This window comes from Bombus pascuorum, chromosome 3 (assembly GCF_905332965.1).
Source record: "Bombus pascuorum chromosome 3, iyBomPasc1.1, whole genome shotgun sequence".
Lineage (NCBI taxonomy): Eukaryota > Metazoa > Arthropoda > Insecta > Hymenoptera > Apidae > Bombus > Bombus pascuorum.
Window position 1 is genome coordinate 18,576,172 of NC_083490.1, and position 1,035,330 is coordinate 19,611,501.

The 1,035,330-nt window shown below is 35.9% G+C and overlaps 54 protein-coding genes, 10 long non-coding RNA genes and 5 other non-coding genes across 169 annotated transcripts in view; 35 read left to right on the forward strand and 34 right to left on the reverse strand.

Annotated features, from left to right (window-relative positions):
• Positions 1 to 5,323, forward strand: part of LOC132905509 (phosphatidylinositol 3,4,5-trisphosphate 3-phosphatase and dual-specificity protein phosphatase PTEN) — a 14,598-nt gene extending 9,275 nt beyond the window's left edge. The window contains exons 9-10 of one of the 2 annotated variants that reach the window (XM_060956877.1): positions 3,746 to 3,829; positions 3,945 to 5,323. In XM_060956877.1, coding sequence (XP_060812860.1) covers positions 3,746 to 3,829; positions 3,945 to 3,964 — 104 coding nt within the window. In that variant the 3' untranslated portion in view covers positions 3,965 to 5,323. Of the gene's footprint in view, positions 1 to 248; positions 3,468 to 3,745; positions 3,830 to 3,944 lie in introns of those variants that run through there. The other variant, XM_060956878.1, reaches the window with a different exon arrangement.
• On the reverse strand, positions 5,050 to 7,360 carry LOC132905515 (N6-adenosine-methyltransferase non-catalytic subunit). Its single transcript, XM_060956896.1, has 5 exons — positions 7,201 to 7,360; positions 6,933 to 7,109; positions 6,545 to 6,862; positions 6,090 to 6,472; positions 5,050 to 6,007 (listed from the first exon to the last, which is right to left on the reverse strand). Exons 1-5 carry the CDS (start codon positions 7,255 to 7,257, stop codon positions 5,770 to 5,772), a joined length of 1,173 nt encoding a protein of 390 aa, XP_060812879.1. The 5' UTR covers positions 7,258 to 7,360; the 3' UTR covers positions 5,050 to 5,769.
• A 1,566-nt stretch (positions 7,361 to 8,926) lies between these two features.
• LOC132905504 (protein bicaudal C homolog 1-B) lies at positions 8,927 to 24,863 on the forward strand. 7 transcript variants are annotated; one of them, XM_060956853.1, is made up of 15 exons: positions 8,927 to 9,137; positions 10,409 to 10,683; positions 11,184 to 11,227; positions 14,404 to 14,473; positions 17,766 to 17,845; positions 19,585 to 19,800; positions 19,869 to 20,108; positions 20,191 to 20,409; positions 20,672 to 20,975; positions 21,087 to 21,464; positions 21,589 to 21,690; positions 21,781 to 22,028; positions 22,117 to 22,351; positions 22,651 to 22,770; positions 22,853 to 24,863. In XM_060956853.1, exons 2-15 carry the CDS (start codon positions 10,464 to 10,466, stop codon positions 22,969 to 22,971), a joined length of 2,595 nt encoding a protein of 864 aa, XP_060812836.1. In that variant the 5' UTR covers positions 8,927 to 9,137; positions 10,409 to 10,463; the 3' UTR covers positions 22,972 to 24,863. The 7 variants fall into 7 exon arrangements, with proteins under 7 accessions (XP_060812836.1, XP_060812838.1, XP_060812840.1 ...); XM_060956855.1 differs by having other exon boundaries at positions 22,123 to 22,351; XM_060956854.1 differs by lacking the exon at positions 8,927 to 9,137 and adding an exon at positions 9,922 to 10,066.
• Positions 24,864 to 26,611: 1,748 nt separating this feature from the next.
• On the reverse strand, positions 26,612 to 28,360 carry LOC132905519 (peroxisome biogenesis factor 2). The gene has a single exon (XM_060956906.1). It carries the CDS (start codon positions 27,675 to 27,677, stop codon positions 26,805 to 26,807), a length of 873 nt encoding a protein of 290 aa, XP_060812889.1. The 5' UTR covers positions 27,678 to 28,360; the 3' UTR covers positions 26,612 to 26,804.
• A 13,307-nt stretch (positions 28,361 to 41,667) lies between these two features.
• LOC132905532 (uncharacterized) lies at positions 41,668 to 88,442 on the forward strand. Its single transcript, XR_009657816.1, has 2 exons — positions 41,668 to 41,906; positions 80,785 to 88,442. It is a non-coding gene; the product is annotated as an uncharacterized LOC132905532 (long non-coding RNA).
• LOC132905511 (stress-activated protein kinase JNK) lies at positions 42,093 to 88,442 on the forward strand. Of its 4 annotated transcripts, none has more exons than XM_060956882.1 (10): positions 42,093 to 43,070; positions 75,912 to 75,973; positions 77,511 to 77,955; positions 78,272 to 78,401; positions 78,562 to 78,759; positions 78,869 to 79,003; positions 79,187 to 79,316; positions 79,397 to 79,555; positions 79,646 to 79,770; positions 80,045 to 88,442. In XM_060956882.1, exons 1-10 carry the CDS (start codon positions 43,024 to 43,026, stop codon positions 80,195 to 80,197), a joined length of 1,584 nt encoding a protein of 527 aa, XP_060812865.1. In that variant the 5' UTR covers positions 42,093 to 43,023; the 3' UTR covers positions 80,198 to 88,442. The 4 variants fall into 4 exon arrangements, with proteins under 4 accessions (XP_060812865.1, XP_060812867.1, XP_060812866.1 ...); XM_060956884.1 differs by lacking the exon at positions 42,093 to 43,070 and adding an exon at positions 65,994 to 66,031; XM_060956883.1 differs by lacking the exon at positions 42,093 to 43,070 and adding an exon at positions 75,220 to 75,260.
• On the reverse strand, positions 51,338 to 52,589 carry LOC132904960 (uncharacterized). The gene is made up of 2 exons (XM_060955815.1): positions 52,483 to 52,589; positions 51,338 to 51,992 (listed from the first exon to the last, which is right to left on the reverse strand). The coding sequence occupies exons 1-2, from the start codon at positions 52,495 to 52,497 to the stop codon at positions 51,708 to 51,710; spliced, it is 300 nt and encodes a 99-aa protein (XP_060811798.1). The 5' UTR covers positions 52,498 to 52,589; the 3' UTR covers positions 51,338 to 51,707.
• LOC132905531 (uncharacterized) lies at positions 58,098 to 60,817 on the forward strand. Its single transcript, XR_009657815.1, has 2 exons — positions 58,098 to 60,579; positions 60,653 to 60,817. It is a non-coding gene; the product is annotated as an uncharacterized LOC132905531 (long non-coding RNA).
• Positions 88,443 to 88,517: 75 nt separating the features above from the next.
• Positions 88,518 to 89,410, forward strand: LOC132905524 (uncharacterized). The gene has a single exon (XM_060956915.1). The coding sequence runs from the start codon at positions 88,784 to 88,786 to the stop codon at positions 89,399 to 89,401; it is 618 nt and encodes a 205-aa protein (XP_060812898.1). The 5' UTR covers positions 88,518 to 88,783; the 3' UTR covers positions 89,402 to 89,410.
• A 293-nt stretch (positions 89,411 to 89,703) lies between these two features.
• On the forward strand, positions 89,704 to 100,057 carry LOC132905527 (sperm flagellar protein 2-like). Its single transcript, XM_060956918.1, has 7 exons — positions 89,704 to 90,822; positions 91,109 to 91,428; positions 91,512 to 91,800; positions 91,887 to 93,533; positions 93,703 to 94,708; positions 98,075 to 98,317; positions 98,732 to 100,057. The coding sequence occupies exons 1-7, from the start codon at positions 89,726 to 89,728 to the stop codon at positions 98,990 to 98,992; spliced, it is 4,863 nt and encodes a 1,620-aa protein (XP_060812901.1). The 5' UTR covers positions 89,704 to 89,725; the 3' UTR covers positions 98,993 to 100,057.
• A 538-nt stretch (positions 100,058 to 100,595) lies between these two features.
• LOC132905514 (beta-1,4-N-acetylgalactosaminyltransferase bre-4-like) lies at positions 100,596 to 139,799 on the reverse strand. 3 transcript variants are annotated; one of them, XM_060956894.1, is made up of 8 exons: positions 139,209 to 139,799; positions 125,110 to 125,143; positions 111,181 to 111,674; positions 106,054 to 106,316; positions 105,282 to 105,518; positions 102,784 to 102,967; positions 102,466 to 102,684; positions 100,596 to 102,386 (listed from the first exon to the last, which is right to left on the reverse strand). In XM_060956894.1, the coding sequence occupies exons 3-8, from the start codon at positions 111,333 to 111,335 to the stop codon at positions 102,248 to 102,250; spliced, it is 1,197 nt and encodes a 398-aa protein (XP_060812877.1). In that variant the 5' UTR covers positions 111,336 to 111,674; positions 125,110 to 125,143; positions 139,209 to 139,799; the 3' UTR covers positions 100,596 to 102,247. The 3 variants fall into 3 exon arrangements, with proteins under 3 accessions (XP_060812877.1, XP_060812875.1, XP_060812876.1); XM_060956892.1 differs by lacking the exon at positions 125,110 to 125,143; XM_060956893.1 differs by lacking the exons at positions 125,110 to 125,143; positions 139,209 to 139,799 and adding an exon at positions 130,629 to 131,371.
• A 2,054-nt stretch (positions 139,800 to 141,853) lies between these two features.
• Positions 141,854 to 177,151, reverse strand: LOC132904839 (low density lipoprotein receptor adapter protein 1-like). 2 transcript variants are annotated; one of them, XM_060955610.1, is made up of 6 exons: positions 176,897 to 177,151; positions 149,711 to 149,904; positions 147,606 to 147,718; positions 145,968 to 146,209; positions 144,046 to 144,203; positions 141,854 to 143,929 (listed from the first exon to the last, which is right to left on the reverse strand). In XM_060955610.1, exons 1-6 carry the CDS (start codon positions 176,937 to 176,939, stop codon positions 143,744 to 143,746), a joined length of 936 nt encoding a protein of 311 aa, XP_060811593.1. In that variant the 5' UTR covers positions 176,940 to 177,151; the 3' UTR covers positions 141,854 to 143,743. The 2 variants fall into 2 exon arrangements, with proteins under 2 accessions (XP_060811593.1, XP_060811592.1); XM_060955609.1 differs by lacking the exon at positions 176,897 to 177,151 and adding an exon at positions 165,323 to 165,778.
• Positions 177,152 to 183,839: 6,688 nt separating this feature from the next.
• On the forward strand, positions 183,840 to 184,716 carry LOC132904851 (large ribosomal subunit protein uL30m). Its single transcript, XM_060955639.1, has 3 exons — positions 183,840 to 184,018; positions 184,134 to 184,260; positions 184,351 to 184,716. Exons 1-3 carry the CDS (start codon positions 183,909 to 183,911, stop codon positions 184,639 to 184,641), a joined length of 528 nt encoding a protein of 175 aa, XP_060811622.1. The 5' UTR covers positions 183,840 to 183,908; the 3' UTR covers positions 184,642 to 184,716.
• A 737-nt stretch (positions 184,717 to 185,453) lies between these two features.
• LOC132904852 (SUZ domain-containing protein 1) lies at positions 185,454 to 188,970 on the forward strand. 3 transcript variants are annotated; one of them, XM_060955641.1, is made up of 5 exons: positions 185,454 to 185,763; positions 186,097 to 186,211; positions 186,525 to 186,595; positions 188,050 to 188,239; positions 188,303 to 188,970. In XM_060955641.1, exons 2-5 carry the CDS (start codon positions 186,200 to 186,202, stop codon positions 188,492 to 188,494), a joined length of 465 nt encoding a protein of 154 aa, XP_060811624.1. In that variant the 5' UTR covers positions 185,454 to 185,763; positions 186,097 to 186,199; the 3' UTR covers positions 188,495 to 188,970. The 3 variants fall into 3 exon arrangements, with proteins under 3 accessions (XP_060811624.1, XP_060811623.1, XP_060811625.1); XM_060955640.1 differs by lacking the exon at positions 186,097 to 186,211; XM_060955642.1 differs by lacking the exons at positions 186,097 to 186,211; positions 186,525 to 186,595.
• Positions 185,625 to 186,087, reverse strand: LOC132904857 (uncharacterized). The gene is made up of 2 exons (XR_009657673.1): positions 185,964 to 186,087; positions 185,625 to 185,857 (listed from the first exon to the last, which is right to left on the reverse strand). It is a non-coding gene; the product is annotated as an uncharacterized LOC132904857 (long non-coding RNA).
• Positions 188,971 to 189,675: 705 nt separating the features above from the next.
• Positions 189,676 to 198,642, forward strand: LOC132904820 (late secretory pathway protein AVL9 homolog). Of its 3 annotated transcripts, none has more exons than XM_060955569.1 (9): positions 189,676 to 190,005; positions 190,242 to 190,439; positions 191,560 to 191,788; positions 191,919 to 192,108; positions 192,195 to 192,726; positions 192,804 to 192,938; positions 193,019 to 193,407; positions 193,483 to 193,571; positions 198,245 to 198,642. In XM_060955569.1, exons 1-9 carry the CDS (start codon positions 189,937 to 189,939, stop codon positions 198,262 to 198,264), a joined length of 1,851 nt encoding a protein of 616 aa, XP_060811552.1. In that variant the 5' UTR covers positions 189,676 to 189,936; the 3' UTR covers positions 198,265 to 198,642. The 3 variants fall into 3 exon arrangements, with proteins under 3 accessions (XP_060811552.1, XP_060811551.1, XP_060811553.1); XM_060955568.1 differs by having other exon boundaries at positions 189,678 to 190,005; positions 196,222 to 198,642; XM_060955570.1 differs by lacking the exon at positions 189,676 to 190,005 and adding an exon at positions 191,100 to 191,253 and having other exon boundaries at positions 190,304 to 190,439; positions 196,222 to 198,642.
• A 3,185-nt stretch (positions 198,643 to 201,827) lies between these two features.
• On the forward strand, positions 201,828 to 232,373 carry LOC132904817 (serine/threonine-protein kinase tousled-like 2). Of its 13 annotated transcripts, none has more exons than XM_060955554.1 (16): positions 201,828 to 201,957; positions 204,085 to 204,129; positions 208,876 to 208,961; positions 225,046 to 225,136; positions 225,248 to 225,510; positions 225,664 to 225,897; positions 227,051 to 227,143; positions 227,364 to 227,825; positions 228,939 to 229,142; positions 229,231 to 229,322; positions 229,530 to 229,677; positions 229,755 to 229,866; positions 229,981 to 230,119; positions 230,220 to 230,331; positions 230,422 to 230,529; positions 230,634 to 232,373. In XM_060955554.1, the coding sequence occupies exons 2-16, from the start codon at positions 204,099 to 204,101 to the stop codon at positions 230,847 to 230,849; spliced, it is 2,391 nt and encodes a 796-aa protein (XP_060811537.1). In that variant the 5' UTR covers positions 201,828 to 201,957; positions 204,085 to 204,098; the 3' UTR covers positions 230,850 to 232,373. The 13 variants fall into 13 exon arrangements, with proteins under 13 accessions (XP_060811537.1, XP_060811536.1, XP_060811534.1 ...); XM_060955553.1 differs by having other exon boundaries at positions 201,839 to 201,957; positions 203,943 to 204,129; XM_060955551.1 differs by having other exon boundaries at positions 201,841 to 202,333; positions 203,943 to 204,129.
• Positions 206,149 to 220,390, reverse strand: LOC132904854 (uncharacterized). 3 transcript variants are annotated; one of them, XR_009657669.1, is made up of 5 exons: positions 220,260 to 220,390; positions 207,171 to 207,271; positions 206,996 to 207,114; positions 206,761 to 206,916; positions 206,149 to 206,661 (listed from the first exon to the last, which is right to left on the reverse strand). It is a non-coding gene; the product is annotated as an uncharacterized LOC132904854 (long non-coding RNA). The 3 variants fall into 3 exon arrangements; XR_009657668.1 differs by having other exon boundaries at positions 207,153 to 207,271; XR_009657670.1 differs by lacking the exon at positions 207,171 to 207,271 and having other exon boundaries at positions 220,260 to 220,375.
• A 2,712-nt stretch (positions 232,374 to 235,085) lies between the features above and the next one.
• LOC132904811 (DNA topoisomerase 2) lies at positions 235,086 to 243,712 on the reverse strand. Of its 2 annotated transcripts, none has more exons than XM_060955525.1 (23): positions 243,436 to 243,712; positions 242,188 to 242,514; positions 241,832 to 242,075; positions 241,365 to 241,751; positions 241,048 to 241,287; positions 240,867 to 240,972; positions 240,649 to 240,801; positions 240,401 to 240,570; positions 240,108 to 240,318; positions 239,445 to 240,033; positions 238,942 to 239,173; positions 238,667 to 238,866; positions 238,445 to 238,580; positions 238,076 to 238,375; positions 237,666 to 237,899; positions 237,404 to 237,592; positions 237,178 to 237,304; positions 236,947 to 237,099; positions 236,784 to 236,862; positions 236,638 to 236,705; positions 236,401 to 236,517; positions 236,115 to 236,233; positions 235,086 to 235,968 (listed from the first exon to the last, which is right to left on the reverse strand). In XM_060955525.1, exons 2-23 carry the CDS (start codon positions 242,487 to 242,489, stop codon positions 235,816 to 235,818), a joined length of 4,509 nt encoding a protein of 1,502 aa, XP_060811508.1. In that variant the 5' UTR covers positions 242,490 to 242,514; positions 243,436 to 243,712; the 3' UTR covers positions 235,086 to 235,815. The 2 variants fall into 2 exon arrangements, with proteins under 2 accessions (XP_060811508.1, XP_060811507.1); XM_060955524.1 differs by having other exon boundaries at positions 238,067 to 238,375.
• A 1,058-nt stretch (positions 243,713 to 244,770) lies between these two features.
• Positions 244,771 to 248,223, forward strand: LOC132904832 (probable serine/threonine-protein kinase DDB_G0283337). Of its 3 annotated transcripts, none has more exons than XM_060955596.1 (6): positions 244,771 to 245,312; positions 245,653 to 245,712; positions 245,837 to 246,380; positions 246,503 to 246,826; positions 247,014 to 247,150; positions 247,221 to 248,223. In XM_060955596.1, the coding sequence occupies exons 2-6, from the start codon at positions 245,679 to 245,681 to the stop codon at positions 247,379 to 247,381; spliced, it is 1,200 nt and encodes a 399-aa protein (XP_060811579.1). In that variant the 5' UTR covers positions 244,771 to 245,312; positions 245,653 to 245,678; the 3' UTR covers positions 247,382 to 248,223. The 3 variants fall into 3 exon arrangements, with proteins under 3 accessions (XP_060811579.1, XP_060811580.1, XP_060811578.1); XM_060955597.1 differs by having other exon boundaries at positions 244,771 to 245,136; positions 245,657 to 245,712; XM_060955595.1 differs by lacking the exon at positions 244,771 to 245,312 and having other exon boundaries at positions 245,458 to 245,712.
• Positions 247,910 to 249,053, reverse strand: LOC132904850 (nucleoside diphosphate kinase 6-like). Of its 3 annotated transcripts, XM_060955637.1 has the most exons (4): positions 248,917 to 249,035; positions 248,739 to 248,817; positions 248,365 to 248,668; positions 247,910 to 248,296 (listed from the first exon to the last, which is right to left on the reverse strand). In XM_060955637.1, exons 2-4 carry the CDS (start codon positions 248,766 to 248,768, stop codon positions 248,121 to 248,123), a joined length of 510 nt encoding a protein of 169 aa, XP_060811620.1. In that variant the 5' UTR covers positions 248,769 to 248,817; positions 248,917 to 249,035; the 3' UTR covers positions 247,910 to 248,120. The 3 variants fall into 3 exon arrangements, with proteins under 3 accessions (XP_060811620.1, XP_060811621.1, XP_060811619.1); XM_060955638.1 differs by lacking the exon at positions 248,739 to 248,817 and having other exon boundaries at positions 248,917 to 249,053; XM_060955636.1 differs by lacking the exon at positions 248,739 to 248,817 and having other exon boundaries at positions 248,818 to 248,957.
• A 197-nt stretch (positions 249,054 to 249,250) lies between these two features.
• On the forward strand, positions 249,251 to 251,844 carry LOC132904826 (NEDD8-activating enzyme E1 regulatory subunit). 3 transcript variants are annotated; one of them, XM_060955583.1, is made up of 9 exons: positions 249,251 to 249,360; positions 249,439 to 249,515; positions 249,697 to 249,861; positions 249,947 to 250,129; positions 250,211 to 250,706; positions 250,774 to 250,907; positions 250,986 to 251,188; positions 251,313 to 251,449; positions 251,525 to 251,844. In XM_060955583.1, the coding sequence occupies exons 2-9, from the start codon at positions 249,448 to 249,450 to the stop codon at positions 251,753 to 251,755; spliced, it is 1,617 nt and encodes a 538-aa protein (XP_060811566.1). In that variant the 5' UTR covers positions 249,251 to 249,360; positions 249,439 to 249,447; the 3' UTR covers positions 251,756 to 251,844. The 3 variants fall into 3 exon arrangements, with proteins under 3 accessions (XP_060811566.1, XP_060811565.1, XP_060811567.1); XM_060955582.1 differs by having other exon boundaries at positions 249,274 to 249,515; XM_060955584.1 differs by lacking the exons at positions 249,251 to 249,360; positions 249,439 to 249,515 and having other exon boundaries at positions 249,722 to 249,861; positions 249,958 to 250,129.
• Positions 251,845 to 251,948: 104 nt separating this feature from the next.
• LOC132904848 (neurocalcin homolog) lies at positions 251,949 to 260,077 on the reverse strand. Its single transcript, XM_060955633.1, has 4 exons — positions 259,938 to 260,077; positions 259,563 to 259,681; positions 259,075 to 259,263; positions 251,949 to 258,759 (listed from the first exon to the last, which is right to left on the reverse strand). Exons 1-4 carry the CDS (start codon positions 260,005 to 260,007, stop codon positions 258,559 to 258,561), a joined length of 579 nt encoding a protein of 192 aa, XP_060811616.1. The 5' UTR covers positions 260,008 to 260,077; the 3' UTR covers positions 251,949 to 258,558.
• Positions 259,966 to 335,286, reverse strand: LOC132904846 (neuronal calcium sensor 2). Of its 7 annotated transcripts, none has more exons than XM_060955624.1 (7): positions 292,926 to 293,082; positions 291,574 to 291,711; positions 291,327 to 291,421; positions 274,925 to 275,043; positions 273,020 to 273,163; positions 270,884 to 271,012; positions 265,260 to 270,498 (listed from the first exon to the last, which is right to left on the reverse strand). In XM_060955624.1, the coding sequence occupies exons 4-7, from the start codon at positions 275,033 to 275,035 to the stop codon at positions 270,322 to 270,324; spliced, it is 561 nt and encodes a 186-aa protein (XP_060811607.1). In that variant the 5' UTR covers positions 275,036 to 275,043; positions 291,327 to 291,421; positions 291,574 to 291,711; positions 292,926 to 293,082; the 3' UTR covers positions 265,260 to 270,321. The 7 variants fall into 7 exon arrangements, 6 of the variants coding, with proteins under 6 accessions (XP_060811607.1, XP_060811609.1, XP_060811611.1 ...); XM_060955626.1 differs by having other exon boundaries at positions 292,884 to 293,010; XM_060955628.1 differs by lacking the exon at positions 292,926 to 293,082 and adding an exon at positions 292,315 to 292,630.
• Positions 262,951 to 263,338, forward strand: LOC132904853 (uncharacterized). Its single transcript, XR_009657667.1, has 2 exons — positions 262,951 to 263,090; positions 263,121 to 263,338. It is a non-coding gene; the product is annotated as an uncharacterized LOC132904853 (long non-coding RNA).
• A 450-nt stretch (positions 335,287 to 335,736) lies between the features above and the next one.
• LOC132904834 (replication factor C subunit 2) lies at positions 335,737 to 337,489 on the forward strand. The gene is made up of 6 exons (XM_060955599.1): positions 335,737 to 335,973; positions 336,121 to 336,388; positions 336,475 to 336,723; positions 336,820 to 337,029; positions 337,111 to 337,224; positions 337,320 to 337,489. Exons 1-6 carry the CDS (start codon positions 335,861 to 335,863, stop codon positions 337,419 to 337,421), a joined length of 1,056 nt encoding a protein of 351 aa, XP_060811582.1. The 5' UTR covers positions 335,737 to 335,860; the 3' UTR covers positions 337,422 to 337,489.
• A 136-nt stretch (positions 337,490 to 337,625) lies between these two features.
• Positions 337,626 to 361,860, reverse strand: LOC132904821 (uncharacterized). Of its 3 annotated transcripts, none has more exons than XM_060955574.1 (11): positions 361,511 to 361,860; positions 350,968 to 351,108; positions 349,832 to 349,925; positions 347,612 to 347,692; positions 342,479 to 342,642; positions 341,868 to 342,053; positions 341,324 to 341,479; positions 340,960 to 341,112; positions 339,419 to 339,680; positions 338,730 to 339,137; positions 337,626 to 338,543 (listed from the first exon to the last, which is right to left on the reverse strand). In XM_060955574.1, exons 2-11 carry the CDS (start codon positions 351,045 to 351,047, stop codon positions 338,151 to 338,153), a joined length of 1,977 nt encoding a protein of 658 aa, XP_060811557.1. In that variant the 5' UTR covers positions 351,048 to 351,108; positions 361,511 to 361,860; the 3' UTR covers positions 337,626 to 338,150. The 3 variants fall into 3 exon arrangements, with proteins under 3 accessions (XP_060811557.1, XP_060811555.1, XP_060811556.1); XM_060955572.1 differs by having other exon boundaries at positions 337,626 to 338,546; positions 361,511 to 361,859; XM_060955573.1 differs by lacking the exon at positions 361,511 to 361,860 and adding an exon at positions 351,697 to 352,110 and having other exon boundaries at positions 337,626 to 338,546.
• On the reverse strand, positions 351,327 to 351,399 carry Trnav-uac (transfer RNA valine (anticodon UAC)). The gene has a single exon. It is a non-coding gene; the product is annotated as a tRNA-Val (tRNA).
• On the reverse strand, positions 358,273 to 359,466 carry LOC132905106 (meiosis-specific nuclear structural protein 1-like). Its single transcript, XM_060956072.1, has one exon. It carries the CDS (start codon positions 359,464 to 359,466, stop codon positions 358,273 to 358,275), a length of 1,194 nt encoding a protein of 397 aa, XP_060812055.1.
• A 1,261-nt stretch (positions 361,861 to 363,121) lies between the features above and the next one.
• Trnar-ucu (transfer RNA arginine (anticodon UCU)) lies at positions 363,122 to 363,194 on the reverse strand. Its single transcript has one exon. It is a non-coding gene; the product is annotated as a tRNA-Arg (tRNA).
• A 1,361-nt stretch (positions 363,195 to 364,555) lies between these two features.
• Positions 364,556 to 411,131, forward strand: LOC132905481 (uncharacterized). Of its 12 annotated transcripts, XM_060956801.1 has the most exons (14): positions 365,127 to 365,200; positions 365,387 to 365,670; positions 365,843 to 366,114; positions 382,951 to 383,048; positions 383,290 to 383,539; positions 384,632 to 384,773; positions 385,138 to 385,170; positions 386,469 to 386,614; positions 386,859 to 386,956; positions 387,284 to 387,493; positions 398,345 to 398,464; positions 400,672 to 400,943; positions 402,802 to 402,921; positions 404,677 to 411,131. In XM_060956801.1, exons 5-14 carry the CDS (start codon positions 383,341 to 383,343, stop codon positions 404,888 to 404,890), a joined length of 1,554 nt encoding a protein of 517 aa, XP_060812784.1. In that variant the 5' UTR covers positions 365,127 to 365,200; positions 365,387 to 365,670; positions 365,843 to 366,114; positions 382,951 to 383,048; positions 383,290 to 383,340; the 3' UTR covers positions 404,891 to 411,131. The 12 variants fall into 12 exon arrangements, with proteins under 12 accessions (XP_060812783.1, XP_060812792.1, XP_060812786.1 ...); XM_060956800.1 differs by lacking the exon at positions 365,387 to 365,670 and having other exon boundaries at positions 364,556 to 365,200; XM_060956809.1 differs by lacking the exon at positions 365,387 to 365,670 and having other exon boundaries at positions 364,556 to 365,200; positions 385,138 to 385,152; positions 386,475 to 386,614.
• Positions 411,132 to 414,872: 3,741 nt separating this feature from the next.
• On the reverse strand, positions 414,873 to 417,228 carry LOC132904842 (putative uncharacterized protein DDB_G0282133). Its single transcript, XM_060955618.1, has 2 exons — positions 416,743 to 417,228; positions 414,873 to 416,633 (listed from the first exon to the last, which is right to left on the reverse strand). The coding sequence occupies exons 1-2, from the start codon at positions 417,142 to 417,144 to the stop codon at positions 416,145 to 416,147; spliced, it is 891 nt and encodes a 296-aa protein (XP_060811601.1). The 5' UTR covers positions 417,145 to 417,228; the 3' UTR covers positions 414,873 to 416,144.
• A 443-nt stretch (positions 417,229 to 417,671) lies between these two features.
• On the forward strand, positions 417,672 to 453,138 carry LOC132904812 (formin-like protein). 5 transcript variants are annotated; one of them, XM_060955530.1, is made up of 17 exons: positions 417,672 to 418,270; positions 437,684 to 437,767; positions 441,436 to 441,522; positions 442,331 to 442,437; positions 442,560 to 442,989; positions 444,306 to 444,382; positions 444,458 to 444,773; positions 445,145 to 445,261; positions 445,345 to 445,585; positions 445,681 to 445,952; positions 446,076 to 446,343; positions 446,423 to 446,550; positions 446,624 to 447,068; positions 447,474 to 447,748; positions 447,877 to 447,990; positions 449,264 to 449,362; positions 450,190 to 450,322. In XM_060955530.1, exons 1-16 carry the CDS (start codon positions 418,052 to 418,054, stop codon positions 449,336 to 449,338), a joined length of 3,255 nt encoding a protein of 1,084 aa, XP_060811513.1. In that variant the 5' UTR covers positions 417,672 to 418,051; the 3' UTR covers positions 449,339 to 449,362; positions 450,190 to 450,322. The 5 variants fall into 5 exon arrangements, with proteins under 5 accessions (XP_060811513.1, XP_060811509.1, XP_060811510.1 ...); XM_060955528.1 differs by lacking the exon at positions 449,264 to 449,362 and having other exon boundaries at positions 417,674 to 418,270; positions 442,560 to 442,699; positions 442,811 to 442,989; positions 450,190 to 453,138; XM_060955529.1 differs by lacking the exon at positions 449,264 to 449,362 and having other exon boundaries at positions 417,674 to 418,270; positions 442,358 to 442,437; positions 442,560 to 442,699; positions 442,811 to 442,989; positions 450,190 to 453,138.
• On the reverse strand, positions 453,130 to 459,210 carry LOC132904833 (guanine nucleotide-binding protein subunit alpha homolog). Its single transcript, XM_060955598.1, has 5 exons — positions 458,417 to 459,210; positions 457,410 to 457,670; positions 457,278 to 457,328; positions 456,951 to 457,168; positions 453,130 to 456,881 (listed from the first exon to the last, which is right to left on the reverse strand). Exons 1-5 carry the CDS (start codon positions 458,636 to 458,638, stop codon positions 456,524 to 456,526), a joined length of 1,110 nt encoding a protein of 369 aa, XP_060811581.1. The 5' UTR covers positions 458,639 to 459,210; the 3' UTR covers positions 453,130 to 456,523.
• Positions 459,211 to 459,617: 407 nt separating this feature from the next.
• On the forward strand, positions 459,618 to 462,875 carry LOC132904827 (U4/U6 small nuclear ribonucleoprotein Prp31). The gene is made up of 9 exons (XM_060955586.1): positions 459,618 to 459,736; positions 459,838 to 460,049; positions 460,184 to 460,381; positions 460,476 to 460,680; positions 460,760 to 460,929; positions 461,010 to 461,167; positions 461,245 to 461,535; positions 461,608 to 461,832; positions 462,038 to 462,875. The coding sequence occupies exons 2-9, from the start codon at positions 459,932 to 459,934 to the stop codon at positions 462,140 to 462,142; spliced, it is 1,470 nt and encodes a 489-aa protein (XP_060811569.1). The 5' UTR covers positions 459,618 to 459,736; positions 459,838 to 459,931; the 3' UTR covers positions 462,143 to 462,875.
• Positions 462,876 to 463,515: 640 nt separating this feature from the next.
• LOC132904818 (cerebellar degeneration-related protein 2) lies at positions 463,516 to 520,367 on the forward strand. Of its 3 annotated transcripts, none has more exons than XM_060955567.1 (7): positions 463,516 to 463,743; positions 513,986 to 514,098; positions 514,183 to 514,331; positions 514,611 to 514,794; positions 515,581 to 515,876; positions 516,195 to 516,348; positions 518,688 to 520,367. In XM_060955567.1, the coding sequence occupies exons 1-7, from the start codon at positions 463,668 to 463,670 to the stop codon at positions 519,927 to 519,929; spliced, it is 2,214 nt and encodes a 737-aa protein (XP_060811550.1). In that variant the 5' UTR covers positions 463,516 to 463,667; the 3' UTR covers positions 519,930 to 520,367. The 3 variants fall into 3 exon arrangements, with proteins under 3 accessions (XP_060811550.1, XP_060811549.1, XP_060811548.1); XM_060955566.1 differs by lacking the exon at positions 463,516 to 463,743 and adding an exon at positions 475,810 to 476,559; XM_060955565.1 differs by lacking the exon at positions 463,516 to 463,743 and adding an exon at positions 511,460 to 511,713.
• LOC132904858 (uncharacterized) lies at positions 480,200 to 483,559 on the reverse strand. Its single transcript, XR_009657674.1, has 3 exons — positions 482,610 to 483,559; positions 480,450 to 480,503; positions 480,200 to 480,300 (listed from the first exon to the last, which is right to left on the reverse strand). It is a non-coding gene; the product is annotated as an uncharacterized LOC132904858 (long non-coding RNA).
• Positions 520,368 to 520,757: 390 nt separating the features above from the next.
• Positions 520,758 to 523,474, reverse strand: LOC132904830 (polymerase delta-interacting protein 3-like). Of its 2 annotated transcripts, none has more exons than XM_060955591.1 (7): positions 523,319 to 523,474; positions 522,319 to 522,743; positions 522,027 to 522,250; positions 521,887 to 521,942; positions 521,579 to 521,798; positions 521,297 to 521,505; positions 520,758 to 521,159 (listed from the first exon to the last, which is right to left on the reverse strand). In XM_060955591.1, exons 1-7 carry the CDS (start codon positions 523,393 to 523,395, stop codon positions 521,081 to 521,083), a joined length of 1,290 nt encoding a protein of 429 aa, XP_060811574.1. In that variant the 5' UTR covers positions 523,396 to 523,474; the 3' UTR covers positions 520,758 to 521,080. The 2 variants fall into 2 exon arrangements, with proteins under 2 accessions (XP_060811574.1, XP_060811575.1); XM_060955592.1 differs by having other exon boundaries at positions 522,334 to 522,743; positions 523,319 to 523,473.
• Positions 523,475 to 523,607: 133 nt separating this feature from the next.
• LOC132905107 (sodium/potassium-transporting ATPase subunit beta-1-like) lies at positions 523,608 to 525,799 on the forward strand. Its single transcript, XM_060956073.1, has 7 exons — positions 523,608 to 523,998; positions 524,256 to 524,441; positions 524,657 to 524,773; positions 524,869 to 525,041; positions 525,166 to 525,261; positions 525,420 to 525,585; positions 525,651 to 525,799. The coding sequence occupies exons 1-7, from the start codon at positions 523,863 to 523,865 to the stop codon at positions 525,797 to 525,799; spliced, it is 1,023 nt and encodes a 340-aa protein (XP_060812056.1). The 5' UTR covers positions 523,608 to 523,862.
• Positions 525,800 to 527,077: 1,278 nt separating this feature from the next.
• Positions 527,078 to 536,307, forward strand: LOC132904835 (sodium/potassium-transporting ATPase subunit beta-2-like). Of its 2 annotated transcripts, XM_060955600.1 has the most exons (8): positions 527,078 to 527,529; positions 531,451 to 531,486; positions 531,622 to 531,762; positions 532,274 to 532,390; positions 532,529 to 532,710; positions 532,909 to 533,010; positions 533,198 to 533,369; positions 534,200 to 536,307. In XM_060955600.1, the coding sequence occupies exons 1-8, from the start codon at positions 527,379 to 527,381 to the stop codon at positions 534,310 to 534,312; spliced, it is 1,014 nt and encodes a 337-aa protein (XP_060811583.1). In that variant the 5' UTR covers positions 527,078 to 527,378; the 3' UTR covers positions 534,313 to 536,307. The 2 variants fall into 2 exon arrangements, with proteins under 2 accessions (XP_060811583.1, XP_060811584.1); XM_060955601.1 differs by lacking the exon at positions 531,451 to 531,486 and having other exon boundaries at positions 527,081 to 527,529.
• Positions 531,758 to 532,211, reverse strand: LOC132904855 (uncharacterized). Its single transcript, XR_009657671.1, has 2 exons — positions 532,167 to 532,211; positions 531,758 to 532,095 (listed from the first exon to the last, which is right to left on the reverse strand). It is a non-coding gene; the product is annotated as an uncharacterized LOC132904855 (long non-coding RNA).
• Positions 536,308 to 536,402: 95 nt separating the features above from the next.
• On the reverse strand, positions 536,403 to 544,000 carry LOC132904837 (sodium/potassium-transporting ATPase subunit beta-2-like). The gene is made up of 6 exons (XM_060955606.1): positions 543,590 to 544,000; positions 538,981 to 539,121; positions 538,677 to 538,796; positions 538,372 to 538,553; positions 538,015 to 538,288; positions 536,403 to 537,827 (listed from the first exon to the last, which is right to left on the reverse strand). Exons 1-6 carry the CDS (start codon positions 543,735 to 543,737, stop codon positions 537,724 to 537,726), a joined length of 969 nt encoding a protein of 322 aa, XP_060811589.1. The 5' UTR covers positions 543,738 to 544,000; the 3' UTR covers positions 536,403 to 537,723.
• Positions 544,001 to 548,257: 4,257 nt separating this feature from the next.
• On the reverse strand, positions 548,258 to 560,862 carry LOC132904838 (sodium/potassium-transporting ATPase subunit beta-2-like). The gene is made up of 5 exons (XM_060955608.1): positions 560,407 to 560,862; positions 555,552 to 555,812; positions 554,770 to 554,951; positions 554,333 to 554,606; positions 548,258 to 554,260 (listed from the first exon to the last, which is right to left on the reverse strand). Exons 1-5 carry the CDS (start codon positions 560,531 to 560,533, stop codon positions 554,157 to 554,159), a joined length of 948 nt encoding a protein of 315 aa, XP_060811591.1. The 5' UTR covers positions 560,534 to 560,862; the 3' UTR covers positions 548,258 to 554,156.
• Positions 560,863 to 563,347: 2,485 nt separating this feature from the next.
• LOC132904815 (zinc finger CCHC domain-containing protein 2) lies at positions 563,348 to 573,581 on the reverse strand. Its single transcript, XM_060955543.1, has 8 exons — positions 573,068 to 573,581; positions 571,506 to 571,998; positions 571,276 to 571,372; positions 570,489 to 571,198; positions 570,171 to 570,350; positions 569,808 to 570,070; positions 568,990 to 569,726; positions 563,348 to 568,766 (listed from the first exon to the last, which is right to left on the reverse strand). The coding sequence occupies exons 1-8, from the start codon at positions 573,112 to 573,114 to the stop codon at positions 568,702 to 568,704; spliced, it is 2,592 nt and encodes an 863-aa protein (XP_060811526.1). The 5' UTR covers positions 573,115 to 573,581; the 3' UTR covers positions 563,348 to 568,701.
• A 102-nt stretch (positions 573,582 to 573,683) lies between these two features.
• Positions 573,684 to 574,209, forward strand: LOC132904856 (uncharacterized). Its single transcript, XR_009657672.1, has 2 exons — positions 573,684 to 573,882; positions 574,131 to 574,209. It is a non-coding gene; the product is annotated as an uncharacterized LOC132904856 (long non-coding RNA).
• On the reverse strand, positions 574,201 to 576,728 carry LOC132904829 (voltage-gated purine nucleotide uniporter SLC17A9). 2 transcript variants are annotated; one of them, XM_060955590.1, is made up of 8 exons: positions 576,221 to 576,722; positions 575,759 to 576,105; positions 575,501 to 575,674; positions 575,262 to 575,394; positions 575,000 to 575,096; positions 574,652 to 574,817; positions 574,424 to 574,582; positions 574,201 to 574,356 (listed from the first exon to the last, which is right to left on the reverse strand). In XM_060955590.1, exons 1-8 carry the CDS (start codon positions 576,274 to 576,276, stop codon positions 574,217 to 574,219), a joined length of 1,272 nt encoding a protein of 423 aa, XP_060811573.1. In that variant the 5' UTR covers positions 576,277 to 576,722; the 3' UTR covers positions 574,201 to 574,216. The 2 variants fall into 2 exon arrangements, with proteins under 2 accessions (XP_060811573.1, XP_060811572.1); XM_060955589.1 differs by having other exon boundaries at positions 574,201 to 574,582; positions 576,221 to 576,728.
• A 917-nt stretch (positions 576,729 to 577,645) lies between these two features.
• LOC132904831 (aspartate aminotransferase, mitochondrial) lies at positions 577,646 to 580,712 on the forward strand. Its single transcript, XM_060955594.1, has 8 exons — positions 577,646 to 577,812; positions 578,096 to 578,252; positions 578,338 to 578,466; positions 579,324 to 579,545; positions 579,638 to 579,794; positions 579,883 to 579,981; positions 580,051 to 580,367; positions 580,458 to 580,712. The coding sequence occupies exons 1-8, from the start codon at positions 577,733 to 577,735 to the stop codon at positions 580,578 to 580,580; spliced, it is 1,284 nt and encodes a 427-aa protein (XP_060811577.1). The 5' UTR covers positions 577,646 to 577,732; the 3' UTR covers positions 580,581 to 580,712.
• A 649-nt stretch (positions 580,713 to 581,361) lies between these two features.
• Positions 581,362 to 584,604, forward strand: LOC132904840 (ubiquitin recognition factor in ER-associated degradation protein 1). Of its 4 annotated transcripts, none has more exons than XM_060955615.1 (5): positions 581,362 to 581,518; positions 581,634 to 581,748; positions 581,830 to 581,984; positions 582,079 to 582,621; positions 582,679 to 582,840. In XM_060955615.1, the coding sequence occupies exons 1-5, from the start codon at positions 581,516 to 581,518 to the stop codon at positions 582,742 to 582,744; spliced, it is 882 nt and encodes a 293-aa protein (XP_060811598.1). In that variant the 5' UTR covers positions 581,362 to 581,515; the 3' UTR covers positions 582,745 to 582,840. The 4 variants fall into 4 exon arrangements, with proteins under 4 accessions (XP_060811598.1, XP_060811597.1, XP_060811596.1 ...); XM_060955614.1 differs by lacking the exon at positions 581,362 to 581,518 and adding an exon at positions 584,493 to 584,604 and having other exon boundaries at positions 581,601 to 581,748; positions 582,679 to 582,793; XM_060955613.1 differs by lacking the exon at positions 581,362 to 581,518 and adding an exon at positions 583,018 to 583,211 and having other exon boundaries at positions 581,601 to 581,748; positions 582,679 to 582,793.
• LOC132904845 (sarcoplasmic calcium-binding protein) lies at positions 583,034 to 585,508 on the reverse strand. Its single transcript, XM_060955623.1, has 6 exons — positions 585,339 to 585,508; positions 584,443 to 584,556; positions 584,135 to 584,302; positions 583,912 to 584,052; positions 583,266 to 583,346; positions 583,034 to 583,180 (listed from the first exon to the last, which is right to left on the reverse strand). The coding sequence occupies exons 1-6, from the start codon at positions 585,465 to 585,467 to the stop codon at positions 583,034 to 583,036; spliced, it is 780 nt and encodes a 259-aa protein (XP_060811606.1). The 5' UTR covers positions 585,468 to 585,508.
• Positions 585,509 to 586,484: 976 nt separating this feature from the next.
• On the reverse strand, positions 586,485 to 587,798 carry LOC132904847 (vacuolar protein sorting-associated protein 29). Of its 2 annotated transcripts, XM_060955632.1 has the most exons (4): positions 587,594 to 587,798; positions 587,208 to 587,399; positions 586,891 to 587,126; positions 586,485 to 586,789 (listed from the first exon to the last, which is right to left on the reverse strand). In XM_060955632.1, exons 1-4 carry the CDS (start codon positions 587,594 to 587,596, stop codon positions 586,672 to 586,674), a joined length of 549 nt encoding a protein of 182 aa, XP_060811615.1. In that variant the 5' UTR covers positions 587,597 to 587,798; the 3' UTR covers positions 586,485 to 586,671. The 2 variants fall into 2 exon arrangements, with proteins under 2 accessions (XP_060811615.1, XP_060811614.1); XM_060955631.1 differs by lacking the exon at positions 587,594 to 587,798 and having other exon boundaries at positions 587,208 to 587,492.
• Positions 587,799 to 587,921: 123 nt separating this feature from the next.
• Positions 587,922 to 590,176, forward strand: LOC132904828 (cell cycle checkpoint control protein RAD9A). 2 transcript variants are annotated; one of them, XM_060955587.1, is made up of 6 exons: positions 587,922 to 588,088; positions 588,163 to 588,365; positions 588,427 to 588,591; positions 588,665 to 588,821; positions 588,883 to 589,054; positions 589,150 to 590,176. In XM_060955587.1, the coding sequence occupies exons 1-6, from the start codon at positions 588,055 to 588,057 to the stop codon at positions 589,814 to 589,816; spliced, it is 1,398 nt and encodes a 465-aa protein (XP_060811570.1). In that variant the 5' UTR covers positions 587,922 to 588,054; the 3' UTR covers positions 589,817 to 590,176. The 2 variants fall into 2 exon arrangements, with proteins under 2 accessions (XP_060811570.1, XP_060811571.1); XM_060955588.1 differs by lacking the exon at positions 587,922 to 588,088 and having other exon boundaries at positions 588,224 to 588,348.
• Positions 590,177 to 590,526: 350 nt separating this feature from the next.
• Positions 590,527 to 634,432, forward strand: LOC132904824 (GTPase-activating protein skywalker). Of its 4 annotated transcripts, XM_060955578.1 has the most exons (12): positions 590,527 to 591,056; positions 619,035 to 619,495; positions 622,257 to 622,445; positions 622,712 to 622,836; positions 623,561 to 623,707; positions 624,047 to 624,181; positions 624,444 to 624,662; positions 625,147 to 625,176; positions 626,165 to 626,251; positions 627,847 to 628,005; positions 628,083 to 628,312; positions 629,385 to 634,432. In XM_060955578.1, exons 2-12 carry the CDS (start codon positions 619,129 to 619,131, stop codon positions 629,524 to 629,526), a joined length of 1,830 nt encoding a protein of 609 aa, XP_060811561.1. In that variant the 5' UTR covers positions 590,527 to 591,056; positions 619,035 to 619,128; the 3' UTR covers positions 629,527 to 634,432. The 4 variants fall into 4 exon arrangements, with proteins under 4 accessions (XP_060811561.1, XP_060811563.1, XP_060811562.1 ...); XM_060955580.1 differs by lacking the exon at positions 626,165 to 626,251; XM_060955579.1 differs by lacking the exon at positions 625,147 to 625,176.
• LOC132904959 (uncharacterized) lies at positions 593,877 to 597,283 on the reverse strand. The gene is made up of 3 exons (XR_009657706.1): positions 597,174 to 597,283; positions 595,920 to 597,100; positions 593,877 to 595,490 (listed from the first exon to the last, which is right to left on the reverse strand). It is a non-coding gene; the product is annotated as an uncharacterized LOC132904959 (long non-coding RNA).
• Positions 634,202 to 640,409, forward strand: LOC132904836 (bcl-2-related ovarian killer protein-like). Of its 3 annotated transcripts, none has more exons than XM_060955605.1 (5): positions 634,202 to 634,342; positions 639,137 to 639,448; positions 639,626 to 640,016; positions 640,091 to 640,149; positions 640,232 to 640,409. In XM_060955605.1, exons 2-5 carry the CDS (start codon positions 639,182 to 639,184, stop codon positions 640,364 to 640,366), a joined length of 852 nt encoding a protein of 283 aa, XP_060811588.1. In that variant the 5' UTR covers positions 634,202 to 634,342; positions 639,137 to 639,181; the 3' UTR covers positions 640,367 to 640,409. The 3 variants fall into 3 exon arrangements, with proteins under 3 accessions (XP_060811588.1, XP_060811587.1, XP_060811586.1); XM_060955604.1 differs by lacking the exon at positions 634,202 to 634,342 and adding an exon at positions 637,190 to 637,572; XM_060955603.1 differs by lacking the exon at positions 634,202 to 634,342 and adding an exon at positions 637,994 to 638,827.
• A 137-nt stretch (positions 640,410 to 640,546) lies between these two features.
• LOC132904816 (intraflagellar transport protein 80 homolog) lies at positions 640,547 to 644,216 on the reverse strand. Of its 6 annotated transcripts, none has more exons than XM_060955548.1 (16): positions 644,020 to 644,216; positions 643,784 to 643,962; positions 643,570 to 643,680; positions 643,314 to 643,492; positions 643,143 to 643,232; positions 642,928 to 643,065; positions 642,734 to 642,858; positions 642,412 to 642,660; positions 642,164 to 642,327; positions 641,896 to 642,093; positions 641,669 to 641,819; positions 641,424 to 641,595; positions 641,236 to 641,358; positions 641,022 to 641,161; positions 640,810 to 640,948; positions 640,547 to 640,713 (listed from the first exon to the last, which is right to left on the reverse strand). In XM_060955548.1, exons 1-16 carry the CDS (start codon positions 644,112 to 644,114, stop codon positions 640,615 to 640,617), a joined length of 2,352 nt encoding a protein of 783 aa, XP_060811531.1. In that variant the 5' UTR covers positions 644,115 to 644,216; the 3' UTR covers positions 640,547 to 640,614. The 6 variants fall into 6 exon arrangements, with proteins under 6 accessions (XP_060811531.1, XP_060811530.1, XP_060811528.1 ...); XM_060955547.1 differs by having other exon boundaries at positions 640,547 to 640,731; XM_060955545.1 differs by having other exon boundaries at positions 643,784 to 644,216.
• Positions 644,217 to 644,344: 128 nt separating this feature from the next.
• On the reverse strand, positions 644,345 to 659,689 carry LOC132904808 (multiple epidermal growth factor-like domains protein 8). 2 transcript variants are annotated; one of them, XM_060955520.1, is made up of 24 exons: positions 659,166 to 659,689; positions 658,207 to 658,521; positions 657,965 to 658,128; positions 657,615 to 657,892; positions 657,351 to 657,535; positions 656,909 to 657,257; positions 656,603 to 656,814; positions 656,289 to 656,522; positions 655,883 to 656,170; positions 655,663 to 655,800; positions 655,333 to 655,577; positions 654,634 to 655,251; positions 651,640 to 654,537; positions 651,148 to 651,572; positions 650,734 to 651,077; positions 650,447 to 650,652; positions 650,099 to 650,378; positions 649,813 to 650,014; positions 649,716 to 649,742; positions 649,297 to 649,612; positions 649,029 to 649,204; positions 648,682 to 648,935; positions 648,202 to 648,389; positions 644,345 to 648,126 (listed from the first exon to the last, which is right to left on the reverse strand). In XM_060955520.1, the coding sequence occupies exons 2-24, from the start codon at positions 658,409 to 658,411 to the stop codon at positions 647,272 to 647,274; spliced, it is 9,087 nt and encodes a 3,028-aa protein (XP_060811503.1). In that variant the 5' UTR covers positions 658,412 to 658,521; positions 659,166 to 659,689; the 3' UTR covers positions 644,345 to 647,271. The 2 variants fall into 2 exon arrangements, with proteins under 2 accessions (XP_060811503.1, XP_060811504.1); XM_060955521.1 differs by lacking the exons at positions 657,351 to 657,535; positions 657,615 to 657,892; positions 657,965 to 658,128; positions 658,207 to 658,521; positions 659,166 to 659,689 and having other exon boundaries at positions 656,603 to 656,851; positions 656,909 to 657,096.
• Positions 659,690 to 660,978: 1,289 nt separating this feature from the next.
• LOC132904814 (glycerophosphocholine phosphodiesterase GPCPD1-like) lies at positions 660,979 to 677,168 on the reverse strand. 11 transcript variants are annotated; one of them, XM_060955538.1, is made up of 16 exons: positions 670,197 to 670,454; positions 668,526 to 668,756; positions 668,233 to 668,444; positions 667,968 to 668,137; positions 667,704 to 667,894; positions 667,493 to 667,627; positions 667,293 to 667,403; positions 665,530 to 665,683; positions 665,309 to 665,456; positions 664,991 to 665,216; positions 664,303 to 664,383; positions 663,537 to 663,692; positions 663,030 to 663,457; positions 662,804 to 662,951; positions 662,658 to 662,733; positions 660,979 to 662,555 (listed from the first exon to the last, which is right to left on the reverse strand). In XM_060955538.1, the coding sequence occupies exons 2-16, from the start codon at positions 668,670 to 668,672 to the stop codon at positions 662,425 to 662,427; spliced, it is 2,514 nt and encodes an 837-aa protein (XP_060811521.1). In that variant the 5' UTR covers positions 668,673 to 668,756; positions 670,197 to 670,454; the 3' UTR covers positions 660,979 to 662,424. The 11 variants fall into 11 exon arrangements, with proteins under 11 accessions (XP_060811521.1, XP_060811515.1, XP_060811522.1 ...); XM_060955542.1 differs by having other exon boundaries at positions 662,378 to 662,586; XM_060955532.1 differs by lacking the exon at positions 670,197 to 670,454 and adding an exon at positions 676,895 to 677,168 and having other exon boundaries at positions 660,979 to 662,733.
• Positions 677,169 to 682,207: 5,039 nt separating this feature from the next.
• On the reverse strand, positions 682,208 to 767,189 carry LOC132904809 (PH domain leucine-rich repeat-containing protein phosphatase 2). Of its 2 annotated transcripts, XM_060955523.1 has the most exons (18): positions 765,087 to 767,189; positions 747,946 to 748,099; positions 733,201 to 733,335; positions 723,480 to 723,712; positions 699,060 to 699,217; positions 698,599 to 698,745; positions 689,276 to 689,423; positions 687,824 to 687,949; positions 687,568 to 687,721; positions 687,420 to 687,480; positions 686,973 to 687,227; positions 686,696 to 686,905; positions 686,441 to 686,603; positions 686,069 to 686,352; positions 684,931 to 685,770; positions 684,488 to 684,728; positions 684,217 to 684,406; positions 683,936 to 684,080 (listed from the first exon to the last, which is right to left on the reverse strand). In XM_060955523.1, exons 1-18 carry the CDS (start codon positions 766,983 to 766,985, stop codon positions 684,067 to 684,069), a joined length of 5,412 nt encoding a protein of 1,803 aa, XP_060811506.1. In that variant the 5' UTR covers positions 766,986 to 767,189; the 3' UTR covers positions 683,936 to 684,066. The 2 variants fall into 2 exon arrangements, with proteins under 2 accessions (XP_060811505.1, XP_060811506.1); XM_060955522.1 differs by having other exon boundaries at positions 682,208 to 684,406; positions 765,087 to 767,185.
• Positions 688,400 to 688,520, forward strand: LOC132905737 (U5 spliceosomal RNA). The gene has a single exon (XR_009657851.1). It is a non-coding gene; the product is annotated as a U5 spliceosomal RNA (small nuclear RNA).
• Positions 767,190 to 853,071: 85,882 nt separating the features above from the next.
• Positions 853,072 to 950,220, reverse strand: LOC132904843 (cysteine-rich secretory protein 2-like). Of its 4 annotated transcripts, XM_060955621.1 has the most exons (8): positions 950,084 to 950,220; positions 949,951 to 949,993; positions 907,399 to 907,452; positions 883,892 to 883,989; positions 876,025 to 876,161; positions 864,253 to 864,398; positions 861,641 to 861,847; positions 853,072 to 856,659 (listed from the first exon to the last, which is right to left on the reverse strand). In XM_060955621.1, the coding sequence occupies exons 4-8, from the start codon at positions 883,971 to 883,973 to the stop codon at positions 856,404 to 856,406; spliced, it is 828 nt and encodes a 275-aa protein (XP_060811604.1). In that variant the 5' UTR covers positions 883,974 to 883,989; positions 907,399 to 907,452; positions 949,951 to 949,993; positions 950,084 to 950,220; the 3' UTR covers positions 853,072 to 856,403. The 4 variants fall into 4 exon arrangements, with proteins under 4 accessions (XP_060811604.1, XP_060811603.1, XP_060811602.1 ...); XM_060955620.1 differs by having other exon boundaries at positions 949,951 to 950,219; XM_060955619.1 differs by lacking the exons at positions 949,951 to 949,993; positions 950,084 to 950,220 and adding an exon at positions 943,116 to 943,996.
• Positions 950,221 to 956,119: 5,899 nt separating this feature from the next.
• Positions 956,120 to 958,203, forward strand: LOC132905492 (uncharacterized). Its single transcript, XR_009657806.1, has 3 exons — positions 956,120 to 957,215; positions 957,295 to 957,592; positions 957,791 to 958,203. It is a non-coding gene; the product is annotated as an uncharacterized LOC132905492 (long non-coding RNA).
• A 3,640-nt stretch (positions 958,204 to 961,843) lies between these two features.
• On the forward strand, positions 961,844 to 961,916 carry Trnat-ugu (transfer RNA threonine (anticodon UGU)). The gene has a single exon. It is a non-coding gene; the product is annotated as a tRNA-Thr (tRNA).
• Positions 961,917 to 966,625: 4,709 nt separating this feature from the next.
• Positions 966,626 to 966,698, forward strand: Trnat-ugu (transfer RNA threonine (anticodon UGU)). Its single transcript has one exon. It is a non-coding gene; the product is annotated as a tRNA-Thr (tRNA).
• A 7,858-nt stretch (positions 966,699 to 974,556) lies between these two features.
• On the reverse strand, positions 974,557 to 977,172 carry LOC132904849 (dynein axonemal assembly factor 6). Its single transcript, XM_060955635.1, has 4 exons — positions 976,887 to 977,172; positions 976,106 to 976,308; positions 974,906 to 975,033; positions 974,557 to 974,766 (listed from the first exon to the last, which is right to left on the reverse strand). Exons 1-4 carry the CDS (start codon positions 976,999 to 977,001, stop codon positions 974,637 to 974,639), a joined length of 576 nt encoding a protein of 191 aa, XP_060811618.1. The 5' UTR covers positions 977,002 to 977,172; the 3' UTR covers positions 974,557 to 974,636.
• A 105-nt stretch (positions 977,173 to 977,277) lies between these two features.
• Positions 977,278 to 980,206, forward strand: LOC132904822 (lysine--tRNA ligase). 2 transcript variants are annotated; one of them, XM_060955575.1, is made up of 9 exons: positions 977,278 to 977,392; positions 977,704 to 977,788; positions 977,870 to 978,014; positions 978,129 to 978,578; positions 978,656 to 978,901; positions 978,985 to 979,407; positions 979,474 to 979,667; positions 979,750 to 979,912; positions 980,026 to 980,206. In XM_060955575.1, the coding sequence occupies exons 1-9, from the start codon at positions 977,293 to 977,295 to the stop codon at positions 980,131 to 980,133; spliced, it is 1,914 nt and encodes a 637-aa protein (XP_060811558.1). In that variant the 5' UTR covers positions 977,278 to 977,292; the 3' UTR covers positions 980,134 to 980,206. The 2 variants fall into 2 exon arrangements, with proteins under 2 accessions (XP_060811558.1, XP_060811559.1); XM_060955576.1 differs by lacking the exon at positions 977,704 to 977,788 and having other exon boundaries at positions 977,281 to 977,392.
• Positions 980,191 to 982,238, reverse strand: LOC132904841 (deubiquitinase OTUD6B). Of its 2 annotated transcripts, none has more exons than XM_060955617.1 (4): positions 982,007 to 982,238; positions 981,387 to 981,801; positions 981,073 to 981,292; positions 980,191 to 980,995 (listed from the first exon to the last, which is right to left on the reverse strand). In XM_060955617.1, exons 1-4 carry the CDS (start codon positions 982,074 to 982,076, stop codon positions 980,816 to 980,818), a joined length of 885 nt encoding a protein of 294 aa, XP_060811600.1. In that variant the 5' UTR covers positions 982,077 to 982,238; the 3' UTR covers positions 980,191 to 980,815. The 2 variants fall into 2 exon arrangements, with proteins under 2 accessions (XP_060811600.1, XP_060811599.1); XM_060955616.1 differs by having other exon boundaries at positions 980,191 to 981,001.
• Positions 982,239 to 982,515: 277 nt separating this feature from the next.
• On the forward strand, positions 982,516 to 990,603 carry LOC132904823 (mediator of RNA polymerase II transcription subunit 15). The gene is made up of 12 exons (XM_060955577.1): positions 982,516 to 982,704; positions 982,897 to 982,984; positions 983,116 to 983,167; positions 983,255 to 983,449; positions 988,506 to 988,765; positions 988,852 to 989,010; positions 989,076 to 989,194; positions 989,269 to 989,351; positions 989,439 to 989,600; positions 989,687 to 989,972; positions 990,050 to 990,152; positions 990,223 to 990,603. The coding sequence occupies exons 1-12, from the start codon at positions 982,643 to 982,645 to the stop codon at positions 990,550 to 990,552; spliced, it is 1,899 nt and encodes a 632-aa protein (XP_060811560.1). The 5' UTR covers positions 982,516 to 982,642; the 3' UTR covers positions 990,553 to 990,603.
• A 2,330-nt stretch (positions 990,604 to 992,933) lies between these two features.
• LOC132905734 (bestrophin-4-like) lies at positions 992,934 to 999,747 on the forward strand. Of its 3 annotated transcripts, none has more exons than XM_060957331.1 (12): positions 992,934 to 993,313; positions 993,396 to 993,658; positions 995,785 to 995,929; positions 996,070 to 996,349; positions 996,572 to 996,706; positions 996,774 to 996,940; positions 997,404 to 997,561; positions 997,701 to 997,931; positions 997,999 to 998,079; positions 998,188 to 998,339; positions 998,430 to 998,564; positions 998,850 to 999,747. In XM_060957331.1, the coding sequence occupies exons 4-12, from the start codon at positions 996,171 to 996,173 to the stop codon at positions 999,655 to 999,657; spliced, it is 2,046 nt and encodes a 681-aa protein (XP_060813314.1). In that variant the 5' UTR covers positions 992,934 to 993,313; positions 993,396 to 993,658; positions 995,785 to 995,929; positions 996,070 to 996,170; the 3' UTR covers positions 999,658 to 999,747. The 3 variants fall into 3 exon arrangements, with proteins under 3 accessions (XP_060813314.1, XP_060813317.1, XP_060813316.1); XM_060957334.1 differs by having other exon boundaries at positions 992,934 to 993,245; positions 993,441 to 993,658; XM_060957333.1 differs by having other exon boundaries at positions 992,934 to 993,658.
• A 23,687-nt stretch (positions 999,748 to 1,023,434) lies between these two features.
• On the forward strand, positions 1,023,435 to 1,029,165 carry LOC132905109 (uncharacterized). The gene is made up of 2 exons (XM_060956075.1): positions 1,023,435 to 1,025,849; positions 1,025,905 to 1,029,165. Exons 1-2 carry the CDS (start codon positions 1,023,435 to 1,023,437, stop codon positions 1,029,163 to 1,029,165), a joined length of 5,676 nt encoding a protein of 1,891 aa, XP_060812058.1.
• The last annotated feature ends 6,165 nt before the right edge of the window (positions 1,029,166 to 1,035,330 follow it).

A 1,035,330-nucleotide genomic window follows, 5' to 3' on the forward strand; every position in this document is an offset into this window, starting at 1 on the left:
TGGAAGAATGTGCGCGCGAACAAAAAGAATAAAAAAGAAGAAAGGAAGAAAGAGAGAGTGGGAGTGAGAGAGAAATTTACTCGAAAAGGAATGTGGATAAGAGAAGAAGAAGAGAAATATATAGATATTTGGTAGTGAGCTCACTTTGTCCTCCACCGCACCGCACCGTATTTAGATATAGATTCGATCTAAGAATTGAAACACACAATATTGATCAACTGCCTCTCTGTATGTCTGTTCACCCTTAGTGGACATGGACCAGCGTGTTGGACGATACCGCCTTCTATCAGACGGAGGAATGATAGATGTTTTGTGAGTTCATCGCCAGTCATCCCTCTACACTCTTCGACATTGCTGTCTCTCGCATATTCACATGCGGACATTAGAAATTCGACTATCATCTTTATTATCGAAGATGTACGCTCGATTGGAATGTTACGCTCGAACAAACGATCGTGTCCTTTTAACGACACGTAAAGTGTTGTTAGACGACGCATATTAGTTTCAACAAGCCAAAGAAAACGTTTATATCAGTACCGAAATTTTGTTTCGTATCTCAAAGATTCGTGTCTCAAAAATATGTCGCTTTCTTTCTTTCTTAACTTCTTTGACGAATGCGCATCAGTTTGGCTCCTGCTACACGCATATTCTTTCTTTTCGTTCAATATGTTTGATCGTAGAATTCCATTGGAATTTATTTACAAACACCAAGCATAAATATAAACGAATGTTTTTTTTTTTTAAACCATGTATTTTATATTTATTATCAACGAGCTGGAAGTTCTCTGAACGAAATCTGAAAGGAAGAGGAAAAACGAAAAAGAAGAGTGGAAAGGCTAAACGTTATAAAAAGAAAGAATCAATGTAAATGGTAAAGAGAAGTTCTATGCTCAGCATATTAAAGATACATAATGCGGCTTGTGTAACGCTTATCTCGTTTTGTCGGTGAAACTGCGCATTCTCGCGAATACGAGACAATGGCTGGTGTTTGAAGAAATAGCCGCGTCGGTCTTATAGGCTGAGAAAGAAAGTGTGTTTATATAGATTATGAATCCAGATGGAAGAATAATGCTGTAAAGAAAAAAGCAAGATTATTTTCGTAACGTTAATAAATTGTAAGTCAATAAATACAGCAACAAGAATGGTAAGGACAAGAAGAACATCAGCATCACCAATATTCACGAGAACTCTAACATCGGTAACCACAACGCCGAGGATGTCGCTTGCTCTTCGTTCGATAACGACGACGTTTATCGTACTTTTGTATTAACTTTGTTTTCCCTCTGTAAAGACGATCGAATCGATACACGTTGTATCACCACATTAGCTAAACACGTAACTTTATGTTTTTCTATTGCAATCGGTATAATTTAGCAAAACTTGTTTCACTATGGCAAATCTACCGAAAGGAATATGTATATGGAATGATGTTATCTGACGAATTTTGCGATCACAGATACTTATGTATATGCGCAAAAAAGAATAAAAATGAGGAGAAGAGCGTAACAAAAAGGAAAATAGACGAGCGATGTAGAATGTATCGTGCGTGAGTCGTTCAAATATTACATAGTCATGAAAAATCTGGCCGTGCAATGTTTCGCTTCGACTCGTGATCACGGCGCGCATAAACATTTTTCCTTTTACCTAAGCTAAGGCTATTTATGACAAATTTGCGAATTGCGCCGTGAAAAGTAGAATTGTATAAACGAATCTATTCGGTGTAGGGTTCGCAGTTTTTATTCTTTTCGAAAGTAGAAGGCGATACGACGTTAATCGATAAATCGTTACGACGATATCGTCCAATAGATTCTACACCGACTCATCGGATGTTCTACGAATGTTTCTGATCGCTGTTCGTTTACATGGTCTCGAGAAAAAGCAAAATTGAGAAAAAAGAAAGATAGAAAAACCATAGATGTCGGACTCGGAAGCTATGCGGTTCTGCTCTGTGTTACGGCTAAAAAAAAGAAAAAGAAAAAAAAAGAGAAAGATCACATTGTAACGTTACGATGTTCGCGATGCGTTTAAAAAGTCGGTATACGCCTGCGATCGTAGTAACGTTCGATGTAGATCGAAATTTTTCGCGAAATTTTGTTCGAATAAAAGGTATCGTTGTTTCCTTAGCACTCGCACAATACGCGAATTCTTTAAGCTTTTGGACGAGAAACGTCCATTTGATGGAATATGCAAAGGATACAAATGAATTTAGAGAACGCAACAAGAATCGTTTCTGACGCCGTCCTTTCCTAACTCATAGCTTGTACGTTGCGATACGATAGTTGGTAACTCGATGCAATTAAAAACGATGATGACAAATAGAGTGGCGTCATGCATCGTTCCAACTGGCATTTCTTCTAATTTCGCTGTTATTGTATCTTCGTTTTGTTCGTTTGTACATGCAGCCATGAACGAACCTTTCCATTATGTATACGCTGAGACCGATACGCAGACCGGACAAGTCGCACGCGCGCTACAGAAGAAAATTGAAAATCGACCGAGTCCGTATATGCAACAAGAGATGATATTGCAAAAACTTATTCCTTTTAACGAAACGTATTAGTATGTTGAAATTTCGCGTGTTTACATCGACGCTTTCTCTCTTTTGCTAACTTGCCGAGTTGATCGTTCGCATAGATTTTAGCCACGAGCCTTAGACAAGATTACGAATAAGAATAGGAATACGCGCGCACGGTTAAGTCAAAAAAATGCGGTCGTTCGTTATCGTTCGCTGGTGCATCTTTCCGTTCGTTGATATAAGTACCGTAAACTTATGAAATTTGCATAAAATTAGTTATGGCACGATAAATACGTTGATACGCGATTCACGTATGTCGAAGAGAATGCATCGAGAAAAAAGCTCATTCTCGTTTTTCGAATAAATTCTGATCCCGTGTCTCAGAATCTATCTTTATTTCTACGTTTCGTTTTCTTTTTGTCATCGAAATTAAATTTGATGGTTGATAAAATGGAAGAGAGGAAGGGAGGGAGGAGAGAAAAGGAGGAGGAGGGAGAGAAAGAGAGAGAGAGAGAGAGAGAGAGAGAGTGCGTGCGTGTGTGCGTGCAATGATCGAAAACAGCGCAAGAGCGAATGAAATACTTATTCGTGTTATCAGGTAGCGAGTTTTGGATTACCTCGAACGAATTAGTAAATTTACCTCGCTCGAACTATTTTAATCGCATCTGTAGTTCACTGAACTAACGTCGACTCGCTAGCAATCGTTGCGATACCTCAGTTTTTTACCCTCTAAAAGTAACGAAGAAGGTAAACTTACTAAATACGTTTTTACGTACCAATAATTATGGCATACGTATGTACCATATTGTTACTTCTTGTAACGTACACGCTTCTCGGACATATTTTTTCTCATACGAAGCTCATGAATATCGTTTTATAAGTGATATCTCTTAAAACTAACTTTTATATGATTCATGCGGAATGTTCAAAATATAAATAAGATGCATTATTTTTTTCTGTGATATTATATACGAATACAACTCTCCACATATCGTCCCCTCCAACATTTTCGATCATTTAAAAAAAAAAAAAAAAAAAAAAAAAAAGGAAGGTTATCGAGCATCGGAGGACGCAATTAAACAACAACACGTTGTTCCTCTCTATTTTGTTCGTTTCATTTTTCCGCATCTCTTTTACTTTTCTTTGTTCTTCCTTTTCGAAATTTTCTAAACGTAGTGCGAGTTTACTGTTTTAACGATGATTTTTGTTTGTTCTTATGAAATACGCTAGGAAACACCCTGCATAAAGTAGGAAACGGAGAAAACCGAGATCCTTGCCACTCGCATTCGCAGAAATTTAAATTCTTTTATACAGGTACGCATTTGCTCGACGCGATTCTGCGTTTTGCGTTTCGTTAACTATGTGTGTATATATATATATATGCTAACAAGTCAACTTTCCACGTAATTCACATTGACTCTGCTTACAGGGGAGTCGACCTATTTGTGACTTTGAAACTGTAGACCGATCCGATGGAGACCGATCAGAACTAAACTCTGCTCTCAAAAACGGTCCACTTCACTGCGACTCATCGTTTGCTCACGAACGAATCGATCAGTCGATACCAACGAGTTCTGCCTGTGCCTGCCAGTTCATCGCTATACATATATATATATATTCGTATTCTTCTTAATAGCTGGTAGAATTTCAAAAAAAATTGCGTTTCTTTCTTTTTCTCGTTCTCTCTCTCTCTCTGTCTCTCTTTTTCTGTCTAATCACTTTTACCATGTGTAAGATAGTTCTCTTCGCTTACACGGCATTTTTGGGAAAAGAACAAAATGTGATCGTTTCCAGTGAATCGCTGTATGGAAGACTGCGTGCAAAAAAAGACGCGTTTCTTAACTCGGACGATCAACATCTTCTAATTTATACTTTCGACGACCGATCGTACCGTTGATCAATTTTAATTTGTAGATACTCGTTTCTCGTATATTTTATATCGACGACAATATGTAATTAGCTAGAAAGAAATATATTTTATACTCGCGTTGACCGCAAGGTTCGTCGTTCGATATTTTTACGCATATTGACGATCATTGTTTCAAGGCAATGAATTTGTCATCTTCTTCTTTTCGTGATTTTATTCAAACGATAATTTTGGTTTCGCAAGCTTTTCTTTCTCTCGGACGTTCAATGAACCGAATCGGTAAGCACATCCAGTATTCTATAGTTTTTATTGCCGAGACAATTCCATTCTTTAATTCATTGTACTCGCCGAGCATAGTAATCGTACATAGATTTAGAAGTTATACGAATTATTATGAAACGAACGTTTCGTAAAGTTTTGGCGATGCGTCAGCGATGAAAATCAAAGGATGTTATTCCATGAAATCTATAATTTAAAAGCGTCGTAAATCGATTGTCGTCAAGCATGATTGGTTCCTTTTCGTCACGTTTAAAGTTGGTGGAAAGTTTCAGATGCGAGAAAATGCGAACCATTTATCGAATACGTATTCTATACTACCGGAAGCTTTACTGGGGCCAAGAAGTATGTTCGTAAGTTTCCGTGGATCGTATAAAAGTTCTAAATGTAGTTAACTATATAGTAAGTTGTATTTATAGAAATTTCAATATTCTCAAGACACAAAGTACAAAGTAATATGACCGGATCTCAAACGTTTCGAAATAATCGCGTTTGCTTTCTAAGAATGCGTATACTTAAGATGCTAAGATTTGTATAATCGTTCTTAAGCAATTAGACGAAAATTTAGAAACTCTCGGCTAATTGTGCCGGTGAATGTTTGATATATTGTTAAGCGACCCACACGCATAAGTAGACATAAAGCATTGATATTCTCGGTGACCATCGATTCGACATTGGACTTTATTTCAAACATGTTGTATATCGGTTTGCGTTACAAAATATTCCAAATAGGAAGCGAATGGATAAAGTATTTACACGAAATGCGGTGTATATTGTTAAAAACATCGTGATACTCGACTTTAAAACATAAGTCAGCCCGATAATTCGATATCATTCGCGCGTTAACTAATTCGTTGCGTGATTATATTTACATGTAATTGAAGAGAATTGGAATATTCGGTAGCGCGGTGTATTCAAAATACGCTATAACACAATATGTAAAACAAATTATCGTACAATACAAAGGTACAAGTTTTCTTCACGTGATACCGAATCTTTTAACGGAAGAGATGTGATGATCTGGTTGTCAACGTTCTGGCAACGTCTGGTGTATTTGATCGTTACAATATGTAAAAAAAGGATTTAAAACGATCATCGATGGCGGACCGTTTTACCTTCCTCTACCACGTCCTCGAGTAAAACCGCCTCTACCTCGACCAGTGACTTTTCCCTTTGGCGGTGGAGACTTTGGTCTGAGAGCTTCGATACGTTCTGTACAACCTGTGGTGATTTGACCGTTGGCAAAGTAACTAGTATAGAGGTCTGCGTTGAAATTAGTGTTGGTTAGCTCAGGGCCTACAGTAAGCCACCCTGGTCGAATAGTACTGTCTCGACCGAACAAATGCAGTCTATGTAAAGCGCGAAAAATATTGTTGATTAGCTGAGTGAGTTGAACGCTCTGATACGTATGCGCATGCCTTTCTCGCTTACCGTCGTCTGCCGAGACAGAAGTGTTCGATTATATGAAAAATCTCGACAGGCTTTTCTATAGAACCATATTCGGGCTCCTCCGAAATGATCAAATCAATATCGACGTTTGCATGAATGAAATCTCCATCCGTGGATCGTCTGACGGTCCCCTTGATACCCATTAAGCAGTGCTCTTTGGTTCTCTGAAGTACGGCCTTGCTGTCTAGGTTTTTACTGTGCCCCGGGTTATTAATGTTGGTGCGAATCCAGCATATGTCTTCGCATCGTCTAAAGCCCCATTTCCGTAGGCAGAAACGTCCCATATCTAGTCCATCGCTACTACCGCACCACAGGAACACGAAGCTCCGATTGGCCGCTACCTCGCCGATATCCAATTCCATTATCTACGAATATAGATTGTTTTTAATAAAGGCGTTACGAGTAGAGAAGAGGTACGTTTTATAATCTCTACTCACCTGATCCCAATTCCAAAGTTGCACGTTTGTAGCACCGCATGTGCGTTGGTACTCCTCCAAAGGAGGTTCGATCAAAATTACATCGAACTTGCAATTCAGTTCCTTCAAATTGTACGTAAGCAGGTCGGTTTTTAGGTACATGGGTGGTGTTGCGGTTTCGGCAATTAAATCGTCTTTCAACTTGATCAGCTCCCGCAGTTTCGGGTATTCCTCGAATCTGTCCGCCAGACCCACGTCCCTAATGAAATTTTGAGGTCGTTGACCCGTGTCGATAAAATGTTGACAGTAGTCATTATGCGGATTCGACGATTGCGTTCCCTTAAAAAATAAATTCATAGTCGATAATGGAAACAGATAACTGCTTGGTTATTAATACAAACTCGCCTACCTTTAGAAACGTCGACGAGTCTTTGTAAACGATTTCGTCAGTCGGAGCTGTCTCACCTTTTAAATCTTTCACTCCGTTCTCCGATTTCTCTGATACCGATTTCAATTTTTTCTTTTGAGTATCGTCCACATCCGTTCCAAGAATTTGCCGTAACTCGTCTACACTCGAAACACCTAACTACATGGAAGAAACGAATTCGTACCATTCACAAACTCTTATTTGCGATCATAACCTCAACGTCATGATATTACGTTTGAGTAGTTCTTACCGTCTGAGCGAGCAACTTCTTGCGTTTTTGCGAACGTTCGCGTAGCGTCTGAAGCATCTTTTGCCAAATCCTTTGGAACTGGCGGCAAAATAATATTTATCGTACATTTCCGTTTATACCTAACATACCGTTATACCCATATTTCTGTTCATTTCCTTGGTTCGGAAAGGAGAACAAGCAGAACAACTACAGATGTAATTCGTTACTTTCCTTTTATCTTGATAATTCAGTGATCGAATTTAAGAGAAAGTTGGCGAAATTTGACGTTTGTACACTCAACGATAATTCGCTGCTGCATAACCTAACATTCCAAAAGATCTGAAAACAAAACGTACACGCACGCCATCTTGTAGCGAAGCGAGTTTTCATTTTCGTTCATGTATCGCGCTAAGACAGTGCGTAAACGATGAACGACCTCTCGTGGAAAACCTTGCAACTGACGACGAGTCCGCTTTGCGTCCGAGCAGCGTTCGAAGTTGCTATCACGCACGAAGAAAATGACGTTTTTACTTTTTCGAAAAAAATATGGTTGCAAACATATAACGCCAAGCGAATCGAAAAGGCTTTCTCTTGGCTCGTTCTTGCGTTGTACTTTTCTCGACGCGAAAGCGATCGCTATCGATTTTAGTACAATCTCTAAACATATTAATAGAATAAATAGTTGCGACGAGCAATGTAGTCTTAAGAAAACAAAAAGATCTCGTTCTAGGTAATAGGTGCATTTTATATGTTTCTCGATGGATTATTAGAAGAACCATCTAGGAAGGGAAGTAGGATTGGAAGGTGGAGCGATCGAAAGCGAAAGTTAAGCGAGGATAGTGAAAGAAGAGTGTGTCACGAAAGCGCAGCTCAGGGAAATAAAATAACCAAGATAAGAGTGGCGGTGGACGCGGCGACGGGAATGGGCACGAGTACGAAGGAACGATTGCAGAACGTTTTATGATCGACACAGTCTCCCTTAGTCTGGTTTGAAATCGACACGCGATCGCAGTCTTCAGGAGGAGCGCCAACGTAAAGCGGTGACAATCGGTCACGAACAGAATCGCAGTACGGTCGTTTCCTTGTAATATGTAAGATTTTCAACAGGTGACGAAAATAGACGTTTCAAAGCATGACTAGAATTGATAGACCAAGGCTAGTTGAGATTCGATTTTCCTTGGAGAAAGCGGAGGACAGCTAGTGGACCGCGCAACTAGCTATAACTCACCCTTGATGAATAATCGAGACGAAGACCGTATGAAATCGTAGACAATTTGATTTATGGTAAGCGTTTGTTTAATTTGACGTCCTTTTCGATTCGAAGATCCTTTGATCAGAAACTTCTCTGATTAAGGATTAAAAATGAATAAAGACAAATTAATTTCTCGTTCTAAACACTCATTTTGATTGATTTAGTACTACTAGCGTTAACTCATATTGGCCAAGTAAGAGGTTAAGCAAAGGAAGAAGATCGATCAGGCAACTTTGAGATATACAAGCGAGAAAATGTTGTTATATGCGAGGATGAAAGTAATTTACGTAAAACAGGAAAAAAGAACGGATTCTATACATAACCTAACTGCGCTGTTCATTGAGCAGGCTCGATTAATCGGGTAGATAGAAATGCTGGAAAATTTGGGCGACGTTCTAGTTCTAGAGTAAATTCGAACAATAGGCGATGAATCGGCACTGGTCGGTAGCGATCGGTATTAACCGGTGAGAGACGAAACCCTCGTTGACACAGTCCATCACGACGGTGTCAAGGTAACGGTCGTAGGAAGCACGTAGCGAGAGACCGTGCCGTCGTCGCGTCGCTTCCTCGTTGTTCACCTCGTCGTTGCTGTCTTTCCGTCGTCTTCGTGTTCACTATCGTCAAACGTTCCGTATTGTCTCGACTGACCAAGGTTCGCTTGAATTTTCATCGTGATACGACGCAAAAAGTGCGCCGGTTAATCAAGGTTCGTATGTTGAAATAGTTGATCCATTTGGATAACCAGTAAACGAGTCTTTATTTGTTTAAATGGCTAGGTTTGGTAAATGTTGGAATTACGATCTGTGATCGTAATATCGCGATTCTTTCGAGTTTGATCGAGTATAACGATTCTAATTATTTACATGGACTTAGATTCCGCTCATCTCGTTACCGTGTAAAATGTAAAATTAGTAGAATTGCGTTGAGGTTACGCGAAGGACAGGAGGCGAAACTGAAAGGAAGCAAATATCTATGGAGGTTGAAGAAAAATGTCAAATGGAGGAAGGACGAGAAAGAATTTGGGACGCGATAGGGGGTGAATGGATGGATGACGGCAAATTTGATCGAGGGCGTCCCGATCGAAAATTCGACGGTATCAGCAGGTATAGTTTCGGTATCGGGTGGATTAAGTTTAGGGTATCGTCCGGCGATCGAATGCATTGTTTTCGTCAGGGTAATCGACGAGGCATGAGTCACGTAGGTACACGCGACATGTCGCGCGTTGGCGAAAACAATTTTTTGCAGACATTCGTTGGCACAGGTGTGTTGGAGCGAGAAGAGAACACCGACGAGAGAAAGGTAGATGACAGAGGTAGTCTCGCGAACCGCGTCGGCGGAGGGGGGAGAGGGATAAGAAAAACCACGCGTCGAGTGAATCGTCAGCCGGGCAATTACCGGTTCCGATTGGTTGGTTTGTCGAGCCTCTTCCACGAAATTCAGCTCGAATTCCAAGAAATCGGCCGGTGGCGCTACGCTCACCGGAATCCCTTAAGCTATTTACGCGAACGGTGTGGGCAACAAGCGTCCTATAGTCGTTGATCCTGGACGGTGGCGGTAGCGTACAACCCACGCATACGGAACGAAATACGGAACACGGAAGAAAGAAAAGGAAGACGACGCGCCGATTCGAACGGGGTTAGAGATATAGAAACAAACGATCAAGGAGAAAGTGAAATGGCGGGAAAATATAGAAAGAGAAAATAAGGGGACTGGCATGGCGTATAGCGCGATCGAGATCATTGCGCTGCCGAATTTCGTGCGCGTCATTGATGCGGCACGCTAGTCGAATTCACGATCGATATCGTCGCGTTTCCTCGGAGAAATGGGTCGATACCGCATCGCCATTATTCTCAGATTTCCTGAAATTTCGCGTTTTCGCTGCCCTCGTTTCGGATGCCTTTATCCTTGACTCGTGCGTTGAGTCGTCCGCAGTCGAGTGAATATGTAAATCGTTCCGTTTTGTATTTGTTTCTACAGGAAGGATTGATCGAGTTGGAACGGTGAAGAGTGGTTATCGAAGAATCTGGACAAGATGAGACCCGACGAGGTGATACAAAACGAGAGAAAAGCGACGGAGACGATGTCCGAGACGTCGGAGGGCACAATGACGACCAGCGTCTCTGGTAAATCGGGCTTCGAGAGTCGCCAAGAGTTGTTCGACATTGCGGCTGTACTTGGCATTGGCAACCCAGACGACCTGCTGCAAGAAAGATTTCGCGTTGATCGCCGAAAGTTGGAACAGATGCTTCTAGGTGAGTGGTCAGAGTCATTCGATTTCTGACCTTTTTTCTTTTTCTCTCTCTTTTTCCTTCTTATTCCATATGCGAGTTTACGATTTTCGAAAGCTACATATCGCGCGATTTAAATAGATTATCTGTTTGTAAACGGAATTAGAGAGACTGTCAAATGGTAATTGGTCACGATTAGAAGTACCAGGATCGTAACGTTTATTTTGATTGAGACGCTCTACATACATATGTAGATATTTACGCCTGTACTGAAATCGAGCGAATCACGTAAATATCAGCGATAAGTTTATCCGTTTGGCTCACGAACCGAATCAAATCGGTGTCAAAGTCGGAATTGACGTCCGAGTTGTGCTCGCTGATTTTGTCCTTGATTAATATCTCTAAGCATTTCAATGTCTTTTTACGTACGATCCATCCTCGAAGATGGAATGTATCGAAAAAGAAGAAGAACAAACGGACGAGAGTTCGTTGTACCCTGACCGTACATTTTTCTTTGTTTACAGGTGATAATGACGCACCCAAGCTAGCGGACACGTTTTTTCATAACGTAAGTTGCGTTACGTCCTTCATGTCGATATCTCGATCGGTCGATCCGGTAATCAAACTCGTTTTCCGCGCGCTATATTATCTTTCACAATTTTCTCCGCAACTTACGCAGTGTACTTTTTGTCTTCTTCGAGTACTGTTCGTCAACGAGTTGAACAGAACACTCTACCGATCACCGGTCACCGATAAAACATTTTTCGTTCATGCGACATCGGCAACCTATGACCTATGTCGTACGAAGAACGTGTAAAAATATATACATGCAACGCGTAACACGTATCGTATTTCTGGCAATGTAATCGTGTAAGACTAACGATACCTATATTTCATTGTCCATTTTAATTTAAAATACATAATACAATTCGCGTGGACGGAAGGTCAGCCTTAAATTTGTTGTCATCGTCATTGTTGCGGACTCGGACTACGCCTTCCGTGCGTCTCGCTGTGACTCGTTGCTAGAAATATTCGATGCCATACACAACAAGTTGCTCCATCGCTGCTCGCTTCCATTTTTGACATTAACTCTGTGTTAACTTGAGATTATACCTATCGTGCAACGTTTGAATCATCGCACTGTTTTCGTTCGCGATCTTACTCGATTTTTGAGGATTTTTATTTTTATCGGAACGCGTGTTTGTTCGAGTCTCTCCTCGAGAAAAACGAATGTAGGGTACGCAAGACGGGTAAAAGCCGTGGAAAGAACGATGGCGCAAAACGTCACGGATTTCGCGAGCAGCGCTCGTAGCGCGGAGTGTTGCGACCTTGCGATTATACGAAACCGAACGCAGCTATTTCTGTACAGTTTTCTTTGATGCTGTTGCTGGAGCGGCAGATAATTGTTGTTTTATCGAGTCACCGCTCGGTGTTTTGGCTTCGAGTCGAAAGTTTTCTCTTTTCTACTCGCCCATCTTTCGAATTCACCTTCTGCGGATCATTAACGTTTGCGTTCCACTTGGAGTCAAGCTTGCATCTGGAAGGCGTATCCGACAACGAGATACATATGACACGTTCCTCTCTCTTTTATGTAAAAGCGATGGTCCTGAGATGATAGATGATACGCTTGTCGCGCAGAGCGTAGTGCACCTGCGAATAGTTGGAACAACGATAAACGCGCGTTGTGTAGGACGCATAGACGAGTGCAGGGAACGCAAAACGTTTGCCATCGTGTTCGAAGGCAACGCTCGCGCTTATCCTTATCGTTGACACGTTGCGTAAAAGGGGCCCTGGAAATACACCGCCCGATTATTTATAGACCGGCATTACTCGACTCGCCGCTACACACTCAATCTCGCTCCTCCGAAGCTCTACGTCAAAACATTTTTTCGCGTTGTTGCTGTCGGGTTTGCTGAATTATTTGTTCTCGTCTCTTTTCGTTTTCAAATCTCCCTACGAATCTAAAACGGTTTTACTTCTGTCGATCGGCTTGCCATTCAAACTTTTACGATGATGCCTGCTCGCAAAATGTATCTGATGCGCTTCCAGGTAACCCTGCTCGGAGGAGATTCACGCGTTCCATCGAACGACCGACCGTGAAACTTTCCGGCCGTGTTACTTCCACGTATGTATTTCTCACGTCTAGCCTCGCTTAGTTTCGTTTCACTCGCACTAGCTCGCACTGGTTCATCCGAATCCGATTGCGTGTTCACGTTTGCATTCGCTTTTGCGCATCGTTAGATTTTGTCGAATGTTGTCGGCACAGACGCGCGTCTGTGATCTATTGATAGGATTTCGCGTATAACGCAATCAATGAACCGAACATCAAAGAAGCGGAGAACAGGTCTGCAGGTAGTAGCCGCCCGAAAACGGAGTCAAAGTTTCATAGGTGAATCGTACGGATGAATCGTGCAGAAAACTACCTGTTCTTGTATTCGGCTCTTTAAATCGTCGCGGGAGAGAGAGAGAGAGAGAGAGAGAGAGAGAGAGAGAGAGAGAGAAGAAAGGAGAGGGCAATGGAAACAGGCGGAAACGGGCGAGATGTTCTGGTGCATGGTTGGAGTATAGCCGCGATCGGGTCGCATTACTTCGTTTCTGTTCTGTCGTTTCTCCGCCGAGGCAATAGTGGAGGGAGTACGGAACTCCGGAGGAACGGAGACGGCTAGAGCCGCGACGACGATGAGTGGGAGGTGGTTCACCGAGCCGTCCCGTTACATTATATGCTGTTAGTCAGTCAGTCGTGCCAGTGATCCGGACGCGGTAAAAGCGAGAGACGACGTGGCTGTTCCGAACATCGTTCTTCCAACCAGACAGCCGGTCACGTTGAAAAGCGCAGCGAGTTTCGTCGGTATCGTTTTGCGGTTTCGTTCGCAAACTGCCTCCGACTGAAATTCCAAGTTCGATTCGTGCACATACTTAGCTACCGCGTTACCGATAACGCGATCGGATCGGCTGTACGAATCACATGTGAAAAGTGTACGTGAACCTTGGCTCGATTAACCGGCAGCCGATCCATAGAACGAGCCGAGCCCCCGATCGAGTCTGCATCGAATTTCAAGATCGGCGACGATTCTGACGAAAAAGAAAACTCGTGGAAGGATTTTGGAGAAATTTTCGGAGGAAAAGATCGAAATAAAAATCATCGATGGTCGTTGGTCGTTGATGTGTCGGCTCATCAATTGCGCGTATCGGGTAGCCGCGATGAAGTGAACGGATAACGCGGCGCGGCGCGGCGTGGCGCGGCGGGACGTTTCGCGGCTCTCGACAGTCGTGGCAGTGAAAGTACGTCACCCGGAGCTGTCTCCGCTCATTCGAGATTCTTTCTACTCCGCTCTCGATCCGAACGGGTTTTCTCGTCACCGAAGAGATCGCACAACGATCATGCCCCTGGTGTAACATTTCCAACAACCATACGAACAACGACTGTGATATAAGTGCCGGAACCGTAGCTCTTCTTTCCTCCGAGTTCGTTCCGTCTCTTTCTTTTTCTCTGCTGCTGATTCATCGACGACGATTCATCGACTTACCAAATCGAACTACGAAGTAATCAGGATCGATACCGATCGAGATACCATCACCACCCGACAACGATGACCGTGGTAATTTTCGATACCGAACCGTATTTGCAATTTTTTTCGACTTCCCGATTCTCCGATAGTTCGTATATGTGTGCGTGCGTGGCGGCGAGCGCGAACGCTCGAAACAGTTGATCGCGATTAAATGCAATTTTTGATGTATTTACAGATTATGGAGGAAACAAACACCTTCGTTACGTGGCCGTCTCGTCTAAAGATCGGAGCAAAGTCGAAGAAAGGTAAGTGCGCGCCTGCGCGACTTCGCACGTACTTCGAAGCACGTCAGCCGATCGGAATTGCATTTAGACGATCGAAAACTTTGATCGAAGTTTTCGACACGTGTCGCAAATGGCAAATATTTTGTTAGATACGAGTTTGATAGAAAACATCGGAGTGTGGTACCGAGAGCAAAACACCCGGAAACGATACGTGAGCTAACGACGCTATGCGGTGCGACGTGACACGACCTAAGTAAGTAGGTTCGACGACACTGTCGACCTTGAAGGGTCGGCGGATCCACCGATCGTTTCCTGATTTGCTTCGGCTTCTCCTTCTCTTCGGTTCGATCGTGTCTACTGTTTATCGTTTACCGACCGAACCTTGTTACATATACACGGCATGCGATTACGCGAGTAGTTGCGTTGCCTTGGCTCGACAGCTGACGCTGGCTGTTATCGTGTATTTTCTTACGTCTATTTGCAGCTCGTGTATGTGAATTCTCGCGTTGCGCGTTCTTCCACAGCGCCACATGTTCGCCGTACTTTCGCGTTCTGACCAAACGAGAGCTCGTAGTCTACGACCTACGTCGGGGCGAACACCGACGATCTTGTTCCGCCTAGCGGACAGTCGTGCTTCTATTTACAACCTAGGAGCTAGAAACTAAGAATTTGTGGAGCTCGTTGCCGGCTGCGACGGTGACGGCTTCGATTCGTCGCGATTACGCGACTCGTTCCTGAACGTAGCCTCGATAATTAGAGCGCACCCATTAATCGAAAGTGATTACGAAACGACTCGTGTGCTTGCTCTGGCGCAGCAGTGCATGTCGGCGAAGTAAAACGCGTTTCCCGGTGCGTGTCGGACGCATCGAAATCGCTAGACGAAATTCGTCCGATGAACGGAAACGTTTTGCGGTTCGATCGTCTGCTCGTTCGGCGGTAGCCTTCCCTCGCGTACCTCTCGCCATGGAAACTTTTCGGTGATTCATCCCTTCCTCGTGACCTGAACAGCTGTTTACCGTCCCTTCTCCTCCGAAACTGCTCTGCCACCGGAGGAACCTATTGTGCATGACAAATCGCGTAATCTGGTATAAATAGTCTTACCTCCTACCGATTTTCTACCTCCACTACGACGAACTTTGCCGCCCCTGGACAATGTTTCTTTCATTGCCAGAACGTAAACCAACGATCGTCACTTTTTCAGAGCTTCGAACGTTGCTGTGTAACGACGTCATTCTTTCCCAAAGAACTCAAAGAAATCAGTTTTTCTAATTCAGTCGAGTATCGTACGCGTATACGTATATCAGTTTACAACGCGGAGGTAGTGACACTCAATGATGGAGCTATATATTCTACTTTCGAGTCTTTAAAAGGTCGAGTGCGAGGTCAATTGTATCCGTATTCGTATTCGTATCCACGCTTGTATCCGTATCCGCATCCGCATCCGCATTCGCATTCACATTCGTATTTCCTACAGCCAAATGTGAAATAATGCAAGGATTTCTTTGCCGTGAATTTTTCCATTGATAAGCATACTTACGTATACATGTCGTGGTTCTTCACGACAGAAGTTTATCGTAAAGTCTCGTCCAGATTAATCAACTTGTCCTTTCAACTTTCTATCCTTGTTGTTATAAGTAGAATGTGAATATTTATGCATACATCTTTATCCATTTAAAGATGTAGAAATATAAATAATACATAAATATATATATACATAAAATATCCAAGTTTGAACGTTCGTAACGATATTTAGTGTGCGATTCTTTATTTGAATTCGTCATATTTAAAATTTTAAAAAGTTTGCATAAACATCCACGATCCACCTATTAGCAAAATCATCGTGTCGCTTGAATTCGAGTAACTCGATTAATATGAATAACCAATCGAGAAAGGAATGACGGCAACGTGGAACGTCGACGTGATATTTTTCTACGAAATAAAAGTTTTATTTTTTCTTGAGCTTCGATCCATTTTCAGCGATAATCGCGCGTATCGTTGATCGATAATATGGTGAATAACAAGTGGTTGTGTATCTGAGCCGCGAGAATTAGCAAATTTGCGTTCGAGTCTCACCGAGACGTAGCGAATGAAGTCTAATTTAATTTCGGTCAGCTTGTTAACCGGAAAAGGTTAAAGTCGGAGAAAGAGTTGACAAAATAGAAAGGTCGGTTCGCGATAAGCGTGATGAGATTTATCGTCGATTGCATAGAAACGAGACTTTGGCCGTCGAGATAACTCGATTACCACGAAATGTTTGGTCGTTCACCTAACGCGCCGAACGACTTTAAATCCCGATCCTTTTCCTTTTTCTTTCGAAAGAGCGTTCTCCTTGAGCGAAGCAGGTAGAGTAGAAGTAGAGGTTTACGCACAGACAAAAACTAGCGCGCGATTTATCGGTGTTAGGTTACGTAACGCGCGAAGGACTATATCGGCGAAAATGGTCACTGTTGCTTGTATCTCGATAATCGATCGCTTGTTCGGTTGCTTCTCGCGAAACGAGCGAATCGACGACCGCGATCTAGCGTCGAGCGTTATCTTTGCCTTTGCTGTGCAGCTAGGAGACCACGCGCGACGGAGATTCGCGAAGGTCGGCCGTGCGGTCGTTCGCGATCTATTTCTGGGTCACCGTTTCGATTCGGCCCGAGTTTTCTCCTCTTAGCAACCGGCTTGGTCCTCGCCATCCTCTCTGTATCCTCGCTATTTTTATGCGAATTCACCGGCGAGTATCGATTTTTTTTGGAAAGCTCCGTTTGCACGGAATCCAGCCTCTTGCGACCGGATGAAGTGCAACGGGGAAACGAACGAATTACGCCTCTTGGGAAACCATCCCTTCCACGAGACCAATTACGAAATACTCCTTACGCCTCGATCGCGTTTGCTCTTTGCGTTTCGCTCTCTTCGCTCGTGCATTCGTCTCTGTCTGTATTTAGAGAGAGAGAGAGAGAGAGAGAGAGAGAGAGAGAGAGAGAGAGAGAGAGAGAGAGAGAGAGAGAGAGAGGAATTCAATCGATGAACAATTGTTACGTTCAAAGTACGTATTTCTGAACGTCGTGTCTGTGTCGCAGTCTTCGAATTCGATGTGTTCCATACCTAGGAAGAAAAGCATATTCGAAGAAGCGGCGCTCAGAGAATATTAAAAGCCTCTTGGTAATCGGTGACTCGGTGCCAGTTCGGTGCCGCTGTAGAACTCAGCCGGTTCTGGTGGCTCGGTCGATGCGTAAGAACTGCTCACCGATCGCGATCCCTCGTAATCCGCGACTCGAAGGGGGGACATATTGTCGCATTGTTATATAGTAATTCGTTTCTTTTACAGATCCGCATATAAAGGTCGCGGGTCGACCCGATGACGTACGAGCCGCAAAGGAGAAAATAATGGAAATTCTGGACACGAGGGTAAGCAGCATTTTTCCACTGTTCTCGTCTACGACTCGTTTCGTTTCGTTTCGTTGGTTTTGTGAAGTATTCGCGGACGAGTCGGTCGTCGAGGGTATCATCGAGCGAACAACGGAAAAGAGAGATAAAAGCGTGCGATCTCGCGACTGGTGTCACGGGCGATTTGCTGCTGTTTACCGATACATTACGTCATTCGCGAGCTGCGAGATTAGCGGTGACCTCGTCGATCGAAATTCGACTTTCAGCGGCATAGAACCGATCGAATCCGCGTGCCGTACAAACATTTCTTCACTCTTATCACAGATAATCCATCGAATGATAAAAAGCTCGCGCGTTGTACGCAGCGAGACCTCTATAACGACACAGCGCGACGTAACGTAACTCGATGCAACGGCCCGGTGTATTCGATCATACTGGACGATGAAAACGTTCGAAGTTGCTCGCACGCGAATTGTATGTTTCTTCATACACCGGTCCATAGGATCGGGCGCGGCCAATACGCGCAAGCAACGATCTCCTTCGTTTTCCTTTCAATGCCCTTTCTCAAAAAAGTCGAATTAACGCGAGGTCGCTGCACCATTCCGTTTGCATGAAACTGTCGTATCGTTTTAGTTTTCCATTTCGCATCGTGAAACTTTCGCCGACTTGTACCGATATCTTTGGCCGTCTGGCTGTTTTTCTCGTTAATCGTTGGTCGCAAGGTACTGCGAAATAATTAGAAAGAAAGGGATGTAACCGCAACGCATAGGAAGAAGGTATTCTATTTATACAGACAGACGGAGCCCCGCGAATTCCTCGTCGAGAAAGCGAGACGTCATGCGAACCAGTCTCGCTCGCGTTAACCGACCGGCCGAATCGGCCGCCTTGTATTTCCTTGCCACGTACCGTTATCTCCAACTCCAACGTAACACAGTCCTCCACCGGCCGTGCAAACTGCTCTTTCCTTCTCGCTCACCGTCTCCCACTCATTTTCTACCTCCCACTTCGATACGCACTCCCTCATCCACTCTCTGCACCACATCTCACCACATGATATCGTAATGTGCCGTATCGTACCGCACCGCATCGACTTTGCTCGATTCCGATCGTTTCGAATCGCTTCCAACGAAACGAAGAGTAGACGGAATTTCTCGGACATCTGCGTATGTACTTACAAACCTGTTGCTCTGACGATCGAACGCCGTGAATGTCGCACGATTTCATAAGTAACATGGCTCGTCATGGCTGTTCCTCGTTGGAACGTGAGATACGCTGCGAAATCACGCGAATTTTAGCACGATCGAAGTAAATAAGAGGCAAGCAGGAATTTTGCAGAATGCGTAGGGAGCGTTCACCTTAACGCTAGTCGTAACCTGAACGAATTCGAATCGCGTAGCCTTTTACATAATATTTGATAGACGGTCGGTCGATCGGGATCGCGTGCATATTGCGTCGAGTACAAAATTCAACACATCGCGTTACGTGAAGAGTTTAACGGTTTCCTAACGTCGTGGGCGATGCGTAATTTTCCATTAGTCTCTACGTTGCTCGATGCCGCTCTTTATCAAAATTTATCTTTCCCGTCGCGCTATCCGCAGTTTCGGCCGACTTCGTCGTTGAACCGTGCTCGCGCTTCGCTCCGATACACGCCGCGTCGATCGATCTCGCGATCTTCGCACGCAACGTTGGCGTTAAACGCCTGTTACGCCAGTAACGGGAACCTCGAAAACATCGACGACGATCTTTCGTTTCGATTGCAGCAAAACAACAGAGTAACTATGAAGTTGGACGTTAGTTACACGGACCATTCGCACATCATTGGAAAGGGTGGACTAACGATTAAACGGGTGATGGAGGAAACTGGATGTCACATCCATTTTCCAGACAGTAATCGAAGTAATCATCAGGAGAAGAGCAACCAGGTGTCGATTGCGGGAGAAATGGAGGGAGTCGAACGTGCCCGTGCTCGTGTCAGGGTAAGTCGAGAGATTCGTACCTTTTCTTTCGGTTTGATGTACGTTCGTTATACGGCTTGTCTTTACAGAATCTTACGCCTCTGATCTTCTCGTTCGAGTTACCAATCATGAGTGCGTCGCAAACAGTGCCCGATTCCACTTCGCCGTACGTAGTCAAAATTCAGGAAAAATACAACGTTCAAGTGATGTTTCGTACCAGACCAAAATTGCATGCTACTTTGGTAGTGGTCAAGGGTTGCGAATGGGAAGTATCTCAAGTGAAAGAAGCGACCGTGCTTCTAATTCACTATATGTGCCAAAACTTAGCTGTAAGTACGATCGTCCTCTCGTTCTGTTATCGCCTTTGCAAGATCCGATTTATTCGAATCTCGTTCCTCCTCGTCCGAGTAGAGTCAAATACAAGTACAAATGTCAATGGAGATTTCGCCGCAACATCACAGCATCGTATTGGGAAAGCAGAGCAGTAATTTGAAGATGATCATGCAACGCACAGGCACTCAAATAATGTTCCCAGATGCCGGAGATCCGAACATTCCTAGCTTAAAGAAGAGCAACGTTACGATCACAGGTGGCATCCACAACGTTTACTTGGCTCGACAACAGCTAGTGGTAGGTCATGTTGTTCGCGTGATTCGATTTTCTTATCGCCAATCGGTGAACCGTTTATCTGTTCGGTTATATTTTTTTCCTTATATTGACTTGTCTCTTTTTCTCAACGCACACTCTGCCTCCCTTCCTCTTCCGTACATGCAAAATACACATATATCATACCGTTAACAACATCGGTCCGATAACGTCATCTCTGTTTGTGAATCCGGTTTACGATGACGTAAAATGATATCTTGTAAAAGCAGAGGAAATTTTTCTTCAGGGTTCCCTGCCTTTGGTCCTAATGTTCGACCTTCCTGAAGACTCGATGTCTTCGGTAGATAGCGAGAACGTTTCCCAACTAATGCAGTCGTTGGACGTGTTCATAAACGTGAGGCACAAGCCGAAGCAGAGTACGCTTTCCGTGATCATCAAAGGAATCGAACGAAACGCCAGCAATATTTACGAAGCGAGGAAACAGCTTTTAGGCTTGGACGAGCCCAGAGTGCATGCCGAGATACCGGCTACCTATCACATTCCAAACGCTGGTAACATTTTCCAAGGAAACTCTACTGGCAATGGCTCCAGTGAGTATGATTCGATTGATTTCACTGACTCGTTCGGCGATACGCTTTCTAACGATTCGCCAAGTCGATGAAATGTCAATGATTAATCGATCCTGGAAATATGATTCGTAGGTGCCAATAGTTTAGTCAGCAGTCTATCGGACAATTTGTCGAGCATATTAACGGTGAACACACAGAATTCTCCATACTGCGTATCGCCTGTTCCTCATTCGCCAAATCCGATGGCCTTGTCGCCTCATTGGGGTCATTTACCACCATTACCGTCCATATTTTCACCACTGCCGCTTCATCACTCTTATCCATATCCACACCTTAATCACCTGTTGACGACGCAGCACGTAATGCATAACAATGCGATGCCTCATTCACATGGACTGCAAAATCACGCTTTTACCGGTATCGGACAACTTCACTCGAACGGGCCTGTGGGCTTCCACAGTACTCACGGATTGAACGGTAATTCGTTAGTGGAAAGCAAAGAAGGTAGCGGTGAGTTTTATCAAATGTTCCTTATGTTCTCACATTCGATATATATTTTTAAGTGTGATTGCTTTTACGATCCGCTATGTTCTTTCCATCAAAAATATCATCTCTTATTTTTGTTTAACCGCAGCTTATTCGTCGTTGAGCAGCGTTTCCAGTTCTCTATCTAGTCCAGCTATCAGTCCGCGTAACATATCTCCGGTCAATCCTGTCGAGAGTAGTCATAATATAGGTGAGTGTTCGGCAAACGCCTCCTCCCCCTGCCCCTCCCTTGGAATCGACAGGAGATTATCACTGTGGACTGGATTTTTTCGTTCGACAGATTTATCCAGCATGTTGTCCGATCTTACGGTACCCGATCGTCGTGCACCGGGTTGTGAGAAGAAATCGCTGGAAATGGCTGTGCAACAGAATCTCGTTCCCTTCGATTACGAGCAGAAAAAGATACTAGCGGCGAAAGTGATTCAAGGGAAACCAAGTACCAACGATTATCGTGTTCCTACTTCTGCTTGGTCCGGCTACGGACTCAGTCAATCCATTCCTCCCATAAATACGGGCGACATAAAGAAGGTAAGCGTATCTCTTTTAACCAAAGTGTCATGATTAGGTGTCGATACAAATCGGTGAGTCGAAAACAATATTGGCAAGTTTCTTTCAGCCACAGGAATCGACCACCTCCCATCCATCTGATTTATGGAAGGAACCAACGACGCCGGTATTCAGCAGAGAGATTGACTTTGGAATCGGATCCGGTAAAGACCGTGTTGGACAGATCGGCTTAAGTTCCAACTATATGGAGCATACGCCCACTTCGCATTTGAACAAAATTACATCCCATCGGTACGACGACTTAACCAGCATGTTGGTTAGCGTTGGATTAGAAAAGTATATTCGTAAGTAAAATTATTATTTGCCGAATCTTTGGGTCTGTAACTTTTGGCTTTTGCTTGTTAATCGTTACTCGGCCTCCACGCTAAACATACGCACGGGAACGTGAGATTTCCTGTAAGCGTTAAATGCGTAAATCTGACGTGAATGTGGCGGCTGAAAATGGCTTATAACAATAATAATAATAATACAACGTCGCGTTTTAACGCTAACGTTCAATGCTTATGGTAAATCCCATCTTCGTAATGCTTGCTCACCTGCTCGCTCACATCATCCTATACGTTGCTTATTTTCTGTTTGCCAGGCCTGTTCACATCTCACGAAGTGGACATGGCTACATTTCCATCTCTGACGGAAAAAGATCTATGCGAAATCGGAATAACCGCTTGGGGTGCAAGGCGTAAAATAATGTTATTAATCGCTGGTACGTAAACGGCTATCTGATTGGTAGCGATTTCGTACGTGAATCAATTTTAATACTCACCCGAACATCTGTACGTTTTCAGAAATGAACAAACGTACTAGTCCATTCTGTGGTAGCGCTGCTCCTGGTGCGGAACGCAAAACGACCACGTCGTCGACCTCGTCGTCGATGGAGAAATGCAATCTGGATACCAAATGGTAGTAGGGACGAAACATGTCACGAGTCTCGCAATATTCGTGAGAACGAATACAAAGAATTTAGACAGGACCGCGTCGTACTTAAAATTAGCCTCGCGTTCGCACGCAGACTCGATTGCGTTTCAAGATGCTCGAACGAGAATCGAAATCGAGATCGAAATCAAATCACGCGAGCCCTTTCGCCGACTCGACAGTAGGATCAAGTTATAATTAGTATGTTAATTTGCGATTCTAGGCACCGAAAGAATAGGCGGATGATTCTTTTTGTGGTCAAGGACCGTTTGCTTTTTTTTTTTTTATTTTTTTCCCTGCAGTCCTCGATTCACGCGGTCGAAAGGTGCCTTAGGTTAAGAAACTCGTTACTACTTTCGTTTCGTTAGCTTTTTTTTTATGTTGCTAATGGTCTTTCTATCGTGGTCGCGCGATATTCGACGAATCGATATGGTTTTCATATTATTTTGTACGGAGCGCGAAACACGATGCTCCGGGAGTCGTAGTGTCGTTCGACACGTTGTATCATATATGTTTTTGTGTAACGGTGAAGAGTTCGTAATAGGACTGAACGATAGGCGTATACAGTATCTATAAATTAACGATAACGGTTCAATTAGTATAGCAAAGTGCGTAAAAACGAGGCTTTGTAGCTCGATATGCGCGATGGGCGTAGGATATATCCCGTACGTTCGGCGACCTGTCGCTTTAGGAAAGTTAAAATATTTAATCTCGACTAAGCTCGAAACTCGGCAGAAACGTAGAACCTAAGCTGGCAACCGAGACGGAAATGCGAACTCACGTAAAGATAAAGCGAAAAGAAGGGCACATGGTCATGTTTCTCTCGGTTTTCGCGAGTTTCGGATTTTCTCGCATTAGCCGCGTTTTCGAGTTTTACAATGTAATAAAGTATTTATTATTCACTCGCGAAAGACGTCGAACGTACAAATGCGAATGATTTTTCCATGAAGCGGGTCGAAGGGGGCGATTGAACGTTCAAGGGTATTTCGAGTCCTGTCTTTTTCACCGTATTACGATCGATCGTTTTACAGGTGAAACGACTATCTCGAACTACCCTTGAAAAACTATAATTTCAGTCTATACTCAGGCTATACCGCTAACGTGCAATGCCTGCCAAACGATTCTGCATTATTCTAAATTATTTCCAATAATTTCGGTCGTCGTACGAGTGCATCGTGATTCCTCTTCTTTTCTTCATTTTCTTTTCTGTCTCAACATCCGTGTACTTGATAAACATACGGGGAACGAGAATATTTTTGTTAAAACAAGCTGCACGTTGTGGTCCGTTTACACAGTAGTCGTTTTACGAAAGTAAGATACTTTACGAAAGTGTTCTACGTAAATTATTAATATTTTAAATCTTTTTTTTTTCCTTTTTTTCTGAGTATACTCGTATATGGATGGAATAAAAGCGTTCGGCAACGAGCTCATGCTCTGCTCGCTACGATCGACAATATTTAAAGATGTAAACACCTTCAAAAATCAATTAATCGCGATTTAAGTGATCGATCGATTTGTCGGTGCGACTAGCGATATAAATTATTATTGTTTATCGCGTGTCAAGAAAAATATTCGGAATATCGTTTCGATGAAACTAATCGAGAATGGCTAACGAGTCGAACGATTTTATCGTTAATAGTTCTTGACTAAGTCTTTTGTGAAATCTTTTTAAGCATAAATTATTGTTGTTTGGTGCGGCAAAATCGCATGCTTGAAAATGATCGAAATGTTAGAAAAGGAATACATGCTATGTGTACTTTATGCGTACGAATGTATGCGCGCGCGTATGTGTGTGATGTAACAAGACTGTACCCGATTCGTCCCTGTTACTCGTGTTTGTGTCGAACATTAACCGTTTTCTTTGATAAAATTCGATTCGAATTTAATTTTCTTCGTCCGATCATTACACCGGTCGGATAACAAAAATCGTGTACCTATCCCATGCTTTCGTAACGGAGAATTATCGTTCTTGTTTTCGCGGTAGAGATGGGACGTCGCAGAACGATTTTGTCGTAACGATCATTGTTGTTTCCGAGGAAAAGCTTGATCGATGACCGCAAGATTCCTTTTACCGCGAATCCACTCGTGTCCTCTCTATTATTTGTATTTTCACGCTGCTCGAAATACTTGCACGATCGATCGATGCTCGACGATTTTTTTTTTTTTTTTTTTTTTTTCTTCTCTTCTTTTATAGAGAGATGCGTTACGCTGTTCTTCGATGTTCCTATCTAGAAAATGTAGGTATATGTATATATGTATATACACATGAACACACATACGTACGTACGTATGTGCATGTAGGTACGTGCATCAGCTGATTTTGCGGAATTTAGCAGAACAATTAGTTGGTAAAACGATTAGAATTAAAAGGAAGAAAAGAAGAAGAAAGGTAAAAAAGAAACGATGATAGGTAAGGAAGCGACAACGAAGCATTCGATACCTAGTCTTCGAACATCACACGGTACAGGTCGTATCGTTCGTCTTATTTCCTGTCTTCTTCCTGACAAGTTGCATATGGCAAATTTCTTGACGCATATTTCTCTTTCTCTTTCTCTCCTCCTCGATCTATCTGATATGCAAGAACTGAAAAGCCTTTCTATTTCTTTTCTATTTGCAAGCAAAGAAAGAAGGAATAACGAAACGAAACGAAACGAAACGAAACGCGGATACAAGATTCGCGAAGGAGAAGAGAAATTGAGAGACGAACATACAGTAACGATCCAGCGAGATCATTCGACTGACCGAACATGCCTTTCTGGAGCATGTTTCCACGCGCAGTGTAATAATAGTATCGATATAGTACGATGCGTATTCCGAAAGACGCTTCGTTTGTAAAAACGTGAGTACCTATCATAATGGCAATTTAATCGTGCGCCGTAAAACGTTTCTCAGAATCGATGAAATACGATCCGGGTGAATCATATTTTCGGAGACTAACGAATAAAATGAAATATACCATTTTCCGCCTTGTTTCGAAACGTTAGGTGTTTTAATCTTGTCTATTTTGCTGATGCGATCTCGTCAAGTTTCTTTCGCCAAGCGAAAAGAGTGACGTGCCTAACAACATTTTTACTACGATTAACGGATTCAGTACTACAACGGGATACGGTTGTTAATTACACCTACGTATATATACGTCAGGTGATAGTACAAGGTACAGTCACGGTACGTCTTTTTAAGTCTTCGAACAATTTTTCTCAACGAATATCAATCGAATCGTTGGAACGGTTGGTGCGATCGCACGCTCGCGCAACTTACCTATTACTATAGAGAATAAGCAAACATTCCAATCAAGATTAGAGCGCAACCGAATCGAGATATCGAAGAAACCGAGTGGACGAAAAGAATTCAAACGTATTCATCCGAATGTTAGCAGGTAATGAATGGACGTGCCCGCCCATCGTGCAAGTAAAACGACTTAATGAATAAACCAACGACCAATCTATGTAAAGCATATTGCCGCGAATATACGAAACGGAAAACATTTTACGATAAGGCGGCATGATATTTTTATACGGTAATCCAGTTATTCCGATAAGCAAGGAGTATATCATATACCAGGTCTATCATCGTTTCGTTTCGAAGGAAACACCGAATAATTCGTAACGTTGTATGAAAGCAGATAGAGAAAATTTTGTATTGGTATTTTTAATAAAAAAGAAAAAAATAAAACACAATGCATGTACAATCGTATGTATAAATATAAATATATGTATATGTATATGTATGTATGTATGTATGTATGTATATATGTATATACACACACACACATATATATACACTGTATGTACAAAATGTTTGTTTATTGGTATAAGACGGAGAAGGTTAAAACGCCGTGCTCGACATTTCTCGTTTGCTGGAGGTCGAGGAACTGGCTTCGTACGTTTTCATACTAGTAGCGTAGAGTCGCGTGCTACACTCGGGACACTGAAACTCGACCATCACGGTGAAGTGAGCGTTCAAACAGTAGTAGCAAAAAATATGCTGACAGCCCGCGTGTACCGGTAGAATCGGTGTATCGGCGCAATAGGCGCACTTGGTGGACAAGTTCATGGTCGGAAATATGCGTTGCAAGTCGACGGTCTTTGACCGCGTGAATAGCTTCTTCATCGTGTGCTTTAAGTAATGGAAATTGATCATGGGCAAGCTGGTAGTAAATAATTCCATCAAACCGTGCCATAGCAGTTCTCTGGTCATGTACGAGTAGCCGATGTTTCTCGGTTTGTGAACAGTTGTGGAAGAACTCGCGATTCCCAGTATATATTCGACGATACGAGGCTGCGTCCCACGATGCATAAAGATCAACAAGTTTATAAACTCGATGAGTTTCAAGACGTTCGCGACACGATCGAATAAAATGGTTAAACGACGATTCGCGCCATTATCGACAAGTTTATCTCGTACATACGCCGGACCAATCGTTGAGAGCATGTAGAGAATGGACTTTGCGTTTGTAATGTTTTCGTAATGCAAATTGAGCAGTTGCTGACCAAATGTCGATTTTCCGTGGCGCAGCGAGAAATTCCATATGAAAAATTTGAGGAGCGCCTCGATCTCGGGTTGCCATCGATCGATCTTCTCTATCTGTTGATACTTGCCGATTTCCCTGGCTTGATTCCTAAGCACTTTGTAGATTTCCTCGTCTAACTGCACCGCATCAATCTGATTGATTCGAGAGACGTAAGGTGATGTCGGCATCTCCAGAGGTGATTGATCGTAGGTTTCGGCGAGACAGAGGGAATGAGACGACGAGTCCGAACGCGGCGCGTCGCGCGACGGAATGGCGCAAGGTCGTGGTCGACGGTCGATCGAGGAAGCGATTATTTTGGTCGTGGCGCGATCGCGTAGCCGCGCGCGCGCGCGCCTTCACAGAGCAAAGTGGGCGAACGAGTCGATTTGCACGGGCCAGTCGTGTCGAACGTTTCGTTTGGTCGGCGATCACAGAGATTCGGAGGTTTCTCGAAAAAGATACGATACCAGCACGAGTGAACGCGAACGCTAATGCGAACACAAATGCGAGCTGAAGAATCGTGTTCGAACGATATCGAAAGATACGAGAATTGCGAATCGTAGGACAAACTGGTGCCGTGTGCGCGAAGAAGAAATGAGTCGCCGCATACGATAGAAAGCGAGGTTAGGAAAAGTAGGCGACGGTGGCGTTGTCGAAGCGGCGCAACACGACGGGACGCGAGGAAAAACGACCCGACACGATTGGTGACGACTCACGACGACGCGGCACGACCGACCCATCGGGTCCATTCGGTCGCCTGACAACGTCCTCTGTTGGAAAAGCGAAGGAGGTAGCGCGAAGCGCAGCTTCGATTTCGAATCTCTGGTTTCCCGCAGTGAAGGAATCGCGGTTGTGGGGGGCGCGCACGCGACTGCCCTCTGTTAGCGGCCTCTCGGAAATCACGTGGAAAAAGGAGCGGACCGAAGTGAATTCTAGTCGCGGACGGTGGTGTGCCTCGCAGCGCGGAGCCTCGAGAGAAAGCGAGAAAGAGAGAAAAAGGAAAAGAGGTGGGAAAGAGAAGAGAGAAGAGAAAAGAAAGGAGAGGTGTCGGTGCGGTGTCGGTGTCGGTGTCGGTGTCGGTGTCGGTGTCGGTGCACGGGAGAGTCGGTCGTTGTCAGCCGGTGGTGATCGAAGGGTTCGCGTATTCGCGAGTAACGGCCAAACGGTTTGAGGTTAGCTCGAGGGACAGCTCGAAGCGAGCGCGACCTAACTCGAGTCTCTCGAGCCCGCGTCCTATCGCGTTTTGGGCTCCATGTTGCCGCTAGTGGAATGACGTCATCGAGTGTTGGTGCTTCGAGAGTGAGCTCCTTCCTCGCCCGTCCTATCAAAGTTACCCGATCATGTTTTCGTGATAAATTCTAAGGTTCTCTAGTGCGGCAGACGGTGAACTCGGTGAACTCGCAGCGATTAGCGGCGGTCGCCGATTGGCACTAGTGTGCTTGGCTGCCACGCATCCACCAGCAGAGGTGAGTATTTCCAATTATTATATAATGTCCGGTTTTTTCGCTTTCACTCGTCGTCACTCTGCAACTCATCACCTTCGCTCGAACCATCGATTCGTCAACTGACAGGTTAACCTCCGATCCGACCCTCCGATCTCTTCGGGCTCCTTCTCCCTTCCGCTCCCTTTCTCCCTCCTCTTTTTCCCTCCTTCTCCCTTTTATTCTCTCTCCCCCCTCTCTCTCTTTCTCGTTCGTTCGCTCGCTCTTTCGCTCGCACGTACGCACGCATGCACGCACCCACACACACGCAAAGCACAAGCGCGCGAGCGCGTTCGGTTTTCCTTCCTGTACATCGCGATTCAGCTCTCGCGTTTTCCTTGATTTCTGTCTTCCATGTTCGTTCCGCTCCTCGTCGTCGTTTAGAGGAAAGAAGCCAAATTAATTCGGTAAACCGTGACCTCTTATGGTGTTCCCGTTGCCAGCACATTGCCTTAAAGTGCATTAATAGCGCAGTTGCACGCGTTATTTTCGTGTTGGCCACTTGTTTGCAACCACCGATCGCAACATCGAACGTAATGCAACGGGACGCGACGTGTTCGTTCCGCCCCTGATCGTTTCCTCAAACGAACGGAATCGAGCTATTTACATCGAACTTACTCGATCCCCTGTTTGTGTTAGAAAGTATATTATATTTTGCATCTGGACACGCGAAACATGTCTTCTCGACGTCGTATCGCGATCTTCTGCTGTCTTTTCCAATTTCATCTGGGTATCATACGTACGAACTTTCTTATCGACGAATAGTACCCGCGTTTTACACGTTTCGACTGTGGAATCACACGGTACTGAGCAGCTTCTTTCGCCCTTTTTTACCTTTATTCCTACGTTTATTCTCGCGTTTATTCTTGCGTCCGAGATTTCTATATATCGTAACAAAACTATCGCCGCTGGTATACCACAATTACGACCCTTCGATGATAAAGCACGCGTAAACGTAGCTTGTTTACGCACGATGCAGCGCGCCACGCGTTTTCTGACAATAAATTCTGACCGATCGTATCTTCGCCCTTTTACCCCAAAGAAACGTGATATACCTTGCTCATCGATGTATTCTTACATCGTGTTTACAATCGCGAGCAATAGTCAATTACGTGCATAGTGCAATAGTCAAAACGAAATATCGTGCATCGCGTGAATGGTTTCGGTAGAAAGTGGGCGTGGCGTGTAAAAATTTTGGAGCGACGTGCGTATTCGGGTTTTCTTGCTTCGATTCGTTCGTTATTGCAAAGAATACTTGGGACTCGATTATGGGGGGAGGGGGCGATAATGGATTGCATGGCAGCTACCCAAACCTGTGTTTACACGTACGTTTTACGTATTTTCTTTTTCTATGGAACAAATTGCCTATCGTGCCCTTCGAGGTTTTGCTAAACTTTCTACCATCGATGGTTAATGGAGAAAAATAGCCAGTTTTCAGAGTACGATAGCGGATTGTCGCTGTGGGTTACAGTGTTGATCGGTCACGCGGGTGATTTTCATACGCGACACGCGCTCAGCGTAATCAATGCGTTCTTTCCATCTCAATTTTGATGTTATAAATCAGATCCTTTCTACGTCACCGGTTCCTTTATCGATGTCGATATTCGTATTTGACATCGTCGAGTCGAATTTAACGATATTTTCGTTCTTCCGTTGCCACGGTCTTGGCTATGACCTTAATTTTGCGAACCGCAGATCGTTGGCCTGGAATATTCCTTCTTGTACAATTTTCACCATTGTTGCTTTTCGCTTGCCGTAGTTATTTATCGATATATCTAAATCCGCTTACCGCTGCTTTGCACGTTGCTCTGATTCGATTTAAACAATAACGATTCATCGACTTGTAGGTACTAGCTTTATTAGTTTATTATACATTTTCTCCAGTACGAGAATTTTCCAACTCTCTCGAAATCTTTCGATTTCGTTCGCTGTCCAGTTTAGAAAACCGAATTAGTCGCGAGTTGTGAACTGTAATTTCGTTGCTGTAAAATCCTTGTCAGGGGTAAGTCACGCTTGCTCCTCGCGTTGTCTCTTTTTCGAATCATGTTACCAGTCCATTGTTCGAAATAATATTATTTCGCGTTAGCATGTTACTTAATTGCTGTTTTCGTAAAATTTACGATTTTCGCTTAAAGCCCTAGACGAGGTTCCGAAGAAGATGAATTATCGCTTATAGCAATCGTTCGCCGATTCTCGAAATTCGAAGCAAGTACGCGTAAGTTTTGTTTAATCTGCTCGAATGCATCGACCTCATGGTTAAAGTTGACAAGATTACATAAATTAAGCGCAGAGCGTAACGAAAATAAAAGCTACGAAGGATAGTAAAAAGTTCTTATTTCGCCGTAGCGTGCTGCCATCTCGTGCTTTCGCACACCCCCGTATCGTGACCCCGTGGAACGAGGTCATGTGTACCTAGCCACTTCCTAACCGTTTCGTCACATATGTGATCGTTTGTCCCAATTTCATATTCTCTTGGAACAAACGAGAAAAGTAGCTTCGTTGCGACTAGTTGGTGACTTTCCAAAAAACATGACGATGAAGTATCGCTTGGGGTAGATGGTTGACTAGAGCACGTATAAACTGTAAACGATAGACCGTCGGAAGGTGGGTGTTTCGGTAGTTCGTAGCTTGCGTGGTAGGACAGTGACGAAAGAGCGCGCGATCGACCAAAGGGACTAAGCTCTTGTTTGTAGAAGGCGGGCGATCGATGTATCCGAATTGCGGAGAACTTTGAAAAACCATAGTGTCAGGAGCAGCAAGACATATCCAGGATGGTTTCCATTCTTGACCGAGAGACGAAATGGTCGGAAAAGTCGAGCTTCGCTCCGACAGAGTAGGTGGTGGCGCGAGGCGTGGCGAAGTATTGATCGTCGTTGCCATTTCCCTTCCTTCCTCACCCCCGACCATCCTCATCCACCGTTCTGAACCCTCTCGCTTTCTCGTTCTCCCGCTCTGGTTGCCGTTCTGCCGGTCTACCGCTCCGTCATTCTCTCGGTCGACCCACCTTCACCCTCCGATTCGCCGCTCTGCTGTCGCTCTAGCGCTGCTACTTTCACCTCCGCATCTACCTTCGCTCTTGCCAACGGTATTCACCCTCTAGTCCACCGAACGAATCTACACGCGTCCGCATCTCCGCTCCTTTCTTCTCTTCTCTTCGCTTCGCTTCTCTTCTCTTCTTTCCTCTTCGTTTCTTTCCGCTGTACCGCTTGTACGCTGGTCTCACAGTTCTTTTAACCGTACTTTCTTCTCTTCGATATTTACTTACTTTGCTTACATTCGAAAGAAGTTGATCGAAGTCGAAATTCTGTTTCTTCTCTTTCCTTTTCTCTTATTCCATACCTCGTCTCTTCCTCATATTTCTTCTCTCTTCTTGCCGTCCCATTGTCAGCGAAAAACAAAGAGTTTTCATTGAAATTATCATAATTTTCTGCTTATTGCATAACGAAAACATAACGCTACGCAGGATATTCTCACGACATTTTCCGACAATCGATTTGAAACATTGTTTGCCGTTCGAACGATGTCGGTTTTCACAGAGGAACTTTAGAATCGCTTGTCCTGGGGCATCTTCTTTACCGATGTCGTAGCACGAAAGTTATAGCAAGCTGGGTGCCATCTGTGAAGGGGTAGCTCAGTTACGCGAGTTTCAAGCAACTCGCCAATCTCGCTAATGCCATTAGTCCCAATTCGATTGTGTCTCGAAATGGGAGAAGTAAGAAGTTAGTTTTGTTACGAGTTAGGCTTCAATCGCTAAATGCCAACCCTTTTAAACGTCTTTGACAAAGATTAGAATAACGCTTTTAACCCAGCTATCCTCGTATTCCGATAATTCGAATGTATTCAAATAATTTTTGGGGTAAACGATACTTGGGGGTCCTTTCGTAATAATATCTGAATTCGAAAATTTCTATGAAACAAGCACAGTAACTCGATACCTACGTATTGAAGGGGTGTCTGAAGATGTAATTTCTAGGAGATTTGCTATGGTGGGCAGAACTCATTCAGCAACATAACACGATAGCTTTTTCCTCTAATATCTGTATGTCTCGCGTAATGTCTCGAGCGATTTAGATAAATTAATGAAATCATATTTTGAAGATAAAAGCGGATGTACCTTGCCCTGAAATGTTTTATCTAATTCGTCGATGACGAGCTCCCCCTTATACGTTGAATCTAATTAACCAAAAGATGTTTTGTACCTCGAATAAATTCGCGTTTGCCCTCGCTTTTTTCCTATTCTGATCATCCACCGGAAATTAAATGCTTTCTGACGGCCTTGCTGCTTCGCGTATTCTGCTCTGCCAGAGGGAAGCCTAAGTATCGTGCATCTTAAATCTCTGATTAAGCAGAGTGCTCGTTAAGTGATTGCGAACTGTACAGGTTGGCCATGTTTCGCCGACGCACGTTTGAACCTAAACCCATTCACCATTTTCGTGTCTATCTCTCGTGCAATTCGATTTAAATATTTCGTAATGCTCGCTGTAACGAAACTCGTTTATTTTACTTGAGAAGTCTCCTTCTTTCTTCAGTTGTGAGGAAAGTTTCCATATTATTAATCTATTTCTACTTTCATGAAGAGCTTGAAAGCATTAAGAATCGTATAATTGGAATATCTGTGTCTATTAGTCTTAAAAAGACATCTTCCATCGCAGTTTGGTCGTTATTCATACGACAAGCCCGTCCAACGAAATTTGTCGATTTACGAAGCAAGTGCGCGGTGCTAGGCGCAAGCTTGTGAGCGGAATCGCTAATACGAATTTCGACCTATTAGAAATTCTTGCCGCGTGTCGGTATCGCGTTGAAAACTTTAACGATACGTCGCCGAGGATTCTCCGCGGTTTTTCCCAGAAAAACCCGCTACTTTTATTTATTCGCTTCGAATCGGCGATCGGTACCGAAGTTCTCATTAAAATTTAATCGGACTGCTTATGCGGAAAGGGGGCTTCTTCGATGTATTTCGAGCCGATATGGTTGTATTTGATTCGTCAAGGCGAAACCAATCGAACCGCAGCACGGGTCTAAACTTTCGAGTAGCTAACTTTGCGAAAGTTATTTTTTAAAACGATCGTTCCTTTTGTTCCTAGTTTCGCAACATGCTTGCAAATTCCAATTGCGTCGTAGTTACGTCCTACCAACCAGTAAACTTTGACGGTAATAAATTCATAACGTCGGTGATCCTCGTGTTTGATCTACGATTTTTACGTTGTGTAAACGAACGAAGTGCTTTTTATTCTTATATATCTGTAGTATAGTATATTGTATATCTGAATTCGAAAATTTCTATGAAACAAGCACAGTAACTCAATACCTACGTATTGAAGGGGTGTCTGAAGATGTAATTTGTAGGAGATTTGCTATGGTGAGTAGAACTTATTCAGCAACATAACACGATAGCTTTTTTCTCTAATGTCTCGCGCAGTGTCTCGAGCGATTCAGATAAATTAATGAAATCATATTTTGAAGATAAAAGCGGATGTACCTTCCCCTGAAATGTTTTATCTAATTCGTCGATGACGAGCAGATATACAACAATTGGTTGTTGGTAATTGTCGTGTCTGAAAATACAAATGTGCGCTAGCAGCTGATAAGTTGGTAGATCCGTGCGCGCACGGGGGCATCAGCGGAAGAGCCCTTGATGTACTCGGCAATCTAAATAATTATAGCGGACTGGAGCAGTCCATTCCTTGTCTGGACGTTGCACAATCAAGGCGTGCCTCTTTAGGTCGGAGTGCGATTGACCGATATCTACGTGGCGCTTTTCGTCCAAATTTCGCTGATTCCCGCATTAAACACGATATCGGAGCACTTGAATTTTAGCGCAGATGATTTTAAAACGCGAAGCAATTAACTCGTTGGCGACTGGAGATCAGGAAATCAGCGGCGCTGCTATTTCCTGTAATTATAACTGCTTGTATTAATTTTATTGAAACGTCGCAGTTGGCGATGTTCTAGTTTGTTAGAATTTAATCTTAAAGTTAAGATTAATAATCTGTGGAAGACACAATGTTTATGATAAAATAATATTCAATGATGTTTATTAAACAGAACTACAGAACCTGATGTATACAAGCGAGTGACATAATTAACAACGTGTGCAAGAATTGTTGATTGTTGGCCAATTACTTTCAGACTAGACTTAGCTAGTAACTAATCCCTTAAATACTTTGAACCCCATTCTCTATACAGTAATGAGTATGACCTGTGTAAGTGTCCTGTTTTAATACCTGTGTGGGTGCCTGTGTAATTACGCCTATGCGTGAAATATCATTGTATTCCAACGTAGTTAAAACCGAGGCAAATGAATTTCTCGAAATACGTGTACTCTTGATCTCCTTTGTTTCGAAGAGATTTATAGAAGAAAAGATACTGCTCGTAGAATTAAAGGTGACAATTAGGGATTTTTCCCAGTTTTCTCCATACAGCTCAATAATATTGTATAAGTTGACTGAAAGAAAGCTAGAAACGAAGGGTTGCGTTAACGTAACGTTAGTCCGTAATGAGTTGAGGGACATAGCTCGATCATTAAAGTTACGGTTTATTGTATATATATGTAAATTCTATAGAATTCAAACTACCCACCAACCGATATATTTTACTTTTGCTTTGTTTTACCGACAGCCATTTTACTCAATAGACTCGATCATCAGAGAAGACCGGTAATTTAGGACTTAGAAAATCGATCCTCGATTTTTCAGCTAAAATTTGTAATACATTTGTTATTAATTGTTACTGTATACAATTTAATTTATTCCCAAAATAGACTCGATTTTCCAGAATCGATCGTCTTATTTACCTCAAGGATTTACGTTATTACATATATATATTCGAGAAAAGATGTAAGAAGCAAAGAAGAATCAGTGATTTGTTGGATCTTGAAGTCCCGGAAGAATTTAATCCGTGGAGACTGAATGCGTGAACGTAGTATATCGGTTTCAATTAGAGAGGATGCATCGGGATGACACCGGTGGACAGAGCACGAAGGAGAGAGCGAAATAGGTGCGGGAATGACCCTCCCAAACCACTTCTCTCCCTATGGAGTAGTTCGTTGGAATCTTCCCTAACGGAGACCGAAGAAAACTGCGCTCGCGAAAACAACATCCCCCGTTGTTCGCGGGGATGCATCGGAGGGATGTACGCTGAGTAAATCCTGCCAGTCAGAAAACAAACGGGAATCTTCGCTCGATATACTTCTACCGAGGGTGACGAAGCCTTCAAGTACCCTTTTTTTTTTTTTTTTTTGTTGGCCGTGCTGTGCAGCGCACCGGAGAAACCGATTCATCGTATCCCCTTCCGTTTTTTTTTCGCGCCTTACCCCTGCCACAATTATACGATTTCACCGCTTCTGCTTCTCGAGTATCTCGTTAATTATATTGTTTCGCCTTGACTTTTTTATTACAGAGATCACTCGCGAGGGATATGGAACTTGTCGTAGCTTCCTGAATAGGTGAGTGCTCCTAATCCCCTTTTTGTATCTTGGAAAATCATTGACGCGTTAAGTTGGACGTAGCTTGCTCTCCACCCTCTAACTTATTTATGCAATTAATCCTGCTGACGATAGTTTCCACGATTGTTGGACTGTATCATGTCGATATATCGTGAAAGTCAAAGTGTGGTCCATTCAGAATGGGGACATTTTCAGAATAGTCACTGAGAGAAGCTGGCACCCCGCTGGGGGTAGCCGCCCACATGCTACATTTATTTTTTATTTTTATTTTTTTTTCTTCACCAACAAGATATAACACTTTACCAAATATCCATAAGGACAAATTGTAAAATAACCAAAATAAAAAAAAAAAAAACCGAGAGTTAGCTATGGAAAGCGCATCTAAAACGAATTTTCCTCGCGCGAAATTGAGAAAAACATAGCGAAAGGATAGGAATGAGTACGACGAGCTTGTAATAACGTAAGAACGGCAAAGGAACCTTCTTTGTGCGCTAAGTAATGATTTTATTAATCGTTGGAAAGTGTATCGTACCGAGGATGGGTCGTTAGTCGTGTTTTCTTCGATACCGGAGCGAAATCGCGCAAGCGTGATTCTCGGTAAACGTAATGGATATGGATTTTCGGGTTGCGCGACCTTCACATGTCGCATCCTCTCACGCTTTTCGCGCCCCGGACATTGTCCTCACCGCATAATATAAGCCGATGTAGTTCAAAATTGAAATATTTGCGCTTGCGATGTATACATATAATCGTTACTTTGAACGAATACAAAATTCTGATTGATCAATCGTCTTCTTGATACTGCGGATTGAATATCGCATTTCGTACGATGTCAATAGGTGTTCATGTTCATAATACTTACGCAGAGAAGTGCGTCAACCCGTACCGACATGCGATGCGCTGATTATTCTTCTTTTAATTTCGCGACACTTTGACACGATTTTCCGCTGCTTGCTCCTCAACATGATGGAAAACGATTGTCTTCCTTGCTGCATTTCTGTTTTCACAAACCTCGTATGAGAAGTGTGTAAATATCGTGTGAAACTAACATGATAGTTCAGCTTTAATACTCGGATTCTATCGCGTGACCGAACGCATTCGTCTAGCAAGAAGTTACGGTTATTTTCATCGGGAAGAGTCACCGACTTTCGAGCTTTGCTTCAGCTCGATCGAACGATGCATTAAATCAGTCATGTTCTTCTCCTTTTCACGGACTCACCCGCCTCGTTTTTCGCCAAAAATGTTTGGAATGCAATGCATTATCATAGTTATTATGCTCGTCGAAAGATAAGGACGGAAGTGGAAGTTAGAGAAATGGAAAATATCAGCGTTGATAACTTCTCTCCATTTAGTTCGACAACGAAAGCAAGTATTACAATATACTTTTATGGTACATGAAGCCTCTTTTCCGAATATACTTGCTTTCGTTAACATACTGCCGCTAATAACGAGGTAAATATGTCTTGGAATGAAAAGCAACGCGAGTCAATGCGAAATCCTTTGAAGCGGTCGTTGCTTCAAATTCTACCGAAGAAAACAAGGAAATGCCAAAGAAAAATAACCAATTTAACGCGTAGAATGGCTATGGATGAAGTACGAAAAGAGTAGAAAATAGAAGGAATTGAATAGGAAGAAGAAAAAAATAACCAGCGAGTCGATTAGCGAACTTGTGCGAAAGATGCCGGTAAATCTTCCTTCTTTCGGATTTTGATCCTTTTTTCTTTTAAGCTGGAAGCTATTGATATTTTGACACAGATCTTTGATCTGAAAGTAACAAGTGGGAAGTTAATGGTGAATCGTTATCATGATAAAATCGAGAGGCATGTATCAACAACTAGCGACTCTTGTCTGTATATTTATTCTTTTCCAGGAATGTAAAAACTATTCTAAAACTTGTACATTTGTTTAACATTTGGTTACCTACCATTACTCATGCAACGTAACGCGAAGGTGTAAGGTCTGATCGCTACTACGACTCGATCACTGGTGCCGGATACGTAGCAACAGTAGCATAGTTAGTGAATGTCGCGCGATCTATCTAATGGGTCTGTATAAAATCTACAACTATAACAACGATTTATGCAATTTTGATTGCACAATCTGTTTCATAAATTAACAAGTCAGACACCTTAGAACCTTAAATCCCTCGTAAGGATTTGAACAAATTCCTACGCTTAAGTGCGATACCTAAGTATGGTTTCCTGATTGCGTTGAAACTGCTAGCACATACCTACCGGTGACCAGATAGCCTAAGTAGATAGGTAGAAAGGTAGGTAGGTAGGTAGGTAGGCAGGTAGGTAGGCAGGTAGGTAGGTAGGTTGATGGGTAGGTAGGTAGGTGGGTAAGTGGGTAGGTTGGTAGGAGTAGTAACAGAGGATAATCTCGTGGTAGCTAGGCTGCGGTACTCTGCAGTACTATATGCCGCCATCTTGCTTTATCGATTTTGACTCCTACCCTCGCCCCTTGCTTTCTCGAGCTGGCAATTCCCTCGTCTTTCTTCTTTCCCTTGTTTCTTGTTAGCGACTTCTCTTCTTCCACCATTCTTTCCTCTCGAATTAAATTCACGCTTAAACGAAGATGTATACATTCGATGTTAACAAATATATTTGCCTCAGTGTGATTGCATCTCGTATACATCTTTGACGATGTGCCGATTACGATTAACTAGGAACGAGTACCGAGTATTACGCGCAACGACTATCATGCTAAGGATTGCGGCTGGGACGACGCTAAACGTGTGTTTATCAGTTAACAAAGCACACGATAACATAACAAAAAGAATCGCGAGTAACGCGATATGACTATAGTTACAAGATAGACACGCAGCTAATGCGAGAATAGAATTCACGTTTCACAGGAAAACGAGGGTTTATGGGTTCTTTCATATTTCTGACGTTACAGCTCGTCAACCGTCATTTGGAAACGTTTTTCAAAGTCATAATTGACGTTATTCATCAACTCTATAGATGAAAATGATGCATCGGTATTGCCTACGTCTGTGTCTTGGAGAATAAGCGCATAAGAACGTTAGGTACCGTTAACCATGCTATTCAGTCACAGTAATAAATAGGGTCTGCGTCGAAACGACGATATTTGGGAATACAATCGCTCTCGACAGCTGGTATTTGTGAATGTATATAAATCATTTAAGGTTCTCTCAGTTAAACTATGTCGGTATATTCTACGGATACAAATAATACGCAGTGCGGATACAGATACATCCTGCGTAAATTAAAATTATAATTTATCTATTTCTCCTTTACTAATTTTTTGTATAGATAGAGTGTCGCAAAATTCGTGAGCATCAGTTGCATGATAAATATTTCCGCGTACCTGCTAGGAACTGGTTGAAGGTACGCTACGGCGAACATCATTGTCACAGCTGTCGAGGATAATTTCCAAGCTGACGGGAGCCGAAACTCCTAATTCGACAGGCGTGTGATCGTTCCGCCAAAAGTGTTGGCCAAAATAATTTTGCTATGCGTTATCATGATCGGGAATCTTGTTTTCTAGATACACTAGTTCTTTGTTGTCAGAGATTTGAAATTAGATAGTAGTTGTTAATGACTTTAATAGTTTTTTATGGTTGTCAAGGTCTTAGGTTGGGCTCTTTTCGCAAGCATCCTAATATTTATGAATACGGGTTGAAATAGAATTACGATTTTCTTTGTCGTGACGAATCGATCTCTTATCGTAAGCGAAAGATCGTTTCATTGAGATAACCAAAAATAGACGGAGCCTCGGTTAAGTAAGAGCGAACCGATAACAACAGGGAAGTGAGTTTCCTCTCGGTGAAAAGAAATCTCATTTGATTCGATACTCTTGTGAACGAATAGCGGTCGTTCGACGTCTTTCCTCCAAGAGCACGTTTTTAACCTATTTTAGCCGATTCCCGTGAAAAGTGAACCGGAAACGTACAACAAAAATGAATTTGTAATCGGAGAATATTTTCTCCGATTCTATCGTTTCTACTGTTCGAAATATGCGTCGTAACGCTTAGGTACTTTTATAGTTGAGAGTGATCGTGGCGAATAGTTGGTTACCATCTCAGCGCCATATCCGACAGCGAGTGACGTACTTTGGCCCCTTTCACGCAAGAGGGTGAAACTTATTTCAAAAGGGTTATTTTAGGAACAGAAAGGTGGCTGACCGACCACGCATCGACACGAACATTTAGAGACACATTCTCGTCCTCTCCTTTTTTGATTCACCCCTTTCATTACGATACCCTTTGCTCACCGATATTTTCTATTGCCGTAAATCGAGAATCTACCACTTTGCTTCTTCCTTCATTTTCGGTCGTACAAATTAAGAAATTCGTCTATCTTCTATCACTTCGAGATCGAATTGCGGAATTGGCGACAGAAGAAGGATCAAACGGACGAATGGTCACTGATGCAGTTTATCCCGCGATGTTTCTCGCGAGGCGATTTCCAAACGTTCCGGTGCCTGCGTTCTATTAACTTTAATTAATCCACAGCTGTTGAGTATTACTGTTTCGCCGAGATTAAGAGGAACGAGATTAATTGAGAACGAGTGTGGCATCTGGCACGTGTCTCGACCGCATTTCCGTAAATGTGTTTGCTCTTTTATACACCACCACCTTTTATCGCGTGCTCTGAGCTGTAGATGCGCCACGATACGCATACATATATGTATTTGCTGGGCCGCTAAGCGGATTTCGACAGAGAGAAGTAAAGTGTGAAAGTGAAACGCGCGGCCCAAGATACGTTTACAATCTACGTTCGCGAATCGATTTTTCGCTGCGCGTCGATACGGTCTTTTCCCTTCTATCTTTGTACTTTTTATCGACCGTCGAATATACTGGCCGTATTCCTGCACCGATACCTTCGCGTATATCGATACCTTTCATTTAAACATCATGCTTCGCATCCGATAAATATTCTGGGTATATGCGTACTTCCTTTCTAGCTACGTACATAAGAATCTCGTTCTACTTGAACGGTTAATTCCCGCGTAATTTTTATAGATAGCACAGCGTCGATTTTCAGAAAATATTTCCGCAATACGCGCATGACTTGCTCGGGCATTTTTATCAACGCGTAAGTCTACAGGAATGCAGTTTCGAATTAAGTCTCATGCTATCGTCTCGAGCATGATAACGATCGAAACTTGTTAGATCCACATCGCGTTCTATTACTTTACCTACCTTTTTACTATATAATCATGATAGTCGAATTTCGTTAGTAATGAAATTTCAAAATGTTTCCTGTAATACATATACTATACTCGTATGCACATATTCGAATACCTTCGCCAGCCATTGTACGTTCTAGTACCTTGTCGTTGGTTTCGTTCTAACGAATTACTGGCTTGAAATGTAACTACAGGAAAAGTGACCAAGAAAAAGAGAGGCGTAGAAAAATAAAACGCGTGGATTCGATTGAACCAGGCCGGAAAAAGGATTTGGAAGACGACGCGACGCGCGATCGGAAAGGTGGAAAAAGAAAGGAAAGAAAATAGTAAACGCGGTGCTAATGCGTCGCGTCGCGCCGGTTCAAGGGAGCACTGTGACCGGCGGGTCACGACAAGAGAATATCCCGAATCGTCCCGAGATAGTCCACCGGTCGGAGGGTTGGATGGCCGTGATGGTGGGGTTGCGCGGACGGAGTGGGGGAAGGTGAGATCACGCAGGCGCTAGCCCCAGCCCCGAACTTGCTACGGGCTGATCAGTCGTGCGTGGCACTTCACACGCGTTGTGTCTTTTCGTTTCTGTCTCTTGGACATTTTACGGATCTCATCGTTATCATCCACCCGCTTGTACTTTTCCTTTCTCTCGCTTCGCTTTGCCTTTCCTTCATCTTCCTTTTTGCTCTTTCTTCCTTCCTCGCTCTTACTATCGCACCCCTTTCTTCCTCTTGTGCTTCTTCCTTTGTTTCCCCCATATTTCTCGCTCCCCTCTCCTCTGCCGCCGTACCTGTCTTCTATTTTCATCTTTTCCTGTTTCCATTTCTCTTTGAGAAACCAAACTGCATTCGACCTTTCGATGTTTCGAAAATCACAATAACACGGATCTGTCGTTTCGAGTGAAAATCGCGTGCTTTTCGTTGCAACGGCTCCGAATGCCGCAAGTGAAGTCTATTCGCCAACATCCATGTTGATTTTAGTGTAAACTTGACGCCGTGTGTTACTGTCCTCAAAGTGCAGAGATTTTCAAAGTTACCGCTGCTTCCAGTTGGGTGGTCTGCTTTTTTGAACTCTGATTAGGCTACCGAACATAATCAAGAAGACTGTGTACGCCATACGTGATACGAGTGATGCAGTGAATGATTGAATTATTGTGCGTGCTACTCGGTTTCATTTTCGATAAATAAAGTTTCTCTGCGATACGGGTAATATCTGTTCGAGCCTTGGAGACGTGTGCTCCGACCCACCACGTGTCGCTTTCCACAACGAACAACGAATAACAGAGAACAAACTCGTGAGTTTCAACTGTTCAACCTTACATCTTTCTACCTTGCATCTTCGTGACTGGACGTTCGATTCACGTGAGTCTTCTGCTGCTATCGATCTAGAGATCCTTACTGGGCAACGTTACCATCATACTCTCGAACGTTTTCTCCCCTTGTATCAGCTACCTTTGACTCGATGCAAGTGACACTCCTACGGAAGCAACGAGGATCGATATTTACAAGGTAAGATGTGTTCTGTTACGAGAAATTCGGGGTATTTTAGTTATGTCTGGCAGATCGATCAAAAGTTGAATCGGCCGTGAAATTGACTACGAAGAACCGAGCCCATATTATCCAGATAATCCTGCGCCGTTCTCGGTTTCCTCTTTGATCGTAAATAGATATATAGACGTGAATTTTTCAAACTTTATCTGCTCGCATACTGCTTCAAGGGGTTACGTTGCCACTGGTCTCTTTTATCGATACACCTACATGTTGCGTTTAGGAAAGAGACCAGGAACCTCCTCCTCCTTACAATAATTTACTAACTACACAGTACCGTTAGTAGAAAAACTGTTTTTACGGTTTTACTGTTTTACTATGACGATCAGCCAGCTTTTAGGTCGTAAGATTCGTTTGTAAACATTTGCTTTTTTTATTACCAAATTTGTTACGACTAAACGTTTATCGGCATTTGTTACTTGGGTAACCACGTTTTAATAAGCGCACAAGACTTTTAATACTTTGAGAAAGACTGGCATAAAATTGTAAAAGAATCGCAGATATCGGTAACGATTATTTCATAGTTTTCTTATGCCTGACGAATTCTTATTAATTACGAAATTTAATTATTTAAATAGCGAGACTTGCGAAAAGTTGATTCCGTCGAACACGAGTAAGACGTTTGTTTCAACACAAATCGTTCGGAAACGCCATGTGTTGAAGGAAACCGTTGTAGGTGAGGGGGGTGGTAATGCGGTCGCCTCCCTCAAATAATACTAGCACATATACAAACTTGGATATTGATTTTCTAGCGACTGTAGTAAACTCGTCCGAGACGGTCGTGTCCAGTCTTTGTAATTAATTGTTCCTTTTGTTTATTGTTTGTCATTGGTTTGTCAGTCATAGTTGTACCGTGGAAAGAATATTTTACCAGATAAACATTCGTCGAATATGTGGCTAAAACGCGCTAAAAAAGAGATCCAAATTTTTGTTAGCAATTACACGAAGTTATAGCAATGCCGTAACAACACGTCACGTTCAACGATAAAATGTTCTTTTCAAGGATCGTTGTCGGGACGAGATTGGTCTGAGATAGGTGCGTTTCTCATAGTGTAAACTTGTATTGGAAACCATGGGATAATTATAATTTGAGGGCCGACAGTGTGAACCGAGCCTTAAGCTGGCAAGAGTTTGCACAAGTTTGTAATATACCAACAGAAGCACGAAGAAACAAAGGGAGAAAAACAAAGACGTCGAAAGAGAATTTGGCAAGGCGGCCGCATAGTTTGAGCGATAAGTTGGCGATAACTTGAACTTAATAGTCCGTAATACTAGAACGAGCTTCGATGCGCGCCGTCACGCAACTCATGCCTTTTGTAAATTACGTGCAGACGTATCGTACACAAAAGATTCTAACACAAGTCGTTTCCGTTATGTTCGTTTATCTCTGCAAACATGTTGCTTCGAAATTGTTGTTCACGTTACTGGTCGCCATATTAGTCACAACTGTTCGAGAAATGCGACATTTTTCCCCAACTTATTTCCCGCGTTATTTGTACACTCGTAAATTTACCTCTTATACCGTTTTCATGTCTTCGTTAGTTTGCGAATTCCCTCGTAACGCTAACATTGATTTACCACGTACAAGAAAGCTTTTCTGTGAAATATATCGCGCTATCGTTCTCGTTATCATCATCATCATCACCGTTATCGTTATCGTACAATAGATCCGAGCATCGCGATTATAACAAGATACATACTTGTTATACTTTTCAGGTTATCCTGCCTTTCATTTCGCGAAATGATTCCGATTTAGCAGAAAATTGGATTATTTGGACGGTGCGTCAATTGTTTGTCGTCTTGAAATTGATCGTTCCAACGACCTGTGAAAATAAAGCTCAGCTCGAATTCGCAGAACGTAGAATCGATATCGTGAGATTGCGTGCCACTGGTCATCGTGCATTGATAACGAATGAGAACGAAAGTTGTTCGTACAAGAAGATGAATAGCATACCTTTGCCTAAAGATCAATTTTTTTCTTTTTGATATATTTTTTCCGCCGTCGACCACGTTATATAATCGGAAGGATTAATTCGTGCCAAACCGGTCAATGAAAGGACGAAAGGCAAGTGAACGGACGTCGCGCGCACTATAAACGGATTACTGTCTCGCCATACGTAAATATGTATCCGATATGTAAATCGATGGCAATAAGAGTACTCGATTCATATCGATATTTCATCGATGATAGAATCGCACAGATATTTTGATATGGATTTAAAAAGAAATTTCTTAAAAATATTTCCAAAAAAAAAAAAAACGGTATTTGTTATATTTGTGACCTTCCGAACTACGTACACGTATCAGGAAATCTACACGATTCCATCGAATTAATCGAATAAAATTTCTTGCAAGTACGTTAAACGAATTAATGAATAAGAAAGTTGGTGTTGCGTCCTGTCTATCGTTGTCCTCCGAAATCGTTCTACGAATCTTTCTGATTCGCCTCGTCATTTGTCGAGATAGTACTTGGCAGGGTTATCTGTGCGTAATCGGCGGTAAATGAAATCTAGCGCGCCCGCGCGAATCGAAAAGGCGCGGGGTACGTAGAATTCGGCTGCCTGGTGGCTCGGGATAGTCACCTATATCGATCCACCGTCGAGTTTACAGCGTACCAACTTAGGAACCCCTTGCGATCAAGGCCGCCCTGTGAAAAAAGCGGGAAATACTTGAATCGAGAGAAGAATGGTGCACTAACTCCGCGAAATTGAAGAGGGTCGTTTGATTTATGGCGGAATCGTTCTAGGACCCCCTTCTTCCTGTCGTTCGACGCTCAAATTTCGCAAGTTGCTCTTGCACACCCTCTTCCATCGCTCGTTCTCTTCACTCTATCCTGTGCTTTCGACAATACTCTATCTTCGCAATTTTTCTTTATCCGCTTTATGCCTGTGATTTTTTTTCTTTTAAAATCCCACTCAGCTAATCGAGCTAACTATTCGTGTAGCGACACACGGTATCGTGTCATGCGTCATTTGAAAACATTTTATGATACGTCTTTTGGCCTTTTGACTTTATAGAGTTAAAACTTGATGTATCGATGCGAGACAATCTGTGTACGCAAGCAAATACGTGTTCTATCGTCATCGTGAACAGTCCTTGTGGATCAACCAGTTTCTCTAATCGAACGTACTCTTTTTGTTCCAGGTACGTAATCGTAGAGGATTTGTTTCTACCAATATCTTGAACTCACAACTGTCGCACAATTACCTTCGATCGATACGTATCACCTTCGATGCTATCTCTACGTTTTGAAGGTAACGAATTATCTGTATGCTTGATCGTGCGGTCCCTTCGGTGTGAAACGTTTTCGTGTTTCTTACACGCCTAGTAAGTAATTTTTGCGTAGTAGATAATGTACATGTAATGTATTTAGTTGTATATGTTGAGGTACGCTGAATGTTATTTCTGTGAAAATAATTTCTGAAATGCAATATATCGGAAGGAATAAATTTAGGAAACAACCGTAACGTGCTGTTGCAAAGATGTGTTTCTTAATTATTTTCTGAATCTACGATACGCTTTCAAGAGTGAGAAATGGAAGATTCTAGTTATAGTAAACTATAGTTTGGCTATGTAGTATATTCGACCGCTCGCGGAGAGACGCGATTGCAAGGAAGCGCGCCAACGGGAGTCGTAAATTCCCATTACGATTACATAATCGACGCCACCAAGTGATCGACCCCCTATTTCGTTTAGGATAATAAAGGTGGTTGAATTGATTATAATCCTGCGGTAACAGGTTACAGTTTACACTTTATTCCAACAACTTGTAGCCAAGATGGTTCCACCCGGTGCGTATAAATATAAGTTAACTAGATGACTGATCTAAAGTAGATATAGACCAGTGCCGCGATGTTGATTGAACTGATGATGAGAAATCAGTGTAGAGAGGTTGACTGAGTTAAAGATGTGAATCCAGCGCCGAGATATTGACTGATCCGCTGCTGAGAAACCAGCCAAGTTCGGTGACTTTCGGTGAAGTTCGGTCACTGGTCGCTTGAGGGTGAAAATCCCGGTTTCTCCCTTTTTATCTAATGGGGCAATAACCATAAGGAACCTCTCGACTTGAAATGCTTTGTCTTATTTGTAATAACACAAACTGTAGTTTCTTAGGATTATTGCGGTCTGACTAATTATTTGCATTTCTAGTGACCGTCCTGACCGAGGGACGGAATTCAGCCTGTACGGTATAACTACGGGACGTAACATATATTGTTACTCGTACAGATTGTTTATAACCGGGATTGCTACGTCTCTATTTTGCGCTTATACATTCTCTCAACTATCGGACTGTATATTTTTTTTTATGTGCAAACTGACATACAATCAATGGTAGAAATGAAAAGAATAGTTGACGAAACGAGCTGCGTTGCTATACTCAACGTTCAAATTGAAACTCATCGATCTGGCGTTTCACGGAAAAGTGTGCGAGAGACACGTAACGGGAGAACAAAATATTTATAATATAATATATATGTTAAGGTTATTCGGTGTATGTGGAATTAAAGAAACGCGTGGGTAAATTGTAAGGTATTGTAAGTATATATATTGTGAATATTAAAGTACAAAGTGTGGAATACAATGTAAGCTGGTCCAGATCGCTTGAGAAAACCGAAGACCAGATGTAGAGTTTTCTTAGAAGTGGCGACCACTTCAACAATATATAATATAGAAAAATATATAAATATGCAAGATCGTAAATCTTGGGATAATTCAGGTGATCGATTCTGAAGTCTGAAAATCGAGAATCGATTTTCAACGTCCTGAGCTACCGATCTTCCTCCGTCAGTCTTCAAAATTTTAAATGGTTATTCTGTGCCTTTGTCTGTCTCCGATGTTGCTCTTTGTCCGTCTGTTTGGGAAAACAGTGTTTCTAAAACATGGTTGTCCGTAAAACCCTAAGAGGATCGCTTTGTTCGTGAAACAAAGAGTCCTGCTACCCACAAAACAAAAAGAGTCCCTATCCCACGTGAACTCTAGGGAATTTACAAATATATACTAAATAATAATAAATCATACAGTCTAAAGGTATAAACCGAGGGAAATACAAATACGGCGGAAGCTTTTCGTGCGTAATGAATATTCGCTTAATGTATCCAATATACGGGTCGAGAAAGAAAAATTTTCTGGTCCGGCCTCGTGGTTCTCGTTCTAATGCACCAGAAATTAACCACCTAACGCACATGTTCCTGATATACCGTAAGATAGGTTCCTAAGGTAGGCCTGTTTTAAATAAATCGTATTCGAGTACCCGTTATTCCGGGATCCGATGTTCAATTCACAATTTAACTTTTCTGTTTTCTTGCACTGAAACTTAGTTAAAGCGTGTACAAGAAAAACTTTACTTTAGGCACAAGTCGGCCTCAAATTTAGTTTGAATACAAGATGACTCATGTCCCGAGTTGAAAATCAGATTCCTGAATATGTTTACGCATTGACAAACTTTCAAGATACCTGAGTCCTAAAAGCATTGTCGACCCGATTCAGGCTCATAATTTCAGGTACTCGCGCACCCATAGTTATTTAAATTACCTATGTTTCAACATTTTAAAATTTAATCTTGTACTTTGACACAAAGCAGTTTTTCCATCTTATTGTTACAGAATATTGTTAATTAGTTTTGGAATAGGAGGCATTCTCAACAGATGGAATAATGCTTTTGCATTTAGCTAGCTTTTTAAGTAGAGTCTATGTATGTAATTTTTTTTTTTATTTTATTTTGGTTATTTTACAATTTGTCCTTATGGACATTTGGTAAAGTGTTATATCTTATTGGTGAAGAAAAAAAAATAAAATAAAAATAAATATAGCATGTGGGTGGCTACCCCCAGCGGGGTGCTAGCTTCGTTTTTTCTAAGTTATATCTTTTATGTGTATGTAATGTAAATCGTCTTTTATTTATTTAAATTTTTATTTATTTAATCGTCATTTGTCATTCTCTTCATCCTATTATCCGTTTTCTTTGAAGCTTTTGCTACGTTATCGTTCTACGCATTTCCCGATTTCGATAAAGCGAGATTTTCCAAATGTATGTGTTGCGTAGAACGTCGAGTGCCAAACGGCAAAGGAATCTAACCACTTTGAAGATCGCTAGATTCGCATAAAAGACCAATGGATTAATAACGCTACCGATATTCACGATGAAAGTTACTATCGGCTACTTGGAAAATCAGCGAATAAGTTTGTCGTGTTGTTCCATAGGTTCGCATGCATGAATCGTTGATAGAACTATGATTCTATGTTTCGCGTTGGTTCTATGTAATCAGGAGAGATCACTGTAGCAAGAGACTGTGTGTTTGCTTCCTATACACAAATGCGATAATTAGCCCGCACTTAGGCTGAATCAAATGGGGTTGGCTGGTGTATTTGCTCGATGCATAGCTTGTTCTCTAATTAATGGATGCGTCTCCTATGTTACGCGCTCCCACAAAGTCTCTGGTAGCAATCTCTTTTCATCGAACCCTCGAATCTCTTTCTGCGCGAATAATCGTGCCTCTTGCCTCGTTTCAATCGGACAGGCAACATGAAACGTAATTGCTGAAAAGCTTCGCGATATACATATGCGCTACAGTTCATAAGTATCCTCTTGTCCGAAACAAGTGACTGCTCGGATACTTTTCAACACTAGTGTAGTTTTTCTTCTGAAACAAGATTTACGATAGTTGGCTGTTCGCTCGGACGTTGGTTCAATGCTGATTTGTTGATTTTATCAAGATTTTCATGTTGAGTTCGGGAAAAGTATAAAAAATGACGACCGGTACCGATAGTAGAGTCGCGTGTCCCTGTCGATGAATTTGCCACGCGTTTGATATTTCGGTCAGTGAATATTCATTGTCTATCGGCAGGGACACGTGTAGCACGGAAATGCGCAACGCTTGTACTCTGATTGGATAATAGTTGCACGCGCGATATGCGTTATATCTAATCGCGCAGTTAACGAAAGAGCTGCTGGTACTTACACCTTTCAGACCCGGCGCTTGCGTAAAATGTTAGTTTTGGACGTTGAAATGCGGTAGTTTAGAATTATAAACTCACTCGAATTAGGAGGATTTAGCAAGTGAAATGAAAGGAACGGATTGTCGTGGTAAAGGGAGAAGTTGGCACCGTGCCGAAACAGAGGGAAGAACGAAAGCAAGGAGGGAGCAACTGCGAGTGGACGCTGGATTGGATTCCATTAATTACTTGGCATCAAAGATCGGTCAGAGCTTAATCGGCTTCGGCCGAAGGATCCCTGGGGACAATTGCGTTAACTACCGGCTTTTGTTTGCCAACTTGCACTAACAGGACCCGTTTCGACCCTTCGTTATGCCGTTTGATTTTCGTCTCACTCCTAATCGGTATTCGAAGGAAATTAATCGCACCGTTCGTCGTCGAGAAAACCCACAAACGCAGCAAAGAGAAATCGCAATGTCTTTGCGAGATAGAAAATCTTTTCTTCTTGTTTAGCCTCATTAATTGTGCCTAACTATTTGTTTTATATCAAATCGACCAAAGTCCAGACCATGCGAGTTATCTAGAAATTTAGTAGTTACGTTCATAAGAATGAAAAATTGCGTCAACATCATTGCGTTTACATACAGTCTACTAATTGTTGTGCAGTTGATTCTGAATTTATTCGGAATTGGAGTTGAGTCTCGGCTAAAATACGTGGAGAAATTTCTTATGCTTTGCTACTTTATAGAGGAGAGCAGATTTTTGTAACGTGTATATATATATCTTCGATGGATGTTAGCGTATTCGAGGAATAGCCAAGAAAAGAATCTACCGTTTCCATCGTCGCGCACTCTTGTGAATTATTTATTTGATGCCGAGCAAATAAATGTCAGCAACGTGTTCATATTTTCTAGTACCTATGTACGTATGGTTGAAACAGCGCTGATAAAAGAAACCAATTTTATTCTCAGTTACTTCTCACCTTTATTCGACCGAAAGCGACACCGCACGTGCAGAATTGGCGAGTAAAATATATAGGTGCGTTTGCTCGTTGAGTCACTAGGTTATCTGGAATGGCCAGAAGACTTGAGAATATTTGGTACGTTATTTTTCTCCATACTTTGTTTGTCTCTTACATTTACCTTCTAACAAATTAATTATTTATCCAGACCATGAGAGTTATCTAGAAATTTAGCAGTTACCTTCATAAGAATAAAAAATTGCTTCAACATCAGTGTCTATATACAGTTTACTAATTGTTGTGCAGTTGATTCTGAATTTATTCGGAATTGGAGTTTTTTATGCTTTGCTACTTTATTACATATTTTATATACAGCGCAATGCATGTACATGTACAATTATGCATATTTAGCTTGTTAGTAAAGCGTAGAAGGATGCCAGCATCTTGTAGTCGTATCAACGCGTGTTCACAGTAACAAACAATGTTATACTCTATTATGTTTGCTTCAGCAATTGTGTTTCAGTTCGAGCCGATATTGTCAAAGTTGATGAGCCTTGGTTAGGGTGTTGTGCGATGCGGAGCATCCTTCGACGTGATCGTTCATGCATCTCGATCAAGTCTGGAAAGCTCTCGGCAGAGCTGTCGAGATCGGTGCAGTCGTCGTGATTAGGTCCGAAATGTAGGTAGGTGGTTCGGGTAGATGGTTAGACAACGTAGTAGGGTGCAGAGTAGGCAGCGGCGTAGTAAGGGTAGCCGGTGTACGCGGCGTAAGGATAGTTGTAGGCAGCAGCCGTGTAGGCGACCGGAGCGGTATAGGCTGCACTGTAAGCGACGGGTGCGGTGTAAGCTGCGCCCAACAGGAGTCCTCTCTTATCCCGAACCGCGGTTTCAGCTTCCGCTGCCACTGATTCGGCCTTCACCGGTTCGATGGATTCCGTTTCCAAGGGTTTCGCTAAAGCTACGCCGACCAGAGCGAGCAAAACGATAGCCTAGAATTGCAAGAAAGTCATTAATATCGTCATTCGTTTGCCTCTGTTTTCCGATGTGTATTAAAGCTGGATTATGATTAGATGCGTGTTCTGACGAACTGTCTTTCTGTCGATAGATACGCATTCTGGTCTTGGAACGTTTCATTTGTCAGAATACACATTCACTGTAACCATAATCGTAGCCTTACTCTGTTAACCAGTGATTACAAATTTACTTAAATCGTCAATCTTTTGGGACAATATTTTTATTTAACGATTCTCTATTTTTGTACGTGCTGTTTCATTTCTAGAAAGAGTTAATTATACGAGGACTAAACCCGATTATATGCTTTCGAACGGACGCATTTGTAAACTCGAATTTTAACTTCGAAGCTAATTTTGTATGGCAAAGTTTCGATAAACGATACAAAGTTTAGGGTAAAATATCGTTAGTTAGAACGGTTATTGTGAATCAGATTGCTGACGGTAAATGGGTTAGAAGTTTACTCACTGCGATGCACTTCATTTTGTAGATTGTTGAGGAGATGCTTGGACAAGCTTGGTTGAAAATCGATTGATGCTCGAAACATCATGGTAGCCCCCTTTTATACCTATTCGATCGGGACGTCGCGTCGACGTTACGTGCATCGATTCCCGATGTTTACCTCGCGTAATCGCGCATAATTATTAACCTCTTGGCGTTGTCGGTCACGGGGCTGCATTGGGAACGAGCAACCTCGCCGGATTTCGTTGCTGACGCGAGATTAAGCAACACGTCCTTGGCCATTGTCCAAACCGAAACGTTCGACGTTCGGCCGATCGAACGTCTTCGTGATTTTTTGGCTATAAGCGTTTCATCGAATAACATCGATATCGCTATGCGCTGATGTATACAAGATCGAAGTTTGATCGTTTCAAGAAAGTTTCAAAGGGCCAATGTCTCTTGAATCTATGGAACGATCGACCTTGTGGAGATCGAAATAAAGATTCCTAGCAAAGAGTGGGAGTAGTTCCCCTATTGAAATTCCATTTGGGCACGTTACGCGCAACCTCGTCGCTCGTAATAATTTTCACGACGATGGTTTAGCTATTCCGTCCTTGTATCCAATTGGTCCTCGTTTGCGGCCACGAAGCCTAAATAGTCCCTCTTGACAATCGCTCGAGCGCTATTGACGAATGAGAAAAAGTCGAAGGGCTCGTTACTGTCGTGATACTGACTCGTTAACGAGCTTTAAAAATTCAAGAACTAGAAAATTAAAGGATTTTTTTTATTTCTTTAATATGAAAGGAACGACCTTTGAAATGTTTCATCGCCTTTATATCGATTACTTAAGAAGCGAATTAGAGAAACGTAGCATCCGTAGGAGATAACGCCGAGTTAAATAAGGATATTGGCGGATTCAATTGGGTAAAAATGCCTTCGTTACACTGATACAATGTTCGCGACGAGTCTTCATGCGCGCTGTTACGTTTTGTCGTGGTTTCGTTGGCGACGCAATAAACGAGCGAAATTTCGCAACGTTTAACGAGGAAATCGAGGCACGATTTCACGAAGCTGTAAAATCGTAAGCTAAAAGTCTCTCAAAGGCAAGAAGGTCGTTCTCGTCAGGCCTCGTTGACTCGTTATTCTCGGAGAAACGACCACGACGATGACGGCGACGATGAAGCGATGCACCGCACTGCGAAGTGGGCAATATGAACGTCGAGAGGACGGAAACGATGACGTTTAAGTAGCGCGTCTAGCACATTGCGTGCACCAGCTCCAAGAAAATGCGGAAAGATATTTCGCAGGCTTAGCTCGATTACGTTAATGCTTCGAGAGAAATTCAATTTTCTCTGCTCGTTAGTTAAAAGAAAACCGTATGACGTTTTTTACATTTGCGGTGTAACAATTTTGAAAATCCGGTAGGCTACTTATCAAACAGACATTTCCTAGTTATTAGCCCATTCTGAAAATTATCCCAGTTTTTCCTCTGTTTGACTCTAATGCTGCGTTACCAACATATAGTTGCACAAATATATATTACTGATGATATATGAACAATTTACGCAGTGTACACTAGTTTTTATTTTTACCGAATAAAAACATCTCCTGTAGTCTTTGTATTAAATTATATCTTGTAGAACATCAGCTTACTATACTTTGATCTGGTTACGTGCAAATGTAGGAAGTACTTTAATCGGGGATTTGGTCGCGTAACGATGGCCAACTAAGGTTCTACATTCTATAAAAGCGTTAAGCTCGCGTAACTGTGCACGTGCAGTGACGATGGCGCATGCACGGACGTCGAACGTGAAACGTCGAGCGTTGCTCGAAGCGTCGTAGAAAAGGAGAATCAGAGCCGGTGGAGTGCCACCATTGTTTCGCCCTTCTTTAGAACACTCTCCGCATTAACGTCGTGAATTGGTACAATGCTGGGAGCTTTCTCTTTCACTCCTCTTTTACCACTTTTCCCTCCCTCCTTGCCTCGCTCTTTCCATCTCCATCTACTTCCTGCATTTCTTCGAATCCGCTCGCTTATCGACTACCTCTACCGTACATCCCTATTTTTCGAACTTTCTGCCAGTTCGTATCGTTCATTGTTCTCGCTTCTCTCTTTTATGTAATAAAGAAGAGCAATTACAACAAATATATATTTTATCTTTTCATCTAAAGAGTCTGGGACTAATTATAAAAATATAATAATCCATGATAGTTTACAACGACAGGGATAAAGAGGAGAGACCGGAGAATGCTTGAAAAGCGCAAAACGCTGCTCCAACTGCTCGTTATTCGAGGATGGCGATCATCGTCAGGTTGGAGCCCGGCGTGACAAACGAGGGACATTATCTGGTTCGGTCGTAGTTCGCCGCGGCGTTAACGATAAATCGCTATCCTGATAATTAATATCTCGTCTTTGGTCGCATCGTCCGATTATAAATGGTGGCAGAGCATAGGGTAGCAAGGTGGATATGTTTCTGTAATAGCCTGCACGTGGTCATCGAAAGACAAATCGCAACTGGCTGGCGGTCTGTTCTTTTATTCCTTTATTTTCTATTTAACCATTTCGATCCTATTAGGATATATACGTAGCTTTTTATCTACCGATAGTATATTTAACCTTCCCGATGTTTGGATCGATACTCAAAAGAATATGAAAGAATCGGAAGCTTCGATGAAATGTAAATATGTATATTCTTGATCGAGAAAGAGATCGACACAGAGGGTGGGCGGTATCGGAAGATGGAGACTCGATAGATTAGTTTTTGTGAAAAATTTTCAGGCGCGTAAATGCAAAGAGTCAACGTTACGGTGATCTTGGTCGGAATGGAATTGCAGCGATGCAAAGCTACGCGATATTCGATTTCTGTTTGTATTTGCTCGGCAAAGCTTATATCCGTGTTCGATCAAAGTTCGTTGCGTTTCGAGATATCCGACTGGACTCGTGATATCTCCGGTATCGTGATGTTAAAACGAAAAAAGATGAATGTCATACTTAGCAACGATAACTTAGCAATGTCAAAGACAAGTGCTAGAGTTACTGTGATAATAATATATTTTTCACCGAGCGACAGCGAACAATGACGTAGGACGATTTTACAAAAATCATGTCCTCGTGATAAATTCGTAGTTTGTTCCCGAATAGCAGATGTTGATCGATCGGAAAGAAATAAGACGAAATGTGACGTACACTGGAAATGCATCGAAGGCGATAATATTAGATGTGACAACGAGCGAATAGTTCGAATCCGAAATAGATGGTTGGATGGACGATTGTTGAGAAGAACGAAAGACTATAGCCGGAACAGTAACTGTGCACCTAAGCAAAAGCTTCGCTTACTCGGCTGTTTCAATTAAGTATCGAACTTTCGCTGACGAGGCACGCGATCTTTCGCTCCCTCTTTGGGCGCACCCCATCGCCATCCTTTCCTCGTTAACGCTTAGCGACGCGACATTTATCTTTAGCGATAGGATTCAAAAGAGCCGTGTTGTATTTCATTTTTATTTTACTTCACTTTTTTGTACTATTTTTCTTCCTTGTGCTTCCAAAAGTTGCGCGCTTATTGCGTTACTTTGAGCAGATAGCGTGTTAATTAAAACATAAAGGCTTCGTGTTTGTCACATTGTTATGCACCTGACGGTAGGACAAATCAAAGATACGAGGTCATTGTTTCGAATATGATTCCAGAGGTATAATATGACACGCCTACGAGGTACCCCGATGAAAATAGATTTGGCGGCAATTGCGTATTCGTGTGCATCATTGTCGTTACGCAATATTTGTCAGTGGTTCGGGAAGTGGGTAGTATGTTGAGGAGAGGAAATTTTGGTAGCAGATTCGCGGTATTTTTATGTGGTTGGGGCGCCCGCGCCAGTGGCAGCCAAGCAGGCGACCCATCGAGAAAAGAAGCGGCAAAGGAATTTGCAGAAGACGTTGGGCGAGTATCGATGGCTGTCTGGCAAACGAAGTGGTCCAAGGGAATGACATTTAGGGTGGCATCGTGGCGCCACACGAACCGAGAATGTCTCGCGTGCTCTTCTTCCGCGTCTGGTTGACGGTGCGAAAGATTTTCATTGAGCATCACCGTCGACATCGTCAAAGGTCGTCTCGGTATAAATAACCCTGGCGCCGTTGTTGGCTCGTTCTCGTTTCCCTGCTTCGTCGGTCAATTTTTTAGCCGCTATGCGTTTCACCACATTTTATAGCTTCACCAAAGTTTTGCTCTTCCCTCGGTCGACTATCATCGAAGAACCCACAATTGGACCTATAAGATCATCTGATAAGTCCGTGTGGTTCATTTTTATTTTATGTAGAATCTTTTAGGTTCCCTATGATTTCTAAAATACAATACTTCATAAAAGACCGGAGATTATAAATATATAATTATTAGGGCACGAATTTATTTGATGACCTGATGTACATGTACGTTGAATAATTTGTTGCTTCTCGGTAGTGTTGCGAAGTAACCGTAGGAGTTACAAAGTCCTCGAACAACTTGGAACGTTTCTGAAATATCAGAATTTTTTCCCTCAAACATCGGTTACGTAGAGTGACTTGAATTAGATACGGCCTGGATAGATAAGTGCATGCTACTGCATACAGAAGCCAGACAAGAGTCTTTCATTCGCAAGTAATTTCCACTTTTCCGTTTTCACCTTCGACTACCCATAACTGTATAAAAATTAAAATTAAAACGATCGCTTGGAAACGATTGAAAGGTTTTCTGTAAATTGATACGACAGGAAATAGCTTCCCCATACTGAGTATTCCAAAAAGTTGGGGCCCAACTTTGGAAACATGTACTCATCAAAAAAGATTCCAATATTAAATATTTATCAACATCTAGTTGACACTATGCTTTATAGTAATGGAAGATCAAAACTAACGAAAAGTAGTACTTCATAGGCACGATAATTTTGTCTCATTAGATCGTTGAAGTAGCATTATATAGTGCAGTGTGTGGTTGTTTAGTTGTCGAGGTACTCGACGCGATAAGTTGGAGTTGTCTCTCAACTTAGCTTGGACTTTGATGTTTCGTGTAGTTTTATCAATCGTGGACTCTCTCGAATTCTGCATTTTCGACCAACGATAACTCAAAGAACGTGAACAGTATCCATGAGCACAAATGTTTCACGTTTGAAGAATTTAACCAATATTTCCATTTGTTTCAGAGAATTTTGAGAGTGCCCTAGACGAACGGTCGTTGTTGTTGCTGTTGTTGACGTCGGCTTCGTCGTCGTCGTCGTTGCCGTTGTTGTCGTCGTCGTCGTCGTCGTCGTCGTCGTCGTCGTCGTCGTCGTCGTCGTCGTCGTCGTCGTCGTCGTCGTCGTCGTCGTCGTCGTCGTCGTCGCCGTCGCCGTCGCCGTCGTCGCCGTCGCCGTCGCCGTCGTCGTCGTCGCCGTCGTCGTCGTCGTCGCCGTCGTCGTCGTCGTCGCCGTCGTCGTCGTCGTCGTCGCCGTCGTCGTCGTCGTCGTCGTCGTCGTTGTCGTCGTCGTCGTCGTCGTCGTTGCCGTCGTCGTTGTCACCGTTCTCATCTTCATCGTCGTTATCCTCTTTGTCATCCTCATCGCCATCGTCATCGTCATTGTCATCGTCCTCATCGTTTTGTCATCGTCAACGTCGTGGGAGTTGTTAAAGGGTAAGCAAACGGATGTTTCTATACCCCAACTTCTCTTCTCAACTCTTCTCTCAAGTTGTTTAGCTTACACGCGACAAATCTACGTAGAGTGTTTACAAACTCGAAATCACGTTTAGAAGTTTGGAAGAAGCTTGATGTTGTTTCTGTTCCTCCACGATTCTCGTCACGATGCCCCTCGTTTTGAACGATCCGTTAATAGTGAGTTACCTCGGAATCATAGGAAATATGTAGTACGGTGTGATCGATGCGGTTTTGAAATTGTCTATAGTAAGGGTGCGATACGTGTATACAACATTACGATTAGAAACTAATCGCTATGGTTGATGTATCACTTGTGTCGTTTTTGATTAGTGGGACACGACGCAACGAAGAGACGAACATTGGCGCAGGTTTTATTGTTCGAATGAGAATGGGAAATTATGAGTTCGCGTGTTGTCGCGTGGCGATACGTCGTTAAAGTAGGATATCGAATGCATGATCTGGTTTGTAGGCTTTTCGTAACACCGAGTTCCCTCGTCAACCGGGAAATGGTAATACAGTTTACGATTATCTCTCAGAGATATTCGAGGTTTAGTTTATCGAATTTCGATTGAAAGAATTTCCAGTTTAAGAGTTTTGAAATTTTTATAATTTCGAATGTTCAAAGTGTTATTCCAAGATTTTCAGTTAAAGTCGTTTTTCTATAATTGCAGCTGTCTCTACGATAATCGGACCATCTATTGTCCAAAAATATTTATAATCTTATAAATCAATTTCCATTCTTCCAAATATAATTATTACAAATATAAACATTATAGAATTATTACCTAAATATTTTAAATCCTACAGACGAATTATATCGTCAGCACCGTGGAATATACGAGCCGCATGTGGTTCATAATCTATAAGTTGGTCATCATCGTTCTACATATTGGACGCTTGATAACACGCGAAAACCTTCGAAAAGCAAAAGGGGCGGATAGTTTGGGACGAATAATAAGTTTTGGGTGCGACATAATCACCAGGGATATTAACTTGTGAAGTGAGTTGAAATTAGTCAGGAACGAACTGGCACGCGCCCCTGGCAGCTCTTTTCGTTATTTGGAATGGCTTAGGTTTACGTGTTTCCTCTTGGGTACATTCCGTCATGTGGAAAGAGTCCTTTCCTCCCTGTGTTTCTCTATCTCTCGCTTCGAGTTCCACCGGTTGGACAAAAGCCGTTTGCTCCTAGAAGCATTCCGTTGAGACGGAGCTAACTATACTCTCGATATTCCGTTGTTTTGCATAAAAACGCAAGGCAGCTGGGTTCTTCCATCTCTCGATCGCTCGACCATCTTTTGCACGCTTAATCATGGCACTAATCACTTTTTTTTATACATACTTTGGTCTATACTGTTAATTAATTAGTAGTATTAACGAGTCGATCCTTAATTAGAAACTTTTGTAATCGTAGAATCAGTAACTTTTTAACTGTCAAATCTACACAATCATTTTGTATATTTCTTTTGTACGTTTCACGATTATTCGCAATCATCTAGATCATCTGCGGATATTAACACGCATATCGTACGATTTACAAGTTAAAGGAAATCATATTTCTTCGCGTAAATTTTCCGAGAACGTCGCAATGCGTTGTAAACCGGAGGACGTTATTGCATTATCGTTTAGGAGCCCGTGATCTCTCAGAAACGGTTATATCGGTCCTCTTGTGGGTTTTCGTTTCTCCTCGGGGCAAACGATAGCGTATATTTCTTAGGAGCGAGATTGTGCTTGGCCGAAATGGACCTTCGCTGCAAATGACTATCCGTAATACATTTTCGCAAACGACGAGGATGGTTTTTATCGTATGTATAAAAATGGAGAAAGGAACGGTATTTGCACGGTCTTCCTCCAGAATTCTTGCGAAATTTCCGAACCTGAAACTCAGAGGGTCCTTTGATTAAGTTGCTTGGCTACTCGCTCGGTCAAAACAACAGCGATAGGAGGTATGTTGTTACGACTTGACGGACAAAATACAATTCACGAATCCTGGTAAATGTTTTTAGCCGAGCAGTCGAACGGATTCGGATCGGATCGTTCGTATCAGCGATAAAATTCGTTGCCGCGACATTGTCTATCGCGCAGGCCGCAAGTTGCCCGCGTACGTGTTATCGTCGGTGTCCTTGCTTTACGACAGTCGCTTTTGAGCCAATAAATCGTTTTACGAACGTACGGAATATCCCCTGAAGCAGGGGATTTCGAGATTCCATTGGAAGGTTGACAAATTATGCGGATTTGCCGAGAGTCAAAGGTGAAATAGTTTCGACGGCGCGAAAGTCGAGCTTTTTATTCGTTGGCGTGTTTTCGAGGCCCGTTTCTCTAAGATTTATAGCAGTCGTACCGAAGAAGTCAAGATGCTCGGGCCAGACGACTGTCTTATAAATTAGGTGCTTTGAGCGTGAGCTTAAAGACAACGACGGCTTTTCGTCAAGCACAAGAACGGCGTCAACGTCGTCTCGAGGTTGAATCGGTAAGCGTCTGTGAATAATCGAGCACGTCTCGCATTAGCCGCGGCTGCCCTTATCTCTGCTTCTCATTTGTAGGGCGTACGCTTTATTGCTGAAAAGGCTGCTTCTGCTTTCTTACCGGGAAAATTTATGCGAGTCCCGGTTACCGTAATGCGTCTGACATCACTTCGCTCGAAGTACACAGGTAGCAACGCTAATGTTTGTCCTGCAATTTGTGCGCAATAAAATTCCATATCTCGAAAAGCAATCGATAAATTGCATTTTCTGCGAAAATTATCCAGCTGCCTCCTTATCTCCTTCGAAATCCTTAAAATCGCTTCGACCATTGAAACATTCGTACTTTTCCTGTCCTGTACATTTTACGACCCATTTGGTATTTACCTATTTTATATATTTTATATGGGTATTTTATATAGGTATAGATAGATACCTATTTTATATAGTACATACATATACAAGTACATACATAACGGTAGAAACAATCGCTCGTGTTGTGACGTTTTCGACGAGACGTTGTAAAACGTCACGGATCGTTCGCCGTTTAATCTTCTTTTATGTCTCGCGTAAAGATGCGGAAGTTGACTTTACGATCGGTCAAATTCACCTAAATACTACAAACTTCCGTAAATCTTGTCCTTGAGGCTCTTGTGTAAACAGATAGATAGCTAGTGTTGGAGGTTACGAGGTTGCTGCGTGCCACTGTTTCTTTTTTCTTCAACTTCTTTCAACACAATAGCAGATTCGAACGTCGAATTTAAGGAATTCTCGGATCAAAGTTATACAAACGTTCGTTCGTGGTTCACAATTGAGCATGTCGGGAGCAACGGTCGATCTAAAATATCGTCGGTTCGACGACAACATCGGGCAAAGCAGAGGAAACCTTATCTTTGGTAAGTTGCAAATTGCTTTAGAGCCATTCGATAAGAAAAGAGAGAGAGAGAGAGAGAGAGATAAGTAGGACGATTGATTCGATAGAGACGATAACACGATCGCTAACACAGTCGCTAACGGTGTCGGAGTTCGTGTTGGTAAATTGGCTTTGCCGTTCCCTCGTCGCGTTGTTCTACATAAACCTTCTCCAACTATGGAGATAAGTGCAACGTCAATGGTAAAAGGAACTAGCAGGAGAAACCACCGTGGGAAAGGCGGCTAAAGGATTCGAGCTAGGAGAAGGCGCACAGGAACACTCTTCCGTTTATCGAAGCAACTTCGCTGGCGGCGTAAGTTAAGTTTACGATATCGAACAGGAGCACGTAGAGACAATGAAGGCGATGTACAGAGAAGATCGTCGATGAAGGGGAAGAAGGGAAAGGCGAGTTAAGGAGTATGCCATCTCCCTAGAGAATTATGAAACGCGCGAGTTAGCACCAGATCCGAGAGAAAGAGCTGTAACGCTCCAAAATTTGCATTCTCATTTGTATGCTTGCGGTTCGTAGCAGTTTCACGAGTCGCTATGATTTATGGAAAGTCGTCCCCTGGATAGAGAGCTACCCAGCCTCTTGGCATACAAGTTGCTAAATCGCGCGTTATTTTGCTTAGTTGTCTCAGCTTTTCACCTTTTCTGCTCCTCTTGGAAGCGAGGACAGGGCTGTAGCGATTTTGTCTGGTCGAACCGCCGCGCATTCGTCGTCAGACTCCGCGACGATTGGATTTTTCTCGAACGTTAGCTTTGTAGCAAGGATTGCGAAGAAGGGCGGATGGTACGAAGGAAGGTTTCGAAGGTACGGAGAACATTCTACCCCCGTCTCGGTAGGTTAATATGACCGCCAGTGCTCGTCCTACTCACATTCGCTGGTTGCATTTGAAACTACACGGTTTCCAACGCTCTCGTCGAGGGTGCCTGCAACAGACACAACCGTAACAGAGAAGCAAAGAAGATGATGAATGCTGGCTCTCGTTACTAAGCTAGTAACTCCACTTTTACACGATGAGTGTTCGTAATTAATAGAAAAACAATTTTTTGTCGCAGGCTATGAAGAAATTAACTGCACGATTGTCTTTATTCTGATGTTTTCGTGCAAAATGGTAAGGTGACCAGTAAATTTTTAATAATTTTAATATAATAACCTGTATGTTAACTGGTTACACGTCGTATCAAGTTTACGTTTACGTTGCTAATTTCGCGGTTCGTTAGAATTTTATCGCATCCTTGTTCGATTTACTTTCAAAAGGTGCTGTGTTTGTCGAGAGAAGCAAGCACCCGCTAAAACCACTGTTCCTCCGTCTAGTAGGCAGATCAAAAACGAGAACGTCGACCATATCGATAAATATCGGTGGATGAGATTTCCCATTGTCCTCGTTGTTTCTCCGATGCAACATCGGTGATAAATCGTGAGTTGTTTTGGCGGCGTGGAGTAGCGTAGTCAAAACACGAAGCTTGAGGAGGAAAGCGGCGATACTTGCCATCTCCTCAGTGTGTAATTCTTGGCACGCGATTTGTATTTTCCGTTTTATATAACACGTACAATAGGAACATGAAAATTTTCTATGGGAAATGTTCAAATATTTTCATGAGCCAGTGTACACACGTTAAGCATTTGTATCTTCGTCGAAGCTGAGATCTCATGTTTCGCATCCACCGCATTTTCCCACAATACCAATCACGTTTCATCTACGTCAGTCGCCAGTACCACTCGCAAGAATATCTCGCTGATTCCTTGCTTTACGACGTTTTCAACATGTCCAGATTTTCGTAAGAAGCGAATTTCCGGCACGGTAAGGTCATAGTACGAGAAACGTCGCTTAGATTTTTCAGTGGCTGCACAGTTCATGTTGATTTCAATAGCCGTTGTTATGGAAATCCAGGAGAGCTGGCGTTATTCGGTGGAATTTCGCGTGCAGCTTTTGCAGTGGCGCATCGGGTCAAACGTTGCTTCAGTGGCGACAGCTGACTGTTCTTTCTCGGTCGCGGCTAGGCTTGTTCGCCACACGATCTTCGAAACACAGCATTAAATCCGATACTGGATTATCGATGGCGTTTCTATATTTAGGTGGTTTCCAACAATTAGCTTCAATTCAAAGAGCCGATCGTCCGAGTGGTAGATACTCGATGCTCGATTCGATCGGACACGACCTCGAAGAGCCTCGGGGAGTCCCGGGGATGACCGCAACCGAAGCCACGGGATTGGCAAACTCGAAACTTTCTCGCTGGTTTCGGTTTCGAGCGAATCGTCGCTTTCTAAAAGTACTGCTCGTTAATAGACGCGTTTCTTGCTTCGCTGATCTTCCAACCTTAGAAGGCAAGCCTTAAAAGGCCAACAACAGGGAATCGGAAACATTCACTCGGGCGTATCGCGTTTCACTAGGGTTGAAGGGGTTAATAGGCGCAACGCAGTTTCTAACGCGTACTTGACAGAAGATGGAAAGAGGCAAGCTCGATTTTCACGCGAACCAGACTCGTCGTGTGCAAACTTCTCGAAGTACGACGACCGGATTCCCGTTTTCCTGTATCGCTATAAATAAGCAGGATCGATAGCAGTGGGGCAAGAGATGGAGGCAGCGGTCGTTGGTAATCATTTTACGCAGACAACGAATGTGACGCGCCGTCACAAAAACATTCCCGAGAGCGAAGCGAATGTCGTGGTTACGCTACGTTCCGTCGCGCAGAAAATTCAGAATTGTACTCTATTTGCAAAGCGGTTAGAGGCAAGAGAAACATTTCCGATGTTTCGATTATATTTAGATCTCTGTTTAGATTTGAAACTCGAATCGACTTGGTCTTTGAAACGCATTCCACTTTTTCGTGCTAATCGCTTTGGCTTTGACAAGCTGTGCTGCGAAGAAAAAGACCCGAAGCCCTGTCAAAACGCTTACGAGTTACCAAGCTTCCCGTCGAGACGTAGAAGTTGTGATCTAATTACGAAATTACTCGAAGAAACGCGATCGTGTTCTGTCGATTGAAAATCGTCTATTGCAACGCATGGTTAATTTTGGGAATTGTCGATGATCTGCTCGTATTTTTAGGAAGTTTCTTCGATCGGTCCTTGGCATTTCGAGGCAGTTCCTTTCGATCAACTGGGTAATTAAAAACCGAATCTACGTGATGATTTATTTTCACGCGTCTACATCATGTCCATTGTCGTCGAATACGCATTTCTTTGTTTTAGGTATCGCGAACACGACAAGAACACGGAATAGCGATTCGGTGAGTGAGTTTTCGTTGGATTTCTCGTAAAACATTTTTTTGCAAACAAAAATGGAAGAATAAAGATCGTAAAAGCTTACACTTGTATATACGAGAAGGTATTTTATTGCGCAGGGCGTTTTAAGCGTAAATTCTGTCGATTTCTATTTCTGTCGAGTCTATCGACCACAGAATTATTCGAAAGGAGAAATAAAGTTGTTAATCCGTGAAAGAACAATTTCTTTGAAACGTTGAAGTTGAAAAAATAGGGTTTTCACTACGAAATTCGATTTTCCAGGCCACTGTGCAAAGAAGGGAAACCGGCAAGATGCGAGAATGGGATGGTGCGTCGTAGATCGTACGGTGGAGGAGCATTACTTGTCCGCGCAACGTTAATACCCCGATAATTCATTCTAAATCCAGCAAATGAAGCGACCAAAGTTCTCGCGGCGCGACGGTTCGTAAAGCGTTCTAAGAAACGGACCAGCTCCGTTTCTACGCGGCCGTCGTCGCTTTGAAGTGCCACCATCGCGAAATCTTCGACCAAAGAAGACACGGTCTCGGTCTCGTTTTTCTCCTCTTGTTCCGCTTCCTGTGTGCAACGATGCGCCAGAGTACGCGTGGCACGCGCGCCGCTCGTTTCCTGCTTCTTCTCTCTGGTCGAGGCTCGAGACGAGTTCGGTGCACCAGCGGCTTCCAACCGCAGATGTTTCGCTGGTTCGTAAATCGAACTTGCGATCTCGTAAATTTCCCCGTTACGCGAAACACACGCCTAAACGCTTAATGCTGGCGTATCACGAGTAATTTGCAACTGCGAATGTTTTCCTAGCTCCACTATCGGCGGCGTCGGCGCGACGCCCGACTCGTGGACCGAGTCGAACTTATCACCGATCATTCCTCTCCATGTGCGATCGAAATTTCTGTACCAGATTCAACCTTCATCCTTCTCTCTGAAGAAATCTATCATTTCTTAATTCCTCTATTAACAAATTGTTAAGTGTTTGAAGTAAAATATTTGGTTACTGCAGCTTTATCTGCAGCTTTCCCATTACCAACAAGTTTTCTACCCTTTGTATAATTAGACTGACCTTAAAGCCGTGTCGCAATGGTAGCTTTATAGGCAGACTAATTATACGACCGTAATTCGTCGATGAGAGATGTTCGAGAGGTTTGAATCAGAGTGGTCAGGCGTGACAATACCCCGGCCAGTGTGGGCGAAACCTGGCCGTTTGCACTTGTTTCCAGGCGATTTGGACGAGGAGATGTGGCGATGGAAGGTCACCGATTCTCACCTGGAACTTCCTCAGGATGAGATCGGTCAGCAAAAATACGTACATATCTAGGGAAGGGAATTGCTTTCGTCTTCCTACGAATTTTCTAGAACGTGTTTTGGAATATTTGAAATTCTCGGTTGCGATCCATATCATTGGGCTGTATTAACTCAGCGAGAAGCATACGAGTGACACGGTTCGTTAAGATACTTCAGTCCGTGGTCGGCGCAGGCGTTCCATCGATATTCCGAACAAGTTCGCGGAATAGCGTTGGAACATCAAGGACGAGGCAGCGTCCTCGTTTAGTGGAAAATGTCTCTGGGGAATTTTATTCGGCTTCGGCTTTTGTTCGTTGGGATACTTTGATAAAAATCTAAAAATATTTAACCAACACAACGCTATATACAGTCTGACTTTTCAGTAAGCTCTGTAGCTGGTGTGTATTAAATAAATTGGACTTTAATAAAGTAAAAGTAAAGAAAAAGTAATAAAGTAAAACGAATCCAGTTGTCTTAGCTATAATCTATCGAATTTCATCTTGACAGAGATTAGCGCGGTCGACGATCTTAGAATATCTTCATACGTATCTTGAATTTGTCAAAACATTGCTCTAATATTGTCAAAGAATCGCTGAAAACTCTTGGGTTCACTACGCGCGCGTCTCCGGAATTTCCAAATGCGCCAACTCTAAAATTTCTCTATGGTTCATTAGTTGGATCGCAATTATATCGTATCTCTGTTGGAGAGAATTCATCAGAAATTTCTTAGATTTACTGTTTATAAGTGAGGCGTTAGAGTGTCATTTCATGATCGTAACTACTTTTCCATTTTAGATAACATCATCCGCCTATCTACTCTCGAAATCCACGAAATTGTAGCCGATCTTCCGTTTTTATTTACTATTAGCGGCAAAATCAACTCCACCTCTTTTGGTGCACATAAACCTGTATGCACCAGCACGTGCATTAAGACCTGATCAACTTCTTTGATTTGTGGCCGTTAAGCACCAAAATATGCTACAGCACCCGAGATCCATTAAATGGAATTATTAAATTAGCAAATCGATACGCTGAAAATATCGGCCTCTTCGGACGCTTCAAACACATATAAAATGTAGCTCTACAATATCCTTTCACCACGTAAAGCTTTCCGATAATATTCTTTTTCCCGTTTCTCATCCCCTTTTTCTTATTTTATTTCGTTGTCTTTTCTATGTTCACTTTCTTTTCTTACTTTTCTCATTCCGCTTATTATTATTATATTCTTTCCTACTTATTATTGGGCTCGACCCGTGTACTAATAGTAATAATAATAATAATATTTGCTTGCGCAAATCTTGTTGGATTCTCATGCTTAAACCATTAAGCGTAAAAGTTACGTACAGTAAAGTACAAGTTTTTGAATATTTATAGAAATTCAATATGGATATATTATGTCTGTTATACATACAAAACGCTTTGAAATTTCTTCAGCAATGTAACTGCAACGAGGTGTGATTGTCACGACTTTATGAACCCTCCGATCAAATTGGCGAACGAGCCAATCGACGTCTGCTCGATCGTTTATTTTCTCTATCTCTTATTAGCGAAAACAGAGAAAAAGTTTGGTCAATTAGTATGACGTAGGATCGAGAAAGTTTCTCGTTGAATCGTCGTAAAACGAAATCGCGCGGACGAGCGACGACGTTACCGTGGTTGGAGCGTCGTTTAAGAAGAGACGGAACAAAGGCGCCACTGGCAGCAGCGAACAGGTATCGAAATTCGATAGGGAAAACGAACAGCGATGGTTCTGCGAGCAGAGGCTGGCTCGTAAGCAGGTGGTTTCGTCGACGTCGTCGCGCAACCTGCCCATCGGCAAAGTCTCTAAAACGAGCTGTCGAGTTCTGCCGATAGTACGAGTCTGTCTGCCGAATATCGGCTTTTCGTTACCGAATGCATTTAACAGAAAGGCGAGTCGGAGAGAGGAAAGGAACGTCGACGACGAGATGTCGAATAGAGAGGTTGTTAGCGCGCTTCTTGGATGGGTTATCGCGACGCTAGTCTTGCAAGTACCGAAAGGAAACGAGAGGAAAGTTTACAGTCGCGATAGTAGTCGCTTGGTCGACAATCTCGTAGCTTTCCGCTCCCTTCGTTTCTTCGACAAAAATTTGCATTTTAAATCAAAGGGGATGCACTCGAGACTTTTAACGATGTCACTGCTCGTCTAAATTCCCAAGTATTTCCAGTGTACCGTTCTCTGCGATTCTACCCTTCCGCGACAATTCGCCTACGCGTTTCGCTTCCTTCTACGTGGATTGTGTTCAGCGTTTGAAAACAGCCGTATCGAACCGTAAGGAAAGGCACGCGAGTGGACTGAAAGTCAGCTGAGCCAGGATCGATGTTCGAGAAGCATCGCGTGCCGGCCAACCGTTTCAACTCGTAGCGTTCTGGCTATCGTCGATCAAGCTCAGGTGTTCCTTTCGTAACGACGAACATCGCTCGCAACGCGTGTTCCGACATTACGGTCACGATGATCGGTAGCCGATCGTTTGAAAGCTTTAGCGGTCGAATAATTTTCATCGGTCGCTTCCCTAAAGTTTCCAACGAATCAAATTTCATCGATACGACAATGCTGTTTCTGTACAGCAATATCTCATTACCGTTTCTACAGAAAACGTCCAAACACTTTGGTGAGCGCGTGCAAATTGAATTTAGCATAACTTTCCTGTTTATACGTTAGCCATTGTACGGCTCTCCTCATTGCGATGCATCGTGTCCGAATTCGCATAGTAGGTCGCGTTTCAAGCGTCGTAGAACACAAACTTTCACAGAGTTCCATAGGCTTAACTAAAAGTTTCGTCGACGGGAAGACATCTGCGAATTGTGTGTATTTGGTACAATTGACAGCGACTGGGTTACTTTTGCGCAATTAGAAGACGCAGCCTATAATCGAACGGCGCGTCGCGTTTCGTCGGTAGAAAAGTTTCCACGGGTTGCTGTCGCATCGCGACGATTCCGCTCCTCGTTCGCTGGCATAAGCTCGAGCCACTGCCTCGAGTCATTTTCATCGTATACGCGAGAGTGCCGGTATAAGGGAGAAAAGGGAATGGTTTGTTCGGCTGAAAAGACCGACTCGGCAGCAGTAGGAGGGAAGAGGCGGAAACTATGGTGGAGAGATCATCCTAGATTCCGGAAGGGACGGGTAGAGAGCAAACGAGACGAACAGCCGGCAAGAACGGAAGCTTTGATGCGAATAACCGAGAGCTCTCCGTGCCAGCTGCGCGAGTAATCGAGGCTTCTTTCTACGATGCACGCGCGTTGGACGAATTAAAACGAAAATACAGTAATCTTCGGTTAGTGAATGCGACTTTGGTGTTTGGGTTCGCTACGTTACTCTTATCGAGAAAGGTACTTACTTACTCGCTATTCTAAGGATTATCGTCTGTCGTCTCTCTTGGACTCGCTCGGTTTTCAAATGTATCGAGGACGAGAGAAACATCGAGCGCGAGTAAAACAAAGAGGGAGAATTGGGCTGCTGTTCGTCTAATCGTAAGTATGCAAAAAGACATGATCGTGTTTGGTATCTTCGATCACGGGTTGCGGATAACGCTCCATGGTAGCAGATCGAAAAGTCGACGAGGATAGTCCTCCGCGAAGGGCGAGAATGCGTTTATTAGCCGAGAATTACCGCGTTTCGTTGAATTTTCCATAGACAGGAATTTCATAGGGTCGTTTAACGACAGGAATCAATTTGCCAGTCATTCGAGCGGCGTAGTACAACGCCGATGAAACCGAAACGAGATTGATAGATATGCGCGAAGGGGTGCGAAACAATGCGGCTGTCCGTTGGAAGCCTAGCGGAGCGACGAGGTACGAGAACTATCGTAACCGTACCGTCGCGTCGTCGCGTCGCTCCGTTGCGAACGCGGTCGTGCATGCGACTCAACCAACCACGAATACGCAACCGGTTCGTTGCATAAATATCGTTCGGTTCATCTACAAGGCGCGTCCATCCCTCGCCGGCTGGTAAACGCATTGATTTATCGTTCCATCGTTAACTATGCGAACGCCACACGTTGACGTTCACGCTCGTAAATCCGCAACGGCCTCCATCGTGTTTTTCTCGGCTTTTCCATATGTTGCATCGCATCGGGGTAAAGAAAACGTCTTTTTCTTCTTATTTGCCCGGCTCCTTCTCCTTCCATTTTCATACCTTACCTTCTTACTTTCTGGCTAGAAAGAAAAATCAATTTGACGTTGAAATAAGCAAAGTCGCAACGCCCTAGTAAATTTGTTCCCCAAAGAAGTCGACTCCATTTTCGAGGAAACGAAAGGGGCTGTTGGGAGAAAAGCACTTTGTCGTCGGACGGCGGCGACCTATCGGCAGAAAGAGAAACGTGACGCCTGGCAAATTGACGGGTCGTCGGATTCGCGAAATCCTCCGGAGAACCGTCCCACGTGATCGACGTAATGCTCGTCGCGTACCTGAGCTCCTTCGATCGAAAGAAGGACCGAGTAGGGAGATGCGAAGTCGAAAATAAGAAGACGGAATGTCGACGGCTTGAAATAGGTCAGTCTATAATACCATCGGTGTCTTTTCGTTTAGAGGCTTCGTAATTCGTCAGCCCGTAATCGAGACGATTGTCAGCAAAAAGATTCTTACGAACGTCTTAGATGCGAGCTTTCGCCTAACGTTTATAGAAAATCCTACCTTTAGCCGACTGCCGTTTCAAGGTCTAGACGAGATGTTCTTTTTGCGAAGAGGAACGCACGTTCTTTAAATAGATTCGAATCTATCGGTAACGGTTGGGACCGCGGTCGTTGTCGTTTCGTATAGGAGACGTTTCGCGCCTATCGCTTTCCCGAGCTATCTTTAAAATACAGCGACGGAGATTCGCGTCTGCGGCGGTCTCGGTTTGCGACAACGAAGTCGTCTCGGTGTCAAAAAACCGTCGGTAGTCGGTGATCGGGTGACGCGGAGCGAGAAAAGTGCGGACGGGTCGAAACAAGACGAGAGGAGGCAAAGCGACATTGCTCGAATGCGAGCACGCAGCAGAGAAAGACGTTCAACGGCGGCATTTATTTTCGGCCAATTAACGGCATTCCTCGACGGTGGCATCTCCTCGTTGCATAACTCGTCGGGGAACGACGCGACGCGACGCGGCGGGACGAGCGAAAGAAATGGCCGCGAACCGAGAACAACGGAGAGCTGCCTGGGCAAAAGGAGCGGAGAAAAGCAGACGAGGCGAAGACGCGACGGCACGCGACACCCGACGCTTTCTTCGTCTTCGCAACCTCCCAATTTGCAACTTCTCACAAGCAATCTTAATTTTCTTTCTTTCCTATCTTTCGGCGATTTCGCCATCGACACTGAGACGCGACCAAAAAATGCGTTCACCATTAATCGCGCGTTTCTCGCACGGGCACAGCACCAGACTAGACTTTAAAATTTTCCCAGCGAAGCATTATTCTCGTCGCGACCGTCCGATGTTTTACTATCGTATCGTCGGAATGCGCCGAATGGCAGGCAAAGGAACACCGTCGTCTTAGCGACTAAATTCGAGCTGCAAAACATATAGCAGCTGTAACGAAGACAAATGAAGGAAACGCAAATTACTTTTCTTCACTTATCCGTATGCGTGTAGCACCTTGGTAATCGACAAAACTCCTTTGTTATCGACATTCGCTAACCCCCGTCAATTTTACCGAAAGGATGCAAATTATCGAAAGTTTGAATTGTCCTAATTCCGATGGCCAAGAACTGTGCATATAGGAGGGGTGGTTAGGATTGATCGGGACGCGGTCACGAGTTCCGATAATCTGTGCCCTCGTGACGCAACGCACGCTCTTCCAAGCACAAACTGCATTGCGAGTCCTCGAACGAGTCTATTGGGGTGGCGAATCGAAAATCTGTTCCAGTCGGAAGTATCGATTGTGTGACAAACGAGTGTGATGCGAATTAAGGCGGAGGTTCGAACGATATTCGTAAGTATTAGGATACTTGACAAGTCTAAATAATTAGGCTAAATCTAAAGTTGAACAACTCGTGAATTATTACTTCGTTTGAAACTTTAGACCGTAAAGTGTATTAGATACCGTAATATAAAGTTGATTAGGGTTCGTGTTCGTTAACTCGGACAACGTGTGAGATTCGCTGGAAGGTCACGGAAACTGAAATAGTTGCTACAACGTCGAAAACGTCGGACTCTAAATACGCAAGCGCGACAAGGCATCCGTATGGCCTTTCGTTTCTGGACTAACTGGCAATTATACTTTCCGCGGAAACATGCACTCTTCGGTGTTCGTTTTTACTTTCGTTCGGCTCGTCCATCCACCTATTCGAGGTTCACCCAGTATTTCGATCTACCGTCGGCCGTTTGCTCGCGGGCTCTCGAAATTTCGGTCAACGAACTTTCGAATTCCTTGGCGCGTTTCCCTTCTGTCGCGTTGGCAGTTCTAGGCAATCAGCCTCGTTCGTCGTTGGTAATTATCGGTGGCACGCGCGGAAGTGAGACGTTTCGCGGCCGATTCGGAATACCAATCGAAATTAATTACCGTGACGAGCTCCACGACCAAATTAACCTTCGATAACGAAGCACTGCGCCGCGGCACGACCCGGGTCTATGCCCGATCGAGATTCAACCCCCTGCTTCGCTCTCGTTCGCTCGAATCCAGTCGATCCGCGGTTGTGTCGCAGCTGGAGAAAATCGCGACAGAAGGCGCGTGATACAGACGTGCCACGGACAAGCGATACGTTTTTTTATCGCCGGGCTTTCGTATATTCCGGATTTGTCATTCGTATTTCTGCCCCTCGGTAGATAATATCGATGGTCTTTGGTCGGAGTTATCGAGGGCGTGAGACCCCTTGCGTCCTTTGGCGACGTTTCGTTTCCTATCTCTTAGCTCGTACATCACCTCTGACAACTAAAACCGGTATTTACGGCCGAGTCCTTGCAACCCCTATGCTTATGCGTTTGGTTCCGCTTACGATTCGCTTGGCAGGAAAATCCTTCTTTAAAATTTTCATCGTTCTTCACTTTTTCTTTCTTCCTTCGTGGCAAAATCTCTAGCACCAGTTTGCTTGGCGACCGAGCGCGGTATTGCGATCGGCGGAGTTTAAATTTATCGCGAGGAACTTTTTATCCGACAAATGTTAAAAGTGGTGGAAATCGTTCGAACGATGCGGAGAAAATTATCTTTGCACGCGAATTATACATCAAATCGAGGTAATTTATTATTTTGACGCGAAGTAAGTATCTAGGTGAACAACTTTTTAGCAAGGAAATATACATTTTAAGAACATTTTTTAAATTGTCAATTTTCACGGAACACTCATTATTACAATGGAGTCCTGTTTTGCGGCCAAGTTTCAGAACAAAATACAACACACACAAGAATACACAAAAATCACGCACCAATGCGACTTAAACCCCAAAAAAAACAAAAAAATAAACGCAAAAACCGAAAACCCACGACACATATTAGACCATGGCTACGTCGTACCGACGCGTATCGGTACTTTTGCCTAATCCACCCTACAACCGAAATTCATTGTTTATTGTGAATAACATACACATGTAATACTCATCTTGTTGGACAATAAACGTTATAAAAAAAAAAAAAACTCATTATTACAATTATTTATTTAATTACGATTATACAAGGTTGATTTTGTATTTCGTAAATCTCCTTCAAAATTAAACCACACGTCGAACGTGCGCACCAGACATTTTCCTCGTTCGATGTTTAATTATTTTTCGACAGCTCTTGGATGTCCCGACCTTTCGCTACAAAAAGGTTCGCCATTTGCTCTCTGATAAGCAGTCGGCGTGCGGCACAGAGGTTCTCTCGCGATATCGCGCGCGTCGATCTCTCTCTCTCATCTTCCCGGCAATGCCAGCTTTGAAGGGTTTCTTCCTCCGCGCTGACTCGTCGATAGAGCGCGACGCGACGCCGAACAATCGATGGGGCGATGGTTGTAAAGTCGGCCATCGGGGAGGATGTTGGCGCGCGAACGTTGAACAGGGGAATTGGATTCGCTGGGAATTTCGAGGCGTTAAACCGTACGAAGGGAGAAGACACGCTTCGAAGCAATTACAGGCGGTTGAATCGACGCCGCGAAATTTAATCCGGGGCTCACCGATTTCCAGGGGATCGATATAAAAAGTCGGCCGACGAGGTGGTAGCCTGGTTCTCGAGATATCTGCCGATGTCGGGATACGGCGCAATTACGCAAATGAATTCAAACGGTAACGAATCCGGCATTCTCGAAAGAATTAAACGACGATGATTTTCTAAGTCGGTGCAATTACTTTGGCCGCGGATAAAGGGAAATGGGAATACGAGGGCGACGCGAGAGGGAAAACGGCGAACGCGACCGAAAGCATCGGCACCGTCCTCTGGGAAATACGTCTTGCTTCGCCAGTGGCGAGAAAATTTAATATCCGAATCGACGTTCGCGGTTGCTGCTCTGCACTGTGTACACTATGCGCGGTCGACGCGCAGCTCGTCTTTGCTCGACGGAACTCGAAGCAATCGGGTCCGAGTATCGACGGATGCGCGCCACACTTCTCCGCTTCGTTGTCCTGTTTCTTTTCTGTCGTAGTAGATACCTAGAGTCTTCTATTAGACGATTCTGTTACCGGACGTTCCGCCAATTAGCTTCCGCGCGACGTAATTCCTTTTCCTTCGGTGGAAATTTGTTTATCGTTAGTAACAAATATCGCGCAGATGGTAGATTTTCGCTCGAAATCACAGAAACTTTGAGATATTCGCGATATAGATGGTGCGTACGTGACTTTTACCTTATTCAAAGAAAGGAAACAGCTGCGTATCTTGTAATTAGATAACTGACGACTCTGCTCGAGATGCTACCTATATTTTTGCGAATCTTGCTTGACGTTTCGAAAGAGCACAATTACTCTAGTGTAGCCTAAAGAAAATTGACGATCGTCTGTTTTTTCTTTCTCTGCTGGAGATTAAGGTGTCATTCCGTAACGACGTTACTCCGGAGTAAATTACTTTCTGCGGCGAAAAAGACATCGCTTCCGGCTGTTGGCGACGCTATAAACGGAACAACGGTCGACGCGATTAGGACGTCGTTAAGTACGTTAATACGGTATACTCGATTGCCATTCCTTGTTACGTGTATCTCACTGGCAATCTCTTGGCAACGACGAAAATGAAGTTTCCCACGGTAATTTGTCCGACGTTCAGCTACACCGATGTTTCGTTTCCTCGTTCTCGCACTTGGCACGACACTGAGACAAGAATTGTTTTTCCCTTATGGTCGTGACGACGAAAGATGGCCGGTAAGTGGGTGGAAAGCAAGGTGAAACGGTACACGAAAGTGAGGAATTTCGGTACTTTCAAACATTTCTCGTTCACGACAGAATTCGAGCAATTCTATTGGCGAGCTCCAATATGGATTAGATACGATGCTGTTTCTATTGACGAATACATAACTTTGGTCAACGTGGACTCGGCATTAACGCACCTAGCCGATCTATTCCTTCCGATTGTATTTCGCGCTATCGACCTGCCTATGTTGCACGTTCTAGTATGCATCTAGTGTCCGCAAGAATGTCCGTCCCAACGATATCGGCGAGAAAGCACTGGCAATACATTGGCAAAATCCAGCCCCTGAATCGATATTGCACGACGCTCGACGCGATTCCTCGTTGTCGAGAGAATTATTGGTTTTCGTTCTATCGTATTTCCAGTACCGCAAAACGACATAATGTCGGCGATTCGTCTAGATTTACTCGTTCTGTGTCTACGAAACACGCGATCTTGTTTGTGTAAAGTTTGAAAAATCCAAACGTACGAACGTTACCTTACCGATGAAATTTTTCGTCACGGCGACTTGAACTTTTCCTCGATAAAATTCCTCGTCGTTGCGGAAATCGCTTTGACTCGCGTTTGAACATACATTTACGTTTCTTTTTCTATTTTGATTTCAGATCTCGCCCGCTTCAGATTCAATCGTTCCTCATCGAGCGTTCACGATGGCCGTTCGTTTATGGTAAGTTTTCGACGACGAGTCAGAACATGGTCGTCTTTCATAATCTTTCGCCGTGTTGGCAGTTTCGTTTCTGCTTAGCCTGCACTGTTTGTTAAACAAACGAAAAATTTGACGACGGCCGTTTCCGATGCGAAAACGAGAAACCGTTTCGGAACATTATCTGCAAGGGACCTAAAATCATAATTATCCGCGCAGGATCTCGGCCGAGCCTCTTCGGTTTGCATATCGGTACTCCTAAATCCTTCTTATCCGATGAATTATGCCGACGTTAAAACGGTCTAACGAATTTCGCCGAGCGTTGGTCGAGCGAACGCGTGCACGTACGCGTTGGAGACGATCCAAGGTGGTAGCGAGCAAAGGAATGTCGTGCCTTCGGCGATAAGAACAAAGAAAAGAGAAAAAAAAAAAGAGAGAGGCAGTGGTCGTTAACTCTTCGAGACATCAGGACTTCGATACTCTGACTACGCTCCTGAACTTTTCGAAACATCTCGAGCAGAGACACGTATTCTCCACGTTGCCGAGACCGAAATTTCATATCTTGAATTCACCATTTTCCCCCAAATATTTCCCCATAAAGTTTCATCTCGATCTACCGATGTGGATTCGGACAATCCAATTCCCCTCGCTGCAGGTCCACACGAATGCCCCGAGTCGCGTAACTATCTTGGCGCGAGTTTCGAACGAAATACGCACCAACTTTCGCGTAATTGCGTAATTGGTAGCAGGTGTCGGGCGAAAGATTCGAGCAACGAACATGGCCGTCAGCGGAGAGAATCCGAACGATGAGACGAGGGCAGGGTAAGAGGAGGAAGCGACACGAGGCGAAAACTCGAAGGGAAGTGAAAAGATAGCGAAGTTGCGGTTCTACGAAACCGGTGTCGGTGTCAGAGTCGGCATTCGCGTCTGCGTCTGCGACGATCTCTATAAATAATTGGGGGAATCCCGCGGTACCAGAAGAAATTGCCGTATTCCACGGCAAACGTGGTACACTGTCGTCGAAATATTTGCACCACTTCCTCCCCTTCGCCTCGTCTTCCTCTAATTTTGGCCGGCAAACCGTCGAAAACTCTTCGACCAGCGGACGCTCGTCTTCTTTTTCTTTCGCGACCGAGAACGTCTGCCCGACTTTGCTCCAATTTCTATTTTCGACCGAGACGTTGAAACTTTCGAGGTAGATACGTTCGCGATCCGACGCCGACCGATTCGACGAGAATCGAAACGCGTGTCGTTCGGAGCCTGTCTTTGTCATGGTCGTTGTCGACTGTCCACCTATCAGGCTACTAGCGTTGAAAGATATTCGTTTTCGTCCCGGCGATATTTCGTTCGAAGACTAACCACAATTGACCAAACGTTTACAAATGAGAAGCGCCCGATCTATCGGTAAATTCGTAAATTCTAAGGACCAAGGATTCGTTGCGAGAGGTACAGTTGGTTACATAAATATTGAGAAGGCGCCCGTTATATTTTTATTACATGAAATCGACAGAAAATTTGCCCAAACTAACAGAGTAACGTCTACCTATGTTCTATGTCTTAGACAAATCCAGCGCGTATAAGAAGCGAGCAAAGCGGCGGAGCGGCAGCGGTGACGTCCGGAAGCGAAAGCCGGAGAAGCAGCGGCGAGAGCGTGCCAGTGCCGGTGCCGGTATCGGTGCCGGTGCTCGTGCCTCTCGACGGACCGAGGAAACAGGGACGAGAGACTACGTTTCCTTTCTGCCAGGTGCGCTCGTATTCTCATCCAAAGTGGCTAAGAGCGTAAGTCCTCATCGAGTGCACCAGGAGTGCTCGAGCGGAGGGGAGGTGCAGGTACAGGTGCAGCAGGAGAGACGAGCACCGAGGCGCATGCCTTACCTGGGGCCTGATATGACAACCCGGCTATCCGCCATGTTTTACACGGTTGAAGTCGGGGACACCAGATTCACCATTCTCAAGCGGTATCAAAACCTGAAGCCAATCGGTTCCGGGGCACAGGGGATCGTTTGGTAAGTGATGGCGATTGTCGTGCAAATCATCGACCATGTGTCGAAGCTTAAATAATTTTAATTCAACTTGAAGTCGTAAGTAAAGTAAGCGCTGGATTTCCTGCCGCCTTCCCACCATTTTGACTGATTTTAAGAGAAATCGACGATAGGAAAGCAGTGCGATGACCGAGTGGGTAGCACTCGACCCATCCATCGTTTCGTTTACATAATTGAAACGCGATTAGAACTGCCGTACGAGTGGAAGGTGTGCAGGGTCGTCGACGACTCGCCATCGATCGATGAATCTCTAATTATTATTTGCGCGCGTTTGTTGCAGCGCGGCGTACGACACGGTGACCGCGCAAAATGTCGCGATCAAGAAACTCTCCAGACCTTTTCAGAACGTGACGCACGCGAAGAGAGCGTACAGAGAATTCAAGCTGATGAAGCTGGTCAATCATAAAAACGTAAGTATATATTTTCGTCGTATCGAACGTACACCACCCACGTTGATAAGTATTGGAAGACGCTCAAGTGCGAGAGGACCCGGATATTCCAACCGATACTTAGAAACGGCAGCGTGTACCCTACCTTGATTCGAATTTCTGGTTATTCTCTGTTCGGCAGATAATCGGTTTGTTGAACGCGTTCACGCCGCAACGGTCGTTGGACGAGTTTCAAGACGTGTACTTGGTGATGGAGCTCATGGACGCGAACCTGTGCCAGGTGATTCAGATGGATCTGGATCACGAGCGTATGTCCTACCTGCTTTATCAGATGCTGTGCGGCATCAAACACTTACACTCGGCCGGTATCATTCACAGGGTGAGTGGCGAGTGGAGATCCGATTATTTTCGGTCACGATCAGATTTACGAGTTGTCAATCCTTTTTTTTTTTTCTTCTTGGCGCCTCCTATTCGTTGGTTACGCGTAGGATTTGAAGCCGAGCAATATCGTGGTAAAGGCAGACTGTACGCTGAAAATTCTCGACTTTGGCCTGGCTAGGACCGCTGGGACAACCTTCATGATGACGCCGTACGTGGTGACGCGATACTACAGAGCGCCGGAGGTAAGAATAAGAAAAAGAACGCGAAACGCGAACTCATAGCACGCTTAATAGCGTTGTCGAGTAGATCAGGATACAGATGGTTTCTTAGAACGTCGATTTCATCGATTCGTGTCGCGAGTCTCGATTTCCGCTACTAGAATCGCACGATGTACACCGTGATCCGGACGATCTGTCGTCTCGCAGGTGATCCTCGGGATGGGATACAAGGAGAACGTGGACATTTGGTCGGTCGGATGCATAATGGGCGAAATGATTCGAGGTGGTGTGCTGTTTCCCGGCACGGATCATATCGACCAGTGGAACAAGATAATCGGTAGGTCGCCGTGATCGCTTGCCCGTCTTCCATCGAGGAACGTGCGCGCTTTAACACGCGCCCGCTGGACGTTTTTGCAGAGCAACTGGGAACGCCGGCACAGGAATTCATGCAGCGGCTGCAGCCAACGGTCAGGAATTACGTTGAGAACAGGCCGCGGTATCCGGGATATCCGTTCGACAGGTTATTCCCGGACGTTCTGTTTCCATCGGACTCGTCGGAGCACAACCGATTGAAAGGTGAGTGATCGGAAAAGCTTCCGCTCGAAGCGGTTCTTCCTTCGCTACGTTTCTTCCATGTCCGTTTTTTCTTCTCGTTGCGTGTTTCAGCCAGCCAAGCCAGGGATCTATTGTCGCGCATGCTCGTGATCGACCCCGAGCGACGCATCTCCGTCGACGATGCTTTGCTGCACAATTACATAAACGTGTGGTACGACGAGGGCGAAGTCAATGCCGTAAGTGTCGTCGATCCTTCGTTAATCTCGTAGTCTTCTCGCTACCGCACTCGCCTCGCCTCGCCTACATACGTCGTACCTTCTTCTACTTCCCTGTTATCCCTCGACCACGTTTTTACGTTTGTAAAGGGGGCGGGGTGAATGGGTGACGGTGGTGGGAGAAAGAAGGAGAGTATCGATCGGCGACCGATTCGAGTCGCGTCTGTCGAGTGGTTCTTTCTTTCGAGAGAACGAGAAAGACGATGATCGAATGGTAGTTGAACGTTTGTTACAGCCTGCACCAGGCCCCTACGACCATAGCGTGGACGAGAGGGAACACACGGTGGACCAGTGGAAAGAGCTGATTTACCAGGAAGTGATGGAGTACGAGACGAGCCACAATCCGGCGACGGTGGCTCAAACGTCCGAGAGTAGTGATTCTCGGTAGACACGCAAGAACCTTACCATCTTTCGCGTCAGGGGCGCACCTAGACTGTCCGATCTATTATACGTACATATATATACACACGCGTGCGCCAACACCTACCCGCCCACGCACATACACGTACACAGGCCCAGGACATATTACGACAGATGCGTGTGTATATGTATGCATGTATGTATGAATATATATACATATACATACATATACAAATATATATATATATATATATTTATATATATTCGCGGAAATGTAAAGAAAGGAAGCGACGATTAGAAACAGTTTCACGTCCATGGGAAAGACGTACGTTAAACGAAGAGCCATTTTCGTTCGAGACGAAGAAGATCGCGAAACGAATGAAACCAGGATAGAAAAGGAAAGTGCGAGAGATAGAGAGAAAGGGGGGAAGGGAGAGAGAGAGAGAGAGAGAAAATGTGTGTATGTGTGTGTGTGAGAGGACGAGAGCGAGCACGGCCGAGCACAGGAGAGAAAATGTGAGATGGAGCGAAAGGTAGAATGGTAAAGCGCTTATTTGCGAGGAAAGAGCGAAAAGAAAAAAAAAAATAGTCGGCAACAGAGAGAAAGAAAAAGAGAGAGAGAGAAATATGTCGTTCGCGCGGACGTACGAGGCATAACGAGCGCGCGTTTGCGAAAACGTATATGCGATAGGAATCCCTGCAACAACCAAAGCATCGACGCGATTCGGAGGTCCGCCAACGAACGCGTTCACTCGACAAACAGGATACATATGTACCGCGCGACGTTCGTCGTTGTTCTCGCTCGGTCTTCTTGTTCCGCTTTCCGAGCGTATCTCCTTTGTGCGGGAAACGCGCATTCGTTCGCAACGAACGTTCTCCGCGATCGAGCTTACAATTAGTTGAAAAGTTTGCAACACACGCGTCGCCGATCGATCCAGAACTCTGGAATATCCCGTTTTCCAAACCGACCTAACGCAACTGGTTCGTTGTATCCGGTCGCGTCTCACGTGGTCCGGTCGCGTCGCGAACCAAACCGAACGAGAATTCTAATGCTCCTTCGTCTTTTCCCGCTTGATTCTTCCTCCTTGTCCTTTTCACCTAGCACACTTACTTTCTTCTTTCGCTCTTCTACGATCAGAAATCAGACGATTGGTTTAAACGAAAATATGCCGATGAAAACGATAAACTGCCGAAAAGATTTATCTTAGTTCGCGATCGTGCCGCGCATCTTTTCATTACTGCCATCGTAACGAACGAGCCGCTCTTTTTTCTCCCTGATCGCGCGCGATCGATTCGTGTCGACCCGTCGCGTTTCTTGCAGCGAACGTGCAACGAAACGCGATGACAATTGATTTTCTTCGGAGCAGCATCTTTGTACTCGCGTGTTTGCTAGATGGTCGAGGAAGACTCGTCGCGATGTTGGTTCGCGGCAATAACGACGTGCGGGTAACACGCGGATGGAACGCGATAAAAGCGTACTCGAATGATTCGAAGAAAGTGACGTGCGATGAGAGTGATAGAGGGGGGAGGGGGGGGGAAGGCAACGAGTAAGTAAGTAAGTCACATAGTCGATCGAAACGAATGCAATTTTCTACGTAATTCCAAAAGCGTCCAAAGTACAGGGTGCCGCTGAATACAAGAGCTCGAGCATTCCCTTTTCAAAATCCGAATTTCGATTTACCGTGATTACGCGTTTAATCATCGAGCGAGAACATTGTGTGTATTTTTATATGCGACTCGAAATGCGTGCTTTTGTCTCATCGTTTTCGTGCGCTCGTACGCCACCGATATTTTGTAACGCTAACTTTGTAAGATGGAAAGCCGAGAAAGAACACGAAGAGAAAGCGAAGGGATCCAGCGATACCTAAAATAAGCATCGTCGAGCACGACAAGGCCACAGTCGAATCCGTTTCTTCGAAAACTGAAAGTGCAATGTCGCGGCGATTGATCCTCGAGTACCGCGACGATGTTATCCGCGGTTATACTTGTCGATTGTATTTAGCTAGATAGTTCCTTAGGTAAAAACTCGTTTTCCTTGTGCAATCGTACGATCGTCGTGCCGTTGCACGACGATGAATGCCGTCGCGATGACAATTAGAATATATATATATATACATATATATATACATATATATATCGTGTGTGTATATATATATATATATATATACGACATATAATATATAAATCTCTCTATATATTATATTATATTATATTATATTATTATATTATATTATATTATATTATATTATATTACATTGTATTGTATTGTATTGTATTGTATTGTATTGTATTGTATTGTATTGTACTGTATTATTGTATTGTATTGCATTGTATTGTATACACGAAGAACAATATTTCGTAATTTCTGGAAAATTTCACTGTCGATGAACAAACGGCAATAATTGGCAAAGTTAAAGTTTCGACGATGATCGTTCGTGCGTGTACAAGGGAAATAAGCACGAACGACGTGTTCGTATCGTTCGTTTCGGCGTTCCTTCGTTTCTTGCTGGTTGCTGGAGGAACGGCGACGACGTCGACTTCGTTGTCGCAAGGACGCAACCGCGGGCTTTGTTTCTCGACCAAAAAGAACGCTCCGCCCAGCAACGTTATTACACATTTCCGGTTATGCTTTAGGGAAAGGACTTACGAGCGTTGTTTGTTTCACGAGGAACGTACTAACTTTAGGGTTAAGCTTGAGTAAAGGGAATGCGCGTTATTCCAAAGCGACACGTTTCGTGGCAATATCTGTACAGTAGTCGGACCGAGATACGCGACTGAAATATCTTTATTTTTGACGACGACGACGACAACGACGATGATAGTGACCATGACGATGACAGAAACAGAGATAACGACTACTACTAAACTGGTGATTATTAATATTACAGTTAGTAGTATTGATACTACCACCACTACTACTACTAGTATAACTACTATTACTATTATCGCTATTACTACCGCTCTATTACTACTGCTACTATTACTACTACTACTACTACTGTTACTGTTACTACTACTGCTACTACTACTACTACTACTACCACTACAACAACAACTACTACTACCACCACCACCACCACCAATACTACTACAACTACTTCTACTACTACTACTACTACTACTACTACTACTACTACTTCTACTACTACTACTACTACTACTACTCTACTACTCTACTACTACTGCTACTACTACTACTACTACTACTCTACTACTACTACTACTACTACTACTACTACTACTACTACTACTATTCCTATTATTTGTTTATTATTATTTTTATCATTATCCGATTATTATTATTATTATTATTATTATTATTATTATCATAAAAATGAATGTATTTATTACCGTTTATTGCGAGTCGAGTTATCGAGACGATCGAAAGGACAGTGAGTAATTGTAATGTAAACGTTGAATTTTTATTTTCCACGACGATAGTCATGTGAATATATTGCTACAGTCCGATCCAAATAATCAAGCTTTTGTAACACTAATTATAATAAAGTAACGGTGATACTGCTAATCGCGTAATTGTATCGCACACGGTAATTCGGATATGAAGCGTCGAGTGGCCGCGTAGGTAGAAGAAATTTGCGTGTATCATATAAGTGAGATATAAGTACGCCAAAAATCTTTACAAATTCATACGAAATCGTTCGTTTTAGTTTTCGATTCCTTTTTACTTCCTTGCGTATCTAGTGGCAAATGAGCGGCAAACAGCGGCGAAATCGCGGCGCTCCCTTCGTTCACGATGGGTGTGCGCACAATTTTTCTCTCGCTCGAGGAGAAACCAACTATAAACAGCCCGTACTCCTCGAGCGAGTTCTCGACGCTCGGTCTCTGTCGTCCGCGATGTTACCGGGGCGGTTGACGAACGTGCGCAGACGGCAGAGAACGAGAAAATGTGGCGAGATGCTATTTTTCCACGCGTGTACGATGTCAAAGTCTCTTTCTTCGCACAGTGCGAACGCGCAGAAAGGAGTCGGTGAACCGTGATTCCTTGTAATTTCGTCCAGCTCCACGAGCCAAAAGCACAATATCTCGACGCTTTCGGGACACATCGAATTCGCTTCTGGCGAGCTTTCCTTCTTCCCATTCAAACGATATCACGCGAAACAGAGGGACGCGACACGGAAGCTCGGAAAAGCGGAAGTCAGAGGGAGAACCGAGAGAACGGCGGACCTCGAAAATCCTCTCACGAACGAACGTTGTTAATATCGCGTGCGTATTTCCTTTTCCGATAGACTCGCGACTTGTACAACCGCGACCGGAATTTCTAAAGATTTTTGGGTATACGCTCTATATGTACGGAGGAACGACGGAAATAATTGCTGGTTGTAAGCCGGGAGGAATGCAGGATAGAGGAACGAGACCGCGACGACGTCCGCGAGAGAAAAGGAGAACAAGATTGCCAGGTCTCGAGGAAACGCGGTCGAATCGGCAGATATCGAGATCGCGCGATTTCCGGCGCTTCGAGGTTTTTCGTAGAATTGTAGACGCACTTCGCGCCTCCGAATCGATAGATACAACACTATTGTTTCTACCGAGTGCGTTTTTTTCTTATTTCGTCCGTAGCCGGAACGAATTTAGCCGATAGTATCGATAACGATAACGCGCTCTAGGCATTACGATAATAACGATAGCAATAGCCATAGACGTAATAACGATAATGAAACGAGCGCTAGACGAAAGAGAATACGCGATAATACAATAATTGTTACACGGTCGTGGTAGATGAGATGGAAAGGACTTTGCAATCCTTTTCCGGAGAACACGTGTAAAACGACCTTGTCGACACGATTACTTTCAAAACAGATTCAAATATATAGCACGACAACCTCGTATACGATATTTGCACAACCAACCGACAGAAACTTGGAGCGACCTTAGAACGCGCAATATCGGTGACCGGAGACGACGAGAACGTAATTAAAGTTGAACTAATAAAGCAACAGCCGACAAAAGAAATTCGTAATAACGAATCACGATAATAACGATAACAATAATAATAATAATAATAATAATAATAATAGTAATATTAATAATAATTACAATAATATTAATAACGATTTACGGTAATCGACGTTTACTCTAGTATTAACTTTAACGCTAATACTATGGATAATGTTAATGTTAACGATACTACTAATAGTACTACTAATGGTAAAAATAACAAAGAATAGTAATGCTAATAATAAGAGTAACGATAAAGAAGAACAAAATTAATAACGATAACAATAATAATATTATTAGTAACAATAACGATAATCGTGTCCATTGCCTGTCGCAAAAGGAAAACGATGCATAAAATAACCGGGTACCTACAAAGTGACGTGCCTTTGAGACTTTTCGAAGCAAACGATCGGTTCGCCGTTAGCTTTCGACTTCCGTCCGTGGAACCCGGTTCCGCGGACGTGTCCGTATTGCGCGTTTCCAGGGAAACTCGACTCCTTCGGCAATCGCGATCGTGCTCGATCCTTTAGTCACCGCATCTGCGACACCTGGCAACGAATCTTCCGAGTTTCGAGTCGTGAACCCACTACCTAGATCGTAGATAGGCAACCGCCAGCGATTGCCAAGAAACGGAGAAAAAGTGAGCGAGAGAGAGAGAGAGAGAGAGAGCGGAAGCGAGTGTATGCGCGTGTACGAGAGATAGCAAGAGAACAAGGATCTAAGGAAATAATAGTCGACGATAACTAGCGGTCGGGTAATGTGCGAATTAACGATAATCCTTTTCTTAGCGCGATAGAGCAGGCATAATAGAGAAGCGACGAATATTTTGAAACGATTTAATCGTCGGCCAGTTTAGGGGAAGGGAAAGAGGAAATAAATGAAGCAAAATAACAATGTCCATGTTGCTAAATATTAGCGGTGAAGTAGTTTGCGTATAGCGACGTGTTAGTTAAAAAAATTAGTGCGTAGTGCGAGTGAAACAGATGGGATGAAATGGAGAAACACCGAGAGGGTGGAAAAGGGAGCGAGAGCTTGAGTGAACGCGAAAGAGAACACGAGCGAAAATTATCGCGTGGATACGCATTTATATATATATATATATATGTAGAGTGGTAAAATCGAGAGTATCACACGTACGTGAAACATACACAAACAAATGGACAGGCGTGTGGTAAAACGCGGAGAGCAAGAATAAAAGCAAGAGCGAGAGCAAGAGGAAGGTTGGATCTGAGAAACGCAAAGGGTAGTAGCAGAAAAAGGAAGAAACAAACGAAGACGAAAGAAGCTAGATACGCAGATACACGCGAGAAACACACGAAGCATAGTAGACACGTAGATTACAGTTAGGAGATAGAATTTTAGGTGAAGTTATCGAGCCCGTTCCTTCGTATTAGATATGGTAGCGTTAGAGATGCCCGGCACGCCTCGAAACGAGGACACGTGGTCTGCACCTACCGACTTGGTGGAAAAGAGCTTCGCTCCAACGACGTTTCTTTTGTTTCTCATCGAAGAAGAAGAAGAAGAAGAAGAAGGAGAAGGTGAAGAAAGAAAAGAGGAGCGTTAGACAACGGCCGCTTGTTACTTCCTCGAGCCGTTCGTTCTTCTCGATGCATTCCATGCTGCGTTTCGTTCGCCACTTTTCCCAATGGATCTTTCTCACGAAGATCGACTTTCCCAGCAATAAAAGGAAACAGAGAGGGAATAGACAAGACACAGGATAGAAACGCGTTCGAATGGCACGCATGTAGGGTAGCGACATCGACGCGACGAGCGCAGAAAAAGAAACAAAATTTCGTTTTGTAATTCGCAGAGGCGAATAATCGCAGCAAGGCTAGGGCGCACAAGGAAAGAATAGCGAAAAACGCGAGATAGAGAAGAAGGGAGTCAACGAAACGGTAAATGGTAAACAGGGAGAGAAAGAGAGAGAGAGAGAGAGAGAGAGAGCGAGAGAGAAAGAGAGTGTGTGAGAGTACCGTACCCATTGTAGTCGCGCGTAAATTATTATAAATATGAAAACATTAATATTATCACCGAGCATATTGTATACCTCTTCTGTACATACAGCTGAACGGCACCAACAATAACGAGTTACGATTTTGTCGTAGCCACGATGGGAAACGGCGAACGTCAGATCGATGTTGCGTATTGTCTTTTTTGCGTGGCGAGCAATCGAAGCGAGTATGATCGTAATGTAATTATATTACCGCTGCGGTACGATGTAACTGCATGATCGACGGCACCGTATACATATACATATACATGTATATAAATATATATATATGTATATATATGGTATATATATATATATATAGTATATATATATATATATATATATAGTATATATATACATATTATAAATACATTTCGTAGGACGAGGATCGCGATGGCGAGCGATGATTTTCTATTATTGCTATAATTATTACCATTACCGTGATTACGGTTTCTTACGATGATCGCTGCGACGACGACGACGATGATTAGTACTTACGCGGATGAGTGTGTTACGAGAGAGTGGCAGGGTAACCGTAACCGAATGCTATGTACGGAAAAGTTGAGAGAAAGAACGAAAAAGCGTGTATCGTTGGCGTGCTCGTCGGACGAGTGTCGCGGGGCAGGGAAGAAGGATGTATCCGTCGAGCAGCAGCGTTGTGGACCTTATTCGTAGGTGTAGACTAACGCGAGCAACAAGGGGTTCCTAAATGTTGTCCGGACGATTCGCCAACATCCGAGGGAGAGCGTACGGGCGAGGATTTTCCATCGAAACGAAACGAAAGTGAATGCGAAAGAAAAAGCACGGGAAGACGTAGGCTGACAGAAAGTAAAAGAGAAGAGAATCGGCGCTCGTACGCGTCCTGGCGATGGATCGCGTCGGCTTCGCACAGCCGTCTCGAATACAGAGAAAGCCGACTCTTTTTCGCTGATATTTCTTTTTTCACGCACCGACGATGGATCCCCGATTTTTAGTCCCGCGAGCGAATAGGCGAACGACAAAGAGGCAACGCGATCGAGCCCCAGCGTTCATTCTCCGTTTATTTATCGTTTATTTAACGTTTATTACCGTTTATTACCGTTTATTACCGTCGAGAAAACGGAACTTCCCCCGATGAAGTTCGAAGCCACGTTTCTAGGCGTAAACGATCATCCTGTGGTTATTTCTTGGCAGAAGCGAACCAATGCTCAAACGCTGTTGGTTTAAAGTGAATAAAAAACAGCTGAGAAACCAAGATTTTCTTTACCCGTCTGTACCTATAGGCCTGTAACACGTCGTGTATGTGCAGTGGAGTATAAAGGGAATAATAAAGAGTACACACTTTTTATATGCACGGTTTTTGACTCTTCTCGCTTCACCGTCATCCATTCGATTTTTCTTGAAATTCAAATATAATTTCATGCTATGCTACTGTATATACTGTATATTCCACGACGAAGGTAAGGAACGCGTCGTCCACTTTGTCACGCGCAAAACGAACGACGTACGAATCGATCGAACGATCGGTGGCAAGCTTCAGACGCGGCCAAGTATTCGCGACAAATATGACGAAGACGAGCGAACCGATATTTCGACTTGGTAGGACAGGAGGAACAACGAGTTGGTCGTAAGACCTGCGACATATAGACAACGACTTACGCTTGAATCAATCGCAAGATATTTTCGACGATGGGTGAAATCCTACGAAACTGGATACAAGCGAGGCTGGGAATCCTGATCGATCTGACACCCGAGGTGTTTGGTTATTACACCAGGGACGGCTCGCTTCTCGCACAGATTCTGCACAGCTACGACATAATAAACCGCGATCAATTGGGCACGATCGTCGTTACCCAAGATCCTGCTCTCTGCAGAGTAAATCTGAAGCATTTGAAGTTTTGGTTGCGATTCGTGGGAATCGATAGCGACGATGAAAGCATCGAAGAAATTTCCTGCGGCAAAGGTACCACGTCGATGCGCTTGTTCTACAAGCTGTACCTGTGCCTGGAAACCAAGGACAGGTTGCACTTTATCACGCTGCAAAAGGAGAGGGAAAAATTCGTACCCGCGTCGAAAAAGTTCGAAGTGACGAAAGTCTGCGAGGAACCTCCGCCGTATCAACCGATGGAACATCCTTTGTCGAAGAAGTTGGCGAAGGGAAAGGACATCGTCGACTGGCATCGTACCAAACTCCCAATGATACTAGCAAAGTTTCAAAAAGAACGAGAGAAGCTGATGGCTGTTCCCCCGCCGCACACCGATGTGCAACCCAGCGTAGAGCAGTGGCCAGCCGAGGTATCTAAGTAAGTATTCTTGGTGGAATACTCTAGCGAGGCCATAACAGTCAGGTATCGGTATACACGGGGGTACTAGGAAGATCCGAATTTTATTGAATTTCGATGAAACCGAGGAATATCTTCGACTTATGACCTCGCTATATCCTTTCCACGAAGAGTACCTATGCATCGTACACCGTCTTGTCATACGAGTTATCTTTCGCCTCTGTGCGTTTAGAGTACGAAAACGTTGCTAGACATTAGACAGGAGCATAGCGAGGAATTGGACCGGTTTGCTTATCAGCACCGGGTTCGCAAGAAGTCGGGCAAAGAAGACGAGCCAAGGGACAAAGGAATGGAAGTGGAAGAAGAAGTCGAACGGGAAAGACAAAGGAGAAGAGACGAGAGAGAAGAAGAAGAGAAAGAGGCTGCGGAGGTGAGAGCGATCGCGGATGATCCAGAAATGGCCAGAGTGTACGTCGAGTGGTTAAAGAATCGCAGCAAGCGTACGGCAACTGCCATCGCTCTGAAATCGAAGATGCAGAAAACGCTGCTCTCGGAATTGTGGGAGAGAGTGGCGGAGAAACAGGAAAGAACGTTCGACGAAGAAATCGCGAAGCGAGTGTTGGATCAGTCGAGATACGAGAAGCAGATCGTGACGAAATTGTGCGAGGTGCGCGAGCAGAAGAATATAATGGCTGAAAATCAGAAGGTCGTCGAGGACATAACCGTAGAAGCAAACGAGGTGGAGCACCGCGCGAGCTACGAAAGAGCTCAGGATCTGGTGAGCAAGCGACAGAAAGACATCGAAATCGAATGCCGAAGAATGTGCGAATTGCGCCGAAGGCTTTTGATGGAAAAGATACGAAAGATACGGGAGAAGCACTGGCGATTTTGCCGAGACATCGTCGACGACTTGGCGAGCATCGCGTTGAACGTGGCTGACCACCGACGAGTGAACGACGGTTTTGTACCGCTCGTTCTTCTCAGCGAATGGAAGATGCTGTTTCTCAAGTCGCAGCCCATCTTCGACGAAGAAGTACCTTACGATGGAAAACGCAAACAATCCTCGGAGCAGGAGCTCGAAATGTTACTGAAATCGGACACGTGGATGAAGGTGGACAAGGTGGATTTTCTGCGAGATGCTCTGCTCGACGATTATTTGGAAACCAACCCACCTTGGAACGAGTCGTTGCCGGAGCTGGCCGAAGAATTGCAAGATCTCGTGAAACTGGGACGCGCGGTGCTTGGACACATCGTGCATCGACTTCTCGACCACCTTCACGCTCATCCCGTGGACCGATCTCAAACCTTGCTACAGAAATTCAAGAACGTGACGATCGTTCTCGGGATAGGAAATCCCACGGTTTACGAATTGATTCGAGCGCTGCTCGATCGATCTGCTATTCGGACTGTGAGAATGGAAGACGCGATTAATTATTGTCTCGAACGGTACGTTAGACGTTTTTTGATGGATGGGTACAAAGTACTGCTTCGCCTAATCATTCGCTATATCACGTTACGACGAATACACGCGTCGAGAGTTGTTGCTTCGTTGTACCGTATGCTTCTCGATCGATGTGAGATTCTTAGACTTTTAGTACTTTTCCTATCATCGGGCATTCGCGCACTCTCACTCGTGTTTACGCTAGTCACACGCGGTCCAAGTACTCGGGCGAAATTCTGCTCTACCGCGTAACTGCTACCGACGACCTAAACAACACGTGGTCGTTGACAGGTATAAGCAGGAGATGTCCGATGTGGAGTATATCGATTCAAATATAATGGCTGCGACGGCAGACGTCATTCGGAAACTGGAGAGCGAAAAAGGGCAAATCTCGTACGCCAGGATGGATAGACTCGGTAAAGATTCGAAATGGGCAACTTCCTCGCCGGAAACGATAACGAGGAAAGGCATGATCGGCGAGAGAAAGTTATCCCTTTCGGCCAAGTCAGAGATGGAGGAAGAATCGAACACTCGCGATAAGCAAACGCAAACTCCGAGGAACATACCGTACGACGATTTAGATCCCGTGTTGACCGATACCGCGTACATTGGTAGGCACTCGATCCAATCTTTCAAACTCCCTTTTCCTTTGCACTGAGAGATTCGCGATTCTCGAATCCTCGCATGCACGCAGGTAAGTGGGCCTATGAATTTCTAACGTTGGGCGAACCGATCACGGACGATCTCGCGACCAAGATCTTGATCGAGTACTTGAAGAGCTTGGTGAACGCGAAAGGTTGGGTTCTGCTCGATTATCCCAACACTTACGAGCAAATGTCGCGACTGGAGACAGCGATGACGGGCTCGGCCCCACCTCCCGACCCAAAGTTGCTCGATTTCGACGACATTACCATGGAGGACATCGAGACTGTGACTCCGCGAATCGTCTTCGAGGACAAGTCCGACCCACACTCGTTAAACAGGCAATTAGAAACAAATCGTAAATGGAAAATCTCGCCAAGGACACTGCGCGTTTCTAAACTCCGTCATTTTTCCATCGATTTTACAGACAGTCAAGGCTGATACATGATCCGGGCGTGGAGTTACACGCCGAACCCGCGAGTCGTACATTCGCCACGCTCTTCGTTCGAGTGAAGCAACAACCAAAATACTTCGAAATAGGAGTTCGAACTTACGAAACGCTGAAGGAGGACTCGCCGTCGATCGACAAATTTTACGCGTCTCGCAAGATCGCTCGCATTCTCTACTATTCCACCTTCGACTTGGCAACTTTGAAGAAATTGGCCAGACTTATGATAGGCGACCCGTTGCAGAGGAAACCTTCCGAGGAATTATTCGGCGATGCGTTGAATATGTTCGAGCGAGAGACGAAACGTGGCGCGACCTTGAAGGAGGCCGTCGTTCGACGGCTGGTAACCGAGGAGGAGTACGCGCAACTCGAGTCCGACGTGGACGACGACGCCATGGAAGAGGAGGCGAAGCAAGATCTCGTATCCGACGATTTCCAGATGGAGTTCGAATCGCGACCAGCCAGACCTGGTGAACCCAATTGGCAATGGGTCGACCTTCCTTTGCCTTCCGCGTTGCTGGAAAATCTGGCAAGACTGTGGGAGGGCTTGGAAGAGATCTACGTGGAAGAAATAAAGGAATTGCTCCTCCTTAAGAGCATTCACGTGTCCAGTATCGTTCCATATGCAGATTTCATAACGAGAAACGCGTTGGAGTTTGTTAAACGACCTGATAACAAGCAGGACCTGCTGCACCGATTTCATCAGGCGTTCAACGCGATCGACGAAGACGCGCGGAACGACGCGGACGTCAAGTGCGAGTTGCATCGTCGCGTGGCAGATTTTCAAACGGAACTTTGGGAAATTTGCGATCGGAGAAGACGCGAAGCTGAAGAGGAACGGAGGCGGTTCGTCAACGACCAGTGGGCTGTTTACGAGGCGGTAGTTCTGTTCAACACGTACATCAGCATCGTTCAAGCGGAGATCGACCGATGCGTCGACACGATAAGTTTGCTCCAAGATTACTATTTCGGAATGATGAAAAGGCCGCTGCGAGAAATCGGCGTTTCGAAGGTTGTTCTGAATAAAATCGAAATTAAGGCGAACAACGGGGGAAACGACGCCGACGATGGCAACGAACAGCGGAATTTCCAAGAGCAGCCACCGTTTGAACCTTCGAATTTTGTCGAAAAATCGCCCGATCGAAAGGAAAGAGGAAGACTGAAAACCAAAGACAGACGGTCGACGATAACGTACGCCGCCGCTCCACCTGCCCTCGAACGCGAATCTCTTCGAATGGAGATCAACGACGCGTTTGTCGACAGACAGAAAACTATCGACAACACGGAGAACATCAGTCTGTTTACGAGAATCGTAGAAAACGTTCTATATGTGAAAAGTATGGTGGAAACGTTGTTCGCGGCTGGCAACGAAGCGATTAGAAGAGAACAGATGGCAATTCCCAAGAGCAAAGACTTTTCGACCGATTCGTCCGATTCGATCATTGGGAAAATGGCATCGAGGGGTCAAGATCTAATTTTGGAATGGCGTTACGCCATTACCTACGAGATAGAAAGAGTTCGCGAGAAACTGGACTCGATAGTGAACGTGGCTCGACTGGATGTCGCTTTCTTGTTGGGGACGTTGCAAAGGACCTTCCACGGCATTTACGATGCCATCGTAGACAGGTTAATCATCCGTGGTTTCATAGTTACTTGCTCCTTTAATTCTTATGTCGATTATTTTGTCGAAATTTTCGCCGCTGTTTAACTGAAAGTTGACATAAGAATGGCGCCTGTCGATCGTCGTTCTTGTGCGCTCACTCCGTTACCGCTTTCATCGTTTACGATCGCACAGATATTGGCGGGAGATGAAGAGCGTGAACGACATGGCGAATGTGTTCTGTTTCGCGATCGAGGAGAGTAGAGTGCTGGAGACGGAGCTGCTACTAGAGGGTGACCGGTTCGTCGTCCGATCGAACGTGTACGTGATGGAAGTGGAACCGGAGAAGCCGAAGCGCGTGGAAGAGATCGCGTCGTCCTCCCGATTCCGAATAGCCAGCCTCGCGCGCTTGATGGAGATATTTAAACGAGTCGCGCCAAGTGGAATGATATGCGAGCGCAGCCTGGTTTATATCTTTCAAGATTTAGCGAGTCACGGTCAGGAAGAGGGAGAGTCAATGTTGTTGCCATGTTCTTGGTACCAGCTTCGACTGGGCGAAATTTCTAAATTGCTTGCTAGATTTTCCGGTTCCGTGGAATACGTCGATTGGCGAGAATTTCTCGTTTGCGCGATGGACCTTCCCATTCCGAACTGTCAAGAAACGTTAATAGCCAGGGATCGCTTTAGGATTCAGGATCCCGAGTTGAGAGAAGTGGTGACTGTAGCTCAGTACGGTCGAACGTCGCTGTGGTTCCTCGAATGCACGGACGCTTGTGCCAATGTACAGCAGCTTCGTCTTGACGAGTTTCGAAAATGTTCAGAGGACCTGCACGAGGAGGAACTGTACCAATTGGACACTGACGTGACCTTCTCCATGCGAGCGAGCCGACCCGCCTCGCAAGTCGACGTGTCGTTGCTGCGTTGCTTGAGTCCCGAAGAAACGCTCAGGCGAATGTTGGCAAAAGAACTGCTGGGCCGGATGTACATGACAGATCGATACTCGGTTAACTATACCGCGCTGCTGTTGGCTTTCTGCAAGGACGAAACTCCGCGAGACGGATTTGCAAAGGCGCTGGCCTTGGCTCTAGGCAACCGTGTCTGTACCGATATGCACGAGGGCGAAAGATACGTCGAGGAACTTTTAGAGCGGAAGCGACTGGCTCGAGAGGCCCGACAACCGTCTTCTGACCGACCTCTCGAGGTAGGTGTCACAAATAATTACCTTCCAATTAGCTCGATCCTAGTTACGAAACTAATTTTTCCAAATTTATGGTTCCCTCAACCATCGTTACTCCTGCAGGTCTACATGATCGTAAAGCGTATTTATATCAGGTCGTCCGAAAAGTGTCTTTTACAGACACGTCTTTTACAACGACGCATCTTTATACAAACATGAAACCTAATCTGTCGAACTTTTTTTTTTTTTATTTTATTTTGGTTATTTTACAATTTGTTCTTATGGACATTTGGTAAAGTGTTATATCTTGTTGGTGAAGAAAAAAAAAATAAAAATAAAAAAATAAATATAGCATGTGGGCGGCTACCCCCAGCGGGGTTCCAGTCGAACTTTGTGATCTTTATTTTGACAGAACAAAATGGGCCATACGTAATTCGGCAAAATAATATAAAACGGAAAATGTGCATCCATTATTTTCTTATAAAACGAAAGAAGCTTTTAGGATGACCTAATCCTTGCATTGTTAGTCCTTTTTTTAAATCGTTTATTTTGCCAAGATTTGTTTTTTTTTATACATTTTTGAGATTCACAATAAACAATGAATTTGAGTATAGTGAGTTAGGCAAAGGTACCGATACGCGTCGGTACGACGTAGCCATGCTATATTGTGTGTCGTGATTTTTCGGTTTTTGTGTTTATTTTAGTTTTTTGGATTTTAGTCGCAGGGGAGCGGGGCTTTTGTGTATTCTCGTTTGTGTTGTATTTTTGTCCTGAAACTTGGCCGCAAAACAGGACTCTTCGGTGGAAGGTTACGGTCTGGCCGCCAAGGCCTACACTTCGTTACACTGACTCGCGATAAACCCAAGGAACCACCATAAACCGAATCTGTTTAGCTTAATCTCTATTCATATAAGTATCTTCGGTTTACGGATGGTCCTTAGAACAGTCCTTAGGTTTATTGCACGCTCTTACTAATCACGGAGAAAGCGGATGTTTGTCCAGTGAAATGGCAGGTTTTTCCCAGGAACAAGGACACCCATGAGCCACATCCGCAGGAGACTTTCTCCTCGTGTTTTATTTATTAACATTGGCTATAACCAATGGGCATCGCGAATCGTTACCCTCGCTTTTCTACCGAAAAGTGTGAACAACGAATCCGCGTTCTTAGTTCAAAAAGAGCACACTCACATCGAGCTTTCCTCCTTAATAGTACGAGACGGGTCTGTTACTGTTCTATTAATCCTCGGACAGTCAAGTCAAACTGTTCTAACAATCTCCGAGCAGTCAGGTCAACTCCTGATCTTCAAATCGTCGAGTATTCAAGTTAACTCAAGAAAACTGTTCTTCTTATCTTCGGGTAGTCGAATCAAACCTCGTTCTTCAACATATCAAATCTAGTTAAACACTGATCGGGCAGTCACATCAACTAAACATTCAAGTAATCAACTATTGTACTTTCCGTCACGACGAAGTCAATCAACTCCTGTCTACGTAGCAAGTGTTGTAAGTTATTGTAAATATATATATTATAGAACTGTAGACTAGAGTTTTATTACATAACAAACACCTCTATTATCCCACAAGAAATAAGGGGATCGACCTGCTCGTGTTGTCGATTAGTATAATCGTAACGGGAATTTACGACTCCCGTTGACGCGCTTCAACGCGATCGCGTCTCCCCGCGACTGGACGAAAAAACAGTTAGACAACCTGGAAATTTGAAAAATTCTGAAACTTTGGGTACAATTAAAATATGTCATTCTTTATATAATAAAACCTTATTTTTTTCCTGTCGTAATTCGATTTTAAGAATGAAATCATCTCTCGAAAGAAATTCAAAATTTTCTTTCTCGTGAAATGTCTCGAAATCGGTGGAAGATACCTAAAAACAAGCTTAAACAGAAATTGTATCGTTTCATTGTGTGTACTGAGTCGCGTAAGAAAAATTAAAAAAAGTCCATAGTCTTCGAGTTACCCCCACCCTTTTTAGAATCATCATTCTTACGCGTTACATTTTTTTCAATCAAATGAACCAATTATTATCAGATTTGATGTTCTGTTTAGCAGGTTTCTTTAGCGAACCGATTTGAGGACACGATACCAAATAATTTATTCTTATTGTTTTTTCGTCCAGTCGCGGGGAGACGATTATAATAATACGATTATAATAATCGACACTACGAACAGGTCGATCCCCCTATTTCTTGTGGGATAATAGGGGTGTTTGTTATGTAATAAAACTGTAGTCTACAGTTCTATAATATACATATTTACAATAACTTATAACACTTGTTGTCGCGTAGATCGTAGCGATGACGATATCCTGTTATTGGATCTGGAGTTGATTGACTTCGTCGTGATGGCAAGTACAGTAGTTGACTACTCGAATATTTAGAAGAACAGTAGTTGACTGCCCGAACAGTGTTTGACTCGATTTGATATGTCGAAGAACAATATTTGACTATTCAAAGTTTAGAAGAACAGTAGTTGACTTGACTGCTCGAAGATTTGTAGAACAGTAATAGACCCGTCTCGTACTATTAAGGAGGAAAGCTCGGTGTGGATGTACCTTTTTGAACTAAGAACGCGGATTCGTTGTTCACACTTTTCGGTAGAAAAGCGAGGGTAACGATCCGCGATGCCCATTGGTTATAGCCAATGTTAATAAATAAAATACGAGGAGAAAGTCTCCTGCGGATGTGGCTCATGGGTGTCCTTGTTCATGCGAAAAACCTGCCATTTCGCTGGACAAACATCCGCTTTCTCCGTAATTAGTAAGAGCGTGCAATAAACCTAAGGACTGTTTTAAGGACCATCCATAAACCGAAGATACTTATATGAATAGAAATTAAGCTAAAAAGATTCGGTTTATGGTGGTTCCTTGGGTTTATCGCGGGTCAGTGTAACGATGTGTGGGTCTTGGAGGCCAGACCGTGAGGGACGTCGCACGGACCATCTCGTGCGACGTAACGCTTGTTTTAAATTCATTTATTTGAAAATAATTACTATTAAATTAAACAGCGCTCGTGTACAGTAACAGTTTTTATTAATAAAGAGATATCCAGAGGTATTTTAACACATACATTGAAAGAATTCCTTTCAAGGAATGGTTATGCGAGTGAAATTTTATTCAATCATTTTTTAGACAGTTTTTATCGTTTTTTGAGATATCTCACGTAAAAGAAAATTTGGAAATGTTTTCCAACAGATAATCTCACTTTTTAAGACCGAATTATGGCAAGAAAAAGATAGGGTTGCATTCCGGATGATATACTTTGCTCGTAGCCACAGATCCAGAATTTTTCCAACTTTCGAGTTACCCAATTTTCTGTATTAGAATACGTATTATTCAAATAGTTTTGGAGTATCTACGAGTACGATACGTTTCAGGTTGCAAAGGCGATCCTGGAGTACCTGATGTATCAGGTGCAAAGAAGAATCGATCGAGATTCGGACCAGGAACTGGAGGAAACGAGCACGTTGAAATTTTTTGGTGAACCGATCCTACCTGAGAGTGTGGCAACGCTCGAATCGTTCGCTGTCGACGAACATATATCAGCTGAGAGTATGCAGAAATGTTTCATGGTGGACGACGAAGTGGTCATTTATTGGCTTACTCTTGATATTTGCCTTGTAAGGAACTTTTGAAAGCAATTGCAGTTTTTTATTTTGTACAGCGACGAGTATATAAGTAGGGAAATAGTTGTTGATAAATTCAACTAATGGAACAGCTTCCTGGAAGGAGATCGTGAAACATAATAAAAATAGAGTCAATTGCGTCTGAAATTCAGACAATAATAGGTGCCTCGGACTGCATGTCTATCATGGACCTGTAGATCTTCTCTTCGGGAAGCTTTTCGATTGTACTACGATATATTATATTACATTTTTACAAAATATCGAATTTAAACATATTTTTCTTGTACTTTGAAGCACTGTAAATACAAAAACGGCTTTCCCCGTTTATAGCTCGCCACCGTACTTTCGGTGTATCGAAATACTCACGTTCGTCCGGTCAGTTTCATTCTTTTGCTCGATTCGTTTCAGACCGTGCTGGCAGCTGCATTGTCATGGAACGTGTTACACTCGGAACTTATCGGCAAGTGCAGGAGTTTCCCTGAAAAGCTAGCTTCGATATACGAAGAATTGAGAGACGTGGATCTGAATGACGAGAAGGACATCGTTTTGGCGCATCGACTTTTAAATCACGATTTTATGATACAATTCTTAAGTACAGCCTCGAAATTTACGGTCAAGAACATGGAGAACATGGTTCAGGAAATCTTGCGGGAAAGGCAAGACACGTGAAGTCTTGTGGTTAGATCTCTGTGAAAAAATGTCCACTTTCTGAAACGTTTGAAATGCGATAATTACGAAACAAAAGAATGGCAAAACGAGATAAAACGTTAAAAAGAATCGTCGAAGAAAGACCCGAGAGATGTACGAGGAGAAGCTTTAACAGGATTTATTATTTCGATACATCACGAGCGTAACTTGTGAAAAATTCTAATCTTCCAAATAAACTGCAAACACATCGTGTATTACGTACACGAAGATACAAGTTATATTTTCCTACGCCTTATTTATTTCGTCGTTTCTATTTCGATTTAACATCGACGAACCACGTCCTCGTATCCGTGTTCATTCGCGAATATGCACCTTAATACCATGATACCTTAATAATTATTCTCGATATAAGCGACGGATTACGAATAATCGTACGTATGTTACACACCGCATTCTTCATTACCCTCGTATAAATAGCTAAAATCTGCTTACGCTACTCCCTTCGTTTCAATCGTCGTGCCTTTTACAAAGTTGCGCGAGACGAGTATAACCGAGTACGGATTAAACGTTTAACCAACAAAATTTGTATTTCTTTCGTATTTGTCGATGAAACGTATCTACGAAAATATTCCTTTCCTTGTAACGTCTTGTCTCGATCGTCATCCGAGACGCGCGTGAACGTAATGTTACAACGGAGAATCGTTCGGAAGGAACAACGATCGAAACAAGAAAGAAAATAGTACATAGTAGGTAGCAGCCGCAGTAGTAATAGTAATAGTAGTAATAGTGGTAATAGTGGTATCAGCAACAACAGCAGTACATAATAGTAGTAGTAGTTGTTGTTGTTGTTGTAACAGTAGTAGTAGTAAATAGTAATAGTAGTAGCGAGAATAGTAGTAATAGTAACAATAATGATAATAATCATAATAAAAAAGGACGTTCGTTTTCAACGAATCGGTTAAACTCATTGACGTTTCTCGACGTCTTTCAACCTTCCGCTTGCTTATCCTCTTATCGTTACCTATTATCGATTATTCGATAATGCCTTGTACACAGTATCCTTATAATAAAGCGGAATCGTCTCGACTCGCGTGTATCGTTCTCCTTTAAACGTTAACTTCGCGTTTAATGTTAACGAGCTTCTTCGAAACAGTAAGAGTCAAGAGCACGGTAGAAGGATGAACGCTGGACACTCGATAGCCATGAAAAACGAGCAACATCGATCTCATCTCGAGTAACACCGTTTGAAATTCGATCGGTAGGAACAACGATTAACGAGGCGCATACCGAGCGTACAGAGGACTTGTGTGCCTGTGTTCGATTCCGAAACCTGTTCTCCCGGTATCCAATGTTTCACTCTACAAACAGGAACGGCGCGACGCGCACAAAACGTCTGCCTATTGGCGTAATTCTACCGTGCTCGTTCTCGTATTCTGTTCCGCGAGATTTTTGTCGCCGCAAGGAAGGTGCATTATTCACAGCCCGTACTCTCATCCTTAACGATTTAAGCATCGAAACCCAAACGATCGAACGTCGTGTGACGCCATCCAACCGCGTACTTTACGTTACACGTGATATGTATTTGTGTGTGTCTCGATTCGACCGAAAACTTTTTTCATTCTCCTTCTGATTTCTTCGCCCGCGCATTTATTCCGCACGCTCCGTTTAAAAAACGCAACCGCGACGTCCCAGTTTCGTTCCAGGTGAACGAAAATTTACTGGAATTCTTTCATCAAATTTTTTCTACCGCTTCCTTCGTCCGTCATACGCGATCGCGTGTTTTCAAGCAGCGCGCGCGAATCGCCTTGGCGGTATCGTAGCAAATGTGTGTTTATGCGTGTATCGTGTATATGTAAACGCGTGTACGGTTTTTAACATGTTTCGAGGAAACGTGTATAAACGACGAGTGCTCTCGAATACGCGGGGTTCCGACATTAGTTCACGTTATACGCTTAAGTACCGTTTCCGTTGCACGTTCGTCTACACGATTACACAAGCCCCTAACGCGGAAATAAACCTTTCGCGACACAATTAACCAGCGTAACGTAATAATGAAATCTCGCAGCTCCGCATGAATCTTAGAAAAATATGCTTTGTCCGTGTTTCGTGCTAGAGACCGTTGTTTACGTCACTTCTTTTTACCTTCAAACGATCGAAAACGTAAATATCCAAGTGTTCTGACAATCTTTTCTATTTTATTATTTCTTTGGAAATCGCGTAAGCTGTGACACCGAACGATCACTGAAAATCAATCGTTCGTTAGTACCTTAATGAAGCCGTACGAATCGTAAAGACGATAACACAGACTTTATTTCCATCGTACCGAAATTCTTGGATTTCTAGTAAAAAACAAAACTTGTGAGAAAATTCGAGTTTGCAATATGCAATAGATGCGTAACGCAGGAAGTCGCAAGGCACGATTAAAACGAAATTGCGTCGGGTTGTCGAAAACAAAGGAAAGGATCTGTTTGTCCTATCGAATGGAGAAACTAGCGGGAAGGTGTTCGCGGTAGGTATGTAACTCGAAGGAAGCCACCTACGACACTGGCTGAAAGGTCGTTTACAAAGCTGTCCTGGATACACGACGGACAACCGGAAACTCGGCCTGCCGTCGAAGAAGCCTCGAGCTTTCTATGGTTCGTACGTATGTACTCGCGTACGCATATAGACCGATACATACGTGTAAAGTGTACATATACACATATGTGTACTATATAACTATAGTAGCGGGATCCGGAAAGGATGGCACAGCTGCCACTCCTGTTTCTCTTTACGCGGTTTTCTCGCTTTCCTTCTCGCGTACTCTTGGTAGCGCGTACACACTTGCATACACACACGCATACATATATTCTCACTCTCCTTTGGCACGTTAGCTCGTACGCTACATTCTACGTGGTCTTTAATCTATCGTTGCGATAAAAAAATACGAGGAATAAAAATATATCACGTAACAACGTTTCTCCCATTCGCCGTTGACGACAAAATCACGGGAGAAACAACTCGTCCAACACGTTGGTATCCTAAAGCGGCTGAAACACTGGCTTCTTTCGATATTCCATGTTTCTCGAACCCAATAAAAAAGTGTCTTCGCCTCTTTTCCTTTTTTCTTTTCCGTCTTTCGTTTTTTAAGAGATTTACCTTGCTACGTTGAGAACGCGACACGTCGTCGGAACGTAATTTGTTTCCTACTCCGCGACATTTCGCGTTTGGATCGAAAGAATATTCCCTTTAAGCGATCTCGAGCAGATCGGGTCGCTATCCGATCCAAGACAGCCATCAGCTAGGTTGCGGAGGCGTCAGCTTTATCAGAAGCCACGTGTACAACTTTGGCTTCTGTTTGTCGACCAGCTCGTATTGAAGATTGCTCAGTCCGTCTGTGGAGAATCTTTTCTTGCCCGTCTTTAGATACTCGTATCTGCGTAAGGCGAAGAAATTCAAAGATTAAGCGGTGGTATTTGTAGGCGAATATCGGATCGAATCGATCGACAGCTCACCTTTTCGGATTAGCCTTCTCCTTCTTGTGCGTAAGCATCTTATACCGTGCCACGTTCGCTGGATATCGGGAGATATGAAGACCGTGCGCTTTGATTCGATTCGCCATGTCGTCGTCCTCGCCGCCCCAACCCCAGAACACGTTGCTGAAACCGTTTACCAGATGAAATTGCTCGCATGACATCGCCGACACGCCGCCGAATAAATCGGCATATGGTAGCCTGTACAGAACAACGATGACACGCGTGACGAAAGAAACCAAAGTTGAAATATGTAGCAACGTATGAAGCAAGGTATCTGATTCGATGTTAGCGGGATACCTGTATTTGAACTTGTCCACTGCAACGGACATGTGCCTCGGTTGTTCCGGGCACGTGTACAGATTTCTATCGTCTTCGGGAAGTAGGTCGACATCGTGAAAAATGAAACAGTCGAAAGGTCGTTCCTTCAAGGCTTCCACGTATCCTACGTTCATGAGCATCGCGCGATTGAAGGCGTCGCTACCTGGAAAACGGGGAAAATTACTCGATCGATCGTCTCGCAAAGGCGAAGCGAAAGATTTTGAAGGATTTCGCGCGCGTGATTTCTTTCCAACGAGATACGATTCACGCTCTTGTGTACCTTAGTCCTCGGCCAGAGGATGCGATTCAGAAACGAGTACAGCTCGATCAAAAGTTTCGCATCTTATCTCTTTATAGGAGGCCTCGAGAGGACCGGAGAAGCTGGCGAAAAAGTAGGCCGTGAGCTCTATCTTCGGTCAACTCTGTGCTCGTTCCGCTATTCTTTTAACATCTTGCAGACGTACGCAGGCGTAAAGAGTTTCTGTCAAAACGTAATCATCGATTCTTATACGAATATAATCGACGATGCCTCTTTACCGCGAAACGATTCTCGTTTACACGCCAGAAATCATCCCATTTTTTGAACGGCCATTCACACGATGCGTCATCTATCTCCGCGAACCAAATTCGGTAGACGAGTGATTTGTTCGCGTATATGCAAATAGGTTGAATGGAAGTATGTTTGTCAGGTATCGACAGTTTCCCTGTCGCTAGCGGACACGTGCGATGCATCGGAGACGCGGTCGTTGCATCTAGGTCAACCGAGGAACGACATAACGCGTGAGATCGCGTCAAAAGGAAAAAATGTAGGGTCGTGGATAAAGAAGAGCTACACATCGCATCTAGATACTTTTCTCTTTCACCAATTTTTTCTTCGTCTATTCGGCTGGCTGTTATCGTTTCGTGATCGTTGATCCTTCGCACCGATCGACCGACTGCTATTCCATTTTTGGCCACTCGTTAGCAAGTTTCGACTCAGTTATTCATTGCCATTCTGTGCACATCGAAGGCCAGCGATGGTGCTTCCATTGAAATTCGTTCATCCTTAACGCTTACGTTCTATACTGATGAACGTAAATTAAGTTTGTACGCGGGTTTATTATCGTGGCGAAGATTCTTGAGAGCGGGGGAACTCGATTTTCAAGTTTGTCGACGCGAACGTCTAGATAAGTCCGCGTAACAAAGTTCGCGTCCTCGAGAAGATTGGTCTACGTTTAATGGAAGCTCGCCGATCAATAGGTTTGATTCGATTCAAATGGACACCCGCGTTCTCCGCACCACCAAGGAAGACTATTAATACAGTTCGATGTTTTATGAACATAGTGACGATCGTTGCGTTAACAAGCTCGAGTTTCCCTATCGTTTCACATCTTACATTAATTTTCTAAAATTCCGATAGATCAATCGTTTCCCTGACAATTTTAATTAACTAATTTTTACGTTCTGACCTTTTACGATGACTTTATAACGAGAAAACATGTTGTCGCAATTGCACCGCAACGATGACTATGTACAACATTGCTCGGCGCAATTCAACAACCGCAAAGAGGGAATAGACGAAGAAAAGATTAATTTTATATTAACGGTACCATGGCAAATCGACGACAGCTATGACTAATCGCGCCTGAAAGTAACTGCCACTACTCGATCTTGTTCGCAATGCTCGAGTCATGCTCGAGTCGCGGCGAAACTGACGGGTTTCGCGACGTGGGATTTCAACGATGTCGCGTGGATTCCTTTGCGGATCGAAACGAAAAAATCGTACTAGCACAACTGGTATTTCAAGTGTAAAGAATTACACCTGCGTAGAGGTGAGTATCTATCCGAGAGGAAAGCTATCACGAGTCGCATATGTCATCTGCGCTTGAGAACAAGCGACTCTCAATTACCGGAGATCGCTCGCGTTCCAACTTTCTGTCGAGTGAATGCAAAATAAAGTTACTATGGAATACTTCCAAAATGCGAACCACTCTCGTACTACAACTTACTCTCCCGTGAGAGTATTCTTCGGCGTCGCTGTGCTGGCTAGAATAGATATGTGATCGACAAAATCTGGTCAAAACTTGATCGTGCGAGACAGTACAACAGACTGATCGGTACGTCTCTCTTCCTCTCTCTCTCTCCCTCTTTCTCTCGAGCTCATGCTACCGATACCGCAATGCGGTACGTGGAACAGTTATCATAGTTCGCGCGTTTCCGATTAGATTACGCTCCATTCTTCTTACATAAAACATTATCATCGTGTTTCGAAGACCTTGACATCGAGCAACTGCTCCGCGTATTTCCCCGAGTGAGTTTGTACCGAGAGATCGGTCGTTGCTACTATTAATAATCATGACATCCGTGAAATAAAAAGCCTCGCGGTTTGTTGGTCGTCACACGGTACTGCGCCGCGTAACGAATAGATTAACAAAATAAAAAGGAACAAGATTCGAGGATGCCGAAGGTGAATCACGTTCCTATGAAAGCTCGCTTACCTTTCTGTTCGATCACGAATATTTGATAGTCGATCTGTTGGCGAAGCAGCATCGGGTGAAGATTGTAAAGCAACGCTTGAAGATGTTTCAGTCGATCGCGAAACGGAATGATAATGGCTACCCGATGTCTGGCTGTACAATTCGTTGGACAACCTTTGCCTCCTGGCTTCACCTCGGTGAACGTCTTTTCCATCTCTGCCAACTCCGGAGGAGACTTGATAACGGTCAATGGGCCCACTGTTAATATTCAACGCAATGTTAACGCCGATCTTTTAAGATCTTTTGATATATAACTTTTAGTTAGATGTAAGAATTTATATATCGTTAGCACATCTGTAGATACAACGTAGAACTGTATAGTTTCTATTTAAGCCTAATGGAACTGCCAGTGGAAAACTATCTAAGTGATAAATAATGCAGGAATGACACGGTGGATGCTAGAAATTTTACATTCACCTTGGATAGCATTGGAAATTTAAAGATAAGACAAGTAAGGGAATATTTCTTGCGGCGTCATTGTATTCCTTCTAGGCAAGAAAATTCCACGAGCATATCGGCGAGTAGAATGAACCAATGAGCACGCACAGGCCGTATCCGAGTACTTTTGCGAAACGAGCTTTTTCTCCACGATATTCGTCATTGTTCTATTTCCTTTCTATGGGATATTCTCGTTTCTATTTATAAAACGCTGCGTAACATCGACGTTGTCTTTGGCGAAAAATCTCGCTAAAGATCGTTGAGAAACGCCTCGCTAAAACGGAGAAAAATTTACCAAGATTCGGTGGAATAAGCGGACATCGCGGTACCACGGTACTGTTTGTCGAGTTTGCGGTCAAAGATTCCTGCGAACTTCCAACGATGTACGTATCTCGAGTGGAGAAGTCAGTTTCCAGTTTCGAGAAGCTGGAATTATCTCTGCCGCCCCAATACAAGGTCGCCGAGGTGGCATTATTGTTACCAAATATACTCGATACCGTCACAGGCCCGTATATGATCAGCCCTCGTGGATGATGCCTGTACGTACGATCCGCGTACCTGAAATAAAATAAATTTTAAGCCAAAATTACATTACGATTTTTTAACGTCGGTTTCTATTTTCAAATTCCTTTAAGGAAACTGATAGGTTTCTTGGTCTTTGTTTAAATACGAATATGTATATGAATATAATATATTGAATATATATGCAATTGGATATCAGAAAAGTGATCGTCCGTTATCCGATGCATTACTAGCTAAAAGAGTAGTATCGAGTTTTGTAACTCTGTAGCTTATTACGTTCTTTCTTATATTATTTTACGTTTAACGAGTAGAAACTTGCAACCTAACATTCCTATACATAATGTGCACGTATACACCACTCGCTGCCAGCCGACTAACCGGTAATTCCACTCGATCTCTAAATGCATAAAAATTCCACGATCGAACGTCGATTGATATCAGGTTTGAATACCTTCCGCACGCAACGAACCAATTAACAACCGTGCAATGCAATTGTACCTAGACCGTGTGAGCTAGAGTACAACTGCTAACTGCAAGCCGATTTCACTCACCTCGTTAATACGTTCTACGACGATTAGGAAACCGATAGACCCCGTCTATTCGCTAAGGTAATATCGCCGCTTGAAGAAACCCGGTCCGAACTGATATAACGTCGTCGCGCTCCCAACTGAGATTTCCGAATCGACCCGAATTGCTTTGTGCGCGACCGTTTCTCCTCTTCCCAGCCAACCTAATAAGACGCAAACGGGGCATTTCGACTCGAAATTAACGGAATTCGAGTGCCACTCAGCCCCCGGCTAATCTCGACGAGGTTTCCATCCTAGTGCTTGGAAACACTGACCCGGTAAATTCAATCGCTCAATGATGAATCTTACGATTACCACGGGAAAGTGCCCGAATCGACGCGACGCCTACGGTATTTCACGACTCGAATAATTTAAGTAATTTCTTTCGAATACATTATTTCAACGCAATCGAAGCTTCCGATTACAAATGCAAATAATTCGATCGAACCTCGCTAATAATTTCGAGAAATCGACGGCCGAAATCGCTTTCAGTTTCGGCTCTATTTAAAAATCGCATGGCTGCGTTAAGTTCTTTTGGAATTGCTTCGAAGGAAAAAATTGTATTGTATATTTAATCGCTCAATGATGAATCTTACGATTACTACGGGAAAGTGTCCGAATCGACGCGACGCCTACGGTATTTCACGACTCGAATAATTTAAGCAATTTCTTTCGAATACATTATTTCAACGCAATCGAAGCTTCCGATTACAAATGCAAATAATTCGATCGAACCTCGCTAATAATTTCGAGAAATCGACGGCCGAAATCGCTTTCAGTTTCGGCTCTATTTGAAAATCGCATGGCTGCGTTAAGTTCTTTTGGAATTGCTTCGAAGGAAAAAATTGTATTGTATATTTTTTTCATAAGGAATCGCTTCGTGCCCACCTGTATATAACTTTCGGCCGCACCCTGTATATGCAGTGCGATGCATGCAGCGTGCGGGCGTGTTGCATTTGCAAACAACAATGGACGCTAGTTTCATAACGCATTTGAAAATTAATTGCAGTTCGTGAATCGGTTGAAAAATCGATATACTCTTTTTTTCGCGATAATTTCCGGTAGAACGATGTAGCGGTGGGTCGCGTCGTGTTGCACAGCAAATCAGAAAAACGATGGTTGCCTAATCGCGAAAAATTTATTGGATACTGTACAGACTAACATTGCCCGGAGCTTAACTACAATATTTATAGTAACTCCAGTTACCGTATTTATTTTCTCACGTAAAACATCTTCTTACGGAACACTTTACACAGTCGTAAATAATTCACAGATTTACGGATTGTCGCAATTTGTTATCACCATTTTGAGTGTTGACCAACTTGTTCGAAATATTTCCTCGTCACCCTAATAGAAATACCTGAAAAATCGTGACAGTCGCGCGAACTTTATTAAATCGTGCGAGATGGGAAAAGAAATAGCGACTGAACAAAATATGAAGTAAATCCATGATCCTTGCTTTGACCACGATGTTCAAACATAAAATTCGATAACGTAAATTATTTGAAAAAATTACAAATGACACGTTGCATTAATGCAATGTTGATCCTTAGTGGGTTAAACAGTGTGTGTTGTTTGCCACCGGATCGGCGGGAAAGTCGAAATAACGTGCATTCTCATGCATATGCATACGTGTTATTCCATTGCATGTGCACCCGTGGTCGTTGTGAAACGCTTGGCCGATTTTTCGTTGTGTCGCGATAACCGAGGTCAACGGAGTTACATTTTGTTCCAAATATAACTCCAAACATAGCAAAGCCGGTGACTGTTTCTCTGCGAGTTTCACAGCTAAATGCGTTAATAGAGTTACAAGAATCTCTGGGAAGAAATTTTGCATTTAAATGGGGTTGTATCCGCCAGTATGGGGGCTTACGAAGAATCGCGTCGTAAGTCACGAGCAAGTTTTAAAGCGATGCAATTGTAAGATAGAGAAGAGACTGGGAATATGAAATACCCATTTTATAGCAGAGTCTCCAGTACCCGTTTATTATTCTCTCCGTTATTTGTATATTTTGAATATTCTAAAATGATATTCATATTAACAAAAAGGTCTTACTAGAATATGAGATATAAAGTTCAAGTGAAAAGACAATATTGATTGGAGATGGAAGACGTTCGATTCAATTCCGTAATATTGCACATTTAATCTTTAATTCCCTCGACTTACAGAAGCAATCTGTGAGTATCGCGCTGATAGAACACATAAGCAAATATTATGATTAATTTATCGCGAATTTCCAAATAAGCTTGAAATATTTTCCCTGAACGACTCTATAAGGAAACGTTCGACGTGCTGAACATCCTGAAGCAACGGAAGTTCTTATCGGTCGATACCTAACTAAAAGGAAACGTCTAATAAAAGTTTGTAGGTAACTGTTTGATTTCTGTATTGGCAGAGAATTAATAAATGCAAAAATTGTTTGTTTGTAAGAAAAATCGGAAACTCAGGTTCTCATGCCGGAGCATTACATGTGTCCAGGTTGAAAAAAGATTACGTTTCTCGGAAGCACTACTTCTACTAATGAGATTCCAACCGAAAGAGGAGGCGCAGGTGTGCATATACAAATAATGGTATGGTCATGACGTCCGAGGCAATGACGACACTTCTTGACAATAGGGTATCGAATTAACAATATGTACCACGGAGAAATATGGGAATAATATGCGAGACATAGAGCGACAAGCTAGAGCTTGATCGCAACTAACAGTAACAGCGAATGTCAGCGCGATTAGATGCAGAATCGTGCGTCCGTGGAATGGCTAGCTAGCTATTCAAATGATTGCTTGTTTGCATGTACGAGGCGCTATGCGATACGAGGGATCGTATCTGCGACCTGTGCACTGTGACACGATACGTGTCGCGTTAATCTAGGGAAAATCGTGTGTTCTCTACGCGAAATGAACGATCGTTTCGTAACGCGTTACAAATTGTTAACGCATCGAGAATGCCATTCTTCAGAACGCCCCTTGCTACCTATTACGAGGTAATTGTTTTAACTTTGTGAAAGTAGCCGTCAATCTGACAAGTTAACGCTCAAATATTTTTAATTGCACGTATTACATCGTGATACAGTGAATAACGAAAATATTCAGAGTACGATATGCTATGTATAAAAGGAAGTAAATGTTGTTGGTCGAAGGGAAACAACCCATCACAGTACCGGCATACACATATATATGTTTTTCACTTTGACGACAAGTGATCGTTGCAAGGAGTAAATCCAACTTCAAGGATATAACTCTGCATCGTTGTATTTTAACCTTTGGCCGGTAAAAGGAACGTATGTACGCGAACAACCAGCAAACTGAAATTGCATTTGCTTCCTTTCATTTCATTCTCATTTTTCTCGCTGATATCTGCACGCCGCGCTGGGTACACGCTTCGAGCAAACGGCAAACTATTTTACGCGGTAAAGTTCAAAGCGACGCGTCACTGTCCTCGGGATATTCTGTATTTTATAACCAAAAAAAGAAGCGCATCACCCCCCACAGTTCTGTTTCTTTAGACGGGTTCGTTCGTCGCTGAAACATTTTTCTCCTCTCTTTTTTCATCGTACTGGTTTAATCGTCTGAAACTCGTCTTGAATTTTGCGGTGCCGAGTAAATCCGTGAAACTGCAACTCCGGAGAATACGAATGTTAAAGGATCGTTAGTCAGTAGCTTCCGCAAACGGACAATCTAAATGACCACTAACGAAGTAACGAGATCACGTACGCTTCTAGAATATTCGTGCAGATTGGACGAAATGACGAATTTTCTCGGGAATTTACTTGGATACGAGCAAACCGAACTTGTCGGTTCCCATTACATAATCATGGTAATTGGATATGATTTTCGACCGGAAATAAAATGTTCAAACTCTTCTCGTAATTCCATCAACACACCCCATGTGTGAGATTCTATGCTAATTGCAAAACGTCTCTAGCGTTTCGCAATTTTTTATTTTATTAATAAAGACTCTCGTCATAAATTTCGCTAACTGTTTGTCTTAAAAAGTTGCCTCAACAGTGCTGTAGTCTTTCGTTCTGCTTCTCTCCCTTCTTCTCGCTGCTTGAAAAGAAATTAAAAACTGATGCAATGAAAAAATGTCTGCTACAACTGAACCGAAGGATTAAAGCAAATCATACGATTCAATTTTCAAGAAGTAGAAACGAAGGCGAGAGGACAAAGTCTTAGCATCGAAAGACGATAGTTCGAGTGGTTTCGTGAGCCTGTGTATAGCGTATACGCAGCAAATATACAGAATTATTGATTAATCCATTGCGATGCATCTGTGTAAAAATTTGCATAAGCTTTCGCGGTCTAATTATCATGGAAACGTGTGACGTACGTACCTGGTAGCGTTAATGGTGAAAATCGTCTCTATGGAGCGACGATCGATCACGCCACTAAGTAAATACTGAATGGCAATAAGAGCGAGGACGACGCAGACGATCGCCTTGTAAAGGTGGGCACGATGCCACAGTACCACGGCTGCAGCCACAGTCATCGCATGTACGAGACACCATAACTCCCTCCTGTCGCCGTTAGAAGAGCGCCGTACTGGACGAGGCGCTCCCTGCTGGCTGTTGTTGCTGTTTCTCTGCCCTGCTCGCTCTTCCACGCCTTTGACGCCTCCTCCTCCGAGATGCAGAAGGACGCCCCGAACTGTATTCTTCCCCTCTGCTTCCAAGCAGTGGTTGACTTGTTGGAGAACGAGTGGAAACAGCCGGCGGAACAGGACCAAGGGCCGAAGAAAGAAAAGGCCGCCCGGAGCTTCTCACTTCCGCTCACCAAGCGCATTACCCTCCGGCAACAGTGCTCTCAGCGTAACGACACCTTCGGTATCCTGACAAATAGAAAAAACCAGTTCGCCTTGCACAATTCGTGTTTTTCCACTCTGTTTTTACATTGGTATTTGTCACTCCGCTGAGTGACCGCAAATCACAAATATGACAATCGATTACCAATATCGTTTCAGGTGTTCGCAAATCGAGCGAACGATACTAATTCCTACTACCGACATTGATACGAATCGCTCGATTCAAATATCGATCGCAGAGCGTAAAAGCCGTTTAAAGGTGTTAAGATTATTCAGTGGATGGATTTAAATAAATGCGTGAGCAAACTGCAAGGTATTGAAAGTGTATATATTGTGACTAGTAAATTACAAAATATGTGATACAATGTGAGCCTATCCAGATCCTCTCTCTAGCAGCGTTACCCTTAGACTAAAGGCAACTGCCTCAACCAACATCGGACGTGTACCGCTTATGGCCTTTCCTAAACGCATTCTTTTGTCTATGCGCCTTCGAAGACCTTAGGCGGTTGAAAAACCGAAGACCAGATGTTGAGTTTTCTCAGAAGTGACGATCACTTCAACAAAAGGCAATTTCTCGAACAATCCTTTATTAATCTACCAAGGACCAATATTGCGTTGACGAACATTCCATCTCGCAAAGTTTCAAATTGTCAGGTCTTAAGGTCTTCAAAAGTTTCGAATTGTTAGATTTCTAAATTTGTTACTTCGCAATAACGTTGATTCTTAACGTCAACACGTCCGTTACCAATGTCGGATACATAAGTGTCATAAATATCCGAAGACTTTGGTCGATTTATAGAAACAATATGTGAGTGTAACTCGCTCAAATAATAATCATCGATAGATGAATCAGTAATCAGAAAATACGCTCATTATCTTTTTATGAAATGTAGACTACAATGTAGACAAAGGGAACATTTTGCTCCAATCGTTTGCGCTAGGGAACGTGTAAACTAGACGGAACGTAGCAAGTATCTTCGTTGAGAAGATGTTAATCAACGAAGCAACGTTAGCGTTGTACGCGTTTCTATGAAAAAGGAAAAATTCAATGGGAAGAAAGAAATATGGTGCGAAGCATTGTTTAATTTGTACCCACGTTCTGCAAGGAAGAGAGAGGAAGCTGTAAATCTGAACTTGAAAGGAAGCATGATAGATCTTTAGAATATAACATAGAAAACACGGAGTAAACATTCCGTACGCATCTACGTAATAATAAATGGTCCGGATAGAGATTAGATAGCGCATCCGGTGTGTGGCAGTCAACGAACCACTACTTCGTCAGAAGAAGATTGCTTTTGAATATAATTAAATTTAAAAATCTCACAAATCATTATCACCACCGATAACGTATATTTTTAGAAAATCATCACGTACGATGTCACTGTCCAAGATATCGGATCCAGTTCAGTTTTCTAGCGCGTATTGCATGATCAGAGAAAGTAAGTAATCATGTAACGCGTTGTTGCGCTCATGCGAGCCACGCTTTATCACCTGCTATAAAACGAAACAGTAATCGCGAAAGGCTGTTACCTCGTAATTACGCGTAATTTCGCAAACAGTATACGCGCAAACGCCTGAAACACCTGAAACACCTGAAACAACATTCAAAGTCAGGGACAAAGAAAGATATTAGAAGGCCAGCATCGATCGCGTCGTACGCGCACGTTTGATTATTCCAATACAGACCTATTAAACCTGCTTTCTAGTCGAATTTTTGCGTAATAAGTTTAACAGAGATAATACAACTACAGACACGGTTAAAAATAATCCTGAAGCGTACAGTGAACGTGTTTCAACTGTGACAAATCACGAAAGGTGGCTTTTAGAATTTCAAAATGGTATCTTTGATTTTTCGATGAACCAAAGTACAGATAATCAGTAACATTCGATGCATTAAAGCTTTAATCGAGAATCTTCAAGTACAAGGATCCAAGAAATAGCTGAAAGATTAGATAACATCGGTAATAGTTCACACTGGCCTTTGTAATAAATTGGAAAAATATCGTAATTTAGAAAATAAGTTCCGCGTGACTTGTCGATAACTGAAACTTTGCCCCATCACGACAATGTAAGAGAACCTTGGAGAAAAATTAAGTTGCAATTCACAATTTGTGTCACTGTCATTATACTGTCACAAAATACACAAATATAATATGCAAAAGTAAACGAATGCTTTTGAGTGGCAACGTATAAAAAGATTTACAACATTCGGTATTGATATTTTAGTCTACTTATAAGAACGGTTGAGAAATACGATCGATAACATTCAATGTATCCATGTATTGTTACTATATACGAGAAACAACAAAGACGTAAAAAGAATGACAGTGTGAATGGATTGTTGGCCGTGTAATTTATTGCAAAATCTACAATTACAATGGTTATTACTATATCATGATATCGCGGCATCGAGCCTCTCCAAACGTTCGCATCTCTTTGCAGTCGCGTGTCAAACAAATTAGATCGATTCGATAGCGTTATCACAGATGTTATCGAAATATACATATTATGTTTCATCCATTTAATGTTCTAAAGAGTCCGATTCTTTTAAGATAGCTCGATACATGAGTTTTTTCTGATAAATTTAGAACACTTACTACCGTAATTATAGATTTCTATCTGATGATAGAACTAATGAAATTCCAGAAACTTTTGAACAACACGCATCATGTATTTATAAAAGTGTTCTATGGCGAGTGTTCAAATACCTTGGCGATTCGATGTAGGTGAAAGCACTTGAAAAAATCGAGCAAAAGTAAAACGTTGGTACACGAAAGATATTACGTTGAAAAACTGCAGTATTATTTTCCGTCGACGAGCGACAGCGTTCGCACTGGTGTAGAATTCTTCTGGAAGATCCATTCGGAATTTTCTCTGGCGCGTCGAATAACTTCCACCGCGTGATCGCGTATCGATTTTCTCCTCGGTGCACGGATTGCGTTGCGTGGGCGGAATAGTCAAAGAGGATATTATCGTCAACCCTTCCTAAGCAGACTCGATAGTATGTTATTGCGTTCATCCTTTGTAACAATCGTTATGTCTTGTGTATATTTCGATATATGTACCTCGATATTTAAATTCACGGTATATGAACGAAATACTAGCTGCAGCGGAATCATCCACGTTCGATACATAGGAATACAGCCTTGAACGAAACAATCTCTGTGCGTTTATGTGGCTGTCGTGTCTCTTATCTGTTTCTACTTTGCATCATAGTCATCTTCTTCTATACGCGTGTAGCAAACACAAACGTTTTACATCACGGACTATCTCGACTTTTGTCAAATAAAACATTACGTCAGCTTGTTTACTGGAATCTCATCAATAAAGAAATCAGTCAAAGTCCCTCCAACATACATCTTCCATACTTACGTGATTCTCAAATAGTAGTATTGAAGAAGAATAGAATTTTTTCTTACAAGAATGTAGCAATTTCTTTCAATTTCTATTCTTGTTTTTCGATATTTCTTACAAGGGGCCATATCCAAATGAATAGAATTTTCGTCGACAGACATTCATTCGTTCGTGACCTAAATTTCGATTGACCGAGTCTGTTGAAAGAGTTGTGCCGTGAATCAAACGATAACTAGAAACCGGCCACATTCTAAACTCGATAACTCGATAAACACCCGAGCGACACAACGTTTCAAGGGTTTCCATCTTATTCCGAGACTTCTTTCCAATACATCTCGATTAAAGTAGCGTATATGCACATAGAAAGATGAAAAGCGATTCATAGGCATGCGTTTGAAACGAGTGTCGTGCAATATGCATGTCGTATGCTTTCATCGAAACGCAGACCTGGAGACAAAAGAGAAACGCTATCAAAGAGATTGTAAGGTGTGCCGTTCACATTACGTTCAAACCTTTATTTTCCATCGCTTTATACCCTACATCGAAGATGTAAAAAGAGATGAGTTCATCCGTCCGAAAATATTCAGATTACGCTTTCATCTTAAATTCTTTCAAGATATTCCACCGTTTCGGAATTGATTTCCACGTAAGCTGAGTAATGTGCATGCATAATTTTTAATGCAATAGCGATTATTACTGGCTTATAAGCTGATGCAACGATAAATAAATAATTTATCGAAGAAAGTTTCTTTGCCGAAAAATGAGAACTCACGCGTTTCTAGTTCTATATAAAAACCGGAAGCTAGAATCTTTAACCAATTAAATATTTAACTATTTAAACGAGTTTCTGCTTGATGGTAAACTATGCTGGAAACGGACACGCACGTCACAAGCTCCGGATGTATAAATTACGGTTGTTTCTTTGAGATCACTGTATTTTCTATTATCCGGATATTCCAACTGTTTCCCAACGCTGTTAACTTTTTCTCTCCACCTTTTAATTCTTTAATACGAGACATTGCACACCGCCTTTCGGCCACGCTCATAATTTTCTCCATTATAAGTACTCATTGTATACCTTTCAGCGCTTTGTTCCACTCTTTTCTTTTGTTTTTTTTCTTTTTTTTTTTTTTTGTGCGCCACAATATCCGCTTTGCACCGTTTATCTTTGGAGAATTTCCTTTCTATGTTTACTAATCGCTTCGGTGCCAGATTATCGGTAACAGGAAGTACCTTGAAATGGTTCATGGCCACTAGTTGTAACACTTTAGTCATGGCATGTATTATTACGTGAAACATTTACTACACATATTTTAACTTTAAAGATGATTTGTCTCAAGATAGTAAAGTTAATTGAACCGTTGAACGGTACAAAGGATCGGCCAATTGTTACTTATGCATGGCCTAATTCAGATAACCATATTATCAGAAAGCACATTTGCTATTAACGAGCTGTGTTGCGTTCAGCGTAGCACCACTTGCGACGGTTTATCTTGTTATGGAAATTTGCTCGACCCTTCTTCATCTCTGCAAATAACCGAGCAACTTTCATACAGTATTTATGCAAATTTCAAAACGCAATTTTTCTTATCATCGATGGCAAACCGGTTGATTTGGTTATCTCTCTTCCCGACTAAAAAGAAAATGATCTAGAGATTTACGAAAAAGAAAACGGACATCCTAACAAATAGATTTTGTGTCTATTAAATTGTAATAAGAGTAATGCAACATTCGCACAACGCAAAACCACTTTGTTATGAAAAGATTAAGTAATAAAAGATGGAATAATTCTGTAATTAACACTAAGTAGGAAAACTTCCTACTTTCTATGACTAACATGTTCCAGAAGAAATTTTATCTTCCAACTTTCTTCGGAGTTTGAGGGTAGCAGGTCATCCGATAAAAATAAAAGTAAAAAGAGGAGCCAAGAAAATCTTTGACGTTAATAATTGTTAAGGTTATTTGATGTATGTGGATACAAAAAAACGCGTGGATAAATTGTAAGGTATAATAAGTATATATATATTGTGAATATTAAAGTACAAAGTGTGGAATACAATGTGAGCTGGTCCAGATCCGCACGCTAGCAGTGTTACCCTAAGACTAAAAAAATCCTGAAGCCAACGTTGCATATGTACCGCTTATGGTCCGTCCTCGACGCAATCTTTTGTCTATGCGCTGTCGATGGCTTCGGTGCTTGAGAAAACTGAAGACCAGATGTAGAGTTTTCTTAGAAGTGACGACCACTTCAAGAATAATAAATGTACTCAAGGTAGGAATGTAAATAGCGTAAAACTTAATAATTATAATCTAATTCGCAGCACTTTGATTATTTCAGCCAACTGTGAACACAATTAAACTGCTGCAGAGAGTAACACAAACATAGAAACGTGGATCGTTGGCATGGTACATAACTTTGATGATAGAGACTGAAACGTGCACTTGTAAACAGGATATTTACCCACTATTTAATTAAACTTCTCTTTAATTACGGAAGCTTTTACCGTTCGCATCGATAAATGCACTATCGTGTAATAACTATGGTCAAACGAAACATCGTTATCATCTACTATTCCTAATTATAACCTCGACCAAAGTACGAAATTTTCAACATTAAACAAAATTGAACCTTTACCTTTCGAAACGAGTCATCGTGACGCATACAAGTGCAAAGTGAAAGAGTATCGGTTTTGTTTAACAGGACGACCGCCAAAATATATCAAATGTACGAGCAATCAGAATCACCGTGGTGAGCAGAATATACTCGTAAAAAATTGAATCTATACGGCCAATAAAGGATGTCGTTTTCACTTCGTGTGCTGGTGAATCTTTGAATCTCTAAACGAATCGATATTGGCCGCTTGTAGATTTCGATCTTTACGTACCTTTACGTATTTCCTATTACAACATTCCTCTATCATCGAGAACATCGAGTCAAACGAGGCCAACATCTTTCCAAGCTTTTTATAGAAGCTACAGAGTATCAGGTCGGGTGTCGAAGCGTTAAGGTACGCTATTTACATCGGAAGAAAGAAAGGAAAACATTATGCGGAAAGATAACAGTTCGAAGAATAGAGCAGAAATAAAGAGAAAAGCGGAGAGAAAAGAGAAGAAAGAGAGAGAGATACAGGGGTTGCGAAACGGGGGATCGATAACCATCGTCATGGCGACCATAGCATCAACTAGTCTTTGCTCCGGTAGATTCTTCCTCTCTCGTGCTTCTCTTCGAGTATCGCGATCTACAAGTTCCTGGGATCCTGAATACCTGAACCATCATAAATCCCTCGATAACTACAATATATGTATCAAAAACTCAACCGCTCGATAAACTGACCGTTTTGACCACTCTTTGCTCGCCGAACTATAGAAACAATTTTATCTGGAACGACGAAACTGAAACTGGAGTAAATTATTTCATACGCTATATGGGCTGTTAATGGACAAGATAAATTTGAATAGCGACGTCAATATGGATTTGAAAACATGTTTCGTTTAAATATTCCATACGTTCGATGTGCTTCCTCCATTTGAACAACTGAGTTACAATTTAAACCAGCTATCATTAAATATTTACTCTTAATTTATACTTCATCGATCTTCTTATATAAAATTGCGACGTAATATGTAGTTATTCCTTCGGAGACGTCCATGAATCGAGCACTAAAATGGTTTCCAGATCTTCTATATAATTCGATATAATTTCTCTCGGGTTTCTTATCGACGAAGCATTCATGAACATACACTGACAGAAAATAACGATATTTTAGATGTTTTCACTCACAGGGTTGAGTACTGTGAAAAGAATCAATGAATGAGTTCAAATGAAAAATGAGTTCAACGAATCCTGTTAAGTTTACGAAATGATCGATTCGGGTACGAGTGTAGAACATAAGACTGATAAGTAGCGAGGCTTCTGCTCAACCTAGACCTTCTTTAAGTTTATACGGTAATCGTTATTCTCGTTATTCATACTTTAATAGTACAGCACGAGAGAGACTCGAACAAGTCGACAAATATAATATTGAAAATTTGAATAAGCTAAGTGTTGGAGATAATAATATACTCACGTGGAAAACAATTATTCGTTATCCTTTATCCTCCATTATTATTTAAAATAATTATAAAAATAATAATTTGGAAATAATTTATTTCTCAAACGAGATTTTGGGGTTCATTTGCAGACGACTTTATTTTGAAATAAGCTTATGTGTTATTCTAATTGGAGTAAGTCGATAAATATAATATTGAAAATTTGAATAAGCTAAGTGTTGGAGATAATAATATACTCACGTGGAAAACAATTATTCGTTATCCTTCATCTTCCATTATTATTTAAAATAATTATAAAAATAATAATTTGGAAATAATTTATTTCTCAAACGAGATTTTGGGATTCATTTGCAAACGACTTTATTTTGAGATAAGCTTATGTGTTATTCTAATTGGAGTAAGTCGATAAATATAATATTGAAAATTTGAATAAGCTAAGTGTTGGAGATAATAATATACTCACGTGGAAAACAATTATTCGTTATCCTTTACCTCCCATTATTATTTAAAATAATTTTAAAAATAATAATTTGGAAATAATTTATTTCTCAAACGAGATTTTGGGATTCATTTGCAAACGACTTTATTTTGAGATAAGCTTATGTGTTATTCTAATTGGAGTAAGTCGACAAATATAATATTGAAAATTTGAATAAGCTAAGTGTTGGAGATAATAATATACTCACGTGGAAAACAATTATTCGTTATCCTTTATCTCCCATTATTATTTAAAATAATTATAAAAATAATAATTTGGAAATAATTTATTTCTCAAACGAGATTTTGGGATTCATTTGCAGACGACTTTATTTTGAGATAAGCTTATGTGTTATTCTAATTGGAGTAATTATTTGATCATTTGATTCATCATATTCGTTTCAAATAAATTTCCAACTTTATATCTTCATCGTTTTACTAATCAGTCGTCTGTAGATTGTAAATCATCGAACGTCTGATTTCTATGTAAAAAATACTTGCTTAGACAACAAAAATGAATGGCCCAGTAAACTCTGTATGTGCGAACGGAAGTATAACGGAACACTGTTTCCATACTATGATCAACTAATAGCACGATAAAGTGTTCGGATGGATGCAACCTAGCTTGAATCTCGAGGGGTTCTCGAGTGTTTCTGCATCAGCAGTCACAAGACAAAGGTGGCAGATAGTATAATGTTCGAGTCTGCAGCTGTGAGGCTTTAATCGTAAGGCGTAAAACTACAGAAACTGCGATGATACGATGCTACGCGAAAACCTTCTAATCTTTCTAATCCTACGTCCATTGTAATTTTCTAACTCATTATCTCATTAACGTTTTCAGAATCGTAATTTTTTGAACTTTAACACGTTATATTTGATCGGTGTCGCATCCGAGTATCGCTTTGAATATTTTGCACACGTGTGGTATTAAAGTTTCGTCCGAGACATTTCTACCGTGTATTAGTTCGCTCGATTCGCCAACAAAGCAGTTACATACACAGACGTATGAAACGCGTTCCAAATGCGGTCGAGATCTCTTTAAATTCATGAGAAGAGAAGAATGTAGTTCAAGAACATTCCGAAAAGAGCTTTGAGAAGGAGCGAGTTACGGCGGAACTTGCATGAAATCGTTTCTCTCTCTGCGATTCTTTGAGAAATTTTCATCCTACCACGTAAGTAAATATAATATATGCGGCGTTAAACTTTGGAAATTGAGTGGGATTTTTTCGCCAACGTTACTTCGCCTATGGCATTTTAATTTGAACGAGAAGATATACCGCGATGCGATTTCAGAATTCTACGAAATCGAGCAAGAGAGAAATAAACGCTATGGGTAAGGAGATTAAACAAGACAAGGTTGAAAACGATCGTACGAAAAGAAATCTCGGCAACAAGTTCGCAGAGGAACGGCGGTATAACTCATTTTCATAGAGATTAATAAAAGAGGGCGAATACGTATCTCGGAGAGAAACGCGAGAGCAAAACGTGATGAGGCTTCCATAACTTGTAAATGAAAGTTGTTAGCGCGAGAGGAAAACGTACGGTCGCTTGTAAAAGAGAGGGTGGTGAGTAAGGAATTATGCGAAGCAAGAATTATAAAAATATTAAGATAAAAGCTGCAAAAAGCGGAAACTGAGGCGAGGATAAGAATAAAAGTGTAAAAGCGGAAGGAAAGGTCCGTTATACGGAGAAAAGTACAAACGAGTAAATGCTGAGGGGCTTGCTGCTACTCATTTTGTAAACTTTCCTCGAAGGGCAAAAGCCCCAAAGAGGACATAGAACGAAGGGCGGGAATGAAGGGTGGAAAGAAGTAGGAGGAGGTTCAAGAACCTCGAATTAAAATGCACGACGTTCTCTTCCCTGCTGGATTCAGTTTTCCCTTGCAACCGTTGCCAACCACAACTCTTTCTTGCCTTTTCCTGCGAACTTCGACACGCGAATCTCGGATCGTTCGAGCTCCAAAAACGGCAGGCTTGAAAAGAGAACTTTGCTGAAAAGATCATGTCCCGTGTTTCATTTTCGTGTAATCCCGATTTCCTGTCACTCGTAATTTGCCTTTAAATGCCAATACATTAATGCTACTGCTAATTCGTAGCTTTTTTATGATTTAGCAATGTATTTGCATATAGAATAGATCACTAGCTCTCGTTAAATTGCACATCCTGTTCGTGTCTTTTGTTCTATCATCAGTTTACCTTAAACTCGTTTCTTTTTGTCCTCTTTATTTTACAGTCAAATTTCGTAATTTCGGTGATATAGACATTCGCTGTATTCCGATATAGAAATTGAATTGGCGTAATCTGGTTTGGGGAAATCTAGAATACGTTTGTAAACGTTATGATCTCACCAAAAGATACTATTAATAAATCTTCCACTATTAGGTAACCTGCAGGGAAACTGGTTCTGCGTATTTTGCGCTTAGTGTTCAAATATAGAAACAAATGAGGAAACTACAAGTACTTCCGATACAAAACGGCAGTAAAAATTTATAATATCTGAAAAACAATTTGCACCTTTTGAGTGATGTACACATCTGTCTACATTGTTTATAAATAATTTAATATATAATATACATATATAATATTTAAATATTTAATTATTAATTTGTAACTAGTCAATTTATAATTAATTATTAATTTAATTAATAATTTATATATATCACATATATATCGATTTTCCGTATATTTAACAGTGTTACAAGATAATGGTGTTTAATTTCTTGTGTAGTTTATTATGATAATCTCTTTGTAGAAACAGTTGCAGTACCTTCATGCTGTTTTAAGAATGTAACAAGAAAGAAATTAACTTTTTAAAATAATGTGCTAAGAAAGATCTGTACTTTCCCAAAAATGTTATAAGATAAGAAAGAGTGATAAAAGAGTGATGAATTTGAAAGTAAAATACTTTTTTCAGACAGAACCCTAAGGATAAATATGGGACGGATTTGAAATTTTTATTTAGAATAATAATTACAAGCTAAATTAAATTGAATTTGATATACATATATTTACCACAAGGCTCTTCTCTCAGAAACCTCAATTATCTTTGTTTGAGAAATTCTAGCAATTTCAATATTATTCTCTACCATCGAAATGGCAGAGTGCGTAATGAAGTATCCAAGATAGAACTTGCACAGAGATATAATAAGACCCTTTGCCAAAGTTAACTCGAAGTTAGGTCAGATGGTTCAGAATGGCACTAGCGGTAGTTGGCACTGTTATGATTTCCACAATTATGTTGTGATTTCCACAATTAAGAGCAAACACCGATCAAAAGATTATGAAACGGAGATATTTTATTTTCAAACGTGTGCAGATTTAAGATATATTATTATGAATCTGAGCAGTAAGTTGGACGACAAACAACGTGAATATTTATTTTCTCTCGCAAGTATGTATAATTTTATCAAATGGGCGTGAATATGCCGAAATACTTCAGTTACCGGCTACGCCCAGTTATTCGATACTTTACGTTACATTACGATCGGAGTTTTAAAAACCTTCTAGTTCCTTAAATTCGACGCGATAAATTGTTAATAACAATAATAACAACAATAATAATAATAGATTATCGACAAATTTGCAGTTGAAATAAATTAATCAAACGAACTGATTCTTGAAGATATATCAAAGAACAGTGGTTGATGGTTGATAGCAGCTGTAAAATTTAACGAAAACAGAATGAGAAAATCAATGCCGCATGACTGGCTCCAGCACAAGTATCCTTAACATCGTCATATAAATATGAGCTCATTACAGATGATACTCGACAAAGCACGAACCAAAGTAAATATCCAATAATTTCGTGAAAGAAGGTAAAAGAAAACATACCTTTACAAAAGCATTAATCGCCTCAAATTATGTTCCCCGCGAAACCATCTACGTTTATTTGAAACATTTTTCGTTAAAATCGTTACTTGTGCAATAATCGTGGTTACGTATACATCCTGTGTACATATACAGCTATACTATATTCGACTTGTTATCTGTGAATTAAGCGGAAATATATTTTTATCAAATGTAGTTATCAATATAAATAGGCGGTAATACCGAGACCACGATGACGATAATATAAACCTACTGTTACATTTATGAACATTCAGTAATTTTTTTTAGTATTGAATTTATAGTACGCCGATCTCATAAAAAGATATTTACTTGAGTATCACTTCCAATTATTAATTCATTATTAATTGATGAATAGTAGTAGTATATATTATTTACCTGTACTTATTACGCACGTTTTATGCAGACAAAAAAAGGAAAGATTAAAATTATCGAAATATAAAAGAGTAGACGTCTACGAATGAAAGAGCGAAGAGGAAAGAAAGAAGAGAAGAACCGATTTAGAGTGCTTAATAATATGTCTTCGGAGTTGGCTGGCGAATGACTCGAAAGGGTCAGCTTGCAATTAGCTCGAGGAGGTCGCGAACTTTGTCGAGGAAATAAAGTTCCCTCGTGAATTGGATTAACTTGCGTATACAAACGTGACACGAAGGTTGGTTGGACGTGCAATTTGTTTCTCAGAGCCGTGCGTAGTTACCACAAAATATGCTCAAGGGCTTTTGTAGCATCATCATGACATAGACGCGTACTTATTCGCGATACACGAACGTCGAGTATGTAAGATATCTCGAGTGGAGTACTTTTAGCAACCGGGAGCCTATTCTTGCGTTAAGTTTCTGCACGAACGTTGCGAATGAAAACAAACTACACGTGCACCGTTCGGGAAATTTGCTTCTTTAGCTTTACAAGCAAGGACATGGCCAACTTCTGTCGAACCGTTGGGCACGATGCCAAATATCAGTACATGTAAATGCGTTTACTGTTTCTCGTCGCGACATTCAGTTTGTCAAACGGAACTATAAGTACCCAATCTATTACTCGTATGTTCCCATAATACTTTCTATGCTTCGAGGCAGAGATAACGGTTAAATAAGTTCCTTCTAAGAAACCAATTTATCCCGCGATTTATCATAACGTTCAACATTACTGACATTCCGAGGATACAGTTACTTTCCTACAAATGAACTGAGCATCAATCAAATTCTAATTAACTTCACCGCGTTACTCATTGACTTTGAAAGACAACGAGACAAAACGTTGCGCTTCTCGTACTGGTTTCATCGATAGGGGCACTATAAAAACCGGATGACACGATCGAGATCGCGTGACTGCCTAACTCGCCACGTAAATTATTTATGAATTAGAACCTAGTGTGTGCTGTCTACAGCGACAAACACGTGCACAAACTAGCTGTATAAACGAGAACTAGTGCGATTTATATCTGTTTATTAGCTAACCATCCAAGAACTACTTTTTTCTAAACTAACATTCTTCTTTTATTCGACTACGACAGAGGGATGGTATTGTGTTTGGTCTTAATGTACGTATGTGTGTAGGTTTGTTTGTTTGTGCTCTTGTAACTTAAAAACGGCTTGACCGATTCTAACTTTACTGGCTATGTAGCACATTGAGACAAATAAAATGGCGAGATACAACAGCTGCAAAGAAACGTTCGTATGCTTAAAGCGCTAAATTCTAAAAGAAAACGTGACATTTTTTTATTATAGCGCATTTACTTATAGTTTCTCGTTGGTGTCAAACAGGATTAATCTAAAAAGAATCAAATAAAATTAATATTAAAAAAAAGATACCAAATTATGCAATACTAAAAAAATAAAAAATACAAGATATACGAGTTTCACTCAGAAATATGAGATACATATTCAAATAGGTATTTTCAAGTAACTGATACGGTTACCGAATTTGCAGATAAGTAACGTTTAAAAATACAGTAGTCTGTCGCCCGCAGTATTTATAGAGTTTAATTGTTCCTCCGATAATTTTAAACGTTGCTTACCTGTAAATTCAGTAACTACCGTCCGTGCAAAAAGTATTCGCGCAATACTTAAATTTAACAAAATTATCGTAGAACCTCGTCTAGTAACAAAATTTTAACGAATAACAACATTTATTATTATTAAAATTATTACATAATATTATTATTAACATTTTCACGATAGTAGTAGGTATCGCACACTCTTACTTTTTTTTTTAATTATTCTACAAACTTGTAAGAATATATACATATTTTTCATTTGTTAAAATTTTGTTAATGAACGATGTTTTAGAGTATTTTTGTTGAAATTAATTACTGCGCGAATACCTTTCACACTGAACGTATACCAGTTATTTAAAAATATCTGAATATGTACCTCATATTTCAGAATGAAACACATACATTTTGTATTTTTATATTTTTACTTTCACGTAGTCAGGTATCACTATGTTTTAAATATTTTTTATCTCTCTATAATATTTTTCTCGATATATGGAGATATAGGAATAACCGTAACTCCAAGGGAAGAGAAACATAATGAAAATGAATATTAATTTTATTATACGTAATAAGGCGCTCTCTTTTTTCGTGTTCCTGATGCGTAACACGACTACCCCACTACGGTCACACAAGAAAATTCGAATTACACCAGGATACCACATTACCATAAATTGCACGTATCCTACGAGTACAGTCACGATAATCATACGCGCGTTAATAACGAGGACGAGAACATGTCACCGATCCTATAAAATATTCCATCCAATTTATGGAACATACAAGTATTATTTGTACCATACGCAGACTTTAGCAACAAATCAAGATAATGTCACTGGAAATATGATGCGCAGGGTATCAAAGAGTTAACTTAGAAGCTGACAAAAAATTTAATTGTTTCCTATTATTCCGTCGAATGTAATCAATGAAACGAATTAGATCATTGTAAAAGCGCATGATAAATTATGACGAACTGAATCTTTCTTCACTTACAATTCAAATTCGATTACGCCGTCAACTGTATATTCCTCCTTCAACTGAAACAAACAAGTCGAATCGTTCTTACTTATTCTGTTTTTTTCCTCCACTTATTTAGCAATTCTTACTCGCCCATAGATAAATAATAAGTGATCAGATAATGAATACCGTCATTATCAACTTACAGGCGGAAAAAATAATGAAAAATTCAAAGTTCACCGATGAACTTTGAATATGAGTAGTTTCCACGTTATACCGATGATAAGGCAATTATAATGGAAAATTTTCAGCTGTGGTAGGTAAAAAGGAGAGGTAAGATAAACTAATGTTATGGAAAATGGATCTAAATATATACCGGTAACCATATATTAATTTTAAGTTGATGCAGAAAGTGAAAACTTTTTTTTTTATTATTAACAAAGAACATTATTTCTTCTTTTAAGTCACATGTTTTGAATTCTGTACGTGAATTATTGGAATTACAAATTTGTAGCAGATATAGATAAAATTCTAACAAGATTAAATTGAAAAAGCTCGAACAATTTTCGTTCTTTTTTATTCTTTCTAGCGACTAGGTATTCTTGCTATTTACCAAATATTTTCGTCCAAGCGAACAGAATCCACTTTATGAAACGTAAAGGGTGCATCCTACGTATGGCGATAAAAGCGATTTTACGGTAGCTTGAATTTGGAGCAAGTCCAAGTCGAAAATCGATCGACCTTTAAACTAACCAAGCACATATACGCTTACCACAACGTTACTAGACAATGAAATGAACAAAGTATCACTTCACCGTCGGGAATCGTCCCGATACAAATCTATCCTTGACAGGAAAAATGTTTATTTAGAACGAAATTGTTTCGCTTTACGCGTTAAAACGAAAGACGATTTCTTGAGATATAGTAAATATTCTTGAAATATTGCGCTCGATAGAAATAACAAGATAAAGGGTAAAAAGGCTGATAAAAATGGTAAAGTTGGTTTTAAAAAATATAAGAACTTATCGGCAATAATGTACGTATCAATGTGGTAAAGTACAGAATGACTAATACAGATTGCAAAAATGAAAATAAATAAGTTTCATCGTTAAAGCGTGATTTACTGTTTATACCAGAAAGAAAAAACACGACACACGGGAGGAAAGATGAGAAAAGATAGTTGAAGATACGCAAATGGAAACTCGCTCTCGGATGAATTTCAGTTCTTGAATAAAAACGACCAACTCAAAGCATTTAAACGAGCATAAATGTAACAGAGCTAACCAAGCAAATGAAAACGCGTTTCGTTACTACGCGCTTAGATCGTTTTAGGCACAAAACCTGTATGTTGTGAAAATGATGAAACAAGAATAACATTGAGATTAATTAGCCCAGAATAAAAACAGCCTGGTGAATTTTAATGACTCTCAATACGTCGTCGGCTGAATGTTTTTACACGTTTGTTTATCTAAGGAACTCGAATTATGGTATTTATTCAAGCATATTTTAGATTCTTATACGACAACAGATCAGAAGTTTCAACAATTTTTGTGTCTGGAATACATCGAATTGTAAATGCACAGAGAGATAGCAGAATAGTAGCGTTGCTTGATCACGTGTTATAATGTCGGTGTCTTAAATAATAGGGCAAAGTATATGTGAGATAATTTCGCAAAGCATAAATAGCTAATAGAATTTCATGTTCGTTAACAGACGTTTATCGCTTCATCTAAAAAAATAAATATCATAGATTCCTGGAATTCTTATTCAATCGGCTCCAATTATGTGGTTTTGCGTTTTAAAACCATCAGCTAACTAATCTTACGTACATATGTGTATAGGTATGACAAGATAATAATAACGACTGACCGGTAATTATATTCATTACGAAATGGTTTATATCTTCGAAAGCACTTGAACAGCAAGTGTATGGACAAATAAATGAAACCAAATTTCATTTATTCAACTGAGTTAATACATTTATGTAATATTCATCGCTGAAAGGACAAAATTAATTTAGCTACTCTTTCTGATTGAGATTCGATCACGAAGAAAGCTCGACCACGTGTAGTTAATTTATTTATTCACCACTAATAAATCCACACAATACGCAATTTACTCATTACGGTGCATGAGAACGTTCTGCGACGTTAACGATGTAATGTATAATACCTGAGAATACGTTTCATGTTTCGATCAAATATATCATCAACAACTAGGAGAAATAAAATTTAAACAAATTTTATATAATATACGTAATATATCCGTAGAAGCTTTTTTTGATAGATATTCAAATACTTTAAATAACTACATACTTTATATATATGTCGGAGATGAAAGGACACCGGGCCCCCCCCATTGGAATTATTTGGAAAAGCCCGAATACTGTAGCATTTACGAAATAACCCAGACACAGTCATTCGAAACTTGAGACAATGAGTTTAGGCTCGAGGCGACATCCGGTCGCCGAGCGTAGCCACGGTCACGGGATGAACGTTTCACATAACAGAGACATAAAGTAACATAGCTTTCCTTTAAAGAATTGGCAGTACAGACACTTGACAATAAGACATTCCAGCGGCCCCGCAGCTCGCCACGCACAGACCCCATTCTTTAGGCCAGATGATCGCCAGATGCCGATGCATCGTTTACAGTTTATGTTCAGATAGCCTGAGGAACCGTTATAAATCTTAGGACCTAGTTAACTAAAGTCCTTCAGATTGACAAACAGTCTTTGTTCCATCAGCCTGTAAATCTGTCACCTATTGCGAGAAGTTACGGGAAAGCCTGATTTGGTCACGTACGGCGTTGCCTGCTAGGAACTTTCTCTCTAGGGCGGCTAGCATCCTTTTCCAACCGCCAACATAGAAATTGACCAATTAACAGCAGCGCCTATTTCCCTCACCCTCCGAGTGGAGGCTTTCTTTGACGAATCCGATGATCTCGTGCCCTTAGGCACACCCCGTCATAGTTTTCCTCTGCAGCGTCGTCGCGACGGAAATTCATTCTTTTCTGGCAATCTGATTAGCTAAGAGTCAATCAAGCGTTCCTAGTATCACGAGTAGTAAGTTGAGTACGACTTAGACTTTGAAGCAAAGTATATTCGTCATCCCGTTGACCGTGGATTCGCTATATCGAACTTAGGGCCATTGTCATTAGCGTCCAGCTACCGCGTCCGTTTGTCAATCTTGTATCAGCCATACTTGTGTAATAAATATCTGTGCGACAACCATGAACAACACTGGTGAAGATTCATTATACGCCCCTAACGTCAACCCGACATATATATACTTTCTTCGATATCGTGCTGTGACAAATCACAGTCACGAATATCACTCGCCTCTGGCAAACCAAGAGAGATTTTTCATTGAAAATTACCGATGAAAAACAAAACGTTGTTTTAACATAAGTCCTACCCAGAAAAACGCTACGTTATCATTTATTGTTTAAGTATCGGTATCGAGCACGTACATTCACCGATGTCACGATATCGTGACATTTCTGGGGGCGTTGCAATTTATGACAGTTAGACCTACTGTCACTTGAGCTAATGCGACAGCAGGTCAATGGCAGTCATGTAATCAGTCAAGTCGTTCTAATAATCAGCTCTCTCACTCTTTGCTCCTTCATCGGCAATTCGTTATTTACTAATTAATTTCATTTTACGCGTGAATTTATTCTGCGAATAATATAATGTTCTATCAAACCTTTTCACGATCCATAAACGTTGTAACCGTCGCAGCAGACGTCGAATGACTATATTTCAGTGATAATCTCATCGATCTTCTAATCTTAAAACTAATTTATGTATTAAATTCTGGAAATACAAATTTCCCAACTAGTCGAGCGTAATCGTATTATATAATGATTGTGTAATGCATATTTTGCTTTGAAGAAAACAAAGACGTGAAAAATATTTTACTTTCTATCGAAATGCGATATCGCAATAGTAGAACATTTAATCTAGTTGAACTATTAACACCATGTTATATATAATCACGAATACCATTACAACTGCCGATGCGATAGAATTTTCAACTGCTAACTGGAATAACAGGTTAATTTGAGTGGCCAAATAAAACACTGTTTCCAATAAAACAGGTACATCGAATGTTGGGATATAAATTACTGAGTATAAATACACTGGCATGATATCAAACCAGGAGTGAGACCACGATCGGAGCAGAAGCAGTGAATCACCGATTGGGTTTAATCGTTTCACACAGATGCTCGAGAAAAGGAAAAGAGTTAATGCCAGTTCCCCTTGAATCGGCATTCTCGTATTCAGTGTTATATAACACTTACCTTTCCCACTTTCTCTCTACTCTTTGTGTCAACGACGACGCGCAGAGGCCGGTTACTCTTCCGTGCTCGCCCACGTGCTAGATACTCGCTTCCTTCCTTTCTCGCTCTCTCTTTCCGTCTCTGTTCGTCGACTAAAACCTACGCGAAACCGGCAACCTTGGCCTTTGACGCTTCAAACGAGATTCGTACGATTCGAAAAAGGATGCGTATTTAAGGAAACGTATGTTTTCCAAAGCAAAACGCACTACCTGCTTGCATATTCTGGACGGCCACAGTGAGAACTATCGCTTCTATCGAGCGTTTCTCCGCATCGAGCCAGTAACTGACCTTCTCAACGCAACTGGTTTTCGCGTAAGTACACGTTTGGCCCTCCCCTTGTCAGCCTACAAGATCTCGTCACCATTCACTCGACATTCACCGCAACGTTCCGTGTTGCAGTCACGACTCTCGTGCACTCGGTTACTACTTTTTGTCCTTTTGCCAATTCTTCCTGTCTCTTTGCTCGGTTTCTCTTTCTTCTTTAGCGATCGTGTTGCTATCCACGTCGTACATCGACAACGCCGAATCGCAGAACCAGCTCCTCGCGTTGCGTCGCGTCTTGTGAATGAGAAACCAAGAGAAGGATCGAAAGAAACACGGATACGAACCGCGCGGCGTCTCGGCAAAGACTGGCGAGGTGACCGGCCGCGAAACGACGCGACGCCGACGTCGACGTCGACCCAAAGCACGACCGAGTCAATGACAGCAGGCGTGATTGGCCGGAGGCGCGAGCTCTGCTCGCTACATTGGTCGTCGTCGACACTTGCGAGTCGACACGAGTCAATGCGCTTTTTAATTAAACCATTTGCATGCATTGATAAAATGCGCCGCAAAATATCGACCAAGGTTACAGTTAATTTCACGCGACATTAGTGAATCTCGATCATTGTAATTTCGCGCGAACAAATATCGCTTCGTTTCTGATAGCCTTTACACTATGGTTACAGTGAGCGAGATTCGCGCCAATAGCATAGACATGATTGTACAACCATAATAAACCTGGCACTATACATCTACGTCGCGTTAGTAAAAATTCATTTCATCGTTCAAACAAAGACGCGTCCATTGTAATGATAACATAAGAATCGATGTAAACGAGCGATGTAAAACTCGGCGTACTGTGTATATAGCTAGTTATTTCGGAAAAGTTCGGCTCGTGCTTTGTATCACAAAAGCCTGCGGCTTTGCAAAAAAGGACTGAGGGATAGGATGAATAATGAATATCGTTGAACGAGTGGGCGCAGGACACCGACGTTTTTGATCGCAGAAACAAAATTAAAGTTCGTACGGACGCACGATACCGAGACACGTGATATCTTCGGTCTGGTGAATTTCATTGCATTTCCTGTACAATATTTAAATGAGAAAAGCGAGTTACATAAAAGTACAAACTTGTCCTAAAAATGGAGCTTAATCGAGATTGCCCATAGAACATCCGGTCGAGTGAAACAAGCCATTGAGAGGAAAAGTGAACTAAATCACAATCTTTCTGAATGGCAGTTTATAGCATTAATTTATTCCAATACTATATTAATCATACAAAAATGGAGGAATTTATTATTTCCAAATCAAATCTAAATAACGAAATCAGTCGAATAATTCATAGCAAACACAACTCGTATTATAATTTTGTAGCTAAATCAAATTCTGTCAAAGGTAGGCAACTGTTCACGTACCTTTGAGCGGTAGTATAGTTTAAAGATATAGCAATCACCAGTTATATCGCTACCTGCAAACTTGTTGGCGCATAGCCAAACCATGTCAAACATACGGGCTACCCGTTACACGAGTACCCATAATTTTCATTCATATACGCAATATCTATAGTTCTATTCTTAGTATCATATTATAAATATTATAAAAATTCTCTTCGTTAATTTTTCCTAGCGTTTCGAAGATAGCAAAGACTCGTTCGTAAACGAACGAACTTACTGCGCATCGGATCGTGTAACGCTATATTGCACAATTAACGCGTGGCGTAGCTTTCTCCACGATTTTGTTAAAAAACTTCTAAATCGTAGGATATGTCTGTTCCGTAAATCGAAATCGTTGAAGCGCAGTGAAAATTATAGCTCCGAGTAATTTTTCAAGCACAGGCGAATCTCACTTTCTCTACGCAATTATATTTCTAATCTAATTAAAGCCACCAAACCATTTATATTTGTTTTCAGACGAGACGCAGATTTCACGCTAACCTTGGCACTGCGATCTTCTCACGGTAGTGTCAACGTGTAACGCGCTAGTTCGCGTCCGGTGCGCTTGTCTTCCTCAGCGTATGTGCGCATACGTTGTATTATGCATGACTAGGGTGTTAAGTATGAAAAGGAAAGATGGAAGAGCTTCTTGCCGCGGGCGTGAGATGCATGAGAGGACGTCTCTCGCTCATCTTTCTGAAAGACAATGGAACCTGGCATCCGCCGCTTTGAATCAAGTTATTGGCACCAGTTACTTCCGTTTAACATTACGGAATTTTCACCGCGTAACTTCTTTAATGGCCGCTAAATATATATGGCGGACATAATTGGTTAACGTACCGTGTCTTTGTTCCCTCGATAATTTCGGAACGAGCTTAAACGGTTTCATAGAATATTCCGTTACCGTGAAGCACCATGCAACCTACGGGATGTTTAACGAGCAAACTGCACTGCCCTAACACGATATCCCGCTGTTACCAACCAAAATATATCGAGTCTCCGTAGTATTCCCTACGTGACTTGAATAATTTAGGCAGCCGGTTTGAGTAGATCCTTCGAAATTACTGTTTCTCGTTATCGATGCGACAGATTCATTCCGGGGCGACTGGACCCGAGGCTAATCGACTACAATTAGTTCTCTCTCCCATAAAACATCTCGTTGATCCGTGTAACAGAGCCTTTAAATTCGGCCGACGACCTATGGCTGCTGCGTTCGTGGAAAGAGTACGGAAGGCAGCTACCGTTCGAGCTCTCCGTGCAAAAACTGATAAGGAAAATATATATTCCCATTCGACTTGGCTTCTATACTCTTTTGCGCTCCCTTAAACTCCGTGAATGCTGACGAGGTATCTTGGAACCTGGCCAATTTACACCCTACTCTTTTTCGGATAATCAGATAAAAACGCTATTGAAATAATCTCTTCATTCCTGCTGCAGATCGCAGTCCTTCGAACTACAAATAATATCCTGCCAAATGAAAAATTCACTGATCATTCAAATTTCCTATTTACTTTTATTGCTTTCTTATTGTTCGATAACCTTTCATCACATCGATTCGTTATACAATCTCTTTTATCTTATTGAAGATTCGTTATATAATCTCTTCTTTCTTATTGAAGAGTTAACATAATCAGTTAAGCTACTACTTGACTTGTACTCGACACTAAAAGGAGATGATCCAGCACGCGTGGAATTAATTTCAAGCCGTCCTCGTTTATCAGAAACCAATCGAGATTGGAAATGTGTTATTTACTCGACAATAACGTATTTACAAAAAATCAGATTATTTTGAACGCTTTTATCAAGAACTATGATTAACCGTTAATCGTTATTTAACGTTATAATTTACCAAATAATCGCATAGTCGTGTTATTGTATTTCATATTTTACTAAGAATCCTATATTTGCTACACCTTGTTGCATCGCAATAATGTTCATTCACAGTGGCAATTTAACTTGTAACGGTTTGTTGCGCGTATGCAAAAAGTGTAATTACGTTTGAAAGGACCATATTTCAAAGAGGTAATATCGAGAATTGAACCGAAACGCTGTGTTGTATAGTGTTGCATACACTATATTCCTATTACACATTTATACCAACACTACTTTTGTGCTTTGCATTGAATACAGAAAATAACTATGTATAACCACGTCGTGTGCACTCGCATTAGAAACCTAGAATCAATGATTATAGTTGCAATGTGTGTTCTGTTTGATGACATTTATCACAAGTATCAACATGCTAAAAATAAGTTTAAAGAAATCGACGACCTCATATGTTCATAATTTGTATCGTATTACTTGATACAATATAATAGTCACTACATACTCCATCCGAACTCTATTTATTGGAACGAAATTTTAGTTAATACCCAATTAACCAAATACATGCAGATTAAATGCTATTATCTGATTATCAACTCCTGTTATATGAATTCTAGTGATAGGTACAATAGGAGCTTGATTATCCGATCTAATCATAACACACGCTGTTCGGCTAATAGAATAATTTCGCTTTAACGTAAGAGATGGTCATTTAAGTATTTTGAACTACATATACGTATATATGTATATATGTGTTTCTCCAATTTTTCGCATTCAGGTTTTCAAAGTTCCAACTTTTTCGAAGGGAACTAACGTTTAAAACTAACGTTTTTGCAAGAAAGATGTAAATCTGTACCAAATAAAAATTCTATCACAGCATTCGCGATACGAATAGAATCGTCCAAACAGCAATCGATACGTTTATTTATGACAAGTCGTTATGACAGCACTCTTGAAATTGCTTCTCCTTTTGCTCCGAGATTTATGAGTCAAATGTTGCTCGCAACCAATATCAAACATCAGTCTTATCCTTGGTCGTTACAGAAATGTAATTTACATATTGCGATACGAAAAATAACAAGGAACAATGCCAATGCTTTGTTCCTTAAATCGAATAAGAAGAAGACACAGAAATGTAATATCTTCGGTTTTCTCGAATATTTCCAAGAGATAAAATATTTTAGTTTTTTATTTAAGGAGGACAGTATACATCTGTGCTTTGAAAAAATATTTTTGAGAGTTTTAACTTTCAATGCAAGACACGTAGTTCACATCGATCTGCGGCAAACTCGTTTAAGGTAATATACGGAGAGGCGCGAGTTCCTGGAACGAGGAACATATTTTCCGAAAGCCATGGAGTTGTATGTGGCGGAATTTACCGTTAGCTTCTCCTCTACGAGGAGAAACTAGAAACATTTGCTAAATTGTAACTACCCAAAAATATCAATGCACCTAGCTAAATGGTAGTAGAAATGCAAGCCAGTGAGAGGGTTTTATCCTTTCAACGAAACACTTGTATGTTAAGGACACGAATTTTTTCTTTCGATCCACTACAATTTACCAGAACCTACGTAACTGACAAAAGTATAAAGAAGCTAAAGCTCATCGAGCTTCGAGACTGGTCACAATAGTCCTTGAAATAGACATAATATCGCGAATAATAAAAATGCTAACAATGAAATTTGGTTCCATATTTCCCCAGTTTGTTTACAAAATTTCCTTAAAATGTTCTTTCAATGTTATGTGGTATTTACGGATTCGCTTAACTAGTCAGATAACTAGTCGGTGAAATAGCTTTACGGCATACCAGAGTACGGTGTTTCTGCCTGTTCCTTTCGATTTTCTTGCTTCTTCGGTTGATTCGCTCCGCAAAACTCAGGATAGTAAAGTTAACTTGCCATCTTACCAAAGGTACCGCGAAATAGCACAAATCCCCCGCCCCGCATCGTCAGCAGTGCACGGTTTAACAAGGAAATCGTTAGACGGAGCGTGATTAACCCCGCCGTTGCGATAATAAACGAGCTACGAGCTTCATAACTCATCGGTGCCCTGGTCTCTTTCTTGTTTGCTATTATGTTCGCATGTTCTTCCTCGCCCTGCTCGATCTTTCGCCTCTAATTAATATAGATCACAAAACATTTGATACGTACTTCGTTTACTGCTAACACATGTTTCGGTCGAAAACATAAAAACACATATGTGCAATTCCATACAGAGATGACAGATATTCTTTTCATCCACGAGTTTCTTATTTATTATGTACTTTATTAACGTCCATGTACTGTCGTTGCAAAAGTGTCTGGATCTTCGTGAACAGTAGCGTATTTTGAACGTAGATCACGAGCGATACACGAATGCTACAGAGACACCTTTAAAAAGATGCGAAACAAAGCAATTTCGTTTCGTATCATAATATGTACACGATAAACGTTGAAGAAAACAAAGGAAACAAAGTTGCAGCGAAAATGTCTACAGTACGACCAAGAGAAAACCTGTTTCGTAAAGTGATGAGAATGCACTATCGCGGAAGGGTGGAAGGTAAGAGAGACGAGATGAGCACGATGGAATTTCTTACCGTAATTATCGTGACTTCGTCGTAAGCATCTTTAATCATTTAGTCTATGACTAATTAAAAATAATTAGTATTTAATTGAATAAATTAAATGTACTCAATTTTCCGTAGCACGTATGTTCCATTTTTGTGTCTGTTCTTTAGGTTTGTCTGATAGCTTTTTAGGTTTGTCAGAATTCTTATATAATAATTATCCTGCATTGTTTTATATACAATTTCTAATTGCATCACTATGTAGACAGTGGATAACTGTGATAATTATAAACTATATTGAACCGATTGGCTGCGACCTTGATTAGGATTTCGTGCCATTCCGAGATGTATTAAGATAGTGATATATATTGCATTTTCAGCTTATGAAAGCCGACAATTCGGTATTTAATCCTTAAATGCAATTTTGCAATTTATAGTACATTTCACAATGTAAAAATGTCATTTGTTTATACGTAGAAAATTTATAGACTACCGGCAAACCTTTTTCTAATAAAATAGGATGAAATTGAAAGCAGGAACGTGGAGAAATACAAGTTGCATTCTGGCTAGAACAGAAACAGAAATCCTTCGCAATCGAGAAATTAAGATACTTAATTTCGAAGATAAAGATAGTTAGGAATGAGTTAATTCCGTAATCTGTTGTTCGAGAGATTGAATTTTTATCTTTTTTATTTGATATTGCTATTTCAAAGCACTATATCATATTTATATCAGTAGAGCCAATAATTACGATGAATAACGCGAAATTTTTAACGACTAGAGCGCGCAAAAAATCCACTAGTTATCTGTGTTTGAATTTCACACCACGTTACGCAATTAGCACATTGCTTAGCAAAGATAAGTGTGTCCTTTGCGTGGTTTTCTTTTATGCTTCGAAACGTCAAACAACAGGTTGTGCAAGGTCGTTCCTGCTGTTACGTTTTAGTCAGGTCAGTGCACAAGACGCTATATTCTTTGTTTGACACAGTGCAATAAAAGAAAGTTAACCACGCAAGAAACTTAGAGGAACGCATAGATACGCGTGATCGATTTGCGCTTTTCTCGTGGTGAGATGGTGGAGGATGTCTAATCTAACTAATCGATCACGTATATCAAATGTAAAGAGTAAGGGGAAAAGACCAACTAAAAAATTGGTGACCTACTGTCAGTCGTGACAAGCTGACATTTATAGATGCGTACATTCCATCTCGGCAGATTAAAAGCGGACTATCGCGCATTTAGGTCATCGCACGCACGGTCCCCATTGTTTTAACCTAATGTGTTGTTGAGAGTGGATTTGCACGGATTCCCCTGAATTTCAGTCTTTCCATATTGACGTATGTCCGTATACCGTCGATTATGTACTATGGCAATGTATTGAATTTTAAAATGCTTCTTGTATAAAAAATGGAAAATGTGACTTACCATATTTTTGATCCGTTGCCTGTGCTATATAAGTATGTACCGATATTTAAATTTTCTTACTATCGTGTTCAAATGTTTTTAGGAATAGCTATAAATTCGTTTGATTGTCGCGTCGTCATTCGTTAAATCTAATAGTCGAATGGCGATTCTTCTTTCAAATTTATCAATACAGGCAAAATACATCTTACGCGGCAGTTTAATTAAACCTCGATCGCAATAAACGAAAACATGTCGCACTGAAATAATTCCAGTTAAACGATTCCGGTACTCTATGGATGAAAGAATACAATAGCGACGTGGCAACAATGATCGCATTGAAGAGACTGCGCCGATAAAGAATAAAGGATGCGTTATTTGTCTAACAAACGATTCCGCTCATTGGCTTGCCTTATTTAATGTCTCAGGAGTATTTGTTACAGATACCGTTATCTTACGACATTTCCAAATCTTTGGAATGTTTTCACGGCCATTTTCTTAACCTGCATCGCGTAACAGAAATTTATTGCGATTCGTATCCCGGAGATTATGCAAATCTCTCGAAAAATATTAATTCCATTATGGAGCAAAAAGCTGTAAAAGACATAATTACAGCCCCGTAATAACGAATTTCCGACTCACTGAAATCACATGTTATACATAGAAAGAACGAGCAATATATATGCAACGAATAAATGCCAGTTATACTTTGCTTTTCACAGTTCTGTACCATGATTCGTAAACATTTGTTCGATATCGGCGAGCGGAACGATTTCGCGTGCAGATGTAACCTCTGGAAACACCCATTTACATATCGGTGATGGAGATTTAAATCATATATCAAAGTCGAGTAAAAAAGTTCCATTTTACAGTGTAATCATATACAACGTAAATAGTGAATAGTTTCGAGGAATCTATAAAGTGTCGAAGAAACGTTGTCATTTCGGTGCATCGTGACAGCCCTTTCGCCGTCAGCTGTCACGTGAGCGAATGAGTGGAAAAAAATAGCGAAGGACGCGATCGAAGCCGCTTGACAGTTTCGCGAGTCTTTTGTTTTTACGACTGCAAAGTACTTACGATCGTTCGATGCTTGCAGTGGCTACGAATTCCTGGGATTTTTCTACTTTTTCTATTTGCACGACCGAGCACAGCTTCCTTAATCCACGTCAGATTCTAGGCCCACGAGTATCAGATTCAGCAGTGAATTCCAACGTTACCGCACGCATTTTGTCAACAGATTGGTTATTCGTATTTCGGTGAATTATAATCAAGTAAACAACGACAGTCAACCATGTGATTGTATCGATATCTCTTGGCAAAAAACATCGTCAAAGAGGACGAGGAACTCGCACTATACACGGACAGTTTGCAGGAGCACGCTCTCTCCACTCCTTCTCAGAAGCACGATCGCACGGTAAAACAGACACTGTCCTTGCGGGATAAACGGCGAGATGACACGTAGGAGAGAAGGATGTCACTGTCTGTTGACCAGTCACTGCCGTTACGGCTGGACGATCCTGCGGGAAACTTGGACAATAGAGGAAGACGCAAGTCTCCGGTTTCGAAGCTCTTTACCGCGAACATCCTTGGGGAAAAGCTCTCACGGAGACAGATACACGTTCGACAGCGCCTACATGCGGTGATGCTAGTAACTTTTCATGTCAAAAACGAGAACGCGGTTTATTACTGTTCAAAGACGCCATATTGACTGTTACTCTTACACGCACCTAACGCGACATCTGTCCACCATTTTCCGTACTGTATTTTAACAGACCGGTCGTTTTGTCGTTTTAGATTAAAAAGCGGGAACGTAATTATGCAAACAAATGGCAGTGAATTTGAAAAAAGAAAAGTAAATTAGGAAAAAATTAAGAAGAGAGCTCACGTTCTACTATAACTCAGTAAGTGAATCATTATTTTTGCTTTAAACGACCGACTATACTTGGAAATTGCATTGCGCATTATCTTGATAGAATTCGATGTATCGTGTTTGTAAATTGTCGACAACTTTATTTGGTTAGAAATTTGAAAAGATGAACCGTGTAGGAGGAACAAAGGAATAAATCGTTTTTAATATTTAGATCGATGATTTCGATCTTCGTTTCTTTCATAGCTTATCCAACTTTTATCGAAATACCATCGAGTATTATAACTTTTCAACCGTTCGAAAGCAATTTAAGTACTACGTGAGGAGATCTATTAAAGAAAGTCTTTCGAATTCAGTAGCCGGTCAGTCCTTGAATCGTTCCACGCTTCTATTGATACTGAACTCTTTGAACATAGTGTTTTTATTTTCTTAGCCATCATATTATCTGTACCGTGATTAAATTTGCACAGTCAGACTATTTTATTTGAGCCTCGATCGATACTTACGAACAGAGCTTCTGCTTCGCGTGCTTCATTTAAAGAATCCTATAAAAGTATTTCAAATGATCATTGCGTCTTATTTTATTTAATTAAATATATCTCTCAATTGTATACATAGACTTTTATTAAAGTTTCGACACTCGAGGTCCCTTTTCAAATCTTTCAAAAATAATATTTTTCAAAAAATTCTTCAAGTATACAGATATAGACCTTTGTCGAAGTTTGATTGTTTAATTCCGTTAATCAGTATTCTAATAATTAAGATTTAAATTTAAATAAGTTTCTGTAATTAAATATGTTGAAAAAGAGTTAAGTTTGGGTTTTGAAGAAGTTGGCCGAAAGCAGTTTCGTATTTGGGACACCTATAGAACCGAACAGCGCCTAGGTAGTTACATTGAAGAGTAGTCTATTTCGTCTTTTGGTCGACGAGGCAGCCCTTTCTATTCGCACAACGCCAACCTTCCTCTTTCGTCCTCCCGGCTTTCCTTTCTACGCTTCCTCTCTTCTTCTTCGTCTGAAACGCGCTCGTTTACCTCCTCTCTATAGAGTAACCTCGAAACATTTCTGCATTAACGTCCTCTCCTGTACTTCGTATAGATAGTCAGTGTTTGCTACCTTCTGAATAGCCCACCAATATACATATTCATGTGTCACCAGATTATATCTATAATTATTCAAGTCAACTTAACCTACTCCAATTTTTGCTCTAAAATTATTTACCCCGAATAGCACAATCAGCTGGCTTGCAATTTGTAAAATTAAGCAGCGCGACTTTATTTGCTTTATTAGCAAACTTGTTAGAGTTATACAAAATCGATTAGCACCGGTAATTTGCAAAATTTTGCTAATGATATTAGTTCAGTTATGCTAGAAGCCTTGATAATAGCATTTGTAATCAGTTCGTTTAATATAATTTAATACAATCAATTTTGCAAAAGGAAATTTACTTTGTGTAAGCGTCTCCATCTAGTGTGGCAGTAAGATAGCAAACTACCTTATCGTGTAATCTTTCGGTACGTGGTACAGCTGTTTAATGAGAGGACTTTATTCGAATTATTTTAAATTAAGCGTAACAGTGCACTGAATTGCATTTAATTAAAAAAGATACTATTCTCATATCTACATTAGAATATTTTATTTTTGCAACTGATATCTATCGCCATCTTTAATGTGTTTACGGAGGCAGAGAAACATTCTTATGAAACATAAAATCAATAAAAGCTATACTGTAAATAGCTAATGCGTTTCTGTAAAATCCACGAGAAAGCACGCAATGTTTAAAGTAGATATTCAGTCGTTAAGATCAAGAGCGAGGAAATAGGGTAGGTCAGAATTATTCAATGATAACGTACGACTGGATATGTATGAGTGTATTTAACGTGTAATTATATTCAAACACTTAGTGATATTAAGCGACGTTGCACAACCGTGGCACAACTGCAAAAACGCACCCCGCCGATCGTATTATGACCATACAAAATTACTGGCAATTTTCACCAACAAAATATCAATTACTCCTATAGTTTGTTTAACAAATCAACGAAACAATCCAACAACAAATACGTATCTCGTTTCCTAACTTGTTTTCGAACACGAAGCTCGACAAGGTTTGAACGTTAAAGTTTAGCTACAAATCGGCCGGCATTTTTAACATCGATTCACAAATAAGTGTGAATGTTACGAACAGCAATGTATTGTATAATATCATTTTGCGCTATACATCTATCGAATTTCCTACGAAAATAGCCGACTACGTTCAACTATCAGACAACAAACCTTCGTATACCTATAATGTAACATCGTACGTCATAAATGCTATCGTTCTTCGGGGATGAATATGATTTTTCATGTGACATAAATATAAAATTGCTCAAATATTGTAAAAAAGAAGTCAATACGGTGTATATTATATTCTTGCGATAAAAGGAAAAGAGTTCTTTTAAAAAGCCTTTAATATAATAATAACGATACGATAACGATTGTAACTTGCAACAACTCAAAGTCTGATTTAAAACTCTTGAAAACAACAACTCCTTGACCGCTTAATTATATTCACGATTAATCACAAATATGTTATCGTAGATAGACGTGTAGTTCAGAGATCGCGAGTAACCCTTCAAGCGACATACTTTACACTCAATGCAAATTCCGCATAAATTATCTACGAATTTTCACGATGAACGTGTTAAATAGATACATGCTTTCACAGTATACGTACCAATGCATGTTTTTAATGTCAAATTACTCTTATTTCATAAACTTGACTAAGATCATCTTGCTGACAATATCTATCAGTATGTATCTCAAAAAAAATAAAACTAATTTCTACTAATTTCCCTTTTAACAGAAAAAGGGAAAACGGACAAAAATTAATATCAAAACATATTTCTTTCTTAGAAATTACAACATAAGAAACGATATTAATATCAAAAGTATAATTAGTATGTTCTCTGTTATTACCTAATCGTAAACATTTTTCATGTAGAAACAAATTTAAGAACGCCCGACTAAGAAATAGCCCAGCTATTTAACAACGAATAAAATTCGATTATATCTAATGAGAATTATAGGAATTCGTCTTGCTTCGTCGTAGATGATCGGACAATTTGATGTCGCCTATTAAGTGTCCTTTGATTTTACGCAAAATCGTTCGGAAATAATTGGTTTTGGTATACATATAATGTTAAAATAGTAAAACTTGCTGTAGACGCACGCACACGATACAGTAATATAAAATTGTATACGATATGTGTGAAAGAATTGGCACGGATACAGGCATCATACAAAAAGGTTTCAAAAATTGCTCCCATTTCTTGGTGATGAAACAAAACCCACTTTCTGTCGATTTATTTGTTTTCCCGAGCACCGCTCGATATCGATAGTTCTCCGAGGACGTAAAATGTATGGAAAAATCACCACAACAAAAATCACCGTTCAATCATCGACTCCGTGATATTCGTAAAATATCGGTAAGCGTATTCGGTAGTCTTGTCACAACAGAACAGGAAATTTTGTTTAGAAATCAGCCGAGCGTTGCGTTGGAATCGATCGACCAGCACCTTGTTTTCCTCTAAATTGCATTTGCTGCAAGATATTTCTTCCAACGAATCGATTCATTGATGTTTAATGGTATAATAATTAGTCTATTGCTTGATTTTCCTCGGTTGGCCGTTATTCGATAGATGCTTCCAGAGATCGGTGATTAATGGCACATCTCGGAAGCTATCGGCCGAAGGCTACGCCTGCTACGAGCACATCAAGTCTACGGATCTCGATTCACCCCAAGCATTCTGAATTTTGAAGCCTGTCGTTGGCTTCGGCATAACGTGGTGCGACGCAGACGTCGTGCTGTGTCTCAAAGTCGTCATGGGAATGCTAATTGCGTTACTCTTTTTCTGTATCTTCTTACCATCTTCGTCTTCGAAGCAAACCTAAAAATATCCAAACATCAATATCTTCGTATTTTTTATTGAAATATTTTTATATAAGAATAAAATGTAATCATAATAATTATAGTACGTGAAACACATTAAAATCAATTGCCTACCCATGAATTTCCAGTTGCTTTAGTCTCGTTCGACAAATCAATTAGAAGATTTTTCGACGTATCGTTCGCGTTACGCCGCTGAGCACTGTCTTTATTCTGTTCGTTAACTTTGTTTACGGATTTTGCCTCTTCTTCGTTTTTCTTTTTTTCGTTGTTTTCTAAAAACGAAAAATAATCAAAGAATATTTAATACAGTTGATTCCTAAATCCAATAGCATTTTTCAGAATGTTTTTACGAGTCTTGCAATGTTACTCTTTCGATTCGTATTAAGAACAAAGTCGCGATTTCATCATCAATTGAATAACGTTCCTTGCCAGAGCGCTTCGCAGGTGGAATAATCAATAAATAATGGTTTATCGAATCCAGTTTACATAGATTGCGAAATAGAACCTGTTTCAGCAACTCTACGCTACGGTCTCCTAGATACACTTTCATTATCGACCCACATGTACACCAGTATCCACGAGTCTTTGTGATGTGCAAGTAGAATCTTCGCATACAAACACTGATTTCTCGCTTATCGCTAATTGGTAACTCCGAGACATTTCATAGCCCTGAACCAGAAACGCTTCGTTAATTACAGAACGTACCACTAGACCAATGCCTGTGCATTCACAAAAAATGTCTCAATCCGAAGATTGATTATTTGCTTCACTATTCACTATTTGCTTTGATTTACATTTAATTCTTGCCACTCGAAAATACCTGGATATTTCTTCATTTCTGGCAAGATATAGTTTAATTACAAGAAAATTACAAGCAAGGATTATGTGTTGATAACTTATGACTATATTCTGTATCATTATTTTGTTACTATGATATGATAGAATTGATTTAAAAAAATTACTAGATATTACAATTAAACATCTCCAAAAGAGAAATAAGTTACGAAACGGGCTTTTAATAGAATTTATAACAGAATATTCTGAGAAAGGCCACCTGGTTTCTAAAATATATATTAAGTAGTATAAGAAATGTTCTAAATTCATAAAAATATCGCTCTTAGTTTTCTAGCAGTAACATTTAAAAAATTTCGTGGTAACCAACACGTAAATGCGTCGATTAATCGTCTATTGAATTTTAATATACCTTTGGTCAATTCTTGAACAAATAATTGAAATATAACTGTGGTGATTCTACAAGAAGTCGATCATCGTCGGACGTAAAATTCTGCAAAAATCATGGGCATCGAGTTAGAAATTCTTTGAATGCGTGATATTTGAATAATGTTTGTTCTTCAGTAGGTACCGGTTTGAGTAAAGGTACCTTTGTTCGCTAATTTAAATAAAATTCTGTCCTTAATACCATAACTTCCATCCGAAAATTCCATAACTTAATACGTAAATAGTTATCGAAGGAATAATCATAGCTAATTCTCTTTGGGAAGAACGTACTCGACAATGTTTGGGCGAATGAAGGAAACACGCGAGTTGTAATTGTTCCAGCTTCCTACGGCGTTGTAGTTCGGTGCGCACAAGGTTCAATATTACCGGACAATTTCCTAGGGTGTACTCGTAACCTTCTCCGAAGCTCTCCGCAATATCCGCACTCTCAGAGAGTTAAGTGCACAACCACATAGATATTACTGCATCGTAGCGACGCGATGCACCAACTTTTACAACAGATCAGAAGGTTCTAGATTGAAACTGACTTTCTTTCCTCGTGTAACAAATTTCATTATTCGGTTCGTCATTTAATTATTTCTTAGTTATAGGATTGTTATCGGTTATCTTGTTGCGAAAACTTTGTGTAAGAGAAAAAACTATACGATATAAATAGTTGGTAATGTGCAGACTACGGATTTTCGACATTTGCAGGAAATTAAAAATTGCAGAAATGCACAGAATGTAATGCTTTAATGTATCCAACGCAGCGTGGTATTGTTAAATACATTACGATAAAGAATACATAATTTACCTACCATTCCTATCATCAGTTAACGAGGGGCTTTTATCTTGAGCGTGATGGATCCTAGGATCGGCTTGGGACAGCTGCCAAGCTTCGTAAGCCGTGTTAAACGCCTGAGCCACAGTTAACGTTACCGTTTGTGCCATTTTTCTTTTGGGGCAGAGAAACGCGTGGCACTCCATAGTTTCGTTCAAATTTGTTGCGATAAATGCGAACACATGATCGTGAGCGGCGTCCGCCGAACAATATGAAATTCTGAAAACAATTGCTTATATGTATATGCACAACAGAAATTTTAAAGGAAACTATGATTCCTCGGCATGTTTTACTACAACCATTTTCTTCATTAAAATTTACACAAAAATGCCAGAACATAACACTGCTTCAACTGCTAGTACTAAGTAGTACCATACAGTACTAAGTAATAGTATTATGATACAGTTATTATAATTGCTGTAATTACAACAGAGGCCTTTATAACGTGAATATCTTTATGAAACGAGAAACACGAATATTCGCGAACTGTAAAAATGTATGAAAACCAGGAATATGCAATTATTTTCGCTACGCAACAAAGGAATACGTACCAAAGGAATTACAATGGAATTATAAAGAAAAGTTTCTCTGAAAGCACACGTGAAGGACATTTCAAATTATTGTTTAAACTGCGCGAGATTAAAGAACAAAAATCTAGCGATCATTCAAAGATAACAAACTCTCTTAAAAGTCACTGAAAGTCATTAAAATAAAAGGTGTATTTTTGTAAAATAAAATTATACCATAATATTAACACGAGTAAATATTAAGGACGTCTTGTGTGAATTGAAGCGATATTTCATAATTTTAAATTTTATCTGTAAATCGTGTTTGAATTCTAGTCGTTTATATGAACCAAGACTTAATTAAAGTGGCATTAACAGCCTCGGTGTATTACAGTGAAACTTGAGGATGTCGTGTGATTAAGAAAATATATAGCCTAAGTCGTTACCACGTTTCTTCGCTTTTTACGAACCGTAAAATTTCATGTTACAACCGGAATGCTTTTTAAACGCATTACAATTGTGTAAAAAAACTGTAATTGAAATGATATTAATATCATGTTCAATTTTCTTCTTATCTTTAATCTATTTCTAACGGTGTTGTTCAAACAGAAGTATCGAAAAAAAGTCGTTGGTTTATTAAAATATTCAAAACTGAAAACACAAATAGCATTGTTGGTTGTAATTGTTTTTCCATATGATTGTTTCCGAAGGGAATATTTTGACGATGTAAACACAATCACAAAAACAAGCAAAATGGTTAAAAAATAGAAAAAAAACAACGATACGGTTTCTCATTTCAATACGAATTCAGATATCGAAAGATCCATTGGGGAAATCATAGTTTCAAATTGACAAAGAGAATAATATTCCAGAATCGAATCACGTAACGTTTGCTCGTCGCCATTGCGCGATATTTCGAATATATTTTAGCCTGAATATCGGATATTACGTTGGCTGACGCAAAGGGAAATGTACAACAAGCCAGAACCAACAAATCCGGTTTCGTCCGATTACAGCTCTCCAATCGTGACTGACGTGTGTATACGCGTTTCGCAAAGCAGGAAATGCTTCGGATACGTTCATGCAGTTCTGTCTTGTTTCATATGTACCTGTATATAGACACTTGAAGCTGATCTTCTTCCGTGGCAAGGTCCGTCATTCTAATACCCTTTAAACTCACAGCTAAAGAGACCCGTTGCAGCTTCTTACCGCTTGCTTTTGCCTACGATATTAAAAGAACGTTTCATTCATCATAAAAACTCATCATAAAATTTCGTAAACTCTCTTTATGTTAGTTTTAAAAAAGTAATTAATATATATATATATATATATTAGGTTGACCGAAGAGTCTCTTTCTTTTACAGACACGTCTTTTACAACGATGCATCTTTATTACGACCGTTAGCGAGGAAAACGCGTCAGCGAGAGGCGTAAATTCTCGCTACGATTCGTATAATCGACGCCGCGAATTAGTCGTTCCCCTGTATCGGTTAAGATAACAGAGGTGGTTCAATGAATTTAACACTGTATTAACAGGTTAATATAGCTTGTATATTCAACAATAAATTGTACAATAACAAAAGCGTCACAAATTATTTAGCGATGAATACAGTTAATGCGTTACAGAAATTCGACCCGACTTTACGATATCTCTCAATGAATTCGTTAGACTAAGCGACTTTAATTTCAATCGTCAGACCTCTCGATGTACGTCGTTTGAATCCTCAAATGAAACTGATTGCCCTTAGATCAATTCTTTGTCTTCTCGGGGAGACGACTCCCACTACGCTCGGATCATGCCACCGTTCGCGCTTATGATCACGTAGACCAACTTCTTTGTGAGAATAAAATAACGGACCGAAATCGACGTTTCTGGAACTCGCTGTTTGGCGAAAACTATGCGCTCGTCGATACATTGTATACTTTTCGTCGAGCAGATAAGACGATCTGTCTGCGACGCTGTAGGACCGCGAGCGACGGTTAGAAATGCGGCCTATACTAAGCCTCGTGGCGTAACAATCTTTATACAAAGATGGAACCTAATCTGTCGAACGGTGTGATCTTTATTTTGAACAAAATGGATCGTACGTAATTCCATTATTTTCTTATAAAACGAAAGAAACTTAATATATGTAGATATACATCGTGAAGCTAAATTGGTGGTACAAACGAAGGAAGGCGAATTTTGTTTCATCGGTGAATGAACATTTTGGCCCAAGGCCCTTGGGACACTGTAATTGTCGTCACAGGAGAAATATATTTGTTTAATGAACGGCTTTATCAGTTCGCTGTAGAAACACGGTTCAAAGTAAACGAGAAGAAAGAGGGCTAATTCTGTTTCGAGAAACGAAATATCTTCTCGAGCAACGGTAAACTTGCCGTGACATTTTGCAGTAATGTAATCGTGAAACTCGGCCAGAATAAACGTCGCAGTAAAATCATCGAATTAACTTCCCCAAAAGATTATTTAAACTGGCTTGAATCCTCTAAAAAATTTGAAGGTACCTGGTCTGTACATATTGCACGGTAACTATGTCTCCCAGAAGAGCGATAAAATAGAGGATAGGGTTATAAATAATTTGACGTTTAATAAAACGGAAAAATCTAATTTACACGGAACACCGTTAAAAACGGACAGAATTATTCAAAGGAAACGGATCAAATTTGTCATTAACGAAGCTATTAACTTTCGCTTTAAACCAAATTAATTAACTTGTTAAATGTATTGACTTCGTTTAATTGCATCGTAGAACAATGGATAGATCGGTGCCGTATACAAGTAAAATGCCCTTTGTAATCAATCACTTTGTTAAAATGATACAGAAAAAGTAGCGCATCAAGGGTGAAGTTTAAACTATCGCTAGTTAAAATTAAAAAAGTTTAGAAAGTAAATTTGTTGTTGATCTCTATAAGGTTTAACGGCAAGTTTTAGCCGCCAAGTCGAGAACGTTTATCGATCTTATCTAACGTCGTAATTTATTTCGCCGAGAAATTAATGAGCTAGGTGCTACCGAGGTTGCACACCGGGGAAATTTATGCGTAATTTTACATGTCGTCTTCTTCTCCCGTTTCAAGAACGTTCTGATCGCGCTCGAAATAGCTGCAAAAAGCAATTTTGCCCGGGGAAATGTTTCTCGCGATGCAAACTAATACATACAAACGTTTTAGCCCGTTAACGTGTAATTATAAAAGTCATGGATTCAAGTGTACCTACCATAGTAATGACGGTTTTGATGGCTTCAGCCGTAGCTTCTTCGCTCGAGGGTGTTTCGACGAGGGTACTACCCAAATATTTGAGGGTGAACCTGGCTTCCGATGCATCCTCAGATTCGTCGTGCGTTGTACCAGCAGAACCGCCGCCCTCTACGCATTCGCGACTATTCGCTAGAGCCCATTCCTCGCATAGTTCTGTAATTTAACGTCGAACACATTATACAAACTCATCTTACAACATTCGTTCCTTTGCCTCCCCGCTGACAGTCATTAATTTGCGCTGTGAATTAAATCGAAATACATTTCTTCTTCGGAACGCTGTAAGATGTTATTTTTTAACTTATTGTTACGTCGCGCGAAATGGTCCGTGCGACGTCCCTCACGGTCTGGCCGACAAGGCTCACACATCGTTACACTGACCTGCGATGAACCCAAGCAACCACCATAAACCGAATCTTTTTAGCTTAATCTCTATTCATATAAGTATCTTCGGTTTATGGATGGTCCTTAGAACAGTCCTTAGGTTTATTGCACGCCCTTACTAATTACGGAGAAAGCGGATGTTTGCCTAGCGAAATGGCAGGTTTTTCCCATGAACAAGGACACCCATGAACCACATCCGCAGGAGACTTTCTTCTCGTATTTTATTTATTAACATTGGCTATAACCAATGGGCATCGCGGATCGTTACCCTCGCTTTTCTACCGAACAGTGTGAACAACGAATCCGCGTTCTTAGTTCAAAAAGGCACACCCACACCGAGCTTAATAGTACGAGACGGGTCTATTACTGTTCTATAAATCTTCGGGCAGTCAAGTCAACTACTGTTCTTCTAAACATTCGAGTAGTCAACTATTGTACTTTCCATCACGACGAAATCAATCAACTCCAGATCCAATAACAGGATATCGTCATCGCTACGATCTACGCGACAAGTGTTATAAGTTATTATAAATATATATATATTATAGAATTGTAGATTACAATTTTATTACATAACAAACACCTCTATTATCCCATAAGAAATCAGGGGATCGACCTGTTCGATTATTATAATCGTAACGGAAATGCGCTTCAACGTGATCGCGTCTCCCCGCGACTGGACGAAAAAACACTTATTAATAGGAATTTTTGGTTAATGAATGACCCGGTTAATATATTGAGAAGATGCGTACAATCACTAATGTGTCGAATAAGGGAATAAAATAACAGATAAGGAAAATACCTTCTAATCGAAACAGGTATATACGAGCATATAACAGCTCGCTGGAGATAAATACGTCGGTAAATGGAATGGGGGATGACCGGTGTAACATTAGTCTTGCTACATACAACTACGTAAACCAGTCTCGTTCTCTGACCGCGTCGTGTCGGGAATGGCACGTGTGCCAATAATGGATGCTCATAGTATCGTGCAATCGGTATTCTCGTTTGATGCATCTCCTATCAGTTCGGACACCTTCTATCGATCACCCAAGGATTGACCGATTCCATTCGACAAGCAAATCGTATCAAGTGTTACGTACCAATTATGAAGGAGCTTTGAGAGCAGATAGGATAATTAGAAATATTTGATTTACGTTCGAACAGTTTCGAACATGGTTTTACAATATGTTGTATTTTTATTCTGACTTAAAAAATCATAAACAGAGCATAAGTTCCTCGAGGGATCTGCTCTATTTTTAATAAATTTTGCTGTTTAGTATTATATATGTGTAATCGAATTTTATCGTGCTGTATCTTGTATCACGAACTTGTATAAAAATTGAAATTTTAGTGTAGTTTTATATGGGACGCAGTGTATTCTTATCATTCTTCAACAATCTTCCACGAACAACCATTTTTGTATTTCGAGAGAACAGTTCTCGGTATTATTGTACTTCATAAACTTTTAAAACTGTACGAGCAATTCTCACGTAGAAGGGAAGAAAATATATCATAGTGGCATCGTGCAATAGAGCAAACGACAAAAGTATTCCTTGGAGAAGCTGTAAAAGTTCCTCAAGAGTGGAACGAGAAGTTTTTTCTACTTCAGACATTTCTGCGCCGAAGGAAAATCGGTTTCGATACTTTCAGATGTTTCTAACGATGTTTCTCCGCAATTCTTTGACCGAAACGAATCTTCTCTATAAATGTCACAAGTTTCTAAAAAGAATACCATATGGTACGTTAGATAAATTTTTGTTTCCTTTATAGTTCCTCGGATAGAATAGATAGAATAAACAGAAAGTTGTTAAAACCTCCCTTGATCGTGACTCGAAAAATTCTACTTGTCTTGCGTTATTTGGATTCTACTTCGTTCGTTCAATAATCACGTCCTCCAATTCTGTTTCAGTCCAAACGTCACTCCAATTAAGTTTCTCACACAGCTTTCCCACGTCTACGATTCAATTAGATGATCCGACGATTGTTTCGATGTCCAACGATACTCTTTGTTCTTACGAATTCGCACAAAGCAACGGGGCGTCCATTGAAACAGTTTCCTGGTGTTCTCTTCGACGAAAAGGTTAGCATTCTAAACGACTATCTCGCGAGATAATTAACAAAGGATCTTAATTTTTTATGCTCGCATATTTTTCATATTCGTCGAGTTCTTTGTTTTTATTCACATAACGTTACAAAACATCCAAATATTATTTTGACTCGTCTGGATATCTTTGAATGGTACTGAGAGTATATATTTAGAGCGAAAAAACCAAGTGCGAATAAGATAAACATTAAACATATTTTATAACAACTGGTCGAATACTTATGCGGTGAAACGTACATTAACTCGTTGGGTTTCTTGTGAGAAACTCGTGGCTGATATCGATGCGACGGTGACGAGCACTGCTGAAAGTTTTCAAGTAAGAGCACTTCAAAAATACAAGGCGACGGTCTTTGGACCTGGCAGCGTCTCGAAAGAATTGAAAGTAATTACGGTAGGTTTTTCAGCAATTACTATGCATCGCTGGTACTGTGTACCGTCTAGTATACAAAAGTAAGTTACTTGTACAACCGGCATGCTTTAACTCACAAGGATCCAATTTTCTTTAGGCATAAGAAATTCATTGCCTTAGAATTGCTACCCTCTTACTACCAGCGGAACGCTTTTACGGATTACAAACCATTCAGAGTTTCGGAAAAAGCTGTGGAAAATATGTTCATTTGAAAAAATGAAGAAAAAGGAATAATTGAATTTTGTTTTAAAACAAAATATTTTCTATATCTATCTATCATGTATGAACTCGTGTGGCTCGTTGGCACGGTTATTATTAAATTTGCCAATTTCCAATTTCTGTGAAACGTTGCAAATTGTTGGAACAAAAAAAAAAAAAAACGATAAGAGAAGGTGAAAAATAGCGAATCGAGCTTTTCCGTTAGCCCGGCCACTGAGTGGTGAGCCGCAAATTAAATCTTCTTCCAGGCCTTTTACCACGATATCCACGTGACCCTTGGATATCGGATTTACTTCTCTTTTACTTCTGGCCTGATTCATTCGATAGGGACTTTAGCTTATCGCCAGAGCCTTGTTGCTTCTTACTCCATTTTCCAAGAAATGCTTAATACGATCCATAAGAAAAGAATTACTTGAATAATTTCCTATACCTTAAACCCTGAATCCAGCTTACAACAAGTAGAAAATACATAAAGAAATTGTAGTTGATAGTGTATTATAGTGCTATAAGATACTGCAGTTTCTTCAAACTTCATAAAATATTCAACAAAGGATCGTTTTTGTTATGAATCCTTCGACTGTATTATCAACCGAAGTAGTCTTGTTCACAAAGTTAGTTATAAGCCAATTTGAATTTACAGCTTTCTGAGAAAACATAGTAAGAAAGATGTGCACAGTAAAGAAGAAGCAATGCGCTGATCGGTATTAATCTGGAACAACGCGTGCTATAGAAAACCGCAAACCATTGCTTGTTTTCCGTCAACCCACAATCGATAAATAAACGCCACTGTAACACTCGTATCAACGGTAATGCGATAGCGCCTATTACGATTCGTTAATACCTGCAACCATTGTTTATTCGTGCATCATCGATGCCACATTGATCGTTCTCGATTGATGCCTGGGTAGATACATAAATTCCCTGAATTATGCAAACGAAGCTAATCACGTGGACTGATTCGATAGAATTAACCGAATAACAGTGCCCTGTACACAAATAATTTTAGAAACGCGTCTAATTTTTTTATCGAAGTACGTATGTGTATTTCTAGATTCGTTATTCTCATGCTGGCGTATATTATGCTCCATAGATTCTGTTAACAGTAGCGGGAAATACCCAAAGAAAGAAGTGCCGACATTGAGGCGAGTAACCCTTCGTTTCTCGTATTTTTCAGCCGCAATATACCATAAGATTCCTATTCAACAAAAGTTCAAAATGAAAGCTTGTGTGTATGCGCGTATACCTGTGTAGAGAGCTCTTTCATTTCATTTTCTTCAAAAACCAGCTTCAGGTAGTACCTTTTCTGACAGATATATACATATATATATATGTGCATACATACATTTTAGAAACACGTACATACATATGTATCTTCAACGACTTCATCATTTTATTCGATATTTTTATTTATAAATATTTTAATATAGTATGTATTTAATATAGTTTTAATATAGTATAGTATGTACAAGATAGAGAGGTTTCCGTGTTGTTAAACCGAACCCAATCTACTTTTGTGCATTGAAAAATAAATTTCATGCCTAATAATAATGCGTATCTTCACCGTTTCATGCACATCGATATCAACACCTCTGCTACTAAATCAACTCTGTACCGTGTCGCATCGATTAACAAGAACCAAGCACGACTATAAGCCGAGGGCACGGTTGTCTAATTTAAAAATACGCCGGTATTAATAAAAACATACAACCGATAACACCAGCGGGTCGTTAAATATTCATTAAAGATAATTCTCTTATGAATTATACACCGATGCTGTATGTTAACGGAGTGGCGACGTTGAATAAATTATTATACGATACACAGCAGGTAAAATGAAATAGGCTGTCAATGTTACAGTAAATATAACGTTGATATGTATAACTTGCTTCTAATAGGCTTACGGAAAACAAAAGTTTTTTTTTTTATTATTATTATTTTATTTTGGTTTTTTACAATTTGTACTTATGGACATTTGGTAAAGTGTTATATCTTATTGGTGAAAAAAATAAAATAAAAATAAATATAGCATGTGGGTTGCTACCCCCAGCGGAGTGCTTCGTTTTTTCTAAGTTATATCTTTTATGAGGTCTATTGGGTGTTTCGAAAACAAAAGTAAGATATTTTAGTCCCTTAACGATAAAACATTCGGAAAGGATTTAGTAACAACAGATTTGGTACTAACAAATTTTTATCTTTTTCATATATATATACAGCAAATAGGGTAATAGCAAATTGAGTTCACGATTAACCAGGATGTATCTCGTTGAAATTTCAACAACGTCTTTTCCTCAAAAATATCGCAGAAATGATCTTCAAACCATGCACTGAGTTTATCCTGTGTATTATGCGGTGTTAACGGTTCGACCATTAAAGTATAATCAAGGCATAAACGGAAGCTTTCGTAGCAAGGAGTTTAGGTGACCGCCCTTTTTGGGAGTAGCAAAGGGGATAGGAGCGAAAATCCTCAAAGCTTGGGAAAGCTAGCTTCGGTAAACTCGAGATCTTTATTTCCGGCAAATAGGAAGACGTGCTACCATATCTTCAAGCCTAAGGCCTGCTATGACTAGAGAGGACTAGTTATATTTGTCCCTTTACATAAATTACAGTTACCATTCCAACAATTTTCTGCTTGTTGTTTCCTTGTGCTTTCCTACTCTTCCGAACCTTTGCGAAACCAAGCCAACCAGTAAGAAATCAACAATATCGAAAGATAACTTGGCTTCTATCGCAAGAGTTCACGGTTCGCGATAAGTCATGCGGCGTTTTCGTCTTGGAACATTAATTTGTTGGGTTTCCGCGGTTACGCGAAGAAGAATAATGGCTGGTTGGGCTGGTTTTCCAAGGTAGAAGATACGTCGGAGGTACATTTTCCTTGATTATGCGAAGGGAACAAAAGGCAGCGAAAGGTAGGGACACGCCACCAATTCCGGTATGCTTGCACCGACAACTTTTTAAAGTTGCGTTACCGAGCCGACTAATTGCGTCCGGACCTCGCAAACAATCTCGCTACCATACAAATAATTATTACCAGATATATACCAGTCAGATAGAAACAAGCCGATAAACTTTCTCGGGGCAAAAGTTTTAGCATTTTTAATATTAAACTGAAAATACGATAAGAAGAATTCTCTCACCCAACTTTGCGTTGTTCTCCTCCGCTGCTCGAGAAAACAAGAACCGCTCTATTTGCTCGAGGTTATTATCTCTTTGCGCGTATTCCTTTTCCTTTCTTTAACTTCCTGCTTCCAATCGACTCGGTCGGATCATTAGGATCTCGAAGAACAGTTACAATTATGTCACTCTCTCTGTAGTCAGGTAATTGAACGTACGTTGCAAGATAATTGGAAAAGCTTTCGCAGACAGAAAGTGGAGGATGAAATTGCAAATGAGCTTGCCCATATTTCTATGACCAGCTAATGAACTTCATTAACGTGTTCTATTAGAATGCACGAACAGTTGTCGTTTCAATTTTCGTCGACCAAAATCTTGCTCGAGATATATTTCAGAAACGAATCAGCGTTAAGGGAAGGAAAGTAGGTCCCGATCACGTCCGTGAAATTTTGCTTTTTCCAGGCTTCTCCGAAAAGCTTCGGACACTTTTCTTCGGAAAAAGTGTCAATTATTCTTCTTTGTTCGGGGAGACGAGAGACATTCGAACGAAAGGGCCATCGGAGACTGTAGTGGACGAAAAGGATAGCAACAACGTCACTCAGCAGCTCGAAACGACTTCTTTTTCTGGTAGGGCACCTGGGAGAAAAGATTTCTTTCCACCGTCACTTGGACGCGTTCCTCCCTTAGGACCTTTTATTTCTATTTTTCAACTGAACTTTTCGTTCGAACGAGCAAATTTCCAATTAACGTCATTATTGTCTGCCGGCGTAGAATCTACTTTCCAGTTGCCTGAATATTAGTCGTCCTTTTATCGTCGCGGTGTCAATAATTCAAATTTTCATTCGCTACCTTTTTATATGTTTCTTCTACCGCGCAGCCTGTTATACTGAAAAATGTAATTACACGTAACATAAAATGTACCTCAGAAAGCTGTGCTGACGCGATGAAACTCGATAAAATTTCACTGAAATTTTCTGCAACGCGTCATATACATTTATAACGGAACTTTTGAAACTTTAAAAGGTTGTATGCATTTACATTTTATATTTCTCAATGTGTCGTATGTATCAATCGAGTCAAACGGTGTTAAAATTCAGCGATTCTTCTCGTCTGCTACATCGATCCAGTCTAAACGAAGTCTAAATTGCCAAGAAGTAAAACACGAAGAAATATAAAATCATCGTAAGTAATTTTAGCGCCAGTAATGACTTCCTCTCTTCCAGCTTCGGGTCGCATTTACCGCGATTTGCATGCAAAACATCGTGCGTTCGAAATGACAACCGAACGCGGCTGACTTTATTCTTCTTTCTCCTTGGAGACATCTTGTCGACGTGTTTTCCCTTCCTCGAAACTGTTCCTCCTTCCGCTCTCTAATATTAAAATAAGGACTCCCTCGACTTGAACTTTTTAACGTTTGAATGCAAACGAGCTCGATTGAGTTTGATATTGACATAAAAATAGCGGAAAGGAAATGTCTGGTTGATGGAAAGCAGTTTGCTCCTATATCCGCAGGCTTATTTTCAACAGTTCAGACTGGAGAGTCGTTGCCATTGGAATAGTAATTCGTTCATGGAAGATAAGTGGGTACTTGTTATTGAAATTTCCAGCGACATGCACGACGGAACAAAATTAACGTTGTAGCCGTTTACGATAAACCAATCAGTGCAGTGAGCAATTACCAGATACGGTGACGCGGTGAATGAAATTAAATGCCATTTTACATAATTTGATAATATATTTTTTCAAACGTAAGTATCAACATATTGGAAAGAATCGAGGCTCACAGTCGAAAGGAAAAATAACGTTAAAAATTGAAATTCGGTAAAGCAGCCATGTATGAAGCACTTTACGTAATTTTTACGTTAAGAAACATCGTACAAGTTACATCAGTTAGGAAAAAGATTATACTGCACACTACGATACATTCTTCCACTCTATTAATATCATAAGAGGATCATATATTATAACGCGAATGTTTCAGTGAATGAGATTAAGTTGGAGTGAATGTCCGTATGGCGAAAGAAGATTCTGCAATATATGTATTTGAAAGAGAGTTCTATTATAAACCAGTTCATAATAAACGTATAGAATCATAAGAGGATTTGATTTTAAAAATATTATACGTCCCCGCGAGGAGTAGAGCTTTGTCTCTTACGTTCTGCCGTCGCGTAATTCTATCGAGCTCGTGGAAAGAAAGGATCTGCTTCTAGCTTTCACGTAAAATAATAATTTCCACATATTTTAGAAATCGAATTAAACTCTGAATCACCATAGGCGGCTAATTAGTCTGTCAGAGTGGAGATCATTTCCAATACTTTGCTTTATCGTACACGGTTAATTTCCGTTTTCCAAAGGTCTGGATTCGAAGCTCGGGGAAAGCTTCCACCGACAAGTCGCCCCTGAAATTTTCCAGGTTTCCCCGGTAACCTATGAATCTTCGATCCTCGGCCTTCGTCGCTTGCGCTGTCGTCTTATTAACCGTGTTCAGACGCCAGAAAGGTTGGCGTGGGAACGGGGGTTGGCTACGTAACTTCGTCGAAACTAATCCTAAGGGAAGCAGGGAATGGTTATGTTAGAGCTGAACAACCCGTGACGAATCCTATTACAACGAATGGATTATCCCCAGAATGGCACCAATCCCCAGTTTCATCGCGAATCTAAACTTATTCGTTATTGGTGTACGTAGGATAAATGATAATGTGCAATTAATAGTCATCAGTTGCCGTTTCACGCACGCAAAAATATGCAAGTTCAGGTAACCGTATTTGAAATCTTAATAAAGATAACTCAAGATGAAGCGACTGCATACATATAGATAGTTAATAAATTAAATAAATAAATTTTAGATACGCTTACGTGCAGCTTTTTGCACGGAACAAAGTCGCAGGTACCGAAAACTGCTTTTTTCTAACGATCGATTAAACAAGAAAATACGGAATCGCAACGCTATACGAAAGCCATTACCTAAGTCGTCTCAGTTACTCGTGAAAACGTTTATACGAGTCGTTATTCTTGTTGGTTCGCGCCTAACTACCATCCCGAGGTTCCGTGCATTCTCTCTACTTTGTTCTTTCGAAACCGAAACTGTAAATCTAGAAAAATCTACAGAAACTGGCAAGTGTGGAATATCATATGTTTCCGGGCCACACGGCAAACGTAAACGTTTAACGAGCCCCGACGAATAACTACAAGTTCAAGCGATCTTCATTTTATCTACCATGCTCGTTAATTTCCCTTCCTTTTTATGATTAACGATCTATCCAAGGTTTGATATTGCGCTTTATCGACGTACGCGTTCAACTATTTGCTCGCAATTACAATGCTCAAGCAGTCGTTAATCAATCTTCGGTATTATCGCTCAACTTGAATTACGTACAATTATGATTAACTGCGGTTGACGATATTTCCCATTGCAAGCAATACCATTTACATATACAGCATCCTTAAAACAACGATGATGCTTTATCGGTGATAGATTATTTACGCAAGAATCGATTTTAGATAACCACCAGAGAACCAAACCGTAAATCATTAATGTCGGTACCGAAGGGAGCTCTGTGGAATACGCAAGTACCTTGTCAACAGTTTCTGTATGTACAATCGTACTATTCGAGTGGTTATTACGCATTGAATGTTTTAAATCATAAAGAAACATTGTATCTGTAGAATATACTTCAGCCGGATAGATTTATCGTATTATTTTTATTTATTTATTTTTTTGACTAATTTTTACTCTATTTTAATTCTGTGTAACTATATCTATAACAGTGCTTATTTACGCTGCTTTCTTTTACTTTCCACGCCCTTATACCAAATGTTCGTGAAATCAAGCTCGACGAAATGTATGCGATGAAAATGTACGTAAAGGGAAACGCTTAACCGTGAAACTAATTTCGTTTAACAGAACTAAACGCTCGTACGAAATACGCTTAATCTTACTGACAGAAGCTGAACGTGTCCTGATCGCAATTTCGATCGTAAATCACGAATCGTCGAAACTCCTGAGAGCGATGACTAGCTTTAGAATTTTCGTGGCTGCTGGCTTTCTTTCACCCTCTTTTTCCGCTTACCTCCCATTCATCGACTCTGAGGCTGTGGCACAGCTTTCGTGTGAAATTCATTTCCCTCTGAAAAGTTTCCCATTTCTGGGACTGGTAATGCACGCTAATCAAAGAAAACTCTCGGTTGCGAAAAAGTGTGAAGAAAAGTAATCATTTTGTGTGAGAAATAACACATACGATTCAAGAGCGCGCGGTTCGTAATGGAATCATGAAAACGCGAAATAGAAATCATCTTAAAATCGACGTAGATGGAAAACAAGCGAGTCTATTTAGCAAACAAACGATTCTCTATCAGCTGAATAGAATCTAAATGATTGTTTAATTATAAAATCAATTTTACGAGAAAAATAGAGGAAAATTTTAAGGGAGGTCGTGGACGTTTTTCTTGATGGCAGGCAGACGTAAATTGGAAGGAGCGAATAAATGATAAAATTTGCATTGGAAGTGTGTAGGGTTGACAGGAAGTCAACGGAGAATCGGTTTGGCTGGAATCCAAAACCCATGATCTTTCGAATAAGGTTGATGTGTATTGGTTGATAAACGCGACCACCTCTTTCAACAGCGCTCCTATCTTGAATCGAATTTTTTCATCTCTCTATGCTTATTATCGCGAGCTCGTTGTCGTCGTCGATACCTACGTGCGCCGCTGCAAAGAATGCTTTTACACGACCAAATGGAAAGTACGGAATTGAATCGAATAACGAAAGAAGTACGTCTATTTGACGTACGCGTTTTAACAAGCTGCCTTTGATCTATCAGCGATGCGGAAGTTTATTTTCGATAAACCTTTTTCCTCTATTTTTCACGTTATATTTACCTTACTAACTTATTAGATTACTTTTCTCAGTTTTGCAAAATAAAATCAAATAATCTTTGCGAACTAAATTTTCCCTCGCTTCGTGCTTCTTTTTTTCTGCCCTATTTTTTCATTTTTGCTAATGGAAAATGGTGAAGAAGTATACATAGTCGACGTGTATTGACGAATCCCACGAGTGTAGTTAATCGTGGCAAATCGAATTTCCATGCTAGAAATCTCGACAAAAACCCAAGAGATACCGATAGCACCGGTGTGGGGGATTGCCATTTAATTTGTATTTAAATCGGCCTTCGAGCCGTTTGCCCTCTATCCTGGCTCTCCAAACGGACAACTGGAATAAAATCTCTTGCATAACGTGAACTTCTATTTCCCCAAAATTTCAATAACTTCCAGTCCTTCACGATCATCTTCGTGTCTCTTTTTATAAAACTAGAGCTCGTTTAAATTATTCGAGAGTTTATGCATGCATTTAGTTGGTCCAATGATCGATCTTATCTTAGAGGATAGTGGCGACCGATCGATCCTTATCTCAATGCGAAGCAGCAAATGCTGTTGTTCCATTAGAAACGGCAGTCGCGCGGACAGGTAGCGTCGGCTGCAAACACTAGCACAATAGCAGTTTCATCACGACACGGTCGTGTATTTGTGTCAGAGGTAACTCAACCCTGGAAACGTTGCTGACATTTGCCACATTACAGAAAATGATAAGCTTCTCTTGGATGTTGCTCGATTACAGTCGGAAATGATTAAAATACGAAACACGAGTCTGAGTAAAATTCATCTTAAATATAAATTATTCGCTCGTTCGCTGTAACAATTACAAGAGCGACATGGAAAACAAATTATGCGAAAGATCTGTGACCGATAATCAACGACGAATCTCTGTAGGAGATGGTACGATAATTATTATCATTGATTCGTCCCCTATGGGCATTCTCGCAACTATATTAATGCCAAGCAGAAGACAATGTCAATGGGGATTAATTTGCGAGACAAACGAAATTCAATGGAACCTAATGGCACTTAAACCGCTCGTACGAAACGCCGAATACTCATTCTACCCTTCGCGGTTGTTCATATCGATTCGATGACACTGTATAAATTCTTAATGCGATCGAAAGTCAAATATTTAAGATGCAATCGCTCGGTGAGTTAACGAAATGCATAGAGATTTGCCAAAGCTTGTAAATCATTGTCGGCCGGCAAATTTAAACTCGCAGCGGTCGCAGTGGCAAGGTCATTTGCATTAACATCCGCGAATCGTTCAATTGCTACCAACCGCTATGAATATTTATGATACTCAGGAAAACCTACTTTAGCGTTAATTGCAAATACGGATCCCGTGTATCAATTATCGCGCAACGTTCCTCTTTAAATGTAACTTCGATCGAGCCTTTCGTCTCCACCGATTCTTACTTTGCTCCCTAGTAGGACAGTAACAGGTTTCATTCGCCGAGAGAATTAAAACTTCTACATTGATAACAAGGAAATTGCAACGGCGTCGCATCGAAGCTTTTAAAAAGTGCGCGTGCATTAAAAGCGAACGGTGAAACAAAACTTTCAGACGATGCAGCGAAAGTTTAGTTTCTACTGGGAAAAGTTTGTCGCCTAACGTATTTCCCGGAATACCAAGTTACCAACCTATATCGACAACTCGAATCCCATTGTACCCGTATAGGTACCCGCAATGTTTCAAATTTCAAAAGCATTCTGCACTGTAATCGCATAAAATCACATTAGAATGGTAGAGATTTTTACGCAGTATTTTACAACGCATTCTATCCATTACGGCGATACGTCAACCACCACGTATACATGCATAATTTTGCATCTATCATCAGCGAAACATTTCGAATTAAAACGTGGACCTTTATAGGATCACGCGATAAATTTGTCAGACAAATGGGTCTGCTCGTTCTCTCTTCCTCTTTTGCAGGGAAATGGGAACGAATAGACTGGCGCGAGTACTGGTATTCGTTGCGCTCAATATCGGTTCGACGTCAAAAAGCACCTGCCGCTTCGGTGCAAATTTCCCCGATTCCATTCGATTCCCGAAACTCGTAAACAGACCGCGAATTCCTCCCGCGAATTTTTATCCCAGTCTCATTAATTTCTATTAATTCCGCTTTTCGCGTAAAATCGACAAATTTTCGAAAATTTTGCTTGTGAAATCGCGAAATAAGCGGTAAAAGGGCGTTTCGTCTGCGCGAAGAAATATCCAGCAGTTTACATCGTTGGGTAGACGATAGAAGGAACGTCTTGTACATAATCAACGCATGTAACGAATAAATATAATGAGCTGGACGTAAATTCGATGCAGCTCCATCAGCGGTAATTTTCTTCTGTCATTGATCGTCGTAAAATTTAATCCGATCACGTCGATTCGCCATCGAAACGAGGCGGGGCGAGGCAAAGCGAGCGAGCGAGGCGAGGCGATTCTCGTCTCTTGTTAATCGTTACGCGCGCAATTTGCTGCGCGACAAGTTCATTACCACTGGTTCGCTCTCTCGAACTTAATCAGCGTATTCTCGATGTGCATAGTCCTCCGTGCATCTCTACAAATGCAAACTTGTTTCTCTCCGCGCCTTAATTAAAATGCGCCTTCAAATTGAAATTAATTTAAGGTTCGCCATTAATCGTTTTGTTATAATTATATAACGCGGACGCCGCAAAGAATTCGTTCCACGGATGTACTTGCGTTGACAATGAATTGGCATCGCCAGCGTGCTACACGCGGCCCATTTTAATCTGTCACGACGTTCTGTTTGTATAACGACGTAAAATTACGGGCACCGTTGTTTACGATTCACGATTTAAACGCGGATATAAAAGTTTCATATCGCATTAACAAAACCGTGCTCTACGCTTTGTACGTTTCGCGAAATCTTGATGCGGATTCAGACACGACTCGAGGAGGAACCAAAGATCCAACAAGACTCGAGTTGCGTGTAACTTCTGTTCTGTTGTTGTTTCGTTAAACAAGATTTACTTTCGTTAACTACCACCACTTGCCAGTATAATGCGAATCGTTGATAAAAGTTTCATCTTAAGCACTTTGGTAAAATCTCTCGCGAAATCGCACAAAAGAACGAAACATCCTCAACGAATGCGAGCATCATTACGAAATCAGATTTCCGTGAAATCGATGTTCCGTGTTGTTATTTTACGATTACATTTTATGATGGTTAATTTCGTTCCTTTATATCGCAACATCGAACGTGGATTTTTTCTTTTTTCCTTTTCGAACTGTATACCGAATACGAAGTACGAATTCGCGAAGCGATCGATAAAACAAATTATGAGGTTCGCGTGCACCAATGCAACGAAAGGGATGTTCTACTGCCGAAGGATTCGATTTGGCGCGTTTGAAAATTGAAAGTTAAACCCCTAGAAGCGAAAACGTCCGACCATTCGAGCTAACTCTCGAAAGAAAATTTTCCGCAAGCATCTCGCATTCTTCGGTTAATCAGAACGGGAGATGGTCTTTTTGGAGTCTAAGATGATAGGATATCGCGTTGTGCGTGACGACGATAGGGTGAGATAGAAAGAGATACCGGGACTCGAGTGAAAATCGTGCATGGACTGGCATTCTTTGATCGTCGCATCGAGATGCGGCCTGTGCCACGAGATTATGCAAATTTTATGATCAATAATCAGTGCTCTGAAGGGGGTCACATTGCGCCTATAACACGAACCGGTATGCATTACCATAATCTTAAACGCGGCTCTCTATTACGCCGCTTATTGCGAATAATCGCGTTAACTGCCGCGTTGCCGCCGCTGCCTCCTCTCTGTTATCGCTTCCCGACATTTTGCAGCTGCACGGTGTTACCGTTAATCTTCCGAGCAACTAATAACTTCCAGTAAATAAGCTTCCTCTGTCCGCCAACCAAGAAAATGCAATTTCATCGATTATCGCGTCCGACTAGAATTTCGATTATACGCACACGTACTGTGACCTTTCCAACTGCTAACTGGACATTTCAAAAAATTCCCTTAAAACGATACTTCTGTTTCTTTGATAACGAGCTTAACGATACAAGATTGTCTATAATCGAATGTTACGCAGTCGAGGAACTGCGCATTTTATTAAAGATAGATATGCAACAAATAATTCTTAATGATTTTTAAATGAAAATGAAAACTTTCATAATCTATCAGTTCCATTGGCATACGGTCATTTGAGAGCGTCATAATGAAAGAGAATATGATTACGATATTTAATAAATAGGAAAAAAATTAGCACGCATGTACATAATTCCAAACACGATAACGCACAGCTTATCGAAAACCATGAACTCTGGCTTCCGTATCCGCGTTAAATTTAACATTGATTAGGGATACTATCGCTGGAAACAGGAACGGAACAGAACGAAAATTGCCTGTGTTTCTAAATTTGCGTGGAAAGCGAGAATGAAAATAGCGAACAAGCGAAATGTGTAAAAGATGATCGGAGAGGAGCTTACTCTTGTGTTTAGAGCTGCTCTTCCACAACCCTCTGAAGAATGACATTCTTGCTGCCCAGCGCAGCACGAAATCCAACAAAACTGAAATGTTTTCGTCGATCGTAATCTTCGGTGGGACGGTCGATGCACGATGGATGTTCCGCGATGTTAAGCTTCTTCACTCGCGAAACGCGCTGCCGCGATCCTCGATTTCAATGACATGTGACGCGTGACTATACCACGAGAAATCGTCCACGTTATACTCGATGAATCGGAAAGATTATAGAATCGTTGCAGACCGTCTAACCAGCTGCCATTTCAAGACGAAAGACCAGAAAAAAGTTGAAAACTCGTCGGAGAAGAGCGGGGTGCGAACTTTCCGAACGAATAAACGAAGTCGAAGATTCCGAAGGAGAGCTACGTGGAAACGTGCTATCGAGAAGACTGTGCGCCGCGATGTGAGCGCGTCCACACAGAGTTTATTCCGCTTCCCTGTCGTGTACATGCGCATCCCCATCCCCGTTTTCATCCCCTTCCCCGTTGCTGGATTCCGGTTCCGCTTCCGAACCGGATCCCCGCCGAAAGGATAAAGATTATTTTCACGCATTCGCGGTTCACGCCATGCTATCCTTCTTTTCAATATTTTTCCTATAATATTCGTCCCTGCTCTATTCTTGTCCTATTTTTACTACCTGTTCTTTTTCCCTTCGCAAAACGGCGCAAAAACGTCCCATCTGATCCTGGCTTAATGCGTAGCTTTGCAATCAAACCCGGAGATTAATCAAACCAGTTTTTTGCTCCGCTCTCTTCGGAATTATGAGATTTTATTTGTACATACCAATTTATGCGAACCACGCATGGATAAGAGGTAAGCGCACTGCGGTCGAAGCTCTAATTTCATGGAAGGTGAACTTACTAAAATCGAACTTGGCCCTTCTATCTCCCATGACAACGATCCTTGGAAGTTCTAACGCGATTTAACTCGCCTGCCGCTGTCCCGCTATCTTCTGCTTCTTTATAAAAATTTTAGAAAATTGAACGTGAGATTAAGAAGACGTTAAGGAATATCGAATGACGCTGTTTTAAAACGTCGTGAAAGAAACTAGTGTGCGATAGAAAAAATGTAAAAGGCAAAAGGTAAACGTTTGGACGTATTTAGACACCGAGAATGGACGAGAAGAATAAGCAAAGCGACTATTGGAAGCTGCTATTGTATCTTGGTGAATATTGGAGTTCGATCCAATTCCAAGAGAACGGCTAGTACTTGAAATCGCATGAGAGAATACAATTTACTATACACTAATCGAGACTGTTTGTATTCCAATGTACAATTGCGAAACTTCCATTGCGGAACTCGTTTTAATGAAATAAAAGTTTGAATAGTTAGAAACAACGTCTGACGGAATTGCGTATAATGTAAAAGTTTCAAACGACATTTCAATCAGAATTTTCAGGGGACTGAAGATCGAACGAGATACTTTCGAAAGAGAAAATGCGGTTGAAACTGTCCAGAGTATTGGCGAAGAAATTTACCGCGCCATCGAGAGAAAACAATAGCGGGGGAACGGTAAGAGAGCTGTGTCAAAAGCATCGAATATCGATGAGGTAGCGATTCGTTCTTCGAGAAGGAAAAAGCTCGAAAGAAAGGGGAGAGAAGCCGCCGAGGCCACCGCTTTGCGTCACGCGGCTCAGCGCAGCGCGACGGCGGCTCGCGTCGCCAAATGATTGGCAAGAGAAACTGTCGGCATAATGTTCTTCGAGCAGAAGCCGCTACAACTTTTTGCCTCCGTCCTCGGAACACGCTTGGCGAAAATTTATCGAGATCTGCCTCTGCACGTTTGCCTCCATTTATTTCTGCATGATCGACAATGTCGGATACTCAAACAGCAAGTACAGTTCCTTGCTATCAAATTAAGGCCATTCAAAAATTTCACTCTTTTAGTCAAATTATGAAACGTGAGTGAATTCTAGTAACCACCGTTTGATGCTTCTGTATTTTATAATAGTCAAATGTTTTTTTAATAATAATTTGAACTATATATCCGACTTAGTATGCGCGTATACGTCATGCTCTGGTTGGAAAAATAAAATTTCTGGATCCGATCGTAATTCGATCGACCAAAAACCGAAGATATCTATATCTGTACGAAGAAAGTTCGCAGAGTATCGTAGAACTGAGATTCCCGTTCGTTCCTCGGAGGAAACATCTGTGACGCGAATAAAAACAAGCTAACAAACGAACAACACGTTCGCTACTGCACAAATACAAGAAATGTCAAATGTAATATATTCTCTCCGCTTCTCGAAGACTTTGGTTCTTCGCGTTTCATGATATTTCGCAAAAACATTGACCAGGTTTCTCCGCAAAACAATGGAAATAGCAAAGAATCAAACGAATCGCGATATCGCCTTTTCATTTTTCGGATAATATTCTAGACACGCTGGCAGAGTATCGCGAGGCGTGAACGAAACGCGATCGATAAGTGACTATACTACAGTAAAAATACGAAAACGTAAAACCATTTTACTTTACTTCGCACGAGTACCCTTCGTTTAGCTTCTTTTCTTTCCGGAACAATTTGAATTATGTAACGCGTTCCTATTCGCGTCTTCTATCTAACGCTCAGCATGTAAATACATATGCATGTACATATCTACTTTATTACTAATACGTCCTGTGAAATTCCATCAAGAGTGGTTAAACATTGTTACGTAGCATGCACGGAACGTTTGATATCCAGTTTCGAACTTCCAGTGTAGAATTGCTCTGGTAAACGGTAATAACACGATGAGTTTAATTCCATCGAAAAGATAAAATCGTTCGTCTATCTATCCCATTTCGTCCATACTATTTCAACTGATCTAATTTCAATTTAAACGAAACTCTCGTTTAATTATATAAATTTCGCACATATATGTAAGTGCATCTTATAACTATAAAAGAAGCTTGAAACGTTCAATTCTTACACAGGTACGAGAATACGATGCAGAGGATAGGAAATTACGCTCTTCAGGCTCTTTGTAAGATCGATGTTTCGATGTCACCGTGACTTGCCGACTGATGTCTGGTAACGGTACAAACGAGTCTCGATCGTTTCTTTGCTCGAAACTTAGCAACATTCTGTTAGCAAGATTGTGAGAACGATGTCAAAGTACAAACGCGTAACTTTGCGAAAAGTGATTTTTAAACGCGAACGTCCACGGGTTTTTCGTTAGGGTGGATAATTCGGAGCGGTCGCTGATTTAATTTTCCGTCGGAAGAGGTTATCGCATACGTAAAGTCCGATCTACAGGTGACGCGACAACCATCGCAGCAGTCTGAAATATGAATTGTATGGAATTTCTCTATCACATATCTCGATCGATGCACGCGTGAATTATTTCAACTATAGCAGCTGTGTATCTTTGATTTAACAAAGCTACAACGTATTGTCACGTAACGCCGTGTAACAGAGGGATTTTCCACGAAGGCGCGATGCGGGAATATTGAAATTTGTCTGACGGTGAGACGGATGGAACGTCGACCCTTTACACCCAGGACACACGAATCACAGACCACGATGTCTACCGAGATAGAACATAATCCCAGCTAAACCTATTTTAGAGTCTGGCAAAGAGCGTTGATACATTGGTATTCTGGCATTGAATATTTATGTAGCAAAGTTACTGCTTTATCGAAGCTCCCCGATACCTCTTCGGCCGTAATAAACAGTTCTCGATATTTGGAAATTTCGCTCACTCTGGAAACTATAAATTTTACGAATGAAATTTTCTCCCTTCGAAAATCTATCTTCGGAAATTATTTTTAGACTTTGAAGGATACGTGGAATTTGTTTTATTTCAAGAATTTTCTTCGATTTTTCTTCGATAAAAAAAAAGATATTAAACTCATAACTCGATATTACGTTCGAGGTAGTAAAATTCGGTAAAAACTTTTAGTGTCCTCGAAAAATATCTTCGATTGGATTCGCGGCGGAAATCACGTTGCCCCCGTTAGCCTGATTTCGTTTTTGTCGCTAATCGGAAAAGGGCTGCAGAGAAATAGAGAGAGAAATGCTTTCCTCCAGCAAATGAAATTACGAGTACTCTTGCGAGCGGCGCAGCCGCCGTTTCCTATTCTACAGGTGATACGATATACGCGCAATCTCGTTATCATGTTGATCGGAAATTTCTAGAGAGGCATACATTGGCTCGTTCTTTGAAATGAAAATCCGATCGTGGCAAAGCCTGTCGATCGACTATAAGATGCCTTTAGCCAACAGTGAAGTTTGCCGATATTCGAAACTTGTACGAACTGACTGAAAAGGAGCATCGAATAAAAGGGAAGTAGAAGCTCTTTTTTCAAATGAAAAAATCTTAGGAAGATTCGCGTCCGCTCCGATGCAGACCAAGATAAGCAAACTGCTCGATCTCGATATTGCGAATCATAATCATAATATTGCCAAACGATATATGTAATTTATAAATGTTTTGGATTCATTCCTTGCGAGATTTCAACGATCGTTTAGTACCCGGACTTGAGAAACGAATTATAATATCTGATACAAGCAGAACAGACGTCCTAATACCTTTGAACGAGGGTTTATAAGTATACATGCCTACAAAGGCATCTAAACGTGATGGAATTGAAGAAAAATGACGTCTCGCGTGACCGAGACCCCTGCTATTTTTTTTCTTATTTTCCACTGGTGTTCTCATTTTCTCTCTCTCTCTCTCTCTCTCTCTCGTATACTCTGGTTCCCCTGTAGTTCATTCTATGACGGTGTTGGTTCTTCCCTGTCGATCCAATCATTTTTCTTCTTTTTCACCAACGGTCCGAGCTTCTCCGCCGTTCTGCCATTCTCCTTTCCTCTTCATCTTCATCGCGTTCTTCTTCGCCGACGATCCGGTTCGGTTGTCCGTTCGTTTTGGTCCCTTTTAGTTGTTTCGGCTAGCGGCACGAACCTCTCCTCTTCGAGATGAGCCGACCAAAGGTCCTGCAGCTACAAAAAACGTCTCTTTGTCGTCCTTCTTCTTTGAAGCTGCAACTTGTTCACCTATCGTACCCGCTTCTTTATCGAAACATAGCGCGATAATAACTTCTTTGTCGAAGATGGAACACAGAAGACACCGAAGCGATGATAAGTCAACCGATCGAATAAAGTATAGTCGGTGACTGGCTGTAGTTGCAGTAGAATCGGTCGTCCTTGCGCTCGGTTGGTCCTCGAACGTAGTTCGATACACCCAGGCGTAATATTCCGTTGAAAATCGAGACTGTAGCAGGTTTCGTGTCTCGTAATTGTCAGAACAATGTCGTTTCGCCTTTTTGTGCGATAGTCGGCAGACGCGTTACGAAATCAGCGAGTACTGGATGGGGAGTTTCGATGATTTCATAACCGATCGAAACGAACGGGACGAGGAAGGAGATGGAAAAGATCGATCAGGGAAATAAGAAAAAGTAGCCAACCGTTAGGTGGTTGCAGGTGAATATATCGCGTAGCTGGACCGAGGAATCGGCTGATGCAACTTTGATGCAGTCTCTCGTATTGGAAAGGCACGCGAAAGAATTCAGGGCTGAAAGTGTGTAAGTATAACGTGAGTCGTCGTGTCTTGTCTAGAAGGCTGATTACAGTGCATCGAGAGAGGAGAAAGAGAACCGGCGGGGAGGTAAAAAGAGAGAAAAAGGGTGAGAGGAACATGATGAACAGAGAGAGGGAAGAATGGCGAGCAAGGTAGGTACGTGCAGAGGGAGTAATTGGGCTAAATGCGAATACGGACTCGGCTGATGCAAGAATCGAGTTTCTGCCAGGCATTTCCTTCTCGGAAATACGTCTCGGAAGTTGAGAAATTAACATTCGAGGTCACACGCGCTGTTCTTACGTTACAACCGCGAGACATCTCTTCTTTTTTTTTTTTCGATCGATCGCGACGACAGACGGTGCATCGATGCCTGTCGTCTCGCTTTCCTCGCCGCTAATTACCTCGCGAGTATATAAGTACATGGAATGTGCAATCGTGAATCGTAAGGACTCTGACTCGCCGATTTTGTTTCACGATATACCTCGATACCTCCAGCAAACGTTCTGGTACTCCGAACTAAAGTACGCTGGAGAGAAGCTTCTTTCGTCAGAGAGATGTTCGATATTTCCAACTAACGGCGGACTTGGTTTTTTCGAGATCGTTTCAACGATTCTCTACCTTTCCTCTTCGAGCATTATCGAAAATCGTTTAATCTCTCTTTTTTTAGCTAGTACTAGTCGACTCAAACTTGATTGCTTCAAGATCGCGAAATTTCATCGACGTTCTACCTTTACATATCGAACATTGTCGAAAATCGCTCAATATCATTTTATTTTTTTTTTTTTTTCTTCTCAAAAATACCAGTAGCCAAGTATAAAATTCCCATTTAGTTTGCAAGATGGAAAGTAGAAATGAAAATTTCCGTAGCTCGTAGAGGATAGAGGAGCGTTTCAAAATAATCGGCGATCAAACGTACGCGATAATTCATCGTGTGTAGGTACCGGTTAAAAAAATTCGCTTGCCCTTGCTCGACGCAGACCATGTTCGTCATTCTTCTTCGTTAAAGCGTGAACAGGCGGTCGAGCAACGGAGAAAAAGTGGAAACGCACTCGGACGAGGATAGCCGCATTTCCCTTTGCTTCGCGAGTTGAATCTTTCCTAGGACGCGGATCTTGAAAAGCCACGAAAAAGTCGTAAATCTCGTGGAAAGCAACGAATGCTTTAGCCAGGAAAATGGAGGTAGAGGTGAGAGAAAGGCAAAAGCCGCGCATGAAGATCGAGTAATTTCTCGAGGGATAGAGAACATCAGGGCGACGCGGTCAATAGCGTTGTTTCCATGTCTCACGAGTACGGAACATAGTCGAGCCAGCTGTTCTCTTATCCATGCTTGGTGTCCGCAAACTTACGAACATGGCGACTGACATTTTGGATTACAATAGATATAAGAAGATCGTCGTACACGTATAGCGCAGCTTGGCTAGCAGCATACAGCGCGTTCTTTCGCTTTTTACGATTCCGCTTTGCTCCTCGGAGAAATTTACATAATTGACATTCCTCTCGGTTGCCACCGGCTCTCCAGATTCGATATCCGCGAACGCGCACCATCCCTCGCATTTATTTTCCAAGTGAATTTCAATTTACATCACGTAGGTACGATGGCATCGCGCGTAAGTAGATTTTGCCCTTGATAAATCGATTTTAATCTTGCCTTAATATTTGCCATAGTTTTTTCAAGCTGGCAAAAAGTGCAGACTTGCCGTGAAGAATGCAGATATATCGCAAGAGAGTAGACGATGTGTATCTGAAGGAAGAAATAAGCATATAAGCTCGGAGGAAGGTCGTTGACGGTTAGCGCCCTTAAAATTTCTAACACGAAATCGCGGTGGGAACAATCGTTCGTTTCCTGGTCGAAGGTAGGTCGAGCTCTTGCGACTTTTCTTTCCTTTCCGACGTCTCACGGAGAAGAAGTCATCGATCACCATCGCAGGCCAGTTTTCCCCTCATTTCACGATGAAAGTACCGAGCAATTTTCAATGGAAGCGCACATTCGCCGGGGAGAAATAATCCAGAGATTCGCAGGATGCGCGCGAGGATAATTCTGTGGCGGCTCGCGAGATCGAGAACCATAGCGAAGATGTGATTTGTAACCTCGTCAGGAATCTTCTTTTGCAGTGCGGAAGAAATATCGCACATCGCTTGTCAGCATAAAGCTCTATTTATCCGCTGGAAAACGACGGACTGGAAACAAAGCTGCGACATATGAGAATTATTTTATTATTTTCATGCGCTTCTATTTCTTCCGACGATATGAATTTCTACGATAAAAGTGGAATTTAAAAATTTTAGAAGATCTTGAACCGCGCTAGCTACCTGCAGTTCGCAATGTGAGAAATTACAGTTTCGTAAATTGTAGATTTAACATTGATGAGAATGCAGAGTCGAGGTTGAAAAGCACACGAGGCGGCACGGAGAGACGCTATACGCGTAAGTTATGCATTAAAATATCGTTATAAATGTATTTCTGCATTTGGAATTTCTCTGTGGTCGCTGAACGAAGTCAAGCGGGAATGTAGAACGTATATTTGCGTGTTGGAAACGTGGAAAGAACAGAGAGAACCGAAACATCTCGAAATTAAACGCGATGGATGCCAGGACGAAGGACATAATGGTGTCGCTTCGTTGCAGAACTCCGCCGACCTAGAAATTGCAAACACATCCTGTAAAATTAGACGCCCGAACGTTCGCAAGGTTTTGACTCTAAGAAAGACCGAATGAAATTCGATGGAGAAAACTTTATCTTCGACCTTTGTTCGTGAACCTCGAAACGAGTTTCGATAAGAAGATTAAACTGCAGTATATATATAACTTATCTTTTTCAGAAGATATTACAAACATTAGAAAATATAAACGTATATTTACAAACGTATAATACAAACGTAAATAAAGTAATCGTAAAGTTTTTCTCGTAAATTAATTTTTAATCACTGAGATAATAAAAAGACACGTATGGAGAGTAGAAAGGATTAAAAGATGCTCGAGAAGGAAAATTAAGGCCGTAGCCGATTTGCCTTTTGATTCTTGTATTCGATTCATAGTACGTACGTGGAATCTTTTCTCTCTCTTTTCTATTTTCTATTTTCTCCCTTTAGCAAGAGGTATGAGCTTGGCATCGCTATGCACGTTCAATTTCTTTCTCTTCAAAAGACGAAGCTCATGGCGTTCATACATCTTCAACTCGACATTGCGAACGTGTCAGCGGTAAATTAAATTCGTTTTCCCAACGCGAGAAACGGTATGCGATGTTCTGTGTCGTCGATCGTAGCGGTGAAACGCGCCGGAACGCAGTTTCCTCTCGTTGCACGACGACATGTCCGATCTTTCGTTACCACCAACAATTCAGTACGAATCTTTTCGTCATGACGCGTCCAAACGAACATCGTTGATCTGCCCTTAGTCGTCTGTTTGTTTATTCACATTAAAAAACGCTGTGCCCAATCCCTTCGAGATTATTTATTGAACAAAATAATTGCAAAGAAGTTAACGTTTTAATAATCTAGAAGATAACTAAAGAAATAAAACCCAAGTAGAGATTTGTTTCAACTGCTAAATATTAATTTAACGTATTTCTGCACGTTCAACTTTTCATAGATACGTAAAGATTCGCGGTCTACTCGTTACTCTCTTACAATATTGTGTAATCCAATGGATCTGGAGATCGCAACAGCGACTAATCTTTTATCGCGTCTAGGGGCGAAAATTAGGCGATACCGGGGGTGCGCAACAGCGTTCAACCTTTTTAACGACGACGTTTAAGCTGGCAGGAAAACTGGTTTTGAAACGTGACTCTTTATATTCTGAACTTGACACCGCGATCGGAAAACCGTCGCGCCGGTGGCACGACACTCGTTACTGCGCATCCGATCCGGTCGATGCTCGAAACCGAACAAAGATCAATCTGATCGCGACCGATTGACGCATACGAATCATCGAAAGAATTGCATAACACTCTGACACCGATACAAAGTACATGATCGTGACTCTATAAATTCTCGAAATAAGTTATTATCGGATGAGAAGAGTGACCAAGCATAAATATAGAAATGGTACTAATGTGCGCAGATCGTTCTTTGCTTTCAACGATGCAAGAAAACGCACTCTGATGGAACAACGTTTATATCGGATAGACGTAAATTGAAGATTAATATACAACCGGAGTATTAATATGGTTCTTATTCAACGAAATCCTCTCGTAAAAAACTCACGAATCGTAATCCTACGCGTTTACCTAACGACTAAAGGTCTAGCGTTTAAGCCGAAGAAAAATACTCGAATAAATTTCAGCGTCGAAAATGCTTGTCCCTGAAGGATATGGAAAGAAAGCTGCATAATTTGGTAGAGGAAAAAGCCTCTCGGATAAGATATATAGTATAAATTTAAGAGTATCCGAAGCGTAGGTTTACCGGTCGCTTTATCTCAAGGAGCCACGCCTCCGGATTGAAGGATAAAGGGTTAACGATACTTGGAACTTCGTTTGTTTGTTCGCTTTTTCATCGTACGCCGAAGAAATACGGTAACAATCGTGAAAGCCGTCGTCTCCAACGGTCTGTTAATTTCCTTAATTTCCATTCATTTGTCACTTAAACGTCACGCGACTCTGATTCATACTGTAATCCAAGTGTTCCAACGATTCGATCGTAATGTTCGTAAAACGCTATAGTTCGGTTTCGTGTTCGGAACTAATGTGATTCGCAAAGCACGAAGCCAAGTGGAGTGAAGAATAGTGAAATAACGGCTGTTAACGAAGCCGCGCGCAAGCGTTGGGAAGAGAGGAAATTTTCAACAGAGGAGAATTTAAATAAATTGCGAGGACGGTAGAGTTGTAAATTTTTGTCTAGCGGACCATGCATCGTCAGCTAAAAAGGAGAAAGTCACTCGTAACGTGTAAAAAGCTCGTGGAAGAGAAAACAAACGGAAAGGGGATGAAACGTTCGATTACGAACGTTAATGGCGAGACGCATTTGGTTGATACATCTCCTTCTTCGTTGATCGTGCTCGAGAGGAAAGTGAAAATGTTGCGTCATGCGAATCGAGAATTGCATGCTGAGAAAATTGCACACGCACCGGGAAGCTCTTGGCGCCAAATAATCGACGTAGAAAATGATACTTAATGATTATAAGTGAAAGGAAATCAGACGCGGGACCGGACAAAGATATAATTAAGAAACATAGATCGCGTGGAAAGGAAAAACGCGGTATCAAGAGGTAAGCGTTTCGACACGTTTACTTAATCCAAGTGCGACATTTCGCATGCGAAACGGTGTAATTTAACGCTACATACGCTATTCATCTGTTCGCGAATGTCTCGCTCGATGAATAATTTTTCACGAGCATTACGCGCTTTCGCGTACGTTGGATAAAATATTCAAACGCGATGAAAAGATGAAAAAGGTAAGCGACGTTATTCCATTTTTTCGCGAATCATTGCTCACAGTTAGAAAAACTAGGACAACAGGAAAAACGCGTATGTACTCGATGCTCGATGGTCGAGACGCTTTCGATAAGACTTTCGCGGAAGAACGAAGAAAATCGTATCATCCTGGTATCCTTTCGCAAAATACTTAGGACGATAGGTGGATCGAGCCGATTCGTTCTCGAGGAAACAGGACGTCGCGACTAGTTTGAAACTACGTTAAGCAGGAGAGACGAATCAAACGGGAGCTCGACTGCAACCTCTTCTCTCGGAGACTTCCCTCGGCGTTGGAATTCCATTACGCGAAACTCGGCCTGAAACGACGCGCTATCTTACGAAAATGTAATTACTCGTGGAACGAGTTCGAACTTGAGGACAAAGCTGCGAAATCTTTCTCCACTTCGCAGACAGTCCGCGACTTTTTCAACTTGAATAACTTTGATTGCTTCGACCTCCCAATCGACGCGGCGATCTTCGCCCGCGCCAACAAAATATTAATGGTCGCAAAGTTTGACAACAGCGGTTGACAAAATTACAAAGTTTTCACGACGAAAGGACGATTTTTCAAGGATTCTATCTAATTTGCGTTGAATAGGCCGGACAAATTGGACAAATAAACAACTCACTTTTGTGCCTGGAGAATCTCCTAAGCTTCTTGAAGAACGGCATGCTTGTCGTGATTCCGTGGTCTCGTGGCCGTTTCGATCGATTGCCGTTAGCCGTGCGCGATGGTCGGGTAGCTCGTTACGATCGCCGATCACGAAGCTCGATCGAAGACCTCGAAGAAAAACCGCCCTCGTGCGTGAACGAACGAGCTCGAAATGCCGTCTCCTGGTTTACATCGGGATACGACGAGCCGTCTGTGAATTCTGTCTGCCTCTTACTCGACTTTGCCGCTTCACTCTTCTCGCCGGACTCGTACGCGTTTCCACTTATCCCCACTATCGACTTTTACAAGGGGAACCGAGCACGAGCCTCACAGTCCCGCGTGCTTGCCGTTCAACGTTCGATACTCGACACTCCTCACCCGATCACAGTGACAAACCGTGTTGCGACCGGCTTCGGCATCGGTTCGATCTTTCCACGCTTCCTCTCTCGAATTTTACACCTCCTATTCTGAACTGACAGCTAACGACAGCTCATCGCTTACTTTTAAACTAGCCCAGCCGAAATCCGAACCATACTCTGTATTTAACGTCATCGTTACGGCGTATCGCTTTTTGAATTTGGCGTTGAACTTGTATCTTTCAGAATCGCTCGTAATTTTCGTTTAATAAAATACATTTATATTCTGGGTTGCGCGTCGCGTACAAAGTTCTGTCTCGAGGAAACGAACGCGCGTGGGAGGCTCAAGATCCTTAGCAACCCTTTAAGTACGGATGCATCTTCGTACATCGTCGATTAGAAGGAAAAGTACAAGAAAACTGAGTATGATATCATTATCGATACAATGCATGCCGTTGCTCATCGATCGTTAGCCATGTTTGAAGAAATTTTCGTTCCATCGTCTAATTGTGTACCTTGAATTGCAATTCTCTAAACAGAATTTTATAATCCAACGCGATTTTCGTTGTAACTTTCGACAGCTGCCAGGAGAAAATCGCTACAGCTGTTTTCGAAGTTGCGATGAAGAGAAATGCAAGAAATGAAGGTAAAGCGTCAAAGACCCGTATAGACGTTGCGAGTGACTCAAAATGGTCTGGGATTGTCTGAACGATCTCTTTTCAAACCAGTTCGATTTGCTTACTTACGAGAGCGATTCTTGCCTATCGTGAAATATGAAGGTAGTCGTGCAAAAGATAAAGAAAAAAAAGAGTATAAAACCAATAGTTGTGAATGAAATGGACATAATTGATAGACAAACTATATTAGATTGCACAGAGAGCTTTGATCGTCAACGATTCAATCTGGTTTCCTTCCTTTACGAGAAGAAAATCTATTTCGGAACAAATGTCGGCAAACCAGAGTCATCGAACCGATCTATCAGGTTGTAGGAAACGAAAGGATCGATATAAAACTACAACCTTACAGCTTTCTTGAAAATAATATTAACCAATCTATGATTCGATACATTTTAAATATTGCAAGACGAAGTTCTGATTTTTATAACATTGGTCATTGTTCATAATCTTTTTGTCTACTTTTGACGTTTGTCTATTTGGTTCATTGCTCTGATACATACTTTGCCTTCTTATAGTAAGAAGTTGATCATATTGTGTTTGCACATAAAAGATATAACTTAGAAAAAACTGGGTAAAAAATGGGTAGCCACCCACATGCTATATTTATTTTTATTTTATTTTTTTTTTTTCACCAATAAGATATAACACTTTACCAAATGTCCACAAGGACAAATTGTAAAATAACCAAAATAAAAAAAAAAAAAATATTGTGTTTGCCTAACTTCGAGCTTCAAATCAACATCTGATAAATATCTATTATTTAATTATTATTACTTTTAGTTACTTTTGGATAATTTTACACATAGTGTTTAGCAATAACATATTCTTATCACTTATCAATGTGATCCTCGTGATTAGCTGTTTCCACTTAGCGACTACCGCTGCTTGGAAAACGCTCTTCAAAAATGCTAAGACAACTCAAAACATTGTCTGCATTTCAATTACGACTTGACTCGCTGAGCTTCCTTACAGCGAGCCAACGTTTTATTCATATACGATCGCATATTCATTGCCTTTAATTCGCATAAACTTCCAGGTAATTCGTAAGCGATCATACAATTTAGCAAGTTGATCAATCTATCATGAAAAAGTAGTGTATTTCGGAAAATAGAAGTTGAGTTTTGCGAGTAGGGGTTTAAAAGTTGAAGGTGAGCCAAGTTCTCGACACGATTCTCGATTAAAATTCGTGGTCTCCTCTCAACTGGTAGCAGAAGGAACCGACATTCGAGAGTAGGGGCAAAGTTTAAGCCACTTCGGTTAAGCCACCTATTATTCCGTAGAAGGGGAAGCTATCTAAAATTTTCCCGAGCTTTGTTAAAACTCTTGCGAAAGAAATTTGAATATTACTGGAAAGCATTTCAATACACCAAGCTCACGTGTTAATAAACGATACGTTATATTCTGACCAAATGCTTCAAACAAATTAACGAGCTCGCAGCAAATACGATCGTTGTTAAATTTTCGAATGTTTTATAAGGGAACAATTTTTTGAAAAGTTGACAAAACACCACTCATATTGTGTTTGACCAACTTCAAGCTTCAAATTAATCTGATAAATATATATTATTTTACAGTACTTTTAATTACTAAATTTTCGACGATTTTACACGTTTTTAAAATGGACTATATCATATGCAACAACTTAGTGTTTGGTACTAACGTATTTTTATCAATATAATCCTGATGATTACCTACTTCGCGATTACCGCTGCTTGGAAAACGCCCTTCAAAAATGCTAAGATAATTCAAAACTTTATATTTTGGATATTTTTGAATAAAGATTTATAGGAATTACATGTTTTCATTAGCACCTAACCATTTACAGAACATTTCATTTATAATCCTTTTTAGCCCATTCAGGCTATAATCGTGGAAAAGAATTCCAAGAAGCTGCTCAATATTTTGTCGTTACTATCTCATCTACCACTTAGTATAAAATTTCTAAACGACCTGTTTAGTTTTTGTAACAAGGAACTCGTCAAAATTTGGAATTGCTTTCTAGGTAAAAAACAGGTTCGTTTCCGACATAAGAATATAATCGCCACTAATACATCTTCCATCGTACATAACTTTTAGGTTCTATCGTGGATACATATATTAAAGAAAGTTTTTCAAAGGTTGGCGAGAGTTTTCACACAAATCTCGCAAATCGGCGAGATCTTCCGACACATCGGTCCTCGAGTCGATGGGGTCCGCGCGAAATTGAATCGCGAAACTTTCGTAACCCTTCGCCTTGCGACAAGAACTTTAATATCCTAACGTGGCAAGTTCGATATCGCGCCTCACCACGCTAATGCTTCCCATCGACCTGGATCTAGATCTTTCAAGTACATACATTCGTTCGAAACTTGTTTCGTGATCTTTTCTAAAACTTTTTCCAACTTTCATCAACTTGACACACGCGTGTGTATAGCACGAGAATATACACGTTCATCTCCCTTTCAATTCATGTGTCCCTCATATGTTGCTGGTCAGTCAGAAAGATGAAACATATCCTTGGTGGATCAAACATAATCTCCATCGTTTTGTAATTAACGAGTGTGTTCTCAAAGAATACGAATATGTAACATAATTGCTTGGTAACATTTAGTTTGTAGTTGTTGAAATGATCGCCACTTCTGAGAAACATAAAAGATGTAACTTAGAAAAAACGAAGCTGGCATCCCGCTGGGGGTAGCCACCCACATGCTATATTTACTTTTATTTTATTTTTTTTTTTCTTCACCAATAAGATATAACACTTTACCAAATGTCCATAAGGACAAATTGTAAAATAATCAAAATAAAATTAAAAAAAAAAAAACTTCTGAGAAAACTCTACATCTGGTCTTCGGTTTTTCAAGCGCTAAGGTCATCGATAGCGCGTAGACAAAAGAATGCATCGATGACAGACCATAAGCGCTATACGTGCGACGTTGGTTTCGGCAGTTGTTTTAGTCTCAGGGTAACGTTGCTAGCGAAAGGATCTGGATCGGCTTACATTGTATTTCACATTTTGTACTTTATTATTCACAATATATATACTTTCAATACCTTACAATTTACCCACGCATTTCTTTAATTCCACATACACCGAATAACCTTAACAGTAGTCAATTAATCTTCTAAGTTGCAAAGGCGGATGCAATGGTCTACTGATGCACCCTGACACATAGTACACGCGTAAATGTGTAGCTATGCGATGTAGGCCACAATAGACATCAAAACGAGATTACCGATGGTGCTGTGCTCACGGTCCATTAGCTTCGATTGAATTACACTCGCCCCTTATGTAATGAGAATTCAAATTCCATCTTGGGTAGCCATTACATGCAACGGGAAAAGTAACAATTATTTTACTTCCTTACTATGACGAAACATCAAATTGTTGGAAAAATACGATAAAAGCGTGATTTTGATCGAAATCCTAGAAACGAAAAGTGTCCGAAATAATCTCAACTTTTTAAAACAAACTCCTTTCTCTCCTCGAGAATGAACAATCAACTCGAAAGACATCAGGGGTAGATACTATCCGACAGAAAGAGTCTCTATCCTTCGGCTATATCCCTCTGCTTCAAACTTCCAACAACGCTAACTATTTGAGAATGATCTCACGATACGAATTAAGCGAACCGTTGAAATTACTTAGTCCAACAATACGTGAAATACAGTCGGTGGAGCGTTTCTCGATATCTGTGCGACACATTGGAGATCCGCCAGGCGAAATTTCCAGACCGACATTGCGTAATTGAACAGTGTCGCATCCACAAACCTGTTAGAACCACCGTTCCCATAAATCACAATCTAATCGACATTTTAACCGCAACTACGTTCGGAAACCTGTAACGTATTACGTTTCGTTGAATAATTTCGCCGATGTTGGCGAATGTTTCGGGTACTTCACCTGCGCGCGGTGTATCGCTATCCACTGGCATATATCGTATCGGTATGGTGATAAACAGCTGACTGGCATTCAGATTCTCGTGATAGTAATTAATACAATTGATCGGACACGAAAGCCAATAATTACGTTACTCTTTCTCGTTTTAGGCTACGGTTACAACGAATATCTGATCCTGACGAACTATCGTTCTGAAGAACACGGAGGTCTCAGAACGATCAAATAGCTACAGGTACAGATTCTTATGAATGTATGCATTTCGATCTTTAGATGTTTCACTCGTAAAAATGTCCTTTTGGAAATTTGCAAACTCCATCTGCTGAACTAAGACCGATTTGTTCTCAATCTCGTTGAAGAATATGCCAAAAAGCCCTACAAAATAAAGGATTTGTACACAACTATCATGAGAAACGGCAAAAAATATTTTGATCCGTATATAAAGGATACGACAGATTATTTTAAATTTTCAAGCGCAAAGACACGAAAATTTTTCTTCCGCCTCAAGATGGATTATTTCGTTTCCTTTCCTTCCTTTTTCTCTCTCTCTCTATTGCCAGCCATAACGCGGGTATCATTTCCGCGAGAGTAGGTATCCATTGAAGATCGTCGTGTGGAAAATATGATACGTAAGAAATCGAATGTGTGCATGTTAAATTTTCGGACTTTGCACTGTCAAAACGTATGACAAACCGTACTTCGATCTTCTATTTACATTACAGAATCCCAAAAATTTCTCTCCATTCACGTATGGATTTTACGAATCCAACTGCAATAAAAATATTAAAATACCAAAGAACATACAGTGACTCGTGAAAGCGTTTGAACACTTACAGAAACTCTTTAAATGTGTAACCTCTACATATACTCGTATTTTCAGGTTAATTTCATATTTTACCAACGTAATCACGGTAGACGTGTCTTATTACAGCATGAATGAAATTTCAAAGAGTAGATACTATCTACATCAATATTTTCTGTAGTCCGAATAGCTTCGTGAGAGGTTATAGTCGAATCCCTACATTGAATTTTCAGGATGTTTATCATTAAAAATGCAACAATGCTTTGGAATGAAAGGACGTTTGAGTGTAGCGTTTCATATATAACTGCTAAGCTCGTTTACATGGTGCATTCAAATATTCCTTCCGTTCCTGACCTGGCTGTCGCTCTACAGCTCGACAACCCCTCCGTGTTCGAAAATTACGTTGAAATACAATGCATTCCTACGAGCTGCATGCTCTCCGGCATCTCTAGTTTGTGAACAATTTTCAAATACCGCACGGTCATGTTTGTGAAACTACCTAAATAAATTTACCATAAGATATATATAGCGATTGAAGCATGGCTTTTAGATTTTTGATCTTTCAAAACTATGTTAAAGTTAATTAGTGTGCACAAGATACCAAACACTTATTGCTCGAAAATTGAAAACGTTTATCTTCTAAATTAAGATACACATCATACATAAATTAAGTTTATTCTAAACCTCATTGTTGAAACACGGAACGGCGAGGAACTTATTTTTTGTTTATCTTTAAGATTCAAGCCTTAGTTTTAAGTTTTAGTTAAGCCTTACATTTAAATCTCAGTTTAAAGCCCTCCTTCTAACTCTTAGTTTTAAGTTGCGTTGTTAATCTGAAGCCTTAATTTTAGTATATTGTGAAGATCGATATATTTATATCTATCCATAGAAGCAAATTTTTTATGGATTTTTTGCTCTTTTCGTTGGTCTTTTGTTCCTCTCATTGAGCATAATTTATCTCTTTTGAGTCATCCATACATCGTGTTGCAAGTTTCTAAAGCAGAAGTATCAAATTCTATGTTTCGTTTGTGATTTCCATTAATCCAAACCGCTGCTAAATATATTGATGCTGCGTGTAACACAAAAATGATAAATGATAAATAAATCATATGAACCTCAAAACGTTGCACACGAAAAAGCATCTTATGTCACGTCTATTCTGTACCACGTCTGTGGTGATACAAAGTCTCGTAAGATGTCAGGTTTGTTCTGTACCTCACATGTTATGATTTCACCTAACATAACCTAATAATAATCGCAGTTTAGATTTGTAGAAAATGGCAAGTCGTTTAAATATTTTATTAACATTTGTACGTGGTTATCGACAACATTCAAAAGCATGGCTTAAAGATGCTGTCACATATGAAAAACTTAAATATTATCCAGTGTAAGAAAAAAGATTCTATTATGTTTTATATATATGAATATATTTTTTATCTATGAATATATCATGTTTTACTTGCGTTTATAAATTGTTGGTGAAAAATTATTTTTTGTTTCAGTAAAAAAGATCATGTAGATCCTCCAATTACACCATCAAAAATTTTGATGGTTCACAGAGTAAAACCTTGGAAGGGCAATCCTTATTGGGAAAAAAATATACTTGCAAATTTAGGATTTGAAGAGAGAGTAATAAATTAAACTTAAATTTTAATTTTAACTCTAAATTGATTTATGGCTTTCTTCAACTTTGTTTGTGCTCCATATCATCTTTTGCAGAAAAATGATCCAGTATTCGTAAAGAATACGCCAGAAATGTGTGCTATGCTTTGGAGAGTAAAACATCTAGTAAAAATTGTCCCATTAAAATTACCCAACAATTTACCAAATACAGTCGATGATTTAACAGAATATTATGTACACGAAAATGGAACAGTTTACAATACTGGAAAACTTGACCCTGTACGTTACCAAGCCACCATGGAAGTTAAAAATTCTATAAAAAGGATGAACCATTATACTATCCGGGAACAGCTAAGGCGAAAATGGATAAAAGGAATTCTTATATAATATAATAAATATCATATGTATAGGAAATAGAGAAACAACCATTGAATAAATAATACACTTTATTTATATAGGCAATCATAACAGCGCTTATTATGTATTAATTTTTAAATAGCGTTCAAATTTCTTAAAAATAATTAAAAGTTTTTATGTCTTATGAATAATATTTTATTACTAATATTTTACAACCACATACATTAGTAATTATGTATTATCATAAAAAATCTCATTGAAATCTATGTCCCTGCAAAATTTTGAAACTTATTTGCATATTATAAAATAAAGAAAATAAGAAAATTGTTACTCCTTGCCAAAAACCTTTATCATTTGATCATTTAGGAAATCAGGTAATGATCAAATGTGATATTGATATGTTTCATATAAAAAATATTTTTAATCTTAATTTAATAAATTAAGTAAATCTTTTTGAGGATTAAATATTTTCAGAACTAAAGTACATATAAAATTTGTTCAAATCTACTATATTAATATTTGCAATAAAAATTATTGCTTCTTAAAAACAATAAAATATTTAAAATTTAATAATATATCAACAAATAAAAGTTTAATAATCAATATTATTATCAAATAGATTTTATTTATTTATGTAAATTTTACAAAAATTTTTTAATTTGAATAAACATAATTATTTAGACATATTCTATAGATCTTGATTATTTAATTTTACCTTTAATTTTGTCTTATCCTGCCTTCTCAACATCATGTTTAAGTCGATTACTAATATCAATTAAAGTAAAATCATAAATTTATTTATTAATTAATATTTATATATTACATGTATAAACTATTTTATAAACAATTTGGTGTAAGTACCCTGAACGTTGCGCCAAAAAGTAGTTTAGTCTAGGAAATATTTGATCCCTTTATTTGGCAAATATGACATAAGACAAATATTTTAATTTTTTTCTTACCGTAAGATACATATATATATATATATATATATATATATACCAATCTTATACACATTTATACGTTCCTCGATTCATGCGAACGTTGTTAACTTCTTCAAGGTGATTTATAAGAGTTAAAAATAAGTGCATAATTCGAAAAATGTCAGCGATGGATGACATTCTTGAAAGTTGGGAAGAAATTGAAGAATCAGAGGTGAATTGTTTTTTACGTAATATTTGAGATTGTGTTATTTAAACTTTATTTGATAATGAAATAATTATCTTAACCTATGCTATAGCAAACGTACCTAAAATGTTAATTTTAAGTTCATTATTGTCAATAATACGAATTTGCATAATGCTACCACGAAAATAGATTATCTTTGCAAATTATATTTATATAAAACTACTTACTGTTAAATAAATAAGTATCCATGTGGTTAATGATAATAGTGAAAATAAAAATGTATTTTACTTGAAAATATATTTTTTTGATTGAATCAAAGTACGTTACTTTCAAATACTGATATATCTGTTAATTTTATAGATATGTAAAATATAGAACGTTAAATATTTTAGACTTCTATCTTCTAAATAGATTATTACTGAAATATACATAGAACAAAAGCATTGATACAATACATGGTTCAATGTATAAGTTTGTAAGTATTACAAAAATGTATTAAAGAATTTATATAGATCTTCATTCACAATATCTTTCTTATTTAAATATGAAAACAAAATTACACAAAGAAAGTAAATAACATATGATATATTCATAAAATCATTACAAAAATCTAAATTCAAACAAAATACTTAGAAAATGACACATTATTAATAGTTTAAATATTTTTACACTGAATTGCATATTGTGTTAATACTTTTGTTCAATACTGTTGTACCAAGTAACATTATTGAATACTTCTCTATCTTAATAATAGTCAAATTAATTAAGTAATATTCAATAAATTTTAGGTGCTTGATAAAAAATTAGATGCCCTTCAGTTGAATGCGGTAGAGGCATTAGAAGAAATAGAATCTTCGAGGTAGGTTTAGAAACATCAAATATATATATGAAAATATATATAAATTTAAAAAGAATAAAAACCTGGAATTTAGAATTATCATGTGTTAAATATTGGGTTGAATGAAAAGTTATTGAATTTGCTGTAGAATATTGTTATAACATTATTATGTAATTCATTAGTCATTATCCTTTTATTTTTCATAACCTTATCTAATACATGTTCTATGCTTGAAGTTATATCTTGATTTATTCAGTTATTTTTTTGTTATAAAAATCATTAAAAAATGTTTCAAATTCATACTCGATATTTATTACTTTATGAGTTTCAGAAGGGCACTACAATTATATATACAATAAAGAATATTCGTGAAATATATGGAGAATGTATTATTAAGATTTGAATCTATCAAATATGATTTAAAAAATATCAATCAGGAGATTTTGATATATATGATGCACCATTATTGGAGAAACTAAAATTAATAAATAAAGATGATTTATATATGACAAAGATTGTAAATAAACTTATATTAAGATCGTAAATAACCATATGACATTTTAATATGTTCCAAATATGTATTGTTGAAATGCTCCGTTGTTTTGGAATGATTATGAACTCTGTATATACTTTCTGTATTCGCTATGTAAAAGGAAAGAAAATGAAGTAAACTATGTAACAAAATATACATTGAAAATTCTACAGTAATGGAAATTATTTTCTCAATAGTCACGTATAGCGAAAGGCAAATATTTCATGATAATGCTTGAAAAAGATAGTACTACAAACCAATGGAAAACAAAACACTTGATCATGAAATACACACAGGAAATAATCTATTACAAATTCTTGTAAACAAATTAAAGAGTTTGAAATAAGTTATTAATAATTGGCGCAAGTAAGTGAATACCTGGAGAAAAAGCACTGGAGAAGCAAGTTAATAGGAAAGAAATCGTGTTTTATTAAGATTACTTGTTTACATGTGATGAATTTAAAACTCAGAAAAAGAGTAAAAAGAATTAAGCCAGGAAATTATACTCCAATGCTCCATATTCATTGAACATAGTATCATTTTTTTGTCATTCATTCAGATTGTTGTAAAATCTAGGTGGGAAAGGAATGAGATTCTTATAAAGAAGGAATCAAAATGTCTGTGGAATATTGGGGGAGCATAATAGAAAATATCAGAGATTATATCATTGATTGAACAATTCAATTTGTATAAAAATAATACAATGCTATCTATAACAGAAAAAGCGGGAACTTTCCACTCAACCCAATATATAAAGTAATATATGATTCTATGGATAAAAAACTGCTAGCATGAAAGCACTAATATCATAAAAAGATATTTGCAATGCACTATTTTAATTTACAATTATTATTTAATTGCTTGATGTGAAGTATTACGAATGAAAAAATGTTAACAGTATAAAAATAGTTACAACTTAATATATCATTTTGTAATGCCTTAGTTTCAAAACCAGTCACAATACGAGTACCAGGATGATAATGTTAGGGGAAGATGGTATGCGATCTCAATATGTACCTCCAAAGCCAACGGTAAAAATATTGAAAAGACCTACAAGAGATTCACAAGGTAGTGGTGATGGACCTTTGGTGAACGGGGATAAACCAAAACAACCTATTAAATCTTTAAAACAGGTATATTTTCATTATTTTAACATGAAAAGTATTACAAAAATTGTACAATTAAAAATTTTTTAGAGGGAACAAGAATATGCAGAAGCAAGAAAAAGAATTTTAGGCGAAGAGAAAAGTCCAGAGGAAAAGTTAATGCAAGAAATAAATAAAATTCAACCAAAACCAATAGCTCCAAGTAGCAGTGGGCTACCAAGTAATATTCTTCGTATGCCTATTGGACCAGATGGAACACGAGGATTTAATGTACGCAGGTAGCGCGTCTTCCAGGGTTCAATTCTTTCCACCCATCCTTTTCCTCCTCTTCCTTCACCTTAACATAGGGAAGAGAGGCAGCTATGAGGCTGATGGCAGAAAACAAACTAATCTTTCTGACCAAATATGAACACAATGCTCTTACAATTTTGAATGGAGCATAATAAGAACTGTGCTGCAGGACACTGTTATAAAGAGATTATATACATAAAAAGACCAAGGCTATAAATTGGCGAAGTTAAGTCATTATAGAACTGATAATATTTTTTACTGGTATAATATTGCCAGTTTTATTAATATCTACTATGTTTAACGAAAATATTTAATTGAAATAATTGAAATCTACAATTGTCATTCTAAAAACATTAAAATGAAATATCTATTTACAATATAATATAAATTAAATTACTTTGCTTTTTACAATTGTACATGCTTTTCAAAATATTGAAACTAATTGTATAATAAAAGATTTCTCTTTATATTTCTCTTCGTTACACTTGAGTAGTTATTTGTTTTCTAATTATATACATATATATATATATATGTATATATAATATATATAATATGTAATATATATATACGATATATACATATTAATATAGATGTATAGATATATAATTTTATTTTTTCCATTTTATAAATGGAATGTTATTATTATAAACAGAAAACATGTAATTTTATAAATATATAATTTTCTAATTTTTAAATATATATTTTTATGAAACAGTTAATTTTACCAGAAATTTTTCAGATATTTACTGCATTTTTTATTACTTTTACCATGTAAAAAAATAATAAATAAACACAGTAATATTCAGTACTGTCATATTGTCATATAGGATAGTCCAGCTAAATGGGATAACCTAAATCTGCCTTATTTATTGTTGTATCAAAAACTTATTAGGACAAAGGTATAGTATTTCAAGGTCCACGTACTACATACGAGGGTGAAAATAGCTTTTTCTCGTGGTCACTTTTGTTTTTACGAGATTCCAAGGTCATTAACATGTTTTTTTAATAAAATCTTATATTTATTCTTCAATATCTTTGTAGAGTGTAAAAAAATTAATTCAACGACCTTAATAACCACATCTTTCCCTACATATTATTTCAAGATATTTACGTCAGAAGTATGTAACATTTTCGCGGATATTTCATAAAGTCGCGGGAGGCCTTGTGGACAGCTTATGTTTATATTAAAGCATTGTTGCCAGATTTATTTTCACTATGGTTTGTACCATGGTTGTACTTAAACTAGATTGTGAATAAATAGTGTAGTTGGTAGTCATGGAATTAATATGGTGGTTGAGAACGCGTGCTAAGTGTGGGTAGTTCGACTGATAACAGAAAAGTATATTTTTCTCATTTTAAATAAATAAATAAATTAATACAAAAAAAAAATTCTGCATTATATATAAATTTTATGTAATACACATTCTGAAAATATGGCAGAATCAGTTGGACCAATACTTCATGTAATTGTCGTTGGATTTCATCATAAAAAAGGATGTCAAGTAAGTCACTTGCTATTTTAGTTAAAAAGGCTTAGTAATCTTGTCTTTTGAGACACTGTATTATGTATTTTTCATGATAAAATCCTGTTTGGTGTATTGTAATGTTTAAATTTTGTCATCTTTTTATATGTAATATATTATAATCGTATTTTTACTAAATAATGTTTCAAAATTAATTAACTATAAACATTTTTACATTTATAATATCTATAAATGGTATTATATGTTATTATTAGGTAGAGTATTCATTTCCTCCTTTGGTGTCTGGAGCTCCGAATGAATGTCCATTAGGTTGGAAATATTTACCAACCCTTGCTTTACCAGATGGATCTCATAATTACGACGAAGATACAGTTTACTTTCATTTACCTAGTTTGAATAATCCAAAACGTACAATATATGGTATTTCATGTTTTAGACAAATTCCTGTTGAGGTAATTAAAACATTAAATCTTTTATTTTCTATATGTCTTAAACTTGTTTTATTTTTTTGGTAGATTGCTCTGGTGGCAATCACAAGTGCAGTAAAAATCATAAATTGAAGCAAAAATGAGTTCCAATAGAGAATAATGACAACTGTAATAATATTTTTGTTTTACAAGCTTAATAATGTTCAAATGTCAAATTTCAATATATATTTTGTTGCATGTTGTGTAATTTTCGAGAAAAATAGTTTTGATAATAAACCTTATGTAATTTAATAAATCTGCAATATTATAATTAATTTTATGATGCTCATAGGAAAATTTATCAGTATGTTTTATCAATATGTTGTCTTTTACCAATATATATATATTTTTTATAAATATACAAAATCAGTCTTGTCCTGATTGGTAAAAGACAAATATATTGATAAAACATACTTAATCAATCTTGATTTTATATATTTACATAGTATTTCAAAGTTACAAAAATATTTCTTAAACTCAATAATTCAGAAAATATTATCTACAAAATTTGTTAACATTTAATTTTGATATATTTAACTACGAAAAGACTTTAGTTTTATATATATATATATAGACATATGTGTTTTTTTAATATTGGCAAATACTTTTAATATGAGAAAATTTAAGTAATTTCTTATTTTACAGTTCTCCAGATGAAATTTTGTTTTTAAAAGTTTGAGAAAAGTATCATTACATTTCCTTAAACTCTCCCCTACAACATGTCAATTTCTTGCATGTGGTTCATTTGGAAGTTAGCGTCACAATAAACCATTAAACATCATCTAATGTGCAAATTCAGGTAGGAGGCCAAACAATTCTATGGCTAGTTGATGGTTATACATGTCAATATTGTTTATATATCAACTGTATTGTAAATGAATATCTAAAGTTTGATTCCATAAAAAAGTATGCAGTAAAATATCTGTACTACAATATAAAATTTCAAGCTCTTTTTCTCGAAAACTATACAACTGATCAAAAGAGTTTTTCCTTACCTCCTCTTTTATAAAAGAACCACATTCTTGTCAATTATGTTGTGTATATTTGTTATACTGTGTATCTTTATATTATGAAAAATGATATTTAAACATTTATGTATTTTCAGAAATTAAAAAATCGTACATCCGATATAACAAGAGGTACAGTTCAAAAATCTGTGTGTGTATTAAGCACTTTACCATTATATGGTCATATTCAAGTAAAAATGGCATTGATAACACATGCATATTTTGAAGAAGGTGACTTTAGTAAAGTATCATTATTGGAAGATACTTATCATCACCTTAATTCTTGTATGAGTTGTGAGAGTCAAATACCACCACAAATCTTTGTTGGTAACTACTTTTCTCATTTTCAATTGTCAACAAGTATCATCAGAATCAAAATTATTTCATTCAAACATTTTCAATTCAAATGAAGATAGCTTGAATAAATATTTTATATTAAAAAAATTTTTATTTATAGGATTATCTGCAAGAGATTTTATATTACAGTTTCGCCATAAAGTTCTTTTATTATTTAAACTACTTCTACTAGAAAAAAAAATAGTTTTTTATCAATCACCAGTTCAACCATTATGCGCTACAATATTAACATTACTCTCATTGTATCCTGGCATGATAGAACGCGGTTTACAACAAGCTGCATGTGTCAGGTAATATATTTAACAAGAAAAGAGAAAAGAACTACTTTCCTTTAATTATATTATTTTCATGAGTTATATTTCATTGTTTTTTTTAGACCATCCAGACCCATGTCTCCTATTCCAACATTTGATGAAGAAGAAATATCAATAAATAGCATTGATAACAATCTATCTTCTACAAATTGTGTCAAAGAAAGCATATCTGATAGAATGGCAGTGCATATTAACGGTAATTCAGATAGGAATTCATTATGCATAAACGATAATAAAGATATTGAAACTATGGAAGGTAAATGTATGGATGAATTTAAAAATATAACAGTACAAAAAAATAATAATGAGAATGAAAATTTAAATATGAAAGTTATTGAAGTTGAATCAACACAAGAATGTACCAAATCTTATGCGGAAGAAAATAATTCTATATATTCTTCAAAGCCAAATGACAATATACACAGGGTACAGAGTATACATACAATTACATTAAGTACAACAGACACTGATAATACACTGCCACGTGATACAAGTAACGATGCACTTTCGGACGCACGTTTGACAAATAATATTACTCAAATTGCTCATATAAATCCGGAACTGTGTGGTTTACCCTTACACATATTTACAAAGGTACGAGGATATAGATCAATAATCTACATTATATGTAAAGTATGATAAATTGTTAATAATCTATTAATATCTTTAAGGGTTATCTGTGTTTGCCATACCTGTCTTTACCATATTTAGATCTTTTGGCAGATATTAATGTCAGAGGATATATAGTGGGTGCAACAAATGTTTTATTTAAACAAAAAAAACAACTTATTGATGTATTAGTAGAGGTAAATTTTAAATGAAGTACTTTTTTTTCGAAAAAAAAATATAGTGCTAGTGACAATCTGCTTTATTAAAACGTGTTAAGGTTGAAAATACGAGGATAGAAACAAGCGATCCAGAATTAAGAAGGCAATTACATCTTACAACTGAGGATCTGAGATTTGCGGATTACATAGTCAGACATGTAGCAGAACCACGCAAAGATATATTTTTGGATGGTGTAGGATGGGAAGGTGGAGACGAATGGATTAGAACTCAATTTCGAGTTTACTTATTGAGCATGTTGAGAACATCTATGCAGCAAGATACTCGTCAGTCTGATCATTACAATTCTGCATTTATAGCTGCTTGGCGCTCGACGAATAATTATAAGATATGGAGTAATTCTAATAAGCCAGAAATTAATAATATAGAACCAGGTCATCCATTTGCAGGACAATTATCAGTGCAAGATATGAAATTACGGTTATCACAGTAAGTATCTAATAATCACGGTAATAAAAAATGGGATAATAAATATATAGAACTAAAGTAATACATTCATTCTAGTACAATGCAAAATACAGAAAGCGGTAGAAAATTAAATCAAGCAATGGCATCAACTGGAAGAGCGGTTGCAACAACTGGGAAAGCAGTAGGTAAGTCCATTTATGCATACAAATCTTTTCATTTAAGGTAACAACAAGAAATATCTCCATATAATATAAGAATATATTTGAGGAAGGAATCGTGATCCTTTTTTATTTTTTTAAATAGATCTATGTAAAAAGATTCACAAATTTTTCAAATGGGGGTTCAATAAATTTTATTATTATGTAAAAAGACTAAATATCATACAACGTTTTTATTAACAATTCATTCATAAATTTTTACAAAATTTTTCAAATGAGAATTCAACATTTTATTATTATATGAGAAACTAAATTATTTATGTTTTATTAATAATCAACTCATAAATTTCTATAAGGTCATATTTACCATTACATAAGAATCTAAATTCGTAAAATTAAAAATATGCGTTACTAGCAATGCTGATGGATAAGTTGCAGCATAAAAATATATGTCGATTTCGCGGTCATCAAATCTTTAAGATTTTTAAACATTTCGATCTCTCTATAGCTAGAATTAACGAACGTTAGCGTATTTACTAGGGGCTGATCATAATGCAAGGCTCTATTATAAATACATGTATAACTGAATTGATGGCAGTGGTAGAATTACAGTATTTCTTAAAATAATTGTAGTAGCTATATTGATTATTATATATTCGTGCATTTACATTATTATAATACTATACAATAAAATAGTCAATGTTATGTTTAATATTCGTTTACAATTTAATAAGTAGAATTATCTCGTTATTTCAATCTAAAGTAAAATTTCAATTTCTAACTAATAAAAACGCACGAGTAGTACGATAGAATTCGATTCGATTGATGCAATCAGAACTGGTAGAAGAGTATCAATCGAATTGCAAGGAACTTGTGCATTAATTTCGAAGAAAAGGACTTCCTTTTTGTTTGCGTTTCAATTACATATTTAAAGAAAAGATATATCCGTAGTAATAAATTTTATTTCAACTTTTGCATAATGTATATTATGATTTATACTATACATATTATTTCTGTTATATATATGTCTTTTATATATATATAAGACATATATATAATATAATATTATTATTAGACAATTTATTATAATAGACATATATATAATATATAATATATATATACATATAATATAATATATATATTTCTTTTTCTTCCATGCTTTTGTCTATTCATTTCTGCACTCACTTTTTTAGTTTCTTTTTATTCGTTTATTTCTTTTTGCTGTGTCTGTTTTTCTCCATTCGCAACTCTCATTCTTCTTCTTCTCGTATCTTTACCTCAAACGTTTCAGGATTCTTAAATGAATTTGAATCAATGTAGGAATTGTTTATTTTTAGTACTTTTAAGAATGTTAAACAATTTTCAGGACTAATTGGTTGCTATTGAAGACGTATACAAAATTTGTTAAAAACTTGTTAAGCCGTTAATAAATTTGCTTGAGAAAGGTGATATAGCCTGCATTCGGAAAGAAAAAGGTTATAAATGATTGTAAATTTATTTATACAATAACCTTCTTCCCTTTCCAATTTTTTATTTGTGAAAATAACTTAAGAAATAATATTCATATTATCAATGCTAGTAATGTATAAAGATCTAGATTACATTAATCGTAAAGAAATTTCTCAAGAAATACTTCAAACCAGCCCCGTTTTCGATAATCACCGACCGGTACAAAAATATTATGATTTGCACATTAATCACAATTGCAATCAGTCTGATCTTAATAATTTCTAAGAATTATTAATATTTATATATTAGAATTGAGAGAAACGCTGTTTCTATTAAAACGTATTGAAATATTTGATTAAAATATTTCATTAACAAAAGTTATAATTTTCGCTGAATTATCGAAATTCTATTTCTGTAACGAAACATCGAATGGATGTCGTGGAAACATTGTTAAAAGACAATGAATTTTTTTTTAAATAAGCCTCTACCATTTATTTGCAAAGATTGATATTCTGCGAAATCTTTTATCATCGAGTTTTATATGTAATGCGTCTACAATTCCAAAGAATATTAAATCCATCATGCACAATAAACTTCATGTTTATTTTTCAAGCATTAAGTTGTAAATACATCGCTTGAAATTGAGTCTTTTATTACAATGGATGTACGAGAGATACCGAAACCAGTATTTGATATCGCAAACTGCAAGCTCACATTAATATTGTAAAGTAAAAAAAAAAAAAAATAATAAAATTTGAATCCATACGAAATTGTAAAATCACAATTATAACTCAATGTTATTGCATGAAATGTGGCAAAGGTTATTTTCAAGGCTGTCATCTTTTTTTAATGACCGCTTTGCAAGTTACCACTGCTATTAAAGGACATGACAAAAGTTACTACATGAGACGATGACATCATTCGCATCTTCCAAAATGGAATGGAAAATATACGACATATGAATACTGAGAACAAACGATACATTTTTGAAATTCTTGAAATTCTCAACATTTGTCTGTAGAGATTGTACCGCTTAAATTGTTAAATCATATTCATTATATATCTTTTGCACCAATGGTTATAGGAAAAACCTGTTCAGAAGGGATCTAATAGACTGTTCAAAGCTGCACTCAAGATGATACAACAGGAAAGAAATTCCTCTGAGGATCATTTTTTGAGAAATCTCAATTCTTCAGATAAATTAAAAGATAGTTGTCTTATTTGTTAGGTGGTGCACTGTCACAAGCTAAAGGAGCTTTCTCTAACTGGTGGAGTACATTAACGACAGTTCAACCAGTAGAGGAAGGAAAGGCTGCTGTTGAAAACGAAGAAATTAATGTATCTACTAGTAATACAAATTTCGGGATGGTTGCGGATTAATACGAAACGATATACAAATTCCAGTTATTTGTTAAAATGATTATGAAGCTAACATTTTTTTCGAAACGCACAAGGAATCATCTCGAAGTGACTATTAAAAATTAATAGGAAGAGTTTGTATTTTATTTAACAGAAGTGATCCACATTAGTGGGTGAAAGATCGCTCTTGAAATTATTTAGTCCTTGAGGTTTGGTAGACATAGAGAAATAGTGAAAATAGACAAGTTTGGTAATAAACTCTGAGAAAAGTCATTTTTTCTTAATAATATATAGAAAATTATTACATTTTCATTAACTTCATTCGTTAAACACTCATCCACGGCTGAAAAAGAGTCAATACGCGTGAATTAACTTCGAAAATGTAAAACTCGTACATGTAAGAATTTTGTAATTCACTTCGGGATGACCTTTTTGCTAGATGAAAAAGTCTGAGATCGGAGCCTCCATATCTAATAGACAGGAGTAACATGAGGAATCATCGAGGGTGCCTTAACGGAATTGTACAGGTTGCAGTTGGCTAGCCGACAAAGTAAGAATGAGGCGGATTCGATTTTTGCTGTCAGGACTCTCATTTTTTCTCGACTCCTACAAGAGTGATAGTATATCTACTATCTCTAAATAAATATGGTAGAATAAAAGTAATTTATTCATACTATGCAAATAGCATGTATGTAAAACAGAGAAGTTAGCTACTTCTGAGAAATAGATCATGTAAGAAAAAGTATAAATCACAAATCACATAGTATAAGTACTTGTAATAAAATTTTGAATAATAGAATGTATCAATGTGATAAATGTGCTGAAGAAAGGTATAATGTATATTTTTATGTTAATATTTCGTTTTATTAGCTCATTAATTACTTTCTTCTCATGATTGTTGTGATCTTTCTAATCGAGTAATAGTGATCTTATTAGATAAATATAAATTATTTTGCAACAATATTTATTTTTATTCATGCGGTAAGATATATTTTATTGACAAGTACCTGGACCTTTATTTCGTGTGTGTATGCGTGTGTAGTAATATATAAGAAAGAAAGAAAGAAAGAGAGAGAGAGAGAGAGAGAGAGAGACAAAATGGAAGAAAGTATTTAAATATCCAATTGAAATCGATACTATTTCAATAATATTATAATTATGAGATTATTTTAGAATATCTCAATACACATTATATTTTTCTTCTTTTCTTTTTCGAAAGGCCGACCACATTTTATTTAATAGTGGCTGGCTTCAGAGATAATAACATGAAAAAATTAAAATAAGGTGCTCTGTACATATATTTTATACTTTTTACGCAGATTACCATTTTTGTTTTAAAATATAAAAAGTTTTATTTAATTTTAAGTATAAAACGTTAGAAATTCTCTACAAAATATAAAACACGCGTTAATCTTATACATCTTATTAAACTAGAAAAATCAAGATATGTGTAATAGTTGTAATCTTTTTCTATGCAAAAATGTTTAAACAATTTAATGATTTTTATAATCTCGAAACCAAAAACAGTAATGTATTATTTATAATATACTGCTGTATCTGTATAAATTATATATGCAATATAAAGAACCTAAATTCCACGCTTATAACAAATATATAGAATATTTACATTATGTTAGATTAATAGATAAGCAGTCGACAATGTATGTATTTAAGTAAGATAGAAAATTCATTAGAAATCTGTTTCATTAGCTAATTATACCACGATATTATAACAAATTAATTCAAGCGTTTAAAATAATTTTTTACAATTAGAAATATTTGCCAATTGAATTTAAATAGTAATAGCGAGATATAAAATATTTAAGTAAAACTACATTGCCTATTTAGTAAACTTCATATAATTAGAAATATCCATTACAATTTTGTTACAGAAGTTGGAAAAAGTTATTGATGATGGATGTATGTACGCAAATCGGTTGTAACGATAAATAAATTACATTGGCAATTGTGAAATTTTGTTTATAATTATCAGAATTTCACATTAACACAGAAATATGATAAACAATAATAATTACTTTTATTTATGTATACGTGCCAAATTTCCTGGCACAAGGTTTAAAATTTCCAATAGGAAAAAAGTGAGTTATGCGAGAGTCATTAGTATAAGAAATCTTTTTTGTACGTATGTATTTGGCTTTCACACTATAAAATTGTATTGTACTAGTCACCACATATATGAGTGTATGTATGTATTATGTGCTTCACGCATAATATAACAAAATCTATTGTATTTTACACCAATTATAAATGATGACGTTTTGTTTGTGTATATACATAGATATCTATAATGTGTAAAGTAAAAACTTCGTTAATTTTTATTTAGTTATTTATTCATAAAACAGGGTTCCCCAGATGTGATAGTATTTGCATTTTATTTAGTCTAATATTTAGACTACATAAGTTACATCTTATTTTCTTAATGCATTATATGTGCCATATATTTATTATTTTGTTTTTTGTTCTTTATACAAATTTTAATTCATTGAAATCTTTATTAATATTAAAGCTAAGAAGAGATTACATACATATTATTTGATATTAATTAAAAACGATGTACTGTATAAATGTTAGAACGAATGAGTGAGAAAGTATAAAGTTTGTTAATTTGTAATATTTACCTCAAATGGCTGGTAAATTGTGTATTGTACGAGAAATTATTATATAAACCAGATGTCTGATATCGAACGTTGCCCTGGCGTTTTATTCGACTAATTCGATCCAAAAAATTGTCGATATAAAATATATCCTCGAATTTCTTATATTCTAAGAGCAATCGGAAGAAATATTTTTTTATCTAACTAGAAAGATAGCATCTTCAACTTTAAGTACTTCTTGTTAACATTTTCACCATGTTAAATTCTTTTGTCGCCCGAAAATTGTAAATAATTTCCTGATTTACAGCTGTTTCGGCGAAATTTCATCTTTTTATATTTAGAAATACAAGTCATTTATAAAAGATAAAATATATATCCTAAATGAGTAATAATTCGTTTGAAAAATAGCCCGATAATAAGCCATTAAATATCATCTTTCGATTAATCCAAGCAAGAGTTAATATTTCACAGCTGATCAATCATGAGACGTTCAAACGAAGATAGTAGTCAATACTAGCAATTCGATTCATAGAAAATTCTTAGTAGAAAAGAATGTATATATATATATGATCTTACTTAATGATGAATTTTTTGAGCATTAATTTTTCTGGTAGGGTACTGTTACTAGATTTAATACTCCATAATGTTTATCTATAAAACGATATAAAATAGTTGATGGTAAGAGGTTAAGAAAAAGTTGTAGTAATGTATTCCAAATCCATTTATAACAGGCCATAGTACGCTAGAAATATATACAACAAATAGTTTGATAAGTGAAAGTTTACATTGCATTGTTGCAGAAGAAGAAACTTTTGAACATCTGTTGTAGCTTAATTTAACGTGTAATAATTGAATAATAATTAATGATGATTATTAGTTTACAAGTAAAAAACTCGAATTATAAAATTGTACAATTTTACTTAATTGACACAATTAATGTTCAATTTTTTAAATAATTCGTTAATAAAACATTTTCAAAAATAAATTCATTTACTCTTTTAGATACTCTATATCAAATTGATCCCAATCGTTTAGGATACCTTATATACGGTATGTATGGAAATAACTTCGGAAATAAATTAAACATGAAAATAATTAAAAAATTTCATGTAAACACATGTTCTATTTATTTAGCTCGCTAATTTTCTCATAATAATATAAAGTAATGAAACGAATTTAATGTCGTGCCAGTTTACGAACAACTTTATTGATTTCATTCAGAATTTTCATACGTACCTTTTATTGCATCTTTATTCTGTTCACAGATTTAAAAAATCCATTCTTCGCTACTAATAAATTACATTATGATTTCTCTTTATAATAATCGTACGTAACAATAGACAATCGAGATAAGGTAAAGTTCTAACTAAATTCTAAATGAATACTAATAAGACAGGGCCATTGTATTTATTCGAACTCTATTTAAAAATACATAATAAAAAAAAACATCACTTAAAAATAAGAAACTTTACTTTCAAATTTTTGAGACATTTTCGGCTATAAAAAGATAAAGTTGAAGTTGAAATCAGCATGCAGAATTACTCGTGATTAATAGATGATAATCTTCTAAAAATAATTTGAAATATATTGGATTCAATCAGTCTATTATTAAATTTGCATTTCCTCAAGATTAACAAACGCATATAATCAAATTTATTTTATTTTATAAAACTTTAAAAGAATATGCAAAGTTATCAAACGCTATTAAGAACTACAAATAGATGCATTCAGAGTATATAGTTACGCGTGAAATTATTTTTAAGACAATAATTAATAGAAAGGGAACATCAACATCTATAAAAAGAAATATCGATCTAAGTAACATTTTAAGCGAATTGCAGGTTCAAAGACTTAATTATACAATTTGTTATACCCTTACGAAAAAATAAGATTAAGTATAATTAAATAATTCATATTGATAAAGGCTGTCTTGTTATCGTTTCACCTATATACTACGTAGTTGTAGATGTAGTTTATTTATATTTATATTCTTATGTATGAATCATGTTTTACAGAAAATTCTGTAAAATTTTAAATAAAAATGTGAATTGAGTTCGTAAAGAAACACAATTATTTATATTCATCGAAGTTTTTACGAATCTTAATGTTATGATTATGATCTTATATGTATATTTCTAATGTATATTTTCGTGTGTATCTATGTTAAAATGTAGGATTTCTTGTATCAAATAATAAATCTTCGATATTAAAAAGACTAATACGTCACAGTACAATAATACTATAGATCATGATACTAGGACATAAATGGTAATTTGAAATGAGAATGAATCTGTATATATGTATATATACATAATTGATACAATTTCATTGTAAAAGATCAAATACACATATCGTTCTTTTATGAACATGAACACGGCAGCGCATGCATAGGCATTCATATACATATATATTGTATTGCATGTGCTTAAGTACAATAGATTAATGAGTATGATGTGAATTCCATAAAAGAGATTGGACAATTTTTCTTATTCAGAGATAAACGAATAACTTTCTTGAACAAAATAATAAATTAAAAGGAAGGTAGATTATGGTCGTTCGAAATAATTTGTTTGCGTATATTTTCATTAATCAGAAGACTAGTTAGCGACAGCAGTGCCTACTATCCGAAAGTAGCTATGTAATAGGTAACGAAGAGAGCAGAGACGATCTGAGTGTGAACAGTGACTGGTCAGCCGATGTGCCGAATAAACATCGTAGTTCACCGATAATACCCGAAGTCGTAAGGTGGCGAAAGAGACTATTGATGCGAGTGAGACGGAGAAACTCGTGCGAGTGCCATGGTGAAGCGACGTCACTGTCGTTGAAATACGTGCAAAAGAAAATTGGAGTGATTTTAAGACGCTGATGGTTATTGTTCGCTACAGTGACTTTTTTGTGATAAATCATCGTGTTAACAAGTGGCGCGTTGTTTCCGTATGTATAAGTGACAAAAGATAAACTTGCCGTAAGATTTCTGGAGGAAAAAACTAGTACGTATACTCTCTCGGAGTAGCAAGTAGTGCGATTATTACGTGTATGTGCCGGCGTCTAGAATATACGTTTGTGCTGTCGCGTAATCGGTGTTCTGATCATAACAACGATCTGCCGTGTTAGTTACAAAGAGTATTCGCAACGTTTATGTTTTCTTACTTGTTACTATCCACATTAAAACTAGCTATGCAAGAAAGGGATAAATCGGTAACTGGCTGGTGGCAGCCATTTTCCAGATGAGTTTTCCCCTTTCTTTCGATAAGCAAAATGCGCTATGCCGTGAAAGAGAAAGAAAGAGGTAGTTAGTTAGAGCAAAAAGGAAAGAAACAAAAACTAAGTAGGAGGAAGAAACGGTGTTTTACTATGTTTTACAAGGTACGTTAAAAGACAGAGCATTTGTTAACTGACCACTAAAATTCATGAACACGACTCATACACTGTTTCACATCGATGAGCATGTAACCTTGTTGGTCAGTACGAAAAAGATAGAATTATCTAAGGAAGTAGCGATGGAAAGAATAAGGGTAGGGAGGGCTGGAGAGGAAATAGTGTAATACGGACAATACAGAGATATCCTGTGGTACATTTATGAACAAATCGTTCATAAACATGTATTACGATCATTTCTGTGCTTTCGTAAGAATCGTCATGATGTCAAGTCTAGTTTCCAAGTAACCTACTCCTTTGAAATCTTTTAGCTCATTAAATACTATCTCATGAATTTCTTATGATAATGAATTTCTGTCGACCATATATGGTAACATACTAAAATTGTCAAACGAACATTCTCAATGCGTTGTTGAAAAAATGCGAGGGGTGGCTCACTGATTTGATCGCGCGACAAAAATACCTCATACTTCTTTATACTTCATTTCAAGTTTTAAGCTAACTGTTATGGCTATGATACAGGATTTCGCCGCACAACAGATTCAATATCTTGTTTTGACTGATTCGATTCTCTCTTAACTTGTACAAATTTGTAGTCATTCTGTATATCGTACTGCTTTTACCGTGAATTTCTTTTATTTACAAGGTTTCATAACCTCTCCTTAATATTTAACGAAGACTCTTATCTACGTGAATTTCGATCATTTCAAAGTATAATTACGATGAAATTTTGATGAATTATTTTATATTTTATTACGCCGTTTGACCAATCATCCCTCATTCAGATGTGTTCTTGTTTGCCTAACATATCCTTGGGGTTAATATGGCAGTCATTTTTCTAACTGTTACTACTATATAGCAATATAGATTATTATTCAAGAAATTTATCACTGTAGAAAAAGAAAAATATGAGTCGTTTTACCTAAAAAATTATATTTAAATTGTGATTTTAGATTTTTGGAATGATATAGTATTGTTCTATACAGGTACATATGTTTATACTAAATTTTTGTATGAAATTTACACTTAAAATATTATCATAAAATTGGGAAATTAATTTATCTAAAAATCTCTAATGTTTTAGATAATTATTGTTATTAAATTCTTTTTGTAGTGATTCCAATTTTTAACTAACAATATTTTGTTGTGCATCTGATACCAACGCTCTGTCTATACCTTGAAAATAATTCATCTTCCAGTTGAATTTATTTAATAAAATATAATAATATATTGTATATATATAATATAATGCATTAGAGTATCTGATTGAAATACAAAAGGGATATGGTATATAATTAATATTAAATAATATTAAAAGTTTTACCATTCTTTTCCCAAATATAGTTTTTATTAAAGATGAAATAAATGAAAATTGTTGAATTCAGTAATTATATGTCGATACATTACATTTAATTATTGGTACAGTTACTTAAGCGTTGTATAAAATAGTTTTTGTAAATATATTATACTCAAAGAGATAAGTCACAGAAATTTTATTGAATATGAAAATCTACAATTATTTTAATGTATTTGATATTGTGTGCAAAAAGTGTTGTGAAATTATTAATGTAATATTTGCTCTCATTAGTGTAAGAAGATTCAACGAAGCTAGGAGTTTATTTAAAAATTGCAAGACAGATAAAAGTGCATCGAAAGTGCATATACCTGACAAATATATTTGTGATGTGATAATAGAACAAATGGGATGTCAGTGTAATAATGTTGTGCCAACTTTACAGATGGATAAACAGGGATGACTGATAACTGTTGGAATTCTGGTGGTGGTAAGTTTTATAAATTTTATATTATGTGAGTACACATTTTTTAATCCAAGTTAGACGAGCACCCTACTATATTGCATGAAGTTACTAGCATACTGAAATTGAAACACTTATTATTATATTATATTCCAATAACAAGAAAATGACAAAGAAATATCATTACAAGTAAATTATAAAATTACACATTTTATTTATTATAATTTTACATTTTATCATTAAAATGTCAATGGTAATCAGGATTCTGCAGAATACTGCTTTTGGAAAACAGGAGATAAAAAATATACTTTTGCAATTTACACTTTCTTTATTTTGATAAATAAAATAAAGTATTGTGTATAGAATGTAATATACTATGAGTCCCACTGTTATTTTATTATACTACAATATAACTAGTACGTTAACAATTTGCTATAAATATATTTTAATAACCTATAAAGCATGGCAAGTCTCATTCTTTTATGTAATATATTATATTTGCTCGCAATATAAAACTGTTATGTTAGGTATTGACAAATTAAAAATTAATATTATTAATGTCATATCATGGCTGATACTGTCATGATCTATATGTATATGTAGATGAAATTAATGTGGCATGTTTATGATTAGAAATGACATTAACAATAAGCTTTATACATGACATAAATATAATTATACAATCTTTTGCTCGTAAAAATTAGTCTAAGCTTATTTCAATGCTCTTTATTTATTTCCAACAAGTGTTATATTTATGTCAAGCATGATGAAACCAAATTATCAAAAATATTATACAAGAAATATTTACTTTATTATGCTAATGCAACAATTGTTAATTGTAACTGTTGGTTTGATTATATAATATAAGAATGTTTCAAATTTTGTTTTCTGTTATTAACTGAGATATGATGTTAAAGGTCTCAGTTAAGATTTGTTAAAAACTTAAAATCAAATTAAATATTCAAATTGAATGCAGAAATAAAAGTATTCATTTTGAACATAAGATTGCATAATTAAATTTAATAAAAATGGACAGGAGGATCTTTTTTTAAATGACTGAAAAAAATGAATTTTTAATAAAGTAAAAGAAATGTTTTATTGCTATCTATTGCTATTTTAATTGTTTATTATCATTTGAAACAATGTACACTAATTTTTGTATAGACATACTATATTTGTATGAAGTTATTTAACATTTTCAAAAGTATAATTACATTCAATGAAAATATTGAATAGTATTTCAGTCTTATATGTATGTTTATGTATGTATTTGGTAACAGTTAACAAATATACCTACAATTCCTATTATATATAAAAAATGGTAAAAGGAGACATATTTTTATATGTGACATTCTGTATTTTATGAAGAGTTATAGATAAATATTTTGACATAATTACTTTATATATCGAATATTTAGTCGAATATTCCGACCTTACCATCCAAGTTACAAGATATTATAATACAATTCATACAATCTTTTATTCATCTCAGGAAAAATGCGCCTTATACGCTTGGGGCAAAAGATAAAGTATAATGCCGTTTGAAATTTTGTTCAATATACATATGTACACATACACATATTCACTCATAATGCGTGACATAATTTATACTATTTTAATAACAACGACGAAACTGAAATGTATGAAATGTTGAATGATATATTTTGGGAATAATGCATAACACATAATGCTTTTGAATTCTAACATTTTAACCAAATTATATTATCCCTCTAAATGAAATTAGAAAAAAACTTAACGGAAAATTTCGTGCTGTTTGACGAGTTCTATAATCGTATAGTAGAATCTTTTTCTCAAAATGTTAATTGCACTGTTTTTTGTAAATTGGAAAATTTTTTCCACGAATTGATCTCTCAAGTTATTCTGTGAATAAAAGTAGTAAGATAAAGTTATCGAATACTGAATACTTCACACGATATTTCATTTCCTCAAAAACTTATGACGCTTAAACGTTTCGTTATCATTAAAATGCAGATATGTATGCATTTGTGACAAGTGTAGATATACAAAAATATAATATATAATATATCTACTCAAATCGCAATTTTTTATTTGTGTCTATAAGAATGTTTTGCATAAATATCCGTAGTCTAATCACAATCTAAACATCTTTTTATACATTCGTATATATTTTCCATTACATTTTTTAGTTTTCATTATTCTCCAGGATGTCATATTCCTGATCAGATGACGGTAGCTTTATTCCTACTTCTAAAGCTTTAATAGACTCTGTTTCCCATTCTAAAGATTTGCCATTTTGTACCCTCAAATCTTCTTTTAGGTAAATCCTAAATCATTGTTTTCTTTCATTTGAACTAAGATCAGTATGCATACTTATCGGTTCTCTGTTTGGTCTGTATGCCTATGCTCGCTATGCTCGATTCCAATCTCCACGTGTAATCTGGAATATTTCTATACAATCCTATCGCCATTTTGTCCTTTTTTTACTGTCGCCACATCTCGATTCTATAAAGTAACATCGGGCTGATGAACACGTCCAAGAGATATATTCTTCTTTTCCAGGCAATGAAAAAGAACCATCTGAAAAGAACCAGATACTTACGTATTTAGAACACTCTGCTACTTCTAACAATAGGTCCGTTTCTCCTATACTGTTAACATATAACAATCTATACTTACGCCGAGCTAATTTTCCTTGGAGTAACTTTTCAACGATTTGAAGATTTTCCTGATGTCTTCATCGACAATTGCTAAAACGTCGATCATAAATTTCACAGTCAAATGAATTTCCAGTCCTATCTTCGTTGTTTCTCAGCCAATCTCTTTCCGAATGTTCTAAGAATAAAATCAACAGCAGCGGATTAATGGCACAGTACTGTGTGTCACCTGTAACAAAGATTTTTGTTCAGCATACATTCATATTTTTCGTAATTATTTGTTGTTTTCTCGTATATTTCTTTTATCTTCTGCATCACCCCCTCCCCCGACTGATTTCCACCGTTATTAGCTTATTACCAACTTGGAGACATTTATCTAATAAAATTCGTTATTAGTGAGATTTGCCTAGTTACATAGCTGTGTTATGCTACCGATATTACTAATAGCATATCAGACTAATTCCTTCACGGTTGCAGTCTGATTTGAGAAAGGTTAATAAAGTTCTTATTTCTGTATTAAGTAGCAGCACCATCTGAAAAATATATTCAGTTTACTTTAATATTATTGGGAGAAAAGTATGTAAGGTTGGTAACTACAAACTACTAACAAACCTTAAAATAATAACTGTGAATACACAAGTTGTATTAACTAAACGATGAGTAATTGTATATATGTGTGTGATATCTACTGAACCTTTGTGCCTTTAAGATTTGTTTATTTTAATTGGAAGGGAGATGTGTGAAAATTACGGAATTTAGTAGTAAATTAATTGGTAAAAATTATAGGAATTTTGTTTCTTGAGAAGGACTAAGGTTAGGTTGGGGTTAGGAATTAGAACTAAGGTTAGGATTAAGAGTAAGGGTACAGTAGGTCCACGGCTGACGGGTGATAAAGTGGTGAGTAAGGTAGGCAATAGAGTCATGAAAATGGATCTGGTGCCATACTGTGTCGAAAGTGAAAAAAGTAGTTAAATACTTTACTGCTTTGATATTAACTCTAGAACAACGCTGTTACACTTTCCAAATATTTTTAACACGCAAGCAACCCGAGATAAGATATGAATGTTCAAAATAGTATTCAATATTCCCTAAAGATTTGTTTCTATTCTTTCTTGGATATCGGAATAAAAGACAACCGAATAACTATTACATCCATTTAAATTTATTAAAGAAAAAGAACAATTTTACGTTAAAAAATTGTAATATTTTTCAACTTTTAAAATTTCTAATTATAAATCTAGAAAAAAATATTTCATCATTTATTTCAAATATTTCAGGCAACTAACAATAAGATACAATTTCCTTATATTAAAGATTTTGCGTTAATAAATGAACATGTGTATCAAATTCTTTTCTTTCTATTATTTCATAAATCAGGGTACATATTAGAAAAATAGGCAAACTCAATGAATTAGAGACAAGTTAAAAATTTGTTCGATCGTCAGCAACCTCATAGTGTCCTTCTAGTTTACTAAACAAAAAGAAAGAGGATAAAAACGAAGCAAAACCGAAGATTGTTCAACGATACAAAATGTTTTCATATATAGCATTTTTCTGTTTTTCTTTTTCTTTTTTCTCTTTCTCTCTTTTTTTTGAGAAAGGGGATGGAAGGAGAAAAAGAAAAAAAAAAGGAGGAAGTATACATCAAATATTTGTTTAAAATGTCTTTTAAAAATTGGTGCTCGTTATCTCTGATTCGTAAAAGTATTTTGGAAATCTTTCATGGATAACAATTATGCTGTGTAAAGCTTTCTAAAATTTAATTAGCGCTGTAATGAAGTATGACTCATTATCACCGCTATAATGGTAATGGTATTTACTTAATACAATATGTTATGTATGTAATATCATAACATATTCGTAAAAGTTTCCTACTAACTCTAAGTGTTCAAATATTTTTATGAATTACTGTACGTTTTGTATATACTATTTCCTTTCCATTGTCTGTTCTGCTAATTGTTACTTGCCTGAAATGTGTTACTTTCTTTATCGTGAATGTTATTTTTACCGAAACTTTAATATAGTTTCGAACCACGAAATTTGCTTTGAATCCGAAAATTTTCTTCAAACAATTCTCTTTAAGAATTCTCATCAAGTTGATACAGTTTGATTTAATAACTACGATGTGTTTTTTCAGGCGCTGGCGTCAAGATGGAGCACTTTCAGGCCACCCTGGACCCAAGGAAGCAGGAGTTATTGGAGGCCCGCTTTCTCGGAGCACGGGTAAGCTATTTTTCGCTTCTACTTTTTCCTTCTCTTTTCCCTTGCTTTCTTCTGCATTGTTTCCCTTTCTGTTCATTCTTTTTGCATATTTAGCAAATATTATAAGTCGATTAAAATGGATTGCAAATCATTTCAATATAACAATATAACGATGTCTTTCGACATTGTGCGAGATGGAAAAATTTGTGCGTCTTTAAAATCGAAGTGATAATTACTGAGAGCATATATTCACCATTAGGTCATAGCAAACTTATTACATATTCTGAGCAGACGAATCCGCTTTTAGGTCACAGCGACTTTTTTGCGAACGAATACAGTAACGAATAAAAGTATTGGCAAACTGCAGATTGTCCTATGTAAATCTGTAAAACACACGATCGTTCGTCGAATTTCTTTCGTAAAATATATTTTTCTAATTTAACTATGTTACAATCTATTATCGTAACAGTGCAATAAAAATGCATAGTAGAAAATACATATTTAACAAATTGTTTTTAACGAAACGTACATCAATTACAGTGAAATGTAAAGTGAAGATTTATTCCTATGTATATTTTTGCAAACGTTCGCAATTCGCTGTTTGATATGAGATTCTCCGTCTCAGGTGTACCACCCTGTTACCAAGCTTGGATTATATCGTGCAGTCGAACATTTGCGAAACTTCGAGAGTTTACAAGGGCCAGTTTCCCTTCTGATCCACCTTGTATTCCTAGGCTATGTGACGATGGTTGTACGGATGACTTTCACGGATGTCTCGAATCGCAATATCCGATGTAACCCTAATATGCCTCTTGGAGCACGATATCGTGTATTATGTGGAGATTAGTATATTAGTGTACAAATTAATTCGTTGCCCTTTTTACACCAAGCTTTAGACTTACTTAGAGAAAAAATAAAGTAGGTCTCAAATTTCGAAACAGTTTTCTTCATTTTCTGTACATTCATTCCTTCCATTAGGCAGCCGATGAATTCTATCTTAAAAAAAATAATAGTGGTTGTTTCACTATAGCAATTCATTTTCAGAAAAAGGATCACGTTATGTGGATCGCTCGTCCGATGGTTTAAGGTCGTTGAATTAGGTTGTAAATACGGTAAAATCGCATTTATCTTTATGAATCCATTTATTTGAACGAAATTTTAGTTAGTAGCATTATTTAGCTTGAATGGGCATTAATCATGTAGATACTCAGAACCCTCTCACGTAATAGCAAATGACAAATGACAAGTTGTAGATTATACTATCAATTTCTATTGTACAATTTTGCTATCTCACATCGAATAGAGCGATCAGGTAGCTTGTAATTTGTGAAATTCACTTATAGAGCTTTACACTTATATACTATTGCCAGCCCTTTTTGCATTATGTATCTTTGAACATAGTCAGGTGTATATATCAGGATTGTTTATAAATTCTGCAGTTCACGTTGCACTGCATTGTATTGATATAGAGACTGGCCAAAGACATTTACTCCCAGCTTTTTTTAAGTTTTACTTTCATCGTAAATGTAAAGATGAAGCATACGCTATAAGTAAAAACAGTGTAAGTAAAAGACTAACAAATGAAGAGCCTCGTAACGCATAAAATAGAAAAAGTATATTGCCGTAAGAAGAAAAATTGAAGTCATTTCTGTAATCCGTCCGTCAAACTATCACGCGTGTAGGTTTTGTTAGATCAGATTCGTTGATATGGTGAATCGACGATAGAGAAATGACCTTGACTGGCCAACATATTTGGCTTGTACTTTTGAACTATTAACCTATTTCTGACCTCCTTTTATCTTATAACAGTGACGCGTGAGGAGACCTAAACTGTGTACGAATGTCTAACCGTAATAATACCGCCAAAGGTCGTTTTAATTTGTATTAAAATTAAAAAACACTAAGAGAAGATAAAGAAGAGATATAATACTATTTCATATAAAGAAAAGCTTAATAAATCTTCGAAGCTAGCCGGAAGCTAAAAAAGCGCGATTATGGCAATAATAGGGAAACTCTCACGTGTAAATTCAACATTTATAAAAACATTGAGAACTCGCAATTTAGAAGATCAATAGTTTATCAGATACTTAATGTCAAAGTTCTATAAATAATTGTAAAGGTGTACCCATTCCATTCCACGTCAAATTGATTGTTTTTGTACTCGATGTACGGAATCTTTCGAAACTAAATACAAATTTTATCCAATTGAAGTTTATTTGCGTGTATATTTGTAATTCATATGAAAATAGAAAGTTCGTCATCATTTTGCTGATATCAGAATTGTTAAAAAAGATACAGCCTTTTGTCGAATTTTACCGAAACTATCTTCAAATAAGAATTCTTTCTTTCTTTCTTTCTTTTATTCTAGTTTCAAACGATTGCCCCCCTTTACTAATTTTTAAAAATAATATTAATGAACAAATAAGCGGTCAATTCATTCCTATACAACGCCTCATATCATTCGGTAGAGCCGTGACAACTGTGCCGAATCATGACGGATCGTATTAAATCGTATCGGGTTGTATTATGCTCCCTACAGAAGCCGAATATGCACGTCCGTTCCTTCTGCTTCTCCCCTTCTCTCGCAATTCTACTTCCTACCTACCATTAACGACACTGCTCGCCTCCGGCGGATGTTACTTGAAACGCAGCTATCGATAGTTTCGAACGTTCCTCACTGCAGTTATCAACGTATTATCAAGACTAATATTTTTCTTGTTTACTACCTGTTAAAGAAATTTACACATAGATTTTGCCCTTTTTAATCTTCCCCTGCAATTTCATTCACAAATACATTATCAAGTATACATATTATATATTATAAGTTATCTTTGTGAATATCTCTTTTAATTCATATTAACATTTTCTGATTCATATTGTAGTTACAGATCATAACTGATTTCATGTTTACCAAACTAGACGTTAAGATCAGGTCAGGGGATAAAGTGACAATAAATTACTGAACAAGTGTTTACACAATGCTCGTCATTAATGATGAGCATAGTTTGATGAAGTATTTTCTTAACCCTTTGCACTCGGAATTACAGTTGTGCTGATAGGATTTATTCGATATTGTATGATATTTATAAAGTGTCACACGTATCTTATAAGTATCTAGTTTATAATGCTACATATTAGACATGAACTTTGTATCCAAAAAAATGTTCTGTCTTTTTAAAGATATTCGCACGTGATCAATTCATGTATACATTATGGACATTATATACAGAACGATCTTCCAATCGGTCGCCACAATTTTTCAGGCACTTCCAATGGCCCGGCAAAGAAGTATTTTAAATAAAAGCTAATCGATTTTCGATCGACTACAAATTTCGATATAAGACATTTCCAAACAATTGTTTTTTCGATAAAAGGTCAAAGTCGCCTTATCTTTCTTAAACGACACTACGTATTTTTATTTTATACTGTTGTAGCTGATGTTAAGACGACCAATTATACTATGACCTTGAAATGACCTGGAATCCTGAAATATCGGTTTTATCAACGGAGATGTTATCGTTAAATGTAATTTTATTTCGGTCAAATTACACATTTTAAAATGGTTAACCTTCAACAAGAAAAATATTAGTCATACACACAGAAGGACTCTTACGAAAGGAACATGAACAACGTACAGAAATAAACACACCTTCTTTAGTGTTGCAGTACGTTTGTGCGTCCTATTATAATAAATGCTGTAACTGTAGCTCATAATCTTGTAAACGTGATTCCGAAAGATGCAGTAAATTTGTATTGATTGCTCCTACAATGCTGTCATAACGAATGTCTTGACATGCTGTACGGATTCGGTGCTTTAGATAATCAATGTTATAAATTAGCATAGCGTAGATCATCGACTGTAGCTGATTCTACAGAAAAAGATTTAATGGGAACAAATCGGGAATAAAGGTGGTCAAGAAAATAGGTCCGTAAGTGCTCAACCAACGTTTTCTAAACATTTAATATCATACTAAATAAGGCATGTCTATTTCTGTAGGCTGTTTGTGCTCCTTTTGTAATACGCATATAATTAATATTTTTCGTGTTGGAGCTCGTCATGTTGAAACGTGTAATTTGATGGAAATAAAATAATTTTTAACGATAACTGTTCTTTGATGAAATCGATATTCATTCGGTATCACTTTACAGTCATGGTAACAGGTCGTTGAACTCGTTTTAACGTCTACTACATCGGTATGGAGTCAAAGTTACGTAGTGTCATTTGAAACAGTCAATCAATTCGTGGATCACCCTGTACATAGAAATAAAATGTAAAGTACGAAAGTGATATGATGATAAGGATTCAAGCAGGCAGCGATTGTCTTGATTTTTGCAACAAGAGACTTTTAGGAGGATTTTAAAAGGATTAAAGGAGGATTTTATTGTAGTGGAAAATTGATAAATTGGTTTATTCGTTTTATTACAGTGTTGTTCGAAAAGGATAAATTTCTTTCTATTGTTACCTTTTGTTTTTTAGTAATCGTTCAGACAATTATTTCAAAAGATACCAACCTTTAAATTATGGCTATGTTGATATGCTTGAAATGGGTATTTATGTGCCATTAAAACTAGATACGGAAATGTCGTGGAAATTTTCAGGATGATCTAATAGTTCCTTCGGATAAAGCTGTTCGATCATCAACCAGGGACATGTGACACGCAATTTCAATCCCGCATTCGCTCATATCATAATCATTCGTTCTGATTTATTGCCACGTGGCCGGCAGACGTGGTCATACAAGGGTGGTATCATCCCTTGATAAGGTAACGGTCGCGAAAACAATCTAAAAAGACACAATGTCCAAGAACATGGTGACATTCGATCGTATACTTGACTGCTTGATTTCGTATACTTTTAATTAGATCTTGTTATGCCATATCTTGTATTTCGTAACTGTGCAAAAATTGAAAATTTTAGAGTAATTTTTACCGTTGTAAGAAGTGGTGTACATATTTAATTGTTTTTCTTTAGTCTTCTCGAAAAAATTCTCGAATTCCGTGTGTTTCATTAACTTCTGTATGACCCTAATATTATTACGACCATAATTTACAATTATAAGAATATTTCATTTATAAAATTCGACATATTCCCGAACGGTTAAGGCTTACGAATGTACACGAGTTATCCCGAACTAGACCGATCATAGGATGCCGGAGATCAGAGAGGTTAAAGGATACGCGAATCATCTCTGGGTATATCCTTTCGTGTACCTCTTCTTTTTGAAAATAAATTCGTTAGCCTATATTTTGTTCTGACTGAGTTTATTAGTTCTGTAATTTTATAATTTCAGTTACAATAAATGGTTATATTTACAAATGCAAGATGCATTTTATATTTATAACGTTCACAAAACTCATAAAATATGCAAATAATTTGGCAATCTTAAATTAGATTTTAACCCATTCAAATAACACGCATGTACATAAAATAATTGTGCTAAATGATAATGTATTATATCGATGTAATTGGATAAAATTCATTAAAAAATTAAAAATTGCGGAAATGAATAATAAAAATTTAAAAGAGGAAATTAGGTTATGTTAGTATAAAACAAGGCCATATAATTGTTCGTCATCATACGACTTATCAACAATTAAAGCAAGAAGGTATCTTTTTCATAGTAAAAGTATAATGGGTTAGATTGACTCGTAACCAACAGTCTTGGCGAGGGAGATTCATGAAAACAAGCAAGTTGTTGGTGCATGTCCCCCGTATTGATCCTTTCGATAGTAAGTAGGTACTACGCACATTGCATGGAAGGTTTATACATACCTACCTACCAACCTTGAGAACCAAACACGTATAGATAGACCTGTGTTCAACGATCCTAGAACCTTTTCGAGTTTCAAAAGCTTGTAACTTCGTCCTGTCTTGTATCAGTGATATTTCAGTTTTCTTCTCGATGACTATTGTGTTTACATACTGATCTACTCTACAAAACTGGTATTGTAATGTTTTCTTCATGAATCACTATCTCATATTTATTGGTTCTCGTACGTATCTGATATTAAAACTTTAAGCTTTAAATTGAACTTCACATCGTTAATAATCGGATTATTCTAATTTATCATATTATAAATACTTATCAAACCTTTAAAATTTAAGTCTAGGAGACTACAAAATTTATTGCGTACAAAATAATTATCCTATTTTATTTAATTTCAAAATCGATATGCGCAACGGTTTCGAAGAAAGTGGCTTGTCACACTTTATGTATTTCAACCTATATACTGTGCATTGTTAATGCACTTAAGTAGCCTTACCACACATATCTTAGCAATCAAAAGATATATGTAACTTTTATAGCATAAACACCCCTTATTAATATTACAACATTTTTAGTTCTCTTTTCTTCAATTCAATCAAGTAAATGTCATAAAGATTTAAAATTTGTAATAAGAATTTTTTACTTGAATTATATACAGGCTGTTTTAAGTTTCTTTAGCCAAACGTTACCAGTATTTTATGGATATAAATAAGAAAAAATGTTATGTAAACATAGATTCAGAGCTTTATTAAATAATTGCTAAAGAAATGTGAAAGGACTAAAGGTGTACAATATCACTCATTTTCTCATTACTAAAGTAGGCTTTTATGTGTGACTAAATCTGGAAAAAAGGATTTAACTCTGAATTACTTGAACATGCTTTTTATTAAACCATGCTAACATTTGCTTGGTCAAACACCGGATGTGCGGTAGATACGATAAAATTTGTAGAAGTGAAAGATATCTACTTTGATTTTGATATTAACAATAAATAAGTAGTTTATGCTCAGATTCATTTGAAATGTGCGCAACTTGATTCCCAAAAAATGTAGTATTGTATTTTCTCTATCTTTTTACAAAAAGTCATCTACTGGAATTTAAAGAAAAGATTCGCATAAAAGTATTCACTTTGATCATCTATTTTAGAAAGGGATATTTGGGATTTTGTAATTTTAATAAGAGATTTGTAGTTAATAAAATTCAGGTATATAATTTATTAATTTTTGGTATAACAGTTCATGACCTTCTGCTGTCGATGAAGCTTAGTAAGATATTGAAGAAAGACGGTGATATGCTCCAAATTTTATTTTGAAAACACGTGATTCACTATAGTTAATTTTAACTTTATATCATTATAAGTGTTCTAATCTTATTTGATGTTAAATCGGTAATGTTGGTAACGACAAGAAAATGATAGAGTACTCGCGAAGATCCAAACCGAGTGACACAAAAATACACAGAATGTCAGATTTATTTTATACTTCATCTATGATACAACACGGAAAAGGGGGCGACACCTAAAATTCAACCCGCAATCTACATTACCGTCCGTATCTAGTGTCACATTGGACACCTTTCGCCGACTGTTGATACGTTGATATCTGTGCATACAAGAAAAATAGACATATGCATATATGTACATATTTCCTTTTTCTTCCATCATTACTTTTCGTCTGTCTTATTATTGTTAACTTCTAATTTTATTTATTTATTTCTTTTATACGTCTTATTCTTGCTACATAGTCACTTGTTTCATTTTTCTAGTATTTAAATACATATTTAAGTAATTATTCATATGCATAAGTATTTATAAACTTTATTTATTATAATTTTATTATACATTGTTGCCTTATTCTTTTTGGAATTAGTCCTCTTCAGATTATACCATTAATTACTTTAGTTGAAAAAAGATATCATGAAAATAGCAGCATACATCTGTTATACATACTCTATAGTTAAGTAATTTAAAATTTAATTAAAATTAAATTAAAAAATTTCTTCAATTGCAATTATTTTCTGAAAATGCGTCCATTTTTTATAGGTACAAAAAATTTTAACAAATGTTAAAGAAATTCGAAGAGAAGTGCGTTGCATATAAAGTTCTAAAAAATTATTCGGTACATTAGTTATTTAGTATTCACAGAATTTTCAGATTTACCACATCGTTGTGAGTTTCCAGTAAATTCCCTATAAACGTTTATAAGTTCTGTAATTTCTGAGAGATTTCCTGTATATTTACCGATAATAACGGATAATTTTTCTATATTAAATAGCACATCAAAACACTTCTCTCCACTATCTCTTCGGTAATGTGTACTTTAACTGTATTAATCGAGTAAGAAAATAGAAGAAAGATCTTTAAAATATAACTTTACTGCAATCTAGAACATTTTGTCCAAAATTACTAATTGCCAAGGAAACAGATTTTGACCGTAATAAAGAGGTCGCTACCAACAACCATCTAGTGCCACGTAGAAGAACTAGAGCATTCGATCGTTACTGATCTTCCTAGTTTAGTATTTGGTTAAGGTTCATATATTTGAGCCCCACCCTAAGTTTTATTTTAAATATCATACATAATATAACAAATAAATCATGCTGTATAAATCACTAATAAAATTGTACGTCAGTTTTATACAAAGTTATCACACTAATTATACTTAAAAAATTGATAAAATATCATTATTTTATCATCGATATTAGAAAAAGAAAATAATATGGTGATATATCAAAGTACACGTTGATCTTTTATCGAAGACACTTTTTTCAATTCCATATATATATATATATTATTTTATTATATTATTATTTATAATACTATTATATTATATATATTATTATTAATTATATATATTATTATATTATATATATAATAGTATTATAAATAATAATATAATAAAATAATAATATAATTCCAATATATATCTGTATATATAACAATAATTTTTACAGATAAAATTATAAATATAGATAAATATACCATAACTAATAAATGAAAATTTAGAAAAAGCTATTGAAAGTGGATCTTAACCTGATAACCGGATCATCCTCTAATCAGAAATTTCTATAATCGTAAAATTAACAGTTAACTTAAAAATAAATCAATCTAACTCAATAAGTCAATTCTTCCAAATATAAATATGATATAATTTATTTGCAGCAGAAATTATTGTATCCAAGAGATTGAAAATTTAAGTAACGAATTAACTCGACTTTTCCGGTTGACAGGTTAACGAAGAATTCGTTTCATAAGAAAATGATTGCAAGTACACAAAAGCACTCCAAGAAAAATTTTTCATGATTTAAATATCAAATTACTTGAATTGGCAGCACAAAATCTGAATTTGAATCCAATTAACAACTTGCGCAATTTATTGAATGTTAAGATTTCATTACATATGCGCCATGACAGACTATATTTTTTAAGACTCATTACTTACTCATTACTTGAAAATATTATGAATTAAATTTAAATTTATAAAACTACAGATATTCTCATTGAATTTCGTTAATAATCATTTCCACCAATTGTCTATCTAGTTTTTTTACTTGGCCTTATATGCAACTCATTTATGAGTATTACTTGCGAATATTTACAGAAAAGTTACGGAAAGATACATCGTTTCGAAAAATTATTAGAAAGTCATTAAAAATATAAGAATTATCAGTCATTTTGAACCTTATTTGAACACATTACGTTTTTTGGGTCATTTTAGACTCATCATGTTTGTTATCATTAAATTAAATATTTTTTTAATTATTATTTAATAATCTACGAGATTGATTATCACTTTTCATGCGATTATGTAGCTATTATTTTTACAAGTGATCGATACTTTCAAATATTTAATTGTTTTACTTTCGCTTTCAGTAATTTAGATTTAGGGAAAGAACGCTACTTATTTTTCTTATTATTTATCAACGTGTTTGTGTGTATGTGTTATGACAGTTTCACGCTTCCCTCGTTTTCGTAGATACATTATGTAATCTATATTCTCGTGATATATTTAATGAAAATACTATTACTCATTGCATGCATTGCATAATCCCATTTATTAATTGAATTCTATGTTGCAATAGGACTGCGTAATTTCAGAAAAATACGTGATATCAGTCTTTCAAAAAATTATCTTGCAAACAACGGAATAAGTAAAAGTTAGTTAAAATCTGGAATATATGTGGCAAGACTTTTAACCCCAATCCAGATTAAAAATTGTTTGTATCATTGTATCAATAACTCTTAACAACTTTGATTTATTATAACATCAAAATTTATGTATTATAAAATGTATTATAAAGCAAGAAATTTTAAAATTATGTTAAAGTATCTAGCTATCGCTAATTATCATTTAAAATAATACATTGAATAGTACACCACCAGGAAGGTAACAAACAGCATTTAAAAGCGGTTATGGAAATATTTTAAAAATTAAATAAACAAATAAGCATATTAAAAATATAAAATTAATAAAAATATTCGGTAACGATTGCGCTATATTTTTAAAAGGATATTTTAAACCGAGCAAAATGATGAGAACTCGTAGTGTGCAATGCGCACACGCCGTTTACACGGGGCACCGGAACATACCTAGCTTTTCCTGAAACGGTGTACACAGAAAACCGCGTGGCTATGAACAGTGAGCAAAGCGCAAGCCAAGGCAACGAGGCAACGCCGCGTGGCCGACCAGCTGATCGGCCAGAGACATGCGACTACACGGGGTAGAGAGGGAGAATCGTGCGCGACTGGGCTAATGAGCGTGCGACCTATTGGGAGTTCATTGGAGGGGGCTAAGGCAACACATGGAGGGGAAAACAGTGGTTCCTTCCATGAAAGAGTGGGGGTAGTCATTGCTGTGTTGCCGTCACGTCGAACATTGCTGGCTGTTGTCGCCACTGTTTTCTACAATCGAATGGCATTGCAAGGTCTAGGAGCTAAACGTGTATCTACCTTCACTTTATTTTTTTTTACGTTAATGTGCTCTTGAGCTCTTTCCTATTTTTCATGCTTATATTTATGCCAAGATATCTATACATGTCACGTGTACCTCCTAAATTGTTAAAATTTAATATCGAAGAGGATATTCATAATATCCAGAAATATTATGACATTTTATCAAGACATTTATTTTATTTGAAAGGTATCGAGACTACTTGGAAATCAAAATATTTTTTCGAATATTTAGAAATTCCCTTATTCATTATGCTAATCGTACGTGCTATATTTATACTAATCTTTTAACCAAATGTTTACGATGTATTACGATTAATTATGCAATTAGCTATGTGATAAAATAATCGAAACATCTTTCAAAGATATACTATATTATTTTATTATCGAAATATTCTTGTTAAACCACATTAATTCATGAATTTCTTGAGTTTAATAGTTTTTATTACAAATCTGATTATTACAAAGAATCACGTATGCTTAAATCTAATATCGAACACGTGGTGAAAATTCGTTAACACAAATTCTATTTCGAGAAAGCGAATTTTTGAGAACGAACTGTACGTTCGTTAAGTAAATATGCTAGAACTATTCAGTACATACATCGAGAAATGGAAACACTGCGTTGATGCGATGTTGTCACAGTATCCGAAATATTGCAACGTTGCTCCTTGCCTGAGTATCGCATCGATAGCATGAGGTACATACTTCTATTTCGTCGTCTTGTTCAACTGTGCCGTCAGAAAACAGAAGATACGCATAAACGCTGACACTATTTTAGCAACGATTTCCGCACTTCGATATTTCGTAATTTTATCAAAGTTCGCAATTGTAATAAAGGTGATAACAATAACAAAAGTGATATAATCTCAGATCACGATATCAAGTGCGCACAATATCAAGTTGTGTATAACGAAATAACAATAACATATTAAATTACAAAAAAAATGTATCATAATAATCACAGATATGCGAATATAAAATCTCTCAAACACATTCTTCTAGCTATGAACACACAAATGAGACATCACAACAATTTTTAGTCGACAAATTGTATTGATAATGCATCCAGATGTGAGCAATTAGTAAACGATCGTGAAAATAAAATGAAAACTAAACACTATAATAAATAGCATAGAACCGCACTATAACACTGTAAAAACGCGATTACATAGCAAGAAACGCTGCGTGATTCAACCTAAACCTATTATGCGTTCTCGCCAGGCCGCCGGTCTGACCAGTTATGTTCGTTCGTCGAGCCGTCATCTCATACGTACGCTTCGTTCTTTCAATCCCCACCACTAGGTCTACATCTCGCTAATACGCCCTCGCACTGGCTGAAACACACGTCGGCACAGCGTATTTCAGGAGCGTAACTAGTAGAATCACTGCGAGGGCGCTCTGTTCTTCTGATTCCGAGGCAGGTGCCACTCTCAATACACGATACTTAATACGACTATGCAAGTCAGTACAAGATCCTACGAAATAAAACAATGTTGCAGCTAACTTCAAGCGTGCTTCGACAGGTTTATATATACACATTAGGTATGTACTTTTGGCAACATTGAGAATCTCGACATTTCATTATTACGATACCGAAATTTTATTGAGAGATTTATATGCCGTCGGAAGAATTTTTCAAATGTTTAGTGATTTTCAGATACGTTATCATAGTATAATAATACATGTAAAAAAATTTCTTGACATAATTTTTAAAATCCTATATCTATTATAAGAACAATAATGTAATAATTAAATAAGCGAAGAATGAAAATGAGGAGGAAGTAATAAATAATATGTATTTATGCACAGGCATATTGTATTATGTATAAAAGAGTACTACGCCGCCGTAATATATACAGTTTAATATCTACTTTTGATTCATGTTAGCGACATTAAAAAATGAACATATTGGTATATTACTTCGAAAAAACGTTTTGTTCTATATTTTTTAGATACATAGTGGATATTTATTATATAGACGTATCTGATTTGGTCGATACATAAAATTGAACACCTAATACTGTAATGTATTTGACTGTACGACACAACGTCACAAGGCAAATTACTGATCACGTATAGGGTACAGCACACCCTTTGCACGCCGTAGTGGCACAGCTACACTTCGCCACATCGATTTTACCGGCTCGCTTGCACTCACACTCGGTCGACCCGTTCACTGAAGGAATGTCTCATATGCCTCCCTCCGACTCCCTTTTCCTCCCCTTTACCTCTCCTGACCCTACCCCTACAAAACCTCTCCGTCACTCAGTTAGCTCTCTTTCTAACTTGTCCTCCGTCCCTTTCCACCAAGCTCGCCAACTTCTGCTTGCCCTCTCCTCCTCCTCCTTCTCCTCCTCCTCTCCTCTGCTTCCTCTCGCAGGTCTCTCGATCTCACTTGGTTTCCCTCTCGCACTCCGGCAATTTCTCTCTTTCTCTCTTCCCTGTCTGTTGTGATCGTTGGGCAGTAGCGCCGTCGCGGGGAGGTGGAGGTTGCACCTTTTGCCGCATCTCGGAATCTCGCGCGTTGCTCATTTGCCGTACATAGGAGAGGAGAAGAGAGGCAAGGAAAGCGGGAGTGCGAGAGCAGCCAAGAAAGAGAGAAAGAGAAACCTCCGCTAGGTAGTAGTATGCGAACAGTACGGTGGTCGGACAGTTCCAGTTCCGTTTCGATTAGGCGAGACTACGCTGGGGTTTTTGGCTCGCTTGTGGCCCGTGAAACGTACGCGTAATGCCGTTTATCGTGGCCATTGACGGCACTTGGTGCTGCTGCTGGTGCTGTTGCTGTTTACCCGGCGCGCTAACTGCACGCCGCTTTTACAAGAGGAACTGCATAGTTGAAGAAGATACGAAGTGAACCAACTTCGTGAGTGTTCAAAGGATAGCTTACGTGTGGCGTTTGGATCGTTCGATACGACTTGGTGATTATGCTCATAGAAGGGTCAAGTCGTGAGGCATAGAGGAGTGTACTGTAAAATCCGCATGTCCCGATTCACTGGGTTCGTATATGTTACTACTTCCCATGTAACCTCCTTGCTTACGCACACTAACGCAAGCGCACATAGCAAAGCTAACTTAAAGGCAAATCGCTGCCGGAGAAACGATTCCCCGGCCCTCTAGCCCAGTTCCGGGCACAGACATTGATCCATCGATAAGGAAGTTTCCTATCTTTTGTTGGATTGCTGGCATGTTCAGTAAAGTGCAAGAAAGTGAAACGAATCACCCGTAAGCCATAAAATCCTTACCTTCGTAATTCATCGTTATCCTAATTTAGATACACATAAGTTTTCTGCACTGCAATAGGCATAGGTTTCGGTATTTGTAATCTATGTGTGACTGTAATTTAAATCGAATTTTGATTCTTCATCTTCTTACTTCTACTTCGTAGTATTTGTGATGAAGTAAGGATAAGCGTATACCATGAGTATTACGTTAAAGCATCACACGTCCGCTGTTATTTTCGAACAATCTTGTTACTCCATAATCTCATGGAGGAAATTATATTTATTCATGTACTACGATTGTACATATCTCCTTATACTTGTTTCCCTAAAATTAAATACGATTTTAGATATTTAAGTAAAACTTGAACATAAGTTTTAATTTCTAATAATTCGAAGACAAGTGATATTTTCATAAAAATTGCGCTTTTATCTTTTTATTACTTATATCTTTAATATATCTTTAATTAATTATTAATACAATACGCCTTTAAGTACATACAGTTTTAATATATTTCAATTAATTTAAGTATTCAAGGATATTATTATTGTTGCTTTGTTTATATGCTTTATTTGGATCTTTTTCTTCACTTTGATAAAATTTAAAAAATCTAATATGAAGTTAGCAAAGCATTACATTTTCAATAAGATGAAGACATACGTATATAAGTAGAATGCGAGTGTTTCGTTTATTCAATAAATATATTGCAATTTTGTGGTACTCAAGTTACATGCTCTTGCTTATATTTACGATTATCGTACTGATATATTATATATCAAATCCGATACATTGAATGATTAATGAATTTGAGTAAATATGAAATTTTGAAGTATGAAAGAAATATTTCTAATACTGGCGAATAAAATGAAGATGACAGAAGTGTAACCTTATAAACGATTCATCTATATTTACAATGCCTTGTGGCAGCGATACTTTTAATTATAATAACGTGTGCACATCAGTGACAGAGCGTGGAATTCGAACGTGTGCGTTCCGCCTGGCAAACGCGCAAACGCGTGACCGCGTCCATGAGAACTTACCATTAATCCGGGTTCTTAACCGCGCGCGGAGTAAACGTGGCTGACACGCCGCCGATGATAATAATAAGAGTGCGTAATTTATCGAAGAATCGACGTCACAAATCGGATGACGTATGTGTCGTCGCGGTTATCGTTGTTGTTCATTGAAGGCAGTTTGCCTAGCGGCTACATTTGGTGCGTATGCAGAAAAGTATGTACGATAGGAAAGCCAGTTAACTATCCGACCTGACCAGAGTTCGGATGTGAAACAGTGAGTAAAACTGCCCCCTTGCGGAGCGCGTCCGTGGTTCCCAATCTAACCACTCCTCTGCCATCGAGTTCTTACCTCCTACCCCCCTTCTGTATCTCCCATTCTCTCTGTTTCTCTACTTCCACCCCCTCTCCATTTTCCATCGCCTTTCCTCTTACCTCTTCTATAGCTCCGTAACTCCCTGCCCTTCCGTCGTTCCCCTCTGTTAGGGTCCTCCATTTTGTCGTGATTCCTCTAGCTCTAAACATATATTGGACATTTTGTTCATACTGTACTATTGTCATTTACATACAAATTGTGCGCGAAACCGTGCCTATGGTTGACATACTGTCTATTAGCTCAAACAGCAAATACGACTATGGGGCTCCACCATAGGCTATCCTGGAAGGTGTCACTTCTCTCTCTTTCTCTCCTGTACTGTCTTTTTCATTCTCTTCTTTCTCTTTTCATTTCCCATTGAACCTACTTCTTTCTCCTTTGCATATCCTTTGTTTTTCTTTTTTCTTATTAGTCTTTCTCTATCCTAAGTTTCCTTCTGTATAATAAATCGTGTCTTAATAACATGCGATTTTTATTATCTAGTATTTTGTACGCCGGTATGATTTTCGAAGTGTAACCTCTACTGAAAGTAACGAATCTTGATTCACGTTGCGATATTTTTCTCCATGTTGTTTCTTCTAGGAGGCTTATATTAAATTTTGCGATATAAATAATTGTACGAAATAATAGCTTTTACTCTGTATGGTAATATTTTAATAACTATTATTTTAATTTACCACCATAATGGTTATTTCTCTATTTTGTTGAAGTATTTGCTAATAAGAATATTTCGGCTATTATTTTATATCAATATTTTTTTCTCTTTTTTTCATTTCAGATGTCTGCTGGGTCACAAATTCAGATGGCACCTCAATCAACTGTAAACTCTGGTCAGTCAGTTCATAGTCAAGACTCGAACATGAGCACTGGTAAGTCAGTATATTTTTATTTTATTTAATGATAAAGACAAACTTCCACCTAATAATTAAATTAAAAATAGCAAAAACATTTTACAAGCTTGATTATTTTGCAATAACTAGGCTCATCACATAGTGATAAGGAGGTAGATCCAAATACTCCAGAAAAGGTACCAAGAACTCCTTCGGAAAGGAAAAGGAAACGTAAAGCTGATGATGGAGGTGGGGGAGTTACTGGGGGACCTATAGGAAGCAAGGGGTCTAGATCTGTTGCTGCTCTTGAAAATAAAAAAATAAACGAGTATTTTTCAAAGCATCATTTGGGTAATAGCCCCATTCGGCATGGGGGTGCTAAAAGTCCTTCACCTCAACAGGGATATCCTATGGTAAATATAAAATGTATATATATATAGATACATAGACATACACTACTTATATCATTTCTAACATAGAATTTTTCATTTCCATAATATGATTATGACTCTGTAACTTTTTCCTTTACATCCTTTCTGATATTTTGTGTAATTATTTTTCAACAGTATCCACCATCGCCTCAACAACTCCTTTCACCACAAGTAACAACACCCAATTCTTCAGTGGCAGAATTTTCTTCACTGATGCAGCCGCCAAGACCTCATCCTCAACCTCCACCTCCTCCTCCACCAGCCTCAACACAACCTGCAGGCTCGATGGTCAGCAAGCAGGTGCAGGTAAGGCCTACCAACCTCAGTAGGACAAGCCAGGTCAGGCAAGCGAAGACTAACACCCCAAATGTAAGCAAAATTCGGTAATTCCTGCAAGCATTTTATAAGAAACGACCCATAAAAATCTTGGCTATAAATAGTATAATTTTATGCCTAAATTTTTAAAATTTCTTCATAAATGGCAAAAGAGTTATATAATTTAAACTAAAAATTTGATCTTGTGTGTCCATGTAACATGCAAATACTTAACCATAATTTAGGAGTAATGACTATGTAAGAAATTTTGTATATATAGAGTATACAAATATTCAAAATTAATTTATTTATCTCTCAAAAAATAATTGCATTCCTTTGTAATATCATTTCTTTTCATTAGAAGATATCTTATTTACAAATATTATTTACTCCTTTTATTTCATATTTTACATTTTTCTTATTGTCTCTTATCGCAACTTGGTATAAGAGAGTACATTTTACACATTTTTATATACTTTAATTTCCTAAAATTAGTTTCGTAATGGGCATTTCTTGTCAGATGTTTGTAGTAAATTTGCAGCTAACTTCTGACTGGACTGTAGCGCTGTATCCATTTGTTATCATAGGAGTGCAGGCTACCTTGTAATGTCACTCCTTATTTAATAAATTTTGTTTTGCTTTTAAGTCATTAAAATTGTTTATTTCCATTTATTTCAATTTCTAAATTAAAAATAGGTGTGCATGTTTGCCGTCTTTGACTTGGTATTTGGCTATAGTCTTATGTTTCAAAAGTGATAAAATTAAAAAAAAAATTGTTTTATAGTGTACAATGTATTAACTGTTATAGAAAAAAATATGTATAAAATGTACAGTGTCCTACAATTTTTTACATGCATACCTTAAATCATGCATACATTTTTGGTGTGTTCCTTGCTGCCTGTGTGGTAGTTCTGTTCTATCTATATGTTTGGGTTTTGCTCTGTAGTTTTACTTTTAATAGCAAGAGGGCTGGCCTATTAAATTAAATAACGTGTAGAACTAACTTTATCACAAATTTCTATCAAAGATGGAACTTTGATCAATTTTCTAAATGAAATTATCAAAAATTGCACTAAAACTGAAACTGCATGTTACATCCATTTGGGTGCAACAAGGTATCTGGTATTTATGAACTATGTTGACAAATGTATCAGATGTTACAGTAGTTTGTTTGTATTTATTATAAAATGTGTTATTTACATTTCAGACAGAACTTACTTGCCAGAGGATACAAGAATTTGAAACTCAAGCCTCTTCAGACTTAGAATTACGTAACAATAAAATTGATGAATTAAATAGAGTAAGTAAAATAAACTCTGAAATGTGCTATGAGTGTAAAATTATACATTAGTAGTAGAAATATAATGGGGAAAAGCATCTAATTCTCTTTCTCTTTCCAAAAAGAGAAATGCATAAAAAGCAAAATATTTTTAAATGTTTTTATTATTATTTATTATTATAATAAGATTTATTTTTATTTGAATTTCCATATAATTAATAGTATATATTTTCTTTTTCAGACAACTGATGAACTTAGGCATCAAATGGCTAATCAACAAAAATTAATTGAACAGCACAAATCTCATATAAATAAGTGTATAGATGTTGTAAAGAAGCTATTAAAAGAAAAATCAAACATAGAAAAAAAGGAGGCTAGGCAAAAGTGTATGCAAAATAGACTGAGGTTGGGTCAATTCGTAACTCAAAGGGTGGGTGCAACGTTTCAAGAAAATTGGACGGATGGTTATGCGTTTCAAGAATTAGCTCGACGGCAAGAAGAAATCGCAACTGAACGAGAAGAAATTGATAAACAAAAAAAGCTATTACTCAAAAAAAGGCCATCGAACAGTGAAACTGGTAGGAAACGTAGTCAGCCTCAACCTTCTTTGCATAATGGCACAGAAGCTACATTCTTAAAGCCAGATGCAGTACCTGGATCTTATACATGGCAAGAGTATTATGAAGCTGATGAAATACTCAAGGTAATAAATTTTTCAGATTGTTATTTGTAATAAACGTAGTTTTGACATAATTTCATATATATGTCGGAGATGAAAGGACACCGCCCCCCCCCCCCCTCCCGTTGGAATTACTTGGAAAACCCCAATACTGTAGCATTTACAAATGACCCAAACGCAATCGTTCGAAACTTGAGATAATGAGCTTATGCTCGAGGCGACAACTGGTTGCCGAGCGTAGCCGCGGTCACGGGATGAACGTTCCACCTAACAGAGATATAGAGTTGCATAGCTCTCCTTTAAAGAATTGGCCGTACCGACACTCAACAGTAAACATTCCAACGGCCCCGTGGCTCGCCACACACAGACCCCATTCTTTGGGCAAGATGATCGTCAGATGTCGATGCATCATTCACAGTTTATGTTCAGCTAGCCTGAGGACCTGTTACAAATCTTAGGATTTAGTTAACTAAAGTCCTTCAGATTGACAAACAGTCTTTACTCTATCAGTCCGTAAATCTGTCACCAATTGCGTGAAGATACGGGAGATCTGCTTTCCTCTCGTACGACGCTTCCTGCTAGGAACTCTCTCTTAAGGGCGGCTAGCATCCTTTTCTAACTGCCAACATAGAAATTAACCAATTAACAGCAACGTCCATTTCCCTCACCCTCCGAGCGGAGGCTTTCCTCGACGAATTCGATGATCTCCTCGTGGCACACCCCATCATAGTTTTCCTCTGCAGCGTCATCATGACGGAAAGTCATTCCTCTTCTTGCAGTCTCATTAGCCAGTTACCTAGTGCGTTTATACGATCGGTGAATAATCCACGTCTCAACAAAGAGTTAATCAAGCAATCCTTGTATCACGAGGAGTAAGTCGAGTCCGACTTAGACTTTGAAGCAAAGTATATCCGCTATCCCGTGGACCGTGGATTCGTCATACCGAGCCTAAGGTCATTGTCACTAGCGTTTAGTTACCGCGGCCACTTTTCGATCTTGTACCATCTATACCTGTGTTAATAAACGTTACCTCGATTGTGCAACAACGATGAATAACCCAGGCGAAGATTCATTACACGCCCCTAACCTAAGTCCTAACGCCAACCCGACATATATGTATATATATTATCTTTTTAGTTAAGACAAAGTGCGTTGAAAAAAGAAGACGCTGATCTGCAATTAGAAATGGAAAAACTCGAAAGAGAACGAAACTTGCACATTAGAGAACTGAAACGTATTCACAACGAGGACCAATCGAGATTCAATTCTCATCCTGTATTGAATGAACGTTACCTTTTATTAATGTTGTTAGGAAAAGGTGGCTTCAGCGAAGTGCATAAGGTATAAAAACGAAATTATTAATTTCAAAATAACATTTGTTTTAGTAAACAATTAATTAATTATTTTTTAAGTATTTCGCTTTTTACAGGCATTTGACTTAAAAGAGCAACGATATGTCGCTTGTAAAGTGCATCAACTAAATAAAGACTGGAAAGAAGATAAGAAAGCTAATTATATTAAGTAAGTACTTTTATAATGAAATTTTTTATTTTGAAATTAAGCAGTTTAATTAATTAATAAAATAAAAGTAATTACAGTTTCGCAACAAAATACATATTTAAAATAATACTAGTTTTAATTATACATAAGTGACATTAATTATTTTCGTATAAGGATATATTTTTACATTGTTTTACATATATATATATTTTTTTATTCTTTATGCAGGCATGCGTTACGAGAATACAATATACATAAAGCTCTTGATCATCCTCGTGTTGTGAAATTGTATGATGTGTTTGAAATTGACGCCAATTCTTTTTGTACTGTCTTGGAATATTGTGATGGCCATGATTTAGATTTTTATCTTAAGCAGGTGTGTATATTAACGTATTTTTCACATAACATTTATTATGTATTACTGTAATTAAATATTTTATTAAATATTTTCAGCATAAGACTATACCTGAAAGAGAAGCAAGATCTATTGTTATGCAAGTTGTATCTGCATTAAAGTACCTCAATGAAATAAAACCCCCAGTCATACATTATGATTTAAAGCCTGGTAAATTTCTATTGTATATAACTTATGTTATTTTTATTATATAAAATTTAATTTTACTTTTATTATATAAAGCAAAATTTTAAATTATATACTATTATTGTTGTAATTTTGCAGGTAATATATTATTAACTGAAGGTAATGTTTGTGGTGAAATAAAGATAACAGATTTTGGGTTAAGTAAAGTAATGGATGAGGAAAATTATAATCCAGACCATGGAATGGATTTAACATCTCAAGGAGCTGGTACCTATTGGTATGTACTTCCTCATTTTAGAGACATACTTTATGACATTAGGAACATTTTTATATTTTTCCATGTTAAACTTGGTTAGTAATATGCATATTTTATATAGGTACCTACCACCAGAGTGTTTTGTTATTGGTAAAAATCCTCCAAAAATATCATCGAAAGTTGATGTTTGGAGTGTAGGAGTTATATTTTATCAGTGTCTATATGGCAAAAAGGTATAATGACTATTATACTATAGTAACTGTATAAAATTGATTTACTATTAGATTGACATTGAAGATTTACATTCTAAAAACTGTTTTTAGCCTTTTGGACATAATCAATCGCAAGCTACAATTTTAGAAGAGAATACAATTTTGAAAGCCACTGAAGTTCAATTTGCAAATAAACCAACTGTTAGCAACGAAGCAAAGGTACCCCATTTTAGTATCAATTCATATGAATTAGAAAAATTTAATTAATTGTCAGTATGAAAATAAAATCTTAAATTTATTCATAAATGTTTTTACTTTCACAGAGTTTCATAAGAAGTTGCCTAGCATATAGGAAAGAAGAGCGCATAGATGTGTTGACATTAGCTAGACATGAATATCTACAACCTCCAGTGCCAAAACATGGCCGTCAAGCGAATAATCAGCAACAACAGCAACAACAACAACAGATTCAGCAGCAGCAACAAACCTCATTTAGTATTGGCATGTTTAGTGGTATGAACGCGTCAAGCAGTTCGTAGTGGAAAAAAACTAAAGACAAAATCTTCGATATACTAATACATGCCAAATCTTGAACATTGAATTGCACACCATCTCATCTTAGGAACATAGCGGTTGCTATAACGAATTGTAAATACTAAAAACCGGATAATATCACCATCACCAATGCCACGATTACCACTACCACTACCACTCCACTACCACTACCGCCATCACTACCACTTCCACCACACCTTTACAACTATACTTACAGGCCAACTACATAGGACATTGCAAGAGAGATGCGAGACTGGTCGCCGCAAGTCCAGAAGCTTGCGTCTTTCTACAATACAAGCTACATTATTCAGCATGACAAAAATGTTGTGTTCGTAAATATTCAATTGTATTATCGTTCCTTGTATCAAACAGTGGGCTGACTTGATAATAGTGTTTAAAAAGAAATGAGAGAAACAGATAAACATGTGATAAGTCATTGTGAATTAAAGTGAAGTTCAAATTAAGAAGAAAAGGAAACAAAGGAATATAGCGACGGAAATAATTACAAGTGAAAATTACTCGGTGAAAATAAAGAGAGCAACGGAAGATAAAATATCCGAGGCAAAGCGCGTCAAAGCAGTGTAGAGGGACTTTGCTTTTACGGAGACGTTCCTCTCTTCTGAAGTTACGTATGGATGAATGAGTGTGACGAAAGATTGTTAAAACTAGTGTGCGTGTATATATTTATACTATATATATATATACTAATAAATCCGATATAATATATATATATGGTGTAAAGAACAGGACAGCATTGACAGTGGAAAGACAACTGTGGTGGATCCTCGCATGACCTCCGTGCAGCCAAGTATTCCATGAATATTTGACTGCACATCATGTTACTTTATTCAAATATTAACATTATTACTTATATCATGACTAATAACGATTAACATACACACACGAGGAGATTTGGTTGGTTGTTCCTATTCTGAAATGAGTGGGCTTATCTACACCGGATTGATTGGTCTAAGGTTCGAATGCAAAGAAAGTAAAAGAATCGCGATGCTCCCAAATAAAAAAGAACATACAGAATCGCAGTCCACGGTTTATATGCTCCATGCACATGTACATTTTTAATCCATGATTTTCTAATAGAGTGATTCATTTTTTTCTAGAGTGGACTTCGGCGCGATAATTATGATCATACATTTTCGTGATATATAACAATTCTTATAATCAGGCATTAAAAATTTTTAAAGTAAGATTCATGATACTGTACCGACCTGGTTGCTATTTCTTTATTCATAATTTGTTTTATATATGTACGTTATATATAGATAATTATGAAATAGAAGATTAAGTTATTTTATCAAGTGCCCTTGCTTTGTATTATAGTCGCGTCTGTCGACAACCTGCAGCTTTTGGGAGTACTAGAAAGTTGTTAAAATGTTGTAAGTTGTTGGTACAATGTGGGCACGGTATTGGTTGATAAATCAATACCAACGTGATTGGCAAAGAATGGTCAGAGGAGAATACATTACAAGTCTGAACAGAGTCTACTACTAGATCCATCGCTTCTATTCTAAAAGCCAACCGTTCCTGCTTCCCTCTCCTATTTCTCTTGCGGTTTTCAAATTTATTAAACAGGAAAGCGTATACTTTTAAAATTCCTCTACGAGGAAGTGCTTTTTGTAAACTAAGTTCGAAGACAAACTAGTCAGAAAATGAATAAATTCATTTACTTTTTCTCCGAGGACGGGTATGCATAATTGTCAAATTTGAAAATTTTCAATTTTTCGGTATATTTATGTAATCATCGTTTTCATATAATTAAAAAATTAACTGTAATCGAGCAAAAATTCCCTAGTTCAGAAATTTTGCTTGAACATGATTGTTAAAATAATCGCGATTAGTTTTATTATATTCTATTATATTTATTGTAGTTTAAAGTGACAATTGGTGCATACTATTCTTGGGCAAAAAATAGCATATACTTTGGCCAGTAAAATTTACGAAAAACACTTCTTTTAAAAAACAAGGATATCGTTCTGCTACCACAATAAATTGCTACCGGGAAAAGATTAAATAATTTAATAAGACGTCAAACTGATGAAAGAACGAAAAAAAATCATTTAACGAGCATTTAATCTATGAAATCTCATTTGGGATTATTTGTAATGATAAAAAACGAAACAAATCTGCGCCAAGCAGTGTTTATATGTTTTGCGATAGAAGCAATTTTGCATTTGTATATAGTGAAGACTCCTTAAAAATGCATCGTTAATAAAACTATTAAATGCATATATCGAAAACAAATTTTTATCCAAGGAATAAGATTTTTTTCATAGAAAATTCATTGCACAAATATTCAAATATTGCCTGATCAGATATATTCTTTAAAAACTACGGGTCAACTTGAAAAGAAAAGCATTACATAATAATATTTCCTGCTCTATGTGCTTTTATAACTATATGCATGCTAGAGTTTGGAGTATTATTATGCATTTTAAAAAAAGAGGAATTTAAATAATTCTTTAATAAACAAAGTTTTTTTTATCGCCCTTGCGTGTCAGCATAGTCACGATCTTCCTCATAAACAACAGGAATTGCGTCGAGGATGCTGTATGAAACGTTATAGCAATAAATTTACGTATTTGTGTATAATTTAAAGTTAGTAAACTTATTAATTAAATATGAATCACATATAACAGTGTATATTTCTCCTATAATACATATGTGTGGATATAAAATTATTTTCTTTCATTAGGTAAATTTTTGGATAGGGACATAATATAAAATATCATTTCCATTGAATTTGATTAGAATATTTGTATATAAACAACAAAACATAACTTTTTACTTATACTTAACTCTAATTATAATATAAAATTATGTTACGTTATCGAGTAAATTCTATAAATTTCAAGAATTATATACATACACATACCGAATGATCTGCTGGAAGATTTTAATCATTCTAGTCTCAAGGGCTTTTATGGGGTTTATCGAATTTTAAAGAATCATGAAATCAAATTCCTTTTTTTCATTAATAGTTTTAAGCCTGTAGTATAATGTATTGAAAGATTTGTTATAAAATTGGCAAAATTAAGAAAACTATAAATGTTTATAAAGTACAATACATAATACCATTATTACATAATTCCATTCTGAGCAGTTACTTATAATACACATTTTTCAAAACCGTATTTTTCAATCATACAGTTCAAAAAACTCAAAAGTTATTCATTCGGTTGATTTGATATCTTGTGATGATATTTATATATACCTGAAAAAAACAAATCACTTTTATAATCTATAATTCCATTGACCATTAGCATATTGATTATAGCATACAAATTTATTTAGTTCAAGAACAATTTGATTTTTAAAACAAAACAATATTTCAAGAATTATGCCATTTATATGTTCCTCGTATTTTTCGCTGCCTATCGACCATTTTGATTCTTTAAACATTAATTTTATTTTTATACCTACATCTTTATAAAGAAAATCAACTAATGAAAACTTAGGAGATTGCATGAACTCGTTTTGACCTACTTATTTATTTAAAAATTTTTGTGTTCAATGATGTATCCATTTCTGTTTCATGTGTTTGAAACGTACGCTTAGAATTTTTGAAAAAATAGTTCCAATGGAAAATATTTTAAATAAAAACTGTCTGTTTTTTAATGTAAGTTTTCATTTGGAATTTTTAAATCAATTTTATTTCATCCCGTACAGTAAATTATTAGATAATAATAATTCAACATATTAAAATGCTTTGGCAATTATAAAATTTAAAGGTAGTGCAGCTAAAATTATTAGCTACACATCAATTCCTTGAAAAAAATTTGATTGAGAACAAATGTAGTGGTATAATAGAACAAACAAATAATATCCGTATTAAGAAAAAAAGAATTAAAATAACTTCAATATTTAAAGATTACTTTTAACAATATTTAAATATTGTAAATTAGAATTTTAACATGTTTAGTAACATATATTGAAAAGGAGATTTAATATTCTTTCTTTATGTATTATTTGATTAATTAGATTATTTATCTTTATTAAAATTTGTTCACAGAATATAGATAATCAATCGTACGAATGTGCTAATTAATACAATTACCTTCATATATTATGGTAAGTACATTATTTATTAATGATATGTCACAGCTAGATGTCTGTAAAAATGTGTTTTGTTCCAAAATTAATTCAACATACAAAAAGAAAAAATAAATAAAAACAAATTTAAGTTATAATTAATACAACGAGTCTTGATGTTTAAATCAATAGTCTATCCGTATTATAAATACAAAAATTTCATTACTGTTGTATGTTTGTGAATTTCTACATTTGTAGTTATTAAGCATACACAGAACATCAATTATATTTTTCATTCAATACCAATACTATTAATAGAAGGTATGCGATCATTAGTTAATATGTGTAATAGTTAATGCGTGAATAAGTATTTTATGAAGATGAACTAAATTTTTCATTCTATATATATACATTATTATTACAATAAAAGTTTCTCTTAATTGATACTGAGTTTTGCAACAAATCACACATTATTCAATTTCCAATGAGCTGATATTCTAACATGTGCAAAAATATTTTATTAATTTTTTTTATAAAACAATGAGTATTTAAATATTTTTCTCCAGAAAATTAACATACAGAGATAGTCTAGATATTTTAAAATTGAATATTATTTAAATATTTAGATACTCAAATGTTATACAGTCAGTCATGACTCAAATGTATTATCGCATTGCACACTATGCATATATTATTTAATTACCACTGTAAAATTTAATTTTCTTAAAATATTCTAATTTATATATTCTAGTATATGTATGTACAATATCATATAAAATTATTGTAATGCCTTGATCTTAATTAAGGCAAAATCTGTTAAAATTTATATCAAATGTGATCACACAGATCGTTATTAAGATCGTGTTTATTTGCTTATGCCTTTAAAATATTGTACAAAATCAATCAGTTGAAATCATCCTCATCATCATCCGAAACAGTATATGAAACAGGTTTACGAGCACGACCGGCAGTTTTTCGAGGTGATACCGGAGAACTATCTACTACACTAAGAATACTTTCTTCCTCCGACTCAGACTTCTTCTTCCTTTTCTTTACCTGTATAATTAAATAATTTTTGTGCAATTAAATAGCAAATGAATTTAAAATATTGATAAATGTCTTTTTGCGTTATTTTTTCGTGATGTCATAAATTATTATTAATATTTTTTATTTTGTTATTTATCAATTGCATTGTTACTTACGGGAGCTTGTTTATTTGAAAACATAACTTCCTCCGAGTCTGAATCGGAAGACACAACTTTTTTCTTTAATTGCCTTTTCATTGCCTTTCCACCATTTTCAGTTTTCTTTTTAGCGGGAGCTAAAACATAAATAATGAGGCATAATATTAGTGACATTGATAGGTATAATATTAGTGAAGATATAAATTAATGACATTGTATAAAATATTTTGTAAATATGTAAACAAAAACTAACAGTACCAAATGTAATATTTTACAATTAATAAGATATTGAATAATACTTTACCTTTCATCGGAGGTGAGAATATTGAAGGTGATTCTTCGCTAGATGCTGCAGGAATTTTTGTTGATTGTTTTTCTGGAGTACTACCAACTAATGAATCAAAAAGTTCTTCCGAACTAGCTATTATTTGAACAGAGATATAACTATAATTATTATAATTTTTATATGAAATTAGTGTATCGATATAACAATATAATTAATATGTTCAACTAATAGTCCATAACAGTAACATTTACTTACGTTTCTTATGTATTTTGAGAATATCATCAGAATCGCTATTAATGACAGCTGTAGTAGGTTTTGTTTTACTAAAAAATAAATTTAATGAGAATTTATTGCTTGTGTATGTATATATAACGTTATATAATTATAAATAAAGTACTCACTGCTCCATGTCTGAAGAAACACTGAGTATTTCATCACTAGAAGAAGATTCTTCACTACTATAGTTGTAATTCTTTTTAGCTGTAACGTTGAAAACAAATTTCGTAAATATTAGCATATTAAAAATACACATAAATTTGACAAATATTAAATGGAAATTAATACCTGCTGCTGCTCTACGAGATGTACGAGGTGCTGGAGGAGGAGAAATACTGCCGAAATCAATATCATCATTACTATCAGAATCTTTATCTTTCTTCTTGTCGTCTTTCTCTTTTTTCGCTTTGGACTTAAATTGTAATGTTGTTTGTTTCAATCCTAATCAATATAGTAAATGGTTATTATTGATAAATTTCATAGAATTTTTTATTTTATTATAACTATGAGCATATATACTTTTTTTGCCACCAGCTCTTTTTTCTATCTTTTCTGGAGAATTTCCCAATCTATCGTCTATAGATTTGGCATTTGATTCAATCAACATGTCAAATTCATCTTTATCTTCTATTGGTTCTTTTTTTACCTATTATATTACATAAAACGTTATATTATATTTCCACAAAAAATATAGAAGCGATTTTATTAAAAAAAGAAAAGACTTAATAATGTGTACTTCATTTACCCTTTGATGTTTCTTTATGCCCTCCTTTTTATCCTTCGATACAATTTCTGCTTTTTCAATCTTTCTTTTTAATTCAGTATCAATTATGGGTACTATTCGACGAATATCATCAAAAGTGTAATACTTTGAGGGTGGTTTTTTAATACATTGTTTAGACTTCTGCTCTTCTTTTCGTTCTTTTTCTTCTAACTATAGTAAAATATAATATATATGAGAAAAACTAAATATTATCTTATCAAAAATAAAAAGAAGTTACTCTTACTCTATTCAATTGAACCAACAAGTTATCTAAATCCTCTTTCCATAAAGAAATAGGTGTACGAGCTTGTAACTTTTTCAATTCTGCTAATTTATCGTCTTTTTGACGTAATAGTTCATCTTTCTTTTCTTTCGTTAAACACCACAATGTCATTCCTAGTAAATAATCGTAGTTCTCTTTTCCAATAGCTGTAGATGATGTAGCCGATTCTTCATCAACATTTTCTGCTACTTCTTCCTATCAATATGTTATAGAAATTTGCATATTAAATATTTAGAGTAAAATAAGAATTATAGTTGTAATAAATGTTTTTGTTTCTTTTTATTACTTACTTGAGCTTCCTAACGTTGCATAACAATTAAATTTTAATACATTTCAAATACGTTATTTTAAAATAAAGATACAATACTTACTAAAACTTCTTCCCTGTTTTGTGATAACTTCCAGGCCAAGACTGGATCTGATTCATATTCTCGCCTAATTAATTCAGCAATCATATCTTTCCTTTTTTTATTTTCTATTACTATAGTACCATCACATTTTTCTAGAATGAATCGTGCTTGGTTTGAAAGTTTAGATGCCTCTGCTTGTAATATACCTTCCAGATATTCTTTTCTTTTATGATACGTTTCTAACCTTACTTTGTAAAAACCTTTTAAAATCTGAAGAACACTATCATATTTTTGTAGACATAGATTCTCATCAAAAGCACACTGCAAAAATGAATTTATTATAAATGAGTTTGAGTTTTAAGTACCTTAAATATATTATTTGCCTTTTACCATAGATGTAACTGTTGTTGTTGTTTGCAATTTAAATGCTTTATGAAGACCATCTCTTTCTAGTTCTAATAACTTATCACGATTTAGCATTATTATAAAGTGTACAGCTGTATCTGTATTATATTCCTTGTAATCACTATAATAATGTAAGGGAAAACAAGTAATAAATATCTTTTTATCATTTATCTTTAGCACTGATACTAAAATAACAATTATATTTACGTAATAATAGCTGGGATTTTCTCAGTTCCATGTAACATTGGTTCCAATACTGTTTCTTTATATGTTTGAGTCCACGTCCCAACTGGAAGCTCAGTAATTTCAACTTTATCTGGTGCTATCACTGAGATTTCTCCATTAATAACATATCTATAATCTCCACAACTTTCTATGACTCCTTTAAAGTTTTTATAATATGGTACCTGTAGAAAATGTGACAAAATACAGTAAAATACATGTACAATGAATGTTAAAAAAGTATTTTAAATAAATGTTACCATTGGTTTTGGATCAGCACCATCCATCATTCTAAATAAATTTTCAATTATTTCTCTAGGATTATAATTTGGTATCTTTGTCATCCATCCAGTACCAATACCATCAGCACCATTCACTAATACCATTGGTATAGTTGGTACATAAAAGACAGGTTCAATTTTTTGATTATCATCATATTCATGTTTTAATAAAGGATCATCATGTTTGTGAAATATATATCTTGCTAATGGACTGTGAATAACAGAGGAGATTACATATATATAGACTGTTTCTTGTACAAAATATCTATTTTATTTTGATGAGATAATAAAAAAACTGAAAGTATTAAAAAAATGCTTTAAGAGAGATTGTTTATTTTAGAGGAAAAACAATTTATATTATATGTCCTTAATTATGCCAAATATCATTTACAAAAACATTTCTTTTATACTTTAGTTCTTCATGAGATACTCTACTTTGTTCAGATAAAACAGACATTCTGTATATGCAATTTCATGTATACCTGAGCATTGTGAAAATGTAACGAGGACTCGCTGCATCCTTTCCTCCGGCGAGTCTCGTACCAAATTGACCAATTGGTTGTAGTAAATTTATATTATTACTTCCTACGAAATTTTGTGCGAGATTAATTATAGTTGACATAAGAGAAATTTCGCCATGATGATATGCTGAATGTTCAGCTACAGAACCAGCTAATTGTGCAACTTTTACTTCACGCTTGTCATTACGCTTTAAACATGTATATAATACTTTCCTTTGTCCAGGTTTAAAACCATCGATCATATTTGGTATAGACCGAACATTGTCATAGTTACTGTATAAAACCAATTCTACATTAATAAAGTCAGAAAAGGACACAGTGCGTGTATCCTTTTCGTACAGAAAGCGTTCTCCGAGACCAATTTCCTTTCTTCTCTTTGTTTCATCCATATGGTTCATTAACCAATCTTTACGTTGATCAACACATTTCTTACTGAAAGCCATGATAATGTTCTGATCATCTTGATCTCCATCATATCTAAATCGAATTCTATGTCTAGTCATATTTTCAAAATATTCTTTTGCTTCCTTAGCAGTGGAAGTACCCAAACCTATAAGTAACAGATCTTTTTATGTATCCCAAACAAAAAGACAACAAAATTTGTAAAATAATAGAAATACAAACCTTTGTAGTACTTAATTCTGTAGGTATGAAAATTTTCCGTTTCTGACTTCCATTTATGGAATTCTGGCATTGAAAAGAAACTTAATATTTGATTTCCTTTTGAAGCTTTAACAATAGGTGTAATAAATTCCTCTACGAAATTTAATTTCAATAATGACGGCCAATTATGATGAATAAAATTAATTAATAGGCCTTTGATATGGGAACCATCCTAATAAATACATTTGACAAAATTATGTTATTAGGCAATTAAAATATGCACATGGAAATGTAAAATTTAATAGAAAATTAACCTGATCCTGATCAGTCATTATCATCATTTTTCCATAACGTAATGTTTTTAAATCATCTCGAGTTTCATATTTCTTTTTATACTGGAGCCCAAGAATTTTTATTAAATTATTAATTTCTGCATTTTCCAAAATCTGTTTATGTGTTGCTTCTCTTACGTTCAAAATTTTACCTAAAGTTGTAAACATTTATAAATAGTATCATATATAATTTAAGTAATTTTCACTTACATGACGTTTGTATTATTTACCTCTTAAAGGAAATATACCATATTTATCTCTACCTATCGCCGCAAGTCCAGATACAGCCATGGTTTTGGCTGAATCTCCCTCAGTTAATATAAGTGTACATTCTAATGATTTGTTAGTTCCAGCGTCATTAGCATCTTCCAATTTTGGTATACCTGAAATACAAGATTATATAAATAACTAAAATTACTTGAATCATATGAATATACATGAAATTTACCTTGCAATTTTCTTTGTTTCGACTTGGGGCCCAATTTTTGTAACTGACTATCGGCTTTAAATTTTGCCCATGTCAAAACTGCTTCTACAATTCCGATTTTCGTTACCTGAGTATAAATTAAAACTTAATACATATGTAGACAAGTATTATATTAATAATAAAATTGCATTTTAATAATTACAGCTGTAATAAATTTCTCACTAAGTGTGCACTTTGATCCAAAACTTTTAGGTTGCAATGTCATATTCTCTTTAGTTTGTGAATCAAATGTGGGATTATTAATAAGACAATTAACAAAAATCCACAAATGATTTTTTATTTGGAATGGTTTAATTGCTACTCCACCCTTATTTTTCTTTTTTAATGTTTCTGTTAATTGTTTCACTATTAATTCTGAGACATGATCTACATGTCGACCACCCTATTTGCAAAAGAGTTTGTTCAATTTTTTATACATAAACATTAATTTTATCTATTCTATTTCATCATATCTATTACCTTTGTTGTTGCAATACTGTTTACAAAAGACATTTGCTGGTAACCCTTGTCAGATAAAGCAACGGCTATTTCCCAGCGAGCTCCACAACTTTCATATACAACTTTTAAAGGATTACCAACTTCATCTTCTCTACCTTTGATATAGAAATCAACATAGTCCTTGAAATTTTTGACAGGAATCTTAGTACCATTAAGATAGACTTTAACACCTCTAGTTGAAGCTGCTACATCATAGGCTCTTCTAGACATTAGAGCAACTATGTCATCATCCAAAGACTGCATTTTAAATTTTGATAGATCTGGTGAAAATATGACTTTTGTAAAATCTTCGCCAGAAAAGTCTTTAATCCTAGGCTCACTTGCACTTCCCATATTATTATTCCACGTCTATAAATATTTATTTTAAATAATTACAGACACATATTACTATAAAACAAATATTTCAAATGTTTTTATAAGATAATTACTTGTTTTAAACATTTTTTGTATTCCTTAGATGCAGTTTCCACAGTAAAGCGATGACTAAAAATATTACACAATTTGGCACCATAGCCATTTCTACCACCTGTTACTTTCTCTTCTTCATCATCATAATTAGATGATGTTAACAAATGACCAAATATCATTGTAGGAACATACATATTTTCCTCTTTATGAATTACCACTGGAATGCCTTTACCATTATTCCATACAGATATAACATTACTTTTTCTACAAATAAAATTTATTATTCATTAATTTTATCATTTATTGTTCATTTTATAATTCATATAATTATTATTATATATTATCCATTTCGTAATAGATATTAAATATTTCTTACGGATCAATTTCAATTTTAATTGTATCCATTTTAGGATCCCTCTGTTTATTATCTGCCGCATTTACTAATATTTCATCAAATATTTTGTACAATCCCGGAACATATTTTATTTCTTTTTGTACCATTGATTCTTTTTCTTTATCATAAATCCACATCATTTCCGTCATTGGTTCAACAGAACCAATATAAGTATCGGGACGTAGTAAAATATGTTCCAACTGAGACTTTTTTTGATATATACCTTCAATAGTTTTTTTCTTTGATACATTATCACCACTTCCATTTTCTACTGTATTACTCATCTTTGCAGAAAGTTTATTTATGTAACTATAAAATTTCAATGTAATATATATAATAAACTATGACAATTTCAATTGATGTCAAATTACACATTATATCTAAATATTATTTATTCATATCTAACTATTATTATAATTGTTAAAATGTAAAGGTGATCAAATAATTCTTTCTTTCAAGGTATTTGAACTATAATGTTTAGGTATATTAGAAATCATTGTTTTATTACGAGAAGAAATACTTGCTCGTAATACATAGCTTCTAAGAATATGTTTTTCTCTTAATATTAATATTACAATTATGTATCCACTAAATACTTAAATTACAATTGAAATCGATAATTAATTATTTAGATTAATATTTACAATATTATCATTCTTTCTTTTAAAAATCTATGTATAAATTATTTATTATGGAGCTTGAATTTTAATTATTAATAACATTCTCTATGTATGAAAAAATATTTCAAGTATAACAATCTTTATTCGTAGTTGTTTATTAAGCAGAAAATTTTCATATAACCATACTACATGTTATGTTATATTATAACACTTCATTATTAGTATTATTGACATATTAAATAGACAGGATATTATTGAGATATAATTGTTAAATAATAATAAAATTATCCTTTTAAAATAAATAAAATTTTATTTCAACTAATTTTAACAATCGTAAAGGAAGATAGTATAAGTATATTCGAAACGTGACATAAAAGTTTTCATTTCTACTAAAGGTTAAAACTAATATTTATTAAAAATTTCATACCCGAAACAAGTTTTACTAATATGGCGGGAAAACATTTTCTGTGTAATTGGCTAACGCAACAAAAGACGATGGTTTGACATACAATCCCTTTTTTCGAAAATAATACAAGTATATCATAAAATACTTAAAAATAATAGAAATTCTAAGAATAAGCTTAAGTCAGAAATTGTTCTCATGATTTACCTGTAATAAAATTGTAATAAAAATATAAAATTGCGTCGGCAACAGAAATTTTCACAAGTATAAAACGTCTGTCAAGATTACAGCTATGAATTAACACCACTGTCGATAAATGAGTGAAATTAATTAATTGTCAAACGCACTATTTTGTTATTTTATTGTCCAATTGGCAATTGAATAATTGATCTTGCAGAAAAAATATTATTTTTACCCTACGCTTTGTCTCAAGCCTATACCGTAAATTGATGTCTGCACGGTAAACTATCCATCTTCAAACGGCTAAAGTCACTTAGTATAGACGCTGTTCCAAAAGACCATCAAAACTTAACGTATCAAACAATGTTATTTTATTTGATTAAACAATTACAACTTGTATTATATCTATTTAAAAAAGAGATTTTATAACTTATTTATTTAAAGATGACATAATAATGTAAAAATCGATGTAAGGGTATATCAGGGAAATGGAAATTTTAAATGATAAGATATAGAGAATAAGTGAAAGGATACCGTGCAGTTTTTAAAGTACTTTTTTTAAATCAAAGCGTTCGCACGTGTTATTATTTATATTTCATTCACTTTCTTTAATAATTGTTAAAATGTTAAAATCAATTTAAGTAAAGAAGCTATACTGGTATTTTCGCAAGTCTAACTCTAAATACATGATCATGTGTCGTTTATATTCTATAGTTAATTTCGTTTTTTACATAATTTACTTTCAAATAACAATTTTTAAAAATTGATGACATATTTGATAAATCATTTTGTAATCAATTATTTATATAAAATATATAATATACAATAAGTCACAGAAAGTATATAGTTTGAAATACATATATATTTTGCATATATAAATTTCATCATAATTACTGATATAATCTGGTATTATTGTTTCTAATTGTATTTTCGAGTAAAGATGAGTATAAAAAATAATAAATTGTACTACTTTAAAGGTAGCTTCATTTTTAATTTTATTTTAATATATAAATATTTTTATTAACGCAGTAACTAAAACAATACAAAATAATAAAATTTTATTATCTAAAAAATTATAATAAAAAGTGATCTGAATAATATATCTTCCACTAATATTTTTTTTATTATATACAATAATCCTTTTAACTTGAATATAATATATATATAAGGTTTTATTCTATCAAAATTAATTTAAAGATGAAGCAAATGTACTGTAGTCAATTTAACGAATTAAGTTATTAGGGGAAAAGATATTGGTCACAAGGTATATGAAGCTCTAGTTATTGGCCGGTGCAGTCATATATCGGTGCAACGATCGTGGCTAGTCTATAGTTACTAACAAATTATGATTTTCAAGAACAGATTTGTATTCGTTATTGTAGAAAAGATTTATCTGTGCTTCCTAATTTGATATGTTTGATTAAAGATTAAGAGATATATTTTCTGAAGTTAGTTTGACGAATATGTCCGGTTTCTCTACTTAGAAATCTAACATTCAAGAATGTAATTTTATATTTCCTATTTTATAGTTTATTTTTTCCTTCAGTATGCAAAGTTGTAGTTTTCATCGAAGGAAGACATTCTTCAAAAGCTATTTCGGAGTATTTCTATTTTATAATATCTCAAGATTGTAAAGCAATCCTGTTTCATCTGGATCCTGATCACGTGGTTTTATTTACTTCAATCAATTCAACACGTTGGATAAACTATAAACAATGATTGCAATGTGTATCGTATTATAAATACATATGTTATAATTATGACAAAATTATTTAAGAAATCAATTCATGTAAAACCATTGTGTAATCTCATAAAAAAAAAAAAAAAAAAAGCAAATGTGCTTTCTGAATGTTCTGATCCGTTTTAATAAAAATATATTACTGAATAATAGTCTCATTAATTAGGTAAACATCTTTTTATACAATCTCTTTTTTGTTCATTTAAAATGATCACAATTAGGTTTTCTTCTAAGAATTATTTTGTATATTTTCATAAAATGGATACAAAAATGATCTTCAATACCTTATACGAATTCTCAGCAGAGTAAATTTAATAATTGTGTTGGCTATACTGTTTTTCTAATTATTTTTATATATTGTATATTTCGAGTTATAAACAACATTGTTTATTTAGTAACGCTAATAGTAAAGGAAATTATGCATTAAAAATTATTCAGTTGGAAATATTACAATCGTAATTGTTTATTTTATGGATTAACGAAGGAAGAAAATATATCACTTTTAGGCAGTAGTATTAAATAACAATTGGACATGACAACGCTAAAAGGCATTTTTCCTGATTCAAGTATGTCTTTTACAAAATTATTTATTAATATTAAAATAATAATTTTATATTTACTAGTATTTGTAATCATTGTTATCTATATTTTTATTGCAAATTATTTAGTAATTAATATTTTCTTTTTTAGAATCAGTAAAAGGAAAAAATTTCATACATGAAAATGTCAAAAATCTTCGTCGTATAGATCACTTACATATTAATAAAGGAACAAAAGATGTACAAAAATCACAAATATCCAACCGTGGAAAAATTAATAATAATAATTATGGTAATAATCAAAATAATAATGTTTTATCAAAAGTTGATACAAATCTTCGAACAAAAAAACATGATAATGTGAATACAAGTGTAAATAGTAAATTAGATCAGCATCAAGAATTATGTAAGAAAATAAGTGCCTCAACATTAGACAAAGATAATATTTTTATGAAAAAGACAATACATTCAACAAGTAATAATTTATTAATTAAAGAAAGAAAGAAGGAAAATAAAGGATTACATAAATGTACGCAGAAATTACATGAAAATATTTCATCAAATCCTAATTTTTCATATAAATCAATTGGAGATAATGAAAATGATACAAAGGTTCAAATTAAAGTTAGAAATCAAGGTATTCAGACACTGGACACACAGGAAATTGATGATCTATTTTCTGAAGGAGTAGTTAAGTACGTATATTTGTGTATTTTATTCAGAGTTATTTTATTTTCTATTTTTGTGTACAGCTAATTATCATTATTATTGTTATTATAGTAGTCTAAAGTTTGCTAATAATAATTTCTCTGTGTAGGTACCCTTCAAAAAAATATTTAAATCGTTATGAATCAATAAATAAAGATAATACAAATGAAGAAATTAATGTATCTTCAAGAAGTATAACAAATTCACCTTTAGATCAAGGGGATATTCGAGTTGTTGAAAAAAATACACAAGCTAAAAATGATACAAAAAGTTCCAAATTTGTATTATCTAAAGAAGAAGTAAATTTTATTAAATTAAACAAAGAACATACCACTGTAACTAATAAGATAGCAACCCAAATGAATAACAACACCAATAATAATAGTAATAATAACAATCTTCCTACAAATTATCGCATGGGTGTAGTTCCAAAGTATGTAAATATGTATTATACATATATTTATTATTATTCATTGATTTGATTTTTTTCTTATATTTTTTACTACAAATAGCAATTATTATATCAATAATCTATAATTTTTACGTACTACTTTTAATTTTATTTCTTAGATTTTAAATCTTCTGACTAAAACATTTATGTTGAAAAACTATTTGATTAGGTATATTAAGAACAGAAAGGAAATTCAAGAAAGGGTACATAGAGCTAAAATAGAAGAATTGGATCCTAATTGTCCAAATGGACATGTTCCATTACCTGATAATGAGCGTAAGGAGACATTGCAAATGTTAAAAAAGAGTATGTAATTTAAAAATTAAGTTTTTTAAAGTAAAATCATGGTTTATTTAAATTAATATTACTGTTCTAGATTATCAAGATTATGTAACTGAATTAAATATGATGCCTATAAAAGTGGATACCCTTAGGGCGCAGCGACGAAAAATTGAAATAGAGAAACAACTGAACAAATTAGAAGAAGGGATAAAAGTTTTCTCAAGACCAAAAGTTTATGTAAAAATGAATGCTTAAATTGTTATTTTTTTATATACAGTTATATAATTTAATGTATAAGAAACAGGAATTATTTTCCCTCATTTTTCAATGGAGCTTTGCCAATTTGTAAAGTTCATCAAATCAAACATTAATATCCTAAAAGCTTCTCTCAAAAACTGATGAAGTTTTATAAAGAATTAAAGATATAGTTACGAAATGCTTTTTAGCAGCACTCGAAAGTGATGACATAAGTTCATATACGTATAACAGTTTTCTTTTTTCAATTGAAATACTTGTATACTTGATTATTCAACTAACTACTTATTTAACCAAAGAATAAGAAGAAACCTTTTGACCAATATCCCTAAAAAGAAAGTATATCGATTCTATTTGTATATTTAGAAACTAAGTTTAATGTCTAATAACTTCAAATATTATTTATTAATGATAATACATAATTAAATATAAAAAGGTAATATGAGAAAATCAAGATTAATCCTTGATAAGTTCGTATAAAAGTAAAGGGTGCTTCTATTAAATCTCTAGTAAAGAGTAAACCAAAAATAAGATTGCGAAATATACATTTATATCAACTTATTTTATTGTTCCTAAATATTGAAGGTATTTCTTCGTCAGGTGCTGAATTATTATACATAATATATATAGATATACATATATATGTATGTATATTTATATTTAATAACTGTATATAATATACACAACTTTTGTAAAATTCTATATTATTAAATATTTAGTAATACTTTATTTACAATATTTACTTTGTAATTTGTTCTTTATTAGGGAAATTCGTGTTAATAGTATGTACAAAAGCTACTGGATCAAAATGAATTTGACCTAAATTATAATATTTTTCATCATGTTCGTACCATTTCTTAAAATTAAAATCACTAAAGAATATTCTTATTTCTCTCTCTGCAGATGCAACTGAATCTAAAAGAACACTTTTTTATATTATACACAAATAACATAGATGAGGACTTATAAAATGAAGAATATACCAGAACCATGCGTTGCATTTCTTGTATCTGATAGACCATACATTCCTCGAATTGTATCACGGGCAGTATATTGTGCCTGATAAACTTTTGTAGGACCCATTAATTGTCTCCATTTAGCAATAGCATTGTGATCTGTTAAAATATAGATATCTGATGGGCCACTACACATAAATGTCAGAAGACGATTGTAAAAGAACTTTTCTTTGTGTTCTTCATAAAATAACACCGCTTCTTTTTGAGTAATTATTGTTCTGCGTGATCTGACAATTTTTAAGTTATTGTCAATTATTGAATCTCGAATTTTCTGAAATTACAATAATATTTAAATATTACCATAATCTTATTCAGCAATGGAAATCAACTGTTCCACCAACCCTATTTTGCTGCCGTTTAAAAGTATACATTTGTATATATATCTCAAATTTGCATTAAATTTAGGTTATGTCCTCTTACCTGAAGCACAAAAGGAGATTTAACAACATGTGGTTTAATTATTGCCAAAGTTAATTGAAGATATGTTTTTGATTGCATTTCAATATTTTAATTACCTACCATTTCTGTAAAGAAATGAAAATTTTCATAATGCAATAAAAATAACTTTAAACTTTTCGTTCAAAAGCATGGTGTACGATATACGATCAACCCGCAACATAATAAATGAGGTTTACGACAAAATATAAATTACATACAATATTGTTTATATTTGTCAGGAGTATAAATTATATGTACCAAACACATACATATACATCAATTTAATCAACGTGATATATATGATTATTTTATCTGCAATAACTCAGTATTACAACTGCAATAATATACGTGTGGAGGTTAATTACTATTTATTTCAATAAATCGTACAATAAAATTTAAAAGTGAACTTTTCAGTTTGTAAAGGGTTACTTTTTTTTTTTCATATGATGTTCTATCTATGAAACTGTTTTATTCATGACGATTTGCGAAAGTTTATAAGTAAACTTGCGCTTATGGTTGTTTTGTGTATGTCAGTTTGATAGTTCGATCAAAAGTGTAATCCATCTGAACTAAAGTGTTGTATTATTGTTCCATTTTTATTAGTCTATCCTTATGGCATCACCAGCACCGAAATCACCAGAACAATCTGAAAGAAATAGAAAATATGATAGACAATTAAGGTATAAATTTTATACATATACATATATAGATATATATAACCTATCCTATTTCAGGATCAGAAAGGTAATTGGAAGTAATTGTATATTTATAATAAAATAATTTTCATTTATCAGCCTGACGAATAATTAAATTTTATTAATTTAGTTATAATACTAATATATTAATAATATCAACATATAGGTTATGGGGTGATCATGGTCAAACTGCGTTAGAAAGTGCACATGTTTGTGTCATAAATGCTACAGGCCTTGGTACAGAAATTTTAAAATCCTTAGTCTTACCAGGCATTGGAGCATTTACAATCGTAGATGGAAAAAAGGTTACTAATGAAGATATTGGGGCAAAGTATGTATGCAGATATGTTAATAATTATATATAAAAGAGTTGTATCAAAATATTTTAAATTTATTTAATGTGTATTTTTAAATAGTTTCTTTCTAGAAGCAGACTGTATAGGGAAATCAAGAGCACAGGTAGCAACGCAAATGTTGTTAGAATTAAATTCTGATGTTAGAGGTGATTATATAGATGAGGAACCTGAAGAAATTTTATGCAATAGTCCTGACTTTTTCAACAATTTTACTGTTGTTGTAGCTACTTCGTTAGTTGAAAAGTAAGAATCATTATAAATAATAAATTATTATAGGAACTTGACTTATTTCAAATTATATGTTTTAAAAGAAAAAATTTTCAGATCTTTAATTCTTCTGTCACAAAGGCTTTGGGAATTAAACATACCTTTAATAGTATGTAGAAGTATAGGATTTATTGCATATATGAGAATTCAAATAAAGGAACATACAATCATAGAAACACATCCAGACAATGAAACTCCAGATTTGCGTTTAGATAAACCATTTGAGACATTAAAGAAGCATCTTGATTCTATAAATTTAGATGAACTGAGTTTTAAAGATCACTCTCATATACCATACTTAGTTATATTGTACAAATTTTTAGAAAATTGGATTCTAAATAATGGGGAATTACCAAAAACTTACAAAGAAAAAAGTCAATTAAAAGAAATGATAAAAGAAGGAATGAGAAGAGATGAGAATGATACTGCAAATAGTGAAGAAAATTTTGAAGAAGCTATTAAAGCTGTTAATACATGTGTAGGATGTACTGAGATTCCAGAGAATGTAATGAATATTCTTAATGATGATAAATGCATCAATTTAACAGCTAAGGTATAACAAAAAAGTATTATCATGCAAGTGAATAATATTACCTTAAACTAATTTAATATACTTTTAGAGTAGTTCATTTTGGATTATAGCTAAAGCAATAAAAGATTTTGTTGAAAATGAGGGAGGTGGATTATTACCTTTAAAAGGTACTTTGCCAGATATGACAGCAGATACGGAAAAATATATAACATTTCAGCAAATGTGAGATTCTTTATTATAAGACATTTATTATAAAGATGTCGTTTTTCTAGTATATTTAGGTAAATTTGTTTATTATAGATATCACAAACAAGCGATAGTTGATGCAGAAGCAGTATGGCGACGTACATTGCAACTGTTACGACAATTAGGAAAGTCTTCAGATTCCATTTCTGAAAGAGATGTCAAGTTGTTCTGCAGACATGCTTTGAACATACACGTCCAAAGGGGAACGTGTATCGCAGATGAATATGATTCTAAAATTTTTGATGCAAGCAATATAGGTACTATATAATAACTTATAAAATTTGGAAGCAGAATGATTAAAAATAATTGTATAATTTTCAAAATATTAAGCATCCTGTGAGTGATATAAATTAGTAATTAATAATTTTCTACTCTTTTTAGTGCAATGTTTAGAAAATCCTGAGAGTATGATGATTTATTATGTTGTTCTTAGGGGGGTTGAAAAATTTCAAACAGAATATAATTCATATCCTGGAGAATTTGATGATCAAGTAGAACCTGATATAGTTAAGCTTAAAGTATGTTTCATATAAAATAATTATTTTAATAGGAAAGAATATAAATATTATTATATAATTGCCCTTTTTGTCTAGGCATGCATAACAAAGCTGCTGAATGAATGGGGATGTGGACCATTGGTAAAAGATGATTATGTTCATGAATTTTGTCGATTTGGTGGAGCGGAGTTGCATTCAGTATCAGCATTTTTAGGTGGCCTTGCAGCTCAAGAAGTTATAAAATTTGTTACAAATCAATATAAACCAGTTCATAATACCTTTATATATGATGCAGTGACTTCAAGCTCTGGAATATTTTTCTTTTAATATTATTAAATAATAAATTAATGGTATGCTTCTGTATAAAATAAAAATATACAATTTTATAATTTACGTAATAAATTTTGTTTATTTTATGACTAAATATAATATAATGATGTTTTAAAAATATATTTTATAAAAATGGAAAAACGTTACGAAATGTGACTTAGAAATGTTTTAAGATATATTAAAACTCAGGTTGAACGAGTATAATATCAACACTTTAATGTAATAATTAATTGATACACAAATTATTTTATCCTTATATATAATAATAAATCACTATTAATAACCATTACTTATGACAAACTATTATTTTAATTTATAGTAAATATGTCTAAGGTATAAAGCAAATTAATATTTCATGTCTTATAACCAATATTGTACGCAAATATTTTACCGGTGTTCTAGTCTCAATATAACAATAAAATGATGAATTGTGCTTTGATTTTTAATTCTTTTGCTTTGTACAATATTAGTATCTTATATTATATTGTTACACAGATTATAAATTAACTATATACTGAATTAACTAATCAATTATTTGTTATAATTGGGGATACTGCAATATAAAAACGTAATATTTTACTTTTGCATGAGCCATTTCAGTATCTGATCAGGAATTATTAATTATTTTATTACTTTTAACATGACATTTTTTAGATAAATTTTTGCTTGTAACCAATGGTTTACATAGATTTCTTTAAAAAGATATTGACACAGAAGTGGTTAAGCAAAAGTTTGACAAAACGATTTTAGTAATAATGATGAACATAATATTAATAATATACATTTTGTACTTCACATACACACTTAGCACCAATAAATATATAGACTTAAACTGAATTTGTTAATAATCCCTAGCGATAAAAAATATTGAGCCATAGACAATCAAGTGAAATTCTACATAAGAAAAACAGATGAAAGATTTTAAAAATATTCAACTTTTGAAGACATCAAGAATTACAAAAGATTACAGAGTTACCATGAACAAGTAATTGGTAAAAGAAGATACAATATTGATATCAATAGGAGAACATCTATTTTTAATGTATGAGAGAAACACCGGTAGAGGATTACAATCTTTGGTGTGTACTTGAAGGATTTCATTTATTATCTTCTTTGTTTGTTAAAATTTGAGCCGTATAGTTTGTTTATCAATTTTAATTATTATTCTACCATTTATGAATGGAACAAATACTTGTGCAACAATAAATGACTTAAAAAATTATTTATATGATTATTTTTAAATTTTCATATTTCCTTACATATTAACACACTTATTGTTTTATGTTCTTTATTAAACACACACAGTAGGTATTCTTATCTTTTGCTATAAAAATATCACTTTTGTGAGTACAGAATTATTTTACTCAAATATGGGCATAAATAATTTGTTATATAAAGAATAATGAGGATATAGTAACAAAGAAAATTAAAACAATACTGCCTTGGATAATGTATATATCGCATGTATAACATTATTTAATTGTGAAACTATACGACTCCATTGTGATCATTATTAAGATAGGTATCAGAAGATTTTTATAAGTGCAGAAAATTTTCAAGGCATGAGTTATTAATAAGATCAACTATGTTAGAAGTATTATTAAAGTTTTTGTGATAGGTTCTTGGTACAAGAAATATTAGTAATCTGTTATACTGTTGACATTCTAAAGAACAATCTCTAATTTATTAGGAATATTAAAATATTAGGCAAAAATCATAATATAGTATAGATAAATTTTAATATGTAATAAATGTTGATGTTTATTAAACCCACAGAAAGAAAAGTGTTAGGTATTTCTTTTCATGCTAAGAGATAGAGAGAAAAAGTGTTAAGGTTACTATATAGTTCTGGCATAAATTTTATTTTTTCTTAACGATTAAATCATGAAGTGTTATTGGAAGGAGTTAAAATCATCAATCAGTAATTGGATTCGAATTTCATACATCTTATCTTTAGGAAGAAATTATATAGTTTAGGAAGAAATATCACGACAAACACGAGCAGTAAATGCTATTTCAATATTATTTTACTAGTTGCAATCCTTATTCCAGCATAGAAATTCATAAAAATGTTATTTTCGATAACAATATATAACATATATTTGAACAATAGTATGTAACATGTGATTTCTCAATTGACTTGGGTTATAATAAATCAGCATGGTATAGCAGTATAGTAAATTTTTAGCAATAAATTTAACGAAGTTTATAAATGTTCTTTCGTAAGATATAGTTTTCTTTAGAATATCAAAGGAACCCTTAATGGCCATAATTTTTCTGTCATCACTGATATCTTTTTTAAAATAAATTTGAACAAAATTTATATTATTTAATATATATATATATATTGTATCTAATGTTTAAAAAAATGAAGTACATATAACTATTTTATGAGAATTCTTGAATGTTGAAATTTACATTCTTAATTTCAGCATTTTGAACTTATATTTCATATTTATTTTATAGTATCATTTTTTCATTTATTTTTTCCTCCTTCCTCTTAAGCATACATTTTCTTTTCTTTTAATATTTCATTCTTTCTTCCTTTTTAAAAGTACATTCTGATATTTGTCATTTTAATAAATTAATTATGTAAAATGTCATTAGTAACAAAATATAGAATTTCAACATAAGAAATAAATTTAATGAAGTAGTTGTACCATTAAAGGTTTCAAGAATATTTTATCTTTCGAAAATTTATAAAATTTATATGTAAATGAAGTTATTATAACTTTTTCTTTACTACTATGATTACATATTAAATATATAAGAATGAAAATTTTGCAGCAAATAAATCAACTTTTTTGTTTTAATTACAAATCATTCCATTTTTTTAGTTTGAGTGTATAATACTTGAAAACATTTGATAAGTGCTATTGACAGAAACAAAATGTATTTATATACATACATATATAATAATCGTGGAAAGAATATTAATTTCAAATAAATTGCTTTTGTTGCATCTGTCACAATTTAAAACTTTCATGTTTACAATATAATTAAATATATTTATATACACTTGTCACATTCCTGATATTTGCGTATTTAAATACATACATCTTACATCGTTGAAATTATTTTGTGCATATACCTGTTGTTATGTCATTTAATTGATTATTTAATGGCTCATTTCTAAAATTTTCTAAAAATGATTTAAGCAATTTAATAGATATTGAATAGACAAAATGTTGTATTCAAATTCTTGCTAATACTACATTGCAATTAATGAAACTATCTTTTAAGTTAAAAATAAATTAACAAAAAATCATTTTTCTATATAAATTTAATATTATCTAGTCACATATAAAATAATATAAGTTGAAAATGATTTTAACAATAAATTAAAATCGTTATAAAATATAAGATAGAAAACAAAATTTTTGGAATAAATTAAAGGAAGAATACGTAATGAGAAGAAAGAATTAATATATACAACGGTACGTTTGGAGAACTTTTTAATTACATACAATTCAATAGCTTTTAATTCATCGTAAAATGTTTCTTCCTTCTACTTTTCAATTCATGAATTATATTAACTGACTAATACTACTCGTGTTTTAACGAATTGACACGACTTAATATCCATCTTACGTGCTTGTTTCATAAAAAAACTGTTAGAAAATTGTTAAATACTGGGCGACTGTGAAATTATAAAAATTACACGACATCACCGATTTTAAAATCGTGCTAATTTAGTCGCGATTTATTTTTTTTTTTTTTTCTTGCTTATTGCTTCTCCTGTTTTAAGATACAATAATTACATTTTGTGTGTCAACTAGTACTGAATGTAAAATATCGATCCTACTTTATCTAAATAGAATTTTCTTCATTTTCCCTTCTCTTTCTTTTTGTATATTTCAGAAGGCAAAGTCATCATGTTTTTTATAATTACTAATTTTTTCCTTTCGTGTTGCTATTTATGTCCTATTGAATAGCGAGAAAAATTCAAGATTTATTTTAGAATCTTATATATTAATTTTAATGAGGTTATTTAATTTATACAGTGACTATGTGGATAAAAGATATAACTATGTAGTCTTTATCCTTAATTATTAATGAGCACAAGATGAAAGAATGTACATCTTAGAAAGTATAATAGGTATACATATGTGTTGATAGAAATATATACATATATATATGGGGTGTATATATGTACATATTTGTATCTTTATAATATGTTGCTCTCCTGTAAAGCAATACTGCCAGTGTAACGACCAAGTGCAAAATTATAACATATGTATATTATACATAATATATATATATAATTTCCTTCAGTGATACTAAGCAGGCAGGAAAATTAAAAAAATAACGGTTATCATATTTTAATATATCGGAAAAAATAATAACGTATAAAGTATATACGATGAATCTTTCAAGATTTGTCGTAATGTAAATTGAAATTTACAAATATATATCTTCCTTTGCGCAATTAATGAAAATTCTGTTATAAATCGATCATGTTATAATTAAAGAACCAGTAAATTGTTATGTCGTATCACTGATAAAAAATGAACAGAGTTACAATGTCGCGTATACATATATGTAATGTGTGATAAAATAATTGATTCTAATTGAACAATAGCTAATGGGAGATTTTATATTATTCGCTATTTCTTTTTTGCATCTGTTTTTAAGTCTAGGTTTGTTGTCGTCCTTATATAAAGTTTTGTATCTCATTATTCCTTTCATATTCTTTACTACTCTGTACTATTCGCTGCTTCTTCTCTATTCGTATGCATACGCGCAAATGCACATTAAAATACTTAGTCGCACACATAGCATGTTCGCACACGTACACGCGACATACGCACTCGTAAAAATAAATCTCTAAAACAGTTTATGCGCGTGAGCGTGATTCTTTCGGCTTCCCATTTTTCATTTTATTTTCTTTGTCATTTCTTCGTCATTTGCTTCTTTTTCCATCATTTCTTTTTGTCCAAATCTTCCATTCGGCTCGAAATCTTGTAGGTTTTCAGTAGCTCAAAAGCAACTGAAAATCGTCATGAATTCAGTTACTTGAATAGGCAATGATACTTTACACTTTTTCCTTCTTTTACGAGAAGATGATTAATTTTACTCTATTCTTCTAGCTGAATTTATTCTATCAAAATTAACGTGTATTAATAAAGCAATTGTAACAAAGGTCACGGGGGGTGGGTGTAGCTCTTAGAAGAAACGTTTATCTAATTTTACAGAAATTTTAACTGATTATTTAAATTAATGTAGAATATTAGAATAGAAAAAAAATATGTGTTTAAAGCTACAAAAATATTTAACTGTATTATATTTCAATTAACCTTAACATACCAATATTTTCACAGTCTTTCATTATACATTTTTGCTATTTATTAATAAAATGAAACATAATGGCTATTTGAGCAAATGTTACGTATCTATAAAGAAAAACAAAACTTCATATTACACATGCATTGTAAAAGCATGATATTTCGTTGAACAAGAGACTTTTCGCTTTATACCCTTTTCCAATGACCTTTGTTATTTCGATGACCATTAATTGCTTAAATTCGTTGCTAATATAGTACGATACCACGTAAATAAGTCTTTTCGGTAATTAACAGTTTTACTGCGTGTACTGAAAAATCAAAAGCGTTTTGCTAAAATTATAAACGTTTACTATCTTTTAATATAAAATATGCTCTTGCGAATAGCTTACAAAAATCATGTAACGCATTTAAAGATTAATTTACCCTTAAGCTGCGTATGACGGGGACTTGTGCTAAAAACGATTACTCGAGAACGTGTCGACGAGGGGCATTATTTATAATGTTTAATTTTAAATGAAGGTCGCGAACACATGATAACGTTAATATAATATATATATATATATATATATATATATAGCTAATTACGTTAATCATCTCGTTAAAAGAAGGTCAACAGTAGTTAAAGGCAATTATATTGTAAAAAATATTATTCAACAAAATCGAGCTTTTGTAAAAATCAGTTTTTATGGGTGTTCCATAAGATTGCGAGCATCGAAAAAATAGAAAAAATATTATAAGATTAAATAATTTTCCAACTAGCGTGATCGAATAACAAAAACGGAAAGGAACATATAGTTAGAATTATCAGAAAAATCAACCACAAGTACCAAGTATGGTAACGTATGTAGTATGTTCGTCGTAGAATTTCTACGTTCGTATTTCATGTTTTGTATTCTATATTTCCATGTTTGTTTAGAATTATTACGAATCAAAATTCTCGGGATCTCTCGATAGCTTCACAAGTCATTCGTCCCTACGCAGCATAGTACTATCGAAATATATGAAACTTGTGTTAAAACCGATCCGTTTACGAGACGGAGCGACTGGACTAGTCTTGTAGACTAGCTTGCGGTATGCGCAAGCGCCATGGGCCCGGAGGCCCTGGACTTATTCGGGTTCCGGTCCAATTTACAAATGTCTCTTATTCCTACCACCTATATATTTTTTAGTAAATAATTACGTAAAGATATTTCACGTGAAAACCTATCAAATGTTTTCTATACCATTTATTACGATTCATAAGAAAATAAAATTAAGTATAATAACTCCTGAAAGGAACAGAATTCTTCTGGTTTATTATTAACTAATTTTTGTAACTAAATGTCTTTCTAAATAAAGAAAATTAAATTATAAGAGTAATGCTTTGATAGATTTCCAAGTGAATCCTTCGTATCCAGGATATTTCTTTATGAACGTAACTTTTCTATTTGCTTTATTTCTATTGGACATTATCGGACCGGGTCCCGACCTTGTTATATAGATGACACAGTAATACTTGCGTAATAGCCCAGGGCCTCACTGAGCTTGTGCACTAGGATCGCACTGCAACAGTCGCACGATAGACGGATCACTTTTTGCCCCTTCTATGAACTCGTCGAGCGATAATTTGCCATCCTTGTTTTTATCCATCTGTCGGAATATCTTGTCGGTTCTTTTTTCTGGCGTAGATTCGTCTTCCGGCATTTTCATTACGGACCCCACCATTTTATAGATTGCCTGGTAAGTAGAGCAGTATTTTTATACGAGTATTTAGAAATAATTTAAATACGAGTATTTGTTTGAATTTAAGAGTTAATTGTAAACCGAGTCCCTTTTCATGGCCTGGAGGCTGAGAAAAAGAAACTGTTATTATTATATTCTTTTGTCATTTTTCAAGCCACTATTAACTAGACATTAGGTTTCATTAAAATGAATATTTTAAGACTCGTTTTCCGATTATAATGGACACATTAATCGGATATTTGAGATCTTCACGGTATCATAAAATTATCAAAATTGAGCTTTCATTCCTCGTAATCGTTTCATCCTTACCGTCACAATTTCCAGCATTTCTTGCCGCGAAATATAACCATTACCATCAAGATCGTACATGCTGAAGGCCCACTTTAATTTCTGTTCCAGTTTACCACGAGATGTTACGCTGAGAGCGCATAGAAATTCTCGAAAGTCGATTGTTCCATCCCCATTCGCGTCGAATGTTCTGAATACATGTTCTGCAAACTACGTGTAACATATTTGTGAATAATATGATGGAACAATCCCAAATTTCTTTATCAGTACAATAACAATACACTGTATATAAATAGTTATAATTACGATAAAATGTGTATAAACGAGCATATATTTCAATGTTAACGAAAGTCGTGCTTTTGGTAATTTTAGTAATAAAAGAAGAAGAAAATTTGAACCAGTCATTTTGAAAATTAGTTAAGACGACTGCTTGATAGTAATTAATACTTTGAAAAAATGTAAAGATTATAAAAGTTTTATCGTTTATCAGATGAATTAATTTAATTTACCTTAGAGGCATCGCCGTAAGGGAAGAAATTTCCATATATTTTTTTAAATTCTTCTACGCTGAGGTGCCCACTCGGACAGTCCTTCAAGAAGCCTTTGTACCATTCTTGGATTTCAGCATCTTTAAAAAGACATACATTTTTTCATTGAGTTGAATGAATCTGCCTGACGATGAGATGTGCAAATAAAAATTAAAAAGTTAAATCCCTTCTCCCCCCCTAGTTTTTTGTTAGATGTTTTAGATTTACCGAGTTTGTTTTTAACTGTTAGATAGAATTAAAATGAAAAAAATATTAGTTAATTAAATTTCGAATTATTTATTATTGAATTGAATGTTAAATGAAATACATATACGAACAAAATTGATCAAAATCTACCTGAGAATTCCGTATTTTGCTTGAGGTCTTCTAGTACTTCTGGCTTGAGCTTGCTGTTTTGTTTTCCCATGGTTATTCGAAGTCCCCTTTTAAAATTGCGTCGAGGGGTCTCAGAATTCAATTAGTGGATAATTAAGCACTAACTAGTCTACTATTCTACTGGTGCCGTCTAAAACAGGCACTTCGTGGCTGGTAGTTTCCACCAGGCACGCCTGTAAACAAGAAAGAGTACATAAGTGTTTGTACCTATTTGTTTAAAAAATTGTCGAATTACATGATCTCGGTGGAAACCGGGCTTTTGCGGTTTTCTTCATTGGCCATAGAAAACATGTGTACATTCGTGAATCATATTCAAAGAGAGATGGAAGAGGAGAAAGGAGGAGGAGATATGACTACGGAATAGATTATGGACTCGCTGATATTGTTTCAATCCTTTATCGACTTGACGAGGCGGCGAGATGAAACAGCTATGCAACGTGCACTTCTTTATGCACTATCGTTCAAAAGTACCCGCACACCTGCTGATTTCTGACTAAATGACTTTTAATTAACCGCAGTAATTTTTTTCTTTTATACTTCTGAACGGTAGTGTAGATCCACCATACACCACAAAAAACCGAACTGTTAACATTATATTTGCACCTATAAAGTCATACACATTCACACCATTGTTACAAAACAAACAAAATGTTAATGTGGCTCTAGTAATGGTAAAAAGAAATATAGAAGAAACAGCAATTTTGATAAAAAAACGTCGATGATAGTATAACAATAATAATGATGATAATGATAACAATAACAACAACAACGATAATAATAATAATGATGATGATAGTAACAATAACAATAATAATAACAACAACAACAACGATAATAATAATGATGATAATAATAATAACATCAACAACAATGATTACAACAACAATAACAACAACAACAACAACAAGAATGATAATACATTTATAGCATACTGTGATTTATTATTATAATATTATTAGTAATGATGAGTAATGTCGATATTTTTCGTTTCTTTTTTTCGCGGTGCATACCATTTACGAACAAATTATGTTTGATTGTTTAAACGAAATATTAATAAGTATCGTGCTGACGTAATAAGTACATATATATTAGATCTTATTAGACCATTCACGTGTATTACGAACGTGAATTAAAGGTGTAAAATTTAAAAAACATGTTTCTGGAATTATGTCGGTGTCTGTTCAAGTCTGAAAGCATTTCTATGTATACACAATATTTTATATTGTATTTTAGATTATTTAAAGAAAAAGAACTAAAATCTAAAAAACACGTTCATTTAGTTTCGATTTAAAGGGAGACTCGATTAATAATAAAATAATAAATTATTCATGAGTAGTTTGTAATCCTATGATTACAATTTGTATGTTATTTGGAATTTTCACTGCGAAGGATAAAAATTATGTGACCGAGTCGTAACGCAATCATCTCGAGAGTATTGTAGCATGTCAACTTTAAATTAATATCATTTTGTCTCTAGCAAGTTCTATTATTCTCATTTGGTTCTCAACAGTTAAAAGTAATCGAGAATCAAAAATGGTCATCATACATGATTAATAATGTATGTTAATGATATTTAGACTCATAATATTATCCGTTGCGCTTGACAATGTGCTGTAAAATTCTTACCACCGATAATCTACATAATTTTAAGCAAATGTATGAATGGCGTCAAGTAATTCTTGTAAAACACATTCTCGTGTATCTATTTTTATGTCGACCCATCGTATAATGTTCATACTGACGCATTACATATACCTGTATCATGAAATACGCATGTTTATTAATATCAATTAATTAATCGATATACTCATATCTGAGAAATAATTCATACTACTAAAATATCACAAAATAAATGCAATGGTACGCTTTAATTTGCAGCATAATGAATGTCAATTTCAAGATGCGTGTTTTAGAAGTGAACTACCGATCTTATAAGTACGATTAATCATTGGATCACGAATATTTCTTGCCGCTCTGAAACTGAATAATAGTTTTAATACTTTATTTTAGTAAGTTATAAATAGAAACTATCGGTCATAGTTTGATTAATTTTATTAATTGCATCTTATATGTAATTACATATTACGTAGGTAATATGTAACTTGAACTACGAATTTTCTTATTTTGTGATCCAAAGATTATACGACGACTTTAACAGATTATAAAAGTACGCAGAAGCGATGACAAATATGATTTAGAACAAACTTTTATGTATGTAACAAGATGCAAGGTATTCTTTTCGAATTTATATTGAGATTTCAAAGAAAAATGGGTTGATTGGTCTGAAATAATACTAAAATCGAATACTGAAATTCAGGTACTTGTTTCAAAATTATCTGTTTACAGAAATTTCTTCCATGTATTTTATGTTGGATGATATTTGTTAACGATAAAACAGTTTATTGCATGAAATGAATGTGTGATAAAATAAAAATATTCTTGAAACTATTTTATAGACTGTTACAAAAATATGGTAGATTTTTCATTTTCCACAATATGTGACCCGTCCCAGTTTTCTTTAAAATCGCGGAATTAATTGCGTTTAGCTACATTGTTATAGTAAGTTCTAGTAAGTATAGTAAGTTCAAGTGGATTTGAAAGAAAAACATTTCTTTTCCTTATGGAAAAATTCAAATGTACATTAAGAAATGTTATATATAGTATGTATATGTATATGTATACACACACACACGCACATACATAACAAGTGTAACAGCTGCTTTTTTATCTCATAACTTTTTTGGTAAATGTAACGCATTAATTGTAACATACATTAATTCATAATACTAAATTTGTAATTTAATGATTGGAATAAAATACATAATAGCAAAATTCGGTTTATTCAAATAATAGATTATTTCTAAAGAACATATCTATATTATTTTTATAGTTCTTTAAATTATTTCGAATCATTATTTTCCTTCCTTTTAATATGTCATTTTAAGATTTTTAATCATTAGGCAAAAAACCAACTTAATGAATTTCTTAGACCTTGTATGCAGTGTTCTTGAAAATCGAACATGTTTGTGCCCTATGCAAGATTCTCGTTAAAAGAACGCATACATATGTATATTAAATAACTACAGATAAAAGTCGGTGCTTTTCTTAAAGGACGTTATGAATTTATCCTCCTTTTCTTAAAAGGACGTTATTTCGCACCCTTCTTGAAATATACTGTATGTACAAAATTCATACAGTATTGTGACGCGCATTAGCTAGATTACATAAGAACTTTAATATCAGCAAAATCAATGTTACTACGTTAGCAAATATATATATCGTTTCCTTTCACACATTTTACATTATTTAATGAGTATAACGAATGCATATACAATTTTTAATTACATGTTTCTGAAGAGACACAGAGATCCGAAAATCTAACGACTACAAAATAATCTATAATAAAACTGTGTAAATGTGCTGATCTTTGGAAGAAGTACGTATATCTCAAACCTTTCAATTTATAAGATAACAAGGCCATAAAATATACAGTCGTAAGATCTTGTCAAATCGTTGATCGTGATTTCAAATAAATTTACAATCTTATTTAATAATCTTATACTAAACGATACGAATATAATTATCGTTCAATTGCACATTGAACTACCTCTTACTTGTTATTATACATTTCATAAATCTTTCCACCGAAATATATTTATTTATTTTTTAGTCTTTTTTTTTTTGCTTTTGGAAAATAAAAGTAACACATAACTATCACATACTTTACGACGCTATTACATATAATTTATTACATTTTTTATTTAATCTTCTATTTAATACGATTGGACACCAGCAAAGTATACAAAAATTTAATAAGTTACCGAATAAATCTCTTTACAGATTTTGCTTTTTTCTAAGAAAAGAATTTTTCTTAACTTAATTAACTTACATTGAGATTAAGTTGTTAAAAGCCTTTGGTTGTTAATTACATAGTCTGGTGAATTTCGAAAACATTGACTCTAAACAATTTTATTTATACGACATCAAACTAATAATTTTATTACGATTATATTTCGAAATCTATTCATTAGTTTGATGGTAAATTAATGACAGCTTTAAAGATTCGAAGTATGAATTTTAAGATTTTGAGGGAACAACAAGGAATTCATTTACATAATATGATAGAAGAGTTTATACGTATTGTTTCTTTAGTATCAAGTTCATATTTAATAGTCAGCATAAAAACGGAAAGTAGATGCAGAAGCAGCATTATACAACGTCAGCATTAGCATCAAATGAGAAGAAGTAGAGGAAGAATAGCAGAGAAGATATTTTAAATTTGAAGTATCTATTCAAATTATGTTCATTATTACGATCTATTAATCTTAGATTTCTACAAAGGCTATATATTCTTCAAATATATCGAAGACTACTGGTCCTAAAGAGCCTATATACTAAATAAATTGTCGAAACGACGTCGAAGTATGTAAAATCAGAAATAATAATCGGCAGTATATTCTCTCTGTCACAAATATATACATATATAATTATGTTTTTAGCAAATATAATTCTGTGAGAATTAAAAGAATTTTCCAGTAATGTATGCATCTACTTTGAGTAATGGAATATGCATAAATCTGTTTGTGATAATATAATTTCAAAGAAAAGAACAATTTTTATAAATAAAGGAAATACGATATTTTCTTTTGTATCTTCATATCATTTTTACATTTAATTTCAAACCATATACCATCACTGATGATACGTGTACCATTGCGTTCGAAACGAAATATACAATGAAATTCTGAAATTAATGTTATCATAATAAATTGTATAATGTAAATCATTGTATTGTAAATTTTGAATTAATTTTAATTGTTCATTAATTTATGGTAATAACGTGAAAGCGAAGTTTACTTTGTTTTATGAAGTTTAAAAAATTTCATTTACACCGTTTGGAAAGTTTTAACAAGTATTACGCGTAACTCGATGCGATGAAAAGTATTAAAATATTTATTCAATTAGAAGAATTTTTGAAATAAGAATATAAAATTTGTGAGTAGAGTTTTGAAAATTTTGTTACATACGAAGCAATTGAAAGTCACGAAATATATTTCGTGTATTATTATGACAACAGGATTTTATTGGTGATTCTTTAAATAAATTAATCATTTATTTGAAAGTATAATTCGAATTGAAATTCTCGCTTGAATGTTTCAACAGCTTACGGATTATTACACGAGCAGCACAACGAACAAACGAGTTCGACTTTCGTCAGGGTTTACATGTTACAATAATCATCATATATTCATCCCTATATCCATATTCATACCCATATCCATATATTGGTATCAATGTATCTTTATTAATAGATATATGGGAGATTAGTCTCGTGGAATACATAAATTACATGAAAGTATTTATACAAAATGTAAAGATATAAGCATAAATACATTGCTAAATTTTGTCATAATATCGTCAATAATATTGTAAAAAAATAGATTATATGACAAAAGAAGCTGCCTATCCTAAAATATATTTAAAAGACTTAAAAAAGAAGAGGAATACGTTCTATATATCGTAATATGTCCCTTTTTGAATGCAATCGTTTCACGTAAGACACTTTTATCGCACCCCTAAAAGCAACAATGATATTTCATACATCGAAAGCAAAACTGGTCTAAACCACATTTCTTCTGAGAGGATCCGTGTGATCCTAACATTCGAAGAAGGCCTGAAAATAAAAAATGTCTACCGTGTCATTCGAGGACTGTCACGAATCTCTTTATCGCGCAATACATAGAGTATATTTGAATTATAATGTTTTGTTTTACAGCTGTAATGCATAATTTATCAAAAAGTTGTAGAAAGAGTGGTTAGACAGTTGATATTTATGAAAGTCCATGTCTTTAAGGATACAACTAAAAAGTGGGAGCTAAGCTTTGTTTCCCCTACGAAATATTATAATTGTATGGAAGAATATTGTGTCTTGAATATTTTATATATTTTTGCCTGTCATGCGCATTCTGTGCATTTCTTGCACCTTTAAATTTCCCATAAATGCATAGAAATCCGCATTCTAGTGATAATTATTAGTAAAAAAAAAAAAAGAAAAAAAAAGATAGAAGCGTGCCTTTTAACAGGTTGGAAGAGTGATTGAATGTATAGGGAGGATAGAATGGATGGCGTAGAAAAATATAAAATAGTATAGATTTGTGAAATAGCGTAGGTAATTCAATTTTTCGCTTGCATTTGAATTTCTCATGTTTAACTTGTAAGATTCGTAGTTTCAATTGATTATACTTTCGGATAGTTTTCACAGTAGATTTCATAAAATATCCCTCTATGGGGTGTATATTAACGGTAGAATATTCCATCAAAGTGATTAAGCATTGTTCATTGAGTTGTTACTTCGTATATTACGTTGATGTAACAGTAATTGTCGTTTTAATAACTTTGACACATATTACGAAATTATTGGGATTGTTACGGCGTACGAATATACTGAACTTTTGTAACTTAAGATTAATTCAGTAAAATACTTATTGGAGATAAAATGTGAGTACGTACTGAATGCGATGTTTTTGCTATCCGGTGAGTTACGCCCCTTTCGTACGTATTAAAATCGTTAAATCGATTGACAAGATTCAAAGATTTTTAATAAAACGTTTTATACGTGGGCTTATAAAATGTATTTCGTATGTTAGTATGTACAAGAAAACATGAAAAAATGAAAAAATACAGATAACTTCTTTACGAAGAAAACAGATTACTCGTAGAGTTTAGATGGTTTTATTAATGTATTCTTTTATGAGAGCATTAAAAAATAATTTTTAATTATTGAACGCTGCAAAAATCAAATGTGGAAACTGAGATGTAACAACGTGTTTGTAATATATAATGCACTTTGGGTTTGTTCTTAAGCTTTATAAAATTTTTCGTCTATATCCATTGACTCTTTCAATAAAGAAACTTGTTATTTCGATTGTCAATGCTGCACTTTCGATTTAAGGAGAATTGCGATGCTTTGTTACGCATTATCCTTCAATTTATTGGGGACAAAGCGAAAGATCACGAACAGGGACACAGAACGTGAAAAGTATCTCAACATACATGTATGCATATACTTGTAATATGTCTATAAATTAATAATAATACGAAAGTTTCCTATTTCTATTCATCTTTTTCTGTCTTATCATTTTAAACAATTAGTTAGGTAATTAGTCGACTATAATTTCTATGAAACAAAATGAAATAATGCGATAGAAAATCATGTTTATTTATGGTCAATGCCACCATTTTTGAGGACATTTAAAAGAAAATCAATATCGTGCCGATGTATTTAAATGAACGAATGTCACTGATTATATAAATTGCAACGAATGAATAAAGATCATTCTTTCTTTTTTATCATACCGTGAATGAATAATATATTCACTCCGTATAATTACGTATTTAAAGATTTTGGGAGTGTGTACGCGCGCGCGAGTGAGGTCGCATCTTTTCTCCAATATCGTATTAACGAACAAAATTTGTTCACTTTTAAAATTGACTGAAATCGTAGTATGCATGATCGAAGCACGAAGTTGTAAAAACACGAAGAAAACTTCGTCAGATCGATTTTCGTTTAAGAGGCAATGATATGTACTTAGTCTACTATACAATACATAATATGTATGTAACTATACGGATAACGCGAGCGATTTTTGTTTACATCAACTGCACGAACTGCATATTAGTACATAGATACCTACTTACTTCCTGCTTACAAACCTTCCGAGCAAATCCTAATGAAACGATATTTTACCCGTGATTTATATAAATTCGTAAAATCTCAAGTATTGTGTGGGCAACCTTTCTTTCAAGAAGAAAAATTACTTTTGTATTTCATCTATCTAAATAGTAATGAATGATTTATAGGCTTTAAAAATCACAGATAACTCTAATGTAAAAAACAAAGAAGAAAAACAAATAAGGAATCAAAATAATAATAAAATACCATGGATAAAGTTCATTAACGCCATACCTTTCGTTCGAATTGCTTTCTGCTTTCTTATTTCGTTTAGAAGTGAAAGAAATAAATCTTGTAAAAAATTGTACAGTTAGTTCTGTCGAGCGGAAGATTTTGTATAAAATTATTAATCTGCTTATGGGTATACTTTTGATTTCCATTGAGCTACATTAAGCGTAAAATCGAAGTTTATTACGAAACTGAAAAATCACATGGATGCATAAAAGGATAAGCGGAATTAAGTTAAAAATGCACAAGGCAATTTTATGGAATTCAGTTGCGGATCCGGCCAACGTGTGTAAATTCATTAAAAAATTAAATTGAAAATAAAATTTATAAATCATTTATATTTTCGTGCCAATAAATAACTGAATGTAAGAGTCGGATTCGAGAAAAATCGTCTCGTGCATTTTTATCTTATTACGCGTGATCCTAGAAATGAAAAAAAAGCAGAAAATTGCATGCGTGCTGGTAAGCAGTTGTAGTATAAATTTCAGAGCTGGTTACCTTGCTTCCATATTTCCTTACCACAAAGAAGTTAACGAATTACAAATTTTATAATTTTCACAACACATCTCCTTATTACCAGCTGATTAATGTATTATTATCTATATGCCCTCATCTTAAATTATTGCAAGTAAATTTAAAGGGACAACATCGTTGACATATTTTTTATTCAACATGAAGTTCCTTAATCTCCGTTAAACTATAGATTTTATCTGTCGAATATATTTCATTACTACCCTAATTTTAAGGAACGTAGTGCTTGATGCATATTACACAATAACACTAAGTATTCTTTGTAGACATGTTATATTGCACGCATATACATTGCCAACTTAAATGTTTCGTATTTATCTTCTAGTATTAGACGACGCGTGTATATTTTATACACTCGCTATAATACGTATATGAGAAATTATACAGTGACACTCACGAAAATTTTAAATAGCGTAGCATGTATTTTTAATAGAATGAATAAAAAATAAACTCAGTACCTACGGTATTTAGACTGGTATAAGGCATATCAGTGAAATCTTTGAAAAGTATAGAATGTTTGACAAAAAGGATTGAAAGGAAGAATTTGAAGGAATGATTTTATATTGTCAAATAAAATGCGATTAAAAACAGAAACAAAATTACAATGCAAACAATATTGCTTGATTATAAAAGTTTGAATATCCAACGAAATAATGTTTGAAGCCTAGTAATTCGGCAAATATAAATACAATTTGTTTATTTCAAAGTTTCATAGTATTTTATAACGTACGATCAGCCTGGAAAATATTTTCTTCATTGCCAGACACTCTATACAGATAGATCGAGAGAAATTTCAATGAAAATGTTAATCAGTTAACTATTGACTAGTTAATATGACATACCTTTTTGGGTGTGAAATGTACCATTTGAAGTATATCGTGCAATATAAAACTGCATTCCTCGATTGAAAATTTGTTCTACCTATTCGACAGTACTCTCTTGCAATTCGTTGTGTTACCATCACTCACGAAATGTCCTAGCACTTTGTCGTCGTTGTTCAAATTATAAAGGGAGAGCAACTGTCTGAACCGTTCGATCACGAAACATTGAAAAATCCTGTCAAATTACGTCTAGTAATTAACGTTCACCTTAAACGTCAATCTTAAGGTACTTGCCGCGGAAGCATCAGTTTAAACTCTTCGATGCAATCTCATTGAAATATTTCTTTTGTGTTTACATCCGACAACGAAATTGCAACTATATAAAATGTTAAAATGGTCATGATTGCAAAGCGTTGCTTGCCGATGTTGTCCTCTTCACAGTCTAAGTGTTTTTTTTTTTTTGTTTTTTTTATTTTTTTTTGTTGAGAAGTTGGGTATTTTTTGGATGTCTAATGCTGGATACTTTCCAAGTAGTCAATGTACGAGTTCCTTCGTATCACCGGTTGTAAATTCAGATCAAGGGTGGACTCCTCTCGCGTTCACAGCACTTAAATCCGATTCCTTAAAAAGTAATCCGTCGACGAATTTCTTTCGAGAAATTATTCGATTCCGGTAACTCGACTCGAAATTAGAACGTAGAAAGACAACGATTCTTTAGTTATTGTTCTTTGCCAATTGCAATTCTGGGAATTAAAGGCGTTCTATCAGGTTTTCGTATTAACCATTGTAATGCTGCAATGTATCCGCGCGCACGCGCGTGTCCGTGTATTTGTGCGTGTATGCATGTGTACGGGCGCGTACGAATACGTGCGTCTGTATATGTATGTATAATTCTACAACAAATACGTTTCGTATGAAAGACAGATGTATCTGAAATTGCTTTCATCGCTGTTGCTCGGTCGGTTGGTATTTTATGAATGTTTTTTGACAACAGTGTACTATTAATAATCGATCCCGAAACAAAACACGGGAATTAAGGGGCCAGCATTTTTGAAAGCTCTTCGTCTTGAAGGCAACCTTTCAAAAATTCCTCCTCGGTAAGTTGACCGTCATTATTTTCGTCCATTCTTGCAAATATGTTTTTCGCTCTCTCTTCTGCACTGTCTGCTGGTCTGTTGCTCGAGCATGCACCGAGCATGTCGTATATTGCCTAGAAATAGAGAAATATAATCTGTTCAATTTTTGTTTCGTTTTCGAGACGAAAGTTCGTAAGTAGAGCCCGTTATCACAAAAATAGGCAATAATTGGAAAATTCGAAGCTTTTTATTTTTTTAATAAATTTGAAATTGATAAACTGACGGCGAACCTCTCTATTTAATTTTATCTATGCTGTGTCATACTTCATTTTGAAAAATTCATTGATATCGACATAAAAACTGAACGATGTAACATGAAGTGACGTAGTCCTTTTACGCTATCTTATCTCTAAACTATAAACGTACGACCCGTGTAAAACAAAAGGAAAAAGATATAAAAGATTTCGTCGTTATCATCTGCTAGAAGAGAAATATATATCAATGTGAAAGACATAATACCTGAACGATCTTAGTCATTTCTTGAATATCAATGACGCCATTTCCATCAACGTCATACATCCGGAAAGCCCACTTTAGTTTTTCTTCTGGCGTCCCGCTAGACGTTACATCGATGGCCAATAGAAATTCCTGCAATAAAACATTACGATTCCTGTAATAAAAGGTCGGTAATATTCGTGTAGTCACTGATATTGACATTTTATTTCTGTATAATAACACAATTGAATTTTCTTGTCGGCGAGCAATAATGTAGACTTCATAACACTTCATATTACACGATTTATATTGATAATAAAATATACAGAACTTCGTAATACAATTGATGTGCACGTATTTCTTTTTCCTCGCTGCTGTTCTGTTAATAATTCGAAACTCTTCGTAGATGACGGAAAAGTTATTGGCAATAGTTTTTTAGTTCCAAGAAATAAACGTCGACTCAAGGCATCAGTTCAATTTCAACGAGGTTCTGGGCACCATCCTTGGCTTCCAAGGTAACTAAATTATTACACGGTAAAGTGCGATAAATTCTCCTGAGGCTCGAAAGAACGCTCCATTCAATATTTTTAGTTTGTCAAATGTTTGTTTCACTCGCTTTGATCTTGTTCAAGGCACTGTTCATCTACCAATCAAAGTAGATTTTGTACGACGAATAATTTCACTTTGAGAACTGCCTACTTTCACTGTCAGAAGTTGAAGAGAACATTTTCTAGCATATCCCGGAAGCTAATAGAGATGGAACGACTGCTCACGAGGTTAAAGAAAAAACAGCTTTTTAAGGAAGAATACAGTATTAAGAAAGTGGATGCGCTAATCTTTGGATACCTTGACGCTTTTACGTCAGGTTCGCAGAGAATTTCGAGTATCGCCGTTGAAGATATAGTAAAGTTGAACTAGGTCATCTGACGCCTGAGGTAGACAAACGGCGAGGGTTTTAAAGAACGAAGTCGAGGGCGAGTCGGCTCTTTGCTCTTCCTGACCTCCGAAGTGTCTCCACTTCTCGTATTGACCCCATCGACGTGCTGGCCCCTCTGGCAAATTTCTGCCATCGGCTACTTCTCTATGCTATGTATCACTGGCGTAGCCTTTTCTAAAGACCTTTGTGTTTGCAGATGTATTTGCTATAGACGGCAATGTTGATAGGTCGTTGATGTTATTTCGTAACCATTTATTCTAGCAGAATTTTACCGAAATGTACCTTTTTTCTTTTTCGTATATTAAGGATCGCAACTTTTAGCTCTATACCCTTTTGAATTTAATAAAACTCGTATACTTCTTTTTCAGTCTTTCAGTCGTTCGAAGCGAAACCGAGAATTATTATCTCCAAGGAAAATCAGAGAATTTATTTAATCTCTAAAATATCAGTCATATATCGTCTTCGAGAAAAACTTCAACACTGGTCGTACACCTCTTACGTGTCTTTTCTATAAAATAATTACCGAGCTCGTTGAGTATTGAATATTTTTCAGTGTGTTTGCGTATCCAGAGATTGGCAGACAAGCCATACCTATGTGGATAAGGGATGTGTGGTCGGTATGGCATTTCGTGGATGTAGAGAATTGTCGTTGCCTCCTACTATGTAGTAAGGATTGTTAATGTCACTTGTCCGTGGTTTTGTCCACGACTGTGTCTGATGCAATGGCGATCCAGAGATCTCAGTTCCACCTAAACGATCTCAGAGATAAAGAGAGCCGCAATGTGGAATATCAAATTCGACGTGTAAATGTGTAATGAAATCGAATCTTGTAACGATAATTTTGTATTGTACAATAAACATTACTCAAATCTATTCGTCAGCTTTGTATCTTCTACTTTATATCAGAATGACTTACTTGCTTCGCTTATAAACGCAAATTCTTCTGCACTCTGTGCATGAAGATAAATCGCGTAATTCTTTTCAGAAAAACGGGTAGTCAGCGAAGTATCGAAACTAGAATATTTCTTTAGAAACGGAACGTTCATAGTTCAAAACGATTTAAAAAGTTTAATCATGCAGAATAACTGCGGTACCAGAAGCGTTCAAGTTCTATTCTCAGCATATATACTTGCGTGTATTATCCTCGACGAAAGACGTATTTCGCATTCGCGAAGGAACATAATAGTAAAAATAAAGATCAATTTGAGGAGATCTCATCTTACCTTAAAATCGATGTAGCCATTTTTGTCCATATCGAATGTACGGAAAACATGGTCGCAGAATTCTTCCGCATTGCCAGATGGGAAGAACATTTTGTACATGTCGACAAATTTTGCTGGCGTTAATCTACCATTTGGGCAATCTTGCTATAACGTAAAGAAAAACAAGTGTTTGTGTGTCTGCGTGTACCTTTATTTAGAAAAATATTGTTATGCTTATGCAATTTTATTTCAAAATCGAAACTACCATACTGATTGCAAGGGTATAATTTTTTCTCACTCTACATAGAAAGTCAAATAACTAATTTTAAGCAATTTTCTTAAAAAAGTACAGAAATTTATTTATATACGCAATTCGTTCCGTAATGTATACATAAATTGTTTGCGCGTAATATAGTTAGAAATTAACGTCGAGATGAGCAATTAAGTAACACTTTACGTGTTACTTGTTACGCAAGCAAATGTCATAGCAATGCAGTTATTTTAAAATCCTCTTAGTGTAAAAAACATTTTAATCGTCCTTTTTAATGATTCTATCACTATATATATGACAAATACACGCATGAGCTATACGTATATAATTGTAGAATAATCTCTGTATCTATCTTCTTCCAAGTATTTCTGGTTCCTTAGTACGAGAGATATACTGTGACTTGGTAATTTATAAATCAAAATCAATTTTCTTGTAGATCTGTATGCAAATAGGTAAAATATCCGCTAAGAGAAACCAACGTAATTAGTAACTATTATTCAACCAAATAGATCTCTGTCAAATCTAGTGGTACAGTCAAATTCATCGTTTAAAAATACAGAATTCGTTTGCACTAAACGGTGTTGCTCACTCTTTGTAAAGAGATTATATACTAATAGCGAAGTGGTTTGAGTTAGACGATGTTTTACAGTTGTATCGACGTTGCTGGTTTTGCTAAAAATGGAAATAGAGTGTGAAAAACCGATTTTCTCTGGTGGTTGCGTGTACACGTACGCGTTTACAGGACGAGGGAAAAAGAGAGAAAGAGAAGAAAATGAGAGGGAATGCAACAAAGCTCCGAGGCTAGTCTTTTACACTTTTCGAACGAAATTGCCCGTTAGAATAGTAGTAGAGAAATTGATAGAATAGTAGGAGGATCGAACATGAAAAGTACTAAAACTCGTTTATTTAATTTTCGATTGGAAAACTCAAGTACTGCAATTGAGGAACAAGAAAGTTTGCGTGAGATAGGTAGGTATACGTATATGGAATGAGTTGAAACATGTCCAACGGTAACGGACAATTTGCTTAGTTTAATTTGTTCGTACGACGTGCGTGGGTTTTGCTTGAACTGTTTAAACTATCCCAGAAACTTCGTGCAATTAACTTTTTCAAGGAATTGGACATTTTGATCGGGATTGTTAGAATTTGTTTAAGTCCAATTAAGGCTAGGACTATGCACTTTTCGAAGAAGCCAATGAAAACTTATTCAGTCCAAACTAATGCGAATTATTTATTTTTATCTGATTGAATAAACTCGAGCAAATACTGAAGGGGCTGGCTCGATGGATAAGAAGAGAATCTTTCAAGAATCGAATTTATATAAACCGATAAACCGTTTAAGAGAGCGAACTTTAAAGATATTTCATATTCTTTCTATAGCTCTCATTTAGCGATCGATAATGGCCGCAATAGCATAAATGATCAAAGATTCGTTGATTTACGTTTCTATTAATATTTTCTTCTTCGTATTTTACTTCTAACAATAGATACTTTCATAGCTCGTAAATAGTTTGAGCGCATAACAGATTATACTTGATAGCACGTAACAATCTAAAGTATAGTTTAGACAGGGACATGATATTGTTATCGTTAATACATAATAATAAACATAAGAATAAATCTATAAAGTTAATATGAAATAAATGTAAACTTACTTTGAATCCTTTGTACCATTCTTTTATAGTTGCTTCATCATATCTTGTGTGTGATTTAAGGAAATCCATATCCTCTTTGCTCAACTTATCTTTGCTGCCGAAACAACCCATTTTGAAATCTACAACAAAGAATAACGCGTGCTACTATTATTATCAACTATTAATTTTCTTCTGTATTATTACTAATAATAGAATTTTTATCGTTGTCGAACTTGTGTCGTAAAAGCTTTTGGAAAATACTCGAGGGAGAAAGAAGGAACATAAAAACGAAGAGAGATAGAAAACGTGTCCTGGGGAGTAAATAGGGAGCAATGTAAATGAATAAGTAAACGAGAGAGAAAAAGAGGAAGTTGCCATGAGTGTATTTATATAGAAAGAACGTCATTGAAAGCATAAGCACGCGCAAAACCACAGAGGAACAGAAACGTAAAATAATGTCGTAATGAGTAGCCAATACACGATCCGAATAAAAAGTTTTAAGAAAGAGGCAGTCTTCAAGGCAAGTTGATTCGTCGGCTGAAAGAGTTTCGTTTTCCACGTCCGAAGGGAGGAAGTCGGGGCAGTTCGTGACTTGCCTAAGAATTAGACTATCTTAAAATGGTATTAGAATCCGGCAGACAGTTAACTGTGTATTTTTTGCTTGCGTCACAAACTGCGGCATCAGAGAATTACCTTCTTTTTGTATCTATTAGATAAGTGTGTGTTATTTCAAAATATACTTTAGTTTTTACCAAAAAAGAAAAAAAAATTCGCAATATAGGTATTTTTATTTCAGATATTTTTCCATTTGTGCAGATCGTTATTTATTTTCGCATATTCAAAATCGTCACAAGCGCATAAATATCCGCAGTCTGTTCATAAATAAGAGCCTTGAACGCGTAAATTATGTTCACGTTTGCGAATTACTGATCTTCTAGTTAGCAATAGCCGTGCAAATATTAGCCATGCACAACTCATGATCTACTAGAATACGTCACACAACGCAGCAGTTAAAAATATTAGTTGGTAAAATGGTCGATAAACAAGCAGTTTCGTTCTTGCGAAAGAGTTGGCGAATGAGAAAGAAAAAAAGATCGGAAAGACTTGTTACAAATACTTGTTATTCGTTAGATATAGGAGAAGATCTATCATAAATACGTATGTCTACCGTATAACGATTACGCTACTCTAGCAGGATTTAATGGCACGCTAACACGTCGCGTATCAGAGGTCCTTCGTGCAACGACGGACCAACGATGAGGCCTCGTGTAACGCGAAGTAAATGTAGGACATAATTAACACAACGTACACATCAGGAGACCTCGCTGTAAAGACGACACCGATCTATGTCAATTGAATTGCACCCGTTTCCTCGGCTACTTACTGGATTAAGCTCTTGCCTAAGAGATTAATTACGTGTCTTATACATAGCTATGTCTGATATAATTTATAAAAATGAAAGAAATATCGAACAAACAACATGTAACCAAATTTGGTGTACAATTTCGTTACGCCATAACAAAAATCGTAGATCGAATAGTCGTCGTGGACACGAATTTTTGATGGTACAAGATATTTTTTAATGATTCTGAGTCTATTCAACCTGTTGGGCGGTAACGACGAGTTAATTCGACGCTATTAATCCAAATTTCTTAGATATGATGGACCACCTATTTTTTTAATTCATCTTATAGATGTTGATCTACTTAAAAGACGATAAAAATGTATACATATGTATATATTTATTTTATAGAGAAGAAAGTATAAGAAAGTAATCAATCTTTGCAAACACAAATGCTTAAAAGCTTTTGTTTGAAAAAGCAACAAAGAAGCATTGTTCAAGTCTGGCTCGATGCTTCGTATCGTTCGTCGATCATTCGTAGGAAAGGATCACAGCGGTAAACAATGAACGTGTCACCATTGAGAGCGTCGCGTATTGGCAATTACATTCACGTCTACGGCCGTATTACTGCGCTTATAATACCGGGAGTATCATTGGTATGTATTATAGCAGCACACAAGGACGCAGGGAAAGTGACACAGTTTGCGCCATAGTTGAACAGAAGAAAATCGACGAATCGGTGGAGAAGAGAGCCGTTAGGAAATCCCATTGTTTCCTATCGGTCTGGCTACCATCAACGCGACGAGTCGCTATTCTCGAGTGACATAATCTTTCGTTGGTTTCAGTCACAAAGACAGTCGTCTTACACTAAGTAAATGTAAAGAAATCAAGGACGTTTTTAAAGCTTAACAAGTTTTTAAAATTTGTGAATTTATCCATGTCGTTTCATGTATCTTTATAACGACATTGATTTTATAGAATGACGCGTATAAAATTTATGAATAGGAATGGCTGAATAAACGCGATCGTAAATTACTTAGAAACAAGTGATAATCTGAGAAACAACGGACGTGTTAAAATTCCGAAGAAAATTTTGTTGACAAGGATATTTTCTACGAGTACTTTTCAAGTCGTAAAAGTTTTATGTCGCGAGTATGAGTCGATATTATGGAGCAAGGAGTTAACAGTTCCAAGTTTTAGTTTCGTCACATATATTATCAATTTTCATTCTCGGGATAGAATCTCAGCTCCTGGCTCTTGGATTCTTTGAAAATCTAGTATCGTTAGTACTAATCGGTTAAGTACATTTCCCGGCAAATTTTATTTGTCCTCTTTGAGTCTCACTGTCTTCCAGCTGTTCTTGTCTTTCGTTCTCTATTTTCTACCCAAGAGAATCGTGAAGTGGATTAAAGCGTCAAATGGACGTTGCAACCTTAACTCTGTAAACCAAAGAAACAAGCTTAAACGTGTCAAAGGAAATCAAGTATTCCACGATCCACTGTCTCTTCGTTCCATGGGAATACATGTACATATCTTGGTTGTCTAAATGTTAGGGAATTTCCTTACGAGAAATTGTAAAATTATAACAGTAGATGGAAAGTAGAGGAACACAGTAAGATAATCAAGCCAGTAGGTAGACCTTAATAAGACGAACTTTCATGGTTCCATTACTGTTGAATTATTACGGCAACTGTACATTGTTACTGAACACGTCTTATGTAATATTCTATTCAAATGGCAATTTTGTGTACCTTACGTTGGGCCAGGTATTCTGATATAATTTCGTCTCATCATTTACATATCACGTAATGTTCTATTTAAATGATAATCTTACATAAGTTACTTCGATTCATATTTAATGTCAATAATACTTTGTCATAAAAGATATAACTTAGAAAAAACGAAGCTGGCACCCCGCTGGGGGTAGCCGCCCACGTGCTATATTTATTTTTATTTTATTTTTTTTTTCTTCATCAATAAGATATAACACTTTACCAAATGTCCATAAGGACAAATTGTAAAATAACCAAAGTAAAATAAAAAAAAAAAATAATACTTTGTATCCATAAACGCTAATTGTACAAATAAATGGCAGAACATGATTTTGACAATTCTTCACAACCGAGGAGCTTTCTGGGGAAAGGGATAACGAGACAAAATAGCAAATGTTTGACGCAGAATTTTTCATATCTTCTGTGTTCGATAGACATATCGCAGGTATTCTCAGACCAGGCGTTTGCAGATAATCGATAAAAGAATGCATAACAGCATAATCATAGACATAAAGGAAATTCCATAAGCATAAAAATTAATGGCAAAGTAACGAATGACGAGGATGTATCTATTGAATGGGTTAGATGCTTCAGACACCAATAATATAGAAATCGTACAAAGAACGTAAAAGCCAAGAAAGAGAATTCATTGGAGCATTGAATCCTCGAAGGCAAACCAATATCTAGTAAGATATGAAAGGAACAAAGATAAAGATACTTTTTGTTATGTTTTTGATAAGAAACGAAAATTGAGAGGGAATCTGAAGCATGTTAAGGAGATATCAAGAGCAATGGAGGCAAGAGAATCAGCAGAATAAGAGGCAAAAAGAAAGAAAGAGAAAGAAAGCTAACAAAATATGCCGAGGAATCTCACATTCAAACACTGAAATAAAACGCAAAAAGAAACTAGTCACGCACAAGAAATCGATTCGAATAATTTAGTAAGTCACATTCGGATTCTCATCAGAATGGAGAAGTTTATGGTCGATAAATCGGACTTTCCATATCAAACCAGTTCATCGCTCATCCGATCAAACCAATTACCCAAGATTAATTTAGTGGGCAACATTCATTATAGGATCGTGTATCATACGATTTGATTTGTGAATACGATATACGCTGTTCATTAATAAAGTGAATAAATTTTTTATAATAAAAAATATCTTACAGCGCAAATAGATGTATAATATATTTTTTATAAAATATATAGATATTTTGGTATATCCCTTGTCTTGGATGTTACCTGACCAATAATGTACAATGATATACTGCCGATTCCGAGTAGTGTATGGGTTTTGGTAGTTGTACTACTGGGAGCTTAACGTACACTAGCTTGTAATGACCAGTAGTGGCCAGTAATATCCCTATTGCGAGGGATCTATTGAATATGACCATATTAATGAATCTCTGAGACTAGTCGTGCAGGAACTACTGATAAGCAACGTTACAAGAAATTCCGTAATTTAATCGTTCGTTTCGATGTTATAAAACATTTTCGACTATGACCCTATAATAGTATAAGTTTGGCGATTAACTGTTTGGGCCACTCGTTTTACTAAATCGATTAACAGAAGCAGCATATCTGCGCTTCCTGCAACGTACGTTATTTGATTTGTCGCAACCCTTATCTCTCCAATGTAGGCAACAAATGGTTTATGCACCATTCCTCACTTTTGTAGAAGTAACAAACAACATTTGAACACTAAGCTTCGTGAAAAGTAGGTTGGGCGTGCCAGGCCCTTGGCATAGCTGCTACGTTCAGCAGATTTACACTGCCGTCCCATAAATCACAGAAAACTTGCGAATTTTGAGCATAAGCTTCGATAAAGTAGGTTTATATAAAATCCTCAAAACGTACAAAAAGAATGTCATTTATAGATATTTGCGGATAGCGAACTCTGACGCTATTTTTCTAAACTAATTTAAACTAATTTAAACTAATTTAATAGCTGGGTTACTTTCTTTGTAGGTGTCCTGTGGTTCATAAACGATAGTACAAATTCCTAAACTTTTATCTGTGGGGCCATTTTAAAAGTATAATGTCCAGTGAACCGTCTACTTTGTTAAGCGAAGTGAGACAAAGAATCGGAAACTGCTGACGGCAGATGAGAAAACAGTTAGGAATCTTCCAATGTGTGTGTGCTTTCACAAAGAAACACACTAAAGTGTGTGTTAAAATGGACCGAACTGAACATATGCTGTAGTCAGACGCAAGTAACACTTTACTGATAAAAACTGTTGTAACTGCGAAACTAATGATATTTCGAGCCACATTCATTAAGACCTTTTTATTTGTTGAGGCGAGTAATACATGCTCCTGAAGTTTGACTTCAGCTTCATCGATTGGAGACTAGGATTTTGTGTAATATACACATCCATTATTTTATTTTACAAGAGAACTTTCATAAATTTAGCTACACGAGTGGTATTAGCACCAGCTTTCTGAAGGTCCAGGAAGGAACAATACAAAGACACAAACCTAATTTTCTTAGGATAGAAATCATTTATGTCGAAATAACCTCTATAATTAATACGATTATAACAGACATTTAGAAACGTTAAATTCAGCGGTATCGTCCATTTTGCGGTATTTGATTCTCTATAGTTAAATTATTGAATTGTAGGATATCAGATTCATGTAAAATTCAGACAATTAGCAGCAAGGTCTTTGTTGTCGCTTTGTAAATCTCCACTGCTAACTGGAACTGCTTCAAAGAGAAAATAGGATTACCAGAAAAGTACAATAAATTCAAGCGCTACAGTTAATTTATACTTAGAGCGCTACAGAAAATCAGGTTACCAGAGGAAAGCACACGTTATAATATTCACTAGGTAAAACCTTTATTTATTATTGTTAAATCTTCTTAATCATTTTGACAAGAATATATGTAGATATGAACGGAGAAACATCCGCAGTCTAACACGTTGCTTATTACCTCGTTGCAAATACACGGTAATTGTCTCAACATTATTATTTAGCATCTGACAGGAAAGTTAGGGAACCCTGAAATTGAAAAAAGTACGAAACTTTGTGTGCAAGTAGAGTAGGTCAACCGCAACAGAAATCTTTTTTCAGGGTCATAATGCGATTTTAGGGGATAAAATTATGCCTTGAAGAAAATGCAGAAATTTCAGAAAATGTCTTTTATATATGACATTTCACCAACTACCATCGCGATTTATATTAAAATTATTTTTAACTGATAAATAGAGACACGTAAATAAAGTGGCCAAATTTTGTGAGCTTGTGTAAGGTCACGATTGATTTATGGTTGCTGGTAATTGATTTTTCAATTTGTAGATTCTCGGAACCAAGCTGTTTGGGATAAAAATGACTTGTAGCAAAGCAGTGAACGATCGTAATGCGGAAAGTCATAAATACTAAAGGATCGACAGCCCCGGTTTTCACTCTTAAAGCAATTGCCCAACCCCCGAAAGATAGATTGAGCTGGAAAGGAAATGATGCGACAGCGATCTGCATTGGCCGGCGCACGCAGACGCGCAGCAACTGCAATCAATATACATGTAGATATCTGTAGCCTTAAATCCAGATACCATCAAATCCGTTAACACGTGGATGATATTTGATATCGAAAGAAAAAGGAAAAGTATAAAAATACGAAAAGACTGAGACATTGAGCGATGACGTTAAATAACAGAGCAGTATCGTTCAAGTAGATGATGGATAACGATAACAACTTTACGATAACATTATTTGATACGAAATATTTTAATAGTGTTAGAAGATAGTGTCAGAAGAACTTCTGATAAATTAGTATTATGGGAGTCCACAAAAATCATAAAATTATGTATTAATATCAGACCTAGAATAGTCATTGATAGTCAGTACACGTATCGTCGACATTGGGTCTTGTCACATGAATTTCCTCCGCTTACAGTACAAGCAGTAGCTCCAGTGAAGCATTAGATATTATAAACAGACATATCATGGATATGTCCACCGTTGCACTAACATGGTCTATCGTGGGAAGTCACATCGGATAGCATCGAAGACATACTCTACTTTGGCCTCTGGTTTCCTAACTCAATGGATGAACAGATAACTTTCTTAACTCTCGACCTTAAACCCAGCGTAAATCCACTATGACTTTTGAGTGACATACCACAGCTGGATATTCACAGCTAAATACTTCACAGGAAGTTATGCTTCTATTTTCCGATACATTAAGCTATATAAAACGAACTTCTAAAGTATTTTATTGAAATTTCTAAAAATAAAAAAGATATCGAATTGAAGCATTCGTTACGTTTTCTTCTTTTGGTTATGTTTTTCGAAAACATTGTTTTTACCATCCTTAACCAAGTTTCACGTCCAAAAAGTTACGTTTCAAGTTAAATGTTATATTTTAGCGGGCATTTTGATAAAAATTTGTTGTGATCGATGAGTTCCAAAAGCTACTTCTGTAGCTTAAATAGTAACTTATATCTGTGTTTTGCCATCTGTCCGTGTTCTCATTATACAGGAAATTTTACAAATTATTTGTCCACGATTTTGAAGTAATTAAACAGCTTTCTGCGTGCCAGTAAAGAGAGAAACAATGTAGAAATTGGCATACTCGACAAGTTGCACGTTATTTTACATAAAAGCATATATCGCCATTCCCATTTCCTGGCTCTATTCACATGTAGATAACAAAGCTGAACGGTAATCGATAAGCTGCCGTATGGAAATAAAAAACTTCCCGCAGTTTAATAGAAATCTTCGCTTCGCGTTATGGTCAATCGAACTGCACTCAATTTGACGGTAGAAATTTATGGATCAATACCTACAAAAACAGTTTAATGCCTTCCTTGGATCTCTATATTCACCTGCTTCTATTATAAAATTTCGTTTTTTCCCAGTTTCGAATTTAATAAATAATAGTATGACGTAACCAACATTGGAAACTATACTGAAAATAGGAAATTTGTTTACTTTATTTATCTTATTCTATCTGGTTGCCAAATTTGTTTTCAATTTGATAGGATTGTTCTACTTTTAATTCTGTATATAGGACAACAGTCACAGATGGATAGATTCGAATGCTTTTATACAGACACGTGAAATTACTTTACCACCAAACTCGATTGCTTCCCTTTTAACGTGCAAAAAGTATACCTGTTCATAGGAAAAGTTTTTTAAGCGAAGCTTTCGAGATATTTCAATTTCCTCCGAATCGGAAGCACCAATTTCTCGGTAGTGTAACTCTGCAATTTCATTCTTTAATTCATCCTTGTAAAAGAAACGAATGAACAACGGACTTTGTTGATGGCAAGTTGAGAAGTTTCTACAATACGGTTGCAACGCTTCAGCAAAGTTTTAAAAAGAAAGCAGCGAAGCAGGAGCCACGTTGCATCGTGTCTGCATACTTGGCTTTTGTTATTTTTCATTCTTCGAAATAAAAAATTTGCTATTTTTGCGATGCTAAACGACCTGGAAAAGAAGAAATAAAACAAGATACAACTCGGTTGTTTTTACTCAGAAAACTCCAAGCCGAATCGTTTTATCGTATCCTTCGATCGATCGACCGCAAAACCGACTTGTTTCAACCAATTAAGAGTCATCGGGAGTCGCTATAATTTACCGGTACAGTGCATGCACACGGCCGCTCTGCAGGTTCTTCTTCAACTACGTTAAAAATAAACTCGTTAGTTTGCTATCGGAACTCTGTGTTTCATCGATAGTGGTGACGAGATCGATACAACCACGGAAAAATAGGCCGGGCGTGTTTATCGAACGTGTATTCGAATTTGATTTGACATGCGGGAAACTGTAAAATATTAATCTAAAAAAATGTTCCGATGAATTACCTATCAAATAAAAAACATCGCGATGCAGACAAGTTCACATTAAGTTATATGATAAGTTTGTTTCAATTCCTTTCAGAGCGATAAGGATCGTTATTTTTATACCAGATCTACTTAGTTAACAATTAATTAATTTGCTATCTCTTAATAATTGTCAATGGCATTCTTTTTTAATATTTCTGTGAACTTCGTGGAGTACCTATCCCTCAGAACCATATCAAAAAATGAATGCAATTCTATTACCAATTTAAATTTAAAAGCCTTCCTTGTGAAAAACGAACGACCTTATTATACAAGTTAATGCATCTCTCGTTATATTTATTATATAGGATTATACAGTGCACTCAAAAAGTCCTCAGGCTGCTGCCATATAGAGAAAAATGTTTAGAGTATATACTATATACACTATTATTTAATTTCGCGTCCTCAAAACGAGTTCTTTCCATGGCTACATTCATACCTAAGTTCGAAAAAGAGGAAAACGATGGTCCGTGGCAGTAATCGATTTGCGAACCAAAAATGAAGAGACAACCATCGAGATGTAAGACGAGGTATTATCGTGTAACAAAACTCGTCGTATTGGTGCATACAGTGGTACAAACTAACGATTGTAAATGGTATTTCAGAAGAAGAATTTTTCAGATACGTTCAACTGCACAAATGTGCGAACGTTGCCAACAGTGTATAGAAAGAAACGGGGGCTATATTACGCGTTATATAATAATAGATCGAGGCATAAATAGCGGGATTCGTTAGTCATTGTTCTATTAAATTTTCGCGGTGAGAAACTGTGAAAGTGAGAAAAAAGAAAAGAGAAAGAGTGATGAGCGAATAAGGAAATGAAGCGAGTCACAAGCAATTGCAAGAGGGAGAGCACCACCTCCTCTCATTGCAATATAGCATCTATGTGCATTAAGATTCTCGGTATAGAACACTAAAGTTTCCCTTTGTGAGGATATAATACGTACTTTAATGAAAGTATCGTGATATACCGTTTTAATTATCACTTGTTTATGTAAGAGCACTTGGCTTTGTACTGCCCTGTCAGATGATCCAGAAAGTTGCTGCGATTTCTTTCGTGCGACTACACTCTTATTTTCTAATTCAAAATGAGGATAAAATATTGTAATATTTTTACGTTTTGAAAATTAACGAAAGTAGATTTCATAGTCTGGTTAATACTGTTTTTTTATAGTCATTATCCATGTTTGGATTGTAAAAATATTGAAAATTGGAAACTGAAGATATATTTTCTGGACGATAACTATTATGTGACGAGATATCTTCTAAAATTGGAAATGTAATCTGCCGTTCGTAAGACGTAATAGCAACTTCCGACGCTTCGTTTTCGTTGGTCCAAGTGGGATTTAAAGTTGGTAACAAGACTAGTTCTCGCAAACTATAAGAATTTACTGAGCACAATTTTTTCCGATAAAAGATCCCGGAGCTCGTTCTGGAAAATCCTCGAGCTCCGAAACGGTTGTTTCAAATCTTACAAAATCACCATGTTGACGTGTCCTGGATCCTTTTGTGGATACACACTCCCTGTAGATTGCTTATCCGCAAGCCTCCGACCCTTTCACGGTTTTGATGAGTATGTCAACACGTCCGCGATACCGCATTTTCTTTCTTGTGTACTTGTACAAATGCGAACGCAACCATTTTCGTCACTGGCTATGCTCTTTACTTTATATAATACAGGCTGGAACTCAGATTCCGTGTGGAATTCTATCTAGTGCTCAAAAATACACGGCTAGGTAATAATTTGCCCTAATTAGCCCTAATTTCAAGGAACATTGGTAGCTTCTTGTAATACTTTTCTATGTACAATACAAATTTAAATATTTATTCGAATATATAAAATGTTTTTAATTTTTCCAATGTAGTACATGAGAAACTCTAAGCTATAGTAATATAAATTTCATCGGCACAATTAAGGATATTAATTGTGATAATTATAAATTTGTCTTACAAGTGTTAAAAGATATCATTACTTGATCGATATAATTTTTGAGAAAGCAGTAAACGGTGACAGTTTGATTATCAATTTGGTCATTTCATTTGCTATCATATAACATTTACAAGAACATATTTGGTATCACCGTTTATAATATTCATAGTATTGTTTATAGTCTTCATTCACTAGGGTCGTCAACTCAACATTCATGAATTTCCTCGGAATCGGATGGCTCCTCCTCAAATGCTTCTCCTGGGATTTTCCCTTCCTCTTGTCCCTTTTTCGTTATATAACCCCCGTTCTACCCTCGAGTGTCTCGTAAAAAGTATAAAAATCCCACGAAGTCATATCTGCCAATATTACTTCGAGCTGTCAATTTTCACCAAGTTTTCAGTATACATATTGTCTCAATAAGTTTCCGACCAAAATGTTGCATTAAGCTAACTAAAGTTTTTGAAACGTGAAATGTTATAGTTTACTTACGAAGCACACAAGACAGTTAAATTGTTCTAGTATAAAATAAATAAAAAAAAATAATCAAAAATTTGTCACATATTTTATGTCTGTATTATAACACTGTATATTTCAGAAACTTCAATATTTTTGATTAGCTACGTAATAAAATGAACTGTAAAGTGCAGACTAACCCCATTGTTAAAATAGTTCCTTGTAATGTTATACGTTTATTTAGATTTTTCATTTACGACTGAATACAGGTAGTATATACGGTATAGCAACTACACATTTAACCAGCTGGTTAAAAATAACTCAAAACTTTGCTTGTAGAAACATTTGTTTGATAGCTTCAATCGCTTTCTCTTTCAGACAGTATTTCATTCACTGTACATACGCAAGTTCTAGATTTATGAATCTGATGTTTGCAGAAAGACACAGCTTTTAGTTGTTTCAATTCCTTCTACCTGCTTTCAAAAAATAAGATACGAACAATTGCTGCATTAAATACAATTAAACTAACAGAGAATAAATCAATCAATTAAAAAATCAATAAAAAGTCCTAAATTATATCACATTAAATCTGGTTAAAATTTCAGAGGTTTATCAAAAGTGCTTTGTCAATGGAACGATATTTCTATCTGAATTTCTGGCGATTTTGTTTGTTATGCACTTTATGACGTTCGCGCAATTATTAACGAAAATTGGATACACGCACTAGCTTTCTAGGAAAGTGCAATTACGAATCTCGTTACGAGCTGCATATGCTTTTTTTTTCTAAACACCTGACAAGCCGTGATGCGGAAAAACATCAAGTGACTGCAAGTGCGAGCAGAGATTTAACACGCAAACGCCTCGGTAAGTAATCATAGAAGCCCATAAAATTGTCAAAGAAGTACAAATCTATGTGTAATACATAAATTACCTCGCGCTCAGTGTGTTTCGCAGTACGTAACAATTTCATGTCTCCTAACTCAAAATAGTCGAGTCTCATTTCTATTTATTTCGAATAATTGCTATAGCACGGTTGTTTATGCAAACGTACATTTTTAGAAATTAACGAAATGAAAATTACGCAGAGAACTCTGTTTAGTACAATGTTCGTTGTCGTGTACGTGTGACTTGCGACATTAAACGTCGATTTAAGAAAGATACTAGAAAAGTAAAGATAATCGCTGATAATTTTCTTTTAGAAAACAAACAGAATTCTAGTATCAGAGAGTTAACAGAATTGAAAACGTGTAGTAGATTTCTCTATCAGCGAAACCTTTAACGTCATACAGTCTCTATCATTTGTAATATATAAATCGTTTGTTAACGAGAAAAAAAAAGGGATGTTCACACGCTTTCCATATGCTCGTATTATATTCTTTTTGCGCGCACGTATAATACTTTTTAACCGCACAATTGACATAATGGCCAATTTGGAGTCAAAATGGAGAAACCTCTTCGGTATATGCACCGAGCTCGTAGATAGATCCTTGTTGCAAGTAGTATAGCGGTGCTGTTTGCAGACAGTGACGCGGTTTTGCCAGCGTGTTCCGCGGTCGCATATTTTTCACGTCACGTTTAACCCTTTCAGCGGTATAGCCGTACATGCACAGCTTGAACATATGCAGGTCAAATAGAATGATTAATTTCGCCATTTATTTGTGATCTTGTTTCTGTTGATAGATAATAAATATGAAGAAGGTAACAGATATTGAGCCCTTTAATAAAGAAAATTTAATTGTTCGATACTTGATATTTCTGCAAGAATAAGAATATTTCTGCAGGAATCACTCTTTACCGAATCGAAAAAAGTATGTGAATGAATCCGCGAATGCGCAGCTTTTCAGAAAGTATGAAAGGACTGGGATTGAGAAGGAAATCGAGTGAAAAAGACAGATAAGAAAGAATTTCAATGTTTCATTTTCTTGGGAAAAGGAAGGAACTTTAGAGTTTAAATATGAGAAAATGTTTTTCACATGGGAAATAAAAGTACATAAAAACAAAAACAATATTACAACATATAAACAGTTCCAGTTTTCTTCCGTCAAACGAGGCTTGTTTATTCTATGAGCAAAGATAAGAAGAAAAAAATGTAAACATGGGATCATAAAATATAAGAATTGAACTCGTGATCGTGAGTTTCTTGTTGATTCGAAAATAACTGTTTCTCCCAAAATTTTGAACTGAATGAAATTTAATGAACTGAATAATTTCGTATAACACACGATTCGTTGAATACTGGTTGTAATGGATAAGTAGAGCTGCTTTTCAAGAAAGGCAACCGAGATTTCCATAACATTCTTAGAAGGTCTGGAAATGTCAAGAAAGGACGAGAAATGTCGATGAATGGGTGGCCGTTAGTTCAACATCGGCGCACAATGTTCAGCTTTTGATCGCGTATAGGTGTTATCCTCCCTTATATTCGACCTATTTTTGTGAAGGCGACTTATGATTTGATTTTGAGAACATCGACTAACTTTAGAACGCACGCTACTTCATGGTAATATAAAAAGATTTTTCGTCAGAGTAAACGTTTTTCCTGAACAAAAATATACATTCTGTACTTGCTATCAATCACAATCTAAATACCAAAAAATCCACTTTGTTAAAACAGGTTTATGTCTTAAGATTATTTTGCATAGCGTAGCAACGTTCCTTTCACCAATTTTCTATTAGAATGTACTCGTATATAGATTATTATATATTTAAACGAAACATTGTATGTATACCTAAAGACACAAATTTCTAGATAAAAGATGATTTGACTACATTTAACATGTATATTTCATTAACTTTAAGATACCAGACCGATGAAAATGAAGCATTGCAGATTTTCTGTCTTTTACAATTATCAAAAGTATTCTGTTTGTGAAATAATTGACATTTATTAATAAATTCTTAACACAATTACGCAAACTTTTAGCGAATCGATCATTAATTGATTCTTTTAGGCCGCTTAATTTAATCTGTAGTTATTCTATAAAAGTAATGTTTTAATTGAAGTCATTTGCTTGTTTCACCAACGAGCACAAGTTGACGTTATTCAACGTTAATAGACGCTATGGAAGCGGGACGTTAAAGGTGATCTAGAACACGAGCGACAGAAACGATGTCGATGGCATTTATACATATTCAAGTATACCGTCTTCGGCATACGTTGTGCTTGATACAAACAAAGAAGGCGTAAAACTGGTCATGCCATTCCAATCCGGTCGGTATTACATAATTGCTAGATTTCTTTCTGTGCCAGCCTCAATGATAATCTTTATACTATACAAGAAATATCACGAAGTGTTCTTTTTCGTAACAATTTTATTTTTGGATCGAACGAGGCGTTGTTTGATTTGAAAAATATTAAAAACATGACATTTTTATCTATATCAGAAATTTCACCTGACAAAGTTGTTAGGTGGACGGACATATTAAACAAACATTTTTGACGCAATTACTTTGGGAAATCGTTTCCATAATCTAAGTTGGTTCGATAACGTACGTGTCCGATTACTTTTCTCAAGGCAGCAGAAATCGGGAGGGATTTGCTCTTGCGGAGAGTTCTTGTTCGGCGAGCAATTCGATTTCGATCAGATATTAAACCATATTAAACGGTGTTCACGAGTCGGGATTACTTTGCCATCGAACTGACGAAATGTTCGATATAATGCTGCTGAGGATGATATTATCGTCTTATTGCTTCTACCACATTACCCAAGTTTAAATAGTTCGAGCAGAGCAGGCGCGTCGTCCCGTGGTTTTCTCGCAAGGCAATTAAACGATTCATAATAATTCTTATATGTATGCTACCTTTTCGCCGACACAAACAACCCTACCACAGAGCCACTCGAGTCATTATCCTAATTTTAATATCTTTTCATCGTGAATCTGAACATATTCTTTCGTTTATATATATATATCTCATTACATAAACAAGCTTGGTTATTCTGCGTAAAGTTCAAGATGAACTCTAAAATGTTGAAATTTAGCTGACTCTAATAATACTTTCTTATTCTAACGTAATCGTTTTATTTTTCAAGTTTATGACCGAATTTTAAACTTTCATCGTAAATCTGTACGAAACAATCAGAAACACCATCAAAGTCACTTATATTTCCCTCTGTTTTTGTAAGCAACTCTGAACGACGGTAATTTCAGAGGTACTCAGTTCCTGACTGCGGAGCCGGGATGAATTATTCAAGATCGATTTGTGACAGATAGTCATCTGTATCGAAAGTTCATAGCATAGGAACTGATTGGAATGTCAAGGATAAGCGCTGTATGTTGTACCGGAGATTGAACTGAACAGAAGAAATATTTTTAAATCGCTTTGCACTTAAGTATAATTCGTTTTTGATATATTTTGTTTAATGGTTATATATAATATATATATAAACAGAAATTTCAACCAAAGTATCTCTCTCGTGGTATCTGACAACAGTTCCAAGAATTCGGTTATATTACAATAATCAAACTAACAACGCCTCCACTTTCTTCAAAGCAATATATCGATCTATCTAGAACTGCAACGGCTTTGCGAGCAAATATACACTTTAGACTCGTTGCCACCCTCTTGTAGGTAAAAGGGTATTATTATGCATAATCATGGAACAATCTGCATAGAAAAAAAAGATTGTTTAAAAAGGCATACTTCGTAGAGAAATACTCAAACAAGCTACGATACATATGCGTGACGATAAAACATTCATAATACGAATGCATCTCTTGTACGATAACATCAGTTTTTATCGTTAGATACGAGAATGGATGACAATTTCTATCTAACACGTTTCATTACAGAAATGTTTAACGAGGTTATAAATAAATATAGAAACATAGATACGCGATAATATAAAATGCATATGTGTATTATATCAATACTGTTTTCCTTATGTACGATTAATTAATGTAAAATTTATACTTTTATGAAAATAATTAAAAATCTTTCCTGGATAACCAATAGTGGTTAGGCGAAGCAACCAAAGTAACAATGGAATGAATACGCAATTACTTTCGTTTCACTCGATGACATTTCATACGTTCAAGCGGTAGGTTCGTCTTGTGGTCTGTTGCTTTGCAAGCCGTTGGAAATAATTTGAATCATCTTACCGGCTACGATCTACGTAGGCAGTTTTACGACGCACGAGACCTTGTTGCTGTTTCGTGGCAATTCCAGACTTCTCTCCTTACTGATAGTTCAGACCCTTGTGGAGATAACACGATAAAATGGTAAAGCGCGTACGTAAATACACGAACATAAGCACGCGAATTGAAACTGTGGCCAATGAGTAGTGCAATAACGAATCTGACGAACCGATGAGAGTAGCTTTTTTCTGCAGTTTTCAAAGACACCCACCTTTTTTTTCACAACACACGACCGAATTCTAGTTTCTACGACACTTGGTCTCCACTCTTCTCGCCTATCCCCTCCGCTATCCTCTATGTACACGCATAATTTACCGACGACTCGGCTAACGTGAAACACTCACGCATCCTGTGAACGATCAATTAAAAAAAGGCAATTATATTATTTCGGTAATTCGAATGGTATTTATGGCAATGTGCGACGACATCGAGGGCAGACGGAATAAGGAGAAACAGAGCACGGGAGGGTTATGCATCGTCGATAAGCCGCGGGCAGGCAATCTTTTCTTTTCGATCTAACGTTCCGACGATCAGGACTCCCGTACAAAAGAAAGGAAGAAAATAAGAAAAGATAAGAAGATTCAAATTTACCGAGAGTCGTTCCGATTTTCGTTAGATACTACGACAGTCCGAATTATTCTACATTCTGAATTCTTCGAAGCTGAAATTGTTCGCAGAAGTGCTAGGAGTACACTCGAGGTTTCCTTTATCTCTGCTCCTTCGTCTTTTCTTCCCTTCTTTTCACCAGGGACCAGCCCTGTTCGTTCACTTTTTCGCCATTTCAAGAACAATTACACAAGTCTCAAAGGCAATTAGCCTGGCACTCGAACGTCAACGGGAACCATACCACTATCGCGCCCTACCCCAAACCTAAACCGTAGTACTCCGCGGCTTAGACGCCACCTCTCCCCTACCCTCACCCCCTCTCTCTTTATCTCTCCCCTTTTCTCACTCTATTCCCTTTGTATTCGTCTGTGAAGGTACGTTAACGACAACAACATCGGCGTCGATTGTTCCGACGAACGTCCTGACGCGCCTCATTTTTCTGTCCCCGTGAACGAGCGTGCGTACTCGCTCCTCTAGGTGACGATCATCGTCGAGGACACACAACGAACACTCTCGCTTCCTGTCTGTATCGTTGTCCTTTCTTCCGACTCATCGACATTGTACGCTCATACGTACAGAAATCGATCGCGTTTACAGCGATCGAACCATAATTCCTGATTTTACGTGTCGTTACAGCCAGAGAAAGAGACAGACAGACAAAGAGAGAGAGAGAGAGAGAGAGAGAGAGAGAGAGAGAGAGAGAGAGAGAGAGAGAGTAGGAAGGAAAAGTGATTGATAATAATAAAAAAAAGTTGGAATTACAGGGAGAAGTAATCGTAGACGAGTGAATAGAAAAGCATAAAGGAAGAAAGGTAAACGAAAGAGACGGATGGATAAAGCGAAAGGTAAAGTAGAGGAGAGAGGAGAAAGAGTAGAGAGAAGAAAGTACGAAGGGGAAAGAACAAATAGACGCACAGAAACGATTTGAAAGGAAATCTCTATGGTTCTATACGCAACTCTATCGAACGCGTGTCTTTGGTAGCACGTACGAATGCGGCGGAGCTACTAGCTAGCGCGAGGTAAAAGAGACGAAGCGAGGTTCTCCCTGAAGCTGATCCTGCGTGCTAAACGAGCCGCCTCCGCTGCCACCCGACCCCCACCTTTTCCTTGTCAGTTCCCCACCAACCCCCAGTCCCAACTTCGCGCATCCCACCCACAGCATAACGGCGGCCTCCACCACCGTCACGACCCACCGCTATTCTAACCTCTACCGCATCCACCACCGACGGCGCTGCTCGCTACGTTACCGTTTTCTTCCTTCGTTACCTTCTTTTCCTTCTTCTCTTTCTTTCTATATATTCCTCTTTCCTGTTACGTGCTCATCGCCGTTTACATCGTTACGTATACAGTTTTATTTTAAATTCTCATACACTGATTTCTTGGCGGGAGAATAGTCACAGAAAAAAACAATGTACTGTTCGTGGAACCGTTCACCAACTGCACGTAGCCAAAGAACGACAAATGTGTAGTATCCGTAGTTTCGCGTTTTATATTTTTCACTTCTATGCTTTTCATGGATACGACGAGTTCATCTTTTAATGTATACGGTATATAGACGTTCAATTTTTAACGCATACAGTGTATTGACATTTAGGAGTGCGTTTTTCCATTTCCATGAATAGATAAAGCTAGCGACGTTTATTTTATCCTGGAAAATTGCTCTTTCTTCGTGTACACTGATAATATTTATACTAGTCATCCACGTGTATAATTATTCATAACTCCTTCCTGTTACATCTTTATATCTGCTTGCAGTTACTAATTTTTATTACTTGAAAATTACTAAATTATCAAATTTCTTTTACAAATAATACAATATTAATTGCGTAAAACAAGCAATTGACAAAGCATTTATTCGCTCAGAATTAAATATAAAATCTCATAATCAATGATACAATTAAAACGCAGATATTTTTATGTGAATACGCTTTCGAGTAGATTTCGAAATATTACACATTCTCCTTTCACTCTTTGCTAAAGATCGAAGAATCCGCAAATTCTTGGAATCAATGTACCTTTGTGCATGAGAATTTAACGTAGCAATAAATCTTTATTGAATGAGTACCGATTAAAGCGAGTCAGCTTTGAGCTGGTAGACCGCTTGTTCGAATGCTGTGAATCTAAAACGATAAAATGGTACTAATATCGATTAACGACTCGTTAGTGAAAACTGTAGGTAACGTCAATACGAGGTACGAGTAATCAGGTCATGGATACTGAAATCGACTGGGACAGAGTCGCTATTGTTTCTCACTCTTTATATTCTCTGAAAGAAGGGAAGAAAATTGTGCGTTTTGTTTATAACATGTATGCGTGATTTTGGCTTTGAGAGCAACCACAAGAAGTATACGCATCCGTTGTTCGTTCTGCAAATTGAAGCATTGAAAAACGAACAAAGACCGTGCTCGTTGCGTTAATGATAAATTCGTACCGTCATTTCTCTACTTCTAAACCAATAAATTTTCTTTGCTAACATAAAACTTTTATAGCTCTGCTATCATTGAACATCTTTGAGTTTTTATAAGATTCTCATATATGAGATGTCGTAGTAAACACGATGAAATCGATAAGATCATGATTTCACGTGAAGATATGGGATAAAGTTTTGTATATGACACGCTTTTCTTTCTTTCCTTTCTTTTCTTTTTTTTTTGTTTGCAAAATTGGGGGTGCAAATTTGTTGAGATTTTCCAAAATGATTTAAATCTGTAAGAAAATATCGGCCAGGTTAGATGAATGTTCTAGTAACATGGAAACTTTAATGCAAAATCGCATATATAAAGTGTGCCAAGTATTCTAAATTTTTTAGCTAGGTGCTTAGCTGTCTGTTGTAGTTGATCTTCTTCTCATTGCGATTATTGGTACTTAACGTATCTTTCAATACCTTTACTGTCAAAAATTGCGATGAAATAGCCGCTGCAGCTATTATCGTGAAAGCCAAAGCTATTTGACCGCTGTGCTGCCCAGCGTACATTCTGCTTTCGGCGAAAAATGGAGTAGAATAAAATTTTCCACATGATTTAAAATACATTATTTCTTTTAGGAGCGAGGCATTAGCAGTTACAAAATTCAATGTATTCTTAACGAAATTATTCTTTATTAATTTACTTTTCTTCTTCTTTTATCAATTTATTGTAATCTTCGATTAAATTGACTACTTCCTTTGCCGTGACATTACATTTAATTTAGTTTCGACCAAGTATCTCTTGATAATAATATAGAAATTCTATTTTTCTCTACAACTCTGCGCTCAAGTCCATTAATCTCTGATACCGGAACATCACAACAATTAACACACAGCTTTCCCAGCATCCTCTGTGTCAAATTAATGATCGAACTGGAAGATAAGCGAGTATAATGTTAAATAATTACCTGCAAGGATCCATTTCTGCGAGAAACCTTATTGTTATTAAGAGTAATAAGAATAAGTTACAGTTAAATATGTTCAAATGAATTGGCAAGTTGCTAATTTAAAATCAACTAACTTTGACGTTAAGAACCACGAGAAAGCGATGATTATTAACTGATTGGAGAAATTTCTGAAGAAATTTTCTGGATAACTGTGCTGTAGAAATGTACAGTAAAACGCGAAAGAGAAGAACAAGATGCTGAATTTCGAACAAGTTGGTTGTAATTGAGGTAAGCAATGCTCCATTGTACAGAAAATTAAGATGAGAACTTCATAGTTCCGTGTGAGATAGAACTTTCCGAATCAAGTGTCTATAATACGTACAATCCGATAAAAAATTTTAAAACGATTTCTATATTTGTTTCAAAACTATCAGGAGTTAAAAAAGCATTTAACTTGATGTGACAAAGAATGTGCGGTTGTCACCAGCAGCTTCTCTTAAATGAGAAACCTTTGTAAGTGTCTGTCGTCGATAACTAACGTTCCCCTACGGTTTATGTTAACTGATTTTCCAATTTACGATCATATTGGTCGTTGTGACCAGTGCTCAAAATAAAATCAATCGCGACCATTAGTGGTTACGATGATTGGTTACGTCTGCGGTCTACCTAGGGATCGCAAGTAGTTCAATGATGCATTGTCTTAAGGTTGTCCGCAGACTTGGTTACTCGTGACCATCAGTGGTTCTGACTAGTGGCCACAATTACCGATGACTACCGGTTGCTTGTCTCGGCCAATGATCGTAACGATTAATTCGATAAAACTGATTTCTAACAGTGCTTATAAGGAGAACTTTCAAAACCGGGAAGAAACGCGACATAGCCGCTGAAGGGAATTATTCGATGTAACATTGCATTTTTTAAATATCTATGTAATAGCTTATAATTATAGTATTAGTTTATTTAAATAAAAATCGCTCTACTTGTAGTCTTTTAGATAAATATGGATCTGCACCTGTCGGTCATCCGGAAGAGTCAGGTATGTTGAAAGCGATCAAACACCGAATCGAATTCTTCATCTCGCGTATCTGAATCTTTCGTAATCCAGAACGTTCGTACGAAGAATTTCGCTTGGTTTTTCACTTAATATTTTTCAACTCGATACAAATAATCTCGTACTTTCGTAGCGAATTCGTACGTTTCCAATTTACATAATTATTAGCTAAATTCTATTTACAGGAAAATCGATACAACAATTAAACTCCTTTTTAAATATTTATTTATAGTGACCTTAATATCAACGTATGTTTCTTATTTATGGAACTGCTATTCCATTATCGTCAATCTTAATATCGGACACAGGTCGATAAAACGAATTTTTGCAATGTTTTCGTTTATTCCTTGAAATACTGGAGATATTTGAACTGAACTGAGTTAATGTAACAATCTGTACGTGTATGAGGTTCAAATGTTTGTCGATAAATTCAACAAGAATTTCGAGAAGTGCCACAGTTCAAGTGAAATTCTTTGCATTGATGAATTACCAATAAATTCCATCGCAGTGGGGTCGTAGACACACATTCAGACAGTGTGTGAAATACAAGAATATATATATAATATTATAGCTACAACACTATGATTCTGCACAAACGATAAAACATTCTACAGCAAAAAAGAACGCGTAATTGCAGTTTCTATATTTAAAAAATGAATAGAAAATTCCTGAATTCCACTGCCAAGAATTCTCGGCTCTCAATATATTCACCATTGAGAAACTCGCTTTTAAAATTGTGCGTAATCAATAACAACCTGACATTATCGATCGTCTTCATTATTTTAAGCTTCTGTAGCAGCCTGTGTTGTATAAACGTGTATGTTAATTGCAGACGTTAAGTGTTGAACATAGCAAGTTTTAGGCACAGATGAATCTCGTGACGTCAGGAAAAATGCATATCGAGTGGCGTACAATCCAGTTATTTTCGTGTTTATCGTAGTGAAACGCGAGTTTAGGTCGCGTGTCGTACGAAATCGTACAATATACCTATGTATATCGACTTGCAAGGAAGGTGAAAGCCTTGACGCGCTCGTCGTAAGAAGAAATTAAGATCGGCAATTTGGATAATGCCTGCAGCGACCCTCGGCATTTCAAAGGGCAACTACAATCCCTTCGCGTGTCACACGGTCACCAATATCATCAAACTTTTACCGTTAACTAGCTGCTACGCGTACAAGTGCCGGATATCAATTAAAGAAGATCATTGTTGTCAACTCGTTCTTATTTTATGAATTTTCACAATGAGTCTTTTCCCCCGAATTCGATGTTTTATTGAACGCTATTTCAAGCCGAAATTGCTTGATCGATTAATCACAGATAGAAAACTGATTAAATATAAAAAGTTTTATTTTTTATGTGTAAATAGATAGACACGTATAAAATTTCATTCTATCGATTATATCTATTATTTCTTTTTAGCGAAATAATAGTTATTCGATAAAAGCTTGATAATTCCGCTCAGGTAAAATACTTTAACTATAGTACCTACAGAATTTCATTCTAGTCACTTCATTGAAATTCAATCACTGGTTAGCAAGCAGCGCTACTCATTACGAGGCGAATCGTAGTTTGCCTATTTTAGGTTGAACCAGAGACTGTTTGCGACATATCGACTAGAAAGGATCAAGGACTCCAATCGCGGCCCATAATTGCACGAGTGGGCTGCTCATCGTGAAAAAGAACTCGTTAGTGCATTTTCGGAAGTAACTCTCTCCAGTTGAGTTGGCCAATCAGCAAGATTTAATTTTTTCCTACGAAAGACGCAGTGCGCAATTTCCACAATGGAAATTTTCCATCAACTAGTCGAAGCACGCGAGCTTGTTAATAAATTTATGCATCTCGTTGAAACATGCTTTTCTTGGTTGGCAAATACGCTCACGTCATTCGTAAAACTCATAAATTATTTTCTTTTATATGATGCTCAAATTACGTTTCGATCTAATTGAATATCGAATATTATTTGTTAGAGCGAGGAATCGCCATAACGTCATATTAATCGTACAATTTCTACGTTTTAACGAGTGCACGAATTTTCACTTGTCGTTTCATCAACGTGGCGGCCCGTACATCGATCGTATTTACGATTATTTCTATTGACCCGGTGAAACCATTTCAATCTCCAAGTTGAGATCAACGCAATTAACTGTGATCCATTAAAGATTTTACAATGATTTAGTAGAACACTGACACTTTAATATTAATTGTTTGTACATGAAACACGACTATAAAAGTTAAACATTATAATTGTTAAGATTTCTCAAGCAAATTAATGCTTTTTGAAAGTTAGAAGGTTCAATTAATAAAAATATTTGAATAAAAAGAAGAAGGAAAAATTAACGAGTGATTTCGGAATAAGCTTTCCTTTAAAAAGACTTTAAAACGTTAAGTCTTTTAAGACTTTAAAAACTTTTAAGACTCGTCGTAAATTTGTAACTTTAAAGTTCATTAGGAATTTAAAATTATTAAAGACGTTCGGTATTCGCGTTTAGTATAATTTTTCATAGTTGTTAAAAGCGTTATATTCTTTGACAAAGATATATTATGATTATAGAAAATAAAAGCTTTGACCTATAGTTAACGTTAAAAGTAAGAACAAACTGGTTATCTCCATATGACAAAACTGTGATGATACAAAGTATGTTATATTAAGTAAGTGATTATACAAAAAATCGCAAATTACACTGAAGTAAATTTTTCATTTCAAATTTTGAAAATCGGACGAGCTCGCTGACCTAAATATACAGGATTTGCGGGCTTATAAATTCCATGTTACGTTGCAGAACCATACAATTTCATAGAATATTTTAGCGAATATAGTAGATCATCAATCATTTAATCCTTCAATGTCCGTAAAGTACAAGTGACAAAATTTACTAGGAAACTTTAGATAAATTGCATTATGCTACTATTTTACTCATAGAATATATGCTTGCATGGTTTTGTGGAAAGAAATGAGAGCCACGCTGTATATTATTAATCTTACTTTATATTTCCACGTTATCATTTTCTCTCTTACATAACATCATTATTTTCCATTGAAATGTAACTCAATGAGAGTTTCTCTGATACGAAGTTAGACATGAATCACTACATAATTCATCGCATAGAGGGAAATCTGGGCACGAGATCTTTTTCACGCGACAGAAGAGCATTGAATGGTGTCAAAAAATCATTATCCAGCATATCAATCAATTTATCACTTTGCGGTGAGAGTATCTGCTCGTTAAAATGGAATTACTTAACCTCTTCCTAGATGTACTTATGGTGTACTTTTTTCCAATTATTAAATCTAAGAATAAAACGAAATCCAATCTCGTTTGTACGAAATGAAACTGCGTTACTTCAATTAATTATATCGAGTTTTTACTTTTTATATCCAGTATTCTCTGAGGAATTCTAGTTAAAAGGAAGTCTATTACGGTGTTTTAATGAATTTACCAAAGTATTAAAAATGAAATTTGTTGCTAAGCGGGGGAAAAAAACATAAGGTTGGAAAATATGAATAGATACATGAAATGGATATAGAAATCAAAGTAACATCGGCGTCTAATTACTCTGAGCAGTGTACTTTCACCAACAATGTAAATTCGTTAATGAATATTGCTTGATCCCTTATTGGCTTATGCTGCTTTTCATCCACCTCTTCCGTCGCAACCTCTAATTCCGTCTTTTGAAAGCGCTCATCAAGTGACACAGATGTTCACTTTGACTTCGAAGCGAATGACCATGCTGCTCTGTTACTCGGTACCTGAATGGTAGGATTTAGGATGATAAATTCAGGGATATTTCTATTTCGAGGCGGTTGTACTCCTTGCGAACATATCAACAACGCCATTAAGTTCATTTCGAAACATAAAAAAGAAAAAACAAGAAAGAAGAAACCTTAGAAACTTGCCTGTACGAAGTTACCCCTCATTTTCAAATCTCGAATTTTTTTCTTGTACCAAGTTATTCTGCGCTTGTTATACATCATTCAAAAAGAAATAATGATTTACTTCGGAAAATTCCTAAAATGATAAAAATAATAAAAACGTCCCCAGAAGTAATTCCAAACAAGTGAAAATTTCACCAGCTCCCTATTTCTTGAAAATCGAACATGTAATGTTGTCCTTGATTATTCTAGTTGTTTTAATATTCTTGCGAAATATTATTTCAATATCGTATTTAGTTTAGGAACGAATTTGGAAAAATTGTACACATAAGACACATTTCTCATTATTCTGTCAGCAATAGTATACAGTAAAGGGTTCTTTTTTTTAGCACGAACCTTCATCTGTAGAACAGCCAGAACAAAAAATTTGAAGACCGGAACACGAATACAAGGGTGTACACATGTTTCAAAAAAAGAACCCTCTATATTATTGCCGTCAAAATGAAGAGAAACGTCCACTGTCTTACTGGGTACAGTTCCTTTTTCGAATTATTTCCTGAACTAAATATGATATTGAAATAACGCTTTGGAACAATGTGGAAGAAACGTAAAACAACTTGGAAGAGGAAAAAAGAAAAAATACGAGAATTAATAAATGGGAAGTTAATTTCATACAGTTTGAAAACTCCGGTTAGAAAAACTCTTTCTCATTCTTTGTATTTATCAGTTTGCCAAGATGTTGTAAAATTATTTAAATGGATAAAAGATAGACACATTTGTGAAAGCGGAATACATCGAAGGTCTTTTCAAATCAAAACTCATATTCCTTTTTAATGAAACTAACATTAAAAAGCTCCCAGAATAGAGAACTAGTAGGGAGAAAGTAATAGAAAGCAACGTGCATTAGCTGATTAAACGAAGTAGCGGAAGATTGTAGCAAATTAATATGTTTTAATGTTCATAAAATGGACATTACTTCCTAGGTTAATCTGGTATAAATACTAACGTTATTAACGAAGAAGAATTTATCAAACGACAATGTAATAGACTAAAAAAAAAATATATCCAACGTCATACACTTTACCTTTAGGTTGTGCAAGAAGCTGAGAGACAGAGGAAGAAAGGGGAGAAAACAGATTGAAATGGAAAGGAAAAAAAGAGAGATTGATGATAGTTATAGTGTAACGAGTGCGCCTCACGCGACACAGCTCGAAACCCAGAATTATCGATTTTTGTAGCCAGCGGTTACGTCTCTACATAAAACATTAATATCACTTTGGCGTATCCTCATGCGAATGTATGCATAACGTTACATATATATCGCACGTTCTACGGCATCAAAATCTGTCCAAAATTATTCTTCAAGTATAGTGAAATATATACAAGTTTTCTACATTGAAGCTACAGCTACCAAACCAGTCAATATAATATCAAATCTTTATTCTTTAAGTATATTCTATTCTTTAAGTATAGTGAAATATATACAAGTTTTCTATATTGAAGCTACAGCTACCAAACCAGTCAATATAATATCAAATCTTTATTCTTTAAGTATATTCTATTCTTTAAGTATAGTGAAATATATACAAGTTTTCTACATTGAAGCTACAGCTACCAAACCAGTCAATATAATATCAAATCTTCTATTTTTACAGTTACTAAAAATACACAAGTATCTTTGGTAATATTAATCCCCACGAGAATGTGACAGATGTTTTAATTTTTTAAAAAGAAATTCCAATCCTTCGTTGTTTTACCATTATTTCATCGAAATTTTCATAAGGTAATTTTCCATGTTCAAGTAACACGTGAAAAGTTTAAGGAACTATAAAAGGTGTTAAAGAAGAAATAGGCTGCAAGCTACGGCCCTTAAACCGAAAAATATGTGCGAGCGTGTAATAAAAAGGTGAAGTTAATTACATTCTAGTGGTCACGCAAGTGCGTGCGTGCGTGTCGCTAATGAAGAACAACCCAAGAGTGCTTTTGTTTTAACATTTTCGACACAGTTTATCAAACAACATTTGCAGATATCGTAACTATTACAGAATAATAACGATTATTATCTTCTTTTTATTTTTGCACAGTTACTCCAACAAATAATATACAGGGTGTTTCCGAATTGATATTATATAACTTAAAAGTAGATGAATCTACATGAAAAGGCAAGTTGAAAATACCAATAAAGCAACATTTTCTCGTACAAAGATACTTATGCTTCTTTCGTTTTTGAATAAACCGATGTTGAAAATTTACCGATGCTAGAATACACTATAGATTACTTTTTATTGCATTTGCGTTCAGAAACGTTAGCAATATCCCTGCTGTATCGATCGTTATGGTAAAATAGCCAATATGATCTCTGGACTTACATTGATGGACTTTTGCTTATGGAGTCAAATTTCTTGTGTACTGCGAGCAGAATGCGAGTAGAGAACCGCCCAAAGAGAAGGTTCTTTTTGCATTGGAACGTTTGAAAAATGGAAATACCCTGAAGAACGCTTACAGACGTACAATACGCAGAACATAATTGTAAAATATAGCGCACTTTAATAAAGTTTTACACACTGTATGCTCCATTAAATCTCAGAATTTTTTCGTTCTTATACAATTTCAATTTTTTAACATTTACATATGTCAATGTATCTCTTATTGAATTTGGCGAAGTAAAACTGTTATAAATTAAATTTATTTGAAAAAAATCTCTACATGAAAAATGTCGCTCCACATTTTTGATCGGTTTTCTTACATAGAGTGATCATGGTGTAATTTCGTTTCAGTCCATACTACTAATTTTAAAACATTTTGTATAACTGCGTTTACCGTTACGTTACTGTGAATGTTACTAGGGAGTGACATAGAGCGTACGTAATTGTTAATTAAATTACCAAGACAGCTGCTACAACTGCAGAAACTCTGCGTATCAGGCAGAAATATTAATTACATGATTCACACGTTAGGCAAATCGGTAGTAGCAGCTTGGTAGCTTAATGAAATTTCGTGAAATCGACGTTGTGACAAATGTTAAAATTGTGCGATATAAACGAGGCATGTGAAATAAAAGATGATGCCGAGTTAAAATATTGAAAGTAGGTGGTGTAAATATTAAATACTATCGAATCTTTTAATTCTTAAACACGTTTCGATCGTTAATCAGAATTGAGTGAATATTAACGAATATTAATGAAATAACTAAACAAAAAGATTTTTGATAAAAGAATTATAATATTAAGTAAAGTAATCGATCTATCGTCGTATATTTAGTCAGTCGTATTTATATTTTCATGATCGTCACGGTATTCTAAATAGATGTATATATCAGTCATTTGAAATAGCAAGCGTATTTTTATTTTAAAACCTGGTCTTAAGTCTTTTAGCATATCCAAACACAACAGCACCAATTGCGCGCAATGTAAATATTTTAACAGCAAAGTCTCGTAGAATACAAACGAAGGATGGTGGTTGTATGTACAATAACATTTCCTGTTTCGCCAACTTCCCATTCGTGGTAGGTACTATTCTAAAACGGACAAACGTCACACAACATGAAATATGTTTCTTCTTCTTTTATAATACATAATGTAAACTTCTTGCATGATTAAATGACTTGTGCAAATCGAGAAGAAAGACATTTTGTATTATGTACTAAATAGCAACAAATATAATTTCGCAAAGCTACTATAGTTCAGTTTTTCTTCAAAGTTTTAGACAATTATAGCGCGTTCTAGCTTTAACATCACAATATAAAATATTTTCGTTTTTATTTTTTACAGTAACATGCGAGGTGAGCAGGATCGTGCTCAAGAGGACGTCTTTTTTTATTAAGAATATTCTCGAATCGTGTAAATGGGGACAAAGTAGTGCGTGAAATCGTGGCGACCTATAGCTATATTTCTTTCATTGAAATTATTTCTAACCGAATTATTTAATTGTTCCAAAGTATTATTAAATTTTTATGAAGGGGTAAGATAATAATTTTGATACAAACGTGAGTATTCGAGAAAATCGCTGCAACTGGGTACAGAACTTATTGCAGAAACAAATATACGTTTTCCAAAAAAAAGAAAAACGAACCCTTAATTATTATATTAAATTAAACCGGTTTAATAGTTCAAAACTGCTAAAACACGGTAAAATATTTTTCTCAAACTTCAAGTTTTATCAGTTTTCGAGAATGAAACATAGATAATTTTGCATGGTACTTAATTTCGAATAGTTTCAGTTCTGATTACAATTTCCACTTCTATCAGTTTGATAAGAAACAAAGTTTCTTTCGATCTAAAGAAATCATTGAACGATAGGAAGATCGGAGTTGTGAAAAAAATCGTCGGTAAAACATAACATAATTGGTTAAGCACAAAAACAGAGCTGCGTTTTGCAGAGCATAACAGAAGGGTGGATAAGAAAGCATATCGGCTATGAAACACTAATTGTATTTTGTGACACGCCGTTCTTACGGTTGTATATGTGTAGACTACCATAAATATTTGAACACCTGGTACAATTTGATCAGAAGATTGCTATTTTCTCCCTCATATTTTCTCTACTGTTAATTCTTTACTTCTTCTTATAACTGGAGTCGAATGATCTGCTAAAAAGCTGAAATAAGAAATATATTAGTATCGCTCGAGTCTTACGTTTACCCGCAATGAATAGTTAAGGCTTCGTAAAACATGTATAAACTTTTAGGGTGCGACTAGAAATATTAAGACGAAGCAACGTTGAATAGAGATCTAAAGTCGTGTAATTTTTAACAAGAATCGTTTCTTAAGTTTTATTCGTATTCAACTAATTGTCTCTTTATTTATACTAATAGATATCAATTGCTGTTTTCATCGATACGACATAGCACAATTCAAGAATACGTACAATTAGCTAAAATGAGATCAGGGACCAAAATTAGATCAAAATATGTATTATCGTATATATGTATATTTGCAATAATTTGGAAGCGTGGAAATACTCATGAAGGGTAATATAAGTGTACACACGAAGATCGCGTACGTAGGAATCGCGGAAACTAGTAGTACCAGGTTCCCCGGCCTGCTAGGGTAAAGCTGGGTCGCGGTTCTATCGATCTCCGCCCACCTGGAGACCTCTCTCTACCTCTGGCTCGTACTCGATGGTTTACAGGATGAACGTTGGGCCTAAAAGAAGGATAGAGGGGAGTAGGCAGAGGTGACAGGACATAAAAGGAAGGCAGAACACAGAGAGGGCTACGTAGCAGAAAGATTGCACGTATTATACTTATAGGGAGTGTGCTACATGCTTATGTACACCGGCCGCCCTCCACAAAGGTTACGAGAAAAAGCTCAGACAACAATGAGCGTTTCGCTGGCAAGTCGAGGAAAGTGACGCGCGCACAATGGCAAAAAACGAGGCGAAACGAGATGGCAAACTTCGTGCCTAGCTTACTATTTCACGAAGAGCCGCTCATCGGACGTATTCCTAACCTTTACACCGGCGGCTCTTTTCTCCTTCTGCTCAACCTTTTTCCTCGCTGCTCATCGAGAAACAAATCGAATTTTCTATCATCGTTATTCCTTCTCCGCGAATAAAGACTATACAACGAGCAGGAACAAAAGGCAACGATTTATCGTTTCTAACAAAGGCGCTATAAATAATTCCAAACAGTCAGAAGAACATTAGTGGTTGCTCTAATTAATGAAAGACGACCAACTAAAAACGCGCGAAACATAATTACAATGCCCATATTGAATACAATTAAAAAAAAAATTATGTGCATCTTAGAATTTTTCATAAATGCATAAAAACCCGCAATCTGATTATAACAAGCATCCCAAATATTTGTTATATCTTTAGACGTGTGAAAGAACTTCTTTGTCCTAGTTTCGAGCTACACTAAATCATGAAAAAGAAGTTATGCAACGTGTCATAAAGAAGAAAATATATTCAGACTAATTATACAAGCGTACGATTGAAACTTTTCCACTTAACGTTAGTACCAACGTGTCATTCCAGCTTTTTCCTTCGCTTTTCTTCTATCTTTAACGTTTTCAGTATAATTGAAAAGGACACAATAGTAATCGATCAAGCGGTCAACTTGAACTTCAAATTATTTTCAAACAGATACGGACAAGTGAATTGAAAATAATTGGGTTTTACATTTTACATTTTACTCGATTATAGGATTACATGCGTTGATAGCGCGTGCAAATTCACGGTAGATGCGATAGAACAGCTATGGTGATCTTGTGCATAAAAATTCGTCTCTCTTTCACGTTCCGCTATTATGCGTACGTTTGAATGGAGCGGAATGCGGAGGAGTAAAAATAAGTAGAATGGAAACATTCACGAAGGATGTAGTCAACAAAATATCTGTCTTATAAAACTTGTCACAAAATCGGGCAACGAACGTACGACAAGACAAATTAGTATCATTTGATGTTGTCGAAAACTTTATTTTCAAATCGACCAATTTTCTCGAAACTTGTCGTTTGTTACTTCGTCTATGCTCTATTTCTTCGAGATACGTCGTGCAAACATTGCGAAGATTAATCGTTCTGGAACGAGCATTTCTATTCTAAATATTACTCACATCCTATCAACATATATTTGTTGCAAATGTGTATCAAATAATTCTTTCATGCAATCTGCATACACGCCATTTCATCTTTCGGTGGTTTATCTATCATTAATTTCATGCACATGTTTTAACATATATACATTATACATACACACCCATTCCTCTGTATTATGAATATTATACTATCTTATATTATATTATATTATCTTGCCTTCCATGTTTCACACAAAATATGGAAAATGTGAAAAAGTAACTTTGTATTAGTACGTACTAAAGAGCAAAATGTATAATTTCATAAAGCAAGAAAATTTCAATCTTGACTGAATTGAGTCGTTCAATTATTATTATCATTGCGTTGAAATCAATACTTTTCACTTAACTGTTTACTCTACGTCTGTATATTTTGTTTTAGAGACATAAACTCAATCGCACATGTCCTCATTAGGTACCCAGCATTCATATCCACGTACGCATGTAAACATCATATGGAATGACGTTAGTTCTGGATATGATGTGTACAGATGTGACGATGCGGTTACGATGAATAGAGGCGAGAATTAATTCGTTATAACATTTGGATTTTGATGTGCCACAGTTACAAGAGAACTAAGAAATCAATATCCTTTTACGTCTCAATGACGTGTCTACAGTCTACACGTAGTGAAGTTATGACGTATTTGCTACCAAGGTGACTAAGGACTTATAAATCAGATCAGTGAGAGCGGTTAATCGAAAAATTGAGCTGCTTGACCTCTTACTGGCCAAATGCTTACTAGCGAGCACAAGGTGCGAACTTCCGTTATAACAGCTTTCTGTACTAAACGAAGCTTTATATTAAAACGAAGAATATTTAGAAAAATTTATATAAAATTAATTCACAGTTATACGAGTCGTATTATATTTTCATTAAAAGAAGGAACATACTTTAATTTTTTACATATTTATAATTAATATGTATATAAAATGAAATTATAATAGTAGCTTTTATGAGTTTAACTATACAGGAGTTGAAAATTCTCCGGTGGTTTTACACTACTACAATTAATAAAACCGCCTTGCATGAGTATGTTATTTTTAATCTTTGAATATATGACGATTAACGATTACGAACGATCATTACGCGTGTGTAGAAAATTTTGTACGCATGAAATAAATAAATTTTGCAGCCGGAGTAACGAAACACGACGGCGTAAAATATTTTGCAACTTCACTCTCGTATACATCGTACTTAAATACTAAATTATGAAGCGTAATTATCACGACGAAATGTTTGAAATATTAAATTGCATGATCTCCTACCTTATCGGGTTTTCTGCGCGTATTCTGCCAGTATTGAGCCGCACACCTGAAATAAACAAAGTATGTAAAATATCCGATGTATAGAAGCATCCATTTTTCAAATGATATTTATAAAAATATGAGTTTTCGTAAATATACGCAATTTAATTATAACTTGTGAAACGAAATAAAAATGAAACAGATTAGATCAGGGAATAGATTCCCAACTGTGTCATTTTTTTCTAGCAAATTAACGATATAAATATTTTCAATTTCGTAGAATTACTTTAGGAAGTGACATGGCTAAAAACTTGAGGAGTGACAAATTGAAATTAGGCCAAAGTATCTAGCTATGTAGATGGTTAAACTAGATTATATTAATTTAAATTCCGAATAGATAACACACGTATATACACTGCGATATGCTTTTAATTTACCATAAGCAAAACACTCGTTCGTTGGTCATCAACTATCACCCCACCTAACGCTCCTCAGATTAGACGTAGTACGTGCTCTTTCATGAAAAATCTCGCGTATTCCACAGCAAAACGCTGCTCGCTGATGGAACCACTCGTGCGGATATGTTCCTCTTTCCGCTAGCTTTTTACAACGGTAAGGTAGCTGACATGCTGACTCTTTTCCACATATTTTGCGATCACATGTTTCTCCATTTCATACTTAAAATACACACTGCATCTAGTTGTACATTCAGACGACGAATCGCAGAAGTTTTGGTTGCGGGTTTAAAAAATTCTTTGATATAATTTTAGTCGTTAAAGGACTGTCGTTACGGCCGTGATACATGGAAAGATCAATTGTAGCCGAATTCAAACTAGCTTCGTTAATTAAACTCCGAAATCGATTCCAATACCGGAAGGAAACGTACGCGACATGCCGTACAGTGACAAATTATCTTAACGTGCTTCGATAACTAGTTAATTAGTGTCAACGAGTAATTTCAACTGAAATTCACTTGAATCGAAGTTTGTTTTTCAATTTGTAAAATTACACAGAGATCTGTATAGAAATATTTGCCCACGGCGTGTTCGATTAACTTTTTTAGTAAAACTATGCAAAGACCAATACTTTCACGGATTGTTTAAAATTATACTGAAATTATGTCGAAGATACAGGGCATTTCATTTAAATCCATCCAACATCACGAACAGTTATGAAATTGTCGATGATGCTGAAAAATATTTCAAATAATAATTGAACGGTTTTATCTGAAAATACGATGATCGACCTTGAGGATACAGCACGTTCTGAGAGTGGTAGAACACGAAAACTAGGTAACAATAATGACCGAAACCTTGGCAGACTTCAAATTCTTCAAGATATAAAACTATGAACAATCTGCTTTCACTCGAAAATAGTTCGATATTCTCGATCGTGTGAGAAACTATGTTAGCAATGTGTGCTAACACATTAGGCAGCTAAAATTATGTGTTTCATCGAACGGCCGATTGTGAGAGGCTCGAACGTTGTCAGCGCTGAATCATCCCATAAAATCACTTAACGTTCTGGCCTGCAAATCCTAAAAACAAATCTTCGAAAAGTTATAGTGGACGTATGGAACTCAGAAAATTATTACACAACTAGAGAATTAAGAATTAAGCTACTAAATTTCAGGTTACGTGTAATAATTTTTTAAAGATTCTTTTAGACACCCGAAATTCCAGCAACTTCAGTCTTAGCTTACACTCCCTCGTCAATTAGCATATAAATGAATTCATTTAAATTCAATAAAGTTCTTTGCTACGATCTCATTCTGGTTCATAAAAGTACCGGGCGCACAATGGAGAACTGTGACGACTGCTCATTTTCTCTTCTATCTCCTTGCAAATCCAGAAAAGGATTAATTACGCAATTTTCTCCAATTGTACAGTTACATGAAATAGTTCAGTTTAAGTTTTAATCAAATGAAAGGTATAAACTTTATTAAACGTTAATTATTTGTACTTATTATAGGTGAAATAATCGAATTCTTAATAAAGTTTCCAACACCGCAATATATTATATAAGAATTGAGTTCCTAAAGCCATTTTCGAGTACTCTCTTCGTTGGCTAAGGCTCTAGGCAGTCATATTCTCGCAAATTCTTTTTAAAACTGGTATAAGGGAAAGAATTTATATCAGTGTCGACTTGCCCGACCATTACGAAAAGAATTTCATCTATTTAATTCTTTAATTTACATTGCGACACCTTTATAAGTTATAAATACTCGTTCGTTACTGGATAACCAAGAGAATACATAATATCTCAAATTCACTGTTTTGAGCCATATTCCTCTTCCCCATTTTCCCCAATTCCCTATTAGGTCCAGGCTTATCATTTATTTGTACCTTTATTATGAAAGGATGAATGTCGGATGTTGTGAATCTTGCTTACAGTATTAAAGGTATATTTACTATTCATAAATCGAAGTATATAGTCGAAATGGCTCGTTGTTTCAAATTGCCATTTGTTATCTTTATTCGAAATAAAATTTACTCAAGCTTAGCTGGCATAAATTAAAATTCTTTTAGTTTTCATTTTTACGCAAAGGAGTACGAAAACTGTTTGCTCGGATATTTTTACAGGCCAGCGTATATTAATTACAAACACGTGTACATGTAATCCTATATGTACACTAAAGCCATTTCGTATTTGTATGGCTTAATTAGTTTTCTCGTAAATTTTAAATTCCACAACGTAAAAGCTATCGGGAGAGAAGAAAGAGTCGGATAGAATTATTTTTATACGTGTATGATGAGGAGAGGCGTGCACCGAATGCACGTGACTACGCTGGGAAGTATTTAAAAGAGAAAAAGTCACTGGTTCTGTAATCGAGTGAAGCATCAAGCGAAGGGCTCTAATTTTGTGGCTGTGACCGTGACGGCACATGGTTGGACGAACACACGGGATAAAGTAAATTGCCATGAAATAAATCGTCGTCGGCGGAAATGCCTGTGCGGTTTGAGATTTATTGTGCCCGGCAGAGCAGCCTCTTATTCGATTTTTCCTTCGAAAATCAAAAGCAAATGAACGAAACCTTAGACGGTCTGCATTTTTATTTTTTACCAAACCAAATCATATCGTTCGAAATTTTCGATCGTAACTCTGATTGTTTCAAACGCGTACATTCTCATACTCAAACTCTTTTCGTATATGTGTATCAGGATCTTTCCTGTGACATGTAACTTGCGACTCGTAAAATTTCGTCGATGTTGTTAATTAAATTGCGTCTGGCTTTTCCAGGTGTGGAGTATGACAATAGCACGAGGCAAAGGAGGAAACGATGACAGTAACTCATCCACTCACTTATTCCCTATGCGCTCGAGGATGCACTGTAGCACCATTACGATCACTTACGCTTGGACTACAAAGTGTTTAACCAGCGTTGTGTTCACCTGGTAGACTTTCGTTAATAAAATATTATATCGATCTGAAAAGCGATGATACTAGTTTATGGTATCTCAAAGGAGCGTTCGAATTAAGGCTGGTTTATAGCGCCATTCTGTGGCTTTCTAACGCTATCGTGACAATTTCGTTCAAACAAAGTTATCGTACGATCGCGTTCGATACCCCGCTATAGCGCAAAGGATTTCTAGATGTTCTATATAATGTCATATTATATAAATAGGATTTGTCATCCTTAAGGCAACGATTAAGTATCTCTCTTTATTTTTAATCATACTGGGAAATGTTCAACGCCTAAATGATTCGGAAGGAAGGATTTTACGAAGAAAATTGTCCTTCCAAGGTCTTCTTTCATTTTTGTAAGATCGCCTTTGTCTCTGTGACAAAGGAGAATATACAGTTACAAGTGTAGCAGCGGCGAATGTGTTAAAAGAAATTATTTTTCCACAATATCCCTCCTTTGACACCGCTCAGACTGTTTTAAAACTGTTTCTCAGTATCGATTGAAGTAATTTAAAAATATTCCAGAGAGACGTTCAGCTATTCGATCGAGGGTAAAATACCCTGTATTATAGAACGCAAGGCGTCGTATTTCCCTCGCCATTGATTGTCTCTTTTGGTTCGTTCACGCGGCTGACTGCTAAAGCTAACTTGGTCAAACTGTTTGTGTTTTGACAGCCTCAGATACGTACCGTGTCAGTCAAACAAAGCATTCTTAATGAAAATGACCGATAAGCTATAACGCATGCATGGTCATTGTAATGTCTGCATGTAGCGGTGTTTGTCCGAACAGAATTACAATAATGTCCAGTTAATATCGGCTTCGTCATCGTCTGCAATTCTCGGAAATAATCTAAGCGAGGGACACGGAGAATGAGAAAAATCGTACTTTAATGGAAATGAAGAAAACCTGCAGTTTTCTTTTTACAATTAATGTTGGTTCTTATTATTTATTATACGTCTGACGTTCAGTAGAGATTCTTAAACTGATGATCAGTTTCCCATAAATATAATTATGAACGCTTGTAGATTAGTCAAATTTTAGAACAAACTATTTTAGCTCGTTAAAAATGGTTGTCGTATCTCGAAGAGTCTTTTAAATTGGCCTTACTTAGCAAATTTCCGTTCAACTGCCTATCGAAGAATCTCCAGTTTTCGACCATGAAGTAAAACGGAAGTAAACACTTAAAGAGCCTAGTTAATTATAGCCGATTTTTATTCAAACATTAACGAACGATATATAGATATAGAGAGAGATATATTGCAAAATAACGTTCTATTATTTTCACGGAAATCTGGACATTTGATAAATGAAATTTAATACAAGTTCTTTGAAATTTCAGTTCGAGGAGTAATTCATCAACTGTTTCATTAACGACGCCTAATACAAACCGAAGCGATGAAAGTAAGTACTTACAACCCACGCCCAAATAGGACGTAAAAACGCGGCAATGTGGTATAATTGAAGTTTAATTACACTGAGTAACGTTAACTATAGTTTCGCGTAGTAAACTTTTCGTCGAGTATAAAACGAAATTAACGTTTAGCCTGTTTTAGCTTCGATGAGAGAGATGGAAGATATAACGTACGCAAAATTAATCTTCCTTGTGAGATCATTTACGTGGTCAAACCTACAATTACGGTAAGAATATAATATTCTTATATTTCTTCGGATTTCCGAAATTTCTTAAGGAGTTGTATATCAAATTAACCGCGACGAGAATTTATAATTTCACTTTTTCATTCGAACGATACATAAAAAGTAAACTTTTCGTAAGACTGACACAAATACCAATAAATTTACTACAAATAGGTAAAAGAAATTGAATAAAATTCAATGGCTACGTAAAGTTTTGTATAATTCTATTTTGCTGATCATCTGACAAACAATAATATTTTTGTGGATACTGGACAATATGAATAAATAGTATTCGTAGGAGCGGTGAAGAAATGGATCGGTGGCTGAAATATTTGAAATATTCGATATTGCCAAATATGAAAGCATCTGCAAGGATGAAACGCTTAACGAGCATCTTGGCTGCGTAGAGGACGCAATGGAAGGGGCGTTGTCGACGAAAAGGATGAAAGGAGGGGATGAAGAGAAGGCCGAATCGGCAGCAGAAAAGCAAAGGGTGCAAGGCGCCGGCGTGAGGGCAATCCGACGCAATGCGGGCAGCGCGACGAGAAGCAGCAATCAAGGATCAAGCCTTCGATGCACGATTCCTTCATCGATGTATTAATTTCTAATCGACAATCTGATATGTCGAAGGTGCCACGCTTCTGCCAACTTTGCCTTACAACTTCTTTACAGTATACTCGTCAAACTGTAACTAAAATATCAGATTCTACGACACAACGATATAACAATTTTCTTTTTATATTTCGATTATTTGATTTTTAGAAACGTTTAAGGTTCACTGTTTCTTTGACTGATTTTTTTCTGTTCAACTTCCAATTTTTTTCAAAATTTTCCACTTTGCCAAACCGCTGCCATTTATAAAATAATTGAGATTCTTCGTTAAAAATCATAAAAATTCATAAAAATTATATTTCGGGCAGTAGATGCTACTTTATGAGTCTATCTATCGATGTTCTAAAAGAGAAGATTTCTAACACAGCGAATAAATTCTCCATCGCGTGGAACTTTTTCTTTAAAAAAATTAGCAGGCAAAGATGCAAACTGCTAATATCATCTGGAAAAATCTGTACTTTTCATTTCGTAATTACTCGCGCAAGAAATCACTTTATCCATCTTTGGATGGTCCAAGGTTAGCCCTTCAACGCGAAGTCTAATCTATTGCGAAAAGACATCGATGTGTCAGATAGCGTAGCAGCTGGCTGTGTACCAATCGACTCATTCCCCTTAGGCAGCATCCAACGCGTTAGCTGTTTGCGGGTAGATTAAACGGAGAAGATGAGTTAAGTCGCAATGTAAATTGATCGCAACGTATATAATGATCGCTAATACTAGCATTAGTGACGAGTAAAACCGCTGTTTTTTAATAAACTAAGAATACGTTCGAGTAACAAATATAGTAGTTCTCGGACACGTAATCAGATTTTTCCGCAGTTTGAGGTTTTCTAGAGTCAGCCCTATGCTTTGTTTTGATGAATCAGCTCGAACAGCAGGGAGTGATGTTGAAGCCTGGCGTAATCCGTCGATGACAAATTAAAGGGGTAACCTCGCGTGCTCGATTAATCATTTATCACTAAAAATCTTAATTTTAGTATTCGTTATTAAGTGTTTGTGGAGATGCTACGATTGGATCGCTAATATTTTTTCTATAACGATAAATTCAATTAATCGCCAATGTTATTGAAAGAATAATTGAAAAATACAGTATTTGCATATAAATAAACAATAAGAACAGTTTAAACAAAGTTGCGTTTGGGAAATTCATTTTATCGAGAGAATCTTAGAAATTCGTTGATAATAGCTTCTAAAAAAGAAAGATAAAAATTTTAATTTCCATTAGCGGATAATTTAATCACTACTAGAAACTGTCCTTGTGATTCGTTGCCAATGGATTTGAGAGTCTCGAATGTCGTTCGTTTGTCTTTTATATCTCATTCGTGTTTGGTGCGGGTCATCGAAAAAAGTTTGATTAAATCTCCGATTCCCACAGGTAGATACCTCTGCTATCTTTTATTTATTCTATGACATAAGCAAACTGATATTATATAGATTTTTATGCATTCCAATAATTAATTTAATAATCACTTCAATATTTTAATTCGTAATACCATCGACAGCGAATTTGGTTTCGTTCGTTTCATAAAATTTTAATGTCGAATAAAAATGGAGAAGAAAGAAATATTAATCGACGATGAAATACAATCAAAGAGTGAAAAGCATTCCGTTTAAAGAATTTCATGCAGTTTATATCAGAGCCATGATACAATTTACGATTTAATAAAAAATCCAGAAACTATACGTGTAAAAGAAAAAGTACGCACCGACTTGAAGCAGTAACTTCTTATAGAATCTGTGCTATTTTAAGAGAAGTTTCGAATTCTTTCCCGATTGCATGTAAATAGTTAGATCATATTTATTAATCCTATCAAGTATAAAAAGACTTATTTACAGTTCTCATAAAATATTCTTATCTTTATCCGAATTTTATTCAAAAATAATATTCTGCTAAATTACCAAAAAGTTGTCTTTAGCGATGAAGCGAGATTCGATCATTAATCAAATTTATTTCGTATTATTTTCATAATTTGCGAAAGCAAACGCAAGTACTAAACTGATAAATGTACAGAGAAATCGTTATGATTCGGCCTGGGATTGGATGATGGAGGAGGTGCAATGAAATTTGTAAAAACACTATTTCCAACTGGAAAAAAGCCGAAATATAGAATTTGCAAACGAAAAATTGTATAGTCAAAGTTAGATCAATTTAACAGGTGCAGGAATAAAAAAAAAATTCACGCTATTCGCTTGTGAAAAATTCGTATTCCCACGAGATTACGCAACCGTCCAACAGAATGGTAAAAGCCATAAATATATTTAAACCATACCGATAATATTATAATATTAATTTAGTTTAATATTACAACTATTACACGTCTTCACGTTAAATAATGGAGCGTTAGATCATATTATTCTTCGATCGAAGGAATTGCAAAATAGTTACAATTAAAGAATCGGTGAGATTTTCTACGGATTACATCTGCAGAAGAAAACATCCTATCGAGTGTTCTAAAAATTGAGACTTTAGTATTTGTTTGCTTGGTAGACATTAAAAATACTTATACTTTAAAATGACTTCTGCTTGTTTTCAATTCCGCAGTTGCTTGGAACTTCTGTGGCTGTGGATTTTATCACGAAGAGAGTGATTTATAGATTCTATTCGAAGCCAAGCAAATATCTCTTCAAATTCTTCGATCCTAGATGGAACTTGATAGCAATAGTTATGATACACGAATAACTACAAAATGTAAATAAACAATTACGTCATCTACCTAGAGCAAGTATTAAATTTCATATCAAATGTGAAGTAAAGAAACGATGAGATAAGAGTAAGCATTTTCGCGTTAAGAGATAAATTTTTAATTAAAATATAATACGCGTGATAACGTACTTCACGTTTTAATTATCGTCTCTAGACGTTATCCGAAAAAAAAAATAAAAAATAAAGATGTATATTGATTACTTCGAATGCGTCTACGATGAGAATTAAAATTGAACAAAATTTATCTTTGCTTACTTTTATCTTTAAGGGGTTAATGGGAAAAAAACATTCAGGTTCATTCGAAATAGAAAAGTACGTTCTGCAGAATTCTGAAATGCAGTAAAATTTTCTTTCGCTGATTTGTTACTATAGAGATTTAAAAAAGAAAAAAATAAAAATGTATATTGATTACTTCGAATGCGTCTACGATGTGAATTAAAATTAAACAAAATTTGTCTTTGCTTACTTTTATCTTTAAGGGGTTAATGGGAAAAAAACATTCAGTTTCATTCGAAATAGAAAAGTACGTTCTGCAGAATTCTGAAATGCAGTAAAATTTTCTTTCGCTGATTTGTTACTATAGAAATTTAAAAAAGAAAAAAATAAAAATGTATATTGATTACTTCGAATGCGTCTACGATGTGAATTAAAATTAAACAAAATTTATCTTTGCTTACTTTTATCTTTAAGGGGTTAATGGGAAAAAAACATTCAGTTTCATTCGAAATAGAAAAGTATGTTCTGCAGAATTCTGAAATGCAGTAAAATTTTCTTTCGCTGATTTATTACTATAGAGATTTAAAAAAAAGAAAAAAGAAAAAAAATGGTATTTATATTTCTTGTTTCGTCCTTTCTCTCCGTCGTACAATAGCGATTTATGCTCGTGCGAGCGAAAATAAATCATAATAGAAAAAAAAAAAAAAATTACAGACACGGAGTATAAAAATGTGTAGAGTTAACATCAATGTATATCCTTCAAGCATACATTAAAGCTTACACTGAAAGGCATAAAACTGTCTATACTTGTTAATATATGACAGACCTTAGCGATTTGGCCAGCAAAACATACTAGATATTTAAACCTCGTCTATCTTAAACGGTTCGAGACATTTATTTGTGTTATTTATTTCTTCGCTCCTGGACTTCGTTAAATATGTAATACATTCTTGTTAGTTATGTTAAATTCGCTGTATCGTCAATTACAAAAATGTTCCACGACCCGGCGAAATATCTAGTTCCGTGGGAAGCGACTGAAACTGTAAATTTGTTCAAGAACGCAACGATATAAATTAAATAGCGCATGCGAAATATCACGTCTTGAAATACCACGCCTTATGTGTGGCCGGTTGTGTATTCTATTTGGAAGCTGCAAGTAATTATGTTTAATAACTTCCTTTAGACGTTATCCCATCATACTAATCATATTTTCTATGTACTCTATGCCAATAACGGAGCGATGGCTCATTTGTATGGGAAACGCGCATCTCTTACGCTACGTGAATAATTATTTCGTTGGGAGAAAAAATGTCACCTTTTAAGTAAGCAAAAGAAAATTCTGAAACTTTCATGCATGCTCTGAAAACATAAAACGATGGAAATCCTTTCAAGGAGGGAAGAGAGAGTAGAAATAAAATAAAATTTATCGCGTTACGAAAACTATCTGAAACGAAATTTCGACAAACGTTTCTTTTCGATTAAACCCTTCACATATCATAAACGACGAACGTAAAAAGATATCGTTAAATACGTTAACGGTAAAACTAGGTCAATTAGATGAAAATAAAAGTTCACTCTTAAATTTCTTTCCTGAATTTTTATCTGTATCGAAAAAAGTTTCGAACATTTGAGTTAACGAACGCCTGTATAATGTAGTAGAAAGATAAATATTAAAATATTTCGAAACTTTCGTACATTTCTTGAAAGCCTATAAAAATAAAAAAAGTCAGAGACGAGGTTAAGCGATCCAGTTTGCCCACAGAGTATAAAAAAAATATGTCTGCCAGCGAAGGATTTGAAAATAAACTCAAATGTAGGCATATGTGCGCGAGATAAAATGTTTTTAAAATGTATGAAATTACAAGCTTCCAGAATTTTGCATGTTTCGGGTCACCTTTCTCTCGTTTTTATTTTTTGGGAACGGGACAGCTAATACTTCCAGAATCAATAACATTATATCTGCAACGTTCGTATTTGCCAACTTCCGTTTTCTTTTTCTACCTTTTCGTCGTTTTCACCAAGTCGTGCGCATGAATATATACAGTAGCGGACAAAAGTTTAAGACGATGATTTGTAAACCGGATTACAAACATCTTATACGCATATTGTTCTTCTATTCGGTTTGTCTCTTTGGAATAACGTAGCTGTATGTTTGACCTTCGTAACCTCAGACAGTCAGTTGTTAAATACAAACAATGTAGGAGTTACAACAGTTAGTTACCGCCTAGCACTTGGAAACAGTGGACATTAGTTTAAGACGATCTGTGTAAAACGTGAGTACGAGTACAGTTTTTGAACATTTTGATTCTGGAATGTCAAAATCATTGTTTAGTGTACCTTTTATTGCTTAAAATTCATTTAGGTAGGAACAGACTATGGGTAAATCAAAGAATTTACTTGAAAACGAAAGGGAACAAATCGTAAGGCTGCGAAAGCAAAGTAAAACCTTCACCGAAATAGCAAATATAGTGAACAGGTCAGAAACAGCTTGTAAACAAGCTTGGTATAAATGTTTAAAGACAGGCATGTATTGCGATCAACCGAAAAACGGAAGACCACGGAAAACAACACCGAAAATGGATCGCCGGATTCATCGATTGAGCGAAAAGGATCGTTTTCGTAGTGCAAATAATATTGCTGCGGAGATAAACTATGAAAACGATACACAAATTAGTGCTAGAACTGTTAGGAGAAGATTAGAAGACTTTAACTTAAGAGGACGAAAACCCCAAAAGAAACCACTGCTGAGTTCTAGGAATCGAAAAAGACGACTTGCATTTGCTAAAGCTCATAAGCATTGGACAAGTGAAGATTGGCAAAAGGTATTGTTTTCTGACGAATCGAAATTCAATCGCGTCTGTTCTGACGGGATACGGTACGTTAGACGTCGAATTGGCGAAAGTTTGAAAACACAGTGCGTTTTAAAAACTCTTAAACATGGTGGTGGCAACGTTATGGTGTGGGCGTGTTTTTCTCGAAGCGGCCCTGGTCCGATATGTCGTATCAATGGAATTATGGACCGTTTTCAATACAAGGACATACTCAAGAACACAATGTTACCTTTTGCACGCAACAATATGAGTGATGATTTTATTTTTCAAAATGATAATGATCCGAAGCACACGGCTCGGGTTGTGAAACAGTTTTTTCAAGAAGAAAATATCACCGTGCTGCCGTGGCCGTCGCAATCACCAGACATTAACCCAATCGAGAATTTGTGAAGCATCATAAAAAAGACAGTACAAGGTTATAAACCGAAAAATTTAAATGAACTTTACTCTACGATTGAAACAGCCTGGAATAATATTACGGTAGATTAATATAAAAAATTAATAGATTCTATGCCAAGAAGATGTACCGAAGGGATAAGAAATAACGGATATTGAACAAAATATTGAATTTAAACAAAAATTGTGTATATTTTTTAACCAAAAATTAATATTTTTTGTATAGTCTTAAACTTTTGACCGACGAAATATTATACAGATTTCGTTCCTTTTTTATAACTTAGCTATTGAGCAAAATATCAAAATGAAATTTTTTTTCTAAGTGTACAAACAAATGTACAATTAGTTAATACCAAAAGTAGAACACCGTATTTATATTTTTTATGGAAAGTAAATCAATTATTTATTTCTTCCATTTCGTCTTAAACTTTTGTCCGCTACTGTATACACACATATGTTAAACCGAAGCTCGCCTTAATATCACGTTTCTTCGTTCTTTTATCGTAATCTTAACGACACTTTGTCCGTTTTTCTTTTTTTCTTGAAATATTACAAAATCATCGCATAAAATACGAAAGCAATATTTAACATACATTGCGTATTATAGAAATTTAATTTTCATCGAGTTATGAGAAGAACGAGATGCGTATTTCGAGGAAAAGAGAAATTAGTAATAAAGAAATCACGTAATGGGGTAACGAGACATTGAGATTTTACGAGACAAGCCTGAATCCTGAATTCAAATATGTGGCACCATCTAGAGACGCAATCGAGAATAAGTACAGTCGATAACGTAAGTTTGCGACAGTATTGCAGACATCTACGTTATCCACCACTCTATAGAATCTGAACCATGATGGCGTTGCAAGAAAATGGACCAGGTATCGATCAAATACTTTGTTCTTTCGAAATAAGACCTTTTTAAGATTTCGCAGATGCGCCAAGAATGAAAATCGGTGGAATTACCTTGCACTCGATGTACATACGTTTGAACGGATATTCATCGAATACATTTACAAAGACAGGAGAAGTTAACGAAAACCAAATTCGTTAAATAATTGAAATAAACGTATAAAAAAATGTAACTTTTAATCGACATAGCTATAAATAAAATATAATCTGAAAAAAGATATCTTTTTCTGTACTGAAAAAGATGCATCGTGAACCTACAAATAGAAAGGTATAATTTATTATTGGTTAAGGAAATTAGGAAACAAAACAAAGAGAACTGGGTCGAGCCATAAAACAGAGGGTAATCGTTACTTTGTTTTCGTCGTGGTTCCTCTCGTTCTGCTTGTACACGACAAATAAAAATGATAAATAACAGTATCTATAAATCTAAATAATCTTTGCATTTAATAAATATAAAGAAACCATATGCAACTATAAATATTAAAAGAAAAGAAGTTTCATTAAATTAGTATTTATTTCGTTTCGTTCAAGTTGAAAGGGAATTTTTGCTACCATTACTGCTCATCATAAAAGATATAACTTAGAAAAAACGAAGCTGGCACCCCGCTGGGGGTAGCCACCCACATGCTATATTTATTTTATTTTATTTTTTTTTTCACCAATAAGATACAACACTTTACCAAATGTCCTTCAGGACAAATTGTAAAAACCAAAATAAAATAATAAAAAAAAAAGTACTGCTCGTAACAAAGACTCGCTAGATCGATCAAGTTACTCGGATCTAAGCGACGTAGAGTCAAGCTATAAAACTACTAGGAAAATATATTTCAAGCTTAATACACTAACAAGTTGATACTGATAAAGTGGTCTGGAGTTGTTCGAATTCAGGTAACTCGAGTAATCTGCATGAGGTTTAAGGGAAAACAAAGTTACACATATCGAACATCCTACAGATACTAATTAATTTACTAAATATTGATAGACCGCGAATATTTATGCAAAAATAAATTGACATTAGGTGAACCTTCAGCGTTACTCGGTTTATTGCGTTTAACGAGTTTATAGTCGAGATTGGGAGTCGAGGCAACAACGATGAGATAAGGATAAAAAGAAAAACGCACGAAAGAGTCATTTTCGCGCAAAAGCGACAGGCGATTCGACAAGCTTTTGAAGGAAATTTTTCACAACTTGAGTTAAACATAAAAGATATAACTTAGAAAAAACGAAGCTGGCACCCCGCTGGGGGTAGCCGCCCACATGCTATATTTATTTTTTTTTTTTTTCTTCACCAACAAGATATAACACTTTACCAAATGTCCACAAGGACAAATTGTAAAATAACCAAAATAAAATAAAATTTATTTTTTTTTTTTTCTTCACCAACAAGTTATAACACTTTACCAAATGTCCACAAGGACAAATTGTAAAATAACCAAAATAAAATAAAATAAAAACTTGAGTTAAATACGTAATCGGATCGAAACTCGCAGTCCCGTTTGTTCGACGGACGTACAAAGTGCAACGAAAGCGCTGCTTAAAATTACTTGTACGTCGTCTCAACAGGTAGGCCGGTGGCGTACACTCTCCAAACTCCAAATCAGTTTCTGTGCGTCATCGCGTATGCCGGAAATCATGAAGTAATCGTGCGACTGTGACCAAGCTAGCGCTAAATACATCAGCTCGTAAAAAGCTTCGCACCTTGTGCACGCTACATTAGCGAGCATTCGCTGCGTTTCCTAATTATAAAACCACCTAAAAATTATTTCTTATTCCTACACAAGCTTTGAAATTTTACACTAATGAATAATTATATGCTATCAAAGTTAAAAATTCCGTAAATTTTCCTCTGGAATGAAATATTTCGCCAATTCTTTATCGCAAAAATTAATATTTTTTGACCACAGCGAACGCAAATAAAGTAACTGTAAATTCCTCCTCGCGAATTCAGCTTTTAATTACCGAGTTAATGAAAAACAGGTAACAACGGTTGCCGAGGGCAAAGGATTCATGAAATTAGTATCGATATCGTACTAACGCGCTTCGTGTTGCTATCTTCCTCCAACACCATGCTTTTTTTTTAACGAGCGTTTACTGTTACGCAGTTCAAATCGTAAAAGCAATTTATGTTTAATCTTCGGCCGGATTTTGAAAAATTTGCTTCGAGATAGATGAAACAAATCAATACGAAGTTTCAATCTTCTACATTCTATTGTTTGAATTAGAAAAATCAGTTTTACGGTTTCGTGCTATTTTCGTAGCGCTTTTCTGCTTTTCGTGTTCTTCCGGATCGAATCGACCAGTAAATTAATTACAGTGCAATACAACGAGCAAGAAGAACAGGGGTGTATCACTTTGAAAATATTCCCTAAGCTGGTGGGAAATTCGCTGGAACTGGGTATTTTTAAACTTTTGTCCTTTGGATGTTAAACACTGGTTTGATTGTGGTTCAACTTTGTTTCTACAACGTTCGGAATTTTCACGTGGCACGCTCGTTCTAGCAAAATAAAAATTTCATCGATAAGTGTAAAAATAAGAAGAACAAAATTCCTTGTTGTAACATTATGACACTGAAAAATATTCAAACGGTCTTAACGATTATGCCTTAGGCTAAATTTAATTAACAGGTATCTTCCATTTTAGGATATTCCATTCTATGTAAAGCGAGATGAAAATTCTCCTGCTACCCCGTTATTGCTGCAAATTCTTCGATCAAAGAGACGAAACTTTATCAACTGAAAAGCGTAGCTATCATTCTCAATTTTCTCTACTGGGAACAACAGTTAAAGGAATTTAATTTAGCATACGTGGCTCTCTACTTCCAACAAACTGTTCTTCAAAGTATCAAAACCGAAACGACCATCTACCCAGAGGAACGATACTTTCTTCTGACATTCTTTTTTACGGCTGTCAACATCAGCGAACATCAGCTCTCTATCGATACAACTTTTTCAGCGTTTCAATTTATAAAAGATGAGGCGGTGTCTGGATCGTAAACGCTATCGGTGGTCGCTGTCTTCGCAGATATTACCTGCGGTCGACAATGTTTCTCAGTTTCTTGCGGTACGATGTGACAGGAAAAGCCGAGAAAGGAAAATGTGGAAACACGATAAAAGGAAAGAAAGAGAGTAACTTTTGCTTGTTTTTACCTTCTGGCCGCGTGTAAAAGTTGGTTCCAGCATTGCACGTAGCTGTAATGGATCAATAGTGGCGAACACAGTGACCGGATGGGCTGAATATAGATACGCGGAAGAAGTACAAGGTGAAGCATAATCATTTGTCGTTTCTACATTTTCCACCTGCGACCAAGCAGTCCGATTTGCTGCTCTTTCGTAATTCACGTCTAACCGGTGGTTCTTGGTGACTTTTCAGCGATCCAACCAGACAAAATTATACATTGCGCCAAGGAGATACGAACTTTTTATATTGGCTTGCCAACCAAGTGATTGCGGATTTTGTCATTAGGTGGTATTGACAAAATCCGCGATCACTTAGTTACTCATAAAAGATATAACTTAGAAAAAATAACGAAGCTGGCACCCCGCTGGGGGTAGCCGCCCACATGCTATATTATTTTTTATTTATATTTTTTTTTCTTCACCAACAAGATATAACACTTTACCAAATGTCCGCAAGGACAAATTGTAAAATAACCAAAATAAAATAAAAAAAAAAAAACTTAGTTACTCATAAAAGATATAACTTAGAAAAAAAAACGAAGCTGGCACCCCGCTGGGGGTAGCCGCCCACATGCTATATTATTTTTTATTTATATTTTTTTTTTCTTCACCAACAAGATATAACACTTTACCAAATGTCCGCAAGGACAAATTGTAAAATAACCAAAATAAAATAAAAAAAAAAAAACTTAGTTACCAGCCCAATAGTTTCAAGGGTTTTTCAGTAACATAAGGCACGATCCATATTCGACCAAACGTTGATACATATTTAATGTTTGTTAATAAAACGAAAAAGAATAACGTCGCTGAAAGTAAAAGCAAGGCAGATAGAACGCAGATATCTCTATCTATAATTATAGTGGCTCACTTATGGAAAGTTATCAGGTTCAAATTGTATTTGCATAAACTTTTAAAAGGGAGAAGTCATCCGATTATGTCGTTTTGCTATGAATATGAAATTTAGAAATTTCAATTTTGAAATTTTGAAATTGAATTTTGAAATGACCGCGTATCAGGGTGAAATCCCGACCTATGATCAATTAGCAAACTGCTCGATAGGTGGGAAATTTAAGGAATACTGGGAGTAACGATGGTTAATGTTGAAGTGGTCGCCACTTCTACATCTGGTCTTTAGTTTTCTCAAGCACTGAAGCCATCGACAGCGCATAGACAAAAGACTGCGTCGAAGACAAACCATAAGCGGTACATATGCAACGTTGGCGAATCTGGTCCAGCTCACATCGTATTCCACACTTTGTACTTTAATATTCACAATATATATATATTTTTTCTACTTTACAATTTATCCACGCGTTTCTTTGTATCCACATACATCAAATAACCTTAACACGTTCGTCGCCCAGCGTGATTCGGCCAAGTTCCCTGCAGGGCCCAAATCCGACCGCTGGTACGTAGAATGTAAATAGAGCGACAAGCAGCAATTCATCGTTTATCACCTTCGATTCATTGTTTATCGCCTTCGATTCATTGTAAAGAAAAGATTATTTATTTCTGAAATGGAGAAAGCGATAAGCTTTCCAGTTGGAGTATTCCGAGGGATTTCATGGCAGATATCTCAGATCTTTCATTTAGTCGAGAAGCATACTCGTGAGACGTACATCGGTGATTTTTTCATCCTCAAAATGTTCAGTAAACAGCGTGAATCAGTAGCGTGAGTCGGGAAGTGAGGAGAGTAGCGATGACGGAGTCTATTTATTATTATTAAATTTTTAAATTATATATATAATAAATAGTAATTTAAAAATTTAAAATAATATTAAATTTTTAACAAATAAAATAAAAAAAGCTATTGTTCGAAGTGCCCAAAATCACCCCAAATGTGTTTGGAATGTTTTAACGAATACCATGCGATATAGAATGACGTAATATATTATCCAGAATATAAATTAGTAAAAAATATGGTATAATGTGTTTTTAATATTTTTATGTTGTATATCCTATATATAATATCGTATATTTAATTAACTCGAACAAGAAGAGCGTCACCATACTTTGGCGACGGGGTCTCCACGGAAGTATACTCGTCGCATAGATATGTGCGACGTGGCGACGAACGTGTTAACAGTTAACAAAAGAAGGTAAGTTGCAGATTCTAATACGTTTTATATGACACGTAAAGATCGCGTGTGGTAAATGTTAAAAAATATTTTTGCCAATCATTATTCGGTTCATTATCAAAATTGAATTTTTTCGCGCTATATTGCTGACATTTCGCACTGTGCAATGTTGTTACTCTCGTTGTTCCCGACACGCTAGGTACGTATTTTCGAAATAAAATAAAAAAAGACAGAAAGATCGTGGTAGTGAAATATCGATTACGTCGTCATACTTCATTTGCAGTGTTGAAGGGTATCGCGTTAAATGATTGAAATAAATCTCTTGAAATATTTGCTGTTATATGACACAGACGAAGCTTGGAATTCGTTCCATTTAATTATTCACGTTCGGTACTGTGAAAATATATTTTATCGCGATGATAATAGAGACAACAGAAGCTGCCTTAAATATTTCCCCTTTATACTTGAAAATGTTATTTTATTATGAAAGCAGCAGTTAAAAATAAGAACGAATGGAAGTTAATATGCAGAAATGAATTATTTAATGTCTAGAAGTCTTGTTTGTTACTATACTTTATTACTATATCCATTTACCTAAATGTTGATGCGGTCGTTTTAGCAGAGCTACATATTTATTGCAGCAAGTATCGAATTAATTAGATTTAACAGAGTAAGTATAAATCATAATTGTCCTGTGCAATTAGATTGCGAAAAGATTAATTGATATACTGAAAGTTGTATACCTAACGAGAAATTATATCTACAGAGACCGACGTGTTTTAATCATACATTTTTGTAACTTAATCGCTGAATTTCTGAGAAACGTACAAACTCATTTTTCTTCAAAGAGATAATTATTCTCTCGTGGATTCCTTATGAAAAGGCTTCGTGCACGAGTTTAGACACGCCCCGGAATATTTACACTGTCTATATTCATGTTTCTTTACTATAGACACATTACTTTTACGTCATGCAATTAGAAACATAATATTTTCTCCCCGAGTACCGATAAAACCACGAATTGCTTAAAAGGCAAGTTCGGCGATTCGAAAATTCAAACAAATTTGACGGCGCAGAAATGTAGTTCATGCGATGCTAATAACGGAGCAGTCTTTTTTCTGCTGAAAAACAAACGCCAAAGAAATCTTGTCTTTTCATATTATCCTGAATATTTGAGAAATTATATGTGTAAGATATAGAAGAAAAGTTGAAGCGTTCTTTATGATCTGTATTGCGGATGTGAACAATTTTCAAAAATGAATGTTTTTCTCAAAAACTACCCCCTGTTTTATTTCGTGTCGTCACACGTATGAATATTATTGTTCGAGCAGCTCCTTACGAATATATAAACGAGTTGAGACAACGTACAACGCTGCTCGTGAGCTCTTGTATAGCTATTGCAGTTCATGTAAATTATGTTGATTAAATTATACTAACTATATTAAATTATGGACGTAATTTGTTCCGTCTTTCTTATCCTGAAATATGCCGGATATAAATAAATGCTACGGTTACGGTAGCATTTTCTCGCTAATATCCAACTAACAATAAGTAGAGAGAATGAGTGGTGTCTAAAAATAAGCGAGATATCGCGTATATATCGTGGATTTATTGTATCGCGTAAATAAAGGGCAGGGGGCGAAAAAAATACACCAAAAGTTGAACCTTCGGAATTATGGGGAAGAAATTTCTTTTGGAAATTTTTCACATCCACGATATAGGCCATAAAAAGGAATACAATTTTTTATTCAACTTTCTTCTGTATCTTATAAAGTTTCTTAGATATTCACGACAATATCAAAAATTAAGATTTCTTTATGGTATGGGGACGGAGTTTTCATTAAGATCGTTTTTGAGCAGGGAAAAAAGATTAGTCCGTTATTAGCATCGCATAAATTACATTTACGAAAGGTTGCAAAATTTGTCGAGTTTTCAAGTTGCCGAACTCCACCCTGTTAGTCTTATTTATTTATTTATTGTTTTTACGTACAGAAAAACGCCATTTTCGAGAGCCTGCTACAAATTAATAACAGAAATATCGAATCGTGAAAAGAAATACCTATTTGATGTACATTCCACGAAGACACATTTCTAATTCGACGTGTTATATTAATCGTTTAAAGTTTTTATGGAACAGACGTGTTTGAAATTTTTACGATGATATACGCACGAGACCGCATATACATTGCATGTTTACCCAATAAACAACCTTGTAATGCAAGAGATAAAGCAGTCTTCCTCCACCATATCGCCTTCCCATTCAAGAAAAAGGTCAAGGTGGTAGATATAAATAATTATAAAAATAATTTATTGCAAGCTACCTGTTTTAACGGAACACGTGCAGCAAACGTTGGGTAAAGGACGACACAGCTCGCCGTAATCAACAGCAATCGAACATTTAATCACGTTAGTAGGATAGCATCGTAACGATACTCTACGACCAAAAATCTTCATTCTGTTACGTTGATTCAAAATTCACATGGCGAATATTAGCGCACTAAGTAGAGCTGCATAATGAGAGCTACAAAACAGATTTATCGCGGACTTCCTCAAATCCATCTTGGCAAATATCTAGACCGCAAAGATTATTATTATTCACACAGCTTGCTTCCCTTGTTTTCTTCTTCTATGAAAGAAAAATGCTCATTTTTCCTCTAAATTGTTGTATTTCGATCGATAGTAGATACACCGTATGTATTTCAATTATAAAACTACAGATGAGAAATTAATTGCAATAGTTTTACTTTCTATAAACTTAGCCAGAAATTTCCTGCTTTAGATATTCGAATATCTTTACGAACCACTGCATGTTATTTGCAAAGAAATTATACAAACGGTTAGAAGCGGAATGATTAATTGGAAACGCATTAGCAGTCTTCTGCAACATTTCCCAATTCCATCTTACATTCAGGATGAACTCACGCGAAAAGATATGCATTGTACTAGGTCGGGTGCGTGGCATTTAGGTGCAACCACAGCACAATTTCTTTAGACACACGCGCGCACCCACGCACACACACACACACTCGTTTAAAATTATCCGTTCTTAATTAGAGAGTTAGTTATACCTATTCGCTCGGCGATTCTTCAATTAATGAGAACGAATAGGTTCTCTTCTTTTCCAGTGTGGTCGAGGGTGTGGTCTGTGTTCTTTGTGCGCTTTATCCTTATCAGTCGAGATGCGCAGATTCATTCGCTTCGTCGTCATCTTTAATATTGTCGTTAGATATCGTAACTACCTCCTTTTTCTCTTTTTTTTTCTCTTTTTCTTTTTCTTTTTCCTTTTTCCTTTTTTTTTTTTTTTTTTTTTTTTTTTTTTTTTTTTTTTTTTTTTTTTTTTTTTTTTTTTTTTTTTATCATTACGGATAAAGAAGAAGAGCAGTGTAAAAGATAGAAGTTTTTAAATTACCTAATAAACCAAATTTTCTTTGCTGACTTTATTAAATTACAAAATTTAGTTTAAAGTGCAAATATATATTTATATATGGAATTCAAACTACCCGGCAAGCGACATTTTTATTTTTGTTTCGATTTACCGGCAGTCATTTGCCGAATAGAATAGATCACGAGAGAAGAACGATTGTCGATTTTCCAGGTAAAATTTGTAATAGATTTGTTATTAACTGTTATCGTATTTAATTTAATTATTCCCAAAATAAATTCGATTTTCCAGAATCGATCGTCTGATTTACCCAAGGATTTACGTTATTACAATACGTATATATATACAATGCTGTTTCCTCATCTGCCATTCCAAAACTGGAAAAATGAAAGTAGTTTATAAAAATAGAATATGAGATACTCTAATAAGATTCGCAGAAGCATTCAAATACTCTTGCGAGCCACGTTATGCGCATATAAAATACGTTCCAACTTTAATAATCGTGTTAAAGTTACTTTCGCGAATCGCTGTGGACAATAGCCATAAAGAGTATTACACAAAAGATTAAAAAGTATAAACTTTCAATGGGAAGAAGAATGAAAATAAGGTCTAGGTAGGTAGGGCACCGTGCGAAATAGTGCCAAGACAGTTGATCTATAGATTCGGTGGAGAGGATTGTGTAACCAGCAATCGCACAATATATCGTCACTTGGCTCGTTACCATCTCTTCATTGCTTGCTCTTTTAAAATGCGCGAGATGCAAAGAAGCGATTCTTCAAAGTTTCTCGCGATAATTACAATCGTTTTGATGCGAGACCGCGCTTGTCGCAGATTCGTATTTTTAATCATGCGTCCTTTTATAAATAGACTGCGGATGTTTACGCAAATCAGTATTTTTATAAATGCTAAATTAAAGAAATGGAACCGCAACGCGGAGATCTATTCCGCGTGTTAAACATCATAACGAATAGATACTGCGCTTATGTGTATTTTATTTAAACTTCTCACAAACCCATACACATCCGCAGCCTATTCGCGAATATCTTTATTTCTCAAGAATTTCGTTAGTGATCAACGAAAATTAACAATTTAGTTGGTCTTCGCGCAAAAAAATATGTATCTCGGATTTTTTATAATTTCTATTAATGTTTGTCAAATAAGATAGATTATTGAGATTTGTGTAATTTTGTGTGTTACGCTAGATTAGCCGCGTAGTAGTGACACATATATATATGTGTAGGGGTATGTGTGTGCGCAGCGTCTCGAAAAACGGATGAATGCAACTGTTCCGTTAGTAGTGTGGTATAGAAGATGGTGAGACAAAGAAAGTGCTGAGACGCGTGTAAACGTATATCGACGAATATCTTAGAAATCACATGTTAAATAAATGTGAAACTATTTTGATATCAATTCTAAGTGTAATCCAAGTGTTCCTATACATTTATTTCGGCGAAAAGATACTTAACCGGCGAAAATATCTTTCTTCGTTGGAAGAAACTTTTCGTTAAAAGTATCAAGATAAAAACAACGTGTAAGGTAGATAAATTCTCGTTAACCAGTATGGGAACCTTTAATTTCAATAATCTTTGCAATAATTAATTTAATTTGTAACTATTTGAAATACATTTAAATCAAATAATTAAGATTACAAAAGAAAGAGAAAGCAGTTAATGCTATAAAATGATCAAACTCTGATATATTTCACGTCAGTTGCAGGAGTAAATGCATCTATAGTCGATTCACAAAATTAGCACACAATGAGGTCCAAATTTATTAAGTATTCTCCCTTCTTAGAACACCGTACGGTACGTAGTTCCTCTTTTAGATACGGGCCTAGACACTCTAAAGACAGTGCAATCGCAATAAATTGTTATTTATAGAGCAAAGAAATTCTTCGTTTCCGTAACTATTCTAATGCATCTTTTGACGCAATTTTAACGTCCAATAAAAACGCGATAAGAAAATAAAATCAAGCAAGTCCTTGAAACTTCCTGTCATAACCATAATGTTAGAAAATACGATTCTGCGAGTTAAACAAGAAAAAGATTGTAAATGAACTGTTGCGTTAACGGAACCATAACTGTCGTTGGATTAATAAATATACTTAATAAAGATGTCTATTTCAAGCTCTGTTCGTTTCTCAATTGATGATATCTATGATGATCTCACACGTGGGTAAATTTGGATACAAATGAAAAAAAATATGCAATGATACGCCTACACGTCAATATTCCACACCTCGAGTGTTCTGTGTGAGTCATGTGCAAGTTTTTATTGTTTAATGCGTCCAGTTTCTGAAATTAGTTCTGCCACTAATTCATCGGCAAATCTCTACGTTTGCATAATAAACAGACTGCGGAAAAACTATGCGCAAGAAGCAACGAATAACGTTGTTAAAAGAGACACAATCCATCTTTATCAACTTTGATAATTATAATAGGTTTTTTATAAAAAAAAAAGAAAAAAGTCATGAAAGACAGTGGCTGGACATTTCTTAAATATAATGGCCCATAAATCTATTATTATTAATACATATTTTTATAATTATTACTTCGTCTTACAACGCCATAACCTCGTCGTTTATAACCTTTATAGGAATACACTGAAGAGGCTACGCTTAGGAATACGTGTAGGCTCTTAAATTAAGAATATTCAAGAAGCAATTCATTTTCAGAGTGAACAACGACCCAAAGATAATTTTCCCAATATTTTGCATTTCATGTATACAATACTAATTAGATACTATGCTCGACATGTGTCGAAGCGTATCAACTTTTTTTATATAATATACAAATATTAATGCATGTTTCATATTTTTTCAAAGCTACTTTATTACTGCACCATCGGCGTTGTTTGAAGATTTGAGTAATCCGGTCTAAACGCAAACAGAGGTTAAGAAATGTTCTCTGAAGCGCATTTAGCAAGGCTCGAGTTCGATTCTACGAACTGATATCAACAACCCGCTAATCTAAGCACCCGAAAACATAATAGAGATACGCTGTATCGCTTTTCAACAATTATAATGATAACAAACGGTGCAATTAGAAAAGTACTTTCGAGAATGATTAACTAATTCTTCCATAGCGTTTTATACGGTTTAACTATATCGCGATGCTCTAATTTTTACATTAATCCTAATCTCATTTTAGCAGACAAATTCTTAGGCATCGAGAATGACGAAAAAGACGCAGCAGGATTAGAATGCGATTATTGAAAGTACAAAAAAAGATTATATTCTTAGTATCGGATATGAAAGGTGATATGTGTTTAAGATGGGAGTGTGGATTTTTGCAAATGGCGAATACTGTGACAGTTACATGGGAACGAGTGCGAGTTGGAAATGTGTACGCCAAGTCCTTGTCTCCGGGCTGCGAAGCCACAAAGTAAATAAACATATACGCGTATACAAAAGAGGTTATGCACCGAAGTTGCCTTATTTTATACGAGAAACTTACTAAAACGTTTAAATTGTTTTTTATCGATATTTCCAGAGATTCCAATATTAACGTAATCTTTTGAATTGCGCAGTAGATACTTAAACCGGATATACTCTAGACAAATCGAATAATTTGATATTTGCGGATTCGATTGGCCAACCGAAACGAAAAGCCAGTAGCGAAGATTTAACGCGTAATATTTCTTACACTGTAATATTTCTTTAGCGTCTAGTAAATTCAGAAAGAGTATAGATGATCGGGCCAAAAACAGCCGACCACGACCGATACCGGTATGTATTCTCTAATTATTCGATGTAATCTACAGAATGCGTCAACCGAATATGTCAGGGCCGAAAAGCAGAAAATAGGTGCTTCAAAGGTATATATATATATATATATACAATGTAGACCGAATTCTAGCAACAAATTTTATGTATAAAATCAAACATAATTATACTGATGCACTACAGAAAGTTCGACAAGAAAACAATAGCTGTCGGATTAAGAGAATTTACGCGTTTCCATTGATTGATAGTTGTTCAAATTTAGAATTTGAATAACCAGTAGAATCTGTTCTAATACTAATATTGTAACACCGTTTTGTCCTAATATTTAGACAGCGAATTTAAAGATAGATTTTTAGATTTAAAGATATAACCGTAAAAAAAACAATGTTTGAATATTAGTTTATATCGCGAATTGAATCTTTAAATTTCCATGAAATTAGGTTAAATATTAAATTATTAAAAAATTCAGAAATATCCGCAGTCTAACTATTCTAATGAATTAAGATTTATTTAATATAGCTACGAATTTAGTGCAAAAATGAATGCCCAAAAGATAATAAATATGCTCTTTCAATCGTGGGAAATAATCGAATTCAATAACACGTGTTAATGTAAACTTATAACACGCGTTATACATTCAAGTAACTGTGTATGCTTACATACTTTACATGCTGAAGCTGCGCTTTATTATCTACGTATATACATATATGTCTGCTTTTTTCAAATCAATATTCATCAATATTCCTGAACGTGGTTATCTAGTTAATTAAAACTAATTGTAAAATTACTGCATAAACGAGTATATTAAAATGAAGAACGTAAATACTACAAACTTTTTTCAAACATTTTGTGCATGAAAATTGTAATTTATTACTTTATATATATATATATACATATAAAATTCGTTCGGTAGATTTTATGCTAATAAGTAAGACGATGAAATCTATATCACAATACAGTGGATGTTACATTGTTTGATTTATGCATATGATATTACTTAAATGTAAAATAAATTAGGAACGAATTACGCAATAAGCAATAGATGTCCAATATCTATAAATATATATACACAGATTTTAGCTATGAATATATCACAATTTAATAACATGCAATAAATAAAGTGGTCGATTTTGAATAAACGAATAACAATTTAATTTCTATTATTATCAGTTATGTAAAATATCTCATGTGTATAAAATTTAAAAATATTGAACAGATAAAAATGGAATCGCATTTAGCAGGACGAAAATTAAGCAAAATTTAATGAATCATGTCCTTTCCACGATTAAATATTTCGAATATCAAGAAGAACCGGAAGCGATTATCTGAGTATGCCGAGATAAAAGTAGTATATTACGTATTTGCATTAATAGACAATTCATAAAATTCCTTAATTTTCAACGTAAATAATTAAGAATGACATTAGTTTCTAAATAAAATAACGAAGAAGTTTCATAGCGCTGATATTCAAAATATTCAAAATACAGTGGGATGTTAAACGATATCGAAGAACGATACAATAGATAACACTTGTCATCAAAATTTCGATGACTTAACGATGATAAGGGAAAAAAGCCACAGAAAAAAGTATATTAACTTACCAAATGCCGTTCCCAAGTGAATTGTTCGGTACGTAGCGGGCCGCAACACCATGCTGTCCACTCAGCATGGCGAGATGTGTCAAAAACACACACGACGAGTCTTCTTTCTTGACGTTTAAACACGCGCGACACTCAACCAATGTCCCGTACGAAAAGAAAAGATAAGCGACAATTCTAAACATTTCATGAATATACACGCATCGACAACAGCATCCACACACCTGGCACGTACACGCATACATGTAGCCTCGCTGAGAAAAACGTACACACATCAAGCATACAATCGCAAAACATACATGATGTTACATGCACATACATCGTCAGGTTAAACGAAACGAGCGTCGGATTCCCATTTAAGGTGATATGCGTTTGAATTTGATTCAAGGAATGAAAAAGCCGAGGTAACCTATGCCTGCATTGGAACGATACTGCGGCCAAACTATATACTTTAGCGGCCCAACTGTACGAGAAAAACGATTTTCACGAAAACCCGGTTTCCTGACACAAACTGATCTATTCGATGAAGAAAGCTGATACAAGAACAAAATGTCATTTCGTCCTACTAACCTATGCGTTGTACGTCAACCGGTTGTCGCGATTACTCAACGAGTTCAAAACATTTCCGCGATACTGACTCGTGCAGATATCACGACGGCTGCCATATTGAAATCTCATTCCGTAAGCCATCGACAAAACGATAGTGAAAGAGAGACAATCGCGTAAAATTTACTAGATGCGCAAAATTCGATCGACACTCGCGACCTCTTAAGGCGTAGTGTGGTATTCTGTTACGCCGTCAATATTATCGCAAGATTACATTATATATCTTTCTTTCTTTCTTTCTACTATATGTATTTTCTTCTATCTTTCTCTTATAGTATTTTTAGATAATAAATACTTTCTACAAATAAAATATTTTGAATATAAATTTTTAAGAACTCAGTATTGTATTGGTCCTCTTGGTATTGTTCCTCTATTATCAAAAATCATTACTAATCGATAATGCAACTCTCCTGTTTGCACCGTCCCAAAAATGATTAAAACTTGTTACTTTATATTCCTATTTTATCCATGTTTAAACGAACTGATCGATTTTTCCCGCGATTTTAACTTAAAGTTTAAAGATGGGAGTTGAGAAAATTGTCGATGAGCCTATGAATGTTGAAGCTTTACCATCGACGAGTGGTTATAATGTAAAAAATAAAGAAAAAGATAAGAAATCAGGCAATTTGCCATGGTATGTTACTATACATAAATATGTAATTTCGAAATTAATAAATTTTGAGGTTATGCTTTTATTCCATAATTTATTTATAGAGTAATAGAAAAGGAAATTAAAATATAAACAAAGTAATTTAATAAATGAAGGTCATTAATTGTTTAGGATTGAAAAATATCGACCACAAATATTTTCTGACATTGTTGGTAACGAAGACACAGTATCCAGATTATCTGTATTTGCTGAACATGGGAACTGTCCTAATATCATCATTGCTGGACCACCGGGAGTTGGTAAAACTACAACTATATTATGTTTGGCACGTATTTTATTAGGACCAGCGTTTAAGGAAGCAGTATTAGAATTAAATGCTTCAAATGAGAGAGGAATAGATGTCGTCAGAAATAAAATTAAAATGTTTGCCCAAAAGAGGGTAAGTATCTTTTTCTATGTTTGATATCATATTCATATATCCCTTTTAAATTTTCTTCGTCAAACATTCATTCCACGTTTACTTAGGTAAATTTGGCAAAAGGAAAGCACAAAATAATAATTCTAGATGAAGCCGATAGCATGACTGATGGTGCACAACAAGCATTACGTAGGACAATGGAGATATATAGCAATACAACTAGGTTTGCACTAGCTTGTAACACAAGTGAAAAAATTATCGAGCCAATACAGTCACGCTGTGCCATGTTAAGATATGGAAAATTATCAGATGCACAAATTTTAGCAAAGATTATTGAAGTTTGTAAGAAAGAAGATGTACGATCAATCTCTAACAAATTGTTACATTTTTATTTGAATATTTGAATGAAAATGTATTGCAATAACATTATATATATAAAATGAATTAACTAGGTTTCACATACAGATGATGGTTTAGAAGCAATAGTATTTACTGCACAGGGTGATATGAGACAGGCTCTAAATAATTTACAATCAACTTATAATGGTTTTGGACATGTAAACAGTGAGAATGTTTTTAAAGTCTGTGACGAACCGCATCCGTTACTTGTTAAAGAAATGTTGGAATTATGTGCACAGGGTAAAATTTCCAAAGCATATGGGGTAAGATATTATGCTATTTTAAAAACTTCTATTTAACATAGCATAAGAATATAAAATGCGCTTTTTGATCAATGTTTATAGATAATGGAACATTTATGGAAAATGGGATATTCTGCAGAAGATTTGATCAGTAATATATTTAGAGTTTGTACAAATCTATCCATCGAAGAACCATTAAAATTAGATTTTATAAAAGTAAGTTAAAATATATTTATATTGTCTATTAATGTGTAATGAATATTTTATATCGACATTGATATGAAAATACAAATTTGGAACTATCATTTTAGGAGATTGGAATAACTCATCTAGGAATAGTGGATGGAATTAATAGTTTACTACAAATGAACAGTCTTCTTGCTAGACTTTGTCAAAAAGCTATGCAGAAATAAGAATGAATTCTACAATAAGAACATGTAATTTAAGAAAATAAAACTATTTATATATTTCTATTACATAATATTTTTATTTCTTCAAAAAAATGATTATTTTAATATTTTAATTAATACTACATATACTTCGACTAGCAATTGATGAAAAAAAATTGGATTTGATGTTCACGTAATGATATACATATATATGTATAAAGCTATCTTAATCACATAAAAATAAAAAAAGATTCATATTTTTAGAACTAATGCTTATAAATTAGGGAGTATAAATGTACGTTTCACGTACTTTGTACGAAATATTTGTTTAACTTATAAAGCGAAATTTTTTTATGTAATCGATTACTTTGAACGTTTATATTCCATAGTACATGAAATGAATGTATACAACGAAACATTATCAGCCAATATAGTTAAATATAAAATTTAAAAACAGGTATAAAAATAGTGTACGAATAAATCCAGAACAATTCAGTCTTCTTAAAGTACAGGTAAAAAGCATAAAAATATCATTTTGTATTTACAAATGCATCGTATAAAAATCTTCGTAAGTTTCCCAGTTTTTTTCTATAATAACAGAGATCTTAAAAGATTTGTTGTTAACACTACTCGAATATTCATGTTACACTGAACAGAAAATACATAAAGATACGTATAATATGCAGTGTACGTTGATATTTGAAATATCATTCATATCGTAATGGTTCTTTTTTCCCTTACATTCTTTTTTGTTCAGCACCATTTTTCCATAGTGACAGGTGCTAAATGAGGTCGTGGCTTAGGGGAAGGCCATCGTAACGCACTTTGACAAGACTCTGCTCTGGAAGGTGTCCTCGGCGGAGGTTGAGGTGGATTGGAATGCGATTCTTGCATTTGATTATTTGTTTCTCCATTTGTTTCCGTTCGAATACCTTTCTCCGGTGGATCACCTTTATGACTTCTCTTCATCGGTTTTTTAGCTATTTCATGGTGTGCAGATGGTGGTGCACTTTCTACGGATTGAAGACTAGCTGCTCGATGTAAAGACAATCGAAGTGGCTTTTTCGGCGGTGCTGGGCGAGATTTCGATTCTTGTGAGCTATAGACTACTGATATATCCGAGTTTTCTGACGCTCGCGACTGAGTCTCCTGAAATAACAAAGAATCCTAAGCTACGGAAACTTTAATTCTAATTTCACGAATAACTATCAACTAATCACTGGTCTACCAGACTTTCGTTTCTTTCAAATAATCATTGTAAGATGTTTGCGAAAGAAAATTTCATCCTTCCGTTTAGTTACTTCAATCACAATTTAAAATTTAACAAAATACCTGTAATCGATAATAGGTTGGTTCGGAATCGAAGTCTAACGGTTGTACTTGAGATGAATTTTTACGATTCTTAGATAAATGTTCCAAAGCTGATTCAACGCGCGGTGGTCTTCTACGTTGTAGTTGCGATTGTATTTGCGTTTGTTTGCAATCCAAGCTTGCAGTTGACCTGGTTAATGGAAATCCTTGATGTTTTTGTTTACTTCGTGATTTGTGATGACCATTGAAAATACTAGTCGATGACGAGTCGAATTCGTTCGAGATTTTTACGTCTAGCGAACGTTTTGAATGGTCATTGTGCCTGCTTCTTACTGTTGGTAAACTCTGCCGTAATTCCATCGAATTCCTTACATTAAGGCCAGGAAGATTTGCAACTAACGCAGTTACCTGTGGTCCTTTTTGAAAAACCTAAAAAAAAAGTAATAAAGATTAAATTCTAGTTATTGCAAAATGTTGAAATAAATTGGGTGCTTTTGAATTTACAGACATTTTTTACTGTTCTAGAAGAATATTCAAATAGTTTGTGAGCTAATGTACAGTTGTTTTCATTTAAATGTCGCACCCTGTATTATAGGGTTGTGAAGAAATGACAAAGATCTATGGACTAACGTATAGAATAATGTATTATACAATACATGTACAATGCTTTCAACTAAGAAGAATAACGTATTTGTCGTCCTCTCGTATACCTGAACTTGTTCTTGACGGGACGGTGGAGGGTCTGCAGGAACCTCGGCTCTACTTGGTGCGAGAAGATCCCTGACTTGTTCCTCGAGATATCCGATCCTGTGAGTCAGCCTAAGGTTATCAGATCGAAGAGTGCGGAGTGCTGCCAGGGATTCGCCTTTTCGAAGGACCACGATTTGCGCTGCATCGGGTGCAACGGCCAACAGTCTTGCTAAATCGCTTCTGCCTGCTCCCACCACAAGTTTTCCATTCACTTCCAAGATTCTGCAGACAATGTTGACCGATAAGTACGAGTTTTATGAGCGTGATTACGCTTAATTAGATGACATTTTTCAGTTTTCAAAGCAAGGGCTGACTTATTCTACTGAGACTTGGCGAGAAGAGTAATTTATTCTCTTTGAGATTTATATAATTATTTTATATAATTATATAATTATATAATTTATATAATATATTTGTATAGGAATTATATAATTTTTATATAATTCCTATACAATTATATAATTCTAATCAAGGACAAAGTAAAGTAAAGCAAATCATTCATGAAAGGTATCAAAGTTAAAACAATTTTGATTATCTATACTATTTTCTACTATACATTTAAATAAGTATAAAAGGCTGAATGTAAAATACAGCGGTGTGAGTTGTAACAAATTCTGTTAAAAAATCTACATGAAAATGGGAGGGAGGATAAAGGATAGGGTCATGTGAAGCCGCAGGTGCAATTAGCGAGGGCACTCGGCGAACTTCCGGTGCTGCTTCACGCTACAGTGACCTGTTGGGAACCAAATGCCAAGATTGCACTATTGTTCGACAATGATAGCTGGGTTACATAGTGTGAGCAGTCGGTGTTATGTGTTATATTTATATGTATTGATGTGCTTTCTTTTTTAACAGTCTTCACCTTTCTTCCTATTCCTCATTTTTTATTTACTTTCTTCGTTGTCTATCTTCTTCCTCATTGTTCTTTGATCACAAATCGTAATTTTATTGCCCCAGTTTTGCTTGCTTTCTCTTGGAGAAATGTTACAATTTATTACGAACGACAGGTGTTCTGTCATGAAGATTATAAATGAAATCAAATGATCTATTCTTTACGATCTTTCCATTCAACGAGAAGAAATAATCGTTTTTCCTTTTACGTGCTAATTGCTAGGCGTAGAAAACACACTTTATGACTGTGTTCACCACCGGTCGTCGGTATCCGGACTAAAGATAAAGGAAAAAGAATCCCGTTCGCAATAATGTACCGTTATACAGATAATGAGTCATTTTGTGACTTTTTATTGGATTACTTATTAAATTGTTTTTATGAACTTCACCATGACTGCGCATAATATGCAAAAATATATAAAATATTCAAAATGCGATACTGGTTATATAATATTTAATAAATGAAACAAATCTCTAGCTAGGGTCTACCTGTTTAGTTGTGTTCATAAACATATGAATTTACAAAGATATCTGCAGTTTAGTAATCATTTGTGTTTAAGTGTATAGTATAGTTATTGAATAAAATGTGGAATATTGTACTGTACGAAACCTGTCTCCCTTGCATAATCCAGAATCTTCAACTGCCCAATCGACATACAAGCCAGGCGTGTCTTCTCTTGGTCCAGCACCGAAACGGGGACTTTTTGGATCTGCGCTAACTTCCACTGCATGGATCGTAACTTGCGTAGAACCAGAGATACAACTATGAATCAAATATCAAAGATACTTCATTATACCGTGTTTCATAATCATTATATGGCCTAAAATTTCGTTAAGGTAATAAAGTCAATGATAATAAGATACGATTAAATATATTTTACCTAGTTATAACATATATTGTACAAATTCGATATAGTGTCTTTATCTTTATCGAGTTGTCATTTTTAAGGTTTTTATTGCTTTAAGATAGATACCTAAATATTGTATCATTTTTCTGTTTCTCTTGGGTCTCTGCCAATTCCAAAGCAGCCTGTAAAGCTCTGCTTTCTTCGCGAAGAGTTAAAAGTTCGAGTTCTTCGCGTCCAAGTCTGTATTCTAATTCAGCTTGTTGAATTCGAACATCGATATTACTGGAATAAAAATGATCAATTAAATTACATTTTTTACTAAATAATTACAATTAAATATGATAAACAGTATAATTATTCGCAAGATATACGAATTGCATATAAAATAAACGAGAAGAATATATAAATAAAGAAAAAAACTTTTTTTATACGGGCAATTATTGAACCCAAGCCTTCTGAATGAAAGTCATGTACCCTAACCACTAGACCATATAGGGTTTCATATAAAATACGGTCATTTCACAATTTATTTCCCATTTTTATTTACTCTATTATTCCAATATAAATTTTATTTCAATTTAATTTTTCAATAATCGACACACTTATAAATATGTTTATTTGGCGTAATCGATGATTGACAACACAAGACTGATTGAAGATTTCTACTTACTCTGTAATATCTAGTCGTTCGAGCGCCAATTTCAAATTTTTTATCGCTAGCCGCTTATTATCCGCATCGCGTCGCAACCTTTGAAGACGTTCTTCGGCTGCTTTTCTGTCAGCCTCGGTTAGAGGTGGAGCACCATTACGTAAAGCTAATCTGTTGCTCAGTGTATTGCAGAGTTGCCCTTTCAGTCTGTAAAAACAAATTAAAACTTAACCCTAGAAATGAAACCGAAATATTTGAAATGTTATTCGATATTTTCCATAGATTTATTTATGCCGAAGAGAACACAGTCACTGAATCGATAAGATTTATTTAAAAAGCTGATGATTGCATAAAAAGTGAAAGAATATCGTAAGCCTTGCAGTCGCAAATTCCTTGCAGCTTGCCAGCGCACGATTCAGTACACGGCGGGCTTAATTTATTGCACCCTCCAGTGTCTTTGCTTTCTCTTCTTCGGGCCGAAGAAAGGACCGAAGGGTGACGAAAGCCAGCCGATCGCTCTAAGCGATCGAAACTTTACGTTTTCTTACAAATGATATAAAAAATCAGAACGCTACAGTAAGAAGCGATTATTCGCTTATTGTTATTATTATACAGTAAGAAACGTTTCTTACGTTTGAATGATATTTTCCTTGTCGCGTAATGCAATTCGGAGAGCGTCCAGTTCCTTATAATGATCTCTATTTCGATGACCAGCTGGCGATATTACTCCGCCGGAAATGCTTCCACCTTTCTTTCTTCTTGGCGTAGTTGACAAAGATACTTCGATACTGGCCATCTGAGAACAAAAAGATATTCTTAATTACAATGGTGACATTGTATTTTACACGCACATGTAAACAGTTAGAAATTTCCAAAAAGAAATCGAGTCTTGTCAAATGTTTCGATCTTGCAAATAATAATTCATTCTAATAGTCGGAAGCTAAACTCACAATATGGTAGAATCAATATTTCTTTAGCCTAAGGATGTGATTTGAACGTGGTTGAAACTCGGGGTGTAAAACAGCCACGGTGTAAATATAAATTTATCGCTCTAGTAAATCTATGATTTGTGACGATAGTCGGAACGGGATGTCTCGATCTTAATGGAGTTCCACGTCGGTACTGCACGCCGATGGTCCTTGAGAAAGCAGCACTTGGTCTCTCCTGCTGGCATACAACACGGAGAAGGTCAATGCCGGCCTTGACTGCGCAGCAACCAGAAAGAAGGATGCGATACGAGACCTTGCACGCCCAGTGTGTCCCACACGAGACCACCAACTAGATTTGCTTGCAGAAAATATTCAACTAACCGGATATCCTCCGTAGCCATTGCCAAACATTACTTGCACTCTGCTTGTATTTTCACCTCTTACCAAAGCATTGAAATTTTTTTAATTAATTGTGATACTTAATTTAGCTCGTGTTGTTTTTACTTTTAGATATAAAGCACCGCAAGATCATTATAGATTTCCGTTTGCGTAATAAAGTTACCGAATAAGTTAATTTAGACTCTGTTAGGTCTTGGCGCATTTATTTTCATCCACAGGTAAGATAAACGGTTTCTAACCGTCACCTTTCGCTTCGCACGTTCTTCGTTCGCTTGGGCCTTTTTCGCGCCGACTACTCGACGTCCGCTCATGAGATTATCTCCAACTAAGATTTACGGCATAAAGATTCACGGTTATAGGATAAAACTTTCCATGCGATCCTATTTCGTTTTGAGTCGGAAGATTATACGTCAATGCCTTAAGAGAAAAAAAACGTGAAATAATTCTAACGTAGTGAAAAGCAGTAAAGACTAGTGTTCGTATTTGTACATTTGTTCGGTTTTAAAAAATCATAAATGCGATTTATAGTTACAAACTTTTAAGAAACTTAGTGGAAATAAGATTGTTAAGTAAGTACAAACAGTTTTGATAACTAGAATGCTATTACTCTGATTCGTAGTGTTACACCGTTTCTAAGAATGGTATTATTTCAAGACCGGAAATTATTTTCTTGGAAAAGGAGCTGTAGACGGCTGATTATACATAAAACTACTGTTATGAAACTTGCACCTTTATGTCCAGTATTCCTATCTTAGAGAATTATGCTTTAAGAATTCCTTTTGTCTTAAAGTTTGAACGTGCGCAGTGTTACGATATTATTTTTATAAATAATCAATCATTTCAAATATTTTATTCAAACAATGCCTGAATCTGTGTAAAGATACGGAAATATTATTATTATCGTTTTCTATTGATTCGGTTTTTTAGTCTTTGGTGAAGGTTAACAGAATCACACAAAGCAACTACGCACGTTGTATTGTATGCGGTAGAAAACAAAAGGCAATCCGAGTTCAAGGCTTTGGGTGCAAGCCGTAAAGTACTTGCTTTCCATAAACATGATATTCCAATGATGCCATAGTGTCAAACACTCAATACCGATGAAATAAATTAACGAACTTGTACGTATGTACTATTTCTCTCCTTTTATATCTGACTCTATGACTCTATGACTCTTCTATGTTATTGCGAATATGTCCTATCTACTATTCTTCCATTTTACGAGATATGTTGAAATATTTAAAATCCCATGTGTTCTTCATCTTTGTAAACAAAGTTATACAGATAAAGTTAGGAAATAATAAGTAAATATTTTCAATTAGATAAAGAAACACAAAAATGGCACGAAACTTTTTCCAAAATTCAAAATGACAGACGAGACGTTTCAACAGAGAGGGAAAGTATACTACGCGGTGACTCATAACGTAACAAAATAGTGCGACATAACATTTTTGAAATAATGAGGTAATAGAGACACGCAGCGAGGAGTTGTATCAAATCTAACACTTTCTTCTCCCCCGTTGAGAAGTAAAAGTGGGAACGGATGGACGGTGATCTCAGTACGAACATTCCGTGAATTTTTTCCTCGTGTGGAAGCGCGCTGTACACGTTACATTGCAGCAGGATGATAGCGGTGTGCACGGAGGAAGCGGAAATTTATTGCGGAATTTGCATGGGGAAGATCCGCATTTCCGAGATAATCCTGCCACCCTCTTCTGCAACTGTACGATACAATAGTTGCGCCCAGGGAATAGCGCGCGTGTTCGCGTTTACTTTATCTTTTCATGTGTTCTGATAGTATCAACAAATTCCCTGAAATATATCGCAAACAATAAAATTCCTGACATAATTCTGAAATCATACGAATCACTTTGTATAATTCCAGTTTTGCACAGTGTAGGATTTTTCCATTATATATATATATATATAAAAGGATATTCAGTATTATATATGGTATATGATATATATATATTCTATATTATTATTATTATTATATTATATTATTATTACATATGATATATATATCATATATAATACTGAATATTCTTTTAATTATAGCAAATGACAACACAGAGATAAAATATATATCATATATAATAATAATATAATATGATAATAATAATAATATATATAATATATATATTATATAGTATATATATTATATATATAAAGATATATATCATATATATATCATATATAATATAATAATGATATATATATTCTGAATATATACTGAATATTCTTTTAATTATAGCAAATGGCAACACAGAGATAAAATTTAATAGATCGAATAAAATTTATTTCCAGAGATCATCATGTATCTGTTGCAACGATAAATATTATATGTGTCTATTTGTAAAATTGATCAAAATATTGTAAAATTCTCTTGCGCTTACTGCTACTTCCATTGTTTCGAATAAAGTTAAATTATTACCTCTGAAAGCAGTTATTCGAACGCGAAATTTGCGAAGGGCAATGTTTTCAACGTTTTAAGAAGACGAAATCTTGCTTGGCGCATTGCTGTTCAGACAGTAAAGGGCACTGACTCCAGGATCTGCAATCTGGCTGACTAGATCTGTCTGAGTCTTTCAACCCAAGGACGTACTAAAGCCTACCTTTGGCCAATAGATTAGTACATTTACAAATAAATTATATTTAGCGGTAAATTGAAACAACGAACTAATATTTTCATTTGTTTTCTGTCATTCTCGTGAAAATAAATGTTGCTCGTCATTGTGTATTTTTATAATAATCTATTAATAATAAGACTTGGTGTATGTATCACTTTTCAGAAGACCATGTTTATTGTTACTATTACCGACTTTAAAAACTTTCATTGTTATTTGTGGATTTATAAATTACATAAAAACACTTGCTTCTTCACTGTCCTCGAATCATTGATTTCTTTTACGAAAGGATATTCGTCGCAAACTTTGAGCTTTGTATAGAAAATTCCAAAAATTGTTACGAAGCAATGCGAAAACCTTCTTTCCATCGACAAAGATCATTATGTATCTGAAAAACATTTTTGGCTCGTGGTAAGAAGATATCCTATCGACGTCGATGCAACCTTTTCAAGTCGACGTTCTTCTTCATTATTCATATCGAGCCCCCTGTGCACAGCACGCTCCTTCTGTTTTCTCTTTCTTTTACTCTTTCGTCCATTCTTTCTTTTGCTTTTGCTTTTTTCCTCTGAGATGGCAAAACATGACTTCGCGCTGGTCTGCTCGGGCGTAAACATCGGAATGGATTTTTGTAGCATGCTCGAAGAAGTCAACGAATCTGACAACGTACATTAATCGCGTCTTAAGAAAGTTAAGAAAATATGCTTGCTAACGCCGAAGGGTGAGATAAAAGATCACAGTTGTTTCGTGTATGATGACGGATGGATACATGATTTTTCCTTCTAACAGATACATCTTAGTAAATCAAAATTAAGGAGGCAGTTGTAGTATGTAACATATTTATTTCTATATTTCTATATCGTAGGAAAACAAAAAATATAAGTTTGATCAAAAGTAACGTATACGTTTTACTAAAATGTATTTTACGAGTCTTTTTACTGCTCCGTCCCTTTTTTAATTTTCTGCTAAATTATTATACGTACGAAAGATTAAAGATAGAAGAATTTAATAATGGAACAAAACCCTACGATTTTATCGATATAAGTGGAATTAAAAAAAAGAATTTTTGAAGATGCTGCGCTATTGGGTATCTGTGTGCGGACTCGGGGCAGTTTTAATGGCACCCGCGCGCACACGGTCCCTCAGTCCGAAACTCGAGTGAAGGGCCCTGAACGAAACACAGTTTGGTCCATGCATCTGCATATAAATCACTGGTTGGACAGCCTTAAAAAGCTGGGGGCTATTGCGGACCCGCCAATAACCGCGAAACATCGCCTTCGGTTTCTTCCGACGGGATGTTACGGTTAAAAACGACTTCCATATACCTACCTTTTTGCGCGAGTCTTTAAAAAAAAAAAAAAAAATGTACAAAAGAATGATTCTGGGCGTAGCAAGAATTTCATATTCTAGAATAGCGAAACAAAATTTTTTAAGTAACATGGACTCTGCTGCATAATCGAAGTAGTATTGTTCGTGAAATTTTACGAGTTACAAGTTACAGCATTAATAAATTCCTTTAAATATAGAAGTAAGTTAAATTTTAAAATTATGAAAAAAAAGTCTATAATCTATAACTTGTAATTTGTAAATCCACTAATGTATTATTAGTTGGTAAATTATTGTGCAACGGGGTCATTGTAAATGCAATTTCTTCCTACGATTTTGTTCCTCGCACTTTGAAGATTTTTGTTTCGTGCACTCGCTGTGTATTATTATCAACAAAATTATAAAATATGTATTATGTATGTGATTTTAGTTTAGAAAGCTTATTTTCGCTTTATATACTAAACGATATAAATATTTTTTATTTCACTACCTTTGCCTCCAAGGTTTCTAATTGCGCCATTCTTGGTTCCAGATATTGCTGCTGCGTTCCACTTCCTGTATGTAGAGCAGTCTGAAATGAAAAAAGTTAAATTTATATCAGCAATATGAATTCAGTTTTCTTCAGTTTATGTATTTACAGTTTAGATAAAATGAGACTTTTAAATATGTATGTGGGTCGTAAACTTTATCACGCGTATAGATTGCACTTGGTTTGCAAATATTCAGAGTTGTAAAAAACCAAATGTCAGTTTTGTGGAATCATTTCTTGACCACATATTTCACGTCGCACGCTGGGGTCGTGGTTTTCCTGTTACGATCAACGTCCTTCGTGAGTCTTCGCAGTAAGATAATACTCGTGATGGTTGGAAGATTTTTTACAGGTGATGAGATCTCAGCACTGAGAATAATCGCGTGCGTACGATAATTATGATCCTAATGAAATAATTATTTTTTCGATAATGTCTTCCCAAAAAACACCCCCTTGTATAATTATGAAAAAAAAAAAAATAAAATACAATATACAATATTTTTAATTGATTATGCTCCCCTTATATAAATTGTTAGAAATCATGTCAACTACCGCCTATGGGAACCGCAAAGTAAAACATCGCGATTTTCTGTTAATCATTTTGAAAACTTTACTTATTGTATTTATAACGTCGATATACATGTGCACTACGTAAGTTATGTCGGCTTGAATAAACGTTGTACAATAGAAAGTTATGAAAGCGTGGTTAATGCGTATTCAATGTCGAGAAGAGGAACGAAGCGGTTCTAAATACAACTTTAGAAAGATGCGTGTCTGCTGTTCTAGTTGCTTCAGGCAAATGGCGTGTGACTGCAACCCAAGCCGAGAAATTACGCGAAAGGCCCGATTGTAGGGCTCGTGAGAATTACGATTTCTTGACTTGCTCAAGGATTCTCACGACTATATGCGTATCAGGCGTGTGAGGGAGACACTTCACGCATGTATATGTACGCATGATGATCGTATAATGCGCGAGTACATCGACCCTCTTGAAGCGTTCAAGCCCAGACCGATTGTGAAGCTTTATTACGAAATCCGTTTGACTCGGCGATCCATCTCAATACGATGACCAATGTACAAACGAGATCCATCACATTAATGGGACATTTTTCATTCTATTATTAGAAATGGCTTGGGATGCTCCTAGTAGGTCTACTTATGCAAATTAGCTCCGTCTTGATACATATTATCAATCTTATGTATGTATATTTGTTTATATTGGAAATTACATAAGCGAATAATGTTTCCGATATTTCGGATAATCGTCAGTAATAGACAACAATTACCGATTACCGATATCGCGCGCATCGATGTAATCTTTCCATACACGCGACTAATAAAAGCCAAGCTTCTGTGAAATTAATTCACTCGTTGCAAATTATACAACCATTAATTCATTTTTCGCTTCCATGAAACTTCTAAAACTTGGTCTATTTATCCGAATCGTTGATATGAAACGAGCCATCTCTGACAATATAGCTGTATCCTATCATAATTGCGGCCGTCTCCCTCAAAGCACAATTGATTTGTCGTTCGATATAATGCAAATGGGTTATGTATTTGACGACTCTTGGAATCATAAATGCAGCAGATAGAATAGAAAGCGTTATCGATGCTCGCAGTATCTTACATATCCCCCGAGGTATCGACGAACAAAGAATGTCAAGTTATAACTGGCGAAGGCCAGTACTTTGTGACGTCGGGATAGTGCACTACGATACTTCCTACTGGCGGATCGTGCTGCTTCAACGTAGTTAATTGAAGCAATTAAAAGCAGCCTTAGTTCGCCACGGGTCGTCTTTGCGTTCGTTAATCATCGAAGATCGTGGGTGTGCTCGGGAAGAAGAAGTATCATGAGTCAAGAAACATATAATCATTGCCAGGGATGGAAGCTTCTACCAGCCTCGTAGACCCGGAAGGCGACTTACGAGAGATACTAGATACGCCAATTCCTAATCTAGGATTACCTGGCAACTACCCACGAGGAACAATTTATTTCTGGATATTCTTATCCGACGAGTTAATCGAATGTCTCTTTCGTGTTTCTATTATTGTCGATGTAAAATTGCGAAATGGTTAGAATAAAACCTTGCCAGATTAATTTCATATTGCTATCTTGTTTCTTACCTGTTTGTAAAGAAGACATAATAGTAATTAGTTTACAAACGTTACTAAACTTACCAGAGAAACTGATCGTTGCTGAAGCTTGAGTCCCAGATCTTCTTTTCCGTCACCACAGTCGGTTGTATAAAGTAACACACTTTTTTTCGATCCCCTGAAATCAAAGCTGTTTAATGCGCTGTGTATATATAACGATTAAAACGATTGCTGCTTTTCTCCCTGTTCAATTGGACGTGTCGTAATTGCATGTTAGAAGATTGTAATTTATCCATTTACGATATAAATGATTTGTTTGCTTAGCCTTCAGACGTTCCATCGTGTTTAACTACTTCCTTTCGACATATTCACCAAGTAATAATTGTGTAATAATTACAAAGTTCTCGTTTTAAATAAATCTTTGTTATATTCTACGCATTTGAACGTTTCAGAGTTAAAGTTTAATTCTAATATTTAGAAAATGTTACCGCTTTTTATTCTTATTTTTCTTCGTATACATATAATTCTAATTGTCTCTGATACTTTAATTCCTCGAAAATTCTTTGTTTGAAGTAGACTGAAAGACCTTTCATTCTCTTAATTTTAATCACAGAATAAACAAAGCTCCTACAACTTATAGAAATTTTACAAAAATTATAAACATTTTGAGAAACAAAACTAGTTCAGTTATATAGGACCCTGCTTTTTAAACAATTGTTAATCGATGATCAATTGTTATATCGAAATCTACATCTTTATCTAGCTAGATCAAACCTCGTGCTTGCGTAATTATACGGAAAAGCGATTAAAAAGTTACGTGAAGTAATCTCGAATTTTTCCAAACATATTAACAGAGCGTTGCATATTTGTTGAACAACCTGGTGGAATAACCAGCCCATGATAGTTCATCGTCGTTGTTACATATACGAAATGTATTATTTATTCGAAGCAGCAATTAACAACGATAAAACTGGTAGAGATCACATTTAAGAATACATTTGAAAGTATGCTAAGTTGCGAAGAAAACTGACGAATAATGAACTAAAAATTAATCGGCTACCCTGTGACTGGGATGAGAAAAGTGTTCCAGATTTCTACTCTTCAATTACGAACGATAAATCAATGTACGGTATATAGTCGACGCCCTTCTTGTCGCGAGCAATTAAATGCGAACCCGTAATATAATACGGTAGTATAGGCTGCGTTTATGATAATCACACCTGAGTGCCTTCCCATTCCGGTTGAATAGCTGATGTTCAGCGAGCACGGGCGAATCGATGTAGCACCGGCTCTCGTTCATAGCGACAACAGCAATAACAGCAACATTTCAACCTACGTTAATTTGTTCGCTGCGTTGACATCTGAAATAATAAAATAAAATCTGATTTTAGCATGTTTATATTTCCTTTTTCCTTTGTCTTTCTTATTTCACAATCTCTCTGTTAATACAACTTTTAAAATATGCATTACTCACTTGTTCTTTTTTCAACTAGAATTATCTATTGTAATATTATTAAAAAATATGAAACATGATACACATATACACAAAATATGTACACATAAAAGAGAAAAAAAAGAATGGTTCCGACCGGAATCGAACCGGCGATCTTCTGCGTGTAAAGCAGACGTGATAACCACTACACCACGGAACCTCGATGTAGGGTTCGATTTTGTATAAAAAGTCACAAATATTAGTATTTTTATATTTTTATGAGCATTAATTAGAGGAATAGAACTTGGACTGAAATTTATTTCATCTGCTTTTACATATTATAAATGCATAACAATTTTTAGTTTATCATAATCGCATATATCGCAATTCGAAGCATCGATAATTGAGCGTGTAAAGCGTAGTAAAGCGTGTTTGAATGACTTTAGCCATTATTTGAAAAGAAACGGTGATAGATGATAGATGATAGATCGTAATACTAGAACTATAGTTCGCTTACAATTAAAAGTAATTGGAATCGATCGTCGGTTTGCGTTTACAGAGAGGCGCCAGGGCGGTTTCAGTGAGAAAACCCACGCGTCACGATCGACCAAGAAACGTTATGAGTAATATTCGTAAATGTATTAAGTAACTTTCCATAATGGTCGGTTGATCTGCATATGTTATGCACGAGAAAGTTCATTCCTTCGCCCACTGTGACAACTACCAACAATGCACATATATCCGGAGAGGTCTAGACGAAGCCAGGAGAGTGTGAGTGTCTATATAAATCGCTAAGATGGTAGACGTCGCATAATTAGATACGCGATGTAGTACATGAATGCAAATAGTGTTTCGTGAGTGCAATGTGATTCATGTTCAAGAAATAGTGTAAAACAAAAATAATTAATCATACTTTGCGTTACGATCGTGTTTATAGACACCGTGTATTATTAGGTAGCTAAGAAAGTGTACCCAGTTTACCATAATAAGAATATAACAATTTATATGTATATCCCGATTAATTAACATCACTCACAAAGATTTTTTGATTTTCAGAATGTACGAGGTCATCGATAAAATTTTATACTATTATGATGTGCTACAGATGTTGTACGTTGCAGTTTTAAGAGCGTATAACCGTCAGTTCTATTTTGACCTCTATAGAAGTTAGGAAGTAGAATATTTACGAGGACATGCATGGCTTGGTACACGATACAGTGTCCCGGAGAATGATGGGGAACGTGAGTTATATGCGAGGAAAGGCTATGACGATACCGTGACGAGCACAGCTGGCTGTCAGGTGTGCACTGGGATTCTATTGATTCCATTACAAATGAAGTATAAACTCCTGTTATCATTTCCAATGCTTTCACTTTATGTATTCGTATGTATCTATTCGTTTGCAATATATGGCACGTATGTCTTTATCATTATGTAAAAAATGGAATATAAAGAGTACATTTTTATAATCTTCTAATCGCATAATAAGCTAAGTAGATTTCATTCTTTAAAAATATGTATTTACATAAACCTTCATAGTCTAGTAATAATAGCCATTAGCGGAGAGTTTGGGTAAATATACTGAAGAGCGTAAAACCGCGTGTTTTAATGCATGCAACTTTTTTAATATCACTCGCGAAACGTGTGGGCGAGCGTTATCATGCAAACCTCATCTTACGTGTCATTCTCGCATGTCACTCTGCTATCAAACCGGCGATATGTATAACAGTAGCTTATGGTATTACAAAGCCATCTTCTGTAAAAGCGGACGGAATAAGCGGCCGAATAACTATGTAGTTTATAGTAGCAGTTCTTGGTATTCTGTAGCTTCGACACAATGGGACACAATAAGATTGTAACGTTACGATGGATGAGCCCTGTCACCATATTATTTGTCACCGTGCGATTGAATAGATAACAAGATACACGATATACAACGAGGCACGAGCGAACAGAGTGTAATTTTTTCTGAATCGCTATATGGCACGAAAACTAATTTCTTCGTATAAAAGCATTTCCTTTTACATATGTCGATGGAAATATTTCATCTCTTACGAAAGTTGAAATCTTCGAAAGAATATTAAATATCGAAAAAAACCATTTATCCGGTTAATTAAAAAGTCTTATGAATTTATACCAACGAGTTTTATCCCGTTATGATTGCGTGAGAGAATTTATTAATAGTAGTCACCTATATCTTCTAATTTGTAAGGTCATTAGTATTAATCAATTGTGCAAGAGGCTCGAGGTGTTCCAATACTTATGGCCAACAGTGTACGTTGATTACTCTACATTTAAGAAATTGCGATTACAGATTATATCTAAAGAGTTTTGTTTGTCCCCTTTTCAAGTACTTTTAGAGCCCTTTTCAGAGGGGAGGAAGACGGTCCCTATGGTGAGCGGTAGACGAAGTTTGGCAACGGTGTGGAACTTCCTCCAGGTCTGACTCTTCGGTCATCGAACCGTTACAACCAAACTTACTCTTTGGAAAGTCCTCATTTACGACATATCCTTAAGTCACCGAGGACGAGCCACGAATTTCTAAAAACTACCTAAGCCATACTAATTGCCTTTGCCGAGATGGAGTGTTGATATATGTAAGCAATAAAAAGAAATCCTCGACCTCAAAAATCGTGATCGTTTCATAAATCATGCCAATGAGCATACCTGACGATTAATTTCTTCGTTCTGGCTTGTTTCCTGGTTGAAAGTTCAATGTTTAAATTGAAGTTGGTAATTGTTTGTAATTTAGAACCTGTTTCTTTCTTCAAACTCTTTTATTATTTATTTAATAAATTCAAGTTGACAAATTAAATAATCGACTTGCAATTGTTTGCTATGTAACTGGATTTACAAATTAGAGGAGACAAACAATTTGTTTAGCAGTTTTATTTAAAAATTGATAAAAAAGGAATCCATAACGAAAATGTTTTCTCTAAAATTTAAATATTTGCACTTGTTTGTATACTTAAAATTCCATCTTTATGAATCGTCTATCTCGTTGTGATTCTTCCATTATTTTAAATAATAACTAAAAATAGTAGCCGCATTAATTTTATTATACTACTTTCGCTAGTTTCGATGATTGTTTAACGTATTTTACATATTCATGTAATTTATACATATAAAAGATAACGTAATGACGTCTAAGATATAATTTGTATACTGGAAGATTAAAAATCGGAAATTTATGTATAGCAGAAAATAATATATGTCTATGCAGAGTCAATTGCTCCGTTATGGGAGCGTATATCTCCAACCGTTCTTATCTCAAATACGGAAAATTTATACTATTGAAGATTACGAGTTTAAGAAGCAAGCGCCACGTCTTTTTGCTTATTTCGCTTATCGGATTAAGTTCTCCGCTACACGGTACACGTCGCACAACGTGTTGCACAGACACCCTTCAAATGGTTTCTTTCTAGTCGTCATACATATGTATACAAATATATACACACTTTTCTAAATGTCACTGTGAAAAAAGTTATCGTACAAACTGAAAATAGCATGAATCATTTTCTCTGCTCCAACGTAATAACTTGTTACAGTACAATGTTGTATATCGCAACGTCAAGTGTGAAAATATTGATGATAAATATTGATAAATATTAATAATAAATATTGCAAATTTTCAATATTTATTTTACGATTAAACGTTTTATTCGTCCATGTACAACTTGAATACAAGCGATAATTGGAGTCCTACGACTCGAAAAACGTTTCCGATTTTTCTATCGTTTTAGCCAGAGAAACAGTTACATAGTGCGAAAAAACGAAGCACTTCTGACTTCTCGCTTCTTGCATTCTGCTTCCAAGGCAATTTATTTCCGGAGAACTAAACGAAGTTACTCAGCACAAGAAACAGCAGCATTACAACGAGGAGTATACTCGATACAAGGCCATAAAACAGTCAATTGTTAGAAACGTGTTGAGTTTGTGGTTGTCACGCGATCGTCAATTGATAAAAGAAAAAAAAAAAAAGGATGATTTTCCATAACAAATTATACGTTACAAAGAAGGTGGAAACAGTACTCCATTACGTATTTCTTGCACGTGTCATTCTATGCTTCATGCACGTATTTCTACTTTATTTACTGTTTAAAAAAACATTGTACAATAATATGAAAAAAAGTGAAAGTATCGCCTGCACATGTACAATGGCGAGTATGTAAATAGAAACATCTTGAAACATCGAAAGCATAGGGCGTGGTAAGATAATAATTTCTTTATGAAAATATTAATTATACTACAATTTTTCTAAAAATCATAATAAAGTTCATTCAACGGAAAAGTAAAGGATTAAATGTTTCTACATTCTGCATATATAAATATCACAACTTGAAACTAGTTTAAAGTGATATTTACGAACTGGTTAGGCTTCTATGCCCATATGCAGATTCGTTGAAATAATCTGAAATAAATATCTTGATATCCTTAACAAATTTCTTAAACAATTAATTTACATTATACCGTTTTGTGCATAATTTTGTCTTCCGAATGATGACGATGTTATACGTTCCAGTGCGTAGAGACTAACCACACTAAAGCCAGAAATATGTTTCATGAAAGTAGTTTCTTTCCCTTGCATCTCTTATTTCGCTATTTGCTCAAACATATCTATTTTTAGTTCAAAACCTTTTTGTGTTTGTACCTATATTTTTAACGTTTTAAATAAACAAAGGAATATTTGTAGACCGTAAGCTTATATAATTTAACGTTGCGAAAAAAAGGCGTTAACAAGATATCTACCATTGCTTTTAACGATCAAGAAACTTGATTCTTCCACTCCAAGCAAGAAGAAAACGAAGACACACGTAACGTGCAAATAAATTGAAATAACGGTGTACCATTACGAGTAAGCATCAAATAATCATTCTTTCATTTAGCAATGAAAGTGTTTCATTTCCCTTTTGTACGAATGATAATTTTACAAAATCTGCTTATTTGCGAATTACTTTTCTTTAACACTCTCCTCGATTTATATTATTTCATGAAAAGAAATTTCCTTCGACGTTTCTAAGCTTGGAAAAATTTCAAAGTCTATTCGTTTCGATAAGCCTTTGATCGAGTTTTCCAACGTCAAATCCCAATTTCAAGGAAATACACGCTCACGTTTGGTATCGATTGGGTTGCTAAACTGTGCAATCGATTGACGTTGCTATCACCTTTAAACCGGCTTGTTCTCTAGCTAGTTTAATTTAGTTGCAGTCGCGTTTAAGATTTATCGAGTGCATTAATCGGAAGACGGAGAGGTAACAGTCTACGTTTGATGATCGGCTTCTGTCGTTACTTAAACGGTTGCATTCCGCTAGTTACGCATCGAACACGAAGCGACGTTAATCTTGTTAATCAAATCAGAAATCTTCTAAATAACTCTGTACGTGTGCTTCAAACAGACGTACACTTCCTTCCCCCTTCATAATTATCAGGGCTAATAATAATGTTAATAATAATAAAATAAAATGCAGCAGAAAAATCATCCGTAATATTTCATAGTCTCGAATTTTTCAAATTTGAATCTGTTAACAGCGGAATTTAGTTTTAAAAATCCCTTACAGGCCCCTAAAATCAAGCAATGACGAGTATACACGTCGAACGCGGGGCACATGCTCCTATTATAAATTTTACGACAAAAATAAGGCAGAACGAGGAAGGATTACATTTTCATTCGATAAAAAGTTGTCGGTTCATTGTTGAAAAAGGTATTGTTATTAAGAACTTAAAAATTGCCAGAAAATAACAAAATTCATAAACAAGAAAAATTAAAGAAAAAAATTTAAGAAATTCAGTTGATCTCAATATGGCATTTTACGAAGCGAGGTACCGCACAAAGTAAAACTTTGCAAGTCTAGTACGAGTAACGTGACTCCTTACGGAATCCATTTTTTGAGCAGACGGCACATCTCTACAAAGTGGATTTGCTTTTGATGGTGTAGCTGATACAAGACACAAAACAGTTTTAAGAATAGCCGATATACGCATAATCAAATAATCAAACTTTTTTTATAAAATACATAATATGTTTACTGGAAGTATAAAGGAAACGTGCCATTAAATGTCATTTATACTACTTTTTACTAAAATTTCGAGCTTTTGTAGTAAATGGCAATTTTTTATTTCATACGACGAGTATACACGTCGAACCCAGTCAACTAGTTAAATAATATATAAAAGATAAAATTATAAACTATACCGAACATTATATGTCACAATGACCTCGTTTATTTCTGTGTATGTATGCTAGTCAATTTTAAGTATAATACTTGCAGTAGTGTTCGCGATATAGGAAAATCGTAAAGTTGGTCAGGTGTCAAAATTTACCTAGATATTTCAAGACATCTGGATATGCGAAGTGACAGAAATCTAAGAGAGTAGGGATTTGAAATCTGGGTCAGTCAGACCACATAAAATTCTACGTGCGGCCCTGGATGTCATAATATTAATCTATGTCGCTACTTGATGCTTGAATTTAAGATCTCTATTTGATGGTAGTTCGTACAACTATAAATCTCAGCTAGCAAGTCTTGCTTATGTAACAACATATGTAGTGATCTTACGATAGCTTAACTTAATAGATTCATAAACGAAACGCTTCTCAAGTTCGCATAACGCGATCTTTTTTCTGTGACAATATGTAAGAGTACGTATGTGCTTCGTCTTTTCTTTTAAAGAACAGAACACTCCATTCTTTGTTATTCTGTTGCATAATAAATTCACGCTCGTCATTTTTATAGATTTGGCAGGATTTAATTTTTTAATGTTAATTTAATAATTTACACGAATCAAATACTTGCAGATATAGTGCTAAATTCAACGTAACCAAGCATCTGGCTTTTTCTGGATTTCTCAGGCGAACTCTCACAAAGGAAGTGAAACATTTTAATAATTAGCAACACCTGTCGACAGGTGCCGGGATGTAGATTTGTTCTATGTTCTATTAAATATTCGAGAACTTTTAAACTGTAGAACCAAGTTCTGCTGACAATAATATCATTTAACTTATGGACGATTGTCGATTTGTGTGAATCATTATTAATTAATTGACAATTAAGGATTAGTTAGCTAAAAGTTAGCGAGTTAAAAACTCGTTGAATTATGTGAATTGTTTGATAATCTTTTGCTCCTCTTCAGAAAGAGCGCTTTTATCAATAAAGTCAGCAACATTCGACGCGTGCTTTTCCAACAATCGTTTTCTATCTTCTTTAATACGTTCTAGATTCGCTTCTTCGCGCCTCTTTTCTTCTTTAGCAGTTTCCTGCGTATTGAAAATCTCCTCCTCTCGAATCTTACGTCGGGTTTCGATCAATCGAGCCAAATCCTCTCGATACTGTAGCTGCATTCTACGTCTAGCCGCAGCAGTCAGTCTGGCAGTTTTCTCATCCTCTATAATTTTTCTCATAATTTCTTCTGCGAACATTCTATCTTGCTCAACAAATCGTAACTTACACTGTTCTGTGAAAACAATTTGTTCTTTCAAATTAGCCGCCAATTCTTCTCTCATCCTCTTCCTTTGAATATTTTCCACTTCCTCTTTCAGCAACGACTCATACTTTACATCCTCGGCTATCAATTCGTCTATCAAAATCTCTTTCTCTTTTTTTCTAGTTTCTGCATTTATCAGTATGTTGGCGATCTTACTCATTGTTCGTTCCCTTCTTTTTAACTGTTCTTCGTAAAGGTCTCTCACTCTCTTAACTCTTTCATCGATTTCCTTTAAATATTTTTCGTCCTTGTAAAGTTTCTCCGCCTCAGCTGCCCTCTCCTCTTCCTCACGAATCTGCCTAATTTCCTGAAAAATTAAACGTTCTCGCCTTAAGGTCTCAGCCAGTTGGTTTTTTCTCTCAAGCGTTTTAAGTTCTTCGTGCTGTTCTCTTATTCTATCCATTTCCGTTAAGACTTCTCTCTCGTGGCGAGCTTCCTCCATCATCAAACTCTTCTCTTCTTCTTTCCGTTTCATCTGAATAGTCAGTTCTTTCCTGTAATCTTCCGACTTCTCCAGGCTCTCGGATCTTTGGCGAAGATCATCCTCGAGGACCGCCTGCTGTTCCAATCGCATCAGTTCTGCGGCTTGTTGTTTCCGTACATTCTCGATGTAACGCTCGGTCTCCCTTTCTAGGATTTGCGCTTGCAGCTCCTTCGTAATGTACGCCCTTCGCAGCTTAGCTTCGAGTTCTGCGATCCCGTCATACGATTCTCGATTGCGACTACTTCGTCGTAGCTTCGCGATATAATCTCTTACTTTCGTCGTATCTTGTTGCGTCTCTTCTTTCTTTGACCCCTTCTCCATCACTGGCTCGTCGAGCTTTCGCTGTTCAACGTTACTTTACAAGGATATGAACTGTTTTGGAAATTACCCAACAGAGTATTGCCACTGTTATTTTAACAAACAAATGTAATTCAGATTTCTTTACAATTACACTCGACTAACTTTGATCATCGTATTTTAGAAAATAAAACTCTTACGAAGCTACTCATATCGATTAATCACAATTCTTCGAATTGCTTTCCCCATTGATTGAGTTGTACAGTGATTAATTAACACGTCGATCGATTTATCATTGTACAACGTATATATTATGTTGCACAGTGTGTAACAGCTAGTGAACTCTGCAACAAAAAATGATTCACGATGCGCAAATCTCAATAGTCACACGAAACATTGCATTTGCATACGATGTAACACAGTACTTGGAATAAAATTAATGGCGGATTAACGGTACATTGAATTCGCTTTTTCTTGCGGGACTTGATTACTCTTTGGGAATCTTCGCACGCCAATTTAGGTCACTCCAAATTTACTCACGCGATTCAGCTATTTCATGCCCAATCACAACGATTAATACACGCGTGAATTGTCCATATTTTCTATTAACTTTCAATTGAATATATTACACAATATTTATTATATTATAGCAAGAAAAAAGACAACGAACGATTTTGGCTACAAAATCGATGTTTAGTGTTGGATACAAATGAATTCGATTCTATGTAACATTATCGTTTCGATACTAATGGATCGTAAGTGTAAAAACTCTGAAGATGTAAAGGAAACAAGCTTGCTATTGTTAGTGCATATTATGTACAGGGTGGGAAAAAGTACGCGTAGGTTTGATTGTTGCAGCTCACGTGTGCAATTAATTTCATCTTCCTTAATTTTCTATTGTTGAAATTTTTCATACTCTGATATGCTTATTTTGCAAAGCGAAGCAAAAGTACGAAAGATATAAGTATGTAAAAAGTCTCGTTTGCAAGAACCTCGTATATAATAAGATTGCTTTATCTTGCTGAATATTTCCATTAATTCAATAGCTAATAATTAAAGTAAATAGGCATCTGGTATAAGGTTCTGTTAGATTTGACGCGATACGGCTAACATAGTGTATCGACTAATAGTCCGAAAACACTTTCCTGTAAGATGTTTTGATAAATCGTAATTGTATCATTACAGTTATTGTTACTAGAATCATTAGCTTTGTAAGATAGTCATTTAGAGATCAATTGCACACACGTAGATCTGATAGTATGAACAAAAAGGTTTTGAGTTTGGAAAAATAATTGCGTATATATAATCTACTTATCGTAAAGCTATTGTGAAAAGGTGTGAGATCTAACTCACACAATATCTGGTTACTGACTTTGATATATATGTTTCACAATTACGGCTCGCTTGTTCCCAGAAAACAGCTGCTCTTTCAAACTCCATGAGATGTAACTTGTCCGTGTAATTGTTCGAAACACCTATTGTTGAACGATGTCAAATAGAAGGCTGAATTCGAATTTCGCACAATGTAATAATACTTTGAAATAAACTTTCGAAAATGGATACCGACTTATTATTAATTTTAAATTACGCATCTTTAATGGAATGTACGTACATGTATCATATATAAGACATATAGGACGTTCTTGAAAGCGTGAAAGATAACATAATCCAGAGTTACGTTACACTTGCGTCGTATTTATTTTGTACACTTGTATCTAATATCATACTAGAATGAAAATACATCATTCAAACGATATTTGATAATCGATATTTGTCATAAATACATTTAATTAATTTCATACGCACGCAATATATCTCCCATACGTATATGAAAAACAATGTTTTACTTACATACGAACAATAAGCCGCGCGAAAGGAATCGATTGCAATAGCAGAGAGAAGAAACTTTAAAGAAAAATGTCGATCTAGTTTAGAAGCAATTATTTATACGCAAGCTGCGTTGTTCACACGTGGTGACTGTTTACAAAACCAAATCGAATCACTTAATACGTTGTTGTATAGGCGCTTGCGCTATTCTAGGACTAGCGTAAAAAGAAAATCAACATACCCTGTGATGCGCAAATTCCAAGATAATCGCTATAAATCCTATCCACGTGCACTTTGGATCGCAGAAAAATTCACAGGAAGGAACGATTTGATCGCGATTAGTTAGACAAATTGATCAACTAACGAGCAACAAAACCAACGGCGCTGGTTTCTTCTCTAATGGAAGAGAAGTTTCCTTAGTACAAAGTTTCACCGATCGAGTCGAAAGAAAATTTGGCGAAAGTTTGGAAAAGGCACGGATAGACTTTCGAAGCGGAGTGGAACGTTTCGGTATATGCGAGCGACACACAGGATTGAGACCGACTAACCGGCTTTCCGCGTCAAGGCACACGCTAGCCGAAGCTATGCTGCGCGGCCTCTTTAAACCCATCCCTCTGATAGGCTCACGCGGAACCCACCAGGTAAGTTCCTACGACCCTACCTTCGAACCTGGAGGCGCGTACGCTCGCGATTGCGTTACTCCTCGCCGTTCCAAATGAAATTTTCTACTTCGTACTAACAACGTTACGTGCACGTTTTTCATCCTCCCGAGAGAAAATTGAATGGTCGCGTTAGAACTGTTGCGAACCGATGAAATCCACCTACTCTCTCTTCGTGCCATTTGTCAGAGAAATGAGATTAAAAACGATTAAAATGTTCACTTTTGTGATTTACTTTCCCTGCGTGCATACAGCTTCTCACATTTCATTAACTATCTATTATTAGAGCGAAGGTTTGAATGCATTTATGGACGATTTAACCAGCATTCAATTATTAATCATATTTACGATCTCTTACAGTGTTTCGTCGTTAATCGTCGCATAAAAAATATCAACAATTACACGATATCCCAAGAATTAAATAAATGAAATTATTTAAATCTTTACAACTTACTTGTTATTATCTTCAACATCAGCAGAAATAATTAAAATCTTCGATTTAAGTGAGATATCATCTATATCGAATAGATATTTAGGTATTTATTTAACAGTGATACTTGTAGCTATTGAGCACAATAAAATCTGATTCTTTCCTTACACGTTTATATATTTCGGTCCAATAACGAGTGCTTCTTAACCTGACCTGAAAACCTCTACTCCAGTTCTTTCACCCACACATTTTCCCTTTCGATTCCACTCACTGACGTCGTATAAAGGATGTGAAAAGGTAGGAAATTGTGCTCTGAATTTTGTTTTAAATTAGGTTCCGGAGATAAAATACGAATTCTTCTACATGGCAGCTATGTTTCGGAAACCGAGCGCGAGATTCTTTGCCGCTTATGCTAATCCTCGGTTCAATTTTCGTATAATAAAATATTCTTCTCTTTTCAATGAATATAATTTACCCTTTTTGGGGGAGAAAAGCATAAATTGTTGGAAAACTTCCGAAGTTTAAGGAGAATATAAGAGAATCGTTATTGATACGCGTGAATTCTCGTTCCAAATTTATGCTAAAAGTTTCTTTAAAAAGTAATTTTATCGATTGAGACATAAAATAAATTTTACTATCTGTTGTACGAACGAATGTAGTTAGAACGGGTGACTTAAAACTGTTTAGGATGACATTTTCAAAAACATATAGTGTGTCTAGCAATTCAGAAAGATAATTTTCTATTACTGAATGCAAAACACATCATCCCTTGCGGGGATCGAACCCGCGACCTTTGGATTAGAAGTCCAACGCGCTATCCTCTGCGCCAAAGGGACCTTGATGTTGGCTAGCAATTTATGCAAAATGTTCATTATAAAAACCATTTTTTTAAATATATTTATTAAAATTTAAAAATATAGAGGTACGTGTGACTAAAATGTAAATATGCGTATGGCTAGATACGTCGCGCATATATTTCAAAAGTGACATAACATAAGTAAGTTTTCAGGAAAAGCAGAAAACTATTTGGAAGCTTATAAATAATTATTTACTAAACATACATTATTGGCAAAGGGAATGGACAATTATCAACAATTATTTTTATAATTGCCCATTTTTAGCCTTTGAAATTCACCCTTGAACGTTGCTCATTTTGATGAAAAGAAACACTTTGATGTAACATATTGTACACAAACGTATTTGATGTTACAAGAGTTTAACCTAATTAGCGAGTGTTAATCTATTCTGCATAAGGTTAACCCAATCGATTGATATTTTAATATATTATTTCTTATCGCGTAAACACAATAGACAAAGTGAGACATTTAACGTGTTCACCATCTTTAATAACGTCTAACTTCTGAACATATGGTAACTGTATAATGATCAGTAGTAATGAACTGAGTACATGTAACAAACAGAGTGACGTAGTAGAAAAATCAAGGAATAGTCTGGCGTAGATTCAGGAGAATCGAAGATTCCAGTGCCGATGCAATTACTGATTCGTAATGGAACAATTCCAGACGTGAAATAGTACTAGAAAAGGAAAGACAAAAGTTGAGATAAATAAAGACAGGACCGGAGAAAATAGTAGGAGTGGAAAATTGGGAAACACCGGAAACTGTTCGCACACGTGCGATCTGATCATCGCACGTACGCTTGTGAGTTATGAATCGCGAGGGCGAAGAAATAAATTTTGAAAATAACGACGCAGGAGAGTGAGAACTGAAAATTGTCAGATTGAGAATTAAAAATACTTTGCATTTGACACCAAACGACATTGACGACAAATAAACACTTATTTTCTAAATCGTCCATTCCGAATTCTTCGTCATTTAACTACGCCATCAAAAGGTTAATCGTTAAAAGTACAATAACATCGATACAATATCACATATGTTGATAAATCTTATAATATAGACACTAATCCTGTGCCATAAACGAAACAACAACATCTGACATCCAATATATGAGTGTGGATCATCTCTTTTACAACGAGATAATCGGTATTTTCCAAACAATTTTCCACGACGATATTTTGTCTGTAAACAGATAACGATTCGACAAGCGAAACTTTGGTACATGCTACGCATCGGCAGGTGGCTCCGTGCAGTGTGATTCTTCGATACTCGTTTCCACCACCACCGACGTTAGTACCACACCACCACAACTACCGACAACCCTGGCTAGCCTCACGGTTAGCAGCCCCTAGCGAGTCGGGGACGCCTATGAAGCGGCAACCCCTTAGCGTTCAGTGGTACCGCATCCTTCGTAGCAGGCGTTACGCGCGCGTACCATTACATTCCGTCCGAGGTTCTTCGTGTATACTTTTCTATCTTTCGGAAAGTGTCATCGAGTCTGTCGTACCGTCTTTAGCCTCCAACTGTCGAGAATTCTGTTCGCCGAATCCAAAACCGGTAGTCGAGTTCTTTTCGCCATCCATGGTAACTATGCAACTTGTTCCGTGAATTGGATGTTCGTCCGTTTCTATGCGACTTCGTGTGTTTTTTCTGATTCGCGGTTATCCGTACTGTGTCACTCGTAAATCGACGGTTTCTTCCGTATATAAGTTCAGTATTCCGTATTTGCGACGTAAGTTATAATTCCGACACAAACCCTCGATCTCGTGAGATACTTTATCGCATTTGATATGAAAATGTTATTAAAGAAGTGTGCTCCGGAATTCACGCTATTCTTGGTGCTTATCATCTTTACATGACTCCAGTTATCTATAAGTGACCGATTAATTTCCCTTCATCGTGAAAACTGACCTTTAGCTTCTTCTCGCTGTGACATTGCGCGATTACATTTCACCGTTGCGTACGATCCGTAACATTATCACGTACGTACCGTTGAAATACTTGATGATGCACTGTATCGAAGCAGAGGATACAGTTCGATTTTTCTCTCTTTTGCTTTTCACTCGTTCTTTCTCTAACTTCTTTGTTTTCGTCCGATTCCAACGTCAAACTTTATGCATTTCGATTGCCGCGCAATTGCTTCGTTTAACAATAAACGTTGATTGCAGATTGCTTGTGCTTCGGAAGCGCGTCAAATTATGAATGCGTGAATTCGCGAAGATCAGCTGTGATTTTCATCGCGGAAAAGTTCGATAATCGTTGAAACGTCTCATTAGCGTTTCTGCAGTATTATTTTGACATATCCAGATGAAAAGATTTCTTTGATTTCCATGAAAATGCTTTACACAAATGATTGGTTTTATTTAAATGCGAGCGAATGTGTATTCGAGCAATAAAGAATTTTATATGCATCCATGGCAAAGCGCTTTTACTTTTTTCCAACGCTAAAAAGGTAGATACATACACGTCTGAATATAAAAAGAGACCTCCTATTTTGTATTTCGTTTTTTGTTTTCGGGTTCTTTAGATGTATCACTATAGATTTCTTTTTTCCGTTATATTGTACTATCGTTGTCTCTATTTATCTCCATGAAAGTATTTATCAAAATTTCGTTTAATTCTAGTGCTTGTTAGAACTTGAAAACTTCGACGGCTCAGATTTATCACTGTCTCTGTCGAAAACTGATACATACCGTCGCGCCGTTATGAAATAAGTTGTACGAAACAGTTTCTAATGATAGAAAAATTATATACTTGGAAGGAAGATTCGATAGAAAATCCATACTACTAGCACATCAGTTTTCGTTTCTCCGGACTCCTATCGTTGTTTCGAATCTTCAGAAGAAACATTCCACGAGAAGAGGAATTTGTCTTCATCGATTACGACTCGTCACCGGTAAGTTTTCTTAAATAAAGGAAGAACTTTCTCTATCCATGCTTATTGTTAGCCTACATCTCCTTTGCCTTGAATGTTTTAAATGAAAGTCGAGATACCTTGACATGTAATCAAGTTTTCATAAATTACACGAACGATACTTGATTTTTTCATTTTATTAATGCACCGACCCATATATTTTAGAATAGAGATAGAAATATATACATACATATATATATTTTTATGGACATGGACAATAAAGTTACTTCCATTGAATTGATTTGAACTGATTGAGCAGATTTTTCTGCGAAGGAGATCGTGTAAAGTTGAACATTGCAATTTGAGATTAAATTAAGTTCTACGACTATCGACAAAAAGTATTTACGTGTAATTAAACAGGCATAAAAGAGCAAGAATATTAAGTGTTTTTCAAGCTTTTTGCTGCAGCGGATGATGTTTGTAATAAAGAATTATCGACCGTTATTTTATAGAGGATAGTTAATGCTTAAATGAATTTTGCACTTTTTTAATTAAAATTGATTGCAATATAAACAAATGTATAAAAGCGTAGTACCTATAATTACAGCCGATACACGACTGCAAAGTCATTCGTGATATTTCTCTCAAATATTTTCGACATCAGATTTTATTGCTGGAATAAAAGATTTACAACTGTTATTATTGGAATGGGAAAAGTTATGACTTTATTACGATTTCGGAAAAGATATTTAAGCTTGCAGATAGCAATCATGAATCATTCCGCGTGAACGACACATGCGTCGCACGTTGTTTACGTAATTTGGACGTAAAACAGTGTATCTTCATTTGCGATCCCCACTAGACTAAAATAGCCGATCGATTTTTGTCAACTACACAGGAGACAACATTCCGTGACAAAATTATGAGACGCGTGAAGGAATTAAACAACATTGCACTTCATTAAGCATTTCATCTATATAACAAATACTGTTCCAAGATAAATATCAATAGTATAACTTTTGTTAAAACTGAAAATTTTTAATCAAATTTAAGCACTATTTTAATTGATGCGTACTTCTCCTGTGATTGTAAAAGTTTGACGATTTCAGTGTTACGAAGACTTGGTATCCTTGTAGTTTCAAAGCTGTTTTATTAAGTTTATATTCATCAAAATAAATGATCAGAGAAATTGCACTTTTGTTTGTGTGTCATTCTTTAAGAAAAATAAAATGCAGCAACTTTCAAAGTATTATTAAACTAGAAACTGAAACTTTTTGAACCAAGTAGTAATCACAAACGGAAACTATTGCTCAACAGTGGTTATTGTAGAAATAAAGAAAGAAATATTTCCTGTATTATTAGACGGAAAAATATTTGCAATAGCCATAAAAATGCAACGCTACAAAATTAATTAAAAGTCCCAGTTTTTCTAATACAGCCTTAGATAAAATAAAACGTTAGAAATTCTAACAATTCATAATAAAACATATTAAAGACGATCGCGATATTTTATAATTAGCGACATTGAAGCAACCACGATCACTCTATCGTAACTCTAATTGAAATTGAAATTGACATTCAGTCGCAACAGTAATTAATTACTGGCAGTACAAAAAAGGCGCAATTTGCCCAATATGAAGGTGAACCAACATTTACGTTGACCAAGAAATAGACCACTACTACCACTATAAATACTACTACTACAACTAAAATACTAAAAGCGAGCATAGTGACGAAGTAATAACAATAATGACTCTTCATCCTCTGGATGGAAAGCCATTAGTAGTTGCCCTCTTCTATGGCAAATTGCCATAAAGTCTCTCGAGCTTATAAGGATTCTCTCTTCTTCGGACACGATGTTGAAACTTAAATCTAGGCTCGAGATCGCAAACAAAAAATTACTTTTAATGATAAATCACGAAACTTAAACGCCCAAATATACGAACAACGATTATAGCGATCGTTGGTCACACGTGCGTACATGATATATACAGAACCTCGAGCGATATACGAGCGTTTCGAGACCTATTTCGCAATTACGATCGCGATAGCGTGATAAAATCGTCAAATTTGAAAAATCGATAGACGAAACTAGACGATTATCATTCCCCGTTTGAGGCAATTTCACCATCTATTTTTCAAATAATAATTTCAGAGGTTGATTGATTGGTTATACGAAAATGCGCTTACCCGATCAGAGACTGTATCATTCTGCCCTGGTGTTACCTACTTATAACTAACACAACCATCAGAGAACACGTTACCTATCTATGTAACCCTATATTTAAGAAATGGCAAAGAACAAATACACCAACACACGCACAACACACGATTATCACACATATCAGCCGAGTACACTGGAGCCTGCACGAGATAGGATGTGCTGGGACGCCTCCAATACCCGAGTTTTGCACACTGCTCTCACACTATAATTTACGTACCATTTTTCCAAAATCAACTGGCGATGACTAGCGACCTTCGCGTAAAACCAATGCGCAATAAAAATATGTATAATCTCAATTTTAATTAGAAATAATTTTATAATTGGAAGACTGTATATGTCTTATAAAGAAATAATGATATTTATGTGGTGACACATGAGTCATAGGACGAAGCGAAGCGAGAGCGACTCGTATCGTTGTTTTGCCTCGGGACATCGACACCGCCTTGACGCATGAGACGCAATGATAAACAAACTCCGGACAAAACAATGTTGCCGCTACGTGCAACCTTCGATGAAACGTGAATTCGAATTTTCTGACTCTCCCCCCCGATCAGTATAAATAAGCGGACACGAGCGCGAGCGCGTTAATTAGTTACGAATAATACGAGTAATCATTTGGTAGGCGATTATCACGACACGAAAGCATTTACGAGTCTTTGTCAGGTATCTACAAGCGATTTACTTCAGCGGAATAAAATCTCCTGTAAGGACGTCTATCGACGTTATCAGTTATTTTAAGAAATTGATTTGAAATACATTGGACGTTTGCAACAGCAAGCATCCTGATTATTTCTGTAATCAATATACCCAAATCTCCATATCTCATCCGCCACATTTAGATAGAACAAGGGACGAAACGACATAACGCAATTTCACAATCTATCCACATATACATAATGTGAAAAATACATCGTATACGATACAGTAACGCATAGCTACAGTCGCTGAGATATTATTATAAACTTATGAACTACGGTCATCGTGCCTATTGCCTTTCCTTTACCCATGTAGCACCTAGGCACGTGATCGGGAAACTGCTAATGGACGTACAAAGTGTTAAATCTGAAATCCTGAACTAAAAATAATTGGTGTACCCATCTTTTATCTAACGAGCTATTAATATTTCAGTTTGTATTTCCTCATTTTATTAGAAAAGAATTAGAAAAGTTATTCTATTATTGAGAATTCAGAAGTGTATTAAAAACAGAATTTCAATGGAAAAACACAATGCAATATAATAATTGATTCCAAATTACATATTAATGAAAATAACCTCCAGTGATTTCTTTGTCAAAACATATTTTCGAATATATGAAAGCAGTGTTCAAAACACGTAGCTTAGATTCCGAAATCTGACTATCCTGAAGTTTCTTCTTGCACGCGAAATTTAATACGGAATATTTTTATATAGAAATAATTAAACTTCAATTCTTTTACATTTTTAGTTATTTTTCCGTATATAATATGTATGAATATTAAATAATTTAATCATCTATAATATTATAATGTAATAAATAATGAATATTATATTATAATATAATAATATTATAAATGAAATAAAAGATGAAATAAAAAAAATTATTATCGTGATATTAATATAAAAGAGCACGTTATGCAAAAAGACCTATCCCCAATAAAACACTAATAAATGAGAGACAGAAAAAGGAAATGTTACTACTCGTTGGCATGATAAATATATGGTGGTCATTATATTCGTAAAAAGTTCTATGTAATACAACCAATCATTCGTGTCGATTCGGATTTTTCATCGTACGACATGATTGAGTGACCGAAGAAACAAAAATGCATGTGACTCACAGTTAGATGCGGAGGATGTTGTCATCGATGTTGCAATAGCTTAGAAAATCTCAAGTTATCACGAGTGTAAGAATTCACATTTTCCAGCACAAGAGTGGTTATCACGGAAAAGCTATCGATTTTCAAGTCGAATTCCATTAGCGAAATGGAAACTACGAAAATCTGTAACAAAACGTAAACTAGTGTTCATTATTTGAAAAGTTTGAAATAATAGAAGATTAATCTCTATTAGATACATAATTCTAATAATAGTAATGAGAATTGGAATAATAATAATGGTAATAATAAAAATTTGGATTCTAATATAGAAATTTAAAAAATGAAAATTTAGTAACTTCTGAAGCAAGTTATTTATTTATAAGTGAATATATAATATAAGTATAAGTTTATTTATTTATTTTATAAGTGAAAAATTTAGTAAATCCAGTGATAAAACGTAAGACTGCTTTTGTTAGGATAAATTAGACATTAACTAATCTCCATAAAAAGCCATAAAAACAAAATAATTATTTCCATAAAAACAAATTGATCGTTCATTGTCAAATTGTTCATATTTGAACTCCTATTCTTTTCCCGCCATTAACCAATAATTTGGACAAAAGGAAACCAGGAATTTAAAACAACTGTATAAGATAATATACATATATGAAATGTATAAGATAAGATATAATTTACTACCAATTATATTCAGATGAAACAATAATCGAATTCAAAATCTGTATCAAAAGCAACTAATACTGTGTACTTACTTACAAAATTACTTATCAAAAATTCTAATAGCTGAATACACGATCGAAGAGAAAAGCACAAAAAAGCTTAAAGAAAGGCTATTTAAATTACTGTAATAATATTTATAAATTGACAAATAAATTAGTAATCAAACGGACCTAATATCTAATATTATATAGAGAAAAAAGTAGTGAACACGTTACGCAGTTAATATATAGGTTACGTACCTGAAACGAGTTGACATGTCTCTTCCATTTTCGATAATCGAATGACATTCCACGCCACCGTTATGTCCTTAAATTTCGTATTGGTGGGAATGTTTCGCCTGGCGACAGGTCGAATATATTCAAAACATTTAAACACAAAGCAGTGAGTTCTTCGAAAGGCTACGTGTTGTGTGAAGTGATTCCAGTAGTAATTGCTTCTCATATTACGCTCAAAGAAATAAATACCTGAATTTTAAACATGAATATATTTATTATAAACTCAGTATAAGAATGAACAAGTGATTCAGTCTAACTTGTGAAAGGAAATGACTTTCTTAAAAATCGGGGAACGAGATGAACGAGATCAGAAGAAATTGTTTATGAGACCTGTATAAAAAGGTACATAGTAACATCATATTTAATCGCACACAAATCATCTTCTTGCACAATAATTTGTAATTAATAATATTAGTGAATTACCAAATGACAAGTTGTAGGTTATATGTAAACACTTTGACAGATTTCCGTAGAAAAATACAATTTTACAATTTTTTATAATTTTACTGTGAAAGATATTATCAGCTGGGTTGTAATTCAAAATCTAATATAAGACTTCTTTTATTATCAAACTTGTTATTATTACACGAAACAATTAATTAGCACTAGTCACTTGTAATCTGTATTTCGCTAATAATATTCATTATGCAAGAGAGCTCTGTCATGCAATTCTTTTTCTTGTCAGAGAATTTCGGGGCTCACTCGATCTCATTACTATCTTTGTTACATGCGACTTTATCGATTGAATATAAAATAAAGCTATATTAGTTAATGAATGAAAATTTGCCATGCTTGTAATATTTTTTTAGGTTATCGCTGACAATCATAAACAGTGAATCTAGAGTGAAAAGAATTTTCATGTGCAAAATGATGTAGGAACATTTTGGTGTGCCATTTTTAAACGAAGCAGCCTTTGTCTTTCCAACATTTCAAAGCCTACTCACATACGTATAGGTCTCAAACACCTCTTTGAATGCCTCTTTGAATAGGGAGCAAAGTCTCGTATGCAGCGTATTATACGATAGGGGTTATATTTATCTGAATAATAAGGAGTATAAGAACAGAATATTCAGTTTTAGTTTTCTTCGCCAACTCAAATATATCGCACACAGTAGTTCTTATTAGGCTTGTATTCGATACTTTTCGTGCATCATTGATTACACCTCTATAGTAAATGAAGGTTGTCGTGTGTTCATGTACATAAGGATGTATTTTATGTATTTGTATTGGTTTTTCTATTGTTGGAAAACCAATATTGTAATCTACCCTTATCGCTTCAATAATAACAAAGTGACTATCTTCTTTCAACTTGGCTTTCACTTGTCGCTTGCAATTAGATCAAGCAGATGTCTGTTTATCCACTTTTCTTACTTTTCTCATTTGTACCAAGTGAATAATTATAGAAAATAGCTTCCAATTTCATTTCAAGTATTATACCTCTTATCGTTATTGTCATTAACTACCTTCAATAACCTGGTTTAAAATATTATTATTGAAGATATTTACCAATCTTGCTTTTGACCTATAATCCAATGAAAGAGCATTCCTCTTGAATTTTTCGAGGCATATAGACTCGAGAAGAATAGCACGGTTGAACATTTTTGTGCCCCGCAACATAAAACTCTGCGAGATACACATAGTTTTCTTTCTTTTCTTCTGTATCAAAGCATTCTAGATAAAAATATCGCGTCAGAAAATCAATCTGAAATCGAGATTGGATTTTTATAAGCTTCAGAAAGTAAGTTAAATCTTAGAGAAATCCGATAGCGTTGCGAAATCCAATCAATTTTACTCTCGCAAAAGTACCATTTAAAGTGATTTCCATGATTAATCCACTATCATAGAAACTAATAATAAAGACAAATACTTTATAAAGCTCATGTTGATAACTTAATGTCTGAGGAATCTAAATCTATATATTCGGATAGTAGGCTATTGAATTTTATATCTAAACTTGTTAGGCCTGCAAGTGTACAGATTTAGACAATTGATCGAGTCCGTGACGGATTCAAGTGTATAGATTTAGATACTAAAATCAATAAATATTCGATAAAATCAGAGATCGGAGTTAATCACATCGAAAAAGAAAATTTGTTACGTATCTAATTTGAATCTCCTTGTCGTTGTAATATAATTTCTTTCCTCTTAAAACCCTCTTTAATCCCTCTTATACTTAGCAATCCAATTTAAATGAAAATCCTGTACATATTAAATGAAACTGAACTGGATTAATCACAGAATTAATACTTTGTTTAATTATAAAATTGCTTTGTCTCGTGATTTGCCAGAGATTTCAATATTTACCCTAGAAACCGCTTGATACATAACCTGTAATAATAATCGAATAATCGATTGCTCGATCCTTTTAATATATTTCACCGTAATTTGTAATATAATATAGCGCGAAATATCAAAGGGTAATATATTTAAAAGAGGAAATTATATATAGAACAGTTTGATGGTTTGATAGTTTGATGGAATAGAAATCGTTGCAGTCCCGTTTCTAGTTTACTCGGAACATTTTAATGCCAATCTGACGTAGCATCGGCCTAGTTGTCGTGTGGCACACGTTATCCAACGTAATCGCTTAGGGGTACGCGAAGCCGTGTACTTTCAATACTACATATGTAAGTACGTACGTACCAGTGTGGCACATTAGTGACTACGGTGCTTGCGCTCATTTTCTTACTCCAATCAATATCATTGACCATTTGAACAAGCGATAATCTGTTTTATGGAAACATATTCGTAATTCATTCACCTCTTTTACGTCGAGTATCCAATAATTAATCGTTTTAATATTGTTATAAAAATAATATTGGAAAGAAAATCTTTTAATGAGAACTCATATTTTCTTATCTTTGCCTTTTATCGTGCCCAGAATTCTCTTTTATGATATTTTACACTTTTAATACGCGTTTTTTAAATTATTCAATTACGCTGTTTGACGAAAAATTGTAAACTTCTAAAAGAAATTTTTATAATATTATCAATTGATAAATTATTGTTACCTATACAAAAGAATATATTAGCACCAGTACAAAATTTACCATAATATCCAATTTTCGTAGAATTTAGCAAGTGATCTTAAACTTCGACCGATACGGGATCCTTTTCCAGGAAAAAGTCAGTCTTATCGCGAAAAGAACGAAAATACAAGCCGCAAACGACTTCTACACGGATTAAAGGCGACACTCTTATATTTTACGACTTCCACAAATTTAACCGAAGCTCGATCTCAGACTGGCTTCCCGTTCTATCTCTCCCTTTCTTCTTCAAGCTATATCAACTCCTTCTCCCTAGAGACAGGTGCTTTCCTCGACGCAGATTCTAGTCACAACCGTATAGGCATCTTCTTCTTTCACAAACATCCATGGGTAGCAAAAAACGCTTCCTTCGTAACGTTATTACCATCTCTGTTGTCACCTCTCAATTATCATCTATTTCCCTCTTCCCCGAAATCCGGACTAAGCCGAGCTCGCAACAAAATGATCGTCCTTTTATTTCTCAAATTACTACAACTTCTCTTCCACACTTCTCGTAGTTTTAGTTGATGAATGTGCGAAAGAAGAGTAAACTTTGTATGGGATTGTTTTCTATAAATGCAGTGGGAGGAAATTCTCACGATATTTATTTATATGATATTAATTTCTCTGCCTTTTTCGTCGTAAAAATACAAAGGTTATTTGTATGTACAGGATAGTCAACAGAAATTTAATAACTCGAAAGTAAAAAGAGATTTCTCTTCCTTAATACAAAAGAAACGTGGAAATTTATTGTTCAAAGCATCCACCATCATTAATTACCCATGAATATTGTTATTCGATCAATAGCTCAGCAAGAAAAGTTCCTAGTTCCATGAGATATTGCATTACGATTAAAGGGCGAAATAATGAGTGAAAAGAATATTTATTCTTAATTAAGACATATTAAAGAATATTGCTACTAAGGCAATTTTATTGAAAAATGACTTTGTGGCTAATTTACTTTTCCTTCGTTGATCTGAATTTCTCCTCTGAGACGAATAGAATGCGACCTGTGCTTTGTAGGTATAACAAGCAGTTGTCGAGCGACATAAAGGGATGAAAAATGGATTAAATGTACTGGGTGCTTTAAATGGCGCCATAATCTGTGTACCCACATCTACAGCACAAACAAGGTAGTTTTTACGTGGCTTTTGTGCATGACCCTTGTTACACTTTTATTTGTCGTTTTATTTTCAGTTGATAAAGACATTTTTCGTGCCAATAAAATTTGTGTTTATCGCTAAAATTAAAGGGGACAAAATTAACGGGTTCTGAACGCGTGCCAAATGCATCTTCTCGAATTGATTACAAGGCTTTGTAATGATCATAGGAATTTTTTAAGATTATAGTACCGATTACTTTTTAGATAAGGAACAAAAAGTTTTAGGTATTTACAACAGCATAAATTCATAAAGATACGAGAAAGCACGTTTCAACGATATATTGCTTTTTTAATGAAATATACATTTTATGTGTTGGAACATTTTTGTAAAACGCGATTGTTTCATCCTGTAATTAACAAGGATTTACTAAAGTTTTTAATTAAAAATGTAATTTACAGGTGAAAAGGCAGATGTTTTATTTTCTGTATTCTTCGGTATAATATTTTTTCTTGCTAATATACGTCTGAATTTACATTTCATTTTCATCTTTTATTAATCTACGCCATAATTAATTCAATCCCCAGCAGCGAACGTGGATTCAAATTTAGGTACAGTTGTTTATGCGACTAGCCAAGTTAGGGTCAATTATGCTAATATTATTACATACATCAGCATAATTACATTGCTCGCGTATGCAACGTCAAAGTGAATTGAAAAGCTTGATCTTGATAATTACTAAGCCATCTATTTTCAGCTATTGTTTTCATTATCCTATGCTTAAGTCAGTTGATTCAAAATATCTTGATTTTACGTCGTTTAATGTATTTTGTCAAAATCTCCTCGTGGTCTCAATGGATAAGATAATCTCCAAGAAGATATTTATGTTCTTCGCACAATCGAATTGCTCTAGAGCCCGATAACTCCTGTATTCTTCCTGTAATCCTGTAAACATCAAAGGAACAACTTTTTGAATCCTTAGGGAAATAATGATAGTAGAGACTAGTGGAATAAGTAATCGATACTGTGTTGTACGTGTATCGTATTCGATACGCTTTCCTTTTTTTATTTTCTCTTTTTCACCTTCTTTGAATTAATTTTGCAAAAATTTTCTAGAAAGCGATGATGTCTTTTTTAATCTTTAGCCTATTAAGAACCAACGTTGCGTTAACACGACAGTTAATTAACGTTATCCAATTCCATTTCTTAACACTGTGATTATAAAATGAAATTCCAAGGATTCGTTAAATCTTTTTTCATCGCTGTGTTTATTCTTCCACCTAGATGTTTCAATTTTACAAAGTGTCAAAGATATTGAGCGCCATAGTAAATTACTTTTTTATCATAAAAATTTTATTTGTTTTCTGTAAAGCATCTGTTTTATCCTGCATAATCTTAAATTTAATATTAAAAATGTAGAATTTTAGTGTAAGCAGTCTAGAACTACTTGGTTAGCCATTTTTAGCCTGATCTTTTATTTATTTCAACAAAAAGTACTTCTTATCCTTGAAATACAGATAAGTTATTCTATGATATGAATATGAATAATTAATACTCTAAACTGTCTGACACTGATGTGTATATATATATATATATATATATATGCAATCTCTATAAAATAAACAATGGAGTTATTTTAAAGCATGTTCGAAAGTATTATTATCTCTCTAATTATTAATTGATTAAACATATCAACACAAAATATTTATTTTTAATGTGCATGCTCAAATAGCTATTAGATAAATTACATTTTAGGATCATAGACATAGTAAAAAGAATATTATAGTGAAATCAATTGGCGCTTCATTAGTTCGTAGAACTATGTGAACTTGGGATAAGTTTTGTACATGTCAGTTTTCGGTTCACCTAGTTATTTCTTCTATTTCCGGCAGTCGGAAATTCGACGATGTGAGCACACAATTCTTGTAACGTCGTACGACTTCTTCGAGCTTCCATTACCATTCCCTTGCATATCTCCCGGGGAAGTGGTTTTCCCCACAGCAGAAATAGCACTTTCTTTGCTGCCGGGTGAAAAAAGGTACGCGTAGAAGGCAGAAGGGAATTCGAAGGTGCTGCGGCCAGTAAGTGTTGGTGCGCCTAGGCGTTAGCATGAATCTAATAACAATTCTGTTCTACTATATTTATCTCTTTACTGTATCGTCTTTTTGTTGCTGTAAACTGTAAGCGTTCGAATTTTTGCTTTGTACGAAAGTGAAAATCCCTGTTCTATATTTAACGATGATGTTGGTTTATCATTTACAATTAGCTCGTTGCATGCATAAAATCAATCTTAACGAGCGGTGTGTGGCAGGTTTATTAAGGATAAAATAATACAATAATATTGTACAATGTTTGCACGCAGTATCGCGCGTATAGTATCGCACAATTAATTTTACGAAAGATTGGTTATTACATCACTGCGTTTACTTTAATTAATGCTATCAACTCCAGTACGATTGGAAAGGTGTCATAATTATAATCAACTATTATCTAACCATTTCTCGTAACTTTGATATAATCCGTCTCTCTCAAGATATATAATTCAACGAATACTATCATTAATTCAAGTAATTTAATCCATTTCATATCGAACAAAATTAAAAAATTAGATAGATGTACATATTTTTTTTTTTTTTTTTTTGTGAAGAAAAATATCTTCAAAATATATTTGAATACTATTGTAATTTTGCACACATCGCTGGTAGTGCACTTGGATATGTATACATACATATAGTTCGTACACAGGACAAGCAATGAGGTGTTAAAACAAGGATATCTATCCGTTCAATGAGTATAGTGTTATAGAGTTCAATGAGAATAGCGAGGCTGCTTGAAAATTAATCTTCAGGCACAATGACGAAACGAGGTTCTGTAGATAAATCATGGACAAGTGGTAGCACGTGCCATTACCTTGGTGACAGAATTCCAACACTCGTACAGGGTGAGTCGAAATTAACGATACAACAGGAACTGATTTTATAGTTAAAAGTAATAGAATGCATTTCTTTTTTTCTTTTTTTTTTCAAGTAAAGCATTCTTTTTGAAAAGTAGATATTTCATTTAGTATATCTTGCTACAGATTTTCTGTGTGAAAAACTTTATTAACAATTGGAACAGTTGCATTGCAATCGCGTAAACTTTCTTTAGAAATATTAGATACAATTGTTTTTTTACTTTTTATTCAATGCTTGGTAAGAAATACGAAATCCCTATAAATTCACTTGGTAACGTATTCTTTAATAATTCATATGATTATCAGCAATTTACGATAATAAACAAATCATTCAAAGTTCTGTAACTTTAACGCGTAATACACGTTTTTTTTTTTATTTTATTTTATTTTGGTTTTTACAATTTGTCCTGAGGGACATTTGGTAAAGTGTTATATCTCATTGGGTGGCTACCCCCAGCGGGGTGCCTGCTTCGTTTTTTTCTAAGTTATATCTTTTATGAGGCGTAATACACGTGTATTCATTATTTCAATGAAATATTAGATATTATTATTATTTATATTATTAAATATTATATAATAATAATATTAAATATTATTAAATATTATATAATGATAATATTAAATATTATTTATAAAAAATAGGTCGATACATACACCGTTCGATATCCTCAACAATGTCAATGTTCTTTTTAACAAACGATAAATTGTAGCGTCTATCTAAGAAACATTAGGCAATATAGACACTAATACAAGGTGCGCCCTTAAATTATGAAGAATTCGTTGCATCATTCCGACTTATTTTGAGCGATACTGCAGTTGTAGCCTGGCCTAGTATAGATACCATGAAAGTATACCACAAAGCACCTTGTACGCCTGGAGTTTTCGTGACTAGAACTGTTCGCTCATGGTCACATTCTTTGAAGAAAGCGAAAGTCAGACATTTACAGCTAGCTAAACGTTTCGTCGGCTTTCACTGGGTTTGAAGCTAAAAAAACAAGAAGGAACATAGGCGAAAAATAGAAACGGAAATGTCAGCGAGATGTTCCTTTTGCGTTTCGTGCAAATGCGTTGGACAACTTGTAGAAAGTGAAATTGGAGAGCTTCCAAGACAATCGGAAAAAACAGCATTCAGCCCCAACATTGTATTCTTACTTCCGAACTACTCTATTCCTGCATTTTCATTCTGGATCATATGACAGAAAAAAAGATGTTATATTATACACAATTATTCCTAGTCGTCGTACGCTTATTCACTACGTTTTATAACGCGCGTAAATATTTTATTCATATTTTAAACGTTACATAAAAGATATAACTTAGAAAAAACGAAGCTGGCACCCCGCTGGGGGTAGCTATCCACATGCTATATTTATTTTTATTTAATTTTTTTTTTCACCAATAAGATATAACACTTTACCAAATGTCCATAAGGACAAATTGTAAAAAACCAAAACAAAATAAAAAAAAAAATTTTTAACGTTCAAAGATCAAACGTCGTCTACATAGTTACGAGCTTACGTAAATTTATATGAAAATTTATGAAGAAAAAACTCCAGATAGGTTGAATTCGATAAGATAAAAAAAAAGCTCGGTGAATATCTAAAAAGTTTTCTCAACGGAGCAGAGACCGGAGATAAGTGTAGCAAATGTGATCACTAAGAGATCACAGGGCCCATAAATTCCTCATCCGATATATGAAGTGTAAAAGAAAGTGTCAATCAAAAGAAAATGGGGAAGCTATGAATTAGTCATCGCAAATGATTGAATATTAACGATATTAGGTTCGTCTATATATCGAGTGTTGTTTAGCGTTGTTTTTGAATGTATGCATATTATTTAAGTATTCAGGCAGCTCAATAATAAAATCCAATTGACGATAATAGAGATATTTCTGAAAATAGTCTAAGATCAACAGCAAGAGAAATAGCACTTCAAACGAGGCTAAACCATTCTACCACTGCGTCACTTAGCTCAAGTAGCAAAAGTGAAGATGAATATGAACTGAACGCATGAAGTCCGTTTTCATATAAATTATGCGATATAACAGAAGCTTGGACGAGTAGAGATGGCCACCTTGTTACTTCGAAGGAAGAAATAGGATTCGATTTAAATTATACTGCTATATGTACACATATATTGTATGTATATGTAACGAAAAATTCGAAACGCTTTAAAAATGATTTAGACAAATTGAGGAAACAGAACTCATAGTTAAATTTTTCGATAATTAGATCATTTAGTTCTTAGAAAATATCTGAATAATATGATCCTGAAGATAGACAGCATTTACCGCAATGCGGAATAACCGTTACTATTTTCGTTGTAACTATGTGCCTATGCACGTGAAGAAACCACCGATAATCGAGTACTTGAAATTTAAGTATTTTATTTGCGTGACATGTTTCATTCAACTACGATTTCGTCATAAATTAAAAATACTGCATAAGAAATGAAACATTCCATCTGCAGTAAATGTTTTAATTAGTTCTTATTCTTGAGATTCTAACTTTGAGATGTTGTCACAACAATATTCGCCTATTAAAATTAGCCAATTTTTAGTTAACAACTCCTTTTTTTCCTGATAGGGATTCTTTCGGACGTAATAACAACGATATTTTTACGTTTCCATACGGAGCTAATTTCACAGATGACTCAGCTTGCAAGGTTCATTGACGTGGACCACCTCGATTTCAGCAGCTATTTTTATAATCCGAACTTTGTTTTCGATCGGAACAACGTTTCATTCGTTTAATCGTAATCCCCTTAAATATTTCCGTACCACAAAACACAGCTTATTGGTCAATTAATAGTACAATTCTGTTACGACTGTTCGCGGAAAGACGCGTCAGCGAGAGGCGTAAATTCTCGCTACGATTCGTATAATCGATGCCGCGAAATAGTCGTTCCCCTGTTTCGGTTAAGATAACAGAGATGGTTCAATGAATTTAACACTGTGTTAACAGGTTAATATAGCTTGTATATTCAACAATAAATTGTATAATAATAAAAGCGTCACAAATTATTTAGCGATGAATACAGTTAATGCGTTACAGAAATTCGACCCGACTTTACGATATCTCTCAATGAATTCGTTAGACTAAGCGACTTTATTTTCAGTCGTCAGACCCCTCGATGTATGTCGTTTGAATCTTCAAATGAGACTGATTGCCCTTAGATCAATTCTTTGTCTTCTCGGGGAGACAACCCCCACTACGCTCGGATCACGCCACCGTTCGCGCCTATGATCACGTAGGCCACCTTTTTTGTGAGAATAAAATAACGGACCGAAATCGACGTTTCTGGAACTCGCTGCTTGACGGCAACTACGCGCTCGTCGATACATTGTATACTTCTCGTTGAGCAGATAAGACGATCTGTCTGCGACGCTATAGGACCGCGAGCGACGGTTAGAAATACGATCTATACTAAGCCTCGTGGCGTAAAAAATTCTCTCTGAAATCCGCTAAAAACAATTTGTTTCGTTGCCATCAATTCGAGAGCTCTTTGTCACAACAGAGCAATGTAACTGATACAGTATTTTGATAGAAATAAAAACGTTTTTATTACGTTTATTCAGAATCTGTTTCATCCCTGTGTATTGAAGTATTTATTATTAACTAATCCGAGTGAAATATAATTTGTTATAATTGTTATTATAAATAAACTGTGCATATGTATTTATGCCAATCGATGTCTTTATTGATCTACTGAATCGGAAATTGTTTTCAAAAGGATTCTAAAAATTATTTTAACAACAAAGGGAGGAACGGAGGAAAGTTAAAAAACATATGCTACGGAACACGTAATGTGGCTAAACTGGCGATATACGACTTAGAATAGCGCAGCGGAACAAGCAATAGCGGAACAATAAAGTAATAATAAAGCAGTAATAGCCGGAATATGAGTGGTCATGAAATGTTTTGGAAACTTGGTAACGACAACGATAAGCATGCTAAGTTGCGGGCAAGCAGCACGATACCATCGTACGCGAGAGCTTAGAAGCATAGTTTCTCGAGACTGCGTATAAAGGCGTGCCAATATAAACCACAAGCTTCATTTGTTGCTCGAAGGCTTGCGGCCGGCTAGCTAGTACCAACGCGACGGGGCATCGTTCAGTATTTTCGCTGGCACAGACCGGTACATGAGTACATACTTACCGTGTTTGTGCGCGTGCCACGCAACGCGGAAAGGTCAGCACATACGTACGCCCCTCTTATTATTAACGATTCGTATCGTGTTCACGCGCAAATTGTCACTAATACGCAGCCCCAAAGCAAATCGACACTTATCACGTTTACCCTAATATCCATTTTATATTCGGAAATGTGTAATAGCTGTTTCTCTTATTTGATATCGTAAAAAATTAAGCTTCTCTATCTACAATAGTTCACGCAAATCTAATTGTAATACGGTGTATCGCTTTTTGATAATTGCAACGATATCTAATTTGATTTTTTTTTTTTATTTTATTTTGGTTATTTTACAATTTGTCCTTATGGACATTTGGTAAAGTGTTATATCTTGTTGGTGAAGAAAAAAAAAATAAAAAATAAAAAATAAATATAGCATGTGGGCGGCTACCCCCAACGGGGTGCCAGCTTCGTTTTTTTCTAAGTTATATCTTTCATGAGGTCTATTGGGTGTTTATTTAATTTGATTTGAAAAATATTTCACTACGTCTAACGTGTGTTGAGATAATTCTTCTTTCGCTATAAAAGAACGATATTACAGTCAACTAATGTAGATTCTATAAATTATGTTTCAGATTACGATTGGGATGAATTTGTCCGTACCCTATCTGGATAAAGAGATGCAAGTACAATGTTCCCACTGGAGATCCTTCAAATTCATCCTGCAATAACGGTATTGTTTCTACATTTCGGGCAATTTCTATAATTTAATAGGAAGTTTATTTGAACTTTTATGAGAAAATTCCACGGAATATCGAATACCTACTTTTAATTAATAAAATGTTATAAATGATTAACGTAGGAAAAATATCGTTGCAATGTAAAGTAAAATTAATAATGTTGCGACAAAATCACTTTTTATAAGTAACGTAATATTCGAATGTTTATTTTTCGTTATTAATTGTTTTTTATAGTGGTTATGGTGGAATGAAAGAAGAAGAATGCAGCACGGTAGAGGAGGCTAGATGAGCACCAATTTTCAGAGAGGTGCATGTGCAGATTACCCAGCAATTATATATAAGGCACAAACTCGTACATATCTGAGAGAGAGCGGAAGTGGAAAACGCGTGCGTGAAAGAATACGCGGTCCATACCTGGCCCGCCACTTTGGCGGCATGGTCCTTTGGGCCACTATACTATTCCTACAAGGAGCTGGTTTTGTAGGTACGTTTTACTTTATTTAATACGTTTGCTTCGGTTGTAATATTCTTCAAATAAATAATCATATTTTCCAGTTAAAATTTCGTACGTATAGTTACTCTCGTCTTTCTTTCTTTCTTTCTTTCTTTTTCTTCTTACTAACTCGAAACTACTACCAGCGAGTAAAATTCATTTCGCGTACCAGATGAAATTGCTGAAGTCATTCCGATAAAATTCAGTCTAAACGCAACTACGAAAGTATTAATGCTTTTCGCTATATTGCTTCGTCTTTTCTCCATGTAATACAATTTTTTCCTTTGATGCTCGAAATCTCATGAGGCTCGATAATCCAGTTATATAAAATATCACGAGCCTTTCCATTTCGAGGAACCGTTATTTGATTGAGAAGCGACGGACCCTATTTATCGAGGATCCCGTATTGAGAATCTATCTCAGTTCGAGAAACATATTATAATATTATATACGAGGTAATCAACGTAACTTTATTATCTTCGTTGTTTGTCTATTTTCGTCAAATTCAACTTTACTAATTTAATCAATTAAAAATTTTCTTCTTTTTAGTACTCTAGTTCAAAGAGAACGATAGTGAGACTATAATATTGTACACTTTGCAAATTTTCAAGGCTATTTTCTATTCTTTGTCATGATGGAGAGCATAGTAACGAAGAAAAAAATTCTCTCGTCCATCACTTTCAATGTTCCTTTAGATACTAAGTCTAAATTAATGTCCGCTTTCTACAAAAACGATGATAAGTATCGCGATTCCTTGTTCGTCATGCTTTCGTCATTCGTCATTGCAGCATGTTTTCTAACGAATTGGGACATCTATGTAAACTTTATAAATTTCTTTCAACATATTCTATAAAAGATATTCAGAAAAGCAAGGTCAGAAGACTGAGCTAACCAGTTTACGACACCACTGTGACCGATTCAACAGTAAGGAGACATTTGGTTAAAAACTTGGTATATCGTACAACCGTCACATTTGCATCCTAATTTCTATCGACAAAAAGACCCATAGTACTACTTGTTGTTTAGTTGTTATTTATTCCATGTCGAATCTATAATGTATTCATAAAGTGTTTGCTTCTTCAGGATCGGTGACAGGTATTCCCGGTGTTCCGGAAAATATAACGGTGATGTTCCTGAACCCGACATCTGTCCGCGTTTCTTGGAGCACCAGCCAGGTCGAACAAGTTGAAAAATACGACGTCATGTACAAGCCAACCGATGCAAGGTGCGTTCTGGAGATTTGGGATTATTCCACATATTTTCGTTTTTTTGCATGTACTATCGGGAAGTAGCATAAGTACTGTTGGAACTTTTAAATAAAAAAACAGGAAACGAAGACATGGTTTTAAAACTGATGCTAGTTTTAAGACCAATATCGTACGACAGCTTCTTTATATATTTTTTCACACTAAGTTTGTATAATATACTTCGCGATCATGCATGGCATGACATTTTGAAATTTTCGTATATTTCGCAAATATCACGAGCGAATACTTTGATTCGTTTGTCCATTGGTATCAGTCTTTTGATGTCAATTTTTTAAGGAGGACTTAATGTTAATTGATGCTTTTACTTCTACTGCGGCACAGGAAATACAGTGACAGGTACATAGCTTTCTTAAGGTATTCCTTAAGGCGTTACTTTCCTTCTTACGTTACTCCAAGATAGTATATAACTTCATTATGTAGTCGTAAAAGAAATACTTGTTTGAAAAGAGCCCTGCATAGGTTAACATAAAAAGCCAAGTTATTTCCAATTATCCAACATTACCAGTAGCATTCTACTCCATTAATTTCTGTACCACTTGATCTTTTAAACAGGCACTTGACTTTTAGTAACACGAGCACTTTTTACTTTGTTAATTTTTATATTATAGAAAACTGTGTGCAATTGAGGTGTGTATGTGTGTGTGTATGTTGTGAAAGAATATGAAAAATCATCCGTTGTTTAGATATTACATGTCATGCTGTTGCAAGGAACACGCGAATAGACTTTGAAGACGTTTCCAATGCGAAACACTTGGGAAACTTAGAAATATACGTAACACTTCTTTTCTTTTCAACAGACCCTTTACTTTTGACCATACTTAAAAAATCGATTTTCCGCTTTATGCATTTTCCGATAGTACTGCATCTGGAGAATGCGCGCTGAAGATATTGCACTGAAATGTCACAAATTGATAGTTCTATAATAGCGGAAGAGTTTCAATATACGTGTATAAGGCAAATGTGCACGTGGCGGAAAATTGTCATGAAAAATGTAGCCACGGACTTGTTTCTGCGAAATTCTGCGCGATAAACGTGTCTCGCAAGATGATTTATCGCAGTGAATGTATAGAAAACAACACTGTTATTTTGAGTGCTATTGATGGTAAATTTTAATCAAACAATTAGAGTGCAGTTTATGAACGGTCATACAAATTACTTTTTATATAGAAACGATAATTTTTAATTACGGTACCTACTCGTTTGTCGCATCAAATCATATTAAAAATTTTCGAGGCCCCGAGAAAATACAAAACCTCCCGTTTAAATATTTTGATGTACACAGCCATATCGTAAATCATACTCTAATACAATAATAATCTTAGGATAGCTCCCCTAAACGTATTACCCAATTAATTACCCTTTATATGGACAATAAGAGAACGATGTAAAAGCGGAAATCTGCCCTAAGCCAATAGGCGAGGATTATGTGCAATAAATAATAAATAAATGAAAATTACCCATTATTAATCAGAATTTGCTCGTAGTTCTTTACGTCGTAGCTAATTGAGAAGCAAGCATTATTTCTGTTTCTTTGTACCAAATGTAAAATAAAAATCAATATAATATATAGAGGTCATATTACAACACGAAAACGAAAGAAAATGTAGAAATCAGATTGCAATGGCAAGGTGGTGTTACAGGATTATGGTTAGTTACAGGGTGGTGACGGAGGTTGCAGGAAATAGTGAAGCTGTTACCTTGAGCGGCCTCAGAGCTGATACGCAGTACCAACTTGTCGTCACTGCTGTGAGAGCCGGCAAGAGATTTCGAAGTCGACCAATCGTCTTCCGTACACTTGGTGAGTTATTCTTATTTAATTTTTCTTTTCAAAAACTATAAAGAAGATATCGTAATTATGCAGAATAGGGTATATATTTTAAAAGCTTTGAATTATATTATCAAAATCAAGATTCTAAGTAACTCTCGATGAAATAGAAATGAAAATAAAATTTCAAATAAATTACCCATTATTCGTGGCGCTTATTGACAGCACCTTACAAGTACACGTTTAAAGGTGTGTATTATTCACTGGAATGTTTTAGAGCCACCACGAACATCCTTTCCCCCGGAACAAGCGATAACAGGCGGCCCCCTTCCACCTCCTCCACCCTCTTCTCAACAACCACAGCCTTACATACAAGTAAGTTCAAGAATACATAGTTCCTCGAACAATCTCAACTAATTACATACCTTTTTATCTCTTAAAAATCTGAAAATATCTCTAAACTCGTGAAATTTCGAAGTCTCCTATATATCTGCTTGATATTTTCAGAAAGAAATATTTTTTATCTTTTCTCTTATTTTCGTTCACGTAATTATTCGTCTGTTGTTTCTGTTCTTCTTTCATTCGTTATTCTCGCGTCGAATAAAGGCTACCTAAATCTAAATGCAAATAGAAATCCTGTTGGCCGAGACGCTGAATAATGAGACGGGTAAAATGAACATCGAAGGAACATCTAAATTACAGGTCCGTGGCGTAGAAGTGGGGATCGTGGTGTTAGTGTTGATTTTTTGGGCAGGCGCGATAGCGCTGTTCTTCAATCGTTGGGGAAAGATTCGCATGTTACTGCCGTATCAACCCGATTACAAGGAACAATTGAAGGTTCCTGGGACTGGGGTATGCGCAGCGGCGAACGCTGCATACACGCAACATCCGACTCAACACACCTGCTCTCAGGTAACGCATAATTATACACCCTATTTTGCTACTTCGATCTTCCACTAGGTAGATGTAAAAAAATCGCAAATATGCGATTTAATCTATTCGAAATAGCTAGGCTTACTTTTCCAGGAGAATAGCAGCGGCTGATTTTTTTTATAGTTGTTTATATAAAATTTTGTGATAATGTTTCTTCAAAAGGAATTATACCTACATATAGCTTTAATTGATATCTATCAAATTCATTTCTGTAGAAAAATAATCGATTAACACTAACCGTACCGGCGCTTTTCATATATCAATTCTTACTGTAACAGGTCTATTTTACGAAATAGACGTTGTTTCTTCGAAAGAAATTGTCAATTTATTATAGAAAACAATGCGCAACGTAATTTTTAGATAATAATAAAATAATCAATCATATATCCTCATTTTTACATGTAATATGAACAAGAGGTGTGATAGTCGAACAAATCATCCCCACTTTCAATTTGCTTATTTTTAGACTTAGAATTTCGTCCGTCTCAACAGTTCTCTCTTATACTTTGTATGTTTTTCAATGAATTTCTCACTAAACGCGTAGACGTAGTCAGAGATAAAACAAAGTACAAAACCAATGTACTGAATATTACGAGATTTGTTCACTCCTTGTCGTATTTGATTTCTCATAGGCTTCGGCCTGCACTCTGAGACTGCATTTAGATTTCGTTTAGCAACAGAGAAATCATTATGGAGGGAGTATATTCTTGAGAAGTATTTCTTGAGAGTCTCCGTCAAGACTCCGTTGTGTTTATGCGTTACCTGACATGGATTCCGTCAGATTATTCAAGTGCTTAGCAAAACACACACCGCATTTAGATGTATACAAATACAGCTGGTTAGATTTTACTTGAGTTCAGAGCTAAGGTTGCAGGCAAAAAACTTTAGAAAAAAATGTAAACAAGCCAGGCGATGAATTTTCCATAGTAAAAAAAGAAGCAAGCAAAAAGATTGAGAAATTGATTAATCGGATAATATAAAAATCGGATAAAATAAAAATATAAAATTAGATGAACAAAAGAAGTAACAATGAATGTAAAATTTTAAATTAAATTTTGAAATCACTCGTTTGACCGGGCCTGGTAAGGTTAGTGTTAATTTAATTTACTAATAGAATGCGACAAAATATCCTTCTTATTTGTTAATTTCGAAACGAAAATTATTATTGAATTATTATTGAAACATATGATTTTCTTAATTAGCAAAACATTCGAAATATCAGCTTTCCGGGAATTATACGAACCATAGAATTATAATATTAATTGATAATAATATTAAATACGGAAATTTGAAATAAACTAAAAATATGCACAGCGTTCCAGGATTAGGTTTAGCAAAGAATACATTGGCATTGTTGTGCTGAAAAAGACCCTGTATAATTAAACTACGTTTTAAATTATATGTTTGACGCACATTAATTTACTCGATCGATTAATTTTCGCTATAATTTCCTTCGAACAGTTACAATTGAATTATCATTTATATCACTTTAGTAACATTATCATTCTTATGTAATCGATACATATTTTTCCTTTTTACATAATATAGTAGAGTAAACGTCAAGCGATTGTCAAACTATGAATTTCTTTCGAACAATTCGATATATTTAAATAAGATCTTTTTATACCACGTTTATACACATATGAAGATATTCAAACTCTAATTGCACAGCAGGATGCAATACATTAAAAAAATTCTGTCTGGCATCCTTTGAATACGATCGAAAGACATGTACGTTTATATGTGTATCGATAAATTCCCGAAACAATATCATCGAACGATATATATAAATTGCACGGGTACTCAGATATCGGTGTTCGTATCGGGCGAACGTTATCTCGAAGTGATTCGCATGCGTAATTTAACATACGAATCAAGAGATGTTTAGATGTTTCAGAAGTATCGATTTAATCAGATGGTACAGAGATTTAATTGGACAGTGCACGTAATCGCAGTAACAGACGAGACATCCGCTTCCAGCGAAAGCTGTATGTCAAAAAGACGTATCGGATCGAATATTGAACCGAGAGCTATATTTTCGTTTAAGCGGTGCCCACTTGTCTACGTCTAACTTCAGTTTCGGAATACGATCTCCGCAAATTGACGGTATATACGTATGGTTATTTATAGACTAATCGACGTACACGTAGCTTGAAGTATTAAAAATCAAGCAGTGAAACGATGCATAAAACATCACCGAAAAACTGCGGATTAATCACGTGAAACTCACATAAGATACCAGTGACGTGCATCTTGGTTCTGTAACGACAAAGTAAAAACGAAGAGCAGTTTTATAAGAGTCTAATAGAACATGAATAGTTTTAGTAGCAACAAGAACCACAATAAAACTATATAATATATAATGTTAATAATATACCAATGAAATACATTTGAGTGTATCGATTAATTCTTGGGAACTGTTGCGTGAAAAATATTAAATTCTAAAGTGTAAATTAACAGCCGTATTATTGCTCTCTTTTTTATTACTTTTTTATAACATCGCAATGCTATAGGAGGATATGATTTCATTTATTTATATCATTCAGCCAGTAAAAATTCCAAATAAAAATCTACCTGATACACACAGACTGATATAAACCACACTATAGTCTTCGGATACAATGAAAGACTATCGATTATTGATTAGTCTACTGCTGTTACTATTGTCGGCATAGATTTTGGCAATAGCCGCGGCGCTCTCAGCTATCGTGCTCAATAATCATAGGGAAGCTAACTTGTCTGAATGTAGGTCGCAAATTAATTGAAATTTAGACGGATGAATATCCTGCGCACAATATTATGGATTTCAACACGGAAATTCTCTGTTTGAAGGAAATATAATCTACTCTAATGACTACGAAACGACCCCTTTGTTTCATTAACACGCAAGGTTAATTTTAGTTGCAGCAAAAATTTGTACAAACGTTACGACGAAAAAACATTGATCGTGTTCTAAAAACAAATTTTACTGCAAAATTTCTATTCTCTTGAATTTATTTCATACAAATCAACCGAAATGAAATGGTGTCGTGACCAATCATTGAAGAACGCTAACAAGAAAAGTTTGGCAACTCGAAAATTCAGAAACAAACACGAAACAAAAGAAAATTGAAACTTTGCGCAAATGTAGTTCATGGACGTTAATAACGGAACAATTTCTTTTGCCTGCTGGAGAACGGTTTTAGGGATGAAAACAGTCTCAAAGAAATTTGATTGACTGTTGATATTACCGTAAATATTTAAGAAAATATACAAGACACAGAAAAAAGGCTGAAGTTGTAATGTTCTTCGGAGAACTCTATACAAATATTTACTGTTTGTATGATTTTCATCGGACGAATTTTAATATGTAAATAAAAATTTTATAACAAATTGCTACATCACTATGCTGTAGATATAAGGAGTTATGTATATAATTTAATATAACTGCTGCCGCAGCTCGGCAAGAGCTCGCGATCAGCGTTGTATGTTACACTCCTTGATCCTGTGTGTTCCAAAATTTTGTTCTTTCAAATCATTCGTATATTTATAAAAAAAACTCCTTGGAGACTACGCGCATGATAACAAGAAATAAAACTTCAAAAAATTATGGCTGACGGGGGAATAATTTTGAAAAAACTTTTTTTTTAGTTTCTCATATCCACGATATAAGCCACGAAGAAAAAGTTAAAATTTCTTCGGGGGGTGTTTTCATCTCTAAGACTGTTTTCCAGCAGGAAGAAAGATTATTCCGTTACTAGCATCGCACGAACTACGTTTATGCAAAGTTTCAAATATTTTTGAATTTTCGAATTGAACTTCGAGAACTTCACTTGCAAGTCGAATTTGTAATCCCTAAGGGAACATGTATTGCGGTTACGCATATTGACAACTGTGCACTTACTGACGGTGCAACTACAGTTGCAAAACGTTCTAGTTATCTAAGCTGAAATACTAGTTTCTTACTAAGTTTATAAAGTTCAAGGATAAAAAAAATTTTATTGATAGAATACGATTACATCTACTGTTTTTAGTTATGTCGTTATTTTACTACACCGTCAACATGAATTTTAGTTAAATTGTACATTTTCTCTCGATATGTGCATAACGACATTTATAATAGAATTATACCCTCGATCAGTTCTAAGTCGATTTATTCGAACTATTAATTCGTTTCTCCGAAACAAGATGCAAATAATATTAGGCAAAAGGAGGAAATCTGTTCGATCGTATTAATCGAGTAATACAATATATAGTCTTCTTTAACACGAATTCGCATATTTAACATTTATTTCACTCGTAGATACTATGTATTTTTACTCTGATTACTCTTTATTAATTAATATACATTAGATATAAAGCCGCACTTTTTCGAAATAACAATCCGAAATCTGGAAGTAGAATAATTGGTACCGAGAACAATTTCGTTATTTACGATCGACAAATATTCTTTTAACGAAAGAAATAAACGATCAAATACAAAACTTGCAAATGTCTAGAAAGTTCAGATTTTTCGGATTTTTATTATAACGGTATTTGTAACAGAAGCGTAGACAGGAAAGGAAATTAGTAGCTTTAGTTGTGACAATCTAGCAATAGATTTATCGATTGATTCTCCGAACGAGACTCTAATGGAATTGATCTCTTTGTGCCTCTCCCAACCCTGCTGACCCATTGCGAAAATCGTCGTTCCTCGCACTAATGAATAATCGAAAAATGACGCTCCGCCGGGAACGTATACGTATCGCTCGCATAAAATCTTGAAGGTAATGACCACATTGTCGGATATGGTGATGCAGTGTGGGGGCGGGGGCTGTTGCGTCTTGGAGCAGTGCTTTCAGTATCCGAGGAGGGCTCGAGAGCCGCGCGACTGCGGCTGCCAATTCGCTCTACTCCACAGGGCAGACATCGCGTGACCATCGGTACTTGCTAACAATCTCTACTTCTACTACTACTGCTACTACTACTACTACTACTACTACTACTACGCTACTACTACTTCTACTACTACTACTGCTACTACTACTACGACTGCTACTACTACTACTACTACTAGTCAACTACGACTACTTCTCGTCTTCTTCTTCTGTTTCTTCTTCTCCTACTTCTATTACTACTACTACTACTACTACCTCCTACTACGTAACATCCTCCTCTTGCTCTTCTACTTCTTGTATTTTTCTTCTTCTCCTTGTTCTTCACTACTATCCATATTAAACAGCTGTTTCTTCCACTGATCGTTAGCTCACTTTTATTCTCTTCTTTATCTCGTTTTCTATCCAATATTTTCACGATGTGCCTTTGTTCTGCTTTTATACGTGCTTCATGCATCTATTCCTTTGTATAGCCCCTGCGGCTCTCTCTTGTCCGTACTTCCGACTGAGTCCACTTTTCGATATTCATCGGGACGATTATAGTCATGCTGAGTTTAATTGGCGAATGGTCTATCGACGATCCTATAGACGAGTTCCATTACCATTAGGATACTAGTTCGTACAGTCTTCGATCGATTAAAAGTTGCTTCTTTAGTCTAACAATGATGTTTTAGTCATTCCCGTAGATCATATGGATACAGTCGTATTCGTGGATGTCTCTATCTTTGACGCAACGAAGTAGTATGTAGGGATACATACATAGTCACAATAGTACTCATAATAAATAGATTCCTAAGAGCGCAAACCAAGAATTGGGTAATTAAAGTACGAGTTGAAAATGTTTCGGAAATATGAAAATTTACCCAGGAAGTGTGGGCTTGCCAACTTTCGCCGCAATCTTATATGGCCGTTCGGAGGAGGAAAATAATGACATTTCTATATTAGAAAATAGTTTACTTTTGACCCTAATTTTTATACGCATCTTAAGATTCATAGATATTTTGAAATTGTCGATTTCTGACGCATATCTGTTTTTTTAGCAAAACGACAATATGTTTTTTCCATCACATTTCTTCTGACCATACTGACTCATATTCAATGACCTGCGATTCTGAAATACTGCGTTTCCAAAGTGTCATTATAATTTACAAATAAGAGCACTGGAAGATACATGTATACATGCATGCATGTATGCATGCATGAATTATTACCTATTTTATTAAGAAATATCCTCGTAATTCGTACAAAGAACAATTTCGATGAAAGTATAAAAATAATTTCAATAAAATCGATAAAAATACAGGTAAGTTGAACATTAGGGAAATAACATTCCATACGTATCTACAAAATCGAATTCTAATATAACTTTAATATTTAGGTTTATACCTTCGGTTAGCTTCTATATTAAAATGTTCCTTCACATATATACATACATATATAGCGTTATGATATATGTAGGAATGCTTTCAACCAAATGCTTTTGCAGTGCATGTATATTCTAAGTGTTGAACGCTATTCGAGACGCTACTTTCTTTCTATTATACTTTATATTTCTTTAAAATACATGTTATTCGACATAAAAGATTTGCACGCTTCGAAGTTGGCAAGCCGATATACATCTATATTAATAAAATGTGAACAACTACAGATAACGATAAAAATAAATGATCGAAATCAAAGTCTATCTTAGAAAATAAATCGCTATGAGAATAATCATTCAGTTGGTACACACGACTGAGGAAGTACCGACTTTTTCTCGCTTCACAGCAATTTTAAGAGAACGCGTGTTTCTGCGAATCATTTAGTACCTGTTTTATGTTGACAAATTTTTATCGAGAAGAGGAAGAGAACTTTCGGCCGACGTATTTAGCATTCCCTGGTGTAGAATTCGAGAGTAACATCAAAAACGTCGTTCGACGAAGCGTCCATAGATACATCATACATATGTGTGTATTTACATATTCGGCACATAGAGATCCAATCGTAAAAGGTTGTTGCTTTCAACTCGGTACATGTTCGCTACTCTCAACCTTGATTTGCGCTCGCCAACGTTTCATGTATATGTATGTACAGACGGTCTGCTTACGTAGAGCCATTTCTATCTTCCAAAAGCGATTCGTACACTTTTAATAACCAAGCATCCACAGTACTTAAACTTTCAAATTTAACACGCGTAAGTGTTGGGGATTAAAACGTATTTGTTTGAGAAAGAGGATCTAAATTGACTTTCTAAAGTACAAGATTAAAATTCCACGATTATCGATTCTCTGAAGAATAAAATTGCTTCAGTTTAATTACACAATTTAGTGATCTTTTATTCAATTAGATAGTGATTTAAGGAGAAAGGCAGAAGTTTTTATTACAGTTTAATCAAAATTAATCTGATCAGAGAGTAAAGTACATAACGTACATTTTCCATTCATTAACGTATTAACCAGGGAAAACGAGTTAACTCGTCACTTAAATTGCCATAATTACTTTTACGATATCATATTATATTGTTTAAGTGTTCTTATTAAGAGATGACCCGATTAACAGATTAGTATTTCACTAATTCAGAGGTACTTTGTTTAGTTGTGTTCTCGTGTTTCGATCAACGATTTAATTCCTGAACGATCTAATCCGCGAAATATTGCTAGGAAAATTGCAAATGAACCACAGTCGATCGATCGATGCGTGGTAATTCCAGTATTTATCGTGTGTCTGGTTTTAATAAAACAAAATTGAGATTAACCGTAAAAATGGCTTGAAATACGATATAAGCATCAAATTGTTCTGGAAAGTGGAAACAGTCGGTATTTAATACACGAATGACATGAAATATTTTTGAAATTTCGCACCAACGCTTGAGTCACTTCAAGTGGTCGTGTGCCTCAGTTAATTGCACTCGAATGTAACAAATATTGTAGCACCTTTAATAACGCTTTTCACTTTCTATTATTTACGTCTTGCGGTTTCTCAGTTTCCTACTTCTTCGTTTATTAAAACAAATCTTATTCCATTGTATCGTATCTTTTCTAGGTTTTCTATCGTATCTTTGCCAGTAGGCAAATATAGCAACCATATTCTATGATAGATCGAATGAGATCGATCGAATTTAAGGAAAATGATCCGATTATGTCCGAGTTACTACCGATATCATATTTTACTATGTTTAACGATCTAGATCCGGTCTGTTCGATATGTGCGTGTCAGTTTGTATCGTATCGTCAACACCATTCTGTTAATGTTCATTAAATTTAAATGTTAACCAAAAGAAACAATACAGTAGCAACAAATAGGAATTTTATTAAAAATCGATAGTATATAAAAACGATAGAATCGATAAAACGACACAATAGTTATGAAATTGAATTTCTGCTTATCGCACAGCAGGAAGGCAACGCTCACATTACGATTGAACAACATATGTATATGTATATACAGAGTACAATAAAGACGTTGTACTCTTCGCATACGACATACTGCACACGTATTAAGAAAGACGAAGCTCAACTTTAGAAAACATCATAAAATCGTATGTGTTGGTAATCTAACGTTTATAGGAAGAATATTGCTTCGGACGAACGATGCCTCTGCTAGATATATACCTTGTCTCAAAGTTGCTGGAGTAATAGCTTCCTGACCCAAATCTCAACAAGATCACGAATCTGCTAGAGACAGGAAACCAGTACGTTAGCATCAGGATATAGACGTACTAAATTCGATTGAATGTCCTCACGTAATCCGTAAAGCCTAATTAAATTCCAATGACGTAAACCGCTGCAAAAGACTGATCACACGAAGCTAGAAAAAGCAGGTAAATTCGTTCGTTTCTGACCCACTTATTTTACTCGTATGTACAACTCAATGCACCCATGAATCGTTGACTTCCCATTAAAAGAACGGTAGTATGAAATAGAACAAGAATAATGGTATGAAATAATTAAGTCTCGTGCAGATTAGCCCAATTACCTGAATTCAAGCAACGTAAATTCGAATGTACTGCAAACACATTACTTGAGAAGAGAAACAAACACATATATGCATTTAATCTGAAAACTAAATTAAAACGAAATATATAAGAACTATTAGAAATGTAAATTAGCAATTTGGTATTGTAATTTTGTATACAATATTGATCACGAAAACAATCTGCTTATTTTTCGTGTAATATTTAAGTCGACAAATATTTTTACTTTTATATGCCAATTATTTCTCCTTTTATTTGCATCGATTTTTCCTTTTAGTTCATGAATATTGTTTGATCTGCTTGAAATACCAATACGATGATCAGTACGCTTCGATTCGTCACACGTATTACTGCAATCAGTTTGCGTGCAAGCACAAGTTTCGCACATTTAGCAAAGATGTTTCTGCACAACAATAACAACGCAGATGCGAGTAAAAGCGACACGAATTGACGTAAAAGTAGTGCACAGCGAACACTAATGCTTTTACATTGCGATTATTGTATCACCAGGAAAGCTGCTTGCTCACTTGAAACGCTTTCGAAGTTGTTAGGAAAGTTACATACATCGTTAAGTTAAGCACAATATTGACATACAGTTGCTCGGATGAAATTTTTACTTATAACGATTTTACAACTAATAGATGATAAGTAAAGTAATTTTTGAAAACTTTCATTTAATATTATTATAATGTTATTCGTTAAATATTTCTTATATTATAGGTTAAAAATTATTTTATTAAGCTTATAACGATATGAAATGCTGGCTTTGTGTATTAACGGTATTTATAATATTTAGCAACGATATCGAAACCAAACTAAATCCATAACGTTGATAAATTTCTTATTTTCTATTCTCATACAAAATGTTAATGATATTGTCCATAAATTATATTTATATTACAAAGAAAGTTCCACAGATATATTCTTACGTCCTGCGAGTGAACCGCTAGCTAATAAAATCCCTTATTTAATATTCTAATTAACCCTCTTCTAAATATAATATGGTTAATAAATCATATTCACTTAATCGAGTTCAAAGACGTAAACTCAATCTTTGTAGTATTTGTCATGGTCATTTTTTAAATATTGTATTAGTATTACATTACATTATTGAAAAACGCATTGAAAAAACACATTGAAGAACTATTAATAATAATGGAAAATGATCATTTGTTAACGTGTAAGCTGTATTTTACGTAACTGCAAATTATTTACAATTATAATTACAATTGTAATTATTTGTACGATATAAAAGCAGAAAACTTTTTGGACTGTAAAGTCAATATAGGAGATAGTTTATGAGTCTTGTACGAAAACGAAAACCTTAAAAAACAGGTATACTCGTGAACTAGAAAGGAGGCAGATATTGCACTAATAGAAATTAGTTTAAAATTCGGTGCATCGCAAAAATGTTGGGATTGTCTAAACATCTTCGTTCAAAAGATACCCACTAAAAATAGCATTGTCTAATAAACAATCAATTAATTGTATAAATTAACTTTCGTTCAACTACATACCCACGATAGATAAGATGCGATCAGACATATTAATAAGGTGCAGAATTTAATTATGTTCATTAAACAATTATTGCTAAACATTTGGCAATAATTCACAAAAACGACACCGTGAATTGCAAATGTGCAGGGCATTAAGGTATACACATGTACGATTGATTTGGTTTTCTATTAAAGCATAGTACTTTAACACTTCATTTTACAATTGTTACTATACTTTGCTATTTAAGCCTCACAAGAGCCGGATAAAACTATAAAAATAGAAAATCGTGAACTTCGTTCTAACTAAACTCACTATTGCAACTAAGAAAATATACTTTGTTAAAGATTCGCCGTTTCTTATTTCAACGAAACGATTTCGGAAAATAGATTCTATTCTTAGTGGGTATACAAATTGTCTGTTCCTGTCTGCCTTGTCGGAAATCACGCTTGAGAAAGATCACATTAAAATGCAATTTTCATTGATATTAGCGGTATCGGTATGTCCTAATTGCGTCGCCACATTTTCCAGCATCTGCACTGGTCGAGCCATCACGTGGACTCCTTGGATAGCGGAGGTGGTTTGGGCTGGCCAAGAACCTCGAGGCCGCGAGTGAACAGCGCCATCGACGTAGCTGGCTTCCTATCCCAGGTATGTAATCGAATAAAACGAGAAAGCAGCAACTCGACCAATTTCGTCGTGACACCGGGTGAATTAACCGTCCTGCTGATACACGTCCTTGAAACTTTCGATCGAACCCTAACTTCGTATCAACCTTCCTGTCAATTCGCTGTCACGACAAACGAAGGAGCAACGAATTATCTAGAAAATTAGTGAAAATTCCAGGACATGTCGCGTAATTGCAGTTATCGTTGAACACCAATTATCCTAATCATTTTTCTTCTCTGAATATTAGAATCGATATCATAAGTATAAATTATTTTCTAGTATTTTTTTCAAACGACCATAACGGAGTAAAGTGAATTAAAACGATGTTAAATATACCGGACAGATAATTATATATAAAGTAAATAAATAGTAAATGAAAATTTGAAAAGCATAGTTATCGTAATCACATTCGTAAAGTACAACTGTGAAACTTATAATAAATACAGATAATTCAATACAAAGTAACAAAAGTATCGATCGCTAAGCGTGATTCTTAGATAGCGATCCTATACGACGCTTCCTTCTTCGCAAATTTTTCACTAACTTAAAAATTATAAAAATATTACTTCCGACCTTTCATTTTAATCTAAATGTAAGGAAACATTATAGTTTATTTGTACGTTATAAAATTTTGAAAGTGCCATCCCCGGCGCATCCGGATATTGAAATATGTAACGAACGCGAAAGAGACCGTACAAAATAGACACGTCAAACGTTAAAGTTCAAGGTAGTTGGAGGCAAAGTGTAGTTCACTGGTTGATCAATAAGTTCGTGGTTTACTTGTAAGGAAGTCGTTAAATTCACTTTCTGGTAGTATGGACCACGGCCGGTATTCACGATTCGTTGTATTTCTTAACGACAAGTTTTTCATATTATACTTGTTAGATCTATTCCGATTAATCGTAAGTACACGCTTCTGACGTCACCTTTTGCATCGCAACAAATCGATTTCATCTTACCAAATTAACAACGGGAATAGATTACCATTTTTATGTATCGCTGAGTATGTATTTTCTTATAAGTTGCAACATCGATCGATAGATGCATAATTTTAGATAAAACGGTGCTAGCGTGAGACGATCTTCGTTGAAAAATGTTTCCTACATTTAGGATATATTATGTGATCGTGTTGGATATATATACAGTAATTATATTGGTGAAATTTTAACTGATTTAATCTTAAAGTCCATATAGAAGTCGTGAGACATTTACTGGAAACATACAGTTGGTGGAAAATTAATATACCGAATTAACGTTAAAGATAACTTCAGTGAATATCGAGGCTTGTTAATACAATGAATATTCGACTGTTGAAATACTTCAGTTGACAAGGACTGTTGAATTGCTCGTATAACTGTAGTAAACGCTAGAAGGAATTAATTAGTTTTAGGACGTTGTTCGGTGTAGCATCAGTTCCTTCCAGCATACAGTGAAATACGATAGATCTATAACCCAGAGCAAAATTGCTATCCGACCCGATCATTAAAATGGGACAGTTTTAATGCGAAACGAAGAACCTAAGCGTAAAAGTAGAATATTTAAAATTAATTTAATTTTTGCACGGTGTATTCGCACTAACATTAACGAATATATAAAACAACAATCTCTCAAACACACGCAATATGCGGTGTGCACATATATTAATAAAAGTTACTGTAAGTGACCTTCGCAAGGATGATCTTTGCACGTTGTATTCGCACTAATATTAACGAATATATAAAACAACAATCTCTCGAACACACGCAATATGCGGTGTGCACATATATTAATAAAAGTTACTGTAAGTGACCTCCGCAAGGATGATTTTTGCACGTTGTATCCGCACTAACATTAACGAATATATAAAGCAACAATCTCTCGAACACACGCAATATGCGGTGTGCACATATATTAATAAAAGTTACTGTAAGTGACCTTCGCAAGGATGATCTTTGCACGTTGTATTCGCACTAACATTAACGAATATATAAAGCAACAATCTCTCGAACACACGCAATATGCGGTGTGCACATATATTAATAAAAGTTACTGTAAGTGACCTTCGCAAGGATGAAGCACAAAGTATAGCATTTGTCTTCAGGGACAGGAAAATGCATGTAGATCTCCGACGAGTGACGCAAGCGAGAAAGGAAGTTTAGAAACGAGCGGTATTCCCAATCCTCTCTGCAATGCGGTTCCGCTTTTTGCAGGAATTTTTAAGACGGCACGGTTCAACGTCGAAATTGTGCCGGAAGGTTCGCAGTGCAGACAATTTACCACTTGCATCGACGAATCGACAACAAGATCAACGAAATTCGAAAGAGGAAGGCATCGACGGTGACAAAGAATCCTTCCTGAGGTCAACGCAAGAGGAGAAGTGCGAGGATTCGGAATCAAAGAGGCAGAGTAGCCTCGAGAGTTGTCCAAAGGATAATCCAGACGTTTCGTTGCTCGACCCGAATCATCAATTACAGTCTTCAAGGTAATTTCACTCGTAGTAGATACGTAAAGGCAATTGTTACATTTTTGCATCGTTTTACGAAAGTTCTTAATCGTGACAATTAATGGTAATTTCCTATCGATTTTTCCCGAGTTTGTTAGTTTTTCATATAAAGCAGGAATTTTGAATTTTTTAAAAGAGCATCATATACTTTTTGATAATATTCATCTGAAACATTTTTCTGTAGTTTCTGTGTGCTATATTATTCAAGATATCTGGTTAGATCAATATGAGACAGTCTGCATACGGCATTACTATTCTAGCGAAAGCAGATTGTTACGTTTCTACCATAAACGAGAGTTGTACGCAAGTAAGAAAGTTTGTGCATCAAAGTTTGTTTATTATTTCACCTTAACAAACTTTTAAGTAGCAAACTTCAAGTTGGAAATTCATGTTAATGATAATACATTTCCTTTCTTACGCAAATTTACTAAAATTCACGGTATGAAACATCGTTTTCTCGTTTATCTTCTTTTCATTGGCCCAGAAGCAGTTGAAAATATCGAATAACTAATGAAGAGGATTTATTCAAAAGCAGACTTTTACTTTACGTTCGTTTGTAATGTTTCACCACTTATCTTCGTCTTATCTTAGTTTGTACCTTATTCCGGCTTTGTGTGCGCATTTTCTACGATCATACATAATAATTTTACACGAAGCTGAAACGAACGTCTCGTATCTCTCCTCCGCTAAATTGACAACTCCAAAAAGACAATTTTATTACAGTTGTCAGTTACTTTGCGTCGCGAGCATATCTTAAATTCCGCACAGGTGCAGATTCTTTTGGACTTTGAAATAACACGAAGCGTGAAATGTAACGTCCCGTGAATAAAAAGTGTGCAACACTTAAGAACACTTGTGAATAATTCAAAGTACGTGTCTTTAGACTGTCCACTTTTTAGAGAGCGGTAAATTGTTGCAATGAATATTAATATTCGTATTTAAGTAATTGGCTTTGCTTATCAATTTTTTACAACAAATATCCAGCACGAAAATGTAAATTCGCTTTACAAGAAACAAGAACCTTCTCTCTTAAAAAAAAACAAAAAGAAACCCCTTTATAAATCTGTTGTCCTGGTCACTCGAAATGTTACAGCATGTTTTTTTTATAGAAGCTTAATTGAAAAATCTCTTATATAAGTATATTAAACCCGAAGAATGATAACATTACGCCGCGTGTATATCCATGATTATTACGTAAACCACCCGAGATCTTCCTTATGCAATTCATTTCACGGTAATAGATTAATATGGTACCGTTGGAATACAGCGTGCATACGTATTGTTTGCGTGTTACATGAGGGTCGACGCTGTTCCGCTGGCATCGTCTGCTCTAGTAGATTATGAGAGGACATGAAAAAGGTGCAACAGAGATATAAAAAATTCAATAAAAATGATTGTGCGAGAAGGACGGTTTATTGCACTATGACCAATCAGACCTGCGTTCCTTCCACACTTTCAATTTTCCAGCTTTATACAATACATAAAACACGCTAAAACAGGAACAGGAGATGATGTACAAGCCGTTTCAGAACGAGTACCATCGTCATGAAATATTCCTTTATTTCGTTTGTTTTTTAATTATAACATATATTTTTCATAATACCGTTACGAGGACGTAAAGAATGCGGCAAGAGATTAAGAATTTTATGCAAAAGTAATTACCACGTAGCTCTTAGGAAACGAGGGTAGAAATTGAGGCAAGGGCAAACAAAGTTTGTCAAGGATATTCCTCGTTGCCGGAAGTAAGAATGAAAATGAAACGTTAGGAAATAAGAATGAAAAAAAAGTAACCAACTTGCGAATGAATTATTAAAGAAAATTGCCGTAAATGTTTCAGGGATTCTCCAATAACGTCTTCATCGTCGTTCGTTGGCCGACGTTTCGGAGGATGGCGAGCTGGCGGAAGTCACGAATATGTCCGGTGTCCTATACGACAACCTGCTTCCATGGATGAGCGGTAAGCAATCTCTTTTATACTTCGCGCTAAATGCGTAAAATATTTCACCCGAATAACACCACCCCTTTCGATCGAATCACCGACGTCGAACTGATTCTTGAAGTTTGTGAAATTATAGTGCAATCTATACGTATGTATAACGTAACTGACGTATCTTAGAAGCCGATAATAATGGATATTATAAGAAACGATATCAGTTTTGTAATATAGTGGAAGCTAAAAAATCGATGTTTGGATCGTTTGTTAAATTTGACGTTCAAGTACAACGAAATCTAGCGCCTGTTATATTAAATGCATTCGCGTATGAACTCATAAGAGAGCCACGATATTTTTATCTTCAGTCTGGTCCCGACTCACACCACAACGTTAAATATACGTGTCGTGGCAATTGACGTCGCCTCATCCTACAAATATCTTTCACCCTTAAAGACCACCCTCGAAACTTGGTCACACGCCAAGTTAACATTCAGGGTCACACTAAGATATAACATAGCACAGACTATTTATCGTCGGTCGAGCGGCATCGATGAAAAATGTAATTTCGGTAAAGAGATAAGAACTTCGCTAATAAAGATCTATCATTACGAGATCCTATTTACTTGAACAGATAAGGTGACGCTGTATGAATATTGTAGAAGAATCGATGATAGTTGGACTTTTACGAATCTATGAAAAATTTAGAGGCGCGAGAAAGTAAGAGAATGCACGCAATATGCAAAAATGTACATGGGATATCCAAGCCATAATATCATGAAGCTATTTATGCCAAAAAACTTGATGGTTTAACCCTTTGACAATGTAATAAAATAACAAACAATTTAGAATGAACGATTTAAAAGTCAATTATTTGTTTATTGATTTCATGTGTTATTTTTCTCTTTTTTTTTTATTATATATGTACTTTCAAAATAAAATTCATTTTATAGCGAATGAGTGTTGATATTCGACGACTCGATCGTCTTTCTTGAACAATATTGCGAAAGAGTTAATTTCGATATTGCGCAGTAATAATTAGTAATGCAACGTTAAAATCGATACTTAAAGCTACATTTTTCATACGTCCGTAGATTATGTAGATACATTAACGCAAGCGGTAAAATTAAAGGTTCATTAGATTCTCACGGAATCCTTTGCTTCATTCATTGTAGTTTTTGTCAAATATTCTTTTTAATAGATTCTGTTTTTCAAATATTCTCACAAAAAACAAATCTGATGGTTTCAGATCCGGTGATCTCGATGGAAATTGAATACGCCAATCCAATAATTTGGAAACGACATTCGTTTCGTCTAGTTGATAAGTGGACGTCTTCCAGAAGAAATTGAGTACAACTTCGTGATATTCACGCTAAAGGATTTTCTAAACTAATGATTTTTTGGCATAAATAGTTAGAAAGCGTTAGGGAGCATATCTTTCTGTTAAAAAAAAAAAAAAGTAAATTCGACTTGCGTATACTCTTTGTACGTCCACCTATAGGAAATCCAATAACGCCATACGATCTTTCTTTTTTTTTTTTAAATTACTCTGTTGATTAAGATCTGACATTTACATTACGAAACTTTAAGGATCGAATCGATAAGATAGAAAATTATTTGAAAACGATTTACTCGATCTTAACACAAAATAAGATAACGAGAGTAAGGAAACATTATTTTCCCGAATTCTGCTGTTAATTTGTATTATTTGCGTCGAGCGAAAGGCGACGTGTAAATAAATCGTTCGATCGATTAAGTCCACGTATTGGGTAAAATCCGCAGGTGTTTTCGGCGATCTGGCGATGCCGACGCTCGCTTACCCCGTTATCATCATTACCATCGACGTGCCGGGATCGAACGGCACTCAAAGAGCTGCGACTACTCGAGACATACGCCCGAATCAAGCATCGAGGTGCAACACTTTGGTCTGCCTATACTTAGCGTCAGCGAGCCTAGTCCACCAGACGAAAACGACCGAGTGGACGATTATTTGTAGGACTTGCTTGCCGAGGACTTCTTGAAAGAGCTCCTCGTATGATCCTACATGCTGATTGCATTACTTTGTGTGATTTGAAAAATCGAGTCGCGCATCGAGTTAGAAAGGTAAACCGAAAGACAAATTTTCAATCGCACAGAGATAATTGTTCGTAATGTTCTTAATGTTCTCAATTGTACGATGTTAATGGCTAGAAAGGAAATTCTCTTTTATTCGTAATAAGTTCAAATCGGAATCTTTGTAACTACGATTTTAAAAACGTGAAACGAGAGATAAAATGTACGGCAAATTAAAATGTGTAAAATTAAAATGCTGTAAGCGGAAGCTACGATGAAAAATCCAGAGAGAAAAAGTTTTTTTACACGAAAGCTGGAAACAAAGTCGTTGATTACACGACAGTAACACTCGAAATAAAATGTTCCGCTAGGATATTCTATCGATTGCCGCAGATAATATTCAAATCTCGCAGTTTTACATGCAAACTCGAAACGAGATGTACCGCGAAGCGTTATCGATCGCTATCCGTGATACGGATTATGCGGCTTTGCGCACATATCGGAGATAAAATTTCATCATGCACGTATTACCTTTGAATTGCATTCTGCAAAGCAATTTTTAATCTAATTTACATGGATTGAAATTCGCGATATCGGAAATTAAAAAGCTTGAAATTTTAAGGAAATTCAGATTCAGATTCCGTTTTGAATCCACTCGGATACGCGTTGAAAGTAATTACGAAGAATGTGGCGAGATGAAAAATTCATCGTACAATATCAATTGCGTAGATGATTAGTCTGCAAGGTTTCGCTTAAAATCAGAAACTCTCTCTCTTTCTAAATACACATTCTTTACTCCCCTAATCATTTTAAATGTTGATTCGTATGCGATAAATCGATATTTATTCCAAGATATCCCGTTCTATGATGTAGTAAATGTTTCATGTGACATATTAATGTGGCCTGCCGTACGGCATTGTATCTGCCTACTTTCCTTTTCATATACGTCCGTGCGGCCTTGTTAACTGGCAATCGATGTAAAACGATTCACAGCACGGTGCAACGTACCAAAACAGTGTTATTTGCAGACGTCTTTTACGCAAAATTAATATTACGTAATCTATCGATCACATATATCAAAACATTCAGGCGCCGTATAAGAGTCGTATAAACTCGCTATTTTAGAAGATGATGCGTTCTGTTATCTCGTTAACGAGATTTTACGAATTTTTATCATTATTTTATCGTATTATCGTTTGGATTAAACGTGTATCCTAAGAACGATATGATGAAGATATCAAGTAAAATATGACTGACATCTGAAGTGTTTAAGAAAGAAAAATGGAAGGACAATATAGAGGATATAAAAGAAAATTCAAGATATTAATTATATAAGTATTTCATTACGTTACATTTGATACGAACGGAGGATTATCTAAGAGCGTTTGCAACGTTTCTTCGATTTCTTTACATATTAGTTAATAATTAGGAAGAAAGGTAGCGAAAAAGATGGGAATCCGAAAGTTGTAAATTTCCAATTTCGTATATCGATATAATGAAGTTTTACATATCTAAAAACAATTGATATACACGTTCGAATTGAAATTCTCGGAGTAAAATATGTATATCATTGTGATAAAAGTGTAAAGGAGATATTTAGAATTATACTCTTGCAATTAATCACGTGCGTCTCACGCAAACATAACACTCTATATTCGAATTCCCGTAGTTTAAGAGAATCTTATTTTTATCAGTGTTCAAAAAAAAAAAAAAAAGATCGAGCAGAGTCAATATTACACATCCTATTAGAGAGCATATAACGACCTCAAGTATAACGTTACGCGAACCGTTCGTCTTTCCGTTTAGTAAAACTTAAGCAACGACCCAGCGAAGATACATTTCTGCAGCCCGAATGTTAAGTAAATGTGCAAATTCCTAAACTTTCTTTTCCTCTAGATGAATAATTTCCCAAGTTAAAATTAATTACGAACAATGCGTGTATTTTACACGCGTGCCGATTTACGTTAACGTAATGTGTAATAAGTATAATTTTTCGAATTTTTCGGGTGTCTTTCTGATTCTAACTTGTTCGCTTGGTCTTCTGTTTCGTAGAATCGAAATCTGAATTTTATCGGATATGAACGAGTAATCGGCCGGAAGGGAAAGTTTGAAATTTGCACGATTATTACCAGTTATCGAGATCCATTCTTATTCAGCAACGACAGATTGTGAAATATGTGCGACAGATTCAAGTACTTGCCCGTATTATCTTGAACATCGAAAATCAAGAACTTGTCCATTAGGTTCGTAGGAAATTTAATTAAAGTATTTTATCGTTTATTACACAAGGTATTTTCGGACCAATCAGTATGATAAAAAGGGGGCCATGATTTCCTCAGCCTGACGTTCGATTTTTGTAACTTTAAAATACTCGTGACTTGTACGCGTAAGGAGAACGTTATGTTTGCATATTGATTATGATATGTTTTCGCGAATTAAAACAAAAGAAATCAGCATTCGAGTGAAATTTCGTTTGCAAAGCGGAAAAATCTTCGTTTAAAATGTACGAATCTTATGATCTTGTTTATGTAAGAAGCTTACTTTAGCATACGATAACTTATTCGTTTTAATTATACCGATAGAAAACAATATTGTCAAATTCGGGGACCAATAAATAGTTATAAAGATACAACCACAAAGTTATTAGCATTAGTTTTGAATATCTTTTGGTTATTCGTCGATATTCTTTATATTGCGTTTCATTTGATTTACGTATATTAATTTTGTTTATTCGCAATGAAACAAAAAGGTGCGTGAATCGTAATAAATTTTTTTTAAGATTATACTTTTCCTCTGATCAGCCTAATGATGCATCCTTTCTAAATTATTATTTACGATTTGTCGACATTTTCAATTCTAATCTACTCAGGATAACACATAATGCCTCTTTAATTCTACTTTTACCCTATTTACCTATTTTACATTCAGTAAAATATCATAAATTGTACAGTGTATACATGGTATTATTATTATTAGTAATAGCGAACATAAACGACCAACCGAATAACAAATTATTTTTAAAGACAAGCAAAGAACTACACATTGTAAAATTCGATTTCTACGGTACACGAATATGCGAGATAAAAATAACGGAGTCTGTAAATATAACAAAAATCATATCTCTGCATCGCCTTTGTCGTACAACAGCTTTACGTAAGAATAATTTCGTAATTGCTAATATCTTGAAAAATATCCAATCTAATTTATAATTTCAAAGCAATGGAAAATATTTCCATGCGAAATAACAAAATTTGTTTTAACTTGGATCGCGAATATTTTTCTACTCGCGCTATTCTCTGTTTGCGCGCGTTTATCGCTGTAATTTCCACCGCGTAATTGTAATTTCGACTATAGAAACGTGCGACACTCGACGTAGTCGCGCATTATCTATAGTATCCTTAGTTTCCTCGCTGCAAGTGCCCAACTACGAATGCTGTCGCACGTATTAATCGAACTTAAACATATTTTGTTCCCACTCGAGAGCGAGCGATCACGCGACCGCTCTCAGAGGGTTAAAACGTTCTCAACGCGGTATCCATTTGCGAGAGATACTCTCGAGAGCAGCTCGCTATAGTTTTACTCTCAAATGGACAGCTAGCTTTAAGTAGATGACTAATATACAATGTACGTATCTATAGATGACATATTATGGCACCTATGAAAGCAAATCGATAATGTAACCTTAACTCTTCTTACGATCACCACGGTTCTTGTATCTTCTAACTTTTTTCGCTCAATGATCCGACACGAGCACTGCTATACTCGTGTACCTTCCTTCGAGAACACCTATGTAAATATTCATAATAACTTAAAGCGTGTTATGACACAATCAGAATCGAAATACGAGCGATTTTTTTAATTTCGTTATATATGAACAAAGTCAGGAAATTACGCTTAATTCTTTATTCGATAACAATGCGGAGGAGGGGAAGGGAAATTGGTTTTCAGTGCGATTTTTTCTTTTAGTATCGAAACGGCAACAAGTTACGCGCAAATACGAAACTTGAAAACTATCGAATAAGAAACTAAGCGATAATATGTATAACAAAAGTTTAGAACCAATGACTAATAGTCAACGAAGACTTATATACATATATGTATAATGTATGTATCTATAAATATCTTCTATAATCGTACGTACCTCGTAGTGAAAGATATAATCAATGATCCGATATAAAGGATAATATTATTTTTATTCTCAAATGCACAAGAACGTGCGATCTTGGCGAAAGAATTCTTAAATGCGAATTGTATTATAAGTAAAACGGGGCTCATGCTGAAATCCACCGTTGATTAGTCTGAGAACACTGTTTAATTAATTATCTTGTTGATTGCGCAGAAACAACGAACCAGTAATACGGTACATTTCATAAATATGCCCACTACCGTAACAATTAAACGATATAAAGTTCCCATGAAAGATTTCACGTTTATTAGATTGCATACGATTACGTTATTTTGATAAAAAGGTACAAAGTATCGTAGGTTTCAAGAATGTTGTAAACATAATTCGTTTGAAATCGGCATTCACCAAATGAAACGAATTGTCAATTTTGAAGATTTAATAGTTATAAGAAACACGTTACTTATAACGTTTAAAATCAATGTTTTATAGTCTTTATATTTCAGAATTATTTTCCGTTTATGCTAGTTATATATTTTACATGTTATACTGAAAAATGTCCAAAAATACAACGAAAATATACACCGTGGAATTACTAAGTAAACGATCAATATTAAATATTGTAAATCTCTTTACGTAAGAATCCATTAGACTAACTATGAAATGACATAACAGCATGAGACCTGTATCAGACAGAGAAAGAATCAATTACCTCCGATATTTAATAATCATAGCTTTAAACAAAGAGACCAAGTAAGTAAAGAAGAGTTCATATTCTCTTACAAAGGGTCAGTTTTAAGAAATCCCGAATTAAGCAATTTTTGAAAAAAAAAAAGAAAAAAATGGTGGCAGACGCGTGTTTTAAAGCGACTGTAGTATCTCTGTATATATATACATATATGTACTTAGATTAGAATTCTGATCATGTTGATCTAAAGCAGATCAATGCTATATTAAACGATCATTTGATCGACGAGGCTTGTACGTGTTGCGCAAGTTTCATATTATTATTATTATTTGCAAACTCACGTGGGAAAGAGAGGAAATTGTCATGAAAATAGGAGTATTTGCTAAGTTCGTGTCTACGACGATGACCAATATTATCACCAATAAGATGACGTTGGGAAAATTGAAGTTTACTATATAGTTTAATTGCATGAAAATATATCATGTACTATTTACTACAAGATAGCTGAGCTGCGAAGAATTCGCAAAAATTGAAACTCCTTAATATGTTATTTATAATCACGTAAACATAAGTTTTTAATAAAGTTATTAATATATAAGATTTCCGTTTCTTAGTAGATTAAAAAATAAACTTATGCGACACAATGAATGCAAAATATATATATATATTAGATCCTTATTTGAATACGACACCAGAAATTGTGACTTTTATATAATCTACGTGAATACCAACGAATACTAATGAGAAATATTATAATTTATATTAGAGTACTATTAATATGGTAAAATTTTTTTTATATCGATCATTTTTTATAGTATATAAATTTAAGAAAGAGCAATTGTACAATTTAGTGTACAAATTGGGAAACAATGTGCTGATTAAATACCATTTGTATGTAAGTCCTTTGAAAATTATCAATATCTCAATTTTCAATTTTTCTTCTATCTTTTTCGGAGAAGTTTCATTCGTAAACATATCATATATCGAATAATAATTGAAGTAATTGAAAAGAAAAGCTTGTATCTCGTTACAGCGATCGTTTAATTTTAATCTACTGCTGAACAATTAATTATCGAAATATTCGATAATTCGGAGAGATCATTATAATTTACATTATTGTTGTGCACAAACAAAAAAAAAAAAAAGAAAGAGAGGAATGTTAAATAAAATATATTACAAAATTGCAATGGAATAATGTAGATTAAAGGAATGGAAGAACGGGCCCTATCTTTAAATCTTTGTAATCAATTCCTCTTCTTGTAGATAAATGAGCGAACATACCCTTTTTGTCAGATAAATTCCGTTATGCGTACTGTACTGATTTGTGACAATTAAAAGCAAAATATGAAGAAAATACAAAATTTATAAATACTTCACATGACTGATATTATTTTATTCCCTTATATCTTTGCAAGATACGCTTGAACAGAATAAGTATTATAATAAATTAATGCTAATTTTTAGAAACTAATCGATATTCACTGGGAAAATCAATCTTGCAAAATTTTATCATTTGATAAAATAATGTAAACTGCTGTAAAAATAAACAACGTTAAATTGTGATAAATATTCAAGGTCACTGTTATGTCTGTGTCCTACATAAGTTCATATCCACGCAACATGCACTATAAACCACGTAGATAACATCAAGTCACATAAAGTTGTACAGATATACAGTGCTGGACAAAAGTATTGGCACAGCATGATTGTTATGATAGAAATGCTTATAACTACTAAACAAATTGATTTAAACAAAAAACTTTTTGACGTATTTATTTATTATCTATTCTAGTTTATTACATAACAAGAGCAACAATATAAATAAAATAATACGCAAAATAATAACAAAAATATATTTTTTGAACATTTTATGGGTGGACAAAACTATTGGCACAGTAGAATATTTACGCTTATAACTAATTACATAATAAACTTCTAATATTTTGTTGGCAGTCCTTTTCTTTTAAGGACTTCCTTTAATCTTCTGGGCATCGAGTGGACTAATTTTTTAGTGAATTCAGGTACAATATTGCTCCATTCCTGCAGAAGAACTTTCTTCAGTTCAGACTTGCTTGTGATATTATGTTTCCTAATTCTTTTTTCCAATTCGTTCCACACGTGCTCAATGGGATTCATATCGGGACTTTGAGGTGGTGTGTTTAATGTGTGGGCAGTATTATATATTATCCACTGACGAACAATATACGCCATATGTTTAGGATCTCGATCCTGCTGAAAATAGAAATCCCTGGGGAGGTTTAATTTTTGAGTACTTTTCAAAAGATTTTGCTTGAGTATATTTAAATATACATATTTATCCATTATCTCATCAATGAATATAAGTTCTCCTACACCCGATGATGCCATACATCCCCACACCATTAAACCACCAGCCCCATGTTTCATGGTGGCTTGCAGATTCAGTTCGTCCATCTCTGTGTTGGGTTTTCGCCATACTAATATTCTGCCGTCAGATTTAAAAATATTAAACTTACTTTCATCTGAAAACATGATCTTTTCCCAAAAATCAGTATCTTTCGTAACAAACTCTTTCGCGAATTCCACTCTTTTCTTTTGGTTTATTTTACTGATGTAGGGCTTTCTTCGTGCTGCACGGGCAGAATAACCGGCATCCTTCAATACCCTACGTACAGTTTTGGTACTTACTTCTTTTTCACACTCAGCTTTTAACATCGAAGCAATTTCAGTCGAATTAGTTTTTGGATCCTTCTTTACAATATTTACGATTTTCCTTTTTTCTCGAATTGTTACCTTAGAAGGGCGACCACTCCTAATTTGATTCTCTAGATTTTCTTCACTTTTAAAGCGTTTTATGACTGAACGCACAGTAAAACGACTTCTGTTTATGATTTGTGCAATTTCGTTGTAAGATTTATTCATCTTATATAAATTTAATATTATTTTTCTTTCTTCAATTGTGGTTTCTTTCGTTTTTCTAGACATTATTACTCTTTCTTGGTTTTTTGTTGTTTAATAACTGAAGTCTCCAGTTTCACTGATCGAGTGTTATAATAAAAGACTAACGGGGGATTTCCCTTCGCTACTTCCAAATGACGATCGGAAATCGTTGAAAACGGCGACGATACATTGTTTGTTCCATGCTGTGCCAATACTTTTGTCCACCCATAAAATGTTCAAAAAATATATTTTTGTTATTATTTTGCGTATTATTTTATTTATATTGTTGCTCTTGTTATGTAATAAACTAGAATAGATAATAAATAAATACGTCAAAAAGTTTTTTGTTTAAATCAATTTGTTTAGTAGTTATAAGCATTTCTATCATAACAATCATGCTGTGCCAATACTTTTGTCCAGCACTGTATGTCGGAGATGAAAGGACACCGGGCCCCCCCGTTGGAATTATTTGGAAAAGCCTCAATACTGTAGTATCTACGAAATAACCCAGACACAGTCATTCGAAACTTGAGACAATGAGTTTAGGCTCGAGGCGACAACCGGTCGCCGAGCGTAGCCACGGTCACGGGATGAATGTTCCACCTAACAGAGAAGTGCCAATATTATGAGACACACGTTGTGTTAACAATCAAACCCCGAGCAGGGACAATGTCGCAGCTACGCAGGTCTGCCTAGCAACGGCTGCTGCAATCTTGTTGGTATCCCCGGCCAATATTCAACAAAACGAGCTCGATCGTAAGGAGAGGAAAGTTTTCATCATTCTTTTGTTCTTGCGATCTCTTTGGAGAGTTACACATCGTCTTTAAGGGCAGTATATGTACCGAGCGTCACAGCGAGCGTTGCTTTTGTGCTTCGGGGTATATTCTGAGTTTAACAAGGAGTTGGCCCGTGGACCGTGGATTCGCTATATCGAACCTAGGGCCATTGTCATTAGCGTCCAGCTACCGCGTCCGATTGTCAATCTTGTATCAGCCATACTTGTGTAATAAATATCTGTGCGACAATCATGAACAACACTGGTGAAGATTCATTATACGCCCCTACCGTCAACCCGACATATATATATATATATATATAGTGAATATTAAAGTACAAAGTACAAAGGAATACAATGTAAGCTGGTCCAGATCCGAACGCTAGCAATGTTACCCTTTTTTTTTTTTTTTTTTATTTTAACGTGGAGGAAATCCGCACGGACACCCGCCGCTTCTAGGGGGAAGAGCGGCGTGGTAGTGTCGGACTCCAACCGACTAAAACCTCTACGATGACCGGTCCCATTGCGACCGAGGGATGCCCGCGAACCGCTATGGCGACACACCGGGCCCCCCCGCACACACTATTCCGTCCATACTACGTCTCTTTCGCCCTCTCCCAGGGGCCGTCGTCCGGATCCCCAACCGGACTGCTTGGTGCCTCCCGGGTGCTGGAAGAAGAGGTCTTTTCTTCCCCTTCGGAGGTCGCTGGCGGCTTTACGCGTCTACATGAGGCGCGTCCACGGACACCGCCGCGCCCTCGCCGGCCAGGTGGTGGTGCCAACGACGCACGGAAATTCCCAAGGAGCGGTGTTACTCATCTTGGTACTTTATCGTACCACGTGCTGCTTGTTACCCTGCAATGTTACCCTGAGACTAAGAGAACCCTGAAGCCAACGTCGCACATGTACCGCTTATAGTCTGTCCTCGACGCATTCTTTTGTTTATGCGCTGTCGATGGCCTCAGCGCTTGAGAAAACCGAAGACCAGATGTAGAGTTTTCTTAGAAGTGGCGATCACTTCGACAAAACAACAACAGTTTCTATTTGCATTAATAATAAATGTAAAAATTTTGAAGCCTCATAATTTCTCTACTTTCTTTTCAAGAAGCTACATACGGTACTAATCTGATATAACATATTACAATTTATTTTTATCAATGATTAAATTTTTTGTTACATGGGAAAGTAAAAAATAAGCTCTAAAAAGCGGAGCAAAAACTTGAATGCTAAGAAATATATAGCTCATATTGATTACTTCGATACACGATCAATTATTCATACACCTACACGATCTTACTTACCATTGTATTACAGCATTACTTTCAATAGTACAAGGTTAGAGATGTAAGGTCGTTCGATTGGATTAATTATCAAAGTTTCTTTTATCTCCGTGGTTATCGTTTAATAAGTAAGTATACGGGTAAGGTTAATAGATAAGTATATTCATATACAATTTTCTCTTGTACAGCTTACTTATACAATTAAAGTTTGATATCAATTACACCCTTTGCACAATTATGTAAAATCACAATTTAGAGAAATAAACAGGAATTTCTTAAATTATGTAAATTTTTGTACCAGATCATCATTTGTACATTACCTTAGCATGTTAATCAAACATATAGGACACCTTTGTCACCTTCTATGTTCCATTGCTCATTAAAACATGCTATAAAAATGTATAAAGTATAGAAATAAGCAATTATTTGTGTATTTTTCTTTTTCTATGATAACAATTGTACAAATTTAATACCCTATGACTTTATCGTTTTAATTTTACAAATGTTTTTATATTTCATGTTAGTACGTTCTCTTTAGTTCAAAATACAATTAAAGTGTACGTTAATTGGCTACTTAAAGAATTTTGACAGAAATATACAACTGATTATAATTTAAATTAAAAATAGTACAAGTATAAACGCATTGTTATTTAAATAACTAAAGATTTAAGATTAATGTCATATATGTCTGCACATGATTTATGGTTATTTAATTCTACATTTGTGTATAATGCATTGTATTTACTACATGCATGTTACAACATTCTTAATCCTTTTTATATTTCTGTTTTGTTGTGAGAACAAGTGCTAATAGACATATATGTGGCTTAACAAATTCAATTGATCTTTAGAGATGCAAACATTCTTTTGCATAATTACGAATTGCTTAAATTTGGTAAATTTAAAATTAATTTATAAGTCTAATTCATACTGTAGCTCGTTCGCTATGTCTTCAAATGTTCTTTCTGACTTAATCTATTACTGAGAAATTGGTGTTTAATGTTCCCTCATGCCCATATGTACTTCCTTTTTAGTATACACTAAAGAATTGCACATGTATAATTTTTTTCACAAGAACTACATTCATTTTTTTTCACAGCCATTTTGTGAAAATATAATGTAAAAGATAATTTCAATACATTGTATTTTGCATATAGATATGCTTCTGCGATAGAACTATTTTGAAACCGGAAACTATTTAGAGTTCACGTTACTAAAACGTTAATTTCTTCTTTTTTTTAACTATATACTAGAATATTATTCAAAAAATCTGAAACTGACGTTCCATAGATTTAAATAATATCTACATATAATTGAATTGTTACATTATACATCCATATGTACAATATGAAATGTATCATGTACCAAACCAAAGAATTATTCTTCTTAAGCGCATTTTGTTCTTCGTTACTGTTATTTGAGATCTTGAATACTATTCATCTCCGATAGACAAATATCATTAATACTATTAACATTATTTTTATTGTTAATGCCTTCATTAACATTATCATCATTATTATTGCAAACACTGTCATTTTTTGATTCTTGACTAAATCTTACATCGTCAAGTTTTAAATCTATCGAACTCTCTGTTCTTGATACATTACTAATATCTGTATCATTCAACTCCAACTTTGTATCTATAGAAGATTCACTCTTGGATTCTGGGCTACAGCAAGAATTATCAATGCTCGATACAGATTTAGATTCAGAACATGATTCTGTATCTACATGAACCAATTGCAACGATGACGTCGATTCGATTTTAGATGATTCATTCCAATTTGTTTCTTTATCTTCCTTCAACTTCTTTATTAATTCTGCCCAAGGATCTTCCAAGAAAGACTTCATATCTAAATAGCATGATATGTCATTCCGTTTGCACTTGTCCTTTCGAAATCCCTGAATATTAATAATACAATACATGTTAATGATTATAGGGTAGTAAGCATAGAAGCGATTATTGAAATTCTATTTACTATTTTACGTTGTATTTATGACATCTACTTACTTTTTTCTGACCATAAAAGAGTTGTTTACCAAGGAGCTTGTAAGGAGAGTATGAATTATTGAAATTTAACTTTGGAGTTGAATGATAATTGTTCCGGTAATGGTTAAATTTACCACTACCTGAATTACGATGATTACGATCATCAAAACCATAATAATTACTGAACTTTTTATATTCTGATAATGGTGTACTATTATTTAAAGGAATAAAATCATTTTCAGAATATCTTTGACCATTATTTGACAAAGTACACTGATATCTATCATTTTTACGATTACTATAACCTGTCCTATTTTTATAGCCATTTGATTTCGAATTATAACTCTGCGTTTCTTTACTACCACTTGGTGTACTTAGCGGAGACTTTCTCATTTTCAAATTCTTGTTATACCGCTGTTTCATAGAATCTACAAATATTTACAAATAATGTTCTCTATAAAATAATATACTAAAACACGACCATTTCATTTGGCGTATGTTAAACATCGATCTATCGACAAGATGGCGGATGTTAAACATCTATCTATCGATAGTCGAAATTTAAGATACGCAATATAATTTTTCAATTTTATTTAAATTTCGCTGTTAATATTTCCTATCGTATCATTTAATCATAATTAATTGAAATATATCGTTAAAAAATTTACGTCGCTACTACTATTTTTTCACTTTTAGTTCATGCTTAATTTTATCCAACTTTCTAAATTAATTTACTTTACGATGTCAATTATTTCTATTACTAATAACAAATAATTTCCGCGAAAATAAATTCCTAACTATTCAGTTTTCTTTATTTACTATTCAGGTAGTATGTGCTTCCATCTGCAACGAAATAATCAACAACATTATGGTTACCAACCTTATAATACAATTCTACCAGAAATTCTCGCGCCGGCACAGGTGGCACGACCGCGAGACACGACGCATGTGTAATGGCCAATGGCGTTGTCAGATGGTTGTGTCAGAGAGTAGGAAGACTGCCGCAGATGCAGCGAATGCTTCGTCTAGTGTAGGCAGAGGAGTGTTAGGTCATGCTTTAGTTCGCGCACGTTCGTGAGAGTTTCTATCCACAATGGACGGCTTGATACCTGTTGCACGACCCGGCGCGGACCGGTTCGAGTCGTTCACGTATCGACGTCTCTCGTAATACAGAGAAAAGTGATTTACATTCGAGCGAGGATGCACTGCCGCGATCATCATTGTTGACGTTTCTCATGGTGTGACAGTACTGGCCACCACCGTTGCCGTGTGTCACGATTTTCGCGTGCGAAAACACCGGAGAATATATTAGGCCACGACTGTGAAAACAATGGGGATCGTGCAGAGCCGTACCGGCGAAAGCGATGGCGGTGTGCGTGAGGTGTTCATCGGTGGTATCAAGGGCGGCACGCCTCTTCAATCCTGTCAACCTAGCCTCGGCATGGGAAGTTTGGGTGGACCACACGCACGGAGTGGCAGCGTCCGTGGCGCGCCAAGGCAACCGATGCCTGACGCTATGGAACTCGAAAGGCGCTTTACCAAAGTGCTGGTGAGTCAAACACTAGCTATATGTATGCTTCTCCTTTTTTTTTCACATCCTTTTAGAGCCCCTAGGTTTCCTATCGAACGCGTGTCTTGTGAATTAGATTCGATAGCTTCGAATGAATCATTCTGCGATGAAATCGCAGAACTGTCAATATCGATGCTGATATTTTTTAGTTTCTCGGAATCTACTCCGGTCCAGCTCCACCTTTCGTAAATCATTGGAATTTTGTCGTCTGTATACAGAATTAGTGTCCAACTTCTTAAAAAAAGTAACTAAAATTCCAAAGCTTTCTCGTAAACACATGATATAACAAATGAATAATCGTAAATCTTAAAAAATATTTCTAACGTCATCGCGTTTCGGTATTTTTCAATGTATGGAGTTCATCGGAATTTGGCTTCTGAATTCGATAGAGAAATGATGTTATCATTGCATAGTATAGACGTATCGATATAATGTTCTTAACGACACACGATCTTCTAAAAGAATTACAATTCGATTGTTACTTCGTTTCGTTTTCGATCATTTTCATAAAATATACGTTGCTCTAAATATAATTCTTGAAATTAATCATGTTATTTATAAGAAACGTCTTTCACAGAAGACAGATGCAGTTATTCTTGAACAGTTGTTATGTTTACGTTTCTTTTATTTCTAAAGATAGTATTGTCCGTATTCGTTAAGATGCACAAATGTATTCGATAATTCAGAGAAATATACGTCGGTGTGCATACAAACGACGCTCGCCGAGCTGTCTTTCGAAACACTATACAAGTTCCATTTGCGTCGACGTGCGTGAACGCTCGGACGTAATAGGATATTAATTGAATTACTTTGATCGACTATAAAACGTGCGATGTGGCTCACTGACTCTCGAATTGTCTAGTTTACGATAATAGACATCTCAAGTCCCTCCATACGTAAACCTATATAAGCATTAACTAACAAGAGTATTCCAACACCTCTACGAATATATTATGTGTGTGTGTGTTATACGAAATATTTTGTAATTTCTTTACTACGGTACTCGACTGTCGTGATTATATTGGTGTAGTTGGAAACAAATTTAAATATATAGATAGAAATTACGAGATATTTAATGCAAGAGTGTATCTCACATCTATCACAGAGGAATTTAAACAGTCAATTACTATTAGAGTCCTGTTTTGCGGCCAAGTTTCAGGACAAAAATACAACACAAACAAGAATACACAAAAGTTCCGCTCCCCTGCGGCTTAAATCCAAAAAAACAAAAATAAAAAAAAATAAACACAAAAACCGTAAAACCATGACACATAATATAGCATGGCTACGTCGTACCGTCGTGTATCGGTACTTTTGCTAACACACTTTACTCAAATTCATCGTTTATTATGAATTTCAAAAATGTATCAAAAAACAAATCTTGGCAAAACAAACGATTTAAAAAAAAAAAAAAAACAGTCAATTACTACATTAATAAAGCTCGGTATCCAGTCAGACCACTTTTAGCACTTGCCATGGCAGTCGCGTAGAAATGTTTTATATCCATATACATAAAAGTTTTCAATGAACTACTGTAACTAATAAATACAATCGGTAGATGAAAAGGGATAAAAGAAGCTGGACAGATCTGGGTTGAGTCTGACGTGCTTTGCGCATACTTTCTATGCGTACTACGTTGACGTAAGAACAGCAGAATCATTTTTATCTTCACTATCCTCGAGGTGTAATATAAGTAACATGCTGATCGGTATCAACACGTGTGGCCCGTAATATATAGCTACTAATACTTGAACTCGAGTGAACTTATGACAGTGGTTCTCCCAGCTATGTGTATCTGCCGTATATTGCAGTTTAAATTCCACTTTAAAACGATAGAATGAGAATTACAGTTGACTTATCGTAGAAACGAAAAGAGAAATATTTTCTCTATCGTTAAATACATTTTTCCAGCAATTTATTGTTAGGGTAGTCGGCTTGTTGTGTAATCTCTTCAAAGGCATATTGCTATTCTATGCTGTTAAAATTTATTGCTTACGCGAGAGCCACTGATTTTTTCCTTGCTATGAAATGTCGAGAGCTCGAAGGCAAAAGTTCATACGGCGCGAAACAGAGATGTACAAATGAGAAAGAGTAAAAAGATGCACGCCTACGTAGAAGCGGCTCTCACCAAATAAGATTCGATTGTGCATCGCAACGACCATCGCAACGACTACGAACATACCATAAACAAAGAGACCCCTTTACGGTTCGCGGTCATCCGATTCGCTATCTTTCTATATGTCTAGTAGTCTCGTCATCTTGCCATTTAACCTCACAGATTTTACTTCTTAATATCGATAATATATCTCGACGATTTTAATATTATAAATGCCTTTCCTTGTATTCCTTCCATTATATTCTGCTAATAAATTTTTTACAGCATAGCCAATATCTTCTTCATTTCGATACACTACAGCTGTATCAATAGAACGAAAAGCAACTTTTAAACTTTCATCTACTACTTCATATATTATATCTCTCCCTTGAATTTTCTATGTTCCAACTAAAATGATTTAATATCTTATAATAAGTAATAGTAACAAGCGGCTTTTACCATTATTCTAATATTGTTTTCAATACAGATTTAAATATAGTAAAAAATATTCTATTTCTTATTATTATTTTTAGTCTTACATCCAACAAGAGGCATAGTATAACCACTTGAAAGGAGAACATTTTTCGTTGCATTGTTCATATTATACTTAATTTATAAAATCTCTTAAAATCTCCACTGGTACTTGTATGCAATACATATACATAATACGTTTTATACTGTGCTCTGTTGTACAATTTTCGAATTATATCAAATTACGAATTATCGAATTGGATATTTCATTGATACATATAAGAAGGATAACATTTCCCATTGCTCATGCAATATCATCGTCGGTGATTTTTAGATTATTTATATATTTAATAAATTTTAAACGTCGAATTTTTTTCATCTAAAATGCAATAATTCCATTTCGCGAAATTTATTTCATATTTCGCAACGATCCAATGAAATGACAAACCACCTGTTCGATAAAAAATACGTTGACATCGCTTTGAAATTATGTATCACGATTTCATTAGAAACAATCTGCGTGGTAGATGAATGAAAGAATACCGTACTGCCATTCGCTAGAAAATATTTTTTTTTTTTTATTTTATTCTGGTTATTTTACAATTTGTCCTTATGGACATTTGGTAAAGTGTTATATCTTGTTGGTGAAGAAAAGAAAAAAAAAATAAAAATAAAAAATAAATATAGCATGTGGGCGGCTACCCCCAGCGGGGTGCCAGCTTCGTCTTTTCTAAGTTATATCTTTTGTGTAAAATAACTTTTTTTTTTATTTTATTCTGGTTATTTTACAATTTGTCCTTATGGACATTTGGTAAAGCGTTATATCTTGTTGGTGAAGAAAAGAAAAAAATAAATAATAAATATAGCATGTGGGCGGCTACCCCCAGCGGGGTGCCAGCTTCGTTTTTTTTCTAAGTTATATCTTTTATGAGTTCGCTAGAAAATATAATAAGAAATTTCAAATCTACACAATGTTGCGATGCTAACGATCTTTTGATAGTTTGATAATGTTGCTTAAAATAATCGTGGGATTTCGTTCCATTATAGATGCTTGTCCATGAGTCATCGGTAGTTAGTCGTGCATCGTGTAGAAACTGCGGTTTGACTCACGAGAATCGTTCCAGGGCCACGCGAAAGTTTTCCTTGGTCTATCCGTGTCTCCCATTCTAGGAGCGGAAATTCAATATAAGCATATACTCCCTGTAACCTCTGTGTTCTACTTGCTGCTCGCACCGCGATTACAGATTCTATCTGCTTTAGAATATTCAGGTCTGTAGTCTCTTTCTAACTCTTATCTTTTTTCTTATTAATTACCCCGCAGTCTTCGAACTTTTATATTTAAACTGTGTTTAAACTTCCCGAGGTACCAACGATATTTTCCAAAAATTACTCTCTTTACGGTATCAATATCGTACCTTATTAAACGAAATTGCAGAATAACTTTTCGACAGATTCAGTAGTAATTAGGAATACGTATTTTTGTCAGCGATCGTTCTTGAATAGTTCGCAGTTGTTTGGGCAATGGCAATCTATCGAACGTGCAGCTACGAGCCAGCAAAGTGAAAGGCAAATTAAGTATTACGACGTACAAATTGCCGCACTAGTCTTTTTTCCGTGTTTCCATCATTCTCTTGTTCGAAGCTACGATATATGCTCCTTTGCTTGTGAAGTAACGGATCGAATCAATCGGCGTGTTAAACCAAAAATTGTTCACGAGGAACAGAAACACGGACGAGCTGTCGATCATTCGTAAAATCGTCCGATTAATTTTCCAACTCGCACTCGATCCTGCATCGTCTCTGAAGGATTATCCTGATCGAGCGTAGACTTGCTAGCGTATAGAAGAGATACGTAGTACCTGGTTGCTTGATAGCAGAAGCACGATCCTGTAAGGTTCCTGCTGAACACGGGAATCCTCGACATTCTTACAACCAAGGCAAAACCTGGCTGACCGACGCCCACTCTTTCTTCATCTTCCTCTTCCTTTTTTGCTCTGCTTGCAACAGCGACGTATCTCTCTCCTTTGCTTTCTGTGTCTCAATGTGACAGTACGTCTGGAACTCTGCCAAACAAAATGCTCAATTGTTCGCACCCAGTATTTTCTTCCTTCCGAGACATTACAGGTCCTTGTGAAAATTCTCTTTCTGTCCCCTTTTTATCGCGATCCTATACGACCAAGTATACCAGAACAATTAATTGGTTTCAGATCATTTCTCGTCGTAGCATCAGTTCGGACAACTTAAGTCCCTATTATACTTATACAGTTATGCTTGATCGTAGAGTACATCCAGATCAACTAAATTTTCGCGTATTTTATTTCTACTCGTAAAAGCTAAAATTTATACAAATCAGATAACAGCAATTAAACGTTCGTAATCGTATCTCGAATTAAGCTATGGAACACGATATGGATGTGACGAGGTTTTCGATGTTTTTATCGTCGCGCAATTTGATGTTAAACGATCGATAAATCTTGTCAATTTCTTTCGGAAAGCGTTATCGGCTGCTATCATCGATCGTAGCTCAGGATCAATGGAATCGCTGAATACGCGTCTAGCTACGCTCGAGTGCAATTATACGCTTGCTAAAGAATCGGATCGGAAATGTGAAAAAAGTCAACGTCGATAACGCGACTCTCCGAAGCTAAACAATACTGTCCAAAGGGCCGCCTTCTGTCTGAAAATATCCACAGGAAAAGATAAAACCGGCGCTTCTATATATAGAGGGGTCTTGGAACAGTGCTTCTCATGCGGGTCCATCTTCGACGATAAATTAAGGCCATTCAGAAAAGTCACATCCGTTATTTAACTACAGTAATTTAACTCTCACGAGTTAAAGAACTCGCTAAAAACAGGTTACTTTATGCCTTTATGTTATTACATCGTAAGATATTTAGTGGTACATATTTCGCATTAGCTTTATTGATAAACCTCGATATTCAATGGGACCATATTCAACGCTTATTATATGCTTAAGATGGCTATGCATGCCGCATACTAATTTTTTACTAAACGTATATACGTATATTGTAAATTTGTAAATGTTTTGTATCACACATACGATACAAAATATTTTCTTGAGTATTTCCAATGTAGATGTAGAATTTTATTAAACTTGCTTTGGATCGTAGACGATAAATTTTATATTTTTATACAAACGTACAGAATTTATTAATCGTGGATCGTCGAACATCCGCTGTCAACTATGTATTCCTAAAAATATAAGAGCCAAGTGTTTCCTGACAGCGACAAGATTAACGCGCGAACATGGAGATCGATAGAGCGTAGATCGGATCCAGAGGAAAAATTGTTTTTACGATTACGTAACCGTCGGAAGACACGAAAGCGACGCAGAAATGCTTTCACTATCGACAGACTGGAAAACGCGTCAGCAGCGGCGTATTTTTAACACGAATCGCCGGCAGACAGCTTTGTGCAATTTGTACGGCTGAATTAAGCCGACTGCTTGCGAGCATGCACTCGTGTGTGTATGTGTACGCATATAGCCGACGCGACGTACGTGATGTACCATATACGCAAGACACGCGTATCCTATATCGTAGTGTGCATATACACGTCTCTGTGTCGCGGGATTGAGACGTTCGCGCCTGTTCCGTAGCTCCCGCCACTGCGTCTTTCATAGCGGACCAAATGTCCTTCGAATTGTCATTCAGACAACGCAAACAGGATGTTCAAACGATACACGGTAATTTTGTGATTTTGCGATTCCTCCATCGTCTAATACAGGTGTGACGAGATCGGACAGCAGACGATTCATTGATGAATGAAACGAAAACACAGAATAACATCGTTTCACATTATTTTACTATAAACGTAAAGTCTTATGTAATATGTAAACATAAGGTTTCTTGCCAAAAAGCTTCTCCATTTGTCTGATATTTAGTAGAAGGAGAGATCTAACCAGAAGGAAGAATTAGATTTTGAGAATAATTTTTACCGTTCGACCGCGTAAGTTGTACACGGCAGAACCGTTCAATATGCTAATATCGCCTGTTTCATTAAGAAGTACGTGTTGGCAGCGTGTTATAACGAATCGCACATGTAGGTAGTAACATCGAGAAAGGAAGAAAATTATTGGAACGTCGTAATACTCGTCCGTTTACTCTTTTCACTTTCGTATGCATAATACGAAACACAATCTGCCACTCGAGACTGTGTGGAGATCACGTGTTTCATGAAAGCGAGGAAGAACTCGTCTGACTGGCACGTTTATCGTATAATTAGCCATTCGTAGCTCGATGCTAATATTTATTACGATAAAATTTGTATCTCGTTAATCAGAAAAAAAAGAGAGAAAAAAATGTTCTTTTTACGATGCTAATCCTATTTTTAGAAAACTTTGCACTCTGGTTATTCACATAATAGAGTTATAAACCGTGACGTGAAAGTTTCCTGAAGAATAAAACTAATTTTTTCAGTGTGATTGTGAATATACGCGATCGAATGTATCTATACAAAGACAATTGCACAAAAATGGAAAATGAAACCGATTACTCCTATTACCTTTCGAATAATTATCTCAAAGAAACATCTATTCGAAACAATTGGAATAATGTCAAAGTTTACAAAAATAATTTGGAGTTAACGATCTCGTCGATCTAATTTAAAACACACTAACGCTAACGTGCAGTATTGCGCGTATGGAATCTCAGGTAAGACCAGACCGTTAACACCATTCATCCGACATCTCTGCGAAAGTAGACAAAGGAGAGTAGTAGCAGAGCACACATCACGAAATGGCCCATGGCCAAATGGTGTGCACGTGCGAATAGAGCTATTTCTGCAGCATAAATAAAGGTTCCTCTACCTCTTTATGTATGTATGTAAGTACGTATGAGACACGTCGCTGCCGGTGGCGCCTAAACTTTGACCGTGAACTAGCGGTTATTGGTCTATCAAACGAGAAAAAGAATCACGCTGCTTCTTTGTTTAGTATCTCTTTTATCATATCACCGAAGACTTTCCTGTATGTCTTGTACTCTAACAGATAGAATGCGAATGTTGATGTTCAGGCATTTATGAGAAATTTATATTTATACGCAAAAGCGTGCAAAGCATGGAAACTAAGGTATTCGTTTAGTAGACGCATATCATTCAAGATAGTTTTTTCCTCGACGATTATTCGAACAAGGATTATTTTATCAGTTAATATACATTACGTATAAAATGTTGGATTTCTAACGATCTGGAATGAATCGGTGGTCCTACGTATATTTATTTTCAAAACATAAATTACTTATCAGACTGATGCACATATGTAGGTGTTATTACGCGCTCGTACGATATATCATAAAGAATACAGCAGGAGGGCAGATGTGCACCGTAATCGCAGGAAGACGATCGTTGTTAGAAAGCTTCTCTGCATTTGCAATCTTGACGAAGAACAATTGCTCTTTGAATTTCTCATAAAGCTTAGACATATCGTGTAGGTGTTCTCCTGTCTTGTGTCACTGTTAAATGATTTCGAAATTTCTTTGCTACTAATATATAAGTTTAAATCCTACGCTTTCATATTAAAGCAGTATGGAATGTAAGGAACTCACGTTTAAGCAAAATTTTTCTAAACTCGATGTATTGAAAAATGTATCTGAGAATGCATTTCGCATTGTACTTATATACGCATATACGTGCATGTACATGGAGACTTGTGCATATGGAACTGTGAAAGCTTCCCTCGTGTCGCTATCTTCTTCGCTTGCGTTTACTTTCGATCTTGCTTTTACCTTTTATGATATTTTCTCTTCTTTTTCATCTCTCAAATAATGTCTTCCCATTTTCTTTTTATTTATTATCAGTTATCTTCTTCGTCCTTTTCCTACATTTCTTTTTTGTTTCACTTTTATAAAATTAAAGCGAGTTTCCTCTTTTCTCCTTCCTTTCAGCCCTTGTTATGATATTTTCTCTTCTTTTTCATCTCTTCAATAATATCTTCCCATTTTCTTTTTATTTATTATCAGTTATCTTCTTCGTCCTTTGCCTACATTTCTTTTTTGTTTTACTTTTATAAAATTAAAGCGAGTTTCCTCTTTTCTCCTTCCTTTCAGCCCTTGTTATGATATTTTCTCTTCTTTTTCATCTCTTCAATAATATCTTCCCATTTTCTGTTTATTTATTATCAGTTATCTTCTTCGTCCTTTTCCTACATTTCTTTTTTGTTTCACTTTTATAAAATTAAAGCGAGTTTCCTCTTTTCTCCTTCCTTTCAGCCCTTGTTATGATATTTTCTCTTCTTTTTCATCTCTTCAATAATATCTTCCTATTTTCTTTTTATTTATTATCAGTTATCTTCTTCGTCCTTTTCCTACATTTCTTTTTTGTTTCACTTTTATAAAATTAAAGCGAGTTTCCTCTTTTCTCCTTCCTTTCAGCCCTTGTTATGATATTTTCTCTTCTTTTTCATCTCTTCAATAATATCTTCCTATTTTCTTTTTATTTATTATCAGTTATCTTCTTCGTCCTTTTCCTACATTTCTTTTTTGTTTCACTTTTATAAAATTAAAGCGAGTTTCCTCTTTTCTCCTTCCTTTCAGCCCTTGTTATGATATTTTCTCTTCTTTTTCATCTCTTCAATAATATCTTCCTATTTTCTTTTTATTTATTATCAGTTATCTTCTTCGTCCTTTTCCTACATTTCTTTTTTGTTTCACTTTTATAAAATTAAAGCGAGTTTCCTGTTTTCTCCTTCCTTTCAGCCCTTGTCAGCACCTCTGTTTCACTAACATTTTTTCCTTTATGGTTTACTCGCTCGTTCGACAGTCAGTGGGTTCATCTTTTGAACATAAAAGACATAGTTGCCGTCTTTCTCGCTCATCCCAGTTCCTTTTCACATTCTCTCCTCGTCTCCTCCCTTTATCGTCGTTTTACATCTTCCTTCCAGCTTCTCTATCGGCTATACGTATACGTATGTATATTATCGTACATGGGTTTATTCAACAGTAACGTGGGTGAGGGTGTCGGCTTGTTAGTTGGACGACTGCCACAGCAGAGAATCCTAGGTGTGTCACTAACTGGTGTACACTGCGACACAATCCTACTACCACAGTTATCCCACGTTTTTATCGTTCATGGAGCGTTTTATATTCTGAGGTTGTTTTGTACGAAGAAAGCACGCGATCATCTTTATTCCGTCTCAGTGAGTATCGGGAAAAATAATCGATTCGTTGGCCCACAATCACGTATCCGTGTTCTTTTCTATTTTCTGACTTTTATTTTGATATAACAGCCACGAGATGGTCCTTATATCTCTGCCAAGTGTACGTTAAAAATGAAATCTAAATTATCTTATAAACCATATTTCTGCACTCTATAGAAATTTATAAAACACACGCAATTACAATTATCTTAATTTTGTAGTTCGAATAAAAAATGAGAAAGAAACAATTTCACAAAATAGAATTCAAGCAACTGTAAAAGCGAATTCTTCGTTTGGCGTAATAATATGGACAAAAGGTGGTATCATAGAGTAAAAATCGTGCACGATAATTAAGAGTAGAAATCACGCCTGCGGAAGCATAAATAAAAATCGGGTATTTTATACTTGGGCTACACGAGGGTTTAATCATTTTCACGGCTCATGGACCAACACGAAGGCAATGTTTTGTACCTGGGGGTGCATCCCTGGTAACGAGACTGCCTCCGTACGTACGGTCTATGCACCCTTCTTTTACCCTCGCTTCACCCTCGTCTGGTCATGTTCGGCTGCGCATATGCGTTTCCACGTTCCCTCCTATCCACGTCGTCGTCGTCAGGGGCCATAACCTCCCCTAACTTTCGATTCTCCTTGAAGTTCAGCGATCCCGAGAGGGTACATTCGAAATCCATTCTACGACCATCCATTTTATACGCGTGCAGCTTCTCAAATTGCTGAGTTTATTTCCTTTAAATCTGTGATTCATAGATTACACTATTATATATTTTATACCGTTTAATTTACTTATTTCTGATCCTAAAACAGAATATCTAAAGAGTTATCTTTATTTGACTTGTTGTGACCATAAAATCACTACTGTGGATGACTCAAGTCTTTTGGACAATACCGTATAGTATTAGACATTGAGAGAATACAATTGTTATTCAAACTGATTACTTCACTTTAGCAAGGTATACTTCATGGAAATATACTATTGACGATGGTACTGATGGAATAAGCGCAAATTCATAGATCTCTTCGTATGTCTTTTATACTCCGCCGCAATGACTCAGCTGAATGCTTCTGCAGCGGTCGGTTAACGCGTGTTAAGTCTCTAATTATCGCATCTGACCGGATCATTAGTTGCGTGAAAGTCGGCTACCATTTTTAACGCAACACTTGTATCTGGAACGCGTGAAATTTTAGTATATTATGAAGTTCGTATTTGTATTCGTTTCGTTACGTTTCGAGAGATGAGAAATTCATTTCTCTAGCAGAGAATTAATATTAATTACTGTAATAACGAATAAGAAAAAGACCTGCACGTGTATTCATCCATAGCAAGGATGGATTAAAACCGGTAACTGAATGAAAACATCCATCAGATAGATACATATCAGTTACACATACAATAATTAGTTTAAGGATATGGTTTATGTTAATAAAGAAAATTGTTGATTCTACTGGATTCTTTCGATCACTTTCGACTCAATATTTTTCTAACATTGACAAGTATTTCAAGTTTAAAAGTTTGTAGAAAGAAGCAAACATGACTGAAAAATATACGTGAAAAATTGTGCTTTTGCTCGTATGAAAAGTCGAATTGAAAATCGTATGAAAGTCGTATGAAAAAAGAAATGTATCTTTCAATTTTTCATTGAAAGCACTAAATATCGTCCTACGGCATATACATACATTGTTCGATAATTCTAAATTCTACTCACGTCGCGAAATATAATTCCGTCGTGCCCTGCAGAAATATGGAACATATCGAAAGGATTTTACGAGTCATATCCATGCTGGACGATGAGTAAACCGACTGAATTGTTGAAATTGTTTTGTTCGTGTTTGCGTGAAGAAAGTAGAGGACAAAGTATCAACGTAAACATCGACAACCAACGAGATTAAACGACAAAAAAAATAAAAATAAATATGATTCAGAAAATGAGAGTCAGCAAAGACGGACACAGTGGGTACAGTAAGTAGTAGATAAAGGGTTAATAACGAATAAGAGGAAAAAAGACACGTAATCGTGCGTGAATTTGCAAGATGATGTCACTATGTACCGTCGGCACGAGTGCGTGTGACGCTATATTTAATTTTAGATGACGCTCTCTCATTCAACTCTACGGGACTTTGATATTTTCGAGACCAGTCAACGATACGGTCAATCGTTCTATTCAAATCTATTATTTGTAAATCATAGTATCACATGTATACTTTTATACAAATTATTAAAATGAGTCATCGATAGGCAGACTTCAAATCGATAAATTTTTATTCTAAGTAAAATTCACTGTATTTCAAGCGTATGTCAATTCAGATTACGTTCGTAAATTAGAACATACAAACACGTGTAATTTAGATAATTTAGGTAATTTAGGTTAGGCATTCATTTCCTTGAAAGGTTGTTAGGCGCGATTATTACAATACCCTCCCATGGGTTAGCGTCCCAACCCAAAATTTGCTAATTAGGCTTTATGGTTGCCTAGCGTTGCCACTCGAATTGCACATTGGCCAATGTATACGCGCAAACATTGCTCTATTTATTCTAACATTTATTAGCGCCGATAGTAGTATTGCAATTGAATGTACTTCAACACGCTTGCCACTGACTTTCTCCAATCTTTCTGGATCGTGAGAATTTTATCTGATCCAGAGAATCAGATATCAGCTCACGTCAGGTATCATGCCGTGCAAAATTGCAAATAATGTACGTTCAAAGAATAAGGTTACGTCTTTACTGTTGTAAATAACTTTTATTAGAGAGCTCGGCACAATTGGGTTAGAAGTTGCAAGTAGGAGGGAGTGAAACTTAAATATATTTTGAGCGGATGATGATCAGTTATCGATAGTTCAAACGGAAGTGTAATGCTTCCTTTTGTGATTCACCAAGAGTTATCAGTGACTTTTAAAAAAATATGCTAATCGCAAATGTCAAATATGTTATCTCCAATTTCGCATAGTAGAATTTTTACTGAATTACGCATGATCAATTAAACGACTGTATATAAAAAAAAATAATAGTGATTTTCTCATTTAACCGATTAATTAATAGAAACAAAGAAGTCTGTATTATCCGTTTGAAACGTTATTACGATTTTTAAATGAATTATACAGACTTTTGGCTTTAGTTTTATCGCGTTTAAACTATTGGGATGGTTTCAGTTGCTGGCTGAAAATTACTCGTCTGAAAACGGAGATTCTGTGAGTTAGTTTCTCTTGTTAGCTGATTCGAAGGTCAGTGTCTGTGTACCGAGCAGAAGCTTGTAACCCCGACGAAGTCGGTAATAAAAATTATTTTGGGTCCCTATACTGTTAGACTGTTATTTCATTGGCGTAAAAGATAACATAATATCAGCGTAGTAACACGATGTAGTATAGAACTTTTATTATTATTTTAATGCTTTTAATGCTATATTTGATTCGAATGAAGTTACTCGATAAAATTGTTCAAAAATTATTCATTTATTCTAAAACTTTATCCTGTAATATGTATATTCTTTTATTCGAGAATACTCGTATCACCAACTGTGGTGTCCGGGAGGACCAACGATCAAAAAAGTACGAAATGAACATTCTATTCTCGGTGTATCCGGACTGTACGGAAGCGGCATTTCCTTAATAGTGGCCCAACTTCCAAGAATAATTTGTCGTGGAATTATTTCATTCTTAGTTTTCTTCTGTTAGTTGCTAATGCGTGTCACGTTTCGTATAGTAACGAATACCGTTCGTGCGATTTCGTTATGCCACATATGAATCATGGCTTCAAAGCTGCATTTAAAGTATCGAATGATAGTATTTATCTTGCGTACATGTACATGCACCAACGCTAAATAAAAATATTATATGAGTGAATCTAAAAAAAGTATGGGAACCACAACTTTTCTTTTATGCTGCAGTATGTTGTTGATTCAGTGCTAATTGAATTAATTTTGAAAAACAAAATATAACGATTTGTTATTTGATGCGTCCATGCTCTTTTATCACCGTAACTCTATTTACCGGATATGTACTTACAATTTGGGGTAAGAGAGAATCGAATGAAAGTATGGAAAATATTCGATAATATACATAATATATATAAATATTTTCCATTCTGATAAGTTTATTCTTGCGCGTTATATAACAAGAACTAATTTGTAATTCTTACTTAACGATATGAATTAAAATCCGTATATTATAAACGAAGCGTGTCGATAACGTTCCAAGTTATAATTTCTACTGGAAAGAAAAACAAGTTTGTGCAAGACACTCGTATGAAAAAGGAGAAGAATAGATATACGAGCGTGTGGAGCTTTTTACGTCATCTTGTTGGTAACAAGGAAACTTGACGCGGCCGCGAAAGTATGTACATTATAATCGCGTGTATAGTTAAGTGCATGTGCATCGTGCGCAAAGTTTGGCCGAGATAGTTGCAGTGATTTTAACTCATTACGTAAATCACATCTGTATAATATTCTTCAAAATATTTAATATCTATTGTACCATTTGATATTGGTGATTCATATCGTCCATGTTAAGCTAGATATTTGCTATCAAACATATGTATATTGAACTAAAGATAAACGTCTGCCACTAAAAATGTTTCTTCTGCACATTAACTACCTTTACATTGCGATTTGGTACTCAAACGCGGTGCAAACGTTACACAAGCGGAGATGGTAAATCGATTAAGCACGTAAGCTAATAAATCGATTTAGAAGGAAGCAGAATCAACTAAATAATATGTATCAATGATATAAACGTGCAAACATCTATCATTTCTGAAAGAGAAATATCTTCTTGACGATGAATTATTACGTGGTTTTACGATAGATTCTATTCCAGATAGATGGAGTCTTTTAAAAAAATTGTTTTTGCGTAAGAAGACGCGCTGCGCGTGGAAAAAGTGATTGAACAGCAGCTACGCGGCCCTGTTTCCGAGGCATTTCCATATTTGGAGTTCTATTGCATCAAGACACTGCTTGAGTTACTTTCCGTAATAGGTATTTTATTGTACAAACTCTTTGACATTAATGTTTATAAACATCCATTTAACTTTAAGCATTTGTGATGAAAATGTCGCAACACGTATCGACAAATGGAATAATGCGATAAGACAGAATTAAACCGGCTTTAATAACCGGTTACACTTGTTCATAAGTAAGAAGCACGAGTAAAACTATAAGTGATAGATACATCGTGTTTACAACATTTCAAAATGTTTTGTATTTCATATTTATATAGTTGGATAAAAGGAAAGAAAGCCGCGTCGATACTTAATGAAATATAATTGATGTCAGCACTCTAAAAATATTTATGGCGCGCCACCCACCCATAACGACGACCAGTAGAAGGAAAAGGAAAACGTGGGGTGGAAGAGAAGAGAAACGAACGCTGTGGGCGTGCGCCATACAACTCTAGAGGGATTCTATCATTGCTTCAAGTGCTCCAACTGATTCTCGATCGTGTTCACGGTGCTATATAGATCCCTACGTGTGATGGTGCATCCACGCAATCATACACGCGAGTATGTACGTACTCGAGTACAAAGTACGCGAGAGTATTGGTACACCACAAAAGGGAGGTTCAACCCTCGCCCCTAGCATCGATTGTTGGACGGGGAGCAACTGGCCAGAGAAACATGGAACCGGCTAACTGCATGAGTCTGCTGAAGGGGACTTTCCGCGATTGATCGCCTTGTGAGAATCCTTTTTTTCTTTATGTCGTCGACCCTACTGACGGTGGTATCACGTATCTATGAAGCTTTTATGAGGTACTAATGTAAGGAACGTAGCTCCGTTTCCAACAGTTTTTGCACAACACCATTACATTTCTCTTTTTCTATAGCGGTTTATGAAAGTACTTCAACATTTAGAAAAAAGCTTTTATTTACGTATTACGCGCGTTTTACAAAACATTTGAAAAGCGAACCGTTCAACGATACACAATGCATTTTAAGCAAGATCGAGGCGAGGTACTATTTGTCTAGCAAACTCTGCCCTTTCTAATCTCCATTTCCGGTGACCTTTGACCTGAAAACACACGTTTCATTATTCCAAGGCAGCTTTGCGTATAATACCAAGAACTCCGTCTGGACATGTATTTCGCCTTCTGGTTTTTATTAAAAAGAATTAGTCTTTCAACGATCGTGCGCTCTTTCTCGGCGAGTATGGTTGGTTCGTCTTGATAGCAGAACTATCTTGAAATTTTTAAACAATGTTAGTTTCGAGCTATTATTTTGTAATTATTTATCGCGAAAACTTAATCGTTTTGAATGTTTTTTTAAAGAATGAAAACGAAATTAAAGATGCCTTAGGGTAGATGGTATTGATTATTGCCGAGGAGAGACTTCTTTTTGATGTGTCACTTCAGATTATCGATTACTTGACTTTTCAACGTTTCCTTGGTTAAGTTGTTTGCTTCTTACAGCGTACTTCGGTAAATATCAAGGGGAACATCTGTATTAAGAGCTTTTAACTCGAACAAAGTAGATGGCAACTTCTGACATTAACTCGTTTCGCTTCATATTATATACATTTTATATATAGATCTTTCCTGTGACTAATGATATATCCAAGAAGAGGAAACTAATATAATTATTTTTTCAAGCGTTGGAGTATCACCAAAAAAAGGACGGAACAAGGTTTTTTAACAGCAACTGAAATAACGTTCTCGACACAAATGAATTAAGCAATATTCATAAAACAGAATCGAAAGCAGAGTTGCTCCAAATAATTATCAAGCGTAACTGTACAAATATAGTTTAGCCTGCGAAAAATTACAGCTTTTACTTATTCGTTTCGAATAAACGACTGTTGCAAAACAAAAACCAGATTTTCATAGAACTCCTTACATGATACGCTGTTGGAAATTGCGATTCACTCTGCTTACCGAAGGAGAACGTGCGTTTGCTTTCTCTGAGAAGCAAAGAACCGTATAAAAAAACGATCATTCAGCATTGATACCGTTATTTCTAGCTTATGTGTCCGTTTTAATGATTTAATGCTGGAATTTTTTAAACTATGGGTTTCTGATCGAAATATATTTCAGTAATTATAAAAATCCTTTGCCTTATCTATAGGTATCTAGCTATTGGTCAGTCGATCAAACCAACAGTGTATAACACGTTCTCGATATAGCAGAGCACAGTTTGCGTAATATATTTTATCAAGTTTACTTGGGAAGATTGCATTCGAAACTGGCCGTGTAACTTACTATTTATGTAATTTCTGGCCTGGAACGCGTACATCGCGCTATCGCTCGATCTAACGTTTAGTAGCAGCACCGTATATGCAATGTATATGTATCGCGAGTAGTGATGTCATGCACTCGTGGCTTCCGCATCCGCTCTTTGATAATTATTCGTCGACTATGCTCGTCCCTAGCCACCACGACGTACACTTGACGACTATGTACACGTATTACCGTCGCGTTTACTTCGCGATCCTTTTTCGTACACGTATAGCTGCCACCGTGATATTTACGATCTTTCCTCTATCTATCTATATTGGTTAGACGTCAAGAGAAACGATAGAAATTGCAAGTTTTCACTTTCAGTTATTACATGGAATGTCGTGCATTACGTAAAAAAAAGGAAATTTATGTCGACTAAAAGTACCAGCGAATATAGATATATGCACTAGTTTACACATATGTATATGCACGATGCTTTGTTGCCGATAAAATTTAGTTTGAAAATTTGTTGTACGAAAGATACGAGATCTTGACTAATCCTCGATACGAGCGAATAAATAGCAGGAAGTTATGCTACGCGCAGAAATGAGTTGGATATTAGAAATAGCGCTTCTTCGTTTAACGATATAGTCTGAAAATGCTTAGTCAAAAATTAATCCGATACCCCTTTTTCGCTTGTTAAAGTCCTTTGAAAATCACACAATATTCGTTGTTACAATTTATAATGATCTTTTTTTGTTTAAAAGAGTCATTGGGACGGTTATCGCGTGTTATTGCATATGCGTCATGGTCGAGTACTTTGTGTCACATATCGATAATTTTGTTTGCAACAAATTATAGCTCATATACGACTTTTTTTAAAGGTTGCTTCAAAGTCGCAATAATCTTCTTTTACTTGGTAATGAACGCTTGTTCAGTCGCAGGAAATTTTTTTAAATTGCCTTGTCACATATCGATAATTCATAAAAGATATAACTTTGAAAAAACGAAGCTGGCACCCCGCTGGAGGTAGCCGTCCACATGCTATATTTATTTTTTATTTTTATTTTTATTTTTTTTTTCTTCACCAACAAGATATAACACTTTACCAAATGTCCATAAGGACAAATTGTAAAATAACCAAAATAAAATAAAAAAAAATTAATTTATTAAAAAAAAAAAAACATATCGATAATTTTGTTTCCAACAGATTATAGCTCATATACGACATTTTTTAAAGGTTACTTCAAAATTGCGATAATCTTCTTTTACTTGGTAATGAACACTTGTTCAGTTGCAGGAAATTTTTTTAAATTGCCTTGTCACATATCGATAATTCATAAAAGATATAACTTTGAAAAAACGAAGCTGGCACTCCGCTGGGGGTAGCCGCCCACATGCTATATTTATTTTTTTTTTTTTTCTTCACCAACAAGATATAACACTTTACCAAATGTCCATAAGGACAAATTGTAAAATAACCAAAATAAAATAAAAAAAATTAATTTATTAAAAAAAAAAACATCGATAATTTTGTTTCCAACAGATTATAGCTCATATACGACATTTTTTAAAGGTTACTTCAAAATTGCGATAATCTTCTTTTACTTGGTGATGAGTATTTGTTCAGTTCTAGGAATTTTCTTCAACTTGCATTGTTGCTACGGAATATTGATATTGTTTGTATAATCATCGTAAAATATTGTATGAGTAGGATTTGAAGAGGATGAGGGTGGAGGCCACTCAATACCCTCAGTCTTTGGCCTTTGGCTGCTTGTTCCTTATTTCTTTTCCAACTAATGACTTCATTACCTTAACGAGAGCAATTCAAACACGAGGGGAACTTTGGGAAATCTTTGGCTTTGAATATTTGAATAATTAATGTACGGCTCTTAATAGAAAGGATTTAATTATTTATCCTATCTTATTAAGCTGAATTACTCAAATAATTAATCGTGAAACAGATGCTTGTGTCTTTTAATAATTTCAAACAGGACTTGTTCGATTTTAATATATTTGCAAACTAACAAGAAACACGGCAATTTTTATTCGCAAGTAAAAACTGTTGCCAACGAAATATTTCGTTACTGCTAAAGCGATAGATGAACTAAAGTTTAGTTTAGTCGTAAAAAATACGACGCAAAAACCAATCGTACGTTGCGAGTATCTTAATAATTGCAAGCTAGAAATAACTGAAAATTCTTATCTGAAAATTTCTACAAGGTAACTTACATAAGCCTGACTGCATTTATAATGTGCAACGTGCTGTTTATATTATAAACGTTACGTACCTTGTAATTAATTAACGATTATTTATATCCTTTATTATTCTCCTCCTCTACTGTAATATAACATAACCGTGAATAAATACAATTATTTCGAATGAATTATATTCGTATGGTGACTCGATTTTATACCATGCAATTGCGTGTTGAAGAAGAAAGAAAGAAAAATGGAAAGCCACTCTCTCTCTTTGTCATAGACATTAAAGTGAAACTTGGATTTTTTCTGTGTTTCAGGCTTCAATGGATCTGCCACCGGACAAAGCGAAGCTTTTGAAGCAATACGACAACGAGAAAAAGTGGGACATCATATGCGATCAAGTGAGTATACAGCCTGTATGAATGATAGCCTGTTTCCAGAACAGGCTTCGTAGGATTTACGCTATTTTAAATATCACTTCACAGAGTGCAATTTTTCTCTAAACGAAAGACATTTACTCGCAGCTTCTTAAACAGCTTTGTTCTTTTCGTATTTCCTATCATCTATAAACATTCACATAAAAGATATAACTTAGAAAAAACGAAGCTGGCACCCCGCTGGGGGTAGCCGCCCACATGCTATATTTATTTTTTATTTTTATTTTTTTTTTCTTCACCAACAAGATATAACACTTTACCAAATGTCCATAAGGATAAATTGCAAAATAACCAAAATAAAAAAAAAATTAATTTATTAAAAAAAAAACATATCGATAATTTTCTTTTTTTTCTTCACCAACAAGATATAACACTTTACCAAATGTCCATAAGGATAAATTGTAAAATAACCAAAATAAAAAAAAAAAAATCTATAAACATTCCTCGCGAAATTGATACAACGTTGCCATTATAAGAATGACGTAATCAACCTTTAACTTGACGAACTTATTGTTAATCGGCGTGGTCTGAGATCTTTGCCCGCTTCGTGCTCGTTTAATTCCATACTGTCCAATGAATGCGGGTCCACGACCCTTACTTTATACACAGTCTCACGATCTTTCTCCAACTTATTTCTTTCGTTCAAATAACCAGACTTGTTCGGCTCATACAGATTATTCTTTTCAACTGCAGTGTCGAATAATAATGAGACATTTAAACGCTCATTCTTTAAGTTTGTTCATTTCTTCATACGAAAAGTGAACTTTCGTCCGCGATAACGTCAAAAAGTTCGAGAAAAAAAGGTCTGCGTTGCTATCAAATGTAAACCGTATCAACATCAGATCGTAGAAAATGCACGTAAAAAGTAAGACACGTTTTATTCTATATATAGATTGCAGATGTTTAACGAGCGAATGCAGTATCGCCGGGCAGACGTATATAGTCGTTCGTTTGATGCATACACGTCTGTGGGGCTATGCTTAAGTGGGTTTAATCTCGAGCTTAATCGAGGGCGAGCAAAAGTGTCGTCGAACGAGACACCTCTTCTGATCCACGAAGGGCGTGGATTATGAAAGACGCGTTAAGCGCTTCGCAAACTCGCTTACGTTAATTTTTGCCTGATTTTCCAAAACATAAGCGACGTCGATACTACGATTCAGTTATTATTAGACATAATTCCTAATTACTTGGCCTTGCAACGTGGTTAACAAAACGAATAATTTAATATTTCTCGTATTGGCTTATGTTCTTTTAAATGTCGGCTTTTATATTAAATTATTGAAATTTATCGTCGATAGGGAGATATTATTGCCTCAGCAACTGTATCGTTTGGATGGAGATATTTATTAATTTTATTTCGAAATGAATGACAGATTGAATGGATAGCACGTAATAAGCATAAGGAATAGAACTTAAATATAGATATCGCAATTTTTCTGTCATGTCATGAGAGAAATGTTACCTCCAGCGTTGTCGTAGTGAAATATGATTCCGTTCTTGGTCACCAACGATAACGCTACTTCTGTATTTGAATGAATCGCGTCCGAATGAAATGCAACTTTAATTAGTATTTTTCTGTATTAATTATTCGGATTTATAGGCGATTAGCTTCGTCACCGATACTTTAAACATTACTACCAAAAAAAAAAAAAAAAGAAAAGAAAAGAAGAGGAACTTGTAATATTTGCAATTTTAATTTGTAGATGTATAGTCGTGAAATTTAATGGTGTTTACATGGTTTAAATATATTCTTCGCTTTCACAATGAAGTCGTTTAACGCTGGCGATCCAGGGAGCCGTTTAAAACGTTTCTGTGGAAGAATGGAACGGTTTAAGGCATACATTAGTTCGTTTTGTGTTCCAAAATAGCAGGAAAAAAAAAAGTTACAAAGGGTTTCTGTAAAGAGTTCAGGGAAGGTTTTTGCGGTTTAGGTAGACTACTTGCCTCGTTAAACCGAGAAGAGTCAAGCAGTTAGGGTGGAACTCGTCTCGAGTGGAAATTATTCCCTTTTCTCATCGCGAGCTCCGCTAGAGCACAGCAGTAGAAAGCAGAAAATGGATTTGACGATTCGTCTGGATCGGAAAAGATGCAGAAAAGTTAAATATCTCTAGAATTCAGATTAGTTTGAATATTATAAATTTCCAGAGGATAATCTCTACGGCTATAATTTTGTATTTCGAGTTGCAAAGCATCGGAAAGAAAATATTTTTCATTTAGCATAGAACCATGAAAACATATTGCATGTCCGATGAAACAACTCGCAGGTTGCGGATTAGCATCGCACGAACGAATCCCCTTTATCGTTCTCATTCACTCGCCCCCTTCTCTTCATCCCCTTTCACTTGCTACAGCACTTTCCCAGACACGATTCTAGTCACTCCCTACACCACATTCCGCAACTTCTACCTGTAATCGCCTGAAACGTCTCTGACCCACCTTGTAACTTTCCTATTTTCCTTTTATAGATCGTCAACAACCGCAAATTCTAGCGATTTTTAACGTGCGCAATTTTAGTCATTTCTTTTCTTCTCGTATTAATCGCAGAATTGATTTTTCGTCGATAAAAAGAAATAAGTTCAGTGTGAATTCTTTGTTGTTTTATTACGCTGTTGAAGGGTTAAAGAGAAAAGTTGACCGCTGCAAGTGCGTTAGTTGGACGAGGTTCGTAAAGTGTTACATAAAATCATAAGATGTTGCATAGAATGTGTTGATGAAACGAGATATTCTTGAGGCGACAGGGTTGCCTGTTCGGGGTCATCGATGGCCCGTCTCAATTCTTTAACGGGCCTGTAGGGCATGTGGGTAACACGACACGGATGTAATGCAAGCCGTGCTATTATACGATACAAGAAAGCGGGCTGAAAAAAAGCGTACAGCATCCCTCACTCATCGGCGTAGCCGTACACACGTGCACACTACGCTCTACACAGCATGTAAACTTCTCTCTCGTCGGAATATTCGAAAAATCACGTCTGCTCGCCGAATGAACTCCTTGCAAAGTTTTTGGAAACGCTGAATTCTCTGCACTTTGAGCTTCTCTCAGAAATTTTGTTTGTTGAATTCTATTCGGTTAAATATCTATAAAAATTATAAAAACAAATTGGATCTTCAAGGAAGAAACTGTATCGCGTTGTCGTATGAAATAATTGGAAGAAAGTAAGAAAGATCCTTTTGAAAGCGATATGAAAGTGTAAACGCGACATGAAAGTAGGTTCAAAGAACAAACTCCTATAGTTGGAATTAAGCAAATTAGTTTGACTCGCATTCACTCAGGTACTATGCACGCATGCATTTAGAAAAAGCGTGGGATATCGCTCTATGCGTTAGTGGAGTCTCGCCCATTGTGGTTGAGTGTGGAATTGCACACACTGCGCCGATTACCGAGGCACTCGCTAAATTTCCGCTGAAACTTGGATACGCGTGTTTTCAAACCTCGTTCAATCTTTCTTTGAAAGCTATCTCTTCTTTGAAATTCTATGGCAATTTTTATCTCGGCGTATCCAATCACTCTATAGATATTACATTTTACAAAATTAAATTTATATAATAGAACACTGCTTTAAATCGTTGCTATGATCAAACGAAGCGAATTGAAATAATCGAGGCGATGCTTCCGATATTGGTGTTTTCAGGAAAGAGTGCAAGCAAAGGATCCACCATCGCATTATTTAGCAAAGTTACGCACTTATCTGGATCCGAAAGCTTCGCGAAGCCATCGAGTATGTTGCATTTAATTTCTTATCCTTATATACCTTTTATTTCTTCATATTTTCGTCCTCTTTATGTTGCCACGCGAATTCAAGTAAATTAGCATTCCGAGATCTAAGTAATTAGGGGATCGCAATTATTTACAATTAAATTAAAGCAATTAAATTAAGTATTACAAGTGAGAGAAATCTCATATATTTAATATGATATAACGAACGATCTTAGTAGTAGTAGAGTAATAAAAAAAAGAGATAACTTATTACAGTTTGCGATAAGTGCTCGGCTTCTTCGGTTTTACGATTCTCTAATTTCTTCGATCAACGTTTAAGCATGTATTAGGGTGGTTTGCAAATGATTAATAATTTTAAAGCGCACAAATTTGTTGTTAACCGAACTTTTTAATTCACCTTTTTAAGGCTGCAGTACCGTAGTATATATTTCAACTGTGTATTACGGTCTGACTCAACCAGATAAAACGATGGTAAACATTGTACTACTCGGAATCAATTTTTATTTAGTTACTTTTTAAAAGCAACAGATCCGAGAAAATAGATATCCGGTAATTACGTAAATGGAAAATTTTCATCTTCAAACAATGTTTCTAACGCCAGCGAAATTACTTTCACCGTCCGGGAGTAATTAAATGTTTCTAGATTTTGCTCTTGAACGAATTGCAATTTCGAGAAATAACCACCGTAATATATCTATCGAACGATATTCGTACAATTTTTAGTTCTTATATGACAAAAATACCGTTTGTTTTATGTTCGTTTTTCCCGCGTAAGAAAACTTGAACGACGGATACTAATGATTATACAGTCGTATCGTTTTCTCACGTTCTTCCAGAAGAGGAAAATGGTTGGAGAGTCAACGTCGACTCAAGTATTACGGGATTTGGAAATCTCGTTACGCACAAATCACATAGAGTAAGCTTTTATTTATAACGTACATTTAAGTTTTGTTCAAGTAACTTTCACTATAGAAACATAGTTTGGATTTGCCTGAGAGAAATCTATCTCGGTGATAATTCGATTTCCGATGGGTTTAGATGGGTAAGGGAGTTCCTAGACGAAGAAAACCAAGGCTTGGACGCCCTCATAGACTACCTCAGCTTCAGGTTACTCATGATGAGACACGAACAACGTCTCTTGGAATCCCACGCGAGTTCCGAGGAAAAATTACAAACCGGTAAGAGTTCGCACGCCGCCACATGGGTCAACATTTATTTCTATTATGGCGACATGCTGGAAAAGATGGAATCGATGAACGCAGACCGTGAACGACATAATTATTTTCCAGTGAGTTCTGGGGATACCTCGCCCTTAAATAACGGTTGCCTGAGGCCGCCTCTCCACGAGCTCAAGGATAGTCCTGGCGTTAAAAGGAGATCACGGCACGTGGCGCGTCTCAATATGGGCGAAGCGAAAGATGACATTCACGTTTGCATACTGTGCATGCGTGCCATCATGAATAATAAGGTACAAAACTGGATATATCGGAACTGGTTCAAGAACATTGCCATTTGATCAGGCAAAGAGCTTGTCGCATGTCGATTCCTTTTATTTCATTCTTACCTTTCTTCGTCGTTTATCCGTATCTTCGTTTTGCAGAATGATTCCGCTTCTTTCGCTTGTTTTCATATGTAAATTACAGAAGATGATTCGTCGCGGTCGGAAACTAGCGACAAAATCACAAAATCGTGACAATAATTTTGCTCTACCTGTTGTAAACATTTGCTTCAGTACGATATTCACTTTTCTCTTTATTTTCTCACAGTATTTTGTACGATACCATTTATATAAGAGTATTACTATTAATCAAAGTTTGATTTAACGTAATACAATGCGTTCGAACATAATGTGTTTGATAATAACGCAGAATTTACTAAACATTGTTTTTCTGATATACAATCTGATAATACTTAACATAATACAATGCGTTCGAACATAATGTCCTTGATAATAACGCAGAATTTACTAAACATTGTTTTTCTGATATACAATCTGATAATACTAAACATTGTTTTTCTGATATACAATCTGATAATACTTAACATAATACAATGCGTTCAAACATAATGTGTTTGATAATAACGCAGAATTTACTAAACATTGTTTTTCTGGTATACAATCTGATAATACTTAACATAATACAATGCGTTCGAACATAATGTCTTTGATAATAACGCAGAATTTACTAAACATTGTTTTTCTGATATACAATCTGATAATACTTAACATAATACAATGCGTTCGAACATAATGTCCTTGATAATAACGCAGAATTTACTAAACATTGTTTTTCTGATATACAATCTGATAATACTTAACATAATACAATGCGTTCGAACATAATGTCCTTGATAATAACGCAGAATTTACTAAACATTGTTTTTCTGGTATACAATCTGATAATACTTAACATAATACAATGCGTTCGAACATAATGTGTTTGATAATAACGCAGAATTTACTAAACATTGTTTTTCTGGTATAAAATCTGATAATACTTAACATAATACAATGCGTTCGAACATAATGTGTTTGATAATAACGCAGAATTTACTAAACATTGTTTTTCTGGTATAAAATCTGATAATACTTAACATAATACAATGCGTTCGAACATAATATCTCTGATAATAACGCAGAATTTACTAAACATTGTTTTTCTGATATAAAATCTGATAATACTTAACATAGTGCAATGCGTTCGAACATAATGTCTTTGATAATAACGCAGAATTTACTAAACATTGTTTTTCTGATATACAATCTGATAATACTTTGTACAGTATGGCTTCAATATGGTCATCCAACATCGTGAAGCAATCAACTGCATCGCGCTCAGTTTAATGCATAAGAGTTTAAGGTATTGATATTTTTCTCTCGATTTCATACAAGTTTCTCAACCTTCGTAAAATAAAAAAATGTATTCCACTTTCAGAACGAAAGCTCTAGTACTAGAACTTCTTGCTGCTATATGTCTGGTAAAGGGTGGGCATGAGATTATTTTGTCCGCATTTGATAATTTCAAAGAAGTTTGCTCCGAACGACGACGATTTACTACACTTATGGCATACTTCACTCAATATGATAGTTTTCACATAGAATTTATGGTTGCTTGTATGCAATTCGTAAATATCGTTGTTCACTCGGTAGAGGACATGAATTTCAGGGTTCACCTGCAATACGAATTTACTAAGCTTGGTTTAGACGAGTATCTCGAAAAACTCAGACATACCGAAAGCGAAGATTTGCAGGTTTGTCAATTTGTTAATTTCGAGTATATTAATATTTATTATAGTTCTGTCAGATTAAGTCCAAACGATCGAAGTTTTATGATCGAAATTGTTGCTTTATTTAATAGAAAGCTACAAACATTTATTGTATAAAAAGAGGCAACGAAAATAATTTCCAGAATATAAATTTTATAAGATACCTTTATTTTTCTTTACTTGATTGATACAATAAAATCCTTCACAGTATAATAATAGATAATTGTTTTGATCTCTGTACATATTTATATAATATTTCGTGTATAAAACGTACTTGAAATTATTACATGTTAAAATGTTTAACGATCTTGCTCCTAAACATAATACTATCTTCATCTGATATAACATTTTCCCAGGTTCAAATCTCTGCGTATCTAGATAACGTATTTGATGTAGCTGCCTTAATGGAAGACAGTGAAACTAAGACTGCTGCGTTAGAAAAAGTAGCTGAATTAGAAGATGAACTTGGTCATGTAAGTAGTTTCCTTAGATTGAACTAGCCTGAATAGCCTTGCTTAAATGATTATTTACTAAACATTTGAAATGTTGAAAATAGGCGCACGATAGGATGGCAGAGTTAGAAAGAGAATCGCTTGCAAAATTAGCGGAGTTAGAGACTGAATTAGGTGCATTAAAAGTGGAATACGCTGATGCTGTGGAAGCTCGTCGATTGGCCGAAGAAGAACTCACAGCATTGAAAAGGCAAAAGCAGGATTCTGCTCGAAGGCAAAGTGTTTTAGAAAACAAAATTATCGAATTGGAAACGCTTACTGGCACTCTCACGAAGGGTTCTTCAGGTTCGTTAAAACTCTTTGTGTATTCTACTATCGTAATTTGTTTTAATTTTAAAAGTAAGTACTCGCATCTAACGTATCACTTTAAATTCGTGCAGCCAATCTTCGGAATGGAAGCGCAACGAGTCCCGTCAGTACATCGGATAACGTCACATCCTCTACGCTTAATTCGACCCCGTCTCCGACACTGGAAGAACCTCCTCCATCTGCCCCAGCTCCACCTCCACCACCACCACCTCCATGTCCACCACCGCCTCCGATGGCACCTCTTTCTCCTGGAGATCAAAAATTACCTCCACCTGCGCCTATACCTCCACCACCTGCCGGCATGATGCAAGCACCGGATGGAGCAATGACTATCAAGCGAAAGGTATGTTTCTCTTATTAAAATCTATATATGCAACTATTACATGATTCTCGTTCTGCGCAATTTAGTATCTTTAAATTTCCCACGAATATGCACATAAATATCTACAAAATTCTTTGATTCCAGGTTCAAACAAAATACAAACTTCCCACGCTTAACTGGATCGCTCTGAAGCCTAATCAAGTACGGGGTACTATTTTCAATGAGCTGGACGATGATCGATTGCACAATTATATAGACTTTTCCGATTTCGAAGAACGATTTAAAATCGGAATGGGAAGTCACGTTGCTAATGGTACGAACGAAATAGACGGTCTTCAAAGCTTTCCTAGTAAAAGATTCAAGAAGCCAGAAAATGTCTCGCTCTTAGAACATACCAGATTACGAAATATCGGTACGTATAATAAAAATCTCAATTTTCTTTTTGAAAATTCAAAAGATTGATCGTTCCATCTTTCTGTTCCCTTTTATAGCCATATCGCGAAGGAAAATGGAAATGCCGGTAGAAAAAGTAATTATGGCAGTAAATGCTCTCGATTTAAAAATACTGTCGCTGGAAAATGTAGAATTGCTACAACGTATGGTGCCTACGGATCAGGAAGTATGGCTTATTCTCCCTTTCCATGTAGAAATGTTGATGGTAGCTAACACACAGAAACTTTATAATGTTACAGATAAAAGCATATAGAGAATACATCATAGAAAAGAAAAATGTTAATCTGTTAACGGAGGAGGACAAATTTTTGATGCAGCTCGGTAAAGTAGAAAGGATATCGACGAAACTATCCATTATGAATTATATAGGAAACTTTTTTGATAATTTACATCTTATTACTCCACAAATACATGCTGTGATATCTGCTTCGAGTTCGGTTAAGAGTTCAAAGAAACTGAGAGCAGTATTAGAAATTATCCTTGCCTTCGGAAATTACTTGAACAGCAGTAAACGAGGCCCAGCGTATGGATTTAAACTTCAGAGCTTAGACACATTACTCGATACGAAGTCAACGGACAAGAGAATGTGCCTTTTACATTATATTGTAGCAACAATACGGGTCAAATTTCCAGAACTGATTAATTTTGAATCGGAACTTATGTACATCGATAAAGCTGCGACCGGTGCGTATATATGTTAATATTTTAATTATTAAATAACTATAATTGTTATCTTTTGTTCAAACAAAACTGTCTTGTGACTCGCTATAGCTTTCTATTCCATTGTAATTAATGTATCGACCAAAATTACTGCAGCTGCGAAGGGAGAACTAGATTTGAGTTGACATCTTACGCTTCTGGCAAGCTGGAGCGTATTATCTCCCCTTAGATCTTCTCAAATTACTGTTTCGACGTTCGGAACACGTGTACTTATATTCAGACGTGATTAATTTTACGACTATATCGCTATATTTCTTCCGTCAAGAGTACAGACCAAATGCCGTGTCTCGAATGTCGTGAATTCATCTCATTATACATTTAATTTTTTATTGTTTCTGTATATCATTTTGTTTTCTTCGCTCTTTTTAGTCTCGCTAGAAAATATAACTACCGACGTTCACGAATTAGAAAAAGGTATGGATCTCGTAAGGAAAGAATTTGAACTACGCGGTAAAGAAAAACACAACACCGTACTACGAGATTTCTTAAATAATTCCGAAGAAAAATTGCGTCGTTTAAAATCCGATGCACGCGCTGCTGGAGAAGCATTCCGAGAATGCGTTGAATTTTTTGGAGAAAGTCCCAGGCAAGCCGATGCTAATACGTTCTTCTCTCTTCTCGTCAGATTCGCAAGGGCATTTAAGGTATCTTTTAACTTTTACACCATACATATACCTATATAACGAGCTTATAATCAGAAAGCATTATTTTCAACTACAACAATCATAAATAGCAAAACGCCAGAACACTACAAAGCAAAGTACTTTTACAGGCTGCGGATCAAGAAAATGAACAGCGTCGTAGATTAGAAGCTGCTGCTGCAGAAGCTTTAAACGCCTCAGAAGACGTAATAAAACGTAACAAATTAAATCAAAAGAAGCAACAGGTATGTTCTCCTAATTATTTATTTTAACGGAAATAAGAAGTTATAATTATTTAGCTTCGTTATTATTGCACGCTATGCATTTAATAGCTTATATTTATTTTCTTATTAACGAATATATTTTGTAAAAAGTGTAGAGTCCCGCAAATATGAATGCTCTATATTTTCTTGGTAAAGTTTCTTAAAATTTTATTTCATTATACTTAAATCTGTAAGTGCAATGATATATAAATATTGAATGTTAAATTACTTATTCTTTTTGACCAATTATAACATGCTTTACTAACTGCACACTTACATTTTTAAATATGTTTCTCTCTCTCTCAACATCAATGCTGCAGGATTTAATTTTATTTTTATTATTTTATTACATGTTATTAATTGCATTTATGTTATTTGCCTAATATTTTTTACTGTGCTTCTTATACATGCAGTATAGATATAATTCCTGCTTATACCTTTATAAACAAACATTGAACATGCATGACACTGCGATTAGAATATTAGCATTTTTTAATTTCCTTATGGAATGATATAATGCTACTTCATTAGTTAAAAAGTATAATTTCATGCATTAACTCGGAGAATATCAAACAGATTTTCAGTTTCATATATATATATATATATAAATATATATATATAAAATTGATTTCTGTTTGAAGCTTTATATTTTTATATGTGTGCAATGTAAAATGGTAATTTTGTACAATTTTTTAAAAGCTTGCGCTTTCTAACATTACTTATTTATTATTCATATTCTTCTTAATTAACAATTAAGCATGGTGGATCATTTCATAGAAAAGCTTACATATCATTACACTTGAAACATTTCTAAGTTTTGGATTTTTTTATACAAAACGTGATATTAGAATCATCCAACATTACAAAATACAATATTGTTTAATGTCAATTCATCTCATTGTTATAACATTTTCCGCAAAATTTTTACTATCATACATGAAAAATACTTTTTGTATGGGGATATTATTTAGCTTTACTAAATGTCAATTAAGGAAACAGATTATTTTTTGGAAATAATTTTTGCAAATGTCAATGCTCGTGCGAAATAGAATTTACAAGGCATTTCTTTTCGCTGCATGTTGTGAGATAGCATGATATTTTTCAGGGATTATCAAATGATCATAATAATTTTGATTATTTCGAGAGTGCTCTTTTAGCAATTTTTTTCCGTTTCAAGAACAGACAGCGATGTCTATCAAAGTATCTCACGAACGTCTATTTTTCTTATTTGTTACATATTTATTTGGATTTAAAGTCACCGAAATTTTGCTGTAACACAAACAAGAGTCTGTTACATCGGCATCTTAATGAACTGGAGCTCAGAACGTAACAATATAGAAACAATTCACAACATGTAAGTCTGTCCTTACTCACTTCCTTCTAATGACATATTTTTAATGGTCGCATTCGCACATACACTACGCTTAGACAACACACATGTAGGTTTAGCTTCTATTACCATGCGAGATATACATATTGAAATATCCAAAAACCATGTTCGAAAACAGTTCTTTTTTTATTTGTTTTTAATCAAAAATTTGTCAGTAATTTCATTAATAAGTAAGAATTTTCCTCTCTACAAATATATGTAAAATTCTAATTGTTTTCGAAGAACTGTTTTCCAAATCTAGTGGTACGGACCTATATTCACTCGATTCATATCATTAACAAAAAATTAAAGAATGCATTGGCATGTGTTCTAGCTTGCATTGATGTTGCCTGAGAGAAGTCCTGTATTATCACTTTCCTATGCTACTGCCAAGAGTCTCATAGATAAACGCGTATACATTAACAATATAGCTTAATTCTATAGAATTAAACATTAAATTAAATTTATTTCTAATTTATATCACGTAGGAGAAACTCAACTGTCTATTCGTGATTAGAATTCTAATATATTAATTAAAAGATCTTCCATTTCAGCGATATATGTATAAGAACTACCTTTAGAAAATTTCTCTGTTCGAGAAGTTTGAGGAAAATAGGGAAAGCTCTTTATTGATATGCGTGATTTTTCGTTTCGATTTTATATTAGAAGTTTTGTACAACGTTCAGTAGTTTTGTCCAAGTAACGATATAAAAAGATTCGATGATCGCAGCAAGATTAAAGAAGCTAACCTGTTAATATACATATGTATATCACTGATCTATTACTAATAAACGATTGGTAATTTGATACAGGACGCTGTGATAAATGAACTGAAAAATAAGACAAGACTAGTTCAGGAGAAGAAATTGTTGCAGCAGGATGAAGTGTATAACGGTGCTCTGGAAGACATTCTTCTTGGGCTTAGATCAGAACCATACCGACGAGCGGATGCGGTTAGGCGTAGCCAACGTAGACGTATCGATAATCACAGGCTCTCTCGCACTGCCGAAGAACTAGAACTTTAAATCTGTTCCATTCAGTGTGTTTCTTATTTTAGGGAAAACAATTTGTTTTTGAAGAAATAATTTTCACCGTGTTAGTACATTCAACAACATTTTCACGTAAAGCTCTTTCAGAAAAGTGTTAATTTAATATTTATAACCTCCTACCAAAAATTAAAACATAATGTAATTTGAACGCTCGGCGAATGTACATTTACCAGAGCGTCAGAATTTTGTTCAACATATTTCGCTTTCATAAAACGAAATAATTTAAAAATTTCATGTGATAAACTGCTTGTAAACTACTAAGCATGAAAGAGTTGCACGCTACATTATGGAGCCAAAATTTATAAATGATAAATGTACAGTAATGTCTTGTTAAGACGTTTTTGGATCTGAGAAGACTGGAATTAATGAATACGGATTCATCTCTAATGATCTAACATATACCGAGAAAAGACGTGAGAAAGAGAGAAAACAACTCTTACGATAAACTATGAATCATCGCATTCTAAAAATGAAATTTCCAGAATTTTTGCTGTTTCTTCATAAAAAAGATTTTAAAGAATTTGAAGGGATCTTCCAGACTAAAATGAGTCTAAACATTGATGTAGTCGGGTTGTTTTGAGTTAAATAAAATAATCAAGCTAATAACACTCGAAGTAATCAGGAAAATCTTATCAGTACTTTGTAGTTTTTTACATTGAGAAAAAGGAAATGTTATAGAAACTTCGTATTTTGTCAATCGAGATGATGACTCATCGTTTAATAGCTTCGAATGGCAGTACCTTCGTGATCATTTCTCGTTTACAGCTCATTTACTGTATTTATCTAGCTCGAAAAATGATGGTTGTTTTCTTAGATATTGACAGGACATTGCTGTAGCACGATAGAGTTGTAGATATAATAATTTAAAGCAAATATTGGAATTTGATACTGAACTATTCGTACATAAGTCACTTATACGGTGCTATAAATTCATCGAGATCCAAAGGAAAATTGAATTTAAAATGTAAATCGTGACATATTCAACACACAGTAACAACATAATAATGTTCTTCTGTTTGTTCAATACGTATTCTTTCTATTGTACAAATTTAGCGGACGTAACCATGAAATACGTTTGCAAAATATCATAGTATGTAGAAAATTGAGCAAAGCACATTTAGGAAAATTGTACTATTATTTTTGCATTGTTTTTTTATGAGTACTATCTTTAAGTAATTGAACGTAAAAATTGTTTCCATTGAATTATTGTTGATTGTTATATGCGTTTGAAATATTTATAATTCCAATTTAATTCGTATCTGTTAATCGTTTATTTGAAAGAGTTTCTAAGAAAATGAGAGAATAAAAGACGATGCAGATTCGACGGTAGTAATAACGACGACGAATACATACGAGAAATTTAAGTATACTTTTGCATATTTGTAAGAATTTTTGGCAAGGTACAGTTCCCAATTAAATACCGTAACATTCCATGGATATAAAGATCCTACAAACCTTAATGAAATTTCCAAGCGACAGAAATAACTATTTTGAGATAATTACGAAAGTAATACATTTACAAGTATAACAAATTCCAAAAATGCAAGCACTGCAGCATATTTTTCTCAAAGTTTGAAGGTCAATTCTTCGATACATGAATAACAAACACGCACAATAATAGTCTATATTTAATGTGAAATTTTTGAAAGAACTTTTTATTTTATTACGCACAATATCTAAAAGTAACACAACTTGTTACATTCCGCCAGAATTTCAAAATGCGCTCAATATTATAAATAGATACATAGTATGGATCAGTACAATCGCTTCTATTATAACGCATAAGTAAATAAAATATAAAATAAAATAAAACAGAAATGTCAATGTAAAATATGTCACTTGGAGCAACGTGGGAAGAATCAAGTTTATAACAACAACAATTAAATCGAAAGATTATACGTGGATTGTAATAAAATTATGCGTTATAGTTGAATCGAATATAGTAGCGATTTTTCACATTGTCTATTGCCATGCGATACAAAACAAAATAGATATATAAAAGACTAAATATATAATTCACCCTTCAATCCAATTTTAAGATGTATTTGCTACAAAATTTTGGTAAAATTATATTATATGAACTTTCTATGCGCCTCTTGGATGATTACATATCTCATGTTTTTTGAAGAATATATAATTATATTTTCACTTTTGTACGTTTTTAATATTATATATTATCGATCGAAAAAAAATATGTAAATATTACTGTAATATACGACATATGCTAATAGTTATAAAAAAATGTAATTACTAATTGTAGATCAATTGCCAATGTGATGTTTAAATAAGTGTAACATCTCTGTGTTATAAATATCAATTACATAATATTATTTGCTGCGCTGAAATACAAAGAAAATTTGAAATACTTGCAACAACAAAAATTTATCTTATAAATTTTTAGAATAAATGTAAATATTGTGCATTTTATTAAATAAGTTATGCGAAATAGGCATGTGCTTTACTTTGTATAAAATTTATTACGAATAAATATACCAATGTATTGTATAAAACATATATATGTATATACATATATATACAAACATAGATATATTTTTTTCGTATTTGTGTGCCATTTTGTTTAATACTGCACAACATATTTTTATTTGTAACAAGCAGTATATTTTTCTTAAAACGCTGAAATAATTTAAACAAAAACGAAAAGAATATAATGAGTTGTGAAAAGTTCATTAAATAAAATAAACGTTCTCTGAAGTTTTATTTATTGTTTATGTGAATAGACTACATTATTACAATATTGTATGTAAAATATGTCTATATACAAATATACAATATACAAAAGGCACAATATATCTACATTCTTTAGATCATGTACAGAAAAATACAAATAAAATTTGAATATACAAGTGACTATCTGTAACAAATGAAACAGCTTTATTGCTGTATATTGTAAAGTGAAAGAAAACTTTTAATTTTTCAAAAATATTGCGCTTCGCATACAAATTACTTAAAGATTATCTGTAAATAGCTTGCAGCATGTGCTTATTAATTTGTCGAGAGAAAAAACTGTTCTATATATCTATTTTAGTTAGTATTATACAAACTTACAGAAAAATATTTCATTATTGTTGTAGCCTATTGCGAGTATATCTATATGGTTCCTTGATAAATCACAATTAACGAGTTACAAATGTCGTTTGTTGTAATTGATTACTTTTACATTAAAGAAAATTCTTCTTGCAATGACAAATATTTTTTATAGTTTTCGGTAGATTGTGCATAACATTAAAAACAATTTAAATAAGATGACAATTAATATGTAGAAATAATAATTGTCATTACAATAAATTCTGTTAGAAACGTACAGATATAATAAACTACATATAAAGCTACTTCACGGTTTTTGTTCGTTGTAATTATTATCTATTGTGTACGAATGCATTTTCATGATTTGAGAATGTAGGTATGCATGTAAAAGTACCTAGTGTAAATATAATTACAAATTATAATAGAGTCAATTAAAACGTGGGCGCGTGTATGTAAAATATTGTTGTATCGTTAAGAATATAGTAATCATAAGACATCTGACTTCCACTTTTTTGTGTAGACTGTAATGCATAAATTTGATCAAATTGAACAGATTAAAATAATCTCCGCATTTCGAGAAATATAAAAATCACTTTTTTTTCGCTTTCCGCGATACTTTATCACAAAGTTAATTATTTTTAATATTTTTCACTACTACTTGTAATAGTTTAAAGGAAAACTTGTATAATAACTAACGTAAAATACACGTAAATGCAAAGAAATTGATATAAAATTCGATTAACTAATGCTCTCTTTCATAATTTCGTAAGTATCTTTGTTATATAATCAAACAAGTAAATGTTACATATATATTACTGCAAAATGAATTGTGTGTATTATGAAAAGTTTAAGTATCATGACAATTTTCTGTAATGATTTTATGCATTGTACTTATATAAATTCACAGGTAAATTTTTAATCGATGAAGTACCAAGAGTATATTCTATAAAATATTTCTATAAAAAATTATAAATATTATTCCCAATGAGTATCAATGAATAAGTTCTGTATACAGAGAGACATATAAGCTGTATAAAATCGTATTTTGAATTTACCAAATTCAAATCAAAACAATGCTTCAATGGAAGCAGTATAATTATGTTTCTATATTATAAAGATGTAATATAATTTAAAAGTATTCTAAGGATATCAATTAAAACCTGATTAACTTTATAGGAATGTAAAGTCAGCTACGAAAATATACCAATCATTAGAATTTCACAATAAATTTGCATGATACAAATCATACAAAAATTCAATTTTCTAACATTTTGTATTGCCACACTATATCTAAAATTTTTATATACAAACATAACAAAATATTAATTTTTCAGTTCTGTTAGATCCAAACACAAGTGATTCAAAATGCAATTCTTCAAATATTCTAAGTTTTCCAGTTCTCTTTAATACAAAAGATAATGAAAACAAAGATTTTATGTAATAAGTGACCAAGACAGAAAGATATGAAATAACTGTATAGATGTGCATAAATGTAGTTTTAAAAATAGTTATAAAGTTAGATGTTATGTTAAACTAGTGAAAATAAATTATATAAACATTAGTTTTTAAACTCTTTGGTTTCATCATAATAATTATTACATAAAATCCTTGGTTCTAGTACTGCTTTCAATCGTTTCTTCAATTCAGAAAGTTGTTCCCTAGTATTAGAAAATTTTTCATCATTCAATTCTTATGACATGTATAAGAAGAAAATTTCAGTTCACCTTCATTCATCAAATTTTTTGCAATCAATTATTCTTTTGCAATTATTTCAATAATACAATGCCATATAATTTACAAAGTACGTGGGAACAAAAATTTGTATTACAAAAAAAATTACATAATGATAAGCCATATGTTCATAAATTAATAAGCATAATTCTGGAAAATTGCTATCAAAATGAAAAACCAATTTTATTTCAAGATTTCTACAAGAAAAATAATAATACTGATCGATATATTTTTTCTTAAAGGAATAATAATGTCAAATTAAGGATCAGCTATCAAAATCAAAAGTTAGCAAACAAAATGTTAATGTTACTTAATTATTCCATAAGAACTAAAACATTGATTATCGCGATTCTTTTGTTTAAATTTTTAAACCAAAAAGTAATGAACTATTAGAATTACATTAATTACTTAAATTACGGCTCAATTTCCACAATTTCTCAATGGAACAAAACTTTAATTCCTGAAAATACAAACTCAAAAATATAAAAGTACAAAAAATTATGTTGCTACCTCGAAATAGAAGAATTCTGTATATAATCTTTAAATCAAATCAGGAAAGAAGAATACATTAAAATATTAACAAATTTTGCACACGGCAATTTGAACACAAACTGGTTAGTTTCATTTGGTGTATATGGCATGAATCTAGTATTTGGTTTTCTTGTTACTTAATATTCAATGTTAACAAAGATATATTTTTAAAGATAGAGTAATTAATCTTAAGTATAAAATAAGTTACTTTTACGTTTGTGAATTCTGGTTACGTGACCAGTATTTCTAATATATATGCTTTAATATAAAAGAGAAGCACTGGATTAAATATCTGTACAAAATAGAAAGATCTTAACTAAACTATTAGCAAACTGATCCTTTTTTATACAAACATGTAAAACTGTTGTTATCGACAACGTATAGAATACAAGATGCTATGTACAATATATTGTATATAATAGTCTTCTTACAACCCTTTAATAATCAATATTCATCAAAAAGATGGAAATATATTATCAATGTATATATATATATATAGTATATAGAGCATTAAAAATTTTCAATACATGTTTTCATTAGGCAGTTTTTACTTCCTTTGTTGTATAAAACTATTATGAAAACGTTTACTTTTCCGTTATAAACGGAAATAATCACGAGATTTACATTAATACAATATATATAATATATATTGTCTTACCAGAATATTCTTTCCTAATCGACATCCTAATACTTCTTTGACTATAATTTCACTTCACTATTTATCAAACACTAAATGTTGAATGCATATGTTTGGATCAAAAGTCATTTCACTTTTTATTCACATTTATCATTATTGGAGCATTAACGACTCCAGATTTCTATGCAAAATCGTGTCCTTGACAGCATTAAATACAACTTTTATATTTTCTGTATCCACAGCAGTAGTAAAATGGTGAAAAAGAGGTTTTCTTGGATCCCTTTTAACAGATATAAACATTTCAAGTATAAAATTCTGCACATCCTTCATGGAATGTGAATCTCCTGTGAATTGTGGAAAGTACCAACGAACATTCGTATCGGGGGATCTTACTTTTTTGTCTAACAAATCGGTTTTATTTAAAAATAGAATGATAGACACTCCACCAAATATCATATTGTTGACTATTGTATCAAATATATTTTTCGATTCTTCCAACCGATTGGTTCTTCTGTAATATTAATAGATATTTTACATGATGATTCAATCCACTTAGTACATAAACTTCAAATGAACATACCTATCTTCTAACAACACCTGATCAAATTCGGACGATGAAACAAGAAAAAGTATCGAGGTAACACAATCAAAACACTGGTACCATTTTTGTCTTTGTGATCGTTGTCCTCCAACATCAACAAACAGAAATGGAATATTATTAATTTGTATGACAAATTCTGAAATTCCTTTAGTTGCTTTTCTGCAGTGTAAAATATCTTGATGTGTAGGTACGTAATCCTGTAAGTAAATAATACTTATAACAGGCTAAATTATGTACATATATAAAAGTAACAAAATACATTTTATAATTCATAAGAAATTAGATAATAAAATTAAATAATATTACCACTCTTGCAATCCTGTCAAGATTATCCAAGAAATATTGAACTGAATCACTCTGTGAAGAAAAAATATATTTTTAAAGCATCTAGTGTAACATAAAATATAATTAGTGAAGAAAAAAAATGAAATATCTTACTAATTGAAATTCTCTTCTTCTATCAAAGGCTTTTCTGATCGATGCATCTTTCCATAAACTTTGCAAAGCTGGTACATAATGAAGGAACAATCTAGCATCCAACACCATAGTATTTTCAAATTTCAATAACTGATAACCAATATCATAATTTTTAGAGTTTTCCCATGGAATATTTAACTTGTCACGAGCATCTACTAAAACCTTCATTCCTTTAATTATATTTTGGTAAATTACATGTTGATATTCTTTAATTAATTCAGGCTGAAACAAATGATTATTATAAATGTTAGAAATTTATATAAATGTATTTTTTTAGAAACTTGAAAAGTCATTTAAAGAAGCTTACATTTGAAAATCTATCTTTTATAAAAAGTTTAGATACTATCCATTTCATATTTTTGTAATATGTATGTCTAATGATTACAATTGCTATAAGTGGTAAAACAAACAAATTGATACAAAATGTTTAAACTTAACAGTCTATATTTAATGTATACACTTGTTGAACATTTCTTTCAAATTACATTCATTTCAAAATACATTCAACTTTATAAATAAGAAGTAATAATTTAGTTCTAAAAATTGATCTGAACAGCAATTGATAAGTAGATTTATATATTTCTAATTATTTTCAAACATAAATGAACAAACAGGACTACAAACAAATTAGAATTCTTTGTTAGTGACAATACAAGTGACTAAAAATCATATTTCGTATATTTTAAATGGAGTAATATAAATGTTATTTGTTTTTATTTCAAATTTATTTTCTCACATTTTTTAGCTAATATATTTTGGTTAACCACCTTTCTGTAGCGAGATATTTAAACGACAACTACAATAACATTGACAGAAGCTCAAATAAAATTACACATTTCTACGAACGAATTACACGTAATGCAAAGTTGAAACGTTCTAAAAAATAACGAGAATATACTATACGACATATTAGGAGGAAATTGAGCTAGGAACGAAATTGTCTTGGTGAGAAACGAAGGATGTCTCACCTCGAATTTAATTCCGTGAATAATTCGCATCTGTTTGAGGAATGTCGACTTTCCGCTCTCGCCTGCCCCGAGGAGCAGCAGCTTAACCTGTCGCCGAAGAGTTTGACGATCCTTCTCCAGCATTCGATCAATTTCTTGACTTTTGTAACGCTGCTCGATCTCCTCGGGGCTGAACTTGAACCGCAGGCAACAAGTACACGACCACGTTAAGGATCCCGCCATCTTGCTACCCTGCTACCCTCCTCTTCCTTCCGGCGTTTCTTCCGTGTCAGACTGTCCTTCCGAAGGAATATATCCTTGATCGTCCAAACACCGCACATACACAGAGAGAGAAAGAAAGAGAGAGAAAAAGAGAGAGAAACACGCAGATCCGTGGACGAGTGTTCTCGCGAACCGCGTATCGTAACGTAATGCGCGTATCGAACGAGCCACCCGTGAACAACCTGTTCGTAATTGCACGGGATCGGCACACCAAGCGATTCAGAACCGCATTTTTCACCTAGGCGTAGCCGGGGAATGCAACCACCAAATCAACGTCAACACACCAGAGAATCGTCGTTTCGATTCTAGCTTCGCACCAGGCCCCACACCTACCGTTAATCGCCAGACTCACGCCGCTGGCTGCCCACGATCGTCGTCTCTGGTTCCTCGCGGATTGGACATGATTAAATAATCGTTCTAATTACCGAGTAACAGAGCTAACTCGCGCATCGTTCTCATCGCGCTTTATCCAGCGAGTGCGAGGCCGACCCTCACCGTCTTTTATATAGAAAACTTTCGTTCTTGATTAATGATAGTATCGACAGGATTCACGGCACCTGTACTTCTCTCGACTCAAGTATCGAGACAAACGTGCAACGGATCACCTATGCCGAACTACATAATAATAATGCGGGGGAAGAAATATGCGAAACAGCGAACGGGAAAATCTACTCCCCACCACGACATATTTGTTGTGAGATACTGCCGCAACGCATACACGTACAGAGCGCGCACACGGTCTCTGAAACCGACCGAAAGCACACCTCTCGGTTCAACCGCGTGATCGGTTTTGCGCGCTGTCATTCGTCGGGAGGCCTTCCTTTTTTTATTTATCCTTGTCGATACTGCAACGCACTGCGACCGAGATTCCCCTTGAACATCGTGCGTCAACGATTACACAGTTTTGGTTATGTGGAGGGGAGAGAACAACTCATTTTTCCATAGCTTCTTATCGTCGATTGACAAATCTCTTTACCTTGCGTTACTGTACTTTACCTTCTTTTACTATATGCCGGTTTTCCAATCAAGCATAGAAGACGATGACAAGGCTCTAGATTGGTGAATATGATAGATATCAGTACTGACCAATCCCAGCAACTCATTTTTGAGAACGCCGTAGATTCTTTCGTACACATATGACTCAATTGTTGCTGTTATAGATGGCATGATAGTTCATAGCAGATAATTGTAGTTGTCAAACAAAATCGAGGAAGTACATATTGTGAACTTTAAATAAACAATTTATAAAGGAACATGTCGTTAGCCGATGAGTTATTAGCAGATCTTGAAGAGAATGATGATAACGATGATATCGCAGAAGAACCAGAGCCGGATTTTATTCCGGCTTCCGTTTCGAAAACCATCGAAGAAGGTCAGCTAGTCTTTGTTTTCATATAATACTATTTTATTTACTAATTAGTATTTACTAATAGAAATATAGTTCCACGAAGTACTGTACTTTTTGAATACTGAACATTAATATATTAATCTTTAATTCACTTGTAGAAATAAAAGTAGCTTCTGTAAGAGAATTGGCGAAGCTTCGTGATTCAGAGCAGTTACAAAAAGTAATGTTACAAATAGAAAAATACAGTAAAATTCCTAGGAAGTCGGCAGATATTATTGGGCCTGTTGAGTCTGATCCAGAATATCAACTTATCGTCGAAGCTAATAACATGGCTGTAGATATTGATGATGAAATAGGTATAACGAACGTTGTAATTTTTAATAATTGTAGAATGCTTTCATACTTATTATATATTATTCACACAATTATATTGTAATTTATATTTTTCAGCTACCATACATCGGTTTGCTAGAGATAAATATTCCAAAAGATTTCCAGAATTGGAATCTTTAGTTGTTGGTCCATTAGAATATGTGATGACAGTTAGAGAATTAGGAAATGATTTAGATAGAGCAAAAAACAATGAAACATTACAACAATTTCTTACTCAAGCAACAATTATGGTGGTTTCAGTAACTGCTTCAACAACTCAAGGGTAATTTATTTTGTGATAAATTTTTAAGGTATGAATAACCAGATAAAATCTTTTATATGTAAAATTATTTTATTTATAGACAATTATTAACAGAAGAAGAAAAGGAAGCTATTTGCGAGGCATGCGATATGGCAGTAGAATTGAATAACTGCAAGTTAAAAATATTTGAATATGTTGAAAGTAGAATGGCATTTATCGCACCAAATCTTTCTGTAATAGTGGGTGCATCTACAGCAGCAAAAATTATGGGTATTGTAAAAAGATATATACCTACTTCTTTCGATACAGAGAAATATTTAAACCTGCATTAACATATATTCTGTTGTTAGGTGTTGCTGGGGGACTGACAAAACTTTCCAAAATGCCAGCATGCAATGTTTTAGTTTTGGGATCTCAAAAAACCACATTATCTGGATTTTCTCAAGTAACAACTTTACCTCACACTGGATTTATATATTATTCTGATATTGTACAAGAAACACCACCGGTAAGTTAATATGCAATAACATACGTGTTAAATGTATGTTTCAAATATTTTTTATTGTTGCTAATTTATCTTTCTAGGATTTACGAAGAAAAGCAGCAAGGCTTGTGGCTGCAAAGAGTATGTTAGCTGCCCGAGTTGATGCGTGTCATGAAAGTACAGATGGTCATATTGGTCAAATGTTCCGTGAAGAAATTGAGAAAAAGCTCGATAAGCTTCAAGAACCACCTCCTGTTAAATTTGTAAAACCTTTACCAAAACCCATTGATCCAGGACGAAAGAAACGTGGTGGTAAACGTGTCAGAAAAATGAAGGAACGTTATGCTATCACTGAATTTAGGAAACATGCAAATAGAATGAATTTCGCAGATGTAAGCTTCTTTCTTTCTTTTTCAGTCGTTTTTTACAATATTCATACTAATGGAATTTTAATGGTTTTATAGATCGAGAATGATGCTTATCAAGAAGATCTTGGTTATTCGCGTGGAACAATTGGAAAAGCAGGGACCGGTCGTATTCGACTACCACAAATCGATGAAAAAACAAAAGTACGGATATCAAAAACGCTCCAGAAAAATTTACAAAAACAGCAACAATGGGGTGGTAGTACAACAGTTAAAAAACAAGTTTCCGGTACAGCATCTAGTGTTGCATTCACTCCACTACAGGTAAACAATTTATTGTATATATATTAATATATAATTTATTGTATATATATAATATAATACATTGTATATATATGATTAGGGAAATTTAATATATATATATTGTATAATGTATATGTACAATATATAATATATATTGTATAGTGTATTAAATTTCCTAGTTAACATAATTTTCATTATTAAATTGAATATATATTTGTGGTTACAGGGTTTGGAAATTGTAAATCCACAAGCCGCAGAAAAGAAAGTAAACGAAGCCAATGCTAAATATTTTTCGAATATAGCTGGATTTTTAAAAGTGAAGAAGACATAAGGAGACTGTATATCATATATATGGTGTAATATATTATCAATTCAGTAAATTTTAACATGTTGAATGGCACGCCAGTTTTACGAGATTTGATGATGAGATTTTTATTATGCGAAAATATAATGTAGAAAGATTACCTACGAAAGATATGTTACAATTTATAATCGTCATTAATGAATTTATCTCACTGACGTCACTGGTGACCCCCACGGTGCTGTAATGCAATTTCATCGAAAGATTACAAGATTTAGCATTTTTTACTTTACTGTCAAGGTCCTTAATTGCCATCAAACATCATTCAAGTCGAAACGTTTCTTAGAGTTATTGTTCATTAAGGTAAAACACGGAAAAAGCTGGTTTTTACCATGTTTGACAGCCACTGGTGAGGGGCACACATAATACATCTATATTTTATATATAAATAAAATTATTTTTATATTTTTTATCACACCATTGTAGTAACGATAGTAATCATACAAAATTACTATTGACTATAATAACTATTGACATTTGTTCAAATTGTGTATCTCTACTAATTTTGGTGCGCCGGTCACCGGTGACCTCCACAGCGCCACGGCCAAGTTGAGTCCCGATCACCGGTGATCCCCATGACATTTGACATGTTAACTACATTTGTTATATATATATACATAATTATGTTTTGTAAACACCAGATATGCTTTATTTATATATAACTGTATCTTGTCATTTAAATAATGACAAAGTAATAGTAACTACAACGTTGCATAAATATTTTTCGCACAGCATTCTTTCAATATGACGAGGAAAGTTTAAAAGAACATGTGATAAATTTTTGTTTCTTTGTATTTCTATACTTCTAGTATTAATAATAAATTTATTAGGAAGTATTAAATTAGAAACATTTTATTGCAAATTAATATTTAAAATTGTTGCTATTGTACACGTTAATCAGGAATCTAATATCCTTGGTAAAAAGAGCGGGATATGTTGCCCAACAAGAGCGTAACTGAGAAGAAATATATGTCGTCCTAAGTTTACGTGTATATGATATACGCAGACAACTTACAAATATGATAGATGACAGATGACCTGGTGGTGAACTGATCGTAAAAATAAACAGTGCGAAAGACTAGAGTGGAAAGGTATGCTAGCATAAACGGTTAGAGAAAGAAGGATGGATATACATATATGAGGTGCGTGGAAGAGCGAGAAGCGTAGTCGTGGCGGTAAAAGGTAGAGGAAGATAAGAAGAACACCGGGTGGAACGAACGGCAAACCAGAACTGGGTGTCGTAAGCTAATCGTTGAATGCTTTGAGTACTCGTGTGTGTTCTTACTTCGTTCCTCATCTCCTTTGAAGGATGCGTATATTATGCGAAGTTTCACGTTGGTTATGTGTTGCACTTGATATTACGCGGGAAATGTGATTGTGCATTTATTGTGACACGGAAATCATAAGAAAATTGTTGTGACAAGGTGGAAATTCTGGTTTTTTCGCTGTGGTCCCGTCAGAGAAACCGGTGGCGAAAGAATAAGTCCTGACGACCATGGCGAGTTTTAAAGACTTACAGAATGATTGGTATACGTTATGTCAGGATTGTACTGACTGTTGGACACGCTCTGGTGAGTCTTTACTTTCTTTTTGTATCCATCGTGATTGTTAATTTTCAAGAATTATGGATACAGAATATTAAAAAAATTAATATAAAATAAATCTAAAAATTTTTTCGATAAATTTTTATAAAATGTTTCATATTTACCTTTTTGTTATATCTTGTTTACAACTAATTCCGAAATATTAAAATTATTTTAGTATGAAAGCATATCGGTTGACGACAAATTTCGTTGAAACTGTTACAAAAAAAAAATTTGGCTGTTACAGTGTTATAGTATATATGGACGCAAAACACTTTTATGTTATTATTTCGATACATTCGATATACAAAATAAGTCATGTAAATTGCAACAGGTGAAGGTCCTCTAAATGAAATGTAATGAAAAATTGTTTGTTGAAACTTTCATGTTCAAATCAATTATTTTTCAATACTTCATTTCACTTGGGTAACGTTCTCTTGTAACAGATCACGTGACACGCCTTGTACATTATTATATTTATATATTTGTATATGTATCGTGCTACAGTGTCACCATCGGACGACGAGAGATAAGACATAAGAAAATATACGTACATAACGGATATTTATTGGATATTTTAATTCATATTATTAATCGTTTGATTACTTACTAAATTAAATTAAATATGTAATATGTATAAATGCATTCATATTTATAAAGAAAACATTCCCTTATTAATATAATACTAATTCTCGTATTGGAATACTTATACAATTTCTCTGTATAATTTACGTAATCCTGTGGGGGGTATTAATATAGATTAAGTCATAAAATACATATCTATTAGTATTCGCGGTTGGATCTTTTTATATCAATTATAATCTCCAATTAACTGGTTAAGTGGCGGTAACGTAGTTACACAATCTTGTATTACATTTCTCGATCATTATCAATGAAATTGTGATAACTTTTCATTTAAAAAATAGTACGTGAAGTCGAGTAAACTAAAACTCGTTATATGTAAGTAAAGTGAGATTTATTTGAGAGATTTTTGTTTTATATCGTATTATTCGCTTTTTTGAGCTTGTGTATTTATGAAACTGAAACGTACGTAATTTCGAATAGAAATAATTTTGTAGGAATATATAGATTAATTAGAAATTCATATTTATATCTGAATCGTTAATGTCGATAAATTTTTTACCCAATTAGTATGTGCGAAAGTATACAGAAATAATGGAATGGTATCTTAAGGATCGCTCGCGTGAAATTCTTCAATTATCGGTAGATATTTTTGCAGACGGATAATCTGATTTAAATACTTCATCTAATTAGTGGATACATAGTTACCACGGAGAAAGATCTTCAGATTTTTAATTAATAGGAAGTAAGGTTTATATCTTTTTATGTTGCGTTTTATAATGCAAGGATATGAGCATCAAAAGGAATTTAGCGGAGCAGGTAAATATAGAGAATATTTATTTTTTGAAGATGTGCGAAATTCTTCGTTGTTTATTGGAAATGATATTAACCTTTCAAATTGTAGCGTGATGTAACGGTATTTAATTTCGATGAAGTAATGAAACTTGAATTATGTTCAATATGCAGAGCACGTAGATATTTTGTATTTTAAGTTGTTGTCTAACGCGTAATTACGTAATCTGGTAAGATGTGTTTGTTATGCGAATACTTTCTCGCATCAACAATTCGCAATTCGATGTAACGTTATACGAGAAAGCGATGAGATACCACCTCTCGCAGAAAAGAGCGATCTCTTCCTCTCTACAAGTTTTCGATTAACAAAATCGTCCTGTCAAGACAATTTTCATGCGGGTGAAAGTCTACTTACAACTAAACGATACTTGTTTAACTCGTTTTGCTAACGACGCCTATGTGAAGGGATAACAATTTTATATTACTTCCCTTTTCTTCTAAATCAGAGTAAAACAATTTTATTTGTTTATATTTTGTTCGAATTTTCTTTAAAATACAAGGTAGTCGTTCAAATGGTCATTTACTATCTCTCTCCGCAGGAAAGTGTTCTATTAATTTCCATATTTAAGTAAAATCTAACTTTTAATCAGTTTAAAGATTGTTGAAAGATAAGCGGCCGAGTAGAGATCGTGCAGAGGTTGTAGATTCCAGAATAGTGAGAATCCAATTTCCGTGAAAAGTCAGGGTATGTACATATATACAGGGTGCGCCGTTAGAATCCGGACAAAAGAAGTTTTGTGCAGAAAGTTGTTTATTTAAGTCAATACACAAAAACACATGAAAATGTTGTTATATCTCATTTAAAGGGTCCTTGCTGAGAACTTTTATTCTATGTAACCACCCTCTGCCTCTATGACCTGCTCTATTCTTGCTCTAAAGCGCGAGCACGCTGACTTCAACTGGTCGCGTTTAATTGTCGCGAATTCTGACTCGATAGCAGCTCGTAGGGAGTTGACGTTGGGGTGCCTGCATTTATTAGTTTGTCTCTCGATAACGCCCCACACGTAATAGTCCAATGGGTTTAGGTCGGGACTGTTAGGAGGCCAGAAATCTTTCGACCAAAACATGTCCACATTGTCAGAGAGCCAATTTTGAACAAGATGACTTGTGTGAGCAGGTGCGCCATCTTGTTGAAATAAATACGGCCTTCCAGAAGCCGTAATTTCCATCCACGGCTTTATTACTGTCTTCAGGACCTCCAAATAAACCTCCTTTGTGATTCTTTCGCCTTTTTGGAAGAAGTGCGGAGGCATGACGTCGCCCTCACTTGAGACAACGCTCAAAACGTGAACACTTGCTGGAAATTTGGTTTTGCCCACAACAGGAACATCTTCGAGATTGTGGGCCAGCCAACGGTCGTTCCTCCGATTCACTTTGGCATCCACCCGGCGCGAAGACTTTCTATAATCGCCGCTCTTCTATCGTATTCCGGGTTTTGCTTAACGAGTTCTGTCATTTTGAGGTTATAGAAGACTTATTGACATATTTAACTAACTTCAGAGTCAATCAGCACAAACATCTGAATTCTAATATGGTGGGAACTACAAATTGAATTCTGTCCGAATTCTAACGGCGCACCCTGTATAATAGTTTCACTAATTTCGTTCAATCTTATTCCGAGATCGACGTATCCTCCTGGATTCTGATTCGAAGGCTGCATTTATCAGGCAGCAATCCGTGAAACGTTTCTGTATGATAAAAATTATGCGGGAAAAATGAACGAACGTGCTTCGTTGTGCGGTCACGTAACGTGGAAAATTTCATATATGAGCGCCGTACAAGCGTACGCACGTAGTCCTTATCGACTTCACCGACGACATGTAATCGGTCGATGAATGAAAATCGATCTACATGCCGCTACATTTGCAGCCGTTGAATACGCATGCATTATTGATCTCATCTAACGGGCCTTTATCTTAAGAAGTTTTGTTTCCCGCTCGAGACAACTTTTCTTGTTTAACGTGACTGCATCGATCGTCTTTTCGTGTCAGCAGGTTTCTCTTGCGTCTTATACAGAGTGTATAGAAAATCTAGTTGAATTCTTTAGAGATTAACGCTTTGACAGTATAATAAAATGACGAAGAATCGTTTTATAATTATCTTATTATAGTCAACGAAGAAAAATATATTTATCCTCGATCATTTCCAATTTTTAGAATTGAGTTAAAACCAATGGATATGAAATTACAGAGATGGCTAGTATGCATCCGTCGACATAGCAAGCAATCCATCGTTAGATAACGTGAGATTGACCTTTTCTTTGCTTCTCTCTTTCACGGAATAAATTTCTCTTTTTAAATCGTGTTTCACCTATGTTATTCTTAAACAAAAATCAGTTACTTTCCATCCTCGATGAAATCTCGTCTTTTTTTCTTTTTCTTCGATTCGAAAAATCTTGACTAATCGTTATCACGATCACAGAATTTCTCGTAGTCATACACGCTTGACTGTAGAATTGAACGAAACCAATTATGCGGTTAGTGTTCCATAATTATCGACTCGTATAGACGATACCGCAACGGCGATCACCATCACCACAATCGATATCTCGCGATCGATCTCTTTGACAAGTATTTGACGCGAAGGAATTCATCAGTCTATTCGATAGTAATCTGAATATCGCGATAGTGAAGTGAACTGCTAAAGTTGTACACTTGGTGGAAGAGATAGAGAGAGGAATTAAACAATCAGTCGACAACACCGATTGATGTATTAGTTGTAAGTGTTTTATAAAGATTTGTCAGAATTTGGATGTTTGCTAACCTTTTTTCGAGTCGTGATCCTTTCTCGTAATAATCAAATAATTCGCGACTTCTCCATATAAGAAGCATTTCGAATAAAACGTAGCAATTTATTTTATGTAATTGTGTCTAATTGTATATACGATTTTTTAACGTAATAACAATTCTACTACAAACAATTTTTGTGTCATATAAAAGAAGGGAAAAGAACTATGTATTCACTAATAATAATTTCAAAAATGTTTGGAACTGTTCCGATTCCTAAGGTACTGGATTACAATTTTGATCTTTTTTCAATTTCTCTTTTATTCGTATCTTTTTTGATAAACCATAGGCGGTAAGATCTCGCATCTGCGGCTCGTTATACAGAATTTCAACTGTTTCTTGCATTCATGACTCGTTTAATGGACACGGGAAAGTCGAAAATCGTAATATTATCGTCAACGTCATTTGTACTGAGGTGGATAGGTCATGATAGGTACTGAAGAAGTACTAGAGTATAATTAACAGTATATTTATTAACAACACTGCCAATATACACTTTGCGGTGGAGCTCACGTCTGCACTAGCGGTTCGTGGTTACAAGTTTGATTTCTAGACGGTGCGATACGATGTCGATCGAACAGAGTACGCGGAGCGAGTTCGGACGATGATTGCTCAGGATACGTCGCGGAGCTCTAGTCAACTATCAACCTCAAATTGATTGGCGGTTGGAGTCTCAGTAGCACTAATCTCACGGTCACACCTCTTTTTTGCTTCAGATTACGTCGGGGTCACCAATTTCAGGTGGTATTGTTGTAGTGGTGATATAGTGCTGCTCTGGTGTAGAAGATGTCGTTACTGGGGTACTGCTGCTTTTCTTCTCATTTTTGTGACGTGAAAGAAAAATCGAACTAAGGGCATCGAGATTTGAACGCGGGTCCCGAACATTCGTAACTAAAGGCGTTAACTATTGCGCTGCAGTCGTCCAGTGGTAGTTGCTGTCGCGTGCCGCCACAGTACTTTGTTTTACTAGATTGAAGTTAGGTTAGGGTTAAGTCGAACTATCAATTATTATCGATCAGAAATCTGTAAGAGGTAAAAATCGCGACTGCCCCGCCATATATTATATAAATTTCGAGGTACAGGATCGCACTCTAGTAAATACCGTTACTACATAAACTTTCGCGCCATGATCACAAGGGGAATACCTTATCAACCTGACAAGCAATTTCTATCCACGAATTATGGACTGTCTTCCTAGATCTGCCTATTCGACACCTCGAACCATCTGCCATTTACGGAAATGTAGAATATTTTGCAAACACGGAACATTATCCTTATAAAATGAGTTTATCGTAAACGACGATGTAGCATTCGTTTAGAACTGATTTTCTCAGTACGATCAGAAAATGTTATTTTCTCAGCAACCTAATAAAAAATACATTAATCGATATTTTCATCGTTTTGAAGTTTCCATTATTGAACACCCTCTTTTATAAGAGTGACACGTACACATACATGTTCTCATGAATAGTTTATGACATACTCCAGAATAGAATTGTCCTTTCTCCGAGAATTGATTACCTTGCTTTTGTCACACAAGATCTCATTCGTACCTTGAACAACCTTTCTAAGTAGAACAATGCTTTCGAAAGCATTCAAAGGATCGGTTTCAATGAAACAATGTTCTTCCGATCACCGATACAAGTTGTAAAAGGCAATACACAGGTTCGTTGGAAAGTACCAATCGAATGCACATTTTGATCAAACTGCGACGTAACACTCTCACGTTACTATTGCCGCGATATCAATGATGGATGCATCGACGAAACTCGATCGCGATCCAGTCTTTTAGGAATTACTGCCAATTAGAAATTGTAGAAGTTGCCATTTATAAACCTGCACTATGATAAAGAACTTGCATTATGGTTACAGTAGATTTATGGTGCGGGCATATGTGTTTTGTGGAAAAGTAGAACGTCTAAACAACTATCTGTGGCAAGTGGAGGTGGAAATCTAAGCTTTCCTCGGAGAAATATAATATAATTTATACGATCTGTCGTTCGATAAAGTAACTTTGATTGTGTTAAGGACTTATGGCTTGTTTTTGTATCGAGTTATTCTTTTTTCAATTATGTGTGTCACGTATTTACCGAGATTGGAGAAAATATCTAGTATTTTCGTAATTCTTTTTACATTCAATAGATTTGGAGCATTTAGTCCGATCGCCTCTAGGCGTACACGTGTGACTTACATCGATGCATTTTATTGCCACCGACTCGCAGTTTGATCGACGTAGCGTGAGATATATTTATTCAATTACGCACTTAGTACCGAGAGTCGCTCTCTCCTTTGAGTCTTGATTCTTGGATCGATACGGTCCATACGACCGATTCAAGTACTAAACCAGTGACCAATGTATACGACGTGGTCGTTCGTGATACCCTTGAGGCTGTCGTTAATTGGAAAAGAAATTAGTGGTCGTGAGCTTCGAGTATTTTCTTTTTCTATTTGGTGAACTAGTGGCACGCAAAGTCGACAAGTAGCTACTAGTAGGTCGTAACGAGTGATCGAAAGATATACCACGTTTTTTTCTCTTTTAATTGACTGTTTACAGTTGCATCAACTACTGTAATGGATTATTAGCGACACAATTGGAATCACCAAGTCTGAGTTTCATAATTTTTGGTAAAGCAACAAGGTTTCAAACGCGATTTTCTCAAGAACTATGCGAACGTGAACGTGTTATTTCGTATTTCTTCTCCGTTTTTTTTTTTTTTTTATGAACCACGATTATTTGCGTTTTATGTTTTATCCTTTACAGGGAATGTTTTACCTTGATTATCTTGTAGATATGTTATTGCGTTTTATGTGCATTCTATATATCTTTGCGCATTTAAATTTTCCATAAATGTATTAACATCTACAGACTGATATTCCATTTCTGTTATGTTACATTATTGAAAATGCAAGTTACATCGCTTAATTCGATATTTAAGATTATGTGAATGAATATAAAGTAAAATTACAAATCAATTTTAATTACACATTCTGAAAATATATGTATCTATCTTCAGCTTCTCACCGCAGGGTTAATGACGGTACAACTTGCACTTTTCACTTACATTTCACAGCGTTCCTGGAAGTTCTCTTTACCTTCTAACATTCGATAACTCGTCATGATGAATATTCATTCCAAGAATTTGTTAAAAATTCCATGGTTTTAATACTAACTTTAAGCGAGTGAAAAGTTCCCAATTTCTTATTTTTATGAAAATTACGTAATTATGTAAATATATTATGAAAGTGTTCATTTGTTATTTGTCAATTGTATTAATTAAAATAAATTATTGTTCAAGAAGAGACAAATAAAAGAAGTCGTGCATATTTTCGTTAAAAACTCTTAGGTATTTAAAGAAGCGTTAATGTGGTTTCGATACAATTTAAATTACTATACGTAATTCGTTTCTTATCTGATAACATTTAAGAGTATTTCTTTGGTTGCACTGATTTCATTATGCACCGTGGCAGAAAAATGATCGATACAGCTGGGGAGAGTTGCAAAACAGATTGCTTCTTCCGTTTCTATGAGCAGCAATTGCCTCGATTTCACGCTGTAACTGATTCAATCTATCATCTGATACTTATTAAACTTTTACCTTTAAGGTCGCACAAACTCATTTCAAGCTGACCTTTCATGGTTGAGCATCTACTCAATCACTTTTTTAACTTTCTCATGTCTTAAAATTATAAAAGTATTTTAGTAGATTTTCATCGAATACTACGTCTTAATATATGTATATACACCTATGTATTTATATTTATAATGGTATATTTAAAGCTAATATCTAACGATATATTAAACAAGTTTGAGACGAAGAGAAAGAAGAAAGATGTGTTACATTCGCTCGTCCCTATTCAATGAGAGAAAACCTCGAAGTTTCTAATCCCTTAAGTAATAGGAAGACGTATATTAGATTTTTCCATTGAACTTAATTTTTCGAATGTAATGAAAGAACGAAAAAGATTGACGAAAATAGTTGTAGTAGGAAATATCGCGATGATGTCGTATCATCAAAGCTTAGCAGGATTTATTCACGAAACCAATTTTAAGTAATATGAAGTCTACGTTTATAAGGTACATCCAACTGTCGTTAAACAGTTTCCTATACCAAATATAAATATAATTTACATACATATAATTGCCTATAACATCGGAAATGCAGGTATATAGGAAAGTAGCTCAAAGAAATTGATTTTCTTCTACTAATGACGCGATGCTTACTACTAATAACCTAGTTTCTAGAAATTCACTGTTGGAAAACGTGCATTTTGATTCGGTAATAAAATATAGTTTAAGTGTATTTGGTAAAACTTGGAAGAAACTAAAAAAGGTACATTAATGCTGCACGATCTACATTAATGTATGACATTAATTACCCGGTTCGTCAGTTATAGCACACACAGTCGTGGTTTATTTATTTTTGATCGTGCTTTATAATTGGCAGCGTATAAACGAAACATAAAGTTTATTTGTGTGACGTACCTTCGATTCTTTTGGAATACCTTATACTCACCATATATGCTGTTATTGCATAGTTTTTTTTTTTTTTTTTATTTTATTTTGGTTATTTTACAATTTGTCCTTGTGGATATTTGGTAAAGTGTTATATCTTGTTGGTGAAGAAAAAAAAAATATAAATAAAAAATAAATATAGCATGTGGGCGGCTACCCCCAGCGGGGTGCCAGCTTCGTTTTTTCTAAGTTATATCTTTTATGTATTGCATAGTTAATTTGAATAAAATGGGTTGACATTTTTCATTCGGCAAATCATCATGTTTATGGAATAAGAAAACAAGTTCTGCCAAGGCTATTGATTCGGATTAAGTCTTTTAGGAAAGTCTTCAGAAATTACGTGGAGCTTTATTGAGCGATCACGTAAAATGTTATGTTTCATAAATGAAGGAGAATATGCAGATTTTATTCGTAAATTGTAATGTACGGTGGCTTACGAAAATGTTTGAATTTTGGACATTAATAAGTATTTGTACAAATGTCTTATATGTGTAATAATATAGGAAACATTGTTCTTTTTATTTCTACATTTCAACCGTACTACGATATAACTGTGTTACATTCATAAGAATTTCCTGTGATAAATGTTCACAAAGCTTCGTGAGTGTGAAGTTACGGACGACACGACCAAAGTATTCGACATCGTCTACTTTCGCTCCATTTCAAAGTTAGTATGATTATACATTATACGCGAAGGATATAATCACGTATACGAGCAAGGAAATTACGTATGATAATTCGTATGATCGCATGTGTCACCTACTTTCACGTTGATTTTCTGCATTCTTACTGATCACTGCATTGGCAGGGAACATTCACGTGTTGGATGAAAACAAATCCAATTCCAAAAAACAGCGATATTGTTACTTAGGAACTGTTGCTGTGTATTTATCCGTTCTTTCGCCATTTACTTTCGAATTTTAAATTAAAGAATTTTGCATATCCATCTAATATCCATAGTATTACTGTTCCCCTTAGTACCGTTTTACATCATATTATGGTTAATATGCAATGCTTTGTCTCAATTTTTAATCTAAATCATCGTGTAAAGTCTGCATAATATTAAACTAAAGTTTTTATAGACGTATAAAGGTGAGACAAAATAATACCAAACTGTTGGTCAATAGTGTACAAACGTACGATCGGACGATTTTCGTGACACCCTCCACTGAATCTTTAAATTTCACATAAATGCATAAATATTACATAAAGGATATCAAATCGCTTTCGATTTCTCGTTATGTTATTAGCATTTCGAACAAGAACGACCAACGGAGGAATACTTTCAGCTGTAAGTATACACCGATATACGCATATGCATAATGTAGAAGTATTAGTAACTAATAAACGTAATATTGTACACCTGCGGCAGACATTTAAGTGTTTGCGCAATGAAATATTATCTTTGGTCTAACGTATTGGTTATTTAATACGAGATATTTAACGCTGTTGATGGTACTTTGATCACTTTATATGGTTACGTTGTATTCCACGATATTCGTACACGTTTCGTTACTAGACGTACTTACTTACCCTTACGCATCGCACGCTAAGGAACTGTAGAATATCGGTTCATTGGCCCATCGATCTCTGCAGACTTATTCTATTTACAATCAGCTCCCTATAACGCAGTTACAACATAGTTCACGCTATTTACTCTTTATAGGCACTAAATAACTAATGTACTTATACTTCTGTAATCGTTTGCCTTTTGTAAAGAACAAAGAAGCTGTACCTACATTTTTCACGATACTTATGACGACAAAGATTTTAATGAACCAGCTGTGAGGAATTAAGAATTATGAATTCGTGCCTGGCAGATAATATTTGGAAAACTTCTATTATCGCTGACAATTAACGAGTTAGGCAATATTTATTAATATTTTGGCGACTAGAAATAATTTTAAAATTGTTTAATGTTAAAGTGACAATTTTGCTTAAAATTTTACTTATTACGTTTTTTAACAACTTACTCCTACTTTTTCGGATAATGAACATTCTACTGTATAGAGTTAACAAATTTTTCAGAATCTAGTGGAAATCAAGCGATTAAATTCGTCCTACATATTTCTACGTTGCGGTGAGAGGCAATTCGATCAAACTCACCTTAACGAAAGTTGTTCGAACACTAGCTACTTTGGGCGCGAAAGCAACGTCAATTCAAATGACGTTAAATAAGTTAAAGAGTCTACATTGAATACGTTATTTCTTCGCATCGAAAAATAGACGTCTCTCATTTGTGATAAGCATAAAACAATATAAAAGTACAAAATATATCGGTAATAGTGTCTAACTATCTTTTATTTCACTTTCTATATAACATATCATATACTTATGAATAATTTCCTTAAAGATAAGTTTCTGTACATTTATCTTTCGAAATTTTGATTATAGACACTTTGTTGAGCTACACATATACAGGATCCAGCCGAATAATGTGTAAAACGAGATACGGCATGATTTCTTACAATAAAATTAGAAATAAATATAGAATACAGTTTTTTTCATTCTCAACTTAGTTTACGAGAAAATCGAGTTTGAAAATTTATCACAAGTATATTCGAACATGACTAATTCCGCACTAGACGGGATTAAATCGATAAAAAGTTATTCTACGCGTGAAAATGCTTTGTTTTCGATAAAATCTAAACATATTTAGTTAGAAATCGGCCTAGTACGTGTATATAATAAATTGATCTTCTTGAAAATGAGGCCTTAAACAGAAAAATTGTTTTACTATTTTTTCTTTATTCTCACGCAAGCAATCACGCTGTCCCTGCTTTTACATGTTATTTGGCCAGACCCTGTATAGTCAACGACTTTCTTCTATTAACTGAAAGGGAGAACTCAAATGATTTACATATAAAAATGTACTAAGAGACTCTTTGTAATCAATTTACCGACAATTTAAGCTCAATTAATTTCAGTCTGGCGTTAATTAATTATATAATAATTTATTTGAATAAATGATTTTTAATCGAAAGTGTCAGTCGCAAATGTTTAATTATGCGAAACGTTAAAGCGGACAAAAATGATACGAAATATATTTTATCGTGAAATTTCTCGGTTGATATAGAAACGCATAACGTTAAAAGTCAAAGAACCAATTAACGTAGAGTCAGTCTGGAGAGTAGGAGAGCCAGCCCGTTGGTTCCAAGCGGGGAGTACTCTAAATCGTCGATACTCGTCGCGTCGATAGCGCGAGCACACCGACACACCGACACATTCGCGTAATCCCTGTCTCTCTCCTCTCGTCCGGCGTGGCATCGCATTGTCGGCGCAGACGCCGTGGCAACGCTTATTGATCGCGGTTGTGTGTGGTGCTCGGTGTCTCTGCACGCGTCATGCGTCGTCGTCTTTCGCGACGTAGCGGCGGTGCCGGGCAGTAGAATTACTCGTGTTCCGTCTTGTCGGCCAGTACGAGGCAGCCAATAACGACGGTGCTTGTGACAGCAGACGTGTCGTATACCTTTGATTCGTCGTAGTGCGCGTAGTTCGCTCGGATGATTTTAGAGATCGCGACGACGATCGACGACAACGGGATGCGATCGAGAAACGCTGCGACGGCGATCGGAGTGTAAATCGTACGGCCGCCTGGTCCATAGAGTTACCGCTAGGAAACGGGACTCCTGCTCGGGTCGACGAAAACGTATCGAGGATCGGAAAGCCACCACTGGTAGTAAGCTTGGCAGGTGGTTCTCAAACGATATCGCGACCGTCCTTTTTCCACATTCAGTGAAAGTGATCGGCGGTGAAGCGTTCTCGAGTTGGCCGGATGCTCGGCCGACAGGTGCGTTCGTAGAGGCTCGCTCGGTGTACCGGGCCAGCCGATACTTTGTAACGATTGGTTCGGACGCGAGCTTCGGCCAACGCTCGACCAATCACGTACGCGCACGGACCAGGCGGCTTTTCCGCGATTCCGGCGCCGATCGACTTCGGCTCGTTACTGCGAATTGCTCCGTGAAACTCGAGGACAACGTCTGTAACGAGGAATCATGAGTCTACTGTCTTCTTCCATCGGCAACGTTCGCTGCCTCACGGACGAAGAGGCCGATCACAATATGCTTCAGGGTAAATGTCAACCTTGTGCAACCTTTGTTTCGCTACATTAATTTCAGGTTCACGCTCAAGGTCGATGCAGCTGCAACCGAGGTCCTCGGATTCGGAAGGACAAGTTTGCGTGGCTGACGTCGAGACGCGATCGATGCCGCACCAAGCCGTGCTCCTATCTATATCTATGACATATCTATGCAATATCTACGTGTCTTTTTGTTTGCGTTTTTGCTTAACGGTAACACACGGAAAGTTACTTGATTCTCCAAGACAGTCGATCGGTATTGTTTCTTGCTTGTACCTGACAGACGACTTCCACACTCCGAAACGATGACTCATCGACACGGCTCGTGAATCTAATAGTTACCGCAGCTGCATCGGAGCCTTAAGTGTTGCACATTGTGCTCCTTTTAAATTTAATACAGCGATCCTCTAAATATCTTGCATATCTCAGCAACAATTTATATATTTTCTAATTCACAAAATGTGAATAGTAATCGTACAATTCAATAGCATACATTTTCAATAAATACACGCGTACCTTTTTATCAACGCGTGGTTGAAAAAGATCGTCGCTTATTTATTATTGACTCTCCAACCTTTGCTCAGTGTGCGCTGGCACAACACGGACTTGCGCAATGGGTTCGTTTGTGAACGATAATACTGCACTTTTAATAAGAAATAAGTACGTTACTATTGCAAAAATGCACCATAGATATCAAAGATTTGGTCTTGTAATATTCTTGCGAATGGGAGTCGTTTAGATTTTTTGTTTTGTTGGTATCTATGAGCTAGTAGAAAAGGTATTTTGATTAGGGCAGGTCAGAAGCCTGCGCACTACGCGGTACCGATAGAGAAGCTTCATGAATGTTCTTTTTCATTCTATGTAATTTTAATTTTGTTCGACCGTTTGCGAAGAGACGCGGTCGCGGTACAGCGCGCCAACGAGAGTCATAAATTCTCGTTACGATACTATGATCGACGCCATGAATCAGTCGATCCCCTATTTTGTTTAAGATAATAGGGGTGGTTGAATAATTATAACACTGATTTAGCAACTTTCTCTCGAAGAATATAAGGTGAAGAATAATTAACAAGTTGAGATGTATTCTGTTCGAAGGGATGATTGCAAGTGAAGTTATGTTCTGTGAAGGCGGTATTTATACGGAACTAATGATGGGTTCTGGTTGTCCCATCAACGGTCGCTTGCGGGTGGAAATGACCGTTGAACATAGGAAAAATCTGCTTTTCCCATTTTTTACCGGGTTAACCAATAATCGTAAGGAACTTTTCGACTTGAAAAATGTTTTATAGCAATTAAGGGCGTTGACAGTAAGGTAAAAATGCTTAACTTTGTAATGGTTTCTTAGGATTAATTAATGCGGTATGATTAATTATATTTGTACAGCTAGTGACCGAAAATTTGTCTATTTTCTTACTCAAAGTGTAACCTTTAACAAATTATTAAGTACAACAATTCCTATCAAGTTTCCAATAGTTTCTATAAAGAGAATTTATATTATTCTCACGAAGAACATTAACGAAATTTACTTTATGAAACAAAACCGAGAAATGTTTAAGCAATGGAAAAATTTTAAGCAGAATATTCTCGACTACTTAAGTTTAGAAAAAACAGTGTTATTTTCCATTTCTCCGTATATTTCTTTCCGTTTATCACAAAATTGTCTACCGATAAAGTCGACGGCCTGCGAATTGTATTTTGATATATGTGTGCTGCAATCAAAGAATATTTTATCTCGTGACCACGTTTGCTAGCTTTTTATATCCTCTCGAAGCAGTTAAAAACACCACGTTGTATCTTGCACGTAATATTTTCATACGAAACTCCGACAATACGATATGAAATTCGAATAATTCTAACATCTGTGTTACACGTTGTAACGATTAAATTACCATAGAAATTACATAGAGCAAGTACTTATTATTTCTAATGAAGCTTGTAATTAGAACGAGAAAGCTTTTTGATGTTATCGTAGCTTGTTGTAATTAATGCCGCAATTATTTCTACCGGATACGATAACCTTTCAAAGTAAACTCGAATATTTAAAAATTTGCTCTTGACACCAATATTAAGTAACAATGGCGTGTTTTAAAAAATGACAATTTGCATCTTCCGATACAATTCTCTTTCGACCTTCTTCTTTTCACTAGTCGATTTTCTCAGTTCTAGAAGGATCGCCTTTCAGCGATGTGAACGCTACTTGACCCGGCACTTAATCAATAATGCATCTCTGTGCATTTTCGTATTTTAATATTCACGAAGGAATTATCCGACATTACGTCGCAGAACGTTTTAAGATATTTATCGTACAGTACTGCGCAAAATTTTTAAGTTTAATCTATGATACTAATTTTATTTTTAGGAAATACTTTCACATAGTGTTAACAAAAATAGTAAAAGCTAAAAATTATTATCGGGATAAAAGCTTAATGAAGAACAGATTCGTTAAAAGAACGGATTGCCGATTTCTAGGTATTTAGTTGACTGACTATCGCTTAAATTCAGCATTTTCTTCTGCATTTTCTATCTTTTTAATATGGCATGATATGGTATATCAAATATGGTGATCAAATGAAATAAATAAATGCGCTAAGTGATTTATGCAAATAAATTCTACCATTACCGGTCGCGTTTTGCTCTTTCCTTTTTAAGATCTGGCATACCTAACGTCACCTGACATTCGAAGGAAGTGGCTGTGCATATTTATGATCTTTGCTTCGGGCTCTTAACATACCTTCAAACAACTCCTATATTGCAAAAATGAAAGTATGTGAGGCAGAAATAATGCACGCATTCTATCTTTAGCGTTTGCTGCTGAACCAACTTCGAATTGTTGTCCACAGGCAATGGAAATAGCTAGGAAATTATATTCAAACAGACTAATATAGTGTGTATTATATTATCGTTAGATAAAGTTGATTATTATTGATATCTATGAAATGATTGTTATAAGCATTTATAAGTTTAATTTTATCGATTTGATGTTAAGTTTGCTCTCGTACTAAGATGTTTTGAATTTTCAAATGATGTCGTCCGATTTGATAAAGTATGTTGCAAACCGTTTCGCTTCTTCTTTGTATTCATAAAAACATGGATTAGCATATCTGTAGCCTATTATTACAAATGCCGTTAGAATGAACTTTCTGGTAGCTTCGTGTAATCTAGATTCTTTGCCCTCCGAATTCTTTGATTCTGTTAATCAGAAAATAATACGCATAATTTATCGATAAGCAAATTATACAAAAATAATAATGGAAAATTTCCAAGATTTTTTTAAGCTCGTATAAAACTATATATTGTGTTATTTCAACTTCTGCATTGAAATTGTCCACCTATCTAGCAGTTTGTGCTCCGATATCAATTTTTACTTATCGTTCGTACTTCAATTTGAATTACAAGTAATCTCTGGTGCTATTATTTTTGTAAGGTTATCTTACAAGGTCAGATCAATGATAGTCGGTTTTGTATGGTTTCTGGCTCTTGAATCTTCAATAACACCAGAGAGTTCGAGCTCCGATTATATCATTACATTTATCCTAGAAATAATACAAAATATGTAAAGTATCTTCTAACGAAATGTATGGATAAAACCATACGAACATATAAATAAAGATTTTTGTTCAAGTATTCAACAAGGATTCATTACTGCATCGAATGTTACAGTTACAGGAAATTGGTTCTCGAGGAAGTGAAACCCTCCCTGTCAGACTACCACTAGACAATCTCTTTATTCCTTCCTGCAAACAATGGTATATCCACGGTATAACTAACGTTATAACATATATATAACTAACATTCCAATTAATGCTGTTAGCGTATAATGATAAGTGACGAAACGTTAAAACGTAAACAGCGATTGTTGAAGCTATTTTAATGAAGAAATTACCTGAGTAAAATTAACAGTGTGCTTAATAACCGTGGTGCAGCGTTTCTCAGCATTCTATACAAATAATTCTATAAATCTGTAACTTCTAAAGTTATAGCTTATTGCGTTTTATTCCCGAAGACAAATTATGTTGTGTGTTTGTTAATCGATGTATTTTAATTTCGAATGACATTATCTGTTGAACTTTATACATACTTGTAACGTTGACTCAGCTTTTTATATTTATCCTATTAATTCCCAGTCAAAGTCACGTATGATAGTATACATACAATTGGTAACGTAAGTATTGGCACACTCTTCAAAACAGAATAACCTTTTCAAAATTGGAAGAATCGCACAATATGTCCGCTCAATGGAGAAAAGTCAAAAATTCGAAATGTTCAGTCTGAAAATTTCCCTATCGTAAAATAGTGTTAAATAAATAAATCGTAGTTTGTAATATCATCTATTATTTTTACTGACTTTACCAATTTATCGTTAAAATTGTAAAGTCTACTGCAAAAATCAATACACCTTTTCAAAAACCGTGCAATTAGCAGTCTTCTTCATTTCATTTTCATGGATTGTCTTTAATACTATAGTACCTTTAAGACTGGTAAGTAATTTTTTTTTTTTATAGTTTATTTTGGTTTTTACAATTTGTCCTGAAGGACATTTGGTAAAGTGTTATATCTCATTGGTAATAAAAAAAAAAAATAAAATAAAAATAAATATAGCATGTGGATGGCTATCCCCAACGGGGTGCCAGCTTCGTGTTTTCTAAGTTATATCTTTTATGAGGTCTATTGGGTGTTTCCTTTTTAGTTATGTAATTTTAATGTAATAATGACAAATTCTTCTAATTGTTTGTATAAAATATTTATTAACTTCAAAGAGACCTTTTAAAAAAGCACCAAAAAGTGCCTCCGTAATTATTTCCATGCTGTTTCCGGACATATTGAGTTTTCCATTGACATCAAATTTATTTTCTCAAATTTGGCCAAACTGAAAAGATAGTTAAAGTTGTTATTAACGCGTTCAGCGTTCAGACCTTAAGCTCGCGAAACGGTAAGATACTCGTGTTACTGTAAACATTAGACCACTTGTTTTCAAATGTTTATACGTTATCTAATTTTCACGAGTTTCCATCCTAAATGTGAACAAATGAAAAACTGCTTTTATCCTTGACTTTTTATCCTCAAACTTACATACATAAAATGATCGGCACAATTTTTCAGGTATTTCCACTAAATTGATAAAAAAAGTTTTGAAACAAAAGTTACTCGATAATTACACAACAATAAATTGCGTTAGAGAAAATTTGCAAAAGCTTTTCATTCAATAAAAAAAATAAAGATCCTTACAACCTTTTTTCATGAAAACGTATATTTTTTTTTATGCCAATCGATGTATATCTGTATTCTCTACAAAAAGGTATTAGAGGATCTACGTCGAAGATTGATTAGTTTAGAAGTTATGGTTTTTGTCCTGAACGCGCATATAAGCGACAACCGTGAAACGACTTGAATTCTTTGATAAATTAAAAGAATTAATTAACTAGAATACGTGTAGAAGAAATTTCGAGAAAATAGCAGTTGGTAGGGAAGTTGTAGAAAATACCAAAGGTCACTTCTTACAACTTTCTTTATCTGAGCCTGTAATGTAAATTTAAACAATATGTTTTGTACATTTATGTTAGCATGTGTGCTGAAATTTTCATCGAAATCGGTTAACGTTGCTACGAACTTCGAGTAAAAATAAAAAATCATAGTTTTCTACGATTTTTAAATTATAACTGCTATAACTGTAAAAAATCTACATTTTTGTTTATCTCTCGATGCCTGTTGTTTGTTTCTACATAAACTAATTTCCATAAAATTTCCACCATATATATAACCAACATAAATGTACAAAACGTATTTTCCACATTTACGTCACACGCTCAGATAAGAAAGTTGTAAAAGTTTAGTTTGGTCGGATTTAAAAAAAAATTATTCTGTTTTATAAAGCGTGCCAATATTTATATCCTTAACTGTATATGGAAATACATAACGTTTAGGGAATGCAACATATATTTGATCGTTGAAAAAATCTCTCTTGTCTCAGCGGTTCTTCGAAAGGGAGAAAGGAAATCAAACTTTCTCGCGGGAACACGACATACAATCAAAATATTATACATACCTGCTTCCGACCGCAACGCACGAGTAATACAATCTCTCTTATATTAACTTGTACGCTTTGTCCAACATGGGCACCTTGTAGATGTATACTTTATTTTCCGTACTACTTCAGGTTTAGTTGGACGCATCACGAAGTCGTTGAATAGTAGTATTTCGTAGCGTAGGGTTAGCTTCAAAAGTGTAAAGCATTTTCTACACGAGTCGTGTTGCATCAGGATCTTTTGTTATGCGATACTATTGCGAGCTACATAGGCTAGTATTCCATCCAGTTTTTGCACGAAGATGAGTAGGCGTTGAAAGAGAAGAATATAAAGCATCGTGAATTGCACGCGCGCATAAGTTTGAAAACGTAGAATGTCCTGGGAATAGATCTTCTCAAATGACTGCAATTTTATTTCTCGTGAATTTAAGCAAGTCAAGAAGATTTATTTTCTAGAAAGTTAACTCTGGATAATTTGATTCGTGTATCTGCTATTTTTATAGCAATCACATCGTAAAACGCGCATGTCTATCTAGATTTCATAGTCTCGTCATAGAAAACGCTTGAAAATTAAAGATAAAAATAGAAGATGACATCGATGCTTGTTTATCTTTCTGCTGTTAACTCTGTTGCGCAATATTGTACTTTGATAAGCTACTAATTATCCGAATGATAAAATTTTTAATATAAATTGTTTCAGACATTATTCCGTTTTTCATACTTTGATACCTAGTATTATACCAAACATTTTATACTTTTTGCGATATTAACATAACACATAAGTACATGTAATTATCTACCAGTAATATAATATTCGTTGCTACCAAGTCTTTGATTTCTTTGAATCATATCGATCTCTATCTTGTATATATTTAACAGTAACGTGTTTATCGTGTAATATGAAAAATTATTGGCCATATACACGTAACAAATTATGGAGGTTGACTTGGGAAACATGAGAAGATGTAATGCAAGGGTACAATGGCATTGTGCGCTTCGTTCTTTTGGCTTTGCCTGTTATATAACAGTAAGTAGCCTCGTAATTTAACAGTAGCTATGCTAGTGCTTCAATGAAAATGTGAGAATCTTACTAGACTTCTCTAATTAGTGTTAGAATTTTCGAATTGAACACACACACACTTATCACTGTTCACATTTGCTTGCATCGCATTTTTATTCATAAAAGATACAACTTAGAAAACACGAAGTTGGCACCCCGCTGGGGGTAGCCACCCACATGCTATATTTATTTTTTATTTTTATTTTTTTATTACCAATGAGATATAACACTTTACCAAATGTCCTTCAGGACAAATTGTAAGAACCAAAATAAACTAAAAAAAAAAAAAACATTTTTATCATTAGGCGATAACAGACCCTACTTGGTTCGTTTCTTCTACTTTTTCCTTTTGCAAAAGTATTATAGTTTGTCGGGTTTCGATCGTGTCTTTAACAGTGCATTGCACTTTGTGCTCGAACTGCAATTTTACCATGTTTCGACCAAACGTTGTGATATTCGTTAACAATATATTATTAATTCCATATACATATTTGCATGTAAATTAAGTGCATTTTGGCGGTGATATTTAATGGAAATGTGCAATACATTTGTAGTTATAATTAAAAACTTATGTTTACATTGATACGATAATTAATGTTTGCGATATTATCTTTGGTGAAAGGAAGAAAGAAGTGTTTCAGCTTTAAGAAAAGTGTAACGTTCTACAGATAAAATTCATAAAGAGGTCGTATAAGCAATTCGGGTTGTTATTTCGATTATATTGATTTTCATCGAATGCAGATCAGGATGCATTATTTTATCACGACGATAAAACAGCTGAGTATCTGTGACTAGAGGATATTTGAAATAGTACAAAATTTTATTTAAAAATCGTAGTAAAAGTATCCGTGAACGTTCCAAAAAAAAGTGAACGTTTTACGATCGATTAACAACTAAAAACTGGAACTAGTTAAACCGGAATTCCGGTGGGTTTTTAAGTTAATAAAATCAGAGAGAGTTCCATTCTGAAAAATGATCACTTCCACATGTTTAATGGATGCTGTGTATCACCTTCAACAAATGGACAAGCTTTCAGGTAGGAATCAAGGGTTTTTTTAGCATCGTTTAGCTTTTACCAAGAACATCGATTCATCAACCCACGCTCATACTCTACATAGATTAACCATCGATCGGACGTCAATTAAAATTACCAGATTGCGCGTTCTTTCTGCAGAATAATTTGTACTTAATCATTTCACGTCTGTAATTTATTTAATTTCAAGGAAATCGAAACGCATGATTTTAATGGATATTCGATGCGATTATAATTCCTCCAACGGTCAAAGAACGCTGCCTTGTTTTATTTGGTTCAAATAGTTAAGTTTATCAACATTCCAATTCCTTTACCGTATTTCTTTCGAAATTACAAGAAAAGCATCTAATTTGTTGCACCTAATTGTATATATTTAATGAATTTAAAGTATTAAATTAAATTTCCTAGATAATATAACTATTTCATTATAGATACTTCTTTTTGTTAGTCAAATGACATAAAAGTAAAGAAAAACAACAAAAATAGACTGATGTTCTTTCCGTGTGGTCTTCGTAGGAAAATGAAAAATAGGACTTGTCGTGCTGTGTGTCTATGGTCTTCAGGTATCCTAAACTTGTTCGAAAGAAAGTTCCATTCGTTGCGCACTTTTACCTATCGGCTTGCGATAAAGTAAAAGGCTCGTAAATAACAATAAGTCGTTGTAAATTATTAACCGGGACGATAACCAGTAATATAGCCAAGTAAGTCCCGAATCGTATATCATTTTGTTTTTAAACTCCATAGTACCCGTCATAAACCTATTTATCATAAATTGAACAAGAGGCATCATAGAATCGAATTTGAAACATAGTTTGGATCGTTCCTACGATGATTTATGGCGATTTGTTCATAATACGAAATTATATTGTGCAAGTCTTACGATAAAGTTATGTTCTGATTTACAGCGAGAAATCGACCTTTTATCCTCCGTTTTTTTCTAACAAATTTAGGATAAACGTTAACGCGTTCATTTACACATCAAAAGGGCATACAAATTTTCGAATTATATAAAACTTTTATTCCGCCGACTCGAATATTCACACGATAGATTAACACGACAGAAGCCTGTTATCATTTTACATACTTACACACGCGTAAGTAATTAAAACTGTGGACGAGATCAAAGCTATTTTCTGTATCGTATGTTTCGTATGTATGATTCGCGTTAAAAGTTAATATTAGCATTTATTAGAACGGTATTAAACTGTATCTATGTATGTGTCTAATATATCTATATCTATGTAATTGTTTTATTTAAATTCTTTCGTAGCAGACTTGATGCATTCAGGCATTAGACTGGCATAGATTAGAACGCGGTAATGTAAGATAACTGTTTCGAAGCTTGAAAGTCAAGAAAATAGAAAAGCAAGGAATAACGTACAGGTGGTCCATACAATTGTCGCAAGTTACAAGTTCGTTCTTCACAAGCTTGTTCATAAAAGATGTAACTTAGAAAAAACGAAGCTGGCACCCCGCTGGGGGTAGCCACCCACATGCTATATTTACTTTTATTTTATTTTTTTTTTTTCACCAATAAGATATAACACTTTACCAAATGTCCATAAGGACAAATTGTAAAAAACCAAAATAAAAAAAAAAAAAAAACAAGCTTGTATTACAATGTTCGTGAAAATATTTCTGAAAAGGCTATTTTGCGAATTATTATTTATTTTTTGTCGCCGTATCCTCTTTTGTAGCGAATCAAAAGAAAGTTACATTAGACAGGAGTTAATTTTGTCAACTATAATATTAGTAAAATTAAAAAAAAAAGAACGGATCAAACATAATCTGTTAAATGATTAGTTCGTAAAATATTGAAAAGTCAATTCTATTTTTAACCTATATCATAAATTATAATCGAGATTGACTGTATCTGGAGTTCGAAGTTTCAAAAAGATTTCTCCGTTTCAATTTTGCTGACAGGCGAGGTTCTTTATCGGTGAAGGCATTCGGAAAAACACGACCGTTCCAGTTTGAAAGAACAAACAACGTTTCGAATGTGAACAAATACGGGTTGCAGAAGACACGTCTTTACTTTCCCGTGATTAACGTTCGGCAACAAGAAAAGGCGCATCGCGATACTGCACGTAGAATTTATCATACGGGTTTATCTACCGCAATTGCATTTCATTTTCCATCACAATTCCAACGCATTCGTGGGAGGCTTCGCATCGATCGATCGATCGAATTCGCGATCCGGCTTTCTATCTTATCTCTTATCCTTGTACGTCTAATTAAAATATTTTGAAAATTTTATCACAAACATCACGTTTCCATAAAAGATATAACTTAGAAAAAACGAAGCTGGCACCCCGCTGGGGGTAGCCACCCACATGCTATATTTATTTTTATTTTATTTTTTTTTTTTCTTCACCAATAAGATATAACACTTTACCAAATGTCTATAAGGACAAATTGTAAAATAACCAAAAAAAATAAAAAAAAAAAATAAAAAAAACATCACGTTTTAAGAATCATAAAAGATATAACTTAGAAAAAAAACGAAGCTGGTACCCCGCTGGGGGTAGCCGCCCACATGCTATATTATTTTTTTATTTATATTTTTTTTTCTTCACCAACAAGATATAACACTTTACCAAATGTCCATAAGGACAAATTGTAAAATAACCAAAATAAAATAAAAAAAAAAAATAAAAAAAAACGTTTTAAGATTCTATGTGATTTCAAGTGCTGAAGAAATAAATAAAGACTCTAATCTGCGGGTCAAAGATGCTTAAAGGCAGTAGGGTTATCAAACGTTCAGCTATTTTAGCGAATTTTGAAGCTGGTTGCCCGATATTTCTTTTTTCACGTTATTCAAAATTTCTTTATATGCAAACGTGATGGCTGTGCTGCAGATTATTTAGCTATTGGTAGAAGAGAATCGCAATGAAAGGTTGGGAAACACTGTTATAAACAGTACGAAAAAGTGTTGGTAACGTTTCACTTTCCCGCGGGCTACGTTAGTATTTTTATCTACATACAGAGGAAATAACATTCCGCAATGATGTCTCTTGTTATTCGCTACTCTCTATTTCACCGCTGGCGACGTAGGTTTCCGGCGGATATACAAGGCCATTGTTTTTGTCTGATCACCGTCCAAACGTGTCCCGAAGAAATAAACTACACCCGTCGCTCAATTTGCGTGGAGTATCCGTTCCACGTGGATTCGTTTTACGCGAATGAGATTCGCGTAAATAAAGTCTGTCGGTACAAAATAAAACAAATATGTACACATATGACTAGCACAAATTAATGTACTTTTATCCTTATCTCATATCAGCACTGACGCTAACTAGCCGCGTAAATTAACATCGTGGATAAAAAATACCGTGTAAATTGAAGGACCAGTGTATTTAAATTTAGGTATATACCTACATACATATATGTATTTTATTTCACATATAAGGTACTGCATCGTTCTTTTCGAACTCATGACACGAATTTATTTCAAATTATCTTTTGATATTTACTGCCCAAATGAATGAGGCGTACGTCGTGAAGGGCGCCAAAAGAATACTCGGCGTTTATTAATGTTACTAGTGTGTGCTGCCCAGGTCGAACTCGGACTGTTGCTTCGCATCCTCTGTCACGAGCCTTCTTCGTTTCCCTTTTCCATAGGGTGCCAAGGTCCCCAGAAAAGGAAGTTTCCTTCGGGTGTAGGGAAACGGTTTCTTCTTCTTTTACGACGCCCTGGCCATGGACGTCGTTTCGCTGGCCATGTGGCTGTCACGTAAAATAAAAGTAGGGGATCGAAGATGTAAATAAAAGATAAAAATAAAAAATACAGAATTTATTTCTTAACACTTGTTTTTCATTGGCTACAATTTGCTTCTGAACTCTAGGCGCGACCTTTCAAGACTGAAGCTCTTACAACTTGACTTTCGGTGGAATCTGATTCTTTTTCTTTGTCATCCCTCAATATCCCCACTATCCACGCGTTTGTTAAGCGTTTTCAAACATTGGGCGAAAGGACCGTTGGGATATCGAGGGTTCATTAGGCACTTCGCTTCGGCGACGTGCATTGTCTCCGAGTGCCGCCAGATCTTTATTTCCGTCATTGCCAAAATGCGCTTCAACTCTGGAACTTTGCGGCCTTGCGCAGCTACATAAATTTTAGAAATGTATGTACATAGTTGATTGCTACGTTGTAAATATGCATTTTCATTCAGAGAGTAGGATTAGGAGAAGAAAATGTCATCGTTCGTACGGATTATAACTTGAAGAATCTCGTACAAAAACTTGTAGATTTGTAGAAGATAAAAGTCGTAAATTTTCCCACAAAAGTATAAATTCTGTAGAGGACGCAAGAAAAGTTCCATAAACAAATAAATAAATATTTGGCGAATGTTAAATGGCACGAAGACGGCATAAATTGCTGGTCACCATTCGTTGAAAAGTGTGCGTATTTACATTCTTTTCTATCGATTCGAAAGTAAAGAACTTTCAAATTAAATAATGTAGCGAAATTAAGAATTCTAACTAATTCGTAGTTATCGTAATGAAAATATTACGTACAGCTATAATTAATTACTATTTTCAGTAAATTATACAAGTTCGCGCTTCACATTAAGTTACAAGAAATATAGCGAATAAATATATACAACATGTTCTTAAAGGCTTTATCGCATAAAAGAAACGTTCAAAGGTTACTTCTCACGATCCTGGTTCTTAACAAGCTCACGAGTAATTTACGAAACAATAGCCTAGAACGAAAATTAATAACCGCTCCCTCTATCAATTAATTGTCGATGTTACATAGCTTGCTCCTCTTTGCCTTTGCCAAAATAAAATGAAAGAGGAGGTTACTCAAACGTAAAATTCAAAGTTTCAAACGAAAATAACACTTACAAGTACTAAAAGGCTGTCTAACTGAAATTTATTCGTTTTTATTAATTTTCTGTTTCATAACTATAAAAGTTGCCGATTTAGAAATGACCCGATTAACGGCTCACATCGTTTAAACATCCAATAATTTAACAATAATTTAACACCTTACATCGTAATTTCCTTTATGAGAGGTCGAATCGATAGAAAAAGATAAATTTTTTCTTGGCAAGATTTCGCGATGATTCGTAAAATCGTAGTGTCCCGCGTACCGTTAAACCTATGCTAACCGGGACGAATTCGATCGGGCATCACTCGTCCCTGAAGCTGTCTTGCTAAGCTCAACAACGAGCGATCATATGCTCGGTAACGGTACAAAGTGCAACGCGCATGGTGCATTTACGATAACAGAGTGTGGCCGCGAAGTAGTGCCTTCATAGATGCCTATCCAAGTAGAGATAGAGCCGAGACTTTGTGACCTGGAACGGAACGACCGTCCCGTCTACCTATATGTACCTACATACTCTTTTCCATGTATACGTATAAGCATCTGTATTTCCGCAGCTATGTACGCATTCGAACTGTATGTAATACGGTACCGATCAGAATAGGGACCAAGTACAGTATTTAGCAAAATCGCGCTTTTACCGAGAGGACGCTTATTATAATACCAGACACGAGTTTCTCGTTCAAATATTAGTACAGAGTAACTTTACTCGAGGTTAACACGATTATTACCAATTTTCATACGAGCCACTTAGAAGTGGCTAGCTTCATTTTTTACAAATCGCTGAATTTTACTTCCAGCACTTTCTACCAGTTCATAATTATACAATTTTATTGCAAATAGGTCAATCGGCTGATTTACAATCTGCAAAATTTTCTCGATCACCGTCGTTCGCCTCATTATCAAACTTGTTACGCAGGAGAATTTATTAACGTCAATGACTCGTAGCTTTTGACTTGTAAAATTCCATTAACGATAGCAGTTAAATTATGTAAGAGCTCTAACGATATTAGTGAAGCGACTACCTCCGAGTTAAAGACTGTCGTTTTTATTTTATTCGTCGAATTTATATTGTCTTTTCTTCGGTTACGTGTATTCGACGATAAAGTTTCCGTTAGTTTCCCACACTTGAAAAATGCACAGCTGCAAGAGCGTTAATATGAAACGACCTTAGGATGTCGAGGAATACTCGGCCGGATGCAATGCAAGCGTAGTATGTACCCAATGCACGGTAGATGATATTACCAGAAGAAGAAAAATTGCTCAAGGAAGGCGTCCATGGTGAACGTCCACCGTCTCGGTTACTCAAATGTAATTAGAGTTGTACAAATTTAAACGCTACCGTAATATCCTGACGTATTCTACACGTTACGATTGCTTGCCTGTCTCTCACTACGCTGTTAAAGGGTTAATGCTTGACATACCTAATCGCGATCACGATTAACGTTCGCTTCTTTTTAGTTTCTTCACGCATGAAAATATATATTACGTAACTTACATAGAACATTTTTTGTCGTACGTAGCTACGCAAGACAAAGACTTCCGTGTTTGAAACCCACTTCATACGCGTGCCGACGTATAATGAGCTTGGTATGCGTTTAGGGTGGAGCGACTGGAATATAGCGTACAACGCGAGCGCATGGCGTTTCGATTTTTATCAGTCACTCGCGTGAACCTGTCACATCAACTATTTACCAGTTCTAGTATTATGACATCATAGTTAGACACATAGTTTGTAAACCACGCGAAAAGCATTGCCCTTATGTAGCCAGTGTCCGTATGTAATGGCGCTTGAGCCGAGGCCTATAGTTTTATTTTTTTTTTATTTTTATTTTGGTTTTTTTTTACAATTTGTCCTGATGGACATTTGGTAAAATGTTATATCTTATTGGTGAAAAAAAAATAAAATAAAAATAAATATAGCATGTGGGTGGCTACCCCCAGCGGGGTGCCAGCTTCGTTTTTTCTAAGTTATATCTTTTATGTATAGTTTTATGAGTTTAAAAACACCAATCTTTTTTATTGGCTATATTGAAATATAATAAACGAAAATAATATATAGAAAACAGTAGAAATGCGTATTTTCTTGAAATACGATGTTTGGAGATGGATCGTCTAATTTATTAAACAATTTTTTATCGGATTTTGATACGCTAATTTTTTTTTTTTATTTTGGTTTTTTTTTACAATTTGTCCTGATGGACATTTGGTAAAGTGTTATATCTCATTGGTAATAAAAAAAAAATAAAATAAAAATAAATATAGCATGTGGATGGCTATCCCCAACGGGGTGCCAGCTTCGTGTTTTCTAAGTTATATCTTTTATGTATAGTTTTATGAGTTTAAAAACACCAATCTTTTTTATTGGCTATATTGAAATATAATAAACGAAAATAATATATAGAAAACAATAGAAATGCGTATTTTCTTGAAATACGGTGTTTGGAGATGGATCGTCTAATTTATTAAACAATTTTTTATCGAATTTTGATACGCTAATGATATAATATCGAGACAAGACCTAATATAACATCGAAAAATTATTCTATTCCCTGATATTGTGTTTCGGTCTTTAACGAGAACACGCTGTTGCAAGTGATCGCTCGGACCGCACTAGTTAAACTACTCTAGTCTATACTATACTACTATACTCTATAACTATACTACTCGTTGTCCATATATTTGCATATATCCTTGCGCACGCTTGCGTACGTGGCGATGCGAAGCGTTAAATATTTGTCGTAAAATTCCCGGAAGAGTGGCACAAGTTGTAAATTACCCGTCGATGCACATCCTTACTTCCTTCTTTTTACAAGGTATAAACGCAAAGCACGCGTCGGAAAATACACACCCCATTCACTACCTGTCGCTCGAAAGTATCTTTTAGCGTGCTTATCCCATTCTTTCATTCTACGTGCTACTATACGAATGCAAATCCCTCCCGTAAGATTCTTTATATCGTACCATGGAATCGTACGCCAAATTTAACTTCCTTGCCTGCAAGAGTTTTAAACTAGTCAGTGTTTGAATATTCAGCATTAAATAATAAAACACACGGGCATTGAACCTTTGTAAATATGTTTGTAGAACAATGACGAATACATAAAATGCGAACAGTCTGGCAAATTATCCGACAATTTCGACCTTCTTGTATTTTAAAAACAAATGAAATCCTTTTATCTTGATACAGATAGTTGTGTTTTTTCTCTTTGACGACTCTAAATACACACGGACTTTGACCTTCAGTGGAAATACGGTAAAGTATCTAGAGTAGATTATCCGACAATTTCGACTTTCTTGTATTTTAAAAACAAATGAAACCCTTTTGTCTTGATACAAATAGTTGTGTTTTTTCTCTTTGACGACTCTAAATACACACGGACTTTGACCTTCAGTGGAAATACGGTAAAGTACCTAGAGTAGGTGATTATAGATAGACGTAACTGCATAGCTTACATTTACCTTCCGGTGTATATTCGTTTCGCATACATCTCTACCTCCTGCGTGTGTGTCGGTTAAGTATGTAAGCACGTATCTTTTAACAGGAAAGTAGTACTAGTGTAACATCCGCGGCAATGTGTAACTCTCATTCGTACTTTGACAAGCCAGTGTATGCTTTGAGTCTCTCACGCCTGCTGCGCCCTTCTTTAGAACACCTTCGCGCGTCTATTACCATTTCTCTTGGGAACGCAATTCGAGAACCTCGTGAGTTTCGAATAGTTCGTACAACTTTATTGCGTTTATTATTCGTATCGCCTGTTTAAACCAGAGTTTCCTATTTGATTATTATCGATTCAAATGATTGAATATTAACAAATAAAATATATTTTTTTCTATATATTATTATGTAACACGGACGAAGACATAGAGTTTTATGTAGATAGATATTTCGTGTCTTCACAATGGGAACCACGAAGCGGGAGCACAACTCGGTCGAACGAATCGAGCGTCCTCGATTTCAGTTTCCCGTAGATGCTTTAACGATGATCATTATCGTGAGAATAAAACTGTATTACGAGACAATTGATATGGTCAAGGAAATTCTAGCTTTTTATATTTCGTTCCGAATCGCCCTCTGAAATCCACGTGTTTGCAATTGCGTTTTGATTGATTTAGAACGTCTCATACCTTCGGTATCTTTGTATAATCTTACAGTAACGCAAATTCAAATTAAACATAGAGCTTGACACCTTTCGTTTCACCATTTCGAATTTATTCCATACCCTCGACGTATGTCATAAAAGATATAACTTAGAAAAAAAACGAAGCTGGCACCCCGCTGGGGGTAGCCGCCCACATGCTATATTATTTTTTATTTATATTTTTTTTTCTTCACCAACAAGATATAACACTTTACCAAATGTCCGCAAGGACAAATTGTAAAATAACCAAAATAAAATAAAATAAAATAAACTTACATTTTCGAAAAAAAAAAACCCTCGACGTATATTGACGACTGATTTGATATTCTCGTTTCATCATCGAATAAAGGAGAGAAAGAAAATCAATGGACGCTGTTAGCGGAATATTCAACTATTACTGCTTCATTGAAAATGGAAGATGTACGCAAAAAGCAATTACTCTTGAATTTAAAGAGAGAGACAAATTTATACGGAACTATGATGCCTACGTAATTGGATGAGAGTTTAATGAGATTAGAAACGTGGGACTCGATTCGGTAAAGAAAATATAGGTAATCCGTGCGATGCGTGTGTTCAACTAGCATTTCTATAGTATCTCTGGTCACGACAACGCACAGGTTAATAAATATTAGTCGTGTTTTCGTTGGAAACATAATGTCCACGGGGACAATATAATATATTACAAGTATCGCTACGATACAAGGCGATTGTAATATACAGACATCCAAGTCGAAACGTTACAAGTAGGTATTTGGGAATCGATTCTACGTGACACTGCAAACGAAAACGAAGTTACGTGAAGCGTTTCTCAACTATCATCGTTACACATGACCTAAATGCACTGTTTAACGCTTGTTTAGCACATTCATTGTTGGTAATTATCGCGACATGCAAGTGGAAACTAGTTAACCGGCGAAGAAAAAAAATTTGTCGAGTACCCTATTGCCTTATAAGCGTTTGCCATAGATACTACAAAATACTTTCGAGGATTAAAACTCTTTAGAATATCGAGTCGGTAATACGAATTCGTAGGAGCACTGTACGTTTTTTTTTTTTTTTTTTTTATTTTGGTTATTTTACAATTTTTTCTTATGGACATTTGTTAAAGTGTTATATCTTATTGGTGAAGAACAAAAAATAAAATAAAAATAAATATAGCATGTGGGTGGCTACCCCCAGCGGGGTGCCAGCTTCGTTTTTTCTAAGTTATATCTTTTATGTACTGTACGTTTGAGCGAATAGATTCAAGCGATGAGAGTTCATTTGATTGGGCATGAACTTGAAGCTTTCTTCAAACTTTTTTCCGATTGAAATAATTATACGTTACTGTTCGATCGATCGATACCTTGTCAACAAATCTACTAAATAAGTAAGTTCATACTATTTCCCATAAAAGATATAACTTAGAAAAAACGAAGCTGGTACCCCGCTGGGGGTAGCCGCCCACATGCTATATTATTTTTTTGTTTATATTTTTTTTTTTCTTCACCAACAAGATATAACACTTTACCAAATGTCCGCAAGGACAAATTGTAAAATAACCAAAATAAAAAAAAAAAAAAAAAAAAAAAAAAAAAAAAATACTATTTCCATAACTCGGTGAAACTATTTAGAATATGTTTCTCGTGCATTCAGTTTCGATCCGTAATGCGATGCATGTCTATCAATTGGAACTGCAAGTTTCGATTTGGAAAGTAACGGTCCATGGGTCAGACGATCGACCTTGCCGATGCATAATTTCGATTTGCTTCATGTTCATTGCAGACCCTGATTTTCCCCAGAATCGATGGTCAATTATTCGCGACTCCGTTTAGTTCGTGGTTTCAAGTGAAACGAAATCAATCTATTCGGAACGATCGTTCCGCTCGTATCTCGATTTTTTTCATACGCAATCGTCTCGTTGCCTTTACCAGTTTCCTAGTCTCGTTTCCGATATGTAGGATCGACGAATTGATCGTCGTTCACGAGCGAACAGTCTGCAAAAATGCGCTTGACACACTGCCTCGGATTCGTACGCGCGTGTCCGCTTTTGAATTCACCGTCCTTTCGGACATTCTACCTGTTAACAAATATCCGACTACTGGCCGTAAAATAATATTATTCGTATTACGGAATTGTAATGTTACATTGGCAATTTATTCGCGTCTATAGCGTTACCAAAGTTTAGCTCAATGTTTTTTTCTTTTTTTTTTTATTTTATTTTGGTTATTTTACAATTTGTCCTTATGGACATTTGGTAAAGTGTTATATCTTGTTGGTGAAGAAAAAAAAAATAAAAATAAAAAATAAATATAGCATGTGGGCGGCTACCCCCAGCGGGGTGCCAGCTTCGTGTTTTCTAAGTTATATCTTTTATGAAGCTCAATGTGAAACCAAACTTTGGCTAGAAACTTTTAACAATCGCTATAAAATGTCGTTTTACGTAACGTAAGGTGGACGATGTTGTTGCTTCCTCCAGTTGTATTTATTAATTAAAATGTTCATGGTTTTGTGAAAGTAACTGTGTTAGAAGTTGAACCGTACGCCGGCATGTAGAAAATGCGTTTGGCATACTGACTCGGTTTTACGCGCCATCGCACCTACGATCAACTGCCAGGAAATATCCTTCGAGTTTCCTTCCGACACTGTCCACCGTAATAAGCGTAAATTTACTTGCTCTCGAAGCGATAAGATTTACACAATAGGTCGTTAATGCAGAATAAACAATGGACATACTCGATTAGCATCTTCGAAAACTTTCGGATACTATCGAGCAAACGAGCGCCACAACATTCTTCGAGTAGAACCGATTCTTTCTTGAATGCCAGAATCGAAGGACTCTCCTACAAATATCCTTATTCGTCGTATAACGTATAACAAATGTATTTCGATAATTCTGTTTTCTGTGTGCAATTAATTATTGAAGTTTTTGAAGTTATTTTTATATAGGACAAATTAATGTTACACGCATTCTGTATACTTATTTACATTTTTCGTTTAATAGTAAATTAGTTAATGTACTTTTTATTTTTTTTTATTTTGGTTATTTTACAATTTGTCCTTATGGACATTTGGTAAAGTGTTATATCTTATTGGCGAAGAAAAAAAGATAAAATAAAAATAAATATAGCATGTGGGTGGCTACCCCCAGCGGGGTGCCAGCTTCGTTTTTTCTAAGTTATATCTTTTATGAAGTTAACGTACTTATTCGAAATAACACGGTGGAACGTATTACGTAATTTACTTGTAAATGAACGGCGATTATTATTAAGAATTGGTAAAAATCTTTTCAAAAAATAATCACATCGAGTGTTATCTTTCAGAAGTTTGATAGATTCCCACGGTCGGCGGAATAACAAGAACTCGCAATAAATCTTTCGCGAACGAATATGTGTCGAAATCGGCCAAACGAAAGCCTTTCTCCTTTCCTGATGTTTGGAGCTAATCGTTTCATCGCGTGCGATATAATGTGAAATTTTTCTTCAACGCGATGCATCGTAATAACGCGTTGGAATCTGCGTGTTACGTTTGGAAATTGAACTGGAAATTCATGCAACAATATAGCGCCATGAACTGTTTCCTTTGGATAATTAGAAAAACCTGTTAGAACATGCTTTAAAATATTTTTAACAATTACAGTTTCGGCATTCATTCACATTTCGTATAATATTGACATAAATCTCTACAACTTCTGTCTAAATGTCATCAACGTTTAAAAATTAACGAAGAAAAAGTGGATTATGTCAAAATGTAGCGTCGATATCGGATTACATGTTTCGCAACGATTTTACGCAACATGTAAAAGACCTTTCACCTTAAGTGATGTAAAAAGTTACAACTATCAGTTACGTGAAATATTTGCGCGTGTGTCGTATATTAATTAGTTTTCCAATCTATATAAACAGATACAAGCGACACTGTATTTTTGAAAATACGCATCACAATTCGCACATGTACAAACCACGTGCATTTTGTTACATTTCCAAAGTTCCAATAAGCGCAGTTAAATATTCGCTGTCCGGTAATAACAATTCTCACCTTAACGCGTAGAGCCATTCAAAACTTCTACCGTATCCTTCCCCAGCCTAGTTGCTTTAAAAACTGGAACAGAGTATACGCCATGTCATATAGTGTAAATATGCGTGTGAAGGATGTAACAATTCCTACGCTTGTAACCATTCCAACCGTGGTAACTGATTTATTCATAATTCTCGTTTAGAATGAAATCCATAGTTCTCACAGGATGGCAGAGTCTTCGCTAATTATACCAGTTATATTAGTTCTCTTTTTATTGTACGTATATCGTAATACTCGTAGAGAGGAGAACTTCCGGAAGAGCGTTGATTCCCAAAGAGACGACAGGATAAAAAGCGAGCGATCAACTGGCAAAAAGACGAAGCAAAAAATACGACTGTTCCGACTAGTCGTTTCTCGCGTTTATCGCGTTCTCTTTAGTACAAGGCAACTTTTCCCTAATTAGAATACGAGGAAAGTTGGAACGATCTGCTTCAGCTTGTCGGGACCTTTCTTGACTAGAATGCGCGAAAGTTAAGGTCGTGCTTCTCTTTTGCTTTTATTAACGTCGAATATTAATCGTAACAGGTATTTTACTACATGGTATCTAATCCGATTTCTGTAATTGAGAGATCAGCATACAGTTATTTTTCTCCGTAAACGTGTCTTTGATACTTCAAGGCAACTAGGCGTGTAATCCGCTCTAATTGAAAGACGCGTCCATTCACCCACGACACGTGCATTCTTCGAGGTTATTCAGTGTCATTCGACACAGTTCGAAATTCGTTCTCCCTCAGTGAGAAGATTTTCCTTGTTTTAACAAATGTTACAAATTTTTAATTTTTTATATTTTTACTCACCAGTCTCCAGTGTCAATAGTCACAACTATAACTATGATCGCGATGAAATTCTTAGAGATAATAGTTTACGAAAAAGATATTTGACCCACATCTTTTCTACCAGCAATTATTCCACCGTTTCAAAATGGTGAATGTTCTAATAAGGTGAATCGTTTTCTTTGACGTGCTTTTAATCGCGTAGTTTCCTATGAAAATAAGCTATCCGAAACCGGTATTATTAACGAAGCAAATCGACAATGAAAAGACCAGGTAAGTGATAGTCGTTGCGACTGCTATGACTTTCGAAAATTACACCAGACTCAGGTCATCGTTGAAAGGATCAATGGCAATCGCTTGAGATCGATTAACATAAATTTCTCTCTCGACACTCGACAGGAAGTAAATTACCGTTGCTCTCTAATGGATTTATTTCTTCATCTCTTATATTCCCAATGCCCTTTGTTTATGGATTGTTTCGTGAATACCTTTGTTCATTTTGGTTTCTCTATTCCGAACATGTTGTGTCTACGTAGAAATTCAACGTTATACGTCAATCGCAGCCGAAGAATTTTCGTGGTCGACTATTCATTCTTCTTGTCTGAAATCCAAGTAGCAGAGAAGGGCTGGAAAGTGTTGCGGTTAAAAAGCAACCGATAAATAAACTCTCGCCGATTGAGTTTCCTCTGTTTGCAATGATCAACGAGAGTTCTCCGGCTCTCTTGTAACTTCCGTTTTCTTCAATGATATTGTCTCTATACTGCGGTATTCGTTTTAAAATTAGCACATTTGTCTAATAACGACATTTATTTTATACAAGATTTTTTTCTAGAACCGGAAAAAACGGAAGTTTTCAGTTTTCCCAAAGTCTTTGTCCGATCGAAGATATTCAGTCGTTATTTCGTAACGAACTGTGCACGACATAACGTTACTTGAAAGATCAAAAACACAGCGAGTTCCAAATATTTCAACCTGTTCCGAAAAATATGAACAAATCTGGATGGGATATTTTAACCAAAGAAAGTAGATCAATGATTCTAACGTGACACTGTAACAAAGTCTGGGCGAACACTGCCAAAGATTAAGTATTCCGTCGTTTCCAAAAGTCGAGTGGGTGTATCGTCCAGATACTTCGGAACAATCTTCTATCAAATAACGCTAGTGATGCAATAAATTACTGTGACGGAAGTGAACGCGGCACTCTCTTGACTTCTGAACAAGAGCCGTGAGTCATGCAGCTTTCTGTGTGGGTAGCGTTGCTAACCGACTACTTGTATATTTAACGAAATGAAAAAATAGGTAAATAAAAATAAAGGGGGAAAAAAAATCAAATTCTTAAGTCCTATTACATGTAGTATTTAAGACGATCTTATCGTAATCGGTGATGGATAACGGCGAAAGCGGAAGAGCTTTTGAAATGTAAATTGATTTTTCTGTCATATTCAAAGAACTTACGCAACGATAGTTAAGAGATAGTTCGATAAAACAAAGGAGGTTGACGCTTCTTACATAGAAAATAGTTTAATTATTTTCGATAACGATGGTCTCTGTTTATTTTCAAATATGCTAGTTTCGTTGATCTTAATTTTTTCCTTTGATCGATAAGGTTGGATGTAGCACAGATAAGTTCTTAGACATCAGTAGCATTATCGGTACAATTTCAAAGCGAATTTCTCCGTGCTTTATCACTTTATTACATTTTCAAAGTTACTGTATATATTTACGCCATATATTTCTCTTTTAAAGTAAAATGTTTCTCACAACGTGCAAGAATCAAAAGCAACAATATAGAGAATAATGTTCGTATCTCACTAACCAGATATTTATTGGAAGAAAAATCACGACACACGTCTCAGTTATCGTTTCTATCGTGAAAGTGTTACTGAAATCTTTACCGTCAGATAAATACATACAATTGATCGCACTTGACTCTGCTATTCCTCTACACTAAGTAAGTAAATTAACTTGCATTTCTTTCATCGCTACGAGCGATGCTTTTCATCGTAAGAATTTATTAGGAAGCGTAGTCTCTGGTAAAGTAGGCAAAGCAAATGTGAACGTCTTGACCTGTCTGCGCGAGAGAAGACAAAAGGCAATAACGCAGATTAAAACCAGGCCGAACGAACGTAGAAAGGCCCAGTTATTATCCACTCTGATAATAATGTTTACCCTAAAATGTGTAGGCGTTGAGCAAATTGATCGTGCATCAAACATAACGTGTACGTTATCGATATGTTTTTAACTACCGTTTACAAGTGTTTAAACGCGTATCTAATTATCACGTCAACCCTTTCCGTATATCGTCGTTTATACTTTCACTCGGTACAATCGTTATAGCGGATAGCCGGATAGCTTGATTGTTTAAATCGATTTGCGACGAAATTGAAACTGTTTCCTTTTGAAGAAGGATTATTTAAACCGACCATTTCAATTTCATTCCGAATATAAATCCGCAATTATCATAAGTACGTTCAAGATTATGAATCACGGATTAATCTATATGAATACCAAACTTTTAAGGAAATTCCCATTATATCGATCGCCTACACGGTATAATGCATTATTCGTTGCGTCAAGTGGTAATTAAAAATCCATAAGAAATAGAGAGCAAGTAGATAGACGGAGGGGTAAGGTATAGTACAATGCTAGTACAATACAAAGTTATTCATTGAATAATATATCAACGACAGAGAAGCGATATATTGACGTTCGTTAAGTATTATCGTTATTTACGTAACGAAATCAGGAAATGAATTTTATTATCTTCCTAAATTTCTACGGGAACGTTAGATATTTTCTATTGTTACATACGTTATATAAGCTCTTATATTTGAAAAATTATTTTTTACTTCTGTGGTATTATTTAGCCACTTTAAATTGTCAACGTTGATTAATTTGTTATTTATTAAATAATAGACCTTTTGTTTTAAAAACTAAGCTTTATGTTAAAAATATACTAAAAGAGTGAAAGCTTTCACTTCTTTTACGATTACTCTTCGGATTATCTTAAAATTACGCAGCTGCTCAAATTTCACATTTACGTTATTTTAACTTAAAAGATATAACTTAGAAAACACGAAGCTGGCACCCCGTTGGGGGTAGCCACCTACATGCTATATTTATTTTATTTTATTTTTTATTTACCAATCAGATATAACACTTCCAAATGTCCTTCAGGACAAATTGTAAAAACCAAAATAAAATTAAAAAAAAAAAAACGTTATTTTACACAAAAGATATAACTTAGCAAACACGAAGTTGGCACCTCGCTGGGGGTAGCCACCCACATGCTATATTTATTTTATTTTATTTTTTATTTACCAATCAGATATAACACTTTTTCAAATGTCCTTCAGGACAAATTGTAAAAACCAAAATAAAATTAAAAAAAAAAAACGTTATTTTACACAAAAGATATAACTTAGCAAACACGAAGTTGGCACCCCACTGGGGGTAGCCACCCACATGCTATATTTATTTTTATTTTATTTTGTTTATTACCAATGAGATATAACACTTTACCAAATGTCCTTCAGGACAAATTGTAAAAACCAAAATAAACTAAAAAAAAAAAAAAGACGTTATTTTGATACTATCATATGTTGTAACAAAATCGATTACTTTTTATAGTAAGGAAACAAATGTTGCATTATTCACTGTGCTGGTTACAATCGGTCAAACTCTTTCTTCCGTATTGTACTTCCTTGTGAGTATTGCGTAAGTTCAAAATGTATTGCTTCTTCAGTTAAATTCAATCATACCTTAATTTCTGTTTAATTTGCGTTATCTAGCTTTGAAAACGTCTATAAGAAAGATAATTACAGTTTTATACGATAGTAATTAAAAAGAATGAAAGTTAAGAAAAACTTACATTTGTGCTTTGACGCTTCGTTGCATTTGCAATTTTCTATCTCGAATCGAACAGGCACGACCTACATCAAGCGTATAACTCGCGTTACACAGAATGTCCCATGTAATTGGGCCAAACTATAGTTTTAAAGCGTTAGAACCTACACAAGAAAATGTAGTAGACGAAAAATGTTTAATGAATGAAATTTAAAAGATTTTATTTCATCCTTCATATTACATAAAAGATATAACTTAGAAAAAACGAAGCTGGCACCCCGCTGGGGGTAGCCACCCACATGCTATATTTATTTTTATTTTATTTTTTTTTTTTTTCACCAATAGGATATAACACTTTACCAAATGTCCATAAGGACAAATTGTAAAAAACCAAAATAAAATAAAAAAAAAAAATCCTTCATATTATTCCTCAAATATTATTTCAAAATGCTCAAAAATGAGTGGTAGCTGAGGGTACAAAGTTCAAGAAGATTCGCTTTCAGTTTCCATTTCAAATAGACGACCAATCTTCCAATCGAAATAATTTGTTCTTCACGAATGAACGATCGCATCGCCAGAGGATTTAGGTGCGAACGTACTTGAACGAAACAATAAGGAACGATCACGAAGAACCACGAACAATGTATACTTTCCAGAGAGTAGCCTCCAGCTGAATCGTGATGTATCGAGACAAAAGGTGGACCATAACGCCAAAGTACTTTTCATTTTCTAATTAATACTTGTATCGTGAGAGTTGATTCGTCTGCAGTCGAACGATACAGGGAAAAACAGGCAGCTCCTAAGACGTTAACGATAGTCTAATGTCTTTCACCACTTTTCTCTTAATGGTAACTCAGTAGACAGAAATTATGCAGCAATGCAATATCAGGTTAATCAAATAAAAATTAATTTTCTATATTCGATACAAGCATTTTAGGTTAATTTTCAAATACTTATATATATTCGTGGTTCTCCTGGATTCGTCATAAACTGTATTAGTCTCGCTGTGAAACTTTCAGTTTACATCTGCCTCAGCGTCATTCCATTTAGTTTGTCAATTTGATTTGCAGCGAAGAATCCGCGACAGGTGTACAGAGTTCTCAATACATATATGATTATAAAAGTTAGGAAATTATTTATGATAATAAATAGTGGTACTGAATAAGAAAATAGGAGTCTTTTTCATTCAGAATTTGAAACACTGTAAAATTTTTTATATAGATTGATATATAATAAAATAGAAGAAAGCTAGGTACGACAGTTAGGTACGACAGCTAGGTAAGAAAGCTAGGTAAGAAAGCTAGGTAAGACAGCTAGGTAAGGAAGCTAGGTAAGACAGCTAGGTAAGAAAGCTAGGTAAGAAAGCTAGGTACGACAGCTAGGTACGACAGCTAGGTACGACAGCTAGGTAAGAAAGCTAGGTAAGAAAGAATAGGTAATAGTACAAGCACCGAATTGAAGATTCTAGAAAGTATTTGAATACCGTACTCACAAGGGACTACATTGTCGTAGGTAACGGTAAGTTACCTACCCTCTCTTCTAGCCCAACATCTGTTAGACTTACCCAACGCAGTTGAAGGAAGCATCGGCCATAGCATGACCAGTTGTTTAATTGTTACCTCTCGTTGATTTTTCTTAAACTTAGGCAAACTATTGCCGAGATTCTCTTATTTTCGACTACGGTTTAACACGTTTTGGTAGAATTAAAATTAGGGTTGGCTCGCATTAGTGGAAGAGACTCTCTGGATTCTAAATCTTGTACCTTCCACTCTTCCTATGTAAATAACAACTCAATGGGGATATCTGTATTTAAAGGTCCATTACGCGAGAATGGCCTTTTTACAGCTTCGGGCTGTCTGGTTTTATTGACCAGATGTTTCTGCATATTCAGCATTGGTACAAGGCAAATTTAATAGCAATCAAATAGAATTTTGATAATAATTTGATTTTATAAGAATTTGTTTTTAAGTCGATCGTGGAATATTTATTTTGCTAGAAAATATAATAAACGTTGTAAGAGATAACCTACTGTGATGTATTAATAAGTTCTGAAAAATAATCTTCCTTTTCGCTTTGACATTTTTGTCTGACTTTTCACTCGCGTACGAGTTCGACAGTTATTCAGATTGTTATTCAGAAAGTCACTTCCCGGGCCTTGCACTTTTGTTTTATCGCTTACCTTTGATTTCCTAAGTCGTTATTTATGCAATGTTTCTTTACATTACAGGAAACTCGTGTGTTCAGCATATTTAGTTGTTCGAAGCGAAGACTGAAAATTTTGCTAAAAAGTTCGTATAAACTCACTAAGAAAACTAAACTAAAAACATTAAAAGCTGACATTACAGAACATTGTTATAATTTTGTATCAATACAGAATACCGAAGCTGCTCGTTGGTCTATTCTCTGTATTACAAAAATACTATGTGACATAAATTTTTCACAAGAAAAAATCTGTCCTATTGAAATAAACATGATCCACATGACATGTATAATAAAAAGATTCGCACGTATGTAAGCTACGTGCACGAATGCCGAATAGCACGATAAATTCGTTTCGTATTCCACTCGCCAGTTCATACAACATACGTAAATTGTATGTAAACTATCGAAATTCTTCATCCTTGAACCTCTGTATGAACAAAACGGTACTTGCGGTATTTTTCTTTTGGTAATGCCAACTTTCGGTAACAAACTATTTCTACGGAAAATGCAACTTGTCAAAATTAACAAGCAGAGGAACAGAAAGAATAACGAAACTGTGTGTATTCAGAAAAATTAAAAGTGTTTGAAGAAACATGTGAATTCGTGCTGAAAACACTTTTACCGCAATAGACACGTGCATCCGTTCTCCTCACTTAAAGAACTCGACTCATTCAATTAGCGTAACCACTAAAGCAAAAACTGTTTGGCATAATTATTTATATTTTCCTTTCTAAAACAATGCAAGTATTTTCCCGTATCGTATTGTTCTAGCGTTTTGGAATACAATATTCCTCGCTGATCTCCTTAAACGTCGATGAAAAACGCAAAGTGCCTAATATAGACTCGATGCTCGTCTTTGGAGATTAACATTGAATGTTACTTGTGAAAGTAAAAAAAAAAAGGTACAGCGTGTAGAGAAGTAGATTTTTTTTTTTTTATTTTATTTTGGTTTTTTACAATTTGTTCTTATGGACATTTGGTAAAGTGTTATATCTTATTGGTGAAAAAAAAAAAAAAAATAAAAATAAATATAGCATGTGGGTGGCTACCCCCAGCGGGGTGCCAGCTTCGTTTTTCTAAGATATATCTTTTATGAGAGAAGTAGATTTAATTAAATTTTGTAAATGTGCTGATCACTGAAAATCCGCAGCATTTGGGAATAAATATTATAAACGCACATCTATTAGAAATCTTTATTTTCTGACGGTACTTACATTGTTTGTCGTTCCAAGTGTTCAATTAATTTTTTCACTCAAATTTTTTTCTCCGATGTCTAACGTCCAACGTAATTTCCACAGATTCATTTTCGATAGATGGGTCCAGCATTATTCCACCGCGTAGAATGTAATTTTCTTCGAAATTATCCATTGTCTTTAATTAAATTCGCATGAAACTTGACAAATAAAATATCCGTTTCTAGTACGGAAGTTTCTTGAGACACCGAAGCCCTAAGGATGTGAAACTAGCCATTCAGTATTTATCGTCAGGACAGTAATTTTCACGTAACGCCGTTCGCTAGGTGCATGAACAAGCTTCTTCCTAAATTATCATCCACATTTGCGTGTCCGTGTGTGTACGTACATGCACGTACACATAAGAAACACGCTTTCGAAGGTGTAATTACATCGTCGTAAACCATTAGAAAATGGAATGTTTTTGCATTTGCTACATCCCTACATGGTTACATTGTCGGTAGATCGATCACTCGAAGATACGAATTCCGATTATACCTATATAATTAGATACAGTTAAATACCTCTAATAGGATTTTTTTTTCATAATTCGTAATTAAAACGATACGCTGATAGACTTTAATAAATAGTTGCTCACGTTTGTGGTGAGTCAAGATCTCTTATCGAATTCGATTGTTGAAACGCTGAATTGATAATAATTATATTCTTGAATGCTTTGTCTCGTTGCTAGATCGCAGATATACTTACGTGCTTTCTTATTTTTCACGAATATGATTAAACAAACGAAAATATAACAAACATTTGTATCGTTATAGATTTTTCCTGATCTTTTATTCTTTTTATATACATCATTAAGTTACGACAGTTGGTATTATTTAGTCATTTCTCACGCTCTTGCATAATCTTCAAACGTGTAACGCGACATTCCTTTCCAGTTCCATCAGTCGCCACGACAAACTAAATCATATAGAACATCTGTCATAGCGGTTCGACTCATTAATTCCGCAGTTCAATCCCGCTGCGTTCTTTGCGTTCAATTTACAGCGAATCGTGTTTTTCTCTCACTAAAAGAGTTTCTTAAGAACGAACAGCATATATATATATATGAAAGAATTTATTATCGGTATGCTTTTCTTTTCAAATCATTTTCAGTACCGTAACAACACCTCAACCAGTCTTTTACTATGTCAATAAGGTTCGAGGATGTTAATGTTATTGCAGCAAGCTTAGGCGCGAAACGCTAATGCGCGGTTTTATGAAAGTACCAGAAGCGTAGTGTTGTAAAGCCGCGTTTTATCGATTCGAATTAATGCGCATAAATTTGCACATAGTTTGAAAGCGAGTTACCGCGTATTCATGTTTCTCTCGGCTTGTCCCCTTTCGGATTAATGATTTCCAATCGAGTGCAGGTAGCGATGGAATAGATATTCCATAAAGTTTCAAACAGCTCGATATTCAAATATTCGGACCGAGTAACAATTTTTCAACCGGGAATGATTCTCAAAACGTCCAGTAATTTGTAAAATTCGACTCTTTTATTAATCAACAATACTGCGTTAACTATTAACCAGTAATGATTAAACCTTTTTTTTTTTTTTATACGTAGAGAAATCCTCATGGACACTCGGTTTTGCGGTAGCAACAACCGAGTAGTGTCGGACTCTTACCGACCAAAACTCCACGGTGGTCCCCCAGACGGTTGGTAGGGGTGCCCCGGGGTCTCTTGCGAAATAACTGCCAAGACACCCCCCCCGTCGTCATCTCCCCACTTGTTTGTTTGGGGGAGGCCTCCTATTTAAGTAATGATTAAACCTATATATATTTTTTTTTTATTTTATTTTATTTTGGTTATTTTACAATTTGTCCTTGTGGACATTTGGTAAAGTGTTATATCTTGTTGGTGAAGAAAAAAAATAAAATAAAAAATAAATATAGCATGTGGGTGGCTACCCCCAGTGGGGTGCCAGCTTCGTTTTTTCTAAGTTATATCTTTTATGAGGTCTATTGGGTGTTTCCTTTTTAGTCTTCTTGCGATATTTGTTGTGTTGCACGTTTCAGCTGCCAGCTGATTCGGGTGCGTTTCTATTCTTGTTCTGTATCTTGTTGCGAATCTGGTAATCTCTTTAAACCTATATAATAATAAAAAAAAAAAAAAAAACAAAAACAGTCGAAGAACCCGTAGTCTGTGGCTTTTAAAACGTTATCAACAGTAACAGTTCGAATATCGAATATCGTATACACGGTATCAATTCCAATGTCAACAACAACTTTATATTATACCAATCAAAGCAGCGATTGGTTGATTTTGAAGGAAACAACGTGTCAGAAGCCAAATAAGATATCCCGCGGATTATCTCGTTAGATACAGTGCGTTAATAAAGCCTTATAAACTTATTACACGTATCTCTATTGGCGTTCGCTCTGCTTCCGGATATTAATCGACTGCAATTAAGATAGGTATCGTTTTCGCCATTATGCTTACGACTCGAAGGATTGTCGCGTGTCCATCGAAACGACGAAACAGGCTCTTCTGCTTTCTGCTGACTTTCATTATTTGCTTTCGACCGAGCTTTCTTCACACGTATCGTATACGTGCATGTAAGTTGCTTACGTATACCGCTTGTCTCGAATTATTTAGGTTTTTGACGGGTTACATTAGATAAGATCGTGCATTATTACGCATTGTTTTTATAATTTCTGGCTCGTGAGAAGAAGAGATTTCTCGGAGAATAGGTACAACGCTCTCGCGCCTCGTTTATGAATGAAGCGTTAGATTACCTTCTTTTCCTTTTTCCTTCTTTGATTTCACGCCGAAGCTGCTATCCAAGTAATCGAAATAATTTATTCTCTTAATCACGGAAGACCCGTTCGGACTGCTCCTTCTTGCACGTGTCTAATAATTTCACAGCTCGTACAGAGACGAGTAATTGAAATTTGAAACGTCTTATTTTTTGTTAATCATGCCAGAAGAGAAATTAGAATAAAATGCAAATAGAAATCTTCGTTCACCAGGATATTTGCCCCTTCGAATAAAATAATTTTCTGTTATTGCTTTTTCTTGCCTCCTAAGCAAAGGTGAAGGTATCTCAGATGCTCGCGTTAGAAGAACCGAATGCAGGAAGATAATGATGGTAATATATGTATATAGAATGTAGAAAGTGGAAGCAGATACTACATTTAATAAGTCGTTAAACCTGTTGAACCAACTTTTTGTAAGGGACAAGTTTGCAGTTAATGATGAATGAAGGTACCGTATAATAATTATTATTTGAATTTCACAAAAATTACACGCGTCCGTATATATCGTGTTTTAAACGTATAACGTCGCATAATTACCATAATTACGTGAATACTACGATGTTATTTATATGAGAAATTAAATCACGCGTCTATTTGATCTTGCTTCGATTATTAGAGTAAAGGGTTAAAAATTACCGTCTTAAAAAAATGAATACTCACGTTGAAAATTAAATGCTTAAATTTTTAATTCGAGAGTTATATCTTACAAGCAACTGTATCTGTTTACAGATACAGATTTATACGTCGAATGAATTTCACGATATCTGTTTTTATCAGACATTCTTCGCGAAAAATTTCGTCCGCGAAGGTCGCGTTGCTGTAAAAAGAATCGCAGAGTGAAAGAGACTGTTTCTCTCGAGTTTTGCTCAAATTGCACGCACCTGCGAACGTACGCGAAAATAAACAACGATATCCAGAAGAACGGAGACCTGTGGAATTTACGGTGCGAGCATCTTCGAGAGAAATAGTCTTAGAATGTCGCGTGTGTGCTTTATGCCCTGTTCGGCACAATGATGGGAAAGAGGAGCGCATGATTCGTTCAAGCCAATGGCAAATTTTTTACGCGTCGCCCTATTTGAACAATAAGTGAAAATAGAATAGTTTCGCAGCAACGCGCGATTAGTTTCGTGAAATACGACTGGAATACGTACTTTCGTTTAACCCTTCGATTCCCATAAGCACCTGCAGGCAAGCCGTAAATAGGCTTTTGTTACAGGATAAGTCAAAGGTGGCAGCTGTGGGTGCTCGTAGGAATAGAAGAGTTAAATATTATCGAAACAAAAGGGAATAAAGCGGAGCGTAACGAAAAACGCGGCGCGCTTAAATTTGAAAAGCACGTGATAAAATAAGAGAGATAGAGGAGGCATGAAAATCGTTGGAGATCGTTGATATACGGTTTGACCTGTATCCGCCGACTATTTCCCACACTCGTGCCCGCCGCCCGCTAAACCCAAGTGTGAAATTACATTTTACAGCAAGCCATGCCACGTGCTTTGTTCTTGCTTTATAAAACTTGGCTGTACACGCGGCATACTCGCGTACAGGGCGTGGTAGAGCGATAATGGTCCAGTCAGCTGACGTACATACTCTAGTTAATATGGGTAATATGTTGAAAGCGGTTTCACGCGCCACGCTGTATTCCTCCGTGCTCTGGAAAGGTCGCCGCTCTGCACACGTATAGGTGCACCTGTGCTGCGGTTGCTACGCCTTCCGCGAGGCTCTCAGGTCCACGCCAACAATAGCCTCCTTTCTTTTATTTCGGCCGATGAAGAGATTAATAATGTTTCGCGAGGCATTCCCAGGAGAAAGTATTCGGCAGGAGAATCGATTCAGCGGCGGGCTCGAGGTCACCAGGGGTTATTTAAATCGAAATACCACGAGCAAGTGGTTTCCACGACTGCCGGCCAAGAGATTTCGCGTCTCGCGATCAAACGAGATGCGACTCGACCGTCTTCCCGCGATTCATTGTGTAACGCGCCACGTGTTCGATGCTTAATTTTACGCTTTTCCGCTTAGCCTTCGTACGGCTACGGAGTTGCTCTTCTACCGATTCGTTTGCGGTCTTTGAATCGCGCTGTACACTCCGATTAAAACGAGGATGCCGTTGATTATCTGATATTTGATACTTTGCTCGTTTCCTTGATCAAATATTTATGCGAATTGGTCACGTAAGTATACCTCGGAAAAGATTCAAAGTTCACCGAAAAGCAAAAATCTCAACACAAGTGGAATTCTTCTTTCTTAACACGAAAATGCCACTAATTACCGCGCTACCTCGTAACGAAAAAGATACGTTTACATAATTTCGATATTCAATTTCATTTATTCAGGCGGCCACCGTTCTCGAAATTTCCCGAATTGCGGAAAATTTCAATCGCCTACTTACATAGCGCGTTTCCGCGATGATCAGAGTCGAGATGGAAACCTGGCCGATAAACGAAATATCTGTGTGCCCAAATAACAATGCCGTGATGGACGTTGATCGTTTGAAGTAAAGGTAGCGTAAGTGGGACAGTTTGCACGTGTATCAAGAGGTGTATACCCGGTAGAGAAACAGATACGCGTTTACGGAATGGGAAGAAGGGAAAGGAAAAAGAGGTGGCCACGCGGAGTGAGAGTACCCGAGGGAGGCAGTACCTGAGGAAAGATGCTCGCCATCGCCAGAAGGGAATTGCACCAGGTGAAAAAGAACAAGAGAGAGGGAGAAGGGAAGGAAAGAGCTGGCGAGAGGACTGGGTAGAGAGGGGATAGGGGAATAAAGGTGAAGAGAGGGAGGCAAGTTAGCAGTGGATGGGCATTCGACGTTTAGGCTGCATACGTTCCTCGGCTACCTAGCAATTCACAGAAGACCGGCTACCTTCGTTGGAACCGGTTGTGGTCGATAACCCGACTCCTCCGCGTGGAACGTTCGTTCGCGAATCCTATCATCTGGATGGTCCGAGTAAAAATCCTCTTCGTTCGGTGCATGTTGAGGAGCAGTTAGCAAGATACGTTGAAAGTGACGTTGAAGAACGTTTAGCGAGTTACAAGTGTTAGGAGAAAAAGTGGAAGTTCGGGTCATCTTTCAGGATCCTGCAGCTTGGAAAGATGAGCAGACATAACGCAGTCTGCGATTCGCAAACGTCGCTGAATTCCTTCGATTTTTGGGATTACTCCATCGAGCTGTCGTATCTTGAAAATCCGCAAGGTATATTAAAATGGAAAATCATTTTCGTGATGTCAAAGTTCTTGGAACAGTGGCCTTGTGTTGGAGCGTTTGCGCGGCGAATCGATTCTGAATGAGTTTAGGGAGACGAATTTGCGGAAGTGCGGGAATAACGGAAAACTACGTTTTTTCTATCCAATGTCAGAACTTTCGAGTCAAACGTGACAGCATGCTCGTTAAAAACGAATTCTAAAATATCCATCCGCTATACAGTCAAACCGTTTCGTCATTTACGAATAAGATATCGCGTCAATGACAGTGCTAACGATGTGTACACGATATATCTCTTCTTTCAAAGTGATTGCCACTTACCTTGTACCATGAATTATCTATGTTCGCAAACTATGTTTTAATTCGTTTTTGAAAAAGAAAATTTACAGATGTGAACTTTTATCAGGTACGTAATCCAGTGGTATTATCCAAATTTCGTAAAATGTTTTCGAAATCAAATAGCAGAGTAACGTATCTCGGTGTTGTCTTAAAAACTTGATAACAGGTATCAATCACTTATTTTATTTACATAGCGCATGTCAAAGTGCGGTATAAACTTGTGCGGAATACAGAAGAATTCCATTCGTCTGAACCCTTCCGTCAGGACAAGCAGTTCACATAACTGGAGTTCGTACAATAAGAGTTCGCGAATTTTCCCGCCTATTATTTTTTATACGCATAATAGGTGTTTACAATTTAGATAAGAGAATTCAGTGAACAAAGTTCAATTACTCGGGCATTAATTAAAATTTCGTTCGAATAAATAAAATGTAAATAAAATCACCGGTTTTACTGAATTCTGCAAAAGTTCGTATCGCGATTTATGTCCACTGGATGAATGGAACAAATGATCTATACGTCCTTGAGCAAACACGTAGATTTTTTCTATCATCTTCTCTCCATGGGCTTGAACAATTTTTAAACAAGACCAATTCGAATGAAATATTCATGTTATAAAAACTTGCATCAAATACGAATTACATAGTTTACGAACACGAATAATTTGTAATGTTCGCAAAGATGGAAGCGCAACAATAACGCAAAATTACAAGGTGCAATAAAAAATAAGCAGCGTCACATTACAGCTACAATTATCGTCGTGAGATTTCCCATTACGCGTGTAAAGCGTGTGCGAATTAGGAAAAAGGGGAAGAGAATGGCATTTGTCGTTGTACGTTGTTCAAGTGAATCGGGAGACATTAATGACAGCGGAGGATGGGAAGGAAAAAACGGTAGTTGGCTGGTTTCCTCGCCACGAAGGTCCTTAGCCCTAGCTAGAACGCCGTTTGTTCCTTGCCTTTAGGCTCGCTGGAGGTCGTCAGTTTTAGATCGAGGAAATGCAACGAAGCAGAACACTCGCCGTCAAGTTCAACTGTACGGAACATCCACGGCGTTATCCTTTCGATTTACAATCGCTTCGAATCGTTCGAAACTCCAGGCTCGATCTTTTGTCACGCGATCGTTTTGTCATCGTTAACAAGCGAGAGGAGCTCGGTCGGAGCTTAATTATATAGATCGGATCGCTGTTATGATCGATCCTATTGTAATTAATTACATACGCGTAAATTAACGACGTTTGCACGCGCATGATACTTTTATTATTATTATCATCGGGCAGAGGCAAATTTTTGCCACAGGTGAAATCAAGAAATTCAATGTCTCGGACGTAACTGTTATTTATATCAACAATAATTGTCGTTTTTTATATTATACTACTATATTATACCATAAGATATTATACACGTAATAATTGTGATGTGCGATCACCGATCGCTATTAGCGGGAAACCTTTCAAAGACAATGAAATTAGTTGCTTATTCCATTTATTCTTTTATAAGTTTCCAAATGAATTGATACAGTGGAGTATACTGGTAGATTAAGAGAAGAAACGTTTGTCTTTTTAATGATCGTTGGGAATATTACATGGAATGTGTGTAAAATCATGTTTAATGGATGTGGGAGAAATTTTCCAGATATTCGCTGTATAACGATTCGTTTTATTTGAACGCGCGTTAATGTACGTATAAATTCGTATAATCGCAGATATGAAAAGAGTCTGCATTTTCTTTTCTTTTTTTTTTTTTTTTTTTTTTATTAAATTTCTCGTACCGTTCAAATATGATTATCCGTAAAATATAATTGGAAAAGCGAATTTTTTTAATCCTTAAATATCCTACAAATGCATAAAAATCTGTTATCTATACATAATATAAAAGTTTTACGTGAAATTTCCGAGAAATCTCTAATTGGGAATTTATTTCAGACTTGCAATTGGCTGCAGAACTCGGCAAAACACTTTTAGAACGGAACAAGGAATTAGAAAACATTATCAAAACACACCAGTCCACCGTTGAGGAACAAGCACAAGAAATAGAGGTAACTTTTCAATATTTGCCACGTTGTCGAGAATTTATGCTAATCGCGAGGGCCATTTATTTACATTGAAATATGCTTCTCTAGTATATGAAAAAACAAACAGCTGCTTTGAGGGAGGTAAACGACTCACGATTGAAAATTTATGAGCAACTCGAAGTCAGCATCCAGGATTTGGAACGTGCAAATCACCGTCTCGTGATTGAGAACACAAGTGACAAAAAGCTAATCAAAAGGTATGAAAATTTACTGTTACTCAATTTCCTTTCATTTACTTACTTTTAGAGAAGTTTCCCTTTAAAAATATTCAACTAATTAATCGACTATCGTTAGAACTATCGAATTATCAAATATTATTAGAATGGCATGTTTTTAATAAAACAATTCATTATAATTATTTAATTACAAAGATACGTGTGTAAATTATCAATATCAGAAGCAAGAAATACGTATGCGGCGTGTAACTTGGTCGAATGTTATGTAATTAATAAACGCTTCTCGTAATTTGTTAACAGCCAGTGTTTGACGATCGAGAGCTTGGAAACTCGGTGCGAGGAATTCCAGAAGAAAATCGACGAGATAAACGAGCAACATGAAAGTATACTTCGGCAACAGACTGCGAGTCAATCGACGAATACCGCACAAACACAGACCTTTTTATGGAAAGCGCCGGCCATGCAGGGTGGCAGCATACAACAGGTTATTAATATTCATAGAATTCATTTTGCACCATCTCAGATACGTTCTATAATTATCGGTTGTTTTGTATTTCGTACTAAGCTGTAAACGGTAAAATTTCAATTCCATCGTTGAAACGTCGTTCGATTTACCGATGAAATTTCTATCCTGTTTTTTTTATTTTTTTTATTTTATTTTGGTTTTTACAATTTGTTCTGAAGGACATTTGGTAAAGTGTTCTCATTGGTAAATAAAAAAATAAAATAAAAATAAATATAGCATGTGGGTGGGTACCCCCAGCGGGGTGTCAATTTCGTTTTTTCCAAGTTATATCTTTTGTGTAAAATAACTTTTTTTTTTTTGTTTTATTTTGGTTTTTACAATTTGTCCTGAAGGACATTTGGTAAAGTATTATATCTCATTGGTAATAAACAAAATAAAATAAAAATAAATATAGCATGTGGGTGGCTACCCCCAGCAAGGTGCCAGCTTCGTGTTTGCTAAGTTATCAGTTTATCGTTTGCTAAGTTATCAGTTTCAGCGTTTAGTTAGCAAAAAATTGTATTGGCAAAACTTTTGTTATTCGCAGAAGAATTACAAGCCTCTTTGAAAGCTATGCGATATCGTTGAAGATAAATTTTAATACTCCAAGTACAGTTATTTATAGTTTGCGATAAATTACCAAGGATAGTACATATTGTTAATATACCATAGAACTGTTATTATAGATATTATTGCAGGTACTAGAATCGACATAAAGGAGCGCAGTAGGTATTTATGAAATTGAAACGTGGAAATATTTTTCAGAGCGCTGCCTCACGTGGCCAAAGACCTTTCCAAGAAGCTATCATTGACTCGAACGTTCGACAATTTCATACAACAGTTTCAACAAACGACGAAGAAGTTACCGAATTGCTGAGGCAGGTGCAGGAAGCGCGAAGTCAAAGAACAAGGGAGCAAAAGAAAGTCGCTGAGCTCGAACAACAATTAACTACTGTATTGCAGGAAAATACTACATTAGAAGAACAGTTGAACGTTTTGCGGGGTAAAGCACAAGACGTAAAAAATCTTCAAGAAGAAATAAACACGCTCGAAGAAGTTAGGTGGGTGTTATAGAAAAACTTTTTCCATTGAAATTTCCTAAAGTTTCCAAGTGATAGGAATCGTAAAATTCTTTGTAAAATATTTCCGGTATTAATGAATCTTTCACATTATTTTTCCCCCTATCCAAGACATCTTATATTCAAAAGTATTTGAATATTTTAACACGTTCCTTATTTTATTAACCATTTAACGTGCACAACTATGACGTACGCGATCGTAAATTATTTTTTATTTACTCTACCTATCGATTGTTGTACGGATTCAGGGAAACATCACTGGCACGATTTCAGTAATGAAAAATTGTCATCTTTTTACAGACGAGGCCAACTATGTGGACGATGTTTACGCGGAATGGAATCTAAAACACACGACGAACTCTCTATAATGTTGAACCAGGAAGAGTACGATGACATTGGCATGGCTGAATCACTCATAAGTGACACTCAACGTGACACCGTATCTGTTACCGAGGTACCTTCTTCATATTCATTTGTGCAATGTTTGCTGTATCAGACAATGTGTGTGCATGAAATGTTTTCTGTTTTTTTTTTTGCCCTCTGACTTTGCTTGTATTACATTGTTTTACTCTCCTTTCTAAGCAATATTTATTTCGTACATTTTGTACGTCCCGCAAAATAATATCCCGACGATATGATTTTAAATCGATAGTATAATTGTCTTATAATTTATACCATATTTTATAGGAAATTTTGGTCCATGCCAATACCTCTGTTTTTCACTATATATCTAGTAAGAGCTTCTTAGTTACGCGAGTAGATTCAAAAGTAATTTAATTTTATTTGCTTTAGGAGACACTTCCAACAAAGATTAAGAAATCCAAGGCAAATAAAGAGAATAAAGAATTTCGTATGCTGTTGTGGACAACTTTCGCGTGTATATGGAAAACACCGTCGTTAATTTTTGTTTTCTTTCATACGATATGGTACATAAAAAACGAGTGCGTTATGCCATTGTTATTGAAACCGTTCCGAATACCAATTTTCATTTTAAGAAAGGTGTTGCCATCGAAAAGTAGTAATAAGCTACTTTAAACCATAGAAAGCGCGTACAGACAACAGTAAATAATTGAAAGTCAGACAGACTCGATGCAACGAGTATTTTACATGTTAGATGACGTGTTATCGAAAGACCATCTACTTGACAAAAATTACGTATCAAAGCTAAATTTAGCTTAAATCTTTATCAATTTTTTAACTACAAACGTATCGTACTACTAACTATAATCGAAAATGCCATTAGCTTTGATCAAATTCCGATATTTAATTCAAAACTCGTGAAATTTTTCGTTATCAAGTCTTTCGTTCTACTATGATTAAAGTCAGAGTATAATATTTATCCTTATACCGGTGACTACTGTAATTAAGCAAGTTTTACTTTTATTTTTGTAGTTTTCTGTAGTTTCTAGCTTGTAGATGTTTGCGGCTTGTGATTAGACCGTTCCTAGTTTTGTACCATTATTTAACAAATTTCGAGATGAAATTGATAGGTACAGAAAAAGTTTGAAGTTAGATAACAAAGTTATTAGACTTCTTTAATAAGGCTGATTGAAAATGGTGTAGGTAAAGAGCATGATGACAATTATAACTGAGCACTTACATTACTACGAATCTAACTATAACGAATTTAATATCGTAAGTTAGCAAGGATAGTATTAAAGCATGGCTCTAGGATGATTACTAGTATACTAGGATGATAGAAAAATGCCACGTATCAATGAAAAAATGTTTTCGCACGTGTAAAATATTAATAGATGAGGAAACTAGTTAGTATCCCCGGAATAGGTAGATATTACACATATCTTTAAAAAGGGATATCTTTAAAAAGAAAAGAGGAGAAACAGTTTAATTTCCAAAGAGTAAAAAGACTGTGTTAAATTAACGAATTAGCGAATAAGTTGTTTCCATGTGCAATTAGTTATCGTATGAAATTCGAATAGGTCGGATTTGGTGATGTTGCTTATTATTTATTTATTTATTTTTGTTTTACAGTTAAGTTTGCTTCGCCGCATTAACTTTCTAAAGTTGTTAGTTCAACTTTGAGCATGAACCAATTTGTTAGCATATCTAGTCGACTTGTTATTTGTTAAAATTACATTGTACAATGTAAGTGCCAGATTTATATGATATTAAATAAAATATATTTTTACAACAAATATCGTTGTTTTTATTTAACATCCTATAAATCTGGCGTTTCCTGTACCATGCATCCAAGAATCCTTGCATTTTTAAATGATGTAAATGCTTTTTCTTTTTAGTGCAATACAACCATGTTTATATGAAACTATTGGGGGGCAAGTTGGTTCATACAAGTTTCACATAGGTCGTTCGTATAAATCTATGATTTTTCGTTCGATTAATAAGTTTATATTCGCATGAGGCTATATTTCGCAAAGCATTTCCTCTTAAAAACATAATAATGTTGGAAAGGATGCTCCTACTGTTCACATCTTATCATGCCATTAACGCTCAACGCTAGTTTAAATAAGAAGCTCAGTTAAAGTTCTTAATTAGATACTATTACAATTTCGTCGATGTAAACGAACTTGCACTATATTTTCTTCATGCTGATTTCAGTTTTTCCTACAAGCCAATAAAACATTATTTTAATTTACTATATGTCAAAGTCAAGTTTTAGTTTTGGAGGAACAAAATTTTAGAGTTAAATATGGTTACCCACTACATATTTCGTTACGTGTGATATTTTTCATAATTTTACTTTGCATTGATCCTGTAGATTTATGACACTGCCACGAAATTCCTACGTATAAAGCGACTATATTTTGCTTTCAGGATACGAACGAACTCGAAGGACAAAACGACTTGAAGAATCCCTACAGAGAGCTAGTAGAAAAGTACCAAGCTTTGTTAGAAGTTCAAAGACGCTCGGCTCTTCGACGAAAGGACAGCGTGCCAACGCCTATGTCGTTGCAAGAAGAACTGGAGATGTCGGGCGAATTTAACAACTTCCATGCTCCGACGTTGGAAACGGAGATTCAACAAGAACCGACGAAACCTGCCAGTGGAAACGCTACACGTGCCAAAACTGAAGTATGCGGTAAGAAAATACTCTCGGCTACACCTACAGACTTCTCCGAAGCCGAGACTTCGTCTTCTGGATTCTCGGACGAGACGAGCAATAAAGCGACGCAAACGGAAGGAAGGCCCGGCTCCTTCCTTTGTTCTATCGCGGACGGAGAAGATTGCAAGTTCAGCATTTATGACGATAATAGCCCGTTCGAGAGTAGATTTAGGAAAACACCAGAATATAGACAATTATTTAGCGAGATATTCAGCGTCCTTAAACGAGCGGCGGAAGCCAAAGACGAAGGGGAAAAATTACCGTTGCTCGATGATTCTACGACTACGACAGCTTCTCAACAGCAATCGCCGATTCCACTCCAAGAGGAAGTTCCAAGCGAGACTACGGACGACAACCAGAGCGTCACTTCGTCCATGTTCTCCTCCGCAGTATCTGAGCCGCCTTACAGAGTACAATTGCCTGCCTCATCGAACGAAGTTAAAGAAGAACAAAATACCGAGACAAGTACGATTGCGCAGGCAAAAATTAGAAACGATATTATTCGAGACACGAATCATACGGTTTCTATAGCGCTTAATTATAAAAAGAAAGCCACAAGAAAAAATACTAATAGAAAATTGTCGTATAACGAGAGACCAGCGACGCCTGATACGATTCCGACGACAAACCCGAGGTACGTGCCGCCAAAGTCGAACAGCGGTGGAAAGAAGAAGTTCAGACCTTTCACAATCGCCAATCAAAATGGTAGTCTCGTCTGTAATGGATACAGTTATGCGAGTAAAATTAAAGAATCGCCCAATTACGGAAGACAGTCAAATAACGTGTACATACAGAACCAGAACGATCAACAGAATAGCAGTTTTGAGTACAGAAACTATAAACCGAGCACCGCGTCTGAAGATGTTGCTCGATTAAAACGTTTAGAAATGTCTTACGCAGAAGTTCTTCGATTGCCAAATAGGTCTAAAACAAGTAATTATCGTAGAAGTTAAAATATTCACATACGCGATACCTTTAAACGAAAAAGAAACTTTTATACGTAAGATATAGTCAAATGAGATTAAGTTGCGAATTTTTTAAGTATTTAATGTCAAATAAATACTTAGAACATGATTTAAATTATTTCCGAAATAATTATTCAGTATTGATAATCAGTGCTACCTTGTGAATATCTAAGAGAAGCGATTGTGAGTAACGTCTGTACTAGATATTAAACTATTTGACATTAATTTTTTATTGTATTTTGTATCTTAATTGTATATGTTTTTTCATGTGAATGTGTGTGGGTAACCAAGGTACATAACTTTAATATATTCAATAATATCTGCAAGAGATCTATGAGTAAGATAAGTCGAGTCGTGCCTCGCGAGTTCGTTTTTCTTTAGAAATTGTAGTTGTAACCAGGAATAAAATTATTTATGTGCCATTTACTATGCCGAATTATAATTCTCAACTATTCCAAATACTTGCTCCAACTTCCTCCCATAATTTAATATCTATTTCCAAGAGAATTCACAATAGTACATTTCATTAATAGCATGTACAGAGTATTAGCTTTTATATTTCATAGCTATAAATTACAATATTGTGATCGTCTTATTATACCAAGTAAATAAAACCATCATAGTCAGCATATTCTATCGCGATAACATCTAATTCCTTTCTCTACAGCATCCTGTAAATAGCCTTGTTATCCTTTTATTTATCATTACGTTACTTTATAAAATACTCTGAAGAACGAGTATATACTTTTTACACTTTAATTCCAATCTAATGCGAACATTTTTCTTCGATTCTCGAATCTCATTGACAACGAAGTATTAAAAATTCCTAAATGCTTGTTGTTTTATTTGACTATATTAAATATACAATAAGCATTCTTGTATCTGTTTTTTATAACAACATTCAATTCATTTGCTATTGAGCTAATTTCGTTCAATTGTAATATAGATTAAAAATAAGATACATGAAATTTTATAAATACAATTTCCAATCAGGACTCCTTTCTCCAGATGTGTACAGTCTGTTCACATCTTTTAATCTCTTGATTCCTTTTCTATTTCCTTCTCTTTTAAAAATATTTAGAATAAAAACTTTCGCCATTATATATGGCATTTTATGATTAAAATTGAAATATATTTGATTAAGAATCATCGAACAATGCACGGTGTACTGCTCCTAAACTTGGTTGTACATAACTTGAACTAACACTTCTTCTGGATCTATAAGAGTACATAAAAATGGAAATATTTATTCGTTACACAAACTTCGTGGTCATAATAAAATATGACAAAGCCTCGCACTCAATCTTCTTTTACCATAATAGTATTTCGTCATAACAATAAAATATTATACTTACTCTGTAAGAGACCTAACGGCTGGTCCAGTTGGATTATTTTTTGGTCGTGGATTTACAAGAAGACACTTCATAGGGTGTCCATCTAATTGTCTATTATGATAAGTTTCAACAGCTTTAGTAGCATCCTTTAATGTTTTATAAATTACTTCTGCTGTACCTGGTCGTACTAGTCTGGATACTAATAATTCTCCTACGTCCTCAAATAATTCCTGTAATATACGAATATTTCTTCTTTAGTTGAGCTACAATTAAATACGCTTAATGCTCCTGACTTGATTATACCTTGATATCTTCTTGAGTGACATTTGCTTGTAAATTTGATACTACAATCCGATAACCGGTTGATTGTGACGACGAAGTGGAGCTTGTTTTGGATCGAGGTAAAACACCTATATTACGCGATTTACTCGGAACTGAATCTAGTCTTGATTTTACTCCAATATCTCTATGACTTCTTGAATCATAGTACTTTGAATCTGTTGCATCTTCTGCTAATATAGTTCTGTAAAAGTAACAATAAGTCAAATATTATATGTAACAAATTTTATTTGTTACAATAAATTTGAACAAAATCAATAAAAAAAATATACCTTGATTTTGTACCGAAACTCCAATCTTCCTTATATGAGGGAGAAGCAGGTTTTGTCTGAAATCATTAATTACGAATAATTTAAAAGTTCAAAATTAAAGAACTAACATGACAAACAACAGTGTATGTAACGGCAATTACCATTGGAAAACGTGCAATAACTTTATAATCTCTTGCTCTTTCACGTTCTCGATCATCGTCAGGTTTACGAGAAGGTACAATTCTTATTACGTTACTGCTTGTTGGTTTTACCCATGTGTATGAAGATGTAGGTTTAATACTGAAAGCTGGAGGAGGTGGAGGTGGTGTAGGAGCATATTCGTTACTTACTGTTCTTCTTAAAGGTGCTGATTCCATCATATAATCTAAAATACAGAAAGACATTAAATAATCCTGCGTGTCGATCGCTACAAACCAAATTAAATATGTATACCAATTTTCTTTTTACCATCAATAAAATCCATGTTCATATCTCCCATGTAATGAGTTTCTGCAATTGGATGTGACCTATAACCCACTGCCCTAGTGGATGGTGGCATATAATTGTTTGGAATATTTGGTGCTACTGTGTGTGGCATAATTGGAGGCACTTTATTAGTTGATAAAGACAGTCTTCCATTACGACCTGTTTTTTGAGATATCCCAGATAACTGTGCTTTTATTTTCTTAAATTGTGATGCACGAATTTTATCCAATTTTAATCTGGCATCACTTTGTTTGGCAATTTCTGCAAGTTTATCTCTTGCATCTGTAAGTTTCTCTCGATTCTTTTGTATAATTTTAAATCGTGCATCAGTAATAACTTGTGAACCTCGTCCTCTCAGTGAACCATTAGCACGTGCACCCTTATTAATACCTCTTCGGATATTATATAGAACATGGGAAAATGACAGTTAATTTTCATGCTCATCATATTTAATTTCTGTAATGCATTTCTAAGAATAAAGCTTAATACAATGTCATACTGAAATACTAATAATTATACAGATTAAGGTTAGATATCAATAAACAAAGGTAATCATATTACAACATTGTTTTATAGTAAATAGTAATTGCTATGTATGCTTTTGAAACGAAATAATGAGAAAATATATATAAATAACAATTATTTACAATGTCTGTAAAAAGACAATACAAATTTTTAATCATTCCTGACAACACTACAGAAAAGCTTCCAACTTAAAATGTATTTTTTCATTAATCACAAATTATGAAATAAATCTGTCGAACCAATAAAATAACAGAAAAATTGATGAAAAAAACAACATTATGCATAAAACGAAAATTTTGAAAATGGTTGCCAGATAATGTTTTAAAAACGAAATTTTCTTTTTGATAAATGCAAACTCATTTTTTTAAGGTTATGAAGAAATCGATAATATAGTAGTCACAATAGAGTCAAATTTATTACTAATTTTTTAAAATTGTCTCACCTTCCACCTCTGCTTCTCATTCCTGATGATTTTGATTTTTTAATTATGTCATCTAAACTTAGACCGACATCAGCCATACCGTAACAATCCAACTACTCGAAACTGACGCGAATCATGGAATCGAAGATACATGCGATATGCAACTATGTAGGCTAGCTTACACTTCAAGGGGAATTCTCATATAATTATTGGTTTAACGTTATTTCTAACGACTTCTAGAAACCCTTCTGTATGATATCGAAAAGAAAATATTTAAAATATGTACAATGTAAGGGTAGATTAATCAATGATAAAAATATTACTCATATATATTTCCTTAACACTATTGTATATGCAAATTATGGAATTATTTTTAACACATATATATTTGTTCATTGAAATATTTAGATCTGTGTATCCGCGCGAAAATGTATCTTTCCTTGAAGTCAGTTCAAAATAAATGCACAAAAGATTGTTAAAAATAACTAACTTCAGAAACTAGAATATCTTTCCCGTTAATTTTCCTCTCATAACTTCAAATTGAAGATATAAATCAGTCCTCGATATGGTAATTTTACATGATGAAGAGTATTACAAAAGTCGAATACCGCAACCCGATTTAGGACCTCTTCGAAACTTTCTGCGGTTTATTTGGGATAATAATCGAAAGGCATTTCTTGACAGAACAGCGAAAGAATGGGGTAACGTCATGAATAATTCGAACAAGCATTCTATTTTTATTTTATGCTACAATTTAGTATTTCTGTTCACATAACTTAGCATAGTTCGGAAAAAATAAAATTTTATGAAATGATCATAGAAATGAATGTGACGACTGATGCATTGTATTAATTTAGTTACATCCGGTTTTTATACGCTTTGTTATGTTATGATTCATGGAGAATTATAGCCTTGTGCGATTAAACGTGTTAACGTAAAACATATATTTGAAATGTAGGTCAACTAGGAATATTTTATTTGTTCTTCTTTGCCGTTTTGGGATCAATATTCGCAATACAAATGAAGATCAGTATAGATTATGTTTCTAAACTAGATAGACCATTTTTTCAATACTCTGGTCAAATTACACAATCTATTTCCGCAAGGAGCGTACGTCTTTCCCGTTCTGCTTTTGGTAGTCCAGGTATCAATCATATTAAAAGAAACATAGAAATAATGTAAAAATAGAAATCAAATAATTTACTTTTCAATAAATTTTTATCCTGTATAATATTTCAACAATGGATGTATTTTATTCTTGTAACTTGATTCGTCACAAGATTATTTACAAGAATAATGTTAAATTAATTGATAATGCACCCAATATGGACGCTCATATTAAGTAAAATCTTTCTAAAGGAATAGTTTTTAAACCAAACAGTATATCAGCTGCATCACCCATTATTGCCGTGAGCAATTTGCTTAGCAGCACCAGACCGGACAGATATATTCGAGCCATGTCTGATTTTTTACAAGGTATCATATATATATAATGTTTATTTGTAATATTTCTAACCTTGTACTCATTCTTGTTTATAAGATCTTATAATTCTTAACGTATTTTATTTTAGAATATCATAAGAATATGTCGAACTATGACTTATATTGTCAGAATAAACATACGAAGACAAATCACAATAAAAAACCTTGCTTTTTTGATATAAAATCTCTTGGAATATGTAGCAAGCCTCCATACGGATATACAAAACCGTTCCAACCTTGTGTTCTTATTAAATTTAATAAAGTAATTTTCTCATAAGTATAAACTGCGGATGTTTATATCTGCATTTATAAAAAAATGTTAAGTGTAAAAAAATGCACATATTCAAATATATGATATATATATCATATATATTAATATGTTGTAGAGGTTCGATTGGATACCTGAATATTATAATAATTCTTCGAATCTGCCAGATCATATGCCAGATAAATTGAAGAAAGCAGTACGACAATCTACAAAGGTTTCGTTTAGTAAATGAACTATTATAATTTTATTTCTTTTATTTCTACTTCTTTATTATGTTTACGAATATATTCTCTCTTATTAATTATACATATTAATTGTACATATTCTCTCTTATTAAATATGAGCGAGATATTTAAATGTATCTTTTATAAGCCTTACATTTGGTTGTCGTGCGATGGAGCAAATAACGTTGATAAGGAACACATCGGAGAAATAGAATACATTCCAAATCCTGCATTTCCAGTCCAATATTTTCCGTTTACCGGACAACCAGGTTATCTGTCCCCTATTGTCGCATTAAAATTTAGAAATTTAACACGTAAGTATGAAGCTTCTACTTCGCAAACTTATTTATTATTATTATTATTTTTGTAATTACTGCAGGAAATAGACTAGTGACAGTGGAATGTTATTTATGGGCTTACAATATCGAACAATATCACCGTTATTCATTAGATTTTCAAATAATGTCAGGTAAAACAAGAGAGAAAACTTATTGGCAATTTACTCTTTCTAATAATTCGTTTGTTTAATGACAAGTTAATTTTTTATTAGGGAATTAAATTCGCTATACAATCATGGAGGGTGATAAGAATTTTTTGCTATTTTTATGATATAAAAAATCGCACGAAATATTTTAAATAGATATAAGGATATAAAAGATAAATGCGAAGAAAAAATTTTGCTCCTAGGCAATTCAATTGTTGTCATTTAATTGCAATAATATTCGACCTTCTGCGTGGCCATGCAGGGAGATTCATTTCAACTAAAACGTGTGAAATCCAATTTACAGTAAAGCGCGATCCACGGTATGTTTTATGTATCTTACGATAAGAAACACGTGAAATAGTTTGACCTTCGATGCTTCTGATCTATACGCGATTGCATAATCTAAAATCGAAAAGATAAAATCTAATACCTCGTGATATAATTGCCGCGTATCATTTGAATGAAAACAAGGTACAATACGATTTAATAAATCACTATTTAAGAAATTGTGAATGAAATTGACGATTAAAAATATGAGAGAGCAATTTGTAGAGTAAATTTGAATCGTAAATACACATTTTACTTCGAACATAGTTACGAAAAAATTATATTTACTGTATTAATTTAACAGCTAATAAGTGATAATAGAAATTACGATTTAAATGTAAATTTTAAAAGCCATCATATGCAATAAAATAGCTTATTAATCGATTACACAGAATAGATTACACGAATTCTTGATAATTTCCATAAATCTCTAGTACGCATAGATTGCATCGATATACATGACGTACAGAAAATACTCGGTGATTTACTTGTGTATTCACTGTATATTAAAATACCAACGATGTCTAAGCGATATTTTCCGTAAACGAGGACATATTGCGATCGTTCTGTTACGAGCGTTATACAGGGACTTTCAAAATTCAATATATTTCATTATAGCCGTTTTAACGCCAATTCAATTGTGGGACAGAACCTCAAAGAGATACAAACGCGATGAAGAAGTAAGAAGAATACAGTAAGTTTAAGTAGTTCAAATAAAATTACTATAGTAATGGAATAGTCTCGAAGAGAGGAATAGTGGAGGAAATCGATCTTCGATTCGCGCGTAACGTCCGGTCTAATGAGTATGTAGCTTTATTTACCCGATAAGAAAATATTGTATACATATATTATCCGGTCAAATAGTGGTCCAGTCATGAGACTGATCGATTGATATGAAACAATATCCCGGGGAAGGAGCTCTCGATGGCAGCTAGGTGTGAGTCAACCATAAAACACCGAGTGTGGGCTCTCTGATATATCTTAGCGTTTCCCACTACTCGATCGGTAGACGTAGAGCCGCGACCGATCGTGGTTGCGCCACCGCTACCGAGCTTGGATACACGCGGTATCGCTTAGCTGTCTCCGAGATAGCGAGAGTAGTGAGCTGTTTCAGCTCAACCGGAATACAACTTCGTTGAACGAGACGAACCGAGTTTATAGTTTTTCATACTGGGTCCGTTTGTCATACGTAATAAACATAACGTTGAGACACGATCGAAAGGTCTTTTTATCAAGAGATTCGTGTTAAAATCGAGTGATAGAGTTGCGCAAGTGTTGCACGAGATAGTCGTTGAGATGAACATGCCGGGCAAGCAATTGCAGAATGGTACTTATGAGATCGATTACAAGCGAGCACCCGACCAAAAGACGCGCTGGGAAGCTCTCCGAGATTGCATTCACGATCCAGTCGAAGGCACTTACTGCGGCCACACGGGGAAGAAATGGGGTAATTATTCTCTTATAATTTAATAATTAGAGACCGTTGGACGAATGGTATGTTTATATGAGCGCATGAATAGCATGTGCTTCGGGCTGCATAAACGCGTTTCGATCCTGTTGTACTCTGTCGTTTTAATTCGAATTGATATCGTTATAATATTATATGTTAGTAACCTTTTAGTGGTAAATCATTTCTGAAATTCTTAACCCCTATGTCAGCGAGATAAGCGTGAAGTCAAGCTGAATGTTTAAATCAAGTACCGAGAATTAGGGCTTCCTTGACTTTGTTACATACCAACGGGATGAGTTTGTAGTATTCTCGGTGTTTCTCATAATCCCACTGTTTTTCGTACTTAATACGTACATTCGTATTCTGTTTTTGATACATTTTACAATGTATCAAAGATTCATGCGTACGCACGCGTGTGTGTGTGTGTGTGTGTTGTTTGTAATAATAAGAAGACCGGAAATAAGTATCGGCGAGGTTAAGTTGGAATGAAAGAAGCGATAGGATTCGCGTTAGCTCGATCTAAATAAAAAGTATGAAGATAGCTGAAAGACGTACTATATATAATGCTAACAGATTTAATTGTTATCAATGGCATTGAAACTCTCGACTGCTCTATATTAGTTACGATAAGAAAGTAGAAATTATATTAATCCGGCTTGTACACTTATACAGATTCTTACACAAATTTTTGAAGCTTCGTTGAACTTTAATTCGTTACTTTACCGCAATGCTGAAAAACGCACTGTTAGTTTCGATAATGATCGATTCTGACACACGCTTAGAATAGTTTAAATGTCTTTATTTATTGTTTATTGTTATTGTTATTGTTTATTTGTTTCTAAATCGCTTCGATACGTTTATATAACTTCAAACTCTGTTGCATTTAAGTCAGCGAAAACCAAGAAAAGAAAAATAGAACGAAGTAACACACAGATGCGTTGAATTTTTATAGCTACTACGAAAAATACACAATATTTTATACTGCATTCTTAATTCAATAATTGTTCGTTTTCTTAAATTATTTATATAGAAGATAAATGGCAATCATATTTTCGCTTAAACTGCTGTACTTTTAAATGCCAATAGGTTAAAATAATTACACGGTACATAGCCACTAGCTACAACTTATCTTGTAGTGCCATCTGAGTAATATTCCCCTTTAATTACAAAATACCTAACGGTAGATAATTTATATATATGGTGACATACGATAGTACATCGATAAATTCCTTCGATATTAAAAAAGAAAGTGGAAAGTTTCCACAGCGAGATTACGCAAATAATACACGAACCTTAAAACGTATTAACATAATATAGATGACTAGCAACAACCAAGCATTTTTAAATTACATTTCAAACATTACCTGTATGTATGTACGTAATAAATTCAGGTTAACGAAGACTAAGTTTTATAGAATGTTTATTTTAGACTGTAATTGGAGACTAAAATTTGAATTTTTATTGCGTTGAATAATTTCGAACCGTATATCAAATTTTCTCATATACATTTTTTTATCGATCTTTTATCGGATAAAATAAATCAAAACAATCAATCAACAAAAAAATGTATTTTTTATAGATCTGATAGCAAAAAAGCAAACTTTTCCAGCATCAACTTCAAGTCCTGAATAGTTTATCGAGCAAAGAAACATGTGCATGCTCCTGAATATATATTTAACCGAACACGTAATCAAAACTGCATTAGGAATAACTGCATATTGAAGTCTCAGTACCTGTTTGAAAAATTACGACCGATTTACAGCATAATTTATCCATACAATTCCATTTAATCCAACATTAATGCAACAGTTATTTTCTTATTTTAAAACTTAAGTAAAATGTCAATATTAGTGTTAGATATGCTAAAAATAATTGGTGTTCTGTGACGTGTATGCGTGTGTATATCTATATTATATATTAAGTTTAAATTGAAGGTTTATATAAGCTCCGCTATAAATCATTCGAAACCTACGCGAATTATCATCTACGTATATCTATAGGTATAGCTTCGATATCGATACATACCATTCGACTTGTTTCGTGCGATAGAATTAGGTATAATTCTGTCAAGATCGGTTTGTGTAAATTTATATTATTTTTATCCGCCTAGGTAGAACTCGTGGATATTTATTTTTGTATAAAAATAATAAATAAAAACTTGATGTACAAAATTTATTCAATAAGCTACAACAATAACATTCGATATCCTAATAAGCTTGATGTAGAAAGTTTACTAAAAACTGCAATAAATTAAATAGAAAATATATAGTAGCTATTAAAAAACTTGTTTTTTCGTTTTGTAACTTTCGGTGACGGTGGTAAGTGGATTTACCTTGAAAACATGTTTATACCTTTTACTTGTATCAGATTTTCTGTGCGTGGAAAAGAGTAAGAGAGAAGAAAGGAGAAAGTGAAGGAACAGGCGAGCGAGAAGAAGAAAGAATAAGATTTATTAGAGCGGAAGTAACTTCTGTCACGATTTATTGATATTAATGCTTCTAATCTCTTCTAATGCGGTAAGAGAATAAATGCGACATACTTATAATATCTGTTACAAAAAATCATATTGTAAAATAATTTATCTCTCAGATAAGATTTTCGAATTTATTTGCAAAGAATGTCATCTTCAAATATATTTCTTACTTTATTCCAAATAATTATTCGATCTATTTTTTATTATTTTCATGTCAAGTAAAGAATGTTCGATCCTAATTCCTACTATTTCAACTATCTTGAAGAAATGATATTTGAACCATAATCTTCCTGTCCTATTAGTGTATCAGATGTATAAATGAACAGGAAAAATAAAGGCCGAAGCAATTTGAATTTTAAACACTCGTATTTCATGTTGTTAACACGTATGCGTAAATAGCCACACGTGTTCCCAGTGTCGTTAAATTTTGCGACTCAGTCGACAAATAATAAATTGAGAGCTGGAAACGGAAAAAAAGATAGGAAGTTTTAACTACTGTAATTACTGCGAATTTACTTAGTTACTGTACGCGCAGACCCACTAGCGAACATGTCGACGAAAAAATTTTCTTCATTCTACCATTCAAAGCAGAAAATAAGAATTGCAAAACAGTACATTTGAAAGGCTGTTTTTCTCATGTACCATTGTACGTAAGGCTAACATCAATTTTAACATCGATGTATTTTCTTGCCTACATGTTACGTCTGTCAATAAAATATAAAATTTGCGTAAAATACAAATTGCCTGGATATGCCAATATTTTTAACGATTAGTAAAACGTTGCAATCAGCTTTTACCCATTTCGTGTCATTCAACCGAAACAAGAAACGTGTTTTGAATCTGTAAATGTTTCATTGTATGTGTGCAGTGTACACACACGATAATTATTCCGTTTCCTGTAAAACAGGTTGAGCCACTGTCTGTGATAAATATGGATTTCTGAACCTATAATTATTATATCTGCACTCACTACGCTATTGTCAGACGCAATATTATTCTACTTTACTTTAATTTCTGATATTTCATTCTAGCAACAGAATGCTATTGAAACAATACTATATTAATTAAATATAGTCAGTTTTATCTATAGCAATAAAATGTAATCAATTTAATTTCTGCCGTTTAATTAATATTCGAGTATATCCAGTTTAACTATATATATATATATCGGAAATGAATATACGTTTAAAAATTGTTCGCGATCAAGAACAAGAAGCAGAAGTAACCATCACAGTGGCGTATACCACACTCTTAAAAAGGAACTATATTTAGATCAGACTTTGGAACAGTGCCCACGCTTTAAATATTTTCCTTTCAATCGTTGAAATGGTGAAAATTTTCGAGGCCACGTGCTTTTATAACTAGTGTGCATGGATTAAGGCTGTATTACACAAAATGAAAAGCTAAAATTATTTCAAATAATTTGCATATTTCATTTATACAAGTTGCGTCTATTGCACCAAGCAACCTACGACATAATGGTAAATTATTTTCACGTACAAAGTATTTAATAATAAAGTGGAATAGAAATAGCTGAAATTTCTTCCTTAATTTATCGAGTACAATAATATAAAACAATCGTTTAGTTAACAGTTCCATTTTCTATTTTATTCCAGCCATCACTGGAGCATTCTATGCTTGCTTCTTCAGCGTGTTGGCCTTGCTATTTGCTATTTGCATGAAAGGACTATTAGCTACTCTAAGTTATGAAAAACCAAGGTGGATTCTGGAGGAAAGTATAATAGGAACCAATCCAGGTAAATTTATATATTCTACTACTATATATTTCAAAAAGTATAAATATACTTCATAAAAGTGAAAATCAACTCGTTATTTCTCATATATCATGCTGGTCACTTGCATGAAAATCGAACACTAATTTCGATAATCAAAGATAGTAAGTACATGCACAACAAACGCACCGATCGTATAAAACAAAATGATGTATTTAACTTTATATTATTCACGTATAATTCAAGAAGCTAATGCTGACCTTGAGATTTCCATAAATCTCCCACTTACAAAAAGGTGATTACTAGCACAGTCTTCTCCATACGATATCACTTTTGCAAATAAATCTTTTTCATATCCTTGAAAATAACGGAGAAGTTTAATTTACTCGTGCTTAAGTAGAATATCTTGTATAATTTGTTTTACCTACCGTTTGAGAAAGTACCGCGAATACCATTATTATATAATGACTAACCATTACCCATTAACCATACCATTATTATTAATTATTATACCATAATTATTAATTGTTCATAGGTCTAGGATTTCGGCCGATTTCCGAAAACACTGATGAAAAATCCTTAATTTGGTATAGTTCATCAGATCCCAACTCGGTGCAGAAGTGGACGGGCTTATTAGACAAATTTTTAGAAGGTAAATTATAACATATGTCGATAGTAGAATGACTACATTAACCAATAATTTTGTTAGCTGTATAATATGTCGTATGTTAAATTAAATACTTACATGTTAAAGGATTATCACGATATTAATATTGTGTATTTTCCGTAGAATATATTAATTCGTCGACATTACCAAATGGCGGTAGAAATCAACAGATTTGTAATTATAACACGCCGGTCAAGCCTGGACATGTTTGTGCAGTTGATGTGAACAACTGGGGACCCTGCTCACCTACTCAGCAATATGGTTTCAACAACTCAGCTCCTTGTGTCTTTATTAAATTAAATAGGGTATATTATCGTTCTATTACTTACTGATTCCACCAATAATACAGTTCATTGGTCATGCAAAAGATAAAAATAATTTCAACGACTTTATCGAATTTAGATCGTAATTAACGTAGAATTTTTATTTAGTATTATTTTATCATACTTATTGTAATGTTTGCCTGTATTTATCAACTAATTTATGAACATGTTACTTTTTAGATATACGGTTGGGTACCAGAATATTATAACAACACCAAAGATTTACCGAGCGATATGCCACCAAGTCTTGTACAACATATTAAATCAATCAACAGTTCATGGGTTAGTTAGTCGGTCAGTTAATTGTATCAGTTGATATTTAAAACACATTTCAAAAGTACTGCAGAAATGATTGAATATATTTGAATACAGAACAAATTATATAAAATAAATATAGGCAGAGAAATGTATAAAGATAAAGTTTGCCAATTAGTATAGTATTTTATACCTTCTTCTTTTGTTCTTGCAGCTAAATACCGTGTGGGTATCTTGCGAAGGTGCATATCCTCATGATAATGAAGTAATTGGTGAACTGAACTATTATCCCGAAAGTCGCGGATTTCCAGGATATTATTATCCATACCAAAATATTCCTGGTTATTTAAGTCCCGTTGCTGCTGTGCATTTTCTTCGACCAGCAAGTAAGTAGATTACAACTCTTTATTGTTTAAATACATCTTAGAAGGTATTTTCGATATGAAATTTCAAATCTGCAACTCTTTGTCGTTTAAACAGACCTCATTGTTGAACGAAATCTTTGAAATGAAATTCCAAATCTTGAAATCCTTTACTATCTAAATACGGTTATAAAGGCCCAAACCTCTTTATCTTGTAAATACATGTCGAGGTAGATATTCAATATAAAGTTTCTAAATTTTGAAATCTTAACATTTCGTTAATTTCCGAGACACGTGAAAGGTGATCGGCTTTAAGCTGATAAAATAAGATTACAGATCGTTCTCATATTTCTTTAACTAGTTACTTAGCTATTGACCGACCTGTTTGTATGTACTGTAAGCAAATGATACACTCCAGCTAAAACCAGTAAAATCCAGTGCATCGTGACATGAAAGGTGTCATTGGCCAAACAGTTTTAAAATTACGTACACATGTTGTCTCGCCTCGCAATTGACTTCATTAGTCAATACACCTTTATACACAATACAGTGCAATAGAATAACATTTATGAACAATGCACTGCAAGATTCTTACAAGATGTAATATTTTAAGCCTCAGATAACATAGCATGAAAACAAGAATAGAGACGTTTCAGAATTTCGAAACACTTCAAATTTGGGAAGTTCGAATCTAATAGTTTGATATATGAAGATATACATAACATATTATAAAGATTACAGGGGAAGAACATAATATATTTATATAAATAGACTTAGCATATTTATCTACTGTGATCTTCGTATAGTACCCTTTTTTGAAAGACTTATTAAAAAATTGTCATTTACTTTTTCAGGGAACCAAATAATCAATGTGAAATGTCGAGCTTGGGCAAAGAATATAAAACATGATGGAACCAAAGATCAGCAACATGGCATGGTACATTTTGAACTTATGATCGACGAATGATCACACTTATATTTGTACAAAAATCGAAATAAAATCATACAGCAGCTGGAATGCAAGATGCTTACGTACGCTGTAAATTTGGAAATACCAATCGATAAAATTTTGGTAAATTAGAAACATACATTGAAAAATTGGGATTTGTAGAAATATAACAGGCGAGTAAGCAGCAATCAGAAAATGCTATTATATATATTTTGGATTGGCTATACATCCATTTTGATTCCATGATTATTTTCACTGTTGAATGTTGACGAATATGCTGCAAAATAAAATATTTATTAATCATCGACACTTATTATGATTATAAAGACGAAATTTAGATAAATCGTTATCGACACTGTTTCATTAAACTAAAAGTTTCTTTTTCATATGAACTGTTTATATCTTAAGAGAGAATATATCATATAGCTACTGGTACTTATTATAAATTAAATTAAATGGTTTTGAAAAACCAACTCTGCCACGAAATATAAAAAAAGAAAAGGAGAAATGTATTTAAAATACACCGGATTTGTGAGATTAATGAAATTGTTCTATACATTTAATGATGCTTATAACATTAATTATGCGAGTAAACATAAACCAACAAAGAAGAATGCTTTGTATATACAGCGGTTATATCTTTTACTTTTTTCATGGTTTACCATGGTAAATAGCAAGGCGTAAGAAAAATGCAAAGCAACATGTCATTACCTCGTTATATTTTCAATGTTGTTTATTTATATTAGCTCGTGTACATAGACATAATATATATTGCAAATAAATAATTTTTAAGTATCTTTTCCATAATAAGTCGAAAAGAATTGCTTTTGCTATATTTGAATCTTCAGTTAATGTCAATCAAATTAAAAAATAAATTGATACAAAATAAACAGTAATTTGAAATCAATTTTTTAATCTATATAGAATGTTCTTTTGAGATACTATAAATAATTCCGTACATGAACAATAATATTTTTGCAAGTTCTCCTTATACTCAGACGTTTACGAATTTCTCTATAGTCTTCCCAGTAATATTTTTATTACAATTAAATAACAATATAAAATCTAAAACAATATCTAAAATATATCATTATCTTTTCTGCTGGAAATATAAGAAGTTAAGATTATCCTTTGCGATCTACTCAATATTTAAGAAGAGAAACCGATGGAAAATATCAAGATCTCGAAACTCTGCAACATTCAAATTAATTATTCAAATCATTATACTTAGATATATATATAGGTACTTATTGAATATATGTACTTATGTCGTTTATAGCGTTTACTACACAGACTTGTTTAGGAAGTAATTTTAAGCTGATAATAATAATGATGTATCTAACTATACATATAAATAAAAACAACTTTTAAAACTGAACAAATTCTGGATAATACTTATATGCTGAAACCGTGAAGTTTTGTTACACTTACAATCTTAAATTTTGTAATTTATTATATATAGCTAATACCATATTTGATACAATAATGGCGAAAGAATACAAACTTATCATATTCAAACAAGGCACTTCAGAAATAAAAAAATAATATTTCCTCTTCTATAAAACGGTACTTTATTTTTTGCACATAGTTGTAATATTTTTAAAATACGGAACCCACTTTAATTATCGGGTCTAGTTATGATATACGTAATATATAACTATATAGTCTTATTTTGATAAATTCGTTCATAAATGTAAATTTAATTTTGTAAATCATTCATTCGAGTGATATGGTCCTGATTTTCAATCCAAAATATTTCAATCTAAAATATTTTCAAAAACGACTTATTCCCAATCCAACTAGGATAATAGAAGAAAATAATAAGTGAAATTTATACTTTTATGTACCAATTTCTTATAAATATATGTAAATTAATATAAATATATTTACAAACATTCATTTAAATGATATTCTTAAAAATATGCATATGTCCGTTTGACTATAAGTATTTATTTACACCATCCATACATTTACATGTATATGCCCGTTTAGTGCATAATAATTAAAATGTTTTACGAAAGTTATATAAAAATTTCATACACATAAGAAAACATTATCGACCCATTATTTTTAATGTAATGCTGTTGACAAATAATAACACATGCCAGTAATCTGTCACGATTAGAATGTCTATGGCAATAGTTTATTAACTCATTTTAATATTGAACAATAAATGCAGTAATAAATTTAAATAGTCGCATTGCATGAATTACAAACATAAAAATATTGACATTAACTAAGATTGAAATAAGATTGAGTAAAATTTCATGTTTGTCATATAGGTATATAGTTTTGTTTATATAACTTGTTGCTATCAATAAACATATATTAAAGTCTTCTCTTTCCAAAAATTGTTTTTAGTAAGTGTTTAATATCATTCAAATAGATGACAAAAATCTGTAGTTCAAAGAAAAAAGTCTTATCTATAAAAATATATGTATACATATAATACATTTACATATTTCAGAAGCGAAAAATATATATATGTATATATTTACAAAGATAATATATATATATATATATATATATATATATATATATATATATATTATCTTTGTTATTTTATTTAAGAGATCTATTCTCAAGAGATATTAGTAGATGTGAATTTTCGCGACAAAAAATCTCCAAAATAATATCTATATAGCAGCCTAAATATAGTTTCTTAAGCAGTTAGTTTCCATTCAATATGTTAACAATTTAAGGCATATATATTCATCTCTTTTAAAACATCAAATATTTATCATTAATATTCTAGATATAACACAAATCTTCCATGAGATTCAATTGACAAAAATTATTTAAACCAAAACTAATGCAAGTAGGTTGAAATTAAATTAAAATCTGAAGTAAGCCAACATTCGTATTGATTAATCACAACTTAATTATACAACTGAAAATATAACATAGAAATGATATATTATACTCGGGTTTAGCACTAAGTAAAGAACGATTGTCTATATTCATTATTAAAACATAACTTTAGAACACATAATCATTATTTATCGATAGAAGAAGCTTATTTTCATATATAATAAATATACTTCGTTCCTTCTTCATAAATACATTATTTTTAATATCCTGAACGAAATAAACATTATTTTAGTCGTATAGTTTCTCGTAAATTCTTTATCCTGCTAAACCAAACGAGAAGTATAAAGTCGTAAAATGATTTGGAATTTTACATCTTTTTCTCGGTATGTAGAAATTGAATAGAAATTAGACTTTCGATAGTGCAAACATCAAAAGTCCTTTCAACTTTGTACTTGACAAAAATTTCTTCCACACTTTGGCAGCGGTCATCGATTTCTGACGGCTTCTAGAGTCGTTTGAAAAATGTTCAACTATGTGGAAGAATAAAAAAACATGAGATTCGCATTGCATTTCTGTACGCTAACAAAGGAGAGACCAGAGAGATGTACTTAGGGGACATTAATCTATCATCATTTCGAAATGGACCACACCTATTTTGTCGTGACGGCTGTGTTTTATGTTTTTCGCCCACGCCTTGCACTCTACGTTTATTAAAATCCCAGCTGCAACAAAATATTTTTTCCATACAAAAATATTCAAGAAATTTTGTACAAAGAAAATTATTTACTTCGTATGACTTTGCCCAGATTAATCGAATTAATCATTATCTCTATTAATCTCTAATCATTTGAAAAGTCAAAGCATCGAAAGACTAAAGAGTCAATTTTTGTCTATTTCTTAAACACTTACTGCGAGGTCGGACGAAGTGTATAGCTACCAGCGGACTGAGGTAACCCTCTGAGTTTTCAAAAGGATAAAAGTAACCGGGAAATCCTCTTCGTGGGATATATTCAATTGGTCCTATATTTTCTTGATCTGCAGGATTCTCTCCTTCGCAAGATACCCAAATCGTGTCAAGGTGACGAGTATTCTTTAATCCGGTGATATGCTCTTTGAGATCGACAGGCATGTTCGATGGTAACGAATTGGTATCATTGTAGAATTCCGGTCTCCAAGCGTATATCTAGAAATATATATTTATACCTTAATCATAGAAGAGCAGACTTTTTAAGAATACTATAAGTCAACGTGCTCCAAAAATGTTACCTTATTAAGCTTTAAGAATATACATGGTGCAGATTTATGATAATTATACTTGTTTTCTTTCGTACAAGGATACCAGTTTTTAACATCAACATCACAGACTTTACCAGGAGGTGGCGGTTGATTGTAATCACATTTATTAATATTCGCACCAAGACCGGGAACTGAACCTGGTGTTATGTAATCTGAAAAATTATTATCGATCATAATTTCTTTGTTCTCTTACATTGTAACATTTAATTATAAAATAAAATTATACAAAATGTTTCGTGTCACAATATTATTCTATATAATTATAAATTAATTACCTTTCAGAAATGATTCTAGAGAATCAACCCAGAATTTAAAGTTCTCGCTATCGGTTCCTCTGTACCAAATTAAGGTACTTTCTACATTTTCGAGCGGTGGCTGTGGCCTAAATCCTAATCCTATAAATAAGGATGTACAGTAACGAACATTCACGTGAACATCACAGGAGAAAAACCTGATAAGTACGTTTTCGTTGAGTTTTCTATTTTAAAACTTCAAAATGTGTGAATTATCATGTTTTGCCCTGTACTTTCTATGTGTAAAAATATTCATGTGCAATTATTTTGCTAAATGTGTGTTTACCAGGATTTGTTCCTATTATTGAACGTTCTAATTGCCACCTCGGTATCCTTGGATCTAACGTTTGAAAGAAACCCCAGAAGCAAATTGCAACCAATGCAGCCAGTACCCCGTAGAATGTCAAATAGAATAATCCTATTTTACCTGAAGAACAAAATTTAATTATTCATCAAGTTCAAACCACTGATTACAAGAAAAAGGTATCAGATTTCATCATCGTCCATTGATGTCAGATTTTATTTATTTCATACTCGCCGAGCTTAGAAATGGATTGAAAAATATCCAAGTAATTTCCAGGATTGAAGCGGAGCAATTAACGACACGGCACGGCGCTCAATCGTACTACATCCGAGTCTCATTTTCCATATTTCCGTTTTCAATTTATACACATTTCCGTTCAACTTTTGCATAGTTTCACATTACTATGTATCATTCACAATAAAGTACAAATTGGATTTGTTAAATGTGATTCGCGTGTATCGAATCCTTCATAAACATGCGCATTGTCTGCAAATATTACGCGAGTGCAACAATGTTTCTTCAGTTTAGTACGTACTGAGAATATAACTTGTATCTTTTTTCTGTCTACATGTGGTCTATTTAATTCTACTTATAGTTTTCCCATCTATATGCTTCTCATTTACCTACCATTTTCAAACTTCGATCTTCATTCCATTGAGTAATAGGAGCGATAAACTTTTAAAACATAACTTCAAATTTATATCGAGTAATAATAACTAGGTAGCAGTTGCACGAACGCAGAAGGGTTAAGAAATTCTTGGTACCAAAGCGCTACTCAAGAGGTCATTTTAGCGAAGAGTGGAATCCGAGAAGCGACCTTGCGAGACATTGAATCGGTACATAATTGAATTGTTCCACTTGACCACACGCTTGGATCTTCCTTTGAATTGAGGCAACGATTAATGTAATTAACCTATATTACACGGCGTACCACCACGCGCCGATTAATTCCATTAGATCTATCAGACGTCAGCATATTGTAAAAATCATAGCAATTGACTCTTGACGTCTTGCTCCTCGCGCAGATTTCCGAAACATATCTAACAAATTGACATGAAAAACATGTAGGTGTGATCTATCTTGCTTACAATTAGTTGTAAGTATACATAAGATACCAAAGTACAGCATATAAATCAAAATGCAAAGTATTATACAAAGACTATAAATCGATGCCTCAGAAACTTAGATTTTATGCTTCTTAAGGTAAAAAATAAGAGATTTAACTGTCTCCAAAGCATATTTGAATAAAATATTTATATTAATTTTATCTTTCATTCCTCACCGGTTGATAAGTGATAAAAGAAACTTCAACGTTCAAATATATTCATTTCAAAACACAAAACACTGTTCGTTATTTTTGTCTGACTCTTTCATGCCACATCATCCCCCTTTTGTCCCTTCCCCTCCCCTTGTCCTTCTAAATATTCATTATAATATTTCATAGGTGAAGCAAAACCCTACTTAGGTTCCATTTCTGTACTTACCCTGTGTTATATTATTCCTTTAACTAAAATGAGGTTAGGTTTCATAAATATAAAACTTAAACAAATCATTATATCATATTTAGATTTTGGAGATAGAGGTAATAAATTTAGAACTGTTATTTCAGGAACCTAAAAGAAAATCTCTTGAACGAAGAGCGCAACTGTTGCAGCGTCGAATTTGAAATTAATTTTCGAAATTTTCGGGAGAGCGATACTGAACGAAAGCTATGGTATGATATGGTCGCGTGGGTGTACCCTTCGGAATGGCCCTAAGTTACATAATGCCGTAATGCCTCCATTTAACGCCAATTGACCTCGTTGTACGCGTTTGCGCTAAAGGAAGTTTAACAATTGCTATTCAGCCGAACAAACCGTTGTGTGCACCGCGAATTAGCCGCGCTTCGCGCTTCCGTCTTTTTCTCTCCCTTCCTTTTTTTTTCTTGTCGTTACCTTTATTTTGACCAAACCAATCAAGGTTACATGCGCGTGCTTAATCGTTATATTTGCTTCCCGTCCAGGTTAAGATATTCGTAAGACTACATTCTTCGTTAATTTGTTAAATTTCATTGAGATAATTCTATAAATTTCATTCCACGAGTTCATTTTGATTTCGATGATTCTTTTTTAAAACACATAATTTTATGTTTCAATATCTTTTATTTATTTTTTATAATTAGTATGGGGAACAGTACATTTATACTCCTTGTTCTTTGTAAACAAACGAGAAACATCAGTTAAAACACCCATCTCTTTTTACCTGACTCTCTTGCATAATAGTTTACTAACTGTAATGATATTAGCGAATTGACAAATGGCAAGATATGAACTTTTCTTTGACAATTTTACAACGTTACATTAAACAAGATAATCGCACAATTTGTAATGAACAATTTGTACTAATGATCTGCAAAATTTCACTAATAACGTTAGTTCAATTGTACAAGAGGATTCTGACATTTTATGATACGTCGATATGTAGATACACAACAGAGTAAACATTCTAAGCGATTGAAGGGAACTGAGGAAACAATACAAGGGTATATAATATGACGGCGAGGCTAGTCTCAAGGCTGGGATAAATCGTAGGATATATTTTAATAGTGAATACAATTTACAAGAAACTGCAAAACAACGACAGGCTTCTGAGCTAATTAGACGAAAGAAGACGCAAACTCACGTTTCTCTTTCTAGCTTTCTATGCTTTTTTGTGGGTCTTCTGTGTACTATCGAAACAACTGCAGACAAGTTATCGTAACATTCGTAACTCGATGCTCTACAGATCAGTTTTCAAGAGCCAGACACGCTACTTCTTGGTTGATTGAAATTATATATCTCTCTTATTAATAATATTTTGCTTCTCGCAACTTTGCTTCTCAATACTCAACGTAATTTATATGTATAGATATATTATTTTGTTATAAAATATTGGTACGACTAAAAGTAAATTTTTCAACGATTTTATGAAATTTGTCTAACGATAGACAAGGGCGTGTATATTTCTAGAGTGTAAATTTAGCTAAATCTGTAGGTTGAAATAGCTTGTTAGGTACATGATATAATTTTCTATTAGTAAATAAAGTGAGAGGAAATTCAAAAGCGATTTCTGTATTGGAAACATCAAACGAGTGTTAACAGATAATCTCATTATTTCGATATGGCGTCCAACATTGATATAATGTGGCGTTCTACCCTTCTGAAGGGTGTGTTTCCAACTGTTACCATGCCAACCTAATGATTGAAATATATGGTAACATCACATAAAAAATTCGTGATATTCTATCATTTATAAAGAACAAAACTTGTAGCTTTTTTATGTTTTGTCCAATACGATTATTTGTAAAATAATTTTTTAAAGCTATATGGCGCAAAAAAAAAGTCATTTCTTAAATGTTAGATGATTAGATAAATAGCTAGTGTGAAATGGGTACTTAATTGTTGTCATAATTAGATTACAAATATTTATACAAATTCATATTTTACGTTTTAAATTTTGTATTTAGATCATTTTTTAAAATAGTGTTATTATTAGAAATAAAAAGTAATTAAAATACCACTTATTCTTTAGTGTGGAACAATGCATTCTGAATTTATAATTATAATTGCCTACATATTCTTACGCGCATTTGTAATATTTTGAAATATTGATGTAAATGAATTTAATATGTTAAACGCGTGATTAACAAAATTTATGCTATAGTTTCTTCTGCCAGTGTTTCTTTTACCTTCGAACATTTATTTCACATTCTTGTCGTTTTAAAAGATAAGAAATCGACACTAATTAAAACAGTAATTGAAAAATCAAATTAGCTTCAGTAAACCAAAGTCTACGGACAAAAATGATCCTTCAATAAATTAATAGGTACTAGTAAATAAAACTGGTTGATTCTGCTATCCATTTGATGTATTTGCACAAAATTTATAAAATATCTATAAAATTTATTTTCGGACTTTCCCCAGTCCGAAATTTATTTTCGGAAGGAAAATATCTGAAAATAAAGTTTATAGTTATTTTATACATTTTATAATTTCTATATATAAGAAAGAAAAATATATCTGTTGATCGAAGTGATCATAGTGTATAGCTTCTACCTGTTGTCTCTATTCACTTGCCTGGAAAGTTACCCAAAAAGGTTAGTTCCTCTCTTTCTTTCGAATAATGGAATGATATATGAAGTAATTTTTATATAAAATGACGAACATGTATAGCGCTTGTTGAAAATATTTTCTATCTTACTTTGTGAATTATTTCTCTAGAGATGTGTTCACTTACATGTGCATTTATTAACACATATAGAAAATAATAAAATATTTCTAAATTATCTATATGTAGTGATTATTATTAAAGAAAAAGTAATTATATTCATCTACTCTTATGAATTGTAAAGTTACCGAAACAGAAAAAATATTGAAATGTTGACATCTTATCGAGGACTATATTGCCATGTACGTATATATCATTAAATATAAGAAATAAAGCCAACATTAAAATGAAATGATTTATCTTTGAAAAATCGATCGAAAAGAATCATTGCTCCGATTTCAATCCAAAATCAATAGAATACTCGATACAATTTCGATCGGCGATTAGATCGATCATCACAACTTACCCCAGCTACTGGCTGTTCTGCCGAAAAAGGCACCGGTCTCACGGTTGTAAATAAAGGTTTTTAATGACTGGCTGGTTGACATGCTCGGCGGTCTCAGATAGGGATTTGCCATCTCCGGGGTGACCATTTTTGAATCCTTGCTGACCATCGTGTTTTCAAATGAATTTTTTCTCTACTAGAAAGTTACGCACTAACCACGTATTGAGATTTTCTTCGCGATTCTGGTATGATGAACGCACGACAAACAATCCACAGTTGTATGTGGAACAACACGACCAACAGCACTGTAGATTCGCTACACCGAAACCGTGAGTTCCTCGAAGTCGGCTAACAGTTTCTCCGCCGCCGACAGTTGGTTGTCCAGCGCCACCAGGTTGACTAAACACGCTTCATCCGTGCAGGCTTCTTCTCTGTCTCGTTCCCTACTATTATTTTCTTGCCACTTTCTCTTTCTCTCTGCCCCTCCTTAAACCCCCACCATCGTCATCAAACCGTCCATTGCCATGACGTGTCAATCATGCACGTACATAAAATCGTCCTGGTAGTTGTTATCCATTGCCGCAAGTGTATTGGATCATGGTGTTGATGCGTATTAGATCATCTTATAGGAATTTTTTCACAAATGTTAATTATCATTAGCCGAATCAAGCTTCATATACATTTCAGACGATTCAACTTTTAATAATTTCCAAGTAATTTATAATTTTAACGCATAGGATACCATGGTTATGGTATAATGGTACGATGTTCCCTCGTGTGCCACGCCTATAACACAATCTCTTTGTCTCGGTGTACTCAGGTTAAAGTGAATTGAACAGGTTTTCAGCTGTTCAAACCGACGCATATGAAGATTTCAATGCTTGGTAGTAATCTAATGTTTGAATTACACCTACGGATGTGTAATACTTCCCTTGCATTTTAAGTCGTGCGTGATATTCTAATATTACTTCTAAGCTTATACATTTAAAGTATTAGTAAGAGAAAGGATATGTGAATTTATGAAAGATAATGGAAATCAATTTTAAATAATTGATATATCTGTATAATAACTTTTCAGTTTTATATAATAAGTTCCTAAAAATTATCAACTAGTATTTAAGTTAATATTAGTATTAGTATTACTTAAAAATAAATGCAAATATTTTGTGAATCTTACAAATTGAAAATTAAAAACACGTACTAGTGAATTTAATGCCATTAGATTACAACGTGCGACGTACCTTATTTGCATAGATACGTGTTAAAAAATATATCTATATGAATAAAAATACGGATTAAACACATTCCTTGATCAAATTTTTAGAAACTTCCAATAAGTAAAAAGGAAAATAATGTTTATATCGATTTCTCGTTATAAGCGAAAGTAATCAAAGTTCAGTGGCGCGATCTACTGTTCAGTATTCAGACTTAACGCAACTAGTTTTTAAGAGCAGGTGGTTTCTCTCAGATTATTCAGTTACTGTTCTAGTTTAGACTATTGTAACATGTACTTGAGTAAATTCGATTTCAGAACTTAAGTTTAAGCTTTTTACTTCTATGAACAAAAGCTTAAACGATTAATTATTATTGTTCCTATTATAAACAAACATGACAAACATGAACATATAAAATAATTGCAAGAGAAATGGGAAACCCAATATTAAAACTAACCTTACCAGGCCTGGTCAAATGATCAGTTTCAAAATTTAATTTAAAATTGCATATTCATTGTTATTTCTTTTGTACATCTAACTTTATGTAAATTCCTATATTAACAAATATTGAGAAATTGATTAATCAGATAATATAAGAATGTACATGAAGTTAGATGAACAAAAAAAAAAAAAAAAAAATAACAATGAATATACAATTTCAAATTAGATTTTGAAACCAGTCGTCTGACCGGGTCTGGTAAGATTAGTGTTAAATTAATTTTATTCCATTATGTTACTAATTACTAAATAGGTTAGTAAAAAATATTTCGAAATATTTATCAATTCACATTACTTGATAGTAACTGATTAATTTTTATTGTTACATTTTTAATTTTCCTATTTCTTTAAATACTTTTATTTACATATTTAATTTAATATTATATTATACTTCTGCTAAATGAAAAAGCTTTTGTTACAGGCAACTAGTTAAAGAAATATATTTTTTATTTACTTTAATGCGTCTTTTGATAAGCGTATGAATTAAATATATTTGTAGCCTTTATTAAAATATGATCAGAAACGGCCATAGTACTTGATGTTAATACACCTGTGTGACATAGTCATTGAGTAGCTATCGCAATAAAGAAGGCTGCGAAAACGATTTCCTCAACTTGATCGTCGTAAAACAAATTGGGGGCTAAGGTCAAACCTCGTGTGTGCGACCTTAGTGCCTGGTGGCAGCTCGTGTATGCGATTCACAGCACTTGTACTATTGGTAGTTACCTTCTCTCTCTTTTCGTCACTTGAGCCGCGCGCATGCACATAATGTGAGTCACACATGACGAGTAATCTGAATTAATCACATCCTGCCCACTGTGTCATTAATGTCATTGCCGTGTGTCGTCCGACTGAGAGAATCGGACAAAATAAACGAAAGAATCGCCTTAAATATCTAATCCTCCTATCAATGGATTCATTTTAAAAACAGACCCACCTGACATGGCACCTACAAACCAAACTTGCCGATTTATTGACTAGATTACTGGTAATTAATAGTTCAAAGTTTTTTACAAAATCCATACGTGTGTATAACGTAATATGTAGCTATGCATACGCAAGTTTACAGATATAAAAGCAATAATAATAATTATTATTATTATTGTCTTTTCGCGCTATTTTATTTTGCTACTTTTAACAGAGATGGCTTGAAATTGACAACTTGAAATTGATTTAAGAACAATCACTTTTTTACTTTATATTCAGAACCTATTATTGCGTAAACTTGTTATTTCCATGTTATTTGCGACATTACCGACTTCGCATAGAATAGGATTGCAGCGCTACTGGCGGTTGGTATTGAAATTAAATTTAAATTTAAAAGTATCGATTTTTTAATAAATTTAAATCATTAACAGACTGTAGAATAGACTTAATACGCAATTCCTGTTTTATATCCTATCATTGACTAAGTACAGAATAAACATGGTAGATAGCAACGTGTTGTAAAAATTCAAAAATACTTGCAAGATAAAATTAGATAAATATGTCCCCAGCCGAACATCCTAACAACACATACGAACTTCACATAGCCTTGAAACGTGTCTGGACGTGTAGTTCAACTCTTTCACAGAAATAACAAAAGTTGTTTTATGACTGAAATGTAGCAAGATATAAAATATATTTCAATTATTTGTATATAGCGAATATAATAAATATATATGTTAAAAAATATATAAATATATAATATAATAAATATAATAAAACTTGAATGAATATATACTCTTGATAAACTATACAAATGTTCATAATTTAATCATATCACATATTAATTGAATGCCTGTTACACGTGAAAGAATAAGAAAACAATATAAAGGTATATGTACCTCTATCATTGTTAAAATAAATTAAATGTTAACAAACGATTTGCATTAAATATCTCTGAGTTGTCACAACGCCAATACATCACACTTTTTTGGAAGTCATCTGCGAACTCAATCAATCATTTGCAAACAAGCAAATTATAATCAAGCATTTAGAATTAATGTATAAAACTGAATTAATCGAATCAAAATGAAGCAATAATCAAACTCAAATTCGATCAGGGAGAATTTAAAATATTATAAAATTTCGATAACGTAACAAAGTACTAAATAAGAACTTATTAGTTAATTAGTTAAACGAACCTGATAATAGTCAACTGAAGACAATGGAATAGTGGTAGAAACATTACATAGTTGAAATTGCTCGCTTCAAAGGACGATACATCTTGACACCACGTTTTGCAAGCAGTGATATTCACTGCGATATTCGCGCCAAAGCTTTGTCTAGCTGATTCCTGATTGGCTGGAGCGAAACGACTTTTCATTCGTTTACAGTTTAAAACCGCGCGCCACACACAAATTGAATAGGAAGATAAATGTGTCATGATTTAGGTTACGAAATATTTATTTTTCTTACTCTGTCTGTCTCTTGTCGTGTGGTTATTAACAATTTTCTTCATATTAGGGACAAGAAATAATTGTATGTAGCAATAAATCGATTAAATCACACAGAATCATCACTTAATTCCGTAAGTATAATTAAATATAATTTAGATAAGGTATTCTAGGAAAACCGGTTTTAACTTGTTTTTTAGCAGTATCAAAAAGTACACATAAATTTCTTTAATATGTCAAGACTGATATAATGAAATAAACAATATTGATATTTTCAAGTTTCTAAATTAACAACTGCTATTTAGATTTGAAACAAGATATTGTTGTATATATTAATTTAAATGCTGTCATTTTTAGATACTATATTCTAAATCTATGTATGTATAATAAGTAAATTATGTATGTAATAATTTTATGTAAAAACATTAAATAAAATAATTGAAAAAACCAAAACCGATAATCTTTAAAAAAATTCGTATTATTTGTACAATAACTAGGTTAATTAGTTATTGTAATATTTTTATTATTAACAATATGATTATTTCCTTTGATCCATTTTATCGTAATTATGTTTAAAGAGTAATAATAAAATCAAAATATGAAAGGGCTTTTATACATTCTGTTTATTTTTCATAACACATTTCAAGCATAATGATATCAACAGCCATGCCATCTCGTCTTAAATTATTATTAAATATTCATGCTTAAAGATCTCGTCGCCGCGATTGAAGCGCTAGTTTCGAAATCAAAGGTGATGTCACAACGATATGGGATAGAAAGTTCGTACACATGAAAAGTTCTCGAAAGACAAATTTCTTAGAATACATATTGTTTGAAACTTTGGAATTTTTTCATAGTAGTCTGGGTATTAATCTCATTCTCGATAATTGCCGTTAGCAACCACTGTTGTCTGCGATCGTTCTGATCGCTTTAAAGCTTTCTGAAGTTTGAACTAAATTTTCTTCTTTTTCATTTACAACACAAAGTCAACGAAAGAATCAAAGTAATCTTAAGTTTGTTACTATATTCCTTTTGCTTGCGATCATCGGTTATTTTCAGATCGATAGCAAAAACAAATTGCAGTCTATAGTAAATACCAATATTTCAAGGGTTCATAGCTTTGTGGGTTATAAACCATTCGAGTTAAAACGATCGTTCAACGTACTCGTTTCTTCTCGTTCTATGATACCGACAGGTCTCTTGACAACTATATATTGGCGCAGATCATATTAGTATCAACGGTAATATTCTTAAACATCTAATAATCAATGTCATCATAATGGATCTAAATACATAATTTTTCTTAATCGACAACAACAAATGTAGGTGTACGAAGACCCAAAGCAATATTCCAGAACGACAAAATTTACAATGATTTCGCACTATACTAAGTTCGAGTCTTCGTAGTCTACGGTAAAATCTTATTGATCGATACAGAAGGAATTCCTGCACCACAACATAAGCGTTTATGGTGTTTTACATCTTCAGAATCATCTACTCCTTAAAGCAAGGAGTATGAGTATTCGTTTCACTATTCTTTTACTTTATTTGTATTTTTGGTCACTATTTTCTTTTTTGATGTCGTAATATCACGTTCGGCTAACTTCCGTTGACGAACCTCTTCCCTATACATAAAAAGTCGCAAAGTAGTGAAAAGTAGATGCAGTCATGGGCAATCGTATTATATTAACTACTAAAGAATATTAACGTGTTCACGCTAATTTCCTTTCCCGAGACATCAAGTCGCGATATCTTGTTTCAACGGCTTAAATTTATTCTATGTCATTCAATGTTGCAAATGCTTGAACCTCGATATTTAACTATTTTAATTAAGCATTAGCGCTAATAATAGGAAAATTCGAGTCGATTTTACAAAGCAATTGGTAATCGTTGAGTCAGAATCAGAGGGAAGTGTGGAACGTGAAGATAAATCTAACATTAAGAACCAACGACACGGTGTCCCGACACAGAAATTTGATGTCATGTTTTGTGATCATATATCTCATATATCACACATATTCGTTCTTTTTTTTTATCGATTTCTCGACAAAATCTTAATGTAATTCTATATCGGTATTCCTCTCAATTTTTCTCATGTAATACACTCTTTTATATGCATCGATTTCAATTAATCTTGTGCCTAACTGAGCGGTTCCCAACGCATGTATATAACATAGATGAACCTTCAAATGTCTTATAGATACATACACATATCATCGGATAATTTAACGAATAGTATTATAACCGGTATGCATGCATATATGCGTTATAATATACGAATCACACTTAGAGTTAATTTGACTTATTCAGATTAATCGTCTTAATTAGAATATTATTTTGTTGCCGTATTTTCCTCTGTTTTCCTTAGCGTTCACATTTCATACAATATCGCGAGTTCTGTCGAATTTTTACTAATGTTACCGGCTATTCAGGAATTACGTTAAAATCATCTTTAGTAATATTAACCTTATGTGTATTTATAATGTATATGTATATCATATAATTATCGTTACTTTAAATGTATATATATTTTTATAATATATACTTCATATATCTTTAAATGTATCTTAAAGCTTAAAATTCCGCCACTTTTTTCTTTTCATCAAATCTTTCACGTACTCTCATACGCATACGTCTCACGTATTCGTCACATACTTAAAGCGCTAATTGTGTTAACGATTATCACACAGGAAACATGTTCCAAATAGAATCTGGAGAATAAACATAGCTTGCAGGATAGTGCAGGACTGTTCTCGTTGAAATTCCACCATTTGCTTTCGAGAAACGGGCGTTCGGTTACGGCAAGCTAAAAAACTTTAAGCATGATTATTAATAATCCCACCGAACCTGATTCATGGCTAGTAGTTTTCTTCGGTATCAAGCTTTCCCCGGCTCTCTTTCAACTCTCTTTTTTCTTGTTCACGCTTGCGTGAAACGTAATCTTTATACTTTAACAACAGATGTTCATTATTAGAAACAGCTCATTCACAATGATGAATATACATATATAATCGTTCTCGATCAGTGCACTGGATACAAGTGTAATAATTCCTATTAGTACTTTATACCATCAACGCATAATTCATCATCGTTTTCATTATCATCGGTACCTTCGTCTTTTTTCCATTAGTACGTTCTCAGTTTCATTCCATTTTCCTTTCCCTCTGCCTCATCCTTCCTTCCTTCCTTTTTTTTTTTTTGTTTTTTTTTCTTAAAAGTTAATAGTGTCGTCGACGATTAATCTATATTAAGTTTTTTCTCATATCTCAATATGGCTCCGGGCGAGGACTCAAAAATTAACGACAATAGTATTAATGGTAATAGTAATAGTAATAATAATAATAATAATAATGATAATGATAATGATGAGAATAATGGTAATTAATATTAATGACGATAATAATAATTATAATAATGATAATAATAATACTAATGGTAATTAATAATCGCACGTTACGTCGATTAATAAATAGCAATAAAATTATTGATCTTGTTTTTGGCAGCGCTCACATTCGAAGTCGCCGCCCGTTCGGATCGCTTCGTCTATAGCCTTTGTACTATCTTTTCGTCCATATAATCAAGAGCGATCGATCCTTTTCTACGCTTTCATCGAGAATTTAATGAAGAGAATTTTCTTTTAACTCTGTAGTACCGATCGCTTATGCTATCAAGGTCGATTATTTTCATATAAATCGATAATTTCCAGTTAAAATAGGATTGCCATTTCGCCAATCCCAAAGAAAGATCATCGGTATGAGAATCGATTAACTATAGCTTAATCGTTTTACGCAGTATACAACACGCAGGTAAAACAATGTAAAATGCAACGGAATCTAAAAATTTGTATATAATAGATAACAGATCATATAATGGCAGTATAACTTTGGTAGTGAATGTATAAGCGTTTGCAAACAATTAAAACGAGGGTAATAATGTTCCTCGTCGTTTGATTAAGATTAAATTCACGACGTAAGCCCGTCCCGTCGTAATTCGAATAAGTATCATAAACCGCCAAGAATCCCAGATTCCAAGGGCGACGACCACCGCGCAAACGCTGTCCTTCGAAAAACGAACAAGCTCTCGGAACAACCAGCTTTGCTTCTAAATTTAAGCCATGAAGAATGGAGATCAGATGACAGACATTCGATTTCGTTTACATTAAGTACGTACCATTATCGTTGGTCGCTATAAAGAAAGATAGAAAAATAGGAATATCAAATGTAAAATTGCAATTTACAAAGCAAAGGAAATATCGATACGATCAAGTTGAACGGTTGAAATACAAAAATCATCTCAGCGAGATGAGAAAAGAGAGAAAGAAAAATAGGCTCCCCGCAAAATGGTAAAATTATCACATAGGAGAATATAAATAGATAGAACATTAAGTAGCAAAGAAAATGAAGTACTATCGAAATAGAACAGAATTCCTCTGATCTCCAGACTATAGGATACAACCTATCGACTATACGATTGCGTGGACTAGCACTAGATATTATCATGCGGTACAATATAATCATAAATACATATTCCATACGGTGTTGTACGATTATCACTAGGCTGATTAAACTTTCCCGTGCAAACAGCGCGCTGTTTCTCGACAAATCGAAATCCAACGAAATTTTCGTATCTTCCACTCTTATTTACTTCGAATCTTGTATCTATGTACATTTATTAACGTTAATGGCGGTAACTGCCGAATTTGTTATTTTCGCTTTCCAAAGTTCTTCCACTTTTCGAAATATTTGAGCAATTCGACTAAAATTCAGTTTTTCCTTTAAGTACATCAAAGAAAAAAAAAACACACACACAACGAAACATATCGATTGCTTTCGTTCAATAGTTTTGTATCAACCTTTCGATAATGAAAGGTAATAACTATCATTATTATTTCTTTTCTTGATCGTTTGATTGATTTTATTTCTATTTTATTAATACTTTCCATTAATACTAATTAATAACTAAAATATTAATACTAATTACTACTTTACGTTACCACCATTAATTATATCCACTGTATACAACACAGCGTAATCTACCTCCGTACTGGCGGAACTTCAAATTAAAATCCAACGATGACCTGTTTTTCATTAATTAAATTAGAAGTTTTATTTATAATTGCTTCACGCGCTCCTGCTAACAGTTCGCAACATTATTCCCTCGTTCGAAATAATAAAATAGAAATCTATTACAAAGCTAGTAAAAATTTGATTGGATTTCCAATCAAAAGTTCCACCGCACGAAACCTTCGGTAACAATGCAATCGTTCTTACCAAGTCAATTAATTAGTCTCCTGCTGTCTCGTTTCGACGAGTTCGTTGACAAACTCGCATGAAACAGACTCTCTTCCCTTCGACTTGTCTCTATTAGCTTTTGTGTATGCGTATGCGCGTGCGCGCGTGTATATGAATTTCGATTATTTCAGCATCCCTCACTTTTCATCCCGAAACGACGGAACTTTCGATCGAGAGCCGCGTCCGAGAGCTTCTTCGTGGAATTCGAAATCAAAAGTTCCACCGTGCCGGGTGCACCGTACCGACGGGCATAAAGACACTAACATTTTGCTTTTTTTCTGTTTTTATACGTCTACGTGGCACGAACTAAGGGTATCAATTATCCTCGGTGTACCCTACACGTTAGCGAGTCTCGTTGGCTAGGCGAATATCAATATAACTTCGAGAGAGAAAGAAAAAAAAAAGAGAAAAAAAGAATATTACACGTGCGTCAAAGCCCGCAACGAGACCAAGAAATTAGCAGACGACGAAAAGCGAAAAATTCGCAAAAGGGGCAAAAAAGTAAGGGAAACCTCTTACGCGCTCCAACTGATATCCCGAACGATATTTAGATCACGATGGTACGACCACTCCTCTTCGCCCCCGATAAAAAGAAGTGATACCGCCGCGGTTTTTTGTGCAGAATTTTTCCGCTAAACTGTTTTTTTCTTTTTTTCTTTTTTGTGCATCCTGATACATACGCGCATATGCGTACGTATATATACATACATATACATATATAGATATATAGCTTGTACATAGCCAATTTCACTGGTCCGTTTTGTGATCCTATAATAAAATGCTTTTACCTTTGTGGAAGCGACGACGACGGAAACACGCGGCGTTTATGAAAAATCTCTGTACGCTGAATGAAACGAACACGTGTAACGGTGCCTTCGAAGAACGGTCCTTCATGATGAGAGTGAGTAGCGCGATTTGTGTGAAAAACGACGGTAACTATTATCGCATGGTGTTGCAATGAAGAGAATCACGACGAAGATGAAGATAATGAGAAATGATCGGTGAATCTCTGAAAGATCTACGTTACAACGACGAGAAAATACGCGGCTAGGGCGGTATCGTCGGCAGAGAAAACCGAAGGGAAGAAGGAGTGGTCACGATGCGCCAGCGAGATTGATTAAAAAAGAAATTTCTTTTATTCTCCTTCCTTCTATATTTTCTTGGACGCAGTTGGTAGTGATCTTGCAAAAGGTGGCGAGTACGATGCTTAATCCACCATCAGTTCGAAATGTACCGAACCACGCCTCTCGAATCTGTCGTGAATGATATTGTGCGCCCAAGCTTTACATTCGATATTGATCAATACACCGTCTGAAAATCAACGGAATATTCAAAATCCTTTGAAGATCATAGATGGGTTATTGCGATTTAATGATAACTCACATTTAGGCTTTTCGAAGAAGACAGCTACCAGGGGACTAAGGTATCCAGGGGTGTTTGTGAACGGGAAGTAGTATCCAGGAAAACCACGACGTGGAATATATTGAATGGCACCCATGTTCTCAACATCTGCGGGATTTTCACCGGAACATGACACCCACACGGTATCCAATCTGTTAGCGTGTTCCTCTTGTTTGATGTGTTCTTGAAGATCGGTTGGCATCGTGTTCGGCAGATTTTTCGTGTCATTATAATATTCGGGTTTCCAGCCGAAAATCTAAAGCATTGGAATTATTAATATTTCTCGTTGACTGCTTACGTAAAGACCGAGAGTCTCCTAATAAAAATAATTTCTCGGATTTTTAATAATACATAATTTAATAAGAACAATCACTCTATATGTATAATAATATCGTAGTAACGTTTTTAATATCACGTACCTTGTTCAACTTGAGGAAAATGCAAGGAGCAGATTTGTTGTATCCATATTTGTGTTTCTTCGTGCACTGTCCCCACGTGGTCATGTCTACGTCACAGACTTTGCCGGCTGCTGGTGGTTTGCCATAGTCGCACATCATCCTCTTCTGGGCACCATTTGTCGAGGTAGCGGGTTTTTGGTATTCTAAACAGATTCAAAATTAATTTTTTATTTAAGTATCACGGAGACTCATTAATCCTAGGACACCCAAGCAGGTGAAGGAACACGTCAAGATATCGATTTGAACTTTGTCTCTTATTTTGGTAAAATTTTTCTGAAAGTTATTTCTAATTTTGCATACCGTACCTAATTACGTGTTCTATATTTAACTCCTAGATACATATATGATTATATATCGTAGAATATAAAAACACCGAAACTCTGATCCAAAGATTGTTCCCACCTTGACCGGATTTAACGGGTTCTTGACGTAATTGGCTCGTTACGACAAAGACTGTTTTCTCGCTTATCGGTTAATATTAGCGTCGTAATAGATCTATGGAAATAGCATTACTGAACATCTATATCTAGTAAATATTTTATTAACGATACAAGACAATGTAATTTTATTACTTCTGCTTTCTAATAATAAAGTACTCTAATATTCAACTGCATAAATTTTAACTGATAGAGTTAATCTTAGCAAAATAATTATTTCAAATTTATGGGTACAAAATTTTTGTCTGGTATCTTGTGTTATGTAAAAAAAAAAAAAATTAAGAACAGAATTGAGAAATAGATTACCTTCGAGGAACTTATCCAATTCTCTGGTCCAGTGTAAGAAATTGCCTTCGTCACTTGCTTTGTACCAAATTAAGGTACTTTCAACATTGCTTGAAGGAGGCATAGGCCTAAAACCAAGTCCGGGGTTGCTTCCGATCAAGGAATTGTCCAATTGCCATTTCGGTGCATTCGGGTCTAACGTCTGGTAGAAAACAGTTAACATCGCTCCGAAGAAGCCAGCCAGTACCGCATAAAAAATAACGTAGAATAACAAGATTTTGGCTGCAATCGAAAAATAAGAGATTGTTAGTTTTTTTAAATTATGTACATATTCTATAAAAATCGATTATCTTTTAAATTACTCCGTAATAATTTTACTTTAACTATTATCCGACCGTTTAAATCATATATGGAAATCAGTATAGTGAATTGATCTTTCTTTCAAGATAAAAGCAGTATGTGCGCAAAAGATCTCCGAAGTCGATTAAAAAACAACTTGAAGTACGACGAAGTATAAGAACGTAGATCTCGGACACTTTAGCCAATTAAAGCAAGGCAAATGTTTTATTGTAATAATTCCTTTTGTGGATACGCACAGCAACTGAACTCTACAACGCTGAGACAATTATGATCCGAGATCTAATTGGCCTGAATTGGTATTGAGTAAGCGATGCTGCGAGTTTACAATAAGAATCATCGATGAATATCCATTTCAAGCAATTTATTTTCAAAGAATCATAACACGTATCTATACTTGTATCCGATTGCAAACGTTGTAAAAGATTATTCGAAGAACTATATAGTAACCTTCTATTAAATCTTATTTAGTAAATAAATTTATCATTAAAAAGATATTAATACTATAATTAAATCTTACATCGATCCCATATATTTAATGTTTTCCTCTAGTCAATGTCCCTATTTTTGTAATCGGCAATTAAATTTAATTTAGAAGATTTGTCCACAAGGTTAAACGAAGTTGTAGTTCCACTTGGCACTACACCAAATTTTAGTATGAAACCCAGCGAAGCATCCTGTTTCTGCGATATACTGATATCATCTTATTTATATTCATATTTCTCTTTTTAATGCCATATAATATATTTTCTTGATTACATTTTCATTTCTTTTTATACGGTGGAAACTAAACATTTCTAACGATCCGTTTAACGAAGCATTTTGCATTTACACGGTAGAATTTTGTGAACAAAAATAGGATGACATCTCACAGAAGAATTTTAATACTAACAACTAGAATTCCCTTGCATAGTATAAGGAAACCAAAGTAGGTTATTGATCCCTCTAGTCATAGTTCTCTGCGTTCTAATAATATTCATATCGTAGAATTACGTATCATTACGTTAAACTGGTTGCTTTTATTTCGTCCTCATTTAAGGAAGACGTCCTCCGCTGATCATGTTAACGTTACGTACGTATCTCCAGTAGTTTTATAAAAAATGATAAAGAAAGTTTAAATTAGGAACTAAGATTCTCTTCAATACTCCAATAGCTTGTTTTTCATCCCTCTAGAACGCAATTCATTCGTTTAAAATCAACATTTGCAAACGCGCTAAACAAATCTGGAAGATTTAAATAAGGAATAGGATTGACATAATGTCTTCGACGCAAATCGGTTTCCTTCGATACAAATTTTACAAAGAAATCTTGTTCTCTGTGACAACTCTATTTCCTTGTTTCCGGGGTGGGTGTATCGATAGTAAATACTATAAAGACTGCCATTTTCTGTATAGAAATTCGAACGTAGGTGCAACAATATCAATGACCTACTTCATGAAAGAACCGTGATGGCTTCTAAGTTTGTAGCGCCGCCGCGTTCCGCATACGAAGTGATCGATATCTCAAAAAAACCGTGAAAATGTTACGTTACTACAGCAACCGCAATACTGTGCCGTATTTGGACGAAAAGATAATATCGTTTGATCTACTTTTTATCCAGAAACCTACTTTCGAGAATGCATTTTGAATCTTATTCGTCGGATATATGTACTACCCTGTTCTGTATTTTTTAAGACAAATTCTAAACACTTAGAATTTTATACAAAATTATTATAATAATGCGATTTACTTGTACAATCCCACTTATTTAGAAGCCGGAATTTTCCGATACTTTTATCTATATTTATTAGATTGGTACATCCCTAAGTGAAATCAATGCAATCACTTAAAATCACAAGCTCGAAGAAGCACCTCATGTTGGAACGATGAATTCTAGATTCTACTGAAATGTCATTTGTTATTAACGTCTTCAAGATACAATTGAAAATTGCATTCATATTATTACATAATGGTATAATATTCGTGTCATGTTTTCCACATTGTTGAGAAAGTACATAATTTGAAACACCATAAATAATGTAAATGTTAATCAAGAGTATTTGTTAATACGAAATAAAGTATTATTCGATCATTCGTAGGCTACTCGAATATTCGAATATAATTAAATATTTGAGAAATATTGTTTATGATATTCCATTTCCTTAGCTAGTAGATCGAATAACGAAGTTTATTAAATGTTAAAATGAGACACAAGCGAACCGTGTAAAATCAGAGCAAGCTATTCCTACAGAATGGTAAGAACGCTGGATTGTATTGATTTTGGTGGAAGTCGATCAACTTCAGGAGAAGAAGAGGGGACAAAAGACAGTGGAGCATAGAAAGAATATAGCTCGCAAAGGCGAATAGATAAGCTGCTTTAAGTATGCTAACACAATAACACAACGACCGACCGAATTGCCTCGTTAACGTTGCAAGAAAATGGCAAAATCAGTGAATGTCAAGAAGTTTACAAAAAAGATTTCCGAAATTTATACGATATATATAACCAAACGATAATATCGAGTACGAATCACAATAATATTTGCTCGCTGCACCGAAGCTTCTTTAATCACGGAAACTCCCACCCCGTACTTCAACGAGCAAATCCTATAATTTATTACTAACTTGGCTTGTTTCTTAAAAAAGATGCACATACTTTAAAAAGATTATAAATTTGTATATCGAATGGAAAATGATCTGTGCAACAATTTTATTACAGATCGATTTTGTAATAGAAATTTTGAAGAAATATGCTAACAATAAGATGTATCATCAAGGAGTGAATCTAAAATAACTTTTACGTAGAATAATAATTCTTGTATACAGTAGAAGAAATTTACTTATTTAAATGTTAGTTTGTCATATAGACAAGAACATAAATATATTATGCGTCGTATAAAATGGAATGATCACATTATATGACATTATATGACATTGTCTGACCATGACCAAATTTATTACGAGTGCTTTGCAATTAGTAGTAATTACAATCCTACAGTGTATAATAAACCTAGTTTCTAAATAGAATCATTTTCTTCTCTTACCTATTAAATTTCGCTCATATCTAATGTTTGCAACCTTCTGTCGATTGTTTTATAATTTTGCAAAAATAATTGTCTTAATTTTTTTCGTTTTCTTCTTTTGCTGATTAAAAGATCAGTCATCGAATATATCATCTAGAATAGCGTAATATTGGATCGTCATCGACCAAATCTCACAATTGTATTACATAACATGACAGACACGATACATGGAGAATTCGTTTGTTGCGTCGTTCGGTAGTATCCCACGGAATTGTCATAATCGTTGTAATTCCATCAAATATAATATTTTAGATTAATAATATATTTATATAATTGAGTAATAAATTCATGAAAATATAAAGAACAAACGTAAAGAATATAATATCCAAGTACCGTATTATGCACTCTAGAAGTAGTTTTAATATTTTTGTCCTCCCATCCCAAATCACAGATCGGAATACAACATACTTTTCACTTAGAATTAACAAAGAAATAAATTTTTCTAACGTTAGGCTCAAAAATTAGAAACACTCTTTAACCCTGTGCCTTTCCTCTTATACGTATTACATCATACATATTACAAAAGATAAAAGTAGGACAATGAAAATCGTGAGGTTACCGCCCCTCCATACGTTTCTTTTAAAGATCCAATTGAGAATCTTTTAACACGCGAAAAGGATAATACGGAAACAATGAAAAAGCCAGCTTTATCAGAACAGGATGCGTTTTAGATAAAACGAGAAGTTTACAATTCAACATTTTTATTTAAATACCTGATTTCTGTCACATCAAAGAACCGCGTATGATTATTTTGACAGAATAGCAGAGAACGTTTCTTTCATAAAAGAAGTGAACAATCGTATTTTGAGTTATTTTATTCATGATAGAAATAAGTTTCTATAGTAGATTAAGTATAGCTTTGAAACGTTTCACTGAGGAAAAGTAGAGGAAAGGAATGAACGTGATAGTTTGACGATATCAACGTTATCAAAGAGAAATCGATTAAACTACGATCAGAACGGTTTTATTCGTTTGAATGCAGCACGAAAGTTCCTTCTAGATATATAACACCGTTACTGATCTGCAGTGCGCGTGCACATTGCGTCGCTTTACGTCAGGAACTATGGGGTTACGATTAAATGTCAATCGGGATATTCAAGTTCTGACCTTTGACGATACGTTTTAGGGAATTTTCCGGAATGATCTTTGACAATACTACGGACGAATTATCCGATGAGCTCGACAAATAAATCTACGCATGAAATCTAGTATTACCATTACCGTCCTTCGATCGAAGGAAATCTCACTCTTAATTTTGTCTCGGGGGGAGAAACTGGAAAACGCGATCGAATTGTCAATAAAAATTACGTAATTTTTGAAAATTGTTTAAAAAGACAAGATGAAATTCGCGGCCTGACGCTGAATTCGATTTCAATTTGAGAGCGTAAGCACGTAATAAATTTTTGGAAAAATAGAAAACGAGAAAGTAATGAAATATGTTTGATACGAAAACTTACCCCAACTAGCGCCTGTGCGCCCCAGGAACTGTCCAGTCTCGGAGTTCCATAAAAAGACCCTAAAACCCTCCCATTTACCAAGCTTCGGCGGCGGAGTATAATACTGTTCGACTTTTTTACCCTCCATTCTGATCGGTTAAACGAAAAAATGGAGAGAACTGCGGCAGATCTCTCCCGCGAATCACCACGAACGAACGAGGAGGACGTGCGTGAATCCTTTTCTCGGCCGGCTCTGCTGCTCCTTCTGCTGATCTTGTTGTTCGTCTTCTGGTGGAACAGTGCCGCGATCGAACAGTTCCGCGGGCGAGGACGCAAAGGAAGGAAGGGTCGATTCGTGCCCTCGTCTGGAGCTACTGTTCTCGGGCGCTCTCGTCCGGCCAAGGGATGAATATTGAGCGATCGAACCCAGGCTGGCCCGAGCTTTTCAGGCCGTCCCCTCCTTCTCCCGTTCTCGTTTCGTCAACTCCCTTCCTCTCTTTCCCTCTCTCTTTATCCAGCGAAGCGCGCTTTCTCACTGCCGCGGAAGCGCTACCCTTTTCCACCGCGTCGACGAAATCGCGCAGTCGCGTCAATACGCACCCCTAGCCTCCTCTCTTAACTATATCACGGCCAGGTGGCACTACTGGCAATGGTCACGGGCTCGTTTGATCCTTCTCGCTCCGACTCGCCTTTTTATTGCCCGTTCTCTCGTTCGTCGATTCAATCGACCCCGCTGCGTGACACGGCGACTCCTCGCGACGGAGCTTATGCGATCCCCACAATAGATACCGGAGAAAATGATTCTCTCTCCTCTCTCGAGGTCCATCTACTTCGATCTTCTTCTACTTCGAACCCTTCGAACACGTTCAGACAGATAGATGGACATGGAACAGTTCGGTTAGTCAGACGAGAGTATTCTGCAAAAAGGGATACGTGCAGATATGTAGGATAAAACAGAACAGAGTTAAAAGTACAGGAATAAATATAACGAGGGAAAAATAGAAGGAAAATAATTTCGGTATGCGTCTGATTGCAATGGAATGCCACGAGAGAATGTCCAGACGTTAAAGTATTTTGTACAGCTTCCTGTCGCCCTTATCTCATTCGTAGCATAATCGTTCAGCTACCGTTTTATACGCGCCTCTGATGCAATATAGGCATTCTTCTGTATTTAATATCTCCGATTAGGTTGTCGGACTTCTCAAACGTGATTATCGTTTCTTCATTACGCCCTTGCAACTTCGATTCCATCACATGCCGAAATAGTAGTTAAAGTCAAGGATATCCGACATCGTTCTACAACACGCGGATTATGTATCTGCGGGGAACATACGTACGTATAGTGAAATTATGTATTCATTATTCGAACAAAACATTTTTTTCAGTATCGTTTATTCAATTAGTTCATATCACAACATATGCAGGATCTTGTGTAATAATTTAACAAACTTCTCCGGATGCGCCACACCACATCCGTGTAGATGTCGATAACGCGTAATGGATACAAGCATGTTAAATACTATTACAGCTGAAACAAATCATTTATTACGATATATATATAATGAAATCATTCGTTACGATATGCTTATAATAAAACCTTAACAAAAATATATTGCACGAATTACGTTCGATATAAGATATACGTCCCTTGATAAAATTGATCTAATTTTTCAGTTGTTATCGTTTGTAATTCCTCATTTAATCCATTTACATAGTTTTACGAAAGATTGTCTTAATATGGAAAAATCAAAGATATGAAAACGTAACAATAAAAATGTCTACGTAAGGCAAAATAAATAAAAATCTATTTTATGTAGAACTATAATGCGATATCTATATCGCTTAGTTTACCATACATGCACATTCTTACATAACGGAAGTCCTGTGGATCGATTGTACTGGAAATGTCGAATTTAACAAATTTCAGCAGAGAAATCCAACATACACATGTACGTATATTAATACGAATTTTCTACTTTTTGTCAATCGTAATTTAAATAGGTGATCATAATGTTTAAATAAAAAAGAACAAAACATCGGCGTTATTGCGTTGCTTATTATATTACCTCTTCGAGTGCACAAACACGACAAGCTGAAAAAATAATATTTTGTAATGAAACAAATGTAGGTTATCAAAACAACTTGGATCGTTAGTTATTTAATAATTATTATGCGGAATATTTTATTAGTTTTACTTTTAACGACATTAAAAAATACATTTAATTTATTTTTATTTACTTCAATTCATTTGTATTACAAATTACTATAATTTTTGTCTACAGCACACAATATGTAATTATCGTTATATATTATCCATCCGGCAAATGCAATGCATCGGATCACTTCGTTTAACTTTCTAAGAAAGATTTAGACCTTTTACAATTATATTCTTTCTTTTTCTTTTTTTTTTTTGTTTTTTGTTTTGTTTTATTTTGTGGATTCGCTCCTGTTGTGTGAACATTATATAGAAGTCTGGAGAAATGTACGTATGTATATAAAAAAGCAACACTTTTATAAAGTTTACTTCAACGTATCTTTTAAAATAATAATCTTGGCGTATCTTGTACTATTCAATCGAATCTGAATTTAAACTATATTATACTTTATACAAACGAATTAAGCGGTGCATCTATAATTAAATGCTAAATTCTCATCACATTTTTCAGAATAGACTAAGAGTATACTTTAACCAGTTTCTCGATTTATTTACAAATGGCATTACGTCCTATCGTGTCTTATAATCGCATGTTAGTAAAGAAATCATGTGTATTAAACAATGTTACTGTTCAAAGAGTTACAACAAATTTGATAATAATTGTCGGTAATATCGCAAAATAATCGTAACTGCTCTACAGAAGCGTGTCTATTTACACAGCTTTTCTTTGTACTATCGCATATAAATGAAAGTACAATTTCATAAGACGCTCGTATCCTAAACACAACGGCTAAAAGTGTAGACGGATTGGTTGGTAACGTTTTTTATTAAATATTTCATTACAGGAGGTTAAAATATTTATAATGCATTCAAATAACAGAATTTACAAATATATCTCAATATTTCCATATATGTATGTATATATATAATGTGTATATACACATCACATATTTGTATGTAAATCTTCTTTCCTCTATCGCACTATATATCATACATACTTACGTATCATACATTCTTCCTCTTTCGCACCGATTCTTATGTACATGACGTAGAGCGGCACAAACCCTCGTACAGATTTTTTTTTATTTTCAAATTTGTTGTTTTTTTGTGTGTTTTCACCCATTACACTTTTTATCGTACCACAATAACAGTATTACTTGTCGAAAAATTTGATCCTTTCACATCAGCGACCGACTACAAAAACCGAATGAGTTTCACTTTTGCACAGAATGCCTCCTAAATTTTTTTGTATTTTTCTATTCTTCTTTAAATAATAATAATTACACTTATACATTAACCGTTAAGCAGCACGCTTTACCCCGCTTGATTCGTTTTTTTTTTTTCAAAATTTCCATTCCAGAAACGACATTGTCTTTTTCTCGTTCCTATTTCTTTGAAATGGCAACTCTCATCCATAATGTATCGCGTTTTGTGTTTCATGCTATTTTTCTATCCACTTTTTTTTTTTTTTTTTTTACATTTTATATTTTATTTTCGTTCTCGTCCAAAGCACGTATTGTCTTCGTAAGTCTCGGTAGTCGGGCAAACTTTTCGTATCATTGATCACCTCATGCAAACATTATTGTATAACGAGCATCGGTCACAAAACGCAGCAAATGTACATACATCGTAATTGTAAGCGCTTTTTAAGTCACTATGCCGACGGTATCTTGATATATGTCTGCATATACACGTATATTTGGGTATTTCTGTTTGTACAATAGATGTACCTGTATGTGTATTTCGTTAGATTTTTTTCATTTCTACCTCCTCTGTTAACTTTCTCTGTACAATCTTAACCGCTGCCCAATTACACCCCTGTATGTCCAAAAATATTTGACAAAAAAAAGATACACATGGCTCTAGTCTTTTTTTACATTCTTTTTTCACTTTTTATAATTCCATTTGAGTACAACCTATTTTATTCATTTAACATTAGAGATGTAAAGTGTCGAGAAAGTTTTTTTACTTCCATATTATCAAATTTCATTACGATATAAAATATACGTGTTGCACGTTTATCTCTTAATATAGCAGAAACGCGAGCTTCGAAACGTTTGAGCTGCTTCTCATAATATAAGATGGCTAATTACTTGTACTTTATAATTTATTGTTATCATTAGTCGAATTTCATCAATAAATACGTATAGGAAAGAGAAAAGATAATCGTGAGTTCTAACTGAAGCGAAAAGAAACACACTTAGGAACAGTAGCTAGAAGTGCTAATAGAGATTAGTAACACAAACAGTTATTGCTGAAACTAAGAATTAAAGTATGAGATAATAATTATTATAGAAAACAACCAAAATTACGTATTAAAGATGTACAACAACATCCGAGTCAATGTTTTTGCCTTTTTTGTTCTTTTTTGTTTTTTTACTTTTTTTCCTTCATTTTTCCCTTTTTTTTAAATATTTGTCTGCATTTCCTAAAAACGAAAGGAGTTCTCATTTGAAAAATGATCAAATCTTTCCAGAAAGTTTACATCTCTATTTTATACATATACATACATATATATATATATATATATATATATATATATATATGTGGTTATATATATATATATATAATATACATATTATATATAATATATACACATATATAATATATAATATATATACATATAATTTATCATTAATATAATTATTATAGTTAATACTAATATTATCATTTTATTATAATTACTACTACTAATCTCTCACGCTCTTGCTCTACAGCTTCTGTTCAAGTGATATGATTCTTTGACTTTTTGATTCTTTTCCATATAATACTGATTTGATCAAGAGCATTTGAACTTTTTTTTCAAACTTGAACAACATAACGCACTTATTGCATCAAGCACAATTTTGTTTGTGGTTCCTTTCTACCACCTATGTACATGTTTCATTAATTTAAATGCGTACTTAACGGTACTTGTTAAACAAAGGAGTCTTGATTCAAAGCAGACAGCCTCCTACAATGATATAGCTAATGAAACTAATTCCTCACCGTTCCACGACGATGATTAATTATTATCAACAACGATATTATTAAGAAAATTCGAATAAGAACAAAAATTAGGAGATACATATTTTCCATAAAATTTTCAATCGCTTCAACCGAACATATCAAACTGATGAAATACATTAAAATGAATGTAGTCGATGCAATGAAAACGACAATTCCTTAGTTACATTCTTTATAATAGAATTTTCTGTTAAATAACTATGTAATATATTATGTCATTAAATATGACATTATTGCTAAAACGATCCTTCTCTTTTATATATAATTGCAGATTAGCAACAAAATTACAGAACTCCCTTATTGCTGCTTACAACACTAATACTATACAATATTCACTTTTAAAAACATGTACTGTTGTTATGCTAAGAAGTATTGCTTAACAGTTAAGAGAAAAAATATCGCATTCATCTTATTGCCAATGACACATACATCTGAGATATACTAAAACATATTCCCTTGATTATCAATGTCAACAGTTAGTAAACAGCAATAAAGTGTTATATTTTAATAATTATAATACTATTGCTTCTGCTTTTAGCACGACTAATCGTGACTATAATACCGTTTGGTCAACAATGAATTGTTATTATTTACCAAGATGCAAACACATTCATTTGGACCTATATTTAAAAATAGTTTAATAATATATTTAATTTCGAAAACGAAATTTGTCCGCGAACGAAAATTTCAAATTTATGACTCAAATGATGACCTTACCAGAAAAATTCAATCGAGAGATTTACAATATTTTTGTTAAATATATGTTGTAAACTCAGACTCCTTTGTTTCGTAGACAAATCACATACAAACACACGAAATCTTTGCGCTATTTTTCTTTTGCTCTTGTCAAGCAACATATCTGAATTTAAAATGTAAAATACAAAAATGTGTTTGTGTGTGTTTCATAAATCTGGCTTAGGCAATATCTGCCAATTACAACTGATATTAATTCAAAAACAAAGTACTCGCGAATACCAGGATTCGATTATTTTGTATTATGGAATTAAAAAAAAATATTCATAGAGCTTTAATATGAATTTTACACACTCTTCATCAGTCACAGCCACTTCGAAACTTTTCTCAGGTAGTTTTTAAAAATCATCATTGACTAATGCTAATGGCAAGATAAACCTCAACCTTTATTCTTTTTTTTTTTTTTTTTTAAATAGACCGGTATGAAGACACTGGGTGTTTCAACAAAAATGGCACTTTTAATAAATGTTACCTAAATACCGAATCAGACTCTAGTAATTACGACACAGTCGAATTTCTTATAAAAAATTGACAAATGTTTGAAGATTATAATATATATAGTACGAATAATATTTTTTCGACTTTTCCCAACTAATTTTTGGCTTTCTTTGGAATCTGAATAAAGTATTGTTTAGAAATAAAAAACGACTTTCACTTTATATACAATAATATGCGAAAACAATACCATTAGAGTAAGTTATCATCATCTTAATAAAATTGTTAAATCAGATTCAAAGGTAATATGAAAATCATCAACTCTGAACTGTCTCTTTTTTTCAAATTTTTATCACTGCAAAATAACAACTCTAAAATATTAATCCCAAAATGTTTGTGGCTATTGACTAGCTGCCAAATAATTCATTACCAACCAAAAAAAGAAAAAAAGAAAAAAAAAACACCTGAGAATTCTTTATATCCAGAAGCTACTGAAAGGAAGTTTTTAAATGCATGTATATTTAAAGTCACACATATCAAACTCACTCTCACTCGTTTTTATATCTTTTCAGTCCTTACTATTTTAAATATCTAGGATCTATTTCATATAGATCAGATGCATAGTACGAGAATCTTACGATTAAAAATTATAAGTCATCGTAAGTATGGGAACTAGACAAAGATTTACCAAATTATACACTTTAATAGAATTAGATCAACACTCACTAACGGTGTTCGTTTAATTAAGAATTGGTTTAAATGCAGTAGCAACTTGTTGACAAGATGAATTCAACGCAGATTGCCACTCCACTCATACCTAACACTAGTACATATTCAAGTCGTTATTCTTTCTTTTGTTTATTACTTACTAACGAGATTTTTAACGCATATAACGCATTGCTTACACTTAAAAAAGATGGGCGATCAATAAAACTCGTATAAAATTGCTTAAGTTGCACGTGATTGCATGACTATTTATATAAATAGGATGAGAATTATTGTTATTTAACTAACTATTCATAAGTTAATAAATGAGTGGTGAGCGGCGTATATTTATAGTTTTATACACACAGGAGCGCAAAGGCAGCTAGACGATCGAACACTTATGGTTTGTTGTTCTTTCATTCTTCCTTTTTTCTTTTTTCCTGTTTTCTTTTCTCTCTCTTTCTTATGTGCATTCATCCTTTACTCTTCTCAACTTATCTTTTTTTACTCTGTTGTCATCATTCATTTTTGCACTCGTTCAAACATTGCGCACGTAAGAATTGAGAAAATATGTATACATAAAAATGTGGCTCAGTAGCGATAATAGAAGTAATAGTAATAGTTTAATAGTAGTAGTAGCAATAGTGATAGTAGATGTACTAGTAGAAGTAAAAGTATCAATGATAAATACAGTCAAACATGGTAGTTTCATCTAATCAGAGCACAATGCGTTCTTTTTTCTTGTATTTCGTTTATGGCTAGTTACTAGAGAAATAGTGAGAAATTGGGTTGAGGCGTGCTGTGAATGTGTGTGTGAGTATGTATGTATGTGTTTATATGTAGTCCATACGTATCATTGGTAAGACACGAGTCAGTACCTAACACAAACCTTTCAAAATGTATTCTAAAAACATAGATAAGAGCATTCTGCGTTATACTTCTCCCAGTTTTTTCTTTGTACATGACGCGACATCTTTTTACATAATTAAGAATTACTATCATAAATAAGAACTTGTAAAAAGTATACCTGGTACCGCAAATCGCGAAACTTCCTCGGTTAAAAAATCGTCATCCTGAATATAAGGGATGTCTACAAAAATCACCGAAAACTTGCATGAGGAGCGATAGCAGTCATCTTTTGAACGGTATTTAGGTTGTATTGCTGTGGCGGCATCGTAGTAACAGTAGTAGTGACAGTGATGGAGACAGTAATTACGGTAATGATGATAATGATAAATTGCTGGATGGTCCGCGGCAGGGGATCACTTGTCAGAATTTGGGCACTCTCCAGGTTGTTTCATTATACTGTAATCTAAGCGGTATTGAGCTGAAAGTAAAAATAAGAGAAAAAATATTATTTACCGCAAAAGACCTATGTACATTACCCATCTTTCATTTGCGTATAATTATAAACAGTAACATTCTATATAAAAGAAATATATTTCTGAAAATGTATTATATAGTAATTGAATTTACAGTACATAATGGAATATGTGGAATTTATTAAATTCAATAAATATTGTTTTTATTAAGTATAAATTTTAAGTTACCTTTTTTGGTAAGATCTTCCATGGTTTGATCTTTACAGTCAACTGCAAGATGACTACTACTGCCACAATTATAGCACGAAATTTTCGTTGGTGGGACGGCAGCTGGTGCATATGTAACAATCGGAGTAGGTGGCATATACGGCGCCTGAACAGGTGTCGCGGCTGCATTCGGTGGAGGTGGTGGTGTTCCTCCCGAGGATGGATGTCCAGGATATTGGTACATCATTTCACCATTCGGTTGGTACGTGGTCGGATAAGCTGGTCTTGCATACGGTCCATGTGAGAAGTTAGAATAAATACCACTACTCGGTCTCAAAGCCGGAAAATGACCATGCGGCAGATACGTGACCTGCGACTGCGAAGGTGGCGTGGGAAAGGAAACGCATTGTGAAAGATTCGGTGGCCCACCGCCGTTCACCATTTGATTTTTATGACGCATTACATGTGTCTGATTTCTTCTAGTACGTTGCCTTTCCGGGCCCGATTGTATAGGTTGTTGGGATGCTGGATGTGATACTGCACTTGTAGAATGTACCGGTGCAGAACTAAGATGATCAGTAACTGGCGGTGGATTGCTCTCACTGCCGCTCACCCACGGTGCTGCCGGAGGAGTCTCTGGCGGAGATCTACTACCAGTACTATCAGAACTACTGCTCTGTGAACAGTGCCTGCTGTTTTCAGGATCTAACCTCAAGGCTTGTAATTGTGTTAAACAATATACATGTTGAGCATTGCACCTAAAATATTTTAACATCGTTAATTTAAAATTCAAAAATCAACTTTGATAAATGTTAATAATTGTACACTTTCTTTCCTACCTTGAATATCGATTTTGTACCCCGGCGACAGGTAATGTAAGACAGGCATAGCATGGTGCATTTTGTGCAGCATACATCGGTGGCGGTGCAGGATACATTTGTATTTGCGCAGGATCTAATGGTGGCATAGTAGGATATCGCCGTAAATTAGGTGTAGCTGCATGATTATGATGATGATGCATCGCTGGATGCTGTTCCTGTAATGGCATTGACTTACTGCTTTGATTTCCATTATCATTCAACATCTCCATTCCTGGTATAGCCTGAATAAAAATTTTATGTTATTCATCCATTTTCCTTCACTGATTAAATGAAAATTAACAATATTTTAATATATATCAAATATAAATTATTAATTATTACCTCATTTTCAACTGAATCTACAACTGTGTGTGTTGTGCTGCTAGTACTATCTAATTTTTTATCAGTAGAAATTTGATTTAAGCCATTAGTAGTTTGACTCTTAACTATACTTCGTAATTGCCCTACTGCATTTTGTGTTAATCCTATTTCCCTCAAGTCCTCATCACTCATTCTTCGGATCTGCACAATATATCACATATTATTATGTTTATTAATTTACATACCTATTCTGTTATATATTTATACTAAATATAAAGTAAAATTTATTATGAAATATTTTATGTAATTATAAACTATTTTAAAACTTTACTATCTCACCTCGTCGAGAGAAAAATTCTGCAAGTTGCCTTTGAAATTTGGCATTTCTTTTCCTAGCGTTTCTCGTAAAGAATCACCAGAAATTGAAGATCGCAGTCGTGGTGGTGGAGGTTGTTTTGATTGAGGTGCTGCCGGAATTAAGGTAGAAGGAGTATTCTCGATGCTATTATGGCGTGAAAAAGTAGTAGAACTGCTGATAGACAAGGGAACAGAGCGTGATGGAAGCAATGGAGGTTGACTAGGATGACTTCTGTTCGTACCCAATGTGGGGAGTGGTGGAAGGGAATTGGCATTTGAGCTGCAGATGCTTGTTTGACTGTTAGAGGCACTCGTTGATGTTAAGGTATTCGAAGTAGACTGAGTCACTTGCGAAGAGGTGCGCGGCATTGTATTATTTCTGCGACCCATTGGGGAATTACTGCGACTAGGAGATCGAGACTGGGATGGTGACGATTGACGGCTGACTAAGGGGGAAGGTGGATAAGCCAACATGTCGCCAGTGTGATACATCAGTTGATTCCCCATCATAACCTGACCTGTCCATGGTGGCATGTGATTTACTGATGGAAAGCCAAGGTGAAGGTATTGAGTTGCACCACCTGATCCCATTGGCATTTGTTCTGGAGTTGGCAGGCATAATCCAGGTGGAGGCATAGAAAGACCAGGGGGAACACCGGTTACCATGGTATTATTTCTCATTGTCATTTCTCCTACAGATAATATAAAAAAATATTAATATTTATATATATGATACATATATGTATGCATATATCATATTATAAACTACCATGATAAGTTTGCATTGGTGGTGGAGCCATCATACAACTGCCTTGCATCTCTGTGTCTATTAATCTTTCATTTGTATTCATACATGGTGCGCAACCCTATTGTTAAAACAGATATAAATTAACATTTAGTTTAGTATGAAATATTTAGACAATATTTAAAATACTAGTTAGATTACAGATTACATAAATAAATAAATAAATGCATTCAATACATAAATATTATATATACCTGTGCTTGTTTGTAAGATGAATTTAACTTTGAAAGATTCAGACGAGCTTCTTCTTCTTGAAGCTTTATGTAAATGTTACCGAAGACACTTTTCTGCTCATATGTAAATGCTGGATGATTTAAAGCCATTGTATACAATAAGAGCAGTTCTTCAAGTGGTTGATCATCCGGTGTAAAGGTGGTCCCATTTAATAGGTTAGAGATTTCTTGGTAGTCAAAATTTGACAAATTCTTGTACAAGATTACAGCACATGCATAATTACAAGAATGTAATAATGCCATGTAGAGCGCAAGTTTCCTTCGTGTGCGTTTATCTGCCACACCTAAGGTTGTTAACTCGGCAAGATCAGTGGCACTGTTTGCATGATGTTCCGTGTCACGGAGATCATTGTAGTCCCGTTTACCAATATCCTCTACACAAGTGCCAAGGTATCTTATTTCAAACGGCAGGCACATGTTTAGTAACGTGCACATGACATCGATGCGTTTATAACTGCACATATAGAAATATACCTTTTTATAATAATGAACTAATCACAAATATTTCTTTCTTTATTTGTAATAAAATATTTGTCATGAGCATAAAATAGTTTTGAGTAAGTAACTGATATCTTAAAAAATATAAAAATGTATTTATGCAATATTAAGATAAAAATATATAGTTAATGAAATTGATTGAATATTGTTACAAAATATTATCAAAAATATCAACAAAGATAATTAATTCTAAATAACTTTTTATCTGTGAATGAAAATATATTAATTTTAAATTGTAGTATTTTATACTTTATACTATTCATATTTATATGTAAAATGCTAAAATACATAATTCTTTCAAAACTTTCTCTCATAAAAATGACAATTATATTATTTGTTAGAAATAATCTAATAAAATGATATAATAAATTAATATTGATTATTCAACATTATTATAACTATAATTAACTAAATTATAACTTGTTAAAATTGTATCAGAATAACAATTTAATTACCGCCTATGTGATTATAATCCTTATTAAAGCATACACACAATCTATTATAATGTGGTATTTAATATAGAGATTTTTAATAATATGCTTTGTAAGATTTTATTAACATCCATGTTCAACAGGAAAAGTAAATGATACTACTGTTGATAACAATATGAAATATATATAGTATTTTATCATTTTAAGACAAATATACATAAAAAGATTTAATTATTAATTCACTATAATATCTTGAATACACACGAAATTAGAGGAAAACAGTTGCTACCATACTTGGTACTCCTGTATAATAAACAGAAAAATGATATATCGATAATGGGGTAAATTAAACATTAATGAAAATCAATATCCATATAATTTCTTATTTACCAATACATTCATGTTAATTTCTGACATAAAATTAAAATGAAATTGCGGAATGTTCTTTTTGGTTAGTTCGAAATTTGGTAAGGATGAAGAGGTCATAGTTGAAAACGAAAAGAAGCGCTATGAATAAAAGAACTATAACAATCCATTTCCGAACAAGGAGAATATGGCATTAGTTAGGGAAGAAACTGATAATATTTCTGTTACCTGGACAGATTCCCAAACCATGATACCACGTTCTCCTTACACACCATTGCCAGACAACATTGATACCACTTGGGCTAAAGAAAGCGCCGATGCGGACAGCTTTGGCGCCTCGGGTGTTGCTATCAAGTGACAATCACGGCGGGGTCTGGTACAATAACGAACCAGTTTCAAAGCGTTCACGAATGTGAAGGACTTGTTAAAATCCAAAGGCGATCAGCCGTAGGGAGCACTTCAAACGCACAGCGGCGGCAGCAGCAGTACAGCACACTATGAAGTATCCACATTCGCGGCAGCAGGCAGAGGCAGGCACGACCGAATGATCGGTGAAAACGACAAGCGTCAACGGACAACTCACACGTTCATCAAAAACCTCGCGTAAACAAGTACACGGTCGTCCCGTTAAAAATAAAATTCCACCTCTGCAATTGTCCCTACTGCGTACATTAATTCTCACGAGATGTTCCAAGTCGAAAAGTCGAGTCTCGAGATCCGTTCACATGCTCGCGTTAAAAAAGGCATCAGGCACTTGCTGCTCCAATCTCCGATAAAGAGGCATTTTCATGTAGGTTGCACTCGCATATACTTACTAACCACCACATTGGCTACGTTTTTATTCATCGTCAATTAAAAGAATATTTTAATATTTGACGTAATATGCTAACATTTATTTCTGTAAAATATTATGTAACGATTGACAGAAAATTATCGTTCTAGAAATTATAATCGGTTATGTTTTGGTATTATACTCTGAAAAATCATACATAGAAATATCATAGATATCGCGTTTAACCATTATTATTAGATTCCTTCATTAGGTATGATTTTATATTGAATCAGTGCTAACCTTCTTAAATTTATATTATTGATATTTGCTATATTTAAAATTTTTATAATTATGATTAATTAAACGTAACATGTATGAGATAATATGGAATTTTAAACAAAATCAAATTGTCAGTTAACCGATATACATATAAATCATGCATGAATGTTTTTTTGTATTACTATCGAAACTTCTCGCAATATTGACACAACTTAATTAATATTATTGTTTTATTCGTAGATAATTAAAATTTACACAATTGTACCGAATTTTAAGGATAGGGTATATTCACAATAAACTAAAAGAACAATAAATTGAATGTCATTTTATATAATTGCTTGACCAGAACCAAATAATAAATATACTATACATCCTAATGCATCTATTATAGCAATGAATATAAATACAACAGGCCAGCTGTGCGTTACATGTAATATATATCCAGAAAAGTATACTCCAAGAAATCCTGAAAATTATGCTTTTTACTATCATCTTTCCTATTACTGCAATAGTAAATTTATGATTATATATACCAGGTATAGCACCAACAGTGTTCATTAATCCAAATACACTTCCGGAATGTTTTGGTGCAAGATCTGAAGGATTTACTGCAATTGCATTATTATGAAAACCTGATCCACCAATTATAAACGCAAGACAAATTATTGCACTTTGAAAAGTTTCCACTTTTGCTGAAATTGTTTTCAAATAAATTTCACTATTTAATTTCCTCATACATTATTATACATACCTACACTTACCTAAAAATAATAAGCTTATAACTTCAGTTAAAAAACATATTGTTTCGATTATTTTACGTGTTACTGTGATGGAATACCCTGCTTTTACTATCTTCTCAGAAAGTGCTTTACCAAAAAATGTACAAGGCAACATAGACAACCATGGCACCATGTTTACAACCCAGCCCTAAATATAACAAAAAGAATTTTTAACATGTTATACAACTAATAGTACAAAATTTTATTGAATTATGTATGATCCATTTTGTTTAAAAATTCAATAAAGTAATATAAAACAAAAAATATTGTGTATTTATTATTTCCTTATAAAACAAAAGAAACTTTTGAGACAACCTAATAATTAATTACCTTTACTTCTGGAAATGTATCATGAAAATACATTGGCATCCAGGATAGTAATACAAAAAAACAATTATTTTGGCAAGCATGACCTATTACGCATGACCTGAAAATAATAGTTAATATGTGAATTTTATACATCTATAAATTAGTAATCATAATATTTTTATAAATCCATATAACTTTATATACTTTTTATATTAAGATTTGTGTCAGAAATTGTGTGACTTATGATAACTGAATTCAAATTGATCCCATGCACAATGATTACCAGAATGGAGGTTTTTTTAAAAGCTTCAACCAAGGCAAAGTGTAGTTAGTAGCTGATTTAGTAGAAGCTGCTTTTTCCTTAAAAGGTAGGGTATGGTAACTTAATAGCACGGCCCATGCCAAGCTCAAACCTCCTAAGATAACAAATTAGATACTTTTGTATAATTAAATCACACTATGAATTAATTAATAAGGTTGTATATATTAGTGTAAATAACACATAATTATACATTTATATACCTAATGTTTGGAAAACTACTACCCAATTATAATTTTCCAACAGATAGGAACCTAAAGATCCAGTGAGCAATGTGCCAAGAGCTGATCCTGATGTTAATAAACTAAAAAATGAGGCTCTTTCTGTTTCGTGCAATCGTTGACTTATTAAACTAATCATACTGGGGAAATGCATTCCTGTAATATATACAATTTTTATATATATAAAGAACAAACATCTTTTATATACTTTAGCCATTTATGTTAGTAATTTCATAATACCTTGGAATGCACCATTTATCGTTCTCACTACTGCTACTAATAACATAGAACTATCATTCTTTGAAAAGAGTTCTATGACTTCTGGCATAAAAAATGTTGTCATAGACCATCCAAGAGCAGAGATCAATAATACTTTTTGTCCTCCAATTCTATCGCTAATATAACCACTAGCAACTTGCGTTAATGTATAACCCCAAAAAAAACTAGACAATATTACTCCAGAATCTGGTTTGGACCATTGTTTCTCTTTACTTATAATTGGCATTAATAAAGGAACAGATGTTCTTGTAGCATATATGAGACAAGTACCACATAATAATGATAGAAACCATTTTCGTCTCTCCTTCCTAAAATTTACTTTATAATTTTAGTTTATATTGCTAAACATAAAAATTAATCTTCTAAAAAGATTCAAAGAATCTTCTATATTATTTTCATAATATCTTAATATAGATTAATTACCTTGACCAAGATGAATTTGTTTTTTCATCTTGAATTAAAGGTATTTGCATTTGCATTTCTCATCAAATAATTTCGTTCGTAAGTAATTATTCTTGTTCTCATATACTCAAAACATATAAGCTACACATGTTATATTTAAAAGTTCTGATAGCAAACCAGTAATGAAAAATTAAAATAAAACCTTATCTTAAACTTGTTAAGTTTTATAAGATTATCGTGAAACTGGAGATTTGCATGTTCAAGTCATCATTAATTTTGCGAAAATATTTAATAATTTAATAATAAGTCAACTTCCTATGAATGTTTAACAATGAGTTTTATCAAAAAATAATACATTAGTACAAGTATAACTGATTTCTATTCTTTTTAATTGCGTATTATACACATACATAACGTATATGTTCACTATCGTTTAATTTACATACATAGTTGGTAAGTTAGATAACACTAACACAAATATCAATTTCATTTCTTAGATAACAGATTGGAAGATAGAAATAGAAATACATTAAAACAGCGTTATTTGAAAACTTCATGGAGTAAACACAGTCAATAAATATGAAGTTGTCTTTTTAAAATATAAATTGAACGCGCGAATTTGTAATCTCAGATTTGAACTTTCCAATACTTGAATGGAATTAATCATGAATTGGAGAAAAATATTCATAAAAATTTAATTCTAATATTTATATTGTTAAAAAGCAAGTGTTCTATGTCTCAGTAACAAATATGTAAATATACAAATTAACGAGCGATGGCAAATAGGATTCAATGATAATTTATAATTATGACAATTAATCAATGTCATTTGTTATTAGAATCTTTTGTTCATTCTTTCAGCTACGCCAAAATTCACGATATAAATATCCAACATATGTACATATATAAAATATGAGACATATCTCTATATTATTTCTCTTAATATTTTATTATTTCTTAATATTATTTCTCTATATTAGTTCTCTTAAATTTTTCCGCATATTACTATCAGGATTAGCGCTTTACGTGCACCAACCCACTTGAGGTAGATTCTTAAATAACTGTTAAATACATAACAATGAAATAATATTAGGCTCTTATTAATAAAAATGGACTATATTTCAAAATGCGAAAATACATAGTACATAATATCACTAAACTATTGAATTTATTTAACAAATGAAATTTTAATTTAGTAAATCAATTTGTATTGATATGAAATATAAACATTATTTATTTATTCATACTTTGTACTACGATGAAAATAAAACTGTTATCATTTTTTTCACATTTCATTTTTTATTATTATCAGTCGTTGCAATTTTTTGATAAAGCATTTATATCAAATTTTTGTTCTATTTTTATTTACGGGCTACATTTTGGTGGGCACAAATTTATGGAACTCCCTGTATAGACGATAAGTATCTATATATTGTACATCAATCAGCAAATTATTGAGGCAGTACAAGTATATGTGTAATCTAAAGTAATCTATACGGTGAATGTAGCGTATTGTAACATATTAATATTAATATGGCACAAAGTAAAAAGCTATTTAGACTTCCATTTGCATGCAAATTATTCAAAAATAACAGCAATGTTAGGTCAATAAGGTAGGTGTATATTAAAAAATTAATTGAACTTTTTAACCTTTTTATGTTATAAATTATATAGTTCAAAAATTATTTAAAATTATTAATAATCATAGCATTTATTATTAATGATTAGGAATTTCTCAAGAAGAAGCATAACTAAGAGCTTAATTAAAATGCTTAAAAACTTTAAATGATTTTACTATATAATTTATTGATATTTACTGATTTATAATTTATTTTTTTCTCTTAAAATTTACTTTACATGAAATTAATTAATATTAAAATATTTTGTGTATTATAGTTCATGGTGGTCTCAGATAGAGATGGGTCCACCAGACCCAATTTTCAGTCTTACAGAAAGATTTAAAGCAGATACACATCCAAATAAAGTTAATTTAGGAGTTGGTGCTTATCGAGATGATGAAACTAAACCATTTATTTTGCCAAGTGTACGAATGGTATATATTATAAAGCAATTATGTTTGGGAAATATATATATTTCTAATTTTTCACATTAATCTAACTGAATCAAATATATTATAGGCAGAAGAAAGAATTAGAAGTAGAAATATGGATAAAGAATATTTAGCAATTGCAGGAAATGCAGAATTTTGTAAACTTAGTATTAAGTTAGCGCTTGGTGAACATAGTAATATTGTTGATGAAGGTTTGGTAAGTATTACATGTAAAATATACTCTTTAAGAAAAGAGTTCATCAGTTAAAATTGTTTCCTGAATCTGAAGCGTAAACAAATAAATAAATATATTAATTAGTTTAAACATACATATAACACATGTATTAAAATCACATGCATGCACAGTGTAGCTATACACAGAAATACATATCTATAGTTAGTCACAAGATTTTATATATACCTCTAGAATATAAAATATTATAGTAAAAATGTTAGTGCTATATACATTTTTTTGCACATTAAGACACATATTGTTAAAATGTAACACAGTTTATTTACTTTCACCACTATTAAAAAAAGAGTTTTTAAAAATATGAAATGATACAAATATTACAAACATCTGGTATACATACATGAAATTATAAAAATAATATTGCTTATATTATATTAATGGATTAATATTATATTAATATCATATAGATCTGTCCTCTGCATCAATAATGGTATCTCATTGGCAATAATAAAATTAAAAATTTTGTAATTTGTAATGTAATTTCATTCCAAGATTTTTGTGAGTTAAATGTTTTAGTTTTTCTAATTCCTTTTAGAAATACATTACTGTACTGGATACATTTAGTGTGACTTTATATACATAAATATAAATAAATTTGTGACAAAATGTGTTTTTAATTACTTTGACAAGTCAGATACACAAAATTTGATACGTGTATATAGACTTTTATGACTGACTGTACATATAAGGTATAAGAACAACCGTGTAATTTCGTTATGGTTAACATTTTATTATTCTTATGTCAATAGCACACTGAACTATTAGTTTTGCTATTATATAACTTCTTTATAATTCACAATTTAACTGATATCATTTTGTAGACTGCTACAGCTCAAACAATTTCTGGTACAGGAGCACTTTCTCTTGGAGGACTCTTTCTCTCACGTTTTTTTACTGGCAATAAGGAGATATATTTACCAGTACCTACATGGGGAAACCATGCTTCAGTATTTACATTTGCTAAACTTCCAGTAAAACATTATTGTTATTATGATCCAAAAACATGTGGTTTAGATCATAAAGGTCTTTTAGAAAACTTATATGTTAGTATATAAATACTATAAATAATATATTGTGTTTATTGATAATTTATTGGTTATATTACAAATTCTATTTGTGATATTGTATTTTATAGAAAATTCCAGACAAATCCATTATTCTTCTTCATGCATGTGCTCATAATCCTACTGGTGTCGATCCTCAACCAGAACAATGGAAAGAATTAGCAGAATTAGTAAAAAAAAAAGAACATTTCCCATTTTTGGACATGGCATATCAAGGGTTTGCCACAGGTAAAACAACATATAAGAAGTTAATAATTTAATTTTTAATAATACATGAAAATTTGTTCACTAATGGATATTTTTGTGCAAATTTTAGGTGATATAGATAGAGACGCTTTTGGTGTTCGACACTTCGTAAAAGAAGGAATTCAATTTGCTCTGGCTCAATCGTATGCTAAAAATATGGGCTTATATGGTTAATATACAAGTTTATAAATTTCATTTCCGCTAAATGAAAACATTTAAAAATTATTGATCATTGTAGGTGAACGTGTGGGAGCATTTACAATGGTTTGTGCTAACAAGGATGAAGCAAATCGTGTTTTCTCGCAATTGAAGCTTATAATTAGACCACTATTTTCTAATGCTCCAATTAATGGTGTCAGAATTGCTTATGAAATCTTAGAAAATGCCCCATTGAGAGAACAATGGATGGTTGATATAAAAACAATGGCTAACCGTATTATATCTGTACGTCAAAAGTTGCACGATAATCTTAAGAAGATGGGTAGTACCCGTAATTGGAATCATATTACAGACCAAATTGGGATGTTTTGTTTTACTGGCCTTAATCCTAATGAGGTATGATATCCACTATTATTTATTTTCATCATTATATGCAATATATATATAGAATATAATAATTTAATTTTGGTTCTACTTATTTTATAGGTAGAGAAGCTTATTAATGATTACCATATTTATTTGACAAAAGATGGCAGAATATCTATGGCAGGAGTAACATCAAAAAATGTGGAATATATAGCAAAAGCTATATATGATGTTACAATATAATTAAATATTTCTACCAATGAGTAAGAAACTCTGTCAAATCCTGCCCTTAATTTTCAAATACATTACACATATAAACAAAATAGTATAGATATACGTACACAATATATCAAATGCATTTATTCTCGCATATTATTTTTATATAAGAAAAAAAAAAAAAACTGCGGGCAGTTATTAAACTGGTAATATTTGTAATGATATATTAATATAGAATAGATGTTATATTATATCTTTAATTATGCATAGTAATAGTTCATAATTTTTACAAAAATTATATAATCAATATTCTATTATATATTCTACTTTAAACGAAAAACTATAATAATTAACTATATAAATAAAGCTTTTGTGAAATATACTAAATATCCTAATAAAATTTCCATGAGTTATTTTTCCAATAGAAAACGATTTATTTTACATACACAGTTCCAAATTGAGCAAATTCCAATTGCTTGATACCCAGGTACATTCAAATTTAAAGATTCATAAAAGATATAACTTAGAAAAAACGAAGCTGGCACCCCGCTGGGGGTAGCCGCCCACATGCTATATTTATTTTTTATTTATATTTTTTTTTCTTCACCAACAAGATATAACACTTTACTAAATGTCCATAAGGACAAATTATAAAATAACCAAAATAAAATAAAAAAAAAAAAAAAATTTAAAGATATTCAAAATAATATCGGAACTATCGACAGTTATAGAAAAAATATCACTAGCTTTCACTAGTTTTCACTAGTTTTTCATTTCGAAGACTAACGATAATAATCGATATACTATCGATATTTCTTCACCTCTGATAGATATGCATAAGTTGAGTCTGTTTATGTATTTATGCGTATGGCATAGTGATAAGTAAATCTAAATTTCCACGCTTTTAAAAAAATTCTATTAATTATAAGTCTTCGAAAGAGTGCTGCAACAAATACGCAAATATGGTAAGGAAAACCTGAGAGAGAAACGACAAACAGCGACGGAATATGTTCCGTTCGATGATTTCTTTTAATAAAATAAGGTTATGTTGTTTCGATTAACATGACTTTTCACTTTCAGTTTGGATTTAACATGTTTCCGGAGATTGTCAGACCTTTCAACAACCACTATAGATGTTTTTCTGTGTCAATGTTACCGGGTACATATCGACGAGATGTAGAACGTGGAGGGAAAAGTATATATATCTAAATAACATGTTGTAATCTATTCACTGAACAAGTAAAAGATTATAATGTGTTTTTTTTTTTTTTTTCAGTAATCATGCCACCCTCAGCTTTAGAGCATCTCACAAGATTAAATATTAGATTTCCTATGTTATTCAGATTAAGTAATGAAAAAACCAATAGAATTACTCATTGTGGAGTTTTAGAGTTTGTTGCGGATGAAGGAAGAGTTTATTTACCTTGTTGGGTATGTTTATATTCTCATTTTTGTATTATTAGCTAAGAATACTAGATTAATATATAGCCCAATTCAATGTACAATTATCATAATGTGATTACAGATGATGTACAATCTTTTATTACAAGAAGGAGAATTAATAAATGTTGAAAGTGTAAATTTACCTGTTGCAACATTTTCACGTTTTCAACCACAATCCGAAGATTTTTTAGACATCACAAATCCTAAAGCTGTTTTAGAAAATGGATTAAGAAATTTTGCTTGTCTTACAACAGGTGACATTATTGCTATAAAATACAATCAAAGAATATATGAAATGTGTGTTTTGGAAACAAGACCAGGTCCAGCGGTCACTATCATAGAATGTGATATGAACGTTGAATTTGCACCACCATTGGGATATGTAGAAAAAGAGACTAAAAAGGATGAAAATGTAGTAGATCCTGCAGATTTAATGCCAGCACCATCTGGTTTTGTGCCATTCAAAGGAGAAGGTAATAGACTAGATGGCAAAAAACGTAGAGATTTTGCAAAACCAGAAGTTACTACAAGTAAACCGGCTTATGTTAGAGGAATACCAGATTATGATTATAAAATAGGAACACTTACGTTCTTGCGCATTAGTAAACCTGTTAATAATAAAGAGGTAAGTTGAAATGTCATTTGTATGTTACTTTATCTTTAACCAATTATATGTTTATAGGCAAAAGACCCAGATGAATTCAAAGCATTCACTGGTGAAGGGTTTTCTCTTAGGAAATCAAAATAATTAAATAATTGGTTTATTTATTTTCATACAATTACATGTATTTGTAAAAGTGAGTATTTATATTTGTAATTAAACTGTTATACTTTTTAACAAAAATAGTTTCATACAAGTTCTACCCATTACACTAATAAGTCCTTTTATTTAAACAGTTTTTTGTATATAGGTAAACAAATTAATATATAGTATAAAAGTATAAAAATTTATATCCTATAACTCAAATATCTTACAAGTAAAAATAATTAATACATAGTATCGTATTATCACAAATTATGGGATTGCAGTGAGAATTTTAATTTACCAAAGGACCCCAGAAATATTTACTGGGTTTTGTTGGATCTTCTGTTAAGAAGAACTCACGACCCAATGTTATGAATTCTTCAAAGCTAATTTTACCATCATCATTAATATCAATATGACTGAAGGAAATAACTGCATCCTATAATAAATATTTCAGTTTAATCAATTCATTTATTTAACTTTTATTTTAATAATCATAAAATTGAATGTGCAATTCTACTTACATCATGTGTGAGTCCTAAACATTGGAAAAATAACTGAAATTCTTGTACAGAAATTTCACCATTTCGATTTTTATCCACTGCCTGCAATTTTATATTTAATGATATATTGAAAATATTTTTTAACACATATTAACCCATTGGGACGGCGTCTGTACACTGTACGGTCTCTCGTTTCGTTCCTACTAGCCATAGTTCGTGCAGCGTACGGACCGTCGCGTCGCGTGTCGTACGAATGCTTGATACGTCGCGTCATTTATTTTCCTACGTCTAGGTATCGTATTTCACAACATTTTTCAAGGATGGCTGGTAATAATGTTCGTAATAATGTTTTGATCTTTGTAAAGACCAAATCTTTCGAATTCTTTTCTGGAGTCGCAGTTTAGCTGTAGCAGTCGTCTTGCAATTAAGTACGGCTTCAACAAGTCAGGAAATCGCTAGTAGAAATTTAGTAGAAAGTGAAAATGAGAGTGATTCTGATGAAGTAATTGATGGTCAAGCAATCGTAAGTACGATTACTGATGCATTCTTAACTCATTTTGGAAACCTATATGTCACAAAATATCGTCCGTCGCACAAAAAGAAATTGCGAATTGTATGTCGTCCTCAATGGGTTAATTTATATAAATGCATATTTTTAAAAACATACTTTGAATAAAAATGGCAAAAAATAATGACATTTTCTCTTTAATGATGAGTCATTAAGAACATGTTGCATTTGCTCCAAATATTTATCGATACAAATAAGATTATACGGACTAATTTCTCCCCATTGTTCTTCCCATGCTTCCTGTATATAAATAAATAACTTAAAAGTATTATATACTATTTCATTTTGATACATAGAATACATAAAAAAGAGACTGACTTACATTCATTAATTTTTTGAATTCAATTTTTGATTCTGGAGTTAAGTACCCCAAGTCAGAAAATCTTTCTGCGAGCAACATAAAATCGTCGTGACCGATAACTCCATCTTTATTAACATCCAAATGATTATGTAGTGTCCGCATTTTCCTTTTCCAAAAATGTGATTGTCCCTGATAAATAAAAATATTTTAAATAACTTTTTATTAAATGATTAGTTACCACATATTAAAAAAATAATAATAAATGACTGGTATTAAATTGTTACTGTATTACAATATCTTAAATAATAAGACTTTAAACAGTATCTTACTTTTTCTTGTTCGGCGTCAGAATCGTTATCACTTTCTTGTTCGCTTACAGAAGTTGAGATACCCGTTTGATGCACGCTTCTTATACTACTCGCTCGCGGCGATATTTTATAATACTGGAAATAAAACATTTAGTTTATATATTCCTTAATAAATAAAAAGTTGTTCTAAAAATTGTTGTGTGTTGTTACTGATTATGACAACTGCATTATATCTAATTAGATAGATTACGATATTGTATCACTCTATGAATACATTACAACGTAAATATATGATGTAAATATATACGTTCAATGAACTCCGATGCAACGTGAATTCCTAACAATAGACTCCAAAAAGAGTCTGGATTAAAAAAAGAAAGAAAAGAAATTAACTTATCTTTAATAAGTTAGAACAATTAAGAATATATGTAACTCTACTATTAATAACATTAGTATAATTTTAATATTCTTTTTAATTAAAAATTCTATAAATAAATTATCTTTATCCATACATAGTATATATGTTTACATGCACGAACTAGAGTACAATATCATGTATTTATAATATTCTACGCCTATAAAACTAATACGTAATATCGCCCTTGAATCTTGAAGATCTTCCAAAACAATTTGAAAGAGATGAAAATAATTATATAAACTATTTAAATATATTCAATAAACATATCCTTTTTTTAAAAATTTGAAAAATTTGCTATCTATGATTCAAAATATAATTTTTATTTTTTTAAATAAAATTTTCCGTCTAAATAACTTTTTAAAATGATTTATTTTATTTATTAATATTTTATTCATATTAACATCATTTTTAATACAAAGTGTTTTAAAACAAAGTAATTGATTAAAAATTTGTTATAAATTAAACTCACTATTTTTTTGTAATATACAAAGAAAATTACCTGGTTGCATTTTAGTAAAATATTTTGTTTTTCTGGTATTCCATAGCATAAAACTGAAATAGCTCTTTTTTTAAAGCACTTGTTGGAAATTAAAAATCGTAGACCAGTTCTTAATAATGTTGTTGTCATTTTAACGTGAACTTTAAGCAAACTATACGTGACACAAAACACCTTCTACTTAAAATCGTTTGGGATTTAACACTAAAACGTCAGAGATCAGTGGGCCCTTTTTGTTGGGTCGGTCTCAAATTCCCCTCTTTGTCCCTTGCGCATGTGTTACAACACGTAGTGCTCTGTCCCCCCCCCCCCCCTTTATCATTTGGGATACATGTATATAATCCGATTGCCTCGTACGAGGGTCCATGCACGTTCTCTTTTTTCACAGATAAAACCCATAGGCGTATATATCACCATAACTACATAGATACGAAAGAAGAAAACAAACACTAGAAAATGCTCTGCTCTAAACCTGAATATTAATAATATATGAACTAACATATCAATTATATGTAAATCATATTCCTTTTCCTGATTTATATCAATAAAAATTTCGCTCCCGTAGAAACCTAAGTTTTAAAGAATCAATTTATAGCTAGAATCTGCTGAAATTGTAAAAATTCATGTATATATCTAGCTACGTATAATTCTGATATTAAAGACAATTTTCGACCAAAATACTCAAATCTATGTAAAAAAAGATACATAGTAAACGTAAAAAAACAAAAACTTGTGTATGTAGTTAATTAAATTTTTCTTTGTATTACGTCTATGCTTAATTTCGTGTTTTATCGTAATTCTAGAGAATTTTACGTCTGATCAGTACATTTCAGACACAAATAAAATTAGTATATAAAAACGGAATAGTTGAAAATGTAAAGATCGGATACTAATCACACATGAAAATTTCAATGAATCACTGAAGTAGGACACGTTAATATGTATGTCTATACACACACTTAAATGAACGTAAATGAGCGTACGTGACACGAAGCATGGTACTAAATTTAGTTGATTATGACAACTTTTACTTAAATGAATGTAACATGAAAAATGAATGGTTTTTGAATAAATGCATACCATGAAAAAGTAAAAATTGTTATATAAGTATGATCTATATTTACTAAATAAAAAATATTATGCTGTAACTTATATATTGTATTTCCATTTTATTTATATCAAATGCAGTGTATAATTTAAATTTTTATATAAATGCTTAAATGATAATACAGGTAATATTTTATATGGATTATACACAGATTAATCTTGAATTTCACTATGAAATTCCATTTTCAATTTATGATATATATCTTACATTTTAATCTTCCTACATATTTTAATTTTTTTTGTACTCAATTCGTTCAACTTTTACTTCATCACCAACAAGTTGATAGACATAAGTTACAACTGTTGAGCTTTGAATATCCATTAGAACAAAAGATGGGATAACTGATCTGTAAATATAATGATGAAATAAAATAAATAATAAAATAAATTTATAAGTATATTATGTAGCATTCAAAATTTACTTTATACTATTAACATAAAATCTTACGTGTCAAGAGGGTTATATGCCCCTGTTGCTGAACCAGGATTAATATAAAATTTGTTTTCATGCTCGTATGCCTCAAATTTATGTGTATGACCTGATATCAAAATATCAACGTCTAATTGTCTTTGAATTAAAGCTAGTGATTCCGGATCTCCCCAAGGTACCACTTGATGTCCATGTGACAAACCTATTCTAAACTGACCAACAGTGACCACTTTTTGTTCTGGATAATTTAAATTCTATAAATGAAAAGAATATATAGTAAAATATGTATTATTAAAGAATTATAACAATATTTTACAATATTAAATAAAATATACCTCATCAAAATCTCCTCTAACAACATGTACATCACTGGCTAGTGTTTTCAAGTAATCATATGATTCTTTAGTACAAAGATTACCTGTACATAAAATATGTTGTATTCTACCAGGCACCAACAATTTCTTAAATTTACTTGGAAGACTACTACATCTGTGTGGTATGTGTAAATCTCCCAATACTAAAACAAGCTGTAAATATCCAATATTATTTTTAGCAAATATAATAAAAAGATTATATAATGGATCTTTAATAGTATATATTTTCATTTTATTAACTTTACGAAGTTATGGTACTTTTCTGTGAGGTTAGATAATAAGACTCAAGGAATTTGTAATTCCAATTAATTAATTTCTATTACTAATATTTAACCTCGTGTACTCACCATGACGAATTTAATAATATTTTTTGAATTCCTATATATTTTTTAGCGTTAATATTTATTTTATCGCATTTGATATCTGTGAAGAACAAAAGCTAATGAAATGTCAAATGCACCATTGGAAATATGTTTGACAGATAAGACTTCGATTTTCGAGATTCGAGATCGTATTAATTGCAACTATTTTTTACAATGCGCTAAATACGAGTTATATATTCTTACCCAAAGTTTATATTTGCTTATAATGTAGATTATTTTTATAAAATGATTATTATTTATGTATATAAATAATTTGTATTTCAGATATACGAACATACATTTCTGTCATAACTGGTTAACCAACCGGTTCTTTGATATACCATATTTTGATTTAAATATAATATTATGAATTCCTTCGGTTACTTTTTTCGAATAATTATTTAATGTTTCATTTATAAAAAATAGTTTAATGGAAGAAATTTAACATGAAGTGTGTTATAGCAGGAGCAAATGTAAAAAGTATGTCGATTTCATGCAGGTTATGTTTTGTTATGTATTAAAAAATATCATTTATATATAATAAAGCATTATAGTTTTAGCGAAGGCTATACACGCATTATCAAAAATTGGAGATGAAATGTACATAGAACCACATGAAAATACTTTATCATTTCGTACTGTTAATATGGCAAATTCAGCATATGCTGATTTTACATTCCTACAAAGTTATTTTTCATATTATGCTTATGGTGACTTACAAGAAAATGATGCATTGAAATGTAAAATATCAATGAGGGTAATAAAATGTTATTATATTTCCATGTAATATTACAAATAGTAATATTTCTATTTTGCAGAGCGCAATGACTGTATTTAAGGCTCCACATTTAATAGACAAACAGGTAGAAACATGTCATATTAAATTAGAGCCAGATGCATCTGAAATTTTGTTTATTTTAAAGTATAAAAACAGTATTATTAAGACTCATTTATTGCCCATTTTAGATTGTGAAATATTACAAGTATGTATCATATATTTATAACAAATTATTTACATTTTCATTTTTCATTACCTTCTTTTATTATATTTTTCAGACTGTATATAATAAGGATTCTGCATCAATCAAACTTTCATCTCAACCACGAGTATTAGGCGATGCAATGCAAAATTTTCATCAACATTTAATTGAAATAACACTTGAAGTTTCAGCACAAAAGCTTCTATTAAGAAATTATGTTGATGATGTCTCAGGTAAAATCTAAGAGATAACAAAAATAGTTTATTGTAATATAAAATGAAAAAATTCTGACAGGTTTATCAAATACAATACGTACACAACTTGCACTTGGAAAGGGAGAATTTGATCGATATGATATTGGTAGTGAAACAACAATTACCTTTTGTACGAAAGAATTTAGGTCCATCTTAAATTTTGCAGAAATTGCAATTACACCAATTAGTATATACTCTGAAGGAGCAGGAAGGTAAAAACTAGTAATATAAATTTTAATTCCTTTATATTGGACATAGGTGAAATGAGATTATACAAATGAATATAATATTTATTAATATTTTCTAGACCAGTTATATTCGCATTAAAAAATCAATCTTTTGAAGTGAACTTAGTGTTGTCAACATTGAGTTCCGATACAGATAGTCAAGCAGAAACAACATTAATTAATAAACCACAAGAAAAATCCATAAAAAGAAGAACAACAAATAAACGAGTTTGTAGGAAAAATAATAAATCTGATAATAAAATTCAAGATAAGTCAGTTAAATCCAATAACAAATTAGGTAATGTTAAAGCACCACATCCATGTTTCGTGGGGGAACCGAAGGGACAAGTTGATACATCAACCAGAGATAACCAAAATCTAAATAGAGTAAGTAACCTTCCAATAAAACAAGATATTGAAGATAAAATGAAAAACAATTCCTCATCTAGCTGTGACATAATTACAAACATTAATAAAACATCTACAAGTGAAAAGAAATTAGCGAATTTTATATTTTCTACAATAACGAAAAGGAAATCTAGTAACAATGAAACTGAAAAAGAACAAAATTTGGATAGTGATCAGTCTGATGCATTCGAAGACAAAGTACCAAATTCACCATCTCCTCCAAATAAAAAGGCTCGTTTCATTTTTCAAAAATGCTTCCAAAAAACATTCGATCCAAGAACATTACCAGGATACGATGTAATCTTAGCTGAAGATTCAGACGAAGCTAGTAACGATTAAAAACAATTTTTCACAATATTTTTTGCCATTCGTGCCTCAGTTGTGTGATTAAGATAACAGAAACCTATAAGTTTCTATTATACCAATTTATTAGTCACTAATTTTGTTTCAATTAACGAGGATGTTTCTATATGTTGTTACATATGTAATCTGTGTATTTGATAGATAAATTGTATATTAATTACAAAATATGAATTTTAAATGATCAAAATGAAACTATTGTTTATATTACATAGTTAAATAGACAAAGTCTCCCTTCTTTAAACTTCACATTGTAAACAAAATATAAATATACTTTTTTACCGTGCCCTCTTAAGCGGCTTTAATCTGTATCAAAGAAACCAATAGCTACAAAATTATTGTATTCTGCCTTAAATACTTTTTACTAAAACGATAATATTACTGACAATGGATATCTCTCATGATGGATATTGATATTAATATTTAGAAAATAATTTCCCATTTATAGTTTAAATATAACCCACGTGCAGTACAAATATCAACATTAATGTCATGCTTAAAGTTAATGTAACAAATTGTTCGTCTAATATTTATTAGAAATTAGAACACGTTTGACATAAAGGCAGTATAATCTGTTATTGTTTTGTCGCTACGTGGAAACGTTACTAGAAATACAAGTTGGGATGACTTTCTGTATACTGCATACTCGTGGACTACGCTTGCTTTAGGAGGGCACCACTAAAACAGTTAGAGAACTAAAAATCGCGATCCCGCAGTTGGTCTTGAAAGAATGCAATACGCGGATGTATCATGATCGTACGTATGAGGTCGAATTGTTCTGTAGCGATTCCGCTTGTACCGATACTTGTATGCTAACAATTTCGAATCTTCATTCACAGTAACGAGTACGCGTAATATTAAGAAACAAGTAAATCTTTACACGCCGATATACGATATACCAACGACAGTGGCAATTATACAACTGTGACTTCGTGTACGTACAGAGAATCGCTAAAGCATTACAATCGACAAGAAAAGTGCGTGTACGTGAGTGAATAGAGTGCCTCAACCCTGATCTCCGCGCCCTTCCGAATCGTTGACAGTAGTCATCGTGATTTTCTGCGAACGATTCTATCGATGACGTGCCGTGGACCAGTCTACGAGAACACAAAAGCATTGCATGCTGCGTGTTAGGGCAAGAAACAAGGGTCTATACTATCGCGTTTTAACCATTGAGGTGGGCTGCACCGACGAGGCTGTGGACGTTCCTAGATTGGCGGTAAATACATACTTATCAACAGCCTATCTCTTCACTCGTAACCACTTTGGTCTACTTTACTTTTCTTTCCTTTACTCACTGCTTGTGTGTCCTATCGTTGTTCATCTATCTTATGTACCATTTCAAGTGTGATTGAACGCGTGATAATTTTTCTTCCGTCCTGCCCCTCTTTCCGCTCCTTTTTTTCAATTCATGCTTCGCTTGACACACTGTGGTGTGTATGTGTGTGTCTTACCAGTTCACCCTCTCGCCAGTGTCACGTATTAATATTGATCAGAGGGCCGGTAACCCGAAGGAAGCAATATCGCCTGCGCTTTTCCGAGCACGAAAACTCTAGGCTCCGCCCTGCGCCAATTTTCTTTGACCGGAGCTTCTTTTCCAAATATCTATGATTCTTTCGAGATCTTGGAACTAGAGGAGATTTTGTTTTTTGTTGCACGCATTTGTGGACATTTGCCAGGATGATTTACGAACGTATAATAAACGTCAATCATCGTCGAGTGGGATCCTCCCATTTCTGACCACTCGAGAATCGGTATGTTTGCCGCTGAAATCTCCGCGGCTGTAATCCGGCTCTTCGATGCTTACATATACACAGAAAGGGGGCTTTTAGATCGGCGCCGGATGCTGCTCGCTAATCGTTCGGCTGGCTGCATCCGTCCCCTCGTGAAAGGGTCCCCCGAGACAAATGCGCCTGGCGATAAGGGTGTATATAACACGTTGTCACGGATGTGTAACCGGCGAGATCAAAGATCCTTTCGCGTAATGCGTGCACAGTTTTGTCGTGGAAATCGTACAGTTCCGTTCCCACTTGAAAACCGAGGGACCGAGTTTACCGAATTACATAAGTCAATTAGTCTATTTTCAGATAGCAAAATTCTTAAACGTGCAAGTTAGAAACCGTTCGCTCGAGCGTTGCTCGTGATTTCTTTTAATATTGCCCACTTAAGAATTTAATTGAATCGTTAAACGGACGTAAATATTTTTTCAACTTAGATATAGTTCTTTTTAATGTGTTTATATTCGACTGTAACGTATGGTATAAATATTTTATGAAGTATGTGGTGGTACTGTTAACAAAACTGTTAATAAATATTGTTAATAAAAACATAAAAAGGTAATGGTTAAAGATAGACGAAACAAACTTATCGAATAATTTGACGTGCAGTTTCGTTACTAGCAGCCAAATGTATTCGCACGCGAATATTAGTGATCAGTGCGAGTATTTTGTTTGCGACAAACTTCACGCGAACTATATACACGCATAGATGGGTAAAACCTACTTCTAAAGTGATCTCTAATTATTCGCTGCCAACAGAAGATAAATATTTTAATGTTTTCTTGGCTGAGAAATCTCAGTTAATTTTTAAATATCAATACTCACTAATAATAATAAGTATGTAAATCTAACTAGAATTTGAAAATAGCGTATAAAAATAAAACGTACGTTCATGGTAGAAAAATTGATAAAGACTATGAGTTCTCGTCATTGATCGTTTACATGTGTCGTAGATGAAACGTTAATCCTCTGCACCGTATATATTCAGATGTTTGTATTGGCGATTCGCATCGTTCGAATTCTGCAGTTACATATTAACTCTGAAAATTATATTCGTTTTACTCGGTATATAATGTTTACACGTGTTAATATAATGCAATCATCATTTATGCGAATGGTTATAAATATTGTACAATATATATATATATATATATATATTCAATTATTTCTATAGCTATCGAAGATATAAGAAAACATACAAACTTACGTAAAAGTTCTCTGATCGAGGCGGGAAAACACAATGGCGAAACTAAATAGTTATTTCTGTAATCATTGATCTTGAATACTACAAAGTCACTTTTTTCTTTATCATTAGAACTGTATACTATTATTAATATATATTTATAAAACATAAATTTACGTATGGAAAGATATGGAGAAAATATGATGAATTAACAAACATGCATTTCTCATCAATATGTTAACCCGATATTGCTACATACGGATATTAGCCATAAAATCACTGCTTCCAACATGTATCCATGTATCTTAAATGCGATTTTCAAATAAATCATTCTGACCTGTTATTTATATTCGGATCTCGAACTGTAAGCATTAACAAATCAACTTTTATTTAAATTGTAAAAATTTCCTAAAATTTTTATTATTCTAGAATTAAATAATTTTCTAGGCGAATTCATCATAATATTCATTAGTAAAGCCATACTCATATTTTCATTTCAATTTCTATTTTGTATTATTTAATAGTGTTTCTAGTAGTTATTTCTAAATATAATTATAAAAATTACTTCTGTTTTTTATTTATTTTTCTATTTTAAATGAGATCCACTGCTGTAAGATAAAAGCGACAGTTAGTTTATTGCCAAACTTCACGGCAGTATATCATAAAGTTTTGTCAAAAACCGCGTGTGGTTTAACTCTCTGTATATATAATGAAGAAGTAAATATGTAATAAAGGCACAATAACGACAGCAATGATATAATAACATTAAACGATAAGCAAACAAAAATGATTGTGATAATTATCAGTTTAAATGAAATCTAACTTGCGTATATACGCTTCATAATACCAGGTGATTAAAAGTAATAAAACAAATTATTGCAAAATTATCGTTAAACAAATAGCTTGCAACGACCGTGGTCAATTACAATACTATTATTACTAGATTAACAGGTTATGTTCTTACTAGTATGTTACCGTAAACATCGATATTATGAAAAATACTTGTATGTTTTTAGTAATTGCGAAAACAAGAAACCTAATACGTCATTCCGATCAGTTTGATAGTTGTAACGTTAATAGGTTAAAAAGGAAACACGATCTCGACATCGTTTGCTGATACACTTAATTCACGACAATCGTGCCAAGATACGACGAATTGGTAACGATCCTATGAGTACCTGTTAACCCAGAAATTCGAATATAGGGCAAATGTGATATCACCTTGAAACAGTTCGAAATCGTTCGGAACGTGTTTCTACTCATGTACTGTACATGTTCCGTACTGATCGAGCGATCGCGATAAGTAATCCATGGATCGTGGCGGGTTCGGCGAATGTCGAGCTGCGATTAATCCGTGCCCGAGCTTACGCGAGTTATGAAATTCAGAATGAGCGTGCAACTTATCAGAGAGAAGTGCAACGTCGTGCATAACTTTCGATGCCGTGAGCGTTAATGAGATGCGCGTTATCCTCGCGTTAAATTAATTAAATACGTAACGCTGTGTATAATAATTAGTGATATAACTGGCCGTGGAAGAACAGTTTCTTGGTTTAATGAATATTTCATTATTTACGTGCAGTTTCGATCTTTGCCAAGAAATACATATACAGAGTATTTCAGGCTTTCTTTCTAGACAACTGTACGGCATATTTTATATGCAGGAATAAGGGAATGCAAACGCTTTATTAAAAAGTATATAAGAAAAATATATTCGTTCGGTCGGAAATTAGTCAAATATGTATATGTGTACAAGTTTCGGAAGCCAATTTTCTCAAAAATAAAACATCAAACGCAATTTCGTTATTCTTAGTCATTGTCTTAATGTGAGCCATTTGATAAATAAATTCGTTTTTTTTTTTTTTTTACTGGAAGTGTATCTTTGGAAATCTTTAATTGATTACTCATTTGAGATAAGAACAATTGTCATGTGAGAATGAGTAAATGAAATACGCTCAGTTATTCCAAAGATAATCGGTTTTCTCGAAGATGCCGCAGTGATCGCAGGATTTACTGTTTCCGAATTTCTTCGGGATGACTTCTCGTTTTCCTAATGGAGACCGTGATAATTTATAGTCTCGAACATTATACTTAGAAGAGAAATTTATTGGCAAGCACTATGCTATTTACATAGAACGATGATTTTTGTTTTTCCCAGATTGGATTGTTATACTTTGTTCTTAGAAATTGTTTTCATCTTCTTCCGGTGAAATCATTTTATTCTGCTGCTTCAGAATCGTAGTATGTTACGATAGTATCATTTACGAGTAATCAATTTAATATGATTTTCAAGAATAGATAATTTACATGGAAGTGCTATATAATTAAAAATCCTGAAGCTCTTCGGTAAAATTGAAAGGATACGCATCTTGACTTTCAAAATTTCTTAAGATCTGTTTTTTCAACAAAAGTTCTCGTTACGATACACTTAGTTATTTTCTGAAATACGAAAGATTGTTTAGACGAAGTAGTTAAACACACAATGCCGCGTTAACTCGTAATAAAACGCAATCACTCGAAAGTTTCACCAATAAATGGTTTATTACTCTTTCGCGTAAACGTGGAAAGGAATTATGATTTCTGTAAAGCTTTACGGTCCTTAGCTTCGTCGAAATGATTCTAAATTTCTTCGACGGAAATCCTGCGCGGTTGTTGAATTATTTATCACAGTATCGACGATCATCTTCTTCGAGTTCTTAAAATCGTTAAATACTCCGTTTTAATTACGAATATCATTTTCGAAGGAAATGTTTATTGACTCTCATTAATCTAAAATTGATTAAACAGCACAATATCTTTGAAATGATAATATGCGATACGTTTAAAGACCGAGGTACTCTTCAATTTCCGAAAATAATGCAATGTATGTGAAATACGAATGTTTATATTTTATTGAAAATTTTATCGTATCTTTAAACGTTTCTCATTATCTTTCCATGTTTCAATAGCTCGCATTGTGGCATTTGATTAACGTGGTAACAACAACACGTGTAAATAATTAGACTTTCGTACATTATAGCGTATATCTAAAAAGATCTTCAGAATTTTAACTGAAAAGTTAAATGTCTATCCGAATGTAAAGTTTTCGAAGTTACATGTATTTCTATCTATTTTCATAACTCACCATCGCAACGTACGTTTTTATTCTACCCTCGAGATTCTACCAAGAATCCTTAAACTACGGTGGCCAAGTTTGTTAATAAACCGCATGGTAATTCGCCAGGAAGTGGAACAATACACGAAAGAAGTATAATTTTAACGGAAACGGGATTTTATGCCTTTTAACTTCCTCGAAACGTTTTATTTCTTCTTCTTCTGCGATGAGAATCTAGCTGAATTATTTATTTTATCGATGTATTATTAAAGCACCAAAGATCATCGTTGAAATCACGAAGCTTCGTTACGTCGAATAATTTATAGCAATTAGAAGAAACGTTCGTTTCAACGTAACAACCCAGCATGAATAATTCTATCGGTGAACCCGATACAGTGCATTTTGCCGTGTTTTTAAACGTTCCTCTTTGTCCGTACACGCCTCATCGGATCGTATTGTGAAACACTGACGCGCTAGCATGATAACGATCCCTGAGTATGAATGACCGAGTTCTTCTATACTAGCGTATACAATAGTTGCTGTGCGTCAGGGTAGCAAGTCTATTACTTATCGTATCTTTAAACGTTTCTCATTATCTTTCCATGTTTCAATAGCTCGCATTGTGGCATTTGATTAACGTGGTAACAACAACACGTGTAAATAATTAGACTTTCGTACATTATAGCGTATATTACATGGTAATTCGTCAGCATAGTTATTCTCTGATGAGTAGTCTAAAATATTTCTTACTCTTTGAAGTTTTAGCAGTTTGTGAAATGGACACGTGGTTGATTGAAATTTCTATACGCTAGCGTACGTGACAACTCGGTTGTGCTGACAACGCGAATTTACTGCTCGTTAAGCTTTTAAATAGTTTTTATATCTTGTGTACATATATTACGAGTAATCCATATCATCGTCAAAGATAAGTTAATTAGAAATCAACGTAACCGAGTTACCGTACGTTGCTGCATATAATAGTTTCTGATTATCAGTGCAAAACGTCTGTTACTCGCTTCAGTTTCGATACTTTTTCATTTGTATACGTCGCAAGTAGTTTGCATCAAAGAATATATAGTTCGATTTAAAGAAGCAGGGAGTAATGTTTGAAACGCCTCCATTTCCGGAGCGGATACGTTCATCAGTTCGTGTATCGAATATTTGAAACAATTTAATGCTACTTGATACAATTTCTTTCTATCTCGTAACATCTGAAAACAAAAGTTTGACCCAGTTACAGCAAGCATCCTGTATATCGTGAGATATTAATCCGTACAAACGAACCATCGGTTAACAGAACGACAACCTATTTCTAAATTTTCTCACAACGCTACATGGAACCTAATATCAAAAAGGAATCTTTTGATAAACCATAATGAATCACTTGTATAAAGTTTTATGCAGTCGTACACACAGTGTTTTTACTTCCTGCCGACGCAATAAGACTAATCCCCGAATTACGTTTCTAAACGTTTCTTCTTATTCGCACGTATATGTGCATCTATGTACATATAGAGAGAAAATGTTGTGCAACACAGTATGGAAAATGACAAGGTTGCAACGTTGAACGGTTACGTTCTTGCGGACTAGTCCGTATAATGCTTGTTTATTTTCTGTACGTGTATCGCGCGTATTGAGAAAGAAACACGACGGGAAAACGATTCGCACGACCGACGCTCCGCGGCACTTAGGTCGATGTCGTTAAATCACGATGATTACGGCATTGGGCTTTATTACTCGGAAGTAGGCAGTTCTCGTTTCAGGGACTTTTGTGTATAGGTTGAACGAGACGGGACGAAACGAAACTGAACTCTAATCCTCCGGTTCGTCTAGGGCTCCGTGACACTTGTCTGCTTGAATTCTTTTTTAACTCGCTAATCAACCGTTCAACGTTCCACGCTGTTCGTATCGAACGATTTAATTCACTCCTGGCCGTCCTGGCTGCCATCTTTTACGACTCTGCCTACGTAATTAAACTTTTTGCCACGGTAATAGTTGTAATCTTTCAATTTCGTTTTTGTTTCGCTTTGTTAACCGGCTCGTTCAATTTAGACCGAGCGTCGATCATGGTAAAACGGTTTCTTAGCTTATGATCAGTTCGCATGAACGCGTAGAAACAGACTTGCACGATATTAAAAGTTTCAGACGATGCGGTTCGAATGGCTTTCACGTGTGATGGATGGCTGGTATGTTTTATTGCACGTGGTGGGTATCTTGATATTTACACGTTTAGCGATATAAATACGTTTACATTCTTGTCTTTAATTCTTTTTGCTTCGAGTTGAATTTAATTTCTAGATTCCTAGATTAGATTCCATTATGTACGAAGATTACGAGCGAAGCGTACGATACTTATCGTGTTTTTCTCCTCTGATCTTTGTATGCATTATTGAAAAAATCATAATAATGTAACGAGTTTAAAAAATGATACTTTCGGTATGGATTATTCAGTAACTCGGTAATGTCGCCTATAGATGATTGAAAACTATAAATGTATAATTTCTATGTTTATATCTGTAAATAACTAATAATTCAGTAACTGCTATGCTCTGTTTAATGAGTGTAAATAAGAAGTAGAAAAGCAACGAAGACTGATATGCCACTAATTACCAGATACGGTGATGGAATTTCACATGTGGACAAGACTTAACGTTTGAGTGCTTTTGTGTTTGCGGACGCGTTTAAATAAAAGACTTATATATATTTTCATAACCGTTATTATTTCATCCTTAAGTATTCGACTGTTATAATAGACTATAAGCCAGGACGGATCGATCGTAAATCTGTTATGATATGATTTACACATGATAACGTGCAATCTGATGGAAGCCGTCTAACAAAAGGCGATGCTATCAAAACGCTTTTAATCGTATTGCACGGATCTAATATTTAAACGTCAATCTCGATAAATCACACGAACCATATGTCATCGAAATATTTCTACGGCAGACACAGCACACTCACTTATCAAATGATAAAAAGTTTCTACAGATGTTTCGCTATACGTTTCTATCGATTGATGCTACGAATCGGACGTCTCGTGCTCGTTCATTGTCAGTTCGTTGGTTGTCGTACGTTCAAAATCAGACGAATGGATCGTCGAGATCGATACGTGTAAAATCACAGAAAACGAACGACAACGGACCTTTGATCCCCGATTTACATCATATTTAGTTCTTTCTTATTGTCGTACAGTTTTTGTTGAAAATGTCGATCGAGACAAAAGAAATTTAACTTTTAGATATATTTCGCCATGAGAACGTTCGATCAGATTATTTTGGCCTGGCGATGATAAAATTTGACACAAAAGAACAAAAGGAAAGGGATCAAGAACGTGATAGTGTAAAGAAATCTGATATCGATCGATAACAAATCACTGCAACGATATGAATTCTCGTTGATAAATGAAACGTTAAATCGAACGATCGACGTAAACGAATTACCAAAGCGATTCAGTGAAACGATCGTATGTTATTATCGTGTCCGATGCAATCCGCTGGCAGGATATTCGTAGTATTCGTACAGAGAAAATTTACAATCGCTCGCGCACCATAGAAAAATATTTTCATTCTAGAAAGTATTAAAGTCTACGACCTGGCGTGGCGACTATTTTAGAACTGCTGTTAAAACTCGCGTTTCGTTATTCCACACTTTCGCGTGTTTTAAAAGTCGTAAACGCTTTCACGAGCACCGTCCTTTAAGCTCGTCACTATGTTACGCCTGTTCTGCAATGATTTCGTCATAATTCAACGAGTGTTAACTGTATTCCCAACCATCGATCCTTTACATCTTCCAAATAATCTGACGATCTGTATTTTTGACAGAAAACGAATTAAAAAATATTTAATCATCAATTTGCATATATTTTAGAAACCATTTGATACGTTTAATGATAAATCAAAAGTCAACCTAGATCCTATCTGATGAAACTAATCTTTTTTCTAAATAAAATATTTCAATTTGAGCTTTGATTTCTACAATGTGATTCATCGAGTCTTCTTTTCTTTAGAAATAGAAAATATAAGTCGAACCCCCAGTATGTCTCCAAAATTATCGGATGTAATCGATATATCGTGACACTCTGACATTCTGATATAATGAATAATTTTTCAAAATTATGAAAGATTTCATGGAATCGGCCTGCAAAAATTCTCAAGTCAATGTGTATTACGTCTGATAATTTTGTCATCGATGTAGCCATCGAAATGGACGACTTATTTGTTGATATCTTATCTTGAGAAATGTTTCGCGTTATTAACGCTTTTTAATGCATAGCGACAAATGAACAATTTTTATGTACGTTATTCATAACGACACCTCTGGTTGAGTATCCAAATGATGGAAGGGAAAACGTACAATAATTTATATGTTTGTCTGGAAATTATCAAACAAGACAAAACTGTGTATGGTTGTTACGTTTTAAAAATTGCGGATAGGTGATAATTATGCTTCTTGAGAATCGTTTATCAACACATTTGTTGGGTAAATGTTTCCTGCAAGTTCGAACAAGTTATTAAACAAATTTATTGCCATTTAAACCATTTAAACGGACATTTCCAAAATTGTTAAATATTATGCTTAACGTATAAAATTATGTTTCAGAAGAGAAACAATTAATTTCAATTATTCGGTATCACCAAAACTATTCTTACAACGTAACAAATTGCAATAATAAATCTCATTTCTCCAAATTGCTATATAACCAATCTCTGAGTAATCATTCGAAAATTTTCAAATTTATATTCTAATAATAATTTCCGCCACATTTCACGTTACGTATTACTTTTCCCGGAAGACAAGCTCGCTATTGATCGCGTGAATCTTCCTGTACGCCACATAATGAACTGACCATATCTAACGGATGAACTCAACAAGATGTCAGCGTTAAATCTCGAGGACGGATTGGCATGCAAAGCACGACGCTCTCCTCGCTGCAATTGCGTTATGAAATCGTTTAGATGCGCGTTATATTCTTCTATCGTGCGTTAATAAACATATGAGCCAATGGTTGGTCAAGTGCCAGCGATAGGGTGGTTTACCTCGTTCAGATTCGTTCTAACATCGATTGCGAACGCGGTCATGCATGGACCGGAAATTCCTATGTTTGATATGTTACTACGCGGTCGTACACACGAGTTCATTTTTAAAAATGACACGCGCTCTAAAGTATCTGCGTTAAAATGCTAGCGAATTATAAATGTGGCCTTTAGAGGTTCATGGAACTCGAGGAAACTGTTAGACTTACAATTAGAGGATGTACCGTGACTCGTGGAACTATTTCAACATTTATCGTACACAATTTTTATGAATATGCGTTATACAAAAGTTTTTGAAATTTCAATAGTATTGTAGTAAGGTACAACTATCATAATATTGGCAGTAAAATTTAAAATCGATCTGGAAATAGATGGAAAAATTACAAGACATTTATTGTAAATATACATTTTATTTTATTAAACAGTTACGTTACTAAACAATTGAATAGTTGTCTTATTACAATTAATTTCAATTATTCGGTATCACCAAAACTATTCCTACAACGCAACAAATTGCAATAATGAATCTCATTTCTTCAAATTGCCATATAACCAACCTCTGAGTAATCATTCGAAAATTTTCAAATTTATATTCTAATACATTTAAAAAAAATTACAAGACATTTATTGTAAATATACATTTTATTTTATGAAACAGTTACGTTACTAAACAATTAGTATGTACATAGTATGAATAGTTGTCTTATTACAATTAATTTCAATTATTCGGTATCACCAAAACTATTCTTACAACGCAACAAATTGCAATAATGAATCTCATTTCTCCAAATTGCTATATAACCAACCTCTGAGTAATCATTCGAAAATTTTCAAATTTATATTCTAATACATTTAAAAAAAATTACAAGACGTTTATTGTAAATATACATTTTATTTTATTGAACAATTACGTTACTAAACAATTAGTATGTACATAGTATGAATAATTGTCTTGAAAAGCGATCTATTAAATATTAAGATTTATTGACAATTGATTGACTATAGATATAAATTAGTTTTAAATATAACATATCGGGGCCTTTCATTTGGAATTTTTGGGAAGATCCCAATACTGTAGTCTAGACTATTTATTATAGCTGTACTTAAATAATAAAACTTAGAAGTAGTTGTTTATGATTCAATCCGATTATGTTTGCCCGAGATTTGTGACAGTGGGCTTGGGTTCGTAGCCACGATCACGGGATGGACGTTTTTACCTAACAGAGGTATAGAGTAGTTGTATATTTCTCCTTCAAAAAAATATAGTTGTAGGGGCACACGGGCTCGAGGACAAATCAGTCATATGTGGTTTTGCCTCAGAAGTATCAATATTATGGGTCTCACGTTGTAGTGACAATCGAACTCCGGGCAGAAACAATGTTGCCGCTACGCGGGACAGCGTAGCAACGGCGCTTGGAATTTTGTTAGTGTCCCCGACCAATACACAACAAACGAACGCGATCGTAAGGAGAGGAAAGTTTTCATCAGTCTTTTATTCGTACGATCTCCTTGGAGAGTTTCACATCGTCTTTATGGGCAGTACATACCGAGCGTCCCAGCGAACGTTATTTTGTGCTTCAAAATATATTCTACGTTTGACAAAGAGTTATCCCGTTGTCCGTGAATTCCTTAATCAACCTAAAATCATTGTCAATAACATCTCGAGTGTCTAATCACCACGGTTATTTGTCAAATTCTGTAAAAACCATATTTATACCAGTAAATATAATCTCTATTGGACAACAACGATGGCTAGTCCAAATGAACATTCGTTACACGCCCCTAAACCTAATGATAACTCGACATATATATATATAATATAAATAATATATACATGTATATATAAAGAACGAGAAGATATTATTCTATAGCACATTGTGAGTTAAGTAACTATACATAGATTTTCGGAACGTGGCTCTTCTTTTGAGGCATTCGTTCTAGAAAATGGTCTAAATTTAATGTGCACTGTCAACCATTTCGTAAAGGCAATTAGTTCCGTGAAAGAAGGCCTTGAAACTAGTAGAAGCTTTAGCTGTCAGGAAGTATAGCATATGACCATTATGAAAAAATAATTGTTCCCGGAAGTGTAACTCTGCGTAGGACAATTATCTGAACGTTGATTATGTGACAGTGATATAGACCTTTTTGAGAAATATTGTCTTTGGTAAAATTTTTTTGTACTCTTTTATTATGATCGCTTTAAGTATTAATGAAAACAAGTAAAATATCCATAGGATAAGGATTGACTTTAGCGGACAAGACGTTTAATTTCAAACAAACTAAGTCGTTTATTTGAGTAAAAGATTACGTGGACATTAGAACTTGGAAGTTATTACAGTTTACTATTTTTTTGTTTGAGAATTTAAGTTTTCTTCAATATTTTTAACTAATTTCCTATTCTTTAAATATATTTATTCTTAATTTTATTTAACTATTAATAAACCTTAAATATTTTTATAAAAATATTAAACAATATTTTAATGTTTCTAATAAGATTTAACAGATATAATATTATTTACTTAATAGATTAATTAATAGATTAATATAATTTAAGTATACATATATATATACTTAAATATATATTATTTAAATTATAAATATATATTTATATTTAATATATGATGCTTATTAAATATATAATTTTATACATATATTAATTATATATATATATAAAATTTAATAATTTCAAATTTAATAGATCAAAGGTATTGCATATATATATAAATAAATTAGAAGGAATACATTCAATGAGATATAAAGAAAAAAGGGCATTAAAAAAGAATGAAATGATGACTAAACTTGGAAAAGATAAGAGAGAGCAGAAATTGTTTTGATAAGGTGAATAATCATTACATTGAAGGAAATATTTTGCTCTTAACTCGTCATTTAATATCGTCACGATTATCTCTATTTTTACGCGCAAAGACTTCTCGTTTATTTTTGTCACTACTAAACTAGAATGCACTTTACAACGCAGTATTTGCCGTCGATCGTGTCTATATAAAGTATCCAATGAAAAACATGAAATGAGTAGGATCTATCGCGGCATTTGCATAAATTATTCGTACCTGTGCTGACCTGATTCTTTTTGTAACCAGCACAATACTACAATTTCTGTGTATGAAAATATGAAGAACTATTTCTGTACAATTTTCTGTATTTACACAATATGTTAAAAATATTCCTGCACATACATATAATGGAGAATTGAATCAAATCAAAGTCACCTATTAAATTAAAAGTTTCGCTATATTATTATATAACAATTACTATTTTGAACACTAATATTCGTAATTATATTTAATTATAATTATAAATTATAATTATATATTATAAAATGTTTTATTTATATAATAATTCTAAACAACAAAGATAGAGGCTATTAAAAAAACGTGAAAGTTATTCTTGCATAATTGCGTCACATGATATTTAGAAAGGTTCGATCTCATTTTATCACGAGATATAGAATATATAAAATTTCCCTGCACGAACTTTTTCATTCATGCTTTGCCAAGCAGAATGTTACGCAGAAAATGAATAAACATCTATATAATAAGGTACAGTTATTTTTTAGCGAAAGATTTCTCCTCAATGAACCTTACTTACCGTTGCACAATCTAAAAATTCTAATCTATTTTATAACATTTTAGTCGCCAAAAAACTATATGCAACTATATTTTTAATTAAAGTGTGCCTTCATTTTGTATCTAAACTAATTGTCATAGATATAATACGATTCTGAATAAGATAGCAGAGAAAAGAAAAGGGATATGCATTCCGGAAATATTTACGATCTTAATAAACCATTCATAAACACACAAAAGCTTTAACTCGAAAAATTAATGTAGCAGAATAATCGAATTTTGTATGCATGAACAGCTCGTTACCAAAAGTTAGAAAAAAAGCATGGTACATTTAACGAGTTGCTTCCTGGTCAATCGATCCACCGCGTCGCTTCACCGTGAAAGTAACAGCACCGTTCATCGATCAACTATATTTACGTGCACGGTATTTACACGGTCTGAGATTAAAAAGCATATCACGAAAGAGAGATTTCCTAGAAATATGGCTGCCTTGATAACTGGGCAGATAAGTTCCCAATGGTCAGTTTGTGAAATATGTTTAACAAAATACTATTACATGCTATGGTACGATGATCGTAAAGAATAAAATCCTTGCAATTCGGTTTACTCTTAATTTTATAACTGGAATACGGTTTATCGAAAGTAAGTGTCGTCTGCATACTTTTGATAATATCAGATTCCCTAACGCGTTTCCCCGGCTGATATAATTCCGGATATCGAGGTCTCCGATCAAAAGTGTTTGCCGGGTCTTCTCTAGTGGATGGATGTTGTTTTTTAAAGCAGCTTAAAACTTATTCTTCCGTGCAAATTTAATTATCCACCGCCTCTTTTTTTTTTCGTTCGTTTTTCTCCTTGGTATAGTTACTATAGCAAATATGTGAACCTAGGCAGCTTGAAAGAACCGACATCGACACGCAATGAAATCGATCGAGATTCATTAATCTTCGTTTACTCCGAATATACGAGAGGTAGAGAATTAAACGAAGTATGAGCAGATAAAGAATTCACGCGATGACCGTAATCGGACGTAAGTCGGAAAAATGTTATTAAATGCTATCTACCAGAAAAAAAGAAAAATGATTCTGTAATGAATTCACGGATGACGTCAGGCACGAACTTCTGTAAATGTTGTAAATATGATGAAGTAAATAATACTCGAATAGAGCGATAGGTCGATGAGGAAGAAAGGGAAATAAAATATAAAAAGAAAAATGAGTAATTACGCTTGATGATGTAATCCGTTGCGTTTGACGATAAAACTTAATTGTATAATGAATTGATCGGTGACAGAAATGAACGTTGCAAACGTGGTTCTCTGGTGTAAAAACGAGAAAACTGGCGTATCGAGAGTGGTCGAAAATTAATTTGAAAAATACACCGCAAAACTATTTATTCCGAATCACTGACCCATTTATTTTTCACAATGTTACTTCTTTGTTCCCATTTATCTTAATCTTATTTTCTGCATTTATTTTGTCGTTGTTTTGTTCCTTTATCTCTGTTTTATTTCGACTCGTTACTCTAATTAATATTTCAATTAATTTTATCGAGCACAAACTTGGAAATTTTTCAGATCTTGTATCTGTCGATTCAGTTGATTCATTTAAGATCCTATACGTATATCATTTATTCAACAAGAAATTTTTATCGCGCCATAATTACCAACCAAAGAAAACGAGCTTGATATTACACCGCCGCGAAAATCAAGTAAAAGCATCTGACTTTTTATATCCATTCTTCGAATGCCGTAATCCCTTAATGTCTACATCATTTCTGCCTCGACCGGCAAAAAATTATTAATTTTTGCTTTTATAATTGTAATGTTACTTACATAGAAGATATGTAGTAACCTGGTCAGTAAATTAAGATATAAATATACATACTTGTATGAATAGGAAAGTCAAAATAATATACACAAAAAAGATCGCAATAGGCATAAGCTTCGATACAATAAACGAATATAATATGATACAAACAAATACAATATAATATAGTACAAATATAATGTTTCTTATATTTCGCGGTATATAACAGAATGGAATAAATGTGATATATATAATGGGAAATGGAAGAAAACAATTATTTTTATAAATGTAAAAATTTCATGCCGATAGTAACGCATTATTTTTTCTTATAAAACTATTTTGCTTCTAGTTCGTTTACTCAATTTTATTTTATTTTTACCATTCTTCGAAATTTACATTTCAATTACATAATATTACGAATTTATTTTCCTACTATATCACGAGTATATCACAAATTTCAAAACGTACCACTAATTTGCGAGTAAAAAGTAGCACAGTATTAGCGTGATAAAACATGACTTTGGTGTATTGCACACGGTGTGCATTAACTATGCGCAAACTTTGAGCCAAATCGGTGACCTAAATGTCGCGAATTTCCCTGTGGAAACTGGATATTCGAACAGAGCCAAGCTCCTGAATATTCAAGTGAATCGAATGCCACTCGAGGTATCTGGAATTACTGGTAAGTACGTGCACAAGAAGTTATTCAAAAAATTCCAGTGGAAAATTCGTAACAAAATCTTCTCATCCATTGAAAAGGAAACGAGAAAAAATAAATAAATAATAAATGTAATTTCTCTTTGTTATACATTTACGTATGTAGTTCCTTAGATTTTATAATTTTCTATCGATTTTACGAACCTTTTTAGTATCGAACGTTATATTTGTTTCCTCGATAAAACTTTTTAATTAAATTTTTTAATTAGGCATATTGTATAAATATTATATAATATTTTTTACTTGAATTTAGATTAGATGAACATTTAATAGTAATTTCAAATATTCAGAGTTCAACGATGAAGCAGTCATTTCTTGATTTAGTAACCACTCGTGAAGAAAATAATAAATATTAATGACGCTCTATGAATCGGTAATTCTACTAGAAGGAAAGTATAATTAATATCGTGACCATGTTCAATCTGTATAATACGTTTTCTTTGCAAGAAGTTCGACCAAGTTTCCATTTTTAAAACGTTCACTTTTGATAAATAATTCTTTCAACTTTTCTCTTCCACTGTTTTTTTAATTATTTGAATTTTTATCGTTTTTTCTTCTGGATATAATCGATACGGAGCTACATAACGGAGGATATGAAAACAAATAATGTGAATGCAATGTACATGCAATCTGCGAAAGTTGGCAAAGAAACGGTTAACATGATGTCATCGCAGTACGTTTACTTAAGAAGAAATTTTATTTTTGACATCTTTTTTTTCGTTATATGACTTGTTAAACGAATTATTTCATTATATACCTATTATCTATTATATATCTATTAGTTTTAAAAATTTACAAAAAATTTTAGAAAATTAATACACCACTACTATTTTTACTTTTATTTTAATCTTATTTGCTTTCGTTATTTATTAGGTAGGATAAACAAATAGTTCTCGATCGGGAAATTTCTTTGTTCAGAGGTACAAAGAAAAATTCGTGCGTTCGCTTTCTAATAGATCGCTAATGGGAACGGATTTACTTTCACGTTGCAATTACGTTTCCACGATGTTTGCTTTATAACTACTTGCACACCCTGCGATGACGATGACCACTTGCAATACTGAAATTAGATATTAACAAGTTCGAGTGCTTGCCAAAGCAATGGTTTACCTTTTAATTTAATTAGTTTGTGATTATATACTGCTCCTGGAAAAAACTACCTGAGTGCAGTTCGTATCTCCACTCTAAGAAGTAGTTTCCAAACTTTTTTCTTTCTTAGCTAATGTGGAATTATTCCATGTAACAAAGAAGTGTTACATGTTGCAAATATTGGTATGTATAATACATAGAATGTTTCCAAACTTTTTTCTTCCTTAGCTAATGTGGAATTATTCCATGTAACAAAGAAGTGTTACATGTTGCAAATATTGATATGTATAATACATAGAATGATAAAATTGATACATTCAAGTAATTGTAAAGAGAAATAATTTGTGTATATATGTAGAATGAATTACAATAAATCAGCATTTCTACCTATTTGTAGTTTTCAATCTAATACATTACATCTATTCTTAACTTACTGATAATGTTGTCGAGATAATTTTCCATAATAAACTACACGAGTTTATTAATTATATACTTCGTAGAAAATATTTTACAATTTCGACGTTTAAGTAAGAGAAAATAACTATTACACACACTCTCTCTCTCCCTCTTTCCCTCCTAAGTACATAATTACATTGCAGCTTTGAGAAACTGATTTTGTAAGAAATGGTAGGAATTTCAATCGAGATCTTTTCTAAGAAAGAATTGTTTATTATTACTATCATACCATCTACAAATGTCAGGAATATATACGTTTTCTAATTACTGCCAAGTAATCAGAGTCTAAATTTATTAACGTTCATGATCAAAACAATTATTTCTTCGACTACTTTCACTTTTAATATTACTCCTGTAAATAACTTTTCTCTTTAGAAACAAGTGATAGAGATTATCTTGTACCATGTTTTACACGTATACGCACAGATTGTTCCTGTTATTTTAAAATATAGACATATTTATAATATATATGGATAATAATAAGTACGTATATTGTATATTAATAATTAACTAATATTACGTCACTGGTCGTCAGTGTTAATAAATAAAGTACAGTAAAATAATCTTCCTTGTCGCTTTAAAATAAAAACCTATTTATTTCCCTGTAATACACGCTTTATGCTTTGACTACTATCTACTCTACCAAAATTGTTGATAATTAGGCTGCACATACTTATGCAATTTTGTTGATCGTATCTAAAAAAGTGTAAGCCGAATAAAGCTTTATTTTATTTACCAAATATCATAGTGAATACACCACTTTGTAGATTTTTATTTTGCTTTATTATCTACATGATTTAGAAGCTACTAAACGACACTATCCAATTACATTAATTTACTTCTATATAGCTATCCTCTGTAGTTTCACTTGTTCCAAACTTAATAAACCTAACTCAGATTGTCGGAATAGAACACGTTCGAAACATCAAACGCTTCTCTTCCTGTTAACATCAGTGTCCGTGGATCATTGCACAATGCTGCCAATTCGCCTGCATTTCATTAAACACGAACAATCGTGTAATTATAGCATGCTCATGAACGTGTGAAATATCCGCAAGTTCTATTTGCACGTGGCTATCGATTAAAAATCCAATAGACCGTGTGCGATTCTAGCAGATTACACGCCAAAAACCAAATACAAGATAAACAGCTGACCGACCGGTTATCACGGGATCAGCCGACCAATGGTCTGTGTAATCGATCATCGACACCGAAAACCGGAATATATAACCGAGTCTCGCGTATATGAAACATTTAGGTCAATGTCACTTTGCTTTTTGACAAATCAATGAGATTGATTAGGTACGTATATAGAACATAAAATGTCACACTGAAATTTAGAACACGTTGAAAATGTGAATTTTTTTTTGTTTCTTTTTCTTATAGAAAATATATTGATTTAGCCTTTTTAGCAAATATGTTCGTATATACGGTGATTATAATGTTTGATCAATGTTATAATGATACAAAAGAATATAATTAGAATATACTAAATAACAAAGTAATAATAATGATAATATTGAAAGTGAAATGGTAATCGAAAGATGTATATATTAATAAGAAGAAAGTACGTAGATTTTTCATTCTTTATCGAGGTCTTGATGCTTCCTATCTTACATTCTAGTTCTATCGAAAAGAGCAGTACAAAATTTTTATCAAATGCAAGTGGCATGTGGCAAGCGTGAAAATAACTGCAATATTTATAACAGGCGGATACATTTCATTAAAATAGCGCGGTGTCGCGTGAGGCAGGGGAAGAAATACTTGGGAATAACGTGCGCACCTGGTGTCATGTGATTTGGATTGATGCCATCGCGAACGAGTCTTCTAATACGTGCCTAGCGCGTTAAAGGGAAAGATTTCGAGCTCCAGTTTTCGTGGCGTCGATAAACTCGATCCAATTATCCACCACTTTGTTCCTGGATTTTTCATTAATATCGTAACTCGATAAATCATTATGTACGCTATCGCTCATAGTGGTGTATATTTCTTCGTTTCTTTGTTTCTTTCCTGTTGATTCGCGTTCGATTCAAGTCCGCTAATCGATATCTTTCTCTGAGAGGAAATTCATCACTGCGATATGTATACAGCACAGTGATTCATACGAAGTAACCAATGTGATTTGTCTTCGAACGTTGAAGACATCCATTTCTCTTTTTTAATACAAGATAACGGATAAATGTTGTTCTCTAAATAGAGATTAAACTTTATGGTGTAATCGGAATGATTTATGCGTTTTATCACGACAGCTTCGATCAATTTTATTTGCGATGCGTGGTTGAAGATGAAAAAATCTTTTCTTCCATTTCACCCATTTGAAGACCAGCCTTGCAGTTATGCATATCACTTGCAATATTTTCTTCTGCTTCGTTGTTCATTACGTCAACATATAAAGAATATGTCACACGTATATTTTAAAATATGTATATAAAAAGATTTTGGATTAACTTAGAGGGGGGGAGCATGTATCTTTGATAGATCTTCGGAAAGTGCGAATATGGCGAAAAGTGCACAAATAGCACGAATTATTCGTTAATCGAGCGCTAATGAAGTAATTACACGTTCCGTTCAACAAAGTGTTGTAGCCGACAACCGCAAAGATTCTAGAAAACTGACAATTAGAGGATCATTCCTGCACAACGACGCCTGCTAGATATTATCGGCTAAAATTATGAGACCTTATTATCTCACCTAATAATAACGTGTACATATAATGGAATTAACTTTCCGCTAATTAACCTGTGTTTTCTTTCAGTGATCGTGCATTGTTTGGTTGCAGAATTTCTATTATCTCTATTACTTAATGTAATAATTATATCCTTTGAATGCTATGTGAATGGTGCTTTAAATATTCTATTATGTGCATATTATTACTTTCGTTACTATTTTTCGTATAACTTTCGCATTTACTTTTATTGTATATCGGATTAGTTCATTAGTTCTTGTGGATTTCGATGCGTTGAAATCCATTCTCGTGTGTTAAGATTACGTGATTTATCAGGAGCCGTGCTATAACTCTGAAACAGTAGCAGATAGAACAAATTCCAATAGGTAAAATTAAATGGTCAATTCCTTTATCTATAACAGAAATCGTAAAATCAATTAATGCCAATTCCCATGTGTTCCAGTTTGCACAAAAAAGAGTTAATCGCAATATTTGGTTAAACGTCTCGGCAAGGAGAGATCGTGCGTTTGGCGAGCGCATGAATTATGCAGCGAATCCCAAAGGGGAATAAGATGATAACTCTGGCGGATCGTTGAAATCAAGGTTACGATGATATTAGCGAGTCGCGTACGCATATTTGGCTCTCACTCATAGCGAAATTTCTCGCCAGACACGCTTAACCACCGACAGTTTCTTCTGTGAACTGTTTACCATTATTGTGCAACCACGTATTTCGTTTATTTGTCATACCTATTAATCTCGCGATACTTTGTTTTCGTCCGAAAATAAATTCCTCGTTGAACCTCGCAAGACGGTACATCCGATTGTTATTTCTTTCGCCAAAAGGATCTCTCAAAAACTGGATTTTCTCAAGCTTCATTCTAGTCCTAAGGAATTTGTTTAACTTTGTTTAATTCATTTAAAGAAAGGAAAAATTGTTTTTTGAGAAGTACGATTCTAATCTCCCACTTCTCTTATCATTATCAGTTACTTAGTTATAAAATCGTAGTAACGATCTTTTTTCAGCGAACAATGCAAGAAAAGCGTCGTATATATTGCGTCAATTCTACGTAATATCGAGAGACAAGATCTTTTCTTACTATCGTCGAATAAAATTATCATTGCAATTACAAAGCGTATGAACTTTGGAACAATGGGGTACGAACGGAAGAGAATTGACGAAAAACTCGATGGCAACTGGTCTTTCTCAGGTTGATGATCGACTCGACCTTCACCTGGCTATGAAACCGGTTATCATTAACTTTCCGTAGTAGTTCCTCATTGCCTCGCGCTTAACGTCGTTTAAGAAACGTTCTTTTACAATGATAATGCTAAGTGCGTTAAATGAACGCTGCACTTAAGCAGTTTGGCTTTAAATCAGATGGAGATTCCGAGGAATTACACCGCTATTTTCAAGAAATTTTTAAATTACGTCTTTCAATTCCAATCATATGTATTACTTATTGACTCCAATTTCGGTCTCTTGTCTACTTAGTGAATATTTCAAACATTCTTAAGACTTGATAAAATCTTTTCATGGAAATGATTTTAGAAAAATTATTAGGAATGTTCAAATGTTCAAATATTGAGAACTTTAATGTTTCCAGATGTATATTTAGCTTTATAAGCACCGATTAATTAATCTTTCTGGAACGTGCATTGAAAATACGACACGTTATAAATAATGACGATTTCAATTTTGTCAATTTTGTATGAGTGATAAAATTTTGACACTTCGTGCATTTCTTACGCATGTAAACAAGTATAACAAAAAAATATACTATTATGAATTTGACATTAACACTTATCTAGAAACCAGTCGGTTGATTTAAAGATTATTCCTTCTAACTGTTCCAGTGACTGATTATTGCGAGTCTTAATTTATTCTTATCTACCTTGCTCGATAGACCATCATCCGAACGATTATCATACGTCTATTTATGACTCGGTATAACTTTCTCGAAGAAATATGATTGGTTCGTCCAGAACCAAAGTAAACACTTGTACGCTTTTACGATACACACGTCATGTTACTTATCTTTTAAGAATTATTACTGATGTACTTGTTTCTCCGTTAGCTATTGTATCAGTTATGTTGGATTATGTGATTCTCTATGAATATTATGCTATTTTATGTTATTACAATTTAAGAAATAAAAATAATTTAGCATTTAAAAGGGTATAGATCCCCCAAGCCCTTGCTCCGAAAGCAGAGTCGAGGGCGGTTCTTCGATGGAGACGTCAGTGACATGGAAACAGCGCTGTGGGACGCTTCGTGCGCGGAGAAGACCGGAGATGAACGCTGCCCATGCGGCGGCTCCATCTCGGTTCAACAGGAGGAAGCCTACACTGTAGGAGGAGGCTACTGTTGGTCCCGGATGCCAAGGAGCGCGACGTACTCGGATTTAAGAAGAAGGAGCGTGTCATCAGCCGGAGTACAAGCACCGGTCCGGAGGACAGGAGTGAGCGGGTGTCGGTTCCTATGCTCGAGAAATTGAGGACAAAGACAACGCGCATCCTCCGATCTCGCACCACTCCGGGGGAGAAGGTTCAGAGCTTGGTGACGCTGGTTCATCAGCGATCTCGTGTTATTGATCCGTGCCAAGTGAAGGAGACTAGCGACACCCCGGCGGGGGCGGTTGCGAACGAGGTTCCTGAGGTGGACACAGTTCCCGAGGTTGGATGACTTCGAGATGGATAACTTCGTGAGGGCGCTTCTTAATATAAACGGAAACGCTGTTCTTCTCCATGGCTGGCGAGGCGTGTAACGAAGTGGACACAACTTAGAACCGGTATGCGGAGTACTCCGGTACTTCCTTGTATGATATATTGAGCGGGCCCTCTTCCCGATCCAACAAAATGGACTGGCTGACAGCGGCTGCTGTGGTCCACAACAAGGAACAACATGCTCTAAATGGAAATATAGATACCGTCTCATCCGCGCAATTTAAGGTGGAAGACCAGTACGCAGCGTATCGGGCGGCGTTTTCGAATGGACAGGGAGTGCAAATAGACCGGCTCACCAACGATGCCGACCTGATTAGACTGGCCCGTGATACCTCCTTGCGGTGTTACTATCCGTCGAGAGCCGACGAATTCCACAACGTGTTGACCAACGTAGCGACAGTGCAACAGTTTGTCGGAGTGGCGAAGGATATGGTAAGGGGTAGGGGCTCGGGACTGAAGAGGGTAATGTCAGGCGAAGGGAGCCAGGTGTGGCCTCGACTCCAGAGGGGAGCGTAGCGGGCAGCGTCATGAGCTCGCCTCGGGCGTGCCCTTCGGGCATTGGGACTGCGGTGGGCCAGTGGTCGTTAGTGACATTTATATGGTATCTTCTGAGATAAAATAGTTCTAATAGCAAAAGTAAACATGTATTGTTATAATATTATTTAGTTATTTAAGAAAACTCGTGCTATGTATACATACATAACCATTTATTTGCTTGAGAAACTGATAATAGCGGCATTTCTTAGAAAATAAACACAAATTACACAATAATGTTTTTGTTTGTGTAGGGTTTAATAAATAGGAACATATTCATTATATTACATACGAATAAACACAAAATTGATGCATAAAATTAGACGACATTGAAATTATTTTTATTGGTCAATGTTTAAAATCTGAAGTTAGGTAAGAATACTAATCTATAAGTAAGATATGTCAATCTTAAAGATATGATCTTTTTTTCAATATACGTGCGCTCCTTGGATTTTCAAAATCAAATATAAGATCGTATATGTAAGAGATTGTTCCATACCTTTCTGTATTTATCGAGTAAAATCCATAATGCGAAATATTTGAATAATTATAATTTATACGCTTAAATTATTGCCAAGATCAATATCTTTTCGAGGTTTTCTTTTTTTGTTTAAAAAAATTTTTTTTAAACAAAAATGAAGCAATCCTCCGCTTGGTTCATCTACATCCTAACAATTTCATTAAAAAAAGAAAGAATTCATGGGAATGCTTGCATTATCTTTTAATCTACAAGCCTTCTCTTTATCTCTGACCTACATACATATACTAGGTGTTCGAAAACGATTATACCAAGCTTTCAGATCGGATATTACTTATTGTTACAACAAATTATAAATCAAACGATCCCAGAAATTTGTACTATTTTCCAACAACAATTCTCTATTCGCTCTTTAAACTTCTACATCGACCTACTTCTAATTCCAGACAAATACTCATAAATGAAAATGCTTTACAAATTGAAAAATATTCATTGTATACCAATTATCTGTTTCAACGAATGCTATATGTTTTCAAAATTTAATATATACTTCTTCTTTCTCTCTGTATATTCAATGTTTAAAGGAGAAAAAAAAAATATGTGACGATTCATTGCTTTATCATACGCGTTTCATTGTTACTGTCATTCGCGTATTAGTCATTTGACAACAGAAATACACGAGAATCCGTGCAGAGAAATCCAATAGAGATGTGTCATTGAGCCTGATCGAGCAACAACAGGCTGCATAGTCTAATTCTCTAAGTAAGTACTCGGAATAGCGTCGGCAATTGTCCCGTGTAATAATTGTTGCACTTGGCGGCGATCACGCTGGAATCGAAAGCGAGATTCCACTCGGAAGACACACGTTGAATTACCATGCGAACACCGCGTATCATGAGTTAATGGAATTATGCAAATTTGTCAGTTATCACGGCCTATAGGCCCGATCTTGTTTGCTTAGCGTATTCAACAATGCAACGTTGGCGTGTTCGCGTGTTTGCCCTCGTCTTCGATGAGATATATTTATACTATCAAGTGGTTCGAGCGCTTCAGACTTGCAATAATATTTATCTGGCGCGGCAACCGCGAGTCCCCAGCCTCTGCTTTTGCGTGTGTTGATCCCGTCCAACGGAATCCAATCATCGAATTCATTGTAAAATTTTATGTAAACCACTCCGGGCTTCTCATTACTAGGCCAATTTTCTTCACGTACCGAATTGTCGTACGCTGATATTAAAATAGATGTCTGGTTTCATGCGGCACACTTTGCTGCGTCGCGTCTCGTTATTATTAATCGACCAGCGTCAAATGGTCATTCTCTTTTTTAGAAGATGCGCACTGCTCAGCTCGAGCGTAATGATTTCATCTTTTTTTTCCTAAGAATCTTTATCCATGCCGATAAAAATATAAATTTTCATAAACATTCGCGGCCCAGTAATTAATGATTCTGTAAATCTGAATTATGATTACTTGACAGGAACTGTAACGAGTAATTCTAAAACGTTGGTCAAATAAAATTTCGGTTTGTTTGGATATTCATTTACCGTCAATAATTTGTTTACCGAGATTAATTCCATGTGCTGTAGGCAAAGGGTTAAATATGTCTTGATAAGGGAATTCCGTTTGCTGAGCAGCCTCCAGGCTTCAGCGAGCATCGTCGTAAAAGGCTTTATCTCGCGAGTAGTCCTCCACGGATTGTGTGCGGTAATGTTCCCTAGTTGCACATGGTCGATAAGCATTAAATGTGTTTGTGGCTGCAAGATAACTCGCGCATTTTATTAATATCCATTAAGTACACCGACTGATTATCGCCGCTCACGGTTTTGCATCTGGCTGTTTTGCTTATTATTAGAGACAGCTTTAACGAGGCTAATTATAGGCGATATTATATATCCATTGTCTCCTGCTGGCTGACTCCTTTAGAAACACGTTGTCGAGGTCATTGTCTGATCGACACTCTTCGTCCCGCGCGAATCGGACTTTACCACCATGCTTTTCAACTAGTACCATTCGATTCTTCTTCTACAAGCATCGATCATTCTCATACTACGTGATAGTATCACTGTCGTTAACTTGAAAGTTTGACAAGGTTTGAAAACCAATACCACATATGAGAGATTTTTTCTCATGTCCTACTTTAAACATTTAGGGCATCCCATTGGTTATGGCGAGAGGCCAATAATTTATATAATTTGTAATTACAATTTATTTGTGTAATATTATAAATTCCTACTTTTTAAATTTTTCGAGGAGGAAGTTACAGAGAAATCAATTCGCTCTCTGTAAAACAAACTCCCCTCGCTCTGTCATATGAATGGAGAAATAAAAAAACTCTGACGAAGCAAGCGATTGTTGTCATCGTCTAGAAATATGAGAAGGGACGCTTGGTCGCGAGTCTTGTTTATGCTGGCATCTTTACAGGAGACAATTGATTTCAGTTGCAAAGTAACCAGCAAATCGACGTCAACGAAATATATATATTACACACGGCAAACGCGAAAAATGCGTTGACTTAGATAATTCTTTTCCATCTTATTTTTTCTTCGCTTCTCTTCTTGCTCGAACGAGCGTTAGAACGATTAAGCGCATCGCGGCCCAAGCGATGATACGTTTAACTACAGTCACGGTTATTATGGGAATGTTTACGGAAGATTCTTGGAAACGTATGTCGTCGTACGGTCTTGAACTCTCTTACTCTAGTCGAAAAATGGCTTTCGAAAGTGGACATGTATAATTAGGAAAAGAAGCAATTTACAAGATTACAAAATCGTCAGTATAATTGGAAATTGTAACATACGTAATTCTATAACAGTATGTATAGTTGTTACGATAAATGTTATTTGACTGTTTGTGAGTTACTTCAGGTTCGAATGAAAAATTGATTTTTCGTTCTTTGATGCGTTTATTGAATATTTATATTGTAAGCATCTACTGTGGAAAATTATAGGAGGTAAGATATTACTACCTTCACGAGATAGTCGAACACTGTTCAATCGAATGTTCGATAATCTGTACAGTGCCATCTAGCAAAGGGAAACAAACATTCTATGTTTACGTCAACTTACGTGCTCGTATATCGCTGGCTTATCGTTCTGAATTCGTCGGTATAGTAGTGTGCGCAACACTAACACGAAGAACGAAATGCGAAATAGCAAATTAATTTGAATATGGCGGAATTATGATTGAGACATTGATTAAACTGGGTAATTGTGCAATAAATAATTTGTAATTTTGAAATTAGGTAAATAATTTGCTTTACAATATCAACTTATAGTAATTTTAGTAATAATTTTTACTTCCAATTAATATAAATAATCAAAGTTTTACTTTATTCAGACGTATGTATTTAATTAAATAAATTACTAAGGGACATACGCAAGAATTAATTTTACAACACAACTGATTATCCAAATAGACATTGGGCATACTAAAACTTCCCCATCTTCGATAACGAGCAAATTTAAAAATAGGTAGCAAAACATTATATTTTTATATATTGCGTCTAACGTATTTGGCTGCTTCTCGAAGTAAATAGAATTATATTCATTGAAAATTTAATCAACAAATAAAATTAAATAGTAATACATATCACTTTTATTATGAATGTTTACTTACTCATTATATATTTAAATTATTAATCACTACAAGTGTATTTCCATATTGATCCTAAGCCTCTTTGAACGTTCAAAGTAATTGTATTAAAAAGACTATTTAATATGTAATAATATTATTTATAGACAATTCTTATTTATATGTATATTTCCCACTTGCTTTTTAGCATTATATCAATTAATAAAGATAAATATAGGTCGTGCTCAAGCCAATGATGTTTAACGATTACATACTTTAAAACTAAAGAAACACTTAAAAAGATCAAATGAAAGCAAAGCGAGATTAAAATATAAAAATTTCGAAGGGCAATTCAACTTAGCAGTGTGGGATCGCGTCTTATTTTTTCCTCAATCCTAAATTGAATTATAAAAGATATTTTATTCTATGTAATATATCTGTACATTGTACTCTCTAAGACACGGTATTTTTTCTTTCATTTCAGATGAAAATTGAAACATCCCAGGATATGACGTAAATATTAGTATAAAGAGTAACGGAGAACGGCACCATGAAGAAGAATCTCACGCCGTAGTGCGATGTTAGTCACACAGACACCCTCCTCGACGGACAATCTGCCGAATATGCTGCCGGTACTCGAGGAGGAGGCGGATGTCGATGTCGACGACGCATTCCCGCCGCACGTCGACACGACGAACATCGTCATACAGCCAGAGTCGCCCACCAGCAAGAAGCAAACGCTGAAGACCTTCAACGAGGTCAATGCGCTTCTCCAGGCCGGCAGAAAGAGGGAGGCTAAGATGATCATAAGGGAAAACGCGTGGCCATTGAACAACGGGATCAGAGCGCAATTGTGGCCAGCCCTTTGCAACCAACACGCACATGGGAAAAACATGCTCGATGGATTCTATTGGGATATGGTCAATCAAGTATTTGGAACTACAGGTTTGTTTCGAATAACTAAATATTACACGCTTCATGTAATTTTCATATCTCAAAGATACCAATAAACTTGTGGACTTTTATGCAAATTTATAGTTTTATGAATGCGAATTAAAGAATGGAAGTCAGAGTGCTTCGCTTTATCTTTATTAACTGTTGACGAATACCTTAAAAGAAACTAAGATAGAACTTTGTCGACAAAAAATACTCCAAATCCTTCAGGTAACATTGAAAATTTGAATGTGTTGTCAGGATTGACAAGAAGTGCCTCCTAATTGAGAAGCAAATAAACCAGATAATGGGTATTCATTATTCATTAGCAAAAATGACCCAACGGAAAAAGACTTTATAATGCTAAAATTATTTTCTTTTGTAACAAAAATGAAGTATTACAATTATAAATACTTATGATGCAGAAGAAACTATATTGCTTGATATGTTACTATTGGAAATTTATAAGAATTTAACGCGTTTTCTTAGGAATTATTAAAGTCAGAAGCTGTACAAAGTTATTTGCTATTCTAATAATAACGAGCTGAAAATCTATCTACACACATGTATTATTAGCGTCTCGATACGTGAAGCTTGCACGTACAGTCGGAATGTTTTTTTGCCCAAAATCTGTCATTTGCATGATAGCAAAAGCTATCACGTTTCACGTAGAAAGCTTTCTTCCTTGTACACCAAATCTCGTTACATAAGTTTCATATAATTTATTGCTTCTTCCCTTTTTGCTTAACTAACATAAAATTCCGGAATAATAATATATAATAATATATAATTAAATAACTACTAGTTATTTTGCGGTTTACAATTTTGGAGTAATAATAATAATAAATTAACTTAACGTAAACTCAAATACGGTTGCATGTTTTCATTAGATAAAACGTACGTTCTACTTGTTTCTTTAACCGGATCTTATCTGTTACGTAACACGTATTTAACCCTACCATTTGAGGGTTAAGTCGATTTAGAATTTTTCTACAAAAAGCAACATAGTTATAATTATCTTACGAGTATATCAAAGTTGCTTGCCTCTACAACTTTTTAGTAAATAAAATTAGATAAGAAACGACCAGTTTACCTGTAAGCCATTGCCGATAGTAACTTTGATAATGATATCTAATTTGACAAATTTGATAATGAAACAAAGATTTATAAATAAATTTTACAAACTATATACATATAACTCCCTAGAGTTCACGTGCTATTGGGACTCTCTCTGTTTACGGATAGCACGACTTTCTTTGTTTCACGGACAGAGCGACCTTCTTTTGATTTACGGACAACCATTTCGAGAGACACTCATTTCCCAAACGGGCGGACAGAGAGCAACATCAGAGACAGACAAGATTACAGAATAATTATTTAAAATATTGAAGATTGACGGAGAAAGATCGGTAGCTCAGGACGTTGAAAATCGATTCTCGATTTTCAGGTAGACATTGCACAGAACTTGTTATTTATTGTTTACTGTTATAGATTGATATTAATTGTTGTTTACTCCTGTGCTTCACAATAAACTCGATTTTTAGACATTAGAATCGATCACCTGAATTATCCAGAGATTTACGACGTTACATATATATATATGTTGTCTTGTTCGACCTAAAATCGTAAGATTATAAAGAACTGTGCGAAGGAAGTCTGTAATATACACTTAGCATTTATCACTCTATTAATATTATTAGTTAGTAAATTATTATGCAAAAATATGTGTTCATAATTACAAGCTGATTGAAAACAATTCATTTTCTTCGTTGTTCAAACATCTGACGTTTTTCCTTTAAATGGAACAAAAATGCAAATGTTCAAAGTGTCTTACTACAGCGCCCTTCCTTTTTACGCCTTTTTTTTTTAGAATGCAAATACCCTGAATCGTAAATATCGGTCCTAAAGCGATTTTCATCCATCTACTTTTATGAGACCAATATTTATAAGATCGTAATTGACTGCGGTACTATTATCATTCTACGTTATAATGTTTAGGCTTTTACAAAATATAAGGATAAATTATTCCAACAAATGATTAAAAAAAGTGCTTATATATTTTCGTAATTGTTTATTTCATTGTAAATTATTGGTGGCATTTACTTTACTGTATGTTCAATAACTTTCTTTTATACATATATTACTTTAGTCATCGTAAGCTAAATCATCTTAAGTTCGCGTGATTTTATAAATCTGATACGTGGGTTCGAGAGTTCGTATATTCGAATTGTAGTGTTCTACGTTATGGACGTATATTTATTGTTAGAAAAAGATGATGCGTAGCACCTTTACTCAGTCGGTGAGAAAAACGATCAATAGACAATGAATTCAACTACTGTAAGCAGCTAAATGCGGCGTACAAAATATTTAAAATAGATTAATGTAACTCTACTTAACTACAACACATTAACGTTGTACTTTTTTAAATGTTCTATATTGCTATTATATTGCTATATTGTTATATTACTATATTTATATATAATGCAAATTAATTTATTCCTTTTAATTCTTCTTTAGATAAGGAGACATTATCGAATGAAAACTTACCGGTTTCATAAAAACGTATTTTACAAAAATATTTCTTCCACGATTTATTGCATTACGATTATTTACAATTTGATAAATGCATAAATATTCGCGTTCTAATTATCAGATACTCCGCTGATAATTTTCCATCGAATCTCGTTAGACCAGATGTGGTGCTCCAGTCGTTCCGATTAAACTTATTTGTTTTTAGCAGCGACGACTGATGTATGGAATTACTTGTTTACAGAACTACCGGAAAAATCAATCATGCTACCACCGTTCGTGGACAGCACTCATTGCCTGTCGTACCACCTGACGAGAAAAGGCAGGAGCGTTGCGGACAGGATTGTGTCTGTGCTGGGATACGCTTGTCCTGATATCACCTACAGTCCTTCTCTTTATCCCATCACGGCTCTTCTACTACACTTTATGCCAGGTGAGCGTATAAATAAATAAATCGTCCGCCTCTCCCTTAAGAATACGTAGGATGAAAGAAGGACGGGTCTTCCAAGAAAGCTTCTTTCTCTTCCCATTTGTTCCACCGATACAATGGAAATTCACATCGCGTGCCGTAAGTCGAATTTCTTGCTCGTTCGCATAAATTAAGATGTTAGGCACGCGGTTGGATAGAATCCCAGGTTTATTATTAGAATGAAATCAGAAATGTTCACGAGATTACCGTTTTCCATCCATCTGTTACAGAGGAGGAGTGTTATCATTGTATGGCCAGCTTGGTCGCCGCTAAAGACAAGATGTTCATTACGCAAACGAAACTCCTCTACGAGGTTACCTGGAAAACCGTCGAACAAATCACTAAAAAGCACGTGGTATGTAGCTCTGGGCACAAATTGTCTAAGATGAATCATGAAACGACCGTTCTGGCTTGTTTGGCTCGAAATGATTCTTATTTTACTTATAGATACAATGTTTACCAGGAAATAGCAGCCGTGTCTTCAGCTTCGTTTTTAAACGGTTTTCTGACTGATTGGTGTTGTCATAGATGTCTGTAAATGCATCATACACAAATCATTTCTACATTAAACAGACTAGAACGGAACAAGTATATGTATAGATGTAATTATTTCTTAATGCTTAGCGAATGAATCATAAATTTTATAATGATTAGTAATCTGAGCGTAAAAGAGCTACGATCAGAACTAGAAAATATTACGAAGCTAATTATGAAACGTTATATGATATAACATTTAATAATATTATATTATTATTAACTTATATTTATTTAATAATACTATCAATCTTTTAAATACAACCATATTTATATTTCATGTTTATTTGCATTTTGGAACACATATGAAATTAACGAGATTTACTTTGATCGCTTATCTATGGATATACTATATATAAATAAATCAATTTATTCGCGTATATTTATTAGAGTATATGATTTTGTATGAAAAATTAAAGTTGATGCTAAACCTTCTGCAAACAACTTTCTTTGTCTCGGTGTTTTGTAAAAATTACATTTATACATTTAAATTGAATATGCGGTTTATTTCTAAGAATATATAGGACTGTAATATTTCATTAAAGAAATCGGCAGCGGTACATTTGGCGAGGCACTGTTCTGGATCGAGAGCAGAAAGAATTTACATGGATTGGATGTGGTGGATTTTGCAGCTTCTTCCTTTCCAGCATTTAGTCAGGGTTATGGACTGTTTCCTTCACGAAGGCATCAAGGTCGGTATTTACAAGATTCGAATGAGATCATCTTGAGACACTTATACTTCTTTATCGCATCTTTTCATGGTACATTAAAAAATATTATTGGCTCCGATTCAAGAGAAGGATAGAGTTAAAGATATGTATAATATGGAATGCTTTTTCAGGAATAGTATGAATGGTGAATTCGAATGTTGACTGTATGCCAGTGAGAAGTCGATTAGATTTGTGCATTTTTGCATATTGGCTCTTCTTAGTGTGTTGTGCAGAAAGTAATATTTTGTACATTTATAAAACTGAATCATTCTTCGTGGTATTATATTATTATTAGTATTAATTTCTCATTATTTGTTTCAGGTCTTCTATCGTGTAGCAATGGCTATAGTTTTATTATTCTATAAGCATTCATCGCTGCAAAACTCTGAATGGATGAACGAAATTTCGAAGAACGGTATTGACGCTGCTCTCTCGAAATTCTGCAGACAAACACCGGTAAGTAGAAGTGTAAAAAATTCTTTAGCACATTACCGATGCATCATCTACACTACGCGAAGTCATTCAAAACCCATACTAATTATAGCTTTCTCTTGATATTTTTACATATAAAATAATAAGTAAAGCAAATTCTTTTTAAGCTCACTTAAACACGGACTATTGTTTATTTCAATCTCATATGGAATAAATATGTTACAACAATTTATATCTATATCTATACCAATATAATGTTAAATATTAATAATTTATAAACTTATAGGTAACACCAGCTAAATTTTTACGTACAGCATTTGGGATACGTGGACTCAGCTCAGCATACATATCAAGGGTATTTTTACGCACAGAAATGGCTCTAAAAAGTAAAAGCGTTATATCGGGATCCAAATCATTGGCTAGATCACGATCCACAGACAATTTGCCGACGAGTCAGTCTCAAGTCAACATTCAGATGATGTCGCACACGCTCACCATACGAGAAGTATGTTATCTGTATTCCTCTTCCTTCCAAGACGGTGTAAAACACCGAATACTTGACAAATTTTTTCCAACAAAGTATGGACTCACGTACATGCTAAAATTTTATTTCATTCTACCTGGTTGTTTCTCCTCCTGATCAATTCTTATGGGGTATACTCTGTTAATTTTGTAGTACTTGATAGTATATGGCATGTTAATGATATTACTCTCCCACTTATTTTCAAAGTATGAGATTATATTCATAAGATAGTGTACATATATGTGAGCCCATTATTTTTATCGTTAAATGTTGCGAATGATTCCTTATTTGTGAGAAATGTTGCAGGTTCAAAGGTTTAGTATCAATAGTTTACGTGATTAATGTTTCTTACTGTAGAATAATATAAGTAGACGTTTTTCAAAGATGATGGGTTAAGTTAATAGTTTCTTAGGGTATCAGAATGCAAATTATGCAAAAGCTGTTCAATGATTCACTTTGTTTTCAGAAAGAGTGTGAAGACACATACAAAGACAGGGTATCGTATAATTATCTTTTTGGGAAATGTGTTGTTAGTTTCATGTGCTCTGCCCTCTGTTCCTGAACTACTATACCTGTTACATTCATTCATACTCACCCATTGTTACACTTATCGTGCCAGCTTTGTTGCTGTTACCGTCTATCCACTTGCAGTTACTGCCTTTTGAACATTAGAAAATAACAAAAATTTCTTCCAATAAAATCATATCTTCTATATATTAGGTTTCACTGGCTTTCAGTGTTTCGCAAATATGATATCTCAAATGTAACAATAAAAGAAATATATACATTTGTATTCATACATTCTATCGAAAATGTTTATTTGTTACTACTTATATGTTTTACGTTGAAAAATTCAATATATAGATGGTGACTGTTACTGGTAGGCTACACGAAATGTGTTTGCTTGTCATTGATCGATAGGATGGTCGAATTTATCTCTTAAAGGCAAAAGTGCAAAAAAAATTAGCTGTTGAAAGCGCTTCAAATCGCTACATCAGTTTCGATCAGTGAATGCAGCAGCGTGCTTCATAAACTCCAGTATATCCGCAGTACAATATCACATTTTGGTCGTAACAGCTGTATAAAAAAACAAACCAAACGGCGAATGTTCGGAACGAACTTATTTTAATTTTATATACTAATTAATTTCAATGCTTTGGTAGCACATTGATTACATCATTTAATTTTCTTTTTTGAGATCATTGCATCGGTTACACTGGTTAACAGTGAGTTGGGCGTTTCATTCGTATACCTACTCCACACTTTTTGTGTGATATTAGAGGAAAGACTTGAAAAATGTGGCCGATGTTTCCTGTTATGCTCTGTGTCTCCGATGGTTTTAACCAGTGTTATAATATTTATTCCTATTTTCTGACACGTAAAGTTGAACCAAAGCTGTATGCCAATATAACTGACGGTTCTGTGTTGTCTTGTGTCATGCTGCGTTACTGGAATGATGATGGATTTAATGGTCATGGGTGTAGGGTGCACACAGTCCTGGACCGCGTGCTCTGTCAATGGGGGTTTATCCCATACAAAGCATATGCTCCCAGATTCTAGATATGCCTGATGTAAGTACTTACGGCCGTTCAACACTAATCCACAAAGAATAAAAAGTTCGGCAGTAGCAGAGTTTTCTGTAGTTCGCTGGTCGCCTCTCTGTGGCATGTCGATATTGTCGTTATTGGTGTATATACAACCGCCTTGAAGTACATATTAAATAGGATATTTAGTCAACATGGTATTTCTATCTTTGGCTATTATCAGACTGATATTAGCTTAGATCTGTAAGATACATTTCATGTCGATTGAACAATGGCAGTCGTTTAGCAGATCTTCTAGCAAAATTTTAAAAAGGGCCAGATCGATCTAAATGATATATGATTGTCATTCACGTTCAAGGTATAAGTACAATTAGTAATTATCGATTAAGTCGGCTTTTGTAGTCGCAATTTCATTGTCAATTCTCTATTGTATTCCTTACTTGCCTGAGGTTTAATTTTCTTACAGAGTATACACATTGAACTGAATGATGTATGGCCTGATTTATATATTGAAGAGAACGATGCACTCACTCGTATTCCTTCTGAATAAATTATGTGCTCAGTTTTACCATTCTCTGCTATTAATTCGGCATGTTGTCCCTCTCTTATTATCATGCATTTGTAGTGATTGTTCCTGGAATTCCTTCCCTTCAACCTCTACTAATTTTTATTGTTACATTCTTCTCACACTCCTTTTGAATATTTTTTGATGTAATTAGTGTGCAACATCAATAATAAATAAAGTAAACTTGTAGTTACAATTTTAAACCGTTTGAACACTATTCAATGTATATGTAGTCACATGCACATTTTTATTTTACATTTTATTGATCCCTTATCATATCACGTGCATTGCTTCATCAAGTTACCATTTCACAACCTTAATCTACTTATTATCATAATTTATAATATTGTATACAATTTACTTTTATATTTGAATGATGTTCTTGCTTTTTGCATGATGGTTTTGCATCTTGTGTAAGCATCTAATTTCTTAATATTTTTTAAATTGTATTTCTTGATACTTTTTTCTTGTATTGGTGTCACAGATTTTTAGAGAAAAATTTTTAAATTACGAAATCGTTATTGATAAACAACAAAAGAGCCGAATGTGATAATTATTTTAATATTAAGGGTATATAAGAATATAAAAATATTGACAATCTCATTTAGCACAAAAAATATTTAAAAGTAAATTAAAATTAATATAAGTGATTAATTATATTAATTTAATTACTATTATATTAATATAAGTAATTATACTTAGGAGTTCAATATACATATATGTATATAAAACTTAATTTTTGTATATAAATATAAATTAGCATCAAACAAATAGGTTTTAAAAACCAAATTTCATATCCGCATGATTTAATAAAATTATTCAAAAAGAAAAAAAACCGAGTAAAAGATTAGAAGAATAAATATACTTCCTTTTTATATTGTTTGGCTTGATTATTTTTTTTCAGTCAAAGGCATGGTTTACCTCTGCTATGACTTAGTTTGCTGTATTCTTGAACAACTAGAAGATTATTGAGAACTAATGTTTGCGCAATTATAAATACTGGCAGTGATTATATAAAATAGTTCTATTAATTTTTTGTACATTTATTTTGTGACAGTTATTCACGTTATGGTCCTGGCTGCCTATGCGGATCACCATGTATCAACCAATCCTATTGTATACAACAGAAGAGCATGGTTGTTCCTTGACAACGTTTTATGTAAGGGTAGAACAACATGAACCAACCCTCTTAATGATAAAAACATGTAACAATGAAGTAAGTGTATTCTCTATAGAATATTTATTTTTTTAATCTCTGCTTAATAAACATTCATTTGTACTTTTTGTTATAAGGTATTTGGTGCCTACTGCTCCACAAGATGGTGTGAACGTAACTTGAAAAATGATAAAGGACAAAGACAAGCTTATTTTGGAACAGGTGAAACCTTCTTATTCAGTTTATATCCTGAACGAGCAAAATACCCTTGGGTGGGTATGGATTCTTCGCACAATGATTCTAAAGTCCATCATTCAGCTGAACTGTTTATGGCGGCAGATTCCAAAATGATAACAATTGGAGGAGGGTAAGATTTTTTTTAAATATAATATTTATGGAAAATGTGTATACTATTTATATAAATTATGATACTCATTAATACTTCGACTGTTACGTTGGTCATATATGACCGATCACGGTTTCTCCTGTGACGCCGCGGTGGTCATTGGTGTAAAATTGTATGAAAATTGACATTCTAGGGCATTTTGAATATAATCGATAAATAGAAGATACTTTGAAACAAAAAGTGCCCCATTGAACAATTAAACATTTTTATTAGAACATTAATAAAAAAGAAAATGAGAACAAATCTTGCATCTAACAGTGCACTGTATTTGCATCCATATCTTTGAGGCGTAATCTACGAATATTATTATAAACACAGCTTAGAAAATAATCGTAAATGCTGCTTTATAATCATATATATAATTGAAGTTAGAAGTGTGCACATACCTTACTATTATATATAGAATGAGCAAATACTGTTTACTAATATTTTCTACACGTTTCAACAATATATTCTGGACTTTTTGCTTACGAAGTAACGAATGCGAATAATTTGTTGAAATAAACGAAGCCTTGTTATAATATGTTGCTATCAACTGTTACCAAAGCGCCACGGTGATCACCCATGACCACCAATAAGATAAACGGTCCATTGGGGAAGAATGTTGTCTTACATCATCAATTTATTATTATTTTGTCATTATTTACTTTGAATAATAAAAATACTTCCGTGGCGTCCTGAGTGAAACATGTGATTTCGGCGTGGCAATCAAAGTATTAACCGTTTGAGTCCCAGAAGTCTTTGAAAAAACAGGATCGAAAAATCCTGAACAGCGCGATAGCGCTCGTCGTATTTGTTATTTTCTGAAATACATCTATATTATTCTATATGCGTACTATTAGTTTATAAATATCTCAAGTTTTGTTCAATAAAAATTATTAAGAAGATAACAATGAAATACAAAATACTGTCAGTCGTCCGCAGCGTTCAAGTGTATTGGGACTTTTTGACACAAAATCTAAACAGTGCGATCGCGCTACTTGGAACTCAAATGGCTAAATTGTATTAAAAATGATTGCTTTATTATTTTCAGAGACGGTCAAGCGATATGGATGGATGAAAATATAAGATTCGGTAAAACAGATCGGTGCTCTACATTCAATAATCCACCCCTTTGTGCCAGCGGCGATTTTGAGATTAGGGTACTAGAAGTATATGGATTTGCTGGTGCTTGAAAAGAAGACAGGATTTGGCACTATAACGTATCAGCTTATTTGATTCCCTACTGCCATTTAGCGACTCTCTTCTATACATATAGTGTCGTATACATTATATACAAGTATCTTCGTATCGTATATGTGCAAAATTATCGCGCTTTTCTAGTCGCGGTATTTGTGATGCATCTTCAGTCGTTTGCGGAATACTAGTATTATTATATGTGCATGTTTCATTGTTGAGGCGCTCTAAGAGGTTCTGTACCGATTGAGATTACATAGATTTATCTCCTTCGTTTTATTACGCTTGTATGTTCGATTATTTGTCTCGACGTTTGCAGAAACAATAAGACGATTTCTACATTTATTGTGTTGCGAATTCTCTAGCAGGACATAGAATGACATGAAATGGTTGCTAACGCATAGATCATAGTCCGCGACATGGTGAACATCGACAATAATCAACGTTAAGTCATCTTTAGTTATGTTACAAATCTTGATATCTAACATGTACATATGTAAGAAATGATTGATTATTTACATGAATACTTAATATTCATTGGACCAGATGCTGTATATATATATATATATACGTACGTATATACATATATATATATATATGTATATATATATATACGTACATATGCTGCAAATTAATTTAACGGAATCTATTGTTAATTTTGCAATTTAACAACAATGCTCGTATACGTATGTGTTAATGCCTTGCAATGTTTATTTACTTTAGTATTGTTACAACTAGCTTTAATGAATTGTTGGATGTAGGAGCGAGACAAACGAAGGAAAGAGTACTGTTTATATGTTACATATTGTGTCTGTCACGCGTTAATCGTATATGTGTATATATACACTACATACATATAATATGTATGTTAATCTCATATTAATTTCTTGTAAATATTATAAATAGTGCCCCTTGCGCAAGTAGGCACATGCAACACAATTCATGCACATTCATATGTACATTAACTTTAGTCGATTCATTCCATACTGACATGAACGCGTGACGATGAAGGATGGAGTGCCTAGTCGTTTGTATTATATACGCATTTTCATTATTGTCAAATGAATCAACTAAATTTATTGTATATACATTGACGAATATCGAGCCAGCATTGTAAGAAAGAAAACGATGAAATATATTAATGGCAGGGGGCGAATGGTACTTTGAACAACGATAATACCTTTTATTTTTTAGAGATGATTACGTTTGAAGAAAAGCGAACGAAAATGTTGGTTAAATCGCGTGAAGATTGACCTGTTTTTTAAAGTGAAATACGAAAAGCCATAGTTTTCATGTAGTATATTAAGGATTTGTATATTTTATATAGAATCATGTCGATAGTAAGATAACAACTAGTACCAGATATTGAAACCTGTATGTACAGAGGAACAGTACGATGATTTTTTTTCGATATACTTTGTCGATACACTCTTCGGGCATTCTGATGAAACGTACTAATGTTACTATCGTTATTCTTTGTCTCTTTTTGTGATCAAATCTGTATCGATGTCGTATGATACATGATTAATTCTTAGAGTACCTGCTTCTTTGTTTAGTTTCTTGTTGTTACTTCTTTTTTTTTCCTTTTTTTCTCTCTTTTTTTTTTTTTTTTTTTTTTTGAATGAAAGGGAAAGATGAAGAGTGAAATTGAGCGTGCATGGAAAAACTGAAGGTGTCGATTTTAGATTCCTTGGTTGTGATGTAAAAGTGGCTGGTACCACTTTTGTCCGAGTGACAATACATAATTATAATGTTTGTGTAGGAGGATTATGTATCTTTCACCCCCCGTCATATTATCAACTGTAAAATAACGCAAGAAATAACATGTGGAAAATGTGTGCGTTATTCTTGATATGGCTATGCATTAAGGAAGAACACTTAAAAGTACTAAAAGAAAAGAGCCTAAGAAGAAACGTTCCGTACATCGGCTGAGTCACCTCTTTCAGTTTTACATTAATATAATCAATCACGTTAATTAGTTTTCTTATATCGACTCTTTATACAATTGTGCGAAACGCAAATGCAAGAATGACCAAGCAACACAACAAAGAACAATCAACACATTATACACGGCGATATTGAATTCAATTCCAAATATAACCAGCGTTATAATATCGAATTTAATCGATGCTGCTGAATCGTTTTCTGAAATTTGTTTAACATCAACGAGATAGTTCATAGTGAAACAAAACAATAACGAATCACGTTCACTTTCCAATGTTTTGTAAATCTACGATGGTACTCCCATGGTTCACACGAAGTTAGCGAAAGTAAAAGAGTACACTGCTGATCTCAACGAAAAGATACACTACGATAGGATAGCGTAAAAAATGTATGTGTTTTACATTACCAGAAACCTTATTACGCTATCAGAACGAAGTTGGGTTACTCAGTTTAAGCGTAAGAGGTATCATATTGAAAGATACTCGAGTGTATTTAGGACGATTTATTGTAATTTTAAAGATAATATAGTTACAATTTCTCAGAAATGTGAAACGTGAAATTGGGGTTAGGTTGGGGTTCACGATTGGAAGAAAGAAATAAAGCAATCGACAGAATTTATGTGTCTTACAAACACAATGCGAGTAAAAGTGCATTTTTGTACAACACGTGAGAATAGTTGAAGAAAGGAGAGTCTGCGTATATAGAGTTCCATACAGTTAAATTATTGCATTATTAGTTTATATTTATACAATTCATATACAATCCATATGTTAATTGTGTAAATCAAAGTTTGGGTTTCTACGTTACAGAGTCTTTTTCTTAACTATTCCAAGGTTGTTACCAGGAACGTTAAGGATTGCAAATGCTGCTAGTACGATTATCTTTTTCTTTTTTTTTTTTTTTTTTTTTTTTTGTAAAATTATAGTCGCGTGATAACTGAATGAATGAATATTTATTTATTGTGTATTCGTGGTCGAGAGAAAGGTAATAATAATGTGCAGACAATGGAAAGTATTATTATTCAAATTTTCTAACGTAGCACAGCATAGCATTACTTTACGTTAGTAAGTAATATATATATATATATACATATAAATATATTACATATATACGTACATACATACATATATACATATATCCATATATAAATATAAATATGCCTATAAACGATGAGAAAAGAAAAATAAACGTAATTGAATGGAGTGTTTTCAAGCTTTCCGCAGTGTTGTTATATTATAAATATATATATATATTATATATATATATATATAATGTAAGTTATACCGTTTACGAAAAAGAAGATTGTTGCCTCTTGATGCTACTTTATCATATCATCGTTGTGAATAGAATATTGTTATACACGAATTTATCGTCCCACTTACTGTTCCTTCCATTTTGAGAAGGATATCTTACACACACACATGTGACATTCTTTATTATATAAATATACTGCATGTGACCCTAAAAAAGCCAACATGTAAAACTAAAGTATAAAGAAAAATCTATTTAAAAGCATCCCATAATCCTAGAAATTGTCATAAATGAGAAGGAAATACAATTGCTTACGTTCGTACAGAAAAAATTAGTATAATTTTGGACTATGAATTTTAATAATGTGTGATAATTTAACAAAATTTTTGGAACTTTGACAATCAAAAATAAAACATAAAATCAATTGCACTTTGGAAAATTTGTAGTAGCTGAAATAATTCTTTTAAAAGTAATGTCATAAACAGTGCGCTATTTTAAAATCGAAAATAGTTATTACAAACTAATATTTTTATAAGTAATCGTTCAAAATTAACATATACAATGAAAGTTTAACGGTTTCCACTGTCAACACTTTCCAATGTATCTATTTAAATATTCTTTAGAAATATTTTACTAAATTTTCAACATCTTTAAATCTTTACATTAAAAATTCCTTGATGAGAAGATATAGAAAATTTTTCATTTTTAAAATTAGTCATTAAACTATTGTAATATGAAAATTTGTATCATATTCTTAATTTAACACTAACCTTACCATATCCGGTTAATTTAAATTTTCAACTAAAATTGTACATTCATTGTTATTTCTTTTGTTCGTCCAATTTTATGTAAATTATTATACTAAGAAAAATTGAGAAACCGATTAATCAAGTAATGTAAGGATTTACATAAAGTTAGACGAACAAAAGAAATAACAATGAATATACAATTTTAAATTAAATTTTGAAACCGGTCATTTGACCGGACCTAGTAAAGTTAATCTTAATAGTACATCCTTATATTTTTCAAGCATTATCACGATCAGAAAAAGTGAGTCTGAATTTTCATTCATTACAGTGTTATTACTATCTTAATTAAAAAGAGCAACTTGAAAAAATTATCAACTATTTCAGGATCATTTGATCAACGTGTATCCATTAATTGCAAGTTAATCTCAAATTTTCTCAGAAATGTTTTTCGTACAGTGACTCAACCGTTGTACAGCGATGTAAGTAGGGATGACACTTGTACGGCGTTCGCGCAACATCTTCAAGCTGCATCATGTGTAGTTGAAAAGTCACCAGTATTGTTCGCGCTGTGTTCCTTACAATTTCGACGGTGCGTCGCGCGTTCCCTGTAACTTTCGATCATCTATAGCTTCTTTCTAAATTGTACAACAATCTAATTGACGTAGATAGATTCACGAATTCTACAAAAGGGAATAATATGAATTGTCTGTCATAGACAACGTAAGCTTTTAATATAGTGTGTTCGATAAAGTAGTGATTAAATGTACAAACTACGAAAGTGTTTGGAACCGATTTCACACGTGAACTGTAATCGTACGAACAACTGTCAAGAAAAATAGCGATAAATCTCTGTACTTCGTTAACATTCAAGGTAACGATATATATAGCTTCTTGTTGAAACACTTGCAAATAATTAATTGTCAGTAAAAATAAATAAATAAAATTTTATGTTAGCCAATAACGACAATGTAACGATACATCTCTCCCATGAAGAAATCATTTCTTCGAAATATATTTCGTAAGAATTACGCAAAGTGAGTTTTTAACTAAAGTGTAATGCTTTTAATTTTTCAAAAGTTACACCAAATGTCAAGTATATCAAATACTTTATTTTATATTTATAAAAAAATTGAAAAGCATCGTTTGTTAATTATTGCAAGCGACAATAAAGAGATTATTTTTTGTATTACAAAACTGGCTTCAGTTTTTGGGAAATTTATAAAAGGAGGGGGATACAGCCGTTACCTGAAGAATATGTAGCCCGCATCTTTTATTCGATGTCGTCTCGACCTATATTTTCGTACTGTTAGTTACACGTCGCCCTTTCAATTCCACACTTCCTCTTCTTTTTTTTCTTCTCTCTACTTTTACGTCACCCATGAAATTTACCGGTAAACTTAATCGACAATACGATAAACTATGTAAATTTATGCAGGAAACAATCTATTTTCTAAATACAGTGTATTGTTGATAACTTAAGGAAGGAAGACATCTATTAAAACATGTGAAAAGATACGTTTCAATATGTTAGTTATGTTTATGTAACGCTACAGTTGATTTAAAAAAATTCTATCCATATTCATTTAATATTGCTCAATATATCGATCTGTAATACTGATAATATGTATATCGTGTTGAATTGTGATATTTTATCTTTTGTATCGTAGAGTGTATGTGTAATAGCTTCGAGTACTCGGTTAATTTTAATGTTTCAAGATAATTAGCTGTCTTCTTTCTCTTGCAAGAAATTACTCTCGTTTAGCGATAATATCATGCTAATATATACGGACAGCGCTATTTTTAATGATTTACTTGATCTAATAAGGATGACTTGTACGCATGTGCATGATGCATCACGTAGCTAAGATAGAAGAAATTTACAGGGTCGGGAAAAATCATAATTTTTTAAATTAATAAAATACCAGGATTTATTATTAATCTGTTTTTAGAGGAAATTCTAATCACTTATTATAAATCTTTATAACTGTATCTATTTTAAAATGTATTAAAAATGAAATGAAAAAATTCAGTCATACCTAAATCTCCTATCTCCTTTCTTCTTCCGAAGTTTAAAATATCGTGTCTTCTTTGAAAAGTTTTTTTTTTTTTTTTTTTTTTTTTTTTTTTTTTTTGTTGAAATCCAGCGTTATCAGTAAGTCGTTTGCAGCCTTTCCTTTTAGCAACGGTTGCCATTCGTATTTCGTGAATGACACCGGTGGTCTACGTGCTCAAAATACAAGATATGTTCACGACAAAAAGGTCACACGATTGATGGTTCAAAGAATTCGAATCGTTCAGCATATATTGCCACTAAGAATCGTACTTTCTCGGCATAAAGAATCACGAGGAACTCGCCTTCTCTCGATTCGTGATTTATACTCTTCATCGTCGTTCTTACATTTACGTTGTCTTTAACTGCGCTGAAAAATTTATTGACTCGCAGTGGTTTGATCGTCTGTCGCAGTTGTCAATTCACCAATTACATCCAATTTGTTTGTAATTGAATTTCAATAAGCTTACCGTATGAAATGTTTATTAACGTCCAATAGAGTAAACTTTTCAGTTAGGCGATGCTTAAGATAATTAATTCGCGTGAATCATATGATTTAAATTTCTTTCACTATTTTAACGAAGTTAATCGTTTGCAAATCTTTCGAATATTTACAATTGCTTCGTAATAATTTTATCAATAATGTTAACGATTTAATCATCTTAAACATCAGCTGACTCGAAAATTTATTCCAATTGGCAAACGTTAATGAACTTTCTTATATTCGAGTCGATTCTTGTGGAACTTAAATTTTTGAATTTGAATATTTTTTGTGCAAGGCTACTGTAAGTAATTCACCTGTTGTTCCATTACCCTGTATATTATCTTATCATCCAGGTTCAAATTGCAATGATAATATACGTGATAGAAAATATAAATATTTACGTGTATACTTTTACGAGTACCAAGAAAATTCGCCTAAAATCTAATCGCAAGTGACGCAAAAATTTCTTGCAAATGTTTCACAATTTCGGTCACGTTCGTGTCATCCATACGTGTCGTTTCCACGTAAAACTTTTCAAACACGATAAACGTTTTTTACGTTATATAATTAACATCTGGCTGTGTACTTTTGTTACTCATACGCTCAATTTTTCATACAGATAATGTCCGATGACTTTCTCGATTAAAACTGGAAATATCGATAAAACTTCTTTTCCACTAGTCCTTCGTGTAATTAGGATTGCATCAAAATATATTTTAGCTATTTTCGTATACTTTGCTAAAAAGTTTACTTCAGAATCTATTCCTTTTTTCTTTTTTCAATTTTTTTATCTTTTGACATAAAAACAGTTCCTATCACAATTAACGATTCTCGCGATAAATAATTGGCAATTAATTATGACTATGTCGTATGAAATAATTAAAGAAACCATAGAAACGATGTTAAATTAATCTTTTTTTCTGTTCCGCTATCGTTCAAGTGTGTTTCTGTGACCCAACTAATTGCTATCTTAGGCAACTCGATGCTTCAATTAATCAGTTAATTCAATTTAGCTTTCGCCTAATTAAACACCCTATTTCACCATCTCTAACGAGAATGATCGGCTAATTAAAAGGATTTAATCTCAATTGGGTGACTAGAATGTACACTTTTTACAATCAATTTACTTAATTACAAATTAATAAATATCCACAGTCTAGTCGTTAGACACATGTTCGTCATCGTTTATTTTACGTTATTCATCCATCTTGACCATTCCAAGAATAATAACAATAACTTACGAGTTCGTTGGTTTCCAAAAAAGCTAACGGGATCCGTCATATAAAAATACAAGACTGGCCTAATTAGCGGATACCATCGCGACACGGAAATAAGCCTTGGAAATTGATAAAACAAACGATTTAACGCGCCGTCACGCATTCTCCTCCAACGATAATCAACCGGTCAGCTACACCGTTGATAAGCGATAATTCAAAAACATATTACGCATATAATGTGTATGTGGAACGTGTTAGATGACAGTGAGTAATGAGGCAGTCGTGCGTTAATTACAATGAAACCAGACTTTCAATTGCGAGTCCAGGAGGAGGAGGAGGTCCTACCTATGGTAAATTCATTCAGTTCATTCATTGCTGATGCGAAGATCAAATAAATTAAAAAGAAAATTCTTTCAACTTTCCGCTTCGATACATAAATAATCCTGCAGTTCTTGCAGGGTCTATATGAACCAAAGTGAAAATTATGTTCCAATAGATATTATTAAAACATACACAGTGACTTGAATTAATTTTCCGAAACATTTGTTTCTAATACATAGTTGACTGTTTTCTAATATATGAAAACAAATATTGTTGTTGCTATTTATTCAACGTATACTTTTCCCAAATAAGAAAAAAGAAGCTAAATAATACTTCATTTCATGGGGTGTTTAAATATACTACGAGTTGCAATAATATGGAATTTGAAGAAATAGTAATATTAGTTCAAAGTTACGTTAAGTTACAACAAGTTGCGAAAAAGTGCGGCAAAATTGCCAAACATAATGCTACGTAGGCTCTCAAAAAATAATCGACCGGCTGGATATAGTTGATAATTGATAATTAACGAGCACCCAAACGACGGACAATACACAATTAGTTTTTCACATATTACCTATGACCTCTTACTATGCAAATAAAATGATTCTTTTATCGGTTAGCTTATAATTATAAAGTCACTCAGACCGTTGCAAAAATCTATCAATTTTTAATTATCAAGCCTATTAATCGAGTGGTTGATTTATTTACGAAGTTGTATAATTTTTTTAATGTAAACTCTACTAAAGAATAACTTCTCAGAACTGGTATTAATATCCACATATTGTTATCATCGCGTACAATACTCGATTGTGTTATAATTGAAAGATGACCTTAAACACGAGGCCAAACGAATAGCTTAATTAACGCGTTATTCTAATTAGGTTGACCAATGATTGAACGACCATGATTTTGCAGTTAGACGCGCGGATATCGCGCTAATTTAGAAACGAAACACACCGTGCCTAATTCCATGCTAGTTAAGGAGGCAGATGATCGAATAAAAATGAGTACATAATATGCACACAATGAAAGTGTATCTTAGCGGCGCGGCACACAAAGTGCTGCGCAGCATGTCAAATAGCTGCGCTAAATAAGGCTGCCAGATAACAACAACTGTACTCGCCGGTGGAATAATAATTGTGTTACGATACCTGGCGTAAATGTACTATGGCATTTTGTAGTGGTAAAGAAAAAAAATGCATCTGTGTGTCTCAAGATCATCATACAGGGACTGAAGATATTCATCGATGGACTTTGCCGTGTCTTTGCGACGACCAGGAAGAGGTTTCTGTAAAATTAAATTATCGTCAGAGCAAGTAGCTGTTGCACATTACCATCCATAGGTCTTGTTATGTATCTTATTAGAATTTTTACTTTTCTCTATACTCCTAAGAAAATCAATATGTGACTATGGAATTATCATATAGAAATTTGGTTCAAACAGATGTGGTTTACAACTGGAAAATAGTATAAATTAGAAATTGCCAAGAGGCTGAATGTTTAATTCTTTCTTCCATAAAAGGAAAAAAGAGAACAACCTATCCTACGAGATAAGATGTCAAGTTTTTTTAACGATCATTAAAATTCTTTAAGCCTGAAAAGCCTGAATGGCAGGAACTCTCCACGGAGGATTCTTCAATGTCTGGGCTCGTCGGATCTTTACGTGGCTTGGAGGATAATTGTGGGAACACAGGGCAACCGTATCGCAGGCACAGCCTCGCTTTATCTCTCCACTCGAATTTGGCCGCTTTTCCGCTTCCTAACAATCAAGAAGCTTCGCCTTTTCACGTCGTCGATTCAGCGCGAAGAAGATTCAGTAATGTCAGCGACGTTGTTTCCAGAAAGATTTCTCATACGATTCGATGGCGAACGGTTTCGGCTTCGATCGAGCTCACAGTATCACAGGTATTTACTTACGTATCACCATCTGTAACATTAATCTCTTAACGTAAGTTAAATGAATAATATAGTCAAGTTCTTAATATGAATTGGGAATCCAAGTGATAAATTAAATCTTCTTCCGCAGTTAACGGATTAATTGATAGCACGATAACAATTTACTTAATTAATGTTCATGTGTAGGGATCGTCGTTATGTGCTCAATACATCCGAAATCGTTTAAAACGATCTGGAATCTTTCATCGAAAGTTGGGTTTGAAAAGAATGAGAAGCGCCATGTTGCTTCCTGGAGGTGCAGTCGTTGGTGAAGTTTATCCAGAGTTAGTATCGGTTGGAGCTGAACTGGAAAAGATGCATCCAAATTTGTTCAATCGTGTTGCACGACAAATCGGTTGTGGTAGTTTCTCATCGGAACAGTCTGCCAGCGAGGCCATTGCCGATATCTCCAGGGAAATGATCAGGAATGGAGAAATGACTTGGAGCAAAGTGATAGCCCTTTACGCGGTTGCTGGTGGTATTGCCGTAGATTGCGTACGTCAGGGTAAACCTGAGTATTTACCTGCTATACAGAGAGGTAGTTATTTTAAAGTTGAAATCCTATTCCTTTAATCTTGATCTCCTTACGCTTAAAAACATTTTTAATTTGAGGTATGACGGATGTATTAGAAGAAGACCTTGCAGCATGGATACAAGCCAACGGTGGATGGGTAAGATGAAGTGCATTATATAAGGAAGATATAATAGCCGAATGTTCTTTAAATTGAAAAAAACATATATTTTTAATTTCAGTCCGCTTTAGCAACACGATACAGACCTGTTACGAAAGAAACAACGTGGTATTCGCGGAAACTTATATTTTTATTTTTATTCACCGTCTTGCTCATTTTTATGATCTCTATATTTTTAAAATTTGTAGTTTTATAATACATATAATTATGTAATATAATTACATAAAAAGTGACTTATACTTGTATAGTATTTAAATGTAAATTCTCATTTATGTAAAATATTTGTATATTAGATTCCAAAAGTTAAACAAGTCGTCGTGACATTTATCCCATCAACGATTAAAAATTTTCTTTAACTGAAATATTTGGAAACACGGGTGCTTTGTACTTTATTTTTATATATTTTAATAAGTAATTTGTATAAAGAAAGATGCTGTTACGCTTTCAGCTATCCATTTCTTGCTTCGTTGTTTCATTTTTTTGTATTTCTGCTTCCGGTAATTCAATTTCGTCTCGCTTAAACGGAACCTTTTCAGTAGCTTCCTGGTGAAAATTCTTTGTCTCACTGCTTGGTAAACATATAAAAATTATGTGCAAAATATTCGATATTGTGCTATGTGATAAATTTATTCAATTTACTTGTGTCTTTGCAACGTTTGCCATATATTCAAGAAAATTTTGGTTCGTTTCTTTCTTATTGATTACTCGAAGGTATTCTTTTCTTGCGTTCAATACCTCATCCAGTTGCTTTCTGTGTCTAATCGCTAATTCTAATGCTCTAAATCAATAATTAATACATTAAAAATAGCAATATTTTTGAAAAATTGTTTTATAAATTTGAAAAATGGTACCTATTCCAATTATATATTTCAATGTTAATTCGTACAGCTTCCTCGGTTAGTCCGTTTTGCAAAAGTATACCTTCTGCAGTTAACAGATCTCCTGACAGAAGCGCCATTTCCGCTAATCTTTCTGTTTTGTTTGGTAGACTCTAATTTCAAAGATTAAAGGTTATCGGCTTATTTAGAAAATGAAGATATTTTAATCTCATGTTTTTATTATTACCTTTATATACTGAATATAATTAACTTTATCGTATCGCGAAATTGCTGCATATGCTTCTTCCGCAGCATCTAATTCTTTATTGTCAGTTGCCATAACAGCCATGCAAGTCCACAATACTTCGTTCTATTCATAATCTTTGTGTCAAGAAATTTCGATTTATTAGAAAGAAGAGGATAGATATTAATTACCTGAGCAATTCGACAAAGAGACAGTGCTTCTTTCCATCTTTTGTTCAGTATATGTTGATGAAGACTAATAAAAAACGTATAAAAGGAAGAAGCCACTAATGCTCCATCACCACGTCGTATCATTACCATCCCATTATAGACATTAGCCACGCTTGGCTGTTTACCAAACTCACTAAAAGCATTAATAAAACATGTATTGTTATTGAAAAATAACGAATCGCATTTTATACAATAAAGTTAAAAACCTGCTTTCTTTATCGATCCTTGTTTTTCGTATAATTTTACGATCGCTATAATGCACACAATTCGGACACAACCATACAGATAACGTTGCATCCAACATCGCTGCTAAAACATTTGCATCAGTCGCCCATGCAATATCTTGCGCCATAGCAGCTAAACAAATAAAGTGAATAAGTATAAATGTATTCCTAGCAAATTGTATAAATAAATATTTTTTAACACCGCGTACCTATTTTACATACTCTGCCAAAACCAGGAATTCGTATAGAAACTAGAAACAGATCTTTGTTTATATCGATTAATGCTACTTGTCGATCAGTTATTCCGCCAACATGATTCAACGTAACCCTTGTAATACTTTGAAGATGTGTGTAAGTCTGGTTTTCTGTTATAGGTTTATTATAAGCCACTTCTAACACATGAAGAACTAAAAAATTTTGTAATAATCTTTATATATTTGTACTTTCTCTTTTTTTATTTAAAAACTTGTTTCATACGTTTTTCGTTACTTTGCGATCGTATAACTAAAGTATCAGAACATAGCGATACACAAGGTGGATAAAGTCGTTCCTGTGTTATTCCTTTCCATTTTGGAGTTCCTAATAAACGACCTTCGTAACTGTACAATGACACGCTATTCCATTCAACTAATAAAAAATGCCTATAAAATAATGCGTTTATAAATTATTTCGTTTTCTCTTAACCTCTTAATATTTTTTTAATGTATAAAATAATTAATATCTACTTTTCTGCAAGAAGTACCGCCGATACACTAGTATTTTTTAAATCGAATATAGCGGGAGTATTCCAATTTGCTACTGAATAAACATGACACTGTGCTGGTGTAATTACAACTAAATAATCAAAACCAAATTCCAGCTGCACCACGCGATCCGATATCTCTAATGTTTCTCGTATTTCATTACCCACATTTCTGACTTCAATTACTTTTCTTTTGACCAATGTGGCTTCGTAATTATTCCATTCCAGTCTTCTGTTTTCCGTTCATATGAAATACGCAAGTATGTATATATTTACATAATATTTTATTTTAATGATTTTTGTACCTGTCTATTATATGTCCTGTTGATACAGTTCCATTACTACAAGCCATAGCTACTTGAGTGCTATCACTTGACCAAGCAATACTGTATATACTTCCAGAATTTATTTTTTCTAATGAATGAGACCACTAAAAGTATATGCATATCAGTAAAAAGGAATACATAAATATATAATAAAATATGCAATATGAACTAACTCCTGTTTTATCACAAAGTTTGATTGTGTTAAATGATCCAACAGCAAAGTAATCCCCAGAAAAGCTCCAGTTTACTGATGTAATAGGATAATCTCCTATGCTACTAGAAAATAGCTGAGTGCCATTAGAATCCCATACCTTAAATGAAAATTTAATTTCTCATTGATTCTTTCATTTGCATAATCAGATTTTTCTTTAAATTTTTCATATTCCACCTTATATCTACAATCTTCCCCACCAGAAATTATCAATCCATGAGTGTGACTCCAACATAAAACCAAAACCAGACCATCATGAGCCAATAACTGAAATAAGGTTTTTCTTCAAATATTATCTCTTTCTTTAATTGTACAAATATCTTATACATTTGTTAAATATTATTTAACCTTGCGAGGTTTGGAATTAGAATTAAGGGACTGAAAAGTTAAGTGAGCTCCCTGAGAATATAATACTGTCGTACAATCTGAACTCCAGGCAGCAGATAGTATGGGAAACATGCCTTTAACAACAACAGAGCGAAGCATGCCACTACGTGACCATACTTTTATCAAACCATCTTCACCAGCTAGGATTATGATAAATTAGAAATTAACCAAATAGTAATTACTCCAATAACTACCTCATCTAAGATATTTTAAATACCAGTCAAAAGTGCGGAGCCATCACTACTCCATCTGCCTACTGTCGTTGCTCCTTTATGAGCATCTATGCTCTTTTCTATACGTCCATTTTTATTAACTAAATGATATTTTCCTATAACAAAGATATCAAAGCTAAAACTAATAATATTGAAAAATGAAGTTACAACCAAAATAGTACATTTTAGTATTACATCTTTAAGTATAAAAACAAATACCGTCGGCTGTGGTAATTAACAGAACATCTAACGACTGTTTTTTAGTAATTAGCGCCGCATAATTTGGCCGCGGATGCCACTGCATGTCGGTCGGATAAAAATCATTAGGAAATTCCGTAACAATGCTAGAATGTGCGGTTCCACCTTCCAAATGCCACGCTATTAATAAATGATCCTCTCTAAAAAGGTAATCACTTAGATTATTTATATTTTTTCTCGTAAATACAAAATCATACCCGCATGAATAAATCTCTTCCGTCGAGCTCCATGCTACACAAGTTACCAAACGCTTATGACCATTACGATTTTGTGCAGATATTTTAAATCTCATTTTACACCTATCTGTCACCTTAATCCCTGTCTAAATGTACGTGTAAAAACGTTTACGGCTTTACGTAAAATTACCATGCACGTAACATCGAACAACATTCTATACATGTACAAATTCGATCGCATGTTTAGAGCAACCTTGAAGTCCGGGAATTTGTTGGTATATAGTTACTATAGTAACGGAACGTACACCTGCGTATTATACTTTTCATGGAATGAGAACTCATCGGATGAAACCCAATTTTACACACGTTTATTAAAGCTTTCTCAATACAACTCATTAATCTTCATTAGCACAACCTCAGATTCCTCCCCACAGTACAAATAAATCCACGAAGCTGGCGAATCCTTGTAGGGATGCCGGCACCCGGACTTCACAACCTTTTCATTATTACTTTTATAAACGATGGTGTCTCATAATGTTACAAACATTTTTTTTTTTTTTTTTTTTTTTTTTGTTTACGCGATGATACAATGCCGGCATTGGAAGATATCGCTTACATTGAATGCAATGTAAAAATTATACATATATAAAATAGAACATTTTGGAGATAACGCTCAGATCTGTACAACCGAGAAATTATACATTTACTGTGTATATATAGTATGTGTATACATATATATATATATAATATATCTCTATTCACGTAAATCTATATAAATGTACATACACGTTAGTTTGTATTATTCTTATACATATGCTTACAGGCTGTCGCGCAAATCTCGCGATGAATATTAGGATAGTTGGTCGCATGAAGATAAACAAATAAAATTGTACACCATGATGAAAATGAAACATGAAAATGATATGCTAGTAAGATAAGAGAGAGAGAAATACAGAGAAATATAGCAACAGATAACAAAAAAATAATCGACGTGATACGTGATGACGAGACTTATGAAACGAGCAAAAAAATACAAATAAATTCGGAGATTCAATAGACAGGATGTGCTGCATTGTCATATGCATACTTAGCAATTACTCAGTGTATCATCGTTCCTACAATCAAGGAACAACCGTGCATTCTTACAACGTATTGATGACATAATTAGAATGCTCCCAAAAGTAGTTTGAAAATTTCACACTGTACTTTTAAAAAATATTACTAATCCTATATTATTTGTTAAGAATAAATACGATAGTTTTACTCAAATATTACTATACATATTAATTATATCGCTGATAAAAAATAAATTGCGTTAAAAAAATTGAGTTGAATAATATATAAATCTTTTAGTTTTGAAAACTTTTTCTACAAATACAGTGGGAATTATTCAAATCATGTAACAACTATCCTGAGAAACAATCTGTACAGAATATATTAAACTCGTTTGATACTGCATAACAGCTTAGCATAAAACGCCTCGTGATATTTACACCTACTTATGTCACTACATCGCTCACTTTCTCAATTAATTTGCTTATTATAGTTATCCTAAGAGTATGCATTATTAATATCATTACATCAACATCCTATGTTTTACTTTTATATTTTGATTAATACGTAACCTTGGTTTATCATTTTTGATAAAGGACGCGTTTTGCTTTCAGTTTCACCAAATACAAATCATTATTGACGATATCGTACTATTAATATTTTTACAAATGATATTATATGGTATCGATGATTAACATTTGCAATGTGCATCCCTCATATTTACAACATTCTCTAATTGAAATCTTTTACATATCTATTGTTTCTTGTCATAAATAATATGTCATTATGCTATGACGCTCATATCATTCCTCATCAGTTTTTTTTTGGCATAGGAACCTTTTCGACGCACGCATTATCGAGCTTCTTTCTAATCAACTTTTTCTAATACTGATCGTTTTTTTAATTATGCGGATACAATTCATTTTCGATCGCAGCCCTAACATACTTTTTAATGTAGCATACAAACACATGAACATGTGCACTCATAGTAAAACAGATATAGCAAGATCATAAAATTAATTAAAATTAGTCACATGAAAGTATACTGATTTTAAACGTAAAAACAGTAATTTAAAAAGATCCATGGAAATATAAGGTGGTCAACATATCTGGAGCATATGATCAGTTTATGAATGACTTTTACAAATTCAAAATATTTCCATTCGATCTATGCTAAATTAATTGATATGTTTACTTAACATTTAATTTATTATCTTGCTATATCTCTTTTACTAAAATATGCGTCATATTTGAAAATCACCCTGTTTATTAACTGTTAGAAAATAGCAGTGCCAGTTGACATATTACTATCGTATTTTTGTTGCACTGCATATAATCTTAAAAGCGTTTATGGTGAAATATTGTATCATTTCAAGCTTTACAATTTGTTCGATAACTAATATTTTAATAATTCATTCATAATAATAACAACATCAGTTGTCTTAGTCACTCACTTAGATTTGCACATTATGATTGAGAATCTCATATTTATTAAATTTTTCGGCAATTTCATTCTAGATATTAGAATACAAACAAGATTTTAATAAGTAGAATAATACCTATAGCTGCCTTTTTTTATATTTCCTTTCATATGTATATTTCGATTAGATGGTAATGCAAAATTTCATAAAACACCGATAAAATCATCCACTTTCCTCAGAAGGTAGCTGCGAATGCTTCAAGACACAAAATCATGTCCCGTTACATAAAATTCTTCTACAAAATTATATAAATTACGAATTAATGCATAATTACATATCTTTATATACAAACATACAGTCTCGTCATGGAATGGTATGACAATATATATGTAGGTGTGAGTGTGTATATATATTATCATTTAGTTCAAATACACCTATAACTTTAGAACTATAATACAACCATCAGACTAACATTTCATATTACTGGCGGACATTGAACAATGTCAACGATGACGAAGGACAAACATCGTTATTAAAATTTAACAAGTGAAATCGTCGATTCGATTTACACAAGTTCAAAAAATATAAATGCTTTTCGTAAAAAGATTTTTAATTTATATGATCGCGTACCAAATACCACAAATAAGTCAATAATTAAAAAGATGAGATCAAACGACCGATAAAGATAAAGAATAAACATGATAGCTACATATTTCTTTTGCTATAGGTTTCGAGAGCATAAGCAGACTTAAAAGTGAAAATAACGAACAGATGAAAATAAATCTCTACAGAAAGAAGCTCAGTTCAACGCGTGACTGTTTCTACGTCTTAGGAACACTCTACTGTTAACTGGATAAACTCTGGTTAACAGTATTAATGAGCTGCCAAGAGCTAATTCAACAGGAGCTTGTCGACCACCAGGCAATCTAATGAAAACAGTAGCTACAGCAGCTACTCCATCGTCAGTAGGCTCAACTGCTACCGGTCTAACGTCACTGTGAACGCTAACTAATTTATTACGTCTGCTTTTCCGTTGAGGCGAGCTTGCATTACAATCGTTACCATCTCGGTCATAAATGATGGTAGCCGATGCGAATGGTCTTTTAGCCATATGCAACATCTCGACAACATGCCTTCTCCGCGCTCTTCGAACATCTGCCGCCTGTTTCGCTTTCCACGCGACTATGCAACCAGCTAAAAATAAGAAAAAACAAGAGAAAAACACAGAAAAAAAGACGAACAAATCGATGTGAAGTTGATCCTGTCGAAAAAAAATCATCCCGTAAGCTGCTCGACCACTGATTTCCGGATGTACAGGATCAATTGCCCTCAATGCGATATGAAATCTCGTTTCGTGAAGTTCATGTTTGTTCTGTGGCAATATTAAGATCAACCGATTCGTAAGGTTTCTAATAACCAAGAACGTGTTTCTATTCTCGATTGTTAAAAACGTAATCAAACCGTTTGCGTAGCGTTCCATCACAATGTATTGAGGACCGGTATTCCAAGTTGGTTCGGTAGTAGTGCCGTTCATAGCAAATGAAAACGTGTTATGGGGATGGAATTCGACAATTTTCATTTGGCTATGAGTTTGTTTATCTAACCATATATTATGTGGATCCTTACGCCATATAAATCTGCTATCCAATTCGACCTATAGGCAATTTCTGGTTAGAAGATATCTAATATCTAATGCCTTATAAATAAAAGAAGTATTTTAAACCCATACATCTTGATATCCAGTTGATGAATTTAATGTAACAACGAAAGAATCATCCCGAGGACTAAGAAATAGGTCTAAAGCCCCTTGAGTTACATCCAACATGAGTCTAATATCGACATTCATAAAACGTGGTTGTACCATATAAAATATCGTTTGACCGGGATTCAATGGTTTGGGTTTCATTTTACATTCATCTGTAATTAATGAAAATAATCAATTTTTACATCTGAATACGCGAAGATCAATAAAAGGAAGTATATAATTCATCAATAGAGAAATACGAACCAGATTCTCCTGATATAAGATGTTGCAATTTTAAAAAAATAATATTTAATTAAAGTATGTAATATAATAATATAACAAATGCACATAGCAGGCAGATTTAGAAAATATGATAGAATTTTTATATTAGAATATTTTTAAAATAAAATAATCATAAAATAATATCATGATAAAACTATGACATAAACCTGTTAAATAACCTACCTATTAATTGAGAATCAAAACACATCTTGTTCTCAATTGTTATAGTTTTATAACACTGATGACCCATAGTTGGTTTACCAACATAATTTTCTTTACATTTACTGCATTGCACCATCCAACATGGTGAGCCACCAGTGTTTGTACCCTTCATAGGTCCACTGGTACAAGTTGGATCACTCTCTGTATTATTACCACAATTACACTTTTCCCCTGTTACAGGATCACAAGTGAATCCATGTCCGTGGCATTCACAACTAGAAAAATATATTTTTTACGTAACACATAGAATTGTAAGTACATCTAGTGTAATAGAATGCAAGTAACAAAGTTCATATAATAATACTAACGGTCGACATACGTCACGAAGATCTTCGGTTCCTCTGAAATAACCAGTCATACATTCCCCACATTTGTCACCTTTCGTATTATTTCCACAGTTTACGCATTTTGCTTTAGCTACAGGGCCTTCAACTAATTGCTTTTTTAATAATTCTATAGACATCTTATCAATTGAATTTGGATCCTATAGAAAAATGATATTTTCGTTTCTAAAAACGTCGATATTTATTCTTATTTTTATATATAGTTGTAGTTTCAGTATGAAGAATAAATTACCGGTACAGTCATGCTTTCATTAATACATATTCGAGTATGCCCATTGCAATACTCAAGACAAGGAACACATTGTCCATTGTCCGCTGGATTTCCAACAAACAAAGGCAAACATTTGTCACATTGTGGTCCCATAGTGTTATTATGGCACTCTAAGCAAACATCTAATCTATCTGGGCCGGCACAATTGCTGTGACCATTACACTGGCACTGAATTGAACAATTGGCACCTACATAGCCAAAGTCACAACGACAAACATTTGGTTCTATACACGTTCCTCTAACGCAACCTTGCATACACATCGGAACACAAATTTTTCTAAAAAGAAAAAGAAAAAGATAAATTATGTATATGTATAATAAAAATGTTATAAATATAAGATATATAAACAAATAATTCAAAATTCATACTTGAACCTTACCTCCCAAATTCGTTAAATGATGATGGGCTGAAATAAATATAAAATAATTAATAAATTACCAATGCAATAAAATTAATGAAAAAGAAACAAAAGTTACGTTTCAGTTTTATATCCGTCGCCACACATGCATTCGAATCCTTCCTCTAAATCGAAACATTTTTCACTTTTTGGAGAGCACGTATGGTGTCCGTTCGTACATTCATTTTCTGGTGGACATCTTACATAATGCCAAGAAAATACTGGTTTTAATATTACATTCGGGATTAGCATTGTAACATTATCTAGGATTCCCAAAGACTCTAAATAATATAGGAGTGGTATGAATGCTGTAATTTTTCAAATGAATTACTAAACATTAAATACTACATATTATATTTGCTTACGTGGTTCAGTTTGAGGAAATTGTTGATCGTATAACATTCCACATGTTCCACCAGCTGGATGGTCTGCTGGTGCTTCAAGAGAGCCTTCTGTACATATTCCTTGTCCAGTTATATTAGCTGAATCCAGAGAACACCACCCGCAATGCGAGTGTTTCAAACATGTACTGCATTGTTTAAAAACTGAACATGGTTCAGGACAATGATCCATATCGGAACTACGTAATACTAGTCCACATACACCGCCAGCACAGTATAGAGGTTGATATGACGGAGAAATACACTACGATTTGTTAATTGATTGTAAGATTTCAGATAATTAGTTCCAGTTTCTCAAAATAATATATTTACTTCATTAAGCTGCGTCGACCATCTACATTCCCGCCAACCACCTTCGGCCCCCGTGCCTTTTAGACAACTTCTACAGTCTTTATGATCAGCGCATCGTTTTTCACATTGCGTACTTCCCATTTTAATACTTGATCGTTCAAAAATGTCATCTGGTACACAATTCCAATCGTATACGGGTTCTCCCGTTACTGCAAGTCCTAATTCCGCTATAAATGTTTTGAAAAATTAAGAATCATCTAAAAACTATTAAGCGCTTTGCATTTTTTGATATTTGTTTTAAGACTCACATGTTTTTAAAACCTGCCTTGTCCACACGCAACCTTCAAGGCTATTACATTTCTCACAATCACTTGCTGGACATTGTCGCTCTCCACATTGATTTACATCTGTTACCGATATTTGTCTAATATTGCATTTATTTAATTCGTCGCAATCTTTTTCGGACGGTATGCACTTTCCATTTGGACAGTTTGTACACCATTTACATACTGGCTCGTCATTTTGATAATATGGCCATTCTGCTAAACATTCTGTGCAAGTTTTAAAATTTTGACATTTTCTACTGACCATCCATTCTGAATTACAAAAAATTCCATTTGATCGTTGAGCTTGTGTGACGTTAATATCACATCTAAAACGGATATTTTTGTCATACAGTTGAAATCACTTATAAATATGTTCACCGAAATATAAAAATTTACCTGTCATCTTTATTAATTGATACTTCATTAGAGAAACAAAATGAAGCATTTTTTCCACTAATTGTGATAACAGAACAAAAGGAACATCCAAAATATTTTCTGCAAGTGATTTTGTCTGTCCAAAGATTACACAGATCTTCCGGTATGCTTATAAGTGTGACATGGCTTTTAATTCCACCATCAAAACCACCAACTACATATACAGCATTAGATTCTGGATCAGCATGAGTCATTGCATGAGCATATGCTGGTGGTGGCGGACTTCCAATAACTTCCATGTCTTTTGTTATTAAACGAATCCATAAATTACATGAATATTTATAAGCAATTAATGAATCAGAAGTATTATGTGGATTTTGACGACCACCAAATATTACCATATATTCATCAGTAGTGACAGCAGAATGAAGAAATCTAGCTTGTGGCTGTAATAAAATGTTATTTTTATTAAAAAGAAAAAACTAAATAATAATTGATAAAATATTTACTTACTAAACTACTTCCATCAGTAAGATCATCATCAAATGGTGGAAGTACAGACCACGTGCGAGTTTTATAATTCAATGCATATAATTTATTAGAAATAAATGTTCGATTTATCGCATAAGTGTATCCACCAAAAATGTAAAAACTATCTGACTTGCTATGGTATACAGTTGAATGACCATATACTCCTAATGGTCCATTTCCAATTGTATTTATTGTATCCCAAGCTTCGGTTTCTAAATTAAATTCCCATACTGTATCGAGGTAACCATACTTAGGACTAAATCCTCCAATTAATATTAGACTTTCTGATTCTCCATTTCTACGTAAAGTTAACGTATGTCCCGCCAAAAGTGGTGGTTCTCTCTTAAATTCATCTTGTATAATTTGCATCCACCTCTGATTTTGCAAACTAAATTTCCAAAAGTCGCTTAAAGTGTTATTCGATAATCCTTGAATATCTTCTTGTTTCATTGACAAACCACCATAGACATATATTTGTTGTCTACTATGGACTATTTCAGTTGCATGGAAATATCTACCTTGAGGCATCGTTGCCTCTGAAGTAGATTCTACTGTAATAGGCATCCATGTATTATTTTTAGTATCAAAAAGTCTAATATCATTTAAAGGACCATGACTAAGAGAGTATCCCCCAAACATCCATAAACTACCCCTTCTGTCAGCAACCAACGTATGACCAAATCGCGGTAAAGTTTTTCTCAGATGGTCTAAATGATCGGCTAAGTATTCGGAGTTAAACAGCTCAGTAAAAATTAACTGATGTTCTTTAATCTTAACTGAGCAATCACGTCCTCCATAACCAGGTGTACAAACGCAACGCCCGTAACCTTTATCGCAAATTCCTTGTTTCTTAGATGAAGTGCAATTATTAGGGCATATTTCGATATCACAGCTGATTCCTACAAAACCAGCTTTACATAAACAATTACCATTACGGCATTCTCGATTTCCGGGGCAGTCATTACATGTCATTATCAAGTAACTTGCATTGAAACCTTCTACTTCGTTCAATTGTTTATAATGAACAGTAAGAAATCCAGACTTAGCTTCTACAGTAACAGGATAATCTGTACTTTCTGTACAGTAAACACCTAAAAGTTGACTCTGATGACTAGTCGATGATGAAACAAATTGAGGAAGTCCATCATATACATAAACACTATTTTCTTGGCAACTAACATTAATATCATCATGTATAGTAAATTGTATGACACTTTGAGTTCCTGAGAGCATGTTGTCTGATGAAAGATCTGTTTTTGGACTTACTATCCAAAGACACTCTCTTGTTGGAGAATCTCCAAGGTGACTTTCCCATAATGATAACTGTGAGTGTCTGCTGCCAAGACCTTGTTTGCCATTTCCTTCTCCCCCAAGCATACCTCGAGACATACAACCATAGTAACACATTCCGCCATCTCTTGGATCGCCATAATAGCCTTTTTTACAACGTTGACACATATCTCCTTGTGTATTATCACGGCAGAAGCATATACCAGTTTGCAGATCACAGATGTTTAAATCTTTGTCTCCATGCTCATTGCAATTACACTTTCTGCACCCAAGAGGTGTTGTAGCATTGCCATAACTGCCTGCTTTACATTCTTCACAATATTTACCAGTTGTCCAATCTTGACACTTATCACAAATGCCTGGTCCTTGTAAGCAAGTGGAATGATTATAACAACCACAATTTGTTCTACAATCTGGCCCTGTCCAGCCAAGGTTACATTCACATTTATAGTCAGGCGCTTCACTACAGTAACCATTAACACATTTCTCATAACAAGTCTTGGTACAGTTTTCTTTGCCATCTCCATTGAAACCTCTTTTACACTGACAGCTAAAACTACCATGAGTATTTGTGCATACTGCATTGGGATGACAATCATGCAAACCTAAATCACATTCGTCGACGTCTGGACATTGAGCGTATGCCCAACCTGATTCATCCGTATCTAAAGTGGTATTTTGATATTCATTGATGACTAAACTACAATTGACGTGCGGCTGATTAAAATCTCCTTGTACACATGCTCCTATAATAGGGTTTTCTAAACTGTAACACCACCCACAACTTAATGAGTGTAAGCAGTTCGAACAGTTCGTGTGTCGACTACAGCTTTTGCATTGATCATTGCCTGTTAAAGATGATCCAGACCTTGATGTTACTCCCATTAAACCAGCTTGATCCATCCATTCTCGACACAAACCAAATTGATATTCAGATGTATATACCGAAAAAGAAAAACATTCCTGAGTGGCCTCACACCAGACGCACCTTCCGCGCTCATCTAAACATTGTGTACAATTTGAACGTTGTCTACAAGGAATTGGACATTGATCAAAACTAATAACTGCATTAGGCAGTCTACCTATCCTTGCACAACGAGCTTCTTCTGTCCACCATTCACACAAATTACTACCAACACAAGATTCACATGAAATATAATTAGAACAATTAGCACAAGCTGAAGGAGTGATAGTTAAATAATGCCATTCGCGAATAGGATTCCCATCTTCATCCCACTCTACATCAGCGACACAACTTTCCGTTTCGTTAATTGAACGTGAGAGACATTTATTGATGATATCACACCAGCCGCACGAAGAATCGGTTAAACAGTGAAGGCAATTTTTATATTGATGGCAAGAACCATTTTGAAATGGTTCGAGATATTCAAATGTAAATACTTTTGGATTCTCTGTTTTTTTGTTGTGAGTAATTTCCATTTTACTAGCATATGCATAACTTGTAGTAACCATTCTCTTCGATTCGAAATCTAATAAATATCTTCCTGGCAACAACATCATTTGATGTCCATCTGGCCATTTTGTTGGAATACATTGCGATGTCTCGGCAGTTAAATTTGCAACTAATTCCTAAACAAATTTAATGAAAGAATTTATACTCCATATTAACATACTATAAGGCAATTTAAATTGTTAAATTAAATTAAAAATAGATGTGCAATTTACCAATTCCTGAGGATCATCGCTTCTTGATACATGTAAAGTTGCACTATTATAACTGACACAAATTTTCAAATGCTCCACTGTACTATCCCAAAAAGATTGAGGTGGTCTGAGAAAGCCAATTAATCTAGCAATCATTTCTCCTCCAAGTGCTGATTCTGTTTTTGCTCCTTGCATAGATGGAACATTAAAATCTACCGTAGTGGCATTAACTATTGTTACCGAGTCAGGCTGACTAAAGTTTACTGGGGGTTTATATTTTAAAAATGTCAATCCAGGCCTTTTATCCATTTCTCGACATTCTTCAACTTTCATAATTTCTGTGCCTTTCGGACCCCACCATCCAGGTATTTGTGACGGTGTATCATCTCGAAGACCACAAACACCATAATTATCATCTTTATGATGACAACGTGCGTTCTGGACACACCACGTACAAGTTCCGCGATTTAGCTTATTCGACACAGATTTTTTTCCACGTGCAGTTGTACCCCATCCTCCACCAGGTTGGCCATGTATTAAACAAGAATGACAATCTCCAAGTGCAGGACAAACGCCTAGACAACGCGTCGTTTGAAGATTTGTTGTACAGTTACTACCAATAGTTCTGCCATAACATATCTAAAATAAATCGAACATTTTTGATATTAAATATTCATTACATAAAAAATAGTAGTTACGTTTTCTACATTAGGAAGATACCTCGTCTGCCGAACACCAACCACATTCTGGATTAGCTGTGCATTCCATCAAACTTTTATGCCTTGAACATATTTGTTCAGGTTCTACATCATCTTCATCTCCTGGTGCAAGCATTGGCGGTAATGTATATGCAAGCAAATCTGCATTTACGTTTCCATGATAACCACCAACTAATAGCAATGTATTTCCATTCCGCACATCTGCTGCATGTGCAAATACTCCCTGTTGTTTTGGATAACGAGAATCTAGAATATTATAATAAAAGTTTTAAGATGAAAATAATTAAGATTTTGCGTGATTTTTATTTTAACTATTGAAGTTTCCATTTACCTTTGTCATTTAAACCTAGTACATCATGGCTTACCCAAGCATGACAGCCTAAGTGATAAAGATACATCTGATTATCATAACAAATTTCTTCTTTATTATGTCTATGAGAATATCCGCCAAATACAACTAGGTAATTCCCTGAAAAATTTTTTTAATAGAATTTAATAGGTACTGCTTTGTAATTTATTTAATAACAATTACAATAAAGACATATAATTACCTATAATATTACAAGTATGAAATGCCCGTTCTCTTGGAACATAAGTATCTCTCAAGTGTGCTCTCGGATAATGAATTTCAGACCAAACTTTTCTGTCAAGTTGAAATACAAACATTCTATCTGATAATTTACTGAAACGTGCTACACTGGCTACTACTCCTCCATAAACTAATAAAGAATTAGTAGCATGATGATACACAGTGGAATGTGCAACTACACGTACATCCAATTCTTTACCACCTCGGGGATGTACTTCTTTCCATCTTTCCGTGGTTGCTGTGGGATCAGCTAGAATTGAAACAAATTTACCATAAATTTTTCATTTCTTTTTGTATAATAAAATAATAATAATAATAATTATTATTATTATTATAAATAATAAATATGCTTTGTTCAATAAACTTACATAAATTCAATTCAATCTTATACAAACTCGACGAAAATTCACCGTCAACTGTACTACCACCAAAAAGATAAATATAATTATTTGCTAAAGTAAGAGTATGCCTTGTTAATTGCGGTGGATAAAATGGAGAATTTTTTGCTCGTAATGTCCAGGTGCGTGTGTTAACATTGTAATGCCACAGTTCATTAGATAAAGAACCATCTTGTACTTTCCCCCCATATATAACAAAACCACCTACCAATTATATAATTTGTAAATCATACTATAATTGTGTTAATTCTTCTTTTCATATTTTGAATAGGTGTACGACTGACCGTCATATCTACAAGCTGCGTGACCATATCGCGGACTTGGTGTGGGTAATTTATCAATTGGTGATTTAGTAGACCCATTTTTTGTCTTAGATTCTTGGGCATATATGTTGTCTCTAATAGAATCTTCTGCACTTTGTTCTTCCCAATTTAATACACCACTTTTTATATGAAATTTTTGATAGGGATTTAGATTCTCAAGATTTCTACGATGTCTAATGTAACAATAAGTAAATAGGAAAATAGCATTAACTACGAATTAACATTACATTAATATTCAGCAACTATATTATGCATCTTATTTTTTACCTTGTAGTTTGCGCATATCGAGGTCTAGGACGTCTAGAATGTTTTCTCCTAAGGTCATCATTTCTTTCTATCCTAACTGTACTTTTACTTGTTTCAATATTTCTGCCTTCATGAATTTTTTCTTCGCGATCTTTATGGTCTGCACTTCTAAATTTTGACCAGTCATGTCCATTTTCTGCATTTCCAAGATTACGTGAACTAAAAGTATTATTGTCTTTAATGCTAGAAAGTACTTTCCACATAAGGGACGATTTACGAAGACCATATAATTCTTTTTCATCTGCATCTGTCCGTTTTAATTCAGTAGCAAGAAGCATAGGATCCAAATATTCTGCAGATGAGATGCCTTCTGTTTTAAACATACATGATAAATAATTTTATAATACAGCATATATTCAAATATTTGTAATTATAATAAGTATATTTATTACTTTCTGTTTACCTAGTTCATTACCATACTCGTCTTCCCATTGACTTGCGCTAAATCGATACACTTCCAAATTACTGAGTATATAATTCAAATCATAGCCACCAAACACATAAAGAGAATCAGTTTCTTTTATATAAACTGCAGTATGTGCTGCTCGTGGTCTTAATCCACCTTCTGAATGAGAAAGCCAGTGCCATCTATTTATGATATTTAATAATTAGTAAACTACTAACTAGTTGTGTTATATTTAATGCAATAATATATTTAGTAACAAACTTGTTGCCCTCAGGATGAGTTCTGTGTAATGAACAAGATTGTCCTGAGTATCCATTTTGACAGTCACATCGTTTTAAACCACACTCTCCATTATAACTACAATTATTTGGACAAAGAGCTCTGGAGCAATCTCTGCCACCCCAATCATTTTCACAAAAGCAAGTATTATCAATACATTTTCCATGATTTGTACAATTATTTGAACAATTTGTAACTGAAAATTCTGCATGGAAGCCATCCAAAACATAATTTGTATCACTGTATAAGAGTATTAACATCTATAAAAGAGAAAATAAAGTTACTATATTTTTTAATAATTATAAAATATGAAAGACTTCAAATTTACATACATAACCAGATGATGATGTCACTTGTTGTGGTTCTGTTTTTCCACTGAAACTACCTAGGAGTGGAGATCGAAAAGAATCTCCATCATAAACAAAAACATAATCATAACTACATTCTGTTCCCATGGTACGAAAACTTAAAGTGATAAACTGACGGCTGTTATTTGCTGCAAAATATATGCATCGAACAATTATAAAAAAAAAATAAAGAAATATTCTTACAAATATCATATTAAATTTTTTACCTTTTATAAGCCATTCACAATGGGAATCTTGAGTATAATTTGAGCCCAAAGGTCCATCACTAATGATCCCCCAAGAATCAGTAAAAACTTTCCTAGTTTTATCACATGGAATTTGTTTTGGAGATGTCTGCGGAGCTAATTCGAAGCCCCGCAACAGGCAACTCCATATTGTAATCCATAGTGTGGTGGACAAGACCCACCCCATTACAGTATATTCGCCTCACTGCTGCTTGATAAAGTAAAACTCATCATCCACGTTCATTGGTCTGTTTTTTGAGTAAGTCGGTTGTAAAAAGCTCATATAAAGTGTCATATCTGAAAGAATATGCTTTTCGTTATTTCAATTAATAGCATATAACGTAGTTTATTATTTGTTAAATATAATGTTCTTTTTCTATATAACAAGAAAATAATAATTATTATTATTATCAGACAGATAATTTTGTATGATTAATTATTAGAACAAAAACAATTGTATGCTCATGTAAATTAGTACATGTTTTTTCTTGAAACCATCACTATATCATATAATAAATATAAAAAAGCAATAACATATATATGTATTTTAGTTTATTAATAAATTAAATATAAAATTAAGAATTGAATGAAAAAAATTAAATTAAATTATTATAAATGATATGCAATAAAACCTTTTTATCATAGTTGTTTATACAAACATTTATTAGCCAGTATTGTTAGTTCTGTATTATAAAAACATGATGTACAATAATCATGCAAGCGTCAAACATCATGACTAGAACTTTACACGCTTATTAAATAAAAAAAAGTTAAAACAAATATTGATTCATAAATACTCTAGTCTAAAATTTGTAACAAGTAACAAGACAACAAAACACTATAATTTTTATCAATTGAAACAAAATCAAGAATAACATTCTTTAACTGAATAGATACGATAGAACTTCAGCTGCGATTGAATCAAAACATTATGTACATACACACACATACACGTCAAAAAAATCTGCACCGTGCTATACTTTGAACAGTTGCATTCTCTGAACGCCAGTTATTTTGAAAATATGTATCCCGATTATCGTGACTCAGATATTGTTATGACAAGCCGATAAGTAGTAAAATAAATGTGCAAATACAAACAGACAAGAATTATCGTGTAAACTCCGTTCAGCCTCGCCTGTTGACACCTTGGCTGTCTCTGCATACGAGGTCAGGGTGGGGGCTCTTCAACCGCCATTAAATTCCCCTCGTTTCGAATGCGGTCTCAATATTCGAAAGTTTCCAGGGACACTTCGATTGAAAAAACGCCATACAAAATCGCTTTCCGTCATAGGTTCAATCTGGTTTAATTCATGCCCACGTGACGTTGACCAAGTCGCTTATATATTTTCGCAATAAAAATAAATCATTCTTTCATAGAATTTTTACACGTTCGCTCTTTATGATATCAAGATGTAACTTAGAGATGGATGATTTTTTTATTGAATATTTAATTGTATTAAAAATAGACATATGGTAATTTTTTTGCAAATATGAAACGTTGAAAAATAATAAGCCGGATTCAAAACTGAATACACAAGTAAATTGTTTTTATTAATAAATGTCTAACTCTTTTTTTAAATATTTTATGATCTATAATCTAAATATATTATATTAATTATATTTAATCTAAAATTATCATACTTTTTGCTTTATGAAAGAAGTATTTATAGTCGAGTTATGTTTCAAAACCATGAAAAAGTAAAGAAGACAATACTCATACTCATACTCATACACACACATGCACGCACGCACGTACGCGCGCGCACACACACGCACACATATATGCGCACATGATGAAATTATTGATTTTTTATAATTCCATGCATAATTTTCGCAAAATTTAGCAAAACATTAGGTAGGAATTGTTTTGTGAGGACAGAGAGAGAAGAGACGTTCTAGTGGAATTTGTGTAGTAATAAATTTATAGATTAGTTGTAAACTTTAATTTTCGAAAACTAGCGTTCTTCATGAATATCTGTTGTAAATATTCATAATTTATTCTTTTAGATTTTATTCCGGAAATAAATATTGTTACAATAGTAATTGCATTCACATTTAAATAATTTACATCACAAAAATAATCTACTTTAGAAGTTAACATTAGTGTTATCACATTATGGTCGTATTGCTCACATTTATAATTTTAAATATATTATTATGTAATTAATATATTATTTACAAACACGAGGTATTAGAATCGTATATCCCGCTGTCTCTTACAAGTTGAATAAGTTAATTACAAATGTAAAAAACTGTTTGAAGTACAGATAATTAGACAATTTTCCTAATACCGATGAATAATTTAAGTGCATCTAAAATTTATATATAAAATATCCTAAAGAATAAACCAAGTACTTTGAAGATTTAGTTATTATGTAATTTAGTTATATTAATAAATAAAATGTATGAAGTTTTAATTTTTATTTATCACATCAAAATGTATTTGAAGTCAAGTTAATTATCTCGACCTTCGATATAATTTTCAGCTAAACAAAAAGTAAACGGCCCATAATGTGTTAACTACGTATTATATTTGACACCTATTTTCAAATCAGGTACTTCGAGTAATCGTGTTAGGAGCTCCAAATGCAAATGCAAAAATATTATTTCTTATTAGTTTTTTTAATGTTCATATGTACGTGAATATTTTTTTATATTTATAAAATCGATTAAATATTATAGTTATAATTCCTCGTTGTATATGCTCGAACTATCGTTTAATAGGGAAAGGCAAAAACAAAGAAAGACATAAGATTAGAAATCTGAAATATATATGATGTTTATCAGTATTATACACTTGAAGATTGTAATGCATTAATACCTACGTGTGTCAGAATTTGCAAAATTCTACAAATGTATTTTAATTATAAACTTGTCGAATTCCGATTTATGTATGTTTATTAACTGGTTTATTATAATGCATAGCCTCTATGACAATAGAAAAGATCAGTAACCACCCCCCTTGACGCACTGTACACGTGCATTTACATACGTGATCCCATAACATATTTGTGGTATACTTCTCTAAACCATCAACAGATATTCTGTATATTGTTAGAATCATAACGATTGATACAATCACTCTCTTTAGTTGTATAGCATACTACCAATGCGGTATAACGGTATAAATTATCTTCTCTGTTCAAAAACTTTGAAAAGATATTCGCGTGCTACTCATTCTGTCACTGATGAGGTTATCGAGTAAGATTAAGATTGATCAGGCATAAAAATCTGGACAAAAGAAATGTTATCTATAAAGCGAATGAATGATCTTATTAAATTTTACAATTGTACTTATTTGTTAAAGGAAATCAAATAATTATTTGTAACAATAACCATATTATTATTTAATATGGAAAAAAGTGGTTTTTTCTTTCCTTTTCTACAATTATACTGATTTTATATTCGCATACAATTATTTCTTTTTTTTTTTAATTTAATAAAGAAATTTTTGCTTTGTTTTTTCTCTTAATTCATATTGTAAAATACTTTGAAACATAAATAAGTGAATCTGAAATATGTATATTTATGAAAATTAGTTATTGGCAGCTTTTGTCTACATTCAAAGCTGTTAAAGACAAATCGCATCGTTCTTCTAAAAAATGTTTTTGATAACTTATTACAAAAAAGTATACATTCGTGACAGCATGCATTTGTCAGTGTTTTCATCAATTTGCATTTCTTTAAATTAATGTTTAATTAAGGAAGGAATATATATAAGAGGGGTGACTTCTTTCTATGAACTAAATGAAATATTGAGGATATTTGTACTAAAAACTTGCAACTCCTGTATTCATCTGCCACAGACAGAATAACAAAAGTTGACATCTTTTTCTACAGCCATTGGACTGCATTTTAAAAAAGGCCATTGTATAAAGTAAGTAAGACATAATATGAAATGGACAATTAAGTCGAACGATTGTAGGAATGATAAAATGACGTGAAAAATACAATCGGTCGTCTTTCTTGTGCATTATATGAATATATTCTGTGTAATGGCCGTTAAGGTGATCCAATTTTGCGGATCTAGGACTGTTGGGAAAACCAGAACTGTTTAACCCCTTTAGTGTAAATATTATAGTAAATTATAAGTTACAAAAAATTTTCTTCGGCTTCGTCCTTTCTTTTGTGGTAAATCTTTTTCTAGGTAGCGTCTTCTGTGCCAAACCACGACATGAATGGCTTCTTAAAGGAGAAACATCAAAGACAGTCTTTCGCAGACTCATCCTCTCCGCAAATTTCTGGTAATGCTGTCGTTTGGCCACATACTAAATCTGAGATACTTTTAGCTTTTACTGAGTGGCCGAAAGATTTTGCACAAACGCTGAAATCTTTTGTCATTTCACTGATCTCATTGCTCTCCTGATGGTCACATGTACTTGGTAATTTAATGGTTGACATGGGATATATATTATCACCAAGATTGTTCTTACCAAAAGATGTAATTGAGGATGTAGTTGACGTGGTTGTAATCATATTTCGCGATTTGTCGATCTCCATGTAGTATTCCTAAAATTAAATTGTGCTGTTCGTTTTTTCCTATATTTATAAGAATATAAATATTAGTATTACTACTAACCTTCTCTGTATTCAAAGAATTAGTAATTTGAGGTTGCGGTGCACAACTTTGATTACACTGTGCCAAAGCAATTAGTGCCTTTTGATTTTCTCTTGCATCAACCAAAAATATGCTTTCTTTGACTTCCTTTACGTTGTATTCATCAATTCTACAGATAATATTAAATACTTATAGCATATCTTTGTTCATACGTAAATAATTCACGTGCTTAAAGATTACTACTCACTTGTCATAAATTACTGCATGCAAACCAAGTTTCTTTAAATGTCGAATTGTATCTTTATCATTATTGTCATCTCCCCAGCAAAAAATGATTAAACCAGCATCCTTTACAAATTTAACTTGTGACGGATCCCTAAGAATATCTTCGGTATGGACATTAATTCCTAAGATATCAGCTGCTAATGCATGTCTAACAGCCATTGGTACAGTTTGACATCTTGGATCATGATAAGTAGGATATTTTGAGGTAATGCCTTGTGTCAAAAATACTACTGGATACTTATTTTGTTTAAGACGGATCATGGCACAGATATCTGGATTAAATGATGAGAAAACGATTTTCCTATCTCCTCCATATTCTAGTACGACTTTCAATATAATATCCAAATATAGATTGAGATCGAAAGGATGGTTAAGCTCGAACGTGCCATCCTGTGTATATAGATTACGATTTCCGTAAGAAGATAATAAAAATACTAAATATTTAAAAAAGTAAATTTATTACTTTTACCTTCAATTGCATAGTCCATTTAATTTCAATATTACACCCGACATGTTGTTCTAATTCTTGTAATACGGTCTGAAGCGTCGGAAAAGGCTGATGATCTTCTAAATCCTCATCAAAAAATTTTGGATTCTTTTCTCGACCTTCAGCCACATGATAAACCTGTAAGAAAATTTTATTTTGTAAAGGATTTATAAAATAAAGCACTTCGTCAACGTAACTCTGTTAGATCATAAAAGATTGGTAAAAGTTTGTAAATGTTTGACGTAAGAGATTTTTTTGAAGCCAAATAAAAGCAAACACTCTGGAGTCATGTGAATATATTAGATATATAATATCATAGAAGGCATGATATTATCTACATGCTGTGATAATGTGATTTTTTATACATATTTTCGATGAACAAGTTCGCGCCCCCGTGCGGAGGCAAATACGCACAGTCAGAGGGAAATGAAACTGGTGAAAGATTATTAAAAAATGATCTTTGAGATCTTCAAAGCATTTTTGCAAAAAGAACATTTGGTGATATTACATAATAGGTAAAAAATATTTTTCCATTGAATTACATACTTTGATACCTTACAGTATCAAGATTAAGCTTTTAATCCAAGCATAAAATGTACGATATTGTGGTACAATGATGTGGTATTAAAAATTAATTTTAGTTGGTTTTAGAATAAATTTTAAACAGGCATGCATCGTTTTTTAAAATAACTAATTTGTTATATATTTTGGCGACGAGTTAGGCGGCGCAAGCGGTATGAAAGCTCACCAGTTGGTTAACCCCCTGCTCAGCTTTATCAACGAAATACAGCACCTTACCCAACGAGTCCCACCACGGGTAATAAAAATCCTGTTGAATATTAAAAAGAGAAAAGTACGAATAGGTATGTTACACCTATAAATTCATGATTGCATGTCTGTGTATCTACATACGATACAATCCCTGAAGTAACTGATTTCTCCTTTAATACAAAAAAGGACATAAAAAGCAAGTTATTAATACGCGTAGCAGTTTTAACAAGCCGCATTCTATGTGATTAATGGTAGATGAGAAATTATATTAAATGCACCTTATTAACTTTCTAATTGATTATGTAATTAAAAATATATAGTGACTTATTATTAACATTCCTTACTAGTTAATGAAGTTAATGTTATAATATTCTTACTTATTTTTTGTACACACAATGTTAACTATTTAGTTTATATTATTCGTGTATTAGTTATTAATAAATTAAGTGTAAATAAGGTTTTTAAAAAGTTTTTCATGTTGTTGAATTGTATATGGTTTATAATAAAATAAAAAAATAAAATCCATTAAATATACGTTGAAAACATTGAAATCTGTAAATAACTGTAAAAGTGAAACTACGTATATGATGTCAGTGAAAATAGCATAAATTATTCAAGTTGAAATATATATAGAAACAAAGTAGTTACCTATTCATAAAAATTACCTTCAAAAGATGTAACTGCTCCAATGTAAGGTCCTTAACAGGTATTTCCAACATATCCATAGCTTCTATTTGTTTCTTGCGTTTTAACGAAATAGATACATAGAAATCGTGGTAAATAACTGGTATATGGTCTTTAGACAATTGGACGTCAAATTCAACCATATCAGCTCCATGGTATGATGCAGTCTTTAAAGAAGCTATTGTATTTTCACGTACATTAGCACAGCTATAAATAAATTGCAATATATAAACTTCAGCTCATCTAAATAATTTGTAAAAAATGTTATCTTTTTATTAACTTTAAAGATATTAACGTACTTCTTTGTTTGAAAGGATGTACCCAATCCTCTGTGTCCTACATCCAAGCCAGACCACCGTTGTTCCCAATGTTTTGCATATGAAATATTCATATCCCATGGATAATCCGGAATGGATTTTATCACAACATATTCCACTGTAAGTTGCCCTAAAAAAAATATATATATATAGCAATCATCAATAATATTCAATACTAAAAGATAGGAAAGACAATACTATACCAATTGGTCTATGTTTTGTGCTTGTAATTGGTACTGTTAGAAGCCCAACACTGGACTGTAATGTGCTAGGCAAGATGTAGCTGAAACCGATATGACTTGGTGGTTCTCCTGGAAAACATCTTGAGCTGTACACGTAGTAGTCCACTAAGTATGCCTGGAAAAACAACTTACTTAATATACATGGAAAAATACTAATATTTATAACAACACCAAATGCTTGCATCAATATTTTTTGCTCATCCTAGAGAGCTTGCCTCAACATTAATTAACTCCATTAAGATCAAGGACATATGAAAAAATTTTTTATTAGAGATTCTAATGAAATGTGGTAAAATTTTGTGGCAAATTATTAAAGATTCTTGACCACTAAAAATCGTAGGAATTAAACTATATCATTAAAGACACATGTACATCTTTTGCTTTTCCACAAAATTCTGTTAATTCTTTGGCAGATTCAAATAATTTGTAGGCAAAAGCAATAAATTACTAGTGAATGATAAAACAAAGGACGATAATTTATTTCCTACATAATCTAGCAATGAACCAGACCAATAATTGCCAAATGCTGTACTCTGCCTGATGACGCGTATCCCGCAACACCTGCCGATCATTCATTATTAAATTTCGATATCAAGTCTGCAAGGTTTGTAATTCAGATTCAGAAGATTCTGACAGCTTAGTCTGGTATTGGCCGCGCAACGGTGTCACGTACAGTACAGTAGAGTTGGTCAGAGCTAGAAAATATTAGTAGTACACTAAAAGGATATAGGAGTGATGGGAGCCTCACCATTTTCGACGCACACAGATGGATATGAGGTGTGACAGCGTTGACATCTCTAAATTCTTGGGGTTGTTTAGGATGGCTACAACTCACGTAAACCGATTTCATACAACGAATAGAATGCATAATTTACATGATAAATATTGTCAAAGTCCGATATTTTAGACTATGATAATGCAACGCGCTTTAGAAAATTTTGCGATTTACGAGAGATTAGCCGAAGGATAGGTGCGGTAGGGTGAACGACAATCAAAACCATCATATCTCTGTGTGATGTCATGTGACACAGATGTAAAGTGGTAGACGATGCTTTAGCATCGATACATCAGATTGCATGTTAGCATCATCATTTGCACCAGAGGTCTTGCTTTGTACAAAGCTGACGGTTGTCTTCATTCCAGGCCAGTGCGCGTGACATCGCTTCTGGTTTCCAAGGAGGGCAATAGCTGCTGAACAAGTTTAATTATCTTTTACCAAGTAATTTGAACAAGTCGCGAGAGAAGACGTGGCCGGCCTACTCGTGGTCTACTGAAAACTCACATGGTATGGTCAATGCGTATCTTTAGTGTGTCTAATTTTTTATATGAATTACCACTAGTTCTTAATTTATTGCTCTACCACATCTACAATTTTTATTAATCTTTCTCATTCATTATTTATCTGCCACTTAATAAAGATGTACTTTTGTCATTAAAGTTAAGATGCCAAATCAAAAGAAGACATATTTTGTTCTCTGATCGTTTGTATGTTTTTACAGTTAGCTTGTATATTACTGAAGACAATGCCTTCGATGTCTCCATCTGTAGACCTATCCACGACGAATAGGCTGGTTTGAAATAAATATTGGAGATCTACCCTATGTACATAATACAATGTCATACAAATTATAAGTAATGCAAGCAATAAATACCAACCAATGGTTATTCATTCAGTTGTGTATTTACTATGATTTCTTGATGAGGCACTTCATATGATTACTTACGATAGTTTCAGGATATCGAACCGCGACATTGAAGATAACAAATTCGTCTTCATTATAAGCTCGACCAAATTGCTCCTGTATCTTGAAACGAGCTTCTTCATCATTCATTGCCTAAAATTATAACAAGAATATATTATTATAAAAATAAATATGATAATCATTGATTTTTATAAAAGAAAACGTAGTAGAATGATACATACTGCAATTTCTGTAATACTAAAGGCAGGTTGATCAACAACATCTTGTGTATCCATAGAAAGACTATCATCTACACAATCGCCACCAAATTGTTGCAATTCTAAGGAATTGTGCCTAACTAGATTTACAGGTGTCATCTAAATTAAAAAAAAGATGTGTTCTAATTGTCAATTTTTAAATATTAATGTACAAATATGTAATTTTAAAACACACCTTAATGTATACTTTCCTATTTTGTAGTCTATTCTTCCATAATTTAATTGGGTTATTAAAAAGCTTAAATTGTATCACAGTTTCATCGGTCAACCAGCCCCGTTCAATTTTACAGTAACCGTTGTAATAACCGAACTTATCCGGATCTGGCAATGTTTCACTAGTAAAATTGCTTGATGCTGTAACAAATCCTTTTACTTAATGTTGCAATTTATAATAAAAATATAATTTTTTAATTAATATAAAATATACTTGATTACATACTGTTCTTTTTGATAAAGCGTGGTGTCATATGAGTTTCCCATCTACGAATGATAAGAGTTTTGGCCGAATTTTTAGTACCATTAGATTGACAGATAACAGCAACAAAATATCGGAACTCTACATCAGCATCGATGGGAAGTGCAACCTTTTGCGAAAATATTTGTCCACCTCTGAAATTTACAAATTTCATTTATTATATTTTAAGTACATGAAAAACAAAATAGTATAAATCATCATGAATATCTAAATGTTTATCTTTACTTACTCATCATCTACATCACCAAATGAATTATCTCCAGCATTGTCATGTATATCATCATTATAAAATTCTCCACTACTGTTGTTATCAAAAATTGTTGGAGAATCCCGACTGCCATGTTCTTGTGACAACTGAATTGCCTGGTTGTGATTCCAAGCACCCAGTTCAGGCAAATTACCCACTACATATAAGACTTCACTCTTTTCTAATTTATGTACCTGATTAAAATTAAAAAAAATTGAAGTTAATCTAAAATTATTGGTTTAACCACTAACAATACTAATATCAGTACTAATTACCTGGACTCTAAAAATCCAGTCCCTTTTAGATTCCCTCATGTCTGATGTATGTTCAGTCGCCACCTCGATGAAGTTAGTCTCACGTGGTACCTCTTGCTGCTTGTATTGCACCCCCTCTTTGTTCTCTATAAACCATATCCGCTGCATATTACTATGTTTTCTTTTTCTCACTGTTTTTCTCTTTCAATTTTCTGTGTTTCAAGGTGTGTTCAATTCACATCAGCTAATTTTCTGTAATGAGGGTCTTATTTTAAGGAAGATTTTAGAATAGCAATCAAATGGGATAATTATTAGATAGATACAATTTTTATGAAAACTGATTTCTGTAATTCCTTTTATAGTATATATTATTATCGAAAATAATATATTAAGAATTATTCTTTATATTTAATACATAGGATATTACTTAATATAGTTTTATCACTTTTTGATCAATGTAAATAATTTTTAAAATCTAGTAACCATTATCAAAATTTTAAGAGAACACTCAAATGATTATGTATACAATTGTTAAATTAAATTCCAAATATGAAAAATATTGGATTTTTATACATTTTTTAAAACGAAGCTTTCAGATCTTTAATATATGTATATTTCATGTGTATATTGTATGTATACTATTATGTATTATGTACATATGTATATTATTTGTTTCACAAATATATATATTTTTTTATGTTTAAATCATTTTATTTGTTTATTTAGAATTTATAGATTTTATTAAAATGTTATTAATTTTATCTTTATTGGGAAGATTTAAACATGATAATATTAAAACAAATTATAATATATAAGTTAAAACACTGTTATTCAATGGTGAACAACCTTTAAAAGTGAAAGCAGGAAAAGAAAAGAGCTTAAAGAAATAAATTTAAAATAATATAACATTTTGTGATTAATTATTAAGAATAATTTGACTGCCGTGTATATCTAGAATTTTTCAATGCAGAAATTTTTTCATAAATATCAATTTCATAAATTTCATAAAATAAGTTTTATAAAATATAATTTGGGAACAAAAATAAAAAATAATTTTACATTTTGCATATTTTTAAAGTAGTTGTAGATTTCTGATATTTTACGAAATTGTTTGCAAGGTAATTCCCTTTGTATTAATGCATAACAATAGTAGATTATTGCAACATCATAAATACACGAATGCATTTTGCGCTAGTAAAATATAGCATAGTGCAGTACAATGTGATAAAATATAGTATAAAAACTATACCAGCATACACCAATACATGAAACAAAAGCGAAATATCCAGCACTCTTTTTTCAGTAATGAAGGGAACAATTTCCAGATTATTCAATGATAAATTCAATATTGAATCTGGAGAACACATGTGTCAATAGTATATAAATATTAGCAAATGTGAAATAATTTCTGTGTCATGTCATATGTGAGTTTCGTATAATGAACAAAGCAAACCTTCTAAGTTGTCGTCAAATCACGATCATACAGATATTTTCGTAATTTTAACGGGAAAACTACTTATATGGAAATACACTGATATAAGAAAGTTTGAAAACAGCTTTTAAACAACATGTCGGAAACGAGAAAAAAATAGAAAAGAATTTGGTAAGTGAGAAAAATGTGAAGATACTCAATCTCTGTCTCGAATGGATTTTGAATTTAAACGGCATTACTTCTGAAAATTGTTAGTTTACCTATTATATCGAAAAAGTTCGGTGGGTTTTACTCGTAAAGTTGGATTGGCAGCCTGGTATTCACCTCGTACAAGAATACGTGTTATTTGACGAATGCCCAAGGCAGTCGCTCCATATTTTTTAACGAATTTGTCATAATTTGTCTCTTCACAGCACAGCACAACTATTTTAACAGACACGAAACAACTTACACGAGTGCAGCACTACACCTTACACCGCAGTAGTTTTTCTTGCACGAGTGAAGTAATGGTCGATTTGGCAACGCCGTGAACACGGAAGTGACGATACGATGGCTCAGTAGAACCTCCAATTCAAACTGGTTAAATTTATTGTACTTTGAAAAATCTATTATATACCAATTTTATTCAAAAATACATATGCATTAGTAGTAATATTACTAAGTGTACTTCTTAGTAAGTCAAAAATATTTTATACGATGCATATATACAGATATTTTTACTTAACTGATCTTTTACAAAATTTCGAGTAGTTACTTCCTGTCCGCCATACTGTGACGAATACAATAAACGATATATTTATCGAGTAAAAGTAATTTTTTATATTATTTTTCTTCTATCTATACTTTTGTGCAATATTCCGAAAATAGGAATTTTTTAATAAACTATTTCGATACGGATCGTTCTATTAAAAAAATGACATTTGAGTTTCGATGTCGTACCAGTTCATCTCCATTACTCGCAAAATTTTCGACGCCTCTTTCACATTCACTTAAGAACTTCCGTTATTGCCATACACGGTATGCAATAAATCAATGTTCAACTTTCAAAGACTTTCTATCAGAACGTTACATTTCCATCGCTAAATGCAATAATTTGCATACATCAATTTTGAACGACATATATACTATTGAGGACAATACCTATAAAACGCGCTACATAACTTCATTACCTTAGCTGCGAGTATCGATATATGCGTAAGGATAGATGAAAATCATACAGGAGCATTTAAGGATCTACTGTCTTTTCCATTTGGTATAATAACAAGTATATATCTCTTTTTATTCTCTTATTTCCTTTTGTTTTCTCATGAGTAAATATAGATATGACAAAAATTTTAACACATTCTATTGGAAGAAGGGTAGTAGTGACAACAGGAAAATACTCGTTAAAAGAATCAACCATAGGGGAACTAGAATAAGAGTAGCGTCGCATTAAAAGAGGAAACCACTCAATGCAAAGTGATGTGCCAATACTATAACTACCTATCTTTTCGCAACTGTATATAATAAGAACATCCAATTAATTACAACTGGTAGCTATATGTATATGAATCAAGCACAATCATTAGCGTTTCTATTTTGTTTCCAATATGTGTTTCAAACATTCGAATGTTCTTCTGATTTTTTTAAATATTTAAATTAAATATTTTTAATTACCATTTTTGTCTATACAATGTTTAGTTTTTCTAATTATTTTATTTAAAATAATAAAAATGTGACAATTTACATTGCAATATAAATATAAGAACAGTAATATCAACATATTTGTCTATTAAAGATATCACGCTACGTTTTGATGTTTTTAAAAACGTGTTAACAGAACATATTTTTGCTAAATCATATGTTTCTTGGATTACATCTTGGATTACACCCTAGAAACAGATGTAACACTGCACCATATTAGAATATGTAATAGTCATGCAATGCCAGACCTGGTTCGGCTTCGAGTTTGACTATTGAAACGTGAAAGGTGTATAGGCGTCATATAGTAGTATATAAATTTAAGAATCGTATAAAGATAGAGTCATTTGTTATCAAATCGTTAAGAATTGCAATTTGTTGGTTCTAAATAACTTAGAATATGTTCCTGACGATTATGAAAAATATTCGTTATTTGACTTGCGATTTGGCGAAATAAGAATAAGAAATTATGATTAAAAAAGAATTTAATTTCTATTTGCTTTTTAATAGCAAAATTTCTTCATAACTAATAGCTAATATGTCTTATATATCAGAAAATTATATTCTTTTCATACCTGTTATTATGGAACTTCACTTGATAAGTGAAGAAAGTATATACGCAACATCGTTCCTTTTCTTTTCTGTGATTTATTTGCTATTTGTAATTATAAATTACCTACAATTATAGCTACAAATAAATTTTATTCTTAAAACGAATGTTTTAAAATTTTTCGTTTAGATATAAATAGAATATATTCTAAAAAGGTTCAAAATTTATAATATCCTTAATTCTGGCAAAACTATCTACTACAATACTTTGAAATTAATTATCGCTAAGAGAAAGTACACTTTACTCTGGTATCACTATTGCAATAAACAAGCAGTAGATAGCGTTTCTATTTGTTTAGCTATTAATAAATCTTGAATTTTTGATTAATATAATATTAATCTGATAAATACAATATTTGATTTATGCTATATGGATAATATCGATCATTTTCATATCTAATATACAAAATTACACACCTAATTAATACTTACACATCTCTTATAAAATATTTATATTTTTCAGTTTATATTATTAAAACGTTATATATATTACATTAAAAATCATATATAGAGTCATTAAAAATCACAGGTATCTTTTAAAATTTATATTTTACGTAACCAGAAAAATCTGGATCCCAACTTGCGAGCATTTATACTTAGAATTTCTACTTGCCAACACTTTTACACGTGCGACATGTATTTTTTAAGGCCAACGTAACTTGATGAGTTGCAAGAAATTGTCTTAACAAAAAATATTTAAGGAAATACAATTGCGCAACTTCTTTTTTAAAGATTCTTTCAACAGAACTTAAGGTTCGATTGCTTATGGCGCAGTAATGTATTGGTATAAATGAAGAAATCAATATCATTCCGTCCTCAAAGGTATTTGCATTATACCTATTAAGCGTACTCTACGATATTAAATATAACATTTCTCTTATAATATTACTTATAATTTATTTGACATGTAATGCATACATTTCTTAATCTTTTGAATATTGTATTTTCTGGGAGGATTATTTTTATGGAATCTAGAAACAAACTATCGTGGGACGTCATCCATTTTTATGATACAAGAATTACAACTTAATTTAAGCAATATGTTCTTTATGTGTTTATTAATTTATCGTAATGATAAATCATGTATGAACTCTCGACTATACAATGCTACCTTACTTCAACTTCCAAGAAAAAGTGGATTCACAGAATGTAAATCTATTTGTGAAAACATTTTTGCTTAAAAGACGTCCAACCACGATGTAAAAGAATATTTTTTAAGAATTATCTAAGTCATATTTTTCACAGTAATTTATATTTATTTGACAGAAGTGTATCGTTGAAACATTATACTACTCTGCTGATTTCTAAGAATGCTTTTACTTTTTGCTGTATAAAGGAACATCACGATGTCGGATATTTATTACGTATTTAGATAAATGTATAAATACGTAGCTACAAATATTTATCAGATGTCATCCTTCTCTCTACTTTATTTTGTTACGATTTTAGTTTTTTTAAAATTAGATGTTTGAATTATCATCATTTATATATTAATTAACTAATATATTTTTATTATTTATATACAAATAATCCTTGAAATGAGTTCAACGACATAAGAAACAATAAATGATCAAGGTCTCACAAGGTCGAGAACGACAAAAATAATCTAGAATATTTGCAATGTCGTTCCATCGGATAAAAATACCTGTCTTTAAAATGATTTTCAGTTTCAAAAATAATTTTCTTGAATCCTGTAAATTACGGTTTTGATATATTTTATTACGTTTATGTATTTCAGCAGAAGAAGCTTTAAGAGAAATTGCGAATATTTAATAATTCAAGTGTCATGTATAGAAATCTACGTATTTGGCTGCAAAGCGGCAATTTTTTAAAAATAAGTATTCTGAAATAGAATTTAAACTGGATATGTATAACGTCTATTATTTGGACACAGTTCAATGTTTCTTGAACACTGTTGATTGTTGATCACTGAATTCAAAATATAATTCAAGATAAAAGAATATCATATAATGAAAACTCTAGAAATAAAACGAAAATAATGAAAATTATATATGTAGTTAAGGATAGAGGTTCTATATATTTTTATAGTTGATAGCACGATCGCATGTGCTTTATCAGTTATTTCAGGATTACCCTGTATAGCTTTGTTCAATTTTCCGTCAAGGTTTCAGCGATTATTTTTAAATATTTTACGTTTTATGATTCTAAAGAAAGTATACTTTAAAAAGATTTTAGTTATGTATCTGAAAATTTATTTTCATTTGCTTTTTATGTGAGATTTTCATCATATAGTCTATATTAAACAGAATAATGATCAAGCGTCGTGAAAGTCATACTGAGTTACTTATCGATCTGTTCGAATCATTGGTGCACACTTAACAAAGATGTAAAAAAGGTCGAGTAAAGAAACAAAACTAAGCATGCAATTATTCCGATGCCATTGTTCTATTACCATTGACACAAATAAACTGTACTCGTAATCGTTTATACATCCATTTTTTCATTCCTTTGCTATTGTTGCATGTAATTAGCGCCTAAATAGAAAACACTATTTCTTTTTCTACAAATAACACTTCACAAATAATGTTTCACAAACGAACACTGAAAATATATTTTTCTCAAGCTTTTATTTCATTGCATGATTTATCTATCGTGATCGACTTAAACATTCGATATCAATTATTCAGTGGAGGATCAAAATTACAAGCAATCATTGTCACATCTAACCAAACAGTTGTTCATTAATTAATAAATTATAGCGTATATTTTAAACTATACTCACTATTATTGTTTGTAATATTAATTTTTTCTTATCTGAAAAAAATTTTTTTTGGAAATATTTCATTAACTATTTATAATTTAATAAATTATATATATATTATTTCTTTTGTATCGTGTGTTATTACTATTATCATTATATTATAAACATCTTTGTATTAAAAGATATATACATTTCCTAGGGATACCAAAACGCCATCTGTACATGATTTTTCTTGGATCGCCATGTTTTAAGGTTAGAGGATAAAGCGCGCGTGACATTGTTAATTCGATTTGAAAGTTTTTCTGTATAGCATATAACGCTAGTCGCTCTTGTGCAATATTTGCACGTCATGAAATTGCACATTCTCTTAGCACGACGTACGTTATTCCAGTTAGTAGGAAAATTATGAAAAATTATACAAAATTAATATATATAAAAGACGTACATTGGTATGAAATTATTTTTATTTTTATCTAATGTGATTCATTTAACGTGATTATAAAGTCCTAATAATATACAATAGACAATAATGAAGTTCTTTCTCATTTCTGTTTTAATATCTCTTCTATTAAACCAATATCAACAAAATGTATCTATCATAGTATATGTATATGTGACAATAATTTAGTCTATCTAGCAACAATTAGTTTGCATACGTATTATGGAACAATTTCTAGCATTTAAAACCGGAAAATGAAAGCTGATAAAGTTATTTGTGACAATGACTTGCAATCATACCTCGAGTAGTAAGGAAAGTTGTTTAACAAAACAGTTCTTGTTTAATTAGAAATAAAAAGAGAGTGTATTGTAAGGTTCAAAATCCATAAAAAAATTGATTTCATCACTTATTTGTCGCGATATTTAATTAACTGAACTAACCAAATTATTGTTTAATTCGTTTGATATAGAAGTAGAATTGTTTATAAAATTATTATTGTTACGCGTTGTTCGATGGATCACAAAATCGACGATTTCATTTTTATTCGCGGAATCTTGCGAAGTTTCAGATTTTAGCTTGTATTAGTGTATCTCTACTCCTCGAATCATTATGTCAGGTTGAGCAATGTAAAACATTCAGCCATATTTCTTTGGTAACAATCATTTTAGTTGTTATTTTTCAAGTAATCTCGAGGCAATTTCGTCAAAAACTGCGTAAAAACGACGTTGTACGATAACCGAGGAAAGCATAAAAAAGATATTTATCTATAAATAAGATATCGAATAATTTGTTAGCTATTCCTTTTCCTGAAAGCAATATATTCTTAATAGAGCCCTTTAAATATTACATAGACGAAGAATTTATTAAAAGTAAATTAAGATTATTCTCGTTTACACAATGTATGTATATGATATAATTGTAAATTTTTACAACGATGAATCGACACGCGGCTGTCATATTAACTCATCGACTGCGAACTTTCAACTTATTGTACAAGGTTTCATGTGATTTCATTGTACGGTTTCACGTATGGTTTCGTAGTGACGAACAGAATCAATCTAATAAAGATTAAATCAGTTAGGTTGAAAACTGATAGGCAGTAGGGAAATATGTACATCAGTCGAGCGATCGATTCGAGAATTTATCGTTAACGTTCGATAAACTATGGATTTATTCGTACACATTACGGATCGGTTTTCATTTCACGATCAAAGAGTCTAACTAAGAGTGAGTTTCGCGACTCTAAATGTCGCCAATTACAACACGTGATAAACAGAAATCAATTTGCCGCTTACTGTCGGTAGGAAATAACTTGAATTTTGACTTTAATGTACGAACGGAACATGTGGACGATTAATCGGCGGGGTTAGCTTTTTGGAACACACCTTGAAGACAAGTTGACGCAATCACACGATCTGTCACGTATCGAAAACCAAATGACCGGAAAACATTTCCGTGACGATATTGTTAACGGTAATAAAGTGTAATGGTGCATCATTGCTACTCACTAAGTTTTGTCACGTGCACTGTATCACGCTCTTCTTCTGGTGGGTATCATAGCAAGTGAATTAACTATAAAAAGTAGTCACACAGTGTTTCACAGACGAACATATAACGTGTGCGCACATCGCGACGATAAAATTCCTACAAATGTTACGAACGTAATTATAAGCGAGTAACAAAGGAAAAAAGACAAAGAAAGAGGGAAAGGCACAACGATTTGCCTAAACACAACAGACAACCTTTGCTGCCGTTGAAATACTACTGACTGTTCGAGTCGGATTTCAATCAGGTTATGCAAACCCTACAAATCCCCACTTTTCTTTTCCTCTTGTATACCTACGTACGTGACTCTCCGATATGGTCAACATCTATGTATGCAGGCTTGTGTATGCGTACGCATATATGATGTATGTACGCGTCATACGATTTGTGTAGTACACGTGCACTATATTTTGGACTTTATTTTATATTTTTTATACTTTCATATATTTTATTTTAATATTTCATATATCTATATTTTATATTTTGTATAATTTTATATTCTAACTATCTATCGTATGAAGAATTGCAATTTTTATTCAAATTAATTGTAATTTATTCTACATTAAGTGTAAAGTAGGGAGAACTATTAATGCATAATACATTTTTTATTTGCAACTTTAATGCATTAGTGTTAGTGTATTACATTAAAGAAGGAACGAACATTTTCAGAAGAATATATCATATTAAAAAAATGTTTAGGATGGGATATTTGCAGAATTATCATTTCTTTGTAAAGAAATATTTTATTAAGAATAAAATGAGATTAATAAGCAACGAAATGTTAATTATTATATAGCTATTTCTTCTGAAATAATTGAACTTTATTTATACAAGTGCAATTGTACTTGTACGTAACATTATGTAAAGTGTTTGTCGGAAAAATACTCACCATTGATAATTAACGATCAAACAGTATTTTATAAATCTATAACCTTGATATAGGGAATCATTTAATTTGTACAATCAATATTTGTAGGTTAACTAATTCAGAAATGAAGAAATTAGGAAGAAATGACTATTATTATTTTATATTCTGTTTTATATAAACTTTACTTACAATGTATAAAAATTTACAAAAATAAATTGATATATAATAAACTACATAAAATCATACTTCTTTCTATCTAATCACAGGATTTTCGATTGTTTAAGTGTTTATATAATTTGAAGTACATATTTCACAGCCAAGTTTCGATTTTTATCTATTTATCTACTTATCAACAATAATCATTTCCTACATTCCTCTTATTTTCTAATTAACGAATTCATACACATTCAATTAATGGAATTTTAGTTGCATCTATGATACAGTGAACCATATCATGATTATATTGGTAAATAGATGCTATTGCCACATTATTCATTATTATTGTAGGCGTTTCTCATCGATCAAATACTTCATCAAACTTGTAAACAATATGTTTGTCATATTTAGAGACGTCATTTGTATGCGAATTGCTTCATACATGACTTCCTTACATAAAATGTGTTTTGTTTCGTCATTAGAAATTTTGCAATATAGTGTTGATGATAATTTTGTTTGTTAAAATTTGAATTCTTGTTTTAGGAAATGTCCATATTATTATATGATAATTTTGGATGAGTAAACTAAATGGAAAAAAGAGATCCAATTGATATTCGAAATGATATATTTTGTATACGTAATGCTATATACAAGTCGGAGATGAAAGGACACCGCAGCCTTTCTTTCGGAATGTTTGGGAAAGTCTCCAATACTTTTCAAATTATATAAACACTTAAACAATCGAAAATCCTGTGATTAGATAGAAAGAAGTATGATTTTATGTAGTTTATTATATATCAATTTATTTTTGTAAATTTTTATACATTGTAAGTAAAGTTTATATAAAACAGAATATAAAATAATAATAGTCATTTCTTCCTAATTTCTTCATTTCTGAATTAGTTAACCTACAAATATTGATTGTACAAATTAAATGATTCCCTATATCAAGGTTATAGATTTATAAAATACTGTTTGATCGTTAATTATCAATGGTGAGTATTTTTCCGACAAACACTTTACATAATGTTACGTCCCAATACTCTTTATTATAGCTAATAATTTAGCTAATAATTAAAATAATTAAAATAATTAAATATAGCTAATAATTTAAATAATAAAACTGAGAAATAACTGTTTATGAGTCAAGTTATTTATGATTATCCGAGATTTATGACAGTGGGCTTGGGCTCGAACTGACATAACAGGTCACTGAACATAACTACGGTTACGGGAGGGACGTGCACCTAACAGAGGTATAAACAGGGATTAAAAACAGGGATTGACCTGCGGAATACAGAGAAATACGGAGAGGAGTATGAAAGGGCAGTTCCACTTGGACTGAGGCTGAATCCGAGAAGTTCGACTAGCCCAGTGAACACGTACATCGAGTTCCTAATCGCAATCGTCATCCAGTTGACATCTAAATCATTCACTCACCGATATCACTTATTAACCTTTGCAATACATTCGTTTCAATCAATATCATCTGGTATACGACAATGATGGACAAGTCGTAGAAAGATTCATTACATGACCCATTTTCCAAAGACTACCCGACATACATATAAATACTGTGATTGTAGAATATTAACTTATTACCGTCACGTATGTGTGACGTTCATTTACCATAACGAATGGAACGTCATTAATATGTGACGTGTTGGAGCGAACGTAGTAAAGTGCATAATAAACAACTGTAATAAGTAATTTTATTTTCAGACAAAGAAAAAAAAATCTTTTAGCTTCTAATTCATATTTATTTGTTAGTCTTTAAGGCAATTTAATTTTTTTTTAATTAAAATATTTAAATAATACCTAATGTTTTCAGGAAGCAAATATTATAAGATTTGATCGAATTTAAATTAAAGATTAGCTATATTACAATACGAAGATTATATACTTTCTAAAACTTGTTAGCTTATTGTTAGATTATTTTTAATAATCTTATCACGAATACTGCTCGCGATCGTAAAATACATGTTATCAACTTATATCTTATCAATATAATTACTTAACGATTCAAAAATATCGAGCAATTTTATTTAGTTTGGAGGTGTGGCAGAAAAACAAATAAGGAATTGTACACAAATCGCTAATTTTATTAAAACATAAAGTTTTATGATGAAAAGTATATAATTAACGTGGAATAATTATGAATATCTGACTTTGAGATTTTAATATGAGAATGAATTGATTTAAATTACGATAAATTTTATTATACGTCATTTTTCGAAGAACTCTTCTTGTTACGTCCGGTGACTCTTTACATTCAAGCTGTGCACATAGAATTAAGCGGATGATAATAATCCTAAGGAACTGTCATAAAACGAGGCTTTTAGATTTACCGTGAAGGCCGTTAAGTGGCATAAAACATTTTGGAGTTAAGAAGTTTTTCCATGTTTCCCGGGATTCCATCTGCAAGCGACCAGTGGTGGGTTCATCATCTTTAGGACAGTCAACATCTCTTTACCAGGTTTTCACCCTTCAATCATTCACCTACTTAACTTATACCTTACTCTTACTTACAGCGTAACTATCTTTCCTACAAAGTTGTTGGAAACATATACTATCTTTGAACTGTTAATCAAGCATTATACTTATTAAACTACCTCTATTATCCTAATCGAAATAGGGGATGGATCAGTTCGTGGCGTCGATTGTCTAATCGTAACGGGAATTTACGACTCCCGTTGACGCGCTTCCTTGCGATCGCGTCTCTCCGCGAACGATCGAGAAAACCATTTATCCATTTGAATATTAATAATTTCGAATGTGTTACGTCGCGTGAGATGGTCCGCACGACATCCCTTATGGTCAGGCCGCCTAAGGCCTACCCATCGTCACAGTGACCCATATTAGGCTCAAAGAACCCCACGACGCCACGTACAGTCAAGTCACTTCTCGTCAACGATTCGGTCAAACACTTCTCTTCTACTACGCGGAGAGTCAAGTCAAGTCATTGCTATTACGCTCATCGGGTATTCTGGATCTTGGGATATAACGCGCTACCACCTCAACCCTCGGGTAAGACATTGTACTTTCCGCCGACATCAAAACATCTTCTGTATATGTTCTACGTGTTGTAATCGGGTGTAAATATATTTATATTAGATAACTGTAGACTACAGTTATTCAACCACAACCACCCCTATTGTCCTTGTTAAGGTTATTCGGTATATATGGAATTAAAGAAATGCGTGGGTAAGTTGTAAGGTATTGAAAGTATATATATTGTGAATAATAAAGTACAAAATGTGAAATACAATGTAAGCCGATCCAGATCCTCTTGCTAGTGTCACGGCTGAAATTCGAACAGCTATATTGCTACGTCGCGTGAGATGGTCCGCGGGACATCCCTCATGGTCAGGCCACCTAGGCCTGCCCATCGTCACGGTGACCCGTATTAGGCCCAAGGAACCCCCATAAACCGCATTTGTTAAACATTAAGGTACAGTCATATAGACATCGCCGGTTTATGGAAGGTCCGAAAAGTCCGTTAGTTTATTGTACATCCTCGCTAATTGCGAAGAAAGCAGATGTGCCCTGCGAAACTGCTGGGTTTTCCCCAAGAACAAGGACACCCATGAGCCAAATTTGCAGGAGACTTTCTCCTCGTATTGTATTTATTAACATTGACCATAACCAATGGGCATCACGGATCGTTACCCTCACTATTATACCCAAAAGAGTAAACAGCGAATCCGCGTCCTTAGTTCAGAAGGAAATACCCTCACCGAGTTTTCCTCAGTAAGAGCAGTAGAGCAGTCAGAGAGTCTTGAACAGTCACGCCTAGAGCTCGGAAGTGTATTGGAAACATAAGAAAAAAATAAAAGTTTCTTTTCTCCTTAAATTTATTATTATTTTACGTGACACTAGCAACGTTACCCTGAGACTAAAAGAAGCCTGAAGCCAACGTCGCACATGTACCGCTTATGGTCTGTCCTCGACGCATTCTTTTGTCTATGCGCTATCGATGACCTCAGCGCTTGAGAAAACCGAAGACCAGATGTAGAGTTTTCTCAGAAGTGGCGATCACTTCAACATTCCTAACCGAAATAAGGGGATCGCCCTGCTCGCGGTGTCGATTCGTATAATCGTAACAGGAATTTACGACTCCCGTTGACGCGTCTCAAAGCGAACGCGTCTCCCCGCGACTGAACGAAAATACAGAATGTATTATGTGCTTCTGAGTTTTTGTTAAAGATGCGACGATTTAGTTAGAAGAGGTGCATTATCAAGAACAATAAAATGCGGTTTTAATGATTTATCCGTAGTTTGCAGTATTACACGCAATTTTTACAAATTAAACAGATTGAACATTAACTTATAACGGTATTTGATAGTAATATGCATATTTATCAAAAAGAGTAAGAGTTAATCCATTGTCTACACATTGAAAGAACCTTTTATTTGGATTTTTATACTTAATCAGTCTCATGCTTATCTTAATAGAAGTCAGCTGTATTTACCTTGAATATCTGAAATTTATCCAGACGACAAAGAAGGAAAGAAAATTTCTATACTTGTAATACTTCTCTGATGTGATAAAGAGACTTTATTGCGATAGAGAAATAGAGAGTTTAATGCTGGTCGACAAATAAGATAATGCCTTATCAACGCCACCATTAAAAAACATTAGCTGACGAGAAAACAGAGATAACGGGATGATGTCTGGGGGTACCGAGATTGTTAATTTATCATTATAAGTTGATGAAAAAATATATAAGCCAACTAAGCAATGTACTTGTTCCGGGTCAACGGATCTTGATTATATAAGTTTAAACGTTCTGATTATATTTTCATGTTAGATTATTTTGATATGTTATAACAAATTTGTTGTTCTTGGCGTTTGATCGTTTATTTGGTAGCTTCAGGTACAGTAATCGCTACATTTTTCATTTGTATAAAAATATTCTTGACCATAATCATTATAGGAATCTGATTAACTTACACAAATCGAAGTTTCACTTAAAAAATCAAGTTATACAATTTTTCACATTTAATATAACGTGGATTTATAAAGATAAGTAATGTTTAATCACAGAATCGCCCGTCTAGGATGAGAATGGAAAAATGGAATATTCAAAAGAGCGGTTTTTCAAACTCGTTCTAATACGTAACCGTATACTTTGTACAAACAGTGTGAGATCGCGCTATTTGTTACTTGGATAGAGTTATATACATACATATGTATCCCATGTAAATACTTAGCTTGCAGTTTGTCTTTAGGATAGCTTATCTTAATGCACTTTTCACAATTTGTAATGATATTTCATATTTTATATTCACTCACGTTTGTTACAAACATGTTTGTTGAAACAAATGTGCACGCAACCACCGTTTTTTATATTTATGTAATGTTTAGAAAAATACATTATAATTCATAAACATATATTTGGCAACAAGTCTGTACAAATATGAATACCTTTTATTTTTCCGCTTGACAGTACAAAACATATCGCATGTCGTATACCGTATAAATGGAAGTTTCAATATGCATTTTTAGCGATAATTCGTTCAATTCTTGAATATAAATAACCCCACTGATCGCTTGAATCGCTCACGCAGTGAGTCGGTATATCAACAAACATGATAAAAAAGTTTGAGTTACAATTTATCTTGTGAAATAAATTCAGATTAAAATGTATAACAACGGAACCAATAAGTTCTGTATCCAAAATTCATGTACACAAGATAAGAAGAAAATAAAATAAGCCTGTAATTTTTAACGAAAAATCTCTTTGTCGAGTAGTTTCCACATTGTTACGATCAGCTAAAGCTTAATAGCTCTTGCATAAATCACCGTCTAGTATTATCAATTCGCCGCATTTCATTGTCGCTTTTCATTTGCCATATTTTTGCTTAAGAGATAAGTCTATCTTCTAATGCCATATATCCGCCATAAATAACGATAACACGTGTACGTACATACCTTTCAACATCACGATATAGTTTCACAATTGCAACAACACTGTGCTCAACTCGCGTATCACAATTCGGTCGTAGCCACTCCCCAATATTGTTGCATCCTCGTCGCGTCCTGTTCCAGCGAATCTAATCCGTTTCTTTCCTGAATGACGGCGAAATCGTATTCGAGATTATACGGCATCAACCTCTGCAGGCTGCCAAAGTAAGCCGCGTTAGGACCTCCGTTTAGTAATCTTCTTCCGCTACCAAATCGAACGACGGGCGGCCTCGGTAGGGAAGGATTAAAGGACCTGGCACTTCCAAATCTCTTTGATAGAAAAGGCAAATTACCGGCTAATTGAGGCGTGGATCTCGATTGCCCTCGTCGTAGGGGAGTCCTTGATAGGGTGTCTAATTCCTTGTCGAACAAGAGTTGAGTATTCTGTTCCAACATATATTCCCAGCAACGGAATTGCTCCTCACTTAGCGCACCGGATCTCTCGGATACCGTGTCCTCTTGAGCCGTTAAACAGGCGGATACCTTCAAGTTTTATGTAATATTTTATTATATATATATATATATACACACACACTATGGAAAGGAATAAAAATATTTACTTACCTTTCTCGTGCCATTTTCTTTCACGAGAACGCTTTGCCGAGCTTTGTTCGTGGCTCTGGAAGCGGCACTTCCAGACCAGACTCTACCAGTAGGATGCCTTGATTTGAAAGTACTATCACTGGCTTGATCAGACTGACCACTCGGTGAACTTCTGTCATCTTTATACGACGGACTTTCGTTTTCCTGCGTCGATCGACGGTTCTTAAAATATCTACCAGATCCATTGTGAGCTTTGTTTGACCTACACATTATAAAATCGTTCAATCTTTCCACTTACGTCTACATATGTATATTTTCTGCTAGAAAAGTGTCCTAATGCAACTGCACTGCAGTTATTATCTGTATAGGTCATCTTTTCAGTAATCTTCTCTAATTCCTCTTCGCCTACTTCCGCGAAACATTTTCTAGAATTGCTATTACGTAATTTCATACGAACTTCTCACCTATTCACTATGCTTTTCAATACGCCGTTTAAATAATAGCCTTCGTTCGCGTGACAGCAGCATGGTCCCGGTGGCTTATGAGCAGCCAGTGGCACGCAACAAGGACAAGGACATCCTGCCTCCGTTTGACCTCTGTTCTTTCCAACCGCGTGTCTCAGCTCTCTCATCAATTGATCTAGATCACCCTGATTAGGTCCTGTAAGTCGCACCACTACTATACTCAAATTGTCTTCTGCACCATATGCTTGTGCCAGATCTTGAAGCCTTTTAGCGGCCAAAACAGGACTGGCTTCCGCTCTGGCTTCTCGAACGGCTTCCTGAACGCTCAGCACCTCCCACAATCTTCTATTGCCGATTATCACAAATTCGTCGTCATCTTCTATATCTACCTCTTCAAACGTGGGATCAGGAACCACCAGAGGAAACATCGCCGCGTTGCCTAACTGATTTTTTACAGGAACTTTCTTGGGAGGTGCCAAAGTCAAAGGGCCAGCAGCTCTACAGAGAACCGCTTTTGCATCTCCTGAAGTTGCTACCTTCAATGAATATTTCGTCGACGTTTTTGGGTACGCTTGTTGCGATTGAATTCTGACAATGTGCACCAGAGTCGCGTCAATTCCATATTTCTGACCCTTTTCCTTCAACTCTCTATGGGCAGACAGTAACGTGTATTTTAAGTATTCTTTCGATGTTTCTCGTACGGTCCTCTCCTCCAGTAAAAGACGCGGGATCATTTCCTGGAGTGCGCTTGGCGCTTCCTGGTTCGAACCACCGTCGAATATACCGAATAGGCCCTCCACGTTGCAAAAGGATGGCATTCGAACTTGCGATACGTACAATCTGTGCATACAAATAACGCGATTATGTTTTTAGGAGTATCGATTTAACTTTGGATCTGAAACTTGGAGAATTTTTGTTTCCATTGTTTCAGTATATGAGAGTGTGATGCAACGTGTTCATTATATTATTATTATTGGGAAATAAAATAGTCGTAATAGTCGTTTCTATATAAAAAGAAAAGAGGGTCAACTAATTCGCGATGAACAGATAACCAACTGATTTAGATTAGTTAATATTCAATTAACTGAGAATAATCGTCACTTCAATACCCAATAAAGTTTGAAGAAATAAATATCACCTTTCTCTAGATCCTGCTGTTTCTGAAAAACCTAATCTCCACGGTTGTTCGGATCCCCTTTCTGCGGAAACCATCTCCTGTTGATGAGGATGAGAAGGTAGACTCGGTCTATTTTGTCCAGATACATCAACCAAGGATATTGGTCGTTGAGATCTATATACTTGGAATTGTCTAGGGTCGACGTGGAGTCTCGAATTGCAGGATATGTCAAGAAATTGAAGCTGTGGTGGCACTAAAGTAGCCATGTTCACCCTGTCTAGTTGATTATGAGCTAAATCTAATACCTGTCATATAATTAATACCATTTAATTAATGTAAAACGTTCCCAATATTTCATTCTAATAATAAGAAGGTCTATATTATCGGAATTACCTTTAACGATGTTGTTTTATTAAAAGTCGGACAAGTTAGGAGCCGATTGGAGTGGACACGTAACACGCGTAAATGCCGTAAATTGGCCGCATTGTCTGGCAGATATTGAAGACGATTTCCAGATAATACTAATTCTTCTAAATCAGCCCAAGAGACTATACAGCTGTAAATTGATACATTTTTAATCCTCGATTCTAATATCAAATTGAAACAAAGCATTAAATATTGTAAAAAATGAAAGCTTGTAATGTATACCTTTCTGGAAGCGTGTCCAAAGTGTTGTACGCTATATGAAGAACCCTTAAAGAAGTCAATTTCGCAAGAGTGTCCAAAGCCGTGTCTGTTAAACAATTTGCAGTCAGATATAGTTTCTCCAAGTTGTGATTGGTATGACGATTTTTGTTCCCTTCTCCCAAGTGTGGAAGTTCTGACAGTCGATTATTGGACAGATTTAGTACTTTCATCCTATATAAAAAAGATTATTATATTATTTGTATGTATACTCGTTGAGCAAATAAGAGTATGCGTGTACTTTTCGGTGTTGGCGAAGAAACTCGTTGGTAATGCAGTTAATGCATTGTCTTGCAGCGTCAAGTGAACGATGTTTAGTGGTTTCCTTGGTGGTGGAAGGGCTTGTAGTCTATTGTGAGGTAAGTGAAGGACTTCCAGTCTTGACGGCTGCGTTAGCAGTCTGTCTGGGAGGGCTGTTAAAGCGTTGTGAGACGCAAAAAGAGCGCGCAATAAGGGTAGATCTGGTATCCATTCCGGAAGTGCATCTAAATTGTTGCTAAAATAAAATACTAGAATGTATTTTTGTAATATCGTTATACAGAATACTTTATGTAATTATAACTATGTATATTTAAATATATTTATTCTGATTATAATAATTTTAACCCAATAGGTACAACGATATATTGTATAATTTCATTAAAAGTAAAATTTTATATTTTCAAATTCCTATTTCATTTTTACTTACTAGGAAACGTCTAGATGTTCAAGATTCACAGGTACGGGCTCGATAGTTAGCTTTTTTAATTCTGCAGGATAACAAATGATTTCCTCAAATAAAAATTATTTTCTGCGTTCATAATCCGTATGTGGTAAGAGAATAAAAAAGGTCTTACTGTTGTTTCCAGCAATAAGAGAAACGATATTTCTTCCGCAGACCGTCAGTTCTGTTAAAATATTTCGCGCGCAACGAACGCTCCTCAATTCTTGAAGAGCACTGATGTCCAATTTTTCAATGCTATTTTCACTGACGTCTAGATGCGTTAAATTCTTGATTAAAGAAGAAATAGAAACGGTAACGCTCATTAATCATTATGGCTAAGACTTTTACGTATATCGTAATTACATATTTATCATTATGAGGATACCTACTCCGTAATTTCCAAGTATAATGTTTCCTTTCAGTTGATTATTTCGTAGATTGACTTTATACAAATTATTCTGATTATGCTTTTCATCCTTGCAACCTTTGCTGTGGTCTGCCTTCGACAAAACGTCCTAAAAATATTCAATAAAAATTTAATGTAATTTGATTAAATATTTCTAAATTTTTTAATAACTAAATTCTTTGTTTAAGTACAAAATTTATTTTATTAAAACATAAATATTTATATTAAAAATATTAATTACAGGTACTAAATGAAACTAACAAAGAGTATTAAATATTAAAGGAAAATATTAAATATTGTGTTTAAATAAAATATAAACTACATACTTATAATTCATAAAATGTTTTGCAATTTTTATATGTATACTGCAATTTAATGTAATCATATAATATACGATCGCACTAGTATGGGATGATACGTTGTGCATGATTTATGATCAATGATCCTGAATATGCACTGGTACCTTAGTCGGCCGCTAGGTGGCTACCTAATCGATCGAGTTTCTCAAAGGTAAAATGTGTTGAGATATGCACATATAGGTAACTGAAAGCGTATTTCAACATTCTGGTTTCCCTTCAATGACGTATAAATCTTTCGCCTTTTACTAAAGATTTCCGTGGAGGGGAACGATTGATGAAGTCTATAGATGAAATTTTTGTACGACCCGGCGCAAGCTAGGTCATAATTATAAGTAAAACATAATCATCTTTGAGATTTTATATATAAACGATGTATATATACTGCAATTAGGGAGAGTGGTATTAATAAAGAAGAGATTTTTGCGAAGCATTGTGGAAAAATTTTAGTGCTTTTTTTACTTTATTTGTATTAGGAAAACTTTGTCATCATCACTCATCGCGTGAGAGTTTGAGAATTCTTTAAAAAGTAAGATCTTTCTCACAGAGTATATATAATACTTATTAAAATCAATCGACAACAATTTTTGTTACAGATATTTGTGCGAATATATTAGGCCACAATGTTACTTGTCGATGAACGAAGTCAAAGTCTATGTCTTAGATTTTTATAAAATACAAAAAGATCATCCATACAAATTATTTCACGAAATGAATAATTCTATGAGAATACGTGACTTTAAAATCATTCTTAAGTTTCTCTATGAACTTTTCAAATCATTCTTAAGCTGCTCTATGAACTTTCCAAATCATTCAGTAGTTTTTGTTTAATGAAATATAAAAGTTCTTCGGTAATTCAGGAATCCTACTAATTAGATTTCTAGAGCACATCTTTAGTACATCTTTCTTTTCTCTGTAATTAATAAATCGGAATAATTGCAGGATTCATTAGCCTGGAATTACATCTATCGCAAGAAATGTTGCCTCATCGTTCCGCGGCTGTTCAGAGTAACGGTGTCTTCGCGGGAATTTTAAATTACAAAATCCTTTAATAATTTCGTAAAATGTATTCGACATACCGTTAGCGCGAGAGCTCGCATGTTGAAAAAAGACGGCAAACTGCTGAGGCAATTTCCAGCCAAGGAAATGTTTCTCAAGTTCTTCAACTCCACGAGCTCGTGCGGCAGCTCTCTGATCCCATTACGATCCAAAATCAACTCTTTCAGGCTGCGGAAAATTATTTGCAAAGATTACCTCGATTATCATATCAACAGAATTGGATAAAATTTACCGAAAGAATATTTCAAATATTGGCGTATTATATTAAAAAAATAATTGCCTCTTATGTTTGCACTTTGTAATATTTAAATCCACCAATTATTACTGTTTAAATACGTTGATGCTGAAACCGTTTTTAAATAGTCGATATTGAACAATTTCATACTTTTTTCTCACGAAATGTTAAAGCAAAATTTTATTTTTATCGCCATAATCAGAACAGTCGATTAATAGAGATCAATATCTCTTTTTCAATGGCACATTGGCATATTGGCATTTCCGGTTTCCAGTTTTATTGGACTAAATCGAGATAAATTAAGACTGCAGCGATTCGATGTCAATGCACGTTGCACCCTCGCTGTACGGACAAACGAGTCGGTGAACCTAAACGAACGAGCCGCCCACAGGATGTGCACTTGAGTAGAAAGTTTCAAATTATGGTGAAAACCTTCCTGGCAGTAAGCATCTGTGTCATCGGATAGACTTTCAGTTTTTAAAGTAAAATCGAAATCGTTGCCGTGTTAACCGATACAGTCGAAACTAGAAATCGGATGTAATTAGTTAATTAATTAATTTACAAAATTAATTGATGCTACGTGTCGAAAGTTGCGCCGTATGTTGTAAGTGAACGTAGTTGTACGAAAATATATTTAGGAAAGAATATTTTCCACTTTCGTTCTCTTTGTTCTTTCGGAGAGTAATATTAGTATTAATAAATAGTATCGGTAAATTAATTATTAGTTTGAAAAAAGTGGAAAAAATCGATTGCTTTCAGAAATATCTGTTCTCTGTTTTAACTATTACGTATGTTGTTCCTTTCTTGATAATCTTTTGAGATTGAAGAACAGAAAAGAATATGGGAAAATTTAATTTATAGTTTTATTTGGATTTTAATCGCAATTTTGCTTCATCCCTTCGTTCTATCAGGTCACCATATTAAATCCTCTTATCCACTCCTCGAGCACGCACTTATTTCTAGAGCACGCGATCACTTCTCACCTGCTTTGTCATTCCGTATATTTCGCCTGATGCTTAAGAAGAATGGACATCCCTAAAATTCTAGAGTATCCTTTCAAACATTCTATAATGGATAGCTGAAACATTATATTCTTCTAGAATTTCTTTTACGTTTTCTGATTCTTCATTATGTATTATCGTGTCTTCTCGACCTCTTAGAACGAGGTCCATTTACTTCCACGAAGAATTTCCTCAAAGCAACGAATCAATATGTTTGTTAAGTACTCACGGATACTATACGATTTAATCTGCTGCGACTCTGAAATTAAATGCTTCAGTGTCACTGATATTTCATTTATTTAATGTTCTCTTGAAGCACTTGAAGGGTCACCATTATATGCAAATCTGGCAAATTGCATTCAACATGCTGTGTACTTTAGCAGTTTTTCAGGACATAAAATTCATGCAATTTTTGTCAGAGCTCATTAAACACTATTAGCTCATTCAATTACATATACTGTTATACATAGTTCGACTAATTTTTGGTATGCAATAAGTGGTACATTTAGATTTCACCCATTCCGAACCATTTCCTTTAGATTAATGCTAAAGCAGTTTAATCCTCTGCTGCTTTTCCCTACATTCCTACGATTCATACTTCATTGATCATACTTAGAGATCACGAATTCGATACTCTTTTCACTTGTTTTACGATGTTCTACAATTTCCTCGGTGTAATGCAGCTGCTCTCAAAGAGTGTCTCAAAGCATATTCCAAGTAATCCTCCAATAGAATTCTTCAAATCCTTCAAGATTTTTCTTAAAAATGCATATCGTGGAGATTTTGGAAATTGGAGATTTCAAGGTGTCCAGTACCAACAGAATCATCCAACATCATTCTCGATCAACTATTATAAAATCCTTTTGCTGTACCAAAATCCCATGTAGCGATATCCACTAATTTCTTCGAAATAATAACCGTTACCCTGACAGAGCTTTAAATATCTGGAACAATTCTTCAACGAAATTCTTCAACGGAGTTGTAGCATGCAAGTTACTCGATATTCTTCCAATAAAACCACCGCACAGCACTTCCTCCAACGTAGTACCACTCTCTCGTAGAGTATTTCGAACATCCGTTGCAGCTTCACACTCGAACGCCCTTCTGCTAAATAGTTGAACAGTTTCTTCCAGGCAGTCTGTGCAAATGTCACTCGGCAAGCTGTCAGTAGTTTAGGATACGATAGGTTTGCGAAGTTACAAGCTGGTGCACGCTCGCGCGAGTTCTTCGGGGTACTAAGAAGTCCGTGGCTAGTCGAAGCGTATCCAAGTTAGATCCTGTGTCGAGGAAGAAAGAGGGAGGAGACCAAGGATGGCTTGGCTGACCACTCTGACGTAACAGAAAGGAGATATTAGCTTTTGTTAGTGGTGTAAGCTGGTTTACGTTGATTCCTTGTATTCTAGCCTGACTGTACCAACAGCCAACGATTGGTCGATGGTTAACGGGGTTGCAAGGAAGCGTATACGTTGTCGGTCTGTTTACGTTATACAGAAGTTGGGAACTTCTTCGAGAACTTTGCTTTATCCACGATATAATGGTTTCGTTTTTGAATAAATTTCCAAGGGAAGATACAGATCGTACAGCTTTATCGAGAACGTTAAGCTTTAATAACGTAGTCCTAAGCTGTGGATAGGATTAATTCTAGCAATAATATTTCAAACTGATTAATAACGAATCGTGTATTTCGCTAAAATTGGGACCAGCTTTAATCAATACGAAACAGTCTGCTGTTTGATTTATATAAAAGGATTAACTCAAATCGATCAAAATGTACGCTTTCTTATGAGTGACTGTGTATATGCAAATTACGATGGCTAACATTTTGACGAGAGATATTAAATGAAATAAATAAAGAAACTAAATCTTTATCTTTGCGTTTACATTTGCTTATACATGGACTCGAGTAACGAGGGATGTGCGCTCTTTCTGATCGCACCGTCTGATCGGGAAGTAATTGCACGGTTCCACTGTTTGGCTGGCTGCATTGTTCCACGAGTGTGGCTCGTTCAGGGAAAAGAAATTCAGTGATAAGGAGCTTTTAAATTGCGCTTCTCGCGAAGGGCTCTTGTTCTCTTCGAGTTGAGAAACTTCAAGCCGTTACGTAGATTCTTCTTTAAGATCTTCTCGTTGCTACGGCCTCCCAGAGACCGCGTTGAATATTTTAAACGGCTCTTCCCTTCGGGCAAGCGAGCAGGTTGTTGGTCCTTTCGGTCACTTCTTTCTCTTTCGTCTCGTTTTCTTCTTTTACCTATTTTTCTGACGATACGTGTAATACGTAATTGCATGTTTCTCAAAGTCCTGCGCTTCTTCGCCATCATGGCAGCACAAACATTTATTAGTGGCAATTTTGATGAAATAGATGATCGTCGGAAAGGAAACGAAGATCAAACGACATCTTCTAGATAAAGTAGGTGGGTATAACGGTTAAGAAAAGAAAAATCTTGAGGATATAAAGAGGGGAAATTTCTAATAATACAATTTTTCTTTCAATAAAGAAGCACCAATGTCCATTTCACAAAAAGAAGATCAATTGCATCGTTGTTACCCTGCTACACGGTAAGACAACTAAGAGAAGCTACTTTTTAAAGATTCACTTATGCATGCATTTACAGGGGACTCGGGACTCTATTTAATATTTTAAATGATTCTTTTGTTTTAGTAAAAAAGAAGGCTGAGAAGAAGCAACTCGTTCTCTTCTTTATGATTGTATTTTCATATTTACTTAAACAGGCAAAATGTTTGCGTTGCTGTGTTCATCTAGGTGTTATATAGTTAAATAATATTTTTTAACCGTATAATGTAAACTGTATACTGTTATCGTATGAATAACGAATTAATCTAATGGCAAGTAGCGAGAAAAAATGTTTTCCAAGTTTTAGAAACCGTTAAACTTAAAATGAAAATTTCTCTTTATTTTCCTTTACGAATTATTTGTGTAATTTTAAAAATGCCTTGTGATTTTCTTTTACAGAGTAGAAAATGACAATTCTTTTTGTTATAATTTACGATTACCATGGAATGAAGAACATAGCGGCACGCATTCATTTTACATAATGCCTCGTGTACAGTATAAAATGCGGATAAGGAACCTGCTCTTTCACTTATAAATAATGAAAGAGTTCATTCACATTCTGTAAAAAGTATAATAAAAGTAATAACCAATTTAATACTTGAATGTCTCTAAGAGCGTGCTGTTAACAAATTTGATCGTGTTAACTCTGATATTAGTTTGAAATTTAATTAAATTTAATCTTTCGTTGAAGTAGAACTATAAATTAATCTGTCAAACACCGTTCCAATTTCGTTTTGAATTTTGTATCAGATTGCTGCCATTTTCTATTGAGTTGTTGTAGTAACAAGCGATTTTAATAATTAGCGTTGTTAATTACGGTGAATGGAATAGTTCCTCGCGCTACTAACAAGAAATACCCAACACGGTTGGAAACTTTTTAAAATCCACCTGAGCATAGAACTTCCTGAACATTGAGTTGGATGCAGTGAATAGTTATTATTTTTTATACTTTGAAAATAATAGCACCAAGTAGACTGTTATCGATTACAACGTAACATACTTCCTTAATGAAGAGTAGGAAAAACTAATTTACTATTAAAACAGCATTGCAACCATTCTTTAAATAACGTTGAATGTAATTTGAAGCGGACGTTTAAGCTTTCAACAAGTTCGATTGTTTTTAATAAATATTATATTATATTTGAACAATTGCATTGTATCTTTACGTATTATATGACTCATCCGCATAATCTCGTTTACATAACTACATAAATAATTTCTCTTCGTATCTTGCAGTAATTTAGCTAGAAATCATAGGATTACAAGAGGGAGGAAGTTAAAATGGCATAAATGCAAGGTCAGAAAGGGGAATCGCCATCGCAGTCTTTAATTAATAGCACGTGTACAGTACGAATATAAAATTCGAATTTTCCAACGTACAATCATTATCTATAATTTACATTAATATAATTTGTCTTAATGAAAAATTCGACAGCCGTGTCAAAGTTTTATTTACGTTAATTAATCTACAGTTTGAAATGTTCAAATAAGATACATTAATTTTCAATATTACAGAATAAAATCTCTCGAAGGAGATGAAAACCGCATTAACAAAAAAGAGGACAAAAAGAAGAAAATTTTCAATATTTTTGCAATTAACTCTCTGAATTCTCCATCGCAATTGCTTCCACATGCCACAAATTCGTCCCTCTCTCATATTCCATATCACATTCAACTATCCCAAAAGCAAATATGGGCCTCAGTGGCGGCTAGCTGATTATTGGAAAGTTTCGCATTAATTCGCGGCACGGCTCCTCTTCCTCCGTTGTTTCTGCGCCACTGCACACCGATGTACGACTTCTGGGCGTGTTGCCCAACTCCATCCCACCGACCAAGTTGGCTTTAGCTTTTGCCACTCTCTCTCTCTCTCTCTCTCTCTCTCTCTCTCTCTCCTGCAAATGCATTCTTTTATACGTGTTTCATTTTTTCTCTTTCTCTCTATCACAGTTGAACGACGTGTGTGTTTGGTAGAAGGCACGGGGATGTGTGTTAGTGGGCTCGTGCTCACACCGTAGTTCCTCTTTCTGGCGAACGTTTGGCATCCTCGTTTCCGGCCGGTGGAAAGCACTTTTCGAGAAACTTTACGTAATCTCCGACTTAATTACACGGACCCCTCGCGATCGGCTAGTCGGACGAGACGCTTTGCGCGATTTATTAACCCACCTACGCGTCCCCAGCGTTTATCTTTGCTTGGCTCGAACAAGATTTGGCGCGAATTTTGCGTGTAAAGAACGGCACGTGGAATGATATTCGATTCAGCCGTCTGTTATGCCAGAGTGTACTAAATATACGAACGATATTTATACTATCAACCGTAATGTGTCGCCAGAAATTGCTAAAAGTGATCTCATATATAGTAAACAGTAAAATGTATTATTGCCTTTTCACGAGCAATTTACTTTCATAGTCTGCTAATTCCACAAATAAATAGTACGCGATTCTTCTGATTATTAATTCAACGTTAAATTATATATTTTAGATAAATGCAAGTACCGTTACTGCAAATTGATCAAAGTGTAAATCCAGAGGCGGATAATTATACCGCTACCCTGAATTTCAATCTTGTAAAATTTAGCACACGAAAGGCGAGTAAGCGTAAATCAACGTACCATTTTACAGAATGCAATGCAACGCAACATTTCGCGAGTTTCAATCGTAGGTACGTTAATGTAATATTTTTGCTAAATTGTATCACCTCGAACTATGTATATACGGAATTATTTGTCCGCAATGGAAAATTTGATTCGGACTGTAAGGAATCACCGTGACCTTATCCATGTAAACGTAGCGATTTGCGATTTTACGTGTCTGTAATAGCCTTGCGTAACAAACTTAACTAGCCAAGTTTCAATTTCTAAATGCAACCTTCTGCTACACGCGACTTTCGTAACTAAAACAACGCCGTGTGGAGAAGCTCGTGCATGTTACACGTGCAATTTAACCTATGTTTTTGTCTCTTAGAAATTATACACGATATAAATTAATAGGACTGTCGAATAATTAGACTAGAATAACAAGAAGGATCTTTAGCTTATAATGCAAAATTATAGTTCTTCTTCTTGGAACTCGGTCTAGATTTTCTTTTCCCGACAAGTGTTTTTCTCTTCAATTTTCAACAAGCATGAATACGTGAACGTGAAAATGTATTAAATTTTAATGCAGTGCAATGTATATAGTACAAGGCCTAACACACTGCCCTGTGGAAGTCCAGCAACGATATCGTAAACACCTGAGATGCAGTTCTGATTTTTGACGAAGAATGATCAGTCTTCGAGGCATAACTTTACGAGATTATGCTAGGATGTTGGAAATTTTTCTTTGATTTTGTACAACAGGCCTTCGTACCATACTTTATTATCAAATGCTTTTTCAATGTCTAGAAAAAGCATTTTTCATGATTTCGTTTATTAATCTGGCAACTTGTTCAGCTGTCACACGCTTCTTTCTAAAACCGAATTAGTACGATGGAATTAAATCATCGAATGTTCTTACCGGACAAATTGTAAAGTTTCTCCTCGAAGTTGAAGAAAAAAAGAAGAATTAAAGTAGCAAAGTCATTACGTAGTAAAACAAAAGAAAAAAAAAAAAAAAGAAAAATGTTCTTAAGAATTAATAAATTAAGGTCAATTAGATGTTGTAATTAATAATAAAAAAAAGTCGTTCAATTTCTGTCTTTGATTCGATCTCTGTTAGAAATTTCTATATTTCACTGGAACTAACGAGGTTCGAAGCGCAGATCGTGATATCGATTTCTATTCGATTCCAGCTTTAATTATCCATCGGGTTAGGCAATTTATCTTAATTAGCACACCGTCGACTAGGTAAGGGCTTTCCGGATGCAAGGAAATCGACAAATATATATATGTATATATATACCTGATACGGCGATTCGTTCGATTAATTAACGAATAACTTTCTGTTATCATGGCGCGGAAGCCGCGTTGATTTATCGACAGATCTTTGACACGATAAACTTCGATCGTCTCTGGAAATTGAACAACTCGCGTATATATCCAACGAATTATCGTATCTCACTATGAATTTCCAGAATGGATCACTATGAATTTACAGTTTCCATCGTTTAAATGTTCACGCTAATAATCGCACATGCACATCGCGTTATCTATTTCTGTTCGACGATAGAAAGATATTTAGAATTTAAACATTTCAAGACTTTGAAAATTAACATTTCCGGGAATTAGCGAACACTTTCGTTTATTGGAAAAGAACATTTTTCAATATCGTTTTGTCGAGGATAGAACAATTATCTGGCATTGATTTATTTCTCCTCCTTTTTCTCCTTTTCGATGAAAACTGACGAAGATGAAGTTTTTAAACGAATGCAAACGGTGCGGATCGTCGTAAGCATCTTCTACTTAAGTCTTGAGATATGAAAAAGGTCGTTAAAGCTATTAACGTCAAATTCTTGGTGCGATTTTCGCTAATTGCTATAAGATTAAATGATCTTTCATATTCCTGATAAAAAATGGAAGATCTTTCTTCAACTTAGAATTTACAATTCTCTTCTTTTTTCTAAGATATTATTCGGGTAAAATTTTACGTTTGATAAGTGACTCTTCAATCACGGCTGATATGAAAAGGAGACGTCACAGACATCTTAAAATTACGATTCTCTGTATGATTGAAAACATTTCTTTGCAGAAACGTTCTCTCCGTTGAACAGGAATATCCTTCAATGCCCCAGCCATGCTATTCCACGTCAAATCGTGATTCGAGAAACCTCATATTTCTTAGTTTCTTTCACGCTGTTCAGCATTTATCGATAGATCTGGTATATATCGGTTGCATGAGAAATCAATTTTACCAATTCCAACGATTTTTAGAATATTACGGCATAATCCCTTAAAATCGTGGAGATGTTCTGTACCACTTTTTGTATAAATATCTACAAGTTTTAGTGCCATACTTTTCCAATTCCTTCTATCGTTAAATTAATAATGATGCGATCAAAATGTTTACGACGATAGTAATATTAATTTATCGATTAATAGTAACTGACCTACCGCAGATACGTAAGATGGAAGTTAAATTGCCAGGAAATGTTCAATTTGAAATTAACAGTGTTTCATAAGATAATAAAAAGTTTAATGTGAAAAGGCATACTAAATTACCTAGAAACGTTCAATTAAAAATTGATGATAACGATAATGTTTCATAGCATAACAAAATTTCCGTAATAAGTAGTTTACTTTGCTCCCTGCTCTATGAATAACGTACAAACTTCGCTAACAATTCATGAATATCGTTACGCTTTTATAACTAAGAATTATGTGAAATATAAGAAAATTATGAGCGAAAATTCGGTACTATCATTTTATTATTCTTCGTCTCTTCGTAATGCTGGTAACCAGCCGTTTCTTTGTAATTGTTCGATCGACTCTGAATAATTTTTTATCAACTATTCCGATTTACGAAAAAATAATTGCTTAGTAAGAAAAGACAGTGCAAGGGATCGCATATCTCTCGTAGCATGTTTCCTAAAGCGATAAATCTGGTAAAATTGACTCTACATACTTGATAAGCTGGCTTATGTCGGCCGGAATTTTCTCGATTTTGTTGTCTGAGAGATTGAGGTAGGTCAACCCCGTAAGCTCCAGTAATTCCCGTGGTATTCTCCTCAGCTCGTTGCACTCCAGATGGAGGATATGAAGTTTCGGGAACCTTCGTTATAAAAAGAAACTCGATCAACTTGACTCCTCTAGCGATATCAATAAACTATTCGTTTCATCGATTGTATTACTTTCCGAGTAACTTTATGATTAATCAATCGGACACCTGATACGAATGGAAATTTCTTAATAATAAAATCTGTAGATTTATAAAACACATGTTCGTTATTATTCATTCGATATTCATTATTCGTTATATATTAATTTACGATATAGTTGACAGAATGCAGGATGGGAAACAGCAATAATCGATTTCAACAGCGGCATTAGCAAAATTAGTTTCCGTACAGAATGTTTACGTCATACCTGTGCAGTAGTATCATATTGTTCTTCGTGTTCGTAAGTTGATTTTGGCTCAGTATTAGCTCTTCTATCGCTGGGAACGCTATAGCACTGTCGGGAATCCTTGACAGGCCCCCGTTGCTAAGATCCAACTGTTTTGGACCCGTTGACAATTGTATAGCCTGCAATAACGCATGTGATATAGCGCGTTGTCAATGTTTCGTGAAGTTACGTGTTCAAGTATACTTTGCCAACTTGGAGAATCAATGTAAGCGACAAGTCGTTAGATTATATTATGGATTCGTATTATGTTAACAGTTCTTGCAAATTTATGTCGCGTAGATCAATTAGTATGTAACGCTGAAAGAAAAGAGAAGACGCAAAGAGAAAACGCGGGGTTAATCGTTGTGTTATATTTTTCCTACAACCGTATACAACTTTTATAAATAATAAAATATTTAGAACAATATGTATATTCGATGGACAAGATTGTACGTTTCAAAATTTGAACATCATACAATGTACGTTTCTTTTCTATCGTCTAGATACGAGCAAATAAATTCCATTACCTCGGACTCGAGAGAGTCCGCGTCGATGACGTCCCTGTCAAAGTCACGTTCCTCCATAATGGCGACCAAATCCCCGAGATACACCATTCTTCGCGTATTCATCAATTTCTATGTTAATTACGGATCGTACACACGCGTCTCTATTACATCGGATCACTGGCGTCAGCGTATACTTCACATCGTGCAGTCACAGATTTCTAGCTTTCATCTTGCGAAGCGTTCGTTCCCGGAAAATCGCTCTACGTTCCTTTTAACGAAATGCCATTTGCATCAAAATTGTCCTACTTTATTTTACTAATTGATCACCGATTAGTAATTAGTTATTATCCATAAAATTTTCCAATATGTATTTTCGTCCAGGCTACGTCAACGTCGAACGATCATAAATATAGAAAAAAGAGTAATTATATTTTATATGAAATTATCAGATTCGATCTAAATATTTTAATACGCTAAGCGTTAAATATTCTTACGTCAATGGAATATTGGAATAATGTATCATCTACACGAGACAATCTGCGTTGACGTCAAACGATAAAGTTGGCGTTATAAATGTATCATAAAACTTGCTACGTCTAGTCTCATGGTCAATAATCGTGAAACTTAGAGAGTGAAAATTTTATGCCACGCTGTGCTTAAGTCTGGCTATAAGTTCGTCGCTAAAAGGAAACAGATAGTAGTAAAAAGTTTCACGTAATTGCAGAACAAACCGTCGGTGAGCATGAATTACGCGATCAATGATAAGCGTAGTTCTCACAGTTCGCGATATACCAATACTTCTTATGAGAATGTGGTTTGCATTCGCGTGCAACTATGTTTCGCGATATTTCTTTGCCTTGATCTCCTTAAACGGAGTTGGGTATTAATACAAACAGGCGTTAACGTTAAATTTATATAATACAAATAATTTAGGAAATGAATTCAATTATCATTATGTTACGGAATAGTTAGTATTATCATTGCAGGAATACGTATAAAGGTTTAAATCATTGAACATCTATGTAACAAAATGGCTAGCAGGCATCCTTGTAATTCTGCCATTACAAGAAAGTTTAAAGAAGTAAATTTACGACGACTGTTAAAAGCATCGTGATAAAGTTTTCGATAATTAAATGAGACGCGACGTTTCGTTAAGAGCTTGTTTGTACAACAGCTTTATAGAGAGTGGTGCTCAGCATTTAGTATTCGAATCAACGAAATCGTGCATAAGACACAGCGAAATCGTTGCTGGAACGCTATTATTGCACACTTGGTCGCGTGTTAATGAATCGTCCGTCGCGATGATTAAATGTGTACTCACGAACGCACAATAAATTGAAACGATAAATGTGAAAATTAACATTACGCCACCGTAAAAAACCACACAAATATAATTTAAACGGATAATTCTATTAAGCGAAAGAGAGGTGTTCTTTATTGTTATTCCATCTGGTATTCAGAAGAATCAACGTAACGAGGGATTTTAGTATTATGTTACTAAAAAATCGTTTCATTCTCAAAACTTGTGCTTGCCCGACGAACATCCCTGCAATAGTCATCGGTTTTCTCCGCGATCTAACATCGCAACCATCTTCCTCGCGTCATTTTCGAGCAGAATCGCGCGCGACATCTTGTCATCGCGAACAGGCAGGCTGAGAAATGGCACACGTATCGGTTGGTTGACACACGGAGCCGTGTAAACGAGAAGGAAACGAGGCAAAACGTCGTCGTTTCTAGCTAACGGACGCGTTTCGTGTGTTGCGCATAACACTGTGAACGCAAGAGAGAAAAAACGAAGCTAAAGAAGAAGGAGAAGAAGAAAAGGGAAGTTTCGCGTGTCCACGTTCTCCTGATGGAGGCTAATGACAGAAGCAACTTTTTCTTGCCAACTGCCAGAGCAACTTGCGACGCTATAGCACGCGATAAAGCGGCTTTCAATACACGGCGGAAAAGTTGGACGATTTGGATCGATATTCGTCCCGTGGGACGTGCTCGTCTAATAAATTTTATTAATAGAGATCGGCCCTTTTGCTGCGGCTCCCAGTCACATGGAATTACTCCCATAGGTATCGAAACGAAAAACACGTATCGCGTATCAATTTCACTCTGAAAAGTCTTTGCGTGGGAATCGGCGAAATTCTACTCGCGTCAACGTCCACGAGACTCCACTTTTATAGCTTTCATGCCTTTACGAGTTTCTCGCGAAACCATCGATCGTCAATTGCCAAATCTATCGTCAGGAAAATTAATACGAATTTATCGAACGACGCGATGTTTGTATTTCTTAGAAGAAAGAAATTTCTTCAGACTTTAGACCGACCCGAAAGATTTCACTCTGCTTCACCTATTATATCTTTCAGTCGCGTATATTGGTCTTCGAAACGAGTTGCGGCTGATACTAAATTAATTTCAAAGATTTCACCGCGCTCCATCCATCCATCATCGTCTCTAAGTCATAGCCGCGTACATAGCCCGGCGAATGAAGATAAGGATATCTGTAATGAACTACCTGCGAGAAATTAGAGGGCTCGCAGACTCGAAGGCAAGAAAGTGATTAAGGGAAACAACCCCTTCTATGGTTCCGTAATTATCGGTTATCTCTGTCGGGGTTCGTATTATGGTTATTGTTGCCATAACTAATCAAATTAATGCGCGGAGAGCTTGCGTTTGCGAAATTACGCAACGATAAAGCTCATTCGATCGAGAGCTTTCGCGAGTGTAACGCGAAGCCAGAAAATAACGGAGCCTATGCTCGTTCTGACGCAACATCATCGTCATCCTCCGCCACCGTCTTATTCTTTGGCAGCTGAGTAGATCGTTGCGTGTGTACCGCATCACCGGTTAATTAGCGAACGCTAATTAGAAGATACTTTAACGCGTCTGCTGAGATTCGCCTGTTGAATGTTGCAGAAGGTTCATTAACTATCCTGTTTATTTTAGAAGACAGTTATATACTTTGTGCGTTGTTTCAGAGATATAACGTCTAGCGGTGGTTTTAGTATTTTCCTGGTATTGAAAAATGCTTTGCTTTTTATACAGGATGTTACCGAATTAATTGAAATTTGTATTAGAAAATGATTAATTTCTTGATTATTTAGTGGTGCAAGTTCCACTCTTGCTCGCAAAATCACTTTACAGCGCCTTTCCATTGTCACCAGCAAACCACATCATATTCCCCGTGAGAGGACATCTCGCACAAGCACACGAAGATTACTCGAAAATCAGTTTAACAAGATTCCCTGTCACTGACCAAGACACATTAAGCATCCACGTCATCGTGTTCTTTTCTTCTTCTTCAAACTCTCACACTTTCAGCTTCATTATCCACCGAGATCAATTTCCACCACTCTCCGTCTCATCCACATTTCGCTTCCCTTCCGCCGCAATCAGCTCTACACGGCCATTAGACGCATCCTCGTTGGCCGACATCGCGTTTTACACGAAATTTCGCAACTCTGTCGTCCCAAAATTTCGTTTCCGGGCCTAGAGAACGTTGTTTCATCGTCTTTGAACGCGACCACGGACCGTCTCGTACAGTCGCCGGATGCAGAGCATTATTCATGACTGAGGACAGGATCGTCACTGAAGAGGCCATCGAGCCTGTCGCGTGTCTTGGTCGCATGTAAACCGGAAGAACACGCTCAGCTGACCACTGTCCTGCAGCGTGTTCTTCGTCTGCTGCTGTTTCGCCGACAGGACGGAATCGTTTCAATGCGTTTTAAAAACACACGCGCGCTGGCGACCGGAGTACAGAGTGTTACAAAAGGATCTGTAACTTTAGCGACTTATGGCAGAAGATATTCATCGAGGGAAACGAGAAATGCTTAATCGAGATAACTATTCAAATACATATCCTGTAATATAAATATAATAGATAAGAGACTAGTACCAGTATCGATACCAATATCAGTGTGTCCTTCGATGCTGAAGTTGACCGCAATGTCAGCGAAACGCTGTCAACCTTTTTTTCTTGCACACGACTTACACCTGAGAGCTGCAGTATCTTACGCAGCAGTGTTAACCATAACAGTGCCAAGTTTAACAATGTTAAATGCGACGATCCGAGATGAAAGAAGATCAAGATAAATTGAAAAATGGCAAAACGTCGAATTTCCAAGTCAGAATGGAGCATCTTTTTAAAGTACACCATCTATAGCAATCTCGGTTAAAACGAAGACAAACTTATTTATTTTCAACAAGCAACAATTTTCTGCACAATTTTCACCACGCGGCCAATAGACTTTCCTGATGATCAATTTTCGGGATCAATTTCGTACCGTTGAAACGCACGCGACTAACGGTTCACCTATGCATCTGTTTTTACTTTTGCCTTTGCTTGAAACTGAAGCAAAGAGTTTAACGGTAAAAAGGAACACTTAAAAAAATAAAAATATTGAAGATATCGCGATTTAAGTTAAAATTTAAAGATCGTGCTTTTCACTGTGTCGGTGTGCTATCGGTATCGCGTAGAATTCGTTATAAAACCACCTGCAATAATAATGAATCACGGAAAAGTTTTCCAATCGGAAATTTCATTTACATTTACGTGTCTCTAGGAAAGATGTTGAGCCACTTATTTGCTTTGGCGAACGATGGTTATAAATCGTTTCGCACGGCAAGGAGGACAGTTCAGCGAGGGGAAAACTCGACAACAACGTGCTCTGGGACTCGAAACAGGAATTATGGAAGTTTCAGACGAAGATTTTACATTTTAAGTACGAGTCTAGTTGAATGTTTCGCGATGCCACCAAAATTCTCGGGACTCTTGGCCGAGCGAAAAGGCTCACTGAATAAAATTTAATCAAACTTGTTGAGGCAACCGGCTAACGAAGTTGAGATGCTGATTAAGAACGACTTTTCCTTTGAAAGCGTTAACTTTTATCTTATGGTTAAAAGTAAGTAAATGTTGGGATACATTTTGAGCGGTCTCGCACAGGTTGGATCGAGTTAAAAATATTTTCAACTCCGTTACGATAAATTTGAAAAGATGTTGTTAAGGATTTTAGTGTCCGAATAAGTACCGTTAAGAGATTGTCAATTTTTAGAAATTTATTCTGAAATCCTATAGACGTGTACACGGTACCCGTAGGAAGCGGGGCGACGTCTAAACTGATATTTCTGGCACCCTATTGTGAAAATGTGGCAGAGGTATAGAGATTTTCTAGGTCAGTGGCCTACATGTATAACACTGGAACTAATTGGGAGCTCTGCAGGTAACTAAACTTTATATTAATTTCGTGGCTACATTGTAACGAGGAACAATGAAAGCAGGGAAATTAAACAATCGTGTCTGATCGTTGATCTTATCACTCAGATTATTTCATTTTTAAGGAGTTATTTCACTTCGATTATTTCCATTGTTTCCACTTTTTTAATAGTAGTTACGAACGCGTTATTCTTGCGTCAATAGCCCCATTAGTCGGTCCGTAACGCGGATGGAAATTAATTACAATTGCGACCTGAAAACTGACATCAACTCGAATCGTCAAACGTTTAATTGAAATTGATTCAGAGTCGAAACATTCGGTAGTCGTGGCTCGCGTAAATTTTCAGCTGGAAACGCTGCAACCTGCGTTCGTTAATTGCTCGTCATACCTAAAGGGAATATCTACTTCGTGTTGCGCAAGGATTTACAATTAATGGAGTAATTAATAGAAAATAGAGATTGCGCTAGTTGCGAGAAATTTTCATCCGACAATTTCTTTTTTATTTTCATTATTTAATGTCGCGTTATTTATTTAATGTTTTATTTCGCGTGAGATGCATTTATACTTTTCGATATTTCGGCTAGATATCGAACTACTGGGAAGAGAAGCGAAAGAAAAATGAAAGAAAAGTATATATGTACACGATGAACACACATGTACATGAAACCAACGAGCAGGCCGAATATTCGATCGAACTGAAGGAAAATTGGCTGTCTCCGTTGACAGAAAATTGCAAACAAACTTGCGACTTGTGGCGAAAAAGAACCGGCAATGTTAAACTTCGCTTTCAGTGGAAAGTTATCGTGCAAAAACATCGAACGTTGCTCCGTGAGCTAAAAATATCGATGAAAGCAGACGTTGACGCGTTCGATCGGTTGCCTGTTTGTAAAATTTATGGCATAAACTCGTTTTAAACACGGCCGAATTTAATCGAGTTTCCAAACGACTATCGTTCTATTCCTCGTTTCATTGTAACCCGTCAATCGGGTCGTCTCTTAACCAGAAACTTCTCCGATCAGGCAATTAAAAGTTAGTAAAGACACGTCAATTTCAGTTATGTTATGCGGAACTTATCAACCTTTGTTATGTCACTTTTCTCCCACAGTACATAACACCGCATTTACTGGACTATATTTTGCCGGCCCCTTTGTTCACGTTTAATTGACACTTGTTAATTAGCAATTACGTAGGTACGTTACGTTTCTTTTCTTTCTTTCTTTTTTTTTTGTTACAACCACATCGACGCACGATTCTGTAATTAAACATCGGTGAAGCGATTATTCGTCGCATTATGATCATTGAGCCAAGGACAGAATAATTAATGATTTGCAGCTGGTTCTCTGTATTTTCGAACGAGCCTGTACACGTCGATGCTTTTTGAGCGAGGCTCGAGTAAAATTTAATGCTAAATTTACTACGTAATAAAGCGATTGAAATGACTGGTTATTTCAAACTCTTATCTTTTATCTTTGTTCCAATTAAAATCTCTTAGAATTAAAACGTTCGAATTTCTTTTACCACCGAGGAGGGAAAATAGAAGCGATGGTAATCTATGAAGGAAACTTCGTGGACGTATCGAACGATCATAGGGAAAACTCGGATGGACGGTAATGAACGGGCGCAACGTATATAGTTGCGTATTGCTTGTTGTGGTACTTGTTCGAACAACTGGAGATTGGATCGACACGCTTCGTGCAGCATGAAATGCAAACGCGGGGATATAAAACAGCGGCGCGATACAGTATGCCACCGCGGCAGAAAAAACCGAAAGGAGAAAAGGGAAATGCGATCTCGACATCGCGAAGTCGGTCGTAAAAATGAGTGACGCGTCGGAAACTTGTACGCCGGAGTGCGGATTCTCCGCGCGAGCTCTTGGCTTACGAGCTATGAAGCATACATTAGAAATGTACTCTTTACAAAAGTCTACTGTATAGTAGAACAATAAACATTTCTATACAATGTTAGCTAAAATTCTCTGAAATATCGCTACTTATTAAATGAAAACTTCTGAACACCGGTGTACATTGTTAACTTCAGTACTAACATAGCTGATGATATTTGCTACAAATTGCACGCTCTCCATAGCTTTTATTTTTTACTCTACAAATATTTTATAATATATTTACTTAATTCATAATATATCTATTTCATTTTCTATTAAAAAGTAAATGTTACGTCGGCCAACTGTCCACACATCCTTATTGCGTACCCTTAAGATTAGCTAAAGTCTTTCAGATCGAACAAAGATCTTTTTACGAAAGCGTTTTCTAAGGTTTATGGTTTGTTACGGGAAAACACGGGAGTTGGTTTTTCGCACGTGCGATGCTTCCTACTACCAACTTTCTATCGAGAGCGGCTAAGACTCTTCCTAGTTCATCAACAATCTTAATAGCCAATCAGAAACAATGTCTATTACCCTCACTTTCCCGACTAAAAATGTCATTAACAAATCCGACGGTCCCGTGCGCTAGATACACCCTTCTCTAGCTCTCCTCCGACACAGCATCGTCACTTTCGTACCACTTTCTTTTCGTCGTTAGAACAGTCAACAAGTCTGTAACGGGTTCTACCCTTAAATTAGTTCGTCTTCGCTGTTAGAACATTTAACAAGTCTGTAACGGGTTCTACCTCTAAACCAGTTCTTCTTCGTCGTTAGAACAGTCAACAAGTCTGTAACGAGTTCTACCCTTAAATTAGTTCGCCTTCGCCGTTAAAGCAGTCAACAAGTCTGTAACGGGTTCTACCCTTAAGCACCAGTTTTTCTTAGTCGTCAGAACAGTCAACAAGTCTGTAACGGGTTTCTTACTTATCTTGCACCGACGTATCAGTGTAACTATTCATCTTTACAAAGCTGCTGGAATAAACGATATTATATACGTATTAACACCTCAATCAAACTACCCCTATTATCGTAACAGAAATAAGATCGATCAGTTCGTGGCGTCGATTGTTTAATCGTAACGGGAATTTACGACTCCCGTTGACGTGCCTTCTCGCGAACGTTCGTAACAGTACAATTTATGTAACTTTTCCAATACACGTAACGCGTAAGTAAATTGAAATACAGATATTTCATGTTACAAATAAATATATATAGTATCGGAAAACCCTGGGCAATTAAGAAGGTCTACTTGGCCATGGGACATGTGCGTGCTAGGTATACAGTGTAGTATCGAGGAAAAACCTTGCGTAATTAAGAAGATCTACTTGACCGTGGGACATGTGCGTGACAGGTATACCAAAGCCAGATATACAAAAGGTAGTTGTGAGTGAGTTGGGGAGCTTTTAGCGTTACCAGCGTCGTCGGCGTGAAAGAGCCGTTGTGACGAGAGGAATTAGCGACGAATGATGACTGTGTGTATATAGACCGACGGAGCATCGTGCTTGATTTTGTGTTGGCGTGAACGATATTGAAATAAATCATACCGTTACCAAACTTACTAGCGCTATTATTCCCCCCCCCCCCATATATAACTACTCTCTGATCGATATATCCTTTGTGATTAACAGAACGGTTCAACGACCTAGTTCACCTGGAGCACCGATCCTCGAGCGGACGCCGAGTCATCTCGTTTGATCCAAACAGAGGCGGTGCTCGGGAAATTCCAGAAAAAGTTGGGAGTCGCGTCAGGTGAGATAAGGCCCCCGGCCGTATCTTCTGCTCTGTCGCAATTTACGGGGCGAACAACTGGGGATTGGGGATGGGGGAATAGGAACAGCGAGCCAGAAATACAGTGAGGAAATATAGGAAGTGTCCTGGGGATACGGCGGAAACAGAACTTCGACTTGGCGGGAGGAACGGCCTTCTGCCTCGGCGAGAAGTCTTTTATCGGAGGTGGAACAGAGGGGGTGGTAGAAGTGGCGGCGTGGTAACGAAAGAGGAGCAGATATTTGATACACGCGAGCTCCATGACGATATTTGAATAACGAGATAAGCGTTCTTCCGTGCTCTAGTCGATAAACTCGTTCCTTGGTCCTCCAGATCCTGTTTTCGAGGGTTCTATCAGTGTTCTAGGTTGGCACAGCCAATCGACGATACGCGAAACGATGGTTTCTGATAGAGCATGTGCTTTTGGCATAGGTCGGGGCGAGACGCGAGGTATGGGTATGTTTAGGGTAACGAACTGCAGTACAAGTTTATAGCATGCACGGGACGTACGAACCTTTGTTGGATCTCCGACGATAGTTATTTTGAAAGAAAATTTTTATTCGCTTTCAAAGCGGATTTTTTTCCTGATATTTAAAAAACTTGCGAGTTTTAAAGGACTCTATCACAACATCATGATAAGCGGATAAATTGCGATAAAGTTTTTATCGAAATAATTATTTTCCAATAAAAATATCATATTCTATTTGTTTTGTTACTTCATCTCGAACAACGTAACTGTGTTCCTCGTTGTTCCATCAACGGCATTACCATTAAAAAACGTCACATCTGTCTAAGCTTGCTAACAACCTGGAAGCGCCATCAACTGAAGAAATATCTGTGTTGTCGTGTCAGAGCGAGGAAAAGACAAGGAAAATGTTGGAAAAACGAGCAGTCCCGTTCGTCGATCCAGTTCGTTACTTAATATCTTTATCGGAAGAGCAAGCATCTAGCTCGAACGGACGCATTCTGCCCGCAATTCGAAGCTTCCAGCCACTCGAGGCTGGATTCGCCCCAAAGCGAAGACGAGTCTCCGTCCGTCGATCCTTCCTTCCTTCTCTTTTTCTCGTTTATGTGCACCAACCAGAGAGCTTTCAAATCGATGTACGAGGCGATGAATTATGAAACTCGTAATTTAGTCAGACTCTTTCGGAATGTAAAAACGGGTCGACCAATTTCGTGGCCACCGGCACCGAATCTGCAGGGTCGATCACTTTGATCACGAACGATAGTCAATTCTGGAAAGGTAACGCGTCTCGTGGCAGAGACACGGAAGAGAATTTGAAGAGAGAAAAAGAAGAGATCGGTGCAGGATATTGTTTCGTCTCGATCGATTTCTGAACGACGAAAATAGCCGATGCAGAAGAATTGAAGGGAAATCTTTCTTTTCGGCTTAAATAAATGCAATGGAACGTAATTGATAATGTTACTTTCTGTTTTCAGATAAAATAAATAAAATTTCATCGAGTCTATACAATATTAGTTTTAATATTATTAATGAATTTAATATTTTAATTGTTTCTTTTCTATTGGATACGACATAGTGAAAATGTTTTCTAGCGATTCTAGAGTAAGTCCAGTTTACTTAGAAATAATAGAAAAGGAATGTTACCGCGAGTAGGAAATATTTTTTAAACTTCCCTGGAGAAAAAGAGGAGAGAAAATACGCGAGATATAAAGTTTGGAAGAGTTAGAGGTCAACGGAGAATCGAAGAAAATTACATTCAACATTGGAAAAGAAATATACAGAGATACGTGTCTTGGTGTAAAGTTTTGAGAAATCTTAAATTTTCATCGTTGTAGAAATAAACAAGCATTCAAACGGAGTGGAATTCAGCTTATTTATTATTAGTGTCTGGTGTTCGATCTTCTTCTTTATAAATATTTCATATTGATTTTCAGACTGCAAGTAAAAGAAGACCTCTACGCGCGAGAACGAGTCTTCTCAAGAAGTTACGTTAGAAATAAAATTTGAAGATCTAACTTTCCAAATTTGCTAAATGTAAATTTTTTAAGTAGCGATCGCAATAAACATTTTATGAAAAGCAGTCTGACAGAAATTACGATACTTTTCTAATGCGATTGTAATCTAGTAATATGTAATAATTACATTAACTTGAACAAAAATGTTTAACATTTTCCGTGCTAAATTCCATTGTTAATAAATATAAGCGCTATAATAGCGCTCCTAGATAAATAATTTATTTCCTCAGTAATTCAACTCTTTACAGGTCGCTGCTTTTACGGCCAAACGCAAATTACTTCTTTCCGCTTTTCTTACCGGCTGTAGATGGCGCCAGCAATCACGGATTGTTAATAATTTTCATCGCACAATTCTTTTAACCACGATCTTTCCTTTCGTACGTTGATCCATAAATGTGAAACACGGTACAAACATGATTTCCTCGACAAATTGATTAAAAGCCGTTTCGTAACTTTCCAACGGGAAGAAGCGACGTTCCCTGGAAGTGCAAAGTTTTTCCTCGACTAAAACACGCGTCTCCACTACCACAGACGAGATACTCGCTTTGTTTTGTACTCGTCTGTGCTGTAAATCAAAGAGTAGCACTATGGAAGTGTAAATGTACTTTTGGTTGAGAAAAAATGTACGAATTGTTATATTTATCATTAAGACAAATTGTCGAGAGTGTCACCCGAGTTATTACCCTTCTGCCTGCTTCTTTGTACCGACTGCAAAAGATTCCTATCACCGCAAGAATTTTTTAAAAATCAGCGTAGGACAAAAACTGGTTTTCTTCCTTTCTCAATCTTTCCTGCGTCTGCGATCAACGCCGATTTCAACCAATTTACCGACATGTTGTTTTGTCTTTTTTACCTCGAATCTCGTAGTTACTCAAGCTTCGGTCATTTGACGCCTGTTTTCCTGGAAAGCTGCGTCCTGAGAATTTCTCTTCTCTATAAAGTTTTAAAATTGTCGGAATTTGAGGAGACGACGAGGTGGGAAGCGCGCAACCGGTTGTGCACGTCGCACGAGTTCTATGGCTGAATAATGTTCGAGCGTGATTTAAGATTTACAGTCGGTGTTGGTCAGAGATTGAAAAAGATTCTGAAACTTGATCGCGTGTCAGACATTTTGGACATTTCTAGTCCAGTACTTCACTAAGAGTACAAACTTCGTGCACTCCGTGAAGAATTTCGTTATTCGATGGACCAGCAAGTCCAGCGTGCACACACAGTAAAATTTTGTCAATCTAAAAACTTGCTCCTTCTTTTTAATTCTTCAAGAGTTAAAATAATGTTAAATAGAAGACACAGGACGTACGCGACAGCCGTTAAAGCGGTTTAGCTTCGACGAGTTTACCCTCTGCGCGATAGTTACGCGCGAACGCTTCTCCGGAAGAGTATACTTTAATCAGTACGTATTCTTTGATCGTGTCACGCGGTACTCTTCAACGTTTCAAGGACCCTTGAAGACGATTTTTACACAGAGGAGAAGAAAAAAAAAAGCCGAGGATGAAGGGAGGGTGACGGATCTCTTCTGCACGCGTTTGTGTCTCCTCTTTGTGTGCTTGCTAACGAGCGGAAATTCATGTGAACTCGTGTCCGTAACTCGCTCCCTCTAGAGACGATCCTCCGACGGAATAATGGCGGAAGCCGGAATGTCACTCGACGCCGAAGCGAGAAAACTCAACGCGCTAAGGGGGATGGATGCCTAAGCTGGAAATAAATCAAAGAGACTCGCTGAAAGCCGAGTAGCGACGTTTTTTTCCCTTTTGTTTCCGATCTTTGAACGTTTCGCGGATCTTTTGCGGATAAGTTTCGAAAGATTCTTTTGAATTAATGAGCAAGAAATGGCGGACGTAGGGAGCGTGGAAGGATTAACCTCTTAAGGGTGCAGCTTTGACGAAATTCATCCAGAGAGGCTGACGTCTACTTTTCTTCTCGGTACGCCTGAACCTCGAACGAAGCGTTTTCTGCAATTTTTTTGCTTCCCGCTTAATAAACTGAGTGTTACGTCGCGCGAGATGGTCCTTCATGGTCTGGCTGCCAAGGCCTACACATCGTTACACTGACCCGCGATAAACCCAAGGAACCACCATAAGCCGAATCTTTTTAGCTTAATCTCTATTCATAATAAGTATTTTCGGTTTACGGATGGTCCTTAAAACAGTCCTTAGGTTTATTGCACGCTCTTACTAATTACGGAGAACCTAGCGAAATAGCGAGTTTTTCCCATGAACAAGGACACCCATGAGCCACACCTGCAGAAGACTTTCTCCTCGTATTTTATTTATTATAACCAATGGGCATCGCGGATCGTTACCCTCGCTTTTCTACCGAAAAGTGTGTACAAGGAATCCGCGTTCTTAGTTCGAAAAGGCACACCCACACCGAGCTTTCCTTCTTAATAGTACGAGACGGTTCTACTGTTCTACAAATCTTCGGGTAGTCAAGTCAACTACTGTTCTGTTCTTTTAACATTCGAGTAGTCAACTACTGTACTTTCCGTCACGACGAAGTCAATCAACTCCTGATCCAACAACAGGATATCGTCATCGCTACAATCCACGCGACAAGTGTTACAAGTTATTGTAAATTACAAATACAGTTTTATTACATAACAAACACCCCTATTATCCCACAAGAAATAAGGGGATCGACCTGTTCGTGGTGTCGATTATTATAATCGTAACGGGAATTTACGACTCCCGTTGACGCGCTTCAACGCGGTCGCGTCTCCCCGCGACTGGACGAAAATACACTGAGTTTACAAATGAAACGTTTCCTAAGCATAGAGCGAACTGTAAAATTTGTTTCAACTGCGCTTAAAAAAAAAGAAAAGGATTGCTCCGTATGATACGCGTATGCGTATCTGTATTTTCGTCCAGTCGCGGGGAGACGCGTTCGCTTTGAGGCGCGTTAACGGGAGTCGTAAATTCCCGTTACGATTATACGAATCGACACCGCGAGCAGGATGATCCCCTTATTTCTGTTAGGATAATAGGGGTGGTTGTGGTTGAATAACTGTAGTCTACATGTATTTTCGTCCAGTCGCGGGGAGACGCGTTCGCTTTGAGACGCATCAACGGGAGTCGTAAATTCCCGTTACGATATACAAATCGACACCGCGAGCAGGGCGATCCCCTGATTTCAGTTACGAGAATAGGGGTGGTTGTGTTGGAATAACTGTAGTCTACAGTTATCTAGTATATGTTTATTTATCACCATTAACAAAACGTGGGACTTACAGAAATTATTTTTAGATCTTACCCGAGGGTTTAGGTGTTAGCGCGTTATAGCCCGAGAACTTGACTGACTCAAATTAGTAAACGTGACTACCCGCGAAGTATAAGAACAGTGTACTTGACTGTCTGCGTAGTAGAAGAACAGTGAGTGACCCATCTTGTCTTATTTAGGAGGAAAACTCGGTGTGGGTGTACCCTTGCTGAACTAAGGACGCGGATTCGTTGTTCACACTTTTCGGTAGAATAGTGAGGGTAACGATCCGCGATGCCCATTGGTTTTGGCCAATATTAATACACACGATATGAGGAGAAAGTCTCCTGCACATTTGGCTCATAGGTGTCCTTGTTCTTGGGGAAAACCCAGCAGTTTCGCAGGGCACATCTGCTTTCTTCGCAATTAGCGAGGATGTACAATAAACTAACGGACTTTTCGGACCTTCCATAAACCGGCGCTGTTTATACGATTGTAACTTAATGGTTAACAGATGCGGTTTATGGGGGTTCCTTGGGCCTAATACGGGTCACTGTGACGATGGGTAGGCCTAGGCGGCCTGACCAGGAGGGATGTCGCGCGGACCATCTCACGCGACGTAACACTACAGTTATCTAATATAAATATATTTACACCAGTTAACAACACGTAGACCGTATACAGAAAATCTTGGAGGTTGTCGGACAGTACAATGTTTAACCCGAGGGTTGATAGCGTTAGCGCGCTGAATGCCGATACCGTGTTAGATTAGTAGACGTGACTGCCCGATGAGCGAAAGAACAGTCCGAGGTATGTTATAGCAAGTATATTTGACTGTCCGAGGAGTGTAAGAGCAGTAACTTGACTCTCCGAGTTGTTGAAGAGAAGTGACTGACCCATCTCGTACTATTCAGGAGGAAAGCTCGGTGTGGGTGTACCCTTGCTGAACTAAGGACGCGGATTCGTTGTTTACACTTTTCGGTAGAATAGCGAGGGTAACGATCCGCGATGCCCATTGGTTATAGCCAATGTTAATAACCAAAATATGAGGAGAAAGGCTCTTGCAGTTATGGTTCATGGGTGTCCTTGTTCTTGGCCTTGGCGGCCAGACCGAAAGGGACGTCGCACGGACCCTGTCGCGCGACGTAACAGTATCTATGCCATGTATAAAATCAATAATTCCATAAGAAAACATATAATCTATTGAGAAGAATAAAATCTATTCTATCAAATATTCCGTTTCCTTCGATCGTGGGAAATTTCCAACGATGGGAAATTTAAACGTGCTACTTGTGGGCGCTTTCGTCGTTATTTTTAACCAGAGCCATCAAACGTTGAAACAATCGGCTCGATAACCAACTTTTTATCGCGCCAAGATCGCGAGCAAGTTCCTCAGTTCTGGAAAATTCGACGTCTGTATTACATTCGAACGATGTTAAGACTTTTAAGGACGAACAGTTAGAAACAGGGGGTTGAGGGGGTCGGCCGGGAGAGGTGGTGGAAATCGAAGGGATGTTGTAAGCGGTAACTTTCGCGAACTGCCTTTCAGCGATTAAGAAGAAACTTTCGCGATTTACAGTGGATTTCGCCGCAGACCTCGACGATCCAATCGAAGATTTACGACTGAAATCGCCATTTGAACTTTATATCTTCTCGAACAACTTCGAAATTGGAGACGCTTGTAAGTATCGCGGCTCTGAGCACCGTTATCCGCCTCGGTTTTCTTTACGTTTAATTGTACCGAATCTAGCATAGAATCTCGATTGAAAGCAGTTTATTAAACGATTATTAAAACGGTCCCTTGTCGGTATAATGACATAAGAATCGGTATTCAGATTCGCAGGATTATCGCAACAAAGAATGGAAATGTACAACCCAGCAACATTTAGTAGCTACGGAGAACAATTTTTATGAAATCAGCTTTTTAAACTTTTTGCTCTTTTTTTCATCCTTTTATTCATTCCGACATTGACCATCAGAATTTTTCATTTAAATTCAGTAAAACATCGATAGAACTAAAATTCGTGCACATTACGATTTGAACACACGAGGACTGAGCATAGAACTGACCGAATCGCCGACAAATCTCAAAATCTACCTCTGTACCCGAACTACCTCTGAACCCGAAAGAGAGCGGTACAGTAACTTCCTGAAAGCTTTCGAATAACTTCAAAGGCCGAGCAATAAATAGCCGAAAAACTGCTAGTCCTAATTTCCAGCCATTCGTGTGGCTGATAGTTTCGTTCATCCTCTACCAACCCCCGAAGGGTCGTTTCCTTTTCTCCGACCGTCGAACGTATGGGAATTAGGCCGAAGCACGATGCCCGAATGGCGAATGGCAATTTTTCGTTTCGAGGTACGTACGTATATCGTCCGAAGGATATCGACGTAAATTTGCGAGTTCGAAAAATAAATTAAATATTTAGCATCGTTGTATCACCGCTGCCCCGCAATAATACCGGCTGGGAAATTTTAATGTCTCGTTACAGCGGAAGCATCGTTGGCCACGAAATAAATTCGACGAGGCATGCCAGTATAAAATTGAACGAGACACGCGTCGTGCGTTAACGAGTGATTTGCGAAATACGAATAGAACAGGATTTTTGTTCGTTGGACGATTGGACAGGTCTCGTTTGTCATCGCATTTTAATACTTTATATGTTTCCAATATTTTATTATTATAATTCTGATGCTTGGTGGAAAATCTTTTTCAAACGGATAACCTTCTGAAACAAAGGCTTGTAAGCGGACCCTACCCACGTAACGTTTATGATAACGTTAATTTCCTTTTGTCGCGTTAATTATCATTGCACGTCGGATAATCAGCATTTAGATTAATTTTCCGTGAGTTTGAATACAGTTTCACTGTACTGGTATAGCAAATGTTCTAAAACAGTATGTATGAATGCGTGGCACTTCGATTTCGGCGACGCACACCGAATTCCCACAGGCATGAAACGTAATGAATACGATTAATTAATGATGCAGTGGCACAGGAGATGCGAATAATCGCCTAGTATCTGCGTTCTCTAAATTCCCTGACGCTATGTGTACTTACAATTGCACAGTTTATACTATTTAGTTTCAAGTTGCATTGGAACTAATTTGATCTATTAATTTACATCACTCGAATCTAGGTAGGTGGGTAACTCGACCAATGCGATTGTTACGTCGGCCGACTCTCTACCTGAGCCGGACCTCACATCGCGGACGTATGGCAGCCAGATGTCCGCACATCTTTATTGCATACCCCTGAAGACGCTCGCGGACTGACCATAAACCTCAGAAAGCTCTAGCGAAAGTTCTTCATATCAAACAAAGGCCTTTTCGCGAAAGCGTTCTCTAAGGTTTCTGATTCGTATCTGGAAAACACGTTAACGCTAAGTTTACACACGTGCGATGCTTCCTACTCCCAACTCTCCATCGAGGGCGGCTAATACCCTTCCTAGTTCATCGATAGTCTTACTAACCAATAGAAACAATTTCTATTACCCTCACTTCTCCAGCCAAAAACTGTCATCAACAAATCAGATGATTCCGTGCGTTAGACACACCCTTCCTTAGCTCACCTCCGACACAGCATCGTCACTATCGAGTTAGTTCGTCTTCGTCGTCAAATCAGTCAACACGTCTACAACGATCGCTCAGTCCAACGAACTCACTGAGAAGCAACGTAAAGTCGCAATCTAACATTCTAACCGATCAGTCGCAGTCGAAAACTCTCTGTACGGTCGCGTCCAAATCAGTCACATTGTACAAGATCTAACTCGAACATTCTAGTGGTAACTTCCGATACTATTTAAACCCACATCTTATATAAACTGTAAGTGTTACTCTGATACAAATATACATATTTATTCTACAACCGTAGAATAAGTTGCATTCATTGAATCACCCCGGTTATCCTAAACGAAACACGGGGAGCGACCACTTCGCGGCGTCGATTAGCCGAATCGTAGCGAGAATTTACGCCTCTCGCTGACGCGTTTCCTCGAGACCGCGTCTCTCCGCGAACGGTCGTAACAGCGATCGAGACTTTTGGTATTTGCCCACATTAACTCTTGTACATCCAATCTTCAATCTGCTGCTATCAACTCTTGCCATCGTACATGGTGTTCATCCATCGATAAAACAATACACAAGCTCGAAATGTCTCGCTTGCCGTTCAGAAGTGTGCAAGTTCGTGAGCAATGATCGAGCAAGTTTCTTGCACGTATCAAAGCGGTGCAAACAGAACTTTGTATTCGCCAGATCGAACAGGGACCGCAACAACGCATCACGAGAATTTGTTGCGAGGAATATTGATTTTGATTCAGTCGATTGAACGATCGAACGTAGCCATGTGAACGTGACACACTGGAACGAAATACGAGATCATGATTCGGATAAATATCGTCGCTAAATATTCACCGATCAACGATACAAATAGGATGGCGCGCTCGGGTTCTCTTACTCGAGCTGCGTGTGTCGTTGGCTCATCCCTGAATAATTCAACGCACGCGCTGGCCATTTTCCTGCTTTCCTCGTTTCCCGTCAAAGTGTCCGACCTAACGAAACGACGACGCTGGGATCGTTTAATTTTTGATCCACGTCATGTCCTGGTGTTTCGATGATAATGCGGTTGCTGCTCATTTATCTCCTGTTCCGAGCGGTCGCTAACGCGGAGGAGCGGTAGATTTTGTTATATGCGACGAGAAAAAACAATGTTTATACGAACTGTCACGTTATGAAACAAAATATTTATATAAAACATTAAAGCAGTAGGAACGACAGATCGTTGAATTATTAAGTATGACAAGAGTATGTCGTAATGTCGATATGCAAACGTGAGGATATATAATGTACGAAGAACGCCTTCGAAGCTCACAGAGCAAATTGTCCACTAGTTTGTTTAAGGTTAATTTGTCTAATACCGTGCGTCAGTATTGGTAATAGGCGATTATAAGCTGTTACGACTACCGTAACGTCGATACTTGAAGCCATCAAAGTTGCTGTCTGCTAGAGGGAAAGAGGATAAATCCTCCTCCATAATTCATGTTATGTCTGCCAGCTAATATAGTTAATGCCGACCAGTTCACCTGGGCACCTGCGTCCGAAATACTTGCAAAATTTCCCAGCTAATATTTGCATTTTGCGACACGATCCACCATTTTCACCCTGAACGTTCCATTTTCTGAAATTATTCACAAACGCAGAATGTTGTATTCATAGAACTATGAATTTGCGTAAAAGTCCGTAGCCTAATTATCACGCTACAGCATTTTCGAAATTGTCGACGTTAAATTAATAAAATAGATAACTGTTGCATTCTTGTAATATATATAGCTTCTTCCTCTATGTATATACGTACAAAAATACAAAAGAATACAATGAAACAGGTTTTTAAATTTATGCCTCTACGATTTTGTGACATATAAATTGGAAAGAATTGGAAATGCGCAGACAACGCGACTTCTATCGAATCTACTATCAGCGCATATCCCGAATAACTAGCAGTTTGCCAGCAGGTACATATATACGTAGAGAAGCAATAACGCGAAACGTTTTCGTAACGCTTCTGACGGAACACAAAAGACGTTCCAACCGCTTTCTTGTCTTTTCCTGCGGCCAATACTGACATTCCGTGATCTACATTTGGATATTAAAGTTTGTTCATCGTGATTTCATATTCCGACAACGCCCTTAGGCCAATGTTTGCATCATTTCGAATTCCTCCCGTTTTCGGTGCTCTGAATCACTCGATAGCATCAACCATCGTCTTTCTTATTCCCAATTGTCTTCTCGTAGCTCTTTTCGATTTCTCCATCATTCCGTCGTTATCCGGCTGAGATATAAAAGGACGCTCCTCCTTTTGATTTCTCCGTGGCGCTTGACGCGTCGCGTCGTCGACCTCCTCTCGGGAGGGAAGATTATGGATTTTATATATTGCAAATTGATATATGCGTGATCCCTTACATTATAGATTCCACATTCCATTTACATAATATCACATTTTTTTGGTCGTATCAAAGAATTTAGACATTTTTTTCGCCACGTACACATCGTTCTCTCTTCGATAACAAAAAGAATGAGAAAAGTCGTTCATCGGTATGGCACCTAATCTCGAGAATATTCAAAAACTCGCAAATAATAATACACGACGCGACATTTATTTCCATCGTCATTTCATCCTGCTTCCTTTCAGCTATAATTAACCCAGTTTCACAAGCAAAGTTCAAAGAACCACACGAAGCTGCACTATCGAACCTGGTGGTACCCGTGTGTGATCGGTAATCGTTCGCGTTTATGGTACAATTTCGGAGACGCCCGAACGCGTAAATCGAATTGGTCCCTGTGGATTAGTGTCCACAACACCTAGCCAACTATGGTGCACACGGGCAACTCCGGCATCTCTTCGTTATTGGTGGGACGATTCGATTAAGCTGCATCAAAACGCGGCGGATGCGCGTGTTTGGCCTCATTTGCGAATGTACGGTGCACCTTTCTGATTCAGTGGCCCGCCTGGATCGACATCCCGTAACGGTATTATCTCCTATCGTTTCCCTTTGCGTCGCTTCCTCTCCGCTCTTTGTCAATGTTTCCCTCGCTATAAAATTGCTTACGGATTATTCGCTCGATCGGATTTCATCCGAATGTTAATCTTCGTAATGTGCTACAGGATCGTCCTTTATTTCGAGGTAACAAAAGATTCGAACAAACAAGTGCCGTAAATACATAATTAAGCCTCGGACGGCTCGATGAATAAGGATACGAAAAAAAAAAAAGATATCGTTGCGAGTATTTAACAGCTAGTGCTATGTGCCGATATGTGCGGCAGCAGAAAACTAGGAAGAAGTAAATCACCGCTCGATGATTTAATTTATGGTCTTTCTATACTTTGATCCATATATCTCGCGTTTATTTATCAATTTTTAAACAAAACCCACGAAATCTCAAACGCTAAGAGCAAACATCTTTTTCATCATCTCACAGACATGCCATCGGTCCGACGAGCCACACGATCGTAATCATCGAGTCGTGACCTGCCCCCTCCCCGTTATTGGCTCCGGAAACCGCAATCGTCCGCGTGTGCACGCAGAAACTACTCGACGAAGTTTCGTGCACTAATATCGAGAAATATGAAATATCGAGCGGGCGATGCCGATTGAATTCTAGAGCGGGTCGTTTATTGAACCCACGGATTTTCTTTATTCCTGACAGGGTATCGAGTCTCGTGGTGAATGCAACCAGAGAGAGAGAGAGAGAGAATCGACGACTGGTATCTTTTTAAGGAAACGGACCTCGAAGTCGGCTAGAGCTGCCCGGGTCAATGGCTTCCTGCTACAAGCAAGGATATAATCCCATAAGTCAGTTCTGTGACCAGCGTTCAAACAAATATCGACGCGATTGTTCGATTCCCTCCGCGTCTAGCCAGCGACGGATAACGATCTCTGTCTGTGGAAAATGCAAAAGCATTGATCTCCTTCGATGGTTCGGACGCCGGACTCTCCAGGTACTTTATTGAATCTCGTTCAGACTCGCGCGGCTGGTGAATTCTCGATTCTGAGGGAACACGTGCGCTACGATCGTGAATATTGCACCGGTGGTGGACCTTCGAAATGACCGCTTTATTGTGAGATACGTCGATTTTATACCTTTCAGAAATATCGTCGTTGGAATCGGCAGTGCAGGTCTAAGCGAATACAGAGAATCGACATTGATTTCGGAGTGATTTTATGGACATAAAATATTATATTGTCGCTTAATATGTAGTGTTTCAAGATAAACGGCATGAACGAGTACTAGGTTGGTGTATACGAAGTATTGTTTCTCATTTAAATGGAGATTAAATTTAACGGGAAATGAGAAATTTGTTGTCATATATACCTATACCTCTTAATTTTTAATATCAACAGGCATTTTTTAATTTGCAATATTTGCAGTGCAAAATAGGTCGTTTCTCGTAAGCACGTAAATCTTCAACTATACCGTGCTCATGAGAAAACTAAGGAATATTTAAAAAATCCTCTTATCTTTTTATCCGCAACGTCGGCGAAAACTTACGATTTCTTCATAGCTACACCTCATTTCCACACAACTGTCTCTACCTGTCTTTCTCACTCTTTCTCGCTTTGTGAATATTATAACGAAAGCCCCTAGCCTCGGTTCGTCTGGTCCAGGAGCAGGGTGTTCGTTTCCAGGATGCCATGCAAAATTCAAGCGGCAAGGATAAGGATCGCTCATTCTTCCGCGAGTTAGCCTAGCCAGCTTCTCTGGAATTGCTTTCGCCGGCAGAAGCTTAAAGTTTAAGTCGGTCGCGATTGTCTGGCAAACATTCGCCCCTCGAAGATTGATTTCGACTTTGATATTCCTCTTGCGGAAGTCATCTTACTTTTGACACGTTTTTTATCCTTTTTCATTTCTTCTTCTTCTTCTTCTTCTTCGTTCTACTTTTCTACTTCTTTCATATTGCTTTCAGTGCACTGTTTGTTGCTAAAGTTGCGACGTGAGAGATTCGTGTTAAAGTCAATTTTATTTGACAACTTCCTCACGCGTTGCAAAGTCAAATAAATTATATTTATTTATAATAAATCGTATTGGATGCATTATTAGAACAAAAGTTGTATTTATACTTTGCTTATTTCTTATTAATATTTGCACATTTGCACATTGTCCAAGGAAATTTGTATTAAAATTCGCCGTACAACGGTCCCCTCAAAACTGTCACAAACAAAAACACGTGTCCCCTCAATTTTCAAACTCTATTCCCTCCCAATTTCAGCTCAAATTTCCCATTTATTTTTTCACCACATTATTCCCCATTCCATCGTACCGTACACAAACTATTCGTACAGTGCACATAGAAAAATCTCTAAAACGAAACAATTTCACCTTCAATCTCGAAACTCTTCGAGACAAAATTTCAAATATCCCTTTCGAGTTTTTCCACGAACAAGCAAAGAGCTTTCACGCGCAGCGAACGCGACCACGATAAATATTTATTCCAAATTATTCGAACGAAGCTCAATTCCATTTCGTTCCATTTCATTCTGTTTTAGCGATGGTTCTTTAAGGGAAGAATAGAATATTCTTGGGTGGAAGCAAGCGTTAAAAATTAGATTGGAAATTAAATTGACCGTAGCCGAATGGCTTTTCTTCGGGGCGAAGGGACGGTTTCTTTGTAATCGTGCTCTTAATTGAAATTGGCAACTCGTTTAATCCCCCTTCGTCCGCAATTCGGTGAAACGCGTTCGGCGATTAAACTCTTCCACGTTTTGGCCGAGCATCTTCTACCCGCGGAGAGTTTAATGCCGATAATTAGAATTAATTTCGCGAAAACCCTTGTGAACGCTAACGATTAAAATTCATTAATATCGATGTGGGGAAACGAGCGATAAAACTGTACAGTCGTGAGGAAATTTTCGTTTAAATATCCACGTGTGAGAAATTTGTTGGATAGTTGCCTCGATTTGCAGTTCGTTATTCCAACAAATTTACGATACTCTAATCCTTAAAATCTTAATAAAAAAAAAAAAAAAAAAAAAAATTAAAAAATACAGGATATTTCAGAAACAAGCGATCAAATTTTCATACCGTATTCTATTACCTCTAAGCCACTGACCGATAACCATAGAAACTTTATTCAGATTAAAATTTTTAGGATAATTTATCGAGACCATCTGAAGCTTCCTGTATATCCATCCTCATACTCTGTTTTTACGCTTTGGTTGATACAATTTTTCCTTTGAGCCACAGAGTCACTGAAGAAATAGCAAAAAGAAGTAAAACAGAAAAGAGTAAAGAAAGAAAATGTGCAAGACCGTGATCGATATATAGAAACGAAATTTCCTCGTTGTAAATTGTTCTGTCACGTTGTTTGACTTACCTGTTTAATCCAACTTTTCCACAAGTCTCTGTCCCAGGGGTGGTGAAAGCCGAGATATAAGTGCCTCGTCTCGCGATGGTGACTGTCCTCTTGTTGTTGACTCTGATGACACTGTTGAGTGACTCTTGGAAATCCAGTGATACGAAGTACGAGTTTGCCCAAACGTGACGGGGCATAACACACCGCACCCCCGCCAGTTAGTTCCATCCACTCTGGCCTAGACTCTGGACAGGCTAAAATCAGGATGATTGATATCAAATTTAGTTACGACCAATTTGACTCGGTTGTTGTCGCGTTACTTGTTTCGGTAAAATCGAATGGCAAGACTGGGGTTGACCATCCATCATCTTAGGGCTGTTATAGACAGATCATCGTTATGTATATTTGAGGTACGAAATTTTGTGACCGATCAAGTAAAGAATCATTTTTGGAATGTTTATTAGAGTGAAAGAAGTGTTTTTTTACCTCTGGTCTTTGATTCTTAATCCCTTGCTTCACGATTAGGTTCGAACAGCGCGTGCCATAAACAATAATATGGTCGGTCGGACGTTGAGCCATTTCACGGTTTGACTGAACGCTCGAAGTTGTGCAAATCGCAAATGTCTTTTGATACATAAATGCGTGTGTAAGGTATAACCTATTTTATCTTACAAGATGTTTGATAAATAATGACTACCAATTGATCATCGAACAAGAAAGATTTATTATCTTAAAGTAAATAATAAATCAATGATATCGATGTATCACGTTTCTCACACTATGCTATAGGTTAAAAGGTTATAGCTTTTAATAATGTATTAATCATCTATAAGATTCCTTCGTTCATTAAACCCGTCTGTAACTCAACATTTTTATAAGATCTACAAACCTACATTTTATAGTTTCACACTTGAATGTCCCAATTGCGATACACACACTCGAGCAAGTTAATCGTAGAGCACTTTGAACGAAACGAACTGCGAAAACAACTATCCGTTCTGAATGACCAACAGCGCCATAAAACGTGGACGGTCCTTTTGGAAAACTCATTGTATCGGAGCGTTAGTTCGCGAAACGGCGCGGCGAGCAGTTACCTCTCGAGCGATAAATTCCGGAGGATCAACAGTTCTGCCGGCTTTTTGACAGTGACAAACGCAGCCGAGTCGCGTCATCTAATTACACGGAACTACGAGTGGCAGCTGTCCATCGACGTTTCGAGCGAGCCAGGTCGGAGGTGAGCCAGCTTTAAATCCCGCCGCGTTCGTTTCACGCAGCGTGAACCACGCCTAACGCGGCTCGCGGTTTAACAACGCGGCTACCGACCAACCGATCGAGTTTTTCCCAAAAGCATCCGGGAAAACATCGATGCAAATCGGATTTTATTTGATCGTCGCGACTGGATCGTGTGGATTCGTGCAATACATCCCTCGGGTAGTTCGCTTCGAATAATAGCGGCCTACGTGAATCGTATTTGACGATTCGATCGCGATCGTTGGATTGCGTCAGTAGCATCGAGTTCTTACCGGGTGACGATAGATATCCGTGGATCGTATGTGTTTGTGCAAACGCATGTTTTTGTGGAATGAGTGTAGAGAAATGGGTATTATTATTTAGAATAAATCCCTCACCCGAAGGAGATCTTAGGTTTTTATGAACTCGAAATATATCGTTCAATCGGTGTATCGATATATGGCCGCCATGTTGAAAATTAGCTTCGAATATAAATTCATGCAATTTAATAAAAGCATGTCTTTTTTCACCTTTTTTGTGAGAATCATTAGATTCAATGTTATTTTATATTAGAGTAATACGATACAAAATTTTAGAATAATACGAAGAAAACTTTTGTTTCCCAAGGAGTTTTATATTTTCGGTCGTTACGGTAAATTCGATTTCTCTCTGCAAACGATAGTCCTTATTTCAGAATCACTGCTTTCTGGGTCCGCACAAAGAGATGCCTGATACAATTTCATCTTGAACGAGCGCACTGAACACCTATGTATATTCATTATAATTTTCGTGCATGCTCGAGTGTGATATCATATTTTACGTGGAGTTCTTATGGGACCAGCGGGTTCCACGTATTCACTTGGGAGAGAATTAATAATTGCCAGTGATTCGCTTCCATGTGAAAACAATTGCACGCTAATGTGTATATACGAGCGTTTGTCTGATATAACATTATCCTTTGGGGAACAATTGCTTATGAAAGTAATCTCTATAGACTCGTGTAATTCGATAATATTGTCGTTTGGAAAAGGCTTGTTCGCTGAATTTCATTTCAACTTACGTTTCATTTCATTCTATATAATCGAAAGCTTCCTTTAAATTAAGATCTACGATGATTGGTAATATCGCGTTTCTTTCTTCAAAATTTTTCATGTAATTTAAATTTTCTTGTAGTCACCGTCGATTCAGAGAATATCGAGGAATTCTCAATTCGATACTATGATATACTCGATGGTTAATCGTAATTCGAGTTCATTATTCTAACCTCCATTGCATGTAATTGATTTAATTAAAATTTGAATTTTCTCATATTTTCAGAACAGAATTAATAGTTTTAATAAGAACAGTGATTAATGAATAATTTAATGAAAAACCGAATAGAATACTTTTTAGAAGAAAGAGTTAGAAGTGAAATAAAACATAACCTGATTAATATTTCCTATACAGCTTTACCTTTTGAAAGGTTATATAAATCTTGGTACCAGCTTTTCCTATCGCATAATTCTCTTTTAATGCACAGATAAAGATTAATACACTTTTCATCTTGATATAAAAATTTTAAAAAGTTCCATTCCTTGTTCATAGCATATAACCGTATTATTATTGAACACCTAATAAATGATGAACACCTTGTATAACGTCATCGACGCGACGCAAAGTAACAATAGGGCAAACCGGGGTCGCGGGCAATTAAAACTTTGCGGAAAGCTTTTCAGGCTACAGGGAGCTTGGCCAACGCTCTGACTCATTAAGCAAACCCGAAAACTTTTTCTTACAATGCTAATGTCGATCGCTGAAATGATCTGATTGTGAATAAAAGAGCGCGCTTTCTTGTAAAAAAATGACGAAAATTGTTATTAAACGGAATTATGTTGGAATAAGCTTTAATTAGTTTTAATTGGGTTAATAGCTGACGATAAAAGTGGTGGTAACTTTGAAATCAATTTGAAAATTAAAATTATGATCTCAATGGCAATAATTTTTCACCTAACCGCTAATTCTTCGATTTCTATTTGAATTGATTTTTTAATTATTATGTTTTTTGTGCTATTATATCGATTATCCTCTTATTCGTCTTCTCTAAAATCGCTGCATCGTAATTAGTTAAATGAAATTCCACAAATCTGAACAAATGTAGAATATACTCGGTAAAATTAACAACCATTAAACTATTGCCAAAAATAATCATCGCGTGTAATTAGGAAACGGCAAGTGGTTAAATCTCTACCGATTTAAACAGCTACGGTCCGTTTCAATAGCAGTTGGCTCTGTAGTTGGCTAGCCTTTCCCTTTAATGACTCGCAATCAGAAACAAATCTCGCGGTGGCGTTGCCATCAATGTGCACTGGCTTTTCTGATTAACGTCGTTTAGTTTCTACCATGTGATTCGATTCTAATCAGTCAATTTCGCTGTTCCACAGCGTGGATTGCCAAAAAGCTGGATGTTTCTCTATCCATTGCGGTCGTCACCTTGGTCACGTTAGTTACTTTACGCTTCTGCCGTTGATCTTCTTTTTAAAACGTGTTGTTTGATCAACAATTTCAACAATTTCGAAAATTACAACACCATCACGATTGACACAGTCATTTAGAATCGCTTTTGCTTTTTGGGTAGATACTAAATAGATAGTTATAGAGTTTCGTGTCGAAAGAAAGCAAACTAAATGATTAGGAAAATATTAGAAAAACATACTCATTTGGAATACTTCCCCGCTAAGTTACTATAACTAGCATAAAAACCAATTTAAATTCGTAGCTCGAGCAATGCAATTTATATGTGCGCTAAAACTAGTTGTCAGCAGAGGAAATCGCGCGGGATTCGAGCTTTCCCGGTTAAATGAATTTAAGCGCGTCACACATTAGAAGATCAAACTTTTGGGTGGCAACGAATATTAGGCCTGTTTAAGTGGAAAACGCTCTGAAGCAAAATACGAAATATCCACTTTGCATTAATTTTTTGTATATTTTATTACACCGATACATAATATTACATTATACAATTCGAAAGTTGCAATGCACCGCTTTCTTTTCTGTCCAACCGGTTTAGCACCGTCCTTCGTATAGATAAATTTATTTATCGCAAAATACGAAATTGTATAGAATCATTAGCGGCTTAATAACCACAGAACTAAATTCCGACCTCGTTTCGGCGAAAGGTACTCTCGGGACCGCTAAATACCATTTTTACACACGTCAGTGAATTTGTCCAAGCTTTTCTTCAAGTTACTAGCTGTTTTGTAAAGTTTCACCAAAGTGAAGGCAATGTCCCGTTGTTTGCGAGCGATTTTTGTCATGAACAAGGTACGACTATCATCGATCCACTGATACATACGTTAGATTCGCAGTTTCCGCGTGGCCATTAAATCGCCAATGACTTTCTTATGAGCAGGATGCAACAAACGGGACACGCCATGCAGAGAACAACCGAATGACCGTATAAATATTCATTGGACGATTTAAATTCATAACTTGCAACGCAAATCGACCAACCCACGTTTTATTTTCCTTGCCCGTGTGTGTGTCTTGTGTATACAGGTGTAGATGCACGTTAGATGGTTGTGGATGTGCAAACGAGAGGATAATTGAAGCGTCCGGGGAAAATGAAATTTTCCGTTTTTCTTCGCTCCAAGTACAGTCTACTATTGTTGCTTTGCCGTGTCAGAGGTTTGTACCCTGCACAAACATTATTTGGTAGTTTTTATTTTTTAACGAAGATCGTGCCAGGTTAACTGTCGATGTTTTCCTGGTTTGAGTCAGTTTGTTTTGAGATTAGCTATGCAGTCTTCATTTGCATTATAATAGCATCGTCGAGGAAAATGTAAATTTTATTCAGTGTTGGAAATACTGGACGTTTACAGCAGCTTTGCTTTATTCGGCTCATTTGTTCTGATGCATTTGTGTTATTCTATGATTTAAAAATCTCAAAATCATAAGCTGTTTTTTTAAATATTTCTGACTATTTGTTAGATAAATTAACTTGTAACTCGAGACTTGTAAAATTTTACTAATAATATTGGTCCAATTATCTGCAAGAAGATCGCAGTGATCAAAATATTAAATTCCGGGGCATCCTGTATCTGCTTTAGCGGATATCGGCACACTTTTGCGAAAATCGCTATCGGATAGAATCCACGATGACCGCTGGATCTGTAGCGGACCTGCGACATAAGCGGTAAGTTCTGGCTGACATGAGAGGGCAGCGTCAAAGAGACCCATGGCCAACTCTAAATTCGCCTTTTCCGCGGTATTGCCGTTAATTTCAAGGAGGATGCGCTTTGACGGTCGTTCCTTCGGAACACTGAGCTTGATTAAACTCGAGACTAGTTGTCGGTAACAGGTGTTCGCCATCGGCGAACGTGCTGAATCAACAGCAAACAACCAGGGCGATCCTGTCTCGTCCCTGTTCACCGACTTCCGGCCGCGTCATTTTCGGCCAACTTATTTACTTTCCGACTTTCCGTGGCCGCAACGCCGGATAAGAAGGCTTTCGTGAATTTCAGCCGGTGATTTGCGCCTGGCATCCACCTCCGTCAGCTTAAGTTCGTTTGGCTTAATTAGCAGATGATGTCGTTCGATGGTTACTTTTAATTTACATTTTTATTTTAATTTACCACGTGATAGCGCCTCTGTCGTTGATTGATGAAGATGTGCCACCGGATAAAGGTCATGATGTTAACTAGGGCGTTTGGATTAGTAGCGACGTGCTTAAAGATGAGAGTCAGATTGACATGATGTCTTTTGTAGCCTAATTTCATGTATAACGAATATATATTAATTTCTTATTAATCGAAACGAGATAAAAAGCTATATCGACGTTTGTCCCATAACCAGGTTGAATCGCTCGTGTTTCCCCATTCTACTCGCAGGAAACGCAATAATTTTTAATACGTCGAAAACATCCGCAAACAGATCTACTGCAGCGAAACTTAAAAACACGAGGAAAGTTTCCATCGGACTTGACGCTTTCAAGGGAGATCAAAGCGATATTTGCAAAGGTATTTGGCACCTTTTTACCAGTATCACAGCCATTTGCCAGCCTATATCGGCGCATCGATCGGCAGAGACTACCGCGAATCCATAGTAAATGCCCATTGATTCCGACGTTTTTATCAAATGACAACGAAGTTGAACGTCGCTTTGCCGAACGTGCTCGGAATCAAATCATCGGTTCCTCGTCGACGATCGAGTTTTTCTTACCGTTCGATATTTCCCGAGCTACAAATGGCGAACAATACCATGGAAAACAGTCGCGCCATACCTCTCTTTCTCCACTTTCGTCGTTCTTTTCAAGATTCTGTCCAATCATCGACACCGTTTCAGCTTCTGTCTTATTGTCGTACGTCTTTTCTTGCTTTTCTTCTTTCATCTTTTTATTATCTCCTGTTTTATCTTGCTTTTTTATGCGAGCAATCGACTATTAAAATTCATGGAACGATGCTTCCGTTATTCCAGTTGTTTCTTCGCCCTCGCGTCGAACCAGGCGAAGTCAGCTTCGAAAGTCGATGTCGTTCGATTTTCCCATTTATCCAATTCCTACTTTTCGTCTCTTCTTTGCTTTCTTTCCTTTCTCTTTCTCTCTCTCTCTCTCTTCTCTTTCGCTGCCTGTGTATGTTCTTTTCGATTTTGTTTGTCGTACATTTTGGAATAGAGCAGCGAGCATTGGAAAAGTTGCCGATCGATTAATTCCGAACAAGACACTCCGTTTTTCGCCAGTTTCATCCCGACCGATGCCGGCTGCATTGTTTTTTGCACGGTGCAATTTACGATCGACAGCTCGCCCCTGTTCCCTTTGTGACGAGCGCATCTATCGATTCCAACAGACGCGATTAGCTTTTTTCCGCGCGTGATCCATCGTGGATTATCCGACACGATCCTCAACGTCATTATGCAGCAACGATCGTTGCTGAATTTTTTAACGACAACAAGATTTTTATATAAATTATAAACTTTATAATTTTGTATTAACGTTATTTATTAAATTACTTAAAAATAAAACCAGATTTATTAATTAAATATAGAAGACTGATTCTATTCGACGATTAAATAGATAAAACGGGAATTGCTGCGAAATCGGTAATAAACGATTTAGTCATTAGTTTCAAGCTGACCACATCAAAGTCTGATCGAATCACATCGTAGAAAACTAATAGCTTTTCCAGTGAAACAATTACGACTTATCGACACCATCACACGTAGCGATTAATCTTTTTCGTCCTATAAAGGTTGGCCACAAGATTCCAATGAAATATAGATCTATAACACGTTAATGTATTGTTCGTACTAAGTGCGGATTAAATGCTCAAAGGATTAAGGAGAAAAATAAACAAAATATACCGGTTTATTCGAGAAATATCGCGGCTTTAGGATATCATTACACAATCAACCATTCAATATGGCGGTGGATCCGGTGGATCTGGATGCTCGAAACCGTAATTGCACGTCACCGCGATAAATCCTTTCCTGGAAAGAAATTCTTGATCCGCGGAACGTACTTAGGAATGGTGACAGAATCGTTTCACGGCAAGGATAAAGGACAGAACGTAGATAAATCATGGTGTTTCGTGGACAGGATAGAAGGATGGAAAAGAGGGGCGGAGTTCGGAGGCAGATCAGAGGGTGTACAAAATTGAGCCTGGATGTTTTCATTTCACCCTAAACTGACGCGCTTTTATCTTCTGGAGCAACTCGCAGACGTTTACGTAAAACGGCCAAGCTATCGTAATTGAAAGTGAAAGTGAGCGATGAAAGTCGTTCGAATAATATAATTAGATGGTTTTTAATAGAAAAATTATAAAAATTATATGCGATGTACTTTAATCTTGCTATAAAGATTATAAAATCAACTAAGCACGAAGGATGAGAGTTTTTGTCTTTTGGGCTTAATAAAAACAGATTGAAGGAAAATATATCTCTTCGAAAATTTTTCCCATCATTTCATCGAAGCGACCCGATTCCTTTAACGTCACACACACATGTTAGAATATCCATAAAATATCGACATACAAACAGATTAACGAACAAGGACATACCATTCCATCTCCTGCAACAACCAACCAAACGAATGTTTCTACCCAAACTGACAATTCTTTATCTGGCAGGTTAACTCCTCAAGTGGTCGCGTTTCCGCTCGCAAAAAGAAATCCAATTTAAAGTTCACTTATCAGTCATGGGGTTAGATACTTGTATCTTACCTAACGTTCGACCATCGCGGCTATGAATCCGACAATTGATTGGCGTAACCGGTCTAACGGAACTTTCGGAGGATAAATCAAAGCTGAACATAAATCGTAGTTCGATATTGGAGATTGCAGTAGAGGGATGTTTTCTTTTCACGAGACATTCGTATCTGCGAAGCCATGATTCTATCGAGAGATTTTGTTGTATTCTCGACTGTAACGCGTAGACAAATTTATTTCCACTTTGTTACACAGGGTTTCCACTACATGCAATGCTGTAGGTAAAATTAATTTTGCGCGAGTCCTTTATAAAATTAAAACAAATATTTTAATAAACAGGATATTTTACAAACCTCTTTTACAAAATTTAATATCGTATTGCTCTCTAATTTTTTCATAAATTTAATATCTACCTGATAAATAAATTAAAAATATTTATCCAATATAAATTTCACTCATTTGAATCAATACTCTAATTTTTTCTGTATATGTTTATACATACAAAGCGAAAACACTCGATGCTTTCGTTAGATGTTGAAATTATAAAAGTCGTAGTTGGAAGACGAGGAAACAATCGAGAGAAGCGGAGTTGAAGGAAAAGAGGAGTGAGATTTATAAGTCGGGACTCCTTGAAACGAGTTTACGGAAGTTTTGATCGTCGAATGAAAATTACGAAGTTAGATTATGAGTTTCGCCAACGAGTATGGCAAAAAGCTGTATACATATGTGGCCGATGGCAAGTGTTCGCCGTTCTTTTATGATTCATACGACATGAATAATTTGTGTAATAAGATCTTGATATCCCATTCCAAAGTTTAACCACTTCACTCAGAAAATTACCCATAAAATTCTTCCAAAACTTTACAAACATAATAATGGCTTTTTAAATTAAATTCCAGAAATATTCTCGGCAAGACCTAACATTCGTTATATTCTTGCAGCATTGTATCAAATGACACCAAACATTTCGTCTACTAATTGTTATCATATTGTTCTAATTCTAATTAATTCCGTATAATATATCTAGATAAATATTAAAAATTCGTGGTTCTGCTGCTGATATAATTCGCCAGACTTCGATCTACCTCTCGTGCATCACAAAAAATCAATGGCTCAGCGTTTTTCACTAGCAAGAACAAAGAATCTCATCCCTGAGCGTCGCGGCACGATGATATATGTTTCAATAATTGCTCTCGCAAGAAATCGAGCACGGAGCACGAGATAAAGCCGGTTCTTATCCTTTCCTTGTACGTTCGACAGGCCTGAGGCTCCGTTTCTACCAAGCGTTTCTTATCCCCATAGGGGAGGATTGGCGAAATCCCGCGTGGAACACTTACCTGGATAAAGGAACAGCCTGGATCCGATGACAGCCAAGGGTCGCCTCTTCCACTGGGGAAAAACCAACCCCTTCAACACGAGCGCGTACCCGCAACGGCTGTATCCAACAAGCTCCGGCAAGGGCGATGCGGGTCCTGTGAGAAAAACGGTGAAGAGATGAGCTACGGTGTTTCTAATCGGCGTAGAGAAATACAAGTGATGTAGTGCGATTATTGTGAAAGCTAGGCAAGTGGGTTGGCATTAGATCGGGTAATCCTCTTTTATAAATATTTCTTATATAGTTGGTTATATTATTTTCTTACCTTTTGTTATATATACTGCCATAAGTATCGCAATACTTTTTTTTCTGTTTGAAACCCACCACCAAACCGTATCATACGTCGTAAGTCACATACTGTCGCTAAATATATTTTTCAACAAGCTCTAAAATGATTCTACGCGATAATAAAATCAATGATTACCGTACCAGATATGCGAAAGCGAATGGTCAATTATTAATTTCCTACGATGTTCACGATCGGAAGTTTTATTGGAAAGTCAATACTGTATTACTATCTATTTATAATCATGTCATATTCTCACATTTCATATATAGTTTGGATTTCGACTCCAGAAATCAATCGACAAAGTGGTGATAAATATAAAATTACATAGAACGATGTCGTCAGCTTTTGACGTGCCAAAACTGCTTTAAACTGAAATTCTTCTTTAATTAGATTAAAAGCTATAATTTATTCAACCCAACCCATATTCTCATCGTAAATATTAAATGAACGGCAGACGAATGTCAATGAAGAATTTAAAAGTCAGATAATTAAATTCAGAATTATATAATCGGAGATTAAAAATCCTTCGTCGCTCGAATAAATCCTGACTTGATACGAATTCAGTGCGGCTGTGAAATTGTTAATTAGTATGCGATTCTTTTCAATAGTCGCGGTTATTTCGCGCAAGCTGTTGCGACAACGTTGAAAAATAAGATCTCGAATTCTCCCTCACGCTGTAAGTTCCTCGTGCAAGATGCTGCCCGGATATGGACTTTGAATTTATGAAATTTCTTTCTGTATGCCAACGAAGCATTATGTACGCGAAATTCCTGCAACTTCGAGGAAATATAAGCAACTAGGAAAATTAAGGACGAGGGAACCGATTTCGCTGAAACTGCCGGCAGCTTTAATATGCCCATGCTACGGTTTTAGCGAAAAATATCGAAGATAAGCAATAACTGACCGTCTTATTAAACCTCTCTTTATGGGAAGAAATTTGCATCGCCGAAATAACTAATAGGATGGTATGAGAATCCCTTTATGATGCAACGATTCACCTATTCCCCAAATTATCTAGAAAATATAATATGGGAATTGTTTTTGCTATAATTTACACGAATAAAGACACTAGATATATAACATAAATCTCTGCTGAAATTAAATGACAATTTATTGGAATGTTTCGTAAGTGAGATCGTCAAAATGCGAAGGATTAAAATAAAAATAAATTTGTTTCGGTGTGGGAAAGTGTAGGTTAAGCATCGAAATGTTGAAGAAGCCAGTTTATGTTTTCAAACAGCCACCTGGTAACGACGGAAGCTACAGCTTTGGAATTGAATTAAAATTAGAAACGGTTAACTGCGTAGACGGTGAGCACAAGTGACATCTGTATGCATCCGCATTAATGCAGTTTCGCGTTAGAATTCACTTTCGATGTTACCGAAATTCATCGTTAAATAACGCTTCATGGCGCAAAGCATGCAAATCATCCCCGAGAGACATCATAGACGGCGTTCACTCGAAACCATCATGTATATTTCATGTAGAAATGCGCATAAACGGCTTCTATCGGCCGCGCAACTACAATATTTCCGATCGTTACATTTGCTTTGGCGGCAATTTTCCCGTCTTATTTATATTTTTTACAATTTGCATTTCTTATCGTACTTTTAAATTGGAATTTGCGAGATTTCCTCGCTTTTGCCTTCGTATCGTGTTTGGCGGTGTTTTTCCGAAAATTTATGAGAAGAAAGAAGTCAAGTAAACTTGATAAATTGTGTTCCAATATGAAATATGCGTAACATCAAATGTATGTAATAATCGACCAGCTCCTTCGGAATTTCATACCGTTGAATATCTTAATCAACCAACATCGACGAGAGGGGAACCAAGCATTCCACAAAGCCGCGAGTTTGTCCGACGAACCAGCAATATGCACGTTATATCTCTTGGCATACTAAATGAAAATCTATCGAATAAATATTGACGTTCGTGCGGCTTCTGACGCAGCTTCGTGCTTGCTCGCCGATTAACGGACCACGGTTATCGCCAGTTACGCGCATATATTATGTATAATTCAGCATGTGAGCTCGTTACATTGTCAAGAATAAAAACGAACTCTCGAATTAGAATTGATAATATTTCGATAAACTATATTAATTTGGATTTCGGAATTGTTGGAATTTGAATTTCAGAGTAATTCCCACTTATCTGTCCGATAACTTAATATAATTCAGAAATAGTTATACACATTGAGAAGTCGAAACGTAGCAAGTTTCCGGAAATAGATTTAAAACTCGCTCACATCTCAGTTTTATAGCACTTTTCCGTATTATCGCGAGGTTTATCCACTGTCCACTACGATATCTATGGAAAAACTGATGAGGTAGGATTCACAGCGAAACAGAATCATGATATTCGATGGGAAGATGACGAAGTGCTGGACTAACTCAATTAACCCGTTGATGGTGCTAGCGTGGCTGGTTGGTGAGCCATTAAAAGCGTAGTCAGTGTAACAGGATCCAAGCACATCCTGTAATTATCTACACCTCTAAAATGTCGTTTCTGGACAATTCCACGAAAGCAGTAACTACAGCTATCTCGTTGGCGACTTAATCTCGGCTACGGTCCTCGAGATGGACGAATTATAATTATATGTATAGTTATCAAGGTATCAGAAGGTGTATCTTTTGTTACACAAATAGATATGAAACTCGATCTAACAAAAAGTTGACAGAAATGATTCAGGTAAAGCATAGACACGAATCGGAGAACATTATTATTTGGTAATTCTTTTCTGCATAATTTTCTGCAAGATTAAATGTTCTTTAATAAATATCGAGAGTTAGAAAGTGTTACGTCAGCCGACTCTCTACAAAGATCAGGCCACAAACCGCGGACAAGATGTCCGCACGTCCTTATTGCGTACCCTCAAGATTCTCAAGGACCGACCAAAAATCTCAGAAAATTTTAACTAGTCTTTCAGATCGAACAAAGATCTTTTTACTGAAGCATTTTCTAAGGTTTATGGTTTGTTACGGGAAAACACAGGAAAGTTAGTTTTTCGCACGGCGATGCTTCCTACTACCAACTTTCTATCGAGGGCGGCTAAGACCCTTCCTAGTCCACCAACAGTCTTAATAGCCAATCAGAAACAATGTCTATTACCCTCACTTTCTCGACCAAAACTGTCATTAACAAATCCGATGGTCCCGTGCGCTAGACACACTCTTCTCTAGCTCTCCTCCGACACAGCATCGTCACTTTCGTACCACTTTCTTTTCGTCGTTAGAACAGTCAACAAGTCTGTAACGGGTTCTACCCTTAAATTAGTTCGTCTTCGCCGTTAGAACATTTAACGAGTCTGTAACGGGTTCTACCTCCAAACCAGTTCTTCTTCGTCGTTAGAACAGTCAACAAATCTGTAACGGATTCTACCCTTAAACCAGTTCATCTTCGTCGTTAGAACAGTCAACAAGTCTGTAACAAGTTCTACCCTTAAATTAGTTCGTCTTCGCCGTTAGAACATTTAACAAGTCTGTAACGAGTTCTACCCTTAAACCAGTTCATCTTCGTCGTTAGAACAGACAACAAGTCTGTAACGGATTTTACCCTTAAATTAGTTCGTCTTCGTCGTTAGAACATTTAAAAAGTCTGCAACGGGTTCTACCCTTAAATTAGTTTGTCTTTGCCGTTAGAACATTTAACAAGTCTGTAACGGGTTCTATCTCTAAACCAGTTCTTCTTCGTCGTTAGAACATTTAACAAATCTGTAACGAGTTCTACCCTTAAGTACCAGTTCTTCTTCGTCGTTAGAACAGTCAAAACGTCTGTAACGGATTCTACCCTTAAACCAGTTCGTCTTCGCCGTTAGAATAGTCAACAAGTCTGTAACGGGTTCTACCCTTAAGCACCAGTTCTTGTTAGTCGTCAGAACAGTCAACAAGTCTGTAACGGGTTTCTTACTTATCTTGTACCGACGCATCAGTCTAAGTGTTCATCTTTACAAAGCTGCCGGAATAAACGATATTATATACGTATTAACACCTCAATCAAACCACCCCTATTATCGTAACAGAAATAAGATCGATCAGTTCGTGGCGTCGATTGTTTAATTGTAACGAGAATTTACGACTCCCGTTGACGTGCCTTCTCGCGATCGCGTCTCTCCGCGAACGGTCGTAACAGAAAGTTTTACAATATTCTGAACGTGGTCACTAGTTTATGCTTTTCGAATTTTATCTTGTCTGCATTACGTAATGGTTGCATTAGTAGCATTAGCTCTTTATTTGCGAGGCATTTAGAAAAGTCAATGCGAAAACAAACATCGTCTGGAAATTGTAAAGCTTCTTTGTGTAATGCGTTGTGAATGTAAGTTAGTTAGAGAATCAGAAACATAAAGACAGAGGATGGAGTTGACGGTTATTTCGAGCAACTTAATTAAGAGTTTCGAAAAGCTATAAAAGCAAAATGATCTCGGTACAATTGATACATTAAAATAGAATACTTAAGTGTACTCTAATACCTCAATTATCCAACAACAATGAATATTTCCGCCTTGTGTGGGTGTCGGCAACTATTAAACCGTAATATTCGCTTAATGAATAGCAATTCGTTTTCTCCGTGACGTAACTTTTCCCGGAACTGTGGCGAATTTTACTACGATCTAACAATATACTCTCAGCCGCAATTTCGTCGAAGGACCAATTTAAATCGCTGAGATAGTAGGCAGGATTTCCGGTGGAACTTCCGGTCGATAAACTATCGACATGCTCCGTTCTTGCGCGAAACTCGTTCTAGGGTCCCGTGAAATTTCGCGCGACGCCAGAAGTTCTTGCTCCTCGTAATTTTGGAAATGGACCAAGTGTATCGTTCGCGTTAGTTCCGGCCTTAACTTCCGGCCAGGAGTACCATTTGTCGTCACGGCGAACTTGCCGCCGCCGGCCGGATAACTTTCGAGTCGCGAAATTTCGTTCGGCATTAGTTTCAAAACGCGCCTCTGTTCCGCTACCGGTACTCGACTAAATATTTACGTTGTTTGTTGCAAAAGTAATGCTCGTTGTGTTTGGCTTTCTATGGTTAAGTTAAGATTTAGCGCAGAAACGGAAGAGATTAGCCAACTAAATGGAACGATTTAAAATTGTACTGCCCTCTTTGCTTAATCTTTTAATTCGCGATGCTGCGTTGTAACATTTAGTTTAAAAATGCGGCGAACTCCGCTTCCGATTAATATCTAACCCTTTTCGGCGAAAGCTCTTTTCTTTCATAAAAATGTAAAACGTTTAGATAGCAGAAAGTTTCAAACGTAGTACATTTAAAACAAATACCAGAAGTTCGACTGCACTGCGAGAAGTGAACAAGAGAACAAGTAAACTTCTAGACAGTTTACAGGAGCAGAAGCATTACAATAGTATAAAACTTCAACATTATGATTTACCTTTTTAACTTGTTTGTGCATGTAACGCAGAAGGACTTTAAAATTTGCTTTCGCTAAGGGCTTAGTAGCTGTCCGAACATTCACCGAGGATATTCATGGATTTGGATGTAAGTATATCTCGGAGTTACGGTTCGAAGCCGTGATTTAGTATGCAGTTTGATCTTCTACGATTTAATCTGAATCTAGGATCCTGTTGAATATACACTTGCAAATATTTATCCCAATTGTCAGACGATTTCTATGTTAAACCATCCGATAATACTTTTGTTCAACTTTTGTTAAGAACAAACCTTGCGAATATTTGAAATTAGATTCTTACCATTCTTCGATAACCATAAATCAATCGAAAATTTTCAAAAGTTTATTGTCGTTCTATTCAAATCACAGAATCCACGAAACAATGATAAATCAGCAATATTCAGGAAACAAAGGGAAGAGATACACATCCATCAAATATCTGTAGTCAATGTATCAAAATTCTTTTTCTTATACATTCAGTTATTCGTCTATTATTCATCCATCATTTATTATACAATTCCTTCTATTCGTTTTCTCTTTTATCCGTTCGGTTCATCATTTTTTAAAGCTGAATGGTCATCGGCCATACAACGTGCACTACGCCCTATTGAATAGAGAGGCTGCGAGAAAGCATAGTCTTTGGAGTTCACGCATGCCACCCCAATTATGACGTTATTGCCGCTATTAATGAGCAATTTCAGGGGCTCTATGCTATTGCCCCCGTAAACTCCAAGTGCATTATGCTAACTTACGTTATACAATTTGCTGGGCTAATTAAGTTAAGACGTTAGATAGGCGCGTAACCACGATACCCGTTTCTGGGCTGTGCTTGTTTCCAACCTTCTTCTTCTCGTACGACTCTAGAAAGCCTCTAAAAAGCTTCGAGAATCGCCTTGTCGCTTCATATTTTCTGCAACCTCGGCACTAGATTGGTGAATAAGTTTGAGACTCTGATGTACTGGTTGAAGGCTTTGGAATTTCAGCGGAGAAATCGATCGACAGAACAATTCCCTTTTTGTGAAAAAATACGCGAGGTTCTCTTGTAAAATGGTGTAATTGATGTAACGGTGGTTATAGGTTTTAACTAGCATCAAAACGTGAATTAGCAGAAAAATCCGCAGTCTATTTATCACCGATTATTATTTCCGAGTCGCACAATATTGTAAAGTGCCAAAATAAACGCTTTTATTCTGTATATCTTCTGTACATATATTTTGTATGTATGTATAAAACCACAAAACTCATCTACCAATATAATTTTAACAAAACGAATTTCTAAAAAAATCCGTGTGAAAGAATCACGAGCTTTCCAGGGAATCGGTAAACAATCGGACATTCAATTTACGAAATGAAACAATCTGTGCCAATCACTTTTCCGTTATCGTTCGAGAAAGAATGTTTTTTTGTGAAAAGCCAGATCGAGTATACAGTTCTCGAAACAAATAAAACAGTGTCCGAAAACAAAAAATCGGACTTGGACTCCGGGTATTATCTGATGTTTTTACATTTACAGAACATACTAATAATATTTAGCTAAGAAATCTTAAAACACTTTGTAAAAAGAATATCGTGACTTAATATTTTCCTTTGAGAGGAATTTAAAGCATTATAGAGGCGTTTACTGTTCTTACTGTACTGAACGTATTAACCAACAATCTCTTTGGAAACGTGCTGATCGACAATAATTGCATCAGGTCTGGTCCGTCTGGTCTTCGATCGATCTTCACGGTACGCAGAAACAACGAGACTGCATTGAAAGCGTAAACTGTGTTCTTGCTCAACATCCTGTGCGAGCATAGAAGGTGAATCGCAGTCTAATCGGTCCGGGAAACTTGAGTTAAAAGGAGTGAATTGAACGCGTGGACCGATCCCAAGTAGAAGCGGACTCTTTGAAGCGTTTGCAAGCACGGCAGGAAACGCACCGAGAAACGCTTTTACCGCGTTTCAGTCGAACCGAAATAACGTTACAGGTTCTCTTGCTGATTAATTAACCGACCTTGCCAGATACCCTGAGAAACCATGCAAGTGACAGTTCCTTTGTGATTTCGCGTTCCTTAAAACGATGATCCTCTGTAGGATACTTTGTTGATTACGCCTGGGTAGTAATATCTTTTTTCTGCGTATTTTCTTCTTCCTTTTCGCGCGAGAAAATGCGAATCTGGATCTTTTAGGCGCATATAGATCGAATACTAGTTTCTATCGCCGATTTACGACGGGGGTTGAGAGATAACGAGCAAACGAGCAACAGCCAAAATTTACGTCGATAATGAATCCAATTTCGACCAATGATACATTAATCAACGTAATGGAGAGTCGGTCCTTAGTTGTATGCGATGCTAAACAATGCGCAGTGTGTCGATAACAATGCGTCGCTCGTTCGTTATTTGGCGGTTTCCGGTGACACGAATTTGATGGACTGTAGAACAGTTGACAGTATGCATGAATATTACAACGAATGCTATGGTCCGGAGCTATAGATCGTTTCGATTATGCCAAATTGGGTTGTTAAGGCTACCGATATCTTGAAACACAATATTTGGATTGTTCATGATGTTCATTCATGATCGAGTGTTCTTCGCACGATCACTACCACGTTACTACTATACGCTTTGTATTGAATTCCTATTCAGCCGTTCTCGATAAAATCTGTTACGTTCATCCCTTCAGCTGAGACAATTTTTTAAAAAAATAATTTAAAATTCAATACATATAATAATATGGATAATAAATGAACTATAGAAATAAAAATAAGATGGTAAACTCCACCGTTTTCATTTCATAATGTTTTAATATATTATAATATTGTACAGTTTAAACATCAAGGATCAGATCGTTTATTATTTAGAACCGTTCCTCTAGTTTTATTACAATAAAAGTTAATAAAGTAAGCAAATTACCTTTTCCTCGCAGTAAATTCTGCATGAAAAGAAACCTGTATCAATCTTAGAGTCTCGGCGGATTAAATATACCCGATATGCCATATTTACTCTGCTGCAAGCTACAATTTATCTTTATTATTCCAATTCAAGCGAACGTTTCAGCGTTTATTATGTTTACTCTGTCTCACCAGGGGATGAAAGAAACAGAAACGATCGATGTCACAAAGGAACGTCGTCATTGTACGTACCACGTACAATCTTTTAAAAGAAGATATAACCTGATCGCATTTTTATTCTAAATATTCCTGTCATTCGTCCTTCATTTTCTCTAATCTCTGAATTAAATACACGTACACCTGAAAGGCATACATTTGATCGTTATAGTATAGCCAGAATAAATTTTTATATTTCTTGCAAAAGTTTATTAAAAATTCTTCATAAAAGCTTTTTCCTTTATATTTGCTCTCTTCTACATATTCCTCCATTCTTCATCTACCCCATAGTTAGCAAACTGTCGATTACCATCACAATTTTTCCACGATACAATAAATTAACGTCCAAGGTCGCTACCCGTTCGACTACCCTTAAAACACGGTAAATTCATTTGGCCAGTGTTCCAGCAACCACGACTCATGTCGTGGCTGGGGCTGAACATGTTTAACCATAATAACCGCTAACGACTGAGAGTTTCCACAGCGGAACTTCCGGAAACGAGGCGTTCGCCTTGCCGGGGGAAACGACCTAACCGGCTGGCTAAGCTGAAACGCTAAATGCCGATTACAGGCCGGCCAACAGTTCGGAATTTCTCTTGGAAACTTCTCACAGGTTTCTAACCAAGGATTACCTTGGGGACGCGGCGATTCTACAGGAATCCATGACGATTTCATCGTTGGCGCAACGCGGTTACAGAAGAAATCGGGAAATAGAAACGGTGGAACACGTTTTCTCCCCGTCGATGATTCGTTTCCATGTAATTCGAGTTTTATATATTTTTATTTTTTGATTACGTAAACTCTCTCTTTGAATATGAAACTTTTATAAAACGCCCTTTTTCGGTAATCTATTTTTTTTTTTTTTGGGAGAGGCAAATTTTTTCGGATTTGACGGTTCTCTTTGATAGAATCCTATTTGATGCATTTATTTTTCGATAACGTGGGCTGCCTCTTTGCCTATGAAATTTTTTTAGACACTTTCGGCAAGTATTTTTTAAATTGGAAATTCTGTTTCATACCATCTTGTGACTATAACGCATTTTAACGTTCTATGCTCTGTCTATGAAAATAGAAGATAACGATTCTTTAACGTAGACAAACGATATTATACTAACATCGTAACGATCTCAGCATTCCGCACGCTACAACAAATAATTGAAATCATCGTCTTCGTTATATCCAATCTTATCTCGTTCTCCTACCTCATTCTCTTCTTTTCCATCACATTAATATTAATTTCCCTTCGGGCGAGATCAAATGTATCGCGAGCCATCGTTTAATTAAAATCTCGAAACGCTGTCGATATTCTCTGCTCTAACAACGTATATTTCAACGGTGCAAGGCAGTGGCAATGACAGAATAAGCGTGTATCCAAGGTGGCAAGCAATTAGTACGTTATTTGATGGGCAAACACCGATTAACCATTCCGAAGTGCCAGAGGGTGAGAAAGGGGAGTCAACAAGAGTGGCTGGTGGGTGAAGAGTAACCGAGACTTTGTTAAAGTCATAGTCTAGACCGGAGATTGTACGCAACCGGACCTGGCTTTTCGCAAGTTCCGTCAAAACCAGATATTCTCTTCAATTATGGAATAATATACGATGTTTGGAATCCTCTGTTTGAAATACGACGCTGTGAAAGAAATACTAATATATTTCTACGATAGTAATATTATTATAAATTTCAGATTTACGATATTTGTTTCTTTGATATTAGAAGATGTTAATGCGGTTGCTTTGCGAGAAAATTTCAGCGATTTTCTATTAAGTGTAACGTTAAGAATAACAACGGAAATATATTAACACTTTAATGATCGGTACATTTATCTATAAACAAACATCTATGACCGGAGAGCTTTCATTGATATTAAAATATTTGGATGTGAATAAATATCAATAACTTCGGTTAATAATGTGTTTATTTAATATTTTTTAACACTTTTTAACAATTTGATTTATCGGTTTAGAGTATGGTACTATTCGTGGACTTTTCTTATATTTTTCTTAATCATATATATCACAGAATAGTTGATTGCTATTGTTGCACGGTTTATGTAGTATAATTATTTCAGTTCCCTCTACTCACAGTTTAATTTAAGTTGTACAATTTAATTTTAATATGTATCACCCTATTAGTTGGCAAGTTGATCCACATATGTTCCCGAGTCAGAAATCTCGTTGGTAAAAATACGAAATGTAAGAAATAAAGAAAACATAACGAAATAAAATGCGAAGGATAAGTGCAACAGAACATTTTATAATGAATATTTTATCGATCCAACGTTCTAAAAATATCGCACGATAATTTTAATTACGTCACACGTTCTCAGTCAATAACATTCAGTTTATAGACATTTTAAGACGTCTCCGATCGTTAAAGTGTTAAGTATAAAATTCAGAAAAATAAAAGATATAGTTGTTCGTGTTGACATAATTTTTAAATTTTGTATTTGATAACCTAAAAATCGTAAACTTTAAGAATAATGATTGTGCTCCAATTTCTTGTCCGTTACATTGCCTGTCTCTCTCAATCGTGTAACTTTATCCTCCATAATATTCTTATAAAAGCAGCTTTAAAAGGAGCAGAGACATTAAGTTTTTTCAGACATTTTAATCTATGTCATCTTTCTTCAGTATCCATAATAACTTTCCACCTTTTATTAACTTCAGCAATATCAGCAATATTTTTCTGCTCGGTTGCTAACTTTTGAAAAATCTCTCTTTATACCTGCCTTCTTCCTTCCGTTAAAAGAAGCTATCTATAGTAATGGGTATATTAAAAGTTGTTGACATTATCCGTTTTCTTTGATTAAGATAACAGAATAAAAGGTTATGAAAAAGAAAAAAAATATACAGAAAGCAAGAAGGCTTTTACTTCGGAACAAGCTCGCGAGCTTTTCACTGCATCCTTTGTGTTATGCACGAGCTTTTAATCTTCGCTGTCGCAGGACATTATGGCTTGCTTTGCTTCTTTAATGCCCTGATTCGCCATGTTCATGCTGTTTACGATATAAAGTATTAATAAACATAATGGAGAGAATCTAACATTCAACACAGATGCCAAAATTAACATACTGATTGAGAAAAACCTCTTCATAGTCCACTGACAGTTTTTCAGAGACATTCCTCTCGCGTTTCATAAGTGTTGTAATATTTATAGACGGAGGTGTAAGTGACGCTGGAAAGTACGTTACCAGGATATAAAGATGTAAACTAGTAGCATTCTAAAAACAGGAGCAAGCGGAAATTGCGACCGATAAAACAGAGCTGTGGCCATGGCTTCATGACTGTTCGTTAATTTGCGACCCCGATGAAGTATCTTTCGTAATTTGCGTAGAAAAACAGGCAAAATGAAAGAAGCGAGAATGGGTCTTCTATACTTGTAACAGTGTGTTACATTGATGCCAGAAACACGCGGTGTCACACCGGGACGCTGGTATAAAGTTGTCGCGAACAATGCACATCCGATTTCCGGCAGCCATTCACTGCGAGGAATTCGGTCGCGTTAAACTGTACGGTTAGTTGATCGACCGATTAACGCTCGACGATGGTTTCTCGGGCAGCCACGTAATGAGTTATCGCAACTTGATAGTTCATAAAATTGATTGTGTCGATTGATCGGCTCTCGATTGTCCCCAAAGTTTCGACGACGTCCGTTCGGTCGTTCGCTGTGTGTATTTCGTTTTAATTGCGAGAACGAGAAGCGAAACGGTGAAAACGTGTTCACGATGTAATTATTTTAATTTTGAGCGCGAAATTGCGAAATGGAAACCGATGACAGGACGATTGAACGGATGAAAGGAACTACGGTTGAGAGCTGGCAATTGAAAATTGATGATTGACCAGTAATTGGAGACCACAGCAGAAGAATGTAATTCGCATCGTGTTTTTGTTTTTTAGCCCTTTAACGACCAAACGCTTAAATCGTTAGCCGAAAATTCTGAAAATGATATATAGCGGCGAACAGGCATAACGCGATGAAATATTTCAAATTTGAAAGAGTTACCTTATCTTCTCCACTTACCAGGTTAAGCACTAAAACGGAATATTAGAATGTAGAATTGATTTCGTCAAACTGAAATAGAGTAAGACCTGGGGGAGAAATTAGGATGAAATAGTGGTTAAATTAGAATAGGGTCAGGTTGTAATTGATACGAAATGGAAGTTGAATCGATACTACGTTCAAGAATACATGTAGCTCTGCATCTTTTTCAAGCAGAATAAAAGATGGCAAACAGAAATTGGATTTGGACGATCAATATATTGATAATAAAAGAAGACAAATTGAAATTATAATTGTGCTTATAAATTTTAATTTAATTATAACTGTTGCGAATTGACGCCACCGAAAGATATATCCGTTGCATTTTTTCCAAAGTAAATAAAATAATACGAATCAATCGCGATGTATCAAATTAATTAATTAAGTTAATCGCCTGAGAAAACGTTCTATATCGTCCGAATTATAGGTATAGTCACCAGAATTTTCCAGCACCCGTATAGTTAGTGCGCAATTACGCGTCTAGCAAATGATTGATACTACGTCTATTATAGCGAGCTCCTTAATCAGGGCTCGTTACAAAAACATGTCATTTCGATATTTAACCTTTTCGCATCGCTCATAAATAAAGTGAGACGTTAAAATTCTTCACTTCTTGTAACCAGCGGGAAAAAACGACTTATCGTGTTCTTTCGTAGTTTTCATATAATCCCTTTTTACAAATAATTATAAGGATATAATGGGTAATTTTATTTAATCTCATCACGAATTTTTATGCAATTTCATCAAGCTTCGTCAAACTCATTTAAATTAATTACATTGTCCACCAGAATCTCTCGGTTTCTGGCCGCTGACGTTGCAGTTAAATATCATCATTCTCGTTAAAGAGCTTTCGGATTTAATGTTATTAAATTTTTAATTAACAACTCCATTATCTTTCAACTTCTCATTTACACCTTAAACGTTCGTTCAAACTCATTGTAATTTATTCATTTAATCCTCATTGTAGACTGATCATAGCAAAATTGATATTGATCCTGTTACGGTCTCCCAATTTTTCAATCTTAATGTGTGCATAATGCATAAATATATTACATACCGCTTGCTTTATTATCCAGGAATGCATTACGTATATTTATGCATAAAATACTCACATAGGTACTCGTTACAGATCAGTCGTTCTAACGTTAACTGGGATTTACAGTAAACATAAAAACTTGCTAAATTTCTTTGAACTCTTTGATGTAGCAAAAATTCGAAAGCCGAGAATATATGAAAGAATCGATCGAAAACAAGTGTCACTACACGAGCAATTTCAGGAGCGCGATAACCTACGTTCGCCAAGTTGCCTGAGAGGCGTCGTGTTCAATAAAAGGACGGGCCTATGGCATTTTCGACGGTGTCGCTGCACGTGAAATTTCGTTACATAGTCCGTGTTCCCCTGTCGTGGTCGAGAATGTGCAGGCTGCAAATGAGGACCGACACGAACCTACATCGTTCGACGTTGCACTGACAGAGATGAAAGATTGCACCCGTGATTTACGTTGAAACGACCGGGATTTTTTAACCAGCTTCTTTCTTTTTTAAATATAATAATGGAAGATTTTTTAAACTTACGTTATTCGAATATAAAAACTAACTGATTCGGTTTTTTAAATAGAAATTGAATGATTAATATACGGGTAACAAATTAACTATACTATTCCCAGAATCTCATCAGTCCAACAAACTCGAACGAAAGTGCCTCCATTTCGATCCTAATGTTATTCTACAGACTCTCGTCTTGGTGAGAGCACCACGAACCGTTGGTAGACACGAAAGAACATCGAGCCTAACAAGAAAAATCGAAATAAAACGCGTATGGTCTACGATAAGTGGACACGAAACAACGTCGAAGCAAGGGACCAGCTCGTAGAATAGAATAAATCACACTCACCCACGTGGAATGCGATGAGGTGTCGTAATTCAGGATCGACTCCGAGTCTTGACCGCCTGGATACATCCTGGTAGCCGAGCTTTTGAAGAAATTGGTCCTGTATTTCGAGTGGTTTCTCGTGAGAAGCCAATCTCCTTCCAGACTCGCCTCCGTACTGAAAAACGAGCGTAATCTCTTAATGGATCTTATTATCGGCTCGTGCGGCAAATACAATCTCTGATCTAGCTTACATAAAAAGAAACGTAATCTCGTTTGTAAAGGATGAAGTGAAATTTGTAGCATAAAAGCGGATAATTCCTTGTGGAAAGGAGAAATCCTACGTAACGTTTCTTATGGGTAGCAAAATAAACAAGTCGAAGATGATATATTCTTTAAACGATACTTATTGCTCCATAATAAAATTTAAAAAGGTTTATCATAGCTCTGGTAAATAATAAAATCGTCCTGAATCTTCTTATTTACAATTTTTTTAATTAAATTACGTTCTATCAAAAAATAATAAAACATCCAGATATTTTTGAACAGTGCAGTGTACACGGTAGAATTGATTAATTTTATTTCCTCGTAGCTCAAATATCGAAGCTTGCGAAAAACTATATCCAGAGATAAATACGATGGATAGGGGCTGTTTAAAAAAGAGAGGAAGAAAGGAAATTTCGGCTGGTATTTTTCATTTGCTCTCAGTCTGGCAACGTCGCAGCGTTTCGTCACGAACGAACGAGTTTTCGCGTGTTTCCGCGTAAATCTTCCTAACTTAATTAAGCCGAACGCGCTAGCTGGCCACGTTCCATCTTAATTTCGACAACGAGGCCTGCGATGTTATTCGAAAGCTCGCGATATTCCACGGCCGTGAATTTTCCGGATCGAAGCCGCGCTTTCCTTTCATCTTCGGTAATTAAAAAACATTTCAACGTGACGTGGTCGGGTTTCACCACGCGCTCGATTCGTACGTTAGTTTGAAAACACTAATGATAACCACGGTGAGGTACATCAAAACTTCCATAACAGATGGATGACTGAACTCTTTATTCCCGGAGTAGTTTGTGATTAGTTCGTTAACTCGTTGCTAATAACAAAGGGTGTGTGCTTTTGTTTGAAAACTGAAACGAAATGGTATTGTAACGAACACGTGTTATTTTATTACTCGTTACTTCGACATCTTTCAAATTTCAACGATTTTGTTTCGTTTGAAATTTCAGTCGCCCTTTTTCCACCCGAGAACTTTTTTTTAACGAGAATATAAAATAATAGCCAGTTAAATTTGAAATCTATGTGGCGGATGTGATACGGAGATTTGGCTATATTGATTACAGAGATAATCAGGATGCTTGCTGTTGCAAACGTCCAATGTATTTCAAATCAATTTCTTAAATAACTGATAACGTCGATAGACGTCCTTACAGGAGATTTTATTCCGCTGAAGTAAATCGCATGTAGAAACTCGACAAAGACTCGTAAATGCTTTCGTGTCGTGACAATCGCCTACCAAATGATTACTCGTATTATTCGTGACTAATTAACTAGCGCTCGCGCTCGCGTCCGCTTATTTATACTGGTCGAGGGAGAGTCAGAAAATTCGAATTCACGTTTCATCGAAGGTTGCACGTAGCGGCGACATTGTTTTGCTCGGAGTTTGTTTATCATTGCGTTTCATGCGTCAAGGCAGTGTCGATGTCCCGAGGCAAAACAACGACACGAGTCGCTCTCGCTTCGCTTCGTCCTATGACCATGTGTCACTACATCTTCATAAAAGATATAACTTAGAAAAAAAACGAAGCTGGTACCCCGCTGGGGGTAGCCGCCCACATGCTATATTATTTTTTTATTTATATTTTTTTTTCTTCACCAACAAGATATAACACTTTACCAAATGTCCGCAAGGACAAATTGTAAAATAACCAAAATAAAATAAAAAAAAAACTACATCTATCTCTAACAATTATCGACGTGAGCAGAAAATATACATTTGTACGTTAAAGTATCGAGTTCTATATTTAATCAATTGCTTAATATTAATTTTCCTAATAAGCATGACGAGAGAATCGTGCACCAACGAATTCAATCGTTCGTTCGCCTCGTCATAAAATTCTAGTAACGAAACTCTTCATCAAAATAACATAAACAACCTGCCGTCACATTCGCTCTGACATTATCAAATTCTCAAACGCCCAGTATCCACTCACGTCGATCGAAAACCCATTAAACATCCAATTCGAACGCCAAACCTTTCGAACAATCCCAATTCGAACTGCAGCATCGTGCCGCGCGCTGCTGTTTACGATTTCCGTTTTACTACTTCCTGTGGCCGGGCAACGGGATCGAAATTGCCAGTAATCCATGGCTCAGCGATCGCTACTCACGATCGAAACGCGTTATCGACCAATAGGGAATGATAACGCGGTCACGAAATTTTAAGGATTCCAATTCGAAACACCAAAAGGATACCAACGTGAAATGCTCGTAGGGAATGTTCTGAACTGATGGAAACATTTTTGATGTTGGCATATTCGCGGCTGATGGTTCTGACGCCAGAGCCTTGGCTAGACGCTGCCTACAATTTCCATAAGTTCAGAGCTGATAGCCACAAAATTCTGTTATCAAAATACGACTGAATTTAAAAGTATTGCTTTATTATATCACGATTTCATTATTTACAACCACTTGTCCTAACCGCTGAATTCCTGTTGCAAATAGGTCCGCCTTTTTCATCCAGCCACGATAACTGAAAAATATATGTCTCTTATTTTATCTTCTGCCCTCGTTTCTTCTGAATTCGTAGCGAAGAAGCTGCGGATGGGATTTCTCGCTCATACGATGTGTATAACTGTCTATGTGTATAGAATAGGGAATTCCAACAAAAAGCGCGTTGAGGTATTGAAACACTGGATAGTATACGGTACATTGTGTAGCGAAGTAAAGCCAATAAATTAATAATCAATTTGTATTCTTTGACCAACTGCGTAGGGGATTAACTGTATTGCGGAATATCGTAAAATTATCTCAATTCCCATTGCGTGGAAATTCCTTTTTGAGGTGAACGATATGCTGAAAACCGTTAAATATGATAATTTGGCGGCAGTTGAAAAAAAATTTACGCAATGACGCGAATTCATGTCAACGGAAACCAAAAACAGAATCTAAAATGACGCGAATACGCATCGCTGGCAACCGAAAACAGAATTCGAAATGACGTGAATTCACGTCAACGGTAGCGAATGTATTAATGCGAGCAGTGACTCGTAATAGAGAAACATTCTTATAATTCTACCAAACACCGCAAGTAGTTTTAGTATCTTCACCCCTCGAAATCACCATTTTTGCGCATTTGGTTTGATGCTTCAAGCATCCAGGCGACGAGTTGTAAAGTTTTCGATCCAGAACCGCCTGTAAGACAAGGTTCTCATAAGAAACCGCTTCGTCGAGTGGTCGAAAGGAGTTTTCAGCGTTGCGTCAATCGAGAAGTTTCTGGTTCTCCTTGGAAAAAGTCCACCTTTGACCAAACAGTTTTTTACCTGCAATCAGTCAAACTTTCTCGGAAGTTTGATCATTTTGCATCACATAGCGACGAGTTTAATCGTTTTTTTCCTAGACGTTCCTTTTTTCAGGTTTTTTTCTTCCTCTTTGATTCCTCTGTAAATCGATGCATTTTTCCTAGAAACTTCTAGTTTTCTTTTTTTTTAAGGTAGGTTTAGTTGATTGTCTCGGGTAATTTGGAATGTGGAGAAAGCTGGTTGAAGCTTGTTAAGATATATCGAGCGGTTCTGGCAATTTTGAAGATTAATTCATCTTGTGGTCGGAATACAAGCGACGTGAGTTGCGATAAATCAATTTAAGATTTAATCTGCTGTCTTACAATATCAAAATTATGGATCCCATAAAACGAAGGCAGTTTGTATCTAAGATGAATGTTAACTTGACTTTACTTTCAGCTCACATAGTTCTAGATTAGCGAATGCAAGTTGTCGCCATTGTTCTCTATCGTCCACAAAAATACTAAAACAATTATTTATTGCGCAAATCTTCAGGCTTCGTAAATAACAATAAATCCGTGATTAAACGTCTCATCGCTAATCTCTATTTCTTTTGCTTCCCACTTATAAAAATAAAAAAAAAGAAAAAGAAAGAAACGAAGAAATAATTCCGTTGCAGGTAATAATTTCTATTTTTTAATATGGAAATATCTCGAGAAAGTTTATTCGTTGGATTATTAAAAAATAATCGACCGCGAATGTTACACCGAACGTCGTTTCGTTCAGCGTAATTAAAATATTCCGTTACTGCGCCACGTTTTTCCATTACGATTTTGAACATTAACACGTGTTCAACACGAAAGTACGTATGTTTCGTGGATCGCTCTGCAATTACCCGCCACGTAGAATTACGTCGTTTAGTTTTTGTTTCGACGGAAACGTTCGCAGTATCGGGATTCCGGATTCATTTTGGCGAAATATGGCTAGGTCTAGATTTATTGGCGCGAATTTCGTTGGACGGCACAGGTTTTCAAAACGAAGTAAAAAATTAAGGGATAACATTTTTTTGCTTTTTCGTTTTTCAAAGCGATCAAACGGTGTATGTAGCTTGGATTTTTCTTGCATGTTCGATTCATTTTAGAATATATATTTTACATTTACATTCGATACACTTTCGATGTGATTAAAAAAAAAAGAAAATTATACTTTATAAGTAATTAATTAAATCAAGCGATAAATCTATGTCTTATAAACTAATCTCGAATTTTAGTACCATTATATCCGATCGCTATGCCGATGATTTTACAATCCGTGCGAGAACTCGTTCAACGAAAATTTCCTCCCTATTAAAATTGTTAAAGATTAATCGTTTCAATTTTCCGAAACGTTCAACACTCGTACCGCGATGCAAATAAATTAAATTCACGAGTTACTCGGAAGCGCAAAAACGAGGTTGCCGACTAAACGTCAAACCCGATGATGAAACAACGGTTAATAACGCAGGCAATGCCGTGTAAATGTCACCAAGAAGTACGAACAGACGCGTGTACAGTGTACAATGTACATAAATGGCGTCTACAGAGAGACAGTGGGTCGGCCGCTGCAATATCTTCGAGATTATTTCCTTTGGCGTAAGTTCCGCCATCCAATGTCACTTCCTGCGCATCCTCTCTATTTAGAGGAAATCAAAAAGGCTGGCCATATTTCGGAGGTTCTATAAAAGGGCCTCGTTTTGTTCGAAGGAAATGATCGTCCTTGATGAAAATTTCGGCATGACGTACGATTAAAGCGCTATTATCACTTTGACGGCCACGTCGAAATCACATGTTTCGCTCAGGACGCCACGGGAGTATTTTTATTATTCAAAGCATATTGTTACGCCACGAGGCTTAGTATAAGTCGTATTTCTAACCGTCGCCCGCGGTCCTACAGCGTCGCAGACGGATCGTCTTACTTGCCCGACGAAATATATACAATGTATCGACGAGCGCATTGTTGTCACCAAGCAGCGAGTTCCAGAAACGTCGATTTCGGTCCCTTATTTACAAACAAAACAGTTACTATAGGCGCGAACGGTTGCGTGACCCGAGCGTAGTTGGGGTCGTCTCCCCGAGAAGACGAAGAATTGATCTAAGGGCAATCAGTCTCATTTGAAGATTCAAACGACATACATCGAGAGGTCTGACGATTGAAAATAAAGTCGCTTAGTCTAACGAATTCATTGAGAGATATCGTAAAGTCGGGTCGAATTTTTGTAACGCATTAACTGTATTCATCGCTATATAATTCGTGACGCTTTTATTATTATACAATTTATTGTTGAATATACAAGCCATATTAACCTGTTAGCACAGTGTTAAATTCATTGAATCACCTCTGTTATCTTAACCGAAACAGGGGAACGACTAATTCGCGGCGACGATTATACGAATCGTAGCGAGAATTTACGCCTCTCGCTCACGCGTTTTCTACGCGATCGCGTCTCTCCGCGAACGGTCGTAACACATATAATGGCAAAATAATAATAAATTGATGACGTAAGACAACATTCTTCCGCAATGGACTGTTTATCTTGTTGGTGGTCACGGGTGACCACCGTGGCATCTTGGTAATAGTTAATAGCGACATATTATAACAAGGCTTCGTTTCTTTCACAAACCATTCGCATTCGTTGTTTCGTCGTAAACAAACCGTCCAGGATATATTGTCAAAACGTGTAGAAGATATTAGTAAACAGTATTTGCTCATTCTATATATAATAGTAAGGTATGTTTGTACTTTACTAACTTCAATCGTATGATTATAAAGCAGCATTTACGATTATTTTCTAAGCTGTGTTTATAATAATATTCGTAGATTATCCCTTAAAGATACGGATGTAAACACAGTGCTCCGTTAGATGCAAGATTTGTCTTCATTTTTTTAAATTGATGTTCTAATAAAAATGTTTTCAATGTGTTCAGTGGGGCACTTTTTATTTCTATCTATGTCAACGTTCAATTTTCATTCAATTTTGACAATTGTAAGAAGTTTAGGCGCTCCGATCACCAATGACCACCGTGGTGTCACGTAAAATAAAAAGATCGAAGATGTAAATAAAAGATAAAAATAAAAAATAAAAAAAAAGGAGAATTTATTTCAAACACTTGTTTTTCACTGGCTACGATTTGCTTCTGAACTCTAGGCGCGACCTTTTAAGACTCTTACAACTTGACTTTCGGCGGAATCTGATTCTTTTTCTTTGTCATCCCTCGATATCATCCCCACTATCCACGCGTTTGTTAGGCGTTCTCGAATATTCGGCGAAAGGACCGTTGGGATATCGAGGGTTCATTAGGCACTTTACTTCGGCGACGTACATTGTTGCCGAGTGCCGTCATATCTTTATTTTCGTCATCGCCTCATCGGTTCCGAAACGCGGCCTGGTCTCTCGTGTGGTTGGCGTCACAGGAGGAATCGTGGCCGGTCATATTTCGACGAACGTGGCAGTCAAAGTGTTAAGTAAATTTGTAGCGACAAAGTTGTAGCTGCAGTTGGCTTCTCTTATTCGCAAGTTTACGAAGTTTCGATTCTAATGGGACGCTGTTAATGTTTGTAGAAATGAGAATCAATGAGCAGATACTGAGAATTCGTGACACAGAAATTCACTAACATACGCGGTTTGTTGGAAAAGCAACGAGATTGACTGTTTTACGGTCTGAAATTGGCAACGTTAATTAAAAACAAATAAATACAAGTTTCTGAATCTGTTAACACGTCCACCGTCGTATTAGCGACATTCCTATGAAACTACCATATATAAGTTGGAAATAAGATCCCCTCAAAAGATTGGACGCGCAAGAAGCTCCGTTCTCGAGCAATCTCATCTGCAAAGCTAGCGAAATATCGTAAGCGATTTTCTCTAGAAAGGCGTCGCTATTCTATCAGTCGATCGCTTATCAATCGATTCGATTCCACCAGACGATCTTTCTGTCAGCTCGGAAACGCATTGTCCTCTGGAAGCGATCAAGCTACCGCCTGATATCTCCGAGACTTTCCTTGCGAACGAAAACAAATGGGTTGCGAAATTTTCTTTACCACCTTCATGGACATATGGAGCTCTCTGAGGAAAATAAGCCGTTGTTTCCATTAAAAGTATCGTCTCAGTATCTATATATAAGTTTATGTATAGAATTGTGACGCACTATAAAATATATGTTCATATGTTTTACATCTTTTATATGTTTAACATTTTTGGAGTCGAATTCAGGTTGAAAATTCTCGTCAACCTATCAGAGCTTTATTTTCGTTCAATAGAAATGACGTTATCGATCCACAAGAGAGAAACTGGGCTACTTGTTGTCCCCAGAGACTTGCATGTAATTAACAAAACTCATTATGAGCATCCATCGTTTATGTATATGTAGACAATTTATCGCGGTAATTTCGTTCGTTTCGAAAATACGAAATATTTCGAAACAGTGTTTTTAAAATTCGTTGGGTGTAGATAAATTATAACGGGATAATTTCAGATTTGCATTAGAGTTAAATAAATGATCGCAGAACTGCAAATGTGTGACTTTTTATTTTCTGCAGAAAGCACACAGAGTTCATTACAAAAAATTGTTGGTTGGTTTGTTATAAATCAAAGTTGAATATATTCAATTTCTTCTTTTTTTTTGCATCCTAACTTGCCACATGTAGCAATAAAGAAAACGTATTTTTTCATTGAACTTCTTCCAACGACAATTTTTCCATTTAAAAATGGCGAAGATATATCTTCCCTTTATAGAGAGCTAAATAAAAACTTGGATGCTACCTTGTTCGCGAGCAACAATTTACGAGCTGTCGCGTTTAACGAGTACTCTTTACGGGCGAGTCGTTATTTAACGATTGCTGCTGCACAGGAACGAAGCTACACCCTGTTTCCCAGTCTATTCAACCCTTTTTATATGGCTAACATCGACGAAAGAAAAGGAAAAGAGTGCTAGAGAGAGAAAGGAACGAAGGAATATTCCGTTTAATGGTCCGCGATAAAGCCACGATCGCTTCGTCAAAAAGCACTTTACGCTTGGCCAGGTGTCCGGCAACTTTACGATTTTTATGAAAGCTCTAAGCTGGACACGGCCGCAGTTTATATTTATTTATGGCATGGCCGAGCCGCAGCGCGAATTCGTCGTTTTCGACTTTACACTCAAATCCACTTCCCCGGGAAATCGTACGTCCAATTTCTCTGCTCTTTTTTCCCCGAACTTTATGGGCTGAAACTGCTACTTTTTTCTCCTTTTGCTTTTTCCTTTTTTTTTTTACTTCCCATTTTCGATTTATTTACTTAGCTTTCTTTCTTTTTTGTTTGTAGAATACAAAGTTTGGAAGATATACGGTTACACAAAACGAAATTTCTTGCGTAGATTTTGGATTGCGATTTGTTTGCAAATAAGTTTCTCCTGGGAAAATATATTTTCCGGGCGAAAAAATGGAGCTGATATAAGCTAATAATACGTATATCTAACATTAAATGACACGTGAAAAATGAACTGAAAACGCTATCAAGTATTCTACCATTAACTACAACGCGTCAACAAAATTCCACTTTTATTTTCCATTTTTTATTTTCTCATTTTTTTTCTCATTCATTTGCAAAACGAATTAAAATCTCCGTTCTTTGCTATCACGATCCACTCGACATTAATCTCTAAACTCGAATGTACACAAATTCCCTCAAAAACCCTCCGCTACTACACATCCCTGGAACTTGTTTGGCCTTCAAAAGGATGGCACGAGCAGGGGTAAATCGTGTAATCGCTCTTTTGTAGCATAGCTGCGAACTTTCATTGTCGATTCGTTTGTGTACGGATCAAAACTCGCGAAAATTTCGTGGTACCGATTCCAGCAGGCGTATTGTGACAGAAAAAAAGAAAAAAAAAAAATAGAAGGAAAGAGGGAAGGGGAGAGTCGAAAAGGATTGCAATGCCTGAAAATGCTCTAATCGTGATCCTTTAATCCTCTTAGTGGAGGAACGTGAAAAGAAACGGCGAAAAAGTGGTGGAAAATTTATTACGTGTTTTACGTTGAAATAATATCGAGACTGATGAATGCCGGGGACGAGACGACTCGCAAAAACTTTCGACGAATCCGATTTCTACACATGTCTTTTTTCTTCTGTCTTTTTCAAGCTGAAATTGCGACGAAACAAAGAAATTCTTTCAATGCGTCATTCGCGAAAACTCGCGACAGTCACGCCGATTTTTATTGGATTAATTAAACAGTATCGAGCGAGCAACGAGTAGCGTAACATGGCGTGATCTAATGCGTGGTAATGAAGCTGCCGATAACGAAAAATGGATTTCGAGATATGGGGACGGTTAATTGGAAGATGTTCGCTGTTAATTTTTTGGTCGATGGAAATATTCGAGGACCCCTCTGGATTATCGATAATCGAGCTGCTCGTTAACCCGAATTCAGCTGAGTTTTGCCCTAGGTGCTGTATCACGTTTGAATTTGGATTCGCTGGACTTTAGGATCCTGTCAGGTATTTTTTAAACACGATCTTCTTTTATTTCTCGTACGAAGAATTAGCTTGCGAACAATAAATAATAACTCTAATACATATATCTCAACATAATATCAGAGAACGATAATATTAAGCTCATCCTTTATTCGTTGCACGCGAAAAATTTCTTTCCATCGTTTCGTTCTGCGCAACAATATTCTCGATAATTCTATAACTAAACGATCGAAAGAACCGATTCATCTGGTCTACGAAGGTTAATATTCATCCGCCACTGACTGATAGAGGAACGAGTGGATGAATTTGTAATAAAAAGATATATCGAAATATGTATAGGTATAGCGCATGCTGATCCAGATCCTCACTCTTACAGTGTTGCAATACAATAGGAAGAATTATAGGGAGCACGTTCATATATTTATAGCAAAGGACATTACCAAAAAGTTAACCTTGGTGTGTAGCTCTAGCTGAAGGCTACAAGAAACAGCAATAGAAAACTGTTTACAGCTTTTTTGTTTCTAGATCTTGTAACCCAAAACAAAATTTATATTTAAAGATACAATAACATGGACGTTTTCTAACAGCGGTTTCCGTGTCGCGAATATACAAAAGAAAAGGTGTAGAGTTTTTCTTGAAGTAATTAATTCAACAATTTTTTAATACAATAAGATTTCGACGAAGAAAAACCAGAAATATCGAGCAACATTGAAGCATAGTACGTTTATCCGCCTTTAGTCGCATCATCGCCGTTTCTTAACGGAGATTCGCCGGATTCTTTTTATCTGCGGCAGAAAACACGGCCACGAGAAGATTTAATAATTATCGGGATTTCATCAGCGAAAATAGTGGAATGAAACGGACGGTATGGTTCCCCATTTAACCATCGGTCTATCCCGTGGCGGATACTTAAATGAACCGCTTTCAATCCCGCGGCAGAATCTGAATCGAGCATTCGTCTGGAATTTTCCTGACGCTGAAGAGCCGACGACGGGGCTCGGATATTTTTAAGGTCATTTGTTATCCGGATTAAGCGTTGAAAAGCGTCCTTCTCACTTCTTGTTTCCGTCGAAGCGTAGGTTCGTTCTTTACACGAAGACGGATGAAAGGTCTTCCCTGCCGTCTAAATTAGCAAGGAATGTTCTCATCGGACAGCTGATTACGTTGGAATTAAGGTGAATGGCAGAAGATAGAGAGCATAGTTTTGAAGTTTCATATTAGTTATTAGATTTCTGGCTGGATTTCACATTCATTCTCAGGATTAATATTTTGAATGATTATTTTACAGAATTCACGTGATTCGTGCATTTTGTTGTTTTTAAAATATACTTTAGAAATATTTTACCATCGATACTTTTTTTTATAATCGTTTTGCTTTGTACCTTTGGTTTTTTACAGGTCGACTTTATTTCCTTTATTTGCTCAATGTATGCTGTCATTTTAAGCCGGAAAAACGAATTGCCCTGTATCGGCTTATGGCGTTTTGCGTGCGAAATTTTGTTCCATTTACTGAAACCGGCAGCACAGTGTTACGAATTATATCGTCATAGAAAATAATGCAGAATCGGTTCAACACTGAACGTACGCGGTGTACGAACACTTTTAGCGATTTTTTAATTGCGATATGCGCCCGAAACTCGCTACCGGAACGAGCTTTCAACTCGATATTTTAAATGTTAACGACCGTCGAAATATAATTTTTACTCTCTGTGCAATTACAAACGGCTGTTACGATATTGTTTCAAAGTGTTTCTCGTTCTAGATAATATTTTCGGTCGAAATCTGCGTTATGTAACATGCAATATTGCATAAAGAACAGTTTTTTTTTTTTTTTTTTTTAGAAATTTTGTTCTCCCTGTAATTTTCACTGTCCTCGATAAAGAACGTAAAATTCAGAATTTAGAAAGTATGAAATTTGGAAAGAATTGATTTCTTGTCATTAATGTATTGAGAATTTAATGAGAAATAATTTAGAAATAATATTTGCTCTTTAACATTAATTAAACGTAATATTTTACATAAATCTATTCTATTCTATTATGATCCTTGATTTAACAAGCCTTTCAAGGGCAGAACGTATAATGACTTTTCGTATTAAAGTCACAATCAAAGACGTAACTCGTATCTACCATAGCGTAGTGTTGCCCATTGTGCACATTGTTCCTACGTACCGACAGATGAGCTTGACGTGTCAAGCTCTGACAAGATTTGCCTTCAAGGCCTGACACTCTATGAATTACAGGTTTCTGATACCAAAATCTTACGTTAATTTCGAATATAGGAAATTCATATGGTTTCTATAGAAATTACAATTTCGTATATTTCATCAGTTATCTCATTAAAATCCTTTTAGAAAATTTGGGAAATTCTTTCTAATAAATGAACCTGTATATTTCTTAATAATATATTCTGAAATTTATCTAACAATAATTGAGACGCTAATAAATTTGCAACAACACAATGTTTGCTTGTTTATAGAGGCTTTCAAAGAAACTGGCTCGTAATATTACGTTTCTGATCGCTACGATCAATAATTAGCATATATTAACGTGTATACAATTTTATCCATCAGGAAACTTAGCTAACATTAATATGTCCGTAATTATACTAATTAAGACCGTTAGCGCACAGAAGCACACAAACGTTTATATACGACTGCACAGATTAGAAACTCCGGTACGTATACGTTTATACCTTTTACACGCGTATTTTCACTATCGCAACTAATTTATCAACGATCAACCGTAAAAAATAATCTCAAACAATCCTGTGATCAATTTCAGTTAAAATATGTTCGACGGTTGCCACGTGAATCCACGTTCATAAACAAGGTATCGATCATTTTTTAAACCGAACGAAATGAAGCTTCGATGAAAACTGAGGTATTTCAAAAATATTCATTGTTTATTAGTTTATCTCTGCAAAATTAAAATTTTTCGCTAAAGTACTCGATGTTGAAAATATTCTAAGTACATTTGCAGTTCATTTAAGCACGACTCTCTTCAAGGAAGTATAAAAAATTGTTTTATTTGCTGGTTAAATTCGAGGTAAAATTAAATGAATTAAAAAGTAACGCGTTTTTGAGCGAGTGGAACGGATCAGGCTTACTGGTATATATTTGACAAGAGATAGAACGTGATTTCATGCGAACGAAGCCAAATCCGTTGCAATGAATCGCGATTCGAGCTTAATCGCGTGTTTCTATTGATTACACGCTCGTCCATAACGTCGACGAGCAACAATTTAAACGAGAAAGCGTTTCCGATGGAAATATTGTGATAGTTGGAGAAATCGGCGCGAAATATTCGTCCGACGGATACGCGTTCACGCTTCGAATGATTAAATTCATATATTAGTTGCGCGCGACTAATTTTACGCTAATTGTTTCATCAAAGTGGAATAATTGTTGAAATAAGTGGGAATAATTTGACTGTTTTTGATTTAATTTGTACAAATTATATAAAAAAGTGTATGTGCGAAGATATAAAATTTAACGAAGAAATTTGCTTCCATATTACGATTCGTTTCCTGGAACAACTGCTTCGTAAACTGTAAATATTGTATAACAGAGAAAAAAGAAGTTTCTATAAATCAAATACGTACTTGACATTATTTTCTTATCTTTGTTATTTTTTACACTTTCGAACTAGATGAATTCTCGAAAGTCCTTCTAGTTGCGACAAATTGCTGGAATTCGAGTGAGACGGATACGTAAACCCGTGTGAACTTGTTCGCCCCTTATGTAATTAAACACCTGTTCGAAGCATGAACCGGTCACTCACGTGTTACGAACTGCCTGACTTCCTTGCCATAGTTTCTCAGATCGGAGACACCTGTTTCAACGGTGCTCTCAAACGCAACAGCTGCCCGGGAAAGTCGTTCGCATACCGTTCCCTACTCTAATGAATTTCTCCTGCAAGCTAAAGACGTTATCGAGATACCAAAGTTTGATCATACGTCATCGATTAGACATGATATATGTAAGCTTTCCTATACTATAACGTAGACAGCTTTAAGACTCGTTCGAGTTTAAGCCTCTTTTAACCTACTAACTGACTAGAATATTGATATTTCATTTTCTCGATAAGGATATTTTCGTCTTCCTCGTTCCCCTTCCTCCTGGTCTCCAAATATAAATATCATACACAACAAGAACTGAGAGAGTCAGAGATTGTTTTGATTTTTTTCAGTATGACGTAACAGTCTTAACACGTTCGTCGCCCAGCGTGATTCGGCCAAGTCTCCTGCGGGGCCCAAATCCGACCGCCGGTACGCAGAATGTAAATAGAGCGACAAGCAGGAATTCATCGTTTATCACCTTCGATTCATTGTTTATCGCCTTTGGTTCATTATAAAGAAAAAATTATTTATTTCTGAGATGGAGAAAGCGATAAGTTTTCCAGTTGGAGTATTCCGAGGGATTTCATGGCAGATATCTCAGATCTTTCATTTAGTCGAGAAGCATACTTGTGAGACGTACATCGGTGATTTTTTCATCCTCAAAATGTTCAGTAAACAGCGTGAATCAGTAGCGTGAGTCGGAAAGTGAGGAGAGTAGCGATGACGGAGTCTATAACTATTGTTCAAAGTGCCCAAAATCACCCCAAATGTGCTTGGAATGTTTTAACGAATACCATGCGATATAGAATAACGTAATATATTATCCAGAATATAAATTAATAAAAAGTATGGTATAATGTGCTTTTAATATTTTTATGTGGTACATCCTATATATAATACCGTATATTTAATTAACTCGAACAAGAAGAGCGTCACCATACCTTGGCGACGAGGTCCCCACGGAAGTATACCCATTGCACAGATATGTGCGACGTGGCGACGAACGTGTTAAGAGAAACGATAGAAGAAGAACAGATGAAGCGAAAACACGAAAATTCATCGTTATTGCGGCCGTCTGTACAGACGTAGGCAACGAGTTTGACTTCAAGTAGCCGACAGTATCCAGCTGGGGGGTTTCTTTTAAGAGGCACGCCTGCTATTTAAGTCTGAACCTCCTTTGATTATTGGCGCGTACCTCGTTATCTTTGAGGAGCCAGCTTGCGTCCTACTCATTATACAGCATCGGGCAAAGGGTCGGAAGGAAAGTTCGGGTAAAACGTACACGCGAAATCGGTTTGCCCGGATGAGAATAGCGAGTTAAGTCGAAAGCGACTCCCTTAGCTGATCTAATGTCACCTTTGTTTCTGTGTATCAAAGAGGTGGCCTGTTTTATTACGCGAAACAATGCACGATGCTCTTCAGAAGGATTGAAAGCAAAAGATTGCCTCGAACGGACGTGCAGAAGAGTATTTTATCGATTTTTTGAGCTTTTATTTTAAGAGAGAGATATTTCTAATAATTGAAAAAGATTGAAAGAGATAGCGACCGAAAGATATCGATTTTGGGTTAAGATGTAATGTAAGTACGTTTCAGTGAGTTTGCCGTTACAGTCCTTACAATGAGACGCCTTTCTGAACGTCTCACTGGCTCTTTAAGTTTACTCAATATCTGGTTTAACGTGACCTAAAATGCAGGCAGACGATATTATTGAGTATCGGAGATTCGGAACGATCACGTTTCCAATATACATATTACTCGGCAAATGTACAAAAAGGAGGTTAATAAAAGCAACTCGAATCAACATTGGTTTACAAATATTATCTCTCTTTCAAGCATTATGCCTCCAAATGGAAAATCTACATTTTGCAAGAATATACATCGATTAATTACTGTAAATACTGTTAACATCAAATTTTGTTTAAACAATGAAAGTAGAAGAAATTTTATACAGTGCAGCTTTGTCTTATGCAAACAATATTATAATGACAGAAAATTCTCGATTGTTTTAACTACTCGAAAGCTTGAGTCGCCAAATTTCGTCATTAAAATTATTAAATCATTCAAACTACTAAAACTTCCAAAAGGACAGTTTACAGGACGCGTGAACAAAACGCTATTGATAGCTTCCTATTGAAAGAAATGTTATTGATTCTGTGTCTTGTTCATCTGTCAAAATATCAGAGCTAAAATTCTGAAATCTCTAAATGCTCCATTCACTCATTCGCATCAGGCATTCAAAAGTTCCTCCTCGTTCATAGTTCCCAAATATCAAAATTACCTTCACCCCTCGATTCCGCCCTACGACTAAGAACGTGTAACGTTGCACATCATACATACATACACACATAAGCTACGCTTATCTTTCTTTCATCAAAAGGAAACGATAACTCTTTACCCTTTCTAAGGACGACGAAACGAAATCGCCTCGCTCAGATCCCTTCAGAGAGATCTTGCGGTGTGCCAGGATTTCCGGTCCGCCCGCTGTCGCAGACGTCGTTAATGCTCGAGCACGCGATAAAGCCCGCGGTGATATTCCGTTGAAACCCCTCCGCATTTTTTCCCCCGTATTTTTCTCCTTTTTCACGTCTCCTTCTCTGGGTTCTTAACTGTAGATATCGTTCCTTTTTTCAATTCCTTTCATTTTTCTTCTTGCCACCCACGCCTTCGCTTCCCCTTCTTAAATCGCGCTTTTTTATCACGTTTCCTCTAACCAGAGCTTCAACATTCTCACTTGATGGCCTGTCATATTCTTTTCTTACATTTATTTAAGAGCGTAACGCGATACCATTGTCTATTATTGCTTACGCGTGTGATTGGAATTGTTTATGGAATTTCGGCTACATGCAAGCGAAGCACATTGTTGTGTACGATTGGCGAGATTTTTACCGTACGATTTTTTAGTCTACAATTCAAAACGTTGCCATGATTCTTTAGCATCTAAATTTGTTTTGAGGTGAGACGCTTTGAAAATATTCCTAGTGTGAAATACTGCGTGACTCAGCTTCAAAAACGTCCGAACTTCGTTTAAAAAGCATCCAAATTACTGAGAAATGAACTCCCCTTAACAACTCGTCAACTTTTTTACCTCAGACGAATCAAACTGTCCTCATTTTCTTCTGACTTGGTTCGACTTTCAAACCAAACAAAAAAGAAGAAAAGAAAAAGAAAAAACATTTCAATTTCGAGTAAACATCATCCAACGACGTCGCAAAGACGTCGACAACTCCGTCGTCGTACCAGTTCCTCATTAGCATGTCTGCCCCTCTCGTTAACCCGAGCGGTCGCGCAACCTTTGCGTCGTAAATCAAATGAATAATTAGCCGCGGAAGTTCGGGGCCGCTTACCTGTATAAACAGAGACAAGTCGTCGCCTAACAGCATGTCCCTGCAGACGTCTCTAGCGGTGGTATCCAGAGTGAGATAGACGAGGCTGCTCTCGATCCCGGTGTGTATCCTGACCCAACCACTTCCACCAGTGACATCTACACCGACACCGGAGTCCCAAGAGGAATTAAAGGTCTCTTGGAGTCCGGCCACTTTCGGGTTGGTCAGCTGCGACAACGAGCCGCTACTGTTTTGCATAAAGTCATCGAAGCTGTCCCTCTTTTTCTTCTCTTCGTTCTTCGAGTCCTCGACCGTAGTCGTTCCTCCTTCTATTTTTTCACGATCAAATTTATCGATAGTCTCGTCGAGATTTTCCAGAATCTTGTGAGCCGTCTGATCGATAACCTGGCTACGTTTCTCCTCTCGAGACCTATCATCAGTCTGATCGATTCCAGCCGCACGCTCGGTCTCCGTTTCGTCTCGATCTATCGCCTCTTTCGATGTGCTCGTCCCACCTCGATCGTCCCCGTTCGCCAACTCGATTCTCGTTTCGTTAGAGCGATCGCTGTACGTTTCTGGATACAATCTGGAGTTCCCTAGACAATCGGTGTCATCGTTGATCGTACCGTCTACGTGCTTTTTCGACTCTTCCTGACCATCGTCGTCCTCGATCGGGTAAAAAACACTCTTCCTTTCCTCGTTTTGTCTTGATCTACTACCGTATTCGGTCCTCGTAGCCGTCCGCCTATCCTTATCGTCGTTGATCTCGCAGAAACCCGGTTTCGGAGCCATGATGAAGTTCTCATTATCGCGAAGGATTCTCGATTTCGACAGCGTTTTCGTCGATCGTTTCTTGTCTAACGCGTCCAGTCTATGATCCTTCGAGACAGTCAATTTCTCGCAGTGATCCTTGGAGAAGGTGAACTTGTCGATGTCCAGCTTTCGCTGCGTCAACAGATCTTGACACGATCTCTGAATTACGCATTCTGTTTTTGTTCTTCCCTTTCGTCTGGCTTCCGCGTATACGTACTCCTCTTTTCGCGGCTCCTTTTCTTCCTTCAAGGACGATCGACATCTGCCACTCTGCTCTTTCGAGGTACTTTTAGACAGAGTATCCTTCGCCTCTTTCAAATGATTCTTGATCCTAGATTTCTGCTGAAATCGCTCGTAGTTGGCTAGGATCTTCTGGTTCAGCTCGTGAATCACCTCCAGCCTCTTGGAGATCGAGTCGTTAGTTTTGTCAACCTTTTTTCTGCCCCACTTCCCATTTACGCTTTCGTGCTCGTCGTTTTTCCCGCATTTCTGCGACTTGGTCCCAGAAGACAGCTGTCGCCTCTGCTTCGTCGATTTTCTGGACCCAACGGTCCCCTTGCTGGGGATTCCTATTTCATACTTCGAATCGCTTTTGATCACGTTCTCTTCTTCCTCCTCCGCCCCTGGACGCTCGATCACGTCCACATCGATCGACCACGAGTCTTTCCGTCTTTTCTCCGCCTCCGACTGAAATCCCGATACGTTCATGAACTGTAGACTCGTCTTGCCGATTTTCCCATTCTCTCGGCGCTCCTGCTTATCGACCATCACCTGTCTGCCGTTGGTCTCCGGCTTCTTCCGATTTCCACTCAATTCTATTCCTTTCTTCGCGTCCGGCCGAACCTCCAGCCCTGGACTGGATCCACTGCTCAGGCTGATTCTCTCGTTCAATTCCCAATTGATCGACGCCTTACCTTTTGTGTCGATCACGTTTCGACTAACTATCGGGCACAGACCGAGCTTCTGATTCAGATCTTGCTGGGGAATCGGTTGGTTGGCTGTGTTTGCGTTTAGTCGAACCTTCAGTCCCCTAGTCGAAGACAATCTGCGGGATCTCCTAAGCTTGTTTGACGCAGTACTGCCTGGGGATCCGCTCGCTATCACCATTTTGATTGCGGATCATTCCTCTATTGTATGGGAGGTTGACTCTACTGGATAATGAGATTAAGACAGTATCTTGTGATTGATTAACCGAGTTATGGGCTGGATTGTTTGATTCTGAAGGGATGTCTCGGTTGTCCTGAATCGGGCTTCATGGTCGTAGGATGGGCTTTGTCGGAGTGAGTGGTGTTGACGAATAGCTTTTATGCGAGTGTCTCTTGATATTGGAATATGCTATCTGAAAGAATAGAATGAATCGGTTGCAGTGTTTGAAATAATTAAAGAGCAAAGCTTCTGCCTTAAACCTCTTTTGTTTTAAATGTTTTTTCAATTGTATGTTCAATAGTATGTTAATTATAAGTGATGTATAATTAAGTATTTACTATAGTATAAAATTATAAATTTCGATGGGAATGATTAATTATTGAATGTTAGCGAGGACGAATTTCTATCATTATTTTTCGAGTCATATTTATATTTAAAATTTCTGCAAGAACGAACTAAATTTCGACGACAACACGTCACTTCCAATATAGAGACGCATTGAATCATGAATACATGAAATTTCATATCAAAGAAAAATTTCCGCCCAGCTTCCTGATACGAAACTTTTGAATATGGCACGATTCAATCGAGAATATTCTACGATTCGTAACACTGACGTAGAGATAGATAGGGCGAGTGTCCTTGAAGCTAGTATAAATTTGCGGATGCGGCGATAAACGAATCCCTGTCGGTGGGCCCGACGATAGATAAATAGAAAGCAAGATACGTGATTTGAACGAGCAAGCTCGACACGTTTCCTTCGCCGTTCCCTTCTGTGCGCCTTGCACTTCTTCCCGGTTATACGTACATATATGTATCTGTATTTCGGGCAATTGTGTGAAATGTAATTTTCCGAAGATACGATCGACGCTTCTGGTCACCGATATCACGAAGAAAATGAGAAAAATCGATCTAGTATAACTGATGTCGCTTTTGTTCGTGCAGTAAGGAAAATTTATAATTAATTACAAAAATATCGAAACTACGATTTTGCATCGTAGCATCGTAGCGTAACTTTCGGTATTATAAAACACGTCTGATAAATATGATACTGATTTGTTGTATCATATACGTTATACAATATCAACGAGGAAAGTATGAAAGAAGAAAAATCTTGCGACGACAATTCTTAACGAAGAACCGAGGAATCGACATCAACGGGAACAAAGCAATCGCTCGATCCGCGATGTCGAAAGAACGACGAAGCCAAGTTTCGTCGATTGGTCTCTGTTTAATTGGAAACGCGAAAGGTTAAGCGACATCTGAAGAGCTTTCTTTTTTTCGAGTTCGCTTCTGGCTCGTCCGCGAGCAATTTCTCTCTAGATACATCGACAAAAACCTATTCCACGTTGTACGCTGTTCTACATTTACCGTATATTATGTGTGCTCTGTAAAACATTCTGAAATGTCATTAGCGCCATAATAAGGTAAGGGTATCGTGTTCATACTGGTAAAGTTTAAGATAGATCGAAGAATGTACGTATTTATTGTAAAAATACACTTTATAGAAATCATAGAAATATTTAAATAGTCAGTTATTTATTATACTAATAATACTATAATAATAAGTATACTATTATACTATAATACTAATTTATTATACTAATTTATTATACTCGATATACAAATGTAGTAAGATAAACATCCGCAGCCTACTCATTACAGCACTAACGAAGCTGTAAAAAGTTTCGCATAACGCAAGTAATGTATTCACAAAACTTTCTTATGGTACATGTTCAAGTACCTTCATGAGTCACTGTGTTTCAGCGTTAACGAGACACGGAGAAAAACGCCCCTAACCTAAGGGGAATGAGAAACAAACACAGTCTGCGGTTTTAAGAAGTTTCTTCTGTACGAAGAACAAGAGAATTCCTCTCGTTGCGTCTTTTTTTTCCGCGATTCAACCGAGCTACGGCGATTTGATAAATACTTAGAAGACAATGACACGAATTACCATTGTTCCCATGCCGGGAGAATGACTGTCTGTATTCGAGGAAACTTATTGCTCGAGCATAGTCAGCCATTAATTTCAATTGTTGGATGTGAAACGCTAATTTCGTACCGTCTTCTCGTGGAAATATTTCCGCGGATGAAACGTCGACAATTGCTTTGCCTCCCGATAAGTTTCTTTCGTGTAGAGTTTAAAAAGTCAATGGAAATTCTCTTTTCGAAAAAATGGAATCTATTTAATGAACAAATTGAAGAAAAAAGCTGAATAGAAAAATATTTAAAAAGTTAAATAAATTACATTTCTATTAGAATGTAAATTTGACAATTATATGTAATTATATTGTTCTAGTAAGGACAAATAAGTACAAGTAAACTGATATGACCGACAAATCTGACATTAAATAACAGTGTTTTATCTCTAAAAATACAGAATTATACAAAATTATTTTCTGGAGGATTCCATTTGCCTCATCTTCAACGCACATTAGCGAGATAAACGATTGAATCTCTATTTTATCGAATTCTCATATTTTTCATCGGTTTAACGAAGTCCATCAGAGAATCTTCTTATCTCAATCCCTTAATATCATTAAATTCGTTGATACGCAGGATTACTCTCGATTTAACAAACATGAAGACTCGAGAGCGATAATTCTAGTTCCATGTTTGCGCGTGTTTGAACAGCCACCGCAGTATCGCAGTTTCAAATATTATCGAACAAATATTTCCCATCGTATCGTTCTAATGCGTGTAGAATTCATTATCGATTCATTGTCGTCGACTACATCGGCTGTGCATCGACGGATCTTCGAGATCAGTTTTGTTTCGAACGAACCAATGAAGCAAAGTGTAGTCGATTTGCGATAACGAAACAGCGGATATTTATGCAAATCCATATCGTCGTAGAGTTTTGCTTAGAAATTTCAATTGCGTTAATGAAATTGGATTGGAAATTTGTTAAAAAATTGGAATTTTCTGCTAAAAAGTAATATGTATCCATTGTGTATTTTTGATTGTTTGAAAATTGTAAATTTGTGAAGAAACGACGTTTGTATTATAGAATATTTGTGTTTACTGATGCAATCATAATTCTACGACACGGTTAATGGAAAGCATTAATTTTGAATTTGCTTTAATATGCAGTTCAAGTCCTTTAATACGAGACATTCATGGAGGAATGTTCATGTGAAGTAATAATCATGTGCGTTAATAAACGAATACCTTGAATTTTCATGCATTCATCACGAAAGTCAATACGTAATATTCATCTGATTTCTATTATTTCCATTCTTCGCGAATGAATTGAAAGCTTCGTCGATATCTCGATTGAAAAGAGGATGCAATCACATCATCATCGAACAAAGGTAGATTAGTAAATCAAATTTTAATTATCCTCTCATTTTTTCTATAATTCTTGTCATAATTATAACACTCTCGTCATCAGATGAAAGTGACGAAAGGGAGCGCATTGCCTATTTAGATTGCACGAAATATACTTTCGAATACAAGTTAATCTTACGACATACAACATGTTAAACAATACAACATTTTAAATCGTTTGGTATTCTAAAGTAATATTTGAAACTCGTACTACGAAGTCTTGGTACAAAGTTTACATACGTAGTTTTCGTCCAACCGTCGTAAGCAAGGAAAGAAATTAAGAATTCCTTATGTCAACGTCGAACGATTCCGGGCATGTGGAAGTACCAACATGACGCATCCACACACGCATGGAATACTAAATAACATGGAGCACGATCGAGCTAACGAACGAAACTAGCCTTCATACGAGACTAGGATTTCTTTCATACGTTCATTCAGAATGCAAAATACTTGACACAAATATCGATCAACACTTACATCGTCTGTACTAGCCGGCACACAAAGCAACTCCACCTGCTCGTGCACTTCTGATAACAAAAGACACTCGAAACGCACTTCGTTCCACTTTCACAGTCAGCAAGGATGCAAGAAAAAATCTCACCGTTGATGTTCAATCTTTCATCATCGTCGATTCGCAAGTGTTTCAAAATCTCGTTAGAGGCAACAGATTACTATGTAGGGTGTTTAAGGTTTTTCTTGATGTTCAGATTGTCGCATCGAGTGTCAACAGCACCTAATTACATAACAGCACTAGCAATTGCCTGAGTCGACATCATCGATCGAACTTAATTACATACGTCACGATACCGATTATCGTACGCGTCACCTAATTACTAATCAACCTCGCAACCTCCAGTAATCTCTACGTAAATACGTCCAAGTACCGCTACGTTGTAAAAGCTGGCTATAAAAGGCAACAAATAAAGGCGTCACAAAATCAACCCATCATCAAACAGTCATTGATCAAAATTCGAAACACTCATTAACGTAATACTTTCACAATCCTTAACCGATTTCAAAAAGCACACGTCTAATTGCATCGAATTTCCTATTCAAGGGTTCACTATCCTCGCCAATTAAAATTCAAAACTCGCAATTATGAAAACATCACATATACATAATTTTATCGAAAGATTCACTATCGTCACAAAATCAATCCATATGCAACGTCACCAACTGAACTTTGGAACTCGCGATCTAAAATACTTTGGAACGACACGAGTCACGACACGGGCGTACGTAGCGAACGATCGCGGCCACTGGCCAGCTTTCAGGATCGTCGTCGACATCATGAATATATCGCCCGGCCACCTGTCTGTCTCTTCTACCTGTTGACCACGTTGTACGATGTTCGTACAACGTCCACTGGTTGAACAAAGAAAGGGAAAGGGACAATGAAACACGGAAGAGGGGAGGCTAACGCGCTAGACGAGGACGAACGATGGATTAAGGGAGTAAGAGATGAAAAAAAAGACTAATAGGAGGGGGGAATCTGAAAGTACGAAGAAGAGGCGCATCGGACGAAGGACAGAGAGAAATAGGAAAGAGAGAGAGAGGGAGAGAGTTTGGGAGATGGAAAGAGTCTCGTCTCTTTTCCACGTGCTCGTTTCACGTGGTTTACGAGAAAGAGGAGAAGGGAGACGATTCTTCCAGCTGTCGACCCTCGTTCTGGGGAACCATTGCAGAAGAATGATGCACTTCCGCCCCTTGATACACTTTTCTTTCCGTTCCAATGCCTCGAATTAATTTTGGCCCCGTTTCACCTGAACGAATGTTCCTCGAATGACGCGTCGATTCTGGTTCATCGACACCGAGGAATGCAGATTTTTATGCTCGCTTTTCTCAAGCATCGACGATCGAGTTTGATATGTCGATTATTTAACGTGGTTTGCTTTTGAGAGAAATGAGGTGCAAGATGGAACTGTTGAAAAGTTTGCTTTTGGCCTTTTTCCTATGTTCACATAATGTTGCATTTTGTACCAGTTACAGTTAGAGAGATTTGCCGTTCTGCGTATTTCTTCATTTCCTAATTTCGTATAAATGCATAAAAAGCCGCATTCTAGTTATTAAAAATCAATAACTTTGCTCAAGCAACATTCACCCTTTAATAGTTGATTACTTAAAGATCACCTCATTTCCCATTTCTACCATTGCCAATTCAAATGAAGGTTCTTCGAGGTAAGCTCTCCTGCTTTCGAGCACATCTTGGCACTCGACCAAATAAAATGACATCGATCCAGGGATTTCGTATTCGGAACATTCGTTCGTCTGCAATTTTTTCGTTCCACCGTCTAGAATAATGGAATGTAAACGAAGCAGTAATATTTCAGACATAATTACCACGCGTAAGATTATTAGAGTATTACTTCTTCACCGTGTTTGTTCGTCATAGTCTGTAGTAATATCGCGTGAACAGAAACAGGCATTAGGAAGTCTGATGTTTCAGCCGATTATAGCAAAGTTTCGCGTGAAAATTAAATCGAAAGCGATCTTGATGGTCAGGCTACATTTTGCTTTACTTTCTCTTGCATACCTATTAATTGTACCATATAGAGATTTGTTCATCGCAATTATTTCAACGAAATGATTCGATTACGTGTACGTCATTGCTCAAGTTATGTACGTGAAACGTTTTCGAGTTTCAGTATGATATAATTCCCCGATTACTTCACATTTAATTAAGATTTGGTCGAGATTTGTTTGTATCGATTTGGGCAACAGTCTAATATAAAATTTTGTTACATAATTCATATGAGAACTTGTATATAATTTTCAAATGTTTGAATTATTCTGTGTTTTATATCGGTTCGGTCTATCGAAACCATAAATGTTCTTTATTGTCTAACAATTATTTATAGATTCAATTGAAATTGCGGTGCAAACGAGAAACTTTCAAACCGCGAAGAGTCAAGACGCAATTAATTTTCCTCTGCCTGAAAGAAACCAACCACGCGTATTCAGTATTACCTTCATGGTGGTTTTCAAAAATATCATGGAACGGTTCAAACCGCAAATTCCGCCGTCCAAGAATTATCCAGCAGCTCTCTGACCACCTTTCGAGGATCGACAATACCTCTTCCTTCCATGCAAATTTACACCGCCACGCATGCACGACTTTTCCCACGCATCCTGTTCCCGGATTCAACGTGCGTGTCTTTATGCCAGGAAGCGGGCAAAGGTGTGCCCACACACGAAACCGTGTAGCGTCACCGAAAAACGTGGTTTCAATGTGCAAGGTCGTTCCGTCATCTGCGTTTTAATATCGTCCCGAGAATTCACATGGAGAACTTTACCCTCGTAATCGAGGCTCTAGATTTGCAGTGACAGTTGAGTTTGAGAATATTTAACTAAAATTCTTGGAACGTTTAAAAGGTATAATTACGCGAAAATAGAAGAGTTTTCGCTCACTTACGTGTCCTTGCGTTTTTTGACCAAAAAATGTTATAGTATTCTATAACATGTAATATTTCTTTTTTTTTATTTTATTTTATTTTGGTTATTTTACAATTTGTCCTTATGGGCATTTGGTAAAGTGTTATATCTTATTGGTGAAGAAAAAAAAATAAAATAAAAATAAATATAGCATGTGGGTGGCTACCCCCAGCGGGGTGCCAGCTTCGTTTTTTCTAAGTTATATCTTTTATGCTAACATGTATACTTTCATAAGTATCGGAACAGGAAATTACAGAAGGGGTTACCCGTGATGTCAAACACATAGGCGGGAGAAATCGGTTTGGAGCGAGAAATTCGCCCTTAGCAGAGAATAGCTTCGCACAAAGCTCTTCGCCTTGTCCATAGAAGCTCGTGACACACGAAGGGAACCCTGTCGACACAGAGGCACTCATTGACCAGCTAATACGAACCGTTTCGAAACTTGTTGCTCGAATAGCTGCAGAAGTAGGTGGGTCGCTGTTGGCTAGCAGCGGACTATGAATGCAAAGCGAAAACGTAGTGGATACGTGACCCTGCCGGCTAGAGAGGGTCTTCGATGCAGCCGTTGGATTTTGCTCGAGTTCCCAATCTTCGAATAGGACAAGTATATGGCCATAGTAGATAGGACATCAAACGTACTGCTTTGGATTTAGGTTCGTTTCATCAAAGACAAACGAAGGTTCAATGGTGATGAAGGGATTAGTCGGAATTAGATGACGAATTCGTTGCTTGTATATCAACGAAGTGCTTTTAATCTTTTGGTTCAAGATATCATGTAACTGCTATATTATTCGCGTGGATTATAAATGAAATATGAGAAATGAACGTTTAATTGTGCTAACTTCACCAGATCGATAGATTTGTACATACATCTCGTGCCAAACAACGAAAATCATCCTCCATCTCGTTCCAAGCCGAACCATTCCAACCCGAAAGCGAAAACGGAAACGCAAGTGGAAAAGACAAAGTTGCGCGAAGAATTGGGCGAAAATTCGTGGGTTGATGGGGGATGAACGAGCAAATTACTACGAAAGGAGGAGCGAGGACGGAAGTGACACGATAGTTGTCAGAGGCATTGTCCCGGGCTTGGCGGATGCAGTCAAACGTCGGGGCCAGGGCATTTAGGCTCATCTGCTTTAATTGGCTTCGTTTGTAATTACGGCAGAAGAGGCAAGGCGGAGGCTGGTAAAGGGGTGACGGCCGAGACAATAAGAAAAGGGGAAGGGCGCGAGGTCGCGGCTCGGAATATCCCGAATACGGCACGTTGACGTGGATTGTGGCCTGAAGAGATGGTGGAAGTGGGTTAGGGGGATACGGCTATTGTCGGAGGTCCTTCCAGCCGATAGAAGTTCGCCCGGATGAGACAAAAGGCAGCCCGTGTTTCTTTTTCTCCTTTGTCTTTATCATTTCTTTGGTTTCTTGCGCTTTGTTACTTTCTCCTATTTCTTTCTCGCCCGTTCGATTGTATAGATAGACGAGGTTTTGGTCGATGTGTGCGAAGGAAAATTTATGGATGTATTAAAAATATACGTTTCCATCGTATTTTATTCCTCCTGATGAATAATATAAATCCTGTTTCGTAGAAACTCGTGGATATCAAGACTACCATGAAATTAAACCAGCGTTAAATAGTAAAATCGATACTGAAATAACGTTTAACAAAATGGAAGAAACCAGTTGGGGAGCTAGAACGACCTAAATGAGAAGGAATTTGAAACAGAATTGAATCATCGGCATTTTCTACCGTGTTAATATCGTGTGAACGCTTCAAACGCTATGGTGGCATATACGTTGTAGTACACAACGACACGCTATGGTGCAGAACACGCGCATCGCACGCTTTGCGAATTTCTTATTTAATGAAGCGTATCATGGGCCATTTAGAACGCAGTTTCGTCTACACGTACGTTTGCCATTCTACGTTGAACGAGTGTGATAATACATACATATATATATAACGTGCATTACAACGTGTCACGTGGACAAATTAAAGCCACGTAAATATATTCATACAAAACCGTCACCAATTTTGGGCTTGAAACGAACTAGTGTCTCGTTGTCAGTTGTTTCGATTAATTTGATTACAGTAATTATGATGGTTGTTCACATTGCAACTGCAAAAAAGCAAATGTAAATGGAAACTTAATTTATGTAGCTTCATTTAGAGAGAAAAATACTGGTAACTGTAGACATAATTCGAATTTTTAAAACAGGTACGCCATCTCTTTCCAAGGTATCCTATTAATAAAATGCAACAATATTTTATAATAGCTGTACAGAAAGAAGCAGAAGTTGCCAGGTGTTGTTTAATTACATTTTCTTCTCAGCTTTAGATCAAATTTCTAGAAGAAGAAAAGAATACCCTCAATTTAGATTCTAGCTTTTATCAAAACTTTCTGAATCATAAATCACAGAGTTTACAGCACCATAGTTCCCGGCAATTCTCGCAGTTACGACTCTAATACAGAAACTTGGAAGACTTAAATATTGCCTCTAACGTTTCGTACATTTGTTCTTTCAAACCCCGCGACTTAATTTATCATTTGTGTTTAAGGTAATCCATTTTACGCGCCGAGTTTAATAAACTAGAGCGTTTCAAACAATAGTCTTCATCATCTGGAAGATCTTACCTATTCAGAGTTGAGAACTCGCTTCCAAACATCCTAACAACCAAATTACGTCCCCTCCGCCATTAACCGTCTAAAGACATTTGTACCAACTGTAGCTAACTCTTCCGCTCAAATTAAATAGCACCGTGTCTCATATTAGTTACCATTTGCATAGTTTGCAATTTGCATCTTTCAATGTGCCCTACTCGTTGTCTGTGGGAATTTTGAGAATGGAAATTTCGTGTAAACCCCGTCGCGCAGTCGTTAATGTTGTGACATTATGTTCAAAAAATTGCGCACGAGAATTGTGTTGTAAGAGCTATATTGAGAGAATATGAGAAAAATACCTATTTTTATTATTTATACGAAGAACTACCTTTTACACGCCCCTTGTTCGTTTTTTCTGAATTTAAAATAAACGAAGCTCGTCATACTTAGAAAAAAGATGACACACAGTCATTGACAGGCATTGCAATTGATTATTCTCAATTTTCATGGAAGCGAACAGCTAGCGTTAACGGTTTGCCCGATTGTTCTAAATATTTTCCGAATATTCCAGTGATGATCGTTTGGAATTTTCATAGGCGCGAATAACATGGCCCAAGCCTCCTTCGTTACAACATAATCCAGCTGGACGTCGCCTAATCGTCTCGTTGCTGGTATTTATCGTCGAACGAGCTCGACCTTCTTTCGGGCTGTGCCTCGTAATCCGGAACGAGGTTCACGGGAGGATACCTAATCGATCGTGGCACTCAACAATGGCCTCCGGATCTCGCAATTTCACGGGTTTGCCGATTTACCTGTTACCACCGTGAAATATCGGAAAACTTCCGGGGAAGATTACCGACGCTGACAATTTATTGGACCGACCTTTTTCGAGACACTGATCGTTTTACCCTGTGATCGACTAATCGTGACTGTTTTCCATCGATATCGAACACGTGCATGTCGCGCCGATCCGCTCGATAAGCTTCACCAGTGATGGACTTGCAGCTTTCATTGCCTGTTCCAGATGAATCCGAGACGAGCCTCTGTTATCGGCTAAATGAATTCTGTCCACGTTGATACGAACTATCGCTCGCGAATATTTGTCCACTTATACAAGGTACAATACTATCTATAGGGGTGTGGCAAGATAGGTGACGCGATTAAGAAAGGCATGATTTTATACGTGACAATAAACCGAGAATAGAATATAACATTTTCGCTATCTTGCCAATGCTCCGTTATACGTGTATACTAACTTTATCGCAGAGTTAACATTAAACCGTAATTAATAATTTCACCATAAAGTCGTTGAAATATGTAGAATTGCAGCCGCCTCGAGTAGGATGTTTTGTTTAAGCTTCGTTAAGAAAGTTATAATAAGATTCGCGTACATTTACAAGCACACAGTTGTAGAACAAGTTGTTGATGAGAGCGTAAATGTTTTAATCCAGATTTACACCCGTCAAGTATATAAATTATTTCCCAGATGCAATCTATTTCCATAGATTTTCGTTGCATAATTTCATGTTTCAAATATTAGTTATTCCATTGGATTATTTAAAAAACAAAGGAATACACGTATCGATGTCAATTTTCATATCCTGCTCCAAACGCAGTCACAACAGAACGTTATATACGCTATAGTCTTTATTACATAAACAATTAAAGTCTGTTCGTTGTACCTTGCTATTGACCAACGAAAGATAAAAATCCTTTTATTCCTCGACAATCCTGCGTTCCTTCGAATATTCGTATTTAAAAGTTAGCACGAAACTTTCCTCGTTGTCGATCGAATATCCTATTTATAAAATATTTATAAATCTGACAGCATTTAGGATTTATCGCGAGGATCTTCGTTCGAGCGTCAAGTTTAACCCCTTTGTGACAAAGACAGGTCAGACTTTCTGGAAACATTAAGTTGCTGATCTCCACTTTATCATCGTGGATCGACGAAGGCGCTGATTTATCGTCGAACATTTACCTTCTACCCTCTTTAGATTCGTTTTATTCGTTCGTTTATCTGTTTTACAACGAGGCTTCGGCGTCTGTTACTCTTTAATTAAACTTCGTCCACCAAACATATTTTTTCGTATTTTCTTTGCCAATCGGACTCTTTAATTAAACTCGAAATCGACTTTCATTAAGTTAACGCTGTTTATCCGTGATTACGTAACGGTCAATGTATTTGCTGCGATCTCGTTTCCTTCCGTGTCTACAAAATACTTCTTTTTCGCCCTTTACTTATTTCCCGTTTATACGTCTTCCGCGAAACGAGACGCGAAAGGCAAAGGCAGAAAAGGAATCTTCTTAAGAATTCGATCTGCCATAGTTATATTGATTTATGGTACTCGGTTTGTTGCTTGAAATTATATACGTATATACGATTTCAAAGCAGATAATAATTCTGCAAGATTTTAATAATTGCCAAATCATTTCTGATATCGATTTCGCTTTCTATAAGTGTCCTAATACAGTAGTAAACGTAGCAGTTGTTTATGGTGGATATTGCATGTTTTTATTATTATTTTATTATTATTTTATTATTTAATTATTGCATGTTTTTACAAAATCCTGTCTTCGGTTCGAATTTGAAAAATCTCAACAGTCTCGATATTTCACCAACATTTTCAAAACAGAAACAACGTACTGAAACTTATTCGTATCACCATATATTCGTGTTTTTTCGTCACGATCTTTTTCTCCATCGCCGTTGTCTATACATCGGGCAAAGAAAAACACGGGGTAATGGCGGGACGAACATGAAACACGGGACAAAATACGGTGAAGCGCGATTTCTAACGAAAACATCGTCAAACCCCATCTGCATGACGGTGTTATGAAACGTATGAGACTTTAACGAAAACAATTTCTTTGCGTCATCTGTATGCCAGAAAGAGTCCAGGAAAGTTTCAACCCTCCGGTCTAGTAAATAAAGATACATAAACATAGCACCGGCGATATAACCTCGGAAAGTAGATAAAAACTGTGGAAAAAAAGTGGGTTTCTGAATTTTCGAGAGGATCGAAACAGCGGATACGATACGGTTGCCTGTAAACGCTGTTTTCGTTTTGCTTTTCGCAGCCCGGATACTGCGAGAACCGGAACACGATATATCTATTATATAGGATCGATATTTGAGACCGATTCAGGATATTTCTTTCTTTTGTTTTTAAACGGTAGACTGCGAGGACCATTGCTCGGCCGCTGTTGCAACGTAATTACGTAGTTGGTGTTGCGTAGCTGCCCCATAACTCTTTTATTTTTCTCTTTTTTCATCCGAACTATAGTAACTTTACAATACGTTTTTTAAAGGTTATATCGATTATACTGTAAAGATATCCTACTTTTTGATTAGAATACATACTTTATATGAAAGACAGGAAACGTGACTTATCACGATTTAGTATAATAATCCATGCTATTATATCGATCATGCCCTGCCTCGTAATTTTAGATGCGTCTCCTTACAACTGCCGTGGGAACGACGATTCGAAATGAAAAAAAGACAAAGAGACGAAGGAGATAATGGAATTGGTCGAGAACGACAGAAGCAACAATCTCGTCCATAAATTTTCCGTTTCCGCATCACCGTTTCGCTACCTTCCTTTTCTGGCTGTCATAACCCGAACCACGCCTCTCTTCCGTTTCACTTGTCCCTTTCTTCCTTTCTTCCTTTCAGTCTACCAAAAACGGGCTCTCTTACATCTTTTTCTTTCCGTCGACGGCTTTTAATAAAATCGGTATTGTTAAGTGTTTCATTACAATGTGAAAAGAAACATCCGGCAGATCGTGAGAATTCGCGGCGAGATTCGTAAAAAATTCATCTTGCTGCAATCTAGATTATTCCGCACTTTTAATTCACGATTTCGTGGATATTTTTACATTCTTTTTTCCCGTGGTCAAATATTTTCCTTTTCTCGCGTATCTCGAATTCCATGAATTTCCATACATCTCTTGTTCGTGTTCCCTCTTTTAAATGGTACTTTACGCCCGCGATAACATTGAACATTGTCCGAGCTTTGTTGTTAGATGAATTTCACATCATACGATGCACGTGCCTGCACGTTCGCCAACGAAAATATCCATTTGAGTTGAATGTTGATTTCACGCGCGGTAAAATACATATTATTCCTCTTCTACCGAATGCTATTTCAATCAGAGCAACCTTCAAGAATAAACTCGTTACGTTTATCCCCTGTGGTCGTCGTCGAAGATTCCATTTCTTTACTACAAAATTTATTAATGCCATGCCACATATAACATCTTACTATTAATATTAATTACGCAAGATTCAGAGTAAGGCGAAACGTTAGAAAGAGCACTCTGGCAAAAAGAAAATCTCTATGAAGAAAAAAATCTGTATAAGCCTTAAGCAATTCAAAGTGCTACAGAATGGAGAAGTTACAGTAGGAAAAAGGTATTATACTAATCGGTTGGAGAGGTTGTTCCAACGATCGGGCATCGATCGCTGGTTTCTTGGCGCGAGTTGTCACGTACGGCAGCGAAGACACGCAATAACACCTGTCGCCTGTCCCGCGACGCGACGTCGAGTTCAAGTATACAACACCGAGCCAATTCCTTTTCACTCTCGACATCAGTGCAAACCAGTTTAAGGATTCCATTCGACGTCCCGGGCTATTGCTTTTCGTAGTCTGTCACCGGTTACGCGCAGTGCATAGTAAGCTGTATTGGTTAAGAATACCTGAGCGAACGAGCACCGCCTGAAAGAGACGTCAAGCGTCTGGAATTGAAAGGCGAGAAATGTTCGACGGCAATCTGACGCCATGCAACGATTAACCGTACAGCAGGGAACCAGACGAACCTGCCTAAAATGGAGAGTTTTGGATACTTTTAGGGTTTTCGGTGATTTATGCTTGAACAAGCTGCTTGAGTGGTTCTTGCCAGACTAAAAGGGTAGAAGCGCGTTGTTAGCGGCTTCATTAGTAGTAGGAGTAGCTACGGAAATGTTTGTTTTCTGGCTTGAATCGCGACTTAGAGAAATTAAATAAGAAAATGAACGTAGTGGATGTTTAACGAGATGCGCACTTCTTTGAATCGCTTCACGCTCAATCGTGTTCTTTTTACTCCTAACGAATTTCTTAAGCTTCAGCAAGATGTGACAAAAATCATTGTTAATACGCACGATTTCCCATCTTGTACGTTAAAAACTGTTTGTCTTATTGAAACTGTTGAAGTGATCGCCACTTCTAAGAAAACTCCACATCTGGTCTTCGGTTTTCTCAAGCGCTGAGGTCATCGATAGCGCATAGACAAAAGAATGCATCGATGACAGACCATAAGCGGTACACGTGCGACGTTGGTTTCGGGGGTTCTTTTAGTCTCAGGGTAACATTGCTAGCGTGAGGATCTGGACCAGCTTACATTGTATTCCACATTTTGTACTTTAATATTCACAATATATATACACTTACAATACCTTACAATTTACCCAGGCGTTTCTTTAATTCCACATACACCGAATAACCTCAACAGAAACAGAAATTCAATCGAGACATAAAAATCGAAGATCGAGGCAGAATTAACCAAAAGTATTTTCTAATTCGTTAAATTGATCACGAAGTGTTTCAAATCTACCTAATTTCAAAGAAAGTTCCCAGCCTCTTATTAAACATCCTGTACCAATGTCTTCGTACTTTTAAATAGCCAGCTAGTAAAGACAAGGACACGACGAATCCGTTTTATCCAGGCATCCAAGAAGCACTTTTGGTGGCACAGTAATTCAATCTAGAACCTGGAATTAAGCCATCGGATCCATCCGATCCGTCGACGTTCAACCTAGGAGGTCCTTTCCGAGAATTTTTCGAGGCCGTAAGCAGGCGCGCTGCCAAAATCCCTGCAATATCGCGCGTTTCGTCGTTCGATTTCGTCGAAACTCGAAGGGGAGAGAGTGTATCGAACGTAGCAGGTTTGGAACGTGCTCCATGGCGCGCTAGATGCGGATTAAATTCGACTCGCCGCCGTGTAAACCAAGTAGGATCGGATTAGAACGACGTTATCAGACTAGCCATCGGATGCACAAGGAATTATAGGAGGGAGCTTTGGTAGGAGACCGAAGGGGAATTGATTTCTATCGCGACGGTCGAATGTTATCTTGCCGACAAATTACTCTGTCCGCAGAGATTGCTTCCACGGTGAAAGAAATGCTACTTGTGCGAAATTTTGAATCGTTGGTTCTTGCGAATGAAAGTTTCGAAGATATCGGGCGAGGAATAAGTAAGCGTTGCCTTCGAGAGGATTCAAAGGAAAGATTGTAGGTTATTGAGGGATTCGGTGAAAACGTTGCTATAAGTGCATTTGTTTTCAAAGAGAAAATATACTATATAAGGTATATGAGATTTGTATTTATCTAGAGCATTCTGTTATGAATTTCTAAGCATACGTAGCGACGTTATAGCAACGTTAATATCGAAAAGAACGAAACATACGCAGATTTTTCTATCAGAATTTAACGTTATTTTTAATATGTGCAAATCGAAGATTTTGTTTCTTCTAAATTCCTCGATTAGTCGATAATCGGATCTGTGGATTTTATTAAACATTTTCAATACTGGGAAATCGTGACAACTTTAATATTTACCTTGTGTATCTTAAAATACAACGTAGTTATTTAGACGCAATTATTTCATTAAAAACGTACGTCAACTTGTCAAGCATGTGGCTAAATTCATAGAAATACGTAAAATGCAACAACGTCCATGCCGATTACTCGACATGCGTCATAGCATTCGTCGAAACGACAATTTCACGCACGTTTCGTTACTAGGATACGCATGCTGGTTTCGTGTAAAACATGGTAATTAACTGAGATTATCGGAGAAATAATTTGCTCTACTTTTATTGAAATTTTGCAAGAACGAAAAGATATAATTGAATCAACGACTGCAACAACGTAAAAGGGTTAAGTGTGGTAATGTTAAAGAAGAAAAACGTACCTGGTACGACTATTCGCAGATATCACAATGTCACGCTGTGACAAGTATTGGAACGTCCATCGTGACATCTATTATTCCACCACTGATATACTTTTAGTCTTCTGCTAACTTGTTCCACTTCTCATAGTATATCCAGGACAAACTAGAAACATGCAGCGTACGGGACACGTGTTCCGTAAGTCCGTCGAAACGACGTCTGTACGTCGAAAACGATGGGTCGAGAAACCTAAGAAACTGTTCGACGAGATCGTGCTTGGCGCGTGTGAATCGAAATCGAAAACGGTAGAGCCCGAAGTATCTCGCAATAACTCAACGTCAACCGACATGGCAAGCTGCTTTTGCTCTACCGGGCTTTTGCCACGATACATTCGTGTAACTGCATATGTATATACGCGCGGGCGATAAATAAACGGTCGAAAGGTTCGCGCTGCGGCCCGCTCTGATATTCCCGCTTTCGCGAGAAATAAAACGATTTCACGCATCGACGTGGAATTTTTCGCCTGGCCGGGAATCCTGGTCGACCGCGCCATATGGGAAATCAGTTAGGTATTGCCGGTCGGTCGTTGTAACTGCACGCACCGGTTACGCTCACGGTGATCGCCTTGACAGAGAAACCAGCCATGCCTGCTTCCTATCTCGCGATACGTACACCCTCGTTCATAAGTATTACCGCACCTGCTGGTCTCGTACAGATATAACGATTCAGTTAGATTGCCGGGGGAATAGGGAATAACAATCCAGAATACTTGTACAGGGCAAAAACTAGCGCAGATTATTCGAAGCGTTCTTTGCTACATTTCCTACCGAATCGCTTTTTTCTATCGTTGAAAGATCCTTCAAGTTTGATGAAAATTAATATTCATGTGTTATCGATATGTGGTTTCTTATTGGCAATCTAGTTTTGATACGGTGGCACGTTCTTTCGCCCATAATTTTGTGAATAAATTACGTCCTATCGAAAACAAACAAATTCTGCTTTCGAATAATAATGTATATGTATACCGCGTGATCCTCTGGCATTACTTCACGCGTTAAAAAGAGGGTAATTGAGAGAGAAAGAAAGATGGCGATATACGGAGAAAGCTGGAGTAGTTTCCCACGTGTATATGCCAAAAAGAAACGCCATAAGGCAGCCAGACGATCTCTATTTTTACGCGCCACTGAAGCGAATTGTCGTCAAACTGAATTAAAATTCCTCCCACGATACTAGTTGTTGCGCCGGAGGCGAAGGGTGGTGAAAAAAGTTTCGAAGAATGTGGGGCATGATTCTGTGCAGAGAGGAGATCGAATGGTGTGAAAGGGAGAGGTTGCTACGTTTTGTTTGGCGTTGGGTTCTCGTATCGTGCTATTGTGTCACTATCGTATCGTGACTTACGAGATACAAGATGTTAGGGAATAAAGGTCTAACCAGACTGTTAGACTAGAAGACTATAATCTTTGTGCTCAGAGGGTATTTCAACGTCTCCTTTCATCAACTCGATAAGTATAAATCGAATTACAATAAGCAACGCTTCTACCAGCAAAGGAACAAGATCGCCTATATATGAAACTTTTCGTTAAGAAAAAGATAGCATTAATGCAATCACGATCGCCGTTAAATCTTTATTGTAAAATCTTGAAAAAATTGGAGCAACGCGAATACGTCGGGTGTACTGCGGAAGCTTCGTGGATTCGACCGCGAAGAAAAATGAAACTCGAGGAAAATAAGGAGGAGAGAAAAACCTAATGAAGTTACCGCGGCTATGAGAGGCGCCAACGGGGAAATAGGAGAGGGAAAGGAAATTACATTGAGGAATTACTTCAACAGATTTCCTGTCAAGCTTCTACTCCACGCTACTCTCGTTGCATCATTCTCTCAGATATGCACTCCGTTTCTTCGTTTTCGTCTTTTCTCTTTTCGACCTCGGAAAGGATGAAACGTCGAACCGTTAGTTACGTAACCCGACGAGCAACTTTTTCACGAACCAAAGTAATTCAGATCTTCCTGATATAAAGGGACTAAATAGAGAAATATTCGGACTCCGAGCTATTACAGTAAAACAAAACTGACAACGAAACGAATTATGATAAACGCCCCCATTATCAACAATTCGTGGCCCCCACGCGATAACTCTTTCCTCACCCTTCAACGTTCTCGTGTTATAGCTCCATAAAACTTAATCGCGTTGGCCACGAAAATAGCTTGATAAACAAAACACGGAGCAAGCAGATTTAAAGGAAATCTTAGATCGTAAATTCACCGCGTTGGTAAGAATCGATGGGGCTACGATGCGTCTGATCTCGAATTTGCACTCGAGTTCCCTGTCGAAAGAAACGAAGGGACGAGTTCGGTTGCCAATCAAGACATCGTTAGAAATTAATTGGAATGCAGCGTGGCGCGCGCTTAATGGTTGTTTTTCAGCGGAACGCTTTAATTTCGCGCGGTTTCCAGCCAGAAATCTGGCTTGTTTGAGCGTCGCGATTACTACCATTATCGCTAACAAATGCACGCCTGCATTGAAATTAATGGGTCGATCGTTCCGTTCTCCGTTTCCTTCGTTTCAGTTGCAAAATATTCGACAAGAAAAGAATTAAAAAAGAAGAAGAGACGAAGCGAATGAATGAAGGAAAAGAGAAAAAGAGGAAGTGATGGAAAAACGAAGAGTCGTCGCATGATTTCGCTTAATGCTTTCGAGGAAGCATGACCAATTGGAATGTTCGTTCTACCGCGACCTCCCTTTTATAGCGTAAATGCGAGCAAAGTAGCCGAGTATTTCCAATATTGATTAGTGGAGAGTATATAGAGGCCGACACCGCGTTTCCATGACGCTCTCGTTGAACATCTCCGCGAATGAGTGTCCGGTATTTACACGCCGCGTCGTGCGAAATAAAGCCACGCGTTTGAGTATCTCTCCCTTTATGGCGGCGAAATGTACGCTAACGCCTCTCGTAGCCTACAAAGCATATCTTACCGAGCAACACGGTTGGACGTTAAATATTCATTTAAATGGCTGCTGGCCATTGGCCAGTCGATGACAGCTTGACGTTCGCCAAGGGAAATAAATTACCAGAAGGTGAGCACATTTTCATTTGATGTGAACGAAACGAGCGATAATTGGCCTGTATCAAGATGTTTTACATCAATATTGTTTATATTATCGCGATTGCTTACGATAATTGTTCAGTGAAATTATGTTTTACGTAGTATCTTTCCTTTGGAAGGTGGCGAACAAGTCGTTACTTCTTAATTGTTAACTTTGTAATGTGTAAAATTGGCTTTCTTCACGATTCTCTACGATCTTTTACAGATCTCGCTCCTATCACCGAGTCTTTCGTACTATGGAAAGCAAAACTAAATGAAACTGGATGAAACCAAAATTCACGATGCGAGCAACTCGAGTAAAGACAAATTAGAAGGCGAAAAAGAAAAACGACCGAGTAGATTGGCTGGTGGTGTTCCACTAGATGTTCCACGACCGAGGTAAGCGATTAAACGTGCATCATGATGGAGCATGCCGGCGCCGAGATAGATACGCTCCTGCACGTATTGCAATTTGTATGGAAATATGAGCGAGCCTCGAGTTTCGTAGACGGCAGCCGCATTCGGATCCACTCGCGGCACGGGAGTGCATTTCCTGTATCGTATCGCGGTTCCCTCGTTATCATGCGGAGACGAGCTCGTTCCTCTCTCTGATTCTGCACTCACATCGGGTCGGTGCAGGGATATACCAGCGATGACGAATGCCTTCCCGTTACCCAGGACCTCTATTCTTGATGCAAATGGGCCTTTTCACGCGGGACCACGTCGATACCTAATGTATTTACCCTACCGTACCGTAGGTACACGCGGGGAAGCATTCTACCGCCGTTTCGCCTCCTCTTGCGACCTCTGTTTCCGTTGTTGTTGGTGGAAAACGCGTAAATAGACGAGGGTTTATGGTTTGGTCTCGTGGAAGTCGAAATGATTGCGTTTTAGTGTACGGTGATGTTTCAGAATGGATGAAATTAGGGTAATGGATGTTGCGTATCGTTAGTTCGATAGCTGAGTGACACGTGTAAAAATTATTCGTTTTGAGAAGATTCGCTTTACAGAACTGTTCGGTAGGATAAGAGAATCATGATCATCGAATGAAATTGTACCCAATTGTTGTAAATCAATAAAATTTCTCGCAAAGTGAACGATTTAAAATAACGGAGACGTTTAGGGTGACCTAATATGTATGGTCGTAAGGCAAAATTGTCCTTTGATCATGACTCGATCATGACGATCTAATTTCTGAACCAACGTTATAGGGTTTCCGACATGCTACCTCGTTAACTGTAAAGAGCCCATTAATATCGATCTCATCGGTCCCTTTATGGCAAATCCTATTTATGATACGTGCAACAAATATATAATAAAAGCTTCGATTACCTTCCGTATTTCCAATAGACACGATGGACATCTTTAAAATGAAGCGAAACGCTAAAGCTTATTCTTCACTTTATCTTCGGTTTAACGACAAGACTACAGCGAACTGATTGATCATAATATCGAATCGAATACGCCAAAACTTTCGCGGAAGCTTCAAGACAGCTGATTATACTTCTCAACGCAAAGAAACTCATTAAGGGTTCCAGAACACTGTGAATAATAATTACTTTGAAACTTCCATGAAGAAAAAGATAGAATGAAAAAGGCGAGAATATCAGTTAATGAAACTTCGGCGTTTAAAAGGAAAAGAAAACGTTGTTGATAAATCGCGAATATTCGACGCTTATGAGAAATTTAAACATGCAAAAATATAAATTTACATAAATCTGGAATATAGTTATCGACATCTCGAGCCTTGAAACGCATTCTATCTATCTTCTATAAAATCGCGTCTATCAAATGAATAGCTCGGAATAGAGTCGCTTGACTTTTACAGTTGACCGATATTTCGACTGATATTTCCGAAAAGTGGCACGATATACGGTTTCAGCAAATTTCAACTAGTCCACTTTCAGCGTGGTGCCGTTCCAGAGAGTAAATATCAGTGTTTCGACGCATTGGCCGATATCGTTTTATCGACGATGGACGCGTGCCTTTTCATTTCGACGTCACTGTAATTAGCGGTGAACGGGCGAGGCGACCAAAAGGCTAGCCTAACTACGTCGACCCAGCCGATCGTACATAACGATTTTTCTTTCGAGTTATTCCCGCCAGCAGCCTTCGACCTGGTATCGATTCAACGAGAAAAGCGTCGCTCCTTTGTGCACGCTTCGTAACGTGAAATTGTCGTTCGTTGTGTCATCATTGAACAACCGATCGTTTGAAAAGACGAAGGAAAGAAAGGATGAGAAAATATCAAAAGCTAATTCGAAACACCCGTGCAAAGCCATACAACTAATTTCCAAAGCAGCGACAGCAACGCTAAAACCACGATTACACGTCGTAAAATCTACGACGCCACGTAACCACTAAAAAGCATACAATGTCTCTGAAACAACAACGTCTGTATTACGAGGTTTTAAGCAGCGTCATTTCCAGTTAATAAATAGGAATTACGTATCTTCTAACAAACTTACGGATAACAACGGTGACAGATGCTTCTTTCTATCCATGACAAGCAATTCAAGCTTGATGTGCAATTAAAAAGATTTTCCAGAATGATCCCCAAAAGCATTAGTTTGTCTTACGGAACAATAGTCTTTCGAGGAAGAATAGTTTGCCGCGTCTGACCAACTCGAAAGGACGCCTCCGCACGACTTATTCTACTTGCCACTGTAATCGAGACATTCTGGACGACGCCTGAGAAAACTACTTGTTGAGATATGTATAATTTTCCGTGCTGGACTGGGTTAAATGCGTATTAGAGTTACTAGTATGTGAGTATTAGTGTGTGGATACACGTGTGCAAGCGTCCAGGCCTTAGTTAGGACAAAAGACGAGCGGCAGTGGTTTAGAAGCATCTGGAAGAGTCGGTTAGCAGTCGAGTGTAGAGAAAGTGCGGAGACGCGTGCAAGTGTAATAAATATATTATTATTTTAATATTACACCCCAGTGTATATTCAATGTTCCTTCAACATTATTTCGGCACCAAAGATCCACAATTCTTAACACTACTCTCTGACAAAGGTGTCTACAGTGCGTAGTATGGTAAATCAGTGTATAATGTATATTACACAGAATAGTCTCTGAATGAATTTTCAGATATATTTTTTAATAATCTAATAATTTTTTATTCGTGTACTCCCTATATTTTAATAATGCTACGTGTTATTACATATAAGTATATTCGCCAATTTATTTTTGCAACCTTTCTACGACAGATCCAACTCTTTCAAGCTGACTCGTCATTTCATCGCGACAGTTCCACTTTATCCATTTCCTTTGCCTTTTCCATTATCCCTTCGGGTCAAAACCTTCGACCTTCCCTTTAATCTTGCTCCAGTTTTTTCCAACTCCGACCAGCGCCACTCGTTTTCCTTTCTTTCTGCTTATTTACCATCCTGATCCTTCCCTTTCGTCCCTTCACGCAATCTAATTCCCATTTTCCTTCCGCCTTCAGTCTTTGTGGCTTCGTTTTTCAATATTGTCCATCCAGCCAGGTCACTCATTGTTTGTTCAATCGAAGGCTCAATCGACTTTCAACCTATGTCACGACCCCTCTTCCGGTTGTTTCTTTCCGATATCGATGGGATCGAGTTCGATACATACCTATCCGAAAATCCGAATCAAATATAATACACACGATTCGTATAATATTCGTAAGATGTAATAGTTCAGTCGTTGTATTTGCGAAGCAGTCGATCTTCGTACAGCGCCGTGTAAAAAAGTATTTGAACGCTCTTCTTTGAAACTTCAATGTTACTTGCAACGTACATACTTGAGCCCATTACTACTTGTCAAGGCTTAGCGCAACCGGGTGGACTACTCTGTTTTGTGTACAATTTCTCTAAGGTTCGTTCTCGTCGCCCTGATCATTTTTCATCATCCGTCTACATCAACTACGACTTTCTGCTTTCTCACTTTAGTTTTTTTTTTTCTATTGGATTTCCGCGCAGAATGCGGCGAATAATGTATCGCTGACATCTTCTAGGTATATATTACCCTTCAAAAGTTTCGAGTCATTACCTCAACTTGTATTCTATACCAACTTTCATAGTTATTTACCTCTGCCTACGTCATATCGAGTTACGAAAGACCGTGCTTGCGATATAGGTCACGGTCTAAGTAGGTAGGGCATATTTGTAACGAGATTTAGCTTTATTTTTTACGTTGATCTTTGACGTTATAAAATTGAATATATTTCACCAATACAGTATAAGATACCTCCACTATGAGAAAGTTACGACCCTTACGGACAACCTACAATTTTACTGACTAAAATCAAGGCAACGATCGAGTCCATAAATTGTTACTACACGCTACTGTATTATCATTAGCCAATAAAAGTCGACGCTGTAACGCATTTCGAAACTATAAATTTTTTAAACGATAATACGTGCATCGCGTATGTGCTTCTATCTTTCTCAAATTCGTTGTTATTGCGTTTTTAGGTTATTGCATGTTGGTACGTGGTAATCCTGTTACCTATTTCCGTATACGGCGCCGTAGCACCGAGTATCGAAACGTCGTGTGGAATTTGATTATGAACGTGAGGCAGAATGCGCTTTATCCTGTTTCGAGCTGCACGTGAATCGGATAAATTTCAAGAATGCTCCAAGGAATGCTTTTTTCGTTTCATGTAACGTAGAACACTGGCTGTTGGAAAAGGATTTGAATTTATGGCGTGGATGTAGATATTAGCTACTAACAAGGCTTGTAAGTTGAACTTGTAAGCTGAATGTAAACATAGGCGTCATCAGAGTTGGATGATATTTTCTTCGACGCTCCGCTGTTTTCTTATTTTTCGAAATATTGAAATTTTATTTTATTTTTAGATATTTTTGTTTTTTTTTCACACTCTGAAAAGGAATACACCAGAAACGAGTAGAAAATTGGCTCAATCTAAATTGTTACATTCTTCGATGTTTGCATAGTTTATTTGAAAAAGTTTCGCAAGATGTCCCCATTTTTCAAGTCATTATAGTATCCTTGCTTTAAAGAATGGATAAGATGAAGGGAAGTTGGTGCAACATGCTACACTTTAAAGCGCTTATGTGTACGTGTGATCATCCACATCTGTTCCATTCCGTAAGTTTTTCCTGTTCTTCAGATTGAAGTGAATTACGAGAGACAGATGTAGCTGTATCGAGCAAAAGTGAAGTTTCTGAGAGAAGTCACGGCGAAGAAGAGTAAGATAAAAGGATTTATAAGACACCTGCGATTGTCAGTAAGTCGAGTGACATTTTTAGAATCAATATTGATCGGATCAATGAAGGGCAAGAAAGCAATCTGACCAAAGATCGAAATTAAATTCCAATTATTTACCAATTACCGAAAATCTCCAAATGAAAGATGGCAATTTAACGTACGAAGAACCACGTACAAATCTTTCCAACCTCCTACAGCTGCAAACTATCTATTCATCCAGGGCTTATTTATTCGAAATTTAAAGAAGAAAGAGAACCATTAATTCCAATAAATCCACGGCAAACGAGATTCGAAGCATCGTGCGTCAACTCGATGGCCACTTTCGTTCTCGTCGCAATGCGTTTGTCTCTTGGATCGGCGCGTTAACTTGTTTTTCACCGCACCGCTTCCGGCGCGTGAACAACGAGCTCAAACGCAGTGGAAAAGCGGCGGCTCGAGTTCAATCGCTGTAACCATGAGTCAGTGCCGATCGATAGTATGCGCGATCGAGTTCAACTTCTACCAACGAGCAGAAACTTCGGTATTAACCTAAAAGCTTCAAGGAACGACCGGTCCATCCCCTGCGAAGTCGCGAAGTCGAAATAGTCGATCCAATCGAATTATTCCGCCAGAAATTCTCACCCTCTCCGTTCCTCCGCTGTCCAAAGAGGGAAATGACGGTGGACGATCGCTCGAGCAACAAGCACGAGCGGAATTTCTCGAAACGATAACCGGCACGCTAATAATGGTGCCAGATATGGTTGGTTCGAGACCTACGGTCTAATGAACCTAGTTTGAGCAGATGGATTTTATGTGAGATCGTTCTGATTGGAAATTACTTGGGTGGAGGGTTTTCAAGGATATTTTACGGCGTTGCCGTAAGGAAAAGGGGAAGCCTTCCATTAGCCCTCTTGGCTTTAAGTTTTCTGCGATGCAGATTACTTGTGGATTTTTATGCAAATTTCTATTCATACGGATATAACTAAAGAAATAGAAGTTAAAATACAGATTTGTATATTCTCTGCATTTAATTTTCTATAAACTATGCCAGAAGTTTCTTCGTTCAAACTTTATTCGTTTGAAATTTCACTCAATATCCGATTAAATAAATTTCTACCAATTGAATCCAATTACCTGAACGTGCATTTTGTGTATCGGACTTTGGAAAAATCTTAACGTTTCAAGTATTAAATAAATTATCTTCATTTGATTCGAAGTAGGTATTTATTCGGTAATGATATACGGAACTGATAGATATCTCACGGAGAAGATGTGCAATCGCGCGTGTCCACCATGTTGTGTGTTCCGTGTTCTTTCAGTAGATACAAAAGCAGACGAGGGAGCAGGAACGAATACAGATGGCTCGGTACTAGACGTGGTACGCTTCAAGGAGAGATGTCATTGCAAATCGATTTCAGGATGCACGTCCTTTTCTCGTCCGACGAAAAATATCTCCAGCTACCTCGATTACTGTATCGTGCTACATTGGCTCTCTCGTTCGCGCGAACCTATTTTCGGTGTTCAAGTTTCAGATAATTAGACGTGCCGTAATGTAAAGAAGATGTCAATCGCATATCATTATTTTCGGCTTAATATATTTCCGATACAGATACTAAGGTTTATTCATTACGAATAAAAATATCGATAATATCACAGCACGTTAAATTCTCACGGACTTAAATGTACCGTTCAAGACAATTATTCAGAGATCGTTTTCCTTGTTATACTGTTATATTTCTTGAATCTATATCTCCCTGATAGAACCGAAGGAAAATTTCAGTATTTCTGGAAAATCTCATTTTCTTTTATAGCCAAATATTTTGCTCGACAAAAATGGTGATTTGCTCATAGTCTAGAGCCCATTTAAGACTCCTAAAACGGCGAAGTATCCTTTTAGCTTCTTATTTTTTGTTAGCACGATGCAAAATTCCAGTTCGCTCTACTTCCAACTAAGCGATCGATGTCGGCTGTGACAGCGTACACATTTTGCCTTGTCCAAATTCCTCGCATGGAACACGATCTTCGATGGTTTCGACATGCGACGAGCGCCGAACGTCTAGCACGCGATTAACGCGTTTCAGACACGACACGCTCGTCAGGATATCACCGTTACATCCAGCGTACGATATTTCGTCGTCGCGAATGTGTCGTCTGTCCTGCTTCTAACTAGTGCAGCGTACAAGGGTGCAACGGCCCTCTCGGGTGCCGTTCCCCTTCTAAGGTGCTTGAATTTTCGGAAATTTCCGCTCGTCTCTTATGCATGACGTTTCCTTAGTCTCACGTTGACTACGTATTCCGCTCGAATTAACCCGATGCAATAATGGACATTGCGATATCGATTTTCTCTGGACCACGGATATAAGAATTCTCTTTAGAAACGACGGAGCTCGTCAGGATTTCACGGTGATTGAGATTTCAAAAGAAATGTTATTGCCTTGTCTCTATAAGAACGAACGAAGATAGAAATATGAAAGAATCGTAAAACTTGGAATAAAACTATAATCGAACGTAAAGGGAATGTAAAGTGCTTGCTATAGAAGATCGAATTAATTATATTGAAAAAATAATCTCTCAAAACTAGCTTGGCCTCGCTATCTTTCTGGCTTCTCTTTCTAACAAAACAGTTCTTCATATTAAAATCTTACGTCTCTCCATTCTCCAGACTCCACTAAATACATCGTTAACCGCAATCTTAATCTACCTGGCCGATGCTCAGTTCCACTTAAAAATCCTCGTGGTATAATTAAAACTGGCGTACACTTGATTTTAATGAATATTGCTATTTGAAAGGAGAAAATCCTCGGTTGCAGCACATTTCCACGTATATACTAATGCGGGCTCCTAAACGCGAAACAGAGAAAGAGAAAGAGAGAGAAAAAGATTGGGAAGGATCCTAGGGGCAGAGGAAGACGATGCAGCAGACTGGAAGAGAGACAGAATACTGGCCAAATGACGGTCAATATTATAGTCTGTTCCATAGACGATTATTCCGACATTGTAAAGGAAATGAACCCCCGGTGTTCTACTTAATAGCAGATGCTTGCCGTGTTCTCGTTGCGTCGTTGCTAAAGCGCAGTCAAAAGCATCTGCTGATGATGGTGATGAACCAACAGGGTTGCCTCGATCTTCCCTTGATTCATGCAAAGGCAAGCAAAGCTCGTCTCTGGTGCACGCAACGGTTCGCGATAATGGCTTGATGGAACTTCGCCTCGACACGAGCCACTGCCAGTCTTGTCTGACTATTAAACTCCTCGAGGCGCCCCCTTTCACGAGCCGGGCAACCGTGAAATTTTTATCGATACTCGATTTCCCACACCCTGGCGTTTCTTCGTCTCGCGAAAAAAACTTACAGCATCGCGGCGTGTCGTCGAACACGAAGCAAGAACTCTGTAAATTGATAGCTCTTGTCTAAGGAAGAAAGTTTCGGTGAACGAGGAATCTCGATGTCGATCGGTCAAACGATACGTTTTTACCAGAGCAAGTGTTTTTCAGGAATACTGCTCGAGACGTTGACTCTGAGTAGTAGATCACGCTATATGGTCAGCCATAAAAGTTTTCACATATAGAGAAGTCATTTCTGTTATAATAAAGCGTAACAAAATTTAACTTTGCTGTTAACGTGTTCTATGCCGAGACGATTAAACGCTGATTTATTATTCCTTTGTACAGGATGTTCCAGTGATGATAACGCAATCGGCAAAGTAGCGTTTGTACGCGAATAAACAAGTCGAAAGTATAGAACAAGATTTTTTCATTTCAAGTTCCGTTTCCGAGAAAATCTTGTCCAATCGTGTTCAAACTCTATTTCCTTGAAAACGAGGTTTTAATAGAAAAAATTTTATTTTACATTTTTCGTTTATTTCCACGCGTATGGAAATCTGCAGCTTTAACGGAATTTTTTAATATGAAATTCACCGTTTTCTAGGTTGGATAGCAATTCCGAACTATTGGTGGTTTATAGAGACAAAATTTTTGGGCAAGTTGGTCAATATTTGATCATTTCGATCTTTTTAATTGAATCAGAAAAAATAGGTTATGCGCGTGGTTAAATTTTCGTTCGACAGATAACATTTTTCAAAAACGATAAAAAAATATAAAGATATGACGAGACGCAAATTTCTATAAAGTTTTAATCTTTAAACTTGATTAAATTTAGGCCGAAAATTCAGCAATAGAAAGATATAGTAAGAAACATGTGTGTTATTAATTAGATAAATTTTCTTGGCAATGTTCTCCGATAACGACACCAAACCTTGCTACCCAACTCTTCTAGAGCGACTTTTCTCTTAGATCTTTTTTACTGCGACGAGAATGGGGCTAATTGTAAGGAGCAGTAATTAGGAAGAACATTAGCTGCACATTTCGGCCTCGATTCATTTAAATTGCAAGACGAGTTTAATATCATTGTTTTTATAATAATAATAGAAAGAAACGAATCTAATTCTAATACACATGGCGAAAAACGCTTATTATCTGTTTGCAGACGTCATAGACTATCTGCAATGGGTTAAGATACAAACTTCATCTTCGAAAGGAGATTCGTGCGAATCGATCGAGAATTTAAGCCGATTAAAACAAGCGTAATTGATTTAACCAATTAATATCGCGAACATTTTTATAAATTTGCCAAGTAGTTATTTATATCAGTGAAAGAAACGCGAGTAACGCAAACCAGAAGCTTAAATAAAATCACGAATAGGTTGCATATTTTTGCTGTTATTCCACTACACCGGTAGTACGGTCTGATCAAAAACAGACCATTTCCACTTCAGCCATTCTCCGATGTTTCTTGCTCGTTAATCACACTTTTCTTACCACTATCGCGCTTTGCTTTACAAGTTCTCTGTGCTCGTTCCACAGTGCTGATGTAATTTACAGGGTAAATTAATACACAATGGTGCGTTTGGTACAAATAAACTGTTATTACGGCGTTTTTCTCGTTTCTTTCTGCGAATATATTTTGTTTTCATTCTCAATTTTTTTACTTCCAGAGAATGAAATTGAACAGGAGATCGTTAATTAATGGCGAAATAAATGGTGAAAAACGACTGAGACGTATCTGCGTTTGCATCGATTGTTTCGCGGGTTAGCAACTTTGTTTCGCCCGTGAACGTCGGGTTTGATTTCTATCATCTTGCGTGTAAATAAAGTTTAAGCGAAAAAGTTGCCTGATAAATTCTTACACGAATGATACGATTTCTCCTTGCCCCATTTTCCTTCGAGCGCAATTTCCATTCCCTAACGACGTTGTTCTGTGATTTTTAAAATTTATCAACTTCAATTCAACGAGCAAGCCTGGTTTACATGAAAAACCCCTGGTATAAGGAATACATGGTTCAAAAATGTCCCACTGTGACATCAAGAGAAATTGAAAAATTCCACTTTGAATCTTTTGAGAGAAATTTTTCCCATATTTTCCTTTATACCATGAGATTATTAATTTTTCAACTTATTTTTGGTACGAGGGAATAAAAACCTGTGATACTTTATTCTGAATAAAAATTTGTTTTAAAGGAGCGTTTCTATGATCGGAATATTAAAATCCTTTCTAGTATAATACTTTTCTAAAATACTTTTCTACTATACATTTTTGATTCTATAGTATGTGTTTTCAAGATCGTTCCAATTTTTTTCAATGCAGCACTAATGAAACTTTAAATGTTTTATTTAATATCCAAAAAAAATACATAAAAAATTTCTATAGATATTTCTTTCTTGCAAATACTTTCGCAAGTCACTGCATGTGATGTTAAAGCCAGAAACAGCAAATATCGCAGAAATTTTTAGGATGAGCTGACGTAAAACTTAAGAGAGATACGAAATTTTCCTCGTGTAAATCTTTTCACAAATAATTTCTACGATTCGCCTTATATTTTCCAGGGATATCGATTTTCGAAATTATTCCCAAGAATAGATTCATCGAGCTATCGGTAACTAGAAAATGGCGCCTGTTGCACGAAAATCGCTTTCTTTCTTCAAGAATTGTAGCCGTTTTGCGCGAAGTCAGATAATCGCAATCGGAGGAACTTTGCTCGCGTGTTCCTCGTTTCGTTCTTTTTCCCCTCGAGTCCTTCTCTTTGCAGGGCGTTTGTTTGCCGACTTAAGGGCGGCACGCGCAGATCGTCCACGATAAAAGAGTTCATTTTTCGCGATCGATAACCGTACAACAAAGTGAATTACTCTGGAAATTACTTACTGTTACGCCAAGAAAAAAGGAAAAGAAAAAAAGAAGTAAACGACTCTCGCGATAACGAAGGTGAAATTTATGAGCTCGTATGGAAAGCGCAATTGCGTAATTATCGATGATTTGTAGAACACCATCAAGTATACGAGCGCATAAATTTGAATTAGCCACAAGCAAAATAAGGTTCAAGGTTTGCGCTTGTTATTAAAACACGTTCCAAGATCCAATGAAAAATAGTACTTTAAATTGCAGTTTAAAAATGGAAGATTACATGCCCTCAATAATTGGGATATACCGGTTAAATAAATAGGGGATAGTATTTCAATTATCTGAAAAATTTAACGAGACGCTTTTATTTTTGGAAATAAAATTTTTACCAAATGCTTATAAAGCAGTGGGAAATTCTTTAATGAAGATGAAATAAATAAAGGGTAATGTGTTGAAAAAAAACCAAACAGGATTTTTTTATTCATAGAAATATCATTTTTACTAAATGGTTATAAAGGAATGGAATATTGTTTAACATATGAAATTGGTGAAATTTCGAAACGAAATTTGCGAAATTTACGAATGAATTTTAAACAGGCTAGCATGCAGCGATTCAACGCGGCAAAATTATAAAAATATCGCGTGTTTAATATTCATAAAGGTGAGGTACGCGATGTCAATTTAAAATATACGCTGATGTTTGTTGCTCGCTATTTCGTTTAATTTAACTTTTTTCGGTTATGCTCACGTACCGAATCTTTCTGTACTTCGAATTAATATCGAATTCAAAGAATAAATACGATTGGTCGAGCGATTTTTCTTTCAATTTTAATGTAACGTTTCTCATAAAATTGCAGCGATGCGAACCATCGGAATGCAAATGTATTGGGATGTAAACGATGTTGAAATAGCGAGAAGGAGAGGGAAAGTTCTTAATTCCGTGGTCGTTCGTGTTAAGTCACGAGTGATAAACTGTGGCCGGCAAACTTCTTTAACTTGCTCTCGCTCCTCTTGTAAAGGGGACATTCAGTCCGCTTCGCTTAACCAGTTTTACATGCAAACAGGTTGAACAGGTAATTAGGAAGTCCGTTTTTAAACGACCATCGCAATCTGCTTTAACGTAAAATGCACTCGAAATTAGCGTTAAGAACTTAATAGTAAGTTTATGAAGCGGATGAACTAAGGAAGTACCACTTTTTGGACAAAGTTGCGCTTTTAAGAAATTTTCTTAATGGCACAGAATAAAAGCGAGTACAAGATATTACAAATAAGATTAGTATTTGCCAGACTATTACACGATTCTTCAAAATTATTTTAAACTATCTCAACTTGAATCATCTATTAAATCTTTGGACATAAAATATCGGATCTCACAATCAGAACTGTTCTTAATTTATCTTCTGCTGGCGTTTAATAAATATTTCTATATGCAAATAAAATGCAGTTATTTCGTTTATCGTGCAAACAATTCCATTTTGACCAAGCAATGAATCAATACGTTCTTCTCGCGTATCTCGTGACTCGCGGTACAAATCCGAGGTAAACGTTTCATTACAAGCAGAGATATCGTATTCTCCAACGAAATACTGAAATAATTTCCAAGGAGAGGAAAAAAAAGTTCGTATAAAAATATAAGTATAAAGCCAGGAATAATTTTCGTTCGGGAGAAATTTTTGTCAAAATCGTCGATGTCGTTGTGCGTAACGAAGAGAGGCTCGTAAGAGTTTGCCACGGCGTACAAATTAAACGCTTTTACTGACACGACGCCGGAAGTCTCAGCAACTTTCTGAAATTGGCGCGCGAATTTTCGGCAAATACGACCTTCGCGAGCTGAAATTTTCTGTTGAATGGGATTTCAGCAAATTTGCACTGCGACGAGGCGTTAAAAGTGATGAGTTGCGTCGCAGTCGCGCCAAACAGGACACCTTGTTGAAGCAGGAGTAATATTCCCGCGTTACGATTATGGCTCCTCGTCCCAGCTATCAAAACTTTCCGGGATAGTGTTTTCCTTCCATTCGTGTTTAAATCTTTCCATATTTTGTTTGTAACCTACGTATCAAGAGATATTACGTAATTTTTTGTAACAAAGTTCTGAATTTCTTTCTGTTTGCACAGTCGAGTGGAATTAAAATGAAAAATATTCAAAAAGAATAGGCGAGCCTGTCAAAAGCCAAACTAATCGTATCGCTTCTTTCGATCTTCTTTGATCACTTTTTTAAAATGGCAATTGATGAATTAAGTTGATCTTTCTTTTTATATCACCAGAGAACACGTCGCACGTTCTACCGCAGACCTCAAAGAAATAAACGAGATTTTTATCACTAGCTAACAGTTACCCGTTTTAATTAAACTTCCTATTGACCACTGTGCAAATTAAAGTACATTGTCCGTTCACTGCATCGTTAGGCGGAAATTGATTAGCAAATTGTTGCTCGACGGAAACGAATCAAGCACCGATCGCTTTTGTCTACTTTCATCAACTGATTACTTTGCCTGAGAAACAGCAACTTGCTGTATTCGCGAGAATGCATTAACGCCTTGTGGGATTTGTTTCAGCGTCGTTGCGCGCATTTCAAGCGGCCTTGATATATAGCACGAACGGTCACAATTACTTTGATTAAGTATACAATGTTATCAAGAGGCAACATCCGCCAGTTCTATTTTAAAAATACATCTAATACGTACTAACCTAACATGAAAATATATTTTTGCTGGTAAAAACTAGTTTCGACGCGAGTTTAAGTTTTCGCCGCACTTTTCAATTGCAAATTTTCAAATTCGCGTTTGAGTTGGAAAATCCACGACTTCTCTCATTAATATTCGGCATTTACTTCGTGCTATACCGCGTTTATCGCTTAACGTCTCGAATGCAAATGGTATAAAGTAACTTGAAAAAAAAAAAAAAAAAAGAAAAGCGGAGTATTCTCGGCGACGAACGATTCCTAGGTAGATTATTTCGTATTCATGGAAAAGACGTGGCCGGATGTTGGCGCTAGTCGTCGTCGGCGAGGAAAAGAGCGTCGAGGTAGAAAGAGATAAGTTTGAAGCCGGGCCAGAGGGTGCCACGGTGATCTTGTTAAGCGAGTAAAAGCTCGACTGTCGGGGTTAGAAAAGCTGCAGCTGCTGTGGACCGCTCCGCCATCGCGGCTCTCGAAAATGAAAAGGAAACAAGGCACACTTTCGGTAGTAAAAAATTCCTTCGCAAAAAAGTGCGTCCCTTTCCTACCATTTCCAGCTTTAAAAACAATTTACGCTCGATTCGCTAACCGTTTCTAATGAATGTTTAATCAGGGTAATTGCATATCGCTTTCCTCTTTGTTTCTCAGCCAGAGAGAGAGAGAGAGAGAGAGAGAGAGCAAGAAGGACGGGTAGAAGATGGAGAACGTGGAAACCGTGGAAATCAATGTCTCGATGCTCAGCTTGAAAATCCACGATCTCTACCGTCACTCTGTTAATAAAGTTTCATTAGTTTTTAACAAAATTTATAGGCCGTTCGTTTCCACCTTTGCAAGCCACCTTGTACGCATTTGTAACACGATTTTGCGTCGCTCGAGCTGTGTTTCTCTTCCCATTTCTTTGTAACCGTCCCTCCCTTTCTCGGCAGACGATAAATTTTCGTAACGAGCTAATTAATTGTGTCTTGAACGAAACCCGCGTGGACGATCCTCGCACCCCAACGAATGCTTCCGTTAACGAAAACAAGCGGCAGAAATATGAGGGAAAAAATAGGCGCGGGAATATTGTTGCAGGCGTTGAAACGAGATTAACACGCGACGTGTTCCAAGAGAGAGAGAAAGATGGCGAGGGTGAAAATGATGTTATTTACAAGGGTAAATCCTGACGGGTCGACGCGAATGTTCGCGCGCCAAGGGAAAAAGAAGATCGCGAACGAAATTACAGACGCGCGTCATCTGCCTTTTTCAGACGTACGCGTATGCTCCGTAGTTTTCATGCATATTCTCTTTCATTCTGACAAGTTTCGTTCGGATACCGGGGCAACCTTTGAATAGTGGCCAATATTGGGTTATCTCTGGAGCAACTTTGCTTTCCGGCTAAATTTTTAGCAGATCAAGAATAAAGGTGCTGCTTTTATCGAATAGCATTATATTAGAAAGCATTGTTTTCGATGATACTACTTTGTTTTCTCTTCGTTTGATCGATATTCTGTATGTTTGACATTGTTTACTTTTATGTTGTTGGCAGTAGCAATTTTTTGTCATCGGAGTTATCGTAGTTCGAGTATTCGTTATCCTACGTGCTCAAAAGTATTTTTGATCTTCAGAAACGGAACATTTCGTTCGCAGCATTCTTTCAATCAGTTTTAATTATCGAATCACGTTTTTGCAAGGTCTAGCTTAATATCATTTTGAAATATTAATGGGTCAATAACGTTAGTTACGAAGTAAATCCAAGCAGAGCAAAGAACGTGAGTGGAAAAAATCCTTTTGAAACTTCTACAAACGAACTACTCTTAGGAAACGTTATTCCATTCCGACCGCAATGAGAATTGTTTTTCCTTCGTAGTCACGTCCTACTTGTTCTCGGTACACAAATGGCCACACATCGTGATATCTTTGGGAAGCTCGTATAAAATTAAAATTTCCTTTTGATAAGATCCGGTGTTTGCCGACCTACGAGTCCCGGCGAAAAAATAAAACTTTTTCTTTCTTTCTTTTTCTTTCCACATATTCTCTTTAAAACTTTCGAAAGAAGCGTGGAGTACCTTTCAATTACATTTCTCTGAAGAACTGCTGGTAAACAGACCAAAGAAATAAGTTTCTTGCGTTACGTCCTTATTTCCCTTTACCATAATGAGTTAAAATCGAAATGAATTCGCAGCATCGTTACGGAATGTTTAACTCACAAGCAACGCGATACGGTTCGTTAATCAAAACCCTTTGAATTTTTCTATTCAGGCAACTTTATCCATAGAACGTTCGTTTAATTCTTTTCTCGTTTATCTGCGAATCGCATCGATAATTGCACGCTCGAGTAACAGTGATAACTAAAATGAAACAACGTGGATATTCCGCAATGGTCGATCGTTTTACATCGATTTTGGTGCTTGGTCGAACGTGAAACGCAATTGTGAAATGAAAACGCGGTAGATACTCTCTGTCAATGCGAATTGATTCGAGTCTGATGCAAGCATGATTTTCTCTCACGCCACGTTTTTCCAGCAACGTGATTTTCAATATCAAAGAAGAAGTTTCCCAAATCGTTTTCATTGGTCCGATCTTTGACTAAGATGTTCATCCTAATAATAATAATAATATAATTTTGTTAATACGAGATACATTACACGCGTCAAAAAAAACAACGTATTAAAAACGGGAAAAAATTGTGACTTATTACATCCGTTTCTACATTCTTCGTATAAAGATGTAGTGCGTGAAATCCTACAACGTCATAAGTCTGTGTTGTATCTTGTCTGTAACGCTCTCTCTCTCATCGACAGGGAACCATTCGAATTTCGCGCGAGTGTGCTTCGAATTTCCGGAGGGAATATCGGAAGAATACACATATACGTCGAAGTCGAACGGAATCGTACTTGTTTCGCGTATAACTTTCCCGAACGCTTTTCAAACTGCCAGCAAGAAAAACTGACGCGTTTCACCTGATTCGAGCCACGGGAAACGACAATTGCGACTCGCACGGGAAATACTTGTTACTAGGGAGAAAAACGCGGAGGAAAAATATCGCGGGTCGCATACGTCGTTAATCTCCTCGCTAATTGCATTGCGACTAATTAGCGCGCGATTTTCAGTTCCTTTTAGTCAGCGTACGGTGGCAGGTTACCAGCGGCGTCGACCGACTATTTCTTCTGTTTCGTACTTGGGATATCCGTAAACGACGTGGCTTTTTTACGATTCCAATTGATAAATTTTGTCTTTCGTTTTGCGTATCTTCGTTCGCATTAAAACGTCACAGACAGTTGTACGTTCCGACTAATTTATACGAGAATTTATACGAGGTCACATGATTATTTAATTATAATATGCGTAGAATAAGGACACGAAATTCCTATCACTACTCCTATCGTCATTTTTGTCGAACATTATTATAATCGTCGAGTAGCTGACGAACAACATTATTATCGCAATTTTATGGTTCCTTTTATCGACGTTATTACGTGCTTAATGAAAATTAGCAGTAACTGGTGAAGTCGTTCAGCCATGACTTTTTGCTAAAGCACTTCATCAGGTTCAGTAGGTAATTCACTGCTTCAGAATTGCTTGCTTAAAAGCGCGATCGAGATTTTCTTCTCACGCGACAACAATTTTCCGTTACGAAATTTGAATGAAAGTTTGCAAAGGAAAGTTTAACGAAAAGCGAGTATCAGAAAATATTATAAAGTATTCTGCAAAAATGTAAAATGGTAAGAGCCTGAAGTCTCGTACCCACGTGTTCGTTACGCAGTACAATCGTTCTTTTGTTCCACGTTTCTGCATTTATTTAGAATTCTGCAATATTTCTTGTTACACTCATTTATTAAAATTTACGGTTTTACATGCAGTTCTTCCTACCCTGCATTCACAGTTTCTTTATTCGAAACACAATTTCACGCTTTTTAAAACGCATTATTTTCTCGTCCATTATTATTCTGACTACCAATCGATTCGAATATAAAAGTTAACTTGGAATATATATCTTAATAATCTTAAATCTCGTATTATAAGCAATAAATAGTTCCGCTTCGTTTCCTCGATTGGTACACGTCGAAAAGTATGTATATGTATAATTTACGGCACGATCTGCGCAATTCAAATAGAGTTTACATCTTTAAAATCACACGTTTCATGCTTGGCTCGGTTGAAAATGAATTTTGTCCGCTATAATTATTATTCGCAAGCTCCGTGGAAACGATCTACCTCGTTCATAATGTAAAGTAATTTTAATCGCTTGCAAATTTCGGATGATGAAAGCTTAACCTTATCGCGCGCATAGTCAGCTTGTTCCGACGAATTAAAACGTTGGTAATCCGCTAATTATTACTGTGTGTATAATTAATTGACATTCGCCGTCGCTGTGTACCTTTGTTGCTGCTCATTCTGGATTACTTAGCGTTTTAAGGTAGTAGAAATGCGAGATTTATTCCTTCCGCATATTTGTATGTACGTTGATATTTATATTTGAATATCTGATAATCGTAATACGACGATTACGCGTGTATGCGACGTATGTGCGAGTTTTAAACGAATATAAAAAATAAAATAAAAGGGAAATAAATTAATCTCCGATTTTTCTATGTTGGAAATTATCTAAATGACAAATACACGTGTTTTCGGTAAAACTTTACATACACGAAACTATAAATTAAATTGTGCATTCAAATCCGACTTCGAAGATAAATCATTGTACAGTAAAAGCAGTTGGTACATCAATATAAATACAAAAGCTATATCCTGTAACTGTATCTGTATCTTTTCAGTGCAGCCGTCGTTTTATCATTTTTATGTTACAATTCGATTGTCATCAGCGGGGGAATCGAAATTCATTCCGTTACGATGGCACGTTTATTATTGGAAGAAAAATACATTCCAAGTACTGCGATTATTCGAAAAGAAGCGAACAGCAAAATTAGAAGCACACCATCCACGTTCGTTTGTACGCAAAATGCGCCAATTAATTATTACAGTCGGTCGGCTGGCAAAAATAATCACTACGAGAAAAGTTAGAACGATGTTTGTCGGTATTAATTTCGACGATGTCAAATTGGAACGTGTGCAAAGTAACTGAAATATTTCCTCTTTTCCAGAAATATTTACTCTTCTTTTCTCCGCCTACCTTGCTCTCTCTTCTTTTAAATCGTATTTCGTCGAAAGCGGAAATATTTTTTAATAAAAATCATAAATTCTATGCAGTTGCACCTTTATTAACGTAATTACACCAATAACGCATGCAATAAATAACAGTATTAATTTGCTCCGCGCCGAATTTAATCTCGTTCGAAGATATACAAAATTTCTGTTAATTGAAAGATTACAAATTGCGCTCTTTTAACCGCTCTGATAGTTCAAGTGTTAAAAATTCAAATTAACATTCAAAGTCCTAATACATTCGTTAAGGAAAATTAAATTCCGCTCGATCAATGACTCGCAATTTTTACAATCAGGAAAAGGGCCGCGTGGCAGAAATGGCAAAGTTAGGTAAGTTTAAAGCAAACACGAATGTTAGAAGGCATTGTAATTCGGAAATAAATCGATGAATATCCGATGCGCGAAGAGTTTCGCAAAGAGTGAAAAATCTTTGACGTGGTCGGTTGCAACTCAAACGCAAGTTTCCCTTTCGCATACATCTATCGTGGGATTTAAGACCAAAGAATGCTTATATTGAATGCTTATATAGGTAGCAGTTTTGTGAAAAATCAACTGCACCCAGTGAGTTGTTACTTTCAAAGTTTGAACAGACTGTTTACCGGCTGGAATTTACCTTTTTCTGTGATCGATCTGCTACCTCCTCTTTCCTAAACCATTCGACTTTGTCGTTACATCTCGGATATATACACGTAGTTTCACTGCTTCTATTGCTCCTGGAAGCTACAACAGGAAGCATAAAATGGAAATGATTTACGATAAGGGAAACGGTGTTGGGAAAGATCGTATGATTTCAGAGAGTTTCCTTCTCCACACTGTTAACTCCATTTTAGTAACTTTCTTTTATAGCATACGGTTCAGAAGTTTGCTCATTTCTGACAAGCCGTAATTACAATCTAATTGCGAAATTGATATGATTTTAAAGCATTGATTTTAGCATTCACAAAACGCAGAATAGCTTGTCGAAACAAACGATATAATCTGGAAATTATATATTTCTTAATTTAAAAGGAAACGTTGCCATTGATTCGTTCTTTGGACGAAACGACGACGATCTTTTGAAATTAGGAGGAACGGTATCGAAGATTTCGAAGTGACAATTTTGACTTTTCTTGGCAACTTTCTTCGTCCGAAAAAATTTTGTTCTAACCCGGCAAATACTCTTTTTACAACTTACAATTAGAAACACCCAAAACTAACATTTTATGACATTAATCCACAAACAGTCACGGTAAACCTTATACACCTTGCATGCAGACAGAAAATTCCCAACTTTGTTACACTATTTGGGTAAAAATAGCTTCGCGCTTCATCTTTCATAAACGTTCTTCTCCATCGCCCTCGTTGAGGAGACTTTCGTGACGAACGGTTAACCGTCGAGAGCTAATCGTCGATCCAGAGGCAAACTATCGTCGTAAAACTTCGCCCCCATTCGGTTATTTCTCTTCTTTCGGGGCGGGTTAATTAAAGCGACAGCAGGTCGCGCGTAGTTTTGAAATTATGCAGGAGGAACGACTTATGAAATTCCGACCGGGTCGAAATTTCGGCGACGCCGGGGTCACAGGCGAACTATGTTAGCTGCTTGTATCGCAATTAATGCAGCCGTGTAATATAGTAACCTTCGCCTGTAATCCGCTTGAAGGGTGCCCGTAACACGTGCTCGTTCGGAGACAATAAAGGGGACGTTGCGCGTTTAATTTCGAATCTTAATGCGCACGGATTACGGGCCGAGGCAATATGTAAGCGAATTGAAATTTCGATCGAGTTGGATATAATAATAATAGCATTGTTCGAGTTTGGAAACCAGTTATATTCTGTGGCAAGATATTTCAAGGAAAATGAGAAATATTATACAGCTTTAATCGTTTTTATTAGCAACACGAACACGATAAATTACAAATAGATTCGATCAAACTTATTAAAACCGAATTGCTGATAGAACTCGCAACACTTGTACTTTTTCGAGAAAGTATATTATCTAAGTCAGTAAATTATGCAACTACTTGGAAGATATTTAATACTGTTTTGTCAGGAATTCAGCATTGAATAAATTTTCTTCTACACACTTTCCTAATGATTTAAGAGAGTTTGCTTGCTCTCAAAATCGGATGAAAGAGCGCAAAATAAAACAGTGGAAATTGAAGGAAGGAAGATATCGATAAAATTAACTTGCTATCGCAATAGGTCACACATTGCCTGCAACGTAACGATTTTCGTGATCAAACGACGTTATCGCGTACAAAGGAAATTCCATCAACCACACGATACTCCACATTTTCGTGTTAACGTATCGTGAAACGAATCGGACAAAGATAGCAGTATTATTAACAACCATCGATGTATGTAATGAGATTCCCGTTGAATATAGTAGGCTTGGCGATAACGCGGGCCATGTTGCCGGCAACGAGTTACACGATCGCAAGCTTCGAGGTACAAGCTCGCCTAATCCTGTAACATCCACGTATCCACGTAATCCTGTATCCTGTTACCTGCGGTCTCGAGATAACGTGGAAGAAAGAAATCAGCGCAAGCCGCATCAGTTCGATATTCGCAGTAGCCTCACGTCTATGCTCCGAAGAACAAGCAACGCTCGCTCTGCGGAACTTTGTCGATTGAATTTCCGCGATTTCTGGGAAACTTGCGAGCTGGACTAATAGAAAACGCCGGGACGTTGTTCCCGACTAGTTCGAGAAGTAGCTTTGATCAATTTGCAAGTTAAAAATTGTCAATGGAATCTGGCTTAATTAGTCGGCATTTAATTCTTTAACTATACTATTCTCGTTTATTCTATGGCATAGAAATACTCGAAAAATTTGTTATTATGAATTCGTTCAATTCGTGTTCGTTCGTTCAAGTATCTGCTGATTTCGAGAAAATAGTGCTCATTTTGACTTTGTACGAAATAGTTCATGTTACAAAACGTTATGGTATTTAATTAAATGGAGAGCACGTCGAGATTGGATGCAAAAGGATGGATATTGTAGCGAGTAAGTGGGTACAGAATTTTGGACAATTATGAAGACTAATTATATCTTAGGTAGCTTTAGTGCATAACAGGCTTTGCTAATCCAAATTGTTTCACTGAAGTTCGTGAGGGATTTCCAATTGTTTCGGGGATTACGTTTTAGACGAGCTTTAAAGCAGCCTATAAAACATGAAATTATTCCATTAAGGATCGAGCAGTGAAATACATAATTCATAAAACCTGTTTAAATTCCACGATTTAAAAAATAATAGTTTATTCTCTAACATTATACATTTATACATCTACTATACATGCTGTACATGCTATACAGTTTCCTTATTTCAAAATTGTGATTACCGATGTATGAAGTTGTAAAAGAGCCGATTTACCTCTGTTTTCTACCTTGAGGATGAAAATAATCACGCCGTGAGACGATTCAATCTCAAGACTGCAAACACGGGATTAGCAGAAAGAAACGGACGTCGTTCGCATTAATAGGGATTTCCTTGTATCTCCATTTCCCGACTTCTCTAAGAGGCTAAGAAATCCGCCTTTTTGATTCTCATTATAGCGTAAACACAGAAATACTCGAAACACGTCTCTACGGACAGCGAACACAACAAAATCTCTACCAGCGCTTACAATATTATCTAATAGATCATCTCTAAATTAATTTCCGAAATATTACGTTAAATCCTTTAAGTTTCAGTTATTAAGTTCCAGTTTATTCCACGTTAAAGTGCAAGGATATCCGACCAGGTAAATTTTGTATAATTCGTGGCAGATTTCAACAAACGAAGACTAAAGTAATTTTACTCAATATCGAATAAAATAATAGTAGAACGTCTTGTAGTAAACAGCACAAATTATAATTTCATTAGACGTGAAATATTGAGTGCTTTGAACACAAAACACGCTCGTGTACTGAACAATCTAATTAGAATATTTTAACAGCGTTCGTGCATATACATATATATATATAATTAAACGGTCCATTAGGCACGATAGCACGCACGATGTAATGATGGGTTATATGTAATGGGGATTACGCAAATACACGCTATGAATGTAATTTATATCGCAAACCTAGCAGCACTAATACTGACGTAATGATAGTTCTTCGGTCTCGACGAGTATCTCATGGCAATTTACACAACAATATTGCTGCTCTATTATCCGCTGGAACAGTACACTGATTTCATACTGTACATTATAAAATTAACAGCTAATAATAAGCTTTTTCTTGCGTTATTCTACGACGAAACAAAGGAAATTTCATTTCAAAGAAACTTCACCAAACTAAACACTCGGTGCTACGAAAGTAATGAAACAAAGTTCTGTTAATTTTCAACGTGAGTCTATCTTAACTCGACGAATTTACTCTATCGTAGTTAATAGTAAAGATAAAAAGGGATATATGTAATATTTTCTGTTTTACTCGTAGAACGATTTTAAATTCAATTTTTCGTAACATCGAACAGAAGAAGAGACGCACGATTCGATAACATTGTATTATTTAGCGCAGGATAATAACAAATTTTAAATCCTCAAATATTCAAACAATTTTCACTTAACTTTAACGTAGCTACAATGTAACTTGAACGTAATGTATTATTGGAACAAGAACTACTTCGATAGAATCTTTAATTTCTCGCAAGATCACGATCGTCATAGAATAACGTTTCTACTGCGAAAACAAATGGACTGCGCAGAATAATAACAAATTTTAAATCCTCAAATATTCAAACAATTTTCACTTAACTTTAACGTAGCTACAATGTAACTTGAATGTAATGTATTATTGGAACAAGAATTACTTCGATAGAATCTTTAAGTTCTCGCAAGATCACGATCGTCATAGAATAACGTTTCTACTGCGAAAACAAATGGACTCACGCTTAATCGCGGAACTCGTTCTCCGTCGCAACAGCCACCCGATGACGCTTCAGACTTGTCTAAGATATCTCGTCGAGGAATATGGATGAGAAGTCGCAAGTCGGATGCAGCGCTGGAACAAAGCACAACCGCGTCACGAATTTAGCTTCAACGTCTTCTCTTTGTGAAATGTCACGACAAGATGGCATTCCTTGTATTCAATTCGAGAGTAACATGGTCGAGCGTGTTGCAAGAATGCAGGTCGCAACACGACTAACAGGCACGTCAAAATTTCCAAGCTCGATTATTATGTCATGCGATGATTCCGGGACGAAGACGAATTACAATCGTCGCTTCTTTTCCCCGTCTCGTTGCAAACACGAAACGAAAATTATTCGGCAAATCTGACAATGAGAATGTGTGGTGTTCGCAGATGCATTATTATTATCATTATTATTATTATTATTATTTGTTCGTTTATTTTAACAAACATTATCCAATTATCATTCAAATTTAATTAGCAAATTGATCGAGATCCGTTCATTCGACTCGTTCAAACCACTTCGTTTTCTTTGAAATTCATGATCGGTTTCCGACAATCCTCTTAAACATTGTTCAAGAAAAGCTTCCCATTTTCATGTATACAGTAAAACGAAGGTCTGTTTTCATTATTTTATTATATAGCTTATTATTAGCTCTTATTATTAGTATACAGCTCAATTTCTCCACGAGAAACATTCGCAAGCAGATGAAACGCGTCCATGGATTTTCGTAAAGCGGATCAAGAACTGCGTATTCGTTTACAATCTACGTTCTACGTCAATATTCTAGAGGAAAACTCGATTCTAGAAAATTGATCTCTTTTTCGGAATTCAACAGACATAAAAATGGCGGAAATCCATCGATCTAATCTGAATCGGTATGTGCAGCTACAAAACGTCTACGGTATATTTATATCGAACGGCTTACATCGATTTTCTTTTGTTGAATCGAGAGCTAAATCGGTTGTTACCATTCGAACGTAGCTGTTGAACTCGAGTGAATTTCATTTCGATAAAAATCCGTGTGCTTTTTTCAGTTGTAAACGAAGTAGGACGAAAGCGATTTTGTTGCAGCAATTTCTACTGCACATCAACATGTGCACTTAAACTTCTCATAAACAGCTACATTGCAAAAGCAGTAGCATAATCTCTGGTCGAGTCGGAAGAAGGGAAAATGTCTTTTTTTTTTAAGTGTCTAGTCTTTACTTGGCAAAATTACTTTGCTTAACTCGGGTTTTAATTAAACTTAAAACACTGACGTCCGAAAGTAAAGCAAAAAAATAATAATTCTATTGAAAGTGAAAGAATCTAAATCAACTATTAACTTTCGTTTAATAAAAAAAAAGACAGAAATACCATTACAATGTAAATAACTCCTGTAAAACTGCTACGAACAATTATTGTAAAAAAGAACAACTTTCGGACATAGATCCGACTATTTAAAATTGTAAATTGCGCTATTAAAAGTTTCTGAAGTGAAGAAGTTATGTCTAAATTGCGCTATTAAAACTTCCTAGTTAATACTGTATGGTTCTTAGGTAATGCATACATACTATATCAAACTTAATAAATAACAGGGATTTGTTTAAAGAAACACATAACAAAGAGAATAATTAAAAACGCACAAGTCTGAAATACGACTTCAAGTAAAAATCGACAAAGTACGAAAGCAAGAAATAAGATTGTTCGTAAAACGAGCTGATCGAACTGTTCGAAATTTTCGCGATACGAATCTGGCTGGTTAGTGGAAATGTGGCCAGCAATTTCGCAGGATTATCTTTCTCATCGGTGAATTATCCGAGCCAAAAGGGACAGACGGAGGCGTCTATTAGTTTAAAGGAGTCGAAAATGGAGGACGACGACTCTTATCTGATTACGAAAGCGGCGTGTTTCGGCGTAATCAAACTCCTTAACTAGCTGTTTTCGCGATACGATCTCCGATCTGACGCTCAAAAGTGTGATTCGCATGAGAACGAAGTGAGAACCCCGGAGAGAACGAGACTTGGAATTTCCCCTCAAACGACTAAATAAATGAGCTTCCTCTTTCCTTCGTTCCAGCATTTTCGGAAGTCACAACTTTCACGCGAAATACCATTTGTATGCATTTACGTAGATATGCGTAAAACATACCAATGTTTACGGTTCACGCTGCTCTAATAAGATTGACTTGTCCTCGAAAATCAACGTTACGTTATCTCCCAATTAGTAGCAATTTAATCGCCTTATAATATTTCATTGTACTGCGAAGATTACAAAGATTAAAGTTATTGTAATTCGATCGACCTATAACTTGAAAAATTCAACGATATATTGGTTGGGAAAGAAGAAAAAGAACAGCCATATTCTTCTTTAGAGGTACGTTGAAAGTACAATCGAAGTCCATTATGATTCCTAAACCGCGATCCGGCATCGTGAACACCAAGGAAAGATGGTGTTCGGCTACCTTTAACGGTGCGATTTAGCAGAATGTTGCGCGAATCGTAGGGAAAGGGGATCGAAGAAAAAGAGAAAGAAACAAAAACGACGAGAATGACAACGATGAAACGCGAGAAATCGTGCTCTACATTTTTGCCATCGAACTCGCGAAAGAAAATTGCTTGGCAGTTCGAAGGCTATCGAACGAATAACGGTACGGCATTAAATCACCAACAAATATAAATTCTCTTGACTGGATCAGGATGTAGTTGTGGGACGACGTTGAAAAATTCTTTGTCTCGGAAGTAGGGTAAAAGTTGGCGGACACTTTGGGACGGTTATTACCGTCTCGGTTAACTTTTGCCTCCCTTTAAATGAAAAATATGCTGACACGCTAGCTATTCAGCCTGGCTCGCTCAGCCGAGCTCTTCGAGTTAACTTATTTCGCCAAGTTCACTTTATAGGAAGTTTGAAACGATATCCTTTGTGGCCGCGTTTTCAAACGGGCTGGCTTGTCTTAGTTACTACCTGCTAGTGCGTTAATTGCACAAGACATCCAGAGATTAATCGGAGAAGAAATTGAAGAAATGAAAAGATTAAAAGAAGCAAGATTAAATAGCAAGTGATCAATAAGAAGTTTCACATGAATCTGGATCGATAAAAATAAATGAAGACCATCGTTACCTAAAATTTCTAATACCTAATCGATTCGTAATTTCCAGTGGCGAAAGGTTTCGAGGAAAGGGAATAATTTAAAGGGTAGTATTATCCCTGTGAAGTGGTGGATCGCTCTCCTTTTCCTAGGCACGCCTCTAAACCGGCTCAACCCGAAGAAGAAAACTTTTTTGGAATTACGGCACCCAAGTACGTACTTGGCTGTTGTAAATCTGTGGCGAGGGGAGTCGAAAGGGGCCAGAGAAATCCGGCAAACGAAGAAGAGAGCTGAATCGAAGAAGAATCTCCAGCGTTCTCGAAACTTTCCTTTATTCGCCGTGTGACTGTGAGATAAGTAGAAAAGAAACGGAACAGTATAGAAGAACGAAGATGGTAAGTAGAGGAAAGAGAAGGTCTTTCGAGAAACTAGGGAGACACAGGGATACACAAGGCGATGTGAGAAGAGTCGAATTATAGGTAAATTTATAATCGTCGTTAAAATAGGGCAAATTTCAAAGGTATTTGAACTTTTATTTAACTTTCTATAAGCGTTTCACTGCTTTCACGAGCCATTCATGTTCGAAAATAAAACTTGGAGGAAATAGGTTAAAAGACAGACGACGTCTATTTCAAATCATATTTTTGTCACAGTTATTTTTATAAAAAATGTTCTATATCTGTGTGTTCCATTTCAATGCAAATTTGACATCGCGGAAAGAGACTACGAACCTTGTGGAAAATTTCAGATTTACGCTGGTCTCTTTTGCAGGCGTTCTATATTCTGCATTAATATACAGACGAATTTAGACAAAAATAAAATGCCCGTATCTCTAGGATTAATTTATACGGCTATGTTGGAATCGCTAATTTCTTAGTCTACGTAGAGATTAGTATTTTTTAAAACTAAACTACCCCTTGTTTTAATCTTTCCTTAAATTTAGTTCTTCCACTGCGTGTTTTAGTTTCCAGTAACGAAAAAACGCTTTGTTTTTCAACTTTTCATCCGCAGTACAGATACAAAAAATAGAGAATACCATAAAGGATTTAACAAAGAAAAAAAGGAATTAGAGGATCGAATAGAAGACTTTCAGCGACGGCGAAACGAGAGGCAATGTTACACGATATACGTATGTTCTGTGGAAGTCTACACGTATCGATAAGAGCAATGAATAGGAAGCTACGAAGGGGAAATTTGGCACGAGTACAGAAGGCCATCGAAGAACTGAAACGTGAACCTTTTAAAAAGAAAAAAGGTTGGGAGTAAAAAGGGGAAGTACGGTACAGAGATGTGTTATGCGATGATACATGAAGTGTTGTAAGCTGGTTGTTTTTTTAAACCAGTAGAGAGGAAATTTGTTTCATATTTCAAAGTACAACGAAGAACATTATATGACTTGTAGGATGCTTACACTGCGATATATCCTTGGTGAAACACATTATTCGCTCTGTTTTACACGACATGAGTTATGTAAAGCTTGCCTGAAGTACTTAGGTATTATTCCCAAATAAATGTTAGCATCCAAAACATTAAAAAAGAGGCAGAACACTATCTTTTGCAAGAAGTAAAAGAAATAAGATATTAAAAATAATTGTTACATGTTTATTACATAAAAGTGACAGCACCTTTTCATCCACCTAATATTTGCCTTATTTTATCAACAAGGCAATAAATTTCTAACACACTTCTAGAAACTACGATTAATAAACTTATCGAAGTTTATGTAATCCAATAAGCCAAGCGAACTCGTATTTCGAGCATAACAAATACAAAGAACAGTCGGAAACCGAAAGGAAAAATTTTGCGAAGAAGTGGAAAAGGTCAGGGAACAGAAGGTCCTTTGAAGAAGGAAAAGAAAGGACGGCGAAAGACAATATTTGACGCTGGTGAAATAAGGGGACGGATAGGAGAAATGAACCGGAAGAACCTCGTAAAATCGTTGAAAATACGACAGTGAATGCGAGTCGAAGACGAAAGGCGAGCTTTGGGAAAACGAGGAGAACGAGAAACGGGAGAAAGGCAGCGAGGAGTCTTGGAAGATAAATGCGATAATCTAAGTTTTTCCATCTTGTGGGACACAGTGAGATGACCTCCGACAAGAAGGGACACCGTCTGAAAGGGTCCACGCTGAATCCCCTGGAGTGCAACTTCGCGTACGTGAAACGGAAATCGTCGCGTCGCATCGCTATGAAACAGGTAAATCGGAAGTCGGCGCTAGCGAATTAAGGAGACTTTGAATAACGTAACAGGACCTGCTTGCATACCATGCAAATTCTGTTGCTGAAAGCGATAAACGTTGTCGAACGCTCTTTGGATTCTCTGTGAATTAGATTTGCTTCGATAGAGTATGTACATATACTATTAAAGTTTCTTTATGCTACGATATTCTTATAGCACTTCAAATTCAATGACACAACTGAGAACGATTCACTCGTCTCTGACATTATACATATGCATTGAAAGATTTGAATACCGTAGAAACTTACCTTTTTGGAGAAAATGTCTCAAGTACACGCTGTTCCATGCTCGACACGATAGTTGTCGTTAAGCTGCTGATTTTGCGGAAAAGCGTAGAACAGGACACCTGGGAATACAAGAAAACAGGCGAATTCACAAGCTGAAACCTAATGTCGCCGAGAACGCAAGAGACCGCACTATTGCGATCCTTTCTTTAAACGGTCTTTATCTCCCTTATCTCTCGTTTTCGGCAGAATGCCCAGTACGTTTGCAACGTTAGACCCATCGTTTTTCTCCAAATTTCGATGACGTCGACTTTGAGTCTTCCATTCATTTATAATTGCACTACAGTTAGGTTGATACTTCTATTTATCATTACATAAATGATTCTTATATAATGATTTATTATATAAATGTTAAATCGATACTTTGTAGCAAATAATATACCGAATATAACGAATATAATGAAAAAATTGTACAACTAACGAACGTAAACGACATTTGCGTGTCAAACTCGCGAGATAAACGCGACGCCAATTCAAGCAGTGGCTGAAATGAACAAAAGTGATGTGTATAAATAATTATGAAGACTTTGTTCATTTTGTTTAGTATTAATTTAGTATTAGTGTTTAGTCTTAATGCGTTTCTTCTGACGATGAACGTGGAGGTAATTATTTTAAATTTCAAACATATCACTTTCAATAAAGAAGGAAATTCTTTCTAAATTTGTAATATTTGACGCAATATACAGTAGAACTTGATTTATTTGAACAGACTTTAAATGAACAAATTTTATTCCACGTTTCTGACTTATTGTATTTTCGCATGTTTCATGCGTGTTTCATATTCTGAAATACCAATCTCGAAAAAATTCATATGTTTCTGAATGAAATTTTATTCGAAACATCTTGAGAAAAAATTTTATTCCGTATTTTCGATTCATTCTTTCTTACAAAATACTTACGTATGTATACGCATACTTATTCTTTTATAGATAACAATATAAATACAGATCTTTGATAATTTTAAAAGATTATTTTCTAGATTTGGGATATTATATGTGGAATTATATAATATTTTATATATATATATATATATATATATATATATATATATATATATATATATATCGTATTATAAACTAGTAAAAATATTGAAGAGTATTGTACACGGTTCCGATTTTACAATATTATAAAAAAATAATTCTTTTTTATAAACATAAAATATAGGACAGGTATACAATTGAAAGATATTAGATATTTCTGTAACATAATATGTTACGTACGTACGTGTAGTTGTTTGATATAACATTTCATTTGTCATAAATGTCGTTTAATGAAACAATTTCAATTTCCACAATATCCAATATTTCGATCTGACACACAAAGTACGTATTGTGATTTCAAGCAGTTCATATCAATATTTAATCTGACAATACGTACAAGCATGTGCAAATCATTTGTAACAAGAGTAACCATCATTTTTTTCAATATTCTCTTTACAAAGTTAAATGATATTTCTGTTTTAATTGTATAAAATCATAAAATTAATTGTGCACCAATATTTATAATTAAAATATAGCTTTTATTACAATAATCATAGGTATATTAGCTTTGTAACAAATTATATTTCCATTATTTCCATTAGACATTCTAAACGAATCAAACAATAAGTGAATTAAGCTGAAAAGACGTTTTTTTTTTATAGAGAAACACCGATGTCAAATAATCAAAACTGAGAAAAGTCACTAAATTGTATAATTATCTTACAACTTTGTAGTACACAATTGATAGGTAGTATTGATCCATGAATGCATATGTATGTCGGAAATGAAAGGACACCGGGTCCCCGTTGGAGTTACTTGGAAGACCTCAATACCGTAACATTTAAGGAAATAACCCAACACAGTCATTCGAAATTTGTGACAATGAGCCTTTAGGCTCGAGGCAACAATCGGTCGCCGAAGCGTAGCCACGATCGCGGGATGAACGTTTCGCCTAACAGAGATATGAAGTTACATAGCTTTCCTTTAAAGAATTGGCAGTACCGACACTTGACAATAAAACATTGTAACAGCCCCGCGGCTCGTCACACACAGACCGCATTCTTTGAGTAAGATGATCGCCAGATGCCGATGCATCATTCACAGTTTATGCTCAGATAGTCTGAGGAGCCGCTACAAATCTTAGGACTTAGTCCTTCCGATTGACAAACAGTCTTTGTTCTATCCGCCTGTAAATCTGTCACCTATTGCGGAAAGATATGGGAGATCAGATTTCCTCACGTGCGACGCTTCCGCCAGGAACTCTCTCTCAAAGGCGGCTAGCATCTTTTGCTAACTGCCGATATAGAAATTAACCAATTAACAGCAACGCCCATTTCCCTCACCCTCCGTGTGGAGGCTTTCTTTGACGAATCCGATGATCTCGTGCCCTTAGGCACATCCCATCATAGTCTTCCTCTGCAGCGTCGTCGTGACGGAAAGTCATTCTCTTTCTAGCAGTCTCATTAGCCATACGCCTAGTGTGTTTGTACGATCGGTGAATAATCTACGTCTTAGCAAAGAGCTAATCAAGCGATCCTTGTATCACGAGTAGTAAGTCGAGTCCGATTTAGACTTCGAAGCAAAGTATATTCGTTATCCCGTGGACCGTGGATTCGCCATATCGAACCTAGGGTCATTCTCATTAGCGTCTAGTTACCGCGGCCGCCTGTCAATCTTGTACCAACTATATCAGTGTAATAATCGTTTGTGCAACAACAATGAACAACACCGGCGAAGACTCATTACACGCCCCTAACGCCAACCCGACATGTATATATATATATATATTGGCAAATCAGCAATAAGTTCTGGCACTAGAAATGTCATAATGTTTCAAGTAAAAGATTCCCGAGTGTCCAGACAGACTAAAGACAATCTTGCTCGTTTTTTCTTCGAATTTGTTTTACCGTCATTGTCCCATTGAGTTTCTCATTCGCAATCTCTCTTTGGCTAGGCATTGTTATTTCAGCGCGTCTTTGGCACAAAATACGATTGGTGGTCGAATTACCATAAACTCGGAAAAATTATTACTCCCACAACCCTCATGATGGGAATGTCTCGTTGGTTAACAAGACTCTGCGGCGTTAATTAAAGCACCGATATCTCTCCACGAAGCAGCATTCTTTAACAATGATTCACAGATGAACCATGGTATATTTTTCAAGAATTCACCGCAACAACATGTGATCGGAGTTATACATATTTTGCGCACACTTCCGGTACTTGGATCCCTTGAAAGTTTTCTGGGAAATAGCTACCGTTTAATCGGTTTATAGTTTGTTCGAGAGCAGTTCATAATTTTTCTTGACGTTTTTGTTGAGATATGTATAATTTTCCGTGCTGGACTGGGTTAAATGCGTATTAGAGTTACTGGTATGTGAGTATTAATGTGTGGATACATGTGTGTAAGCGTCCAGGCCTCAGTTAGGGCAAAAGACGATCGGCAGTGGTTTGGAAGCATCTGGAAAGGAGAGTCGGTTAGCAGTCGAGTGTAGAGAAAGTGCGGAGACGCGTGCAAGTGTGAATCGAAGAATATGTGAGAAATCCTTCTTGTAATAAATATATTATTATTTTAATTTTACACGCCAGTGTATATTCAATGTTCCTTCAACATTATTTCGGCACCAAAGATCCACAATTCTTAACAATTTTATATTATTTGAAGAGAATTATTTATGAGCAGCAAGAATGTGAATGTTTCTTGAGGATTTTGAAATTTTTACGTATTGAATTTTGCGATAATACCGCAACGTGGTACTTGTCCGTTCCAAAGCTTCGCTCGTGTTAGCTTCTCCCAGATCGCAAAAAACCAAGCATGCAATAAAATCTACTATATATGTAGCATAAGCTATTTTACACATCCTCGACGATCCTCGAAGATCCCATCAAAGATCAGCCCATTTCTTCGCGTCTGCATATCCAGGCCACGAAGTAGCCAACCTTCTATAGAATAGTCCAACTTTCTCACAAAACAAGAAACAAAACAAAAGTAGAACCATATCTTGCATCGTTTTTGCACAAATTTTACGGCGATCTACGGCGCGATAAATAACGTCTCTTCGTCATCGTCCTCGTTCTCATTCTCGTAGCGGCGCATATTTGTCCCGGTTGCTCCAAGTACAACGGCGGCGCGGCGCATGCACCTAGCCATGTATGTCATAACTCATTACGATAAATTACAGCAATGGAAAAGTGCAGCGGCGGCGAACAATGTAATTCCAAGCCGGGGTGTTTTCTTGCGTTGTTGCCGCCGGTGCTCGGCGAGTTGGCGCGCAACCACGTGAACGGCTTTCATTCGAGACGAAGCACCTTCTTAACAACGTCTCGCGGGGTGCTCGCCCGTAGAACTGCATTTTGTCGTTTAGAGCAAGTGCTCGTAAAATCGCATGCTTTTTACGAGCAATCCACCCGTAACCTTCTGACAGCTTCGCACTACACACTCTCTCTCTTTCCTCGCTGTTTCGTTATTCTTTATCCATCGTTTGCCTTTCCCTCTTGCCTTTCCTTACCATTTATCCCTATAGACACCAGGCACGGTCCATAACCGCGGCTGCAATCTTAGCACCGGCACGGACGGCGACACCCGTTAAAAACGGGGTTAACGAGATCAACGTGGCTGCGAGACGTTATTGTGCGACGGACTTTTCGTTTTTCCCGGGCTTTACGTTTTCATGCTGAATGGTAATATCGTTAGTTCGATTTTTAGTTGGACGATTAATAGCGACACAAGGAGCGAGGCTCGGGTCGAGTTTTCAATCGATTTCTCGATAAGTGGAGGGAGCACGGAGGAATAGATTTCCTCGGAAAGAAAGTAAAACGAGATATTATATTGTGTAATAAGATCGCTTTTCAGTGGTACATTTTGAGAAAAGAAAATATTTCATAGCACGATTTTGTATTTATAAATGAAGTTGTATTGAATTTGAACACGAATCACGCTACATTTTCGTTTAATCAAGCACTAGAAAAATGTTTTCTTTGAACAACTCGATTCCCGTTATTTCATCGCCACAAAAAGCTTCTGTAATATAGTTTCCTAAGTGAAAATCGATAGTAACCAAACTCGGATATTATGCAAATAGTGGAAGAAAAAGAACACGGGTTTGCTTTTCTATTATACCAACCTATTCGATGGAAAAAATTTTACTGTTCCTTCTTTTCTTAAATAACTTCACCAAGTTCCATAGTATGGGATTAGTATAGCAGGTATAGACATTATTCCAATAATTGGAACTGGCATTACAAAATTGAGATTCATTTTACTATATGCATTGTAGTTATCGACAACTATAACGTCCATTTTGATAAATTAAAAACTATTTTGAAAGAAAGTGTAGTTACTATACTAAATATTTATTCACATTTTTTCTAACCGCTGAAACGGTTTTTCTTTTGATAAAGTTTTATAAACGATCGATTATTCCAGTTATTTCAGTATTTCTCTGTCTGAAAACTTTTATCATGACCATGAAATTGTAATTTCCAATAAAATAAAATATCGAGCAATAAGTAGATTTTGTGGCTGTGCAAGGACATAGAATTTCGACATACACGCGTGATTCAATTAATGGTTGGAAGTCAAAGTCCCGCTCGAGCGTTGTCAAAATAGAGCTGGAAGCTTTTTTACGCCCAGTCCACTGATCGGAGCTTTGTCGACAATCATGAAAAATTGAATTGTACGCAAATAAAAAAGACAGGCGCGAAACGAGACTTCGCTATGCGAGCAAGTGTAAATTTATATGCGATCCGTCAAAGGGAAAGTGGAAAACAAAAAATGAAAAAGAGAAGAACGAGAGATAGGAAGATCGTGATAGGGGAGAGCGATCGAGGGACGGTGAAAAATACGAGCGGATGTAACGAGCATGTCAGGAAAAACCAGCTCAAACACGAGATCTCGCGTTGCGGTCCACGTCGATAACGCTTTGCATAAAATATGCGGAAATTTACTTAAGTAGGTTCCCATATTCCGTCGAGGCGACCAATATCGAGCGGCTAGCAGAAGAAATAGAGCAGTTTCACGAAGAACATTTCTACAACGGACGAAAAACTGGATAAAATCGTGGTTGGAAGCTGCGACATGTCGGATGGACTCGATTTACCGTAATAAAAATATTCTAAACGCTCGTTGCAAAAATGTATGAAACGTTTGTGGCACGTACGTGCACCGAAAATGAAATGGAATTCCTCTTAAAGGATTTTTCTAATTTTTTTCAGAGATTTACATACATTTCATCTGGTATGTACGAGTAGTTTTATGATATTGTTGAGATAAAAATTTGCTTCTGGAAATAATGGTCTGTTGCGTGAGTATATTGGTTTACGAAATATAATGATATTAAGTCTTTTGTTAACGTATAATTTACGATTCAAAATAGAATTACATTTCTTTTTTCATCATTAATTTATTAAATACTATATACATATTCTTTACAAGCCACTTAGCTTGTTTAGCTTTTAACTTTCAGGAAATTAATATTTCTTTAGTAACTATTCGAAACATTTCGTAATTTAATGTTCGTTATTTAATCATCACAAATTGTATTAGGATTCATCTAATAAACATATCTAAAGCTCATTTAATATTATTCAAAAATATCTCTTGTGCACTTCAATTTAATAATATCTCGTATAATCCTCCATATTCGACGTCTTTAATATTTTAATACTTCCTAATGTACAAAATTAATAAAAGATTGTTTCTTACGTGATAAAATTCTCCATTTTCACTTATTGTACCTATCTGGAAAATTGTAACCAGGTGTACGATGCAATTATAACTTTTCAAATTTTTTGATATTATTTCGGTTTTGGATACATTTCTGTCATTTGGCAAGCACATAGCGTTCATATTTGCTAGCTTAACAAACGCCACGTCACTTTTGTGCAACATTTCATTCAAATCACGCGTACTATCGATGATACACGCTATCACTTATTTTGTATGCACTGGAAACGTCAGCGCGCGAAAATTTTTCCGTACAAAAGGTTCAACACGTATTGAAAACAGAGCACGTGGCACGAAACATTCTAAAACTGCGTGTTGTTGTTCGTTATTCGATTTGCGATATAATTCGCAATCAGAAAATATTTGAAGAGCATAGGGGAGAATATGATGTTTTATTTTTTATCTTTCACAGGAAAGCAATTTACAAATTTTAAATATCCATTTAAATTCTCTATTTGATCTCGAGAATAAATATAAATTTTCCTTGGTTGGCTGAATATTTTATAACATTTTTTTAGGTCCTGAAATTGTGCAGATTTATCGCTCATATCTAAAATATTTATGATTCTACATCTAAAAGCTTTTTTTTTCTTTGCTTTACGATGGCTCACGAAAATATTTAAATACTTTTCGTAAAAAATTTTCACGTATTTAACTGACAAAAAAAATACATGAATCGTACTATCACGAAAAGAAACTGCTATTCCGCACCTAATCAAAGGGAATGTTTAAACTGGATTTTTGAAAAATTGTCAAATGTGTAAGAATGTAAATTCACTGGAATAAAACATGGAGAAATTCATGGATCGAGAAAACACTAGGAGGATGGAAGTTTTCCAGCCAGTTTGGTACAAAGATCATGGAATAACAAATGAGAGATCGTTCAGAACAATCACAGCGTTTCACATCGTCGCGAAGAAATCTCGCACCAGTTTAACGCCAAACTTCGAAAACATGTTTAACGCTGAAATTCGGGATCTTATGCAAGATTAGCTTGATGTTAAATTGATCGAATATCAAATTATATACATTTAGATTATACAAGGATTCTACTGAGAATGTTTTTCCCAGAAATATCCGATCTCGCCTATTTCCGTCTAAAGGGGAACGTGGTCCTGTCGATCGTAGTTCTGCTTTTAATCATTAAACCGGGAAACGGATAGTTGAAGAAACGGTGATGTAAATTACGATATTCAAACAGAGAGAATGTAGTTTAAGGTTATTTTAAAAGACATTTCAACAGTCGGTCTCGAAAATAAGTACGTAGATGTCGGAAGGTAAAAAATGTTGGACTTAAAACAAACCGTTGCTTAAATATTAAAAGAAATGTTTAAGAAAGTGAATTTTCACGTCTCAAAAATATTCAGACACCTTATAAATCGATGTTGAAAAGACTAAAATGGTACTTTTTTAATAAAAGTAATATTTCCGATAATCTTTTTCTCCAGTAACACATTTTAAACAGTTTTATATGTCGAAGATTGTGTTTAACTAAGACAACGAGTTCTGTAGGCAGCCGCGTCCATTCCTATGGAATAAACTGGACCGTAGAATTAATAAGAAACAATAATAGATACTAGAGAGATATAACAAATTCTTCTAACGATGAAATAAAGTACAGTATCGATTACTGAAAAAAAAAAAAAAAAAAATGTCCAACATATTAAACGGCTTATAACATGTTATAGGGCGAAAAGGATATCGGAAATTTTACTTTTATAAAAAAAAATTGTCATTTTACTTCCTTTAACGTCGATTTACAAAGTGTCCTAATATTTCTGAGACATGAAAATTAATTTTTTTAAACATTTCTTTCAATACTTGGACAACGGTTTGTTCTTCTGACTTCTATATATTATACTTCAATATATCTATGCAAAATATTTTTCTTGTTTTATCTGTATTTAATTCAGATATAGAACATAAAAGTAAAAGTTATATTTATCACGAATATTTTCGTCACCAGTTTTAAGTACACATTCAACGGTATATAATTTTTTTCTCCACCGCTTTCAATTAAAACGATAATTGTAGGCGTTTCTGGCATCTCAATTAGACAAGAAGAAGCTCGGTTTGAAATCGTCGAGACAAACGAGAAACAGGGGTTGCTAGTTCTCGAACCTAATTCTAGAACGGCAGACCGAGCAAAAGTTCGCGTCCCTGCTCGTAACACTTACTATCAGACGCGAGGGTGGAAGACTTTCCTCCTCGGTGAACATTTCGTAGTCAGACAGTTGAGCAAGGTAGCGAACACGCGTGGATAGAACTGGGAGGTACGGAGAATAGACGATTCAAATAGCCTTTCATCTCCGTCTTGGGGTAATTTCAAGGCTTTTACGAAAATTCATGGGGCAAAAGCTTCGATCGCGTAGCTAGAATCTTAGGTTTCACCGCACTGCCTTTTCTGTTCGCTTGTCTGTGTTTCTTTTGCATCGAACGGAGCTATTCTTCTTTCGTGCCTTGTATCGAGCGTTTTCTTTATCCGCTTCGGCCCACTTTCCCCCTTTTACGATTGCCATGCTACTAATCGGCCGCCTCGCTGTTCTCCCGATGGTCTTAAAAAGAAGAATCGCTCCCCTTTGAACAGACTAGGGAATCTTCTTGCGATTTCGTGAATTTGCGTATTTTGTTGTACGATAGAGGAGTACAGGATATCGATAGAAAATAAGATATCGGAGAGACGAATAGTTTTTCTGATGCAGTTGGTTATTAGATGAGAATCTCAAATTAAATTAATCTGAATTTTAATATATTTATTTTAATTCAAAGCCTAAAATTGTACTCCAGTTTTCTCCCTGCAAACTGTTCGTGGGATTCAGGTAAATTCAGGAAATACGTCAATCTTCGTATGCAAATCGGACCACCATCCATTCGATCAGCGCTATTTTCACCGTTCTATTTTAAAGTGATTTTTGTTTTTCAGTACGTGAAAGATTTACCACTATGGTTGTACTTGTTTCTGTCATTTCATAGATAGCAGTAAGAAATAAACAAAAAGAAGAAAAACCAAAAAAAGTCACATGGAAATTGTATTTCATATCTTATTTCTTATCAGACCATTGAATATCCTAATACTTGTGAACAAAAGTGTATGACCATTTTAACGATTGCATTGGCATATTTATCTCTGCCTTATTTTTCTGAACAACTTTTATCCCAGCAGTCAGAGTATGCATAAGCTCCAAGTCCAAAACATTCTCGAGAGAATATCTGCACCGAGACTAAGCACGTTCGACAGTATACAAATCATCCGCGGGTCCCATTTTCAAAAAAGGATTTTTATTATTTCATAGCCTATGAATCTCTTTGCTCTGGAGTTTGGTTCAACGTCGACGTCGTCGGTTGACAAATGTGCGTCGGTACGAGCGCTTTTACCTCTAATAAAAATTTACGACCATCACTCGGTGAAACATTTTTCGCGCCCTTCCGATGCGTATTGCATTTCCGGCGGCCGCTGCATTTCTACCTTTCCCCCTCTCAACCGCGCCGATTGTTAAATTTCGCGTCACCAACTGGCTTTACGATATGCGTGCGCGTGACTTCGATACTATTTTCGAAAATGAGAATTTCTGCGCTATACACAGTTCGACGCTTTTGATTTCGTTATTTATCGACTGGATGATTTAAAATTCTGCTTGCAAGCCGAAAGAGTTTGAATTCGAGGTACCTTTCAACACACTTTGATGGTTTTTTTATATGCCATAAATGTGTGAGTACGTAAAACAAATTTGCGTTTCAAAAATAGAATTTACATGGAAAGTTTAGAAAGTTAGACGGAAGTTTTGACATTTTTAGCAAATTATTTTATATCTTGTTTAAGAGATCCTAGCCTTTCAATATAGGACATTCCAAAGACGTCTTTAAGATGTTTGTAATACATTACCATAGGATGTCTCCGTATGATCCAGATCCTGGAAATGCTCTACTGTACAATTATTATAAGTACAAAAATCTACATTATATAAACATCCTGGTTTTAAACATTCTCGAGATACCCTATAGAATCTGAAAAATTTGTTCAAATTAAACGAGTTTATCTTTGCTACATCTCGACGACACTCGTGTATCTTTCACCCAAACATTTACGTTTCGCATCTTATTTACAAGCGAAACACAATTTTACGGCAGCGACTTAAAAAGATGTCTTCATAAAACTCGGGTAAGCTTCCAGGGGCACGGTTGTATTCGATAAATCGGCGCGCTTTCTTCGGACGCTACGCGCCTCTGCTTTTTTCTTTTCAGCTTCCCGCCCTCGTATCCGACTTTTTGTGCTGAGAAAAATGTCCGTTCTTCGCCGCGTTTCCGGATGCTGCGCGTCTTCTTCCGAATGCCGACGTTAGCTTCGTCCGTTTTTCCTTCGAAACGTAGCGCCGCGACCTCCGCATTCGGAATATCTTCAAAAATTTCGCGCGTTAGATTCACGTCATGAGTGCACCGCGCTCTTTCTATTTATTTATTTCATTTACATCATCGACCTGTCGATATCGATTCACGTCAAAATACGATGTCTTATGTTACTTCCGAGCATGGACACCTCTTGCAAGCACAACTGCAATTTTAAGAATCTAAGGCTTTCACGAACCTACAACGATTTTGTATTTTATTATTTTATTAAGAGTGCGCCTGTGGTAAACCTTCATATACGAGATACAAAATTTTGTCCACGATTTTGTGATAGAAGAATACAAAAATCATCCGCGATTGGACGACTAATTACGACAATGCAAAATTAGTTACAGTTCGAAAACAAGAATATGTTTGTACGAACTATTTTTCTTATTTTAGTGTGCTATTCGTACGTGGAATACGCTGCGAGATCATGCTACTGCATTTCCTATACACAACAGGACACTCTGTATTTCCCTTATTCCTCGGATATACGTTGTTATCGTTTCGTCCTTATTTCCCTGGGAAAATTGAATCCCTTTGTACGTAGCTGACCCTTTTTGGCCACGGATAATATACGGACGAACCGATAATAATCTCTCCGTCTCTGATACCCTTGTATCGGTTACATTTTACACTTTGTAGCCCTGCCTCCAGCCAATGTGTAATCTTTCATCGATCCGCCGCGGTTTTTACGATATACGCGTTTGGTCACGATAACGAGGACGGTGGCTAGAACATTTTTAAGCTCCGAAAAAAGGAGAAAAAACGGAATGTTAAATAGAGAAAAGCGAGGTATTGGAATTTAGGTTTATTGGGAGGTTTATTGCCACAAGTTAATCGATAGGTGAGGCTAATTTTTAATTGTTTCCTACGGTGAGAATACGATGAGAATGACAATGTTATCGCTGCATCCAAAATCTTTGGAATTGCAAACAATCGATACGTAATACTAAGTATACGTCCAGAAGCAACACGATTCCCAATTTAATCATTTCTTGACCGGAAGACAGGACAATTATCCTCGGTTTTACGATTCCCAAGCACTTGGTCAGCTCGTGGTTGACCATTCGCGTTCTAACGAATTAGGATCAGGACCGTAAAATCCCAGGGGCTGGTCGCGATTCCTGGCAAAGGTGGGACCATCAAGTCCGATATTACCGGCGGTGGTCCTGATTAAACCGACTTCATTTCAGGATGATATAAAGCGGCCGGCAGGAAAGCCGCGCTACTACATTTCGCCTTTTACGAGCTACAAAATCGCGCCGTTTTGTCCATACGTGGTGGCTGTAAATCGCGGTTTCCTTTTTAATTTCGCTGATGCTACATCCGTGTTGCTCGGGTATACGTTATAAAATCCTCTGGCGTCGCTGAGAAAGCTCCGCGAAAACTCTAATTATTCCGGGTGAATAAATTTTTCCGTGATATTTCAACCACGCCCGCAAACCTCTGCTATATTTTTTGGCAACCTTCTGTTTATTTCCGTGGCCGTTTCTTCATGGACGAACATTATTTCGACCGGATCGAGGCTGAAACAATGCCTCTCATTGTTTCGTCCCTCTTTCTCCTTTGTTACTTTCTTTCTTCTCTATTTTTTTGTTCCTTTCGTTTCTCGTTGTTTCTTTTTATCTGATGAAATGGGATTGTTTTGCAACGTTGCAAGCTGCGGGAAATGAAACTTGAACCCGGATGAAAAACCACGTCGTCGTTGCCTGATTGTTGACATCGTGCCGCGCGTTCGTTGTTCGTTGGTCTTTTTGGTTTTCTGTTTTCCGAAAAATGCTCGTCATATGTTTCTTGGATGATGCTTTTTATAGCTGCACATCGTGAACTATATACCGTGGCAATATCGCGGACGTTTGCTGACGTACAATTGTAATATGTCCGTGAATGTGTTTTATTTACAAAATATCCATAGCAGTATTTTGATGGCATAAAAATAAGCCTTCTTTTAATGCGAAATAAAGTCTACGGTACAACCGTACAATATGCGATGGATGTGATTTATGTGGAATTTTTTCCCTCAATTTCTATATTTTCTCGGCTGTTTTTATTTGGAAATAGCTCGTTACGCGACGCTTTTTACTCGCCTGTCACCGTATATTTCGCATTTGACATGTCGTGAGACTTCTATACACGTCAATAAACTATGACTGTAACCTCTTTTTCGTTTCTGCCATAAAAGAAAGCAACGAACACCGGAATAGGTTCGAAGAGGAAACTATACCACGGAGACAATCAAATGTAATCAACCCAGTACTTCTCGCGACAGAGCTGTTGTAATAAACTAGACAAAACAGGCTCTAATTCATGTTTTATTGCAGGTATTTATATTATGGTCTCAAGTATTCATTAAGTACGTACCATAATTAATGTCTTAAATGGGGAACAGGTTGTTAAACAGGTGTTTTATTCCTGATACAGCTCTTTGACTATGCAATAATTAATTCTGTGGTTGGAACTTTCATAACCGTTTCAGTATATTCTTCTTTATATATTGAAATAACAACCTAACATCGTAAATATAATTTGCAATAAAACAAAGTAACAAGTAACAGTAAACAAAGTAAAGTTTCATCCAAGTGGAAAAGCTTCGTCTCAAATCCAAGTGGCTGCCAAGGATAATTATACGAAATTACATTCGCGATCCTTTTTCCGTCCACGGCGATTAAATTCATGGGAATGGGTCGAGACACAATTACGCGAATTTTCGTTCTGCCAAACTCGCTTCGAACGACAACGAACGGTCCCTTGGTGATAATCGTATCGTTTCGCGAATCGGTCAATGGACAAACAGAATAAAAGGAACGGCTAGCTATTCAGAATAGAAACCACCTCATGGAATCAGATAATCTTCAAATACACCATCAAGGTACACAGAATGTTTTACGATTTACTTCAAGATTATCGAAATTCTGTTCTATACGGTTTTGAATAATTACCAAAAGGCAAAAAGAGAAGATGGAAAAGAAAGAGCAAATGGTAGAGATAACACGACGTGCATAACGAAAATCCGAAATTATTCTACGCTTCCGTAACGAGCCTTGTAATTAGCTACAGCCGCAAATTGTCCTCCTGCATCTCTGCCTGCACTGTCTCGCACGGCCTTGTTCCTTCCATTTTAAACGGCGTATACCACCCTCACGGTGGAGTACGCTTTAAAAGGACTGAGCTCGAGTACTAACGAATTCATGAAGTACCCTTCGAGCGTACGGATTTATTATTTCGTGCCATGAGCTTAAAGTTCCGCTTTTATGCACGCGGAGAACCGACGAACGCTCGAGATTGATCGTTAGTTGGTTTATTCGTGCGGTGTCTGATGGGCGATCGTCGGTTTCAATGGATGGGTTAGGATGGTTTACAACGTGCTGTTGGTCTTTGGTCGAATGAATTTCATATTTTTAAGCGGAAATTTTGTCGTTGATGACTAATTACCTTGATTTGTATTGGGTTCGTTACTTGCTTGATTTCGCTACTGTTTAAAAAGAGAATTTCTTGGTTGTTTTTGATGATAAAAGAGTTTATAAATTAAGAAGCTTTCTGAAGAAAGGGTTTCTACATCTGTAATAAATAATAGTCATGCTAATAAATAGTATAGATTATATTTTCTAATCAAATAGTTGAATATTCATTTATCGAATACCTGTAAGCGATAAAGTATCCGTACAGGAAGGATTTGTCCGGAATATAAATTTGAACCTAAACTACTGTCATCGTCTTGTGTCTTTTGTAATTACAACCGTTCCCAGCAAACAGCAATCTGCGCATAATTTCACCATTCCCATCGTTTCACGTTAAAAATGAAATCCTGCGTTGCACCTGCGTTGCGTAATTACCACGTCTTTGTCCTTTTTCAGTTTGCGAATCCGACTAAGCAGACGTCTGATTCGTTTGCAGCGTCTCTTCAACCGCTTTTAATTAACGATTATTGTCTGTCATTCGTATTTTCGTTTCCCTTCTTACCTCCTTCCTCGCGCCCATAGAATGAATATTTCAACCATGCTTCCGACTTGTCTAGGAATTACGTTTTCATTCGTGTAACACAGCGGCAGCGACGAAATTTTTCAAGATACGAAGCACGAAGTAATGAGAAGTAACGAGAATATCTCGCTGGGGTTAATGGATATTTTAATTAATGGACACAAGATGAAAATAATATGGTCCGGGTAGCTTTCTAGTGGTTTTGTCTTCGTCAGGAACTGCGGCTGATAATAGACCTGCTGGTTAATATTTGCAAAGATGATATAGCGAACCTTCGTTTCATAATGCAAGAAAGATTATTTGTTGAGCGTTGTGAAAGAATGTTGGTAGTTGGTTATCGATTATTTAGTTTATTCACTTTTAGTTATTAATTTGTTTTCTGGCGAATTAATCGTTTAATCTAAGTTTACAAGATTGGAATAATAGTATTAATCTGTTCCATTTTATTCTAAAATAAGTAATTGTTGCTATTTTAATTTTCTTTAAAATGTACAACGAATAGCCGCATATATCTGGAATTGAGCGGAAATGCTGATTGACTTGTTATCTTCCCAAACTAAGGAAAAACTAGCAAACACAAGCTTCGCAGAGTTATACTCGAGTTCCGGGCTCTAGATGCGCATACACAGTATGCACATATTTGCACTTGTATACATATATGTACGAATATACATGATAGAACTACGGTCAACTGTAGCTCAGGGAAAGATGTGCTCACTCTATATAATTCCACATCGGCTGCAATTATTAATTAACTTTCCCATTAATTATTAATTGGAATGAGGTCAGAAAAAGACGCTGATGGCTGAGTGGTATTAATAATTTCAAATAAAGCGTTAAAATTTTCCCTTTCATATGTTCATGCGATGCGTTTTTAAATCACACGATTTTGAAACATCAACTTGTTTCTTGCAGCATTAATAACGTTTCAATACTTTACTATAATACTTTTTATTACTATCTCGATAAACAATCTTTTCTTTCATTTTTCATTTAGCAGGTATCAACCAAATCGTTACGATCTGGTATCTTGAAAGTGTGAATCGTATATTTTCTATTAATACCATATGCAAACACAAGAGAAAAGAGGATATGTTTGTCTCGTATATGTCTACACAGTAAAAAATGCTCCTCGAACAACGCTAGCTTTATTAAAGCAAATAAATTAACAGCATTGAGTGTCCTGGATTATTTATTAATTTGGAATTTTAATTACATTAGGTCTGTTAGATTTGATTAAACCAATCTGCACTATAGTGTAAAAGTTTACACGAAAGAGAAAAAGAAAGTGCGACGATGATAAACGAGAAGTAATTCGGACAAATTAGAACGGTATAACCAGTGTCCAGACATTTTTCTGGCATCGCCCGGAGATGATACATAGCCGCGCATAGTTCTGTCGTTATCACGATGAAATGTACAATAATGTACATACGTAGTACTTATGTACTGGCTAACGTAGAAAACAACGACGTGTTTCTCGCACGGCTGTCAGTTTCAGCCGCTGGCTCAGTCAGCTAAGAAGGACCGGTGCAGCTGATAAAACAAAGAGTAGGGGTTGGAGAATGCGGCAAACGAAGCAAACAGTCTGGCAACGATTCCATTCGAGTTCTCCCCTTGTCACCCGGTCCGGAAAAATAACGCGAAATCGTGGAATCAGCACTGTCTCGACAACGCGCTCCACTCCACCAGTTCGAAGCTTCGATTTTCTCAAACTATCTCTGTCCGGAGTGGATATTTCGCGAAAATTCATCAAACGATGAACTTATCGTGTGTTGCTACGTAGGATGTTCAAAAAGTAGGGAGCAGATAGGAAAAAGGACGTAGAAACTAAACTGAACACTGATTTAATGTTAAAGTAAAAAAAACATGCACGAAAGAAACGTTACAAAAAATGTATAATCAAGCAGCGATGCTTAAAATGTAAAAGCTTTTGGGGATCGCCATTATAATTCTAATTAGTCTTCAGTCTCGAATACGTTAAAATTACAATGTTGTTAAATGTCTGTGAAATGTCTTCACGGTTTCCGATCCTTCAATCTGAAAAATGAATTTCTGATTGAAAATCCCTTGAAACTTAGTATGTATTCCTTGCTCAAAATAGATACTGTTACATTTAACATAATTTTATTATCATGATTGCAAGAACATTATTCCCATGTAAATTTTCTATTATTTCTTCTCGTGGAAATGTTGGAAAAAGTCAGTATACCTAATTATAGTTACACACGTGAGTTTTTCCAGCGACAAATTCTTGCGCTCACCTTTCCTTCGTCTCCTTCTCAGTTGGTCTCGTTAACTAAATTGTTTTTCTCTGAGTGAAATCATTTCGGAAATCCTAGTGGAAGCTTACTTTCGTTCCGCGGAACTTTCGAAACGAGGTGAAGTTTTAAAAAATCGCGAAAACTTGGCGCAAGGGAAATTCGTAGGAGAATTCCGGGGTTAGCCAGTTGCCAGTTCTCACGGTGTTGCTGAATCGCGGTTTTGTTCGAAAATGTTTGAAGATGTGATTAAAAGTTGAGGAAATAGGTGGATTTGACGAACTATTGATTTCACTTACGAAAATTAAATCCCTTACCCTCCCGATGCCATATCTTTTCCAGAATTAGCTTATTATCGCTAAGCGATCGAGCCATAAATTCGTTCACATTTCGTTAAATAAGTGTGATAAAATCAATGTATTCAGGCAGGCGTATTTTCACATTCTCACACGTTTTCAAATAATTTTTACAACATTTTCGCAAATCTCTTACTTAGCTCTTTCCCATAAACGCATAAATATCCACAATGTACGTATCACAAATTCCACTCCTGCAGCAAAAAAATATTCTTTTCGTCCAGTATCGAAGGAAAAAGCAATACCTTCGAAAGTTGGAAAAGTATTTCCGATCCACAGCCCATTTTCGACTGTTCAAAGGGTTGAAACGCGCTAGACCGAAGAACGTTAATGAACACTCTTCCCGGGTCCATCCTATGAACAAAGGATTCTTTCGAGGCGGATTTCGCGCGAATCGAAGCGAGAGTTGACAGGATGAAAAATTCGTCGAGGGCAGAGAAAAACGGAGGGAAAAAATTAGGCGAGACCGGAAAACCGGCCGCGCCCTTTCCTTTTTCACTGCAGCCTGACTCTTCCACCCCTTGTTCCAGCACTCTGCCGAGCATTATTTTATCTGGTTCTGAATTCGGAACGGGATCAGGCTGAGTGCGACATTGTTGGCCACAATTTCGGCCTCGCGAACCCACTTCGCGTTTGTTTCGCCCGAAATGAAATAATTCCGAGCGGCAACGCTCGCTAGCATCGAGTGTTTCCTTTTCTACCTCGTTCGAGGATGGTTCACGGTTGCCAGAACATCGCGTAAAATTCGTTGTAGTGCGCGGTATGTTCGCGAAACATGATAGAGTGAAATTGGGATTTTATGGCAATTTTTCGAGTCCTTGTTGCAAGTCCTTGAAGTGGATAAAAATATATACTGTGTAGATGCTTTTAATAAAATATTGCTTTCATTTGGTTTTGCTGCGATAAGAATTCGATTATGTAGATGTACATAGCTATTGATTTTTTATGCTACTTTATATAGAGGATTTTTAATTTTTATTACAACGTTCGTGTAGGTATCTCTTTTAGGAGGTGTGATAAAAATGAGTTAATGGCAACGTAATAATCTTTTCATGTTTCTTTTCACGAATATAATAAAAGTCGGAATATCGTACTGTAACACGTACATACGTAACGTCTGTATTTTGAAACGCGATAATAATATGCTGGTAATGAAAGCAATACTTTTCCGCGGATATTTAATTATATCATTTTCACCTGCTTGCTTTTTGAAGATACGTGCTAGCAGAATGGTTGTAATTTTAATTAAGTGGAAAAGCTTCCGGCAAATATCTTGGACGAGTTTCTCAAAATAATAACAATAATAATAACAACAACAATAATAATAATAATAGAAGTACATGATATAATTGCAGGAGTCTAAAAGGATGGTTTATGGTCACGCTATAATAGAGAAGGTTTAAAAATTCTAAAACATGAATTAATTGTAAAACTTTTAATACGTATAGCTTGTAACTATGTGAATTTTTGTGAATATACGACTTTAATTTTTGCGCGAATCGTCTGGTTGCATGCGAGCAAGTCTTTTTATTTTCGAGTGTGAGCTCCACTTTTGTATAATTCATGTAGAGCGTTTTCCACAGTTAAGAGAAATTAAGTGTTTCTTGAACGAACAAAACGCGAGCGGCGTAATTCGTCTAAATATAAAACGTGGCAGAGTTCCGTAGAAAATGTACAGCGGATATTTCCCGTGTATCTCCTCGATCTTAAAGAAAAGTATATTTAGTATTTTGGCATTTTTTCCTGAAAAAAGGAAGGGGAGTATTTTGCTTCGAAAGAATAACCGAGCTCTTTTCTATTTATTAAAACTTTAAATCTCTACGGAGAGATTATTTTAGAACATATATGTCACATTTTATCAAACAAATACAGTTATAAACACAATTTACTTGGTCCTGTTTTTCAAGGCAGATAGGTTTCCGGAAAAAGAAATTCGCGTAAAAGGTGTATAGTGTGATGGAAACATGATGCTTTCTTTTCATTTATACTGGAGATTTAATACAAATAATAAGTTATTTTCGAACAAATCATATCAAAGTTTTTAATTAAACCAATACCTACTTGTTTTTTTTCGTTTGGACTCATCTTGTACTTTAAAAACTTGTAAAGACGATTATACGTACATGATGCGCACCAGAGACCCCACTGACCCATTTTTACTTGAAAAAAATAGTCAGCAATTAAATTTCAGGAATCAAAATTATAATGCAAGTCCAAAATAGTCACCCAAAAAAGTTTCAAGCGCAGAAGGTTAAATTCAAATGAATGTTTTTAGAAAGTCACCATTTAAATAATTAATTGGCATAAAAAATATTCGTGTCATTAAAACGCGTGGAAAGAGAATCGGAAAGAGAATCCTGTTAAATCAGTATCGTGTAAAAACAAAACTAGACACACTAACCAATCAAAGCGTAGAAAACTTGTCTTTATCGCTATTGTATCGTAATTGAATACTTCAATTGAGCTGTTCCACTTTCATTTCTTATAGAATTCTGTCAGTGGCTTAATTTTTGCACGATACCGAACGTGCTAATTATCGAACACCGGATAGGTTGCTTCCTTTTTCTTCGCGTTTGAACCGAGGTAATTAAGCACTCTATATTTATTCTAACGAATATTCTATATTCTAATGAATAAAAGCACGCTAATCAAGAGAAGAATTGGTTCTAGATGACGCAGAATCGTGTTAAAAGATTTAACCCGCGAACAATTATTGGACAATGGTACCGTGGGATTGACTGATACATAGCGCGAATTAATTTCTAACGACGACGACGATATTGAAAATTATCGATAGAATAAAATTGTCGATAATAAAGTAACATGCCTGTCGTTGAATAAAGGTTACGGGAGTATCTATATTCGACTTCGAACCGAATGTCACGCTTTTAATGGAACATAGATATCTGGTCGTTCATATCGATGCATCGGTAAATTCATTCAATCCTTTGCATGTCTGATATCCATAAAATATTTTTAGACAATATTGAGATATGTGTAATTTTGTGTGCCAGACTAGATTAGCCGCGTAGTAGCGACACACATATATTAGTATGAGTGTGTGGAAGTATGTGCGTGCACAGCGTCTCGTAAAACAGATGAACGCAACTATTTCGTTAGTAGTGTAATATGGAAGATGGTGAGACAAAGATAGTGCTGAGACGCGTACAAATGTATATCGACGAAGATCTTGTAAATCACATATCAAATAAATCTGAAACTATTTTCATATCGATTCCAAGTGTAATCTAAATATTCCTATACATTTATTTCGGCGATTAAGGTCCACAATTCACAACAGAGAGTTATTGTTGTTAGATTTATAGATAAATTATCTCGAGGATTCTATCACTTAAATCTTATACCTAATTTTGCGAATTTTTACAGATATCTCCGTCTATAAATTCATACGTAATAGGAAATATCGTACGTAATAAACAATTAAAAGTTTGTGAATTTTTAAAAAGTTTCAAATTATCCGATAGCTGAGTAGCACAAGTTGTTAATTGGCCGGTAAAGGGAGCAAAACTTGGATATTTCGAACATCGATCAACTAATTAAAGACAGTTACAAGAATAATTGCTGATAAGACTGTCCAACTAACCAGAAACTCGGTTGCTCCCAATATTAATAACCAACTGCAAGCCTGATTACTTCCTGAAGACTGTAACTAACAACTGGCCATTAACTAGTTACTCCGGGGCCATCGTTTTCTCCGAATATTACAATCTCTGTTACACAGTTTCGGACGTGCCGCAACTTACCACGTGTTGGGTGAACTTTGGTACAAACGCGAAGATTCCTTCAAGACTCGAATCCGCTACGCAACTAATTTCTGAACCTCCCGTCTGTGTGTCTTCACAGGAAACACGACAGATGGAAATTTTTCACTGCAAATATGTATACGAAGAGCTGACTATGAAAATGATTAAAAATATTTTATTCGAAGTATTGCCCATCGCTAGCTATACATTTTTCCCACCTGTCTGGCAATTGGTGGATGCCACGCCAAAAAAACTGTCTCTCTTTTGAGGCAAACCAGTCATCGAGCCATTTTCGTACATTTTCGTAAGAAGCGAAGTGCTGATCAGAAAGTGCGTGTCCCATCGATGCAAATAAATAGTAATCGGACGGAGCCAAGTCTGGTGAGTAAGCCGCGTGCGAAAGTATTTCCCAACTGAACGCTTCGATCGTTTCCTTCACCGGTTTTGCTGTATGCGATGGTGCATTATCATGCAGCAAAATTACGTTGTGTTGCCTTTTTTGATATTCTGGTCGTTTTTCACGCAAAGCTTGATTCAAATCGATCATTTGTTGTCGATAGCGCTCAGTATTAACGGTTTCGCCAGGTTTTAACAGCTCATAATAGATCACACCCTTCTGATCCCACCAAACACAGAGCATCGTCTTCCGTCCATAGCGATTTGGTCTTGTAGTCGATGTCGGTGGTTCGTCTGGAGCTACCCATGATCTTTTACGCTTAGAATTCTCAAAATATATCCACTTTTCATCGCCAGTCACAATTCGGCGGAGAAATGACTTTCTTCTGTATCTGACGAGCAGCATTTCGCGAGTGGTTTTTCGATTTTCCTGCTGTCTTTCATTCGGTTCATGTGGAAGCCATTTTCCCACCTTCTGGATTTTGCCCATGGCTTTCAAACGTATGGAGACGGCTTCTCGTGTCACGTTTAATTGATCAGAGAGTTGTTGTTGCGTTTGAGCGTCATCCTCATCCAACAATGCTTGCAATTCGCTGTCTTGAAACTTTTTCGGTGGTCTTCCACGTCCTTCGTTCCTCGCGTCAAAATTGCCACTTCTGAATTTTTTAAACCACTCAAAGCACTGTGATTTACCAAGAGCATGCTCACCGTAAGCTTGGACAAGCATTCGATGCGATTCTGCAGCAATTTTCTTCAAATGGTAACAGAAAATCAATGCTGTCCGCAAATCGTAGTTTCCAGGCACAAAATTCGACATGTTCAACGCTATTACAAACTATGCTGTTGTATGAAACTTGTATTGTTGTAAGTCGAAAATGTTTGTGAGATGTCAACAAAGACTTTTGACATCAATGACACAGTTCAGTGATAACTACATTATCTATAGACAAATTCCGGTTTCATACTTACAGGCCTGATAAATTAGAATGTAAGCTTTATCACAAATATAGACATTTAAAAGTTCTTAAAACAAATTAACTAACTAACTAACTTATCCGCTGAAAAATTGTCTACATGGAATGTCGATATGTTCGACCTTTTCCTTCTAACATAATATAAATCGACTAACGATTTAATCGAAGCTTCTCTTATAATTTTCTTCCTTCTTGCAATTCGTACAAAATGGTTGCTTCGCGAGTTCAATGGACAAACTATTATATCTTACGAGTAGTATTCGAACCCTATGAAAGAAACCTTAGATATTGAATTCGATTCGGATTTATAAGTACATATTGAACTTGATCTTATCGCTCCCTATAAACCTAAATTCGATTTTCAATCGAAGACATGGACGAGGAACATAATTCTCAACGGTGTGCTCCACCTTGCACGAATTCGTTCGTTGCAACGGTACGCTACTCGCCCGAGGAAAAGAACGGAGAAAAGTGTCCGAAAGAGGTAAATAAACAAAACGGCGAACGAGCAAGTGCTAAGCAAAGCTTGCAGAAAATCTTGGGACATAGCACGGTCGAGTTCCTCCTCGAGGATGTCCTCGTTGCTACGTTTTCGTTTAAAATTGATTGATTCTTTTGAATCCTCTAATCTTTCTAATTTTCTAAAGCTACGTGAAACGGGAAGATACCTCGAAAACTGATAGAAACTTTTGCGCGAATTTTACATAAAAAATGATTCGCGTAAAAATAAAAAGCAAGAAACGAGTAGCTTTAAGTTTGAGCAAGGATTTAACTTAATTAACTTCCTTCCTGTAATTTGCAGAAATTTTTATGAGATTTTTTTGAGAATTGTACAAGTATAGTAAGAAGATTAATTTTACGTTGACTGTGAAGTCATATTGACTGACACTTTTGAAATTCTTTTTACTTAAAATATATAGTAAAGAAATCAAATAAATCTTTGTTATTGCATTCAATAGTCGTCGATGTTCCGATATATATGAGAGACTTTTTAGTACAAGATTTGATCAGTGATTTCAAACAGTTATTTCATTTCGATGAAGAATTCGATTTCGAGGTTTCCTTTGCGTGAACTCGTTCCTCGGACAAGATGGAAATCTGGCATAACTTGCTTGTCACCGGAAAAAGATATTGCGTTCGAAGTAAAGTAGACTCGCAGTAATCAAACACGACATATTTTATATTATGTTACGTGTAATTATATGTAACGTCACGTTACCAAACGCACATGCAGGATACAGCCCATTTCACGTATTGGAATTTTTGAATAAAAGAACAAGAACATTAAAGTCAAGTTACGTAGGATTACAGTTGACTTTGCAAACTGTAAGCTAGCAATCAGACCATAGAAAAGGGAAATTGCAAAAAGAAATATAAGATCGGTGTCAAATAATCGCACAAACGAAAATAGATGTAATGAGAAACAAAAAGAACCGGTCTCAGGAGTGGTTACGTTCACAGGCGAATGGAACTGCGAAACCGGAAGCACCGCGAGAGAATTATTTCGAGGGCGTGAGGGAAAAGCGTAATTACTACGAAAATTGCTTCCACCGATTTATATTCTCGTTGGACGACCGCGGCGAGAAATGAAAAATGAAATCTCGACGAGCCTCGAGGCGAAAATATGGTTCTGAACGAAAACAGAGGAATTCCGGTCGCAGATGGTAGGAAAATTCCTGACAGAGTCCCATACACCTTACAACGAACTTAATTTCCGAATCGAATTCCGACGATTTGTAATTCCGCCTAGTTCGGTCGTGCTCTAATGAAATCGCATAAAGTACGACTGTAATTAGCATTCTCTTGTGTATTAGTAGTTACATTGCCAATGTGAAACTAATGGCGTCGAGCAAGATTAGATACAGGGAAATTAAGAATGGTAACCGAGTAGCGTAGTTTCACGCAGCTATTATTATACGTTATTCTGTCTCTTGTTAGTTGTTAAATTTTATCACAGAGATTCGTTGTTACAAGGAACGATAAGCAGAAACAGGAAGAAATAATAATAATATTATATTCGCCTAAAAATAAAAGTACTCCTTTTTACAGGTAAAAGATCACAAAAGTCATCAGGAATACTTTCTACATTATTTGGAAATTACAGAAAGTACATACTACAGCTCTTTCCTTATACTGCATCTCCTTTCGTAATTTCTGGTAGAAACACAACATTCTTGCAATTATTTTTTTGAAGCAATACGCAAGAGAAAGCATTATTAAAACTTTCACCAAACAAATGTTCCGTAAAGCAAACTTTTTCTACCTTGTTTCCTCTGAATTATTCTTGTGTAGAGATGAAACATCGCCACCCTTGGCCAACTTTTGTGACACGAAGCGACTGCTTGTTTCCGGACTCGGAGACACAGAAATTCGCGGAATTTTCGCGTTTTCCCCGTAGGCGTTTTCCCCGTTTCATGGAAAATATCGTAGCTGGTGAAAAGCGAGCTGCATTTCCCGGATGAAGGGTGGTGCGATCGCTCCGTGAAATGGAGGGCGAACTAGCGAGAGAAAGAAGGGATTTGAATTCCAAGGAAAAGTTTGAATTAGAGGGAATAGGGATGCCAAGGGATTTCTCTTGAAATGACGGATCAATGAGTAGTTTCCTTTATGATGATAGAATGACAAAGTTGGGAAATTGACTAGGCCACAAATATTGGAAAGGGACTCGTATTTTAGATAACATCTTTGACGTAATAGCGGTAGATCCTTTACCCGAAGATATCGTTTATATTTTCTAACACAGGTACTTTGAATGTTTTAAAGTCGATGACGCGAATACAAAGTAAAAATTATAGTACGATAAAATCCAATTAATTTCCAATCCAATTTCTTTAATAATCGACGTTCAACGATATAATTTAATATTACTAAAGTTTCAGAACTTTTATTAAACTTATTAAAAAGATACCCGACTATGGACAGAGTATCGAACTATCGTGGCCAAAAAACGAGAGAAGAAAGAAAGAACAGAATTTACGTTGGAAATTTTACACAACGCCGACCTCAAGACCATAAACCCGCAAGCAAAAATCCATAGTAAAATAGACGTCCGCCCAAGCGCCCAAACTATAAATTCTGTCCTCGCAAAATCAAAAATCCCAGCAACCTTGATACTCTCTAAAGCGGACAATGCAAGTCATTGCAAATATTCTCTCAACCAAACCTGTTGGTGGTAGCAGATATTTTCGAAGCTATGTTGAAGTTTCTTTACCAGGTTTACGACTCGCTAACTTCTTACCCGCAAGCAGCAATCCGAGCATTAATTGCGTAGCGGCAAAAATGGTGAAACGAAGCAACCCGCCAAGCTCTTGAAAACGATACGACCAGCTGCCTCGTAAACCTTTGCACATTCAAATCTGCTCGCTAAGATGAGAAATTTTCAAGGGAAAATTTTCGTTGCTTTGAGATGCGATCGATGTTTTATCTCTGCCTTCGCAGTATCGTCGGAGAAATTCATCTTTCGAAGGGATATTGGAATTATAAAATGCTTCGTTTACTGTACATTATCACTCAAAAGTTTGTGGTTACTTTTCTAGTTATAAAATTAGGGATACGAAAGTGTAGGATGATTTTATCTTCTATGAGAACTGTTGTAGAATCTCAGTTTTCAAACTTGATGTACGATAAATAATACGTAATATATTAATTTAGATTTTATCTAATGCACTCTATCGAAGATGTAATTAACTCAGTCACTGCCAACTACGAAATATCTCGTAGTAAGCGTACTTATCAAGATCGCCGACTACGAGATATCTCGTAGTTTGCGCTACAAGTTTAGTTTGATCGCAATTGGTCACGGAATAACTTTGCGTTAGAAATGATTAGAAAGGATGAACGAAAATTTTATATAATAATATTCATATAATAGTATATAGATTTTGTGAAATTCCATGTTTCCTTTAGAATAAAATATTGGCGCCTAGGGCAAAACTCTCTAAAGTTGCCTAACAGTGAATGGGTTAATGTAAAATATTTTTATTTCAATTATTCCTGTAATATACCTTTAACGATTTCATTCCACTTTATTCTCTATCTCTCGTATCTTTAAACATGAAGATTAAAAACTCATTTCAATTATAAACGTAATTCTACCTTGGTTTCTTTGCTCGTGAAACATCGATAAAAGACAATCGTTATTAGCACCCCCGAGATGGAATACAAAAGCGAAACGTCGTTGCACAGATATTTGCGTACACGAAATCGTTTCAATTTATTAAAACGTGTAGCAACGCATTGTGTAGATCAAACAACGTTTACTAACAAATATAATTTTATTAACAGCGGTAAGAGGATTGCATTAATTACAATTTTTACACGCCATTCCGAAGATTCTCCGGAAAACGGTCAACGTTAATTAAAATTATTGTACGTATAGAGTACGGTAATATAATACGGTGATATGAGTATACGAATTCCACTTTTGTATATGCAACCGAAAATCGAGGAGGGAAGTCAAAGTAATCCATGCGGAACAAATTAAAGATAAATTAGAATTCAAATTAGAATAATCTACAACAAAAAATCCCATCCAGTAAATTAAGCAATAAAGAATGAGGATATTCATCACGGTACATTAGCCGGAAAAAATCTCTCCCACAAGACACTTTACCGCCAGACCAATAAATTAAAAAGCAAAGAAAAATCAGAATAGCTCGGTTACCAGAAAAAAGCCTGCTATTGCACGCGCACACGTCGCTGGAAGCATGCGTAACAGCAAAGTAGTCTGGAATCGTTATCGCGGAAGGTAACGCGGCGCAATTATACGTGCTGCGGGGTTAGCACCGAGCAAGTACGATAGTTGTAAATTCTGAGAAACGGATCCGATCCTTCCAGAAGTCCTGTACTAGCGCCAGCAACCGGCAAGGCAATCTCCGCGTAAAATCTCCAGGAAAATATTGAAAATTGCAAGGCTTCCTAACTACGCCGAGGTAATTGTAGCAGTCTCTCCTTTCACGGTATAACAAGCTACGAAATCGTATTCCATCTTTCGCCGTATGCACCACGATTCCCAATGAAGCATCGGCAGGACAACGAGACACGCGTCCTTCTTTTTTCTTCAAACAACAACGAGCTTGGCATTTTTATCGCAACCGCGTTTATGCGCCCAAAGGAATTCGTGATATCGAAGCGAATAAGGAAGAAGAAGCCGGGGGCTGTGTTAACCATCCGACGAAGCTGCGTTCTCTTTGTATTTGAAATACCTGAATTCTCCGCGGTACAACCGCTCTGGAATTTTTGTTCCCTATTGTGGGAATACGAGGTTCCTGGTCGTTTCCTGTTTCTCGCGGAGAATCGAAATACGAATTGAGAATGCAATGGAGAATTAATCTCTGCGAGATTGTTGGTGTTTAGCCGCGAGTCGAAATAAACCGCATTACACGGGATTTGGCAGGACGTGTGATATTACTGGACTCAGTATTCCTTTGCAGGGTATTTTAAAAGAAAGTGGATGATATTTATGTAATGTGCATTGTACGCTTGTGTACTTGCAACGAACCGCGATGCTTTGCTGAAGTGATGAAAAGGTGGGAGTAAAACAGACTCGACCCGCGGTAAATTAAAATTTCAAATTATCGTCAGCGTGATAGATCGACCGACGACGAAAACGACATTATTTGGATGTAGGTGACATTGCTAGTAATTGTATTTCGTATAATGTTTCCACGAACGAGAGAAACGAAGCTCGAACGGTTGAAATTTGTGCAATTATTAGTCGGTCGGTCTCTGAATGATTTTCGAGAGAAACTTGGACAAATTTGCAACGAACGCGTTGGCAAAAAGTTAAATGGAAAATCATTCCATATTCATGCGGGAACATATAATAATTGTATCGTCTGTGAAGGCTTTATTCGGTATTCGTAACTACATATCGAGCCTGATACAATTCTCAAAAATTAATATTATTCGTATTCATTTTGAAAGCTTGAAAATTTTTTTCACGATGTACATGCTGATACACAACGCAATTCACATTATTTTCGAAATAACAAATATGAAATTCATGGGATGTGTTAAATAGCCAATATTATAGGTATAATGCCGTCGAAATTCATAAATCTTCAATTAAAATGAAATTCAATGCTCGTCGAATCGAAACGCATTGATTTCTAAAAATATAATCATTTAAATGGCTCGAGCTTTAATTATCATTTATATTTCAGCTTTACGTATATGTATGCGATCTTGATTTTCCCTTCGATTTAACATGACATACGAGCAACGAATTAATCCAGATTCCGACACACATGTTGAACTTAATCCTGTCATTACATGTAAACAAGATGTAAATTCGCGTATCTATCGTTCATAAGTAGGTACTATTTCTGATAACGTATTGCCATGTTACTATATAGTATTGCCAGATGCGAATAATATCGATTAATTATCTATCCGACGTTTACAATCGATAGAGCGACGAACTATTTAACACAGATGTCCATTTTCACATATTTCGCTGGTAATAAATTATTAGAATTTTTATGGAACATGCTGCTCGCTTTGTTTAAAAAACGGAGATAAAAATATAGATTTAAATGGGAGAGCACAGGGATATTTTTCCATCTCTTTATCAATTTTCCGTTTAATAGAGGACTTTGTATTTTAAAAGCTCGTTCTCTATTTTCATTTCTTTCCACCTTTATTTCCCTATCGTATCCATATTATATCTTCTACATTTCAACATTTACATAACTTTGCATATTTCCCAAATATCCATAGAATCATTGATTCCAGAATTTTCAATTTTCTGCCTCGCTATATTCGCTGCCCCGGAATTAAGTCTTTTACACTTGTACCTTCGTTTTAGTTCTGCATCCTACACTTTCTTCATAATTTATTCTTATACAAATTCACGATCCAATAAAGAGTGAAAGACCTTTCAGCGAGTAACGCTTCTTCTACCAACTGCCTATGCAAACAAACAAAATTCAAAGGCAGTATAAATCCTTATGAACTGAAATGATAAACGAGAAAAGGGAGAATAATTCATATACCTGTGCAAATAACTGGAAAGTGTTTTCCAAGTTCATCCGGACGCCTCGAAGAGAAGAGAATTCCATTACTGGTGGTTGCTCGCAACGATACGATTTCTTTCTCTCGATATCTTTCCAAACACGTGCTTCGAAAGCAACGAAAGCCGACCAACGTCGCGGAACTTTAAGCACCAAAGCGGAAAACTCGTCGGTTTTCAAACGGGAACGTTCCGCGAAAGTTTTCATGCAGGGTCTTTAGAGGATTTTTACTTCCCCTTTCGCCACGTTTGCCAACGGTCGTCGACCATTGTGCGACTACCCTTTTGTTTGCACGCTCGTGCCGTTTGTAATTCGCAGGATGCATCGCTGAAATCGGAGAAAAATTCGTGTCGCGTCGCGTTACAGCGATTAGCGTCTGGCCGTGCAATTTTGAACGAACCGATGAAACGTAACCAAACATTCTAGGCTGGATATTGCCTCGATCTTCCAGAATGAACAAAAAAAAAAAAAAAAGAAAAAGGAAAAGAACAATCAGCGGGAATTAGAAAATATAACGTTCGTAAAGGAATATTTTTTGAGCCGAAGATGGACGATTTTACAGAAATTTTAGTTTTATTTCTATGGAGTGACGAATAAAGATTTATGGATAAGTCATTATTCGTCTCAGCTTCAAGTTTAACTTGGATTACTTTGACTGATTTAAACGCCATACGTTGTATTTCCCAACCATTTTACTACATTTTCACAGCTTGAAAAATTTGTCATGCATTTATGACAAACGACTATACGTATACTGATATTACCGTCATATAACTTCCAAAATTATCGCTGACATTGCTTTTATATAACGATGTATGGCTCACCTTACGTCGACGTACACAGGATAACCGAAAGTCCTGCAGGATAGCCAAAGGCTGTTGAAAGAGCTGTGTCAGCTTTGTCCTGTACTCGACTGTACCAGTTGTGCAGTGATCGATCGGAAAGCATGCAGCTGGCTGGACTGAGTTAAGGGAATGTCGTATCAACTGGAAAACACCGTGTCCGGGCTATGTTCTACTCGAGGTTTGGATAAGCCTAGATCCTGCAGTTATAAGGAGATACTATATTGTTTTAGTATAGTCACGGTAGTATGTTGAACATGACACAATGTTTTGCTTGAAGGCGGAGGGCGGGTTTCAGAACGTTGCTTTAGTCTAATTCTAAATGATAATGATCTGCACGAGACGTGTTTTAGTATAGATACGTTTGATTAAATTAAGGAAGGTTTTAGGTCTTTGGAGTAAAATATTCTTCTCGGAGGAATTAATTAAAAGATAAAAAAATAATTTAATTCGAGGAATTAATGTGGATACTTGTATTTTCTTTTTTCATTCCATTACTAATATATCTTATATCACTCTTTCGATGATTTTTTTACTTTACTATATCAATATCAGACATTAATTTTTTAAATAAAAATATAACAATTCCTTTCAATTTCTATTCTTGTGCAAATTTTCGTTAGCAGGAATCATCCCGAATATTCTGTTAATCGATATTTCAATAAACGACTATTCGGTTATTCGAGGATTAATAAAAATATATACATATATACCTATCTACGTGTTACACCTGGACCACGGAATTCAATCCATTAACTAATTTATCATCGATAAATTTACAAGATCATTCAAATCCTTCATCAGTTTCTCAAAGAATAGACCTCGTTCGAGCAGCGCTTAAACGAATTTACCTGCCTTTAGCCAATGATGCCGCAGGTAGAAATTATTCCGCTTGGGCGAAGTTGTATCGCTGCCTGGGGAATTCGATTTCGAGACTTGACCCCGGCTCACCGACGAAGAAACGCGTATTATCTATCGTCTATTATCAATTAAAACCTGTGTCCCGCCTCATCTCCCTGCAATTTTCTAACCCGATTATGGGACGATCATCCACTTCTTTGTTTTTGATACGGGTATGATAACGGACGGATAATGTCTGATAAGAAGCAGAAATGCTCTTGTTTTCGACGAGATTTTTTTCTTGATGGGAGATGGACCCTTCGGATGGTGGAAGTGATTTATTTTGTATATCAAAGCACACGATTAAAAACGGATACATAAATCTCTTTTTTTATAACGTAAATATCTAATTTTTATATCACTTGGTGATTAAAAGGGAGGGGATATTGTTCTTTAATTTCGTATGACAGTACTACAAAATAGGCTACTAAAAACCTCCAACTGTTTCGTAGAAATATTTTACTAAACTATATATTTCAGTAAATATTTATTATACTAGCATTTAGTAAGACAGTCCTTGTGTTGTACGACCGTAATGTAGACGTAGACTACGTCTTAAATATATTATTAAATGTATCAAATGTCGAGAATCTACATACTGAGATACTAATGGACAACGACGGTGTAATATAAAAGAGTGTACAAAACATTTTTATATGTCACACGTAAAAATTCTCCAAGTATCTCGAGGTCATTTTTATAATATAAGATATTCATGAGTACGGTTCTGCAGTCACACGATGTAGAACAAGTACAAGTACAAGTGTAGCCTGTAAATTAGCTGCACGCGTGCAAACGAATAGATACAAGAGGCAATCGAACCTTCTTCCGTCTGAAACTGATCGAGGGTGTGGTAACGATTAATCGGTGGTCCACTTGGTTTAGCCTCTGAAAGACTAGCATCCGATCGATATTCGAACTTAATTTATCCGCAAGTGGAACATGTCGGATACCGATACTGTCGATGAACTCGCGAGAAAAGCAGCGTTCAATCTTCAGCCAGGATTCGCAGTTGATTCGCAAACAAGATTCCAGAGCGCGTTCTAAACGTTCAAACAAAGTGAAGTGGTCGGCCAGCTGATTTATTGGCGGGATTTTCTGCTCTCGTAGCCCGCGATCCTCCCGGTCTTTGTGCAGCTGTCGTTGCACGCTCTCCGCCTATACACGTCGGTGTATTAAATCGTCAGAGAATTGAAACTCGACGAAATTAACCTGGATCCAGACGAGATTTCTGCCGCTTATCCTTCCACGATGATGCGTTTAACCCTCGTTTTTAAGCCGTGATCCTATTTTATTTTCGACTCGATCGTATTCTCCCTCCTTCTAAATAGTTTCCTCGTTTAAAAAAAAGAAAAAAACGAATACGTATTACCTTTTAAATTTCACCGGTATAAACATTTTGTTCCTCTTTTACTTCTCTTGTCTCTTAAAACCAGTAGTCTGGCAATTTCTTTATATAATTTAAATTACAAAATGTACAAAAGCGTGAATACACGATACGAGCCAAGGGACACGATAGAGTTAATCCTCTTTTTTTCTGTTCTTCTTATCGAAATAGGGAATATAATTCACAGTGATCTTCAACATTCCTTTATACCTAGATTATTTCACATTTTCTTTCGAATATTCCTATTATACGCTCCCCTTTTACTTTTTCAGGTTGAGTCTAAAGTACATTTGATTCTTATTTCAAGGTATTTCAGATTCTTTGAAACCAGGTCATGTAGATTTCAAATTTACAATATGTACGTACAATACGTTTTCCATTCTTTACTAAGTGTAATTTCTACGTTTCATCGCTGTATCTTGAAAATTTTCATACTGATAGTTTCTCAGTATTTCTGACATTTTTTATTTTCTATACTATCGTGCTTTGGAATTCGATCTTGTAATATTTTACTATTACGAGCGACACCTTAAGGCTATTCGTATGATCTGGATTCTTTATGGCCTTCTTGTGCGACCCATCCTTTCAAAATCTGCGCAAATGCGTGCTACACATCTTCTACGTCCACGTAACACTTTGCACTTTGTATTCTCTGTAACTCTCCGTAACACGATGCACTCCGTATTCCGTGACACAATCCAATGTTCAGCAGTTTGTAACTTTGGTCGTCTGTAACGTTGTTCCCTGCATATTGTTCTCGTGTTTTCTAAAGTTCTACCGGCTTTGCTTAATAGTGAATCAAACTGGAGATTAGAGCTAGAGATTAGTCCATTTTTCGTCTGTAATAATTATCTCCGTTTTAATTAATATTCATTCATTTACACCTTAAGTGATTCACGTTAGTTTATGCATTATATCATAGTTTATATCTCGTATTTTATCTTACATTAATGAAATATTTCTGATAATATCATTCGAATTTCTGTTGACTTTTACCACGAGCGAAATTCCTTCTGAAACCTTTTTCTCATCACATACTTCCTTCCGGTATATAGCTCTCGCTGATGAAGTGACAAACTATCATCATCATTGTATGTTTTCAGGAGTATACATATCTGGACGAACGTAAACGTTTACGCGTCGCACGTTTCATCGCGAAATGTTTGACACGTGTAATCAAAACGCATCGCTAGGTGTTGGCAAATTTTCGTCCGAATCTCCCATGAGATAGGGCTATTGATCGAATTCTCGATTAGAATAGATCTTCGTCAATTTTAGTGAAACTTATTTTAAGAGAAGAAATTCGTGATCTTTTAAGAAACATATTGCTATCGCCCTTAATTTATCGAACATTGTTCTGTAAATTACTAATTTACACGTATTTGTAATAAGTATTGATTTTCGTTGTTTTGTAATTAAACCGAATGATTATTTTGTATATAGAATCAACTGAAATGCAAATATCGTGTTTCACTTATATTTGATCGTATCGTATGGTAATCTGTTTTATCATTCAAGTTTATTGACCCAGTTCAGAATTCTACGCTACAATCAATTCATTATACGTGATTACGTATATAGATATCTTTTACACAGCAATGAAAATCCAACAATATATTAGAAATAATTTACAAATATTACTTGTATGTTACAGTAGTTTACACGACTTACGATTATACGGAAAAGTGTGCTAAATAACATGTATAGGTCGACAATTTGTTTTTCAATGTAGAAATATTTTCAAGATTGGTAATAAGGAAACAAATGTCCCCGTAATAATACTAAATTTGTAAATTTCTGAACGGATTTCGGTAACGATGTGAATTATATGAAACAAAATATTAAATATATTTGTCTCTCTAAAACAAAATACCAAAGATATCTTTGTCGTTAATAACGATTATTTCAAGCAAACTGGAAAGTTCATATTTCTTATATATTTCGAAAAAGTAAGTTTTCATTTAAATCAGCTTTCCTTGCATGGATACAGAAGAGAATAGTTTAAAGAAAAGATAGTTTTACTGGACTGGAAAATGTAGTTCTTCCGGCTATGCAATTATGAACTTGCGAACAACTTCGTTTGGAAAAAAAGAGTTTCAAATAATGGATATTCAACACACTGACCCATAAAATGAAATAGCTTTGTTAATCAACAACTTTTATCCATTGAATTTCTATGCGAACGCTCAACTACGTAATCATTCAGATTAAAAATTGTTCCTCCTTTTTCTATTCATCTGCAAACTGATTGTAAAAATGAACACATCAGAAACGTTTTCAATCTGAAAAAAAGCAAATAGAAAGTGTAACGAAAATTGTTTTTGCGACATTCTAAATTTTTAACTTACGATAAAGGGGATTAGAAGAGCAACAACATTTATACATAGCAGTTTACATTTCAAGCATTTGATAAACTAAATGAGAAAAGCAACGTAAATTGTAATAAAACTGCATTTTTATGTTCCAACGAAGCAGATAAAGATTAATGGTATCCAACGCGCGCGTCGCTTGCATAAATACGTATTAACTAAATTAGATAAATTAAAATTTATTTAAGGAATAACCGCACACCGAACAAATGGAAAAGGTAAAAATAAATCTACGTAAAGTCGTATTAAAAGGAAGAAAAATAACTCACCAATCGTTGTTCGATTTCAATTGACCATTGCCTTAGGACATCCGTGAGTTGAATCGCTCAGACAAGGCAATCGACCTTTTCCATTTCTCCATCGAAACTCCATCTTCCTCGTCTTTCTCGTCTTTCTCAAATCCAACCTGTTCGCAGCTGAAAATGCTTTTTAACGATTCTCTATGATCGTTGATACGTAAAACTTAAAAACACTTGTGCGTCTCGTAAATTCATTTGACTGCTTTTAGACAGCGATATAATCTTTTACATTGTGCAACACGGAGTACCGAACCTCGTTTCACATGAAAAAGTCATTTTCGGAAAACCAACAGAGAGACAAAAATTCCCTTTTTTCCGTCCGATACGTTCGATAGCGGATGTTTTTTCGCTTTTTTCTCCTCTCTTTTATTTTTTCGATAGCTGTTCGAAAACTAAACGATTTATTCCCTTTGAAATTCCGCTCTAATCCTTTTGGTTTCCCGGTATAAGGAATAAATAGCGGCAAGCGATTAAGCACGTCGCAAAGATAACATGCCGCGTATTAATTCCCGACCGAACCCTCCATAACACTTAATCTGATTTATTGATAAAGTTGCGGCTTCACGTTCGCCGTTACAATCTCGCCATGCACGCCTTTCATATATTCTATAGTATAATATCGACGATCATGATGTTCGAACATAAGCTTAAACACGTTTCAGCAAACTGGTTTTTAAGCTATCGGTTAATTCGATGGTTCAGTTCGTTTAAATTTAAGATATAGAAAATGTTACGGCGTACAATCGTGTTCACAAGTATCAAGGTACCTCCTTGTTCTATATAACATGTGATAATTGGTTTCAATTATCAAGAAAATAATGAAGTTTTACCTCGTGTTAAAAGCTTGAAGAACTTTGCCACGGAGAATATACGAATTAATCGATTCAGTTGTCCAGAATGTTTTAATATTTTCCGCCATATTAATGGTTAATACATGAAAAGTATAAAATGAAGAGACGAAAGTGTAATAATTGTTGTATCGTTACAAACAAAGAATGTAAATGGAATGTATAAGATGAAATTAAAGTTGAAACGCAAATTTGTTATTTAATAAAAAAGTTTCGGTAAATGCTTCCCAGGAGTTTAATTTACTGAAAGTTGCAGCATTGAAATTTTTTTTTAATAACAGAACACTCCATTTTTTGCCATTAATTTTTATGTAGATACCTTAGCGTAATGACTGAAATATCTTTCATAAAAATAAGATATTTTCTCGGCAATGGTATTCCATAACATTTTCAGTTTGTTCAAACTATAAATTATATCAGAAAAAATAAGATGTTTTGGTCAACTTCGTATCTATAAGAAATCGCATAAGAAAAACAAATTATCGAAGAAGAAACTTAAGCAAAATATTGTTTCCAGAAAGTGCACTAAAATACTCATAAACAATTAAATGCCTTTTAATATTTACAGGATCTTTATTTCGGTAAGTGAACGAAGTATGACAGCTTACAACGTTTTCGATCGAGGATGTGTGCGTAACTGAGAGCCTCGTATTACATCGTTACGTGTAACATTAATCAACCTCTCATCTAATCGTCAACCCAATTAACTGTGTGTCTTCTATTTTATCCACAGTATTTATGTCTCACGTGTACATCCGCATATATTCTCCTTAATTATACGTAATACCTTACGAACTATGCACTCCGCATCATTCCCACCCCGATTCGTGTTTCGCATTTCGACGCGACTTTCAAAAAAGTCCGAAGAACACGCATATTCTTATATTCATTCCCAAATCTTCAACGTTGTTCTATAACATTTCTTTCTCTTTTATACGTCTCACATGCTATAATTATTAATGAAAACACCGTGAAACGAGATGAAAAATATAATAGTATTTTGGTAAACGTAGTAGCAAACGAATTCTAGGAGGACGTTGGATATACACTTCTGGAAATCGATCGATCGAGAGCGAACGAGTTTGCCTGTAATTATATAAAGTGGCCTAAAGAGTGAAATTAATGTTCGCTCGGAAGGCTAACATACAGATTAATACAAAAGACAAGATATTAGAAATACAGTAAAAGAATGCATTGTTAGTCTTTCGCGTAGAATAATGAGGCAACAAAGGGAAAATATACGTCAAAAGCTTAGAAAGACAATATTTCTTGAGGAAGCGTTTGTCGACAGAAATTAGGCTACTTTCATAATCACAAGCATAAGTTAGTACTTCTCTAGCTGAGAAAAGTTCTCGCTTCATAGTGTTACAAATAACATGTACATTTTGTCGTCGAGCACTTGTGAATGCAGCAATATATTCGACAAAATGGATTTTTTTTTCTTCTTAAAAACGGATTGATTTAAACGATGGTCCTAATAATTTATACGATGCTGGAATTAAAATCCCTATTGTCTAATAATTGTCTGAATGGATATGTAAAGGTCCAAATTTCCTTACAATTCTTATCATAGAATAACTATCTGTTTCGTTTGAAATTGTTTTTTGAGATTGAAAATGGTTGCATTCATAAGTCCTCGAAAGAGTGACTAAACGCTCCGTCAAAATTGAACGTTGAATGAAATCACGAGATTAATTGTAGCGTCGTGATTCTGTGTATACACTGGCTATCGTATAACTTATATCGCTAAACACGTTTAAGATAGGGGTTTCGGTAATGTTCATACATTTTTAGTCCCACGTTTAGGCGACGTACAAGCTTTCCGATAAAAGTCATTATTCATTTTCATGCGTATACTTTAGAAAATAAAAAAAAAAATATGAGCTTAATTATTCAATTTCACTCTACAACTATAAAAATCATCACTTAATATCCTATAATTATTCTTAACTAAGGAAAAAAAGCAGAAGAACCATACCGGTTTTTTCCATATAAAATTAATTACCAGAAAATTAATTAGTTAACAGAAAATTAATAACTTTTATCGACAGCTGTTCGAACGTCCGGAATCAAACGACGATCTAATACAGCACCGAGAAACACCCACCATGGTTCACCTATGAAGTTTTCGCTTACCTACACGTATTTACACACTGCATGCACGTCTATATAGACACTCTTATCGTTTACAAATATCAAAAGGATTCGCCTGATTCTCTCCGTTTCGCGGGACTTCGGTTCATCCCTCGTCCATTTCTCGAGCCATTCAGCCCCTCGCGGTTCGCCTTTAAGGCTTCCTTTCAACCGGCGCCTCAGACAAAGGTTCAAAGACGAGCCACAAGGACGTTCGCAGAAAATAGAATAAATTTCCGGGACGACGTTGTCGAGGATGATTACGGAGCAAAGGGAAATTGTCTTTCGATCGCCTGTGTTAATCGTACCGAATGAAAACCACGAACTATGCGGAGGAAACAATGACGTTGTATTAACTATATGTTTAGGATAGATTGTTGAACATTTATTCGATTCGACGTTTGAATAAATAGGTAATTTAATATTTTATTATTCCAACTTTTTACTAGAAACAAAGTATTTTAATCTTGATTTTAAATTGCAAGTAAAGGAAAGTCTGGTTGTAAAGAATTAACTCTGTCCTTAGTAGAAACATAGTTCAGATAATTACAGTTTACCAATGGACAGTTAATTAACGAATGAATTGAATCTCTCTGCAAGTTTCAGCCACGTTTATGACCTGCAGTATCTTCACCGGTATTCAGGCTGTAACAAGAATGTTCGATACGACACGACATATTAAACTCGAGGAATGTTTAAAGTTTTTCTCGAGCACCGGAAACGAGTTCATCGAGTTCAATTTACTTTCTCGTCTGCTTTTTGATTGCCCTCCGTTTTCTTCCTGCTCTACAGCTTCCCATTTTCAAACGAAACATCCTTTTAAAATATTTACTCTGCAGCTAAGGGGTTGTTAACCCTTTGTACTGAACTGTCGCCGTTATAGTGACACTGATAAATGATATGAAAATTATTTCTTACATAAGTATAAGTAACGATATATCTGATATGTCTACGTCTATATATCTAAATTGGTATAAACAATATCTGATTATATATGCAGTAATTAAGATTATAAAAATAACATTCAAAATCGGTATCAGATGTTAACAAATATTCACAAAAAATGTTTTATAAATTCACGTAATAATCAGCAATGTTCAAATAGAAATTTTCTAAGCGTTTAATTAACCATTCTATTACAAACGTATTTTATATACGTATTCAATAAACAGACATTTTTACAAACGTACATTACACACTAAATCGTATTAACGTTTCTGTTATCTTGTGTATCGCGTATTAACTAAATACACCGAATATAAAATACTTGAAACATTACATTTCACGCTAATAAACTCTGTCGCAACCTGCGCATCATCCCCATACCCCTCCATTACCAATTTTGAGTAGTTAACAGCATACAATGTATAAAAATCTACGACGCAATCTACGGGAGGCTGAGACACCCCCTTGCTCGATCAAACTCAGCCTTCGTTCAATCAAACAAAGAACTCCGCTAATTTTCTTCGCTTTCATCACAGAATTTCAATTTCCCTTTGTTCCGCAATGAATCTACGTAGAACGTCGTGCTACGAAACGAAAGCAGCGATCGACGAAAACCCGCAAACCGCCACCGTAACCAAACTGAACCTCAGACCTTAATTCACTCGCTATCCCGCTGGGTGGAACAGCTTGAAAATAATTTCGTACCTCGTGCAGGATTCGTCGACCTTCTCCCTTCTAAGTAGCGTAACGACGATCGATCAACCGGTGCGAAGAAAAGGGTGTAAGAGCCGCGTTGACGATCGTTCACTACCCGTGATGATAGTAGATCTTGTCCTTGCAATTGCACGTGGCACCGCAGAACTTCCGTCGTTCGCGGCCCTCTTTCGTGTTCGTCTCGCAGACCCAGTTACGAAACGTCCTGACCAATTCGGCGCAGTTCGACCAAAGATCGTTGTAGTAGCAGGCGTTCGTGCACAGCTTGTTGTACGAACAGTGGTCCTTGCACATGCTGCACGGCTTGCCAGCCACGTAAGGACGGCTAAGTTGACCTTTGTAATTGCCGCTGCAAGTAGAAAGAATTGTCAGCCATTAACATGGTCTTTTATGCACATGTATATCGTCTCTTATAAACGTCTTTGTTTAAGGCTGCTATGAAACGTTTGAGAGTGAAATGATGAGGATTAACGAAACGTGTATTTGTCTGATACGAAGAATACAGGAAAGAAACTAAACTAAACTAAAAAGCAAAAGTTAAAAATAGAAATATCTTTCAATATTCTAGAACAAAGAACAATTTTAAATCACGAGATAATCTAAATAAGCTAATAGCCTAAATCGAATAAAAGGATATTGTGATACTGGATTTAAGGGTTGTCCTGTAAAAAATGTGATTTATCGTCTTTTTACTCTGCTCAGCCTCTTCGCAATTGTACAATCAGTTACAAGGCACTCCGCATATCGATATCAACTTTCTGCCAAGTAATCATAATGATCTTTACCAAAAGAGAAACATCCGTTTCCGCAACCTCGAAACAACTTTTCTCCGAATAGCTTTTCTCTAAACAACCGGTGTTCGATTTTATACAACCATCGTAGCTGTATTTCGACCAGAAAGAATAATTTTGCCCGGCTGCAATCAGAGCGCAACTTTCCTTCATCTCCAAGAACACGACAAAAGACTCTCTAGCTCGCTCATTTCTCCCCATCAATTTCACCCCATCCCCGTGGCAAATGTTCGCCTAATAACTCCGCGTTTACCCGCTTCGACTCGCCTGCCTGGCACTCTCTTCCTCCGGCAATCTTTCCTTCAACTTTACTTTCAGACAATTAAGCCGTGACGTTTCACGACGTTTCATGATTGCAGTTCGCGAACGTCTCGAGCAACTTTCTCTACCCGTCAGACTCTACGTTTCCCAGCGACAAACAGCCCGAGGAACGAGCTCGAGCCAATCCTCGCGACCAAGTCACGATTAATTTACATTTGGAGTATTTTTCGTGCCCGGTCACCGCGATCGTCGCCGCGCCGTTTCGAATTCAAATGTCCCGCCGCGAAATTCATCACGAAACCACAGCGGAAAGTAAAAAGTACCACTGTCCTAGAGTCACAGCTCTTTATCTACTGCTCGATCGAGGCAAGACCCCGGACATCGTATTAGATCATCACGAATTAGAAGAATCAAAAATCTCTGTAAGGGAAAATCGCGTAGGGTGAGTTTATTGGGTAAATGCTAAAAATCGAGGCAACGAATAGTTTCGTTGTTTCTGAAGGTTTTTTTTTTTTCTAGTTTAATACGTTTAGCGATTACAGCGTTAAAACAGGCTTTTTATTTGCGTCGGTTTGATTTCATTGTAATTAATGAGATTTTTAATTACTGCGGTCTTCGAATTATTATATTATAGCATTATTGCGTCAATATAATAAAAGAGATTTTAATATTATAGGAGTAACTTTAGTAAAATTGGAAAATAAATCGTGAATATGGGTAACGACTGCATCAAATTTTTCTGAAACTGACCAGCGCAGTAGAATCGATCAAAGTTCAAATTAGACTACATCGCTTATTCTTAAATAAGATCTTATCATAGTTGCGTAAGGTTTGAAAATATTTAGCGCATTCTTGCCAAGAAAATATTAGCAAGAAACGCGACGTAAAATTTATTCTTGTTTATTTTGCTTTGCGTGCAAGAATTACTTTCAAAGAGTAGAGAAAGTCATTCCTGGCTCGATTAATACAACTGACGCGTTAATACTGGTTTTTATGTAAGTGGTTTGAAAATTAATTTCTTAAAACGCGGCTGACAAATTGCACAAGTTATCGGCCGTAATTTTCAAAAGAATAATCGTCCACTTTATGCGGCTGTTGCGTAAAGAACCGGAGAAGCTTTCCTGAAACACGATCCAAGGGGAATAGAATTAATTTCGAAAATGTGCTCTTGCGTCACGACATCTCAGAGCATTACTCCGGGATATTATTCCAGAATACTACGGTGTAGCACACTATACCGTGCAATAACAAAAACACATATTTCTATAACAACAACAACAACAACAAAATATTCGTTGTAAAATGATGAAGCAGATAAGGAATAAAGTAATTGTTAAACGAAACGTACACATATTTAGAATAGAACATTTCAATGTCTATAATATGCAGGAATTCTTATTGAATCGTTCGAATTGCAAGAATATTTATAGAGCTTGCTGACAGATAGAATTTTTAGAATTGAAAAGCATACACGCAAAAAATTGGGAACGGTTTATCGGAAATATTCTTCTTGAAATAGTAAACACTTGGTTGAATCGGATTAATTGAAAAAACAAATCGAATAGCACAGATTGAATGGATTCTGGGAATTCTACGATCAAATTGCAGGAGCAGGCGCCTTAAATATCGCTGTATTTAATTTAAAACGCGTTAAAAATTTAATTTCGTTAATTGTTTATCGAGTGGTTGAAAAATTAAAGATTTTACGATTTTCGAATTTAAAAATCTTATTGCAGAGTTTTATGATCTTCCACGATCATCTTCTATGTGGACAATAACGAATAGACAGAGAGGAATGATAGAAACAATGTCCAAGGTGCTAAACAACGTGGTATTCTGGTGAAGCGATCGTGAAGAAGTTTATAGAGGGTGGTCAAAAAGTGGCTACATGCACGAGAGGTCGGAGAAGTGGGTCAGACGTCAAGTAGAGTCTTCTTCAGAGAAGACGTGCTCTTCTTGTCGACAAAAAGCAACACCAGATACACGAAATGTAACGTACACTTCGTGATTCAACTTCTTTTTATCTTGCCTCTTCTTTTCCGCAAGCATGCACGCAATTTAGTTATACCCTCTCATTGCACATTCGCATTTTCCACGTTTTTCAATTGTGTTACATTTCGTCGTTATAATTCATTTTCAATATCTCTTCAATATCAATAGAGCACGCTCGTTTTAGAAAATGACTTATAATATTGAAAATAACGAAATATCCAAATTGGGTAAACAAAACAATTCATCATTATTGGAATATCTAGTCGTACCAGCTAAGGTGTGATAGTTAATTTAACATTGTAATAAAATAAAATTATTTTGACTTATCGTCGTATAAATTTTCTCGCTTACAGGCCGTCGACCCAACATGATAAATATATCTTAGAATGTAATCGCTCAAAACACAGAGCTTGAGGCGAATTATGCGCCGTGAGCGCGATTTGCCGGCAAGATTGCAAGCCTGTCATGATTATGACGATGCAAATGAAACCGTGATACTCTTTACATAGAGGGCTACGTTGCAACTGTTTGGCGAGTGCTCGCATAGTAACTAACTCGCAGAATATGACTGATGAAACACTGATAAAAGACTGTGACATAAGATGAACGACTATTGTAAGAATCGTCGCATTCATCGAACAGATAGCGTGTTGCGTTAATATAAAATTCAACGTTCGTACACACACGTTCAATTTCTTATAGCAAATAAGTATTTACAATCACGTTACATATGACGACATTTAAGACGCGAAATTTATAGTATCTACTATTCACAACCTTCTGAAGGTTAGATTCCTTTAGAATCCGTCGACCTCATAAACACCGCCAGTTTTCCTTTTCGATTCCCTCTTCGCTATCTTATTTTCTATCCCTTTAATTCCTTTGTAATTCTGTTTCATTACTTATCCTTCCGGGCAGTCCTAACGCGCGTACACTGGTAATATTTCCTTGGCGTGATGCACCAACAACGAGGAAAGAAGGAAAGAAACGAAGCCGAGAGAATTTAAATTACGCGCGTCGAGCGCCGTCATAAATTCGTTTCTCGACCGCAATTTTCCGGATTATGCCCGTGGCCTTCCGCCGCGGTACCGGGCAAACTTTTCGATTACAATGAGCCACCATCATAAATTCCTGGCGCAGGAAGCAGCTGCGACTACCTACACGCGGTAATTCCCCGTGATACTCGCGACCACACGTGGCGAAGACAACTCCGTTACGTTCATTTTTCACCAATTGACAGCGTGTGAAAAATTCATTAATATGTGTCTTTAAGAACTCTGTAACTCGCCTTAATTCAGTTTCAAACATTTCTCGACATTTTACCAAATCAATCGTTAGAAGTTAAGTTTCACGATTCAATATATTCCGCTCGAACAAACTTGATTGCTTTATTTCTTCTTGGCTTAAAATCTTACTACTTATCTACTATTTTCTTATATAAAAAATTACAAATTTCTGTCCTACATTGCTGTGCCGGTCTATTACTCGGAGAAAGAAAACTTAGTTTCTTAAACGAATTCAAGCAACCTCGTGCCTTGACACGCTTTTGAAAATATCCCTCTGAAGTCGGCAAAATGAAATAAGACGCTTGGAAAGGAAATCATAATAGCCAGTCGGTCGCGTTTTCGAAACGACTAAACCACAGAACCGAGAAAAATGAAACGAAAACAGTGAAACGAGAGCGCGCACAGAAACGGCAACTGCGAGAAGCTTGAAGAGAATACACGCAAAGGTACTTCAGCTTTGTTACCGCTCCGTATTGTATTCCTTTCGCTGTTCGCTTTATAGGCGCTTTTTGTTCCTTGACAAGTGGCTCTCTTGTAGGCACCTTTACACCAAACGCAATAGAACCAAGTTCGACGTGCACTTAAAATTCTAACCAATGCCGCTACTCAAATTTCGCATCATAGAAATCTGATATTATGGGGAAAACATACAAAGGTGTAATTAAAGTTCTAGGTCTATGGTTTCGTAACTTGTGAAACAAATTGTTAGAATATCCTGTAACAATTGTTCCGAGATTGGAAATAAAATATTATTTTATTGGGTATATATACCGCATAACTCTCAAATCGCAAGTCTCACTATGAAAATTTTCTAATGTCGTTTCTCGGTGCATCAGACTCCATTAAAACGAATTGAATAATTTTCACCAACTATTTTTATACAAATATTCCACCGTCATACTGCTCGAATGTAGTCGATCGACTTTCGAGCCTATAAAACAAAAAATTTGTGAAATTTCAAGGTATCTTATTTTCAAATTGTCAACGATCGTTTACTCACCTTGGAGCATAGTTGCACACATACATGAAAAAGTCCTTGCCGAGTGGGCCTTTGCCACCAGTGCAATGACTCACGCCACAGCCTACTAGATGTGTGGTGGCCCACACGATTTGAGTGTAATGGCCGATTTTGCGATAATCGTTGGCTTCTTCGTTGCCGTATTTGAAATCCTTGTATTCCATGTACCACATTCTGATAGCGAAATTCCTGAAAATGAAAGCACGATCGATTAATCAGCAAATTTACGTTAACATCTTCCTTTTACTTTCGCCGTCATTGTACAATTCTACTCGGGCTGAAACGTCGTTTCTTCCTCGCTTTGTACACTGAAAGAAGCGAGGAGCGTTCCAAAGGCTTTTCAATCCGAAAGAAGAGAATCGAGTCAATTAAAAACACGATAGACTCGGTCGAATGGTTTCATTGGAATTGCCGACGCCAAAGGAGGACGTGGAAGTGACATCGGCGACAATTGTTCAGTGAACGTCAACAGGTGGGTCTCTAAGGAAACCAGCGAGTACGAAAGCAAGTTATCGTTAGGCAGAAATAGAACAATGCTGGTGAATCGTAACTTCGAATCAGACTAGGAACTTTCGTGTCTGAACAATAACAGCTTTTTCTACTGGGAGTCTACGGTCTTTCGCGTATTTATAGGCTTATTCATACGAAGTCACTGAATAATGTATTACCTATTTCTAGGAAAGAATTTCTTACATTGAAACTTTGTAGAAAGTAGCAAATAGAATCTAATTATACGCGGCTCAAAGCTATTAGAAAAAGATTGTAACGATAAGAGGTTTTATTGTATCAAACAGAAGATTAATTTCCGTTGCCATCGGCCATCCAATGATTAAAACATTCGTTAAAGAAATGCAGATATACAAATAATGAGTATAAAAATATATATATCTTGTTGCAAGTGAATTAATTACGGTAAATTACAAGATACAATGAATCACTGTATCAAACAATTTCATTTTTATAAATTATTACTACATAAAACGATATATATAATACAATTTACATAAATTATATAACAAATATACGATTCATACGATACATAATGACGTAACGTATGATTGATATTTAAGATATTTCAAATTTATGATACTACCTGATATTGTATTACGAATAAGTTAAATAAAATTGCGATTTTTATATAGTATGACAAATGAGAAAGATAAGGAATTTCATTTTATTAAGTTACATATGATAGTAGCGAAGGGATGCAGAAGTATGCGCAATTTTAGCAGTAGTATGAACATAGCTCTGGCGAATTTTAACTCCGAATCGGCTCATGCGTTTCCGTCTGGACTGTGGTTTCCTTTTCTACTGAAACTTCGAGTGCTTTGTTACGTTTGTTAAACGAATTGCAGGAGTGCCGTTCCGAAGCGCTAGACGCTAATGACTCTTTCCGAAGGAAAGTCATTTGTTTTCAAATTACATAAATTATCTCGGTGACAAGCAATGTTTTAAGTTGCATTGATTTCATTAGTCAAATTGGTAGTGATCGTTTAAACAATTTGATTTCTTCTATTTTATCCTCCGATCATTTTTCTTAAATTTCGCTACCAGTTCTTCGGATAATCCAATAGTCGAAAAAGTGCAAAGTAAAATGTAATCCTAAAAACTGGCAAATATTTTCGACTATATCAAGACACTCAAATATTCTAGTGCAGAAAAAAATCTATCTTCCTCGATAAGTTGTAATGCTCTAACGTGTTAGTCAAACACTGTAACTGCCTTCGCTCGAAACTTGAAATAATAATATTACAGGAGTAAATCCTTTGGTAGTAACGATGATAGTTAGCGACTTAATTGAAAGGTATTGATGTGGCAATTATACGGAAATAAGGATTCGCCTTTGTCTGCGTTCTGTGGGGCACTCTATTCGAAATTCTATGCCCTATGCGCCAGAATTCTGCGGTTATTGGAGCACCACGGGGACAATCATCCCCTGCAGCGAGAATATCTTCCTTTGGGGCACGAATACATTATGCGTACAATCCACGAAAGATCTTTTGAAGTAAATTTGAATAATAAAGAATTTTAAGCCCTTACAGGGATGAAAGGTTTGTAGATGCTAGAATGAGATACGCTCTCTGCGAAATATATACATAGCTTAGCTTCTTTTGCATAATTTTGTAAATGCGAAAATTTGAAAATTTCATGAAGCAATAAGAAAATCAGATTCAAATAGAAATATTCATAACTTGTTTATATTCGCCTCTTTCTGATTTAGAAAAATAGCTTTGTGGATGTTAGTTAAACGTTAAACGTGCTTTGTGATACATTTAAACTCTAAATCGTCCGAAACTTTCTTGTCCGAATAATAACGGGCTTTTCTATTGAAGCACGGCGATCTTCGATGTCTTCAAACGAAGTTTGGAATAAATTCGAAGGCGCAAGATGTTACTGTATCACTTCCCCACAGAAATTTAATTATTTTAAGATTCTATGAAGTAACGCAATGCTTTTAATATTTCCATAAATTTGATGAAATCCATTGTTCTGCTCGAAGAACGTCGAGGATTAGATTAAGCTGATACGACTTTGATTGCCAATTGTATGTAGTGCAGGAATATGTAATCTTACTTGAAAATTTTTAAACTCACCATAGCGTCCTTCTCGTTGTAATAAAGATATTTTGCCCACTCGACCCGAAATCATCCAAATATCGGCCGGTTGCATTGTCATGTACCAAACCGAGGCATCGATTAGCCCATTTCTGTGCAGCTTTACCCAAACCTGGATGCCACTTCTGAAACAACATAACGTTTCTTGGTCACATTACGTGTCATATACTCCTGTCCATGATTATTATAGAATCATCGTTAGAGACACTTATAATAAAATAAGAAACATTTATAATAAATAAACAAATACGTTTGTCAAATGCTTAGGAAATGATAATCTTTAAAAATTGTCGTTTGATTTATAAACTAAAAAAATCAGCCATCAAGAGCCATCTCCTCAATTGTTAAAATTCCTTAATCAATTTTCGATGTATTTACGTTACATCTAAAAAACAGCAGTAAGCACGAGAAATATAAAAAAGTCATTGGCCGGCTATTTTTGAAGATGAAAGTCCTTTTAAAGCACAATCTCAAATGGCCTCATAACCAGCACGATCCCTTCACATCCACTTCGCGATACAATCTCCACAGAAATTTATCGAAGAACCCCTCCATAGGTTCCCTCCATGAAACGAAAGCGACTGTAACCAAGTGCCACTTCGTTTATTCGGAGCCCGTTAATTTTCACCCCGGTATCGCTTTAACGCGAGAGCGATCCGAGTTTCCTCATAAAAATTTATAACTCGCCACGACCTTACGATACTCGCGTCCGGCCATCGAACCGCGGCGTTAAGCACTTTTACACGAACGTCTCGAAGAGGGAATGACTTTTCTCTACGAGCCCCGCGAATTTGCTAGCCCCGTTCTTCACGCGAAGATTAGAACGATACCGTGGCGTCGTGAATGCGTCGTCGCGCTATGCTCGTAACGAACCACTCGTAAACGAGAGTTTATTAAGATGTACTATTTATTAGAGGAACGCGGATACGTTTACGTAGGTACTAGTGGCACTGTGGTACATTAGGCACTGTGTGAACTCTTCGAGACGAAATCTTACGTCTCAGTTACTATATTAAGTATCAAACAATAGTTTATTACTTTGTTTAAATTTCGTGAAATTATAAAATCTAGGAGGAAGAAATAGCGATGAAATGGTATCAAAGGAATCCCTGAAACTACATTTCATGGCGACAATATTAAAAAGCAGAATTTGATAATGTAAAATGATCGCAGAAATTGCAAATAAGATGTCACGCTGGTGCATAAATTCAAAATTCAGAAAATTTCCGTGAAACTTAACTTTCTTCCTGATTAAGCGTGTGGTAAATGCAAATAAAAAATCATCCAATTTTGTTCCGTTGAAATTTTACAGAGCCTTTGCAGAATACAATTAGTTCAATTATCTTACGTCCGTGTAGTTGAAACAATTACAGAACATCGCGAGCAGGATGCGTTAATGGAATGAAGCCTGCATTTAACAAATGAAATCCAACTTTGAAATAAAGCAGTCTGTGTAATTTGTATTAAACAGAAATTCCAGATAAATCTGCATATTCCTGCAACGAATTCGTAGAGCGAGTTAGAGTCAATTATAATTTATAAAATTAGTTTCGTTAGTCGGCAAAGATATCGTTTTCCTCTTACATACTTTCTTATACTTAAGGAAATAGATTCGTTTTTCATTCGCGTTTTTCACATGAAATGATATTAAGCTTTCTGTAGATGTTTGTTAACGTAATCATTATCGAACCAAAAGTGTGAAACTCCATCTATGAACAAATGAAATTATATTTTTATACGCGCAATATAATCAAAGGTGTTGATGCAATTATCGTTCGAACGGTAATTAACGCCGAAATGTTGTGACAAGAATCTTATTGTAATTGTAAAATAATAATTAGTTACAACACTGTGCTAATTATTTCCAGTAAGAAATATCTTGGAAAGATCTTGTACAGGAGTTCCAACAAATCTGTAATTACTTATATGAATTCTTTCTCCTTTAGGATAGGTGAACACTCTTGACCACTGCTTTACTTCATGTTTGGCTATTATACTACAATTATTTTTGTCATAAACTGACATTTAATATAGATTAGCACAATTCTATATCAGAAACTAATACCACAGAAGTGTAAATTTAGCTTTAGCTCGTGAGAAATATAAAAATTATACAAAAATTACTGTAATAAATCGTTAAAAGTGTTAAATTACAATAAACATTTAAGAGTTATTAAATTTGATTCAATTATAATAGAACAATCATTTTTTATAACATCGGAACATTATCAAGAGTATGTCACTGGGTATACATGTAAAGTGGTCATTTTTGTTTCTATTTCCGTACCGTGAATATCGAAAACAAATTTTTTTACTTACTAACAATTTAGTTATTAATTTAATATTACATTTAAAAAATTGATTAGTAGCATTGAAGCCATTAATATGTAATATTTAAATTTGATTATGTTACGATAGAAAAATCATTTTTTATGACATCAGCAAAAATCGTTAATGTGTATACATCAATTTACGCGCGGTCTGATATACATAGACTTGAAAATATACCGTTCATATAAAACACTTGTGCCGCTAATTTAAAACAACTTTATTGCTAATTTATAAAGATGTATCATTAACTTCAGACAATTATTCCATTAATTTGCGACAATTAAATAAAAACAAATATTCCTTTCATTTTTAACAATTACATCATTAATTTATAGTAAAATGCTATTAATTTGTATAAATTAAATTAATGATTTATTTTATATCATCTACTATTAATTAAACCCCTGAAATCTTTCAAACGATGTTTTATTTCTATTTAATTTTAGTTTTTAATGTTAAATACTTTATTTAATTTTTCATTTCACTACTTTATATAAAATCAGTGCAATGCACTAGCATGCAAAGTGTACCCATTGATTGACTATGGAATTTAACTCTTCGTGTCCGCTCAAGGCCAAAGAATTAAGCCGTTTTCATGGACTTGAGGAAGCAACTGTAATCAAATCAAGGACCACGAAATCTCGCCATCCAATCATGCATGTACTATTGGTAAGCCGCATGGTTTGCTTCCTTTGGCGATGAGTTCCAATCTTCAAATATGATTATTTGAGCTCAGATACGGGTTTAGTACGAGTTCTATCAATATGTATACACCTCAATAACTAAGAACATTTAATATATCTTTATTAAAAGATATTTGTGACGCATCTTTATCCTCGTGTACAAACCTGACAGAGCGATTTACAGATTTTATTTTTGCCTTAATAAATTTCGACTTATTGTTATAATCTGTAGCATTCTCTGCTTTTGAAAACATAATTGCTAAAATTATTTGACAACCAAATATGATGCAGTTAAATGTCCTGAACAATTTCCTACGTACTGTACCCTATTCCTTTTAACAAATTAGATATTGTAATTGTAATTAATAATAGGATATAATATTGCGTATGAATGATCTGTATTTTATGAATAGATAATACTAACTTGTAAGATATATTTTGATAATAACCTATACTCTCGCTCGCACACTTATAGATATATTCATTTTAAAATCAGGTACAGTACATACTTCTTCGATACATTCAGATTCTAATTAATAAATTTCAATACTAACTAATTCTTTGCTATCCAATAGCTTTACATCTTTTGTTCTCGATAACATGAATGACAATTACTCGTGAATCAAGTATAATACAAGCATGTTTAAGAACCTTTTACGTAATCTATTCATCGTCTATTCAAAGATCTATTCACAAACCTATTCACGAATCCATTTCCTTCTCTCCAATTATACGTTAAATTGAAACAAATAAAATCTAGTGCAACGTAGGATAAGATATTTTATAGATAGATATTTTATCGATAAATAGAATTACCAATTTATGATATGTAATGAGATCCGAGAGTATTCGCCGCCCCGTGGTGGGTCCCGGTAATTGGTATCGTTTTCAGAATAGTAATATCCCAAAATACTATTGTAAATATTAGACAGTTAATATAATATTAACTTTAATATTACAGGCATATTACCATTTGTAAAACAATACACGTATTAATATTTCCGAGTATTACTATCAGAAAAACGATACCAAACTAGCAACTACTTTAATACACTCCAACCTAGGTTATCGAAAATTCCTTTCGGAGTTTCCTGATCTAAACTGGACTGGTACCAGCCGCGGGGGCATCGTGGGACGTCCTGGGATCTCCTGGATCGCCGTAGGACGCCGTGGTATATCTCGAGAACATCGTGGAACGAGCGCGTTTTAGCTTTAACGAATTAGAAAATAGATACCTACGTTAAGCCCATCGCCAGCCCATTATGTACAATGACGCTTATCGAACTTGCAACGAAAAATAAAAATCTATTTTCTTTCGCCCCTCTCGCTGATTATATGACACAAATTGTTCCCGAGATTTATTGGTTTCGCTATCGTTCATCCATTGCATTCCTTCTATCTATTGCACAGCGTACTCGCTCGCGCGTCGGTCAACGTGTACTTGAGATTCCCTTGTATTCGTAAGTCGGCCGAAGGACATCTTTGTTTTAGCGACTGCTCGATAACTGTTCGCTCGTTGAGTCGAGTCGCCAGGGTTATCGTCGAGCCGATGGTACTCTGGCAAAGTCCAGTCAAGAATATGCGACTCTGCCCAATTGGTACTTCGGTACTCAGACAGGGTTAGAATCTGTAATTTGATGTACTTCGTAATCTTGTTCGGCGAGTCCCTCCCACTGGGAGTGGACCCTTCTAGTTCAGTTGGGACAAGTTCCTCGTAATCCTAATCAGTGGTTCCTCTCATCGGGAGCCCCACTTGTTCGTTTGAAGTGTGTCGGATTACAGACCCGCACGCTCGATCCTTGGCTGTGCGACCGCGGCATCATCGGTCGATGACTTTGACCGTAGTTCGCGTAAATTTCCAACGGCGAAGCAGGAATCGAGTGACGGTCAATCTTTGAACCTTCCGCCGAAACTTTGTGTTATATTGTGCACGGGAATGCGTCACGCAGGCTCCTTGCTTCTTTCGAGAGATCGCGATCTCGTTCATTCCGGGCACATTACGATTTTTCTTTTATTCTCTGATTGATCCTATCCTTTCTGCCTTCCCCCTTTTTAAGGGAAGTTAACTCGTGTCAGAGTTTACAATTTTCCGATATTTTGAAAGTTAGAGTTTAATAGAACGACTCGAATTCTCCTTTGCAAGACACGAAATAAAGTATCGATAGCTTCGTTCTCTTTCCGCCGTTCCAAGTTAGACAAATGTATCTTTGATATTGTTCATAACGATCGGCGTAATTGCGTGGAAGATAGCTGTTGTGTCGTGTATACCTTATTTCAAGATTATAAAATTCACGCGAGCGCTGTGTAGGAAGTAGATATTGCGTGATGCATGCATTATTTTAAGTTTGTATTCATGTAATATTCATGTAAGCGCTGCGTAGGAGATAGGTGTTTCACAGTTTAGGCTCAGAGCTCGACATTCTTCCCAACAGCTTGAACGTGAAGATTTGCATGCAATTTTGAGTGACTCGTGAGCAGGTCTCGTAATTACCTGCTCATGGCGAGACCTGATAATTGGCATCATTTTTCAAAGATTAGTCTTCACGTCATCTTCCCCTTTCTTTACATTATTTTATCATTACTACGCTAACATGGCCCAGTGTAGATCATGTAAAAGTTCTTTCGGAGTCTTTTCGTTGAACTGATAATCCTTCGTGGGACGCCTGTAGAATGCCGCAAGGATATCTGGGGCGCGTGCATCTTAGTTTTAATTAATTGGTTTTAATAACCATTATAATGATCTGTATAATCTTTGTATGGAAAATGAATGTTACTTTGTGTATGCTTGCTTTTAAGTTTATAAAGATTTGTGTAATCGTTATATATACATGTGTGTGTATTTATTTATTTATTTATTCATTTATTTATAATATAATATATATAACGATCCCATATAATATACGTGTATATCATGTAGAGATTATGGAGAGTTGCGCGCTATGTGCTTACTTTTAAGTTTTATATGTATTAGTTTTAACTTTCAACTGAGGCAGCTAACGTGGGATGCGTGCGTCTTAACCTTAATTAATCATAAGGGAGACCTTATGCCTCGGTAAATTATTAGTATCCATCGTGGGACGCAAGGAATATCGCAGAAACATTATGAGGTACGTGTATTCAAGTTCTAGTTGATTTTCAGACAGATATATCTAGGTTAAGTCCATGGTGCGCGCCTTTCTTTCAAGATACATTGCCTAACATGGAGCAAAAAGTTAAAAGCTCCCTTATCTAATCCTTTCAAATACTAAATTATTAAATAAAACGATTGATTTAACAAAGTATTTATAGTTTAATTTCGCTGTAAGTGGAGGTCTTTGATGCGAAAGGCTGCCAGTAAAGCTGCTATCTAACGTACATTAAATTAAGTAGGTTTTAGTCCTAAGATCTAGATTAAGTTAATTTTAAGTCTCATTGGTGGACGACGAGAGACGGGTAGGGATTTTATTCTTCGTTTCAAGTTTTAGTCTTAAGTCTTGGTTTTAAACCTTGATCTTTGGGTCTTAATTTTAAGTTTTACAATTAGTTTTAAGTCTTACTTAGTTTTAACATATTTCTGAAATTTTCATGACTGTTTCGCTCTTTCGTGAAACACGGAAAAACAGCGAATGTCACGTCTATACCTCGTCTGTGATTGCATCGTTCGGAAGCCGAAAAATTGAATTATACGGCTTTCAACGTTATTACCGAATCGTTCTCGCGTTTTCTACTCTTCCAGATTGTTTCCTCTGTTATTGCCTCCGAACGAACGGATAAGCTCCTTGCGTTCCAACTTTTGTTAATGAAAATCGCGCTGCATCGCTGAAATTACCAACTTTCCTCGAAGCGGTTGATTCACTTTATGAGATTTGGAAACGTATAATGATACGATGTTTGTGCTAGTGTTGGTGTTCGGAGTTAGAATTCTGTGTAAGTAACTATTATCTCTCTCTTTCTCTTTTTAACACTATAACTTTTAAATTCGTCAAAATAACGGCTTTAGATTATTTGTTTTTTTTTTTTTTTTTGGATTATCAGAAACATACAGCTGGTTTTAGCGAAATTGATATTCACCTTTATTAAAACAGAAACATGATCATTACTAATTTATTATCATATCGTTTTAATTAAGGATATCATTGTGGTGGTAATGACAGATACTTCGCGTATATTCGTGTAATTTTTTAATCGCGTATGAAATTTTGGAAATTATGTTAAATTCTTTAATTAATTCTTCTTCCCACGAAGAAGATTGTGGAACGTGAACGGAATATGGAAACTTACAAATTGAGTTACATTTAGAAAGTTATGAAGTTTTCACAAGGTCGAGGTCTGAAACTTCAAAAGTGTAGAATACAGAAAAATTATGTAGATTTTGTAGAGTTATGGAGTTCTTTAACATGTTTTGTGTCATAGACTAGTTTACAGATGTAAAACTTTCAACGGAGAAAGATGTTTGCCACGCTGCACTGTTAGAGAAAGATAGCATACTACAACGGTGAAACGCAAGGGCGGTTTTTAAAGCTGATTTAAAATATCTGAATGTCCTGTTTTATTACCAAAACAGTTGTTAACATTTATCGCGTGTTAATTTTAGTTGAGAATCATACACGTGGATTCGATGTTGCATATCTTGATTAAAATTGAGTATTTTCCTGTCCATGAGTAATTAAATGGCTTGAAAGTCTGGCTGATGAACAGTAGCGCGTTCCAATGTTATTTGACAATAACGAATGCTGGTACTTCAACCGCAGGGATTCATCATCGTTAATGCGTTGCCCGTGAATAATCAGGATCAGGGCATGACTTATGAGATTATTTATTATGCATTAGCCGTAATAGCAGGAAATATCCGCGAAACAACGTAACGATCGTCCATTTTGGTTTTACCGGCAATCAACTTAAAATTCATCATTTGACGCGAGCTATAAAGCTCCCACGGTAACCGTACAATCCGTTGTTACGATAGTGAAACGTGTTTAATGGCAAACGCGAAGTAATTGTTTCGGATGTTGAATGAACAAAACGCTCTGTAACGAGATTGATTTTGGTGACGAGCTACTGTATTCCACGTCGACGTGAACCGAATCGAAAATTAATTTAGAAATAAAAATACATGAGATATTTCCACATGGAATTGTTTCTACACAATGCGATATAAAAATCGTATATTTAAAACTTTTGTGTTGGATCAGTAACTTTTAAGTAAGCTATAAAAAGTTGATTCGCCGATATTCAGAAAATATCCGATTCGATGAATGTTCAAAATCCAATTCGGATGTTCCTGATTATTTGAATAACAATACGGAATATTTATATGTTTACTACAATATAGAATTTGAATATTCGACAACTTTTCTAAAAAAAAGGATATGAAATTTTGTGAAACATTAATATTCGAGATGCTTGGAATTACTTGAATAGAGATACAAAGGAATCGTATTGCGACATAAAAATTTACACGTTCGGAGCTTCTATGTTGATCGAAAATAGAATAGAATAGAATAGAAGTGCATGAACATCGGACAGTCTGCTAATACAAAAATAATCGAGTCCCATATTAACTGAACTGGTATAATCTTCGGTAAAACTCTGCATATCCGTCACCTATACGTTATCCGATATTTCGAAAATGCCCTTATTATATTTTCAAATATAATTCCCAATTTCAAAGATTCGCTTTCAATTATTAAAAAAAAAAAGAATCTCAGTTATAACAACGAATCGCGTACTAGAATCACGTTTCCTCGTGGCAGGTGGAATTTTATCAAATGAAGGCGGGAAGGCCGGAACCCCTTTGTGTCTCTTGCACGCTTCGTTAGCCGCACCGACAAAAGCAACTGCTCGGTTTTTTAGGAAAGAAAACGCGGCTCATTGCCTCGGCGAGAGGGAATTCGTCCGTCGCGGCGAGAGAAGCTTGGGATCGTTAAACCGACGCCTGTTACAAATGTTTCCACTCGCTCAAACGGCGAACGATTCACCACCGGCTTGTTCAAAGCTACCAATGTTACACCCGGCTCTACTACTCGTGCTTCGTCACGCCACAAAAATAATCGAATTCGCTACGACTCGTTGGTAAATGCAATTGATTTACTTACAGCGGGGATGTAAGGATGTTGTGATGTTTTTGCAAGGGTAGTTTTGGTTTGGTGCCTTTGGCCGAGGCAACAGAGCGTAAAATGCGTAAGCTTTGTAAATTAAATACTAGATAACATGTACAAGTAGTGTACTTATGAACTAAAGTGTACCTATAGGAATATAAATTGCTCATAAATATATCTTATTTTTATCATTTCAAACGTAAGACTAATTAGATGTTTTAGTCGAGAAATACACGTATTCTTGTGAGAAAGAATTTAGAATTCACCGTGTATTTAGAATTTAAAATCACCGTTCCCTTCTCTCAGCGATAAACTGACTTTTGTTTTATGAAATTTTGTAACTACACGATTTTCCTCTAACGTTTAACAGCAAAAAAATATCGAGTGTAACTTCAATGGCATTGCCAAAACCAAACGTGGAGTATACAATCGGAGGGAAATAACGTTGTTTATAGGGAAAGTAGTTTCGCGGTCCTGATTATGTAAACTGCAGTTTGTACGTAAAGTTTAATGCTGGTTTTACTGGGATAAACATGATCCAAAAGTAATTTCCATTTTCACGATAAGACCAACGGAATATCGATTTCCTCTGTTTCTCTTTCTTTTTTTGTATGTTTCCTTTTCTTATTTATTGATTTCGTTTTCACCAAGAGGATTCTGGAAATCGTGAATGAGAAAATGACGCCATCGTTTGCATAGAATAATTCTAAATTTAGTCAAGATACTAATGTCGATTTCAAACAAAATTTAGTATCGATTTTATCAGCTCAACTGAAAAAAAAAATGTTTTAAACATGAGAATTAACATTTTACATAAAATTCCTATAACAAAAAATAAAAAATAAATAAAAAATGGAAAAAATAAATTCGGAGAGCAGACTGTGTCCAACTAAAACTCGGTATTCTCTAAATTGATCTGAACAATTTTTTAATCAAGAAGCGATGGGAAGATATAGTAAAATCTTTTAATTAAAATTTCTTTATTAAAAAATTCTTAAGCTCTGAAGCATTTAATTTTTATCTCAAAATTTTAACTCAAAGTTTGCAACTTTCTTTCATAACAATGTATTCTGTTACGTTACTGCAACAGCAACATTTCCTTAATCGTTCCCTCAACGTTAAATTTCCTGTTTATAATTATGTTCAGACAAATACAGAACGTCCAACGTAGCTAGGACGATCGCAATACCAATTATTAACAACGATCGTCGATTTCCATTCCATCCATCGTAAGGAAAGACCTTCGTTAATCAAAATTTCTTTTTCTTGTTCCCTCATAGAAAGATCCGGTTGTAAAAGAGACAAACCAAAAACTCAGAAATTTCATCAAAGAAACCATCTCCTATATCCGCGAATATAGAGGAAAGAACCTTGCTCCAGCGTGTATCACGCTTTGTTTCACGTCGATATCCCGATCCCTCGCATCGAAAGCTCGCCCTGTTAAAATGCACGAACGCGCCGACGATGAATGGCGGTGGAATTTCTTGGAAACGCCGTGACCCACTTTTTTTCCTGGAAATGCGTACGTTTCCTAGTAGTTGTGGGCAGCAGTGGGGGTAGTAGCAATAAAAAAGACGCTGACTTGGCGTCTGTCGCTGGCCAGCGCACAGGTGCTGCGCTTGGGATAGGTCAGCACTAGTGTGGGAGAGAGAGAAAGATAACGACACCAACCGCTCGAAATTATGCTTCGCTTCGAACGAACGATATCTCGGGTAAGGAAAGTCGGTTCGACGTGAAACAAAAACTGGGTTAAAGGGGAAGAATTGCTGCTTCTGACGGCGTGAGTTATGGGGAATTGGTGTTGATAGATTTGGATATTACGGTCCGGTGAATTTTAGGGGCATTTTAATAGACGATTGAACGTGCAATCATACTTTCACGTTATTGTTTATTTGAAAAGTAATTAACGATAAAAAAAGAAATAGCTAAAAGCTAATAAAAACAATAATCGAGAATTGATAGATAACATTTAGAAATTAGTTGAATTTAAAAAATAGATCGCGTACAAATATCACATACACGAGCGGAATTCTTGAATCCCTTGGGATATATTCATGGTTAAATTTTTGTAATCAAAGTACTGATACCATATTGTTAATTACGTAATTAGTAATAATGTAAAAATAACAGAGATAACGATATTTGCAAAGAAGGGAAGATGGAGAGAAATTTGTTAGCATTACCGTGTCTAAAATAATGAAGAACATTTAAGTTGAAAATTATGAGAAGATATACGCTTCAAGGTAATCATTTCGTATGCAAATATAATTTTAATCGTCCGCCTGGAAATCTTAATTCAACCGGCCCTCCCCTCGGTTTCAATTAAATCTGTTAATCAGGAAATCGTTGTACAAACTAATCTGAAATTTTCAATTAAAATGGAGTACTGCGAAGTCAATTGCAGAGGGCGGAATTAACAATCGTTGACAACTTACTCCCCTGCCTTTCCATTCCAATTTTATTCAAAGTATAATCTGTACCTTCCTTTAAATTTACTTTCTCTCCTAAGACAACGTCATAAATAAAAATCATGTTAGTAAGTGATTAATAAGTTAATAAAATTAACAATAAAATAATAACGTAATACGATTGATTTAAAAAATAAACCACAAGGTAGGCAATGAATTTCAAATGTAACGATAAAGTTGCAAGTGACTCACCATGGCGAGCATATTAGCCGCTGGAGGATTGACTTGCGTGCGAAAATAGTTATGCGTGTCGACGATCTTCTGTCGGACCCTGCCGCTGTTCGTTCTTAGTAGCTTGACAGGCACTCTGTCCCCATACAGCCTTGGCGCTGAAAGCAGAGGCAAACGTTCCTCTCAACAACGTCTCGATAACCGATACTCCTTGTCAATAAAAGTCCTCTTTTTCCCTTTTCCCTCTGTCTTTCACCCTCCCCTCTCTTTACGCGCGTTGCTCCATTTCCTTCCCTTTCGCCCATGGAACAAATGCCCGCTTTAAAGGGGAATATCGACAGCGCCGCCAACTCCAAACAGGGCAATAACGTTCTATTTTCATATCCTTTACCCCTGTTTGCTGCTCCGCGATTCCGCGTTTCGCGGATCGCTTTATCGAAGGCAAACAGACGGAACAGAGACTCACGTTCGAAATTGAGACGGGACATGCGATTTTCCAAATGGCGCCGAATGGCAACCTTCGGAAAGGACGTTGCTTCTTCCTGAACATTTATGTCGATTGCGGTGAGGCATCGGAAGGGTTGCGTAAACGAAACTGTTGCGTTTCAACACATCTGATCTGTGATAACGCGTGGATTTTCAACCTGTGAACCACGCACGATTCGCGAAGATATTTCTTGAATAATTAAGACAATGCTAAACTCGCGATATTGGCGAGATTTTTCCATTATATTTTAGATCGATTGAGAAAGTCGTGATATCTTTCGACTAACTTACATCTTCATATTTAGAATTCATAAGAGTTGGCCTCGAATCGGAGCTCTCTTTTTCATTCCATAAAAAATGCATTAAAAAAAAAACGTCGGGAAATTACCTACGTAAGTTCAAGTAATATCTGAACTCTTTTAACGCATCAAACGGTTTATGATCGAGTGCTTTCAAGTTTTTATTACAGCTAAGGATAGATAATTGAAAAGTTCCATTACGCTGCTATGAGCAGGTACGTAAAGTACCTACATCTCGAGAGATTGCTATAGTTCTCAACGTTATCAACGACAGAACAAAAGATATTGAGATTGTTTAAAAAATAAATTTATCTTTCTCAGTGTTGAAGTGGTCACCACTTCTAAGAAAACTCTGCATCTGGTCTCTTTAGTTTCTCAAGCACCGAAGCCATCGACAGCGTATAGACGAAAGACTGGGACGAAGACAGACCATAAACAGTAGACAGGCGACGATGGCTCCAGGGCTTTCAGTCGTAGGGTAACATTGCTAGCGGATCTGGACCAGCTCAAATTATATTTCTACTTGTATTTACACTTTTGTATTAAAATATATTTTCTACTTTACAATTTATCCACGCGTTCCTTTGTTCATACATCTAATAACCTCAACACCCAGTATATACCTCGAAACACTAATGTGGCGGATGTGATATGGAGATTTGAGTATATTGATTACAGAAATAATCAGGATGCTTGCTGTTGCAACCGTCCAATGTATTTCAAATCAATTTCTTAAATAACTGATAACGTCGATAGACGTCCTTACAGGAGATTTTATTCCGCTGAAGTAAATCGCTTGTAGATACTCGACAAAGACTCTAAATGCTTTCGTGTCGTGACTATCGCCTACCAAACGATTACTCGTATTATTCGTAACTAATTAACTAGCGCTCGCGCTCGTGTCCGCTTATTTATATTGGTCGGGGGAGAGTCAGAAAATTCGAATTCACGTTTCATCGACGGTTGCACGTAGCGGCGACATTTTTTAGCCCGGAGTTTGTTTATCATTGCGTTTCATACGTCAGGGCAGTGTCAATCAAAGGCAAAGTCAATCCGAGGCAAAACAACGACATGAGTCGCTCTCGCTTCGCTTCGTCCTATGACTCATGTGTCATCACACTAATTTCCTAAACTTTCGTGTATCTCATGGAAATTCTTGAAATACTACCGATACTACTAAAATACTGATACACCTAAAAACTGAAAATACAAGCTTTTATGGAAACGGTCATACAATTCTCAGAGAAAGAGATTTATATGAAAGAAATTCCCACAATGGTTTATTTCATCGTCGAACGAGAAAACGAAAGGCGCGCCATTAAACGAAGTTATATCGAGTCCTCGAACAATGGGTGACACTTATTTTAATGTGAACGAGCACTTGCCATGTGCGTTAAGCCGTGATACACGGGTTGTCCGTGTAATTTTTGTCCAATTACCGTTCAACAATGGAGTCAGCGGGAACGCGTCTGTTATAAAAACGCCCTATATCACCGGATCTGAACGGGCGATCATATTTTACTTCCGTAACGTTAGCTGCAAATGCATTTGTAAAGCGACGCGTGTAACCAGCTAACACCGGCTAATAACCGATATAAGAGAGTGCTCGTAAAAAAGCTCGTCAACTGCCATGCACTTGTGGCTTTCGAAAATTATTTCGAAAATTGGTCGCGTGATTCGAAGCTCTGTAGTAGCCAGATTTACATAGTGTGACATAGTGTGACAGAATTGCAACAAACTATTCTCATAATACAAGAAAAACTCTTGAGAGTTGTTATGTTGAGAGTTGTAAAATTATGAAAATAGTTTGTTGCAATTCTGTCGTATTATCAGTTTGCCTCTTTTTTTGCTTTTTTTTCTTTAAAATATTTAAAGTAAAATATATTGTAAAATCTTAAGTTATTAAAATCTGAATCTTAAAGTATTATAAAATCTTAATCGCGTCTGTTCGCGAGAATAAAAAGAAAAAATTAATTTCAAAAATTATTCAGTTCTGTTTTTGTAGTTTCGTAGTTTCTTACAGTTACTTACTATCACATACGTAATTTAAGACAGATTTTATTCGATCACAGATACAACTCGAATTCTTAATTTTATTAAATCACCCGTCTATTTTACATTTTATCATTTCATGATAATACCTTACACGATTTTCTACAAAGTTTCCACCATTTTCACAGAATCTCCATTCCACATAAATTCAGCGTCTAATTAAGGGTTCCTTTGAATGGAACATTTTCCTAACACCGACCATCCTTTTATCTAAGAACCTGGGTAACTTTATCGACGAGTCCATTAACAGAGCAAACACGAAACCCATTTTTCTTACCGCCGCGTGTCCCAAAATTATTATTTTAATTAAAAAGTTTTTCGGCGCGTTAAATTGCTCATCGCATCTCATTGAAAAATTCCATCTTTTTAGAGAACGTAAAGATAGAAAAAGTAGCGAACCTAGCGGTTCATGAAATCGACTTGTGTATTATCAAAATTTTGGCGTTTTAATGGAAAATTAGCTGAAAATTTCGTTTCAACAAACTAGAATTCGTAGAAATAAATAGAAAATATGTGTTGATTCGGTTAGAAGAAATATAATCTTAGTAATATAATAATCCGTAAAACATGCGGAATGAAATAACGATATAAAAAGGGAAAGTTTCACTTGCTTCATCGACTCTGGAAACGTTTGAAAACTCAGAAACAGTTTCTATTCGCATTTACCGAGTCATTGTATCTTCGAGTCACGAGTAGCAGCCCTTGCGTATTTCGTAGGGTAAGAATTTCGCTGTGATTAATGGTAACGAAAATTCAACTTGGTTCGAGCGACAGTAGCGATATTACTCACGTCATAGTTCGCAAACTCCGGCCCTCGGTAAATACAGATCGGGCGATTTTCTTTCGCTAGATTCCCGACGACAGCTGCGCCCAAGATTTCGCTACGAAGCCGCTCAGATTTCTTCTCGCATCGGCGAAATTTTTGGAGCGGTTTACCGGTTCCAACTTCTTTTCGACGTGGAACCAAAAATATTTTTCAGATTATAAAATAGCCTGTCCAACGGTTTTCTATTATTAGGCCGTCTCTTCAATCTCTTCGTACTTCTCCTAAGTTTAACTAACGCTAACCATTCCGCTGGATGATCTTGAAATTTAAAGTGTGAAACTAGATATTGAAACATCGGGTGTGGACCTATCTCGGTTAATGACGTTAACGTGTACTGTACCAAATACGAGGCGCATCCACAAAGATTAAAGCGAAGCAGAAATGTATTTTCAACGTCATTCTACGTATCTTAAACTAGTTTGCTACGTAATTTCTACCATTATTGAGACGGTTGTCATAACGGGACACCGGTTCTTGCATGCGCGCTTCATAAAATGGTGCCGCTAAAGAAGCTACCCAGCGCGAACATAACTTTCGAAATTTGAGACGGTTTCGGACATAATTTCGTGGAGAAGCGAGCGTAAAATTTGTGGGAAATGAATGGAAAGTAACAAAGTTGTGTCACGTCGTTTGGTATTTCGCAAGTTACTATCACGCTGGTTGCCACTTTAGGTGGCATCGCTGTACGAAGCGCGCATACAAAAACGAATCTTAGTACAAGTATTTCAATAAGAGTAAAGAACTACAATACATAGCAAAGAAATTTAAGGCATGTAGAATGCAATGAACATAAATTACTACAGATTTGGAAACAAATTTTGTGCTTTTCGTTAATAGCCAATCGGAACTTTCTGGACTACGCCTCGTAATAACAACGATAAACCTATGACCGTTACGTAATACTACTCTAAGCAAGCCTCAATTATCAGCAAACAAGATGTTAACGCATATTCCCTGTTCGACCTCCTCGACGACGTTAATCCACGATATCCCGCGAATGATCGCAAATTATCCGCGAATGAAGCCTGATTCTCGGATCGACCAATCCGCATTGTCGCACGGCCAGAGAACCGCCTCGTGGGCTAATCAACGACAGTTTCATCTCCTTGTAAATTACTCGCAACCCTAATTTATCGCGGTGACCCACCAGCATCCCGGGGATCAGATGTTTATCCACTCACGTGTTCTGATAAAATCTCCAGACCCCTAATAACCCCTGACCCTAATTTAACATTCGAACCATGTTAGGCGAGGCCAATCTCTCGCGCGAGTATGGTTTCTACTTGGGTTTAGCTTTTCTCTCCAGCGAAGACGAAACAGTTGATCCTACTTATAGGTCGGAACTTTGAAAGACTTATTCAACCCCGTTTATCTTCTAGATTCTAGTGGAATGGGATTAGACGGGACAAATGTGAAAATTCTGATGAGTCGAGGTAACGTTCAACGTGTATAATAAATTGGCGAATTTTTTTTTTTTTTTATTTTATTTTGGTTATTTTACAATTTGTCCTTATGGACATTTGGTAAAGTGTTATATCTTGTTGGTGAAGAAAAAAAAATATAAATAAAAAATAAATATAGCATGTGGGCGGCTACCCCCAGCGGGATGCCAGCTTCGTTTTTTCTAAGTTATATCTTTTATGAAAATTGGCGAATGGTGCGGAATTTACGAATTCTTTGTGTTTTTTCGTTTCTTCGATCATCGAATTTCCATCGATGAATGCACGAACTTCGCGTGATTGTCAATTTCTCTTCCTCTATTTTCACGAATACGTAAAATTTAAAAAATTCATTGCGAATTTGTCTCTTGTTCTTCTGATCATTTGAGAGAAAAAAATTTTCATGTATTCGTGTATTTTACGTATTTTCCTCGCCCTACTGTCTAATTCGAACTCATTTCATTATACTCGTTACATGTTTTAATCCTTTGTTTGAAATATATTCGACAGGGAAAGATTCGAATGGGTGTGGAATTTGTGAAAATCGGCGTGAATTCCCTTTTTGTTTTTATAGTAAGCAACGTATTTGTTTCGTTGCATTCGTTACATGCTTCGACAAAATTGGAAAAGAACAAATTCCAATTGGTGTGGAATTTTCCAAACATATTGTGAATTCCCTTTGTTTCCTTTTTGTAGAGTTCCACAGCAAATATAATTGCATTTTATTTCACCACGCCCACTGTATGTTTCATTGTAGTTTTCGAAATTTTCGATACACACTCCTCTCTCATTCGCAACTTTTCAGATTACTAAACCATTGACTTCCAACGTTGCGCTAACGCAACATTTCACTCGCAATTTTTGTCAGCAAATTCACGGTATTGAACTTTGCCATTTCAGGTTGCAATAACAAAAGTAAGTTCCAAACATTTCCGTAGTATTTTTTTATTATTTTCTTCTTCCACATAGATCGCACAATGTCTTGAAATTTGAAGAAATTGAAATATTTATGACATTAGGATAAACCAATCTTTTTTAAATAATCTTTTTCTTTTTTCATAGACCTGCGTGTAATGTCTAGTATCGTAATGTTCATATTTCGGCGAAACAGTATATATGTGATTTTATTTACGTTTTTCAGTAACGTTGCGTTTGCGAAACTGTGGGATTAGTAGATAAAGTTCGAAGTATAGAGGAAAATGTGAGTGAGCAATCGAATACTTTTTGACAATTTCTTTTCGTTATATTAAAATTACATTATTTCGTACACTAAAACTTCAAGGATTCTTTACCGCTGGTACTATTCGCAAGAGCTGCGTTGGAAATTGCCATTTGGAAGCCACTTCAACTATGAAAAATAAAGAGAGGAACTCTTTCGACTTTGCTTTCGAAAGGCAAACTGAAGTTGCGGTGGTGAAGTGAAACGACAATTCCATTGTGAATGTGATCACAAAAAATAGCACTATGGAATATTTAGCGCAGGCTAAAAAAGAAAAGAAAACTGCCTCTGTACCACAGCCTCGTGTAACTTTCGAGTATAATCAAAATATGGGACACTTTATTATGTAAAAAGTGGTTATGGTCTCTGTCTATAAATTTGGTTAACAGCGTTATTATAAATTCATGGCAAATACATGAACTCGTACATACTAAAAAGATGTCGCGGCCAGAGTTTCCATTGTATTTAGCTACGACCTTAAGGAAATTCTGAGGATCTTCAGATTGGAAATGAACAATCTTACTTAAAAATTAGTCAAGAGGAAAGAACAAATTATGCTCGTACAGGGCATGCTACAACAGTTGGTACTTGAACAAAGAGAAGATGTAAATCGTGCAAAAGTACAGCTATTTATAAATGCCGAAACTATAATACGCATCTCCACTAAATATGTTTGGAACAGTTCCAATCTTCAAACTAATATTAGGAAATATACCTTAAAAGGCGAAAGTTGCATAAACGTAAAGCTTCGTTACACGAAAACTAGCGATTCGAAATTTATTTTGATAGCATTTATACTCTGTCTTATACACTTGTATAAATAATAGATAGTTATATGTATAAAACTTGCCTTGTCTCACTAATTGGTTTTTAACGGGCTAATAAACAGATCCACTATGTAGTATAAACAAATTACTATATGTGTATTACACAATGTATTGCACAAGAATTTATTACTAACAACCGAACATTTGATTTTAAACTGCATTTTACCTTCTACACATTTTTATCTCATATTTCTACGAAGAAAAATGTGTGCCTCGCTCTACACAATTCACCAGAAAATTCGTGACATTTTTCATTTTTCTGCAGACTTCTTTGCCTTGTGTAAATCTGACTTACAGATGGCAAAATTCTCCGAGTAACTTCGCTCGAAGACTTACCATTGTACGCGGAGCTTTGTTTATACCAACTTTATATCAGTACTTTTTTCGTGACCTTAAAATTAGGGATGACGAAGTTGGAAGTTTCTGTAACAGGTGTGCATAATGAATGCGGGTGCAACTTTCGAAAAACTCATCCTATCTGGCCCATGAAAAGCAGTGAAAAGAGAAACCCATGACAAAAATTTGAACAACTCGACTCTGTTCTTTTTTCCCTTCATATTAAATGCTGCATGTGTCCTATGTCCCTTGTATTCTAGAAATTTCAAGAAAAATATAGCGGTAAAATACATGGAGATATTGGGTTTGATCGATCGATAACGATTCGCGCGTGAGAAAAGTTTCTTGACAGAGAAAAGCTAGAAAGAAGAATCGAAGAGATTGAAATAAATGTGACTACTTACTCGGCTTGCTACGATGCGTCTTCCGTGGCACAGCCGCTGGCAGCGCCAGAGCTATTAGGAGGATAATCCACAGCCACCTCATAATTTCCGATTACGACCTGCAACATACCGAGCGACACCTTATTCAAGAGCAAAGATCGTTAATAGCTTTGAAGTTTGAAAGAAGCTTGTATCTCTTCTCGCAGACTAATCACAGTTTCATGAAAGTTTTTCAAACTTAATATTTAATGTTATAATAATATTAATTTAATATTATTTCATGGAAATTTATAGATTTGTTCGAGTGAAGCGTTCGATACACTTCGATATTTGTCATCGTGTAATTTCCACATCGATACCTTGAATCCGTTTGCGCGCTTTAATAGTAATGACTAACTAAGCGTGTAAATTAACTTACAAAAATTACATCGCTATATATTCGTTCACAATGCATCAACTAAATAGTAGACTTTTTAATTAAATTACACGTAATCTGTTCCGTCTTTGACGAAGGAAATTTATTCACGAAATTGAACAGATCGTTCAAAGAAATTCATTTGACAAATTGTAAAACTAAATTGTACCTCTTTCCAATTTATATTTCTAAATAGTACTTTGAATTTTCTCGGAGCTTTCGCTTCAAGTCGGTTGTATCACCGCGGGTGAGCTTATATTTTCGCAGGCGGCGAGGTGTTCATTAAAGAAAGCCTCTTACCGGGCTTCTTATCTCCGCCCTTTTCGCGACGAAACGGCACGGGCCTCGCTCGTATGCGCTTCAAATAGCCGAGCGTACGTGCGCGAAAACGGAATGACGTGCAGAATGAAGAGCGAGGCAGTCGGCCAGAAAAGAGCAGAAAATGAAAATAAGTGATCCAAAGACGACGCGACGTTCAGTATAGAGAAAAGGGATTTACACGCGAGATTCTTTTACCTGTTTCTCTGTGTCAGATCTTCTTTCAATGATCCCGTATATTTTACGTAAATAACCGTAAATAAGCTGGAACAGAGCACATTTCATTTCAACTCTCTACAACAAAGCTACGTGACCCAAAAGCTAAACTGTATCTGTCTACTTTCTGTATTTAGAGAAGTTCTACGGTTGTCTTCTTTTTAAAAGAAACCTGCCGTATGATATATCATCTCGTATAAAATTGAAGATCTCAGGAAAAAGATACGATAAATATACATTTTTATCGAGTTACGAATCTTCAACAGTTGGAGCAGTTCGACGTCCACGAGTCTCAGAATACCAGGGAAAAAAATAGAAGATGAGTTCTATGATTGCAAATTTTATCTTTTACTTGTTACAAGAAAAGACACGATTTTATTACTCGCCCTAAACAACGACGAAAATTTTCAAATGCCAACGTGACAATAAAAGTGAAAAAGAGAAGATTCTATCAACATCGGGAAATAAAATTTCACTTGGTACTGGTGTTGAAATCGACATTGATCGCGGTGAATCGGCCGTGTAGCCGAGCTTTTCACGGGCGAACGCGCTTCTCATTAATCACGATTCTCCGCATCAGCGGGAAATTTCATTATTTCTCCGGAGGCGAACGCGTCCAATGCTGTGACAGCTTCGATGTCTGCCACACTGTATCAAACGCACAAACGAAGACAGATTGTGTTGCCACTCGTCAAAATCGCCCAGAGCGCCGACATCGGCCAAAATCGAGGATTAACGCTAGTCTTTTTTTTGTTTTGCGCGAGCGAACAGCTCGACTACCTACCCGGAAAATCAGTCATCAGGTTATGAGCATCGAGCTGTGTGGACGGGACGCTCGTGGTCAGTAGCGTTGAACGAGTTGTTAACTGAATTTGGTTAATGGATTAAAAACGCAATGCGGAAGCTCTCTTAAAATTTATTAATCTAGTACAAGTCTTTATTACCATAAAACACTTTTTTTTTTATTGGAAGATTTTGTTGGAAAATTTTGTCCGTAATTTTGTACTTCAAACATATACATGTCTATAAAAAGTACATCGTTGTATTTATCATAATATTTACATACTAGATAATTAAGTCCTGATATATTCATAGCATTTAATAATACTTCCACGTAACTACCAACAATTCGATACGATAAAAAATGAAATATATAATCTGGTAAAAAATGCTTCTCATTTACATCGTATTCATTTAAAAAATTGCTGATTTCTAATTTATCCGAGATCCGAACAAATGAAACGTGTTAGGTTTCAGAAATTCTTGATCGTCGAAGAGATCGCTCTTTCCACCAAACCAAATCCTCTCAGTTATCATACCCATATCTCCATTATTCTCGCGTCCCTGAAACCAGCCGCTGCTATCAAACTCTTTATCCGTGCTTTACATTCACCTGTCCCAATACACCTATATAACGATATCTCGAACGTTATACGCCCGTTTATTCAGCAAACTGGCGTAGGAATCGTGCATACCGATGGAACGAAAAAAAAAAGAGGTTGAAATTCTGCCAAATACCAAGCGCTTAAGGTATCGTTACATATTCGGGGCAACTATCGATGTAGGGAATCGAGTCGATACCTGAGCAAATGGTTCATGAGTCCGTATCGTGTCTCGATTTCAGGCCCGAGTGATCAGAAAGCCGATAGAAAAAGGCGAAAAAGGGCGAGGAGTAAGAGCCGCGTATCTGCTCTATATCTTAAACCACTTTGCATTTGCTCTATACGGGGTACCATCGTCTTTCCGGATGGCTGAAAAGGGTGAATTCCGCCGGAGAAAATGAAAACGGAAGGTATAAAAGCGTCTGCACACGGTCCATAGGATGGGGGCGCTGGAGAACGAAAAATATCTTTGACGTTCGATCTTGAGGACCTTGCGCCTGGTAACTTTGTCGCAGATACTCCGCTATCTTAGGTGCGCGCACGTGAGAGACTGGTGACTTAATAAAAGAGATGTTAATGTGATGGTTTATGACGTAGATGTGAGAGCAGGATAAAGTTAAATTCGGAAAACAGAATTTAAGATAAAGTTCCAAATTATATCATAGACATATCACAGGTGTGAGAGAAAGATATAGTTAGATTCGAATTAGAATATCGAATTAGAGTGGTCTTTCGGGATGAGAAACTTCGCGATAAAAGAAATCGTGGCGTAACATCCCAACGATCAACGTCATTAGCACGTGTTAAGATCTGAAAGGAGTGTTCAAGTTTCAAAAATTCAACGATCTATTTCCTTATTTGCTTTTCGCAACGCGTGAAAAGTGATTATTATTTCAAAACAAGTTGGAGTTCTAACACTACTTTCGAAGGTTTCGGTGAGTAAGAGACAGAAGTTTTAGAGTTTGGAACTCTATCTGTCTTCCTATGCGAAATTGGAAGATTAGAGGACTCGTGGTTGTATAGTTTTGAATTAGAGAGAGTTACGGAGTTCAAGATTGCAAGGTTCGGAGTTTTAGGGTTTTGGTTCATAGAGTTTCGAGTTGTGAATTCGGAAGTATAGAATAGAAGATGTAAATTCATCGTAGATGAAGGACGTTAATTTCACAGAATACTAATAGTTTTTTCTTACCATGTTTTATCTGCTTCTTAATCGGAATTTTTCCGTTTTATTTATATTTATTCTTAATATCGACATATTTGCAGTATCGAATTAACCATAATTGTTACTGCTAGGAAAAACGAGTTATTGTTATTCGTATCATTATTATAAGCGCCTACATTCAACATTTTGATAATGAATTATTTAATAAGCAACATTTTCAAGAACACGAATTGATGAAAATTAAACAGTCGAATAAAATATAAGGCAATTGTAAAGTACGTTGGCTTGATATTATTCGTAAACAATCATCGTGTGTTTTACATTAAACTAATCATACATAACGATGTAATTGATAATGGAGATTAATATAGTTGATAATGAAATTAATATGTAAATGATAATGATAGAGGGAGCAAAGTGAATAAGATTTATTGGACGTTGTACGAATACGTGATGTATCTGCTTCATTTTATCGGAGAAACTAGACGTTGCGCCATATCGAATTTCAGTAGTAAATCCAGGATACGTTCAACCATGTCTGACCATAACTAATGTTAACTACTAAAACTATTATAACGTAACGTCGCGTTTAAATTTGGATTGGATAACAAATAAATTTTTATGTAAGAGATTAACGAAAAGTAAGTATATATAACAATTGTACATTTTCGTTAACATTGTTTGGAAAATTTAAAATATGCTGGAAAATAATTTTTGGAATAATCTTTGTTTAATGTTGGTAATACATTGTTATTCAAGCAATTGCTTAACAATATTTTTAAAATCTGTATCGATAATTATATTTAGCTAAATGTTTAAGATGTATTTTAACGATTAAGTAAACTCCTAATTATAAAGTATGTTATAAACTTAATTATTGCTTTTACTTTATTAAATGTACAAATTTAAATGTTTCAATATGGAAATTTGAGCAATATCTATTTGTTTATTTATCATTCGATACATGAAACGCGTGACACGTATAGATCGCAAGAAAACCGTTCAGCGTGACGAGTTATTGATCATTAAAATATTTGCGAAACACTGTGTTGACATGCTTCAATAATGCAACAACGCATAAACCAATCACATACGTTAATAATGAAATGTCCAGGTCGTAGAAGTTGTAAACGTCGATCAACAAGTACTTATTTTCACTAATTAATGAATTTCAAATCTCTAGATTCAAACCTCCGATCGAAGCAAACATTTGCGACTAAGCGATCATGCTCTGATTATATATAGCTACGTTATGTACGTTGTGTCAATCATTATTTAAATCAAACATAGTCGAAAATAAGTAAAATTAAATCATTTCATGATTAAATAACAAACGATTAAAATATAGTTTCAAAGTGTTCAAGCGTATTTACCTCCGTGTTATTCGTATTCAGAAAAATCAACCTAATTTAGCTGGTAACGAGGAAGACTTTCAATTTTGACAGTTACAGCGGAATGGTTAAACGACGCGAGTCGGTAGCAACATATACACGATAGGGTACGTTGCTGGTGGTTATCAGCAGAATTTCAGCATCATTTGCAAAATTAAATGCAAACATTCACGAACTCTACACAGAAATTTTGAGCGAGCGTTATTTCGCTTGTTTTTGTTCGGCAAGCTGCAGATGGATTCTGTGTGCGATATGAATACTTGAATTTATTACTACTTGAGCAAATTGTAAAATTATACGTTTCTTCTAGCTAGAAACACAGAAATATCTCGTAAACAATTTTTATACTGATGCAATATTATAACTGGTATTATAACTGAACGAATGAAGCTAAATAGAGATCCAGTTTATTCTGCAATTAACTTGCGAAATAAGAGTAAAACAAAGCTGTAATTTATTACGAAAAGAAATTCTACGAATACAAATGTATAATTTCAACGTTCGAGACTGATAAATAGATTGGGCATGAGAATAAATCTATCCTAATCTGAGGAATTTCAATCACCTTCCTATCTCGAATCGTTTCTCATAAAACTTCACAGAACTTCAGAATTTCAACGAATTTACATATTCCCAACGTGTATAAGTTACCAGTGATCCACGATACGTTTTCATTAAGTGGAGAGAAATGCCCTTTACCTCGATATCGAACTAAAGCGAAAAAAAAAGGTTGAACTGAAACGAAGTTACTGTAATTGTCGAGTTTCTGTAATCGAGTATAGCAATGAAACTTTTTGACCCAGTTTTAACGTTCTATCCAAGGTCTTAAATTTAACAGCACATTCGAAGAGTTAGAAAGAGCCATCAAACCAAGGTAATGACATTCTGAACGAACAGAGGCGCTAGCTTACCCTTTAACTATACATATTATAGAACCTCTGTACTAAAATTTTAATCTAAATAATATCAAAGCAATTTCACCCTTAAGCAATCGCAATCTTTAACAGCTGTTTTAAGGACTATTACGTATTTTAAATCTTTTACAGATTATTTGAAACATTAATTTTAACGACGAATCCGCCAGTTTAATCTTTATGTGCATGTAGTTAAACCGCGGTTATCAATCAATCACTTAACAAGTAACAGTCAGAACAATAAGTTTCTAACAGCCAAGTCAGTCCGTTGTTTAATCAGTCAGGATTGGCATTACCAAGAAACAATCAGACTTCGACGTTAAACCATTAAATCCATGTTTCTCGTAATAAATTGGTTTCAGCTGCAAACAATTTCTAGATTGGCCGATTACATCAGATTAGGACGAAACTATGTCTGTTCATCGCCAATTTCTTTGAATGTAAAAGGAAATCTCATATTCATTGGCAACTCACTGTAACGAGGTAATCGAAACAGTCCGTTCATCTCGTATCGCCCTTTTAGCAGAGAACATTGAGAAGACGTAGGAAAAAAGGAGAGATACTCCGTCTGGAGAGGAAGACGAGTTGAAGGAGTAGAAGGAAGATCCCCGAGGAAATCCGGCTTCGTCAAAGAAACCCGGTAACATCTATTAAGACCTTTGTCGCATGACTCGCATTTTTATAACCGAATCGACGTGGTTGAAACCCGATTTCATCCCCCGTTGGCTTTTGTCAGACAAAGGGATTGAGATTGCTCGACGATGCACATTATAACAATATTCGTGTACCGTAGAGATTCTAAGGAAAGATACGAATTCTAAGGAATGATCTTTGTCACTGAGGAACTTTATAAAATGGTCAATTTTACAAATAGCTAAAATCGCTTTATCAATTCTTCTTTCTTTCAACCAATCGTAAAATTACAAGTATTCGTCAATATATTAGTCTGCATATTTTCGAAAGCTGCTTAATCGTGAAAGAGCTTAATCTTTGTCCATCCTTATAACTCTGAGTACGTTTTCAACTTTACGTATAAAAGGAAAAAATTGCTATCCAATTCTCAAGAACGTTGAAGCGAGAGAGAAGAAAGATGTGTGAGAGAAGCACGAGTGAAACCAGCCATAAGACTCAGAGTTAACGAGGAATAACGAAAGAGACCAAGTCGCAGGTTTCCCCTCGAGTGTACCCGGAAATCGGGGCATCGGAACTTTTTCCAATGTCGCGTACCGCTAAAATATCGGTCAAATAACATTTCCCTCTCATCCCTGTTACCTTTCAACAAACGACCATTAATTCGCGGGGAGAGGCTGCTTCCAACTCGTTCGAGGAGAGAACCTCCTATTTCCCGATACTGACCCTTCTTCTCTCCACCCCCTCGTTTAAAAACCCTCTTCTCGCTTCCGCAGCTTCAAAATCCGCCTGATCCAACTGTCTATTTCCTCTCTTTCTCTCTCTCTCTCTCTCTCTCTTTCCATCCAAGCGGCGGATTCATGTCGCTGCAGACGATCGAACGAATACCATGCGACCGCTATGAATTCGTAGAGGGGCGAAGGCGAAGGGATGATAGCGAGATCGGGGGTTGAACTCAACGACCGCTTTACATTATCCGGAATACCGCTTCAGGCCAGTCCGAATGGATATAGAAGCCCAGCTGTTTGATTTCTTTTGATTTACTCCGAAACTAGAAGGTAGAGTAGTCTTTCGTGTTTTCGTGGGTTCGGTACGAAGGCGTTGAGCGTTGTATATTGGTATATAGATGACTTTTTTCGAACCTTCCCTCGGATGTGTTTTCCCAAATAAACGTGTTTTCTAGAGAGCTTGTTCGTTTTATTAGTACAGTAGTTTTGAGGGGTAAAATGTTGTAGAATATGGCCAAGTCGTGAAATCGGTAGCTTGTTGCCCGTTGAAGATTATATATTGTTGCCTGTTAAATATATGCTATTTGGATTAACATTTCGAAACTCATATGCCATTATAGTACAAGTCCATAGACTAGCCAGTTATAAAACTAAAATATAAAAAGTATTGTACAACCGTCTTGAAAAAGTGTTCGACAACATCTGCCACTATGGATTAATACTAACGCGTAAAATTCACTTTCTACCATTATATTATAATCTTCTAAAATCTTACTAAATCTCCTAAGAACTTATTGATCGAACCTTCTATGTAAAAATCAAGGATATTCTCAGGCATTAAGCAGATCAGAGGTGTACTCGGACTAATTTTATACATCCCCTTTACGGCTGATATTACGAGCAGTTAATAGATTCTTGAAGATTGGTTGTATAAAAGAAAGTTTAAAGTAAACGTCACTAAATATAAACACGTAACGTTCACCTTGAAACGAAGAGTGAAACATCAAAAGTGTAGTCAAAAGGCAAATAATACCAAGGTTTGCGTACAGATGTTTGAGATTACATTTAGGCTCTAAATCGACGCGAAAGGAGCACATTATCGCAAAAGTTTGCCGGTATATAAAATACCGATTACAAAGGAGACAAATGGCATGGATGATTGGCAAAAGATCGAAGCTTAGTAAATAAATTACAGCTGTATAAAAGTATAATAAAGCCACTTTGGGCATACGGTATACTGCTATGAGGAATGATGGCGAAGAGCCAAACATATTACCAAACTTGAAGCCCAACTCAATTATATCACGTTCAATCGTTAGTGCTCCGTGGTTTGTTAGGAACGAAGAAATAAGGAATAAGGATAATATCGTCACGGTAAGGGAGAAAATACTCGAGGCAATTATTAAAAAGGCATAAAAATGCACGTTAATCCATTAGCCAATAATACATCCGATCGATATATCCCACGCAGGCTTAAAAGAATACACCTTACGGCCCTAATAAACAAGTAAACATCTGCAAATAACGCACATAAATTGATCTTAATGAGAATGACGTTATCACAATGGAGACATCGTCGTCGTGGTATTTTGCCACATTTAGAATAATTTGGCTAATGCCTACTGACAAATTGCAAGGTATACAAGAGATACATAAAAGAGGACAAAAATTTAAATTAACTGGCGGCACTTAAGGTGAATTAAAAATGTCTCTGTTTCATTTTATACAGTACAGGCGCACGCAACTGGCTGTTTCTATTTTTAATCCTTACGTTATATTTTTTTTCCTTTCTTTTTACTGCCATAAATCCTTTTTTTACGTCGTTGCATTTTTCTTCTTATTTCTAGAACTTTTTCTCTGCGTCTCCTTACACCTTTTTATTGTTGAAATTCTCTTGTCGGTGATCTTGCGTAGCTTTTCATTGGTGAAATCCCTTTTCCGTGCCCAGCATTATTTTTTATTGCCCGTCTTCCCTTCTCGCTGGGATCCCCTGTTGCTAGAATCTCTGTCTGGTATCCTGCGGCGGAATTGCTTGACCGAATGTGAAAACTTTGTGAGTTAGGACCTGGCCATATCGCAGATGTTTGTATTAGCTCTCATAAATTTTGTATAAATATCTTAACTCCCAGAACAATATCCTTTTCAAAATGAAACTTCAAACTTGCCTTTCATTCCAGTATTCCATTAAAGTTTGAACTACACAATTATTTAAATTACGGACAGGTTCGTGCTGTTAATAATCGTGCGAACTTAAATTTCAAGATCACTACTGCTTATAACGAATGAAAATGTAACTCAAAGCAAATTTCATTAGCACTACCGCAACTTTCTTCTCTGTAATTTCAAACTTTTCAAACGAAGAAATTATCAATTCGACGTAAAAGGTCAGATATTACTTAAAATTATGAAACTCTTTTCATGAAACAGAAGCGTGACTGGACTAGGAACATATTGGAAAACATAGCAAATAAAATTAGAAATAATTTTGAATTTTAGTAGTAACTGAAATTCTAAACATTGTATTTTACATAAACGATACGAATTTTCATAAATGTTAGGCGAAATTAGAAATTTCCCATAAACAAGCAGTTAGATATAACTTCATTTTATTCGCGTGGTATGAAAGATTATAAGTGTAATTACTATGAAAGATGTATCATTCCACGATCATTTCGCCTCGTCAATTTCTTCTTCGGCAAGACATTTCATGGAATTATTGTACAGAAGAAACACGAACGTACCGCGACTTTTGCTCACAGTTCCTTGACTTTCTGGGATAGACGAAAACGCAGTCAAGTTTCTTCTCCAGAGATTTATGTGTTGTCCCGAACTACGATACGAGCGTGCTCATTCTCGTCTGGTCTTTCAACTACTGTTACGTGAAATGAATTATGACGCGATACTTCAGATACGAGCGTAATCGCTCGATATCGTTTGAATTCAATTTTATATCTCGTTGTAACTTTAGTACTAATAGAAACGTATACGTGCAAAGAAGAATGAGCGATAAAGGAAGCTTGATACAACGAACGATCGAAAGAGATTCGGATATATACATATATTTATAAAGCTTTTCACGATTAAAATAGAAAAACGGTATTGGAGAAATTCAAAGGACAAATGGCTCGTAAACTGCAACCCTTTCCTTCTTTAATCCACAGAAACCGCGTCATAAATTCGACTTTACTTTACTGGTCGTAGCACTTCGAATCACGCCATAAATGTTTATAAGAGAGCTTAAATTTTCCAACGAGCAGACTTTATGTAATTCTTAGGTAAAATTAGCGTAAGTTTGAAACTAAAGCGATGTTTTACGATCAGTGTAGTTTTATAGCAATTCGCTGACGCGAACTGTAATCGACCGGGTGCTTTTTTGTTCGCAAAAATGGCGATCAGTCGCGAACGGTGATATTTTCTGACAGCGAGGTGTGTTCTTTCGAAACAGCAACTGTGTCGAATGATTTATCGCCGGAGTGAAACACGTCAAAGAAAATCCGCGGAGATTTAGTATTTCGATTTAATGTGATCGAATGCTTTTATCGAAGTTGTTTTTGGTGTATCTTTCGAAATGATCGAAGTTTCCCGATGAATATTTCACTTAACAGAGGATTGGATAAGGAATCGATTTTATATAGGTATGGAGAAGATCCGATGCTGTGAAGAATGAATTACGCAAACGATGCAGGGTACTCAGCTTTTCTCTGCAATACATAGAAATAAAAAAGAATGTCGTATAAATAAATAAATGCTTTTATAGAAAATACATGAAAATACAAAATGGCAATAAACTGATTTTTTCCTAAATTATGAGAAAGATACGAGATGATTGTGGACTGCCAATTTCATTATGCAACGTGAAAACGAGTATCAGGATGACAGATTCGCCTGATGTAATATTTTATTATATAAGCTAATGGTCGGTCTCGATTCACAACATTGTTACAGCGCTCGTAGAATTTTCTGGGCCCTACATTTTTATTCCTGTGAACGTAGAGGAACAGCAAAGGATATCTATCGACGTTCGATGGAATAACCATTCACCGTGGGCACAGTCGAGCAAATATTCCTAGAAATGATCCCTTGTTATGCAAACACGCATGGAGAGTAATCCGATGGAATAAGCCCTGCTGGATTGTTAGACGCGATAATAATGTGTCTGAATAGTAGAAAAAATAGAGACGTCGAGAATATGATTCGAAGGAACATAAAATAATTTGACACGTTTGTACGTTCTCGTTCTTGCCCACTTTCGTCGCGTTTCAGTCGTTGAGCTGTCATTAAAAGCAAAAAGAGCAGAAACCCAATCTGAAAAATTTTGCAATAAAAAATAAGAAATATATCTCAAATGAATATATCAAACTGCAATAAAATCACGGTAAATTATTCGAAACGATGCATCCCCGCGTGTTAAAGGCCTTTGATCAGAGTCCAAATAAGCAAAAACAACAGAATATATCGTTATCTATGAAACGACCCCCGGAAACAACGTGTAACGGATTTATGTGGCCCATACTGCTGGTCGCAATGATAACGCTGTCAAAATTCATCGTTTTCTCGCGACGCGAGATAACGCGTCGCGTCCAGCTTTCAGGAAACCGTGGATGGGATTCGACTGTCGCGAAACGCGCAATTACCCAGCTTCTATACAGAGTAAACAGCATGTAACTTTCAAATAGAACATAGTAGTTAGACCGATGTTATGTTCCTGTGAAAATGTTGCATTCGCTACAGCGATTTCGCGTAGTTGTTTCGCTATTAAAATTACATCCGAGAACGACGCATATTACTCTTGGCGGAAGAGACATATGTTGTTATTACACTTTGTATGTATACCTTGAATTATTTCATTTTTACATTTCTAACGCTATATAAAGAATTATAGATGCTAGAACGTTCTCCTACTAGAACAAGACATAAACATCAAATGCAATTAAACATAAACGAGAGTGGTTTTTATTATGAGTTTTTTAATCGCCAAAGCCCAAGATATTTCAAAGTCAAGTTTTCACCTTCTTGCTCTACCTTTGACCATGCCGCTAAAAGAGAGTGTTTTGGACCAGCTAAGAATTCTCAAGGAATTTGTAGATATCTCCGTTGGCGATGCGAAAAATTCACCAGTGAAACAAGTATCCGAGAGTTCCAGTCAAACGCGTTTCAGCGCAAACGAAGGAGACGAAAACATTTATCCCTTGGAGACTCGGAGGATCGTTTCAGATTCGCGGCGTGCGAGCAATTCGTGGCGTCGGCATCGCACACGCGCTCGCGTGTTTCTTCAGTTTTCATGTATGTATGCATGCGCTGGGACGCGGCGAGCGAGGATTTTATAAGGGATTTTATTCATTCCGAGCGAATTCCTCGCGGTAAACGGTGGCCTGCAAGCCGACACCGAGCTGTTTCATTCACATTTTAACACGAACCGCTAAAAGTATTCCCTTTAGCGAACCTCTCGTTCTCGTTTTCTCTCCTCCTTTGTTTCTGTGAGCAAGACGAGATGGACTAATCGTAACGTGTTAGCCGTTTTCGGAGAGTTTCGTTTTACCCTTCGTGAATTATTGTTATCGGACAAAACGGTTTTTAATATTTTAACAAAACTTCGAGCAGAACGTCGAAACAAGAAACGTCTTAATGACAGAAAAACAGAATTATGTAAAAGACTTGGAGAAAGAGGCAGAATAAATTGCACGGTATACAATATGAACCTACTCTGGAAATAACGAAATACCAAAAGAAAGGCATGCAATTTTGCAAATTTTGCCAATTATACCGTCATTTGTCTCTCCGATTGGCAGTCGTTTCGTTCGTTGCATCGACTGTTGAAACAGGGGAAACGTTCAGGACTCTACAATATACGGAAGAACACTGCAGGCGAATCTGTTTTTCATATTGAAACAGTCACGTTCCTCTGCGAACGTATTATTACAACCGACATGCCACTGTCTGCAGCACAGCCTCGTCGCTCCTCTCCTGCAATTTGCTATTCAACCTGGAGCCCCTGTTTGCCGAATAGTTTGTCGAATACGTGTACGTCCGCGCCTGCAGTCTGATTGGCTGTATGCGCAATTGCATCAGAGCCTGGCGCTCTTCGCCCAAGACGCATCACGAACTAGTTTCCCACACGTAAACCGCCGTTTCGCGATTTCCTTTTGACCGAGATGAGGAGAGGATTACTCCATGAGAGAGGTATTAACGTAGAAGCGAGTGGTATTGCGAGTGGCAATTGTGGCTCATGACGATTTGCATGGCAAGATCGTTAACGCCATTCCTAGTCCAGAGACGTATTAATTTAAGGATTATATAGATACGTTTAATTTAATCGCTTAGGGAAAAACGGTTGATCCGACGAGAGTAAAAGTGACACGATACTTTGATACTCGATATATTATCAAGTAATTTGTTGTCGATGTGATATCGAGTACACAGTATGATCGATATACCGATATCGTTATATTATATGGCTTTGCTTTACAGTAAACGAATTTCTCCATTTTTTTGTACGACTAATATAATTTATTGGTATAGATTACTACTGTAAGCTCGCGCTAGAGAAGATGTGACTTTTAAAACGTTGCATCTTAGGCGATTCAAGTAACCCTACCTTATCCCCTCAAATCATCCTTACCCGCGAAACAAATCTGTTTAAGATCGCCAGCAAAGACTTCGACGCGTAAACACCAACCTATCGCAAAATAAACGAACCTCTGTCTCGGTCCTTGGAGATTTCTACGCCTTGCTTCTCCCTTTAACGGTACTGCACACGACGGAACTACAAAGGCGACAGGCAAAACTCGTTAAGTCAACGCAACGGTCTCAACCACCGGTTTCGCCGTGTAACGACGGTAAACTCGCGACTGTATTAGCCGAAACGACGTCGATAAACATTTGTAGATAGAGTTATATTTCAACGACAACGAGCGAACCAGAAGGGGTAGAACGAGTGGGAAAACGTCTTTACCCAGTTCCTAGGCGGCAGTATCGATTGTGCAACTTGGCTGGGAACTACTTTAAAAGTTTCCACCGCGGTACTCTTTCGTTCCTGGAGACTCTCAACGCTCGACTCTTCGTACCTGTACTCTCGGACTGGTCCCTTTTACGCGATTACACCCCCGTTCGTCGCGATTCTCACCAACTCGAACCACCACCAACACCGAATCAGAGTTGTGGAGATCGCAATTCGCTTTAGATTCTTTTCGATTTCTTAATGGAGACTCGAGTCCATTTCGATATAGAGGAGAGTCGTGCAGTACCGACCGCCCTAAAGTTTGTTGTTATATCTTTACTTAGAGTGGGTAAAAATACAAATTTAAAAGATGAGTTTATAATATACTTATGGAATTTGATAGAAGGAAGAAAATTAATTCTGTGAAGTTCAATAATAAGAATTAACAATTTCCAAGAGTAAAACCGTTGTAATTGGTTAGAAAAGAAAGATAGTCGTCCAGTACGGATCAATTACTTAATCAATAGATTTTTCGATCTGAATGATTAACACCGTTGAAAAAGGACACTCCACACAAATCACACGTAAAATAATTAATATTTTCTTGGTCTATGCATTCAAGGTTTGCCCAGTCTTTATATTCGTCGTTCTTGGGACATTAAAAGCCTCAGCCTGTCTCTCGGTAATTTTATTCTCAAATAGTAACTTTATAGCGACATTTGTGTTCTTTTTTCTGCGTTGGAATTTCTTTCGCGACATTTTTCCGCGGGACAGATAGAAGGAAGATTAAATAAACATTCGTTAACTTTAGTTACCAACGGATTAAGCTTACAGATAAAAAAAATTTGGTCCATAGTAGTCGACGGCTAATTGATTGATACTGGACGGTAAACACGTAGAAACGTTTTGAATTATAGTGTATATAATTTACAAAGGAAGTTACAAAACAGGAGCTTGTAATTATACAGCTACTTAGTAGACTAGATATGGAGAAATATCATTTACTTACTTGAGAAACAAATTATCAGCTCTAGAAAGTAACTTTTAACACTTGGAATACCAACGTATACGTTTAACGTGTTGGAACAGCGAAAACAATATATCTTTGAAATAGATTACGCGTGAATTGTTATAGTTATTTGATTATATTTATAAAAGTGCCAATATCTGGTGAAAAAGCCGGAACTAATCTTGGTCGGTGCTGGACTTGATCTCCCTTAAGTATAATATGTATACGTAATTTTTCTAGAGATAAATTCAAAATTTAAAAAACTGGAAAGAATAAAAATATTTCTATACCGCGTATGGTAAATAAATCAAATGTTTAACAAATAAATAAATATTTTTGTGTACATAGTATCGATAAATATCGAACATCAGAAGATGTCAAAAAATATTACGTTCCCGTTCCCTCCTGCTATTCTTTGTGTTATTTCATCGTGTTACTTCACACACAAACTAGTTTTAAGATAAATATTTTTATTTGTTTATTCTATTTATTTATTTACGGGATAAACCGTTTGACATAACAGATTAAGGTAGAAGACAAAAGGAAATAAAGAAAAAAAAATAGAAAAGAAAAGAAGACGCATATGTACGAGAAAGAAAAAGAATGAGAATAAACATGTAAGAAGTAACGAGACAGAGACACGGTATAAAAATGTAAAAAAAACTTACGACACAACATTGTCATAGTGTTAAATAAACTATAGATTGACCGAAAATATCCAAGCTCGTGTGGCAAGAATTCACGTGATTGACTATGCGATTTATGCAATTATAGTAACCGTACAATGTGCGATGTTGTGTATGAAACAGTAAATGACTTCTTAAGCTTCTTAACATTGGTACATTGAGGAAGAGTAACAGCATGATATCCGAATAATCGACAATACTTTTAACTATTTCGCTAATGAAAATTATATCAGACACTGCTCAGTGTCGGAAGATTTAAGCTATTAAGGACATAACTGTGACAATCAAACGGCATCTGTTGTTCACTACTTTTAACGTCCAGCCTTAAGAATTTATGTTGAACATTTTCCATATTATGACTGTAAGACATACAATTTTCAAAAATTGTTTACAATGAATTAACAACGTTATTATACCAATATTATTATTAAAACGTTAATTGTCCATAATTATTTGTTTTATGAGGCATATGATAAGTATTTCTTATACGGTACGTCTAGGATTCTCTCTTATTCAATTCAAGCTAAGAACCTTGAAACTCTTGAAATACGCTGCAAATATCGTCCACAGAATATCAAGAATATAAAGAGCCTCGGCTTACGATGTTTTCCTCCAGCCATACTTTATCAGATATTCAGAAAAGAACTCCAAAGACCAAACAGAACGCAGTTCATTTAAAACACTGTCGGCCTCACGATCCTCTCCGTAACAATAAATTTAAACCTCCTTACCAAGGGAATGTCGCGTAACTTACAGAACAATGCCAGACCTCTTCCACAAATTTCACATACATCCTTCGCCGTAGAAACCACTGAAACTTAAACTGCCCTACACTCCCAATACTCCATACGTTACTTAACTACGAATATCCGTGCACGTTATTCTCCTTTATTTTCGAGTCACATATCGCAGTAGTTCTCAGCATTGAATCCCTTATGCATTACTTCATTTGTATTTTACTTCTCTTTTTAGAGATTTTTCTTAGATCGTCTTACTATCGTATCAACGTATCATCTCATCCATCATATTCTTCTAATTTACCTTCGACAGAATTCTGAATTCTTCTTAGACATTTAGATCTTTACATTCATACGTAATTAATGTTCGTGTGATACAGTGGCAAAAATAGTGTCTATATTTCCGGACGGCAAGATAACACATGGCACAAATTTGGAAAATTTTATTCAATAACATACAAAAATACAAAAGCATATTTCATTAACTTGACAATTAGTTTTTAGGATATGGTTCTTAAGTGTTATGCAATCCTGAAGTGAAAATAAATACTTTTTCCTGGAAAATTAGAAATATGGAATTCGGTGGAATCAAATGATAGCAGGTGCTGCAGAAAAACAAAAAGTTGCTCGCATTTAACGAATATGTTAATATTTTGTACAGTTTCCTACGTTTTTTACGACTACCGTCGTTCTTCTCGATAACCACTTAAGTAGCTGTTAGATTCTTTTTTGTGTTATTTTTTCACACTCTTCGACGATACAGTTTCTCGAGTTATTTACATTCTGAAATCACCGTCTGTTTACATAATCTGCTCTCGCGAGCTCACCACAACAATTTTCTATTATTCGGCTGACCCTTCTGACCGTAAAACTTTCATCTTTCCCTCAAAAAATATTTCTGCACCGATCTGTACGGTGTAACCATGACATTGTCCTGTTGGAGTACCAAGTTTTCATCAGATCAATTGATCAAGTCAATCTGCCTTATACTATTCATTTTTTCAATTAACAAACGTCCATAAGAAGCAGGGACAGAATTTTGCGGGAAAGCGCTTAAAATGATTTAAAGGATGGAGGAATGTTATTTCCACCGATGGAAAAATGGTTAATTTAGATGGCCCAGATAGGTGGAAGTATTATTATCGTGATTTACAGACGGAAAAGAAATCCGCGATGAATCGGTGGAAGTGAGACGAGAGACGAAAATCGTATTTATTAGCGGAAAATGAATAGTATGAAATAGATTTACTTTATCAACTGAAAAATACAAGCACACTCAGTGCACAGGTCGGTGAAGAAGTACTTTTTGGAGAAAATGATGGAAGTTTTATAATGGGCAGAAAATTCAGCCAACCTAAATATAATAGAAAATTGTTGGGGTGAGCTCGCAAGAGCAGTTTGTGAAAATAGATGGCAATTACACGATGTAAATGACTCGTGAAACTGCATTGTCGGAGAATGATAAAAAGCAAAACAAAAAGAATGGAGAAGCTATTTAAATTATAACGAAACAGAATGAAAGCAATTGTAAGAAGTAAAGGAAACTTTTAGAAATAAAGGAAATATTAACATAACAATATCTTTGGTAAATGTGGGTAAATTTTCATTTTCCTGCCGCATGCGTTGCCATTTTGTCGCACTGGATTCATATTTATTTTCACTTCAGAACTATACACACAGTGGTACATTAAAAACTGGTTATTGAGTTAATGAAAAATACTTTTCTATACTTATTTGCTATTTGATAAAATTTTCCGAATTTATACCATGTGTTATCTTTCCATCCGGAAGTGTATACTTCAATTACTTGAAAGAAAGATGCTCAGAAAGCTTTCAGGACGACCTAATACATTTTTATCTACCTGTTATTAAATATCTATCGAGGGCAATGTAGCTAATTCGTTCATAATCTGTTTGAAGAATCTTTTCGTAAATATACAAATCCTAATCTTCTTATAAGCAGAAATAAATTCAATTCGTAAAAATGTATGAACTCATTAGTCGTTACTACAATTCTCGCAAACCACAGCACTTGCGGATGTATTACATTTCCACCGCGAGTCAGGATTAATTTCTGCGACACCCCCGCGCAGCGTCGATTCTCGCGACGTAATTCAGCAAGTTACACGTTCAGTTGTGCCCGCGCGAACTTAATATTTTCTGCATTGTCGAGTGTAATTCCTAAGACGATACTACGTGCGTTTCACCATTTTCGTATCTCTGTCGCGCTATAATTCTCTGCTCGTCGCGCTTTCTGCGCCAGCCAAGCGTAATACGTCACCCCCATTTACGACGGTGTGGCGAACATCTTCAGGATTCGAGGCTTGTATATGCAACTTATGTGCAACAGTGGTTTCGCATGCGTTCACCTTGGGAACATCATTTAAGCGGAAGCATCCCCGTCGACAGAACTTCTCGCGCGCTTTAAAGTTTTACCGTGGACGAAGCGCGATCTAATAAGTTGAGCGAGACCTAGATTGCTTACTCTCTTTCTCTGTTGCGCCAAACTTTATGCCAACGTTAGACTTCCATAATTTCTAGATCTCCGGTTACAGTTTGAATTTTGCATATCGTTTATTTGCAAGAGTTGCTGAAAAGCTCCAATCGAGTGGTACAAGTGACGAAGCGTTCAATTAGAGAAAATTATAGGCGGTGAAATGATTCGAGAAAGTTTCAATTTTCGATTTTCTTCGCGCGTAGGATTTTTTCGAGTTTTTTAATTATACGATATACAGATGCAAATATCTCTTAAACTACACGTTATTCGAAGACGTGTTTCAAACAAAACTTGTTCTGTTTGAAGAGGTACATCTTATCGTAAGATGCCTCGCAGATTTGTTTAGGTAGAGACGTTTCCGAAATCTCAAGGTGATCTTTGTTTTCCTAAATGGAGCTATACATCTTTTTATACACCGTACAACATAGTTTTTAATTCTCTACAAAAAGATATTATATTAAGGTGCCTGTATCTGGAAACGCTTAGTCCAAAATATATTTCAAGACTAATTAAGAGCGAGGAAAACAAACAAAAACATCGCGTTGTCTTTTTTAGCCCTTCGTAGGATAAATTTTACTAGATTAAAGTTGAAATATCCTTTAAACTAATAATTTTTTGACCCAAGTACCTTGATAGTTTCTTATAGAGAGTTAAAAAATGCATCGAATGGTATATATAGTTTATGAAATATATAGTTTAGCAGATATTTGTGTAGATCGATTAAAATGGAACATCTTGTATGTGATGAAATCTTCAACTTGGATAAGCTGTAATCGTGAAATATAAAATATTGAGAGAATAAGATTGAATTTCGTTTATTCGTAAAGATCCAATTGGAGGATGGAAGCAATAAAATTTCTAATTTGAGAAATCTCTGATGCATCCTGATTCGATTTACAAATTATCGTACAGTTTTGCACCATTTCACAGAATTGGTGATGCGTTTGAACAGTACGATTCTGTCGAAGATGTTTAGTATTTTATCACGCTACTCTTTCCCTTTTTCTCCCTCCCTTTCTCTGTTTCCATGAGAAACCTTTGCCTGTCACAGTATTTAATTTGCCCTTCCCTTTGTAAAGTTCGTCGCCCTGTTCGCGGAATTTGCATATAACTTGCCGTGTCGCAACGTCGGCGTCGTTCGCGAGAAAAATTCAAGGGTCAAAATTCGCCTCACGTATCAGTGGCGCAAGTAAAAGTTGCATTTTTTAATCTTTAGCCGCGCTAACGTGACCATGCTTCATCCTCGAGATATCGCCGTCTTCTCTTCACCGACCAATTCTAAACTTTCCACCGCGTAATTTTATAAATAAACGAGCTGCGAGCTACTTGCGCTATTTTTTCGTTTACATTGCTCTCGGGATACCTGGCTTGGCCAAAGTCGAGCAATAAACAAAAGACATTAAAAAGTAACAGCAGTAAGAAAAAAAAAAGATCATTTTAGATTAAAATACTCTAGTATGTACTATTTCATTCGTGTTTTATTTCTCTCTGCGTTTGGCTATGTTTTATCTCTTAAATAAAGATGTATCACGTAAAATAGAGCTTTAGCTTTCTTCGGTTTCAAAGTCATGAATAGAACATTTTTCAACGCGCTAAATTTGCATTCAAACCAGAACAGATAAAGAACTACAAGACGATGCTAACAACATTTATCGTTAAAAGGAAAATCCATCTCGAAAGCCGATCGTTAATCCGTTCATCGAAACTGAGAATTTTCAATCTCGCTCGCATCGTCTCGCCGAAACCTTTCCTCGATCAATATCGATATTCTCATATTTTCCACTCCTTTTTATTTTCCTCTGTAAAAGTTCTGTACGCAGGAATCCCATGAAACCGTAGGAAGCGCGTTTCAAACCGAATTCAGCGATACATCTGCGCATGCGAAACTAGATACGAAGAGCGCAAAGGCTATCCTAATGAAATGGCCAGCGGAACAATATTAAAAAGCAAGAAAAGGGGAAGAAGATATATTTTAGCGGGATATTTTCATTTAACCGTCGGTAAATGTTGGACGTGCGGGCGCAGCTTTGAATGCCATTTCACCGGTGATATTTAACACGATCCCTCTTTGCGAAGCTCATCGCTCGCGCAATTTCCATATAAACGCAGTTCACAACGAGATAGTTTAAACACGAATGCAAATGTATTTTCATTGCCTTCTCACAATGATCGACGTTTTTTTTTTTTTTTCGTCTTTACGCGCTCGTGATCACAGCGAACTGATACCCCATGAAAAACATCTTGCTATGTTCAACTGAACAGAAACACGAAGCTAGGCAGATGGGAAATATCTGCGGCCAATTAGACAATGGACGTACACATGGGATGTGCACATTTCGATCGTTTAATTTCCTTAACAGGTTAACGCCGGCGCCGATATTCATGGTTTTCTCTGCGAGGCGGCACCCGAATGCACTGCGTCTGCTTCGTGGGGCAGCGCAGCGTCAGATTAGACTGTTCGACACGACCGCAATTTTTCAACTTTGACCTCAATTTATAGCAAAATTACAAAAGCTATACGATTCCTGTTGGGTTCAATGAATTCCATGGACTTTAATAGTTTGGCGGTATCAATTTGCATATATCCATAGATGTAAGTAAAGCTGACGGGACCAGCTTCGGCCCTAATTTTGTACTCTTTTCGATTTTTCTCAAAAAGTGGAAATCTAACGCGAATTCTGACATTCATAGCGCGAATTAAAAATTTTTTTTATTCCGTAGAGGAAAAAGAAATAGTCATGCGCGTTTGTCGGAGAACGACGGCGCGCGTAAGGAACATGCACGACGAAAATAGCGTTAGGTTACGTTAAATTTTTTAAATGGACTGACAGAAGGCCAGTATGTATGCTAACTATTTCCAAAAATCACAGGTGTGTTATAATGTTGAGATAAAATAATATAAACCTATTTTGTATTACCCATTTTGTGAAATACATGTGTGACCCATCGCGATGCACGCCGCCCCACGGAACAGACTCGAGTGACCCATCGGTAGGGCATGCCGACGTTAACGTGTTCAGTATAACACGGATAGCGTATTGTTCTTAATCGGCCTAAAATTATTACTGCATAGACCGATCGACGTTTCTAAGAAATTGAAATTTTCAACTTAAAATGTACTTTTCCATCGCAATACTCCATCTATCCACGATTATCGTACGCAACAAGGGACAAACGATGTTGCTCTGCAAAATCATGAATACCATTCAGAATCGATTTACGAGGAGCATCGATCATTCGGTTGTGAACGCGATTTTGCCTGCGCGTTGACAGCGAAACTTTATTACGCGGCATATTTCGTCTCCATAAACTATTGAATATAAGCGTGTGCACCGTACGAACGGTAATATTTCCTTCCTTACCGTTCACGTGCTTGCAGCCTGTCAAGGATTTGTGCAAAATACGGATATTTGCAGAACAAGATAAATTTCAAAAAGAGTTTTGAGTTTTTAAGAAATATCTCGAAAGTTATATTTGTAGTGCGTTATATTATATGTGTTCTATTTTATTATATCGTATATTAATTTTATGTAGAGTAACGAGAAAGATAACGAAATATTTTACCGATAAGAAATTGTTTAAAAGAATCGTTGTTCGCAGGAGTTCTACAATAAAAATGTACTGGATATTTTAAACGGAACTTTCGAATTGGTATTTGCACATAGAAGAAAAATTATGAATGAGGAATAATTTTATTCTATTCTATTAATAAACAAGACTGAATTTAAATAAATTTCTTATACGTGTTTTTAATTTTACTTTCTTCCTTTTTTTATTATCATCAGTATTGTTTGCGCATCTTCTTTTAAATCATCTTTCGACGTATCGTCTCTTATTTTTACAAGCAATTTTATGATCTACTAAACCTCAAAGAACTTCAACTTTGGTAATTCATTGACATTTACGACGAAATGCGTGTTACTTAAATTATACGTGTAAAAAATAGAATCGCGTAACACAAGAAGTTAAATATTTTGATTTTATTTTACTTGACATTCAGTGTTTGAATTGATAATTTCTTTATAGCGTCTTACGCACACAAGCTTAAACACATATTATTCGCATAAAGGTTCAAACTGCGAAAATTTTCAAATCGACCAAATATTTTTTACCATTTTATCTACCAAAGGAGTGAAAAAATCCATCCATTATATTCAATTTATCTTCCGCAGGAAAATCACTCTTCTTTGCCTATCGCTATCTAATATCGTTCCACGCAAGAAGCAAATGGTAGACGACGGAAGAAAAACAGGCCAACGATTCCGAGTCGTGCAACGCATCTAAAACGCTTTCAGGGGCAATCTATCGCGACGTGGGTGAAACGCGCTTTAATCTCCTGCACTGTACGCCGTAAAAAGAACGGTTCCCGGTTATTGACGAGTAAACAGTGAAATAAACGAATCCCATAGTAGCGTAAAATATTCTCGATTAACGAGAGGGACCGACACAACTCCAATTTCGCGACGTTCGCTGTCGAAAATTACTAGCGTAAAAAACGCAACTTACCAGGAATCAGTGGTGCAATTCGTTTCCTTTTGCTCTTCCAAACACGGGAAAAAACTGAAACAGAGAAAAGGAGAAACGAGTGAACTATATGCGATCGATCCTGCAACATGCTTCGTTGATGATATCACTTTTTTTGCGCGTTTAAATCAAATATTAATAACGATATTAATATAAAAATATTAATAACGTATTAATAAAAGTCGTCAATATTTTTTCAGAGAGCTATATTGAACGTTATTACTTTTATGAGGAGCGTCTTAAACGCTACTGCTCTAAAGACACGTGTTGTTTAACTCTTTCGTGCCGATATTTCTTTTAATTGGCTCAAATTAAAACAAAAAAATAGGCGATTCATAATTAAACTCCAATGGGTCTCAGTGATGACAGAAAAATTGCAATAGCTCAGCAATTTTTCTAAAAGCTACCCTGGATAATATCTGTCCTTGGATCGTATTGTCAATACTCTTAGAAGGATTGAGTGCCGTATTTTTTATATTTAGCAGGCGTTAAAAAAACAACAGGTTTGCTGCCCTTTTAAAAATCCTTATATTTATAATATCTAGAATAGAATAGTTTCTTACCATGTAGAAGTTGTAGAATAGAAGCGATACGAAAAATGTATCATCGTATTTGAAAGAATTAAAAGAAATAGGTAACCTAAAAATTGACAATGAACGGCTTTAGAAAACGTCGAGTTCATACGATGCAACGAAATCAAGCGCAGAAAATTATTAATTACACATACGGAATTCCAAAAGATCGATGGTGATGAATGGCATTAATCGCTTTGTGTTACTCACCGATCCATTCGCGAGCGAATACGCAAACACACGTATTATCTATCGATGTTCGGATGCGCTCGTATGCGACTCGGCAGACGGAAGTTCTGTACGGGCTACGAAGTTGATGTAATTAATTAGCGGAGCAATTACGAGGCGTAATGAAGCCGCGCGAACAAATCGGAAGCACGCGAGGCGCTATCGAACAATTGCTATATTCCGGTGTTAACGAAGATCACGTATTTTTTCCAACAGAGAATAGTACTATTCTTCGGTTACGAATTTGTCGTTCGTCGCAAAATTGTAATTTTTAGTTGGAGTTAAAGATCATCGTTTTAAATGTAATTAGTTTCGCTTTGCCTGATTATGTTTAGATAACGTTCACTACTCACATATGCGTGTGTGATCCTTTGAGATTACTTTAAATTTAACTTTAAGCTACGAAACGAATACTAAAGTACGAAACGAACGCTTCAATCATTTATCGTTTAGTACACTGCTCCATGAAAGAGCACTTTACCCAAATCCATTCTAGCGTTTGCGAACCGTTATTTGTGCCAGTTTATCAACGCCGCAAGAACTAAGAAGCGCGTGAAGTATGAACGAACCTATCTACGGCTTAATTAGGAGCATTAATATGGATAAACTGGGAACCTCGACGCAGAGGATTTGCATGTTGGCCGCTTGCCGACGAAGACACCTTCGAATTTCCAGCTATTTTCCCTTCCTTTTCGACAATGTCCGGATTTGTTGGTTCGTAGTTGAGGAATCTAGGATTTCTGGGTACGCGTATCGTCTGACGAATATCGAGGAAAGCGAAGACGTTGTTACGAGAATACTCGCTGAGGTCTTAGGTGAGTGGAACACTCAAGTGGCAATTGGCGATAACAGCGTAAGAATGTTGTAACGCAGATAGATTACAAGTCGAAAGATATGACAAAAGATCGATATCATTGAAATGCAAAAGATATTTCGTAAATCTTTCATCTAGAAATCTAGAAATTATCCAGCTACAATATTTTTATTGCTATATTTCTATACTTCCACCGCTATAAGGCGTAATATATATTTTGTGCAGTCACGAAGACACGATAAAACGTGATATTTAATGATAAGAGAAATTTTAGAGATTTTTCTATCTTATAAATTACCTAGCGGCAATAAATACCTCTATTTCTAATTTTCTGTGCATCCACGGTTAGAATACAATATCTACAAATACAGGGTGCGCCGTTAGAATTCGGACAGAATTCAATTTGTAGTTCCCACCATATTAGAATTCAGATGTTTGTGCTGATTGACTCTGAAGTTAGTTAAATATGTCAATAAGTCTTCTATAACCTCAAAATGACAGAACTCGTTAAGCAAAACCCGGAATACGATAGAAGAGCGGCGATTATAGAAAGTCTTCGCGCCGGGAGAACGCCGGTCGAAATTATAAAATTCTTTAGCTACCCAAGATCGACGGTATACGACATTGCTAAGAGATACGCAGCCTCAGAGTGGTTCGAGAAGGGTTCTCCTTCTCCGGCGAGAAAAGTTCAGCGTTGTCTCAAGTGAGGGCGACGTCATGCCTCCGCACTTCTTCCAAAAAGGCGAAAGAATCACAAAGGAGGTTTATTTGGAGGTCCTGAAGACAGTAATAAAGCCGTGGATGGAAATTACGGCTTCTGGAAGGCCGTATTTATTTCAACAAGATGGCGCACCTGCTCACACAAGTCATCTTGTTCAAAATTGGCTCTCTGACAATGTGGACATGTTTTGGTCGAAAGATTTCTGGCCTCCTAACAGTCCCGACCTAAACCCATTGGACTATTACGTGTGGGGCGTTATCGAGAGACAAACTAATAAATGCAGGCACCCCAACGTCAACTCCCTACGAGCTGCTATCGAGTCAGAATTCGCGACAATTAAACGCGACCAGTTGAAGTCAGCGTGCTCGCGCTTTAGAGCAAGAATAGAGCAGGTCATAGAGGCAGAGGGTGGTTACATAGAATAAAAGTTCTCAGCAAGGACCCTTTAAATGAGATATAACAACATTTTCATGTGTTTTTGTGTATTGACTTAAATAAACAACTTTCTGCACAAAACTTCTTTTGTCCGGATTCTAACGGCGCACCCTGTAGATTCTGTCCAGTGCAAAGGTATAACGAATTGCAACATCCAAGTACAAAAGCAACCTCGTAAATCTCTTGTCATTAGAAATGAGGTAGCAACAATACTTCTATTGCTAAACTTCTATATATCTTCTGTTAGAATTCGAGGCCTACCAAAGTTCAAGAATAGGTTTCGTGCGACCACTATAGCATGACAAATTACATCGTCTGGGACTGTCGGTGATCCATTGTTCGAACAAAATCGATCGTTCCCTATCTCTTGGCCGATCGATCGGTAGTAGAAGCCTCTGTGCGGTTTCAGTCACATCCATGCGGCGTCTAATTGCTCCTAAGGGAATCGGGTCATCGCCACAAACGCATCTAGGCCGCGATCTACGTAGCCAATTAACTAAGTCGCTGAATTGCACCGTAAATACGTATAAATGGCCCGTCGCGATTCGACGTCAAACCAACGATGAATGTACCCTCGTCTGTATTTATCTGTTTCCACGCGAGACAGCTGTGAATGAGACGGATTCTAATAACTGCTAGTGATTTCAAAGACTTTGACGCTATCATACGCGCTAATGGAGGATTTCGACCATTTAAAACAGATATGCTGTTTGTGCTTGCGTTTACCTGTGTTTTATTTGTGTTTAATTATTCGTGTTTTCTCTGGAAAATTATGTAAGCAATTTTCTTTCTTATTCCATTCTCCCTTATTGTTTCCGACAAGCGGAATTTTTATGAATTGTTCGTCTCTACTTCGTTCTTGCAACTTTTGGCCAAATCATATTTTTTATGGTATACAGCATCAAAAATCTTTTCCTTCCTTTTGCTTTAACGAATGCAAGCTTGAAATGTAGAAAATTGGGGATCGTAACAGACTTCGGCGATCTACTATACATATACTGTGTATAATATTAAGGAATAATAGTAATCTATCGATCTCTCTAGATTATTATTCCCGATCGTAACATTGTCCCGGACAATCCTATCGTTTAAACCGAATGGTAACTAATGCGAAAGCCGCGATAACAGCGCGAGAATCGCGAAAGGTTAAGACGATCAGAGTTCGTGAAATCACGATTGGTTCCGGCAGGGATCGATATGACATCCGTTTCAGATTTATCGCGAACTCGCCGTCTGTTGAAGCGAATCAAGCGATAACGATGAATCGCGACTAACAGTCTGCAGATAACAATACCGCTTGACAGAACTTTCGTAGAATCGCCTAATGATTCGCTGTACTTACCCAACCCGTTCTCCCTTTCGCGAATCGAAAGCAACGAATGCATCTTATTCCCTCCTGGCTCGAGGAACAAAGAAGAAATCTAGACTACCAGACGGAGATCGCAGCAATCGATCAAATTACCTCACTTCTGCCACTTTGCTCGATCGCCAGACGTCTGATCTTTCATCTAGCACGTTTGTTCTTCTCGAGCAAGATGTTCGTGCCGAGGTGGAATTTTTTAGATGGTCTCGGCAAATGAAATGGACGATGGCGCGCTATCGGCAATTTGAATGGAGAGAGAAGGTTCATCAAAGTAGTTAAGGATCTTAATGCAGTGGTTTTTGAATCTAAGACTTTTATTTTAACGCTAGAACTGCTGGCGATAGGTTTCAATTCCCCCTTTCTTCTCTTTTCTCCAATTATTAGAAAGGAACTATTATCGTTGAATAATATAACAAGCAATACTCTAAGCTTGTCCCCAGATTAAAATTGATTATCTACTTGAAACAATCGTTCACTCGTAAACTTTCTATACAAATATAACCCTCGCTTCTTCTACCCGAAAGATAGCTGGTATCTCGAGTCCACTTCAATCTTTTAACCGCTCCAATTTGCAATCCGCTTTATATCCTTATCACTAAGGACACTTAGAACATGCTCAAATAGCATAAAGATCGCTATTCTTGAATCTGACGAAACGATATAAATTCATGATCTGGACTAAGCTTTTAACCTTCATGATTTGAGTGCGCCATTATTTTCTGTCGATATTTCGCCCCGATATTTTCGCCCAATCTACTTCGGTTAATAAGTCGAATAATAAAACATTTCGCTAACGTGGAATACTTTAAAAAAAGGAAAAATTGCAACAACGCGAAAATATAGTCGTATTTTTTACGTTCCTATCTATCTCGTAATTTTAAACGAAGTACGAACTACGCTGGAACTCTGCTAGTCTCACCCGATGGAAATAAAGCACAATCGATAGATTGTACCAGGAGTAGCTTCCGCGTAGTTTATTAAAAATAATGGCCCCGTGAAAAATTGCTGCTCCGCTTCATTTCGAGCGAATCGCGGCTGAAGACGTAGCTTCGAACGCGGAACAATTTCGAGCAAAACGAGGCGTTGTTTCTCGCGCGGATGAATTTCCGTGTCTCACGTTCGAGGGCAACGTTTGAAAGACGGGCAAATCCCTTTCAGAAATTGCCCGCTACCATTCGATATTGAAAACTCGCCGCGTTGGTTATTCCATGACATCGGGTATCGCCTAGTCCGGTCAACGACGCTCTCGGCTGCTATTCTTGCGTCATATTTAACTTGATTTTCACTTTTCGAATATTTCATTTGGTTTCTTCAGTTTAGCGTAGTTGATTTTAATTTGCAATTTTCAATCTTGCAATATTTTATCATATAAAATATAACAAACAAGTCAAGGTTGGGGTTAGGTTTCAGATGTTACATCAAAATAAAAATTAAGTGAAAAAGATCCGTGAGAACTTTAGTTTCGACTGGAAATTTGGTTGTGGAGCATTTAATCTTAATTTGTATTTTAAATTGGACACGATAAATGTTATTCATAGTTATTATCATATAAAATGCACAAGACAAATTAAGACAAAGTACTCATAACGAAAATCCTTATGAGTGGAAAGTTAAAAAGATCTACTTCGTTACTTAGCTTCCTACTTTCATATTACTTTTCATCATCTTTTACCCAAATCCAAGCTCCATCAAGATGATCAAAATGTAAGGATAGCTTACAATCACTGGAAGCGGAACCTCTCAGAGAACTACAGGCACACCAATCGATCAGAATGTCTGTGAATCGACTCTTTGTCCAATCAAACGCAAGTTCCATCTTTCCTTTGCCGCTTTTTTGCGACACAAACCATCTGATCCCCCAAGATTTCCGGTTTCGACCACTAGCCTCGAAACCTATGGCAACGCGTCGAAACTACGAGACGAGCATTCAATGCGGAAATCTCGTTCGATAAGCACAACTGGTTCGAGTGATATTTTTAAAAACGAGCAATTTCGAAAACACACCAGACTGTTTCTGCCTCGTTATGCTTCTATTTTTCTGTTTTTTCCATCCGTCTTGTTTTTGTAGTTTTCTATTTGTTTTATTTCGCGATCGGCGATAATTCAGAGGCGAGATTAAAGCAAATTTTGCGGATTAATATTTGTATCATGCGTTCCGAATTGTTATCGTGCCGCGAACCGTTTGATTTGTTTTAGCGTTTCAAAACGCGTGCCATGATCGTTTCCAAAACGCGATTTGAATTCTCGCGAAAAAATTAGAAGCGAAACGATACACGAAAACTCTCGAATTTAAATATTTTTGTTCTCCTCCCCTTTTTTTCGTCGGTTTGCGGAGTAGGGTCAATGGGAATTTTTGTGAAATTGCTCGTTCCCGGTTATCGCCCGTCCTTTTTTATTTTTTCAAATGTTTTTTACATTTTTCGGCTTTTTTTCTAGCAACCATCGATGTTGTTTGAAATATGGATCAGAGGATTGTTTGATTTGCTGTATAGTTGGTTACAGTGAGTTGTTAACAAAAATACGTGGTTTTACTCTATCCAGGTTGATTTAGTAACACGCGATCGTTACGATAATGCAAGCATTTTCAAGAAGTAAATGCACCGTATCGAACGAGGGTATTCGTACACCTTTTAAAACAAAATAACTGTTTTTAAATCGCACCTAATAACGACTCGTGTTTTCGTAAGAAGCATTAGTTTATCAGATGACGTGAAAATAGTTCGCTTTTTACTACTTTTTTATCTGGGCCTGTAATGAAAATTTAAAGAATACATTTTGTATATTTATGCCAGTCATGTACACGCTAAAATTGTTATCGAAATAGGTTCATACGGAAACAAGCGACCAGCGTCGAAAGATGTAAGAACCCTTATATTTCGAGCCGAAAGTTGTGAAAAACTATAATTTTCATCGTCTTTAACCGTTTATAGCCTGTAACAGCGTTAACCGATTTCAATGAAATGTTTAGCGTGCGTATAACTGATATAAACCTTCAACATGTGTTGTTTCAAATTTCATTACAGGTCCAAATAAAAAAATTGAAAACGTGAACTCTTTATACGTCATCTAATAAACTAATATGTCTAACTTCTCACGAAAGCTCGTTTAGCCCAATCTTAAAAGAGTTATACTGTTTCCAAAAGTGTACGGATACGTTGGCCAGGTATTGTACGTCTACTATCTTTTCTCCGACAAAAAGATTGAAATCTAGTGGAGTAAAGAAGAAATACGATAAACTTTCCTCTTAACTGAAGAGTATATAACATAAATGCTGAAGTTTCTGAACAGTCTTATTAAATTTTAAGCAGAGTATGCAATAGATAACGAAATAAAGTTCAGTCTCTTCTCGGAGACAAAATGATCTATAGTCGAGAATTAAACTTACTTTTTCCCGCCATTATAGAGCATTAACGAAGCTTGTATCACAAGCAAAGTTACATAAACAAAAGTTTCAGCTTCGGTAAAAAATGCCCTTTACCCCATCCCTATCTTTCCTTGTTTTCAACACCAGCACTTCGTTGTAACCGAAAGCAAGTACACATCCAGATGCGTTCATAATAATGAAAATTAAAGTAGCGTACCACTGTTTTCGCTTTGCTGGCATTTTCCACCCCTGGGCTTGGATATACCACGAGGTTCGCACGTTCTTTCTCCTCCACAGCATCTCCAAAGTTATTAATATCAGAATCGTGCTTTATTTCCATTATTATTGTTTGTTTCGCGCTTTCACGCGCGCGAAATCAGTCGCCAGTCGCTCTGTTTCTTTCCATCAAAGAATTCATTATAACAACATAGACGTGGTAAAATTTGCATCGGGATATTAATCTGTATTCACATCGATACGGCCCAACTTCGAGCCTCTTTACTTACTCTCCTGATCCCTCTTCGAAACTTTCTACTGGAATTAAACCATTCGACGGTGTCCGCCTTTGAAACTCGTTAATGAAATTCTATCGATGTAGCCTGCCACCATAGGGATTTTAATAACATCCTGGCGAGCTTCTTTTACAACCCCCTCCGAGCCGGCTTCTCATGGTAAGTTTGTTTGGTAATTAAAGAATATTTTTTATCCTTTATCCGTGAATAGGCGAGTAAGGACGAGAGAAATTGTGATCAGGATACTGTGACTTTTCAATGAATCTAATTAAAGTACACAAGTATCCCAACAGTTACAATACGGACGGCAAAAGGTGATTCTATGTGTAAAAATGAATCGAAAATGTTTTTTCGTCCAGTCGCGGGGAGACGCGATCGCGTTGAGGCGCGTCAACGGGAGTCGTAAATTCCCGTTACGATTATACGAATCGACACCGCGAGCAGGGCGATCCCCTTATTTCTGTTAGGATAATAGGGGTGTTTGTGGTTGAATAACTGTAGTCTACGGTTATTTCATATAAGTATATTTACACCAGTTTACAACACGTAGACCGTATACAGAAAATGTTTTGATGTCGGCGTACAGTACAATATTTGACCCGAGGGTGGATAGCGTTAGCACGTTGAATGCCGAGAACGTATTAGCATAGTAGACGTGACTGCCCGATGAGCGAAAGAACAGTCCGAGGTATGTTAGAGCAATGTACTTGACTGTCCGAGAAGGGTAGGAGCAGTGACTTGACTCTCCGAGGAGTAGAAGAGAAATGATTGACATTTCGTTGTTCACACTTTTCGGTAGAAAAGCGAGGGTAACGATCCGCGATGCCCATTGGTTATAGCCAATGTTAATAAACAAAATATGAGGAGAAAGGCTCCAGCAGATATGGCTCATGGGTGCCCTTGTTCTTGGGAAAAATCAGCTGTTTCGCAGGGCACATCTACTTTCTCCGTAATTAGCAAGAGTGTGCAATAAACCCAAGGACCGTTCAAAGAACCATCCATAAACCGAAAATACTTGTGTGAATAGAAGTTAAGCTGAAAAGAATCGGTTTACGGTAGTTCCTTGGGTTTCTTGCAGGTCAGTGTAACGAGGGGTAGGCCAGACCGAACAGAAAATATAGAATGAAGTTTTGCAGATTTTTGTAAAGTCTAGAATAGCCGGAGATTAAACCTGGACACAAAGGATACAAATAATCTAAGGAGAAGAAGATAAAGAGGGTTGAACAAGTTAGACATTTTGAAACGTGTCAAGCGATCCTTGTATAACATTTATAAAAGTTCAAAATGCAAAATGAAATGTGGGGCAATGGAGTTGTTTTCCATTTTTGTTAAAGCACGTATCTATGTCAAACGTGCAGTATTCTGCGTATTGCCCTAACCGATAGTAAATTAATATGAAAAGAGCAGAGAGAAGAATTTTATGGGAACAATGGCGGAAAATCGTTTTGCTCTTCGATAGCGCACGATGCTTCGCGTCATTTACACGTGCGAACGCGTAGAGACTTGCAGTCAATTAAACTCGACGAAATTTAACTGTTGCGCAGAAAATTTAATGCAACGATATCGGATCGCATGTTTTCGACGCGATATTCTCGCGCGGAGAACTTTTATAGCCGATTGTTTTCCATTCGCGCAACCCACAGCTCCGCGAATGCCTGTTTTTCGCGCGACCAATTACATTCGTTATCAGCCATTAACAAATCTCGTTACCGTTAGTTCTCTAGTGGTTATTTGTTTAATCGAAAATGAAAAAAAGGAAAATAATTTGCTGAATCGTTATTCGTAAAATCGAAAAATTCGAAAAGTTCTCACCGGTTTCGAGAGAGAGAGAAACGTAACTGTGTATCATTTAAATTATAACTAACGATAAAATTGCGATACTAATATTATGGAATATTGAATTGTTGCGATAACGATTATATTATTAAATGGTATTCTACAGGAATATAGGGAAAGTTATTAAAACTGAAACTAATACGTCTTGTTTCCGAAGTTTCGCCATTCTGATACTTATCTGTGGATATATTTAAATTTGGAAAATAAATTTTATCTTATTGTACTTTAAATTCAAATATTTTTTTAAATCTGTGAAACTCGTTTGAAACACGATCTTTTACATATTTTACAATTATTCACCTGCAGAAATGTTAATTGTTAATTCCGTCAAAGTTTCTCTCATTTAATCGTGAATATATCGGGGAAAAAGCGAAACGAAAATAACATGTATGCAATTTACATTGAAACATCAAAATTTCATTTGCATCAGCAAGCGCGTTTACATTGTACAACATCGAAGTTACAATCATTGATACTCGGAAGGAGAATCGATCGCAAATTTCACATCGTCCATTCGAAATTGCTGAAATTGGTTAACCTTAGTCGGTCAGTTGTTATTGCCTATAGTTCGGCTATTTAACCGACCGAAACAATCAATAGACCGATTCGGTTAACCGGTTAGTGAAGTTAACCGAATCGGTTAAACCTTCAATACGCCGTTTCTCCAACTACGAGTGAAGTTATTCCGCAAAATGAGCCGATTGTATGACAAATCGGAAACGGATATTAATAATAAATTCAGCCGATGCTAACGAGACGAGAGGGTTAATTAATAAAAATAACTCCAATTATGTTTATTTTATATTTTATCTACGATAAAAATAGCTCTTTACGTTAATAATTTTGGCCCCCTTGCATTTATAAATTGCAGATTACAGATTTATATAATTTATGGAATTTGCTTCTAAAATTTCATATGGTGTATTAATAATTTCCTTATCGTTGTATAGAAGACTTTATTACTGAATTAGTAAAAAGTAAAAGAATGTTTGCTTTTAAACGATGTTCTAATTTACTACCAACGAAGGTATTTCGATTATTCAAAGGCAAAGGATACGAAAGTTTAAAAACAATGTAAAAAATAGTCAAATCCATGGCGTATGTTCTTCCATCACTTTCTACAGCGCTCAACTCTACAGATACTTCAACTTCCCCACTCGAGAGATCCTCGAAAACTCGGTTCTAGAAACGTGAGAAAGTTCGATCGATAGGGTCCTTGAAGGACTCAGCTGGACATTTAGTATCCTAAAAAGTTTGCTCCTCTCTTTGACGAGTTCTTCAGCCAAGCCTATACTTTCGAGTGGTCGCTGTATTTTTCATGAACAAGAGAGCAACTTTTCCTTCGCATTCACCGCGCCGCGTCGTTTTGCTCTCAAAATTAACTTCCACAACGTGAAGTACAGTTGCACGGATTTATTGTTAAAATCGTTTCGTTGCAGTAGCTTTGAAAAGTCAATTTAAATTACACGTCGATTCTTTTCCTCTGAAATATTGTTTGCAAGTAAATTATTGAATTTTTTTTATCTTTTTTTATCGTTGTATTTTCTTTTTTAAATATCAAAATTTAATATGTTTCTACATCAGATTCTGTGACAATTTTTGAAACACCTTCCTTTCTGCGTACATTATCTTTATTAGTGAAAATTACTTATGAAGATACCTGCTGTTTAATTTATTAACGGGCAGAACTTTTCACAGCGAAAATAATATCTTTTTAACACAGGAGTAAATTACTCATCTTTTTAATTAATTTTAATTTTGATTTTACGATTACATTCTACTAAAAATAAATTATGTAATAAATTAGTCCGCCCTTTCGCCACACATTAGAAGAAATATCATTTTAAAATTAATTAACTCATTTATGCGTGATAATTTAACAACCCTTTCCTAGCCGAGAGATAGTTCGCTTAATTTAATAGAAGAGGCTATTCAATTCATAACTGATAATAAATATGATATATATAAATAGAGAAATTGTGCGTTTATTGGAAATTGAAATGTTTAAAAATACATGTTATATATTATATGATATATAATTACATATTATTATATAATATATGTATTTATACACGCTTTACTTTAAATTAATTGAAAAATAACGTCGAGGGAAGAAATTGTTAATCGAGCAACTTTCTGCTCGTCATCTTTGTGAACGTGCGCGTCGTTAATTAAATCAGCCACCCTAGTCGAATTAACTTTCCAGTGCGTGTTCGAGGAAACAATTTTAGGATAAGCTGACACAACGTCGAGGATATAGGTCATGCGAAGCAACGCAGTCTAATCGTGCGATAATTGAACGAGATTAAAGTTAAGGCGTTTAATAAGAAACGAGCCGCTTAACCGGACACTATGACCACTTATCTTATCATCTGATACGATCGCCTCGTTGAATTACTATTCAGCCTCGTCATACCCGATTTAATTGCCCTTTTGCTTGATTAAGCTATAGAAATATGGTGAATTTACATAGGAGAAGGAAGAAAGAGGACAGAGGAATTCAAAGTTTCTTAGTATTTAAAAATTACTCGGATGTCTTCTTAATATTATATTTTACAATTATTGTAATACAAATAATATTATATTTACAATTAAATTTTCGCTCTTCCAAATTATTTGGCGCGAAGTTTTATAAAAGTTATAATAATTATTTGGAACGACATAGATATTCATTTTTAATTAACTTATTCTACTATCAACTTTTTTACTACCAATTAGCGTAATAAACACGGAAACATCTGTATTAACTCAATTGCATGTTCTGAGCAACCTCGACCGATTCCGCGAAAATTTCATTACCAAACGACAAGATAACGAATCTATACTAATTACAGGCTGCTCGATACAAAGGAAATGAACTACCTGTACAATCAGTCGTACAGAAACGCCTTCGCCAGTGTATCGAAAGACCAAGACCAGAATCAAAGAGAAGTACCGAGAATCTTAGGAAATTAAAAGTAGAATTACTTTATTTAGTGTCCTTCACAACGTTTCCATAGATTCAACCGAACGAAACAAGAGTAGCGGTACACTGTGGTAGGAAAAGATTCATCGAAGTAGTAAATCGTTTGAGATATTTTGAAATATTTTCCCTTGCCCTAGTATATCTCAGAAAATCTATTTTTTTTTTTTTTTTTTATCTCGTAAGATAATTCAGAGGCCAACTCAGTCGTTCGTTTCATTGTACAGATCTTCGCATCACGTACAATTTATATTTAACAAATACAGAAATCATTACAGAAATCTATGTAAGCTAGAGCATACATGCCAACATCTCTCAAGGAGATAATTTACGATCTCACGGCATGCATTCCACTAATTGCACAAATCAAGTGGAACGCGTTTCAATCAGTCGCGATAAGACTCTAGAACGTAGAGACACGACTGTTTATTTGCAGAGATATTACACAGGCACGAGTTGCCGCCGCTGCGTTGGCTTTAATTAAAAGTACATTCCTTGAGAGTTCAACTTCCATCGACGCTACGTTTCGAACTTTGGAAACTTGCCATGGCTCTTTGCTGTTTGCTCCAACGTTCCTTTTCGATTATCGTTGGATTCGAGGGGTTGATTACCTGGCAATTAAATTTTTTCTCTCTTGAAAGGGCGCAGCGCATAGTGCGTGACTCTTGACAGTGGAAAATACTCTTGACGCGAGAGAGTTAATTTTGAGTTTGCTTGCGCGTTAATATCGAGCAAGACGAAGCTTTACAGAAAGTTGCAACAACTTTATCAAAAGAGATTTTAATTGCGCGTCTTTGAAACAGCAACGATCGTCATTTTCGCAATTATTCTTTTAGCATTTTATACCTTCCTATTAAACTTATTCCCATAGAATAATAAATGTCTCTGATATTGCAATATCTACAATAATAAAAGAAATTATGTTATTTGCATCCCTCGGCTATTATTAAAATGTTTAAAAATGGAGTGAATAAAGCGGGCACCGATACGAAACACGGTATGAAAAGATTGTTGAATATTCACAAGCTAATTATACGAGGCAACCGAATATGCGAGAACGTCGAAGTTCTAGCGATGTCGACTGCGACTGGAACGATGAAAAACGCTTTATAAGAAACCGATCTAGCTACGTGTAAGTGTGCTAACGATGCAAAGAAACGACGATGAAACGAAGCACGTTTTTCTTTAACGAACCGTCCGTCCAGAATTTAATTCCAAGGATACTGACTGCTAAGAGACTTTCCCGTTTCGTACACTTTTACATAATCCATGTCTATGTATACTACCGTCGGAATCATCCTTCTCGGTAAAACGATGAGGAATTCCTTTATGAAAATTCAGTAATTTGTGTGTAAAGTTTGTCCTGAAACCTAAACTCAATTAATATCTTTCCTTGCTTTTTTATAATTATTATTAATGAAGAAAAAGTTATTTGTTGCGTGTAACTTTATCTTTTTAACTACTATCATTAAAAATACAGCAACGACAATAAACGATTTCTAGTAATATTAAATATTTCGTATGTAATAATATTTAAAATAGAATATTTATTGTAAATATTTAACATTTCATTCGTATCCCAATGAATTTATGTAATAGAAACATTTCTGAATTAAACAAAGTAGAAATTAAATTATGCTAAAAAATGATGGAATAAATGTATATTTTATAAATTTTAAAATGCAATTTCCTCGAAAGTAGAGCGTTGCATAAAGCAGAATACTTTATTTTACGTTTCGAATTTATTTTTATACGAAGAATCAACCCCTGTCTGACTGTGTCAGCTATCCCATCGCTTTTTGAATATTTAATACAGAATACTGCAGTTTCTCGTGCACGAATATTCATTGTTTTAAGAACATGTAAATAACAAACTCTTGTAAAATATTATACCGTGAATATCTACAATTAGAAACAACGAAAAAGTCATTCTATTGAAAATTCAAGTAATAATAGTTATTACATATCTTTTATTACGTTATTTGTTACGTAAAGGCAAATATCATTTATACAGATAAAATTGCGTATAACTTTTCTCATTTAGTATTTTACGTAATTGGGATAAATTTTTCAAATTAAATTAAAAATTCCATCATGATCCCAACATTAAAGAGAATAATACATAAATTTCATTAAAATGCCACTATAGTTAACTTTCGTTGCAATTAATTTTCGACAGCATGCAATATGTATCTCGACGCAGAAAACATTTTTGACGTCAAGTTAATTTCCATCGTAATTCAAATCATTAAAAAAAGTATTTCGTTAATAATTTTAATAAAACAACAATTTTTTGCAAAACCAGATATCGTAACTCCGTTAAAATCATTTGTTCTCATAACTTAATTAGGATTCAAATTAAATTTTATGTCACCTTTGGATATTAAAATTAATATTAAAAAGATAAATATCTATCATAAGTCCATTGAAATCATTTGTCGCCATGACATAATCACAGTTAACGGTCAAAATAATTTCTACCTGCAAACCAAATTTTAACACTGAAAAATAAATACCGCACGAGAACATACATCGTGGTTTCAGATGAATCGCTTTTTATTCTCCATCTACCCCTTGCTTTAAATTCGTTTCACACGTCACGCATATAATTCATTCATACGGAAGCCAGTGAAACAATGTCCTAACCGGGCAAAACGTCACCGGAATTCGCAGCAATCGAATCTACATACGGTTATCTCATCCAGACACAGTTTTATTCGTTCCAGAAATTCCACGATTCGGCCACGGGAGGTTGTGGCGCAATCAATAGCAGGCGAAATTTAATCTTAGGCAACCTGGCATAGCCTAAATATCCTAAATTCTCTTGTTCTCGTGGGATTTATCTCCCGGTCGAGCCACGACACGAAAGAAAATATGAACCTGTATTCTTTTTACTTTTTTCTCTCTCTTCTTCTCCCTTCTTTCTTTGTTTCCTCTTTTTTCCTTTTGTTGCTTCAAAGGAATACGTAGTGAAGTTTATCCAGTAGATATATATATCGTTTTTACAAGATGAAAAAATTAATCAGAAGATTACATTATGACGCTTAATTAAATATCGATCCAGATATTTTCCCGCCCCTTAAGTGAAAAGATTGCTGGAGAAATTGATTACCACGTATATACCCTTGAACCAAACCTTTTGCGCCTTCTCGCCTTCATTCTCCCTTACTTTAGCGTACGCTGCTGGAATATTGCCGGCTTTCAAAAGAAATTTTTTATTCGATCCTCAGCGACGTAAAATATCGATACGAATAATTTTTGACAAGATTGATATTCTTTCATGTTCTTTCAGTATAAATTTAGAGAAATTTTGTTTCACGATAGAAGGGAAAGAAATGTTTATAAATGATCAATCGTTCGATATTTTACCATTAAATATATTGATAATAAAATTAATTGTTTTTCAAAATTACTTGATTTTTGAAATAGCTTATTATTATTATTAATACGCAACTAATACGAAATCCGATTCAAACCGTATCTAATAAATGTATTTCAAAATCAATTTGAATAATACATTCTTCCTCGTTCTATTATTTCGTAACATTCCAGTACTCAGCATCCCGTAACATCCACCGTCTAACCCTTTGAACAACTTTGTTTTCATTTCCGCGTAAACACCGACAACAAATCCTCTTTACATCTTCTACATAATAATTTCGCCGACTCTGAACCTGGACTATGCCTCTCCGCCATTTAGAATTTCTTCGAAACACTGCACCCCTTGCCGACACCACATACACAATAGGTACAATACCTTACAAAATTTTCTTAAATTATCCAGCATAGTGATCTCGTTATTATATATTATATTATAATTATATTGAGAAAATGCAATAATAATATAACATTTTATCTGTATTTCAAAACCTTTTATATCGCGCTAATAAAAACAGAAATGAACAGAGTTTCGCGTATTACATTAGAATCTGAGATATAAATATTAAAGAGTTAAGAAATGGGTAACAGTAGAAACGAAGTAACATCGAGCATCCTTGCATTCATTCAGAAACATGAAATATTTCTCTTTGGTCTAACATTTTTCCACGACACTGTACCTTCGTGCGTTAAATACGAAATATCACGGCAACCGCGAACACGGAGTTTCCTTAATTGCGGGATAGAACAAGACGTGGAAGACCGCGGTGGAGAGGGTAGAAAACATCGAAGGAAGAATGGACCGGTCGACGAGTAGAAAAGCAAGACATGCCACTGACAACGGACACGAAATTTAATTCTACCGAGGCCTGTCTCCCGCGAGAACGCATCCATGCCGCAGCTTTATAATCCCGAGGCCACGGATTTATCTTAGATTATGTCGTTCCCGTCCTCTTGTTTAACTCGCTCGAGCAGAAGATACTCGCGATTTTTCATCCTGACTTTTATAATCCCGCACCGATCTCATTGTTCCGTACCCCGTCCGCGACACGATCCTTCATTAATCCGCGAAAGAAACGATTCACGGATTACATAGTTGTCTATTCACCGTGTCTGCCGTTTTATCTCCTTCTCTTCGTGTTTTCAAAGCGGAGCTACGTACTAGAATAAGTTTCCGGTTGTGCGTAATGTTCGGTCGTGCGATTCCTCCAACGTTGATGAAACCAAGGAAAATTTGCCTTTTTTATATTCAAAATAACAGGTCGAAAGTACTATAAATTACAGTATAGAGAAATGTTGAGGTTGACTGATAGAGGAACGAGTAGATGAATTTGTAATAGAAAAATATATTGAAATAAATAAAGGTATAAGTTCAGGTATAGTGTATGTTGAACCAGATTCTCACTCTTACAGCGTTACGATACAATAGAAGAAGCAATGATAGGGAGCACGTTCATACATTTACAGTGTTACGTCACGAGGCTTAGTATAAATCGTATTTCTAACCGTCGCTCGCGGTCCTACAGCGTCGCAGGCGGATCGTCTTATCTGCCCGACGAAAAGTATACAATGTATAGACGAACGCATAGTTGTCGCCAAGCAGCGAGTTCCAGAAACGTCGATTTCGGTCCGCTATTTACAAACAAAACAGTTACTAACAAAGAAGGTGCCCTACGTGATCATAGGCGCGAACGGTGGCGTGATCCGAGCGTAGTGGGGGTTGTCTCCCCGAGAAAACAAAGAATTGATCTAAGGGCAATCAGTCTCATTTGAAGATTTAAACGACATACATCGAGAGGTCTGACGATTGAAAATAAAGTCGCTTAGTCTAACGAATTCATTGAAAGATATCGTAAAGTCGGGGCGAATTTCTGTAACGCATTAACTGTATTCATCGCCAAATAATTTGTGACGCTTTTATTATTATACAATTTATTGTTGAATATACACGCTATATTAACCTGTTAACACAGTGTTAAATTCATTGAACCACTCCTGTTATCTTAACCGAAACAAGACGAACGACTATTTCGCGGCGTCGATTATACGAATCGTAGCGAGAATTTACGTCTCTCGCTGACGCGTTTTCCTCGCGACCGCGTTTCTTCGCGAACGGTCGTAACATATAGCAAAGGACATTACCGAAAAATTGACCTTGTAGCTCTAGCTGAATGCTACAAGAAACAGCAATAGAAATCTACTTATAGCTCTTCTGTTTCTAGATCCTGCAATTCAAAACAAAACTTATACTCAAGGGCACAATAATATGGACTTCTCCTTATTTCGAACATTTTGGTTTCACTAAATTCTATTCTCTTCGTTACAGCAGTCTCCAGGTCACGGATATACAAAAGTAAAGATGTAGAGTTTTTCTTGAAGTAATTACTTCAACAAGATACAAACGCAAAACTTGTCATGCACTACCTCACAAAGAAACATGATATTTAACGTACGATACTGAACGTAAATAAATCTGCTGCTTTATATTTGTGATGAAGCTCGCTGGTATTTTGTTGAGAATATTTTCTTTAATTTAGTAGGAATCTCTTTTTGAGCGTTCTTTGTGTCTTTCATATTCCAAAAAAGATAAATGTTTCCATTGATAAAAGGGTTTGATAGTCATTGCTCTAGTTTTTCTATCCATTCTTCGTTTCGTAATACAGATTGCAGAGATTGCAATGTAGACGGTAAAAATTGTCCTAAATTTATTTCGCGTGAAATGGTAAAGAATACCATATCGGAAGAGGAATAATTTTCTTATTTGCGAGTTAGAGGACTGTATTTTAGCGATCCTCTTTTTCATTCGCATCATAGAAATTTTAGAGATTATGGTGGACAAAAATTTCCTTAATTTACCAGAATTTTCGTTTTAATATTTAGCATCAATTTTTTTCGCGGGACAAGTATGACATCAAGAGGATGAAGGTTTAAATTTTTACTTTACTTGCTAATCTCCTCTAATTTGCAACTTTTTCCTTTTCCTTCATGATGAAACTGTTAGGATTATGTATCACGGTTGTGAATATCTTTTTGAAGCATAGAAGGCTTACGTATATTATTTTCAGTTACGTATTTTACTTCAATTCTAAATTAAAAATTGTAAATAAATTAAACATGTTATAACGAATGAAAACTCATTCGGGTAATCTTTTCTAGCTATTACATTTTTTCTGTTCTCTTTTAAAATAGTATCGAATATCGTATTTCTGATGATAAGTTTCACGAGATTTAGGAGCTGGAAAACTACGTCTTCAGCTTAAAACCGAGAATCAATTCTTCCCTATATCCGCCTTTTCTCTCTGCTCTTCACCTACTTGTTTCAGAACGAAGTTACAAAAGTTATATCTCGCGTCACGACGGACTCTTGGATTAATCAAATCCTTAAGAAGAATATTCCTCGTTTTTTCAACTGCTATTAAATATTGAACTTTTAATTATTGCAAATTTCACGTCGAAGTTGAAGAATGACAAAGGGACTTGACCTAGATTTCGACACGAGTCTCTTAAGAAATTAAATTAATATATTATTAAAATATTATAATCTTACGTACTGGCATTCTTTTCAATCGGGAAAATACTAATCAACGTTGCTAAAAATACTAATCAAAGTGTAATTCTACTTTATTAACAAACCCTATTAACCCTAATAATTGTACATAACAAGTAGTTCAAATATCTACAGTGTAATAATCGATGACTAACGATATCATCGTCACTAATAATTTCTCGTGTTCAGTTAAAACAACACACATTAACATCTATATTTAAAAAATGACACTATAATAATGACATTAATTCATCCTATATCGTTTTTGTAATAAGAGAACATTTTTATTCTCAAGGAGGAGTAAATAAGGAATCACGACGCAAAATTACAGTGAAAATAGTAAACTGCAGCTAGCTCTACAGAGTTCGATATCGTTACAACCCCTTTGAAATACACTCGTATTTTATGAGAACCACGTTAAAAGGCATGAAGTGGTGGAAACATTCTAGGCGGATAGTTTCGTCGCAGACTACGGCGCGTGTTCTAATTCGAGGCAGCGCGAACAGGAGGAAAACGCCGCGGTCGATTTTAGTTAAACCATAAACACCCAACAATAAAACTCAAAGCATTATTAAACGCTCACGCGCGTGCTCGAAAACCATTTCGATCCGCAACAAGTTTCTCGCGCGATTCAAATTGAATTTGATCACTCTTTCCAATGCAAATTTCAAGCTAAGCATAAAAATTCCGATCGAACGTTACTCTAAATTTTTTCATTCGTTTCAACGGTAAAATGAAAGGACAAGAAAACATCGAAAAAATCGGATAGAAATTCTACAGATTTTTTTCCAAATTTTGCAGTAATAGAAGGAAAAGATAATATTTCGTGATTAGACATTATTTTACGCAATGATACTTCATCAGCGGTTTCAAGATCAACATAAAATAGTGAATATAAAAATATTACAAGAAAAATATCAGAAGAGAAAGTATTCGGAGAAAATATGACAGAAAAATATTTGAAGAAATTCTACAGAAACGGAGAAACCACGTTAGAGGGAACTAATGCCAACAGCAGAAATATGTTGGAGGACATTGGAATAATACTTCATCTCTTCAGGCTATACGGATGTCATCCGCACGCTATTAATATAGCGGCAACTTCAAAACTGCTACACCCTTACTCTTACATGTTAACTCTTATTCACTGTGCAACAGTGTTCCATTTGCTTTGCAGTGAAACACATAAGTATAGCGTTGACGCTCAATGGTTGTACACTATAGTAAATGTGATATATCTCATGGTATAATAACACGTGAAGTATTTTCAAATTTTCAAATTGTTTTCAGCCATGTTGCCATAATAGCTTTTCCTTTTTGTAAAGAATATTTAATTACATTGTTTTAGCAAAGATTGCAATTTCAGAGAATTCCTGAAAATACATTAAATATCTAACAATACCGGACGTATACAACGTTCCTGAATACTTGATGGATGCTACGGGATGTCTGAATGCATACTACGACGCGCAATTGTTCTCGTGGCTCGTGGTTCTAATAGTAGACATTCTAGATACGAGACTAGTACCTATATTGGGCATATATTTCAGCCAGTATAATTGAGTTTTGCATATTGCATTCAGGATCGATGAATGCATTAGCACTTGTTACCATCTTTTTCAGTTAATCTGTGCCACTTTCCAGAAGCATCGGTAAAATAATTTCGCTATTTAAAATGCATTATTGTTTCCATTCGAATGGCAATTAATAAATAAGTCGAAAATAATTAGTAAATAATTCGATTTTAACACCAACTTTGCAAACGAAACGGTTCGCATTTCAATTTCAAATAACAATACTCCAGTGGCACGATCCTCGTCCTCGCCATTTCACGTTCGAATCTCCGCCATTACACCGTTGTCGTTTAACGCGACCGCGTGAAGCGCGTGTTACGAAACAAACCTGAGAAAGATGCGTGTATACGCTACAGGCACGGTAATATATTTATTCTTTTTTCTGTTCTTCCCGACGTCCTTTGTGTCAGCGCACGAATACACATGAACTCGACGGCTACGAAACTTTTCATTCTTTATAACGCGACGAGCTTTTCTTCCGTGGAAGAAACATAACGTCGTCTCTGAAATAAACGGTGTCGTTTTTGTTCACGGTTTTGTGCCCGTCCAGACGGGAAAAAAATATTTGAAGAATTAACAGGGTCAATGTTTAACGGCCGGTTCGACAAATTACATCCGCGAAGGAGAAAACGTGATTTCTTTCCTCCTTTATGAAAGAAGGAAAAAAAAAGATTTTAGATTTTTACAACACGATTACGAGGCTAACGCGAATAGGTGAACGCTGCACGGTGAAGTACTTGACCCAATTTGATAAAAATTGAAGATTATAGGAGAAGAAGAACGCGATAAGCAGTCACATTTTTCATGATTTTTTGATTTTAATGTCACTTTACGAAATTTAAAAATTTGAATTTTGATCAGCTTCTTAAGCCAAATGCTCTAATATACGATGGATCAATCGCATAATTAGAATAAAAAATGAAGCAGGAACTCTCGTCATTTTTCCCACGTCAAATAACTGTCCAGGGCGAGCTTCCGCTGGGAAAACTCCATCGAATTACCGTGAGGAACGCGATATACTATGAGACTACATTTAGTATTCGGTTTATCGATAAGGTTGAAAATTTCGCGACTTTTCGGCGTAATTTTCTGACTCGCGACGCTTTCTCATTTCAGGAACATGAAAGTTCCTTTCTCGTTATCAGGCAGCATTATTACGTTCCTGCTAATCAGTGTCGCTCGTTGTAAATTGAAGATTATGGATTGGAGATGAAGCGAAGTTTCATGGCGTTTGTAGAGTACAGACCTCTGAAATTGATGTTTCTCGTGCTTTTTATTTTACGGTGGAATAATTAAGAAAATTTCTCCTTTAATTATCGTGGCACGATATAATTATAGTTAAATTATGATTATAAATAATAATTAAGATAATAATGTTGCGCGTTATGTAACGGCGAAGCCGATATCACTGAAAATTAGCAAAATCTAATCTAAACACCTTCAAGCGTTAAATATAGGAGCTCAGCAGCTATTAGCTTCTCGTTGACGGTATTTCCCTTAACGAAAACGGAACGGCGAATAATTCTAAGAGTTAATTAACTTTTTGCGTGTACTGAGTCCACAATTACCCGGAAGGTGGCTACAAAGATCCTTTCGAAAATATACAAACTCCTTCACCGTATATACAATATGCATACTTTATCTACCGATTAACCCAAAAACAAAAAAGAGAAAAAAGAGAAAAAGAGAAAGTAAATACGATTCGATTATCTAAGCGTTAAAGGCGCTTTAAATTTACATAACGCTCGTCAATTAACGCTTGTGTCGCGAGAATTCTGCGAAAAGAAGCACGAAGGTTAGAGGAAACAAAGCTCCTGATTAATTTTATTTTCGTGCAGAGAGATCGTGTGTTTGAATGTTAGCCGGTAGTTTTATCGCAACACAATTAATTTTAATAACATCGTTTCGAGACTTCGAAAGAAACGAAAGAATTCCCTTTAAGACAGACCCAGTTAACACGAATCATTTTATGAAAAATATATTTTAAATTCTTCTTATTTTAGTATTTTTTTATATGCTTCGAAACGAATTTCAAAACGAATAAACTTTATTAAAAAGCTTCAGACAAATTAGATAAGAATCTCCAACAAGTTTGCTTCTAATAAAAAGGAAATGGTTTGAGAAATATTACAAAAAATTTCAAAAATTCAATCTGAAAAGTAGAATCTAAACTGTAAGGTCTAAGTGATTTCGTCTGTTCTATCATTCTTTTCCTCCCCTTCTTTTTTTTTTTCTTCTTTATCTATCACTCAATTTCGTCTAGAATTACGCAAAAGGAAACTACGTGGTGAGTATTCCACTATGGCTCTAGAACAGCCACGAATTTCCTGGATCCACAGAAATAAAATGTTCTTTCGCAAAAGAGGAGGCGAATGGTGGGATAGGATCGTTTGCAAATTCGCGTCTTGGAAGCGAGCAACGTTCCAAACTATCCGCACGGTGCATGACGGGAATTGTAAAGCGGCGCTCGGCAACAATATTCATAAAATTCAATGGGCTCGCATGCAAATGCGGGGCGCAACCAATTCACACGTTTTCGCGTAACAGGCAGAAGGAAAGGAGAACGGAAAAGTGGTCCTGAAACCTCGAGATCAACATCCTATGGGAAAGGATTGCGTGGCTATAAGCTGCCATAAGCTTCCCGTCTCGTGGCCGGTCAATTTTCTCTGCTTACAGTGAGATTCCATACGGATGATGTTGGAACCTTATTTTTGGCAACAATAAATATTTATGTAGATACGTATCGTCTTCATCTTTTTCAATGTCTTTGACGTAGAATTTTTATTTCTGTTGCCAGACGTTCAAATTATTATAAAATCGGATAATCATTTAAGTAGTATTAAGATAAAATACATTTAAATGTGTGCGAAGCGTATAAACATACACACGTGTACACGTACGCGAGAAACGAGAGAATTCGGGACAGGACTGGAAATTTCCATCTTTACTTCCTTTTAATTGGAAGCTCGCCTCTTCGTATTTTCGTACCACTGGGAACGCGACAGATGCACGGCAATCTACACGCGGCCAGCGTAACGGGAAACACGAGCCATCACGTAACAAGGGATCCGGTCTTCTATCCTAAATGTGTCTCGTCGAAAACTTGCTGCACCGATCATGCAGACGAAGGGAAGAAGAAACGTTGAAAAGGGGCTCGCAAACCCTTTGACCCCATCGTGATTTTCATGAGAGCCAATGAAGATCCGAGTACAAACATGAAACGTAGAGAATAGTCGAAGGGAATTTACGATTACTACTACTGGAACTTACATTTTCTTTGCCAATTGACAAGCTACGTAATATTGATTTTAATAGGAAAATAATACGTTTTGAAATGACGAATTTGTGTCGTACTTTGGGCGCAAATTTTTTTGATTCATTGAATCTAAGTGTATTTGTTATTAGTGATTACTAGACGTTTATAGGGAATTGAAATATAAATTTACATTGAAATCCGCAGCCTAGCAATTACTAACCACGCGTATCAAAATCATCGGAAAAGCTATAAACAGCGCGAAACAACGCACCTCGGTACGAAAGTCAACGACATAAGAAAAAACGACGTTGATTATCCAGAAATCCAAACTGTTTGTAAAGTCGGCTAATTTCGCCGTGTTTTCAGGAAAATTGCAGCCATCGACATTTTTCACGGAAGCCAATAAGAACGCGTGCGAACATCGGACGGAAGAGCAGCAGGAGGCGGAGGGAAACGGACGTAGCAGAAAGTCCTTTCGCAACCCCTAACACGAAACCGCACTCCGGCAACATTTGCGTTTTAACGGGCTCGCGACGCTTTTATTCCGACGGAATCGGCTCGATTCTCGTGGCATCCGCGCGTCACAGACTGATCCGTCGATTATTCGATTTATTTCAACTTGTTTTCGGCTGCTTTTCACCGATCTTCCGCTTGCCTTTTACGCTGGATACACAGACTGTTCGTGAAAATGTATTCGTCGCGGTATAAAGCATCGGTTTTTCGTTTTTTACGGGTCAATGGAGGTTTCATTGACGATTATAAGTTATTGTTTCAGACTTACATTCAATCCTCTTGTAACACGGTTTCGATGTAATACGGTGCAAAAATTGCGACAATACGATATTCTTGTAACACGATTTCCATGTATCACGATCTAATAAATTTGGATAACTTTCATATAACACGAATGTCACAATTGTCTTGATTAACACGGTTTCGATATAATGCGCAACGAATTAATCGCGTCATAGGAAGATCGATTGCATTTATAGTCGGTCCCGAAAGTATTCGGACACTAGCATAATTTTAACTTCTATGTTCGATATCTGAAACAAGTGCAGATAAAACAACAAAAATGTTTTGCAATATATTGAAGTACAGTATACAGACGCCTGAAGGTAAAAATCATCTGACTTAAAATAAACCCTTGTTTAAATATTCAAAAAAATATTGAAAATGATTGAATTTTCATGTTTCAAAAATATTCGAAAACTTTATAAGTTAACGTCAAAAAAACTAAAATGGCAATTTATTATAAAGGTTTAATGTCATGTTCGGTACCGTTTTTGTTCAATTACAAGTTCTAAGCAATTTAATGTGTTGAAAAGGAATTAGATGTTTATAATTTAAGAATTTAGAATGTAATGTTTATCGTTGTTTTTGCTAATTCTATGATCCAGCTCATTCCATAAGGGAGGTTATACCTCCCCTTCTCTTCTTTTAATTTGATAACTTAAATTTGTGATATATCTTGCAAATTAAATGTGAATTTTTCCTCCATTTATCTTGTAATGCTCTGGCAATATTATATAATTAATTAACAAATTTTTTATCTTTGATAAATTAAAAATCACCAGATATTTTATTCCTTATATCTATAGGCTTCATTGCAATATTTTATATTACAAATTTTTACAATATTGTAGATAAATAACAAAGAAAAGAAAAATATGCGGATTTATTGTCTGATAGTTTATTGACACATAATAAATCGAAGAAAAATAAATTTAAAATTAGCAACAATACTCAAACAGGTTAGAAATTTAAGCTATCAAATTAAGATAACGGATTTTTTACAGAAGTACGCCCATTTCTGTGAAATGAACTAGACCGTAGAATTAACGAAAAACAACAATAGACAGTCCAGAAATATGATAAATTCGTCTAATGTAGAAATAAAATACAGCATCGATTACTAACGAAAAATAGTTTTCAACGTGCTAAATTGCTTAAAACGTGTTGTGGAGCAAAAACGATATCGGAAAAAATATTAAACTTTTATAAAAAAAAATTACCATTTTAGTCTTCTTAACGTCAATGTACGAAGTGTCCGAATATTTTTGAGGCACGAAAATTCACTTTTTTCCTATATCTTTTATAATATTTAAACAACGATTTGTCTTAAGTCAGAAATTTGTTGCTTTCTAACATCTATCATTATGTCTTCTTGGCTAAAAATTTCGGAAAGAGTAATACTTACATTACGGAAGATGATATTTAGCTATATCTCCGAATATTTTAGGCACAAATTGTGCGAAAATAATTCAGTGAGCTGTACGTGCTAGAACGAACGATTCTATTAGGTTGCTAGTTGTGAAATGGTCAATTTTAGAAAATCAGAATCTAACAGCTGAGTTTACCGTTATATACTATTTAAAGCTGAAAGTTAACAAAACGTTAATAAACGTTTTCTGAAAAGTGAAATAAATTAATCTTATATTGTTTTTACGCTTATATTACTCACTTCGTATTGTTCCTGTTCAAATCATATTGGATAGTAACTTTGTTTTAGACTGTTGGCTTGGAACTGATTACCCCTAAATACCTATTACATATAGATATTAATGTATGTTAAATCAAACAAAGTTCTAGAACCAGTTATGTTCATTCCAGCGCGCTCTACTGTGTTTGAAAATGAAATTTGATGGAAAAGTGGTGAAAGGGCATCTTTTCTACCTAAAATTCTATTCCAAAATCACGCGTACCTAATTTTAAATATACGTTTTAATAGATTTTCAACGTACTTTGCTGGACATTATATTTCTGCTACAGAATCGCTCTCGAGGATAAAGATATTGACTAGAGGAATAATTATACAACTGCAGTAAAATTAGAATTCATTATCGTTTGAATAATTATCTGAGGAATACGTAATTTATACTCCTGTAGGGAGTTAAAACGCTTTTAATGACAAAGTCTAATGCCGGTAAAGAACGGTCGAGATAAAATGAATTTCAAACACTATGCAGAAACTTTTTTCGACTATAAAATATTGAAAATCTAATTGTTTATTAAATATATAAAATATTGAACGTGTGAAATGTCAAATGATTTATTCCTTAAAAATTACACGAAATTTTCTGTTCTTTTTTTCTTGATTTAATTCGGGCAATTAGCGATAAAGAACGTTTGTTTCAAGAATTTAATTATGCAAGTGTTTATTTTACCACAAAATCAAAGCAGAGAACTCTACAAGTGGACTTTTGGCGTAAATTTTCGGAGACGCTTTACCAACAACAGAATGCTTTAGAGTAGACGGAAATACAGAGAATGCCGATTATCCGGACAAGCGAGCGGACAAGCCTTAAGCCGATAATACACCACCGAAAACAATTAAAGGATCGCGCCTGCTATTCTGGAAAACAAGCTAAGCATCAAAGTTGAATGACGTACTTTACCTAATTGAAGAATCAATTTGTTGGTCAAAGTAAACGCGTAGGAAGATAATTTAAAAAATTGTTTTTCAAGGGAAGATTTCGTTCCAAAAGAGATATAAAAATTAGAGAGAAGCAATTCGTTCTTGTTTTGTGTAATTTGTACTATTTCGATAATCATTGTCGGTCTTGGAAAGGAATCGAGTTTTTCAGCACTCCAACAACTACTTCGATGTTTAAATCGAGCTTTTGTTAAAATACCTCGGCTACTCCGATGTCCTTTACTTCAGCTTAATGTTCTTCTCTTGAACCAGTTCCTGTTCGAAAAACATTCTTCCTGACCGTAACCTCTTTTGTAAACTTGATTCGAAGACAGCATGGAAAGAAAAGAAACATGATCTAAACTTACAACAGAAAGATAAACATGGTCCACTTACTTATTTCTCTTATTGTCGATTCCTCTGAACATCTTTCTGTCGAAAACTATTGTTCTTTCGATATTTTTTGCCACGTTTTGTTGTTTCTATGAGCCAGAAATTTATAGATTAAAATAATTAACTTCATCGATTCCTGGAAATTAATTTTCAAAGTGCAATAAACTGCAAGTTTTCTTCTTTCAAATAAAATCAATGTTACAAATATATATATACATATATTCGCGGAAATATTGAAATATTGCTACAAAATATGGAAGGTACGATATACCGCAAGTCGAACCTGATAAAAATGACACGTAGTCATGTTTTTAATAGAGTCGACGAAATTATATTCCATGGGAGAAATATTTCAAATATCGGGGATATTCACACCAAATGCAACGTTAAAACGAAGCGATAAATTATTTAATCGATGAAAATACCGACGAATCACTTTACGCTTGATCACCTCGTAAATGAGAGAGCTAGTGGAAACAGCGCGTACCATTCCCAGCGTGATTATTCGTCGAAAGAACGCGGTGAAATGAATTTTCGAGCTGAAATCATTTTTCCCGCGAGCCAAGCGAATAACTGGGGACGACTCAGTGATAACTAACGAGAAACTGTGCACCGTAATGAGCTCACCGTTCCTCGGCTCTATTTTTCGTGTAGAGTACGTTAGCGAATTGTACGATTTAAATAAGAAAAAACGAGAGCAATGTCTAAGTGTCATTAATAATAACTCGTTATAATAGCAAGAATAATTATTCTGGTATAAATATCGGAATTGTAAATTATTCATTACATTTTCGAACAAATATTTTCACTGAAATTGATTCGAGTACACGAATTACTTATGCGTTTAATCCGTATTGTTGTTATCTCTCGGATCAGTGATATGACAAAATCGGCCTTCGATTAATGCATACTCTCGTTAGTTATTGTTGTTCCGCTAATTGCGTGTATCATGAGGATACGTTGCTGTTTAACGATTGACATTGTTACAATTAGAAATTTAATCGGTTCCATTCTATGATTTATAATGTTTATCAACATACTGGCAGTGAACTTGAAAAGTCTTGAAATTACTAATATATATATATGCTACATTTTCTTTCAAAACAGAAACATTTACGCAATTCGATATATTAATAGCACATAAAATAATACAACTATCTACATGCGTGCAGAATACTGCTTGAATCCAACTCTGGAATTGCTTATACAGCGTTGCGGAGTATAGGAACTTTCGCGATAATTAAGGAACCCGAGTGCGAAGTCAATAAGAAGTTACGGAGTCAGCGAATAAATGGAAATATATTCGTTAAGTGGAATTCTTTTAACTGGAAAAATTTAACGATGCCCAAAATTAAACTTTATGCGTAACCTTTTTTTCGTGGTGCATGTGAAAGAAGTATTAAGTATATAATATATTAATATACCTAATGTAACCGTAAATTAATTTCGCAATTTAGCAAGAAGATCAAGAAAGTTGTGAAGAAAATATATGTGATTATCGTTGGAAATAATTACACCCTATCGTCTAAAGATTATAAAATATATTCTACAATTAGAATGTTAACAATAATCGTGATCATCTGCTATCTAACACAAGAACTCAAATCTGTAAAATTAAATGCTTCCTGACTTGTCTTCGGTCCTCTACAATGCCTTTCAAGTATCCGAACCACATTTATAGCAGTCGCGCTGCTAGAATCAAATATCAAGGAAGCAAGAAACGTTGAAACGGTATAAATCACCGTTAACGTTCCCCCGTACGAGCCGTACGCACATATATTTCGTTAAACTGTTCCACGAACGAGCATCAATTTTCATCGTTAACCAGTTGTTTGCATCCTCCTCCTCCCCGTTGAACGAGATAAATTAAATAATGTATCGATGGAAGCGTTAACGAAGAATTTCGCATTGGCAACGACAAAAGCAAAGTTGTAGCTACATTTGCGCCCGGTGAAATATTTAACGAGCTGTCCAAACATGATCCGATTTGCAAGGGTTGATTCGGGTATTCGCACGCGCAACACTGAGCGATTAGAGTTCATTTCAAGCTTTAACGCGGCTGAATAAAACGGCCGTCTGTTTTTATCCATTCCTGTCCGTCCCATTTTATTTTTTCTCTTCTGTTTCTATTTATCTTCTTTTTTTTTCACGTGCGCTTGCTTGCAGTAACGCGAAATGATCGCGTAATGGCATTAACAGCATAAAAGCTCTCTATCCAGAACGCCGCGAATGAAATTTGCGAGTGGCACAGTGTTATGAATTTCGATAATTCCCCGAACTTTTGCGATTTACGCAATCGAAAAACGCGTGTATCAGTTACAACGAATATCGTTGATTTGCTGGGAGAGTTACACAATTAAAAAAAGTAAATTTTTCAGAAAGCCAGTTTGAAATATAAAGTTATTAATCATTCAACCGTTTAGCGATGAACAAATTTTTATAAATTTAATGTGCGAAACGAACATGAAGATAATGCTAATATTTTTACTGAATTAATACAAGACTATTCGATTTGTATTATCCTAGCGAATATTTTCTTTCGTTTTATTATTGTTTTCTTAGCTAATGAAGGAATTATTTTACTATTTGTCTCTTCTTCTATAAATCCATTTAATTCACTGACGAAAAGCAAATCCAGTGTTTAATCGGATTTTTTTGACAACTTGAAATTCTCATAAAAGGAACATCATTGGGTCGAAATACGCGCATACGATTTATCTAAACGAAAATTCGATTTTTTTCAATGTTTTATATACCCTCCCCCGACCTGAATCCATTATTATATAATTAAAATCCTTTTGCCCCTGTTATTTCATTTACGTGTTGTTTTAACGATAATAAATCGTTACCGTTAACGCAATACCAACATGCTTTTGTTAGGAACAAATATAGCTTTTTTCCGTCCAAAATATGCCATAGAACGAAATACAATTTACTCAGATCAAATCTTTTGCAAACAGTATGGAATATTTCGGGTCTCTTTTAGTTATTTAAAAAAAAAAAAAAAATAGATACGAGTAAAATGCATAGGAAGGTTTTTAATTGTTTCATGTATAAAATAAAAAATGGCGAAATTTATCGTTGGAAAAAGAAATGACGCTAAATGTTTAATATAGTAAAATTATTCCTTATGACGCGCAAAAAAATATAAAAATGTATGATAAATTCATGTATTTTGATATTTAAGTATTTTTATTAATTTTTTGCTATTTTTAAATAGAATAGAAATTCTAGATCGGAAAAATCAAATTTAAAAAATTAAAGACTTTCCAATTTCTTTCTTTTATTTAATCATGATACAATGTCACAGGTCCCACTCGCGCTCATCTAATCGGTTTTCCCGAGGACAGTGAAAAATGTGCGTGCAACAGCAAACAGGCAGAAAACTGTTAAAACGATTTCCTACACGCCAGAAGAGAGAACCTCGACCTGGTTGCTCGTCGTTTAAAAATATCGTTAAGCTACTTTTCCCGGTTGCTATTAGACTTTTAGCGAGAGCAACTTGCAAAATAAATTATCACGAGGAAAACTTTCGCATTCGCGCTGCCGCCTTTGTCGCTTTTTGAAACAAGACAATCCGTTCGTCTGGAAAATTGGGTTATGATTCTCGGTTGCGTCTTATTAACGTGTTTATCGAAGGAAACAGGCGAATACAGAGAGTGTATAGAAATCGCTGAAACACGGCAATTGTGTGAACTGTTGCAAAAGATTAGAATAATAGCAACGATATCTTTTGTAATATTGTTTATCATCCTACAAATCCTGATTATTACCACCCTCGATTACACCTTCAATGCCAATATAACTCCAAAAATTATCATTTAGTCTTCACGATCCAAAAAGAGATCGTTCGAGTGTATGAAAAGATAATTAACAGAAAAGATTTATTCTGCGTAATGAACGATCTCGCGTTTCCAACCTTACTCCATTTGTATCACCGAATAATCTTTCTCTAAAAGACAAAAAGGAATAAAAGAAAAAAAAAAGATTTCGCGTGACTTTGGCAGAATCAAACTCCCCAATTCTGCTTCAAAAGTTCGAATTATCCGAATTCACTCAAGCTGGAACAAAGGACTCGGCGAAAATCCTGGAAGCGTTTAAAACGAACGATATTCCGGCAAATACCGCATTATATCGTAAATGAAACGCTCGATGGCACTGGAACAAAACGAACCGTCGTCCGGCAGACCGAATATCACCGATCGAAATAACGCATCACCGCTCAAAAGCCGCCGATAATTCGTTTTGCGAATCATGTGACCCAATCTCTTCTGTACTTTTCATTTTTGAATATTTGAGCGAATATGGCTTGACAGGCACTGATTTTACCCAAACATTGGAAAACGATACACAAATTTTTGTTGTCTGTAAGCTCAAAGAATCAACAAAAACTTTTTGGACTTTAAATTAATCCGAAATGGATAAAGATAAATTAAAGGGAAAACTAACTAAACGTTCCACTTTTCCAGCAGCAACATCAAAGATGTTTGTACAAAGAGAGGGCAAGATAGGATACTAATACAAAGTATCGCGTAACAATCGATACAGGTGAATCCAACACGCGATAAACCGAACACAGGGCAGACTTATCTTGCACATAAATATAAAATGCAGATGCAAAGTTGTAGGGAGGCTGGTCGTTCGATTCGAACACCAGATGCGGGGGTCATGGACTCGCAGTTAACTGCTGAATCGCAATAGGAGGTTTTTACATTTGACCCGAATCGAGGATAGCTTACGAGACTGGCGAATGGTGGTATAGAATATTTCCATGGAACATTCAATGCAACCGTATTTCGAACAAATTACACTACCGTTCAATAGTATTGAGGCACTTGCTTGTTTTTGATAACACAGTAGAACTGCATTTATCCGACTTCCATTTGTTCCAATGAAATTTTACTTAATACCAGGTTAAATGAACTTCCATCGATTGAATCGACTTATTTGAATCTGAGATTTTATTAAATAAATAAAACAGTATATATAACATTATTTTAAAATAATGCGGTCACAAGAAGTAATTAACAACGTTACGAGATAAAAATAATATTAATCGTATATTTTTCTCCTACTAATTTATCGTTGAAATTATAGTATAATTGATTCGGTATAAGTAAATCGAAAAAGTCCTGTTCATTGGAAGAGACAGATTTTACTTTAAAATGAAATATTGCTGATTGCGTGATAATGGATTTGAAATTGGTAAGTCCGACGTTTTATGAATAATAATTAGTAGTAGAAGTTGCGATAGTTCCTTAAAATGGAATATCGTTCTTCGATAAGTTAAAATTTTTCGTATTTTATTCAAAAATTATGTATAGAAGAAATATGTACTGTCGAAAGCGATGTTACAATTAAAGATTAAAATATCCACTTATAATTTAAAATTACAAAACATAAGTATTTTAGCAATTTTTAGATGAAACAGATACAATACATATTGATAGAAAATAGTAATAATTAAATTTATTTGTCACGATAAACGCAAAGATTTTTGTACGTCATTTTTATGAAATAATTTAAAATAATACCATTAAAAAAAGTATATTTTTTTACGTGTTTTTAAATATACATTTATTTTACAACCACCATAAAGCCTGTTGAACGTTGTTAGTGTCTATAAAATTTAATAACAGTACTTCGATTTTATAGTAGCCTGATTAATAAAGTTTTTCAGGTGCTCAAATACCCAGTCACCACTAAAAATTTAACGTGCGTCATTAGATTTGATGATAAGAAGACGGAATATGAAGGTAACTCAATTTCCCAACTTTTTCGACCTACTCCACTCTCATCCTTGAAAGCTCAACTAACTGTAAGAATTGCTGTGACATCTTTTTCTTTCTCATCATGCGAGAGGAATAAAAACTGCTTTCGTTGTAACAACGAAATTCCCTCGTATCTCGTTATACCTAACACGTCCCCAAATTAATTAAGCCAATTACGATCATAAAAATAAAAATTCGAGACGCTTATATGAGGATAATAATTAATCAAGTTTTCTCAACTTTCTTTAGTTACATTTAGAAGAATAATATTTTCTACAAACATTCACAATTTATTTACTCTATTTTTCTTATTTATTATATTTTCTACGAATTTTTTTTATATTTCTTGATATTGACTTGTTCAGTCGTCCAAGATATATCTTATAAGAAATTCGACGAAAATTTCTCGTTCGCGAAGAATCCGAATGTTATGTACGTTTAATTCGATCATGAAGCAATAGAGCGTCTCGTGCTAAATAAAAACCCTTTATTGCGGCAAGAGATACAGGAGACGAACGAGAATTTTATTCGGTTAGTTTTCCCGGCAAATATTTACAGTAGTTGGCAAATATCGGTAGCATGTATGCATTCAAATCAAAATACGCGTATGTCCAGTTATTTTATCAATCACTGACAGTGAACAAAACACTAGACGACGTTTTCCGTAAAGTACAAAATTCAATGGGAACGGATTCGTGTTCAGGGAAAAAGCACTTGATAGAGTAATAACAGATGAAAAACTTTAAATGGCACGTACTAATTCAAATGAGAATATTTACAACAACACATTTTTTTTTTTAATAGATTGCAACTTACGAGTCGTTCGTGTTCGTGTAAATAATCCTACTTCGTATGAACGGATATTTCTGTTCATAACTCTAAACTGTACTTGATGATAGCGTGCAAGAGATGAAATGTTTTTTCTGTATTTCTTCAGTTAATAAAAGTTAATTAATAGAGACTAAAAAAAATAGAAGATAAGAAATGAAAATTTTTGAAGTTTAAATATGGAAAAGAGGAAGAGAAAAATACGCAGAGACGCATAGCTAAATTTATAAAGAGATGAATTTAGTTAATTCTACTTGAATTATATATTATTCGATGAAAATAATACCTATTTAATTTGCTATTGATAATGAATATGTTTCAATGTACGAATATTATAACCTAATTCAAATAATATTGAGAAATTTTCATGAGAATTAATTGGCAATTTGTAATGCTCGAACTTCGCTTTCATACATTTGTATACATAAACCTAAGTATATTGAAATAATTATTGTAAATAAATATTGTAAATAATTAACATAGTATTTTATCAAATGTCTAGCTGTGTATCTGATAATTATATCTTTTTCTGATACGGTTTCCTTATCGTTGAATTAATTATATCCGTATTAAATTTTAATCTGACATAAATATTTACTCGGAAATCCAAAAAATATAATGTGATTTAAATATCGTTTGAGAAGATCAAGCGATTTAAATGTTCGCTTGTCGCACCACGATTCCTCTAAATTTTTCTTTTTGACCATACTAACAAAAAATGATTACTCACCAAGTCGACTTGGAGGAAGCTTAAAAGCGAAAGCTAAAGAACCACGATCGGTCACGGTGCGGTGTCGGTGATTAATTAGCAAGAATTCGCGATTCCAAACCGATTACTGTCGTTCAGCGGCCCATTAACCCTTCCAATCTCATCGCGATCGGCCAGAGAATGTTTTCCATTAGCACTTCGCTGATCGCATTCGACCAACATGAATCCGTCGACGAACAGGAGGGCACGGATCTCTTCTCCTCGATGAGTTTTCGTATCGACCAGTTCCGCCAAAATTTCCGCCGTATTGCCACGATCCAGTTACGATATACCAAACATTCGTCCGTGCAATTTCATCACACTCGAAAGATGTCAACACAAAATATCCACACAACTAATCGCGCGTTTCTTAGAATTTTGATCGGTCGAAGTTTCTTAAAATCCGTGATTGTTTACCAACAACGACAGTTCCTCCAGTTATTTTACGTTACAAACAGAATGAACGATCTGTGCACGTGTTGATTGTAAACAGAGGTGGGATTTGTGCTTTCTTAACCGTAATTGGTATTACTCTAACGACGTATGGCTCAAACATTTATCATAGTAGCAAGACACGAAAGAATTACAAGCAGGTTGTGCGATCGCACTATATCCGCGACCAATCGTTCGCGCTAAACCTCACCGTTCCCTTCAAGCCTGAATCTCTCGAATCTGTACTCTGAGATCTTACAATTTTAGTTAGAGTTACTTGAATTTTACGAAAAATCTTCGGAATGCTATCCTCTAAATCTGGTGATGTTCTACGATAGCTCTTTTACATTAATTCTAGTAAAAACCTTCATAGTACAATCCTTTTTTCGATTCAGTAATCCTCAATAACGCCCTTATCCCTTGACTTTAATCTTAATCAAGGACAAAACGCGTCGATCTCAAATCAAGATTATCTCTAAGATACAACCGTTATCCTTGTAATCAATGTTAACTTTTCCACTGGAAAACTTTCGTTAAAACGATAAACACTCGTTCTAATTGTCCGTCAGAAATTTATGTTCCCACTAATTCTCAGTGTTCACTTGAAGACACTCGCGATCGAAGAAACTCCACTGAGATCAATTCGATCGATGGAACTGCACCAAGATCGATAAGATTCACGAAACTTCAAGTTGGACGAGATCGACGAACCTTTTCGCAATGAACGACCGATCTTCTGGATCGAGATCTTGTGTTGGGCGAAAAGATCGATCCTCAAGCGGTGCGATGGCGCGTACGATGCGAGTTATCGGTCATGCTGACGCAGAGAGGTGACTCTGGTCCGAGCGGATGAACGAAACTGGCGAGGGCCGGTCGCGCGCCTCTGCGAATTACCTCGAAGCGGAGCGGAGCGTTCGGTGGCACGGCGCACGTCTCTCTGTGCGGCGCAAGCCGAACTGGCGCAAGCTCGCCGCCTCTCGCGAACCTTGGGGGCAAGTAACTCGTTCGCCAACCCTTTGCAAGCGCGCTAAGACGATACACACTGGTTCTGTAGCCACCGTTATGGAAAGGGAACGGATATATGCGGGCTCGACGTAAGGAACCAACTTTCCCTCTGGAGCTTTTTGTGGGGGGAAATGGCACGCTCGAGAATAGGGGGAGATGTTCTACAGTTTCGTGATACGATATACCAATCGTCTCAAGTACGCGTGATTTTTGGTAGGTCATGTTTTTTGAAACGTAACTAAGATATAAAAGCGTACACTAGATGTTATGGTTTCGTACTTTCACGAGTCATGTATATTGAACGTATTCTCGTTTCGATGCGTGTTGTTTTTAAAGAAACATCAACTTTAAAAAATGTCATATAAGAATTGGAAACTCTAAATGACAACCACAAAAAATACCTTTCTATGCGCTAAAATAAGAAAATAACACGTTGTTGACAAATTTAAAATAATCTCAATGAGAAAGAAAAAGTTAAAATTTTCTTTCGAAGGGAAACAAGAAAATATATAGCGCAGGCCTTATTTACACAATATTGATGATTTTCTACGTTTTTATAAATATCGTAGGTAGAGAAACCGATGCACAAAAGGATTGATAGTCAAATAACAGAAACATGCCCTCTTCGAATAACTGCACTGGCCATAAACTCAATATAGAGAGTATACAAAACGTCCAAGTGAACCTCTGTTTCTACAATCAGCCCTGAGAAATTCAATCGCAGTTACTAGGAGGAGCTCGATCTTTGGTTTGGAGCAAATGCATGTACGATTCTCGTACACAATATCTGGTCGGATCGAAGATATTGGCGTTTTCCTCGAAAATCAAATTACTCGAACGGTGTAGGAACACGCGTACAAGATAACATAAAACATTGAAAAATAATGTTCGTGCTGGAAACACAGGAACGAATATGCAGCCACTTTATCAGACCGCCCCGTATGAAAAGAAGAAAAAGAAGGAAGAAGGCGAAATAAGGTCTCTTGCAAATGAACGTAACACGATGTATCCATGAGGCGACACTGAATTATATTGGAATAAATTGAAAAAGAGCACAAACATTTAACTGCGTTGCTTTAAACTTTTGCCATCTAACCACGCGAAAAACTTCTGAATTACCTTTTGTACACGCTTGCCAAGAATGTCCATGCGAATGAAATAGAACGACCCCTTTTAGAGCATTATGAGAATTGTACCACGGTGTATGAAGGCTATGTATAGTACTTTCCGAGAGACGTAATTTTCCACAAATAAAGAAGGTATTAACCTGATTAACGAGAAGTTAGTTCTCGAGAAAATGAAACGAGGAATATGATCAAAATAGTTTTTCCTATTGAAAAACACGAACACCGAAATACCAAATCTTGTTAATTTGCTCCCTGCTTGAAACCGAGCCAAGTTATGAAGCTGCTAGTTGGTGAAGCAATTAAGGAATTTGAGATATTTATTCACCCGAGAGTGAGAGAGAGAGAGAGAGAGAGTGAGCGAGTTTATTATTCGTTAGGTTATTCGCTGTTTTGAAGTTACTTGAGCTACATGTTCGACTAACACGTTTAGATGAATATTATATTTTCCGCTTCAGAGTCGGGCAAAGTTATCGTTTGAATTTCAAGACTCGGAAAATCAAACTGTACGTATTTCGACGTGTTACATCACTGTGCACGTCGGTCTACGTTTTCTACAGCCGATATTCGAACGAATCGATATGGCGGAACCAAACATTTCTGTAGGGAAGATACATTTAATATAATATATTCGTTGGATATTGATTAGGAAATTTAAAAACTTTGTGTCTGAAAGATATATATATATTTGAAATACGAGCGAGAAGAGATTAATAGTCTAATCAAAGAGACAATTTACTCCGTGTACAGAGGAAACTTCTAATTGATAGTTTCTAGACAATTGATTCCCCAGATCAACGTTCCACTTTCATCTTTTCTACCTCATCACCCTTGCACGATCGGTTATAAGCGTATCTCTAATCATTTTGAGCAACGTATTAATAAACATCGAATCTACCAACAAGAGAATAATAGCTATCTATGATTTACATTTTAAACACATCATTTACTAGATGAAGGATAGAGATAATAGGCAAGGTATTCGATTTTTTTTTGAAAAATAGCAATCGCGTCAAATTTTTCACAATTTATTTTCGATCGGAGAAACTCTTAAAAAGGATAATTATCACATCACATCAAAATTTGAATTCACAGAAACTAGAACCATTAAATCAAAAAGATAATAAGATAACAATTGTATCGAATTCTTAATAATTTTTCTTTTTTCCGCGTTTATTTCACTTATATGAAAAATCGAAAAGCATCTTTCCTAATCCAGCATAGATTTCCGGGTCACTAACGGCAGCACGTTGCTAATAAATCAAGATCAACCACGAACAACAGAATTTTCCGACGATTAATCGTTGCAACGTTAAAAATGAAATCCTTCTCAATTAAAAGCCCACCCTAAGGTAAATAAATCATCGACTTGCCGGCAGGTTGGTTGCAAACCGGATTCTTCAAAAATTGAACAATGGAACGTCAATCATATTCTATATAGAACAAAGAGCGCATAAAGGAGATTCTAATGCGGAACCAGATCACATTCAAAGTTCGATCCTATGCAACAAGATATTATTCATGTACCATCCATCAAGATACTAAAATTTCCTTCGTTCCGTGCGTCATGGAAACCTCGTTCGTTATATATAGGAAAACTTTCGAAAATGACAGCTCCAGCAAAACGAACTCTGTTTGACACACATACGTCATCGTTATGAACTCGATATGCCCACTAGCAGCTGTGTACATGTTCGATATCCAAACGATCAGTGTCACCTAGCGCATCTTTTCATCTACGTGTTTCGTGAGAAGAGGATTGTTTCGATTGCTGCGTTTCAATGCTGTCATCGTTTGCTACTGATTTGGATCACGATCTATTTAAAGATCACACGATGGAGACATCGCATGATCTATCTAACTTCTCGTATCTTCTACGTTTTAGTAAAAACCAGATTCAATTTGTTCTCCAATGTTGCTAATTGAAATGCGCAAAAACCCACTTTATTACGGGGAGTATTAATGAAAACGTGTTCCAGTTATTTCTTTCATGCCGCGACACGATATTGCGAACGCTATTTATACGGGATTTGAGGGGCCCAATAAGCAGATCTTGGGACGCCCGGTCTTAAGTAGAACGAAACGAAGCAGCAACCTAATTAGCACGAGAAAAAAAGGAGGAAAGAAGAGAAAAAAGAGTAGAATACCAGACATTCATTACAGGGTAAACGCGCTTCACCCCCTGTTTGCCTGTCACGAGAAATAAACGATTAATAAAATAAATGACGAAATTTCAGTCGGTCTTCTTGTTTTCCTAATTGCCGAGCTTGACTCTTTCAGTTGACTAAAACAAAAAGCGAACTTTTCTTTAAGCTTCTTTCTTATGGCTTCAAAGAAGAGAATTGAAATTCGCGTTTTAATGACAGCAAACATATTGACCGAGGTTTCTTCCGCTATTTCTTTCTTTCATTTCGATTTTCTTCTGTTGTTTGGTCCAACTTGGTTGCTTGCTTGGTTATTACGAATATGAAATGAGAATTTTATTGTTTTCAATCTCACTGCCTCTTTTATTGCGATAACGTTTGTTAAGCTTGTTACAATTTTTACTTTTATCCATTCAAACATATTATTATTTTTCAAATGTTATTTTATTTATTTTTAAATTATTTACGTGGTGAAATATATCTTGGCTATGTCTTATTCGATTCAAAGATAGAGAAAAAGTGAAGAATATATCATTTCCAATTTTACTCGTTCTTTTTCTGCTTTATTATTCATCTCACCAATCAACTTGCTAGCGACGTGCTCCATTCGATTAATCAGATACTGCAATCTCTCATTTCTATTTTTCCTGTCTATTTCTATTCACCAACATCTAACTTGCGCTCCCAAGCACGTTCCATATCAAAATCGACCAACGAAACAAACATCAAAAGCGTTTTAATCTCGCGGCAACCCAGTCGACAGATCTGCTCACACGATACGGGGACCGAGATTTTTATGAAAAACTGTTCTCTCGTTTCTGAAGCCTTTAGTGATAAAGAAACTCGAGTCTATTAAAATTTTTTACGATATATCGTAATATAATCAACGTGCAAATGAAACGTCTAAGACTTTTGTAGGTTTACAGGAATCTTAAAGATACAATTTAATCCAGCCACCATTCCAAAAGTATGATTACTGGATAATTGTATTTCTTTCATTACAGCGCCATCCACATTTTAACGATGTTCTTTTATTCGAACGATTAAAATAATACAATGGCTCACGAAGGTATTTAAATACTTACAGAAATCTTTTTTCAATCTGTTATATGAAAAGTTGGAAACAAAAAAAAAAATCGAGTGTTTGTTAAATGAAAACTTCGCTAGAACTTGATAAATACTTTCAAAACTTGGTGCAAGTCAGGAAATACTTGCAGTAAATTATAACTAATTCAAGGCTAAAGCCGAGAAATAAACGGTAAGGTTTGGGATGATTCGTCTAATTAATTTTTACATCTAATAGTTATTAAAAAAACAACAATCTTATTCACAATGAACGATTTTACTTTCAGAAAATTTCTAAAGCTTCTTACAAACGAATAACTAATTTCCATAACTTTATTTATAGTAAGAAGATTTATATTATTAGCATTATTATATTTCCCTATTCCTCAATTTGTAAAGTTGAGATATAGCTTCCGAATGGCTCATTTTTCCTCCGATACCCTCACATGAACGAAATAACGTTACTTCGACACGATACAATTTCGACAGAAACTCCCTCGGTCGACAGCCTGCGATTTAGAGGTGGCTCACCACCCCTAAGGGGAACAGTTTCGTCCACCAGCCACGTGTACAGAGCGTTTTTGCTCGCGATTCTTCGCGCTCTGATGTGTACTGGCCGCTTTTCGAACCACCTCGTTAAAACCATTTCCGAACGGAGACTGGTTTTCGGAGTCCCACTCGTCCGCTTCCCATTAAAATCGGAAATCTACTTTTTTCCACCATTTCATTGGAACAGTACCGGTACACCTAGCGACGTATCGTTAATTCCGTTGTATAATTGCAAAAAAGAAACGTCGTTACGAACAAACGGTAAACTAATGATAAATCTGTAGGTAAGAAGTTAGACATTCGATATACAGCGTTTGTTGCCCGATATGGGGGAAAGTTGAGATGAAGAGATTTTCCCTTTTTCTTCGTAATTTTCAGCATTTATGATAGAAGCACGTCAACCAAGAAATTTAGAAAATTATGAAACTTTATTTATGTACTAATCGAAACATTTTAATATCATAGTAGAAAGTAAATACAATCTAAAGAAATACTTACCACAATTGCAACCCCTCGCGTTTAAATTCGCTGGTTTTCTTCCCTAAAAACAAATTTTCATATAAAATTTCATATAACTAGTTGAACCAATAAAATCCAGAAATAATTCACAGAAAACCAGCAATACACGTACGATCAAAGATTCTCTTGGTAAACTTTACACGATGTTCGATAAATTAGGGAATTTATTTTATCTAGGCGAAACACCTATACATCAACAATTTGATCGAAAATGACGGAACGATCCTTTGACATAGACCGAAAGTTTATAGAATACTAGCAGTCGGGCTGGTTTCTGTCCTATCTTTTATAGCCTTTGGAAACGTTCGTGATTCCTTCTACTGATGAACAATAATCAGCAAGGAACCTTGGGCTAATAATGCCTCCGTTATGGTCGATACAACGCAACGCCGCGACCAGAAGAAAAGAAGCGTTTCCCGGTGCGATCTACGCGACGTGACTGATTGAAAACGGACGCTTCCGCGTGTGCCAGTGATAAATTATGTGTAATTGGTGAACACTTTTATTGTGATGTCGGTTGAACCATCACGGTACTTATCGCACGCTGACAGCTTCTATGAATTTTAATTATTAGTAGTCGCTTGAAACAATCTTCGTTAAATGCTTCCATCCTGAAGGCGTTACTCGTTTTATGGTCTTCATAGTGTTTGAAATTAATAAAATACAGTGACTCTTATTAGTTTTATTGTTCAGACGCCACGGTATTTGAGAGATTGTTATGTACATTATCATTATAGATTAAAATTTTACATAGCTCCATAAATGCTTTATTAAAAAGTTATAGCAAAAATACGAAACCACCGAGTGCTTTCCTGTTCGATACCATGCAGGAATAAATCATCGGTCCATGTTATAATTCCTTTAAATGTTGCCCGTCATCATGAATGCAGGACTGACATTTATGGAAAATGGAATCTATTGCATTAGTAATTTCGCGTTAAGTTTCCTTAATCACAACAAATATTTCCCTAACGCGCATCCATTTGCGTTTGATAAACTGTTTCTTTCGCAGTTTCGCGCAAAAATCCATTGACATAATATCTAGTGATCTTAGGTCAAGGAATTCCTCGTCCTCGACCTATCCATCGTTGAGGATAATGGTCATTTAACCAATACCGTACTGGTTGAACAAATCAAAGACTTTAGCAAGTATACATTAGAGTTTGTGTAACAATGTGTTCTTATACTGTGTCGACGAAACACCAATTCGCTATCATTTTGTATTTTTGTTGCAAGTTTAATAAAGAATTTAGAAGCCTACGTTTATATAAAAATTTCTTCTTAATTTTATTCATGAAATATACTGACAAAGTTTTGTGAAATAAAACTGGAATACCTTGTATTTATTTCTAATAGTAGACACTGTAATCGTTTTGTTGTACCTATTAAAACATTTGTTACGTTTGTTACGGTTAATGGAGTCATCAATTTTATTTACCTATAATAAACGACAAAGATTAATTTCAAGACCATTAGTAAAAAGGAAATATAGAAATAGAAGGGATGAGTATTGAAATCAAAATAACACGAAAAACGATTCTTTAACTGCCTATTGCTTTGACATGTGTAATTGTGGTAAAATACAAGTAAATATACAATATAATCAATAAGAAAAATTCATTTGAATTCATTATGTCGATAATTATAATTCTATGATGTCATTCTGTAATCAAAATAACAGAGCGCAAAAGTCCCGAGGGACCTGTCTTCCACAATTCCCTTGGCTGACTATAATCGACTGTTTCTACTAACCGTCTTGCGGTCGCTTTTAAGTCCTGCCAGTTTCATTTGACGTACTTAGACGTGGACAAGTTTCACTCGCGTAATTTGCTCAAGCTAAATATACCGGGTGGTCCACGAATCAATCGCCACGATATATGTATAAAGCGTGACTGAGAAGGGGGAAAAAGTTCATCGATTGATTCATTGATATCAGTATATTTCTAATGTAAAATTAAATTTTTGTACACGAACCTCTTCGATTGTTCCGATGTTTAGACTTGGCCCTATAATTATCTCGCACATATTTTACGACACCCTGTACTATATGTCTGCGTATATGTATTATGTAACCGCTATCGAAGCTCGTGGTTGGAGAACACGATGAATCTGTCCCACGGAACAGGCTTGCCAATTATAACGTCGTAACCTGTTTCAGAACCGTGCAGGATAACAGAGAAGATTCGAGGAGAAAAAAATAGAGAGTAAGAGCGGGCGAAAAAAGCTAAAAGACGGTACACATTAGAGAGAAGCTTGAGAGTAGCAGTGGGACCCGATGGCCGCGCTATCTTAACTAATCTTAACTTGGCTGAAAGTTCGTAACCAATCCCGTAGGAGCTCCAGCGCCTGACTTTGCTAACACAGGAAACGGTTTCGGGGGACCGTTACAGGACATCCAGTTCAATCAGTAATCAAACTAATGGCCGATACAATAATCTATCTCACGATAACGCGACCCCATCGTATTTTTCGCGTTTGAAATCGACATTTAATCAATCAATTGGACCGATTTCCCTTTTTTTTTTACGGAGAAGGTAGCTAGTGGTATTAATCGAATGTAAAATACAAAAGAGGAACGATACTGATACTAGATGTTACGAAATAAAATATAATATACATAAAAAAATACATATAAATGTATAAGGAATAGAAGGATACAACATAAAAGCAAATTGATGAAATATTTAATTTGATATAAATTATTTAAAAAACTATATATTTTAAATATAATATAAGTAAACTAAATAAAAGTTTGAGTTTTAATTGTATTAAACTGAAATGAAACGAGAATGTATAAGGCCAGGTTTCTAGATTCGTGCAACCTGAAAGATATAAATCTTATATCCGCCACTGTAATTATTGCACATCCATTCTAATTCTCTGGCACATTCATCCACTGTGAACGTATATTTATCGCAAACGCAAGTCTTGATAGAAATATATTCGGATCAACTCATTTGGGATACATAAATCAAGGTGGAAGTTGGTTGGAAACCCCAAAACCGACTGGCAAAAGTTTGAAACACGAGCCAATGATTTTGGTTCGGATATCGACTTTATGCGTTTCTCTGTATTATACGAATATAATATATGTATTTTAATATAACAATTCGGAGACCGCGACAGGGTTAAATATTGGACCTGCTTCCTTATTGTTTTAAATTCTCTAATTCCCAAAAATTGTTACTGAAAATTTTTTACTGGATTGTAATCAATCAATTATACCAAGATCGAAATTGGCGATCACAGAAATCGACTGTTGGGTTAAAGGAAACGTTGTTTCACAAAACGAGCCGAGATTTTGATCGTGCACATACATCCATCCACGAATCACGTACGCAAGTAGATGAATACACATTCGACGAAGAGCTGCGGGTATGTAAATTGGAAATAGGCGTTACGTTAGAATTATAGATGAAACTCGAGACATGTATAAATGCTTTCTATATCTACGGACATACATATACTTTATAGCAGGTAAAGGGCAAATAGCGTCGGTACAAAAATAGGAAAATATTAAGTCATCGCAAAATGCTCGTCCCTTTGTCGTAAATGTATAATTTCATTTCGCAACGCATAAATAAAATCAGATACGATTACTCATTTATGGAACTTTCGTAAACGCCCTCCACTTACTGTCTGTTTAAAGCGCTATATGGAGAAATCACCTTGTATCAGGTAACGTGGAATCATTAATTATCATTTAAACAGACATTATTGTGAAAGAAGTAATGGAATGATGTAATTTGATGGTTGTTGAATTATATATCAATTATAATATCATCGATACTTTTTAACTCTGTAGAGAATAATTAAAATATTTAATAACACCTACTTAGTATCTGTATTAATATTAAACCATCCTGAATATTCTCACAGTTTTAATCTATTTATTTTGAAAGGACATAACTCCACTGAAATTGAACATTTTTGCTTTTAAAGACAACGCATTAAAATTTGACCCTATGCAAGAAATTACACCTTGTCGTACTATAATGCTACCGTATCATCGCGCTATCGTACTATCGTATCATCGTACTAGAAAAAAAGGAAAGTGATAATGCTCTCGATAAAATTATCTAATTACACACATAACACGTAAAGCGCACAGAATGAAGAAACAAAACATTCGTTGTCAATATATTGAATCTTAAAAGTATGGTTTTATAAGAGATGGAAATATAGCTTATCATGTTTCTCACTCGTGGCCTTCACATTAAATCTTCATTTGACGTATAAAAGAATTTCATAAATTTTATAAACATTATATAGATGAATTTTCTGAATCTTCTCCAAATGTGAATCGCGCAGTGTTACTTCAAGCAGGAGATATCGTAGCTTGAACTCTACTCGAACGTTTCCGCATAGAAAACGGTAACACGTCCACGGAACAATGGAAACGGTCTATCTGGAACGAGAATCGCGTTGAAGAAGCTGCAAGGATGGGACAGAGATCCTAGATCACTTCTGCTACATGGTGCAATGGAAGAAACCATCCGTTAAAGTTTATATTCTACACTCGATGCTTTTCTACCATCACCGGAACTGCAGTGTTCCTGACGATATACGTACGGCTGCCATAAGTCGTACTGTGCGAGTACTGTTATTTTCCAACCACCTTCCTGCATATCTCGTAGTAAGTGCGTTTTTTAAAGAAACGAACACCTTGGTAGCTTACATTAACTGGATCGTGTTACTGGCGCTCAACCGAAATAGAATTCAGAGAAATAAGAAGGGAATCAATTGTTTATCGAAAACAATCTAACTGAAACCTAGCAATTAAATGAACACGTTACAACTCTCGGTTTCCAAATTGTATTCACATGGAAGCGGAGAAGTTGACTGAGTCACGACACAAATTTCGTCGAAATGATTCGAATGCCGCATTGCAGACGAATAAACCTCACCGTCTGACCAGCAACAAAAACGAAAGAATTTAATTAATTTTACCTATTCTGTTAATAACACGAATATAATAAGATCTCTATAATAACGCTTGATTTTAGAGATCTTTGATTAAAAATTCTGTTTCAACGGAAGTGAAGGAAACTCATCCGTGTTCTTCGTAAGTACAGACGATGGAAGCATGGTATTATTCAGAGCATTCATAGAGAAAAAGCAATTAGCGTTTACTTGATCTCTTTGTGCGTCTGACAACCACTGTTTCCGCTGCTATCACTATTGTGCACGGATTATACGGATAAATGAGAATCGATATGAAGCTGTTGGAGGACAATTGCGCAATAGATGCGTCACTGTAAATGAGTCATTTTAAGAGGTAGTCAAGAAGAAAAATCTTATTCAACGGCTGGTGTTCTTTTTCAGTATTATTTAATAGGTGGATCACTGGTTAATTTAAATCCTTAACCTTAGCTTTAGTCTGTATTACTTTGTAGTATCTGAACGTATTGTGCATATCTTTTACAAGATTGAAGCGTGTGAGAATACACAATTCTAATTTAATATTTAGTAAGTACTAAAAATTTTCAACCGGAAATAATAACAGCGATCTCTCAATAAACAATTTCCCATTCACAAATTAGGAATACGCCGTTACTTAAAGAACTGAAAAATTTATCAATTTGTTTTGCTTCTACTATACAATTTTTAATTATAACACGAATCAACCTAAAAATCTCCACTAATTCCAACCATTGATTACCTTTGTCACGCAACTGCCGACAAAACAGTCTCTCGTGTAAATAATTCACCAGGTGTTTACAGTTTTGAATACTCTCGTGTACACAAGTAGGAAACAAGCCAGTCTCAGGACGTACATTCGCATAATGCATGGCTGTATCATCCATTGCTTCCTCGAAAGCCAGTTTACCTTCATCTCGTTCTATCTCCAACGAACGAATTCTCCAGTGTATTATTTCCGCGAGTAGTAATTCTGCCCTGGAACGCATTATTTCTAACGAAAGCGGATAAAATACAGCTAGCCGCCGTTTAGCGATCCGCTTTATAGGTTCTCGCGTGTTTCCGCCACCATAGCCACGAGCCGCATGTTTGTTAACCGATGGCGAAAGCGATAAACGTTTTCTAGGAAAGAAACGATTGGCAGAAACGATCGTGTCAGATAGCAGAATACGATCGATTTCTTCCATTCTCCAGGTGTTTCACGCGATAAATTGGTAGCAACCAGATATATTGTATTATACAGAGTTCTCCTGTACTCTGTTCTCTGGTACAGTCGGACATGGCGGAGGAGGCGATTCTACGTGAAAAAGTAAGTTGAAAATATATATATATGTAGGATAAAAATTTGTCGTATGACGCATCATTTCCGAGAAAATCGAGACCGAAAATTTGTGAGTACAATAAACTTGGCTAATGCTTTTAGTCAGATTTTTAAATGGCATAAAAATATGACATTAGAATAGAACAACCCGTACGTGATTCCATATAATATTAGATTATTTGCATAATAAAACCACGAAAAATATGAACAATATGTAATGAATTCAATAAATTTCATTCTTAGCTGATCGTACAACACTTTGCCAAGATTTTTGTCCTTCAACGGGCACTTTCAGACAAATCTAATGCGAGCACCCGTTTCAGGTAACATATAGCAAAAGCAAAAAGAAATAGCGAGATCATTTTATAGGTGGGAAGAAAAAGAATCGGTCGATTGGCAACTTGCTAGCTCAGGATTCGTGGATAACCGGTCATTCGCGTCGTTTATCAAAAGAAACATATTTTTCAGTTTGATGTTTACGTCAGATAGGCGGAGTGAAAAAAAACGAGATTCCAATGGTTCCACCGATGAATAGAATAATACTGTTTCTTATAAACTGTTTAAAATATTGACAATTTTTTTCATTAAACATAATACCTAAAACTTTCTTGTATATAACTGTGATTCTGCTTATTAAGTTTATTAGAGTGCTGATGACAGACAAATATGTGCTTCTTAAATTAGGCAGCATGTTTACTAAGTTACCACGTCTAATAGGTCAATGCCAAATTTTGAGATGTAATACTTGTATGTAAGGTCAAAACGCCGAGAGGCAAGATCTCTTATTATATAATGTAATGTATATAACATACAAATCTCGTATTATGTAATATAATGTAACAAACTTAATATAACATTAATAAAAAACTTATTCATTGGTTTAATAAGACTTGGATAACATCGAAGCCAAACTAGCTTAACGTAGAACACGAACTGGCACATACACGTAATAGCTAAGCCGGTGAACGGAAAGCAAGGTGATTCCCACAGTAGTTCGTGTGTGGTATGTCTTGGCCGATAATTAGGTATCGATTTCCACGTACCACGAGAATGCCTGCAATAATCGACTTCACACGTTCCAGTATCTTCGCTCTGTTGACCATACCGCTCCGAAATCGAGCTATTTACCGGGCTTTTTCGAATCGTTCTACCTCCAAGAGCGAGGAAGAAAAAGCTGGAAAGGGAGAAAGGAAGAGAGAGAAGGGGAAGTCCATTAATCATGAAACAGGAACACGAGAGATAGGATAGCGTCACGGAAATGAGGCAAAAATGCCGTAGAAGAGCGGCGCATAATTCGCCGGCAAACTCCCGTCCGGAAAATACTATCGAACAAGGAAACGATTTGTAGCCCGATCATAGATTATAGCGACGATACAAGAAGTAAGAGGACGTTTGAGAACTATTCGTTGACTCAAATTATTTGACTTTTTGAGTACACAGGGTATTTCGTTTGCCTTGGGTTCCTTAATATTATTTAATTTAAATTTACTATTTACATTTAATTTGAAAGAATTATATAACCGCGAATAACTGTGTTTGAGATATTATCATTTTTGTTTCGTAATTTCTATTTTGCAGAAACAATAGTTTGAACTTTAAAGAGACTCGGAGGTTTTAAGAAAAGCTCGACGCTATAGTTTTCTTGAGCAAGAAACAGCGTGCACGTGAGATACAGACATTTATTTTGAAGACAATGGTAGAGGCTACATAAAGAATAAAGCCTGTAATAAAGGAAAAATGATGGCATTATTGTTAAAAAAGGAGAAAAATTATAAACACCGTGATAGAAGGCAAAAAATTCTGCAGTTATTAAAATCCACTGAGAGGACAAAAATAATAAAACACATCGAATGTTAGATACATATATTTAAATGAGAAAGGAGAAAAAACAGAGATAATTATTATGCGAATATTTACGCTAAAAAAAAACATAAATCATATTCGCGTATACGTCAAGACATTTAATTTTTAGTTTAGTTTAAAAAAATAGAAGATAGCTTAGTCGAATGATTAAAGATTTATGCGAATAATAAATTAGATTTGATATAATAATAAATAATAATGAATTTTATTTATCAAAAATAGCATCAAATTATCTGCAAAAATACGTGGTTATATACCGTATTTAATTTTTAATAAGTTTATTATTATAATGATGATTTAAATATTGCACTACATAATTTGTTAATATACTAAATGAGTTTGCAGTTAATATTTGATGTATTATTGACTGGAACGTTTGCTTCTGCAAATTACCCTCCATGTTTAATTTTAATAATTGCAATTTATTTAAAAGGAAAATGCTTGTATGTATAAAATAAAATACTCGATTCTTTCTTTTCCTTGAAAAATAAATGTAATTTTGTCGATTTTAGAGCGTCATAATTTACTGGACGATTCGAAGTTATTCAATTCTCTATACCACTGTTAGACTCACTCCAATGATCTGTTTCACAAGGTTGCGGAACATGCTTGTTACGCGTGTAACAGCAAACACGCTTGACCATGCAATTAATCCAAACTGTTATCGTCATCTACCGTGTTGTATGACAGATTCTAACACTCTGTGCATCGATTTAGGCCGCGTAATAGAGTGAGCAGCTTGTAGCAAAGTGAATGCTCTAGTGCAAACGTAATTTGGACTATAATTAGTCTCGTCTTACAAATTATCTTGCACTTACTCTTGATACTACACTTACCCTTCTTTCGTAATTACGTATTTAACTATGTACATACTTATGATATGTTTAATTTTACAAAATATGACCATTTGAATTCGCATTACAGTTTAATCTTATGTCTATAATGGCAGATTCGTTGATTTCATGGAACACGATACAACATAAAAAATCAAAAGGTAATAGTGAAAATATTAATGCTCATCAATTTATGATTAGCAATTTGGAATTTGTATGTACGCATGTGTGAAAAGTTGACGAAGTTGTGTAGTAATATGCTTAATCGTGATAATTATAATTTGAAGACAATCTCCATTATCATGGTAATCTTCATAATCGCGAATGACTTGAAATTATTTTAATGATATGAAACCGTTGAATATTGTATATAACAATGGTGTATGTGAAATATTTCAATGCATGAATTCTACCAAATTATGTAATTAGATTCATATAAACTTTCTGGCGTTGGTATTATTTTAATATCGTAGAAATATTTTATTACCCCAATCAACATTCCTATTCATCTACGGTTACTGCAAATATAAATTTTCCAAATGCAAAACCACAATTATCGATTTCACCATTTCAACTTCGAAACTAAGTATCGAGACTGTATGTATTTAATTTGTTGGGAACAATTGTCGCAATGCAGCGTGTGGTTACTTTGCATACTACCCGTTCGACTGTGTATCGAATTATCTTCACTACTCAATCGTGAAATAGAACTGAGGTAAACGTGTGGCAGATTAATTACTTCTCATAAATTTCAGTTTAAGAGATGGCATTTCTCATATCTGTATCTATAATATTCGATATTCGAAAGGTACATGTAAAATTCTCTAATGTTTTTATTAAGATGTCGATTGATTATAAAATGACATACTGATGCCGGATAATTTTCAATTACAATACCATTATACATATGTAAAATATACATATGTTATCAGTAGATTTTGTCAAATGGATCGATGGTGAACTGTTGAAATCTTTGTATAATGAATTCGGCAGTATATAATAGAGCATTTTCTGGACTTAATTAAATGCTAACTACTTCACGACCGTGCATTCGGTATTCAGGCCGAAAAAGCTTTTAAAATGGAAGTGATAAAAGCGAATAGAGGGGGAAAAAAGCTTGACGTGACGTTTGACCCTTTTTTTTCTCCCGCCATTGAAAGTTGTTGTACCTGAACAGGTCGCATATTCGCATGTATTATCTCTATTATAACTCCACACAGATACAACAAATTCTCTTTTGAACCTTATTTCCAATATTTAAAAGAAAATACGAGAAATAGTGCTAATAATATGTCTATTAAATGGAAACAATTCATGGAAAAGAAAATGTCAGCGCAGTGCAGATATTTTTAAAACTTTTGTCAAAAATATCTTATATAACTTTCTAATAAATATTTGAGTATTGACAAAATATTATTCATAATATACGTGTTTTAAATAAATTTAATTATGAACAATTCCTGACAAAATAGTGAATTTTATTTCTAAGTTATTCACTTCACTGTATCAAATTTAATAACTGTCCATCACTATCATAGGATTATGTAGGATATTTTTGATTTTTATTGATAGATCTATTTACAATGGATTAAACAGGAAACGATGGTTATTTAACGTGGCCATGGTCAAGTAGGCCTTTTTTCCGCATAACTATTTGACTGAAGAACCGACGACACATTGATGGGCCGCTCGATCCATTGAAGTTTCTAGACCCTTTTGACCTGTCGACACTTAGGCTGTCTCGCAACATTGTTTATGGTTCACCCGATATTTCTTAGGCCATTTGTTCACGATACTACAATTATTTCATTGCAAAGGCAATGCGCTAATTCAGTTTATGTATTAACTATCCTTGAAGATATTGTGCACTGCTGTCGAATCCGATTTAATATGTTTAATTAAATTTTCTTTAATTTCTTGTTTACACGTTCGTAATAAAAATAACAATAACTTTGTATCTATTAAAATAATCACGTTTCATTGGATTTTCAGATAATTTAATTAATTTCTGAATGATATTATTTTGACATCGTCAAAGAAATGTATCGTATCCAAAGTAATATTAATAGGAGCAAAATTACAATTTATTTCTTATTGTGTAAATAACAACTGGTCATCCGCACAGTGAGAATATCTTGATGTAACACTGGAGATTTCAAATTAACAATATTTAATAAAAATAATAACAAAGAATTCACTAAATTTCTAAAAAAATATTTGCAAATTAATTCGCATTATATCCAATGAATCTAATTCTCAGATTCAAATAATTATTACCGCGGCGATTCCAGACGTTAGAAAGGAGCAATAACAATGACTTCTCTTTTCGTTCTACTAAGCGACGAATTAAGCATGCAAATGCCTTTTCGTACCAAGTCTGACGTTTCCTTGGTGTAATTATCAAACTGCTATCTGCGGAACATTATCAGTTCCCCTTTTTCTTTATTCGATTTTAACTTAGGCAAAGGTGTGCGCAAGCAAGCCAAGCTACGCTGTCGGAACTCAAGGCAACTGCTATTATTTCCGCTGAAACTGCAGAATTTCCGTGTCCCTGGCACACTGCAGTCCGACAGAAAGGAAAATTCACATTCGAAACATCTGCGGCTGCTTTTCCTGGTCGCCGTTACAATTAACTTTTAAGAGCTATGCGACGCCAGGTGTCCGTTCATCGACGCTAAAGAAATTCAAACGTGGATTCGCACGCGAATACTGACTAACGTGACTAGCAATGCGATTCCCTATCGGCTATTAATTGAATGAGCTGTGGTTGCATTGGATGCGTGTTTTGACGAAATGTCGTCCTGATGAATACGACGAAGCAATAAAATACCGCTCATGTGTTGTAATAATGATGTGATTCAAAAAATTTGTTAAAAGATTAAGCAATTTAAGGTGGATATAGCCAGATGTGCAGAAGAAAAAAAAAACTTCAACAGCCTCCATAGCTCAGGGGTTAGAGCACTGGTCTTGTAAACCAGGGGTCGAGAGTTCAAATCTCTCTGGAGGCAAAATTTTGCACGACTACTCCGTCCTTTCATACTTTTGCCGATGGTATCGGTCAAGTAAAATTCGCATTAAGAAACTCATATATACTGAAACTGTACACAAATGCGAAATAAGGTGTATCACGTCGTTCATTGAATGATTAATTTTTAAAAATGTATTTTTTGGTCAATCAAGCAGAGATAATTATTTTTCTTTTACAAGCTGAAAGAGAAGAAATCAGGAGATTAAGAGGTAGAAAAAAATAAAATAGAAATCGTAAAAGAGAAACTAGACATGTAAGAAACGGCAAAGAGAAAAAAAAACGATATTATAACAAAGAGAATGTAAAAATGTTCGGATATTTACGGATTTATTGATAGTATATGCATGTGACAGATTGTTAGTTTAGGTGTTAAAGTATTAGAACCATCTCAAATATCGTGTCCAATTATTTGCTACATTTTCTACAAAATACACCGTGTGTCGGCAAACTTGGCTATTTTATTTTACACCGCATTATTTCCGAAGCAAAGCTGTCTATCGAGATATCTGAATAATTTACGTCACATTATACGAGGTGGGCAACATTTAAATAGGATAGTCAGAGGGAAAGATGTATCGTTCGAAACTCTGGACATAAGTGGGAAACGGATATATCATTCCTTGGTAAATTTACAAGATAGCAATAACGGTGGGCGTGCTGCTGCGAACGACCCTGTTCTAACGTGAACGGGAACGATGTATTTCGAAATTCCCTATAATTTCTACCACGTATCGTTGAATATACGATGCCTTTATATTACCGAGCAAACCGGGCTCGGGACACGAAGCATTCTCTCTCTTCCAACAATGCTAAAGCACTTTGTGCACGGGGTTGACTTACAATTCACCCCTCCGCGGTCTTTGTTGCGCGAATTTATCGATTTCTTACCCCGATACCTGTTCGATATCGTTCGAACGTCGAGAAAGTCGGCAAAAAGCCACCATTAATTTACGAGCTATAAAGGGTCATTGTTTTACCGCCCGAATAAAAGCCCAGAAGAAATTTCGAATGCTTGCTGAAAGTCCAAGAAAAAGGACGATGGTTCCTTAACTGACCCCTCTCTTTCCTCCATTGAGTTTGATAGATCGTAATTAAAAGGTTTTCAAAGATTGTGGAGTAACAATTTAGGGGGTACGGCGAGTTTAGACCTGTAATTTCTTTTCGTAATTGTCCTGAAGGAAACCTCAACTCGAAGTGAAAAATGCAATTACCTTTTGAGCCATATCGCAGCTTTCAATTCAATTATCAATTAATACGTACCAGGTAAAACTGCTCGGAAATAATCTCACGAGCAAAAGGAAAAACGTATCAAACTCGCGAAACCGATCATCAAAATATAATTGAATCGCATCGACGAAATTGATACATGGAGAAGCGGAGAATAATGAATATCGAGGATGGTGTGACGTTCGAAAACATTTCGGAACTCGTTTATCGTAATAGATGGGATAAATTCGAAAACGGTAAGAGTTAATTTAATAGGAAGTACGTAACGCAGTTTCTGGAGAATCCAGAGAGAGAGAGAGAGAGAGAGAGAGGGAGGGAGAGAGAGCCAGCCCCAGTTTTCCAGTCGACCCGATGCCCGCATACCGTGGCCCCTGATACGTGGTTAGAAATTAAAGCGAAATTCGCGTTAGCTTCTCTTCCACGCGGTCGGAAACGAAAGATTCTCTCGCACCATCCGGCTGATATTAGTCTAACGAAGCTGTAGTCAGACCGGCAGTAGAAGCAAAAGCACTCGGAGTATTCTCGGTGACGAAGTCCAGAGAAAATAAAGGGAGTCACGATTCTCGGTAAACCGCTTAATTTGAATTCCCAAATTTCGTACGAGCCAAATTAAAACCGCATGCATGCCCGACCGAACGAAAAACTCATCAAAGACTTCGGGGTTATGTGACTGATCAAGTCGTAGTCAAGTAGTAGATGAATCGTGATTTTGACGAGTGGAGTTCACTCATGTTTGGAAGTATTTTCCACTTTCGTTTATTTTTTTCATTTTATTTAGATTTTGTTGGATCTGTGCGAAGGACGAAAATTAAACTGGTTTGATAGAAAGAGAGCGAGAGAGAGTGAGAGAGAGAGAGAGAGAGAGAGAAGAGAGAGAGAGAGATTGCTCGGATTTTCGTGTTGCAAGATACGGATAGAGTCTATATCCTTAACAAATTATCAAACAATCAAACGAACGCCTTTACAGCCTTAATGAATAAACCGATACCGTTACTGTCTCACAATCGTTAACACTTACCTTCTTAAATCTTGCAATCTCAAAATCATAAAATTATAATCGTTAATATACCTCTTGCCAGATTTCATTTTTCTACATGCTCCAAACCTCGCAAAGGAAATCCCATAAATTCGCGTATTGCGTGTTATAAAACCTTTCCCTTATCAAACGATAAAAACCTGTGACACGCGACGACCCACGATGAAAGCGGATACACGTCGTATCCTTGGCCGTATCTAGACATATTCATAGATCTGGAATTCAGCGGTCGAATGTAGAGAGCGTGTCCTCGCGTGCGGAACGATTTCCATCGGACGGTGCATTAGGGCCAAGCCAGAAACGTTTGTTGATTTTTCCCCGTCGAAAACGACGACGATTTGTCCGCAAACATTTGGTTTCCCCAAGCTATGGCTCTCTACAGATCCGTTCGTTCCCATTTTTCCTTCCAAGCCCAACAGCCCTGTTCCCTTTCCTTCCTTCCTTCCTCCCTTTCCCTATTGTGCAACAACAGCAACGCCGTTTATGTTTACACCTGTGTGTTCGTTGCTACGTGTATACGCGAGAATACACCGATTAAACACAAAAATGGAGCACAGGTACACGCTTTGAATACTTGCAGACTTTGTGCAAAGCACGAACCATATGTCGGCTATTTGGACAGAAACTGCGACTTGTTTCGAGGAACACGCCACCACGTTTATCAAATTAAACATTCAGGGCACATCGTTGGAATGACGCTTACTTTCTTCTTCGTCGTCGTCACCATGGTCTTCCTCTTCTTAAACAGTTTGAATGTGAACTTTGCTAAAGTGAGATTACAAGAGTAATACCAACATTGACATTTCTTTTTTTAATCATCCAGTAATGACAAAAAATGTTTTTTAAAGTGTAGAGAGATACGTACAGATTTAACGCTTAACACGTTTAACAAATAAATTGTTATTCATACTTCAAACCACTTTAATTAACAAAAATAGAATTAGAAACACGTCAGCAGCTTTTTAATCATCCTTTGTAAGAAAACCTGAAGCTTCAAAGGCTTGGAGGGTTTCGTCACCCTCGGTTCTAGAAAGAGAAAGATACTTGAGGGTGCCATAAATTAAGCCCTCTCTCGTACTGCGTCGTGGTTTAGCAGGCCCCAATGGTTTTGCGATTGCGATACCTAGGATACTCTTGCATTACTCGTACAGTCGTTAGCGTGGATAAACGTCACAGTATCATACAAGTATCTTGGCCTTTTGAATAAATCTTACCGTTACTGTTTTAAACAAACTGTGTATTATATTATTTTGCTTCGAAAAATTATGTTTTGGCCAGCTTTTCTAAGATTTGGCCCACCATACGACATGGTCGAGGTATTTAAATCTTTTTTAACTTTCGTTACGATTTTCACTCGTCCAAATAAATGTCCATCGAGACTTCAAATGGTTAAGAAAAATAAATGAAAATTTCGAAAAATCCTTTTACTTGTAGAATCTGTTTTCACTCGAAAGAGTGGCATGTTATGGATAACGTATGGCGTATGCATAATAAATCACGGCCGCGCGTTGGAATTCGCTTAAATAACACTATTACCAATGAATACCACAGTTACCGTATAACTATGTAATTAGATAATCGCTAACAAAATCGATGTACAATTTGCTCGATGCATTCGCCATCAGTCCACTTACAATTTTAATTGTTAGAAATTGTGTGTTTGTCAATCAGGAATACACGTGAATACTAATTATGCCTGATTTAATCGACAATATCTTATTTTATAACATCGACGGGGAAATTAACTCTGAAATACTATTGTCTCGATGACTACTTCATACAAATAAAAATAACAGTTGGATCAGATACGGAACCATGTACATAAGGTTGGCGTAATGTATGTAGGTAGATAAGAATCGCATGATGGCAGAAATTCATGCTGATATTCTTATCTTATGAATAAGTTTGAATGAAATGTAGATGTAATTAAAAACTACTTTTATGTCTATCTATCAAGACTACGCGCGATGATTAATCATTTTTTATTTCATAATATTTTTGAATATTTTTTGATTTTATATAATATATAATAAATTAATTTATATAATAGGATAAATGACTTTAAAATATACAAATACATATCAAGATGTAAAAGATTAATGAAATAAGAACTGCAGCCTAATCGAATAGGAAACTATAAATAGAAAATAGATAAGCATATCAGACAAAGTATTATGAATAAGGCTGAATCATTCGTTACGTTCCCATTACGTAATTAATTTCAATGCCTATTACGCGACAATATTAATCATTTGTAAACTAGATTTACATTCTTTTCAGAAGATTTCTTTCCAGTTCTGCATAGTATTACATTTCAAGCATACGTGGAAGTAAAATAAGAATATTAATAATTATTTAACTTCTAACTGTAAATATTTCATGAAACGCTACTTTCTTTTATGATGCCAAAAGTTGGAGGAGTGTGAGCCTCCATAGCTCAGGGGTTAGAGCACTGGTCTTGTAAACCAGGGGTCGAGAGTTCAAATCTCTCTGGGGGCAAATTCATTTTTTTTTTTTTTTAATATCAATTTAAAACATTATTAAATGAATAAAACATATTTGCAACATAAAAAAGACTATGAATTTATAATTCTATATATAAAAAATATTTTTCTGCAATAATAACAACCAAACAAACAAAAAGAATATTTTTACTGTCTATACCATATTTATAAAAATGGAATAAATACATGATTACATATTTTACGATATAGTTTATTGCCATCGAAACACTAAATAAAACGAGTAATACAAATTCGTGCATTAATACATACAGTTAGCTTTATGGAATTGTCACAGAAAATCGTTACGACGACGTGTTGCTAGCTCAAAATTAAACGAAATTTATAGAAATTCAAGTCAGGAGTTTATATACAATATTAATGTTTTTCTGAATAAGAACAATCGCACGTGCAAATATTTGTAACGGTTCAATGAATTTCTCACCGTCCTCGTAGGAACTCTTCATCCTAAACCACTGGTGCTTCGCTATCGATCACGATGATAAAACGTGTGCAATCCACATGTGGACAAAATATTTCCCGCCGCTGTCTATTACGTTCTTATACGAACTTATTGGACGTGTGGTAAAAATTGTGTCTTCGTTCGACCGGAGACCATTACACCTTATGAATCGTTTCTTCATAATTCAAGAATGAGTAAAAGAATCTAATAATCGTTTGAAGCGCAATAAATATAGTTTTTATTGAGATCGTAAAATAATATTAATATGTAATTTAATCCTTTTGAATTTGGAATGATTTTCGTTTCTTTATCAGCTTTTCTTATTATATAAAATAAATTCTTTTACTTAAAACTTTTCTAGAACAACGATGGGACGAAAATTGACGAACAGAAGTAAAATTACATTAAGTAACTGAATTAGGAAGAAACATTACATAATCGTAAAACTGCCACTTCGTTCGTTACATTATTATAATTTTTCAACGACCACAAATGACTTGCTTTGTTTGACCACAATTAACGTCGCTCTTACTTCTTTTTCACATTCATAATTTGCGATTTTTATTAAAAGATAGTTTTTATTAAATCAACAACGTCGTGTCATTGTACAAATAGTACTTTCATGATTCGATGATATCACGTCCTTGTTGAAACAATTCGCGACAATGCGAAATTGAAACTCGACGACGTCACGCGTCAGTTTCGTTGCATTTAAGCGTTCTACTTTCCTGTCGTCGTTCATTTAGATTTATAGAAGTGCATTGACTCGGTGAACTCTTGAACCTCTACTCGTACGTCTTCGTCCCGAGTCTAGTTAGAGAAAAAGAGTCCTTCGAAGAAGAACGCTTAGAAATAGAATAATAGAAAACACGATATCCACGCGTTTCGTTTCGTCGATAACAAACGATGCTTGTTTAAACTATCAAGCAAGAGTAATGAGAATTTCGTCCCCGCCAGCCGAAGACACAGCGTAGAAGGAGAGAGAGAGAGAGAGAGAGAGAGAGAGAGAGAGACTGGCCTGTTTGCTTTAGCAACTGCTTTGATCTAAATAGGTTCGAGGGACCAGCGAGTTGAAAAGTAGCTCGCTTTACTTCCCGTTTCTGGTAAATATTAATTTATGGAAAACTGAAGCCGGCCGAATGGAAAACAAAAGACCTCCTGCCTCGTTAAAATTTACTCTCTGTTCTCCGGGCAAACGGATTTATGCATCTGAGGATGATTTTCGAGTCAACTTTGTTTTTTCACATCTGCAGGAATAAAGAAGTTCCTTGTTGTAGAAGTTAACTTTTTCCCATTTTCTCAATTTCGAGTCTACAAATATAAAGAAGAATACGTTTGTCTGTTCGAGAAATGAACGACCAAAATATTATTGAGAGAATTGCAAAGGTAAAAAAGTTAATTGTCGGTATAAGAATGCATTTTTAAATCATAAATTATTAATACGGTATTGGTAAATTTTTGGACAGATCATTGAAATTTATCACATCGTGATTTTATAAGAAAATTTATTATCATCTCGCGTCTCAGCTTTACCCTCGGCAAACATTAAAAAGTACAAGAAGTGAAAGTATCAAAATATTGCAAATACAGCACCTCCAAATGAAACAATAAGAAAGAAATACATTTGTGAGACAGTGGAACGTAATACCAGTGTAAGTAACACGAAATAGGAAGAGAATTAACACCCATGAATTACTGGCCAAAAGCAACGAATAGAGCTTACGAACGACACACAAGCAGACACGTTCCATCTGACCGTGTGTATTATCTATTGGTTAAATTATCGATTTCCGTTGCATAGCAGCCTTCAGGCAAACGATAGGAAATGTGTCAAAGCAATTTCACAATATCCCATGCGAGACTGTCCGACAATTTATCGAAATGTTCCGAATCTCTTGGTAAATTGATCATGCCTACCGATGATTTATCTTTCGCCGATCTAATTCAACGTTCGCGACAAGTTCGGTGTTAAAACAACAATTAGAATACGCTTAATCGGGGTGAATATGTGAGTCAACTGATTGAAAGAATATTCTCCTTCCTAAATTCTCCAGAACTTCGTAATAAAATTTCATTTCCCACATCAATTTATATTTTAATTTATTTCCAAATGTTCAACGACAAAAATTTATTTGAGTAATTGATCGAATTCGATGTTGCCCAATGCAACTCCACTTTCCTCTCTCATTTTTCATTTCTCTGTTGCAAATTCTTGCATGCAGTTAATTATAATTTGCACGCGAATGGCGCGCAAAAAGATAAATCATCGAATTTTAATGAAAGCGGATGGCAGGCCGCGTTGAAAACTTCTTACGGAAGGTACCGCGATGTTATTAATTTACCAAAGACAAATTACCCTGTCTCTGGCAACAACCTGTTAAGTTCGCTGTCGCGACTTCGCCTGTTATATCAAGATCCATGAACAATTTGCAGCTCCGTAACAGGTCTTATAATTACCTGAATGCCGCGCATCGTTACACATCATTGGTACACATCGCGCGTGATAGTCAATCAAATGTTGTAGATAAAGGTCGACAGTATGCGATATCGTGTAATCGAATACGTTATCGAGCAAACTATCAACGGGGCATCCCAACGTTTACAAATGGGAATGAAGGTACAAAGGGAAACTTTGATTTGATCACGTTCAATAGCGTGGCATAGTCCTTTCTTCAAAAGAAAACCACATTCAAGACCTAATGAAACAACTTTTTAGCTTTAAAACTACGTCTCGATTCGAATCTTTAAAACCATCATATCTCAATTAAACCGTCGTAAAACTATCTGAATACATGGAATCCAGTTTCCCTCGATCCGTAAAATAAGCTTCTTTCGCTTACAACGAACTCGAGGACGTAAAAAGACCTACGAGGAACAAAACCGCAATAAAAGAAGGAAATCCTCTCACGAAAAGGCGGGACTTTATGCAAATTCGCATAAACCTCCCAGCAACCCGGCCTCTAAGGAGTTCAATTGCAATCAGATCGTCACTGATTTTCGTTAACTCTCGGTACATTACTGAACAAATAAGGAAATCATCTCTTTCCGCTATTTTCATCTGACCGTGTAAATTATACGACACAACCAGCGAATATCATCCCACGTATCCGAGAGAGTCTCGCCTGAGAAACCGCTAGCTTTCTGCCCAATTATTTTCGTATCTCTGCCAGCTATGACCGCTATCCGTCCGTATCCCTCTGCTCTCACCCTTGCGGCTGGTTGTGGACCACACGTGTCCTTGTATCCATTCCCGACTACCTTTCACCTGGATATCACATTCAGGAAATGGGAAAACCATAATGGCCGCTGAAATGCAACCTCGGAAAATGTCTACGGCCATATGTGCCTCGTCCCGTTTCCAACGCTATATCTAGACCGAGCGTGGAACACACGGCATGAACGAAATTGAAAAGTCTCCAAGGTATGTAACAGGCGAGGCGGACGATTCGAACCCAGCCAAATTTGTTCGTAGTCACAAGAATATAATCAGAGAATTACGGCGCAAACATGCTCTTCAAGGAATACGAGCAAAGAGTGTCTGTAGGTGACTACATGGTGATGGTAGAGACGATTATTTGACGAATAAGTGAAATTTCATTTGCCAACAAAATATCGTAGTCAATAATTAATTATTAATACGATAATTTTGCACAATAATTAATTTATCAACTAATAATACTAAATACACCTTCTTCCATAAGAATTTTACATTTTCCGAATGCGTGTACTGTTTTATGGATTTCAAGAAAAAATTCGCGCTATCGCGTAAACCATCGATGAACCATATAATTTTGTTACATGCTATGTAATACATTATCGCTGAATAGTACTTGCTCATTTTTGATAAAATACAACTTCCACGCAACTTCCCGTAAGCTGCTACTACAAATTCCAAAAATTATCATTTTGAAAGGATATCATTCTCATATCAGAAACAGAAACGTATTCAATGCATACAGAAGTCTAATATAAAGGAGAAGAACGGAACACGTAGATGACAGTAATAGCGGGAATTCGTATTATCGACTGCGGTCTCAGTAATCGATTCACGGGGAAGAATCGCGTCCTCCCTTTATCGGGGGCGTCAGCGTTTCACCCGCCGCACGGCGTTGTGCATCTCTCTTCGTGCATCGCAATGTGTTGCTGCACTGCATTACGCAATATGTCACAGTCAGGTCATACGGGTCAACACGCCAAAGGAACACTATCTCAAAGTTTCTAAAGCGTTCGAACTTCTCGACAAATTGGCTCTACGGGATGAACATACCGTCGCGTGAATAATAATTATATTCTCTCCATAGAATTTAATCCCTTGTTCTTTATCTAATATCAGATTCGAACTGGTGCAAAGTATTCCAACAAATATTTTCTCTCTGAACTAAAAGTATCCGTTACATTACACAATTGTTGTGTACATTATCTACGATTATGTCGCAGAAGAATTGTGTTTAGTTAACGCTTAATATAAATAACGGGACGATATGTCTCAAATCGTGGGAGAAAAATAAATATACCTGTAAAAATTGTTTCTAAAATTAAGTAAAAGATCTATCTTATCTCTTACTTCTAATCGAAATAACACGCTCAATTGGCGGTAGACTCAATGTGCGTAATTAATTAAGAAATCCTGAGATATCTTGTGTACATAAAATCCCACCGAAACGCAATTTCTTTAATTGGTTGCTTTAACTAATAACGAAAAACGGGAGATGGATGCCGTGAAAAGAAGTTCTTCCGAAAGTTCGCAGACAGATCTGCGATCGCGTTTAACAGCGGCGAAACTTTTACATTCGTATTTCTTCGAACAGTTGGAAATAAATCCACGGATAGATACACGATCCGGTGAAATCTTAACTTCCTTGAAATTGATAAAAGCATTTGCGCTATCGAATTTACAAAGATATCCGTGATTCTTTCAAGGTTACCATGGAATAGGGCATGTTGTGACTCCACAAAATATTAATTTCTGGCCAAAATAAATTCTAATTATTATCTTATTCATTATCTAATTTATATTTCTTATCAAGATACTAATTTCTAATAAAATAATTTTTAATGAAAATGATGTGCGACTAACGACTGAAAATAAGAAAAATAAAAATATGCAGACTTTTCCGCGAGAAACTTGCTTTACGTGAAATGAGCCTTAGCTATAGCGGCTAAACGACCCGAAACGACAAAATGCATAACAAGCAGGCAAGAAAAATAATCAACGTCCACTCGTAAGTTCTTTGGCAAGATGGTTTTAGAAATTCTGCGTATAATCGTGCAGCAGATTCTCGAGGAACGTTCTAAATCTAGAATTTCTAATGTTTCACTCTTTTAAATGTACGTGTTTAAATAAGATGGTAAAAATATAATAAATATAGGTATTCCAATTTTCATCCTCTGTTTAAAGAACTAAAAAAAGAAAAGAAAAAAAAAAAGAAAGAAAAACTAAAAGAATGCTGTAGAGTTAATACAGTATAAGACAAGAGTAAAAGTACTAATTAAACCGCGAAACCATAAACCATTAAGTAATCTGTGAAATTAAAACGGATATTTTAATTTATATGTAGACGATCGAAAAGTGATCATCTACGAAAATAAATCACTCGACAGAACTAAGGACCTATTCTAGCCATTCTTCATCAAACATAAATGACTCGACTCAAGAATCAAGTATACACCGAAAACATGAATACACTTTCGATTCTTTCAATAGTTTTGCATTCATTATCGTGATTTTTCATCCCCTTTCTGGCATGTAATAGATGCATCTTCGAAAAGAGGCGAATCACTTTAGATTTCATAGTACGAAACGATCATTTGTGTATAATAAGGCCTGAGTAATTTCTGTATTCGCATCAAGAGACACGAGTGGTTTCTGAGATTATGGAAATGATCATTTAAGAGAGTCTTGTCTGAGATACGTGACGGGGCGCATTGGGAATTTCGCAAATAATCGATCGTTTAAAACTAGATGAACACTTTCAGCAAATAGACGTGGAACATTTGTTTTAAAAATTCTCATTGTTTGATTGGTTATTTCGTTTGTTTCGTTTCTTCTGAATATTTTATCTCTCTCGTGAATATCGTATCGTATAGCCGTTCAATGAATTTAAATTATTAGTGTGGTAAAATAATATGCTTCATCCGATATTACAGTATTGCTAATATACTATCTTATGTATATTAGTTTATTATCAATATAATATTGTTTGCATGAAATTCTATAAAAACGTGATTTTATATTATTTCAAGGGAAAATCATTTTTCGAGAAAAATTTTAATTAAAATAAATGGTTCTGTCGACCAGAAAAATTTAATGAAGCCAACAAAGTAAAATTGAAATATTTTTATTATAGCTTGTTTGAAAATACCAATACCAAACAAAATATGATTCTGTGATCTAAACTCTCATGTTATCCTTTATTCATACCATATTTTTAGATATACAAATTCATGTTAAGAAGGTGAATAATGCTATATTTCTACCTTTATTTGCATAAATAATGTTCTACTGAATTTTGTGTCAAAATGATATTATTAATATTAATTTTAAAACATATGAAATAGTATGCTTGAACTTTCTATGTTTTATGAAAGCAATCATTACTTATTACATTATTGTAGAATACACAATTCATTTTATTTTACTTATACCTTGAATCAAAGTATTTTTATCAAAATCTAGTTTTTATAGAAAGTTATTTTATCATAAATTACATAATAATCAACATTTACAAGTAAATTTGTTAATCTGAAGTATCTGAAGTTGTATAATATGTACCCAGCAGATATTTATTTCATATTCTAAAACGCAACTCTCAATATGAATTTTATCTGCCTTAACGGCAAGAATACAATACGTCGATCTTTAATCTGATACAAAGAGAAATATTATAAACAAACAATGCTTTCATCCTATACATTCAAGCAAACATCTCATATACAATATTACGATTCATATATTGCATCTCACATGTTATAATTCTTATATTGCTAACGAATCTCTTTTTCGATCCGTCAAACAATTAAAATAAAAATAGAGATCTGGATTCTGTAAAAGAATCGTTTCTGTAAAGGCATGGCAATTTCATTACTGGAGAGAAAGAAGATAAAAAGAGAAACTAAATATGTACTACCGTTCGTAAATTCGAAATCACAGAAATAACACAAAAGAAAGAAAGAAATCTACAGAAATTAACAAAATGATCCACAAGATCTTAGAGAATTTAGTTATATAAGTATAGTTAAATCAAATAAGTAAAATAAAATTAAATAGATATTGTTACCTTTCAATAATTGGAGATATTTGTCGGTTAAAAAACTTTAAAAAATAACCAAGTTTGAATATCAAGGATCAGCCTTTAACATGGCTTAATTTTACGAACAGTAATGTACACAGATGCGAAGATACTGATCGCAATCGATATAGAAGTCCCTCAAGTTTTTATAAGAGTCGGGATTGAAAGCCTACCGTAACGTTGATTAAAAATTTACGCCGTCCAGCTCGCGTACAAGTCTGAGGGTGACCTCTAAGGTAGAAATATCACTATGCCATTTGGCCGATGAGGCGTTAGGATCAACCGGATGTGGCGTCTCGAGATGCAGTCGATATCTGGAAAATTGTGACTGGTTTTACGCTCTGGCAGATTTACAGACTCGTAAAATTGTCAAAGAAATTCCGGCCCAACTGGAGTCAAAGCAACGAAAGTTCGTAAGGGATTGCCTGATAAATCGTTGGGTTCCTCTCTCACCTTGGGCTCCGCACGTCGATCGCCTCGGTTTCTACGGACAGCTCGATTTTCTCGCGCACTTCCTGCGGCATCTTCACCAACACGGACAACCACTCGCAGGATGCGGTCCCTGGCGTTTTGAAGCCCATCTGATTTAACAAGAAAATGTGACTTAGTTCTATACTATAATAGAAGTGTATAGCATATATGTACTAAGTTTTACTATAGGTTCAACTTTTACGTAATTAACACTTAAATCCACTTTACGTGATTAAGTAGCCACGATTAATCATTTTGCTACGGTTTCCTTGGAATTGAAAGCTTTTTTAATATACAGAATGAAAACAGTTTTTAAAAATACGAAAGAAATACAATCATGAAAATTTAACTATTTTAAATAATTAATTGTGACGTAACGTACATAAATAAAATTGAAAACGATCCTATGTTATAAAAAACGTATTTTTATAGTTTTAGTACATAATTGTTCGAAGTAAATACTTTAATATGACATATTTCTTGCAAGGTAAACAACAAGATAATAACGGGAATTTCAGGAAGTGATCACTACTTAATTGTAAATAATATAGGAAAATGATTGATACCAGGAAAACTACGATTCACTAGAAGCAAGGTTGTATTATGAGCCATTTAATTCAATGAAAAGCACTCGTTATTAATAATCTCGAGGGAATTACGTGTAATATGAAAGATAAGAGGAAAAAACTACTGAAAATGTCTCGGGTACAAAATAACATATAAAACACGAGCTGTTTCATGCTATAATAAACATGGTGTACAGAATATTACACGAGAAACAACATTAACATTAAAAGAAGAGAATTAATTTTAATTAAATCGATTTCAATTCTTGTAAGTAAAAATATAATATACGTTTTAATGTAAATTATGTAATAGAAAAAAGAACCCTTGAATAAATAAATCATTACTAAAATATTAGCAATTCGTGTGACGAGTTAATACTCAAAGAATTAGACATAGAACAATGAAATATAATAAAGTATAATATAATATATCATAATAAACTTTATGCATGGAAGAATGAAATAAAATTCTATCACAGCGACTATTTACATTTAACACCACCAATTCGCAACCTGTAACAAAGAATTAATTAGAAAACTTCTCTTGAAAACGTGTGCAAAGTAGCCGAGTTTAAAAGCGATCTATTTGCTGTATACATGTTGATGTGATACTAACGCCCAAAAAAACGTCTTCCGCCGTCACCGCCTGCTTAAATTTCATCTCATATTCCGGCACCTTTCTTGGATCGTAGGCTTCCGTACTCTGCGAAGCAACTGCTTCAGACGGATGCCAAATATCATCAGCTTCCGCTTTCAGCGGCGCATGTGGGCCCGAGCGGTCTTGAAACTTTCCATTTCGAGTACCGATATCGCCAGGTCCTTAAAAATATCTATTTTACACATCGCGTATACTGTCGCGAAAACTACTTTCTACGGTAAAATTTTCTTATTAAATTGCGAATATTTATTCACTTATAGGAAATTTAAATGTATAAAAGTACGCTAAATGTAGATAATATACACAAATATTTACAATATTTAAAATAATCAATATTATTGTCAGTAATACATATTATTCATATGTTTATATTATTCATAATACATATAATTTCATATGTTTTAATATGAATATAATACAGCACAATTTATTTTGAATAATTTTATAAATTCTACTTTGCAAACACGCACACCATTTTAAGTAAAATGTAATTTTCAAACAAAAATACACTAATTATTATCATAATAATAATAGCTTCAACTTTAAACCATTTTAAGTGATTATTATAGGAAAAAGAAATCTTTGTATTGTAAATATCAAATATTCAAATAAAAATTAAAATATTAAAATTATTAAATATTATAATTATTAAAATATTATAATTATCAAATATTACAATTAAATATTAAACGAGTGCAGAGAAGAAACAATTATATCCTGTAAACTTGTTAAATCTTACCAAGTTTCTGAGCGCCAGCCTGTGGTAAATCATCCTCGGAATCTGAATCATTTTTAAGAGGATTAATTAATTCCTGCAATGCTTTCAATTCGTGATAACCAAAACAACCATCCATTTTTCTAATCGAGTGAAAATATCCTTCAGATTGACATTAGACAAAAACGACTAATACTGAACGCGTCAATCAACAAACGTCGTTGTCAAAGTAACGTACTTCAAATATCGTGCTAATAAAAGTGACAATAAAGTAGGAAAGAATTATAATTTCTGTACGTATTTTTATTTATTTGTAATATATACTTAGAACAATGAAATAGTCTTCAACATAAATAATTTTAAGTAGAAAGAAAATGTATTTAAAATTAAAACCATACGTAAAATGAAAAAAAAACGATTACTTCGGCAAATGGTCACCTTTCAGGATCACCAACCACAAAGTGAAAATCTTTTCTACGGAAGTGTACCAACATGGCTGACAATACGAATGTACCAGTGTTATCAAAAAAGTGAGTAAAATAATATACTAACAGAAAATTAGATTTCCAAATTTCCTATCTTACATCTATGAAGAACTTTTTATTACCTATATTAATAATTTTGACATAACCTACATAGAACAGCGATCGGTGCCATATTTTACCTATCCACGTTGTTATATGAATAACTGATTACATTGATGTGCCTTTTTCAAGCATTAAATAGCAATATTTTGTAAATATTTACGAACAAATATATTTATTGTGTATGTATATGTATATACGTTAAGTATTATAGCAACGACAATTTTAATTAACTATGTTGTGCAACATAACCAAAGCTTTTGTTGATGTGGTATCGCCGGTATTTTATCGAGCACAATCAACAAAATTGCATCAGATACCTATACGCCATTTTTACATAAAGTGCGTATGTCTTAATCAAAATCATGTTTATTTATATGCGTAATATAACCAATGTTCGTTGTGTTCCAAATTTGCTTACAGTGAAATAAAAAGGCGTTTGAAAGCAGAGCAAAAACTGAAAGAAAAAGCAGAAAAAGAAGCAAAAACAGTTACTCAAGGGATAGTGGAGGACCGAACCAAAGCTCAGGAGAAAAAAGAAGTTCAAGAAGAAGATATTGCTCCAAATGTGAGTGTATATACATTATAATAATGTTAAGGATCTTTTTAATTAAATATATATTTAAATGTATAGAAAGTTATGTTATGATTGTATTTACATTAGATATGTAATGATTTTTAGGAATACATTAAACTTAGGACTCAAGCAATCAAGAACCTCAAAGATGCAAATGATAATCCATACCCACATAAGTTTCATGTATCGGTTTCATTGGAAAATTTCATTGAAAAATTCAGTAATAATTTAAAACCTGGAGAAATATTAGACAATGAAGTATATAGCGTAGCTGGTCGTGTACATGCAATTAGAGAATCAGGTGCTAAACTGATTTTTTACGACCTTAGAGGAGAAGGTGTTAAAATTCAAGTAATGGCAAATGCAAGACAGTATAAAGATGGAGAAAAATTTGCCACTGATACTTCTAAGATAAAAAGAGGTGATATAATTGGTGTAGTTGGAAATCCTGGAAAAACTAAGAAGGGCGAATTCTCCATTATACCACATAGTATTACTCTTTTAAGTCCTTGCCTGCATATGATGCCAAATCTCTATTTTGGATTAAAAGATAAGGTACAAAATGATGAAAATCCCCTTTTGATATATATCTGTTTAAGCTAATAACCCTTGTACGATTTTCAATAACTTAGGAGACAAGATTTCGTCAGCGTTATTTAGATCTTATATTAAATGATAAAATAAGAAAAACGTTCCATGTACGAGCAAAAATAGTTGCATATATCCGCAAATTTCTTGATGAACTTGGATTTTTAGAAGTTGAGACACCAATGATGAATATGATTGCTGGTGGTGCAACAGCTAAACCTTTTGTTACACATCATAATGAATTAAATATGGACTTATACATGCGCATTGCTCCAGAATTATATCATAAAGTAAGAGGTATTTCGTTATACTCACAATTAAGTATTGTTTATAAATTATATATTAATACATTGTTGTGTGTGCATAATTGTAGATGTTGGTAGTAGGTGGACTGGATAGAGTATACGAAATTGGAAGACAGTTTAGAAACGAAGGGATAGATTTGACACATAATCCAGAATTCACTACTTGCGAATTTTATATGGCTTATGCAGATTATAATGATTTGATGTCTATTACGGAAGATTTGGTGTCAGGAATGGTAAAAGCTATTCATGGCAGTTATAAAATAACATACCATCCAGATGGGCCAGAGGGTGAAGCAATTGAAATTGATTTTACTCCACCATTTAAACGGGTTTCAATGATAAAAACTTTAGAAGAAATTTTAAAATTTAAGTTGCCTCTACCGGATAAATTAAATACCCCAGAAACAAATCAAATACTTAGTGATCTGTGTACCAAACATGAGATTGAATGTCCTCCACCAAGAACAACAGCTAGATTACTGGATAAGGTATTATGAATTTTAAATTTAAGGAACGTTTATAGTTACATATATTTATCAATAAATTTTTAATAGCTCGTTGGGGAATTTATAGAAGAAACTTGTATCAACCCTACATTTATTTTGGATCACCCACAAATTATGTCTCCATTAGCAAAATGGCACCGTTCTGAACCAGGATTAACAGAACGATTTGAATTATTCATTATGAAAAAAGAAGTCTGTAATGCATACACAGAATTGAACGACCCTATAGAACAAAGAGAAAGGTAATTTAACTAAACAGAAACCTTTCATAAATTCCAATTACAATTTGATTTAAAGAATTTATTCAATATTACGAATATATAGATTCGAACAACAAGCAAAAGATAAAGCAGCTGGAGATGAGGAAGCTCAACTTGTTGATGAAAACTTTTGTACTGCATTGGAATATGGTTTACCACCAACTGCTGGTTGGGGAATGGGTATTGATCGTTTTACAATGTTACTTACAGATGCAAATAATATCAAAGTAAGTTTTCAAATGATAAAAATATATAAACAACAGAATATGATAAAAAAATATATATATATATATATATATTATATATATATATATATATAATGATGATGATGTATTGTTAGGAAGTACTGCTGTTCCCACAAATGAAACCGGATGATCCAAATAAAAACCAAGGAATATCTGAAGATGATAAAACATCAAATGATAATGTAAATCATGTGCAAAACTGAAAGTCTAATTTAATTTTCCCGTGACCTTTTGTCACAAACTGAAGAATAAACAAGATATACTTTCAAAAACTAATGATTTTAATATTTCGTCACTTTTATTTCACATTTTATGTATTACTCACCATCAAAATAGTACAAAACTATAAGAACACATGACAAAAGTATTAGCATATATTATTCACGCATATACAATCTTAATATTTCTACTGTAATAATATCGCTTTAATATTTGCTTAATTTTCATCACAAATCATATTTAAATAGATATTTACATTAAAACTTGAGAGGAAGCAAGCACTGAACAGTAAATGTGTACTTGCAATTTGCTGGCAGCTTCTTTATATTGTCAAATATTTAAGTAATAAATAAATAAAATTTTCTCTCTCGCATAATAATAGTGCAATAATTATTTTACAAAAATCCATAAAGGGAAACTATTAATTTGTTATTTTATTACCTTCGACTAAATTTACTATTTAACAGAAGTTACAGCCTTTTAGGTATATATTAGTTAAAATTGCCAGAGAAACGTCGTACTATTAATTTAAAATTGATATGTTTCCTGGACACTTATATTGTGGCAGCTTTCAATAGTTCATGTATTTTATCATAGTAAAAAGTATTATGAAACGTGCTTAATTTCTCTTTCGTAAATATTAGTCAGATACAAGATCCATCTCTATCAGCTTTCTTCTTCTATAACATATTTTGTAACAGAATTATAATGAGCACCTAGTTCATACATATGCCGGTGATAAGTCAATATCATTTTTTTTTCATTGCTATAGTCATCACCAATAACATATGGTGCTCCTGATGCCTGAATGACTTCTATCGGACATTTCAACACATGCGAAAGAACCTGTAGCTATTTTAAACAAAAATGATTTTATAAATTTTAGAACAATATATGTATTTCCTTAGTTTATTTAAACTTGCCTCAATAGCTCCACCCCAGGCACTTGTATCTGCCACATCATCACAATATTTTTCATATTGTTCTGGTGAGAGAACATCATCAGAATCTGGATTGGAAATAAATGGTAAAAATTGATTCATATTTTCTCTCAAATATATAGCAGTTTTTGTTCTAAGTTCGTGAAAATTCAATGGAGTTTCTCCTATAATTTTCAGCTGATGTGCAACAGCATTATATAAACTGCAAAAATTAATTTGGTAGCAATATAAATAAAGTAAAAAAATTCGTACTTTATGTCCCAAATTATTTTAAACAATCTAAACAAGTAACTCACCAATGGCCATCACTTGGAATCTCATAAATCATCAAACCACGTTCACATAGTATTTTCTTAATAGTTTGCAATTCTACATTTCTTTTCCCAAAAACATTTAATGCTTCTTGTTCTATAATTCTCTGATTGCGTTCTCTTTCTGCATTTGCTTTCTTGTCTCTTCTCTTCTGTGCTTTCGAAATTCTATGTGTTGACTGTTCATATTGTTTGTTGTCTTTTGTGCTTTTGTCATTACTATTTTCTGTATCTTCATTTTCCACATTATTGATATTAAGATGTGTAACTTTCCATGTAGTAAACTCTTCTTCTTGTCTTTTATCTAAAGCTTCTTCTAAGCGATTGATTTCCTCAGTTACTTCTTTCTTCTTTTTCTTATCACCCTTACAAATTGACTTTTTTAGCGTTTGTATTTGTGCTAAAATTTAATATATAGTAACTAAAAGGTAATACATTTGAAAAATGTTATTAAACACATAATATTAAATATTTACAACATAATAAAATTCTATTAACAAATCGTTTACGTAAGCACAATATTGTAAATCATTTTACGTTAAAGAACCTATTATCATTAATAAAGAAAAAATATCCTATAAACTACAATTATATAATTTTATTACCTTGTAATTCTTTCCGTTCTTTTTTGTGTTTTAATGTTAATTCTTCTTCTGTTAATTCTAATTCTGCCATTTTTTAATTTAGAGGTTACTTAGAAACTTATTTTAAGGTTAAGGAGTAAAGTACCGACATGATAAACGAATAATGCATTATAGCATTTTCATGAATCAATTTCCATTTTTGACATGATATTAAATAAGTCTTAAATTTCATATTTTTGGCTTAAGCTGAATATCTAGAAATTATTGAATATTGAATGATTGAATCTATCTATTTTTGAGAAAAATTTCAAAATCTGTTATTAGATAAAAAAATTAATTACCTTAAAATTTACTAAACATTTCTAATTTTTTACCTATAATTTTATAAATGTTTTGAATGTTTTAAATTTATAATTTAAAAATTTATAATTTAAAAACAGCGGATAAAAGATAGTTACTTATATAGTGCAATAAAGTAATCATCGTTTTCATAGAAACATGATTAAGGAGGCTATTCACTAATGCCTTTATGTTCCAAACTATACTTCGAAGAGCAGGCTTTCAGTTAGCTATATGGGTGTTTAGTCCTACAGTTACTGTGATAGAAGAAAGTTGTGTAATTACTTCGATTGTTGATTTAATTATTAAACATTAAAAATGGCAACTGATGAAAATTCTTGGAGAACACAAAGTTTCCGACAAAGTGTAATTGCAAAAATGTAAGTCAATTTATGTCAAAAGGTTATAAACGGTAAAATTTTCCCATTAACCTCATTTAAATAATATAAATTATTAAAGAGTAAAAAGTTCTAAAATATTTGTATAAAAAAGAAATGTAAAAAATAAATTTATATATTTGAATAAATAGAGGAAATGTGTATTTTTATATTTATTAAATATTTTTATCATAGAGATGAAGCTGTACAAATGTCTGGGATGCCTACTGCAAAAAACAGTATTGAAATGGAAAATCATGTTTTCCAAAAAGCAAAAACTAAGGTGTGTTATTATTCTTTTTGTTTTTGTTTATTACTATTAGATTATCTGTGTAAGAAATAAATAATATATTAAATATTCCAAGTGGCAAATTGTTAATTATTTCAATTAATAATAAGTTCATTTATTTTCAGGAAGAATATCTAGGTTTTGTGGCCAGATTAATTCTACATGTCAGAGAATTAAGTAATATATTCATATATATATTTATTTTAATTTATATAAATTATAGATAAATAATTAACACTTTATAATATATTATACTTCTTCCAGATTCTAAAAAGGGCGCGGGAGGTAATGCACCAGGTACAGGTGGTTCTGGAAATCAGGGTATGCCTGATCCAATTGGGGCATTACAAACATTGGCACGTCAAGGAACTGGAAACAATCAAATGATGAATATGAGTGGACCAGGATCTAATCCTCAAGGAATAATCCCTCAACCACCAACAAATACTGCTACCAATTGTAAGTATATATTTTGCTCATTAAATGTAGAAATTGATAATACATTTTTTAACAAGTAATAGATTCTTTAAGAATACAAGCTAAAGTAATTATATAGATAAAATAATATTACCTGTTACAATATTTATAAATATATATTTTTCACATTTTTAATTCATATTACATATTTATTTAATTCACAATACATATTTAGTCTCTATATCTATTTTAACATAATCATATTGGGAAATTAAATATATTGTTTTATACCAAAATATCTTAATTGACAAGTAACAAGATATTTCATTTAGTTTTTTATTAACACTAAACCTAACGACATTTCGTGTATACCTATTCCTACTGACTAAAGAAGTAATAGTTTTTATAATTTAACTTAGATAATGGTTAATTTATAACTAAATGTATATAAAATGATAAACTTTCATAAAATTTCGTCCAAATTTACTTTTGTTTAATTTCAATTATAGACTTAAATAGAATTACACTTTTACTTATATAGAGGTATATCTTATTCAACTTCGCTGCATTTTTTACAAGTTATTTTATTATCAAATGTATATTTGCCACATACATATTACCCACATTTTAAACAAATTTTCGTAATTTTGTAACCTTTATAATTTTTTACTTGACAAGCTTTTTATAGTAATGAATCTGAACTTGTTAATAGTTTTATTGCATGGTTTTTTCCCGTGGTTCTTTATACAAAAGTAATGTATATACCAGGTTTATAACAATTTTGTGAATTCTCTATAAATTGGCCCTACATTGTAGGTACCATTGCAAATTTATTAGTTCGTAAACATTGGCTTCTTTCACTCTTCTTATCGAATCGTATAATCCTCATAATTTCAGCAAAGTCATTCCTGCTCATTGTTTTTGAAAAAAATGCAGGTCTCCAAGTTTTATTCCACAAATATGACACATTTAAATTTTTTGCCTGATATGCACCACAGGCATATAGTAGAGCAATAAATGCATTTAGTTTTATTACATCTAGCTCCCTCTTAGTCCCCAATACTCTATAATATGTCTTGACAGCTGGTGGTCATCTTGATAGAGGGATGGATTATGTTTTATGACAAGACAGGTTTAACAGCTGTTATTATTTGTTATCACTAATTTTGTTTGTCATCTAATCTTGAGATAGCCTTTTCTTTGTACTAATATTTTGTCGGGCGGTCAAAATGACCGTTCACGGTAGACAAGGCAGAGTACAAATTTTTCTCAGAAAATAAAAGAGCAAACTGAAAGTAAATGCCGAAAAATATATTGTATGCATGTTTTAGGAAAAGTTAGAAATTATGAAGCGATATGATAAAGTTTAAATATGGTTAAATTTGTGTACAAGTTCGAGAACGGTCAATTTGACCGACGCTGGTAGGTTTAGTGTTAACTAACTGTTTCATTGTAAATCCGAACATACCAAAGTGCCAAAATGGCCCGACAGTAAGTATATTTTAGTTTAAAAAATAATCTAATGTTAATGTATTAACAGATAATGGTTTTATTAAAGATATATGTAACTAAAAGTAAATTTGAAAAATATAATATAATACAAATATAATACAGAACCACACAAAAAATCATACTTAATAAAATATTTAGGACCTTATTAAATTCAAATAGAAAGTAACAATTGTATATTTAAATATAAACATAATATGAAGAAATATGTTTCATGTAGTTATATGATTTATTTTAAATAAAATATAACGTATAATTAAGATGGTAATACTTCATCACTAGAAAAAATATTATTCCATAAATACATTAAATGCTTCTAGTAAAGGAAGATCAAAAAATATTTTTATCTTCTCTTCCAATTTAAATATGCACATTCTTTTTTGTTGTGCTGATGTATCATTATTGTGTTCATACTCGTATGAAAGATTATCAGCTTTAAAGTTATTATCTAGTGCTATGTCTAGAATAATAATATCTTTTGCACTTGTCTTTTGTATACCTTTAGGCCAGCTTTTTTCTTTCAGTATTATTTTGATTTTGGTTAAAGATTCATTTACTTGAAACTCTATGTCTTTGTAAACTTCTTTCATATTGTCAACCATTGTACATATATATTCCAATTTTTGTATAAAAATATCCAACAAATTTTTTATTTGATATACCATTTTGAGGATTCTTCTGGAAATAGGATCATAAGTACCATCTTTTACTTTGTCATTAAGTGTAATCTCATGAGGCAAACGACTGCGGCCCAAACTAATATACCACTTGCGCAATAGTTTAACATAATTAAATGTTATTTTAAATTTCATGCCTGGTATATGCTGCACAACAGGTTTATAAAAATAACATACTCGATTATCTGTTAGGTTAACTGCCATACCACATTGTTCTTTGATCTCTTTTGCAAGGGTTGTTTGTTCACGTAATTTATACTTCCACTTTTCATGTAAAACTTCTTCATTATTTCTACGATCAATATATTCATAAAATTTAGCATGAGATGGTGATGTTCTTAACAATTTACGTGCATCTGAGTTGTCAGAATCATAAGCAATTTCACTTTCTATGGAACTATCATATTGTGAATAATACATGTTAGTTAATTTTGACATTTTTGTCAGTATTTTTCCATTTAATTCAAAACTCAAAAATTTTTTGGGACATCAGTAATTAGGTTATGTTCCTTTTTTCTTATTAACAAAAAAGATGATATAATCTAAGATCTAAATTTTTAATTTATAATAAATTTATTAATAATTTCTTTAACTTTAAGATTGTTCTTAGACTTTAATATTGCCTTAATTCTAATGAAGCTTTCTAAAGCTTCCTGTACTCTCACACATATCTCTTTATATATACTCTGTACTCTCTTAACTACTTTTAAAACATTTTAAATACTGCTCTGTTATACATTTCTTATACATTAAATGAAACATATTAAATAAGGGATTAAATAATATATGTGTATATAAATATTTACTAAATGTCCAGCTGAAGAAATTGTAAAACACAAATTAAAAATAAAAAAAAATATATTAAATGTAGGTTTTAAATTTGCTAATAATTTGCTGTATCATCTCGCCGAATAATGTATAAAAGGCCGTTCAGCCTTTCTGCTGTCCAAAAGTTTATGGAGTATTTTTGGGGTCAGTATCACGAAAATCTCCTACTAATTGATCCATTAAGTGACTTCTGTATTGCAAATGCGTTATTTCGTGTTTATTCTGTTTCTCCTTGTTTGCGCTATATAATAGGTAAGAATTTATGGTTGATATTTCCAAGCCCCAAGAAAATAATTTTCACCACCATTTTTGGGACTTCCGCATAAAACAATATGTAGTCGTATATTGGTCTAGTCTTCTAGTCTTTGGTCTTCTATCTTGTTAGATTCAAAATAATATTTGTCATCATTAGTATCACTATCGAACATATCCTTTCTGTATCTTTTTGGAATCGTGTATAAGATATTATAAAGAATACATAAAATATATGAAAAGCTTGCTGATTCGTCTGGTAATGCCATTGAAAAACTGAAATTCGTTCTGACTCGACCATCATCCTACATGGCGAGTTTACGTTAAATGGAAGATAAGACTTCATCGCTAAAGATCTCTAATTTTATTTCATCAAAAACGTAATACTGTTTAGTCTACTATATCTATGTGTAAATACGCATAAGATTATCGCTCAGAAAAATAGACGTACGATAGCCATTTCATAATAAGCGTCCGCAACTGTGAACAGATTCGGGCGGCTATGTGCTGACACGTGTCCATAACGGGAAAAAGACTTGAGCGGTTATTTGCCAACACTCGTCCGCAAAGGGCTAGACATCACCATCACTGAACTTCACTTGCTAACAACTCTTCGCTTAAAACAGTACTTGCTAACAACTCTTTGCTTAAAACAGTACTTGCTAACAATTCTTCGATCAAAACATTACTTGCTACAAACGACAACAGGTACAAATTCTAATCAACTGCATCCAGTCGACTGGGATGAATCGGAAGAAACAGGAAGATAAGACGTCTCTGATTTCGTATTCCGTGGATTGTCTGGCCATCTGGTGACTCGGCACCAAAGAGACGAAGAAGATTCCACGTACCAAGCCAGTACAACCACCAAAGATTAGGACCAAGATGTTCAAAGACACATTCTGGGCCATGGACTCCAGTTGGGAATTTATTGGCAACGAAGGGGACGTCTGCGATCCGGACTACGACTGTGATGCGCATTACGAGAGAGACAACGTGCCTTCAATGCAATGGCCCTTGGGTTGAGTCATCAAGGTCCATCCCGGCGCCGGCGGTATTATCCGAATGGCTACTGCTTAAACTACAACGAGTGTCTTGGATCGAAGCGTTAAACGGCTAGTATCGCTACCGAGCCAATCTGATCCAGATGAGTCTAGATAGCCAGTTTTCGAGAAGGAGTTCGATAAAAGATCCAACTAGTTTCAGTACCTGTTAGCTTCGCTACACACACATACACCCCTAATTACAGCCACATACAACTTTTGATCGGTACCCTCTCAACAGGGGGAGGATGTTACGTCTTGTGACCTAAATACATATTCTAATCCATCTTTCAGCCAAGATCGTCACCAGCTGTTTAAACATATTTGCTCGGATCCACAATAATCCTAAGGAACCATTAATTGCTGTCATAAGATTTCGCATCTTTTCTTTTACTATCAAGGCCCTTAATTGCTACTATACATCCTTCAAGTTGAGACATTCCTCGGGTTGCTTATTACGGTAAAATACGGGATAAGCGGATTCGAAGGTTACTTCTACCAACGAGCGACTGTTGATGGGACTCATCACTAGTTTTCCCTATATACCTCACCCTCACAGAAGATCATTTGCTACTAACTCTTTGATCAAAAGACCCTTAATGTGCTTGCAACGATTCATTCTAAATACTTTTACATCTCTCCACGCACTATTCGCAGACATTCAAGTCACGAAGGTTTTTAAGATTTAACAAGCAGTAGAAAGAAAAAGGTCATGCCTAACCTTAATTGACAGTTATTTTATACTATATTTTATACTATTAATTATTATAATATTAATAATTGTTTTAGTATTACAAAGCTTAAATCAGCGTCCTGGACAACCTATGTCCATGCAAGGTATGCAAAATAAAATACCAGGAATGGGTATGATGCCTACTCAAACCAGCGGTCCAATGAATCATATGGGTCCAATTCAAACTATGCAAACCAATTCAATGTTAACGCAAATGAATTCAATGGGTCAAGGAAATATACCTCAGCAAATGACTCAAATGGTTCCCAACCAAATGGCACAAATTACAACAGGTCAAATGCAACAAAATATGCAAGTATGTATTTATTATTGCAAGAAAACATGCATTTCTTGTTTTTGAACAAAGGGGGGGGGACATAAATAATAAGTGGTATATTTCAGACCCAAATGCAAAATCAACTGTCCAATCAAATAGGAAATCAAATTAGTGGATCTATAAGTGGAATTCAAACAAATATGCCACAGCAAATGAATCAGATTACTCCAGGGCAAATAGGTCCTGGTCAAATGCAGCAACAATTAAGTCATATGCAAAGGAAGGTACGCAAACAATGAAATAATATGAGCCATTATTTCAAGATTTTCGTGAATGCTGTTGTTTTTAGCAAGGAGAAATGATAAATGCTGGTTTCCCTGGCCCTCGAAATGTTACACCAAATCAATTTCTGGGTCAGAGTCCATCACCATCTGCTCCAAGTCCTGCTGGTTTAGGTGCACCATCAAGGTTAGATACAATAGAAACTAAAAATTTTTTAAAATTATATTAAAAATTAAAATTGCATTTTATTATTTTTTCAGCAATCAAATGGTTGCATCACCAGCATTAGTTCCTTCACCTAGTCCACAACATCCTATGATGGCAGGACCACAACGATCTGTTGGTATGTCAAAATTACTTTTAATATAAAAATCATTAATTTTAATCGAGCATGAATAGAAATAAAGACAACAAAATTGTATTAAATCAGGCATGGCACCATCTCCTAGCAGTTCTTTAAATACTCCTGGAGGGGTAGGAGCTACCCCAAGTCCACAACAAGAAGATCAAGCATATAGAGATAAAGTTAGACAATTAAGTAAATATGTAGAACCTTTACGAAGAATGATTGCTAAAATGGGAAATGAAGGAAGTAAGTAACTTTGGTATTAACATTCATTTCCACTAGTGCCTTTATGTGCATGTATGTAGTCATTTGTATAATCTTTTAAATTGCAGATGTTGATAAACTAAGCAAAATGAAGAAACTTTTAGAAATTTTATCAAATCCTAGCAAACGAATGCCTTTGGATACTTTACTAAAATGTGAGGTAGTTCTTGAAAAATTAGATTTTAAACGAAATGATGCTAGTGTTGGGCCTCCAGTTACGACTTTAAAGGAACATCATTTCTTCAGTCCACTTTTAGAAGCAGTAAGCACTCATCTCCAAAGTCCAGTTGTAAATCATACACTACAACGTACTTTTGGTCCGTGTCTAGAATCTTTATTTGGTCCAGAGATAAAGTAAGAAATATATACACTAATTTGTGAATGATTGTGTTATAAAGCATAATTTAACAGAACTTTACTTCTATAACTAGAAATTTACCACAGCCACTAAAAAGGCAAAAGATAGAAGAGCCTTCTAATGAAATACCAGACGTACTACAAGGAGAAATAGCTCGATTAGATCAGCGATTTAAGGTAACCCATTCATTTTAGAATCTCATTACATTTTTATATGTAAGTAATCATATATGTGTATAATATATAGGTCAGTCTTGATCCTGCACAACAAACTGGATCAAAATGTATTCAATTAATATGCTGGCTGGATGATCGTCATCTTCCATGTGTTCCTCCTGTATCAGTAACTGTTCCCGCCGATTATCCTTTAACGCCACCACGTTGCGTAATGGCACCCCATGAATATGCCACAACATTTCTTTGTGCGGTTCAGAAAGCTTTAAATGCGCGTATAACGAAACTTCCTCGACGTTTTTCTGTGTCTCAATTATTAGATACTTGGGAAATGAGTGTAAGACAAGCTAGCGCGCCTTCACAAATTCCCGTTACTGCCAGTACTGTACTAATGGGTTTGTAATATATTTTTAAGTATACGAAATATTTTATAAATACAAAATTATTACTATGACATGTGATTGTTGATTACATGTGACTTTATTATTATGACATGTCTCGTGTCTCCTCATTTAATTTTTTCCTTCCAAGTACATACATATACTCATACATTATTCTTGTACACTTTGGTTTAAATCAATGCTAATGTTCTTACTAATTGTATATAATTTACTTTGTACATAATTTGTCAATTATAAAATAAGATTAATATTTTATACAAATAATAATTAGTATATTTTAGTAGTAAATTTGTAATTTCTTATACGACATTTTTATCGAATCCATTATATTTTTATTCGAAAAATTTAATACCAATTTTATCGTCCTTAAAAATATTTATTAACTTTCAAATAACATAATAATATAATATCGATAAGATAATATAGATAATAATATAATATAGATAAATTAATATAGATAAATTAAATTTAATCACAATTTCGTCAATAATAGACATAATAAAATAAAACATTAACTTTAATTGTTTCGAATTGATGGTATAATTGTTACAAATTAACAGTAAATTGTTATATATTAATGGATTAAATATTACAAATTAATAGCTTAAATGTCATAAATTAATAGTAAATTGTTACAAATTAATAGTTTAAACGTTATAAATTAATATTATAGTTTAAATGTTATGAATTAATGTTTTAAATGTCATATTTTTATAACTTAAATGTTGTAAATTAATAGTAAATTGTAACAAATTAATAGTTCAAGTATTAGAAATTAAGGGCAAAGTGTTACAAATTAATAGTATAAATGTTACAAATTAATGGCTTAAATTTTATATATTAATGTTTTAAATATCATAAACTTATATTTTAAACGATATAAATTAATAGTTTAAATGTTATTAATTAATAACTTAAAAGTTGTAAAAATAATTGGAGATATTTTACATTTTGAATTTTTCTAACTCACTACACAATATTTTGTATCGATATATCGATTAATAAATTTTCTTAACTTAATTCCAAGCATACACATCACAAGTTCTTCAACAATTATGTTTATTATTAAATATACATATAAATCTGATATGTTCACATAAATATTTATGTTTTAATTCTGTTTCTAACATAAGACTATGTTAATATGTTGTTTCAGATCAATTATTAATTTAATTACCTACGTTATTTTATTTAATAACTTTTGTAATTTGTATTTAATATCCGGTAATATTCCGTCTATTTGAATCTGTCGTGTGATGAATACTTAGTATGTCCTTACTATTTGCGATTTCTCCTTCAAATAATAATAGTGGATGTTCAGATAAATGAATTCAATGAGCAGAAGTTTATTTAGTCGATTATTAACTAAAATTTTGTTAGAAGGAATGAAACACGTTCGAACAGATATAATAAATTAGAATCATCGCAACGTAATAAATTGTAGGAGACGAAAGAGAAACATTGGTCTTTTCGACGTCGGTATTTCAGATAATGTCACATCTATCCTGTCTTTAGTCGATAGTGCTACCGACGAGATACAGGCGAAGTAGAAACGAAATCGATCATAAGGACATCGGATAACTTGGAAAACGTGGAACAGGAAGAGAAAGAATTGCACGTCTATTCTATACTTTGTCTGTCTTTCAATTCAATCGTTAAAATAGAGATCGCCCATAATAGAATTTGAATATAATTCCGTATATTTGTCATAATAAATGGCAGAAAGCGTGAGAAAGACTGATTTTTTCGAGGTCGGTATTTCAGAACGCGATATAACAAATCCCTCATAGTGTCAGGTCAAATCAGATCGATCTTGTATTTAATCAATGGTTCCATATGCACAATATCACAAATATCTATTCTGTATTTAATCAACGATACAGGAAATTATTAATTCATTAAAATAATTTAATAATTCAGTGGAAGGAATAATTTTATTCCACTTATGTACGTGTGCTAGAGCTGCCAAAGGAACATTATTTCATAAAATTTCCTACTCGTGAAAACGTACTTCCTTTCCTTCCTTATCCTCTCCTCTCCTCTCCTCATCCATATAAAGAATATATTAAGAATTCAATGCGTAAAGTGCCGATTAATTCATTTCAAACGTGATAACTTAAGTAAAAATAAAACCCATTCAAATAATTGTCAATATTTGACGAAACATTTTTATGCAACTTAATCAAAGTATTTCAATGGTCTTTCGAAACACCAAACATTATATCGAATTATAATAAACTTTGTCAATGATAGTTAGGAATTTGCAATACTCAGAGCTTGACATTCGACCCTTTTAGATTTGGGTACCTGCCATCGGATCAGAATTGACCAGCTTCAATGTTAACATTCGCAATGACGATGCGGATTTTCTTAGCGAATCAGTTTAGCGCTAACTGCTAGCCTTGGATGCATGCCTGATCTAACAGTCGGACAAGTATTGTTTATATTAGAGGTGTCTTTTTGATTCAAAGTCTTTTTTCTTCTAAATAATAACATGATAGACTAAATCGTATTCTATAATATAAATATTAAATTGTATGTTATATATGTTGGTGTAAAATTATTTATTAAGTCATTAATTAAGCAAATAAATACTTTAAATGCTTATTAAATACTCGTGTGCAGTTGGTAAATCGATATAACACATGTACGGTGAACTCGTTCATTGAGTGTATTCGTTCAATACGATTAAAAAGTGAGTTTACATTTCTCATACGATAGATGCATGGATACAATTCAAAACTTGACTCCAGAAAGATTAAAGTATGAAAAATAGATCTGTTATATTTTTTGTATCCGAGTGTTACAAACAACAATTGGTTTAATACATTTTATGCAATAACAGAACAAGTATACAACATTGACATCGATAAACGATTACTTGTTAAAGGGAGAGATTGAAAATTGATTTTCATGAGTTGGAGAAATTAATGGCCACAAATCAGCGATGATAAATTGAATCGAAGTTTCTGTAGTAATTACCTTAATTAAAACGTGGAATTTCTTTCGTTCGACGTGTTCACAAGTAACGTGTAACAAATTTCGATTTATCAATTGGCAAAACGCTTTCGACTGAACGCTTTTTTACGTACATTGGACCCGTTCGAGGTAAGAGATATTTAATGTTAATGCACTTTATGTGTAAAGTGGCAGACAATGGTAAAAGTTTAATGGTAATTTTTAATATTTTAACATTGCACTTTAAACACATTAGCAGGTATTATAATATATTATATCTTTAATTATCGCAGTTATATAAAATTATTTGTCTATCATAAAAATGTTCTTACAACGAATAACGCTATTCCATATTTTTATAACGGTATAAAAGATAAATTTGTATATTAATACTTATTTAGAGGCTTAAATAATAAAGTTAGTTCCAAGAGTTATGTCGATTAACATATTCACAATTTTCCATAAATTTTCTTCAACTACTTTCTGGTACTTGTTTCATCCGACACTGCGATCTCTAGTATATTTTCGTCATATGCTTATTTTCGAGTTCTATCTTCGTAAAGTTCATTGATTAGATTTCTTCACAGTATCTTGAATTTTTATTAAATTTACAGAGAATAAAATACACTTCGAATTAGTTTTATTATTTAGATTTGGATTAGTTTTAATCTATTTCGATTAAAGATTAGTTTCAATCTATTTCTATTATTTAATCTATTACGTTAAAATTTGAACGGAAACGTATGGTAGTTCGACCAATGTCGCATGCTTCTTTCGAACATAGATATTTTTAGACCGCTCCTTCGAGGTGCAACGAGCGACCGTCGGACAGTCTGTTAGACACAATGCTGACGCTTCGCGCACATGTCAAACAGCACAAAACTTGCAGACGAAATGAAACGTTTTCGTTATCATATCGATGACTGACTCACCACTAAAATAATTCGGTTAAACAAACGGTGTTCATAAATCACACGCGCGAATCGTTGCTCCGATTGTTTTCCCTTTTCTTCTTTTTATTAAATAATCACTAGAAGACTACATCATTTTTTTAATGTAACAGTTAATTTAATTAACAGATAATTATGTAAAAATTAATTTTTACATATTTAGTATGGTCATAATGTAGATCTATTCTAAGTATAAACTAAGATTTATATATGTTGTTTGTAAATGTTTTTCAAGGGAAACGGGGAAAGCGTTTAAAGCGGGGAATGGAAATCTGGAGGATTTTATTTCAGCACATGACATAAAACAAATTCGAATAACTAAGATAACAAAAATAAAATTTTGAGTATAAAATATCCACAATGCATTCATTCTGATATTTAGTAAATGAAACGAATCTCTGTCTAGGTCCTGCGTCTTTAGTTGTGTTTAAAAAAATATGAACTTAAATCAACATCTAATTGTAGAATAAAATAAAATATCAAAATAGACTGCAAAACTGAAATAAAATAGCTGAATGATTCTACTGTCGCTTAATATTCGAGTAATTTTCTTATTGAATGAAACGTCTAATAAAATAAAGACGTCATGTTTATTTAAATTATTTAAAGAAAATCCATTGCTCTCGCTTTCTTACTACTACTCTCATTCATCAATTTTATCCATTTATAGAATCTACGCCCGAGATAGTATGTAAACTTGGTGGTATCTTACAAAATTAATCCGAAAACAACTTCCGTTAGCAATTTGTCAGTACCACAGTAATATTTAATCTAAGAGTACAATTGCGGCATACTGAGAAGGCTTGTATAAATTGTATATTTACTCAGATGGCGGTTATACCGATAACCAAAGTTATATTTAACAGCATCGCTGCATACTGGCGCAAATGCCAAAACTACTCAGCATTATTTACAGTGCATAAAACAAACAGTTTAGACACCTCTCAACGTTTGTACAGTTTCTTCCTCTCTCTTCTATTAACGTCCTTATGCGATATCCAGTTTGCATTGAAATCAAATAGCATTATTAATGTTGTAGATTTAGCAAAGTAAATTAAATATTTTTAACTCTTATTTAAACAGAGTATTTAATAAAATGCTCTGTTTAGTGAAACTTCCATTAGAGTTAATAATCGAATATTAATTTCTTAAATCGAAAAGAATTATTAAACTTGCCAATTTAGTTAAGCAAATATTTAAAGCTTTTAATTCGTATTTTTACAAATGATGATAATGAAATGATGATAATGATGATAATGAAATATTCTGTTAAGCGGAATTTATTCTATTTATACATTAATCTACATGTTTCGTATCTATTCGCAGTGATCCAGAATGGATTTCATATCAATAATTCTTCCACCAAAAGAAGATTGTAGAAAGATTATCAATTGAGAAATTATTATAAAAGTATTATTATAAACTAGAAGAATGTTTTACTCCATTATACGTTTGTTCCATAACGCCTGAGGTATTTACCTGTCTAAGAATAATAATGCAACAAATTTCACCGAATTCTATTCGTATTTATTAACTACGTTAAATATGATTGTTTAACGTATGGCTAATTATCGTATGGTTACGATAATTGTTGGTAATTTTTATTGATAGATTGATGGATAGATGGAAGTAACAATGAAAAGAAAGAAATTACTATTGCTACGACAAGCTTACTTTCGTTACGAAACTGGTAAATAGTAAATAAAAAAAGGATGACAGTCTCGTACCAGTATCAAGTGGCAAACTCTACCAGAGGTGGATTCACCAGGCTTCTTTTTATGTGGAGAGGATCACTGTATAAGCTCATCTATAGAGAATTACTCTTATTCCTGATACTCTTTGCAGCAATCTCCACTGTTTACCGTCATATACTCAGTATCAAACTGAAAAGGTTCGCAATTCAATTCTTAATATGATTTCCATTAAATAGCGATCGGATGTAACGCTCTATAACTTTTATTTATATATAATTAATATTTGTAACAGTTACATTTTTATATTTAAGGGAGAAATTACACGTGTATATATGTATAACAATAGGATACACACACATATATAATAAATAAATAATTGATGTAACAATTAATTATTAAATATATTGTTTCATTTCTAGAGAATTCGAAAAGATTGTCATTTATTGCGATAATTTTATTAATCTAATTCCATTAAGTTTCGTTCTTGGATTCTACGTGTCTTACGTTGCTCAAAGATGGTGGCAACAATATCAAGCGATACCTTGGCCTGATAAGTAAGTCTGGAGAATAAATATTCAATGGAACAATAAAACGTTTAATATCGATAATTGTTATTAATAGGGTAATGCATTTAATTGCTTTGTACGTTAATGGAAACGATGAATACGCTCGTACGCTTCGAAGGGCTCTGATGCGCTACTTGAATCTTTCCCTAATACTTGTTTTACGTTCGATCAGTTCGGCAGTGAAAAAACGATTCCCAACGCTCGATCACGTCGTTGATTCTGGTAAAGTTTTCTTTTAACGTGAACGTACTAATTTTAACCCGTATTATGCATTCCCACGAAAGCGTATTGTATACGTTACTCACTCCGAAGAAAGACTAACAAGGCACAAACCATGATGAAATGGAATTACGAAAACTGATAACAGAAAATCTTTACGAACGGGAGTAAAAATCCTAATCATTGAATTTGGATTATAAACTTATTCTAATAAAGGTGAATCCGTTTTTCGGCTGATTACTTGTACATATACATATGTGTGCATTTCTTTGCAATTATTTAAAAATTATTTCCATAATAGAAAGTTATAATATTACACGATGTTTGGAAATAATATATTTCTTGTTAATACGTAGGAGTCCAGTAAATTACAGCAGTTCTTTCAAATAAAATCGGCTTTTAGTATCAATGGTGATATTAATATAATGGATATTACACGAATAATACAATAAACATCCGATTGCAGGTTTTATGACAGCGTTTGAATTGGATTTATTTTTGGCAGTACCAAGCTTAGAATTCAACACTTATTGGATCCCTTGCACGTGGTTTATCAACCTCTTAAAAGAAGCGCGTCATAATCACAGAATTCCCGATCCTCAGGGATTAAAATTAATTATGGAGGTATGATATCATGTCGCGACATCAAGTTGCGATTGCAAAAGGAATTTACAATTTACTTGATACAACTCGTATCAACGAATCAAATATTTCGAAAAATCTAATTTGTTACCATGCTATTAAAAGATAATAATCGCTACAGGAATTCAGCGAATTTCGTACAAAATGTGGCCTTTTATGGAGCTACGATTGGATATCAATTCCATTAGTTTACACGCAAGTAGTGACATTAGCGACATACAGTTTCTTTGCCGTGGCTTTAATAGCTCGTCAGTATATCGATGGTAAAGAGAAACAATTCCAGCTGCAGATCGACATTTACATACCTGTTTTTACTTTGCTACAATTTTTCTTTTTCATGGGCTTGTTAAAGGTACTTACAACCTTTTCTATAACGAGAAAGATAATAAATTGTCAAAACAATAATTATACTTCGATAGGTAGCGGAACAATTAATTAATCCTTTTGGCGATGACGACGAAGATTTCGAATTGAATTGGATAATTGATAGGCATACAAAAGTAATTAAACTTCTTTATATATCGATGTCTAAGAGTTATTTTACAAATATCTTCTGAAATATTTTCGAATCGTACAGTTTTAGTTTTCCCATTTATTTTATATATCAGGTATCATACCTTGGAGTAGATACCCTTATGAATCGTTGTCCTCCATTGGTCAAAGATATTTACTATGACGCTGAAAATCTAATTTTACCATACACTGAAGCAGCGGCTGCTTACAAAAAGAAAACTTATCGCGGTAGTGTGGCACACATGACGTTAGTATCCTTAAAAACTTTTAATTAATATATACAAATTATTACGAGAGGAGGTAGTTTCAAAATCGATGTTCATCTTTTGACGTTTAGAGTTCCCGAGGAAAAGCAAACTATGTTTCTACCAGATGTTATAGAAGAGGACGAAGAGGATGTAAAACCGTCACATCACACATCAACGATGAGTTTAGCTACTCATCCTAACGACAGCCCAACGTGTGAAAGGCGGTAAGATTATAATGTATAATGTATACGCGTAATTTCTTTACTTATTCTCCATATTCTTTTTAAGTATTATTCAAGCAACTGTTTTTATTAAATAATATAAGAATTCTTAATTAAAACTAACGTTCAATGAAATTATATGCATACCAAGTTCAATGCGTATAACAAAGGAATTTTAAAACCCAAATTTCAGGAACAAATAATTAATACAGCAATTTGTGTTGCGTAATCGTGTGAAAATGTAGTTAATGAAATGAAGTTTTGTTAAGTTAAACTCGTTTGTTTCAGCCAGATCAGCCCGCGCCCTGAAACACCTACGAAAATTGATCAAACTTGTCCTGAGACAATTTTACAGTTTGATATTCAGGAACCATCGGTTCACACCGACCAAATAGAACAAAGAGCGAAAAATATAACAGACACTATAAAGAAATTTTCATCTTTAGGAAAGTATTCGTTGCCACGAATTGATTCAAACCGAAAGCCATTTTTCACAATAACAAAAAGCCCTAAGTTGGTTATACAACCTTGGCCGAGTACGTCCAATTTATCAATACCTTCGAGACAAATCATAGACACACCTTGCGTCTACACGGATAATCTAAATCCATGGAGAGACTATAGTCCAAAAGTTGCACTACCATACTCGTTTGATGTTGGTGGTTCGGAACATTCCCCGGAAGAGGAAGGGCAATACGACTTCGAAAGTGTACATCCATCAGACGATACTGCTATAAACCCAAGTGACAGTCCTTGTTCAGATACATGCCAATTACAGTGCCAACATTACGGTACTTCTTATTTAACGCTGCCAGAAACACCTTTGTCAATCCCGTCGAAAGCAACGACACCGAAAAACAGAAGCCCCAAGTTTCTTGTAAGAAGACATAAATCAATGGGGACAGGTAGAAAGAAAGGTATTCAATGGAAACAGGTCGTGAAAACTACTAAGAAAAATACACCAGATGATATGCCGAAAACCGAACGAAGCTTATCTCGTTCGAGGGGCTCGCCAAATTTTAAATTAAAAGAAACATCACCAAATACAAATAAAGACGATATATCTGATACAGATGCTTCGGGCGAAGAAGGATGAGTCTAAAGATTATAATTACACAACTATGTGATAACTATTAAGGAATATAAAATAACGCATTGTATAAAAGTATTTATCAGTATAAAATGGCGTATTGTTTCTTCATTTGGTGGCGCATACACCGCACATCAGTCTATTTACCCTATATCAACACTAATCCTAGTCAGTTACGATGTAATTGCAGTTTTACATATTGTGGCTGAAATATTCAAATCAACGTATCTCCGGTGCTATTGAAGATATGTAGATACTTGAATGCGCGTTATATTCCTCAGCTGATGCCGCATACACCGACATTAGTCGGCTTACCCTATTCCTACATTCGTCCTCGTCAAATCCTATGTTATTCCAGTTTTGCATATTGAAGCTGAAATATTCAAATCAACGAATCGCAGCTGCAATTTGACATATGTAAACACTTCGATGCGCGTGTCACGTACCAACTTTCCTTTTGCCATGTGGTACGCCAGATGTGACGGTCCTTGTAAAATTCCACGTAGTCCGGACGCCAAGACCTATCCATTGTTCTAGTAACTCGCAGCAGGCCTAAGAAGACGACATAAACCGAATCTGTTCAGTTTCAGTTTTCTTCACTTAAACATTTTCGGTTTACAGATGGTCCTTATGTTTGTTGCACTCGACTCTTACCTAATACGGAGAAAGCGGGTGCCTGGCAAGATAAAACTTTTCCCATAAACAAGGATGCCCACGAGCCATATCTAGCTCTCCTTGTCTTTACTACCTAATTCATTTACCAATGGGCATCGCGGATCGTTACCCTCACTTTTCCACCAAAAAGTGTGGACAACGAATCCGCGTTCTGAGTTCCAAAGGGAACACCCACACCGAGCTTTCTTCTTTGATGGTACGAGACCGTTTAGACAGTTCTATTTCTAATTTCAATCCGGTTCTATTTCTAATTCCAATTCAGTCACAATATTGACCTTTGTAATAAAAACTCTGAGTCTAAAGAATAAAGATTATACTAAAAAATCAACAGTCGTGTAATTACTTAAAAATTACGTGACATTTTGGCGATCCACTGCCAGGATCCATTCGCTTCAGTGAAAACGAAATTACGATTTCGGCGTACGCGCATCATTGAAGATTGAAGGATCAGCGGACCACTGCGAATCTTTGCTACTACGAAGCCCTGCAGCAACTTTCAACGTTCCACTACGGTGAAACTAGACGAGAGGACTACGGTCAGCGCAGAGCAAGCCTACGAATAAGATTCGGAATCTAGAACCAACCAGAGAGGAAACATCCCAGAGACTCCTCAACGGCCATAGCTACTACGGTAAGCTGGAAATCTGGATTTATTTGTACATTACCGTACGAGAAAATCAAGTTTCTCAAGCGTTTCGAGCGTTTCGAGCTCAAATAAATAGTTCAGACTCAGTGAATTTAATTAGAATCATGTCTACATCGCGAAAAGACGAAACCGAGACCGTTTCCGCAACCGAAGTTACGGACAATTCGATTCGTGCCACACTCGACGCGATATTGAAACAAAACGCACTTATTATACAACGTCTGGAAGAAGCGAACAATGAAAAGAAGAAGCGTACGGCAGAGATTAAAGTGCTAAACGACAAAATCTCGAAAATTATGACAGGACACAACGTTAGTACGAAACCAAGCTCTCTGATTACCGTGGACGAAGTTACTACCGCGAGAGACAGAACTCCACCACCGTCCGCTCCAATTCAGTCAGAAGCAGATAACTACCTCTCCTACGAAGATCGTTCACCGCAATTCGCCTCTCCGAGGTTACGGGCCAAAGACGCGGTAGCATGTTTACCACAGCTAAACGGCGAAGACGATATCGGAGTGGAAGAGTTCATACGTGAAGTGCGCGAAGTGCGAGCATTGTGTTATGAACCGACAGTATCGCTCAAGATGATCAAGTCCGGTAAAATTACTGGTAAAGCCGCAATGGCCATTTGCAATGTACCAATCCGCGAATACGGACACCGGTACGATGCCCTAAGACGAAACGTAGCGACCCAAGCCTCCATTAGGGAACAACAAGATCAGCTACGCGAAACGATACAGGGACACGACGAAAGTGTTCAGAGCTACATTATCAGGTTCCGCAGAGTGCTTAATAAACTACAGTGTAGTGTAACGAACGAGTACTATGACGAAATCAGTAGGCGTACAATGAACGACAGAATCTTAAGAGACTCCGTAACAGACTTCATCCGAGGGCTAAAACCCGAAATAGGACGGATATTACTCGGTTATCCACCGTACAACATCGCCGAAGCCGAAAAGAGAGCCTCCGAGATCGAGCGATACTTCAGGGAAGATCGAAATCGACAACCAAGACCAAGGAACTTCCAGCAAGCCGAACGAATGCCACTCGCCCAAAGGACTCAAATGAAATGTTTAAAGAATAACCGAATCGGACATTTCTCCAATCAATGTAAAAATTATCAAACACCCAGTCAATTTCCGAGACCACCACAATCTCGAGACACAAGGAAGACTACCCACAGTACTTTTACGATCCGACGGACAACGATATGCTTTATCAATGGTGGTGAGTGCCCAGCCAAAACAACCAATTTTATCGAAAAGTCAAACACGAATTATTTAAAATGTAATACTAGAAAAAAAAGATATTTTTGTTACTATGAACATATAAAATCCGTTGAATAACGATTATTATATTTTCAATATTGCGTATATTTCTCGGAAAATTTCTAGAACTATTGATACATTAAGTACATTACATTGATGCGGTATAAAAAGAGTATACATAAAGTTCCATACTCTAGAAGCATTTAACAAACAAATAATTTTACATTATGGATATTGATGGATATTTGTTCTTTTAGTATTTACAGATAAGTTAACATTACAAGGACATTGTTTTTGAATTTTATTTTCACTCAAATCTTTAAGCGTTGTATATTCTAGAATATTATTAGTTGATGCAATCATACAACAGAAATTTGTGTTTTATATCAAAATATTTAATATTATTTAGCATAAAATCAACTAAAGTTGTCAGGTATTGTTAATAAATTTGAATTTTTATATTATCCATCATTCTAAGACAAACTGTATAGTTTAAATCATTGTTAATTAGTTATTTTGGGAACAATTATAAGTTGGTAACATATTATTTGTACAATTTCAATGTCAACATAGAAATAACAAAATTTTAGTTGATAGATTATCATAAGATAATGATCATATATTCTCAAAGAAGATACATTCTATTAATGAGTTAAGTACTATACTGCCACATGTAATTTTATTCGCAAGTAAATGTATAAATAATATGTTTAAACCAAAAATGATTAATAATAATAATATTTAATATAAAGGAATTAGAGTAGAAATTTGAGACAAGGATCTTATAATGCCTAGAGATTATAACTATAATATGTACCAAGTATTAAGCTCAGTAAGTGATGTTTCTTCTACTATTGAAACAATATCTGTAGACTGGAACATGAATTGTGGATAACTGATTTCACATTATTATTACAGTAAAAATTACAATGCCCTTATTATTGAATAACACAAAGTTTCAATACAAGTTTGTTTTACTTAAGTAGAATTTAAAATGGACAAATATATGTTAATAAAAGGTGTATTCATGGCTTTGTACAATATTCACATTCATATTAATGCATTACAGAGATAGATTAAAGTTGAAATGAAATATTTGATGAAACATGTGTATGTATTTAAAGTTGCACTCCGAATCGATATTTTTTTTATATATACAAGAGTCGGAAAGGCGTACTATATAATGTAGGCTTCAGTATAGTATTTGTAGGATGCTTAAAAAAAAAAAAAAAAAAAAAAAAAAAAAAAAAAAAAAAAAAAATACAATTCGATGATCCAATATGTAAACTTCTTGATGCCTGATGACATAATCACGTTGTAAATTGATTGAAATTATCAAAATAATAAATAATAAAAATCATAAAGCCGCAATCAGTCTTCAAAGAAGGAGACTCCGTATTAGTACACAACGATCATAAAAGACACAAACTTGATGTGGAATGGTTGGGACCGTACACGATTGATAAAGTATGTACTCCATACTATTTAATTCAAGAAAAAAAAAATACATGGGAATCGTTTAAAACCCTACTTTCCAGGTCGACACTTCTCTTTGCCAGAATAACCATTTATGTATCAATCTAACCTTTTCTTTTCGCCGAAATGAAATCTTAGTTAACAGTTCCACCAACACCCAACACCTGTACCTCAACCAATACATGCCACCCCCAAAGAGAAGAGGAATCAGCTGCAATTTCAAATCACATCGAGTGCGATTTCACAAAGGGCCTCCTGAAGAAAACTTGAGGGACCAAGTTCAATCTAAGGAGGGGGGAATGTCACGTACCAACTTTCCTTTTGCCATGTGGTACGCCAGATGTGACGGTCCTTGTAAAATTCCACGTAGTCCGGACGCCAAGACCTATCCATTGTTCTAGTAACTCGCAGCAGGCCTAAGAAGACGACATAAACCGAATCTGTTCAGTTTCAGTTTTCTTCACTTAAACATTTTCGGTTTACAGATGGTCCTTATGTTTGTTGCACTCGACTCTTACCTAATACGGAGAAAGCGGGTGCCTGGCAAGATAAAACTTTTCCCATAAACAAGGATGCCCACGAGCCATATCTAGCTCTCCTTGTCTTTACTACCTAATTCATTTACCAATGGGCATCGCGGATCGTTACCCTCACTTTTCCACCAAAAAGTGTGGACAACGAATCCGCGTTCTGAGTTCCAAAGGGAACACCCACACCGAGCTTTCTTCTTTGATGGTACGAGACCGTTTAGACAGTTCTATTTCTAATTTCAATCCGGTTCTATTTCTAATTCCAATTCAGTCACAATATTGACCTTTGTAATAAAAACTCTGAGTCTAAAGAATAAAGATTATACTAAAAAATCAACAGTCGTGTAATTACTTAAAAATTACGTGACACGCGCCGCACTCACATTCTTGTGGCGCATACAGCGCACATCAACCGATTTAATCTATATCAACACTGGGCCTCGTCAAATTAAAATTAAACCGTCAATTAGTCTTTTATATCACCTTTAATTTTTTTCATCTTTAATGTGATCCGACTCAACTAAACTTTTCCCGTTTTGTTCACAACATATGTTTATATTCAACAACTCTTTCCCCTCACCATCTTCGACAGCACACTGATTGTCAGGTAGTTCCATTTTTTTAAATTTTACTTGTCTATTTTTCACTCTTAGTTCCACTTGTTCGGATAAATCGGCGCCTATTAGTATATCGTGTCCCAAGTTGTCGGAAACTACGTTGAAATTTAGCGTTAAGGTTATGTTGTCAATGATTACGCTGGCTTTGAATCGTCTCCGCAGGGAGGGCTCACTTATGTGAGTCTACGGGGGCTGGAAAACCCACGTTCCCGCAGCCAGGGAGGACCGTTGGGACAAGCGTCCCGTTTACGAGAGTCCTCTATGTACACCGCAGGGAAGATCGCCGGGAGTGTACTGCGCTTGACCGCGGTTATGCTCTCTCTACGTGGCCTTGGGTAGTAGCGCACCCACGATCCTGATGCCAAGGGTGGGACCGTCGGGATAAGTTCCGGGTACAAAAGTACTTTCAGGCCCCCGCTTATGTGAGTCTCATCTGGGTCTGCCGAGCAAAGCTAGCAGATCGCCGAGCCGGCAGTGACGTGGCCGTACATCCACACGATAGTTCGACCAATGACTTAAAATGGTACCACGAGGGTCGAATGTGAGCTCGGAGGGAGTAGCGACCCCTCTGCTCGACCAGTTTTGAGTTTCGACTCGTGATGGCAGTGGTTGATGCCAAGATGCTGGCAAGATGACCGATTAAGGGGTGTTGGTGCCCCTGAACGGTTCGTCGACGGGTGAGCAGCATACTTAGGACTTAGAAAACGCCCCGTTCGACCTGAGATGAGTGACAGGCCTAACTAATACAGGTAGCAAGGTACTGGGTACCTTGTGCGCTGGTTGAGCATAGCCCCAGCCCTTATGGTCCTAGGAGACTCGAGTTCAGTATGGCGAAAAATTAACGCTGCGGGATGAGCCCGTAAAACACAAGACACACTAGTTGTCTCGATTATCTCCCACAGGGAGGACCATCGGGGGTGCAGGGCGCTTTAATTACGGCTACACATTCTCTACGCAGCCTTGGGTAGTAGCGCACCCACAAACCCGAAGCCGTGGGAGGGACTGTCGGGGTAAGTCCCGGGATCGAACCAACGACGTTGACCAATGCCCGTTGTCTTGGACCCTCGTTTACGTGAGTCTGATTTGGAACTGTCGAGTTTGGTCAGCAGGATCTCCGACCGGCAGTGACGTGGGCGTACAACCACACCGATAGTCCCACCAATGACTAAAGTTGGAACCACGGGGGTCGAGTAATTCCCGGAGGGAGTTGCGACGCCTCAGCTCGGCCAATTTGGGTTGGACTCATGGGGGTAGTGTTTGAAGGCCAAACGGCCGATAAAGAATACTTGCCTCCCCCGATGGTCGTCCGTGGGTAAGCAGCATCCCAACTGCTCCGGAACTATCTTGGAGAGATGGTAGGATTGGGAAACAAGCCTAACTAGTACAGGCAGCAAGGTCTGGGTACCGAGTGCGCTGGTTGGGCGTGATCCCAAAGTTAGCTGTTATTTCCCTCTTGTTCGTGATATTTTGACGTTTGAACGTTGTTTTCACTCCACTTTACACGTCCAATGTACTGCACGCTTATTTCAGCGTCGAAACAAGACCACCACCGCGCAAAATTCAATCTTTTGAAGATTTCGACCAAAGCTAGCTGTTATTTCGCTCCATTTTGGAAAATTCCCAATACTTCAATCTTTATAAGTTAACCCGATTATAATTGTCCGAGATTTGCGATAATGAGTTTGGGTTCGAGGCGACAACTAGTCGCCGAACGTAGCCGCGGTCACGGGATGAACGTTTTACCTAATAGAGATATAGAGTAATTGTATAGCTCTCCTTAAAAAGAATAGTTGTAGCGGCACTCGATAGTACACATTCCAATGTTTTCTGCTCCGTGGCTCGCCACACACAGACCCTATTCTTCGGGTAAGATAATTGCCAGATGTTGATGCATCTTCACAGTACATGTTCAGCTATCCTGAGGACCCACTATAAATCTTAGAATTTCGTTAACTAAGGTCCTTCAAACGGACAAACAGTCTTTATTCAAACAGTCCTTAAGTCCACCACCCACTACAAAAAGGTACGGGAAATCTGCTTTTCTCACGAACGACGCTTCCCACTAGCAATTTTCTCTCAAGGGCGGCTAACATCTTTCTCTAACCACAAATATAGAAATTAACCAATTAACAGTAACGTCCATTTCCCTCACATTCCGAACGAGGCTTATTCTCGACAAATCTGATGATTTCGTGCCCTGAGACACACTCCATCATAGTTTTCCTCTGCAGCATCATCGTGACGGAGAGGAACATTCTCGTGCGATCTCGTCAGCGAGTAAAACAACGTCTTTACGATCAGTGGATATTTCACGTTTTTAACAACGTGTCCGACTTAGACTTTGGAAGAAAGTATATTTGTTATCCTGTTGACCACGGATTCGTTATTGAACCTAAGATCATTGTCATTAGCATCTTGAGTATCTAATTACCATGGTTACTTGTCAAATTCTGTAATAATCATATTTGTACTTGTAAAAATCTTCTCTATTGCGTAATAACAATGTCTAATCCAAATGGAGATTCGTTACATGCCCCTAATCATAATATGAACCCGAAATATATATTAAAAAATATAATCATTCAGAAATAAACATTGTTATGCACATATTGATATAATTTTGTACTTCCAATTAACGAGTCTTGAGATGTGGTCTTAGAATGCCGCAAGAAAAATATAAGAAAATACCGAAAGGGCTATATACAGAAAAAATGTTTGTTACAGTCAAATAACGATCATTTTTACCGCTTATTAACGTCGTTCAGTCCTGTTCCAACAACGAAATATGCAAAAACTAATAGAGAAAAACGTTCAGAGTTCGCTAAAATCTATTAAATCACGATAGAAATTTTTGGAAGTGTTATATTTTCCAATGACACGAAAATAAATTTATTTGGTGCGAACTCTAAACGTTTTTGTCTATTGATTTTTGAGATGTAAGGTTTCTTGGCCAGTTTATTATGGTACTCTCCTCGCTCTAAGATTCTTCGGATTGTTTCTTCAGATATTTTTCAATTCTTCTTGAAGCTTCAGTGCAAGAGTACTAACACGAGAAGGATTAAAGTTTCCTTGGAATAAATAAATATTTCTGATATCTTCCTAATTGTTGACAATAATAGTCAATGAATAATTTTATTGAAGCTATACATGTGTCCAAATTCGAAGAACGAAATGTTACAATGTTTAGTTTCTCACCTTGCTTATACGTATGGTCAATCACACTCTTGGAATATCGTACTGAGCTAGTACAGTTGTTAGATGACTGACTGTATGAATCATTGAAGATTAATAAAATGGTTCGAGGAAGCACGGGCACCGTGCGGAGCTAAGGTACTGCGAACAAAAATGAAGAGCGAGTATTTTTAAGGAATTACTCTCCGCCTGGGTCAATGCTCCGAAACTTCCGTCGACGTTATATCCCGATGATCCTCTCATTGATCCTCTGATGTTGTCCGAAGAAGTTACTGTGGAGCTCCCTGATGTTCCTTATTACAATTTCGATATTTTTAGGTTAGGTTTTAATTTTTTTTCAATAATATTTACAATTATGTATTTATACATTTGTTTATTTATTCCAATATTAAACTATTCGCACGCGTCGTATCTTTTATTTCTCTTAAGCTTTCTATTCCTAATTCTACTTGCCCAGAGTTATGTTTCGCGCTATTCGCGACTTATGACATATGGTATTCCTTTTCCTTTCCTGGCTCACGTTACGGCTCATGTGGAGCGCGAGACGTAACAAGGAAAAATGGTTAATATCATTGTTTTTTTAATTTGCGAGTAATGAAGTAATGTAGAATAAATTAATTTCATAATGTTAACAGGACAGTAACTATTTAGATACAATAAAATAACATAAGATAAAATAACATAAAAGTAAGATGTAAAATAGATCGTGGTATAAAATATGAGGATTAGTAACATAATTAATATGATCGAAAATGTGTATCATAAACAATTTGTATAAAAATATTTTATTATCAATATTTATATGCAGAGTATCAATATATAAAAGAATATAAAGATAGAAATGAAAAATATAATAAAAGAATAAATATACTACGGCATGTAATTATCTTGGTGTTTAGAATAAAACAACGTAAGAGTTTTAAAATCAATTATAAGTAATAAATTAAAATAATAAAGTATAGTATAATTCGTAATAAAGTATTACTTAATTTCAATGGTTATATGAAATTAAATTTTATTCTAAACCTGAGTCATGTAGTATTTAATTAGTGAGTATTTACACCATAAAATTTATGTTTCACCATAATCGAAATACTTTACTAAAAAATTTAATGTTAAATTGATTAGTATGTTACTTTCTATATATGTAATATATATTAATGCATTATAGTTCTTATGGCATATTTAAGTCTCGAAATCAACTCTTATTTATTACATATTTTATTCATCATATAACATCATCCATATGTATATCTATTTCCATTATGTGTCATGTTCATTAATTTATTATTATCATTTACTTTTGTTATTTCATTAGTTGAACTTGTAATATTATAATGTAGGTTTGCTTATTTATGAATTTAGTAAGCAATATCCATTGATTGAAGAAAATCACGACCTCAATATACTTAAATTTTTATAAAATGATTGTTTACCGTTCATACCGGCGTTTATATTTTCTTGTGTAGTTTTGTTTTGGTATAGAGTTAGATAATCATGATGTGGTTCAATAATAGGTCTATAATATAATCTTTACGTAATAACATTTAGACACCTATACTAAGTTCATATGTAACAATTATGTTTTTTATCAAATAGTGAAAATGGTGGATAAATTTGATCAATTTGTTGCATTCACCATACTGACAAATCGTGTATTTTATGTATTGTTTATCAGTTACCTTTGTTTAATTTTCATTCATATAATGTTTACTATTTGATTTGTTGTAGTTCATTTGTCTCTTGCTATTTATTTAGTAGTAGAAAATATATAACAAAATAACTTAGAATTCTTCTTCCATGTAATTTTTTACTACCTTGTATATATTGTCTACATTAGTTTATTCAGAACCATACTAGTCAACACGTGTTCATTACAATATAATTAAATGTCAAATTTATTATAATTATTTAATATAGTTAATAAATTTAATTAAAATCTTAATATATTGTTACGCCACGTGTAACATTTCCTTTGTAATCACATCGTTCTTCATGGACTTTCCAAGATGGATGCTATGTACTTTGCTATTAAGCACGTGCTCAAGTAACATGATAAAATTTACAATTTGTTTCTTTAACTGACAGTTCATGGTGTAAAAGTATGTATTATTCGTATCTTCATAACTGGTGTTATTAATCTGAGATTTATCCATACTAAATGTGCTTCAGTGTTTTTTGGTTGTAGTTACACGTGCTATTCTGCACATTTAATTATCAGTATCATATTTTCTAATTTATAAATGTACTAATTATTATATATCAATTACCTTAATCGATAATGTGTTGTGCTAACTCGTATTATTTCAGTTAAAAAACAACTAACATAAATTTGTCTTTATTCATGTACATTCATAACGTATAAATGTGGTGAATTAATGACTTATAGATTTTTAGTTTTAATTATAAAGATAGGAATATTACTATCTTAGTTTTATTGTTTTCCATGTTAAAATTTGATTTATGTAATTTAATAATTTCTTCTTAGTTTATATGATGATAATTATAATAGACATATTTCTGTGTTTAGTATATTCTCTGATAGAATCCAGTATTAATTTATAGTCTCTATTATATCACGTTTGCCAATGTTGCATTACTGTTTAAGATTTTTAATCGGCTTTAATCTCGGTTATATCTAATTAGTATTAGATAATTTTAAATATAATATATGTCAGATACTTTTCTTTAATTTGATTTAAGGTTTATGTTACAGTATGTATATTACATATTTCAATTAAGTTTATTACTGGATTCTTTATAACCATTAAACATCAATATGCCTTAACAGCTGATCTAGGTTTCCTCTTAATTTGAGACAATATCGTTAAAATATATTTTTTACATAGCTTATTGTAATCCAATGTATCATATTCTGTATCAAAAATAGATATTAAATAATTTTATACCTTCAGAAGTATGAAACAGAAAGAAAAACATATTCATTGTGTCTTTTCTTTCAAATTTCTATTATGCTAAAATAATCATTTTATATTATTCTATCCAGTATTATATTATTGATATCGTTCCTATTACTTATTTAGACATGTTATAGATAAAATTACTTATAATTTTATACATATTGATAATCATAATTTTGTTAAACAGATATTTAAGTACCTTCTTAATAATATCAAATGTTTTATATTATCATTAATGTTTGATGCTAAGCTTTTAATCTTTGGATTCATATATGTCGGAGATGAAAGGACACCGGGTTTCCGTTGGAGTTGCTTGGAAAACCTCAATACCGTAACATTTAAGAAATAACCCAACACAGTCATTCGAAATTTGTGACAATGAGCCTTTGGGCTCGAGGCGACCATCGGTCGCCGAAGCGTGGCCACGGTCGCGGGATGAACGTTCCGCTTAACAGAGATATGAAGTTACATAGCTTTCCTTTAAAGAATTGGCAGTACCGACACTTGACAATAAAACATTGTAACAGTTCCGCGGCTCGTCACACAGAGACCGCATTCTTTGAGTAAGATGATCGCCAGATGCCGATGCATCATTCACAGTTTATGCTCAGATAGTCTGAGGAGCCGCTACAAATCTTAGGACTTAGTCCTTCCGATTGACAAACAGTCTTTGTTCTATCCGCCCGTAAATCTGTCACCTATTGCGGAAAGATATGGGAGATCAGATTTCCTCACGTGCGACGCTTCCCGCCAGGAACTCTCTCTCAAAGGCGGTTAGCATCTTTTGCTAACCGCCGATATAGAAATTAACCAATTAACAGCAACGCCCATTTCCCTCACCCTCCGTGTGGAGGCTTTCTTTGACGAATCCGATGATCTCGTGCCCTTAGGCACATCCCATCATAGTCTTCCTTTGCAGCGTCGTCGTGACGGAAAGTCATTCCCTTTCTGGCAGTCTCATTAGCTATACGCCTAGTGTGCTTGTACGATCGGTGAATAATCTACGAGTCGAATCCGACTTAGACTTCGAAGCAAAGTATATTCGTTATCCCGTGGACCGTGGATTCGCTTTATCGAACCTAGGGCCATTGTCATTAGCGTCCAGCTACCGCGTCCGATTGTCAATCTTGTATCGGCCATACTTGTGTAATAAATATCTGTGCGACAACCATGAACAACATTGGTGAAGATTCATTAAACGCCCCTAACGCCAACCCGACATATATTTCATGATATTGTTAATAGAATACTAAAATCTTTTAAATTTATCGTTCTACTTGTGGTATTTTAAATTATCCATAGTTCCTTATTATAGTTTGACACTTTACCACTTCTTCATCCTGTGCTACTAGTTACATACATAGTACGAGTAATTCAGAGTGACCGGGAATATCAGTACATGTACATAGAATAACGTTTAATATACAATAAATATATGCATCGTGCTACTTATTATCTATCATTGGTATCTCCCCATAGTGGAGTTCTACTTTTAGTATTTATAAGTCACTAGTTTCAATTGCATTCTTTATTTAGTGTTCTGTTATTTTCAGCACACAATGTATAAGTGCGTTTAATCTTAAATATGAATATCTATTTTGAGTGCGCCAAAACTCATGAGTATGTCATATAAAACGAAAAATTTCTAACTTGTGAAGGCTCTAGTAGAAGGCTCTCCAAAGATTTCCAATCCCGTAGAATGGTTTTCCAACCCTCCAGAACGTTGTGGCAGGCTCTCCAACGATGTCCAACACCGTGGTATGGTTTTCCAACCCTACACAACGTTACGGAAGGCTCTCGAACGATGTCCGATCCCGTTTACTGGTTTTCCAACCCACCACAACGTTGTGCATGGCTACCCAACGATGTCCAAACACGAAGAATGGTTTTCCACCCCTACACAACGTTGTGGAAGGCTCTCCAACGATTTCCAATCACGTAGAATCGTTCTCCAACACTCCACAACGTCGTGGAAGGCTTTCTAACGATTTGCGGTCACGTAGAATTGATTTCCAAACCTCCACGACGATGTGGAAGACTCTACAACGACTTCCTATCACGTAGAATTGTTTTCCAACAGTCCACAGCGTTGTTGAAGACTCTCCAACGATTTCCAATCACGTAGAATGGTTTTCCAACCCTCCACAACGTTGTCGTAGGCTCTCCAAAGACGTCAAATCTCGTAGAATGGTTTTCCAGCCCTACAGATCGTTACGGAACGCTCTCCAACGATGTCCAACACCTTCGAATCGTTTTCCAACCCTCCACAACGATGTGGAAGGTTCTCCAACGATTTCCAGTCACGTAGAATGGTTTTCCAACAGTCCACAGCGTTGTTGAAGACTCTCCAACGATTTCCAATCACGTAGAATGGTTTTCCAACACTGCACATCGTTGTGGAACGTCCGCCCACGATGTCGCAGCCCGTAGAATGGTTTTCCAACACTCCACAACGTTGTGGAAGTATCTCCAACGATGTCCAATCCCGTAGAATGGTTTTCCAACCATACAGACGGTGTGGAACACTCGTAGAATGGTTTCGCAACCATCCAGAACGTTGTGGCAGGCTCTCCAACGATGTCCGACACCGTGGTATGGTTTTCCAACCATACACAACGTTGTAGAAGGCTATCCAACGATTTCCAATAACGTAGAATGGTTTTCCAATCCTCCTGAACGTTGTGGAAGGCTCTCCAACGATTTCCATTCACGTAGAATGGTTTTCCAACCCTCCACAACGGTGAGTGAGGCTCTCCAACGATTTCCAATCACGTAGAATGCTTTTCCAAACAACCACAACGTTGAGGAAGGCTCTCCAATGATTCCCTGTCACGTAGAATGATTTTCTAAACCTCCACAACCTTGTGGAAGGCTATGCAACGATTACCAATCACGTAGAATGATTTTTTTTCACTCCACAACGATGTGGAATGACGTCCCACGATGTCGAACCCCGTAGAATCGTTTGACAACTATCCACAACGTTGTGGAATGCTTTCCAGCTATTTCCAATCACGTAGAATGATTTTCCAACTCTCCACTACGTTGTGGAAGGCTATCCAACGATTTTCAATGACGTAGAATGGTTTTCCAACGCTCCTCAACGTTGTGGAAGGCTCTCCAACCATTTCCAATCAAGTAGAATGCTTTTTCAACCTTCCACAATGTTGAGGAAGGCTCTCCAACGATTTCCAATAACGTAGAATCGTTTTCCAACCCTCCACAACGTTGTGGAAGGCTCTCCAATAATTTCCAATCACGTAGAATCGTTTTCCAACCCTCCACAACGTTGTGGAAGGCTCTCCAATTATTTCCAATCACGTAGAATCGTTTTCCAACCCTCCACAACGTTGTGGAAGGCTCTCCAACTATTTCCAGTCACGTAGAATGGTTTTCCAACACTCCACAACGTTGTGGAAGGCTCTCCAACGATTTCCAATCACGAAGAATGGTTTTCCAACACCCCACAACATTGTGGAAGGCTCTCCAACGATTTCCAATCACGTAGAATGGTTTTCCAACGCTCCAGAACGATGTGGAACGTCCTTCTACGATGTCGAACCCTGTAGAATGATTTTCCAACCCTCGACAACGTTGAGGAGGGCTCTCCAACGATTTCCTGTCACGTAGAATGATTTTCGAAACATCCACAACGTTGTCGAAGGCTATCCAACGATTTCCAATCACGTAGAATGTTTTTCCGACATTCCACAACATTGTGGAAGGCTATCCAACGATTTCCAATCACGTAGAATGATTTTCCAACACCCCACAACATTGTGGAAGGCTATACAACGATTTCGAATAACGTAGAATGATTTTCCAACCCTCCACAACCTTGTGGAAGGCTATGCATCGAGTTCCAATAACGTAGAATGATTTTCCAAAATACCACAACATTGTGGAATGCTATCCAACGATACACAATAACGTAGAATGCTTTTCCAACACTCCACAGCGTTGACGAAGGCTGTCCAACGATTTCCTATCACGGAGAATGGTTTTCCAACCATCCACAACGTTGTGGAAGGCTATACAACGATTTCCAAAAACGTAGAATGGTTTTCCAAACCTCCACAACGTTGTGGAAGGCTATCCAACGAGTTCCAATAACTTAGAATGGTTCTCCAAACCTCCACAACGTTGTGGAAGGCTATCCAACGATTTCCAATAACGTAGAACAGTTTTCCAACCATCCATAACGTTGTGGAAGGCTATCCAACGATTTCGAATAACGTAGAATCGTTTTCCAACCCTCCTGAACGTTGTGGAAGGCTCTCGAACGATTTCCAATCACGTAGAATGATTTTCCAACTCTCCACAACATTGTGGACGGCTATGCAACGAGTTCCAGTAACGTAGAATGGTTGTCCAACAATTCACAACGTTGTGGAAGGCTCTCCAACGGTTTCCAATCACGTAGAATGATTTTCCAACCCTCCACAACATTGTGGACGGCTATGCAACGAGTTCCAATAACGTAGAATGGTTTTCCAAACCTCCACAACGTTGTGGAAGGCTATACAACGATTTCCAAAAACTTAGAATGGTTTTCCAAACCTCCACAACGTTGTGGAAGGCTATCCAACGATTTCCAATAACGATGAATGGTTTTCCAAACCTCCACAAAGTTGTGGAAGGCTCTCCAACGATTGCCAATAATGGAGAATGGTTTTCCAACCCTCCTGAACATTGTGGAAGGCTCTCCAACGATTTCCAATCACGTAGAATCGTTTTCCAACCCTCCACAACGTCGTGGAAGGCTCTCCAACGATTTCCAATGACGTAGAAAGATTTTTCAACCCTCCACAACCTTGTGGAAGGCTATCCACCGATTTCCAATCACGTAGAATGATTTTCCAACCCTCGACAGCGATGTGGAAGGCTATCCAATGATTTCCAATAATGTAGAATGGTTTTCCAACCCTCCACTACGTTGTGGAAGGCTATCCAACGATTTTCAATGACGTAGAATGGTTTTCCTACGCTCCTCACGTTGTGGAAGGCTCACCAACCATTTCCAATCAAGTAGAATGCTTTTCCAACCTTCCACAATGTTGAGGAAGGCTCTCCAACGATTTCCAATAACGTAGGATCGTTTTCCAAACCTCCACAACGTTGTGGAAGGCTATCCAACGATTTCCAATAACGAAGAATGGTTCTCCAAACCTCCGCAACGTTGTGCATGGCTCTCCAACGATTTTCAATCACGTAGAAATATTTTCCAATACTCCTCAACGTTGTGGAAGGTCATCCAACGATTTCCAATAACGTAGAATCGTTTTCCAACCCTCGACAACGTTGTGGAAGGCGCTCCAACGATTTCCAATCACGGAGAATGATTTTCCAACACTCCTCAACGTTGTGGAAGGCTATCCAACGATTTCGAATATCGTAGAATCGTTTTCCAACCCTCCTGAACGTTGTGGAAGGCTCTCGAACGATTTCCAATCACGTAGAATGATTTTCCAACCATCCACAACATTGTGGACGGCTATGCAACGAGTTCCAGTAACGTAGAATGGTTGTCCCCCGATCCACAACGTTGTGGAAGGCTCTCCAACGGTTTCCAATCACGTAGAATGATTTTCCAACATACCACAACATTGTGGAAGGCTATCCAACGATTTACAATAACGTAGAATGCTTTTCCAACACTCCACAACGTTGACGATGGCTGTCCAACGATTTCCTATCACATAGAATGATTTTCCAACCCTCCACAACATTGTGGACGGCTATGCAACGAGTTCCAATAACGAAGAATGGTTTTCCAAACAGCCTCAACGTTGTGGAAGGCTCTCCAACGGTTTCCAATCACGTAGAATGATTTTCCAACATACCACAACATTGTGGCAGGCTATCCAACGATATACAATAACGTAGAATGCTTTTCCAACACTCCACAGCGTTGACGAAGGCTGTCCAACGATTTCCTATCACGTAGAATGATTTTCCAAACCTCTACAACGTTGTGGAAGGCTATCCAACGATTTCCAATAACGAAGAATGGTTTTCCAAACCTCCACAACGTTGTAGAAGGCTATACAACGATTTCCAAAAACGTAGAATGGCTTTCCAATCCTCCACAAAGTTGTGGAAGGCTCTCCACCGATTTCCAATCACGTAAAATGATTTTCCAACCCTCCACAGCGATGTGGAAGGCAATTCAACGATTTCCAATAACGTAGAATGGTTTTCCAACCCTCCAGAAGGAAGTGGAAGGCTCCCCAACGATTTCCAATAACGTAGAATCGTTTTCCAACCCTCCTGAAAGTTGTGGAAGGCTCTCGAACGATTTCTAATCATGTAGAATGATTTTCCAACCCTCCACATCCTTGTGGAAGGCTATGCATCGAGTTCCAATAACGCAGAATGCTTTTCCAACTCTCCACAACGCCGACGAAGGCTGTCCAACCATTTCCAATAATGTAGAAAGGTTTTCCGACACTCCACAACGTTGTGGAAGGCTATCCAACGATTTCGAATAACGTAGAATTGTTTTCCAACCCTCCTGAACGTTGTGGAAGGCGCTCCAACGATTTCCTATCACGTAGAATGGTTTTCCAAACCCCCACAACGTTGTGGAAGGCTATACAACGATTTCCAAAAACGTAGAATGGTTTTGCAATCCTCCACAAGGTTGTGGAAGGCTCTCCACCGATTTCCAATCACGTAGAATGATTTTCCAACCCTCGACAGCGATGTGGAAGGCTATCCAATGATTTGCAATAATGTAGAATGGTTTTCCAACCCTCCACAATGTTGTGGATTGCTATCCAACGATTTCCAATAACGTAGAATCGTTTTCCAACCCTCCACTACGTTGTGGATTGCTATCCAACGATTTCCAATAACGTAGAACAGTTTTCCAACCCTCCACAACGTTGTGGAAGGCTATGCAACGATTTCGAATAACGTAGAATGATTTTCCAACCCTCCACAACCTTGTGGAAGGTTATGCATCGAGTTCCAATAACGTAGAATGCTTTTCCAACCCTCCACAACGTTGACGAAGGCTGTCCAGCGATTTCCTATCACGTAGAATGGTTTTCCAAACCTCCAGAACGTTGTGGAAGGCAATCCCACGATTTCCAATAACGTAGAACAGATTTCCAACCCTCCACAACGTTGTGGAACGCTATGCAACGATTTCGAATAACGTAGAATCGTTTTCCAACACTTCGCAACATTGTGGAAGGCGCTCCAACGATTTCCAATAACGTAGGATCGTTTTCCAAACCTCCACAACGTTGTGGAAGGCTATCCAACGAGTTCCAGTAACGTAGAATGGTTGTCCAACAATTCACAACGTTGTGGAAGGCTCGCGAACGATTTTCAATCACGTAGAATGATTTTCCAACACTCCACAACCTTGTGGAAGGCAATGCAACGAGTTGCAATAACGTAGAATGCTTTTCCAGCCCTCCACAACGTTGACGAAGGCTGTCCAACGATTTCCTATCACTTAGAATGATTTTCCAACCCTCTACAACGTTGTGGAAGGCAATCCAACGATTTCCAATAACGTAGAATCGTTTTCCAACCCTCCTGAACGTTGTGGAAGGCTCTCGAACGATTTCCAATCACGTAGAATGATTTTCCAACTCTCCACAACATTGTGGACGGCTATGCAACGAGTTCCAGTAACGTAGAATGGTTGTCCAACAATTCACAACGTTGTGGAAGGCTCGCGAACGATTTTCAATCACGTAGAATGATTTTCCAACACTCCACAACCTTGTGGAGGGCAATGCAACGTGTTGCAATAACGTAGAATGCTTTTCCAGCGCTCCACAACGTTGACGAAGTCTGTCCAACGATTTCCTATCACTTAGAATGATTTTCCAACCCTCTACAACGTTGTGGAAGGCAATCCAACGATTTCCAATAACGTAGAATCGTTTTCCAACCCTCCTGAACGTTGTGGAAGGCTCTCGAACGGTTTCCAATCACGTAGAATGATTTTCCAACTCTCCACAACATTGTGGACGGCTATGCAACGAGTTCCAGTAACGTAGAATGGTTGTCCAACAATTCACAACGTTGTGGAAGGCTCTCCAACGGTTTCCAATCACGTAGAATGATTTTCCAACCCTCCACAACATTGTGGACGGCTATGCAACGAGTTCCAATAACGTAGAATGGTTTTCCAAACCTCCACAACGTTGTGGAAGGCTATACAACGATTTCCAAAAACTTAGAATGGTTTTCCAAACCTCCACAACGTTGTGGAAGGCTATCCAACGATTTCCAATAACGAAGAATGGTTCTCCAAACCTCCGCAACGTTGTGCATGGCTCTCCAACGATTTTCAATCACGTAGAAATATTTTCCAATACTCCTCAACGTTGTGGAAGGCCATCCAACGATTTCCAATAACGTAGAATCGTTTTCCAACCCTCGACAACGTTGTGGAAGGCTATCCAACGATTTCCAATCACGGAGAATGATTTTCCAACACTCCTCAACGTTGTGGAAGGCTATCCAACGATTTCGAATAACGTAGAATCGTTTTCCAACCCTCCTGAACGTTGTGGAAGGCTCTCGAACGATTTCCAATCACGTAGAATGATTTTCCAACCATCCACAACATTGTGGACGGCTATGCAACGAGTTCCAGTAACGTAGAATGGTTGTCCCCCGATCCACAACGTTGTGGAAGGCTCTCCAACGGTTTCCAATCACGTAGAATGATTTTCCAACATACCACAACATTGTGGAAGGCTATCCAACGATTTACAATAACGTAGAATGCTTTTCCAACACTCCACAACGTTGACGATGGCTGTCCAACGATTTCCTATCACATAGAATGATTTTCCAACCCTCCACAACATTGTGGACGGCTATGCAACGAGTTCCAATAACGAAGAATGGTTTTCCAAACAGCCTCAACGTTGTGGAAGGCTCTCCATCGATTTCCAATCACGGAGAATGGTTTTCCAACCATCCACAACGTTGTGGAAGGCTATCAAACGATTTCGAATAACGTAGAATCGTTTTCCAACCCTCCTGAACGCTGTGGAAGGCTCTCGAACGATTTGCAATCACGTAGAATGATTTTCCAACCTCCCACAAAATTGTGGACGGCTTTGCAACGAGTTCCAGTAACGTAGAATGGTTGTCCAACAATCCACAACGTTGTGGAAGGCTCTCCAACGGTTTCCAATCACGTAGAATGATTTTCCAACATACCACAACATTGTGGAAGGCTATCCAACGATATACAATAACGTAGAATGCTTTTCCAACACTCCACAGCGTTGACGAACGCTGTCCAACGATTTCCTATCACGTAGAATGATTTTCCAAACCTCTACAACGTTGTGGAAGGCTATCCAACGATTTCCAATAACGAAGAATGGTTTTCCAAACCTCCACAACGTTGTAGAAGGCTATACAACGATTTCCAAAAACGTAGAATGGCTTTCCAATCCTCCACAAAGTTGTGGAAGGCTCTCGAACGATTTCTAATCACGTAGAATGATTTTCCAACCCACCACAACATTGTGGAAGGCTATGCACCGAGTTCCAATAACGCAGAATGCTTTTACAACTCTCCACAACGTCGACGAAGGCTGTCCAACGATTTCCAATAATGTAGAAAGGTTTTCCAACACTCCACAACGTTGTGGAAGGCTATCCAACGATTTCCAAAAACGTAGAATGGTTTTCCAACCCTCCTCAACGTTGTGGAAGGCTCTCGAACGATTTCCAATCACGTAGAATGATTTTCCAACCCTCCACAACATTGTGGACGGCTATGCAACGAGTTCCAATAACGTAGAATGGTTTTCCAAACCTCCACAACGTTGTGGAAGGCTATACAACGATTTCCAAAAACGTAGAATGGTTTTGCAATCCTCCACAAGGTTGTGGAAGGCTCTCCACCGATTTCCAATCACGTAGAATGATTTTCCAACCCTCGACAGCGATGTGGAAGGCTATCCAATGATTTGCAATAATGTAGAATGCTTTTCCAACCCTCCACAACGTTGACGAAGGCTGTCCAGCGATTTCCTATCACGTAGAATGGTTTTCCAAACCTCCAGAACGTTGTGGAAGGCTATACAACGATTTCCAAAAACGTAGAATGGTTTTCCAAACCTCCACAACGTTGTGGAAGGCTCTCGAACGATTTCCAATCACGTAGAATGATTTTCCAACCCTCCACAACATTGTGGACGGCTATGCAACGAGTTCCAATAACGTAGAATGGTTTTCCAAACCTCCACAACGTTGTGGAAGGCTATACAACGATTTCCAAAAACGTAGAATGGTTTTCCAAACCTCCACAACGTTGTGGAAGGCTATCCAACGATTTCCAATAACGATGAATGGCTTTCCAAACCTCCACAACGTTGTGGAATGCTATACAACGATTTCCAAAAACGTAGAATGGCTTTCGAATCCTCCACAAAGTTGTGGAAGGCTGTCCAGCGATTTCCTATCACGTAGAATGGTTTTCCAAACCTCCAGAACGTTGTGGAAGGCTATACAACGATTTCCAAAAACGTAGAATGGTTTTCCAAACCTCCACAACGTTGTGGAAGGCTATCCAACGATTTCCAATAACGAAGAATGGTTTTCCAAACCTCCACAACGTTGTGGAAGGCTATCCCACGATTTCCAATAACGTAGAACAGATTTCCAACCCTCCACAACGTTGTGGAACGCTATGCACCGATTTCGAATAACGTAGAATCGTTTTCCAACACTTCGCAACATTGTGGAAGGCGCTCCAACGATTTCCAATCACGGAGAATGATTTTCCAACCCTCCACAACCTTGTGGAAGGCTATGCATCGAGTTCCAATAACGCAGAATGCTTTTCCAACTCTCCACAACGTCGACGAAGGCTGTCCAACGATTTCCAATAATGTAGAATGGTTTTCCAAACCTCCACAACGTTGTGGAAGGCAATCCCACGATTTCCAATAACGTAGAACAGATTTCCAACCCTCCACAACGTTGTGGAAGGCTATCCAACGATTTCCAATAACGATGAATGGCTTTCCAAACCTCCACAACGTTGTGGAATGCTATACAACGATTTCCAAAAACGTAGAATGGCTTTCAAATCCTCCACAAAGTTGTGGAAGACTCTCCACCGATTTCCAATCACGTAGAATGATTTTCCAACACTCCCCAACGTTGTGGAAGGCTATCCAACGATTCCCAATAATGTAGAAAGGTTTTCCAACCCTCCACAACGTTGTGGAAGGCTATCCAACGATTGCCAATAACGTAGAATCGTTTTCCAACCCTCCTGAACGTTGTGGAAGGCTCTCGAACGATTTCCAATCACGTAGAATGATTTTCCAACGCTCCACAACATTGTGGACGGCTATGCAACGAGTTCCAATAACGTAGAATGGTTTTCGATAAATCCACAACGTTGGGGAAGGCACTCCAACGATTTCCTATCACATAGAATCGTTTTCCATCTCTCCTCACACTTGTGGAAGGCTCTCGAACGATTTTTAATCACGTAGAATGATTTTCCAACCATCCACAACCTTGTGGAAGGCTTTGCATCGAGTTCCAATAACGTAGAATCGTTTTCCAACCCTCCACTACGTTGTGGATTGCTATCCAACGATTTCCAATAACGTAGAACAGTTTTCCAACCCTCCACAACGTTGTGGAAGGCTATGCAACGATTTCGAATAACGTAGAATGATTTTCCAACCCTCCACAACCTTGTGGAAGGCTATGCATCGAGTTCCAATAACGTAGAATGCTTTTCCAACCCTCCACAACGTTGACGAAGGCTGTCCACCGATTTCCTATTACGTAGAATGGTTTTCCAAACCTCCAGAACGTTGTGGAAGGCTATACAACCATTTCCAATCAAGTAGACAGCTTTTCCAACCTTCCACAATGTTGAGGAAGGCTCTCCAACGATTTCCAATAACGTAGAATCGTTTTCCAACCCTCCACAACGTTGTGGAAGGCTATGCAACGATTTCCAATAACGAAGAATGGTTCTCCAAACCTCCACAACGTTGTGGAAGGCTATCCAACGATTTCCAATAACGTAGAATCGTTTGCAACCCTCCACTACTTTGTGGATTGGGGTTAGGTTGGGGTTAGGTTGGGGTTAGGTTGGGGAGCACGAGGCGGGTATGGGTTCTCAGTGCGTAGCATCATGCCCTGAGAAACCCCGATGTATCTGATGTTCACCTATAGTCGGGTGGCGGCTGGTCGGCGCTGTGGCGCCCGTCAGATCGCTGATCCGGTGCGGAGAACTTCGGAGAAGTTGGTGGGCCCATATCTGTCAAGACCACTCACCTCACCTTCACGTGGGGCTCCCCGTCATCCTGCATCGGTCCCGACCGGGGTAGGGTGCGAAAGAGTGAGTGGCAAAGCAAACGAGGGCATGGCTCGTCAACCATGCACCTGATGAAGAAGGAAGGAGGAAGGAGGAAGAAGAAGAAAGAAAAAATATGGATATGGATATGCAGGATAACCAAGAAATCGACGTTTACGGTGCAGGGGAGGGATACCCCAGTACCGGCGCAGGAGTGGGTGGTCAAGCGGGCCCCACTGCGTCGTTAGCTAGCGACCGTGGCCGTGTGGGGGTGGGCCACCGGGCCCCCATACGCGTAAACGCGTCCGGTGAAGAAATGGAAGACGTCGCGATGGAGGAGACCCGCGAGGGTGGGCCTCCCGCAAGGACAAAAGCGAACAACATCGAAGCGGCAAAGAACCGCGGAAGAAGCGGGGAGAGAAAAGCGGAGAGGGCGGGACCCGAGGACAGGAGAAGAAGCAACAGCCGGGGAGGGAAACCGACACCGACGCCGTCGCACGCCCCGCTCGCGGTCCCGTCAACCCCGCTTCCAACCGCAGCGGAGCACAACGGCAACATGTTCCAGACGTTCAAAATCCCCAAGAACGTCAGGGACAAAGTGAAAGCGCAAGATGGGCACAGGTCCATAGACGGCTCGATAGAGCCGTCTCAGATGAGAAAGGAGTCGACCTCGGAAGGCAGATCGGAGGACGAGGAGTCAATGGCCTCGGTCACCTGGAGGGGCAAGAAGAGAAAAATAACGAAAGTGACTCCAGAGGTGTCGGACCGAATGAGGAACGTTATCCAAGGGTCCTCACCGAGAGACGTGGACGCCGAAGTACGGCGACATCAGGCCGAGGTCCTGAAGGTGGCGGCGACGTCCTCCAACCTCAAGGGGACGTACGTCAAAACCCTCAAGGACGCGGTCGAGTACACCGTCGCGGCATGGTCCCACCAAACAACCACCTCCCGGGTGCCAGACTTCCTGGAAGAAAGGAAGAAGAGGGAGGCGCTGGAAAGAGAGGTGGAAAGCCTGAAGAGGAGGAACGAGGAGTTGGAACAAAGGATAGACAGGTTCCTGAAAGGCACGGCCGAGACAGCGGCGCCGTCCCCGACGGAGGCGCAGGCTCCCCGGAGCAGCGGGAGGGCCAAGGACGACATCGGAGCAGAAATAGAGATGCTAAAGAAGTCGATAAGCAGCCTCGGCCCATCCCTGTTGGGGACCCTGAGGGAAGAGCTCAGGGAAGCCCTCAGGGGAACGGGCCTGCTGAGACAAGCGACAGGAGGGAACAACAGCGGCGACAAAGAGCGGACGACGATGCCGCGGACGGCGAGCCCGAAGCCTCCCCAACAACCCCCGCAATCCTCCCAACCCTCTCAACAGCAAGAGGGACAGGGACAGGAGACGGACGGGGAATGGAGGACCATGGTCTCGCGGAATGCGAGACGGAAGGCCAGGGAACAGAGGAGGAAAGAAGCGGGCCACGGCGCCCCCCTCCCCATCGCGCCACAAACTAGCAGGGCGAGATCGGCGGTGGGACCAGCCGGGCAACCGCCAAGGACGACCCCCGCCGCATTAGGTGGAGGGGAAAGGAGGAGAGAAAGAAACGGAGAGAAGAAGACAGGAGCCCAACCGGCGAAACGGACGTACGCGACGGTGGCGGGCAGGGCGGGATCGGCGGTCGTGCGGCCAGCACTCCGACCCCCCCCAACGTCATCGGCGGTAACGCTCACGCTGAGGGACGGGGCTCCGAAGACGTACGAGGAGATCCTGGCGGAGGCGAGACGGGACAAGACCCTCCAGAAATGCGGACTGGAGTACGTCCGAACGAGAAAGGCGGCGACCGGGGCCATGGTGATCAATATCCCGGACGACGCCGGCATGAGCAAGGCCACGCAGTTGGCGTCGCGATTAGCCGGGGTATTGGACCCCTCCACCGTCAGAGTATCAGTCCCGGTACCGACGGCCGAGATCAAATTGGTGGGGGTCGACATATCCCTTAACGAGGAGGAACTGCTGGAGGAGCTGTCCAGGGCGGCGGACTGCCAGCCCCGCGACGTCAGAGCATGGAGCGCCGGAACATCTAGAAGCGGCATGGGGATATTCTACGCCAAGTGCCCCGTGGCCGGAGCCCGTAAACTGGCTCAAGCGGGGAGGGTCACACTGGGGTGGACCAGGGCAAAGGTGATCGCACTCCCCAGGAGACCGCTCCAGTGTTTCCGATGCCTTGAGGTGGGCCACATGGCGGCGATGTGCGTCTCCCCGGTGAGAAGAACCCACCTGTGTTTCCGGTGCGGAGAAGAGGGGCACAGGGCGAGGAACTGCACGGCCGCATCGCCGAGATGCCCCATCTGCGAGGCAAAAGGAGCCCCGTCAAAACACAGGATGGGAAGCGCGGCGTGCAAACCACCGGAGGTAGGACCATCCGGAAGGAGAAGGGCGCGGAGAACGGCGATGGCCAAGGCAGCAGAGGCCACGGCGACAACCACGAGCAAGGGCGTCACCGGAGCCGCGGAGCAGGCCAGCCTGTCGAGCAACCCACCAGTCGGAGGGAAGGATAGCACCATCGGAGTGAGTGGCCCGGGGGAGGCCATGGAGGTGACCGAGTAAATTCCGGGTCCTCCAGTGTAACTTGGGCAGAGCCGGAAGGGCCCAGGACCTGCTCTACCAGTCCATCCGGGAGAGCGGGACCGACGTGGCGGTGGTGGCGGAGCCGTACAACATCCCCGCATCCCCCCAATGGGCGGGAGATCTAAGCGGATGGGTCGCCATCACTTGGCCGTGTACCTCGGGAGTCTCCGGGCGAGTCGCGGAAAGAGGCAACGGGTTCGTGGCGGTCGAATGGACGGACCTCGTGGTGGTGGGGGTATACATCTCTCCCAACTGCGACATCCGGGCGTTCGAGGACCTACTGGACGAGATGGGAGAGTGCGTAAGGAGGCTTCTCCCCCGACAGGTGCTCGTACTGGGGGACTTCAACGCCCACTCCACGACGTGGGGCAACGACAGAACCACCACGAGAGGCAGAGAACTGGCGGACTGGGCCGCGGGTCTCGGTCTCGTGCTGGTCAACAGAGGCTCGGAGTCCACATACGTGGGGCGGAGAGGAGCGTCGGTCATAGATCTGACGTGGGCGACGCAGAGGCTCCACCCCAGAATAAGGAACTGGCGGGTGGCCGTAGAGATGGAAACGCTAGCGGACCACCTCTACGTGCTAATGGACATCGAACCCGCCAAGAGAAGCACGAGCGGCGACAACAACAACAACGTCGAGGGAAGGACATCGAGCCGCCCGGGGCTGCCCCCTCCTCGCCGATGGAAACTGAAGGAGAGGGACGGGGACATGCTTCGGGCAACGGCCACCGTAGCGGCTTGGTGCTGGGACGCGAAGAGGAACAAGAACCGAGGCAACGTGGACGGGGAGGCGCAGGAATTGGGAGAATGGATGAGGAGAGCCTGCGACGCCTCCATGCCGCGAACCAGCGCCGGGTCTAGGCGCGACAACAGCAGCGTCTACTGGTGGTCGCGGGAGATCGCGGACCTGCGAGACGACTGCCACAGAGCCCGCAGGCTGCTCGCCAGGGCGAGAAGAAGAGGGCGGAACCGCAACGAAGAGGAGATCCTCGAGAGGTACAGGGCCCACAGAGAAGCCAGAATGGCCCTGCAAAGGGCCATAAAGGAAGCGAAAGAGGCGTCGTGGAAACGGCTGTTGGAATCCGTGGAATCCGATCCATGGGGAAGACCGTACAAGACGGTGCTGAAGAAACTCAGGCCGGCGGCTCCCCCGATAACCGAGAACATGGATCGGGAACTACTAGCACGGGTGATCGACACGCTGTTCCCACGACCGGAAGAAGAAGGAGGCGAAGAGGAGGAAGACTCCCCGAGGCGCCAGGAGGATACGGAACAGGCCCCTCCAGAGGAGAGGGGATGCACTCGGAGCGGCGGCGGCGGACCGGCGATGGTTCAACCCGGAGCGCACATAACGAGGGAGGAACTGGAAGCAGCCACCAAGAAGATGGCTGCCAAGGACGTGGCGCCGGGGCCGGACGGAATCCCCGGGCGGGTGTGGGCGGAGACCATGGACATCATGGCCCCCCGCCTGCTGCATCTGTACAACAGGTGCCTGAGGGAAGGCGCATACCCCCGGGCGTGGAAGGTGGCGAGGCTGGTGCTGCTGAGGAAGGAGGGTCGACCGCCGGAGTCCCCATCGGCGTACAGGCCGATATGCCTCCTGGACGAGGTGGGCAAGCTCTTCGAGAGAGTAATCGCCTCCCGTCTGGGGGCGCACATGGAGTCCAGGGTACCAGGCTGGCACGACAACCAGTTCGGGTTCCGTCGCGGGAGGTCCACCATCGACGCGATCCGCAGATTGAGAGAGGGGGTGGAGAGAGTGGTGGCTCGAGAAGGGATCGCGATAGCGGTCTCCCTGGACATCACCAACGCCTTCAACTCGATCCCGTGGAGCAAGATCAGAGAGGCCCTGCGATTCTTCGAGGTTCCGGGGTACCTCCGGAGGATAATCGGGGCATACCTCCGGGAGAGGTGGATAACGTACAGATCCACGGAGGGAGAGGAGAGAAGAGCGGTGGAGCGCGGAGTGCCGCAGGGCTCGGTCCTGGGACCGATGCTGTGGATAACCGCCTACGACTACGTGCTCCGCACCCCGATGCCCGGAAGCACGGGACTGATTTGCTACGCGGACGACACCCTGGTCGTGGCAGGAGGGCGCTGGTGGTACGAGACGGCGGAGGCTGCCACGGAGGCCACCCGGCGAGCGGCGAGGGCCATCGGAGAACTGGGGCTGAAGGTCGCTCCGGCCAAGACGGAGGCGCTCGGGTTCTACGACGGAAGACGCAGAGGACCGCCCCCGGATGGACTGACGATCGACGTGGACGGGGTAGGGGTCCGGGTGGGGAGCCAACTGAGGTACCTGGGCCTCATCATCGACGACCAATGGTCGTTCGAGCCCCACTTCGAGAGCCTCGCCCCAAAGGTGGCGGCAGCGGCCAACGCCCTATGCGGCATCCTCCCGAACATCGGAGGCGCCGGGAGAGCGGTGCGCAGGCTGTACGACGGGGTGGTCAGAGCCCGAGCGATGTACGGTGCGCCCATCTGGGCGAGGGATCTGGCCGCGAGCAGGCGAAGTCAGACACTCCTGCGGGCGGTTCAACGCACCACCGCTCTGAGGATAGCGAGAGGGTACAGGACGGTGTCGCACGCGTCCGCGACCGTCCTGGCGGCATCCCCTCCATACGCGTTGCAAGCCCTGGCCCTTCAAAAGGTGTACGGAGCCACGAGAGTCAGGGACGGTGATCGTGACGAAGACCCTCCGCAGGTGAGGAAGGAGATAGAAGAGGAGACATGGGAGAGATGGCGGCTCCTACTGGAGAAGGAGGCGAGGAAGACGTCCCACCGCGCGGTAGACGCGGTCCTGCCCGTCTGGGACAGGTGGAAGGAAGCGCGGGGCGTTCCGCTGACCTACAGGCTGACCCAGGTGCTCACCGGGCACGGAGTGTTCGGGGAGTTCCTGAAGAAGATTCGGAAGGAGGTGACCAACATCTGTCACCACTGCGGGGAGGCGGAGGACAACGCCCAGCACACTCTGCAGCACTGCCCCGCGTGGGCCATGCAGAGACACACCCTGACGGTGAAGATCGGGGACGACCTGTCCCCGAGGAGGATCGTGGAGGCGCTGCTACGTAGCCGGTCCGACTACGAGGCAGTGAGGGACTTTTGCGAGCAAATCATGCTCGCGAAGGAGCGGGCGGAGCGGCTCAGGGTCCGAGCCGAGCACCCGGCAAGGATACGACGCGAGAGAAGTGGGCGCAACGGGGGGAGGCCGCCATCTCCCCCAACGGATCAGGAAACAAGAAGAGGAATATGACCTCGGGGTTGGCTGCCCCGGGGGTCACAGCGAAGCATCCCCTCCGCACTAGGAGGGAAGACGATGAGAGGAGGGCTTACAGGAGATTTTCAACCGTGATACCCCTGGGCCCTCTTCTTCCCTGTGCGTACGAGCAGCCACGTGGTGGTTTTAGTCGGTAAGAGTCCGACACTACCCGACCCCCATTGGGGGAAGGGTGTCCATGAGGATTTCCCCACGAAAAAAAAAAAAAAAAAAAAAGGTTGGGGTTAGGTTGGGGTTAGGTTGGGGTTAGGTTGGGGTTAGGTTGGGGTTAGGTTGGGGTTAGGTTGGGGTTAGGTTGGGGTTAGGTTGGGGTTAGGTTGGGGTTAGGTTGGGGTTAGGTTGGGGTTAGGTTGGGGTTAGGTTGGGGTTAGGTTGGGGTTAGGTTGGGGTTAGGTTGGGGTTAGGTTGGGGTTAGGTTGGGGTTAGGTTGGGGTTAGGTTGGGGTTAGGTTGGGGTTAGGTTGGGGTTAGGTTGGGGTTAGGTTGGGGTTAGGTTGGGGTTAGGTTGGGGTTAGGTTGGGGTTAGGTTGGGGTTAGGTTGGGGTTAGGTTAGGTTGGGGTTAGGTTGGGGTTAGGTTGGGGTTAGGTTGGGGTTAGGTTGGGGTTAGGTTGGGGTTAGGTTGGGGTTAGGTTGGGGTTAGGTTGGGGTTAGGTTGGGGTTAGGTTGGGGTTAGGTTGGGGTTAGGTTGGGGTTAGGTTGGGGTTAGGTTGGGGTTAGGTTGGGGTTAGGTTGGGGTTAGGTTGGGGTTAGGTTGGGGTTAGGTTGGGGTTAGGTTGGGGTTAGGTTGGGGTTAGGTTGGGGTTAGGTTGGGGTTAGGTTGGGGTTAGGTTGGGGTTAGGTTGGGGTTAGGTTGGGGTTAGGTTGGGGTTAGGTTGGGGTTAGGTTGGGGTTAGGTTGGGGTTAGGTTGGGGTTAGGTTGGGGTTAGGTTGGGGTTAGGTTGGGGTTAGGTTGGGGTTAGGTTGGGGTTAGGTTGGGGTTAGGTTGGGGTTAGGTTGGGGTTAGGTTGGGGTTAGGTTGGGGTTAGGTTGGGGTTAGGTTGGGGTTAGGTTGGGGTTAGGTTGGGGTTAGGTTGGGGTTAGGTTGGGGTTAGGTTGGGGTTAGGTTGGGGTTAGGTTGGGGTTAGGTTGGGGTTAGGTTGGGGTTAGGTTGGGGTTAGGTTGGGGTTAGGTTGGGGTTAGGTTGGGGTTAGGTTGGGGTTAGGTTGGGGTTAGGTTGGGGTTAGGTTGGGGTTAGGTTGGGGTTAGGTTGGGGTTAGGTTGGGGTTAGGTTGGGGTTAGGTTGGGGTTAGGTTGGGGTTAGGTTGGGGTTAGGTTGGGGTTAGGTTGGGGTTAGGTTGGGGTTAGGTTGGGGTTAGGTTGGGGTTAGGTTGGGGTTAGGTTGGGGTTAGGTTGGGGTTAGGTTGGGGTTAGGTTGGGGTTAGGTTGGGGTTAGGTTGGGGTTAGGTTGGGGTTAGGTTGGGGTTAGGTTGGGGTTAGGTTGGGGTTAGGTTGGGGTTAGGTTGGGGTTAGGTTGGGGTTAGGTTGGGGTTAGGTTGGGGTTAGGTTGGGGTTAGGTTGGGGTTAGGTTGGGGTTAGGTTGGGGTTAGGTTGGGGTTAGGTTGGGGTTAGGTTGGGGTTAGGTTGGGGTTAGGTTGGGGTTAGGTTGGGGTTAGGTTGGGGTTAGGTTGGGGTTAGGTTGGGGTTAGGTTGGGGTTAGGTTGGGGTTAGGTTGGGGTTAGGTTGGGGTTAGGTTGGGGTTAGGTTGGGGTTAGGTTGGGGTTAGGTTGGGGTTAGGTTGGGGTTAGGTTGGGGTTAGGTTGGGGTTAGGTTGGGTTAGGTTGGGGTTAGGTTGGGGTTAGGTTGGGGTTAGGTTGGGTTAGGTTGGGGTTAGGTTGGGGTTAGGTTGGGGTTAGGTTGGGGTTAGGTTGGGGTTAGGTTGGGGTTAGGTTGGGGTTAGGTTGGGGTTAGGTTGGGGTTAGGTTGGGGTTAGGTTGGGGTTAGGTTGGGGTTAGGTTGGGGTTAGGTTGGGGTTAGGTTGGGGTTAGGTGGGGTTGGGGTGGGGTAGGTTGGGGTTAGGTTGGGGTTAGGTTGGGGTTAGGTTGGGGTTAGGTTGGGTTAGGTTGGGGTTAGGTTGGGGTTAGGTTGGGGTTAGGTTGGGGTTAGGTTGGGGTTGGTTGGGGTTAGGTTGGGGTTAGGTTGGGGTTAGGTTGGGGTTAGGTTGGGGTTAGGTTGGGGTTAGGTTGGGGTTAGGTTGGGGTTAGGTTGGGGTTAGGTTGGGGTTAGGTTGGGGTTAGGTTGGGGTTAGGTTGGGGTTAGGTTGGGGTTAGGTTGGGGTTAGGTTGGGGTTAGGTTGGGGTTAGGTTGGGGTTAGGTTGGGGTTAGGTTGGGGTTAGGTTGGGGTTAGGTTGGGGTTGGTGGGGTTAGGTTGGGGTTAGGTTGGGGTTAGGTTGGGGTTAGGTTGGGGTTAGGTTGGGGGTTAGGTTGGGGTTAGGTTGGGGTTAGGTTGGGGTTAGGTGGGGTTAGGTTGGGTTAGGTTGGGGTTAGGTTGGGGTTAGGTTGGGGTTAGGTTGGGGTTAGGTTGGGGTTAGGTTGGGGTTAGGTTGGGGTTAGGTTGGGGTTAGGTTGGGGTTAGGTTGGGGTGAGGTTGGGGTTAGGTTGGGGTTAGGTTGGGGTTAGGTTGGGGTTAGGTTGGGGTTAGGTTGGGGTTAGGTTGGGGTTAGGTTGGGGTTAGGTTGGGGTTAGGTTGGGGTTAGGTTGGGGTTAGGTTGGGGTTAGGTTGGGGTTAGGTTGGGGTTAGGTTGGGGTTAGGTTGGGGTTAGGTTGGGGTTAGGTTGGGGTTAGGTTGGGGTTAGGTTGGGGTTAGGTTGGGGTTAGGTTGGGGTTGGGGTTAGGTTGGGGTTAGGTTGGGGTTAGGTTGGGGTTAGGTTGGGGTTAGGTTGGGGTTAGGTTGGGGTTAGGTTGGGGTTAGGTTGGGGTTAGGTTGGGGTTAGGTTGGGGTTAGGTTGGGGTTAGGTTGGGGTTAGGTTGGGGTTAGGTTGGGGTTAGGTTGGGGTTAGGTTGGGGTTAGGTTGGGGTTAGGTTGGGGTTAGGTTGGGGTTAGGTTGGGGTTAGGTTGGGGTTAGGTTGGGGTTAGGTTGGGGTTAGGTTGGGGTTAGGTTGGGGTTAGGTTGGGGTTAGGTTGGGGTTAGGTTGGGGTTGGGGTTAGGTTGGGGTTAGGTTGGGGTTAGGTTGGGGTTAGGTTGGGGTTAGGTTGGGGTTAGGTTGGGGTTAGGTTGGGGTTAGGTTGGGGTTAGGTTGGGGTTAGGTTGGGGTTAGGTTGGGGTTAGGTTGGGGTTAGGTTGGGGTTAGGTTGGGGTTAGGTTGGGGTTAGGTTGGGGTTAGGTTGGGGTTAGGTTGGGGTTAGGTTGGGGTTAGGTTGGGGTTAGGTTGGGGTTAGGTTGGGGTTAGGTTGGGGTTGGGTTGGGGTTAGGTTGGGGTTAGGTTGGGGTTAGGTTGGGGTTGGGTTGGGGTTAGGTTGGGGTTGGGTTGGGGTTAGGTTGGGGTTAGGTTGGGGTTAGGTTGGGGTTAGGTTGGGGTTAGGTTGGTTGGGGTTAGGTTGGGGTTAGGTTGGGGTTAGGTTGGGGTTAGGTTGGGGTTAGGTTGGGGTTAGGTTGGGGTTAGGTTGGGGTTAGGTTGGGGTTAGGTTGGGGTTAGGTTGGGGTTAGGTTGGGGTTAGGTTGGGGTTAGGTTGGGGTTAGGGTGGGGTTAGGTTGGGGTTAGGTTGGGGTTAGGTTGGGGTTAGGTTGGGGTTAGGTTGGGGTTAGGTTGGGGTTAGGTTGGGGTTAGGTTGGGGTTAGGTTGGGGTTAGGTTGGGGTTAGGTTGGGGTTAGGTTGGGGTTAGGTTGGGGTTAGGTTGGGGTTAGGTTGGGGTTAGGTTGGGGTTAGGTTGGGGTTAGGTTGGGGTTAGGTTGGGGTTAGGTTGGGGTTAGGTTGGGGTTAGGTTGGGGTTAGGTTGGGGTTAGGTTGGGGTTAGGTTGGGGTTAGGTTGGGGTTAGGTTGGGGTTAGGTTGGGGTTAGGTTGGGGTTAGGTTGGGGTTAGGTTGGGGTTAGGTTGGGGTTAGGTTGGGGTTAGGTTGGGGTTAGGTTGGGGTTAGGTTGGGGTTAGGTTGGGGTTAGGTTGGGGTTAGGTTGGGGTTAGGTTGGGGTTAGGTTGGGGTTAGGTTGGGGTTAGGTTGGGGTTAGGTTGGGGTTAGGTTGGGGTTAGGTTGGGGTTAGGTTGGGGTTAGGTTGGGGTTAGGTTGGGGTTAGGTTGGGGTTAGGTTGGGGTTAGGTTGGGGTTAGGTTGGGGTTAGGTTGGGGTTAGGTTGGGGTTAGGTTGGGGTTAGGTTGGGGTTAGGTTGGGGTTAGGTTGGGGTTAGGTTGGGGTTAGGTTGGGGTTAGGTTGGGGTTAGGTTGGGGTTAGGTTGGGGTTAGGTTGGGGTTAGGTTGGGGTTAGGTTGGGGTTAGGTTGGGGTTAGGTTGGGGTTAGGTTGGGGTTAGGTTGGGGTTAGGTTGGGGTTAGGTTGGGGTTAGGTTGGGGTTAGGTTGGGGTTAGGTTGGGGTTAGGTTGGGGTTAGGTTGGGGTTAGGTTGGGGTTAGGTTGGGGTTAGGTTGGGGTTAGGTTGGGGTTAGGTTGGGGTTAGGTTGGGGTTAGGTTGGGGTTAGGTTGGGGTTAGGTTGGGGTTAGGTTGGGGGTTAGGTTGGGGTTAGGTTGGGGTTAGGTTGGGGTTAGGTTGGGGTTAGGTTGGGGTTAGGTTGGGGTTAGGTTGGGGTTAGGTTGGGGTTAGGTTGGGGTTAGGTTGGGGTTAGGTTGGGGTTAGGTTGGGGTTAGGTTGGGGTTAGGTTGGGGTTAGGTTGGGGTTAGGTTGGGGTTAGGTTGGGGTTAGGTTGGGGTTAGGTTGGGGTTAGGTTGGGGTTAGGTTGGGGTTAGGTTGGGGTTAGGTTGGGGTTAGGTTGGGGTTAGGTTGGGGTTAGGTTGGGGTTAGGTTGGGGTTAGGTTGGGGTTAGGTTGGGGTTAGGTTGGGGTTAGGTTGGGGTTAGGTTGGGGTTAGGTTGGGGTTAGGTTGGGGTTAGGTTGGGGTTAGGTTGGGGTTAGGTTGGGGTTAGGTTGGGGTTAGGTTGGGGTTAGGTTGGGGTTAGGTTGGGGTTAGGTTGGGGTTAGGTTGGGGTTAGGTTGGGGTTAGGTTGGGGTTAGGTTGGGGTTAGGTTGGGGTTAGGTTGGGGTTAGGTTGGGGTTAGGTTGGGGTTAGGTTGGGGTTAGGTTGGGGTTAGGTTGGGGTTAGGTTGGGGTTAGGTTGGGGTTAGGTTGGGGTTAGGTTGGGGTTAGGTTGGGGTTAGGTTGGGGTTAGGTTGGGGTTAGGTTGGGGTTAGGTTGGGGTTAGGTTGGGGTTAGGTTGGGGTTAGGTTGGGGTTAGGTTGGGGTTAGGTTGGGGTTAGGTTGGGTTAGGTTGGGGTTAGGTTGGGGTTAGGTTGGGGTTAGGTTGGGGTTAGGTTGGGGTTAGGTTGGGGTTAGGTTGGGGTTAGGTTGGGGTTAGGTTGGGGTTAGGTTGGGGTTAGGTTGGGGTTAGGTTGGGGTTAGGTTGGGGTTAGGTTGGGGTTAGGTTGGGGTTAGGTTGGGGTTAGGTTGGGGTTAGGTTGGGGTTAGGTTGGGGTTAGGTTGGGGTTAGGTTGGGGTTAGGTTGGGGTTAGGTTGGGGTTAGGTGGGGTTAGGTTGGGGTTAGGTTGGGGTTAGGTTGGGGTTAGGTTGGGGTTAGGTTGGGGTTAGGTTGGGGTTAGGTTGGGGTTAGGTTGGGGTTAGGTTGGGGTTAGGTTGGGGTTAGGTTGGGGTTAGGTTGGGGTTGGGTGGGGGTTGGGTTGGGGTTAGGTTGGGGTTAGGTTGGGGTTAGGTTGGGGTTAGGTTGGGGTTAGGTTGGGTTAGGTTGGGGTTAGGTTGGGGTTAGGTTGGGGTTAGGTTGGGGTTAGGTTGGGGTTAGGTTGGGGTTAGGTTGGGGTTAGGTTGGGGTTAGGTTGGGTTAGGTTGGGGTTAGGTTGGGTTAGGTTGGGGTTAGGTTGGGGTTAGGTTGGGGTTAGGTTGGGGTTAGGTTGGGGTTAGGTTGGGGTTAGGTTGGGGTTAGGTTGGGGTTAGGTTGGGGTTAGGTGGGGTTG

Coding starts and splice junctions, on each gene's coding strand:
- LOC132905515 (XM_060956896.1), bottom strand. CDS start 7,257: ATGCTTCAGACGCTACGCGAACGTTCGCAAAAACGCAAGAAGTTGCTC. Junction 6,863..6,932: donor ACTCGTCGACGTTTCTAAAG/GTAGGCGAGTTT, acceptor TTATTTTTTAAG/GGAACGCAATCGTCGAATCC. Junction 6,473..6,544: donor AACTTTGGAATTGGGATCAG/GTGAGTAGAGAT, acceptor CTATATTCGTAG/ATAATGGAATTGGATATCGG.
- LOC132905504 (XM_060956853.1), top strand. CDS start 10,464: ATGAGACCCGACGAGGTGATACAAAACGAGAGAAAAGCGACGGAGACG. Junction 21,691..21,780: donor CGAGAGTAGTCATAATATAG/GTGAGTGTTCGG, acceptor TTCGTTCGACAG/ATTTATCCAGCATGTTGTCC. Junction 22,352..22,650: donor TGGATTAGAAAAGTATATTC/GTAAGTAAAATT, acceptor TCTGTTTGCCAG/GCCTGTTCACATCTCACGAA.
- LOC132905519 (XM_060956906.1), bottom strand. CDS start 27,677: ATGCCGACATCACCTTACGTCTCTCGAATCAATCAGATTGATGCGGTG.
- LOC132905511 (XM_060956882.1), top strand. CDS start 43,024: ATGCAAGTGACACTCCTACGGAAGCAACGAGGATCGATATTTACAAG. Junction 43,071..75,911: donor CGAGGATCGATATTTACAAG/GTAAGATGTGTT, acceptor TTTTGATTTCAG/ATCTCGCCCGCTTCAGATTC. Junction 78,760..78,868: donor CGGCCGGTATCATTCACAGG/GTGAGTGGCGAG, acceptor GGTTACGCGTAG/GATTTGAAGCCGAGCAATAT.
- LOC132905524 (XM_060956915.1), top strand. CDS start 88,784: ATGGGTGAAATCCTACGAAACTGGATACAAGCGAGGCTGGGAATCCTG.
- LOC132905527 (XM_060956918.1), top strand. CDS start 89,726: ATGGAAGTGGAAGAAGAAGTCGAACGGGAAAGACAAAGGAGAAGAGAC. Junction 93,534..93,702: donor TACGATGCCATCGTAGACAG/GTTAATCATCCG, acceptor ACGATCGCACAG/ATATTGGCGGGAGATGAAGA. Junction 94,709..98,074: donor CTTCTGACCGACCTCTCGAG/GTAGGTGTCACA, acceptor GATACGTTTCAG/GTTGCAAAGGCGATCCTGGA.
- LOC132905514 (XM_060956892.1), bottom strand. CDS start 111,335: ATGACTGTGGCTGCAGCCGTGGTACTGTGGCATCGTGCCCACCTTTAC. Junction 106,317..111,180: donor TTCACCATTAACGCTACCAG/GTACGTACGTCA, acceptor ATTTTATTTCAG/GTACGCGGATCGTACGTACA. Junction 102,685..102,783: donor GTGGACAAGTTCAAATACAG/GTATCCCGCTAA, acceptor TGTTCTGTACAG/GCTACCATATGCCGATTTAT.
- LOC132904839 (XM_060955609.1), bottom strand. CDS start 165,368: ATGTCATTCTTCAGAGGGTTGTGGAAGAGCAGCTCTAAACACAAGA. Junction 146,210..147,605: donor CTTCAAGTGTCTATATACAG/GTACATATGAAA, acceptor AATTGTTTTCAG/AATTTCATATTGTTCGGCGG. Junction 144,204..145,967: donor GTTAACTGATGATAGGAATG/GTAGGTAAATTA, acceptor TTTCGTTTTTAG/AAAACAACGAAAAAAAGAAA.
- LOC132904851 (XM_060955639.1), top strand. CDS start 183,909: ATGGCAAGTCGTTTAAATATTTTATTAACATTTGTACGTGGTTATCGA. Junction 184,019..184,133: donor AAACTTAAATATTATCCAGT/GTAAGAAAAAAG, acceptor TTTTTGTTTCAG/TAAAAAAGATCATGTAGATC. Junction 184,261..184,350: donor ATTTAGGATTTGAAGAGAGA/GTAATAAATTAA, acceptor CATCTTTTGCAG/AAAAATGATCCAGTATTCGT.
- LOC132904852 (XM_060955640.1), top strand. CDS start 185,710: ATGTCAGCGATGGATGACATTCTTGAAAGTTGGGAAGAAATTGAAGAA. Junction 185,764..186,524: donor AAGAAATTGAAGAATCAGAG/GTGAATTGTTTT, acceptor AATAAATTTTAG/GTGCTTGATAAAAAATTAGA. Junction 188,240..188,302: donor CTATTAAATCTTTAAAACAG/GTATATTTTCAT, acceptor AAAATTTTTTAG/AGGGAACAAGAATATGCAGA.
- LOC132904820 (XM_060955568.1), top strand. CDS start 189,937: ATGGCAGAATCAGTTGGACCAATACTTCATGTAATTGTCGTTGGATTT. Junction 190,006..190,241: donor ATCATAAAAAAGGATGTCAA/GTAAGTCACTTG, acceptor TGTTATTATTAG/GTAGAGTATTCATTTCCTCC. Junction 192,727..192,803: donor CCTTACACATATTTACAAAG/GTACGAGGATAT, acceptor AATATCTTTAAG/GGTTATCTGTGTTTGCCATA.
- LOC132904817 (XM_060955554.1), top strand. CDS start 204,099: ATGACTGATAACTGTTGGAATTCTGGTGGTG. Junction 229,323..229,529: donor AAGAAAGCTAATTATATTAA/GTAAGTACTTTT, acceptor TTCTTTATGCAG/GCATGCGTTACGAGAATACA. Junction 230,332..230,421: donor AGTGTCTATATGGCAAAAAG/GTATAATGACTA, acceptor AACTGTTTTTAG/CCTTTTGGACATAATCAATC.
- LOC132904811 (XM_060955524.1), bottom strand. CDS start 242,489: ATGAGTAATACAGTAGAAAATGGAAGTGGTGATAATGTATCAAAGAAA. Junction 238,376..238,444: donor CAACAACAGTTACATCTATG/GTAAAAGGCAAA, acceptor TCATTTTTGCAG/TGTGCTTTTGATGAGAATCT. Junction 236,863..236,946: donor ATCTCGTAGAGCAGCAGCAG/GTATTAATTTCC, acceptor TCAACGTTACAG/CTAAAAAGAATTACAACTAT.
- LOC132904832 (XM_060955596.1), top strand. CDS start 245,679: ATGACAACGCTAAAAGGCATTTTTCCTGATTCAA. Junction 246,381..246,502: donor TTTTCTGAAGGAGTAGTTAA/GTACGTATATTT, acceptor TTCTCTGTGTAG/GTACCCTTCAAAAAAATATT. Junction 246,827..247,013: donor CGCATGGGTGTAGTTCCAAA/GTATGTAAATAT, acceptor CTATTTGATTAG/GTATATTAAGAACAGAAAGG.
- LOC132904850 (XM_060955636.1), bottom strand. CDS start 248,895: ATGCAATCAAAAACATATCTTCAATTAACTTTGGCAATAATTAAACCA. Junction 248,669..248,817: donor AATCTCCTTTTGTGCTTCAG/GTAAGAGGACAT, acceptor TTGTAATTTCAG/AAAATTCGAGATTCAATAAT. Junction 248,297..248,364: donor AAATGCAACGCATGGTTCTG/GTATATTCTTCA, acceptor GTGTTCTTTTAG/ATTCAGTTGCATCTGCAGAG.
- LOC132904826 (XM_060955583.1), top strand. CDS start 249,448: ATGGCATCACCAGCACCGAAATCACCAGAACAATCTGAAAGAAATAGA. Junction 249,862..249,946: donor AATGAAGATATTGGGGCAAA/GTATGTATGCAG, acceptor ATTTTTAAATAG/TTTCTTTCTAGAAGCAGACT. Junction 251,189..251,312: donor TTTTGATGCAAGCAATATAG/GTACTATATAAT, acceptor TACTCTTTTTAG/TGCAATGTTTAGAAAATCCT.
- LOC132904848 (XM_060955633.1), bottom strand. CDS start 260,007: ATGGGAAAACAAAACAGCAAGCTCAAGCCAGAAGTACTAGAAGACCTC. Junction 259,264..259,562: donor CTTACGGCGATGCCTCTAAG/GTAAATTAAATT, acceptor TGTTACACGTAG/TTTGCAGAACATGTATTCAG. Junction 258,760..259,074: donor AAATGCTGGAAATTGTGACG/GTAAGGATGAAA, acceptor TCTACTTACCAG/GCAATCTATAAAATGGTGGG.
- LOC132904846 (XM_060955630.1), bottom strand. CDS start 275,035: ATGGGTTGTTTCGGCAGCAAAGATAAGTTGAGCAAAGAGGATATGGAT. Junction 273,164..274,924: donor AATGGTACAAAGGATTCAAA/GTAAGTTTACAT, acceptor TTTACGTTATAG/CAAGATTGCCCAAATGGTAG. Junction 270,499..270,883: donor AAATGACTAAGATCGTTCAG/GTATTATGTCTT, acceptor CTCTATTTCTAG/GCAATATACGACATGCTCGG.
- LOC132904834 (XM_060955599.1), top strand. CDS start 335,861: ATGGGAGTTGAGAAAATTGTCGATGAGCCTATGAATGTTGAAGCTTTA. Junction 336,389..336,474: donor AAATGTTTGCCCAAAAGAGG/GTAAGTATCTTT, acceptor ACGTTTACTTAG/GTAAATTTGGCAAAAGGAAA. Junction 336,724..336,819: donor AAGTTTGTAAGAAAGAAGAT/GTACGATCAATC, acceptor TGAATTAACTAG/GTTTCACATACAGATGATGG.
- LOC132904821 (XM_060955572.1), bottom strand. CDS start 351,047: ATGAACGAGAGCCGGTGCTACATCGATTCGCCCGTGCTCGCTGAACAT. Junction 347,693..349,831: donor AGCAACGATCAGTTTCTCTG/GTAAGTTTAGTA, acceptor TTTTCATTTCAG/ACTGCTCTACATACAGGAAG. Junction 342,054..342,478: donor AAGGAAAATATCATTCAAAC/GTAAGAAACGTT, acceptor TTGTTTTTACAG/ACTGAAAGGGCAACTCTGCA.
- LOC132905106 (XM_060956072.1), bottom strand. CDS start 359,466: ATGGAGAAGGGGTCAAAGAAAGAAGAGACGCAACAAGATACGACGAAA.
- LOC132905481 (XM_060956800.1), top strand. CDS start 383,341: ATGAGCACCAATTTTCAGAGAGGTGCATGTGCAGATTACCCAGCAATT. Junction 383,540..384,631: donor ACAAGGAGCTGGTTTTGTAG/GTACGTTTTACT, acceptor TTGCTTCTTCAG/GATCGGTGACAGGTATTCCC. Junction 398,465..400,671: donor TAGCTGGCTTCCTATCCCAG/GTATGTAATCGA, acceptor CGCTTTTTGCAG/GAATTTTTAAGACGGCACGG.
- LOC132904842 (XM_060955618.1), bottom strand. CDS start 417,144: ATGAAACAGCGGTATAACAAGAATTTGAAAATGAGAAAGTCTCCGCTA. Junction 416,634..416,742: donor TCTTTTATGGTCAGAAAAAA/GTAAGTAGATGT, acceptor ATTAATATTCAG/GGATTTCGAAAGGACAAGTG.
- LOC132904812 (XM_060955526.1), top strand. CDS start 418,052: ATGGGGATCGTGCAGAGCCGTACCGGCGAAAGCGATGGCGGTGTGCGT. Junction 441,523..442,330: donor AAGCTTCGCGAAGCCATCGA/GTATGTTGCATT, acceptor ATGATTATACAG/TCGTATCGTTTTCTCACGTT. Junction 447,069..447,473: donor CATCGATAAAGCTGCGACCG/GTGCGTATATAT, acceptor CGCTCTTTTTAG/TCTCGCTAGAAAATATAACT.
- LOC132904833 (XM_060955598.1), bottom strand. CDS start 458,638: ATGGCGGGATCCTTAACGTGGTCGTGTACTTGTTGCCTGCGGTTCAAG. Junction 457,671..458,416: donor TTCACGGAATTAAATTCGAG/GTGAGACATCCT, acceptor CATTTGTTTCAG/CCTGAATTAATTAAAGAATA. Junction 457,169..457,277: donor TTGACAGGATTGCAAGAGTG/GTAATATTATTT, acceptor ATTTACTTACAG/GATTACGTACCTACACATCA.
- LOC132904827 (XM_060955586.1), top strand. CDS start 459,932: ATGTCGTTAGCCGATGAGTTATTAGCAGATCTTGAAGAGAATGATGAT. Junction 460,681..460,759: donor ACTGCTTCAACAACTCAAGG/GTAATTTATTTT, acceptor TTTTATTTATAG/ACAATTATTAACAGAAGAAG. Junction 461,833..462,037: donor TTGCATTCACTCCACTACAG/GTAAACAATTTA, acceptor TTGTGGTTACAG/GGTTTGGAAATTGTAAATCC.
- LOC132904818 (XM_060955565.1), top strand. CDS start 511,614: ATGAGCAGACATAACGCAGTCTGCGATTCGCAAACGTCGCTGAATTCC. Junction 514,332..514,610: donor GACAAAAAGCTAATCAAAAG/GTATGAAAATTT, acceptor ATTTGTTAACAG/CCAGTGTTTGACGATCGAGA. Junction 514,795..515,580: donor AGGGTGGCAGCATACAACAG/GTTATTAATATT, acceptor AATATTTTTCAG/AGCGCTGCCTCACGTGGCCA.
- LOC132904830 (XM_060955591.1), bottom strand. CDS start 523,395: ATGGCTGATGTCGGTCTAAGTTTAGATGACATAATTAAAAAATCAAAA. Junction 521,943..522,026: donor TTATTGCACGTTTTCCAATG/GTAATTGCCGTT, acceptor TAATGATTTCAG/ACAAAACCTGCTTCTCCCTC. Junction 521,506..521,578: donor TCACTCAAGAAGATATCAAG/GTATAATCAAGT, acceptor CGTATATTACAG/GAATTATTTGAGGACGTAGG.
- LOC132905107 (XM_060956073.1), top strand. CDS start 523,863: ATGGTAATTTTACATGATGAAGAGTATTACAAAAGTCGAATACCGCAA. Junction 524,442..524,656: donor TTCTGCTTTTGGTAGTCCAG/GTATCAATCATA, acceptor ATCTTTCTAAAG/GAATAGTTTTTAAACCAAAC. Junction 525,262..525,419: donor CAGTACGACAATCTACAAAG/GTTTCGTTTAGT, acceptor ATCTTTTATAAG/CCTTACATTTGGTTGTCGTG.
- LOC132904835 (XM_060955600.1), top strand. CDS start 527,379: ATGAACATGCCGGGCAAGCAATTGCAGAATGGTACTTATGAGATCGAT. Junction 531,763..532,273: donor TATAATAGGAACCAATCCAG/GTAAATTTATAT, acceptor AATTGTTCATAG/GTCTAGGATTTCGGCCGATT. Junction 532,711..532,908: donor TCTTTATTAAATTAAATAGG/GTATATTATCGT, acceptor GTTACTTTTTAG/ATATACGGTTGGGTACCAGA.
- LOC132904837 (XM_060955606.1), bottom strand. CDS start 543,737: ATGGTCAGCAAGGATTCAAAAATGGTCACCCCGGAGATGGCAAATCCC. Junction 538,797..538,980: donor AATAATAGGAACAAATCCTG/GTAAACACACAT, acceptor CCTTATTTATAG/GATTAGGATTTAGGCCACAG. Junction 538,554..538,676: donor TCTAGAATCATTTCTGAAAG/GTAATTAATTTA, acceptor ATAATTTTTCAG/ATTACATAACACCAGGTTCA.
- LOC132904838 (XM_060955608.1), bottom strand. CDS start 560,533: ATGGAGGGTAAAAAAGTCGAACAGTATTATACTCCGCCGCCGAAGCTT. Junction 555,813..560,406: donor GCGCACAGGCGCTAGTTGGG/GTAAGTTTTCGT, acceptor TTTCGATTGCAG/CCAAAATCTTGTTATTCTAC. Junction 554,607..554,769: donor TTTTCCTCAAGTTGAACAAG/GTACGTGATATT, acceptor CCAATGCTTTAG/ATTTTCGGCTGGAAACCCGA.
- LOC132904815 (XM_060955543.1), bottom strand. CDS start 573,114: ATGGTGTGTAAGGAGAACGTGGTATCATGGTTTGGGAATCTGTCCAG. Junction 571,999..573,067: donor TGGTTTGGGAATCTGTCCAG/GTAACAGAAATA, acceptor CTATATGTGCAG/TTATAAACGCATCGATGTCA. Junction 571,199..571,275: donor ACCAATGCAAACTTATCATG/GTAGTTTATAAT, acceptor TATTATCTGTAG/GAGAAATGACAATGAGAAAT.
- LOC132904829 (XM_060955589.1), bottom strand. CDS start 576,276: ATGCAAATGCAAATACCTTTAATTCAAGATGAAAAAACAAATTCATCT. Junction 575,675..575,758: donor GATAAATGGTGCATTCCAAG/GTATTATGAAAT, acceptor TATATATTACAG/GAATGCATTTCCCCAGTATG. Junction 574,583..574,651: donor TATAAGCTTATTATTTTTAG/GTAAGTGTAGGT, acceptor AAACAATTTCAG/CAAAAGTGGAAACTTTTCAA.
- LOC132904831 (XM_060955594.1), top strand. CDS start 577,733: ATGGCACAAAGTAAAAAGCTATTTAGACTTCCATTTGCATGCAAATTA. Junction 578,467..579,323: donor ATATTGTTGATGAAGGTTTG/GTAAGTATTACA, acceptor ATCATTTTGTAG/ACTGCTACAGCTCAAACAAT. Junction 579,546..579,637: donor GTCTTTTAGAAAACTTATAT/GTTAGTATATAA, acceptor TGTATTTTATAG/AAAATTCCAGACAAATCCAT.
- LOC132904840 (XM_060955614.1), top strand. CDS start 581,616: ATGACTTTTCACTTTCAGTTTGGATTTAACATGTTTCCGGAGATTGTC. Junction 581,749..581,829: donor TGTAGAACGTGGAGGGAAAA/GTATATATATCT, acceptor TTTTTTTTTCAG/TAATCATGCCACCCTCAGCT. Junction 582,622..582,678: donor AACCTGTTAATAATAAAGAG/GTAAGTTGAAAT, acceptor ATATGTTTATAG/GCAAAAGACCCAGATGAATT.
- LOC132904845 (XM_060955623.1), bottom strand. CDS start 585,467: ATGACAACAACATTATTAAGAACTGGTCTACGATTTTTAATTTCCAAC. Junction 584,303..584,442: donor CTGACGCCGAACAAGAAAAA/GTAAGATACTGT, acceptor TTTATTTATCAG/GGACAATCACATTTTTGGAA. Junction 583,181..583,265: donor GTTTAGGACTCACACATGAT/GTAAGTAGAATT, acceptor TATTTATTATAG/GATGCAGTTATTTCCTTCAG.
- LOC132904847 (XM_060955631.1), bottom strand. CDS start 587,477: ATGAAAATATATACTATTAAAGATCCATTATATAATCTTTTTATTATA. Junction 587,127..587,207: donor TTAGAGGAGATTTTGATGAG/GTATATTTTATT, acceptor TTTCATTTATAG/AATTTAAATTATCCAGAACA. Junction 586,790..586,890: donor GCATATAACCCTCTTGACAC/GTAAGATTTTAT, acceptor TTATATTTACAG/ATCAGTTATCCCATCTTTTG.
- LOC132904828 (XM_060955587.1), top strand. CDS start 588,055: ATGAAGTGTGTTATAGCAGGAGCAAATGTAAAAA. Junction 588,089..588,162: donor AGCAGGAGCAAATGTAAAAA/GTATGTCGATTT, acceptor AAAGCATTATAG/TTTTAGCGAAGGCTATACAC. Junction 588,592..588,664: donor TAGATTGTGAAATATTACAA/GTATGTATCATA, acceptor TATATTTTTCAG/ACTGTATATAATAAGGATTC.
- LOC132904824 (XM_060955578.1), top strand. CDS start 619,129: ATGTTAGTCACACAGACACCCTCCTCGACGGACAATCTGCCGAATATG. Junction 619,496..622,256: donor TCAAGTATTTGGAACTACAG/GTTTGTTTCGAA, acceptor ACTTGTTTACAG/AACTACCGGAAAAATCAATC. Junction 624,182..624,443: donor AATTCTGCAGACAAACACCG/GTAAGTAGAAGT, acceptor ATAAACTTATAG/GTAACACCAGCTAAATTTTT.
- LOC132904836 (XM_060955603.1), top strand. CDS start 638,711: ATGGCATTTTGTAGTGGTAAAGAAAAAAAATGCATCTGTGTGTCTCAA. Junction 638,828..639,136: donor TTTGCGACGACCAGGAAGAG/GTTTCTGTAAAA, acceptor AAATTCTTTAAG/CCTGAAAAGCCTGAATGGCA. Junction 640,017..640,090: donor TTTACCTGCTATACAGAGAG/GTAGTTATTTTA, acceptor TTTTAATTTGAG/GTATGACGGATGTATTAGAA.
- LOC132904816 (XM_060955544.1), bottom strand. CDS start 644,114: ATGAGATTTAAAATATCTGCACAAAATCGTAATGGTCATAAGCGTTTG. Junction 642,094..642,163: donor ATCGCAAAGTAACGAAAAAC/GTATGAAACAAG, acceptor AAAATTTTTTAG/TTCTTCATGTGTTAGAAGTG. Junction 641,820..641,895: donor TGGCAGAGTATGTAAAATAG/GTACGCGGTGTT, acceptor TTATTTGTTTAG/CTGCTATGGCGCAAGATATT.
- LOC132904808 (XM_060955520.1), bottom strand. CDS start 658,411: ATGGGGTGGGTCTTGTCCACCACACTATGGATTACAATATGGAGTTGC. Junction 656,171..656,288: donor TAAGATTGAATTGAATTTAT/GTAAGTTTATTG, acceptor TTTCAATTCTAG/CTGATCCCACAGCAACCACG. Junction 650,653..650,733: donor AAGGCAGGTTTTAAAAACAT/GTGAGTCTTAAA, acceptor AAACATTTATAG/CGGAATTAGGACTTGCAGTA.
- LOC132904814 (XM_060955532.1), bottom strand. CDS start 668,672: ATGCAGCGGATATGGTTTATAGAGAACAAAGAGGGGGTGCAATACAAG. Junction 664,384..664,990: donor AGCAGTTACATCTTTTGAAG/GTAATTTTTATG, acceptor AATATTCAACAG/GATTTTTATTACCCGTGGTG. Junction 663,458..663,536: donor AATGGACTATGCAATTGAAG/GTAAAAGTAATA, acceptor CTATATACACAG/GATGGCACGTTCGAGCTTAA.
- LOC132904809 (XM_060955522.1), bottom strand. CDS start 766,985: ATGGTGATAGCGAGCGGATCCCCAGGCAGTACTGCGTCAAACAAGCTT. Junction 689,424..698,598: donor GACATAAGCCAGCTTATCAA/GTATGTAGAGTC, acceptor AATTTTCCGCAG/CCTGAAAGAGTTGATTTTGG. Junction 687,950..689,275: donor TGCGAGCTCTCGCGCTAACG/GTATGTCGAATA, acceptor GAATATTTTTAG/GACGTTTTGTCGAAGGCAGA.
- LOC132904843 (XM_060955621.1), bottom strand. CDS start 883,973: ATGAGGTGGCTGTGGATTATCCTCCTAATAGCTCTGGCGCTGCCAGCG. Junction 876,162..883,891: donor GACGCATCGTAGCAAGCCGA/GTAAGTAGTCAC, acceptor CTCTGCTTTCAG/CGCCAAGGCTGTATGGGGAC. Junction 864,399..876,024: donor CGGCTAATATGCTCGCCATG/GTGAGTCACTTG, acceptor ATGTTGTTTCAG/AAGTGGCATCCAGGTTTGGG.
- LOC132904849 (XM_060955635.1), bottom strand. CDS start 977,001: ATGGATGGTTGTTTTGGTTATCACGAATTGAAAGCATTGCAGGAATTA. Junction 976,309..976,886: donor GGCTGGCGCTCAGAAACTTG/GTAAGATTTAAC, acceptor GATATTTTTAAG/GACCTGGCGATATCGGTACT. Junction 974,767..974,905: donor ATCGACGTGCGGAGCCCAAG/GTGAGAGAGGAA, acceptor ACAATTTTCCAG/ATATCGACTGCATCTCGAGA.
- LOC132904822 (XM_060955575.1), top strand. CDS start 977,293: ATGGTCACCTTTCAGGATCACCAACCACAAAGTGAAAATCTTTTCTAC. Junction 977,393..977,703: donor GTACCAGTGTTATCAAAAAA/GTGAGTAAAATA, acceptor ACATAACCAAAG/CTTTTGTTGATGTGGTATCG. Junction 979,408..979,473: donor CAGCTAGATTACTGGATAAG/GTATTATGAATT, acceptor AATTTTTAATAG/CTCGTTGGGGAATTTATAGA.
- LOC132904841 (XM_060955616.1), bottom strand. CDS start 982,076: ATGGCAGAATTAGAATTAACAGAAGAAGAATTAACATTAAAACACAAA. Junction 981,802..982,006: donor AGAACGGAAAGAATTACAAG/GTAATAAAATTA, acceptor ATTAAATTTTAG/CACAAATACAAACGCTAAAA. Junction 981,002..981,072: donor CCTGGGGTGGAGCTATTGAG/GCAAGTTTAAAT, acceptor TGTTTAAAATAG/CTACAGGTTCTTTCGCATGT.
- LOC132904823 (XM_060955577.1), top strand. CDS start 982,643: ATGGCAACTGATGAAAATTCTTGGAGAACACAAAGTTTCCGACAAAGT. Junction 982,705..982,896: donor CAAAGTGTAATTGCAAAAAT/GTAAGTCAATTT, acceptor TTTTTATCATAG/AGATGAAGCTGTACAAATGT. Junction 990,153..990,222: donor GATTAGATCAGCGATTTAAG/GTAACCCATTCA, acceptor TATAATATATAG/GTCAGTCTTGATCCTGCACA.
- LOC132905734 (XM_060957333.1), top strand. CDS start 996,171: ATGACAGTCTCGTACCAGTATCAAGTGGCAAACTCTACCAGAGGTGGA. Junction 996,707..996,773: donor GCGATACCTTGGCCTGATAA/GTAAGTCTGGAG, acceptor TGTTATTAATAG/GGTAATGCATTTAATTGCTT. Junction 998,565..998,849: donor AGCCCAACGTGTGAAAGGCG/GTAAGATTATAA, acceptor CGTTTGTTTCAG/CCAGATCAGCCCGCGCCCTG.
- LOC132905109 (XM_060956075.1), top strand. CDS start 1,023,435: ATGGATATGGATATGCAGGATAACCAAGAAATCGACGTTTACGGTGCA. Junction 1,025,850..1,025,904: donor GGAAGGATAGCACCATCGGA/GTGAGTGGCCCG, acceptor CGGGTCCTCCAG/TGTAACTTGGGCAGAGCCGG.